The sequence below is a fragment of the Hyla sarda genome, chromosome 3, assembly GCF_029499605.1.
Source record: "Hyla sarda isolate aHylSar1 chromosome 3, aHylSar1.hap1, whole genome shotgun sequence".
Taxonomy (NCBI): Eukaryota; Metazoa; Chordata; class Amphibia; order Anura; family Hylidae; genus Hyla; species Hyla sarda.
This window is the reverse complement of record NC_079191.1, coordinates 349,099,891-350,253,323: the sequence shown is the minus strand read 5'-3', so window position 1 is coordinate 350,253,323 and position 1,153,433 is coordinate 349,099,891. Positions and strand designations below refer to the sequence as shown.

General features: G+C 43.6%; 1 protein-coding gene, 2 long non-coding RNA genes and 2 pseudogenes across 10 annotated transcripts; 3 read left to right on the top strand and 2 right to left on the bottom strand.

Moving 5' to 3' along the window:
- The first annotated feature begins 132,814 nt into the window (after nucleotides 1-132,814).
- LOC130363365 (U2 spliceosomal RNA) lies at nucleotides 132,815-132,922 on the top strand (annotated as a pseudogene).
- A 156,552-nt stretch (nucleotides 132,923-289,474) lies between these two features.
- On the top strand, nucleotides 289,475-858,177 carry SLC8A1 (solute carrier family 8 member A1). Of its 5 annotated transcripts, XM_056567535.1 has the most exons (9): nucleotides 289,475-289,583; nucleotides 342,258-342,320; nucleotides 516,873-518,706; nucleotides 746,162-746,268; nucleotides 759,528-759,545; nucleotides 797,324-797,454; nucleotides 813,699-813,798; nucleotides 824,331-824,606; nucleotides 850,627-858,177. In XM_056567535.1, the coding sequence occupies exons 3-9, from the start codon at nucleotides 516,914-516,916 to the stop codon at nucleotides 851,001-851,003; spliced, it is 2,802 nt and encodes a 933-aa protein (XP_056423510.1). In that variant the 5' UTR covers nucleotides 289,475-289,583; nucleotides 342,258-342,320; nucleotides 516,873-516,913; the 3' UTR covers nucleotides 851,004-858,177. The 5 variants fall into 5 exon arrangements, with proteins under 5 accessions (XP_056423510.1, XP_056423514.1, XP_056423509.1 ...); XM_056567539.1 differs by lacking the exons at nucleotides 289,475-289,583; nucleotides 342,258-342,320; nucleotides 746,162-746,268 and adding exons at nucleotides 488,866-489,194; nucleotides 746,638-746,741; XM_056567534.1 differs by lacking the exons at nucleotides 289,475-289,583; nucleotides 342,258-342,320 and adding an exon at nucleotides 488,866-489,194.
- Nucleotides 574,820-575,038, top strand: LOC130363315 (U2 spliceosomal RNA; annotated as a pseudogene).
- On the bottom strand, nucleotides 604,500-686,400 carry LOC130362664 (uncharacterized). 3 transcript variants are annotated; one of them, XR_008891512.1, is made up of 5 exons: nucleotides 686,332-686,400; nucleotides 685,071-685,256; nucleotides 680,950-681,029; nucleotides 649,259-649,363; nucleotides 604,500-604,830 (listed from the first exon to the last, which is right to left on the bottom strand). It is a non-coding gene; the product is annotated as an uncharacterized LOC130362664 (long non-coding RNA). The 3 variants fall into 3 exon arrangements; XR_008891513.1 differs by lacking the exons at nucleotides 604,500-604,830; nucleotides 649,259-649,363 and adding exons at nucleotides 652,061-652,317; nucleotides 670,325-670,385; XR_008891511.1 differs by lacking the exons at nucleotides 604,500-604,830; nucleotides 649,259-649,363 and adding an exon at nucleotides 652,061-652,317.
- Nucleotides 750,935-818,104, bottom strand: LOC130362666 (uncharacterized). 2 transcript variants are annotated; one of them, XR_008891514.1, is made up of 3 exons: nucleotides 818,049-818,104; nucleotides 785,086-785,189; nucleotides 750,935-751,305 (listed from the first exon to the last, which is right to left on the bottom strand). It is a non-coding gene; the product is annotated as an uncharacterized LOC130362666 (long non-coding RNA). The 2 variants fall into 2 exon arrangements; XR_008891515.1 differs by lacking the exon at nucleotides 750,935-751,305 and adding an exon at nucleotides 778,781-778,835.
- Nucleotides 858,178-1,153,433: the final 295,256 nt, after the last annotated feature.

The window sequence follows — 1,153,433 nt, the reverse complement described above, 5'->3', positions numbered from 1 at the left end:
ACAGTCCTCACGGTAAAGAAGGCGTGTCGCCCCTTGAGACTAAACTTTTTCTTCTTCAGACGGAGGGAGTGCCCCCTCTTCCTTTGGGGGGGTTTAACCTGGAACAGTTTTTCTCCATATTTTTTGTATGGGCCATTAATATACTTATATACGTTTATCATATCCCCCCTTAAACGTCTCTTCTCAAGACTAAACAATTGTAACTCCTTTAATCGCTCCTCATAGCTAAGATGTTCCATGCCCCATATTAGTTTAGTCGCGCGTCTCTGCACCCTTTCCAGCTCCGCAGTGTCCCTTTAATGGACAGGTGCCCAAAACTGAACAGCATATTCCAGGTGAGGCCGTACCAATGCTTTATAAAGGGGGAGTATTATGTCCCTGTCCCTTGAGTCCATGCCTCTTTTGATACATGACAATATCCTGCCGGCTTTGGAAGCAGCAGCCTGACATCTTATGCTATTCTGTAGTCTGTGATCTACAAGTACACCCAGGTGTGGTTAGTATAATTTTATCCAAGTGTTTCTATTGACCGGTGGGGACCGATCTTTTAACCACTTATACCTCGGATTCTCGGTTGTGAGCTGCACACGTTTTTTCTTTATTCATTTACAAATCTGTTTAACTTTCTGGCACCAGTTGATTTAATGTGGGGGCACCTATGTATAATTTATTTATTTGTGGCAGTAATATGAAAAACACAAAAAGACAGACAGACCGATGCGCATCTAAGTGCAATTACCCTTGTTTAAGGAAAAAGAATGATGCAGAATAGGTCTGGGTTTTGCTCACCTATTAGTGTTGCGCTATGAGCACAACACCACCGCTTGCTTGATTCCACAGTAAGTGGTATGTAGAGGAGTGCAGCCTGGACTGGTTCCGAATCCAGCTAGTGGAGGGCGGTCGGATAAAATCCAAGAAATGGAAGAAGCAATCTCCCGGTATAGTAATGCAATCAGTGGCACTCTCCTCACAGTGGGGACAGGCTAATAGACAGTAACCGGCATGGAACAGACTATTTAAAATAACAAACAATTTATTTTGCTAAAGCATGAGAATGAACAATGCATTTCGAGGGGCGGGACCCCCTCTTCGTCAGGTTCAGAACCCGCTGATTGCACTACTATGCCGGGAGATTGCTTCTTCCATTTCTTGGATTTTATTTATTTGTGGGGCACAGTTTGTTTTGTATGTTAGAGGTTTAGTGTATATTATAAGTAATTACTGGGGTGGTACGGTTTACAGCATGTTTCGGTATTAGATTTGTAGGGTACAGATGGAGCATTGGAGTAGTATTGTTCTGGATTAATTCATCGTTCTTGTAACTATCTCACTCCCGGCCAAATCCGTATACAGAATGTATATACCGAAGCATAGAGAAATAAATCAGAGCCATTGTGCTTTAGCGTTCCCTGTGTGCTGTCCACTGGGCTTTATTTCAAATTGTTCAAGCTTATATCACCTTTGTCATTAACATAAGTTCCCACCCCCTGCTAGGGGATGTTCTAGCATTTAGGGAGTGTGCAAATATCACAAGGAATGTGTCTTGTCCTCATGGCACTCCACTTCCTGTAACTGTTTCACAAGTCTCTTTTTTTCAGTCTTCACATGATGGTGGGGGCCAAGATGGTGGGTGCCAAGATACCAGAAGGAGCAGAGGGGGAGAACAGATGGGGAAGGGGCCTACTAAATGAATAATTTTTTTACATGGAAGGAAACCATAGAAACATCTATTACAAGCCCCCCTAAACAATGATCATTCTACCTTTCCCTAATTTCCATCATCCTAACTCATCTGCCCCAATGTGTTTTCTCGAACATTTCACTGTACTTTAGATGACCCATGGCTTATCCATGGACCCCTTTAGCCTCAGACTTTACACATATGGAGTCAGATGCTGTCCCTATGGGTCACTGGTGTTATAGATGGCATTGAAGCTCTGTAATGGGGTATAGGCTTCATCTGTAATCTCAAAGTCCACATTTGTCATCACTGGCGTGGCATTCTTGTCAGTCGTCTCACACTTCTTCTTTAGGCAAGGCAAAACAACACACAACAAAGCAAGATTATTAGAATTATAAGTATGGTTATTTTACTTGTCCTATATTGGCTGAGATATATACACAACAAGTCTCCCAAACATCTTGTATACCCCCCTTTTTCCTTTTACACCATATATCATATCTAATCCCGTACCATTTTGGAATATTATAGCGGATGTGACTCTTAGTTGTTCGGTCTAACCTTGAAGAGCATTTACAAAGGTATTAATCTTAGTTGGTTATAATAGATATAATTAATTTTACTCATGGAAATCTGGGATATTATTGACTCAACTCCGTCTTTTTATTTGACCTCTAGCTATAAAACTCATCTTGGACCCCCCTTGGGACTCCTTTAACATAAATATACACAAAGGGATCAAAACTCCCAGCAGGGGCTGTAGGTTTTCCTCTAAAGTGTGGTTTGGATTCTTTTGCTGGTTCGGTAATGGAAGTGTGTATGGGCAGACGTGTCTTGACTAATGTTTATTCCCCAGTTTAATTCCTTTCTAATTTAACTCTAAACTTCAAATCCCCAAGTATTACGATAGTTACCATTTACTCATCCCTCTAGCTAGGTCTATCCTTTCTATAATCTTACTAGAGATGAGCGAACTTTTCAAAAATTCGATTCGGCCGATTCGCCGAATTTTCCCGAAAAGTTTGTTTTGATCCGAATTTATTTGCGGCGAATCGATGTTAAAAAAGGCTATTTATAGCCTACATACAGCCTCTATAGGGGTATAGAACACTTTTTTTTTTCATTAAAATATCACACGCAACAAGCGTTCCGTTGTGTAACGATTAGCATTCTGGAAAATTCTATTTTATTACTGATAAAATTATTAGTAAATTAAAAAAAAAAAACACTATCCAAGAGTGTTTAATTACCCCATACATTGCACCAGGAGCAGTCAAGAGTAGGCCTCAGCAGTACCCAAGAGGCTTTAATAACCCCCTACCTTTGCACGATCAATTGCGAGATCAAGCAATACCAGGTGTGTTATGCCCTCTGATTTCCGGGGCCGCAGGCATGCTCCACTGAACAGATAAGCGTGTCTCTATCTTTCATCGACCGGTGCTGGTAACCCGGAAAGGTAAGCTGCCGCGAAGCAGGTGGTCTCCCCCGGGCACGTTTGGCTCCAGAATTTCCACTACTGCCACACCACGCTGACTGCCAACCGTGCTACCGCCTTGCTGATTCAAGGGCAACCTGCAACTCTTTTCTCCCGATGATGAACCCCCTTCTCCTGAGATCGAGCAATAACAGGTGTGTTATGCCCTCAGATGTCCGGGGCCGCAGGCGCGCTCCACTGAACGGATTAGGGTATGTCCATCTTTTTTTGTAGCACCCGCAATCCAAAAATGTTAAATCCCCAGACCCAGGCCTCACCTCTGCGGCATCAGGAACCCATTTATTGCCTGAAGGACAAAGTCTGGAGTTGGCTGATGCACCAGTACACACAGGGCTTCACAATCCGCCCCAAAATCAACAAAATTGTATAATTTTTTTTTATTTTATTTACAACTTTGTGTAAGCACAAGCGCATATCCAACATTTCAGAAGACTCTATAAGGCAGGACAGTGGACCACCCAAAGACTTTCTTCTCAAAAATAATGAACCACATAATTGTTGAATTTTTTTTTTTTTAAATTGAAATTCCTAGACCCAGGCCCCACCTCAGCTGCATCAGTAACCCATAGATTGCCTGAAAGACACAGCCTGGAGTTGGCTGATGCACGAGTACACACCCGGACTTCACAATCCACCCCAAAAAAACGCAATTTTTTTTGAAATTGTCTGACAAAATACCTTTTTGTTAAAACAAGCGCATATACAGCAGTTCAGAAGACTCTATAATGCAGGACGGGGGACCACCCAAAGACATTCTTCTATAATATAATAAAATACACAATATGTTACATTTTTTTAAATAATTGAAATTCCAAGGCCCCACCTCTGCTGCATCAGTAACCCATATATTGCCTAACGGACACAGACTGGAGTTGACTGATGCATGAGTACACACTACACACCCGTCACCCGGGCTTCACAATCCACCCCAAAAAAAGGCAAAATTTTTTCAAATTTGTCTGACAAAATTACTTTTTGTTAAAACAAGCGCATATACAGCAGTTCAGAAGACTCTATAATGCAGGACGGGGGACCACCCAAAGACATTCTTCTATAATATAATAAACCACACAATATGTTCACATTTTTTTCAATAATTGAAATTCCAAGACCAAGGCCCCACCTCTGCTGCATCAGAAACCCATATATTGCCTAACGGACACAGACTGGAGTTGACTTATGCACGAGTACACACTACATACCCGTCACCCGGGCTTCACAATCCACCCCAAAAAAACTCAAAATTTTATCGAAATTGTCGGACAAAATACCTTTTTAAAAAAAAAAAAACAAGAGCATATACAGCAGTTCAGAAGACTCTATAATGCAGGATGGTGGACCACCCAAAGACATTCTTCTCAAAAGTAATGAACCACACAATGTTTGAAATTTGGTTAAAAAAATTATTACATGTGTGTAAGTGCATCTGTCTCCAAAAAATCAGATGGCAAAAGGATTCTATTCGCCAAAAAATGATTAAGCAGAGTTAATCCCTCTCCATCTATTTTTTTTTTCATAAAAAAATGACACGCAACAAGCGTTCCATTGTGTAACGGTTAGCATTCTGCAAAATTCAATTTTATTACTGATAAAATTGCCAGTAAATTTAACAATAACACTATCCAAGAGTGTTTAATTACCCCATACATTGCACCAGGAGCAGTCAGGAGTAGGCCTCAGCAGTACCCAAGAGGCTTTAATAACCCCTTACCTTGCCCGTTCAACTGCGAGATCGAGCAATAACAGGTGTGTTATGGCCTCAGATGTCCTGGGTCGCACTAGCGCTCCACTGAACGGATTAGCATCTCTCTATCTTTCAAGGACAGGTGCGTGTTGCACGCTGAAACCAGTTTGTGATAGGGATCTGTGATTGGAATTATTTAATCTTAAAACGAGGAATTACCAGTAAGTGAGGGTCATAAGCTGGCGTTCATTAAGTCCCTGCCCTTTGTACACACCGCCCATCGCTATAAGCAATTGGATTAGTTAGTGAGTTGGTTAGTGAGGTCCTCGGATCGGCCCAGGCGGGGTAGGAGAAGGCCCTGGCAGAGCGCCGAGAATTTTATCATTGTTGAAATTTGCATTAAGCATGTACTTAGCTACTGCTAAACTTCAAAAAATTATAGGCCCAAGGCCTGAGGCAACAGGGAGGCAAGTAGTTTGTGAAAGACACAGAATGAGTCTGGAGCAGTCATTCGCAGTACCCAAGAGGGTTTCATAACCCCTTACATTTAAAGATCAATGTTGACATTTGCATTAAGCATGTATTTAGCTACTGCTAAACTTCAAAAAATTATAGGCCCAAAGCCAGAAGCTTCAGTTTTCCCCATATTAGGAGCATAGTTGTCCCCCAGATTAGGCAGCATAGATGTCCTCCAGATTAGGACCATAGTTGTCCCCCAGATTAGGCAGCATAGATGTCACCCAGATTAGGAGCATACTTGTCCCTCAGATTAGGCAGCATAGATGTCCCCCAGATTAGGCAGCATAGTTGTCCCCCAATCAGCACGGGCCGGTCAGAGGCAATCAAAGGGCCGTATGTGTCAAGCGGGCCGTACAATCCCCAGGTCTGCCCCAGAGGGTTTCATAACCAACCACAATAGAGAAAATTTTGTTGTAGGAGCATGGTCAATCTACTCAGACCCATCTGTCATTGGTGGCTGGAAATCCTGGCTGATCCATCCCTGATTCATCTTGACAAACGTCAGTCTCTCCACATTTTTAGTGGACAGACGAGTTCGCCTTGGGGTGACTATGGCCCCAGCCACACTAAACACATGCTCTGATGGCACACTACTGGCCGGGCAGGACAGCTTTTCCAGGGCAAACTCCGCTAGTTGCGGCCATAAATCGAGTTTGGCTGCCCAGAAGTCCAGCGGATCTTCAATGGTTGTTGGCAGGGTCATGTCGAGGTAAGCCATCACCTGCTGGTTCAGGTCCTGCTCCATGTCCACCTGCTGCTGATGAGTAGCTTCACTATGCGGCTGAAGGAAGCTACTCATCAGCAACTGTAGACTCAGGCTGCTGCTGATTGAGCCGGTACTGCTCCTGCCACCCCTCCCCTCCCCAGCAGCCATGGCAGTGGAAGGTGAGTGCAGAGGGCCCCCTGAGTCAGACCTGCGAGTGGATGGATCATGTGGACGATAGGCATCGGCCAACCGACTACGTAGAAGCTCTCTGTAGGAGGTCAGTTTGCCCTCCCTCTCAGTGGGTGTAAAAAAGGCCCCCATTCTGGGTCGGTAGCGAGGGTCTAATAAGGTGGAGATCCAGAAGTCATCGCGCTGACGAATTTTGACAATTCGGGGGTCACTACGCAAGCAACTCAGCATGCATCGTGCCATTTGTGACAGTGACTCACTGGGACTACCTGCCTCCATCTCCACTGCATACTGCCACGGTGTGTCTGGGTCCTCTGTCTCGCCTCCCTCGTAATAACCCTCCAGCTCCTCTGGCTGCTCCTGCTCCTCCCCTCCTGTCCAATGACCAGAAACACCGGCCATCTTATCCACCGTAAACTGTGCTCTGCTCTGCCCCTCATCATCCTCCTCCAGTTCATCCCCCACAGGACTCATGTAGCCTTCTGATGTAGGCGCAACATCTCCATTGCCGTGACCAGCCATGTTTTCAATCATTTTTTGGAGTAAATGTAGGAGTGGAATTACGTCATTCATGGCGTAATTCGAGCGACTAACAAAAAATGTGGCTTCAGCAAATGGCAGGTGTCACGTATGAGCTGCCACTCGTTCACATTGAAGTTACACAGGGGAGTACTCCTATCTGCTTGTCATCAAAAAATCCGTGATGGCTTTTCTTTGTTCGTATAGTCTGTCCAACATGTGGAGGGTGGAATTCCAACGTGTGGCAACGTCACAAATGAGACTATGTTGTGGGATACCATTCTGACGCTGCAGCTTGAGCAAAGTGTGCTTGGCGGTGTACGAGTGGCTGAAGTGCATGCACAGTTTCCTTGCCATTGTCAGGACGTCTTGCAAATGGGGTGAAGACTTGATGAACTTCTTGACAACCAGATTCAACACGTGTGCCATGCAGGCCGAATGGTTCACACTTCCTTGTCGCAGCGCGGCAATAATGTTCTTCCCTTTGTCGGTCACCATGGTTCCCATTTCCAGATTTCGTGGAGTAAGCCATACTCGGATTTCTTCCCTAATGAACTTCAGCAGTTCCTCCCCTGTGTGACTCCGTTCGCCAAGGCAAACCATGTGAAGGACGGCTTGACTCCGCTGTGCCCTACACACGTGGTACGATGAAGGGCCACCAAGATTTGGATGTGCAGTGGAGGCCGAGGACACGGGAGAGGAGGAGGCGCACACTGTAAAAGGACCAACTGCTTGGGAGCGAGAGCTTGGAGGAGGAAGCGGTGTGACCTGTCCAAGTTGCTGCTGTGGCTGTGCCGGAACAACATTTACCCAGTGGGCCGTAAAAGACATGTATTGTCCCTGCCCGTAGTTACAGCTCCACACATCGGCGCTGCTGTGCACTTTTGAACACACCGACAGGCTCAAGGACTGGCTCACCTTCTCTTGTACAAACTTATGCAGGGCCGGTACTGCCTTCTTCGCAAAGAAATGACGGCTTGGGACTCTCCACCTCGGCTCAGCACAAGCCATCAATTCCCTGAAAGCTGCAGAGTCCACCAGTTGGAAAGGGAGGGACTGCAACACCAGCAACTTGGACAGAAGCACATTCAACTTCTGCAACGTTGAATGAGTGGGCGCATACTGTTGTTTTTGGACATAGCTTCGCCGATCGATTGTTGGTGGAATGGCTGACTATGAGCGGAGGAAGCAGGAGCGCAAGAAGGATGGTTTGACACAATGCTCCCTTCGGCTGAGGTGGTGGAGCCTTGGCTGGATGACGGAGGGAGCGGATGGCCACTGGGTGATGCAGCAGGCTGGACCACTACCTCGGAGCCACGGTTATCCCAGGCCGCTTTATGGTGGCGAATCATGTGTCGACGAAGGGCCGTGGTGATGAGATTGGGACCCTGGCCACGCTTCACTTTCTGCCCACAGATTTTGCATGTGACTGCGCTAAGGTCCTCCGGATTCTTTATGAAGAACAACCACACCGCAGAGTAGCTGATTTTCCCACCCGTAGTACGCACTATTTCACTGCTATTGGCGCCGTCTCCAGGAACCCTTGTTCCACTACTTCCCTGAATGGTAGCTTGCAGCGAAGCAGGTGGTCTCCCCCTGGCACGTTTGGCTCCTGAATTTCCACTACTGCCCCCACCACGCTGATTGCCAACCGTGCTACCGCCTTGCTGCCTCATAGACAAAGAGCAAATCTCTTTGTGATCGTCTTCATCATCATCAAAAGATGTGTGCGCGTCACTGATGTCCTCCTCGTGTTCCACAACAGTCTCTGCCTCAGGACCCTGAGCAATTGAAACACCGCCTCCCACGTCACTCTCCGCATCACTACTTGGCCGCCTTGCGGAGCAAGGGACGCATGTCTCCTCACATTTTTGGCTGCCCATTAGATGCTGACTGTCCTCTATTACATCGTCCTTGCTAAATAGTGGAGCTGAACCCAAAGCATGAGATACTTCTTTGGGAGAGGGAACAGCATAGGACAAAGGCAATGGGATTACAGGGACTGCTCCCGGGCCATGCCAACTGAGGGTTGTGTCTGAGGAACCCACCGACTCTTGACTGGGGTTGTCAGATGTCGCTTGTGATGATGGGGATGAGTGTGCAAACCAATTGACGAGGAGAGATGGGACGACACGACCGCTGGGTGTTAACGGGAGCTCAGGCCTATTGCTGCGACTCCTGCTGCCACTTGCCCCAAGTCTGCTGCCAACTCTGCCTGACGTATGTAGGCCTCTGCCCCTTCTCTGTGCACGTCCTGGCACTTCCCTGCCTGTCATACTTAGTGCGTTTATGAGGGTATAGAACAGCAGCAGGCGATTACTTACGGCTGTCCTTTCAAAGTATATAGGCCCTAGACAGAATAACAGTTACTAAATAGTACACTTCTTGTTGTGTGTATGCCCTTTGCAATGATGAGCGCAGTGTTAAGCGTATTTATACGCAGAAAAAAAACTCCTCTTTTTTTATTGTATACACCAGCCAGTGTATACTAATGTGTGGAATAGCACTGAATTTAGCACCGAGACAGAAATACAGATACTAAATAGTACACTACTTGGTTGTATGTATGCCCTTTGCAATGATGAGCGCACTGTTAAGCGTATTTGTACGCAGGGAAAACTTTTTTTTTCTTTAATACACCGGCAAGTGTATAACGTGTGGTATAACACTTAATTTAGCACAGAGACAGAAAAAAAGGTCGTATATGGTACACTATTTGCTTGAATTTAGGCCCTTTGCAATGATAATGCCACTGAAAAAGCGTATTTTTACGCAGGAAACCCTTTTTTTCTTTAATACACCGGCAGGTGTATAACGTGTGGTATAAAACAGAAACACAGGTACTAAATAGTACGCTATTTGCTTGCATGTATGCCCTTTGCAATGATAAGGCCACTGTTAAGCGTATTTTTACGCATGAAAACTTTTTTTTTTTTCTTTAATACACCGGCAGGTATATAACGTGTGGTATAACACTTAATTTAGCACAGAGACAGAAAAAAAGGTAGTGTATGGTACACTATTTGCTTGTATTTAGGCCCTTTGCAATGATAAGGCCACTGTTAAGCGTATTTTTACTCAGGAAAAAAAAATTTCTTTAATACACCGGCAGGTGTATAACGTCTGGTATAACACTGAATTTAGCACAGAGACAGAAAAAAAGGTAGTATATGGTCCTCTATTTGCTTGTATATAGGCCCTTTGCAATGATAAGGCCACTGTAAAGTGTATTTTTACTCAGGATTTTTTTTTTTCCTTTAATACACCGGCAGGTGTATAACGTGTGGTATAACACTGAATTTAGCACAGAGACAGAGTAACAGGTGAAAAATGGTGAAAAGGCACTAAAGTCCACACTAATATGACTTATTTCTGAACAGCAGCAGGACCCAACAGTGCAGCACCACCAAAAAAAAAAATATCCAGGCATTAAACCCTAAATTGCACTCTGTCACACAATTCTGAGCAGCAGAAGATTTGTGGAGAAAAAAACCCTCAAAGAGCTGAAAAATGAGGAGATGAGATGCTTCAGAAAGTTCAGGCAGCTTAGAGATCTGTATGAGGCAACTGACAGCTATCTGCCCCTCTTTGCTGCAATGCTCAATAACGTGAATAGGAGGTTTAGCAATCAATGATCCTTCTAAGTGTAACAGCACAGCACTCTGCACTCCTGCCTTTCCCTAATGCTGATGTGACTGGCAGTTGCAGTGTAACTCTGTGGTATGAGCTATTCACACACACACACACACACACAGTCCCGTCCTCTCCATCTGAGTGCATAGATGAAATGAAGAGAGGCAAGATGGCCGCCGATTATATAGGGGCTGTGACATCACAGGGGTCAGTGAACACTGATAGGCTGCATCTCACATGTGATTCAGGGTCAGCCCGCCTACCTTCATTCCCGCCGCTGTTTCCCGCCCTCCCATAATCCCCTGCCCCATGTACTCACATGTGGATTCGCCATCTTAGCTCTACAATAGCCTGGAACGCTGTAAAATGGAGTTTAATGAAGCGATTCGTGCGATAGAATCGCGGCGATATTCGTATTCATTGCGAATCGAATTTTTCATCAAATTCGTAAGGAATCGGGTTCGTCAAGTTCGATTCGCTCATCTCTAAATCTTACACCAAGTATTTCTTTCTTTTATAACATTATTACTCACTGAAACTGCTATTTGTATATGTTCACCTACTGTTTCTCCTCATACAATGTCCCCTCCTAGCAATCCGTTGTGATTATCTTTCCCTTTGGAACAACCATGGTTATGCACAGACATAGATTTAACAGTTATCAGAGATACATCTATACGGGATCATCATATGCAATCTTCTCTTTCCTCACTTATTTCCTGCATAGGTTTTGAAGAAATGGGTGACAATTACAGAATCTGAACTAGGTACAGTTTCACAAAAGGTTCTTAATTGTATACTTTACTGTATCTATGGTTAGGGATCAGTACAATTAGAAAAGGAGATACTGATATTGACCTACCCCAGGCAGTTAGATGAAGTCTACTCATATTCTCTGAAACAGGTAAGATGTTTATGGAGCGTGGTGGTCAGGTACCTTTATTGTTTTTACCTAGGTCATATGTCAGATGTAAATGATGACGTCTGTACAAACCTTCTTTCTGCATTGTTGAATCCTGAGGCGACCCACTGTACTGACATTACTATGGACATAGCTCCCCTCTGCTTAGTGTATGGAGTCATTTATGTTACCATGGGGTACAAGACTGCTGGCACATACATTTTCTTACCAACTCTTTTTCCGGATGCCGTCTTTGCCCTGTACCACCTCTTTCTTCTTCCATTGGTCTCTCTCAGCATGCATAGCTAGTTCCTGCAAGAGACCTAACCAGAAAATTCCACATTGCCCATCCACCTGTACACTTTGTACCATCATTGTGGGGGAACAGGAGCGCTGCAGCCTTGGCAGCCTCCTTCACCATTCCATCCCCTTGGCTTCTGGGGCTGTTTCCTTCATGTGTCTCTGATCTTTATGATGGCCACTTTCTCTGGCAGCTCTCGGACTTTGAATACTTGAATTACAAACTACAGATTGGTCCGCTCAGGGATTAAAGAACACTCTTACGTCAATAGGCCCATACTTGTGGGCGGTAATTAAAATATACCCGCACTCATTGTGTCTTACCTTCAGATATCTTACACATCTCACTGAATACCTTCAACTTTACTTCTCTGAACCACCAGCTCAGATCGAGTGGTTTATTGCAGTAGAATTTCATTCTGCGTGTGGTCACCATATATCCTGTTTTATGTATTACATCTTTACACTACGTAGAACAAACTTACATTTATAACTCAGCAGCAACCATGGATTCTCCGATATCCTATCATGGTTCTTGAAATTTTTTTATTTTTTTTTTATTTTTTAATCTTATAAGTTCAGGACAATCAGCATCTTCATATTACACTAAATATCATTATAAAGTTATCCACTTAAAATTGATATTATTCAAATAAATATAATGTAGAATGTATAGGTATATCACGTTGTGTATGCAGGTACTATAACACATTCAAGTTTAAACAGTAGATTTGTAGTTCCTTCAATTTAATGTGACTGTATTTCCTTAGACCAAGGCTGTTCTGTCTATCTTCCTATAAGCCCTGCCTTTCTCCTCCCACTCCTCTATGTCACTGGTCACCGCCCCTTTGAGTCTGCCTTTTTGTCTGTCTTTCAGTTTGTTCATTCCTCAAAAATTCTTGAGCAATCAGTGCCTACATGGAGACATATCACACACATGTAACATGTAACAATACCAACATTTACAAATACTCAACATACAACACACACAGACAGGGCCCACATTCTCACATAAAATAAAATGTAAAAGAATAAAAATATATACAGAGCTCTTTCAAAAATTGGGAAAAAATCATCTTAGATGCGCATTATTTATAATCAATAAACCATTAGCTGATTTTAAATGCTTAAAGTAATATTCATTAATTAAACAGTGATCACTTTTTCATTTATTTTACGTTTTATTTTATTCTCCTTGGCCAAACTTCTCTCGTTACTCCTATAATATAATCAGACATTTTTTTTAACCATCTTGCACTCCTGTGAAAAAAACTTAAGAGATTAATAAAATATCATCAAGTAGTTTCATTATGACATAATCATGTACATACACAGTTTCACCTAAATCCATTCACTGGTCATACTCCGTGTATTCCTAATTTATCATATATGTTTCAATTGACTAGGTGTGTTAAAATGGCTGCAGAGGAGTGGACGTGAGAACTAATTGTATGAACTAAAATGGCTGCTGGGGGAGGAACTTCACTTCTGGGAGTGGTAATATGGCTGCCCCCATACAGAATAAGCATGTGGCAGAGACTAGCAGCCTCATGGAAAGAGAGAGAGAGAGAAAGAGAGAGAGAAAAGCATGGAATGAAGAAAGGTAAGATCTGGGTTATAACTTTAGGGATTAGTATTAGGGTGTCACTCCGTAAGGGATTCTTAGCTCCATAATAATAATATTATACAGACCAATTTTAACACCCCCCCCCCCCCCCGCCTGCTTAATACAAAGACTCTCTTAATTGAAAATATGATAATTCCCACCATCCTATCACCAGTTTATAAACAAATTTATGTCTGTACATCGGTGTTAACTTCAATACCTAAATATTTGCATCATACTTTCAGTCAACACCTTATGCCTATCTATTCACCTCACATTCTTTTGCCTATCTATATCCATTCAGAGAACTACAACATAGCTAAGTCAAATCACAATTGTTCTCAAGAATCACACTGTTATATATAACTGTATATTACACTGCCATATATATAAACCTTCTTGGTTCCTATCAACCATCAATATATTTCAAACTTGCAACTGCCTTAATATCTATAATTTATCAATTCCATTTTGAACTCACCACATGCTTTCAATCAAAACTCCATTTTCTTTCTATACAACTCTGTATAATTCCCTTCCCACACTTCCTCTCCATATGCAATTCTATCAATGAGATCAGATTACTTCTGCACATTCCAAAGCCCTGCAGTTCTCTTCAGCCCCCTCTCTTTCTGCCAACAAGTCACAAGCCAAAAAACCTTTCTCTGGCCTCACAATCTTTTGCCCCATCTCTCTTTCTGCTATTACACAGCTTGAGATCCAAATCCTTCAGTCTATTCTTCTCCTTAACTTTCACTGTCCCAATATTCTGTCTATGTGCTGAACACACTATCCCCCTCCCAGCCCCCCTGCTTCCTGCTCTTTCTTGGTGAGCAGTGGGCAACAGCTGCAAACCTCCAGCTGTTTGAACAACTGAAACCCCTCCTGTACTTTAGGAGATATCTTTAAACCACTAAAACATTAGATCTAGTATCAGAAGGGAAGTTATTTACCCCTCTTCGTCTGAAAACATAACACATATTCAATCAATTATAATGGGACTGGTCCCAGGAATATTGCAGAAAGTCCCCCTATCCTAGGCTCCCATCCAGCATCTGTTTACAACAGCATCTAGTGTCCCGCGCTTCTCTGTTCTAGACTGCTGCCGCCTACTTATGAAAGCCTTTTTTCCTAGCAATGCATGTCTACTCATCCCAGACACACAACTGAATATTTACTACAATTTACTTTGCAATTCATTCCCCGATTATGACCCAGTCCCTCCCGCCAGGATCCTGCGTACTCACTCACTCAAATTTCATTCAGTAAAATAGATACATTATGATAACTTATACATTGGTAATTGGCTGGATGAGAATTTATGTCTTTCTCTGTTAGGTCACATGTAAGTCAGCTAGATCAGCATGACAAAACAAAGGGGAGACATGGGTGTTTTTGGCTAGGTACAAGTATGTCCTACCGTACTCCTGGAGTTGATCAAATACCATATGCGTCCGTCTTTGTTCCATCGACTGGTCTGGGTACTGCGACCTGACATGCACGTGAGGCCTATAATTCAGCCCCACGTTGGGCGCCATCTGTTCTGGATTAATTCATCGTTCTTGTAACTATCTCACTCCCGGCTAAATCCGTATACAGAATGTATATACCGAAGCATAGAGAAATATATCAGACAGAGCCATTGTGCTTTAGCGTTCCCTGTGTGCTGTCCACTGGGCTTTATTTCAAATCGTTCAAGCTTATATCACCTTTGTCATTAACTGTTTCACAAGTCTCTTTTGTTCAGTCTTCACACGATGGTGGGGGCCAAGATGGTGGGGGCCAAGATACCGGAAGGAAGAGAGGGGGAAAACAGATGGGGAAGGGGCCTCCTAAATGAATCATTTTTGTTACATGGAAGGAAACCATAGAAACATCTATTACAGTATGTGGTAGTAGTATATTCAGAGGGTACAGTGTGGGACAGCATTACTGTATATTCAGAGGGCACAGTGTGTGGTAGTATTATATTCAGAAGGTACGATTGTCATGCTAATTGTACACCCCAAAAATGAATCACTATGTTGATATGTATGATGTCGGCCATCTTGTATGTGTCCACCATCTTGTGTGATTGAGTTATTGCCACACAACACGGTGTGTGCTAGTATTCAGAGGGCGCATTGTGTTGTAGTATTATTTTCAGATGGCGCAGTGTCGGGCAGTATTACATTCAGGGGAACAGCGTCTGGCATTATTATACTAATTATTTTCTATCCCCCTCTTTTTTTTTTTGTTTTTACTTGGGCTGCACAGGGTCCCTTACTTTCTGACAGCCTCCCAGTCTGACTGGGAGCACATGGTAAGTGAGCTTTCACACCTTGATCCCACTGGTGTGGTGCTGTGCGGTGTCTATGGGGAGGTGCGGCCCTGGGACAGGTTTGAGTGGCATGGGGCTGCTCTGCCAGTGAGTCGTTCCCCCTGTGGGCACTGGTGTGGGGTTGGTGGTGTTCGCTGCCCAGTGCTATGCCATTTTATGCTAGGGACGTTAGGGACCCACTACTTACAGGTGGCCGTGACGTGGCTAGTGGGCTTGCACTTCATGATCATAAAGTAAAATGACAACCTGTTAGTTTAATCAATGTTGCTGAGAAGCATTAGATCATTGTGCATGTTGTGGATGTGTGACCATGTCTGTTTTCTCTATTTGAATTCACGTTGTGTTTTCTATCCCCCTCTTTTTTTTTGTTGTTTTTACTTGGTCTGCACTCTGCCCCTCAGCCCAGCCTTATATAAATTAGCAGGAAGCTGCACAGGGCCCCTTCCTTTCTGGCAGCCTCCCAGTCTAACTGGGAGCACATGGTAAGTGAGCTTTCAAACCTTTTTCACACTGGTGTGGTGCCATGCAGTATCCATTGCTGCCGTGGCACCATGTCTATGGGGAGGCGCAGCCCTGGCACTGATTTGAGTGGAATTGGGGCTGCTCTTCCAGTGGGTCGTTCCCCCTGTGGGCACTGGTGTGGCGGCGGTGGTGGCCGCCGCCCAGTGCTATGCCATTTTATGCTAGGGACGTTAGGGACCCACAACTTACAGGTGGCCGTGACATGGCTAGTGGGCTTGAACTTCATGATCATAAAGTACGCTAACGGCCTGTTATTTGAATAAATGTTGCTGAGAAGCATTAGATCATTGTGCATGTTGTGGATGTGCGACCATGTCTGTTTTCTCTATTTGAATTTATACTAATTATTGTTTTCATATAGAGGACCAGAATCCGCTGACAAGGAGAGGAGCCATCTGGGATCAAGTTCTGCAGAGAAAAGATTTAGCTGAAAGAAGTCACAGCAGTATGTACCATCTGAATTAGATAAGGAACGACTATAGAGGATACAAAGTCACTGATATTATTGCGTATTCTCCCTGACTGTCCCATCAGAGCTGTAGTCACTTGAGAGTTCTTCATTGAGGATGGGTAAAACTACAACTCCCAGCATAACCTTACCACTACTTACATCATACTGGGAGCTTTAGTTTTTACATGTTAAAAAATTGTTTAGAGCTGTCTGCTTAATTGGCATTTAGTTTATTTGATTGTTATACTTGAAATAATTTCCCGACACGCCACACCGTTGGTGTCCATCACAACAGGCTTAAAAAGTACTTAGAAGGGGGTTGCGCAGCTGATGTGGTCTATGGGTGACACCATTTTCTACCGCATCGGGTGACACCAACCCGAGCAACGCCACTGCTCCATGCTACATAATGTGGAGTATTATTTGTCCTCAAGAGGAACCCATCTACAGATTTGTGTTGCAGCTTCCCGAATACATGCTTACTAAGAACTATATTCTCTTCAATGGCAGCTACTTTCACCAGCTCAGGGGCACTGCGATGGGGAGCCCCTGGGCTGGCGGGAGGTGACCCAGGTCTTTTCTAATGAGCAGGAACACTTTTATGCTCTTGTGTTATGGACAGTGTTTTTGTATTGTGGCCCGAAAGACTTTTGTTGCTTCGCTTATTGTGAGCAATATTGGATTACATTAAACTAACACGATCTCTCTACCTTTTCTTGACATTCTGATTACCAAATATCATGATGATAATTTAAACATTACAATATTCAGGCAAAAACAGCTCTCTACCTATATGACATGCCTGCACAAGCCCCTATGGGTTTTGTTCATCTTTGCTTTCTTCTTGGAAACTGTGCTCACCCCTACAGCCTGGCTAGGTAGTAAGGGAAGCCCCTAGTGCAAGAGTTTCCTGAAGGTCAGAGTTAACTAGGGAGTTATAGGGTGCGCTAGATAGGTTGCTGTTTGGGACCATCCTTTTTAGGATGGCCACCCCATCTAGGATTACGGCTTTTTGTGTAAGGTCTCCTTAGGGAATTCCCAGGATAGTCCCCAGCCCAGCTATATCCCTTGCAGCTCACATCCACCCTATCCCTAGGCACATATATCGGTGCTGGAGTCTCTCATCAAGGCATGTGCCAGCGCACAGTCACCATATTACAGTTATTACAGCTATTTTTATTTAAAATATCTTACACTTATCAGTATGTTGCAAATATGTCCAACATTTGGTTGTGCAGTCACATCTTAGACTACTGGTACTCTTTTATAGTCCACTGACGGTTTGCAAGTTCACCACTTTCATTCTACAACCAGATTTTTGGGTGTAACCAACAACCTTTTAAGCCATGTGTTGATGCCTTAAAGCTTTCTACTATAGAACTAATGCTTTCTATTTGATTACATAATGCAAACTAGATTAAATGAACATCAGTGGACTGTTTGGTATATTTTTCTATAACCCAAACCTGACCTTTTTGTCTCCCCAACATTTCACACTGTGGGGCCACATTCCATTAATTAGACCTGGCTTTATGTAAGGTTTTTTATTCATTTTTTACATACATATACATATGTACTCCCAACTTTTCAATGTTTTTTTTTTTCTTAGTTTTTTTTTAAAGGCTTTTCTTTATTCCACTCAAAAAAAATCTGTTTTAATTTTAGGTTGCAATGCAGCAAAAACAAAAACGACAAATGGGGGTGAATGCTTTCACAATGATCGGCATTGATTTTGTATTGTTATATAATGAATTTTTATGGGAATGTTAACACAAGGTGAAGGAGGATACTTCTGTGTGTCAACTATAAAGGATCTTGTCCCTTGGGACATTTCCTCTTTCCAAGAACAGCAGCTTGAACAGTATTGGCATAAATTAATCCCACAATTTAATGGGTTATTGAGATTGAATGTGCAATATTTTGTTAAAGTTAAAATAAAAGTTACTTACATTTGCAATACTTAATTTTTTATACTGTGCATCTAGGTTGACAAGATCCATGAAATGCCATGAAATTCTAGTGCTATTTTATAATCACCGCTAACAGCAACTTATTTACTGATACATTACTTCATGTGTTTTGCTTTATAAACCTATTTATGAGCTGCAAATCTAGTAATATAATTAACTGGCGATACATTTTTCTACACATAGATTATAAAATATGGTTTCATTAACTTCCTATACTTAAACTAGGATCTTCCTACAGAGTAATATATATATATATATATATATATATATATATATATATATACACACACACACACAGAGTAGTATAGCGTCATAGCAAATCTCCATTGAATTTTATTGGCAACCATTAAAGACACATACCAGATTTTATTTATCTTCATTTCATATATTCTTCTCATATCCATAAAATGAAACATATAAAACTGTTTTAAAATTAAGGTGTCTGTGGAAAGTAAACATTAGAGCTTAGAATTCATATAAATAAAAATGTGTTTTGTATGATTGCTGCGGCTTCGACCCTTATTCCTCTATTTTTTGAGTCAGAAAATACCCCCTATTAAATCCCAATGGATAGACAAATTAAACCCGATATGCAGAATGGAGGAGCTGACTAGCTTGGATTCTCTTACTCATGACAAATTCAAAGTTCTATGGGGTCCCTGGCTCTTATCTTATACAAAAATCATGTAAATGTCCCCTGATCTTGATATGTAGTGCAATAGTCTTAAGCTACCTACCTGTTCACATATCCCCACAACTCCCATATCCCTTTTTATCCCCTTACCTCACCCTCTCCCGGCCAGGTCTGTCTACTCTTTGAATCTTCGCAATTTGTTATCATCCCTCCCCCCTCTGTTTTTGTATTGATCTCAGGTTTTGTTTCCTGTTGTGTGATGTTTTTCACATAATAACAATGTTTACTGTCATACAACTGTACACGCTTTCATCACCCTTATGCTATGATGCGAATGTGTATCGTTGCCTAGCCTTGGCTCATGATGTGGCCTAGGCCCTATCTCCCTTTGTCTTACTGTACCATACTCATCGTAAGGTTGACTTTTTTTTTGCATGATATATAAAACTTAATAAAGGCAGCTTTGTTAAAAAAAAAGTAAATGTATTTTGTAACTGGCATGGCTCTCCTTTATTTACAAGTAGTCAAATGTTTAATTTCTAAATTCTCTTTAGATTATTTCAAAAAAATCGAAAGAGCAATTGAACACTTCAGTTTTTTATCGAAAAATGAATTATTTGATCAGTTTTGTAAGCGTCTGATTAAAATCCCTAGAAACTGAAGGAACAGAACAGAAAGCACAGAAACGGGCAGGTAACTGGGTTTTCAAGTCCCTTATGGCATTGTATGTTGGCTCAAGGATCTTGCCAACCAGTTAAAGAGCTTTCTTGAGTATTCCAGCATTTAAAAATAATTGTTTAGTGCTGCAGCCAGAGAAGAAGAAGAAGAAAAAATAAACTTAACTATGCCATTGTCTCCCATAGGTCCAGTTGCAGCTCCTGTTTCCTCTAGTTCTGGACCTTCACGGCTCCGGTCTTCTTCCTGCTTCTGAGACGAGAGTATAGTGTCTGCTCAGCCAATCACTGGCCAAAGTAGTGTCCTGCCCTGGACAGTGATTGGTAAGTGGGTAGGTTCTGCCTTGAGCCTTCATCTTGGAAGCAGGTAGAAGAACGGAGCAGTAGGGGACTGAACCTAGAGGACACAGGAGCTGCAGCAGGATCTGTGGGGGACTGGTGAGTATCTTGCAACACAAGATGGAAATGCTGCAGAATGTTTGTCTGGATTTGAAGGTAAAACACCTGCAGTGCTTTTACAGGTAAATCTGCTAGAGAAAATGTCGACCAAATTGTGCAGATTTTGCTGTAAATTTGTGATAAAAAGTGAATGGGGGAGATTTAGACGTAGTGATCAAACTTGATCGCCGCATCTAAAATGAAAGTAAACAATGCCGTTTAGTTCAGTGGTGCTGTTCGGGACCGCCGCGGTGAAATCGCGGCATCCCGAACAGCTTGCAGGACAGGGCTGCCGTCAGGGGGTACAGCCAGTACTCCAGTTAGGGGCCTGAGCTTCCAAGGAGGCCCGGCCTACTGCACCCCCCTGAAGCAGCCAGGGTCGGAACATTGGCAATGGCTTGAAGCTAGGAGTCCCGACACACATATAGATCAGTCAGTGTGTCAGCCTGAGAACTCAGGACCTGTGTGTACCACAGCTGCAGCATCACACACAGGTCCTGAGACTGAAAGCTGACACAGTGACCAAAGGTCCAGAGGCTACAGAGTCTGTACTACATACTGTACAGACAGGACACTCACTGCTGCCTGCTGCTGTCTGCCTTCTCCTCACTGGTTCAGGCTCCTCCTGCAGATGGCACACAGGAACAGAAGATGCTCAGGGGAAGATCAGCTACACTGGGTAAGAGGAGAACCTGATCTTATTACTATGTGAGGAAAGGTGGCTGAGAGTCCTGCTGTGTGGGGGGGTGGGGAGAGAGGGGAGGCCTGTTATTGGAGAGGGGAGACCTGTTATAAGGGGGGGGGCTGGAGAGGGGAGGCCTGTTATAAGAGGGGGAGCTGGAGAGGGAGACCTGTTGTAAGAGGGGGGGCTGGATAGGGGAGACCTGTTATAAGGGGGGGGGGGGCTGGAGAAAGGAGACCTGTTGTAAGGTTATAAGGGGGGGCTGGAGAGAGGAGACCTGTTATAAGAGGGGGGACTGGAGAGGGGAGACCTGTTATAAGGTTATAAGGGGGGGGCTGGAGAGAGGAGACCTGTTATAAAAGGGGGGGGGGCTGGAGAGGGGAGACCTGTTATAAGAGGGGCTGGAGAGGGGAGACCTGTTATATGCGGGGGTGTCTTGGGAGTGAAAATCTGCTGTTACCACTGTGTTAGGGTGGGGGCACTTTGTTTCTCTTTTCTTTGCAATTCAAGTTGTTTATTGTCTTTTAATTAAGTACATTTTAATATAGTTACTTACAGTTAAAGGTATAGTATAAAACAGTCTTTGCGATTGCGGGACACTATGAAATGTATCCTGTGTATAGGGGACAAGAAGTAAGGTAGGGGAGTACCCCTTTAAGCTCTGTAGTATACAGGATTTGATCAGTAACAGTATGATGGTAATATGTAAGGTGATATTTCCTCTTTCCTTCCTTCCTCATTGAACTCACGGGCTCTTGTTTTTCTTGTCCTGTGTTTAAACATTTTTTTTATGGATGAAGGGAAAGATGGCAGTCGTGCCCTGGGGGCAGCTACAAGAGGTCGGGGGCCCAGGCTTTGAGCTGTGTAAGGGACCCCAAAATTTCTGATGGCAGCCCTGTGCAGGACAGGAGGAGGATCCCTACCTGCCTCCTCGGTGTCCGATCGCCGAATGACTGCTCCGTGCCTGATATCCAGGCAGGAGCAGTCAAGCGGCGATGACACTGATCTTTTGTATGGCACTGCTATTGCATGGCAGTGATCAGTGTAGGAAATCAGTATGTGCAATGTTATAGTCCCCTAAAATAAAGTGTTAATAAATGTGATTTAACCCCTTCCCTAATAAAAGTTTGAATCACCCCCCCTTTTCTCATAAAAAAGTGTAAATAAAAATAAACATATGTGGTATCGCCGCGTGCGTAAATGTCCGAACTATAGAAATATATTGTACATTAAACCGCACTGTCAATGGTGTACATGTAAATAAATTCCAAAATAGCATGTTTTTGGTCCCTTTTTATACCATAAAAAATGAATAAAAGGTGATCAAAAAGTCAGATCAAAACAAAAATGGTACAGATGAAAACTTCAGATCACAGCGCAAAAAAAAGGGGTCCTCATACCCAAGAGCGTACCTATAGCATTTGGCACCCAGGGCAGACCCTTTGTTTGGCACCCACCTGGGGCGGACCCTTTGTTTGCCCCATCCCCCCCCCCCCCAACCCAAGAAAGTAAGAAAACACGCACAAACTTTTTTCAATGTTTTCAATAATATTTATTGCACAAATGCAAGAGTTTTGCAGAAGGGGGCCAGGACAGGGGTTTTGTAGAAAGGGGCTGGTGAAAAACTTCTAGAAAACTCCTGCCCTGCCCCTGTCTACAAATCCCTGGTGTTCCCCCTTCTAGAAAACCCTTGCCCTTTCTTTCCAGTTAAATCCTGCACCTCTATTCCATAAAACTCAGCTCTGGCACCTCCCACACATAAAAACCATGCACCTATCCTACACATCAAATCCATACCCCCTCCCCTTCATGTAAATACCCTGCACCGCCATCACATGAAGTTCATACACCCCTACACATAAAAACCTGCACACCCCCTTAATAAAACATAACACCTGAACACCCTCATTAATTGGAATCCCCTGCAACCCCCTTAATAAAATAAACCCCTGCACACCCCCTTAATAAAATAAAACCCGGCACTCCCTTAATAAAATAAAACCCTGCACCCCCTTAATAAAATAAAACCCATGAACACCCCCTCCCAAGATATTATCTCTGCAGGGTGCCCACACTTTTGCAAATGCCATTTTTTCTTTTCTGTTATTTTGAAAGTGTAAATGATGGAAATAAAATATAACTTTTGTTGACATATTATAAGAATGTCTAAACTGTAATTTGATGCCTTTTGGAGATTTTTCCATCTTTCCTTGGCTTCTTTATGCACATTAGTACAAATTGTTACCTGGGGTGCCCAAACTTTTGATCCCCACTGTAATCAGAGTAAAAAATAAATAATAATGCTCACCTGATGCCCCACGCAGCGATCTCCTCAGCAGCAGGGGCCCTTGTCTTCTCCCCTCCACAGTACAGGCACCGATGAGTGACATCATCGGCACCTGTACTGTGTGCTGTGTGGGGGCGAAGGTCACGTCTCCTCTGTGTAAGCTGCAGGTGCGGTTCAGACATAAGGGACGTCTTCTCCTGTATGTGCGTGTTTCGCACATACCGGAGAAGGCAGCGCTGTCCGCTGGGGATCTGGGACGAGTGTCCCGGATCCTGAGTAGCGGCAGCTGCAGGCCCTCAACCTGTCCGGGCCCTCGGGTCACCTATCACCATGAAAATGCTATCATGCTATCAGAATCATGTTATGGAGCAGGAAGAGCTGAGCAAATTGATCTTTATCTTCGTGGAAAAAGATTTATTTTAACTGATAGTGACAGTGTCACTCAATAATAGGACCACCCAGTGGACTCCTAAGCATGGAAACATCAATGATTTCAATCAATAAATTACAAGTTAAACTGAATCTTTCCCCACAAGATATATGTTAATCTTCTCAGCTCTTCCTGCTCTGTATCATGATGCCAATAGATTAGATATTATTCTCATAGTGACAAGTTCCCTAATAATCTTTGGTCTAAATTCCCCTGATAAGGTAGGTTTAGGCTGTTCACACTTATCGAGAAGGCTAATCCAACAAAGTGATTACTGTGTTAGTACTGGCATTTAGGAATGATATTTTAAAGTGGTACTCCACTTCCCCACCATTCGGAACATTTCGTTCCGAATGCTGGGTGCGAGCTGCGGGGGTTGTGTTGTCACAGCCACACCCCTCATGACATCACACCCATCCCCCTCCCATAGACTTGCATTGAGGGGGCATGTCATGACGTCACAACCCCCTCAGCCCGCACCCAGCATTCAGAACAAAATGTTCCAAATGCTGGGGCAATGGAGTACCCTTTAAAAATAAAAGGATGAAGTTTAAAAGCAGAGCACAGAGGAGAAATTGATAGTAAAAGTATCAGTGCTTCACTCTTTAATTTTTTCTGTCATAAAGGATTTGTAGAATTTTATTTATAAACCCTCATTTTAATCTGGAATAAATGTGATTATTATGTTAGAAACCCTAATAATTCCATGTAAATCCTTGTACTGTAGCCGTGAAAGTCAGAGCTCCATTTCTCTGATTAAGAGTCCTAAATCCTCAACTTTTCGTAACACGTTGAACAATTGAATTTTGGCGGCCTGTGACCTCCACTAGGGAGAGCTTACTGATAATGGGCTTTTACAGCTGGTATTGAGTCATATGTGTATACATCTGTCCAGGGCTACCATCAGGGGGGTACATCTGGTACATCAGTCAGGGGCCCTAGGGCGGCAACATGCTGGGACCGGTGCTGGCACGGTCCCTGCATGTGCATAACCAGACCCTTCACCTATGGGCCCCATCATACCTCCTGTCCCAAATCCCTGAGCGACCGCAGCTTTCAACACTGAGTGCGCCTTCAAGACGCACACAGTGTTGAGCGTGCGCTTGACTGTGGCGGCTGATGTGACAGAAAGGAGTCAGCGGCTCCATCTTGTCACTCCAATCCGGGCTTCCTGTGTAGCAGCGGCTCTGGGGAGGCTGTCAGCACAAGAAGCAGAGAGAGAAGAGGAGTGATAGGAGCTGCGGGGGAACGAGGCAGAGGTCAGTGGTGTTTTGGTTTTTTTCCCCATGGAGCTGTGTGAGGGGCATTACTATAAATGGGCGCCATGTGAGGGGGCATTACTTATATGGGGAAAATGTGAGGGGGCATTATTCTGTATGGGGGACATGTGAGGGGGCATTACTCTATATGGGGGCAAAGTGAGGGGGCATTACCATATATGGGGGCAATGTGAGGTGACATTACTATATATGGGGGCAATGTGAGGGGACATTACTATATATGGGGGCAATGTTAGGGGGTATTACTATATTTGGGGGCAATGTGAGGGGGCATTACTATATATGGGGCAATGTGAAAGGGCATGATTAATATAAAGGGACCATGTGAGGGGACATTATAATGTATGGGAGCAATGTAAGGAGGCATTATTATATATGGGGTCAGTGTGAGGGGGAATAATAATGTATGGGGCAATATGAGGGGGCATTATTATGTATGGGGGATGAGTACTGGGACATTATTATATATGGGGGCAATGTGAAGGGGCATTACTATATATGAAGGCAATGTATGCAGGCATTATAATGTATGGGGCAATGTACGGGGACATTGTATTATATGGGGGCAATGTGAAGGGGCATTATAATGTATGGGGGCAATACAACAGGGCATTATAATGTATGGGGGCAATACAACAGGGCATTATAATGTATGGGGGAAATGTGCGGAGGCATTATAATGTATAAGCACAATGTTGGGGCCTAATACTATGCAGGGGCACAGAAGGGACTACTATATGGGGCAGTGTAATAAATATAGGGGGGGTGTATACAGTTGAGGACTTTGATATAAAAAGCCTAAAATGTTTGTCTGGCAGATTCGGTGAAGACGAGTTGTGATTGGGAGAAATCTTCATGATCAAGGACAGATGGAGAAGAAAGAGAAAAGTGACCTATATGGTCTGCAGCATATGAGTACAGCTCAAATCTACTCCTATAAAGGGGTTATTGATCTTTTATATAGTGGTTTTTATTCAATAACAATATAGCAGTGTTAGTCAGTGGTAATGGAAGTGGCATAATAATATGTATCTTGTATTGTGGTGTTATTAGTGATACTGGTCTGTGTATAGTGGTTTTTATTTCCTTACTTATGGTGGTATTATTTAGTCACTGCAGAATTAATATGGAGTGGCGATATTATTTTATGTTTCTAAGCCCCATACTAAGATAAACTCTAGTGTGTGCCACGGTGTGGGGGGGTTCAGACTACAAGCTGTGTAAGGAGCCCCAAAATTTCTGATTGCAGCTTTGCATCTGTCTTAGTGAAGAAAAGCGGGGACTCTGCATTTCTGCTTTAGAAAAGCTGAGTTCTAGTTCTGTCTATATGAAAATATAAAAAAATTAATCCATACAGAATTGTGTACTTTCTTAGATTAAAATAGGTATACTTTAAATATTTATTTCATAAAGAAGACATTATGACTGAGACTATGAATCCTGCTTAATCCAAGGTCCTTGCAGTGAACAGTGTTACATAGCTAAATAATATTGACCACTCGCTCCCTGATCCTGACATATGGTCTGTGGATAAAGTGAAATGAATTACAGTTTTAAATTGTGCACTATACCATAACTTACCGTTCACTCCCGCTGGGTTACAATTAGTTTTTGTCGCAGGTTTACTCACAGTGGTGAAAGCATTATTGTTTGTACTGTACAGAGAATGATATTTTAGAAATATACTGTAAGTGAAACACATTGAACCATATGATTTAGACTGGAGAATGTGCATTGTTTAAATTTGACATGTATTTATTTTTCGTTCCCATATTCCATTGCTATAACAATAGTAGCTTTTTTCTTCTCTTTCGAATTCTCTTTCTAATTCTTATTCTTGCAGGAATACAGATGTGGATAGGTGCAAAACCCTTCCAGTAGAAAGATCCGCCTTCGGCAGGTAACGCTACACCGGCGTGGAGACAAGGGAGTCAGGTTTACAGTGGTGATACTTTTTATTAAGATTCATAAAAAGTATGGTACAGACAACGCGTTTCGGAGGGGCTCCCTCCTTCGTCAGATCCTTGTTCTCTAGCTCCCTGCCGGGCTTTCCACCTATCCACCTCTGTATTGCTGCATTTCCCTACTGTCCTCGATGGGAACAACGACCAGCTGCTCCCGACATACCTAACAGAGACCTGCCTAAAACGCTCACCAGTGTTGTGCCTGTAATAGCGCAACCTGGAAAGGGGGGCAGGTTCATTACCTTTAGGCAGGGCCTCATTCAGAAAACAACTGCACCCTGGTGTCACGATAAATCAAGGGTTAATACCACCAGACCCTATAACACCATTGCCTCACCCAGTCACTACAACTCTTTTGGCATCCTACGAACAGGATACGGGTGTGTGCCTTTAGTGGCTGTGCTGCCCTGACCACCCGCAACGAGAAACAGGTGTATACCGTTATTGCAGGTGCACACAGAATAAACTATGTGATCATTTGTAGTCTGACTATTGGAATCCCCAGCGTTCCTGGAATGATAGACCCTGAGAGCCTCTTGTTTATGAAGAAGTTGCGCAATTGCATGACCAATGCTCCATTTATTGGTATGAGATCATATAGAACTCAACTACAGAATCCTCAGCAATCCCACAGTTATCATCTGTCCTGTTTCACTAAAATCAGGCCATTAATCTTGCTTGGGATATGATGCAGATTCGGAGTTGGGCCCTACACTTACTGGACCTTATGCAGAGCACCTATCCCCCTAAGTGCGAAGAGTTTGATTGAGGTGAAGAGCAAGGCCGCTTACCTTGGTGGACCATACAGTAAACAGCATTGCATAGTGCATTGCTGCTTACTGTAGAAAAGTAGGGACTCTTACACAATGTCACTATGCAGGAGTTAAAGGAGTTGCCCAAATACATTAGCAGGAGTTAAAGGGGTTGCCCAAATTTTAAGTGCAGTAAATCATAGTAATGATAATACTGACTAACTTACTTATAATCTGAGGCTTACTGCAGCCCAGTTCTCTATATTCATGCAGCTCCATCTACCGACCCCCCCCCCCCCCCATTCTTCATGGACCATTTTTCATGGACAAATGAGCTGTCCGGCACTGCAGAAGGATAGGAAAACAGGAAGGGGGAGGCGCTTCAAGATTATAAGGAATAGGGCCGCAGTGAGTGGTGTACTCATTTTAAGACTAGCCAAGTGTCTAGCCATGTGTTTATTCACACCCATGTTTTACAGCTGACAAGACTGCTTTGAAAAATGTATTTTACGTTATGCAACCACGTGCCAAGCCCAATTAAAGGGGTACTCTGCTCCTAGAAATCTTATCCCCTATCCAAAGGAAGGGGATAAGATGACGGGGATGCTGCAGGCGTGATCGCGGGGGTTCCCAGTGGCAAGACCCCCACAAGATATCTAGGAGCGGAGTACTTTTTTATTGACACAGGTAAAAAAAAATAATAATAATGAAAAAAAAAATGCCAACCATATGTACCAATACAAAATAAAAAAAAAAATTGCAAAAAATAAATAAAAAATGATTGCTGTAATAAATCAGTCCTAACAGAGCTGAGGTTAGGGATCACATAAAGATGTATTATGAAAATAATCAGACCAGATATTTTAGGTTAGAATTTATTAATAGTTAAATCCTTCCGGAACCTCTAGGATGCTGAACTCGCGGCAATTAACACCCAGCAATTCAGCTGATGAATCTAATTTTTCTAAATGAATTGTTCATCAGTTACAGCCACAGCATCTGTTAGTCCAATCTCCTGTATATGCAGCGGACTATAACCTGCAAAGTTGCTTAACAAATAAGCTATGAAATCATCAAAGGCTAATTCCTTTATTTACATGTATTAAGTAGGACAGGTAGTAACCGTATAATAATGTGAAGCCATATGTTACTATCGTTCTTGTGGGACCTTGAAAGCAACATGATTAAATGTTTCCTTAGACATGCTGTAATACACAGTGCATAATAAATGTTGGGTTAAATGTTTATTATATAAGATTTATTAAAGCTTTTATATCTGGTAATGATAATAAAATATGTTTATAATATGTAGCGTCTCAGCTTGTTATGGTTATGTACCAGATATGTGAATTCTCTAAACTGTCATCCATTTTGTACTGGCTAGACCAAGGTGCAGAGTCTGAGGCATAAAGGATGTACCCAGAAAATATACTTGCCTGCTGCCTGCTCCTACTACCCCCCCCCTCTAACACCAGGTAGATGACCAGTCCTTTGCTGTTCACCTCTAAAGCCATGACCAGTGGCGATAGTCCATCAATCTACCCATCTTCTTCTAATAAGCTGTGGAGGCTGAGAAGAAAAGACTGTCTGGTTAACTGCAGAGCAATTTCCCTTTAGCACCCAGTACTCAGATACCTCTAGGACTTATGAAGTGTCACACTGGGATCCCTGCGGAGCTTGTTGGTTTAGTGTCAGTTTAGACTTTGTTTTACATATGTTCAATAATTTTTATATGGTTTAATAGTTTTTTCGTATGGCCTATATATTATAAGTGCACTTATTCAATGTTTGGCAGTAAAGAAAGGGTTAAGACATGGCGTCACACACACTAACTAGATACTTTTTCCAGAAGAGGGAGAGGTAAAGGTAGTTTAGGGGAGTCAAGTTCAGCCTCTTGAAGTAAGATTATGTGTTCAGTGACGTGCAGCCTCTCTTTGGCAGGGGGCTTGCAGAGATAGTCTTCAACCCAGGACCACTTGGGGTTATCCTCCTTTAAAAAACCCTGTCCTGGTCAATAACCCTTCTAGGCTCAGTCTATACCGAGAGGAAGTTACTAAAATTCTAATACTGACCTAAGACCTAAATAAATAAAGACCCCAAACCCAACAGTAAGTACCAAGGGGCTCTGTTAGGGTACCAAACTCCTAATTGTAATCATTGTATTCATATTGGCCTACAGAATAAAGATACCATGCCATGTTAACTGTAAAGTTAACCAATATTTGGACTGGATCCTAAGACACCTGCTAGATATAATACCTTCTTATTTGCAAGATACTAAGCACCATTTAAAGATATTGCATGATTTTGGATGGCAGAACGATTTCTAGACATTATCTTCTGACCTTGCAGCAACATAGTGATGAGTTCATTGATTATAATTGTGATATGTTACTTTTTGTGTTAAAACACAATGCTTTCCAATTCAATGATGAATGCTTCATTCAACAAGGAAGTATGGCGATGGGGACACCAGTCGCCCCAACTTTCGCTAACATTTTTTTGGGAGTTCCTGGAGGAAGCTTTGTTTTTTTCTATAAATAATCCATTTAAAAGATTATTGTCCCTTTTTGTTTGTTATGAGATCAATTTCAGAATTTTGTAGCATATCTTAATGACAATCCTAATGTTTTTACACCAGTATTTTTGATGGACTTAGCATTGTATTCTTGGATGTACAGTTAAATATAAAAAATTATGAGCTGGAAGTAGAGGGTTATCGTAAACCAAAAGCCACTAACTCCCTATTGAGGTACGACATTATCACCCACATCATATTAAGAAGACCTTACCTTATGGACAAATGGTGTTATTTAAGGAGGATTAAAACTAATGAGGAGACATTTTTAATTCAGGCTGAAGAATTATGTGATCGTTTATTAAAAAGAGAGTATCCAAAACGGTTGTTAGATGAAGCAGTCACCAGTGCATTATCTGTTTCTTGAGAAGAATTGTTATATAAAAAAAAAAAAAAATTTTTAAAAAATTAAAAATAAAATAGTTAAGTAAATGATCTGAAGATCTTATTGTTTTCCTTTAACCCTATTGGAAACCTATATGTACTGCCATTTTCAAAAATTGTGTGATGTACTTGTTTACTGGCTTACTCGGTCTAAAGAGGATAACAGTAATTGGTTAAAAAAAAAAAAAAAAAACGCAGGGTAACCACAAATGTGGTCAGTGTAATTACTGGCAGCATGTTTATAACACCGATACCGTTAGATTAGATGCAGAGGTATGTGATAAATGCGATACTATGTAGTTGTGTTTTTTTTCCATGTAGGTTAAACATCAGATCCATGAACGTACGGTTTAGAGAAAATTTGCAATCAATAATTAAAGGTATAGGAAGTCCGAGATTTGTGAATTACATGAAAAATGTCCATCATAATAAAGTAACTGATTTAAGATTTTTTGGGTTTGACAGACCAAGATGTGTCTAGCAGAAGAGGAAATAAAAATGAATTGCTGATGCAAAAGGAGACTGAATTTATACTACGAACTGAAGCATTGGGAGCACTAGGCTTGAACACAGTGAGGGACATTCATCAATGTTTGCTTATGTATTCCCTTTTTTTAGTACTTTTTTCCTTACTTTTTTTTTGCTTATGTGTGACTTATTTATCAACTGGTTTCAGCCTGTTGATAATTTTCTTTCACGTAAGCAATTTTTTCTTTTTTACTTTGGTAGTAGCTTTTTCTGCTCCATGTTTGAGCTGGAGTAAATTTTGTAAATTTTTAACCTTGTTGCGACTTTTTTTTGCGCAGTTGCGACTGTCTCAGTTAAGTTGTTTTGGAAAACTTGCTTTTCTCGCTTTTCAGTCAAAATGTTGCACGAAAAATCACGTAGTCGCAGGTGCGACATTTGTGCGACATTTTTAGTTTAAAAAATTTTACTAAATCGCTTGATAAATGCATGTCATGGAGTGATATAAATGTGTTTCCTTCGTATTGAAAAGAAACTCGATCCTTTCTTGATCCAGAGCTTGAAAAGGTGGATTTTTTACTCTATACCTTTGGTTTAAGTATTACACATACAATATGTTGAGAAATTATGAGCAATGATTCCCCCAGAGAAATTGTCAGAGTAATTCATGTACCACTAGAGGTTGTGTATATATGACCTTCATCTTAACCCCTTAAGGACTCATGAGAAATCATAACGCTTTCAATTTTGCACCTACAGATCCATATAAGGGCTTGTTTTTTTTGCGTCACCAATTGTACTTTGTAATGACATTCATTATTTTATAACATAATCTGCGACTAAACCAAAACATTTTTTTGGGGGGGGATGGGGGGGGGGGGCGGAAATGAAAAAAAAAACACGCAATTTTACAAATTTCTAGAGATTCCATTTCTATGCAGTGCACTTTTCTGTAAAAATGACACCTTATCTTTATTCTGTAGGTCCAAATTTGTATTTTTTTAAAATAGTCATCTTCTGACCCCTATAACTTTTTTATATTTCCGCATACAAGGCTAAATAAGGGCTATTTTTTTTGCACCGTGGTCTGCAGTTTTTATTGGTACCATTTTTGTTTTGAGGGGACTTTTTTATCACTTTCTATTAAAATTTTTATGGTATATGAAGTGATCAAAAGTGTACAACCTTGGACTTTTGTATTCTTTTTTTTTTTACGTGTAGGCCATCGACCGTGCGGTTCAGATACCCTTATATTTTATTTGTTCTGATAATTACGCATGCGGCGGTACCACATATGATTATTTTTTTATTATATTTTATTTAAAAAATGGGGCATGGTGGTGATTCTAATTTTTAATAGGGAAGGTGCTTATTCACATATATTAACTTTTACTTTTTTACACTTTTTAATTTTTTTTTAGCTCCCTTAGGGGAGTATACCATGCAATCTTCTGATTGCACATACTGTTCAATGCTATGCCATAGTGTCAGTGTTATCAGTACTCTGCTGCTCAAGCCTGCTGAGCAGGCTTGGAGCAGCAGACTACCAATTGGAAGACGAGCAGGGGAGGACCCCCCTGTCATCCAGTCAGCTGATCTGGACATTGCGATTTCGATGCGATAGTTACGATCAACTTCACTGATCTGCTGGGATAGTTTCACTTTAATGCCACAATCAACTTTGATCACAGCATCTAAAGGGTTAATGCCGGGCAACAGCCTGGCATTAAACCTGGGTCCTGGCTGCTGATAGCAGTCGGGACCCATGGGGTTTGAAGCTTTCTCCGCTCATGGGAACGCTTTAAACCCTGGTAACGGGACTCAATGACTCGGAAATGGGGGCGTACCTGTATGCCCTGAATCCTTAACTGGTTAATAATAAGGTTTTTGTGAATTGTTTGTTTTTATGATAATTGTGATATCATTAAAGTTGGGTGGATTTTGTATATAAGGTGTGGGTGGGAGGTCCTGAGATAGGTCAAAATTAAGTGCATGTGAGCGTGAAACGGCCCGTCTGCCTATGTTGTATCTGTGACCAGACTGGAATAAATCTTGGCTAGAGCTATGAGTGCCTCCTTGCTTCTTATCTCAAGGATCTTTTAACTGTAAAGTGCACTGTGTAGAAACAAGACTCCCAAAAATTGTAAAATATTTTTTTTTTCAATTTTGACACAAGTAAATATTTTTTGGCCTTGCCGTAGATTTTGTGGTAAAATAATTGATGTCATAACAAAGTACATTTGGTCCCACAAAAAACAAGTCCTTATATGCAGGTGAAAATGTAAAAAGGTATGGATTTTTGAAGGCTAGGGGAAAAAACTGGACGAAAAAGTTAAAATTTTTTGTCCTCAAGGCCAAAACAAGGCCTGGATTTTGGTTGGCAACCCTGAGGGTAGAATCAGGTGAAAGCCTCTCAGGCATTCCTCGACTGAATGGGTGTCTGCTGCTGCACACAGCTTTACAGTCCACAATCTAGTGTAAACAGTTTCACAGTCAGTGCCCCTGCTCAGTCTGTGGTCTGTGGTCCTGTGGATAAGGGAAAACTACTGATGTTGGGGTAACCCCTTAGGCTAGGTTTTCGCACAGGTTTCTTTCTGATGCTTTATGGAATGCAGTTTTTGAGCCAAAGCCAGAAGTGAATCCAGTAGGAAGAAGAATTATATGTCCTGCCTTTGTATGTCCAATCCTTTTGAATACATTTAAAGCCTTGGATCAAAATTGCAGTGGCGTCAAGTTTCCATTATTAGGGTATGTTCACATTAGAGATGAGCGAATTGAAGCTGACAAATCCGAATTTATTATGAATTTCTTGAAAAATGTGTTTGCAACGAATGTGAATATCGCCGCGATTCTATTGTGCAAATCGCTTCATTAAACTCCATTTAGTGCAGTCCAGGCTCCAGGGCATTTAAAATTGCGGATCCACAAGTGAGGATATGGGCCAAGGAACTCTCGGAAGGCGGGTAGGCGGGATGACCCTGAATCACATGCAGGATGCAGCCAGTCACCCCTGTGATGTCTCAGCCCTATATATTCGGCAGCCATTTTTCGGCTCGTCATATCATTCATTACACTACATAGAGATAGGACGGACATCGCTGTGTGAGTGTGTTACACAGAAAAGCTTTTTCCAGCAGCATGTCACATTCTAGTCACATCAGTGTTCTGGTGGACAGAGAGCAGTCCTTTTTTCCACTGAAAAGTATTTTTATTGCATCCATTAACCTCCCAGTCACTTTCTACAGCATTGTATTACAGAGAGGAGCAGAGAGTTGTGCGTTGCCTCATACATTTCAACAAGATGTCTCAATTTCAAAAACCTTAGCAGAAGAAGAGGCAGGAATATTTTTTTAGCGCAATTCTATGTCTTTGTTCCACAACAAATCATCTGCTAGTTATACTAGTCTGTAGACGGCATAATACCCAGCAGTCCATTCTTAATATTGTTTCACAGAGTGCAATTTTGGGTTTAGTACACAGCACTGTTGTGTACTGCCGGTGTTGTGCAAAAATACATTTTTTTTAAGCCTGCTGTAGAGCATTTTTCTGCCCTCATAAGTGCATACCACATATGTACATCTAAGTAGTGTACAGGCTGGGCCATTTATTTGGATACACCTTAATAAAATGGGAATGGTTGGTGATATTAACTTCCTGTTTGGGAATTTCACAAGAAAAACAATGATGTGCTTGGTTTTAACGTAACTTTATTCTTTCCTTAATTATTTACACGTTTCTGACCACTTATAAAATGTGTTCAATGTGCTGCCCATTGTGTTGGATTGTCAACGCAACCCTCTTCTCCCACTCTTCACACACTGATAGCAACACCGCAGGAGAAATGCTAGCACAGGCTTCCAGTATCCGTAGTTTCAGGTGCTGCACATCTCGTATCTTCACAGCATAGACAATTGCCTTCAGATGACCCCAAAGATAAAAGTCTAAGGGGGTCAGATCGGGAGACCTTGGGGGCCATTCAACTGGCCCACGACGACCAATGCACTTTCCAGGAAACTGTTCATCTAGGAATGCTCGGACCTGACACCCATAATGTGGTGGTGCACCATCTTGCTGGAAAAACTGAGGGAACGTGCCAACTTCAGTGCATAAAGAGGGAAACACATCATCATGTAGCAATTTCACATATCCAGTGGCCCTGAAGTTTCCATTGGTGAAGAATGGCCCCACTATCTTTGTACCCCATATACCACACCATACCATCAATTTTTGTGTTCCAACAGTCTTGGAGGGATCTATCCAATGTGGGTTAGTGTCAGACCAACAGCGCTGGTTTTGTTTGTTAACTTCACCATTCACATAAAAGTTTGCCTCATCACTGAACAAAATCTTCTGCGTAAACTGAGGGTCCTGTTCCAATTTTTGTTTTGCCCATTTTGCAGCACCTGCAACTAAGGATACTAGAAGCCTGTGCCAGCATTTCTTCTGCAGTGTTGCTATCAGTGTGTGAAGAGTGGGAGAAGAGGGTTGCATTGACAATCCAACACAATGGGCAGCTGTCATGATTCGGCTGGCTGGAGGTGGATCCTCTGTGCCAGAGAGGGATTGGCATGGTCCGTGTCGGTGGACCGGTTCTAAGTTGCCACTGGTTTTCACCAGAGCCCGCCGCAAAGCAGGATGGTCTTGCAGCGGCGGTAGCAACCAGGTCGTATCCACCGGCAACGGCTCAACCTCTCTGACTGCTGAGATAAGCGCGGTACAAGGGAGTAGACAAGAGCAAGGTCGGACGTAGCAGAAGGTCAGGGCAGGCAGCAAGGATCGTAGTCAGGGGCAACGGCAGGAGGTCTGGGACACAGGCTAGGAACACACAAGTAAACGCTTTCACTGGCACAATGGCAACAAGATCCGGCAAGGGAGTGCAGGGGAAGTGAGGTATAAATAGGGAAGTGGACAGGTGAAGGTACTGATTAAAACCCATGCGACAATCAGTGGCGCACCGGCCCTTTAAATCGCAAAGACCCGGCGCGCGTGCGCCCTAGGGAGCGGGGCCGCGCGCGCCGGGACAGCACAGACGGGGAACGAGTCTGGTAAGCGGGTCGGGATGCGCATCGCGAGCGGGCGCATCCCGCATCGCGAATCGCATCCCGGCTGGGAACATTATCGCAGCGCACCCGGTCAGCAGGTCTGACCGGGGCGCTGCGAATAGGAGAACGCTGTGAGCGCTCCGGGGAGGAGCGGGGACCCGGAGTGCTCGGCGTAACAGCAGCACATTGAACACATTTTGTAAGTGGTCAGAATCTTGTAAATAACTCTTGAAAGAATAAAGTTACATTCAAACCAAGCACATCATTGTTTTTCTTGTGAAATTCCCAATAAGTTTGATGTGTCACATGACCCTCTTCCTATTGAAAAAACAAAAGTTGGATTCAAAATGGCCAACTTCAAAACGGCCATGGTCACCAACCATCTTGAAAAGTTTTCCCCTTCACATATACTAATGTGCCACAAACAGGAAGTTAATATCACCAACCATTCCCATTTCATCACCGGCTGGTGTTTTACTCCAATACGTTTTTTTAAGCGTACTGTAGCTCATTTTTCTGCCCTCATAAGTGCATCCCACATGCGCACATCTAAGCAGTGCACTATTTTGTACCTGTTAATCTGTCAAGGGCCTACATACTGTGAAATGCCAGGCAAAAGTACTCACCGCCTGGTGTTGTACTCAAATACTTTTTTAAGCATACTGTAGCACATTTTTATGCCCTCATAAGTGCATACCACATACGTACATCTAAGTAGTGGACTATTTTGTACCTATTAATCTATCAAAGGCCTATATACTGTGAAAGTCCAGGCAAAAGTACTCACCGGCTGGTGTTATAGACAAATACTGTTTTAAGCGTGGTTAAGTATATTGTACTCCCCTCATATACGCACTAAGTATGTCAGGCAGAGAAGTGTCAGGACATCAACAGAGGAGTGGTAGGGGCCTAAATTCATCAGGCAGAGGTCACAGCAGACTATGGGCAAGTGGCAGCAGGAATCGCAGTGAGAGGCCTGAACTCCAGGTATCAGCTAACAGTCATGTCTCAGCCAGCAACCCATCTGCCATGATTGGTTAACACAGTCATCCACTTCATCACAGGTGACATCTGATACCCCCCAGTCAACAGTCGATGGGTTCCTCAGACACGACCCTCAGTTGGTATGGCTTGGGAGCAGTCCCTTTCCTCCCATTGCCTCTGTCCTATGATGTTCCCTCCCCTAAAGAAGTATCATATGCTGTGGGTTCAGCTCCACTATTCAGTGAGGACGATCTAATAGAGGACAGTCAGCAGCTACTGCCCAGCCAAGAAGTGGAGAAGACATCTGCCGCTTCCTCCGTTAGGCAGGCAAGTAGTGATGAGGAGTGTGACGTGGGAGGCGGTGTTGCCAGTGTTCAGGGTCCTGAAGCAGGCACTGTTGAGGAACCTCAGAAGGATATCAGTAACGTGCAGACACAACTCGATGATGATGAAGCCAATCGCACTTGGGAGCCGGGTGCAGAAGGGGCTTCATCATCATCAGGAGAAGAGGGTTGCAGGTTGCCAGTGAGGCAGCATCTGAGCCAGCAAGGTGGTAGCATGGTTGGAAGTCAGCATGGTGACCGAAGTAGAAATTCGGGAGCCAAATGTACCCGGGGGAGATCACATGCTTCACGGCAGCCTACCTTCCTGGGAGGAAGTGGAACAGGGGTTTGTGGAGACGGTGGCATGAGCAGTCAATTAGTGCGGAGTGTTCGTGGGAAAATGAGCTATTCGGCGGTGTGGCAGTTTTTCATCAAGCATCCGGAGGAGATGATGTGTCGGCAGAAGATGAAGAGTGGCCAGGGTCCAAATGTTGGAACCACGGCCCTGCGTCAACATATGCTTCACCACCATAAAGCGTCCTGGGAGATAGGGTTGGGCGCGAATATTCACATTTCGAATTTTAATTGCGAATATCGCAAATTAGCAAATTATGCGCTATATATTCGAAATTGAAAATATTCGCTTTTTTTCCACATATGCACATATTCGCAAATGCGCGTATTCGCATGTGCGCGTATTCGCATGTGTGAATATTCAAATATGTGAATATTCGCATATGCCTTCTTTTCACTTGTAGGCCAATTAGAATGATGCAAATACACTTGTCAGAGGTTATCAACAACATCCCTAGCAACCAATAGTAAAGTTGACCACCACCTCACTGTTTTCTTCCTCGCATATGCGAATATTGGCATTTGTGAATATGCGAATGTAACAAATACGTGAAATTCGTGAATATAGGACAAATATTTGTCTATATATTCGCGAAATATCGTGAATTCGAATATGGGCAATGCTGCTCTTCACTACTGGGAGAACCGTGGCTCCGATGTAGTGGTCCAGCCTGCTGCATCACCCAATGCAAGACATCCTAACAATGGGAAGGAAACTGTGCATGCACTTCATCCACTCGTACGCTGCAAAGCATACCCTCCTTGAGCTGAAGCATCAGAACGGTGTCCCCCAACATAGTCTGATTTGTGACGTTGCCACAAGTTGGAATTCCACCCTCCATATTTTGCCAAATTCTAGTAATCTGACAGGAGAGGAGGAGCAGGAGAAGCCAGAGAAGCTAGAGGGTTATGAAGAAGGCAAAACAGAGGACCCGGACACACCGTGGAAGTATGCAGTGGAGATGGAGGCAGGGAGTCCCTCCGAGTCACTTGCACAAATGGCACGATACATACTCACTTGTTTGCGTAGTGACAGCCGAATTGTCACCATTCGGCAGAAGGATGAATTCTGGCTCAAAACCTTATTGGACCCTCACTACCGCCAAAAAATAGGGGCCTTTTATACACCCACTGAGAGGGAGGACGAAGTGACCTACTACACAGGCATCCTATGCAGTCAGTTGGCTGATGCCTATTGGCGCCATCGTCAATCCTCTCGCAGGTCTGAATCAGGGGGCCCCCTGTGCTCACCCTCCACTGCCATGGTTTGCAGGAGCAGTTCCAGCTCCATCAGTTGGTCTACAGACGCTGATGAGTACCTTTCTTCACCGGTACCTGCACTTGAGTGAACAGTGACCTCAAAGCATCCAGACCACCAGGCTCAGCAGTTGGGGGTTCAATGATCAGGAAGTCATCTAGATAGTGGATGACAAAGGAACAATTAGAGACATTTACCAAAATCCAATGCAATGCTTCTGCAAATTGGTTAAACAACCAAGGGCTACTCTTAGCCCCAAAGGTAAGTCTAACAGCAAAGTAATATTGCTCTTGCCATTTAACACCGTACCATTTCCACAATTCCGGAGCTATGGGTAACAGTTTAAATGCATCGGTAATATCGGCCTTTGACAGCCATGCTCCTGACCCTAACGAGATGATGATCTGGATTGCTTCGTCGACAGAAGACTATTGCATGGAATACTCCTCTGCCGGAACTAAAGAATTGAGACTAGGTGTATTGCAAGAATGAAGGGCGGACAAGTCATACACCAAGCGTTTTTTATTGGAAAACTTGCCCACTACCACACCTACCGGACTAATTTAAAAAATACATATTATATATATATATATATATATATATATATATATATGAAAAAACAGAATCAATTCATAAAGGGTAATATAAAGATTAAAAAATACATATATAAAAATGAATGATAAAATATAAGGGGGATACTGGGGTGAGAGAACCTGTATGCCGATAGAATGGGTAATATGGTAATAAAAAAATAAAAAAAAGTCACAGTGCTGTTAGTGAGCTGCGATTCATATGTATAAATAAATTAATATATAGAAGGGTTGCATGCACAAGGCGAGGGAAAAGGGGGGGGGGCTGTGTAAGATATGCTTCCTTGACAAAGCCGCTTCCGGCGAAACGCGTCGGAGTTGTGGAGGTGGTCTGGGGTGAGTCCTGTGCCAGCCTATACTTTTGTCTGCTGCTAGTCACTATTCAATTTTGCTGCTATCTTTTTGCTGCTATTTATATCATTGCTGCTATCTGCCTGCTGTTTGCTACTTCTTATTGTTAGCACCATACTGGGTCACCCAGGCAGTATCCCCTCCTGGGTTGCATGTTCATGTCCTTGCCCATTTCACTTGCGTGATATATTGTTGGCACCCCTTTTTTTTAACTCACTAGTGCTGTGCTGTATTTAATTTGTTTTGCTTTGCTCACCCATTACTTTACTACACGTTATTTGATTTCTCTGGCCACTGTGTGGTATTTAATCCCCACACGTGTTGCACATTTTGTTTGCGCATATCTTACGCAACCCCCCCTCCCCTCTTCCCTCGCCTTGTGCATGCAACCCTTCTATATATTAATTTATTTATATATATATATATATATATATATATATATATATATATATGAATCGCAGCTCACTAACAGCACTGTGAATTTTTTATTTTTTTCTTACCCATTCTATCGGCATACAGGTTCTCTCACCCCAGTATCCACCTTGTATTTTATCATTCATTTTTATATATGTATTTTTTATCTTTATATTACCCTTTATAAATTGATTCTGTGTTTTCATATATATATATATATATATATATATATATATATATGTATTTTTAAATTATATATTCCAATAAAATTACTTTTATATGCGATTACGCTTGTCACAAGTTATTTTTAACTGGGGTATATTCACTATTTTGGCGTGTGGTCTTCCACACCTGTAGGTTGTCATTTTAGTTGCTCTTTTAGTGTGTAATACACCCCCCCATCCATCAATTATTTTATTTGAGCCCTTGAGGAAAGTCTTTTTCGGTCACATAATCATGCCACTAGTTAATCTCCGCCGGCTCCACGGCAGCGCCCCCGGCTGGTCCCGGCCTCCGGCCCAGTATCACAATGCCGCCGATGTAGCCAGGGCAACCAGCGGCACCGCGCTGCCAGAGACGCCCCAAGCCCTGATCTGCCGAGACCACCGCCAATCCCTCTGGGCCTGTGACGGTGCTCCCGGCAGTAACAGGGCTACCACCCTAATGCCAGTCCAGGCCCTCAGTTGGGACTCCACGCCGAGGGCACCACCGCCGTCATTCTCATCCTTGCGGCAGCGCCCCCCGGCAGGACCCGATCCCCGGCCTCAACAACAATAACCACCAGCGTCAACAAGGCAACCCGCGGCACCACGCCGCTAGAACAATCCCAAGCACCGCCGCACCCCTCCCGGCCTGCAATGGTGTTCCCGGCAGCAACAGGACCCGTGCACCGCCATCACTCACCCGACACTGCAATCAGTGTCCTCCGAGCCTCGCGATTGTGCGCCCGGAAGTCCGGCCGCGTCACCGGAAGCAGCAACTGCGCCTGCGTGCAAAGAAGGAATGACACCCAGCAAACAATACCCTAACGTACATACCCCTAGTCCCTACCAGGGGACGTTAAGTACGCTCCAGGCCACGCCCATAAATGCAGGCTGTACCAGCCTTCTACATATATAAAATGATCACATGATAAAATAATGTGCCTGATCAAGCATCGCTTACCCATTATAATACGTTGTCACAATTATGGCAACCAAGACTCACTGATGACATCTCAGAACAAGTCAAGTACCAAACTATAAAGCCCAATAAGAAGAATATGTATTCCAGGGCTAATGCTAGGGGCCTGGAGCCCTAAGTGAAGGGCCACATGGGAGGCGTCTCCATCCCTGGGAGTAGTTGGGGAGCAAGGGTTAAATATATATAAAAAAAATGGTTTTGTTTGAATGCAGGTGGGTGCTGATTGGTCACTCACCTGTATCTGGGCAGATGTTCCTGGCCAGATGTTCAGCTGGCCTTGGATTGGTCGCTGGGCAACGGCGGGAACTTTCTGTGTTTATAAATGTTGATGCAGCTCCTGGTTCCAGTCAGAAGCCGGCGAGTCAAGTAAAGAAGAACCCCGGTCTGCGGCCTGAGGAGAGGATGGAGAGAGTAGAGTTTAGTCCTTCCGATTCCAGTTCAGCCACTAATGCAGCGGCCGCTGTACAAGAGCTGTACGAGTGGCTGCTGAGGAAAGCGGAGTCAGCCGGTGGAGAAGAGTGACTCCGGAAATGCCTGAGCCTGTCGCTCACCAGCGGAAGCAGCAGCGAGGAGACCGGAGGAGCACCATCCCTGGGGGCAGCGTCGAAGTCGGTGAGGCTGGGGCAGGAAGTCGCCTCGTCGCTGGTGTCTGACGTCAGCGTTGCGGGGGGCCGCAAATTACGCTGGAGCGGCGCCGGTGACCGGGGGTGACCTGAGGCCTGTTCCGGCAGCGCCTGTGGTCGAGCGCCGTTCAAAAGGACAGGCCGGCCGGCAGAAGAAGCGCTATGCCCCAACGGTAGCCAGCGGGGGCAGAGGACCGGGAGGCAGGGGACAGCAGAGGGGGCAGAGGCGACGGGATGGACGGGGTAATGTACCAATGTATGTTTCTTGTTCCCCTGCTGACTGTGGTTGGGTGCTTATCCCGTGTGTTCGCCTTTGTCTGCTCCAGGTCCCCAGTCAGTAATGACCCAGCAGTAGCCTGCTTCGGTAGCGGGTCCTTCGGTTGTTCCAGCAGCTCCCGCCCCCCCCGGCCCGTGATGCCAGCGCTGGTTCTTCTGCATTGTGCAAGTCTACCCCCCTTTTGGGCGCTGGCAGGGAGCGGGTATCTGTTCACCCACCTATGAATCCCAGACATCTGCCGCCTGTATTTCCAGCGGCTGATACACCTGCTTAGCCAGCCATGGGTGAGTGCAGCAACTCGGTTCCCAATGCTCAGGCTGGGATAGATGTTGTAAATATTTTGCCAGGTAGTCAATTGTTATCTGGGATGGCGGCTTTATTTAACATGTTAGCTGCCATTCCGGCTAATAATACCGGGGCTCAAAAGGCTAATGCTGGGCAGTCATGTGCCGCAGCTTGGGTTAATCCACCCACATCTAGTGGGGGGGATTCTATGGGGTCTAATACCGTTTCCTCTCAGCTGTCTAATGCATCTGTCATGGATGTTGCTAACTCAGTCGTGTCTGCTACTAATGCGAGTTCTGTTAATGTGGTTTCCACGGTTACTAATCCTTCTGTTTCCAAACAGGATGTTGCATCAGTTTCGTCTGTTTCTAATATTCCCGTGATGTCCCAGTCTGTCCCGGAAGTTTGTTTGAAGGAAGCTATTACCTGTGAAGTGTCGCCACTAGGTTACCATTTAGCTTTAACGGTGAAATAGAAAATTTGGAAAGGTGAATTTGTTGATATGTTTTCGTTGCTTCCATCCTTCAAAGAGCCGGTCAAAGATAAAGGGGAGAAGGAGAAGGAGGATGATAAAAGGAGGGTGGCGGCGATGAAAATGTTCAACAACTGGGTGCAGGCATTTTGAATTTTTTCTGCGGTCATGGGTGAAAAATTTCCGCATAGATGTGCTTTGCTGTTCCAACACTTGGATATTATTTTGGAAGCGTAACGTAATTTTGGTAGTTCTGCATGGCACATCTATGACGAAATGTTCAGGCAGAAGTTGTCAGTACACCCATCAGTTAAATGGGGTCAGAAGGATGTTGGGTTATGGATTAATTTGATGATCCCGAAAAAAAGTAGACAGGTGCCGGGCAACACGCTCCTTCCTTTTGAAGGGGGTGTGTTTTGCCTTCAACGAGTCACAGTGCAAATGGCAGTCCAACTGTAAGTACAATCATGAGTGCTCCCATTGTGGGGGTACCCATTCAGTCTCCAGATGTTTCAAGAAGAGTGCATTGTCTTCTCAGCAGCAGCCCTCAGTCAGAGGATCTCTTTCAAAGAGCTTGGACGCCAGTGATGGTCCAAAACATGCGTCCTTGGCTAGAGCTTTACCCAGACAAAGCGAAAGCTGAATTGTTGTTTAATGGTTTTACATTTGGTTTTCATGTACCGGAGTTCACTGGTCAGGGCTGCTGCTGGGTGGATAATTTGCTTTCAGTTAATCTGAACCCGGTAGTGGTGCAGGAGAAAATTGACAAGGAAGTTAAGGAGGGTAGAGTGGAGGGGCCTTTTCGGTCCTCTCCGTTTCCTAATTTCAGGTTATCCCCTTTGGGACTTGTTGCAAAGAAGGAGTAAATTCTTTTAGATTGATTCACCATCTTTCTTATCCTCTTAAGGGTTCGCTTAATGATTCTGTTGATCCAGGGGCGTGTTCGGTTGAGTATGCGTCCTTTGATTCCGCTTTAGTTTTGTTAAGACAATTTGGTCAGGGCACGTTGCTCCCCAAGGCGGATATTAAGTCAGCTTTTCAGCTCCTACCGGTTTGTCCTAAAGGGTTTAATTCATTGGGTTTTCAGTTTAACGGTTGTTTTTATTTTGACAAGGCTTTGCCTAAGGGTTTTTCTTTATCTTGTTTTTATTTTGAGAGTTTTTCTACATTTTTAGAATGGGTGGTTTCTTCTTCGTTTCATGGACGTGGTTTGTTACATTATTTAGATGACTTTTTGTTTTTCGGTAAACAGGGCATTAATGATTGTCTAGACATTTTTTCTTGTTTTCTGCGCATTTCTCAATATTTTGGAATACCTTTGGCGTCAGAGAAAACTGTTTTTCCTTGTACCAGGTTAGAATTTTTGGGTATTGTAATTGACACTGTTGCCATGGTTTTTTATTTACCGGCTGAGAAGATTCGGAGAATGTTAAAGTTAATTAATTTTATGCTGTGTGGGAAGAAAACCACACTTAGAGCACTTCAGAGTTTGCTTGGCTTGTTGGTATTTGCTTCTAAGGTGGTTCCTATGGGTAGAGTTTTTTGTAGGAGATTATATTTAGCTACTAGGGGCCTTAAGTCACCTAGAGTGCATATTTGACTATCCAGAAGTCTGAGGGAGGACTTATTGTTGTGGTCAGAATTCCTGCAGGTCTTTAATGGTGCTTCTGTTTGGCAGCACGAATTTGTTGAATTTGGATCTCTTGGGGTTTTTTACGGACGCAGCTGCTTCACTTGGCTTTGGAGCCTTTTTCTCAGGACATTGGTGCGCTGAGCCATGGCATGATTCTTGGGTCAGGGCCGGTTTAGTCAGTAATATAGTTTTGTTAGAGTTATTTCCGGTTTTGGTTTCTTTAGTGATTTGGGGTCAGCATTTTAGGGACCATAGGATTGTAGTTCATTCTGATAATAAAGGCGTTGTTTTTGCAGTCAACTGCTTGTCTTCTGCTTCCGATCCGGTTATCAAAATTCTTAGGCATTTGGTTTTGATTTGTTTAAAATTAAATATATGGTTAAAAGCCAAGTATGTTAAAGGAGTTTCCAACGTAATAGCTGATGCATTGTCTTGTTCTCAGTTCTCCAGGTTCCGGGAGTTGGTGCCGGATGCGGATCCAGAAGGGGTAGCTTGTCCGAACCATCTTTGGGATCTGGTTTTTGACTAGCTGAGCATTATCTTCATCAGTCTATTGCTCCTAAGACATGATCGGACTATAGTAAGGCGTGGAAGTCTTGGTTGCAGTTTTGTGTCGACCATGGTCATGATTACCTTAGATCGGATGGGGATTTGGCTATCAGTTTCATGTCAGGATTGTTAGCTGAAGATGTATCACATAGCCACATCCATAAACAGTTGTCGGGTATTTCCTTTTTCAGAAGTGGTTTGGGGTTAAGTCCATTTTGTCGTTTTTTCAGGTTAAGCAGGTTTTAAAGGGGTTAAAGTTGGCCAAATATAGGAGGGATGTTCGCCGCCCCATTAATTATGGTCTTTTAGAGAAGTTGTGTGTTGCTTGTGTTGAGGTTTGTTTTTCTGATAATGAGGCTCAATTGTTTTCTTCTGCTTTTGTGACTGCATTTTTTGGGGCTTTTAGGATTAGCGAGCTGGTTGCTCCCAACAAGGTTAGTTTGTCTCCTTTATTGTATACTGATGTGTTTCTGTATGATTGTCATGTCTCCATTTATGTTTCTCGTTCAAAAACTGATATAGCGGGTAATGGGCGTTTTATACATTTGAACAAAGTAGATGGTATTGCTTTTTGTCCATGGAGAACTATTTCCAAGTTTTTGTCTATTCGTCCCATGGGCTTTGAAAATGTTCTCATTCATTTGGATGGTTCGCCATTGACAAGAAGCCAATTTAATGGGGTTTTGAAGAAATGCCTCTGTTCTTTGGGTTTGGGTAATTTTCATTTTAGTTCACATTCTTTTAGAATTGGCGCTGCCACCGAGGCCTCTTTGTGGGGTTTAGATCCGCAGGCTATTAAAGTGATTGGTAGGTGGTCTTCGGATAGATATCTTAGTTATGTTCGCCCTAACTTTGTCTTGATTAAATTTTTAGGTTCATCTGCAAAGGTGGTATAGATTTTAGGCCATTCTTTTATCCGTTGGTTGGCTAAAAGAGCAGCTTCGCGAGTGTATACGTTGAATCTTGGTTTTCGGGAGGAGAACTTCAACGTCTTCTGGTGTGGAGTAAGTGGGTTGCAGCTTTGTCATATTTGGGACATTATTCTGAAGCGCGCTGCTATTTGACCCTACCCGGATATATTTATATTACATATTGGGGGCAATGATATCAGGAAAGTAAATACGGCAGTCCTGTTTTCTGAGTTAAAGGTGTTATTTCTGGAACTCCAATTAGTTTGGCCTTCTTGCTCAGTGGGGCTTTCAGAAATTGTTCCATGTTTATCATGGGCGTCCAAGGAGCTTATCTTTTTGGAGCGCATCAGGAGAAGGTCAATAGAGGCATGGCCCGCTTCATGAGGCGGGTGGGTGGCTTTTCCTTTAGGCATGTGGAGCTTGAGGGCTTCATTCCTGGTTTGTATCGCAATGACTTTACACACCTGTCGGATGTTGGAAATGATATTTTCAATGCAGGTCTTCAGACCCTGATTGAAAAGGCCACGGGTCTGGTGGTACATGGATAGTAGTCTATCCATGCTCTGTGGGGTGTCACCCAGCTAGGCTGGGCGGACAGGTGGTAAAATTCACATTGGTTTTAATATTTATTATTATGTTTATTATTATGTTATGTTATTGGTTTTCTTAATAAACGAGGACCGCGGCCAGTTTATCCAAAATTAGTGTGTGGGTATCTTTATTTTTAGTTTAGTATTTAGTGTTAATTTATAATATTATCTCCTCCCTGGGTATGGAGGCTAGCCCTCCCATGATCTGTTATAATACATAGAAATATATATGTGCAAATTGAGAGAGAAAATATAAATATAAAGCCACACTAACCACAGTGGTGACCATAATAAAAACATCTAACTTACCCCAAGATATAGGCCCTTATTTACTAAGAGTGGAGTGTAGATTTCTTTGGGGGTTTTAATTCCCTACAATTTATTTTCCACAGTATTTACTAAGCTTTCCCTACAGTTTCCACTTTCCCTACACTTTGCTTTTTTTTTTTTTTACACATGCTCTGATCTGTAGGGTTTTCCTCAGCTTAAATCCAACACATTTTCTGTGGAAACTTTAGTAAATATGTTGGGATTTTGTGAAAATGTCGGGAACACGCCCCTTTTCTGTGACCACACCTCCTTTATTGGCGGTCACGTGCCGCTTTCGGGGTTTTCTTAGCAAAATGGAGAGTTAGTTGGGTTTTTTCATTTCAGGCGCAATTTCAGGCTCAAATTCAGGTGCAGACAGAATTTCACACAATGCGCCTGAAAATGGCGCATGACCCGACAAAACATGTCGGGTTTGCAATAGTAAATGAGGGCCATAGGGTGAATAAGTATACAAAGAATGATAGTGAACGAACCTCAGATCAAGTAGAGGATTCCTAATAGTATAGGAGGACTCCCAAGCTGTAAAAAGATGTCCCTAATAAATGTATATTCCAGCACACAAAATGGCATTGAAGTACACTAGTTAAGATAATTTAAGATCACTGACCTGGCGATGGTGGTCATATTAGATAGAGAGACAACCAGACAGGTAATAGAAACGTCCATAGTGAAGACTGTAAATAAAGTCGCCATGGTTACAAAGCTGCTGGTGATGGTGCACAGTGAAAGGCATGTTCTAGATACAGATAGAGCTTAAAAGAAACATACCGTAAGTCACCAGAGGTATATAATGGCTGCTGTTGTGCCCGGAGACACCAGAGGTATATAATGGCCGGTGCTTAAGAAGCCCAGAGCGCGCCGCTTCCGGGTCTGTGGAATGCACCGTGGTGTCACATCCGGTCCTGTGGACCGCATCATGATGTGTCTTCCTGTCTGGTGGAGCGCAAGCTAGCGCTGCAGATAATTCTGAAGCAGAACAAGCGATGTCAGTCAAAAATATGAAAAATAGATGACAAAATAAAAGTGATGGGCTGGAAAATGTGATGAATTATACAGAAAATGCAATGTATAATAATCATTATGCATTATTTGCACACATAGAGATAATAGATAACCATGGTAAGGATTAGATGCATAGATAAATGTTGAACAGCCACAACCCACTGTATACTGTTGTGGTAGCCCTTGGGGGGTGTATGGTAGTGGTGGTATGGTATCGGTATATAGGAGGGGTTAATGTTAACCCTATAGTTCGTGACGGCAGGCTGAAGGTTGGTATGCTGAGGCAATGCTCCGGCCTATCGCCGCGCTTCCCAGTAACGATAGGTGCATGAAATGACTGAAGGTCCACAAAGAGATTGAACTTGAACTTGAACAACTTTACTTAAGTGCTTGCAGTATCCAAGGCACAGTAACAGTCTCATATAAACAGTCCTTTTCTTGTTTAGTGACTGGCAGTTGTTGCGGACCTTGAGCTAGTCATACAGTCTCTGAATTTAGGGTAGATATATGCAGATCCGTCTGGATTTAGGGGTATTATTAGGTCTGGTGATGCTGCAGAGTTTCTGGGGATTGATACACTCTAGACTTAGAATTGTTCAGCCGTTGCCGCAAGGCTCGGGCCTAACTCACTGCGTTAGTTGCTGCGCAGATCCTTCTCTCATGACAGCCCACGAGGTAAGAGAGCGAAACATGGTTGCCGCTCCCTTATATGGGCAGGGGGCGGGGCAAATCCGATTGGTCCGAACATCTGTCATTCACCATTACAGAGAGTAATGGGATTGCTTACATCACAGGGCCTCCAAAGGTCCTTACGCTTAATACCATAGAGTTCACCTAGTCACATGACCCGCTGGTCCTGAAACACCATGGCACAGATAATTAACCATTTATTTACATATATATCATTATATTTACATTAACCTTATATGGACCACTGGTCTATTAGTAGAAATAGAGGCGACAAGGGGTTAATTAAATGATAGGGATCCCTACGTCCTAGGGACTCTGGCTATGGGGACTCACACATACATAGGTACAGTCTAGGATGCGGTACCGGGACACCACACTGTAATGATACAAGACAAGATAGATATCTTGAGATAGAGCTCCATGATATGGGATAATGGCAACAACAAAATTGGAATATAAAGGACGGAAATAAATAGCCAGAGTCGGGAAGAGAAAAACTAGATATAAATATAAAGAGAGTTGTCCAATATATATATATGTATGTATATATATATATATATATATATATATATATATATACATATATACACACACACACACCGTATATCCCGGCGTATAAGACGACTTTTTAACCCCGAATTTTCTTCTGAAATGTTTGGGGTCGTCTTATACGCCGGGTATTGGGGTCCGGCATAGGAATACTTATGATTATCTGCCCGGGCCGGCTCCTGTGTGCGGCTGCAGGCGGGGGCCGGCCAGAGCATGTACAAACTAATAACTGTATACTTAAAAACCAGGGTGCCTCCAGCTGTTGTGAAACTACAACTCCCAGCATGCCTGGACCGGCAAAGGCTGTCCGGGCATGCTGGTAGTTGTAGTTTCACAACAGCTGGAGGCACCCTGGTTTTTAGTATATATGAATTAGTTTTTACATGCTCTGGCCGGCCCCCGCCTGCAGCCGCACACAGGAGCCGGCCCGGGCAGATAAACATAAGTATTCCTATGCCGGACATCCCTGTGTCCCGAAAAATCTTTTCGGGACATAAGGATGTCTGCCGTGCGTCCTCCTCCGGTCCTTCTGCGCTTCTCCACCTCTATATGGTTGTACGCACGGGACGTCTACAACCATAGAGGCGCAGGAGGACCGCAGGAGGATGAGTGCCGACCGGGGCCTGGTGAGTGACCGGCGGCGCGTCATCTACAGTGTTCCGATCATCACTCCTCCGGTCCCTGGACTGCTGCTATGGTCCATAGGCCATAGCAGTAGATTGTGACCCCGGGCCGCAGGAGCGGTGACCGGAACACTGTGGGGGGCAGAACACAGACATACACTCTATATGGCTGGAAGTTGAATGTCTGTGGGGGGAGCTGCCTACTAACGTGGGGGGAGCTGCCTACTATTGTGGGGAATTGAGCTGCCTACTATTGTGGGGGAGGGAGCTGCCTACTATTGTGGGGGAACTGCCTACTATTTTGGGGGAGGGGAGCTACCTACGATTGTGGGGGGAGCCACCTACTATTGTGGGGGGAGCTGCCTACTATTGAGGGGGGGGAGCTGCCTACTATTGTGGGGGGGAGCTGCCTACTATTGTGGGGGGAGCTGCCGACTATTGTGGGGGGGAGCTGCCTACTATTGTGGGGGGAGCTGCCGACTATTGGGGGGGGGGGGAGCTGCCGACCTAATGTGGGGGAGCTGCCTACTATTGGGGGGGGAACTGCCAACTTAATGTGGGGGAGCTGCTGACCTAATGTGGGGGAACTGCTGAGCTAATGTGTGGGAGCTGCAGACCTACAGTGGGGGAGGTGCTGACTAGTGTTGAGCGGCATAGGCCATATTCAAATTTGCGAATATATGGACGATCATTCGTCATATATTCGCTAAATTCACATATTCGTAATATCCTCGTTTTATTTTCGCATATGCGAAAATTAGCATATGCAAATTTTCGCATATGCGAAAATTCGCACGCCAGTCTCACACAGTATTAGAGCCTTCTTTACACCACACAAGCTGGAAGCAGAGAGGGAAGATCACTGTTATGTGTACTGTGAAAAAAAAAACGAATATTCGCATTGCGAATATTCGTGAGCAACACTACTGCTGACCTAATGTGTGGGAGCTGCTGACCTAATGTGGGGGAGCTGCCTACTATTATGGGGGAACATGCTGCCTACCTAATGTGGGGGAACTATACTGCCTACTTAATATGGGGGGAACGAGACTTCCGGTTCCGGCGCGCTGATGGAGGAGACGCACTAGCGGGAGCTCCGACGAGTCACCCAGTAACGGCTGCATTCACCGCTCACAGAACCGGTCATCAGGGTAGGATCTCTGCCGGGATCTTCCCCATTACCTCTCTGATGGAGAGATTTGTCACTCGCGGCGCCAGTGCACCCTCTCAGCCTCCCTCCTCAACTCCGGAGCGGGACGAAGCGGTCCTCAAAATGGCGGCGGCCGAGATGAGCCAGGATATGGCGCAGATGACCTCCTCCACCACAGCTACCCAGGAAGGGCAAGTAAGTGGGGTAATGGACTCTGTCATCCCCTCATTAGGGATGACGGGCAAACAATATGCCATGGAAATGGTTAAAGTACTCTCCCCACAAATAACCGCCACAATTGAAGCCTCTATATCAGCAGCAGTGGCACAGCTTAAAATGGAGGTATCCTCCCACACTGCTCGGATTACGGAGCTAGAGCACAGGCATGTGCAGCTTGACAATGAGATGGACACTCTCTCAAGGGAAATGAGTCTTATGTCTAAAGCGCAACAGGCATTGCAAGATAAGGTTGATGACCTAGAAAATAGGTCCAGAAGGAATAACTTAAGGGTGGTGGGTTTACCGGAGAATATCCCACACAATCAGCTTACTGCTTTTTATTCGATGGAACTGCCCAAAGCACTTGGCCTAGAAGGGGGATATTTGGTAGAGAGAGCGCACAGAGTGGGACCCCCTGAGCAAGCTGGGGCTAATAAACAAAATCGTACTGCCAAGACACGCCAGGTCATAGCTCGTTATCTGAATTATGCTGACAAAGAACTTGTGCTACGCACTTTCAAAAAACGTAACACTCCACTGCTCTATCAGGGGCACAAGTTACTCCTATTTGCTGACTACTCTGCGGAAGTTGCACAAAAACGGAAAGCTTTTGCCCATATTTGTACTTCGTTGTTCAGACAGCAGATACGCTTCACTCTGCAATATCCGGCAGTACTGAGGGTGTTTGGTAAAGACGGTACATCTGCAACTTATTCATCTCCGGATGAGGCAGCCTCCTTAATGGAGACGCAGGAGGCTATGGAGATTACGGCACGATCTGCGCAGAAACGTAGAAGAGACGACAGGGTTCAACCGGGTTCTATTACCCCAGGATGAGCATTCTATGATACTCCAAGTGGTGCTCTACAGATGTACTTGGGGGCTAGCACGTACTCTTGGTTTATGCTGTTGGTTACATACATAGCAAGGATGAAGGTGACTTCCAAGGGAGATGGTGGACATATTTTCAGGAACTATTACACTATTTTTCCTGGTCTCTTTCATTTATTAAGTTTGTTATTCTGCACTAAAATGTCAAAGAGGGGACGTATGTGGTGCGTGTCGTTCTGGAGGGGGGGAGAGGGGAGGGGGGTTGGGGGTTGAGGGGATTTAATGTAACGGGCAAAAGGGGGGCGGGAGGAGATTGATGATTTTAGAGGTAACTTTTTGGAGAGGTGGTTCAGTGTCCCACCATGTTACCATCAGCGAAAAAAGTGAAGTCTGGAATATGATAGGCACTGTGCAGAGGGTTTTATGTTATGTCACCAAGTTGATCTTGTTCATTGTTTTTTTATTATTTTTATTTTCTATGTCTACACACAACAATGATACTGTGTGCACTGTACTTTTCTGGAAGCGGGGAGGAGTGGAAGATTGTGGTCTGCAGACGTCGTTTGTCCTCAGGTATATCAGACTCCATGTTACCTTATTTTTTAGTATAATACAATGACGGTCACCTCCTGGAATGTGAAGGGACTTAGGTCCCCGGCCAAAAGGCGTATGGTTTACGTCACCTAAACAAACTTAAAACGAATATTGCTTTATTGCAGGAGACACACCTGGGGGAGGAGGATTTTTTTAGACTCAGACAGATGTGGGTGGGAGCGGTATATGGTTCACCAGCGGTGAATGGGAAGGCAGGGGTTCTAGTTCTCATCAGAAAGTCTTTCGTACACACTGTGATTTCCCAACAATCTGATAAAAATGGTAGGATGTGTCATATTGTACTGGACTCTGCTCTGGGACGGTTAAGCTTGTACAATATTTACGCCCCTAATGATAATCGCACTCCATTCTTTCGCACCCTGCAAGACACTTTTGGAGATGACCGTGAACGAAATATATTGGTGGGCGGGGATTTCAATACAGTGCATTCTTGCAGGGAGGATAGAAAGAGAACAGCTGAGGGGGAGGGGCACAGAAGGGGTGAGGAAAACTGGCTGACGGACTTACTTGAATGCACGAACTTCACGGACGTATGGAGGCACATGCACCCTGATGGTAGGGAATTTAGTTTTTATTCGGCAATGTGGAAAGCATGGTCTCGCATTGATTATTTTCTAGTTTCTCAGGCCTTGTTACCTAGGATAGAGAGAGCGAAATTGGCAGACATAGTAATTTCTGACCATGCACCATTGCTGATGGAGCTGACTTCGATTATACCTAAAGGAACCGATATCCTGTGGCGCTTCCCCTCGGCATTGGCCAAGGAGACCGATTTTCAGGCTCATCTCAATAGCTGGTGGATGGAATATTGGTCTACGAATGCGGAGCATGCTGCCAACCCAAGGCTGTTCTGGGATGCCGCGAAGGCTGTGCTGAGGGGGAGAGTCATGGCTTATGTAACCCACCGTAAAAGAAGCGCGACTTTAGTATTTCAGAAGGCGACTAATAACTTACGCAGTGCATACACTAATTTTCTGGCTGATCCGACTAATGGTAATAGGGAGGATTGGGTAAGGGCGAAGACTGACTTCGAACACTCTCAGGAACAGTTGGACACACTGTTTCGCGATCAACGGAATGCGACTTTATACAAATTTGGGAACAAGGCGGGGAAACTGATGGCTAACTTAGCGAAGGGATGGAGACCAGTGACGGACATCAGGGCATTGAAGGACAATGACGGTATGACTCAAACTCACCCGAAAGGTATCAACCAAATCTTGGGGGACTTTTACCAGCGTTTGTATAGGGGGGATGACCTTAATAGAGAGGAGGGACTTAAGTATTTAAGCTCACTAGACTTACCTCAAATGTCGGATGCGGCTTTAGAGTTGCTTAATGCTCCAATCACATTGGAAGACGTTAGTTCGGCTATACGGGGGTTGACAAGGGGGAAGGCACCGGGACCTGATGGTTTTGGCCCTGACTTTTACAAAACACTGGAGAAGGAAATTTTCGCCTTCTTTAGTCCAGGTGTTCAATTCCATTCTGGCAGATGGGGGGATGCTGGCTTCGGGGGATATCGCCTACATTAAAGTAATACCGAAACCTGATAAACCTCCGGAGTTTGCCTCCTCTTATCGTCCGATCTCCCTCATTAACCAGGACTGTAAACTCTTATCAAAGATACTGGCGGACCGTTTGTCAAACTTTTTACCGACTCTGATAGGACACCATCAAGTGGGGTTTGTGAAGGGACGTTCAGCAGTTACAAATATACGGGCGGTCATAGCAGCTCAGGATATAGCCAGCAGACTTGACCACTCCAGGACACCCCCGGCACTGTTGGCAATCGATGCTGAGAAAGCTTTCGATAACATAAGCTGGGAGTGGTTGGGGGATGTTCTGGACGGATTTTGAATCAGGGGAACCTTCCGTAGGTACATTGACACCATATATAGAGCTCCCCTGGCGCGGGTGTACACGCCAGGTTTCTTGTCACAGCCTATCACATTGCAGAAAGGGACGCGTCAGGGGTGTCCTTTGTCTCCTCTCCTTTTTGACATGGCTTTGGAACCTCTGGCGCGTGCTCTTATACAATCAAGGGGATTCAGGGGAATAAAGGTGGGCTCACGTGAATTAAAACTAACTTGCTTTGCGGATGATATGTTAGTATATCTAGATGATCCAGTATCGCATGTAGGAGTAGTCATGCAGGAATTGAGCCATTTTGGTTCATTCTCGGGTTTTAGGGTTAATTCGTCTAAGTGTCAACTGCTCTTTCTGGGATCGCAGGCGACTCCCTGCGTTTCTCAACTTGGTGTGACAGTGGCGAAGTCGCAGATAACATATCTAGGGATCAAAATAGGGAAGACTACTGCTGACCTGTATAAATTAAACTATCTCCCAATATTTACTAAAATTAAAAATGACCTAGTCAGATGGCATACACTACCCCTGTCGTTGGTGGGAAGGGCACACTTAGTGAAGATGATGTGCTTTGGAAAATTGTTGTACCCCTTGCAGACGATTCCCCTTCTGCTCAAGCATACGGATGTCCGTCTTCTTCAGTCATGGATTGTGGGGTTTTTGTGGAAGGGGAAGCGCCCTAGAATAGCATATAAAAAGCTACAATTGGGTAAACATTTGGGGGGTTTGAACATGCCCTGTGTTAGAACATATAATCTTGCGGCTCTCCTTGTCGCTGGACAAGCAGCTGGCTGCTCCGTGGGATCTCACTGCTTTGCTACATGCGAAATACTCTGAATTACCCATAGAAATAAAACGAAGTGCTCTCTTGCGGGATACCATCGCTGCGTGGAAGGCGGTCCGGAAGCTATATCATCTGCCCTTCAGTATTTCACCCATAATGTCCTTATGGCACTCCCCCTTCTTTTCATTGGGTTCTGAAAATAAACTATATGACGGATGGAGGGAGGGAGGAATACGCACAGTAGGAGACTTGCTGACTTCTCCGGGGGGAACGTTATATACCTGGAATGACTTGAGAGACAAATACAACTTCCCAGCATCACAGGCCCTCCAGTTCTATCAGATAAAATCGTTTTGTAGGTCTAGGGCCCAACAGTTTGACAATTTACCAGAAGAAACACACTTTACTGAACTATTGGGCCAGGCCACATCCTGCCGTGCTTTGTCTCACCTGTATAGAACTATTCGGGACAGGGACTCATTCACATATGTGTCTAAATTGTTTGATCATTGGACCCCGGTTTTAGGGCAGGATGAGGTAACTGAGAAGCTGAGGCAGGGCCTGAGACATGTGCGGGGGGCAGCGGTGAGCGAAGATTGGAGGGAGATGCATTTTAAAATTCTACATAAAGCAACGTACGCTTTTAACTTTTCACACTGGGAGGTGCCGCCTCATTATTTGACAGCTTGTCCAAAGTGTCAATTGAATAAGGCTGACCTGATGCACTGTCTCTGGCTTTTTAGACAGGTAAAAGATTACTGGAAATCTGTTCAAGAACTGATCTTTAAGGTGTGGGAAAGAGAAATAAACTTAGAACCTATACATTACATATTTCATTATATTCCTATGGTCACTGCGTCAGGTGAAGGGTCTACTTTAGCGGCCAAAGATATTCATTTGCTGCTGCTAGTTGGAGTCAAATGCTTATTAAGACACTGGTTGGCAGCAACGATTCCAGGGATACAGGAGGTGACGTCCACATTTTTGCACCTGATGGACATGGAGTCTAGGGAGACGCTCAGGGACCCAGATAGAGGCACTAAGACATTTTTCAAAAAGTGGAGAGTGGTTATATCGAAATTAATGTCTGAAGAGGACAGACGGCGTCTGATGAATAAGTATAAAATGACAGAGTGGTATGCATTGGAAGCTCTTAAGGGCACCTTAGGTGCTCTAGCAGTTGATTAATCCAATGGAATACTCAGGGTCGATGCCTACACTTCTAATTGTACAAAGGAAAAGGTATATATTTTCTGAGGTCAGAGATCAGTATGAGCAAGTATGTAGATTATTGATGTTAATTGTTGGTTTTATTTACTTGTTTAACTGTTATATATAAAACAGGAATGGCTCGCATGGGTAAACTAACAGACTTGCCTGCAATAGATGAAGATACCCGAATTTTCGGTATCGAAGAGGTTATAGACCTAATGTAATGAAAGGCGAGACAAGGGGAGTGGGATTATGTGTGTTATTATATTGCCTTTGGCTGTATATTTCCTTGTTTACATTCCTTGGAAAATAATAAAAATTGTTAATTTAAAAAAAATAAAAATATGGGGGGAACTACAAGGTACTGTACATCGCGGTAGGAGGGGTAGTCTTATACGGCAAGTATATCCCAAGCTCTATATTTTAACTGTAAAAGTTGGGGGTCGACTTATACGCCGAGTCGTCTTATACGCCGGCATATACAGTATATTCACAAAATAAATTAGATGAAAGATGTGAAGAAGAGTGCTTCATTTAGACCAGAGGGCGACACCGTGTTCAAACGGTAAGTCTATCTGGCCTCCATCTGGAGGAGTTTTTTGTCAATATCCCCTCTAGTGTTGAGCGGCATAGGCCATATTCGAATTCGCGAATATTCGCGAATATATGGACGAATATTCGTCATATATTCGCGAATATTCGCATATTCGTAATATTCTCATTTTATTTTCGCATATGCGAAAAATTCGCGTATTCAAAAATTAACATATGCTAAATTAGCATGAGCGAAAATTCGCATGTGCGGAAATTAGCATATGCACATTTTCGCATATGCGAAAATTCACACACCGGTCTCACACAGTAGTATTAGAGCCTTCTTTACACCACACAAGCTGGAAGCAGTAAGGGATGATCACTGTGATGTGTACTGTGGAAAAAAAAAAGAATATTCGTAATTACGAATATATAGTGCTATATTCGCGAATATTCGCGAATTCGCGAATATGCGATATTCGCGAATAAAATTCGCATTGCGAATATTCGCGAGCAACACTAATCCCCTCCTCTGCTATCTAGTTTAACTGTCTCAATGGCTTGGAAAGAAATATTTAGGGGGGCGGCAGCATGGCGATTTCTGTGTACATCTCTGCCAGTTGATCATGACTAATGCTGAAGACATTGACAAGTGTGGTGAGTAGAGTGATGATTGGTTATTTAGTGATATTTAAGCTTGTAGGCCTATTTTGTACCCAGGGCCAGTTTTAGGCTTAGTGTGGCCCTGGGCAAAATCAAAAGTGCACTAACCAGATCTGCACATTTTTGGTCACTTCAAATACCCGGAAAAAAAAAAAATCTAAAAAGCTATTGAAAAGTCCCATCAAAACAAAAATGGTACCGATAAAAACTGCAAATCACAGCGCAAAAAATGACCCTCATACATCCCCATATACAGAAAAATAATAGAGTTATAGGGATCAGAATAGTACAATTTTATATTTTTGTGTAGTTCCCCAACATTAGGTTTGCAGTATAGTTCCCCCCACATTAAGTTGGCAGTATATTTCCCCCACATTAGGTTGGCAGTATAGTTCCCCCCACATTAGGTTGGCAGTATAGTTCCCCCGACATTAGGTTGGCAGTATAGTTCTCCCACATTAGGTTGGCAGTATAGTTCCCCCCACATTAGGTTGGCAGTATAGCTCCCCCCACATTAGATTGGCAGTATAGTTCCCTCACATTAGGTTGGCAGTATAGGTCCCCCACACTCGGTTGTAGTTCCCCTCATTAGGTAAGCAGTATAGTTCCCCCACATTAGGTTGGCAGTATGGGTACCCCACATTAGGTTGGCAGTATAGGTCCCCCACATTAGGTTAGCAGTATAGTTCCCCCCACATTAGATTGGCAGTATAGTTCCCCCACATTAGGTTGTAGTTCCCCCACATAAGGTAGGCAGTATAGTTACCCACATTAGGTTGTAGTTCCCTCACATTAGGCTGTAGTTCCCCCACATTAGGCTGGCAGTATAGTTCCTCCACATTTGGTTGTAGTTCCCCCACATTAGGTTGGCAGTATAGTTCCCCCACATTATGTTGGCAGTGTAGTTCCCTCACATTAGGTTAGCAGTATAGTTCCCCCCCATATTAGGTTGGCAGTATAGTCCCCCCACATTAGTTTGGCATTATAGTTCCCCCACATTAGGTTGGCAGTATAGTTACCCCACATTAGGTTGGCAGTATAGTCCCCCCACATTATGTTGGCAGCATAGTTCCCCCACATTAGGTTTGCAGTATAGTTCCCCCACATAAGGTAGGCAGTATAGTTTCCCCACATTAGGTTGGAGTTCCCCCACATTAAGTTGGCAGTATAGTTCCCTCACATTAGATTGGCAATATAGGTCCCCCACATTAGGTTGGCAGTATAGGTCCCTCACATTAGGTTAGCAGTATAGTTCCCCCCACATTAGGTTGGCAGTATAGGTCCCTCACATTAGGTTGGCAGTATAGTTTCTGGCACATTAGGTAGACAGTATAGTTCCCCCACATTATGTTGTAGTTCCCCCACATTAGGTAGGCAGTATAGTTCCCTCACATAAGGTTGTAGTTCCCCCACATTAGGTTGGCAGTATAGTTCCCTCACATTAGGCTGTAGTTCCCCCACATTAGGTAGACAGTATAGTTCCCCCGCATTAGGTTGTAGTTCCCCCACATTAGGTAGACAGTATAGTTCCCCCACATTAGGTTGTAGTTCCTCCACATTAGGTAGGCAGTATAGTTCCCCCCATTAGGTTGTAGTTCCCCAACATTAGGTTGGCAGTATAGTTCCCTCACATTAGGCTGTAGTTCCCCCACATTAGGTTGGCAGTATAGTTCCCCCCCCCCCCACATTAGGTTGGCAGTATAGTTCCCCCACATTAGTTTGCATTATAGTTCCCCCACATTAGGTTGGCAGTATAGTTCCCCCACATTAGGTTGGCAGTATAGTTCCCCCACATTATGTTGGCAGTATAGTTCCCCCACATTAGGTTGGAGTTCCCCCACATTAGGTTGGCAGTATAGTTCCCTCTCATTAGATTGCCAGTATAGGCCCCCCACATTAGGTTGGCAGTATGGGTCCCTCACATTAGGTTAGCAGTATAGTTCCCCCCACATTAGGTTGGCAGTATAGGTCCCTCACATTAGGTTGGCAGTATAGTTTCCCCCACATTAGATAGACAGTATAGTTCCCCCACATTAGGATGTAGTTCCCCCACATTAGGTAGGCAGTATAGTTCCCCCACATTAGGTTGTAGTTCCCCCACATTAGGTTGGCAGTATAGTTCCCTCACATTAGGCTGTAGTTCCCCCACATTAGGTTGGCAGTATAGTTCCCCCACATTATGTTGGCAGTATAGTTCCCCCACATTATGTTGGCAGTATAGTCCCCCCCCCCTTCATTATGTTGGCAGTATAGTTCCCCCTCCCCCACATTAGGTTGGCAGTATAGTTCCCCCACATTAGTTTGCATTATAGTTCCCCCACATTAGGTTGGCAGTATAGTTCCCCCACATTATGTTGGCAGTATAGTTCCCCCACATTAGGTTTGCAGTATAGTTCCCCCACATTAGGTTGGAGTTCCCCCACATTAGGTTGGCAGTATAGTTCCCTCACATTAGATTGGCAGTATAGTTCCCTCACATTAGATTGGCAGTATAGGCCCCCCACATTAGGTTGGCAGTATGGGTCCCTCACATTAGGTTAGCAGTATAGTCCCCCCCACATTAGGTTGGCAGTATAGGTCCCTCACATTAGGTTGGCAGTATAGTTTCCCCCACATTAGGTAGACAGTATAGTTCCCCCACATTAGGATGTAGTTCCCCCACATTAGGTAGGCAGTATAGTTCCTCCACATTAGGTTGTAGTTCCCCCACATTAGGTTGGCAGTATAGTTCCCTCACATTAGGGTGTAGTTCCCCCACATTAGGCTGGCATTAGAGTTCCTCCACATTAGGTTGCAGTTCCCCCACATTAGGTTGGCAGTATAGTTCCCCCCCACATTAGGTTGGCAGTATAGCTCCCCCACATTAGTTTGGCATTATAGTTCCCCCACATTAGGTTGGCAGTATAGTTCCCCCCACATTAGGTTGGCAGTATAGTTCCCCCACATTATGTTGGCAGTATAGTTCCCCCACATTTGGTTTGCAGTATAGTTCCCCCACATTTGGTTTGCAGTATAGTTCCCCCACATTAGGTAGACAGTATAGTTCCCCCCCATTAGGTTGGAGTTCCCCCACATTAGGTTGGCAGTGTGGTTCCCTCACATTAGATTGTCATTATAGTTCCCCCACATTAGGTTGGCAGTATAGTTCTCCCACATTAGGTTGTAGTTCCCCCACATTAGGTAGGCAGTATAGTTCCCCCCACATTAGGTTGTAATTCCTCCACATTAGGTAGGAAGTATAGTTCCCCCACATCAGGTTGTAGTTCCCCCACATAAGGTTGGCAGTATAGTCCCCCACATTAGGTTGGCAGTATAGTCCCCCACATTAGGTTGGCAGTATGTTTCCCCACATTAGGTAGGCAGTATGTTTCCCCACATTAGGTAGGCAGTATAGTTCCCCCACATTAGTTTGTAGTTCCCCCACATTAGGTAAGCAGTATAGTTCCTCCACATTAGGTTGTAGTTCCCCACCTTAGGTTGGCAGTATGTTCCCCCACATTATGTTATAGTTCCCCCACAGTATGTAAGCAGTATAGCTCTCCCACATTAGGTTGTAATTCCCCACATTAGGTAGGCAGTATAGTTCCCCACATTAGGTTGTAGTTCAACCACATTAGGTAGGCAGTATAGTTTCTCCACATTAGGTTGTAATTCCACCACATTAGGTAGGCAGTATAGTTCACCCACATTAGGTTGTAGTTCCCCCACATCAGGTTGGCAGTATAGTTCCCCCCCACATTAGATTGGCAGTATAGTTCCCCCACATTAGTTTGGCATTATAGTCCCCCCCCCCCCCCCACATTAGGTTGGCAGTATAGTTCCCCCACATTAGGTAGGCAGTATAGTTACACCACATTAGGTTGGAGTTCCCCCACATTAGGTTGGCAATATAGTTCCCTCACATTAGATTGCCAATATTGTCCCCCCACATTAGGTTGGCAGTACAGTTCCCCCACATTAGGTTGTAGTTCCCCCACATTAGGTAGGCAGTATAGTTCCCCCACATCAGGTTGTAGTTCCCCCACATTAGGGTGGCAGTATAGTCCCCCCACATTTGATTGGCAGTATGTTTTCCCACTTTAGGCTGGCAGTATAGTTCCTCCACATTAGGTTGTAGTTACCCCACATTAGGTAAGCAGTATAGTTCCTCCACATTAGGTTGTAGTTCCCCCACATTAGGTTGGCAGTATGTTCCCCCACATTATGTTATAGTTCCCCCATAGTATGTAGGCAGTATAGTTCTCCCACATTATGTTGCAATTCCCCACATTAGGTTGGCAGTATAGTTCTCACACATTAGATTGTAGTTCCCCCACATTAGGTTGGCAGTATGTTCCTCCACATTAGGTAGGCAGTATAGTTCCCCCACATTAGGTTGTAGTTCCCACACATTAGGTAGGCAGTGGAGTCGGCTACTACTTGTGAATGTGGATGACGGAAATATGATGCAGATGTAGAGGCTATAGGTGGAGTGCTTTCTGGAGGTGCTCTGCTAATTGAAGTATAAATATCGGGTCCTTGGATGAATCCCAGGATCCAGGATATGCAACATTCAAACGGAGAAGTAGAAGGATGGCTGTAGCTACTTCGTGCGCACCATGCCTAACGAATGTGCATGTTGCGCGTGAAGTAGCTACAGCTGTCCTCATTCATCTGCTCCTCTTCTCCCCTCCATGCTGTCATGTTACACATTTTAGCATGCAAGAAATAAAGTATTGAAGATTTTAATCTGCATATCCTGGTGAGTTGACGCTTTTCTACTTCTTCGTTTTAATGTTGTATAGTTCCCCCACATTAGGTTGTAGTTCCCCACATTAGTTTGTAGTTCCCCAACAGTAGATAGGCAGTATAGTTCCCCCACATTAGGTTGTAGTTCCACACATTAGGTTGGCAGTATAGTTCCCCCACATTAGGTTGTAGTTCCCCATATTAGGCTGGCAGTATAGTTCCCCCACATTAGGTTGTAGTTCCCCCACATTAGGTTGGCAGTATAGTTCCCCCACATTAGGTTGTAGTCACCCCACATTAGGTTGGCAGTATAGTTCCCCCACATTAGGTTCACAGTAGAGTTCCCCCACATTAGGTTGTAGTTTCCTCATATTTGGTTGGCGGTATAGTATCCCACACATTAGGGTGGCAGTATACTTCCTACACATTAGGTTGTAGTCCCCACACATTAGGTTGTAATCCCCCTACATTAGTTTTTAGTCTCCCCACATTAGGTTGGCAGTATAGTTCCCCCACATTAGGTTGTAGCTCCCCCACATTAGGTTGGCAGTATAGTTCCCCCCCACATTCGGTTGTAGTCTCCCCACATTAGGTCGGCAGTATAGTTTCCCCACATTAGGTTGTAGTCCCCCCAGATTAGGTTGTAGTCCTCCACATTAGGTTGGTAGTATAGTTCCCCCCCACATTAGGTTGTAGTTCCCCCACATTAGGTAGGCAGTGGCCCCCACAGATATACAGCCTTCAGCCATATACAGTGTATAGCTGGAGGCTGTATGTCTGTGTACGGCCCCATTTCAGTGCTCCGACCATCGCTTCTCTGGTCAGGGGTTACGATCTACTGCTATGGTCTATAGGCCACTAAGCAGCCTGCAGGGGGCCCCCTGGGGATGGGGGCCCTGGGCAATTGCCCCATTTGCCCAGCCTTAACGCCGGCCCTGTTTTTACCTATGGGTTTTTATTTCTTACATTTTGCTGAAAAACGCAAAACAAGAATTTGCAGTCATTTTATTGTTATTCGGGATATGGATTTTGATAATTTCTCTATGCATTTTTCACTCATTAATTCAGATAATACAGCTAACAAACTACATAATAATGTAATTGTTTTACATTCTCTCTGCTTAGTTTACAACTGTGGAGATTTTTAATAAAGACTGTGGGAAGATTGATTTTGTTTGAGGATTTATACTGCTAATGCAATGCGCAGCTGGTTCATTAAAACTTACTGCGTAAGGTAGAAAACTCCCTCAAAACAGTTAAATGCATTATATTCAGGATTGTAGATTTAGTACAGTTGACTCATCCCCTTGAAAGGTTTCTAAATTGTTTGCATTTTAGCCCGTATTGTATTTACATTAACCATGCTGTAGTCAATAAAACATCTATAATTCAACTTCAGACTATCAAAGAAGACCAGTTTAGTAGTTTTATCTATTAACAAATCCTCACATTAACCCTCTACTGCCATCCACCATACATTTACATCAGAAAGAGAGAAAATGGATGCAGTGAACACCAGGAAATGAGCCCCTGTGTATGCTGCTGGTGTCAGCTGACACTGTTTAGCAATGGCTGCGACTGAAGATAACGCTGATCTTAAATTGTTTCTAGTTAGTTGTATCTTGTAATGCGGGACAACTTGTACTTTTTATTGGCATCTTTCATCTTTCATTATTGTAAAACAGAAAAGAAAATATATATGCATTGAAATAAAATAAAAAATGCAATTACACAATTTGTGGAACCGAGGTTTGACCCTCCCAAAACTTGTTGTCTGAATCACTAAATGAAATGTACATTTTATTATTTTGTTAGTCTGCTCAAGGTCTCCCATGGGTAACTACAGTAACCCCCCGGCCTACGATGGCCCCGACATATGATAAAATCGCCATACGATGGCCTCTCAGAGGCCATCGCATGTCGATGTCAGCATCGACATACCATGCTTATATATGTCGAGGCCATCGCATTAACTGCTATCCGACAGCGCAAAATGCTTAAGCTGCTGTCGGATAGCAGTTTAAGCATCCCTGGCAGGTTCACTTACCTATTCCCGCTGCTCCGGGTCCACTTCGCGATCCTCCGGCGTCTTGCGCATCTTCTTCAGGGTCCGGGCCTCACTTTCCGGCATCGTTATTACGTCACTACGCACGCCGCGCTGGCGCAGCAGCGTAATAACTAGTGTTGCTCGCGAATATTCGCAATTCGAATATTATTCACGAATATCGCATATTCGCGAATTCGCGAATTTCGCGAATATAGCGCTATATATTCGTAATTACGAATATTCGTTTTTTTTTTTTTTTCTTTTCTTCACAGTACACATCAAAGTGATCATCCCTCTCTGCTTCCAGCTTGTGTGGTATAAAGAAGGCTCTAATACTACTGTGTGAGACTGGCGTGCGAAAATTCGCATATGTGAAAATTCGCATATGCTAATTTTCGCATATGCGAATTTCCACATATGCTAATTTTCGTATGCGCGTATTTTCGCATACGCGAAAATAAAACGAGAATATAACGAATATGCGAATATTCGCGAATATATGACGAATATTCGTCCATATATTCGCGAATATTCGCGAATTCGAATATGGCCTATGCCGCTCAACACTAGTAATAACGTCACCGGAAAGCGAGGCCCGGACCCTGCAGAAGATGCGCAAGACACTGGAGGATCGCGAAGAAGACACCGGAGCAGCGGGACAGCATCGGGAGCCCCTGGAACAGCAGCGGGAGCGGTGAGGACCTGGTGCGGAGCGGCGGGGACAGGTGAGTTATACACAGATAACTGTTGGACCACCCAAATGACTCCTTAGCCTAAAATGAGTAGTGATGAGCGGCATAGGCCATATTCAAATTTGCGATATTTCGCGAATATATGCGCGAATATTCGTCATATATTAGCTTAATTCAAAAATTCGCGTATGTGAAAATATTATTCACATTTGCGAAAATATATTATTATTCATATATGCGCGAATATATTTTCTTTATAGTCTAAACATATATTTGGGCATGAGAAAAACTTGCAAAACTACAACTCCCAGCATGCCCAGACAGCAAACAGCTGTCTGGGCATGCTGGGAGGTGTAGTTTTGCAACATCTGAAGGGCCACAGTTTGGAGACCACTGTGCAGTGGTCTCTAAACTGTAGCCCTCCAGCTGTTGCAAAACTGCAAATCCCAGCATGCCCAAACAGCAAACAGCTGTCTCGGAATGCTGGGAGTTGTAGTTGTGCACCTCCAGCTGTTGCATAACTACATCTCCCAGTACATGCTGGTAGTTGTAGTTTTGCAACAGCTGGAGGCACACTGGTTGGAAAATACTGAGTTAGGTAAGAGAACCCAATCGAAGGTTTTCCATCCAGTGTGCCTCCAGCTGTTGCAAAACTACAACTCCCAGCATTCATGGTCTGTCAGTGCATGTTGGGAGTTGTAGTTTTGCAACAGCTGGAGGTTTGAGCTGCGGCAAATTTTTCGCCACATCGCAAACTCTTAGCGGGAAACTCACCTTAAACCCGCCTGTGCAAATATACCCTAAAAACACTACACTACACATAATAAAGGGTAAAACACTACATATACACCCCCCTTACACTGCCCCCCCCCCCCAATAAAAATTTTAAACACACAGTAGTGTTTCCAAAACGGAGCCTCCAGCTGTTGTAAAACATCAACTCCCAGCATTTCCGGTCAGCCACTGACTGTCCAGGCATGCTGGGAATTTAGCAACAGCTGGAGGCACCCTGTTTTTGAATCACTGGCGTAGAATACCCCTATTTCCATCCCTATTCAATCCCTAATTTGGTCCTCAAATGTGCATGCCGCTCTCTCACTTCGGAGCCCTGTCGTATTTCAAGGAAACAGTTTAGGGCCACATATGGGGTATTTCTGTACTTGGGAGAAATTGCGTTACAAATTTTGGGGGGCTTTTTCTCCTTTTACCCCTTATGAAAAGGAAAAGTTGGGGTCTACACCAGCCTGTTAGTGTAAAAAAATACAACATTTTACGCTAACATGCTGGTGTTGCCCCATACTTTTTATTTTCACAAGCAGTAACAGGAAAAAAAAGACCCCCAAAATTAGTAACACAATTTCACCTGAGTATGGAAATACCCCATATGTGGTCGTAAAATGCTCTGCGGGCGCACAACAAGGCTCAGGAGTGAAAGCGCACTATGCACACTTGAGGCCTAAAGTGGTGATTTGCACAGGGGTGGCTGATTTTACAGCGGTTTTGACATAAACACAAAAAAAGAAATACCCACATGCAAACCCATTTTGGAAACTACACCCCTCACGGAACGTAACACGGGGTATAGTGAGCATTAATACCCCACAGGTGTTTGACGAATTTTCGTTAAAGTTTGATGGGAAAATGAGAACAAACATTTTTTTTCACTAAAATGTTGGTGTTACCTAAATTTTTCATTTTCACAATGTAAAATAGGAAAAAAGCCCCCCAAAATTTGTAACACCATTTCTTCTGAGTAAATAAATACCCCATATGTGGATGTAAAGTGCTCTGTGGGTGGACTACAATGCTCAGAAGAGGAGGAGTGTCATTGGGATTTTGGAGAGAGAATGTGTCTGGAATTGAAGGCTGTGTGTGTTTACAAAGCCCCCATAGTGCCCGAACAATGGACCCACCCCCCTACATGTGACCCCATTTTGGAAACTACACCCCTCACATAATGTAATAAGGGGTGCAGTGAGCATTTGCTCACTGCACCCCTTATTAAATTCTGTGAGGGGTGTAGTTTCCAATATGGGGTCACATGTGGGGGGTGTCCACTGTTCTGACACCACAGGGGGCTTTGTAAACGCACAAGGCCCCCGACTTCCATTCCAAACAAATTCTCTTTTCAAAAGCCCAATGGCGCTCCTCCTCTCCTGAGCCCTGTAGTGCGCCGGTATTTCCATACTCAGAAAAAATGGAGTTACAAATTTTGGGAGTCTTTTTCTCCTATGACCCCTTGTGAAAATGAAAAGTATGGGGCAACACCAGCATGCTAGTGTCAACATTTTTTTATTTTTACACTAACATGCTGGTGTAGACCCCAACTTTTCCTTTTCATAGGGGGTAAAAACAGAAAAATCCCCCTAAAATTTGTGGCACAATTTTTCCTGAGTACAGAAATACCCCATATGTGGCCCTAAACTGTTGCAGTGAAATACAACAGGGCTCTGAAGTGAGATAGAGCCATGTGCATTTGAAGCCTAAATTAGGAATTTACCATAAGGGGCGGACCCCGATACAAGGATGGGGCTTGTCTCCACCAAAACCCTATGGTAGTGTTTCCCAAACAGAGTGCCTCCAGCTGTTGCAAAACTCCCAGCCTGCCAGGACAGTCAATGGCTGTCTGGCAATACTGGGAGTTGTTATTTAGCAACAGCTGGGGGCTCCGTTTAGGAAACACTGCCATATGAGATGTTTTTCATTTTTATTAGGGGGGGGGGGGGGGGGGCGTGTAAGGGTATCTATGTAGTGTTTTACTTTTTATTTTGTTTTAGTGTAGTGTAGTGTTTTTAGGGTAAATTCACACAGGCGAGGGTTCACAGTGAGTTTTCCACTGGGAGTTTGAGCCCAAACCTTCAGCTGTTGCAAAACTACAACTCCAAGAATGCACTGACAGACCATACATGCTGGGAGTTGTAGTTTTGCAACAGCTGTAGGCACACTGGTGGAGAACCACAGAGTTAGGAAACAGATTTTAGCTCAGTGATTACAACGCGTGTGCCTCCAGCTGTTGCAAAACTACAACTCCCATCATGTACAGTGCATTCTGGGAGTTGTAGTTATGCAACAGCTGGAGGCACACGGGTTGGAATCACTGAGTTAGGAAACAGACTCTTGTTCAGTGTTTCCCAACAAGTGTGCCTATTGCTGTTGCAAAACTACAACTCCCAGCATGCACTGACAGCCAAAAGGCATGCTAGGAGTTGTAGTTATGCAACAACTGGGGAAGAACAGTTTGGAGACTGCTAAGTAGTGGTCTCCAAACTGTGGTCCTTCAGATGTTGCAACAACTTTCAGCATGCACTGACTGCCTGGGCATGCTGGGAATTGTAGTTTTGCAACATCTGGAGGGCTACAGTTTGGAGACCACTGTATAGTCACGGTTTTAGGTCCGGTTGGAAAAGCGCATGCGGGGCAAAAATGACCGTCCGGTCGGCTCATTGAAATGAATTACCATACGGGCGCATAGGGCCGGGATACGGGAGCGCACGGTTTTAGCTTCCCCCAGCCGCATGCGCTCCCGTATGGGTAAAAACCTGGTTTGAACCCACCCATAGGGAAGGGGTGGACTACTTTCCAATTGGTTGCTGGGTATGTTGCTAATCTCTGACAACTGTATTTGCATCATTCTCATTGGCCCACAAGCTAAAAGAAAGGAGGGATCAATATTCGCGCACCAGTCTCACACAGTAGTATTAGAGCCTTCTTTACACCGCACAAGCTGGAAGCTGTAATGTGTACTGTAAAAAAAAAAAGAAGAGAATATTTGTAATTGCGAATATATAGTGCTATATTCACGAATATTCGGGAATTCACGAATATGCGATATTCGCAAATAAAATTCGCATTGGGAATATTCGCGAGCGACACTAAAAATGAGCAGAGATTTCCATAAACAATTGACAAGTTACTCGTACCCTTAACCTGTTCAGCTCCTTTATAAATGATGTCTGCAGATATACTGCTTTTTTAATGTGACAGGTTCCCTTTAGCTGCTTAGATGTTGCTGTCTTTAGTAACCATGACATATAAGTAGTTAGAGGCAAAAATCTCTGTAATATAGATGTAAATTAAAAGTAAAAAATAAAAAAAAACTTTTGCCATTCATTACCTATAAAAGTATATACAACAAAAAGAGTATGCATACTTGGTAGCAGCTCTCCCATTAGCCCAAACTTTGTAAATATTACATAATTCATTCCACCTGATGAACATTGTTTAAAAAAATAGTGAGAATTTCTGTTTTTGGTCACCTCTGAGTCCAAAGGAAAATAAATACAAAATGATGGAAATGTTGTATGTGCGCAAAAAGGCACCAGTAAAAACCATTGCTTGATTTGCAAAAACAAATCCTAACACAACTTCCTTCATATAGAAAATAAAAAAAATAATGCCATAAAGCAATTACTTTTAAGTAAAGTTTTTTTTCATTTTGTCAAAGTAACAAAACATTGCAAAACAATAAAAGTATTTTTTATCAGACCAACCCTCACAAAGTCATGGATCTTGAATGTGAAGGATTGGAAAAAGCAAAGTTGCCACCCATACTGCGGGCTATGGTCCCAACAGGTATAGTGGACTATGTTATTCCATTCAACAGGTTCTTGAATCTATTTAATGGATATTATATAGCTTATATTTGCTTATAGATAACAGATCCATGAAGTGGATGACCAACAGTTGCTTCCATAACCCAAAGGCTAAAATAGATACATCATACAAATGCTCAGAAGGTATCATTAAAGGGGTACTTCACTGCTCAGTGTTTGGAACAAACTTCCGAATGCTGGAGCTGGCGCAGGGAGCTTGTGATGTCATAGCACCGCCCCCTTATGACATCACACCCCACCCCTTCAATGCAAGTCTATGGGAGGGGGTGTGATGGCATAGACTTGCATTGAGGGGTGGGGTGTGACATCATGAAGGGGTTGGGCTATGACATCACAAACCCCAGCGAAGGCTCCAGCGTTCGGAGCGTTCCAAACGCTGAGCAGCGGAGTACCCCTTTAAACAGATACTATATAAGTCTATGGGGGACGAATGCCACTGATAGCATCCGTCACAGCCTCCATTTAACTTAGGTGTCAACTCCAAAAAACAGACTTATCTGAATAGGGAAATAGAGGCTTAGTGGTATTTTGTATTTAGGATTCTGTTGGTACTAATTAAATAATAAGGAAATACATACAAAAAATTAGTAATGAATAGTAACTGGCATAACAAAAGTCACAGCTGGCCGTACTATGTGGCTGGCCGTTTCTCCTTTACTCATGTCCCTTCATCCCTCTGTGGTTTTGCAGTGAAGGCAATTTTTTTTTAAATTTGCTTTAATTTTGTGGTTTTGCAGAAAGGGAAACAGCAAGTAAAATTGTCTTTTTTTCCGTAGCTTCTCCAAAATCGTTCTCTTTCTTCCACCTAATAAAAGGGTGGTTTATTTTGCTGCTTCGGTCTGCTGCGGGCTCCTTGCTTAGCTGCTGGACCATAACAGCTCATCAATAATGACTTATTATTCACCACAGCAAATTAGACACTGAACCAATCTTGCAAATTCCAGTTTAGAAAGTGCTGTAAATAACCTTTCATTTGATTTACACATTTGCTGTGTACATATTTTTCAAAACTCATTTCAAAATCTGAACGCCTCATGCACTGCTGAAGAGCCATTTTAGGTGTTTTCTCTTATTGCCAAAAATTAAGAATAAAGGTAAATCCTTAGTGTATTATGTAGAAACAAAACAATGCTAAAGGTTAATAGTGTTTTATAGGGAAACTGACGGCAGGGTCCCCCGCGCCAATCTGAATATACAGGTAAATTGTTGAACCTGTTTCCAACGCTTCTTAACGGGGAAAATCATATTTATCTTGTTGTTAATATGATATTTTCGTCTTAACTGAACTGCAGGCGACTGCTTTACGTGCAAAGCGTTCTCTGATCTGATGACACCGCAACTTCTGCTGATAACTCCACCCCCATAGATGTTTATCCCTCCTCCACAGCATGTCTGTAAAGGTGGCGGAGTAATCAGCTAAAGTTTAACCCCTTAAGGACCAGGCCATTTTATACCTTAAGGACCGGAGCGTTTTTTGCAATTCTGACCACTGTTACTTTAAACATTAATAACTCTGGAATGCTTTTAGTTATCATTCTGATTCCGAGAATGTTTTTTCGTGACATATTCTACTTTAACTTAGTGGTAAAATTTTATGGTAACTTGCATCCTTTCTTGGTGAAAAATCCCAAAATTTGATGAAAAAAATGAAAATTTTGCATTTTTCTAACTTTGAAGCTCTCTGCTTGTAAGGAAAATGGATATTCAAAATATATTTTTTTTGGGTTCACATATACAATATGTCTACTTTATGTTTGCATCATAAAATTTATGAGTTTTTACTTTTGGAAGACACCATAGGGCTTCAAAGTTCAGTAGCAATTTTGAAATTTTTCACAAAATTTTCAAACTCACTATTTTTCAGGGACCAGTTCAGTTTTGAAGTGGATTTGAAGGGTCTTCATATTAGAAATACCCCATAAAAGACCCCATTATAAAAACTACACCCCCTAAAGTATTCAAAAAAACATTCAGTAAATGTATTAACCCTGAAGGAGAAAATTCAAAATCTTCATTTTTTACACTCGCATGTTCTTGTAGACCCAATTTTTTAATTTTTGCAAGGGATGAAAAGGAGAAAATTTTTACTTGTATTTGAAACCCAATTTCTCTCGAGTAAGCACATACCTCATATGTCTATGTTTATTGTTCGGCGGGCGCAGTAGAGGGCTCAGAAGGGAAGGAGCGACAAATGGTTTTTGGGGGGCATGCCGCATTTAGGAAGCCCCTATGGTGCCAGGACAGCAAAAAAAAAACACATGGCATACCATTTTGGAAACTAGACCCCTCAGGGAACGTAACAAGGGGTAAAGTGAACCTTAATACCCTACAGGTGATTCACGACTTTTGCATATGTAAAAAAAATATATATTTTTTTTACCTAAAATGCTTGGTTTCCCAAAAATTTTACATTTTTAAAAAGGGTAATAGCAGAAAATACCCCCCAAAATTTGAAGCCCAATTTCTCCCGATACAGAAAATACCTCGCATGGGGGTGAAAAGTGCTCTGCTGGTGCACTACAGGTCTCAGAAGAGAAGGAGTCACATTTGGCTTTTTGAAAGCAAATTTTGCTCTGGGGGCATGCCGCATTTAGGAAGCCCCTATGGTGCCAGAACAGCAAAAAAAAAAAACACATGGCATACCATTTTGGAAACTAGACCCCTCGGGGAACGTAACAAGGGGTAACGTGAACCTTAATGCCCTACAGGTGTTTCACGACTTTTGCATATGTAAAAAAAAAAATGTTTTTTTACCTAAAATGCTTGTTTTCCCAAAATGTTTACATTTTTAAAACGGGTAATAGCGGAAAATATTCCCCAAAATTTGAAGCCCAATTTCTCCCAATTCAGAAAACACCCCATAAGGGGGTGAAAAGTGCTCTGCTGGCGCACTACAGGTCTCAGAAGAGAAGGAGTAACATTTGGCTTTTTGAAAGCAAATTTTGCTCTGGGGGCATGCCGCATTTAGGAAGCCCCTATGGTGCCAGAACAGCAAAAAAAAAACACATGGCATACCATTTTGGAAACTAGACCCCTTGGGGAACGTAACAAGGGGTAATGTGAACCTTAATACCCTACAGGTGTTTCACGACTTTTGCATATGTAAAAAAAAAAATGTTTTTTTACCTAAAATGCTTGGTTTCCCAAAATTTTTACAATTTTAAAAAGGGTAATAGCAGAAAATACCCCCCAAAATTTGAAGCCCAATTTCTCCCGATTCAGAAAACACCCCATATGGGTGTGAAAAGTGCTCTGCTGCCGCACTACAGGTCTCAGAAGAGAAGGAGTCACATTTGGCTTTTTGAAAGCGAATTTTGCTCTGGGGGCATGCCGCATTTAGGAAGCCCCTATGGTGCCAGGACAGCAAAAAAAAAAACACATGGCATACCATTTTGGAAACTAGACCCCTCGGGGAACGTAACAAGGGGTAATTTGAACCTTAATACCCTACAGGTGTTTCACGACTTTTGCATATGTAAAAAAATATATTTTTTTTTTACCTAAAATGCTTGTTTTCCGAAAAATTTTACATTTTTAAAAGGATAATAGCAGAAAATACCCCCAAAAATTTGAAGCCCAATTTCTCCCGAGTACGGCGATACCCCATATGTGGCCCTAAACTGTTGCCTTGAAATACGACAGGGCTCCAAAGTGAGAGCGCCATGCGCATTTGAGGCCTAAATTAGGGGCTTGCATAGGGGTGGACATAGGGGTATTCTACGCCAGTGATTCCCAAACAGGGTGCCTCCAGCTGTTGTAAAACTCCCAGCATGCCTGGACAGTCAACGGCTATCTGGCAATACTGGGAGTAGTTGTTTTGCAACAGCTGGAGGCTCCGTTTTGGAAACAGTGGCGTACCAGACGTTTTTCATTTTTATTGGGGAGGGGGTTGAATAGGGGTATGTGTATATGTAGTGTTTTTTACTTTTTATTTTATTTTGTGTTAGTGTAGTGTAGTGTTTTTAGGGTACAGTCGCACGGGCGGGGGTTCACAGTAGTTTCTCGCTGGCAGTTTGAGCTACGGCAGAAAATTTGACGCAGCTCAAACTTGCAGCCGGATACTTACTGTAATCCTCCGCCCATATGAGTGTACCCTGTACGTTCACATTGGGGGGGGGGGGGGGGGAATCCAGCTGTTGCAAAACTACAACTCCCAGCATGTACGGTCTATCAGTGCATGCTGGGAGTTGTAGTTTTGCAACAGCTGGAGGCACACTGGTTGTGAAACACCGAGTTTGGTAACAAACTCAGTGTTTTGCAACCAGTGTGCCTTCAGCTGTTGCAAAAGCTACAACCCCCAGCATGTACGGACAGCGGAAGGGCATGCTGGGTGTTGTAGTTATGCAACAGCTGGAGGCATACTACTTTGGCTGGGGATGCTGGTGATTGTAGTTATGCAACAGCTGGAGACACACTGGTTTGCTACTTAACTCAGTGTGCCTTCAGCTGTTGCAAAACTACAACTCTCAGCAGTCACCGACAGCCAACGGGCATGCTGGGAGTTGTAGTTATGCAACCACCAGATGCACCACTACAACTCCCAGCATGCACTTTAGCTGATTGTGCAAGCTGGGAGTTGTAGTTACACAACAGCTGAAGGTACACTTTTCCATAGAAAGAATGTGCCTCCAGCTGTTGCAAAACTACAAGTCCCAGCATGCCCATAAGGGCATGCTGGGAGTTGTGGTGGTCTGCCTCCTGCTGTCGCATAACTACAGCTCCCAGCATGCCTTTTTTGCATGCTGGGAGCTGTTGCTAAGCAACAGCAGGAGGCTGTCACTCACCTCCAACGATCCTCGCCGCACAGGTCAGTCCCTCGTCGTCTCCGCCGCCGCCGCTGCTCCTGGGGCCCCAATCCCAACAGGGGCGCCGGGGATCGGGGTCCCCAGCACCCGGGGTGCACGTCCCGCACCCGCTCACGTCCTCCAGAAGAGGGGCGGAGCGGGTTGCGCGAGTGACACCCGCAGCAGGCGCCCTGATTGGTCAGCCGGTAATCCGGCCAACGAATCAGGGCGATCGTGAGGTGGCATCAGTGCCACCTCACCCCTGCTGGCTCTGGCTGTTCGGGGCCGTCTCTGACGGCCCCGATCAGCCAATAATTCCGGGTCACCGGGTCACTGGAGACCCGATTGACCCGGAATTCCGCCGCAGATCGCTGGACTGAATTGTCCAGCGATCTGCGGCCATCGCCGACATGGGGGGTCATAATGACCCCCCTGGGCGATATGCCCCGATGCCTGCTGAACGATTTCAGCAGGCATCGGGGACCGGCTCCGCTCCAGATGGTTGCGGGGGGGCGGTAAAACACATGACGTTCTCATACGTCATGTGTCCTTAAGGACTCGGAAATGGAGAAGTATGAGAACGTCATGTGTCCTTAAGGGGTTAAGGTATACCTAACAAGCAGACTGACATGTTTACTTATTGGAGCTTATTGATGGAGTCCATGTACTGTGAACCCCCAACCACTAAAATAAAAGAAATATCTTCATTGCTATAAATCTTAACACTGCAAGTTCAGCGACTGTACTTGGCTATTTAAGGCATCAGTTTAAATGGAGCCATAGTGTGCATACTTAAATGGGCACTGTCAGATTGAAAAAAGGTTTTCTGTTATGCATCTTGGCAAAACATTAACATTTGTGATATATTTCATAAGAAAATGTTCTCTCCTTTTTATATCAGGTAGAAAGGCAAGGAAAAGACCAGGTTTCAGGCGCGTGCCACAGGAAAAGAGAGGCATCCAGTAGTGGATGTCAATTCTTTATTAGCCAAACCAGACGCGTTTCGAGGTTTTCAATGGGGGGCTTCTAACTTGCATAAACATACAGGTGCTGTTTAAAACAGTAAAAGCCCGCAAACGGGTGAGGTACAGGACCACCCCATGTGAACTGCCCACAGTGGTGACATGCATACCGCACCTGTCAGAATGGCATCACATAAAAATAAATACAATACACGTTTATAGATTAAAAGGCTTGTCATCACAGGTTCTACAGTAGAGAATGTGTATAAATTCGGGATCGACCGATTATCGGTATGGCCGATAATCACGATTTTGGGCATTATCGGTATCGGCAATTACCTTGCCGATAAGCCGATAATGCCCCGCCCCCCCGCACCGCCCGCACCGCAACCGCCCCCCCCCCAACCCGCCACACCGCACCGCGACCGCCCCCCCGACCCACCGCACCGCATCGCACCCCCCACCATAGTGCTGGGCGGTATACCGGTATGTTTTTTTTCTCCCACGGTATGGATTTTTGCCCATACCGCTATACCGGTCGGGCCCCTCCCCCATCCTCCGAGTCAATAAAAAAAAAAAAAAAACGTACCCGTAATGGGGGTGGTCCGGGCCATCCATCCTTCCTGTAGTGTCCGGCGGCAATCCGGGTGGAGGGTGAACCGGTCCGGGGATCCTCTTCTCCACTCCACGCAGGCTCCGGCCTAGTACGCTGCATAGACGCCGCTACGCCGTGATGTCAGGTGCGTCGCTGCGCACGGGCGTCACTGCGCAGCGGCGTCTATGCTGCGTTACTAGGCCGGAGCCTGCCCGGAGTGGAGAAGAGGACCCCCGGAGAAGAAGGGCAGCCCGGACCGGTTCACCCTCCACCGGGAATGCCGCCGGACACTACATGAAGGATGGATGGACCACCCTGACAGGTAGGGGGAGAGAAGCGGGTGGTGGCGGTGGTGGCCTATGGCACCGCAAAAGCCACTGCAGTGCATTGATTTAAAGCGCCCGCTTTAAATAGTGCATTGATTTAAAGCGCCCGCTTTAAATCAATGATCTGCAGCGGTGTCGCGGGGGGATAAATAGCCGAAAACTTATACCGGAATATCAGTATAAGTTATCAGCTATCGGCCCTAACCTCCACCGATTATGGATATCGGTATCGGCCCTAAAAAAACGATATCGGTCGATCCCTAGTGTAAATACGTTTTGGATAATGGCCAGCTATGATACATCTTGCTCAGAAAAAGTACGTTATAACATAAGGTTAGAGCATGAAAAAAGTGTAAGAGGAGGAATTGAGAATATTGTCAGTGGAGAGTTTGTATGGTCCTAGGTATGCCTTGCTTCTATAATGCAGAATATCATCCGATAGTTAGGATTAAAGAGAGAGGTAAATATGCATCAATATAATGCTGAGTAGAAGAAGGATGCTGCGGGTGTGAATCCGGCATCACCGCGCTTAGGTTAAGAGCAGCAGGGGCTATGACAACTCCTTTGGTCTATGCGCTGAGAATGTATCAATGTGAATATGCATCGAGGATGATGTTGGGTGAAAAGGGGATGCTATGGGCTAACCTTATGTTATAACGTACTTTTTCTGAGCAAGATATATCACAGCTGACCATTATCCAAAACATATTTATACACATTCTCTACTGTACAACCTGTGCTGACAAGCCTTTTTATCTATAAACATGTATTGTATTTCTTTTTATGTGATGTGATTCTGACAGGTGCGGTATGCACGTCACCACTGTGTGCAGTTCACATGGGACGTTCCTGCATCTGACCTGTTCGCGGGCTTTTACTGTTTTAAACAGCACCTGTATGTTCATGCAAGTTAGACACCACTGTTCCTTGAAAAAGAGGCAGCAGCCTTAAAATGTGTCTGAATTGGCTAATAAAGAGTTTATATCCACCACTGAATGCTTGTCTGTTCTTGCAGCACGCGCCTGAAATCCGATCTTTTTCTTGCCTTTCTACCTAATGTTCCAAGACAAGCTGGGGGAACCTTAGCCTGATCCCCGGCAGGCAGCTCCGCATCCTATACCATACAGCGCTTCATGGTGGTTGTGTTTGGCACACAACCCTGCAAGGTGAGCCAACATCTGATTGGTACAACCTCCGTTGTCTGCCTCAGTCCTCCACAGATATACTGCCCTTAGAGGAAGCTCTGCTCTATCTTTTTCTGCATTAGATTTCCTTTTTATAGAAATCCTGGCTTATAAAATCATGGCTTTGTCCAAGCTGAAGCACATGCAGGGACAAAGACCAGTAAGTGAGGAAGGGCTTGAACTCCTTTGTGTCTGATAGGACAGGAGAGAGCACAGAGGAGTCCTATCAGACAGGAGAGAGCACAGAGGAGTCCTATCAGACAGGAGAGAGCACAGAAGAGTCCTATCAGACAGGAGAGAGCACAGAGGAGTCCTATCAGACAGGAGAGAGCACAGATGAGTCCTATCAGACAGGAGAGAACACAGAGGAGTCCTGTCAGACAGGAGAGAACACAGAGGAGTCCTATCAGACAGGAGATAGCACAGAGGAGTCCTATCAGACAGGAGAGAGCACAGAGGAGTACTATCAGACCGGAGAGAGCACAGAGGAGTCCTATCAGACAGGAGAGCACAGAGGAGTCCTATGAAACAGGAAAGAGCACAGAGGAATACTATCAGACAGGAGAGAGCACAGAGGAATACTATCAGACAGGAGAGAGCACAGAGGAGTTCTATCAGTCAGGAGAGAGCACAGAGGAGTCCTATCAGACAGGAGAGAGCACAGAGGAAGACTATAAGACAGGAGAGAGCACAGAGGAGTTCTATCAGTCAGGAGAGAGCACAGAGGAGTACTATCAGACAGGAGAGAGCACAGAGGAGTGCTATCAGACAGGAGAGAGCACAAAGGAGTACTATCAGACAGGAGAGAGCACAGAGGAGTACTATCAGACAGAAAAGATAACAGAGGAGTCCTATCAGACAGGAGAGAGCACAGAGGAGTTTTATCAGACATGAGAGATCACAGAAGAGTCCTATCAGACAGGAGAGAGCACAGAGGAGTCCTATCAGACAGGAGAGAGCACAGAGGAGTACTATCAGAAAGGAGAGAGCACAGAGGAGTATTATCAGCCAGGAGAGAGCACAGAGGAGCACTATCAGACAGGAAAGAGCACAGAGGAGTGCTTTAAGACAGGAGAGAACACATGAAGTATTCCAAGAAGCCGCACATGGAAAGAAAAATTGAAAAAAAAAAAGTAAAAAAGATGAGTAAATAAATAAATGTTTACTTAATAGACGCTGTTCACGGTCCTACACAAGCATTAAATGCCAAATAAAAGAAAATTTTTAAAAATCAACAAAAGCATCCAAGAACAATAATGACAATGTGCTTTCACCCTGTGTCATATCCCATTTTTTATGATTAAATACAGGTGCATCTTCTATTAGTATAATGTATACAATAAACAATCAGCAGCACTTGTACAGTAAGTACTATGTATTGTACAGAATGATGCACTTTATGATCTTATAATTGCTGTCAGCTGTTATTTAAAAGCTGTTATTAAAAATTGTGAGAACTCCGTACTGTTACCTTTATGAAGGGCTATCATTTTTCTGAGGTTCCATTGTTTTATACCTACACCATGGAACAAGATAGATCTGCATTGGAACTATTTTTTTCCTGTAAAACGACAGACAATATGACCAAACCTGTCAGACACCATCATTAGGTTGGGTCGGACATTGTTGGTGTCCATAATTTGAGGGATCTGTCACAGTTTGAACACATGTGACATTTGACTTGCAGTCTAATAGACTGGTTGGATATGTATTATGTTGCATGTGTTCTAATGACTGAATGAGCAGCATCATAGGGATTAATTACGAATGTCTAAGGCTATGTTCACATACACATACAGTATTTTGGACCATTTTCAAACCATGAAATAATCGTAATACTGCCCTTTCTGGTTCAAAAGGCAGCCCCAAAAGGATGTTTTTAGAACTGCTGTTTGTGCGCACCACATATATTATTTTTACGGCTGTAATTTTTATGGCTTTAAAATCGGTCATGACTCCTTTTTTCAGCCGTTTTTTAACAGCTGAAAAAAACATAGTGTGAATATAGCAGTCCATGTGGAGATTATTTATCTCCAAAGACAAGAGAGAAAGGCAAACCCATTGTTTTCCTAGCATATTTTTTGCTTTACCTACAAAGACCAGATAAAGGCTAAGTTTCCAAAGCCAGAAATGTATTCAAAATGAATAGGACAGATAAAGGAAGGACTTACACTTCTCCTCCATTATGGATCCACTTCTGACTTTGGCTCAAAAACTGCAGTGGCAGTATTCCAAAAACTGCCAGAAAAAAAAACACAAGTGGTAACTTAGCCATAGGGCATACCACAAGCATAATCACAGCATGCCTTTGTAACCGTATGACTGTAGCACATTGTACCAATAATATTTTTATATATTTTTTCTTGCACAGCGGTCCATGGCACGTGGTTACACTTTTAATAAAGGCATTGTTCAGCAGAAGGCTTTTTCTGAAGTCATCTTTACAGCATGTGGTGAGCTATTGTAAGCAGTTAAAGGTTGATTTAAGGAGTCAGGAAATGAGCAGTAACATCTTTTTCCCTGAACACAGCCAGCCATTCCTTCATGAGTAACAAAATGTATACACCTTAAAGGTATTGCAAGTCAGCGTGTTCATACTCCTAAGGAGGTCTATCCAGTTCCACTTATTTACTATGCACACTTGTTTGACCAGACATAACAAAATCTCTTATGGGCCCATAAAATACTCAGAATACCAGATTATCCCATGAGTTTTGGGGGAGATCTTGTGGTTATTCATCCTTCTTAATCCAGTATCACAGACACAAGTAATCCAAACTCTTGGGCAAGGAGCAATCCTTACAGAGTTCTGCTTCCTCCTGTTTAATTGTGTCTGGGGTATACCCCTTGACTTTTTTTGTGATACTAGATTGTGATGTGAATGAATGATAAAACAATGTGAATGAGTATTCCCTGACCTCTGATATGTCTGATGTGGTGGCTGCCAAACACCACTGTCACCAGCCTTCCCCTTCATAATCTAGGACACTTACTCTGTTTCTTTAACTCCCATAGACTAGATTGTAGAGAGTCATTGTAACACTCACGTTTCAGCAGACAAGAACACTGGTGGATGTGGATCCGCTGGACCTGTGTGGCAGATGACATGGAAGATACCAGGGAGCTGAGTCTAAGGTGCTGCTGGTTTTCACCAGAGCCTGCCGCAAAGCAGGATGGACTTGCTGCGGCAGGCGGCACCCAAGTCACTACCCCTGGCACAGCTCGACCAAACAGGCGGCTGAGGAATTTGAGGCACAGGTAGGATACGGCAACTCGTGGTCAGGATAGCAGAAGGTCAGGGCTGGCGGCACAGTGGCGTAGTCAGAAACATAGCAAGTGGTCAATAATATGTAATGTAGCAGGCAGACGCAGTTTGTAGGAGACAGGATTAATTTTTTGCAGAACCTGAAAGAGACCAAGGTAGTGAGGACCAAGCTTATAGAAGGGAATCTTGAAGTGGATGTACTTGGAGAAAAGCCACACCATGTCACCAGGAGAGAAGGACGGAGGAGGTCTTCTACTCTAATCAGCTTTTGCCTTCATGTGGGAGGAAGCCTGAGATAAGACGAGTTTGTTGCCACATGGTGGAGAAGTCAGGGACCAGCTCATCCACAGCAGGCACACCAAAGGAAACTGGGAGTGGAAGAGGAGAACGGGGATGGAGTCCGTAGACAACAAAGAAGGGAGATGACCGGAATCCTTATGATGATATGAAAATTCAGCCCAGGGGAGGAGGTCGACCCAATCGTCTTATTGAGCTGAAACAAAATGCCAAAGATAAGTCTCAAGAATTTGATTAACCCTCTCTACCTGACCGTTGGACTGAGGGTGGTAGGCCAAGGAGAAGTACAGACGGACAATTGGAGCATCCAAGGAAGAAAAGTGCGGGATAAATTGACGGTAATAGTTAGCAAATCCCAGAAAGCATTGAATAGCACGTAGACCAGAAGGACGAGGCCAATCAGATACCGCAGACAATTTATCTGGATCTAGCTGCAGGCCTTGATGAGAGACAATATAGCAAAGAAACAGAATACTAGATTTCTCGAAAAGGCATATCTCCAGTTTGGCGTAGAGAAGATTCTTTTGTAGACGCTGTAGAACCAGACGAACATGAGTTCGGTGCTCCTCTAGGTTGGTAGAGAAGATCAGGATGTCATCTAGGTAAACGACAACACAGGTGTAGAGAAGATCACGGAAGATATCATTGACAAACTCTTGAAAAACGGCTGGAGCATTGCAGAGACCAAAAGGCATTACGAGATACTCAAAATGTCCATCACGAGTATTGAAGGCCCTTTTCCATTCATCTCCCTTGCGGATACGAATGAGGTTATACGCTCCCTGTATGTCCAACTTGGAGAAGATCTTGGCACCGTGGAGATGATCAAAAAGTTCAGAGATTTCGTTAAGTCCCCGGTAGTCAATGTATGGACGGAGTGAGCCATCCTTCTTTCCAAAAAAAGAAGAAACCAGCTCCAGCAGGAGAAGAGGACTTACAGATAAATCCCTTTTGGAGATTCTCCTGGATATATTCAGCCATGGCTTTGGTCTCAGGAACCGAGAGAGGATAAATCCTTCCACGGGGAGGAATGGTACCAGGCAGAAGATCTAGAGGGATGGCAGTCGTAAGGATGATGTGGCGGCAGACACTCAGCATGCTTCTTGCAGAAGACATCAGCAAAATCTTGATAAGGTGACGGCAGACCAGGTAAAGGAGGCAGACGAGTAACAACAGGGCTTTTCCACACAGTAGGCTAATGACAATGGCCACCTTTGCACGTTCCATTGGAAACAGTTCAGACTTAAGTTCTAAGTGAATGGAGCAGTTTGTAACAAAGCCTCTGCATAACTTGGAATCACCATCATACTTAGAAGGTAAAGGCAGATGTAGCTGGGAGCAAGAAGGCACTGCAGGAACTGGTGGAGGGAGTGGGACAGGTTGCCGTTTCTGCTGCTGTTGTTGCTGCATGGTCTGCATAGCTGTTGCATCATAGCAGATAGTTGAGTAAGTTGCTGTGCCTGTCGAGCCAACTGCTGAGACTGACGTACCACAATGGAGGGAAGATCCGCGACTTCAGGCAGGGGTACCTCAGCGGGATCCATGGCCAGATCTTACTGTAACATTTCAGCAGACAAGAACACCGGTGGATGTGGATGTGGACCTGTGTGGCAGATGACACAGACCGTACCAGGGAGCGGAGTCTAAGTTGCCACTGATTTTCACCAGAGTCCGCCGCAAAGCGGGATGGACTTGCTGCGGCAGGCAGCACCCAGGTTGCTACCCCTGGCACGGCTGGACCACACAGGCGGCTGAGGAATTCGAGGCACAGGTAGGATACGCTAACTCGTGGTCAGGATAGCAGAAGTCAGGGCTGGCAGCACAGTAGCATAGTCAGGAACGTAGCAACTAGTCAATAGGCAGGTGGCAAAGGAGCAAGGTCAGGTCACGGAGCAAAGGGTATGATACACGGAAAGGCAATAAACATGAGCGCTTTCTCTCAGGCACTAGGGCAATAAAGATCTGGCAGGGAAGTATGGGAGGTGGAGGAATTTATTAAGTGAGCACAGGTGTTACTTAATTAATGGGCACACTGGCCCTTTAAATTTCAGAGCTAAGGGACGGGGACACATACGCGCCGGAGCACAGAAGCCGAGGAGAGTGCAGGAGGAGCAGGTGGTGAGTGATGGGCTGAGATTCGCATGCTGGCGTGTCCCGCAATGCCAATCCCAGCCCCGCCAGTGGCAGCAGGAGGCAGGGCCATGCACTCACGGCCAGCGTGTGTGGCCGAAGCGCTAAACATGACAGTCATGTACTTTGGTTATCTCTTCCATGTTGTAGTCACCATTTCATTCAGTCTATACCTGGATACTGCAGTCACCTCACATTATATTTAGAGGTCAAGGAACCCCCATTCTAGCAATGGGAGAGGGTCCAATTTTAACAATTCTTTATTTTCGAAAGTCAACCAATGTTCAAGGAAATAAATATTTTTTTGTCTATAAAACATGCTGTTCAAATAATTTACCTTAAGGAAGATATGATACCCTACTGCTATGATTAATGAATTGACTAATTTCTGGGAGCATAACAAAGGTTTCCTACTGCTGCAGCGTGCGACTTACAACCGGTTTATGAGATGAAAATGTACACTAATTAATTACAATGTCTGCTGCTAACTACTAACTGTGTCACATTCTCACCAATTAACAAATATTAATCTCACTCTGTCGACATTACCATAAGACAAACATAAGATGTGCCTGAGACTAGTCTACAGTAAGAAAGCCATAAAATCGCACTGGTTGGTAACAAATAATGTTCCCCAATGGCAAGCAATATCCATATATTAAAATTCCAATAGGGGAATAGGACCAGGCGGGCATCAAATTATTTAGTAGTAATAAGTGCAAAGTAGACTATGAAATTCTGAAAATCTGCAAAGGTGTTAGAGGCACAAATCGGATCAACAAAAGGTGGTGCCTGGTGTAGCAATGCTACATCTAAAGAGAGTAGGTGTTCTGAGTTGCTCCATTTAAGTTCAGAGAATGTGTTATAAGTTCAAGTTCAAGACCACTAAGTTAAAAATGTAGCTTGATTGTGTTCACCTAAGAAAAGAGTCTTATTAATGTTGTGGGCTTGTGTCCAGCTTTTACTTATCGAAGGAACATATGCACATACCCTCTGTGCAGCCTTGTGGAGGGGGCTGGTTATAGCCCACCATGTTCATTTTCAGACCTTATGTGCTATTGTCCCCTCCAGCAACAAACCCGAATTACTTATTTGCACGTAATATTTTTTTTGTGGGAGAGCCGGAGATACATGAGCTGGTGTGCTTGTGTATCTCTGGCTCTCCCATTGAGATGTATGGATGCGCGTTGACCCCTGCTCCATGCCTGAATGCCATGCAGGAGATTACAGGGGTCACACCGTATCCCCTATTCTTTGGATAGGGGATACGGTTTCCTACATGGCACTCCATGTTTATCTGGAAAATTCTGCATAGACAAATCATGGCTAGAAGAAATAATAAAAGAAAAACAAAGAGAACAAGTTCAAGAAGACATTGTCTCTGAATCAGTGGATGTAACTTATACAGTCTGTACCACTGTTGTGTAGAACTAGTATATACTACTATATGGTCACTGTATGGTTGGATGATGTAGTGGTGTGGAGGTGGAGTGGAGGCATGATATTGTCCTTGTCCCAGTGGTCAGACTCCCCGTGATCAGACACTTATCCCCTATACTTTGAGACTACCCCTTTAGGCTTCTCATCTTTCAAGCACCATCCTCATATTTTCCCCATCCATAGTGCCCCAAACAGTACTTCTGTTACGCCGAGCGCTCCGGGTCCCCGCTCCTCCCTGGAGCGCTCACAGCGTTCTCCTATTCGCAGCGCCCCGGTCAGACCTGCCGACCGGGTGCGCTGCGATAATGTTCCCAGCCGGGATGCGATTCGCGATGCGGGACGCGCCCGCTCGCAATGCGCATCCCGACTCACTTACCAGACCCGTTCCCCGTCTGTGCTGTCCCGGCGCGCGCGACCCCCTCCCTAGGGCGCGCGCGCGCCGGGTCTTTGCGATTTAAAGGGCCGGTGCGCCACTGATTGGCGCATTAGGTTTTAATCAGTACCTTCACCTGTGCACTTCCCTACTTATACCTCACTTCCCCTGCACTCCCTTGCCGGATCTTGTTGCCATTGTGCCAGTGAAAGCGTTTCCTTGTGTGTTCCTAGCCTGTGTTCCAGACCTCCTGCCGTTGCCCCTGACTACGATCCTTGCTGCCTGCCCTGACCTTCTGCTACGTCCGACCTTACTCTTGTCTACTCCCTTGTACCGCGCTTATCTCAGCAGTCAGAGAGGTTGAGCCGTTGCTGGTGGATACGACCTGGTTGCTACCGCCGCTGCAAGACCATCCCGCTTTGCGGCGGGCTCTGGTGAATACCAGTAGCAACTTAGAACCGGTCCACCGACACGGTCCACGCCAATCCCTCTCTGGCACAGAGGATCCACCTCCAGCCAGCCGAATCGTGACAACTTCCTTTATTGTGCCCCATGTAGTTGCAGTGCCCCAAACAGTAACAGTGCAGCCTTTATACCTTACACATTAACAATAATCCCCTTCTATGTGTGCACTCTTTAATATTCTCTCCTCTTTGTCACAATACAGTAATATGGCCTTATTTGTGCCCCTACACATTAATAATGCTCATCGTAGTTCCCCCAAACAGTGATCTGGCCTCTGTGTGTCGCACCATGGTGACATGGTTCCTTTTTGGGCTGCTCACACAGTAGCATTTGTCCCTCTTGCCCCCAAACAGACATTTGGCCCCCTTTGCAACCCACATAATAACATGGCCCCCTTTTGTGTCCTCACACTGCGATATGGCTACCCTTTGTATCCCTGCATCATGATATTGCTCTCTCTGTGACCCTCTGTTTTACCCACATGCACTCGTTAGGCACTTTAATAATAATGCTCTCTTTGCACTGTGATGAGCCAGGGAGCCAAATACTTCCATCACTCTTCCCAGCACAAGTCTGTTATTCAGCTGGATTATTACAGTAAATGGCTGCTCACATCACTTCCTCTTGCTTCTGGTAAGGTGTATCTGAGGGGCCCCAGTTCCACACAGAACGTTTCACTTGTATAAGGGTTTAACTGTATTCCCGTAGTACAATAGAGAAAGCTGATAAACTCCAGTTGGGAAGGTGTAAGAGACCTCCCTAGTGGGCAGGTGTGAGAGACCACCCACAGACAATAAAAAGTACATATTGGATGTGTATGTGAAAGGGATGAGACAATCCCAATACAAAAGAGAAAGTGACCATTGATAATTTTAATATAAAGGAAAGAAAAAACAACAAGAGGTGCGTCGCTAGTGAGGACCATTTGACGGGTGTATAAGAAAAAGAGAGAAAGATGGGTTCTTACCCTTAGGTGTTGTGCTCAGGGCACAACACCTACAGTAGCGTCTGGAGAGAAACGGCCGGACCGCTGCCACGAGGAACTTCCTGACGTCAGTCTATCCGGTGGAAGTGAAGTTACAGGATTTTTTTTAAAATAGGTTCCTCTGGATAAAGGTGCTGGTCCCCAAATGTTATAAACATGTCTGGGATCGAAACGCATGGCAAATAAAACCTGTTTATAACATTTGGGGACCAGCGCCTTTATTGAGAGGAACCTATTTTCAAAAATCCTGTAACTTCATTGATAATTTTAATCACGTGTGTTTTCTATTATTTTTATTATTTTAACCAGCCTAGCAGTATTCCCGAGCGTGACTCGGGGTTAATTTTCGCTGCTAGAAGCGGTAACCCCGAGTCACGCTCGGGGTAGAATTGCAGAGTTGCTGTGCGGGCTGCACAGTATATCGCAAAAGCAATCGAATCGCGATTTTTGCTTTTTGCGATGTAGTGATGCAGCCCCCGGGAAAATATGTGATTATCTGCTCGGGTCGGCTCCCGTGGCGGGGGCCGGCCAGAGCAGGTAAAGACATATACTAAAAGTCAGTGTTTCTCAACCAGGGGGCCTCCAGATGTTGCAAAACTACAACTCTCAGCATGCCCGGACAGCCAAAGGCTGTCCGGGCATGCTGGGAGCAGTAGTTTCACAACAGCTGGAGGCCCCCTGGTAGAAAAACCCTGAACTAAGTGTAAAAGTAAAAAGGAAGAAAATAAAAAAACCTTTTGCTCACCTACTCCTGGTCCCTGAAGATGTCGTTCCCCTCCGTGCGCTCTGGTCACTGTTCTATTCATCTTACAGGACCTTTCCCTTTTCAGCCAATCACAGGCCGCAGTGGTGTAAAGCCTGTGATTGGCTGAAGGGGAAAGGGCTTGTTCTGCAGCAAATACACGAGGTTTGAAATCTGCCCGGCAAACCCAGTGTAGGACAAGACAAGATGACAAGGGGGGGGGGGGAATGTGACAGGACAAGACAAGACAAGGTGACAAGGGGGGGGGGGGAATGTGACAGAGGGGGGAATGTGACAAGGGGGGGAATGTAACAAGGGGGGGGAATGTGACAGAAGGGGGAATGTGACAAGGGGGGGAATGTAACAAGGGGGGGGGGAATGTGACAAGGGGGGGGGGAATGTGACAGAGGGGGGAATGTGACAGAGGGGGGAATGTGACAAGGGGGGGGGATGTGACAGTGGGGAGGAATGTGACAAAGCGGGGATGTGACGGGGGGGGGGGAGTGGAATGTAACATGGAGGGGGGAGAATGTAACAGGGGGGGGGAGAATGTAACAAGGGGGGGAATGTGACAGGGGGGGGATGAATGTGACGGGGGGGGGAGAGTGTAACAAGGGGGGAGAATGTGACAGGGGGGATGAATGTGACAGGGGGGGGGAGAATGCAACAAGGGGGGGGAATGTGACAGGGGGGGAATGTGACAAGGAGGGGGAGAATGTGATATGGGGGGGGAAATGTGACAAGGGGAGGGGGAATGTGACGGGGGGGGGGGAGATGTGGAATTTCAATGCAAAAAATTGTACCGCTTTTGGTACAAATTTCCAGACGGAATCATACCGCTAGGGAGGTTAATAAACACAATAAAAGTTATATTTTAGTGAACCCCAATTATATTGCTTCTTTTTCCCAGGGGGTTACCCCTAGGGACGTGGAATAGTATAACTGTATTCCCATCCTAGTCCATAGGCAACACTACAGCCACATAGTCTACTGTTGGAGGTGTGCCACTGCACGCTACTTTATTATATAAATATATCCCTTTATTAGTAAGAAAAAGTGCAGTAAAGTAGACCAGGATGACAAGCTTTTAGTTATATCATTCTTAAAAGTTAGCTCAATTTAATGTATGCTTAGAGATATGTGACTTTCCCTAAAATGCTATATTTTATTTTATTATCCTAAATGACAAGCAGTGTCTCTTCTGTGTTAAAAACCATTCATCTCTATTCTGAGAAACAGAATAATGTTATTTAAGTTAAGGTTTATTTGTCAATTTTGTGTATTGTGATATATAGTATGAGCACTTTACCCAGTATTCCCTTATGGAAATCTGAGCAGAAGCATTTGTTGCTTTTTCCACTTCTAATAGAGATCACAATAAAGCATCTTTCTTTATTTTTGCTGTGAAATCTCATTCACCTAAAATCTAGAGAAAGGAAGGAAGGCGCCTCATGTGCGGGATCAGTGGATCTTGCAGGTGGGGGTAGGGGAAGGTGATTCCCAAGCCGCTTACCGAAGTTGGTTGTGCGCCCACACACAACAAGGTTAGAAGCAGAAGAGATATGAAGGCAGGTCCACTGCAGCCCTCCTGGATAGGTGTAGAATCAAAAGCGAATGACCAGGGAGTCAGGAGTTTGTCTGGCGCAGAGAGGAACCATCAGACAGCCAAGTAAAATCAATGGATTTATTAGATGCAACGCGTTTCGCTGCGCATGCGCAGCTTCATCAGGCATGATGAAGCTGCGCATGCGCAGCGAAACGCGTTGCATCTAATAAATCCATTGATTTTACTTGGCTGTCTGATGGTTCCTCTCTGCGCCAGACAAACTCCTGACTCCCTGGTCATTCGCTTTTCATTCACCTAAAATGTGAAACTGATATTCCTATATGTTAAAGAGATTATTCAGCTCAGAAAAGGATCTAGATGTTTTCTTTGAGTAACTAAAGAACAATTCTGTAACAAAAAAATATATATATAGAATTTAAAAAATACAATTTTATTATACCAAAATTCCTCAAACAAGACTATTAATCGCAAAATAAAATAAAAAAAACACAGAGAGACAGTGTCATGCATGGGGGGGGGGGGGGGGGTAGGTAGAAGTGAGCCCTAAAGCTGTCCCTAAGACCACTCTCCCTGCCTACTTGACCATCCACTCTAAACGATGGATCGACAACTTGGAGCCGGTGTCTCTTCCTTGAGCTAAAGTGCATGGGAGTCAAAGTCTACAAAACAAACAGAACTGTATGAAATTGGGGAACAAGTCACGAACATAACGGGAATACAATAACCAACAAACAGCTATATAAATATAAACAAGGCAGGACATAGCATACTAACATACAGTTCAGAAACCGGAATCAAAATTAAAGGCAGATATGATAATATGAACAAGAATAGATATGAGGATAAGTTTACAGCAGACAAAACCAGGATAAGGGGATGAAAATGTTAACTGAATGTCAGAACACTAAACGGGCCAGAAAATCAGGAGCACTGTTCACACTGGACTCAGAACAAGGGACACACTAGACACCCCACTCCAAGCATGAAGGGAGATCAATACTAAAGCCAAATAGCCGTGTGTTAATCCTAGCCTAGGAGGGGGAAAAACGAAATACAAGCAAGCACAGGCACAGACACCGGACTCACTCACTCTTAGATAGATGGATTAGCCCAAGGCTCAGAAAAGGATTCTATCCTAGGAGTTGCAGGATCAAACAAGGTCAAAACAGGACCTACAGACTAAGGCAACACAAAGCAAAGGCAGACCGAACATACAAGAATATTAAAACTGGACAAAGGTACTTAAAAAAATCAAGCTAAAATCTATATATCAAACAGGACAGATAACCATGGTTAAAACTCAGGACATGTGCATAGACAGACATAGTGAACATCATGCCAACATGGTAAGAGTACAGGTCTTATTACCAGTACAGAACTGCATCTAAAGAGGCCTTATATATCTTCCCATTCCTGAAATCAGGAAGGTTAACTCTTCCCATCCCAGGGAGAATTAACACAGAAACTGTTCAGACATAAACAATGTCTGAACAGGACCCAAATCAGAAAATACAAACCACAGAAAAACGGAAATTATAGAGAGTGGTTTACATGGAATAGAAATATAGAAAATATAAAATTGGGCGCTAAATCTAGGTGCCTTATAAAGGGAACTGCTATAAAGGAGCCATAGCATTTAACCCCTTCCCCACCTATTTCATACAGTGTCAGCATGGATCAGGTAAGGCAGTATAGAAGCAATGCAATGTCTTAACCAGCAGGTTCCAGCTACAGCCGACACCTAACTGTAATGGCCAACTTTGGAGATCACTTCAATGGCAGTCATTTATCTGTTTAGATGCTGCAATAAATAGTGATTACAGCATCTAAACAGTATATAGATGTGTCATTGATAGTTCAATTGACCAATCGGCACCCACACAATGTAATCGTAGAGTGCCTGTCACGATTCGGCTTACAGGTTGTGGATCCACTGTGTCAGCGAGGGATTGGCGTGGACCGTGTCGGTGGACCGGTTCTAAGAGGCTACTGGTTTTCACCAGAGCCCGCCGCAAAGCGGGATGGTCTTGCTGCGGCGGTAGCAACCAGGTCGTATCCACTAGCAACGGCTCAACCTCGCTGACTGCTGAGAAGGCGTGGGACAGAAGGACTAGGCAGAGGCAAGGTCAGACGTAGCAGAAGGTCGGGGCAGGCGGCAAGGTTCGTAGTCAATATGGATAGCAGGAGATCAGGTAACACAGGCTTTGGACAAAACTAAACGCTTTCACTGGCACAAGGCAACAAGATCTGGCAAGGGAGTGCAGGGGAAGTGAGGTGATATAGCCAGGGAGCAGGTGGAAGCCAATTAGGCTAATTGGGCCAGGCACCAATCATTGGTGCACTGGCCCTTTAAGTCTCAGAGAGCTGGCGCGCGCGCCCTAGAGAGCGGAGCCGCGCGCGCCAGCACATGACAGCCGGGGACCGGGACGGGTAAGTGACTTGGGATGCGATTCGCGAGCGGGCGCGTCCCGCTATGCGAATCGCATCCCCGCCGGCAATGTCAGTGCAGCGCTCCCGGTCAGCGGGTCTGACCGGGGCGCTGCAGGGAGAGAGACGACGTGAGCGCTCCGGGGAGGAGCAGGGACCCGGAGCGCTCGGCGTAACAGTACCCCCCCCCCCTTAGGTCTCCCCCTTTTTTTGTCCGGCAACTGCTTCACATGGGACGAGGACACCGGGAGTGATAGTAGGGTTTCCTCAAAGGCAGGCAGTACAGCAGGAGTGGGAATGGGGAGGGAGGGCAGAGGGTGAAGCTTGGCACGGGGCAGGATGTCACCAGGACGGGGGCCATGAGGAGGCAAGGCACAGTCCTGAAAAGCCTTGGGGAGACCAGGTGTAGGAGGAGGCACTGAGGCTTGCCTGACGGGACTGGGAGGAGAGGAGAGGCATTTCTTGTGGCAAGCAGAGCCCCAATTCTTGATCTCCCCGGTGGTCCAGTCAAGGGTGGGTAAATGAAGCTGGAGCCAAGGCAGACCGAGGAGGACTTCAGAGGTGCAGTTAGGAAGGACGAAAAATGCTATTTTTTCGTGATGGGGTCCAATGCACATTAAGAGGGGTTTTGTGCGGTAACGCAAGGTGCAATCCAATCTAACTCCGTTGACCGCGGAAATGTAGAGCGGCTTGACGAGACGGGTCACCGGGATGCAGAACTTATTCACCAAAGAATCCAGAATAAAATTCCCAGAGGCACCAGAGTCCAAGCAGGCCACGGCTGAGAGGGAGGAGTTGGCAGAAGGAGAAATCCGCACGGGCACCGTGAGACGTGGAGAAGCAGACTTCGTACCAAGAGCGCGCGCCAGCACATGACAGCCGGGGACCGGGACGGGTAAGTGACTTGGGATGCGATTCGCGAGCGGGCACGTCCCGCTATGCGAATCGCATCCCCACCGGCAATGTCAGTGCAGCGCTCCCGGTCAGCGGGTTTGACCGGGGCGCTGCAGGGAGAGAGACGCCGTGAGCGCTCCGGGGAGGAGCAGGGACCCGGAGCGCTCGGCGTAACAGTGCCTACCGGTTGTCACAACAACCCTAAGCCCCATCTAAGCCTCGGTTTCTGCCACAATTGATCTGCTCTGACAGCCAATGAGGCAGGCTGTACCAGCAGAGCCCTGATCACATAGATTACATGCACATTTATTGCATTGATCTATGTAAGCAATCAAATGATTTCTTATAAAAGTCTCCCAGTGAGGGACTATTGAAAAAGGGCAGTAGCTTGTGGGAGGGACATGGTTTTAGGAGGGTTTAAACAAGAAAAGTTAGTGTTTAGTGATATACAGATTTGTAGTAACTTCAATGCAGAATGTCACAGAACTTGTCGCAAAGCCCTCAATTTGTCACAAATCTACATAAGTTCAGTCTTATAAAACTGACTGTGTTAGTTGCAAACTTTGGTGCAAACAAGTCAAAAAGTTGAAAAGGAGGAACCATACAAAGTGTTGTACTTAAGTGTCAGGTCAAAAAAGGTCTACTAGCACCCTATTTATTACATGCCCTGCACCATTTGATGAATTTTCCGCACCTACACATTACCACCACACAAATAATTAAAGGTGTAGAAAAATATATATGTATAAATCCAGGAGAGCAGCGCAACCACACAAGTAATGATGAGCTGGTAGGTGCAAGCTGTGTGGGAGCTCTGGTCAGTAGCTCCACTATTCAATAGTGTTCAAGGAACAGCAGCACACAAATGTTTCTGCAAAAAAAGTGGTATACGTTTATTCCATCAATCCAGTAAAATACAAAGCAACGTTTCTGCAACCTCACGTCGGAGCTTGAAAATGGTGACGCGAGGTAGCAGAAACGTTGCTCTGTATTGCACTGGATTGATGGAGTAAACGTATACCACTTTTTTGCACAAACATTTGTGTGCTGCTGTTCCATGAACAATATATATATATATATATATATATATATATATATATATATATACATACAGTCATGACCATAAATGTTGGCACCCCTGAAATTTTTCAAGAAAATGAAGTATTTCTCACAGAAAAGGATTGCAGTAACACATGTTTTGCTATACACATGTTTATTCCCTTTGTGTGTATTGGAACTAAACCAAAAAAGCAAATAGGACATAATGTCACCAAACTCCAAAAATGGGCTGGACAAAATTATTGGCACCTTTTCAAAATTGTGGAAAAATAAGTTTTTTTTCAAGCATGTAATGCTCCTTTAAACTCACCTGGGGCAAGTAACAGGTGTGGGCAATATAAAATTCACACCTGAAAGCAGATAAAAAGGAGAGAAGTTCACTTGATCTTTGCATTGTGTGTCTGGGTGTGCCACGTTAAGCATGGACAACAAAAAGAGAAGAGAACTGTCTGAGGACTTGAGAACCAAAATTGTGGAAAAATATCAACAATCTCAAGGTTACAAGTCCATCTCCAGAGATCTATATTTGCTTTTGTCAACAGTGCGCATGTCACGCCTTCCCGGAGCGCTCACGGTGTTCCTCTGGCTGCAGTGCTCCGGTCGGCATTGCTGACCACGAGCGCTGCTCTCTGGTCCCCGGAGGGGACGCGATCCGAGGCACGGCTCATGTCCGCCCTCGGATTGCGCCCGATCTCACTCACCTCTCGCCCCCGTCTGCTTCCTCCCGGCGCGCGCGGTCCCGCTCCCTAGGGCGCGCGCCGACTTGCTTAAATTTAAAGGGCCAGTGCACCACTAATTGGTGCCTGGCCCAATCACTTCCTAACGTATAAAAACCCACTTCCCCTTCCTCTCCTCGCCGGATCTTGTTGCCTTGTGCCCTGAGAAAGCGTTATAGTGTGTCCCAAGCCTGTGTACCTAGACCTTCTGCTGTTGCCCCTGACTACGAACCTCGCTGCCTGCCCTGACCTTCTGCTACGTCTGACCTCGCCTCTGTCTAGTCCTTGTGTACCGCGCCACTCTCAGCTGCCAGAGAGGTCGAGTCGCTACTGGGGAACACAACCTGGTAGTTACTGCCGCAGCAAGTCCATCCTGCTTTGCGGCGGGCTCTGGTGAACACCAGTAACTGCTTAGAACCGATTCCCCAGTACGGCCCGCGTCATCGCCTCTCTGGTACAGGGGATCCACCTCCAGTGTCATCACCAGCCGCTAGCTCGGATCCTGACAGCGCAACATTATCAAGAAGTGTGCAACACATGGCACTGTAGCTAATTTCCCTGGGTGTGGACGGAAGAGAATAATTGATGAAAGGTTTCAACGCAGGATAGTCCGGATGGGGGATAAGCAGCCCAAAACAAGTTCCAAAGATATTCAAGCTGTCCTGCAGGCTCAGGAAGCATCATTGTCAACGCGATCTATCCGTCAACATTTAAATGAAATGAAACGCTATGGCAGGAGACCCAGGAGGACCCCACTGCTGACACAGAGACATAAAAAAAAGTAAGACTACGTTTTGCCAAAATGAACTTGAGTAAGCCAAAATCCTTCTGGGAAAACATCTTGTGGACAGATGAGAACAAGCTTGAGCTTTTTGGTAAAGCACACCATTCTACTGTTTACCGAAAACGGAATGAGGCCTACAAAGAAAAGAACACAGTACCTACAGTGAAATATGGTGGAGGTTCAATGATGTTTTGGAGTTGTTTTGCCTCTGGCACTGGGTGCCTTGAATGTGTGCAAGACATCATGAAATCTGAGGATTACCAACGGATTCTGGGTCACACTGTACAGCCCAGTGTCAGAAAGCTGGGTTTGCGTCCGAGATCTTGGGTCTTCCAGCAGGACAATGACCCCAAACATATGTCAAAAAGCACCGAGAAATGGATGGCAACAAAGCACTGGAGAGTTCTGAAGTGGCAGCAATGAGTCCAGATCTAAATCCCATTGAGCACCTGTGGAGAGATTTTAAAATTGCTGTTGGGAAAAGGCACCCTTCCAATAAGAGAGACCTAGAGCAGTTTGCAAAGGAAGAGTGGTCCAACATTCCGGCTGAGAGGTGTAAGAAGCTTATTGATGGTTATAGGAAGTGACTGATTTCAGTTATTTTTTCCAAAGGGTGTGCAACCAAATATTTAGTTAAGAGTGGCAATAATTTTGCCCAGCTCATTTTTGGAGTTTGGTGTGACATTATGTCCGATTTGCTTTTCTTCCTCCCTTTTTTGGTTTAGTTCCAATACACACAAAGGGAATAAACATGTGTATAGCAAAACATGTGTTACTGCAATCCTTTTCTGTGAGAAATAATTCATTTTCTTGAAAAATGTCAGGGGTGCCAACATTTACGGCCATGACTGTATGTATATATATATATATATATATATATATATATATATATATATATATATACTGTATATATAGAATGTTAATTGCTGAGAATTGGTAAACAATCTTAAAGGGGTACTCCACTGGAAAACACTTTTTTTTTTTTTTTTATTAAATCAACTGGTGCCAGAAAGTTCAACAGATTTGTAAATCACTTCTATTAAAAAATCTTAATCCTCCCAGTACTTCCCAGCTGCTGTATGATCCACAGGAAATGCCTTTCTTTTTGAATTTCCTATCTGGCTGACCACAGTGCTCTCTGTTGACACCTCTGTCCATTTTAGGAACTGTCCAGAGTAGGACCAATTTCCCATAGCAAACCTCTCCTGCTCTGGACAGTTCCTAACATGGACAGAGGTGTCAGCAGAGAGCACTGTGGTCAGGCAGAAATTAAATAAAAAAAAGAAAAGAACTTCCTGTGGATCATACAGCAGCTGATAAGTACTGGAAGGATTAAGATTTTTCAATAGAAGTAATTAACAAATCTGTTTAACTTTCTGGCTCCAGTTGATTTAAAAAAAAAAAATGTTTTCCAGCGGAGTACCCCTTTAATCAACAGAACCTAAATGGAGTGTGCTAAACAAAAATGACAATAGTTTTGAAATGGAAAAGGCTACTTTTTTATGTTCCTAAATAAATGACATCTATTGCTTATGTCACATTCTCATTATCCCAGTCATAGCGATAGAAACCTACAGCAGCATTGTTTGTTCTTCCCAGGGACGGAACGTTGAAGGATGCACAGCCGAAACACAGAGATCCCACAAGCTCCATCAGTTCAGAGACAGATTTAATTATCTCAAGTTAATATGAAAATACAAGAGACGGAGACGGTAATATGCACAGGTTAAAGCTATTTCAAAGCTGTACAGTTTCACAATGATGTTAAAGAAAATTGAATCTCTGTTTCAATATTGTATAATGAAAAGTGATACACATTTCTAAGACATTTTCTGTATTATTCAGAACCCTTGCTGAATTCTTCTTTCTTTTTTTTTTCCAGTGGCTAATCTATGTCCTAGTCGTGATGGTCACACAGCTGCTTGGCTCATACCGCTTACAGTACAGTTATCAGAGTTTGTCTTGTAACAGGCCATGTACTAGTATATCCATTACAGCAGTGGTCCCAAACCCAGTTCCTATGGCCCACCAACAGTCCAGGATTGAAATTTTTGTCTGTTCTATTCCACGGAGTGAAAAAAAAAAAGAAAACAGAATGTTGGTGTCTTAAAGGGAAACTGACAGGCTGTTCACCCGCACTAAATCCAACACAGCATTACAACGAGGGGTCACTTACATAATTGGTCCAGTAGAATAAAAGTTCTGCCTTTTGGTATCCTCATTGCTACAATGCTGTTGTGCACAATTGAGGCAGGGAACCAACTTGCCAAGCTCCCTTTATATGCAGCGCTATGCCTGCCCATTTGATATTTATTGTAATTTCTTCCTAGTGATGTGAGAGCCTACATGGGAGCGGCGCCTGCACTTTGCTACAAGAGCAGAGCACTCATGTGCCCGCAGGCTCTCACATCACTAGGACATAAGAGAGAAGAAATTAGAATATTTATCAAATGGGCGGACACAGTGCTGCAAATGGAGGAGACAGGGGAGCTTGGCCAGCCAGTTCCCCAACTCCATTACGGACAGCAGCACTGTAGCAATGAGGATACAGGGCGGGCAGAACTTTTAATCCACTGGATCAATTTATGCAAGTGACTCTTTTTTGTAATGCTGTGAACAACCTGTCAGTTTCCCTTTAAGGACTTGGTTGGGGATTGCTGCATTACAGGAAATGTTAATATCTACTGGAAGTAAACGGTGAAGATTCCTACTGAATGACTGCAAGCAGAGATTTGGGAAGAATTTAAATTGTACTGGGAAATTAAGATTTTTATTATACAAAGATTATCAAAGAATTGCCAAAACCTGAGTAGGTTTATCAAAAAAGGGAAGCAGTTGAACATTTTTGAAGCAGTGAAGCAGTGAAGTGAAGCAGTTGAACATATGTGACTAAAAAATCTATCTGATTGCCACAGCTGTCACGCCCCCTCCCATAGGCTTGCATTGAGGGGCAGAGCGTGATGTCACACGGGGGCGGAGGCATGATGTCACACGCCGCCTGCCCCGTGGTCGCCGGGACCAGCTGATTAGTTCGTCAAATCTACAAATATCATTGATTTTATTCGTCCACTCAAGGTTGGTCGGGGGCGAAGTCCGCCTCCATTTCAAAGGAATTAAGGCTTTGACAGCGGTTAAAAGATGCACCGTTAGGTCACATTTGGATGGCATGAAATCTGTGGCTAAACTAAGGGCTATGATAGCCATAGTAAGGGTAATTTGGGTAACCTCCCTCACCACCTCCTCCACTGGCCTCCAGAATGGGGTGCCCCTCTCTTTCCTTCTCTACCATCTAATCTAATTGAATGCTTAGATTTTGCCTCTTTTTAAGTAATTTCACCAGTCATGGACTTGTTTTACACCTTTATATTGTGCTCAGCTGTATACATACTACCTTGTATTCCATGACTCCCCCCACAATTACTGCTATTGTCCCCTACTTGGTGCATATCCAATTTTACTATCTTTGTTAACCCTCTGAAGTTCTATAAAAGTAGCCTATTTCTTGCAATTAGCTTGCTGCTCTCGATTGTTCTTGACATGTTTGTGGTCTCACTCAATGTCTATGCTTGTTAGGCTAAGTTTCCACTTGGTTTTTTTTCTGGCAGTTTTTGGAAAACTGCAACTGCAGTTTTTGAGCCAAAGTCAGAAGTGGATCCATAAGGAAGGAGAAGTATAAGACCTTCCTTTATATGTCCTATTCCTTTCGAATACATTTCTGAATTTGGCTCAAAAACTGCAGTGGCAGTTTTCCAAAAACTGCCAGAAAAAAAAACCAAGTGGAAACCTAGCCTTAAATGTTAATAAAAAGAAAATTGATATAAAATAATCAATAATAAAGTTCAACCCATCTACTTTACAAGTGTGGTGTCTAAAGGTGAGATGTGAATGTAATGTGCAATTCGAGACACCAGGGCAATGTTAAGCTTTATGTTCTGAGGATAAGATAGCTCTCCTGGGCCAAGTGCAGGGACAATGATGACCACAATGCTAGGTTACAGAAAACGATCTTTACTGATGCAGGGGTGTTAGCACAGCCTTCACAGTACAGATTTGTGCAGAGGGGAGTGCCCGGGAAGCCTGTTGCCTTGCTGGGACTTGTGGTTGTTGAAACTGCTGACTTGAGATTAATGACAGCCCACACTGAATTGGAGACTTTAGAGTGACTGACTGACTGAAGATAATTTTTCCCCTGGAGCATTGTGCTTACCGCCAGGCTTGAACTTCACCTGAGGGATGGGGCTTTTCTGAGATTGGCGTGGCTGCAGATTTTAGGTTTCTCCTCCTTAGGCCTCCTCAGAATTCAACTCACTCCTCACATAGCACAGACTGAACTCTAACCCCTCACTCTGACTGAACTGCTCCTCTCCCCCCCCCCTACACTACATAGAAATAATGTTTGTGTTCTCCCATTGGGGTGCCAGGGTCACTTGGGTCACTCTTCAATGCTTCCTTAACCCCTTAACGACCATGGACGCATATTCCTTGGCTGGCTCCCACGATATAACGCGGGGTCATTCTCCCGGCATTTATCTGAAGCCGGGACCCGGGGCTAAAAGCGTGCAGCAGCAATTGCGGTGCCATGCGCTATTAACTCTTTAGACACGGCGTTCAAAGTTGAACGCCGCGTCTAAACTGAAAGTGAAAGCTGCCCGGCTGCTCAGTGGGGCTGATCGGGACCACCGCAGTGAAAATGCGGTGTCCCTATCAGCTGGGACACGAGCGGAGGTCCTCTTACCCTCCTCTGGCGTGTCCCTTCGGTGATTGATTGCTCCAAGCCTGAGAGGCAGGCTTGAGCAATCGACCCCCGATAACCGTGATCAATGCACAGCTATGGCTTTACAGTGAACAGTAACACTGCAAAAAAAAAAGTGTAAAAAAAAGTTAATAATGTCATTTAACCCTTTCCCTAAGGCTAAGTTTCCACATGGTTTTTTTCCTGGCAGTTTTTGGAATACTGCCACTGCAGTTTTTGAGCCAAAGCCAGAAATGTATTCATAAGGAAGAGGACATATATATATAGAAAGGACTTATACTTCTCCTTCCTTATGGATCCACTTCTGACTTTGGCTCAAAAACTGCAGTGGCAGTATTCCAAAAACTGCCAGGAAAAAAACCCAAGTGAAAACTTAGCCTAATAAAAGTTTGAATCACCACACCTTTTCCCATAAAAAAAAAACATGCAAATAAAAATAAATATAAACATATGTGGTATTGCCAAGTGCGTAAATGTCCGAACTATAAAAATATATCATTAATTAACCCGCACAGTCGTACGCGCAAATAAATTCCAAAGTCCAAAATAACGTATTTTTGGTCACTTTTTATATAATGAAAAAATGAATAAAAAGCGATCAAAAAGTCAGATCAATACAAAAATTGTATTGCTAAAACCTTCAGATCACAGCGCAAAAAATGAGCCCTCATACCGCACCATAAGTAGTAAAAGGAAAAAGTTATAGGGGCAGAAGATGACAATTTTAAACGTATACATTTTTCTGCATGTAGTTATGATTTTTTACAGAAGTAGGACAAAATCAAACCTATAAAAGTAGGGTACCATTTTAATCATATGGACCTACAGAATAAAGATAAGGTGACATTTTTACCGAAATATGTACTACGTAGAAACGGAAGCCCCCAAAATTTACAAAATGGCGTTTTTTCTTCAATTTTATCTCACAATGATTTTTTATTCCGTTCCGCCGTAGATTTTTGAGTGAAATGACTGATGTCACTGCAAAGTAGAATTGGTGGCGCAAAAAATAAGCCATAAATTAGCCCTCATATCGCCCCATATATGAAAAAAATAGAAAGTTATAGGTGGTCAAAATAAGGCAATTTCAAACATATAATTTTCTTAAAATGGTTTTTTAAGCGGTACAATTATAGAAAAGAATATAATCATGGGTATCATTTTAATTGTATTGACCCACAGAATAAACAAAACATGTAATTTTACCGGAAAGTGTACAGCGTGAAAACAACACCTTTCAAAATGTGCTAAACTGTGTTTGTTTGTTTTTCAATTTTCCCACATAAATAATATTTGTTTGGTTGCGCCGTACATTTTATGGTAAAATAAGTGATGTTATTACAAAGTACAATTGGTGACGCAAAAAACAAGCCCTCATATGGGTCTGTGGATGGAAATATAAAAGAGTTATGATTTTTAGAAGGCGAGGAGGAAAAAACGGAAATGCAAAAATAAAATTGGTCTGGTCCTTAAGGGCAAAATGGGCCTGGTCCTTAAGGGGTTAATAAAAGTTGTACAAGTTAGTACAGTAATCTCCCCTAGTTACAGATGGAGGAAAGCAAAATTTAACAGTTAATGGACAATAAATTAGTAAACCGAACAGCATACAATTGTGCACTTAACCCTAATCTGTAACATTCATCCCATCCAAACTAGCATTTACCAGTTTTTTTTTTAGTTTTTTTTTATCACTGATATTATTGAATTATATATGGAGCAAAGTGGCTCAAGACAGACAAGTGACTGTTAATTACAAGAAAAAAAAAAGCCATAAGCCCATATTACTGGAAATAACCACTCATAGTTACTAGTGAATGATATGGCGCCACATATATTGTTTACAAGATGTTTCTCACAGCAAATATTTAGGGATGAGCGAATTGAATCTGACGCATCTGAATTCGTTACGAATTTCATGAAAGATTCAATAACGAATCCATATATCGCAGTGATTTGATCTAAAAAAATAAAAAAAACGCTTCATTAAACTCCATTTAGTGCGGTCCAGGCTCCAGGGCATCTAAAATGGCTGCTCCACATGTGAGGACATGGAGCCAGGAACTATGAGAAGGCGGGTAGGAGGGATCACCCTGAATCACATGCAGCATGCAGCCTATCAGCCGCCAGCCCTGTGTCCGGGCCTATGTCACAGCCCTATATAATCGGCAGCCATTGCTGCAGCCTGCCATTTCAGTGTTTTTCACTGCACAGAGAGCGTTTTATTGCACAGAGAGAGAGAGAGCAGTGTGTTTGTTGCACAGAAAAACAGCTTTACTGCAGAGATTCACCACAAGCCCAAATCACTGCAGATAAGCACTGACAGGGAGGGGAGAGGGAGAAATAAAGTACACTTTTGGGTGTACTACACAGCGACTCTGTACTACTGCACTGGGGTGTACTACAACTATAAAGCTAATAGGGGCCAGTTAGGGTGAGCAGTGCACTTAAAGCCATAGTCACCTGCTTTCTGTCCCTGATACAGGTTGCGTGGCAGAGTGTATTGTCCTCTCATAAGTGTTTCCTGTGCGTACATAGGTGGTGTACGTTTATTTTTTTCCTGTTAAGCTAATTTTGGCCTAGTCACTGTGAAAGGCCAGCCAAAGCTACACACTTGTTTTTGTAGCCTAATACAGTTTGTAGCTGAGCGTATTGTCCTCCTCTCATAAGTGTAAACTGTACATACACCTACGTGGTGTATGTTTTTTTCTCATTTGCCATGCGCCAGTCCTGGGGAACAGTCCCTGTTACTATAGAGTCCCTGAATATTAAAAATAGATGTCTGTTTATTACAATACTTCAGAACTCAGGGGTGAAGGCCATCTGGACCTGGTGTTTTGTCTATTTCGATTTTTTGTAGGCGGCACTGTACTTCTTCCTGGGTTAGAAAGGTGACCTGTACTGGGGAGTTTACCTTACCTCGCTATATTGCACCTGGTATTTCCTTTTCCTCAGTGAATACAGTGGAGAAGAATTTGTTTAGTATATTTGCTTTTTCCTCATCCCCGTCTATAATTTCTTCTACATAATTTTTAAAGGGGCTACACTGTCATTTTTGACCTTTTTGCTATTTATATAGTTAAAGAACATTTTGGGCTTAGTTTTACTCTTTTTGGCAATGAGTCTTTCTGTCTCTAATTTTGCGGCTTTTATCAGTATTTTACATATTTTAACTTTTTCTCTTTAGCTTTTTAATGCTTCTTCACTGCCATTCTGTTTTAGTAGTTTAAATGCTTTATTTTTGTCATTTATTGCCCCCTTAACATTTTTATTCATCCATATTGGTTTTCTTTTATTTGTGACCCTTTTATTCCCATAAGGTATATACATCTTACAGTGAGAATTTAAGATATTCCTAAAAGTCTCCCATTTAGTGTCAGTATTCATATTTTTGAGGACATTATCTCATTTTATATTGTTAAGGGCTTCTATGAAGACCATGTGTACCATGACTGATGTGTCCTCTCCAGCCCCACCCAGCAACCTCTCAACCCGATCCGCGATGTGCCGAATTCGAGCACCAGGACGACAACACACTGTTCGGCGATCCCGGTCTTTGAGACACATCGCCCTGTCTGTCCCCCTAATAATAGAGCTAAGAGTACCTGTCTGGCCTGCCCTGCACTCCTCCCTCCCTCCTTACTGGATCAGACACCCCCTAGCTCTGAAATGGCATCCCCGTCACCTGCCTACCGGGCAAACTTGTTGGGGTGTGCTAGTTCAGGACTAGCCTCCCTGACACTTTTACCCCGTTTTCTAACTGTAACCCAGCTAACTGCCTGACTGTCCTGCACCTCCGTCCCACAATCCTTCCCCACCTCTACTCCAGAGAGTACTTGCTCAGTGAGCAGGAGACTCCTCTCCAGGTTGTCAATGCATCTCAGTGTTGCCAGTTGCTCCTCTAGATCCAGGATCTCGGCTTCCAAATGAGCAACTCGCCCACATCTCGCACAACAATATGCACCCTCAAACTGCTGTTCAAGGATTGCATACATTGTACAAGATGTGCACTGGACTGCATTTTCCAACATGGAGGCCATACTAGATTTGGGGATTGCAAGTATTAACAGTAAAAAAAAAAAAAAATCTAATATTTCAATTAAACTCCCCAACTGTAACGTCCGTTAAATTTTAAGTCCCTCTCACTTTTATACTTACATTCACTTGTATACGTCACACTCTTTTATATAGACACACAATCACTAACTCAGACAATCGCTAGACATACTTGGTTTTATAGGTACCAAACAGCACCTCTCTCTTCACAGCCTGGAAGTGAATGAAAGGGCTAGCAGGCTGAAAACAGCTGCAATTTATCAGCTGCTAATTTGTTAACTTTTCCATCCACCCTCATCCTGCAGTCACCTCCAGACAGAAAAAAGAGGTATCATCTGCCAGTATCCCGCTGTTACGCCGAGCGCTCCGGGTCCCCGCTCCTCCCCGGAGCGCTCGCTTCACTCTCCCCGCGGCAGCGCTCCGGTCACGTCCTCTGACCCGGGGCGCTGCGATTCCGCTGCCAGCCGGGATGCGATTCGCGATGCGGGTAGCGCCCGCTCGCGATGCGCACCCCGGCTCCCCTACCTGACTCGCTCCCCGTCTGTTCTGTCCCGGCGCGCGCGGCCCCGCTCCCTAGGGCGCGCGCGCGCCGGGTCTCTGCGATTTAAAGGGCCACTGCGCCGCTGATTGGCGCAGTGGTTCCAATTAGTGTGTTCACCTGTGCACTTCCCTATATCACCTCACTTCCCCTGCACTCCCTTGCCGGATCTTGTTGCCTTAGTGCCAGTGAAAGCGTTCCTTGTGTGTTCCTTGCCTGTGTTTCCAGACCTTCTGCAGTTGCCCCTGACTACGATCCTTGCTGCCTGCCCCGACCTTCTGCTACGTCCGACCTTGCTTTTGCCTACTCCCTTGTACCGCGCCTATCTTCAGCAGCCAGAGAGGTGAGCCGTTGCTAGTGGATACGACCTGGTCACTACCGCCGCAGCAAGACCATCCCGCTTTGCGGCGGGCTCTGGTGAAAACCAGTAGTGGCTTAGAACCGGTCCACTAGCACGGTCCACGCCAATCCCTCTCTGGCACAGAGGATCCACTACCTGCCAGCCGGCATCGTGACAGTAGATCCGGCCATGGATCCCGCTGAAGTTCCTCTGCCAGTTGTCGCTGACCTCACCACGGTGGTCGCCCAGCAGTCACAACAGATAGCGCAACAAGGCCAACAGCTGTCTCAACTGACCATTATGCTACAACAGTTACTACCACAGCTTCAGCAGTCATCTCCTCCGCCAGCTCCTGCACCTCCTCCGCAGCGAGTGGCCGCTCCTGGGATACGCTTATCCTTGCCGGATAAATTTGATGGGGACTCTAAGTTTTGCCGTGGCTTTCTTTCCCAATGTTCCCTGCATCTGGAGATGATGTCGGACCTGTTTCCCACTGAAAGGTCTAAGGTGGCTTTCGTAGTCAGCCTTCTGTCCGGAAAAGCCCTGTCATGGGCCACACCGCTCTGGGACCGCAATGACCCCGTCACTGCCTCTGTACACTCCTTCTTCTCGGAAATCCGAAGTGTCTTTGAGGAACCTGCCCGAGCCTCTTCTGCTGAGACTGCCCTGTTGAACCTGGTCCAGGGTAATTCTTCCGTTGGCGAGTATGCCGTACAATTCCGTACTCTTGCTTCAGAATTGTCCTGGAATAATGAGGCCCTCTGCGCGACCTTCAAAAAAGGCCTATCCAGCAACATTAAAGATGTTCTGGCCGCACGAGAAATTCCTGCTAATCTACATGAACTTATTCACCTAGCCACTCGCATTGACATGCGTTTTTCCGAAAGGCGTCAGGAACTCCGCCAAGATATGGACTCTGTTCGCACGAGGCGTTTCTTCTCCTCGGCTCCTCTCTCCTCTGGTCCCCTGCAATCTGTTCCTGTGCCTCCCGCCGTGGAGGCTATGCAGGTCGACCGGTCTCGCCTGACACCTCAAGAGAGGACACGACGCCGTATGGAGAACCTCTGCCTGTACTGTGCTAGTACCGAACACTTCCTGAGAGATTGTCCTATCCGTCCTCCCCGCCTGGAAAGACGTACGCTGACTCCGCACAAAGGTGAGACAGTCCTTGATGTCTACTCTGCTTCTCCACGTCTTACTGTGCCTGTGCGGATGTCTGCCTCTGCCTTCTCCTTCTCTACAGTGGCCTTCTTGGACTCTGGATCTGCAGGAAATTTTATTTTGGCCTCTCTCGTCAACAAGTTCAACATCCCGGTGACCAGTCTCGCCAGACCCCTCTACATCAATTGTGTAAATAATGAAAGATTGGACTGTACCATACGTTTCCGCACGGAGCCCCTTCTTATGAGCATCGGATCTCATCATGAGAGGATTGAACTTTTGGTCCTCCCCAATTGCACCTCGGAAATTCTCCTTGGACTTCCCTGGCTTCGACTTCATTCCCCTACCCTGGATTGGTCCACTGGGGAGATCAAGAGTTGGGGGTCCTCTTGTTCCAAGAACTGTCTAAAACCGGTTCCCAGTAACCCTTGCCGTAACTCTGTGGTTCCTCCAGTAACCGGTCTCCCTAAGGCCTATATGGACTTCGCGGATGTTTTCTGCAAAAAACAAGCTGAGACTCTACCTCCTCACAGGCCTTATGATTGCCCTATCGACCTCTTCCCGGGCACTACTCCACCCCGGGGCAGAATTTATCCTCTCTCTGCCCCAGAGACTCTTGCCATGTCCGAATACGTCCAGGAGAATCTAAAAAAGGGCTTTATCCGTAAATCCTCCTCTCCTGCCGGAGCCGGATTTTTCTTTGTGTCCAAAAAAGATGGCTCCCTACGTCCTTGCATTGACTACCGCGGTCTTAATAAAATCACGGTTAAGAACCGCTACCCCTTACCCCTCATCTCTGAACTCTTTGATCGCCTCCAAGGTGCCCACATCTTCACTAAATTGGACTTAAGAGGCGCCTATAACCTCATCCGCATCAGAGAGGGGGACGAGTGGAAAACGGCATTTAACACCAGAGATGGACACTTTGAGTATCTGGTCATGCCCTTTGGACTGTGCAACGCCCCTGCCGTCTTCCAAGACTTTGTCAATGAAATTTTTCGTGATCTGTTATACTCCTGTGTTGTTGTATATCTGGACGATATCCTAATTTTTTCTGCCAATCTAGAAGAACACCGCCAGCATGTCCGTATGGTTCTTCAGAGACTTCGTGACAACCAACTCTATGCCAAAATTGAGAAATGTCTGTTTGAATGCCAATCTCTTCCTTTTCTAGGATATTTGGTCTCTGGCCAGGGACTACAGATGGATCCAGACAAACTCTCTGCCGTCTTAGATTGGCCACGCCCCTCCGGACTCCGTGCTATCCAACGCTTTTTGGGGTTCGCCAATTATTACAGGCAATTTATTCCACATTTTTCTACCATTGTGGCTCCTATCGTGGCTTTAACCAAAAAAAATGCTGATCCCAAGTCCTGGCCTCCTCAAGCAGAAGACGCCTTTAAACGACTCAAGTCTGCCTTTTCTTCGGCTCCCGTCCTCTCCAGACCTGACCCTTCCAAACCCTTCCTATTGGAGGTTGATGCCTCCTCAGTGGGAGCTGGAGCTGTTCTTCTACAAAAAAATTCTTCCGGGCATGCTGTCACTTGTGGTTTTTTCTCTAGGACCTTCTCTCCAGCGGAGAGGAACTACTCCATCGGGGATCGAGAGCTTCTAGCCATTAAATTAGCACTTGAGGAATGGAGGCATCTGCTGGAGGGATCAAGTTCTCCTGTTATTATCTACACCGACCACAAGAACCTCTCCTACCTCCAGTCTGCCCAACGGCTGAATCCTCGCCAGGCCCGGTGGTCTCTGTTCTTTGCCCGATTTAATTTTGAGATTCACTTTCGTCCTGCCGATAAGAACATTAGGGCCGATGCTCTCTCTCGTTCCTCGGATGCCTCAGAAGTTGAACTCTCTCCGCAACACATCATTCCACCTGACTGCCTGATCTCCACTTCTCCTGCCTCCATCAGGCAGACTCCTCCAGGAAAGACCTTTGTTTCTCCTCGCCAACGCCTCGGAATCCTCAAATGGGGTCACTCCTCCCATCTCGCAGGTCATGCGGGTATCAAGAAATCTGTGCAACTCATCTCCCGCTTCTATTGGTGGCCGACTCTGGAGACGGATGTTGTGGACTTTGTGCGAGCCTGCACTATCTGTGCCCGGGATAAGACTCCTCGCCAGAAGCCCGCTGGTTTTCTTCATCCTCTGCCTGTCCCCGAACAGCCTTGGTCTCTGATTGGTATGGATTTTATTACTGATTTACCCCCTTCCCGTGGCAACACTGTTATTTGGGTGGTCGTTGATCGATTCTCCAAAATGGCACATTTCATCCCTCTTCCTGGTCTTCCTTCTGCGCCTCAGTTGGCTAAACAATTTTTTGTACACATTTTTCGTCTTCACGGGTTGCCTACGCAGATTGTCTCGGATAGAGGCGTCCAATTCGTGTCTAAATTCTGGAGGGCTCTCTGTAAACAACTCAAGATTAAATTAAATTTTTCTTCTGCATATCATCCCCAGTCCAATGGACAAGTAGAAAGGATTAACCAGATCTTGGGTGATTATTTGCGACATTTTGTTTCCTCCCGCCAGGATGACTGGGCAGATCTCCTCCCATGGGCCGAATTCTCGTATAACTTCAGGGTCTCTGAGTCTTCCTCCAAATCCCCATTTTTCGTGGTGTACGGCCGTCACCCTCTTCCCCCCCTCCCTACTCCCTTGCCCTCTGGTCTGCCCGCTGTGGATGAAATTTCTCGTGACCTTTCCATCATATGGAGAGAGACCCAAAAATCTCTCTTACAGGCTTCATCACGCATGAAGAAGTTCGCGGATAAGAAAAGAAGAGCCCCCCCTGTTTTTTCCCCTGGAGACAAGGTATGGCTCTCCGCTAAATATGTCCGCTTCCGTGTCCCTAGCTACAAGTTGGGACCACGCTATCTTGGTCCTTTCAAAATTTTGTGTCAAATTAATCCTGTCTCTTATAAACTTCTTCTTCCTCCCTCTCTTCGTATCCCTAATGCCTTTCACGTCTCTCTTCTCAAACCACTCATCCTCAACCGTTTTTCTCCCAAATCTGTTCCTCCCACTCCTGTTTCCGGCTCCTCGGACATCTTCTCGGTCAAAGAAATTTTAGCTGCCAAAAAGGTCAGAGGAAAAAATTTTTTTTTAGTGGACTGGGAGGGTTGTGGTCCTGAAGAGAGATCCTGGGAACCTGAGGACAACATCCTAGACAAAAGTCTGCTCCTCAGGTTCTCAGGCTCTAAGAAGAGGGGGAGACCCAAGGGGGGGGGTACTGTTACGCCGAGCGCTCCGGGTCCCCGCTCCTCCCCGGAGCGCTCGCTTCACTCTCCCCGCGGCAGCGCTCCGGTCACGTCCTCTGACCCGGGGCGCTGCGATTCCGCTGCCAGCCGGGATGCGATTCGCGATGCGGGTAGCGCCCGCTCGCGATGCGCACCCCGGCTCCCCTACCTGACTCGCTCCCCGTCTGTTCTGTCCCGGCGCGCGCGGCCCCGCTCCCTAGGGCGCGCGCGCGCCGGGTCTCTGCGATTTAAAGGGCCACTGCGCCGCTGATTGGCGCAGTGGTTCCAATTAGTGTGTTCACCTGTGCACTTCCCTATATCACCTCACTTCCCCTGCACTCCCTTGCCGGATCTTGTTGCCTTAGTGCCAGTGAAAGCGTTCCTTGTGTGTTCCTTGCCTGTGTTTCCAGACCTTCTGCCGTTGCCCCTGACTACGATCCTTGCTGCCTGCCCCGACCTTCTGCTACGTCCGACCTTGCTTTTGCCTACTCCCTTGTACCGCGCCTATCTTCAGCAGCCAGAGAGGTGAGCCGTTGCTAGTGGATACGACCTGGTCACTACCGCCGCAGCAAGACCATCCCGCTTTGCGGCGGGCTCTGGTGAAAACCAGTAGTGGCTTAGAACCGGTCCACTAGCACGGTCCACGCCAATCCCTCTCTGGCACAGAGGATCCACTACCTGCCAGCCGGCATCGTGACACCCGCCTTTTGAAGCCTCTGTACAACGAGAAAAACTGCACTGTACAGTCTTATTCCACACAGAACCCTTATCTATGCAAGTTGGAGTTCTGCATACAGAGAAATTGTCCTTCTATGTACTTCCCCATTGTACCTCCACTCTATTTCTTGGCCTTCCTTGGTTGCAACTACATGCTCCTCATCTTGATTGGAAGACTGGAAAAGTTCTTCATTGGGGAACCTACTGCTATAACAACTGTTTCATACCCTTCCGTCCAAGTTAGTGTCTCCTACTACTTCTCTGCCCAGTCTGCCTTCATTCCTTCTGGACTTTGCTGACGTCTTTAGTGAAAAGCAAACTTAAATTTTAACACCATCCCGCTGGTATAGAGCCCCTACACAGCTCCACCGATGGTACCCCACAGTTCCTGTGGAGTGTTGGCGGTGTGGTCTGTCGCAAGGCACCATGGCGCATATTTGGTGGGAATGTCCCAAATTGACCCAGTTTTGGTCCATTGTCACCCGCACTATTGGGACTGTCACTGTGATATCCGTGCCCAACTCCCCCGAAGCAGTTCTATTTTCAAGTTTCACTTCCCGATTTCGGCTTCTTCACTCCGTAAATCTCTCCTAAGTCACATGTTGCAGGCGGCCAAGACTGTTCTTCCTCGTAGGTGGCGCTCTCCTGAACCTCCTACTATACGGGACTGATTGTCGGAGATCTCCTCCACGCAACGGATGGAGGAATTTCTGGCCTTGATGCCTGAGGAACATGAGCGCTACACTAAGACTTGGTTCGAATGGTTGGCTTTCCAAGACTCCACGGGCTATCGTGCCCTTGTAGACCTTATCCCCCCCCGCGGCTCCCTGAACCTATCCCCTCCCCCTTATCCTCCTGTCTATGTGTGTGTTTCTCCTCCTCTTCATGTCTCTCTGTTACTTTTTCTGATTCGGGCCCCTCTTCTGACTGCTCTATTGTTCTACTACTCTCCCTCCTCTCAGGCCTTTCTTCCAGTGCCCTTTTTTTTTCACTATACACTCTATAAGGGGAACAGTGGACACCCCTTTCTGTTGATTCTGCTGGGAGTTCTTTCCACTCCCATTTTTGATTGAAGACTCTCCTAAGCAACCTAACATCTTGGGTTTGTTAATTATTACGTTATTTTATTGTCTCACTCCATAGTCCCTGCTACAAGTATCTACGTACCCTATATGGGTTGCTCACCTTGTTTTGCTTATTGTCCACATTTGTATGATGGCTCTATTTGTTTATGTTATGTTTTGTATGTTATTTGAAAATAAAAACTTTGAATACAAAAAAAAAAAATTTGCACCACATCATCCCTACAATGGTCCAATCGATTTATTGCCTGGCACTACACCTCCTCAGGGTAGAATTTACCCTTGTCTGTTCCTGAAACTCAGGCCATGTCTAACTATATCCAAGAAAATCTAAAGAAAGGATTTATCAGAAAGTTGTCCTCCCCTGCCGGAGCCGGATTTTTCTTTGTGGAGAAAAAGACGGATTCTTGTGACCTTACATCAACTACCGCGGCCTGAATAAAATTACTGTAAAGAACCGCTATCCACTTCCATTGATTTCAGAGTTATTTGATTGCCTACGCGGTGCTAGAATCTTCTCTAAACTCAACCTTCATGCGGCCTATAATTTGATTTACATCCGAAGGGGGTGAATGGAAGACTGTGTTTAATACTCGTGATGGGCATTTCGAGTATCTTGTGATGCCATTCGGACTTTGTAATGCTCCAGCAGTTTTCCAGGAGTTCGTCAATTATACTTTTCATGACCTTCTATACTCCTGTGTCAAAGTCTACTTGGATGACATACTCATCTACTCGCCCAATGTCCAGTCTCATCGCTCTCACCTCTGCCAAGTTTTACAGCGTCTCTGAGAAAATCATCTCTATGCTAAACTTGAGAAAAGTACTTTTGAAAAACCAGCCTTCTATTTCTGGGGTATATTGTCACCAGTCAAGGTCTTCAAATGGATCCTAACAAGTTGTCCGCAGTTCTTGGTTTGGCCACGTCCTACTGGCTTGAAAGCTATTCAGCGCTTTCTCATCTTTTCCAATTACTATCGGCAGTTTATTCTTTACTACTCCACTTTGGTAGCTCCCATCGTTTCGCTCACCAAGAAGACTGCTAATCCAAAGGTCTGGACTCCAGAGGGTGAAGAAGCTTTCAAACAGTTAAAGTCCACCTTCGCTTCTGTTGCTGTTTTATCTAGACCCGATCTTAGCAACCATTTATCTTGGAAGTGGATGCTTCTTCAGTTGGAGCAGGTGCAGTCTTAATGCAAAAGTCTTTAACTCTGTAACCTGCAGATTTTTCTTGAAGACCTTATCCCCTGTGGAGATAAATGATACCATCAGAGATCGCAAGCTCTTGGCCATAAAGTTGGCTTTAGAAGAATGGCATCACCTCTTTTGTGCGTGCTCGTGTCACCCGCCGCATGTCCTCAAGAACCTGCCAGTGGGTGACATGATCAGTGCACGCAGGAACTGCACAACTGATTCAGATTTTTCTAAAGAAGCTGACTCTATACAGAAACGCTTGTTAACCAGAGACTACCCTAAGTGGTCACTGAACAGAGCCAAACGTATCGCTCTACAAAGGAATTGATCTGATTTGTTGCATGGTTCTTGGAGGAGTGTGATGAGTAACCGGGCAACTGATCCCTCACCTGTAATTTTTTCCATATCCTACAGTGCAGATTTTACGTCCATCTGCAAAATCATTAATACTCACATGCATATGATTTTGTCGGATCCCCTATTTCAGAGTATTAAAAAATCAGGGTACAAATGTATAGCGAGACAAGCACCCACGATTGGGCAGATAGTCTCACCCAGCTTATTTCTCAGTACCCGCACGACTCCGTCTACCTGGCTATCTTACCCAGGGTCGTATAGGTGTGGGCATAATCACTGTATCTGCTGTTCTGTCATGTTTGTTACCAGATCTTTTACTTCCTTTTCAACTAATGAGTCTTTTTCTATTAAACAATACTGTAATTGTAATACCACATATGTGGTCTATCTGGTATCGTGCATGACATGCCTTTCACAATATGTTGGATGTACAATGAATTCATTGAAAGTGAGACATTTCATCAGTATCCAAACATTGTGCCGAGGTACATCAGGGCAGCTTTTCTTCTCTCCTTTGCACCGCTATTGAACGGGTTAACCCCTCTAAAGGAGGTGGTGATCATAGATGTGAACTCCTCAATTGAGGAATTTTTTGGATTCTTAAGCTTTCTACCCAGGTTCCATTGGGTTTAAATAAGCGTCAGGATGTGATACTTCACTATTAATATTTATTTTAATTTTGTGCCTGATTGTTATTAGCCCTCTGGAGGTATCAAAATTTAACGAATAATTATATTTCTCTGTTAACATGGCTACAGTGATATATAGTATTTCCTGTGTTTTTTCTATTTACCTATGTTTTTCATTTAAATGTTTTACATTAATATGTTTTGCAAAATTTGCGTTATAGATACTAAAATATTTTTCTTAATATAGCACATCTCCAGACATTGCTTTTATCCATCTCTTTACATTTATATACTTTTGTATGGTTTTTATTGTACATTTCTCAATGTGCTAATTTTATAACAAAGACCATGAGATTTTTCTTTTCACAATCTTGTAAAATGTGGAAGGAGTTAATGGCACCTGACCACATTATCTGTGATCGACTGCCACTGCTCCGCCTATATATACCCATGTCTCCTTTTTGTATGGTGTATGATTAAGAGCGCTTTGGCGCTTGAAACGCGTAACCCCTTGTGTTCCTGCACTTGTCTGCTCAATAAATTGGATTTTACTTGCAACTGAGCTGGACTCCATCTCCTGCATTTCTCGTTCTCTGTGGCGTTGTCCAGCGCCAGAGTCCGTGCTCCATCTGTCCGGGCGGGGTGAGCTGGTTGGACTGTTTTCTCTTCCAAGAACCAGTGGGGAACTGTGTTTTTAAATCCTTAGTTATATACTCACCTTTTAATCAGATTTCAATAAAGAATGGTTTTAATATTGACACATTATAATAAGGTTTTGTAATCCCTTAGGGATTAATTGTTATATGGTTGTAGCACCTTTACATGTGGCAAAGGGCAATTTTGTGGTATATGTCTTTTGCATTTGGTTTACAAGTTCCCCTGTTTTCACTCACCATGCATTCGCCTTCTTCCTACTGTGCAGTGACGGGTCTCTCTATTCAGTAACTACACTGTTAACCCCCCCCCCCCCTCTCTATTTTCAGACATCAATCTGATAGACAGGACAAAAGGCTGGTCCTGTCCTCCCTAACTGGACTTTGTCCATGCCTGTGCTTCAGCTGGGACAGAATGATGCTGTAGCCAGACAGGATTATGTTCTGGAAGATATGAGGACCCCTAGTGGTCTTTTAATATATTTAGATGTACAACATCTAAAAAGTTTTTGATTCCTGCAGTGCCCATTTAAACCAGTCAAAAAATTGTCTTTTTTGTTGCAATAGCATATCTGGGCAACTGTATGCAGTAGATAATTCTGATATTTACTTAAGTCTGGTTTAATGTAAGTGGCGGCCATGCGGCAATTGTATCAAATGTCCCACGGACCTTAATACAGTTGTTGCATAGAGCCATTTTAATAGTTCTATGGGGTAGGTCAGTGGTCTCCAACCTGCGGACCTCCAGATGTTGCAAAACTACAACTCCCAGCATGCCAGGACAACCAACGGCTGTCCGGGCATGCTGGGAGTTGTAGTTTTGCCACATCTGGCGGTCCTCAGGTTGAAGACCACTGGGATAGGTGATAACTTCTAAATCTGGCCCATGCAATGTTTAAGTGACATTTCTGCAACATTTTACATAAAGTCGCATGTAATAAATCAGTGACCACTGCAAAAAGTTCTCTAAATAAGAACACTACATAGTAATGAAAATGTAAACGTTCTAAATGAATATTAGCAGAAAATGTCGCACAGGGCCAGCCAGCGTCTTTTCATACAGCCAATTTAGACAAAAAAAAAATTCCCCTTTTTTTGTCACTATTTTCTGCAAGGAATACAGAGGTTCGCTACCAAAAATAGATGGCTGCTTTCTATCAAATGCCATTAACAGCCCTGTCAAACCAGTGATTGTCATCTTCTTTATGACAAGTGACCTCCCTGTAATAATAGAAAGCACAATGTACAATCAGCAGTAGGTGGGTGGTCTACTTATCTTATTGTAAGACTGGAAATGCCAGACAAGATGTTTAATGAAGAAAATAAGTGACATATGAGAGGAACAATTCTGGGAGTTCATTGTCCCCATAATACTTTTTTATTTTATTTTTTATTCTGGAGTTTTACCTTTTCTGGAAATTTAAGACTGGACACATGTATGAAGGTTTTTCACATAAACATAGTTACATTTTAGTAAGAAGAAAATTACAAAAAAATCACTTAAAACATTTTTTTTTTATGTTATAATACATTTTTTTTACATTTTATTATTGGCCTACAATATAATTTAAGCCAATCTGCTCTCCTTTCTGGAATAGTTTTGGCACTTCTATTTTGTTATCTATTATTGTTAAATGTATAAACATTTTCAGCTAAGTTGGTTCACCTTAAGTACTTCGGTGGAAAACTTTTTTTTTTTAATCAACTGGTGCCAGAAAGTTAAACAAATTTGTAAATTACTTCTATTAAACAATCTTAATCCTTCCAGTACTTATTAGCTGCTGTACACTACAGAGGAAATTCTTTGCTTTTTGGAACACAGAGCTCTCTGCTGACATCATGACCACAGTGCTCTCTGCTGACATCATGACCACAGAGCTCTCTGCTGACATCATGACCACAGAGCTCTCTGCTGACATCATGACCACAGAGCTCTCTGCTGACATCATGATCACAGAGCTCTCTGCTGACATCATGACCACAGTGCTCTCAGCTGACAACCCCTCTCAGCCATGGACAAGTTGTGCCTGGGTGCAGATACACACTCTAAGGGGGAGATTTATCAAAACCTGTGAAGAGGAAAAGTCGACCAGTTGCCCATAGCAGAGTGCCTCTTTCATTTTTATCAAGGCCTCTGCAAAATGAAAGAAGCGATCTGATTGGTTGCTATGGGCAACTGGGCAACTTTTCCTTTGCCCCAGTTTTGATAAATCTCCCCCTAAGACCCTATCGAAAGTCTATCAATTATTTCTCACTGCAAGTAATCCTTGCAGGGCTGACAGTTTTTTAGGAGATCGGAGGAAGATCTGGGGTTGCTTCTAAATGAGGAAAACGTGGAAAGAATTTGCACTTTCTCGTATTCAATGTATTGCTCAGCTACGGTGAAGGAAAATAACTATACGGGGACATTTATCATCATTGCTTTGGTAAGCAAGTTCTGTAGGCATTTTTTACTTGCTTTTGGTTTTGCTTATGTGTTACACATTTATCATAAGCAAAAACTCACATAAGCAAAAACCAATAAATCACTTTTGAATACCAATTTTTTTTAGCACACATAAGCAAAAACCAATAAATGACTCCAGGACACCACCTTGCAACCCCACCTCCTCTCCTCTTTGAAAGAATATATATATATATATATATATATATATATATATATATATATATATATATTATATTTTTTTAACCTTTAGGAATTTTAGAAATTTCTTTTTTTTTAACCTCACTCAATTTTCCACATTATATATAAGGCCTTGTGTTTTGCACCACTAATTTTACTTTGTTATGACATCAATAATTTCATCACAAGATCTGTGGCGTAAAAAAAATTCTTTGTGGGACAAAAATGAAAAAAAAAAAACGCAATTTTGTAACTTTTAGGACCTTCCATTCCTACCCAGTGCACTTTTCGGTAAAAAATACACATTCTTTGTATTCTGTAGGTCCATACAGTTGAAATTATATCAAACTTAGGCTTCTTTCACACTGCCATTGTGACACAACATTGTTATGTCAATGGGGGAATCGGGGAGAATAGCAGGAGGAAAAATACAACATGCAACGTCTTTTCCTCCCGTTACTCCCATCAAAAAAACAACGGCGCCCTACAGACCCCATAATGGTGAATGGCATCTGTCGGGACCCATTGTTTCCCATTGTGCCCCGTCAAAAATAACGTCTGTTATGGCACCAAAAAAGTGGCTGACGGACATTTGCGGCAGAGTGAAAGGGACCTTTTATGGGTTTGATTTTGTTTTACTTAAAAAAAAATGTATTATATACAGTACAGACCAAAAGTTTGGAAACACCTTCTCATTCAGAGTTTTCTTTATTTTCATGACTATGAAAATTGTAGATTCACATTGAAGGCATCAACACTATGAATTAACACATGTTATATACATAACAAAAAAGTGTGAAACAACTGAAAATATGTCATATTCTAGGTTCTTCAAAGTAGCCACCTTTTGCTTTGATTGCTGCTTTGCACACTCTTGGCATTCTCTTGTTGAGCTTCAAGAGGTAGTCACCTGAAATGGTTTTCACTTCACAGGTGTGCTGGTGTGGAGGAGGAGGTGTGATGGTGTGGGGGTGCTTTGCTGGTGACACTGTTGGGGATTTATTCAAAAATGAAGGCATACTGAACCAGCATGGCTACCATAGCATCTTGCAGCGGAGTGCTATTCCATCCGGTTTGCGTTTAGTTGGACCATCATTTATTTTTCAACAGGGCAATGACCCCAAACACACCTCCAGGCTGTGTAAGGGCTATTTGACCAAGAAGGAGAGTGATGGGGTGCTGCGCCAGATGACCTGGCTTCCACAGTCACCGGACCTGAACCCAATCGAGATGGTTAGGGGTGAGCTGGACCGCAGAGTGAAGGCAAAAAGGGCCAACAAGTGCTAAGCATCTCTGGGAACTCCTTCAAGACTGTTGGAAGACCATTTCAGGTGACTACCTCTTGAAGCTCATCAAGAGAATGCCAAGAGTGTGCAAAGCAGTAATCAAAGCAAAAGGTGGCTAGAACCAAAAATATGACATATTTTCACACTTTTTTTATGTATATAATTCCACATGTGTTAATTTATAGTTTTGATGCCTTCAGTGTGAATCTACAATTTTCATAGTCATGAAAATAAAGAAAACTCTGAATGAGAAGGTGTTTCCAAACTTTTGGTTTGTACTATATATATATAAAACTATATGTAAATTAGCATGTTTAAAATTGCCCTCCTCTGACCCCCTTTAACTTTTTTATTTTTCCGTATACAGGGATGTGTGAAGATTTTTTCCTCACAGAAGTTGTAAAACAGCGAGACTCCAGCTGTTGCTAAATTACAATGTACATCTTTCCCAGAAAGTCAAAGGCTGGGGGGTTGTAGTTTAGCAACAGCTGGACGCTCCCTGTTTGGAAATACTGGTTTATGGGCGTTTTCCCTAAGGGAGGACATCATAAATGTGCAAACCAATTTTTGATGTTTTCTTTTTTCTTATAATTTTCGTGTATGCAGAGGACTTCTTCGGATTCAGTAGACTATGTCGATGACCAGTGTTTTTATTTTTTATTTTTATATTAATAAAATGGTTAACGAGGGCTAGTGGGAATTGGAATAAAAGTTTTTAAAAAGTGATGTTTTTTTTTGTATTTACTTTCCAGGCTCAGTAGTGAAAGCTGTCTTATAGACGGAATCCATTACTAATCCAGGGCTTAGCATTGGCCCCAAAAATAGCTAGCGCTAACCCCCAATTACTACGTTGGTACCAACCACCACAGGGGTGCCAGGAAGAGACGGTACCAACAGGTCCCCGCCCACCTTTGCTGCTTGGTTGGTATCTGGCTGAGAATGAAAATATTTTGCATACATATTTTTTTAAAATGCATTGGGTTCCCCCTTTTTATATTCTCAGCCAAACCAAGCAGCAACAGCCTGACGTTACCAGGATGGGCGAGGACCATTGTTACTGGCCCTCCCCAGCCTAAATAATGCCAGCCTGTTACAGCCTAGGCCCCGGAGCACCATTTTTGATGCTCCCAGCATGTTGGTACCAGCTCTTCCCGACACCCCTGCGGCGGTGGGTAATAACTAGGGGCTAGCGCTAGCTGTTTTTGTGGCTAACGCTAAGCCCGGCTTAGTAAAGGACTCTGTCTATCAGACAGCTTCCACTACTAAGCCTGTAAAGTAAATTTAAAAAAAAAAAAAAACACTTTTTAAAAACTTCTATTGCAAAAAACACTCCCCCACAAGCCCTCGTTAACCATTTTATAAATGTTAAACAAATACAAAAAAACGCTGGTCATCGATGTAGTCCACCGATTATGAAAAAGTCCTCTGCTTACAGGGATCTGAAATGAGAAGAAAAAAACATGGAAAATTGGTTAGTACATTTATAGTTTCCAACCAGCTTTTCCAAACAGGGAGCCTTCAGCTGCTGCTAAACCACAACCCTCATCATTTCCAGAGATCCTTTGGCTGTCTAGGAAAGATATAACTTGTAAATTAGCAACAGCTGGAGTCTCGCTGTTTCTAAACTACAACTCCCATCATGAGAGTTTTAGTTTGTTATATACTTTGTTATATACCCTTTGTTGGCAATGACAGAGGTCAAACGTTTTCTGTAAGTCTTCACAAGATTTTCACACACTGTTGCTGGAATTTTGGTCCATTCCTCCATGCAGATCTCTTCTAGAGCAGTGATGTTTTGGGGCTGTCGCTGAACAACACTGACTTTCAACTCCCTCCAAAGGTCTTCTATCGGGTTGAGATCTGGATACTGGCTAGGCCACTCCAGGACCTTGAAATGCTTCTTACGAAGCCACTCCTTTGTTGCCCGGGTGGTGTTTGGGATCATTGTCATTCTGAAAGACCGAGTCATGTTTCATCTTCAATGCCCTTGCTGATGGAAGGAGGTTTTCACTCAAAATGTCACGATACATGGCCCCATTCATTCTCTCCTTTACATGGATCAGTCGTCCTGGTCTCTTAGCAGAAAAACAGCCCCAAAGCATGATGTTTCCAACCCCATATTTCACAGTAGGTATGGTGTTCTTTGGATGCAACTCAGCATTCTTTCTCCTCCAAATACGACAAGTTGAGTTTTTACCAAAAAGTTCTACTTGGGTTTCATCTGACCATAGGACATTCTCCCAATGCTCTTCTGGATCATCCAAATGCTTTCTAGCAAACTTCAGACGGGCCCTGTCATGTACTGGCTTAAGAAGGAGGACATGTCTAGCACTGCATGATTTGAGTCCCTGGCGGCGTATTGTGTTACTGATGGTAGCCATTGTTACTTCTGTCACAGCTCTCTGCAGGTCATTCACTAGGTCCCCAGGTGTGGTTCTGGGATTTTTGCTCACCGTTCTTGGGATCATTTTGACACCACGGGGTGAGATCTTGCATAGAGCCCCAGGTTGAGGAATTATCAGTGGTCTTGTATGTCTTCCATTTTCTAATAATTGCTTCCACAATTGATTTCTTCCCACCAAGCTGCTTGCCTATTGCACATTCAGTCTTTCCAGCCTGGTGCAGGTCTACACTTTTGTTTCTGGTGTCCTTCGACAGCTCTTTGGTCTTGGCCATAGTATAGTTTGGAGTGTGACTGTTTGAGGATGTGGACAGGTGTCTTTTATACTGATAACAAGTTCAAACAGGTGCCATTAATACAGGTAACAAGTGGAGGACAGAGGAGACTCTTAAAGAAGAAGGTACAGATCTGTGATAGCCAGAAATCTTTCTTGTTTGTAGGTGACCAAATACTTATTTTCCCCCATAATTTCCCAAATAAATTCTGTAAAAATCAGACAATGTCATTTTATGGATGGTGGAGGAGAGATGAGTGGGGGGGGGGGGGGAGATGAGCGGTGGCAACTTTTTAAATTTTGATCACGTACGGGAGCTTTGTACTCCAGGTCAGACCTGGAACAGGCTTGTGACTTTTTGAAGGGGGTTTGCAACCTTTTTTTTTTTTTTGCTTACGTGCGACTTTCGCACATAATAAAAACCTGACCACTGCAAAGTGAAAACTGAAATTTGCTTAGGTAAGGCTGTTTGTAACTTTTTGGTTGCCCACAAAAGTCGCACAAAAAATGCTTAGGTGCATGTCAAACTTTTTGTGCGACATTTGTAAGCAAAAAAAAAATACCTTGATAAATGTCCCCCTATAAGATTATCTTGAGATGGTATAATAGTCCGGCATTATTACATAGAGCCTTCCCAGAGCTGACAGACCAATGCTGGAGATGCAAACAGGAAGAGGGAAACCTCTTCCATACTTGTTGGAGCTGCCCAAAGATCCGGGTTTACTGGGACAAAATATTTGAGATTTACTCGAGGAATGCAGATGATATAGTACAAAATACAACTCAAGTTGCATTATTGACATTGATTAAAGGCCAAGTAGGAACATTCAAGGGAGGAATTTTGAGATTTTGTTTGGCGGTCGCCAGATTAGTCATACCAAGAATGGTTTGTTGAACTTGCTCAGATCATGAGAACCGAGGAAGGTATAGCAGTGGCACAGGGTCAAACTGAGTTATATGATCAAATTTGGAGTAGGTGGCTTGTCTTTACGGAAACACCGGAGTTTCCTCGGCTGCTCCTATATTGAACATAAGCTACTGGAGAAGTATGGAAAGAGACTTGCTATCCCCCCGCCCCCTTCTATTTTTTCTTTTTGTACTTTTCTTTCTTTTTTTACATGTTGGGTTGGGTTGGGGGGGGGGGGGGTGATAGGTTTAAGTGCACAGTGGTTATCTTAAGCCTGCGAGGGGGCTCATTTGTAGAATAGTAGTAGTTATCTGTTTTTCTTTTTTGGTGGCCAAGTTATATTACTGCAGTAATTATATAATTATAATTGCTATTCTGTGTATTTTCACGGGTATTGAAATTTTTGAAAATTAATAAAAATTATTTAAAACAAAAAGTTCCATCAGCACAAAAATTGTATCAATAAAAACAACAGATCACGGCACAGAAAATGAGCAGAAAATGATACATTCCTGCTTCTGGAAAAATAAGTGAAATAAGGAGCAAAAGAGGACAATCATTAGCATAATAATATTCGCACAAATTATAATCATTTTTAAGTTGTTAAGTTGTAAAACAAAATAAAACCTATATAAATTGTTGTCACGCACCTGAATGTGGGCGGTCTGGAACAGAATGTGGATTCTCTACCTGTGTGGCGATGACTCGGACCGTATCGGGGAGCGGAGTCTAAGGTGCCGCTGGTCTTCACCAGAGACCGCCGCAAGACAGGATGGGCTTGCTGCGGCAGGCAACACCAAGGTTGCTACCCCCGACGCGGCTTGACCACACAGGTAACTGGGCAAGGCGAGGTACAGAAGGATGAGACTGTGACATAGTCAACGTAGCAGAAGGTCAAGGCAGGCGGCAAAGGTTCATAGTCAAGAAACGTAGCGGGAAGGTCTGGGTACATGGGTATGGCAAACTGGCAAAAGGGTACGCTTTCTCTCAGGCAATAGGCACTGAAGATCCAGCAGGGGGGTGTGGGAGGTGCAGGAACTTAAAATGTTGTGTCAGGTGCAGATACTTATTATGGGCGCACTGGCCCTTTAACCTCTTAAGGACCCATGACGTACGCGTACGTCATGAGTCCGCTACCGATCTATAATGGGGGGCCACGGTGTGGCCCCACGTCATAGTGGGTCGGGCCCGGCCTCTAATAACGGCCAGGACCCGTGGCTAATAGCGTGAGGCATTGATCGCGGTGTCGCACGCAATTAACCCTTTAGACGCGGCTTTCAAAGTTGAACGCCGCATCTAAAGTGAAAGTGAAACCATGCCGGTTAGCTCAGGGAGCTGTTCAGGATTGCCGCGGCAAAATCGCGGCATCCCGAACAGCTTACATGACAGCTGGAGGATCCCTACCTGCCTCCTCGCTGTCCGATCGCCGAATGACTGCTCAGGCATGAGCAGTCAAGCGGCAGAATCATTGATCAGTGGTTTCTTATGAGAAACCACTGATCAATGTAAAAGATCAGTGTGTGCAGTGTTATAGGTCCCTATGGGAGCTATAACACTGCAAAAAAAAAAAGGGGAAAAAAAAGCGAATAAAGATCAATTAACACCTTCCCTATTAACCCCTTAAGGACTCAGGATTTTTCCGTTTTTGCACTTTCGTTTTTTCCTCCTTACCTTTTAAAAATCATAACCCTTTCAATTTTCCACCTAAAAATCCATATTATGGCTTATTTTTTGCGTCGCCAATTCTACTTTGCAGTGAAATTAGTCATTTTACCCAAAAATGCACGGCGAAACGGAAAGAAAAATCATTGTGCGACAAAATTTTAAAAAAAACGCCAATTTGTAAATTTTGGGGGCTTCCGTTTCTACGCAGTGCATATTTCGGTAAAAATTACACCTTATCATTATTCTGTAGGTCCATACGGTTAAAATGATACCCTACTTATATAGGTTTGATTTTGTCACACTTCTGGAAAAAATCATAACTACATGCAGGAAAATTTATACGTTTAAAAATGTCATCTTCTGACCCCTATGACTTTTTTATTTTTCCATGTACGGGGTGGTATGAGGACTCCTTTTTTGCGCCATGATCTGAAGTTTTTATCGGTATGATTTTTGTTTTGATCTGACTTTTTGATCACTTTTTATTCATTTTTTTATGTTATAAAAAGTTACCAAAATACGCTTTTTTGGACTTTGGAATTTTTTTGCGCGTACGCCTTTGACCGTATGGCTTAATTAATTATATATTTTTATAGTTCGGACATTTACGCACGCGGCGATACCACATATGTTTTTTTTTTTTTTTTTTTACACTGTTTTATTTTTTTTTATGGGAAAAGGGGGATGATTCAAACTTTTATTAGGGAAGGGGTTAAATGACCTTTATTAACACTTTTGTTTTACTTTTTTTTTCCAGTGTTATAGGTCCCATAGGGACCTATAACACTGCACACACTGATCTCTCATCCTGATCACAGGCGTGTATTAACACGCCTGTGATCAGCATTATCGGCGCTTGACTGCTCCTGCCTGGATCTCAGGCACGGAGCAGTTATTCGTCGATCGGACACTGAGGAGGCAGGTAAGAGCCCTCCCGGTGTCCGATCAGCTGTTCGGGACGCCGCGATTTCACCGCGGCGGTCCCGAACAGCCCGACTGAGCAGCCAGGATACTTTCAATTTCACTTTAGAAGCGGCGGTCAGCTTTGACCGCCGCTTCTAAAGGGTTAATACCGCACATCGCCGCGATCAGCGATGTGTGGTATTAGCCGCGGGTCCCGGCCGTTAACTAGCGCCGGGACCGACGCGATATGATGCGGGATCGCGGCGCGATCCCGCTTCATTGCTTCATATCGCGGGAGCCGGTGCAGGACGTAAATATACGTCCTGCGTCGTTAAGGGGTTAAAAGTTTGAATCACCTCCCTTTTCCCATAAAAAAAAAAAAAACTGTGTAAATAAAAATAAACATATGTGGTATTGCTGTGTGCGGACAGGGGAGAGAGGGACAGGGGAGAGAGAGGGACAGTGCACTCCCGGCAAGGAGAAGCGGCCGGAGAGCACGCTGTTACAATTGGATTGTATTCGTGTGGACCTACAGCATAAAGATAATGGAGACATTTATCAAAACCTGTGCAGAGAAAAAGTTGACCAGTTGCCCATAGCAACCAGATTGCCTCTATTAAAAATGCCTCTGAAAAATTTAAGAAGCAAGCTGATTGGTTGCTATGGGCAACTGGTCAACTTTTCTTCTGCACAGGTCTTTATAAATCTACATCCACATGTGTAATTTCTTACCGAAAAGTGTCCCCTAAAGTTACAAAAAATGTTTATTTATTATTTCGCCCCACTATTTTTTTTTTATAGTAGATTTTATGGTAAAATTAGTGATGTTATTACAAAGTTCAATTGGTGGTGCAAAAAACAAGCCTATAAGTGTCTGTAAGTGGAAAATTAAAGGTGTCCTGGCTTTAAAAAAAACAAAAGTCCAAAAATACTGTAAAACATCCCTATACACTTTGGAGGTTAAGGAACTCTATTCATCTTTCCATGATACACAGAGACAAAACAAAGAGCCTCTTTCACTCTGGTGGACCCCATGCATCTGGACAATACACAGGTAGCCTTTTATTTCAATTGATACGGTGTAGTTGTTCAATTCCCCTGTGGTGGCGCTGCAGAGAACAATGAACACTTGCTTTGGGGATTACTTGACACCCTGTTATGAGCCTATTATTGGGGAGCCATTCTTACATTAAGGGATTAGCTTTTTTACTCTTTTTTTACATGAGTTGTAATGTTAAATAATATACAGCATATTGCGGATATTTTTCTCTGCCACCTTTTTTCTATTCTAAACATTGAGATATACACCAATGTGTCAGCCTCTTTAAACAAAAGACAGAAGATGGATCATAGCAATGAATGCAATTATGAGGCTAATTTACTTGTCAGGATGTGACATATACCAGGAGATCTCTGGTGATGACATCACTAAGGATCTGTAACTGTATGCGTTGGCTTCCTAGAGATATTGTAAAACTGCTCATTAGAGTCTTATGTACACTTTAATACCTATATGTTAATGTAAGATGACATAGTCTACTGTTAGGCAGCTACAGCTTCTCTTTTTGGTGTAATATGCTATTTATTTGATGTTGCTTGTATAACCCGTAAATCCACTGAAGCTTATACTGTTGTTCTATGGAAGCACATAAATGCAATAAAATCCCTTGGGCTGTGTATGTGTATACAAAGAAAGCAGAGTTCACACAGCAAACTGTAGAGGCTGTCAGAAGGAACTAAGTAAAGTTTTTAATATAAAAACTATAGGAAAAGTGTTTTTTCACCATAATAAGAATAAAGCAAGAAGCATAATTTTCAAAGCTATCTATAGTCCTTAAACCATTTACTATTAAGGTATTGTATGACAGTATAATGTTGACACTTTATGTATGTCTAGTATTATTTGAATACTGTGTGGAGGGAGGTGCATATTATTTCTAGGGGTACTCCACAACTTATCCCTATCCACAGTGTCTGATCATGGGGGGTCCGTCTTGTGGGTCCCCCTGCGATCTTCAGAAGGGAACTTCGTCTTTCCCTGAGCATGGAGTGCTGTGTCAGCACTCTCTTCATGCATTTTCTCTGGATATATAAGCATTGTACTTGGGTATACTTGTCGCTCCCCTAGATAGTGTGTGCTGACACACTGCTCCATGCACATGGAAGTTTGAAGATTGTGTGGTTCCCAGAAGTTGGATCGCTCAATGATTCAGACACTTATCTCCTATCCTGCGGATAAGTAGTGGAGTACCCATTTAAAGGGAACCAATCATCAAATTTTACCCTATATAATGCTTGGCAAAGCTTTATATAGGGTAAAATTGTTGTCCTCACCATCCCCGGGGGACGCTCCTGCCCCCAGGGATGGTGAAGATATGAAGTTATAAACTAGTCACCGCCGCCGCTGTAAGAAGTCACCTGAACGGGGAGCTCTTCTCATCTACTCCCTTTCTTCGTCCGGGAGCGACGCCCCCTCCGCTTGATTGATGGGCCGCGTCATCACTCTGCTCCATCTGTTCAGTGAGCGGAACAATGACGCGGCCCATCAATCAAGCGGAGGGGGCATCGCTCCCGGCCGAAGAACGGGAGTAGATGAGAGGAGCTCCCCGCCCAGGTGACTACTTACGGCGGCGGCGGTGACTAGTTTATAACTTCATATCTTCACCATCCCTGGGGGCAGGAGCGTCCCCCGGGGATGGTGAGGACAACAATTTTACCCTATATAACGCTTTGCCAAGCATTATATAGGGTAAAATTTGATGACTGGTTCCCTTTAAGTACTCCATCGTGGCATTTATTGTGGGCTGAGTGGCAGTAGTAATTGCATTTTACATGTACATTTTGTAAATGATGAGAAAAGCTGTCTAAATACATGGAGTGAGGGGCCATACTTGCTGCTTAGGACCTTATTTTTTATTTTTATTTTTTTATAAAACCTTCCCTATTGGTTTATCTATTTTCTTAGTCCTTTTTCTCAATTGCCATTTCCTTCTGCAGCCTTAGATTTTTTTTTTTTTAGCTTGATCGCCAAGTGAGGGGTCACCTTAAATCTGTTATATTTGCCAATGGATAATGTACAGGCTGGAACGCCGTCACATCTCAGAGAGCCCCAGGTTTTACTTACAAATTTTTAGGGCATCCTTCCAATTGAAATCTTTATTTGGAAACTGCCAACTGCCACTTCACAGTATCCATCTGGCAGCAAGATGACGATGACTGTAGATGAAGGTTACCCTATATATCCATTGGTTTGTGTGGGTACACATCGTGGTGCTTCACCTTCATAGCCAGCTGAGTACCCTTTGGCAACAAGATGCTTCCGTATTATTAGCTGCTGGCGAAATATCTACTGGATGAAGAATTTTACTAGAGAATGATTTTAGAAAAGTTAATACAAGCTATTTTTATATTGCTACATTTTAGAATACTTAAATTATTTATTAAAGGGGTTATCCAGGAAAAAACTATTTTTTTTTATATATTAACTGACTCCAGAAAGTGAAACAGATTTGTAAATTACTTCTATTAAAAAATATTAATCCTTTCAGCACTTATGTGCTGCTGAAGTTGAGTTGCTCTTTTCTGTCTAAGTGCTCTCTGATGACACCTGTTTAGGGAACTGTCCAGAGTAGAAGCAAATCCCCATAGCAAACCTCAGTTCCCAAGACAAGCAGAGGTGTCAGCAGAGAGCACTGTTGCCAGACAGAAAAGAACAACTCAATTTCAGCAGCTGAAAATTATTGGAAGGATGAAGATTTTTTAATAGAAGTAATTTACAAATCTGTAAGAGCAGCGAGACTGTGGAATAATCTAAAAGAGGAGGTGGTCATGGTGAACTCTGTAAAAGAATTTAAAAGGGGTTTGGAGAATAATAACATTACAAGTTATGGATTCTAGATCTATATCAACTCAGTACTGACTCATTAGGGTTATAAGTTGAACTCTGGTCTTTTTTAACTATGTTTAACTTTCTGGAGCCAGTAGATATTAAAAAAAAAAAAAAAAAAAAAAAAAAGGTTTTCTCTGGAATACCCCTTTAACCCCTTAACGACAATGGACGTAAATGTAAGTCATGGTGACGTGGCACTTAGCGCATCATGATGTACATTTACGCGCCGCCATGATCGTGAGCACCAGAGCTATCAGCAGCCAGGGAGTGGTAATGGTGGACATCCGCGATTAACCCCTCAGATGCCGTGATCAATTAGCAATCAACTGATTGCTATGAATAATGAAAAAAAAAGTAAAAAAAAAAAGTTAAATAATGTAAAATAAAAATTTTTTAAAATGTGAGCGTGAAAGTGTACAGCGTGAAAACAAAACCTTCCAAAATTTGCTAAATTGTGGTTTTCTTTTCAATTTTCCCACATAAATAATATTTCTTTGGTTGCGCCGTACATTTTATGGTAAAATAAGTGATGTAATTACAAAGTACAAAAAACAAGCCCTCATATGGGTCTGTGGATGGAAATATAAAAGAGTTATGATTTTTAGAAGGCGAGGAGGATAAAACTAAAATGCAAAAATAAAATTGGTCTGGTCCTTAAGGCCAAAATGGGCCTGGTCTTTAAGGGGTTAAGTAAACCAACATTATATTGACTTTCTTAAAAGTTAATATGAAGAAAAAAAAATCAGAAAATATTTGTCTTCAAAGCTTCGATATAATTTTACATAACTTCAATTCACAAAGTTTTTTCTTTTTGGAAACTTTTTATATGAGCCAGTCTGTATAAACGTTTGAGGTATTTCTCCAGCCTCTAAGGTATAATAGCTCTATATTTATATAGTGAGCGAGACAGATGAAGATCTAATATTCCAGAGTTTTTATTACGTTAACATGGTAAGACCACCTACCTAGGGGAAATAACAGACACATAATAAAGAATTATGGAATATTACAAAATTCTTCATAAATATATTCATGTACATTTAAGAATCAGAGCCACTGCCTGGGTTAATAAAACTTGTCAAAGTATTTTTACAAGAATTCCAGTATAATATAGTGGGGAGTTTAGCATTATTAAATGCCTGCATGGCTTTCCAAGAATAACCTTGTCTATTTAAAAAAAAATGATGGTGTGTTAAACACTTGTAAGAATAAAATATTCTACAACTTGGAAAATATACAATGAAATCTAAAAATAAAAAATATATGAAAAAAATAAATATAATAATAATAATAATTACTACACTGGTAAGGTTAAACTACTGTATATCCTACCCTTTCCGTTAAATTCTATTTGATTGGATGACCAAGAAGTAAACATAACTCCTCTGCAGCAATTTAAAGGGGTACTCCGTTTGAAACATCTTATCCCCTATCCAAAGGTTGGCTTGCAGCTTCCGCATTCGCAACATCACACCACGCCCCCTCCATTCATGTCTATGGGAGGGGGCGTGATGGCTGGTACATTGCAGTCATGCCTCCTCCCATAGACATGAATGGAGGGTACGTGGCGGCCTACATCACCAGTCATTGGGCACGAAGCAGAGTTTGCTCTGTGCACCGAATGACAGGGATGCCGTGCCGGACATTGGATAGGGGATAAGATGTTTCCAGCGGTGTACTCCTTTAATTCTATCCTTAGTGGTTTAGTATTTACTATGTATTTTTAACTTTATTTTTTTGTTCTGTCTTGTTTGACAAAAACATCTGAACAAGTTTGTTGATATATCAAATTTATTTCAATATCACTGTCATTTAAAAAACTTTTGACATGATGCCCATACATGCTCCATTCCCTTCAAGAGTGAGACCCGGTGTGATCTCAAGTTTTGTCATGTCTGGGCAACATATCAAAAGTTGTTTTAAATGTTGCTTTTAAAATTGAAGACAATAGAAGACAAAATGTTTTGACCAAATCACAACATACTAGAGCTTTGCTCCTAAAAGATTTCCATTTTGTTTTTCCTTTCAAGGAAACCTGTTATCAAGTTTTCCCTTATACTTTAACTACCAGCAGCACGTTCTACATCTTACATAGCAGCATAGTAACATAGTTTGTTAGGTGGGATAAAAAGACAAGAGTCCATCGAGTTCAACCTAAAGTCCTACTGTGTTGATCCAGAGGAAGACAAGAAACCCATCAGGCTAATGCCAATTGCCCCATGACAGGAAAAATTCCCTACTGACTGTAATATGGCCATCAGAATAAATCTCCGGATCAATGGTCTAGCCTTGAAAAACATTCAGGCTTGCCTTGAATTTGTTTATTGCACCAGACATCACAACATCATGTGGCAGAAACTTTCTTGTCATGGTTATCGGCCTAGGTATAAAAAGATCACTAGAATTGTGATGTATTTTCTCCTCAGCTTGATATCCTGTCTTGGTCCCGTAATCCTTCCATACCGTCAAATATCCTTGTTGCCCTCCTCTGCACCCTCTCCAGTTCAGCCATGTCCTTCTTATTTACAATAATGTTTTCTACCATGCCTGTTTATCTTCCTAGCCGTCCTCCATAGGAAAAATAACAGTGGTTGACATCACCACTCTTCTCACTGAAGAGGACCTGGGCCTCCACGAGAATACAAGGAGCAGAGCGGTGACGTCGGCTGTGCCTGGGCTGTCAATCATACATAATCACAACGGAGTAGACGTCATTAGTAAATGAATAGGAATGATTACAGCCCAAGGCACTGTGACTACTTTGGGCTGCCGCATGCCCCAATGACTAGTTAACCCTTATTAGCATATGATATGGGAGAGCTTTAAAATACATTTTCTTTAATATGGAGTATGGGCAGGGGGATATACAGGCATGCTAGAGAAATATTATAATAAGATGTAGAACGTGCTGCTTTTAGTTTTATAGGATAAAAGGACAGGTTCCCTTTAAGGTAGATTGCTGGCTGAATAACTGCTATGAATGCCTTGGTTTTTTTTACATTTGTTTTGCAATCAGCTTTCTATGGACTTTAAAGGGGTTATCTGGATACTAAGTACAGTGGTCCCTCAACATACGATGGTAATCCGTTCCAAATGGACCATCGTTTGTAGAAACCATCGCATGTTGAGGGATCCGTGCAATGTAAAGTATAGGACAGTGGTCTACAGTCTGCGGACCTTCAGATGTTGCAAAATTACAACACCCAGCATGCCCTGACAGCCAACGGCTGTCCAGGCATGCTGGGAGTTGTAGTTTTGCAACATCTGGAGGTCCGCAGGTTGAAGACCACTGTTGTAGTGTAGTGTAGTTGTACTCACCTGTCCCCGCCGCTCCGGACAGTTACCGCTGCCCGGGATGTCGCTGCCCTTCACTGTCGCCATGTCCCCGAGGTGTCCCCGACGCTCCGGCAAGGCCTCTGCTTCCCCGGCATCCTCGCTCTCCGTCGCCGCCATCACGTCGCTATGCACGCCGCTCCTATTGGATGACGGGACGGCTTGCGCAGCAACGTGATGATGTCGATGGAGAGCGCCGACAAATCAGGGGATCCTCTAGAGCCCCGAGGACAGGTAGGTGATTGTCAGCGGACCACACGGGGCACCGTAAACGGCTATCCGGTGGCAGCTGAAGCAGTCAGCGCTGCCGGATAGCTGTTTATGCGATGGCCCCGACATACAAAAGCATTGTATGTTGATGCTGCCTTCAACATGCGATATCCTCTAAGAGGCCATCGCATGTTGAAATTATCGTATGTCGGGGCCATCGTAGGTCGAGGGGTCCCTGTATATATTTTTGGGGGTGGCATACAATCAGCTCTGGTTACTTCCTACTTTTGAGACAAGCTCTTCTCTGCAGTGATGGCTTGTACAGAGTAAGGTGGTATGCCCCTGCAGTGTTTGGCTAAGTGAGACATCACTGCAGAGAAGAGCTTGTCTCAAAAATAGGAAGTACTAAAGCTGCGAGGGACTGAATGATGTCACAAAGGGGGTCCTGGGGGACAAAGGAAAATGAGTATGTGCTTATTTTTATTTTTTTTAGGGATTTTTTTGTCATGCCGTCCCTAGCAACATAAAAAGTATTTTTAGTTTCGGCAAAACTAAAACACTGTGTGGTATGCATAATTTAGTGATTTTTTTTTGCTTATATATGTTACGCCGAGCGCTCCGGGTCCCTGCTCCTCCCCGGAGCGCTCGCGGCGTCTCTCTCTCTGCAGCACCCCGGTCAGACCCGCTGACCGGGAGCGCTGCACTGACATTGCCGGCGGGGATGCGATTCGCATAGCGGGACGCGCCCGCTCGCGAATCACATCCCAAGTCACTTATCCGTTCCGGTCTCCGGCTGTCATGTTCTGGCGCGCGCGGCTCCGCTCTCTAGGGCGCGCACGCGCCAGCGCTCTAAGATTTAAAGGGCCAGTGCACCAGTGATTGGTGCCTGGCCCAATCAGTCTAATTAGCTTCCACCTGCTCCCTGTGTATATTACCTCACTTCCCCTGCACTCCCTTGCCGGATCTTGTTGCCTTGTGCCAGTGAAAGCGTTTAGTGTTGTCCATAGCCTGTGTTCCAGATCTCCTGCTATCTTCATTGACTACGAACCTTGCCGCCTGCCCCGACCTTCTGCTACGTCTGACCTCGCCTCTGCCTAGTCCTTCTGTCCCACGCCTTCTCAGCAGTCAGCGAGGTTGAGCCGTTGCCGGTGGAAACGACCTGGTTGCTACCGCCGCAGCAAGACCATCCCGCTTTGCGGCGGGCTCTGGTGAAAACCAGTAGCAACCCTAGAACCGGTCCACCGACACGGTCCACGCCAATCCCTCGCTGACACAGAGGATCCACATCCAGCCTGCCGAATCGTAACAATATAGTTTAGCAAAGCGTATTATTAGGCACACTGACAGCGCCCATGTCACCAGAGTACTTAAGGGTATGTTAACACATACATACAGATTTTCTGCGGAAGAAAGTTCACTGGGAAAGATTTGGCTGCTACCCTAACTTGAGCGTACCCTTAAGTGTACAGTGCTCATCCTCTGGGGACTCCTGTCTGAACATGGGACATCAAGGAATTTAAGGTTATCATAGAGAGAATCACTGTGTCCTCCTCTGCCTTGCTTCTCAACCTTTTGGCTAAGATTAAGTGTAGTATCTGTTCTTATCAGTCTTACAAGTGGACCAGACACCATCGATGTGTGACTGGTAAGGATGGGTGCTGCATGGAGGGGGCAGGTGTGCTAGTGCGTGTCGGGTTGGTGCCACAACAACAGTTCAACGGCTGCCCCAATGAGACCTGTTCCCTCCGGGTTTGGTCATGTTGCTGGGGGGTCTAGAGCCGGGGTAATTTTAGTGCCTCGGGAAGTGGTGACCCTGAGGTGCTGAACTCACTGGGTGTAATAGCTCACTGAGTGGACGCACTGTACCACACACTCTTCACCTTTTGGCACTCACCCCTTTGATTCCCGGCCTTCTGGCTAGGATCAGGGAAATTTTAATAGATCCGTCCGGATGTCCAGGCTGTAATGTACGGCACACATTCACTTATTTATTTGTTTGGCTTTTCATCACAGTGCCACTTTATGAGTGTTTGTTCATCACTAGGATTTGTCAGGGTGTGGTAAGCCCTTCTGGGTGTCCTTCATGTCGGTCCATTGGAGATGTGTGTGGCCATTAGGTTCCTCACCTCCCTGCAAACCCCGGGCATTCCTGCATGGGCAGGATGCCATTGGTATACGGCTCTGCAGGCGGATTCTTGGGCTAACGCCCAGGTTGACGCCAAGAGCACTTGTGGTCCCCTAGTAGCTTTGGCGAAAAGGGACATTGAACCTGGACTCTTGCAGGTGCCTTTTGGCTCAGAGGGGAAGGGTAGTTTCGTTGGGGGGCCTTTGCAATGGACCACATGCTTGTGCACTTTTTTTGAGTGTAACACATTTGCACTTTTTTCTTGCACTCTGGTGATAGAGAGCACATTCCTCTGCCTCTTTATACTATGTATAGTGTTCATTATTACTAAAAGGAAAGGGAAAAAAAAGAGAAAAAATTAATAAATATATGTTCCCAAATAGCACAGGTGTGAGCCTAGTCCGGACTTCAAGCTGGAAATGGGATAATGTCTCTTTCTATGCTTTAGTGGTACAAAATGTTCTCTAGATGGACTCATGCACAGTACCTGGTAGAGTAGAGTATTTAGTATTGTATTTACAGAATTACACAGTTATGTTAGAAAACATAGCATTCTGTCTTTTCAACTCCTAAGTATATAGAATATTCTACGGTGGAGGAGAGGCAACTGTGCATTCCGAGGAATAGAAGAGATCTCGCAGGAACATGATTTGGCAGGTATTTGCCTTGTTATTCATCAGAACTATTATACTTGGCAGTAGTATTAATATGCTTTGCCTCAAACATGGTAGTATTATACCTGGCATCGACACTGGTATACTTGAAATCGTACATACCAACTTTATACATGACATCAGATGTGGAAATTGGCATCAACACAGGCGTATCCTGGCCCCAGTGTTTTGACATAAGCCATAGCTCTGTTAGTGTTGGTTCCTGAACTCTTACATTTGGTATTAGATGTGACACGTTTATATTTGGATCTGGATAGGGGACACAGGAAGCGTGAATGCCACGAGAAATTTGCTATGTTAGCAGCCACCAGGGATGAAGAAAATGTAAAAAAATATGAAAAAATAGGATCCATGGATAACTGCTGTCCTTTATATAGAAAACCTCACAATGTTTTAATTGTGTATGCGATAGAGCCTTGCTATTATAAGGCAGTGTTTTCCAAACAGTATGAGGTCGGGATATGAGGTCGAGATATGAGGACGGGATATCAGGACGGGATATGAGGACGGCATGTGAGGATGGCATATGAGGACGGGATATGAGGTCAAGATATGAGGACCGGATAGGAGGTTGAGATAGGAAGACGGGATATGAGGACAGGATATGAGGACGGGATAGGAGGTTGGGATATGAGGACGGGATATGAAGATGGGATATGAGGACGGGATATGAGGACGGGATATGAGGACGGGATAGGAGGTCAGGTTAGTAGGTAGAGATATGAGGACGGGATATGAAGACGGAATATAAGGACGGGATAGTAGGTTGAGATATGAGGTCGGGATATGAGGACGGGATATGAGGTTGAGATATGAGGACGGGATATGGGGACGGTATATGGGGTTGCGATGTGACACCAATTTATGGGGATGGGATATAAAGTCAAAAGCCTCCTCCTAAGTCGATTTTCCTCCCCATCAAGGATGAGGAAGGAAAAACCGGGCAACACCGCGTACCCAGCTAGTTCTTTAATATTTAAGGGGTACTCCGGTTTAAAAAATTTTTTTTTTAATTGCCAGAAAGTTAAACAGATTTGTAAATGACTTCTATTTAAAAATCTTAATCCTTCCTTATCAGCTGCTGTATGATACAGATGACGTTCTTTTCTATCTTAATTTATTTTCTGTCTGACCACTGTGCTCTCTGCTGACACCTCTGTCCATGTCAGGAACTGTCCAGAGCAGGAACAATTCCCCATAACAAACCTCTCCTGCTCTGGACAGTTCCTGACATGGACAGTGGTGTCAGAAGAGAGCACTGTGGTCAGACAGAAAATAAATTCAAAAAAGAATAGAACTTCCTCTGTATCATACAGCAGCTGATAAGTACTGGAAGGATTAAGATTTTTTTAATGGAAGTCATTTACAAATCTGTTTAACCTTTTGGCACCAGTTGATTTAAAAAAATCGTTTACAGTAATGTTTTCCGGAGTACCTCTTTAACCTGTTAAGGATGCAGGGCGTACAGGTACGCCTTGACACCCTGGTACTTAAGGAGCCAGGGCGTATCTGCACGTCCGTGGGAATTTCGGTCCCCGTCATGTGCCAGACGGGGATCGGACCGTGCAAATGCCCAGGGGGGTCATTAGGCCCCCCCATATCAGTGATCACTGCAAATCACCGGTAAATTCACACCGGCAATTTGCGGCTATTCCGGGTCATATGGGTCTACGGTGACCCCGTGACCTGGAAAATAATGGGGATCGGGGTTGTCCAAGACACCCACGATCCCCATGAAGAGATAGGAGGGAGGTGGCAGGGGTACCACCCCTCCTATCCCTGCTATAGAAGCGCATAGAAGCGACGACCAACAGCAGATCGGGGGCGGGGGGGTTAACTTTCGGTTTCCCCATTCTGCCCACCCACAATAGGCGGGGCAGAACAGGGAAGCCGAGGAGGACCGGCGATGAAGGTCCACTTACCCATCGGCTGAGGCAGCAGGTGGCGATCGGCAATGGTGATTGGCCGGAGGTGATGTCGTGCAGCTGGCTCCCTGGATCCTACGGAAGCCGGTGAGTTGCCTAGCAACATCTGGAGGGCTACAGTTTGCGACCACTATAGAGTGTCTCCAAACTGTAGCCCTCCAGATGTTGCAAAAATACAACTCCCAGCATGCCCAGACAGCTGTTTGTTGTGTGGGCATTCTGGGATTTGTAGTTTTGCAACAGCTGGAGGGCTAAAGGTTGGAGATCACTGTTCAGTGATCTCTAAACTGTAACCCTCTAGAGCTTGTAAAACTTCAACTCCTAGCATGCCCACACAGCAGTATGTTGTCTGGGCATGTTGGGATTTGTAGTTTTGCAACACCTGGAGGGCCACAGTTTGGAGATCACTGTGCAGTGGTCTCTAAACTGTAGCCTTCCAGCTGTTGCATAACTACATCTCCCAGCATGCCCTTCGCTGATCAGTCCATGCTGGGAGTTGTAGTTTTGCAACAGCTAGAGGCACACTGGTTGGAAAATACTGAGTTAGGTAACAGAACCTAACTGAAGGTTTTCCAACCAGTGTACCTCCAGCTGTTGCAAAAGTACAACTCCCAGCATGCATGGTCTGTCAGTACATGCTGGGAGTTGTAGTTTTGAATCAGCTGGAGGTTTCCCCCCCCCCCCCTCCCCTCAAGGGGAATGTACACGGTACATTCACACAGGCAGGTTTACAGTAAGTTTCCTGCTTGAAGTTTGAGCTGCAGCTAATTTTTCGCCGCTGCGCAAACTCCTAGTGGGAAACTCACTGTAAACCTCTGCCTGTGTGAATGTACCCTAAAAACACTACACTACACTAACACATAATAAACTGTAAAACACTACACATACACCCCCTTACACTGTCCCCACCAATAAAAATGAAAAAGTATTGTACAGCAGAGTTTCCAAAACGGAGCCTCCAGCTGTAACAAAACAACAACTCCCAGCATTTACAGACATCCACTGACTCTCCAGGCATGCTGGGAGTTTACCAACAGCTGGAGGCACCCTGTTTGGTTGGGAATCACTGAAGTAGAATACCCCTATGTCCACCCCTATGCAATCCTTAATTTAGTCCTCAAATGCGCATGGCACTCTATCACTTTGAAGCCCTGTCATATTTAAAGGAAACAGTTTAGGGCCACATATGGGGTATTTCCGTACTCGGGAGAAATTGCACTAATTTTGGGGGGCTTTTTCTCCTTTTACCCTTTATGAAAAGGAAAAGTTGGGGGCTACACCAGCATGTTAGTATAAAAAAAAAAAAATAAACACTAACATGCTGGTGTTGCCCCATATTTTTATTTTCACAAGTGGTAAAAGGAAAAAAAAATCTAAATTTGTAACGCAATTTCTCCTGAGTACGGAAATACCCCATATGTGGGCATAAAATGCTCTGCGAGGTACAACAAGGCTCAGGAGGGAGAGCGCACTATGTACATTTGAGGCCTCAATTGCTGATTTGCACAGGGGTGGCTGATTTTACAGCGGTTCTGAAATAAACGCAAAAAATTAAATACCCACATGTGACACCATTTTGGAAACTACACCCCTCACGAAATGTAACAAGAAGGTATAGTGAGCCTTAACACTCCACAGGTGTTTGAAGAATTTCCATTAAAGTTGGATGGGAAAATGAAAAAAAAATATTTTTTCACTAAAATGCTGGTGTTACCCTAAATTTTTCATTTTCACAAGGGAAAATAGGAAAAAAGCCCCCAAAATTTGTAACCCCATTAGAATATACCCCATATGTGGATGTAAAGTGTTCTACGGGTGCACTGCAATCCTCAGAAGAGAAGGAGCGCCATTGGGATTTTGCAGAGAAAATTTGTCCGGAATTGAAGGCCACGTGTGTTTACAAAGCCCCCTGTGGTGCCAGAACAGTGGAACCCCCCCCCACACGTGACCCCATGTTGGAAACTACACCCCTCATATAATGTAATAAGGGGTACAGTGAGCATTTACGCCCCACAGGTGTTTGACAGATTTGCACTGTTCCAAAGATATGTCAAACGCCAGTGGGGTGTAAATACTAACTGCACCCCTTATTACATTCTGTGAGGGGTGTAGTTTCCAAAATGGGGTTACATGTGGGGGTTGGGGAGGATCCACTGTTCTGGCACCATGGGGAAGCTTTGTAAACGCACATGGCCCCCGACTTCTACTCCAAACAAATTCTCTTTCCAGAAGCTCAATGCCACTCCTCTTCTTATGAGCATTGTAGTGCGCCAGCAGAGCACTTGATGTCCACACATGGAGTATTTCCATACAGAAGAAATGGGGTTACAAATTTTGGGGATAATTTTCTCCTATTACCCCTTGTAAAAATGTAAAATTTGGGGGGAAAACTGCATTTCAGTGAAAAAATTTTTTTTTTCATTTACACATCCAAATTTAACAAAAAGTCGGCAAACACCTGTGGGGTGTTAAGGCTCATTGTACCCCTTGTTACTTTCCTTGAGGGGTGTAGTTTCCCAAATAGTATGCCATGTGTTTTTTTTTTTTTTTTTGCTGATCTGGCACCATAGGGGCTTACTAAATGTGACATGCCCCCCAAAAAACATTTCAGAAAAACTCACTCTCCAAAATCCCACTGTCGCTCCTTCCCTTCTGAGCCTTGTAGATCACCCACAGAGCACTTGACATACACATATGAAGTATTTCCTTACTCGTGAGAAATTGGGTTACACATTTTAGGAAGATTTCTCTCCTTTTACCCCTTGTAAAAATTCAAAAACTCGGTCTACAAGAACATGCCAGTGTAAAAAAATGAAGATTTTGAATTTTCTCCTTAAATTTTCGGCTATTCCCCTGAAACACCTGAGGGGTGCTGTTTTTATAACAGGGTCATTTATGGGGTATATCTAATAAGAAGGCCCTTCAAATCCACTTCAAAACTGAACTGTTCCCTGAAAAATTTAGATTTTGAACATTTTTAGAAAAATTGGAAAATTGCTGCTATACTTTGAAGCCCTTTGATGTCTTCCAAAAGTAAAAACATGTCAACTTTATGATGCAAACATAAATTAGACATATTGTATATGTGAATCAGTATATAATTCATTTGGAATATCCATTTTCCTTATAAGCAGAGAGCTTCAAAGTAAAAAAAATGCAAAATTTCTAATTTTTTCATAAAATTTTGGAATTTTTCACCAAGAAATTATGCAAGTATCAACAAAATTTTACCACTAACATAAAGTAGAATATGTCACAAAAAAACTTTCTCCGAATCAGAAGGAAAAGTAAAAGCATCTCAGAGTTATTAATGCTTAAATTGAAAGCGGTCAGATGTGCAAAAAATGGCTGGGTCCTACAGTGAAAATTGGCTGGGTCCTTAAGGGGTTAACCCTTTGTCATCATGGTTAATTTCGTTTCACTGCTTCCTCCCATTTTTCAAATTTTCCCATGGACAGAGTCAGGTGACTTGAGCGCCTTGTTCACATGGCAGAATTTCCAAGCGGAATCCGATAAAAAAATTTCGCTGGGAAGTTTTGTTGCAGCAGAGTCCTATTGGTTTCAATGGGATTCTGATGCACCATGCACACATAAGAAGAGAGAGCTCACCACCTGTACCGCCGTGTCTCAGACAAGTGTAGACCGGCACGCTAGAGATAGGCAAAGGAGAAGAAGGCGTCCAGCACTCGGCATGCGGTAAAAACGACTGCATTATTCTTTGTCAAAAGGACACAAACACTGCGGCATGGACAATAGTGACGCGTTTCAGCGGAACATGTCCGCCTTAGTCAAAGATACAACTGCTTTACCAAAAAAACTGTTGCATCTTTGTATGACTAAGTTGGACATGTTCCGCTGAAACGCGTCACTATTTTCCATGCTGCAATGTTTGTGTCCTTTTGACAAAGAATAAAGCAGTCGTTTTTACCGCATGCCGAGTGCTGGATGCCCTCTTCTCCTTTGCCTACCATGCACACATAGAAACATAGAATGTGTCGGCAGATGAGAGCCATTTGGCCCATCTAGTTTGCCCAATAATCTGAATAATTTTAAATCGTTCTTGTTCCTACCTTATATGATGAATAGCATTATACCTATCTCTATCCTATATTAAGGATAGCCTTATACCTATCTCTATCTCATATGAAGGATAGCCTTATGCCTATCTCAAGCATGCTTTAAACTCCTTCACTGTATTTGCAGCTACCACAGGAAGGCTATTCCATGCATCCACTACTCAGTAAAGTAATGCACACGGCAGAATTTCCACACCGGAAACATCTGGTGCGGAAATTCAAATTCCGGCCTCCTCAGATAGAAATGACATGTCAATTCTTTCTGCGGAATCCGTTTAGAAATTCATTGCTGTCTATGGAAACGGCGCTTTTCCGAGCGGTCCTAGCGCCGACATGTTCTAAGGATGTCCGCAGTCTGCGGAATGTCCAATGGAGATTTTAGACTTTCTGCAAAAATTCCACCGTGTAAACATGGACTATAAAAGGACTTCAGAAACGAACAGGATACCTGTCGCTGTTCAGATTAAAAAATGCATGGATCCATGGATACATTAGAAGAGTAGTTGTAACATTCATGCAACGCTTTTTGCTGCGCATGGGCAGCTTCATCAGGTGTGTAAACATTGTCTTAATGGCACATTTCATATAACTTCATAATGTACTGTATTGCAAAACAAAACAACTATTAGTAAGGTGAAATAAAACAAACAAAAAAAATGCAACTGCACAATTTAATGGGATGTTCCCTTTTTTCTTTTAGTTCATTGTTAAAAATAACAAACTTTTTTTGTTTTTACTTTACTACTTAAAAAAAATAAATAAATAAACATTCTTCTCCTATGAAGATGTGGGAGCTATATTTTTACTGGTACCGTTTTGGGGTAGATAGGAATTTTTTGATCATTATTAATTCCATGTTTTGTGAAATGTGAGGAAAACAAAAAATAAAATATTGGCATTGGATATGGCATGGACAGCGCAGGAAAAATAACATGAATTTTGCTTAATATTTAACTTTTTTCAGACGTTTTCACACACGGTGACACCAATTATATACATTTTTCTTGTAGTTTAGATCTATTTATTAGTAGAACAGGAAACAAATGTGAATTACATTTTTGGGGGGTATTTTTATTTTATTTTTATTCCTCATAGCACGAGTAGCTGCTCAATAGTACTTCAGCTTATCCTTCAGAAATATAGACGTGTATGCGCATTTTCAGAGAACAATTAGAATGTGAGCGCTAATGAGAAATGTGCATTAGAGAGATATGTGTAGAATCCATAAAAGGAACCGAGAAAATACAAGCAAATGAGAACACTTCATTATGTGAAACTAGGGATGAAATAATAGTATTCATATCTGTTCTGGCTCAGCACCTTCTGGTATGAGCAGCAATAAAATATATGCATTAAAGTGAAACATTAAATACTATTGACAATTAAAAGTGTTAGTGGCTGTTGAGAAGTAGACACTGCGTACTATATTACATTTAGAAAATACAAAGAAAAATAAACAGTTATTACAAATGTATATGCTATAAAGGTAACAAACAAGATCAACTTTTATATGTTTAACTTCAGTAGATGCCTGGCCTCCTGCAAAAGCATGGCAGCCACTGGGTGGGTAACATCAAAAGCATGAAATTATTCATAAGTAGCAGATTTACCTGAGAGTACAGGAGGTATCACAGTTTCGCATCATATCTATTTCATGGAGAAGTTTCAATAGTCTTAGGTTTGGGTAGCAATCTTGATATTTAGGGTGCACTTTTGTCTTCATCACAAGAGTGCCTATCTTAACAAAAACCTTAAAAAACTGGGTGTGACTGTAGTTAATCTCAAATACTTTTCCATGTCCTGCTCACAAAAGTAGGTAGTCTCTTTCTTGTTAAGAAAATAAAAAATAGATTTTAAAGCGTACCTGTTATTTCTAACAAAAAAGTGATATGTTACTCTGACAAATACCTTCTTTCTGTTGCTGATTCTGTTTGTCATCCTGTGCTTTGGAGGGGGCGTGCTCTCACTCTGCATGACTTATTTTCCACCCTGAGTCCCCTGTGTTGTGCTGGGTCTCTTCATCCAACCCCTGCAGGCTGCTCTGTAAACCCCTCCTCTCTGTGTTCATTCTGCAGTCTGATAGGACAGGAGTGAGCACAGAGGAGTGCTAGTCTTCTCCCTCACTTCCTGGACTTTGTCCCTGCCTGTGTTTTTGCTTGGATGATGCTGAAGCAGGACAGGATTGAGTTGTGGATGGTATGGGGACCCCTAGTGGTGTTCTATTATCAGCCATGATATCTATAAAAAGGAAATCCATTTTTTTTCTTATCAAGTATATTAGAAAGGTTAATGTTTTGCCAAGATGTACAACATATAAAAGTTTAGAATCTGACAGTGCCCATTTAAAGGGATATTACGGCTTTAGACATTTTATCCCCTATCCAAAGGATAGGGGAGAAGATGTCTGATCGAGGGGGCCCCCCTGCTGGGACCCCCCAGCGATCTCTCTGCAGCACCCACATTATGTGCAGAGCTGCATCTCCAGGCTCAGAAACCGAAAGTTTTCGGGACTGGAGACAGGATGTAACTCCACGCCCCCCTCGTGACATCACGTCACGCCCCCTCCCTTCACAGTTTCCAAGCCTGGAGAATCAGCACCGCACATAATACAGGTGCTGCAGGGAGATCGCGGGGGGTCCCAGCAGCGGGCCCCCCCCCCCCCCCCGCAATCAGACATCTTATCCCCTATTTTTTGGATAGGGGATAAAATGTCTAAAGCTGGAATACCCCTTTAAGGTGGCCATACATTTACTCTTATGTATCCAAACCTCCCCATACACATGAGTGTTCTGCACGTCTGAATGTTCATGCGTTGTCTATGGGGAGGGGAGGGATAAGCTACAGCCAGACTCCCATAATATTCGGGTTGGGAAGAAAATCCAACATGCATGACCCTTCTCTTCACAAACATCATCTCTGAGTGGAAAGTCATTGTAGACCCCTTAGAAGGACACTTTAGACATTCGGCCAAAGGCAGTGGGTCCATCCAACTTTAAGGGAACCTGTCAGGTCCCCTAAACTCTATAAACCGTCCCCAGTAACTTGTAGATGTAAGGCACCCTTTCTATGATGCTGCACAGGGGGAAAGAAACAACTTTAATCATCACTCCCTGTTACTGGGTAAGTAGTCCTGGAAGCAGAGCTGCAGCATATGAAGTCACGCTTCCACTGTCCTCCTGCCAGACTTTGCATGAAGGGGTTTGGGTTCATGGAGAACTGGGCTGACCTCGCTGTCGGATACCGGCTCTACCGTAGGGATGGGCTGCACCTTAATGGGGAGGGTGCAGCTGTGCTTGGGGAAAAGATAGCTAGAAGGGTGGAGGAGTGTTTAAACTAGGGACGGGGGGGGGAGGGAACCTACAACATAGAGGGGGAAGATAGTTTAGATCGAGAGGGGAGAACTTATTAATGTACCTGGGGTTGGAGCGGAGGGAGGGATTAGAATAGTTAATAGGGATAGGCTTCATAGGAAGAAAAAACATACACCATTGAATTGCATGTTGACTAATACCAGGAGCAGGGCCAGTTTTAGGGGGGGCAACCTGGGCAATTGCCCAGGGGCCCCATGTCCAAAAGGGCTCCCTGAACTCTAGATGCACATTACTGCATTTTACCACGATTTGCGCAAAATTGTGGTAAAATTGCAGTAAAAATGCTGTGATTTTATGCAGACTACAGTAATGTGAGAGTAGCCCTGTGGAAGCGTGTGCTTCAGAGAGCCCACAGAGCAGAATAGACACTCACACTGTATGGTAAATGACCTTCCTGATGATGTCAATGCAGGTCCTTTACCATACAGTGTACAAAGAGGAGGAGGAGTAATGGGTAAAAGCATGGGGGGAGGGGGCTGTGAGGAAGGTGGGGAGACCAGTACATGTGATAAGGGGGATATAAACTGTATATATGGGGGTATAGGTAGCAGTATATGGGGAGCATAGGAAGCAGTGTATAATGGGAGAAGGGGGCCATAGGGAGCAGTATATGTGATAAGAGGTCATAGGGAGCTGTATATATGTGATAGAGGGTCATAGGGAGCAGTATGTATGTGATAGGGGGTCATAGGGAGCAGTATATATGTGATAGGAGGTCATAGGGAGCAGTATATATATGTGATAGGGGTCATAGGGAGCAGTATATATGATAGGGGGTCATAGGGAGCAGTATGTATGTGATAGAAGGTCATAGGGAGCAGTATATATGTGATAGGGGGTCATAGGGAGCAGTATGTATGTGATAGAATGTCATAGAGAGCAGTATATATGTGATAGGAGGTTAAACTGAGCAGTATATATGTGAAATACGGGGTCATATAGAACAGTATATGTGAGATAGGGGGACATACGGAGCAATATATGTGAGATAGGGGACATACAGAGCAGTATATGTGAGATATGGGACCATACAGAAAAGTATATATGAGAGAGGTCCATAGGGAGCAATGTGTGGAGGGGGAGGGTCTTTTGCTCCAGTCTGGGGTCTGTACACCAAAGGTCATCACCAATATACAGAATATCTGATCGGTGAGACCTGACCCCTGGGACCACCACCGATAATGAGAAGAGAGGTCCCTTGTCCCCCAAATGAATGGAGCAGCAGCACATGATCACCTGCAGCTCCATTTGTTCTCTATGGGACTTATGAACATTGCTGATCGCTGCACTCACATGTATGGAGACCCAAAGAGAATGAATAGAGTGACATTTGCTGCTGCTCCAATCACCCAGGGGTTGCAGTGGTCGGATCCTGTGGATTATATCTTTACACTGTCCCCTAGATATGCTGTAGACATGGTTATGGGGCAGCAACAAGCACAGCATTAGTGAAGCAGAGAAACAAAAGGAGTTGATCAGCTCACCAAAGTCCATATGTGTCAAGCATCAGGCAATAGTCCCGGAGCACGGAGACAGGGAGCCGCCACTCCCCGTGGAACTGAGAAAAAGAAATGGAGGGGGTCCAGCTCCTGGGTAGAGGTATCCAATAAAACTTAACCTTTAATGGCAACTAATTAAAACATGGAAAATCGCCACAAGGTGGCGAGTGACATGTCTCTAAAAACAAAAGGGGGGTGAAACGCCGACACGTTTCGAGCAGTTGCTCTTAGTCATGGCGTTGGTACCTAGTCACACGGGGGTTTAAATACCCACTGGCATATGGTCGGGTCCCACCGTGGAAAAAACTCCCCGCCTCCGTCAAACAGGATGTGACGTGGCATAGGGAAGGTAGTCAGAGAGAAAGGAAGGTGCGGCCAGGTAAGAACTAACTAAGTGGAAAAAGATGGCTGATTAACCCATGAGTGACCTGTATGTCATATCAGTCTAGGTGTGGTAACATCCAATGTATGCAAACCATGCAGTATAATAGTGCAGCGGCCGCTCGTGGGGTATACCCGGGTAATTAGACTGTCATAACATAGTCAGCATTAGAAAAAACCCCGGGCACACTAAAACCAGAATATGGTAATAAGTAAATAAATAAAGCGCATATTGTGAATTCCAACCTATATGTCCACACTCGCATATAAATATAATAATATACATGGGAGTTTAACCCATAGCGAAATGTGATATTGTAATAAACATGTTTAACGATTAGGCGAGTTAGATGCTTAAATACGATGCGCACAAGACCACTAATAGACAAAATATATATATATAAACATATGCTGAGACTGCCTAAGAGACATGATAAATTCATAAATATTTTTTAGTATTCAGACACATGGGAACCTGTGGGTAAGCACATATTGCAATAGGGGACAGGAATCGCAACATAAAATAAAACTCAGAGGGTAAGTAAGTTCTACCATAGCCACGGTTAAATGATATACAGAAAACACCATATAAGGCTGAATGAAAAAAAATATATATATACTAATTTAGTAAAAATACATGAGGTCATTTCTATAGTTAAGACCCCTAGGAGCACGTGTTTCCATCCTTAAGATCCAAAAAGCCTCTCTCGTGTGAAGGGCATGTAACCAATCACCCCCCCGTTTGGGGGGGGGGGGGGTACTTTTTCAATTCCCTGGATGGAAATAGTGTTACTTTTCCCTTCATGGTGCTCCACTAAATGCCTGGTCAAACCAGACATTGATCGGGAGGAAAAATTAGGGCGAATGGCAAGATGTTCATAAATCCTTCTTTTTAATTTTCGTCCCGTGCACCCTATGTATTGCATTCTGCATGCAACACATGTTGCACAGTATACAACATATTCGCTGTCACAGTTAATAAAGCTTTTTATAGTGTAGCTAATGCCTGTTGTTACTGACACAACCTGGTGGGAGGAGGGCATTAGAGTGCACATGTTACACCGGGACCTTCCACATTTGTGGCTCCCATTAGTGTGGAGCCACGTATTAGCGGGTTTGTCGACCGGTAGATCACTGGGTGACAAAATGGACCCCAGAGATCTAGCTTTCTTAGCTACACATCTAACCCCTCCAGACAGCAGTTTCGCCATGTCGTCGTTTTGTAACAGTACCGGGATATGCTTGGTGATTATATTTTTGATTTGATCAAAATTTTGGCTGTAAGGAGTGGTGAAAGTAGGAGTGAAACACCATTCCTTATTTTCTTCATGTGACGGAAGCAAGTACTCATCCCTAGATTTGGCATCAGCAATGGATTTTGCCCTAGCAAGTATGGCACCACTGTATCCCCTATGTTTCAGGCGTCCAGTGATGCCAGCACTTGCTGACTGATAGAATGTGTCATTCGAGGATGCCCTTTTTGCCCTTATGTATTCTCCTATGGGGAGATTCTTTGTGGTATGTGCAGGATGTCCACTTTGGGCATGCAGAATGCTATTGCCCGCTGTGGTTTTGCGGAACATACTTGTGTCAATTTTTAGAGTATGTTTGTTACCCATCAGGGTGACATCAAGAAAATTGATCGCTTCTTTTTCTCTGACCATAGTGAAGCGTAGATTCAAATCATTGTCATTGAGGCCAGACAAAAAACCATCAAACTCATATTCCCCCAAACCTTGGCATATTAGGAGGAGATCGTCTATATACCTGCCGTACCAGGAGATGTTACTCTGGTACGGATTACAGGTAGCATACAGACGATGCTCCTCCCAGAACGCCATGTAAAGATTGGCGAGGGAGGGGGAGAATTTTGCCCCCATAGGACAACCAGTAACCTGAAGAAAAAACAAACCATTGAAGGTAAAATAATTGTGTTGTAACAGAAAAACCAAAACTTCAACTATATACTGCCTTAGACAAGGACTGTACTCAGTGTATTTGTTAAGATGATATGTCAACGCTAGTTCAGCCTTGTCATGTGGTATGCAGCTATATAGTGATGCCACATCACAAGAGACTTTATTAACTGTGACAGCGAATATGTTGTATACTGTGCAACATGTGTTGCATGCAGAATGCAATACATAGGGTGCACGGGACGAAAATTAAAAAGAAGGATTTATGAACATCTTGCCATTCGCCCTAATTTTTGATGGTTTGACCAGGCATTTAGTGGAGCACCATGAAGGGAAAAGTAACACTATTTCCATCCAGGGAATTGAAAAAGTACCCCCCCCCCCCCAAACGGGGGGGTGATTGGTTACATGCCCTTCACACGAGAGAGGCTTTTTGGATCTTAAGGATGGAAACACGTGCTCCTATGGGTCTTAACTATAGAAATGACCTCATGTATTTTTACTAAATTAGTATATATATTTTTTTTTTTCATTCAGCCTTATATGGTGTTTTCTGTATATCATTTAACCGTGGCTATGGTAGAACTTACTTACCCTCTGAGTTTTATTTTATGTTGCGATTCCTGTCCCCTATTGCAATATGTGCTTACCCACAGGTTCCCATGTGTCTGAATACTAAAAAATATTTATGAATTTATCATGTCTCTTAGGCAGTCTCAGCATATGTTTATATATATATATATATTGTCTATTAGTGGTCTTGTGCGCATCGTATTTAAGCATCTAACTCGCCTAATCGTTAAACATGTTTATTACAATATCACATTTCGCTATGGATTAAACTCCCATGTATATTAATATATTTATATGCGAGTGTGGACATATAGGTTGGAATTCACAATATGCGCTTTATTTATTTACTTATTACCATATTCTGGTTTTAGTGTGCCCGGGGTTTTTTCTAATGCTGACTATGTTATGACAGTCTAATTACCCGGGTATACCCCACGAGCGGCCGCTGCACTATTATACTGCATGGTTTGCATACATTGGATGTTACCACACCTAGACTGATATGACATACAGGTCACTCATGGGTTAATCAGCCATCTTTTTCCACTTAGTTAGTTCTTACCTGGCCGCACCTTCCTTTCTCTCTGACTACCTTCCCTATGCCACGTCACATCCTGTTTGACGGAGGCGGGGAGTTTTTTCCACGGTGGGACCCGACCATATGCCAGTGGGTATTTAAACCCCCGTGTGACTAGGTACCAACGCCATGACTAAGAGCAACTGCTCGAAACGCGTCGGCGTTTCACCCCACTTTTGTTTTTAGTGACATGTCACTCGCCACCTTGTGGCGATTTTCCATGTTTTAATTAGTTGCCATTAAAGGTTAAGTTTTATTGGATACCTCTACCCAGGAGCTGGACCCCCTCCATTTCTTTTTATTAGTGAAGCAGGATGGCAGTGTAAAGGATGGGGGTTGTGTTACTATAGAGTTTTGCGTAGACCGCAGAAGGGGCCACAGATGTCTTGGTATAGTCTTCAGTCATCAGGAGACATAATCATATTTGCTTGAGCTGCTATGTAAATAGCAAAAAAGTTAAAAAATGAAAATGTTGGCCCTTTAAAAAATGATAAAGAAGAAATTATAAACGGGGATCAGGAAGAAGCAAATATATTAAACAAATTCTTCTTTACTGCATTCACTGAGAAAATGAAATGCCGGGTGAAATACAGCGAGATAAAGTAAACTCCCCTTTACAGGTAACCTGTCTAACCCAGGAAGAAGTACAGTGCCGCCTACAAAAAATCTAAATAGACAAATCGCCAGGTCCAGATGGCATTCACCCCCGTGTTCTAAAGGAATTAAGTAATGTAATAGACAGACCCCTTAATTAATATTCAGGGACTCTATAGTAACAGCGACTTTTCCCCAGGACTGGCGCATGGCAAATGTGGTGCCAATATTTAAGAAGGGGTCGAAAGGTGACTCCTGGAATTATAGGCCTGTTAGGTTAACATTTGTTGTATGTAATTTGTTTGAGGGTTTTCTAAGGGATGCTATTTTGGAGTATCTTGATAAAAATAAATGTATGACCCCATATCAGCATGGCTGTATGAGGGATCGGTCCTGTCAAACTAACCTGATCAGCTTTTATGAGGAGGTGAGCTCCAGACTGGACCAGGTGCAATCGCTCGATGTCATATTTCTGGATTTTTCCAAAGCATTTGATACGGTGCCACACAAAATGTTGGTGCATAAAATGAGAAGGATGGGGCTGGGGGAGAATGTGTGTAAGTGGGCAAGTAACTGGCTCAGTGATAGGAAACAGAGGGTGGTTATTAATGGTACTTATTCTGATTGGGTGACTGTTACTAGTGGGGTACCACAGGGGTCAGTCTTTGGTCCTGTTCTATTTAATATATTTATTAATGACCTTGTATAGGGGTTGAAGAGTAAAGTAGCAATCTTTGCAGATGATACTAAACTCTGTAAAGCGGTAAACACTATAGAGGACAGTGCACTGTTACAAATGGATCCAGATAGGTTGGAGGTTTGGGCTGGGAAGTGGCAGATGAGGTTCAACACTGATACACATAAGGTTATGCACATGGGAAGAAAAATCCGGGCTGGGATTATGAATTAATGGGAGAACACTTGGGACGACTGACATGGAAAATAATTTAGGAGTCTTAGTTAATCCTAAATTTAGCTGTAGTGACCAGTGTCGGGCAGCTGCTGCCAAGGCAAATAAAATCATGGGGTGCATCAATAGGGCATAGATGCCCATGACAAGGAAATAATTCTACCGCTGTACAAATCACTAGCCAGACCACACATAGAATACTGTGTACAGTACTGGGCACCAGTGTACAAGAAAGATATAGTGGAGCTGGAGAGGGTTCAAAGGCAGGCAACCAGGGTAATACGGGGAATGGGCGGACTACAGTACCCAGAAAGATTATCAGAATTAGGGTTATTTAGTTTGGAAAAAAGACTTAGGGGAGACCTAATAACTATGTATAAATATATCAGGGGACAGTACAGAGATCTCTCCCATGATCTATTTATACCCAGGACTGTATCTATAACAAGGGGGCATCCTCTATGTTTAGAGGAAAGAAGGTTTCTACGCCAGCACAGACAGGGGTTCTTTACTGTAAGAGCAGTGAGACTGTGGAACTCTCTGGCTGAGGAGGTGGTCATGGTTTACTTGAAAAAATAATTTAAAAGGGGTCTGGATGCATTTTTGGATAATAATAACATTACAGGTTATGGATTCTAGATCTATAGGGAGAGAAGGTTTATCCAGGGAAGGAATTTTTACCTCGAGAATGAGGGTTTTTTGCCTTCCTCAGGATCAACTCAGTAAGGACTTATTAGGGTTATGGATTGAACTTGATGGACTTTGGTCTTGTTCAACCTTATGAACTATGTTACTATGTAGAGTCCAGCACTTAGTTTGTAAAATCTAGCATGAGTGGCTGAAAGGAAGACAGGGGCAGTGTGACTACATGTGGATCTGCTTTCAAGACTACTTATCTGACAACTGGAGTGACGATTTTCTCTAGTGCGGTATTAGAGGCATATAGACACGTCTGAACATTATGCCCTACATCCACAAGGGACTGTATAACAGACATGTCAGGAGAGATGACCGCTCCTTTATATGCCCAGTGACTCACAGGTGATGTCTGATTGTTGAAGCTTTCCTTCTTTTTTTTTTTTTTTTCTCCATTCGGTCCAGGCAGGTTTGATGATTTCTCCTGGCCATTGCTGAGCTTTCTCTTACAAGGTGAGGAGGGAAAAAACAAAAACACAAAAATAAAAAAGGCTGTGTCCCCAAGGCCGAAATGGGCTTGAGACATATATGAATATTGATGGGGTTACTGTAGGGGCTGAAATGACCCACCAGGACTAATTAAATCTGTAGCAGATTGGTACTAGTCCTCCCCTACTCTTAGCTCCCTGAGGTAAAGTACTCGTATTACTGTCAGGAAGCAGGAGGTTTAAAGGGGTACTCCGCTGGAAAACTATTTTTATAAATTTGTTTTAATCAACTGGTGCCAGAAAGTTAAACAGATTTGTAAATTACTTACCAGCTGCTGTATTTAACAGAGGAAGTTCTTTTCTTTTTAAATTTCCTTTCTGCCTGACCACAGTGTTCTCTGCTGACACCTCTGTTCATTTTGGGAACTGTCTACAGTAGTAACAAATCCCCATAGCAAACCTATCCTGCTCTGGACAGTTCCTTACATGGACAGATGTGTCAACAGAGAGCACTGTGGTCAGACAGAAAGGAAATTGAAAAAGGAAAGAACTTCGCTGTAGTATTAAGATTTTTAAATAGAAGTCATTTACAAATTTGTTTAACGTTCTAGCATCAGAAAAAAAAGTGTTTTCCAGCGGAGTACCCCTTTAACAATGGAAGCAAAGGTCATTAGGTTTATATACTTTCATATGTATCTTTTTAGTTACAAAAGAAGGACCTAAGGATGGAGAGTTAATTACACTTTAATTACACAATCACAAAAAAACTATTTTTACCATCCACTGAACTAATTACTGTATAAAACCCAACTTTTATTAATTTATTTATCGGTGCACGCCGATGAGACTAGTGGATTGAGGTTTTTAACCAAATATTGGCTTTAATAAAAGTTACATTTTATAATTAGCTCAGTGGATAGGAAAAATAGGGGTTTTGTGATTCCGTATATGATCAATTGTGGGTACAAACTGCATCTGTATCTTTGGCGCAGTGTATAGAGCCCTTGCTCCCTCCATCATTGTTTGTCGCTTTTCACGATTATGTTATCATACCATTTGCTTTGTTTCCGAGAAGCCAGGCCTGACTAAAAGAGGACAGACGGACATCCCTGAATGTGGGATTATTTCTTTACTAGTACGTATTGCTGTGCCCCACAAACTGCTGCCCTATACAGATTCTTCCCCTGCCCCCTCCCTGACACTACCTTGATAAACTGACTGCCCACCTCCCTGTGGGTTTAAAGGGGTATTACAGGCAAAAACATCTTATCCCCTATCGAAAGGATAGGGGATAAGATGTCTGATCGCGGGGGTCCTGCCGCTGGGACCCCCCATGATCTCCCTGCAACATCCCGTATTCTATGCGCAGCTGCGTCTGCAGTCTCGGAAACCGCCGGGCTTTCGAGACGGGGACGTGATGTCCCGCCACGCCCCCTCAATTCATTTCTATGGGAGGGGGCGTAACGGCCGCAATGCCCCCTCCCATAGATATGAATGGAGGGGGCATGGAGTGACGTCACGTCCCCGTCTTTGAAGCCTGGCAGTTTCCCAAACTGCAGACGCAGCTACGCATAGAATACGGGTTGCTGCAGGGAGATCGCGGGGGGGGGGGGGTTTGGGTCAGACATCTTACACACTATCCTTTCGATAGGGTATAAGATGTTTTTGCCCGGAATACCCCTTTAACCCCTTAAGGACTCAGCCCATTTTGGCCTTAAGGACTCAGACAATTACATTTTTACGTTTTCATTTTTTCCTCCTCACCTTCTAAAAATCATAACTCTTTTATATTTTCATCCACAGACTAGTATGCGACCAGTTGTCCTTTGTAATGACATCACTCATTGTATCATAAAATGTATGGCGCAACCAAAAAACACTATTTTTGTGGGGAAATTAAAACGAAAAACGCAATTTTGCTAATTTTGGAAGGTTTCGTTTTCACGCCGTACAATTTATGGTAAAAATGACGTGGGTTCTTTATTCTGAGGGTCAATACGATTAAAATGATACCATTATTACCTACTTTTCTATTATTGTTGCGCTTAAAAAAAATCACAAACTTTTTAACCAAATTAGTACGTTTATAATCCCTTTATTTTGATGACCTCTAACTTTTTTATTTTTCCGTATAAGCGGTGGTATGGGGGCTCATTTTTTGAGCCATGATCTGTACTTTTTTTTGATACCACATTTGCATATAAAAAACTTTTAATAAATTTTTTATAATTTTTTTTTATTAAAATGTATTAAAAAAGTAGGAATTTTGGACTTTTTTTTTTTCCGTTCACGCCGTTCACCGTACGGGATCATTAACATTTTATTTTAATAGTTCAGACATTTACGCACGCAGCAATACCAAATATGTCTATAAAATAAAATTTTTACGCTTTTTGGGGGTAAAATAGGAAAAAACGGACGTTTTACTTTTTTATTGGGGGAGGGGATTTTTCAAATTTTTTTTACTTTTACTTTAACATTTTTTTTTACACTTGAATAGTCCCCATAGGGGACTATTCATAGAAATACCATGATTGCTAATACTGATCTGTTCTATGTATAGGACATAGAACAGATCAGTGTTATCGGTCATCTTCTGTTCTGGTCTGCTCGATCACAGACCAGAGCAGGAGACGCCGGGAGCCGGACGGAGGAAGGAGAGGGGACCTCCGTGCAACATTCTAAATGATCGGATCCCCGCAGCGGTGCTGCGGGCGATCCGATCATTCATTCAAATCGCGCACTGCCGCAGATGCCGGGATCTGTATTGATCCCGGCACCTGAGGGGTTAATGGCAGACGCCCGCGAGATCGCGGGTGTCGGCCATTGCTGGCGGGTCCCTGGCTGCGATCAGCAGTCGGGATCAGCCGCGCATGACACGGGCATCGCTCCGATGCCCTCAGTTATGCACAGGACGTAAATGTACGTCCTGGTGCGTTAAGTACCACCGCACCAGGACGTACATTTACGTCCTGCGTCCTTAAGGGGTTAATGTTGTTATTTTTTTTGCTACTTGGGCCCCACAAGCTGCTACCCTGGGCACTTGACCACAAGTGTCTAGTGGCAAATACGGCCCCGGTTAATAGTAATTCAGATTACACAGTATATATTGAAAGTAATTTGTGCTAAACAGTATAAATATTTAAAGTATTTTATGAATAATAATCTGTCAGGTTTCTATCGTACTTTATATCAGGTAGTACAGTGAGTAGTGTTTTTTTAGGTGACACCATTAAAGGTGCTATTAATAAACAAGGGTCATTTTATATCTGTTGCACTGCCAACTATTTGTAGATGTCTGGATTTGTACTATGATTAAACAATAGACCATTGAGCACAAAATGTTCCAAAAGAACTAGTTATTTGCAATTCAAGGATTTATACATTATAGGCTACACTTACTCAGCTAGACATGTTCAGTGTATTATTAATCTTCCCAGCAAAGCCTTCTGATGACTTGAACAGGAACGGGAAGTAACATTTCAGAATAGGCAATTTGCATCTAATGGGTAGAAGATGGACACGTCGCTGTCTTTGGAAGTCTTACAGAACACTTTATTACTCAGGGAATAGGAAGAATAATTTGACAGCTGATAATAGGGAAATGATCATTATATGTTATTGGTTAGGCAGTGGTGGGTAGGTATAAGTATAAAACACACCCAGTATGAACTTTTGTATGAGCAAATATGGCCATTGATTTAACAAGATAATCCAAGTTTTCATTCAATTTACCCCAGTCCAATACCGCATATACTCGAGTATAAGCCGAGTTTTTCAGCACGATTTTTCATGCTGAAAACGCCCCCCCTCGGCTTATACTCGAGTGAACTCTCCACCTGTCAATCCCTTTCAGTAGTCTTTAATCTGCAGACCTCCAGATGTTGCAAAACTCCAACTTCCAGCATGCCCGGACAGCCATCGGCTGTCCAGGCATGCTGGGAGTTGTAGTTTTGAAACATCTGGAGGTCCGCAGGTTGAAGACCACTGCGGCCTTCGTCATCATCCAGACCCCACCCCCTTTAGTTTTCTACTCACCTCCCCTCGGTGGGAAGGAAGGGTGAGCTGGTCCGGGCCATCTATGCTGCAGGAACCGCCCAGTGGGAAGGGTTAGTCGTTCCGGGCTGTCCATCTTCACCAGGAGGCCCTCTTCTCCGTTCCGGGCAGGCCCCAGACTAGTGACGTTGCCTTGACGAAGACGCAAAGGGATGTCCCTGCACATGAACGTCCCTGTGCGTCGTCATCAAGGCAACATCAATAGTCCGGGGCCGGCCCGGAGCAGAGAAGAGGGCCTCCCGGTGAAAACGGACAGGCCGGAACGACTAACCCTCCCCACTAGATGGTCCCTGCAGCATAGATGGCCCGGACCAGCTCACCCTTCCTTCCCACCGAGGGGAGGTGAGTAGAAAACTAAAGGGGGGTCTGGATGATGACAAAGGCCCGCAGTGGTCTTCAACCTGTGGACCTCCAGAAGTTTCAAAACTACAACTCCCAGCATGAAGTTTTGCAACATCTCGAGGTCCGCAGGTTGAAGACCACAGAAGGGATTGACAGGCGGTGATGATGAAGGGGGGGGTAATGACAGGGGGATGATGACAGGGTGATGATGACAGGGTGATAATGACAGGGGGATGATGATAGGCGGTGGTGATGATGATGGGGGTGCTAATGACGGGGGGTCTGAATGATGACAGGGGGTATGATGACATGGGGGATGATGTATTTCCCACCCTAGGCTTATAGTCGAGTGAATAACTTTTCCAGGGTTTTTGGGGTGAAATTAGGGGCCTCGGCTTATATTCGGGTCGGCTTATACTCGAGTATATACGGTAGTATTGTTCGTGTCTGGAAGAATAGGACAATACCTGTCCAATTGTTTTGTCATATACAGTGCTTGGTGTTACATAACAACTGTAATCCATAGTTTTATAGGGAACAACCAGTGCAATCCACAGAATTTAAACAGAACATACACTAAAATTCAAAATGAGCAATAATATTTTGTAATTGACAGAGTTTGCATCTACATTATAGATGGCTATTTATAAACTTAAAGGGATATTCTGGGATTTTTTGGTTCTTTGAATGTGAGACAGGGGCAGAAAAGTTAGTCTTGTTACTAATGCTTCACTTACTTGTGGTTTGGTGGCTGGTAATTTCTTTGCCTTTCTTTTGCCCGATTTGAATTTCTTTTTTTTTTTTTACAGCCTACAAAATGAGTGCTGTTTGGACCTTTCCTAGCTTGCTGTGCTGCATGAGACAATACATCACAATTCAGGTGCTGAAAGTGGGATTGGCTGCTTTATCTGTTGTGTGTGAAGCCAGTCCCCTGATGATGTTACCGCCGCAAATGTGCTGCATCCATCATCACACAGATCCACAGCTTGTGTGTCAGGTGGTGTCGGGCAAGTCATGTCATCAAAGGGAGCTTCAATGGGTGGGGCAACCGATGTGTGGGAGGGAAATAAGTCACCTTCCGCCTTTAAACATAGTATCCTGGGGATTGTAGTCTAAAAAAGCCAGCAGCATGATGGGGGACACAGGACATGGTCATTTACCTCCAACACAAACACAGATCTTTAGTAAGCATGTCCATGACTGTACAACACCTAAAGGGGTACTCCGGTGAAAACCTTTTTTCTTTTAAATCAACCGGTGCCAGAAAGTTAAACATATTTGTAAATTACTTCTATTAAAAAAATCTTAATTCTTCCAGAACTTATTAGCAGCTGAATGCTACAGAGGAAATTCCTTTCTTTTTGAAACACTGATGACATCACGAGCACAGTGCTCTCTGCTGACATCTCTGTCCATTTTAGCAACATGGTGGCTGAGTGGTAAGCACTGCTGCCTTGCAGTGCTGGGGCCTTGGGTTCAAATCCCACTAAGGACAACAATAAATAAATAAAGACTTATTATTATCATTATTATAACGTCAGCCAGTGGCGTTGCAACCGGGGTGCGGGGGGTGCGGCCCGCACCGGGTGACACCATCCTGATGGGGTGACACCAGGTACGCCCCCGCTCCTCACTTGCGCAGCCTCTGTAATAGCACCCCTCACCCTCCTCCCCGTCCTCACTTTTTCGCTGTCTCACTTGTCTCCATAGTAGTAGAAGCACCTTCACCTTCACAGTAAACCGGCCTGCACCCCCACGTCTTCTGTTGCGCCGGCCCGACGTCAGTCACTCCGCAGGGCCGCGCAGGAGGACGTGACGTCACTCGCAGAGCGCCGGAGAGAAGGAGCGCTGCGCTGGATGGGTAAGTGATTGTGTGTCTGTCTCACTCTATCTCTGTTTGTGTGTCTCTGTCTGTGTGTCTGTGTGTGACTGTGTGTGTGTGACTCTGTGTGTGTGACTCTGTGTGTGTGTGCGACTCTGTCTTTGTGTGTGTGTGTCTCTCTGTCTGTGAGTGTGTGTCTCTGAGTGTATGTATGTGTGTGTGTTTGTGTGTGTCTGTCTGTCGCTATCTCTGTCTGTGTGTGACTCTCTGTCTGTGTGTGACTGTGTGTGTGTGACTGTGTGTGACTCAGTCTGTGTGTCTCTCTGTCTGTGAGTGTGTGTATCTCTGACTGTGTGTGTGTCTCTCTCTCTATCTATCTGTGTGTGTCTCTGTGGTGTGTGTGTGTGTTTTTTTGTGTGGGGGGAGGGGGGGTTTGTTTGAACCAGCGATCTAATGTGGGGAGACTTTGACCTATTGTGGGGAACATGCAAGGGAACCTGCGGCCTAATGGGGGGAAACTACTACCAAATGTGGGGAATCTATGCTACCTAATGTGAGGAAACTGCTACCTAATGTTGGAAAACTGCTACCTAATGTGCGAAAACTGCTACATAATGTGGGAAAACTGCTACCTAATGTGTGGAATCTGTGCTACCTAATGTGTGGAATCTGTGCTACCTAATGTGTAGAATCTGTGCTACCTAATGTGGGAAAATTACTACCTAATGTGGGGTAACTGGTACCACATGTGGGGAATCTATGCTACCTAATGTGGGGTAACTGCTACCTACCTAATGTGGGGGAACTGCTACCTACCTTAAGTGGGGGAACTGCTGCCTACCTAATGCTCCCCCCTGGCAGTAGCACCCTCATCATCCACCAGCAAACCCCCCCAGCAGCACCTCCATCAGCAGATCCTGATTGTGGATGATGGGGGTGCTCCTGCCAGGAGGACCATCCTGCCGATGGATGATGGGGGTGATACTGCCAGGGGGGATGGCCAGTAGCACCCTCATCATCCTCCAGCAACACCCCCCCAGTACTAGCACCCCCATCATCCACTAGCAACACCACCAGATTTATATTCAGAGGGTACATTATGTGTTGGTATTATATTCAGAGAGTACAGTATGTGGCAGATTTATATTCAGAGGGTACAGTATGTGGCAGATTTATATTCAGAGTGTACAGTATGTGTTGGTATAATATTCAGAATGTACAGTGTGTGGTAGTATTATATTGAGTGGGTATGGTGTATGGAAGGTTTATAATCAGAGTATATTGTATAGTAGTTTTATATTTAGAGGATACAGTGTCTGGCAGGTTTATATTAATACTTGTTTTCATATAGAGGATGAGAATGCGCTGACATAGTGAGGAGTCATATGGGCGTCACATTCTGCAGAGAGAAGTTTTAGCTGGACCCGGCGGTATATACCATCTGAATTAGATAAGGGAAGACTATAGAGAAGACGTCACCTGTAGTCACTGATACCATTGTACCTTCTCCTCTCTATGTCCTATCAGAGCTGTAGTCGCTTGTCAGTTCTACAGTTATGGTGAGTGAAACTACAACTCCCAGCATAACCTCACCACTGCATAAAAGGGTACTCTACTGGAAAAAAAAAATGTAATCAACTGGTGCTACAAAGTTAAACAGATTTATAAATTACTTCTACTTAAAAATCTTAATCCTTCCAGTACTTAGTAGCTGCTGTATAAGCAATTCACAGGAAGTTCTTTTCTTTTTTAATTTCTTTTCTGTCTGACCACAGTGCTCTGTGCTGACACCTCTGTCCATGTCAAGAACTGTCCATAGTAGGAGCAAATCCCCATTGCAAACCTATCCTGCTCTGGACAGTTCCTAACATGGACAGACTGGAAAGAACTACACAACTTCCTGTGGAGAATACAACAGCTTATAAGTACCGTAAGGATTAATATTTTAAATAGAACTAATTTAAAAATCTGTTTAACTTTCTGGCACCAGTTGATATAAAAGTAAATGTTTTCCAGTGGAGTACCCCTTTAAGTAATTCTGGGAGCTGTATATTTAAATGGTGAAAACTTCTTTAACACTTTCCCATTTTGTGGCAACTGTTATATCTGATTATTATACTGGAATTTCTCACAGTGCGCTACAACAGTGGTGTATGTCACAACAGGCTAAAAACTTACTGAGGGGGGGGAAGGTATGGGGGTAACACCATTTTCTACCGCACCGGGTGACACCAACCCTAGTAACGCCACTGACGTCAGCAGAGAGAACTGTGCTCGTGATGTCATCAGCAGAGCATTCCAAAAAGAAAAGAATTTCCTCTGTAATATTCTGCAGCTAATAAGTACAGGAAGGATTAAGATTTTTTAATAGAAGTAATGTAAAATTCTGTTTAACTTTCCGGAGCCAGTTGATTGAAAAGAAAAAAGGTTTTCACCGGAGTACCCCTTTAATTACTAAAGACACCTTATGTTGCATAATCCCTTTAAGGGCTTGTTGAGCTACTGCCGTCATAATATTAAGTGCCGATCTTGGTGGTTGCTGCTCAACTGGCTCAACTGCTCAGCCTGAAAGAGGTACTCTGGTGGTAAATATATATATATTTTTTTTAAATCAACTGATGCCAGAAATTTAAACAGATTTGTAAATTAGAAAAAAGTAGAAAAACGCCAGCATGGCTGAATAAAATCTTCAAAGCTTTATTCACGAATCCTCGTTAAAAACCTTCATGGTGGCAGAAAGACATGGACACATACAAAAATAGAAAATATTGCACATAGAAAAACAGTCCCAGACAGTGGCTGACACGTTTCAGGTTGCTACACCCTTTCTCATAGCTTGCCAATCCTCAAATGAGACTGCCTTATATTCTACAAGGCAACCCTTCCCATCAGGAAGGGGAGGGACATCTTATGTCAGTGTGCAATCTAACACAAGTAAAATCAGGAAAATATGTGCATATTTAAAAAACATACACATAAAACCCAATAGGACTATATTACAGCTAAGGAAAACGAAACTACTGATACATTTATGTCTTAATAGTGCAATATCAAATCCATCTTATTATTTAGGCCATGTGGTTGAATACAATTCAACAGATAGATCCACATAATCTCTCTATTGTGGAGAATTCGTATGGGAACACCCCCTCTTTTGCCTTTTTTGATTTTTGGCCTTGGTTGCTATTTTTGAAATCTTGGATCGTTTTTCTGAATATTCTTTTGATTTAAAGGAGTTTATTGTGGAGGTGGTGGATAATGTTTTGAAGCACAATTATTTTCTGTTTGGTAAAGATTTTTATTTGCAGCGCACGGGTGCTTCAATGGGTGCCAAATCTTAACCTGCGTTGTTTTCTGGTGGGAGGAGCAATTTATTTTTTCAGCTCAAAATCGGTTTTCCACATGCATCTCATGGTATGGGAGGTATGTGGACGACGTGATCATTGTTTGGAATTCCGACCAAAATGGAGTACCTGCGTTCATACAATATATGAACGATAATCATTTTAATCTAAAATTTACGTATACATACAACAAGCAGGAGGTTCCTTTCCTGGATGTGTTGTTGCGGGGTAATCCTATGACAAAGAAGGTAGAAGTAGAACCTTACCGCAAACAAATCACAGGTAACACTATTTTGAGAGCCGATTCTTGTCATGCCAGACATACTATCTCTGCCATACCGGTTGGTGAGCTGGTCCGCATGAAACGGAACAGTTCATCACCACAAGTGTACCAGAGGGAAGCTGAAAGGGTTTGCACCCGTCTGACAGCACGCGGATATCCCTCTTGGCTTTTGAACAAAGCCCGTGCTCGAGTTGATCAAATGGATCGTAACACGCTGTTAACAGGTAGAAAATGTTCCAATACTGATGACCAGGTGACGTTTGTTACCACATACAGTTTGGAGTTTAATGATATAAAAAATATTGTGAGAAAACATCTACCCCTGCTGGCAGCAGATCCAGTAGTATGGGAGATTATTCAGCCGGGTGTTCGTTTCTCTGCACGACGTGCTCCCACTTTATCAATCCTGCTTGTCCCTAGTATGGTGCGTGCAGAGGAGGAACAATCAACTTGGTTGATGGTCAAAGGTTTCCACAAGTGCGGTAACGCAAGGTGTGTGGTGTGCCCTTATGCAATTAAAGGTAACAAAATAGAAGGTACAATAGATGGCAAAGTCCACACTATTCGCGATTTTATCAATTGCGATAGTACACTTGTAGTGTATAGAGTTACCTGCACTATTTGCAAAATGGATTATGTAGGTAGCACAAAACGCACCTTAAAAAAGAGAATGCGGTAGCACATCAGACATGCTGCAGGTCCTTTTACGCCTAGCATGTCGAATGTCTCAAAGCATTTTTTACTAAAGCATAATTCAGACACATCATCATTGTGTTTTTGTGGTATTGAAAAAATCCAAAAAGGCTAAAGAGGGGGTGATCCCATACGAATTATCCACAATAGAGAGATTATGTGGATCTATCTGTTGAATTGTATTCAACCGCATGGCCTAAATAATAAGGCGGATTTGATATTGCACTATTAATAAATAAGTGTATCAGTAGTTTTGTTTTCCTTAGCTGTAATATAGTCCTATTGGGTTTTATGTGTGTGTTTTTTAAATATGCACATATTTTCCTGATTTTACTTGTGTTAGATTGCACACTGACATAAGATGTCCCTCCCCTTCCTGATGGGAAGGGTTGCCTTGTAGTATATAAGGCAGTCTCATTTGAGGATTGGCAAGCTATGAGTAAGGGTGTAGCAACCTGAAACGTGTCAGCCACTGTCTGGGACCGTTTTTCTATGTGCAATATTTTCTATTTTTATATGTGTCCATGTCTTTCTGCCACCATGAAGGTTTTTAACGAGGCTTCGTGAATAAAGCTTTGAAGATTTTATTCAGCCGTGCTGGCGTTTTTCTACTTTTTTCTACATACGTCTGGAGGTAGCCGTGCACGCCCCAGGTGAGCTGAGATTTTCCCTTTTTTGTTCTAAATTTGTAAATTACTTCTATTAAAAAATCTTATTCCTTACAGTACTTATCAGCTGCTGTATGCTCCAGGGGAAGTTCTTTTATTTTTGAATTTATTTTCTACCTGACCACAGTGCTCTCTGCTGACACCTCTGTCCATTTTAGGAACTGTCTGGAGCAGGATAGGTTTGCTATGGGCATTTGCTCCTACTCTGGACAGTTCCGACATGGACAGAGGTGTCAGCAGAAAGCACTGTCGTCAGACAGAAATTCAAAAAGAAAAGAACTTCCTCTGTAGTCTACAGCTGCTGATAAGTACTGAAAGGATTACGATTTTTTAAATAAAAGTCAGTTACATATCTGTTTAATTTTCTGGCACCAGTTGATATAAAAAAATTGATTTCCACCAGAGTACCCCTTTAACAAGGCTCAACCAATTGTGTGGCTGGGCTGCATGTAAAATAATTGCGGCAATTTAAATTCATCCCTGTTATGTGCGGGCAATAATGATAATTTAAATGGCCACACAAAAGATCCATTCTACAGCTGATTGCTCCAACTTTCTCTTCCTGCTTCATTGGGTGAAACATTAGTCCAAGGTTACATGACTGCTAACTGTAACTATGATCGATGTCTATGGTGGAAAATGGTTGATGAACCAGAGGTTGTAAACAGTAGTGTAGGTGCAATAGGAAAACTACTGTATGTATCGTTTTCTTTAACTTATGATCCAAATTCCTTGACAGAGGTCCCAAATCCAAATGAAGAGCAAGTGAATCAGAGGTGTGAACTCGACCCAAAGTCAAAAATAGTCATCAGAAAATATATATGAAAAATATATATATATTTTTAATGCATTTATAGCTGTTTCTCGTGGTACATGAACAAATATGATTTTTTTACCGAGCATTCTGTGTTTATAAAACTCTCCATTACTTAACAGTGTCTTGGAATTTTCAATGGCACAGTCGCCAGGCAACCAAAGATTCATGCTGTTTGTAGAAGAAATTACAGTTCAAGCGCACAATGCACCTTGGTAGAAGACTCTGATGAGCAGCAGCCTTCTTTATGGTGATACCTACACGCCTATGGAGTCACAGTGGTAGCTCAAGTACACAGTCCCAGAGTGGGACTATCGTCATCACACTGAATATTCAGTATTTTATGTACCCTATTACTACAATACAAATGTAACATTTATAGATGGGGTAACTAATACCTGAGAGGCTATTATAGTATAAAGGACTGCTAAAATTTTCTACAAAAAAAAAAAAAAAAAAAAAAAAAGACTAGTAAAAAGTTTACAGCAAAGTCAGTGTCACGATGCCGGCTGGCAGGTAGTGGATCCTCTGTGCCAGGGAGGGATTGGCGTGGACCGTGCTAGTGGACCGGTTCTAAGCCACTACTGGTTTTCACCAGAGCCCGCCGCAAAGCGGGATGGTCTTGCTGCGGCGGTAGTGACCAGGTCGTATCCACTAGCAACGGCTCACCTCTCTGGCTGCTGAAGATAGGCGCGGTACAAGGGAGTAGGCAAAAGCAAGGTCGGACGTAGCAGAAGGTCGGGGCAGGCAGCAAGGATCGTAGTCAGGGGCAACGGCAGAAGGTCTGGAAACACAGGCAAGGAACACACAAGGAACGCTTTCACTGGCACTAAGGCAACAAGATCCGGCAAGGGAGTGCAGGGGAAGTGAGGTGATATAGGGAAGTGCACAGGTGAACACACTAATTGGGACCACTGCGCCAATCAGCGGCGCAGTGGCCCTTTAAATCGCAGAGACCCGGCGCGCGCGCGCCCTAGGGAGCGGGGCCGCGCGCGCCGGGACAGAACAGACGGAGAGCGAGTCAGGTAGGGGAGCCGGGGTGCGCATCGCGAGCGGGCGCTACCCGCATCGCGAATCGCATCCCGGCTGGCAGCGGAATCGCAGCGCCCCGGGTCAGAGGACGTGACCGGAGCGCTGCCGCGGGGAGAGTGAAGCGAGCGCTCCGGGGAGGAGCGGGGACCCGGAGCGCTCGGCGTAACAGTCAGATTGTTCATATCAGTTTAAGGCATGTCAGAACTGAATAGCCAATCATAAGTGTTATGTAACATCATATGATATTGACACTCATGAACAGGCCACTACTTTAACTGTTGCCAGAAAGTTAAACAGATTTGTAATATACTTCTATTAAAAAATCTTAATCCTTCCAGTACTTATTAGTGGCTGTATATTACAGAAGAAATTCTTTTCTTTTTGGATTTCTTTTCTGTCTGTCCACAGTGCTCTCTGCTGACACCTCTGTCCGTGTCAGGAACTGTCCAGAGCAGGAGAAAATCCCCATAGTAAACATATGCTGCTCTGGACAGTTCCTAAAATGGACAGAGGTGTCAGCAGAGAGCACTGTGGAAAGACAAAAAAGAAATTCAAAAAGAAAAGAATTTCCTCTGTAGTATTCAGCAGCTGATAAGTAATGGAAGGATTAAGATTTTTTAATAGAAGTAATTTACAAATCTGTTTACCTTTTTGGCACCAGTTTTCCGCCGGAGTACCCCTTTAATGTGTTATAGTTGAGGGCCCGTTTTGTGGTGGGCACTGATTTGCGGCTTCCCTCCAGAACTTACTTACCAATATTGCTTATTAGTACTACATGTCACTTTCAACATAGGATCACTGGACTGACATGTTATGCACTGGTATTTTTAGGGTGTTACATTTTAATAGTGATATTTTTTTGACCGTACTAAGCAGCATTGATATGTTGGTTGTTGTTGTACCTTATTGTACAGTTTTGACAGCAGCATTAAAACTGTACTGTGGAAAATACCGCATACACCGAATCTTCAAGTGGCTACTTCAAACTACTGTACTATGGAAGATACCACATACAGCCGCTTAGCAGAGCAAATCTTCAAATCGCTTCTCTAAACTACTATACTATGGAAGATACTGCATACGTCTGCTTAACAAATAAAATCTTCAAATCACTGCACTAATATGGCTACCCCAAACTATCATACTATGTAAGATACCGCAGCTTAACAAAGCAAATATTTAGAGAAATACTTCTGAAAATGGAGGACACTCAAAAGCTTGTCTCTACAAAATACTGTTAGTCCAATAAAAAAGTTATTAGAGGATTCTGCAACATTCTATGATGATGATGATGATGATGATATATATATATATATATATATATATATATATATATATATATATACATATATATATATATATATATATATATATATATATATACATATATATATATATATATATATATACAGTACAGACCAAAAGTTTGGACACACCTTCTCATTCAGAGTTTTCTTTATTTTCATGACTATGAAAATTGTAGATTCACACTGAAGGCATCAAAACTATGAATTAACACATGTGGAATTATATACATAACAAAAAAGTGTGAAAATATGTCATATTCTAGGTTCTAGCCACCTTTTGCTTTGATTACTGCTTTGCACACCCTTGGCATTCTCTTGATGAGCTTCAAGAGGTAGTCACCTGAAATGGTCTTCCAACAGTCTTGAAGGAGTTCCCAGAGATGCTTAGCACTTGTTGGCCCTTTTTGCCTTCACTCTGCGGTCCAACTCACCACAAACCATCTCGATTGGGTTAAGGTCCGGTGACTGTGACTGCAAGACTGCAAGATGCCTCCTCGATCCTTTGCCCCGGATCCTTTGATCCTTTGATCCACACTGACCGGGAGCCCGGATTCCCTTGTGTCTGGGACGCGGCTTCCGTGATGGCTGGCCCCCGTTCACGCGCCGCGTCCCAGCTCCACTCACCAATTTCCCCACTCCCTGCGCCGTCCTTCCCTGCCTCTCGGCGCGCGCGGCCCCGCTCTCTAGGGTGCTCGCGCGCCGCCTTCAGTAAATTTAAAGGGCCAGCGCACCGGTAATTGGTGCGCTGGTCCCTCACTCTCCCTGCCTTCCCTAATAAAAGCCTCCTGCCCCTTCCTACCCTTGCCGGATCTTTGTGCCCTAGTGCCTCTGAGAAAGCGTTCCTTTAGTGTGTATTGCCTTGCCTGTTTGCCGAACCCGTTGCTACCGCCTACTCGCCTGTGAACCCTTGCCGCCTGCCCTAACCTCTGCTATGTCCGACTACGCTCCTGCCTGCTCCCTGTGTACCACGCCATATCAGCTGCCTGAGAGGTTGAGTTGCTACTGGAGGATACGACCTGGTGGTTACCGCCGCACCTTTGCGGCGGGCTCTGGTGAAAACCAGTAACCACTTAGAACCGGTCCTTTGGTACAACCCGTTACATCACCTCTCAGGTCCAGAGCATCCACTACCAGTCCTGCCGGTACGTGACAGCTGTGTTAGCCATGCTGGTTCAGTATACCTTCAATTTTGAATAAATCCCCAACAGTGTCACCAGCAAAGAACCCCCACACCACCACACCTCCTCCTCCCCACCAGCACACCTGTGAAGTGAAAACCATTTCAGGGGACTACCCCTTGAAGCTCAACAAGAGAATGCCAAGAGTGTACACAGCAGTAATCAAAGCAAAAGGGTGGCTACTTTGAAGAACCTAGAATATGACATATTTTTTGTTGTTTCAAACTTTTTTGTTATGTCTAATTCATAGTTTTGATGCCTTCAATGTGAATCTACAATTTTCGTAGTCATGAAAATAAAAAGAACTCTGGTCTGTGCTGTAAATATATATATATATATATATATATATATATATATACATATATATATATATATATATGTATGTATATAATCTTGTAAACAACACTGAATGATAACCTATAAAGCGTTCTGGGATCAACCCCAATGACTTTAGTCCAGAAATAGCCTATTCATCCTGGCCAGCTCTGACTGTGTTTGACATATCATATCATCATGTTTAATTTTAATATATGAGCCTTCGCTTCTCTCTTCATTTGCCTTAGCTCTTGATTTCATGTTGTCATAAATTAAAGTCAATACATGGAGACACGTCTACGATCTAATGACCATGAACCCTAAAATCATCATTATCCACCGCAATTCATTTAATAAAATGATGTACCTTTTTTACAAATGTCATTTTAATCTTCATTTGCATTGTCAAAACGAATCCATTTCACGGTAAGTGATGAGCTATCTAAATGTTCTAGTTTAAAGACCCAGCACGCAGTCATTCATAAATATCACCGTTATAATTTGCAGGGCGTTTTACATTCTACATTAATAACATTCCAAAGGTCACTTGAAGAAATGCCAGATCTTGTCAATGAATTCTCCATAATGCTGCTCACTTGTTTTGTTGTCTGTGCTAAACTTTGGGAATTGTTTCCACCATGTCGCTCTGATCCTATAAAAAATCGCAAATCAACTTTTCTATTTCTAGTCACAGGATGTAAAATGCGTGTAACCATGATATAATAAAATATATTGATAAGGTACGTTCACATGAGCAAATTAGAAATGAGTTTCCAATGATGGATTACCTGCAGCGGAATTTATTCACCAGAATATCTGCAGCAGATTACATTACTGCAGTTGACTTTAATGGGGTCTGTTGCTGATTTTCCACTGCAGAGATTCAAGGGTAGCACTAGTTCATGCTCGTGTGAACATACCCGTAAAGTTTCTAGATGGGATTATCATACATTTCCCTATGGCACTCTCTTGAATGTAAATCAACAATACATCACCTGTCCTGTGAAGACATTGGGGGTTATTTACCATTGTGTTTCCGATGTTTTCATGTCGGGTCTTGCAGCTGAATTTAGCGTACACAGCGTTCGGAACTAAATGTTCAGAGTGCTGGCCAGGGAAGTACCCCTTTAAGTCAGCACAAAATGCCAGCGGACTCCAAATGCAACAGATGCCTGCCTATTTGTGAATGCAGCTGTGGGTCATACTACAGGCCCCCTACAAAGTAAGTAATGGGTATGTGCACAGGGGCGGACATATCACCTATGCAGCCGATTCAGCTGCACAGGGGTCCAGCGTGTGAGGGGGCCCACCACCCTTTCAAACTAGTGAGCGCAGAGGCTGCACTTTACTACAGCGCACAGACGGAGGCCTGAAAAACCTGGTGCTGAGCGGCAGCTGCAGTGAGGAGGAGGAACAACAGGGGCAGAAGACGTTCTCAGTGTAAGACTGTTAGTCATAGCATAAAGGAAAACAACTAGGGCATTGGAGGTGGGGGGGGGGTTACCTGGCTGCATGGCCTAGCATTATAGGATGTGCAGCATAACTTTCATTATGCTGTCTATCCTCTACAGAGCTCCGCCCTGCTGTTGGGTCCTGAAGAAGGGGAGAGATTCTCCAAGTACACAACCTGCAGATATCACACAGCAGACGAAGAGTAGGGGACTGCCTACAGGGCTGTCTGTGCCCCCTCCTCCACATGACTCAGCAACAGAGGTCCTGACCCCCAGCACTGCCATCCAGGGATGGGAGAAGCCATGTGAGCATCCTGTCTGTGTCACAGAAAGTTAGTATAGATAGTGTATATTTGTGTAAAGGGGTGTGTGTGTTTTGTGTATAGATGTGTGTGTGTGTATCTTTTGTATAGGTGTGTGTATGTATCTTGTGTATAGGTGTGTGTGTACCTTGTGTATAGGTGTGTGTATTTTGTGTATAGGTGTTTGTGTATCTTGTGAATAGGTGTGTGTATCTTGTGTATAGGTGTGTGTTTGTGTATCTTGTGTATAGGTGTGTTTGTGTATCTTGTGTATAGGCGTGTGTGTGTCTTGTGTATAGGTGTGTGTATCTTGTGTATAGGTGTTTGTGTGTATCTTGTGTATATGTGTGTGTATCTTGTGTATAGGTGTGTGTGTGTATCTTGTGTATAGGTGTGTGTGTACCTTGTGTATAGGTGTGTGTATTTTGTGTATAGGTGTTTGTGTATCTTTAGTATAGGTGTGTGTGTATCTTGTGAATAGGTGTGTGTATCTTGTGTATAGGTGTGTGTTTGTGTATCTTGTGTATAGGTGTGTGTGTATCTTGTGTATAGGCGTGTGTGTGTCTTGTGTATAGGTGTGTGTGTATCTTGTGTATAGGTGTTTGTGTGTATATTGTGTATATGTGTGCGTATCTTGTGTATAGGTGTGTGTGTGTATCTTGGGTATAGGTGTGTGTATCTTTTGTATAGGTGTGTGTGTATCTTGTGTATAGGTGTGTGTGTGTGTATCTTGTGTATAGGTGTGTGTATCTTGTGTCTAGGTGTGTGCATCTTGCGTATAGGTGTGTGTGTGTATTTTGTGTATAGGTGTGTATATATCTATATATGTATATATAAATACATACACATGGATGTGTGTGTCTTTGAGAAAGCATGTAATTGTTTTTTGAACATCCATGGTACTATAATTGCAAGGCTGGGTTCACACTTGTATCAAGTGCCTCCATCACTGGTTCCTGCAAAGATACAAGATAAAATGTGCTATTTTATCACCCTGGTTGGTAAGTGATAAGCCTATCAGGCTGTATTTGTGGGAGGGGCATTGAATATTTAATGCACGCCCCCCCCCCCCCCCATCACACAGGTGAGTGCATAGCGTTCGGCAGTGTTTCAGTTTACTGTGCACCACTGTCAGCTCGTATGTCCCCTCTCAAGAGTTTGGAGTTCGGTGCAGAGGTTACGTGTATTAGCAAATGTTTCCGGCTGTGGTGGGTAGGTGCCGGTATCCGACTATGCGGGTTATTCAGCTCATGACGTATTGCGATAGTTTGCAGTACCCATAGCATTCATGCGGTACGGGTACTCATGGTGTTTTATGCTGCACACGCGCTTGTGAGTAGGATTCAGGCACTTAGGGCATTTATATCAAGCATGGCATTATACTGTTTATAGCTCATACCTGCCACGACTGCAGAGGGATTCATTGCATAGTTGTTGATACTAACATGTTTTCAGAGTGACAACATCACGACACATAGGCGGTTGTATACCCATTATACCTGCCACATCTGCATGGGGATACATTGCATAATTGTTGTTACTGACACTTTTTTCAGAGCAACAACATCACATCACATAGGTGGTTGTATTCCCTTCATACCTGCCACGTCTGCAGGAGGATGCACTGCGCAGTTGTTGTTACTGACACGTCTTCAGAGCGACAACATCACAACACATGGGCAGTGGTATACCCATTATACCTGCCACGTCTGCAGGGGGATACATTGCATAGTTGTTGTTATTGACCCGTTTTCGGAGCGACAACATCACCCCACATAGGCGGTTGTATACCGATCATACGTGACACGGCTGCAGGGGAATTCACTGAGCTGTTGTTGTTGTTGTTATGGTCACATCTTCAGAACAATAACATCACGACACATAGGCGGTGGTATACCCATCATACCTGCCACGTCTGCAAGGGGATACATTGCATAGTTGTTGTTACTGACACGTTGTCAGAGTGACAACATCACCACACATAGGCCGTTGTATACCGATCATATACGACATGGCTGGAGGGGAATTCACTGAGCAGTTGTTGTTATAGTAATTTCTTCAGAACAATAACAATCAAGACACATAGGCGTGGTATACCCATCATACCTGCCATGTCTGCAGGGAGATACATTGCATAACTGTTGTTACTGACACATTGTCAGAGCGACAACATCACCACACATAGGCGGATGTATACCGATCATACGCAACACGGCTGCATGGGAATTCACTGAGCAGTTGTTGTTACCAACACCCCGTATTCAGAGCGACAATATCACGACTCATAGACGGTGGTATACCCATCATACCTGCCACATGTGCAGGGGAATACACTGCGCAGTTGTCACTGACACGTCTTCAGGGCAACAACGTCACAACATATAGGTGGCTGTATACTCTTTATACCTAACACGGCTGTAGGAGTGTGCACTGAGGAGTTGTTGTTAATGACATGCTTTCAAAGCAACAACGGCGTGGCGCATAGGGGTTGTATGCCCTTCATACCTGCCACACCTAAAGTGGGATACACTGCGTAGTTAGTGTTACTGACACGCTTTCTGAGTTATAGTTTCATGTCACATAGTTGGATATACAAAAGAAAAAAACAATGGTTATGCCATACCTGTCACGTATACAGGCATGAGGGGTACGCAAAGACCTGTCACACCTACAGGTACAATGATTACGAAAAGACCTGGTGAAGGTTCAGACATGGTGGTTCTTGAATAGAACTACAGGTACAAGGGTTATGCAAAGCACTGTCAGTTTTTGAGGCAGAAGTTCAGCGGTTTAAGCTTGGGTTAAGTGTCCAGGATGGGGTTATTTGAGTGTAGTCTATGGCACGTATGACCTCTCAGGTGGATAGGCACATTGTCTATGCATAGTCCTGGCCTGTCTACAGGCACGATGGTGATGCAAGGTTCAATTACCCGCAACAGGCCAATTCTTCGGAGTCCAGTTGGTGGGTAGTTCATGGTATGGCTGTCGGTACAGTTCGGGTATTCATCAATTTTCTCCAACTTAGTTCTGGTTACAGGTAAATATGTACATCATTGTCAAGGTCTGTCATGGGGTCAGGTTACTTGTGTGTCAATTGGCTAACAGTTTGTGTTATTGGCCCCTAAAATAGGGATCGGATACTGTAGTTTAGGCCTGACAGGCAGCTATCAGTTTCCCTCGGCTTAATGACACACATCAGTATGTTTAGCTTGTATGCTAGCATGGTCTAGAGTCAGTGCTGGCTTAGAGCCTTCGTTCATAACTAGTTGGTTGATTCTACTGTCATAGGGTCTGTATTAGGGTTGTCAGGGTCAGTATAGTTAGGGGGAGGTTTATACATTCTACTACTGAACCTACCGGGTTATGTGTTTTGCCCTCTAAAGGCCTGCCCTGTCACGGTTATGGGCACAGTTCAACCGCTGTTGTAAGATCAATCATGCAAGTACGTAGAACGCTTGTGTCCCAAACATGAGTGGAAGTCTGCTCTGGCCACATCACATTTCATTTCTCACATAAGTTCATCGATCACCCTTTTGGGAGGTAATCCTCGAGAATTCTCAGGTCACTCTTTTCGCATTTGGACAGCATCTGCAGCATTACGACACAAGGTTCCTCCGCACATTACACAGAAGTTAGGCAGGTGGAAGTCAGGCTGTTATGCAACTTATGTTCCAAATCCTCACAGCGAAATGGCTGATGTTTTCAGATATTCGGTATTGTAATTCCAATAAATAATTTTTATTCCTGCACGGTTTTGTGGTTTTTCCCTCTAAAGGCCAACCCTTGGTTGCGGTTTTTGGGCACAGTTCAACCGCTTTACTATACAGTGTTATGCATGTGTGTTATTAGTTTCTTTTAAGTATTGCCGTCACGTGTGGAGCCCTGACCACAAACAGTGTTTACCAACCAGGGTGCCTCAAGCTGTTGCAAAACTTCAACTCTCTGTCTGGGCATGCTGGGAGATGTAGTTTTGCAACAGCTGGAGGAACTTTGCTTGAGAAAAACTAATGAGATCTGCATGTGGGATATTGGTCTATGTACAGCGGCTTTATTCAGTTTCCGCAGGTAGTATTATCCTATCACTATATGGTGGTGATTGTAATGGTCATAGTGTGGTGCAATTATTTGTTCTTTGGATAGTGGTGAAATTGGAATCTAGGTCTGTGTAAAGTGGTTGTTATTATTTATTCACTGCAGTAATAATATGTTGTCCTATTATGGAGGCATTCATTTATGCTAATAAACCCCAATCCCTGAGAAAATCCCCTCGCATCATACCTGATGAGTGGCGAAGGATACACTGAATGCATCACTGTTATCTTACATTCACCACCTCTGATTTGGATTTAAAAAAATGTGTGCTGAAAACTTATTTTGTGCTTTGATGGTATTCACTTGGTGCTTAGGTGTGGCGTACTAAAATAATGCCAACTGCTGTCTAGACAAAAATCCGGCCCTTCATCAGCCATTCTGGTGGTAATTAGAGATGAGCGAATCGAAGTTGACGAACCCGAATTCGTTACGAATTTCATGAAAAATTCGATTCGCAACGAATACGAATATCGCCACGATTCTATCGCACAAATCGCTTCATTAAACTCCATTTTACAGCGTTCCAGGCTATTGGGGACCTAAGATGGTGGATCTACATGTGAGTACATGGGGCAGGGGATTATGGGAGGGCGGAAAACAGCGGCGGCAATGAAAGTAGGCAGGCTGACCCTGAATCACATGTGAGATGCAGCCTATCAGTGTTCACTGACCCCTGTGATGTCACAGCCCCTATATAATTGGCGGCCATCTTGCCTCTCTTCATTTCATCTATGCACTCAGATGGAGAGGACGGGACTGCGTGTGTGTGAATAGCTCATACCACAGAGTTACACTGCAACTTCTAGTCACATCAGCATTAGGGAAAGGCAGGAGTGCAGAGTGCTGTGCTGTTACTCTGAGAAGGATCATTGATAGCTAATCCTCCTATTCACATTATTGAGCATTGCAGCAGAGAGGGGCAGATAGCTGTCAGCTGCCTCATACAGATCTCCAAGCTGCCTGAACTTTCTGAAGCATCTTATCTCTTCATTTTTCAGCCCAATTGAGTTTATTTTTATTTGCTCCACAAATCTTCTGCTGCTCAGAATTGTCTAACAGAGTGCAATTTAGGGTTTAATCCCTGGATTTTTTTTTGTGGTGCTGCACTGTTGGGTCCTGCTGCTGTTCAGAAATACGTGATTGTTCAGTGGACTGTAGTGCATTTGCACCATTTTGTACCTGTTAATCTGTCAAGGGGCTGGCTACATACTGTGCAAGTCCAAACAATACTATTCACCGGCTGTTTCTTTTTTTTAAACAGTTTTTTCTGTGTATAGTTACGCATATATAACTGCCCTCATCAGTGCATACCGCATAGGTACATGCAAGTATTGTACCATTTAGTACCTGTTAAGCTGTCAAGGTGCTCCATACCGTCAAAGTCCAAACAATAGTATCCACCGGCTGGTGTATTACAAAAATACAGAGTTTTTTCTGATAATAGGCCCTCATCAGTGCATACCGCATAGGTACATCCAAGTATTGTACCATTTAGTACCTGTTAAGCTGTCAAGGTGCTCCATACCGTCAAAGTCCAAACAATAGTATCCACCGGCTGGTGTTTAACAAAAATACAGATTTTTTTTCTGCTAATAGTTAGGCATATTACTGCCCTCATCAGTGCATACCGCATAGGTACATCCAAGTATTGTACCATTTAGCACCTGTTAAGCTGTCAAGGTGCTCCATACCGTCAAAGTCCAAACAATAGTATCCACCGGCTGGTGTTTTACAAAAATACAGAGTTATTTCTGCTAATAGGCCCTCATCAGTGCATACCGCATAGGTACATCCAAGTATTGTACCATTTAGTACCTGTTAAGCTGTCAAGGTCAAGGTGCTCCATACTGTCAAAGTCCAAACAATAGTATCGACCGGCTGGTGTTTTACAAAAATACAGATTTTTTTTCTGCTAATAGTTAGGCATATTAATGCCCTCATCAGTGCATACCGCATAGGTACATCAAAGTATTGTACCATTTAGTACGTGTTAAGCTGTCAAGGTGCTCCATACTGTCAAAGTCCAAACAATAGTATCCACCGGCTGCTGTTTTACAAAAATACAGATTTTTTTTCTGCTAATAGTTAGGCATATTACTGCCCTCATCAGTGCATACTGCATAGGTACATCCAAGTATTGTACCATTTAGTACCTGTTAAGCTGTCAAGGTGCTCCATACCGTCAAAGTCCAAACAATAGTATCCACCGGCTGGTGTATTACAAAAATACAGAGTTTTTTTCTGCTAATAGGCCCTCATCAGTGCATACCGCATAGGTAAATCCAAGTATTGTACCATTTAGTACCTGTTAAGCTGTCAAGGTGCTCCATACCGTCAAAGTCCAAACAATAGTATCCATCGGCTGGTGCATTACAAAAATACCGAGTTTTTTCTGCTAATAGGCCCTCATCAGTGCATACCGCATAGGTACATCCAAGTATTGCACCATTTAGTACCTGTTAAGCTGTCAAGGTGCTCCATACCTTCAAAGTCCAAACAATAGTACCCACCGGCTGGTGTATTACAAAAATACAGATTTTTTTTCTGCTAATAGTTAGGCATATTCCTGCCCTCATCAGTGCATACCGCATAGGTACATCCAAGTATTGTACCATTTAGCACCTGTTAAGCTGTCAAGGTGCTCCATACTGTCAAAGTCCAAACAATAGTATCGACCGGCTGGTGTTTTACAAAAATACAGATTTTTTTTCTGCTAATAGTTAGGCATATTAATGCCCTGCCACAGAAGTTAGGCAGGTGGAAGTCAGGCTGTTATGCAACTTATGTTCCAAATCCTCACAGCGAAATGGCTGATGTTTTCAGATATTCGGTATTGTAATTCCAATAAATTATTTTTATTCCTGCACGGTTTTGTGGTTTTTCCCTCTAAAGGCCAACCCTTGGTTGCGGTTTTTGGGCACAGTTCAACCGCTTTACTATACAGTGTTATGCATGTGTGTTATTAGTTTCTTTTAAGTATTGCCGTCACGTGTGGAGCCCTGACCACAAACAGTGTTTACCAACCAGGGTGCCTCAAGCTGTTGCAAAACTTCAACTCTCTGTCTGGGCATGCTGGGAGATGTAGTTTTGCAACAGCTGGAGGAACTTTGCTTGAGAAAAACTAATGAGATCTTCATGTGTGATATTGGTCTATGTACAGCGGCTTTATTCAGTTTCCGCAGGTAGTATTATCCTATCACTATATGGTGGTGATTGTAATGGTCATAGTGTGGTGCAATTATTTGTTCTTTGGATAGTGGTGAAATTGGAATCTAGGTCTGTGTAAAGTGGTTGTTATTATTTATTCACTGCAGTAATAATATGTTGTCCTATTATGGAGGCATTCATTTATGCTAATAAACCCCAATCCCTGAGAAAATCCCCTCGCATCATACCTGATGAGTGGCGAAGGATACACTGAATGCATCACCGTTATCTTACATTCACCACCTCTGATTTGGATTTAAAAAAATGTGTGCTGAAAACTTATTTTGTGCTTTGATGGTATTCACTTGGTGCTTAGGTGTGGCGTACTAAAATAATGCCAACTGCTGTCTAGACAAAAATCCGGCCCTTCATCAGCCATTCTGGTGGTAATTAGAGATGAGCGAATCGAAGTTGACGAACGCGAATACGTTACGAATTTCATGAAAAATTCGATTCGCAACGAATACGAATATTGCCGCGATTCTATCGCACAAATCGCTTCATTAAACTCCATTTTACAGCGTTCCAGGCTATTTGGGACCTAAGATGGTGGATCTACATGTGAGTACATGGGGCAGGGGATTATGGGAGGGCGGGAAACAGCGGCGGGAATGAAGGTAGGCGGGCTGACCCTGAATCACATGTGAGATGCAGCCTATCAGTGTTCACTGACCCCTGTGATGTCACAGCCCCTATATAATTGGCGGCCATCTTGCCTCTCTTCATTTCATCTATGCACTCAGATGGAGAGGACAGGACTGCGTGTGTGTGAATAGCTCATACCACAGCGTTACACTGCAACTTCTAGTCACATCAGCATTAGGGAAAGGCAGGAGTGCAGAGTGCTGTGCTGTTACACTGAGAAGGATCATTGATAGCTAAACCTCCTATTCACATTATTGGGCATTGCAGCAGAGAGGGGCAGATAGCTGTCAGCTGCCTCATACAGATCTCCAAGCTGCCTGAACTTTCTGAAGCGTCTTATCTCTTCATTTTTCAGCCCAATTGAGTTTATTTTTATTTGCTCCACAAATCTTCTGCTGCTCAGAATTGTCTAACAGAGTGCAATTTAGGGTTTAATCCCTGGATTTTTTTTTTGTGGTGCTGCACTGTTGGGTCCTGCTGCTGTTCAGAAATACGTGATTGTTCAGTGGACTGTAGTGCATTTGCACCATTTTGTACCTGTTAATCTGTCAAGGGGCTGGCTACATACTGTGCAAGTCCAAACAATACTATTCACCGGCTGTTTCTTTTTTTTAAACAGTTTTTTCTGTGTATAGTTACGCATATATAACTGCCCTCATCAGTGCATACCGCATAGGTACATGCAAGTATTGTACCATTTAGTACCTGTTAAGCTGTCAAGGTGCTCCATACCGTCAAAGTCCAAACAATAGTATCCACCGGCTGGTGTATTACAAAAATACAGAGTTTTTTTCTGCTAATAGGCCCTCATCAGTGCATACCGCATAGGTAAATCCAAGTATTGTACCATTTAGTACCTGTTAAGCTGTCAAGGTGCTCCATACCGTCAAAGTCCAAACAATAGTATCCATCGGCTGGTGCATTACAAAAATACCGAGTTTTTTCTGCTAATAGGCCCTCATCAGTGCATACCGCATAGGTACATCAAAGTATTGCACCATTTAGTACCTGTTAAGCTGTCAAGGTGCTCCATACCTTCAAAGTCCAAACAATAGTATCCACCGGCTGGTGTATTACAAAAATACAGATTTTTTTTCTGCTAATAGTTAGGCATATTACTGCCCTCATCAGTGCATACCGCATAGGTACATCCAAGTATTGTACCATTTAGCACCTGTTAAGCTGTCTAGGTGCTCCATACCGTCAAAGTCCAAACAATAGTATCCACCGGCTGGTGTTTTACAAAAATACAGAGTTATTTCTGCTAATAGGCCCTCATCAGTGCATACCGCATAGGTACATCCAAGTATTGTACCATTTAGTACCTGTTAAGCTGTCAAGGTCAAGGTGCTTCATACTGTCAAAGTCCAAACAATAGTATCGACCGGCTGGTGTTTTACAAAAATACAGATTTTTTTTCTGCTAATAGTTAGGCATATTAATGCCCTCATCAGTGCATACCACATAGGTACATCAAAGTATTGTACCATTTAGTACGTGTTAAGTTGTCAAGGTGCTCCATACTGTCAAAGTCCAAACAATAGTATCCACCGGCTGCTGTTTTACAAAAATACAGATTTTTTTTCTGCTAATAGTTAGGCATATTACTGCCCTCATCAGTGCATACTGCATAGGTACATCCAAGTATTGTACCATTTAGTACCTGTTAAGCTGTCAAGGTGCTCCATACCGTCAAATTCCAAACAATAGTATCTACCGGCTGGTGTATTACAAAAATACAGAGTTTTTTTTCTGCTAATAGGCCCTCATCAGTGCATACCGCATAGGTAAATCCAAGTATTGTACCATTTAGTACCTGTTAAGCTGTCAAGGTGCTCCATACCGTCAAAGTCCAAACAATAGTATCCACCGGCTGGTGCATTACAAAAATAAGGAGTTTTTTCTGCTAATAGGCCCTCATCAGTGCATACCGCATAGGTACATCCAAGTATTGCACCATATAGTACCTGTTAAGCTGTCAAGGTGCTCCATACCGTCAAAGTCCAAACAATAGTATCCACCAGCTGGTGTATTACAAAAATACCGAGTTTTTTCTGCTAATAGGCCCTCATCAGTGCATACCGCATAGGTACATCCAAGTATTGTACCATTTAGTACCTGTTCAGCTGTCAAGGTGCTCCATACCGTCAAAGTCCAAACAATAGTATCCACCGGCTGGTGTTTTACAAAAATACAGATTTTTTTTCTGCTAATAGTTAGGCATATTACTGCCCTCATCAGTGCATACCGCATAGGTACATCCAAGTATTGTACCATTTAGTACCTATTAAGCTGTCAAGGTGCTCCATACCATCAAAGTCCAGACAATAGTATCCACCGGCTGGTGTATTACAAAAATACAGAGTTTTTTCTGCTAATTGGTCCTCATCAGTGCATACCGCAGAGGTACATCCAAGTATTGTACCATTTAGTACCTGTTAAGCTGTCAGGCAGAGAAGTGCCAGGACGTGCACAGAGGAGTGGCAGAGGCCTAAATACTTCAGGCAGAGTTGGCAGCAGACTTGGGGCGAGTGGCAGCAGGAGTCGCAGCGAGAGGCCTGAGCTCCCGTTATCAGCCAGCGGCCGTGTCTCCACCAGCAACCCATCTGCCGTCGTCAATATGTTAACACGCTCATCCACATCATCACAAGTGACATCTGACACCCCCAGTCAACAGTCGGTGGGTTCCTCAGACACAACCCTCCGTTGGCATGGCCCGGGAGCAGTCCGTGTCCTCCCATTGCCTTTGTCCTATGCTTTTCCCTCTCCTAAAGAAGTATCTTATGCTGTGGGTTCAGCTCCACTATTTACTGAGGACGATCCAATAGAGGACAGTCAGCAGCTACTGGACAGCCAAGAAGGGGAGGAGACATGCGCCGCTTGCCCTGCTAGGCGGCCAAGTAGTGATGCTGAGAGTGACGTGGGAGGCGGTGTTACAAGTGTTCAGGGTCCTGAAGCAGACACTGTTGGGGAACCTGAGGAGTACATCAGTGACGTGCACACAACTGTTGATGATGATGAAGCCGATAGCAATTGGGAGCCGGGTGCAGAAGGGGCTTCATCATCATCAGGAGAAGAGAGTTGCAGGTTTCCCTTGAGCCAGCAAGGCGGTAGCACGGTTGGCAGTCAGCGTGGTGGTAGTAATGGAAATTCAGGAGCCAAACGTGCCCGGGGGAGACCACCTGCTTTGCAGCAGCCTACCTTTCCGGGAGGTAGTGGAACAGGGGTTCGTGGAGACGGCGCCAGTAGCAGTCAATTAGTGCGGACTGCGGGTGGGAAAATCAGCTACTCGGCGGCGTGGACGTTTTTCATAAGGCATCCGGAGGAGGTTCACGTAGCCACATGCAAGATCTGTCGGCAGAAGGTGAAGCGTGGCCAGGGTCCCAATGTCGGCACCACGGCCCTGCGTCAACACATGCTTCGCCACCTTAAAGCGGCCTGGGAGAACCGTGGCTCCGATGTAGTGGTCCAGCCTGCTGCATCACCCAGTGGCCATCCGCTCCCTCCTTCAACCAGCCAAGGCTCCACCACCTCAGCCGAAGGGAGCTGTGTGTCAAACCCTCCTTCTGTCGCTTCTGCTTCTCCCGCTTTTAGTCAGCCATTCCGCCAACAATCCATCGGCGAAGCCATGTCCAAGAGATAACAGTATGCGCCCACTCATCCAACGGCACAGAAGTTGAATGTGCTCCTGTCCAAGTTGCTGGTGTTGCAGTCCCTCCCTTTCCAACTGGTGGACTCTGTACCTTTCATAGAATTGATGGCTTATCCGAGCCGAGGTGGAGAGTCCCAAGCCGTCATTTCTTTGCGAAGAAGGCAGTACCAGCCCAAGTTTGTACAAGAGAAGGAGGGCCAGTCCTTGAGCCTGTCGGTGTGTTCAAAAGTGCACGGCAGCGCCGAAGTGTGGAGCTGTAACTACGGGCAGGGACAATACTTGTCTTTTACGGCTCACTGGGTAAATGTGGTTCCTGCACAGCCACAACAGCAACTTGGACAGGTCACACCGCTTCCTCCTCCACGCTCTCGCTCACAGGCAGTTGGTCCTGTTACAGTGTGTGACGCCGCCTCCTCATCCTCCACCGTGTCCTCGGCCTCCACTGCATGGCCAAATCTCTGTGGCCCTTCATCGTACCATGTGTGTAGGGCACGGTAGTGTCAAGCTGTTCTTCACATGGTTTGCCTTGGCGAACGGAGTCACACAGGGGAGGAACTGCTAAAGTTCATTCGTAAAGAAATCCGAGTATGGCTTACTCCACGAAATCTGGAAATGGGAACCATGGTGACCGACAACGGGAAGAACATCGTGTCTGCGCTGCGAAAAGGAAGTGTGAAACATGCGCCCTGCATGGCACACGTGTTGAATCTGGTTGTCAAGCGCTTCCTCAAGTCTTCACCCCATTTGCAAAACATCCTGAAAATGGCAAGGAAACTGTGCATGCACTTCAGCCATTCGTACACTGCCAAGCACACCTTCCTTGAGATGCAGCATCAGAACGGTATCCCACAACATAGTCTTATTTGTGACGTTGCCACACGTTGGAATTCCACCCTCCATATGTTGAACAGACTATACGAACAAAGAAAAGCCATCACCGATTTCTTGATGATCCAAGCAGATAGGAGTACTCCCCTGTGTAACTTCAATGTGAACCAGTGGCAGCTCATACGTGACACCTGCCGTTTGCTGAGGCCCTTTGAGGAAGCCACATTATTTGTGAGTCGCCTGGATTACGCCATGAACAACATAATTCCACACGTTTCGCCGGTGAGACCCGGCTTTTTCAAGAGTCTGAGGTACCTCAGACTCTTGAAAAAGCCGGGTCTCACCGGCGAAACGTTGATATAGAGGAGAACAGATTTTAGCTCAATCTCGGCAGTAATATATGGATGGACCACGGAGCTCTGAGATGCTAAGTCCATAGACGGCATTTGAGCAGAGCACTGTATACAGAGCCCCGTGGTCAGATACATCCAAGCATAATATGCCACAAAACTAAAACAAATGAATACGGGATTGTAATTTTAAATCACACACTGCCACCTAGTGGGCAATTTTGAGAACGTTAATATAGTTATTATTTGTAAAATTAAAAGTTAAGTTTTAGACCAGAGAGGGTCTCTATTCAGGGTTTACCCTGAGGGGAGTTGCATCCCCAAGGTTTTTTGTCTCTGAAACTTGATTTATGGCCACAACTAGCAGAGTTTGCCCTGGAAAAGCTGTCCTGCCCGACCAGTAGTGTGCCATCAGAGCGGGTGTTTAGTGTGGCCGGGGCCATAGTCACCCCAAGGCGAACTCATCTGTCCACTAAAAATGTGGAGAGACTGACGTTTCTCAAGATGAATCAGGGATGGATCAGCCAGGATTTCCAGCCACCAATGCCAGATGGCTCAGAGTAGATTGACCATGCTCCTACAACAAAAATTTCTCAATTATGGTTGGTTATGAAACCCTCTGGGGCAGACCTGGGCATTGTATGGCCCGCTTGCCATATACGGCCCTTTGATTGGCTCTGACCGGCCCGCGCTGACTGCGGGAACATCTATGCTGCCTAATCTGGGGGACAAGTATGCTGCCCAATCTGTGGGACATCTATGCTGCCTAATATGGGGGACAAGTATGCTCCTAATCTGGGGGACATCTATGCTGCCTAATCTGGGGGACATCTATGCTGCCTAATCTGGGGGACATCTATGCTGCCTAATCTGGGGGACATCTATCCTGCCTAATCTGGGGGACAACTATGCCCCTAATCTAGGGGACAACTATGCTCCTAATCTGGGGGACATCTATGCTGCCTAATCTGGGGGTCAACTATGCTCCTAATCTGGGGGACATCTATGCTGCCTAATCTGGGGGACATCTATGCTGCCTAATCTGGGGGACATCTATGCTGCCTAATCTTGGGGACATCTATGCTGCCTAATCTGGGGGACATCTATGCTGCCTAATCTGGGGGACAAGTATGCTCCTAATCTAGGGGACATCTATGCTGCCTAATCTGGGGGACATCTATGCTTCCTAATCTGGGGAACAACTATGCTCCTAATCTGGGGAACAACTATGCTCCTAATCTGGGGGACATCTATGCTGCCTAATCTGGGGGACATCTATGCTGCCTAATCTGGGGGACATTTATGCTGCCTAATCTGGGGGACAACTATGCTCCTAATCTGGGGCACAACTATGCTCCTAATCTGGGGACATCTATGCTGCCTAATCTGGGGGACAACTATGCTCCTAATCTGGGGGACATCTATGCTGCCTAATCTGGGGGACAAGTATGCTCCTAATCTGGGGGACATCTTTGCTGCCTAATCTGGGGGACATCTATGCTACCTAATCTGTGGGACATCTATGCTGCCTAATCTGGGGGACAAGTATGCTCCTAATCTGGGGGACATCTATGTTGCCTAATCTGGGGGACATCTATGCTGCCTAATCTGGGGGACAAGTATGCTCTTAATCTGGGGGACAACTATGCTCCTAATCTGGGGGACATCTATGCCGCCTAATCTGGGGGACATCTATGCTCCTAATCTGGGGGACAACTATGCTCCTAATATGGGGGAAACTGATGCTTCTGGCCTTGGGCCTATAATTTTTTGAAGTTTAGCAGTAGCTAAATACATGCTTAATGCAAATGTCAACATTGATCTTTAAATGTAAGGGGTTATGAAACCCTCTTGGGTACTGCGAATGACTGCTCTAGAATCATTCTGTGTCTTTCAGAAACTACTTGCCTCCCTGGTGCCTCAGACCTTGGGCCTATAATTTTTTGAAGTTTAGCAGTAGCTAAATACATGCTTAATGCAAATTTCAACAATGATCGTTAAATTCTCGGCCCTCTGCCAGGGCCTTCTCCTACCCCGCTGGGGCCAATCCGAGGACCTCACTAAACCATCCTATTGTTAGTAGTGACATCCGGTGTGTACAAGGGGCAGGGACTTAATGAACCCTAGCTTATGACCCGCACTAGTTGTGATTCTTCTTTCCTGGCAAAAATTATCCCTATCGCCAACGGGAGCCGGGTGCAGAAGGGGCTTAATCATCATCAGGAGAAGAGAGTTGCAGGTTGCCCTTGAGTCAGCAAGGCAGTAGCACAGTTGGCAGTCAGCGTGGTGTGGCAGTAGTGGAAATTCAGGAGACAAACGTGCCTGGGGGAGACCACCTGCTTCGAGGCAGCTTACCTTTCAGAGAGGTAGTGGGTTACCCGCACCTGTCGGTAAAAGATAGAGACACGCTAATCCGTTCAGTGGAGCGCTAGTGCGGCCCCGGACATCTGAGGGCATAACACACCTGTTATTGCTCGATCTCGCAATTGATTGTGCAATGTAAGGGGTTATTAAAGCCTCTTGGGTACTGCTGAGGTCTACTCCTGACTGTTCCTGGTGCAATGTATGGGGTAATTAAACACTCTTGGGTAGTGTTATTTTTAAATTTACTGATAATTTTATCAGTAATAAAATAGAATTTGGCAGAATGCTAACCGTTACACAACGGAACGCTTGTTGCGTGTGATTTTTTTAATGAAAAAAAATGTAAAAAAAATACGGAGAGGGATTAACTCTGCTTAATCATTTTTGGCGAAAAAACTCCTTTGGTGATCTGATCTTTTGGAGACAGATGTCATAATTTTTTTTTTTTTTCAAACATTTTGTGGTTTATTATTTTTGAGAAGAAAGTCTTTGGGTGGTCCACCGTCCTGCATTATAGAGTCTTCTGAACTGCTGGATATACTCTTGTTTTTACACAAAGGTATACATTTTTTTTTTAAATTATACAATTTTGTTGATTTTGGGGGGATTGTGAAGCCCTGTGTGTACTGGTGCATCAGCCAACTCAAGGCTGTGTTCTTGAGCCAATATATGGGTTACTGATGCCGCTGTGATGGGGCCTGGGTCTGGTAATTTCTAATTTTCTCATAGGTAGCACCCGCTATCCAAATTCTTTTTCAAAAATTTCTAAAATTGTGGTGTTTTTTGGGGGGGATTGTAAAGCCCTCGTGTGTACTCGTGCATCAAGCAACTCCAGGCTGTGTCATTCAGGCAATATATGGGTTACTGATGCCGCTGTTGGTCCTGGGTCTGGGAATTTCAAATTTTCTCATAGGCAGCACCCGCTATCCAAAATCTTTTTCAAAAATTTCTAAAATTGTGGTGTTTTTTGGGGGGGGGATTGTGAAGCCCTGGTGTGTACTCGTGCATCAAGGAACTCCAGGCTGTGTCATTCAGGCAATATATGGGTTACTGATACCGCTGTTGGGCCTGGGTCTGGGAATTTAAAATTTTCTCATAGGTAGCACCCACTATCCAATATCTTCTTAATTCATCTTTTAAACTTAGGGATTGTGAAAGCCTAGTGTCTACTCATGCTGCTGGCAACTCCGGGCTGTGCCATTCATCCACTATATGGTCTCCTCATTCTGCCAACACCTCCATGCTGTGTCATTCTGCCACTATATGGTCTCCTCATGCTGACAAGCTGTCCATGCCTTGTCATTCAGCCACTATATGGTGTCCTCACTGTTACGCCGAGCGCTCCGGGTCCCTGCTCCCCCCCGGAGCGCTCGCGGCGTTCCCCTCTCTGCAGCGCCCCGGTCAGACCCGCTGACCGGGAGCACTGCACTGACACTGCCGGCGTGGATGCGATTCGCATAGCTACTCATCTGTCCCGGTCCCCGGCTGTCACGTCCTGGTGCGCGCGCGCCAGCTATCTAAGATTTAAAGGGCCAGTGCACCAATGATTGGTGCCTGGCCTTATCAGTCTAATTAGCTTCCACCTGCTCCACGTCCATATAACCTCACTTCCCCTTCCCTGCCTTGCCAGATCTTGTTGCCCTTGTGCCTAGAGAAAGCGTTTACTGTGTTTGCCATACCTGTGTTCCAGACCTCTTGCTATCACCATTGACTACGAACCTTGCCGACTGCCCTGACCTTCTGCTACGTCTGACCTCGCCTCTGTCTAGTCCTTTTGTCCTATGTCTTCTCAGCGGTCAGCAAGGTTGAGCCGTTGCCAGTGGATACGACCTGGTTGCTACCGCCGCAGTAAGTCCATCCTGCTTTGCGGCGGGCTCTGGTGAATACCAGTAGCAACCTAGAACTGGTCCACCGGTACGGTCCACGCCAATCCCTCGCTAACACAGAGGATCCACATCCAGCCTGCCGAATCGTAACAGTAGATCTGGCCATGGATCCCGCTGAGATCCCTCTGCCAGTTGTCGCTGACCTTACCACGGTGGTCGCCCAGCAGTCTCAACAGATAGAGCAACTAGGACAACAGTTCGCCCAACAAGGAGCTCTGCCAGAAAAAGGACCTTGATCTCTGGGCACCTCTCTCACAGTATCCTTTGCAATCTACCCCTGTGCCTCCCGCCGAGGAGGCTATGCAAGTGGATCGGTCTCGCCTGACCCATGAAGAGAGGACTCGCCGCAGGGATAAAAATTTATGTCTGCACTGCGCTAGTACCGAACATTTCCTAGTGGATTGCCCTATTCGTCCTACACGTCTGGGAAACGCACGCACGCACCCAGCTCACGTGGGAGTGGCGTCTCTTGGTATGAAGTCTGCTTCTCCACGTCTCACTGTGCCCGTGCGGATTTCTCCTTCTGCCAACTCCTCCTTCTCAGCTGTGGCCTTCTTGGACTCTGGTTCTGCGGGAAATTTTATTTTGGCCTCTTTTGTTAATAGGTTCAACATCCCTGTGACCCGTCTCGTCAAGCCGCTCTACATTTCCTCGGTCAACGGAGTAAAATTGGACTGCACTGTGCGTTACCGCACAGAACCCCTGCTTATGAGCATTGGACTGCATCACGAAAAAATTGAATTTTTTGTTCTGCCCAACTGCACCTCTGAAGTCCTCCTCGGTCTGCCATGGCTCCAACGCCATTCTCCTACCCTTGACTGGACCACCGGGGAGATCAAGAGCTGGGGTGCTTCTTGCCACAAAAAATGCCTCACGTCTGCTCCCAGTCCCGTCAGTCAAACCTCAGTGTCTCCTCTTATACCAGGTCTCCCCAAGGCATATCAGGACTATGCCGATGTTTTTTTTGCAAAAAACGAGCAGAGATTTTGCCTCCTCATAGCCCCCTTCCTGGTAGCACTCTGCCCCGTGGCAAGCCTCACCCTCTGCCCCCCTCCCCATTCCCACTTCTTCTGGACTGCCTGCCATTGATGAGTTTACCCAGGACTTCTCTGTCTTCCAGAAAGAAACTCAAGAATCGCTCCCAATGGCCTTGTCCCATGTGAAGCGACAAGCGAACAAAAAGAGGGGAAGACCAAAGGGGGGGTACTGTTACGCCGAGCGCTCCGGGTCCCTGCTCCTCCCCGGAGCGCTCGCGGTGTTCCCCTCTCTGCAGCGCCCCGGTCAGACCCGCTGACCGGGAGCACTGCACTGACACTGCCGGCAGGGATGCAATTCACATAGCGAGACGCGCCCGCTTGCGAATCGCATCCCAAGCTACTCATCTGTCCCGGTCCCCGGCTGTCACGTCCTTAGGGCGCGCGCACGCCAGCTCTCTAAGATTTAAAGGGCCAGTGCACCAATGATTGGTGCCTGGCCTAATCAGTCTAATTAGCTTCCACCTGCTCCACGTCCATATAACCTCACTTCCCCTTCCCTGCCTTGCTGGATCTTGTTGCCCTTGTGCCTAGAGAAAGCGTTTACTGTGTTTGCCATACCTGTGTTCCAGACCTCTTGCTATCACCATTGACTATGAACCTTGCCACCTGCCCTGACCTTCTGCTACGTCTGACCTCGCCTCTGTCTAGTCCTTCTGTCCTACGCCTTCTCAGCAGTCAGTGAGGTTGAGCCGTTGCCGGTGGATACGACCTGGTTGCTACCGCCGCAGCAAGTCCATCCCGCTTTGCGGCGGGCTCTGGTGAATACCAGTAGCAACCTAGAACCGGTCCACCGGTACGGTCCACGCCAATCCCTTGCTGACACAGAGGATCCACATCCAGCCTGCCGAATCGTAACACTCATGCTTCAGCTTCATCCAAGCTGTGTCATTCAGCCACTTTATGGTGTCCTCATGCTGCCAACACCTCCACGCTGTGTCATTCAGCCACTATATGGTGTCGTCATGCTGACAACACCTCCATGCTGTGTCATTCAGCCACTATATGGTGTCCTCATGCTGCCAACACCTCCACACTGTGCCATTCAGCCACTATATGGTCTCCTCATGCTGACAACCTGTCCATGCTGTGTCATTCAGCCACTATATGGTGTCCTCATGCTGTCAACACCTCCACACTGTGTTAGTTAGCCACTATATGGTCTCCTCATGCTGCCAACACATCCACGCTGTGTCAGTCAGCCACTATATGGTGTCCTCATGCTGCCAACACCTCCACGCTGTGCCATTCAGCCACTATATGGTCTCCTCATGCTGCCAACACCTCCACGCTGTGTCATTCAGTCACTATATGGTCTCCTGACACTGATGCCACCACCAGGCTCTGTAATTGTGCTGCTGTGCGGCAGTGATTCTAAAAGCGAGGCCGGTAATCTGCATGTTATTCTGAATAACAGTATTATTTCACTAACCCAGCACTCTCCATATGCATTTTAGAACACAGCAAAGTGTTCTATACCCTATAGAGGCTGTATGTAGGCTAGAAATAGCCTTTTTTAACCCCTTCATGACCCAGCCCATTTTCACCTTCATGACCTGGGCATTTTTTGAAAATCTGACCACTGTCACTTTAAACATTAATAACTTTGGAATGCTTTTACTTATCATTCTGATTCCGAGATTGTTTTTTCGTGACATATTCTACTTTATGTTATCGGTAAAATTTCACTGATATTTGTATCCTTTCTCTGTAAAAAATCTAAAAATTTCATGAAAATTTTGAAAATTTTGCATTTTTCTAACTTTGAAAGTCTCTGCTTGAAAGGAAAATGGATATTCCAAATAAATTACATATTGATTCACATATACAATATGTCTACTTTGTGTTTGCATTAAAAAATTGACAAGTTTTTACTTTTGGAAGACACCAGAGGGCTTCAAAGTTCCGCAGCAATTTTCCAATTTTTCACAAAATTTGGAAACTCGCTTTTTTTCAGGGACCAGTTCAGGTTTGAAGTGGATTTGAAGGGTCTTCATATTAGAAATACCCCATAAATGACCCCATTATAAAAACTGCACCCCCGAAAGTATTCAAAATGACATTCAGTAAGCGTTTTAACCCTTTATGGGTTTCACAGGAATAGCAGCAAAGTGAAGGAGAAAATTCTAAATCTTAATTTTTTACACTCGCATTTTCTTGTAGACCCAATTTTTGAATTTTTACAAGGGGTAAAAGGAGAGAAATCACCCTAAAATTTGTAACCCAATTTCTCTCGAGTAAGGAAATACCTCATATGTGTATGTAAAGTGTTCGGCGGGTGCACTACAGGGCTCAGAAGGGAAGGAGCGACAATGGGATTTTGGAGAGTGAGTTTTTCTGAAAGGGTTTTTGGGGGGCATGTCCCATTTAGGAAGCCCCTATGGTGCCAGAACAGTGGACCCCCCCCACATGTGACCCCATTTTGGAAACTATACCCCTCATGGAATTTAATAAGGGGTGCAGTGAGCATTTACACCCCACTGGCGTTTGACAGATATTTGAAACAGTGGACTGTGCAAATCAAAAATTTAATTTTTCATTTTCACAGACCACTGTTCCAAAAATCTGTCATACACCAGTGGGGTGTAAATGCTCACTGCACCCCTTATTACATTCCGTGAGGGGTGTAGTTTCCAAAATGGGGTCACATGTGGATATTTATTGTTTTGCGTTTGTCAGAACTGCTGTAACAATCAGCCACCCCTGTGCAAATCGCCTCAAATGTACATGGTGCACTCTCCCTTCTGGGCCTTGTTGTGCGCCCCCAGAGCACTTTGCGCCCACATATGGGGTATCTCCGTACTCAGGAGAAATTGCGTTACAAATTTAGAGGGTCTTTTTTCCCTTTTACCTCTTGTGAAAATGAAAAGTATAGGGCAACACCAGCATGTCAGTGTAAAAAATTTATTTTTTTACACTAACATGCTGGTGTAGACCCCAACTTCACCTTTTCATAAGGGGTTAAAGAAGAAAAAGCCCCCCAAAATTTGTAAGGCAATTTCTCCCGAGTACGGCGATACCCCATATGTGTCCCAAAACTGTTGCTCTGAAATACGACAGGGCTCCAAAGTGAGAGAGCGCCATGCGCATTTGAGGCCTGAATTAGGGATTTGCATAGGGGTGGACATAGGGGTATTCTACGCCAGTGATTCCCAAACAGGGTGCCTCCAGCTGTTGCAAAACTCCCAGCATGCCTGGACAGTCAATGGCTGTCCGGCAATACTGGGAGTTATTATTTTGCAACAGCTGGAGGCTCCGTTTTGGAAACAGTAGCGTACCAGACGTTTTTCATTTTTTGGGGGGAGGGGGGCTGTGTAGGGGTATGTGTATATGTAGTGTTTTTTACTTTTTATTTTAGGTTAGTGTCAGTGTAGTGTAGTGTAGTGTTTTTAGGGTACAGTCGCATAGGCAGAGGTTCACAGCAAGTTGGCCGCTGGAAGTTTGAGCTGCAGCGCAAAATTTGCGCCATCTCTAACTTGCAGCACTCACTGTAAACCTCCGCCCATGTGAGTGTACCCTGTACATTCACATTGGGGGGAGGGGGCAAACATCCAGCTGTTGCAAACTCCGAGCATGCCCTTGAGCTGTCCGTGCATGCTGGGAGTTGTAGTTTTGCAACAGCTGGAGGAACACTGGTTTGGAAACACTAAGTTGAGTAATAAACTTTCAAGTGTTTTGCAACCAAACTTAGTGTTTCCAAACCAGTGTGCCTCCAGCTGTTGCAAAACTACAACTCCCAGCATGCATGGTCTGTCAGTGCATGCTGGGAGTTATAGTTTAGCAACAATTGCAACAGCTGGAGGCACTGAGGTAGGAAACGGACAATGTTTCCCAACTAGTGTGCCTCCAGTTGTTGCAAAACTACAACTCCCAGCATGCCCAGACTGCCAAGGCATGCTGGAAGTTGTAGTTCGGCAATATCTGAAGGATCAGATGTTGCCGAACTACAACTTCCAGCATGCTTGGGCAGTCTGGGCATGCTGGGAGTTGTAGTTTTGCAACATCTGGAGGTCCACAGTTTGGAGACCACTGTATAATGGTCTCCAATCTGTGGTCTTCCAGATGTTAGAGAACTACAACTCCCAGCATGCCTGGACAGACTGAGCATGCTGAGATTTGTAGTTTTGCAACATCTGGAAGAGCACAGATTGGAGACCATTATACAGTGGTCTCCAAACTGTGGACCTCCAGATGTTGCAAAACTACAACTCCCAGCATGCCCAGAAAGCCAAAGGCTGTCTGGGCATGCTGGGAGTTGCAGTTTTGAAACTCTCAGAGGCAGCAGTGAGATCGCTTTACGGCGATCTCACTGCTGCCAATGAAGATGCCGCCCTGCTGCTGCAAACTCACCTCCGGGACGCAGCGCAGCCAGGACCGCATGGAGGACGCCGGGACCGCCGGGACCGCTCGGGACACCGCTCGGACGGGTAAGTGACGCCGGGGGACGGGTCAGGGACACTTAGCAGAGCGGTGTGTGTCCCGATCCCCGTGATCGGGACTCACACACCGCGCTGCTAAGTGTTTTCATAGCGAAACGCTGCTATCAGCTAGTCAGATTTGACCAGCTGATAGCAGCGATCGCTGGGGGGGGTGGGGGACGAAACCCCCCGTGGTCGCACGGTAAGATGGCTGGCTATCAGTGATAGCCACCATCTTACCGGGCGCTGCGGGGTGCCGCGAGTAGCGGCAGTAATGTTCATGACGTACCTGTATGTCATGGGTCGGGAACGCCTTGCCACCCATGACGTACAGGTATGTCATAGGTCGGGAAGGGGTTAATATAGATTTGCCGCAAAAAAATTTGAAACAAAACTAACTTTTTCGGAAAATTCCTCCAATCGGCCGAATCGAATTTTTGAAAAGTTCGCTCATCTCTAGTGGTAATGATAGTGGTCATGGTGTGGTGAAATTATTTGTCCCTTGTATTGTGGTGATAATGTCTCTGTATAGTAATTTTATTCAGTATCAGTATGGTAATTTTATCCCGCCATTATATGGTGGTAATGGTTAGGGATGAGCTAATCGAATCTGACAAATCCAAATTCGTTACGAATTTCAGGAAAAATTCAACTCGTAATGAATGTGAATATTGCCGAGATTCGATCGTGTGAATCGCTTCATTAAACTCCATTTAATGTGGTCCAAGCTCCAAGGCCCAGGCATCTAAAATGGCGGATCCACATGTGAGGACATGGGGCAAGGAATCCTGAGAAGGCGGAAATAAGGGTTGGCGGAATGACCCTGAATCACATGCAGTCTATCATCAGCCAGCCACCCCTGTGATGTCACATCCTTATATAATCGGCAGCCTTCTTGCGGCCAGTCACATCAGCATTCTATTACAGAGAGAGAGGGACAGACTGCAGTGTGTGTTGCACAGAAAAGCATGTTTACAGCAGCGACTCACCTCCCAGTCACATCAGAAGTCTATTGCAGAGAGGGACAGAGAACAGTGTGTTGCAGAGAAAAGCTTTTTTTACAGCCGCTATTCACCTCAAGCCCAAATCCAGCCTAGAAGCACTGATAGGGAAGGGAGTGATATTGAGAGAGAAAGTACAATTTTGGGTGTAGTACACAGCGACTGTGTGTTGCAGCACTGCTGTGTACAACAACTGAAAAGCTAATAGTAACCAGCCAGTTAGGGTGAGCAGAGCACTAAAAGCGTATTGTCCTCTATTAAGTGTAACCTGTGCGTACATCTAAGTGGTGTACCCTTTTGTTCCTGTTAAGGTCTTAAGGGCCTAGATACTGTGAAAGGCCAGGCAAAAGTATACACCTGCTGGTGTTGTAGACAAATACTGTTTTAAGCATAATAGAGCTCATTGTCTTCCCCTTATAAGTTCATTCCACATACGTACATCTAATTGGTGTACCATTTTGTTCCTGTTAAAGTTTTTAGGGCCTAGATACTGTGAAAGGCCAGCCAAAAGTACACACCTGCTGGTGTTGTAGACAAATACTGTTTTAACCGTACTGGAGCGCATTGTCCTCCCCTCATATATGCACTAAGTATGTCAGACAGAGAAGTGCCAGAGCCAGAAGGTGCACAGAGGACTAAATTCATCAGGCAGAGGTCACAGCTAGTGTTGGGCACGAATATTCGCATTTCAAATTTTTATCGCAAATATCGCAAATTCGCGAATATTGCAAATATATTCACTATATATTCAAAATTGCGAATATTCGCTTTTTTCGGCATATGCGCATGTGCACATATTCGCATTTGTGAATATTCGCATGTGCGCATATTCGCATATGCGAATATTCGCATATGCGAATATTCGCATGTAGCATATTTGCATATGTGAATATTTGTATATTCCTTCTTTTCACTTGTGGGCCAATTAGAGTGATGCAAATACACTTGTCAGAGGTTATCAACAACATCCCTAGCAACCAATAGTAAAGTTGTTGACCCCTTCACTGTTTTCTTCCTCGAATACATGAATATTCGCATACGCGAATATTCGCATATGCGAATATTCCCATTTAACGAATACGCAAAATTTGTGAATATAGGACGAATATTCGTCTGTATATTCGCAAAATATCACAAATTCGAATATGGGCAATGCCGCTCATCACTAGTCACAGCAGACAAGGGGCGAGTGGCAGCAGGAGTTGCAGCGAGAGGCTTGAGCTCCTGGTATCAGCTAGCGGTCGTGTCTCTACCAGAAACCCGTCTGCCGTCGTCGATTGGTTAATAGTGTTGCTCTCGAATATTCGCAATTCGAATATTATTCGCGAATATCGCATATTCGCGAATTCGCGAATTTCGCGAATATAGCGCTATATATTCGTAATTACGAATATTCTTTTTTTTTTGTTTGTTTTTTTTCTTCACAGTACACATCACAGTGATCATCCCTCTCTGCTTCCAGCTTGTGTGGTGTAAAGAAGGCTCTAATACTACTGTGTGAGACTGGCGTGCGAAAATTTGCATATGCGAAAATTAGCATATGCGAATTTTCGCATATGCTAATTTTGTATATGTTAATATTCACATATGTTAATTTTCGCATACGTGAATGTTCGCATTATTTTCGCATATGCGAAAATAAAACAAGACTATAACGAATATGCGAATATTCGCGAATATATGACGAATATTCGTCCATATATTCGCGAATATTCGCGAATTCGAATATGGCCTATGCCGCTCAACACTATTGGTTAACACGGACATCCACTTCATCATAAGTGACATCTGACACCCCTAGTCAACAGTCGGTAGGTTCCTCAGACACAACCCTCAGTTGGCATTGCCCAGAAGCAGTCCCTGTCCTCCCATTGCCTCTGGTCTATGCTACTACCTCCCCCACAGAAGTATCGTATGCTGTGAATTCAGCTCCACTATTTAGTAAGGACGATCTAGAGGACAGTCAGCAACTACTGCCTGGCCAAGAAGTGGGGGAGACATCCGCCTCTTCCTCCACTAGGTGGGCAAGTAGTGATGACGAGAGTGGTGTAGGAGGTGGTGTGGCCAGCGTTCAGGCTCCTGAAGCAGACACTGTTGAGGAACCTGAGGAGGACATCAGTGACGTGCAGACACTTGTTAATAATGATGAAGCGATCGCAATAGGGAGCTGGGTGCAGATGAGGCTTCATCATCATCAGGAGAAAAGGGTTACAGGTTGCCCGTGAGGCAGCAGCTAAGCCAGCAAGGTGGTAGCATGGTTGGCAGTCAGCATGGTGGCAGAAGTGGAAAGTCTGGAGCAAAACGGGGTAGACCACCTGATTTGCAGCAGCCTACCTTCCTGCTCCATTGTCCATCCTCTCACAGGTCTGTCTCGGGGGGCCCTCTGCGCTCAACTTCCACTGCCATGGCTCTTGTTTTTGCTGCCATCTGCCAGTGCCACCATATAGGTATTTAAACAGCAAAAAGTGAAAAACTTAGGATCTCCACAGAGCAGCTACCTATCTACCTTCCCCCACTTTTCCCCACAATTTCTCTGAGCTCCGAGAAGCGCTACTTACCCCTCCAGCCTCCCCTTCCTCCCTGGTCTCCTCCAGACTGACTGCATACAGTGCAATATGACCTGATGCTGTACGCAGTCAGGTCACATGACTGTGCAGCACGGGATGTTGGAGACAAGCAGGGAAGGAGCTCACTTCAGGACACCCTGGCGGACATGAAGAGCAGCAGAGCAGGAGTGGTAAGTTTTATTTATTCATTTTTAGTCTGATCTGAGGTCTGATGGTACTGTGTGTCACTGTCTCGGAGCATCGATATGGGGCTCCTGAATGAGCATATGGGGCACCTGAATGAGATGCAGCATATGGGGGGCCTTAATAAATAATTAACTGATATGGATGGGGGCCCCCTGAGAAAGTGACATATGGGGGTCCACCTGAGTATGTGATACAGTCATGGTCGTAAATGTTGGCACCCCTGAAATTTTTCTAGGAAATTAAGTATTTCTCACATAAAAGGATTGCAGTAACACATGTTTTGCTATACACATATTTATTCCCTTTGTGTGTATTGGAACTAAACCAAAATGGGAGGAAAAAAAGCAAATTGGACATAATGTTACACCAAACTCCAAAAATGAGCTGGACAAAATTATTGGCACCCTTTCAAAATTGTGGATAAATAAGATTGTTTCAAGCATGTGATGCTCCTTTAAACTCACTTGGGGCAAGTAACAGGTGTGGGCAAAATAAAAATCACACATGAAAGCAGATAAAAAGGAGAGAAGTTCAATTAGTATTTGCATTGTGTGTATGTGTGTGCCACGCTAAGCATGGACAACAGAAAGAGGAGAAGAGAACTGTCTGAGGACTTGAGAATCAAAATTGTGGAAAAATATCAACAATCTCAAGGTTACAAGTCCATCTCCAGAGATGTAGATTTGCCTTTGTCCACAGTGCACAACATAATCAAGAACTTTGCAACCCATGGCACTGTAGCTAATCTCCCTGAGCATGGACAAAAGAGAAAATGTATAAGGTGTCAACGCAGGATAGTCTGGATGGTGGATAAGCAGCCCCAAACAAGTTCCAAAGAAATTCAAGCTGTCCTGCAGGCTCAGGGAGCATCAGTGTCAGCGCAAACTATACGTCAACATAAATGAAATGAAACGCTATGGCAGGAGATCCAGGAGGACCCCACTGCTGACACAGAGACAAAAAAAGCAAGACTACATTTTGCCAAAATGAACTTGAGTAAGCCAAAATCCTTCTGGGAAAACATCTTGTGGACAGATGAGACCAAGATAGAGCTTTTTGGTAAAGCACATCATTCTACTGTTTACCGGAAATGGAATGATGCCTACAAAGAAAAGAACATAGTACCTACAGGGAAATATGGTGGAGGTTCAATGATGTTTTGGGGTTGTTCTGCTGCCTCTGGCACTGGTTGCCTTAAATGTGTGCCAGGCATCATGAAATCTAAGGATTACCAACGGATTTTGGGTCGCACGGTACAGCCCAGTGTCACAAAGCTGGGTTTGCGTCCGAGATCTTGGGTCTTCCAGCAGGACAGTGACCCCAAACATGTGTCAAAAAGCACCCAGAAATGGGTGGAAAAAAGCGCTGGAGAGTTCTGAAGTGGCCAGCAATGAGTCCAGATCTAAATCCCAATGAACACCTGTGGAGAGATCTTAAAATTGCTGTTGGGAAAAGGCGCCCTTCCAATAAGAGAGACCTGGAGCAGTTTGCAAAGGAAGAGTGGTCCAACATTCCGGCTGAGAGGTATAAGAAGTAGTGTTGCTCACGAATATCGCATATTCAAGAATTTGCAAATATAGCACTATATATATTCGCAATTACGAATATTTTTTTTTTTTTTTTTTTTTTTACAGTACACATCACAGTGATCATCCCTCTCTGCTTCCAGCTTGTGGTATGAAGAAGGCTCTAATACTACTGTGTGAGACAGGCATGCGAATTTTCGCATATGCAAATTTTCGTGTATGCGAATTTACGCATACGCTAATTTTTGCATATGCTAATTTTCTATATGCTAATTTTCGCATATGCAAAAATAAAACGCAAGTATTACGAATATGTGAATTTAGCAAATATATGACGAATATTCAGCCATATATTCGCGAAATATTGCAAATTCGAATATGGCCTATGCCGCTCAACACTAATAATAAGAAGCTTATTGATGGTTATAGGAAGCGACTGATTTCAGTTATTTTTTCTAAAGGGTGTGAAACCTAATATTAAGTTAAGAGTGCCAATAATTTTGTCCATCCCATTTTTGGAGTTTGGTGTGACATTATGTCCAATTAATTTTTTCTCCCCCCGTTTAGTTCCAATACACACAAGGGGAATAAACATGTGTATTGCAAAACATGTGTTACTGCAATCCTTTTCCGTGAGAAATACTTCATTTTCTTGAAACATTTCAGGGGTGCCAACATTTACGACCATGACTGTATATGAAGGGTGGGGGGGGGGGGGGGCTCCTGAACAATTGACGTTGGGCAGGCACATTCTTTGCACAAGGGCCCTCTGCTGTATGTGTCCGCCCCTGAATGTGCATATACTATATTTATGTAAAATTTACTTTTGCTTTTCATGTTATGATGTGCAAAACATACACAGCCTGTTTCCTAGCCTAGAATGCTTGTTACATTATGCAATTTATTGGATGTAGTAACCCAGAAACATTGTAAATCTAATATCATTGTCCAATAAAACATATCTAGTATAAAAGTTTTACAACATTTAGTTTTATGAGCTGTTCGTTTTCTTTTTATCATCAATAAATGCTTATCTTTGTTGGAGATAGGCCTGTACTTATTTTAGGGTTGGAAGTGTATGTCATACAAACACCATCAGGACCAAGAACACGACAGGACACTGATAGCTGGCACAATGACCAAACACAGTAATGTTCCCTCAGAGCCATCATATCAGAGGAATGTCACTGGCCACTTAGGGATTTATGCAAGTCACACTGAAAGTGAAAGGTTACAGAGAAGATCTATGAATTTGCAAGTGAAAGAGTACTCATGGTAGTGGTCAGACAAATTGCTCAAATTACCTGAACTTTTTATAGACCTCCAAAGCCAGAATTTTTAAGTGGTCAAAACATCAGAGAATATGACATTGTTAACAACAAGGAAGGGATATCAAAGTAATATTTGTGGTACTGGCTTTCACAACAAAAAACTGAGCACCAGGACTCAAGGGCATACCTGTACGCCCTCAGTCCTTAAGAGGTTAAAGGGGTATTCCAGCCATAGACATCTTATCTCCTATTCTAAGGTTGTTGGAGGGGGGATTTCTTAAAGAGATAGATAGACCACCACCCAACTGTACCCTCTGAGGAAGGCTTTTTTCTCAAGCTGGCAGATTCAGCAGTGTCAGCGTCACCTGCTTTTCAGCTGATCAGATAAACAGGCCTGCTGACATCATCAAACTCCTTCCCATTGTCCCCACCTCTCACTATGAGCTGGTGTCTGATCATGGGCTTCTTGCTTCCCTCAGTAAATCCACCATGATGCCTTACAATATCATTATCATGCCTACCACCACCAGTCCCACTAGTACTGGCAGAGGATATGGCAGGAGTTCCCTTTTTCTACCCTGCCCAACAATTCCAGGTTGATTATATCTTTTTGGGGTGTTTTGTCACTCACCTACTAATCAATGTTTACTGTTAATGTCTTCAATGCAAATTTATGTTAAAGGGGTACTCCGGTGAAAACCTTTTTTCTTTTAAATCAACTGGTGGCAGAAAGTTAAACATATTTGTAAATTACTTCTATTAAAAAATCATAATCCTTCCAGTACTTATTAGCTGCTGAATGCTACAGAGGAAATTCCTTTCTTTTTGGAACACTGATGACATCACGAGCACAGTGCTCTCTGCTGACATCTCTGTCCATTTTAGCAACCATGCATAGCAGATATATGCTAAGGGCAGCATGGTGGCTCAGTGGTTAGCACTGCTGCCTTGCAGTGCAGGGGACTTGGGTTCAAATCCGACTAAGGACAACAATAAATAAAGTGGTAATATTATTATAATAACATCAGCAGAGAGAACTGTGCTCGTGATGTCATCAGAGAGCATTCCAAAAAGAATAGAATTTCCTCTATAGTATTCAGCAGCTAATAAGTACAGAAGGATTAAGATTTTTTAATAGAAGTAATTTACAAATATGTTTAACTTTCTGCCACTAGTTGATTTAAAAGAAAAAGGTTTTCACCGGAGTACCCCTTTAAACATAGGTAGAAATATTGTATGTTAAATTAAACAAGAAAATACAGGTAACTTGGCCTTCGATGGCTGTTCCTTGTTTACTCTCTACATTTTCAATGTGTTGTTATGTTAAATCCAGGTATAAACACTATGGCCCTGATTTACTATTGTAAACCTGACTTGGTTTGTAGGGTTGTGCGCCAGAACTTGTGCCAACAATTAAAAAAACCGACCAACTCTCCATTTTACTCAGAAAACAAGAAAAAGGGCTGCCTAAGGGGGAATGTCCCCGACATTTAAAAAAAATCCCAACATATTTACTAAGGTTTCCACAGAAAATGTGGAGGATTTGAGCTCTGGAAAACCCTCAGCTCAGGGCATGGGCAAAAAAAGCTACATGTAGAGAAAAGTGCAAAATGCATGGAAAAATTTGTAAATACCGTTGAAAAACACTTGTAGGGAATTAAAACCCATAGAGAAAACTGAACTCCATTCTTAGTAAATAAGGGCCGATACGTTTAATTTAAAGAGTACCCGCCATCAACTATACTGTCCCTACTCCCCCCCATCTGTCACTGACACTGACTGTCTCTATCCCTGTAATTTTTTTTTTTTTACAAAAATTGGATATAAATACCTATTTCACGTTCACAGGAGCTGCTCAGGCTCCTGCCGTGTGCGAGGGAGGAAGGGTACGTGGCCCGGCAGTAGTGACGTCATCTGAGGCCTGCCAGGCCTCACTTTCGCCCTTCCTCCCTTCTAATGTAAATTACTTTGCAGAGCTATAGAAGACCTCGATCAGACGAGGGGGAAGGCAGACCAGATCCTATTTTCTTACAGGGCAGCGCTGCACTGACATTTAGCCAGCACGCGTCTGCTCTCCTGCTCAGGGGGCGGAGCCTGATGACGGGGCCGGCCATGTCAGCAGCGTACCCTGCTGTGATTGACAGGCAGGGACCTGCGCTGTGCTCGTCAGTAGTGTTGCTCGCGAATATTCGCAATGCAAATTTTATTCGCGAATATAGCACTATATATTCGTAATTACGAATATTCTTTTTTTTTTTGTTTTTTGTTTTTCCACAGTACACATCACAGTGATCACCCCTCTCTGCTTCCAGCTTGTGTGGTGTAAAAAAGGCTCTAATACTACTGTGTGAGACTGGCGTGCGAATTTTCGCATATACGAATTTTCACATAAGCGTATTTTCGCATATGCGAATTTTCGCTTATGCTAATTTTTGTATATGCTAATTTTCGCATATGTTAATTTTCGCATACGCGAATTTTCGCTTATGCAAAAATAAAACGAGAATATTACGAATATGCGAATTTAGCGAATATATGGCGAATATTCGTCCATATATTCACGAATATTCGCAAATTCGAATATGGCCTATGCCGCTCAACATCAGGTATCCCGGCCGCATTCTGAGATTTCGGACTAATGCCAGGCCGGCATGATTCCGAAATCAATAGGAGGCTAGCGGCCGGGACATGTAGAGAGACCCCTAGTGGAGGGTTTTGCAAACTAAAAAAAAAACATGTAAATATAATTTTTTTTTAAACCTGTATTTAGGAAGTTGTTAATTAAACATTACTCTGCAACATATAAAAAAAAAATTTGTATTGACAGGTACTATTTAACCTATTTATTTGACTATCCTACAGGGGCTGTAAAGTTAGTGTAGTTTATAGAATAGTGTCTGTACCTGTGTGTGACGGTTTTCTCGCAATTCTTATGTGATTTTCACCCCAATATTTATTTTTAACATCATCCAAAACTACTCATGTCTCGGGATTTCCCAGGTTGCAGTGCGTCGAGACCTGACATCACTAGTCAGTTGTGAAAGGGAGCCTATCCTGCTTCAATGGGTGGAGCTACGGAGATATCAACTTGCAACAGCTGTAGGCACCCTGATTGGAAAACACTGATCTTTTGAGCTTATTTGTGCTGTAATGGATGGGGTGGCTGATGTGTGATAGGGAGGAATGTAACTTCACACTTACAAGCATTGAACTATGGGATGTGTAGTTTAAGAGTCCAAACTCCAACAGGAAATACCTAGATAGCCTGGCAGGTATGTATTAAAATCACCTTATGGTGGATAACCCCTTTAGGGTACGTTCACACTGCGGAATTCCCGAGGAATTCCGTGAATAGAATTCCGCGCAGTGAACAGTACCATCAGTGTGAATGGGTCCTCTGCGAGACCCGTTCACACTGCGGAATTTCAGCGGCAGAAAATTCTGCCACTGAAATTGTTCCGCACAAAGAAAGAACACGTTCATTCTTTGCATGGAATTCCGTGAGTACTGCATAGCTGTCCATAGAGACAGCGGAGTGCCCTGCGGTCCTATCGCTAAAGTAACTTCGGCAGCGGCCGCCGCCTGACGGGGTCTCAGCTCACGGAATTCCACGAGCGGAGATCCCGCAGTGTGAACGTACCCTTGAAATACAGGTCAGCCCACTGCTTTGCTCAACTTGCTTGGTATGTAATGTGATAGCTTTTATGGGCTTTATCTGCAGTGACACTGCAATTGTACTTTGTAATGACACCTCTCATTTTAACATAAAATGTACGGCAAACCCCAAAAATTTGTTTGAGGAAATTTTAATGAAAACCGCAATTTAGCAAATTTTGTTGGGTTTTGTTTCCACGCTGTACACTTTACGGTAAAAATGACATGTGTTCTTTATTTGTGGGTCAATACGATTAAAATGATATCCATGGTTATTAGAGGTGCACCGAAATGGAAATTTCAGAAACGAAACGAAACCGAAATTGAAAAAAAAGTCCGGCCGAAACCGATACCGATACCGAAAATGACTTCTCCCCGTCTTCTGGTAAAATGCAGCACTCCGCTCATTAGATTAGATTCCCCCACATTAGATTGCCAGCTCCCCCACATTAGATTGCCAGCTCCCCCACATTAGGTCGGAGTTCCCCCACATTAGTAGTCAGCTCCCCCACAATAGTAGGCAGCTCCCCCACAACAGTAGGCAGCTCCCCCACAACAATAGGCAGCTCCCCCACAACAGTAGGCAGCTCCCCCACAACAGTAGGCAGCTCCCCCACAACAGTAGGCAGGTTCCCAAATTAGGTCAGCATTTCCCCCACAATAGTAGGCAGGTTCCCAAATTAGGTCAGCATTTCCCCCACAATAGTAGGCAGGTTCCCCACAATAGTAGGCAGCTCCCCCCAACAATAGTAGGCAGTTCCCACACAATATTAGGCAGCTCCCCCCAACAATATTAGGCAGCTCCCCCCACATTAGGTCAGCAGTTCCCCCACAATAGTAGGCAGGTTCCTCACAATAGTAGGCAGCTCCCCCACATTAGGTCAGCATTTCCCCCACAATAGTAGGCAGCTCCCCCCAACAATAGTACCCCCACAATAGTAGGCAGCTCCCCCCAACAATAGTAGGCAGTTCCCACACAATATTAGGCAGCTCCCCCCAACAATATTAGGCAGCTCCCCCCACATTTGTAGGCAGTTCCCCCCCCCACATTAGGTCAGCAGTTCCCCCACAATAGTAGGCAGGTTCCCCACAATAGTAGGCAGTTCCCCCACAATATTAGGCAGCTCCCCCCACATTTGTAGGCAGCTCCCCCCCCCCCCACAATATTAGGCAGCTCCCCCCAACAATATTAGGCAGCTCCCCCCAACAATATTAGGCAGCTCTCCCCACAATATTAGGCAGCTCCCCCCACATTTGTAGGCAGCTCCCCCCCACAATATTAGGCAGCTCCCCCCAACAATATTAGGCAGCTCCCCCCACAATATTAGGCAGCTCCCCCCACAATATTATGCAGCTCCCCCCCCCCCACAATATCAGACAGCTCCCCCCAACAATATTAGGCAGCTCCCTCCTCCCCACAATATTAGGCAGCTCCCTCCCCCCCCCCCACAATATTAGGCAGCTCCCTCCCCCCCACAATATTAGGCAGCTCCCCCCGCCCCACAATATTAGGCAGCTCCCACCCCACACAATATTAGGCAGCTCCCCCCAACAATATTAGGCAGCTCCCCCCACATTAGGTCAGCAGTTCCCCCACAATAGTAGGCAGGTTCCTCACAATAGTAGGCAGTTCCCCCACATTAGGTCAGCATTTCCCCCACAATAGTAGGCAGCTCCCCCCAACAATAGTAGGCAGTTCCCACACAATATTAGGCAGCTCCCCCCAACAATATTAGGCAGCTCCCCCCACATTTGTAGGCAGTTCCCCCCCACATTAGGTCAGCAGTTCCCCCACAATAGTAGGCAGGTTCCCCACAATAGTAGGCAGTTCCCCCACAATATTAGGCAGCTCCCCCCACATTTGTAGGCAGCTCCCCCCCCCCCCCACAATATTAGGCAGCTCCCCCCAACAATATTAGGCAGCTCCCCCCAACAATATTAGGCAGCTCCCCCCACAATATTAGGCAGCTCCCCCCACATTTGTAGGCAGCTCCCCCCCACAATATTAGGCAGTTCCCCCCAACAATATTAGGCAGCTCCCCCCACAATATTAGGCAGCTCCCCCCACAATATTAGGCAGCTCCCCCCCCCACAATATCAGGCAGCTCCCCCCAACAATATTAGGCAGCTCCCTCCCCCCCACAATATTAGGCAGCTCCCTCCCCCCCCCACAATATTAGGCAGCTCCCTCCCCCCCACAATATTAGGCAGCTCCCCCCCCCCACAATATTAGGCAGCTCCCACCCCCCACAATATTAGGCAGCTCCCACCCCCCCACAATATTAGGCAGCTCCCCCCCCCACAATATTAGACAGCTCCCCCCCCCCACAATATTAGGCAGCTCCCCCCACACTCACAATATTAGGCAGCTCCCCCCCCCCCCACAATATTAGGCAGCTCCCCCCAACAATATTAGGCAGCTCCCCCCACATTTGTAGGCAGTTCCCCCACCCCACAGACATACAGCTTCCAGCCATATACAGTGTATGGCTGGAGGCTGTATGTCTGTACTGCTGCCCCCACAGTGTTCCGGTCACCGCTCCTCCGGCCCGGGGTCACATCTACTGCTATGGCCCATGGACCATAGCAGTAGGTGCCGGGACCGGGGGAGCGGTGACCGGAACACTGAAGAAGATGACACGGTCACTTACCAGGCCCCGGCCAGCGCGCGTTCTCCTGCGACGATCCTGCGGTCCTCCTGCGTCTCTATGGTTGTACGCACGGGACGAAGAAGCGAAGGACCGAAGGAGGATCGCGGGAGGACGCCGGGGAATGGCGAGTGACCGCCGGACATCCTTATGTCCCGAAAAGATTTTTCGGGACACAGGGATGTCCGGGATAGGAATACTTCTTTTTATGTGCCCGGGCCGGCTCCCGTGTGTGGCTGCAGGCGGGGGCCGGCCAGAGCATATAAAACCTAATACTGTATACTAAAAACCAGGGGGCCTCCAGCTGTTGTGAAACTACAACTCCCAGCATGCCCGGACAGACTTTGCCGGTCCGGGCATGCTGGGAGTTGTAGTTTCACAACAGCTGGAGGCCCCCTGGTTTTTAGTACACAGTATTAGTTTTTATATGCTCTGGCCGGCCCCCGCCTGCAGCCACACACAGGAGCCGGCCCGGGCACATAAAAAGAAGTATTACTAATCCTATCCCGGAGAGCGCAGATCGCAGATCCCCCCCACCCCCAAGATGTTGCGGCCGGCCCCCCCTGCACCCCCCACGAGTGCCTCTGCCACTGGCAGTGTTTGTAACTTGTGCTGTGGGCGGGCAGGGGAGGTGGTCATTATCGGCACATTTTTTGTTGTTTCGGCATTTTGCCGAAATAGCTATTTTCGGCCGATATGTATCGGCCGCCGATATATCGGTGCATCCCTAATGATTATATGATACAGATGAAGAAAAAGCGTAGTGGCACTCACCAATTTCGTTATTCCATAAATAGCTTTATTCCATTAGAAGGTGCATTCACAAGGGCGGCGACAGATCCAGCCGGACCGGGACGCCAGTGCGTTCGCTTGCTGGGTTACAATTGTTTCACGCTTGCGCGCTTCAACGGACCCTCCCTCTCACCGCTTCCCTCACCTGTCTATAAGCACCTACAACAGGTGACGTCAGAGGTGGGAGGGATTACAACAAACATTAGTTTAAAACCAGTTACAAAGAACTATATTTAAAACCAATAATCAGTTACAAGAAAGTGCCCAGGTCTATTCTATCGTTAAGACCTACGTTATCTTGTGCCCTAGTTTTTAAGATCCAGCGGGCCTCTACTTCACGTAACTCTTTAATGATGTTCACTCCTTTTCGCGGGGTTAACCGTTTAATCCCTGTAAATTTTAGTACGCTTGTGTTCCCATCATGCTCTTTTTTAACGTGCTCAATCAGGCGCGGAGACCCTTTACCTGACCCTATAGACCAGACGTGCTCTCTGAACCGAGTGTTCATGGCACGTATGGTGCTCCCAATATAGAACTTCCCGCACGTACATATGATTGCGTACACCACATAACTGGTTCTACAACATATGTACTCGGTTATCTCTTTGGTTATCCCGCCCACTGTCACATTTTTGCCTGAAGAAAACTGAGGACACCATTTACATCTCTTACATTGAAAATTGCCTTTCACTGACATCTTCTGTAACCAATTCTCAGAACTTACTTCTTTAAACTTACTGCTAACCAGTTCATCTTTTAAATTCTTCGTTCTTTTGAACGTTACTACAGGTCTTTGTAGTCTGACATCTCCTAACTGTGGGTCTCTTTCAATCAAGCTCCAATTTTTTTGGATCGAACTTCTAATTAAGTCAGATAGGGGGCTGAATTTAAATGAAAAACAAAACTTTTCACCAGTTTTTTCAGTATTACTTTTTCTGTGGTACCTCTTATTTTTGCTACCCTTGAGCAGCTCATTTCTAGTTACTTTATTCGCTCTATCTAGCGCATCACAGAGGACTTCCTTCGGGTATCCTCTTAACGACAATCTTTGCATTAAGGCAGTAGCTTGTTCTTCAAATGCCTCTGGAGAACTATTGATGCGTTTTAAACGCAATAGTTGTCCATAAGGGATAGCTTTTCTGGTGTGAATGGGGTGGTAGCTGTCAAAATGTAATATAGAGTTAGTTGCGGTTTCTTTTCGATAACCTTTGGTAACTAATTGACAGTTTTCTACCACCACCTTCACATCCAGAAATTCTAATTCGGAGTCACTACATTTCGAAGTGAAACGCATGTTCAAGTCATTACAATTTAGATATGTTACAAACTCCTCGAAGGCAGACTGTGTACCCTCCCACACCATAAAGATATCATCCACGAACCTTAGATAACATCGAATGTGCTTAAGAAATTTGTTTTGTGTGGAGAATACAAATCTGTCCTCGAAATGGGCCAGGAACAAGTTAGCAAATGTGCACGCTACCGGCGTGCCCATTGCTACTCCCCGTTTTTGTGCGAACCATTGCTCGCCAAACTTGAAAACATTATTCCCTAGAACGAATGTAAGTGCTTCACAGACAAAGTTGATATAATTATCACTCTTGTCTGTGTTTTCCAAGACTTTTCGGATGCACTCGGTTCCATCCCCCTGCGGTATACGAGTATAAAGGGACTCCACATCTATGGAAGTTAAGAGGAGTCCCTCTCGCCAGGGGATGTCACCCAGTGCTGCCAAAAAGTCATTGGTGTCTTTTACCAAAGCAGGCACATCTTTTAATAACGGGCGTAGCAACCAGTCCAAATATTTGGACAAAGACTCCGTTAGAGAGCCCACCCCGGAGACAATGGGTCTCCCGGGTGGGCTCTCCAGGGTCTTGTGAATTTTGGGTAGGAAGTACCAATTCGGATCCTTTACTACATCAGGGAACAACCGTTCCGCTAGTTTTTCAGATAATATACCAGATTCTACTTGTTTTCGCAAAAAGGACTGTAGTTTGGACTTGAGATGAGGAGTTGGATCGTTTTTTAGTTTCTGATACGTATCAGTATCTCCTAATTGTCGTGTTGCCTCCTGTATGTAGTACGACCTTGGCATCACCACTACATTGCCCCCTTTATCGGCTTTTTTTATTATTAAATTGCCTTGCGTTTTTAACCATTGAAGAGCTTTACGCTCCTCTAATGTCAAATTGGGGGATGCCTGTGGATATACCAAGGCCCTTACATCAGCGAGGACTCGTTCCTGAAATTGATCCAAACTTGTACCTGGTATCAAGGGGGGGCAAAACTTCGATTTATTACCACCTCTAAAATCCTGATATTCAAATACTGTTGAATCTGAACAACTTACATCTAGTAATTCTAGCAAGGTATCTACACATTCCCTATCTGTATCTGACAGTTTGCCGGGCATGCTAAAACCTAGTGGTCCTACAACAACAGGGATTTCCCCTTCCTTCTTAATCTGGCTAGTAGGTTGTACATTAACCTGTTGAAGAAAGAATTTTTTTAAATTGAGTTTCCTGACACATTTGAATAAATCGATCTCAAAATCTTCGAAATGAAACTGTTCACTGACACAGTAATTTAAACCCTTGGACAACAAAGAAATTACAGAGGGATCTAAATCAACATCTGACAGATTGATTACTGCTGGTGCGTCTTTATTACTGTTACTACCGGGAGAAAACGTAAGTGAATCTAATGTGAAATCTTTATCATTATTTAATTTTTCCATGACACTCTCTTCCGTTTTTGTTTTGTTTTGGATTTTACTACTTCTTCCGCCCCTTCTTGTTCTTTTTTTTTTTTTTTTTTTCTCCTTTGTAAATATGGAAGTCCTTCCCCGTTTTTTGGAGACTTGATGTTCAGATTCCCTATGGATAGGTCGGACTCGTCTGTTGTACTTGAATCTGACTCAGTTGTCCATGAGTCGGAAAATTTTTTATTTAATTTCTTTTTGATCATATTTTTCCCATTTTTCTTTTTTTGGGTTTTTCCTTTTTTAATAAAGATATTGTTAGACTCATAGTCCTCCCGATCACGTAGGAATTTGTCCCGTTTGATCTCTTTAATGGTCTTCTGTAAGATGATCAACTTTTTCTCAGTTTTTTTGGAAAAGTCCTCATAGGCCGTAGTGGATAAGCGAGTTTGTAATTCCGCCTTTAGTCGAGTCAGTTCGGCCGTCACAGTTGCATATTCCTCTGTGTTACGTTCCAAGATGAGAATTAACATATTCATTGAGTACATTTTATGGAGTTCATCCCATCTATTCATAAATGCGGCATCATCTGTGAATTGGGATGCTTCTTTGTAGCCTCTTATACCGCGTGGTACACGCCCACTTTCACGGTACGAATTTAAAGAGTTGAGAGTCCAAAATAATCGTGTCTCCTTTTCGGAGAGAACTGAGATCTTAAATTCAATACGCAGTCCCCCCTGCGAACCACTTCCGACCCGTACAGAGAGAGATAGAGCAGTGCCGGCCAGCTGCTTCTAATCACCAGGCCTAATGATTATATACTTTTCTATTATTGTACTGCTTTAAAAAAAAAAAAAACTCTTCTTTTGCAAAAATAAGTATGTTTAAAATAGCCCTATTTTGAACACCTATAACTTTTTCACTTTTTTTGTATATGAAGCTGTGGACTTGTAGTAGGGGGGGCCAGTTGTGCCTCCAGATGTTGCAAAACTACAACTCCCAGCATGTCAGGACAGCTAAACGCTGTCTGGGCATGCTGGGATTTGTAGTTTTGCAACATCCTGGTTGGGAAACACTGGGATGATGGGGCAACAATGTGAAGCAGTGTTTCGCAACCAGGATGTTGCAGAACTAAAACTTCCAGCATGCCCAGACAGCCTTTAGCTGTCGGGGCATGCTGGGAGTTGTAGTTTTGCATTATCTGGAACAATCCTGGTTGAGAAACACTGGTATGAAGGGGCGAAACTGTTTGAAGCAGTGTTTCCAAACCAGGATGTTCCAAATTATAATTCCCAGTATGCCCAGACAGATTAAAAATGTTTTTTTTATTCTTTTTTCACATTCTTATAATTGGATATCGCTTGATGAGTATTGGGGGGGGGGGGGGGCTCAAAACAAAAATATATGGGAAAAGTTGGAAGTCTAGCAAAACACAGCATCTGATGATTTTGTCATGATTTTGCTCTGCCTTTGGATAGGGGATAAGATGTCTTAGTGCCGGAGTACCCCTTTAAATATCCCCATGTGAAACCATAAGCATATGGTGTGCAGTAGAAGGCTCATGCGCTCAGGTATTCACAATACCTGTATGCGCTTCTGTCAAAAAAAAAAAATGAATACTCAAAAAAGGTTCAGATTCTAAAGGAAAGAAGGAAATCTTGGATCTAATCCAATATGCAAACAAGCCCTCGTGTGGTGTTGGAGCTTAGATGTTGCTAGGTCAAATTTCCAGCCAAAACAGACTTTTCAATTCTTGGCTGAAAACTGACTTTTTAGATATGGCCCCATCTATAGTTTTATTCTAGTCAGTTTTTATAATTATCCTAGATTTTAAAAGCATACTTCTCCCAACCACCATGTTTTCCTTTCCATTTAACCATCGCATTGAAATTGACGAATACATTACTTTACAGTTATAGTTGAAAGGGGTTTTTCTCTCTGGTATTTTCTGATACAATTAAATTGAAAAACTCTTCTGACATTGTTCAGAACTGAACCTGTTCTCTCCTATTAACCAGACCACAGCAAACACGTTTTAAAAGTTTGTTTGATCTTGATGAGGAAAGTCTGGCTGGGAAGAAAGGTTAGCCATAGAGCAGATGAAAGGCTAAAACACTTCGAAGGGGAAAGAATTTACAAGGTAGACCAAAACTGGAACAAAGTCATTTCAAACGTGATTTGCACATCCAAAGTTGTCACAAAAAAATAAATAAAGGTATAGGAGGGGGACAAAAAACACACATATATATATATATATATATATATATATATATATATATATATACAGGTGCTGAAGACAGATTGTTACTGGGCTTTAACCACTTAAGGACGCAGGGAGTACAGGTACACACCCCGTTCCTGAGTCCTTAAGGACTCAGGGCATTCATGTATGTCCTGAGTCCCGTTAAAAGGGTTTAAACTGCCCTCACAAGCAGAGAACGCTTCAAACCCCGTGGGTCCCGACTGCTATCAGCAGCAATGACTTGGGGTTAATACCGGGCACCGCCGATCAGGCCGATGCCCGGCACTAACCCTTTAGACGCCGCAATCAAAGTTGATCACGGCGTCCAAAGTGAAAATAAAACTGTCCCGATCAGCCTACTGGGCGACAGGGGGGTCATCACCTGCTTCCTGGTCATCCGATCGGCGATCTCCTGCTCCAAGCCTGGAGCAGCAGAGCGCTGAGAACACTGATCAATGTTATGCTATGGCAGGGCTAAAAAAAAAAAAAAAGTAAAAAGTGTAAAAAAGCCCACCCCCCAATAAAAGTTAGAATCACCCCCCATTTTCCTATTTTTTAAATAAAATAATGTAATAAAAAAAAAACATATGTGGTACTGCCGCATGTGTAAATGTTCAAACTATTAAAATACATTGTTAGCTAAACCGCACGGTCGATGGCGTACATGTAAAAAAAAAAAATACGTCCAAAATTGTGAATCTTTGGTCAAAAAAGTTCCATGAAAACAAAAATGGTGCCGATAAAAACCACAGACAACTGCGCTAAAAAAATTTGCCCTCATATAGCCCTGTACGCAGAAAAATAAAGATGTTATAGTGGTCAGAAGATGATAATTTTAAACATACTAATTTTGCTGCATGTAGTTATAGTTGTAGTAAAATAAATAAAAACTACATAAATTGGGTATCCCTGTATTTGTTTTGACCTACAGAATAAAGATAAGGTGTCATTTTTACTGAAAAGTGCACTGCGTAGAAACACCCCACAAATAATTTTGTTTTTGTTTTGTCGCAGATTATGTTATAAAATAAGTAATGTCATTACAAAGTACAATTGGTGATGCAAAAAACAAGCCCTTATACGGGTCTGTAGGTGCAAAATTGAAACGAAAAAAAAAACGAAAGTGCAAAAACTAAAATTGTTTTGAGTCCTTAAGGTGAAAATTTGCTGAATCCCTAAGAGGTTTAAACAATATGTAACTTAGTCTGCAGGCTGAAGTTGTAAGGAACTTGACTATCTAGGGGAAATTAGAATCCTGAGGTCTGCAGCCTAAAATGGGACATTTGGACTTGTGTGAGCAACCCCATTTGAGGAATTATTTGTTGGGTAGCTGGTAGTAAGCCACCTGTATAGAAAGGGAAGATTGTGTTAGTTGGTGCTTGGATGAGAAGGATTTGTGTTTTGTGCCTGAATGTAAAGGCTTTATCTTTGTTATGCTAAAAAAATAAAAACAAGATAAGCTCTGTGTAAGGCTGGGTTCACACTAAGTTTTGGCTTTACGGGGCCTTGCTCCGTATCTGGTTTTGTGATGGGACCTAAAACCGCGGTATACCACGGTTATAGGTCCGGTCAGAAAACCGGATACTGGGCAAAAATGACCTGACCGGAGTCACTACATGACTCATTCAAATTAATGAGATGGGGTCCAGGTCCGGCTGGGATACAGGAGTGCTCCCCCCCCAGATCCGGTCCCCGTATAGCCAAAACTTAGTGTGAACCCAGCATACGCCTTAATTTCCATTTCCCTGTTGCTGATGCTGCTTGTTGCTATTTGTCTGGCTCTAGGGAATTAATCTCTAACAGTATATATGTCATTTTTGTTTCAGCAACAGGGATATTGTTCAGCTTTGAAGTGTCCACCAAGACACATAAGAAGGATAGGGCGATTATCAAAATAAATGAGCATCCGTTTTGTCCATTGTTTTTAAGGGGCAAACTGTAGTCCTCCAGAGAACTCAAGAAAACACATCCTATTGTGTATGGTTTTGCAAAAAATGGGAAACATTTCTGCTCCATTTGGGACCGAATAATATTTTTGTCAAAAAAGAAAAAAATTTGGAATAAAACTCACATCTATATCCGAGTGGAGGCTCCAAATTACAATGACCTTTTTTTCTGAATTTAATTGCCTAATTGATGCAGCCATGCAGTTTAGGAATCTAATGATGGAATTCATTGGAAAGAACAAATGTGTCAATGAAATGCATATAAATGTATGCTTGAGTGACATTAACAAGTAATCGTTATTAACATATAGGCTTCATGCATGTCAGATTCCATTTGTGCTAATAAACCAATCAAGCAAAGGTTGAGCTTTTCATACATAACAGTATTGTTAACACTTTATGTTATTACATTGTGATCATTTTGAACGCTTTGAAGTTAGGAATGGTGCTATTCTTTAAAAAATTTTGCTTTAAAACATAGAGACATTTGACTGCATGGGTTGCTCTTTTTACAGCTGATACAGACTACTGTTGTTTGATTTAATTTTTATTTAAAAATAAACATGTTGTTTTTGAAAGGGACATAACATATATTTATTTATTTAATTAATTAAGGTATCATAGAAAGAGACAGAGATCGGCACAGCTTCGCTTGTTCAAAGCAATGCCAAATAATGTCCTATCATTTCAAACCTATTGAACTCATTTAGTTGTAATTGAAGTTTGAAATAGGCTAAACAATTCACTAAAATTAGCAAAACAGTTAAAGGGAATCTGTTGGTTCTGTTATGTTATTAAAGCAAACAGTACCTTGCCTGGGGCTGATGGTGGCTTTCAAACCTATAAAATAGCTTTTTTTTTTCTCAGCCAAGTGTCAAAAAGGGCCAAGCTAATCAAGAGCCACATTGTTGTACCTCTTCTTAATTTTTCCTTACCTTTTCAGCCTCTCCAGGGCCCTAAATATCAATCAAAATGGAGCTGGGAGGTGAAGACGAATGAAGATTGTGGCACTCCTCATTGACACTTGGCACAGAAATAAAAAAAAGTTTGCCATATGCCATAACAGCTATCCAATGGTTTCTGTTGGTCTTAGCAGCAAATCCAGCTGAAAGATTGAATTTAAGATAGTTGTCAGCCCCTCCTCCTATAAAATGTATACTTGTGTGCTAAATGGGGAGAAGGGAATAAGATAACTCGTGTCCCTTTAAAATAAAAGGATCAGAGGTGTTTAAATCCAAGTACCTGATCTATTATCCCGTGAGATTTAACTACAGGGAAAAATTGGGAAGCCTCATATAAATTATTAGGTCAGGCAGTCTCTCCGAAATCCGCAGTTTCAGTTGACATTAATCAAATATGTCTCGCCTGTTAAGTTTAGGATTTACTGTGATTTTAGTATGTTTTGTGCATTCAGTAAACCCCATTGCATTCTTATTACTATATCTTTTCCTCCCTTCTGGATAGAGCCATGGCTCTTCGTTGCATGATACTCAGCATTAGTGTTGCTCGCGAATATAATTCGAATATGGCCTATGCCGCTCAACACTACTCAGCATTAGGTTGTCAGGGTAGACATATGACAAAATGCCTATTTGCCCTATTAAGTCCTATGTTCTGCAAAGTCCACCTGCTCAAGAAATTAAATATATAGGTCTGTCTGAAGTTTGCTTATGTACCTCTGAATCATTCAGATGTTCATTGACAAACTTCAGAAAGGTCTGAACATGTGCTTTCTAAAGGAGGGGGAACTTGTAGGTGCTGCATGATTTCAGTCCTTCATGGTGTAATTGTTTTTTTGGTGACTATGGTTCCAGCTGCCTTGACATCATTAACAATATCTTTCCATGTAGTTCTGGGCTGATTCTTCCCATCTTCATGATCCTTTAGACTCCACAAGGTGAGATCTTGCATGGAGCCCCAAGCTGTGGGAGGCTGAAATTTATTTTGTCTTTCTTCCATTTGCACCCACTGTTGTAAACTTTTCACCAAGCTGCATAGCGATGGTCTTGTAGCCCATTCCAGCCTTGTGTAGGTCTACAATCTTGTCCCTGACATCCTTATACGGCTCCTCGGTCTTTGCCATGGTAGAGAGTTTACAATCTGATTTAGTGGACAAGTATCTTTCATACAGGTTGAGATTAGGAGCACAGTGCCTTTAAGAGAGTGCTCCTAAGAGAGTGCTCTTAATCTCAGTTTGTAACCTTTATAAAAGACACCTGGAAGCCAGTAATCTTGCTGATTGATATGGGGTCAAATACTTATTTTACTGAGCAAAATTCAAATCAATTCCTAACTTATTTGAAATGCGTTTTCTGGATTTGTTTTGCAGTTATTTTGTCTCTTACTAGGTTTAAATAAATGACCATGAAAATTATAGACTGATCATTTCTTTGTCAGTGGGCAAATGTACAAAATCTTGAGCTGATCGAATAATTTTGTTCTCCCCTGTAGATATATATCATAATTCTTCTCTGTATAGACAGTAAATTCTGAAATTAGGATCAAGATTTTAATTGGTTCTGTGAAATATATATAGGTTTGTAGGCTTGCGTAGAAGAGGATTTAGTCTCACAATGCTGATTTATAGAAATCAGTGGAGTTGTGTTTCAGATCCATATTCATAAGCTTCCATGACTTGCATAGGGAGAATACAAATTCACAATTGCCAACATTTTCCTTCTCTGTCTAAATTCAAACTTCCTGAAAAGAAGTCCTATGGATGACGTTTATAATAAATATTACAATAATATATTATATGATACGATTACTTTGTAAATACTTAATGTATTTGCAGCCTCCCAATAGGGGATATTCCCAATAGCGGATGCGGACACACCCAATAGGGGACAAAACACTCCCAATAGGATACAATCAGGCTTATGTGTCGGCCCTACCTTGTACACAGGGCCGCCGTCAGGGGGTACAGCCAATACCCGAGTAAGGGTCCCAGGCCCTCGTTGCACCCCCCTGCAGAAGCCCCAGCACAGAAGCAGAAGACCAATGTTTAAACAGTGATCTCCTGCTTCTGTACGTCCGACAGCCACATCATTCTCCCCCCTACTTCGCCGATCCCCCCATGCCACTTTATTCCCCTCTGCCAAATCACCCCCCTTATTAGCCCACGTGCCACATCATTTCCTCTTGATCCCCCTGTGCTGTTTCATTTCCCCTTTTTTAACCTCTGTGAATATTTATCACCCGCCCCCCCCCCCTACCACCCCTGTGCCATTTTATTCCCTCTTTATCCCCCTGTGCCACTTCATAAAGGGGGGGGGGTGATACATTTACACAGAGGGTAATGAAGGAGGAATGAAAAGGCACGGGAAGGGGGAGATCAAGGGGAAATTATGTGGCATGGGGGGATAATTTGGCACAATGCACAGGGGAATCTATATATATATAAAACTCAACGTGCATGTGTGTGTGTATGTATGTGTGTATGTGTGTGTGTGTATGTATGTATGTATGTTCCAGCATCACGTCCAAACGGCTAAAGATATTAACATGAAACTTGGCACACATGTTACTTATATGTCAACAACAAACATATGATAGGTAATTTAACCCTTACTCACCCCCATTTCCCAAGGGCGGGGTTTATGTTTAAAGTCCCATACAAGTCAATGGGAAATAAATGTTACTGCATAACTTCCAAACGGCTTGAGATATTTCGATAATACTTGGTCACATGTTACTTATATATCCACTTAAAATATAGGATATTTAATTTAACCCTTAACTACCCCCATTTGTGAGAGTCAGGGTTTTTGATTAAAGTCCCATGCAAATCAATGGGAAATGTATGTTCCCACATAACTTCCGTATGGCTGGAGATATTTCAATAACTGGTACACATATTATGGGTTGGGATAGGAGGTCGACATAGAAGGTCGGGATAGGAGGTCAGGATAGGAGGACGGGATAGGAGGATGGGATAGGAGGTCGGGATAGGAGGTCGGGATAGGAGGACGCGATAGGAGGACGGGATAGGAGGACTGGATAGGAGGTCGGGATAGGAGGTCGGGATAGGCGGTCGGGATAGGAGGTCGGGATAGGAGGTCGGGATAGGAGGATGGGATAGGAGGACAGGATAGATGGATGGGATAGGAGGACGGAAAAGGAGGACGGGAAAGGAGGACAGGAAAGGAGGTCGAGATAAGAGGACGGGAAAGGAGGACGGGATAGGAGGACGGGAAAGGAGGACGGGATAGGAGGACGGGATAGGAGGACGGGATAGGAGGACAGGATAGATGGACGAGATAGGAGGACGGGAAAGGAGGTCGAGATAGGAGGACGGGAAAGGAGGTCGAGATAGGAGGACGGGAAAGGAGGTCGAGATAGGAGGACGGGAAAGGAGGACGGGATAGGAGGATGTGATCGGAGGACGGGATAGGAAGACGGGATAGGAGGTCGGGATAGGAGGTCGGGATACGATGACGGTATAGGAGGTTGGGATATGACAACAATATATGAGGACGGGATATGAAATCAAAAGCTTCCTCCTTTGTTTATTTTCCTCCCCAACAAGGATTAGGAAGGAAAAACTGGGCAATGCCGGGTACTCAGCTAGTAAGATATAAAAGTGGGGATGAAATGATACAAGGGAAGGATAAGGGGACACTGGGAGATTCTACTGTAATATTGCTTTTTATCATGTTTTATAGGTAATTATACTCTGGAATGAGTGCAGGACAGTATTCTGTCAATTAAGAAGAATTTTGAGCCTTTTTCCCAATATGGGGCATCTCCCAATAGCGGACACTTTTTTTTATTCCCTGTGAGTGTCCACTATTGGGAGATTCTACTGTATAAGAATATATTTAATGTTTTATTTTATAGATTTGTACTTTTATTTTAGCGGACTTATCAGCTACAGTAAGTTTTTGATTTAAGCAGTCAAAATTAAATTAATAAAATACTATTTTCTGCTAAGAGTCACAAGGTTTGGACTGAAAAAAAGAAGAAAAATAATAATAATAAGGTAAACATAAGCAAATTAGTAAGTTAGTTGATTTTCTATAGTGGTGGCATTACATATGCAAGCTATAAATCAATAGGATTCCATTTAAACTGATGGTGTTTACAAGGATGTGGAATTGTTAGCTTCTTGCTGGCAGCAGAAAGGAATGTGTTTACTTTTACAGATAAACACAAAGACTCACAAGGGTACACGCACCACTGAACTTCATCCTGCTTACCGTTTATATACCATAAATTAAATGAACAATTTTCAAACCATAATTTATTAAGAATGGTTTATTATTGCTGCCATGGCAGGTTAGTCAAAGGTGGCACTGTCATATGGGAGAAGACTGGTACTGGTTAACCCTTTACTGCCCTGTAATAATTCTTCATTTATATTGCACACACATAATCCACAGCACTGTACACTAAAAATTGGTCCCTGTCACCACTGGGGCTCTCATTCTAAATTTACCTATTAGTATGTTTTGAAGGATGGGAGCAAACCCACACAAACACAGTTAGAACACACAAACTCAGTTCAGATGTTGTCCTTGCTGAGATTTGAACCAAGAACCCCAAGACTAGGGCTGGGCGGTATGACCAAATATGTGTATCATGGTATTTTTTTTAACTTACGGCGGTTCCACAGTTTATAACGGTATTTTCACCCCCCCCCCAAATCATGTGACCCGCCAGCGCTGTTCTGTCCAGCCCCCCCTCCCCCCCCCCCCTGGCCCCAATGATGTCACCCGTGCGCGGTGTTCGGCTGTCCGGGCATGCTGGGAGTTGTAGTTTTGCAACAGCTGGAGGTCCGCAGGTTTGAGACAACTGCAGTACTCTGTATACCTATGCCCGGGCTGCAAAAGATACAGAAAATAAACTTTTAACTCACCCACGTCGGCCGCACACTGGGGACAGGAACGCCGGACAGCCGTCAGCCTATTGTCACGATGCCGGCTGGCAGGTAGTGGATCCTCTGTGCCAGAGAGGGATTGGCGTGGACCGTGCTAGTGGACCGGTTCTAAGCCACTACTGGTTTTCACCAGAGCCCGCCGCAAAGCGGGATGGTCTTGCTGCGGCGGTAGTGACCAGGTCGTATCCACTAGCAACGGCTCACCTTTCTGGCTGCTGAAAAAAGGCGCGGTACAAGGGAGTAGGCAAAAGCAAGGTCGGACGTAGCAGAAGGTCGGGGCAGGCAGCAAGGATCGTAGTCAGGGGCAACGGCAGAAGGTCTGGAAACACAGGCAAGGAACACACAAGGAACGCTTTCACTGGCACTAAGGCAACAAGATCCGGCGAGGGAGTGAAGGGGAAGTGAGGTGATATAGGAAGTGCACAGGTGTAAATACTAATTGGAACCACTGCGCCAATCAGCGGCGCAGTGGCCCTTTAAATCGCAGAGACCCGGCGCGCGCGCGCCCTAGGGAGCGGGGCCGCGCGCGCCGGGACAGAACAGACGGAGAGCGAGTCAGGTAGGGGAGCCGGGGTGCGCATCGCGAGCGGGCGCTACCCGCATCGCGAATCGCATCCCGGCTGGCAGCGGAATCGCAGCGCCCCGGGTCAGAGGACGTGACCGGAGCGCTGCCGTGGGGAGAGTGAAGCGAGCGCTCCGGGGAGGAGCGGGGACCCGGAGCGCTCGGCGTAACAGTACCCCCCCCCTTGGGTCTCCCCCTCTTCTTAGAGCCTGAGAACCTGAGGAGCAGACTTTTGTCTAGGATGTTGTCCTCAGGTTCCCAGGATCTCTCTTCAGGACCACAACCCTCCCAGTCCACTAAAAAAAATTTTTTCCCTCTGACCTTTTTGGCAGCTAAAATTTCTTTGACCGAGAAGATGTCCGAGGAGCCGGAAACAGGAGTGGGAGGAACAGACTTAGGAGAAAAACGGTTGAGGATGAGTGGTTTGAGAAGAGAGACGTGAAAGGCATTAGGGATACGAAGAGAGGGAGGAAGAAGAAGTTTATAAGAGACAGGATTAATTTGACACAAAATTTTGAAAGGACCAAGATAGCGTGGTCCCAACTTGTAGCTAGGGACACGGAAGCGGACATATTTAGCGGAGAGCCATACCTTGTCTCCAGGGGAAAAAACGGGGGGAGCTCTTCTTTTCTTATCCGCGAACTTCTTCATGCGTGATGAAGCCTGTAAGAGAGAATTTTGGGTCTCTCTCCATATGATGGAAAGGTCACGAGAAATTTCATCCACAGCGGGCAGACCAGAGGGCAAGGGAGTAGGGAGGGGGGGGAAGAGGGTGACGGCCGTACACCACGAAAAATGGGGATTTGGAGGAAGACTCAGAGACCCTGAAGTTATACGAGAATTCGGCCCATGGGAGGAGATCTGCCCAGTCATCCTGGCGGGAGGAAACAAAATGTCGCAAATAATCACCCAAGATCTGGTTAATCCTTTCTACTTGTCCATTGGACTGGGGATGATATGCAGAAGAAAAATTTAATTTAATCTTGAGTTGTTTACAGAGAGCCCTCCAGAATTTAGACACGAATTGGACGCCTCTATCCGAGACAATCTGCGTAGGCAATCCGTGAAGACGAAAAATGTGTACAAAAAATTGTTTAGCCAACTGAGGCGCAGAAGGAAGACCAGGAAGAGGGATGAAATGTGCCATTTTGGAGAATCGATCAACGACCACCCAAATAACAGTGTTGCCACGGGAAGGGGGTAAATCAGTAATAAAATCCATACCAATCAGAGACCAAGGCTGTTCGGGGACAGGCAGGGGATGAAGAAAACCAGCGGGCTTCTGGCGAGGAGTCTTATCCCGGGCACAGATAGTGCAGGCTCGCACAAAGTCCACAACATCCGTCTCCAGAGTCGGCCACCAATAGAAGCGGGAGATGAGTTGCACAGATTTCTTGATACCCGCATGACCTGCGAGATGGGAGGAGTGACCCCATTTGAGGATTCCGAGGCGTTGGCGAGGAGAAACAAAGGTCTTTCCTGGAGGAGTCTGCCTGATGGAGGCAGGAGAAGTGGAGATCAGGCAGTCAGGTGGAATGATGTGTTGCGGAGAGAGTTCAACTTCTGAGGCATCCGAGGAACGAGAGAGAGCATCGGCCCTAATGTTCTTATCGGCAGGACGAAAGTGAATCTCAAAATTAAATCGGGCAAAGAACAGAGACCACCGGACCTGGCGAGGATTCAGCCGTTGGGCAGACTGGAGGTAGGAGAGGTTCTTGTGGTCGGTGTAGATAATAACAGGAGAACTTGATCCCTCCAGCAGATGCCTCCATTCCTCAAGTGCTAATTTAATGGCTAGAAGCTCTCGATCCCCGATGGAGTAGTTCCTCTCCGCTGGAGAGAAGGTCCTAGAGAAAAAACCACAAGTGACAGCATGCCCGGAAGAATTTTTTTGTAGAAGAACAGCTCCAGCTCCCACTGAGGAGGCATCAACCTCCAATAGGAAGGGTTTGGAAGGGTCAGGTCTGGAGAGGACGGGAGCCGAAGAAAAGGCAGACTTGAGTCGTTTAAAGGCGTCATCTGCTTGAGGAGGCCAGGACTTGGGATCAGCATTTTTTTTGGTTAAAGCCACGATAGGAGCCACAATGGTAGAAAAATGTGGAATAAATTGCCTGTAATAATTGGCGAACCCCAGAAAGCGTTGGATAGCACGGAGTCCGGAGGGGCGTGGCCAATCTAAGACGGCAGAGAGTTTGTCTGGATCCATCTGTAGTCCCTGGCCAGAGACCAAATATCCTAGAAAAGGAAGAGATTGGCATTCAAACAGACATTTCTCAATTTTGGCATAGAGTTGGTTGTCACGAAGTCTCTGAAGAACCATACGGACATGCTGGCGGTGTTCTTCTAGATTGGCAGAAAAAATTAGGATATCGTCCAGATATACAACAACACAGGAGTATAACAGATCACGAAAAATTTCATTGACAAAGACTTGGAAGACGGCAGGGGCGTTGCACAGTCCAAAGGGCATGACCAGATACTCAAAGTGTCCATCTCTGGTGTTAAATGCCGTTTTCCACTCGTCCCCCTCTCTGATGCGGATGAGGTTATAGGCGCCTCTTAAGTCCAATTTAGTGAAGATGTGGGCACCTTGGAGGCGATCAAAGAGTTCAGAGATGAGGGGTAAGGGGTAGCGGTTCTTAACCGTGATTTTATTAAGACCGCGGTAGTCAATGCAAGGACGTAGGGAGCCATCCTTTTTGGACACAAAGAAAAATCCGGCTCCGGCAGGAGAGGAGGATTTACGGATAAAGCCCTTTTTTAGATTCTCCTGGACGTATTCGGACATGGCAAGAGTCTCTGGGGCAGAGAGAGGATAAATTCTGCCCCGGGGTGGAGTAGTACCCGGGAGGAGGTCGATAGGGCAATCATAAGGCCTGTGAGGAGGTAGAGTCTCAGCTTGTTTTTTGCAGAAAACATCCGCGAAGTCCATATAGGCCTTAGGGAGACTGGTTACTGGAGGAACCACAGAGTTACGGCAAGGGTTACTGGGAACCGGTTTTAGACAGTTCTTGGAACAAGAGGACCCCCAACTCTTGATCTCCCCAGTGGACCAATCCAGGGTAGGGGAATGAAGTTGAAGCCAGGGAAGTCCAAGGAGAATTTCCGAGGTGCAATTGGGGAGGACCAAAAGTTCAATCCTCTCATGATGAGATCCGATGCTCATAAGAAGGGGCTCCGTGCGGAAACGTATGGTACAGTCCAATCTTTCATTATTTACACAATTGATGTAGAGGGGTCTGGCGAGACTGGTCACCGGGATGTTGAACCTGTTGACGAGAGAGGCCAAAATAAAATTTCCTGCAGATCCAGAGTCCAAGAAGGCCACTGTAGAGAAGGAGAAGGCAGAGGCAGACATCCGCACCGGCACAGTAAGACGTGGAGAAGCTGAGTAGACATCAAGGACTGTCTCACCTTTGTGCGGAGTCAGCGTACGTCTTTCCAGGCGGGGAGGACGGATAGGACAATCTCTCAGGAAGTGTTCGGTACTAGCACAGTACAGGCAGAGGTTCTCCATACGGCGTCGTGTCCTCTCTTGAGGTGTCAGGCGAGACCGGTCGACCTGCATAGCCTCCACGGCGGGAGGCACAGGAACAGATTGCAGGGGACCAGAGGAGAGAGGAGCCGAGGAGAAGAAACGCCTCGTGCGAACAGAGTCCATATCTTGGCGGAGTTCCTGACGCCTTTCGGAAAAACGCATGTCAATGCGAGTGGCTAGGTGAATAAGTTCATGTAGATTAGCAGGAATTTCTCGTGCGGCCAGAACATCTTTAATGTTGCTGGATAGGCCTTTTTTGAAGGTCGCGCAGAGGGCCTCATTATTCCAGGACAATTCTGAAGCAAGAGTACGGAATTGTACGGCATACTCGCCAACGGAAGAATTACCCTGGACCAGGTTCAACAGGGCAGTCTCAGCAGAAGAGGCTCGGGCAGGTTCCTCAAAGACACTTCGGATTTCCGAGAAGAAGGAGTGTACAGAGGCAGTGACGGGGTCATTGCGGTCCCAGAGCGGTGTGGCCCATGACAGGGCTTTTCCGGACAGAAGGCTGACTACGAAAGCCACCTTAGACCTTTCAGTGGGAAACAGGTCCGACATCATCTCCAGATGCAGGGAACATTGGGAAAGAAAGCCACGGCAAAACTTAGAGTCCCCATCAAATTTATCCGGCAAGGATAAGCGTATCCCAGGAGCGGCCACTCGCTGCGGAGGAGGTGCAGGAGCTGGCGGAGGAGATGACTGCTGAAGCTGTGGTAGTAACTGTTGTAGCATAACGGTCAGTTGAGACAGCTGTTGGCCTTGTTGCGCTATCTGTTGTGACTGCTGGGCGACCACCGTGGTGAGGTCAGCGACAACTGGCAGAGGAACTTCAGCGGGATCCATGGCCGGATCTACTGTCACGATGCCGGCTGGCAGGTAGTGGATCCTCTGTGCCAGAGAGGGATTGGCGTGGACCGTGCTAGTGGACCGGTTCTAAGCCACTACTGGTTTTCACCAGAGCCCGCCGCAAAGCGGGATGGTCTTGCTGCGGCGGTAGTGACCAGGTCGTATCCACTAGCAACGGCTCACCTCTCTGGCTGCTGAAGAAAGGCGCGGTACAAGGGAGTAGGCAAAAGCAAGGTCGGACGTAGCAGAAGGTCGGGGCAGGCAGCAAGGATCGTAGTCAGGGGCAACGGCAGAAGGTCTGGAAACACAGGCAAGGAACACACAAGGAACGCTTTCACTGGCACTAAGGCAACAAGATCCGGCGAGGGAGTGAAGGGGAAGTGAGGTGATATAGGAAGTGCACAGGTGTAAATACTAATTGGAACCACTGCGCCAATCAGCGGCGCAGTGGCCCTTTAAATCGCAGAGACCCGGCGCGCGCGCGCCCTAGGGAGCGGGGCCGCGCGCGCCGGGACAGAACAGACGGAGAGCGAGTCAGGTAGGGGAGCCGGGGTGCGCATCGCGAGCGGGCGCTACCCGCATCGCGAATCGCATCCCGGCTGGCAGCGGAATCGCAGCGCCCCGGGTCAGAGGACGTGACCGGAGCGCTGCCGCGGGGAGAGTGAAGCGAGCGCTCCGGGGAGGAGCGGGGACCCGGAGCGCTCGGCGTAACACCTATCACCGGCCGGAGCGATGTCCCGCCCCGGCCAGTGATAGGCTGAGCTCACTGTCATGTAAGAAGCCGGCTTGCAGGTTGGACATCTGCAGGTTGGAGACCACTGGCGTACAGTATAGAGTTCCACCGCCCGGCGGCCCCCAACAAAGAGGAGGAGGGCAGTACTTGACATATGTGAGTAGTACCCCGCTGGGCTGATCATTAATGGGGGGGGGCAGAACAGCGCTGGTGGGTCATAGGATTAGTTCCCCGATGTGGGGACATAGGATTAGTTCCCCGATGTGGGGACAGAGCTGCGCTAGGCTGAGCCTGATAATACATTCCCGAGGGGGAGGGGCCCAACTGGTATTGCGGTACTGGGGAAAATTCATATCGTGCAGCCCAAAAAATTTGGTATTCGGTATGAACCGATATACCGCCCAGCCCTACCCAGCACTACAAGGTAACAGTGCTAACCACTGTGCCACCATGCTACCCCATATAGTTAAGTAAAAGATAGGAATTGTATAATTTATGTAATTGTATATTTATGTATATTTATGTAATTTGGTGTTAGCGGTCTATGAAGAGAACGCAAGAGCCATACTTACTTGGGCTGTGGCGATCATGTTGATGTCCGACATTACTATTTAGATCCTGCAATCAAAAGTGATTGCGGGATCTAAAAGTCAAGTTTACTGGTGCAGGTGAGTTTTAGGGGCTGATCAGGACCCCAGTGGAGTAATAACAGGACCCCGATCAGCTAGGGTGATGGAAGGAGGGTCCTTACCTGCCTTTATTTGTCCATTTGGTGTTTCAAGTATTCAGGCAGCCTCAGCAACCTGTATAAGTAAAGTGCATGTTATAATTCCCTGTGGGGAATAAAAATTTTCGATTTTTTTTTTTGTAATAAATGTGAATAAGCCCCTCCCCTTTTCCCATTTTTTTAAAAATTATGTAACTTAAAATAAACGAAAACATGTTTGGTATCGCCATGTGCAGACTGTAATAAAATGATAAAATATTACATTAATGAAACTGCACGGCGAATGATGTAAATGTAAAAAGATACCAAAGTCCAGAATTGCAGATTTTTGGTCACTTTATTTACCAGAAAAAAAAATTATTAAAAAGTGATCATCAAAACAAAAATGGTACCAATAAAAACTATCACAGTGCAAAAAATGAGACCTTATAAAACTCAGAACAATAGAAGGTCCTGACAATGAGTTTTTTTCTGCTTCAAGAATTGACATAATGTGTGCAATGGCTTTTGTATGGAGAAGTAGAGGAAATTTAGTGAGGAAATTCAGTGAGGAAATTCTGCAGCGTGAACATAGCCTTATAGAGGTCAGAAGAGACAATTTTAAGCATACTCATTTTCTTACAAAAAAAGTTATAATTTTTTTTAAAGTAGTTATATAAAAAAAAACTTGTATGAACTGGGTATCATTGTAATCGTATTGACCTACAAAATAATAATAACATTTTAACCGTAATGTGCACTGTATAGAAAAGAAACCCCTCAAAATTTGCTAAATTGTGTTATATTTCCAATTTGCCTTACAAATATATATCTTTTTTTATTTGATGCCATAGAGTTTGAGGTAAAACTAAAGTTGTCATTACAAAGTACAATTGGACCCAAATAAAATAAGCCCTCATATAGCCCTGTAAGTGGAAATCTGAAATAGTTATGGATTTTAAAAGGTGAGGAGATAAAAACAAAATGGAAAAATGAAAATTGTGTCCTCAAGGCCAATACAAAGCTGTGTCATTAAAAGGTTAAAGGAGGAGATGCAGTGAAAGATAACTTATGCCCTATCCAAAGGGGGGTGGAAGGGTGTTCCGACAGTTGGGACACCCCATGATTTCCCGAATGGGGCCCCGGCAGTCTGCTAGAAGCGGACGTTCCAACCTCCAGAGGGAGCTGCGGCTGACACACCCCTCCATCAATCTCTATGGCATACATGGAGGGGGCGTTTTGACCGCCGCTTTGTGTGGGGGTTGGCACGCCTCCTTCCAGCAGACTGCCAGGGTTCCATTCAGGAGATCTCGGGGGTCCCAGCGGTTGGATCCCCCACGATCTATAACTTATCCCATATCCTTTGAAAAGGGATTAAGTTGTGTTCCACTACAGAACTTCTTTAATTGTTGGGGGGCTGTTACAGGTTTCTCTCTGGTAGCTGTACTGTCACTTTTTCACTCAAGTATAACATAATCAGTCAGTGTGAAACTTAATTAGTATTAGTTCCACATTTTTGGTTCAGGAGCATCTATAAGGCAACAGGCTACAAGGCCTTTCTGTTAACATCTAAAGTACCTTTAAAAGTATATACAAAACTCATTTAAAACTTAACTGAATTAAACCTCAAGGGGGAAATGTTACATTAATTTGAGGTGCCAGCCCAATGTTTTATTCATAAGGCTGTTTGTTTTCTCTCTTCTAAGGCTGTGTGCACATACAGTAGTTTAAGACTCAGTTTGAGTCTAAGAAACAAATCATTTTAACAGAGAAAGAAAGTCTTAAACTTTCAGATGGTTGCTGGTGCCATCTGTACCATTTTTTGAACCATTTTAAAGATGTTTTTGTCCATTTCTGGTTTCAGGCCAAGTTTCCACTTGTTTTTCTTTCTGGCAGTTTTTGAGCCAAAGTCAGAAGTGGATCCATAAGGGAGGAGAAGTAAAAGTCCTTCCTTTATATGTCCTATTCCTTTTGAATCTACTTCTGGCTTTGGCTCAAAAACTGCAGTGGCAGATATCCAAAAAATTGCCAGAAAAAAAACAAGTGGAAACTTAGCCTAAAGGAAATGTAAAAATGCACTTTTGCAATCTACTTTTTTTTGCCCAAACATTTGCTAAAAAATTACAAAAAAGCCTGTTTTGTGACACAAAAACAGCCCAAAAGAAGCACTTTGCACTTTTTGTCTGTAATTATAATGACCAAACAATGAAACTTCATGTGAACTGGATGAACTGAATTCAATGCTATTTTAGGGAATATGGGAAAAAAAGCCATCTTTTGGACTTAAAGGTGTTGTACAGTGAAAGACAACTTATAGGTGATAAGTGTCTGATTACAGGGGGCAAACGGATTGAACCCCTGCAATCTCCTGAATGGGAACCCCAGCTCCGAGAGAGGAGCACGTGCTGCAAATGGCACATGCTCCTGTCATTTCTATGGGGCACTGGAGATTCCTGAGTCCTTCAGCGCTACTATACATAATGAATTGAGTGCATGCTATCCACAGGACAACCTCAAAGAGCTGAGGTCCCTTTCCACTATATCTTTTTTGAAGGGTAAAAACTACCCTTTTAGCTGACAAATGAGCATTTGCTTGTTCACTGGCTAATCATTGACCCTATCACATAAGGCAATGCCAACCTGTTCGGCAGATAATCTTCCCGTGTATTAGGGTGCTTAAAGTCAATGTTTAAAGGGGTACTCGCCAAAAAACATCTTATCCGCTATCCAAAGGATAGGGGATAAGATGTTTGATCGCGGGGGTCCCGCCACTGGGTACCCCTGCGATCTCCGGGCCCGCAGCAGCGGTGTCCGGAACATGTAAGCTTGGAGCTTCCCTGTTTGTGATGTCACACCTGCCCCCTCCATTAATGACTCTGGGAAGGGGCGTGACAGCTAGTACATTGCTGTCACGCCTCCTCCCATGGACATGAATGGAGAGGGCGTGGTGACTGTAGTACTGCAGTACAGAGTGGAGTTCGCTGGAGATCGCAGGACCGCCGCGATCAGACATCTTGTCCCCTATCCAAAGGGGCTGTTTTTCGGTGGATAGTTGGGTTCAGAAGAGATAAAGTCCTCCTCGAATATTCGTGCACCATGAATTAGTATATGTAGAAAGAGAATCATTCACCCTGAACCCTTAGCCATGGTCTCCAACCTTAATGTTTAAGAATGGAGACACAATTGTGAGTAGGTATTTCAATATGAGCTTATGGAACCATTTTATTTCTATCGTTATTGAAGTATGCCACTTTACAGTAAAAGTAAAATATTAAAAAAATATCATTAAGTTAATGTAAAAGCACTCAAGTAAAAGAAAGGCATTAATAATGTTTCGTGGACGAGTTCACATCTCCTACTCTTTCAATCATTTCCATGACCTCAGCATCCATAATGTAATATATGATTCTGTAATTCTACAGAGGAGAAATGAAATATGAGTTTCAATTGTGACTCTTGGGAGAAATATTCCATTTTGCCAGTCACTGTCATCATTCCAAGGCTCTTGCTTTTATTCTAGAATATGCCATAAATAAAATTTCTGGTCATACTAAATCACAATGTATAGTCAAATGAGGACTTTCTTCATCACTGAAAGTATTAAGATTTATAAATATGAAAATACTCATTTACATCCAAATCCCTATATAGTTAAAAATCCAATAGGCAAGTCAACCTTGTTATTAACATATTTAATTATTTCCCATTTTTGGTAATCAAAAATATTGTTTTGCTTTTTTGCTTGTGTTAAACATATAAACCTTGTTATTATTTCTTAATCATTCATGAAATGTATTTATTTAGGAAGTCTAACACAGTATTACTTTATTCAGCAAGTGTACAAAATACATGCATATTGGGGGAGATTTACCAAAACCTGTCGAGAGGAAAAGTTGCCGAGTTGCCCATAGCAACCAATCAGATCGCTTCTTTTATTTTTGAAAAGGCCTCTTAAAAATGAAAGAAGCGATCTGATTGGTTGCTATGGGCAACTCAGCAACTTTTCCTCTGGACAGGTTTTGATAAATCTCCCCCAATATTGTCTATTTAACAAGGTCAAAACTGACTAAGGGTACGGTCACACATACAGGATCCGTCGCAAATTTAATGCACAGGATTTGTAACTGCAGATTAGAAGCTGTGCTCCGTCATTTAGTTAACATTGAAATCTGCAGCAGAAATTCCTGTGCATCAAATCCTGCGGATAAATTCTGCGTATGTGTGAACGCACCTTTATGCATTTCAAACATAAGAGCGCCGTTAGTCATAGGAACAATCTTGTTCTCGAAATGCAATATTCTGTTTTGACCCTGATATTTGAACAGCATGCCCTTATTGTATACACTTGCTGAATAAAGTTGCTGTGATTTTATGGGAAATGCCAAGAAGAATTACCGTATTTTTCGCCCTATAGGACGCACCGGCATATAAGACGCACCCAATTTTAAAGGTGCAAAATCTAGAAAAAAAGATTCTGCTCCCAACAGTGATCTTCAACCTGCGGACCTCCAGATGGTGCAAAACTACAACTCCCAGCATGCCCGGACAGCCGTTGGCTGTCCGGGCATGCTGGGGGTTGTAGTTTTGCACCATCTGGAGGTCCGCAGGTTGAAGACCACTGGTTTAGGAGGTAATAATCATGTGTCCCCGCCGCTGTCCGGACCTGTCACCGCTGCCCTGGATGTCGCTCCATTGCTGTCGCCGCGTCCCCGTGGTGTCCCCGACGCTCCGGACGTCTTCTTCCCCAGGATCCACGCTCTCCGTCGCCGTCATCACGTCGCTACGCACGCCACTCCTATTGGATGGCGGGACGGCGTGCGCAACGATGTGATGACGTCGAAGGAGAGCGCCGGCCATGCAGGGGATTTTGGCACGGAGCAGACACCGAGGAGGCAGGTAAGGTCCCTCCCGGTGACCTGTAAGCTGTTCGGGACGCTGTGATTTCACCGCGGCGGTCCCGAACAGCCCGACTGAGCAGCCAGGTTAGTGTCACTTTCGCTTCAGACACGGCGGTCAGCTTTGATCGCCACAGCTGAAGGGTTAATACAGGGCATCACCGCGATCGGTGATGTCCTGTATTAGCCACGGGTCCCGGCAGTTGATGGCCGCAGGGAACGACCCAATAGGTGTGTATTCGCCATATAAGACGCACTAACTCCCCCCCCCCCCCCCCCCCCCCACAGTTTTGGGGAAGAAAAAGTGTGTCTTGTACGGCAAAAAATATGGTATTTGTTTTCTTTCCTATGGGCCGTACACTTGAGACATTAGCCCTCATTTACTAAGAATGGAGTGTTCACCTTGGAGTGATTTCAGATTTACTAATCTGTCGCACGTCAATTACATTTTGTGTCGCACAGGTTGAAATTTGTGTCGCAGGCTAAATTGTGTGAAAGGGAATGACCATGACTTATCAGTATTTTTTTTTTTTTTTTTTTAATGGTTGGTTGCCTTGATAAACTTATTTTTGGTTGTAATATACCCTGAAACCTGTTGAATTGTAATTGAAAAAACATTAAAAAGAATATTGGTTTACAATAAATGTAATCCTAATTGTTATGCATTATGTAAAAATGTAATTATAAACTAAAAGGTTAATAAGTAATAAAAATAGGTAATTAACAGATATAATTAAATACATTTCCAAAAAATGGGTTTAAATAATATACAATGGTCTATAAAAAGGTTTAACATAAACACTCCATTTCAATTACTTTACCGACTGCTCAAAGGTGTAGGGTTTTGGTTTCAACAAACTCACACATTTTTGTGTGTATTTTCTCACACGCTCTGGGAGATTTTTTTGTTTTGCCGGGAACACGCCCCTTTTTTTAAAAAACACGCCCCTTTTGTCAGGGTTTTAAAACCACTTGGAGAGATGCTGGTTCATGTCGGTAAAATGTGTCGCATAAAGTGTCGCACGAGCTGTGCGACACAATTTTAAAAGTGACGAGATTACCTTAGTAATGTGGTTTCCCAGTACTGGACTCGGTCCCGTACCTTTGGTTGTAAGTCCCCATAGTCAGAGTTCCTCATGCTGATAGGGCTCTCCTGGTGGGATAACCCCTAGTCGTCTCCTAGTATTCCTAAAATTGTATATATTTAATATAGTATAATGTAGTGTAAGTAATGTACAGGACCTTAGGTGACGTGATCAGTGATATTTGTGTTGTATTAGAGGTTAAGGACCTTTGGGTCATGTGACTAGGTCAAGTGTTATATCCATAATTCTTTGTACTAGGACTGAAAGGTTTGAGCCTGCCCCTTCAGATATAAGGGCACTGTATCCAATGATCGCTCTCACTTTCCTCCGGGATATGACAGCGAGCAGAGCTCTGTGTAATTCTACAAGCAAATTATGCCTGAAGCTTTCCAATTTCAGCTGCACACTGAACCGTGAGTTTATCCAACTCCATCTTAAAATCCTATGTGACTACTGAACCTAAAATATACCTCTAAATTCAGTGGAACAGCGTAAAGCAAGGATTCAAAGCTTATTCCCTACAAGATCCCAGCCAACCTGTGAGGAGCCTAAATTCCGGTCCTCTTGTAAAGACATTTGTTAATTGCATCCTGCATAAAATCTGCAGTAAAGTTATTTCAAGTTAAATACAATTCCGGCTGTGGACAATCCTTTATTCCTCCCTATCATTCCTGGGACGGGTGGCGGTAGGATATATATAAATTGAGGAAACCCGCACCCTGGCATCACGACAATTAAGGGTTAATCCTATACCCAGCAACACCATCCTGCAACACCCCTGTTCACCCCTCATCCCAAGTCACCACAAGACTTTTTGGCGTCATGAACAGGAGACGGGTGTGTGCCTACAGCTGTTGCCACCATTTAAAGAGTAGTCCCCATTGAGAACTGTGATTAATGTATTGTGAGAAAACTCTGCACACTGCGAATAGGAGGTGTGCGCACACAAGTGAACGGGACTGTGCTTATGTTACTGCGTGTAAGAAGTGCGCACGAAAAGTAAGGGGGGAGGCGAAAATGTGTAACGTACGTGGCAAAACCATGCTATGATCCTCTGGGCCATTCAGTACTGCAGGGGTTAATCTTCTACCAGAAAAGCGCACAAAGAAAGCCTGTGCTGCTCCACGCCCCGCCCCTGGGCGTGACTATCAAGTACACGTGTTGCAGCCAAAAGGGAACTTAAAGCCATTGCCATTGTTTGCCTGGGGACCTGAAGTCGGGGCTGCACCTATGACATCCTTCCGGTCGGCAGCCATTTTAGAGAAGCTCAATATAAAAGGAGCACTGCAGAGCGACCTCTTCAGTCTGCACGAGAAAGAGGAAAGTACAGACATGGCAGAGACCAGCATTCCACGTGGAGGGAGTCCAAAGATGGCGCCGGAGCAGCGGAAAGTTGTTGCGGCCGCAGCACAACTATTCCAGGATTTGGCCGACCGCATGCAGCGGTTGTCGCTCAGGGGACCTGCGATCTACCTCCATTGCCTGATGACGATGACAACTGGCCGGCCATCACTATAGGGGAATCTCCAGGGACATCCAGTGCGGCATCACCGGTGAGACTGTCCCCTCACCACAGGACATAATAATCCTGGGCTGAGATCCTGACGGAGGAGTCTTCAGTGAGTACCCCGGCAGAAGCCATATTTTCCTCCTCCTCCAGCCCAGAGCCAGCTGTCCCAACTAACCCTGCCGAGTGCACAACTGCGCTCACCCCCTCTGCCTAAGTGCATGTTCGGGGATGAACCGGAGCTGATTCAGTTTATGCACAAGATTCTTCTCCCTGATCCCCGCAGAGCAAAGAGAAAGGGCCTGCAGGGAGGCCAAAATGGCTCAACTCATGGAAAAGTTAAAGGCCCGACATAGGGAACACTATGGCTCTAAATCCATCCACCTCTTGAGGAGTAGTGTTGAGCGGCATAGGCCATATTCGAATTCGCAATGTTTCGCCAGGGATGTGGAAATTCTATCGCCCGACGTCCGGGACAAGTAGTTTTGGGCGCCGGGCAGGTGAATTGTTTATAGATTTAGCCCTGTATCGGGCGAGCAGGGACAGACAGACTTCCCCCTTATTTTTCTTTACTGCCGGTGTGAGGCGCAGGAGCGGATGGAAGTCTTCACCTCACACCGGAGCTCAGAGTGTATGGAGGGGGCGGCGGCCTCCAGCTGACTGCAGAGCCCCCTTATCTCCCCTCCCGAAGGATGGACAGAGCTCAGAAGACACAGCAGGGTGAGAGAGAGGATGTTGACAGCTCCGTGCACAGCTCCATCCCCCACACACAGCTCCTCCCCTCCCCCCCCCCCCCTGCTCTGTCTCCATAGGACCTAATCCACCACGGGGAGGTTGCTTGTTTGCACGGGGAAAACACAGAGCAGGAGGGGGGGGGGGAGAGAGGAGAGGAGAGGACGGAAATCTCACCTCACACCGGCGGTGACTACAGCTCTGATGTCCACTCATGGCGGCTCAGGTGAGGAGGCCGAGAATACAGGCAGCGGCAGGAAGGGTGGTTGTATATGTATGGTGTGAGTGTATGTGTGATGTGTATGTAATGTATGAGGGGGGGGGGGGGCAGCGGCAGGTGTATGTATGATGTGTGCATATGTATGGTGTATAACAGTGTTTCCCAACCAGGGTGCCTCCAGCTGTTGCAAAACTACAACTCCCAGCATGCCCTGGGCATGCTGGGAGTTGTAGTTTTGCAACAGCTGGAGGCACCCTGGTTGGGAAACACTGGTGTATATGTATGGTGGGAGTGTATGTGTGATGTGTGTATGATGTCTGTCTATGTGTGATGTGTATGTAATGTATGATGTGTGTATGATGTCTGTGTGATGTGTATGTAATGTATGATGTGTGTATGATGTCTGTGTGATGTGTATGTAATGTATGATGTGTTTATGATGTCTGTGTGATGTGTATGTAATGTATGATGTGTGTATGATGTCTCTGTTTGTGATGTGTATTTAATGTATGATGTCTAAGTGTGATGTGTGTATGTATGTGATGTATGATGTGGGGTGGGTAGTGGCGGGTGTATGTATGATGTGTGCATATGTATGGTGTATATCTATGGTGTGAGTGTATGTGTGATGTGTGTATGATGTCTGTGTGTGATGTGCATATAATGTATGATGTGTGTATGATGTCTAAGTGTGATGTGTATGTATGTGATGTATGATGTGGGGTGGGTAGTGGCGGGTGTATGTATGATGTGTGCACATGTATGGTGTATATCTATGGTGTGAGTGTATATGTGCAGGGATGTGGAAGTCCTATAGCCCGACGCCTGGGACAAGTAGTTTTGGGCGCCAGGCAGGTGAATTGTTTATAGATTTAGCCCTGTATCGGGCTAGCAGGGACAGACAGACTTCCCCCTTATTTTTCTTTAATGTCGGTGTGAGGTGCAGGAGCCGATGGAAGTCTACACCTCACACCGGGCTCAGAGTGTATGGAGGGGGCGGTGGCCTCCAGCTGACTGCAGAGCCCCCTTATCTCCCCTCCCGGAGGATGGAGGACGCAGCTCAGAAGACACAGCAGGGGGAGAGAGAGGACGTAGACAGCTCCGTGCACAGCTCCATCCCCCGCACACAGCTCTATCCCCCGCACACAGCTCTACCCCTCCCCCGCACACAGCTCCATCCCCCGCACACAGCTCCATCCCCCGCACACAGCTCCATCCCTCGCACACAGCTCCATCCCTCCCCCTCCCCTCTGTCTCCACAGGACCTAATCCACCACTGGGAAGTTGCTTGTTTGCACGGGGAAAACACAGAGCAGGGGGGGAGGGGAGAGAGGAGAGGACGGAAATCTCACCTCACACCGGCCGGGACTACAGCTCTGATGTCCCCTCATGGCGGCTCAGGTGAGGAGGCCGAGAATACAGGCGGCGGCAGGAAGGGTGGTTGTATATGTAGGGTGTGAGTGTATGTGTGATGTGTGTATGTAATGTATGATGCGGGGCAGCGGCAGGTGTATGTATGATGTGTGCATATGTATGCTGTATATCAGTGTTTCCCAACCAGGGTGCCTCCAGCTGTTGCAAAACTACAACTCCCAGCATGCCCTGGGCATGCTGGGAGTTGCAGTTTTGCAACAGCTGGAGGCACCCTGGTTGGGAAACACTGGTGGATATGTATGGTGTGAGTGTATGTGTGTATGATGTCTATGTGTGATGTGTATGTAATGTATGATGTGTGTATAATGTCTAAGTGTGATGTGTATGTAATGTATAATGTGTGTATGATGTCTAAGTGTGATGTGTATGTATGTGATGTATGATGTGGGGTGGGCAGCAGCAGGTGTATGTATGATGTGTGCATATGTATGGTGTATATGTATGGTGTATATGTATGGTGTGAGTGTATGTGTGTATGTAATGTATGATGTGGGGGGGCAGTGGCGGGGGGGTGTGTGTGTATGTATGATATGGGGGCAGTGGCGGGGGGGTGTGTGTGTATATGGGGGCAGTGGCTGGTGAATGTATGATATATGTATGCATGAATGTTTTGTATAGGAGCGGACTGTCACGTCGGGCATTAGGGCAGTTGTGCCATCTCATTTTATTTATTTTTAGTTGCACCCGCACTGAATTTCACCCCCAGAATCCCGCCCCCTTCATACTCACCCGACGACCAAGAGCCCCACGGATGCACACAAACACACCCAAACCAAAACTACAACTCCCAGCATGTTGGACCATAACCTAAACTGTAGAACTATAAAGTGCAACATGCTGGGAGTTGTAGTTTTGGTTCGGGTCAGCTGCAGAACCATAGGCTGCATCAGGGCATGCTGGGTGTTGTAGTTACTAACTGTAATTCCCAGTATTCCTTGGCACAGACTATGGCTCTGCAGCTGACACAAACCAAAACTACAACTCCCAGCATGTCCCACAATAACCTTAACTGTCCTACTATACAGTGGAACATGCTGCAACACCCACAGAACCATAGGCTGTATCAGGGCATGCTGGGAGTTGTAGTTATCTACTAACTAAATGCAACTTCCAGCATTTTCTGACACAAAATGCACCATATAAACTGGAGAAGCAGACCCCCCCCCCCCCCAGTAACACATAAGTCCCTATTGAGACTGAAAAATAGTGATTAAAATATTTTAAAAGGTGCGTATATATGTGAATAAGCCCCTTTCCTAATAAAAGTTTCCAATTTTCTTTAAATAAAAATAATGTACAAAAATAAACATAAGTGGTATCGCTGCATGTGGAAATGTCCAGACTATTAAAATATAATGTTAATTAAACTGTACGGTGAACGGTGTAAATGTAAAAAAATAGTCCAGAATTGTTCATTTTATGTCACTTCATATTAGAAATCTTTTATAAGGTGATCAAAAAGTTACATCTAGACTTTTCTGGGCTTGTCTGGGGTGTAAGAGGATCTACAGCTCTCCGGCCACTAATATCCTGGCATACTGCGATCACCTATTAAACCATTAGATCAGCGCTGTCAGCAGTGTCTAAAGGATCTTATATCCATCCCTGGTGGTCTAGTGGGGGGGGGGATCAGACTATTTTGGTTGAAATTATTTCATCAACCAGGACAAGTAGATTTTCTTGAGGGACAAGTAGATTGTGTTCAGCTTTAGTCCCTTGGACAAGTAGTTTTTTTTTTTAATTTCCACACCCCTGTTTCGCTAATATATGGACGAATATTCGTCATATATATTCGCTAAATTCACATATTCGTAATATTCACGGTTTATTTTCGCATATGCGAAAATTAGCATATGCGAAAAATAAGCATATGCGAAAATTAGCATATGCGAAAATTAGCATATACATAAATTAGCATATGCGAAAAATAAGCATCTGCGAAAATTCGCACGCCAGTCTCACGCAGTAGTATTAGAGCCTTCTTTACACCACACAAGCCCGAAGAAGAGAGGGATGATCACTGTGATGTGTACTGTGAAAAAAAAAAAAAAGAATATTCGTAATTACGAATATATAGTGCTATATTCACGAATATGCGATATTCGTGAATAAAATTCGCATTGCGAATATTCACGAGCAACACTATTGAGGAGAGGATCCGTCAGCAACAAGATACTAAGCCGCTGGAGGCCCTCTACATCCGGATGTTGGACTATCCCTGAGAGGGGGAGGCACTGTTGGAGCGCCGCACCATGGTGGTCAAGTTTGATAAGTCCAGGGGATATGGTACCCTCTTAGATTGCAGGCACGGGGGTACCATCCTGGTGAACTGAAGGGCCGTCCAGGGGGACTATTTGCACAAGAAATACCACTCCCTAGAAGTGGGTGAAATTGTAGAGTATACTCCGGTCCAAAGTCCAAGGGGTGAGTGGGCTGCAGCAGTCACAAGACCCAGCAACCCCATACAGCTTCCATTAAAATATTTTCCCACGGATGACTGGGAGGCGGATCCGTTTGGACTGAGTCCTGCCCCTACAGCCTCTGAAGTGGCCTGCCCCTACAGCCTCCACCATCAAGTCCTGCGACAAAGAGTTCCTCCAGCGTCAACCAGATGCCTTCCTGCCCTCCAATGTGCCCAGGCCTACTCCTACCGGGGAGGTGAGGCCTAAATTAGGGCACCAACCACTGTGCCGTGGCCCACGCCTACCAAGGAGGTGGGGCCGAATCAACTAGCACCAACAGGTGTACCACAGGCCTCTTTAGCAGCGGCCGTTAACTTTATGGTCAACGTAAATCCCTCCATATCTCAGTCTAGGCTCACCAACGTTGCCTGGGATACGACCATCAACCCTGTCAGAAGGTCCTCCTCTCGTCCTGAGCCTAAAAGGGGCAAGAGTGCAGTCAGGAGCGGGTGGGGTGCCTGCACTAATCTCTTTGGTTTAGTTTTTGTCTTCCACAGACTGCTGCAACATGTTTAAGCTGGTGCCTGGCAGGACTATGCCACGAGAGTTTTTGTTCACCATTGAAACCGTCAAGCTTTTACCTGGCCATTGGCCAAGAGACTCCTGGGTGTTCTTAAGTTCGTAAGTGTGTGCCCGGCTATTGGTGGCAGCCATATCTACGGAACTCTTAGCACAGGTGGACTGCCGATCCTTGTGCGTCTGTTTACATGTATATACCTCTAAAGTAATATATTGTCTTTTTTGTGTTGCCCATTTGCACTTGTGTCAGGTTAAATGCACCTGTAAATTTCTGTGCCTAAGTAAACTATAAGGTAAAAGGTAAAGAAAATGTAAGTGGTTATTGCACAGGGACCACAATCTCTGTACACAGGTACAGAACTGTCTTATATGTGTTGCAGTAGTTGTTACTAGGTGGCTCTCTCAGCTCCTCTGGGAGTAACATTTATGTCACCCCTCACTAGCACCTCACAAGGAAATATTCCTTTTAGATACCAAGACTAATCTCATCTAGTTTCATGTACACATAGTACACCTCATCATTCTACTAGTGTGCCTACCTCATACTGACTTTTAGTATACATTAAACCAAATAAATATCTCACACTTCCAAAACTCAATAAAACGTTAGGCACTGTAACAAACCATTCTCCAGTTCCATACCACTGTTTGTACACTAACTTGTTCTTTTCTTTCCTACGTGTTCAGGATGCTCTTCCTGGCCAGAAGACACTCCTGCAAGCCTAAGTTAAAGCACGTATTCAGCAAGGCAACCCTATGTCAGAGTTATCTAGAAAGAGTTCTAGGGATAAGAGCGTGTAGCCAATAGACCCTAGTAGCTAGGTATTGGTCAGACAGCCTCAGGCAAGCCAATACGTCCCCAGTGTACGTAACAGGTAAACTAACGTGGTATAAATAAAATGTAAGTGAGATTTCTAGTGTTCCAGTATATAAGAACCCTCAACCCAGTATACATACTTTTAATAGTTTTTGCCAGTCAAAAGAAAGAAAAAATAGTCAACAATGGTAAATACGCCTTGAAATGTATTTCATGTCTAATTCTAACCAGGGTAATATCATCCTGTTCGTGAATTCATGGATATCACAATCCTGTTCGTGAGTTCACTCGTACTTCATGTTTGTACATTAAAGGGGTACTTCGGTGAAAAACTTTTTTTTTTTTTAAATCAACTGGTGCAGGAAAGTAAAACAGATTTGTAAATTACTTCTATTAAAAAATCTTAATCCTTCCTGTACTTATTAGCTGCTGAATACTACAGCGGAAATTATTTTCTTTTTGAAACACAGAGCTGTCTGCTGACATCATGAGCACAGTGCTCTCTGCTGACATCTCTGTCCATTTTAGGAACTGTCCAGAGCAGCATATGTTTGCTATGGGGATTTCTTTTTACTCTAGACAGTTCCTAAAATGGACAGAGATGTCAGCAGAGAGCACTGTGCTCATGATGTCAACAGACAGCTCTGTGTTTCAAACGGAAAATAATTTCCACTGTAGTATTCAACAGCTAAAAAGTACAGGAAGGATTAAGATTTTTTAATAGAAGTAATTTACAAATCTGTTTAACTTTCTGGCACCAGTTGATTAAGGAAAAAATAAAATAAAAAATTCACCGGAGTACCCCTTTAAAGTAATTGGCTATTGTGGCTCTGAGAAGTCCCTCTACAGGAGTAAGCCTTTGGACACATTGACAATTCCTATTGCTGTCAGATTGTAGTCACAGTGCTTAACAATTAGTACATAGGAATACCCTTTCAACCTTATGTTGTTAGAAGCACTGCTTATATACAGGCAGGAATAAAGTTTACTATTTCTTGATGCAATGCATTGTAGTATTCTATCTATGAACAAGCATTCTGCACACAGTAGATTTTACCTCGCATTAGGTATTCATTAGATGAATTCATGTAATCACCTGGAACTGCATTGAATATTCTGTGCAGAGGTATCAGCATTTTCTAAGGAGACCCTATGTAAAAATGACCTGTTTCTAAAGTATGCACTGATATTAAAGGGGTACTCCGGTGGAAAACTTTAAAAAATTTTTTAAATCAACTGGTGCCAGAAAGTTAAATAGATTTGTATATTACTTCTATTAAAAAAAATCTTAATCCTTCCAGTACTTATTAGCTGCTGAATACTACAGAGGAAATTCTTTTCTTTTTGGAACACAGTTCTCTCTGCTGACATCACGAGCACAGTGCTCTCTCCTGACATCTCTGTCCATTTTAGGAACTGACCAGAGCAGCATATGTTTGCTATTGGGATTTTCTCCTACTCTGGACAGTTCTTAAAATGGACAGAGATGTCAGCAGAGAGCACTGTGCTTGTGATGTCAGCAGAGAGCTCTGTGTTCCAAAAAGAAAATAATTTCTTCTGTAGTATTCAGAAGCTAATAAATACTGGAAGGATTAAGATTTTTTAATAGAAGTCATTTACAAATCTGTTTAACTTTGTGGCACCAGTTGATTTAAAAAAAAAAAAAAGTTTTCCACCGGAGTACCCCTTTAACCACTTAAGGACCTAGGGCGTATGGATACGCCTTGACGTCCTGGTACTTAACGACCCAGGGCATATTCATACGCCCGTGGGAATTTCGGTCCCCGCCGCGCGCCGGGCGGGGACCGGGCCGGGGTGACTGCTGATATCAATCAATGCGATTTGAGCCAATTCCGGGTCATACAGGTCTATGGTGACCCGGTGACCCGGAATAGAAGGGGGATAGCGGTTGTTTAAGACACCAACGATCTCCCTGTAGGCATAGGAGTGAGGTGGCAGGGGTGCCACCCCTCCTATTGGTCTGCTATTGATCGTCAGAGGCGACGACCAATAGCAGACCGGGGGCGGGGGGGGGGGGGGGGTTAACTTTAGTTTTCCCCGTCCTGCCCACCCATAATAGGCGGGGCAGAACGGGGAACCGAAGGGGACCGGGTGCCGACGTCCACTTACCAATCCGGAGGCAGCGGCGACGGTGATCGGCGGGCGGCGTGACCTGCGTCAGAAGAGGACGGCTCCCGGGATCCGACGAAAGCCGGTAAGTTGATCTGGAGGGCTACAGTCTGAGACTGTGGTCTCTAAACTATAGCCTTCCAGATGTTGCAAAACTACAACTCCCAGCATGCCCAGAGAGCTGTTTGGGCATGCTGGAATATGTAGTTTTGCAACAGCTGGAGGGCTGCAGTTTGAGACCCCTATACAGTGGTCTCTAAACTATATCCCTCCAGATCTTGCAAAACTACAACTCCTAGCATGCCCACATAGCTGTTTGTTGTCTGGGCATGCTGGGAGTTGTAGTTTTGCAACATCTGGAGGTCCACAGTTTGGAGATCACTGTGCACTGGTCTAAAAACTGTAGCTCTCCAGATGTTGCAAAACTGCAAATCCCAGCATGCCTAAATAGCAAACAGCTGTCTCGGCATGCTGGGAGTTGTAGTTGCGTACCTCCAGCTGTTGCATAACTACATCTCCCAGCATGCCCTTCAGTGATTAGTACATGCTGGGAGTTGTAGTTTTGCAACAGCTGGAGGCACACTGGTTGGAAAATACTGAGTTAAGTAACAGAACCTAACTGAAGGTTTTCCAACCAGTGTGCCTCCAGCTGTTGCAAAAGTACAACTCCCAGCATGCACGGTCTGTCAGTACATGCTGGGAGTTGTAGTTTTAAAACAGCTGGAGGTTTGCCCCCCCCCCCCCCCCCCCATGTGAATGTACAGGGTACATTCACACGGACAGGTTTACAGTAAATTTCCTGCTTCAAATTTTTCGCCGCAGCGCAAACTCCTAGCGGAAAATTCTCCGTAACCCCCAGTGCGAATGTACCCTAAAAACACTACACTACACTAACACATAATAAAGGGTAAAACACTACATATACACCCCCTTACACTGTCCCCCCCAATAAAAATTAAAAACGTCTTGTATGGCAGGGTTTCCAAAACGGAGCCTCCAGCTATTGCAAAACAACAACTTCCAGCATCTCTGGACAGCCACTGACTGTCCAGGCATGCTGGGAGTTTAGCAACAGCTGGAGGCACCCTGTTTGGGAATCACTGGTGTAGAATACCCCTATGTCCACCCCTATGCAATCCCTAATTTAGTCCTCAAATGCGCATGGCGCTGTCTCACTTCGGAGCCCTGTCGTATTTCAAGGAAACAGTTTACGGCAATATATGGGGTATCGCCGTACTCGGGAGAAATTGCACTACAAATTTTGGGGGTCTTTTTTTCCTTTTACGGCTTGTGAAAAGTAAAAGTTGGGGGCTACACCAGCCTGTTAGTGTAAAATTTTTTATTTTTTTATACTAACATGCTGGTGTTGCCCCATACTTTTTATTTCCACAAGCGGTAAAAGGAAAAAAAAGACCCCAAAATTTTGTAACGCAATTTCTCCTGAGCACGGAAATAACCCTGATGTGGGCGTAAAATGCTCTGCGGATGCACAACAAGGCTCAGGCATGAGAGCGCACCATGTACATTTGAGGCCTAAATTTGTGATTTGCACAGGGGTGGCTGATTTTACAGCGGTTCTGACAAACGCAAAAAAAATAAATACCCACATGTAACCCCATTTTGGAAACTACACCCCTCACAGAGCGTGACAAGGGGTATAGTGAGCCTGAACACCCCACAGGTGTTTGACGAATTTTCATTAAAGTTGGATGGGAAAATGAAAAAAAATTAAATTTTTTCACTAAAATGCTGGTTTTACCCTAAATTTTTCATTTTCACAAGGGAAAATAGGAAAAAGGCCCCCACAAGTTTGTAACCCCATCTCTTCTGAGTAAGAACATATCCCATTTGTGAATTTAAAGTGCTCTGCGGGCGAACTACAATGCTCAGAAGAGAAGGAGCTTCATTGGGATTTTGTAGAGAAAATTTGTCCGGAATTGAAGGCCACATGTGTTTACAAAGCCCCCATAGTGCCAGAACAATGGACCCCCGACACATGTGACCCCATTTTGGAAACTACACCCCTCACGTAATGTAATAAGGGGTACATTGAGAATTTACGCCCCAGAGGTGTCTGACAGATTTTTGGAACAGTGGTCCGTAAAAATGAAAAATTTTATTTTTCATTTGCACAGCCCACTGTTCCAAAGATCTGTGGGGTGTAAATACTCACTGCACCCCTTATTAAATTCTGTGAGGGGTGTAGTTTCCAAAATGGGGTCACATGTGGGGGGTCCACTGTTCTGGCAACACGGGGGGCTTTGTAAACGCACATGGCCCCTGACTACCATTCCAAACTAATTCTCTTTCCAAAAGCTCAATGGCGCTCCTCCTCTTCTGAGCATTGTAGTTCGCCAGCAGAGCATTTTACGTCCTAACATGGGGTATTTCCATACTCAGAAGAAATGGGGTTACAAATTTTGGGGGTCATTTCCTCCTATTACCCCTTGTAAAAATGTAAAATTTAGGAGAAAAACTGCATTTTAGTAAAAAAAAAAATGTTTCCATTTATACATCCAACTTTAACGAAAAGTCGTCAAACACCTGTGGGGTGTTAAGGCTCAGCGGACCCCTTTTTACGTTCCTTGAGGGGTGTAGTTTCCAAAATAGTATGCCATGTGGGTATTTTTTGCTGTTCTGGCACCACAGGGGCTTCCTAAATGCGACATGCCCCCAAAAAACCATTTCAGCAAAAGTTGCTTTCAAAAAGCCAAATGTGACTCCTTCTCTTCTTAGCATTGTAGTTCGCCCGCAAAGCATTTTACGTCCTAACATGGGGTATTTCCATACTCAGAAGAGATGGGGTTACAAATTTGGGGGGGCATTTTCTCCCATTACCCTTTGTAAAAATGGTAAATTTGGGGGGAAAACTGTGGGGTGTTAAGGCTAACTGGACCCCTTGTTACGTGCCTTGAGGTGTGTAGTTTCCAAAATGGTATGCCATGTAGTGTTTTCTGCTGTTCTGGCACCATAGGGGCTTTCTAAATGTGACATGCCCCCCAAAAACCATTTCAGAAAAATTCACTCTCCAAAATTCCATTGTCGCTCCTTCCCTTCTGTGCCCTCTACTGCGCCCGCAGAACACTTGACATACACAACTGGGTCTACAAGAACATGCGAGTGTAAAAAATTAAGATTTAGAATTTTCTCCTTCACTTTGCTGCTATTCCTGTGAAACACCTAAAGGGTTAACACACTTACTGAATGTCATTTTGAATACTTTGAGGGGTGCAGTTTTTATAATGGGGTCATTTGTGGGGTATTTCTAATATGAAGGCCCTTCAAATCCACTTCAAAACTGAACTGGTCCCTGAAAAATTCCGATTTTGAAAATGTTGTGAAAAATCTGAAAATTGCTGCTGAACTTTGAAGCCCTCTGATGTCTTCCAAAAGTAAAAACATGCAAATTTTATGATGCAAACATAAAGTAGACATATTGTATATGTGAATCAATGTATAATTTATTTGGAATATCCATTTTCCTTATAAGCAGAGAGCTTCAAAGTAAAAAAAAAAATGCAAAATGTTAAATTGATGCAAGTATCGAAATAAATGTTCCCACTAACATAAAGTAGAATGTGTCACGAAAAAACAATCTCGGAATCAGAATGAAAGGTAAAATGGCCGGGTCCTTAAGGTATATTTGGGCTGGGTCCTTAAGGGGTTAAGGTACATTACATTTTATGAGACTTAGAGAGTTAAAGGGATACTCCGCTGCTCAGTGTTTGGAACCAACTGTTCAGAACGCTTGAGGCGGCTCCGGGAGCTCATGACATCATAGCCCGCCCCTCATGATGTCACGCCCCACCCCCTCAATGCAAGTCTATGGGAGGGGGTCTGACAGCTGTCACGACCCCTCCCATAGGGGTGGGGAGTGACATCATGAGGGGGCGGGGCATGATGTCACAAGCTCCAGACACCCAGCTCCAGTGTTCGGAACAGTTTGTTCCAACCGCTGAGCGAAGTACCCCTTTAATCAGTAATACATGTTCTGAAAACTTGTATGCACCGCTACTCACTTGTCCTTGAGTCCTAGCCCCTCTTTGTTTGATGTTCAGAGCCCTTTATATCAGTCAAGGAGGGGTTTGGAGTTGAGGGCAAGTGAGGAGGCTTGTCAGGCTGTGACACTTGAGTAGCTAAGCCCCCCTCCCCCCCACTTGTCATGACAAAGAAATAAAAAGATGATTTTTTAGGCTTGGCAACCACCATCAGCTCCAGGAAAGGTGCGGTCACTTTTATACCCTAACAGCTAAACAACAGTGTGTGCAACAAATACAGCAGACAGATTCCCTTTGAGGCTCTATTCACATGTACAGTATACTGCATATAATTAATGTGCAGGATTTTAAGCTTCAGATTTAACGATGCAGATTTCAATGCAACTAACTGACTGAACACAGCTTCAAATCCTGTGCATCAAATATGCGCAGGATACTGTACGTGTGAATAGTCCCTAAGGGTAGAGTCATATACAATGTATACGCACTGTATTTCATGCTGAGCAAAATCCACAGCACAGCAGGAAATATAGCCGACACACAGGGCTACCCGGTGGCAGCCCTGTTTGTTCAGTGAGGTTTGAAGGCGGGGCCGCACGCCGAAGTAACTGTGACTGTAAATAAAAAATACAAATAAATACTGTCCTGCTAAATATCCTGCCATGGCAATGTTCCAGTAGCTGGTCCAGTGTTTGTATGTTTTTTCTGGAGCAATGAGTTCACCAGATGCTTAATGATGCTAGCATGTACAGCCAATGGCCATTCCGGTAAGTGAGTGTAGGAAATGTTATTCCTCCCAAAAAAACATGGTCCACTGTGGCAGTATCACGAGAGTTGCAGGAATTTGGACAGTTTAGTAAAGTTACTGTATTTCTCGCCGTATTAGACGCACTTTTTCTTCCCCAAAACTAGGGGGGGGGGGGGGGAAAGATGGTGCATCTTATACGGCAAATACACATTAAAACCCGTCCTATCACGGCGGTCCCTGTGGCCATCAACGGCCGGGACCCGTGGCTAATACAGGACCTCACCGATCGCGGTGATGCCCTGTATTAACCCTTCAGACGCGGCGATCAAAGCTGACCGCCGTGTCTGAAGCGAAAGTGACACTAACAGGGCTGCTCAGTCGGGCTGTTCGGGACCGCCGCGGTGAAACAGCTTACAGGACACCGGGAGGGACCTTACCAGCCTCCTCGGTGTCTGCTCCGCGCTGGGATCCCCTGCATGGCCGGCGCTCTCCTTCGTCGTCATCACGTCTTCGCGCACGCCGTCCCGTCATCCAATTGGAGCGGCGTGCGTAGCTGCGTGTGTAGCGACATGATGGCGGCGACGGAGAGCGAGGATACCGGGCAGCAGACACGTTCCGGAGCGACGGGGACACCGATGGAGGGCAACAGCGATGGAGGGCGACATCCAGGGCAGCGGTGACGGGTCTGGAGCGGCGGGGACACGTGAGTACTACCTCCCATACCAGTGGTCTTCAACCTGCAGACCTTCAGATGTTGCAAAACTACAACTCCTGGCTTGCTGGGAGTTGTAGTTTTGCAACATCTGGAGGTCCGCAGGTTGAAGGTTCAGAATCTTTTTTTTTCTAGATTTTCACCCTTTAAAATTGGGTGCATCTTATATGCCGGAGCGTCTTATATGCGAAAAATACGGTAGTTTTTTTAGTTTCTATCATTTCTTGCAGGTCATTTAGATTTAGGTTATTCAGCATTAGAAAAACAGAGATTATTTCATCCACAAACAGCACCACACCTGGTGGTGTATAAAATGACAACTGAGCTTCATTCCCTTCAATGGAACTGAGCTGCAAAAAAAAAAAAACACACACACACACACAACCTGCAAATGTGGTGCAGTATTTTAAAGAAATCTGCTTTGCTTTTCTAATGCTGGATGACCCATTTAGACTCTTGGAGAACTCCTTCAAGCAAAGTATACCAGTTTCCAATCAACAATAAAAGCCATATGTCATTGACTTATGAGCTACGATGTGCCACAGGGGGCATAGTGCTTAATAAGCCTCATTTTATCACATGCATTTTGTAAAATTATTCAGCATTATTGCATAAATAAATCAAAGGAAAGCATTATTAATGCATTAAAATGGCACAGAGCTCATGCTTCATTGTAAAGGAAATTATACCTAGGTAGCTGGAGGGAATTTAGGAAAATTCCATCCCAAAGGGCTCAGAAAACAATTATTTTGTAGAATTTGGCTTATGTTAATTAAGACAATTAGACCCGTGAAATTGCTTACTAATGTCATACCTTCAAGATGTTTGAAAATGAAGACTCTCCACGCGTGTAGCTGGCAGGTTGAGCAAATCCATTGATTCAATTTCATCCAAACCAATTCAATCTGCATAGTCTGTTTTCCATTTAATTGATGTGACTATTCTGTCAGCCTACATCCATTCTCTGTTCCACTTTTGGTAGTTGGCCAAATTGTTGTTCCTGTTTATGTTCTTAGTTTTGGCAGGAATATGAAAATTATAACAGCAGTGCCCTTTCAAGGTCTGGGGCCAGCATCTGACTTGAATACAGCAACATTGCTATTTTACTTAATTGGAAATATATCTGGGTAAATGTACTTCTGCAAGAGTTATAACCAGAAGGAGAATAAATGTATAAAGAATGCAATTATTTAAAGGGAACCTGTCACATTTAAAATAAATTACAATTTTCAGCCATTATGTTATAGGGCAGAAGGAGCGAAGCAGATTAAAATACAGTTTTGTGGGAAAAGTTCCAGGACAAATTGTCATTGATTCATGTAAATTGCTGGTGTTTCTCAACTAAGTAGTCAAGTGGGAGGTCCTACTCAGTGACAGCTCTCTGTTTACAAGTGTACATAAAGACAGTAAATTACTGAGTAGGTCCACCCAGTTGACTACTTAACCCCTGAACGACGCAGGGCGTAAATGTACGTCCTGGTGAGCTGGTACTTAACGCACCAGGACGTACATTTGTGTCCTATACATAACCGCGAGCATCAGAGCGATGGTCAGGTCATGCACGGCAGGTCCCGGCTGCTGATAGCAGACAGGGACCCGTGGGCAATGGCCGACCACGTGCAGTACTGGATCAGATATATAGATGATGTTTTTTTTTTTTTAGGCAGAGGTCGGTGTCCCAACTGGAAAAATTCATGGAGGGTCTCAATAATAATATTAACATAAAATGTACCTACAAGTACAGTCAAGAATCATTGGACTTCTTAAATATCCAAATTAAAAAAGATTCACACAGTTTTCTTTCGACAGATGTTTTTACAAAGGCTACCGCTATTAACTCCCTCCTGCATGCTAGTTCAGCACATACAGCCTCCACCATAAAAGCAGTACCAGTTGGTCAATTTCTACGTATATGAAGAATCTATTCCAGTGATAATGATTTCCATAAACAAAGTCAATTGCTAACTGAAAGATTCCTTTAAAGAGGATATAGCAAGTGCAGTGTCAAAGTTGCTTACCAGAGAGCACGTCATAAATGTCAAGAAGATCTTCTGAAAGGTAGGCAAAAAATAAGACAAGAATTCCCAGAAACTATTAGGTTTATTTCAAAGTTCAACTGTGAATGGGAAACAATGAGATCATGTTTGCAAAACAATTGGGACATTCTTAAAATGGACCCTCAGATAGCGTCAATGTTACTACAAAAAGTACAAATGACAGCTAAAAAGAAATAAAAATATGCGAGACACCCTGGTTAGGAGTCACTACAGCCAAGGTACCAAACCCTTTTGGATCCAGAGGTCCTAAAATAGGATGTTTCCCCTGTGGAGATTGTCGGGTGTGCTGTAATATAGAGAGAGCAACTGAGTTTTAATCTGCGGATGGATCACCTAACTTCTCTATCCGCCAGTATGTCTCATGCAGTAGCTCATAAGTGATTTATTATGCTACATGTACTTGGCAAAAAATCTATGTAGGGTTAACATCTTGAGAATTGCGAGTGAGGACAAGGGAGCATGTGAGGGACATACTGGCAGCTAGAGAAGTAGGGGATATGACATCATTGCAAACGTTACCTAAGCATTTTACATTATTCCATCAGAGTGACCCAAGACAGTTACAAATTAAGGGCATTGAAAAATTGCTTATGGGCATTAGAGGTGACCTCAAGAAAATGTTGGCACAGAAAGAAAGCAGGTGGATTGTGACCTTGTGCACAATGGCACCTGAAGGCCTGAATGAACAATTAAGCTTCACACCATTCCTATAAGTTCCAGCATTGTTGTTATTTTAACACTATCTTCTTTTCTCCTGTTTTTCAGTTTATTCTTATTTGTCGTGACCTTGATGTACACTTATATTATGATGCTGCTGATGAAGATACGTCAAAAGCAGAACAGATAATGGCTGATCGTATTTGATAATGAATATGTATGATATGTCCCTCGGTTTGTTACTAGTACATATTTTATATACTCTGGATAGTACATTATTTCACATAGTTTCACATTCATCTGGAGATTGTAACAAATTTCCTATTGTTTAAGCCTAGTGCACAGGGTCATCTTAGAGGGTTAATCCGCACTCTCGGCTGGGTCGTGCGGTGCACATGCGCGGGGATGACTGGCCAGTGCACCTCTTCCTCTGGGCGTCAGGGGGCGCAGTGTGCAAGTCCAGAAGTGTCCATTCAGTGTCCTGCATTCTGTTGACGTGATGTGACGGGGGAAGTAGGCGGATATCCGCCCTGGGTCCCGGCATGTGCGCCGATGGTCATGGCTCTGGCTGGAGTTGGCGCCAAACGCCGATAGTGGCGGCACATAAATAGAGGAGCTAATAGTGTACAATTAGCGTCCCTTGATAAAGTCACTTTCTGACAAAACGTACATTGGGGCAGGCAGTGTGGCGCACTAAATGGGTGAGTTGCTATGATCAGATACTGATGTATTTATTGCACAGTTAGGCACTTTAGATTGGAGACCATTTGTCCAAGTTATTCAGTGCACTTTACTCTTATGTTCCTTTTGGGAGCTACATTAGGTATTTTTTCATCTCTCCCATTCGATAACAATATTGTGGTTATTTATTGATTTGCATGTACTGAGCGATACTGCTTACCAGTTTTGCACTTGTTTTTAAAGTTTTCCAATTTTTCCTGTATTTAAGTGTAATTAATAAAGGTAACTTTGATTCAGTAGCTATTGCTCCCTCTCTTTTTGGTATAATGTAGGTTCTTTGGAGCTGTACTGCATACGCTTTTTGAGACCCTAGCACCTCTTTATGGTGTAATCATAATGGGAATTGCTAGTTGGGGTGTATTTTTGTGTCAAATTCTAAAATTGCATAATTTTAGGTCACTTTGTATACCCTGTCAAGGACCCAGGGCGTACCTGTACACACTGAGTCTGCTCCCGTTCTATAACACGGGGCCCCACCATGGCCCCGCATCATAGAGGGTCGGGCCCAGCCTTTAACAACGGCCGGGACCCGTGGATAATAGCGCGCGGCACTGATCGTGGTGCCGCGCTATTAACCCTTTAGACACAGTGTCGAATGCCATGTTTAAAGTGAAAGTAAAGCACTGCCGGTTAGCTCAGGGGGCTGTTCGGGATCGCCACGGGGAAATTGTGGCATCACAAACAGATTTCAGGACAAGCAGAGGGTCCCTACCTGCCTCCTCGCTGTCCGATCGCCGAATGACTGCTCAGTGCCTGATATTCAGGCATGAGCATTCAAGTGGCAGAATCATTGATCAATGGTTTCCTATGAGAAACCATTGAACAATGTGAAAGATCAGTGTGTGCAGTGTTACAGGTCCCTATGGGAGCTATAACACTGCAAAAAAAAAAGGGGAAAAAAAGTGTATAAAGATCATTTAACCCCTCCCCTAATAAAAGTTTGAATCACCCCCCTTTTCCCATAAAAAAAAAAACAGTGTAAATAAAAATAAACATATGTGGTATCCCCATGTGCGGAAATGTCCGAATTATAAAAATATATAATTAATTAAAGTGCACTGTCAATGGCGTACGCACAAAAAAATTCCAAAATCCAAAATAGTGTCTTTTTGGTCACTTTTTATATAATGAAAAAAAATGAATAAAAATCAATAAGTCCTATCAATACAAAAATGGTACTGCTAAAAACTTCAGATCACGGTGCAAAAAATGAGCCCTCATACCTCCCCATACATGGAAAAATAAAAAAGTTATAGGGGTCAGAAGATGACAATTTTAAACGTATAAATTTTCCTGCATGTAGTTATGATTTTTTCCAGAAGTACGACAAAAGCAAACCTATATAAGTAGGGTATCATTTTAACCGTATGGACCTACAGAAAAAAGAGAAGGTGCAATTTTTACCAAAAAATGTACTGTGTAGAAACGGAAGCCCCCAAAAGTTACAAAATAGCATTTTTTAAATCAATTTTGTCTCACAACAATTTTGTCTCAAAATATTCGCCGTAAATATTTGGGTAAAATAACTGACATCATTACAAATAAGAATTGGTTGCACAAAAAAATTATCCATCATATGAATTTTTAGGTGCAAAATTGAAAGAGTTATGATTTTTTTTGTAATGGTAAGGAGGAAAAAATGAAAATGCAAAAACTGAAAACCCCCGGGTCCTTAAGAGGATACCCTAACAAAAAATGTGTAAAAAGCGATCAGAAAGTCCCATCAAAACAAAAATAGTATCAATAAAATCTTCAGATCACGGCAAAAAAAATTTAGCCCTCATATATTCCCGTATACCAATTTTTTTTTTTAAGTTATAGGGGTCAACTGACAATTTTAAGCATACAAATTTTGGTGCATGTAGTTATAATTTATTTTAGGTAGGAAAATAAAATAAAACCTATATAAATTAGGTATCATTGTGATTGTATGGACATAAAGGATAAGATAAGGTGTCATTTTTACCGAAAAGTGCACTGTGTAGAATCGGAAGCCCCCAAAATTTACAAAATGGTGTTTGTTTGTTTTTATTTTGCCACACAAATAGTTTTTTTCACGTATCTCTGTATATTTTATGGTGAAATGGTTGATGTCATTACAAAGTAATGGTGGCACAAAAAACAAGCCCTCATATGGGTCTGTAGGGGGAAAATTTAAAGCGTTATGAGTTTAAGAAGTTGAGGAGGAAAAAACAAAAGCCCGGCCCTTAAAGGAGTAGTCCAGTGGTGACTCAGTGGTTAACAACTTATCCCCTATCCTAAGGATAGGGGATAAGTTGCAGATCGCGGGGGGTCCGACCGCTGGGGCCCCCTGCGATCTCCTGTACGGAGCCCCGACAGCCCGCGGGAAGGGGGCGTGTCGACCTCCGCACGAAGTGGCGGCCGACACGCCCCCTCAATACAACTCTATGGCAGAGCCGAAGCGCTGCCTTCGGCAATCTCCGGCTCTGCCATTGAGATGTATTGAGGGGGCGTGTCGGCCGCCGCCTCGTGCGGGGGTCGACACCCGCTATCTGGCCGGAGAGCCGGGGCCCCGTACAAAGAGATCGCGGGGGCCCCAGCGGTCGGACCCCCCGCGATCTCAAACTTATCCCCTATCCTTAGGATAGGGGATAAGTTTTTCACCACTGGACTACCCCTTTAAGGGGTTAAAAGAAATGGTACCAGGTAGCTGTCAAGCCAGTGGAGGTCTGACTCCTGGCATTCATCTAGCAGTATCTTTTAGGCTATGTTCACACACCAGAATTTCTGCATGGAATTCTGCATGAAAATTCTTGCACGAATTTATAGCCAATACACTTCAATGGGTTTCCGCTCTCCCACTCACACAGCAGAAATGCCATTGAAGTGAATGGGCAATTATTTTCTGTGGAATTTTCATGCAGAATTCTGTGCATTCTGCCATGGGAACAGAGCCTTACACCTATACCTACCTATATATTGTTGCAGAACAAGTAGATTGCTTCATGGCAGTAGTATTTCCTAATGGCAGTGGCCTATTTTAGCAACCTAATGCCCCCTGCTTTTGTAAAAATTGTTCAGCAATGGTTTAAGGAACACGACAAAATGTTCAAGGAGTTGACTTGGCCGTCAAACTTCCTAGATCTCAAACTGATTGAAAAGCTGTGTGATGTGCGGCAAACTAAAGTCCAATTCATGGATGCCAGAAGGATCATCTGCTTGCTGGCCTTTACCATATTTATTTAAAAACATTTTATTGAATATAAAAAAAATACCCTACATTTGTCTCTTATATGTATAGCCTTGAGTTACATGCTCAGACATCACAGATGCTTGCCCCATCTCATGATTATATCTCTTGGTTATATTGTTGACTGACAAACAAGCTTTTTACTGCTATAAATTGACAAGACAAATAATAAAACTCACACTAAACTTGCTTGTGCTATTCTCACGAGATGCAAAAACAGTTTTATACCAAAATGTCAATATAGAGTGTATATAGATCCTAACCACTCCTAGACAAACAATTCCTACTGGAGGATAGATGGAGAAGAATTGCTGAAACACGATTGTTCTGTAAAATTGCTTTTATTGACTAGTTTAGGATATTAAATGCTTTCGAGACAACCGGTGAGAAAGTGAGGCAGCCAGAAGTAGATGTACAATGTTCTGACCGGGCTTATGGAGAAGCGAGTCCGATATTCAAGGAAATGCTCATGGGATCTACATCTCCAAAAGGTCTCATTGCCTTACATTTAATAGGACATATTGTTGGTGACATCCACTGACCTTGAAGATCTGTTATAATGTATAATCTTCTTGGCTTCTGCATTGTGTTAAGAGTCAAAGGTTGACTTATAATAGACACAAAAGTAAATAGTCCGGGACAGGAAGGAATAAGGGAGAGAGACAGCAATTTAGAGGGGACATTGTAGATGGTGTCCAATTTAACAGCAGAATTACATAGAATGCCATCTTCCACACCTAGTACTTATCATACTCTACACATTTATTCATTGCTTATCTGTAAAAGGCTTTTACTATTTTTTCACCATTCCATCGATGAAATTGTTTTGAAAAGCTCTGAGCTACGTTTTTTTTTTACACATGAATGATTAAAACAGTGCTCAAGCAAAGACATGATGTTAGAAGTATAATGTATCAAGTGACCTTCACACTACTGTGCAGATGTATTAAATATATGAGGGGGCTCATTTGTTAGAGATGTTGCCAAGCAACCAAATGTGCCTAGCGCAGTCTACACTGAAGGTGAGGTGGGATTATACTGCAGCTATGAAGTAAGGTGGACTCAGTTAGGTAAACAATGGAAACAATAAAGTGTTTTCTTCCAAGCATGACTGACCAATGAATCATTAGGAAAAGAACCCTGCTGGGTTATGCCGAACTTCAGTGAGGTATCCGACATTTGGGTTCTAAAATTCTATCATTTTTCCTATGTGTGTCTAAGAGTATTATCATTGCCCATCATGGCAACATTGTACAATGCATTCAGAATTATTTAGACCCCTTCCCTTTTTTCACATGTTGATGATGTATAGACCTTGTGCTAATATAAAATTACCGTATTTTTTGCCGTATAATCTGCACTTTTTCTTCCCCAAAACTGGGGGGGGGGGGGGGGGGGGAAAGTTGGTGCATCTTATATGGCAAATGCACATTAAAACCCTGTCATATCGCGGCGGTCCCATCAATGGCCGGGACCCGCGGCTAATACAGGACATCACCGATCGCTGTGATGCCCTGTATTAACCCTTCAGACGCGGCGATCAAAGCTGAACGCCGCGTCTGAAGCGAAAGGGAAACTAACCCGGCTGCTCAGTCGGGCTGTTTGGGACCGCCCCGGTGAAATCACGGCGTCCCGAACAGCTTACAGGACACCAGGAGAGACTTGCCTCCTCAGTGTCCGATGACTGCTCCGTGCCGGGTTCCCCTGCATTGCCAGCGCTCTCCTTCGTCCTCATCACGTCGTCGCGCACGCTGTCCCGTCATCCAATAGGAGCGGCGTGCGTAGCGACGTGATGGCGGCGACGGAGAGAGGGAGGATCCTGGGCAGCAGAGACGTTCCGGAGTGACGGGAACACCCCGGGGACGCGGCGACAGTGATGGACGGCGACATCCAGGGCAGCAGTGACGAGCGGTGATGGGTCCGGAGCGGCGGGGACACGTGAGTATTACCTCCAATACCAGTGGTTTTCAACCTGCGGACCTACAGATGTTGCAAAACTACAACTCCCAGCATGCCCGGAAAGTCGACGGCTGTCCGGGCATGCTGGGAGTTGTAGTTTTGAAACATCTGGAGGTCCGCAGGTTGAAGATCACTGTCCTATACTTTACATTGTATTTAGTTCAGAATCTTTTTTTTCTAGATTTTCTTCCTTTAAAATTGGGTGCGTCTTATATGCCGGAGAATCTTATATGGTGAAAAAGTATCCCATTTTTCTTATCCTTCCTCACTCCATACCTCATAGTGACAAAGTCAAAAGAGAATTTCAGAAATTTCTGCAAATATATTTAACAAGAAAAACTAAAATTTAACATGGACATAAGTATTCAGACCCTTTACTATGACAACTGAAATTTAGCTCTGGGGGTCTCCCATTTCTCCTAATCCTTGAGATGTTTCTACACTTTTATTGGAGTCAATGTAGTTGTTTCAGTGGATTGGACTAGAGATAAGCGAACTTAGAGGTTTTAGTTGAACAGGTATTTGTTTTTATTTTTTTTACCTTTCATCTTTTATTTTATTTTGTTGTTATCAATTTTTTAAACTTGTGAGATGTTGGCCATTGCTAACAATCTTATTGTTTCTTACATCTTTACCATTCCTTTTTTGTACCTTTAAAAATATATCTGATGGTTTCATATGGACAACTGCTTTACTTTTCCTTTGCACTTTTTTTTAATTTTGTCTGATGATTTTTTTTTATTTTGGCAAACAGACAGGAGAAGTAATCTTTTATAGACCTGGTCAGGGGTGGTCTAGATTTGCGTTTTTTTTTTTTTTTTTTGCGCCAGTTGCTGCAAAATTTGCGCAAATATAAAAAACACGCAGACCACTGCATTCGTCACTTTAAAAAGTTGTCTAGTAACACCAAAAGGTCAAAATGATGGATTTTAGAACTTTGAAAAAAAATATGCAAAAAAACCCTGCAATTAGCACAAAAGTAATAGAAAATCGCAAATGTAGACAAAAATAAAAAATAAAAAGCTATTGAACACAATGATAAATAACCCCCTGTAGCCTCCATCATTCTTGAATTGAATAAGTTTGGAACAACCAGGACTATTCCTAGAGCTGTCCACCCCACCAACTAAGTAATTGGGGAGAGAAAAGAATTGCTAAGAGTTAATTTCCAAATGTTCTCTTTTCATTTTGTCATTATGGGATATGGAGTGAGGAAGGATGAGGAAAATGTGATAATTTTTTTTATTTTATTTTAGTCCAAGGACCCAATGGCCACTCTGGCTGAGCAACAAAGATCCAATGTGCAGATTGGAGAAACTTTCAAAAGATTAACCATCACTGCAGTCCTCCAGAAGTGCTGGACCGGACATGTCATCGGGGGCTGGCTTGTCAGGAAAGACAAGAAGAAGCCAAGCCCCCTGTGATCAGCTGTTATCTCCAGCTGAACAGGATCCTGGAAATGCTGAACCTGGGGGGACCATAAAATCACAAAGAGGAGGCGACCTACTCCACACATGTAAGGCAAGTAAAGCACTTAAAGAAAAACTGTGAGCCTGTTTACCCACACTAAATCCAATACACTGGGTTATAGTGCAGGTGAACAGGATTCTAATGAGGGGGTCACTTACTTGTTTTGGTCAACTGGCTGCCGAGATATTTGCCTGTAAAGTTCCAGTATTTCATCCATGACTAGCGCTTTGAAGGCGTTGCCCCACCGGCTGGCCGCATCTGCCTCCCGGAGTGAACGTCCTAACCCGGCCCCGCTATTAGCATATTCATTATCTTCAACTCCATGTCCTAGGGACGTGGAGTCACAGGTCACATGAGTGCAGGGCTCTGTCTGCAGAGCACATGCACTGGAAGATTTCAAACAGCAGAGCGCTCTCCTTATGCAGAGGTCTCACCTCATCATGACGTGAGAGCTGTTTGAAATCTTCCAGCACATGCGTTTTGCAGACACAGCGCTGCGCTCACGTGACCTGTGACTCCACGTCACTAGGACATGGAGTTGAAAATAATGAATATGCTAATAGTGGGTGCGGGCTTAGGACGTTCACCCAGGGAGGCAGAGGCGGCCAGCCGGCGGGGGCAACGCTTAAAAAAAAGCTAGTTATGGATGAAATTCCAGAATTTTACAGGCAAATATCTTGGCAGCCAGTGGACCGTTAAAATCCGGTTCACCCACACTTTAACCCAGTGTATTGGGTTTAGTGGGGGTGAACAGGCTGACAGTTTTTCTTTAAGGGCATAGCTTGCAATCACAGGCAGGATAGTGGTAAAGTGTACAAACCTGGATTACCCCTTTAACCCCTTAAGGACTCAGGGTTTTTCCGTTTTTGCACTTTCGTTTTTTCCTCCTTACCTTTTAAAAATCATAACCCTTTCAATTTTCCACCTAAAAATCCATATTATGGCTTATTTTTTGCGTTGCCAATTCTACTTTGCAGTGACATTAGTCATTTTACCCAAAAATGCACGGCGAAACGGAAAAAAAAATAATTGTGCGACAAAATCGAAAAAAAAAACGCCATTTTGTAACTTTTGGGGGCTTCCGTTTCTACGCAGTGCATATTTCGGTAAAAATTACACCTTATCATTATTCTGTAGGTCCATACGGTTAAAATGATACCCTACTTATATAGGTTTGATTTTGTCGCACTTCTGGAAAAAATCATAACTACATGCAGGAAAAAAAATGTCATCTTCTGACCCCTATAACTTTTTTATTTTTCCACGTACGGGGCGGTATGAGGACTCATTTTTTGCGCCGTGATCTGAAGTTTTTTTCGGTATGATTTTTGTTTTGATCGGACTTTTTGATCACTTTTTATGAATTTTTTAATGTTATAAAAAGTGACCAAAATACGCTTTTTTGGACTTTGGAATTTTTTTGCGCGTACGCCATTGACCGTACGGCTTAATTAATGATATATTTTTATAGTTCGGACATTTATGCACGCGGCGATACCACATATGTTTATTTATTTATTTATTTTTTTACACTGTTTTATTTTTTTTATGGGAAAAGGGGGGTGATTCAAACTTTTATTAGGAAAGGGGTTAAATGACCTTTATCAACACTTTTTTTTTTCCTTTTTTTTTGCAGTGTTATAGGTCCCATAGGGACCTATAACACTGCACACACTGATCTCTCATCCTGATCACAGGCGTGTATTAACACGCCTTTGATCAGCATTATCGGCACTTGACTGCTCCTGCCTGGATCTCAGGCACGGAGCAGTCATTCGTCGATCGGACACCGAGGAGGCAGGTAAGAGCCCTCCCGGTGTCCGATCAGCTGTTCGGGACGCCGCGATTTCACCGCGGCGGTCCCGAACAGCCCGACTGAGCAGCCGGGATACTTTCAGTTTCACTTTAGAAGCGGCGGTCAGCTTTGACCGCCGCTTCTAAAGGGTTAATACCGCACATCGCCGTAAATATACATCCTGCGTCGTTAAGGGGTTAAGGCACACTACAAGAGGATGACTGGGCCCAATAGATAATTGACGAGATAGAGGAGGACACAACATAGATGAAGACAAGATAGAGAATGCGCTGCCGGTGAACAAGGCCTAGCTGCTAGACAAATTAGAGGGATCTGGAGGAGTAGGAACAGAGGCGATTTATCAAAACTTGTGCAGAGGAAAAGTTGACCAGTTGCCCATAGTAAACAATCAGATTGCTTCTTTTATTTTCATTTTTCAGACACCTTTTTAAAAACGAAACTGTCTAGTTGCTACGGGTAACTGCTCCACTTTTCCTCTACACACTTTTTGATAATTCGCCCTAGTAGTTCCTATACATGTACCCTGGCCACAGCTACCACGTTTTCTGCATCTGGTAAGGTAGAAAATAAATTCTTTGTGGCATAAAACTGGACAGATGCACCATCATCTGACTGTGCCCCTCTTCTGGTAGGTGGAAGTTTTTTTTTCTCAAGCCTATAGATACAGCAGTGTCACAATCTCCTAAGCTGATCAGACCAATAGGACTTCTGTCTGACAGGTGTTACGTTTGACAGATGTTCTCAGGACCGCCATCAGGAATTTTGGGGCCCCATGAAGCTAAAGTTTCTGGGCCCCCCTAACTTTATAAACACGGGTATCAGTTTAACCGTATAGGCCAAATAGAACCTGTTCGTTTTACCTTAAAATGCACAGCACAAAAATGAAACCCTCAAAGTTGCAAAATTATGTTTTTTTTTTGTTTAGTTTCTTCAATTTTCCCAAAATAATATTTTTTTCGTGCACTGTACATTTTATGGTAAATAAAAGGTGTCATTACAAAGTACATTTTGTTGTGCAAAAAACAAGTCCTATCATGGGTCTGTAGATGGAAAAATAAGAGTTATGGCTCTTAGAATGAGAGGCGGAAAATCAAAAACGGGAAAATGAAAATTGGCTGTGTCCTCAAGGGGGGAAACGGACAGCAATAGTATGGTGTAAACTTACCCTAAGGTGCTTGATAAACCAGCCTTACAGCTACATCTTTATTACTTACAAGACCATGCCTATGAAGGAATGGAATGATTGGCAAAAAGGAAGGTATATAGTGAAGGTGGAAAAGAGGTAGAAGATAAAGAAAGGGAAAGAGAAGAGAAGTCTACAAGAATGAGGAGCAAAAAATGAAAGAATGATGAAAGGGCCCAAGACAAGGTTCATATTGCATTTTGATGGTCTATTCACATGTACAGTATTCTGTGCAGATTTGATGCGCAGATTTGATGCGCAGGATTTCAAGCTGTGTTCAGTCACTCAGTTTACATCGAAATCTGCAGCAGAAAATCCTGTGCATCAAATCTGCCCAGAATACTGTACGTGTGAATAGACCATGAATCTTTATCATATGTAAAATCCAAATATACAAAGAAAGGAGGAATGGCACTCACCGCTTACTGTAATTTCTTATCTTTTATTCTTCATAAAGTGCAGGTGCTTTAAAAAGGCATTTCACCCAGCCGGGTGTGGACGCCAGTGCGCGTGCTACAGGTAACAATTGTTTCGCTCTGGCTTGAGCTTCAACAGACCTTCCCTTTCCCATGCTCCTTCATTCCTTATAACACGTCATGAAGGATCCACGGGGCGGGGATTACAAGCACAATAGGTTAAAAACAGTGCAAAGTGCAAAAAACACATACAGTTAAAACCAAAAACTAAGTAACTACAAAAATAATCCTAAATCAATCCTGTCATTTAATCCTCCTAACTCTTGTGCACCAGTTTTCAAAATCCACTTTGCTTCGATCTCACGGAGGATTTTGTCATTATCTTTACCTTGAGTACAAATTAACCTTTTAATTCCCATAAATTTCAGAACGCTTGCATCTCCATTGTGTGCCGAATTAATATGTTCTATTAATCTTGGGGAACCTTTTCCTGATTTTATTGACCAGGTATGTTCCCGAAAACGTGTATTTAGTGCACGAATAGTGCTTCCTATATAAAATCTCCCGCAGGTGCAAATTAATGCATACACTGCAAAGGAGGTTTTACAACAAATAAATTCGGTAATGTTTTTTATTTGGCCACCAATGGAGATGCATTTTCCTGGTTGGAAATATGCGCACCAATTGCATCGTCCACACCTATGATTCCCGACTACTGCGTTTTTTTCTAACCATGTTTTGTTACTTTCCTTTTCTTTATATTTACTACGTACTAATTCATCTTTTAGATTTTTTGTACGTTTAAAAGTAACTATTGGTTTATTTTTTCTGACATTCCCTATAAGCGGGTCTCTCTCAATCAAATGCCAATTGGAAAAAATAGCACTTTTTATAATTTCTGCTTTCCAGTAAAGATAAAAAAAAAAAAATAAAAAAAAAAAAAACAGTATTCAGTCAGCCACCATTTGTGCAAGTTCTCCCTTTTAAAAAGTGGAGTTTGGAGTGTGAATATTTGAGGTTGTGGACAGGTGTCTTTTATACTGATAACAAGTTCAAACAGGAGCCATTAATACAGGTAACGAGTGGAGGACAGAGGAGACTCTTAAAGAGTTAAAGGTCTGTGAGAGCCCGAAATCTTGCATGTTTGTAGGTGACCAAATACTTATTTTCCACCATAATTTGCAAATAAATTCTTTAAAAATCAGACAATGTGATTTTATAGATTTCTATCTCTCATTCTGTCTCTCATAGTTGAGGTATACCTATGATGAAAATTACAGGCCTCTCATCTTTTTAAGTGGGAGAACTTGCACAATTGGTGGCTGACTAAATACTTTTTATCCCCACTGTAGTTGGATATTTTATCAATTTGGTATTTATTTATTGTGCTACCTGTGGTGAGTCACAAGGGCCCTGTGGCTCACTTGGGTGTATTACTATATGATTTTTAATTTATTTTTATCAATTTATTTTTATTATCATATAATAAATAATATTTTTAAATATTAGCCCCAACTTAGTCCTAATTCATGGAACTTCGAGCGCTAGACATAATCTTCACATTCAATTATTTTTTTTACACCACAGGTTTAGGTGTCTGGTGTTTTGAGTGTGCAATACTAGCGAGCCTTCCCCATACATTTTATTTTGGAAATTATTGATGGTCATAATCCAAGCACTTGGCCTCAGCAAGGACTTTATAACATCTTGGTGGCTGAAGTAACTAGTTCAGCTGCTGGTTAAGAACATTACATTAAAGGGGCACTCCACTGGAAAACATTTGTTTTTTTAAATCAACTGGTGCCAGAAAGTTAAACAGATTTGTAAATTACTTCTACTAAAAAATCTTAATCCTTCCAGTACTTTTCAGCTGCTGTTATGATCCACAGGAAGTTCTTGTTTTCAATGGGGATTTGCTCCTACTCTGGACAGTTCCTAAAATGGACTGAGGTGTCAGCAGAGAGCACTGTGATCAGACAGAAAGGAAATTAAAAAAAAGAACTTCCTCTGGAAGATACTGCAGCTGATAAGTACTAGAAGGATTAAGATTTTTTAATAGAAGTAACTTACAAATCTGTTTAAATTTCTGGTACCAGTTGATTTAAAAAAATTACTAAAAATGTTTTCCAGTAGAGTACTATTTAATATGCATAGGAAAATGTGTATATGTAGCATTAGAACATTCGATATAGATGGCTACAGAAAATGTAAGCAGTGACTAAATCCAAGAAACACACTGACATATTTTTCCAGCAATGTTTTTTTGTTCATGCTCAATTTCATTCAATTATAAATTGCTTTTTCTCCCTCTACATTAGTTGAGTCACCTGATGTGATGTTATCTCACTGGGTCACTCTAACCAGACTTGCACCTGTTTACCCATACAGAAAAGAACACGTTCTCAGCAGGGGTGTGCCTAACTGCTCTGCTTCCTGTAATGGTTCTTAGGCTCCTTTCACACTATGAGTATTCATCTGTTGCTAAACATCCGTTTTCTGTGTAAAAACGCATGTATAATAATAGATGAAATAACGGGTGCTAACGGCTGAATAACGTCCGTCAAAATAACGGGCATATTCATCCGTTTAGACCCGTTATAACATCCGTCATGTATGGACGTTTTAACACCTCTGCCTACAGACTCCCACAGCCAGGACTACTACCACTCCCATCATGGAACAGACTTGTTTCCATGATGGAAGTAGTAATTCCCAAGCTGAGGGAGTCTGCCAGTGGCTGGGGAGGCTACATTAGAGTTTGCACTACTACCCCCATCTTAGAACCTACTCTGTTCCATGATGGGGGTTATAGTACAGGGGCTGGGAGAATGATCGCACCGGGTCTCACTTCTGAGACCCAAAGCGATTAAAAGTTATTAAAACAGGCGGAGCGGACGGCATGCTGCGCTCCCCTACGATGTACAGTGTATTTTATTTTCATTTTTAAATTCCCCGCAGTGATCCCTGAATGGCCGGTTCTGAGGAACAATTCAGGGCTCCTAGCGGGGTTTTCAAATAGAAGCGCTGTGGTGGGGAAAGATATGTAGAACACTGCGGGGGGGGGGTATATGTCTGGCCCCCGCAGAGCTTCTATATATCTTGCCCCCTACTGCGCTATATAAGTCTTGCCCCCCGCAGCGCATATATATATACATATATATATTTATAAATATATATTGCCCCTCGCAGCGCTATCAGAGGCCCCCGACAGCACTATGAATGAAAAGTATTCTACTTGCAGCGCATCTGGCCAGGAAGCCTGCCGGCCCAATGCGCTGCTAAAAGAATACTTGTCATTCATAGCGCTGCTGCGGCATATGTACACAGAAGCACTGTGGGGGCCAGATATGCTATATGCCTGCCCCCCACAGCGCTTCTATCATATGCCACCACAGCGCTATGACTGACAAGTATTCTATTAGCAGCGCATCGTGCTGGCCAGCTTCCAGCACAGAAGGACAGCCTCCAGCTGTTGCTAAACTACATCTCCCATCATTTCCAGACAGGCGAATGATATCTGGAAATGATGGGAGTTGTCCTTCTGAACTGGTACTACAACTCCCATCATGGGAGTTGTAGTACAAGCTCTACAACAGACTTCCCGCAGCGGAGGGATGTGCAGGAGCCATTCTTTCCGTCCCTCTGCACTGTGGTGTTACTACAATCACCATCATGGACTAGATTTTGGTCCATGATGGTGGTAGTAGTATCACCGCAGCACTGAGGGATGGCAGAATTGGCTCCTGCACATCTCTTGAATTCTGAGATCCGCTGCGATCTTCACTGATCATGCCGGGAAGCGGGCGGCATTAGTGCTCGCTCCCCGGCCAGCGGGGAACAAATCTCTGCCTGTACCATGTGAAAAGTTAGGGCTCCTGGGGGGGGATTTGACTTGCGCTGCAGTGATTCCTCCCACCCCCGGGAGTCAGCAGGCTTGCTGGGGAGTGAGCGCTGATGTCCTTCACTTCCCTGCTTGATAAGGGCACTGGGGGGCGCACAGGGGACAGTAATGTGTGTACAGCAGTGGCAAAACTACAACTCCCAGCATGCCAAGACAGACCACTGTACCTGCTATACTAGCACAAAGAATGCCGGCGGGGATCTGTTTTCTTGTGAGCTGGCTGGGGGGTTTACAGTGGCCATATAGGAGGCTGCAAAACTCAGCCTATCAGGGATGGCCTAATGAATGTTCATAAGGCTCGACAGGCTGGAGCAGGAGGGGACTGGAGGGAGAAAACCCTCCTGTTGCATTGTGGGCAATAGTGACGTTCCGAGTCTAATATGGCTGCCTATTGCAGCTCTATGGGCTCGAAAGTCACACTAGCTGGAAGAACTACTGAGCTTCCTGTACACAGCTCAGGAAGGAATTACAGACGAACAGTGAAATACAGAAAACGCAAGAATATTGGAAAGTTATATAACTTTTGTTTCTGCTGTATGGGAAAAGCAATTGTTGTGCATTGCATATCTCTTTTAATGCCCTTGAATTACAAGGGTACTCCACTGCTAGACATCTTATCCCCTTTCCAGAGGATAGGGAATAAGATGTCTGATCGCGATTTCCGCGCAGCACCTGGTGTATTAAACACCCGTCACGCCCCCTCCAACATGAATGGAGGGGGCGTGGCATGACATCACAAGGGGCGTGGCGTGACATCACGACCACTGCGTCCGGAACCCGGCATTCGCTCAGAATGCTGGGTGCTGCGCAGAGATTGCAGGGGTCCCTCCCGCAGCACACATCTTATCCCCTATTTTGGATAGGGGATACAATGCCTAGCAGCAGAGTACTCTTTTACTGTAATTCAAGGATGTTAACAAAACTATTGCATTAACTATTTAGGGTCTACAACTAATCTCACAGACTCAAATGTAATGAAACAATTGACAAGTCGTTTCATGGTCTGGTGCTGTGGTCTTTTACCTCAGTATTTCATGACAAGTTGAGGAGAAAAAAGGTCTGGATTTAATTCCAAGTGATGAATATACTGTATATTCGGTAGCTGTTCAATATGTGTAAAGGGGTTTAAATGCAAGGAAGAAACCTTATATAAAGTACTGTAATAATTAGATAAGCTAACCCTATGTAAGAATTAAAGTTCATAAATAAAGGCTATACTCCAGTCTTTCTCTATTAATGAGGCCACAAACATTACAGAAATCATTCGACTGTGCACCTACACTGCAGTGTAGAAGGTACAGTGCAGGTAGAGATAGGCCCTACTTTAAGTTGCTCATCCTAGATCCCCTAAGAGTTTCTTCCAAAGGTGTTCCCATTACATAGATGGTTGTTATAAATAGAGAAGCGCGAGCCGAATCGGACAAGCCCGGATGCGAGCTGAACTTTTGGCTTTTTCCTGCTCACCAAACATTCAAGCTTTCACCAGTTTGCCTCGTGCAAGCCTGTAAATAGCGTGAAAAAAACAGAAAGCATGTTTTTTTGGCGGGCGGAACAAGCAGGGCAGGCAGGGGGCGGTGAGATGACGCAGGGAAAGCAGCAGATCACATGATAACCTAGATCAAGTGATTTGCTACTTACTGTGCCAATCAAGCACAAAGTCCAATAAGACTCAGCCAGGGACACAAATAAAAAGGCCAGTGATGTCACCCACAGTGTTCACAGCGCTCTGAACTTCTGCAGAGAGGAGACAGAGAGAGGTAGAGAGCCAGACATAGAGACAGTTAGTTAGGGGTTAGAAAGATAGACATACAAATTAGAAAGAGAGAGAAAGATAAATACAGGTTAAAAAGTGAGACGTTGTGTGTGTGTGAACAGGAGTCAATCCCCAATCAAGTAACCTATAGGGGCTCCTATACAGCAGATAAGGGGACATTCTTCTCACAGACTCTGAAGGACTCATCTTTTGATAAATTCAAAGCCTTTTTTAATACTCATACCTGCAAATACGTGAATACAACAGTGTTTCTCAACCAGCTACAATAGCCAGTGCCATGATCTGTATCTAGCCTGTAGTTCTGGTGCATTTCATGTCCTTAAAATAAGTCAAAACTAGGCTCAGTAGTGTGTGTGGCCTCCATGTGCCTGTATGACCTCCTTACAATGCCTGGGCATGTTCCTGATGAGGTCTGTGGACAGTCTGTGGTGCAACGTGGTGTTGGTGGATGGAGCGAGACATGATATCCCAGGTGTGCTCAATTAGATTCAGGTCTGGGGAATGAGCGGGCCAGTCCATAACATCAATGCCTTCCTCTTGCAGGGACTGCTGACACACTCCAGCCATATGAGGTCTAGCATTGTCTTGCATTAGGAGGAACCCAGGGCAAACCGCACCAGCATATGGTCTCACAAGGAGTCTGAGGATCTCATTTCGATACCTAATGGCAGTCAGGCTACCTTTGGCAAGCACATGGAGGGCTGTGCGGCCCCCTAAAGAAATACAACCCCACACCATTACTTACCCACCGCCAAACCGGTCATGCTGAAGGATGTTGCAGGCAGCAGAACTTTTCCACGGCGTCTTCAGACTCTGTCACGTCTGTCACATGTGCTCAGTGTGAGCCTGATTTCATCTGTGAAGAGCACAGGGCGCCAGTGGCAAATTTGCCAATCTTGGTGTTCTCTGGCAAATGCCCAACGTCCTGCAAAGCCTTTTTTAATACTCATACCTGCAAATACGTGAATACAACAGTGTTTCTCAACCAGCTACAGTAGCCAGTGCCGTGATCTGTATCTAGCCTGTAGTTCTGGTGCATTTCATATGTTTCCACAAACACCATCAGTACGCATTGTGCAGTAATCTCAGTCAGCCAAAAAGCATGTTACTAGGTAATACGTATCTAGCCTGTAGTGTTAATAGAGGTCTGTTGCATTTCATATAGTTCAGCAAACACCGTCAGTACATATTGTGCAGTAACCTCCGCCAGTCAAAAAGCGTGTTCAAGTAATATCTATGTAGCCTGTAGTATTAATACAGGTCTGGTGAATTTCATATAGTTCCTCAAAGACAATCAATACTCATTGTGCAGTCATCTCTGGCACGCAAGAGTGTATTCTATGACACGTATCTGGCCTGTTAACACAGTTTTGTTGAATTTCATATTTTTCTGCAAACACACCTTAAATCCTTCCAGTTGTGTATGAGCAAACACACATTCCAAACACATTAGGCTTCTAAAGTGACTGTATTTTCTAAATTTGGGTTTTATTAAACTTGCCTAATACATACCATGCTGTAAGATAAACTCAGTTCAAAAATTTTTAAATTGACAAGAAGGTTTGTGAAAAATCACCCAAAAAAGATAAAACGATCCATAAAAAAAAATGTCTGGTAAAAGAATTGTCCGTCTTAGAGGGTCTGTTTCCTCATCTCTGTCTTTGCTCCTTCCCCCCTACTGCTATGCAGAAGTATACCACTAGCCATGGGGAGGAGTTGGGTCATGGTCAGCCTTTGGAGCGTGTTGCTGAGGTGGGGGAAGGAGTTTCAATGGCTGAGCATAGCACTAGTTGGACTGGTGGCAGTCGTGTTGAGGATTCGGGAAGGCTTCATGGTGGATATGGTGCGGGGAACAAAGAGGCTAGAATGACACATCAGAAGTGCTAACTGAGAGGAGTGGTGGGGATGATGATGAGGAGTTTAAAGAGGAGGATGTCACGTGGCCTTCTGGTCCGAGCAGCACAGGAGCAAGTGACAGTAACACTGGTGCTGGATCTGAAGGCTTGAGAGTAAAAATGTTCTAAAACAGGGGCACAGTCGGATGTTGATGTACCTAGCTATTTACGGTATCCTGCCATGTGGAAATTCTTTACTTGGTTACCAGAAGCAGGAAAGCAAGCATGGTGTCATATCTGCAGAGAGAAAGTGAGGCATAGGCAGGGTCCAAATTTAGGACTTAGGCCTCAATGTCAGCACCTTATGTATCACAAAACCTAGGTAGAAGTATACCTAGTCCACCAATGCCTGCTCTCTGCTGGCTACAGATAACTCTACCTCACCCCCATCTGCTGTATGCTGGCTACTAATAGTAACACCAATCCACCACCCCTATTCTTCCAGCCAGGCCTACACGTACACAAACCATAATCCACAATAAAACGGCTACTCCCTAAAAAGGGATCATTTTTGGGAGGCTTGGAAAAATCCATGTCATCTTCTCCTAACTATCTAACAGCCAGGCCTCTTCCATAGGCAGCAACTTTTTGGGATTTGCCTAATTTTTGCTCCATTTCTCAGTGTGATTTCCCAGCCAGGCCTGGGCCACTTGGCTGGGGCAAAATTAAAATGTATCATGTTTGCTCTTACAAACACACTGTGGCCAGCCAGGGCTGCTGGTCAAATTCCAATTTGCTGCATTTGCATTTGCAACCACCCTGGGGCCAGCCAGGGCTGCTGGCCAAAATGAGTACCTCGTCGCCATTATTTTGCTGAGACAGCCAAACCCTGCATGCCACGATTGATATGTGGAGTAGTAACCCTAGCCAGGGGCAATACTTGCCATTTCTGCTACTTCCAGCCAGGCCTGGGTCGCCTGGCTGGGGCAAAATTCAACAAATTTATAGTGGTTGCTTTTGCAACCCAACCTGCGGCCAGTCTGGGCTGCTGGCAAAGATCAAATTTGTTGTGTTTTCAACCACCCTGCAGCTAGCCAGGACTGCTGGACAAAATGAAATTGCCTTTTTGGCAAAAGTGCTACTTCCAGCCAGACCTCATGGACTTCTGGCTTACCAGATTAGACCATTGGTGAGAGTTTGCCCAGTTTATCATGATTGTTCTGTCTTGTCCACCCTCTAACGAAAAAGATTGTCAGCCAGCAGCATGGAAAAACTGACTCTTACTAAAATTAATCAGGCATGGATCAGTGAGGAATTTAAACCTCCTGTGCCAGATGCCACTGATTAGGCAGTACTACCACCACCCCTGCTGGATACTAGTGACATCAGTCCACCATCTCATGCTGTACGTTAGTGACATCAGTCCACCATCTCATGCTGTACGCTAGTGACATCAGCCTAACATCTCGTGCTGTACACTATTAACATCTGTTTTCCATCTCATGCTGTACACTATAAACATCAGTCAGCAACCACCTTCTGTATGCGGGATGCTACTATTAACAACAATCCACCATCACCCTACTTCCAGCCAGGCCTACATATGCACAACTCATTATCCCCAGAAAAGGGATACTTTTTTTTGGCTTTTCCCTCTGTGCATATTAAAACTGGTAGGCATCTACCGACAACCATAGATATTTTATGCCACTTTATTTTTGTGTGGATAAGCTGAAAAAATGAAATGGGTGAGCTGGAATAGTTACCATGGGTTACCAATTTATCAACCCATGGAGGTCTGGATATGGAGTCACACTCAAAATCAAAGTGGAAAACCACACTACAGGCTGATCCAACTTTAATGTAATGTCCTTAAAATAAGTCAAAATGAGGCTCAGTAGTGTGTGTGGCCTCCACGTGCCTGTATGACCTCCTTACAATGCCTGGGCATGTTCCTGATGAGGTCTGTGGACAGTCTGTGGTGCAACGTGGTGTTGGTGGATGGAGCGAGACATGATATCCCAGGTGTGCTCTATTAGATTCAGATCTGGGGAATGAGCGGGCCAGTCCATAACATCAATGCCTTCCTCTTGCAGGGACTGCTGACACACTCCAGCCATATGAGGTCTAGCATTGTCTTGCATTAGGAGGAACCCAGGGCAAACTGCACCAGCATATGGTCTCACAAGGGGTCTGAGGATCTCATTTCGATACCTAATGGCAGTCAGGCTACCTTTGACAAGAACATGGAGGGCTGTGCGGCCCCCTAAAGAAATGCAACCCCACACCATTACTTACCCACCGCCAAACCGGTCATGCTGAAAGATGTTGCAGGCAGCAGAACTTTTCCACGGCGTCTCCAGACACTGTCACGTCTGTCACATGTGCTCAGTGTGAGCCTGATTTCATCTGTGAAGAGCACAGGGCGCCAGTGGCAAATTTGCCAATCTTGGTGTTCTCTGGCAAATGCCCAACGTCCTGCACGGTGTTGGGCTGTAAGCACAACCCCCACCTGTGGATGTCGGGCCCTCATACCACCCTCATGGAGTCTGTTTCTGACGGTTTCAGTGGATGCATGCACATTTGTGACCAGCTGGAGGTAATTTTGCAGGGCTCTGGCAGCGCACAAAGGCGGAGGTAGCATTCCTGCTGCTGGGTTGCTGCCGTACGGCTTCCTCCACGTCTTCTGATGTACTGGCCTGTTTCCTGGTAGTGCCTCCATGCTCTGGACACTACGCTGACAGACACAGCAAACCTTCTTGCCACAGCTTGCATTGATGTGCCATCCTGGATGAGCTGCACTACCTGAGCCACATCTGTGGGTTGTAGACTCCGTCTCATGCTACCACTAGAGTGAAAGCACCGCCAGTGGCCAAAACCTCAGCCAGGAAGCATAGGAACTGAGAAGTGGTCTGTGGTCACCAACTGCAGAACCACTCCTTTATTGGGGGTTTCTTGCTAATTTCTATAATTTCCACCTGTTGTCTGTTCCATTTGCACAACAGCATGTGAAATTGATTGTCAATCAGTGTTGCTTCCTGAGTGGACAGTGTGATTTCACAGAAGTGTGATCTACTTGGAGTTACATTGTGTTGTTTAAGTGTTCCCTTTATTTTTTTGAGCAGAGTAAGTGTTCTTTATAGGACACAAATTCATTTTTATGCATTTGGAATTATATATATAAGTAACAGTATGCATAAAGCCACATCAGCCACATGGTAGAAATTAGGTAGAGAGATCACACGACCACAGATAATCCCATAATACCTTTCAAACAGCTCTCCCAGCCAATCAAGAGGCAGTGTAGGGGTGATGTCACTATAAAAGTCTATGCACACAGATTCAGCAACTATTTTAGCAGGTGTTAGGTGAAGATCTCTGTGAGGAACACTAAGCAGTAAACACCACAGATAGGAGTAGGACCACACATATATAATAATTGTAGTACAGCAGCAGATAGTGCTCTGCATTTGTTTTGTCAGAGCAAAATCTGTTTCCATTCAAAGTTAAATGTGGCAGTTTTTTTGTTTTACATTTATTGTGAAAAAGCTGCATAGTATGCCAATCCTGTAACTACGAATCATTTTTCCCAGCTTGTAATGTAAAAAGCCAAATTTCACTCATCTCTACCATATATATATATATATATATATATATATATATATATATATATATGTATTCTGTTTTTTATTTGTTGCTGAAACGGATGACTGGACAATTGTGGACCCATTCACTCTAAGCTTTCTTATCTTTATTCTTTAATAATATAGTTAATAGGTTAAAAGAATGTAGTATGCATGTCATGTATGCTTCCTATCATAAACATTTCCCTTTAGCAATATGATAACTATAACTCATATATTTGATGCACATCTGTCATTTCACAAGGGCATGACCTGGATGTTGACTCCTCACACCAACGTCTTTCTTTTACAGGAAGGGCAAATAGGTCATTTAATAATTGATTCCTTATTTGTGTTATTTGTTTAGCAATATAAATATATATAACTAATTTATGCATCATAAGCAGTAATACATAGCTTAAAGGGGTACTCCGCCCCTAGACATCTTATCCCCTAGCTTTAACGTCAGAGAGTATTATATTGTTATGATTCCTTTGGATTTGTTGTTTCTATGTATAGTTTGTTGATTAATAAAGATTTTAACGTTTTAATATTGGTTTGGGTAAGCAGATATATGTGTTTTCTACAGTTAGTTTTCAATATAGATTTTGCACATACTGTAAGTTCTACTCTTGCCTTTCATACATTCCTTGTAGCGGTGCCCATCTGCCCACAATATATAATGCAAGATAAGACAAATCTATGAGGCCATAAATAGACTAAAAAACAAGCAAATAAACAAACAAACAACTATGAAGGAAACAACAGCAACTTTAGCAACTATCCGAAGTATAAATTGGGGCATTCTTAAAGAGGAAAGGGGGTGCATACACTCTCAGGAAGGTCTGCCTATCATTATCAAAGGCTACAATCAATAGACACCTTCACGAATGTAAATATAGAGGTTTTATCTCTAGCTGCAAACCACCACAACACTTAAGATAAGAAAAGCTAGAAAAAACCTTCCTAGAAACCATCACAAATAAGCATCCCATTCTGAAACAAGATCCGTGGAGTAGATGAAACCAAGATTAACTTGTGCCAGAAAGATGACTAACATTTGCTAGGGGAAAGATCAGAAGGAACATCAGAAAGTATTATTTTTCTAAAAGTAAAGTAAAGTAGTAGATGCTTGGACCAAACATCCAGTAGATGTGACTGGTAAATATATCCACAGTAAGTGAATGTAACCATGCATGGGATAAACTTATATGCTATGAAAAAAGTTTTAAAAAAAAGGAAATAATGTAAGGGCTGACTACAGTACATGGACCAGGTGGTGTTTTCATGTCCACACTTCAATAACACATTGATGAGTTTTTTTAGATCAGTTTTTTTTCTAGATGTAGGATGTCAAGTCATTTTATATCATATGTCATGTAAAATAATGTTATATGCTTGAGGAAAATCAGAGAGATAGAAAAGCCATATGTTCAGCTGTTAGATTCACTGCTGCAGGTCATTGATGTACAAGCCGTCAACTACATCACCAATTCAAGAAGTGCATATAGGATCGGCACTCTGCAAGGCTCCAGTCTGCACCAGGTTACCTCATTTCTCTGACACATACGGTTGCAGAACAGTTTGTCTTAGAGTACAATAAAGTTGCTCATAACTGTTGAGATATCTGTTACTGATGCCAGTTCTCAAACTGGCATTAGTCATTTCATGTGTATGTGATGCTGCTGAGATCCCTACATCCTAAATTTTGACTATAATTGTGACCCAAATCCCTCTCTTTTTCTTTGCTCTTTAGGAAGTTAGTCCCATGAAGTTTTCACATTCCCATTGCTTTCTTATGGTTAGTGGTCTGACTGCCAGGACCTCTATATGGAGCCAACAGTGCTACTTTATGATTCTTTTATCCCCTTCACAGTATGTCCATATACAGCATTGCTCTCAGCCATAGGCTGTGCAAGAAACAGTAACATGGTCCTATTCAGGTGATTGCTCCAATTCCAGTAAAAAATAAAGGTGGCCATACACTTACAATAGCTGCTTGTTGAATGTTCATTCTCTATGTCTCCTGATCTCCCCATACATATAATTGCTTAGCAGATGAATACTCCTTTATTGACTATAGAGAAAGGATGGGTAAGCTGAGGCAACTTATGGTTCTGATAACAGAATAGGCTACCATACATGGTAGACTTAGTTAGTCCTGCCGAAGTCAGTGGGTTTATCCCACTTTTGACTACTCTATGAGCACCTTAAAACCTAATGATTTCCAGAGGTGAGCAGATGCTCGGGCTAATGAGGCTCACTATTAACTTAATTAAAGAAGTTCTATTATAGATAACTGGCTGGTCCTAAAATCAGCGATTTTGGAAGACTTTTGCCTAATTGTATACTCACATCATGATTTGCCTTTCCTTCCAACGGATGTGTCATCATGTTTTCCCGCCAGTTCCGGCGCGGGCATGTGAGGAGCACGGAGACAGAGCTCCTGTACCCCGGACCCCCCACTGCACCGGAACAGCATCACAGCGGGGTACTTACCCCTCCGAACGGGACAGGCAGCTGTCTGAGGTGGCAGCTTCTCCATGCGGCCGTATGGCTCCGTGGCTCCCGGCAGCCCTCTCCTCCTGCACAGCTGCGCAGGCCAGCTTGTGCACGCTGTGTGCTGCAACTGCACTCCCAGCCGGCGCAGCCAGGACATAAACTGCTAAATGAGGGGAGCATCAATCACGGTATACTGGCCGGCTTCATAGGAGACCCCCTGCTATCCATAAGGGTCTGCCCTATTGCTCTCGCTCCAGTCGCACTACCTCTGGGGACTCAGCAACTTCAGTATCCCAGCAACAACAAGATGGAGATCCTAAGGGCTTACCTCCGGCGTACCTCACGGCTCACTTTTCGCAATAAGAAGGTGCTAATCTTTTAAGATTTGTCCGCGGATGTGGCCAAGCGCAGGTGAACTTACGACAAAATCTGCACTGCATTGTTCAAGGCTAAGAGACATTTCCAGCTTCATTATCCTGTGTATCCTGTGTAAAGTATTTCGCACTGATGACACCTTTTCCTCCTACAAGGCACCCGAAGCTGCAAGAGCTCCTGCAGGAAACGGCTCATTGTCCCTGATCCCCGCCACGTCACTCGCACTCTCCGGGAGGCAGAGGTGACATCACATCTCATCCACTTAGAGGGAGTCGTACAAGATCGCCAGGTGACTACAGGAAGCATCGCATATCGACTAGCCGCCGCAGCAGAAGCAGGAGCAGCAGATCTTCCTCTCCAGACTGAGTATCTTTTGTTACAAATGTTGTGTTGCTACTTTATCTCTAGGGTTTAGCAGTCCCCTGCTGACATTTGTTGCACTACTCTGCTGCCTGGGGGTTGATTATTTTACGTATTTGCTTGGTTACTATCAGTGTGGCTTCCCCGCCTCCATGTGTTTACAAAATGTTCTTATTGGTGGGTGAACATCAGGTAGAAAGATATATATATATATATATATATATATATATATATATATATATATGCAGACAAGGTAGAGCTGCTCACCACTCCTGCGTCTACTGCATGTCCTCGTGCTGCGGACACCAGTACCGCTCCCGGCTCAGTAGAAATCACAAAAGAAAACGTCCGACGCTCAGGGGGTTGCAGGTAAAACTTGTAGATGGCTTTATTCAGACGCTGTTAGGCAGGACGTTTTGCACGCTCAGGTGCTTAGTCGTAGAGTCTCTAAGTCGACTAAGCACCTGAGCGTGCGAAACGCGTCAGATTGTGTCTTGCCTAACAGCGTCTGAATAAAGCCATCTACAAGTTTTACCTGCAACCCCCTGAGTGCCGGACGTTTTCTTTTGTGATATATATATACACATATGCCTCCATTCTCATTCTTATCCCTGTGCTCTCACTTCACAAACTTTGGTTAAGGTTTACTGGGGTGTTATAAATTCCCACTTTGATGCACTTTTTTAATACATACAGTTTTAACAATGTCTATGCCCCAAACGGAGATAATATTTTTTTTTCATTCTCCAGCTGATACCGACAACCGCACAGCTGGGACACTGATGCTCCTGGGGGTAACTTAAATTCAGACTAACAGACTTAAAGGGACGGAGGTGCGAGCGGCATATGAGTTGTGGTTGGATAGGAAGGAGAGGATTTACAGGACCCACTTTGAGGCCGACTTATTTCGGCATGGTAACAAGGCTGGTAGTCTCCTTGCCAGAATAGCGAAGGGATTTTACGCACCTACGCATGTTTTAGCATTGAGGGATCAACAGGGCCATACTCGGCAGGGACTGCACTCCCTCAATGCTATTATACTGACCTTTACTCCCCCCCCCCCCTACTGATGAGGGAGTGAGGTTTTTGGAGGGTCTCACACTGCCAATGCTGTCTGACGTCCAGCGTAACGGAAGAGGATGTAGAGGCAGGTATTCGATCCCTTGCTAATGGAAAAGCGCCAGGGCCGGATGGTTATCCTGGCGAATTTTACAAACCCCTGCTGGATCAAGTGGTGCCCCTGACAGCTTGTCACTTTAATGAAATTCTACAAACTGGGGTCATATCTCCAGCGGCTAAACTAGCATATATCAAAGTGATCCCTAAACCGGGTAAGGATCCCTTGACTCGGGATCCTATCGCCCTATCTCTCTGATCAACTAGGATGTGAAATTGCTATCTAAAATCCTGGCAGATCGTTTGGCGGAGTTTTTACCATCCTTGATAGGGTATCGTGGGTTTTGTTAAAACACACTCAGCTGTCATGAATATTAGGAACGCCCTGGCAGTTATGGATAGTGCTCAGCACCAGTCTCGATCAGTTTCCCACCCTGCCCTGCTTACACTTCATGCGGAAAAATCATTTAATAATGTCCACTGGAACTGGCTGAGACTGGTGCTGATCAAATTTGGAATTTAAGGTAGATTTAGCTCCTTTTTGACAGGATTATATGATGATCTCACAGCTAGAGTGGATATCCTCTCCGGGTATCCTCTCTGCCCCCCTTTCTCTAGCAAAAGACATATGCCAGGGATGCCTCTTATCACCCCTATTGTTTGATTTAGCAATCAAACCCCTGGTATGGTCTCTCCTCTCCTCTAACCTTTATCGGGGCATCCAAGTGGGATCTCAGGAGGTTAAATTGTCCATGTTCGCGGATTGTGTACTTTTATACCTTAGTAATGCACGGGTGGCTGTCCCCAAAATCCTAGACTTCCTTTCCTATGTTGGGAGTTTCACGGGCTATAAGATTATTGTAGCTAAAAGCATGCTTATATCCCTGGAAACGGCCTCTCCAATATGGTTGCCTGAGGCAGAGTGGAAGTGGCCCCCTCTTTCATCACTTATCTGGGATCCTGCAGGGATCAAGGACTCGACTCTGCTCTGTGACACGATTGTCACTTGGAAGGAGGTACGTAACGTGTTTGGCCTCCAGTTCCTCCTCTCCAAGAGAATGCCCTTGCTTGATCATCTAGAGTTTCTGCAGGGTAGGACCTCCTCTTGGCTATTGCTGTGGGCCTCTAGAGGTGTCACAACAGTGGGAGATCTCATTCATAGTGAAGAAGGTAGGTGGCTTACTCTGGGGGAGATTTTGCATTCCTTTGGGCTCCCTCACTCTCACATCCTATATGCCAATCAGGTATACACTTTCTGTTCCTCCCGGCTCAGGGACCTCATGCGGGAAGCACCGACACACTCCCTAGATGAGATTATAGGTGAGAACATAAGGAGGGCATCAATATCTGATCTTTATTCAGCTTTTTGCAACCGTTTTTTGAAAGTTGACCCTGGGAGAAGTGATCTGGAGACGGTGACATCACTGAAGTCATCCTGGCAGGTTGGGAAGCGGTGCGTAAGAATGTTATTAATGAACGATGGAGGGAAACATACTCTGGTGTTGGCACATGGGGCCTTATATGATTTTAACATTCTGCCTTCCCCATCCTTTCCTGACAGAATTACTAATTGCCCCAAGTGCCAGACCTCACTCACAAATCTTTATCATTGAGTTTGGGAGTGCTTGGACACAACGGATTATTGGAAGATGATTCAGAAGTACATTTGAGATTCTTGGTGGGTAAAGCTCCAGTTTACTCCTCAATCCTTTTTGTTCCACAAACTATGCCCACCTGAGGGGGGTGAGGGGGAGGGGAGACGGACCCAAATTTTATTCATGTTGTTCTTTTAGTGGTGTTACGCTGTCTTTTTGCCAAATGGTTACGCTGCCTCATTCACTCCAGATTTGACCATGCTGGTTTCTCAACTAAAGATCTTTTTGGAGGTAGACAGATTAGATGCAGAAAGCCATTGTGACTCGGGCACTAAGAGTTTCTTTCATAAGTGGAAATCTTTCATTGTAACTCACTTCGACTCTCAGGGGATTGCAAAAATTGTTCAATCATTCCGGTACGCCACGTGGTACAGTATGGAGGCTCTGCGAGGTTTCCTTGGAGCGCTTCACTTGCCTGACAATGGATCTGACTAGCCAATTCTTTTCTTACCCTGTTATTTCCTGTCAAATCCACAGAGAGTAGAAGGAGGGGCTTCCACTTTGAACGCGGCCCTTTTGTTCAGGTCAATGTGTGACATGTTTATTTGGGGGAGGAGAGAATGAGGATTGATATGCGGGTAGGGGTAGGAAGGGAAGCCTCTTAACATTATCATTCACTGAAGACTCTGGGACATTCATGTGCTTTCACCTTCACTACCACATGCCTTAAACAACTTTCTACTCCCTTTTGGTATATTGTCACTTGTGACCTCTTATGTGACACTCATTGTTTATACTGACTTGTTTTGTTTGCTATAAATTGTTCAATAAAAATATATTGGAAAAAAAATGGGATGCCGATGTATTCCTGCATGGAAAGGCATAGGCCACATGGACTGTAAAGGGGTATTCCAGGGAAATCAACTTACGCATCTCATAATTGGGACTTATAAGTGTCTGATCATGGGGGGAATTCTGGGACCCCCACATGATCTCCTGTACAGAGCCCAGCTCTTGCACTGAAAATCTGAGCACTCCAAGATTGGAGACAAAGATGGAGCAACGAGCTGGAGTAACAAAGATCCAGCACTTGCAGGACTAAGGCAGAGTCTAGGAGCAGGGAATGGTGTCGATGCAGGTAAGGCACAGGTGTGGGTGTCGGTGGTGCAACTTCAAATAGCAACATAAAGGAACAAAGGAAGAGTCCAAGAGAAATCGCACTCACCATCCACAGGCTTTATTCATAGGAGTGTCAGCACAGCTAATACGGGCAGGGGCACACCGGGACAAGTTGTTTCGCACTGGTTTGCGCTTCTTCTAGCCGGAGTGGCTAGAAGTGGCTAGCACTCCGGCTAGAAGAAGCACAAACTAGCGTGAAACAACTTGTCCGGTGTGCCCCTGCCCGTACTAGCTGTGCCGACACTCCAATGAATAAAGCCTGTGGATGGTGAGTGGAATTTCTCTTGGACTCTGCCTCTGTTCAAAGATGGAGCAACGGCTCACTCAGCCAATCCTTGGCTGAGATGGGACCCCGTCTGAGTCTGTAATTATCCGAACAGACTGTCATTCCAGCTCGTTTTGGAAGGGGGGGGGGGCGGAGTTCTCCAAAGATTGGTGAGAAGCCAGACCCCAACATGAGATTGCGGGATAGGGAATAAGATGAGTCAGTGGAATACCCCTTTAAGCTGCTGCACTTTAGGGTCCAATTCAAATGCATAAGCATTTGGAAAATTACCCAAATGTAGTCATTAGCGTATGATTAGCCCAATAAAATCTATGGGGCCATGCCTCCTCGTGCACAAATACACTGGTATCCCATGTTGACAGGATGCTGATATATCCGTGCCACGGTGCAGCAAATCATGATGTACACATACCCTAAAGTGTATGGTGGCCTTAAAGGGGTACTCCGCTGGCCAGCATTCGGAACATTTAGTTCCAAATGATGTGTGCATGCTGCGGGGATCGGCCATGCCCCCTCGTGCCTTCAGACCATGCCCCCTCAATGCAAGTCTATGGGAGGGAGCATGGCATGGCAGAATATAATACTGCCACACACTACGCTCTCTGAATATAAAACTGCTACACTCTGTACCATTTGAATATAACCTTGCCGTGCAGTGCACCTTCTGAATACAATACTGTAATGCATTGTGACCCATAAAAATCGTACCCCCCTGAAATTTCTTTATAATATACACCATACCTCTAAAATGCAAAACACTCTGTGCCTTCACATATAATAATAATGCCCCATCCTGTGCCCCCACATATAATAATTATGACCCTTCCAGCACCACCCACATAATAATAATGTCTGTCCTGTTCCCCCACATAATAAACATGCCCTCTGTCCTGTGCTCCTAACATATAATGCCCCTATGCTGTGCCATTCACATATAATGCCCTCTGTCCTGTGCCCCTCACATATAATGCCCCCTGTGCTGTGCCCCTTACATATAATGCCCCCTGTGCTGTGCCCCTTACATATAATGCCCCTGTCATGCTCCCCTAACATTTAATGCCCCCTGTGCTGTGTCCCTCATAAAATGCTCTCATCATGTGCCCCTCACATATACTGCCCCCTGTCCTGTCCCCCTAACATATAATGCCCCCTGTGACATGCCCCTCACATATAATGCCCCTGACCTGCCCCACAAGGGGCATCATATGTGAGGGGCACATGACAGAAGCATTATATCTGAAGGGCACATGATGATGATGGGGCCATTATATGTGAGGGGCACAGCACAGGGGGCATTATATGTGAGTGGTACATGACAGGGGACCTCCTGTCATGTGCTCTTCACATATAATGCCCCCCCTGTCATGGGCACCTCAGTTTAAATGTTTCCTTTTTTGTGCCCCCTACGTTTTTACATTGCTCCCTGTCCCCAATGCCATACAGTTAAAACAAACTTATTTATGTTATGTTCCCCGCTGAGCAACTCTCTTCTTCTTGTGTGCACAGTGCAGTGTGCCGACAGGTCAGCAGCGAGCCGTGGTGACGGGATCTTCAGGTGCGGGCGCGATAATATGACGTCATCGCGCCGGCCTGCCGTTGATCGGCGATCACGTCCTAGCTGTCAGCTCCCGCTCCACCATGCTAGAAATCGGGAGTGAGGCAGAAATCTCAGGAGGGGGGACAACTGCCCCTTTGTCCCCCTGGATCCGCCACTACCTGATGCCCGTATCAGGAGCTGTTCAGAGCAGGAGAAAATCCTCATTGCAAACCTATGCGGCTCTGGATAGTTCCTGACACGGACAGAGGTGTCAGCAGAGAGCACTGTAGACAAGACAAAAAAGAAATTCAAAAAGAAAAAGAATTTCCTCTGTAGCATACAGCTGCTAAAAAGTACTGAAAGGGTAAAGATGTTTTAATAGAGATCATTTACAAATCTGTTTCTGGCACAGTTGATTTAAAAAAAATGTTTTCCACCTGAGTACCCCTTCAAGAGGGGTATATAAGCAACTTAGCTAGTAAAAGGTAGGAGAAAGTCCACCATCCTCTGTACTTAGGTAGTTAAAATGGTTCACTATATCAGCTACATTTACCTATGCAATAGATAAAAAGTTATGTATTGAAAAAGAAAAGGGAAATATTGCCTCTCATGTAAAATAACCTAGTTTGGTCATCAATGAATGCAACCAGGAAAGTGGTTAAGAAGGGGAATCTGTGCTGATATATATTTTGCCACAGTTGTCTTCTCTTTAGCGAGAAAGGTAGAATGCACGTGAGTGACTGTTTTAGTCCTCTCTTGTTGTCTTCTATATAAATCTAACTTTTATTCTTGACATGTAGCACAGATTGTTTAGGTTATTATCACTTGTTACTTTACAATTATTTTTTATAGACAGCTTGCTGGCCTGCGCTACAACCTGATCCTAGATAATTGCTCTGAATGTCCCTGTTATACAATATACACAGCACATTATGTATGAGCAATCAATTGTTCACAATGACACAGCCAGCTTGTTCTATATGAGAAAAATGAATTACCGTATTTTTCGCCCAATAGGATGCATCGGCGTATAAGACGCACCCAATTTATAGGTGCAAAATCTAAAAAAATAAAGATTTTGAACCCAATAGTGGTCTTCAACCTGCGGCCTCCAGATGTTGCAAAACTACAACTCCCAGCATGCTGGGAGTTGTAGTTTTGCAACATCTGGAGGTCCGCAGGTTGAAGACCACTGCATAGGAGGTAATACTCACGTGTCCCCGGTGCTCCGGACCCGTCACCGCTGCCCTGGATGTCGCTCCATTGCTGTCGGTATCCTCGCTCTCCGTCTCCGCCATCACGTCGTTACGCACGCCGACGCACGTACGCGACGACGTGATGACGAGGAAGGAGAGCGCCGGCCATACAGGGGATCCCTGAACGGAGAAAACACCAAGGTTCCTTCCAGTGTCCTGTAAGCACTGACCCAGTTATTCAGTCGGGCTTTTCGGGACCACTGCGGTGAAATCGCGACGGTCCTGAACAGCCCGACTGAACAGCCGGGTTGGTGTCACTTTCCCTTCAGACGCGGCGGTCAGCTTTGATCGCCGCGTCTGAAGGGTTAATACAGGGCATTGGTGATATCCTGTATTAGCCGCGGGTCCCAGCCGTTGATGGCCGCAGGAACCGCCGCGATAGGGGTGAATTTGCCGTATAAGACGCACCGACTTTTCCCCCCCAGTTTTGGGGAAGAAAAAGTGCGTCTTATACGGCGAAAAATACGGTATCCCAGGGTAAATGACTAAGCTACTGGACATCCTCTTATTCTTCACATGTATGGATTGGCTAAAGATTCTCAATATACAATAATATGGATTCTAGTATATTGTGAGAAACTGTACTTACATAATCTGTTATCTATAGTAGGGGGGATTTATACCTTCCTCTTGCAGATAATTTCATCTTTGCCAAATATATATTACCAGCCTTGCCGAGCAATGAAAGTCCTCTTACAGCATCTTGAACTGTGACCTTCTTGGATGATAAAAAGTGTACATCTGTAGCCTGATCTGCAATTTTTGGGGTTACTATGATTTTTAAATAAAATTAAAAAAAGGAATCAAAAGCTACCAGAAATGTATGTTTTTATTTTGTTGCTGTTCCTAATATTACACCAGTGTTTTACCGGGCTGTAGCAAGATTGTTACCGCATCAGTGCCTATCACCAGTGTTGCTCACAATCCAATTTTCCCTTTTCCGAACACACTGGAATCAATTTTGTAGGAAACCAAATGGTCTATTAGTATGTTTTTGGAGTGTAGGGGGGGAAATCCAGTGGACTCCTAAGCTAATAAGTAAAGAGCATACCAATCCCACGTAGATGTTGCTTTTGGTTGACTTAAAGTTGTATCGCTTTCAGGGTATTAAAACAAACTGTACCTTTACTGGAGATGATGATGGTTGCCAAACTTTAAAAAATGCCATATTTCTCAGCCATCTGTCAAGGAGGCGGAGCTGAGATGTTTAAAGGGGTATTCCAGGAAAAAACTTTTTTTATATATATATCAACTGGCTCCAGAAAGCTAAACAGATTTGTAAATTACTTCTATAAACAATTTTTATCTATTCAGTTCTTATGAGCTGCTGAAGTTGAGTTGTTCTTTTCTAAGTGCTCTCTGATGACAGATGTCTCAGGAGCTGTCCTGAGTAGAAGCAAATTCCCATAGCAAACCTCTTCTGCTCTGTGCAGTTCCTGAGACAAGCAGAGATGTCAACAGAGAGCACTGTTTCCAGACAGAAAAGAACAACTCAACTTCAGTAGTTCATAATTATTGGAAGGATTACATTTTTTTTTATAGAAGTCATTTACAAATCTGTTTTAATTTCTGGAGCCAGTTGATCTAAAAAAAAAAAAAAAGTATTTTCCTGGGATACCCCTCAAAATGCTATAATCTTGCTTGCCTCCTCACTCTCCCTCACCTCCCATTCCCTCCTTGACCAACATACAAAGCTCTGTACATCAGTCAAGAATTTGCTGGAAGCATAGGGCAAGTAAGTAGGGGTGCCAGGCTGTGGCATCTGAGCAGATAGGCCTCACCTCCTTGAATCTTGGCTGAGTAATACAAAGGCAAGTTTGGCAACAACTATCAGCTCCAAGAAAGATACAATTTACAGCTTCCAAGGATCCCCTCTTTGCAAATCACCAATCCAGCCCATAAAGTGAGTCACATCTTGCAATGGGTTTATTTTGCTTATTTAAAGGGGTATTCTAAGATTCTAATTTTTTTTAAGTGTTGCTAGTATTACTTACCTACCCCAAGGCCCCCACAGCTCTCTGGCCGGTGACTTCAGTCCCCAATCCCCCTGGTCTTTGCTTATCCTTACTTCTAAAATGACTGGTATCAGCAAGACCTGCCGGCTTAGCCAGTTGCTGGCCGCTATAATGACCAACCTCCCACATTGCTCTCACTTCCAGACCAGTGGGAGGAACAGGATGGGTAAGTATCAATTATTTTTCATTTTTAGCCGTTCCCCTCCAGCAACATATTAAAATGTTTTATTAACTTTTTTTATTAACTATTGAATCTTGTTTTTTTTATTTTATTTTTTTTTATCTCTTTTCAGTTGATCTGTCTTGTATGCTGTATTGAAAAGGCAGCATGATCGAGTTAGTTGGCAGTGTCTTTTAATGTGTCAAGAGAGTCAAGTAGTCGCCGCATTGACAAACACATTGCTATTGGAAGCTAAGGTTACTTTGAGGTCACACATTTTTCAATATTACTCCAATTGCTAAAATATTGCTGTTGTTATCACAGAGCGTGAAAGGAATTACATTTTGTCTGCTTTCTCCTCTGCAGCATTTTTCACGTCCCAGTTATATATATAACACCTATATACAATATAAAAGAAAGTGGATCCTTTATCATGAAAAAAGAACACTGTTAAGCACTGGGAAATGTGTCATTATTATAGGGTAACTTAGAGGTAAATGATTTATTTTTTCAGAACTTACAAATATATTCCAATTCTACCCTATTGAAAATGAATAAGATTGGCAATTGTTGTAAAATGCAAATACAAATACAAAGTATAGGGTCTTTGAAAATGACATAAAAAAGAGTGCCTTTAAATACCATTGGATTTTTCCAATACAGGCAATCTAAATCCAAACAACCATGTGTATGATGTGCCTTCCCCTTCTAAACACCCCTCATCCTATCAAGTGATAAAGAATAAATATAATACACATGATGTCAGTCAAAAGGTACTCCTAACGTAAAATTTATGCCCCCATTATCATTTCTCTACAACCCAATACACCAGAGAAATAAGTATATGATCATTTGGAAAGGGAAAGGGGGCTCCTTTCCCTGTGACCTTGAGAATAGGGTTTCCGAAAAAATGAGCAGTGTTTGTGCATGTACTGTACACTGCCGCTCCATACGTTTTGTAGGAGACTCATAGTCAAGCACAGTGCTTTGCTTCTGCATTCCAGAGCAAGTGAATGGACATCCAGGAACTCGGTTCTCAAGATCATGGTGGGTACCAGAGGTCAGAACACCACCTAGCACAATTATATATTTACCCCCTGTGCTGTGAATAGTGGACCAGTGTAATGACTGCGCCCCGGCCGGACATGCCAGTGGGGCTGGGATTTGCATCGTGGGACGGGCCCGCATGCAAATCCCATTCCTCACCTTCCTCATCTTCCGCACGCGCCGGAACTCTTACCTTTAGAGGGCCAGTGCTCATTTAATCAAATGTCTACACCTGCACCCTGTCCTTAAAGGGGTACTATGGTGAAAAACTATTTTTTTTAAATCAGCTGGTTCCAGAAAGTTAAACAGATTTGTAAATTATGTGTATTCAGGTAGAAAAACAGACATGGTGCACATCTACAATCTTGTATAATGATCTGATTGCTTCTCAGCATAACATCAAAAACTAACAGGTTGTTAGTATACATTTTTGATCAAAACGTAACGTCCCTAGCATAAAATGGCGCAGCACCGGGCAGCGACCACCACCGCCGCGACACCAATGCCCACAGGGGGAAACGACCCACCGGCAGAGCAGCCCCAATGCCACTCAAACAAGTCTATGGGCCGTACCCCCCGCAGACACGGCACCACACCAGTGTGAACAAGGTGTAATAGCTCACTTACCATGCTCTCCCAGTCAGACTGGGAGGCTGCTAGGAAAGAAATGGCCCAGGTGTAGCTAACTACTACTTATATAGGTTTGGGCTGAGGGGGTGGGGAAGAGTGCAGCACATGTTCAAACAAAAAAAAAAGGAGGGGATAGAAATCACAGTGTGAATTCAGGTAGAAAAACAGACATGGTGCACATCTACAATCTTGTATAATGATCTGATTGCTTCTCAGCATAATATCAAAAACTAACAGGTAGTTAGTATACATTTTTTATCAAAAAGTACAAGCCCACTCGCCACGTCAAGGCCACCTATCCAGGGTGGGTCCCTAACGTCCCTAGCATAAAATGGCGCAGCACCGGGCGGCGACCACCACCGCCGCGGCACCAATGCCCACAGGGGGGAACGACCCACCGGCAGAGCGGCCCCAATGCCACTCAAACCAGTCTATGGGCCGCACCCCCCGCAGACACGGCGCCACGGCAGCAACGGACAATTTGTAAATTACTTCTATTAAAAAAATCTTAATCCTTCCTGTACTTATTAGCTGCTGAATCCTACAGTGGAAATTCTTTTCCGTTTGAAACACAGAGCTGTCTGCTGACATCATAAGCACAGTGCTCTCTGCTGACATCTCTGTCCATTTTTAGGAACTGTCCAGGGTAAAAAAAAAATCCCCATAGCAAACATATGCTGTTCTGGACAGTTCATAAAATGGACAGAGATGTCAGCAGAGAGCACTGTGCTCGTGATGTCAGCAGACAGTTCAGTGTTCCAAAAAGAAAAGAATTTCTGCTGTAGTAATCAGCAGCTAATAAGTCCAGGAAGGATTTAGATTTTTTAATAGAAGTAATTTACAAATCTGTTCAACTTTCTGGCACCAGTTGATTTAAAAAAAAAAAAGTTTTTCACCGGAGTAACCCTTTAAATATCAGCTCCTCTCTTGGTTCCCTGCTGGATCTTTGGTTGCCTAGTGCCTGTGTTCCTCTACCTGTTCCTTGCTACCTTACCTACCTGCACCTGTGTTACCTGCCCTGACCTTCTGCCATCTTGCCACATCTTGCTAGTCTCCTTATGTGCCACGCCACCTCCCAGCTACCTGTGGGGACGAGTCGTGCCGGGGGTAGCGACCTGGGTGCCGCCTGCCACAGCAAGACCGTCCCACTTTGCGGTAGGCTCTGGTGAAAACCAGCGGCACCTTAGACTCCGCTCCCTGGCACGGCTCACTTCATCATCCACACAGGCCCAGAGGATCCACCACCTGCCGTGTTCCTTTACAATAACAGATCCTGGTTGCTCAGCTCCTGTAACCATGCATTAATAATGAGACTGACTTTACATCAGCTGCACTCTTCTGGGTGACAGTAACTGGATGAAGCTAATGCTAAGTCTGAATAAGACCAAGACAGCAACAGTTCATAAAAAAAATATGGATTCAGCATTTATGAAAATGTACCTGTCGGTAACAAAAGCTTTTTATATAGTGTAGATAATATCAATATATGTATATTTGTTAAATACATTGGTTAAAAAAATGTGTATATTTTGTCCCTAGAGCTATTGCCTGTGTGTCTCTTTGAGGACACTGAGGACAAACAGGGCTCTGTATACTGAGGACTAGCAGGGCTCTGTACACTGAGGACAAGCAGTGCTCTGTGCAGTGAGGACAAGCAGGGCTCTGTACACTGAGGACAAGCAGGGCTCTATACACTGAGGACAAGCAGGGCTCTGTACACTGAGGACAAGCAGGGCTCTGTACACTGAGGACAAGCAGGGCTCTGTACACTGAGGACAAGCAGGGCTCTGTACACTGAGGACAAGCAGGGCTCTGTACACTGAGGACAAGCAGGGCTCTGTACACTGAGGACAAGCAGGGCTCTGTACACTAAGGACAAGCAGGGCTATGTACACTGAGGACAACGGGGCTCTGTACACTGAGGAAAATCAGGGCTCTGTGCACTGAGGACAAGCAGGGCTCTGTACACTGAGGACAAGCAGAGGTCTGTGCACTGAGGACAAGCAGGGCTCTGTACACTGAGAACAAGCAGTGCTCTGTACACTGAGGACACACAGGGATCTGTGCAGTGAGGAAAAGCAGGGCTCTGTGCACTGAGGACAAGCAGGGCTCTGTGCACTTAGGACAAGCAGGACTCTGTGCCAAACTCTCAGCTCACACATCAGGATGATTGACAAGCCATGAATCTGCACACCCTGCTTGTCTTGCCCTCAATTCCTGTATTTGGTCTCCTCACAAAGACACACAGGCAATAGTTGCAGGAACAGCATTATTTCACCTAAAAATTTGCACATTTTTAAATCAATATATATTCGAAATATACATATAATACTATTATTTACAATATGTCAAACGTTTTTGTTAACGACGGTACACTTTAAACAATCAATCATTATCACATAATATGCAAATTCCCTGACAATAACTAATATAATCAAAATGTTAGATTTCCTACCAAAGACTCATGAAGGTGTCCTGTCTACCTTTTGTTTTCCACAGCAATCTTTTTTTTACTATTGTTTCCAGTTATCTTTACAGCAGATCAGAGAATTTTCATTAATTTACACAAAACAATCCATTTGCTTCCAGATAAGCTGTTAATTTCCTACATAAAAGTGAATTGTTTTATCATAAAATAGGCAGTATATAAACTATACAGCTCCAAGTAATTATCTGACAGTCCTGTTAAAATTCGGATACAATACAGAAAAAGTGGCTTATTTCACAATAAATGTCAGTTTAAGAACTCTTGTGTGTACAGAACTTTCTTCACTCTGTACATTGAGTTACAAGATAACATTTTCATGTATTTTATGATCATTGTTGACAGTCCAGCAAGCTGTGCTAGCTTCATGTATTCATTGATGGACACATCTTGATGGAATTTATCTTTCCATTCAATTACTAATTTTTTTTTGTATTTCCAGCCATGGATGATCTTCTAGTCTTAGTATCATGTTATGTTCATCTGCTGGGGAATGCCCACTTTCTCCTGCTTGGAGCTCACACAATGTGAGCAAAGGGAAAAGGAACAGAACAGAGCCACCTAGTGGCCATTTTTTCAATCACATTAATAAACAAATAAAGGTTGATAATTTTAACAGCAAGTAAATAGCAAAGTGTCTTATAATTAAGGAACATTATATTAAAAGTTTAGTTTGGTGACAGGTACTCTTTAATGGTGGGAGGAGAAAATAAATTCACGTGTACTCACCTTCTGCTGATCCCCTGCTGGTGCTCTGCACATTGCTCAGATCTTTCTGTTTTCTACCCTGTCACATAGAAATAGTCCCTCACTGGCTAATGTATATTTCAAAAACAAATAGCAAACCATGTCATTTACACAGCTGTATAAATATGTCCATGTTTTTATATATTTGTTCTCCAAAGGAAAAACCATTCAGAATACCGGGATATTGCTTTGTGCTGAAAGTTCATGTGTATGGAAAGATTGGAAGTGATAGCTGTCAGTCAGTCAAACATCCAGCTTACAGCTATTGAAGGTGTATGGCCACTTTTGGGTCAATAGCAACTGCAACCAGACTGGAGATTGGTGATTCTATGGACTAGTCATTCTAGGTTCTAATTTAGTCAGATTTCAGCTTGGCAAGAGTCAAATACCAAAGCAAACTATCACCACCAACAATATTTACAGGTATTTATGCAGTATTAGGTGTTAACTCTGTGGCAGTATTATGTGGGTACTGCATATTATTTGAATATGCAGAATCACAATATTATAGCATAACACAAATAGAGAAACATAGTCGCACAGCCACCAGTTGTATTTTGATCTACTTGCTTCTCAGCACAATTTAAGAAACAGGTTGTTAGTATACATTTTGATTAAAAAAAGTACAAGCCGACTCACCACATCAAGGCCACCTAGTCACAGTGGGTCCCTAACCTGACACTGGCATAGTGCTGGGCAGAGATCACTGCCTCCGAGACACCAAGCCCACAGGGGGAATGACCCAGTGGCCAGGCAGCCCCACTGTTGCCCGACCAAGCCCATGGGTCTGGGCCACACCACCCCACAGACAAAGCATCACAGAAACAATGGCCGCCACAGAGAACCACACCAGTGTGACCACTTACCATGTGCTCCCTGCCAGAGGGCTGGGAGAATGTAAGGAGGAAACCCTTATGCAGTCTTCTGTTAATTAAAAATGCCTTGGCCGAATGGGTGGAGTGGAGTGCTGGCCATAGAAGAAGGGAGATACTACAAATGTACAACACAAATAGAGAAACATAGCAGCACATCCACCATTTGTACTTTGATCTATTTTCTTCTCAGCATAATTTAATAAACTAACAGGTTGTTATTATAAATTTTGATCAAAAAGTACAAGCCCACTCGCCACGTCAAGGCCACCTAGTCAGAGTGGGTCCCAAACCTAACACTGGTGTAGCCCTGGGCAGTGACCACTGTTAGTTTTTGAATTTATGCTGAGAAGCAATTAGATCAAAATACATATTGTGGATGTGCGGCTGTGTTTCTGTTTCTCTATTTTTGTTTTACAATTGTAGTCTCTTCCCTCTTTCACAGCCAGCACTCCGCTCCACCCATTCGTCCCAGGCGTCTTTAATTAGCAGGAGACTGCAAATGGGTTTCCTCCTAGCATTCTCCTAGCCCTCTGGCAAAGAACTCCTGGTAGGTGTTCACACTGGTGGGGTGCTCTTTCGGCTATCATTGTTACTGTGATGCTTTGTCTGTGCGGTGGAGTGGCCCAGAGCCGGGGGCTTGGTCGGGCAGCAGTGGGGCTGCCCGGCCACTGGGTTGTTCCCCCTGTGGGCATTGGTGTTGCGGTGGCAGTGGTTGTCGCCCAGCGCTATGCCAGTGTTAGGTTAGGGACCCACTGTGAATAGGTGGCCTTGACGTGGTGAGTGGGCTTGCACTTTTTGATCAAAGTGTTTACTAACAACCTGTTAGTTTTTGAATTTATGCTGAGAAGCAAGTAGATCAAAATACAAATTGTGGATGTGTGGCTGTGTTTCTGTTTCTCTATTTTTGTTTTACAATATTATAGTATGTAGGGTAAATTACGAAGAAAATTGTCTAAAATATCAAGCTGAGGAGGCCTATTTCCAATCAAATGGTGCCTGCATGTTACTACAGAAGTGTACGAGTCCTTGGTCCACTATTTGTGCACCACTTTACTACCAAACACTTACTGTGCCCATACTGTGACAGAACAGAGTAGTATATTTTTTTTCTTACAAGTGAAATAAATATTCTGTATATAAAACAGAAGTTACGAGTCTCATTCTTTTCATTTCGAGAGCTACTAAGGACAAGGAAAGCCCCAGTTCCTTTTTGAAAGAACCACACAGCATAATAGATCTTTGATGTTGAAATACCCACATCTGCAGACTTCTAGGTGATTTACGAGAATCATGATATTCGTGGTGGTTGAAGTGAAATAGGTACCAACACTGCTACATAGGTGCCAAACAAAAACCGAGGCTTTCCTTTTTATCTTCTATGTGTTGGATGAAGCTGAAGGCTTCCAGATAGTTGCATTTTGACAGCTTGGAGTTACTGTTGGGAACAGATCCATGTATGGAAGCAAATGCACAAAAGAATAGATAAGCTGATATCCAGCTATGCAAACCATGTTTAGAGACACTTAAAGGACAAGCATCACAAGTCCTGTCTTTCTGGTAAATGAAGGCTACCTATCACATGAGGTCCTTTCTGTCTTTAGCCCAGGAAAGAGCTGAAGAGCCATTAACCAAGGTAAGTGAAATCACACGGAAAGGATTGAATTGAAAAATGTCATTGTCATCTGTTTCCTAGTTACTAGGAGAAGTGCTGCCATTCTCATTGTTGACACTCTGATGTGTTTGTATTATGATGGCTTTTTAGATCGTAATGTCCTGCTCAACAGACCCCTGCAATAACCGGAGCATGGATTATAAAGTAGTAACTCTCATTTCCCCGTGTAGCACAGGGTTGCCTGTGGATGCACTACAGCACATCCAGATAGCTCTGCGGAATGAAATCAAATTCCCATGGACCATCTCTGTTTTACCGTGATGTATTTCAAACTTGCGAAAAATTCCAGTTTCATGCATATAGATCCGCTCTAAGACATACAACAAATGACTGGGCTCGAGTATACCTTCAGGCTACAGTATATGAGGATTGGCAGAGATGGTTTCATGCTTATATAGCTTCTTAAATGCATGCAATTTGGTTTTATTTTTCTCTTTCGGGCTGGTTTACTGACATCCATTATAAGGGTGACCTTGAATTTTGTTCTTGTGCCTCCGTGAACGATATTGGGTGGTGACCTTGTTAGGCCAGCAAGGTCATTGTGAGTAATGTAATCCAATGGTAGACTGAAATGCGGATAGTATGTTATGTACATGATGGAAGCGATGCTATCCACAATTGGAAATTATTATAGTAGGATTATAATATATATATTTGTATGTTTGCACAATTTTGGATGTTATTTAAAGTAGCCCTGCAGTTTTGGGATGGACATAATATTATCCAATTTCAGATGTTACTCAAAGTGAATACAGTGCATACCTACAGTATGGTTTATAAGGTTTCCACAACAGTGTGTACACCACAGAACCTTGGGAATACACAAGCTCTTCCAGTTATGGATTGTTTTGTCGGTCCTTCGGTCCTCTCGAGAGATGTAAACTGCGCCTCACACTGTGGGTTGAGCTACATGGCCCTCTGACAAAGTTGTAAAAGAAGTCAGTTTTTCTTGGCAGCCTATCGTGGTTCTTTTATGCATCCCCCGTTGTACACAGAGCTGTTACATCTTTTGTAGAGATCTCGGTCCAGCCAGCATGATGCAATACACACTAACACAAAAGAGCCTGAATGTGCTGCCAGTGTGTTCCCACAAGCTTCCTTCTGGAGAGCCCTCGTCGAGGAAGCTCTGCATTGTAACTTCCCATTATGTCTCAGCATTTTTTCGCTCGGCTTTTGTCTACATGATGCTGTGGCAGAAGTATGAAAAGCAATATTCCCTGCAGCTGCGAACATACAGCCCAAAGAGAACAAAAAAAAAAAAAAAAATACATTATGAATAGATGTGCTGACAAAAAAAAAAATCAGCTTTAATCATCTGAACTCCCTCAGCTGAGATCTCAAGCTTGTTTCCCAAGGATTCGAGGACAAACACACTACTCTTCCTGAAATATGGTTCTTTCAGTTGCTTTGAGCTCCAATAATGGAATGTATTCAAGCTTGGACATTAGCGACTTGTGCTTAACACCACAACTGTTATAAAAGAGACACGGTATATTATAATATACTGTAGGAACCAAAGTGCCTTCCATTGTAGAGAAAAAAGTGTAGCCTGTCATGTATAACACTATTTTGGTCCATAGAACTTAAGGAATGATTTCTGTGAAGCAGCATTTTGGTTAGTATTGGTGTAAAAATGGCATAATAGGTTAAAGGAGTTCTGTAGTGAAATAAAACGTATCTCTTATTCAATGGATAAGTTATAGATCGCAGAGGGTGCAACTGCTGGAACCCCCCGAGATCTCCTGCTGAGACACATGGAAGGGGCATGTCGCCACAACTTCCTGTGGAGGTCGCTTGCCCCCTTTCTGCGGACTGCCTGGGTGCCATGCAGGAGACAGCGGGGGTGTCCCAATAAGTTTTATTTCACTGGATTACTTCTTTAAAGTTATGGTATATGTTTAGTTACGTCTGAACTACATGGCGAGGTTGATAAAAAAAAAAAAAAAGTAAGCATGGAAAGGAATTGCTTTAACATTATTCATTACAACAAGACAATTTCCAGATCCTTTCACAGGCAGTATTCTGTATCATTACAGGATATTCCCAAGAATTTATCTTAAATTAAGAAGAGCTCAGGGTGGCATGAAAAAAAAAAAAAAAAAAGATTTGTACTCACCTATTTCTGATCCCCCCCCCCCAATACTTCCTGCTCTCCTGTTGACACATAGGTAATACCAACTAAGGCAACACGTCAAGAGAGCAATAAGCACTTGACAGCAGAGACCAGCACCTGGAGGGGGTACCCCTTTAACCTGCCTATACCCCTTTAACCTGCTTTTTTATGAGATTTAGTGATGATTTCAGTACATACATAGAGTATTCATCAATGACCAATTTACACTTTAATATGACCCTCAAATATGGCCCTTGGTGCATGTATACAATGTCTTTGGCCCCTTGTTAACAGAAGAGATGTAACCTGTGACCTTTGGACTCTAGGATGCAATGTATCTTCCTAGAGCAGTAGAATGTGTGCATAGAGCTGTGCACTATACAGTTTACAGGGTCAGCATCCGGGGCCCACATATGGACCTTAGACCTCCAGTTGACCACCCACTAGTGTAGATAATAATAATAATAAAAAGACTTTTAATACCAAGGCACATTGACCCTGTTAGAGTAGATACACTACTAGTAGGGAGTCTGGATTAAAGGGGTACTCCGGTGAAAACCTTTTTTCTTTTAAATCAACTGGTGGCAGAAAGTTAAACATATTTGTAAATTACTTCTAATAAAAAATCTTAATCCTTCCAGTACTTATTAGCTGCTGAATGCTACAGAGGAAATTCCTCTCTTTTTGGAACACTGATGACATCACGACCACAGTGCTCTCTGCTGACATCTCTGTCCATTTTAGCAACCATGCATAGCAGATGTATGCTAAGGGCAGCATGGTGGCTCAGAGGTTAGCACTGCTGCCTTGCAGTGCTGGGGACTTGGGTTCAAATCCCACTAAGGATAACAATAAATAAAGCGTTATTATTATTATAATAATGTCAGCAGAGAGAACTGTACTCGTGATGTCATCAGAGAGCATTCCAAAAAGAAAAGAATTTCCTCTGTAGTATTCAGCAGCTAATAAGTACAGGAAGGATTAAGATTTTTTAATAGAAGTAATTTACAAATATTTTTTTGCTTTCTGCCACCAGTTGATTTAAAAGAAAAAAGGTTTTCACCGGAGTACCCCTTTAAGTTAATATTTTTATGCTGGACCATATGTTTACAATAGTTTTAAGAAACATATTTTTTTGTTCATGGATATAACATGATGTAAGGCGATAATCCACAATCACCCATATTCACTCTCGTACTAAGTTGTGATGTTACTGTATGGTGTGGTAATACAGGTAATACAAGATATAGTAGGTAATACATCTGCCTATTAATTGTAATATTATTGTAATGCGTGCATTGCTTTTGTACTCCCCTGGTTAATAGAGTAGGAGTTGGTCAATTGTTTCATTGGTGTCGCCATTCTTGTGTTAGTTAAAATCCCAAGGAAAGGTGTTCCTGCAGGAGGATAGGAAGCTGCTATTCAGAAAGGGCCATTGCATGGTGCCTTGTGTCTGTTGCTGGATATTAAAGGGGTACTCCACTAGGCAGCATTTGGAAGTAATGTTTGGAAGTAATGTTTGGAAGTAATGTTCCGAACGCTGTTTTTGCGCTGCGGGGGTCGGCCACACCCCTTCTGACATCACAACCATGCCCTCTCAATGCAAGTCTATGGGAGGGCGTCACTCCCCCTCCCATAGACTTGCATTGAAGGGGCATGGCCGTGATGTCACGAGGGGCATGGCCGACTCCCGCAGCGCGAAAACAGAGTTTGGAACATTTGTCCAAGCAGGCAGGGGGGTGGGGGGGGGGCAGTTGTTTGACTGGCTTTTTCGGTATGAAATACTGAAAATTTTCTAATGAAAGCAATTGCAAAACCTGTTGGTTACACATGCTTTACAACATATCAAAAGTTTTTGTATCTGACGGTGCCCATTTAACATACGGTACTTTCAACTGTAAATACTAAACATATAGAGCATCATTTTGTCTTTGCATGTTGTTGTATGGCATATTCATTGGAAAAATATTCTGTTTTAAATGGGATCATGAAATCCTAAAGATCAGCCCCAGTCTCTGGCAGCATTTTGTCATAAGTGCGGTAAGAATTCATCAAGATGATAGATGTGACATAATAATATTCCAGCAATACAATTCTCTTTCAACAGATTTGTTGTCATTACCATGAAAGGCTACTTCTGCATTGTGGGGTATAGTATGCACATGTCATAGCTCAGACAGGGGAGAACATTTATCAGCACACCAGTCCTCATTATTAGTGTTGAGCGGCATAGGCCATATTCGAATTCGCGAATATTCGCGAATATATGGTCGAATATTCGTCATATATTCGCGTATATTCGCATATTCGTTATCTCCTCGTTTCATTTTCGCATATGCGAAAGTTCGCGTATGGGAAAATTAGCACATGCGTAAATTCGCATATGCGAATTTTCGCACGCCTGTCTCACACAGTAGTATTACAGTCTTCTTTACACCACACAAGCTGGAAGCAGAGAGGGATGATCACTGTGATGTGTACTGTGAAGATAAAAAAAAAAAAAAAAAAAAGAATATTCGTAATTACGAATATATAGCGCTATATTCGCGATATTCGCGAATAATATTCGAATTGCGAATATTCGCGAGCAACACTACTCATTATGTAAGAGCCTATGCCTACATGTCTTCACTCACATACTAAATGAATTCTATACATAGTTTCTTATCACATCCACTTGTGAGCTTTATCTTATCATGTAGCCCTTAAATGTTAAAGGACAAAATGTGTTGTCGTTTTCTGTATAATTTTGTCCTGACCAGTTACAGGACAATAAAATATATATACATATATATATATATATATATATATATATATATATATATATATCGTTTTTATAATTTTTTTTAATGTAAAAATATATAACATAACAAATATAATAGATTGGTTTACTGTTACTATCCCAGTCTGCTCAAATTTTTAATTGTCTTACTCTGCAATAAATCCTTTTTTTTTTATGTTTCATAAGTATTTATTCTTTTTTCTTTTTACACATTCAAGGTTCTGTCAAAATCCAACTTCCATAGTATGAACTAAAAAGCATATTTCCATTGAAATCAATGGGAGTCTGCTGCAAGCGGAATCCATGCAAAATTTTGATGATTGTGAACAGACCCTAAGAGAATAAATATGCAAACTTTAGATTGGATCTTAAAGGAGTACTCCACAGCTCAGCATCTGGAACAAACTGTTCCGACCGCTGGAGCTGGCGGCGGGAGCTCGTGATGTCATAGCCCCATCCTCTCATGACGTCAAGCCCTGACCCCTCAATGCAAGTGTATGGGAGGGGGCGTGACGGCTGTCACGCCCCCTCCCATAGACTTGCATTGAGGGGGTGGGGTGTGGTGTCATGAGGGGGCGGGGTTATGACATCAAGAGCTACCGCCACCGGCTCCGGCATTCAGAACAGTTTGTTCCAAACGCTGAGCAGCGGAGTACCCCTTTAATTGTAGTACTCCACTCCAAAAGGGACGCTTTGTCTCCTGTTGCAGCTAACAAGGTGGATTTACATCTGGTAGATTTTGTTTCAAAAAATGTCAGAATTCTGCATTAAAGTGGTTCTGTTAGGCTGCTTACATTTCCCATGAATCCTCTAGCTGAAGGTGTGGTGTTTGATCATTGCCCCTGGTCAGTTTACAATATGTGCAGTTGTGACGCGTTTTCTCATTCAGGGTGTATTCTTTAGAGAAATATTACCATGAGGCAAAAGGGATTTGACCTTTAATCACAATTGAGATATTTTATGAATATTTGAAACCTTTAGGTTGTACTTATACAGTACGTGGAATTCTTACTGTATTTTTCTGTGTGATTTTTTGCTGTTTTTCCAAAATTGTGGTAAAAATGTAAAATTTGCACAATTTCTGTAAAATATCAAAACTTTTACCACGTTGTTTGGAATATCAGGTCAAAAACAGAAAAACGTGGCTTCATAAAAATGTGGTTGCCTTTTTTCTTAGTGATAGGCTTCATGGTTATGAATGGACAATATAAGGGCACTTTCACCCGTTTCTTCTGCAGCACTTTCCCACATTTCTCCAGGTACATCTGCAGTGGTAAAAATACACTAAATTGTGTTGATTTTGGTGAAGTCGCTGTGGAAAAAGTACATATAAAAAAGCTTGTTAAAAAAATACGTAAATGCAGAATAAGCTGCAGATTTTGGTGTTACTGTTGCATAATCTTCACTAATAAAATGATATTGTACATTTGTTAAGGGGTACTCCGGTGGAAAACAATTTATTTTAAACCAACTGGTGCCAGAAAGTAATACAGATTTGTAAATTGCTTCTATTAAACAAATCTTAATCCTTCCAGTACTTATCAGATGTTGTATACTACAGAGAAAGTTCTTTTAGTTTTTAATTCTTTTTCTGCCTGACCACAGTGCTCTCTGCTGACACCCCTGTCCATGTCATGAACTGTCCAGAGTAGAAGCAAATCGCCATAGCAAACCTGTCCTGCTCGGGACAAACCTGGACATGGACAGAGGTGTCAACAGAGAGCACTGTGGTCAGACAGAAAAGGAATTAAAAAAGAAATAACTTTCTCTGTAGTATACAGCAGCTGATAAGTACTGGAAGGATTAAGATTTTTTTTAATAGAAGTAATTTACAAATCTGTTTATCTTTCTGGCATAGGTTGAATTAAAATAAATAGTTTTCCCCCTGAGTACCCCTTTAAAGGTTTTGACTTTCCCATTGAAGTCAATAGGTAAAATCAGCAGCATATCTGCATTGGGTGAGGGGCACAGTAGTGCATTACACTCCCTTGGCTGCTGATCAAAATGATGTGCTCGATAATGGAGTGCATCAGTTGGATCTGATGTCCGGTTACGGAGGGAAGCGCTCTACCGTGTTCTTTAGCCAGCTATAATTCAGGATAGCAAGGGGTCTAAGGACTGAGACCTCATGCAATCTACACTTTTGATATGTCTGGATGATGTGTTAAAAGTTTATATAATTGACAGGAACACGTTAAAGGGGTATTCCAGCCAAAGACATTTTATCCCCTACCCAAAGGATAGAGGATAAGATGTCTGATCAGCCGTCACGCCCCCTCCCATAGACATGAATAGGAGGGACATGGCGTGATGTCACGAGGGGATGTAGCGTGACGCCATGTCTCCAGTCCTGGAAACACAGAGGTTTCCGAGAATGGAGCAGCAGCCCCGCACGGGGGGTCCCAGCGGCCATCTACCCCTCGCGATCAGACATCTTAGAATAGATGTATTTGTCCGGAATACCCCTTTAATATATATGGGGATAAATTACTAAGAATGAAATGTAATAATTTAATGTACAGGTATATAAAACATTTCTGCAATGCTATAAAACCCACACTTTTCCAGGGGTTATATAAAAGGTATTGCAGCTCAGCTTCAGTGGAGCGGATCGGTAATACAAGGCACAACCTATAGACAAGGTGTAGACAAGAGAGCGGCCATCTTTTTCCAGTCATATAGAAATATGTTACATTGATAACGTACATCAGGAATACATTACTTCCAGTGCACAAAAATCTCCAGAGAGACGTATCTACAGTGAAAGGTCATAACAGCAATGAGTGACACCCTGAATGACGTCTACAGATAACAGTGAAGTATGTTACTGCACAAATGTATAGACTAAGTAGGCCGAATGATAGGATCCAGGCTAAGAATGAATGTGCAGTACAGATAAACAACCGTGTACGCAACGCTTGTCAAAGTAGGCATCACAGTCAGTATGAATCCCATAGTATACAATTACAGATGAAAGCATTCACTGGGTAAATGCAGATTCTCAAGGTGAAAGTCATTTTAGTCAAGGATCAACCATTCTTTGTCCGGCAGTTTTCTGGTAAGTTAAATCACTTTAATGATTTTAGTCTATATAGTAAACATATAAAAAAGGTAATGTTATGGAAATAGCCGAGTATGAACATATATTATAAATATTAAGGTAACTCAGCTATGTTAGTCTTAACATTGTACTTAAAGGTAAACACAGTGAAATGTAAAATTAATTTCATGATTATATTGTAACTCCCAGTAAGAGAGAAGGCTGAAATAGTTCAATTTTCACTCTCTGTAGCGGTCTCCTCAGTGTTGTCTTGGAATATGTAGGTAAGTTGTGGTGACCCACGGTGTATGGCAGGACCATGGGGTGTAGCGGTGTAGGTGGTGGGGCCAGATGGTATTAACCCCTGGGGCAAGATGCTGTGAACCCCTAGTGTTCGTGATGCCAGGATGTGGTTGTATTGTGTAAGGCACCGCCGACAACCAACCCAGAAATGGCATATATTCAATGAGAGTCCAAAACAGGTATTGATACAACTAGAACTTTACTGAAGAAGGCAGTATAACATTACTTACAGATTCCACAGCCAAATTCCACAGAGGTGACCAGGACACAGGGAGCCTCTCAGGCATGCTTGGACTTGTAGTTGTAATAATAATGATGCAGGCCACTGGACTTGACTTGTAGACATAAATGAGACGGATTAGATGTGGCTGCAGACTTGTAGGCTTTGGCCTAGCTGGACTGGACTGAACTTGTACAGGACTTGTGCTTTACTGTCCAGGAATCAAGAGACCTAGTGTGGAGACTACAGCCCTTTATATATCAGGAGGCTGGACTAAAGCCCATTGGTAGCTGGTTGCCTGTGGTTACCTGTGCCTCTGCAACTCTGGGTATCAGGTGATCACATATCACATGACCATATCACATGACCTTAGGAAGGTCCTATACAGTTTAAACATCCTAATAACCTTTGCACATAGCTTATATTCACTGGACAATACTTATAATAGATGTACATGAGTAATATACAATAGAAATCATAATAATGACCTAGAGGGACCCTGCAGGAGAGCCCTGTGGACTTGAGGGACTCTACCTGAGGGGACTTTAGGAACTGTACAGAACCATGTTCTGTAACAGGACACAACAATATTTTATAGGGTGCCCAGGAGGTGAGTAAAAGGAAAAACACTCAGTTTATAACATTAGATTTCTACTGTAAATCTCCAGTTAGATGCAGGCGCTGTCTATAAAGTCGCCTGCTTAAAGAATTTATAGAATTTAACATACATAAACCAGTAGTCATAATATCAAAAAGATTTGGTAACTCTATGATTAATGTTTCAAAGAGCCATATCATCGCACAAAAAACTTTGCACATGTTACAGAGACATGTCAAAAGATTTGATCAGGGCCAATAAGGGTAAGACTTGGTTTGCTTGTCTCTCGAGGTAGGATATTTAACCCCTTAAGGACCAGGCCATTTTACACCTTAGGACCAGAGCGTTTTATTGAACATCTGACCACTGTCACTTTAAACATTAATAACTCTGGAATGCTTTCAGTTATTCTGATTCCGAGATTGTTTTTTTGTGACATATTCTACTTTAACATAGTGGTAACATTTTTGTGGTAACTTGCATCCTTTCTTGATGAAAAATCCCAAAATTTGATGAAAAAATTTAAAATTTAGCATTTTTCTAACTTTGAAGCTCTCTGCTTGTAAGGAAAATTGATATTCCAAATAATTTTTTTTTATTCACATATACAATATGTCCACTTTATGTTTGCATCATAACATTGACAATTTTTTAATTTTGGAAAACACCAGAGGGCTTCAAAGTTCAGCAGCAATTTTCCAATTTTTCACAAAATTTTCAAACTCACTATTTTTCAGGGACCAGTTCAGGTTTGAAGTGGATTTGAAGGGTCTTCATATTAGAAATACCCCACAAATTACCCCATTATAAAAACTGCACCCCCCAAAGTATTCAAAATGACATTCAGTCAGCGTTTTAACCCTTTAGGCGTTTCACAGGAATAGCAGCAAAGTGAAGGAGAAAATTCACAATCTTCATTTTTTACACTTGCATGTTCTTGTAGACCTAATTTTTTTATTTTTACAAGGGGTAAAAGGAGAAAATTTATACTTGTATTTGTAGCCCAATTTCTCTCGAGTAAGCACATACCTCGGCGGGCGCAGTAGAGGGCTCAGAAGCGAAGGAGCGACAAGGGGATTTTGGAGCGTACGTTTTTCTGAAATGGTTTTTTGGGGGCATGTTGCATTTAGGAAGCCCCTATGGTGCCAGAACAGCAAAAAAAAAAACACATGGCATACCATTTTGGAAACTAGACCCCTTGAGGAACGTAACAAGGAATAAAGTGAGCCTTAATACCCCACAGGTGTTTCACGACTTTTGCATATGTAAAAAAATAAATAAAAAATGTCACTAAAATGTGTGTTTTCCCCCAAATTTCACATTTTTGCAAGGGTTAATAGCAAAAAATACCCCCAAAAATTTGTAACCCCATCTCTTCTGAGTATGGAGGTACCCCATAAGTTGACCTGAAGTGCACTATGGGCGAACTACAATGCTCAGAAGAGAAGGAGTCATATTTGGCTTTTTGAGAGCAAATTTTGCTTGGGGGCATGTCACATTTAGGAAGCCCCTATAGTGCCAGGGCAACAAAAACCCACCACATGGCATACCATTTTCGAAACTAGACCCCTTGAGGAACGTAACAAGGAATAAAGTGAGCCTTAATACCCCACAGGGGTTTCACGACTTTAGCATACGTAAAAAAAAAAAAAAAAAATTATTCACTAAAATGTGTGTTTCCACCCCCAAATTTCACATTTTTGCAAGGGTTCATAGCAGAAAATACCCCCCAAAATTTGTATCCTATACTCCAGCATGGTCCTGGCTGTCTGTGACAACCGGGATCATGCAAAATTACCGGGCGGTCGGGTCCCAGAGATCAGATCAGCCCGTTATCGCCGCAGATCGCAGGGGCCTACATAGCCCCCCAGCAGGCATCCGCTTCCGATCTCTGCCCGGCGCGCGGCAGGGTCCGGAAAATGCCAGGGAGTAAGTTTATGCCCTGGGTCCTTAAGTACCAGGGCACCAGGGCATAAAATTACGCCCTGGGTCCTGAACAGGTTAAGGTCAGTCCATAAAAGGGGTTGCATTAAAATACTCCTTCACCCTCAAATAAAGTCGATGTAACCAGCTGCTTTTGACAGGTTTGGTCAACCGTCTAAGGTGTATGGCAGACTCCCAAATCTCCCCTAATTTGGTGATTTGGTGGAGAGAAGGGTAAGGCTTTTTGCATTTTTTCTGGTTGACCCTACTGTTCTAGAGGAGAAAAACTGGTGTTGTCTGTCTGCAGTTACTGCTACGTGTGGTCCTGTTTCTTTTATTCTCATTGTTATCTCTTTTGTATTATGAAACTCATTGCTATTAATAGTATTAAAGTTCCTTATCTTGGCTATAAAGGGGTACTCCACTGCTCAGCATTTGCAACAAAATGTTCTGAACGCTTAGAGCCAGCGCCAGGAGCTTGTGACGTCATAGCAACACCCCCTCATGATGTCACGCCCTACCCCCTCAATGCAAGTCTATGGGAGGGGGCGTGACATTCAGTTCAGAACATTTTGTTCCAAACGCTGAGCAGCGGAGTACTCCTTTAAAGGAGTACTCAGCCGGAAAACATCTTATCCAATATCAAAAGGATAGGGAATAAGATGTCTTATGGCGGGGGTCCCACTGTTGGGGACCCCCGCAATCTCTGCTGCGGCACCCCAGTCATCCGGTGCATGGACTAAATTCCGCTCTGTGCTGGATGACTGATGACTACATTCGCCACACCCCCTCCATTCATGTCTATGGGAGGAGTCGTGATGGCTCTGTACTAGCCGTCACACCTCCTCCCATAGACATGAATGGAGGGGGCGTGGCACCATGTCACGAACACAGAATCTCCAAGCTTCCGTGTTCCGGACGCCCCTGCTGCTGGCCCGGAGATCGTGGGGGTCTCTAGAGGGGGGACCCCGTGATCATAAATCTTATCCCCTGTCCTTTGGATGGGATGTTTTCCAGCAGAGTACCCCTTAAGTAGAAATATAGACATAACAGTTGTCCTTTAAGGTATCACATGTTGCTGATCAATCACATTTTCCCTGCAGATATACCGTATATACTCGAGTATAAGCCGACCCGAGTATAAGCCGAGACCCCTAATTTCAACCCAAAATCCCAGGCTGTCCGGGCTTGCTGGGAGTTGTAGTTTTGAAACCTCCGGAGGTCCGCAGGTTGAAGACCACTGCGGCCTTCGACATCATCCAGCCCCCTCTCACCCCCTTTAGTTCTGAGTACTCACCTCCGCTCGGCGCTGGTCCGGTCCTGCAGGGCTGTCCGGTGAGGAGGTGGTCCGGTGGGATAGTGGTTCCGGGCTGCTATCTTCACCGAGGGCGCCTCTTCTCCGCGCTTCCGGCCCGGAATAGAGGCGTTGCCTTGACAACGACGCAGAAGTACGTTGGCAATGAACGCACCTCTGCGTCGTTGTCAAGGCAACGTGACTATTCTGAGGCCGGGCCCGAAGCGCTTAGAAGAGGCCTCCCCGGTGAAGATAGCAGCCCGGAACCACTATCCCACCGGACCACCTCCTCACCGGACAGTCCTGCAGGACCGGACCAGCGCCGAGCGGAGGTGAGTACTGTACAGAACTAAAGGGGGTGAGAGGGGGCTGGATGATGTCGAAGGCCGCAGTGGTCTTCAACCTGCGGACCTCCGGAGGTTTCAAAACTACAACTCCCAGCAAGCCCGGACAGCCGATGGCTGCCCGGGCTTGCTGGGAGTTGTAGTTTTGAAACCTCTGGAGGTCCGCAGGTTGAATACCACTGCGGGTGGGGGAGTTCACTCGAGTATAAGCCGAGGGGGGTGTTTTCAGCACGAAAAATTGTGCTGAAAAACTCGGCTTATACTCGAGTATATACGGTACACAGTGTATGGATTGGGTTGTTTTATCAGGTAACAGTGCAAGGTATAAAAAGGTATCTATGTATCTAAGCATCCGATGCATACATATTACACCTTGCTCGTAGATTGAGAAGAGCAAGCTTTACTAAGGTTTGGTTCTCCTGGTTCACTGTACTCTGAATATATACTTTACCAATAGCCAAAAAATCTGAGCCCCAAAAGCCCTATATAACACTGCTAGGTCACATCGGAGTGTATACTTCCAAGCTGTTTTTATGGGTAAACAGATGGTACTCAGTGATAACTAACAGGTTAAATAAAACACACTGCACTAGCAGATTTTGTTTTTTAATGGCTTTTAAATTTAATTACCCAATTTATCAATTTTAATCCAGATACAATTGCTTTTTAGGAGGTTTTATGCCTGGGAAGTGAGAAAGCAGTGGCTGTTTACAAGCTGTGATAAATTATTCATATTTTGGGGCATAGCAACATGCTATTGGCATCCTAGAAAGTGCACAAAAGTGACACAAAACCCTGTACGCACGGCTTATTGTACAGTTACACTGATAAAGCAGGTGCAGAACTTTCTTTGCAGTGCTGCTTTACTACAATTATTATTTATGTGTGCTCCTACTCGTGTCTGTGTTCACTGCTTAAGTGTGGGTTCACACACTAGTAGCTAGCAGCATGTTTCCCTCTGCGGGACACCCACTGCGAGTTACGCTACCATTGATTAAAATGGGGCCGCGGACAGTCCGCAAATCTGACACTATTGCGGACTGTCTGTGGACCCATTCAAATCAATGGCAGAGTAACTTGCAGCAGGTTTCCCGCAGCGCTAAACCCGCTGCTAGTAATAGCTATGTAATAAAATATCAAAATGTTGGGAATCCGTAATTTGTGAGATTGAGAATAAAATACCGGTGGTGGTGCCTCGTACTATCAAATTTATCTATAGGAAATATGGGTAAATACGAGTATATATTACATAGGGTTCTCTTTTTTGCAAGATTGGTAATCTTAAGAAATTGGATATCCTCTGAAGGGCCAAGGCTAGAAGAGTGGAGAGATGGGCTGAGCAACATGAAAAATAGGGAGTTTAGATGGATTCGGAGCAAGAGTGGAAGAAAAGAATGGAATAAGATTTGGATATTTTGGTAAAAATTATTATTATATATTTTTTTCTCCTCCTCCCTGGACCATGGATTTCGGTGGGGGGAGGAATGGGGTAGAATAGTAAATGTTTATTATTTAAATCTGTATTCGCATCTGTCTCTTTTTTTTTTTGTTATGATTAATGTGATTAATGTTGTATTTATGGTTGGGGACAGTGGAATACAATGGATTGTGCAGTTTTATATTTAAAATAAAAAAAAAATAAAAAAAATAAAATAAAAATAAAAAATAGCGTGTGAACACACCGTAAAGGGGTACTCCACTGGAAAACATTTTTTTTTTTAATCAACTGGTGCCAGAAAGTTTAACAAATTTGTAAATTTCTGCTATTAAAAATATTAATCCTTCCAGTATTTATAAGCTGCTATATGCTCCACAGGAAGTTCTTTTATTTTTGAATTTCCTTTCTGTCTGACCAAAGTGCTCTCTGCTGACACCTCTGTCCATGTCAGGAACTGTCCAGAGCAGGATAGGTTTGCTATGGGGTTTTTCTCTTACACTGGACAGTTCCTGACGTGGACAGAGGTGTCAGCAGAGAGCACTGTGGTCAGACAGAAAGGAAATTGAAAAAGAAAAGAACTTCCTGTGGAGCAAATAGCAGCTAAAAGTACTGGAAGGATTAATATTTTTTTAATAGAAGTAAGTTACAAATATGTTTAACTTTTTGGCACCAGTTGATTTAAATAAAAAAAAGTTTTTCCAGTGGAGTACCCCTTTAATGTGCCTCACAGAGAACTTCACCTAACACCTGCTATTTCTAAAATGACTGCTGAAGCTATGTCATAGGCTTTTATAGTGGCTTTGACATCTCAACTTTATAATCTACTGATAGGTTGAAGGAGCTGTTAGAAAGGCTTTATAGAATTCCATGGGGTTATGTGATTCTTTCTCCTTCTCCATTCGGCCATGTGGCTGTTGTTATTTTAGCAGGCGTTGCTTAACCGAAACGGTCAAAGTTCTAGCTGAACCGAAATTTTTAGCACAGTTTTGCCCAAACTCAACTTCTACAAGTTTGGCTTACTTACCTCTACTGGATGTACAGAATGAGCATGCAGCAACATTTTTCTGAAGTTGATGCACTGTAGCCATACAAGGATCATCTGACCGACTTTTTCAGAGCTGCCAACTGGTTAAGCTGGCCGTGAGCGCTCTCTTGTCATGTTCCCGCTGCCAGCGGGGCTGGGATTTGCATTGCGGCATTGCGCCCGTATGTAAATCCAGCCCGTAACTCCCTGGTCTTCCTGTTCTCTCAGCCCCGGCGCACGTGCCCCTGCCTCCATGCCGAAGCTCTTACATTTAAAGGGCCAGTACTCATTTAATTAAGTGATCACACCTGCACCCTGTCTTAAGTATCAGCTCCTCCCTTTGTTCCCTGATGGATCTTTGTTGCCTTTGTGCCTTAGAGAAAGCAACTGTGTTTCTGTGTTCCTGATATCTGTGTACCAGTTCCTTGTTCCGTTACCTGACCCTGCACCTGTGCCTTCTGCTACCTTGACCACATCTTGCCAGTTTCCTTTTGTGCCACGCCCCATCCCAGCAACCGGTGTGGACGAGTTGTGCCAGGGATAGCGACCTGGGTGCCGCCTGCCGCAGCATGACCATCCCACTTTGCGACGGGTTCTGGTGAAAACCAGCGGCACCTTAGACTTCGCTCCCTGGCACGGCTCACGTCATCATCCACACAGGCCCAGAGGATCCACCACCTGCCGTGACCTGTTACAGTATTCCATTTCCACAGTTGGGGATTTTGCAGATCTGCAACATATTTACAGCAAAATGTTGGATTTATTGCAAATTTCAACTCATTTTTTCTTGTGATGTGTGGTTGGTTTTGGTAGTATAATCCACTTTGCTGACAGTAAAAAAGGGAAATTTAGTGTGGAAAATCTGCAGTAAATCTACCATGTATAGCCATATCCTAATAGTTAGTGAGCCAGTTTTTGCATAGAAAACTGTCTGTACTGAAGGCACAAAGGGGGCGATTTACTATCTGCAAAGTTTTGGTGCAACATGGTGCACACACCATTTTCAGCTGCCCTGAATTTACTATGCCTGATAATCCTTGTAATAAATTCCAGCTAATTGTTATGTACAAATATGAAAAAAAAGATAGATACAGCTCACCGAGATATCAATGCAGGTATCCCGTGGGTTGAACTCCAGGTGCACGGGCAGGCATGTGGTCGTATGCAGTGAGGGCGTAGAAGAGAGGTAACGATCCAAAACGATACGTTTTTGTGATTTTATCTCTATGGATTGAATAAAAAAGTGTTTTTTATACTATACTCCGGAGTGCTGGACTTATCATTTTGGATTTTTTCCATTCCCTCCCTTCCAATTGTAATGTACAACATTGTATTGCTGTTTGGCGCTAAAAACTGTGCATCTGGTGTGTATGCCACACTTTCCGAGGAAAGAATCTTGGGCAAAAAACAATCAAAACTGAGGAGATTATTTACCTGTTTAATGGAAATTTACTATGTAAGGAGGCTTTGGAAATTAGAGATCATAACATCAAAATATAGCACTACCACCAGATATCAGTCAAACATAAAAACCTTTATTTGTACATACAAATGTATTACAACCATTTAATAACATACATATATCAAAATACCCCCTAAGGAAGCTCAGTTTGAGCGTAACATAAATTGGGGTTAGTACATACTTTAGACACATGTTATGCTCGGTTGCTCTGCACCTATTGGTCTGCACTATGCATTTTACTTGCACCTATGTCTACGAATTGAGACTGATTTGTATATTTTGATTATTTTGTGGATATTTTTGCCTCCCATTGCTCTTTATTCATGAAATAACTGCTTTTGGTGCCTATTTTGATATACATATGTTTATTAAATGGTTTAAATACATTTGTATTTGCAAATAAAGATTTATATGTTTGACTTATATCTGGTGCTAGTGCTATAATGTGGCATTATCTATTAATCTTACACTACACCAATTTGTGTTGGCTACTTAAGCATTTATTGCCTTGTTTCTTTTTCTTGTGTTGGGGGCCAAATTGGAGATGATGTTAAGGCCCCATGCTTAAAGGGATATTCCAGGAAAAAACTTTATCTATCTATCTATATAAATATATATATATATATATATATATATATATATATATATATAATCAACTGGCTCCAGAAAGTTACACAGATTTGTAAATTACTTCTATTAAAAAATCTTAATCCTTCCAATAATTATCAGCTGCTGAAGTTGAGTTGTTCTTTTCTGTCTGGCAACAGTGCTCTCTGCTGACATCTCTGCTTGTCTTGGTAACTGCACAGAGTAGAAGAGGTTTGCTACGGGGATTTGCTTCTACTCTGGACAGTTCCTGAGACACGTGTCATCAGAGAGCACAGAAAAGAACAACTCAACTTCAGCAGCTCATAAGTACTGAAAGGATTAAGATTTTATAATAGAAGTAATTTTCAAATCTAAACAATAACGATATTTTAGGCTTTATTATTTAGTAGCCCTTTTTCAGACACCTTAGGTACAGGTGTCAGTTTGAGTTGCCCGAGTCGTTAGTGAAACTTTCCACAGGAGCCTCTCCGTTCTTTACAATAATTTTCAAATCTGTTTAACTTTCTGGAGACAGTTGATATATATATATATATATATATATATATATATATATATATATATATATAAGTTTTTCCTGGATAACCCCTTTAAGTTTGAAAACCACTAAAACACCAATGGTCCCAACCAGTGAGAATGTTACCAAATTCCCATAATAAAGTAGCTGATAAATCCTATTACCCCCTTTTAGGCTCACACGGGGCATTGAATAAGTGTAGGTACGGGTGGCATAGGACTTGTGTAATTTTGTGCGACTTTTTAAAAGTCACAGATGATAAATCCACCGTAAAAAAAACAGTGAAATTCCCCCTACATTGTCCACTAAACACATCCTCACAAATGAAATATGCGCTGGTGGAAAGTCACATCATAAATGCAGCAAACGCAAATTCTGGGTCTACATTGGCCAATTGCGCTAAGTTTACAGGCCCAAATGCTTTAGTAAATGTCCCCCAATACATGTGGTTGCTCTTTTTACCTAAAGCTGCATGATCTGGTAAGGAATAAATTACTTTATGAGATTTGTCGCTTTAATGTTTTCCATTTGCAGCAAAATGAAATTCCCCCAAAAAATCAATAGATCTGTAAGAAAAAAAAAACTACTTTTTTTTTTTGCCCTCAGAGAAATTCTTTATCCACAAACTACTTTCAAATAAATGCAAACCATACACTAGAAATAACTCTTTTATAAGAGATTAGTCATTAAAGGATGAAAAACCAAATAGTAAACCCAGCAAGTTCTCTTTAAACTTGCTTTCTGACAAACTGTCACAAGTTCAGCTAAAATGGAGCAGGCATAATATACAATGGATAACAAAATAATTAAACCCCGCTCCGGAGCCAAGATTCCTAAAGGAATCAGCAATGCAGAACAGAAATGTCCCTTCCTTCATGTAGCTTATTACTAAAGATTGTTACCATTCTATTGCTATACAGTGGTCTCTCAAGTTACAATATTAATTGGTTCCAGGATGACCATTGTATGTTGAAACCATTGTATAACATTCACAAGAAACATAGCCTGCACTCACCGTCCAGTACGGGTCTCGCGGCGTCAAAGTTCGGACCACCTCGGTGACGTGGGATTCTTAGCCTAGGCTGACAGCGCTCAGAAAAACAGGCAACTGCCGGCGGTTTCGCGTTACAATCAATGCTTCTTCCGGCCGGAGGTGGTCCAAACTTTGAGGCCGCGAGACCCGTACTGGACGGTGAGTGCAGGCTATGTTTCTTGTGAATGTTTTTTGGATACTGATACCTGGCTCTCTGTCCTAGCACCGCCGTGGGTCAGAACAGAGACTCCACCAGCTGCTCCGTTAGTTCTAATGAATGGGTGAAGAAAGTACCTGTTAGTGCCGCTACTTACCACTATTTACTGAAGCTTTGTGAAACCATTGTATGTTGAGACCAGAACTCTATGGAAACCTGGTAATTGGTTCTGGGACGACCATTGTATGTTGAAACCATTGTATGTTGAGACCAGAACCCTATGGAAACCTGGTAATTGGTTCTGAAGCCACCAAAATGTCATCCAAAAATAGGAAAAAGTGAGGATTAAAGAAAAATAAGTAGATAACTAATATAGATAAAGCAAATCCTTATATATAAAAGTAAGAAAGATCTGCTGGGAGCTGTAAATCACGGTCTATGTCAGTGTTTCCAAAGCAGGGAGCCTCCAGCTGTTGCGAAACTACAACTCCCAGCATGCCCGGACAGCCAACGGCTGTCCGGGCATGCTGGGAGTTGTAGTTTTGCAACCGCTGGGGGCACTCTGGTTGGGAAACACTGGTCTATGTAGAGGACAGGAGCTTCTTCAGTACAGGCAATGTCCTAAAAAAGTAACATGGAGTCGCCCTCACCTGGTGTCCAAAGGAGCAGCTAACCCTGGTACAGGTAAAGAGTACAGAACATGTAATACCTCCCTGTACTGTAGGGGGCGCTACCAGACATCAGTCAGTGCATACACTTCAGTAATACAAGGGTTTTACCAGTGAATGCCCATTCTGATTGGTCGGTTCTTCCGGCCATTGACAGGTATCACAGATCTGGACTGTCTGTACATTGTATGTTGAGTCCAATTTCAAGTTAGGATGGTTCAGAAAAGACCATTGTATGTTGAAACTATTGTATGTTGAGGCCATTGTAAGTTGAGGGATCACTGTATACTGTTCTAATAAAGGTTCTATCATTGCTCGCAGAGGATCAGGCTGGGAACTGACTCTTATTTATGAACAAGCTTTTCCTATATTTCGCAAGTGTGCGCCCCCCCCCCCCCACACACACACACACACCAAACACCAATTTACAGGATTTCAATGTGTTCTGGCTTATCCACTGGAAAACTGAACTCCATAAAAAATATATTTAACTGTATGTCATGGAAACATCCAGACATTTGATTTAGGATTCGCTTGACGGAAGGCATTTGGCCTGAAATTCGAGTTTTCAGACCTGGTATATGACTTTGTGCTCGATGGTATCTATAGATCTGTGGTGTGGGGATAGAAACTTTACCCACAATTCATTGTGTGAGGTACTGTATAATTTAAAGCTTCCGTGTTTACAGTATATGGTATAATGTTTCATTTATAGTAATGGTGTCTTCCTCAATGGTAGAGGGAACATTGGATCCATAAGACTGAGTTCTATGCTTGGCATTCCCTATATTAACGCCACTAGTGCTAGGACAGTATTAGGGGGATGGGTGATGATCTACACTGTGGTCAAAAAAATCTGTTTTTAATATATTATAGTAGACTTGGGAGCCCTGATTCCAATACTGTGTTAACTTTCTTGCTACACCGCATGAGTTCCAAGATATAGCGGTGTTACTGTTTACTATGTGACTTTTCCCTGAATAGTCAAATAGATGGGGTCTTTATTTTGAATTGGTGTGTAAAAGCTTAAAGGGGTACTCTGCCCCTAGAAATCGCATTCCCTATCCAAAGGTTAGGAGATAAGATGTCTGATTGCAGGGGTCCCCATCAGCGGGACCCCCGCGATCTCAGCTGTGGGACCTCAGACATGGAGGTGCCGGATGAATGGCAATGCGGGGTGGAGGCTTATGACATCACGGCCACACCCCGCTCATGATGTCATGGCCATGCCCCCACAATGCAAGTCTATGGAAGGGGGTGTGGCCGTGACATCATGAGCAGGGCGTGAACGTGAAGTCATGAGCCTCAGACGCTGCTCCTGATGCTGTAAAGGAAGGAGGGGTGCAGCAGGGAGATCACGGGGGTCCCCAGCGGTGGGACTCACGCAATTATGCATCTTATCCCCTATCCTTTGGATATCAGTCAATCCCTAGTTTGTACCCTACCATCTTAAAGTTGCAGCTGGAATCGAGACTCATCACACCAGGCAATGTTCTTCTAGTCTTCCATTGTCCAATTTTGGTGAACCTGTGCAAGTTGTAACCTAAGTTTCGTGTTGTTACCTGACAGGCGTGGCACCCGGTATGGTCTTCTGCTGCTGTAGCCTGCTATTCGGTCTGACGTGTTGTGCATTTAGGGATGGTATTCTGCATAGCTTGGTTGTAACACATGGTTATTTGAGTTACTGTTGCCATCTCGAGCCAGTTTGCCCATTCTCCTCTGACCACTGACATATACAGGACATTTTTATCAACACAACTGTGTCTCACTGGATATTTTCTTATTTTTGTGTTCTCTGTAAACCCTAAGGATGGTTGTGTGTGAAAATCCCAGTAGATCAGCAGTTTATGACCAACAACAATGCCAGACGGGCTTCCATTTTGCCTTGGCCACATCTACATGTCTTATTGCATTGACTTGCTGCCATGTTATTGGCTGATTATCTATTTATGTTAACAAGCAATTGACAGGATATTTTTATAATCAAAATGCTTCCCCTTTCCTATAGATCAGTAAGTGTTCCATTGCTGGGACCCCCACCAATCATGAGAACAGAAGACAAATGTCTCTGAGTGAATCCAGCGGCAGAGAACATGCAGGGCCAGCATTCATTCAGCGGACACTTGTCCTCCATTCTAAGGAATTGCTGAAGGTCTCAGGGGTCAGACACCCAGTGATCTTCTAGTTGTCGCCTATACTGTGGATACGGTATCACTTTAAATTATCAGAATACCCTTTTAAGGACTGTTTACCATGGGGTATTTGAACAGATGGTTATTTCTGCATTATTTGCACTGTAAAACTATGTGTTGGTGTATAAAGTGTGTTTATTACTAATAATATTAATTCTACAGGTGTAACTATAAAACATGGAAAACAAATATCTGCAGTGAGTAAAACATGGCCAATTTAATGGAGTGCTCACCTACATTGCTTGCTCTTCAGCATGATGCACAAATACAAAAGGGGGGGTTCTAAACTCTTAAGCAAAATGGAGTAAGCTTAGTAATTTATCAGTATCTTTAAGAAGGTAAAAAAAACTAAACTTTCCCCCATCAGGTCTGCAGGCACAATTGCACTCTTGGATTGTAACTTTCCTTGGGTTAGAAATAATCAGAGCCACCTAGTGGTAAACCTAGAAATAGCAGCCCTTTATAAACTACAGATAATGCATTTGTGCTGGTTTATTCACTTAAATGTCTATATGTGATATACTATGCATTTGGAAAGTTTTCAGACCCTTTTCTCAATGATAATGACAAAGTGAAAACCACATTTTAGAAATGTATGCACATATGGTTTAATACATTATTTTACGTTTTTTCAGCACTGATATGAATCAATATAGTATTTCTGCTAAACATACCAACAGCATAAAGTTATATATATATATATATATATATATATATATATATATATATATAAAACAAGTCCAGAAATCACCACTCAAGCAGGTCTTGGATCAGTAAAAGCTGGTGTTCTTAATTCCCAATATAAGGTGCAATGTTTCGGGACCTTATTTTGGGAATAAAGAACACCAGCGTTTAACTTTACAAGACCTGCTTGTGCGGTGATTTCTGGACTTGTTGTAATATTATCCCTGGCATTCACATGCACAGAGGTCGGTCCCTGGTGCGGTCTCACCATTTTATATATATATATATATATATATATATATATATATTTATATGTTAGGATTCGGCAGGCTGGAGGTGGATCCTCTGTGTCAGAGAGGGATTGGCGTGGACCGTGCCGGTGGACCGGTTCTAAGTTGCTACTGGTATTCACCAGAGCCCGCCGCAAAGCAGGATGGTCTTGCAGCGGCGGTAGCAACCAGGTCGTATCCACCGGCAACGACTCAACCTCTCTGACTGCTGAGATAGGCGCGGTACAAGGGATAAGGCAAGAGCAAGGTCGGACGTAGCAGAAGGTCAGGGCAGGCAGCAAGGATCGTAGTCAGGGGCAACGGCAAGAGGTCAGGAACACAGAAATGGCAAACACAGTAATAGCTTTCTCAAGGCACAATGGCAACAAGATCCGGCCAGGAAGTGCAGGGGAAGTGAGGTTATATGGACAAGGGGCAGGTGGACGCTAATCAGACTGATTGGGCCAGGCACCAATCATTGGTGCACTGGCCCTTTAAATCTTAGAGAGCTGGCGTGCGCGCGCCCTAAGGAGCGGAGCCGCGCATGCCAGGACGTGACAGTCAGGGACCGGGACAGGTGAGTGACTTGGGATGCGATTCGCGAGCGGGCACGTCCCGCTATGCGAATCGCATCACCGCCGGCAGAGTCAGTGCAGCCCTCCCGGTCAGCGCTCCGGGGAGGAGCAGGGACCCGGAGAGCTCGGCGTAACAATATATATATTAAAGTGGAGAACATTAGATGCACTTAAAGGGGTTATCCATCCAAAGACATCTTATACCATATCCAAAGAATAAGGCATAAGATGTCTGATCTGGGACACCCCATGATTTCCGTGCAGAACCCACATTCTTTGCGAGGCTGTCTCAAGCCTCGGAAAGCTCTTTCTTTCTGGCCTGGGGACATGACATAATGCCACGCCCCCTCGTGACATCACAACACACCCCCTCCATTCATGTCTATGGAAGGGGGCGTGGCATTACATAACGCCTCTTGTCCCGGAAAGAAAGAGCTTTCCGAGACTGGAGATGCAGCCACGCACAGAATTTGGGTGCTGCACAGAGATCGCGTGGGGTCCCAGCGGCGGGCCCCCCCACAATCTGACAAGGGATCAGACAGGCGATAACATGTCCTTGGCTGGATAACCCCTTTAAATGTTAGTAAATACTATCATAAAAATAAATCAATGTTCATAACATCTCCTTTAAAAGTCAATAAAAATCTCAAGTGAAAAGGTAATGAAATATTTCAGTTATAATTCCATCTACTGTAGGCTGAGGTTTCCTAGTGTCTACTATAAGGACACAATGTTTTCTTTGCCACCACCGCAGCTTATCGGGGCAGTATGATGGGAAATAGCGGGGAGTTTGTTGTTGTGAATGTCTCTCGAAAATAATAATTAAATTCAGAATTTTTGATGTATTTTAATGAAAGGGAAGATGATAAATAAAAAGCTCAGGTAATAATAGGGTGTCCGGGCAGATGGGATTGCTTGGCCTAATACGTGGAGGTCATCCTGACCGGATAACATTTACTAGCGTTTTACATGTCCAAAACCCCTATTAGACATATCCGTAATATGTCAGAAATTCTTTGCTGCACCTAGCATAGCTATCTGTCATAGCCTTCCCATATACATACACATTTGGACCTGCTGAGCGTGCATGTTTATTCAGTAGGGGAGAGGGAGACAAGCATTTGCAGCTTATTGCTCTGTTCCCTAATGAATAAACATGAGCATTCAACAGATTTATTAGATTGTTTCCTGTTGCTTATATAGCACCAACATATTCTGCAGAGCTGTACAAATTTTATCATTCACGTCACTCCATATCTCAAATTGGGCTGACAACTTCCATATCTCAGACACACACCAGAGATAATTCCATAGGAACACATACAATCTACTGCTATGGTTTTGGAGGAAACTGGAATAGACAGAGAAAACCCACAGAAGAGGGCGAACATACAAACTTCATGCAAGCCCAGAACCCCAAGCAATGCAACATAACAATGTTACCCACTGAGCCACTAAAGTGCCCCCCACCTGTACTGGTTTAGGGAGGTTCAGTAACTAAATCATATTCTTGACATGTAAAAATATAGGAGATCCTGATACAAATGTCATATGTCGGAAGAAGGTAAAGATATATCCGCACTCACCACCGGGTTCGGCCTCATACGTTCCTATGTGGGGGGTAGCCACGGGATCAGAGAGACGAAGTAGCTGTGTGCGCTCAGAGGCGATAACCGGCTATTTCGCGCATGTGCGCGAAATAGCCGGTTATCGCCTCTGAGCGCACACAGCTACATCGTCTCTCTGATCCAATGGCTACCCCCACATAGGTGTCACGATTCGGCTGGCAGGAGGTGGATCCTCTGTGCCAGAGAGGGATTGGCGTGGACCGTGCTGGTGGACCGGTTCTAAGTTGCTACTGGTATTCACCAGAGCCCGCCGCAAAGCGGGATGGTCTTGCAGCGGCGGTAGCAACCAGGTCGTATCCACTAGCAACGGCTCAACCTCTCTGACTGCTGAAAAGGCGTGGGACAGAAGGACTAGGCAGAGGCAAGGTCAGACGTAGCAGAAGGTCGGGGGCAGGCGGCAAGGTTCGTAGTCAAGATGGATAGCAAGGGTTCAGGTAACACAGGCTTTGGACACACTAAACGCTTTCACTGGCACAAGGCAACAAGATCCGGCAAGGGAGTGCAGGGAAGGTGATCAGATATAGCCAGGGAGCAGGTGGAAGCCAATTAAGCTAATTGGGCCAGGCACCAATCATTGGTGCACTGGCCCTTTAAGTCTCAGAGAGCTGGCGCGCGCGCGCCCTAGAGAGCGGAGCCGCGCGCGCCAGCACATGACAGGAGGGGCCCGGGACGGGTAAGTGACCTGGGATGCGATTCGCGAGCGGGCGCGTCCCGCTGTGCGAATCGCATCCCCGACGGCCATGTCAGTGCAGCGCTCCCGGTCAGCGGGACTGACCGGGGCGCTGCAGGGAGAGAGACGCCGTGAGCGCTCCGGGGAGGAGTGGGGACCCGGAGCGCTAGGCGTAACAGTACCCCCCCCCCTTAGGTCTCCCCCTCTTTTTGTCCGACAACTGCTTTACCTGGGACGAGGACACCGGGAGTGAATGGAGGGTTTCCTCAAAGGCAGGCAGTACAGCAGGAGCGGGAATGGGGAGGGAGGGCAGAGGGTGAAGCTTGGCACGGGGCAGGGTGACACAAGGACGGGGGCCATGAGGAGGCACTGAGGCTTGCCTGACGGGACTAGGAGGGGGGGAGAGGCATCTCTTGTGGCAAGCAGAGTCCCAGTTCTTGATCTCCCCGGTGGTCCAGTCAAGGGTGGGAGAATGAAGCTGGAGCCATGGCAGACCGAGGAGGACCTCAGAGGTGCAGTTGGGGAGGACGAAAAATTCAATCCTTTCGTGGTGGGGTCCAATGCACATCAAGAGGGGTTCTGTGCGGTAACGCACGGTGCAATCCAATCTGACTCCGTTGACCGCGGAAATGTAGAGCGGCTTGACGAGACGGGTCACCGGGATGCGGAATTTATTCACCAAAGAATCCAGAATAAAATTCCCAGAGGCACCAGAGTCCAAGCAGGCCACGGCTGAGAGGGAGGAGTTGGCTGAAGGAGAAATCCGCACGGGCACCGTGAGACGTGGAGAAGCAGACTTAGAACCAAGAGACGCCACACCCACATGAGCTGGGTGCGTGCGTGCGTTTCCCAGACGTGGAGGACGAATAGGGCAATCCACCAAGAAATGCTCGGTACTGGCACAGTACAGACAAAGATTTTCTTCCCTACGGCGATTCCTCTCTTCCTGGGTCAGGCGAGACCGATCCACTTGCATGGCCTCCTCGGCGGGAGGCCCAGGCGTAGATTGCAACGGATACTGTGGGAGAGGTGCCCAGAGATCTAAGTCTTTTTCCTGGCGGAGCTCTTGGTGTCGCTCAGAAAAACGCATGTCAATGCGGGTAGCCAAATGGATGAGTTCTTGCAGGTTGGCAGGAATCTCTCGTGCGGCCAGCACATCCTTGATGCGACTGGATAGGCCTTTTTTAAAGGTCGCGCAGAGAGCCTCGTTATTCCATGATAATTCAGAAGCAAGAGTACGAAACTGGATGGCGTACTCGCCCACTGAAGAATTACCCTGGACCAGGTTCAACAGGGCAGTCTCGGCAGAAGAAGCTCGGGCTGGCTCCTCGAAGACACTCCGGACTTCATCGAAGAAGGACTGGACTGTGGCTGTGGCAGGATCATTGCGGTCCCAGAGCGGTGTGGCCCAAGACAAGGCCTTTCCTGAAAGAAGGCTCACTACGAACGCCACCTTAGACCGTTCAGTAGGAAACCAGTCCGACAACATCTCCATATGCAGGGAACACTGAGACAAAAATCCACGGCAGAGTTTAGAGTCCCCATCAAATTTGTCCGGCAGGGACAAGCGGAGGCTAGGAGCGGCCACTCGCTGCGGAGGAGGTGCAGGAGCTGGCGGAGGAGATGGTTGCTGCTGTAGCAGAGGCAGAAGTTGCTGTAACGTGGCGGTCAACTGCGACAGCTGCTGTCCTTGTTGAGCAATTTGCTGCGATTGCTGAGCGACCACCGTGGTAAGGTCAGCGAGACTTGGCAGCGGCACCTCAGCGGGATCCATGGCCGGATCTACTGTCACGATTCGGCTGGCAGGAGGTGGATCCTCTGTGCCAGAGAGGGATTGGCGTGGACCGTGCTGGTGGACCGGTTCTAAGTTGCTACTGGAATTCACCAGAGCCCGCCGCAAAGCGGGATGGTCTTGCAGCGGCGGTAGCAACCAGGTCGTATCCACTAGCAACGGCTCAACCTCTCTGACTGCTGAAAAGGCGTGGGACAGAAGGACTAGGCAGAGGCAAGGTCAGACGTAGCAGAAGGTCGGGGGCAGGCGGCAAGGTTCGTAGTCAAGATGGATAGCAAGGGTTCAGGTAACACAGGCTTTGGACACACTAAACGCTTTCACTGGCACAAGGCAACAAGATTCGGCAAGGGAGTGCAGGGAAGGTGATCAGATATAGCCAGGGAGCAGGTGGAAGCCAATTAAGCTAATTGGGCCAGGCACCAATCACTGGTGCACTGGCCCTTTAAGTCTCAGAGAGCTGGCGCGCGCGCGCCCTAGAGGGCGGAGCCGCGCGCGCCAGCACATGACAGGAGGGGCCCGGGACGGGTAAGTGACCTGGGATGCGATTCGCGAGCGGGCGCGTCCCGCTGTGCGAATCGCATCCCCGACGGCCATGTCAGTGCAGCGCTCCCGGTCAGCGGGACTGACCGGGGCGCTGCAGGGAGAGAGACGCCGTGAGCGCTCCGGGGAGGAGCGGGGACCCGGAGCGCTAGGCGTAACAATAGGAACGTATGACGCCGAACCCAGTGGTGAGTGCGGATATATCTTTACCTTCTTCCGACATATGATATTGCTAGCTATCCTTTTTTGTTTGTCCTAGCACCGCTACCCGGCCCGTTTCTAACTGATTGGCTCAGCTGAGGAGGATACCTCGCTGTATACATGTTCATATAGACTCAGTTATATTCGTTTGGTGCTGTCCTTACCATCTCTACCTACACATATAGATACAAATGTCTGTAGACGCACTGAACTGCGCACTGATCTGCGTATATAGACTTGCCCATAACTTCTGCCTTTTTTGATGCAGTGGTCTAACAAGGAGAGAGGGGGCCTATTATAACCCCCCCCCCTCCTTATGTAGAATAATATAGCATATCTTTCAATCATCTAGGAATATTCTCAGTATTGGTGATGTTTGGCTACTTTAATATGCATCATAACATCTAATTTATTTGTCAGATTATTCCGAGAAGCCAGACTGCAGATAAACATGCATAAATCTGCTTATAAATGTGCCTGCCATGTATAATTCCAAAATACTTTAAATATCATTTATGAAAACATTTTTATTTCTTGCATTTCTTCAATTATAAAAACAAACCTTAATTTAAATAATTGTATTTTACCCTTAAAGGGATACTCCACTGCTCAGCGTTCTGAACAAACGGGGGCCGGTGTCGGGAGTTTCGAACGCTGGAGCCGGTGTCGGGAGCTCGTGACATCATATCCACGCCCCCACATGACATCACGCCCCGCCCCCTCAAAGCAAGTCTGTGGGAGGGGGCTATGATGTCACGAGCTTCCGTCACTGGCTCCAGCATTTGGAACAGTTTGTTCCAAACGCTGAGCAGCGGAGTACCCCTTTAATATGTTTCATGCAAAGTACAGTACATAGGCTTCTATGTTATTAATTGAAAAAACATGAATGATTGTTTTTACCTTTCTAAACATCCTCAGGGCTGTATTTACTGTTAGGTAACACAGGTCCAATGCATAGGGGGGCACTTAGTGGTGGGTGGCGCCCATGATAGAAATTCCTACTTTACCTCCCAACAGGAAGGAGGGATAAGAGGGATACACAATGGCCTGACAATCTTTGTATAACCTTGGAGGTTTGTGTCTATGGTCAGCTCTACATTGGTGGTCTGAGATCTGGATCTATATTACATTGGAGAGCTGAGTCTCCATGGGATCTCTATCAATTTGGGGGTCTAACTCTGGGCTCTGAACTATTTTTTGGGGGGGATCTAAGTCTAAAATAATAAGGGTTTGAGTTGGTGGATTCATTCTGTGGTTTACTTCTGAGTCTGATGATGTGGAATTAATATTTAGGGTCTAAGACAATTATTGGAATAAACATAAGGAGGCCATACCATTGAAACATTACCCAATTTATCTAGGTTTTGTTTTACTGTACTACTCTTTGTTAAAAAAATTAGTATGTCCTCTTCTAACCTCCATATACAAAGGTGTGTGAAGGCTGATTTTTTTTGCCATGTTTTTATTGGTACCATTTTTGTTTTATAAGACCTTTTGATTGCCTTTTACTCTTTTTTTCTTTTGTTCGGTAAGGTGACTAAAAAATCACGGAGCATCTCCCATAGAGATACATGGATGGGGCATGTCAGCCGCAGCTTCCTACTGGTGTCGGAACGACCACTTCCGACATATTGCCGCGGCCCTGTTCAGGAGATTGTGGGGGTCCCAGCGGTCAGACCCCTGCACGATCTATAACTTATGCCCTATCCTTTGCATAGAGGATAAGTTATATTTAACTGCACTATCCACACACTTCAAATGCCCGGCACCAGGAAGTGGAATAAATCTTTCTTGCTTTATTGAAGTACCGTATATACTCGAGTATAAGCCGACCCGAGTATAAGCCGAGACCCCTAATTTCAACCCAAAATCCCAGGAAAAGTTATTGACTCGAGTATAAGCCTAGGGTGGGAAATACCTCATCCCCCCCTGTCATCATCCAGACCCGTCATTAACATCCTCATAATCATCCCCTTGTCATCATCCCACACATCCCCCCTTCATCATCCCCTTGTCATCATCCCACACATCCCCTTATCATCCCACACATCCCCCCTTCATCATCCCCTTGTCATCATCCCACACATCCCCCCTTCATCATCCCCTTGTCATCATCCCACACATCCCCTTATCCCACACATCCCCCCTTCATCATCCCCTTGTCATCATCCCACACATCCCCTTATCCCACACATCCCCCCTTCATCATCCCCTTGTCATCATCCCACACATCCCCCCTTCATCATCCCCTTGTCATCATCCCACACATCCCCCCTTCATCATCCCCTTGTAATCATCCCACACCCCCCCCCTTCATCATCCCCACCCCCCCTTCATCATCCCCACACCCCCCCCCCCTTCATCATCCTCTTCTCATCATTCGCCCTCAGTGGTCTTCAACCTGCGGACCTCCAGAGGTTTCAAAACTACAACTCCCAGCAAGCCCGGGCAGCCATCGGCTGTCCGGGCTTGCTGGGAGTTGTAGTTTTGAAACCTCCGGAGGTCCGCAGGTTGAAGACCACTGCGGCCTTCAACCTGCGGACCTCCAGAGGTTTCAAAACTACAACTCCCAGCAAGCCCGGGCAGCCATCGGCTGTCCGGGCTTGCTGGGAGTTGTAGTTTTGAAACCTCCGGAGGTCCGCAGGTTGAAGACCACTGCGGCCTTCAACATGCGGACCTCCAGAGGTTTCAAAACTACAACTCCCAGCAAGCCCGGGCAGCCATCGGCTGTCCGGGCTTGCTGGGAGTTGTAGTTTTGAAACCTCCGGAGGTCCGCAGGTTGAAGACCACTGCGGCCTTCAACATCATCCAGCCCCCTCTCACCCCCTTTAGTTCTGAGTACTCACCTCCGCTCGGCGCTGGTCCGGTCCTGCAGGGCTGTCCGGTGAGGAGGTGGTCCGGTGAGGAGGTGGTCCGGGCTGCTATCTTCACCGGGGGCGCCTCTTCTCCGCGCTTCCGGCCCGGAATAGAGCCGTTGCCTAGACAACGACGCATCTGCGTCGTTGTTAAGGCAACGTGACTATTCTGAGGCCGGGCCCGAAGCGCTTAGAAGAGGCCTCCCCGGTGAAGATAGCAGCCCGGACCACCTCCTCACCGGACCACCTCCTCACCGGACAGCCCTGCAGGACCGGACCAGCGCCGAGCGGAGGTGAGTACTCAGAACTAAAGGGGGTGAGAGGGGGCTGGATGATGTTGAAGGCCGCAGTGGTCTTCAACCTGCGGACCTCCGGAGGTTTCAAAACTACAACTCCCAGCAAGCCCGGACAGCCGATGGCTGCCCGGGCTTGCTGGGAGTTGTAGTTTTGAAACCTCTGGAGGTCCGCAGGTTGAAGACCACTGCGGGTGGGGGAGTTCACTCGAGTATAAGCCGAGGGGGGTGTTTTCAGCACGAAAAATCGTGCTGAAAAACTCGGCCTATACTCGAGTATATACGGTATATTAGAGATGAGCGAACTTACAGTAAATTCGATTCGTCACGAACTTCTCGGCAGTTGATGACTTATCCTGCATAAATGAGTTCAGCTTTCAGGTGCTCCCGTGGGCTGGAAAAGGTGGATACAGTCCTAGGAGACTCTTTCCTAGGACTGTATCCACCTTTTCCAGTCCACCGGAGCACCTGAAAGCTGAACTAATTTATGCAGGATAAGTCATCAACTGCCGAGCCGAGAAGTTCGTGACGAATCGAATTTACTGTAAGTTCGCTCATCTCTAAAGTATATCACTGGACAATACAGGTACAAAAGTGATGATTCTCAGACGCGTTTCACGCAGTAATGCACTTAGTTATAGAGCCAATATATTTCCCTGCACTACTCCTTTAATGTGGGGGGTCTGAGTATGAGGTTTACAATGCATGTTCTGCACTTAGGGGGAGATTAATCAAAACCTGTGCAGTGGAGGAGTGGTGCAGTTGCCCATAGCAACCAATCAGATTGCTTCTTTCATTTTCCACAGGCCTCTAAAGAGGCCTGTGGAAAATGAAAGAAGCAATCTGATTGGTTGCTATGGGCAACTGCCCCACTCTTCCTCTGCACAGGTTTTGATAAATCTCCCCCTAAGTGCACACTCTCAGTGTAGCTTACCAGAGGATATTGGCTGAATTGGGAAAAACAATCCCACCACTACCCTTATTATTTAGCAAAATAGACCAATAATGAACACATTAAATGCGTGTCTAACCTCAATCTCTCCCCCCCTAGTATAATTAAAATGTAAAGAAGTTTAGTAAACATGCATTAATATAGGGCTATAATAGAATATGATCTCATTACATATAATTACTAGCTGTCGGGTTCTAATTGTACACTAAAAAAGATATAGATATGTGAATTATCCTATCGTCAGACATGAGAGGAACACAACTGATGTTAAACCTCTTCAAGCTTGATATAGATGAATATTTTCCAAGCCGTGCAGTTCTTGCATCATTATGTTTGGAAGAATTGTCATGAAGAAGGAAAGCTACGTAAATGTGCACAGATGCACTCCCTCATGACTTGGGATTTCTAGCTATTCCTATAAACATGCTGCACATGTCACACTAGAAGAAATGCTGGAAGAACATTAGGGGGTAGACTCCTAAATCTCTTGAGGTTAACTTTAAACTACCTTTTCACAGATACTTCCCTGACCTGTTAGGTATGAGTAAATGATGGCTGTCAATGTAAGGGCTCATTCACACTGACAGGGAGCCAATAATGTAGTGTGCAGAGCTTTAAAGCACCTTTATTGGGGAACTTTACGACCTTCGTGTACTGCCATACAGGTTCCGTCTGTATGTGTGCATGGAAGCATTTTTTCCTAGCAAAAAATTCTTTTATAAAGAGCCTAGAAACACCAGGTAAGGCTCCCGGAGATGACACCGATGGTGCAGTTAAACAGTCTACTTTATTTAGCGGAGGCACAGCTTTCCTAAGGGCTCTTTAAACTGGTATGGCGTTACTCTGCCACAACCCAACTCTGCCTTGTAAGAATGCCCCTGTATTAGAATCATTTTGCACCTCAATAGGTCCAAATGGCTGCAACACCATTACCTTTCATGAAATCCCAACTACCCTTTGATGCAAGCAACACAGGAGTATGACCTCAAGCCACAGGGAGGCAGCACAGTTATAGTCAAAGTCCTTTTTAAAGCAGAGCCCTCGTTTAAAGTGTACCTGTCATCAACAAAAACTTTTTATAAAATGTAGATAATAATATTGTATGTAAATTTGTAATATACATTTTTGTCCCTGCAGTTGTTGCCTGTGTGTCTCTATGATGAGTCCAAATAAAGGAAGTTCAGGTAGACAAGCAGGACTCTGCACACTGAGAACAAGCAGGGCTCTGTACACTGAGGACAAGCAGGGCTCTGTATACTGAGGACAAGCAGGGCTCTGTACACTGAGGACAAGCAGGGCTCTGTACACTGAGGACAAGCAGGACTCTGTACACTGAGGACAAACAGGGCTCTGTATACTGAGGACAAGCAGGGCTCTGTACACTGAGGACAAGCAGGGCTCTGTACACTGAGGACAAGTAGGGCTCTGTACACTGAGCACAAGCAGGGCTCTGTACACTGAGGACAATCAGGGCTCTGTACACTGAGGACAAGCAGTGCTCTGTACACTGAGGACAAGCAGGGCTCTGTACACTGAGGACAAGCAGGGCTCTGTACACTGAGGACAAGCAGGGCTCTGTACACTGAGGACAAGCAGGGCTCTGTACACTGAGGACAAGTAGGGCTCTGTGCAGTGAGGACAAGCAGGGCTCTGTGCATTTAGGACAAGCAGGGCTCTGTACACTGAGGACAAGCAGGGCTCTGTACACTGAGGACAAGCAGGGCCCTCTACACTGAGGACAAGCACGGCTCTGTACACTGAGGAAAAGCAGGGCTCTGTACACTGAGGACAAGCAGGGCTCTGTACACTGAGGACAAGCAGGGCCCTGTACACTGAGGACAAGGAGGGTTCTGTACACTGAGGACAAGCAGGGCTCTGTACACTGAGGACAAGCAGGGCTCTGTACACTTAGGACAAGCAGGGTTCTGTGCACTGAAGCTCTGTGACATGCTCCCAGATCACACAGCAGGATGATTGACAAACCAGGAGCCTGTACAGAGCCCTGCTTGTCCCGCCCACACTTCCTGTATTTGGTCTCCTCATAGAGACATACAAGCAATAGCTGCAGGGACAGCATTTTTAACCCAAAAATATACACATTTTAACCAATGTATATTACAAATATACATATAATGGTAATATCTACATTATATAAAAAGTTTTTGTTGACGACAGGTACACTTTAAGTCATATTGTACAAAAGTGGCTGTTGCCCATCCTACAGTACAGCAACGGGTCTCTGATAGGCTAGTCCCTGCCACAGTCTGAACTCACACAATATCTTATAATGTATTGCTTCCACCCTGTTAGCTTGTCTCAAAGCAGCTGAATGCACACAGCAAGTCCCTCTGGTACTAGGCAAGGTCACAGCTGCACTCTACTCACTTATTCCTGTCTTTTCCACATATGCCCTTCTATTAGTCCCTCTATATGCATTACTATGGTGCAATGCTTAGCACTAAACACATTGTGAGGAATATTCAAAGAATTTAGCTTTATCTGCGTCACATTTGCTTAAAATGAGGAGCACACAATTAGCGCCACATTTTAAAATATTTAACACCCAATTTAGTGCCCTGTTCGCTGATTTTAAAAAAATGGGCATGGCTAGGCTTTTTGCGCTATTAGCACGCTATTTTCCAAGGTTTAGTACAAGTTTCTGGTGCACAAAGTGACACAGTTAATACCAAGTATACCTGGTGTTCAATGATATACTATTTGTGCTATTTTTCACAAATTTTCAAAAGACCAAACACACTTCTGAAAATGAGGCTCAGTTAACACTCTTTGAGGTGCAAAATAAAGAGCCCTAATAACACAAGTCTCCCTCACAGACTCGTTTCCCTTGCCCCCATCTCTCATAGACTGGTCTTGGTGTAACTTTCTTTTCTTTTGCTGCTCCTCTTGATACCGGTATTATTGCACCAATGATCATGTGGTTCTTTCTTTAATGTTGTTTTTACATAGTTTTGAAACACACACATGCTTTGAAGGTTGAAACATGAACCCACACAAAAACTGAGCCTTGCCAGTATGGCCGTATGGCATAAGGGGAGATGGAAGGAATAAAGTGGAGACCAAAATAGTAAATAGAAAACAAGTTGCTCTCTAGTGCCATTTATTGGAGATGGCACCCTTTACAAGTCCATGCTTGACAGCCTTAGAACATGACCAGGGATTAATAGCAAAGCTAGACCTTGTCACACAGGGCGAGTTACCCTTCTTTAGGTGGGTTTGAGGTTCTTGTCCCTTCTCAGTACAGAGCAGGCAGAGAGGCCTTCATCTTGGGCCTGAGGAGGTGAAAATTCTTTTTGAGGAGAAGTGTAACGAAAAGTGTAAGATACTGAAACTTTGAGGTGTAACCTGTCGCTTTTCAGCTATGAAGAGATTAAAGATTTAACTAATCTCCCTCACTAGATCTCCCTAATTTATAAGGCAGGCATGGGCCTAACTACCAGGGAAGTGGGTATAGCAGTATGACAGAAGGGGAGATGGAAGGAGCAGAGTGGACACCAGAATAGTCAGCATGAGCTTTACATGTCTTATTCACTCGCTGAACGTGACCATGATGGAAACTGAGCCTATGCCATGTTTTGCTATAGATCCCTGTTGATACTTGTTGGGCCTTTGCATGATAGCCAAAAGGTTCCTTGGAGACCCCTGTCCATAGGCGAAATGGCATGGTATATAATAATATAAAATAAAAATTGTTGTTTGTAATTATTTAATCAAAATGGGGCAAATTGTGCAGAACTTTGAGTGGCTTATAATAAATGACAGAAGCAATACAATCTCAGACTCCTCTAAGAAGCCTTAGAACACGACCAGGGACTAATAGTCAAATTAGATCCTTTCCCAAAAAGGTGGATTCTTCCTCTATAGACAGGTGTTTTGGAGGTTCTTGTTCCTCATCAGTACATAGCAGGTGTTGGGTGGTTGGCATAGAGGTCTTCATCTTGGGACTGAGGTAATAAATATTCTACTTCAGGAAAGTGTCAAATCGCGTGTGAAAACTCACAGGCCATTAATGTTCCACTGCATCAGAATGAAAGCTCAGTTTTTTTCCCGGGAGGGAGATACTTATCATATCATACGGCCTGATGCACACAATTGTACGGTGGCACATAGATGTGGAAAATATTTATTGCTTCTCGGAGAGAAAAGTTGTTAACAGAGCTGCAATGTAAAGTATAGGGGAAGGAGAGAGTAGGAGTTGGACTTCAGGCTTCTTCAGCTTACCTCTAGACGCTAAAGCTAAACTAGTCATAGATTACTGGTCTTATTGGAAAATGCTAATAAATGACAGGTGTAAGGTCTATTAGATAATTTACCTGTATTTGTGGATAAGGGCTTGCCTCAGTAATCTCTGATGTGGGCGACGCCATTGGTCTAAACTCAGGCCATGTGTGTATGTGTTGGCTTCTCTGTAGGACCTTAGGTAAGGTAAATCTATTGGTAAATGTTCCTGATACCTGTTTGTAGCCAAATTGTAAGTATGAAAGCTTTCCGAAACTACAGCATTTCTTCATTGGTCATTCTGAGGTTACACTACATGGTGGCTAAATGAGTTTAGGCTATGCCGGCTGTACTTTGTGCCTGTTATTGCTGACACTCACCATTACCCATAATCCTGCATGTTGTCTTCTACCTGTTTGGATGAGTATTATCATTTTATCAAATAAGCATCGCACTCTCCTTTCTCTTTTTTGGTTATCCTTCCATAGTACTATCTTTTACCAGGTAAGCCCCCTTTTGAGTGTACCTACGATGAGTAGTCAAGGCAAACTACAGGTTACCATGCCTTCTTCAGGATGGAATGGTAACCTGTGGTTTGTGTCCTGCACCGACTCCCTACACGAGCTGCAAGGGTCTTGCTCGTTGTTTCACTGCAACATTAAATTAAGCTTTTCTCGCTACAAGACGGGGTGAGTGCATTTTTTTTCTACCTGAATGCTATTTTGATGCGGTCTGTGCACCACTAGATAGCACCCCCCAGCATTTTACCAGCATTTACCGTGCTAGACGCTTGTTCACACTTGGTTACTGTCAAATTACTACAATACGCCGTTGGTGCTAAGCATTGCTGTACCTGCTTTTCATAGATATATATATATATATATATATATATATATATATATATATATATATATAAATGTATTCGACCACAACAACAAAAATTACATAAAGTCAATACTGACAAATGGAGCCAATAAGAAATATTATTTGATCTTGTCATTACTTCCTACCAAGTATATTCGATCTCACATCTCTGAGTGCTTTATAATAAATGACAAGATAAATGGTATTACACATTTTATATCATGTTACCTTTTCAGTTACACAGTAGTATAAGCATATATTGGTGTTTTTCCTCCTCCTGACATAACAGAAAGCCATTCTTAGTTTTAAATGCTACACGTGATTCCCCCAAAAATAAACAAAATAGTTCCTTCTTGGAATAAAAGCAAGTCTAAGGCTCCAGCTAGCGCATGAGGTTTATTTTTTAGTAATGGAAGATCAGAGGAAGGATGAACTGAACCTGTCACTGAAGTCTCCCTGTCACATAGAAGGGAAGCTTTTGCTATATAAAGTATTTGAATGCCTTGTAATCTGCCAACCTGGCCAAGAAGGATCAATGGTTACTGGAGAAAAACAATGAATCTACAATAAATCGATCCCTAATAAGGAAAAATCACATGTAATTTCAGTAGGGACTTATCGTTCTGCTATTATGCAGTTAGCCCAATTTGGATCTACTACTAGATCTACCCCATGAAATACACCAAGGGACATATTTATACAAACTGTCAAGTTTTAGGCAGTTCTCATTTTTTATCCATGAAAAAACTTATATATATATATATATATCAACTGGCTCCAGAAAGTTAAACAGATTTGTAAATTACTTCTATTAAAAAATCTTAATCCTTTCAGTACTTATGAGCTGTTGAAGTTGAGTTGTTCTTTTCTGTCTAAGTGCTCTCTAATGACACCTGTTTCGGGAACTGTCCAGAGTAGAAGCAAATCCCCATAGCAAACCTATTCTACTCTGTGCAGTTCCCAAGATGGAGAGAGATGTCAGCAGAGAGCACTGTTGTCAGACAGAAAAGAACAACTCAACTTAAGCAGCTGATAATTATTAGAAGGAATAAGATTTTTTAATAGAAGTAATGTACAAATCTGTTTAACTTTCTGGAGCCAGTTGATATATAAAAATATTTTTTTTCCTAGAATACCCATTTAAGCTAAGACAGTGTTTTCCAAACAGTGTGTCTCTAGCTGTTGCAAAACTACAACTCCTAGCATGCCCGGACAGCCTTTGGCTGTCCGGGCATGCTAGGAGTTGTAGTTTTGCAAAAGCTGAAGACACACTGTTTAAAAAAACACTAAGAGCTAAGAGCTGCAGACACAAGCAAATAGGGAGATAACCTGTTTGGTAAGTTATAAAAGTGTGCTTTTCTTTCGCAGCTGAAATGTCATAGAGGCGGTGCTGAGCTGCAGCAGCACAACTCCTCCCTCCCCCACCCTGCCCTGCTTTCGATAATTTACTGTATGTACAGGGCTTGGTTCTAATAGCCGATCCTTGTACATCGACCATGCAGGGAAGAAAGGGGAGGAAGGGAGGAGGTATGCTCTATGGCACTTCAACTGGCAACCCTGTCCTGAATAAAATACTAAAATTGCCACCTAACAAAAATCTACAAATCTGTCTTGGTCGTCACAGTCAGTATTGAGAATACTGTCACTGATTGGACAGCCCAAGTAAACAGAAAGCTAGGGAAGATCTATAGAATGAGGGGGGCTTAGTTTAGGCTAGGGTGGGAACTGTTCCCTTGCATTTCTTCCCTACCTTTTTGTCTACTTGGGCTAACCAGTTGGTGACGCTATCATCAATACTGACTGTGACCACCAACACAGATTTGTAGATTTTTGTTAGGTGGCAATTTTAGTATTTTATTCAGGAGGATTAAATGTTATGTTAAAGAAATTGTTGTGTTTGCCCAATTGATATTTTCTCTTTAGTGATTTAATTTTTGGGATATATATCCCTTTGGTAATATCTGATTGGATATAGGAGCATTCTGGTTTGTCTCCTTTCAGTGTTTTATCAATTATAAAATAGCTTGCACTAGGCGTCTGGCAGCTTATCTAAAACAAAAGATGTAGCACTCCAAAAGAAATACAGCGCAAAAAAACATGAGGGGATTCTATTTTTCCCTGCACCAGCATAGAGTGGCAAAATTGCCTTTTTTTTCATTGCACAAAAAATGTTCAGCGCCGCTTATGAATATTCATCCCCCCTCCCTTGAGTTATGAGCTGCAAAGAGAGGGAGAGCTGGAGGGAGGGGGATGAATATTCATAAGCGGCACTGACGTCAGAAGCCCCGCCCGTGCCAGCTACAGCAAGATATACACATAGAATAAAACTACATTTGCGGGCGAATGGTGGGGCGGATCTGGGCAAGGTAGGACTCGTTTTAATCAGCGTGTCCCACACTATGCACCAGTACCTGTGGATAGTGCGGGAGAAAATATCTGACAGTTTTCCTTTAAATATACTAATTTTGGTCATGTAGTTAAATAATTTTTTTTATGTAGTGAAATAAAGAAAAACCTATATATATTGGGCATCATTGTTACCGCATGGACCTACAAAATAAATATATGGTGTCATTTTTTATCGAAAAGTGCACTGCATAGAATCGGAAGACCCCAAAACGTACAAAAGTTACAATTTTGCCCCACACATTTTTTTTCTGGGTTCGCCGTACATTTTGTGGTGAAATGATTGATGTCATTACAAAGTACAATTGGTGGCGCAAAAAATAAGCCCTCATATGAGTCTGTAGGGGCAAAATTGAAAGTGTTCTGAATTTTAGAAGGTTATGAGGAAAAAACGAAAGTGCAAAAACAGAAAAACCTGTGGTCCTTAAGGGGTTAATGTTGTAACTTGAGGGACCACTCAGGGGCGGACACAGACAACAGAGGGCCCCTGTGCAAAGAATGTGCCTGGGCCCCCCCCCCCCCCCCCCCCCCCACAAAAAAAAAAGTAATATGCCATAAAATTGCACTGCAACTCACATTAATCTGCATTAGATAGGCAGCAGTTCCCCCACATTAGGTAGCATAGATTCCCCACATTAGGTAGCATAGTTTCCCCACATTATGTAGCATATATTCCCCACATTAGGTAGCATTGCATAGTTTCCCCACATTAGGTAACGTAGCATAATTTCCCCACATTAGGTAGCGTAGCATATATTCCCCACATTAGGTAGCGCAGCATATATTCCCCACATTAGGTAGCGTAGCATAGATTCCCTACATTAGGTAGCGTAGCCCCACATTAGGTAGCGTAGCATAGCATATATTCCCCACATTAGGTAGCATGGCATAGAGTCCCCACATTAGGTAGCGTAGCACATATTCCCCACATTAGGTAGTGTAGCAAAGATTCCCCACATTAGGTAGCATAGCATATATTCCCCACATAAGGTAGCATAGATTCCCCACATTAGGTAGCATAGCATATATTCCCCACATTAGGTAGCATAGATTCCCCACATAAGGTAGCGTAGCTTAACCCCAACAAACAAACACACACACACACTCTCACTCACCCACACACTCTTACCTGGCCTGCACTACTTACATCTGCCCATGGGGACTTCCTGGCAGAGGTGCGCGCTATAAGTGACATCATCGCACGCTCTGCGCTGGACGTCAGCGTCCAGGTGCTTGCGATGACGTCACTCACTGCACGCACCTCAGCCAGGAAGTCCCCATGGGCAGATGTAAGTAGCAGTTTAGTGACTGGGCAAGACTGGTTTCCCTGTCATATGTGCACTGGCAGGGCTGCCATCAGAAATTTCGGGGCCCCTTACACAACTCAAGGCCTGAGACCCCCACCGATCACCTCGGTTGAAGTGGTTCTCCAGCTGTTGGAAAGCTAAAACTCCCATCATGTCTGGAGAGCCTCAGGCAATGGGAGTTGTAGTTTTGTAACAGCTGAAGAGACACAGATTGGACACAGTTTTACCCACCATCACTGCAGAACTTACAAGTGACTACAGCTCTGATGGGACAGTCATAAGAACACACAATGATGTCAGTGACCTGAGTGACGTCTTCTTTTCTTCTTCATCTCGTCCAGAGACCAGGTCTTCCCCCAGCTCCATCTTCTCTGCAAAGTCTGACATGCAGACATCATTGGCTCCTCACTTTGTCAGCAGATCCTCATCCTCTGCATGAAGACAGTAATCATTATAACCTTGCCAGAAAGTGTAACCTAAATAAAATACTGCCCCACACTGTACCCTGAATATAATACTGCTATACACTGTACCCACTAAATATAATACTGCCACACACTGTACCCTGAATATAATCCTGCCACACACTGTACCCTGAATATAATACTGCCACACACTGTACCATGAATAGCATACTGCCATACACTGTACCCACTAAATATAATACTGCTATTCACTGTACCCACTAAATATAATACTGCCCCACACAGTACCCTAAATAAAATACTGTCACACACTATACCCTAAATAAAATACTGCCCCACACTGTACCCTAAATATAATATTGCCAGACACTGTAACCTGAATACAATACTGCTGTACACTGTACCCACTAAATATAATACTGCTATACACTGTATCCACTAAACCTGCATCTCTCATCATCCCCATAACCCCCCTGCACCTCTCATCACCCCCATAACCTCCCCATGCACCTTTCATCCCCCTATAACACCCCCTGCACCTCTCATCCCCCCATAACACCCCCCTGCACCTCTCATTACCCCCATAACCCCCTGCACCTCTCATCACCCCCATAACCTCCCCATGCACCTTTCATCCCCCCATAACACCCCCCTGCACCTCTCATTACCCCCATAACACCCCCCTGCACCTCTCATTACCCCCATAACCCCCTGCACCTCTCATCACCCCCATAACCCCCTGCACCTCTCATCACCCCCATAACCTCCCCATGCACCTTTCATCCCCCCATAACACCCCATGCACCTCTCATCCCCCCCATAACACCCCCCTGCACCTCTCATTACCCCCATCACACCCCCTGCACCTCTCATTACCCCCATCACACCCCCTGCACCTCTCATCACCCCCATAACCCCCCTGCACCTCTCATTACCCCCATAACCCCCCTGCACCTCTCATTACCCCCATAACACCCCCTGCACCTCTCATTACCCCCATAACCCCCTGCACCTCTCATCACCCCCATAACCTCCCCATGCACCTTTCATCCCCCCATAACACCCCCCTGCACCTCTCATTACCCCCATAACACCCCCCTGCACCTCTCATTACCCCATAACCCCCTGCACCTCTCATCACCCCCATAACCCCCTGCACCTCTCATCACCCCCATAACCTCCCCATGCACCTTTCATCCCCCCATAACACCCCATGCACCTCTCATCCCCCCCATAACACCCCCCTGCACCTCTCATTACCCCCATAACCCCCTGCACCTCTCATTACCCCATCACACCCCCTGCACCTCTCATCACCCCCATAACCCCCCTGCACCTCTCATTACCCCCATAACCCCCCTGCACCTCTCATTACCCCCATAACACCCCCTGCACCTCTCATTACCCCCATAACCCCCCCCCCCCTCTCATCACCCCCATAACACCCCAAGCACCAGTTCCCCTGCACCTCTCATCACCATTGTAGTCTGCAAACAACATAGCCCCCATCCACCCCCCCCCCCCCCCCCCCCCGTTCACTCACCCTGCCGGGGTTCGGTGCAGCTGCTGCTCCTGTCAGAGTGTCACTGCACGGGGAGGATCCGTCGGGAGGCTGCTGGACTGGAGATCGCGCCGGGACAGGTCAGGTGACTGGAGTAGACGTGCGTGCCTGCGCGGGGCACGTCAACTCCCATCAGCCCCTGGCCTGTCCGGCCCTGCCGTACTTCTTAAGGGGCCTGCGCCCTAGAAAGAGCGGGCCTCATAGTCCTGCGGGCCCCCCGGACTATGAGGCCCGGTCATAGTTCTGACGGGTACCCAGCCAGGAGTCAGTGAGTTACAGTCGCAGTCACTCACTGACTAGCCGGAAAAAAAAAAGTACAGGGACGTCCGGGCCTCCCTGAAGCTCCGGGCCCCATACAAGTGTATGGGTTTACCCCCTGATGGCGGCCCTGTGCACTGGGTCCGATGGTAGGACCGGCCCAGCGTGTGAGGGCGGGCCCCCTCCCACGCTGGGCCCCTGTGCAGCTGAACCGGCTGCACAAGCGATATGTCCGCCCCTGGGACCACTGTACCCATAACTTGAGGGACATGTGTGGGTTTTTTTCAACTGTATTGACTGTAACCCCACATGGCTTGGAAAAAATCCCTTGCTTTTAAAACATGAGAAAATAAACGACAAATCTTTTACATCTTGGAGTGCTGCAACTTTTTTTTTTTTTACAATGATTGATAATAGATAAATAGATATATATGAGATAGATAGACAGATAGATAAATAGATAGATATGAGATAGATAGACAGATAGATAAATAGATAGATATGAGATAGATAGACAGATAAATAGATAGATATGAGATAGATAGACAGATAGATAAATAGATAGATATGAGATAGATAGACAGATAGATAAATAGATAGATATGAGATAGATAGACAGATAGATAAATAGATAGATATGAGATAGATAGACAGATAGATAAATAGATAGATATGAGATAGATAGACAGATAGATAAATAGATGGATATGAGATAGATAGACAGATAGATAAATAGATAGATATGAGATAGATAGACAGATAGATAAATAGATGGATATGAGATAGATAGATGATAGATAAATAGATAGATATGAGATAGATAGACAGATAGATAAATAGATAGATATGAGATAGATAGACAGATAGATAAAATTGTGGTATCTTGCTGAGATAATAGATCTTAACAGGGAATTTTTAAAACCTAATTAAACATATGTTAAAATAGTTGAAACCAGTGTAAGAATTCACTGACAGCTCTTCCCATGAGAAGCGTTACTACTGGAAAAAAAAGAACCAGTTTAGAAGTGGATCCTCTACCCAGGTGAATTGTTCTCATGTTTGTTATTAGTTATAAAATGTTCCTTCGTGTTCCACATGAAGTAAAAAAAAATTGTACTTTCTTGGTTTCATATGTTATAGAAACGTTGTTCCCCTTGCCTGTTAATCCATAAATAAAGATTTTAAAAGAAAGAAGTTGTTACATTGCAGCTGTCAATGGATGAGAGCTAGTGCCAAAATGTAGTATATACCCAGCTGGTATATGGAAGCTATGCCAACATTTTTTAAAATACAACTGTCACCTCTGTTCGAGGTAAGGAGGCGCCGACACCATAAGTTAGGGCAAAAGGAGATTAAAGCGACGGTACCTTTGCCTCTTTTCCCGGCATCCTACTGTCTATGAATTCAGGAGATCAGTGGGAGGGGCCAGCCGAGTCCCAGCAGCACACCTCATTCCTGCCCTGACCCGCTCCCAGCATGGAGCCCTGTATGTCAACTGTGGTGGCCATGCGAGTCAGCTGGTCTCTCCAACACTACAGTAGACACAGATGCGGGCTAAGGACAAAAACTTACCATTGGTTTCCTAACTAAAGGAGCCTGCAGGTCTATACCTCATATGGAGGTAATAGTTGCACTTTAAGGAGGTTTTTTTTTTTTTTTAATAAAAAGGAAGGACTTTTTCGCCACTACAGAAGGGATGCCATAATTTTTGCTTTGGAATATGTATGCATTTTTTGGGAGAAAGAAAGAAAAAAGTCAGAATAGAAAAGGTCATGCAATACTTACAACATGCTGTCTTTTGTAGGTAAAGCATTTGATAATTCACCTCTCAGCTGTTCCAGAGCTTATTGGGTCTATGCTGGTCTCTGTTTCCTGGGCGTGTCTCCACAAACAGGAAATGTTTGCTCAGTCACTTATTGACCCACCTTAACCAGTGATTGGTGTCATGTATAGGCAGGGATGTGGTGCCCTGTAGTACTCACCCAGAACCCTTGTCCCTGCCGATTGCGTAGTTACTCTAAACAGTTACTCAACAACTAGTAGACGATCCCTACTCATAATAAGTGCAGGGTAATCACAGGTCAGAAGAACAAACTACAGCAATGCAGTAACAACAGGGAAGCAGTCAGAACACAATGGGTTAACATGCACAATATACAATTCTAACAGGGAGACAACCAAACAGAAAGGATGGTTAGCAAGCCAGATCAGTAAACACAGAGGACAACAAAAGTACAGAATCAAGTATCAAAGGGTTAGCCAAGTGAAGAGCCTAAGTCACAAAACCAGTAGAACAGAATCAGATGCAGGTAAAGGCTAGCTTCAGAGAAAAGCTCTTTTCACAAGCAAGTTTTGATAGAACAATGCAGGCTTAAAAGACAGAGCAAGCAGGGTATGGTCACACAAAGTACCTAACTGGCCAAAAAACACAGAAGACAGGATAGGCTACAGTATAACCACAGCAACCACAAGCTCTGCAAATAACCAGGTGAGCTCAAACACATACACCTCTTACAATTGTTGGCATTTCCTCTGTCTTGTGTTTGAAACAGGGAGTTGAGATTGGTAGTGACTTAGTGAGTGCCGAAATGGCAGATCAGTAAAGTGGTTAATGATTATTATGACAGTCTTTCCCTTTTAAAAAAAACATAGATTTTTCTGGTTGAATTTTTTTTTTTTTAAAGGAGTAGTAATTACATTTTTCAATTTCACGGACCACTGTTCCAAAAATTTGGGGGTAAAAACCCCTTATTACATTATATGAGGGGTGTAGTTTCTAAAATGGGGTCACATATGGAGGGGTCCATTGTTCTGGCACTATGGGGGCTTTGTAAACACACGTGGCCCTTCAATTCCGGACAAATTAGTGCGCCAGCAGAGCACTTTACATCCACATACGGGGTATGTTCTTACTCAGAAGAAATGGGGTTACACATTTTGGTGGGCTGTTTTCCTATTTCCCCTTGTGAAAATGAAAAATTTTGGGTAACACCAGCATTTCAGTGAAAAATTTTTTTTTCCCATCCAAATTTAATGAAGATCCTTTAAACATCTGTGGGGTGTTAAGGCTCACTTGTTACACTCCGTAAGGGATGTAGTTTCCAAAATGGTGTCACATGTGGGTATTTATTTTTTTGCGTTTATGTCAGAACCGCTGTAAAATCAACCCCCCCTGTGCAAATCACCAATTTAGGCCTCAAATGCACATAGTGCCCTCTCACTCCTGAGCCTTGTTGTGCGTCCGCAGAGCATTTTACGCCCACATATGGGGTATTTCCGTACTCAGGAGAAATTGCGTTACAAATTTTGGGGGTCTTTTTTTCCTTTTACTGTTTGTGAAAATAAAAAGTATGGGGCAACACCAGCATGTTAGTGTTTTTTTTCACTAACAGGCTGGCGTAACGCCAGAGAAAAAAGCCCCCCCAAAATTTGTAGTGCAATTTCTCCCGAGTATGGAAATACCCCATATGTGGCCCTAAACTGTTTTCTTGAAATACAACAGGGCTCCGAAGTGAGAGCGCGCCATGTGCATTTGAGGGCTAAATTAGGGATTGCATAGGGGTGGACATAGGGGTATTCTATGCCAGTGATTCCAAAACAGGGTGCCTCCAGCTGTTGCAAAACTCCCAGCATGCCTGGACAGTCAGTGGCTGTCCAGAAATGCTGGGAGTTGTTGTTTTGCAACAGCCGTAGGCTCTGTTTTGGAAACACTGCCGTGAGATATGTTTTTCATTTTTATTGGGGGGGACAGTGTAAGGGGGTGTATTTAATGGGAGAACACTCGGGACGACTGAGGTGGAAAAGGATTTAGGAGTCTTAGTTAACAGTAAATTTAGCTGTAGTGACCAGTGTCGGGCAGCTGCTGCCAAGGCAAATAAAATCATGGGGTGCATCAATAGGGGCATAGATGTCCATGACAAGGAAATAATTCTACCCCTGTACAAATCACTAGTCCGACCACACATAGAATACTGTGTACAGTACTGGGCACCAGTGTACAAGAAAGATATAGTGGAGCTGGAGAGGGTTCAAAGACGGGCAACCAGAGTAATACGGGGAATGGGAGGACTACAGTACCCAGAAAGATTATCAGAATTAGGGTTATTTAGTTTAGAAAAAAGAAGGCTTAGGGGAGACCTAATAACTATGTATAAATATATCAGGGGACAGTACAGAGATCTTTCCCATGATCTATTTATACCCAGGACTGTATCTATAACAAGGGGGCATCCTCTCCGTTTAGAGGAAAGAAGGTTTCTACACCAGCACATATGGGGGTTCTTTACTGTAAGAGCAGTGAGACTGTGGAATTCTCTGCCTGAGGAGGTGGTCATGGTGAACTTTGTAAAAGAGTTCAAAAGGGGTCTGGATGCATTTTTGGAGAATAATAACATCACCGGTTATGTATACTAGATATTTAGGGACAGCATGTTGATCCAGGGATTTACTCTGACTGCCATATTTGGAGTCGGAAAGGAATTTTTACCTCTATTATGAGGGTTTTTTTGCCTTCCTCTGGATCAACTCAGTATCGACTCATTAGGGTTATAGGTTGAACTTGATGGACCCTGGTCTTTTTTCAACCTTGTGAACTATGTTACTATGTTACATGGACAGAGGTGTCAGCATAGAGCATTGTGGTCAGACAGAAAAGAAACTCAAAAAGAAAAGATTTTCCTTTGTAGCATACAGCTGCTAATAAGTCCTGGAAGGATTAAGATATTTTATAGAAGTAATTTACAAATCTGTGTAACTTTCTGGCACCAGTCCATTTAAAAAAAAAGGTTTTCCACCGGAGTACCCCTTTATGCATAGGAAAACTATGTCTATAGAGTCTAAACAGTCACAATTTTATTTACAAACAGGAATAGGCATTCACTAAAGATATGTGATAAACAATAAATAAATTGCAAGCAAAAATATGGATGCCTTAGAATTAAGTGGGCATTGAAATGTGGAAGTCAGTGGTCGATTTCATTGCTGCTTTCAATTGACATTTCATCCATTCTAGTGGATCCTTCTAACACCCTGTCTTCGTTAGATCAAAAAATATATAAATGAATATATAGACAGACCTTTAAATTATTTTATATACTTTATAATAAGCTCCATGGGGGAGATTTATCAAAAGTCGCTGAGTTGCCCAAAGCAACCAATCAGATCGCTTATTTTTATTTTTCAAAGGCCTCTTAAAAATGAAAGAAGTGATCTGATTGGTTGCTATGGGCAACTCAGCAACTTTTCCTCTGCACAGGTTTTGATAAATCTCCCCTTATGTGTATAATTATCAGTAATTACTATTACAATTTAATAAAGACCATTTGCTCTACACGTCAGCATCACAAATCAAGGACAAATTAAACATTTCACTAATGCAGTCCAAGCTTTAGAAGTTCTGGTAAACATCAGAGCATCTGGTCTGTGACTTATGTGACATTTAGTAGACCTCTGTTTATCCATTTTCAATAGTGCATTTCCACATGATTGCAACAGAACGGAGCTGAAAAAATCTTGGAGAAAAGAAATCGATAGCTTTTCTCAACAGTCAAATGCCATTTGCTATGGAAACCCAATTCCTAAACTACAGATGCTGAAAAATTTCAGCATACAAGCACCATCATAGCCTTAAGATCAGTGTAAGACTCACCGCAGTAGACTGGAACTCAGGAGGTAGTAGATCTGCAATACCACGGTGGTCTGGAGCAGGAGATGTAGTGGATCCGCTGGACCTGTGTGGTAGATGGCGCGGGCCGTGCCAGGGAGCGGAGTCTAAGGTGCCGCTGGTTTTCACCAGAGCCCGCCGCAAAGCGGGATGGACTTGCTGCGGCAGGCGGCACCCAGGTTGCTACCCCTGGCACGACTCAACCTCACAGGCAGCTGAGGTGAAGCGTGGCACAAAAGGAAATAGACAGGACATAATCAGGCTGGCAAGAGGTCAGGGCAGGCGGCACAGGAGTGTAGTCAGTAGGGTAGCAGAAGGTCAATAGGAACTACGGCTAGGAACACGGTCAGGTCACGGAATGCAAGGTCCGGTACATGGCAAGGAACACAAAATACTGCTTTCTTTTAGGCGCTTGGGCAAACAAAGATCCGGGAAGGGCAATAGAGAGGAGCTAGAACTTATAACAGTGGTGCAGGTGTATAACTAATTTCGGGCGCACTGGCCCTTTAAACTTCAAAGCTCCGGCGCGTGTGCACCCTAGGAGGCGGGGGCACGCACGCCGGAGCTGAGGAACAGAGACCGGGGAGGTGAGTGACGGGCTGGGACTCAAATGCGGGCGCATCCCACGATGCGAATCCCAGCCCCGCCAGCGACAGACATGCACGGGGAGGTGCGCTCACAGCCGGAGCGCCGTGCATAACAATCAGCTTCACTCTAGGGTAGAATCACGATGAAAGCCCCCTTAGATCATGTCTCTTGTGGATTTTACTTTTAAAACGTATTTAACCATTTAACTATTGGCAAATAGATTGGGTCATCAGTTATCAGTCATCAGAGAATATAAATAGTTCTCATTTGGGTTTTAAGATGATTCTTATTTGGGTTAAAATAGTCCATACAAAACTACATTGAGCTAGTATTATGTGGTACCTTATATGGTAGTAATGATATAGGCATCAATGGGCATGGAGAAGGAAAGGGGTACTGATAGCATTAGAAGTGTTCTTGTCATAGTCCATGTTAACCTTTAATGCCCCCCTCAACAAAGAATTATGGAGAGAGTTTATTCATTTTATTTGGGGAAGCCAAGGAAATTGAGATCACTGCAGTCCCAGTTGTATCAGTTCTAGCTCTGAGCAACCCTTGACCCGAAATCAACCCTATCTGTGCAGATGGACTGCCTTGTATAGGATTTCTACATCTGGTAATCCTATCCCTCCTCTAGGTGGATCCATGATTTAACACAGTAACTAGGTGATTCCACAGGAATCATTCTCCAAACATATAGAACCTAGGTTTACAACAAATGTAAGGTTTGGTATCTATTAGATAATTTAGATAACAGAGGTGCATACTTGGGGGGGAACAGTTTTGAATGGTCATCTGGGATTATTATTCCAAGGTACTTTAAACCTTTTGTTGGCCATAGAAATAAATATCTCTTCATTACAGTTAAAGGGGCGCTCTAGCATTCTGAACATTTTGTTCAGACTGCTTGGAGCTAGAGGCTGTGATCATGATGTCTCGGTCCTGCCCCGTTGTGACGTCACACCACGCCCCCTCCATTCATGTCAATGGGTGGGGGCATGTATGCTGACCCTCCCATATAAATGGAGGGGGCGTGACCATGACGTCTTGACCACTGCCACAGGAGCTCAGCGTTTGTTTAGAGCGCCAGGTGCTGCGGGAGGTCGTCGGGGGTGCCAGCATTGGGACCCCCATGATCAGACATCTTATGCCCTATCCTTTGGATAGGGGATAAGATGTCTAGCAGCGGAGAACCTCTTTAACCTTTGACTGATACAGTGTTATATTCACTATTTCAGATTTATTGTAGTTTACTTTGAAGTGTACCTGTCATTTGCTAAAACTTTTTCTATAATATAGATAATAACATTATATGTATATTTGTAATATACAGGGTGGGCCATTTATATGGATACACCTTAATAAAATGGGAATGGTTGGTAATATTAACTTCCTGTTTGTGGCACATTATTATATGTGAGGGGGGAAACTTTTCAAGATGGGTGGTGACCATGGCGGCCATTTTGAAGTCGGCCATTTTGAATCCAACTTTTGTTTTTTCAATAGGAAAAGGGTCATGTGACACATCATTGTTTTTCTTGTGAAATTCCCAATAAGTTTGATGTGTCACATGACCCTCTTCCTATTGAAAAAACAAAAGTTGGATTCAAAATGGCCAACTTCAAAATGGCCACCATGGTCACCACCCATCTTGGAAAGTTTCCCCCCTCACATATACTAATGTGTCACAAACAAGAAGTTAATATCACCAACCATTCACATTTTATTAAGGGGTATCCATATAAATGGCCCACCCTGTACATTGGTTAAAAAATGTGTTTATTTTTGGGTGCATGTGAGCGGACAAGCAGGGCTCTGTGCACTGAGGCTCTGTGCAAGCCCAACGGCTCACACGGCATGCTGATTGACAAGCAAAGATCATGCACAGAACCCTGTTACATTGTTTAAAATGTTTTTGCAAATGACAGGTACACTTTAAAATTAGAAGTATTCCCAAACTGTGTCAACATATATCGAACATGTGGGATTGCTTCTTTGTGGTTTGTTAGTAATAGAAGTAGGTCGTCTGCAAAAGCAACGTCTAAGTGCATATATTGGCCTAGTTTTAAACCTTTAATTACTTCAGATTGAGACATTTCTGTAGAAGTGTCTCTATAATAAGGGTGTACAGTAAGAGGGAAAGGGGACATCCATGTCAAGTGCTATTGGCTGTGCTGAATGACAGGGACAGTGTACCATTGACTCGAATTCTGCCACTTGGGCATGTATATGCAAATATATGCATATGTGAAATACAGGGATCAAGTCCTGCAGGAACGCATGGGAACAAAGTTCCCTGCACTTTTACCACAGGAGGAACACCGTTCCCATTAGCAGGAGTCCTGCAGGAACAGCCCTTGAGTTGAAATCTGGGGTGAGTTCCCTCACTTTTTTTCCCAGGACTTCACCCCTGGTGAAATATATAGATATTGAGTAGCCAAGTAAGCTTAAAGGGGTACTCCAGCCCTGAAACATCTTATCCCCTATCCAAAGGATAGAGGTAAGATGTCTCACCGCAGGGGTCCCGCCGCTGGGGACCCCCACAATCTTGTATTCGCCGCCCACCTGTTTGAGCTGCATCATGCCGCGGTGCCAGCTCACAAACAGCCAGGGGCGACCACGGGGCTGGAGTATCGTGACATCATGACTCCGCCCCATGTGACATCAACTCCCGCCCCTGCTATGCAAGTCGATGGGTGGCGAATACAAGATTGCGGGGGTCCCCAGCGGCGGGACCCCCGTTGGGAGACATCTTACCCCCTATCCTTTGGATTGGGAATAAGATGTCTCAGGGTAGGAGTACCCCTTTAAAGAGGTACTGCATTGGCCAGCACTCAGAAGTGTGAAAACAGTGTTCGGAGCATTTACTTCCTATCGCTGGCTAGTGCAGTACCCCTTTAACCATACAGTTACCTGATATAGCTCTTGTCCTGTGATACTAACAAATATCCCCATTCACATGCAGTGATAAACTCTTTACAGATAAATAACCTATTTCCATTGTTTCTCACACAATAACAGGTCCCGGGTCTTTCAATGCTTATTTTAGTTTTAGGGCAGTGCTAATAGAATGCTAGAACTATGGTAGAACGATGCTGTTATCGCCATTCTTCTAGTAAAGTCATGTACAATAATCCTGCTCTTTTTACTTTCAGGGGTCTCTGTTCAGAAGAGTCGGATGCAGTAGACGGGAGACGTCACATTTCTGAACATCAAGGGTGAGTTGTTCCTTCACTTCTTCCTCATGTGGAAAGAAAGAGTCATAAGTTCCACCAAAAATATCTTTACTGTGCTTTCCATCAGCCAAAAGCAATAACTGTGATAAAAAGAAGAAAAGTGGATAGATAAGGGCTCCTTGCCCTGACTTTTCTGGAAAATTGGCTGTAATGTCAGTTTTAGTAGAAGCTTTAAAATAAACTAAAAGGAGTAATCCTGGAGAGAGAAAGATCAGCAGAAAATTGTAGATCACATATTAGCAGCTCTGCGGTGTCGCTGTATTCTTCTTCATGCTGTGCAGTGTCTGTATGTCATTGTGCACTGCTGTTTTTCTGATCATTTTTTGGGGTCGCGTCTGTAGTTAGACTGAGTGGACTGGGATTAGGGCTCATTCACACCACGATATGTCGGAAACTGTCAATATATTATCAACATATTAATGCTCTGACAAGACTACGCTCTGACCATTAAAATTAATGGGACTGTTCCTGTCAAAGCTCGGATACATTGGCATGTCATTTTGACGGTTTCCCAACATTTCATTACCTCGGGGGCACAAATCCTGGTGTGAACCCGGCCTCACATGGCAATTTATTGTATATGATGTTACATGATAAAACTTACCGCATATACTCGAGTATAAGCCGAGTTTTTCTGAAAACGCCCCCCTCAGCTTATACTCGAGTGAACTATCCGCCTGTCAATCCCATCATCAGTGGTCTTCAACCTGCGGACCTCCAGATGCTTCAAAACTACAACTCCCAGCATGCCCGGACAGCCATCGACTGTCTGGGCATGCTGGGAGTTGTAGTTTTGAAACCTCTGGAGGTCCGCAGGTTGAAGACCACTGTGGCCTTCGTCATCATCCAGACCCCCTTCTACTCAACTCCCCTCGGTGGGAAGGAAGGGTGAGCTGGTCCGGGCCATCTATGCTGCAGGGACTGTCAGGTGGGGAGGGTTAGTCGTTCCGGGCTGTCCATCTTCACCGGGAGGCCCTCTTCTCCGTGCTCTGGGCCCGGCCCCGGACTAGTGACATTGCCTTGACGTCGACACACAGGGAAGTCCCTGCGCATGAACATCCCTGTGCATCGTCATCAAGGCAAGGACACTAGTCCGGAGCCGGGCCCGGCATGGAGAAGAGGGCCTCCCAGTGAAAATGGACAGCCCGGAACGACTAACCCTCCCCACCGGACAGTCCCTGCAGCATAGATGGCCCGGACCAGCTCACCCTTCCTTCCCACTGAGGGGAGGTGAGTAGAAAACTAAAGGGGGGTCTGGATGATGACAAAGGCCACAGTGGTCTTCAACCTGCAGATCTCCAGAGGTTTCCAAACTACAACTCCCAGCATGCTGGGAGTTGTAGTTTTGCAACATCTGGAGGTCCGCAGGTGAAAGACCACTGATGAAGGGATTGACAGGCGGTGATGATGAAGGGGGGTATGATGACAGGCGGTGATGATGAAGGGGGGTATGATGACGGGGGTCTGGATGATGACATGGGGGGATGATGACAGGGGGGGATGATGTATTTCCCTCCCTAGGCTTATAGTCGAGTCAATAACTTTTCCTGGGTTTTTGGGGTGAAATTAGGGGCCTCGGCTTATATTCGGGTCGGCTTATACTCGAGTATATACGGTACTGTAAGAAATACTATTGAAAAATACAACAGGAAGGTCCCAGTCTCAAATGGCTGGGAACATAATTCAACAGACTTTATTCTTCTATAACACAGACTTTCGAGTTTAATGTACTTTAAACCAAGCAAGTATTTCCAGGTCTTCTCCGTTGCACCTCGTTGGACATCTTGGAAGCTATAATTCTTTCATCTTATAATAGGTCATTCAATTTTTCCTGTTTTTCAGGTACTGAATTGATTGTTTTACATTTTTACTAATCGCGTATCTTAGAATAATATGTTCCACATTATGGCATAATGAAAACCCGACATATTCTTCTCCCTATGCTGTAACTACTGGAAAATTATGAAATTTCATGAAATAATTTCATAATAATTTCATAATTAAATTATGAAAAATTGTCATAGCCCTCTATAATGAAATGTATAAAGTGAATGTGATGATCAGATACATGTATATTAACAGAAGAGTCACTGAATGTGTTTACCTAGAAAGGCTTAAAGGGAACTTATCACAGTAAATATGCAGTCTAATCTCAAGGCAGCATGTTATAGAGCACGATATGCTGAGCCGATGTATATATAGTGGGGGAACATTCAGTAAAACTTCTAATTTATTGATCCCTTAACATTCTATGCGACAGAGTCCACTGGGTGGTCTTATTCAGCGATTAATAGCTTTCTTTGTATGTAAATTCAAATGAAGAATGTTCTCTATTTCTGAGGAGGATCACCCACCGGACTCATAAACCCAAAATGTGAAGGCATTTGGATCAATAAATGAATCTTTTTGCTCAGCTCCCCCTGCTCTATATCATGATACCTGCCAATTGGTGGGTACAAAGAGCCCTCACTATAAAGCTTACAGGATCACTAACTGGGGGTTCTATACTGCACCTTGAATGTTCCTAAAAATCTCTTTTTCTGGGAGCCAATCAGCATTGCCAAGAGTGTTCACAGCAATGCTGGTTGGTTAAAAGAAGCTGAAAATCCAGGCTCCTCCCTCACGCCCCAGCAGAATTTTGATTTTGGACAACAGTAGAAAACCCCTTTAAATGGGCACTGTCATTAAACATTATTTTTGACATGTGATTCATCACCCTGACTAAATAACTTTTGTAATTTGCTTCCTGTCAAAATAAAACAGTTTTAGGTCCTTTTCATGGCTTTATACATATGTCCACCAGGGGTATTCCTTCTTGGCCAGACCGCATTCCATCTGGTCGAAAGCTCAGGCTTTGGTCTCCTGCTAGGACTGGAAGGAGACCAAAGTCCGGAAATGCGGTCTGGCCATGGGCAGTGCATAGCATTCTCTCTATGCCTGTGTATAATACAGGCGGGAGCATGTACGGCCGTGTGCTGACATTAGCATATTCCCGCCCCCTCTCCCTTGAGACCCGGACAGTTGCGCACTGTTTGTCAGTGTGGCACAGCTCCTCACAGAAGCAGCATCAGCAGAGTATCAGCAGAGTATGTATGCTGTGTAGGCAGAATGGTACGGCAGGCTCCCACTAAATTTGCCCCACTACACTTCCCTGTATAATCCATACTGCTACCAATAATTGTCTATATGGATGACATAACAATCACCTTTGAATAGGGTATAAGTTATACGGCACCCCAGTACTCCTCTAAAGAAAAATAAGTAGAAAATGAACACGGATAAAGTAAGTCCCTACATATAAAAGTAAGAAAGATCTGCTGGGAGCTGTAATCACTGTCTATGTAGAGGACAGGAGCTTCTTCAGGGTCCTGTACAGTACAGACAGTGTCCCAAAAAAGAGTAAAATGGAGCTGCCCTTACCTAGTGTCCAAAGGGGCAACTATCCCTGGCACAGGTAAAGAGTAGTACAGAATAGTGCTGAGCGGCAGGGGCCATATTCGAATTTGCGATATTTCGCAAATATTCACAAATATTTACAAATATTCGTCCTATGTTTGCGAAATTCGCATATTCGTTATGTTCGTTCGTTCTTTTTTTATGCGAAAATTTGTAATGAAATTTGCATAGTGCATAGTGCACATGCTTGATTATATCTTTCATCTAAAAGAAGGGAGGGATCAGTGTCCTCTGACTGGAAGTGCCGATATCGTTCGCATATTTCGAATGCCCATTCTGATTGGTCAGTTCTTCCAGTCATTGACACGTTTCACAGATCTGGACTGTCTGTAGCATTGTATGGTGAGTCTAGTTTCAAGGTACAATGGTCCAGAAATGACCATGACAAGCCCGCCTGCAGGAACCCTGGCCAGGACTACACAGACTTGCTATTTGTGGACCTGAGGAAGGCGCCGGTGAGCGCCGAAACGCGTTGTCCTGTTTTACCTGTTTGACTTCTTTTTGCAATAAAAGTTAGTCCTGCGTAAGTGCTGGCTCAGACCTCTGCTTCATTTGACCGCCGTCGTCACACAGTAGCGCTCTCAGCAAACCCCATTTTTTCACTCTCCACATTCGCATTAGTGCATAACAACCATGCAGAGTGTAATGGTATACATGGGATAGAGAGTTTGCAAGTTTCAAATGATTTAAAATTTTTAGTTTTTTGGGGGGGAAGGGGGGTGGTTAGAATATTAATTACCTTTCTATTGTTATTTAATCCTTTATTCTATTGTTTTGTATATTCTCCTTTTTACATAGTTTTTTACTTATTGTAAGGAAGGAAGTTTCTAAGGCTGCAGATGATAGCAGTCCTAATGTTTTATAGTGTAACTATAGCTTCAGATGACTTTTCAGGATATACTGTCCTGTGTGTTTACATGAATAGTAGCACTATTTCTGTCCATTATATTCAGTAAGTTGTATATGTCATATTTCACAAGTTTTCCCGCTTTCAAGTGTCTCATTTTCCTGAGCTCAGCACCAGAGTGGATCTAGCTGCTAGGATCTTTTACACACAAATAACAGGGATCCTGCTTCCGTAACGCTTTAGAGCACACATGTATAAGTAGCAGCAGCATGGATGACATTATAAAGCAAGAGTGAGCTGTGAATTCAGCACTGGGATGACATAGTAAGCCAGTATTGTCTCTGTCTTTCATTGCAATCCCATCTGTGATGGTAAGGAGGCTGCTGAAAAGTTTTCTCTACAGAATAAGCTTTTTATTAGACTCACTAGCCAGAATGGAAACTTACCAAAATTATTTTAAAATATACATAGTACAATGGATGAATAGAATAATATCATCAACATTTCTAATAATATATATATGTTTAGCATAAAAGTCTTGGTTTAAACAATAATTCATTTTATGATGACACAATCTCTTTAAACTGAAATTTGTACAATTTATAAAGAGGCTCATTAAGTGTCTTAATAAACTTGATTCATCTTAGACTGTGCTAAACGCAGAACATAAAATCTATGCTTGCTATGCAGGCATAGCCACAACAAGGTGCACATAAATCTGTTGGATATTGTACAAATGACTTAAAGGGGTATTCCAGGAAAAAACTTTTTTTTACGTATCAACTGGCTCCAGAAAGTTAAACAGATTTGTAAATTACTTCTATTAAAAAATCTTAATCCTTTCAGTACTTATGAGCTTCTGAAGTTAAGGTTGTTCTTTTCTGTCTAAGTGCTCTCTGATGTCGCGTGTTTCGGGAAACGCCGAGTTTAGAAGAGGTTTACTATGGGGATTTGCTTCTAAACTGGGCGGTTCCTGACATACGTGTCATCAGAGAGCACTTAGACAGAAAAGAACAACCTTAACTTCAGAAGCTCATCAGTACTGAAAGGATTAAGATTTACAAATCTGTTTAACTTTCTGGAGCCAGGTGATATATAAAAAAAGTTTTTTCCTGGATAACCCCTTTAATAAAATCCCCCTTAAAGGGGTACTCCAGTGGGAAACATTTTTTTTTAAGAATTGACTGGTGCCAAAAAATTTAACAGATTTGTAAATTACTTCTATTAAAAAAATTTTAATCCTTCCATTACTTATCAGCTGCTGTATGCTCTACAGGAAGTTATTTTCTTTTTTGATTTATTTTCTGTCTGACCACAGTGCTCTCTGCTGACACCTCTGTACATTTCAGGAACTTTCCAGAGCAGAAGCAAATCCCCATAGCAAACCGCTCCTGCTCTGGACAGTTCCTGACATGGAAAGAGGTGTCAGCAGAGAGCACTGTGGTCAGACAGAAAAGACATTCAAAAAGAAAATAACTTCCTGTGAAGCATACAGCAGCTGATAAGTACTGGTAGTAATTGTAGTAATGGTAGTAATACTGGTAATATTAGAAGTAATTTGCTAATCTAGACAAATAAAGAAGCATGTACGTGCGGAGTCCGGGGAGCTTGGTCTCAGCATCAGCGCAGGTAGAATGGCGCTCGGAGGCTACGTCGGCAGTTTCGCATGTGAGTGCGTGCTTCTTCCGGCCTCCAGGCCGGAAGAAGCACGCACTCACGTGCGAAACTGCCGGCGTAGCCTCCGAGCGCCATTCTACCTGCGCTGATACTGAGACCCAGCTCCCAATTAACCCCTTTCCTGTGCTCTCCCCTTTCCTGTCTAACTGCTATTTAATTTACAAATCTGTTTAACTTTGTCACCAGATGATTTTAAAAAAAAAATAAAAAAATTTCCACTGGAGTACCCCTTTATTTCCTTTAAAATTACCTCCATATATGTGTTTGATTCTAACAGTGACTATTACCAGTCTTACTTTTATTCTCTTTCGGTGGTGACTGTCGTCCTAACTAATAGTACACAATTGTCAGTTGCTTAAGTGAAAAGCTTGGCTGCGTGCACCAAAAGCCGTTCAGATGTATCATTAGTGGAATCAAATTGCCAAATGGATAGAAATATTGTTGTATCTGCGATGGTAAGCCAAGGATGCTGGTGCTCCTCTGCAATGCAGTTACTCAGCCAGGCATTTGTCATCCCAAAGCGTAAACAAATTGTAATAAATGTCTTTCAGTAACCCTGGTTTGAGGAGAAAAATGCTTGCTTTGTGGTGAGCAGTAAAACGTGAAGCACTAAATCATGCCATTCTAAAGATGTTCTCAAGATATTCTTGTAGCGTCAATGGCATCCAGTATACAGTAAAGTGAGTGGTTGTTGTAACTGTATGCAGACGTGAACGTATGGACACTGAGCCTCCCTGATCATCTGAGTTGGTGACACATTAGTTCCGATTTTTGGCACCTCTGCCTTTTTCACATGGCACTTTGTGGTAGCTTGGGGGTGTAGGGTATATGGGGTGTAGCTGTGCGGTACTTTAATGGGGTCTGCTTAACCCTTTCTACTCGTGACGCCAGGGTGAGGGCTCCTCTGTAATGCTTGTCCTACCGCCACCCTTCCCAAGAGCGATAGGAAGGTAGGAAATAATTGAATGTCCACAACCGGAGAGTTTTCTGAAGACAGTCGGAACTTTTACTGAAGATTTTATGCAAGCTTTATAGCCAGAACAGTCTCTGTACAAGCAAAGTCTCTTAGATATTGACAGTGGTTGGGACCTTAAGCGTTTTACAGTCCATAGACTGATATGCGCTGTTCCACTGGATTTAGGGGATTTAGTTGAGGTCCAGCAGTCACGCTAGCTTTAGCGGGGATTCCGTTTAAGACTCACGTTTTGAGTTCATAATGAGGCCAGCAGGCTTCAGGCCTAGGGTTGTCTTTGCAAGTTGCACGGATCTGTCATCTCTGACAATCCGGAACCCAAGAGAGCGATCATTGGCTGCAACTCCCTACAAAGAGTTATGGGTAATCATGTGACCCAAGGACCTCCAAAGGTCCTCCAACATACTATAGAGGAATTAACATAGTCACATGACCAAAGGTCCTGCGACACAACCAAGGTAAGCATACTAATATACATTATATTAACCCCTTAAGAACCAGGCCATTTTACACCTTAAAGGGGTACTCCAGTGAAAACCTTTTTTCTTTTAAATCAACTGGTGGCAGAAAGTTAAACATATTTGTAAATTACTTCTAAAAAAAATGTTAATCCTTCCGGTACTTATTAGCTGCTGAATACTACAGAGGAAATTCTTTTCTTTTTGGAATGCTCTCTGATGACATCACGACCACAGTTCTCTCTGCTGACGTTATTATAATAATAATAACGCTTTATTTATTGTTGTCCTTAGTGGGATTTGAACCCAAGTCCCCAGCACTGCTAACCACTGAGCCACCATGCTGCCCTTAGCATACGTCTGCTATGCATCGTTGCTAAAATGGACAGAGATGTCAGCAGAGAGCACTGTGTTCATGATGTCATCAGTGTTCCAAAAAGAAAGGAATTTCCTCTGTAGCATTCAGCGGCTAATAAGTACTGGAAGGATTAAGATTTTTAATAGAAGTAATTTACAAATATGTTTAACTTTCTGCCACCAGTTGATTTAAAAGAAAAAAAGGTTTTCACCGGAGTACCCCTTTAAAGACCAGAGCATTTTTTGCAATTCTGACCACTGTCACTTTAAACATTAATAACTATGGAATGCTTTTACTTATCATTCTGATTCTGAGATTGTTTTTTTGTGACATATTCTACTTTAACATAGTCGTAAATTTTTGTGGTACCTTGCATCCTTTCTTGGTGAAAAATCCCCAAATTTGATGAAAAAAATGAAAATTTTGCATTTTTCTAACTTTGAAGCACTCTGCTTGTAAGGAAAATGGATATTCAAAATAAAAAAAATTTTTTGGTTCACATAAACAATATGTCTACTTTATGTTTGCATCATAAAATTTATGAGTTTTTACTTTTGGAAGACACCAGAGGGCTTCAAAGTTCCGCAGCAATTTTTTAATTTTTCACAACATTTTCAAACTCACTATTTTTCAGTGACCAGTTCAGTTTTGAAGTGGATTTGAAGGGTCTTCATCTTAGAAATACCCCACAAATGACCCCATTATAAAAACTGCACCCCCCCCCCCCCCCCAAAGTATTCAAAATGAGTAAGTGTTCAGTAAGTGTTTTAACCCTTTAGGTGTTTCACAGGAATAGCAGCAAAGTGAAGGAGAAAATTCAAAATCTTCATTTTTTACTCGCATGTTCTTGTAGACCCAATTTTTGAATTTTTACAAGGGGTAAAAAGGAGAAAATGTTTACTTGTATTTGAAACCCAATTTCTCTCAAGTAAGAACATAACTCATCTGTCTATGTAAGGTGTTCGGCGGGTGCAGTAGAGGACTCAGAAGGGAAGGAGCAACAAATGGTTTTGGGGGGGCATGTCACCTTTAGGAAGCCCCTATGGTGCCAGAACAGCAAAAAAAACAAAAACAAAAAAAAAAACACTAAAATGCTTGGTTTCTCCAAAATGTAACATTTTTAAAAAGGGTAATAGCAGGAAATACCCCCCCAAAATTTGAAGCCCAATTTCTCCCGATTCAGAAAACACCCCATATGAGGGTGAAAAGTGTTCTGCTGGCGCACTACAGGTCTCAGAAGAGAAGGAGTCACATTTGGCTTTTTGAAAGCAAATTTTGCTCTGGGGGCATGCCGCATTTAGGAAGCCCCTATGGTGCCAGAACAGCAAAAAAAAAAAACACATGGCATACTATTTTGGAAACTAGACCCTTTGGGGAACGTAACAAGGGGTAATGTGAACATTTATACCCCACAGGTGTTTCACGACTTTTGCATATGTAAAACAAAAATAATTTTTTTTACCTAAAATGCTTAGTTTCCCAAAAATTGTACATTTTAAAAAAGGGTAATAGCAGAAAATACCCCCCAAAATTTGTAACACAATTTCTCCCGAGTACGGTGATACCCCATATGTGACCCTAAACTGTTGCCTTGAAATACGACAGGGCTCCAAAGCGAAAGAGCGCCATGCGCATTTGAGGCCTAAATTAGGGACTTGCATAGCCTCCAGCTGTTGTAAAACTCCCAGCATGCCTGGACAGTGAGTGGCTATCTGGCAATACTGGGAGTAATTGTTTTGCAACAGCTGGATGCTCCGTTTTGGAAACCGTGGCGTATCAGACGCTTTCATTTTTATTGGGGAGGGGAGGGGGGCTGTGTAGGGATATGTGTATATGTAGTGTTTTTTACTTTTTCTTTTATTGTGTATTAGTGTAGTGTAGTGTAGTGTTTTTAGGGTACAGTCACACGGGCAGGGGTTCACAATAGTTTCTCGCTGGCAGTTTGAGCTGCGGCAGAAAATTTGCAGCAGCTCAAACTTGCAGCCGGATACTTACTGTAAACCTCCGCCCATGTGAGTGTACCCTGTACGTTCACATTTGGGAGGGGGGAACATCCAGTTGTTGCAAAACTACAACTCCCAGCACATACGGTCTATCAGTGCATGCTGGGAATTGTAGTTTTTCAACAGCTGGAGGCACACTGGTTGTGAAACACCGAGTTTTGTAACAAACTCTGTGTTTTGCAACCAGTGTGCCTTCAGCTGTTGCAAAAGCTACAACCCCCAGCATGTACAGACAGTGGAAGGGCATGCTGGGACTTGTAGTTATGCAACAGCTGGAGGCATACTACTTTGGCTGGGGATTGTAGTTATGCAACAGCTGGAGACACACTGGTTTGCTACTTAACTCAGTGTTTCACGACCAGTGTGCCTTCAGCTGTTGCAAAACTACAACTCTCAGCAGTCACCGACATCCAACGGGCATGCTGGGAGTTGTAGTTATGCAACCAGCAGATGCACCACTACAACTCCCAGCATGCACTTTAGCTGATTATGCAAGCTGGGAGTTGTAGTTATACAACAGCTGAAGGTACACTTTTCCATAGAAAAAATGTGCCTTCAGCTGTTGCAAAACTATAAGTCCCAGCATGCCCATAAGGGAATGCTGGGAGTTGTGGTGGTCTGCCTCCTGCTATTGCATAACTACAGCTCCCAGCATGCCCTTTTTGCATGTTGGGAGCTGTTGCTAAGCAACAGCAGGAGACTGTCACTCAACTGCTGATCCACGCTGCAGGTCAGTCCCGCCGCCGCCGCTCCTGGGGCCCCAATCCCAACAGGGATGCTGGGGATCGGGGTCCCCAGCTGTCGGGGTCCTCGAATCAGGGCGATCATGAGGTGGCAGCAGTGCTACCTCACCCCTGCTGGCTATGGCTGTTCGGGGCCGTCAGAGTAATTCCGGGTCACTGGAGACCCGATTGACCCGGAATCCGCCGCAGATCGCTGGGCTGAATTGTTCAGCGATCTGCGGCCATCGCCGACATGGGGGGTCATCATGACCCCTCTGGGCGATATGCCGCGATGCCTGCTGATCGATACCAGCAGGTATCGGGCACCGGCTCCGCTCCAGCTGGCTGCGGGGGGCTGGGAATGGACAGGACGTACTCCTACGTCCTCGGTCCTTAAGGACTCGGAAACGGGGCGTAGGAGTACGTCCATTGTCCTTAAGGGGTTAAATATATACATTTAAACATTACAAAATTAGAAAAGAAAAAGGCGACTAGGGGCTGTCCCACCTGGGGGACCCAACCTGAACGTAGTAGCTCTGACACCACAACTTTATTTGTTTGCACTTTAACAATAGCTGCACATTATCCTGTGACACTATATTAACCTCAAGACACCCTAGGTTAGGGGTAGGCACCAGTTGCACAGGTCACCATTATTAGTACGAGTGCCCACATCAAGGGTAAATCTAGAATGAGGGAGAGTGCCAAAATGATATATGGTCCTTTGGATAGGGTGAAGTAAGGTAGAGCAGGGACAGAAAGACTCTACTGCATCTGCATCTATTGTTCTACTTTTTACACGTATGTCACCATTGTGAGTTTATCCCAACCATGATTAAGAGTACATGGACAAATGGATAATGAACAGTATGTGCAAATGCTTATTCATATATCCTGATTGAAATATATGCACTATAGTCATAACGGATATTTGTTGTGGGATTTTGTTGATTTTTACCCTATAAATTGATTGAAAGTTATATTTTATCTTGTGACAGAATTTCCCAGAAATAATGGTTTGGCATTTTGATTGGTGGGAACGTATTCTCTACAGGCATTAGCACTTGTTCTGTAAATCTTCTCTTGTTTTAGAGATAGCCAGGAACCTAAAATGGGCACTGTCAGAATCAAAAACATTTCATATGTTGTACATCTTGATAAACATTAAAGGGGTATTCCAGTAAAAAAAAAAAAAAAAAATTCATATCAACTAGCTCCAGAAAGTTAAAGAGATTTGTTAATTACTTCTATTAAAAAATCTTAATCCTACCAGTACTTATTAGCTGTTGAAGTTGAGATGTTCTTTTCTGTCTGACAACAGTGCTCTCTGCTGACACCTCTGTCTGTCTCAGGATCTGTCCAGAGTAGGAACAAATCCCCATAGCAAACCTCTCCTGCTCTGGAAAGTTTCTGAGACAGACACAGGTGTCAGCAGAGAGCACTGTGGTCAGACAGAAAAGAACAACTCAACTTCAACAGCTGATAAGTACTGGAAGGATGATATGGAAAAAAATATTTTAAATTAAATACCCATTTAATCTTCCTTATATACTTTATAAAAACTGTTATCTCCATATTACAGAAATCATTGCATATAAAAAAGACCACAAGGGGGTCCCCATACTATCCAGAGCACAATCCTCTCCAGTTGCAGCATCATCCTTGTCCCAGCTGAAGAAGAGGCTGGAACAAAGTCCAGGAAGTAAGGGCGGGACTAGCATTCCTCTGCGCTCACTTCTGTCCTGTCTCTTCAGACTCTTGTCTGAAAACAGAGAGGAGGGGGTTACAGAGCAACCTGCAGTTATTGGATGAAGAGACCCAGCACTGCACAGCAGACTCAGGAAGAAAGTGAATGCATGGTGAGTGAGGGCAGGCTCAGTGTTTGCCTCAGACACGCCCCATCCCGAGCAGTGAATGCCAGAATGAGTGAGCAGCAGAACAGAAGGATTTGTGAGATAAATACAGAAGATAGACACATAAAAAGACATATAAAACATCAACGTGACCTAGGGAGTAACGTAAATAAGATTTTTTTTTTTCTGTGAAATGACAGGTATGCTTTCATAAAACAGAACCTACAATATATACACAGACACTGCACAATCTTTAGTTGGGTCTTTGAAATCATTCTGAGATGAAAAACTGACAGGAATTTCAAATCCCTTTATGAGCAGGAGTATTAGCACATAGAAGATATTTTACGGCAGGCTACTGTATGCTGTGAAGTTCATTGGCTAACAATTGGTTACTATAAAGAGCAGACTATTCTGTTAGTGGATATGTTGGTTAAGTATAAGGGGGATATGTAATTCTCTGCCACCTGCAGGTTAGTATCAAAATGCACTAATGCACAAACATGAGAATTTCTAATAATGAGATTGTGATTTCTATAAACACAGACCCTTAATAAATTATTGGTTTATTAAAGGGGTACTCCGGTGAATTTTTTTTTTTTAAATCAACTGTTGCCAGAAAGTAAAACAGATTTATAAATTACTTCTATTAAAAAATCTTAATCCTTCCTGTACTTATTAGCTGCTGAATACTATAGAGGAAATTCCTTTCTTTTTGAAACACAGTGCTCTCTGCTGACATCTCTGTCCGTTTTATGAACTGTCCAGAACAGCATATGTTTGCTATGGGGATTTCCTTTTACCCTGGACAGTTCCTAAAATGGACAGAGATGTCAGCAGAGAGCACTGTGCTCATGATGTCAGCACACAGCTCTGTGTTTCAAACGGAAAAGAATTTCCACTGTAGTATTCAGCAGCTAATTAGTACAGGAAGGATTTAGATTTTTTAATAGAAGTAATTTACAAATCTGTTTAACTTCTGGCACCAGTTGATTTAAAAAAAAAAGTTTTTCACTGGAGTACCCCTTTAAGCCCTATAGTAAGTTGAATATGTTCATTGTTAACCAAATGTAGTGTCTTGATTTCCCTGTGACAATCTTTATCATTCAATAACACTCCCCTCTCTAAAGGGAAAAAATGACTAACAGTTGATATGAAAAAAATTATTTTCCACCGGAGTACCCCTGTGATGGATTACAAATAAAGCTTGGAAATGTTTTGTACTATTGCTGGATCAAAGAAATTGTTTGTAGCAGCTTCAGATGCATGCCAGTGTGGGGTCTGTGTATTCCAGTGGGAAGACACTATACACTGGTGAACTGGACTTTATTTCATACCAAAAATTGTGTCAGATATTAAAAATGTTACTTAAAGTGGAACTGTGAGCAGTTTTAAACTCACTCCTACAGAAGTTACTGGTGTCAACAGGTGATTTTTGGAGCCAGAGATACAGGGGCCAATTGAGAGATGTTTGGTACTAGAGATTAGTGAACCAAACCTGCAAAATCAGGAGTTCAGTAGAACCTGCTAAAATGTCATAAGCCATATGGTAGAAAGAAAAAGGATACAAGGATCACAAGACCTCAGGGAATCCCATAAAGCCTTTGAAACAGCTCTCCCAGCCAATCAGGAGGCAGTATAGGGGTGGTGTTAAAGCCACTATAAAAGCCTATGCACATAGCTTCAGTATTTATTTTAGAGATATCAGTTGTTAGGTGAAGATTTCTGTGAGGGACACTAAGCAGTAAACAACACAGAAGTAGAACCAAACATATACAATAATTGTAGTAAAGCAGCAGAGAGTGTTCTGCATCCGTTAAAATAGGTTTCAACTGGAAGTTTAATGTGACAGTGTTTTTTTTTATCGTTCTGGTTTTTGTTTTTTTTACACCAATTGTGAAAAAGCAGCACAGAGGATTTTGTGTTTGGTGCACTTTCTAGGACACAAATTTTGTTGCTATGCCCCAAAATGGGAATCATTTTCACAGCCTATAAAAAGCCATTGCTTTTCAGGACCACTTAGAAAAAGACAGGGCTTCTTTTGATACCTCTTTGTGTGTATAAACACCAGCAGCCATCTGCCTCCATAAAGGCATCATTCTTTTTCATTAATTTTAAAAAGCATTAAAAAAATTAACTTGTGAAGTGTGTTTTTATTTAACCTGTTAATTACCATCGGCTATCATTTACACATAGCCATACATGTTGCCATAACTTTTAAAATAACTTTACCTTTAAATCAGTTCAGAAATCCATAGCTACACTCCTAGGTGTCCTAACAGTGTTATACAGGACTTTTAGGTCTCTTAGGCAGTCTTATACACAAGTTTTTGAGCTATTGTAGAAGTACAGGTTCATATAGAATTAGTTCGGTCAGAACCAGAACTAGTTTATCGCCTCGTTGCTGGCCCTTTTACATAGGGTGAGTGTGTCTAGGGCCTTTAGCTACAAAATAGAATAGGATTGAGTTTATACCAAAATATTCAAAATGCAAGGATTGTATCTGTGCAGCCTGTTACATTGGTTTTAAGTTTGTTGCAAGTTAAAGGGGTATTCCGACTTTATACATCTTATCCCCTATCCAAAGGATAGGGACAAGATATATGACTGCCGGGGTCCTGCAGCTGGGGACCCCCGCCATCTCAGTGCAGCCCCCTCCATTCATGTCGGGAGCTGCACTGAGATCGCAGGGGTCCCCAGTGGTAGGACCCCTGCGATCATACATCTTATCCCCTATCCAAAGGATAAGATATTTAAAGCCGGAATACTTCTTTGACCAAAGTGTTTCTTTTAAAAAGACAGTACTCTTGTTCTAGTGAGGATTTTATACTGGGTCTGTCTTGGTGGCTTGAGGCCTAATTCTAGTTTGTGCTCAAAGTATTGTACCATGTGTACACAGCCATGGATAGCTAGTGTCCTTGAAGGGATGTGGCATAGCAGGTATGAGGACCTGCAAAATGTAGCATCAACATAAATTTTAACTGGGGCAAGTCTGCTCTGCAAGTAACATATATGCAGGGCAGGCAGGGGGTAGCCTGCACAACAGCAGAGGCACAAGCAGTTCACCTTAAAAAAGCTTGACTTTGGTAAAAAAAAAATAATATATATATATATATATATATATATATATATATATATATGTATAGTTTGGACAAATTGTGCCGCTGAAACAAACCCTCAGGATCTTGTTGTGCAAAAAACTAGTGAAAATTTGTGTGAAAGGTAATGTATTTATTCATCTGTAATTAATTCTGCACCACAGACCCCCGCCTCCTTTACCAGTATACACTAACCCATTGGTGTGAAGTGCATTAGAGTACTTCTCTTTATGTGACTAATATGCTATTAATGCAATGCTGTGAAGATAATAAAACTTTTAAAGCTACTTGCCCGTCTCTAGGTTCCATCCAAGTGAGTGTAATATAGGTAGTAAACACAATCCTGTAAGTGATGTAAATAAATAATAGAATTTTTGCACATAGATAACACTTGCAACATAATCCTTTGCTATGAATAAATAATAAGGCGCTTATCCATTGATTGTATACAGGCTTTCAGAAAAATAGGTGCTTTAGTCAGCCTGTGAACTATGTTTTATGGTAAGATTTGCTTGTGACAATTTTTCCCATGACTTAAGGGTATTTATAGTCCCATAAGGGAAGCATGTTATCATTAGCAATAATCAAAGCATGATGGAAAATTGTTAGAAAGCACCTGGAAACATTAAAGTTGATCAGTCATGAGATAAGTCCTGTTTAAATGTCCTCATATGAATGCCATGGACAATGTTACTCCACTACGGGCCCCTTTCTATGATCCAGCTCATAGAGTTACTAAGTAAAACTGGCTCCTGCTCTCCCCAGTGCTAATATCTGATCGCCAGCGATTTCAGGAGCCTGCTGATTTCAAAATAAAGCATACGTGTTATCAGGAAAACAGGGGTATAAACAAGAACATGGCTAGATAAGGCCAATCATCATGATTCCTGGTATACCTGTATTATCTCCATAGTTCTCTAAATGGGTGAGATTGAAGACTATTTGGTAATTTGCAAATGAGGCTCAAGTGACCAGTGGGTGTTCCCAAGCACATCAAGAGCCCAGATAAGTCCAACCCATGACTATTTTAATTAGTGGAAGTACATCAAATGAGGTAGGCTCTTGCCAAGCTGGGGAAACCCCCCTGGATACTTGAGCCTTATATGAATCCAGTTCATTAATGTCCCGGTTGACAGGTTGACCTGATCACTGACAATATTTGCAATAACTTTTATCCCTAACCAGCCTCAATATTGGCCTCTATGAAAAATGTAATTTATGGGATTTCAGTCTCAAAATGAGACGTAAATATTCCAATCGCTAGTTTATCCAGCAACTCTTAAATAGAAGTGTTACTTTCTACTTTTTGAGGGTGGTAAACTGGACAAGTACTCAAGTCCTCCAAATTCTAGAGAGCACCAATGAAGCAAAACACTGGAGGAGACCACCCTGTATAACTTACTGGCAATATTACTGTATGTTGGCTCTTTAACCCCTAAGGACACAGCCCATTTTGGCCTTTAAGTGGTACTCCACAGCCCCCAGAACATTTTGTTCTTAGCCCTTGGAGTGGGTGGTGGGGGGCATGACATCTAGATATGAGCGAATTTTAGAGAAATTTGATTCGGCTGATTCCATGAATTTTCCAAAAGAATTTGTTCCGGTCCTAATTCACAGCGAATCGCTTTTTAAAAATGGCTATTTCTGGCCTACAGAGAGCTTCAATAGGGGTGTAGAACACTTTGCCTTGCTATAACACACATAGGGTGTGTGCTGAGTGATACTGTTATTCAATATGACATGCAGATCAGAGGCATTGCTGTTAGAATCACTGTCGCAGAGCGGCACAATGACAGAGGTGGCATAAGTATGAGGAGACCATATAGTGGCTGAATGACACATTGTGGAGGTGGCGGCAGCATGAGGAAACCATATAGTGGCTGAATGACACAACGTGGAGGTGGCGGCAGCATGAGGAGACCATATAGTGGCTGAATGACACAGCCTGGAGTTGGCAGCAGCATGAGGAGACCATATAGTGGCTGAATGACACAGCGTGGAGGTGGCGGCAGCATGAGGAGACCATATAATGGCTGAATGACACAGCCTGGAGTTGGCGGCAGCATGAGGAGACCATATTGTGGCTGAATGACACAGCATGGAAGTGGCGGCACCATGAGGAGACCATATAGTGGCTGAATGACACAGCCTGGAGTTGGCGGCAGCATGAGGAGACCATATTGTGGCTGAATGACACAGCATGGAGGTGGCGGCACCATGAGGAGACCATGTAGTGGCTGAATGACACATCCTGGAGTTGGCGGCAGCATGAGGAGACCATATAGTGGCTTAATGACACAGCATGGAGGTGGCGGCAGCATGAGGAGACCATATAATGGCTGAATGACACAGCCTGGAGTTGGCGGCAGCATGAGGAGACCGTATTGTGGCTGAATGACACAGCATGGAGGTGGCGGCACCATGAGGAGACCATATAGTGGCTGAATGACACAGCGTGGAGGGGGAGGCAGCATGAGGAAACCATATAGTGGCTGAATGACACAGCCTGGAGTTGGCTGCAGCATGAGGAGACCATATAGTGGCTGAATGACACAGCGTGGAGGTGGCAGCAGCATGAGGAGACCATATTGTGGCTGTATGACACAGTGTGGAGGTGGCTGCAGCATGAGGAGACCATATAGTGCCTCAATGACACAGCATGGAGATGGTGACAGCATGAGGAGACCATATAGTGGCTGAATGACACAGCCTGGAGGTGGCAGCAGCATAAGGAGGACATATAGTGGCTAAATGACACAGCCTGGAGTTGGCGGCAGCATATAGTGGCTAAATGACAAAGCCTGGAGTTTGCGGCAGCATGAGGAGAAAATGTAGTGGCTGAATGACACAGCCTGGAGGTGGCAGAAGCATGAGGAGACCATATAGTGCCTGAATGACACAGCGTGGAGGTGGCGGAAGCATGAGACCATATAGTGGATGAATGATCCAGTGTTGCGGCAGCATGAGGAGAACATATAGTGGCTGAATGACCCAGCCTGGAGGTGGCGGAAACATGAGGAGACCACATAATGGCTGAATGACACAGCCTGGAGGTGGCAGCAGCATGATGAGAACATATGGTGGCAGTGTAAGACAGCTTGGAGCTGGTATCAGCATGAGGAGAACATATGGAGGCAGAATAAGACAGCCTGGAGGTGGCATCAGCATGAGGAGAACATATTGTGGCAGAATGAGACAGCCTGGAGGTGGCATCAGCACGAGGAGAACATATGGTGGCAGAATGAGACAGCCTGGAGGTGGCAGCAGCAGTATCAGGAGTCCTGAAAGTGACCCAATGACAAAGTGATGCGGTGGGTGGCAATACCAGTACCCGGTGACGAAGGTGGGTGAAAAAAGGAGAACTTGGCATCAGATGTGTGGCATCAGGCGGGTGGCAGGATCAGAATAGTAGCTGAGGCAGGTAGGCAGAAGAAAACGGTCTCTTTTGTAAAAGTGTTAGTGTATACAAATATTGAGGATATGCATTACATAAAACTTAAAGTGGTACTCCACTGCTCAGCGTTTGGAACAAACTGTTCCAAACGCTGGAGCTGGCGCTGGGAGCTTGTGACATCATAGTCCTGCCCCCTCATGACATAAAACCCCACCCCCTCAATGCAACTCTATGGAAGGGAGCGTGACAGCCTACATGCCCCTTCCCATAGACTTGCATTGAGAGGGCAGGGCGTGACATCATGATAGGGCGGTGCTATGATGTCCCGAGCTCCCGGTGTCGGCTCCATCGCTTGGAACAGTTTTTTCCAAACACTGAGCAGTGGAGTACCCCATTAACTTTTAATACTATGTTGAGGATAAAATACATGAACCCACATTTTTTTTTAAATCAAACAAAAGGAAAGGTGTACAAAAAAACTCATATGCCACGTACACCACCAAGTATTGATGTGATGCAAAGACCTCTAAAAGGTGGAAGGGAACAACATATGGTCCATTGTAACCGGTAGGAGTAAAAACTTCCCCTGTAAGGCCCTACTCTCGCATTATTAATTCCCTTCTTGGCAAGTGTTACTCGCCCTAAAAAGGGCGGCCCCACACAGTAACCTCTCCCTATATCCACCTGCAAACACTGCCATTTCCCAGGGTTTTTAGGTGGAAATAGGGATTGGTTCCTGTGTGGGGCCGCCCTTTTTAACACGAGTAACACTTTTTTCTCGAAAAGATGGAAGGAAACAACGTATTGTCTATTGTAGTGTTAAGTGCGAACATTCGAATAGAGAATTTTTTCCACGCATATCGGCAATTTTGAATATGGCGAATTATATTTGTAATGACGAATATTTTTTTTTCTTTTTTTCACAGTACACATCACAATGATGTGTACTGCGTAAGTAAAAAGTGATCATCCCTCCCTGCTTCCAGCTTTTGGTCCAAAGATGGCGAATAAGCGAATGCAAATTTCTTGCAAAATGCGAATATCGGCACTTCCAGAGAACACTGATTGCACCCTTCTTTTAGCTTGTGGGCCAATGAGAAGGATGCAAATACAGTTGTCAGAGTTTAGCAACATTCCTAGTAACCAATAGGAAAGTAGTTAGTTGAAAGATATAATCGCACATGCGCATGTTGCGAATTTTATTGCGAATTTCGCATGGAAAAAAAAGTGAACGAATATGCGAAATTCGCAAATATAGGACGAATAATTGTCCAAATATTCACGAAATATTGTGTATTCAAATATGGCCTCTCATCACTAGTCCATTGTGGCAGGTGAATTAAAAACTTCCTCTGTAAGGCCCTACTCTCGCCCTATTAATTCCCTTCTTGGCAAGTGTTACTTACCCTAAAAAGGGCGGCCCACACAAGAAATTCTCCATTTCCACCTAAAAACCCTGGGAAATGGCAGTGTTTGTAGGGGGAAATAGAGAGAGGTTCCTATGTGGGGCTGCCCTTTTTAGGGTGAGTAACACTTGAGAAGGGAATTAATAATGCGAGAGTAGGGCCATACAGGGGTAGTTTTTAGCCCCACCGGTTACAATGGACCATACGTTGTTCCCTTCCACCTTTTAGAGGTCTTTGAATATTTCATCCTAAGAATATTATTAAGAGTTAAGTTTTACGCAATGCATGTCCTCAATACTTACTTGTGATCTGATGCGGAGGAATGTCTGTCTGTAACTGGGGAGCAGCACCTTAAATATGTTTGGCACTATCCATATTTGTGAAGTGTTGATGTGACATCATGGTCAATCTACTCTGATGAATCACGCATTGGTGGGTAGAAATCCTGGCTGATCCATGCCTGATTCATCTTCCCAAAGGTCAGTCTCTCCACATTTTTCATGGGCAGACGAGTTCTCCTTGGGGTTACTATGGCCCCTGCCGCATTAAACAACCACTCTGATGGCACACTACTGGCTGGGCAGGACAGCTTTTCCAGGCCAATCTTTGCTAGTTGCGGCCACAAATCAAGTTTGGCTGCCCAGGAGTCAAACGGATCTTCAAAGTATGTTGGCATGGTCATGTCAAGGTATGCCACCACCTGCTGGTTCAGGTCCTATTCCAGGTCTACCTGCTGCTGATGAGTTGCTTCACTATGCGGACAAAGAAAGCTACTCAATAACGACTGTAGACTCAGGCTGCTGCTGATGGAGCTGGTACTGCTCCTGCCACCCGACCCCTCCCCAGCAGCCATGGCAGTGGAAGGTGAGCACATAGGGGCCCCCCCGAGTCAGACCTGCAAGAGGATGAATGATGGCGCAGATAGGCATCGGCCAACTGACTACGTAGGATGTCTCTGTAGTAGGTCAGTTTGACCTCCCTCTCAGTGGGTGTAAAAAGGCCCCTTTTGTGCAGGTAGCAAAGGTCCAATAAGATGGAGAGCCAGAAGTCATCCCACTTCCGAATGGTAACAATTCGGCTGTCACTACGCAAGCAAGTCAGCATGCATCCTGCCATTTGTGCAAGTGACTCAGAGGGACTCCCTGCCACCATCTCTAATACATACTGCCACAGTGTGTCTGGGTCCTCTGTCTCGCCTTCCTCATAAACCTCTAGCTCCTCTAGCTGCTCCTGCTCCTCCTCCTCTCCTGTCAGGTGACTATAAAAACCGCCCATCTTTCAAAACCTAAACTGTGCTCCACTGTGCCCTCTCTCCTCCTCCTCCAGTTCAGCCCCCACAGGGCTCATGTGGCCAAGAGATGTAGGCACCATGTCTCCAGTGCCCTGACCAGCCATTGTTTCCAACACGTGTTGTAGTAGATGAAGCAGTGGAATACCGTTGTTCATCCCGTAATCCTGGCGACTGACTAATAATGTGGCTTCCATAAAGGGCCTGAGCAAACGGCAGGTGTCACGTATGAGCTGCCACTGGCTGACTTTAAAGTTACACAGGGGAAAACCCTTATCCGCTTGGATCATCAAGAAATCGGTGATGGCTTTTCTCTGTTCGTACAGTTGGTCCAACATATGGAGAGTGGAAATCCAACGTGTGGAAATGTCGCAAATCAGACTATGTTGGGGGATGCCGTTCTGAAGCAGCAGCTCAAAAAGGGTGTGCTTTGCGGTGTACGAGTGGCTGAAGTGCATGCAAAGTTTCCTTCCCATTGTTAGGATGTGTTGCAGATGGGGGGAACACTTCAGGAACTGCTTGACAACCAGATTTAACACTTGTGCCATGCAGGGCACATGTCTCAGGCTTCCTTGTAACAGCGCAGACAAGATGTTCTTCCCGTTGTCGGTCACCATGGCTCCCATTTCCAGTTTTCGTGGAATAAGCCATGATTCAATTTCTTGATGAATGACTTTTAGCAGTTCCTCCCCTGTGTGACTCCGTTCGCCAAGGCAAACCATGTGAAGAACAGCGTGACACCGCCGTGCCCTGCACACATGGTATGCTGGAGGGGCACTGAGCAGTGGGGGCTGAGGACACGGTGGAGGATGAGGAGGCGGAGGCGCATACTGTCACAGGACCAATGGCCTGAGAGCCTGGAGGCAGAAGCAGCGTCACCTGTCCAAGTTGCTGTTTTGGCTGTGCAGGAACCACATGCACCCAGAGGACCATAAAAGAGATGTATTGTCCCTGACCATAGTTACAGCTCCACACGCCGGCGCTGCCATGCCCTTTGGTACACACCGACATTCTCAAGGACTGGTCACATTCTGTTCCACAAAATTGGTCAGGGCTGGTACTGCCTTCTTCACAAAGAAATGACGGCTTGGGACTCTCCACCTTGGCTCGGCACAAGCCATCAGTTCTCTGAAAGGTGCAGAGGCCACCACTTGAAAAGGGAGGGACTGCAGCACCAGCAACTTGGACAGGAGCACATTCAGCTTTTGCACCGTTGGATGAGTGGGCGCATATTGTTGTCTCTTGGACATGGCTTTGCCGATGGATTGTTGGCGGAATGACTGACTCGAAGTAGGAAAAGCAGGAAAATCTGGAGCGACAAAAGATGGGTATGACACACAGGTCCCTTCGGCTGAGGTCGTGGAGCTTTGGCTGGCTGAAACAGGGAGCGACGTGCCACTGGGTAATGCAACAGGCTGGACCACCACATTGGAGCCACGGTTCTCCCAGCGTGCTTTATGGTGACACTGCATATGTTGACGCAGGGCCGTGGTGCCAACATTGGGATCCTCTGGATGCTTGATGAAAATCTGCCACACCGCCGAGTAGCTAATTTTCCCACCAACAGTCCGCACTGATTGACTGCTACTGCCGCCGACTCCAGGAATACCTGTTCCACTACCTCACGGGAAGGTAGGCTGCCGAGAAGCAGGTGGTCTACCCTGGGCACATTTGGCTCCAGACTTTCCACTTCTGCCACCATGCTGACTGTCAACCATGCTACCACCTTGCTGGCTCAGCTGATGCCTCAAGGGCAACCTGCAACACTCTTCTCCTGATGATGATGAAGCCACTTTTGCACCCAGCTCCTAGGTGCGATCGGCTTCATCATCATCGAGTTGTGTCTGCACATCACTGATGTCCTCCTCAGGTTCCTCAACAGTGTCTGCTTCAAGTGGTTGAACGCTTGCAACACCACCTCCCACGCCACTCTCCTTATCACTACTTGCCCGCATAGCGGAGGAAGTGGCTTATGTCTCATCCCATTCTTGGCTGGGCAGTAGCTGCTGACTATCCTCTAGTAGATCGTCCAAACTAAATAGTGTAGCTGAACCCACAGCATAAGATACTTCTGTGGGGGGGGGGGGGGGGGAACAGCATAGGACAGAGGCAATGGGAGGACAGGGACTGCTCCCAAGCCATGCCAACAGAGGGTTGTGTCTGAGGAACCCACTGACTGTTGACTGGGGGTATCAGATGTCACCTGTGATTAAGTGGATGACCATGTTAACCAATCAATTACGGCAGATGGATTGCTGGTGGAGACACGACCGATAGCTGATACTGGGTGCTCCGGCCTCTTGCTGCGACTCCTGCTGCCACTCGACCCTAGTCTTCTGCGACCCCTTGCTGATGAATTTAGGCATCTGCCACTTCTCTGTGCACATCCTGGCACTTCTCTACCTGACATAATTAGTGCGTATGTGAGGGGAGTACAATACGCTCCACTACGCTTAAAACAGTGTTTGTCTAAAACACCAGCAGGTGTGTACTTTTGGCTGGACTTTCACAGTATCTAGGCCCTTAAGTCTTTAACAGGAACAAAATGGTACACCACTTAGATGTACATATGTGGTATGCATTTATGAGGGGACAATGCGCTCCAGTAAGCTTAAAACAGTATTTGTATACAACACCAGCAGGTGTGTACTTTTGGCTGGCCTTTCACAGTATCTAGGCCCTTAAGACTTTAACAGGAACAAAATGGTACACCACTAAGATGTACGTATGTGGTATGCACTTATGAGGGGAGAACAATGTGCTCCAATACTCTTAGAACACTATTTGTCTACAACACTAGCAGGTGTGTATGTTTGCCTGGCCTTTCACAGTATCTAGGCCCTTAAGACTTTAACAGGAACAAAATGGTACACCACCAAGATGTACGTATGTGGTATGTATTTATGAGGGGAGGACAATGCACTCCAATACGCATAGAACACTATTTGTCTACAACGCCAGTAGGTGTGTACGTTTGCCTGGCCTTTCACAGTATCTAGGCCCTTAAGACTTTAACAGGAACAAAATGGTACACCACTTAGATGTACGCACAGGTTACACTTAATGGAGGACAATATGCTTTTAGTGCTCTGCTCACCCTAACTGGCTGGCTACTATTAGCTTTTCAGTTGTTGTACACACCAGTGTTGCAGCACACAGTTGCTGTGTACTACACCCAAAATTGCACTTTCTCTCTCAATCTCACTCCCTTCCCTATTAGTGCTTCTAGGCTGGATTTGGGCTTGAGGTGAATCAGTGCTGTAAAAAAGCTTTTCTGTGCAACACACTGCTCTCTGTCCCTCTCTCTCTGCAATAGAACGCTGATGTGACTGGGGGGGTGAATCGCTACTGTAAAAATGTTTTTCTGTGCAACACACTGCTGTCTGTCCTTCTCTCTCTCTCTGCAATAAAAGGCTAAAGTGACTGGCCACATGATGGCTTCTGATTATGTAGGACTGTGACATCACAGGGGTGGCTGGCTGCTGATAGGCTGCATGCTGCATGTGATTCAGGGTCATCCCGCCGACCCTTGTTCCCGCCTTCCCAGGATTTCTTGCCACATGTCATCACATGGGAATCCGCCATTTTAGATGCCCTGGAGCTTGGACTGCACTAAATGGAGTTTAATGATCGAATTGCAGCGATATTCGCGATTTTTCCTGACATTCGTAACGAATTCGGATTCATCGGATAAGATTCGTTCATCCCTAGTGACATCACAGCCACACCCCTCGTGACGTCACACCACGCCCCCTCAATGCAAGTCTATGAGTGGGGGTGTGGCAGCCACCACACCCTCTACCATAGACTTTTATTGAGGAAGCGTGATGTCACGTCACGAGGGGCGTGGCCGCGACATCACGACCACCGCCGCTCGCACCCAGTGATCTAAAAAACGCTGGTTGCTTCACAGAGATCGTGGGGTTCCCTCTTCCCAGCTGTGTGACCCCGAAATCTGAGAGCTTATCCTTTAGATAAGGGATAAGATGTCTAGGGGTGGACACAGCCAATTTTATTTTTGCATTTTTTTTTTCCATAACTCTTTTATATTTCCATTCACAGACCCATAGGAGGGCTTTTTACGCAACCAATTGTACTTTGTAATGACATCACTAATTTTACCCTAAAATGTATGATAAACCCCCGAAAAACATTTTGTGTAAGGAAATTTAAACAAAAATCACAATTTTGATAAATTGAGGGATTTCGTTTTCACACTGTACACTTTATGGTAAAAATGACATGTTTTTATTTTGTGGGTCAATACGATTAAAATGATACCTATGGTTACATACTTTTCTTTTATTGTACTACTTTTAAAAAAATCTCAGACTTTTTTATCAAAATAAGTATGTTTAAAATTACTCAATTTTTACAAATTTTCTCATTTTTCCATATACGGGGATGTGTGAGGGCTCATTTTTTGTGCCATGGTCTGTATTTTTTTGTACCACTTTTCGTATATGTGACTTTTTGATCGTTTTTTATTAACTTTTTTTGCAATGTGATGTGACCAAAAAGCAGAAATTTGGGATTTTTATTTTTTTACGTTTAAGCCATTTACCTTACGGCATCATTAATATTATATTTTCATAGACATTTACGCACGCAGCGATACCAAATATGTTTAACATTTAAAAAATAGTATGCTTTTTTGATTAAAATGGGAAAAAGGGGTGATTTAAATCTTTATTGGGGAGGGGCTTTTTTTTACTTTTCTTAACTTTTTTTTACATTTATTTTACACTTTTTCTTAGTCCCCACAGGGGACTATTGATAGCATTAATCAGATTGCTAATATTGTTCAGTGCTATGCCTATGCATAGAACTGATCAGTATTATTGGTGATTTTCTGCTGTGGTCTGCTGGAAGGTAGATCAGAGCAGAAGACCCAGGGAGGGTGGCGGAGGCAGGTGAGGGGACCGGTGTTGCGGGCGATCAGATCAGCCATTTAAAGTGCCGCATTGCCGCAGATGCTGTTATCTGTATTGATCATGGCACCTGAGGGGGATAATGCGGACATTAACACGATCGCTGATATCCGCCAGTGAGTTCGCAGCTGCTGACAGCCGCCGGGACCCACAGTGCATGAAGCGAGTGCAGCTCCTGCGCTGTGCCGTAAAGCAAAGTTACTCGCTACATTGCCGTGCATTTACAGCACATGTCCTTAAGGGGTTAAAGGAGGCCATAACTTTTTTTCCCAACCTCGCCATATACATGAATGTTCAACACGGTTAAAAGTTTATGTGTTCTCTATGAGACGGGGAGGGGTGGGCCACAGCCCTACAGCTCTGACACTAGCTTATCCTTTCTAAAACAGTGGGGTTAAGATCCAAAAAATCCAAAACACCTGACCCTTTTCTCCACAGTCGAGATGCCACCTTATACTTTTCACTGTCATCTGAGCTTGGTGAATGTGGGTGGTTTAGCCAATTTTAGTCTAAGGGTTATGCACCGTAAGATAGTTGTAATTGGATTACTGCATATTGCTGGGGAACTATATGGAGGTGTTATATGGGATGTATAGGGCAGTGTTCATTATACGCAATACAGCTGGTTTATGTGGGCGGAAATTACAAGATGGGTTATCGGAACATAGCAAGTTGGGAAAGGACTACTTTGCATGTTGCCCTGAGCTCGATTTTCTATAAAACGATCCCTACTATCACGCCCATGATTTACTTTGTATCTCTGTGGGTTTCGTGGCTATTCTCTTGCTCTTCGCTGAAGCCGACTAATTGAGTCAATATTCTTCTCATAATGAGTCCAGGACAACAGTTTTCCCAGCAGACAAATAATAGTCCGATTCTTTATGAAGCAAATCAGCCCCTTATAAAAAATAATAAGTGCTTATTTTAAAAAACATATTTCCTAACTACCTGGGGAAAATATTAACAATATTGAAATGAATAATGTAGAGCAGAGGATTCTAAGTGACAAGTGAAGAGCAGGATCATGTGACTGATAGTAATAAGTAGAAATGCCCGGTAGATGAATATGATTTCTGCAATAACATTGTCATTAACATTTTTATTATTGCTCATTTTGGGAATCCAAGGACCAAATATATGAGAGGCAATATTACAATGTCTGGCTGTTATCTTCTCTTTTCATAATATTTTTGGTGCAAAACAGAAAATACAAGAGAAATCTATTTATGTACAGTATATTCTCAGAATTGGAAAGGAAAAAATGTATATTGCATACAAGTATTGCACAACTGCTTAACTCTATTTTCCAATACTAAATACTATCTATCTATCTATCTATGTATCCATCCATCTCATATACATATATTTTCTATCTATCTATCTATCTATCTATCTATCTATCTATTTCCTATCTATCTATGTATCCATCCATCTCATATACATATATTTTCTATCTATCTATCTATCTATCTATCTATCTATCTATCTATCTTTCTATCTATCTATCTATCTATCTATCTATTTCCTATCTATCTATGTATCCATCCATCTCATATACATATATTTTTTATCTATCTAAATGTACCAATCCAGCAGCACACCCAAGATTGTCTAGTGCATTATTAGCCCATGTCCACAGAGCAACGTTTCAGCGGCATCACACAGTCTTTATCAAGCAAGATGGTGTGATACGTTGAAACGTTGCACTATGAACATGGGCTAATAAAGCTCTGCTATATTGCACTAGACAATCTTGGGTATTCTGCCATGTGCACCCCTCTTCCCGAGGATACTCTTGTTGTGGTTGTGCTGCCTACCCTGTGGTTTTTGTATCTATCTATCTTATATACATATATTTTCTATCAATATTTCATATGTCTATTTATCTTTTGATCTATCAATTTATCTATCTCATATCTGTCTATCTATCTCCTATCTAACTATCTATCTATCTTTCTCATAAACATGTAGGGGGAAATTTATCAAGACATGTGCAGAGCAAAAGTCTCCCAGTCCCCTATAGCAACCAATCAGATTGCTTCTTTCATTTTTCAGAGGCCTTTTCCAAAATGAAAGAAGCGATCTGATTGGTTGCTATGAGCAACTGGTTGACTTTTCCTCAGCTCAGGTCTTAAATAAATCTCCCCCATATTTTCTATTTATCTATTTTCATGTATCTAGCTATCTCTTATACCTATCTATCTATCTATCTATCATCTCACATCTACCTCATATCTATCTATCTCATATCTATCTATCTATTTATCTATCATCTATCTCATGTCTATCTATCTCATGTCTATCTATGTATCTATCTATCTATCTATCTATCTATCTATCATCTATCTCTTATCTATCTATCTATCTATCTCATATCTATCTATCTATCATCTCACATCTATCTCCTATCTATCTCATATCTATCTATCTATTTATCTATCATCTATCTCATGTCTATCTATCTCATATCTATCTATGTATCTATCATCTATCTATCTATCTATCTATCATCTATCTCTTATCTATCTAGCAAAAGGAAAAATACGGGCAGCACTGAGTAAAAAAACAGTTCAGGTTGGTGCTCGCTGCAGATGGACTTGGTCCCAGGAATCCCAAATAAGTAGATGTCACGATTCGGCTGGCAGGAGGTGGATCCTCTGTGCCAGAGAGGGATTGGCGTGGACCGTGCTAGTGGACCGGTTCTAAGCTGCTACTGGTTTTCACCAGAGCCCGCCGCAAAGCGGGATGGTCTTGCAGCGGCGGTAGCAACCAGGTCGTATCCACTAGCAACGGCTCAACCTCTCTGACTGCTGAAGATAGGCGCGGTACAAGGGAGTAGACAAGAGCAAGGTCGGACGTAGCAGAAGGTCGGGGCAGGCAGCAAGGATCGTAGTCAGGGGCAACGGCAGGAGGTCTGGAACACAGGCTAGGAACACACTGGGAAACGCTTTCACTGGCACGGGGAGGAGCGGGGACCCGGAGCGCTCGGCGTAACAGTACCCCCCCCTTGGGTCTCCCCCTCCTCTTGGAGCCTGAGAACCTGAGGATAAGACTTTTGTCTAGGATGTTGTCCTCAGGTTCCCAGGATCTCTCTTCAGGACCACAGCCCTCCCAATCCACCAGGAAAAAATTTTTTTCCTCTGACCGTCTTGGAGGCCAGAATCTCCTTCACGTAGAAGACGTCAGAAGAGCCGGAAACAGGAGTGGGAGAAACAAATTTGGGAGAGAAGCGATTAATGATGAGTGGTTTAAGGAGAGAGACATGGAAGGCATTGGGAATACGGAGAGAAGGAGGAAGAAGGAGTTTGTAAGAGACAGGATTAATCTGGCACAAGACTTTGAAAGGACCAAGATAGCGTGGTCCCAGTTTGTAACTGGGGACACGAAAACGGACATATTTAGCGGAGAGCCATACCTTGTCTCCGGGCGCAAAAATGGGGGGAGTTCTTCTTTTCTTATCGGCAAACCTTTTCATGCGGGATGAAGCCTGTAAAAGAGAATTTTGGGTCTCTTTCCATATGGTGGAAAGATCACGAGTCACTTCATCCACAGCGGGCAAACCAGAGGGCAAGGGAGTAGGGAGGGGGGGAAGAGGGTGACGGCCGTACACCACGAAAAATGGGGACTTAGCAGAAGATTCTGAGACTCTGAAGTTGTATGAAAATTCGGCCCATGGTAGAAGATCTGCCCAGTCATCCTGGCGGGAGGAAACAAAATGCCGTAAATAGTCACCCAGGACCTGGTTAATTCTTTCTACTTGCCCATTGGATTGGGGATGATAAGAAGAAGAGAAGTTTAATTTAATCTTGAGCTGTTTACAGAGGGCCCTCCAGAATTTAGACACGAATTGGACGCCTCTATCCGAGACGATCTGTGTGGGCAAACCGTGAAGACGAAAAATGTGTACAAAAAATTGTTTTGCCAACTGAGGCGCTGAAGGGAGACCAGGAAGAGGAATAAAATGTGCCATCTTGGAAAATCGATCAACGACCACCCAAACAACAGTGTTGCCACGGGATGGGGGTAAGTCTGTAATAAAGTCCATACCAATCAGAGACCAAGGCTGTTCGGGGACAGGCAGAGGATGAAGGAGACCAGCAGGCTTCTGGCGAGGAGTCTTATCCCGGGCACAGACAGTACAGGCCCGCACAAAATCAACAACATCCGTCTCCAGAGTCGGCCACCAATAGAAACGAGAGATGAGTTGCAAGGACTTTTTGATGCCCGCATGGCCTGCGAGGTGGGAGGAGTGACCCCATTTGAGAATCCCGAGACGTTGGCGTGGAGAAACGAAGGTCTTCCCTGGAGGAGTTTGCCTGATGGAGACTGGAGAAGTGGAGATCAGACAGTCAGGAGGAATGATGTGTTGCGGAGAGACCTCTACTTCCGAGGCATCCGAGGAACGAGAGAGAGCATCGGCCCTAATGTTCTTGTCGGCAGGGCGAAAATGAATTTCAAAGTTAAAACGGGCAAAGAACAACGACCACCTGGCCTGGCGAGGATTCAGCCGTTGGGCAGACTGGAGATAGGAGAGATTCTTGTGATCGGTGTAAATGATAACTGGAAATTTTGATCCCTCCAGCAGATGCCTCCATTCCTCAAGTGCCAATTTAATGGCCAGTAGTTCTCGATCCCCGATGGAGTAGTTCCTCTCCGCCGGAGAGAAGGTCCTAGAAAAAAACCCACAAGTAACAGCATGCCCAGAAGAATTTTTTTGTAGAAGGACCGCTCCAGCTCCCACTGAGGAGGCATCAACCTCCAATAGGAAGGGTTTAGATGGGTCAGGTCTGGAGAGCACGGGAGCAGAAGAAAAGGCAGACTTGAGCCGTTTAAATGCGTCTTCCGCTTGGGGAGACCAGGACTTAGGATTGGCATTCTTCTTGGTTAAAGCCACGATAGGAGCCACAATAGTGGAAAAATGTGGAATGAATTGTCTGTAATAATTGGCGAACCCCAAAAAACATTGGATAGCACGGAGTCCGGAGGGGCGTGGCCAATCTAAGACGGCAGAGAGTTTATCTGGGTCCATTTGTAGTCCCTGGCCAGAGACCAAGTATCCTAGGAAAGGAAGAGATTGACATTCAAAGAGACATTTCTCCATTTTGGCATAAAGTTGATTGTCTCGAAGTCTCTGAAGAACCATGCGGACATGCTGGCGATGTTCTTCTAAGTTGGCAGAAAAAATCAGAATATCGTCCAGATACACAACAACACAGGAATATAAGAGATCACGAAAAATTTCATTAACAAAGTCTTGGAAGACGGCAGGGGCGTTGCACAGGCCAAAGGGCATGACCAGATACTCAAAGTGTCCATCTCTGGTGTTAAATGCAGTTTTCCATTCGTCCCCCTCCCTGATGCGGATGAGATTATATGCACCTCTTAAGTTCAGTTTGGTAAAGATGTGGGCACCTTGAAGGCGATCAAAGAGTTCAGAGATAAGAGGTAGGGGGTAGCGGTTCTTTACCGTGATTTTATTAAGTCCGCGGTAATCAATGCAAGGACGTAGGGAGCCATCCTTTTTGGACACAAAGAAAAATCCAGCTCCGGCAGGAGAGGAGGATTTGCGGATAAACCCCTTTTTTAAATTTTCCTGGATGTATTCAGACATAGCAAGAGTCTCTGGGGTGGACAGAGGATAAATTCTGCCCCGGGGTGGAGTAGTGCCCGGGAGGAGGTCAATAGGACAGTCAAAAGGCCTGTGAGGGGGTAAAGTCTCAGCTTGCTTTTTGCAAAATACGTCAGCATAGTCCATATAAGCCTTAGGGAGACCGGTTACAGGGGGAACCACAGGGTCACGGCAGGGAGTACTGGGAACCGGTTTAAGACAGTCCTTGAAACAAGAAGTACCCCAGCTCTTGATCTCTCCTGTGGACCAATCAAGGGTTGGGGAATGGCGTTGAAGCCACGGTAGTCCAAGGAGAATTTCGGAAGTGCAATTGGAGAGGACCAAAAACTCAATTTTTTCATGATGAGGTCCGATGCACATTAGGAGGGGTTCCGTGCGGTAACGCACGGCACAGTCCAATCTTTCATTGTTAACACAATTGATGTAGAGGGGTCTGGCGAGACTGGTCACTGGGATGTTGAACCTGTTGATGAGAGAGGCCAAAATAAAATTTCCTGCAGATCCGGAATCCAAGAAGGCCTTAGTAGAGAAGGAGAAGGTAGAGGCAGATATCCGCACAGGCACAGTAAGGCGTGGAGAAGCAGAGTTGACATCAAGAACTGTCTCACCTTTGTGCGGAGTCAGCGTACGTCTTTCCAGGCGGGGAGGACGGATAGGACAATCCTTCAGGAAGTGTTCGGTACCGGCACAGTACAGGCAAAGATTCTCCATGCGGCGTCGTGTCCTCTCTTGAGGTGTCAAGCGAGACCGGTCAACTTGCATAGCCTCCACGGCGGGAGGCACAGGAACGGATTGCAGAGGACCAGAGGAGAGAGGAGCCGGGGAGAAAAAACGCCTCGTGCGAACAAAGTCCATATCCTGGCGGAGCTCCTGACGCCTTTCGGAAAAACGCATGTCAATGCGAGTGGCAAGATGAATGAGTTCATGCAGGTTAGCAGGAATTTCTCGTGCGGCCAGAACATCTTTAATGGTGCTGGATAGGCCTTTTTTAAAGGTCGCGCAGAGGGCCTCATTATTCCAGGATAATTCGGAAGCAAGAGTACGGAATTGGATGGCGTACTCGCCAACGGAAGAATTACCCTGGACCAGGTTCAGCAGGGCAGTCTCAGCAGAAGAGGCTCGGGCAGGTTCCTCAAAGACACTTCGAATTTCCGAGAAGAAGGAGTGTACAGAGGCAGTGACGGGGTCATTGCGGTCCCAGAGCGGTGTGGCCCATGACAGAGCTTTCCCAGACAGAAGGCTGACTACGAAAGCCACCTTAGACCTTTCAGTAGGAAACTGGTCCGACATCATCTCCAAGTGCAGGGAACATTGTGAAAGAAAGCCACGGCAAAAGTTAGAGTCCCCATCAAATTTATCCGGCAAGGAAAGTCGTAGGCCGGAAGCGGCCACTCGCTGCGGAGGAGGTGCAGGAGCTGGCGGAGGAGATGATTGCTGAAGCTGTGGTAGTAGCTGCTGTAGCATCACGGTCAGTTGAGACAGCTGGTGGCCTTGTTGCGCTATCTGTTGCGACTGCTGGGCGACCACAGTGGTGAGGTCGGCGACAACTGGCAGTGGAACTTCAGCGGGATCCATGGCCGGATCTACTGTCACGATTCGGCTGGCAGGAGGTGGATCCTCTGTGCCAGAGAGGGATTGGCGTGCTAGTGGTAGTGGACCGGTTCTAAGCTGCTACTGGTTTTCACCAGAGCCCGCCGCAAAGCGGGATGGTCTTGCAGCGGCAGTAGCAACCAGGTCGTATCCACTAGCAACGGCTTAACCTCTCTGACTGCTGAAGATAGGCGCGGTACAAGGGAGTAGACAAGAGCAAGGTCGGACGTAGCAGAAGGTCGGGGCAGGCAGCAAGGATCGTAGTCAGGGGCAACGGCAGGAGGTCTGGAACACAGGCTAGGAACACACTGGGAAACGCTTTCACTGGCACGATGGCAACAAGATCCGGCAAGGAAGGGAAGGGGAAGTGAGGTTATATAGGGAAGTGCACAGGTGAATTCACTAATTAGAACCAGGCGCCAATCAGCGGCACACTGGCCCTTTAAATCGCAGAGACCCGGCGCGCGCGCGCCCTAGGGAGCGGGGCCGCGCGCGCCGGGACAAGACCGACGGAGAGCGAGTCAGGTACGGGAGCCGGGATGCGCATCGCGAGCGGGCGCCTGCCGCATAGCGAATCGCATCCCGGCTGGGAGAGGTATCGCAGCGCACCCGGTCAGCAGGTCTGACCGGGGCGCTGCAATTGCGAGAATGTTGCGAGCGCTCCGGGGAGGAGCGGGGACCCGGAGCGCTCGGCGTAACAGTAGATAGCAGAAAACAGCGGCACACAGGTGGCTATGGTGAAAAAGATGTGGCTTTTATTCACCAAACAATGGCACCAAACCTCTCGCAGTCATTGTCGAGCCTGCGAGAGGCAGCCGAAACGTCGCCATTGTTTGGTGAATAAAAGCCACATCTTTTTCACCATAGCCACCTATGTGCTGCTGTTTTCTGCTGTCTATCTACCTATAAAAACTTAGAAAAGCAGAACAACCAAATCCACATGAAAGAAAGTGCCTGGTGCAAAGCAGTGTGGTGTCAGCGGGGTGCAATGAGGGGTAGCTGTTCTAACCCTAGGGGCAGCTGTTATTAACCCCTTCTTGTAATGACGCCAAGGCGTAGTTTAGCCTTAAAGGGGTAGTCCAGTGCTGAAAAGAGGATACGTTTCAAATTGTGAGGGGTCCGACTTCTGTAGGGGGGCCCTACACTACTACACTGTAGGGGGGCCCTGGGGACATGGGGGTACTCTGCCTGACAGGGCAGGAGAAATGTACTGGGACACACCATCCTGTACTGGGCCACCACAGCAACTTCTGGAGTCTTGTCCAGAGATAACTCCACACTAACAAAAGGTTCTCACTGCAGCACACAGTTCATAGTAAAGTGCAAAAAGGTGTATTTATTCCATGGTAAAACACAAGTGTTTCCAAAAAAGCACCTGAAACACTTGTTTTTTTTACACCTTATTGTATTTTACTATGGACTGTGTGCTGCAGTGAGAACCTTTTGCTGTATTTATCTATCTCATATACATATATTTTCTTTCTATCTATCCATCTCCTATTTATCTATCTATCTATCTATTTCCTATCTATTTCCTATCTATCTATCTATCTATTTCCTATCTATTTACCATCTATCTTTTTATCTATCTTACATACATATATTTTCTATCTATTTATCCATCTATCTATCTATCTTATATACATATGTTTTCAACCTATCTATCTATCTATCTATCTATCTATCTCATATCAGTGTTACCTATTCTCAGAAAAGAGGAATCTCCCAACACCCAGCCTTCTTGATCTTTTGGAAATGTTCTGAATTTCTCAGCTTCCTGGAATGTTTGCCAAATTTTCCTGCTGTCACCCCATGTCGTAGCGATATTGTTTTATGCAGAATACACAGAACTACAAACTGATAGCTGCGAAGGATTAGTTATATGGTCCTCCCATGTTACAAAGATGATGTCCTTCTTGTTCAGCATGAATGTTTCTTACCGTAAACTGAAAAAGAAGAACATGTAGCTTTCATATAGCACAGTAAATGTCAAATGACTCAAGGTGACCCTTCTCAGAAACAGTCAATAACACTATGACCTTTCTTTATGATGCTCTGGGACTCTTTTATAGCCTCCCTAAATAAGCTCTGCTATATATATGTATTATTTCACTTTATTCCTCTCCAGAATGACATTGTGTGGTGGCCCAGTACGGGAGATGTCACCCTGCAGTGCCCCCCCCCTTCCTGCATCTGTTCTACTGTAATTGTAAATTATCCCCTATGTTATGTATATAAGAATGGTGTATCTTTAAGAAAGGTTAACATGTGATCCTCAGTTGTCATGTGTGTTGTCATGTGATTGTTACCCAGGAGGTACCAGTGACCAGGTGACTTAAGGGTGACCAATGGGACCCCACCAGAGTCTCCCCTATAAAAGCCCTGGGAGGAGTCTCTTCTCTTCCTTAGTTCCTGAGTTTTTGCTGAGGTGCAGTCGAGCATAAGAGTCTGGAGTCATAGGAGCCTCAATTCAAGTCTGCAGCCACAAGTTACAAGTCTACAAGTAAGCTAAAGTCACAGCTTAGTCTGTCTCCAGTCAAGTCAGTCACTGTCATCTATTGTCAAGTCAATGTGGCCTGCACTAAATTGTCCAAAACCACTGCAAGTCCCAGCAAGCCCTAAAGGTCTTTGAAGGCACTGGTCACCTCCGTGGGCCTGGCTGAACTGTATATGTATATGTAAATGTATCTATGGCATTTTGGCACCTAAATTTAAGTACAGGGAGCACTGAGATGATGTCAGGGTAGCCCAGCATACGTTGCAGCTATCAGCAAGATCAAATGACCCCTGGTTATCCAGTCATTGCTTGAATTTATGTGTTATACAGCTCCCAAGCCAATCGGACACTGCATTACGGTCACCATTTCGGAGAAAGAAATCTGAGAAAGAGAGAGACTCCAGATCTCAGAAAGCCTTTACAAATTCCATAGAATTCCAAAGCAAGCTGAGCAAAGCATTAATCAGTGAGCTGACCTCAGACAGTAACCTCCTGTCACCTGCATTGTTTTGTTCAGCTGGCACACTACAAAAACTGAGCAAATTAGTGGGCTGGCCTCTATTTAAAGGGGTACTCCAGTGGAAGACATTTTTTATCAACTGGTAACAGAAAGTCCATCAGATTTGTTTTTGAAATTACTTCTATTAAAAAATCTTTACCCTTCCAGTACTTTTTAGCAGCTGTATGCTACAGAGGAAATTCATTTCTTTTTTAATTTATTTTTTGTCTTGTACACAGTGCTTTCTGCTGACACATGATGCCCGTGTCAGGAACTGTCCAGAACAGGAGAAAATCCCCATAGCAAACCTATGCTGCTCCGGACAATTCCTGACATGAACAGAGGTGTCAGCAGAGAGCACTGTGGAGAAGACAGAAAAGAAATTCAAAAAGAAAAGAATTTTGTCTGTAGCATACAGCTGCTTAAAAGTTCTGGAAGGGTAAAGATTTTTTAATAGAAGTAATTTACAAATCTGTTTAACTTTCTGGCACCATTTGATTTAAAAAAAATGTTTTCCACCAGAGTACCCCTTTAAGCGTAAATAGAAAGCTGGAGAAAGGAATTATCAAGGCGTTCCACATTCCATCTGTGTTCAAACTAGTGTGGAGGATGAGATGTGCTGTCTGGGTCTGAGGGGAGTAGTTGTCCAACTCCCCTCACAGATGATAGTACTTACGTTACGCCGAGCGCTCCGGGTCCCTGCTCCTCCCCGGAGCGCTCACGGCGTCTCTCTCCCTGCAGCGCCCCGGTCAGACCCGCTGACCGGGAGCGCTGCACTGACATTGCCGGCGGGGATGGGATTCGCATAGCGGGACGCGCCCGCTCGCGAATCGCATCCCAAGTCACTTACCCGTCCCGGTCCCCAGCTGTCATGTGCTGGCGCGCGCGGCTCCGCTCTCTAGGGCGCGCGCGCGCCAGCTCTCTGAGACTTAAAGGGCCAGTGCACCAATGATTGGTGCCTGGCCCAATTAGCCTGATTAGCTTCCACCTGCTCCCTGGCTATATCACATAACTTCCCCTGCACTCCCTGGCCGGATCTTGTTGCCTTGTGCCAGTGAAAGCGTTTAGTGTTGTCCAAGCCTGTGTTACCTGATCTCCTGCTATCCATATTGACTACGAACCTTGCTGCCTGCCCCGACCTTCTGCTACGTCTGACCTTGCCTCTGCCTAGTCCTTCTGTCCCACGCCTTCTCAGCAGTCAGCGAGGTTGAGCCGTTGCTAGTGGATACGACCTGGTTGCTACCGCCGCAGCAAGACCATCCCGCTTTGCGGCGGGCTCTGGTGAACACCAGTAGCCACTTAGAACCGGTCCACCAGCACGGTCCATGCCAATCCCTCGCTGACACAGTGGATCCACAACCTGTAAGCCGAATCGTGACAACTTATAAGTACTCCAGAAGAAATTGATTATTTATTCCATGAGATACAGTGGCTCGCTGTGCTATTTTTATTCTTTTTTTTCAATTGAGGTATATGTTAGTAACTTGTCAAAAAATTGTGCCAATGTCTACCCTGGAATACTACCAGCAGGTCCGATGAGTTTAGTAGTCTGAACATAGCTAATGACTATGTTTAGTCCATTTCATGAATATAGTTACTGCAGACCTCAAAAAGCATGGTCTGTTGCACTTTAGAGTCTTGCCCAAAGTATGTATTAGGGAAATGGATCAAAGGTAGTCCATGTTTTATCTATTATACTTAAAGGGGAATTCCTGGTTTATACATCTTATCCCCTATCTAAAGAATAGGAGATAAGATGTATGATCGCAGAGTACCCGCCGCTGGGGACCCCGAAATCTCAGTGCAGCCCCCCGCATTCTGTGCCAGACGCTACCTCCGAGACAGGGACGTGACATCACGGCCATGCCCTCTAGTGGCATCACGTCACACCCCCTCCATTCATGTCTATGGGAGCAAGCATGAAACAGAATGCCTGGGGCTGCACCGAGATCGCGGGGGTCCCCAGCGGCAGGACCCCTGCGATCATACATCTTATCCCCTATCCTTTGGATAGATGCCTGATCAGTATTATCGGTCATCTTCTGCTCTGGTCTGCTCGATCTCAGACCAGAGCAGAAGACCCCGGGAGACGGCCGGAGCCAGGTGAGGGGACCTCCGACTGCCAGGCTGGATGATCGAATCCTCACGGCAGCGCCGCGGGCGATCCGATCATCCGTTCAAAGTACCGCACTGCTGCAGATGCCGTGATCTGTATTGATCACGGCATCGGAGGGGTTAATGGCGGAGGGGTTAATGGATAGGGGATAAGATGTGTAAGCACCGGAGTACCCCTTTAAGGCCAAAATGGGCCTGGTCCTTAAGGGGTTAATCGGTCTGCTGTCAGGATGCTGGAGTATACATCAGCATTCTATTTTGACAAGGGGCTGCAGCAGGACATATCAAATTAAAACTAATTGTTTATTTTGGCAAACAGGGGGATATGCCACCAAAAAAGTTCAGTACCTCTTTAGAAAACATTTGCAGACTTTTTTTTATTACATTGTTTGTATGTTATGAAATACAACTATAAATATTTACAGTTGGTTTTTGTTAAACATTTTGGACCATTTTTCTCCTGTCAGACAATACAATATAAGCTGCTGGATGACTTTTTGTATTTATCCTATTATTATCCTCTGTGACAGCCCGGTCTACTGCCCCTTTGTCTCTACCTTACTTAATGTGAATCAAAGATGACTTCTTAACTGTAACATTTTTAGTTTTTTTTTTATTGTAAAGATGGCATCTTAGGCTAACATTCAGGAGAGCAGACATATGTGCTGTAGTAGAGTTCATCTGACCAGGCATCCAGCGGCTTGTACAGCTTGTATCCTGTTATAAGGTGCACAAGCTGCAGAAGACAAACTGCCAAACCTTCTTAAAAGAAATTATATTTATTAAAAACAAACAATGCAATAAAAAAATCCACAGTGGTGTTCATAGACTTTCATGTGAATGTCTTACCTGTTGCGACCAGTTTTTTAAATGTATTTTTAATTTATTTATTTTTTTAAGATATACTGATTGATGCAAACTTATCTAAGCACTTTCCCTAAAGCAATATTTTTTTTGTAGATCATATTTATATTATATTTACATTACTAATAGTTGCTATAATAAGTTGCAAGTTCTTTTTCTGTATATTTTTTCAAATTGCATAGGTGTTTGTTTTTTTAAAGATATTACTGCTAACATTTGTCTATCAAATAACAATACAATACAAAAATACTAAAATGTGCAATGTTTTTTTTTTCTGTAAGGAACTATCTGAATAAAAAATGCATAAAAGCAAAAAAAATTTAAGCGCATTTACACCTCTCTAACAACCACCACTCAATCTGCCAATTACTCTGTTTAGCATTCTGTCCTATAATATACAATCATTTTATCTGGGACAAAACACCATCTGGGAAGCAACGACATAAATAATCCACTATCTGAACACAGAACGCTTGCTATATGAAGCTAATACAGCGCTCGTAGGGAATGTATAATATAATTAGATGTGATTGGTACCATAAGCTGTGAGAAAACACATGGCAGGTCATCATGTACATTCCCAATAATCAGCCTGCATCTTGCATACACAGCCTGTTCAATCTAAAAGGACTTAATTTTCAGATCCCCATTTACAGTTGAACTGCCTACCCTGGCCATTACTAAGCCATGGAAACATTCATTCGAATTCGGTAACATCCAGTAGAAAATCTCTGTTGGTATGTGCTCTGTCTCTGCCTAGGGTATCTCAATAGTTCCAATATTTTTTAAGCCAAGTATCCCGTTTGAAAAACTAAAAAAGTGTACATTAAACCCGAGGACAACTGTATACCCCCTGGAATACACATACCATAGGTTGAAAACGAAGGGTGTAAAGCATCTACTTTGCATTATGAAATGATCAAAAAATGAGTGAAAAAGGCTTATTACATAGTCTGGGAAGGGAAATAAATTCAAAATAAACAAAATACTTAAAGGAAATCTATCTATCTGTATAGACTGGTAGTGCAGGTGACACTGATGACAACGATAGTTACCTGATCCTGCTTCGTGCTGTGGTTCTCCCAAAATCCTCTTCAGTATTATCTGTTCTGGTGCCATCTTGGAGCATAGGCGGAGCTTAGTGATGCCACAGCTGCTGTTCTCAACTGGGTCTTGCTGCTAGCAAACAGAACCGGTGACGTCACTAAGCTTCTCCCATGCTTCAAGTCGGGTCCGGAGGGGAAGATACCTGACGAGGATAGTCAGAGAATCACAACACGGAGCAGGATCAGGTAAGTATAGTTGTCATCAGTATCACCTGCACTACCTGCCTGTACTGACAGGTTAGTGCAGGTGAAACTGATGACAGATTTCCTTTAAATGCCTAATTGACCCAAAGGACCCAGCACTTCCTAATAGACCAAATTAAAACTGCAGTCATGTGTATTTTTTTGTGCACAGTATAGTAGTTTTAGTCTTACACTGAAGTTATAGTAAAGGAGTCTAAATTCTAAATTACCAGTACACCTGTACTTTTGTTATTTATCAATCACAGCAGTAAGCTGTATAAAAAAAAAAACGAACACCCGTTAGGTCTCCCCGACATGTTTTGCTCCGAAAGCAGCCTCATCAGGGCAATTGAATAGCTATAGAATGACCCTTTGTGGTGGTGGTGGTGGTAGTGGTGGTGATGGGGGGGGGGGCATTAGGGGTTGGTTAGACACTTAGCTGCTCAAGCAGTTCTGAGAGTCAAAACCGTGGGTAGTTATGGTTATGGAGATACCAAATATATTTATTTATTTTTAATACTTCTGTGCAATTTAATTTATGTTTGTTTTGCATTGTTCCAAATGACATTTTTTTTTTTAATACCAACAATGAATCTTTATATTCACAGCATTTAGGGTCCGTATCATAGTAGGGGTTCTGACTGTTGCCATTACCTGAGAATTTGTGTCCCCCCCCCCCCCCCCCCCCCCACACAGTCTATATTCCGAACTGTTTAAAAAGAAAACACCTAAACAATCACTATGTCATTCTCTTTGTATGGTTTTATAAAATCCTTCATGGAACAAGAAACACTTCAGAATTTCTATGGTTGTCGAAAACGCTATTTCCATATTGACATAATGTCTTCTTCTGTTTATACAGTAGGACTGTTTTTGGGACATAATTTACTTTCTAGCTAAGGACTGTGTTTTTTTTTTTAGACCTGTTATTGTATTACGTAACATTTATAAATGTGTATGTTAAGATTCCTCATCTGGCAGGATTTCAGATATTTTGAATTCCTGTGTTTCTGTGTAAATTTCCATTGCAGATGCCAGCTCTAAAGCATTTCCCAGCATGTTCTATACATGTTATCGGGACTTTTTCAGATGGTAGATAATGCTAAAGAAGCTTGTGATAAATAGCATATTACAGTAAATGTAAATCATGAGGTTATGGTTACTGCTGCTCTGTATGTCTAGCTCATAAGCATTTCAATTTCTGTTGGATAACCTAAAACAGTATTTTCTATGGTGACTAGGCACATTAAAGGGGTACTCCAGTGGAAAACATATATATATATATATATATATATATATATATATATATATATTATTTTTTTATTTTTTTTATTAACTGGTGCCAGAAAGTTATACAGATTTGTAAATTACTTCTATAAAAAAAAATATTAATCCTTCCAGTACTTATCAGCTGCTGTATATTGCAGAGGAAGTTGAATAGTTTTTTTTTCTGTCTAATCACAGTGCTCTCTGCTGCTACCTCTGTCCATGTCAGGAAGTGTCCAGAGCAGGATAGGTTTGCTATGGGGATTTGTTCCTGCTCTGGACAGTTCCCGACACAGACAGAGGTGTCAGCAGAGAGCACTGTGATCAGACAGAAAATAAATTCAAATAGAAAAAACTTTGTGTGAGGCATACAGCAACACTTCAAAAACTGACAATCCCTTGCCCAGTGTATGGTCGGAGGGGAGTGACACAAGACAAGATATTGGTCTTTGCTGATCTCTGTGCTGATCTTTGACACAGTCCCTGTGTAATGCATAGGCCTCTTAGGTCCTGCATTGGACATAACAGATTCGCCCAAAGTTTTTCTTTGCATTTACATTACCATGACTATTGCAAGTGTGGCATCAGCGCACGATGAGGAATTATCCTGTTCTTGATACAAAATTATGTGGTAGCCACGGGTTGTGATGCCAGGGCACTTTGCGATGCCAGGGCACTGTTATCCTATACACAGTCCAAGGTTGGAGACAGCTTCTCCTGGGCCAGACACAAGGAGTAAAGGAAAACAACGACATCAGGTTATTGATAACTGTCTTTACTGAGCTGGGTGCAGATGGTATTAAACAGACAGTTGGTTTTGGGTGAGAGGATGCAGCGTAACCCCTTGGGTGCCCTGTTGCCTTGCTGGGACTTGTGCTGCTTTCACCAAATGGATTAATACTGACTTGTAAGACTGGTTGATGAATCCTGGTAGGTAGGGTCCTGTCAAGGTATTGAAGCCTTCTCTACCGGGGCATGAACTTCTACCATACGGGATTTTTGCAGGATGACCAGAGAAAGTAGACTTGAGCTAGGCCTTCTCTCAGAGCACAACACAACACACCTGAATCACACTGTAGCTAAGGTGATGCCCAGCATTAACCCCTTAGACACGGCGATCAAAGTTGATTGCCGCATCTAAAACTAAACTAAACCGTTCCCAGAAACTCAGTCAGGTTGTCTGGGACCGCCGCAGTGAAATCGCTGCATCCTAAACAGTTGTATGGACAGGGGAGGGTGCTCACCTGCCTCAATCTCCCTCCGATCGGCGCTCTGCTGCTCCATGCCTGAGATCCAGGCTGGAGCAGCAGATCGCTGATAACACTGATCAATGGTATGCTATGGCACAGCATTGAACAGTGCATGCAATCAGAAGATAGCATATAATAGTCCCCTATGGGGACTAAGAAATGGTGTAAAAATTGTAAAAAAAAATAAGTTAATAAATGTGATTTAACCCCTTCCCTAATAAAAGTTTGAATCACCCCCCTATTCCCATTATAAAAAGAAAATATAAGCATAAATAAACATGAACATTTGTGGTTGAACCACATGGTCACCAGTTGAGCCACATGGTCAATGGCGTATACGTAAAAAAATTCCAAAGTCCAAAATTGTGTATTTTTGGTCATTTTGTATACCCAAAATTTTTTATAAAAAGCAATCAAAAAGTGCCATCACAACAAAAATGGTACTGATAAAAACTTCAGATCTCAGCGCAAAAATGAGCCCCATATGTGGAAAAATAAAAAACTTATAGAGGTCAAAAGATGACAATTTTAAACATACTAATTTTGGTGCATGTAGTTATAATTTTTTAAAGTAGTGAAATAGAATAAAACCTATATAAATTAGGTATCTTTGTGACTGTATGGACCTACAGAATAAAGAGAAGTTGTAATTTTACCGAAAAGTGCACTGCGTAGAATCGGAAGCCCCCCAAAGTTACAAAATGGTTTTGTTGTTTCTTTTCAATTGTGCCCCACATATATATATTTTTTTGTTTCACTGTAGATTTTGTGGTGAAATGATTGATGTAATTACAAAGTAAAATTGGTGGCGCAAAAAAAAAGCCCTCACATAGATCTGTAGAGGGAAAATTGAAAGAGTTATGATTTTTAGAAGGTGAGGACAAAAATGGCCCGATCCTTAATCTCTTAACGACAATGGACGTAAATGTACGTCATGGTGATGTGGTACTTAATGCACCATGATCGCGAGCTATCAGCAGCCAGGGACCCGCCGGTAATGGCGGATATATGCGATCGCGCGGATGTCCACCATTAACCCCTCAGATGCCATGATCAATACAGATCACGGCATCTGAGGCAGTGCGGTACTTTGGATGGATGATCGTATTGCCCGCAACGCTACCGCGGGGATCTGATCATCCTGCATGGCAGCCGGAGGTCCCCTCACCTGTCTCCAGCCGTCTCCCGGGGTCTTCTGCTCTGGTCTGAGATCGAGCAGACCAGAGCAGAAGATGACCGATAATACTGATCAGTGCTATGTCCTATACATAGCACTGAACAGTATTAGCAATCAAATGATTGCTATGAAGAGTCCCCTATGGGGACATAAAAAGTGTAAAAAATAAATTGCGGTTTTCTTTTAAATTTTCCCACATAAATAATGTTTGTTTGCTTGCGCCGTACATTTCATGGTAAAATAAGTGATGTAGTTACAAAGTACAATTGGTGACGCAAAAAAACAAGCCCTCATATGGGTCCGTGGATGGAAATATAAGAGAGTTATGATTTTTAGAAGGCGAGGAGGAAAAAAACGAAAATGCAAAAATAAAATTGGTCTGGTCCTTAAGGCCAAAATGGGCCTGGTCCTTAAGGTGTTAAGGGGTAAATCAGAAAAATATATTATTCTTCAATAAAGTGCAAACTTAATTAGTGTAACAGTGGGCCTCTGGTGGGCATGACACCTTGTGCTGCCAAGCTGCCTGAAGCAGTCCAAACCATAGGACAGCTATTGGTGCTGGGACACCACACAAGTATAATAAAGTGATATTTAGTCTTTAGCTAGGCAAATCAGGCAGATTAACTAGAAGTATCAGCTTGTGGGGCCAAGTCAGGTCCGGATGCCTTGATCTTTCATCACATGTTATTATTTGTAGGTGTACACCTCAGGCAATGTTACCGGTTTTTGTAAGCATTTATTATTCTATCTACTATCTGCTAACTCCCAGAGGTCATGAAGTTTGACCAGGATCATCATTAGCAAAGAAAATTAATATTGTACAGTACTCGGTGGATGATGTAAGATTGATAGGTTAAAGTTATATTTCGCAATGTTACAATGCAAAGAGTGGATTGGCTTATAGAAATGAATTTCTATTTATTATGGACATATTAAATAGCAATAGACAGAAATGAATATACACCTCTCACAGTGGTAACGCCTGGCACTATGGAAAGTGCATCGGTAGGTTATGGAGTTTTATGAGACTAAAGTGGTCCATTCTTTGGTTTGTGGGGTCCACTGTCGATCATGTAATTGAAAAACAGTGTGAATCTTTTTCCGGTTTTTCCAGGCAAAGCTTGTCCATATGTGTGGCTGCACATGCTACTGCAGCTTAGCTATATTCATGTGAAGAGGTTTGAGCTGGTTTGAGAAGTAACCGGTCCTTTATTTTGAATGGCAGGAATGAGTCGTATTTAATTAGAGGGCCTGACCATTTCTCCTTTTCTTTCAAATTCAGTCCACTTGCCAACATCATTAGAGAGTCCATCAGAAAAAATTGGTACCTTATACAAAAAGATCCCCAGTTAGCTGAAGTGGTTAGGAATAAACCAATGGTGACCTTTAGGAAAACGAAAAATCTGGGTGACATTTTGACCCATAGTAGGTACTGTTCACAGCAAAATGGCATGGATTGGTTTTCTTCAGCCATGCCAAAAGGCAACCATAGGTGTGGTGGTTGGAACTGGTGTGACTTTTTGAAGAAAGGGAGGAATTTTTCTCTAGGTGGTGTATCCTTTGAAGTAAGGAATTTCATATTTTTATTGTCTACGGGATTGAGTGTGAATGCGGCAGATTCTATATAGGTAGTACTATATGCCCAGTTGACACTCGCTTCCGTGAACATATCCACTCAATTACAACACAAAAGGGGTCCCCCAGACTTATCTAGAGTAACATCCAGGCAATACAACTGTTTAGAAATGTTTCAGCTTGGAGCGCATACAGTTAGGAGTCAGAGGAGATAGAAAAAAACTCCTCTGTCAAAAAGAAGTCAGGTGATCCTGAAAACAAGAGCACTGGGACCAGCTGGCTTGAATGATAAGTTAGATTATAGTGTATTCCTCTAAGCCTGTACTGTTTTTTGCATTGCATATATACCTTTTGTATGTTTTTAATTGTTTTTTAACTTCACTTGCACATGAAAGAGTTAAAGCATACACCTGTTCATGCTGCTGCCGATTTATATACTGGCAATGACGTGCAGCAAGGAGGGGTCAGAAGAAGCACGCGAGATGTGTGAAATTGCTATCATCCACTTGTTCTCAGCGTCCGTCTCCCGCGATGCCGCTTCTATGATGCCGTTTATGTGTATGTATGCTTTTACTCAATAAATGCCACAGTTTTTTCACCAGATGGTTGAATGCCATTCTTACGTTTCTTTATATCGGAAGATTTTTTTCAGATTTTTAATCGGATTCAATAGTGCCCTGAATTCCCTACAGGAGCAGGGAGTCCTGTTAAAGAAACTAGTCCCTGCTCCTTTACAGTACACTCAGCGACTGGACCTAGTAGAAAGGGACAACTCAGTAATTGCAGTGAGTGAAAGCTGTGATGCATGCAACATTGTCTTTTACCTATGGGCCACAGAGTGTACAAGAGCAAATTCAAAATAAATCCGGAATGAATCACACAAAAATTGGATGCTTACAAATTTCTTGGGAAATTCGTGCTGAATAAATTCACTCATTTTGCATACCATTCTAGACCAGCCAATGAAGGGCGACTTTCCAGTCTATAGAAACCCTTTCTACAGGTGATAAAAAGCATAAATGTGACATAAATGATGACAACCAATATGCATCATATGTTCCTGACTATCTCCTTCATTTCAATTCAGATGTTCCTATCTTGTATGGAATGTTTTTCTATTCTGCCTTGTTTGCGGCTCGTATTAATTGGCGTCAGGCAAGATTAGAAACATCTGTTTTTGACATTGGCACTCATGTTTTATTTTTTTTTGTTTTTTTTCACATTAAGCACGATGCAATTCACCACATGCTGTTAATAGTAGGACACTTAAAGCTGCTCCAAACACTAAGTATGTTTAAAAGATCGTAATGGCTTTTGGTTCACTCCCCCTTTAAGGAGAAAATTATGGGACAATATATATATATATATATATATATATATATATATATAGTCCTCCTGATGATAGATAGATATGAGATATATAGATAGATAGATATGCGTTAGATAGATAGAGATTGATAGATAGATATGAGATAGATATTAGATAGACAGACAAACAGATAGATAGATAATAGATAGGCAGACAGATAGATAGATAAATATCCAATAAGAACAGCACCTCCAGAAACAAATAGAAAAAAAGAATTCGGGGTTCCCGCAGCACACCACAGGTAGACTTTAAACAAAAATAGGATTTATTCCATGATGTGGGAGACTACGTTTCTCCAGCCTCACGCTGACTTTCTCAAGTGAGAAAGCCAGCGTGAGGCTGGAGAAACATAGTCTCCCACATCATGGAATAAATCTCATTTTTGTTCGAAGTCTACCTGTGGTGTGCTGCCTATATATTTCTTCTATAGATAGATAGATAGACTGCTCCAGTATTGACATCTTACCTCATTTTATTGTTCACATTTTATTGGAAACAGCTCCTCATAATACATGCCAAGAGATACCATGCAGGCCAAGACATGCTAGTAGGCTGAACTACAGAGTTACGGTATTAATATTATAGTGTTAAACAAATATTGATTTCTACTTCAGATAAATATCATGAACACTGTACTCATATTCTATTTATAGCAGGAAACAATTATTTGTAGGCGAGTCCTTCGAGTCGTTACCACCCTTGTAGCACGTCCTTGTACCTATGTCTCATACAGGTTACAGAGGCCGCACACATTTATTCCACAAGGACAAATCAAGGGTTTTAAAGTTATTTTCCCATTAGAAAAAAATAAATAAATTATATATATATATATATATATATATATATATATATATATATATATATTTATATATATATATATGTACATTACATATCTCAAATGCATATATTATCTATGTATCTTATATTATATATTATATATTTATCTTATGCACATTCATTATCTATCTCATATCTGTCTATCTATCTCCATCTATCATCTATCCATCTCATATCTAGCTATTTCTTATCTATCTATAATTTTTCTATCTATCTATTTTGTATCTATCTCATATCTGTCTATCATTTATCTCATATACGGTATTGTTCACCGTATAAGACGCACTTTTTCTTCCCCAAAACTTGGGGGGAAAAGTTGGTGCGTCCTATACGGCAAATACACATTAAAATCCTGTCATATCGCGGCAGTCCCGGCGGCCATTAACAGCCGGGACCCGCGGCTAATACAGGACGTCACCGATCGCGCTGATGCCCTGTATTAACCCTTCAGATGCGGCGATCAAAGCTGACCGCCGCGTCTGGAGCGAAAGTGACACTAACCCAGCTGCTCAGTCGGACTGTTCGGGACCGCCGCGGGGAAATCGCGGCGTCCCGAACAGCTTACAGGACACCGGGAGGGACCTTACCTGCCTCCTCGGTGTCTGCTCCGTGCCGGGATCCCCTGCACGGCGCTCTCCTTCGTCGTCATCACGTCGTCGAGCACGCCGTCCCGTCATCCAATAGGAGCGGCGTGCATAGCAGCGTGCGTAGCGACATGATGGCGGCGACGGAGAGCGAGGATATCAGGCAGCAGAGACGTTCCGGAGCGCCGGGGACACCCCGGGGACGCGGCGACAGCGATGGAGGGCGACATCCAGGGCAGCGGTGACGGGTCCGGAGTGGCGGGGACACATGAGTACTACCTCCTATACCAGTGATCTTCAACCTGCGGACCTCCAGATGTTGCAAAACTACAACTCCTGACATGCTGGGAGTTGTAGTTTTGCAACATCTGGAGGTCCGCAGGTTGAAGATCACTGTCCTATGCTTTACATTGTATTTGGTACGGAATCTTTTTTTTCTAGATTTTCATCCTTTAAAATTGGGTGCGTCTTATATGCCGTAGCGTCTTATATGGCGAAAAATACGGTACCTATATCTATCTATCATTTATCTATCTATCTGTCTGTCTATCTATTATCGATCTATCATTTATCTATTATCTATCTATCTGTCTGTCTATCTATTATCGATCTATCATTTATCTATTATCTATCTAGCATCTATCTATATATCTATCTATCTAACTATCTAGAAAAAAGGATTCCCGCAGCACACAAAATCTGTGAAAATCAATGTGGATTTATTCCATAAACAGAGTGCCTAAGAACAACGTTTCAACCAGCTCGCCTGGTCTTTTTCAAGCTCAGTATACATAGTGAACAAAACACTTTATATAAGGGTGCCAATCTGATACCAACAGTGTTATTAATCATACAATTAAGGGAAAAACATCCAAATATTTTACATCATAATCAACACAAGTGAAAAAACAATATACAGTGTATATATATATATATATATATATATATATATATATGTATGTATTTCATGTGGGTATATCATGGCTGTATATACAAAACTTTTCATGTACATTATTGTGTTACCCTGGTACCCACACTGTTAATAGGACATTAATTACTCATAAGAAACATCCTTGTGACATCGCAGTGTGTGTGTTCCACAGAAAAGCTTTTTGCAGCAGCGTTTCACCTCCTAGTCACCTCAGCCTTCTGTTGGGCACAGAGCACAGCGTTTTTGCACAGAAATTTATTCTTATTGCAGCAATTAACCCCTCAGTCACTGTGAACAGCAATGTATTACAGAGAGGGGCAAAGAGCTGTGTGTTGCCTCAGCTGAAGAAATGTTTTCACAGGAGAAAGAAATCATTTTTTAGGGCAAATTTGTGTCTGTGTTTCACAAGAACTGGTCTGCTGGTTATACTAGTCTGTAGACGGTATAATCCATACCCAGCAGTCCATTCCTAATAGTATTTGAGAGAGAGTCTTTTTGCAATTTTGGGTTTAGTACACAGTGACTGTGTGCTGTAGCACTGTTGTGTACTGCTGGTGTTGTGGGCAAATATTATTTTTTTTAGCGTACTGTAGGGCATTTTTCTGCCCTCATAAGTGCATACCACATCCCTACATTTAAATGGTGTACTATTTTGTACCTGTTAATCTGTCAAGGGCCTACATGCTGTGAAAGGACAGCTAAAAGTAATCACCATCTGGTGTTTTACTCCAATACATTTTTTAAGCATACTGTAGCGCATTTTTCTGCCCTCATAAGTGCATACCACATACCTACATCTAAGTGGTGTACAATTTTGTACCAAATAATCTGTCAAGGGCCTACATACTGTGAAACAACAGCCAAAAGTAATCACCGGCTGGTGTTTTACTCAAATAATTTATGAAACGTACAGTAGCACATTATACTGCCCTCATAAGTGCATACCACATACCTAAATGTAAGTAGTGTACTATTTTGTACCTGTTAAACTCTCAAGGGCCAAGATATTGTGAAAGGACAGCCTACATTTGCTGCTGATCTAGACAAATACTGTTTTAAGCGCAGTGAAGCGTATTGTACTCCCCTCATATACGCAATAAGTATGTCAGGCAGAGTAATGCCAGGACGTGCACAGAGGAGTGGCAGAGGCCTAAATTCATTAGGCGCAGGCAGAGGTCTCAGCAGAGTAGGGGTGTGTGCCAGCCGGAGTCGCAGCGAAAGGTCTGAGCTCCCGGTGACAGCTAGCAGTCGTGTCGTGACCAGCAACCCAGCAGCCGTGATTGATCGGTTCACTCGGTCATCCACTTACTCCCAAGTGACATCCAACACCCCCAGTCAACAGTCAGCGCGTTCCTCAGACTCAACCCTCAGTTGGCATGGCCCTCATGCTGCTGCATCCACCTCTAGGCTCTGTCATTTTGCTGCTCTATGGTCTCCTCATGCTAATGCTACCACCTCCAGTCTCTGTCATTGTGCTACTCTATGGTGTCCTAATGCTAATGCTACCACCTCCATGTTCTGTCATTGTGCCACCATATGGTCTCCTCATGCTGATGCTACCACCTCCAGGCTTTGTCATTGGGCTGCCATATGGTCTCCTCATGCTGATGCTACCACCTTCAGGCACTATCATTGGGCCACCATATTGTCTCCTCATGCTGATGCTACCACCTCCAGGCTCTCTAATTGTGCGGCTCTATGGTCTCTTCATGTTGATGCTACCACCCCCAGGCTCTCTAATTGTGCTGCCATGGATACTGCAAAAAATAATTAATGTGCTGGTCCCCAGTTTCAGAAATTCCTCTGCATTAGGGGCACTTTCAGGACTGCTGCTGCTGCCAACTCCAGGCTGCCTCATTCAGCCACTATATGGTCTCCTCATGCTTCAGCCAACTCCAGGCTGTGCCATTCAGACACTATATGGTCTCCTCATGCTTCAGCCACCTCCAGGCTGTGCCATTCAGACACTATATGGTCTCCTCATGCTGCCACAAACTCCAGGCTGTACCATTCAGCCACTATATGGTCTCCTCATGCTTCAGCCACCTCCAGGCTGTACCATTCAGACACTATATGGTCTCTTCATGCTGCCACAAACTCCAGGCTGTGCCATTCAGCCACTATGTGGTCTCCTCGTGCTGCCACAAACTCCAGGTGGTCATTCAGCCACTATATGGTCTCCTCATACAGATGCCACCTCCAGGCTCTGTCATTGTGCCGACATGAAACTCCTTGTTAGATTTTGTCCTTTGTAACCCAACGGCGGGGCTGGGAACACTAAAACTTTTGAGTGTTAGCTAAAATTTCAATTTCAAAATCTTAAATTTCAATTTCAATATCTTACATTTCAATTTCAAAATCTTACATTTCCATTTGAAAAAAATCAATGTAATATTTTCAAGACTGAGGCCCTATGGTCGTCGATGTCATTTAGTAGCTGTCGAATTACCACAAGAATCCAATGAAACAGGTTGGAACAATTACAATTAACCATTACTGACTAAATTAAACATTTGCAGTTCCACAAAAGAGTAAGACAGAGGAAGGGGGGGCGGGAGCAGTGAGAGCCACGGGCCGGAACACATGGTAGCTCGCCTTGCGGCAAACCGCCAGCTCCATGCTCACCAGAATAAGTACTCAAAAAATGTTAATAAATTACAATTAAATTAAATAATAATTACATTAAAAAATCTATTTACGCTCTTCAATTTTGATGCCATTTGGTTTCCCTGTTGCCACATTCAGACGCTCTGCGCCAGTGATTCTAATAGCGATGCCTGTAATCTGCATGTCATACTGAATAACAGTATTATTTCACTAACACAGCACACTCCCTGTGCATGTTAAAACAAAGCAAACCGTTCTACACCCCTATTGAGGCTCTCTGTAGGCCAGAAATAGCTGTTTTTAATACAGATTTGCTGCAAATAAATTCGACCCCAAACAAATTTTTTCGGAAAATTCGCCGAATCGGCCGAATCAAATTTTTCTAAAGTTTACTCATCTCTACCTATAAATATTTCCCATTGAAGTCAAATAATGTTTCCAGTCTATTGTTTCTTATAGTCCACAAGGCTGCTGTAGAGATAAATCTGAATACTGTTAAAGGGGTACTTATTTTTTTTTAAATCAACTGGTGCCATAAAGTTAAACAGATTTGTAAATTATTTCTATTAAAAAATCTTTATCCTTCCAGTACTTATTAGCTGCTGAATACAACAGAGGACATTCTTTTCTTTTTGGAACACAGAGCTCTCTGCTGACATCATGAGCACAGTGCTCTCTGCTGACATCTCTGTCCATTTTAAGAACTGTCCAGAGTAGGAGAAAATCCCCATAGCAAACATATCCTACTCTAGACAATTCCTAAAATGGACAGAGATGTCAGCAAAGAGCACTGTGTTCCAAAAAGAAAAGAATTTCCTCTGTAGTATTCAGCAGCTAATAAGTACTGGAAGGATTAAGATTTTTTAATAGAAGTAATTTACAAATCTGTTTAACTTTCTGGCACCAGTTGATTAAAAAAAAAAAAAAAAAACATTTTCAACTGGAGTACAACCTTTAACATATGCTGTTAACATGTTTGGAAAATAGCATTTAAAAATGTAACGATATCAAAATCTACAAACAAAAACAGATTAAAACAAATAAAAAAAAAATTTTATGCATGGCATCATAAGGTACATACACAATAGCCTAGATAGGATCAAAGTATAGACAACGGCACAAAAAATAAAAAAAAGTGGCTATATCAGAAGGCACCCAGATAAGGGCTAGCAGTGGCCAACTTCAGAGGATCATTTGACTCAAAGTATTACTTAGAAGAGAAAAAAGAAACATGGCTGCACAAAAATCAATTCACTGGAACATAAGTGTAAGACCAGATAAATGCGGCAACCCTTACCCAATAAAGGGAACATGTGTCTGTCCATATGCTGTGTTGCCCTCAGCAAGGCCAGCACAACATAGTTGAAAGGTTCCTTTAAGTCATCAAGAGATGGAATTGCCCCCATCTCCCTTAAATCTACCCCTATGACTATGATTATCTTGGAAACAGGATAGGGGATAAGTGTTTGATTGGGGGGGTCCGACCGCTGGGACCCCCCGCGATCTCCCTAACGGGGCGCTGCAATTAGCGCTCATGGTGAGCACTAAGGCGCGTAGCGTCAACCTAGAGGTCGACGGTGACACCCCGTCTCTTCCCCGTCCCCATACAGCTCTATGGAGGAGGCGTGCTGGCTGCAACGTCATGCTGCGGCCAGCACGCCCCCTGCACGGGACAGCCGCGGCCCCGTACAGGAGATCACAGGGGGTCCCAGCAGTCGGACCCCCCGCGATCAAACACTTATCCCCTATCCTGTGGATAGGGGATAAGTGTTAATCACGCTGCAGATGTCCTTTAATTGACTTAATTGAATTTAGCACACGTACAATAATATTTGCTAATTTTTTGCTCATGAAAAGGTTACATCATAACTATAATCATTCTTGGACATCCAGATTTTGCAGGACTAACTTTTTTCCTTTAAATGGGGTACTTCGCTGAAAACAACTTATCCCATATCCAAAGGATAGGTGCCCGGCAGCGGCGACGTCCGGAACACGGAAGCTTGCAGCTTCCACATTTGTGATGTTCCGCCATGCCCCCTCTATTCATGTCTATGGGAGGTGGCGTGACGACTAGTACATAGCCATCACGCCTCCTCCCATAGAAGTGAATGGAGGGGGCATGGTGGATGGCATTGCCAGTCATTGGGCACGGAGCAGAGTTCACTGAATGACAAATGACAGGGGTGCCACAGCGGAGATCGCGGGAGTCCCCAGCAATGGGATCCCCGTGATCTCACATTTTGTCCCTATCCTTTGGAAAGGGGATAAGATGTTTTCATCTAAGTACCCCTACCAATGTATGATGGCTTTTCAATCATATCATGTAAATGCATTCATAAAGTATACGTAGCTTCAGAGTTTCTTAAAATCTTCATTTATTCTAAATTATAATAAAATTATATAAATTATATTTCATAATTAGGTATTTTTCTGCTCTTTTCAGTATATTATACTGTATATTGTATATACAACTAAATGTAAACTATGAGAGATCAACTTTTCCTGTTCAATTACTTCTAGGGCAGTCGAGGACACCCTACAGATTAGATCTCAATATTGTCCAGCCCTTACCACGATCGGTGAGCATGTCATTTGTAACTGCTTTTTCCATGTTCTCAGCTCGTAGAGCACGCTGTCTGACCTGTATCTTGCCTGATACTGTTACTGTAGACACAGGCTGGTAGAGAACTATGGGTTTTAAAGCTTCCATAGTACCATAAAGTACGATTGCAATGATAACAGTGTTCCTTTACCCCAGTGTGTGATTTTATTGGAGTGCTGTATAAATTATATAATCCAGTTACAGCTGAGTTTTTACAACAGTCAGAACTGGATAAGGGGGGGAAAACAGTGTGAGATAAAAAATAAAACAGTATCAACTGTTTCATGACTTTGTAGGTTTACAGACATCAGGTTTTTGTGAAGTGTACAATGGGGACTGAAAATGCCTAAGAATAAGACATATCCACCCTATAATCATTTTTTTTTAAAATCACTTAAAGGGGTTCATCTGGCTATAGGAAAATAAAAACTCAATAATCCATCAGATTATTGATACCCAGTAGCATCTTTCAAGGCCCATAGTACTGAATGATGTGCCCCCGGAGTCCATATCTGCCTGTTTGGATCCCTTTGGCTGATGCCATTGTGCATTTTGTCTAAAAACTACCATTTCCAGCAGTCGGTGTGGCTCATGTCTGAATGCCAGGTAACTCCTATTGACTGAGAATGCCAGACATGCTGTGATGGGCCTGGCTAACCAAGATAGGCCACAGCAAGCCAGGAAGGTCTTGTGGCCTTTGTTTCGGGAGGGTGGGGGCCACACAGAGGAGACAAAAGACAAAGAGGACAGCAGAAAACATGATTTCCAACGCTTCCTGGAGATAAGAGGCTCCAGCAAGTGACAACATGGGCCATAAAAATGCTTATGACTGTCTGATATAACCTAGCACGAGGGGCATAGATCAATATAACATTTTATTACCAGACAACCCCTTAAATGAGTCACTTTAGGGAGAACATGGGAGACTAAGATTCTCTAATCATTTTTGATCACCAGAAATGCAACATGGTCCTACAAGTCTACCCTAATGATAGCTGAATTCAACGCCTTGTTGATGGGTAATTTCTTTACTGTCCAAAATGTTGTGCAGGATGACATCCTCTTTATGCTGCTTATCTTCAGAAACATGGAGTCTGTTATTCTTCAGCACCCTGTAACTTAGTTGATTTTCAATTATAGGCTTAAGTAAACAGTAGATGTCCAAAGTACTGTCATTCTACCATATCAGTTATTTACACCGCATATCAGTCGTTTCTGCAATCTACACAACCTCAGGTTACTCGCCCTTTGATTCACTGTACTAGGGTCACCTAGACAGATAGGAATGTGTTAAACAGAGTAATATTTACTTTCCATCTATTTTACGACTAGACAATGGACCCTTAAAAATCAGCTGCAGCTTGACAATGTATCTATACATTACCTGACAAGTCAGTGAATTACAAGAGTAACCGACAGTAGATTTGGTATGGATTGTTCTGATATATTAGTCATAACTGTGCCCCTATTCCGGGGGGGTCTGTATGCTTTAATGCTACAATACAGAATACAGGCAACAGTAGGATACTGGTTGATAGGATATTGGCCTTTTTTATTAAATCAATACCTACTGGACTTCCTGGATTTCACCTTGGATTTTCATATGTAATGTACAATGAAATGGTCTGATTCTCAAAGGGGTATTCCAACCAAAGACATCTTATCCTCTATCCAAAGGATAGGGGATAATATGTCTGATCACAGAGGGCCCGCTGCTGGGACCCCCCGTGATCTCCTTGCTGCACCCGCATCCTGGGGGGGCTGCTTTGCCAGTCTCGGAAACCACTTTGTTTCCGGGACTGGAGACATGACATGACAAGTTATACAGATTTGTAAATTACTTCTATAAAAAAAATCTTAATCCTTCCAGTATTAATCAGCTGCTAAATGCTCCACAGGAAGTGCTTTTCTTTTTGAATTTCCTTTCTGTCTGACCACAGTGCTCTCTGCAGACACCTCTGTCCATTTCAGGAAATGTTCAAAGCAGGAGAGGTTTGCTATGGGGATTTGCTCCTACTCTGGACAGTTCCTAAAATGGACAGAGGTGTCAACAGAGAGCACTGTGGTCAGACAGAAAGAAACTTCCTGTGGAGCATTTAGCAGCTGATAAGTACTGGAAGAATTAAGATTTTTTAATAGAAGTAATTTACAAATCTGTTTAACTTTATGCCACCAGTTGATTTAAAGGAGATGTCCGGTGCAGACTTTTTCTATTCCGTCCTGCCCGGGCTGCAAAAAAAGACAAAACAAACTTTCACTTACCTCCATATGTTCCCCCGGAGCTCCGCAACAGCTGATCAGTCAGCTAGGCTGTCTGTTTCCTACTTCCTTTAGCCTGGTACGTCACACGGCACTTCAGCCTATCACCGGCCGTGTGACCTACCGGGCAAAAGGAAGTAAATAGGCCGGACGACCGATCAGCTGTCGCGGAGCTCCGGGGGAACATATGGAGGTAAGTGAAAGTTTGTTTTGTCTTTTTTGCAGCCCGGGCAGGATGGAATAGAAAAAGTCTGCAGCGGACATCATTAAAAACAAAAATGTTTTCCAGTGGAGTACCCCTTTAAGTCTTTGGTGTCTTATTTTAAAACTCTAGACTAAAAATACCTATAGGATGTATTTGCTCAGTCGATAATGTTATACTAATACAGTAATACAGTATATTCAATACAGTAACATGGGTTTATGAATCATGCTTTAATCACTACCTATAAAAACTTAAACTCTTTAGCCAGCACTAAATAGTCAACTCACCCACTGAATGACTTTACCTAAACTCTTAACATAGATCCTGTGCCAATACAGTAAGGACAATCTAAAAAAAAATAAAAATAAGGTGGGGTGGGTGGGGTTCAATGCATAATCTTTAAAACTTCTCAAGGGCTGGGTGAGCTGAAATAACTACCCAGCCCCTGAGCTGCAATTAATGTACAAATACAGGTGAAATAGGTCTAAAGTAACCCAATGACCTGATGATCCTGGTGAAAAAGTCATCTACACCAACTACAGAAAATGATGAGATGAAAACATGACCAAAGATCAATCTCTGACCTAGACAACATCTACCTAGGGGCAGCCGGAGAAAAGTCAGGAAAAGCCCCACCACAGCTACCCTAAGGAACTACAAGGGATATCAATAATTCAATTCAAATCCCTCTGGGGTACTGACATTATAAAATTAAGGACTGAACTGGACTGACAATATTTTATATACACATGATTGTATAAAGAATGGTAATTAAACTTCATAGTTTAAATTTACAAAGAAAATCATTTTGTATATATTTAACTTAAATATTTAATACCAAATCTGAGCTGTGTGGAAGAGAGGACAGAATCTGCAGTGGAAGGGTAAAGGACCACCCAATTTAAGAGAGATGTCACACACTTTCCAGCATGTTTGCACAGGTGAGAGGAGATCCCTCATGGCTGTAGAAGAACAAAGAATAGGTATGTCCTCATAGATTTCCTGTTAGTCACTTCAAGCTATAACCGTTTAGTAAAAAGCCCACCCCACAAACAAACAGCCAATTTTTTTTTATAAATAAAAAATATTCTATTTTTACAAATATTAAACAAGAAAAAAACTATGTGTCCGGTACCACATTCAAAATGACCATAGTGTTTTTCCCACATTTCTAAAACAATTTAAAGAAATGAATAAGTTAACAGATAGAAACTGCAACTTATCTAACAAAAAACAAGCCACCAAACACTGTACATACGTAGTATGCCATAGATGCACCAACTATCAGAAGAAAGTAACACACTCGGGGCAGTTTATTAAGCTTCAACACCTTTGGTTTGGCATAGAATAGTAGCAAAGTTTTGCACAAGCCTCTGGTTTGTGCAAAAAGTTTTTGACTCTTTGTCATTTAACACCTACCATGCCACTTCAAACTAAGTGAGTGTGGTTAAAGGGGTAGTTCGGGAACTGAACAAATTAGACACCTATTCCCTATTGACAGGATAGGAGATTAGTGTCTGATCGTGAGGGTACATGCGTGATCTCCTGTAAGGAGCCTTCCTCTGCTCACTCCATTACCTGCTATTATGTGTAGCGCTGCGGCCAGTCATGCTAGCCGCAGGCGCACTCACAGCCCATCTTCCTGTAGTGTTTCAGGGATGGGCAGCGCCGTGGCCAGCATGTCCCGCTGCGCTCGCATTCACCATCCCGGCAGTTACTTATCTCTCCGCACTCCTTTCTCCTCTTCTTCCCCTGACTGCCGGCATGCCCATACCTGTTTCCTATGGCACGCACACGCTGACTCTCTGAAATTTAAAGGGCCAGCACACCGCTAATTTGTCTTGCTGTGTGCTGACCCTATAAAGTGTCTGCATTTTCCCTTTACCCCTACCGAATCTTTGTGCTCTATTGCCATTGAGAAAGCGTTCCTTACTGTGTTCTGTCTACCGTGTACCAGTACCTTTGCCATGTTTTCCTCACCACTGAACCTAGCCACCTGCCCTGACCTACCTGCCAGTCCCCAACTCGGAGTTGCCTTACGAATCTGTACCTCACCTCCTCTCGGCCACCACTGTGGGCAAGTCGTGCCAGGGTTAGCGATCTGGGAGTTCGTCTGCTTCAGCAAGTCCATCCCGCTTTGCGGCAGGCTCTGGTGAAAACAAGCGGCTCCTTAGTCTCCGCTCCCTGGTGCGGCTTTCACCATCACCACACAGTGGTACAGCGGATCCACTACTCCAGCCATTACACTTGCTTTCATGGACTCACTTTCCTGGACATGCTAAATTGATGGCCCACTTATCCAATCACCGGCCACAGTGATGCATTGCCTCAGCTGGTGATTGACTGAAAAGCCATCTCTTGTGTTTGTCCAGGAAGGTGGGTGGGGTCCAGAGGGTTTCCTGGTCAGATCCTTCTGTGATCAGGCACTTATCACACAGGGTCTGAAAAGTTCAGTACCCGGACTACCACTTTAAGTATGAAAGCAGGCATGGCCTAATTACACACTGAATTTACTACAATATACACTAGAGAGCTAGCACATCTTGTAGCTAACATTTAAGCTAGTTAAGAATAAGAGTATATTTCCAAACGCAGTGCACAGGGCAACCAATGCAGTGCCTTACTTAATAAGAGGCCTGTGAGATGCTGTATTTTGTAAATTCCTCCCATTATGTATACTACAGAGGAAATGGGTGCTAAAATATAGCTGTTATATCTCCATTCTTTCCACAAAATTTACAAAAGTTAATAATTGATATATACCTAAAAATGGTTCCAATAACAACTATAATTTGTCCTGCAGAAAACAAAGCATCATACAGGTTTCAATGTCAAGGGGGCAGTAAAAAAAGTTATAGCTACTGGCAAGCATGTATGAAAAGGGGCTCAATCCTAAATGCTTACATTAGACTGGGCCTTAAGGGGTTATTATTTGGTCTATTGCTGTGTCACCTAGGTCTTTGCTTGATCATGTTTAGTCCCTAACTCTTTGTCCATGTTGTCTTTATCCAAGTCCAAGTGTAAACTCATCCACACTGGAATAATACTACAGCCATTCTAGAATTAAGGATTTGTTCTAATCATAGGTATACCTTTAATGGGGAAAAAAGAAAGTTGCAACAGCACTCTTGGTCAAAAAATGGAGGCTCTTAGCGCACGTTTTAATCAAAATGTGTGTCCCCATCCACCACGCGGAGGTGGCCTCATATCGGATGGGACCCTAACATGATAACTCACCTCTGCTGTGCATATAGCCTCTGACTGTTTGACATGTTGGATCAGCCATTGACTAAACCACCTCCAGTCTGAGAGAGGTGGGGTGCACGGCTAAAGAGGGTGCCACAACCCCCAACTTACAAAGTAAAAACAAAAGGAAAAATAGCCAGCACAACAACCTAATACACAGGTGCCCGCTGCTGTGGCAAATACAAAATGTACAAAAAAGAAAGTTGCAACAGCACTCTTGGTCAAAAAATGGAGGCTCTTAGCGCACTTTTTGATCAAAATGTGTCCCCCCATCCACCACGCGGAGGTGGCCTCATATCGGATGGGACCCTAACAGGATAACTCACCTCTGCTGTGCATATAGCCTCTGACTGTTTGACATGTTGGATCAGCCATTGACTAAACCACCTCCAGTCTGAGAGGGGTGGGGTGCACGGCTGAAGAGGGTGCCACACCCCCCAACTTACAAAGGAAAAACAAAAGGAAAAATAGCCAGCACAACAACCTAATACACAGGTGCCCGCTGCTGTGGCAAATACAAAATGTACAAAAAAGAAAGTTGCAACAGCACTCTTGGTCAAAAAAATGGAGGCTCTTAGCGCACTTTTTGTTCAAAAAGTGCGCTAAGAGCCTCCATTTTTTGACCAAGAGTGCTGTTGCAACTTTCTTTTTTGTACATTTTGTATTTGCCACAGCAGCGGGCACCTGTGTATTAGGTTGTTGTGCTGGCTATTTTTCCTTTTGTTTATACCTTTAATGGGACCCAGTCACATTGAGAACACAGTCCAATCTGCATGAATCATGTTATAGAGCATGAGGAGCTGAACAAATTAGTATGTTGATTTGTGGGAAAACTTCCAGGATAACTTTTTTTCACATAAATCTCTGCTCACTCTGGACTAACTAGTAATGTGGGCAGTCCTAATCAGTGACTGACAGCTATCTGCGTATAAATGTACATACAGAGTGCAGTCAATCACTGAGTGGGGCCGTCTATTTGACTACTTAGCCCAGAAAGAGGACATACCGTATTTATCGGTGTATACCACGCACCGGCCTATAACACGCACCCTCATTTTACCAAGAATATTTGGGTAAAAAAAGTTTTTTACCCAAATATCCTTGGTAAAATGAGGGCGCGCGTGTGTGCATGCGTATACCCCGATACGCTGTTTCTGACCCCGCAGAAGCCCCCAGGATAGGCAGGGGGAGAGAGGCCGTCGCTGCCCGCTTCTCTCCCCCTGCCTTTCCTGGGGTCTAGAGCCCTGCTGCCGCCGCTTCTCTCCAGCTGGCTATCGGCACCGCTGCACGTTCTCTCCCCCTAACTATCTGTGCCTGCGCCCCATTGCTGGCGCCGATAGCCAGGGGGAGAGAAGCGGCACCGGCAATGGAGCAGCGGCGCCGATAGCCAGTGGGAGAGAAGGGGCAGCGGCACCCATTGCCGGCGCCGCTGCCCCGTTGTCTCCCCCATCCCCGGTTGTATAATTACCTGTTGCCGAGGTCGGGTCCGCGCTGCTTCAGGCCTCCGGTGTGCGTCCCCTGCGTCGTTGCTATGCACGGCGCGGCGCAATGACAAGTGACGTCATTGCGTCTCGCAGCGCATAGCAACGACGCAGGGGACGCACACCGGAGGCCTAAAGCAGCGCGGACCCGACCCCGGCAACAGGTAATTATACAACCGGGGACGGGGGAGGCAACGGGGCAGCGGCGCAGGCAATGGGTGCCGCTGCCCCTTCTCTCCCCCTGTCTGTCGGAGCCGCTTCTCTCCCCCTGGCTATCGGCGCCGGCAATGGGGAAGCGGCACCGATAGCCAGGGGGAGAGAACGGGCAGCGGCAGCGATAGCCAGGGGCAGAGAAGGGCCGGCAGCAGGGCTCTAGACCCCAGGACAGGCAGGGGGAGAGAAGCTGGCAGCAGGGCTCTAGACTCCAGGGCAGGCAGGGGCAGACAAGCCGGCAGCGACGGCAGGTCTCTGCACCTGCAAAGCCGCTGCAATTCATTGATTTAAAGCGCCCGCTTTAAATGATTGAACTGCAGCGGCTTATCGTCGTATAACACGCAGGTAGACTTTAGGCTAAAAATTTTAGCCTAAAAAGTGCGTGTTATACGCCGATAAATACAGTATTTACATTCCTACATTAGTGTTATGTACTTTTACCCTTATCATATTTAAAGTGCCCCGTATCCAAGGGCAATATATATATATATATATATATATATATATATATATATAAAAACAATGATAATAATGATTAATCTGCTTAGCTCCTCCTGCTCCATAACATGATGTACTGCATATTCAATGTCACAGGTTCTCTTTAAAAGACATCTCACTTTAGCTATGATATACTATTTGTGCCTTTACATAACCCTATAGTAGAAGGCTTCCTTTATATATGTGCTTCATCAGTTTTTTTTCCCTCCAACACCGCAGAAAATGCACTGGATGGAAAATAAAGCAAAAGCTGATCCCATTCATTTGAATGGGACCATTCACAATCATCCGGGTTCTCAGTTTGGATGCTGGATGATTGTACTCACAGGACTGAAATAGACAGTGGAACGCATCTTGCTACGTTACCCCGTCCGGCAATCACAACTTGGTTACATAGTAACATAGCTCATAGGGTTGAAAAAAGACAAGAGTCTATCAAGTTCAACCTATATCCCTAATGAGTCCCTACTGAGTTTATCCAGAGGAAGGCAAAAAACCCTCATACTAGAGCTAAAAATTCCTTCCCGACTCCAAATATGACTAGAATTAATCTCTTTATCAACATTCTGTCCCTATAAATCTTGTATACATAACCAGTAATGTTATTACTCTCCAGAAATGAATCCAGACCCCTTTTTGAGTTAATCATGACCACCTCCCCGGAAGAGAGTTCCACAGTTTCACTGCTTTTACAGTAAAGAACTCCTGTCTGTGCTGGTGTAGAACCTTCTTTCCTCTAGACGTAGAGGATGCCCCCTTGTTATATATACAGTCCTGGGTATAAGTAGATCATGGGAGAGATCTCTGTAAGGTCCCCTGATATATTTATACATAGTTAATAGGTCTCCCCTAAGCCTTCTTTTTTCTAAACTAAATAACCCTAATTCTGGGTACCGTAGACCTCCCATTCCCGTATTACCCTGGTATCTTTCTTGTACACTGGTGCCCAGTACTGTACCCAGTATTCTATGTGTGGCCTGACTAGTGATTTGTACAGTGGTAGAATTATTTCCTTGTCATGGACATCTATGACCCTATTGATGCACACATGGTTTTATTTGCCTTGGCAGCAGCTGCCCGACACTGGTCGCTACAAGTAAATTTACTGTTAACTAAGTCCTTTTCCACATCAGTCGTCCCAAGTGTGCTCCAATTAAATAAATAATCCCAGTCCAGATTTTTCTTCCCCATGTGCATAACCTTACATTTATCAGTGTTGAACCTCATCTGCCACTTCCGAGCCCAAACCTCCAACTTATCCAGATCCATTTGTAACAGTGCACTGTCTTCTATTGTGTTATCCACTTTACAGAGTTTAGTATCATATGCAAAGATTGCTACATTACTATAAAATCCATTAATGAATATATTAAATAGAATAGGACCCAAAACTGACCCCTGTGGTAACCCACTAGTAACAGTCACCCAATCAGAATAAGTACATTAATACCCACTTGCACACATTTTCCCCACAGCCCAAGCATTCTCATTTAATGTACCAATCTTTTATGTGGCACCATATCAAATGATTTAGAAAGCGTTTTGGAAAGCAATGTCAAGGTGTACGATTTTCAGCAATTCTTTGAAGGACAAACATTTTTCACATTGTTGAAAGAATTCACTATAATTTCAAGGCTATTCTGGAGTGGTGTGTTCTCTATTTTGGAATTTCATCTCATTAATGTCCATCAATCCCCAGCCAACATATATAGAAGTATTCACTAAGTGCATTGGAGCGTGGACACTTCTTCTGAATGGGACACACTCAGCTACTGTGTATCATTCCAGTGTTTCCCAACCAGTGTGCTGCTAGGTGTTGCAAAACTACAACTCCCAGCATGCACGGACAGCCAAAGGCTGTCCGTGCATGGCGGAAGTTGTAGTTTTGCAACAGCTGGAGGCACCCTGGTTGGGAAATGTTGATGTAATGGAAGACTCAAAGCACTTTCTGGACTATTATAACTGCCATCCAGCACTGCCAGATAAACATCCTTTATAAACTCACTGCCTTCTCAGAGCAATGAAGATAAAGCCGAGGTGTAATCAATGGAAAGTTCATCAAATTAATTGCGTAACAGCCCATGGGCAGTGCCCGCACAGTTTCCATACACTGCCCCACCAATTTCGTTCTTGGTTCTTAAGGAAACACCTAAGGAAAGGTTATGCAGTTGAAGCCGTCAGATTTTCCATTGTAATTAATGTGGTTACGTATTTAACTACATCTCTACGCCGTGCCAAATCTAAAGGTGAAAGTGTCCGGGTCATTAACCCTCTCTATATCTTTTGCGACAAAACTTAGCACTATATCTCAAAAAAAGAATATATTTCCGCGCAGAGGATCATTATCTCTGCAAATAGTCACATGTCGCTCTAATGGAGGATGATGGAACCCAGGACGCAGACAAAGACATACTTTGCCCCTTTAAACGTCTTGATTCCAGAGATGATGAAATCCAACCGGCCTTAAGTTTATGGCCGCGTGTTAACATTATGCGGCCACCATAAACATTTGCTGCTATTTTATGGTATGTTTTCCTGAAATACTTTTCCATTGTGGTCATGGAAGGAAGTTTATTGTACTCACACATGTACAGCTATTCTGTTATAATGGGAGCTTGATTTTCTGTGAAATATTGATATTACTTTTCAGTTCAATTTTGTATTCAAAATAACACAAAGAAATGTTTCAAGTACCATCAAGTGCCAACATTTCTTTATTATACCATTTATTTAGTTATTTATTTATTAATTTATTTATTAATTGATTTAGTTATTAACTTATTTAATTATTTACTTATTATTATTTTTGAGGTGTATTTTGTGCCATATCTCATTACAAATTTTTTAACAAATTAAGCACAAATGCTTGCCTTTTTTTTCAAGCCCCTGGATGACACAGGGCGTAACTGTATGCCCGGGCTGCCTGGTATGTAGAGCATCAATAGCAGACATGTCGCCCTTTGGTGTGCACAATCTATGTAGTGAGCGCAGGAGCTGGGCTCGCTTCAAAAACCACCAGTTCCAGCTGCTATCAGCAGTGGGAACCCACCACTAATGGCGGATGTCAGGGATCGCGCTGATGCCCGCCAATAACTCTTTAGATGCCATGATCAGCATTGATTATGGCATCTAAACTATAAGGGGGGCTTTGTAAGCCTCCTCAGACCACCGCAGCACGATTGTGGGGGTCCAGTGAGTCAAAATGCTGGCTGGAGTTCATTCTCCTTACCTGATCTGTGTCGCTCTGGTGCCATTCACTTGTATGGTCTGCTTTCTGGTAGGCTATAAAAGTGGATTGCCGATATGACTGATCAGTGCTTTGGACCTGATGAAAAGAGGAGTTTTCCTCCAGAAACAAGTAGTCCCTTGCCTGTGTCTGTTATGAACAATGAAAGAAAGTATTCTTAACAGTGAGGGCCATCACACCCCCTCCCATAGACTTGCATTGAGGGGGCGGGGCGTAACATCACTTGGGGCGGAGTCGTGATATCACAATACACACTTGGAGCCTCCAGCACTGCCTAGAGCTCACAAAGGTGGGTGCGCAATGACAGATTGCGGGGGTCCTCAGCGGCGGGACCCCCACGATCATACACCTTATCCCCTATCCTTTGGATTGGGGATAAGATGTATTAGGGCCGGAGTACCCCTTTAAGGTTTAAATGGGCTGTGTCTTTAAGTGGGCAAAAACTTGCATGATTTTGGATAGGGGATAAGATGTCTAGGGGTGGAGTACCCTTTAAGTCCCCTTTTACCAAAGGATAGGGGATAAGATATCTGATCGCGGGGGTCCTGCTGCTGGGGACCCCCGGGATCCCGGCTGCGGCACTCCGCTGTCATCACAGCACAGAGCAAATTCGCTTTGTGCGTAATGACGGGCGATACAGGGGCTGGAGCATCATGACATCATGGCTCCGCCCCCTCACGATGTCACGATGCTCGAGTTCTTGTATCGCCCGGCATTACGCACAGAGCGAATTTGCTCTGTGCAGTGATGACAGCGGGGTGCTGCAGCCAAGATTGCGGAGGTCCCAGTGGCGGGACCCCTATGATCAGACATCTTATCCCCTATTCTTTGGATAGGGGCGGAGTACCCCTTTAAAATGCAACAAGTATGTGCCAAAAATTGGTCCTAAGTGGATCAAAACACTGTGCGCTTTGCAAACCATGCTCAAACCACGTCCATGAATAATTTAATTTACACTCGTAAATGCAGCGAATACTGTGCACCGCAACTTCGGGAGAATTTAGACCAATTTGGCCATTGTTAAAAAACTTTGTCTACTGTCTACAGAGTAGACTGTAAGACGTGCCAGATTTTCAAACAGCCTGAGCCATTGTTAAAAATCTTGTGCAATCTTAGACTGTCTAGTCTGTTTTTAATTATGTCCCTCACTTTATTATGACAACTCGATAATAGAATGATGTGTTATAAAAAGATGTGTCTTTGACTGAAGAGATGCTGTATGGGACCCTATTACTACACTGTGCTCTAGTTATTGAATTGCCACAATGTGCCATGTACTACTCAATAATCCAGTAAAATAATGTCAAAATGGTTGCTAAAATGTATAGCTATAGGTCTGGTACACTTGTATCATAAAGGCAACAAACTGTCTGCCCAGGTTGGAGGTATCCCTTATTTTAATGGGTGGTGAGGATCTATGTAATGTTGCTTTTTCAGGGACCCTAAATTGTTAGCTAGCAATGGTGGGAGAAACTAACCCAAGGAACCTGCAAAGTGGTTGTGAGTTGTGGTGTTAACCAGGTGGCCCATCCCCATTGTAGGTCCAGTCCAGACCTACTGTATGGCTAGACATTCTTTAGGACAGTTTTGTCATTGGTCATTGTTATATTATGATGAACATGTGCCAAATAAATTGTGTGAAAAAGCTCATGTATCATTACAGGGGTACTCCACCCCTATCCAAAGGGACCCCCGCGATCTCGGCTGTGGCACCTCAGATATCATGTGCACGGAGCAAACTTTGCTCCGTGCCGGATGACTGGCGGTGCGGGGCGGAGGCTTGCTGATGGAAGGAGGTTTTAACTTAAAATGTCACGATACATTCATTCTTTCCTTAACACGGATAAGTTGTCCTGGTCCCTTTGCTGAAAACCAACCCCAAAGTATGATGTTTCCACCCTCATGCTTCACAGTACAAATGGTGTTCTTTGGATGCAACTCAGCATTCTTTCTCCTCCAAACATGACGTGTTGAGTTTTTACCAAAAAGTTCTACTTTGGTTTCAGCTGACAATATGACATTCTCCCAATACTCTTCTGGATCATCCAAATGCTCTCTAACAAACTTCAGACGGGCCCAGACATGTACTTGCTTAAGCAGGGGGACATGTCTGGCACCGCTTGATTCCCTGGCGGTGTAGTGTGTTACTGATGGTAGCCTTTGTTACTTTGGTCCCAGCTCTCTGCAGGTCATTCATTATGTCCCCCCTTGTGGTTCTGGGATTTTTGCTCACCGTTGTTGTGATCATTTTGACACCACGGAGTGAGATCTTGCTTGGAGCCCCAGATCGAGGGAGTGGTCTTGTATGCCTTCCATTTTCTAATAATTGCTCCCACAGTTGATTTCTTCACACCAAGCTGCTTGCCTATTGCAGATTAGTGATTTGTCCTATATTCGCAAATTTCGCGTATTCGTCATATTCACATATGCGAATATTCGCATATGCGCATATTCGAGGAAGAAAACAGTGAGGGGGAGCGCAACTTTACTATTGGCTGCTATGGATGTTGTTGATAACCTCTGACAAGTGTATTTGCATCATTTTAGTTGGCCCACAAGTAAAAAGAAGGAATATGTGCATATGCGGAAAAAGGAAATATTCATAATTTCAGATAAATAGCGAATATACTCGCAATATTCGAAAATTTGCGAATTTGCGATATTCAAGATAAAAATTTTAAATGCGAATATTCGCGCCCAACACTAATGCAGATTCAGTCTTCCCAGGATGGTGCAGGTCTACAATTTTGTTTCTTGTGTCCTTCGACAGCTCTTTGGTCTTGGCCATAGAGTAGTTTGAGTGTGACTGTTTGAGGTTGTGGACAGGTGTCTATTTATACTGATAACAAATTCAGATAGGTGCCGTAACAGGTACAGGTAATGAGTGGAGGACAGAGGAGACTATTAAAAAAGAAGTTACAGGTCTGTGAGAGCCAGAAATCTTGCTTGTTTGTAGGTGATCAAATACTTATTTTACCAAGGAATTTACCAATTAATTTGTTATAAATCCTACAATGAGATTTACTGTATTCTTTCCCCCTATTCTGTCTATCATAGTTGAGGTATACCTATGATGAAAATTACAGGCCTCTCTCATCTTTTTAAGTGGGAGAACTTGCATAATTGGTGGCTGACTACATACTTTCCCCCCACTGTATATATATATATATATATATATATATATATATATGAATATATATAATGATATATATATATATATATATATATATATATATACTAGCTGAGTACCCGGCGTTGCCCGGTTTTTCCTTCCTAATCCTTGTTGTGGAGGAAAATCAACAGAGGAAGCTTTTCACTTCATATCCCATCCTCATATATTGTTGTCATATCCCAACCCCATATCCCGTCCTCATACCTTGACCTCCTATCTCGACCTTCTATCTTGACCTCCTATCCCGACCTCCTATCCCGACTTCCTATCTCGACTTCCTATCCAGACCTCCTATCCTGTCCTCCTATCCAGACCTCCTATCCCGTCCTCCTATCCCGTCCTCCTATGCCGTCCTACTATCCCGACCTCCTATCTCGACCTCCTATCCCGACCTCCTATCCTGACCATCCCATCCTCCTATCTCGACCTCCTATCTCGACCTCTTATCCCGATTTCCTATCCCGTCCTCCTATCCCGACCTGTAATATGTGTACCAGGTATTGAAATATCTCCAGCCCTACGGAAGTTATGTGTGGAACATACATTTCCCATTGATTTATATGGGACTTTAAACAAAAACCCCGACTCTCACAAATGGGGATATTTAAGGGTTAAATGAACTATCCTATATTTTAAGTGGACATATAAGTAACATGTGACCAAGTATTATCGAAATATCTCCAGCCGTTTGGAAGTTATGAAGTAACATATATTTCCCATAGACTTGTATTGGACTTTAAACAAAAACCCCGACCCTGGCAAATGTGGGTAGGTAAGGGTTAAATTACCTATCCTATTGGATAGGTTTGTTGTTGACATATAAGTAACATGTGTGCCAAGTTTCATGTTAATATCTTTAGCCATTTGGACGTGATGCTGGAACATACACACATACACACGCACACACGCTTCTTGGCAACTGAATCGGGCTGATTGAGACCATCGCGGTAAAATCGCGATGTCCCGAACAGGTGGAACGCGAGCGGGGGTCCCCTTACTTGCCTCCGTCGCATCTGATCGGCGATTGATTGTTCCAAGCCTGAAATCCAGGCTTGAGCAATCGACCGCCGATAACACTGATCTTTGAGGTATCAATGCATGGGGCTGATCTGTGTAGCAGATCAGTGTGTGCAGTGTAATAGCCACTAGGGGGCTATAACACTGCCACAAAAAAAAAGTGAAAAAAAAGTTAATTAAGATTATTTAACCTCTTCCCTAATAAAAGTAAGAATCACCCCCCCTTTTCCCATAAAAAAAAACTGTGTAAATAAAAAAAAACATATGTGGTATCGCCGTGTGCAGAAATGTCCAAACTAAAAAAATATATCGTTAACTAAACCGCACGGTCAATGGGGTATAGGCAAAAAAATTCCAGAATCCAAAATGGTGTATTTTTGGCCACTTTTTATATCATGAAAAAATGAATAAAAAGCAATCAAAATGTCTGATCAATACAAAAAAGGTACCAATAAAAACTTCATATCACTGTTCAAAAAATTAGCCCTCATTCCGGCCCGTAAATGGAACAATAAAAAAGTTACAGGGGTCAGAAGATGACAATTTTAAACATACCGTATACATTTTCCTGCATGTAGTTATGATTTTTTATAGAAATAATACAAAATCCAACCTATATAAGTAGGGTATCATTTTAATCATATGGACCTACAGAATAAAGATAAGTTGTCATTTTTACCAAAAAATGCACTGCGTAGAAACGGAAGCCCTCAAAATTTTTTGGTATTTTTTCTTCAATTTTGATGCACAATTAATTTTTTTCCGCTTCACTGTGGATATTTTGGTAAAATTACTGATGTCACTGCAAAGTAGAATTGGTAGCACAAAAAATAAGCAATAATATGGAATTTTAGGTGCAAAATTGAAAGCGTTATGATTTTTAGAAGGTGAGGAGGAAAAAATGAAAATGCAAAAACGGAAAAAAACCCTGTGTCCTTAAAGGGGTAGTCCAGTGCTGAAAAACTTATCCCCTATCCTAAGATTGCGGAAGTTCCAACCGCTGGGGCCCCACGCGATCTCCTGTACGGGGCCCCGCTCACTGTCCAGATAGTGGGTGTCAACCACCACACAAAGTGGCGGTTGACACACCCCCTCAATACATCGCTATGGCAGAGATTGCCAAAGGCAGCGCCGCTTCGTGCGGTGGTCAACACGCCCCCTTCCCGTGGGCTGTCGGGCCCCGTACAGGAGATCGCTGGGGGCAGTGGCGTTGCGACCCGGGTGCGGGGGGTGCGGCCCGCACCGGGTGACACCAACCTAATGGGGTGACACCAAGACGCTCCGTAGCCGCACCCCCCCCCCCCCAGCTACACAGACACCACCTCCCCCATCTGTACCCGACCGGCCTCCGTCAGCACAACCCCCCCCCGCGCTGTGTGTGCCCGTCCATCAGCAACCCCCCTCTTTCTCCTGCACTGTGCGCCCGTCCATCATCTCATCACACCCCCCTCACCTTCTCCAGCATTGTGCCCGGCCTCCGCTCCCACGTCTGCGCCGGCTTGACGTCACACCGTATGGCCGCGCAGGAGGACGTCAGTTACGTCACTCGCACGGCGCCCGGTGAGAAGGAGCGCTGCGCTGGATGGGTGAGTGTGTGTGTCTGTCTCTATCTATGTTTGTGTGTGTGAGACTCTGTGTGTGTGTGACTGTGTGCATGTGTGTGTGACTGTGTGCATGACTGTGTGTGTGTGTGTGTGTGTCTGTGAGTGTGTGTGTCTCTCTGACTGTGTGTGTTTGTGTGTGTGTCTCTCTGTGTTGTATGTGTTTTTGTGTGTGTGTGTGTGTGTGGGGGGGGGGGGGGTATAACCAGCGATCTATTGTGGGGAGACTTTGACCCATTGTGGGGAACCTGCGGCCTAATGTGGGGAAACTACTACCAAGTGTGGGGAGTCTATGCTACCTTATGTGGGGAGTCTGTGCTACCTTATGTGGGGAATCTGTGCTACCTAATGTGGGGAAATTGCTACCTAATGTGGGGTAACTGGTACCTACCTAATGTGGGGGAACTGGTACCAAATGTGGGGAATCTATGCTACCTAATGTGGGGAGTAGATGCTACCTAATGTGGGGAAACTGCGACCTACCTAATGTGGGGAATCTATGCTGCCTAATGTGGGGAATAGATGCTACCTAATGTGGGGAAACTGCGACCTACCTAATGTGGGGGAACTGCTGCCTACCTAATGCTCCCCCCCTGGCAGTAGCACCCTCATCATCCACTAGCAACACCCCCCCCCCCCCCCAGCAGCACCTCCATCAGCAGATCCTGATGGTGGATGATGGCGGTGCTCCTGCCAGGAGGATGATCCTGCCGATGGATGATACTGCCAGGGGGGATGGCTAGTAGCACCCTCATCATCCTCCAGCAACACCCCCCGAGTAGTAGCACCCCCATCATCCACTAGCAACACCACCAATACCCCCCTCCCGTCGTAATAGCATCAGCTAACGGATGTTGAGGGGTGTTACTGCGGTTGTGGTATTATATTCAGAGGGTGCACTGTATGGCAACGTTATATTCAGAGGGCGCAGTTTGTGGTAGTATTATATTCAGAGGGCGCAGTTTGTGGTAGTATTATTAGAGATGAGCGAACTTACAGTAAATTCGATTCGTCACAAACTTCTCGGCTCGGCAGTTGATGACTTATCCTGCGTAAATTAGTTCAGCCTTCAGGTGCTCCGGTGGGCTGGAAAAGGTGGATACATTCATAGGAAAGAGTCTCTTAGGACTGTATCCACCTTTTCCAGCCCACGGGAGCACCTGAAAGCTGAACTAATTTATGCAGGAAAAGTTATCAACTGCCGAGCAGAGAAGTTTGTGACGAGTTGAATTTACTGTAGTTTGCTCATCTCTAATTATTATATTCAGAAGGCGCAGTGGGTGGTGGTATTATATTCAGAGGGTACAGTATGTGGCGGTATTATATTCAGGGGTACAGTATGTGGCAAATTTATATTCAGAGGTACAGTATGTGACAGATTTATATTCAGAGGTACAGTATGTGACAGATTTATATTCAGAGGTACAGTATGTGGCAGATTTATATTCAGAGGTACAGTATGTGGCAGATTTATATTCAGAGGGTACAGTATGTGGCAGATTTATATTCCGGGGGTACAGTATGTGGCAGATTTATATTCCGGGGGTACAGTATGTGGCAGATTTATATTCAGGGGTACAGTATGTGGCAGATTTATATTCAGAGGGTACAGTATGTGGCAGATTTATATTCAGAGGGTACAGTATGTGGCAGATTTATATTCAGAGGGCGCAGTATGTGGCAGATTTATATTCAGAGGGTACAGTGTGTGGCGGTATTATATTCAGGGGTACAGTATGTGGCAGATTTATATTCAGAGGGTACAGTATGTGTTGGTATTATATTCAGAATGTACAGTGTGTGGTAGTATTATATTCAGAGGGTACAGTGTATGGAAGGTTTATAATCAAAGAGTATAGTGTATAGTAGTATTATATTTAGAAGATACAGTGTCTCTCAGGTTTATAATAATTGTTTTCATATAGAGGATGAGAATGCGCTGACATAGTGAGGAGACGTCTGGGCGTCACATTCTACAGACAGAAGTTTTAGCTGGAACAAGTCCTGGCGGTATGTACCATCTGAATTAGATAAGGGAAGACTATAGAGAAGACGTCACCTGTAGTCACTGATATCATTGTGTATTCTCCTCATTATAGAGAAGACGTCACCTGTAATCACTGATATCATTGTGTATTCTCCTCACTATAGAGAAGACGTCACCTGTAATCACTGATATCATTGTGTATTCTCCTCACTATAGAGAAGATGTCACCTGTAGTCACTGATACCATTGTACATTCTCATCTCTACATCAGAGCTGTAGTCACTTGTCAGTTCTACAGTTAGGTCAGTGAAACTACAACTCCCAGCATAACCTCACCACTGCTCAAAGGGGTACTCTACTGGAAAACATTTTTTTTAATCAGCTGGTGCTACAAAGTTAAACAGATTTGTAAATTACTTCTATTTAAAAATCTTAATCCTTCCAGTACTTATTAGCTGCTGTATAAGCGATTCACAGGAAGTTATTTTCCTTTTTAATTTATTTTCTGTCTGACCACAGTGCTCTATGCTGACACCTCTGTCCATGTCAAGAACTGTCCATAGTAGGAGCAAATCCCCATAGCAAACCTATCCTGCTCTGGACAGTTCCTGACATGGACAGAGGTGTCAGCAAATAGCACTGTGGTCAGACTGGAAAGAACTACACAACTTCCTGTGGAGCATACACCAGCTTATAAGTACTGTAAGTATTAAGATTTTAAATAGAAGTAATTTAAAAATCTGTTTAACTTTCTGGCACCAGTTGATATAAAAGTAAATGTTTTCCAGTGGAGTACCCCTTTAAGTAATTCTGGGAGCTGTATATTTCAATGGTGAAAACTTCTTTAACACTTTCCCATTCTGTGGCAACTGGTATATCTGATTATTATACTGGAATTTCTCATAATGCGCTACAACAGTGGTGTCTGTCACAACAGGCTAAAAACTTACTGAAGGGGGGGGTAGGTATGGGGGTGACACCATTTTCTACCGCACCGGGTGACACCAACCCTAGCAACGCCACTGGCTGGGGGCCCTAGAGGTCGGACCCCCCGTGATCTGAAACTTATCCCCTGTCCTTAGGATAAGGGATAAGTTTTTCAGCACTGGATATCTCCTTTATGGGGTTAATATAAAACCACATCCTCATGGAGGAATAGGTCAAAAGTATAGTTCACTTATTTACAGTATATGGCTCTGCTGACAGATTTATCCATAACATTGTCATGAACAATTTTTAATATTGTTACTAGCAAACCATACATAGGGAAAAGGAGGCCCAGAATACATATTTCTTAATGTACAATCATGTCTCCAGTTCTGTGCATGAATTGCACTCATTTACCTGCGTCCCTGCCCCAGTGGAGCTTATAATTAGATTTCTTAATGGCAAGATTCCATAGACATACTCCAAGGCACTAAGGAGAAGTTTGCTATGATACTAAGCAGTATGACAGCACACACACACAGACACACACATATTATATATATATATATATATATATATATATATATATATATATATATATATATATATATATATCTATATATATATATATATATATATAGAGCCTTCTTTGAAAAAAAATTGCCGCTATGGATGATAAATAGTGGATGGACAATTTGTCACATAAAATCTCTACAAGACCTTGTTAAGTGTTACTATGGTAACTGTACCAAGAGATTAGCAGCAGGTTCCTTAAAGGGGTACTCTGGTGGAAAACCTTTTTTTTTTTTTAATCAACTGATGCCAGATAGTTAAACAGATTAATAAATTACTCCTATAAAAGAAATCTTAATCCTTCTAGTACTTATTAGCTGCTGAGTACTACAGAGAAAATTATTTTCTTTTTGGAACACAGAGCTCTCTGCTGACATCATGATCACAGTGCTCTCTGCTGACATATCTGTCCATTTTAGGAACTCTCCAGAGTAGGAGAAAATCCCCATAGCAAACATTTGCTGCTCTTGACAGTTCCTAAAATGTACAGAAATGTCAGCAGAGAGCACTGTGGTCATGATGTCAGCAGAGAGCTCTGTGTTCCAAAAAGAAAATCATTTCCTATGTAGTATTCAGCAGCTAATAAGTACTGGAAGGATTAAGATTTTTTTAATAGAAGTAATTTACAAATCCGTTTAAAGGACATGTCCGGTGCTCACTTTTCTTATTGTATCCGTTCCGGGCTGCAAAAAAAAAAAAAAGAAAATAAGCTTTCTCTTGCCTGCCTACGCTACAGGCGTTCGGTGCTCCCCAGGCTGTATTCTTCTTAATTCCTGTTAGCCCGGCACATCACACGGAGCTTCAACCTATCACTGGCCGAGGCGGGACATCGCTGCAGCCAGTGAGAGGCTGAAGCTCCGTGTGACGCGCCGGGCTAACAGGATGTAAGAAGAATACAGCCCGGGGACTGAACACCTGTACCGGAGCACCGGGGGAGCGTAGGCAGGTAAGAGAAAGTTTGTTTTCTTTTAATTTGCAGCCCGGAACGGATACAATAAGAAAAGTGAGTGTCACGATTCGGCTGGCTGGAGGTGGATCCTCTGTGCCAGAGAGGGATTGGCGTGGACCGTGCTGGTGGACCGGTTCTAAGTTGCTACTGGTATTCACCAGAGCCCGCCGCAAAGCGGGATGGTCTTGCAGCGGCGGTAGCAACCAGGTCGTATCCACCAGCAACGGCTCAACCTCTCTGACTGCTGAAGATAGGCGCGGTACAAGGGAGTAGACAAGAGCAAGGTCGGACGTAGCAGAAGGTCAGGGCAGGCAGCAAGGATCGTTGTCAGGGGCAACGGCAGGAGGTCTGGAACACAGGCTAGGAACATACAAGGAAACGCTTTCACTGGCACAATGGCAACAAGATCCGGCGAGGGAGTGCAGGGGAAGTGAGGTATAAGTAGGGAGTGCACAGGTGAGAATACTGATTAGGCCTGCTGCGCCAATCAGTGGCGCAGCGGCCCTTTAAATGGCAGAGACCCGGCGCGAGCGCGCCCTAAGGAGCGGGGCCGCGCGCGCCGGGACAACACAGACGGGGAACGGGTCAGGTACGGGAGCCGAGATGCGCATCGCGAGCGGGCGCGTCCCGCATCGCGAATCGCATCCCGGCTGGGAGTAATATCGCAGCGCACCCGGTCAGCAGGTCTGACCGGGGCGCTGCGAATGAGAGAACGCTGCGAGCGCTCCGGGGAGGAGCGGGGACCCGGAGCGCTCGGCGTAACAATACCCCCCCTTGGGTCTCCCCCTCTTTTTGGAGCCTGAGAACCTGAGGATAAGACTTTTGTCCAGGATGTTGTCCTCAGGTTCCCAGGATCTCTCCTCAGGGCCGCAATTCTCCCAGTCGACCAAGAAGAATCTTTTACCTCTGACCGTCTTGGATGCTAGAATCTCCTTCACAGAAAAGACGTCAGAAGATCCGGAAACTGGAGTGGGAGAAGCAACTTTGGGAGAGAAGCGGTTAAGGATGAGTGGTTTAAGGAGAGAGACATGGAAGGCATTGGGAATACGGAGAGAAGGAGGAAGAAGGAGTTTGTAAGAGACAGGGTTGATCTGGCACTTGATTTTGAAAGGACCAAGATAGCGTGGTCCCAGTTTATAACTGGGGACACGAAAGCGGACATATTTAGCGGAGAGCCATACCTTGTCTCCGGGAGCAAAAATGGGGGGAGTTCTTCTTTTTTTATCAGCAAATCTTTTCATCCGGGATGAAGCCTGTAAAAGAGAATTTTGGGTCTCTTTCCATATGGTGGAAAGATCACGAGTCACTTCATCCACAGCGGGCAAACCAGAGGGCAAGGGAGTAGGGAGGGGGGGAAGAGGGTGACGGCCGTACACCACGAAAAATGGGGACTTGGCAGAAGATTCGGAGACTCTGAAGTTGTATGAGAATTCGGCCCATGGTAGAAGATCTGCCCAGTCATCCTGGCGTGAGGAAACAAAATGCCGTAAATAGTCACCCAGGACCTGATTAACTCTTTCTACTTGCCCATTGGATTGGGGATGATAAGAAGAAGAGAAGTTTAATTTGATCTTGAGCTGTTTACAGAGGGCCCTCCAGAATTTAGACACAAATTGGACGCCTCTATCTGAGACGATATACGTGGGCAAACCGTGAAGGCGAAAAATGTGTACAAAAAATTGCTTTGCCAACTGAGGCGCTGAAGGAAGACCAGGAAGAGGAATAAAATGTGCCATCTTGGAAAATCGATCAACGACCACCCAAACAACTGTGTTGCCACGGGATGAGGGCAAGTCCATAATAAAGTCCATACCAATCTGTGACCAAGGCTGTTCAGGGACAGGCAGAGGATGAAGGAGACCAGCAGGCTTCTGGCGAGGAGTCTTATCCCGGGCACAGACAGTACAGGCCCGCACGAAATCAATAACATCAGTCTCCAGAGTCGGCCACCAATAAAATCGAGAGATGAGTTGCAAGGATTTTTTGATGCCCACATGGCCTGCGAGGTGGGAGGAGTGTCCCCATTTGAGAATCCCGAGACGCTGGCGTGGAGAAACGAAGGTCTTCCCTGGAGGAGTTTGCCTGATGGAAGCTGGAGAAGTGGAGATCAGACAGTCCGGAGGAATGATGTGTTGCGGAGAGACCTCTACTTCAGAGGCATCAGAAGAACGAGAGAGGGCATCGGCCCTAATGTTCTTGTCAGCAGGGCGAAAATGGATTTCAAAGTTAAAACGGGCAAAGAACAACGACCACCTAGCCTGGCGAGGGTTCAGTCGTTGGGCAGACTGGAGGTAGGAGAGATTCTTGTGATCAGTGTATATGATAACTGGAAATTTTGATCCCTCCAGCAGGTGCCTCCATTCCTCAAGCGCCAATTTAATGGCCAGTAGTTCTCGATCCCCGATGGAATAGTTTCTCTCCGCCGGGGAGAAGGTCCTAGAAAAAAAACCACAAGTCACAGCATGCCCGGAAGAATTTTTTTGTAGAAGGACAGCTCCAGCTCCCACTGAGGAGGCATCTACCTCCAATAGGAAGGGTTTAGATGGGTCAGGTCTGGAGAGCACGGGAGCGGAAGAAAAGGCAGACTTGATATGTTTAAATGCGTCTTCCGCTTGGGGGGACCAGGACTTGGGATTGGCATTTTTCTTGGTTAAAGCCACGATAGGAGCCACAATAGTGGAAAAGTGTGGAATAAACTGTCTGTAATAATTGGCGAACCCCAAAAAACGTTGGATAGCACGGAGTCCGGAGGGGCGTGGCCAATCTAAGACGGCAGAGAGTTTATCTGGGTCCATTTGTAGTCCCTGGCCAGAGACCAAGTATCCTAGGAAAGGAAGAGATTGACATTCAAAGAGACATTTCTCCATTTTGGCATAAAGTTGATTGTCACGAAGTTTCTGAAGAACCATGCGGACATGCTGGCGGTGTTCTTCTAAGTTGGCAGAAAAAATCAGAATATCGTCCAGATAAACCACAACACAGGAATATAGGAGATCACGAAAAATGTCATTAACAAAGTCTTGGAAGACGGCAGGGGCGTTGCATAGGCCAAAGGGCATGACCAGATACTCAAAGTGTCCATCTCTGGTGTTAAATGCGGTCTTCCATTCGTCCCCCTCCCTGATGCGGATGAGATTATAAGCACCTCTTAAGTCCAGTTTGGTAAAGATGTGGGCACCTTGTAAGCGATCAAAGAGTTCCGAGATAAGAGGTAAGGGGTAGCGGTTTTTTACCGTGATTTTATTAAGTCCGCGGTAATCAATACAAGGACGTAGGGAGCCATCTTTTTTGGACACAAAAAAAAATCCAGCTCCGGCAGGAGAGGAGGACTTGCGGATAAACCCCTTTTTTAAATTCTCCTGGATGTACTCCGACATGGCAAGAGTCTCTGGAGCAGACAGAGGATAGATTCTGCCCCGGCGTGGGGTAGTACCCGGGAGGAGGTCAATAGGACAGTCATAAGGCCTGTGAGGAGGTAAAGTCTCAGCTTGCTTTTTGCAAAAAACGTCAGAATAGTCCATATAAGCCTTAGGAAGACCGGATACAGGGGGAACCACAGGGTCACGGCAAGGAGTACTGGGAACCGATTTAAGACAGTCCTTGTGACAAGAAGTACCCCAGTTCTTGATTTCTCCTGTGGACCAATCAAGGGTTGGGGAATGGCGTTGAAGCCACGGTAATTCAAGAAGAATTTCAGAAGTGCAGTTGGAGAGGTCCAAAAATTCAATTTTTTCGTGATGAGGTCCGATGCACATTAGGAGAGGTTCCGTGCGGTAACGCACGGTACAGTCCAATCTTTCATTGTTAACAGAATTGATGTAGAGGGGTCTGGCGAGACTGGTCACCGGGATGTTGAACCTGTTGATGAGAGAGGCCAAAATAAAATTTCCTGCAGATCCGGAATCCAAGAAGGCCGTAGCAGAGAAGGAGAAGGTAGAGGAAGATATCCGCACAGGCACAGTAAGGCGTGGAGAAGCAGAGTAGACATCAAGAACTGTCTCATCTTTGTGCGGAGTCCGCATACGTCTTTCCAGGCGGGGAGGACGGATAGGACAATCTTTCAAGAAGTGTTCGGTACCGGCACAGTACAGGCATAGGTTCTCCATGCGGCGTCGTGTCCTCTCTTGAGGTGTCAAGCGAGACCGGTCAACTTGCATAGCCTCCACGGCGGGAGGCACAGGAACGGATTGCAGAGGACCAGAGGAGAGAGGAGCCGGGGAGAGAAACCGCCTCGTGCGAACAAAGTCCATATCCTGGCGGAGCTCCTGACGCCTTTCGGAAAAACGCATGTCAATGCGGGTGGCAAGATGAATGAGTTTATGCAGGTTAGCAGGAATTTCTCGTGCGGCCAGCACATCTTTAATGTTGCTGGATAGGCCTTTTTTAAAGGTCGCGCAGAGGGCCTCATTATTCCAGGATAATTTGGAGGCTAGAGTACGGAATTGGATGGCGTACTCGCCAACAGAAGAATTACCCTGGACCAGGTTCAGCAGGGCAGTCTCAGCAGAAGAGGCTCGGGCAGGTTCCTCAAAGACACTTCGGATCTCCGTGAAGAAGGAGTGTACAGAGGCAGTGACAGGGTCATTGCGGTCCCAGAGCGGTGTGGCCCATGACAGAGCTTTCCCAGACAGAAGGCTGACTACGAAAGCCACCTTAGACCTTTCAGTTGGAAACTGGTCCGACATCATCTCCAAGTGCAGGGAACATTGCGAAAGAAAGCCACGGCAAAACTTAGAGTCCCCATCAAATTTATCCGGCAAGGATAATCGTAAGCCGGAAGCGGCCACTCGCTGCGGAGGAGGTGCAGGAGCTGGCGGAGGAGATTGTTGCTGGAGCTGTGGTAATAGCTGCTGTAGCATCACGGTCAGTTGAGACAGCTGGTGACCTTGTTGCGCTATCTGTTGCGACTGCTGGGCGACCACCGTGGTGAGGTCGGCGACAACTGGCAGTGGGACTTCAGCGGGATCCATGGCCGGATCTACTGTCACGATTCGGCTGGCTGGAGGTGGATCCTCTGTGCCAGAGAGGGATTGGCGTGGACCGTGCTGGTGGACCGGTTCTAAGTTGCTACTGGTATTCACCAGAGCCCGCCGCAAAGCTGGATGGTCTTGCAGCGGCGGTAGCAACCAGGTCGTATCCACCAGCAACGGCTCAACCTCTCTGACTGCTGAAGATAGGCGCGGTACAAGGGAGTAGACAAGAGCAAGGTCGGACGTAGCAGAAGGTCAGGGCAGGCAGCAAGGATCGTAGTCAGGGGCAACGGCAGGAGGTCTGGAACACAGGCTAGGAACATACAAGGAAACGCTTTCACTGGCACAATGGCAACAAGATCCGGCGAGGGAGTGCAGGGGAAGTGAGGTATAAGTAGGGAGTGCACAGGTGAGAATACTGATTAGGCCGGCTGCGCCAATCAGTGGCGCAGCGGCCCTTTAAATGGCAGAGACCCGGCGCGCGCGCGCCCTAAGGAGCAACACAGACGGGGAACGGGTCAGGTACGGGAGCCGAGATGCGCATCGCGAGCGGGCGCGTCCCGCATCGCGAATCGCATCCCGGCTGGGAGTAATATCGCAGCGCACCCGGTCAGCAGGTCTGACCGGGGCGCTGCGAATGAGAGAACGCTGCGAGCGCTCCGGGGAGGAGCGGGGACCCGGAGCGCTCGGCGTAACAGTGAGCACCGGACATCTCCTTTAGCTTTCTGGCACCAGTTGATTAAAAAAAAAAAAAACGTTTTAAAGGGGCTGTCCAGGGAAATATATATATACATTTTTTAGGTAAAAATAAAGATCAAGTCATACCATCCCCAACCCCCTGCAGGTCCCAGTCTGATGTCATCTGGTTCACAGTCATCTCTAGATAAAACAATCTCAGTGGGAACTGCCTACTCAGCTGCAACTTATTCAACCAGGGATTGGCTGAATGGACAGCAGAAGCAGGAAAAGTTTGTGACAAGCAGAGACCAGGAGCTGTAGGGGATTGGGGGAAGTGAGTATAACTTATTTTATGTTATTTACACTTCCCCCAGACATATAAAAAAAAAAATGGATGTCCCCAGACAACCAATTTAAAGTCTATAAATTGGGACATGGGATTGGACTTGTTTTTCCTGCCCATTCCACAGATACTCCAATTTGGAGGCCAAGTCAACATCTTGATCTCTTTACCTTGTACCGTTCCTGAGGTTGCTTCATTCTGCTGAAAGCATTTCGCAGCAGAACGAATTCGGGTAGAAAAACAGACATGGTGCACATCTACAATCTTGTATAATGATCTGATTGCTTCTCAGCATATCAAAAACTAACAGGTTGTTAGTATACATTTTTGATCAAAAAGTACAGTATTTCGCAGCAGAACATCGAATAAGGTATTAGGAGACACATTGTCGCTTTCTGTGTATGGTTCTGTGTAGTCACAGACCAATCATGTGTTGACTACTGCTGGAAGTGCCTATAATCGGAATGTGAACTTTAGAACTGGACCACATAGTAATGGAAGACAGTAACCTCTTTTCTCTTTTACATCACGTGGATGGCCAGATGCATGTGTGTCCCCAGGAATGAGACATACATGCATTCTGTTTAACTCATTTGAACGTTGCTACCTCAGATTAAATCTTACAGTTTCCCAATACCTCCTCCTATATACATGTCTATTGTCTAAGTTCTTCATTTTGTAAAAACATTAGACTCCTTCCATTACAAAAGTTATTCTCAACAGCTGGGTGACAACCATGACTGCCATTGTAGGACTTGTCACCAACCTTTCCTACAGGTCTGAAAAGCAAGTACAGTGAACCCCCGACCTACGATGGCCCCGACATACGATCATTTCAACATACGATGACCTCTCAGAGGCCATCACATGTTGAAGGCAGCATCAACATACGATGCTTTTGTATGTCGGGGCCATCGCATAAACGGCTATCCGGCAGTGCAGACTGCTTCAGCTGCCACAGGATAGCCATTTACGGTGCCCCGTATGGTCCACTGACGATCACTTACCTGTCCTCGGAGCTCCGGCGCGTCCTCTTCGGGATCCCCTGCATCGTTGGCGCTCTCCATCGTCGTCATCCCGTCGCTGCGCACGCCGTCCCGTCATCCAATAGGAGCGGCGTGCGTAGCGATGTGATGGCGGCAACGGAGAGCGAGGATGCCAGGGAAGCAGAGGCCTTGCCGGAGCGTTGGGGACACCCCGGGGACGCGGCGACAGCGATGGAAGGCGACATCCAGGGCAGCGGTGACAAGCGGTGACAATCCAGAGCGGCGGGGACAGGTGAGTACAACTTCCTCTACCAGTGGTCTTCAACCTGCAGACCTCCAGATGTTGCAAAACTACAACTCCCAGCATGCCCGGACAGCCAACGGCTGTCCTGGCTTGCTGGGTCTTGTAGTTTTGCAAAATCTGGAGGTCCGCAGGTTGTAGAACACTGTCCTATACTTTACATTGCACGGATCCCTCAACATACGATGGTTTCAACAAACGATAGTCCATTTGGAACGGATTACCATCGTATGTTGAGGGACCACTGTATACCTAGTTATGCAGCAGTACAGGACAAGGGATATATCACTACAGAATGATATAGTTTTGCAAAAGAACTATGTGAAAACTATTCAGGATAAAGTTATATTCCTTAATTTATAGAGATTACTTTCCTTTTCAAATCTCTCTTTCAATACTCAATTCACCACCTATAAAAGTGCAGTGCGTGACAGATTTCCAGGCCAATCCTTACAGTCAGTTCTACAATACTAGTAATCGCCAAGTAATGTCATTGTCCATTGTGTGCAGATGGATCATTTTAAAGCCTACCCAGAGATATCATTCCTTCAGTCTTTATCATGAAGGATAAAGCAATATCATAATTTACTGACAAAATGATACATTATTAAGGTTGGATTGTAATGTAAGAGATCTTCTTATTTCATTCTATGTTCTTGAATGGAGACTATTATGTTTTTTCTTCTTATCATAATTTAACCACTTGTGAACAGGGAGACAACCGATTTGTTACCTGTCACCAGACCAGTGAGCAATATCTTCATTCCTATAACTGCATCTTTCTCATTCAACATTTAGTCAACATCATATTGGGGGGGATTTACTAAGGCTGGCATTTCACTTGCTTGTCTTTAGTAAAGTCATGGTGGGTATAGCACTCGGCCACTTCATTCGGAGACTATGACTTCTTAATGAATCTAGTGTTACTGCGCCAATCTTACATGCCACACTCCGAGCTTGTGTAGGCTTCAACTTTAGTGTTGAGTGCGAATATTCGAAATGTGACTTTTTACCTCGAATATGGGCTCTTCGCGATTTGGCGAATGTTTAGAATATATTGCTATATATTCGTAATGAGGAATATTTGTTTTTTTTTCTTCACAGTACACGTCACAACAATGATGTGTACTGTGTAAAATGAAAAGGGGATCATCCCTCCCTGCTTCCAGCATGTGGTCCAAAGAAGGCTCCAATATTATTTACTGCCTGAGTCGGTGTGGAGTGTGAATATTTCATTTATGCAAATATGCAAATATTTGCGAATATCAGCACTTCCAGAGGACACTGATCCCTCCTTTCTTTTAGCTTTAAATAGGGTAGGTTAATTTAGCAGATAGGTTCTAGTGTAGGGTATAGTGTTAGGTAGTTGAAAGATATAATCGGGCATGCACACTATAAGAATTTCATTACGATTTTCGCATGGAAAAAAAGTGAATGAACATAGCAAATATGCAAAATTTGTCCATATATTTGCGAAATATTGTGAATTCGAATATGGCCCCTGCCGCTCATCACTATTCACCTACAAAATACACCAGTGTAATCATTTACATGTGAATTTAGGACACGTTCCTTTCCCACCAGACCACACATACTTTTTAAAACAGCAACAACTGGTGCAAAAGTCAAAAAGTCACACATTTGTGCGCAAACGAGGGCTTACACAAAAATATGCTACTTTTCCACACCTAAAAAGAAGGCATGCAAGCTTAATATATTCCCCCATTGTCCCTTACAGTTTCCAATTTCCCTCTCTTTTCAGTACATGTTTTCATTGGCATACTAACACTACTACTGACATATCACATATCCCATATAACATATCACATACCATATGACATACTAACAGACTAAAAAGAAGGGTTTTAATGAGTACCTGTCATGAGCTTAATACATTTTTAAATCCTTCCAGTCCACTGCCCCCATCATAATAAACCACCCTCTGCCTTAATTTTGATTATTTTTTAGTTTTCTACTTTGATATTGTTCTGTATCTTCTGCTCAGTCTCATTGAGCTCCACAGACTGTGAAGGGGTGTTCCCCAGCAGTTGTGACATTCTCTGAAGCCCTGCCGGGGAGAACTTCATCCCTCACTCTGCTACATACATCTGAGAGCAGTTCATTGTGAGATGGGCTGTGACTGGCTGTGGCCGTACACCCCCCCCCCCCCCCCCATCAACCCGCAGCACTGAACTCCATAGTGTGTTGGGAAGTGTGGAAGTTGGGAAGAAAATAAGCACTTTCTCTGAAAACACACAAAACTAAGTTTCTTATATTAGCTTGTACTATTCTTTGATCAGACAGTGCTAGCACCACTACTGGCAAAATTAAGTATTGCAGAAGACTGAATAAAATCTAAAACAGTGTCTATTGTATTTATTTAAACAGTAATAACATTATTATTAATGAAAATATTCGGCTCTCTAGAGCAAGTGGATATCTGCATTTTAGTTTATCTAATAGAGCATGAGCCCCCTTTATAAGATATGTCTCTTTAGTTGAAGCGAGCCGTCATAAGTTGTTTCCAACCAAAATGGAATTACAACATTTCCTGCTTATAACAAATATGTTGAGGGGAATTAGGAGACCGCTCTCTTAATCCATTCCTGCTTTTAGTTATTTTATTTTTAATTGCATCAGACTAAACAAAATGGAAAGTCAAGGATGTAATAAAAGTGCCCCGCACGCATCACCAGGTTGCATTGGTTAACCCCTGTATTAAACATAAGAGAGCAGAATGTAAGGGCAGACTTTTCCGCAGTACTGCTCCACAGAAGGTTCATTACAAGTATGGATAGGACGCCAATGCATCCATCAGCTTCTGTCATGTTATGCAGCACATTAAGACGCACACAGAAATTCAATTATTGCTGCCAGCATGTTCCTGTGCAATGCCTTAATATAAGGAATTGCTAATCTACGCCTCAACACAGGATGTATTTTTCATTATATGGCAATAGCACAACATTCATTGATTATTCATTCAGACTTTACTAAATATGTACACTGCGGAATGTGGCATATGTCTATTTATTTAACATGTTATCATGACAAACTATATGCTTTCTTTGACATTGAATAATTATCTTTCATTCATATATATATATATATATATATATATATATATATATATATATATAGATATATATATATCTATATATGTATATTAAAAATCAGGAGGAAAGGCCGGCAATGTGTGTAGGATTCCCGGTCCAGGTGGGTGCTCTGCTCTTGGAGATAGGACTACAGGATACAGTTCAGCCAGGCCCATGGAGGTGACCAGTGACTTCAGAGATCTTAACCCCTTAAAGACCAATGCAAATAAACCTGTACGCCCCTGAAAGACCAGGCCTGTTTTTTCAAATCGGGGATGTCTGTCTTTATTAGAGAATAACTCTGGTAACGTTTTGCCAATCACGATAATTCTGACATTGTTTTTTTGTCACAAGTTGTCCTTCATGTACATAGTAAAAGTAAGCCGATATAATTTGTAGTTTTTTTTACAATGCAAAAAATCATGAAATTTTTACAAAAAAATTAAGATTTTTTGCTATTTTAACACTAATTGGTTGCATATATTTATACATACTGAACAAATAGTTTATGAAACTTATACTTTCAGATGTCTACTTTATTTTGACGTCATTTTTTAGTTTTTAATTAACATTTTAAATTCGTTAGAAGCCTAACAATTTAACTTGAAATTTTGAAAATTTTGAAAATTTGAAAAGTACATCTTTTTTTATGTGCTATGCAAGGTTTGCAGAAATTAAAAGATAGTAGAACATAGGAACACCCCTACAAATGACCCCATTTTAAAAACTAGACCCCTCAAGGTATTCGCTAGGGGGTACAGTGAGTATTTTAACACCAAAATTTTTTGGCAGGAATTATTGCAAAGTCAGTGTTAAAAATTCGAAAATTGCAATTTTTCACAAATGCATCATTTGGGGGGCATATTTTTTGTACATCACTTCTGATATTGAAAGAAATGCACCCTATATTTTATTTAGCTGCTTGTCCCATGTTCGGAAATACCCCCGCTTTGGCCATATATGGTTCCTTGGCCGCGTGGTAGGACTCAGAAGGAGAGGAGCGCCATTTGGCTTTCAGGGCAGAACAGTACCCCCACCCCCACAAGTGACCCCATTTATAAACCGCACCCCTACAAATTATTGGCTGGACCAGGGACCTCTCTGATTGGTCCTTGGTCGGCTGGCAGTATAACGCATCTGTCTGTGACAGTTAAGGCTCCTGATGGATATATCCGCCATGTTGTGGGAATAAGCACCCGCTCATGGCAAATATATCCATTACTGCTGCAGCTGGGTAGCTCAGTGTGCCCGCTCATGACTGCTGGCGGATAATCCGCCGCTATGAGTGGACGCACAAAGCTACCCAGCCGCAGCAGCAAGCTCATTACCGTGACTGCTGCATAATGTGTAGGATCACGTGACGGACATCCGCAGCATATTACATGCTGCGGATGTCCGCCAATGGGATCCTACACATTATGCTTTTTTTTTTTATTGGATTCATTTAATAAATGTATTTTTTATATATATATGTATATATATATTTTTTTACACTTTTATTACATTTTTATTTATTTTTACACTTTTATTTTATTTATTTATTTATTTATTTTTACACTTTTTAATGCTTTGGAATACTTAGTATTCCAAAGCATTGCAGTTATATGCTGCCTGCCAGTTTTCACTAGCAGGCAGCATATTTCACTAGCAGGCAATACCCAGGGCAGACCTGGGGGTCTTTGTAGGACCCCCGGCTGCCCAGGTATGCAGCAGCACCCCGCGAGCCCCCTACCTCTGTCAGAACTCCTTACAGCACGCGGTCACTTCTGACCGCGGCTGTAGGGGTTAAACTGTCAAGAGTGAAGTGAACTTCACTCCCGGCAGTGCGGCTGGTCCCGGCCAGCCGCGTATTACACACAGCACCCCGCGATCGCGATGCGGGGTGCTGCAGAGGAGACAGAGGGAGCTCCCTCCCTCTGTCATAACACTTACAGCCCGCGGTCACTTCCGGCCGCGGCTGTAAGGGTTAAAACTGCCGGGACCAAAGTTTACTTCGGTCCTGGCAGTGCAGCAGGGTCCCGGCTGTGTGATACAGCCGAGTCCCTGCCGCGATCTCGTGGGTGCACTGGGCAGCACCCACGAGAAGAATGGACGAGTATAGACGTCCAGGTGCGGGAACGCCCGCCAACCTGGACGTCTATACTCGTCCATGGTCGTTATCGGGTTAAAGGCTTGCTGGGACTTGTAGTAGATTTGGACAATTTAGTGCAGGCCACATTCACTTGACAATAGATGACTGTGACTGACTTGACTTGAGACTGACTAAGCTGTGACTGTAGCTTACTTGTATGTGTGCTGGACTTCCAACGCCCTTACTTCCTGATGACATGTGCAGGAATGCCATGTCGTAATGCAGCTGCGGTAGCACCAATCTGTAACAAATGACCCGAAATGACAGTTGGGTCAGCACCTAAGGACTTAACCAACACTCGTAAGTACTTTATAAATATAGCAGTGGTTAAAGCGGAACCATTAAACAACAACAACGGACTGTCATTACTAGCATTTGCACGGACAGAAAGTAAAGCATGAAAAACTACTACCAGACACCACTTGTGCAAAGTGGGAAAATACCTCCTGACCTGGTAGCAAAGTTTTAGTGCTATTTAGCTTGAGAACATAGTGGTCCATGTCCCAGCGGAGCTGGTGTTGTTGAAGAAACTGAGGCTTGCCAGAACTGCAAGTGAACACTGGGTCTCAGAAAACCCTAATAACCCAAGAATAAGGCTGCTTTTAACTACGGACTATCACCATGCCCAAATGGAAAATGATCAAGCACATGCGCTAGTTTCCTAAATAAATCCCCAGACAGGGGTTGACGAGAAGGGGGTCTCTGAACCTGGCTTCTAGATACTCCCTTTAAAGGGGTTGTGTGCTGCCCTGCAGTTCGGAGCTCCGCTCACAGCGTCCGGAAGTTCATTACTCCGAACACTGTGTGCGGGCTTCCGTGTTCACGACCACTGGGCGTGACGTCACGCCCGGCCCCTTCGTGACGTGTTGCCTGCCCCCTCGTGACATCACGCCCGCCCCCTCAACGAAAATCAATGGGAAGGGGGCGCGACCGCTATCACGCCCCCTTCCCATAGACTTTGGCAGAGGGGGCGGCGTGACATCACGAGGGGGCGGGCAGAAGAGACGTCACAAAGGGGCCGGGCGTGACGTCACGCCCAGTGGTTGTGAACATGGAAGCCCGCACACAGTGTTTGGAGTAATGAACTTCCGGACACTGTGAGCGGAGCTCCGAACTGCAGGGCAGCGCACAACCCCTTTAATGCTGCTTTGATCGCATGAGAAGAGAATATTGAAGCTCTATCTGGATATGATAATGTAGGATAGGTTTTCTATGGGGATTTGCTCCTACTCTGGACAGTTCCTAGATTGGACAGAGGTGTCAGCAGAGAGCACTGTGACCAGACAGAAAGGAAATTAAAAAAGAAAAGGACTTCCTGCGGATCATACAGCAGCTGATAAGTACTGGAAGGATTAAGATTTTTTAATAAAAGTAATTTACAAATCTGTTTAACTTTCTGGCACCAGATGAAAAAAATGTCTAACATGTATAGAATAAAAACAGGACAGAGGGAATATAATAGAAACCTCTAAATACATAAAGAAATCAACACAGTTAAAAAGAAAAGAAGAAAAGCTACCACAAGAGGACATTTTATATTATAGGTTCAAAGGTTTATGCAGTAATATCAGGAAGTATTACTTTACTGAGAGAGTAGTGGATGCATGGAATAGCCTTCCTGCAGAAGTGGTGGCTGCAAATACAGTGAAGGAGTTTAAGCATGTAAGGGACAGGCATAAGGCTATCCTTTATATAAGATAGGGCCAGGGACTAACCTCGGAGGGGAAAAATGTTTCAAATCAAGTAAAGCCAGAAAGTTATAAAGACTTGTAAATTAATTCTATTTAAGAAGCTGAAAGAGTACCTGTCATAACTCACAAAAAATATGTTATATGTTACTCAGCACCTATATTTCTCTCAAATATCTTCTATACCTTCTATCTGTTGCTCACTTGGTTTGTCATTCTGTGCTTTAAAGGGGGCATGTCCTCCCTCTACATGACTCCTCTTCCTCCCTGAGAGCTGGGTCTCTTCATCCAATCACTGCAGGCTGCTCTGTAACCCCTTTCATCTCTGTTTTTAAGCTGCAGTCAGATAAGACAGGAGTGAGCACAGAGGATTGCTAGTCCCACCCTCACTTACTGGACTTTGCCCATGCCTGTGCTTCAGCTGAGACAAAGATGATGCTGCAGCCAGACAGGATGATGTTCTGGATGGTATGGGGACCCCCAGGGGTGTTTTTTTAAGCCATGATTTCTATAAAAAGAAAATTTTCTTATAAGGTATAAAGAAAGATATATTAGAAAGCTTCTGAACCTGACAGTTCCCATTTAAGCTTTCTAGCACTTATCAGCTGCTGTATGCTCTGGAGAAAGCTGTGTAAGTTAATTCTAGTCTGACCACAGTGCTCTCTGCTGCCAACTCTGTCCTGTCCAGAGCATGAACAAATCCCTATAGCAAACCTCTCCTGCTCCGGACAGTTCCGGACATGGAAATAGGTGGAAGCAGAGAGCACTGTGGTCAGACTGGAAAGAGCAACACAAGATTTTTAAATAGAAGTAATTTACAAATCTGTTTAACTTATTGGTACCAGTTAATAAACAATATATATGTCCCTACCCTCCCAGTCTTGATTGATAGATTACTTCTTACATCCAAATGGAAAGAGATCTATTCATCATGGCTGGTGGGAGGGGAGAAGCTGCAAGAGATCACTACAATGACTTGTGATTCAGACGGTATGAAAGTGATGACCCTTTTAATATGTCCAATCCTTTGTTCCAATGGAGAGGTATCTGGCAACAGCTTATTCCTCTCTCAATCTCCCTATTCAAATAAGCAAACACAAGCAAAGGTTTCGGCCAACTTTTTATGCATTTGGAAGCTTAAAGGGGTACTCCGCCCCTCGACATCTTATCCCCTATCTAATGGATAGGGGATAAGTTGTCTGATCGTTGGGGTCCTGCAGCTTGGACCCTGCAATCTCTGTGCAGCACCTAGGGTTGGTTTAGAATGCTGAATGTCGGCGGGACTCATGACATCATGACCACGCCCCTCGTGACATCACACCATGCCCCCTCAGTGCAAGTCTATGGGAGGGGGTGTGGCTGTTAATCTTAAATAGGCTCAGCTGCGTACTTATACTCACCTTGGGGTAAAACTGTGTTCCTGTAGAACAATAAAAATCTTGGGAAGAACATTTGACTGAGACAACCAATCACATTTCAGCTTTTACCCATAAGAACATGTTCCTTCATTTCCTAGCTAAGCAAAGTTTTTGACTTTTGCACGTACGTCTCCAAATTGACTCCTTTCACTATCTATAAACATAACTCGCACAGACAAGACATTATTAATTTTTCTGCAATGGTTATGATATCGGATTCTGGTACACCGTTTAATCCTCTTCCAAAGTTGGAAATAAGGTCTCTTATTGTTACAGATTTTTGGAACTGAACGTGAACATCTCAAGGTAACTCCCATTAGCTGCTTGACCTAGATATTTCATATTTAGAAAGTTTTTCCTTTTTGTCATGTGTTTTCATGTACTATATACAATTTACTTATTATATCTTACTTACTTTTCAATAGAAAGTCAAACAAGCATGATTTATATATACCTGTTATAGACCATGTCCATGTGAAATTTAGCTTTGCTTCTCTGTCTGCTTTGTTTTAATATTAATGGAGTTTTCTAACCCCGAAAATAAAACTACCGTATTTTTCATCATATAAGACGCTTCGGCATATAAGACGCACCCAATTTTAAAGGATAAAAATCCAGAAAATAAAGATTCTGAACCAAATACAATTTAAAGTATAGGACAGTGATCTTCAACCTGCGGACCTTCAGATGTTGCAAAACTACAACTCCCAGCATGCCCGGACAGCCAACGGCTGTCCGGGCATGCTGGGAGTTGTAGTTTTGCAACATCCAGAGGTCCGCAGGTTGAAGACCACTGGTATAGAAGGTAATACTCACCTGTCCCCGCCGCTCCGGACCCGTCACCGCTGCCCTGGATGTCGCCCTCCATCGCTGTCGCCACGTCCCCGGGGTGTCCCCATTGCTCCGGAACGTCTCTGCTGCCCGGTATCCTCGCTCTTCGTCACTGCCATCACGACGCTACGCACGCGCTCCTACTGGATGATGGGACGGCATGCGCGACAACGTGATGACGACTAAGGAGAGCGCCGGCCATGCAAGGGATCCCGGCATGGAGCAGACACCGAGGAGGCAGGTAATATCCCTCCCGGTGTCCTGTAAGCTGTTCGGGACGCCGTGATTTCACTGCGGCGGTCCAGAACAGCCCGACTGAGCAGCTGGGTTAGTGTCACTTTCGCTTCAGACACAACGGTCAGATTTGAAGGGTTAATGCAGGGCATCACCGCGATCGGTGATGTCCTGTATTAGCCGCGGGTCCCGGCCGTTGATGGCCGCAGGGACCGCCGCGATAGGACAGGGTTTTAAAGTGTATTTGCCTTGTAAGACGCACCAATTTCCCCCCCCCCCCCCCCCCCCAGTTTTGGGGAAGAAAAAGTGCGTCTTATACGTCGAAAAATACGGTATGAATTGTAGAGAAACATTTTAAGATTGAAAATTTGGTCCATTCTCTCTCACCGGTTCTCCCTGCTGTTTCTGGCATTCTTTGCAGTAATGACAATGAGTAATTGACTACATCAACCAATCACTGACTATAAATATGTTGCCACTGCAATTGGTTGCCTATATTTGTGTGGTTTTGATGGCAAACAAAAGTGGCACAGAATACCGACAACAACAGCACAAGAGCGAAGTGAAATTTACAGGGGACGTCTGATTTAGCATATATATTTTCATATACCCTAGAAGGGAATTCTTACTTAGTAGGGGGTCATTTCCTGCAAGGATATTCATCTCTTGGCCAGAAGGGGGAGCAGTTACAGACAGTGTTGCTCTGAAGGATCTGTCTTGTCCTGTTTATGATAGAGTGATGTATGCATTTGTTTGCAATCTTTTTTTTCTGATAATGACTTTTACGGTAGGGCCACACGTAGTGCATCTGCAGCAGGTTTCCCGCAGCTGAAATTCTGCTTGTAGATTTTCAGTGACGGAATTCTGCAAGTGGAAATCTGTACCTGGATTACATTGACTTGAATGAGTAGCAACCTATTCTGCTTGCGGAATTTCCACTTTAGTAATTCCACTTCCAGAATTCTGCAGCAGAAAATATGCAATCAGAATTTCAGCTGCGGGAAATCCGCTGTGGATGTGCTACATGTGACCCTACCCTAAAGGGGAACCTGTCAACTCCCTTATGCCCTCATAACTGTCCCCATTAACTGGTAGCCATAGGGGACAGCATTCAGACACTGTGCCTATAACTTTACTCTGATGAACTTTATTTATCTGTCCCAGGGGCACAGATAGGCATGGAGGAAAAGCTGAGGCTTCATGTAGTCATGCTTCCCGTGCCCTACTTCTACCCATTTGGGCTTGATTGACACCCTCAGTGCTGAGCTTTGCATGAGGTTCCCAGCACTTAGTGGGCACAGTTGTGAAGTGTGGGTTAGCAGTACGGCTATCAGGTACTGAGAGCGGAGGATTGAGGGAGCAGACAGATTACCTTTAAAGGAGTACTGCAGCCGAAGACAACGTATCCCCTATCCACAGGATAGGAGATAAGTGTCTGATCACTGGTGGTGCGAGTGCTGAGACTCCCCGCGATCTCCTGTACGGGGACCAGACACTGCTGCAGCTCTCTCCATGCAGGAGGTGTGTCGAACACAGCATGATACTGCGGCAGATACGCCCCCTACATGTATTTCTATGGGAGAGGCGGAGATGCACAAATGCTGCATCTCCGCCTCTCCCTTAGAGCTGAATGGAGGGGGCGTATCTGTCGACCTCTTGGTGAGTTAGAGGACACCGACATTAGCTGTGTAGAGCCACAACAGTTCCGGGTCCCTGAATGGGAGATCACGGGGGGGTTCCAGCAGCTGGACCCCTCTGCAATAAGACCCTTATGGCCTATCCTGCAGATAGGGGATAAGTTGTCTTCGGCTGCAGTACTTCTTTAAAAATTTTGTAAACAAAAAAAAATTATCATTAGAGGTAATCTATAACCCAAAAGCTGTTATTAATTTAGATCATACAATACATTTTACAAGCAACTCGCTTGTCTAAACAATTTTTACCCCTGAATATAAAGCTTTCTGTTCATTGACAGAAGTAAAAATATGTGAAAAAGATCTGAAATTAAGTTTAGTTCAGTAGCATCACGGTGGGTTCAGGTGTTAAATCAGATGTATGAAGTATGAAACATAGAATACACCTGTCTTTTGAGGCCTTAATACTCTTTCCAGGTTCAGAGAACATACAAGTAATCCATATTTTTACGTTTATTTTTCAGCCTTTTATACTGTATTTAGCATGCTGAAAACATTTCCATTAGTTGCTTCCAGCCCTCCTCACTTCCATTCATAGGGATATCTCTGAGAAGGAAAAAGAGAGATACAGCACAAGGCGGGTGGACATTGAAGAAATAATACAGGGTAGATAATCATATCAGCACAGAGCTCAACAGAGAAAACAGAATAACAAAAAATCCTGACATGCTGATAATTGTTATAGTACTATCTAACCAGATCTGTCACACTCTGTAAAATAGTACAGAAACATTTTATGACTGAGCCAAGGTGGTTTTATTCTCCCAAAGACTGTTTTTATTAAAAATGTTCCAAGTTATCAAGTCAAGCCAAGTTATCAAATATAAAAGAAAACTATTCTACATATTAACTTGACTATTTCAGTAATTCAATGGCAAATAGAAACATAGAATGTGTCGGCAGATAAGAACCATTCAGCCCATCTAGTCTTCCCAATAATCTGAATCCAATGAATAGTCCCGGGCCCTATCTTATATGAAGGATAGCCTTATGCTTATCCCATGCATGCTTAAACTCCTTCACTGTATCTGCAGCGACCACTTCAGCAGGAAGGCTATTCCATGCATCCACTACTCTCTCAGTAAAGTAATACTTCCTCATATTACTGCATAAACCTTTGCCCTCTAATTTAAAACTATGTCCTCTTGTGGTAGTTTTTCTTCTTTAAAATATACTCTCCTTATATACCATCTTGATTCCCTTTATGTATTTAAAAGTCTCTATCATATCCCCTCTGTCTCTTCTTTCTTCCAAGCTATACATGTTAAGGTCCTTTAACCTTTCCTGGTAAGTTTTTTCCTGCAATCCATGTACTAGTTTAGTAGCTCTTCTCTGAACTCTCTCTAGAGTATCTATATCCTTCTGGAGATGCGGCCTCCAGTACTGCGCACAATACTCCAAGTGAGGTCTCACCAGTGTTCTGTACAGCGGCATGAGCACTTCTCTCTTTCTACTGCTTATAACTCTCCTTATACATCCAAGCTGTTACGCCGAGCGCTCCGGGTCCCCGCTCCTCCCCGGAGCGCTCGCTACACTCTCCTCACTGCAGCGCTCCGGTCAGATCCACTGACCCGGGGCGCTGCGATACCGCCTCCAGCCGGGATGCGATTTGCAATGCGGGTAGCGCCCGCTCGCGATGCGCACCCCGGCTCCCGTACCTGACTCGCTCCCCGTCGGTCCTGTCCCGGCGCGCGCGGCCCCGCTCCTTAGGGCGCGCGCGCGCCGGGTCTTTGCGATTTAAAGGGCCACTGCGCCGCTGATTGGCGCAGTGGTTCCAATTAGTCTGATCACCTGTGCACTTCCCTATATCACCTCACTTCCCCTGCACTTCCTTGCCGGATCTTGTTGCCATCGTGCCAGTGAAAGCGTTTCCTTGTGTGTTCCTAGCCTGTGTTCCAGACCTCCTGCCGTTGCCCCTGACTACGATCCTTGCTGCCTGCCCCGACCTTCTGCTACGTCCGACCTTGCTTCTGTCTACTCCCTTGTACCGCGCCTATCTTCAGCAGCCAGAGAGGTGAGCCGTTGCTAGTGGATACGACCTGGTCACTACCGCCGCAGCAAGACCATCCCGCTTTGCGGCGGGCTCTGGTGAAAACCAGTAGTGACTTAGAACCGGTCCACTAGCACGGTCCTCGCCATCCCTCTCTGGCACAGAGGATCCACCTCCTGCCAGCCGGCATCGTGACAGTAGATCCGGCCATGGATCCCGCTGAAGTTCCTCTGCCAGTTGTCGCTGACCTCACCACGGTGGTCGCCCAGCAGTCACAACAGATAGCGCAACAAGGCCAACAGCTGTCTCAACTGACCGTTATGCTACAGCAGTTACTACCACAGCTTCAGCAATCATCTCCTCCGCCAGCTCCTGCACCTCCTCCGCAGCGAGTGGCCGCTTCTGGTTTACGCCTATCCTTGCCGGATAAATTTGATGGGGACTCTAAGTTTTGCCGTGGCTTTCTTTCCCAATGCTCCCTGCACTTGGAGATGATGTCGGACCAGTTTCCCACTGAAAGGTCTAAGGTGGCTTTCGTAGTCAGCCTTCTGTCTGGAAAAGCCCTGTCTTGGGCCACACCGCTCTGGGACCGCAATGACCCCGTCACTGCCTCTGTACACTCCTTCTTCTCGGAAATCCGAAGTGTCTTTGAGGAACCTGCCCGAGCCTCTTCTGCTGAGACTGCCCTGTTGAACCTGGTCCAGGGTAATTCTTCCGTTGGCGAGTATGCCGTACAATTCCGTACTCTTGCTTCAGAATTATCCTGGAATAATGAGGCCCTCTGCGCGACCTTTAAAAAAGGCCTATCCAGCAACATTAAAGATGTTCTGGCCGCACGAGAAATCCCTGCTAATCTACATGAACTCATTCACCTAGCCACTCGCATTGACATGCGTTTTTCCGAAAGGCGTCAGGAGCTCCGCCAGGATATGGACTCTGTTCGCACGAGGCATTTCTTCTCCTCGGCTCCTCTCTCCTCTGGTCCCCTGCAATCCGTTCCTGTGCCTCCCGCCGTGGAGGCTATGCAGGTCGACCGGTCTCGCCTGACACCTCAAGAGAGGACACGACGCCGCATGGAGAACCTCTGCCTGTACTGTGCTAGTACCGAACACTTCCTGAAGGATTGTCCTATCCGTCCTCCCCGCCTGGAAAGACGTACGCTGACTCCGCACAAAGGTGAGACAGTCCTTGATGTCTACTCTGCTTCTCCACGTCTTACTGTGCCTGTGCGGATGTCTGCCTCTGCCTTCTCCTTCTCTACTATGGCCTTCTTGGACTCCGGATCTGCAGGAAATTTTATTTTGGCCTCTCTCGTCAACAGGTTCAACATCCCAGTGACCAGTCTCGCCAGACCCCTCTACATCAATTGTGTAAACAATGAAAGATTGGACTGTACCATACGTTTCCGCACGGAGCCCCTTCTAATGTGCATCGGATCTCACCACGAGAGGATTGAACTTTTGGTCCTCCCCAATTGCACTTCTGAAATTCTCCTTGGACTTCCCTGGCTTCAACTTCATTCCCCAACCCTGGATTGGTCCACTGGGGAGATCAAGAGTTGGGGGCCCTCTTGCTCCAAGGACTGCCTAAAACCGGTTCCCAGTAACCCTTGCCGTGACTCTGTGGTTCCTCCTGTGACCGGTCTCCCTAAGGCCTATATGGACTTTGCGGATGTTTTTTGCAAAAAACAAGCTGAGACTCTACCTCCTCACAGGCCTTATGATTGTCCTATCGACCTCCTCCCGGGCACTACTCCACCCCGGGGCAGAATTTATCCTCTATCCGCCCCAGAGACTCTTGCCATGTCTGAATACGTCCAGGAAAATTTAAAAAAGGGCTTTATCCGTAAATCCTCCTCTCCTGCCGGAGCCGGATTTTTCTTTGTGTCCAAAAAAGATGGCTCCCTACGTCCTTGCATTGACTACCGTGGTCTTAATAAAATCACGGTTAAGAACCGCTACCCCCTACCCCTCATCTCTGAACTCTTTGATCGCCTCCAAGGTGCCCACATCTTTACCAAACTGGACTTAAGAGGTGCTTATAATCTCATCCGCATCAGAGAGGGGGATGAGTGGAAAACGGCATTTAACACCAGAGATGGACACTTTGAGTATCTGGTCATGCCCTTTGGCCTGTGCAACGCCCCTGCCGTCTTCCAAGACTTTGTTAATGAAATTTTTCGTGATCTTTTATACTCCTGTGTTGTTGTATATCTGGACGATATCCTGATTTTTTCTGCCAATCTAGAAGAACACCGCCAGCATGTCCGTATGGTTCTTCAGAGACTTCGTGACAATCAACTCTATGCCAAAATAGAGAAATGTCTGTTTGAATGCCAATCTCTTCCTTTCCTAGGATACTTGGTCTCTGGCCAGGGACTACAAATGGATCCAGACAAACTCTCTGCCGTCTTAGATTGGCCACGCCCCTCCGGACTCCGTGCTATTCAACGCTTTTTGGGGTTCGCCAATTATTACAGGCAATTTATTCCACATTTTTCTACCGTTGTGGCTCCTATCGTGGCTTTAACCAAAAAAAATGCCGATCCCAAGTCTTGGCCTCCTCAAGCGGAAGACGCCTTTAAACGGCTCAAGTCTGCCTTTTCTTCGGCTCCCGTGCTCTCCAGACCTGACCCTTCCAAACCCTTCCTATTGGAGGTTGATGCCTCCTCAGTGGGAGCTGGAGCTGTCCTTCTACAAAAAAATTCTTCCGGGCATGCTGTTACTTGTGGTTTTTTTTCTAGGACCTTCTCTCCGGCGGAGAGGAACTACTTCATCGGGGATCGAGAGCTTCTAGCCATTAAATTAGCACTTGAGGAATGGAGGCATCTGCTGGAGGGATCAAGATTTCCAGTTATTATTTACACCGATCACAAGAACCTCTCCTACCTCCAGTCTGCCCAACGGCTGAATCCTCGCCAGGCCAGGTGGTCTCTGTTCTTTGCCCGATTTAATTTTGAAATTCACTTTCGGCCTGCCGATAAGAACATTAGGGCCGATGCTCTCTCTCGTTCCTCGGATGCTTCTGAAGTTGAACTCTCTCCGCAACACATCATTCCTCCTGACTGCCTGATTTCCACTTCTCCAGCCTCCATCAGGCAAACTCCTCCAGGAAAGACCTTTGTTTCTCCACGCCAACGCCTCGGAATCCTCAAATGGGGTCACTCCTCCCATCTCGCAGGTCATGCGGGCATCAAGAAATCTGTGCAACTCATCTCTCGCTTCTATTGGTGGCCGACTCTGGAGACGGATGTTGTGGACTTTGTGCGAGCCTGCACTATCTGTGCCCGGGATAAGACTCCTCGCCAGAAGCCCGCTGGTTTTCTTCGTCCTCTGCCTGTCCCCGAACAGCCTTGGTCTCTGATTGGTATGGATTTTATTACTGATTTACCCCCTTCCCGTGGCAACACTGTTATTTGGGTGGTCGTTGATCGATTCTCCAAAATGGCACATTTCATCCCTCTTCCTGGTCTTCCTTCAGCGCCTCAGTTGGCTAAACAATTTTTTGTACACATTTTTCGTCTTCACGGGTTGCCTACGCAGATCGTCTCGGATAGAGGCGTCCAATTCGTGTCTAAATTCTGGAGGGCTCTCTGTAAACAACTCAAGATTAAATTAAATTTTTCTTCTGCATATCATCCTCAATCCAATGGACAAGTAGAAAGAGTTAACCAGGTCTTGGGTGATTATTTACGACATTTTGTTTCCTCCCGCCAGGATGACTGGGCAGATCTTCTTCCATGGGCCGAATTCTCGTATAACTTCAGAGTCTCTGAATCTTCCTCCAAATCCCCATTTTTCGTGGTGTACGGCCGTCACCCTCTTCCCCCCCTCCCTACCCCGTTGCCCTCTGGTCTGCCCGCTGTGGATGAAATTTCTCGTGACCTTTCCATCATATGGAGAGAGACCCAAAATTCTCTCTTACAGGCTTCATCACGCATGAAGAAGTTCGCGGATAAGAAAAGAAGAGCTCCTCCCATTTTTTCCCCTGGAGACAAGGTATGGCTCTCCGCTAAATATGTCCGCTTCCGTGTCCCTAGCTACAAGTTGGGACCACGCTATCTTGGTCCTTTCAAAATTTTGTGCCAGATTAATCCTGTCTCTTACAAACTTCTTCTTCCTCCTTCTCTTCGTATTCCTAATGCCTTTCACGTTTCTCTTCTTAAACCACTTATCATCAACTGTTTCTCTCCCAAATCTGTTCCTCCCACTCCTGTTTCCGGCTCCTCGGACATCTTCTCCGTCAAAGAAATTCTGGCATCCAAAAAGGTCAGAGGGAAAACCTTTTTTTTAGTGGATTGGGAGGGTTGTGGTCCAGAAGAGAGATCCTGGGAACCTGAGGACAATATCCTAGACAAAAGTCTGCTCCTCAGGTTCTCAGGCTCTAAGAAGAGGGGGAGACCCAAGGGGGGGGGTACTGTTACGCCGAGCGCTCCGGGTCCCCGCTCCTCCCCGGAGCGCTCGCTACACTCTCCTCACTGCAGCGCTCCGGTCAGATCCACTGACCCGGGGCGCTGCGATACCGCCTCCAGCCGGGATGCGATTCGCGATGCGGGTAGCGCCCGCTCGCGATGCGCACCCCGGCTCCCGTACCTGACTCGCTCCCCGTCGGTCCTGTCCCGGCGCGCGCGGCCCCGCTCCTTAGGGCGCGCGCGTGCCGGGTCTTTGCGATTTAAAGGGCCACTGCGCCGCTGATTGGCGCAGTGGTTCCAATTAGTCTGATCACCTGTGCACTTCCCTATATCACCTCACTTCCCCTGCACTTCCTTGCCGGATCTTGTTGCCATCGTGCCAGTGAAAGCGTTTCCTTGTGTGTTCCTAGCCTGTGTTCCAGACCTCCTGCCGTTGCCCCTGACTACGATCCTTGCTGCCTGCCCCGACCTTCTGCTACGTCCGACCTTGCTTCTGTCTACTCCCTTGTACCGCGCCTATCTTCAGCAGCCAGAGAGGTGAGCCGTTGCTAGTGGATACGACCTGGTCACTACCGCCGCAGCAAGACCATCCCGCTTTGCGGCGGGCTCTGGTGAAAACCAGTAGTGACTTAGAACCGGTCCACTAGCACGGTCCTCGCCATCCCTCTCTGGCACAGAGGATCCACCTCCTGCCAGCCGGCATCGTGACACAAGCATTCTGCTACCGTTTCCTGCTGCTCTATTATATTGTCTGCCTTCCTTTAAAGGGGTACTCCGCCCCTAGACATTTTATCCCCTATCCAAAGGATAGGGAATAACATGTCTGATCGCAGGGTTCCGCTGCCGGGGACCCCCGGGATCTCGGCTGCAGCACCCCACTTTCATTACTGCACAGAGCAAACTCGCTCTGTGCGTAATGACGGGCGATACAGGGGCCGGAGCATTGTGATGTCATGGCTCCACCCCTCATGTCACCACGCCCCCTCCCATAGACTTGCATTGAGGGGGCGGGCCGTGACAAGTTTCTGAGCGGTAACATCACGATGCTCCGGCCTCTGTATTGCCCGTCATTATGCACAGAGTAAGTCTCAGCAGCGGGACCCCCGCAATCAGACATCTTATCCCCTATCCTTTGGATAGGGGATAAGATGTCCAGGGGTGGAGTACCCCTTTAAGTCTGAAATAATTACTCCTGAATCTGAGATACTGAGGTCAGGACTGTGTCAAATATTCTATATTCTGCCCTTGGGTTATTTCACCCCATATATATTATATAGTCTAAGGAGCAAAAAAAAATCAGTCAGCGCACCCAAGGTTGTTCAGTGAAAACACAACAGTGCTTTATTGACCCATGTTTAAACACGACATTTCGACGGTATCACACAGTCTTTATCAAGCATGGTGTACAAGTGTTCAGAGCAGCATTTTATAAGGTGCAACATCAAGTGAACTCATTATCCAATACATGAATTAATATACAAATAAGTGTAAAATACATCCATAGTAAAATCCATATACAACATAAAGTGCCATTATTACAAAGTGCAGACAAGTGCCATATCATATAAATAGCCATGAGTATAGGTATATTATATAGTATAATATTATTATATAGTCTAGATATTAAATAGTCTAAATATTTGTTTATTGACAGATAGATAGATAGATAGATAGATAGATAAATAAATAGATGAGTTAAATAGATAGAGTGATTAGTAATGTTATATAAACTATAAACATATTGATCTGGAATGGCGTGTGGAGTGTGAAGAATATGAGCAAACTGCTTTTTTCTCATTTTTGTATTGATTTTTATTTCAATTTCCAGCATTTTGGACCTGTAAAAGAAAATAGATAACTTCAAGGCAAACGCCAGGATGTGTTAATTAGATCCTGACCCATCCTAAAAGATTAACATGTCTTAGTGTATTAGATGTGATTATATCAGGAGGTCAGAGAATGAGTTGGATGATCAGATGTGACTTGTGAATGTCACTGCAGTGCCACACAAACAATAACCTACCTGCTGAGTACCTGGCATTGCCTGGGCTTCCTACCTAAACCTTGTGGGAAATAAAAAGCAGCAATGATATATGAATAACACAATATTTGCTTTTAAAAAAAATTACAAATAAAACATATGAATATCTACTATTTGATTACAGAGAATATTATTTCATAACTTCTTTCTCCCTCTCCCTGTCCACACACTGATTTCCCCACCCATTCTTCTTTCAGCCCTACCTGCCCTTTGCCCTCTCCCTGCCCCACACTAACTATTCTCCACACCTGCCTGCTGGACAGTCAAATAATACTTTACCATGAGGTCGGAACAGCAGCAGGATGTTTGAAACTCCTGAGCAATCTCTACAGTCTGAGAGTAATGCGATCAGGAGATTTACCTGAAGTTCCATATACTTGCATGGGACTTCTGGTACAACCCCAGATCACGTTACTCTTAAGATGTGGTGATTGCCTGGAGATTTAAGCAGGTGCCAGACCAACCTCATGGTAAAGCATGATTGAACTGTACAGGCTCTGATGTTTTACTCGTGGGTTGCGGAGATTGTGGATATCAGGACATCCCTAAATTGTACTATATTTTTATTTACCATATAAGATAGATATGTACCAAGTTTAATCGAAATATACGCAGCCGTGTGGACGTTATGCTGGAACATACATACATACATGTATACATTCATTGAGTTTTATAGATAGATTGATGGATAGATTGTGGAATTTGTAGAAGTATAAACTGTGTGGCAAACTGTATATGGCACATTTACAAAATGTAACAGGCATCCTTCCAAAATGATGCATTGTGATATGCCTACAGTATATTCAGACCTGAGGGCGAGGTGCCAGGGATACTCTCTCTTTGGTGTTCTTTCTCTTCCTGGAACAAGGTATTTCTATAATACAGTGTTCCCTTAAGATCAATGTGACCTGGACACATCTGCGATATTGCGCAGTGTCAGGATTTCCAGTGATAGAATATACAGTATGATGAATGACTGTCTCCTTCCCTTAGTGCCGGTCACCTGCAGCTACATAGCTGTCCTGTAATAGACAGCAGCCTTCATATTTGAAATCGTTTGCTTATAAAAAATATTTCATATAGTAAATGGCCCATCTTCCATGAAGGGTGTTGCCAGTAGTACATTATTAACTTATTTATTCAATAAGCTTTAGTAAACAAAACATATTCATCACAATATTTTAATGAGCAAAAGAAATTTAACCTTTTTCATTTTTTTTATTTTTTTTGCACAATTTTTCTTAATTTCTCCCAGGGAATAAATGTGCTTATTCCATTCAAAGAACATTAAACTATAGGAAGCATAACAAAATATATAAATGTACAAGGCCCAGGATTCCCTCAGATGTAATTATTTGGTGTATTTGTATGGCAAATAGATATTCTCCTATAGGAGCAATTCTCAAAGGTAAGAATACCTATATAATATGGCATCTGATCAAGTCTGTAAAGTATTTTAAGGGTTATCCAGGAAGAGGGAAAGTAATACTTTTCCTCACTCCAGGTGCTTTATTTCCATCTCCCTCTTGTTTCTGAAATATGGCATTCTAGACAGAGGGTGCGAATGCCGCATTATGATCATCATTTTATAGAGAAACCATGTCCATGAGCAATGACCAATGGCCGCATAGTGTTGCCACAAAATCAGCAACATTGTGTGGCCATTGGTCCCTGTATGCGGGTATGTTTTCATCCCCATGTGATGATCGCAATATGGTATGCTTTCAGCAGTTATACTTCCAAGACAAGACGGAGGCAGGAGCACAACTCCAGAAGCAAGGAAAAGTTTCCCTTTTCCTCCTCCCGAATAACTCCTTTAACCATTTAGAGCAGTAGGCTGTGCTGTAAAGCTGATCTTATTGTAAGCTGGCCATACACATTAAAGAATTGTAGATCAAGTGCTTGTGCATTCCTAATTTCCCCACACTCCAGTGGAGCTTTGCATTGGCCCCTTCTGGTTACCCAGTCACACATGTCTATCCAGGAAGCTGATAAGGTATTTCCTTTTCTTGCTTCCCAGCAGCTCACTTCCAGCTTTTAGCTTTGTCTCAGACAAATAACGTTCTCCCTGCTTGAAGGTGGCAGACATAGATGGTGGTGATACCACCCTAGCACCACACAGGCTACAGGATGATATGAATTAATTGTTTTGTGGACCTGAGGAAGGCACCTGCTAGTGCTGAAACGTGTTGTCCTTTTACTTGAATTTCAATAAACTGTCCTGTGCTACCGTGGTGTCCCTAACAGCAGCAGCGCTTGTTCCAAACAACCTTTTTTCATTTTCCTCCTGCCTCCCTTGTGGATACGGATAGGGGATTTGAGCTGCACAACTGACCTTACCCTACACCCTCCCAAGTGAGGTGCTGTTTTTGCTGATAACCCCAGCGAAACATCACATTACTTTGGGTGCAGTGGGTGTTTTATCGTCCAACTGCTTTCCTACTACACACGAGAGAGTGCCCCTCCTTTTTTACTTCTTTCTCACAGATGGTGGAGAAGGTACCATGTTGCAATACTACTACTCTGCTATGTAATGAATATGATTTTTCCTATACACTCATAGCCAATAGAAATCTAGCAAGTGGTCAGGAATTGCATAAAAAACTCATAAAAAAACTCATAAATATTGGTAAGTGTCCCTTATACTTAAGCAGTTCAGCATAATCCATTCAGTCACGAATCTGAAGGATAGGCCATCATGTTAAAGTCCCTGAAAGCCCATTAAATGGCACATTTGCTGTATATTCAGATATTCTTCTCTCACTATTCATTCGAGCGTCCTGCAGAAATTGTCTTTTGTTCTCACAAACGATTCCAGTATAGACTCACTAGAGAGGTATAGGAGCAAAAAACAATGTTCTATTGTAGCATATAATATGGGGATAAATGACCTCCACAAAATCACTGAAAAACAAACTCAAAGGTTGGTCAAAGGTTTCTAACAAATTATTGATTCGGTGCGCAGCATCTGTTTATTGATCTCTACTGTAAGACAAACTTTACTTACAGGTCAATGCTATTCTCCTAAACCACTACTCTGGATTACTTCTTGTTATCAAATGGAACACAATAAAACAGAATGATGGCACAATATCAACAATATAGAGAAAACAACAGCAATGCAAGATGAATTTAGATCCATAAGTTCATTTATTAAGCAAGACATACATACAGCTCAGTCTTATTATAGTATTTCCATTGTAGAAGACTTTAGAATACCAAGTTAAGTGTGATACCAATGAAAGAGACATTTTGGTTGTCTTGACCTTTTTAAACCTGGTATTTTTAAGCAAAATGCACATAAATGAATGAACCACAAAGGCCATGGCTAAAACAAAGATACATGTGTGCACAGACAGAGACAAAGTGCAAAGCGAAATTTGCAGCCAGCCTGAAAGGCTCAGGAGGCCTGAAATAACCCCTCCTAGCTGCTGATTGGTTCAAGACTGTAAGGCTAGGTTCAAACTGCAGAATTTCTGGGCAGAATTTCTGCTGTAGGTCGAGCCGGCGGTGCTAGGACCGAGCAGACTGCATTGCTGCCCCCATAGACTGCAATGCATTTCTGGGTGGATCTTTTGGGAGATCTGCTCAGAAATGCATTGCCATCTATGGGAACGACAATGTAGTCTCCGCGGTCCTAGTGCCGCTGGCTAGATGTCCGGCAGAAATTCTGCCCAGAAATTCCACAGTGTGAACCTAGCCTAAGGCTAGGTTCAGACTACGGAATTTCCGACAGAAATTCAGTCGTAAAATTTCCGTCAGAAATTCCGCTTGCTAAAATGTCTAGTGTAGTGAATGGTTTTCCGTTCACAAATTCACACTTCGGAATTTGTGAAGCGGAAAATCCGCTTAGTAAATCCGCTTAGAAATTTCCGCCTGAAGAAAGGCAGTGCTCTTTCTTCAGGCGGAATTCCTCGCGGAACACATTGCAGTCTATGGGAGACTGCAGTGTCTACGTGGTCCTAGCGCCGACTAGCGCCGACTTATTCAGTCGGCGCAGGCGGAACTCAGAATCTCCGGGCGGAAATTTTCTCCCCGGAGATTCCGCAGTCTGAACCTAGCCTAACTCTTACCTGACCAGAGAGCAACATGCACAGCCTGGCCAGGTGATAGCTACATTTTATTTGCATTACTTGTCAAGCAGAAAAGATAAAGTTAAAAAAGAGATTGTTATTTTTGAAGCTGCACTATTCAGGAATAACACGACACCATAGCTGTGCTTTGGAATCGGATACAGACCTCTCTTTGCTTGATTCCAATTTTGTCATTTATGAGTAGATTTGTGATCCATCTGCGATTTTAATACATTGGGTGAATTAAATTGACATTTTTGAGGTTTATTTGGGTAAATGAAAACCGGTGAACTGATTCTTGTATTTTATGGCGCGGTAGATCAGCAAAACCAACAGATCTGTGGATTGTGTAGATCAATCAGGTCATTTGAATACATTGGAGAGGGTCATATACCAGTGCAGTGGTCCAACCCCCACAAGCTGTATATTGAATCTGGCCCTACACTTGTCATTAAGAGCTCAGTTCATTTCATGGTCTAACAGTTGTATGCCATAGAAAAATTATGGCTGCTATCCTCAGCCTTTTATGCGCTCCGCTCATGCTTTACTTGGCCGATCACACAGCCCTGCTTCAAAATGAAGCTCCAACAAGATTTGAAACCAGATATAAAAAATGTGGAAATCTCATTCTTAAAATTGCATCCCCTACAGTCCTACAATGTAGTCTTGTAAATTTATTGTAAAATGATATGACCATTGGCATTGTTCTTTCAATCCATATTCAGTACATAAACCTAAGGGTTATACATTATATGGCAATAACAGCACACTATGTGGTCATACTGTAGAGAGGCATATCAAGGGTTACATGGCATAATGCATTGGACCCGACATTGCTTTTAGGAATAAATATCTGCATAATACCATGCTTTACTGAGGTGCCATTGCATCTCTATTTTGACAAAATATATTACATTTTCTTTGACTCCTCCATAAATATGCACATTGGAATAACTAAGTTTAGTACAAGGGGAGAAATAAAAGGCTTTGAAATACTTCTAGGAACACTGATCCTACTAATCCTCTTAGGGTCCTTACACACACATAGGCATATTATGGCTTATTCTGTATTAGGTCACAAGTCTTAGCCTGACCGGGAGCCTATTAAGCATCGAGGCTGAAACCTGCAGCCCTAATACGAACACAAATATTTGGCTGTAATATGTTGGGCCCCTGACCATATTTTTGATACACATTCGATCAACTGTGGGTCTGTAGACAAATATTTAAAGGGATACTCCACTGGTCAGCGTTCAGAAGTAAATGTTCTGAACGCTGTTTTTGGGTTGTGCAGTTCGGCCACGCCCCTTGTGATGTCACGGCCACACACCCTCAATGCAAGTCTATGGGAGGGGGCGTGACATCTGTCACGCCCCCTCCCATAGAATTGCATTGAGAGGGCGTGGCCGTGACATCACAAGGGGCGTGGCCAGCACCTGCAGCGTGAAAACAGCTTTTGGAACATTTACTTCGGATCGATGGCCAGTGGAGTATCACTTTAACCCTTTTACCCTATATAACTGTTCTATAGTGTTAAATAAAGTAATAGTGTAATAGGATGTTCTAAAGGGTAAAATAAGGTTTCTTACCAGGTACCGATGTAAAAAAGTCATCATCCTGGTGTAGTCCCGACACTCCAGGCTCTAACCCCGTCTTCTCCTGCGTGATTGACACTCCAGGCACTGCCTGACATCACCATTCCACCCACTGGATGTGTTGCAAGCCCAGAAGTTGCTGCTTCTTTGCATGCAAGAGACTTCAGAGAGCAGAGCAGTGATGTCAACCTGATAGGATATCAGGTCCTAGTCAAAAACCTTATTTTACCCTATATAATGTGTTGCCACCAGTTGTACAGGGTAAAATCTGATGACAGGTTCTCTTTAATGAAGTATTCCCATCTAATTAAGATCATGCCATAACATGATTGGTAGGGGTCAGACTTCTGGGACCCTTAGTATTCACAAGAATAAAGGGATCCACTCACTGTACAGGGAACTGCAGTGTAATGCTACACAAGAGCATTTATGTAATGGCCTTTAACATTCGTGTTTGTAAACTGAATAGTATATATATTTAAAGGGTTACTCCGCTCCCCAACGTTCACATTGAGTTCCTGAACGCTGTGTGCGGGCTTCCGTGTTCACGCCCACCCTGTCGTGACATTACGGCCTGCCCCCTCAATGAAAGTCTCTGGGAAGGGGGCGCAACGGCCGTCACGCCCCCTCCCATAGACTTGTATTGAGGGAGTGGGACGTGACGTCACATGACGGGGCGTGACGTCACAAGGGGGCGTGCGTGAACATGGAAGCCTGCACACAGAGTTCAGGAACTCAATGTTCCGGACGCTGGGGAGTGGAGTAACCCTTTAATGTCCCAACAATAAGCCAACGAATTATCAATTTCATCTTTTCTATGGGCATAGATATCATTGTTAGCAGCACATTCTCCCATGCAAACAGAAAATATGCTGCAGACAGCAATGAAAGCAAATAGCCACATGTACAGTACAATCAAGTGTTATGCAACCCCTCACTTCAGACAATTGATCTGTGTAAATTGTCTATTTAGAGAACGCTGATCGACTTGTATATTGGACAGTTGTTTGTATGGGTCTAAAAGCACCCTAAGTTGCAGTTGTATGCATAGCTAGACTCCTGACCACATGCTGCCTATAGCAGTTTTGCTGATCCTTCCTTCTGAGTATCAGTAGGGTTCCCTGCATTCGGAACTCACTGATCAGTAAAGATGTTATATGCTAGTGACTGTAAGAAGAACCCCCAGCTGACCATTATAGCTTACTATAAATTCAGGATTCGAAATGGGGATATATGGGGATATATTTTTCACCACAAGCAGACAATGTCAGTGCTACAACTAATTGCATATTTATGTTAAAGGGGTTATCCAGGAAAAAACTTTTTTTTTATATATCAACTGGCTCCAGAAAGTTAAACAGATTTGTAAATTACTTCTATTAAAAATCTTAATCCTTTCAGTACTTATGAGCTGCTGAAGTTGAGTTGTTCTTTTCTGTCTCTGATGACATGTGTCTCGGGAACCGCCCAGTTTAGAAGCAAATCCCCATAGCAAACCTCTTCTACTCTGTGCAGTTCCCAAGACAAGTAGAGGTGTCAGCAGAGAGCACTGTTGCCAGACAAAAAACAACAACTCAACTTCAGCAGCTGATAATTATTGAAAGGATTAAGATTTTTTAATAGAAGTAATTTACAAATCTGTTTAACTTTCTGGAGCCAGTTGATATAAAAAAAAAAAGTTTTTTTCCTGGAATACCCCTTTAATTATTAAATAAAAAATAGAATACTGTATATGAATACATAAAAAAATATTATTCTATTTATGACAGAGTCTATATCCCCTGTGTATTCCCTGTTTATATATATTGAAGTCAATCATCTAATGGTAGTTTAAAGAAAAATGTTACCAAGTGCACTCCTTATTCCAAAATATCTATCACCACCACCAAGTACAGTCCTTCAATTCGATTACTATTTTTTGACAGGTTTTTATAGCCTCCAATGCTTTCAGGGAAATGAATGCAGCCCCTTCCTGACCCGAGCAGCAGGGGACATTTCACTGGATGACTTTTAAGCCTTCATTTGGGCTGTGACATATTCAGACTGACATTAAACCTATTCTGTTGGCCATTTCTGCATTCATTAACCATTTCCAACATAAAGTCCATGTTTTTGTTATGTTTTAGTGGGCAGAAAAAATATTAAAAGGGATAATTTTATTTGAGACAACCCCCTGTTTAAACAAGGCCTCCGTGGTAATCAGCTGATCACCTTGGGACCTACTCCCAAAACTGCTGATAAGTAGGACCCACTTCTTATTAGCAGTAGGCCACATAGTCAGCTATGGATTATATCATAATTATAATGTTTATTATAATGCTATTAATGTTTTTATGTATTGAAAGTGTTGCTGCCACCAAGTGGTTACATTATATTAAGACTGTAAGCAGGGAGCAATGCACTTACACTATCTTATAAACGTATAATATGGAAAACCCATGAAGGTCCCTTGGTCAACCCATTTTCCCTTAAAGGGGTACTCCGGTGGAAAACTAAGTTTTCATATCAACTGCTGCCAGACAGTTATACAGATTTGTAAGTAACTTCTTTTTAATAAATCTTAAAGGGGTATTCCAGGCCAAAACTTTTTTTTATGTATCAACTGGCTCCGGAAAGTTAAACAGATTTGTAAATTACTTCTATTAAAAAATCTTAATCCTTCCAATAGTTATTAGCTTCTGAAGTTGAGTTGTTGTTTTCTGTCTTACTGCTCTCTGATGACTCACGTCCTGGGAGCTGTGCAGTTCCTATGGGGATATTCTCCCATCATGCACAGCTCCCGGGACGTGACATCATCATTGAGCAGTTAGACAGAAAACTTCAGAAGCTGATAATTATTGAAAGGATTAAGATTTTTTAATAGAAGTAATTTACAAATCTGTTTAACTTTCCGGAGCCAGTTGATATATATATAAAAAAAGGTTTTGCCTGGAATACCCATTTAATCCTTCCAGTACTTAGCAGCTGCTGTATGCTCCAGAGGAAGTTGTGTAGTTTTTTTCTGTCGGACCCCAGTGCTCTCTGCTGACACCTCTGTCCATGTCAGCAAATCCCCGTAGCAAACCTATCCTGCTCTCAACAGTTCTTGACAAGGACAGAGGTGTAAACGAGAGCACTGGAGTCAGACTGGAAAGAACTACAAAACTTCCTCTGCAGCATATAGCAGCTGATAAGTACTGGGAGAGTTAAGATTTTTAAATAGAAGTAATTTACAAATCTGTACAACTTTCTGGCACCAGTTGATTTGAAAAAAAAAAGAAATTCTGTAGGAGAAGTCCAGGCTTAGCTAGCAAAGTGTTACATTGCATTTTATTACATCCAATATTAGAGAGGTTTTCTTCTTTAGAGTGTATTGCTTAACCAAGACACCATTTAGTATAGTATAGACTAGTGGGGACTATATGTGCATTGGCTCAGTGGCAGTTGTTACGCCGAGCGCTCCGGGTCCCTGCTCGCTCGCGGCGTTCTCCTCTCTGCAGCGCCCCGGTCAGACCCGCTGACCGGGAGCGCTGCACTGACATTCACGATGGGGATGCGATTCGCATAGCGGGACGCGCCCGCTCGCGAATCGCATCCCAAGCCACTTACCCATCCCAGTCCCTGGCTGTCACGTTCTGGCGCACGCGGCTCCGCTCTCTAGGGCGCGCGCGCCAGCTCTCTGAGATTTAAAGGGCCAGTGCACCAATGATTGGTGCCTGGCCCAATCAGTCTAATTAGCTTCCACCTGCTCCCTGTCCATATTACCTCACTTCCCCTTCCCTTCCTTGCCGGATCTTGTTGCCTTGTGCCAGAGAAAGCGTTTAGTGTTGTCCAAAGCCTGTGTTCCAGATCTTCTGCTATCGCCATTGACTAGTCCTTCTGTCCCACGCATTCTCAGCAGTCAGCGAGGTTGAGCCGTTGCTGGTGGATACGACCTGGTTGCTACCGCCGCAGAAAGACCATCCCACTTTGCGGCGGGCTCTGGTGAATACCAGTAGCAACCCTAGAACCGGTCCACCGACACGGTCCACGCCAATCCCTCGCTGACACAGAGGATCCACATCCAGCTAGCCGAATCGTAACAGCAGTGTTCACATGTGCCTTTATTCCATTGCTCTATACCATAATTATTTATGTTTTAGCAAATGTTTGTCAATATACAGTAATTGAGTGGCATTTTGTGAAGTAAGTTAGTCCTGTGTGGGTACTACTGGCAAACAGCTTAGCCCTGTGAATGGTCAGAGAAGCAAGGGAAAGGAAGTTCATGTGTGAGCAATACTGTCTAACAGCTCAGCCCTGGTCCCACCCCCTGAAATGGAGGGAAGGTTGTTACTGGATCACTAATAGCAGTGAATAAAATCATTTGAAATGACTGGTAAACTGTTTGGCACAGGTTCAATAAAATAGGAGACTATAAACATAATGTTTTAGGAAGGTGTCCTTGGTGGTAGTTTGTTGGGTATCAGCAGCAGCTCATATTTCTTCACTAACTGAGCTTGGTTTTCATCCTAATTTTTTCTAATTTATCTGACAGTATAGTACAACAGATTATCTCATAGTGGGGATGACATTTATTTTCCCAAGCTAAGTGAAAGTTAAATTAGGGTCAAATATGCAACTCATTAGGAGTATAAGAAAGAAGCAGACAGAAAGATCAAACATGTGTAAAGGTGTAAATAGGCACCTGCAATGTCACTGTCTTGCACAGATACAGCTTGACTTTGTAATAATAGGGGCATTTGACTCCCCCAAAATAACCCAGCTGTAAATGAGGGCAGAAAGGGAGCATGAAACACCAATATACAGTAAGGATATACAAATGCAGGGGATTTTCTACTGTGTACGTGACACGTATAGGATTGTGCACGTGACTCGTATAGGATTCTTATTTAATAATCTTTGTTGTCTTATTACATTCCATATAACGAATTATAGATAATGTGTCATATTTCAACTTACTCTGTGGCACATAGAATGGCCTGTTATTCTCCATCTTGCTTACAGAGAAAATCCAATTTCTAAATATATATCTCAGAGAATTTTTTTCTGCCTGTTCCCGGGGTAGTTGGCATAGCATTGTCTATGGATCTTATCGGCATTCAGCAGTACTGTGGATGATATTGAAATCAATAGGCTGTCCATGTAATGGATGGGCTGTCTATGTAAAAGCTCTGTGTAAATACTTTGCTACAGCTCTCAAGGATGTTCTGACTGAGACGTACAGTGTCTTGCATGAGTATTAACCCCTTTTCTACATTTTGTCATGCTATAATCACAGATTCAAATGTATTTCATTGTGATTTTATGCAATGGACCAATTTGTAATGTGAAACCCCTAACAAAGATTTGGTGGGATCTATTGCCTCCGCAAGTCACATGTGCAAGTGACATAATTAGTAAATAGGGTCCACCTGTCTGCAATTTATTTATAGAAAAAATACACCTCAGAGTTTGTTAGAGAGCATTACTGAACAAACAGCACAAAGAACAAGGGGCTCCCCAAGTAGGTCAGGGATACATTTATGGAAAAATACAAAGCAGGATTAGGTTATAAAAAAAATTCCTAAGCTTTGAACATCTCACATAGCAATAAACAATCTATCATCAGAAATTGGAAAAAATATAGCACAACCACAAACCTATAGTGACAAAGCCATCTGACCAAACTGACAAGGCGGGCAAGGGGAAAATTAATCAGAGAAGCAACCAGGAGGCCCATGGTAACTCCACAAATGTTGCCTTTATACAATCGAATATTGACAAGCCACAATCTGAAAGAAGCGATCTGATTGGTTGCTATAGGCAACTCAGCAACTTTTTCAACATACAGAGCTTGAATGGAATGGTTTAGATCAAAGCATGTTAATGTCCTAAAATTGCTCAATCCAATTGAATCCAATGGAGAATCTATGACTTGAAAATTGTTGTTTTCAGACAATCTCTGTCCAATCTGACTAAGCTTTTTTTTTTTTTTACTAAGAATAGAAAAAGTTGTATTTGCAGCAAAACATGGTTCTACCAAGTATTGACTCAAATGTCAACTTTTTGGTTCTCATTATTGTTTGTGTCACAATAAAAGGTATTTTGCACTTTTAAAGTACTACGTATGTTGTATGGTAAAAGTCTATGTCTATGTTGTATGGTAAAAGTCTATGGCCGTCACGCCCCCTCCCATAGACTTGCATTGAGGGGGTGTTGCCATGACATCATGAGCAGTGTGCGGCCGTGACGTCACGAGCCTCTGGCACTTCGCCACTGCATCTGACGCTCTAAACGAACACCGGGTGAAGCAGGGAGATCAGGCATTTTATAGGATTAGAGGCCATGTTCTGAGCAGAACTCAAAGGCCAATTGTAGTGATTGCCCTACAGAGAGCAACAATTTCCAAGCAGGGTGGTGACAAACTTACTGCCAACCTAAACTCTACAGTGCACATTTGGTGAAGCCAGGGGGCTCGATGGGAGTCTCAAGAGCCGTAATTGTCAACAGGGCACCAGTTGCCCACCACTACCTTGATACATACCTATTTCTGCTCAGTTGTGTTGCTCTGTTACCGTATATACTCAAGTATAAGCTGAGTTTTTCAGCACGATTTTTCGTGCTGAAAACGCCCCCCTTGGCTTATACTTGAGTGAACTCTCCACCTGTCAATCCCTTCTCAGTGGTCTTCAACCTGCGGACCTCCAGATGTTGCAAAACTACAACTCCCAGCATGCCCGGACAGCCATCGGCTGTCCGGGCATGCTAGAAGTTGTAGTTTTGAAACATCTGGAGGTCCACAGGTTGAAGACCACTGCGGCCTTCGTCATCATCCAGACCCCCCTTTAGTTTTCTACTCACCTCCCATCGGTGGGAAGGAAGGGTGAGCTCGTCCGGGCCATCTATGCTGCAGGGACTGTCCGTTAGGGAGGGTTAGTCGTTCCGGGCCCGGACCAGCTCACCCTTCCTTCCCACCGAGGGGAGGTGAGTAGAAAACTAAAGGGGGGTCTGGATGATGACGAAGGCCGCAGTGGTTGTCAACCTGCGGACCTCCAGATGTTTCAAAACTACAACTCCCAGCATGCCCGGACAGCCGATGCCGGGCATACTGGGAGTTGTAGCTTTGCAACATCTGAAGGTCCGCAGGTTGAAGACCACTGAATTGAAGGGATTGACAGGTGGTGATGATGAAGGGGGGAATGATGACAGGGTGATGATGATGGGGTGATGATGACAGGATGATGATGACGGGGGTGAAAATGACGGGGGTTATGATGACGAGGGTGATAATGACGGGGGTCTGGATGATGACAGGGGGGATGATGTATTTCCCACCCTAGGCTTATAGTCAAGTGAATAACTTTTCTTGGGTTTCTGGGGTGAAATTAGGGGCCTCGGCTTATATTCAGGTCGGCTTATACTCGAGTATATACGGCAAATATATACATGATTTTGATATCAAGCAGTATTAACTAATGTATCCTTTCACTAAACTGATTCTTCTCTGTAGAATTTTACTTTGAGCAAATTACTTTAGTCTCCCATAAGATCCATGTCTTTTCCTTCATATTTTCTAGTTCTTAAATAGTTTGAAGCTAAACAACAGCAGAAGCCCAACCCAACCCCAGCTGACTCATCTTATGTGGCAATAACTAACCACCAATGTGTTACATTATAATGTGGAACAAAGTCTACAACAAAGTTTACAATAAATAACAATACTGCTTGTCATGTGGGATACAATGTTTTCACATTATTCACATTCTAGATGTTTCTGCCATAAATATAAATAAAATTATTCTGGATTAAAAAAAATAAAATAGGAAAAATTGGTATAATTTGAGACAACGATTGCAGCATACTCTAAGATATGGACAATTTTTATCTCCAGTGTGTAAATCGAGTTGTTTAAAACCCTATTAACAAGCAAAGTACTGTGTGGTACCATGTCAGGAATGGTCCAGAGCAGGAGAGGTTTGCTATTTGGATTTGCTCCTACTCTGGACAGTTCCTGACATGGACAGAGGTGTCAGCAGAGAGCACTGTGGTCAGATAGAAAGGAAATTTAAAAAGAAAATAACTTCCTCTGTAGTATACAGCAGCTGATAAGTAGGAAGGATTACGATTTTTAAATAGAAGTAATTTACAAATCTGTGTGTGTGTGTCTGTGTGTGTGTAGAGTAAAATTCCAGAAAATATGTACCTGCACAAAATGTATCAAATGCCCTGTGACTATGTATTACATTTGGTGCACTTACACATTACTAGCACACAAAAAAAGGTGTAAAACCATGCTTCCCCTACAATGATAAATCCCCCCTGTATACCTGCTTCTCTCCTGCTTTTTCTGCAGGAAACTCAGTGGTTGTGACTGGGAGGGAGAGGGCTGAGAGCTGCTCATAGAAGTACAGGAAAGATATACAACCTGTGCAGAGGAAGCAGCCAATCAGATCGCTTCTTTCATTTTTAAAAAGGCCTCTGAAAAGTAAAGCGATCTGATTGGTTGCTATGGACACCTGCACCACTCTTCCTCTACACAGGTTTTGATAAATCTCCCCCATAATGTACAATAATCCTTCAACATATGATGGTAATTTGTTCCAAATTAACCATCGTTACTTTAATCCATTGTATGTCGTGGGATCCGTGCAATAGTAATATAGAATGTTATACTCACGTGTCCCCGTCGCTCCGGACCGTCACCGCTGCCCTGGATCGTCGTTCCCCATTGCCGTCATCACTTCCCCGGGGTGTCCCCGCCGCTCCCGACCATCACCACTGCCCTGGATCGTCGTTCCCCATTGCTGTCATCACTTTCCCGGGTGTCCCCGCCGCTCCAGACCGTCACCACTGCCCTGGATCATCGCTCTTCATCACAGTCATCACGTCGCTGTGCACGTCGCTCCTATTGGATGACGGGACAGCGTGCGTGGCAATGTGATGACGCCTAAAGAGGACGTTCTGGAGCGGCGGGGACAGGTGAGTAACACTCACCGGAGTTTACGGGGCACACTAAACAGCTATCTGGCAGCAGCTGGAGCAGTCTACGCTGCCGGATAGCCATTTATGCGATGGCCCTGACATAAAAAAGGATCGTATGTTGATGCTGCCTTAAACATGTGATGGCCACTGAGAGGCCATCGTATGTTAAAATTATCGTAGGTCGGAGGGTCACTGTATTTGTAATTGGTTTGTACAAATGAGTTTGTGAAGAATATGGGGCAGATTTATCAAAACCTGTTCAGAGGAAAAGATGACCAGTTGCCCATAGCAACCAATCAGATCGCTTCTTTCATTGTTCAGAGGCCTTTTCAAAAATGAAAGAAGCAATCTGATTGGTTGCTATGGGCAACTCTGCAACTTTTCCTCTGTTTTGATAAATCTCCCCCATATTCTTTATGTATTTTTGTGGGATTTTTGTAGGTTTTAACCTCTAAATGACCACCCATATGCCTTTTCATGTCCCTTTTCACAATCGGAGCCCACTCTATATGTATCTTACAGCCAACACCAGCTAAAATCAGACTTCAGTCTGAATCCGGAAGTTTAACCTTCTGCATGCTGCAGTCAATAGCAATCACAGTGTGCCAAACGGTTACCTTCTGAAGGCCTCTGGGGGGGAGATTTATCAAGACCTGTGCTGAGGAAAAGTTGACCAGTTACCCATAGCAACCAATCAGATCATTTATTTTATTTTACAGAGTCCTTTTCAAAAATGAAAGAAGCGATCTGATTGGTTGCTATGGGCAACTGGTCAATTTTACCACTGCACAAGTTTTGATGAATCTCCCAGTCTGTGCCTGCCATTACAGATCTGCTTGTGCAGTCTGCCACAGACTGACTGTACTAGTAAATTGCTGATTTGCAGCCAAAATATTGCTTTTAAAAGTCTCCTTGGGGGACTTAGACTGTGTTAAGAAGAAATTTTAAAGTGCCTTTTAAAATGTAGAAAAAATAAATAAAGATTAAATCAACCCCCTTCCCATTTTTCAAATTAGAGTTTAAATAAATAAACGTATTAGTATTGCTGCATGTTCAAAAGTCGGAATTATTAAAATATGATAGTACTGATCCCACACAGTAAATGGCATAAATGACGAAAAAAATACCAAATGCAGGAATTATTCATTTTTGGGCACATCACTTCCCACAAAAAAATATCCTTCTTAAAAGTCCCATTGACACCAAAATGATACTGATAAAAATAATAGGTCATGGCACAGAAAATATGCCATCATATAGCTCCATAGGGGAAAAAAAAGTTAAAGGAGATGTCCGGTATGGACTATTCCTATTCCATCCTGCCCGGGCTGCAAAAAAAGAGAAAACAAAATTTCACTTACCTTCCTACATTCCCCGGAGCTCCGCAACAGCTGATCAGTCGGCCGGGCTGTTTACTTCCTACTTATCTTAGCCCGGGACGTCACATGGCGCTTCAGCCTATCACCGGCCGCAGCGATGTCTGAAGCGGCAGTGTGATAGGCTGAAGCGCCGTGTGACGCACCAGGCTAAGATAAGTAGGAAGTAGACAGCCCGGCCGACCGATCAGCTGTTGCGGAGCTCCGGGGGAACGTTGGAAGGTAAGTGAAAGTTTGTTTTCTCTTTTTTTTCAGCCAGGGCAGAATGGAATAGTCCATACCGGACATCTCCTTTAAAGAAATCAGAATATGTGAATTCAATGTTTTAATTTTTTTAAACATAGTAAAGTATGCTGCAGTGTATATAAATTGGGTATGGCTATAATCACGCTGACTTGCAGAATAAATCAGTTTTACTGCAAAGTGAACTGCCTAAAAACTAAATTCCTTAAAAGTTGTAAAAGTATGCTTTGCAGTACATTGTGTGGTAAAATGAAGTATGTCTTCACCAAGTACGATTGGTCCTGTAAAAAACAAACCCTCATATTGCATCTTTTAAGAATTATGGCTTTTAAAAGATGGCGAGTTTCAAATGTGCCAAAAATCCATGACAGGGACGTAGGGTATAGTATTCTAAAATTGCATTTACGGTAATATGTACAATATGGTAGCATAGCATTTATCAGTACTTTATGGCACATTATTCCTATGTGCTGTATATGACTGTGTATATGTAATGTGTGAAGAATAATGGTATTAGTCATTAGTACTGTATGGGGCACCATTTATGTTATATAGGATGTGTCTACACATATTAGCGATGTCATATGCATGTTTATATCCAAGAAGAGAACCCTCTCCCCTTTAAGAATTCTTCAATATAACCCTTGACACACTCTATGATCACATTCAGAAGGACATAACGTTACATTTTTGCTACCATATTAAAGCTGCAAAACCAGGATCCAGTGAACAGGACTTAGGGTTCTATGGTACTCTATGGTTCATTTTGTTTTGTTGCTTGTTGTTGCTAAGATTTGGCAATATTATGGTGCCCTATATGTGATTGGCAGAGACAGATTAAAATATACCCAGAGCTTTATATATGACACAGGGTTAGATCGGTTTACAAGTGTATTACCTGCACATTTTTTGCGTCTTTATTACGGACGCAAAAAGTCTCGGCCTCACAGTGGTTTGGGTCATCAGAAACACGGTCAGGCTAGGGACTTGCATTTCTAATAAAGGTGCAGAAAATCTGTAGGTAGTACACTTGTCTGAAAGCAGCCCAAGAAGTTTATGGCACGAGACTAGCGAGGAGATTAGGGGAAGGGGAGAGAAAAAAAACCTAGGACACTGCAACCCCATATCTGAACTATAACAGAGAGTGAGCATTAATAGGCCTGCTGACTTTGTACTATGTCACCCTCTTGGTTTGACCATTTCTTGCTCTGACTCTGATTCTGATTTGGTACTTTGCTCCCCTCTAGGTCTTATATCTCTAGCCTGTCCCTTATTTACCCCTTCATCTGCTAATTTTGTGCCTAATCTTCCTGTGTGTTGCTGACGTTGCCTGTGCTCCTAGAAAATACCTGCTCAACCAATCACAGGCCGTAGTGGTGGCCCACCTCAGACAGTATTGGTTGAGCATCAATTGCCTATATGTAGAGAGGAGAGAACTGAGCACTTGGCTGCGGGGATCAGCAGTGTCAGAAATTAGTCTCAGGTGAGTACATGTTTTTTTCGTTTTCTTCTTTATTCACACAACAGCTCACACTTGTCAGTTCAGGTCATCAGAAAAACGGTCAAGGTGGGACTTACATCTCTAATAAAGGTCCAAAAAACCTGCAGGTAGTACGCTGGCTTGAAACCGGCCTAAGGAATTTATGATACCAGCTTAGTGAGGAGATTCAGGTAAGGGGGAGAGACAAACTCTACACTACAACCCCATATGTAAACCATAATGACTATAGCAGCATGGACTCTAAACACGGTCACCAAAAACATAAAGTCCAAAATATTACAACAATCACCTTATATTGTATTATTTGAATACCCCATTAGACAGCCATAGACATAAGATAGTTGTCAGCATTACTGACAAACAGCTATAAGCCCTGATTCCCTCAATAAGGCATGCTCTGCTGAACATGCATACAGCTTGGGTGACTCAGGCTCTCCTGTTCTGATTGTGGATTTTCGCCCTAGAGGATCAGAATGTAATTTTACATCACTCTGGTAAGGCCATGATCATTTCTTGGCTGTTGTTTCTGTTGACAAACAGTTAAACTGGCCATACACTAGAGACTTGAGATGGCTGTGAAGTCCAATTCAGACATTTTTTTTATGATTTTACATGAAACAGCATGACAAATAGCAGTCAAAGGAAAAGCTGCCATTTTTTTGTTTTACTATACTTGAAATATCATTCAAAAAATGACAGATGTGCATACTTGAAGGGTGGGAGGGGACGGCTTCTTCACCTCATTTGCTTACTACCAGCTTCCCGCTGATTCCTGAAGGTCACTGTAGAAGGAATCCTAGCCTCAAGATGACCGTAAGGGTGGAAGGCATATTTGGGGCCCTATTACATGGACGGATGCACGCTGTAAACAATCACCAATCTGGCAGATTGGTGCTTTTTTAAGAGCCTATTACAGGCTCAACCACTGTTAAGAGAGCGCCACACAAATAATCAATGGATCATTCATGTAACCATTTGCTTCATTTGTTCATTAGCCATACATTCCCTTTTTGCAGGGGATGATGTGTAGCCCACGAATGGTGATTTTAAAGCAGATCACAATGAAGCAATCAGCCAACGTACAAGCTTTCACTCGTTCATCAGCTGATCATCAGGGCAGTATTTGCCTGTTCAGCTGGTAATTGTGTGGTGTAAAATGGCCTTGGCCAGATTAAAGCTGCCTGGTAGACGGAGCACTTCAGTATGATGGGGCCCCCAAACAACACACCCAAAATAGTAAAAACAAAAGGAAAAATAGCCAGCACAACAACCTAATACACAGGTGCCCGCTGCTGTGGCAAATACAAAATGTACAAAAAAGAAAGTTGCAACAGCACTCTAGGTCAAAAAATGGAGGCTCTTAGCGCACTTTTTGATCAAAATGTGTCCCCCTATCCACCACGCGGAGGTGGCCTCATATCGGATGGGACCCTAACAGGATAACTCACCTCTGCTGTGCATATAGCCTCTGAGTGTGTGACATGTTGGATCAGCCATTGACTAAACCACCTCCAGTCTGAGAGGGGTGGGGTGCACGGCTAAAGAGGGTGCCACACCCCCCAACTTACAAAGTGAAAACAAAAGGAAAAATAGATGGGGGGGACACATTTTGATCAAAAAGTGCGCTAAGAGCCTCAATTTTTTTTACCTAGAGTGCTGTTGCAACTTTCTTTTTTGCACACCCAAAATAGTCTCCCTCCCCCTCCGACTGAGACTTGTTGCCGGCTAGCAGGGGTAGACTGACAACTCATGGGGCCCCCATGCACCCACACCCATATAAATGCCCTGCCCACATACAATAAATATATTTTTCAATTCATAAAGAAAATACAGCAAAATAACGCAATTTTGCAAAGTTTTTGGGGGTGTGGGTTTGTTTCTACACTATATATTTTACAGTTAAAATTACACATTATGTTCATTCTGTAGGTCCATATGATTACAACGATACCCAATTAATGTGGGTTTTGTTATATTTTACTACTTTTTGTGAGAAAATTAACATGCATAAAATTTTCCCATTCTGAACCCTATAACACTTAAATTTTTCTGTTTACAAGGCTTTATGAGGGACCATTTTTTGTGCCATGATCTGTAGGTTTTAGCAGTATCATTTTTTGTTTAGATGGGAGTTTTTTATCGCTTTTTATTAATTTTTTTATGGTATAAGATGTGACCAAAAAGCAGCAATTCTGGACTATTTTTTATACATTTACACCATATCCTGTCCTCTCCTAATCTCACCACTGAGTGCTCAGATATCACCCCTGGCTTCACCGGTGACATCACCCCCAATATCACCACTAAGTGCTCACTGACATCAACCCCCAACAAGTAATGTAATTTAATGTATGTACACAGTGACCCCACCAGAACAATAGTGAGACCAGCTCTGGTGTCTGGCCACTAGAGGGAGCATCTTCCTGTGAGTGAGTGTGTAGTGAGTCATTTGGTGAATCGTTTGGTGTGTGTGTGCTCTGAGCTCTGCTGTGTCATCCGTGCAAGAAACCGTTCTTCCTTCCCCAGAGGGACAGCATGTGTTCTGGTATTAGCGAGCAGAGGAGAACCCCAACACCTGACCCCCTCTCCTTTGACTCTGGCATCTATTAATGTTGCCAGCATTAAGTCAGATACGGCTCAATTTGCGGCCTATGATTTTTTTGCCCATATTAATGCTGACATTTTATTTTTGCAGGAGACCAGGCTAACAGACATGTCATCTATATATAAGGCTAACAGATAGTGGAGGAATGGGCCCTCCTACTGGTCTCTTAGAAATGGGGAGGTGTCTGATTTTAGATGTCCTCATGAAGGGACAAGAACTTTGCCTTATTAACATCTATGGCCCACAGTCTAAGTGGGGCCGCAAGTGTCTCTTTATGAGGATTAAGCCCTTTGTTTTTACAAGTCAGCAGGTGGTCTTTGGAGGGGACTTTAATGCTGTCACGAGGCCCCAAGACAGGGGATGTTCCAGAGACAAGCTGACTTATGATAGCGTTGCCCTTAATAGTGTAACAAATGTGGCTCGCCTGGTGGATGTCCACATCTGGCACACCCCAGGCCATGCGGGATTCACCTATCATAGGGGTAGTCGCAGGTCTAGGATAGACAGGTTTTATTTAAAGGAGGAAGCCGTCTCTTCAGCATAGTCTGTTGTTGAGGTGGAGTTCTCCGACCACTGTTTAAATTTGTTTTCTCTGAGTGTCACAGAGACCCGAGACCCCCCGGATGGGCAGAGGCTTTTGGAAGCTCAATTCCTCTATCTTGGAAGAAGCGGAGATAAGACAGTCCTTTGAGGATTTTCTTCAGAGCCAGGTACCATTGCTGGGTCTTTGTAGTAGTAAGTCAGAGTGGTGGGTGCGAGATTCTTCCGCCAGCTCTCAGGCCTCAGGAGCCTAACCAGGTACCGTTTGTACCACGGCCTGAGGAAGAAACTTGAGCACCTTGTCTCGTCTGGAGGTAGCCTAGAGGATATCTCCAGAGCGAAGTCCTTGCTGATGAAGTGCCAGTACGACAGACACGCATCTTTGGTTTTTAGGGATTACGCGAAGTACCGCTCACCCGACCCTTACAGAAACTGCAAGAAGTCAGTGAATAGTGATTGAAAGTATGGGATCTCTGAATTGGTCAAGATCAGGGATCCTGGAGGTCATCAGATCTTGGGAAGGAAGGATCTAGATCAAGATAAGGTATCAGCTTTCTTGGCTGATACTATCCCTGAACCAGGAGTAGACCCTTCTCTTGATGTTTTGACAGAGATGATCCGGGAAGAGGTAGTCAGGATAGCGATTGATGGGTTTGCCCTATTGAAGTCATCCGATTCAGATGGCTTAACATTTGAGTTCCATAAGACCTGTTACGCCTAGCGCTCCGGGTCCCCGCTCCTCCCCGGAGCGCGTACGGCGTCTCTCTCTCCGCAGCGCCCCGGTCGGTCTCGCTGACCGGGAGCGCTGCACTGTCATGGCCGTCGGGGATGCGATTCGCACAGCGGGACGCGCCCGCTCGCGAATCGCATCCCAGGTCACTTACCCGTTCCCGTCTCCTGCTGTCATGTGCTGGCGCGCGCGGCTCCGCTCTCTAGGGCGCGCGCGGGCCAGCTCCCTGAGACTTAAAGGGCCAGTGCACCAATGATTGGTGCCTGGCCCAATTAGCTTAATTGGCTTCCACCTGCTCCCTGGCTATATCTGAGCTCCTCCCTTGCACTCCCTTGCCGGATCTTGTTGCCCTTGTGCCTAGTGAAAGCGTTTTGTGTGTCTAAAGCCTGTGTACCAGTACTTCTGCTATCCACCCTGACTACGAACCTTGCCGCCTGCCCCCGACCTTCTGCTACGTCCGACCTTGCTTCTGTCTACTCCCTTGTACCGCGCCTATCTTCAGCAGTCAGAGAGGTTGAGCCGTTGCTAGTGGATACGACCTGGTCACTACCGCCGCAGCAAGACCATCCCGCTTTGCGGCGGGCTCTGGTGAAAACCAGTAGTGACTTAGAACCGATCCACTAGCACGGTCCACGCCAATCCCTCTCTGGCACAGAGGATCCACCACCTGCCAGCCGGCATCGTGACAGTAGATCCGGCCATGGATCCCGCTGAGGTCCCTCTGCCTTATATCTCTGATATCACCACGGTGGTCGCCCAGCAATCCCGACAGATCGCCCATCTAACCCACCAGCTGTCGGAAATGTCCACCATTGTGCACCAACTTCAGTCGCAACTTCAGCAGCAATCATCTCCTCCGCCAGCTCCTGCACCCCTTCCGCAGCGAGTGGCCACTCCTAGCCTCCGCCTGTCCTTGCCGGACAAATTTAATGGGGACTCTAAGTTTTGCCGTGGCTTTCTTTCGCAATGTTCCCTGCACTTGGAGATGATGTCGGACCAGTTTCCTACTGAAAGGTCTAAGGTGGCTTTCGTAGTCAGCCTTCTGTCTGGAAAAGCCCTGTCATGGGCCACACCGCTCTGGGACCGCAATGACCCCGTCACTGCCTCTGTACACTCCTTCTTCTCGGAAATTCGAAGTGTCTTTGAGGAACCTGCCCGAGCCTCTTCTGCTGAGACTGCCCTGCTGAACCTGGTCCAGGGTAATTCTTCCGTTGGCGAGTACGCCATACAATTCCGTACTCTTGCTTCTGAACTATCCTGGAATAATGAGGCCCTCTGCGCGACCTTTAAAAAAGGCCTATCCAGCAACATTAAAGATGTTCTGGCCGCACGAGAAACTCCTGCTAACCTGCATGAACTCATTCATCTAGCCACTCGCATTGACATGCGTTTTTCTGAGAGGCATCAAGAGCTCCGCCAGGAAAAAGACTTAGATCTCTGGACACCTCTCCCACAGTCTCCATTGCAATCTGCGCCTAGGCCTCCCGCCGAGGAGGCCATGCAAGTGGATCGGTCTCGCCTGACCCTGGAAGAGAGGAATCGCCGTAAGGAAGAGAATCTTTGTCTGTACTGTGCCAGTACCGAACATTTTTTGGTGGATTGCCCTATCCGTCCTCCACGTCTGGGAAACGCACGCTCGCACCCAGCTCTCGTGGGTGTGGCGTCTCTTGATGCTAAGTCGGCTTCTCCACGTCTCACGGTTCCTGTACGGATTTCTACTTCAGCCAGCTCTTCCCTCTCAGCCGTGGCCTGCCTGGACTCTGGTGCTTCTGGGAATTTTATTCGGGAGTCCTTGGTGAATAAATTCCGCATCCCGGTGACCCGTCTTGTCAAGCCACTCCACATTTCCGCGGTCAACGGAGCCAGGTTGGATTGCACCGTGCGCTACCGCACGGAGCCCCTCCTAATGTGCATCGGAACTCATCACGAAAAAATTGAGTTTTTGGTCCTCTCCAATTGCACTTCCGAAATTCTCCTTGGACTACCCTGGCTTCAACACCATTCCCCAACCCTGGATTGGTCCACAGGGGAGATCAAGAGCTGGGGTACCTCTTGCTTCAAGGACTGCCTTAAACCGGTCCCCAGTACTCCCTGCCGTGACCCTGTGGTTCCTCCTGTTTCCCGTCTCCCTAAGGTCGTTATGGACTCTGCCTGCCTTAAGAAGTGCCTCTCCCCCCCTCCCAGTCCAGTCAGGCAAGCCTCGGTGCCTCCTCATGGCCCTCGTCCTGGTGTCACACTGCCCCGTGCCAGGCCTCGCCCTCTGCCCTCCCTCCCCATTCCCACTCCTGCTGTTCTGCCTACCGTTGAGGAATCCCTCCATCCTTTCCCGGTGTCCTCATCCCAGGGGAGGCAGTTTCCGGACAAAGAGAAGGGGAGACCTAAGGGGGGGGGGGGTACTGTTACTCCTAGCGCTCCGGGTCCCCGCTCCTCCCCGGAGCGCGTACGGCGTCTCTCTCTCCGCAGCGCCCCGGTCGGTCCCGCTGACCGGGAGCGCTGCACTGTCATGGCCGTCGGGGATGCGATTCGCACAGCGGGACGCGCCCGCTCGCGAATCGCATCCCAGGTCACTTACCCGTTCCCGTCTCCTGCTGTCATGTGCTGGCGCGCGCGGCTCCGCTCTCTAGGGCGCGCGCGCGCCAGCTCCCTGAGACTTAAAGGGCCAGTGCACCAATGATTGGTGCCTGGCCCAATTAGCTTAATTGGCTTCCAACTGCTCCCTGGCTATATCTGAGCTCCTCCCTTGCACTCCCTTGCCGGATCTTGTTGCCCTTGTGCCTAGTGAAAGCGTTTTGTGTGTCTAAAGCCTGTGTACCAGTACTTCTGCTATCCACCCTGACTACGAACCTTGCCGCCTGCCCCCGACCTTCTGCTACGTCCGACCTTGCTTCTGTCTACTCCCTTGTACGGCGCCTATCTTCAGCAGTCAGAGAGGTTGAGCCGTTGCTAGTGGATACGACCTGGTCACTACCGCCGCAGCAAGACCATCCCGCTTTGCGGCGGGCTCTGGTGAAAACCAGTAGTGACTTAGAACCGATCCACTAGCACGGTCCACGCCAATCCCTCTCTGGCACAGAGGATCCACCACCTGCCAGCCGGCATCGTGACAAGACCTTTAAGGACACTTTGGTTGCCCTCTTGACTAAGGTATGTAATGAGTGTCTATCCTCGGGAACTGTGGCGAAGTCAATGAGGAGGCCAGCGCTGATCATCCTGTCAAAGAGTAAAGACCCGTCCCTCATTGAGAATTGGTGTCCCGTAGCGCTTCTCAATGCTGACAGAAAGATTCTGGCAAAAGTGCTGTTTAATTGGCTGGTGGAATTTGCACCCCGGCTCCTTTTGGGGGTTCAGCATTGCTCTGTTCCAGGCAGCAGTACATTTAATGCTGCACTCAGTGTCTGAGAGGCTGTGGAGCAGGGTAGGGCTGGCCACTGGAAGGGGTACTTGCTGTCCTTGGGTCAGGCAAAAGCGTTTGATCGGGTTAATCATGAGTACCTCTGATCTGTTCCTCTGAGATATGGCCTGTTGGGGGGGGGGGGGGGGTTGTTGATTGGCTTAAGACCTTGTATGAAGGGGCAGAGAATTTCCTGCTTGTGAATGGTTGGGTTGGCCGCTCTTTTGAGGTTGGGTCTGGCATCCCACAGGGTTGTCCATTGAGCCCATTGCTGTACGTGTTTGCAATTGATCCTTTCCTTAGGAGGATTGATTGTGGACCGCTGGCGGGGGTGAGATGATGATGTCACTGTGTTTGTCTCCTTACAAGAGGAGGGCCGATGGGATCAACCGGGATAAGTGTGAGAGTCTCTGCCTGGGAGGGGGAGATCCTGGTTTTGATTTCCTGGATGCCCTTCCAGAGCCCCAGGAATCTGCAAAAGTCCTCGACATCGAATTTGGCCAAGGGGATTACCCCAAACAAAACTGGGACAGCAGGCTTGACATCACTGCTCAGATGGAGGATCAGTGGAAGGGTTAGTCTTTGATCAAAACATTCCTGCTCCCTTTGCTGATATACTTGGGCAGTGTATGCATGTTGCCAGAACCTCTCTGGACCCGGGTCTACAGTGTGTTCTTCCAAATGTTATGGGGGATTAGACTGAACCTAGTGAAGAGGGAGGTTACTTACCGTACGAGGAGACTAGGGGGGTTGTGTAAGGTCAACCCAGTGGTATCCCTAGTGAATACCTTTCTTAAGATCAATATTGCAAACCTCTGGAAAGAGAGGGCTCCTCCATGGGTATCCTCCTGTAGGGGATGGTTTCGGCCTTTCTTCCAGGAATGGGAGACAGGAGGGCAAGTGAAGGATCTTCACACACCACATGGGCATCTCCCAGCTTATGCTACCCCGGTTCTGAAGGTTATTCATCGGTGGGGTCTGGGGATGTGGGAGATTAGGACTCTGTCGAGGAAATTCCTTGACAAGAGGGTCCTGTCTTCTCATTTCCAGAGGCCAATGGCGCTCAAGGATTGCCTAAGTCGGGATCTGGAGGTTGGTTTAGGGCTTTTGAATTCTTCTTGAAGTTTTGGAACTTGACTTGGCGCTGCTTTCATGGGAAACTGTGTGTGAGGGACAATTTGAAGTGCAGGAGCTCTGAGAACCGGGGATGTCCCCGTGAAGAGTATGGAGGCATGCTGGAAAGCATGGATCATTTTCTGCTTCATTGTCCCTTTAACACAGAGGTTTACAACAGGGTTGGAGCTTGCATCGGTTGGCCTAGGCTAGCCAGTCTCTCCTATGAGGAATGGGCCTATGGGGCATTCAGAAGCCTTGAGGGCTGGGACCGGTGCACTTTATTCCTAGTTAGCTCAGTGTTCAGGTACTACACATGGAACGCATGGTGTTTAGCGTCGACGCAGTGTAAAATCCTCCCTGTGGATGAGCTGGTTAGGAACATTCTCGTGATCTGGTGAAGTGTGCGTTCTCTGGAGTATGAGTGGCTGGGTGCTGGAAGGGCTTCTCGTTTGTGGAGGGGCTCTGCCTTTAAAGTGCCTTAGCCTGTTGTCTCCCCCTGGTGGTGGGCTGATGCTGACACATAAGTCTTTTTGTTTTGTGCTTTAGGTATACAGTAATATAAGGCTTGCAGGCGCTGAACTTGAGCTTTAGGGGTTTGTGTGGCTGAAAAGCCTCTTTGTTGTTTGGTTTTTAGTGTTATATGTATTTGTTATGGTATTTATTGTTGTAATGTATACTTATGTACTGTATATATTGTTAGTCTGTGTATATTTTATGTACTGTATATATTGTGTGATGCCACCTGGGGTTTGGGTTTTGTTTAGATTGGTGGTGGGTTAAAGGGGGAAGGGCGGTTCTATGACACTTTTATATATACAGAAAATCCTGGACAGGTTCATGGACATCTAGTAACATGTACTGGGAGCATGGGATGTGGGACCAGCTCAGGGCAAAAAAAATAAAAAATGGTGTTATTTGGTTTCTGTTGGTTTGTATTATTTTTTTGTATATATTATTATTATTATTGTTGTTGTTGTTATTATTAATTTTGGTGTTACGCCGAGCGCTCCGGGTCCCCGCTCCTCCCCGGAGCGCTCGCTACACCTTCCTCACTGCAGCGCTCCGGTCGGTTCCACGGACCCGGGGCGCTGCGATACTGTCTCCGGCCGGGATGCGATCCGCGATGCGGGTAGCGCCCGCTCGCGATGCGCACCCCGGCTCCCGTACCTGACCCGCTCTCCGTCAGTTCTGTCCCGGCGCGCGCGGCCCCGCTCCCTAGGGCGCGCGCGCGCCGGGTCTTTGCGATTTAAAGGGCCACTGCGCCGCTGATTGGCGCAGTGGTTCCAATTAGTGTTTGCACCTGTGCACTTCCCTATATCACCTCACTTCCCCTGCACTCCCTTGCCGGATCTTGTTGCCTTAGTGCCAGTGAAAGCGTTCCTTGTGTGTTCCTTGCCTGTGATTCCAGACCTTCTGCCGTTGCCCCTGACTACGATCCTTGCTGCCTGCCCCGACCTTCTGCTACGTCCGACCTTGCTTTTGCCTACTCCCTTGTACCGCGCCTATCTTCAGCAGCCAGAGAGGTGAGCCGTTGCTAGTGGATACGACCTGGTCACTACCGCCGCAGCAAGACCATCCCGCTTTGCGGCGGGCTCTGATGAAAACCAGTAGTGGCTTAGAACCGGTCCACTAGCACGGTCCACGCCAATCCCTCTCTGGCACAGAGGATCCACTACCTGCCAGCCGGCATCGTGACAGTAGATCCGGCCATGGATCCCACTGAAGTTCCTCTGCCAGTTGTCGCTGACCTCACCACGGTGGTCGCCCAGCAGTCACAACAGATAGCGCAACAAGGCCAACAGCTGTCTCAACTGACCGTTATGCTACAACAGTTACTACCACAGCTTCAGCAGTCATCTCCTCCGCCAGCTCCTGCACCTCCTCCGCAGCGAGTGGCCGCTCCTGGGATACGCTTATCCTTGCCGGATAAATTTGATGGGGACTCTAAGTTTTGCCGTGGCTTTCTTTCCCAATGTTCTCTGCATCTGGAGATGATGTCGGACCTGTTTCCCACTGAAAGGTCTAAGGTGGCTTTCGTAGTCAGCCTTCTGTCCGGAAAAGCCCTGTCATGGGCCACACCGCTCTGGGACCGCAATGACCCCGTCACTGCCTCTGTACACTCCTTCTTCTCGGAAATCCGAAGTGTCTTTGAGGAACCTGCCCGAGCCTCTTCTGCTGAGACTGCCCTGTTGAACCTGGTCCAGGGTAATTCTTCCGTTGGCGAGTATGCTGTACAATTCCGTACTCTTGCTTCAGAATTGTCCTGGAATAATGAGGCCCTCTGCGCGACCTTCAAAAAAGGCCTATCCAGCAACATTAAAGATGTTCTGGCCGCACGAGAAATTCCTGCTAATCTACATGAACTTATTCACCTAGCCACTCGCATTGACATGCGTTTTTCCGAAAGGCGTCAGGAACTCCGCCAAGATATGGACTCTGTTCGCACGAGGCGTTTCTCCTCCTCGGCTCCTCTCTCCTCTGGTCCCCTGCAATCTGTTCCTGTGCCTCCCGCCGTGGAGGCTATGCAGGTCGACCGGTCTCGCCTGACACCTCAAGAGAGGACACGACGCCGTATGGAGAACCTCTGCCTGTACTGTGCTAGTACCGAACACTTCCTGAGAGATTGTCCTATCCGTCCTCCCCGCCTGGAAAGACGTACGCTGACTCCGCACAAAGGTGAGACAGTCCTTGATGTCTACTCTGCTGCTCCACGTCTTACTGTGCCTGTGCGGATGTCTGCCTCTGCCTTCTCCTTCTCTACAGTGGCCTTCTTGGACTCTGGATCTGCAGGAAATTTTATTTTGGCCTCCCTCGTCAACAAGTTCAACATCCCGGTGACCAGTCTCGCCAGACCCCTCTACATCAATTGTGTAAATAATGAAAGATTGGACTGTACTATACGTTTCCGCACGGAGCCCCTTCTTATGAGCATCGGATCTCATCATGAGAGGATTGAACTTTTGGTCCTCCCCAATTGCACCTCGGAAATTCTCCTTGGACTTCCCTGGCTTCAACTTCATTCCCCTACCCTGGATTGGTCCACTGGGGAGATCAAGAGTTGGGGGTCCTTTTGTTCCAAGAACTGTCTAAAACCGGTTCCCAGTAACCCTTGCCGTAACTCTGTGGTTCCTCCAGTAACCGGTCTCCCTAAGGCCTATATGGACTTCGCGGATGTTTTCTGCAAAAAACAAGCTGAGACTCTACCTCCTCACAGGCCTTATGATTGCCCTATCGACCTCCTCCCGGGCACTACTCCACCCCGGGGCAGAATTTATCCTCTCTCTGCCCCAGAGACTCTTGCCATGTCCGAATACGTCCAGGAGAATCTAAAAAAGGGCTTTATCCGTAAATCCTCCTCTCCTGCCGGAGCCGGATTTTTCTTTGTGTCCAAAAAAGATGGCTCCCTACGTCCATGCATTGACTACCGCGGTCTTAATAAAATCACGGTTAAGAACCGCTACCCCTTACCCCTCATCTCTGAACTCTTTGATCGCCTCCAAGGTGCCCACATCTTCACTAAATTGGACTTAAGAGGCGCCTATAACCTCATCCGCATCAGAGAGGGGGACGAGTGGAAAACGGCATTTAACACCAGAGATGGACACTTTGAGTATCTGGTCATGCCCTTTGGACTGTGCAACGCCCCTGCCGTCTTCCAAGACTTTGTCAATGAAATTTTTCGTGATCTGTTATACTCCTGTGTTGTTGTATATCTGGACGATATCCTAATTTTTTCTGCCAATCTAGAAGAACACCGCCAGCATGTCCGTATGGTTCTTCAGAGACTTCGTGACAACCAACTCTATGCCAAAATTGAGAAATGTCTGTTTGAATGCCAATCTCTTCCTTTTCTAGGATATTTGGTCTCTGGCCAGGGACTACAGATGGATCCAGACAAACTCTCTGCCGTCTTAGATTGGCCACGCCCCTCCGGACTCCGTGCTATCCAACGCTTTTTGGGGTTCGCCAATTATTACAGGCAATTTATTCCACATTTTTCTACCATTGTGGCTCCTATCGTGGCTTTAACCAAAAAAAATGCTGATCCCAAGTCCTGGCCCCCTCAAGCAGAAGACGCCTTTAAACGACTCAAGTCTGCCTTTTCTTCGGCTCCCGTCCTCTCCAGACCTGACCCTTCCAAACCCTTCCTATTGGAGGTTGATGCCTCCTCAGTGGGAGCTGGAGCTGTTCTTCTACAAAAAAATTCTTCCGGGCATGCTGTCACTTGTGGTTTTTTCTCTAGGACCTTCTCTCCAGCGGAGAGGAACTACTCCATCGGGGATCGAGAGCTTCTAGCCATTAAATTAGCACTTGAGGAATGGAGGCATCTGCTGGAGGGATCAAGTTCTCCTGTTATTATCTACACCGACCACAAGAACCTCTCCTACCTCCAGTCTGCCCAACGGCTGAATCCTCGCCAGGCCCGGTGGTCTCTGTTCTTTGCCCGATTTAATTTTGAGATTCACTTTCGTCCTGCCGATAAGAACATTAGGGCCGATGCTCTCTCTCGTTCCTCGGATGCCTCAGAAGTTGAACTCTCTCCGCAACACATCATTCCACCTGACTGCCTGATCTCCACTTCTCCTGCCTCCATCAGGCAGACTCCTCCAGGAAAGACCTTTGTTTCTCCTCGCCAACGCCTCGGAATCCTCAAATGGGGTCACTCCTCCCATCTCGCAGGTCATGCGGGTATCAAGAAATCTGTGCAACTCATCTCCCGCTTCTATTGGTGGCCGACTCTGGAGACGGATGTTGTGGACTTTGTGCGAGCCTGCACTATCTGTGCCCGGGATAAGACTCCTCGTCAGAAGCCCGCTGGTTTTCTTCATCCTCTGCCTGTCCCCGAACAGCCTTGGTCTCTGATTGGTATGGATTTTATTACTGATTTACCCCCTTCCTGTGGCAACACTGTTATTTGGGTGGTCGTTGATCGATTCTCCAAAATGGCACATTTCATCCCTCTTCCTGGTCTTCCTTCTGCGCCTCAGTTGGCTAAACAATTTTTTGTACACATTTTTCGTCTTCACGGGTTGCCTACGCAGATTGTCTCGGATAGAGGCGTCCAATTCGTGTCTAAATTCTGGAGGGCTCTCTGTAAACAACTCAAGATTAAACTAAATTTTTCTTCTGCATATCATCCCCAGTCCAATGGACAAGTAGAAAGGATTAACCAGATCTTGGGTGATTATTTGCGACATTTTGTTTCCTCCCGCCAGGATGACTGGGCAGATCTCCTCCCATGGGCCGAATTCTCGTATAACTTCAGGGTCTCTGAGTCTTCCTCCAAATCCCCATTTTTCGTGGTGTACGGCCGTCACCCTCTTCCTCCCCTCCCTACTCCCTTGCCCTCTGGTCTGCCCGCTGTGGATGAAATTTCTCGTGACCTTTCCATCATATGGAGAGAGACCCAAAATTCTCTCTTACAGGCTTCATCACGCATGAAGAAGTTCGCGGATAAGAAAAGAAGAGCTCCCCCCGTTTTTTCCCCTGGAGACAAGGTATGGCTCTCCGCTAAATATGTCCGCTTCCGTGTCCCTAGCTACAAGTTGGGACCACGCTATCTTGGTCCTTTCAAAATTTTGTGTCAAATTAATCCTGTCTCTTATAAACTTCTTCTTCCTCCCTCTCTTCGTATCCCTAATGCCTTTCACGTCTCTCTTCTCAAACCACTCATCCTCAACCGTTTTTCTCCCAAATCTGTTCCTCCCACTCCTGTTTCCGGCTCCTCGGACATCTTCTCCGTCAAAGAAATTCTAGCATCTAAAAAGGTCAGAGGGAAAACCTTCTTTTTAGTGGATTGGGAGGGTTGTGGTCCAGAAGAGAGGTCCTGGGAACCTGAGGACAATATCCTGGACAAAAGTCTGATCCTCAGGTTCTCAGGTTCCAAGAAGAGGGGGAGACCCAAGGGGGGGGGTACTGTTACGCCGAGCGCTCCGGGTCCCCGCTCCTCCCCGGAGCGCTCGCTACACCTTCCTCACTGCAGCGCTCCGGTCGGTTCCACGGACCCGGGGCGCTGCGATACTGTCTCCGGCCGGGATGCGATCCGCGATGCGGGTAGCGCCCGCTCGCGATGCGCACCCCGGCTCCCGTACCTGACCCGCTCTCCGTCAGTTCTGTCCCGGCGCGCGCGGCCCCGCTCCCTAGGGCGCGCGCGCGCCGGGTCTTTGCGATTTAAAGGGCCACTGCGCCGCTGATTGGCGCAGTGGTTCCAATTAGTGTTTGCACCTGTGCACTTCCCTATATCACCTCACTTCCCCTGCACTCCCTTGCCGGATCTTGTTGCCTTAGTGCCAGTGAAAGCGTTCCTTGTGTGTTCCTTGCCTGTGTTTCCAGACCTTCTGCCGTTGCCCCTGACTACGATCCTTGCTGCCTGCCCCGACCTTCTGCTACGTCCGACCTTGCTTTTGCCTACTCCCTTGTACCGCGCCTATCTTCAGCAGCCAGAGAGGTGAGCCGTTGCTAGTGGATACGACCTGGTCACTACCGCCGCAGCAAGACCATCCCGCTTTGCGGCGGGCTCTGGTGAAAACCAGTAGTGGCTTAGAACCGGTCCACTAGCACGGTCCACGCCAATCCCTCTCTGGCACAGAGGATCCACTACCTGCCAGCCGGCATCGTGACATTTGGTATTGGGTTTTGATTAATTATTAGTTTTTTTGGTATTGCAACTGGGCCAGGGAATTCACATTTAATATTAGTGTATATAGTTTATTAGTATGTTATGGGTATTATAGGAGAATGTCTTGTAAATATTGTATATATTTGTTTGTGTGGAGAAATGAGTGTGGGGTGGACCAGTGTTGTATTTTATGCTATGGTGTTTGTTTTATGATTCATTATATTGATATGTTCTGTCAGATATGGTATGTTGATGTTTTGTACTTATTTATTGTTATGTTTAAAATTTTTATAAAAGATTTACAGGATATAACTCAGGATCAGTACAGGATAAGTAATGTATGTACACAATGACCCCACCAGCAGAATAGTGAGTTCAGTTCTGGAGTATAATATAGGATATAACTCAGGTTTAGTACATGGTAAGTAATGTAATATATGTACGCACTGACCCCACCAGCAGAATAGTGAGTACAGTTCTGGGGTATAATACAGGATATAACTCAGGATCAGTACAGGATAAGTAATGTAATGTATGTACACAGTGACCCCACCAGCAGAATAGTGAGTGCAGCTCTGGGGTATAATGTAGAATATAACTCAGGATCAGTACAGGATAAGTAATGTAATGTATGTACACAGTGACCTCACCAGCAGAATAGTGAGTACAGTTCTGGAGTATAATACAGGATATAACTCAGGATCAGTACAGGATAAGTAATGTATGTACACAGTGACCTCACCAGCAGAATAGTGAATGCAGCTCTGGAGTATAATACTGAATATAACTCTGGAACAGTACAGGATAAGTAATGTAATGTATGTACACAGTGACCTCACCAGCAGAATAGTGAGTACAGCTCTGGAGTGGGAGCCAATCAGTTGCGGGTGTGGTTCTGCTTCAGTTCAGCTGTGTAGTGTCTGCTGTGCCTCCTGAGCTCCAGGGAATTACCACCTGTTCCACCTGGGACCTGCTTTCTCCTCCCCAGGGAGGGAGTGGGTTTCCAGGGATGAGTGAGGGAGGCGAGGCCCAGGCTTCTGCCTCCCGGAGTAGGCCGCAGGGAGGCAGGAGAGGCCAGCAAGTGGCCTGTACATCAGAAGATCTGGGGGTTAGGCGATCCACCCGGAGTCGCAACAATGTCACTCCAACACCCCCCACAGAGGCAAGAGGCCGAAAGGTTTCTGGAAACGAGGATCACAATTTGGGAAAGCTGGGTGCTGCCAGCAGAAAGCCAAGGTCATCTGGAGGAAGGCAGAGTACTCACGGAGGTGAAGCCGACCTCAGTGAGGAAGGCTGGGGAATGCTGAGGACCCGGGAGTCTATTTCCACCTATACTACCCGGGTCGTAAGTCACCTCCGTGAGTATGAAGACGCCAGGAAAGCTGTGAGGAGGCTTCAGGAGGAACTTCGTCATGTCCGTTCTAGGCTGGAGGTTACCCCAAAGAAGAAGAAGCCTGAAGTCCAGGCACAGATAAAAGGTCTGATGGCTGAAATAAATGCTTTGGAGGAAAGAAAGGAGGAATTGCTGGAGATGAGTGGACCATTTAAAGAAAAGCTGAAAAATCAAGAGCGTTTCAGAGATATGGATGAAAAGAAACAGAGAAGGTTGATGGGGCTGCAACCTGAGAGCCAGGTGGATGATGAGGAGGAGATAGAGGGAGAACAACAGCCAGATCCACCTGGTGGCCTGTCGCAACAGCAGCAGGCCCCGTACAGTGGGCCCCCTGCACAGCAGCCAGCAGTATCACCTGCCGACTCAGGGGAAGACAGTGACAACAGCTACCAGGGAGGGGCGCTAATGGCCCAGATACGTATGCTGGAATCCCCAGTGTGTCCTCAGAATCTGGTGTTCGGAGATGAGCTGCCAGATGAGGCACCAGGGGGTAAGAAAAAGAAGACCAAGCCAAAGCAGCAAGAAGTGGTGAGTTACATCTACACCCCCCTCCCTGTAAACCCTGAGTCGGCCGCAGGGTCAGCTCATTGTGCAAGCCCCGTTACCCAGCCCAGCCCGTGTTCTGTGGTGGACTCGGTGCAAAGGAGCGGGGAGAGTACAGGTACTAAAAGGGCGCAAAACTCCATGCCTGTTTGCAGTAGCAGGGATGGAGTAGAGAAGGCACTGGCCGCAAGGCCGGACAGTGAGGGCAGCCCAGCAGTGGGCATAGAGGCAGACTCCGGGGCTGTAGTTCGCTCCCCTGTGGGAGGGGGGGGTGATTCAGTGCCTGAGGTAGTCGCGGTGACTACAGATGTAGCAGACGCTCCCAAAAGAAAAGAACAAATCTTATTTTGTATTGGCGCCGCTGATCCCATTGATCAGCGGCGCCCTGATAAGACTGGAGAAATTGCTGATGAGGCGGAGGGCACTAATAAGAACAGGGCTGGGGCCTCCTCTAGACTGGGTAAGCATGCTGCCCGGTCCCTTAAAGGGCCAGCGGAGGTTGTCCCAGCTCTAGTGCCCCGTGATGCCGAGGCAAAACGGAATGAAAATGTATCAACATCACCATCATCATTTGCCGGTTTACCTGTTGCTGGTCCAGCCAGTGTGAGTGATGGGGTAAATGGGGTTGGGGGATGTATGACTGGGGAGAGGATGGAGATTGATGTTACTGGGGAAGGTGTTTTTGGGGGAGGTGGTGACCATGTTATTGGAGTTGGTGCTAATGTTGTCATTGGGGGTGGTGGGGATGTTGTCATCGGCAGTGGTGTAGGTGCAGGGTCTGGTCCGGTTGCCCCCCCAGTGGTGACAGACCATAGGAGTTATGCCAATGTCACTGCTGGGGGAAGTAGAATACTTTCCTCGTCTCCTGACTCTAGGGACGGTTTATTGCAGCGACGTCTCCTGGAGGCTCTGAAAAAGGGGGAAAGGTCGATTAATGTAGAGGGTAGAGCAGTTGATCTGTCCTTCTGGATAGAGAGACACGGTCTCTCTGCCTTCCGAGAGGAAAGAGGGGGCGATACTGTGTGGTCCCTCCCAACAGCCGGGGCAGGTAGTAACCGTAGGAATGTAGTCCGTCTTCGGTGGCAGGGCGAAGATATGTGTCCTTCAAGGACGAAAGTGGTTGAGCTCTTGCTAAAGATGGGCTTCAAGGCAGTTGATATCTTCGCCTTGATACATCCCTACGGTACTCCTGAATTTGATATCAGTTTTGTTCGGTCGGAGGGGCTTGAGCTTTTCTGGTCGAATTATGAATTGGTAAAGAATGAGCCCGGCTGGCGAGACTTTGCCATACAGACATTGTCTCGCCAAAACGAAATCAAGAGAGTGACCGTTTTGACCCGTAACGAATCACTCTCTTGTGTTGACATCATCACCTGGTTAGGACGGTATGGCGAGGTAATGGGGGTCCCACAGAAGAACAGGGACGAGTTTGGCATCTGGTCAGGAGCCTGGACGTTTTTGGTAAAACTTAAACGTTCAGGAAATACAGTTACCCATATTCCATCCTCTGCCTTTCTCGGTAGGGATCGTATCCAGATTTTCTACCGGGGTCAGCCGAAGCTCTGTCACAGATGTGGTGACCCCACACACTTCAGTGCAAACTGTACGGTGCAGAAATGTGCCTTGTGTGGGGGTGTAGGCCATCTTGCCGCATCTTGTGCAGAGATTAGGTGTCACCTGTGTGGTGACTTAGGTCACCCATTCAGTCGTTGTCCTCGTTCTTTCGCTAATGCAGTCTTGTCCCCAGCGGGTGAAGATCACGAGCCGGAATCTGCTGGGGGGGGGACTAGCAGGGGTGGAGGAACTGAGGGGTCAGTGAGGAACAGCAAGAAAAAGACACCAGCCCAACTAAGACGTCTTGATAAACGCCAAAGGGATAGGGTGATGGGGAAAGCCCGGGTTACCGGGACAACCTCTCATTCTGTCCCAGAGGCCAACCTTGCTGCTGAGACCCTGAGGGATGGCGAGCTGAATGAGGAGGTCAGGAGGATCCAGAATGAGGAAGGTGCCATCTCCTCAGATAGCGTGGAGGAGGATGATGGGGGATGGCAGAAGGAGACACGAAAGCGGGGTACAAGTAGGAAAAAAAAGGGAGATTTAAGATCTTCTCCCACCCTGGTCCAGGTGCCACAGGAAGGCAAAACTGACTCCCCTCTGGTTGGCCTTTCCAATCGATTCCGACCCCTCAGGGACATCTCCTCCTCTTCTTCGGAAGGGGAGGATGAGGGGGAGGTGGCAGAGGAGCTTCCAGGGGGCGCCGAGTCCTCTTCCCCTGGGGAGGTTATGTCCTCGGGGGAAGGGACTGGCCTGGAATCCGGAAACGAGGAAAGTAAAACGACGTCTGGTGAGATGGACACTTCTATTTCTCTAAAGAGGGTGAAGAGTTCTTCTGATGTGGAGGGTGAGAAGGGGAGTGGGAAAAAGAAAGCTGTTTAACTCAATCACCCTTGATGGCGGCACCCTCTCCATTGACGCTGGCGTCCATTAATGTCGCCAGCATTAAGTCAGATACGGCTCGATTTGCTGCCTATGATTTTTTTGCCCATATTAATGCTGATATTTTATTTTTGCAGGAGACCAGGCTAACAGACATGTCATCTATCTACAAGGCTAAAAGAGAGTGGAGGAATGGGCCCTCCTACTGGTCTCTTGGGGCCGAGCCGTATAGCGGAGTGGCGGTCCTTTTTACCGCAGCGGTAGAATGCCGACGGGTTATCGAGTTAGAAATGGGGAGGTGCCTGATCTTAGATGTCCTCATGAGGGGACAAGAACTTCGCCTTATTAACATCTACGGCCCACAGTCTAAGTGGGACCGGAAGTGTCTCTTTATGAGGATCAAGCCCTATCTTTTTACAAGTCGGCAGGTGGTCTTTGGAGGGGACTTTAATGCTGTCACGAGGCCCCAAGACAGGGGAGGTGCCAGAGACAAGCTGACTTATGATAGCGTCGCCCTTAATAGCATAGCGAGTGAGGCTCGCCTGGTGGATGTCCACATCCGGCACACCCCAGGCCACGCGGGATTCACCTATCATAGGGGTAGTTGTAGGTCTAGAATAGACAGGTTTTATTTAAAGGAGGAAGCCGTCTCTTCAGCAGTGTCTGTTGTTGAGGTGGAGTTCTCCGATCACTGTTTAATTTTGTTTTCTCTGAATGTCACAGAGACCCCCCGGATGGGCAGAGGCTATTGGAAGCTGAATTCGTCTCTCTTGGAAGAAGCGGAGATAAGACAGTCCTTTGAGGATTTTCTTCAGAGCCAGGTACCATTGCTGGGCCTTTGTAACAGTAAGTCAGAGTGGTGGGAGATCTTCAAGGAAAGGGTTGCGAGATTCTTCCGCCAGCTCTCGGGCCTCAGAAGCCTAAACAGGTACCGTTTGTACCAGGGCCTGAGGAAGAAACTTGAGAACCTTGTCTCGACTGGAGGTAGTCGTGATGATATCTCCAGAGTGAAGTCCTTGCTGATGAAGTGCCAGTACGATAGGCACGCATCTTTGGTTTTTGAGAGGGATTACGGGAAGTACCGCTCGCCCGACCCTTACAGAAACTGCAAGATGTCAGTGAATAGTAAAGTAGTCTCAGGACTGATTGATAGTACGGGATCCTTGAAAAGGTCCAGATCAGGGATCCTGGAGGTCGTCAGATCCTTCTACTCGCACCTCTTGGGAAGGAAGGATCTAGATCGAGATAAGGTATCAGCTTTCTTGGCTGAAACCGTCCCTGAACCAGGAGTAGACCCCTCTCTTGACGTTTTGACAGAGATGATCCGGGAAGAGGAAGTCAGGATGGCTATTGATGGGCTTGCCCTCAAGAAGTCACCCGGGCCGGATGGCTTAACATCTGAGTTCTATAAGACCTTTAAGGACACTTTGGTTCCCCTCTTGACCGCGGTTTTTAATGAGTGTCTATCCTCGGGCACTCTGCCAAAGTCAATGAGGAGGTCAGCGCTGATCATCCTGTCAAAGGGTAAAGACCCGTCCCACATTGAGAATTGGCGTCCCATAGCGCTTCTCAATGCGGACAGAAAGATTCTGGCAAAAGTGCTGTTTAATCGGCTGGTGGAGTTTGCACCCCGGCTCCTTTCGGGGACTCAGCATTGCTCTGTTCCGGGCCGCAGTACATTCAGTGCTGTGCTCAGTGTCCGAGAGGCTGTGGAGCAGGGTAGGGCTGGCCACTGGAAGGGGTACTTGCTTTCCTTGGATCAGGCAAAAGCGTTTGATCGGGTTAACCATGAGTACCTCTGGTCTGTCCTTCTGAGATATGGCCTGCCAGGGGGGTTTGTTGATTGGCTTAAGACCTTGTATGTAGGGGCAGAGAGTTTCCCGCTTGTGAATGGTTGGATTGGCTGCTCTTTTGAGGTTGGGTCTGGTGTCCGTCAGGGTTGTCCTTTGAGCCCTTTGCTGTACGTGTTTGCAATCGATCCTTTCCTTAGAGGGATTGGTTGTGGACCGTTGGCGGGGGTGAGAATGGACCTGGAGGTGCCGGATCCGGCTCTGAGGGTGGTAGCGTACGCTGATGATGTCACCGTGTTTGTCTCCTCACAAGAGGAGGGCAGATGGGTGATGTCAGAGGTGGACCGCTACTCGGAGGCATCCGGGTCAAAGATCAATCAGGATAAGTGTGAGAGTCTCTGGCTGGGAGGGGGAGATCCTGATTTTGATCTCCCGGACGCCCTTCCAGAGCCCCAGGAATCCGCAAAAGTCCTCGGCATCGAATTTGGTCAAGGGGATTACCCCAAACAAAACTGGGACAGCAGGCTTAAGATCGCCGCTCAGAAGGTAGATCAGTGGAAGGGTTGGTCTTTGACCCTCCGGGAAAGGGTTAACCTGATGAAAACTTTCCTGCTCCCTTTGCTGATATATCTGGGCAGTGTATGCATGTTGCCAGAACCTCTCTGGACCCGGGTCTACAGTGTGTTCTTCCAAATGTTATGGGGGAATAGACTGAACCTAGTGAAGAGGGAGGTTACTTACCGTACGAGGAGACTAGGGGGGTTGTGTATGGTCAACCCTGTGGTGTTCCTAGTGAATACCTTTCTTAAGACCAATATAGCAAACCTCTGGTCAGAGAGGGCTCCTCCGTGGGTATCCTCCTGTAGGGGATGGTTTCGGCCTTTCTTCCAGGAATGGGAGACAGGAGGGCAAGTGAAGGATCTTCGCACACCACACGGGCATCTCCCGGCTTATGCTACCCCGGTTCTGAAGGTTATTCGTCGGTGGGGTCTGGGGATGTGGGAGATTAGGACTCTGTCGAGGAAATTCCTTGACAAGAGGGTCCTGTCTTCTCATTTCCAGAGGCCATTGGCACTCAAGGACTGCCCAAGTCGGGATCTGGAGGTGGGATTAGAGCTTTTGAATTCTATCAGGATCCCCTTGAAGTTTTGGGACTTGACTTGGCGCTGCTTCCATGGGAAACTGTGTGTGAGGGACAATCTGAAGTGCAGGAGCTCTGATGACCGGGGATGTCCCCGCGAAGAGTGTGGAGGCATGCTGGAAAGCATGGAGCATTTTCTGCTTCATTGTCCCTTTAACACAGAGGTTTACAACAGGGTGGGCGCTTCCATTGGTTGGCCTCGGCTGGCCAGTCTCTCCTATGCGGAATGGGCCTATGGGGCATTCAGAAACCTTGGAGGCTGGGACCGGTGCACTTTATTCCTAGTCAGCTCAGTGGTCAGGTATTACACGTGGAACGCACGGTGTTTAGTGTCGACGCAGCGTAAAATCCTCCCTGTGGGTGAGGTGGTTAGGAACATTCTTGGTGACCTGGTGAAGGTGCGTTCTCTGGAGTACGAGAGGCTGGGTGCTGGCAGGGCCTCTCGTCTGTGGAGGGGCTCTGCCTTTAAAGTGCCTTAGCCTGTTGTCTCCCCCTGGTGGTGGGCTGATGCTGGCACATTAGTCTTTTTGTTTTGTGCTGTAGATATATGGTGATATAGGGCTTGCAGGCACTGAACTTGAGCTTTAGGGGTTTGTGTGATTGAAAAGCCTTATTGATGTTTGTTGTTTGGTTTGTATTATTTTGTATATATTTGTTTTGTTTGTACATTTATGTATATGTGTATATATGTATATATATATTGTATTTTTTTTCTAGGGGTTGTGTCGTGCTGGGGTTTAGTGTTAGGTTGGGTGGTGGGTAGATGGGGGGAGGGGGGATTCTGTGTGGGACTTTTTATTTAAAAAAAAAATAAAAAATCCTGGACTGGTTCATGGACGTCTGTTATCATGTACTGGGGGCATGGGATGCGGGACCAGCTCAGGGCCAAAAAAAAAAAAAAAAAAAAAAAAAATGATATATAAAAAACATTGTATATTCGGTTTTTCTTATTGTGGTGTTTGTTGGTGGTTTGACACATATTTATTATATTTATTATTTTGGGTGGGGAAATGCAACCGGACCAGTTTTTAGTTATTATTGTTATTATTATTACTGTAAGTATTATTATTATTGTAGAGTGTTTAGTAGTTGTTGTTATTATAGCGGTGTGTTTGGTGAGAATGAGGCTGGACCAGAAGATACTTGGTTGGACATTTTTGGACTAATATGGACTCATTTTTGTATATATTATACAGGTGTATGTTGTTTGTATTATTGTTATGGTGATGTTTATTCTTTTTGTAATGTTTTATATTTTTTAATAAAAGATCTACAGGAAATAACTCAGGATCAGTACAGGATAAGTAATGTATGTACACAGTGACCTCACCAGCAGAATAGTGAGTACAGTTCTGGAGTATAATACAGGATATAACTCAGGATCAGTACAGGATAAGTAATGTAATGTATGTACACAGTGACTCCACCAGCAGAATAGTGAGTACAGCTCTGGAGTATAATACAGGAAATAACTCAGGATCAGTACAGCCTTTGGTCTTTGGCTGTCCGGGCATGCTGGGAGTTGTAGTTTTGCAACAACTGGAGGCTCCCTGCTTGGGAAACACTGACATAGACAGTGATTTACAGCTCCCAGCAGATCTTTCTTACTTTTATATGTAAGGATTTGCTTTATCTGTATTAGTTATCTTATTATTTTTCTTTAATCCTCACTTTTTCCTATTTTTGGATGACATTTTGGTGGCTTCAGAACCAATTACCAGGTTTCCATAGAGTTCTGGTCTCAATATACAATGGTTTCAACATACAATGGTTGTCCTGGAACCAATTAGTATTGTAACTTGAGGGACCACTGTACTAAGTGCTTGGCAGCGGTGCCCTTCAGTGTCAGGGATCAGTCTTAGGTGAGTATGTGTTTTTTATGTCCCTGTTCTTAAGACATATTAAAGGAGAACTCCAGAATATAAAAATTGTCCCCCATACTGCCGGCAGTAAAAAAATGAAGATGTACATACCTTCCTCCGCTCCCCCGGGTTCTCCGGTAATCGGCTCCGGTCTCTGCCGCGATCCATTTCCTGGTTGCCGGTGGTTGGCGAGTCATACTGCGCTCAGCCAATTACCGGCTGCAGTGAAGTCCTGACTCGGCCGGCGATAGGCTGAGCGGCAGTGTGAGAACGCTTCAGGACACAAAATTCTTCACTACACCGGCACCTGCAGCCGGGGCCGAAAGCGTCACACTGCCGCTCAGCCTAACGCCGGCCGAGTCGGGACTTCGCTGCGGACGGTGATTGTCTGAGCGCAGTATGACTTGCCGACCACCGGCAACCAGGAAGTGGATCGTGGCGGAGACCGGAGCCGGCTACCGGAAGCCCCCGGGGGAGCGGAGGATGGTATGTACATCTTTATTTTTTTTTTTACTTCCGGTGCAGTGCCGTAGAATGAAATTTGCCATAGAATGAAATGCTCCGCCTCCATCACATCCTATTGGCTCACACATGTCACGTGACAAAGTACTACTTTAGCTGCGCTCGCTGCTCTACTTTCTGTTCCCCATTCCCTGAGAGTTAGAAGGGGACGGGGGTAGAGCAGCGGGCGGGGAGGCAAGCAGATGACAGTGCTATCGGGCATAGGGATCCTGATAGCGCTGGTGATCGAGCGCGCTGGCGGCGGGTGACAATAAAACATTAAAAGTCGGGCCACAGAGGCCATGAGAGCTCCGTGCAGCTTCAGCTATCACAGGGAGAGGAGATCCTCTCCCTGTGATAGCCGAACTGAGACTGCCGTGCGCGTCGATGCGTGACGGTTAAATATGTCACGTGACTTGTGTGAGCCAATAGGATGTGATGGAGGCGGAGCATTTCATTCTATGGCAAATTTCATTCTACGGCACTGCACCGGCAGTATGGGGGACAAATTTTATATTCTGGAGTTCTCCTTTAATCAGACATGGCTCCATCTATAGTGTCCCTTTAAATGGCATCGTAATGTTTTTCACGCAGATGTGAAATGACTTATTGCTCACAGTAGGAAGAAGAAGAGACTGTAAGTTTTCTTCTTTTAGTGAAACTACTGAAATGTGAGGGGAACTGGAAGTTGGAGTAATGGTGTAAATGTGATCAATGGGGTGGGAGTGTCTGGATGTTGATAAGAGGGCTGGCTCCCAGCCATGATGCACACTGCAAAGCCTGAGTCCCTCACTCACTCACAATCCAGAGGAAATCGGAAAATATTCCCGAGCAGCCCAGACAGCTGGGGAAAGAAGCACAGGGAGGGGGACACAGGCAGAGCAACTACTCGTGAGGAAAGTGTGTGAGGAGGAGGATGAGGAGGGCTGCAGCAGTGTGAGTGTGCTGTGTGAGTGTGCTGCCTCCTCTTCTCTAGCTGCGGGCTCTGCATGGCATTCTCTGCAACCATTCGCTCTCTTTCCCCTCTGGTCAAGGCGGCTTCTTCCTGATCTGGACCTATATAAAGGTGGATGTGAGGGAAGCTCCTGCTGTCACATCTGTGGCACACACCCTGGACTGTACACAAGGTAATGCCATGCTCCCTGCTGTATGTGTGGAATAGTGCTGTGCTGCCAGTCATATTCCTGACGACTGTGCAGATTAAACCTAATACGATTACCGCTGCATTAATGAAAGGGAAAAGGGGCTTGGTGGTGCCCTTGACTGTGCCCGGAGCTGGCCCCCGTGCCCTTGCCCGGCCGGTAGGTGTGTGTGGCTCATTGATACATCGGTGCCGCACGCTGCTGCAGCATTGGGATCCCCCTAACTTTCAGGCAATGCACATTGTACTGTGCTGCTCCTGTGTATGACTGCTGAGCACAACCTCCATAGATGCCTGGACATTATATTATACATTATATTATACTGTACATATATATATATATATATATATATATATATATATATATATATATACTATTCATGTGTATGACTGCTGAGCACAACCTCCATAGATGCCTGGACATTATATTATACATTATATTATACATTATATTATACTGTACATATATATATATATATATATATATTCTATTCATGTGTATGACTGCTGAGCACAACCTCCATAGATGCCTGGACATTATATTATACATTTTATTATACATTATATTATACTGTACATATATATATATATATATATATATATATATATATATATTCTATTCATGTGTATGACTGCTGAGCACAACCTCCATAGATGCCTGGACATTATATTATACATTATATTATACTGTACAATATATATTCTATTCATGTGTATGACTGCTGAGCACAACCTCCATAGCTGCCTGGACATTATATTATACTGTACATATATATATATATTCTATTTATGTGTATGACTCCTGAGCACAACCTCCATAGCTGCCTGTACATTATATTATACTGTACATTATATATATATATTCTATTTATGTGTATGACTCCTGAGCACAACCTCCATAGCTGCCTGTACATTATATTATACATTATATTATACAGGATGCATTATATATATATATATATATATATATATATATATATATATGTATATATACACACACACACATATATTCTATTCATGTGTATGACTGCTGAGCATTGTATATTATATATATATATATATATATTATTATTATTTTTTTTTATTCATGTGTATCACTGAGCACAACCTCCATAGCTGCCTATCACACTGTACATTATATTATACGGTACATTATATATATATGTGTGTGTGTGTATATATATTCCATTCATGTGTATCACTGCTGAGCAAAACCTCCATAGCTGCCTATCACACTGTACATTATATTATACTGTACATTTTATATATATATATATATATATATATATATATATATATATATACATATATATATAAATATATATATATATATATATATATATATATATATATATTCTATTCATGTGTATTGTAGATTATGCTATAGTGCACTGGTCTCCAACCTGCGGACCTCCAGATGTTGCAAAACTATAACTCCCAGCATGCCCGGACAGCCATAGGCTGTCCGGGCATGCTGGGAGTTGTAGTTTTGCAACATCTGGAGGTCCGCAGGTTGGAGACCACTGCTATAGCGATCTATCCATATATGTATAACATGTCTATTATGTCTATGTTATGTATCATGTAGATTCCTCTATATAAGGTGTCTTTAGTGTGTTTATGTTTACAGATACATTTGTACAAATCTTCAGAAATAGAATGCTACAGTCATGTCTCTGTAGTCAGTGAGTGATGGAGACACCAGTCTTGCCTTTCTATGGTAGAATGGGCATCTCATATGCCACTTACTACTGTAACCAGTGGGATCTTTTTTCTTCCTTTGTTTATTACCTCCATCTGTATTGTCTTTATTTTCAGTGTATCATGCTGTGTATACCTGACTAGAGGCTCAGTTAGCACATATAGTATACAGTAACTAATAGTAGTCCCACCACCCTATGCATGGGACAGGATGGTTAACCCCTGTGGTGCCAGTTGCCCGCAGTGCGATGCTGGTTGTCCCCACCCCCAGCAATGGAAGGGTTAGTTCCCCCCCTGCAGTAGGAGAGATGGATTTGTAGCTTTGGTCCCTCAGTAGGAGGAGGTGAGGAGTGTGTGTGCTCCCTGGAGGGATAATGTGCATGTCTGCTGTGGATTGAGGTGGGTTATTGTGACTAGAGACATGTGTCCCTGCTTCCTCCCTCCCTTCTTCTCATGGTTGAGTTGGTCATTTCTAGTCATGCTGTCTGGCAGGTATTGTGAGGGTACTGCAGGAGACAGGCAGCATGCTATAGGATTAGCCTCCATGCTGCAGCCTGCATGTCTATGGACAAATGAGGACACTGGAGCCTCATAGGTCTTGTCACTTGCTCAGGAGGAACAGATGACTGGCTGCTGATATAGCTGCGGATCCCTTACTTCTGCCAGGTCTTGTGCTTTCAGTAATACTCTTTTCTTCTTCATTATTATAACTCTTAACCTGTTGCTTGCCAGGGTGATCTGCGGTACTAAATAGTGTGCTGCAGAGGGGTATAGTGTAGGTTCCATCTTTACGTACTAGGTAAGTAAGGCTCCTTATGTGTGCCTTCATCTGTCCATACACACCAGGTTATATTCTGATGAAATATGGGTCACCCATGGTAGTGGTGCACTACAGATACTTTACTTTTGGACTGGATGCTTGGATATTTCTAAGGGTCACTTTATTATGACGGCTGACAATTCATCATAATGGGCATTAAATGGGAGAAGAAATACACATCTTACACTTATATTCATGTAGACCAGTGGTGTTCAACCTGCGGACCTCCAGATGTTGCAAAACTACAACTCCCAGCATGCCCGGACAGCCGTTGGCTGTCCGGGCATGCTGGGAGTTGTAGTTTTGCAACATCTGGAGGTCCGCAGGTTGAAGACCACTGATGTAGACAGTGCAGCAGATATGGGGTCACTGATCATCTACAGCAGACAGGGCATTCCAGTGTCTTTATGGGGGTTTCCTGGTCATCTGTTAGCCATTAGACTGTATAGTAGTATGTATAGCTTGGTTTGTCCTTTTTCGCTGCAGACTCTTGTACTGACTACATCCCACATCAGGACGCTGCCTCATTTTCCAATATCCCAGCACAGTAACCAAGGTGGAATTCATTCATTTCTGCATGTGCCAAACAACCGATTTCTCAATACCCCGGCACAGCTGTTGCTTACACCATAGTATCTTCTCTCTGACTGTTACACTAATGTAGAATACCTATCACATCATTTCGACATTTTGCAATGCCCGGGTGGATCATTTCCTACATGCATGCCAGGGATTGGGGAAAGTATTATGTATTCATAGTAATACTAGACTGAAAATTGTTTAAGTCTATAGTTCTACTATTATAGGACACGGTGTTATATAGTACTTGAGCAATGCAGTTCTTGCAAGCTAATCCTTTCAATGCAGAAAACCATGGGGTGACATGGAGGAGCACACGTGGAGAAGCCTGGACTGAGCCCTGTTACACTGCAGATCCCACAATAGGGGTGCTTCTATCTATCTATTCATCTATCTATCTATCTAGCCACCATCTTTCTAGCTGTTTTTATTTATATTCTAGATATTACGAATAGCTATTTTCTGTAGAAAAAGCCATGTGTGCTAGTGAGTAAGCATTGCTGAGCTAGATGGGGAAGTAAAGGTGGCTGAATAGCTAGTGCTGGTAACAGTAAATAGATTGCCGTTCTATGGCAATTAGAGATGAGCGAACTTACAGTGAATTCGATTCGTCACAAACTTCTCGGCTCGGCAGTTGATGACTTTTCCTGCATAAATTAGTTCAGCTTTCCGGTGCTCCGGTGGGCTGGAAAAGGTGGATACAGCCCTAGGAGACTCTTTCCTAGGAATGTATCCACCTTTTCCAGCCCTCCGGAGCACCTGAAGGCTGAACTAATTTATGCAGGATAAGTCATCAACTGCCGAGCCGAGAAGTTCGTGACGAATCGAATTTACTGTAAGTTCGCTCATCTTTAATGGCAATCCATCTAGCTAGCTATTTATTATTCTGTATGTACAATGAATACATATAAGCATATAGGACTGTGAAGCCTGCAGTACTAGATACCTAAGAGATGCTGTGTAGCAATAATATTGGGTACACACCGCATACATCCCCTTTAAAGGGGTACTCCTCTGGAAACTTTTTTTTTTTTAAATCAACTGGTGCCAGAAAGTTAAACAGATTTGTAAATCACTTCTATTAAAAAATCTTAATCCTTCCAGTACTTTTTAGAAGCTGTATACTAAAGTGAAATCCAAAAAAAGAAATTCATTTCCTCTGATGTCATGACCACAGTTCTCTCTGCTGACCTCTGCTGTCCATTTTAGGAACTGTCCAGAGCAGAGGAAAATCCCCATAGCAAATATATGCTGCTTTGGACAGTTCCTAAAATGCACAGCAGAGGTCAGCAGAGAGCACTGTGGTCGTGACATCAGAGGAAATACATTTCTTTTTTGGATTTCTCTTTTGTATACAGCCACTTAAAAGTACAGGAAGGATTAAGATTTTTTTTATAGAAGTGATTTACAAATCTAGAAAATTCAATTGTAGTCACAGCACCGGTAAAAAATCCATTTATTAGAAATCCATAAAAAATTCAGGAGATACAAAAAGTGCAGCCAGCATGCTGGAGGTCGAGACCTCCCCCTCTGACGCGTTTCCGCCCTTAGTCATAGGCCCGGTAGGGCGGAAACGCGTCAGAGGGGGAGGTCTCGACCTCCAGCATGCTGGCTGCACTTTTTGTATCTCCTGAATTTTTTATGGATTTCTAATAAATGGATTTTTTACCGGTGCTGTGACTACAATTGAATTTTCTATTCTGGAGACAGTGAAGGAGGACTTATTGCACGAGCACGGAGAAGGGGAGCGCTTTCCATATTTTTGTATTTTTGATTTACAAATCTGTTTAACTTTCTGGCACCAGTTGATTTAAATAAAAAAGGTTTCCCACGGGAGTACCCCTTTAAGTACTCTGCATGGAAATATTCTCCTGTGTTCTGAATCATCACCACTGACCCAAAAATACACAACTGTTACAATGTATCTATGTAAAACTGATGGTTGTGTTTGCTGGAGGACGGTAAAATAGGAAACGACCTTGTCTCTTTGGGTTTGTAAAGGGAAAAAGAAAAAAGGTTTGACAAATAGGAAGTTGGGAGGTCTGAGCTCACAATATTGTTTCTGCTTTAAAAGGAGAAGTGAAATCAGTGCGAATGCTGAAAATCCAGTGTTTGAACAGGATCTGTGTCACCATGACGTGGAGAGATGGATTGCTTATAAACATTCCAGATATTATGCTACTTACTTTAGAAACATTCTCGGAATATTAGAAGAATTATGCCTCAGGCTAGAATTTTGTCATTGAAAATGGTGTCGTGTTCTTTTAAATTTCCATTTATAACCTGTTCCTAGGAGGCCTGACTAGAGGAGGCGAGTCTACAATTTCATTTCATTGTTATTTATAAATAATTCATACATAAATTATACATACTATTCCACATAGGTAACCTCACAGATTACATGCATAATGCACAGTAATGCTGTCTATAAGTAGATTGTGTGTTTTCTTACTGATAAGCATCATAAGTGAATGGTCACGTGGACCAACCTTTTGCAAGACAGAGTATAGTTTATTTTTTCCTTGGAGAAAACAATGAGTCCTGTGATCCCTGTATTTAAAAAATCCCTCCTCCAAAAGAAAGGGAGTTTGGTGTCTGGTTCCCCATATTGGAGGTAGCGTCACTGCAAGTCAAAGCTCGGTCCTTTAAGTAGATTTTGATCTCAATGGGATTTTGCTGCTTAGTTCACGTGACAGAAATTCCATAGGCGAACTTCCCACAAGGTAATGAGTCTGCCTGAAGCTTGAACATGTTGTCGGACTCAGCCAGCGGAGTTCATTTTTCAGTGGCACAGCCCCTAAATTCGCAGCAGGTTGTATTGCATTAGCATTGTGAATGGTACAGATCCACTGTAGAAATCCAACAAAGAAATGACTTGCTGAATTGGTGTGGTTTGAACATACCACAAAGAGCCTTGGAACATGACTGAGGAGCAATACTCAAGCTAGTAGGAAGAGATACCCATTTGTACACAGCTATTTTGGAGAGCTTGCCACTTGTACAGAGCAACGTGCTGGCTGGCAGAGAGGCCTTTGTTGTGGGACTGAATGAGTAAAGTTTCTCCTTGACTTGCATGGTTGCTGCCTCTCTGGAGGAGGTCTACGTGGCCTATTGCATGGCCTGTAGGACTCCACATACCTTTTTAGTGCACAACTCAAGGCAAATCTTTTGCTCCTTTAGTGTCATGATGAAAGGAATAAGCCTTTATTTTATTATAGCTGGAGACCCCCCACTATCTCGGCTGCAGCACCCCAGAAATCCTGTGAACTTCGCTCCGTGTCGGATGACCGGTGATGCGGGGCAGAGGCTCGTGACGTCATAGTCAATGCAAGTTTATGGGAGGGGGCAGGACGACCGTCACGCCTTCTCCCATAGACTTGCATTGAGGGGGCATAGCCGTGACGTCACCAGCTTCCGGCGCGGCACCCGACGCTCTAAATGAATGCCGAGTGTAGCAGGGAGATTTCGGGGGTCCCCAGCGGCGGGCCCCCTCATGATCAGACATCCAAAGGATAGGGGAAAAGATGTCTAGGGGCAGAGTACCGCTTTAATCCTCATCTGCATATTAGCAAAAAGGCTTATATCTCGGCGCTGGAGAGAACTATGCGGATAAAAAAAGGTATACCCAAAATCCTGATGGCTAGCCCTATTAAGCCATGTGCTTATTTACACCCCCTGTATCCCTGCTGACGGGTCCACCGACCTGAAGCTGGAGCATCCAATCCAAATCCAGCATGTATACAAAATGTTCACAAATAATACGACCGTCTCAATTAATTACCTATTTTTTATATATTTTTTGCTTTGTGTTTATTCTTTACATCCTTCCTTTCCCCTTTTCTGTTTATAATATCACTTAAAGGGGTACTCCGGTGGAAAACAAATATTTTCAAATCAACAGGTGCCAGAAAGTTAAAAAGATTTGTAAATTATTATTTAATAATCTATTAAAAAAATCTTAATCTTTGCAGTACTTATCAGCTGCTGTATGCTTCAGAGGAAGTTGTGTAGTTCTTTCTAGTCTGACCACAGTGCTCTCTGTTGCCACCTCTGTCCATATCAGGAACTGTCCAGAGCAGGAGCAAATCCCCAAAGCAAACCTATCCTGCTCTGGATAGTTCCTGACACTGACAGAGGTGTCAGCAGAGAGCACTGTGGTCAGACTGGAAAGAACTACACAACTTCCTCAGCAGCTTATAAGTACTGGAAGGATTAAGAATGTTATATAGAATTAATTTACAAATCTGTATAACTTTCGGGCATCAGTTGATTTGGAAAAAATTTTTTCCCCACCGGAGTAACCCTTTAAGACTCTTCCTACTAAAAATAAACTTACTAACCCCTCTCTACTTGTGAGGATTACTGCTCCTCATTTAATTCTTACCACCTTACACCAGTGTTTCCCAACCAGTGTGCCTCCAGCTGTTGCGCCACTACAACTCCCAGCATGCCCGGACAGCCTTCGGCTGTCCGGGCATGCTGGGAGTTGTAGTGGTGCAACAGCTGGAGGCACACTGGTTAAGAAACACTGCCTTACAAATATGGCTGACCTCTGCTGGCCAACATCTGTGTGCATGCCACGCTAGTAATTATTTTGCTTAGCCCTGGCACATTTCTCTGTTAGTATTGATTGATGAGGGAGAATTATGGGGAGCTGCTGCCATCAAGTTCAGGATCAGAGAGATCCCAAAGTAAGAATTACAAAAACAGAAAATCAGAAACAATGGGGAATATATTTTTGGGGGACGTTCTTCATGGCTCTCTGTAAACTAAAGTTTGGTTCCTATATGTCTAAAACCCCCGATCCCCCCAAGATGGGAACTCTGCACCAAACTGGATCTTATGCAGGGGTCAAGTCCCGGGGAAAAAAAAGTGTGGGAACTCACCCAAGATTTCCACTTAAAGGTGTACTCCGCCCCTAGACATCTTATTCCCTATCCAAAGGGAATTTGAAGTTCACTCCATGCACCAGATGTCTGGGGTGTCACAGCTGAGATCGCAGGGGTCCCACCGCTGGATAGGGGATACAATGTCTAGGGGTGTAGTACCCCTTTAAGGGCTGGTCCTGCAGGACTCCTGCTAATGGGAAATGCGTTCCTGCTGTGGAAAAAGTGCAGGAACTTCGTTCCCATGAGTTCCTGCAGGACTTGAGCCCTGATCTTATGTAACCAATGTCCCCTCCATTACCTTATATCTTTATGATTTGGTGCAGTTTTAGAATTACTCATCTCTTCTACATCGATGAGCACAGTTAAGCTGTATTGGCCCATTCCCTGTAGTTTTTTTCCCTTTTTTTATAGCCATGTATGAGTTATACAGTCAGTTCTTGGAAATATGGCAACTGAACGGGTACGCAGCAGATGGGGAGGGGGAATTAACATGGGATGAATTTGACTTTGGCATGGTGTATAAAGGGAAGCGAAACAAACGTAAGATGAATGCTGTATTTCTTTTGCGCCCCTCAGGATACAAGATTAGTTGCCGTGCAACAGGCTTAGTGTATTTTACGCATCATACTTCTGACTCCTCGTATGTTAAAAACGGACATAGTTGTTAATTACAGCAAACCCTGAGACTCCCTTTTATTATATAACAGGTTTTTTTTTAGACATAAACAGTAGGAGGTATTGGTGTTAATATAAAACGTGTTTGTTTCCTTATAATTTCCATTCATTTTTCCTACTCTTTAAAGGGGTATTCCAGGAAAAAAAATAGTATTTTCCTGGATAACCCCTTTAAATATTAAAGTGACCAAATTTGTGACATTATACATGTTTAAGATGTATACTGAATAAAGCTAAACAGCTCCACTGACAACAAACCTATTCAGATCAAGGATCAGTAGCTGCATATGGGTTTGACCCTCTAAGGTCGATCAGCTTTTAGCATGGGAATGATTTAAATGGGTATTCCGCAGAAAACATCTTATCCCTGCCGCTGGAAACCCTCGCGATCTCCATGCCGGCAGCGCTAGCATCCTGAATATGGAAGCTTGGAGCTTCTGCATTCGTGACATCACGTCATGCCCCCTCCATTCATGTCTATGGGAGGGGGCGTGACGGCTAGTACGTAGCCATCACACCACCTCCCATAAACATGAATGGAGATGGCGTGGTGGCCATGTTCGCCAGTCATCGGGCATGGAGCGACGTTCGCTCCATGCACCGAATGACAAAGGTGCCACAGTGGAGATCGCGGGGGTCCCGCCACTGGATAGGTCCTATCCTTTGGATAGGGGATAAGATGTTTTCAGCGAAGTACCCCTTTAAAGGGGTGGTTCAGGATTAAATAAATACTGCTCCTTTCTTGCAAAAACCGTGCCACTCCTGCCCATAGGTTGTGTTTCGTACTGCAGCCCGGTCCCATTCACTTCAATAGAGCAGAGCTGCAATACCAGATACAACCCATGGACAGGAGTGGTGCTGTTTTTGCAAGAATGAGGCAGTGTTTTACTAATCCTGGGCAACAATTTTAAGGGTGTATTCACATGTACAGTACCCTGTGAATATTTGATGTGCAGGAGTTGGAGCTGCAGATTGTATGCTGCAGACTTCAATGTAAACTAAATGATTGAAGGCAGCATCAAATATGCATAGGATACTGTACGTGTGAATACACCCTTGGGGTACGTTCACACGTACAAGATCTGCTGAATATTTTTCCTGCATATTTTTTGCAGCTGATTTTGCTACAATTGAAGTTAATGGGTAGCAAAATCAGTTGCACAAAATATGCAGCAAAATTATGTAGCAGATCCTGTACGTGTGAACGTACCTTAAAATAATTTTCCAGAAATGAACACTGATTTTCTATTTTAGGAAAGGTGATTAATATACGATTGTGGTGTTTGACCCCTGGTGACACCAAAAATAGTAGAAACATGTCTGAAGTTATGTTAGTTGATTGCATAAGGGACTGAAGCCCCTTTTTTCTGTTGATTAGCGATAGTAAGTGATGACAGTCTCCTAACATGGCTGTGGCACAGGAAATACCTCTACCAATCACACATTATTCACCTATCCAGAATGAGTGGCAGTGTAAAGCATAGGGCGATCACATCAGTCTGATACTGAGGAGGTAGATATCAGAAACACCTCAGAGGATTTTAACAGATGCAACAATAGTTGTCTGTAGCCTCACTGTCATTAAAGGACCTTTTTTTGCATTCATGACCATAACTTTATTGATACTGATTCAGTGATTAGAACCTTCAGCAGATTTAAACCCACAAAGTGTCCACTAATAATATTAGGATGTATTCCCCACTATATGGACGTTCCCTTGCCTCAAGACTACATTCTTGGGTAAATACCATTTCCTTACATATGGCCTACATATATGGAAGTGGTCACAGACCGTTCTAATTGCTGATAAACATCTAGATGTGTGGTGAGGGAAACGTATAGAGCTGTACATAGCAACCATCCAGATTTTTGATCTTATTTCTTAGGGGTTGATGGGAAAATGAAGCAACGACCTTATGGCTTTTATTTTAAAAATCTCTCCTATGGAGTGTGAAGTTATAACCTACGATTTTCTCTTCAAAGTTGTGATCTGAAAACATCTTCTGGCGACTATTATGCTTGATTGTAACTTTTTAGTAAGTAAAGATGTTAAATATTTAATATGTAAATGCCACAGCATGTACTGTACATGGTAGCGCAGCAGTAATTAAAAGCGAACATGACTTGTGCTTCTCTTTGGATTTCAAACCTCAGGGTGAATGCCATTTGGACTTATAAAAAAAAAATATTTTGGTTCCTCTATACTTCTTGTGTAAGTCTTAAAGAAGTAGTCCGGTATCAAAAAATTTATCCCCCATCCAGAGGATAGGGGGAAGATGTCAGATTACAAGGATCTGTCCGCTGGGACCCTATGATCTCCTGCCCGGCGCCCCGGCTCTCTGCATGAATGCACTGTGTCCACTTTGGCACAAAGCTGTGGCTGACATGACCTCTCTTTGTATCTCTTTCGGAGAGCTGGAAATACAGCGTTTGGTTGTCTCCGCCTCTCCCATAGAGACACCTAGATGCCACCGTGTTTTGGACATAATCTTGAAAATAAAGGGTGTGGTCGGCTGTAAATGGGGATGTGGTAATTTAGTTGATGATAACACCATATAGATGTCAATACCAGTTCTATACAGGTTCTCTGCAAACATTGTAAGTGATTACAGTGCAGTTAAATCCTGTAATAAATCCAGAAAATATGTCTTCCCTAATTGGATTTGTTCCCTTTTCTCCATCCAGCCCAGACTTCTATAGTGATTTCTGAAAATGTTTGAATTGACTGCCTCTATAGCAGTTTAAAAAGTTCAGACCCCAGACCAACCCCGTATGTTAAATAAGACACCAGAACAATCTCTTATGTTAATTTGCACCCAAACAGACCATAAAATAAGAACAGACCCAGAGAAGACAAAAAATATCAGATATCTATGTATTAATTGCCCAGGTCATCTTACTTCTTTACTTTTGGGCACCTCAAGCTCATATAATACAATGCCAGCTAAAGTAGTCTCCTGTTTTGGTACAATGCCAGCCATAGTATGCCCCCCCCCCATTTTATACAATGCCAGCCTTGTGTCCCGCATTATATATACAATACTGGCAATGTTATGTCACTTATCTCATACAGTACGAGCTATTATATACCCCCCATAACTGTCAGTTATACTGTGCCAGTAATAATCTGCAATTGTCCCGTACAAGTTTATTCACAGTGCTCTTTCTATGCAGTGCCAGCTATAGTTCCTCTCATTTACTCTACTATTCTTTACTCTTTTGTAAGAGATCCCTATCTCACTTTGGTTGGCATAAAAAAAAATACCAGGGAGGCACCCTATACTTACTAACTACACCACACCCATTAAGGCATGTCCAATTTCCTGTACTCCATGATAAAGTGTCCTCCGGAGCATGGATTTTTTTAGGTCAGTCAGATTTGTAAAAATTTTTTCTAAATTTTTTTAAAGTTGATCTACATATTCAGTATATGTCCCTTAGTTCTAGAATTGCACTTATTTTCTTACAATTGCATTGTTTTCCAATAGAAAAAAAACAAAAAACCCTGAGGCCAGGTCCACATGCTGCTGAAGATCGCACACTGCATGCAAATGGGGTTTTCAGAATTCCATTGACGTACTATAGAAATAAATCAGCTCAAATGTTATGATGTGCTATGAATTTTAAAACCTGAAGTATGCCCGGACTATAGCTTAAAAAGTTTTAATAAAAACAGAGGCTAATGTATCCTGTGGCTGTGCTAAAAATCGGTTACCACTCAGTACAACCTCAGTGCTATAGAGTTGTAACATGACATCAATATTAGTCTAAGAGGCCCTACTTTATTTTAGTTTACTTCCAATTTTATTCTTAGTAATTACCGTATATACTCGAGTATAAGCCGACCTGAATATAAGCCGAGGCCCCTAATTTTACCCCAAAAACCCAGGAAAAAAAAGTTATTGACTCGACTATAAGCCTAGGGTGGGAAATACATCATCCCCCCTGTCCTCATCCAGACCCCCGTCATTATCCCCCCCCCTTCATCATCACCGCCTGTCAATGCCTTCATCAGTGGTCTTCAACCTGCAGCCCTCCAGAGGTTTCCAAACTACAACTCCGAGCATGTCCACAGGTTGAAGACCACTCCCTCCTTTTGTTTTGTACTCACCTCCCCTCGGCGGGAAGTTAGGGTGAGCTGGTCATGGCCATCTATGCTGCAGGGACCGTCTGGTGGGGATGGTTAGTCGTTCCGGGCTGTCCAGCTTCACCGGGGGGGCCCTCTTCTCCGCGCTTCGGGCCCGGCTCCGGCCTAGTGACATTGCCTTGACGACGACGCACAGGGACGCAACGTCCCTGTGCATTGTTGTCAAGGCAACGCCACACACTGGCCCGAAGCGCGGAGAAGAGGCCCCCCCCCGGTGAAAATGGACAACCAGCAACGACTAATCCTCCCCACTGGATGGTCCCTGCAGCATAGATGGCCCGGACCAGCTCACCCTAACTTCCTGCCAAGGGGAGGTGAGTACAAAACAAAAAGGGGGGGGGGGCTGAATGATGAAGAAGGCCGCAGTGGTTTTCAACCTGCGGACCTCCAGAGGTTTCAAAACTACAACACCCAGCATGCCCGGACAGCCGATGGCTGTCCGGGCATGCTGGGAGTTGTAGTTTTGCAACCTCTGGAGGTCCGCAGGTTGAAGACCACTGATGAAGGGATTGACAGGCGGAGAGTTCACTCAAGTAGCCGAGGGGGGTGTTTTCAGCACGAAAAATCGTGCTGAAAAACTCGGCTTATACTCGAGTATATACGGTATATTAATTATTATTAATATAGCACCAATAAATTCTGCAAAACTTTACAAATTTGGAGCATAAACGGTTAAATGAACATTGCATTAACGGGAAAATAATTAAATAATATAATATATTATAATGTTGTACTGTCTAAAAGCACTATATGGCAACCCAGAAAATGCATAGTACCATGAAATATGGCCCTGCTGCGGTACAGGCTCACTGCAGCTGGCTCTGCCATATACCAGGAGATATATGAGCTAAAAAATGTTGTAAATAGGGTTTTCTATCTGTAGAAAAGTATGTTAAGCCAAATTAGAGGTGGAAGAAGCCAAGCAATGTAGCAGATATTGAATTATGCTTTGCAGTTTTAGCTTGAATAACTCATAAGGGATGGGAATTTCTGACAACACAGGATATTGCGAGGTTATAACTATACGTCAAATTCCGCTGACTCTGCAGTCTGGGGAAGAGCTAGTGTAAAGTTCAGGTAAAGAACATGTGGCTAATTTGAATAGGACTATAAAATTTCCAAACAAGCGTCATTCTAGTTGATCTTGCTCTTCTGGCATCGTGATGTGAGCAAGTATTGTGGAGCTAAAGTTATTTCTATAAAATATAATAGTCTTGCTTTTTTTTTTTTAAAGGAATCTGTAGCCAGACAGATTAGCTCTTGTAAAACTGCCTTATAATGGTAAACTAGTGGTTGCTCGAGAGCAAGGAAGAAGATAGCCAATGTATTGCATTACCTCCTATAGAAGCTGTACAGAAGGTATTCAGCTCTCCTCCTATGTCCTGCTGCACACGGACTGGTACGGACCGTACCCAAGTGCAATAGAGAAAAAACTGATGTCCAGCGCTGCTCCCGTATAAAAATTGAATTCTTTATTCAAACATATACACCATGGGGACAGAAGACAAGGTAGTCACAGGTGACGTGTTTCAGCCCACCAGAGGGCCTTAGTCATACACATGACTAAGGCCCTCTGGTGGGCTGAAACGCGTCACCATTTTTATACGGGAGCAGCGCTGGACATCAGTTTTTTCTCTATTACCTCCTATAGGCTCCTTTCACGCTGCCGTTTGCGCCCAGCAAAGTGACGGCCGTAAGAAGATAGCGGGAGATAAATTAGTGCTTGCAATGTCTTTTTTCTCCTGATCTTTTCCGGCAGAATAACAGCCGTAAAAACGGGCGTCAGAGAATTCCATTCAAGTGTATAAGATCTTCTGCTCCTGTCATGCCTCCCGTTGGGCTCCGTCACACTAACTAAAAAAAAAAAAGAGAGCCTTAACGGCTGTTTGTGGCGGAGCCCAGCGGATAGACTAAATTTAAGAGAGCTGCATATGTGTCATGGTCTCCATTTCTTCATTTTCTGCCTGGATGCTGTTATCTCCATTCGCCAATAGACGAGGGGTGAGACGTGAGAACCCTACTTAACAGATATTTATAACACGTCCTGTGAAGAAGACCCCTTTTAGTGCATTGTCTCCTAAATGTCATTTAGGGCACCTGGACATCCATTAGCTAGAGCAGATGGGTTGGCCGAGGTATTAAATAAAAAAACAATTACAGCTAACAGGGGTTATAAAATAACACGCTAGGCCCATCTGTTCTATCTATGAGTTTATTGCCATCACTCCAGTCCTGGAAGTAACCAAACAAACACAGTGGAGAAGACCAGAGATTTAATTACCGTATTTTTCGCCCTATAGGACGCACCGGCATATAAGACGCACCCAATTTTAAAGGTGCAAAATCTAGAAAAAAAAGATTCTGCATCCAACAGTGGTCTTCAACCTGCGGACCTCCAGATGTTGCAAAACTACAACTCCCAGGCATGCTGGGAATTGTAGTTTTGCAACATCTGGAGGTCCGCAGGTTAAAGACCACTGGATAGGAGGTAATACTCACGTGTCCCCGCCACTCCGGACCCGTCACCGCTGCTCTGGATGTCGCTCCATCGCTGTCGCCGCATCCCCGGCGTCCCCGACGCTCCGGACGACTTCTTCCCCGGGATCCACGCTCTTCATCGCCGTCATCACGTCGCCATCATCATGTCGGTACGCACGCCGCTCCTATTGGATGACGGGACGGCGTGCGCAACGATGCGGTGACGTCGAAGGAGAGCGCCGCCATGCAGGGGATCAAGGCATGGAGCAGACACTGAGGAGGCAGGTAAGGTCCCTCCCGGTGTCCTGTAAGCTGTTCGGGATGCCGAGATTTCACCGCGGCGGTCCCGAACAGCCCGACTGAGCAGGCGGGTTAGTGTCACGCGGCGATCAAAGCTGAAGGGTTAATACAGGGCATCACCGCGATCGGTGATGTCCTGTATTAGCCGTGGGTCCCAGCCGTTGATGGCCTCAGGGACCTCCGCAGTAGGTGTGTGTTCGCCATATAAGACACACCAACTTTCCCCCCCAGTTTTAGGGAAGAAAATACGGTAGGTGAGACAGCCCTTTTAAAATCAGAAAAGGTAAAAACATACACCACAACCTACTCTCTACTCTGAGTTTAATTAATTAACGTAGTCAACTAGTAGCAGACCATACTATCAAGTAACGCAAAATGAATGTATTAAAAATTCCACCGCATTTTAAGAGCGGCACACGTGTGCCCTTACAGGATCTATGTAGTTGTCACGTTCTATTAAATATAGAAATATAAGAAATATTCTCGAATTACAGATAAAGCACAAGAAAGAAACTCTCTTTTGTTGCCTTAGGACCAAGAATTGCTTTACTCTAAAAAGAGAAATAACATCACAGAAAATCATTTATGGACATCATTATAGTCTAAAGGGGTATTCCGGGCAAAAAGGATAGGGGATAAGGTGTCTGATCGCAGGGGCCCCGCTGCTGAGACCCCCCGTGATCTCCCTGTATCACCCGCATTCTATGATGGTGCTGAATCTCCAGTTTCGGGGACCGGGGACGTGACATCACACCACGCCCCCTTTATTCATGTCTATAGGAGGGGGCGTGACAAAGCATTATCTGCTGGTTTTACCCATTATGTTGGACATGTTATCACATATTAAACTCGTGTCATTTTGCTATGTTGTACTGTTGTTGTATAGAAGTAAAGTAGTTTATTCATGATTAGTGCAAATAGGATGTGTGTTTATCTCTCACCTATTTCTTATGTTATCTTGTCAGGAGAAAAGTGTCTAAAGTCAGCGATTAAAACGTGTTTCTGTTTTCTTTCATTACCGGTATTTAGAGTTCTAAATTCTTTCAAGAATTCTGAAGTGTTTAGTAGTAGGAAGATCCATGATAACTACAGCTATATACCAGTATTAGTATTATGGATTGCTTATCTTTGGTGGACAAATAAGAATATATATATATATATATATATATATATATATATATATATATATATATATATATCGACACTGTGTTTATTGCTTTTCCCACTTATATAGGACTATAACAGCAAAATACTAATCCAGATCATAGAAGTAAATGCCATGTTCTAGTATGGCCTAAGTAAACTTGGAACCTAAGACAGGTCTGTGGTTAATCCCAATAGGAGGCTCTTTTGAGCCAGATGTGTGTTTATAGTTTTTTTTACTTACACTAGTCGTAGCAGCCTTCAGATGCACAACCAATCGGTTGTTTAGTAGGATTTCGGACAAATGCATTACATACATGTAATTCTGTGCAAAGACAAAAAACTTAAAGGGAAAGAGAGAATACATTTCCAGTTTTGCAGCAACCAAATATATTGTAAACTCCAGGTTATTTCTCATTACCTGCTTAAAGTCATAACTGATCAAAAATTTAATAATTGCAACAAACTATTTTTTTTTTTACATTTTGTAGACAGTCACCTGTCTAAAGTGTTTGGCTACCTCTTGACTTTCCACTTAAAGGGGTACTCCGGTGGAAGACATATTTTTTTTTTATCAACTGGTTCCAGAAAGTTAAACAGATTTGTTAATTACTTCTATTAAAAAATATTTGCCCTTCCAGTACTTATTAGCAGCTGTATGCTACAGAGGAATTGCTTTTCTTTTTGAATTTCTTCTTTGTCTTGTCCACAGTGCTCTCTGCTGACACCTCATGCCCGTATCAGGAACTGTCCAAAGCAGGATGAAATCCTCATAGCAAACCTATGCTGCTCTGGACAGTTCCTGACACGGACAGAGGTGTCACCAGAGAGCACTGTGGACAAGACAAAAAAGAAATTTAAAAAGAAAAGAATTTCCTCTGTAGCATACAGCTGCTAATAAGTACTGGAAGGATTGAGATTTTTAAATTGAAGTAATTTACAAATCTGTTTAACTTGCTGGCACCAGTTCATGAAAAAAAAAAAAAATGATGATGTTGGTGGAGAAATAAGTCAGTCGTGTTGGTTGTTCACCACCCAACCCTGTTGTTCTGAGAGGAATAAGCCAACATCAGAGCTGTCTGCTAGTGACCTACTCCTCCTCATAGAGGAAACATAAACACGCGACCATGCTAAATGTTCATGTTTATGAGAAATTTGAGAAAAAAAAGGACAGATATTTAAAGGGGTACTCCGCCCCTAGACATCTTATCCCCTATCCAAAGGATAGGGGATAAGATGTCAGATCGCCGCGGTCCCATTGCTGGGAACCCCAGGGATCGCCGCTGTGGCACTGCGCTATCATTACTGCACAGAGCGAGTTCGCTCAGTGCGTAATGACGGGCGATACAGGGGACAGAGCAGCGTTACGTCATGGCTCCGCCCCTCGTGACATCACGGCCAGTCCCCTTAATGCAAGTCTATGGCAGGGGGCGTGATGACTGCCACGCCCCCTCCCATAGACTTATATTGAGGTGGCGGGCCTTGACATCATGAGGGGCGGAGCCGTGACATAACGATTCTTCGGCCCCTGTATTGCCCGTCATTACGTGCAGAGCGAACTCGCTCTGCGCAGTAATGATAGCGTGGTGCCGCAGCGGCGATCCCCGGGGTCCCCAGCAGCGGGACAGCGGTGATCTGACATCTTATCCCCTATACTGAAAATTCTTATGTACACCCCGAAAACACACAGTAGCAAGATTTTTAAGAGATCATGTTTGGGCCTATTTTGTAGTAGTCAAAGATATGTGACCCATCAGGCCTTATGAATGGCCGTGAAGATAAAACAGTGCCCATAGCTACTACTGGCCCACCAGGTGTCTCTCTAGTAATTTTCTTGAGTATTTTTGGGCATACATTGTCCCATTCCATATTCCACAGGTTGTCCCCAGTACTTCTCAGAGTATAGAACCATAATAAATCAGCCATGCTCCATGAAAACAGCTATGCCATGATGGTAAGCCCTTAGTTTATTTAAGTACTTAGGTAGAACCCCCTTGCAATGCTTCATTAACATTTTTTATTTATTCACACCTAATTCCAGAATCATTCCATGACTACGTGCACACTAAGTTTTTGGGTAATTTTTTATGACATAAAATTTCACAGAAAATCTGTTTTTCATCTCAAAAAACAACCCAAAAATTATAATTTTTTCCCTATTGGATGAAGTTAATGGAAAAACATCCTTAAGTCCCCACTTATTTTTAATTTTACATTCAGAATTTTTATTGACCTTAAAAAATGTGCCCAGTTACATGCCAAAATGCGTCTGAAGTGGCAGATATTTTGGTACATACATACCATACTGTCCCATTTTTAAAATTTTTTTTTTTTTTGTGGCCTTTTGCTGTAGCACACAAAAAGGTCTGAAATCCCATTTTCAAAAAGGGCCAACATTTAGCCTAACTGTTTAGTTATGTATATTTGGTGCTGCAAATCACCCTATGAAAGCTTGGTCGGTATTGCATACGGGCATCAGGTTGCATCTGAAAAGTCTTCTCCTTTCCAAAGCTTTTATGTTTCAGGCCCTGCTTAATGGAATATAAAATAAATGATATACTTTATAAGAAACACACACATGACAGGCTTTGTGAAATGTATGCATTGCACGCCTTCAGGGACTTGGCCTGCTGCCTAGGCTATGGGTTTGCATTTGAAAGTAAATTAAAGGTGTCTGCAATGATATAAATATTTCCAAATTGTTGTAAAACGAGGTTAAAAGCTTTGCCTGTGCCTTAGCTAGATGAAATGTGTTTGCCCTTCGTGGCGACGCTCAAGAGATTCTAATAGTAACAAGAGGTCAATTAGAAAAAAATCCAGATATTGTAAAATCTTAGCGAATCTAACATCTGGCTATAGTTAGTAATGGGAGGAGAGGGAGGTGGCACAGGCGTAATTACCATGTATGTCATTTATAGGTAAGGCGGTGGGTGAGACGGGCATTCAGCCTCATTCATTACGTGATTAGTTTTCTAGATTACAAAACTTTTCTCGGTCACATTTTATTGCCCTTCCACCACACCTCTTAATGCCTTCACAAACCTGTCCTTACATTTCAGATTAGATCTGACAGTGTTTTTGCATGCTACCAGTGTGGAAACGAATAATTCTCTGCCGGCTCACTCATTTGTCTCGCGTCTTTTCCTGTCAGCTGTATGCTTGCACTCATGCTATTAGGTCACCACATGCCTGTGAGTATAATATCAAGTAACCCACAGGCATTTTAGTGAATAAATGAGAAAGGTAATGGCTGCCATGACCATCCGAAGAAGACTCAATCATGTTGTAGACTGTAAATATCAAGGTAGACTAGACTGCTAGTATGGATGGTAAAAAATGGTAGGCTACTTATATTATAGTACAACATTGCAGTCAAAAGTAGAGCAACACCCCCGTGTGGACTCCAAATGTCAATTGTTCAATTAGGTCCACACAATGTTAGGCCTGGCCTCATGGACCTTAGTATATCCAGTAATAGGAAGAAGCAGATTGGAATATGGCTAGTGAAGTAGAATGTACACTAGCGTGCAAATGGGCCAGAATGTGGATCCACTGATATCTGTAAAAGCCACTCAAAATAAAGTAGTGGCCATTATTTATATCAGAACTACATAGCACTATACTGTATTTACTAAAAGCCATCAAGGGCAAGAAAATAACAAAATATCATCTTAGATAGCCAACTGCATCTTAATGGTAGTGACTCTTTAGGTGCAAATGATTGTCACTATAAGCAAGATGTCGTGAATTCCTTTACTGCTTATGAGGGTTCTCAAGAGCAAGGTGGAAAACATGTAGTCGGAAAACATAGTCTTCGTGGCACAGAGTGGATCAGTTTTCAGTTATGCAGAATTTGTACAGCCAATAAAACATAGGTAACAAATTCCTGGTGAATTCTAAGTCATCTAGATAGCGTATGAGGAATGCCGTGATTTAGATCTCCCTACGAGTCAGGGCAGAGATTTACACTTGTGTTAATGAAGATTAGCTAATCTCAGAGCACATAGTTTGCATACTGTCCTTATATGTTTGGTGCTTATACACATTAGATTAAAAGTTCATAAAAATGGACAATTTCAGCTGTTTTGGCTGATGGATGACAGACTGTTATCATCTGGAAAGAAGTTGGCTGCATTGGAAATATTCAGCCTCTAGGTGGAAGAAAGATCTTTTATTCAGAACGGATCTTTTAGCCACGATCAGTCACTCAGGAAAGAACTTTTTCATAATATTACCAAGAAGATTGTTTGTTTCTCAGCCGGTGTCTTTGATCATGTATGGCCACTTAGAACAAGTGTAACACCCTATATAGACTAAAATCTATATGGCTATGTCTTGTATCGTTTATCCCCCTTTAGCTATATGTAACAAACTTATGAGCACCCATTTACTGTTCCAGCCATCTTATTCTTGTCTTCATTGGACAATCTCCTTTTGTTAGAAGAGTCTCTGAGTCCCCGAGATTTTATTTTTTTTTTTTACCTGGTTATAGATACTGAAATTTAAATTTTAGTTTTTGTACCTTATTTTGGGGCCAGCCATATTACCCGAGCTTCTGCTCTGCTCTGTGGATAGATTTAAGATTTGCTATACACAGCACCAATATAGCCCATAGCCAACTGACTGTGACCAATGCAGAGGTCATTCTTAATGGTGTTCTGTAGTGAAAAATAACTTATCCCCTATCCAAAGGATAAGGGCTAAGTTATAGATCACGGGGGATCCGAGCGCTGGGACCCCCTGTGATCTCCTGAACGGGGCCCCTGCAGTTTGCTGGAAGGGGGCGTGCCGACCCCCGCACTGAGCACCAGCCGACACGCCTCATCCAAGTATCCCATAGAGATACATGGAGGGGGGGTGTCAGCTGCGGCGTCCTGCGGGGGTCAGAACGGCCCCTTCCGGCAGACTGCCGAGGCCCCGTTCAAGAGATCGCGGGGGGTCCCAGCGCTCAATCTCCTATCCTTTATATAGGGGATAAGTTATTTTTCGCCGCACTACTCCTTTAAGGATGGTATTTAAAATTGATTTTCTGAACAGATTCAGTAGTAATCCTATGGCTTTTTACTTGTTTCATTAAAGGGAATTTATTGTCTGAAAATGACCTATTCTGGGCAGATTACTTTAATTATAAAACTATAGGGAGATAACACAGGATCACAAGATTTCCAATAACTCCCCCCTTCGACTTTCTACACAGTGAACTCTGAACAGGTCACTGAATGTGCCCACATTACCCCTTTAGGGTACTTTTACATGTGCATATTTTCTGCTGCAGATTTGTTGAAGGAGATTTTGCTACCCATTAAAGTCAATGGCCAGCAAAATCTGCAACAGCAAATACTGCAAAAATATGCATGTGTGAACGTCACCCTAAGGGTAGGGGTCATGCATAGCTCATCTGCAGTGTATTTGATGGTGCAGATGCGCTGATGACCATCCCTACAGTGAGCCTCCTGCTTTCCCCCTGTGTCCTGCATTTTCTGCTCATAGCAGCAATTGGCCACTACGAGCAGACACAGAGTGAGCTGCGCGTCATGCGCGTTCATGTGCAGTTTACTCACAGACACTGTGGGCGTACTTGGCCTTAAAGGAGTACTGCGGAGAAAAATAACTTATCCCCTATCTACAGGATAGGGGATCAGTAGCTGATCGCGGGTTGTATGACCGCTGAGGCCTCCCGTGATCACCTGGATGGGACCCTGGCGCTCTCAGTGAGGAGCATGTGTCATCTACCGGTAGACACCATGCACTCCATTCATTCTTATGGGAGCGCCAATGATGCCCAAGAGCTGTATTCGGGTCTTTTTGGCAGTCCCATAGGAATGAATAGAGCAAGTGTCGGCTGCAGCACGTGCTCCTCACTGAGCACCATAGTTACATAGTTACATAGTTACATAGTTAGTACGGTCGAAAAAAGACATATGTCCATCAAGTTCAACCAGGGAATTAAGGGGTAGGGGTGTGGTGCGATATTGGGGAAGGGATGGGATTTTATATTTCTTCATAAGCATTAATGTTATTTTGTTCCATAAATGTATCTAATCCTGTTTTAAAGCTGTTAATTGTTCCTACTGTGACCAGTTCCTGAGGTAGACCGTTCCATAAATTCACAGTCCTCACGGTAAAGAAGGCGTGTCGCCCCTTGAGACTAAACTTTTTCTTCTCCAGACGGAGGGAGTGTCCCCTCGTCCTTTGGGGGGGTTTAACCTGGAACAGTTTTTCTCCATATTTTTTGTATGGGCCATTAATATACTTATATACGTTTATCATATCCCCCCTTAAACGTCTCTTCTCAAGACTAAACAATTGTAACTCCTTTAATCGCTCCTCATAGCTAAGATGTTCCATGCCCCATATTAGTTTAGTCGCGCGTCTCTGCACCCTTTCCAACTCCACAGTGTCCCTTTTATGGACAGGTGCCCAAAACTGAACAGCATATTCCAGGTGAGGCCGTACCAATGCTTTATAAAGGGGGAGTATTATGTCCCTGTCCCTTGAGTCCATGCTCTTTTTATACATGACAATATCCTGCCGGCTTTGGAAGCAGCAGCCTGACATTGCATGCTATTCTGTAGTCTGTGATCTACAAGTACACCCAGATCCTTCTCTACCAGTGACTCTGCCAGTTTAATCCCCCCTAAGACATACGATGCATGCAGGTTATTAGTACCCAGATGCATAACTTTACATTTATCCACATTGAACCTCATTTGCCAAGTGGATGCCCAGACACTTAGTCTATCCAAGTCATCCTGTAACTTATGCACATCCTCTATAGACTGTACCGTGCTACAAAGCTTGGTGTCATCTGCAAAGATAGAAACAGAGCTGTTAATACCATCCTCTATATCATTGATAAATAAATTAAACAACAGCGGGCCCAGTACTGAACCTTGGGGTACACCACTAATTACCGGTGACCAATCAGAGTACGAATCATTGACCACCACTCTCTGGGTACGATCCATGAGCCAGTGTTCAATCCAGTTACAAACTAAAGTTTCCAAGCCCAAGGACCTTAACTTACCTGTCAGACGTCTGTGAGGGACAGTATCAAATGCTTTGGCAAAATCCAGAAACACTATATCCACAGCCATTCCTCTGTCAAGGCTTCTACTCACCTCTTCATAAAAGCAAATTAGATTGGTTTGACAACTTCTATCCTTAGTAAACCCATGCTGGCTATCACTTATAATACAATTATCCCCTATGTATTCCTGTATGTAATCCCTTATAAGTCCTTCAAACAATTTACCCACAATGCACGTTAAACTTACTGGTCTATAGTTTCCTGGGGAAGACCTAGAGCCCTTCTTGAAGATTGGCACCACATTCGCCTTGCGCCAGTCCCTTGGCACAATACCAGACACCATAGAATCTCTAAATATCATGAACAGGGGTACAGATATTACTGAACTTACCTCTCTAAGAACTCTTGGGTGTAGTCCATCCGGCCCTGGGGATTTGCTTACATTTATATCACTTAACTTACCTTGTACCATCTCTACATTAAGCCAGTTCAGTACATGACATGATGTGTTACCAGCACTGACCTGGCCAATGTCAGCTCCTTTTTCCCTAGTATATACAGAACTAAAGAACCCATTCAGTAGCTCCGCCTTCTCTTGATCGCCTGTGACAACCTCCCCATTATCATTATTAAGGGGTCCTACATGCTCTGTCCTTTTTTTTTTTGCATTTATATATCTAAAAAAATATTTAGGATTAGTTTTGCTTTCTTTGGCCACCTGTCTCTCATTTTGAATTTTTGCTGTTTTTATTACATTTTTACAGATTTTATTAAGCTCTTTGTACTGTTTAAATGTTATCGCTGACCCATCAGATTTGTATTTTTTGAAGGCAATTTTTTTGTTGTTTATTGCTCTTTTAACATCATGTGTCAGCCATGTAGGATTTAATTTTAATCGTTTATATTTGTTCCCCTTTGGTATATATTTAGCTGTATAGTTATTTAGAGTTGATTTAAAGATGTCCCATTTACCTTCTGTATCAGTATTTGAGAACACTTCCCCCCAGTCTATGTCCTGTAGTGCAGCCCTCAGCCCAGGGAAGTTTGCCTTTTTAAAGTTATATGTTTTTGCCTTCCCCGCCTGTCTTTGTTTTCTACATTTTAAGTCAAAAGTAACTATATTGTGGTCGCTATTACCAAGGTTTTCCCGCACAGTTACATTACCAATCAGCTCTGCGTTGTTGGAAATGATCAGATCCAACAAGGCATCACTTCTTGTTGGGTCCTCCACAAACTGGCCCATAAAATTATCCTGCAATAAATTTAGGAATTGTCGCCCCTTTGTAGTTTTAGCCAACCCCGGACCCCAATCTATATCTGGATAGTTAAAATCTCCCATTATTACCACTGTACCTGCCCGGGTGGCCCTCTCTATTTGTTTATGAAGCCGAACATCTATCTCTTCAGTGATATTAGGGGGTCTGTAGATTACCCCAAATATTATTTTTTCAGTATTTCCCTCCTTTTGTAATTCTACCCACAGTGATTCCACCTCCTCAAAATCATCACACACTATGGCATCGTTCACACTGACTTTCATACCACTTCTTACATACAGACAGACTCCACCACCTTTTCTGTTCATTCTATCCTTGCGAAACAATGTAAACCCCTGCAGATTGACAGCCCAGTCATGCGAGGAGTCCAGCCATGTCTCAGTGACCCCAACTATATCAATATGTTCCTCCAGTATCAAGGCCTCAAGCTCCCCCATTTTATTTGCTAGGCTTCTGGCATTTGTGAACATACACTTTACATTTCCATCCTTTATGTTATTGGGGTTAATGGGATTCTGTCCCGGTGAATGCGAGGGGCTCCAGTGGTCAGAGATCTTGTTTAACTACAAAAATGAATTGTTGTTGATAGCTTGATAATTTTTCATGATAGCGAGTACACAGAGGGAAACGTTAAAGCACTTCTCTATTGTCAGAATGAACAGTTTGCTTTCTATTAATGGAATATACTTTGTATCTCTAAATTAATTAGAAACTAGACTGTAACATAGCAAAGGTTTTCTTAATTAATAATCCAGCTGAGTAGAATTACTAGGTGTGTTTTTATATTTCATTATTGCATTAAGGCGTTTTTAATTATTCTGATTATACTTTGATTTAGGGTTCACCCAGATGGCGAAGCTCACCTCTCCAGGCCTCCTCCTATCCCCATCATTAATGATTGAGTGGCCACGTGTATAAATAATGCAGATATACAGAAGCCTATCAGTCACTCCAGAAAGTGGTGGGTGGAGGCAAGGGGAGCAAGCCCCTTATGAATAAAGTGGATTCAATACTCTGTGTCTTTTCTTTGATATCCACTATTAAATGATAGACACAGTAAAGGGGCGGCACTAGTTATGTAATGAATCCAGAGTATATAGTTCAGATTGTTGAATACTACAATGGAAGTGCATTTACAGCAGCAATATACACCAATAAATTGACAGTAAATTCCTGCACTCAGCGCAAGTGTAGATACTTCATAGTCAACAAGACTTGAAAACCAGGGAAAGGGAGATGGATGACTGCTGATGGTTGTGGGTTCTATTGCACAAAACCGCTGGCAGTCTCCTCTGAGTGCCCCACGCTATCCACCTCCCTACTGCTGGAAGAAGTGGGTTCTATCACACAAACCTGTGCCCCTACTCCATCCGCCTTCCTCTCCCTGGTTGTTCAAGTCTTGTTGAAGTATCTAGAGTTGCGATGAGTGCCGGAATCTACTGTCTATTTCTTGGTCTATTAAATAATACATTGAGGGGGGGGGGGGGGGGGGGAATAAAAAAACTGTCTAGTTTTTAAACAGTGTAAACTTAGACTAGTACATCTAAGGGTGCTTATAGATGGGTCAACCCATACCCTTCACTTTCATCAGTGTTTGTCACACGTCCCCCATGATTTTTCTAGCTGCATAACAAAACCATCAACCAACAAAAGAGCATTTCCTTGTTCTTTGGCTGATCATTGACCTTTAACAGTTATCAAGAACGAACATTGCTGTGAACCTTCATTCAGCCGATACTCAGCCCCTGTAAAGCGTGGGCCAGATTTTTAACAGTGGCTCAGGCAGTTTAAAAATCTGGCCCACCTTTAGGCTGCCTAGGGGGAAGGTAACTTGAACCCAATGAAGAAAGGAGTTTTGTCTTTAGAAACGTGTTGTCCTATATGTACCTGTGTGTATTTGAATGAATAAACACTGCTACCTTCTGTACCCTGATACATTGTTCAGTCTTCAGTTGGTGAAGTGCTACCAGCCTAAGTCAGATTCCAGGGAGGTTCCCTGCCAGGAACACCCCAAATAATACCAGCTTAATCACCCCCCCCTCCCGTAGACTTGCATTGAGGGGCACGCCACCCGCCCTGTAGTCACCGGTAATCAGTCCCGGAGCAAACACGCTCCGGGGACTGATTACAAACGGGGTGCCGCGTGCAAGATCACGGGGGTCCCCAGCGGCAGGACTCCCGCAATCAGGCATCTTATCCCCTATCCTTTGGATATGAGATAAGATGTCTAAGCACCGGAGTACCCCTTTAAGAACTATGTAACTATGTAAGTATTGCTTCTGCTTTAGTAAACAAGGTCTGCCCATGCAATACATAGTGGCCCATTCATTTGAATAACTAATATACTACATGTTTAACCAGTTGCTGTCTCTCCGAACAATAACAGTTGATCACCAGATGCCGGAGGAGCTGGCTTCTGCTTGCAAACGGGTTGTCATCATAAAATAACCACTTTTAGATGAAAGCTTATTAGCAATTATACCCCTAGCATCCGAGCTGGAAACTTCAGCAAAGCTCATTTTATTATAAGCCAGGTTGTTAATGTCTAATTGTTTTGTGGTTTTGATGCTTAAATTTGTCAATGACGATGAAACTGAAGACACTTTTTTTTTTTTCTCATTTCAGATTACTAGGAAATTGGAATTTTGCCACATTTAGCCATTACCATGTCGGGAACAAGGAAAGTAACTATCTTCCATCCTGGATTTTGTCTACTTGTTTTTGTGCCTCTGTTGTGCCATGTGGGAACTATATATGGTGAAACCACCCCAACCCCTGAAAATTCAACTCAAGATCCTTGCACTGGTACCTATTATTGTAAAGAAGGGGTAATTTTACCTATCTGGGAGCCACAGAACCCTTCATATGGGGATAAAATTGCAAGAGCTACCGTATATTTTGTGGCGATGGTCTACATGTTCCTCGGTGTATCGATCATAGCTGATCGTTTTATGTCCTCCATTGAAGTAATTACATCGCAAGAAAAGGAAATAACCATCAAGAAACCCAATGGTGAAACTACAAAGACAACAGTGAGGATATGGAACGAGACTGTGTCCAACCTGACCCTTATGGCTCTTGGTTCTTCCGCTCCTGAAATTCTCCTTTCTGTCATTGAAGTGTGTGGCCATAACTTTCAGGCTGGTGACCTTGGTCCTAGCACCATTGTAGGCAGTGCCGCATTCAACATGTTTATCATCATTGCTCTTTGTGTCTATGTGGTACCTGATGGAGAAACAAGGAGGATTAAACATCTTAGAGTTTTCTTTGTCACCGCAGCCTGGAGCATATTTGCCTATACTTGGCTGTACATGATCTTGTCTGTTTTTTCACCTGGTATCGTTGAAGTCTGGGAAGGTTTGCTCACTTTTTTCTTCTTTCCTATTTGTGTTTTGTTCGCTTGGGTTGCTGATAGAAGGTTGTTATTTTACAAATATGTCTATAAGAGGTACCGAGCTGGAAAGCAGAGGGGAATGATCATTGAAACAGAAGGAGATAGACCATCCTCCAAAGCTGATATTGAGATGGATGGTAAGGCTCTCAACTCCCACACAGAAAACTTCCTTGATGGCTCTATAAATCTTGAAATTGATGACAAGGACCAAGACGATGAGGAGGCAAGAAGAGATATGGCTAGGATTTTGAAGGAACTGAAACAAAAACACCCTGAGAAAGAGATGGAACAGTTAATTGAGCTAGCTAACTATCAAGTTTTGAGCCAGCAGCAAAAAAGTAGAGCATTTTATCGTATCCAAGCTACACGTTTGATGACTGGGGCAGGCAATATTTTAAAAAGGCATGCTGCAGATCAAGCAAGGAAAGCTGTCAGTATGCATGAGGTTAATACTGATGTTATAGAGAATGATCCAGTCAGCAAGATTTACTTCGAACAAGCAACTTACCAGTGCCTAGAGAACTGTGGAACAGTGGCACTAACAATTGTTCGTCGGGGTGGTGACTTAACCAACACTGTATTTGTAGACTTCAGAACAGAAGATGGCACAGCAAATGCTGGATCAGATTATGAATTTACTGAAGGAACAATTGTGTTCAAGCCTGGTGAGACTCAGAAAGAGATTAGGGTTGGCATTATTGATGATGACATCTTTGAAGAAGATGAAAATTTTCTGGTCCATCTTAGCAATGTTCGAGTAAACTCTGAAACCACTGAAGCAAATTTTGAGTCGAATCACGTAACATCACTTGCATGTCTTGGATCTCCCACGACAGCCACAGTTACCATCTTTGATGATGACCATGCTGGTATCTTTACCTTTGAGGAACAGATTACCCACATAAGTGAGAGCGTTGGTACAATGGAAGTGAAGGTTCTGAGAACCTCCGGTGCCCGAGGAGCTGTGATTGTACCCTATAAAACAGTTGAGGGCTCAGCAAGAGGTGGTGGAGAAGACTTTGAAGATACCTGTGGCCAACTAGAGTTCCAAAATGATGAGATTGTGTAAGTACCATATATAATGTTTTCCTTTGCTATACCTTTGAAATACCTTGAATTAACTTACATTTTGTCAAACAGTGAATGCACCTTTTAAAAAACAATATTTTCCAAAAACAGATTTGTCATAAGGAACCAATAGCATAAAGCTGACCATACACATGAGATATCTTTCCATCCCGATTTTCTCATTACATTTATGTTTCACAGGCAACAGTTTGTTTTCCAGGGTAACAAAGGAATTGGGAATCCAGAAAACCAGATCCTTCTTTACTCTGATACACATTAGACTGTTTTCTAAGATTGATAGTTTTGGACATTTTTCATATGTGTATGACCTGTGTAATGCTCTATTCTGAAGAGCCTGTACTCAAATCAGTTGCTACCTTCTAATATTAAATTCTATTTTGTGATAAGCTCTGATTCAGAGAATAAGCAGCATTAGTTTGTTCTAGAAACAGCTTTGAAGTGTCATTGAAGCAATAACGTCTGCTGGTCTATTATATTCTGCTGCAAGGAGTCTGCCTGGTTTTGGTTAACATCGAATATCTTGTATGTCAAGAAGCTATTTACTTCTGAAATTTAAGATGATCATAGATTGTTGATATTTTAAGATGTGTTTATCATTTTAACTATTGGTTAACTACTGTTTTCTCTGAATGCAATTAATAACGTTTAAAGGAGTTGTACAAGGTTAGCAGTAGGAAGATGATCCCAGCACTCACCATGTTAAATGCAATAACTGTAGTGTTTATCCACCTCATGTTAAAACAGGTTTCGGCACAGCAGGCCTTTCTCAGCTGAGGAGACCTAAGGAATTCCTGCTGCCAAAACGCGTTCTGTCTGTACCTATACCATGATGTGAATAAACACTACAGTTGTTGCATCCTACTTGGTGAGTGCTGGGAGTGTCTCTCTATTGGATTTTGGCTTTGAAGCAACAACGTGCGCCACCACCATCACAGTTGTGCTGACACTTTTTCGCTATGTGAAAGGTTAGCAAAACAAGACTGCTTAATGCTAAAAAAAAAAAAAAAACAGCTCCACTCCTGCCTGTTGGTTGTATTTAGCATAGCAGCATAGTCCCTTTTACGCCATTGGAGCAAAGATGCATTACCAGATATTACAAAAACAGGTGTGGTGATGTTTCCAGAAGGAAGCAGCCATGTTTTTTCTACTCTTGAACAAGAATAACTTTAGATTTTTGATTAAAATATTATATTACTCACATAGCTTGATTTAACATTCTGCATTGGGATTCTTTTTGTGCAGGAACACCAGCTATAAAGCTCTGTAAATATTTACCAGGCAGAGTGCGAGATATGAACAGTCATCCGAACACTTGCTTGTATACCTCATATGTCCATTTTGCTTTTGCTGCATACTATTCTGTTTTGTACACGGAACTAGGGCTGGGCGGTATGGCCAAATATGTGTATCGCAGTATTTTTGTAACTTATGGCGGTTCCACGGTATATAACGGTAATCCCCCCCCTCCCCTCTCCAAATATTAATTATTAGCCCTGCACTGTCCCCATCGTAGTAAATACTCACATATCACCTGCAAGCGCTGACACTCTATACTGTGTGGTATCCCTATGACCGGGCTGCAAAAAGGTAAACAAAAATAAACTTTAACGCATGTTCCTACGTTGGCATTATGCTGGGGACGTGAACGTCGGAGAGCCGTCGGCCTATCACCGGCCGCAGCGATGTTCCTCCTCGGCCAGTGATAGGCTGAGCCCACTGTCATGTAAGAAGCCGGCTTCTTACATGACAGTGGGCTCAACCTGTCACCGGCCGAGGCGGAACATCGCTGTGGCCGGTGGTAGGCTGATGGCTGTCCGACGTTCCATTCACTAGGAAACTGGTCCGGACTGACGGGGAAGGTGATTTAAAGTTTATTTTGTTTACCTTTTGCAGCCCAGGCATAGGGATACAGTATAGAACAGTGGTCTGTCTTCAACCTGCAGACCTCCATGTGTTGCAAAACTACAACTCCCAGCATGCCCAGACAGCCAACGGCTGGAGATCTGGAGGTCGAAGACCACTGGTATAAAGTGTCAGCGCCGGCGGCTGCCACACACAGGAGGACAAGGAGGGCAGCGCTTGCGCGTGACATATGTGAGTAGTACCCTGATGGGGACAGCGCAGCGCTGGGCTAATAATTCATTCATTGCCGAGGTGGAGGGGCCAAACTGGTATTGGGGCATGGGTTAAAATTCATATCGTGCAGTAAAAAAATGTCGGTATTCGGTATGAACCGGTATACCGCCCAGCCCTACATGAAACCAGGAAATTTTTTTCTAGAAAAAAAAACTAAGTAGCTACGATTATTATACCTTCTTATTGCTTGTACTCTGTATGCTTGCTGTCATTTATAAGGATTGTCTGCTATTTTAGTTGTAAGTTATAGCAGATCTCGCTTTGCCAGACTGTCATATGTGTATTGTACATACGTGTCCATCCTCCATCTTTTTTGAATTGCGTTGTTATTTAATTTGTCATAGAATTCATTCTAAATACATTTTTTTTTTAAATCCATTGGATGTACGGTATACGGTATACTTATACTTTAAATTATTTTTTTTCTGTCGCCTGGCAACTCCAAGGTATGTCAGATTTAGAGACAAGTTATGGAGGGATACAGCTGTACTTAGAATGACATGAACAAACAGCCATATACCGTAGTAATACACTGAGCTGCAGCAGTGACATACTCCGCTCTGCCTAGTTAGTGAGCGCTTGCTGCAGCGGCGTTGCTTAGAGCTGGCGATTGAAATATAATTATTTATTAAAAGAGGTTCTTTGCGCAATGGAAAAGATCACATTATATCCACAGTGTAGACAGCACAGTTAACACTTAGCGTGATGTTTTTTCGGTAGATCCTGGTTAGAGGTATTCATTCCGAAGTGGTTTGAATTTTTCAAGAGAATCTGTTATGAAAAGTACTTAAGCTTGCAAAATAGATTAAATCCTTAAAGTACGGTAGGTCTGAGATCATCCAGCTTTGATTCCATAAGGACCAGTTAGTTTTAAATACCAGGGGCATGAACAGATTGACGTATGTATCTTAAATAGTAATTGTTGCATTAAGTAGGATGTAAACCCTATAGATGACCTATATTACTGTAAAACGGCAATCAATACTGCCTAAAGTGTACCACTTACTACTTCTACTGATGGGTCACCACAACACCTTTCAAGCTGCCATTGTGCATTTACTTTAGTGCTCGGCAGTTTAGCCAATCAAATTATAGAATGCCTCCCATGATGTCCCCCATAAACATAGGAGCTGGTTATGGATTCCCATAGACAAAAATCATATACCACCTAAGTAATATCTATATACAGTATACTAATAAAGAGACATGAGAACAAGGGATGAAAATTGAAGAATTATGCTATTATGGTAAAGAAGATATACAAGTACAATTGTATCTTGAGACCAAAACTCAGTAGTTGGTTCTAAAAAACCCTAAACGTAAAGAAAATGAAGATTAAAGATAAATAAGCACAGATACCTTATCAGATAAAGCAAGTCCTCACATATAATAGTGTTGGAGGGGGGTAAAACACTTTCTATGTAGAAAGAGCTTCTTCGGGGTCCTGTCTAGTACAGATAAAAGGGGTACTCCGCTGCTCAGCGTTCGGACCAAAATGTTCCGAACGCTTAGAGCCAGTGCCGAGGGCCCGTGATGTCACACCCCACCCTTCAATGCAGGTCCATGGGAGGGGGCGTGGCAGCTGTCACGCCCCCTCCCATAGACTTGCATTGAGGGGGTGGGGCGTGAGATCACGAGGGGGCAGGCTGTGAGGTCATGATCCCCCGGCACCGGCTTTAAGCATTCGGAACATTTTGTTCCGAACACTGAGCAGCGGAGTACCCCGAACGCTTAGAGACGGTGGCAGGGGCTCGTGACGTCATGAGGGGACAGGCTGTGATGTCACAAGCCCCCGGCACCGGCTCTAAGCGTTCGGAACTTTAAAGGGGTACTCCGGCGCTTAGACATCTTATCCCCTATCCAAAGGATAGGGGATAAGATGCCTGATCACGGGGTTCCCACCGCTGAGGACCCCCGTGATCTTGCACGCGGCACCCAAGTTAAAATCAGTCCCCGGAGCATGTTCGCTGTCACGCCCCCCTCCCATAGGCTTGCATTGAGGGGCGGAGCGTGACGTCACACCTGTCACACCTGTCCCGTGGTCGCCGGTAATCAGACCCGGAGCGAACACGCTCTGGGGACTGATTACAAATGGGGTGCCGCGTGCAAGATCACGGGGTCCCCAGCTGTGGGACCCCCTTGATCAGGCATCTTATCCCCTATCCTTTGGATAGGGGACAAGATGTCTAAGCGCCGGAGTACCCCTTTAAGTGTTCTGTGTACCAGTAAAAACAGAATGAAGCGGCGTTTATCTGGTGTCCAAAAGAAGCCACCAATTCTGGTATAGGTAAAAAGCAGTATAAGACATGTAGTACGGCACTGTAGAGAGGCACTACTAGATGGTAGCCAGTTGGTGCATGCATTTTTTAAGTAATATAGGCTTTGAAATGCACTTTATAATTGGTTGGATCTTCCAGCTTTTTATGTATTCTGCACATCCTGATTGTCTTTATGTATGGTTTGGTATCAAGTTGTAGTAGTCCCGGAAAGACCATTGCATGTTGAAAATATTGTAGCCTGAGGCCATTGTAACTTCAAGGTCCACCTGTATAAGGTAAATTCTTATCATTTCTGCAAATAAAGATGACTTTTTAGTATAATAAGTTATGCAGTATTCTAATATAATTGGACTGTTCTGATTTGCCCATAACAACCAATCACAGCTCAGCTTTTATTTAGGAGATGAAAGCTAAGCTATGATTCGTTGCTATGGAAAAATCCCCCCCTAGGTCTATGAATTGACTAGTCATAGCTTTCGAGATATCTTCAGAAGAAATTTACATGTCTATTCTTTCTGCGCAATCTACTCAGAAATACATTGCCGTCTATGAAGATGGCGCATTTCCGAGTGGTCCTAGCACCGGCATGTTCTGCAGAGCCATGTACCCTGCGGAATGTCCGCCCGGAAATTTTCCATAGTACCAGAGGACACAGTTTATCCTTATAAACTTTGCAGAAATGTGGGATTTATGTAGCGGAACTCGGTAGAATGTGGTTAAGCAATGGCTAGGATAACACTACAGTTGGGTTATGTGTATATGCCAGGGAATATTCCCAATGGGGAGACCAATGGGAGTTAATTGTAGATGTATGCAACCACTGTATATTTGGCAGGGTAGCCCATTTTATTTAAGATTTATAGTGGCAAGTAGCTGTTAGAGTTCACAAGAACCAGAAGGCAGATGGTTCCTATGTAAATAGAGATTGGGTTGGTGGCATGACCATGATCAGGCCAAGCATAAAATATCCTAATCCTCCTCACTGTAACAAGGCTTTCTCTTACAACCTCCAGGAAGACTATTTGTAGACCGGCTCTTGAGCACATTTGGCCCTTGATACATATGCAGTTTTTAAGCAGTTACTTTACCTTTCTGGTTCCACATTCTCTGTTATGTATATTCAGGCCATAGAACATAGATATTAAAGAACAATAATGACACACTCAGAAACGATGTTTTAGAATGTCCGTCAGTTACTGTTTTGTTCTCTTTTGGTCTTTTTCTTTTAACAAATAATAAAATACTGTTCTAGAAACCAGAGTAGATTCATTTTCCCCATTAACACCTGCTGTAGGTTCTATATTTTTTTTTAAGAATTTGCTGAAATATTTGTAATTCTATATATTTACAGCACACAGCAAAACTTTGCAGAAACACGACCATAGAATTCTATTATTTAGTTATAATAGATGGAGCGGTGTTATTTTAGTGCTGTCTTTTTTTATTGATGGCTTATCCTCAACCCACAATGCACATTGGGCACAATGGGACCAAAGCTGCAGTACCCCACATGGCCACTACATAATGTACAGAACCGCCTGTGTCTGGCGTCCTCAATGTGTATTCGGGTGTTGTGGTTCTGGCAAACAGCTTATTGGTGGAGTGCGGAGTGTTGAACCCCCACTGATGAGATATTGATGGGGTATCCTAACGTTAGCCCATCTATGAAAAAAGCATTGGAAATTTCCTTTTAATGAATTTTCCTCTAAATATTGACTTACCTCCTTCTTGGAGTCTTTAAAATGGGCTTCCATACTTATGTTAATAAAATACAATTATTATATATACAGATGTTATTAAACTTTTTAATACACCTTGTGCATCACTTCCTTATCACTGTGAAAACATTTTAGTTTATCTCAGGGGCTGAAATCCCATCCTGATCTTGTACTATAGACCATGAGACAGAGCTTGTCACTACTCTTTCTAGTGATGCATCCTGCACCTATGTTAGGGCCAATGAGCTGCAGATGATGAGCGTCAGTTTCTACGATCGGCGCCTTACAAGGCTTGATCAATTGAGTGACCAGCACGCATGAATGATCACTGGATCGCTTGTTTGGCCCAATAAATGAATCATTGTCGGCTGCACATCACCTGTTCACACAAGTATGATGTACAGCTATTAGCAGTAATCTGAATGGCCACACAAAAGATTCAGTCAGCTGACCAACAAGTTCATTTGTAGTGTTATTGCTGGCCCTTTTGCAAAGGTCGATTTTCCGTAACAATCATTCCTAGGAATGCCTGTTTGCCTGATAACCAGGCCATGCAATAGGGCCTTTAGATTGGGGCTACACAGGGATTTCGGGCTTGACAAGAGTCATGCAAGCAAAAATAGCCATGTCCAATTGGAATGATCATGCTTTTTCACAACTAAGGTCAATAAATGGGGTCGTGTTGCGGCCCTAAATTGGCTGGGTGACCAATGGCTCAACAGACGCAGCTATTTTTGGTTTTGCAAACCCTCTTACCAGATTTGGAAAAGAACAGGGATCTGGGTTTTTGCCACTGAATGTAGAAAAGAATATGTATGCTCCCTGACATCTTGCAAAAATCTGGAAGATGGTGGGGAATTGGAACACAAAAGGGGGAGATATTCAAAAACTACTTTAATTTCTGTTTCAGCTATATTAATTACACTTTTTTTTCTCCTCACATTTTCAAAGGTATCTTGTGCTGCTTTGAAAATATGAAAATATGTGAGAGTTCATTTTCATGCCACTTTTTTAACGCCAAAATTACCAATTTTGGTGCCAAATTTTACATCCCGAAAATTCTGGCGGAAGCATCTCACGTAATATTCCATGATTACTTGTGCCCAGACAAGCGATAACTGTATATGAAAACATTTCTAGGGCTTAGATGTGAGTTCAGGTGCAGTGACCATGAAAAAAAAAAAAAATGAAGAAAACTTATTTTTTAATAACATTTTCCAATAATAATTATTTATTTTTCAATAATTGACACCTTTTTGCTAAAAAAATAAATAAAAAAAACTAAAGAAAAATATACAAAAACAAAAAACTACAGCAATTTCTGTAATTTCTACACTGCTAGTCTGAGATTTTTTATGTAAAATGGACTCTAACCCTTTTCAAATTATCATGTAAAACATGAAATTTAACCCCTCAACGACACAGGACGTAAATGTACGTCCTGGTGCGGGGGTACTTAATGCACCAGGAGGTACATTAATGTCCTATACATGATCTGCGGGATCTGCGGCAGTGCGGTCACTAAAATGGATTATCGGATCGCGACGATCCGATCATCCAGAACGGCAGACAGAGGTCCCCTCACCTGCCTCCGCTGCCTTTGACAGGTCTTCTGCTCTGGTCTGAGATCGAGTAGACCAGAGCAGAAGATGACAGATTGCACTGATCAGTGCTATGTCCTATGCATAGCACTGATCAGTATTAGCAATCGAATGATTGCTATAAATAGTCCCCTATTGTGACTATTAAAGTGTAAAAATAAAAGTAAACAATAAAAGTTTAAAAAAAAAATTGAAAAATCCCCTCCCCAATAAAAAAGTGAATTGTCCATTTTCCCCCATTTTACCCCCAAAAAGAGTAAAAAAAATGTTCTTCATAAACATATTTGGTATCGCCGCATGCATAATTATCTGAACTATTAAAATATAATGTTAACTATCCCGTTCAGTGAATGGTGTGAACGTACAAAAAAAGTCCATTGCTGCTTTTTTATAACATTTTATTCAAAATAAAATTAATACAAAATTTATTAAAAGTTTTATATATGCAAATGTGGTATCAAAAAAAATTCAGATCCTGGCGCCAAAAAATGAGCCCTCATTCCACCGCTTATACAGAAAAATGAAAAAGTTATAGGTCAGCAAAATAGGGGGATTTTAAACGTACTAATTTGATTAAAAAGTTTGTGATTTTTTTTAAGCACTATAATAATAGAATTATGTAATCATGGGTATCATTTTAATCGTATTGGGTTGCGCCATACATTTCATGGTAAAACTAGTGATGTCATTACAATGGACAACTAGTCATGCAAAAAACAAGACCCATAATAGTCTGTGGATGAAAATATAAAAGAGTTAGGATTTTTAGAAGGCGAGGAGGAAAAAACGAAAACGTAAAAATAAAATGTCTGAGTCCTTAAGGCCCAAATGGGCTAAGTCCTTAAGGGGTTAAATAGCCATGCCCACTTTTGAAAAACTGGTGTGGCTAGTGTAAACCTTGGATAACTCTTGTGTAAAACACCGTGAATATCTGATGTTAACTTTTTCGAGACAAAATTTTGGCGCAAAATTAAAAAATTTTGATTTGAAGAGTTTTGAATATGACCCCCAAGGTATAATAGAAAGTATAGTAGTATCATACTATAGTTGTATGTATAACAATTTATTATACAACAATGTATTTGTATAAAACTGGTAAGCTTCTTTAGCCTACAAAGAGCCACTTGCTGATTGGTGCAAGGAAGAATTTAGAATGTCTAATTGCCCGGGTAGACCAATGTCCTGCCAGTCAGGGCAACAGGGAAAGGCAAGGTAAGAGACGCAGGTTTTGGGATGAGCTCGTAACATTTTCTTTTTTATATATTGGTTATGGCTTTTACTTTTTTTTACTTTTTTACTTTTTAATTGGCTTTATCTCTTAGCTCCACATGTGATTTTTATAGCCGTGACATGACATCATCAAACAGAGATGTTTATTATTGTAGTCCAGGGTTACAGCATACTGAAGCCTTCTAGGCACGTCTTTATCCATTGTGGACATCACAGATGAACTTTGTTGTGTCCCAGGAAATTGGAAGTAAACAGCTCGGCCATATGATATTCATTTGTGGCTAAAAATTACAGAAGGAAGCCAGAAAAGAAAATGTAATGTGTTTGGTAAAAGCTGTAGAGCCGTTACTATAGTGGTCTCAAACTGTGGCCCTCCCGATGTTTCAAAACTTCAACTCCCAGCATGCCCGGACAGCCAACGGCTGTCCGGGCATGCTGGGAGTTGAAGTTTTGCAACATCGGGAGGGCCACAGTTTGAGACCACTGCGTTACTACATAAAGTCAGGACAACCCTTTTTTTTTTATATCCAGAAAGTTAAACAGATTTGTAAATTACTTCTATTAAAAAATCTTAATCTTCCTATAATTATCAGCTGCTGAAGTTGAGTTGTTCTTTTGTGTCTGTCAACAGTGCTCTCTGCTGACATCTCTGCTTGTCTCGGGAACTGAGTAGAAGAGGTTTGCGATGGGGATTTGCTTCTTCTCTGGACAGTTCCCGAGACAGGTGTCATCAGAGAGCCCTTAGACAGAAAAGAACAACTCAACTTCAGCAGCTCATAAGTACTGAAAGCATTAAGATTTTTTAATAGAAGTAATTTACAAATCTGTTTAACTTTCTGGAGCCAGTTGATATATATATATATTAAAAAAGTTTATTCCTAGATAATCCCTTTAATGTTAGAAAATGAACGGAGCTACGAGGGACCATCCTTTGCTATGTATGGACAATCATTTTACATTAGGCCATAGGATTGGTTCATTTCGTCATAGTGAATGCTTCTTCAGTTTCCTAAAGCTATCGGTGAACTTGCTGGTAAAGGAGAACAAGACAAGATACAGATGCTTTCATGACTCAGTAAACACGAACACAGCGAATATGAAAATGACAGCGAGTTGGTTAGTGGAACCTACTGCACAAAATGCTTTGTCAATGGATTTTCTTCCCTGTCTGACTCGATCATCAGTAGAGAACACGGTAATTTGCTGCTTGTCTTTCATCGTGTCTCTTGTCTCATTTCTTGTATCCTATAAGTTACTTCTGTTTGCTTATTGCACCTTTTTATCACCATGACTGGTGACCTGAAAAGGAAGAGCTATACAAGTGCAACTAAAAAATAGAGGGTGAATGTAGTGACCTATTGCCTTATGGGGTTCAGTGAAAGAGAAATAATGTTGTATGGTATATGAGTTCTTTTATTGCTGTATTCCCATATTCACAGATGGCAAACCAGGCCTTCTCCTTCAATATCTCCTCCCAAACGTATCCCTTTTCTGCGATCTCCTGCATGGGCCCCCTGCTCTCACTGGTAACGGGGCGTGCCGACCTTGTACAAAGCGGCGGCTGACATGCCCTTTCTATATATCTCTGTGGAAAAGCCATTCAGCTATCTCCGACTCTCCCATAGAGATAAATGGAGGGGGCGTGTAGGCCATGACACTAGGGGGTCATGACGCTCTGTTCCGGGAGAGAGAGCCGGGGCCCATTCAGGAGATCATGGGGGGTCCCAGCAGTCAGACCCCCGCGATCTAAAACTTTATGCATGATACTTCTCCTTTAAGAATAGAGATGGAGAATATATACTTCAGGCTTTTGTACCTAGTTAGGCCACTATGTTTTTAGTATCCGGGTAAGATGTTTCACACCCACCAACATGGAACAAACCAGCTGCAAATGTCCAGACCTGTGACTACCAGATTCTCTGATTAGGAAGGACCATCTGTAGGCATCTCACTGGGCGCCTGGGGGTTTATACGTTATAAGATACAGAGGCGAGGTAGCTTGGATGCTCAGTATAGTCCAAAAGTGACAATATTGTGACGCAATTGCATTTTGCTGTGATATTCCCAATTTATCCAGTCATGTGTTCTCTTAGAACAGTTTTTTATGTCTTTTTTGCTTCTCTGTGTACAATATGAGGCTACATTGTATAAATAACAACAAAGACACGTACATGCACTCACCGCTCAACAGAGACAGCTCGGCATGGGAGTCCGGTCCACGAAAGGCTGGATAACAGCCTTGGTGCAGGTAGATGAGCGCTTGGAGGCAACGCCGGCTGTTTCACACGTGTATGTGTGCTTCTTCCGGCCTCTTGAGGCCGGAAGAAGCACACATACACGTGTGAAACAGCCGGCGTTGCCTCCGAGCACCCATCTACCTGCACCGATGCTGTGATCCAGCCTTTCGTGGACTGGACTCCCATGCCGAGCTGTCTCCATTGAGCGGTGAGTGCACGTAGGTGTCTTTGTTGCTATAGATATCGATACTTCATACTTTTCGTATGTGCACCCTGCAGGAGACTGATTATGGGCCACTGATACTACGCAGTATCCACATTACAGGTGGAGTAACCCTTTAGTGTGCTCTCTCCTTTTCTTGCTTCTCCGTGTTGTACTACATTGTGTAAATTTCGATGAATGTGGCCTACTTAGCATGCCCGTGAGGCAATGTAAATGAGCATGCTCCGAAGACATTAAGCTAAAAAAGAAAAAAGAAAAAACATCTTATGGTGCGAGGCACAATTTAAGAATCAAGCAGCTCAACTGGAGCATGCCCCCCGACAAGAAGATGAAAGCAAATGTGCTCTTAGAAAGACAGGACATTTTACCCTATAAAATCATTCATGTCATTTTCTTCTGCCATGATTTTTTCCTGCATAATAATAGGCATCCGGCATATTACTGTTAATATTTTTTATGGCAGAGATTTGTATTCTAGTGTGGAACTGGCTGTGTCCAGATGTCATCCTTTGGAATAAATATAGACGTTGTAGGGAATAAGACAAGAAAAGATGAATAGACGTGTGCACAATATAACCATCGCGCGCTGGTCTTGACCTTGAGAATCCCGGTTTTGATAATGTAAATTGGGCTCTAATTATTTCCATTTAATCAATATGCACCTTTCCTGCCACAGGATAAGATTTTTAAATAAATAATGTGCCCGTATTTTCTGCAGGGAATTGTGCACGAGGCTGCCTGATGGCATGCTTTTGAATGCACGCTGTGCTTCATTATCTTGTAAAATGTGCTGCATTGCCCTGAAACGGGCCCAGAGCATTGAAGTGTGGAGATATATAGGTCAGCACCGTATCATTTGGACTTCATAGCATTTAGCGAAGAAGCTGTACCTCCAACACTGCTAGGATCTGTTCATAGAATAAAAATATATTCCTTTCTATTTTTTCCTAAATTATAGAAAAAATTAGGACGGCTCTAAATTAAATTTGAAAAAAAAAATAAAATTCACTTGATGCTACAATGGAGTTTAAATGACAGACTTGGAGAAAGGTTAAATCATCTCTGAACCCTGGGGCAAACCTATATGTTTTAAGATTAACATTTTATTACTCTTCTCAGCTTTGGAATTGCATGTGCCAGTCTCCAGTAAGCTGCTTAAGGAGCTATTATGGGCTAATATATCCAAGGGGCTTCTTATTTCACGTTAATTTAATATCTGTCCTTTCCTTTTCCGTGTGCATGGTTTTATCGAGTTAATATTGAGAACAACAAGCATAAATGATTTGCTTTATGTCACAAGCTTAACAACAAGTGCGTGCATTTCTAGTGATGCGGTGAGAATGGAGCAGAGGCTTCTCCATCATGTTGACTTTACTGTATGACCTAGTACTGTGCACACTGTGTATTCAGGTATATATACCATCAACGTTTTCCTTTAGAACTATTCCTTCAGACTCCCTAATGAATACTGTGCGGGAACACAGAGCTAGCTGAGTATCTCGCACATTAGGTTTAGTGGTCTTGCTTCAGCGCCACCAGCAGCCTTCACCACCAAGACACTTAGGGCTCATTCACACTATGGAATTTACTCTTGAATCCATGGATTGGTACTGGAGAAGACATGAGGCAGAATCTGCATTTATGCCGATATGCCACGGAAATTAGCGCAAAACTTCTGACATCAGAGAGCACCAGTGTGAGAGAGGAATTGAATGCCGTCAGGTAGTCCATGGTAGTTTATGCCTGCACAGGATGCCAAGAAGCCAGCAGCAGTGAGTGGCGGGTATTAAGGGAACAGGAGCTGCTCAGGTAATCTGCGTGTGTCAAGGGCTAATATTGGCACAGGTTGGCGTAACAAGCCACTGCAGGGAGAGAGCAATCGGATTTCCCGCAGTGCTTGTTGAACACAAGTGGAAATGAGCAGTACGATGGTGATGAGGGTTCCTCAGATTCCATCCAAGATTCCGACAGAATATTAAACTTGTTAAATTTTACAAAATAATCCAATTCCAGTGTGATCTTAGAAGCAGAATGCCACTGAGATCAATGGAAGTCTGCTACAAGTGGAGTCTGTGTGGAATTTCTACAAGGAAATTCCATAGCGTTAACAAGGCGTTCACAGTCTTACTGTATTTGGGAGAGTGGAAGACTGGAATGATGACAGTTCTCTATATATACCAAGGTCATCAAGACCTACTGACACAAACTATACAAACACCAGTGCAAAATCTGAATCCATATAGTGACATGACATTGCTTCACGGTGCCCACCTAGTGTGTTGTATGACATTACAACTCGCTATGTATCTCATCGGCTATGGCTTGTGGTGTTGCCGTGCTTCTTATTAGTTCCATTATGCAGCTTATTTGTAACTTTATTTTATTATACATTTAATGAAGTTTTCTGAAAGCAGATGTCAATGTCAATCATGGGGTCCAATGGTCAAATTAGTGGTAGACATACCTCACCGGACCTAGAAATATAGGCCTAAACTTGCCGAGCTACCTCTCCATTGAAATCACTGAAGATAGACACACTGTAAAATAGCAACCAATTCTTTAGTTTTTTCAGAGTCCTTTTACACAGCATGTCCACTATGTGTGGCCCTACCCTGTCTAAGGCCCCTTTCACACTGACGATGTGCCCTGTCAGAGATCGTCCATCAGGTACTCTTTTTTTTGTGTGCCCTTAACAGCTGTTAATCCGGGTGGGGCACAATGGGCAACAACGGCTCCAATTTACTAATATGTTTTTTTTTTTACGGGAGTAGCGGGAGAAAAAGACATTGCATGATGTATTTTTTCTCCAGCTATTCTCCCCGGGTTTCCCGGCAGACGTCCCACTGCCATGTCACAATGGCAGTGTGAAAGAAGCCTAAAAATGCAGAACATTTGAGTGTCCTGCCCTATCAGGTAAAATGTTCACATAGTAGGAGATTATTCAAAATTTGTGCAGAGGAAAAGTGGCTGTCCGGGCATGCATGCTGAGAGTTGTTGTTTTGCAACAGCTGGACGTCCACAGTTTGGAGATCACTGACATAGGACAATATACAGTACTATAAGAAGAGTAAGCACTGGAGGTCTTGGCTGCCTTCTACTGAAGCTTACAGTTCATGATGGCAAAAATCGATACGCATTCCCAGTAGGGCACAGACTGTCTGTGAGTTTCGCCCAGCTTCACATAAGTGCCAGTGCCAAGTCGTAATGGCCCTCTCCATGAAAGCATCTCGCTAATACAATTCCTTCCACCATCATTCAGTGTTTGTGCAGACCTGTTTACGGTCCAGGCTTGTCCTAACCTGATTTGGGAGCAAATAAGTGTATAAATACAGAAAGGATATTGAGAGTTTCACCTCTAGTGCTTTAGCAGCAAGTCTTTCTCAGGGACTCTGTTAATGCAGACTGACGGCGAGTAGTTTCCCGCTGCCACACTATAAACTCGAGCTGTCTCATTTGTGAACGCATATAATGTTATCTTAGATAGTGAGGATATTACGGTTCCAACAGTATAATGTCTACTAGTGCTGGATTAAAGTTCACTGTATGGTCACAGAACAAATCACTTCCAGACTGCTACACAGCTGCGGTCATACATGACTAGTGGAGCCCAAGCAGTTCTCTTCTTTGCACACCGGTACTTCCAATGCACACTTTGCAGTGGGATATCTGCCTGGAGATCATATAGGCTTACGCCTTTGTGGTTTGTGCAGTGCTGTATGTGTTTGTGTGTATTTGATGTTGATCTCCGGGTTTAGGAAGAACAAGGCATTGTAGTTGCATTCACGTTTCGACTGATCCAGTTCTATCTGTATCCTGGGAACTTTGAACTAAAAACTAAGCGACATACGGATGAAATGAAAGAAAATAATAGAAATGATGTCACCTACTAATGTACTTGATCTGTGTAGTAATAGAATCAGACTTTGGGTAACTTGGCCCAACTGTGGAGCATGTACGTGTGCACTTAGCATTGCACTGGAAAATCATTTCATCACCGCTCATAGTATAGGAATTCAGGATAAACCCCTCGAGCTACTGATTCACAAGTGGGTGGGTTTGTCCTTTGCTGAGTTATATGACTCCTGTTGTGGCCTGACCTTCTAATTGTATTAGAACCTATGTCTTTGGTGGGTCAGTTTATGTTTTCTTAAATTTTTCCATTATCTCCTAGCTGACTGTGGGGTACTCCAGTCCTTTATTAGAATGGAACGGCGGTTCACGAATGTGCACTGCTACTCCATTTATTCTCTATGTAAGCCACCAAATCAAATCATAGGAACACTATATTCAATTGTGGCTTCTTAAGAGAATGAATGGACTAGCACCAGCACTCTAATAGGAGACTGTTGTCCCTGTTCTTGAGATGCCCTTTGTGTGGAGAGTGGCAGAGGTTAGACCTCTCGTGATCAGCTAGTTATGCCCCTACCTTATGAAAAAATCCTTTAAAGCTAAGTATGTCAATTGGCTCTCCAATTCTCTCTTTTGCCACTTATAGATACAATAGATACCCTATTAATCCCATAAAGGCATCCTGAAACTTGAACAGACCAGGCACCTATCTGTAGACAGCTATTCCCCTTATCAGTACAGAGCATGGTACTGGTTGTGGTTGGCTAGGTGAGTATTGCAGCTCTTGGGTGGTACTGGTTTCTCTATGGGGAAAGGTATGGAAACTTTCTAGATACAGACTTTGGAACGATATCATTAATTTGATATTAGGATATGAGGTATGTGATAGTCCGGCTTAGAATATTGCCAGTCACTATGCTGTGGAGATCACTGTGTTATTTGTTGCTTGTGGACAAAATATCTTGGCCAATGGTTGTATGATTTTGCTAGTATTCTCGCAGTTTTAATGCTAGGGCTACAGGGCAAATTTGGCTACAAGGGGGGGTCGTGCAACCAAAAATGATCATGTCGCATGGTGATTGCACTTTATCACAGCTAAAGTAAGTAAATTGGGTCACACTGTGACCCAAAAGAGATCAATTTCCAACAACTATTGGGGAGCAGTTGTGGGTCGCAAGGGTCACGCAACCCCTGTCATAGACAAAAAAAATCAACATGCAGTCCTAGTCTTAAACAAGAGTCTCTATGACGAAGAACGCCATATTCATCTGAAACATGTAGTTAGTATGGTTAAAAAAAGACCATTAAGTCCATTAAGTTCAACTAAGAAGGTGAAGGGGTATGAGTGGGTGAAGGGAAGGGCCATGGGTTATTTTGTTCTAGTAATGTATCTAACCCTATTTTGAAGCTCTTAACTGTTCCTGCTGTGACCAGTTCCTGAGGTAGACTGTTCCATAAATTCACAGTTCTTTTGGTTAGTATTTGGTCCCCATCAGTATTTTTTATGCCTAAATAAGGAGTAGGACTGACATAGAGAGAAACTATATTGTGCTTTTCCTTTGGCTAAAAAATTCTGACCAAAATGAAGATCCAATACTAAACGAAATCCATGTGAACTCAGCTTAGAAGGCTAATGAAAGGCTATTTGAGAAAACCACGTCTAATCCTTAGAACCGTTGAACATTTTCTCACCTTAGGTGTTAGGTGCAGAAAGGGCAAAAGACTGGTTCATGCACATTGGGCTTTAGCAGTGCCATAGCTTCAGTCCATATCAGAGCAATAACAGCTATGGCAGATCTATTCCTGTATAGAGTCTGATGAATTCTGATCCTGTGTTAGATATTCATCAGCAAGCAGCCATATACATGCAATGCAATCGTTTGGTCCAACCAACATCTTTTCTAAGACCGGTGTTTCCCAACCAGCGTGCCTCCAGCTGTTGCAAAACTACAACTTCCAGCATGCCCGGACAGCCTATGGCTGTCCGGGCATGCTAGGAGTTGTAGTTATGCAACAGCTGGAGGCACCATGGAGAAACACTGCCTTAGACGTTAGCTGCATTAAAGAGCCGCCTGCAACACAAAAGGCGACAATATTTAACAAAAACTATTAGCCAATGAGACGGATTAGGAGAAGATAATTGCTAGAACAAGGAGGGCATGATTCATTGCATACACATTCTCATATTACCCAGCCGTCATGACAAATGTAATGAAGTCTCCTGCATCCGCGTCTGTACAACTAAATGGCATCAGTTCAGAACAAATGGTTAGGGTGGTGAAATAGTCATCAGGTGACACCTTCTCCGGCGGCCGCCTACAGACAGTTCTGCCACATGGACTTTTACTTGCATTGTTTTCCATTTTCCTAGATGCTCCTGCAGATGTCTTACATTGTCTTTCCTTACTCGGCTCACACTTTATTTTCCTTCGGGTTCTTCATTTCTTCAGTCGACATTCTTCCTTATTGGTTATCCTAGAGTTTTCACTTCCCCTAGGCTAGGATCTCTCACTGTCAGTTATCTCATCCCCATGGGTGTGCACTTCTCTCTTCCAGGTTGTGTGTGGATAACTGCTGGGTGTTAGAGATGAATGAGTTGGCATAATGTGAACAAATCGCCTACAGACACAGAGTCTTAGTAGATTCCAATGGAATATTTGAAGGGGTAAAATTATAGAATGAAAAATAGTCGGAATATACTCTCATCCAACCTATAACATATCGGGGGCTGGTGATCACTCAAAATAATGTCATTTTCAGTAGGTGGAAAATAATGGTGCCTAAAGAGCTATGTCACACCCGTAGTGCGGTATTATTTATTTATTTTATTTTATTTATATAGCGCCTACAGATTCCGCAGCGCTACTGTCATTCCTGGCTGCTCTATGCTGTTTTAGATTTGGTCAGCATAGGAAAGATAACGGTGTAGTAAGTCATAATAATAGATCAGACGCATGACGTAAAAAAACTCTTATTGTTTACTGATTGATGATTCAATGATAATGATACAATAATTTACATTTCTGTACTGACAGAACATTGACACGTTATAACCAACATTAGATGTTATCGTGTACCTGTCATTAGCGAAAACTTTTTATATAATGTAGAAAATAACATTATATGTATATTTGTAATATTCATTGGTTAAAAAATAGTGTATATTTTTGTCCCTGCAGCTATTGCCTGTGTTTCTCTATGAGGAGATGAAATACAGGAAGTGTGGGTGGACAAGCAGGGCTCGGTACACTGAGGACAAGCAGGGCTCTGTACACTGAGAACAAGCAGGGCTCTGTACACTGAGGACAAGCAGGGCTCTGTACACCGAGGACAAGCAGGGCCCTGTACACCGAGGACAAGCAGGGCCCTGTACACCGAGGACAAGCAGGGCTATGTACACTGAGGACAAGCAGGGATATGTACACTGAGGACAAGCAGGGCTCTGTGCAGTGAGGACAAGCAGGGCTCTGTTCACTGAGGACAAGAAGGGCTCTGTACACTGAGGACAAGCAGGGATCTGTACACTGAGGACAAGCAGGGATCTGTGCACTGAGGACAAGCAGAGCTCTGTGCAGTGAGGACAAGCTGGGCTCTGCACACTGAGGGCAAGCAGGGCTCTGTGCACTGAAGACAAACAGGGCTCTGGACATTGAGGACAAACAGGGCTTTGGACATTGAGGACAAACAGGGCTCTGTACACTGAGGACAAACAGGGCTCTGTACATTGAGGACAAGCAGGGCTCTGTACACCGAGGACAAGCAGGGCCCTGTACACCGAGGACACGCAGGGCCCTGTACACCGAGGACAAGCAGGGCTATGTACACTGAGGACAAGCAGGGCTATGTACACTGAGGACAAGCAGGGCTCTGTGCAGTGAGGACAAGCAGGGCTCTGTACACTGAGGACAAGCAGGGCTCTGTACACTGAGGACAAGCAGGGATCTGTACACTGAGGACAAGCAGGGATCTGTGCACTGAGGACAAGCAGAGCTCTGTGCAGTGAGGACAAGCAGGGCTCTGTACACTGAGGACAAGCAGGGCTCTGTACACTGAGTACAAGCAGGGCTCTGTACACCGAGGACAAGCAGGGTTCTGTGCAGTGAGGACAAGCTGGGCTCTGTACACTGAGGACAAGCAGGGCTCTGTACACTGAGGACAAGCAGGGCTATGTACACTGAGGACAAGCAGGGCTCTGTACACTGAAGGCAAGCAGGGCTCTGTGCACTGAAGACAAACAGGGCTCTGGACATTGAGGACAAGCAGGGCTCTGTGAACTGAGGCTCTGTGACACTCCTGGCTCACACTGCAGGATGATTGACAAGACAGGAGCCTGCACAGAGTCCTGCTTGTCCTGCCCACACTTCCTGTATTTGGTCTCCTCACTGACACACACAGGTAATAGTTGCCGGAACAGTATTTTTCCACCCATAAATATACATATTTTTAACCAATGTATATTACAAATATACATATATTTTCATGAGTATTTTATCAGTATATTAAAAGTTTTCACTAATGAAAGGTACACTTTAATGGAAAACAGAGATTATTACAGAGCTGCTCATGCTCTCTTGAGTAAGATTGAATACACCTCTGCTAGGAATAACTTCCATTCTAATTGATGTCTTAATTCACAAATATCTTCACATCCCTGTTGACTCATGGCTTCCCTTCATAGGCTTCCTTAGACGTTCAAGCTGCATTTATAAAACAACTAATTTCTTGTAGGAGGAAACCCCATCCATTTACTTTCTGAAGGTGTTTGGTAAAGGAAAGGCAGATCATTACAAATGCTTAAAGGCTATAGTTGTCTCCTAAATACAAGATGAAACAACTCTCTAAATAGTGTTTATTAAAAATCTCCTGTCATTTTGCGCTGTTGTTGCTGCCCAATGTTACAGATAGCAGTAGGGAGAAAGTTGTGCACAGCAGACTAGAGTGTGGAGAGTTAGGATAGCATACATGATGGGCAGCTCACATATGCTGAAGATAAGGAGGAAAGCACACAATAAGGAACAATCAAATGGACTTTATAAAAGTGTATGGAGAAAGCAGAGCACCCACAGCAAACAGTACTATCCAGCTTGTATTACACAACCAGATGGTAAAAATCTGAATTAAGTAGAAAGCTGGAAACCGTATATTAGGGGATTAATAGAGAATACATATTGTAGACGTAAAGGGGTACTACACCCCTAGACATCTTATCCCCTAAAAAATCTGCAGCCAAAAATGCCCTTGGGAGATCCATATTTTTTGTTAATGACTATGGACATCTTTGACATGGAAAAAATGCTATGCCACTGATTTCCTTGAGTTAAGAATAATGCTTTTAAAGGGGTACTCCTCCCCTAGACATCTCATTCCCAACTGTGGTTGCCACACAAATTCGGCACCATATGCAGGAAACCAATAAAATCCAGGATGCAGAAGAGTGGGTGACTATGTTATCTCATATTCTGTAAAGTGCGTAATGTAGGACAAGCAATGCCTTTCTTTGCCTTCCTTCAGCTTGTGATACCGTGATGTATTGGTACAGGGTAATGATTCTCTATGTTGTAGCAGCTGTACACAGTGCCAGGTACATTCTGACGTTATTTCGTATCATGTGCTGTATTCCCAATCAGGTCAGTCTTGATAAATCTCTTAAAATTTTAACATTTTGCTGCAGTTCCTTCAAGCAGTACAGATTAAGACCACATTGAAATTATGTTTTCTGTCTTAACTGCATTATCAGGTTGCATTGCGGTTGCATTACATTTGTGTCGCGGTTGCCGAATGTAGCAACTTCTTCTGAAATGCTGCTATTAACCTGTTTTATTTTTTTCATACTTGCCATTAGTTGCTATTTATCAATTATGATGTATTTAGATTTATTTATATGTAACATGCTTATTAGTTTATCTCTCTGTGTCTGCTTAAATATTGCCTCAAGTGCAGACAGAAACCATGCCCCCATGCGTTCACCAATGACCGTGCTAAATTAATGGGATTATTGGCAACATGGAATAGCCACTGGTGAATGCATGGGGGTATGATTTCAGTGGCATGTGGTAACATGGCCATCAGCACATACAATGATGATGTGGTCAAGATCTGCATGTAGAGCCACACAAAAAAATGTGGGGCCAACCACAGAATCAACAACATGGATGCTGAAACACAGTATTAGTACAGCAATTACATTTTGTGTGGTTTCATCCTAAAAAAAGACCAAACAAATAAGTAGACTACGTTCAGCCTACTACAGCCTATGGCTACCCCAAGAAGTATATCGACCTATAAGCGTGTTGAAGAATGAAGCCCAAACAAATGTAGCCCTTTTTTTTAGAGTCTAAGGATAAGGGGCATTTTAGGACTTTTCAGCAATAGCTATTGTTCTCTTATGACATCTCTGAAAAATTGCAGTTGAACTTCACATATTTTATACTCCTTACATGCACATTGAGCATGAGGATGTCGCTCACAGTTCCACCATATGAATTTATATTGACAAATGGCATACCGTAAATAAATTTCTTCAGCAGTCAGTGTAAATATTCTGATTTATTTTGTATATATTTTATATTCCTCCATCTATAATAAAGAAGGATTTGGAGATTACATGTCTCTAAACCCAGGGAACATCTAATCATGCATTATATATTTCTTCCACTATTTCCCCAGCTCCAAGGTAACATTATGCAAAAAAGCTAATATAATTTTCTTCCTTTTTTTTTGGGCCTTTCAGGACTTACAGCATTCCTGCATTAAAAAATCAGAGTCCAGCGATGGTCTAGTTTAATGTATTTACCCTGGAACTCCACCATATGTTATTTTGTGTTTGTGCGCTTTCACGCTCCCGATTGCACTTTGGAGCTCTCTCCGGAGGCTCTCTTTAATATATATTAATCAAACGTATTGAGCGGAGTCTCATGGAATCGTAAAAATAGTTGTGCGCTACATGTTTTTTCTGAAGCAAGAAGACTGCTTCTGGTATCATTATGTGATCTATGCATTATGGATGAACTGGTGCTTTATGTCACGTATTAAGGAATACATCTGCTCGCTTGTATAAAGATTTAATAGGTTTAGCGCATACGCCCAACAACCTTTGCTAGTAAATGAGAACCATAGCTAGGATCAGAATGTAACAAGTTTATCTCACCCTTTACGCTGCTGCATTGTCCAGGCACAGATGTCTGGAAATGCACCAGGGCATAAGCTCAATCATTGTGATCACAGGAACAACAATTGAAAGTTCCAATATAAATCCAGTTTCTTTATTTAGAAAATATTTTTTTTTTAAATCAAACAGACAGACGCATTTCCAGCACTTCTGTGTTCTTAGTCATGGTCATAAGTGATGAAAATGCATCAGTGAGTTGCATGACATATATGCAAGATATTGATTTGTGTGTGTATGTGTGTGTGTGTGTGGGGGGGGGGGGGGGTTATATTTTCTAAATAAAAAAGGATTTTTATAGAAAACTTGGCAAGGATTCTATTTTCTGTTCCATAGTTAGGATCCTTTAGCTGACTGTGGGAATATTAACCTTTGCATTAGTAGATTGTGGTCACAAGATTGCCCTGGTTGCGTCTTCTAATGCGTAGAGCCATCATTTTACCTTTGAACAAAAGGTGATGGAAAACATTATTGGGATATACATTGTGAGTGGAGATGATGAAAATCCTTCTAACATAGCCTCTGCTTTAGTATTCTGTTGTATTCTATAGTGATTAATATTGTAAATGTAGAAGGTTTTTGGAGGGTTTATGAATGATCTGATGAATATTGAAACCATACATTATTATTACATTATGATCTCTGGAAATTTAAAGCCAAGGCCGACATATTATCATCCTTCCATTGAAAAATTCCCAACTGAGAGGATTATAGAAATCACAGACCTCCTGATTAAAGCAGTTTAGCCAAAGCATTACCTGTTTTCTAATGCCAGGTCCATCTGCCACATCCCTAAGAAATACCCGCTGACATCTTTTGCTTTTATGACTGCTAAATACTGATGTGTGCCATTCTCTCTGGCTTGGATTGACGTTATGTATGTATGAATGCTATGACATGCACTTTGTGTTTCAAGGGCATTCCTCTACCCTTTGATTTGTATCTTACACCATTTACTTTCAAACCACGTCTTTGTCCGTCTCCACCATAGGACAATAGGAGCGTTGGGGCAGAAGGCTTGATAAAATAGGCCAGCAACAATTCCACTTAGGCAGGACAATACCTAGGAAGAGATGAGCATTGTGCTGTGTGTGAAAGCATTCGGTCAGCCCAGCCAGAAAGAAAAAAAATGGACATAAGACCAGATACCAGCCATCTATCTCTCCAGCCGTGCAGTCCCTAAGGACTCTATCTAATGGAGAAAGCACGGCATCCAGAAACGTAACCTTCATTTGTCAGGTCTATGAAGGCAAGAGCGTGAAGCTTTAGGAAAGAAGCCACATCAGCTTTCCTTTAATCACACTTTCTTTTTTGTGAAATTTTCCTTTTTTCCCCCCATTTTTTTAAGCAGGTAATCAATGAAAAAAACAATGGTTGTCTATTTGAGAAGAGTGTCACATCATGCCTGAACAAAAAACGCTATACCTTGGGTATGCTGTAAACTGTACTGACCTAAAGAAAAAAAAAAGGTGAACCCAACGTGAAGAAAAAAACTCTTGTTTTAGTGTACTTTAGATTTCCCTAATGACTTAAAGGAGTATTCTGCCCCTAGACAACAAGATGTCTGATCTCCATGCAGCACCTGGCGTTCATTTAGAGCATTGGGTGCTGCGCCGGAGGCTTGTGATGTCACGGCTGCGCCCTGCTTGTGACGTCACGGCCACGCCCTCTCAATGCAAGTCTATTGGAGGGGGCGTGACGACAGTCACGCCCCCTCCCATAGACTTGCATTGAGGCGACGTGGTGGTGATGTCATGAGCGGGGAGCGTCCGTGCGGCCATGAGCCTCCGCCCCGCATAGCCAGTCATCCGGCATGGAGGGTAGTTTGCTCCGTCATCGGATGTCTGTCGTGCCACAGCTGAGATCACAGGGGGTTCCCAGCGGCGGGACCCCGCGATCATACATCTTATCCCCTTTACTTTGGATAGGGGATAAGATGTCTAGAGGAGGAGTACCCCAGCATGTTTCACCATAAGAAATGGGTAAAGATGTCAGGAAAAAGGTCACAAAGTGCAGAGGCCAGGCATAAAACCAAAGCAATGATTTGGGTCAAGCCTCATTTATTCAGTGAAATGCCGTATGGTAGCCATAGGGTAATGTAGGCCAGTCATCGCTGTAGAACAGATTAGTGGAGAAGCCTGTGATGTATGGTTACGATAAGTAGGGCACAGTAAGGTGCGATCTTTTAAATAGCACTTTGTTCTCAGACTACTGTAACTGGTTGATTCACTTCCTCAGGATGTGTATTGTTTCCCTATAAAAATATAGCCACCGAATAACAGACTATTAGCTGCCTTTTAGGAATATTTCCTGATCTAGTCTTTAAGGCTTTGAAGGCGAGACATCTGATGAATACAATGTTTAGATATTAAGGGAGAAAATGAACCAGTTCTGTGGAGGTCCATGGTATTCCAGAGAGAATATAACTGGATTAGTCCAAGCTGGAAATGTAATAAGGGATGTCTGCTTGTGTCATTTATCAGTTTATTGTATTCCAGGGAACTCTGGTGATATAAACATTGCAATAAATATGTCCCTGTTTCTATGGGTAATATGCAATTTACTGGAAGTGTAGACTGTATGTATTCCCTCTCATAAAAGGCACTTTGACCATATGTATTGTCTATTCCAGATATTATATCCCATGAGAAGGATTTGGCATATTTAATCTTCTCCTTTCATGGCAAATGTGGTTACATACTTGATAAGAATGAAAAAAAAAAGACAGATGGCATTTGCTGCATACTAGAGTAAAAAAAAAATCCTTCCCGACTCCAAATCTGGAACTCAGAAAAAATCTCTGGATTAACACCCTTTCTCCAGAAATCTAGCAATCAGAACTTATAATATTATTTTTTTTTTCAAGAAGGGCATCCAGGCTTTTTTTGAACTTGTTCCATGAATCAACCATCGGGACATCATGAGTTCCATAGTCCCACTTCTCTTACAGTTAAAGGGGTACTCCAGTGCTAAGACATCTTATCCCCTATCCAAAGGATAGGGGATAAGATGCCTGATCGCGGGGGGCCTGCCGCTGGGGACCCCCGTGATCTTGCATGCAGCACCCCGTTAGAATCAGTCCCCGGAGCGTGTTCGAGTGACTGGCGATCACGGGGACGGATGTGACAGATGTCACGCCCCCTCCCATAGACTTGCATTGAGGAGGCGGGGCATGATGTCACACGGGGCGGAGTCGTGACGTCACGATCTTCCATTCCCGTGGTTGGGAGCCAGAACCTCCAGCGCTGCCGGAAGCATATACAGGTGGGTGCTGCATTCTATATTGCAGGGGTCGTCCCCAGCTGTGGAACTCCCGCGATCAGACATCTTATCCCCTATTCTTTGGATAGGGGATAAGATGTCTAGGGGTGGAGTACCCCTTTAAGAATCTTTGTCTGTGATTATGGAGAAACCATCATTCCTCTAGAAGTAGATTATTCCCCCATTGTCATGTTTACAGGCCTAGATGAATATAAAAAAATCATTACTGTCGTATATTTGTACACTTTGATCAGCTCGCCTCTAAGCCGAATTTTTTTCAAACTGTATAACCCCAAGTTTGATGACCTGTTTTGGTATTACAGTCCACCCATTCCCTTATTACCTTCACTGACAGGTAGTGCCCACTTAGTGGCTGATCACTATGCTGTCCATGCTGATCAGGCACTTATTGTGTGCACGACACATCAGTGGAAGTAATGAAAAAGAGGACCGCAGTGGGGACCAGGCGTTTAGGAAATCGGCAGAAGCCCTAAACTATACATAGCGAAATGTTTCTGCTGCCCACATACACTATAGATATATATATATATATATATACATTGTCTATATATATAATATATACATTGTCTGATCCTGCTCAAATAGGTGGGGTCAAATACTTTACTACAAAACTGGAGTGTATTCTATCTCAGGATCTGGTTTCAAATGATATAGTAAAAAGGCTTGAAATAAGATAATTTAGGGGAAATGTATAATAATATGGAGCTAAGGTGTGTGTGTGTATCTATATTTTAATTCCACTTTCCTAAATATCACCCCCTTTCCACTTGGGTGAAGTTGATGTGAGTTTGAGGCCATACTGTAGAATTGCATCTTATCTACCGTATTTTTTGCCATATAAGACACACTTTTTCTTCCCCAAAACTGGGGGGGGGGGGGGGGGGGGAAGTTGGTGCGTCTTATACAGCGAATACACCTCTATTGCGGCGGTCCCTGCGGCCATCAACGGCTGGGACCCATGGCTAATACAGGACATCACCGATCGCGGTGATGCACTGTATTAACCCTTCAGACGCGCCAATGAAAGCTGACCGGCGCATCTGAAGCGAAAATAACACTAACCCGGCTGTTCAGTCGGGCTGTTTGGGACCGCCGCGGTGAAATTGTGGCATCCCGAACAGCTTACAGGACACCGGGAGGGACCTTACCTGCCTCCTCGGTGTCTGCTCCGTGCCGGGATCCCCTGCATGGCCAGCGCTCTCCTTCGTTGTCATCACGCTGTCGCGCATGCCGTCCTGTCATCCAATAGGAGCGGCGTGCGTAGCGACGTGATGACGGCGACGGAGAGCGTGGATCCCGGGGAAGAAGACGTCCGGAGCATCGGGGACACCACGGGGACGCGGCGACCACGATGGAGCGACATCCAGGGCAGCAGTGACGAGCGGTGACGGGTCCGGTGCGGCGGGGACACGTGAGTATAACGTCCTCTACCAGTGGTCTTCAACCTGCGGACCTCCAGATGTTGCAAAACTACAACTCCCAGCATGCCCGGACAGCCAACGGCTGTCCGGGCATGCTGGGAGTTGTAGTTTTGCAACATCTGGAGGTCCGCAGGTTGAAGATCACTGTTGGGTTCAGAATCTTTTTTTTCTAGATTTTGCACCTTTAAAATTGGGTGCGTCTTATATGCCGGTGCGTCCTATAGGGCGAAAAATACGGTAACCTGTATAGTGCTATCTAATACAGTATTTTGAATGGTTACTTGGGTGTAGCAGAGCTGAGCTCTAGATTTGGATGACGCTCACATGTTGACGGTTCAGGCAAAAGGAGTTGGCGTAGATAAACAAACAAGAATGGTTCCAGCGCTATTATTAGAAGCTTGTTAATGATCCTTTTCCTCTCCAAGGAGGAGATATACTGCGGTCCCAATGGAGAAAATACAATAAGATGTCTTTAGTAGTAGAGGATCAGAAATCCAGTTAGGAGGAAGAAGTCTTAGGTAGATGCTGGTATAATGTGACCAAGGCAAAGAAATAGTGTCAGCTTTATCACAGTGACTCTAGCTTTGCAATGACTCCGAGCATTCTATGCGCACTTGGAATTTGCATTTTGTACTGCCACTGGGTTCTACGAATGTCAACTTTTTTCAATTTGAGTCCAACATGTTAAAAAAAAAGAAACAAGGAGGGCACAGCCAGTCACTTCAATGGCACATCTAAAGTATTAGCTCCTCTGCAATTTGAGGCCTACTTATATATTCATTGGATTAAAGGGAACCTGTTTTTAGCTTTATGCTGCCCAAACCGCATAGAACTGGTGCAGACAGCATGATCATGGCACACTATGAATTCCTCTAATACACTTGGGTGTTTCAGAGTAAGTATAATTTAAAAATGCTGGTGGGACCTAGGTAACTAGACCTAGCGGCTGCTCCCCGCATGGTTGGCATTGTATAGAGGGAGACACATACTGGGTCAGGCTTCAGTTACTAGTTTCAGCTGGGTGAAGTGCACTGCTGTGCGCACCTCGCTCCTTGGCTGTCACATAAAGGGGTACTCCGGTGGAAAATATATATTTTTTTAAACGACTGGTGCCAGAAAGTTAAAGGGTACCTTTCGTTAAAAAACAAAACAAGAAAAAAAAAAACTTTTGCTATTTTATAGATTAATGTATGCAGAATAACTTTCCAATTGCATGTTATTAAAAAATATGCTTCTTTCTATTTAATTTTCCACTTGGAAAAAATGACCACTAGGGGTCTCCCTACCAGTCCTGGCCACAAGCCCTTTTAAAAAAAAAAAATTTCAGACTCATGCTGGAGTCCTAAATCTCAGACTGCAGCCGGGACACAGACAAGCTCAGCACTGCTCCATGCCTGTCAATCAGACAGGCAGGAGCCAGCACTGTGCTTATAGCATAGCAGAGCATACTCCTGACTCTGCTTTACTGCATGCCCTCATTCATTTTACTATCTGAGCTCCGATCTTTCTTCTCTCTGCACATGCAGTTGTAAACAGAGAGGAAAAGATACAGAGTTGCCGGCTGCTGTGTTCACAGCCTCTATACTGGGCCACACCCCCCTTTCTCCCTCACACTAGGACAGCCGAATGAGCAGCCAAGAAGACAATAAATCAGGTAGAAAGAGGGAGTTTTGAATGAAAAGAAACACAGGGATAGTGTCAGTGAGAGTCAAGGACAGATGGGGGGAGGGGGGTTAGAGAGAGTTTAGATCATGATAGGTACTCTTTAAACAGATTTGTAAATTACTTCTATTTAAAAATCTCAATCCTCTCAGCACTTATCAGCTGCTGTATGCTCCAGAAGAAGTTGTGTAGTTCTTTCCAGTCTAACCACAATGCTCTCTGCTGACACCTCTGTCCATGTCAGGAACTGTCCAGAGCAAGATAGGTTTTCTATGGAGTTTTGCTCCCACTCTGGACAATTTGGCTTTTCCAGCTCCTCCAGCCCGTTTGCAGTGACCAGAGATGGTTGCAAAAGCCAAAGCAACCGAACGAAGGAAGTAGCCTTACAGGCTACTCTGTTTATGTAACTCCGAAACTAAGGTAAACAGCGTCAATAAGAATTATGCAAATTGGCTTTCCCAACCACCTCCGACCGCTGCAAATGGAATGGAGGATCCAGAAGAGCCAAAAGGAAGGTGATGGGACAACCCCATTAATGACTTTATATTGAGGATTTTTGGTTTGTATCATATACTTTCATATGAAATTAAGATTTATACATCAGAATATAAATATAATAAAATATAATAATAGCTAAATCACTTCTTAAATTCATGCAGGAAAATGATTTTTGATACAAATAAATATATGTACAATGAATGGAGCTGTGCCAGGAGCCGAGGCGCAGGTGGGCACTGACTTTCCATTCTCAATGAATCCCATGCTTGTCCTGAACAGAATAGAAAGTTGGGTGTTGCAGGAGACCGCTACGCCAATTCATTCCAATAAGTGGCCCCAGCAGCCACAGCGGATACGCACAGCAAACAATGCCTCATACTCATTGTAATTATATAGGGAGACATTGTGAGAGTTAAGGAAATGAATTTGAGTGCGGAGTGAGTCAGAATAGATTCACGTTCACCACAGGAACCTGAACATTCTCAGGCTGGAGATGCTGATAAGCTCCACAAGACGAAGTATAGTTAATTCATGTAATAGGACGGGAAGGATGCACCCCATTAAACTGCACTTTGTACCTGTGTTCCCCCACAATAACATCTACAGTCATACATCTACAGTCATACCCTCTGATTAATTCCAGAGAAATATTTATGTAGGATTTTTTTTTTTAAAGGGGTACTCCACTGGCCAGCGTTCAGAACATTCAGTTCCGAATGTTATGTGTGTGCTGCAGGGGTTGGCCACGCCCCCTTGTGACGTCAGGCCATGCCCCTTCAATGCAAGTCTATGGGAGGGGGCGTGACTCCGTCACGCCCCCTCCCATAGACTTGCATTGAGGGGGCATGGCCTGACATCATGAGGGGGCGTGGCCAACCCCCAGAGCATGCCCACAACGTTCCAAACGCTGGCCAGTGGAGTACCCCTTTAAGGAATATTTGTTAGTTATCTTTCCGTGTAAAATAACAACATCAAGCTCCTTGTTGCCAGGCAACTTAAAGTGAATTATGAAAATGTGTTGGAAAATTCATTATTTGTACATGTTATTGTGTATGTGCTGGGATGAGAGGCTCGAGCCATGATTGAGCAACACAGTCTCAGTAAAGACCATTAATAGAATATATGGTGAGTGTCAGAGAGATTGGGTGCGTTCTCTTCCCTAGTCACTTGTCTTTTGTTGTGCCTGACATCACTAGACTCCGCTGTATAATGTATGATGCCCTTCACAGCAAAGTCACACGAATGAAGAGAAAATCCACTCTCAAAGACAATTACTTTCTGGTAATAATTGTAGCACCCATTATTCTTTGTAGGATCTGTCATGAGATGAATGAAGCAATAATTCAACCCAATAGAAATATCTATCTATCTACCTATCTACCTATCTATCTATCTACCTATCTTCTCTCTTATTATATCTATCAATCTTCTCACTCTTTTTCTCTCACATTATATTATCTATCTTTCTATCTCCTATCTATCTATCTCATATCTATCTATCTGTCTATCATCTTCTCTCTCATTATATCTATCTATCTTCTCACTCTTTTTCTCTCTCATTATATCTATCTATCTCCTATGTATCTATCTATCATTTTCTCTCTCATTATATCTATCAATCTTCTCACTCTTTTTCTCTCACATTATATTATCTATCTTTCTATCTCCTATCTATCTATCTATCTATCTATCTCATATCTATCTATCTATCTGTTTGTCATCTTCTCTCTCATTATATCTATCTATCCTCTCACTCTTTTTCTCTCTCATTATATCTATCTATCTCCTATGTATCTATCATCTATCTATCTATCTATCTATCTATCATTTTCTCTCTCATATCTATCAATCTTCTCACTCTTTTTCTCTCATTATATCTATCTATCTATCTAGACAAAGAATTCCTGTTCCTATCTATCTATCTATCTATCTATCTATCTAGGTCCTATGTATCTATCTGTCTATCTTATATCTATCTATATATAATCTATCTATCTTTTCACTCTTTTTTTCTCCCATTATATCTATCTATCTCCTATGTATCTATCTATCTGTCTATCTTATATCTATCTACTATCTATCTATCTATGTATCTATCTATCTATTATCTATCTTCTCTCTCATATCTATCTATCTATCTTCTCACTCTTTTTCTCTCTCATTATATCTATCAATCTTCTCATTATTTTTCTCTCATTATATCTATCTATCTATCTATCTATCTATCTATCATCTATCTATCTATCTATCTATCATCTATCTATCTATCTTTCTATCTATCATCTATGTATCTATATATCTATGATCTATCTATCATCTATCTATCTATCATTTTCTCTCTCTCATTATATCTATCAATCTTCTCACTCTTTTTCTCTCTCATTATATCTATCTATCTATTTATCTATCTCCTATGTATCTATCTATCTTATATATATCTAACTATCTATCTTCCCACTCTCTCTCTCTCTCATTATATCTATCTATCTATCTATCTATCTTCTCGCTCATATCTATAAATCTTCTCACTCTTTTTCTCTCTCATTCTATCTATCTATCTTCTCTCTCATATCTATCAGTCTTCTCACTCTTTTTCTCTCTCATTATATCTATCTATCAATCTATCATTTTCTCTCTCATTATATCTGTCTATCTTCTCACTCTTTTTCTCTCTCATTTTATCTATCTATCTGTCTATCTGTCAAATCTCTTTATTTGTAGCTGTGTCTATCTATCTTAATATTTTTTTTTAATTATCTATCTATCTATCTATCTATCTATCTATCTATCTATCTAATCATTTATTTATCCATTATCTGTTTAAGCACCACACCTGTCCTCAGGTTGTCTGTGGTATGACAACTTGGCTCCATTCAATTTAATTTAACTGAGCTACAATACTACACACTGCCTGAGGACAGACGTGGCACTGTTGTTTAAGAATAGATGGATATCTATTTCATATCCATCTATCTATACCATATCAATCTATCTACTCATTATCTCTGTCTATCTTTTGTATTGATATCTATGGTGTTCTCCCCATGCAAAACACATGAACACTCGGCCAGGTTGAGCATTCACGCATATGGAAGGATCAGTATTTAGACAACAGGTATCTCGTATGTATGGCCCCTTTAGGCTCTTGCCCTGGGAAGTTTATTGATGTTGTCATTTTGTTACATGTTTAGATCTAGACTAGACATTTGCAGGGTAGACCTTGTTCTGAAGATAACATTTTATTAGCCAATTGCTCATAATACAATATCCTAATAGAACCAGGGAGCACCATTTGACATCTAAGGAGCCCCAGCAATCAGTTGTAATTCCCTTTTATCAATATTCCCTAATAATGTGATAGTTCTTGCTGCACTGAGCTTCACTAATCTTTTCTAGTAAAAGTTCTGTCTCCTCATAGACTCAGCTTTATTATAAGCACATAGGCCCAGATTTATCAAACTGTGTGAGAGAAAAAGTGGAGGGATTTACCCACAGCAACCAATCACAGCTCAGCTAATGAGATGTGGTAAAGTGAAAGCTGAGCTGTGATTGGTTGTTGTGGGAAAATCCCTCCTCTTTGGCCCAGATTTATCAAACTGTGTGAGAGAAAAAGTGAAGGGATTTACCCACAGCAACCAATCACAGCTCAGCTAATGAGCTGAGGTAAAGTGAAAGCTGAGCTGTGATTGGCTGCTGTGGGAAAATCCCTCCTCTTTGGCCCAGATTTATCAAACTGTGTGAGAGAAAAAGTGAAGGGATTTACCCACAGCAACCAATCACAGCTCAGCTAATGAGCTGAGGTAAAGTGAAAGCTGAGCTGTGATTGGCTGCTGTGGAGAAATCCCTCCACTTTTTCTCTCACACAGTTTGATAAATCTCCCCCATAATGTTTATATGGTTATTTCTCATTTACCAGCTGATAAATCATAATAATGAGTATTTATATGTGTTCTTAGCAGACATGTGCTTTGGGGCCCCCTAAGGCACCAGGGCCCCGATGCGGCTGCTACCTCTGTTATGCCCCTGGTTCTTCTTATTTTACAGATAGAACGGGTTATATACGTGCCATTGTACATCACAGTTTGCATTTTTCTCTATTTTTCAGTATTATAAGCAATATTAACTGGTTGCTGTGTGACAAATCCTACAGAGCCGCAGTCACTTAGGATGCACACAGTAGTCTGTGGGAAAGGAGCAGCATTTAAATGTAATTGTATAATTATTACCACATCAACCAATGAATAATTACAGCTCCGAAATTACGCAGAGCGCTGACATAGATTGTGACATTTATGATAAACTGAGTTGCCTTGGGCGAAAAAAAAATTATACAATACCAGGCCCCATCCTGGCACGCACACACTACGCGTATGCGACAGTAGTCATAAGGAGTGTTTTTATCTCTTTGACGACTGCCAGTGCGCCATTTTCTTTTCTTTTTTATCCGACTTCGTCCCCATTTTTATATCTTGGCATAATACATATCATATAGTATGCTAGCAGGTAACTGTGTGGTATTTCAAACAATTCACAAAGCCCCTCTAACATGTTTCATCACAGAAGTGACATCTTCAGAGGCTACTTGGTCATTGCCCCATAGCCTCACTTCTGTGAGGAAACATGTTAGGGGAATTGTTTTAAATACAGCACAATTGCCTGCCAGCACTGGGTGCACGCTGCATGTGCACCCAGAATAATTTCATATCTATATACAGTGGTCCCTCAAGTTACAATATTAATTGGTTCCAGGACGACCATTGCATGTTGAAACCATTGTATGAGACCATAACTCTATGGAAACCTGGTAATTGGTTCTAAAGGCACCAAAATGTCACCCAAAAATAGGAAAAAGTGAGAATTAAAGAACACTAAGTAGATAACTAATACAGATAAAGCAAATCCTTACATATAAAAGTAAGAAAGATCTGCTGGGAGCTGTAAATCACTGTCTATGTCAGTGTTTCCCAACCAGGGTGCCTCCAGCTGTTACAAAACTACAACTCCCAGCATGCCCGGACAGCCAAAGGCTGTCCAGACATGCTGGGAGTTGTAGTTTTGCAACAGCTGGGGGCACCCTGCTTGGGAAACACTGGTCTATGTAGAGGACAGGAGCCTCTTCGGGATCCTGTACTGTACATGCAATGTCCTAAAAAAGTAACATGGAGTCGCCCTTACCTGGTGTCCAAAGGAGCAGCTAACCCTGGTACAGGTAAAGTGTACAGAACATGTAATACCTCCCTGTACTGTAGGGAGGTGCTACCAGACACCAGTCAGTGCATACGCTTCAGTAATACAGGAGTTTATCAGTGAATGCCCATTCTGATTGGTCAGTTCATTGACACGTTTCACAGAACTGGACTGTCCATAACATTGTATGTTGAGTCTGGTTTCAACTTACAATGGTCCAGAAAAGACCATTGTATGTTGAAACTATTGTATGTTGAGGCCATTGTAACTTGAGGGATCACTGTATAGTATGCTTGGTTACCAAACATGATGTAGTACATTGTTGCAGGGTAGAAGTGCTAGGTTTTTGAACCCTTTGTCTTGTGTCAGTTTGACTCTATTAATGGATCCATTAGAAGTAATATTTTAAATTTGTATAGTGAGGGATAGTATGTCATATTAAAGACAGAGTTGTCTTTATTACTAACTTTTGTTATATTCATCCCTATATATATGTCCAGTTATACTCTTTAGCTTCTCTATTTTAGGATATCTTATAGATACCCTAAAATAAAGTATTGTGTTATGTACCGTTCATTACAGGAATATTGTTATATATGTATGCTATTGTTATGCATATATGCTTTTATCTAATGGTATATAACAGTGGTCTTCAACCTGCGGACCTCCAGATGTTGCAAAACTACAACTCCCAGCATGCCCGGACAGCCGTTGGCTGTCCGGGCATGCTGGGAGTTGTAGTTTTGCAACATCTGGAGGTCCGCAGGTTGAAGACCACTGGTATATAATATGGCGGTGGTGCTGATCTGCAGCATTCCTTATCCTATTCTTCATCTGTTTGTTAGCCGATCCTTGGCTTGCACTGTTTTCTAATAATTGATGCTTTTATTTGCTCTAGTAAGAAGTATTCCTCCAGGCTATCTCTTCTCCGTATCATCCGGAGCCCTAATCTGGGCAGGCGAGCCAGCCACTAATTGTTATACACTCCAACTGTAGCATGTGAATCTGTCATCTTTCCTTCTTGGCAAGGCTGGCTTTGGTCTTTGTTCTCTTCCATCAGATAAAACAAGTCCCATTTGGGTCTCAGTAATTACATTTTCCCATAAACCTTCAGCTCGGTGACCAAAGACTTCACAGTAACTCACAGTAAATCTCAACACATCCACAAATTCTACCTAAAAATCTAAAATTTTCTTTTGTTAAATAATTTACCCTTTGAGATCACTTCATAGGACCAGATGCATTTTACATTTATATTTGGATTGTACATACTTATTTTAAGATTTGTTTTATATTTGAAACTGGAATATTTGTATTGGAATTTGTAATGTGGTTATACAGCATCTAAAAACTTCTCCCCTATTCGTAGGATAGGGGTAACATTTCCAGATCGTGGGGGTCCTATCGCTGTGACCCCCCCCCCCCCCCCATGCGATCTCCCGTACTGCACACCACACTTCTCATGAATGGACGTGTCTACTACAGCAGGAAGTGGTGGCCAACGTGCCCCCTCCATGTGTCTCTATGGGAAGGCCGAAGATAGAGTGTTCAGGTATCTCCGGCTCTCCCATAGAGATGCTTTGTGCCGTGGTTGACACCACTCCATTCATGCAGCCGGAACATGGGCAGAAGATTGTGGGGGGTGCCAGCAGTTGGACCCCCCCACGATCAGACACGCGATCTGACAGAAGTTTTTAGATACTGGATAACCTCTTTAAATTCAGTACCAAATAGTCTGGAAATTGCTGTTTATGTTAAAGGGAAACTGTCCTCAGTTTCACCTGCACTAACCTTTTGGTACAGGCGTGTGACTCTAATGATAATGATACTAACCTAACCCCCGATCCATGGTCCTGTTCACCCATTACCCTCCTTGTTCGGGGGACAGGCTTGGTGTCAGCACCCTGACATCACCGCTGCTGCTTCCCCAAGCCTGTCTGCAGCCACACCGAGTGAAGAGTCAGCAGCGGTGGCATCAGGGTGCTCCTTAAGCTCCGCCCACACACCAAGCCTGCCGCTGGAACGAGGAGAATAACAGGCGAACAAGACCACGCTTCCAAGGTTGGTAAGTATCGTTATCAGTGTCATCCACACTACACACCTGTACTACACAAACTGATGGCAGTTTCCCTTTAAATAACAAACATTTTTCATTGTTTTTGTGTTGGCCCAGTATGGGAGTTCTTACCCCGTGCTCCTGCTGTCCTGTCAGGCAGCCTCCTTCAATGTCCCCAGAGGCCCCCTTTGTAAATATGTTGTACAGTATAAAATGTGTTATCACTTTAAGAGTTATACAATGTGCTTTTTACCCAGGAGGTACCAGTGACCAGGTGATCCCAGGGGGGACCTATGGGCTCCCTGCTAGTCTCCCCTGTATAAGCTCTGGGTGGAGCTAGCTTCTCTCTCTTGAAGCTTAAAGCTCTTGTTGCTGAGGTCCAGTGCAGTCAAGTCCTAGAGAGTGTCCAGAGTATTGGAGGCCTCAACTCAAGTCCTGCAGCCACAGTCAAGTGCTAGTGATCTAAACCTGCAGCATTGTCCATCATCAGTCAAGTCAGTTTCTGTCAAATTACCAAGAAACATGGCCTGCACTAAATTGCCTAGTCCTACTACAAGTTCCAGCAAGCCCTTAAGGTCTCTGAGTCACTGGTCACCTCCTTGGGCCCTGGCTGAACTGTAAAGACTTTACCAACTGTCTACCCTCAGTAAAGCTACCATTGTCCTTAACTTGGCGGCAGAGTCTTTATTGCCCCCATGCCTAGCCCAGGATCCAGCGGTATATCTTCGGATGGTTATAGGCTAAACCACACCCTGGCGTCACGAATCTGACTTTAGGGAAACAACATCTGCCCTGCACCTCACACTCCGCCACCACATTTTAGTTTTTTGTTTTTGTTATAACTATAACAAAACATAAAATGAAAACAAAGTCATAGCAACATTTTATGTTTGGATTTATATACTGTTGTTTTCATGCAGACTACTGGAGAACCTGCTTTTCTGGACGACCAATAATTTTTACATTTCTACTTTATATGGCTGGTGATAACTATTGAAAACCTTGACAAACAGGTTTTACTTCCAGGGGTTTCAGACCAAACTATTGCCTAAATAAGCCATATCCTGTTGAAACATTGACTTCATAAGAAATAGTATATTTCTGTAATGTGCCATAATGGCCGTCCTATGACCTTGTCACAGTTCTTTGTGGTGATTAATAATATGCCTACTACTGTAAACTATAAGCATTATTAAATGTTATATTACACATACTACATTTCCCCATCTGTTACATGACCTGTTTATGAAGAGGAAGGGTCAAACTATGAACAAGTCATAGAATGATTGACATCATGCTCAACACTTGTCTGTACTGAAGTTCTGCAGTAGCCGAGGTGTGTATTTTAAGGTTCTGCAGTAGCTAGAGAAATGTCACTGTAGTTAACAAGAAGTAGCCTATTCTACTTCTCAAAGATGTTCTGCAGCAGTAGAGTTAATCTGAATTTATCCGCATATTTGGTTGTTTTTAGAAGAGCAGACAATAGTCATTTTGACTAGAGCAAATGATACTTTAATAATGGTACAAACGTCTATAAAGTCCTCCTTACAAGTGATTTAGGTACATTGTGCATTTTTCATGTATGAGGTACTTGTGAATGGTGCAACAAGAGTATCTGTGCTAAATATCCTCCGGTTTTGTCAACTTACCAGAAAAGCTGTTTCACATTTTTGCAGATGGGGAATGAGAAAAAAATGGTTGCTCTCTGCCAAAAATGACAGCTGCATGTTGAGTGAGACCACTTTTTCATCTATGTAGCTATGATCTTTGCATTCACTATGTATTTAACATATAATCTGATAATGGAGAGCCAGACAGATTCATGCTTTCTGGTCTGTGATTAAGATAAAGACGTAACATTTCTTCCTAAAAAATATAAAAGAAAATGGAGTATATTTTGATAAGGAAACATTTTCCCAGTGATCCTGAGAATGTTATATGATTGTTTAGGATTATTTTTGCTTCTCTGGTAATTGTTGCTAAGTAAAAAACATTTAGGGTCATCTTAAAGGGGTTATCTGAAGATCAAAAGTTATTCCCCATTCACAAGAATTGAGGTCAGTTATATGCTGAATGAATGGAGGGGCTGTGCACACGCTTGGCCATCATTCCATTTCTTGTCTATGGGATTTCCAAGTATAGTTGAGCATGAGTTCTATCACAATATTTACTCAGGACTGTTAACCTCTATTTTTGTGATCTGTGGGGTTCCCAGAGTCAATACTCCAACAAACTGGTTAGTTATCGCCTATTAACTTTAGGTTATCTGGTGATTTAAAGTTGATAGGAAATAACTAGCTGATCAGTAAGGGGCCACGTGCTTGGAACCCCAACAATCATAAAAACTGAGGTCAATTATCCTCTGAGTAAATGGAGCAGCAGTGCATATGCTTGGCCACTTCTCCATTCACTGTCTATGGGGCTTCTGAACATAGGCAAGCACTCAGCAGTGTTCACAAAGTCCTAAAGAGAATAAATGGAGCTGCAGTTGGGCATAGTTCCTTGGACTGTTGGGGTTTCCACAGGTTGCCCCTCCTCCTGTCCAATCTTCTAGTTATCCCCTATCCAATTTTAATCCCTGGATAACTCCTTTAAAGGGGTTCTCATAAATACAAGCCCTGTCGTTATGGACATCATAAAGGAAGGCAGAGTGGATCCTAGTTCAGAACTCCTTCGATGAGCCTGAGTGAAGACACTACATACTTAGTGAGGCTCCTACCCAGGAGTACCCAGCCTATATGACATGGCCGGCTTTATATATAGAAAAAAAAAACTTCTTCAACAATGCTAGCTGATCGGCAAGGGTTTAAGGAGCCAGACCTGCAGTACATAAGAAAAAATTATTGCAGCTATAATTTACTATGATATATCTAGCTCCATATGTTCTTGAATGCAGCTATTACATGGTTACTGAATGCATCTGGGACTTCAACTGCCTCATAAATTTAGGTCCATTCTGGTATTAAGAATATAAAAGTGTATGATAAAACCAAATGACATGTCAAAGAGGTTACTATGGGCAACTGCTCAATTTTCCTTTGCACTATTGTTAGAAATAGGGGATATGCAAAGCAACTCAATCACACCACCCTTTTAGGTAGTTTTCCTTAAACATCAGTTTTTCACTCCAGTTACAGCGTTTTAAACAATGAATGGAATTTAATACTAAGCCAGAGATCGTTTCAGAAGGAAATAGTACCCATCTGCAGACAGTGCTGTTTTGGAGTTGTTGACCCTCGGTTGACCATTACCACTCCACTGGGCATTCTGGGAAGAGGGATTGTGCAAATCAACTCACACCACCTTTTCTGGTAGCTTTCCCTAAACATCAGTTGTTCACACCAGTTTCAGAATTTTAGAAACCAATTGGGATTTGTCTGCAAATGGGTCCTCTTTTCTTCTGGAGAGTGTCTTGGCACGAAATCCCAAACAGTTTCTAAAACTTTGTAACTGGAGTCAAATACTGATGTTTAGAGAAAACTATGTGAAAAGGCGTTGTGAGTGAGCTGCTGATGTTTAGGGACAACTACATGAAGAGGTTGTGTGCTTGAGCTGCTGATGTCTAGGAAAAACTACCTGAAAAGGTGATGTGAGTGAGCTGCCAATATTTAGTAAAAACTACCTGAAAAGGTGGTGTGAGTGAGCTGCTGATGTTTAGTGAAAACTACCTGAAAAGGTGGTGTGAGCTGTTTATGTTTATGGAAAACTACCTGAAAAGGTGATGTGAGTGAGCTGCCGATATTTAGGGAAAACTACCTGAAAAGGTGGTGTGAGCTGCTTACGTTTAGGGAAAACTACCTGAAAAGGTGATGTGAGTGAGCTGCTGATATTTAGGGAAAACAATTTTACCAAATACTTTATATCAAATGGAGACTATAGAACAATTGTCAAAGATGAACTTACTATATATATACTATTGTTTTGCAAATTTGGCATGGCTGGATTGTTTCTTAAGGATGGGGACTTACTGATTGTTCAAAGGCTGAATGTAATGACACTTCCTTAAAATGGAAAGCATTCCCTACTTGTTTAAGGATGATTAATGTTGTGCGCACAACAGTGTATTACACCAAGGCGAAAAGCTCCCTTTGGTAAAGCATCTCACAGAACTGGCCTGGGCTGAGCATCTTTTCTCTCAAGTTGCTCCCAGGCCATATATGGTCAAGTCATCAGCTTCTGTCTTGAAGTCTACACTCTTGTGTTTAGCTGTATGCACCACGAGCCAGTGTGTAAATGGAACTATTACATTGTATATTACATTTTATTTTTGTCTTTCCTATACAACAATGAAGGAAACAATGTATAAATGCTCCAGTGTGTACCTGCCTGATGAAACGTGTGTTCTGTGTCATCCATGGAAACGTGGTTTATGTTTGCACAGAAAAGACGTTATGTATACAAGATGTTGAGATCACAAGGAAAACTTAGCTCTGCTGGAAATGTGTTTATTCTGCCACTTCTTTAAATACAGTCTTGGAAAGTTCTCTGCTACACGAGTCTATAACACAGTAGCCATTGCTACATCGATGTACCCTACTTTAGTGGCTTAAAGGGTACAATTCAGACTATAGTAAGAGACAAAGCAATTCACTAACAGCACTTATACAACTAGCATCGACATATATATGGAATGATTTTTAAATGTTGACATTGCCAAACCAAAATGCTATCTCTTGGGCCTATCAACAATGTTTTGGCCCTTTACATTCATCCCTGTCAGCCACATATCCTCTATTACATGGAGAAATGTGAAGCCATTGTTTTTTCTAAAAGATTGATCGGTCGAGAAATGAGCATTTTCTTGGTCAGCAGTTGATTACTGGGCCTATTACACAGGATAATATTGGCTTGTTTAGCCAACAATCACCACTTCTATAGGGTCCTAAAGCCTAGAGGGGTAAAGAAGAGAAGCTTGAGCTTCTTTAAGGAGCTTGATTTCTGACTACACTGGATTTTCCTTAGATGTCATAGCTTATGGTCCTTTTACCCAGGCCAATTTTTGTGAGTTATGAGCATGATCCATTATTAAAAAAGTTAATTGGTACTCGTTAAAAGGAACCAATTGTTGGGGTGGAACAGCTACATGAACAATTGCTCGATCATTTGTGCCACCATTCACTTCCCTTGATGTTGGCACCATATGCCGGTTTACATGGGGAGATGTGCTGCTCACAAAAGATTATTCATGCCGCCACATAAAAAAAAAAACTTTACATAGGGCAATTAAGTACAAACATTAAGAAGGTAAAAGGACCTTACATGGGCACATGTCCTAGAGACATGACAAAAGTTTTGATTTTTCGGGACTGTCGGCACTGAGATCTCTTATCGATAGATACAGCCAGGAAAAGCACTCAGCTAGGCTTTCCTCTCCCCAGCTTCATAGACTTATAATAAATTCCATCTCCTGCAGCGAGTTGAGAAAAGAAGCAGTTAGCAAAGCACTTTTCCTGCCTAATGATTGGTGTGGGTCTGAGCACTGAGGCCTTACCGATCAAAACTTTTGCCATGCCTCTAGGACAAAAAGTGACAGAAACTCTTTAAGTTACAGCTGCAAATCCCAGCTCAGCCAGAAAAGATCGTATGCAGAATTTAGTCAAGAAGGCAACAATGAGAACCTTGAAAAGAAGACTCTTGTCCTGTGCATTCACGGTGTCGAACCTACTTTATATATATATCAGCCATAAACATTTTATTAAATTCTAATAATAAACTAGTCATGTTCTCTGTTTCTGGTTTAAAAGTATTTATGTATGTATGTTAGACAGAGCAGAGAGTCAGTAACAAAGAGCAGCGCCAACTCTAGCAAACCCAATCCATTCATGGACTATATGGTGGTCCATTCATTTCAGTGGCTGGCATGTAAGGGTCTATTCACATGGCAGAATTTCCGCCTCAAATTAAAGTCCATATACTTCTATGGGATTGCGTACTCCCATTCACACTTCTTAATTTCCGCTATTCAGAAGTGTGAATGGGAGTGTGGAATATCATAGAAGTTTATAGGCTTTAATTTGAGGCAGAATTCCGCAAGCGAAAATTCTGATATGTGAATAGACCCTTAAGGCTTGGTTCACACTACAGAATCTCCAGACAGAAAATTTCCGACTAGAGATTCTGAGTGCAGCCAGGACCGCAGTCCCCGATAGACTGCAATGTGTTCCGCGAGTAGATCCGCCTGAAGAATGAGCACCGTCATTCTTCAAGCAGATATATTAAAGTGAATTTTCCGTTCACAAATTCCGCTTCAAAAATTCCCAAGTGTGAATTGGTGAACAGAAAACCCATTCACTACCATGTACATTTTAGTAAGCAGAATTTCTGCCTGCAATTTCAAAGCAGAAATTACGTAGTCTGAACCTAGCCTAAGGGTTTCTCTCACATTTAAAAAATGAATTTATAAGAAAAATATTTCTTAGCCAGTGACTTATGACTTAATATGCACATTTTTATGATCACAGCTCACAGAAATGTGTTCTGCCATGTACTGACATCGATGACATAATTTCATAGTTTTCATGGCGATCTTGGAGCAAATAATTTACTTAAAGGGAATGTTTCACCTAGATTTTCTTTACTAACTAGAGCCATATACTGAAATATAGGGCTACCACCTTGCCTGAGCTTTTTTAACAGCATTTAGTGATGTGCTTTACAGCAGGATCCATGAACTGTAGAGAACAATAGTCAGGATTTGTCCCATCAAATGAATTGAAAACATTTCTGGGGATTCTCTGTGACGTTTTCAAAGGTAATTCTACAGGGAGGGTGAGGCTTATCTGTGAACAACATCTACTGTGTATACCACTCTTATGTATGTACTGTTTTCACCTTCCATTATACTCCTGTCTTTGATGATAAGCAGGGCACTGCTGGGAAATTATCTGTACAGAACAGAAAGTCTTAGTTTTAGGCCTAGTGGCCAGAATGGAAACTGCATGATTTCAGGATTATTGTAAAATATAATTAGTGGAAAGGAAAAAAATTATCAAAAATTCTTAAAAAAAATATAATTAACACAAAAACTTGATTTAATCAATAGGTAATTTTCTGATGACACTTTCCCTTTAAAGGGGCACTCCACTGGCCAGTGTGGAACTAAATGTTCCAAAGGCTGTTTTCACGCTTCGGGGGTCAGCCATATCCCCTCGGGACATCACTGCCATGCCCCCCTCAATGCAAGTCTATGAGAGGGGGTGTGATGGTCGTCATGCCCCCTCCCATAGACTTGCGTTACGGGGACATAGCCATGAAGTCACCGGGGGGGCCTGGTCAACCCCCACAGTGTGAAAACAGACTTCAGAATATTTAGTTCCACACTAGCCAGTGGAGTGCCCCTTTAAAGGGGTACTCCGGCGCTTAGACATCTTATCCCTTATCCTTATCCAAAGGATAGGGGATAAGATGCCTGATCGCGGGGGTCCCGCCGCTGTGACATCACGCTCCGCCCACTCAATGCAAGCATATGGGAGGGGGCATGGCAGCTGTCACGCCCCCTCCCATAGGCTTGCATTGAGGGGGCGGAGTATGACATCACACGGGGCGGAGCCGTGACGTCACAATGCTCCGGCCTCGTGATCGACAGTAATCAGACCCGGAGCGAACACGCTCCGGGGACTGATTTTAACGGGGTGTGGCGTGCAAGATCACGGGGGTCACCAGTGGCGGGATAGGGGATCATATCCTTTGGATAGGGGATGAGATGTCTAAGCACCGGAGTACCCCTTTAACTCTATAAAAATATCCCAGTTGTATAGGAGCCAGAGTAAGCTCCTGTATTCAATCCACTACATACATATGTAAATAAGCCTTCTCCTATATCACTGTAAATAGTAAACCTTGTTTCGGACATTTTCTTGACGGGTTTGTATTTGTCAGAAGGCACAAGCAGGGGAAGTATATAGAACCCCTTAGGCTGCTGAGAAGTTTAAAAGTTCTTTCTGTAGAAGTTTGTGGCGAAAAGTTCCTGCAAAACCTATGGCTTTCCCTGAAGACATGCGGCTTATTTACTGTGAGGTTTACCTAGGAAGTGAGAGTAAAGTGGTCTGCTTTCTATAATGTGACTAAGCCCAGGCTCCTAGGAATGCTGCTACAATCCAGGGATGCTCAGCACATAAACATTAGACATTCAGGCATTAGAGCAGAAGCCAAAAAGAATTTTGCTCAAGAACTATAATGTCAACACTAGTTATTTTTATCAAGGCAACATGGAGGAAAGCAAGTTACTGTGTTGGGTAGAGTCCCGAATTTATCATTCTCTGGAAACATAAAGCATAAATCCCCATCCACTGCTACAGCGTCCACCGTTGCCTTTTCTGTCATGACAAAGAGCCCCATTATTGTAAAGGTGTGGAAACGATTTGTACAGTGTAATATGTGACTGGGCAAACTAATGCTTGAGATTCATGGTGGGCATGTAGCTATATTATTTATGTACTTGGGAAAGTTGGCTCCCATTCACATTATGTTTTGGGTCCCCATCACCATTATACATCAGGATACTGTCAGAAAAGAACTCAGGGGTACTCCACTGGAAAACATTTAATTTTAAATCAACTGGTGCCAGAAAGTTAAACAGTTTTGTTCAAAAAATGATCACAATCATTAAAAGGGTATTCCAACAACCAACAAATTATCCTGTAACCACAGCATATGGATTTAAGGGGTATTTTTTTAAATCAACTGGTGCCAGCAAGGTAAACAGATTTGTAAATTAATTCTATAAAAAAATCTTAATCCTTCCAGTACTGATCAGCTGCTGTATGCTCCACAGAAGGTACTTTTCTTTTTGAATTTCTTTTCTGTCTGACCACAGTGCTCTCTGCTGACACCTCTGTCCATGTCAGGAACTGTCCAGAGTAGGAGCAAATCCCCATAGTAAACCTATCCTGCTCCGGACATTTCCAAACATGGACAGAGGTGTCAGCAGAGAGCACTGTGGTCAGACAGAAAAGAAATTCAAAAAGAAAAGAACTTCCTGTGGAGCATACAGCAGCTGATAAGTACTGGAATGATTAACATTTTTTAATAGAATTCATTTACAAATCTGTTTAACTTGCTGGCACCAGTTGATTTAATAAAAATGTTTTCCGCCGGAGTACCCCTTAAATCCCTATGCTGTGGTTACAGGATAAGTTGTTGGTTGCTGGAATACCCCTTTAATGATTGTGATCATTTCTTGAATGAGTATGCATAGAGATAGGTGTCAATCAATGAGTAAGGACCTCCCACTGGACTCCTAGTCCCAGAATAAGCAGAGATTTAAATGAATACATTTCAGGTTCTAGTAAGACTTTTCCTACAAAATTATATATCAGTTTTCTCATCTCCTCCCACTCTTTATCGCGATGCCTGAAGATTATTCTGCTTGTTCAATGTGACAGGTTTCCTTTAAGGAGAACACTCAGTGAGAGTCATATCATGGTGACAACAATCAATACAATTCCGTTTGTTTCTGCGCGTGCTCACTATATATCTGTGCTTTGAAGGAACTTCCTTAGATACGTATGTCATTTATTATTGTTTCTATCCAGATCTGTATGATCCTGCTAGAAATATATAACGATAAGTCTATATCCATAAAGAAAACCTTGGCGAACACGTAGCAGCTGCTCCTGTGATACCAGATGTGCTGTGCTGCTAAATGTACATTGCTCTACAATTACCAGAAGAAAGCAACTGCAGCTATTATTCCCCTGCACTGGGTATTTTTTATTCTTGACCTCTCCTAGATCAGGAGGATTTCCACTTGACAGGTCGCCATCTGCCTCCCCTGTGCTTTTTCTTAAGCATTTTCCAAGGTTGACTTTTAGACAGTTCTTTGCGCCTTTGCTGTCCCCCTAATGCATCTAGATATTAAGCGCCTAAAGCTCTGACACTATAGGATCCGTGCATCTTCCTTATAGACTCCATACTCTCTGCCGCTTCCCTTGAAATCAATGAGACGTTCGCTTATGTTTTGATAAGGTGAAGAAAACAACAGCCGGCTGCGTAGACGTGATTGATGTCTCTTATTCAATTAAAAGGTTTTGAAGTGCCTGAGATGCTCGGTGATTCTCTGGGGGGGACAATAGAGACTAATGGAATTTCTGATAAGTTATGCCAGGGTGAGCACATCTGATTAAAATCAAAGCACATGAATCAGCACTTTACCTCGCCTGCTAGTCCTGGATGCTAATGTGATATTCCTGGTCTGAGAAAATATTTGACCAATTATTAAATTAATCTTAAAAATATATATACAGTATATACATTTAGGACTTCTTCACATAAGGGAGGGCAATGGCTCTCAGCTGCTTTTTAGCTTGAAGGTCAGGATATTGTCATAGACTGCTGGCTAAAGTGAGGCCTACCCCTAAGGGTCAAATGGTCAATGGTCAAATATTTTCTCAGACCAGGAAGGGGTAGGCCTCACTTTAGCAAGCAGTCTATGACAATATCCTGACCTTCCAGATGAAAAGCAGTTGAAAGCCATTGCCCTCCCTCACATGAAGAAGTACTAAATGTATATATATATCATTTTAGTTTAATTTAATATTTGCCACATCAAAACCTTTTACTTGAATAAGAGACATCAATCATGTCTACGCAGCCCAGGACAGTTCAGTGTGAGATGAGCTATGATTGGCTAAGGCTGCACACACACTCCCCAGCACTCCAGACTGCTTTTCCTGATTTTGGATTTCTGCCAGGCCAGCAGGAGTAGAAAATATATGTTCATATGTCAGCAACTATCTAACCACCTATGATACAACAATGCCCCCAGTATTATATCAAAAACAACCAGGGGGGAGTGCATAAAACCTAACTTTTAATTGTCAAAAAGATAAAACTACCTAATTAACACATAGTGTAGTAAAGTGGTATGAAAGTAATGATCAGACATACAACAGGCCCTACACCACTGTTAAACGAATTATACATGTCAGTAGGTCGCCAATATGTATCATAGCCTATACACCACAATAATGTGTCACCCTATGCAACAGTCGCCCATCCAACAGTCGTCCGAGGCCAGCATGAGTCAAAAGTCTGTGCAAGAGAAAGGGGGAAATGTGTTTTGGACAAGTAGGGAGACACCTAGTGGCAGCTTTTTTAAACACAAATAAAACATAGAAAACTTTTTTTTTTTTTTAAACAAAGTAAATATTTTTATTTACCATAAGGAGTGCAATAGCAAAACATTTTTTATTGACAGTGCCCATTTAAGAGTCCAGTGGGCGGTCTATCCTAAATGACTTTTCCAGCACCCAGTAACTTAAAATAAGTGTCTGATGGGGGAAGAGGGGCCTAATTGCTGGGTGCTGTATTTCATGGCTCCGTGGCTAATCTCACCATTCCATTCAGCCGGGAGAGTCAGGTCTCTGAGGATGCATGCACACCACGTTTTCACTCAACGGGTGCCGGATCCGGCTGCGGGATGGGAAAACCGTGCACTCCTGTACCCCAGCCGCACCGACGCCCTAATCCATTGACTTTAAAGAGTCGACCGGAGTCACTGTTTTACTTTAGTCAGCTCATTTTTGACCCGTATCCGGTTTTCTGGCTGGACCTCAAAACGTAGAATACTACGTTTTGAGGTCCGGTCAGAAAACCGGATACGGGTCAAAAATGAGTCGATCAGAGTAAAACGGTCACTCCGGTCGGCTCTTTAAAGTCAATGGATTAGGGCGTCGGTCCGGCTGCGATACGGGAGCGCATGGTTTCCCCCTCCCCCAGCCAGGTCCGGCACCCGTAGAGTGAAAACGTGGTGTGCATGCACCCTTAGTCAGCTTTAGACTCCGGTCGGCTCATTTTCCCACCGTATCTGCATTGTAACCAGACTGTACTTTTCAGTCAGGTTCAAAAACTATATACTGTGTGAAAATGAGCTTGGCTGTGCAGAAAAAGAATGCGCCGAAAACAAGAAAAGCTAAATAAAAATAGTCTTAAAAAAACAGTCTTAAAAAGAAGCATATTTTAGAGCTGTTTTTTAAGGCCCGTTTTATGTACATGATTTTTTGCATGTGGACATGCCCTAAGCATTCTGTTGCAATTCACAGGGAAGTAATATAGTGCACAGCCAAGAACCAAGCAGTAAAATCACATGTGGTTTTTACCACATATTTAGGCAGTTTTGCAATCTGATTTTTGCTTAATAGCTCGTAGAGGTGAAGCACATTGAAACAATGCACTTTAACTGTATGAGCTGCGTGGCTTAAAACCACATTGCAAAACCAAAGTTCTATAAAATCACGTAATAGCGCCCTAGTACAATCTCAAGGAGCCACCTCTGGGCAGTGTGAAAGCGAAATTCATGCCAACCTTCTGTTTGTCATTCACATTGCCAATAGCTAGTTTATTGGGTACCGTATATACTCGAGTATAAGCCGAGTTTTTCAGCACAATTTTTCATGCTGAAAACGCCCCCCTCGGCTTATACTCTAGTGAACCTGATCCTGTCAATCCCTTCTCAGTGGTCTTCAACCTGTGGACCTCCAGATGTTGCAAAACTACAACTCCCAGCATGCCCGGACAGCCATCGGCTGTCATCCAGACCCCCCTTTAGTTTTCTACTCACCTCCCCTCAGTGGGAAGGAAGGGTGAGCTGGTTCGGGCCATCTATGCTGCAGGGACCGTCCGGTGGGGAGGGTTAGTCATTCCGGGCTGTTCATCTTCACCGGGGGGGGGGGCCTCTTCTCCGCTCCGGGCCGGCCCCGGCCTAGTGACGTTGCCTTGACAACGATGCACAGGGACGTCCGTGCGCAGCAGACGTACCTGCGCATGATTGTCCCTGCGTTGTCGTCAAGGCAACGTCACTAGTCCGGGGCCGGCCAGAGCGGAGAAGAGGGCCTCCCGGTGAAAATGGACAGCCCGGAACGACTAGCCCTCCCCACCGGACGGTCCCTGCAGCATAGATGGCCCGGACCAGTTCACCCTTCCTGCCCACTGAGGGGAGGTGAGCAGAAAACTAAAGGTCTGGATGATTACGAAGTCCACAGTGGTCTACAACCTGCAGACCTCCAGATGTTTCAAAACTACAACTCCCAGCATGCCCGGACAGCCGATGGCTTTCTGAGCATGCTGGGAGTTGTAGTTGTGCAACATCTGGAGGTCCGCAGGTTGAAGACCACTGATGACAGGCAGTGATGATGAAGGGGGGGGGGAATGATGACGGGGGTAATGATGACGGGGGTCTGGATGATGACAGGGGGGAGGATGACATGGGAGAATGAGGTATTTCCCACCCTAGGCTTATATTCGAGTCAATAACGTTTCCTGGGTTTTTGGGGTGAAATTAGGAGCCTCAGTTTATTTTTGGGTCGGCTTATACTCAAGTATATACGGTAGTTTAACTGTAAAGTTATGTGACCATTAATGACTAAACCCTTTAAGGGGTTATCCCACAGGATAGATGAATAGTATTTGATCAGTGGAGTTCTAACTGCTGGGACCATTATTGATCATAAGGACAGAGGCAACTTACCTCCTCAGAAGATAGACTAATTGCACACATACATGGCTACTGCTCAATTCACTCTCTATGGGACCTCATAACATTGCTGAGCACTGTACCTGGCTATGTTCGAAAGTGCCTTTGACAGTGAATAGAAGACTGGATGAGCATGCTACTGCCATTTCCATTCACTTGGGGGGGACATGGGGCATTTGTTATTGTGATCACTGAGGATTCCAGCGGTCAGACCATCACAGATCAGCTAGTTATTCCCTAAAGTTCCCTATTTAATCTTGGGAAAACCTCTTTAATTTCTGTCCAACTTTGCAAAGCATCAGCAGTTTATAGCCATTAATAATCCATTTGAAAACCAGTTTGGCACTGTTTTTGGCCACATCATAACTATGTGTCAACCACTTAGTAGCCACTTTTCAGGCTTTATGTTACCCCCCAGCTTTGATGCCTGTATTACTTTTACCATATTGGGCCACTATGAAAGCTAAAACTGTAAATGTTGAATTTGTGGCTGTAGCCTGAAGGGCTGGCTTAGTTGCTGGTCTGCTATCATAGTGATCAATTGGCAAGAATAAGGGTGCATTCACACCACGTTTTTGCAATACAATTCACGTATCAGGTTTTTGATGAAAAACGGATTCCTCAAAACCTGACTAAACTGTATCAAAACGTGTGTACAAATTTCAACCCGTCTACAGTTAAAAACCGTATACGGTTTGAAAAATGATGTCCGGTTGTTTGATTGAAATTCTAAGAAAAACTGTGCATAGTCAAAAACCGGATGGAAACGTATACACCTACAGTTCTGTACGGTTCCCATTGACTCCCATGTTAAAAAAAAAAAAAAGTATACAGTTTAATACAGTTTTTCACCCGGACCAAAAACCGTGGTAGACTACGGTTTTGGGTACAAGAAAAAAAACTGACAAAACCGTACAGGATGCAAAACGGACGCAACCTGATGCATCGTTTGGCATACGGTTTTCAATGGAGAGTCAATGCATATGGTTTTCAATACGGTTCCGTACGGTTTTGCCATAGAAAGCGTATACGGGAATTGTATTGCAAAAATGTGGTGTAAATGCACCCTAATAGAGATTCGTGCATATAGCATTTAGACTTTTTTAGGTCCTTGCATGTGGATTTTATAGAGTTTCGATGCTGACATTAAGACAGAAAGGAGGACATGTCTTCATGTCACATGGGAGAAGTAACATTGTGCGCAAAAGCTCCTAAAAATATTCTGTCTTATCTTCTGTCTGCCTAAGTCAGTGATAAGTAATCATTCCAGCCCTTTTCTAGCTGAAACAAAAAGAGGCTAAGACCACCAGAGAAGTGACCCCCTGGTCTTTAGTTTAATTGTAGTTTTTCTTAGCTAGAGCCCCCCTTAATTCCCCGAGACATAGAAACCAAGGCAACAAGAAAACAAGACAATAAGCTGAAGAAGAATGCAATGTAAAAGTATAGAGAACAGTTTTCTTTCTTGTGTTTTAACGCTACATATTCCAGAATTCTGTTTCTAGTTAGTGACATTTGGCATAAATGATTGTAAACAAATGTTTTATAGCCATGTTAGAATAATAGTCAGAATGCTGTTGAGCAGATGTGATGTCATGTCAGCCGAGCAACACACAGACATTGCTGGGAGGCAAAATATCCTCAGCTAAGAAGAACAAAGTGAGCAACCACACGCCGCAGCGCTGGATACAGGGGTTAGGAATTTGTTATGACATAACTTTTCATCCGTCAGAACCTCCATGTTGTCCATGTTGCTGCCTTTTCTATACAGTGGTCCCTCAAGTTACAATATTAATTGGTTCCAGGACGACCATTGTATGTTGAAACCATTGTATGTTGAGACCATAACTCTATGGAAACCTGGTAATTGGTTCTAAAGGCACCAAAATGTGATCCAAAAAATAGGAAAAAGTGAGAATTAAAGAAAAATAAGTAGATAACTAATATAGATAAAGCAAATCCTTACATATAAAAGTAAGAAAGATCTGCTGGGAGCTGTAATCACGGTCTATGTCAGTGTTTCCCATGCAGGGAGCCTCCAGCTGTTGCAAAACTACAACTCCCAGCATGCCCGGACAGCCTTTGGCTGTCCAGGCATGCTGGGTGTTGTAATTTTGCAAAAGCTGGGGCCACCCTGCATGGGAAACACTGGTCTATGTAGAGGACAGAAGCTTCTTCGGGGTCCTGTACAGTACACAGTGTCCCAAAAAGTAATGGAGTCGCCTTCACCTGGTGTCCAAAGGAGCAGGTAACCCTGGGACAGGTAAAGTGTACAGAACATGTAATACTTCCCTGTACTGTAGACACTAGTCAGTCCATACACTTCAGTAAAACAGGGGTTTTACCAATGAATGCCCATTTTGATTCGTCGGTTCTTTCATCCATTGACACGTTTCACAAATCTGGACTGTCTGTGCATTGTATGTTGAGTCTGGTTTCAACTTACGATGGTCCAGAAAAGACCATTGTATGTTGAAACTATTGTATGTTGAGGCCCTTGTAAGTTGAGGGATCACTGTATAGCACCAGTTGTGCATCGTCCTAATGATCCTTTTACACTTATCTGTTTAGTTCAGTGTTATAAGAAAACTTAACCGCTTAAGGACGCAGCCCATTTGGGCCTTAAGGACGCAGACAATTACATTTTTACGTTTTCGTTTTTTCCTCCTAGCCTTCAAAAAATCATAACTCTTTTATATTTTCATCCACAGACTAGTATGAGGGCTTGTTTTTTGCGCGACCAGTTGTCCATTGTAATGCCATCACTCACTTTACCATTAAATGTATGGCACAACCAAAAAAATACTATTTGTGTGGTGAAATTAAAAAAAAATTAAAAACGCAATTTTGCTAATTTTGGAAGGTTTAGTTTTCACTCCGTACAATTTACGGTAAAAATGACGTGTGTTCTTTATTCTCTGGGTCAATATGATTAAAATGATACCCATGATTATACACTTTTCTATTACTGTTGCGCTTAAAAAAAATCGCAAACTTTTTAACCAAATTAGTACGTTTAAAATCCCCCTATTTTGAAGACCTATGACTTTTTCATTTTTCTGTATAAGCTGCGGTATGAGGGCTCATTTTTTGCGCCGTGATCTGTACTTTTTATTGATACCATATTTGCTTATATAGAACTTTTAATAAATTTTTAATAAATTTTTTGGGGAATAAAATGTTATAAAAAAGCATCTATTTTGGACTTTTTTTTATTTGTACGTTCACACCGTTCACCGTACGGTATCATTAACATTTTATTTTAATAGTTCAGATATTACGCACCTGGCGATACCAAATATGTATATAAAATATTTTTTTAACACTTTTTGGGGGTTAAATAGGGAAAATGGGACAATTTACATTTTTATTGGGGAGGGGTTTTTTCACATTTTTTTTTACTTTTATTTTTTTACTTTTATTTTTACACTTTAATAGTCCCCATAGGGGACTATTTATAGCAACCATTCGATTGCTAATCCTGTTCAGTGCTATGTATAGGACACAGCACTGATCAGCATTATCGGTCATCTTCTGCTCTGGTCTGCGGGAAGGCAGATCAGGGCAGAAGATGCCGGGAAGGCAGCGGAGGCAGGTGAGGGGACCTCCGTCTGCCGTGCTGGATGATCGGCAACGCTGCGGGCGATCCAATCATCCTTTTTAGTGACCGCGATGCTGCAGATGCCGTGATCTGTATTGATCACGGCATCTGAGGGGTTAATGGCGGACATCCGTGGGATCGCCGATGTCCACCATTACAGGCGGGTCCCTGGCTGCGATCATCAGCCGGGACCTGCTGCACATGATCCGGGCATCGCTCCGATGCTCGCGGTTATGCTTAGGACGTAAATGTACGTCCTGGTGCGTTAAGTACCACCTCACCAAGACGTACATTTACGGCGCTCGTCGTTAAGGGGTTAAAGGGGTAATCCGGGAAAAATCTTTTTTATATATATATATCAACTGGCTCCAGAAAGTTAAACAGATTTGTAAATTACTTCTATTAAAAAATCTTAATCCTTTCAGTACTGATGAGCTGCTGAAGTTGAGTTGTTCTTTTCTGTCTAAGTGCTCTCTGATGAAACCTGTCTCAGGAACCGCCCAGTTTAGAAGCAAATCCCCATAGCAAACCTCTTCTACTCTGTGCAGTTCCCAAGACAAGCAGATATGTCATCAGAGAGCACTGTTGCCAGACAGAAAACAACAACTTAACTTCAGCAGCTGATAATTATTGAAAGGATTAATATTTTTTTTATAGAAGTCATTTACAAATCTGTTTAACTTTCTGGAGCCAGTTGATATATATATATATATATATATATATATATAAAAGTTTTTTCCTGGATAACCCCTTTAACTGGATAAAAGCTGGCACCCAGCATTCCAGCCCTATCCAGCCATGTGATTATTTACAACTATGTTTTTCTTCTGACAGGTCTACTTTAAAGCAAATCTGTCAGAAGGCACCCAGCTTTCCAGCCCTATCCAGCCATGTGATTATTTACACCTATTTTTTTCTTCTGACAGGTCTACTTTAAAGGGAATCTGTCAGAAAGCATCCAGCTTTCTAGGACCTTATTTTATTTCCATAGTCCTCTCCAGTGCAGAGATATAAGCTTTTTTGTTATGAAAATAATGCTTGAAAGCCTACGATACTTGAATGTTTAACCCATGTCCTCTTTATTACCCCCCAACCACCCATGGCTGTCTGGGCATGCTGGGAGTTGTAGTTTTGCAACATCTGGAGGTCCGCAGGTTGAAGACCACTAGGCTTTTGGACCACACCTGCATAATAACAAAAAGCTATAACAAAAAGAGATCTCTGCATTGGAAAGGTATACATGGAATCCTGATGAATAGCTATATCTAGCCATGTGCCTATTTACACCCATATTTTACTGCTTACAGGTCCCCTTTAAGACTTGAGCATAGCTGGAGCTGCCTATAAACATTAGTTGACCATCTCCAGTTATAGCAGAAATTGCTGACAGCAATAACTCATTGAGTTGGAGTTTTACGAGTGATCACTATAGTTTTCTATGAGATAAGTCAGTACTAGAGTTGATTGAATGGGTTCCCTGAAGTCTTGCTTATTGGTACATGCATAAGACTTGAGCATAACCACTGTATAGTTGCCCATAAACACGAGTTGACTGCCACCAACTGGAGACGTGACATCATGCCATGCCCCCTCCATTCATGTCTATGGGAGGGGGCACAACGGCCCCCTCCCATAGACATGAATGGAGGCAGTGTGGTGTGACGTGAATGGGGATAAGCAACAGTACCAGTACCAACCCATGGACAAGAGTTTTGCTGTTTCTAGGAAAGGTGCAGAGCCCATTTTTTATTTTAGAAAATCCCTTTAACACAAATTATAAACTGCGCTTGATACACTTGACAAGATTTTCCATCCCATATTTGCAACATTTCACAGAAATAGCCTAGACTCAGTATTCCCATGTTATTTCATTGTGAATGAAGATCTAATTGATGTGTAGTTTGTAGCAGGATCTGAAGTCTGGTGGTTTTGGCACAATTAAATGTCTTTTTCTTCTAATCACATGATCTCTCTCAGGAAAAATCTGCTGGTTTACTTCTGAGCCAAGCAAAGAAAATGTGGTTAGAGCATATGTTTCCCAATCCGCCTTTGTTCTCAGGTAGCGTAAACATGTAATTCTGAAGTATTACATCTCTCATTAAAAATTGCAGCTTTTCTATGCCATTTGTTTCAACAGTACTCATGTTCTGCATTAAATATCTGTCTTTGTTCAACTGGAGGACACTGGTTTACCTATACTCTTAAGGCTGGATCGTGGCTTTAGTAGTGGTTAGGAATGGAAATGAAAAAGGTCTATTATTACACATGGAAAAACTAATTCAATTGATGTACTGGATCATTTAAAAAAGGACATTGTCATGTACGCATCAGTGATCTTACCTTTAGATAACTGTACTTTTCTCATTAATCTAATATAGACATTCATTTGATGGGTGCATGGAAAGGTTAGATTGGTCGATGGATCCATAAACATATAGAACATCATACTTACTGCCGCTGTACTCATAGAGCTGCAATCGCTTCTCGGCCTTTTGGCTAAGATCAAGTGTAGTGTCTGTTCTTATGAGTGGTTTAGTCTTTGCCATTGATGTAGGATGGATGCTGCATGGAGGAGTAGGTGTAGCGGGGAGTACCGGGGCTGGTGCCACGTAACCAGCTCAACGGCTGTCCTGATGTGACCAACTGTGTTTTTTTTCTTTTACATTACTATTGTGCTGCTTTGCAGGCAGCTTATTCTGGGCAATCCCTATTCCAATGGCACACAAGAATGCATACACAGTACGTGTTTACCGGTCTTCTGGACAAAATTTCCAAATTTCAATTATAACAGTATATCAGAAGGATATATATATATATATATATATATATATATTATATTAAAACCTTGTGATATACTGTGATAAATTTACCATACTATAGGACAGTGGTCTTCATCCTGCGGACCTCCAGATGTTGCAAAACTACAACTCCCAGCATGCACGGACAGCCAACGGCTGTCTGTGCATTCTGGGTGTTGTAGTTTTGCAACATCTGGAGGTCCTCAGGTTGAAGACCACTGCTATAGGACATAACACTGGTAAGTTTATACCTTGATATGGACAGAGATGTTGAAATGTATGGCACATGTTTGCATACTTTTCGATCCAGCAGAAAGTAAAAAAAAAAAAAAGAAAAAAAGACTGATATGTTAAATTGTATGCGGATCTAAAGGTATACCTATGGTGTACTCCACCCCTAGACATCTTATCCCCTATCCAAAGGATAGGGGATAAGATGTCTGATCGCGGGGGTCCCTCTGCTGGGGACCCCCGCAATATAGCATGCGGCACCCACCTGTTTCTTGTCCGGAAGCACTGGAGAGTCTGGGTCCCGATCACGGGAATGGAAGTCCGTGACGTCACAACTCCGCCCCTGTGTGACGTCACGCCCCGTCCCCTCAATGCAAGTCTATGGGATGGGGCGTGACGGCCTTTGGATAGGGGATAAGATGTCTAGGGGTGGAGTACCCCTTTAAAGTCGGCCAAATAGTTTTGAACAAATGTTTAAAATGTAATATCCAAAAATCATAAACATATTGTATTTGTTGACAATACCCTTTCGTAGATGTCACGTTTGGTTCCTACTAAACAATCTAGATCAGTGGTCGCAAACTGTGGCCCTCCAGATGTTGCAAAACTTCAACTCCCAGCTGACACTGAATCACAACTCCTTACATAAATGAAGTCAGAGCACATATTGGGGGAGATTTACCAAAATCTGTCCAGAGGAAAAGTTGCTTAGTTGCCCATAGCAACCAATCAGATCACTTCTCTCATTGTTCAGAGGCCTATTCAAAAATTAAAGCAGTGATCTGATTGGTTGCTATGGGCAACTCTGCAACTTCTCCTCTGGACAGGTTTTGATAAATCTCCCCCATGCTGTTTATAAAATTCATAGGTCACGATCCTGCCAAATGATAGCATAGAAATATAGTGCATTCTTGTCTATGACTACAGATGAGGTAACCGGATGAAAAATGGGAGCTGGTCCAGTTGTTACAATACTCCAAACTTTATCATTTGATCGTTTCTTTCATGGGAAATAAGCATTTTAAGAATTAGCTCTTATTGTTCACATTAGAGATTGGACTCTTTTAGCTTGTTAGATTTTAGTTTGATTACAATAGTTAACTCTTTTGATCTACGGTAAATCTACTATAAGTCTGAATAGCATTGATTCAAGGAAAGCTGACAGCACGGTCACCTGCACTAGCACTAAATCTGAGTATACAGGTAGATAGAGCGGGTGACCCTGTTTCTAACACTTCTTACCGGGTGAAAATAGGTGCAGGCAGCAGCGATTTCCCGTCTCGGTCAGTGTTTGGCTGAGTGGCAATATAACGTCTTGAGCATCAGCACAGTTGATCCTCCTGGTACCAGGGATACATATGTAACATTGCTGCTTAGCCAATCACTAGGAGAGGAAAGAAATCACCGCAATTGGCTTAGCCGCAGAGTGTGTCCACAGGAAACCAGGAAGAGGAGTGCACCATGCAGGCAACGGGAAAATGGAGGAATCGGGAGAGTGACAGGAAGTAAGTACATTTTTATATTGGGGAGAATGGAAATGTTGCTAAAAGGAGTACTTCTTTAAAGCGTACCCATCAGATCCAACAAACAAAACAAAAACATTTTTTTTATATATCACTCAGTACCTAATCCTGACCATGTATATCTAATTTTTATGTGTCTAGAACCTTTATTCATTTTTCTACTACACTTTTAATTTAGCTCACTAGTCTGAATTCATCTCAAAGGGAGGGGGCGTGGACTCACTGTGCAGGTCTCCGCCCCCTCGCTCAGTATGCTGTCTGCTCACATCTCCCCTAGCATTAGCAAAACGAAAACTCCCACTGGCAGTATCAGGACACAAGCTGACAGTGGGAGGATTTTTCCTCCAGCTGAGAGCCCTGCGCTCACAGGTGTCAATCAAGGAAGTGTGTCCATGACATAGGTGATGATGCATGGACACAGCAGGACTAGTATGTGTCCAAGAAGGCAGGGGGGCAGTTGCTTGACTGACTTTTTCAGTATGAAAGTATTGGTTTTGCATGCTTTACAACATATCAAAAGTTTTTGTATCTGACAGTGCCCATTTAAAGGAAAACAGTCACCCATTGAACCACACTGAACCCAATACACCAGATTATAGTGCGGGTGAAAGGGAGACTGATGTGGGGTCCCTGACTCATATACGTACCTGCAGTCCGGCGCCCTGTCCCTCCGAATGTCGGCTTCTTTCTTCAGTGAATTGTGCGCTATAGGCGGTCCCGCTGACTGAATTTTAATATTCATGGGTGCTGGTCACATGAGTTCCTGTGCCTACTGAGCACTCATGTTACCAGCGCCCATGAATATTCAAATCCAGCTGGCGGGCCCGCCTCCAGCGCGCAATTCAGAGAAGACAGAAGATAATTTTCAGAGGAGCACCAGACTGCAGATACATATATGAATCAGGGACGGTCTGCCGTTCACCTGCACTATAACCCGATGTATTGGGTTTAGTGTGGGTGAACCACTGGCTTAGCTATCCAAGGAGAGACAAGCAGAGCCGAACAGAAATGAAAGGGTGTAGAGCCCAACCTTTCTTCTAGCGATTGGTGGAAGTCCACCGATCAGAACTTCTGAGATGTCACTATGACTTGTCAGACGTTTGTTGAAATGACAGAACACTTTAAACTAAATACTAGCTGTGTTTATTTGCTATTGGATCAGGAGGTTACTTTATGCGTATTCTTGAATATGCAATATGAGCTTTATTGGTTTTACCTGTATGGGTTAAGAGCTATATGATATGTGCAGTTTAGCTCCTTACTAAAAACCTTATTATATGAAATCTCATATGTGATTTCATTTAACCATCATAAAAGTTACTGCAGAATTGACTATTTTACCTCATTTAGTCTTCGGATTAGCAGTTAATTTCATTGGAAATCTCCTATAGTAAAGACATTCTTTAATTCATTCATAGGAAAGAACCCCTACAGAGTGATCTGGAATCATATGAATTGATAATTATGGGAAAGAAAATCCCTTAACTAATTTAAGAACAAGGCTTTATGGTTGTCGAGGTATAAGACATGGGAAATTTGTTTTCAGTTCACAGTCTAAATCTTTCCCCAGAGATGAAAATTGTGCATGTATTTCTGTAAGAGATTTAATAAAGATGACGAGAAGCCCAATTTTCACCTGAATATGTTTCCAATCATAAAGCATATGTTCTGTATGATCATATACGGTATTAACTGGTTTCCAGTATTAAAGAAAATATCATGCAGGTGAATACAAGTCCCCTGCCAGATCACATAAGGCCCTCCCTAAACTACATGGCAATGTAATCTAGTTATGGAGCCTGGCTGTTAGGAGTACTAGAGGAGGGTATGAATAATTTATTTCAAATTTAAGATGTTTTTTATACTCTTACTAAATTCTCAAGATTAGTACATACATAACAGGTCATGAGGCAAATACAGAGACCAGTAGGATTCTAATAGAAGGAGTTACGTAGCTTAAAGGGGCACTCTGCCCCTAGACATCTTATCCTTTGGATAGAGGATAAGATGTCTGATTGTGGTGGTGCCATAGCTAGGGACCCTTGCGAACTTCACTCCGTGCCGGATGACTGGCGATGTGGGATGGAGGCACGTGACATCACGGTCACGCCCCCTTAATGCAAGTCTATGGGAGGGGGCTGCACCCCACACTCTAAGCGAAGTCGGTTACGGCAGGGAGGTTACGGGGGTCCCAGGTGGCGGGCCCCCGCGATCAGACATCTTATCCCCTATCCATAGGATAGGGGATAAGATTTCTAGGGGCGGAATATCCCTTTAATGTACAGCAAATATGTCTGTTGTATAAACCTTCAAGAGTAATGAATGCTGTTCTATTCCTTCTGACTTCTCCATACATGTCCATGCTCAGTTCAATCTACATGCATGTGTTCTCCATGGGGAGAGGGGAATAAACTGCTCCTAGACACCTTTTGATGGAGGCTTACATCTCATGAGAACTAAGGGTCTAACTAGTTGAAAAGGGTTCGGGGGATAAAAAAAGCAAGAGGATCCGACAAAACCAACAGACAAGCAAAATGAATGCAAACTTTGGGTATTTCAGATTCATACATTTTTGTGTATGTTGCTGGGACCCCTGTGTAAAAAAAAAACAAAAAACATACTTGCCTACCTTGGTCTTGCGAGTCTCCCCCTGCATTGTTTTCGGGCTCCTTGCTCAGCACTCTGCTCTCTACTTCCAAGACTAATTTTTGTAGGGACTTTAGAGCCAATTACTGACTCAGGCGGGACACCACTGCAGTCAGTGATTGGCTGACAGGGCCATCACTGCAGAGAGGAGTCCATCTTGGCAGTAGTGAACAGAGTGGGAAACCGAAAGACCCTGAGGGCCAAGGTAGGTGAGTATGTGTTGTTTTTTTTATAGCAGCCCCAGCAATATACAAAAATTTATGTATCTGGCATACCTCTTTAATATACAGACTGTATTTGGGCCATATATGTATCCTCATGATGTTGACAGGTTATGACCATATTGCTATTTGCTGAGGTTTCCAGGAAAACCTACAGTGGGGGAAAAAAGTATTTAGTCAGTCACCAATTGTGGTAGTTCTCACACTTAAATAGATGAGAGAGGCCTGTAATCTTCATCATAGGTATACCTCAACTATGAGAGACATAATGAGAAAAAAAATCCATAAAATCACATTGTCTGATTTTTAAAGTAATTATTTGGAAATTATGGTGGAAAATAAGTATTTGGTCAGTAACAAAATTTTGTCTCAATACTTTGTTATATACCCCTTGTTGGCAATGACAGAGGTCAAACGTTTTCTGTAAGTCATCACAAGATTTTCACACACTGTTGCTGGTATTTTGGCCCATTGCTCCATGCAGATCTCCTCTAGAGCAGTGATGTTTTGGGGGTGTCGCTGGGTAACATGGACTTTCAACTCCCTCCAAACGTTTTCTATGGGGTTGAGACTGGCTAGGCCACTCCAGGACCTTGAAATGTCTGTTATGAACTTCTTCGTTGCCCGGGCGGTGTGTTAGGGATCATTGTCATGCTGAAAGACCCAACAACGTTTCATCTTCAATGTCCTTGCTGATGGAAGGAGATTTTCACTCAAAATCTCATGATACATGGCCCCATTTATTATTTTCTTTACACAGATCAGTCTTCCTGGCCCCTTTGCAGAAAAACAGCCCCAAAGCATGATGTTTCCACCCCCATGCTTCATAGTACTTATGGTGTTCTTTGGATGCAACTCAGCATTCTTTCTCCTCCAAACACGAGTTTGAGTTGAGTTGAGTTTTTACCAAAAAGTTCTACTTTGGTTTCATATGACCATATGACATTCTCCTAATCCTCTTCTGGTTCATCCAAATGCTCTCTAGCAAACTTCAGTCGGGCCCGGACATGTAGTGGCTTAAGCAGGGGGACAAGCCAGGCACTGCATGATTTGAGTCCTTGGCAGCGTAGTGTGTTACTGATGGTAGCCTTTGTTACTTTTGTCCAAGCTCTCTGCAGGTCATTCACTAGGTCCTCCCGTATGGTTCTGGGATTTTTGCTCACTGATCTTTTTGACACCACGGGGGGGAGATCTTGCTTGGAGCCCCAGATCGATTGAAATTATCAGTGGTCTTATATGTCTTCCATTTTCTAATAATTGCTCCCACAGTTGATTTCACACCATGCTGCTTGCCTATTGCAGATTCAGTCTTCCCAATATGGTGCAGGTCTACAATTTTGTTTCTGGTGTCCTTCGACAGCTCTTTGGTCTTGGCCATAGTGGAGTTTGGAGTGTGACTGTTTGAGGTGGTGGACAGGTGTCTTTTATACTGATAACAAGTTCAAACAGGTGCCATTAATAAAGGTAATGAGTGGAGGACAGAGGAGACTCTTAACCCCTTAAGGACTCAGCCCTTTTTCACCTTAAGGACTCAGTCCGATTTTGCTATTCTGACCACTTTATGCATTAATAACTCTGAGATGCTTTTACCTTTTATACTGATTTCAAGATTGTTTCGTGATATATTCTGCTTTAGAATGAAGGATCGTCCAGCTCTAGGAGTTGCGGTAAAAACTTTATGCTTTATCTAGAAATCCTCAGACAGTCGTCACGACAGAGCAAGTCGTCTGACGCGTTTCGCACTTGCGTGCTTAATCGTAGACTCAGTCTACGATTAAGCATGCAAGTGCGAAACGCGTCAAATCACTTGCTCTGTCGTGACGACTGTCTGAGGATTTCTAAATAAGGCATAACGTTTTTACCGCAACTCCTAGAGCTGGACGATCCTTCATTCTTCTACATTCTTGTTTGGACGAGGGCAGAACCTGCACGCCCGTGCACAGGTGTTGCGGCTGCTCCGAGTGGTGGTGAGTGGTGTTAACCATGTTCGAATCATATTCTGCTTTAACATAGTGGTAAATTTTCAGAGTTTCTTGCATCCTTTCCTGTCTTGGACAGCCCCGATTATGCTTATTTTCTGGGTCACTGGAGACCCGTGTGACCCAGAATCGCCACGGATCGCTGGTCTGAATTGACTGGTGATCTGCGGCAGTTGCCGATATGGGGGGTCTCAGGACCCCACTCGACGATATTCCGGGATGCCTGCTGAACGATCTCAGCAGGTATCCTGGTCCTGTCCCCGCCCAGCGAGCGGCGGGGACCGGAGAAATGAAGGGCGTACCTGTACGCCCTAAGTCCTTAAGGACTCAGCAACAGGGGCGAACGGGTATGCCCTGCGTCCTTAAGGGGTTAAAGAAGAAGTTACAGGTCTGTGAGAGACAGAAATCTTGCTTATTTATAGGTGACCAAATACTTATTTTCCACCATAATTTTCAAAAAAATTATTTAAAAATCAGACAATGTGATTTTATTTCTCCCATAGTTGAGGTATATCTATGATGGAAATTACACGCCTCTCATCTTTTTAAGTGGGAGAACTGGCACAATTGGTCGCTAACTAAATACTTTTCTTTCCCCATTGTATGAGTGTGTGAGATCTATGGCCATCTTCTGACTGCATTTGCCAGTATTACTGACAATAATTTTTCGAGGACTATTATTTGATATGAGGGTCATTGGGAGTGCACAATATCTCTGCAATTATATCATATGATTTACAGTAGCGTGTCATACATAAAGGCTTTTTAGTATTCTACCGCATTGCATTTAGTAAAAAGTAATATTAGCACAGTGTGTTTAATTGGAACAATAAATAAATTACAGTAAGTACTTTATGAACAGGAGATATGGTGAAATAAGCGCAGTAAATCTGTGGGCATGGTTAAACAAGCAGTGAAGTATTTCTCTGGAGACTTGTAGCTTTTCTTTATTTGCTTCAGTCATCAGATCCCTTGCAGTATGGTTTATACATAAAGAACTCTGTATGTCTGTTGAGTCACTGTCATTATAGGGTGGATATGAGAGGAGGAATCAGAGACATGAATAAAATATGTTACAAATAATAATGTTAGAAATTATTGGGTAGACTGTGTCTTCAACAGTAGGATTTTGCTGTGTTGCTTCATATCCAAGCACGCTATGGGACATTTAAAGTTATTGATAAAACTGAAATTACATTTTTGAATCCAGTTTACATTGTTCTTTAGGTAATTTATCTTTATAAACCCAATTGGGCCATATGGTGTTAATAGAGCTGGAATCTTTAAAACACACAGCACAGGGATATATATATATATATATATATATATATATATATATATATATATATATATATATGGCTAGTCATCAGGATTCTGGGCATATGTCACATTCCTTTTTGGTATTATGCAAATGAGGCTCAAAAGCCAAGTGGGCGTAATTCCAGCCTATGTCCTCTTTATCTAGTGGCTGGCAGTCAGAGGGGAGTAGGCAGAAACAAGCATGCCAATGGATATTAATAAAGAGGACATTGGCTGGACTTACTTGGGCTCTTTCTGTGGTGGGGAACACCCCCTGGGTTTTAGAATCTAACTTGCATAGTAACAATAAGGGTTATATCTTTGCACTGATTTGCTTCACATTGGAAAGGACTATGGAGATAGATTTTTATGTCTGGCATAATTATACAGTTTCATCCATTTTATCTCTGCCACATGCCATCTATAGTGCTGTACTATGTAAATCATTCCCCAGAGCAGTTCCAGCCTGTTCAGTCCAGTATACTTTTGCCAGCACTATGTCATGACGTAACAGTAAAGAGTAGGTGTTGTGCTATCCTGTGATTGGCCAGACAACAAAGGGAAACAAAGTTCCTGTGTGTGTACCACTGGCAAACAGTCCATCTGGTTCCGACCCCTGAAATGAAGAAAATAAGAAATAGTTGTTCACCATGGAGGGGACTTTCAGAGACTTAATAACATCAGAGAGAACACTAAGATCACCTTTTCACCTCTATGAAGAGTTATTGTAACAAACAAATGTAGGTTTTTAAAAACTTTTGAAACAATCAGTTCGCTTTAAATACTTTTATTAAGAGGAATGGCATACTCTTGTTTGCCATTCAAAGGTGCAAGAAAAACTGTAGCAAACTCATGAACAACTCATAACCATTGTAAAGCATTTGATTACAAAGCAAGCACGTTAATATGAAAGTCTACAAATAGCAAAAATAGCATTATTCACCCTTCAACGTGATTCATACTTGTTTTTCAAATAAATACTTATGTCCACTTTCTCACAGAGGACTTGCTGGGCCAGTGACCTCTTGGAGTCTACCACCCATATTCTGTCTTGAGACAATGATTTACATAGTTCGTGCAGCATATTTATATATATATATATTAGGAAAATTTCATTATCCTAATTCTGATAGCTTACAAAAGACCGTGGGAACATAGGTGTTTTTTTAAAGGGGATTTGCCTATATGTTTACCCCCACAAACTGCTGTTACTACTGCATTGATAAAACAGCTCTAATCCTGAAAATGTAATTTATTAGTTAGTAAATGTTTGTATCTAAAAGGGTTATCCTGCACATCAACTGTCTTATCTATTCACAGTATGATCACTGGGGGATTCACTGCTAGGACCCCCACTGACCACTGGAATGGAATGGTGGTAATGGATGCACCCTGCCTCTCTATTCAGGTGAGTAGCTAAAGAGAAGCGACCAGCGCATGTGCCCAGGTGCTGAGACGCGCGCCAACAAGCCATTTTGCCTTTACCAGGGTATATACATACAGGGCTGGGGCAGCAAACTGATCTTTTGCTTCAGGTGAAAGAAAGCCTAGGTATGTCTTTAGCCTAATTTCATTAGTTCCAATGGAAACAGCCAAGCACTGTCCTTTTTGTTGTCAGCCCTATAGACATTGAATGGTGTGGCAGGGCGCATGCGTGACCACTGTTCCATTCAAATGCTTCCTGTCTGCAGATGTGCAGGGAGGAGGAACTGCGGGCTCGGGACCCCCATTCTAAGGATTAGTGCTATGGCAACGCCAGTGATCATACATGTGTGTCACCTGTAATGTGAGTAAGTGATAAATGTTTATTATAGGATAACTCCTTTTAATAACATTGCACTGAAAAAGATAAACCCCATTGCTCTTTTGGGTTGTATTATTATTGAGGCTTTTTGTTTTATTATCTTTTATTTTGAATAAATTCTCCAATACTCGGTATACTGAGATGTGCCCAGTGATATAGGTGTGATGCACATGCTCTTGCTTAGTTGAGAGGCTTGCCATGGTTACAAGTCAATTGTGAGATTAAGAGTCTCCACTCATTATGACGATGGCTGGGTAATTACTTTGCCATGAGCCAATTAGGTATAATGAGTCGAGCAGCCGGGGGTCTTGGAACGCACACCGACCTCTGTAAGAAGCTGGTGCAATTTCCTCTCTCTTTTCTCCAAAAAGAGCGATTGGCCTGAAAAGGAAAATTTTCCATCTACATTTACTTTATTCCAAGGACAATTAGACCTAGCCGCATTGTCTTCTCAAGGATTGTTCTAGACTGTACCTTAATAAAAGGTCTTCTCTTCAGCTGACTGTCCGGTTATGAGTTATTGTTATGGGGTTAGAACCTGCATCCTCCATATAACTTACTTTATCTTCTCGCCTGTTGAATAAATTAGGTGATAGGTGATTGATAAGCTTTGGAGATATATGAGTCTGGTCCCTGTCCTGAGGCGCAGCATTTCATATTGCACTATATATGGTTATATTAAGCCATACATCAAGCTTGCTGGTGAAAACACTTAATCTTATGGTCAGTGTGTCATGGCAATGCATATTATCTATCAGTACATCTTGAAAATCTTATCATTAGAACTCTTTTAGTAGTATGTTCATTTTATTTCCTTCTTGTGTGAAGTTAACTAATTGACTCCTTCCCTTTTCTCATGAAAGTCCTGGTCCTTCATGTGCTGCATCCTTTTAACTAAACTATTGATTCAGCTCTTTAAAGGAGAAGTGTAGGGAAATTTTTTTTGACCCCATTGTGCCCGGGCTGCAAAAAGTGAAAAAAAAAAAAATATCATAATTTAACTCACCTTCCACCGCTCCCCCATTGCGCCAATATAGGTCTTCGGTCCTCCGGTGCTGGTCTTTTTCCTGCTTCCATGGATGGAATCATTACACTGTGATCAGCAAATTGTCAGTCACTGTGATGTCCTGCCTCAGCCAGTGATAGGCTGAGCGCAGTATCATGTAAGAAGCTTTGACCCCGCCTGGATCAGCGGAAGGAGAGTTAAAGGGGTAGTCCAGTGGTAAAAAACGTATCCCCTATCCTAAGGATAGGGGATAAGTTTCAGATCGCGGGGGGTCCGACCACTGCCCCCCCCCCCCCCACGATCTCTCTGTACAGGGCCCCGGTTCGCTGGCAGAGCCGGAGATTGCCGAAGGCAACGCTTCCCCTCTGCCATAGAGTTGTATTGAGGGTGTGTGTCAGCCGCCGCTTCGTGCGGTGGTCAACACACCCCTTTCCCGCACGCTGTCGGGGCCTCGTACAGGAGATTGCAGGGGGCCCCAGAGGTCGGACCCCCCGCGATCTGAAACTTATCCCCTATCCTTAGGATAGGGGATACGTTTTTCACCACTGGACTACTCCTTTAAAGTTAGTTTTTTTACTGTTTGCAGCCCAGGCACAATGGCACTGTCACGATGCCGGCTGGCAGGTAGTGGATCCTCTGTGCCAGAGAGGGATTGGCGTGGACCGTGCTAGTGGATCGGTTCTAAGTCACTACTGGTTTTCACCAGAGCCCGCCGCAAAGCGGGATGGTCTTGCTGCGGCGGTAGTGACCAGGTCGTATCCACTAGCAACGGCTCAACCTCTCTGACTGCTGAAGATAGGCGCGGTACAAGGGAGTAGACAGAAGCAAGGTCGGACGTAGCAGAAGGTCGGGGCAGGCAGCAAGGATCGTAGTCGGGGGCAACGGCAGGAGGTCTGGAACACAGGCTAGGAACACACAAGGAAACGCTTTCACTGGCACAATGGCAACAAGATCCGGCGAGGGAGTGAAGGGGAAGTGAGGTATAAATAGGGAGTGCACAGGTGAACACACTAATTGGAACCACTGCGCCAATCAGCGGCGCAGTGGCCCTTTAAATCGCAGAGACCCGGCGCGCGCGCGCCCTAGGGAGCGGGGCCGCGCGCGCCGGGACAGGACAGACGGAGAGCGAGTCAGGTACGGGAGCCGGGATGCGCATCGCGAGCGGGCGCTACCCGCATCGCGAATCGCACCCCGGCTGGAGACGGTATCGCAGCGCACCGGGTCAGTGGAGCTGCCCGGAGCGCTGCGGTAGCGAGAGAGAAGCGAGCGCTCCGGGGAGGAGCGGGGACCCGGAGCGCTCGGCGTAACAGTACCCCCCCCCTTGGGTCTCCCCCTCTTCTTAGAGCCTGAGAACCTGAGGAGCAGACTTTTGTCTAGGATGTTGTCCTCAGGTTCCCAGGATCTCTCTTCAGGTCCACAGCCCTCCCAATCCACCAAAAAGAACCTTTTTCCTCTTACCGTCTTGGAGGCCAGTATCTCTTTCACTGAGAAGACGTCAGAAGAACCGGAGACAGGAGTGGGAGAAACTAATTTGGGAGAGAAACGGTTGATGATGAGTGGTTTAAGAAGAGAGACATGAAAGGCATTAGGAATACGGAGAGAAGGAGGAAGAAGAAGTTTGTAAGAGACAGGATTAATTTGGCACAAGACTTTGAAAGGACCAAGATAGCGTGGACCCAGTTTGTAACTGGGGACACGAAAGCGGACATATTTAGCGGAGAGCCATACGTTGTCTCCGGGAGCAAAAATGGGGGGAGCTCTTCTTTTCTTATCGGCAAACTTTTTCATGCGAGATGAAGCCTGTAAAAGAGAATCTTGGGTCTCTTTCCATATGGTGGAAAGATCACGAGTCACTTCATCTACAGCGGGCAAACCAGAGGGCAAGGGAGTAGGGAGGGGGGGAAGAGGGTGACGGCCGTACACCACGAAAAATGGGGATTTGGAGGAAGATTCAGAGACTCTAAAGTTATACGAGAATTCGGCCCATGGTAGAAGATCTGCCCAATCATCCTGGCGGGAGGAAACAAAATGTCGTAAATAATCACCCAAGACCTGGTTAATTCTTTCTACTTGTCCATTGGATTGAGGATGATATGCAGAAGAAAAGTTTAATTTAATCTTGAGTTGTTTACAGAGAGCCCTCCAGAATTTTGACACGAATTGGACGCCTCTATCCGAGACTATCTGTGTGGGCAACCCGTGAAGACGAAAAATGTGTACAAAAAATTGTTTAGCCAACTGAGGCGCTGAAGGAAGACCAGGAAGAGGGATGAAATGTGCCATCTTGGAGAATCGATCAACGACCACCCAAACAACAGTGTTGCCACGGGATGGGGGTAGGTCTGTAATAAAATCCATACCAATCAGAGACCAAGGCTGTTCGGGGACAGGCAGAGGATGAAGAAAACCAGCGGGCTTCTGGCGAGGAGTCTTATCCCGGGCACAGACAGTGCAGGCTCGCACAAAGTCCACGACATCCGTCTCCAGAGTCGGCCACCAATAGAAGCGAGAGATGAGTTGCACAGATTTCTTGATGCCTGCATGACCTGCGAGATGGGAGGAGTGACCCCATTTGAGGATTCCGAGGCGTTGGCGTGGAGAGACGAAGGTCTTTCCTGGAGGAGTTTGCCTGATGGAGGCTGGAGAAGTGGAAATCAGGCAGTCAGGAGGAATGATGTGTTGCGGAGAGAGTTCAACTTCCGAGGCATCCGAGGAACGAGAGAGAGCATCGGCCCTAATGTTCTTATCGGCAGGCCGAAAGTGAATTTCAAAATTAAATCGGGCAAAGAACAGAGACCACCTGGCCTGGCGAGGATTCAGCCGTTGGGCAGACTGGAGATAGGAGAGGTTCTTGTGATCGGTGTAAATAATAACTGGAAATCTTGATCCCTCCAGCAGATGCCTCCATTCCTCAAGTGCTAATTTAATGGCTAGAAGCTCTCGATCCCCGATGGAGTAGTTCCTCTCCGCCGGAGAGAAGGTCCTAGAAAAAAAAACACAAGTAACAGCATGCCCGGAAGAATTTTTTTGTAGAAGGACCGCTCCAGCTCCTACAGAGGAGGCATCAACCTCCAATAGGAAGGGTTTAGATGGGTCAGGTCTGGAGAGCACGGGAGCCGAAGAAAAGGCAGACTTGAGCCGTTTAAAGGCGTCTTCCGCTTGAGGAGGCCAAGACTTGGGATTGGCATTTTTTTTTTTGTTAAAGCCACGATAGGGGCCACAACGGTAGAAAAATGTGGAATAAATTGCCTGTAATAATTGGCGAACCCCAAAAAACGTTGGATAGCACGGAGTCCGGAGGGGCGTGGCCAATCTAAGACGGCAGAGAGTTTGTCTGGATCCATTTGTAGTCCCTGGCCAGAGACCAAGTATCCTAGGAAAGGAAGAGATTGGCATTCAAACAGACATTTCTCTATCTTGGCATAAAGTTGATTGTCACAAAGTCTCTGAAGAACCATACGGACATGCTGGCGGTGTTCTTCTAGATTGGCAGAAAAAATCAGGATATCGTCCAGATATACAACAACACAGGAGTATAAGAGATCACGAAAAATTTCATTAACAAAGTCTTGGAAGACGGCAGGGGCGTTGCACAGGCCAAAGGGCATGACCAGATACTCAAAGTGTCCATCTCTAGTGTTAAATGCCGTTTTCCATTCATCCCCCTCTCTGATGCGGATGAGATTATAAGCACCTCTTAAGTCCAGTTTGGTAAAGATGTGGGCACCTTGGAGGCGATCAAAGAGTTCAGAGATGAGGGGTAGGGGGTAGCGGTTCTTTACCGTGATTTTATTAAGACCGCGGTAGTCAATGCAAGGACGTAGAGAGCCATCTTTTTTGGACACAAAGAAAAATCCGGCTCCGGCAGGAGAGGAGGATTTACGGATAAAGCCTTTTTTTAAATTTTCCTGGATGTACTCCGACATAGCAAGAGTCTCTGGGGCGGACAGAGGATAGATTCTGCCCCGGGGTGGAGTAGTGCCCGGGAGGAGGTCAATAGGACAATCATAAGGCCTGTGAGGAGGTAGAGTCTCAGCTTGTTTTTTGCAAAAAACATCCGCAAAGTCCATATAGGCCTTAGGGAGACCGGTTACAGGGGGAACCACAGAGTCACGGCAAGGGGTACTGGGAACCGGTTTTAGGCAGTCCTTGAAACAAGAGGGCCCCCAACTCTTGATCTCCCCAGTGGACCAATCCAGGGTTGGGGAATGGAGTTGAAGCCAGGGTAGTCCAAGGAGGATTTCGGAAGTGCAATTGGGGAGGACCAAAAATTCAATCTTCTCGTGATGAGGTCCGATGCACATTAGAAGGGGCTCCGTGCGGAAACGTATGGTACAGTCCAATCTTTCATTGTTTACACAATTGATGTAGAGGGGTCTGGCGAGACTGGTCACTGGGATGTTGAACCTGTTGACGAGAGAGGCCAAAATAAAATTTCCTGCAGATCCGGAATTCAAGAAGGCCATGGTAGAGAAGGAGAAGGCAGAGGCAGATATCCGCACAGGCACAGTAAGACGTGGAGAAGCAGAGTAGACATCAAGGACTGTCTCACCTTTGTGCGGAGTCAGCGTACGTCTTTCCAGGCGGGGAGGACGGATAGGACAATCCTTCAGGAAGTGTTCGGTACTGGCACAGTACAGGCAGAGATTCTCCATGCGGCGTCGTGTCCTCTCTTGAGGTGTCAGGCGAGACCGGTCGACCTGCATAGCCTCCACGGCGGGAGGCACAGGAACGGATTGCAGGGGACCAGAGGAGAGAGGAGCCGGGGAGAAAAAACGCCTTGTGCGAACAAAGTCCATATCCTGGCGGAGCTCCTGACGCCTTTCGGAAAAACGCATGTCAATGCGAGTGGCAAGATGGATGAGTTCATGTAGGTTAGCAGGGATTTCTCGTGCGGCCAGAACATCTTTAATGTTGCTGGATAGGCCTTTTTTAAAGGTCGCGCAGAGGGCCTCATTATTCCAGGATAATTCTGAAGCAAGAGTACGGAATTGTACGGCGTACTCGCCAACGGAAGAATTACCCTGGACCAGGTTCAACAGGGCAGTCTCAGCAGAAGAGGCTCGGGCAGGTTCCTCAAAGACACTTCGAATTTCCGAGAAGAAGGAGTGTATAGAGGCAGTGACGGGGTCATTGCGGTCCCAGAGCGGTGTGGCCCATGACAGAGCTTTTCCAGACAGAAGGCTGACTACGAAAGCCACCTTAGACCTTTCAGTAGGAAACTGGTCCGACATCATCTCCAAGTGCAGGGAACATTGGGAAAGAAAGCCACGGCAGAATTTAGAGTCCCCATCAAATTTATCCGGCAAGGATAGTCGTAGACCAGAAGCGGCCACTCGCTGCGGAGGAGGTGCAGGAGCTGGCGGAGGAGATGATTGCTGAAGCTGTGGTAGTAGCTGCTGTAGCATCACGGTCAGTTGAGACAGCTGTTGGCCTTGTTGCGCTATCTGTTGTGACTGCTGGGCGACCACCGTGGTGAGGTCGGCGACAACTGGCAGAGGAACTTCAGCGGGATCCATGGCCGGATCTACTGTCACGATGCCGGCTGGCAGGTAGTGGATCCTCTGTGCCAGAGAGGGATTGGCGTGGACCGTGCTAGTGGATCGGTTCTAAGTCACTACTGGTTTTCACCAGAGCCCGCCGCAAAGCGGGATGGTCTTGCTGCGGCGGTAGTGACCAGGTCGTATCCACTAGCAACGGCTCAACCTCTCTGACTGCTGAAGATAGGCGCAGTACAAGGGAGTAGACAGAAGCAAGGTCGGACGTAGCAGAAGGTCGGGGCAGGCAGCAAGGATCGTAGTCGGGGGCAACGGCAGGAGGTCTGGAACACAGGCTAGGAACACACAAGGAAACGCTTTCACTGGCACAATGGCAACAAGATCCGGCGAGGGAGTGAAGGGGAAGTGAGGTATAAATAGGGAGTGCACAGGTGAACACACTAATTGGAACCACTGCGCCAATCAGCGGCGCAGTGGCCCTTTAAATCGCAGAGACCCGGCGCGCGCGCGCCCTAGGGAGCGGGGCCGCGCGCGCCGGGACAGGACAGACGGAGAGCGAGTCAGATACGGGAGCCGGGGTGCGCATCGCGAGCGGGCGCTACCCGCATCGCGAATCGCACCCCGGCTGGAGACGGTATCGCAGCGCACCGGGTCAGTGGAGCTGCCCGGAGCGCTGCGGTAGCGAGAGAGAAGCGAGCGCTCCGGGGAGGAGCGGGGACCCGGAGCGCTCGGCGTAACAGGCACCACTCCTTTAAAACCTTATACCCACAGTTATTGCTTTACCAGTTTTCATCTGTTTAGGAGGAAAAAAGTAGTTTCAGTAGAGCAGTTTGTGTATTGAAATAGAATCTGAATGCATAGATAGGTTTGAATTTCACTTAAAATGCATCTAAATTTCATTTTTATAATGGGAATCTGAAGCTCCATTTACAGCTTAAGAGTTACAGACACCATTGGACAGCTGTTATGGTATTAAATCAAACTGTATCTTTCCTGGTGCTGAAACCTATAGAATTCCTTTATTTTTCAGGGAAGTGTCAAGAAGGAGGTGCAAAACTGCTCTAGTGCCTCAGGATATCATGCTTCCTTGCTTTCCCCTACCCCCCCATTTACTGAGGTATGCAAAATAGTTTGATTGAGGATCTGGGAGGTGAGAGTAACCAAGAAGTTGTGCCAAGCTGTGGCACTTGAGCAGTTTTGCATCATCTCCTTGACACTTGTGGTCACATTCAGGAGACTGCAGGAATTTGCAGCAGTTGGACCCCCCATGATTAGACACTTAGCCCCCTATGCTATTGATAGGGGATAAGTTGAATGTCAATGGACACCCCCTTTAAGGAGTAAAGTGTAAACCCTAAAGCATGTACTGTAACACATTTATTGCAGAGAAACTCAGGAAAATATCTAGTTTTTAACATTGTGCATAGCATTAAAAGTTATGATATTCTGTGTTCTGATCCTGAGGATTTGGTGGCAGATCGGTTATTTTCCTAGTCAATGCTTGTTTTCTATTGTCAGATTTATTCTTAACCTTTCCAGAAAGCTCCATTGGCTGAGATGAATTTTTTGTTGATGGAGCTTTTGTACATGTCTTACATTTGGCCCAGTGCATTGCTGGATAAGAGGAGTTAACACACAAATCCTTTTCTTGGTCATGTTTCACAAGCAAAGGACTGAACTTCTATTGTTTAGTCAGAAAGAAGAAGCCTATAAAACATTTTTCCATTTTAGCTTATTTTGCTGCTTTATAATGCCTTAGCAGAGGTTTCAGAAGCATACCTATTTAATCCTGCGATGTGCCATATGGTACTGCTGATCTGTTACAGCCCTGTCTAAGGATTTGTCCTCTTTCCTTCCCAACAAATTCAAGATCCTTTGAAGGCAATTTTCCCCAGACAAATAGAAGGGCTCAGACAACTTTTCCGCTTATTCTAAAAATAAATTCATTCAAAATGCTCAGTTGTTTTAAATATACAATCATAGTAAGGCCTGACTGATTTCACCCTTCGGGTTCTGTCACACTATGTTTAGCAGTGTACACGTACTGTATGTTCCGGGAAAGCGCCCAGATAATACATTACACCTATCAAGGGCAACTATTACCTGGTGGAGGCTAAAAGAGCGTCATTTTGGCCTCTGTTTAGGCAGTATTTGTATATATATATTTACTTTTATTTTTTGCATAGCATAGCACACCAGACAAAGGTATTCAGTTAAAAAAGATATATACTGGATGGCATACATTATTTTCCAATGGGTGACTGTATAGCATTAATTGTGTACTTTGAGGATCATGTGTTTATGTACTATGAGTGTCAAGTGTTTGTGTATTATGAGGGTCATGTGTTTGTGTACTATGAAGGTCATGTGTTTGTGTACTATGAGGGTCATGTGTTTGTGCACTGTATGGGCCATGCATCTGTGTACTGGTCTTGTGTCTGTACTCTGTCAGGGTCATGTGTCTGTTTACTGTGCTGGTCATGTGTCTGTGCACTGTGAGGGTCAGGTGTTTGTGCACTGGACAGGTTTTATCTCTGTACACTGTGCGGGTCATATGTCTGTGAACTTTGATGGTCATATATCTCTGTTCACTCTGCAGGTCATGTGTCTGTGCACTGTCCGGGTCATGTGTCTGTGCACTGTAAGGGTCAGGTGTTTGTGCACTGGGCAGGTTCTATCTCTGTGCACTGTGAGAGTCATGTGTTAGGCTAGAGTTACATATATGCGTCATCTGCCTCCGGCGAAGCTGGCTGAAAATTGCCACAACTGATGCTACAACTGATGCCAGAAGCAAAATACATTCCCCTATCTTTGCCGGTCTGGCGAGTCCAATCATCCGTCGTTCTAACTGAGACACCGAATGATTGTAAAATGTCCCTTTCAAATGAATGGGATCAGTTCTTGCTTCATTTTCTGGAGGGAATTAAAAACCAACTGACAACGCACATATGTAAAGGAAGCATTATATGTGAAAATCATATATTTGCACAATATGGGACTCTTTTGTTCGTGTTCTTTAAGGATCACGTGAGGGTGCTTTGTTTGTGCACTGTGAGAGGTAATTGTTATCTTGACATTTAATGCATTAAACACCATCATCCATTCCATTGTCACTGAGCGCAGTGAGTGACCTAACCATGGGCCGAGGTTCTTCTTTATATTTGTAATTGTGACCTTCTCATTATTATCCTGATTGTGATCAGGAATTTTTGCTTGGTTGTTGACATCTTTTGAGTTACTTATTAATCTATTTACCTGCTTATGATTGTGTTGTTATGGTTTACAGATTTGTTTTGTCATAAATGCATACCCAGAAAATCTAGTATCTGTATTGAAACTGTTGTTGTTTGTACCTGGATTTATGTTCCCTGAAGATCCCGTATATTATGGGTGAAACCCGTTGGGATAAGGGTGCTCAATTATTGGTTCATCTTTTCTTATCAGAGGTCTGTGATAAGTTTTTTATTCTCTGGTTGTTCTCTGATATTGGTGGACTTTTATGTTTGATTCCACAGAGAGAAACTTTAGGCCACCTAATTGATAGCTATAATAGTACAGTGTTTTTATCAGTAGATGATTAAAAGTTAAGTTTTATATGCTTGTTTTGCCACTGTGAAATTTTTTTCAACTTAAAAAATTTGTCAATAAATAAATAAAATAATGATATTTTGTGATATATTGTATTTGCCAAAAATCGATTTCAACAAACCTATTAGAAAGATAAACAGATTTGTATATTACTTCTATTAAAAAATCTTAATCCTTTCAGTACTTAAGAGCTTCTGAAGTTAAGGTTGTTCTTTTCTGTCTAAGTGCTCTCTGATGACACGTGTCTTTGGAACCGCCCAGTTTAGAAGCAAATCCCCATAGCAAACCTCTTCTAAATTGGGCGGTTCCCGAGACACGTGTCATCAGAGAGCACTTAGACAGAAAAGAACAACCTGAACGTCAGAAGCTCATATGTACTGAAAGGATTAAGATTTTTTAATAGAAGTAATTTACAAATCTGTTTAACTTTCTGGAGCCAGTTGATATTTATATAAAAAAAAGTTTTTTCCTGGAATACCCCTTTAATATTTGTTCAGGGCAAATAGGTGTTTCCTGCACTTGTTGTAGTGAAGCTCAGTAATAATAGAATCTTTCTCTGAGCTGCTAGTATCTCCAGTGACCTCGGGATGTAGAACATTGGCAGCCAGCCAGAACATGTGGCTGTCAGGTCAGCTCTGATCGGGGTCCACGTGGTACTTGGAAGATGCTTCATCTTGTATGTAAGACATACCCGCCTCTCTGAGGACTGCTTCTTCTTTCATTCCTTTCACTGTAATTAAACAGTGTTGTGTAGATGAGATGACAAACCTTCAGCACTTAAGCAATATGAAAACACAGCTGCTCAGCTAAACGTCACTTAAAATTAGGGGCCGACACCTTTGACAATACTCCAATTTTTTTTTCTTCTCTGAAGATCGAATTATAGTTACAAAAAATAACTACTATGATATTATATGATATACAATATCCCATTTGTATAGTTTCCATTATGTTTTACTATTTTTTTTTATTTTTTATTATCAACTTTTTTTTAAATTTAGAATTGTCATATTCTGGCCCCTTTAACGCAATAGAGGTGGGACCCTACATACCCAGCATCCTTGCCTCCATGCCGGATCCCGCCTCTATTCCGTAAAGCTTTTGTCATGGAGAATAAAAGCTTTCCTTCTTTGCACTGGAGAAAGAGGAAAAGCACTTGCAGAAAATGGCTGTAAGGGTATGTTCACACGCGCGGATTTACAGCGTATTTTACGCTTCAAATACGCTGGTGAAGGCCCGCTCTATGCTGGCTTTACAAGTGCCTGCTTGTAGCGGCAATACACCGCTACCAGCAGGCACACTGCGATGTACGATTCACAGTATACTCGCACATCACGGGAGCTCTCTGCCTAGCTCAGAGCAGGGAGAGCGGCCGCGATGTGCGAGTACGCCGCACACATCGCTGCAGGGTGTCTGCTGGTAGCGGCGTATTGCTGCTACAAGCAGGCACATGTAAAGCCAGCATACAGCGGGGCCTTCACCAGCGGATCCGCAGCTAAATACGTTGCGAAAATCCGCGCGTGTGAACGTACCCTAAGAAAGATTTATCTAAAAGAAAAAAAAGAAAAACTATTGACGGTCACTCTCTGCGCCATGAAACTAGACTCTGGTCCTGTTTAGTGATGAGCGGCATAGGCCATATTCGAATTTGCGATATTTCACGAATATATGGACGAATATTCGTCATATATTCGCGAAATCCGCATATTCATTATTTCCCCCCCACATATTTATGCGCATATGTGAAAATATATGCGCATATTCGCGAATATTGAGCCCTCCTTTCTTTAATGGTATAGGGAACTAATGGGCTAGTGCAGTAGTCTCCAACCTGCGGACCTCCAGATGTTGCAAAACTACAACTCCCAGCATGCCCGGACAGCCGTTTGCTGTCCGGGCATGCTGGGAGTTGTAGTTTTGCAACATCTGGAGGTCCGCAGGTTGGAGACCACTGCACTAGCCCATCCCTATACCATTAAAGAAGGGAGGGCTCAATATTCGTGAATATCCGCATATGCGAAGAGCAGAGAGGGATGATCAGTGATCACTGTGATGTGTACTGTGATAAAAAAAAGCGAATATTCGTAATTGCGAATATATAGTGCTATATTCGCAATATTTGCGAATATTCGATGTTCGCGATTAAAATTCGAATTGCGAATATTCGCGAGCAACACTAGTCCTGTTGACTCATTTTGCTTATCATAAAAGATCATTTGGATGCTGATACCGTGGTGAGTGCCGCTTTACATTCTACATTCTTATTCGGACGTTGCTTTTGTTCCTGTTGATGTTGTTCTTTGCAAGAAACACGTCTTGTCTTGTGGAAACACATACGGTACTTATGACCTTTGTCTTGTCATACAGCAGATCTATGCATGTCCTCTGCAGGGACCTCATTGAGGAAATTAAGTGCTTATTATGGTTGGAAAGTTTTTAGAAGGTCAGAAGATTCATTTAGTAGAATAAACAAGTACCGGTAGTCATTACTGTCCTCAAGTCAGATGGGCCATTTATGTGTGTTTCATTTTCTTAAAGGGGTATTCCAGGCCAAAACTTTTTTTTTATATATCAACTGGCTCCGGAAAGTTAAACAGATTTGTAAATTACTTCTATTAAAAAATCTTAATCCTTCCAATAGTTATTAGCTTCTGAAGTTGAGTTGTTGTTTTCTGTCTAACTGCTCTCTGATGACTCACTTCCCGGGAGCTGTGCAGTTCCTATGGGGATATTCTCCCATCATGCACAGCTCCCGGGATGTGACATCATCATTGAGCAGTTAGACAGAAAACTTCAGAAGCTAATAACTATTGGAAGGATTAAGTAATTTACAAATCTGTTTAACTTTCCGGAGCCAGTTGATATATATAAAAAAAAATGTTTTGCCTGGAATACCCCTTTAAAGGGAGTCTGTTAGTTCCTTAACAGGTATGGAACTGCAGATCCCGGCAGATAGGTGCTTGGGGGGTAAAAGTAACCATACCTTTAGTTACAAAAGTGCCTTTTTCATTAGCAGCAGAAGAGCCAAACCGGTGGTGCTGAGCTGCAGCTGTGCACCTCCTCCTAACTTTACTAGTGACTAGCGGAACAATCTCGCGGCCATAATGACTTAATTTATAGCTTTTATTGAATGGCTCCAGCAGCAAACACCTGTTGTTATATGTTCATTTATGAAATCATACAATCTCAAAGAGTGATACATTTATTTTATATACAAATAGTGATGCAGGTTCCTACTGTCTGTTGTCCAGTCTTGATTTCTTGATAGTGGAAAAGAAAGAGTTTGGACGAGTTTGATGGCGCCAGATCCCAGGAACCCAATGAGCCAAAAGTTTTTGTAAAAACAAATTGGCTTTATTGGTACAACGTTTAGGGGTGCTTTTTACCAAAACCTTTGGCTCATTGGTTTCCTGGGATCTGGCGCCATCAAACTTGTCCAAACTCTTTCTTTTCCACTATCACTTCACTGCACCGTACCTGGAGGTCACGGTGAAGGACATTGAGGCTGCCTCCCTACGCTTCTGGATCACCTACATCAGCGAGTCTACAGGTGAACAGAGGTGTTGGGCCCTCAGCACAACACATTATGGTACGGTGCTACTTGTAGCGCACACCTTACCCCATCTAAATAATACTCCACTAGGAGCGCACCTCGTCTTTTTCATATTTTCCCCCAGCCTTGATTTTCTTGACATTTTCAGCCCCTGCCTTGTTACTAAATTATCTCTTAAATGTTTTCTTCTTGTCTTATTCTTGTACTTTTCATCCCTTTAACAGCCGTGTGGCTCCTTTCATTCACTTATAGAGTGGGTCATACTTCAAAGAGAACTTTTTCGCAATATGGAATGGAGATTTGAGAGGCGTCTCGGCAAATTATTATCATTTGATAAAAATGTCATCTATGCTGACCTTTAACTATTGAATTTCAATTTTTTTTATTTCTCCATTTATTTTTGTCCTTCCTATGTGTTGGGGAAAGTGCTGGGCTCTCAGGCCTGTAACAATTATAGGTTTGTTTCTAGAATGTTTATTTAGATTGTTGCATGTGTGCATGTTAGTACTTGCCTTCATGCCTTTATGTGATATGCATTGATATTTTGTATGTATTTATTTGTATAGGGACATTGGTTCCAGGGTGCTGTACATAATGAAAGGGAATAAAGGGGTACTCCAGTGGAATTATTATTATTTTTTTTTTTTAAATCAACTGGTGCCAAAAAGTTAAGCATATTTGTAAATGACTCCTATATAAAAAAAATATTTATCCTTCCAGTACTTATCAGCTGCTGTATACTACAGAGGAAGTTCTTTTCTTTTTGAATTTCTTTTCTGTCTGACCACAGTGCTCTCTGCTGACAATCCTATCCTGCTCTGGACAGTTCCTGACATGGACAGAGGTGTCAGCTGAGAGCACTGTGGTCAGACAGAAAATAAATTCAAAAAGAAACAAACTTCCTCTGTAGCATACAGCAGCTGATAAGTACTGGAAGAATTAAGATTTTTAAATAGAAGTCATTTTCAAATTTGTTTAACTTTCTGGCACCAGCTCATTTAAAAAATAAAAAAAAGACAAAGACCTAGCATGAACCATGAACAAAGTCTAGAAAGATTAATTGTATTATGTTATTCAGTAAAACCCTCCAATACTGCTGCCTTTTAACGAACTGTCATGTTAATGAGTTAATCCTCAAAAAAGTTTGCTAAGATGCTGTTATTGAGTTCTAAGGCCATTGGCTAAATCTTTCAAAGTAGCAAAGGTCTGCATAAAACAAAGAGATTAATCATGTAATAAGAGCGCCAGAACTGAACTCATCACGAGAAAAGAAGCCATAGACGTGTCGCTAGTTCAGATGCTAAGCCCATGAACATGAGCCCATGAGCTTTATTGAACTGTGAGAACAATCTTTTGTGGTTTTCTAGCAATGGAATAAGGAATCCCAATTCTGGTTATGTCCCTTCTGTATAATATAAATACTAGTAAATGGGACTGTAGATGGTACGTTGAGGGTTTATTTACACATGCAGTATCCTGCACACATTTGATGCACAAGATTTGATGTCTATGGGCAGAGTACCCCTTTAAAGCTCCTTATTGCCTCCACATGTTTTTCCAGAGGTTTTGCAGTGTTTTAAAGGGGTACTCCGCTGCTCATCGTTTGGAACAAATTGTTCGGAACGCTGGAGCCGACGCCGGGAGCTTGTGACGTCATAGCCCCCTCATGAAGTCACGCCCTGCCCCCTCAATGCAAGTCTATGGGAGGGGGCGTGACGGCTGTCACGCCCCCTCCCATAGACTTCCATTGAGGGGGCGGGCGTGACATTTGGAACAAACTATTCCAAACGCTGGAGCCGGCGCCGGGAGCTTGGGATGTCATAGCCCCACCCCCTCATGACATCACGCCCGCCCCTCAATGCAAGTCTATGGGAGGAGGCATGACAGCCACCACGCCCCCTCCCATAGACTTGCATTGAGGGGGTGGGGTGTGACTTCATGAGGGGGCGGTGCTATGATGTCACGGCTCCAGCATTCGGAACAGTTTGTTCCAAACGATGAGCAGCGGAGTACCCCTTTAAGATACCAAGTTACATAAGTCTACAAACAGAGTAAGGGTACGTTCCCACACGGCGTATTTTGCTGCGTATTTGGTGCTGCGTATTTTCCTACCCATTGACTTCAACAGAGAAAATAAAATACGCAGCAGCAAATACGCAGCAAATACGCCGTGTGGGAATGTACCCTTAATGGGCACTCTGTTTAACATTGTTACCCTTTTCAGTTCTGTCACTAGTCACAGGCTCCCTTTTGGTGCCCACAATTCATACAGGCAGTGATCCAGACATCTGAACTCTATATAACTAAGCACCCTATATACAATAGTTTCCTGCATCGCAGCTTTTAATGGTCATAAAAGAAATGAGCATTTAGCAGTTAGTCTAGTTTGGTTGCCCATGCATAGTGGCACAATTCCCAGTGCAGATATGAAGAATGTGTCCCAGTGTCATGAATAATCCAGACAGTCTTGCTGTTTAGTGACAAATGATATCAGAATGGAAATTCGTTGTAGTCTTCCCCTTCTCCTTCTGTCTTCTTATACCAAGTTCTTGGAGAAATTCATGGTAATGATCGCGGAGAAGTTACTACTAATTAGCTCCATTTCTTGCTTTTTTTTCATAATTAAAGATTCTTCCTGCAAGCATTCCGAAGAAAGTCTTATGGGAGCCATTTAGTGAGAATCCCATTGTATCTTCTGCTTCTGCAGAGGCTTGTGGAATGGTTTAATAAGTATACATCACCGTATTGGCTCAGCACTGTTACGGCAGTGGCAGAGAAATCCCTTGCTGACTGCATACATTGCCCTCAACCAATCAGAATACATTAATAACTAAGGGCCTCGAAAAGATGGCAACTTATCTACTCATGAATCTCAATGGCTGAATACCCCTGCTGTGCACGTAAATGTCCCTGAGGAGCACCGCATTCACAGTAAAGTCCAAATATTGTGCACACTCAGTTCTATGGTCCATATTTTTAGCCTCAAACAAAGGTTATTTGCAATAAAAAAAAATAGCTTAATTTTATTTATTTTTTGCTACGTGATCAAACTGAACACGAATTATCAGCCATTTTTTCATAGTGAAAAAGAAAAAAAAGTTTCCATTTTTTAGACCTTTTTTCAGCCGCAAAAGGGACAATTTATGGCTCAGAAATTAAAGGCCAAAAATACTGTGTTTGGAACATTTGAGGTTGTAAACAATACAAATATGTATTTCTTACTATCCATAAAGTAATGGTTATTGTAATTATTTGTATGACTAGAATGAGGAACTAACTCTTGTATAGTTAAATCCTTGAACAAAAAAAGGATATAGGCCACTCTTACATATGGGCTTTCCACAGACACCTTCCCTTCGGCAAATGTGCTCATCTGGGTCACTTGTGCCATGTGAGGCACAGCTTTCTGAATCACTTTAGATAAACTTCCCCAATCTCATATGGAACTTCTTGACCACTTGAACCCCTCCAAGGGTTTCGGCTTGAACTACAGATGATATCTAGGATACTCTTTTAAATGCTCCAGAGGCTTTGCTTTCCTTGATATTGATATATAACCTTAAAGGGGTACTCTGCCCTGGACATCTTATCCCCCATTCAAAGGATAGGGGATAAGATGTCTGACCGCGGGGGTCCCTCTGCAAGGGACCTCCACAATCTCTCCTGCAGCCCCCTGAGTCACCACTGCACGAAGCTAAGTTTGCTCTGTGCGTGATGACTCACGATACAGGGGCCGGAGTATCGTGACATCATGGCTCTGCCCCCTCAATGCAAGCCTATGGGAGGGGGCATGACGTCATGCCCCCTCCCATAGACTTGCATTGGGGAGGTGGAGCAAGATGTCATGAGGGGCGGAGCCGTGATGTCACGATGCAGGAGAGATTGAGGGGGTCCCCAGCGGCAGGATCCCCGCGATCAGGCATTTTATCCCCTATCCTTTGGGTAGGGGAAAAGATGTCTAGGGCGGAGTACCCCTTTACATTACAGATGTATAAAATTATCCTTTGCCGAATGCCAAAGACATGCACCATATCCCGAAGAGTAAAGCCTCTGGATTATTTAGAACAGTGCCCGTAAGAGAGCCCAGAATGATCATCCCCACAGATCATATATACTCTTGTAGCCTGAAATATAAAGGTAGCATATATATTAGGGAGTTACTGTAAATACAAGACCCTAATACAGAAGTAGCGGTTCAGTTCCGGCTCACCATAGTAATGCTTTCTATAAATATAGCGCATGCCATTATACTTGAAGCAGAAGTTCCGATAGTACAGTATTTTTTATTTATGCCCCATAAGTTCTCAGTTATAATCAATGACTGCAGTTCAACTGCATATTCTGAGTCAGAAATAGTCTGAATTCCATTTTAAATTTTATTGCTGTATAAAAAATATTGAAACTAATGGACTCCAGAAGGAAGTCTATGCCGGAGGCTGCATCCCTATTAAAGCTGTGTGCTAAGTGTATAAATATTAGTGCCACAGTGGCCAGCATTTGTGAGACTTTCAAGAAAATGGTGGCCAAAAAAAAGCAATTGACTGGCCCAACCAATTATACATCCTATTATATTGTGTTAGCACCCTAAATCATAATCCCATATTTGGAAATTTAAGGGCATAAAAAAAAGGGGGAAATATTCCTAATGTTGCATTAAATAGGTTTTGTTCTCTCTGTGTGCACATTTAGAGACCAATTTGGGATTTTAGATTCAGCTGGTCACAGATTGCAAAACATATGGCTGTACAGGGGCTGACTGACCCGGAATGTCCAGATGTCTATCAGGACAGCTGTTATCTTCAGCCAGGAATGCAATGGTCATTCCACTGTTTTCAATTGCATCTTAGATTGACTATTTACTACGAGGTCTGTCCATATGGGCAAATATAGATGTCACTTCTTAGCTATTCATATGTGTGTACATATATAGTTCAATATACGAAGGGCCTATCAATTTTTTTTAATATGCAATACATATATATATATATATATATATATATATATATATATATATATATTAACCTTAACTACTAGTTACAGTGTTTGTGCATCTCACATAACTACTGCTGTATTGCGTTGCATCATATTACTCTAGGACCCCGGAATGGATTACTACTCTTAATCCTGTTCAAGGGATGAACATTAATGATCCTATTACTTTGGTCATTCGGTGTCTTTACTGTGATATTAAATGGTGCATTAAATCATCATTTCTGGTAATAGGCTACCAATGTCTGTCTGCAGAGTGCCGTTTACAATCCGATTATGCCTCACGCCTTGTTACCGCAGGTTAGTTTGTGTCATATCTCTTTAGGTAATATTATGCACAATATACTATTGTGGGCTTTACTAGATTCTACATACAACCACTGAAAGGCTTAGGACTGCAACTAATGGTCATCTATCCAACCATTCTTTTGGTCCATAAATGAACCTTTTCTCTGGATGTATATTATTCAAGGATTGTACTGTTTTTTTAATCATCTGGATGGTAAAGTGGCTGTCTAGGGAAAACAAAAAATTGCTCCAGGTTGGGTGAAAATACTAAATATACTATACTCACCTGCTTTGATTTCGTGCAGCTACCGCGCTGATACTCCCTGCCCACTGCTGTTCCCTGCTTCTTCCTGGGTCTGTGCTGTCCCAAACCCACAGGACCTGTCTGCTTAGCCAATCAGTGACTGAGGCAGGATACCACTGTAGCCACTGATTGGCTGAGCAGACAGGTGCTGTAGGGTCAGGAAGGCACAGAAATCAAAGGAGAGCCAGGAACATCAGTGAGGTAGGTGCAGGGAATTGGAGGAGGTGAGTATAGCATGTTTATTATTTTTATACAGCCCTCAATTTCTGTTTTTCCTGGACAACCCCTTTTATGATTTTTCCATTCAATTATATCAAACAGGCATTTTGAAAGTAGTGAAGAACTGAAACACAGTTATTTGAAAGTCGCAAAATTTTTCATTAGACAACAAGGAGGTTCACATTTAAACACCATTTCAACTTTCTAATAAAAAATTGCAAAAAAAATTGTCTTTGTACACCTCAACTTGAATGCAGTTGAGCTGTTCCACCAGGGATGATCTGTAAAGAAAAGTGGCTCAGATGTGGAAGAAAACAGCCATCTTTACTTATTTTGTTCTGGTCCTAATTTACAGAATGCAATAGAGGCCAAATCTGGATTCACACTGCAATAGCCTTCAGAGCTTAACACTTCAAGCCTTTCTTGATGCCGTCAACATCTGTAGTTTCATGATTTTCATGATTTCTTAAAAAATATATTTTAGCTGATTGTAAAGGTGCAGCTTTTTAGAGTAGGATAACGGTCACAGCTGTAAAAGTTCCTACAATAAAAAAAATAATGTAATTGAACGTCACAGTCTGATATATAAAGGAAAGCAAACACATTAAATCCATCCTCGGATCTGATCTTAGTTGAGAACAAAGCAGCCGCTATCTCTAAAATCTTGCACTGAATGCCCAATACCCTTAATGCAATGCCAATTACTGCAATGGCAGATGGCTAGAGAACGTATTGAAATATATTGGTGACAATAAAACAGCTTTGCAAAACACGTGGAGGAATAGTAATATTGTGCAAATATATTAACCTTTATTATTAACCAAATTTGTCTCTGGTCACGGTGCTACTTCCACCATATATAATATTATATATTAAAAATGTAGACAATAAAAATTTACTTTTTTAAACCTGGAAAAATACAGTAGACTTCATAAGGAGGTCCCCTGCTTGGTACTTCCCTTCTATGAGGCAGTGGTGACCATTCATACATCTGAACGGCCACCATGTAATACCCCATTTTCCCTGTAGTGGCTAGCTCAAGCTCACCCCAAAACTATTAGCCCCAGGACCTGCATTTTAAAAGAGGTTACCTCTTATTAGATAAGACATAATTCAATTATTAAAATGAATCTAGGCGCATGTGAGGCTGCCCACACAGCAGCCTCAGAAATCTATGTGAGCGTGAAGCTGGTGGAACAAAACAAATTGGCAAAAAAATGTTTTTGGGCCCATCGGTACCTTTCCTTTCTTTTTTAGAAACAGTCTACTGCAATACCTAGCACATTCTTTGGACAAGAGCGGCACTGTTTTTGTAATCTCAAATGGCCTATTTTTTACAAGAACAACCGTACATCTTAATGGGCTCCATGTAATAAGCTACTGTTTTTTTTTACATCAGCAAGACAGGTGTAAATATAGGTCATAGGAGTCATAGAAATTACCTTTCTCTTAAATTCTCAAAAATTCTCTTCAGAAACATTACCCTATATAGCGTAGATCTTCAACCTGATGTCGCTGCCTGAGTATTGTTACCAAGATTAGCTTCTAATGGTTTTTTTTCATGGCCTGACCCTGGTTTTCTTCACTGTGCGCTCAGTGGAGCAAGTCAAGTATCAACCACTTTACGTACAATACAGATCATAGTAAATGACTTTAATTTGTTTGTGGTTGGATGGGATAATGCACAGTACAGGGAGGGAATGAGGGTAAGAGCACAACTAGGCTCATTAAGGCCTGCTGTGAATACAACTGTGAGAGACACCAGGTCAAGGCTCGGGAATAGATGGTATCAATGGATCAGATAAACACTTTTGCCTTGAAGATGTGAACAAGATCTAAGGCATGCTGGGAGTTGAGGTTTTGCAGCATATGGAGGGCCACAGTTTGAGACCACTGATCTAAGGTAAAGTATGGAAACAGAACTCCTCTCAGACAATCAGATTTCTTCCATATGAAGTAACTTTTCCCAGCCTCATGTACATTTGAGAGTGTGAACGCATATTACAACACTTGAAATGTCACCTCTCAGGGTGCTGCACTCTGACAAGTGATTACTTCTCTCATTTCCCTTTGTTTGTTAAGGAGAAGAGGGTGCTCTTCCTGGATCTCTGAGAAGTATTACAGCTGTGTCTGTGACAGACAAGTCCTCCCACTCTACTTAAGTGTATCCCTACACCCGAGCTCTTTATTAGGAGTGTCGAGTCACAGTACGATTGGATTGGTACTATAGTCTTTATGTTTCAACCGGCTTCGAAAAATCACAGATTAAAATGCAGTTCATTGTGATCCACTGAAAAAAAGGATGATATTTAGACAAAGTGTCATGGCCATATGATTGCTGATTCGCCAGTTACTTTCCAATGTTTTGCCAATTATATAAAAGTGGAGTAACAATAAATTGTCTTTTTCTCCAACATGATAGTTGAAAGTCTTTAGAGTGTACCCGTCGTTAACAAAAGCCTTTTGATATAATGTAGATAATATCATTATATGTATATTTGTAAAAATCATCCTGATGTGTGAGCAGGGAGCGTGTCACAGAGCCTCACTGCACACAGGGCCGGCGTTAGGGCAGGGAGATCCAGGCAATTGCCCAGGGCCCCCATCCCCCAGGGGGCCCCCTGCGGGCTGCTCAATGGCGGATCCAGGGGGGGATCTGCCACTGATCAGCCCGCAGGGGGCCCCGTCACATGCGGGACATCCCTGTTTCCCGAAAGATCTTTTCGGGACACAAGGATGTCCCGGGTACCTTTCTGCGGCCCCACGTTAACTTTAAAAACGTAGGGGTTGCCGGGAGGTAGCGCACGCAGGGATGTCACTGACGTCCCGTGCGTGCGCCCATAGGAACGGAGAAGAGCATTGAGGAGGAGGACACGTGCATGGTAAGTTACCAGCACGTCTTCTTCGGTGCTCCGACCACCGCTCCTCCGGTCCCGCGACCTACTACTATGACCTATAGGCCATAGCAGTAGATTTTGACCCCTGACCGGAGGAGCCGTGGATGGAGCACTGAAGTGAGGCAATACACAGACATACAGCCTCCAGCCATACACTGTATATGGCTGAAAGCTGTATGTCTGTGGGGAGGGGGGGGCACTGCCTACCTAATGTGGGGAACTATACTGCCAACCTAATGTGGGGGAACTATACTGCACCTAATGTGGGGGAACTATACTGCACCTAATGTGGGGGAGCTATACTGCACCTAATGTGGGGGAACTATACTGCACCTAATGTGGGGGAACTGTACTGCACCTAACGTGGGGGAACTGTACTGCACCTAATGTGGGGGAACTATACTGCACCTAATGTGGGGAACTATACTGCACCTAATGTGGGGGAACAACAACCTAATGTGGAGAACTATACTGCACCTAATGTGGGGAAACTATACTGCACCTAATGGTGGGAACTATACTGCACCTAATGTGGGGGAACTATACTGCACCTAATTTGGGGGAACTATACTGCACCTAATGTGGGGGAACTACAACCTAATGTGGGGAACTATACTGCACCTAATGTGGGGGAACTATAGTGAACAAAATGTGGGAGAACTATACTGCACCTAATGTGGGTAAACTATACTGCACCTAATGTGGGGGAACTATACTGCACCTAATGAGGTGGAACTATACTGCCAAATTAATGTGGGGTAACTATACTGCCAACCTTATGTGGGGGAACTATGCTGCCAACCTAATGTGGGGGAACTATACAGAAATGTAAAATTGTACTATTACTATTATGATCCCTATAACTCTTTTATTTTTCTGTATATGGGGATGTATGAGGGCTCATTTTTTGCGCTGTGATTTGTAGTTTTTATAGGTACCATTTTTGTTTTTATGGGACTTTTCAATTGCTTTTTAGATATTTTTGGAGTGAAGTGACCAAAAATGTGCAAATCTGGTTAGTGCACTATTACAACTTTTGGAACCCCACTTTTGATTTTGTCCAGGGCCACGCGAAGCCTTAAAGAAGTAGTCCAGTGGTGACTCAGTGGTTTACAACTTATCCCCTATCTTAAGGATAGGGGATAAGTTGCAGATCGCGGGGGGTTCGACCCCTGGGGCCCCCCGCGATCTCCTTTACGGAGCCCCGACAGCCCGCGGGAAAGGGGCGTGTCGACCTCCGCACGAAGCGGCGGCCGACACGCCCCCTCCATACAACTCTATGGCAGAGCCGAAGCGCTGCCTTCGGCAATCTCCGGCTCTGCCATTGAGATGTATTGAGGGGGCGTGTCGGCCGCCGCCTCGTGCGGGGGTCGACACCCGCTATCTCGGCGGAGAGCTGGGGCCCCGTACAGAGAGATCGCGGGGGCCCCAGCGGTCGGACCCCCCGCGATCTCAAACTTATCCCCTATCCTTAGGATAGGGGATAAATTTTTCACCACTGAACTACCCCTTTAAACCGGCCCTCACTGCACAGAGCCCTGCTTGTCCTCAGTGTAGAGAGCCCTGCTTATCCTTAGTGTACAGAGCCCTGCTTGTCCTCAGTGTACAGAGCCCTGCTTGTTCTCAGTGTACAGAGTCCTGCTTGTCCTCAGTGCACATAGCCTGCTTGTCCTCAGTGTACAGAGCCCTGCTTGTCCTCAGTGTATAGAGCCCTGCTTGTCCTCAGTGTATAGAGCCCTGCTTGTCCTCAGTGCACAGAGCCCTGCTTGTACTCAGTGTACAGAGCCCTGCTTGTCCTCAGTGTATAGAGCCCTGCTTTTCCTCAGTATACAGAGCCCTGCTTGTCCTCAGTGCACAGAGCCCTGCTTGTCCTCAGTGTACAGATCCCTGGTTGTCCTCAGTGTACAGAGCCCTGCTTGTCCTCAGTGCACATAGCCTGCTTGTCCTCAGTATACAGGGCCCTGCTTGTCCTCGGTGAACAGAGTCCTGCTTGTCCTCAGTGTGCAGAGCCCTGCTTGTCCTCAGTGTACAGAGCCCTGTTTGTCCTCAGTGTACAGAGCCCTGTTTGTCCTCAGTGTACAGAGCCCTGCTTGTCCTCAGTGTACAGAGCCCTGTTTGTCCTCAGTGTACATAGCCCTGCTTGCCCTCAATGTAGAGAGCCCTGATTGTCCTCACTGTAGAGAGCCCTGCTTGTCCTCAGTGTACAGAGCCCTGCTTGTCCACCCAGACTTCCTGTATTTGGACTCCTCACCGAGACACTCAGACAATAGTTGCAGGGACAAAAAGATGCACATTTTTTAACCAATGTATATGACAATTTACATATAATGATGTTATCTACATTATATAAAAAGTTTTTTTAAAGACGGGTACACTTTCACATAGAAAAATTGTTGAAAAACAATTCTTGTAGGTGCATGGATCAGATAAAATGTAAAAGGTTAGATAACCCTTTCATGGTAATATACTATTGGTGTTATATTTATGTTCTGCAGGATAGAACAGGCTGACTAATAGATCACATGACCTTAATCTAGCATGAAATGAAAAATCCTAGTACAATCTAGTATTATCTCTGTCATATTACTAGCAATATAATGAATCAATCTGACAGCTCTCTGATAATATTGTGAGTGTCTTATTATATTACTACAGTGTCTACTTATTAGCACTTACATGGCCAATAATAATGGCTTGTATAACTTTCACATATGGAGGGAAATTTATCATTGCTTTTACAGCATTTTTTTTTTTGTCTATGTTTTGGCGCAGTTCAGGCGCAAGCAGCATATTTAGCAACTTTTATGCGTCTTTTGATGTAGACAGTTTCACTATTTTTGCCTAGTCATAGGCCATGCAGTGGTTACGTATTTATTACAACCTCTTGTGGACGACAGCGTCCCACTCCCCTTCTATGAAACTATGGGTCATAGCTGGGTGGTCCTGGCAGCTATCTGCCACCAGGACCCATCTCTAATGCTAGACATCACTGATCACGGTGATGCCCGGCTTTAACCCCTTAGACACTGAAATCAAATTTGATTGTAGCATCTAAAATGCAAATAAAAATGTCCCGGCAGCTCTGTGAAATTAAGTAAAAACATCTAACCTTCCAAAATCAGGAAAGTGTCTACTTCCCTCCCTCAAAAGCGTCTAGAAAAAGTGTATGTGGTAGAGCTTTTCCCACCACAGCAGAGCTGCGCAAAATTAATCATCCTGCTGCACCTCCTTGATAAATAAGATGCACGCTAGTCAAACCCAACACCAAAATAAACGTGTGAAAATAGCTCTACCATAGACATTCTTTGATGAATCTGGGCCATATTTTTTTTTTATTTTTTTTTTTAAGCCCAATGGATCAGCGATCATTTTTGTTTTTAGAGGCCATTTTAAAAATCAAAGAAGTGAGCAGATTGGTTGCTATGGATAACTGGTCATTTTTTCTCTGCACAGGTTTTAATAAATCTTTCCCACTCTGAAAAAAAGAATGGTGCAGTTGTCTATAACAACCAACCAGATTACTCCTTCCAAGCTTCTTTATACATGAAAGAAGCAATGTGATTGGTTGTTATGGGCAACTGGTCAACTTTTACTCTGCACAGGTTTTCATTAATCTCCCACTATATATAGCTATAAAACAGGCAAAACATTGGATTTTAGTATTGTTCCATGTGGTATATATCATTGCAAAAATAAATAGAATGTAACTTTTTTGATATTAATAAAACCTGCTAATACAAGATATTTGAGGAATTTTCCTAACCCTGTAAAGGATGACGACGCCATAGTGGTGCGGCTTCCTGCTGGGACTCTACAGGTATATGTCACTGTACCCTTACATACTTCACAGCACAGCTGGCACCACTGCTCTTTAAAAAATGACTGTGCAGAATATCAAATACATAAAAAATCGACTGAATCCTTCCTATCCACATTATGCAGAGATAACTATTGTTCCTACTACACATTTCTCAATATTGGAGTCCTTAGGTCTAGAAGTTATACTCGTCAGGGCTGAGGCTCATTGCTGCACTCCCTGCAATGAGGATGATAACCGTGTTTTGAAGATTCCACACTTCATCATCCTGGATCTCTCCGGCTCCCTCTGCTCCGCTCAGTATGGTGTTTAATTCAGATATAGTATGTGTTATTGCGTTTAATGACGACGTGCAGAGATCCAGGGCGCGGAGGTAAAACTCTCTCGATGTAACACAGCACTCTGTTACAGACGAAAGCCTCAACTAATTATTGCCTGGGCTTTTTTCTCTTTCTGGACTGGAAAATCATTACTTTTCTCTAAAGAAACACTACTGATCCCCAGTGTACCATAAGCAATGCTGTATTGAAAGGGATTCGGTACAGCTTTGGCTTCCTTATTAATACAGTAGTAGAACTAAGCTGATCGTTACTTAGAACAATGCCTAATAATTGTTATAGCCTCCGTGTGCATGAAGGTGTTACAGAGCTCTTATAAATGAATGTACTGCAGCGCTTTACAGAGAGTGCCTCTACATCAGTGTCTGTCCACCGAAGGGCTCACAGTCTAATTTCCTTATCTCTGGCACACACACAGTCTAGGACCAATCTTATAGGAAGCCACTTAATTTACCAGAAAGTTTTCGGAGTATAGGAGAAAAAGTGGTGAACCTGAGGAAACCTGCATAGAGAACTGGATAAACAGCACATCATTGATATAATGTTATCAGCCAATACATACCCTTAAGCCCCCAGGGACATTTCAATAATAACCCGAGGGAGCGTGGACAGGTTTCTGCTCTGAAGATATGCGATTAGTCATCTTTATAAAGTTGACAGCTTCATTGAAAAAATAAAACACATATTGTGGCTTTAAAATAAAAGTGTCATCAGGAAATGACCTATTGTTTAAATCACGTTTAAATATCAACTGTCATACATTTTATTTTATATATCCCCTTTTTATATTATTTTGAAAAATTTGTGTTGATGTTTTTCTAATTTTCCATTTTACCATCTATTTTTAAAATTACCCAGATATTTTATAGTTTTCAGTCCAGGCCAAAAAGCCTAATAATAAGCTTACACTTCCTGCACTGTATAGCAAACTTCAGGATTATAATGACACCAGGCTATAGATAAGATGGGATCAGGCTTTTATAATAGGTGAGGCTCACGAGCTCAGCCAACCCCCTCTTCCCTCTGCACAATGATCTCTGCATATGTCACAGTTAAGCCAACTAATGTAAACTTAGACTAGACATTGTACAAATTTGGCTAATTCATTAATTCTAATAATATAATGTGATCAGTAAGGGCCACACACAAACCCAATTCAAACTCCACAGACTACAAAATAATCAAAAATTGCTGGTGATGTCATAGCCCCTCCCCCTCATGCCATCATGCCCCGCCTCTTCAATGCAAGTCTATGGGAGGGGGACATGGCAGCTGTCATGCCCCCTCCCATAGACTTGCATTGAGGGGGCGGGACGTGATGTCATGAGGGAGCTATGACATCACACGCTCCCAGCTCCAGCGTTCGGAACAGTTTCTTTCAAACGCTGAGCAGCAGAGTACCAGTTAGCTCATGTGATGGATGATCGGTGGGAATCTTTCACTGGGCAGTGATCATGAACGAACATTCGCAGTTTTATTTACCAGATCATCTGTCCTTGTAAAAGGATCTTTAGATGTGTTCCCTACATCCAACACAGTACCTTCCTAGGATGCAAATCATTAAAGCAAACACTGTGCTAACATTGGGCCTACAATGAATCCTGGGTAATTTCAGTGCTGAAGCACTGAATTGGAAATTCACCCCTGGAATTGTTTTAGGTTGTAAATCAAGATAAGTATGAGATGCATAAAACAGTGTAGTAATAAACTTTAATAAACAGTTATCTCTCATGACTGTTCTTTCCCTGTTGTCTATGGGAGGGGTAAGCTGCAGCCAGACATATCTGGTGTTGGCTTATCCCTCCCAGAACAATAGGATTGGGTGGATTGAAATCCAACATGCCTGACACAATGGTCAGCTTCATACTATGGGCACCTTTATTTTAGGTGGTCATTGTCTTTAAACACTTCATGGATATAACTGAAAAAAACAATGTATTTTCATTAATAGATTAACTGTTTTTGAAGTGCTGACTCATTGTAATAATCTTGTTATATATTGTGGGTTTCTATTAAATGACAATATTTTTATTTTATTTTTTTAAATTGAGAGCATCTGGCGTGATAAGGTAATGGAACACTGTGACAGCTTGCATTTTATGGGCACATTTTAAAGACAATAGACAAGAAGGGTTGTGTCCGGCTCTCCATAGAAAAATAAGATAAAACGTTACATTTATTTGTATTCAGTTAAAAACATAAAAAATAAAAGAATTGGGATAAAATATAAGACGAAACGCGTTTCATCTTATATTTTATCTCAATTCTTTTTTGTTCATGTTTTTAACTGAATACAAATAAATGTAAAGTTTTAGCTTATTTTTCTGGGGAGAGCCTGACACAACCCTTCTTGTCTATTGGATACATAATAGGAGATGACCCGCTCAGTCCAAGCCCCCACTACCTGGATGTTCCACTTTGTCCTTTGGAATCCATTCACATTTGTGCGTTGAGCTGAGTTACGTTTTTTCTATTTTTTGTTTACATTTTAAATACACATAGCTCATTCTGTTCAGTTTGTGGTGATTCAGCTGATATGCCATGAAATACCGTCCTTGCTTAGCTCACCTCTTTCTACACCATCAGCCTGATGTATCCATAGGGGTCATACTATCGGCATGTCAAACCCGGCTTCCAGAGGTCACAAGTTTAGGCTTCAATTAGGCAAAGTCAACTCTTTAATATATTGCCCCACAAAACTGTTATAGGAAATCTATTGGAACCAATCAGTATTTATAAAGCTCATTTACTCCTATGATACGCTTGGTCAGCGAAGTTTATCAGTCGGTTACAGACATTAAATTACCAGATCTCATTCGCTTTTATTTGTCACGTGTATTCAGAAAATCAATATGTAATCACAAAAACCATACGTTTACAAAGCCATAATTACAAAGGATGTTGGAAAACTACATATTAATTCTTTAAAAGCAAATGTGTAACTGAAGTTATACAACTGTGACAAGAGGTGATCACAACTCTCCTTCAAGGCAAACAATTGTTTTTCTTCCGACACTAGTTGATTTTAAAGGGGTTATCCAGGAATAGAAAAACAGAGCTAATTTATTTCAAAAACATCTCCACGTCTGTCCCCAGGTTGTGTGTGATATTACAACTTGGCTCCATTCACTTCCATGGAATTGAGCTGCAGAACCACATCCAACAGACAGGAACTGACGGGGAGCTGTTTTTTTTTAAAGAACTTAGCTCTGTATTCATGTTCCTGGATAACCCCTTTAAGTCTACATTCACACTGCCGGTTGTCTCCGGCAGTGTGAAGCCCATTATTTTAGTATTGAGAAAAGCCGGAGAAAATATTGTGCTTACACCATCTTTTTCTCCTGGTTTTCCCTCTGAAAATAACGGCGCCCAAAGGACTCCATTGACTATAATGTGGTCCATCGGGACTCGTTATTGGCCGTTATGACCTGTCAAAATTGCAGCTGTCAAACTGCAAAAAAAAAAAGGGAGTTTGCTGGCTGTATTTCACGGGGTCATACCTGCAGTATGAAAGGGGCCTAAAACATGTTTTTACTTTAAAGGGATTATCCAGCTATTAAAGACATATCCTCTTTACACAGGATAGGCTCTTACTCTCTCTGGTAAACTCTCCGGCTCCATTCTGAGATGTACTTATCTCAGCAGTGATAGTCTGCTCAGCTGATTGCCAACTGAGGCGGGACACCTATGACCGGTAATTGGCCGTCACTGCTGATATGAGTTTGTCTCAGAAGGTGGGGGCCAGAACCACCCCAACCCACTTATGAGTTTACCCAGGTAACCTCCAGTACTAGCAGTTAAACTAGATCACCAGCTGGAGTGATCAAACACTTGATCTTCAGTCAGAGGATTCCTAGAAAATGTCGGTAGCATTACAAAACTCACATCATTTTGCATTTTCAAACCAAAATGAAGCCTATCCCATGCATGATGCCACATCAACAAGAAGAAGTAAGCAAAAGGCATACACAAGAAACTCTACATGTATTGCTTAGACATATATCAAAATTTACTAAATCCACTATCATAGAAGAGTCGACAAGTGTTCTTTAAGCTTTGCGCTGCATTCTGGTATCAGTCATTATTACCTAATATCTCTGTGACTGTAGAATTCCTCATTAATACATCCATATTTAATGCATCGAGTTAGCAATTTTTCCAGGCAATCAAGCTGGTCCTGTCCAATCTACTCCCTACTAGTTATTTTAATGCTATGTCTACTGACGTATGGGATTGTGAAGCACCGAGCTCATTGTTCTCGAATGTGCTTATAAAAGTAGAAGCGCCTGTGGTTCTTTAGAAAAATGACAGAAATCATATGCATTGCGTTAGCTACTTCCGATGCCTGGAGTAAGATGGTCGCTTGGTTGTGTTTATATGGGTTCTTTCTGAGGCCACGCCTATGTCATATTTAATTTCTATTGTGAGCAGTAATCAAAATATTGTTCGCACACATGCTAAATATAAGTGTAATGAGTTATTCTGTAGATGAATAGGGGCACACTGATTGCTGCATTATAATCTGGTAGTCGAGAGTTCATTTTTTCTTATTCTTGGAAAGCGAGCAATCCACCTGGGAAGAAATCATAGCTTTGCTTTTCTAATGTGTCAAGACATATTTTTGCAAGGCCTGTGGTATACTTGAGTGTAAAAGAGAATTAATTTTGACAAAGAGCTATCTTGACATTATCTTGACAGCTGCAGCAGAGGAAATCTCAGCAAGTTGTAACCGTTTTGGCATTCTCTGAGATCTATTGAAACTTGCGCAAAAGAGCATGTACCCTAACGTGCACAAAATTATGGCAGATCTACAGGAAGAAAAACCATGGTCACATGTTCAATCACCGATGTAATTAGGGAGTCAAAGACATCACGGTAAATGACACAAAATGACCCCTGAGTGTTTACATTAAGCATGTCCATACACAAGAGATGAGAGCGTCAACTTCTACTGGATTTCTCTTTTTGCTGATTTGTGATAGGGTTTAGTTAGTATTTGGAGATAGCAGGCACACCAATACCATATTTTTCGTCATATAAGACGCTCCGGCATATAAGACGTACCTAATTTTATAGGATAAAAATCTAGAAAATAAAGATTCTGAACCAAATACAATGTGAAGTATAGGAAAGTGATCTTCAATCTGCGGACCTTCAGATGTTGCAAAACTACAACTCCCTGCATGCCCGGACAGCCGTTGGCTGTCCGGGCGTGCTGGGAGTAGTAGTTTTGCAACATCTGGAGGTCCGCTGGTTGAAGACCACTGGTATAGGAGGTAGTACTCACGTGTCCCCACCACTCCGGACCCGTCACCGCTCGTCACCGCTGCCTTGGATGTCGCCCTCCATCGCTGTCGCTGTGTCCCAGGCGTGTCCCCGTCGCTCCGGAACATCTGTGCTGCCCGGTATCCTCGCTCTCCGTCGCTGCCATGATGTCGCTACACATGCCGCTACGCACGCCACTACGCACGCCGCTCCTATTGGATGACGTGACGGTGTGCGCGACAACGTGATGACGACGAAGGTGAGCGCTGGCCATGAAGGGAATCCCGGCACGGAGCAGACACCAAGGAGGCAGGTAAGGTCCCTCCCGGTGTCCTGTAAGCTGTTCTGGATGCCGCGTTTTCACCGCGGTGGTCCCGAACAGCCCGACTGTACAGCCGGGTTAGTGTCACTTTCACTTGAGACGTGGCGGTCAGCTTTGATCGCCGTGTCTGAAGGGTTAATACAGGGCATCACCGCGATCGGTGATGTCCTGTGTTAGCCGCGAGTCCCGGCCGTTGATGGCCACAGGGACCACCGCGATAGGTGTGTATTCGCCTTATAAGACGCACTAACTTCCCCCCCCCCCATTTTTGGGGAAGAAAAAGTGCGTCTTATATGGCGAAAAATACGGTACTTTCATATTTGCTCCAAACTTTCCAAACTTCAGATTCAAAGGCTAACCTAAAAAAAACGGGAAGGTTAAAGGGTTGAACAAGTTTTCCAAGCTGATGACAAGTGGTCATCTTACTAGAATCCCCAGAAATCAACTGTAATCTATTGTTTATCCTGGCTGTAAGTGCTAAATTCCCCTACAGCGCCACCACAGGGAATATTAAGCATTACTCTCCTTTTCGTAGCCCCTCTTTGCTCTGTCTACCTGATGAAGGTTATAAATCAGATAGTCCCATCTTTTAACCTAGAATGCCCTAATAAGGCACCTAAAAAATAGAGACAACTGATTTAGTACAATGCCAAGAAGTATTTGCCTGAAAATTATTATACATTTTTTTTTACGTTGGTTTATTGTTGGCTTAATGGCAAAATATTTCAACGTACATGGGTTATGTCATGTTTAAAGACTGGGGTGTAGGAGTTATTGGTGGCTAATTCCTAGTTAGACAGCCTTATGTTTGATTTGACACTTTCTGCTAGCCATGATCACTGCTGTTAGGAAGAAGAGGTTCTCGTGAGCCTATTTAACATGCGTAGACACATTAACCCAGTCACTTTCACTTAGAGGTAGCTTGAGCGAGTAACTGTTGAGTGACTTTCTTCATTCCATAGGATTAATGCATTTCTTGCTGGTTTATATTTACAATGAACAGAATTGATAGACAGAATTCCTAGTGTGGAAAGTGTGTGTGGGAGGAAGGACAATGAACAGGTCTTTTGTGTGGGACTCCTGGCTATATAATACCTGCTGCTATGTCTATCCTAATGTTCCAGGGTTGTCTTTTCTGTTGGTGCATTTGTCAGAATTACAACAGTGTATACAGTGAAAGCAATGGCCATCTATACTGTATAGACATTGTTTAAGAAACCCTGTAATGCAGGCAATGGCGGTAACAAGTCTGCTTTTGTAATAACTTGTCTTCATACAAATGTCCTTTGTTAAGTCATCGCTTTAAATAACATGACCAACAAGTAGACATTCTTATTTGGATGCAGTCAGAATCTAAGTGTAGATGTAGCCAAAGGTGTTTTTTTTTATATTACAGCAATGGTAATAGATGTAACACATAGGTTCAGTGCTACTTATGGCAAAACATTTTTATAAATGTCACACGATAACTTAGTTTCTGTTAGGGTATGTTAACAACGTGGAATCTCCAACCAGGGGCTGCCAAAACTTTTTAGTGCTGGGACTGCACAGACCTGCACTTTTAAGGCTTCTTTCACACTGACACGGCAGTGGGACGTCCATCGGGGAACCCGGGGAGAATGGTGGGAGGAAAAATACATCATCCAACGTTTTTTCCTCCTGCTACTCACGTCAGAAAACAATGACGCCCAACAGACCCAATAATAGTAAATGGGATCTGTCTGCACCTATTGTTTCCCGTTGTCCCCTGTCAAAAATAACTTCCGTTAAGGCACAAAAGAAAGTGCTTGATGGACATTTGCCTAATGGGCAGTGTGAAAGGGGCCTAAAACTGACAGAATTCGGCAGAAAGAATTAACATTCTTTTGGAGGTCCGGAGTCCAGAATTTCCACAGTGGTATTTTCCACATGGAAATTCCATAGGGTGAATGAGTTAAGAGTACCCGTCAGATCCAACAAAAAAAACATTTTTTTAATATATATATATCACTCAGTACCTAATCCTGACCATGTACATCTAATTTTTATGTGTCTATTTTTTATTACACTTTTAATTTAGCTCACTAGTCTGAATTCCTGTCAAAGGGAGGGGGCGTGTCCTCACTGTGCAGGTCTCCGCCCCTCCCTCAGTATGCTGTCTGCTCACATCTCCCCTAGCATTAGCAAAACTACAACTCCCAGCTTGTCCTCACTGACAGTAGCGGGACACAAGCTGACAGTGGGAGGATTTTTCCTCCAGCTGAGAGCCCTGCGCTCACAGCTGTCAATCAAGGAAGTGTGTCCATGACATAGGTGATGATGCATGGACACGGCAGGACTAATATGTGTCCAAGAAGGTAGGGGGCAGTTGTTTGGCTGGCTTTTTCAGTATGAAATACAGAAAATTTTCTAATGAAAGCAATTGCAAAACCTATTGGTTTTACATGCTTTACAACATATCAAAAGTTTTTGTATCTGACAGTGCCCATTTAACACAAAAACCAATTCACCAATGTTATCTTCATGCAGCAGAATTTCAGAGTGGGATTTCTGAGTGGAATTCTGATTGAAAAGTCTGTAGTGTAAATGCACGCTTACCTCTCTGATCCTAAACGTTTCCTATTTGGTCCCTAATCTTGTCCATTGCACAGATATTTCCTAAAGACTGTATAAGCCTTTTTGGGTCCTTCTAATTGTGTAATGTATATCTAGCGCCTAGGGGCTGAGCTAAACTAATAGATATGTCCGGTAGAAGCACTCTAGTAAATTTCATGTAATTGTAGTCAGTGAAATAATGGGGCAATATAAAGAAATATAGCCTGCACTCACCGCTCAGTACGGGTCTATCGGCCTCGGATACCGGACCTCCTCGGTAGCGTGGGATTCACAGCAGCTGCTGACAGCACTCAGAAAACAGGCAACTGCCGGCGGTTTCGCATTACAATCAACCCTTCTTCAGGCCGGAAGAAGCGTTGATTGTAACGCGAAACCGCCGGCAGTTGCCTGTTTTCTGAGTGCTGTCAGCAGCTGCTGTGAATCCCACGCTACTGAGGAGGTCCGGTAGACCCGTACTGAGCGGTGAGTGCAGGCTATATTTCTTTATATTGCTACAATGTATTCTGATGCTTGACTCTCTGTCCTAGCACCACCGTGGGTCAGAACAGAGACTCTCTCAGCTGTTCCAAGAGTCCAAAGAAGGGTGTGAGGCTTTATGTTGCTAGTGCCGCTACCTGTCTATTTCTTTGAGAAGCTGTATAGTGAAATAATGGGTGCTTGTTTCAAAATGACATATTTATCAGCATGTTTGGTATTAGTAAAACTAATGGCATGCACAGGCCACAAAAAAAACCTAAAAATCTCCAAATTTTAGATATCCATGTCACAATAGTCTAATACAGACCCGTCTTTGCATCCATGTTGTAGCCTAAGTTAACACCCCGACCACGGGTCTGATGCCCTAATCAACAATTGTAAGTTCAGGTCATGGACCTATGGACGTAAGTTGTAGTTTTGCAACAGCCGAAGGTCCACAGTATGGAGACCACTGGTCTAGTGTAAGCCCAGCTTTAGATATAGGTGTATTCTAATTAGTCATTAACATCCCTGTACCATTCCATTAATATAATATGGTCAAGATTTATCAGTCTGCTTGACAGTTTTGGTTTCAGGCAGGTTGAAAAATCTTGGCCTATGTGTAATCAGGTACTAACATTTGTCTCTTTGTACCCTGCCTATATTAAAGTTTATGTGTTACATAAATTGATGGCAGGAATTTATTATTAATTTTTAATTCCTTATTCTCCCTAAAATAATGTTTCTTCTGTGTCAGAGAAGCGTGGCCAGAGCATTGCACTACGTCAGGCTGCTTTGACTGAAACATAGGGCTCCTTGCCTATGGCAGCCCTGTGTGTTTTGTCTGTGCAATCATCGCCAGTGAGAATAGCACCACAAACATGTTGAGTTTGTGACCCTGTTAAACAAACTGCAAGTCCCTAGGGTAGAGAGGAAGACCTGTCACTAAAGGCAGGATGAGAGCTCTCTGCCCCCAGGAATTTCAACACACACGCAGTGTGTCTAATGGGGGTCATTGACTTTCTTGCATGTGCACCGCTATCCTTATTGGTGGTGCCGTCGCTGGCCAAGTCCAGTGTGTCTATCACAGTGGTGTGACGTCATGCAGGAGAAACACAGAAGAAACTTTATTTTTGGGAGAGTAAAGACTAACAAAGGTATATTTGGCAGGGGGAGACCAACTCTTGACAGGCTATGGTGGCGGTTTCATGCCATCAATTGTGACAGATGCCCTTTAATACCATTCAGTGTATACACGTGCCTCTTAGGCTTCCTAGTAAATGAACAGCTGCATATAATGAACAGCAATCACTCTTTGTTAGGTAAGTATCTTCTTTATTGATTTGGAGATGGAATTAGCCTACAAACAAATGAGAGCTTTATTTACTTGCCTATAAAAACTACGAATGACTCAAATAAAGTTTTTTTTTTTTTTTTTCCCCATTTGGTTTATTTTCTTTTTTCCTGTATCTTATTGTTTTTTTTTCTAGCAAAGCCACAGACGCCTTTAGAAATGTATCACACTGTCAAGTTGTAGTCAATAAAGTGTGAACGTAGAGCAATGACTGAAGGCAATAAGTGTTATGTTGCAGATGCGTCCCCTGGCTTTCAGCTCAGGAAGATAAAAAATGACGACAGGCCTTTCCCATAGCCACAGGTGTAGTGTGTAGTAAGATGACAAGAGACTAAGTCTAGCAGAAACAAACAATCCCCAAGCCACGGGACTCACTATTTTATGTAAAAAAAGTAATGTCTGGCAGGGACTACTCCATCCTGTTCCATGCCCTCCAGACTTATGGGCACTCTGCAACATTCTTCTGGCCTACAGCATGGCAGTTTCTTAACCAGAACATATAGCAGTAATGTTGATACAGTCAAATTCTGCAAGAAATACTTTTGTGTTATAGTTTGAATATAATGCTGATCTTACTGAATATGCTATAACAGATAACTTTCACCTTACCTACAGGGTTTTCACAATGTATTGGACTGCTGTGTCTTCAGTTTTGATCCCTTTTTTTTTTTAAATAAATTTTATTACATACAAAATCCATTATTACTTACAGCATTATCAATACCAACCCCCCTTCCCTCCCCCCCCCCTTTCCCTCCCTCCCCCTAAGACAGCCTGCCCAAAATCCATTGTTTTGCTTCCTTTCCCTACTCTTCTCATACTCCTTTCTCCTTTTCGCTATCTCTTTTCTCCCAGGGTAGCCATTTATTCTCTATTTTTTGCATTTTTGCACTGTTCTTAAAAAAAAACAACTCATAAGTTCTAACCTTATTTATGCTTCCCAACCATTCTTCCCTTAGTGGGGCCGCTGGGGCCAACCATTTCATAAGAATCCAATTATTTGCCACTCCTAATACTCCAAGTATAAGATATGTATGCTTAGTTCCCGTTATCTCCAATCCATATACTGCAACCTTAGATTCAAACAGCAAGACCACACCAGTTCTATCTTTAATAGTTTTGAAAACCATACTTCAAAATTTTTGCACCTTTGTGCAATTCCATATCATGTGTAACCAATTACCTTCCCCGTATCCACACTTGGGGCATTGTGCATTTTCCCTAACCTTAATTTTATAAAGAATTTGCGGTGAGTACTGTGCCCGATACTAACATCAGAAAAGACACCCTATTATTTGCATTAATCGTTGTTCTTCTAATATTCTTTAACACCAGTTTCCACTCTTCTTCTGTGATTCCACCTATATCAAGTGCCTGTCCTAGCCGTTTTACTACATCCTCCCAACCCTTCTGTCCTAACATTTTATATAGTGTACTCTCTTTTCCCCCCTGTGCATTCTTAATATATTCTGTAATGTGATAACACTCTACCTTTAATTTTTCTTTCGGTTCTTCCTGTCCCAAAGCATCCTTTAACTGTACATAACCAAAGTAATTGCTATTTTTTAGATTAAACCGTTCACTCAAACACTTCCAATCTGTTATCTTCCTGTTTGTACAAACATGCTCCACCAACCTAATTCCTTTATCTTCCCAGTTCAAGTACTCTGGGATTTTCTTTATTTCTGGGAAGTTCTCATTTTCGCATATGGGGGTACACCACACACTACTTGTCATCCCTATTGACTTCATACTATCCCATACTTGTACCAATAATTATTTAACTGTGTTCCCCTCTTCTGCATCCTTCTTCAACCTCCCACTCTCCAACCACTCCCATATGGATCTATATTTCTTACACCCCTTTTCCAGAAAAGCCACCAAGGATTGTTGTTCTTTTATAATCAATGTTAGTTGGGATGCTATGTAATATTGAGAGAAGTTAGGGAGACCCAGCTCTCCTTCTTCTAGGGGATGGTACAGATATTGACTCTTGATCCTAACTCTTTTCCCTCCCCATATAAGATTATTTAGTATACTTTCCAGTTTTTTAAAGAATGAGTTTTTAATCCATATGCGTTATCATAGGGAGTAATATCATTCTTAGCAGTCCTATCCTATCTGCCATACCTAATCTAATTTTTCTCCAAGTATTTATCTTCCCCCTTACCTTCCCCAACAAAGGTACCACATTTAATCTCTCAAAATCTGAGACAGCGCTAGATATCTTAATACCCAAATATTCCAAACTATCGTTAACTCTTAGTACATTCAAAGGGCCAATTGGGACCTCGATTTCTACATCCAGCGGCATAAGACCGGATTTCTGCCAATTAATTTTCATTCCTGAGAAGCACACAAATTTTTCCACCAAACTGATCACTTCCTGAACTTTCTCTACCAGATTCCTAACAAACAGAAGCACATCATCGGCATATAATAACATTCTTTCTCTATCCCCTTGTACCCCATACCCCTGAAAAACCTCAGTACTCCTAACCATGGCCACTAGTGGCTCTATGAAAAGTGCAAACAATAACTGTGAATTGATATTGACTCTTTCTCCTTGCACAATGTAGACACTTTTTTCACACTATGGCTAATGTAGTACATAAAGTAAAGATATGACCTTCAAAAACAGGAAACCCTTAAAACAACGCTCCCTATTTTGAGAAAGCTGCTCAGATTTCCTTAAAGGGGTACTTCACCCCAAAGGATTAGGGATAAGATGTTTGATCCTGGGGGGTCTGGCCCCTGGGACCCCCTCCGATCGCTGGGCTGGCGCTGTAGTGTTCATGAACATGGAAGCCTAGGGCTTCCGTGTTTGAGACGTCACGTCATACATAGACATGAATGGAGGGGGCATGGCGGTGGTAGTCAGCAGACTGGGGTACTGCGGCAAAGATCAGACATGTTATCCCCTATCCTTTGGATAGAGGATAATATGTCTGGGGGCAGAGTACCCCTTTAACTAAGGCTTTTGCTTTTTTATGGTTACAGAATTTTCTAAATAACAAAAAGATTTCGAGGGATGCAGTAACTCTTAGGGTACACATTATACATCTGCCCTCATTTATAATAATGTCCTGATAACTTATTATTGGGCTGTCTGACATTTTAGCTGTACAGTTCTACACATAGAGATTTTGCTATGAAAAGAACAGAAAATATTGTTTCCATGGTTGCAAAACGGAACACTAATATTCCCTTTAGTATAATCGGTCCAGCCATCACCTATGGCGGTTAACTTGATCTATATTGAATATATATATGTATATTGATCTATACAAAAAGCTGATCAGATCCATTTTCCCAGTGATGTATACATTGACTTTGTCCATATACATGTCGAACTGGCAAAATATGTTTGGAAACAGACTAATGCAAAAGTCAGACTGATTTATTTATTGGTAGCCAGGCAGTTCGAATTTCTCCAGAGTCAGCATAAAATGTCTAGATTTGTAGGATATGTCTATGTTTAGATGATCATACAAATGCTCTTTCATATGAAAATGCCCCATTGCTTATAACCAGGGCTGAACAAATCATGGGAACCAGGTAGGCAGTGTGCCTCAAAAGTTTGCTATTGCTGCCTAACATTTAGTTGTTTTATATCGATGTATATGAAAATTTTCATTGCTAGCCTCCCAAAAATGTATATTGGGCCACAAATCAATGTGACTGGGTCCTAAAGTCTTAATTATTTTGGCCAGGACAAGTAGTAAATAATATAAACACCCATCTCTATGAATAAAACTTAAAGAGTGCCTGGCATCAAACCATACTTTCTAAACTAACTCAGATTATATTCTCCTAAAACCCCTTCTGCCCTTAAAAAAATTTCCAGAGATTTAAAAATCTCTTTATCATACCTTTCCCCTTGCTCACATTGTGTGAGCTCCCGACAGGAGAAAGTGGGCATTCCCCAGCAGGTGCAATGTCACTGAAGCCTGCGAGAGCTGTGCCTTGTCATTCCCCGCACACACTTGCTGAATTTGTTCTCCTGCCAGGCCGGGAGGAGACCAAACTATCTGTTTGACTTATGCAGGGAACAGAGCAGAACCACCTAGTGGCCAGTTTTTCAATCACATTAGAAACATATAAAGGTTGAGAATTTTAACAGCAAGTAAATAGTGTAAAGTGTCTGGTAATTACATAACAAACAATATATGAAAAGTTCAGTTTGGTGACAGGTACTCTTTAAATATGTGTTTTATCTTTATATTAAAAGATCAGCACAGGATCTGATGCATTTCAGATACCACATGGGCCCAAGAGAGCCCTGAGTAGGGGCACATTTGGTATCCAAAACGGGTCAGTTTCTGTTCTTACCTTTTAATAATAAGATTAAATAAAGTATTTAAGCTTTATTTACAGAGCTGAAAGCCTGAATGGTTTACTTCTTACTGTGTAGTGTTGTCTGTGGTCCATCAAAGTGGATTGGAACATACAGTCGAGATATAGGATTATGAAAGAGCAGTGAGGATTATTCTTTATGCATTATATTATGCATTATTTTAGCCATCCCTACATGGAGAAATAAGTAACACATGTTTGCGCATTTCCTCTTCATCTTTCATGTATAATGCCTTGAGTTATATTGTGATATTTACTAGAAGGCAATTTACTAGAAGGCAAGACTAGCAAACAGTAAATGAAAGACTATCAAACAGTAACTGAAAGACTATCAAACAGTAAATGAAAGACTATCAAACAGTAAATAGGCATATTAGGAGACTATCATACATATATGTGGGTTGAAAACATTTAAAAGGCCATTTCAGAGTATGGAATCACTACAAGCACTTTTATGTGTATAAAAGAGATCACACTTACATAATAATCTGGATTAGGCGTGACTTTTATTAGCCATATTGCTAAGACTGTAGCCATCTACATAAAGTTCCAACCCAATACCCTGGCCTGAATTCTCATTCTCTACTTTTTCCAAGCCCTGCAAGCCAACTTATTGGCGTATCTGTTAATCACTTCGAATGTGTGTTCTTTATGATACCTTTTCAAGCACCAGGACTGATTTACTGCTAATAAAATGAGCCTCTTTCTTGGCGGCTTTGATATTCTCTGTCTTTTCATTTAATAGCACAGATGGCCGGGCAGGAGGCAAGAGCCAATTTCATTCTGTTGGACTAGGAGGAGGAGAGGCATATACACTATTACTTCTGTGACAGGAGCGTGGCTGGAACAAGCAAATAAAAACCAATGTTCTCAAAAGGAGCCTTACAAACTTACTGCCTTCCTGTTATTCTCTTATTGGGTCTTGGCGAACGTCCCTTTGAAAATGAACATAAAAACAGCTGTGGCTTTTCCCCCAAGAGCTAATAGCTTAGTAGCAACCCAAGATGGCATCAATATACAGTATATAACATCTAATAGGACAAGACTTGAATTAGAATAAGGCTTCTGTAACTGGTACATACATTTCATGACTTGTTCATTGGGTTTTTAATAAATACTATAAAAAGTAGCTAAAATTACCCTTTTAAAGGCATGCTCACATAGGCTAAAACCGAGCACATTTTTTTTTACAGTGAATAAGTGCGGAATTCGTACTGCAGATTTTGATGCTGATTTATATATGGTTTTCCAGTATAGCTTTTATTAAAACTATATGACCCAAAAAAAACACAATGCCACATTTTATGCCTCAAAAAAACACAATGCCAAAAAAAACACATCTTTTATTGAAATCAATGGGAAATGTTTTTTTTTTTTTAGGGTAAAAATGCATGGTTTTAATGCACAACACAGGTTTCACACATGTGAATTTGCGCTAATAGTTCCCTTCTGGGCTTTGAGTTTATAACATTTACTATTCTATGGAATTTCATTCTAAGGACACTGCTCTGGTAAATTGAGCCCTGTTGGCCAGTCCGTCAGAATGACGGGAGTTGAGCGGAGAAAAAAAAATGCATGTCCTATATTCTCTACTCAACTCGCAGTAAAATAGCGGACACTCGATGGACTCCATTCAAGTCAATGGGATCCATTGGGATCCGGTAGTGTCAGGTGTGCTACGATCTGTTCTGATTGTTTTTGGCACCAAAGAAGCCGAACTGACCCAAAATGGGACGACGCGTAATGGCAGTATTAACTTAGCCTAAGTAAGCTTTTATTGTTCTACTTTGTTTAAGCCTTCATATTGGTTTTATACCAATATTTACATAATTAATTTACAAATATGGTGTCTGAAATTGTTCCTGGAGTTTGGGGGGTTGTGCAAATATGTCTCCAAACATGTCTGTTGTGTACTTACATTCCTCCTATACTGTTTTAAAGCACCATTTCTTTGGACTCTTAATTGTATCATTCCTCTGTTATCTCTCCTGGAAATTGAAGAATGAATTGACAACTAGGTGTTACCATTCTCCTAGTCATTGAGACATGAGGCTACATCGTTCCACACTTTACATTCAGGCCGCTAGTATGAGTAGTCACATTAACACCCAGTTGTCAATTTAGTCATACATTTTTTATGATAATAACCAGAGGAATAACATAATGCGTAGCTCTAAGAAAAGAAGCTCCAGCATCGTTGGGTCATGGGTAATAGAAATATTTAGTAAAACAGATATTTTGGAAATGTCATAACTCATCGACAAGATACAAAATAAGGCATATTCCATACCATATTTAACAATATGTCCATTTTGCATAGTTGTTGATTCGGTGCATCCATCCAGGTTGCCAAGGTGGAAATATATATATATATATATATAGATACGTTTTGCATCATGTTTTAAATGTCACACAATAATTAAATATGTTGGAAACAGCTCTTCAGTCGGAATAAACTATTATGTTCTTGAAGAATGTCACTGTGAGATTACAGTAGTGTTCCTTTGGTGCAGATCTTGAATAAAATCACTGTAGCATTGTGGCCTAGGGTGTCTTTCAATCTGTGCTCATTGGCCTAATTTTTGGACATTGAAAAATGTGCAGGGGCTAACTTACTTTTATTTAGGTCTTTTGCTGAATATTTAACTCTTGATAATTCTCCGTATTTAGTTTCTTAAATAGATGTAATACTGTTACTGTGAAGACCATCTTCAAGGAAGCAAGATAATGAGCAGCCTCGAATAAATAGGAATGTAACTAAAAATGGAATACGAGGTTTTTTAGTCATGTTATCAACATTGCTAATGTTTAGAAAATGTAGATAGGAATCACAAAAGAACATATTTTTGGATTGAATCAGTATAATTAGTATTTTAGTTATTTAATCCTCTGCTCTTTCTAGGCTTAAGTGTCCAGTGGGTGATAGCAATCATTGACTTCATGCACACTGGGGAAGGAGAAGGAAGGATATCTATCACTGATAGGAGTCCAGTGGGCAGTCTTAAGCCCAGAATGAGGTTTAAATGAATAAATGATTAGTTATACAGAATCTCTTCCCACAAAATGATATAATAATCCATTCAGCATCTCTTGCACTATATCATGATGCCTGTAGATGGGATGGCATTTTCATGGTGACATGTTCTTTTTACCCTTCAAACCTGCAAAGAGGAGTGTGGCCAAAAGAAAAACAAAAAATGTGACAGTGTAAAGTCCCATCACTCACCAAGTATATTCAGGAATGAGTAACTTTATTGTAAATCTTTCACAGGACACGTTTTGGAGGTAGCCTTCCTCTGCTGCTCTGTGACAGTGACAACCCTGGTGCTTCACACCAATACTCAACCACTATGAATGATTCCTTAATTATTCTTCTATAAGGTGAAAGATGAACTGGTTTGATTATAGGATTCCTTTCATAGGTTTCCTTTAAAAAAAATATTAAAAAAAAAAAATATTTTTTAAACACATTCTGGCTCCTACAGGCAAACCTGACTTTGAAGTGGTACTCTACTGCCCCAGTGTTTGGAACATTTTGTTCCGAACGTTGGTTGCGGGCTGCCTGGGTTGTGGCATCACAGCAGCTGCCACGCCCCCTCCCATGGACTTGCATTTAGAGAGAATGGTGTGACGTCACGAGGGGTATGCTCGTCACGTCATGACCCCACAGCTCTCACCCAGCGTTCTGAACAAAATGTTCTGAATGCTGGGGCAGTGGAGTACCCCTTTAAGACTATGTGGAGGAGCCATAGACTGCAAGTATGAAAAGTGGTAATAGAATTTGTAAGTTTGCACCTGGTATAGACCATATCCTAGAGACAAGTATCAAGTAGCCAGGATGTCTAGAAATTGTTCCAAATCCCCTAACTTTTTGGGAAGTTTTATACAGAAATTCATATTTCATTTCTACCGTAAAAAGTCTATTTGGCTTTTGGCAATATCCATTAATTTTAGACCAACACAGGATCCATCTTTCTACACATGACTGTCACTATGCTCACCTTGCGGACATTCAGTATTGTATTCTGACTCTACTACTGGTACTAGTTTCCAGTTCACCATCTGATACCTGAGCATAGTTTTCTATAGAGTTGATAAAATCCAGTGTTTCCAAAAATAACCCTCCGATGTAGAGACGAGAGACAGCGCAGACATGGTCTGTCATCCTTGCTGTTCATCCTATTTGAGGCCTGTTGACTTATTCGGTACCTAATTATTCTTTTCCTGTAAAAGGACCTGTAACAATACACCTATTGTCGACTGTAACAGAAGCCATTATGTTTGATGTTTATCCAGCATTTTGCTCTTCTTGACAACGGGGATGCTGGAAGGTCTTTGTCTGTAATAATGTTCTATATGCCACATTGATGTATTTTTAACCTATTTCTTGTAGCAGCACTGTTTCTGACAAAACTGTGTCTCGCTGTGCCATGGGAGACATTTAATGAAGAGAACACGTGGACGCAGACTTAAATTATTAAGATTTCAGTAGTGCCATTTATAGATGAAAACAAAACAAATATATAATACATGAAAGTTTTGTGGTATTAATGTATAGAAGTTAACACGGCATTGTAGACAATTGGTTTGAGAAGAAACGGTCTGTATCCCTGCCTTATTTATTGCCTTCTTTGTTGTCCCTGCACTGCTGTATGATAAGTGAGATGCAATGTCAGTTTAGCAACCCAGCAGATGTTAGCTCGAGAAGCAATACATTGTGGTGCATCTTCAGTGACTTGTAGTTTGGTCAGGTTCTCATTCTTTAACTGGCGCAAGAAATGTGCAAATTAAAGATTGAGCTGTCCATAATACAGCACAGAATGGAGGGGCATGTACTGACCCATCTCTTTAGAGATGAAGGAACACTATGCCACCTTACAGATTCCATTATAATGAATGCCTTTCCTAACAGGCATAGTTTAAAATTACATTACATTTTATTAATTTCTCTTAAAATTTTAATATGTATCTGTCAAAAAAAACAAAGTGATTTAAAAACCATAGTATAGGTACAGTTGTTGGTTAGTATGCACATTTAAACGGGTACTCCGCCCCCAGAAATGTTATCCCCTGTCCAAAGGATAGGGGATAAGATGTCTGATTGTAGGGGTCCCTCCGCTAGGAAACCCCTGCGATCTTGGATGCGGCATCCCAGACATCCGTTGCACATAGCGAACTTCGCTCCTTGCCGGATGACTAGTGATGCGGGGCAGGGGCTCGTGATGTCACGGTCATGCCCCACTTGTGACATCACGGCCTTGCCCCCTCAATGCAAGTCCAAGGGAGGGGGTTGTGACGGCCATCATGCCCCCTCCCATAGACTTGAATTGAGGGGGCGTGGCCTTGACATCACGAGCGGGCATAGCCGTGACATCACAAGCCTCTGGCACTGCACCTGACGCTCTAAACGAATGCTGGGTGCAGCAGGGAGATCGCAAGGGTCCCCATCATCAGGACCCCCGCGATCAGACATATTATCGCCTATCCTTTGGATAGGTGATAAGATGTTTTGGGGCAGAGTACCTCTTTATGTTTGCAATTGGTATGTTAGTTTCTGGACTACCAATTAACCTTTATAGTGGAACAGCTAGCACTAATAAACTAAAAGTTTTAACACCATCCAGACCAGTGCTCTCTCCCCTCGACATGTTTTCATGTGCAGACGGCTTAATCAGGGAATGGGGCACGGTTTGAATGGCCATGAATAAAGTTCAATTCCATTCTCTTCTCTTCCCAGGTGTTATACATATTCTAATACTACATATTTTACTTTCTATTATACCCTTAAAGACTCCAATTATTGTTATATTAAGGAATTCCTTTGCACAATAATATTCTTGGAACTGTCCCATTTTATAAAAGATGCCTATACGAGTGATACTCATCCAATTCACAAGCAGTCCATGAACCCCATACAGGCTTGTAAAAATGAAGCTTGTTATATTCCTACTAAACTTGTGGGGTATTTGGCTTCCTTGCAGGTCTTTTATAGAATCCCATTCTAAAGGGTGTGATTCCAATACTAACTTTATATCAGGAAATAGTTTGTAAAGCAATTTCCATTTTATAAGATTTTGAGTAGCACCAAACCAGAGCTCAGCTTTACCTTCTGACATTTTTGAAGGATTTGCCATTTTGGTTAAATTCGTTTAATACACCAAAAAATCAAATATACTTAAAATATTAAATAATTAATAAAAATCACTTGTTTTGTTGGAACAGGAAAAAAATAATTAAACAAATTAATAATAACTTCAATGATTTACCATTGCAACAATTGGCCTAATATATTGGTCTCAATGGAGCCATACTAATTCCCCTATGACTAGGTCTGTGTAATAGTGGTAATAAATTTGGTGAGAATGGGTAAAGCCCATCATTTTTCGATAAACATGTCAATGTGTATTGTGCCAGACAATTTAGGTCTGCATGTGTAGCATTTCATGAAAGGACATCCCAAGAGGACCTAGTGAAATTAAAGGGGTACTCCGGTGAAAACCTTTTTTCTTTTAAATCAACTGGTGGCAGACAGTTAAACATATTTGTAAATTACTTCTATTAAAAAATCTTAATCCTTCCAGTACTTATTAGCCGCTGAATGCTACAGAGGAAATTCCTTTCTTTTTGGAACACTGAGGACATCACGGACAAAGTGCTCTCTGCTGACACCTCTGTCCATTTTAGCAACCATGCATAGCAGATGTATGCTAAGGGCAGCATGGTGGCTCAGTGGTTAGCACTGCTGCCTTGCAGTGCTGGGGACTTGGGTTCAAATCTCACTAAGGACAACAATAAATAAAGCGTTAATATTATAATAACGTCAGCATTGAGAACTGTGGTCGTGATGTCATCAGAGAGCATTCTAAAAAGAAAAGAATTTCCTCTGTAGTATTCAGCAGCTAATAAGTACAGGAAGGATTAAGATTTTTTAATAGAAGTAATTTACAAATATATTTAACTTTCTGCCACCAGTTGATTTAAAATAAAAAAGGTTTTCACTGGAGTACCCCTTTAATGAAGTAAAGTAGATTCGCACAATACAAAACCCTTCAAGCTTACCTGTGAAAAGGAGTGAGATTTGTGGATAATTTTTTATTTAATACTATATTATTCATATAGCCAACATTTTTTCCATTGTTAATTCTTGATTGTAGACTTCACAATTAAAGGAGTACTCTGGTGGAAAACACACACACACACACACACACACACATATATATATATATATATATATATATATACATATTTTTTTTTTTTTTTAAATCAACTGGTGCTAGAAAGCTAGAAAGTTAAACAGATTTGTAAATTACTTCTATATATTTTTTTAATATATATTTTTAGTTTTTTTATATATTTTTTATCCTTCCGGTACCTATCAGCTGCTGTATTGTCCATAGGAAGTTGAGTTTTATTTTCTGTCTGACCACAGAGCTCTCTGCTGACACCTCTGTCTGTGTCAAGAACTGTCCAGAGCAGGAGAGGTTTACTGTGGGGATTTGCTCCCATTCAGGACAGTTCCTGACATGGACAGAGGTGTCAGCAGAGAGCACCGTGATCAGACAATGTCACAACTTGCATACAGCTTGCCACATCCACCAAAGAAAAAGCCATTTTTACTGTAGCTTATAGTGGGGGCCATAAATGGGGTGTCCCTTTTTCTAAACGTCCATATTACTTGGGTATTTTCATAGATATTGTGTATGTACACTTTGGATTAAAGACGAGAGAATTGCACTAGTACTGAAAATACATTATGTACATTAAAGCCATTTTCCAGCAATAAGCTGCTAGAGCGACATGGTATGGCCATAATCTAGAAATTGTAATAGCAAAACAACGATTAACAATCCTAAGAGTGTTCCTTCCATATAAAACATTCTGTCGGCTGCTTGCTGCATGAAGCTTTTATCTGGAGAGAGAGAGATTGGCGTGTCAGTTTCCAGCGTTCTTTATAGTGTCATTATATAGCTCACCCTACCAAGGATGCTGTCAGCTTTCTGCTATAATGCAGCACAGGAAACAACACAGTCAAGTGGGGAACAGAGCCGCCAAAATGAGCACAATAAATATCAAATATGGCATAACATTATGTTGTAAGAAAATGCATTTCCCTGATGTACTATATGAACTCCTTGCAAAGTTCACAGTATGAGACACTTCATACCCTTTTGTTTTATGAGGCACCAGCATTTGTGTATGTAAAAATGCAAGGTAGGTTTAGTGTAGCTTCTATTCACTGGGCAAGAAGAAACGTTGTGTTCAATGTCTTGTTTATTGGCGGTTACAACCATTCACAGCTCAGCTTTCACTTTAAAAGAGATTGTAAAGAGGTACTCCGCCCCTAGACATCTTATCCCCTATCCAAAGGATAGGGGATAAGATGTCAGATCGCCGGGGTCCCGCCGCTGGGGACATCCGGGATCTCAGCTGCAGCACCCACCTGTTGTGGCTTCCGGAAACACTGGAGGCTTCGGCTCCCGACCACGGTGACGTGAGATCGTGATGTCACAACTCCACCCCCGTGTGACGTCACGCTCCGCCCCTCAATGCAAGTCTATGGGAGGGGGCATGACAGCCGCCACGCCCCCTCCCATTGACTTGCATTGAGGGGGTGGGGTGTGACGTCACATGGGGGAAGAGTTGTGACGTCATGATCTCCCGTCACCGTGGTCGGGAGGCGTTAGGATGAGAACCTCCAGCGCTGCCGGAAGCCGCAACAGGTGGGTGCTGCAGCTGAGATCCCGGATGTCCCCAGGGGCGGGAGCCCCGCGATCTGACATCTTATCCCCTATCCTTTCGATAGGGGATAAGATGTCTAGGGGCGGAGTACCCCTTTAATAAAAGCTGAGCTGTGAATGGTTGTTATGGGCAAAACCTGATAATTTCTTATTGAAGCTGTGGAGCGACTCAAGTTTAATGTGGTCCGTCTTAGAATTGATGTATATGATCAATAATGTAAACATTCACATAAAGTAACAGCTGCTATTTTAAAGCATGCCCATTGTAATGGATACGAAACAGAGTATTCTTGCCACTGTGATGGCTGCTTCTATGTGTATTTGTAGAAAACCCTTAAAAGTGCATCTTCATATAGAGTGAAATCTTAAATTGTGTTCTTTTTGATGACGTTTTTTTGCTGGTGGGACCTTTTCACACTGCTATGTATGTTCCATGAATTAAAATGCTGTATGGGACAGCAAGACTGAACTGTCGGGAAGGAGCCAGAGGATGGAAGTGAACTGCCATTATTTAGTCTTTCCTCTTGTGACTCCTATCTTAGTACTGATACATCCCCTGACTGAATGCAGCACATAGGAGCTAACCTGAGATGGAGCAGAGCTATTAAGGTGATACATCTCTAGCTGACACCATCATAGTTAACAGCCAATATACCTTAGACTCAACATAATTGATCATGCGCCACTCTCCACCGACGATGTTGGTGTCATGACTGGGGAGGAGGGGCTAAAGGTACACAAATAATACTGTACATTGTTGGGGACAGGGCAGAGACGTAACGTGAAAACAACCAGATAAAACAGGATATAATTATACAAACAGGGCAGGATAATATAGCATACTGACATACAGTTCAGAAACCAGAATCAAGATAAATGGCAGATATGAATAAATGAACAAGACCAGATATGGAATAAGTATACGGGTGCGTTCACACTGTGTAATTCAAGAGGAATTTACTCGAGTCATTGTTCTTGAATTCTCCGTTTAGAAACAATTAACATCTGCTTTGCCATTGAATTCAATGTATTTTACTCTGCACTGTTCACACTGCGTAAATTCTGAGGCGGAATTCCATTCCTCTATAAGAAAGAACATGTTCATTCTTCTTGAGGTATACACGAGCAGAAGTCCATTGAAGTCAATGGTAAAAAAAATTCCGCTTGAAATCGTTTCCGCATGGAATTTGCTCGGAATTTGCACGGAAATTCTGCACAAAAAATAAATATATATAAAAAGGGAAATTCCAATTGGTCGTTGTAGTCCAGAAAAAAAAAACAGTTTCCCCCTATATTCCTCACAGAAAATCTGCGCTGAATTCCGCATTAATATTGCGCGAAAAAAAACTCTGTAAATTCCGTGGCTGAATTTTTACGCAAGGATTCCTCTCCTATTCCTCAGTGTGAACGCACCCTACAGCAGAAACCAGAAGATGCAGCGGATGAACAGATGAACTGAGTGTAAAACACTAAACAGGTCAGGAAACATAGAACACTGTTCACACTGGACACTGAACAAAGAACAAACTAGACTCCTCACTCCGAACATGGTAGGACATCAATACAAATGCCAAATAGACTCCTAGTCAATGGGTGCTCTCTACCGAGGGATCAGGATACTCCCTAGAAGGAAACAGAAATATAATACACAAAACACTAGACTGAGAACCAGATGAGTCTGAACAGACTCCACAAAAGCCAAACTCCAAAGGATGGAAGAATACAGGCCAGTATACCAAAGAGGAATATAACAAAACAAAACTCCATAAGATGGAGGAAAACGGACCAGGATACTAAACTGAGCATGGGTACAAGCAGGACTCACAGTGGAATCAACCATGGTTAAAGGGGTACTCCGGTGGATACTTAGTGAAGTACTTAGTGAATTTCTTAGTGAAGTAGCTCCCTTTTGTTATTGTGAAGGCTTTATTAATTGATATGTTTTATTTTTTTCTGCAGGATGCTTGTGTTTTTATAACCTGTATCTTGAGCCGGATGTGCTGTAGTTTTTCAATGTATCCGTGACTGTCGTCCACACAGCCATGTTTGCTTCATGCTGTTTTTTTTTTTGTCCTTGCCCGTCTCAGAAAGTGGGCGTTCTTTCACACGCCCTCCTTATGAATATGTATTTTGTTTGTTTGCCGGGGCTGCCTTGATTGGTGTTCCTTTTTGCTCGGCCAGTTAACCCCAAATATATGATCCCATGCATATTTATAATAAATTACTTGCCCCAGTGTGCAAAGTAAGTTTATCCCCCCAGTGTCCTTTTGCCTCCGTTTCCTTCCCCCCCCCCGTCCTTAACTGTGAGAGCTCACCACCAGAGCGCACCATGTCCATATCATTATCCTTATCCCCTGATGCTCCTCATCTTCTTGGAGCAGGGCAGCAGCAGGGACATGTCGGGAACCGGTGGAGACAGCAGAGAATTAAGCCGACATGTCCTGCATGTAGGCTCCATTTATTAATTCAACGCCGCCCATGTCCCCGCTGCTGCCGTGCTCCTAGCCATCAGAGCGCACCGCCGGGCCCTTTCTATTCTCCGCTGCTCATCTCAGACTTTTGTCTGACCTTTGTTGTTTGGAGGAAGTCTGGTAGTTTCAGCTATTTCCTTCTCATGCCAACCCCCTTTTTTTTTCACCTTGGGGAGTTTCAGTGATCGTTTCATCATCATGGGGATGGGTTCCGTGATTTGAGCCGGCCTTCACTGTTCCACCTCCCGCCGCCCATCTGTTTTTTATTTATATTTTGGTTCTGTGATCCTCCTTCTCTGCCCGCGGCCATGATCACATGACTTTACAGCCTCGTTTTCGCTCAACCAATGAACATTCCGTAAAGTCATGTGACTTTAGCAAGCCTCGTTTTGTAAAACTCTGCGTGGTTTTGCGAAAGTCATGTGACTTTTCAGCCTCGTTTCCATAATCAAATGATGCTGCCAGGCTGTGATGTGAATTTTGTGCTGCACCAATTACGCATCGTGCACAGCGCATGCACAGGTGCATGAAGCTGTTCCATGGTGGCTAAAGGAGGATCATGTGTTACGAGCCAATAAGAACAAGACAGGAACAGGGATGTTAAAAAAGAAACAGATGGAGGGCTAAGTAAAGAAGGAGGGCAAGCCAGGGGTGGACACCAAAAGTTAGTAGGAAAGGCCAAAGATGAAAAAAGGAAGGACACAAAAGAAAAAGAAAACGATGCACGGAAAGGATGCGAAATGTAGTTTCTCCTAGCCCACAAACAGGAAGGAAGGGAAAGGAAACCAAAAGATGAACTCTGACGTAAAAAAAAAAAAAAAAAAGCACAAAAAGAAAAAAAAGGTGACAAAAGGAACAGTAAGACAGCTACAATACACACAACCATTAAAGCAAAATAATAAGAGCAGGGTAGTACCCCTTTAAGATGACAAAAACACATTGACCACTGGAGTACCCCTTTAAAACTCAGATATTAACAAACAGGCTAAAACAGACATAGCAAAGGTAAAACTAATAACCAGCAAAGCAGAGTGCAGAGCTCAGGTTAAAAAAGACTCACCCGAGTTCTCATTGGTTAATATAATTTACTATTCCCTAGACAGGGAGAATAGCACAGAAAATTGTTCATACATAAAAACAAAATCTGAATAGGGCCTAAAATGGAAAAATGCAAAAAAAAAGTACATTACAGTTGTTGGAGAGAAGGGTCTAGCGTGTTAGATGTTTACCACCCAACCCTATTGTTCTGGGAGGGATAAGCTGGTGCTGGAGCTTACACCTCACCTCCTTATACAGGAAACATGAACGTTTGACCATGCCCAATGTTCGTGTATGAGGAGGTCAGGAGTTCTTTTGCCAGTTGTTAAAAATGTATGGCCACCTTTATATGATGAGCTGCATGACCTACCACTACTGGTTGGGGAAGAATACATTTTTTCAGAGGAAAATAAGTTGGCTATGCTGGGTAGAGTGTATGAGGAAGGAAGTCATGATGGTTTCTAAAGTGGGAAACTGAGCTGGGTACTGAGAAGGAAAGTGCAACCATGAATTTGAATGGCTAGCTGGAGAAGTCATTCTGGGGACTAACATGAATTAGGAGGGTTCTTCTAGGGAATGAGAAGGAGAATGGTGCTAGGCTGTGGATTATACAGATCCCGCAGTAGAGGATTTACAGTACTATGTAGTGTTCATCAACCTGTAGCCCTGTAGTCCTTCAGATTTAAAGGGGTACTCCAGTGAAAACCTTTTTTTCTTTTAAATCAACTGGTGCCAGAAAGTTAAACAGATTTGTAAATTACTTCTATTAAAAAATCTTAATCCTTCCTGTACTTATTAGCTGCTGAATACTACAGAGGAAATTATTTTCTTTTTGGAATTCTCTCTGATGACATCACGAGCACAGTGCTCTTTGCTGACGTCATTATAATAATAATAACTCTTTATTTATTGTTGTCCTTAGTGGGATTTTAACCCAAGTCCCCAGCACTGCAAGGCAGCAGTGCTAACCACTGAGCCACCATGCTGCCGTTAGCATACATCTGCTATGTATGGTTGCTAAAATGGACAGAGATGTCAGCAGAGAGCACTGTACTCGTGATGTCATCAGTGTTCCAAAAAGAAAGGAATTTCCTCTGTAGCATTCAGCAGCTAATAAGTACTGGAAGGATTAAGATTTTTTAATAGAAGTAATTTACAAATATGTTTAACTTTCTGGCACCAGTTGATTTAAAAGAAAAAAAGAGTACCCCTTTAAGTTCTAAAACTAAAAATCCTATTATGTGCCTCAAGCCTCTGGTACAATAATCTTTGGTGAAGATATTGAGATGATATACCGGTAATACACGTGTTACAAAACTCAGTAAAGGCTGGAGAGTACTTTCCAGGTATAGGGAATACATAGGTTATTCAGAGTTTTACTTTTTAAAGTGGCCCAGGTGGCCTAAAATCCTAAAAATATAAAAGAGTACTCACTTGCTGTGATGCCCTGCTGCTTCTGATCCAATGTTGCTTGCTTTTTCTGTTCTGCACTTCCTGTTCTCTGTCTCAACACAAGTGTTTACTCACTGGCTGAGGTGAGTCACTACTATGGCCAGTGATTGGCTAATAAGTCACTTCCTTTAGTCCAGAACAGGAAGTGCTGAGCAGCAGGACCTGGTACCACAGGAACAGCAGCGTCAAGGGATCTCGACAGGTTAGTACACATTTGTTTAGTTTTTCAGACCAGCCTGATCACCTTTTAAGTTCTGTCTGTCACCTGACAACTACTTTAATTAAAAAGATCATCCCAAAATCAAGTTATAATATAGTTCTGTGCAACCTGTGTCATTGCTGACATTATTCTGGGGTGCTTTCTTATTGTGTGTGTGTTTGTTTATGCACTATACATGTTTGCTGACTGCTTTAAACACACTTAACCAGCATTCTCTACCACTTTTATTTGAGAGGGCTCCCTCCATAAAAGGCCACTTTTAGTTCAATTTTGGGTGGTTAGAGAGGTTTCATTGCATTCTTCTTCTGTGATATGCCATCTCACCTTAAATCATGGCTTTCGTGCTAGGGAAGCGAGCAGTTAGTCTGGATTTATCCGAGGCTTTCCAGTAATGGCTTTCCATGGCCCATCAAGCACTTTACATCAATCAAGGGTTTCTGTCAGTAAAATGCACCGCTAGAATCTTTCAGTGTAATAAGGTGGCTCAGGAAAAATCATTAGCCTTAGAGTAAGATTATAGATATTTTACCTGGCATTCCTTTTTATAGGGCGCTTTCTAATATTTTGTATAAAATGACAGATGTTTCGCCTATTACATCCTCAAATATTAAATCCTCAAAAAAAAAGCTGAGAATGGAATTGTGGTAAATCAACGTGTGCCATTCCGATATATGAATATAATGCACATAGCAAATGGATATAGGGGGAGAACTTTAGTAAATCTATAGCTTCAAGATTTCCAATGCAGACTTGATGTCATTCACATGTGTTGATTATAACACAGATTTCATCTTGGATTCTGTATTGACATCAGTGTCAAGTCCAATGAGAATCCACATCCCATGTATGTGAATAGGGTTCCCATTTGAAAGATGAAGAAAATGTCCTATGTGGCCTTCATTGTCTCATTGCCTGTCTATTGCACATGCTGTAATTAACTTCCTGTTCCTGCTGTACACTCTAGCCTGGAATTCAACCAACTCTATCTCACACTCACTCCACTTTCTTTTCTATAATCCCTCCCACAATAACCACAGGAGCCCCTACATAGTGGGAGGAAGATAAAGCTGGCTGAATTCCCAGCTATAGTTCATAGCAAGAACAGGAAGTCACTTACAGCATGTACACTAGACAGGAAGTGGGGCAGTTAAAACAACAGAGCTGACAGTTTGCATCAGAATCAAAATACAAGCATGAAAGTTTATAGAATGGTATTCAAATAATTTTATAAACCAATATGTCTATGTTTGTTAGACAGTTCATAAAACCCCCTATCATTTCCCAAGTTAAGCAAATGACCTTATCATAATCGTAAGATCTGAGATAGTAATAGACCAATGCATTAAACAGCATAAGGAGTCCAAGGTAAGAACCCTCTCCTTTGTACTAAGATTTATTGCAAGGAAAGCTATAAATGTAGCCTAAATTTGACACTTGCACAGTAGATGCTCCTCCTAGAAATGTGACAGTAACTATAAGGTAACTAATTAGATTTCATATATAATCAGAGGATAGAAAGACCAACCCGTTTTTTTTTTTTTTTCCTCTTTGCTATAACTGGGAATTTAGCCAAACAATAATGAGGAGCATTGCAGCTTGCTCCTATAATCTCTGATGGTGGAGGGACTATAGAAGGGCACTACAGGTAGTGATTCTATCTTTCGTGATCATCGGGGCTATTTACTGTCCACACTGGCAGCGTAAAATTGGTAACTTCACTGAGCATTATGCGCTCGCTCATCTGCATAACAGATTCAGTGTGCTAGCTCATTATACCAGACTATGAGCATGGAAGGCCGCATGCTGTTATGTTGCTGTTGAAATTGCAGGCACACACCTGTCATTTCTCATGTGTGCTTTAGAATCAGCTACAGAAAAGGGAAAGCAACAACATTAAGGCTTCTCTTATACAGACACTTTAATGTAGCTATTTTATTTATTTATTTCGTTTTTATTGGCATGTTTTTAATTTGCAGTGCTCAACAAGCATTTTTGCATTTGCCATTTTTTGGGTATTGTTTTCAAAAGGCAGCATCCTGTAGGTGTGGCGTTTTTTTCCCATAAGCTATGTCATTGAAAAATGTTTTTTATGTTACACATTTAAAAATACAGTATAGAGGTTAATTACATTTTGTGGAAAAAAAATAGTAAAAAATTTAGCAAAAATGTATTATATGCATTTGAATGGGGTTGCTTCTGCATTATGAGCATGACATTTCTGCAGCAGTTCCTCTACATGTGAAATGATTCATTCAGGTCCATTTTAGGCTACATTTACAGCAATTCTCATTGTAGTCACGCAACCAAAATATTTGTATGTCTTGTCTGATACATGCGATCATATAACTTTATTTAGCTGATACTCTACTTGGCCTTACACCCCACAACCCCCCCCCTCCCTATATATATATATATATATATATATATATATATATATATACACACACACACCGTATTTTTCATCATATAAGACGCTCCGGCATATAAGATGCACCCAATTTTAAAGCAGGAAAATCTAGAAAAAAAATATTCTGAACCAAATACAATGTAAAGTATAGGACAGTGATCTCCAACCTGCGGACCTCCAGATGTTGCAAAACTACAAGTCCCAGCATGCCGGACAGCCGTTGGCTGTCTGGGCATGCCAGGAGTTGTAGTTTTGCAACATCTGGAGGTCCGCAGGTTGAAGACCACTGGTATAGGAGGTAATACTCATGTGTCCCCGCTGCTCCGGACCCGTCACCGCTCTTCACCGCTGCCCTGGATGTCACCCTCCATCGCTGTCGCCGCGTCCCCGGGTGTCCCCGTTGCTCCGGAACATTCTGCTGCCCGGGATCCTCGCTCTCCATCGCCACCATCACATCGCTACGCACGCCGCTCCTATTGGATGACGGGACGGCATGCGCGTGATGACGAAGAAGGAGAGCGCCGGCCATGCAGGGGATCCCGGCATGGAGCAGTCATTCACCGATCGGACACCGAGAAGGCAGGTAAGGTCCCTCCCGGTGTCCTGTAAGCTGTTCGGGACGCTGCGATTTCACTGCGGCAGTCCCGAACAGCCCAACTGATCAGCCGGGTTAGTTTCACTTTCGCTCCAGACGCGGCGGTCAGCTTTGATCGCCGCGTCTGAAGGGTTAATACAGGGCATCACTGCGATCGGTGATGTCCTGCATTAGCTGCGGGTCCCGGCCGTTGATGGCCACAGGGACCGCCGCAATATGACAAGGTTTTAATGTGTATTTGCCGTATAAGACGCACCAACTTTTCCCCCCAAAAGAAAAAGTACGTCTTATACGGTGAAAAATACGGTACATACTTGCTGTATTTTGGCTGAAATTGCTGCAGCCAAATGGGAGTCAATAGATGCCAGACCATCACAGTTTTTTTTTTCTTTTGCTGTTTTTTTCACCCTTTTGTGATGTTTTCAGACTCGGGAGGGCTAGCTTTCCAAAATTGCAGCATTATGAGGGTATGGCACTGTTTCATGAATTCTTGGCGTGTTTTTTCCCCATAGACTATTATGGGGGGGAAAAAAAGTACCAAAGAAATGCAGTGTGGATTTCAAATAGGCTTTATTGGACTTCAGTTTCTGGAAGAATTTAGGGGCGGAAATGTATATTCCTGAGAGCCGACGTCTTGCTCAAATTTCTGTAACCATCCCATACATTATGTCTGACTTGAAATTTACAGAAATTCATATACATACTGTAGATCATCCCCATCTATATGAACTTATTTTTTAGTTGCAGAAATTTTGATGTGTGAATATAGCCCAGCAGTCACCATAACCATAACCACAACTCTTGCAATATTCATTTTGTGACTGCTTTTTACTATGTACTGTACTATTTATAGTTGGAGATTCTGGAGTCCTTGGGACTATACGATTTTTCATTTCATTAAGTGGTCATCCAGGTTTTCTCTCTAGAACAAATAAGTGCACGTGGCAGGTGAATACAATGTTGGCTCTTGGCCTGCACATGGCTGCTGTATGCATCATCCTTTGGCACGTTCAAATTCATGTGTCGCATTGCTGTAAATTCTGACTGTATGTACAGATGTATTGCAGCCAGGTTATACTGCATTGTATAAATCTCTCACTGCCAGACCAGACTATTACTATGACACCCATAAATTAGATAGTTTTCCTTCCAAAGGGAGGTATACTTTAAGTCCAGCTCAAAGGGACTACTGTAAATATTATGCTACTTGATAATCCTAATCCTAGATAATCCTACAGTTATCAGAATGGAATGAATACAGCCAACAGTTGCTTTTGGTTCTTATGGGGTTTTTTTTTGTCGCAGATGTGAAGTTTGTCTTCATGTAGTTACCTGAAAGTCAATGATGCAGAGCAATGTAGCAAAAGGAATATTTCCTGCTGTGACCGATAATGTTCATTTATTTAGCATCGCCTGCTTTTCTAATGAAATCAGGAACCAATCAACTGATACACAGGCCAGCGCAATTGTTCTCGCACATCTGAACAGCAAGAGACGAGCTAATTAAATTTTTTTCTCTATTATAATATTTTTAACAGCTCCGGTTGGTGGAGGTCCATTATCATGCTTTACTGTGCCTGGAAAAAACTACATAGGCTTTTGTACAAAAAATAACAATAATAAATACCTGCAATGGTAAAGCATCCAAGTCATTTCCTTAAAGGAATTCGGTCAGCTGAATTTTTTTTTGCTAAGAACTAAAGACACTTTGGATATCTGTTACGGTATAAAAGCATGCTGTAGCTTTCCTGGAGCTCATAGTGGTTGCCAAACATATAAAATCGCCCTTTTATTTTTCAGCCAAGTGTCAAGGAGGAGGTAACAAGCTGCCCAAGTGCCACAGCCTGGCACACCTTCTCAAGCCATAAAATGTGTTAGACTGTGGCACTTGAGCATCTTGGCTACACTTCATTGACTCTTGGCTGAAATATACAACACCAATTTTGGAAGTAAGTTGCACTTGACTGTGGCACTTAAGCAGCTTTGCTCTGCGTCCTTGACACTCGGCTGAAAAATAAAACGGTGATATTATAACTTGGTCAATCACATAAGCTCCAGGGATGTTAGATTGTATTGCAAGGGGTTGTTCTACCTTGGATATAGTCACATTTATTAGATAAAATATAATCAGAAATTTTGAAAGAATTGTCCGACTATCTAATGTCCACACCACTGTTTGTATGTACCGTATATATATATATATATATATATATATATATATATATACACATATCTATAATACAAGTATGTACAATATATGTATGCATGTTTAGATACGAACTGCTCTAAAATGGAATGAACTTATGCTGGTATTGCGGGCATCCACAGAATATTACAGGTATTTATTATTAGTTCCTACAGTTTAAACCTTATACATTTTCTTTTCCCCGATGTATTGTCTGCATACAATATGCTATAATTTTCAGTGACTCTTTGGGCACTAGTCGCCGGATCTCAGCTGTACTGATCAATAGTACTTACTGTCCACTAATCTAAGCTTTAGAATTTCACCAATCAACCTGTAATTACCCACCCAAGATTTCTGCACTAATCTCCAGGCCCTACCAGAAGAAATTGTATAAAGAGACGTAGTTGTTGGTCTGCGGGGTCCACGTCTTCCCCAATATATAACTTATTCATCCAGCATAATCACAAATATATAGGGCAAATACTAAGTGCCAGGGATGTGCTTATATAAAACTTAGCTTTTAATTTATCAAAAATGCTAAAAAAGTTATTTTTAGTGTTTAGTGATGTGTAAATGATATTTGTTAGATCACTAGTATCATTGGTCTACACTGGCCTCTGCAGGGCCCAGCCAGTCCAGTGCAACCAATCACCCTAGGCGGCACATGCACACCACAGGGTGATAATAGTTTAAACCACAACGCGTTTCTACCTGCTGGTACTGAGCAGGTGTCCTCAGGAGGTATAGACAGTGATCATATAAATAATATGCTAGAGGATTGTTATATCCCTACTAGCTCCACAATTACAGCTAAAAGAAAATTCTAGCTCAATGATCAGACCGCTATCATGATAGATAATAATATCACATAAGTTGACATGGGTGCCTGTAAAAAAGAATATTTCTTCTATCCCTACAGTATTTGCTCATTCGGAGCCTATACAGCTTAGGAACCTGTGGGGAGAAATAATATAGGCTTTCCCTAGTAGTCACACGTGGTATATAGTTGCAGTCTGGGGCAATCTGCCTCCGTGATCTCCACCTGCAAAAAAATGAGGGTATCGATGTTGAACATATTCCCTGTGGAGAGATAGACCAGTACTGTGTTCTAACAGACTGTATGCAACTCACGGTTAGTTGTAAGCAGAGTGCTTAGACGCGTCCCCGCTCTCCGCTGGGTGCCGGAAGTGTCCGGACACTCTCACCTGATGCGGTGAGATGTGGCGTCTGTCGTCACTTCTGGACGCCACGACAGACGCCACATCTCACCGCATCAGGTGAGAGTGTCCGGACACTTCCGGCACCCAGCGGAGAGCGGGGACGCGTCTAAGCACTCTGCTTACAACTAACCGTGAGTTGCATACAGTCTGTTAGAACACAGTACTGGTCTATCTCTCCACAGGGAATATGTTCAACATCGATACCCTCATTTTTTTGCAGGTGGAGATCACGGAGGCAGATTGCCCCAGACTGCAACTATATACCACGTGTGACTACTAGGGAAAGCCTATATTATTTCTCCCCACAGGTTCCTAAGCTGTATAGGCTCCGAATGAGCAAATACTGTAGGGATAGAAGAAATATTCTTTTTTACAGGCACCCATGTCAACTTATGTGATATTATTATCTATCATGATAGCGGTCTGATCATTGAGCTAGAATTTTCTTTTAGCTGTAATTGTGGAGCTAGTAGGGATATAACAATCCTCTAGCATATTATTTATATGATCACTGTCTATACCTCCTGAGGACACCTGCTCAGTACCAGCAGGTAGAAACGCGTTGTGGTTTAAACTATTATCACCCTGTGGTGTGCATGTGCCGCCTAGGGTGATTGGTTGCACTGGACTGGCTGGGCCCTGCAGAGGCCAGTGTAGACCAATGATACTAGTGATCTAACAAATATCATTTACACATCACTAAACACTAAAAATAACTTTTTTAGCATTTTTGATAAATTAAAAGCTAAGTTTTATATAAGCACATCCCTGGCACTTAGTATTTGCCCTATATATTTATTCCTACCAGAAGAAAGAAAGGGCTGTCAGTAGCCTCGAGAACACAAACTCCCACATTACAAGATTTCAGCGAACAAACATTGCGCAGCAGGTCCTGCTATTAGGTATAAGTGCTGCACGTGGTGCAAGATGTGGCCCAGCATGCATTGTTCTGCCCGTCACTATATTTTGATCCTTTTATCTTCCACTATATACTTATTTGTCCTCGTCACCCTCGTGTTTACACCGTAGTGTGTCTCTCTATCCTTATTTACTCCCACTTTCCACCTACACACAATGCATATAGGTGGTAGCAATTATTGCTTTCTATTAGCGTGTCTTTTACATTAAGATAATAGGTACCGCAGGTTGTCACTTGTCATATGACTTCTTAACTGCAGGGCTGCTGATGTAATCCGAGCACATCAGTCGGAGACATTTCCAATCAATATCGTATGAATAATCAAATCATTTCTGATGGGCAGTGACCCGCAACCATATGGAAATAAATGACTTATACCAAGGATGACACATTGATAGACTATGACTTCTCGCACTAAGCATATAATAATATTCATTTTCTAAATACAGGGGAAGATAGCTGTTATGACCGGTGCCCCGGCCGGTCTCTCTGGCCCTGTGCGCTCTCCTCTGGCTGCGGGCGCCTCTGGGATTCACATGTGAATCCCGGGTGTCTTCTCATCTTCCTTGTCCATTGGCCTCTCCGCCTCTGCTCATGCACGGCTCGTGCATTCCCGTCCCCTAGGGTGCGAGCGCACTGGCACTCTGCATTTTAAAGGGCCAGTATGTCCTTGATTGGTCTGCTGCTGATGGACCTTATAAATTGCTGCACCTTCCTTTTCCAGGTGCCGGATCTGTGTGTCTAGAGCCTCTAAGAAAGCCTGAGTTTTGCCTACTGTGTTCTTGACCTCCTTGCTAGTGACCTGACCTTGTCCTTTGCTGCCTGCCTACTGACCTTTGCATCATCCAGACTACTCATATATTCTTTGGGCCGAGTAACATCTGGACAACCTGTGTGGACGGATCGTGCCAGGAGTTGCGACCTTAGACTCCGCTCCCTGGTCGGTTCAGTCAATGTCTACATAGGTCAGCAGATCCACTACTCTCTACCTTTGACAATAGCAATACTTTATTCTGTCTTTATATTTATAGACTTTCAGTGTCCTACATAAACATATGAAGATAAATATGGCAGTGTAAGTCTTCTTGGACAAGCTCGCATATAGAAAATAATATTCTGTTTCTGTGGCTCTAATGAATAGTCCTCCTATAAATAGAATGTTGTATTTTCTTGAGGAAGGGAACATTGAGGCCACCTATATATTGCTGGGACACGTGACGGAACACAAAACATCTTCCTTAATAAGAATAACATTGATGATTCTTCCATAGAATGAAACATTGAACATTTTTGTAAAATACTGTGATGGACTTTGTTATAGAACAGTGGTCTTCAAACTGTAGCCCTCCAGTGTTGCACAGTTTGGAGACCACTATTGGAGACCTCAGTTGGAGACCACTGTTGATAAATCTGATCCATTCTTAGACTGTCTGGTCTAAGCTTACACTGTCTTAGATTTAGACAGTTTTAGTATATCTGGATTAATGTTGTTACTTCCTTCAAAAGGATTTGTTGATTAGTTTTGCAACATCTGCAGGGTCACTGTTTTAGAATAAGATGTATACTGAGGTACTTGATTTCTCATTTGATGGGTATGGGAGGTACCTGTAACATAAATGTTAAACAGTTTGGGAAGTGGTGATGAACCTCATAGTAAAAGCTTTTTTTAGAAGCTTTTTGAGTACACACTACTATGGAAAATGTACCAGAGTTCTCAAGCACAAATACACTATTTTGCGGGGACCCCCATAATCTCCTATTGCATCCGGCGTTCGCTTAGAGCGCCGAGTGCAGTGCCGGAGGCTCGTGGCTTCATGGCTGCGCCCTGCCATAGACGCCCCCTCCCATAGACTTGCATTGAGGGGGCATGGCCATGACGTCACAAGCCTCCGCCCTGCATTGCCAGTCATCCAGCATGGAGCGAAGTTCGCTCCCTGCACTCGATGTCTGGTGTGCCACAGCCAAGATCACGGGGGTCCCCAGCGGCAGGACCCCCGCGATCAGACATCTTACCCCCTATTCTTTGGATAGGGGAAAAGATGTCTAAGGGCAAAATACCCCTTTAAGATGTAGCAAAATTTGGTACAGTTCAAGACTTTTAATAGTTAGTCTAGACTAAAGGTGGCCATACACTTTCAAAAACAGTCAGCCAAACAGTCGTTCTGCCATAGGACCACCATTTTTTACAATTTTTTTTTACTTAGATTCTTCTTCATAAATATATATTTTTTCTTTTATATTTAAGTTTCTTATTAAAAAACGGAATCATTTATATACTAAAATACAGAACATTTTTTGTTAGAATTATTTTGATAGCTTACAGAATAGAGTTTTGAGTTATTTTGTAGAGCAGAGTCCTATGTAGATTGTTGGATTTTGCAGATAAAATGTAGATGTTTGTTTTCTTTGAGTTTCTCTTTTATCATCTGATTGGAAAAATAAAATGAGATGATTTATTTTACTTTATATATTCTTAGCCTGGAGCCAAAACACAATGTATCATCTATATTTAAAGCTTTAATGAGAGTTGTTAGTTTTACAGATATAGAAAATGTTTCCATTCAGCTTCATATGTACAATGTTTAATTCAGTATTAAACAAGAAGAGCTTTGTAAAGGGGGTTGTCCACTTAACATGTTCCCTTTTTGCTAAAAATGTTCATAGAAAATTATAGCGTCTCAGTGATGGAACAAGTAGTAAAGCAAACTGGAACAACTAGGAAAATGTGTAATTCCCTTTCAAGGGGGACCTCATAGAGGTGGAATATCTTGGTGCTATAACTTCTTAGTCAATAAAAATAATGTGAAAGGAGATATGAATAAATCTAGATGGGAGCAAGATATGAATATGGTGTTCTCGGATGACCAGTGGTGTAGAGCCCACTCAATTGTACCCAAACTTCCCAGGTGTCTTTATAGGTGGTATCTGGTCCCTGACCGATTGGCTAGGTTTACTTCTTCCTCGGGAGCGTGTTGGAGATGTGAAGACAGGGGTACTTTTTTTCATATATGGTGGCAGTGTTCTAGGTTAAATGTAGTATGGAAAAAAGTGGGTAAATTAATTTCCAGTGTTTGCGGCTTTCCTGTCATATTGAATCCAGCTTTGGCTCTACTAAATATAGACATAGATCAATATTCCCCTTTCCATAAATCTATAATTCTACATATACTTATTGTAACTAGATTTCTCGTTGTTAGAAATTGTAATTCACCACATACTCCAACCATGAAGGAAATTATTTCTAGGGTTAATCTTAACGGTTGGCATGAATACAAGGTGGCTTCGGCGTGTGACAGGGAAGCCAAATTTCTGACTAGATGGGACGTTTGGAGGCAGGGCCCTCATAACATGATACAACTGTGAATGGGACCGGTTTAAGACTGGAAATCTTGATAAAACCTGTTGTGCCTGTAATTAGTTTTTATGACTAGTTGAAGGATAATTGGATCTTCTGGACCTATTATTTTATTTTATGGACAGGACTTGTGCATTGTTCTTGTTATTTGATTGCACTTTATGTAAGGTGTTATACCTTCTTCTATGCATTTGATGTTTCTTTTCTGTATTTTGAAAACTTTTGACTAAAAAGTATTGTTATAAAAAAAAAAAAAAAAATTCCCTTTCAGTGCCACCACAGTAGAAATGAAGTATTACACATGAATAATCAGCTGTTTATGTGGTGGTCACTGGGATGATGTAGTGGATGATGATAAGGTTAGTAATCCCAGAGGTGTATTGTCACATAGTCAGTAGTGTAATCCAAGGATCCTAAGTGTACCCCAACCGTTTCTCTAATGTAGCTGTTTCCTTACACAAAGCCCAGGAATGAGACTTCCGGAAGCCAGGGTTTCATGAAACAACCTTAATTTTACTTAAGGAGGTCCAGTGGAAGCCGCAGTGTGCAACGAAATGTTCATTGGCCTGTCCTCCCATCTCCTTTTTTGATGTCTGTGTACCCCCGTATGTGAATAAAGTAGAAGTATCATATCAGCATATCGAGTGCCGTGAGTTCTCTTTCTCCGAGCTGTGCATTGGCTATTCTCTACAACCTTTTTCACTGAGCACCGACTGGCTGAACCCAGGTACTGCAGCTACTCATCCCGATTCATCTCCAGACTCAGAGGTGTTAGGTGGTGGAACTTTAGGCAGTGCCGGTCCACTTCTACTGTGTGCTATTAACTTTACTTAACTTCTGATACAGTTCAATACAGTGAATATACTCGCTAGACACTTTAACAGCATTATCCTGTTGGAAGTAGTATCAGAAGATGGGTCCACTGTGGTCATAAAGGGATGGACAGGGTCAGCATCAATACTCAGGTAGACTGTTGCATTTAAACAATACTTAATTTGGGCTCAAAGTGTGCCAAGAAAGTGTCCCCTACACCATTACACCACCACCATAAAGACCGGTCGATACAAGGCAAGATGGCTGTAAACACCACATTTTTTATGCCATCTGTTCAGTGAATGCTTCCTAGGCCCGACAAAGAGCACTTAGTCCAGTGAGTATAAGAAGATAGCTCCTTTGCGCCAGAGACAAAATATATTGCTGCTTACTGAAGAGAAGCAAGGACTCTTGACAAAATAACAGGAGTCCCTACTCCTTTACAGTGTAGTTTGAGAATACTCCCGTCTGTGGCAATGCCTGGACCAGTTGAGTATGTTTACACCACCACTTAAGGCCTCCCAGTGAATCACAAAGCAAAACATTTTTGGTAGAATTTTGAATAAATCATTTTAGTTTTGAATCAGTTTACTCATCACCATTAAGAAGCCATACAGATATACAGATAAGGATCCAGTTATTTTAGCATTACAGTGACCATCACTGGAGTAACATCATAGACTTGGGGCATAGCACAATCAATAGACCTTTCAACTGGCACTTCATCATACCCTGTAAACATAAAGATGATAGAAGGTGTCAGATAGTACAGACCTATAAAATTCTTGCTCTGTTTTGTAAATCAATAGTTAATGTAATATTTATTGGTTCTGGCAGCAGAAAGTCGACTACTGTCAGGTATTTGATCCTCTATAATAATCATATTAGGTGAGACGTACTTTGAAGGCAACGTGATTAATAATTTATTAGCTTTATTAATTAGTCAGAAATTTGAAGCAATGTCTTTGAATGGTCCAGCGTGGGTGGGGGATATTCTACACATGAAAGATTGCTGCACATTTCCAATATTCTGTAATTCTTTCTGGTTTACTGTTCTGTACTCATATGGTCTAATGCAATAACCACACATGGTCAGCAGAGTCAGTGCATGAAGGTATTGGCAACAGGTTTTATCAAGGTGTACACCTGTAAGATGACATTTTTTAATCACAGTTTTTCCTTCTGGACTCTTTGTCATGGATGGTTCAGTCACTAGAAAATTAAAATCAAAAATAGCTGATAAAAGAAGGCAAGAAATTGGTTTCCTGGAGGTAGAAGATATTGAATTATTGGATGGACTGTTCATGGAAATAGCTTTGAAATATGTATTGAATGGGGCTGTTTCATTTTCCTGCATAGCTATTTTAGTCAAAAACTGATCCTTTTGTGGAGACAGTATCTACTGATATGCCATAGCATTTATTTATGGTGGTACAACTGCTTTAAAGGGAACCTGTCACTAGTTTTAGGCTGCCTAAGGCACATGCAGCCTAAAACATTGACAGGCTGTCTTATCACAAGGATTATGGATCTGAATGGCTGTGCTGTATTCATAGATGTAACTTCAGTCAGGAACGGGGCTCCAAGTTATCGGGGTGCTACATGATATTTTTATGTATACAAATGGATGAGATCTCTCAATGAAGCTTCCAGGCACCTCCCTGGGGACTTGGCACCCTGTTCCTGACTGAAGTTACATCTATGATAACTTCTGATACAACGCATAGCCAATCATGTATGACTGTCATAAGGGAACCTTTCAGTATTTTATGCTGCCCATGTTTTGGGCAGCATAAAACTAGTGACAAGTTCTCTTTAAAAGAGTTGTCATAAAACAACAACTTATCACCTCTATATAGGGTAAGTGATAAGTGTCTGATCTTGGGGTTCTGACTGCTGAAATCTCCACTGATGATGAGAATGGGTGTCCTGAGTGCCCCTGTTTGAATTGAGTAGTGGTCCGGTTTGGACACTGCTGCTCAATTCTAAGTATATGGGATAGCCAAAGACAGACAGGTGGAAGACCCGTAGAGTTTGGGTGGACCACCACTCCATTATAACAGATCACGATCAGTGGGTGTCCCAAATGGGGCCGGGCTTTTATTGCATTAAATTTCAAAATTCTGTGCAAAAATAAATAAAATAGTCCTTACTACACTATGTCAGTGGGGGTGTAGACTGAGCACACAGTCTAAGATGTTGAAAATCTGGCACAATGTTAAACTACTTAATTTGAGTAAAACTAAAAGCTAATTTTTTGAATATGTCCCCTATTATATCCTAGGTGTGCCCCATTTTAATTTGCCTATGTGAATTGTTTTGCAGTTTTTTGTGTGTGTTTCTTATTTGCACCATCTAAATGTATGACATGGCCTAAAAGCCATTTGTAACTATTTGTATATCCAGCCGTGCAACTAAAATAAAAAATACATTATGTAAAGTTCTCTATTAAAATTGTACAACCAAAGTGTAAAAGCTCTTTGTAAAAAGGGCAGCATTGATTCGAAAGGGAAAAATGGCACACAGTGTACTTAAACATGACCAAGAGAGCAATAAATATGTGACCTAAATTAAAAATGGATGTGAAGAAAGTTCCATTTTGATCCTTTATATTCAAGAGATTGCTTTTTTCTTTACAAGAATCATTTTGTCTTATTTTGTATACTTTAGTCCAGCGCCAACGTAAAAGTGATTTAGTACATTATAAAAAAAGAAAGGAACAAAAAAAGCACTCAGTCTGCATTGCTACAAAGCTGTCACAGTATTTTATGTACAGGCAATTGTACGTCCTTAGTTGACTCTGGATGAGAAATAAACAGTTCAGTATGCATGTAAATCATATACGGTGCTTACTTACTGTCTTGGTGTCTACATTGTACAACTCCTCACTTTGCAGGTTCTGTCCCTATGAATAAACATGGGGATCGGAAAACATGACAACTCTGGTAAATAAGTCTACATTGTCAGTTTGATGCTTCCAATGAGATTTCCATTTTATAGGGTTAGCAGAAGCTCAGGCAGAGATTGGCATTATTGATCCTGTTGAGTTAAGTAATAGCCTGGGAATGTCTATGCAGAGAATTCTATTCATTATCTTAATGCATATGGGTCAACTCCAATTGTGTCTTAATATAGAAGATGGGACTTCTGAAGAAATCGTATGGCTCATGCACACACCCATAGTCTGTGCAGTATGCAATGGTAATGTAATGCACAAATTCTGCTTTGGGCCTATATCTTACCAACATTTTTAAATATGTCGGTGAAACACAGCACCAATCCCTTAAAGGGGTATTCCAAAGGACAGGGGATAAAATGTGTGATTGCAAGGGTCCCACCGCTGGGGACCCCTGTGTTCTAGGTATTCTGTGCTGCCTCCGAGACGGGGACGTGATGTCAAATCCACGCCCCTTAGCGACTTCACGCCATTCCCCCATCATTCATGTATATGGGAGGGGGCATGATAGCCGTCACGCCCCCTCCCATAGGCATGAATAGAGGGGGCGTCCTGTGACATCACGGCGTGGCCGTGATGTCACATCCCCGTCTCGGAGGCAGCGTCCGGCACAGAGCGGCAGGACCCCTGCGATCATACATCTTATCCCCTGTCCTTTGCATAGGTGATAAGATGTATAAAGCCGGAATTCCCCTTTAAAATAGAAAGTGCTACAGTTTTCTGCACAGCCAATGATCAGAAGTGTGTTTTGGGACTACCACGTGCCTTCCTCAGCTCCACCAGAATTAATGATGCAACGTTCCTGTTGTGAAGCTGTGCAACCATTATGTGTCAATCTGGCAGATCACAACAGGAACGCTGAATCAGTTATTGTGGTGGACCTGAGGAAGGCACATGGTAGTGCCAAAATGTGTTGTCCAGCTATATACCCTATAAAGTCTATGTCGTCCTGTGCATCGCCTGTGGTCATTTTTATGCCAGTTTTGAGCAGCATCTCTAAGACCTATTTTGCCTACTTATCTCCTATCTCTGTATATGTTTTTTGTATACTTCATTCAATAGCAAATAGAGAATACAGTTCATTGTGTCGGCACTTCCCCTACTGGACTAGGCTGTATAGGCACTTCAGTCACTACTCACGGACCCTTTCACGTGGCTTACTCTCGTCCAGAATATAGATCCACATCCAGACAAAAGAAGTATGGAGGCAATCGCGTCTTCAGTGATATACCTTTATTGAATGCTGGTCATTACAATGCCTGGCCGACGGCCCGTCAGCCAGGCATTGTAGTGACCAGCATTCAATAATGGTATATCGCTGAAGACTCGAGTGCCTCCATACTTCTTTTGTCTGGACACTTCATTCAATTTTATGAACATATAACTTCAAATGACATTTCAAGGCAAAAGGCATGAAATGGCGCTAAACACTGCAAATCCTTAAATCACCCATGACTTAAATAGTCATCAACCAGCACTCATGGGAGGAAACCTTTAGGAAAACATCTCCAAAGGATTGTACTTCTCTTGGCCCTAGAGGGTTAATACCAACCCGTAACTCTTAAAATTAAAATAAAACTGTACACATATAATAATACATGCATCATTATATGGGTAATTGATAATAGTTCTACAATAATAAATTAAGCATGGATGGTCAGTTCCCAATGTAACACATTAGGCATACATATACTCCTTTCTCTGAAAGCAGAACCTATGTTTAAATGTATACCAACTTCCGGCAAAATGTTCTTCAACTTCCCAAAGTCATGTCCCTCTTTTCTTTGTGCTCTGGGGGAGTTTTTATATGCAGTCAGAAATATACTGTAGTCCATAGGTTTATGCACGCATCTTGGTTTAAAGGAAAACGGTCATACTGTTTACCCACACTAAACCCAATACACTGGGTTATAGTGTGGAGGAACAGGAGACCAATGAAGTGTCCATAAGTTAAATACCTACCTGTAGTCTAGAGCTGTGTCCCTCCGAATACCCTCTTCTATCCCCGCTGAATTGCGCACAGGAGGCGGGCCCACCGGTTTAATTTTAATATTTATGGGCTCTGGTCACATGAGTGCTTGCACCTACTGAGCAATCACATGACCAGCGCCAATGAATATTCAAATTCACCCAGCAGGCCTGCCTCCTATTCGCAATTCAGCGGGGATAGAAGAGGATCTTCAGAGGGACACAGCTCCAGACCACAGGTACATATTTAATTAATTGACCCCTCATCGGTCTCCGGTTCACCCACACTGTAACCCAGTGTATTGGGTGTAGTGTGTGTGTGTGCACAAGATGACTGTTTTCCTTTAAAGGCACACATTTAGGCCAATATTCTTCATTTCCATCTACAAAGGAGTGTACAACTCCATAGTCCTTATGCCCTTATAGGAAAGTATAAGCATTCTGTTTTATATAGGTGGAAGCACGGGCTTCCATTGAGTTTATTCTATTTTAAACCCAATCTATTTTAGATCCCCGATTTTTCTACAGGCTCTACTATGGAATAATATCCTTCTGTCTACCCATGTCCTGTGGGAATCTACTATCTAGTCTTCAAAGAGTTAATATCCCTTCTTCTCCAGTATAATGTATCTTCCAGTGAAAGCATTAATACAATTAATGGGATTGGAGAAGTGAATGATTAACAGCTCCAGGAACGACAGATCAATACTTTCAATTTCTTTCCTTTTTGTTTCGTTGCTCACAGCCCCCATGCACCCACCTTCCTCCCTTTTGCAGCCCTTTGAGAATTGCAAATATCGTAAATTATGGCACTGGGCTTTGTGGAGTACAGATAATCTGGGCCGTCCTGAAGACCGTACACAGTATATTAGAGCTGATCCGCGACTGAGAAACTGTATCTTGAAATATGAAGCTCTGCGTTTTAGGAATCATGTCATTTGTGTCACATCCAACCAGCTATTTCTTCAAGTGATTGGTGTAACTACACTGGATTTTACAACAAGCTTCTCCTTTCCTAGCAACAGTTCACTTTCCACCAGAGAGGTAGTGAATGCTTAGCGAGTTCTCATTGTCACTTCTGTCTAACACATCTTAACATTTCCTAATTTTTTGTAATCAATAAATAAACATTCCCGAGAGCACAGCGACCTCCATAATTCTCAATAGGAGGAAGTTTGGGGGCACCACCAAACTAAGTAATAGGGGGAGGAGGGCCTTGGTAAGGCTTCTTTCACACTGCCGTTGTGACACACCAGTGTCGGGGAACCTGGGGAAAATAGCGGGAGGGAAAATAGATCATGCAACGTTTTTTCCTCCCGATACTCCCATCAAAAAACAATGGTGCCCGACGGAGCCCATAATAGTAAATGGTATCTGTCGGAACCCGTTGTTTCCCATTGTGCCCTGTCAAAAATAACGTCCGTTAAGGCACACAAAAAAAAAGTTCCTAACGTGGTACAACATCAGTGTGGAAGCGGCCTAAGAAAGGTGACCAAGAACCCAACGGTCACTCTCGCTGAGCTCCAAGGATCCTGTGTGCAGATGGGAGAAACTTCCAGAAGGTCAACTCTGCCAATCTGAGTTTTATGACAGTGACCAGAAAGAAGTTATACCATGGATATTCTGGCAGATATGACAACATTGAAAGTGAACCAAACATAGCTATAGTTTACAGTTACCTTTCAGTATTTAATATAGGAGGCATGCTTTTTTACCAGCATATATGTAAGTATATATAAAAAAAACTATCTTGAAATTTAGGTGAGTGAATAACGAATAACAGAATCTCAGAGTCCCTGAGCAACATATGGTTAACTATCTTTTCAGTTGGGAAAGCTGTGAGAAGGTATAAATAAGCACTGCCATTCCATGGGAGTCCTTCAATGTCCCCGTGTTTTCAGTTCCCAGATCTCAAGGGCCATAGGACAGCCCGCTCACATGAACCATCCAGAGAGAACTGTCTATTTCTAGCTTCAAACTTGGAGCCAGTAAAATCTATTTTCTGCCATGTTCTCTTTTTCCATAGTAACTAGGAAGGCGATTTTTTATACAGTTTACTATAAGATATGCGATTTACCTATTATAGACATATCAGGCTGCACAGTGTGCAGCACGTTCTGGAGGATCAAATAAAGGCTCATCGGTTTAACCCTTTTCATGCCACAACGTGTGAGTTGCCGAGCTCCTTATTAAGTCAACAACATAATGAAATATGAGATTTCATTTCATCTGTAGTATATGCAGGTATTATTTATATTCAAAATTATCTAATTCCACTTAAATATGTAACCAGACTTCTTCTCATACACTTTTCAAGAACATCTTACATTAGCTATGTGCTGGTGTTCAACTACTTGATAAGTGGAATAGGGAAACCTGCTGGGAAACCTTGGGTCATGGCATTTCTGTGAATGTTATTTTGACTTACTACCTACAGTATACCCTTTCTCGGCAGAGGCAATAGGATAGTGCATCCTATAACTTTGCAATAATATTTCATGAAGGATTTGAGAAACATTAAAGAGTATGCAGGGTATTACCTTGGCTTCAAAATTCCAAAGGTCCGATCAAGCATCTATAAGATGTGTTAAAAAAAAAAATTAAACCAACCTACAATTATGCATTGTTGAAGGCCCTAATGTGCATGTTATATTTATGAGAAAGATAAGTATGAATTCCAAATTATAATAGCTGCTAAAATGCCAAAAAAAGTACTGGATAGCCCGGAGTGCAATGTTAATCCTAATGCACCTCATGGGTACCTCTATATACCACTAATAAACAATTAGTGCTCCCAACGCGTTTCTATCGGCGGTAAGGGCGACATCCTCAGGGAAGTGCCTAAATTATGGTATGGTTAGTATTAGGGACCATAGAGTCTAATAGATGTTACTCTCAGTATTCCGCAAATAACATACATAATAAAACAAATAAGGTGGCAATAGCAGTAATACCCATGTTGTGGGCTATACTGTATATAACATAAAGATGGAGTATATCCACAGGATCCAACTTCTAGCCAAGGTCACAGTGGACATGACCCCTTTTCTCTGGAATGCAGTCCATGAATCCTCACTAGAAGTACTGTCAGCGCGCACCCCTGCAGTGGCAGAAAGGCCGTCTGTTACTGCCAGACCAGCACACTTTCTCTTGGCATTCTAGCAGCTATTAATATTTGGAATTCATACTTGTATCTCTTGGCACTTAAAAGCACAATTATTTTCTGTGTTTTAGAGAGTACTAATAAAACTTACCGTATATACTCGAGTATAAGCTGACCCGAATATAAGCCGAGGCCCCTAATTTCACCCCAAAAACCCAGGAAAAGTTATTGACTATAAGCCTAGGGTGGGAAATACATCATCCCCCCATGTCATCATCACCGCCTGTCATCATCCCCCCTTCATCATCCACCCTCTTCATCATTACCCTGTCATCATCCCCCCCTTCATCATCACCGCCTGTCATCATCCCCCTTCATCATCACTGCCTGTCATCATCCCCCTGTCATCATCCCACACCCCCCCTTCATCATCACTGCCTGTCATCATCCCCCTGTCATCATCCCACATCCCCCCATCATCATCGCCTGTCATCATCCTCCTGTCATCGTCACACCCCCCCTTCATCATCACCGCCTGTCAATCCAGCGGTCTTCAACCTGCGAACCTCCAGATGTTGCAAGACTACAACTCCCAGCATGCCCGGACAGCCATTGGCTGTCTGGGCATGTTGAGAGTTGTAGTTTTAAAACATCTGGAGGTCCGCAGGTTGATGACCACTGCGGCCTTCGTCATCATCCAGACCCCCCCCCCTTTAGTTTTCTGCTCCCCTCCCCTCTGTGGGAAGGAAGGGTGAGCTGGTCTGGGCCATCTATGCCTCAGAGACCGTCCCCCCGGTGAAGATGGACAGCCTGCAACGACTAACCCTCCCCACCGGACGGTCCCTGCAGCATAGATGGCCCGGACCAGCTCACCCTTCCTTCCCACCGAGGGGAGGTGAGTAGAAAACTAAAGGGGGGGGGGTTGGATGATGATGAAGGCCGCAGTGGTCTTCAACCTGCGGACCTCCAGATGTTTCAAAACTGTTGTTTTGAAACATCTGGAGATCCGCAGGTTGAAGACCACTGAAAGGGATTAACAGGCGGAGAGTTCACTTGAGTATAAGCTGAGGGGGGTGTTTTCAGCACGAAAAATCGTGCTGAAAAACTCGGCTTATACTCGAGTATATACGGTATCTGCACCTTCTATACACTGGTGTTGGTCAGCTGGTGTTTACAGTTTTGCCAGATACCATAGACATCTTCTGATGTCTTATGGAGTCAAGGACACACAATATTAGCCAGGTGGATTTAATGTTACATACGTCTTGGATCTTGAGCAAGTTTAGTTTACAATCCCATACTTTGTTGAGCCAAGACTGTAAATACCCATTAAGTGTTATACATACTATCACATTTTGCAGTAACATTCTTAATAAAGGCTTTGCAATGAAAAAAAGGCTCCAAATAAAGGATGTGTAGTAAAACGTCAGTGTATATAGTGTTACTCCATGCAGTCTGGTTCTGTATCCTCCTTCCTGTTGAGTGCTCACAGTAATTGAGATTGCCCTGTACCTTTTCCATTCCTCAGGCAACAGGTCCCAAGAGTAATAGTGTTTACCTCCATTCACAGACAAGGGAGACACATTCGTACCATCTCCCATAACACATGTAAATATAGACTGTGGTTATTTTGGGAATTGGATTGAACAATTATTGGTATAGAAATATGCTCTGTCTCCCGCTGCCTACAGCATGTGAGTCTTCTTCATCGCTTTCCTTTCACCCGACTTCTAAACAGAACGTGTCTATTCATGACTACCCCTTTACTAGCCAAGCTTCTCTAATGTAATCGGTTATAACAGACACCCAGATGAAGTCAGCAGTCCTTGTAGGGTTGCTATTGATTTTACAAAGATTGAATGGATGAAATAAAGTAAGCAGACTTTTTATCAGTAGTTGTGTGGGGTATATGCTGTGCTGCACATTACAGGGTTGTGCTAAACTGCACATTCTTTATTTCTGTGGTACAAACTAGGGCTGGGCGGTATGGCCAAATATGTGTATGGCGGTATTTTTGTAACTTATGGCGGTTCCACGGTATATAATGGTATTCCCCCCCCAAATTAATTATTAGCCCAGCACTGCTCTGTCACCATCAGGGTACTACTCACATGTCACCCGCATGCGCTGCTCTCCTCATCCTCCTGTTTGTTGTGGCTGCCGGTTCTGACACTCTATACTGTGCGTTGTATCCCTATGCCCGGGCTGCAAAAAGTAAACAAAAATAAACTTTAACGCACGTTCCTACGTCGGCCTTACGCTCTTCCTGGGGACGTGAACGTTGGACAGCCATCAGCCTATAACCGACCGCAGCGATGTTCTGCCTCGGCCGGTGATAGGTTGAGCGCACTGTCATGTAAGAAGACGGCTTCTTACATGACAGTGGGCTCAGCCTATCACCGGCCGAGGCGGAACATCGCTGAGGCCGGTGATAGGCTGACGGCTTTCCGACGTTCCATTCACTAGGAAGCTGGTCCGGACTGACGGGGAAGGTGAGTTAAAGTTTATTTTGTTTACCTTTTGCAGCCCGGGCATAGGGATACAGTATAGAGCAGTGGTTTTCAACCTGCGGACCTCCAGATTGTTACGCCGAGCGCTCCGGGTTCCCGCTCCTCCCCGGAGCGCTCGCTTCACCTCCTCCGCTGCAGCGCCCCGGTCACGTCCTCTGACCCGGGGCGCTGCGATCCTGCTGCTAGCCGGGATGCGATTCGCGATGCGGGTAGCGCCCGCTCGCGATGCGCACCCCGGCTCTCCTACCTGACTCGCTCCCCGTCTGTTCTGTCCCGGCGCGCGCGGCCCCGCTCCCTAGGGCGCGCGCGCGCCGGGTCTCTGCGATTTAAAGGGCCACTGCGCCGCTGATTGGCGCAGTGGTTCCAATTAGAGTTATCACCTGTGCACTCCCTATATTACCTCACTTCCCTTGCACTCCCTTGCCGGATCTTGTTGCCTTAGTGCCAGTGAAAGCGTTCCTTGTGTGTCCCTTGCCAGTGTTTCCAGACCTTCTGCCGTTGCCCCTGACTACGATCCTTGCTGCCTGCCCCGACCTTCTGCTACGTCCGACCTTGCTTCTGCCTACTCCCTTGTACCGCGCCTATCTTCAGCAGCCAGAGAGGTGAGCCGTTGCTAGTGGATACGACCTGGTCACTACCGCCGCAGCAAGACCATCCCGCTTTGCGGCGGGCTCTGGTGAAAACCAGTAGTGGCTTAGAACCGGTCCACTAGCACGGTCCACGCCAATCCCTCTCTGGCACAGAGGGTCCACTACCTGCCAGCCGGCATCGTGACAGTAGATCCGGCCATGGATCCCGCTGAAGTTCCTCTGCCAGTTGTCGCTGACCTCACCACGGTGGTCGCCCAGCAGTCACAACAGATTGCGCAACAAGGCCAACAGCTGTCTCAACTGACCGTTATGCTACAACAGTTGCTACCACAGCTTCAGCAGTCATCTCCTCCGCCAGCTCCTGCACCTCCTCCGCAGCGAGTGGCCGCTCCTGGGATACGCTTATCCTTGCCGGATAAGTTTGATGGGGACTCTAAGTTTTGCCGTGGCTTCCTTTCCCAATGTTCCCTGCATCTGGAGATGATGTCGGACCTGTTTCCCACTGAAAGGTCTAAGGTGGCTTTCGTAGTCAGTCTTCTGTCCGGAAAAGCCCTGTCATGGGCCACACCGCTCTGGGACCGCAATGACCCCGTCACTGCCTCAGTACACTCCTTCTTCTCGGAAATCCGAAGTGTCTTTGAGGAACCTGCCCGAGCCTCTTCTGCTGAGACTGCCCTGTTGAACCTGGTCCAGGGTAATTCTTCCGTTGGCGAGTATGCCGTACAATTCCGTACACTTGCTTCAGAATTGTCCTGGAATAATGAGGCCCTCTGCGCGACCTTCAAAAAAGGCCTATCCAGCAACATTAAAGATGTTCTGGCCGCACGAGAAATTCCTGCTAATCTACATGAACTTATTCACCTAGCCACTCGCATTGACATGCGTTTTTCTGAAAGGCGTCAGGAACTCCGCCAAGATATGGACTCTGTTCGCACGAGGCGTTTCGTCTCCTCGGCTCCTCTCTCCTCTGGTCCCCTGCAATCTGTTCCTGTGCCTCCCGCCGTGGAGGCTATGCAGGTCGACCGGTCTCGCCTGACACCTCAAGAGAGGACACGACGCCGTATGGAGAACCTCTGCCTGTACTGTGCTAGTACCGAACACTTCCTGAGGGATTGTCCTATCCGTCCTCCCCGCCTGGAAAGACGTACGCTGACTCCGCACAAAGGTGAGACAGTCCTTGATGTCTACTCTGCTTCTCCACGTCTTACTGTGCCTGTGCGGATGTCTGCTTCTGCCTTCTCCTTCTCTACAGTGGCCTTCTTGGACTCTGGTTCTGCAGGAAATTTTATTTTGGCCTCTCTCGTCAACAGGTTCAACATCCCAGTGACCAGTCTCGCCAGACCCCTCTACATCAATTGTGTAAATAATGAAAGATTGGACTGTACCATACGTTTCCGCACGGAGCCCCTTCTTATGAGCATCGGATCTCATCATGAGAGGATTGAACTTTTGGTCCTCCCCAATTGCACCTCGGAGATTCTCCTTGGACTTCCCTGGCTTCAACTTCATTCCCCAACCCTGGATTGGTCCACTGGGGAGATCAAGAGTTGGGGGTCCTCTTGTTCTAAGAACTGTCTAAAACCGGTTCCCAGTAACCCTTGCCGTAACTCTGTGGTTCCTCCAGTAACCGGTCTCCCCAAGGCCTATATGGACTTCGCGGATGTGTTCTGCAAAAAACAAGCTGAGACTCTACCTCCTCACAGGCCTTATGATTGCCCTATCGACCTCCTCCCGGGTACTACTCCACCCCGGGGCAGAATTTATCCTCTCTCTGCCCCAGAGACTCTTGCCATGTCCGAATACGTCCAGGAGAATCTAAAAAGGGGCTTTATCCGTAAATCCTCCTCTCCTGCCGGAGCCGGATTTTTCTTTGTCTCCAAAAAAGATGGCTCCCTACGTCCTTGCATTGACTACCGCGGTCTTAATAAAATCACGGTTAAGAACCGCTACCCCTTACCCCTCATCTCTGAACTCTTTGATCGCCTCCAAGGTGCCCACATCTTCACTAAATTGGACTTAAGAGGCGCCTATAACCTCATCCGCATCAGAGAGGGGGACGAGTGGAAAACGGCATTTAACACCAGAGATGGACACTTTGAGTATCTGGTCATGCCCTTTGGACTGTGCAATGCCCCTGCCGTCTTCCAAGACTTTGTCAATGAAATTTTTCGTGATCTATTATACTCCTGTGTTGTGGTATATCTGGACGATATCCTAATTTTTTCTGCCAATCTAGAGGAACACCGCCGGCATGTCCGTATGGTTCTACAGAGACTTCGTGACAACCAACTCTATGCCAAAATTGAGAAATGTCTGTTTGAATGCCAATCTCTTCCTTTTCTAGGATATTTGGTCTCTGGCCAGGGACTACAGATGGATCCAGACAAACTCTCTGCCGTCTTAAATTGGCCACGCCCCTCCGGACTCCGTGCTATCCAACGCTTTTTGGGGTTCGCCAATTATTACAGGCAATTTATTCCACATTTTTCTACCATTGTGGCTCCTATCGTGGCTTTAACCAAGAAAAATGCTGATCCCAAGTCCTGGCCTCCTCAAGCAGAAGACTCCTTTAAACAACTCAAGTCTGCCTTTTCTTCGGCTCCCGTGCTCTCCAGACCTGACCCTTCCAAACCCTTCCTATTGGAGGTTGATGCCTCCTCAGTAGGAGCTGGAGCTGTTCTTCTACAAAAAAATCCTTCCGGGCATGCTGTCACTTGTGGTTTTTTCTCTAGGACCTTCTCTCCAGCGGAGAGGAACTACTCCATCGGGGATCGAGAGCTTCTAGCCATTAAATTAGCACTTGAGGAATGGAGGCATCTGCTGGAGGGATCAAGATTTCCTGTTATTATCTACACCGACCACAAGAACCTCTCCTACCTCCAGTCGGCCCAACGGCTGAATCCTCGCCAGGCCCGGTGGTCTCTGTTCTTTGCCCGATTTAATTTTGAGATTCACTTTCGTCCTGCCGATAAGAACATTAGAGCCGATGCTCTCTCTCGTTCCTCGGATGCCTCAGAAGTTGATCTCCCTCCGCAACACATCATTCCACCCGACTGCCTGATCTCCACTTCTCCTGCCTCCATCAGACAGACTCCTCCAGGAAAGACCTTTGTTTCCCCACGCCAACGCCTCGGAATCCTCAAATGGGGTCACTCCTCCCATCTCGCAGGTCATGCGGGCATCAAGAAATCTGTGCAACTCATCTCCCGCTTCTATTGGTGGCCGACTCTGGAGACGGATGTTGGGGACTTTGTGCGAGCCTGCACTATCTGTGCCCGGGATAAGACTCCTCGCCAGAAGCCCGCTGGGTTTCTTCATCCTCTGCCTGTCCCCGAACAGCCTTGGTCTCTGATTGGTATGGATTTTATTACTGATTTACCCCCTTCCCGTGGCAACACCGTTATTTGGGTGGTCGTTGATCGATTCTCCAAAATGGCACATTTCATTCCTCTTCCTGGTCTTCCTTCTGCGCCTCAGTTGGCTAAACAATTTTTTGTACACATTTTTCGTCTTCACGGGTTGCCTACGCAGATTGTCTCGGATAGAGGGGTCCAATTCGTGTCTAAATTCTGGAGAGCTCTCTGTAAACAACTCAAGATTAAATTAAATTTTTCCTCTGCATATCATCCCCAGTCCAATGGACAAGTAGAAAGAATTAACCAGATCCTGGGTGATTATTTGCGACATTTTGTTTCCTCCCGCCAGGATGACTGGGCAGATCTCCTTCCATGGGCCGAATTCTCGTATAACTTCAGGGTCTCCGAATCTTCCTCCAAATCCCCATTTTTCGTGGTGTACGGCCGTCACCCTCTTCCCCCCCTCCCTACCCCCTTGCCCTCTGGTCTGCCCGCGGTGGATGAAATTTCTCGTGACCTTTCCATTATATGGAGAGAGACCCAAAATTCTCTCTTACAGGCTTCTTCACGCATGAAGAGGTTCGCGGATAAGAAAAGAAGAGCTCCCCCCGTTTTTTCCCCTGGAGACAAGGTATGGCTCTCCGCTAAATATGTCCGCTTCCGTGTCCCTAGCTACAAGTTGGGACCACGCTATCTTGGTCCTTTCAAAATTCTGTGTCAAATTAATCCTGTCTCTTATAAACTTCTTCTTCCTCCTTCTCTTCGTATCCCTAATGCCTTTCACGTCTCTCTTCTCAAACCACTCATCCTCAACCGTTTTTCTCCCAAATCTGTTCCTCCCACTCCTGTTTCCGGCTCCTCGGACGTCTTCTCGGTCAAGGAGATTTTGGCTGCCAAAAAGGTCAGAGGAAAAAATTTTTTTTTAGTAGACTGGGAGGGTTGTGGTCCTGAAGAGAGATCCTGGGAACCTGAGGACAACATCCTTGACAAAAGTCTGCTCCTCAGGTTCTCAGGCTCCAAGAAGAGGGGGAGACCCAAGGGGGGGGGTACTGTTACGCCGAGCGCTCCGGGTTCCCGCTCCTCCCCGGAGCGCTCGCTTCACCTCCTCCGCTGCAGCGCCCCGGTCACGTCCTCTGACCCGGGGCGCTGCGATCCTGCTGCTAGCCGGGATGCGATTCGCGATGCGGGTAGCGCCCGCTCGCGATGCGCACCCCGGCTCTCCTACCTGACTCGCTCCCCGTCTGTTCTGTCCCGGCGCGCGCGGCCCCGCTCCCTAGGGCGCGCGCGCGCCGGGTCTCTGCGATTTAAAGGGCCACTGCGCCGCTGATTGGCGCAGTGGTTCCAATTAGAGTTATCACCTGTGCACTCCCTATATTACCTCACTTCCCTTGCACTCCCTTGCCGGATCTTGTTGCCTTAGTGCCAGTGAAAGCGTTCCTTGTGTGTCCCTTGCCAGTGTTTCCAGACCTTCTGCCGTTGCCCCTGACTACGATCCTTGCTGCCTGCCCCGACCTTCTGCTACGTCCGACCTTGCTTCTGCCTACTCCCTTGTACCGCGCCTATCTTCAGCAGCCAGAGAGGTGAGCCGTTGCTAGTGGATACGACCTGGTCACTACCGCCGCAGCAAGACCATCCCGCTTTGCGGCGGGCTCTGGTGAAAACCAGTAGTGGCTTAGAACCGGTCCACTAGCACGGTCCACGCCAATCCCTCTCTGGCACAGAGGGTCCACTACCTGCCAGCCGGCATCGTGACACAGATGTTGCAAAACTATAACTCTCAGCATGCCCGGACAGCAAATGGCTGTCCAGGCATGCTGGGAGTTTTAGCTTTGCAACATCTGGAGGTTGAAGACCACTGGTATAGAGTGTCAGCGCCGGCGGCCGCAACAAACAGGAGGACGAGGAGGGCAGCACTTGCGGGTGACATATGTGAGTAGTACCCCGATGGGGACAGTGCAGCGCTGGGCTAATAATTAATTGGGGGGGCAGAACAGCGCTGGCGGGTCACATATGATTAGTTCCCTGAATTGGGGACAGCGCAGTGCTGGGCTGATAATTCATTCCCAAGGGGGAGGGGCCAAAACGGTATTGCGGTATGGGGAAAAATTCATATCGTGCAGGAAAATTTTTTCGGTATGAACCGGTATACCGCCCAGCCCTAGTACAAAAGCTGTAAACGATTGCCGGGTGCAGCAGAGAGATTGCGGGGGTCCCCAGCGACGGAACCCCTGCAATCAGACATCTTATCCCCTATCCTTTGGATAGGGGATAAGATGTCGAGGGGTTGAGTACCCCTTTAATGATGTAAGTGGTATTTCTGGTGCTGATGCCTTTTGTTTTCTTCTATGCTATCTAAAGTGGTATTCCAGTACCTAAAAAAACCTATCCCCTATCCAAGGAGTGTCTGATCGTGAAGGGTCTAACTGCTGGGACACCTTGCGATCATCAAGACAGGGCCCCACCTCTCTGCTCTGTATGGAGCAGTATTTCAGTACGGGCTCTGTGCATTCTCTATGGGAGTGCCGGAGATACCTGAGTACAGCACTCATGTAGATAGTAAATACGTTTTTAAATAGTGCTTTGCTTACTTTTCAATATGTTAAATGATGGCATATACAATTCTGACTGCAACTGTGTAAATTTTAGAAGAAAGTAACTTCATAATGGCTTTTGCTTAGGACTGCTGAAAAGTCAACACTTCCCAACTGCAGGTGATCATGGAAATAACACTAGCCAGTGTCCCTAGAATCAGTTCCTCACCTTGGAATAAACTAACTGCAGAATTGGTAATGGAATACATTTTTCGTTCCAGCATATGGCTTCCATACAGTTTTTAATATTAGTTTGACCATAAGCCAGGAGGGGAAAATGTAAGGAAAAGACCAATTCTTGTCTCTTTGATATCCATGCCCATTTATGGCTCAAAAAACTCCAAAAAAAAGACATCTATAGTAACAATTTAGGAGGATCTGCTTACTCCACGCAGATGAGCCACTGTTTAGCCTCACTGAGTTTGTGTGGATCTGGCAGCCCATCTGAGGCATGTAGTCAGGGCTGGTGCAAGAATTTTTGCCACCCTAGGCCAAAGCTGAATTTGCCACCCTCTTGACTCCGCCCATTGGCCCGCCTTTTGACATGCCCCATGCTGGCTGAGCGAGTGGTTCAAATGCTGGTTGTACCTTTCTTGCGGCAGGCAGAGTGGTGCCCCCCATCAAGAGGGCGCTCTAGGCGGCCGCCTATTTTGCCTATAGGCAGAGCTGGCCCTGCATGTAGTGAGCGTCAGCCTTGGATAGCTGGTTAGCAGAGTTTTCTGTAAAATATACATCAGATTTGCCATAGTAAATCCTAAGAATGTGAACATACAGATGTGTCCGCACTTTTTCAGTTGCATTTAAGGTATACAATTTGTCATATTACCAATTCAATATGATCTTTCACCATCCAGCAAAAAGACATATACATATATAAGACAAAATTTGTTTTTAAACAAAGAAGCATATGAATGATGGATGGCCGGCCAGTGGATGGCATGTGTCAGGAGGCTCCATCACAGCCATCCATAAACATTAAACATATATATTTATTTATAAACATGGGAGCCCATGGGCAACAAAGATATTCGTCAAGGCATCTGACATTTTTTCCTTTTTGACATATCATGCCATACATCTTGGGATATGTCAGGTTTAGAGACAATGTAAGGAAATATACATATTTACGTTAGCCTGGATTCACACACAGCTTTCTGTTTTGTTTTGTTTTTTATTTTTTTTACATTGTCATTAGCATTTCTCAGTTTTTTTTTCCTTTTAAATCTATAGCAGACTATTTCAAAAATACATATTTTTTTATTCGCCATAGATTTTATAGTGAAATGATTGATGTTATTACAATGTACAATTGGTGGCACGAAAAACAAGCCCTCATGTGTCTGTAGATGGAAAATTGAAAGCGTTATGATTGTAAGAAGGCGAGAAGGAAAAAACTAAAGTGCAAAGAAATGAAAAATTCCTGCGTCCTCAAGGGGTTAAGAAATTAAACCTGAACCCTTTTGCAAGGGGCAAAACCAGAGAGTTTTTGTTTTTACAGTTTTTGCATATTCTTACAATGTGTGTAGATATTTATTTTAAACCTCATCCGCTTCCCTGCAACTGTAAGACTAGGTTTTCACATTTTTTTGACAGCATTTTTTTTGGTCCGAAAAAACCCTAATTTGGTTTTAATGGCGTTTTTGCATCTCCATAGACTTCTATGGGAGAGAGATGCCAAGATTTCATAGAAATAAGCACCAGATACCCAAAAGACAAAAACGCCAAGTGGGTATGGCATCTCATAAATCTCTATAGATTTGCAGCTGACATCTGGCTGCTGCATTTTTTTTTTCTCCCCAAAAAAACAAAAACAGTGCAGCATTTGGGGCTTTTTTGGGGGGAGTTTTTTGGGGAAAAAAAAGTTGAAACCTAGCCTAAAATCTGTAGCATATACACCATATATAGACATACCCCTACACTGCACATAGAAGAACACTGGCATTGTTTGGTTTTCATCCAATAATGTGCTAAAACTTAAGAAATGTTCAGTCTTTACGATGCCAACACACCTCTCTCTTTTTTCAGAAAGAAACTTAGTAAAATCTTACATAAGATGTACTTAAAAGAAAATATAATTTTCTTAGAGAAGCTATCTCGCCTCCCCATACTTTTCAGGGTGTTAAGTAAGACGTGTCATCTTCATACCTATGATAGATGGAAGGTTTGTTCTCGGCTGAGCCTTCCTTCCTGGATTGGATTCTATGAGCTGTAAAATTAAATGGACATTTTAATGCATAGCTTTCAGTCTGCTTCAGAGACCACATCTGAGAAGTGAAAATCTCTCCTGATTTGATGACCAACTGCAGAGCTATTATCAGACGGCTTTACTCCAAAACACCATGTAGAAAGGTACATTACACGGCAATGCTGCTTATTTTATAAATTCAACAATTATGTAGAACTTTTCTCTCTCTGAGCATGGCAATCTTATGTACAAAATATAAATGTGAACAGAAAACCACAATTTAGCGGTTAGAGATTTAGGAGATTTATCAAAAAGGGAAAAAGTAGATCAGCCAATCAGGATATTGCTTTAACTTCCTAAAGCGTTATAAAAAGTGAGTGCAAAATGTTTTATTTATCCTAAGTGCCCAGACTGCCGCCTTTAAAATAATGAACTAACTTACCTTCTGCTGTCCTCCGACTCTGGTCTTCTTCCTGCTTTTGGGGCGTTGTCACACTGTTGGTTGCAGCGATGTCCCTCCTCAGCCAGTGATAGGCTGAGCGGCAGTGTCATGTAACGGGCACAGCCTTCTTCCTGGTGCCAGGGCATGTTACATCACACTGCCGCTTAGTCTATTACTGGCCAAGGCGGGACATAGCTATGGCCGGCAACAAGATACAATTTTGTCTGGTTAAAGGGGTGGCTTTCTATAAAAGGTGTTCTTTTGGAGAGTTTTTACTGTAAATCTATGACATGCCCTATAAGTAAATGAAGCTCAGCAATAATACCAGTCCCAACCCATAGAATGTGGTGCTTTCTTAACTTATACAACCCCTTTAACATAACACTGGTGGATTGGTATACTTTATAGTGCGCAGCTTTACTGAGTTTTCTGTTTTGGGGGTATCTGTATTGCATGTGACCCAGCACAATCCTTTCTCTAAAGGGCAAATGGAAATCTCTAGTTTTAAAGGGGTTATCCACCAAAAGGGGATTTTAGTATGTACCTGGCAGACAGTAATGGACATGCTTTGGAAGGATCTGCGCTTGTCTTCGGGATAAATGGCTATGTTGTGTGATTACCATAACACTGTGGCTAGCTGTTTGTGTACTGGTATTTTCTGTTTGACTTTTCTTTTTTGGACTACAAATCCCACAATTCCATTTTCCACCCTCCCACACATCAGCCACCCCACCCATTGAAACCTAAATGAGCTGCATCCATTCAAAGCCTGTGGTTTTCAATCAGGGTGCCTACAGCTGTTGCATTAGTTGCAGTTTGATCTCTCTCCCACCAAGCGATCCCTCCACCCATTGAAGCAAACAGGCTCCCTGTCATCAGCTGACTAGTGAGTCAGGTCTCGGACAAATTGTAACCTGGGAAAAATCTGAGACAACCATCATTTTGTATGCTGTTAAAAATACATATTGGGGTGAAAATCACAGAAGAATTGTGAGAAAACCGTCACACACAGGTACAGACACTATATTATGAACTACACTAACTTTACAGCCTCTGTAGCATAGTCATATAAAAGAAATTCCTGGAATACCCCTTTAAAGGATGCTGTTGTTAAAACTTAATTCAACTGGAAACCACCATGTATTACTGTATTTAGGGGGACTTCCAGTCACTAGTGTGAATAAGGCTTATATGTAGTAGAATGCACAAATTCACATTTTGTGAGCTGCAGTCATTCCCAAGAGGGAATAGACTTCTAATAAACAAACGCTTTTGTGTCATCCTACCATTGTGAGTTGCACGTGTTTTTAGTAAGTGGAATATGTGTAAATAATTATTCATTTATGCACATAATAATAATAACTAATACCGGAACAGGCATCATATTCAACAAATGAAAATTTAATGACTCTAATGAATTGGAAATTTGTATCAATGGGCCCTGTCCTTTGTATAATCATTCATTATTTCTTGACATTTACTTTGTATTGTTGTACATTTACCTCCCATGATGCATTTCTTCTTTTCCTGCAACCATAATGCAACTATGCGTCATGCACCTGTGTTTTGCCTTTTCTGTTTGGTTCTAGATGTCACTCGTGAAAATACACAGATCAGTGTGTGACAACACAGAGTTTGGCTTCCCATTATTTCATATATAGTAAAATTTCTATGACCCAGTGTTATCTGTAAATCTATAGGGAAAAGAAAACAGTAAAGTCCGGAAGACGGTGCCTTGTGCATTACCCCAATAAAATAGGGGACCCCAGAAACAGGGTACAGCAGACTTTGTGAATACATAAAGTATGCAAATAACCCTGTTAGGGTTACACACTTGAAAGATCATCGTGTGCAAGCCCAAAGGTCCCAGGAAAACAACTGGTGGAATATAGATGCTGGGTAATGGCAAGAAAAATGACCATGGATTCCGGCGCTTAGGAGCTTTGAAGTTATTCAGCTAGAAGCATGAAGATGTAAGGATGAATGTACTTTATTCAGTACAGCAATAACGCATTTTGAGCATAGCACCCCTTCTTCAGATTAACAAAGTACTCTGATGAAGGGGTGCTAACCCCGAAACAGGTTATTGCTATATGGAATAAAGGGCTTTCGTCTTTATATCTTTATTCTTTTGGCTGAATAACTTTGGAGCTTCTGAGCACCTGAGTCCAAGGTTATTTTTTTTTTTGCCATTATCCACCAGTGTTATAGGGGGTGGACTGTCTCTTCTTCCAGATTATAGGACAGTTGTGGAAAACCATATAAAATTTATTTTTAGGAACAGAGGTCCTCTAAGAAGGCAACGAAAAATAAAATGTTGACCTAAACATTAGCCTGTATTATATTTATTGGTATCTTATAACTTGTAATCTTTCTTGTGTAATTCTAGATGATCTGGCAGTGCTGTGATGTTAGATTGAAGGTCCATTGAATTCCATGTCTGAATACATTACAGTCTGTAGATTTTATCATTGTAAACCACTTTTCCAGTGAAACGCTTGACTCCATCAGTTGCGAGTTGGAAATCTAGACTCCCAAGTGAGCTAATTCTAGAACCACTAAATATAGGGGATTAGAAAAACTGTCTTCTTGCAAAAATTTGTGAATTTTTTTATTTTGTGCCATTTTCCAGAAAAGGAAAAAAATCTCCCCACAGCCATGATGCAAAATATATTTCTTCTACATCTGTCCTGCTGTTCCCATTGATTTCCTCTTCTGTAAGTCATTCAAACAAGCTGTCAGATTGCTTTTATCCACGGATTTCTAAACCTTAGCGGGGGTAAATTAGCAAACCCACATAAGAAGCACGAGCCATACATTTTTAGAGCAAACCAACATGCTCAGAGTTTGTAATTCCAATGTATTAGACTTATAATTAACTCCCCAATGATGAAGTGCCAATGTGTCGGCTTTTCTTTCCATATCTCTAAGACAAAAACATTTTGAGAGATATGGAGTTAGAAAAGGGAGGAAACACACCTCATACAAGTATGACCCCCACTCAGATAAAGGAAGAAATGATTAATTCTACATGAAACATTCTGTGCTTGATGGCTAAATTCACTGCTGGATATTAAACACTATTCAGTTGCCTCAATAGTAAAATATAGTAGTAGACGTAAGCCATTATGTTCCCTAAATTATGTTAGTATGCACTGTGTCACATCGGTTTCTAATGCATACATTATATCATTTAACCCTCATGTACTAGGAAACAATTCTTAGGGCCCTATTAGATGGTCCGGACCGTGCTCTAACCAGTCTTGTAGATCTGTGATCCATTACAGAGTCTTTTACAAGGCTCGGCCATCACATTGGGAAAGCATTAAAAACAATGCCAGATCGTTCATGTGGCCCTCTACTGTCATCACTCATTGACCCCAAATCCCATTGCGTAGGAAAATGTGAAGCCGAAGAGCAGTGATTTAGCTGACTAATATGCATCATAGACCCATTCAGCTGACTAATATGCATTATATATATATATATATATATATAGGAAAAATTTGGAGTTTGAGCGGCACCTAAGTATTTCCAAAAGATAAGGGCAGTGGAGATAGCCCAGGTCCAAGGCCCATAGTCATCCACACCAAAAAGAAGATTGCTGCAGCACACTGAAGTCAGAGTTCAAGTGGTTTATTCCATTTCCAAAGTGCTGCGTTTCAGCCACCCATGGACCATCTTCTTTTTGGTGTATATATATATATATATATATATATATATATATGTGTATATGGTATGTATATATATATATATATATATATATATATATATATATATATTGCATTTATTGGCTGATAGCTGGCCCCATTACACAGGGCAATATCACCCTTTTCGGCCAGTAATCACTCCGTATAATAGGGCTCTTAATATATTGGTTTACATAGGTTAAATGTTTAAAAATGTTATCAAACTATATCATTGGGCTGTTATCTGATTTCTTACTCCTTAAAATATTGTGGGAAGTTTTTATGTAATTAAAAAAAAAACTTTTGACACATCGTCACAACATATAAAATTGCACTTTTGATGGCTTCAAGACCCAGAGGTTTTGAAAGGGGGCAAAGTGATAAGAGGTCAGACCAATTAGGGGATGTTAGAAAAAAGGGGATGAAGGTTAATTCCGAACCACGTTGGTTGTTTTTGTATTTTTTTTATAGATCTTTTTGTATTTTAATAGTTTAAATAAGACTGATATGTTTTAAAGTAAAAGCTGAAGTCTGGAGTGCCGGGATTTCACTTTTTGTGGAGTTTCTACATTCATTGTTTCTGCATCCGGTTGCAACACCCTGTGCACCCAGCCAGCTCAATTCATGGATCTGTTACGTGGAGGGATGAGGGTACAGAAACATTCTAGGTAATGTTATACACCTGCTTGAAGGGATGTTCACTGTCTGTGTTGGGTATAAGTCTAAGGGTTGTCCTTTCTGCCTGACCACAGTGCTCTCTGCTGACACCTCTGTCCATTTTAGGAACTGTCCAAAGTAAGAGCAAATCCCCATAGAAAACCTATCCTGCTAAAAAACCTAAATGGACAGAGGTGTCAGCAGAGAGCACTGTGGTAAGGCAGAAAGAAAATTAAGGATTAATATTTTTTAATAGAAGTAATTTACAAATCTGTTAAACTTTCTGGCACCAGTTGATTAAAAAAAATGTTTTCCAGTAGAGTACCCCTTTAAGTCGAGAGATAAGCAGATCTAAAGCATCAGGCATAGGGCCATATTACATCAATGTACATGTTTTGCATTGTACACACCAGGAATACAGATTCCATAGGTGCCTATGGGGCCAAACTATGCCTTGGTAAACCTTAACTTATATAGGTTATTTTTGTTAAATTCAATTGGATGCCTTAATGAGAGGCACTCTAACCTTGCAGCATTGCTTCTTGAAAGAACAGCCCTTTAATATAGTGGAATCAGGACGTGCCATACTTCTGCATATAGATCTATGGCATGGACCCATTGGGACTTCTTCTACAGCCATATACAATCTGGCTTCTAATGTCATGCTATGGACTCTCTGTCTCAGCCGTCCAGTACCAAATGGTAGGTTCAGTGTAAATTGCAGCCTATCTATATGATCACCTACTGTTTTGTGCTTTAAGCATTTTATTTTCAAAATACTATTATTAAAACTTTTGGAGGGGGTCTGTATAACCTATTCAAGGGCAGCACAGGTGTATTGTAATAAAATGTATATCATAGTAATGAAATTCTGTATGTATCATATCTGGATCACACGCATGTACCACAAAGACATGCACATATATATTCAGCATATCATTATCATAATAATGTGCTTGGGGTTTATTCAGCAGCACCCCATATTATTTACCCAGCATTTCAAGGACGACAGGGTGTTGGTATGTGCAGCACTACATATGTGGAGGCTTTGCTAGCTCATCGCAAGTCGATAGAGCAGAAGGGTAAAAACAAAGACGGCGCTATGAATAGCATTTGATGGGAGATGAGAAATGATCACATATGCAAGTCTGTGCTGAAGACATTACTTGAATGCTAAATGACAGGGTTTCCCTGATCCGGAGGAAAATACTCTGCTGCAGTTTATCTCTAGGGACCTGAAAGTAGTAGCGCTCAGCATATCTAACCTCTACCGTGCCCTTTGGCGTCTGTGGACAGCCAGCTTGCAGATGTTGTTCTCATGGAGAAAAAATAGAAAATACTTGAAACAGCAAAGGGACAATGTCTGGTGGGGTGTTTTGTTCTATATTGATGCTTTTTAGCCAGGTGGAATGATTGTTATTATTATTATTGTAATTATAAGAATTATAGCAGGAATGATGATAGTAGCAATATGTAAAATAATAATGTTATATCCAGGTTTGTTCCCACTTGCGTCATAGCAGCCATGACCAATCCATTGTGATTTGCTTTGCTCATTGCGGTTCCTATTGACTTACGATCAGTGTACTTTTTTTTTACTCGCAAGTACCGTATTTTTCGCCCTATAGGACGCTCCGGCATATAAGACGCACCCAATTTTAAATGAGGAAAATGTAGAATACAATGTAAAGTATAGGTCGTTGGCTGTCGGGGCATGCCAGGAATTGTAGTTTTGCAACAACCACTATACCAGTGGTTGAAGACCACTGGTATAGGAGGCAATACTCACATGTCCCCACCGCTCCAGACTGTCACCGCTCGTCACCACTGCCCTGGTCCATAGCTGTTGCCACGTCCCCGGGGTGTTCCCGTCGCTCCGGAACGTCTCTGCTTCCCGGTATCTTCACTCTCCATTGCCGTGATCACGCCGTTACGCACGCCGCTCCTATTGGATGACCGGGCGGCGTGCGCAACGACGTGATGATGACGAAGGAGAGCGCCGGCCATGTAGGGGATCCCGACACAGAGCAGACACCGAGGAGGCAGGTAAGGTCCCTCCTGGTGCAGCCAGGTTAGTCTCACTTTCGCTTCAGACGCGGCGGTCAGCTTTGATCGCCGCGTCTGAAGGGTTTATACAGGGCATCTCCGCGATGTTCTGTATTAGCCACGGGTCCCGGCGGTTGATGGCCGCAGGGACCGCCGCGATAGTTGTGTATTCGCCGTATAAGACTCACCAACTTTTCCCCCCCAGTTTTGGGGAAGAAAAAGTGCGTCTTATACGGCGAAAATACGATAAGTTAGCTACCTAATATATGGAAAATTTTTGAGAGCTCCAGACAATTTTTTTCAATAATATTGAGAAATATTAAAATAAAATATTTTCTAGGCTGGCATCACACATAAAGTTTTTATTTATTTAAACTTTTTAGAAAATTGACACTTTTTATAAAGTTTGCACCTGCAATTTTTATTATCAAAAATGTGGCAGCCAGATGGTTGCTAGAATTCAGTACATTGGGCTCTTTTTTTTTTTTTTTTTTAGGTCTGTGACAATTTTTTTTGCACTGGTAAAAAAAAAAAAAAAAAAAGGCCACAAAAAACACACTGAAAATGCTTGAAGAACCAAGAAATGCCAAAAATAGCACCACACAATAAGTGTGTGTATGTGCGCGTGTGTGCGCGTGTGTCTATAGGAGGACTTACAAAATGTGAATCCAGTTTAGATGGAGTGCTTAGGCCCCTTTCACACTACAAAATTACTCCGTTTTAAAGATCCGCTCGAAGTTCCGTCTGAAAATTGGCTGTAGAACGGCAGTTACAAAATCCTATACGGCCGTTAGAAAATCCCATTATAGTCTATGGGATTTTTCTAATAGCCGTTTTAACCCATTATCGCCGGTTATTAAAGGGGTACTCTGGCCCCAAGTCATCTTATCCCCTATCCAAAGGATAGGGGATAAGATGTCTTATTGCGGGGGTCCCGCCGCTGGGGACCCCCGCAGTCTAGCATGCAGCACCCACCTGTAAGCACTGCTGGAAGCTCTCAGTGTTATGCCTCCTGACCACAGGAACGGAGTATTGTGACGTCACGACTCCACCCCCGTGTGACATCATGCCCCACCACCTCAATGCAAGTCTATGGGAGGGGGGGCGTGACGGCCATCACGCCCCCTCCCATAGACTTGCATTGAGGGGGCGGGACATGAAGTCACATGGGGCGGAGTCGTGATGTCACGATACTCTGTCCCCGTGGTCGGGAGGCATAACACTGAGAGCTTCCAGCAGTGCTTACAGGTGGATGCTGCATGCTAGATTGCGGGGGTCCCCAGCGGCGGGGATTTGGATAGGGGATAAGATGTCTTGGGGCCGGAGTACCCCTTTAATAACATCCGTTATTTTGTGACAGGCGAATGAACGGGAGAAATAGTACATGCATGCATTCAAAATAACAACCGTTATTAATAATGGCCGAAAACGGGTTAAAACGGCTATTAGAAAAATCCCATAGACTATAATGGGATATTCTAACGCCCATATAGGATTTTGTAACTGCCGTTTTACAGACAATTTTCAGACGGAACTTCGAGCGGATCTTTAAAATTGAGTAATTTTGTAGTGTGAAAGAAGCCTTAGAGTTCACTCAGCAGTGTGGATTTCTGCCCCCAATAGGCTCTTATTCTTAGAGCAGCCATATTCACAAGTAACAGAGGTCAGAGGTGGGAGCATAGCTATGGGTTGGCAGCAGCAGTTGTGAAACCTAGGTCCTAGAGCCTGACGGGGCTCATAGGTCCTTCTGCCCCATTTGTGAACTATAAATGACACAAGATAATAGAAGTCCATTTACCGAGCTTCAGTTCATGTCTTCAAAGAAATTGAGTCCATGACAATGAGTGCAATTGAGGGATGATAGTGTTGTCTAAATGGTGAGAAGTCTTCCTCAAATGCAGAATACTACATAGTGCGTGTATTTATGTATTGTCAATATAACCACATTTTCTAATGTCAGGCTTTGTATAGGTTGTCAAAACGTGCAGTATTGTCTATACTATTTGTATCGTGGAGCGCTTGCTGTGTTGTTCTGTGAGTCGGATGCCCTTGGGCTGTCATTCCGTAGTATGCTACGCTAGACTGCAAACATAAACTAATTATTGTGCAAAAACACTGAGAAATAGGTCTGTTACAGAGGACTGATCAGAGACAGAATATGGCGGCTGATTCATTCCTAGCTGCTGTGTTTAGTCTCTATTGATTCTTTATTGTCTTCTCCTGACCTGAAGACGAGCCGGCAGAACATTCCAACTAATTGCATTCATTAACCTAATAAAGGCCGCCGTAGCTACTGTATGATCCCCGGAAGAATAGGACTTAGTTTGATATTTGGAGAAGATATAATCGTTTTGTCTCCAACTGGGACATGCCTTTCTTTTTGCCTTCTCATCAGAAATAATCGACTGCTTGTAGAAGTAAAATAAAAGACCCAAAATATTCATTTAGGAAATTGTTGTTTGCTTTTGTGTGCAGTCACATGAAAATACCATGCAGATATGTAAGTTTAAAGGGGTACTCCGCTGCTCAGCATTTGGAACAAATCTCGCGATCGCGTGATGTCATAGCCCCACCCCTCATGATGTCATGTCACGCCCCCTCAATGCAAGTCTATGGGAGGGGGCATGACGGCTGTCACGCCCCCACCCATAGACTTGCATTGAGGGGGCAGGGTGTGATGTCATGAGGGGGCGGAGCTATGATGTCACGAGCTCCCAGCGCTGGCTCCAGCATTCGGAACAGTTTGTTCCAAATACTGAGCAGCGGAGTACATCTTTTAAGGTATTGTCTGTAAGTCGAGAATAGATCGTAAAATAAATTGATACACTATACAGTTGAGAAGCCAAACCAAATTCTTCATATGCTCTCTTGAGCAGGACTCTCACTTTGCCTGTTTGAATATTTAGAGTGTAATATTGTAATGTCTGATAATTGTCTTTATTTGTACTCCCAAAATTGCTGCAGAATTTGTTGGCATTATATAAATGATTATTATTATGATTTTTGAAAAAAAAAATTATATTCACACTATTGAGTCATGGTCCAATGCAACTAATCTAAAGGCATTTACTACTGAGTTTTTGTCTTGGACTTTTGCACGGTATTGTACCCAGGTTACATTCAGGTGCACACATTGGGGGGAATTTACAAATACTGTCTAATTTGTAGATATTAAAAATAACACTGTCATAGAAGAAAACATACATCAAGGGTCCTAATATTAGAAAGAAAGTTACCTTCCTGGCTGACAAAAGATCCAGCATAGCAAAAATAAAGGAGTACTCCGGCGAAAATTAAGTTATCACCTATCCACAGGAGGACACAAAAGGACAGGACCTAGGCGCACTCAGTGAAGAGCGCGCGTCGTCTACTGGTAGACACACACTCTCCATTCATTTCTATGGGAGCACCGATAATGCCCTAGAGCTGTACTTGGGTCTTTTCGGCACTCCTATAGAAGTGAATTGAGTGTGGCCGTCTGCAGCACATGCTCCTCACTGAGTGCCGGGTCCCATCCCTGTGATTGTAGGGGGCCCCAGTGGTTGGACCTTCTGCAATCAACTACTTATCTCCTATCCTGTGGATAGGGAATAAGTTAATTATCACCGGAGATCTCCTTTAAGGTTTGTCTACTGCTAAGACGGTTATCTTAGACTATAACACTAATGGCCTATCCGTAGGCTAGGCCATCACATTTTGATTGGTGGGGATCAGACTTGCGTGACTCATGGTATGGGACTATTGGCCTTACCTAAGAATGGGACAGCTGTAGCAGCTTTCCCCAAACCTCAGTTTCCGGAACTCAGAAACGTTTGAAATGAAGAAAGTGGCCTATAAAGATAAACTACAGTCATTTTTGTATTCTTAGATTCTTTTTTATTAAGCACAATAAAAGTTTTAGAAATTACTAATAAGAAACAATAACGACATCACAGCAAATAACCTGCAGCAAAACAACATGAGAGCTGATGCCTTCCTTACAAGACATGATTGGTACATTATTTAATGAATATTCAATCCAGAGAATTAGTTGGCTTCTACAAATACAGGGATACATTGACATGTGGTACATTCAAGATAATATCTGACTCCATATAATATAAATGCACACAATTATAAAAATGATGTTATATGTATCGCGTTCTATTTATAAAGTCTACAGTTGATATTAGACTGACTATTGTGGGACTAAACAACCAGAAGCCTTATAAATAGACATATCAACAATTCACCAACCATCATAATATTTCATGCTAAAACCAGCAGAAAGGGCCTCTTAATGTAATAAAACCCGTTTTTTTCCCCCCTGATGTGAATAGAGCCGAATATTTGTTGTTTTGTGTATCAGGAGAATATGTAAATAATGATCATCATTTCCTTTTTAATTATTCTAATTAGTTTAGAGAGTATGGGTATAGCAGAGCGAGATGCGCGCCCCAAATGAATTATACATGTGCCGCTCCCTTATTAAAATGTAGAGGTTTCTGCATTTCCAGCATGTCTCACGCAGCACGTGTCAAAATAGTTTTAATGAACCTTTCATCCCATCATAGATAAGAGGAAGGTATATCACAGAGCTCCGTACAAGGTGAAATAACTACCAGCAGCCATAGAAAGGCCCTTGTCAGAAAGGCATTTTGTTTCTAATGAAACTGTATTGCTTTTCTTATGTGACATTTTTTTCAAATGTCACCTTTTTTTAGCTGTAATATCGTATATTTAAGAGATTGCAAACGTAAGGCTAGGTTCAGCGCCATTTAAAGGTGGCTTTGTTAGGTGACTATTGCCTACTGTAGAATGCATATATCAGTGGATAGGGCTGAAAATTGGAATGACGTTTTTACATGTAGTTGCTTCACAGAATACATTAGGATTCTCCTATAGTCTTGATTGCTTAGACTTATACAATTGTAAAAAGTATTTAGGAGTCATGACAACATTTTAAGTTATCTTCAATCCACAGGATAGGTGCTGACTAGCTGATTGGTAGGGCTCCGACTACTGGGAGCTCCACCAGCCATGAGAACTGAGGCCCTTAATCCTTTGAGTGAATCCACTTCACTTCATTCCTCTCAAAGGGACTTTTAAATATATCCAAACAGGGCACATATCAGCTAGTTATTACTTGTCCTGCGGATAGGTGAGAGCTTTTAATCTTAAGATAACCCTTTTACATGGGCCAATGGGCTCCTCATAATAAGTGCCGATCTCTGGGATCAACACTTGTTTACTGAGCCTGCATATTGCTTGGTCAGTTGTGCGGCCCCAAACGTCCTCATTGTTGGCCACACATCTCCCGTTTACACAGGGTAAAACAGTAAATAAGCTTTTATTGATGAACTAGCCGTTGTCTTGGACCTTCTGTGGATAGCGCCACACCAGAGCATTTTATTCTTTTTTCTTTATGCTGTTTTACCGGTTCCTCTGCTTTGGATACCAGTCAAGCTCCGGACGGCCTTCAATCCTACCTAAGTACCCCATATTAAGGGCTGATATGCATAACTTCAAGGGTTACACAAGGTGAGAGTCTAGCACATAGACCGTCACCACTTCCATTCACCTGTACCCACAGTATTATACAAGGCTTTTTTGTACTCCTTACTCCTTATAATTTACACAGGGTGATATGTGTGATATCAATGAATCAAACAAGTTATTGGTGTTCAGACCCATATTGGTTGCTAGATACAGCCAGGGCTCTGTGTCAAGTGACTGAGATGATCACATAATGCAAGTCTGTAGGGCCTTCTCGGTCCCATAGAGAGAGAGCCAGGAGAGAAGAACTCATCCATGTGCTTCACTCCTTGTTTATTCTAGTGATTGGTCAGGGTCTGAGCAATCAGACCCCAATGATGAAAACATTTGATATATCTCAATGACATGTCATGACAGGAACACTTTATTAAGTCTGCATGGGCTTTTAGCCTGTGGATGTAAACAAGATGACCAGCAGCAAACAGGTGTCCTCAAAATGGTGAGGAATTATAAGTATATAAGGCCCCATCCACATCTACTAGTGATCCATTGGTCCATTTCGGAAAAGTATACTTTTTTGTGCAGGAAAGCGTCTACTGCACTTTTTGGTCCCTCACAAAAAAAGGTATACATTTGGAAAATTGCCCAAACAAAGTCACTAGTAAACAGAGGGATGAGGTGTCCTTTTATGCTTCTGTTTTTAATGTCTGACCGAGGCAAAAAGAGTGTAGTATCACTCTGTGTGAACCCCAGACCTTAGAGGCTGTAAATTGACAAAACACAAGTGACTTCAAACGACCAGAAGTTCTTGTAAAGTCTAGAAGATATCAGCTTACAGCATTGATAGGGCAGCTCCTGGAATTAGCTATAGCTGCTGTTTTATAGTCCTGATGAAGTTTACTACAGCGCAAAGTATAAACGCTATATATATTTTGGTACTGAGCCCAAAAGATCCCCTTTTCTCCCCAACCTTAGCCACCTTTAGTGGTTTGTTGCCTATGCATATGTATTTGTGTAAGTCACGTTGTGCTTCCATCCTATAGATGACATGAATCTGTCTAAGGCATTGTATTTCACATGTCATGGCTGTCGGGCTGTTTTTTTCAAGTGTTCTGGCACAAGGTTTCCAGGGACTCATTACACTTGGATAACATGTTTCTGTTTAGCTAGTTTTATTGGCAGTGTTAGCAGCTTCTGAAATCCCCACTGGATAGCTCACATACTTTACCAGACTCCGGTCTCTCTCGGCTAGCTCTGTATGCATGTAAATTAGGGAGGGAATTTCCTATAGCGGCTCAGGTGGGAGATTCTGTCTGCCTGCCATAATACAGAGATATTCATCATAATACCATGGACTGATGTACTCCTGAGTATTAAACATCTGTGTAACGTGAAGTATCTCTTAAGACCCTTCTCTAGTCAACTACAGGTGTCCTGGCAGTAGACTTCCATGCATTCCTTATACTAGTCTTTCAGAGGGACCTTATATAAAACTTGATGACTACACAAAGACCAGAAGCCTTTATATGCTTACATTCTTTAGCACCCCTCCACCATACCCTATAAAGTAATAACCCGTGAGAGTCAAGCGTCATGATTTGTAGAGTTGCACTTGGGTCAAATGGTCACTTACACAGTATGTACTTGTACAATAGTGGACTGTCTATGACCAATTAGCGCTGATCTTTTTGGACTTTAGGGGGATAAATTGTCAGTTTGGATAGACTCCATCCATATGGATGGCATATGCTCGTAGACAAAGAACAAAAACCACTTCTGTGAATGCCCTGTGAAAAAGTATACCCATGTGCTTTCAGAAAATTTAAATTTTTTGCTAGCTTTGGCTTCAGTCAAAAAAATCATGTAAATATATAGCCAAACAAGGGGCCAAAATTATCTAAATGCAAAAGAACTCTCTTAAAGAAGTACTCTGGGATAAGAAGTATCTACTTACCTTCTGACGATCCCCTGGTGCCTCCATTGTCCCGTTGAGTTCCTCTTCTGGGCTTCCTGTTGTCAGCACGTCATGCTGAAGTTAGGCAACCACTGGCTGCTGTGATGTCCTGCCTCGGACAGTGACTATTGGGTTGCATTCTGACGATTGAGCCCTGGCACCAGGAAGAAGACCGGGCCCGAGGCTTAATCGTCAGATTGCCGCTCAGCCAAGCATCAACCAAAGCATCAGCCAAGCATCAACCATCAGTGCAACCATCAGTTGCTAAGCAGGGGAACCCAGAAAAGGAGTGCATTGGTGACTGAAACAAGAAGATTATGGTTTTTATATATATATATATATATATATATATATATATATCCGACAGAATGGTAAATCTGCTATAAATTTTTTTTAATAAAACATCCTGTAGTACGCCTTAATAACTTCTAAAATGTACCAACCTTTTTTATGTGTAAAACAGTATGTGATCATAGTCCAACCTGTAGTGACCACATTGATGGGCTTTTTCTTTCACCAAGGGCCCCACAGCAGCTGTATGATCTGCCTTTATAAGCTGTACACCCTTGCTGTTCTCCCTGGTTGTGGACTGCGTTCACAGCTTTACGGCTTGTTGACCATTGCTTGAACTAACATAAAATTAGAAACTATTGTCTTTCTTTTAAATGGTTGACAGACCTCGAACAATGAATAGCTAGTTTTACAATGATACAAAGGACAGAATGAAAGTGAAGTTCCTGAATGTGCCTAAGATTGTTCGCTGTTGATAAACTTGTCGTTGCCGCTTGGAATCAGTTTTAAACAGAGCCTGTAACATTGATAATGTAGCCCAATCTACATGTTATAGAGAGGAGATGAGCTGAGTATATATATATATATATATATATATATATATGTATATATAATTTATATATACATTGACATCAATTGAGAAGTCAAAATCCTCTATGTAATCCACTAACAATGTAAAATTGTGTATTTTCTTTTCTCATGTAAATTTTTCGTGCATAAAGTCTTTAAAGGGGTACTCCCGTGGAAACCTTTTATTTATTTATTTTTTAAATCAACTGGTACCAGAAAGTTAAACAGATTTGTAAATCACTTCTATTAAAAAATCTTAATCCTTCCAGTACTTTTTAGGGGCTGAATACTAAAGAAAAATACAAAAAAGAAATGCATTTCCTGTGATGTCCTAACCACAGTGCTCTCTGCTGACCTCTGCTGTCCATTTTAGGAACTGTCCAGAACAGGAGAAAATCCCCATAGCAAACATATGCTGCTCTGGACAGTTCCTAAAATGGACAGCAGAGGTCAGCCGAGAGCACTGTGGTCAGGACATCACAGGAAATGCATTTCTTTTTTGTATTTCTCTTTAGTATACAGCCCCTAAAAAGTACTGGAAGGATTACAATTTTTTAATAGAAGTGATTTACAAATCTGTTTAACTTTCTGGCACCAGTTGATTTAAAAAAAAAATATTTCTACAGGAGTACCCCTTTAACTTTATTCCGTGGTCCCATTGGTAAAACTGACTTAAGGCTAAAGTTTCAGAGGTGGGATAGAAGTCTTTTCTAGAGTTAACATAACTCAATATGATCTACATTGATCTACAAAAACGTTTTCCACGGGAGTACCCCTTTAAAGCGAGTCCAAACTAAAGCTAAATGTTCATGCTCTGTATTGCAGTGTAGAATGGGATCATACGTTAACCAGTGTTTCTTGACCAATGTTCCTCCAGCTGTTGCAAAACTACAACCCTCAGCATGCTCGGACAGCCAACGGCTGTCCGAGCATGCTGGGAGTTGTAGTTTTGCAACAGCTGGAGATACAACAGTTGAAAAACACTGAATTAACCAGTCAATGATTGCTATACATTACATCCTATAGCAGAGATATAACTTGTAGCTTCTGGGCCCCAATGCAAAATCTGCAACAGGGCCCCATGTGCTATTTATAATACTGGTCCCCTATGGGGCAGATGTGCTTTGGGGCCCCCTTAGGCACCAGGGCCCCAATGTGACTGCTATCTCTGCACCCCCTATATTTACGCCCCTGCTCTATATCCATACAATGCATCCTTTATTAACCCCTGTATGGTAAGTATTACTGGCACTCCTATGGGAACATAACTGACAAATAATAGTAACTTCTGCACCGTCCCATTATGGGTCCTTGTTGTTGTCTTGAGTGACATCCTTGCAGTGTTTCCCTTTAGCCGCAGCTGAGTTTTTCGGGGGCTTGTTCCCATATCTTTCTCCCCCCACTTCCTTCAACCTAAAGCTGTTCATCTGTTCAAGTGAGATGTGCTACAAAGCTTTCAAGTGGTTTTCCACATTAAGATTATTGCCAACGAGCCTGCGACTCTCTGTGTAGGAGTGTTTGTATAGTCTCCATAGCAACGGAATACTTACGAAAAATGTCATATTGTGCCGTCTGTGTGATTTGACTAGTGCGTTCTCTGCAAGCACAGCCTCCCAAATCTACCCCTTCTATCTGTGCAGATTACATGCTCGGCGCGGTTACTCACCGCCTTTCTCCCGTTTAATGCGTGTTCCCGAGCGATAGTGACCATTAGCACTATTGATGCCATTAAACAGAGTACACAATCTTGCTGACATTTCCGAGCAATTTCTTTCAAAGTCTTAAATCCACCTATGAGATAAAGCGTAATTGCTTTAACCCTTTCCTTGACAAGCTCACCTGTTCTCGGCAAATCTGCTAACTTAAAGGAGGAATACAGAGAAAAATCACTTTGCCCTTATGTTGCCTTAAAAGCTGAATTACAAGGGAGCGATCTAGGCTATACCCTTGTGTGATGCTTGTTAAAATCAATTTTATACGGATATCAGGATAAGAAATTCAGGAAAGTAGGTGTATGTTTTTTTTCTAACTTTAAAATATATTTCCAATAAATATTGAGCACTGAAGGCAAAATTGATATATTGTACCATGCCTAGTACAGGGCTTGAGGGGGCAATGCATTATACAGGCATCTTCTACCAATCCATGTGTCCTGCGCCTTCCATTAAAGGAGTACTCTGAGATATAAAAACATATCCTCTATACTAAGGATAAGGGATCAGTGTCAGATCTTGTCAGGTCCGATCGCTGGGACCCCCGCCATCTCCTGGATGGGGCCCCAGCTGTCCTTCTAAATGGAGCATGTAGGCCACAGCATGAAGTGTCAGCCAACGCACTCCCTCCATGCAGCTCTATGGGAGAGCATGAGATTCCTGAATGCAATGCTCTCCCATACAGATGCATGGAGGGGACGTGTCAGCCACTGCTTCCTGTAGTGGTTGACATGCCCATTCAGGAGGAAAACCGGAGTGTCGGGCTGGAGATCACAGGGGTTCCCAGCGGTCGGACCCCACACAATCTGACAATTATCCCTTATACCTAGAATAGAGGATAAGTTTTATGTCCCAGAGTACTCCTTTAATCCTGGGACAAAGTATAGTATAATCTGGGTTCAGCTATGTGGGGTAATGGACACCATTCTGGATGGGAATGGATTGAAATGCTGGATGTTACAAACTGTATTTTCTTGAATCTGACATCCCATGAGTTTTTCCATAGACTGAAATGGGGCATGGCACCAGACCTATAGGCTATCTGACATATTTGCCATGGAGTCATCAGATCGAAAAAAAAAAAAAAACTTCATACAGCCTATTTAGAACCAGCTCCTGCATATCTGATGGCAAATATGCTGGATCAATGGGAATGAGTCCATAGTCTGATATGTTCATTTATATTTTCCTATAAAGTAGGAATAAGTCTTTACAAGGAGAGGAGGAACATATTTTCATTCTATGAAAAAATTACAACCTGAAAAAAGCTAGTATGACCAAGCCTTTAAAGGCAATGGACACTTATTTTTTGTTTATTTGTTTCCTGAATGCAAAATGAAGCAAAGTCTTTATTAGAAATGATCTACCATTTAGCTGTTACCCATAGCAAGATAACATAAACCCATTAGAATGACTTTCTGCCCTATCATTATTACTGATAGCAGCAGGGAGGGGAAGTGAGTTACACACAAGGCTCAGTTAGTGAATGAGGGGGGAGAATCCTTGGAGGGCAGCTCACACAGACTAGAGATAATGAGGTGAGCAGATACAAGGCAGTCTGAGTGGAGAATCACATTGATCATATACAACTATTGAGATAAAAGAGAGCTCATACAACAAGCTGTAGAGGCTGTAGAAGAAAAAGTAAGCAGAATTCTATGGAGAAAATGTTTTTGCACCATAGTAAGTACAAGGCAAGAATATTAGCCTTTTAAGTAGTCCACAACACATCTTTACCAGTTTTGGAATCCAAGGTCTTAAAGGGGTACTCCGCCCCTAGACATCATGGGGATCGCCAGCGGAAGACCTGCTGTACCTGGCATTCGTTTATAGCGTCAGGTGCAGTGCTGGAGGCTCGTGACGTTGTGGTCACGCCCCCTCAATGCAAGTCTATGGGAGGGGGCATGGTGGCCATCACGCCCCCTCCCGTAGGCTTGCATTGAGGGGGGATGGACATGACATTACAAGTTGGGGTGTGGCCGTGATTTCACGAGCCTCTGCCCCACATCATCAGTCATCTGGTACAGAGCGAAGTTCGCTCTGTGCACGGATGTCTGGGGTGCCGCAGCCGAGATTGCGGGAGTCCCCAGCGCCGGATCCCCGCGATTAGACATCTTATCCCCTATCCTTTGGATAAGGGATAAGATGTCTAGGAGTTGAGTACCCCTTTAAAGCTAGCAAGCACCATTAGTGCCTATTCTGGTTAGTATTAGGATTAGTCTCTATTCCCTCTCATAGGAGTCAATGGGGCAAGCAGAGAATTTCTAGCTCCTTGGCTATTTTGATGCAAAATTTTATATCTAATTAAAACATCATGTTACCCTTAGAAACAACACAGTGCACATGTTCAGCATTTCATTGTATGGGATGCTCTTTTTCAATTGCAGTGTGTCCTCTAATTTTCTTAATTTGATATATTTATAACATATAAGGCATACAATGTCACTGTGACTGATTCGGTTATTCTGGTTTTATGTGCAATTCTTGCTGAATAAGGATTTCTATAAAACCTACTCTTTCATATGCCTATAGAAGAGCAACATCTAAGCGAAGAGTTGCATTTAAGGGCAGTATAACTCATGGATCCAATTAGACTTATGTGTATCCCTTCAAGTGCAAATATACCTTTAGTAGAGCAGTATATGAAAACTCTGACATATTTCTATAATTTTTTTAAGTGTCTGGAGGAGATGTTGTCATGGTGATAAGCTGGAGAGAAGTGGATTTTGTGCGGCACCACTCATTCACCAGTTTTTGGAACAGACTCAGGACCAGGGCGTCTATCACTCTTCTATGTGTGGGAAACCAGACATATAACAAGGAAAATAATTAAGACAGCAATAGTCCTACATATCTATTAATAAGTTGTGTGCAAATGATGTGAACATATACAGCGTGTTATTGACTGTTTAATATCAGCAGATATAGAAGCACCTCTAGAGGTACCACACATATGCATAATATATATATATATATATATATATATATATATATATATATATAGCAACAGAAAAATGCAGCAGCACACTGCCAGCACAAGGATATAGGTGAAACATGAAAATGCAGTTAAAACATGGAGAGCTATACAGCTATGGTGTAATAGATGCAAATGTGAAACTATGAAATAGTGAGGCACTTAGCTCGCAAATTTGTCTCCGCCGGCGGTCAAATAGCTTGGACCGTCCCACCGCGATAAGGTGGCCTCATTGGGACGGACCCTACACTGTGAATATGCCTCTTTGTGAACAATTCAGTAAGCATGGCAGGATCTGGAACATCCAAGACACCTTATATACACACCTGATATATATCTGTATGTAAAATACGGAATCAATTTGCTAATTCTGGACAACTCCTTTAAGCTAATTAAGTATTAAAATATTTCAAAGGCAGAAATACTGTTTTAGTATCCTGGTTTCACAATCCACATCCTATTACAGTTCCTGCAAGACCAAGCTGGTCATTGGGATTCTTGTTGGAGTGATGCCCCACGATTAACTGCTATCAGTGGGTGAACTATAATGCTTGAAAGATCCTTCATTTTTAGATCAGGATTCCCTAGTTAGATCCATAATTTTTTTAAAGGAACCTTGCATTACCTCCATGCAGCCAGAGCCATAAGTCATTTTGGTAATCCCTAGAAGCTTTGAATGTTAGATCTTTTCCTACACACCAATTGGGTGAGATCTATCAATCACGGCTGATGGTGCGGGGAGAAGCCATTGGGGAATCACTGTGTACAGTAATGTGCTGCTCCTGTTGGTTATGTTGTGATTCCTCTTCTCTGTTACCCTCCATCTTTCATCTGATTATATATGATGGTTTCTGTATGTCTCAAGTAAACTTGGTATAACGCTAGGGCTGTAGGAAATAGAAGAAAAAATAATAATACTTAACTACTCCTATCTCCCACAGCTTCAATTTCAGCTCTCGTTGTTGCTTCTTCACTGCTTGTCTCTTATGTCTGCTCCTGAGATGAGAGATTTAGGCAGGACCTGCTTGCTCCTCCTATCACTGGTCTAGACAGGACAGGGCTGCACCCAGTGATCGGCTGCGCAGGCCGTTCCTGCTTTGACCACTTGTCTCGGAAGTAGGCAGATTGGACAGTTATAGACAGCAGAATACCCCCAAAATTCTTTCACAATTTATGAATGCTTATGCTTCTTAGAAGGGTCCTGTCTGTTCAATTGTAGTCAAAGACTGACCATTTGCTTATTCAAAAAAATTGGGGGTGGGGAGAGACACTGACATGAAAATAGTGGGATGGTGTTTTTACTAAGTTATATCAAAAATCTGGTAATTGGAAACATGTAGAGAGGGTCTGGAGACTGCAATATTGAAGTGGTTATCCGGCTAATAAAATGTATCCCACATCCTCAGGATAAGGGAAAAGTGTCTGACCGCAGGGGGTCCAACCTCTGGGACTCCCCTCAATCTCCAGAACAGGGTCTGTCTCTTATCTCTTAGAGCTCTGGCCCCCACCTTCTCAGACGAACTGGTCTCAGCAGGGATGGCCCGCTTTACCAATCACCGGCTGCAGTGATGTCCCACCTCAGACAGTATTTGGCCATCACTGCCGAGACCAGTTTATCTCAGAAGGTACTGGCGGGAGCGCTCAGAGGTAAAAGACAAGCCCCATTTTTGAGAAAGCGGGGGTCCCAGCAGTCGGACCCTTATTAATCAGACACTTATTTGCTATCCTGTGGATAGGGAATAAGTTTGATTAGTCAAATAACCCATTTAGGAAACCAGGATGAAATTGCATTCATTAAAGTGTCACATCCCACACCATTTCTGTTTTTTTTGTAATGTAAATCTTAGTATTTGAAAAAAAAAAAAAATCAGTTTTTATTATGATGATAAAATAACTCTGTGACAATAGCTGATTACTTACCCTAAACACTAAGACTGTATATAGACTTCCCTAAATTCTGTGTTCTGCCTCAGAAATCGGGTGAAGTAGCAAGCACCTTTTACTGAGAGAAGTGAAGTAGTACTCAAGCATTTCCTGCTGAGCCACTACACTGATCTGCGGGTAGCATAAGTGTTCCTGTTCTGATGAAATGGAGGCCAGGCACATAGATAAAAATGTGAAGAACTCATTTGTTTCGCTGTAATAATTGATTCCGGCTCTTCTCATCACTTTCTTTCCTATTCATTCTTAACAATTAGCAAACACTGCTAATGACTGACCTGCACTATATTGTGCCACTTACTCAGCGTGGTTACTTCTGCCTCCGGCTGCGTATTAGCTTGCGCTATTCACCACATCTGCAGGTAAACGAATGAACCCTGACAAAGACGGTAGACACCAGCATTGGAAGCACTGTGCTTAACAGTGAGCTTATACTTTCAGATTAATATCAAGCATAGTAGTGTTACACAGGGTTTACATCTAAACATTTGGCCCCATATCTTGGGTGCCCAAATTTTTTATGTCAATTACGCATTACAACAAAATAAATAGTTTTTTCCCCCTGTAACAGGAAGTTTCAATCTGAGCAATATTAGTGATTGAATCGGAGACGTTTTTTGGCAGGTCTCATGATAATACTGAATGCATATGATACATTTTGCTTGCTTAAATTTAAATGGGCACTGTCAGATCCAAAAAAGGTTTAATATGTTGTTAAGCCATGCTTACACGTCTGGAATTTCCATGCAGAATTCTGCATTTGAATTTTACCAGAGATTCTGGAGCAGTAGAGTCCATTGTATTCAAGGGGATTCTGCTGCATTGTGCACAAGGCGGAATTTCCACGCCAGATGTTTCTGGCACCAAAAATCCATTAAACATGTCCACAGAATTCTTTCTGCAGACTCCGCACGGAATGCATAGCCACAGTCTTCGGAATGTCCGCACAGAGATTTTCCGTGCAGACATTCCGGAGTGGGAATATAGCCTTACTGATGAAAATTAAAGACCTTTTGTATTATGGTTGTCTAAAAATTTTTAATATTTAATAATGAAAATGGCCCCTGAAAATCCTACCACTAGGGGTCCCCATATTTACTGGGACACTAACAAGTCCTGCAGCAGCGTCAGGCTTGTCCATGAGTCATGGACAAGAGAGGACTCATGGACAAGGCTGCATGAGCAGACACACCAATCCCCTCCCACCACCACAAGGGAGGGACATGCCCCTCCCACCACACACCAATCACCTCCCACCACCACAAGGGAGGGACAAGTCCCCTTCCCCTGAGAGGATGTCTATCACTGTGAGCTAATGAAAAGAGGGATTTTTATGATAAACTAGCTGAGTACCCGGCATTGCCCGTTTTTTTCTTCTTATCCTTTTTGGGGAGGAAAATAAACAAAGGAGGAAGCTTTTGACTTCATATGCAGTCCTTATATATTGTTGTCATATCCCAACCCTACATCCCGACCTCCTATCCTGTCCTCCTATCTCGACCTCCTATCCCGTCCTCCTATCCCGTCCTCCTATCTCAACCTCCTATCCCGACCTCCTATCCCGACTTCCTATCTCAACCTCCTATCTCAACCTCCTATCCCGTCCTCCTATCCCAACCTCCTTTCCCGTCCTCATATCTCGACCTCCTATCTCGACCTCCTATCCCATCCTCCTAACTCGAACTCCTATCCTCACCTCCTATACAGACCTCCTATCCTGTCCTCCTATCCCGTCCTCCTATCCCGACCTCCTATCTTGACCTCCTATCCCGATCTCCTATCTCGACCTCCTATCCCGTCCTCTTATCTCAACCTCCTATCCTGACCTCCTATCTTAACCTCCTATCCTGACCTCCTATCCTCTTATCCCGACCTCCTATCCTGACTTCCTATCTCAACCTCCTATCCCGTCCTCCTATCCCGACCTCCTTTCCCGTCCTCATATCTTGACCTCCTATCTTGACCTCCTATCCTGACCTCCTATCCAGACCTCCTATCCCGTCCTCCTATCCTGACCTCCTTTCCTGTCCTCATATCTCGACCTCCTATCTTGACCTCCTGTCCCGATCTCCTATCTCGACCTCCTATCCCGTCCTCCTATCTCAACCTCCTATCCCGTCCTCCTATCTTAACCTCCTATCCCGACCTCCTATCCTGACCTCCTATCCCGACCTCCTATCCCAACTTCCTATCTCAACCTCCTATCTCAACCTCCTATCCCGTCCTCCTTTCCCACCCTCCTTTCCCGTCCTCATATCTTGACCTCCTATCTTGACCTCCTATCCAAACCTCCTATCCAGACCTCCTATCCCTTCCTCCTATCTTGTCCTCCTATCCCGACCTCCTATCCCGACCTCCTACCCGACCTCCTATCCCGTCCTAATATACCGTCCTCCTATCCCGACCTCCTATCTCGACCTCCTATCCCGACCGCCCATCCCGTCCTCATATCCCAACCAGTAATATGTGTACCAGGTAATGAAATATCTCCAGCCGTACAGAAGTTATGTAAGAACATACATTTCCCATTGATTTGCATGGGACTTAAAAAAAAAAAACCTGACCCTCACAAATGGGGGTAGTTAAGGGTTAAAGTAACTATCCTATATTTTAAGTGGACATATAAGTAACATGTGACCAAGTATTATCGAAATATCTCCAGCCGTTTGGAAGTTATGCAGTAACATATATTTTCCATTGACTTGCATGGGACTTTAAACATAAGCCCCGCCCCTGGCAAATGGGGGTGAGTAAGGGTTAAATCACCTATCCTATGTTTGTTGTTGACATATAAGTAACATGTGTGCCAAGTTTCATGTTAATATCTTTAGCGGTTTGAATGTTTTTGTGGAACATACACACACACACACACACATACACACACACATATACACACATACATACACACACACATACATACATACATACATACATACACACATACATACACACACACACACACACGCGTTGAGTTTTTTTTATATATATATATATATATATATATATATATATATATAGATAGATATAGGTGATAGAGGCATAAAAGATGTACATGGTCAGGATTAGGTACTGAGTATTAGGTACTTTTTTATTATTTATAAATATTTTTTTTTATGGGATCTGACAGGTACGCTTTAAGAATTCTTTGTAGCATAATCTGCATTTGTAAACCTAGTTTAAAGTTTATAACAATACCACAACCCAGGGAAAGCAAAGTTGGCATTCTGCAACTTTTACAATCTTTTCTAACTTCCGTTCCTGGCATGCCTGGCATACGGACAGAATCTATGTGTTTGGTAATATACCTAACCCAGTAGGTGTCAGAGCTTCACACATTCATTTCTCTCACTTCATACATTATTGTTTTGCCGGCACTCCCTGTATTATTGGATGTCACCATGTAGCACGGCAGCAGGACCATTCTTATAGCTGGGCATCAATATGAGATGCATGTCCGCTGGCTGCAGGGATGTAAACGCTTAATCCTTGCTAACAATGCATGGCAGCTTATCAGTGTTGCCAGACATTATTCCTGTGTCTGGCAGGTGTTTACATTTTGCTAAAATGACTTTGCCCTGTGGCATGTTGAGTAACCACCTCACATAGCGCCCGGCTCCAATTGTTGTCTACCTTGTGATGGACAATTTCCATTGTGAAAGGTTTAGCTAATGATCTTTGAAGGTGGAAGCCACTGAGAACTGGACCGAGGGCCCCAGAGCCTGCGGCCATTTATGTTTTCAGCATCTGTAATATTATCTTGTTACCACCATAACTAATGTATTATTATGATTATATTATTAATGTAGGGATCTTCACCTAATCATTTGCAGCTTCATTCTCAGGGCCGTGTTCTCTGTAGTCTACACTTTCTTAATCGCACAAACAGATCAATTCTATTTTGTATCCTCAGTGTTAACTCACCTTTAACAGCAAGGCGCTATTATTCATCTGAGAATCGGTTGTTCCCGAACCCTATAAAGAATAATCACAAGGCCACCTTTGTGCCAGTTTCCTCCTAGAAAGATCAATATTAATCTACAAAGACAATTTCTTCTTACCTCTGCCAACCTTGTGGAGGACAGTAACATGACAAATTATGTTTTAAGCCAGTCTCACGATACAACTGTGCCATCCGTATCACATATACATTGGCACAATGTCATAATGGAACACTCATTTAGACATGTAGGCACTGGCCCCATTGACTTAAAGCTGTGGTCTCAAACTGTGGCCCTCCGGATGTTTCATTGTTTTTTTAAATCAACTGGTGCCAAAAAGTAAAACAGATTTGTAAATTACTTCTATTTAAAAATCGTAACCCTTCCAGTACTTATCAGCTGCTGTATGCTCCACAGGAAGTTCTTTTTACATTTATTTTCTGTCTGACCACAGTGCTCTCTGCTGACCTCTGTCTGTCTCAGGAACTGTCCAGAGCAGGATAGGTTTGCTATGGGGATTTTTTCCTGCTCTTGATAGTTCCTGAGACAGACAGAGGTGGCAGCAGAGAGCACTGTGGTCAGACAGAAAAGAAATTAAAAAAGAAAATAACTTCCTGTGGAGCATACAGCTGCTGATAAGTTCTGGAAGAATTACAATTTTTAAATAGAAGTAATTTACAAATCTGTTTAACATTCTGGCACCAGTTGATTTAAAAAAAAATAATTTCACCAAAGTACCCCTTTAAAGTGCACCTGTAAAAGTCCAAAGAGCCTTATAACATGTCAAAGGGAGTGTTTAGACACTGACTGATAATTAGAACAAGCAGCGAGAGAGCCACGCTGCCGAATGCTCCTTTCCTTGCTCTGTGTCGATGAAACCTAGAAGACCCCATAGTTTGCATTGCAATTCTGTCCAGGTCATGTGACACAGAGCCGGGAGAGAACACATATGCCCTCCAGCTTGTTCTCCTGGTCAGTTGGGGGTCTCAACTCTCAGACCCCGATTGATAAAAACTTTTAATATGTTTTTATGGCATATCAAAAGTTTTTTTTTTAAATGACAGGTACCATTTAAACATAGCTAGTGAATACGTTTAAGTGATTTCCGAAACGTATATTTTCACACTCAAAAGTGTGGTGTGCTACATTTTTGTGTCCCAAATAATTAAACCTATACGTGCAAGAGTGACCCAAATGTACTTACTAGCTGACTACAGTTAGGCCATTAAAGTCACTGGGGTCCATGCCCGTCATGCTCGTACACATTGGCGTCCCATTTGACATTTTGCTACTAATGTGGTTACTTCTAGCAGAAGGACTTGTTGTTAGGTAGTAACTGGAAACCAAACTCATTTGGCACTGCCTCCGGAGCTCAGTCATTGATTCTCGACTCTGGTCCTCAAGTCTGGTCATGTTTCCTTAGGGTGTATTCAGGTTTTTAATTGCAATTATGTGAAGATATATTAAGCTATCCTGTCAACCTACCTTTCATGTATGATTGGTTCCTGACTTTGGATTGAATAGTTGCAATTAAAAACCTGAATATGGAAACAAAAGAGAAAGCAAAAGGAAAATCGGCACTGTAAATATGACTTCAAGTCAAAGATGGGTGCTCCGCTCCTCCGGTTCTGACTCCAAACCATATGTCTCAAAATCCAAGTAGTAGAAGCGGCACTCCAGGGTTGCAAAGAAAATGTGTTTTTATTCACCCATCAAAGTTCCAAAAATGCAATGTTTCAGCCTCACAATGAGGCCTTTCTCAAGCTTGGCAAGGGCCTCATTGTGAGGCTGAAACGTTGCATTTTTGGAACCTTGATGGGTGAATAAAGACACATTTTCTTTGCAACCCTGAAGTGCCACTTCTACTACTTGGATTTTGAATATGGAAACACATACAGTAGTCCATAAACACAGGAAAGAAAGGGGAGAGCACACTAAGGGCATATATCACCTGGACTGTAGCATAACCAAAACTCGGTACCTATCTCTTGGTCTCCTGCGGGGTGCACACACACAAGTATTGAGTATCAACGAAGTACAAAAAGACAAAACGTAGGTGCACTCACTGCTCGGTGGAGACTGTAGTGTGTAGGGGTCCGGTTCACTGGGAGCTGGATCTCAGCAACGGCGCATGGAAGTGTGGCATACAGTGGTTTCTCAAGTTACAATATTAATTGGTTCTGGAAAGACCATTGTATGTTGAAACCATTGTATGTTGAGACCAGAACTCTATGGAAACCTGGTAATTGGTTCTAAAGGCACCAAAATGTCATCCAAAAATAGGAAAAATTGAGAATTGAAGAATAATAAGTAGATAACTAACATAGATAAAGCAAATCCTTACATATAAAAGTAAGAAAGATCTGCTGGGAGCTGTAAATCACTGTCTATGTCAGTGTTTCCCAAGCAGGAAGCCTCCAGCTGTTGCTAAACTACAACTCCCAGCATGCCCGGACAGCCAAAGGCTGTCCGGGCATGCTGGGAGTTGTAGTTTTGCAAAAGCTGGGGCCACCCTGCTTGGGAAACACTGGTCTATGTAGAGAACAGGAGCTTCTTCGGGGTCCTGTACAGTACACGCAATGTCCTAAAAAGTAACATGGAGTCGCCCTCACCTGGTGTCCAGAGGAGCAGGTAACTCTGGTACAGGTAAAGAGTACAGAACATGTAATACCTCCCTGTACTGTAGGAGGTGCTACCAGACATCAGTCAGTGCATACACTTCAGTAAAACAGGGGTTTTACCAGTGAATGCCCATTTTGATTGGTCGGTTCTTCCAGCCATTGACACGTTTCACGAATCTGGACTGTCTGTGCATTGTATGTTGAGTCTGGTTTCAACTTACGATGGTCCAGAAAAGACCATTGTATGTTGAAACTATTGTATGTTGAGGCCATTGTAAGTTGAGGGATCACTGTACTCAATATATCACAGGTAGTTATCATTATTATGACCAGTGCCTTAGACTTCGCCACTAGGGTTCTTTGTAAAGAATATCCTAACATCCTGACCTGTAGGGGGACGTGAGTACTGGAGTAGAAAAACATTGCTCTAGAGAGTCAATACTCACTAATTAGGCTGGGTCCACACTACGTTTTGTCCCATACGGGAGCGCATACGGCAGGGGGGAGCTAAAAGCTCGCGCTCCCGTATGTGACCGTATGCGCTCCCGTATGTAATCCATTTCAATGAGCCGACCGGAGTGAAACGTTCGGTCCGGTCGGCTCATTTTTGCGCCGTATGCGCTTTTACAACCGGACCTAAAACCGTGGTTGACCACAGTTTTAGGTCCGGTTGTAAAAGCGCATACGGCGCAAAAATGAGCCGACCGGACCGAACGTTTCACTCCGGTCGGCTCATTGAAATGAATGACATACGGGAGCGCATACGGTCACATACGGGAGCGCGAGCTTTTAGCTCCCCCCTGCCGTATGCGCTCCCGTATGGGACAAAACGTAGTGTGAACCCAGCCTAACTCTGATAGGAAGCCTCATTTCCTCTCCAGTTTCCTTACAATTCTTAGCAATGATTGAAAATGATTGACCGGCCCACGTTTCATGTTTTTCTCTTTATTATATTTCAGATATATTTTCTGTGATGAAATGAGTCGTATTTCCTATTGTTTTCAGATAAAAAAACATTTACCTCATCTTTATCTAAGTAAACCAAAGTACCATAGTGATAACCCCCAGGGCATCTGTGTTCTTGGCTTAGGAGGTAATTGAAAATCCTGATTTCCAATGCTAGTAGTGTGAAATATCGCTATCAAGATAATACTGAACGTTTCTTTAGATCCAATCTACATAATGGATGGCATAAATACTGGTTTAAAGCTTATAGGAAAGTAGAAGGTAATTGGCTCCATAAATAATACAATGTAGTAGATAGCATGTTGTGCAGTAATTACATGTGATCAATGGGAGCGGAGATGGCGACGTGCAAGACTTGGTGTATGTAAAGGTTGGATGACTTGGAGGTTGATTCGGCGCAATTCTGTTGATTGGACTTTATTGTGTGAATAACATAGAAAATAGGGATGCAAATTATATACACATTACTATCTACATTACTACTACTATTACATGGTACAATACCAAATGAAATCCTTTCTAAAGAACCTTCCTATAATACTGCAGAAAACATTACACTTACAGCACTAAGGGGGAGATTTATCAAAACCTCTTCAGAGGAAAAGTACACCAGTTGTCCATAGCAACCAATCAGATCACTTCTTCCATTTTTGAAAAGACCTCTAAAAAAGTGATCTGAATGGTTGCTATGGGCAACTGATTAACTTTTCCTCTGGACAGGTTTTGATAAATCTCACCCTATGTGTCTCCATGGTTACAGACTACAAACAAATCTGTGCAATCCGTGTTCAGCTCAACCTCCTACGTCCTACTGCGCACGGACTGGTACGGACCGTACCCTGTGCTGGTAATGGCATTATGAAGAAGGAATGTCCAGCGCAAGTTCCCGTTAAAATCCAAACTTTATTCAAGCATGTACACCAGGTACGAAGACAGGGTAGACACAGGTGACGCGTTTCAGCCCGTCAAAGGGCCTTAGTCATGCCTAAGGCCCTTTGACGGGCTGAAACGCATCACCTGTGTCTACCCTGTCTTCGTACCTGGTGCACATGCTTGAATAAAGTTTGGATTTTAACGGGAACTTGCTCTGGACATTCCTTCTTCATAATGCCATTACAAACAAATCTCTATGGGGCAGATTTACTATTTGCATAAAAAAAAAATGGCATACGTGACTTTAACCACATGTATTATATGTGTTTTAGACACTTTTGTGCCTAGTCCAGCAAAGGGATATGATTTCAGCAAAAGTGTGTGGTTTATGTAAAATAGGTATGTTTTTAATTGCACTTATTTAAAAAGTCGGAAATTTTTTGTGCAATCTCAATTCCATCACTGGGTGGTGTATTAATCCACAAGGCAAAAAGTGGATTGAAAAATGCACCAAATTCATCATCCGTTGGTCGACAACATGATATATTCGGAGTATTTTATAATGACATAAGGAAAAGGGTACAAATGATAAATTCTGGCTCTCTAAAACTCAACCAGTGCTCGCGGACACTAGTGGACAGAGGGGAAACTGTAGCAAGAGACACATCAGAGCAGGAAGACCAGGAAATACACCAGACACATGGCACAGAGAATGTCGTACGACACTGGTAAGAACCAGGAACTTGGTATACTGGTGGTTGCCAACCAGCTGCGTTATACTTATAATTATATTTCTTACTATCTGTCCCCTACTTTTTTTTACCAAGTTGCCTAATATAATGTAGTATAAAGTGGGAGACAGATGGAAAAACGTATGACTGCCAGATCAGACTACAGGTGATAGTCCGAAACCAGGGAGACACATGAATAGCATTTTTATGATAGATGCAATAGAGGAAAAATGGTTGCAATGCTGTACCTATATTAATTACATTTACATTTCAGTTACATTTATACTTTATCTTATCCATAATTTATTTACTATGACTGGTTTTAATATTTTATATGAACAAAACAGAAAAGGGTAATTTTTATAAACCAGCATGGAAACTGAATAGTGTATGTTAGAAATCCATTTCCCTCTATGTATCACCCTGCATTTAGGTGACTATTTTTAATACTTAAGCAACTTCCTTCCACTAAAGACTATTGTCATGCCAACCATGACAGCAATACCGTAACGAGTTGATGCCTGTCTTATTTTTAAGGGGATTTCTTTTGTTAATATGGATGGTAAAAATAAACCAGGAAGATTTGCTAGAGTAAATGTCAGTTTAAGCTTTCTATAAAAATGTTATTGAACTAACTTTACAAAAAATAGTAAACACCGTAAATTTCATTAAAATAATTGTGTATAAGAGAGTGTGTGTGTGTGTTTATTGGTTGAGTATATAGATTGATTACATATATTAAGCCAGGTTTACATTATATTCATGCACATATACATTGGCAACCTGTCAAAATGGCATACTGATGTCTACATGCTTGGAAAGGAACAGGTCCATTGACTTCAAAGTGAATATGGTTGGATAATATCCCAAACATATATACGCATTTGTGATTTGTTTATATGAATTGCTCAGTTCCTGAGAATTTGGATTCTCTTTTTGAATAAATGTTTTATTACATTTTTGTCCATGAAAGTTTTAGTTACTGGCAACAGGTCCTGGAGTTATATTACCATGTAGCATTATACCCTTCAATGTTTGGGAGACTCAATGCTTGAGAAAAGCAGTGGTGCCAGAAAGTGAAGAGGAGTAGCGCATCACAATCCCCGCACAAAGCGGCGGCCGACACGCCCCCTCCATATATATCTGTGGGAAAGCCGTTCGGCAATCCTATATAAATATATGGAGGGGGCGTGTTGGCCGCCTCTTCATGTGGTGGTCATGACGTGCAGAACCTGGGGCGGGCCAGAGCCCCGCACAGGAGATTGGATGGGAGCCCAGCGGTCAGACCCCCCCCCCCCCCCCCACGATCTTAAACTTATCCCCTATCCTTTGGATATGTTTTTCCCCATGATACTTCTCCTTTAAAGGTGGATCTGGTCTGAGGTCCTTATAAATGGTGGTACTGATCTGAGATCTGTATAAAGAAGGTCTGAAGTCTTTGGGATTTACATTTATTTTTGAGATTATGTTGTATGTTGTCTATATTTATTTTGAGTACTTAGGGTCTTTGTATATTTTAGGTGTGTAGTGTTTGATCTATACTTGTTTAAAGGATCTGGTCTGTTGTCTGTATTAGTTTGGGGGGGGTCTGTATTCATTTCATGGTGTGATGAACAGGTCCTTTGTAAGTTTCGGCAGGACATAAGGCCAAAAACATTGACATTTTCTGTGTCACTCCCAGAATCCCCCAGAAGTCTATTCTCAAAAGTTTGCAAGTTATATAGTATACCAAACATACAGTAATAAAATCATCACAAACAATGATGGTAATACTTTGTGTTCATCAAGTAATAGGCATTAAAGCCTTAAAACAGTGTAAAAGGTTTCTTATTGTCATGGAGATAAAGTAGTGGACAGACTACGATGGATCCTCAATCTTCTGTCCCTTAGCACTTCACATGTATAATAAGACTGCGTGTACTCATCCAGGTTTTGATAAGGTTCAGGTTTCTCGATACAGTTTTTGAAAAGAGAAATAAATTAGCTCCAAGAAAGTCAATTATGGGCTAGCCTCTCTTCCCCACCACAAAAAGTAAATAAACTCAAAAAACTGGGGTATGACTTACAAGATATAAAATCACAATTTAATGGGTATAATCCGATAAAACGCATATAACCTCTACAGACAATAACTGTACCAATATTCACCTGTGACCACAAAGGGAAAATATATCACAGAGAATAGAAACCAAACATATATTATTCACCACCACCAGATTTGCACAAAATTAAGTCAGTTCAATACAATATGTATTGCACCAAAGATAGAACCTCCTACTGAGTCAATTCGGGTGATCCCTTTAATTATTGCACAATTCCCAGGGCATAGATTACACGGGATATGATTGGTTAATTACTGGAGGGAAGACTAATATGTGCTGTCCCTACACTTCCTATCAACCCCTCAAAGTGTTGTGCAATCAGGTCCCTATTCACACCTTCACCTCACTGTGTGGCATGTAACTGGGGCACTCGTCCTAATAAGGATGACCCTCATGCCTCAGGACCCTGTCCCTGTACTAAAACGGTCCTAACAGATAGTGTACACAGGATAGGAGAAAAAAGTGCTTACGTGCTTGTGCTGTTTTTGCAAATAATTATGCCATAAAGGAATGCATTTAAGAGAGTTTTGAATTCAAAGAACGAAAAAACCTGGTCTCCAACGCAGCGTTTCGCTCAGCTCATCAGGGAGACAGTTAAGGTCATGGTATCCCGGCACTGGCCACTCCACCCTGCCGGGATACCATCACCTTGACTGTCTCCCTGATGAGCTGAGCGAAACGCTGCGTTGGAGACCAGGTTTTTTCGTGGTGGTGAATAATATATGTTTGGTTTCTATTCTCTGTGATATATTTTCCCTTTGTGGTCACAGGTGAATATTGGTACAGTTATTGTCTGTAGGGGTTATATGTGTTTTATCGGATTATACCCATTAAATTGTGATTTTATATCTTGTAAGTCATACCCCAGTTTTTTGAGTTTATTTAGTTTTTGAAAAGAAAAACATTTAGCGAGTGCTCACTTGTTAGTGCTGTGGCAGTGTTCCTCCCAGCCGAGAACTGTCCAGAAAAACCGCATGTGCTTTACCTTCAATTGACACGTGTTTGTGCAAGTACCGGTGAATGACAAAATAGTCATCAAACACAACAGAAAACAACAGAAACGGGTACAAAACTAAAGTCTAAGACTTAACAATGTGTGCTGGATATTACACATACACAAAGCCAGTGGGGATTGGGAATTATAAAGAAAGAAGTTATTTTTCTCCTTCCTTCTGGATACATTTTTGGCTTTGGCTGGAAAAAAAACATCTGAATTTTGCAGTGTTGTATTAGCAAAAAGCTGGTTTTGCATTCCACTTTTTTGCTGATTTTAACTACTAAACATCTCTCATTGGGGATGCCCAGAAAGTTTTATCCAGCGAGGTTTGCCGCTGTGGCATTCATTCCCATCAGCCCAAGGTATCCAGATGGGTATTTCCTAATTTGCAAAATGTTTGAATTTATTCCAGTTTCAGAAATACTTTTTTTTCTTTCTAAATTGCTTCTTAAATCCAAAGTAATAACCTTTCTGAGGATCAGGATAAATAGTCTGGTTCCTTTACCCAGAGCTGTGATGGGAAGATGGAAGTCAGTCTAATGAGCTTGTCACACCGGTCCCTGCTGCCGCTAGAGAATTAATAGAAGCCCCATCACTTGGCACATGATGGGACTGATAATATATTCCGAGCCTTTGTTATTTCCTTGTCCTAATGGGACTTTTCATAGTAACTTAACGAATAAAAATATATGAAGGTCATTTATTGCAGGTTCATTTTTTTGGCCATTTGCCATAGAAGTCTAATCAGCGAGAACGATCTCTCGTGACTGCGTTTGCATTATTTAGCATTTTCTTTATGATGGTGAGAATCTGAGAACACTTGTATAGGGAAATGGAATCTGAATTGAATTTAGGTTATATATTCTCATAGAGTATGTCATAGGCACTTGTAATTGTGGAAAGTATTAGCCCTACATTCTTTGATTTAAAACTTACAATGTATTCTACAGGGAAACAAATTCTGCTATATAACATCCAGCAGAATCTGTTTTTAGTATTCGTTTCTATTCTTTTCAAAGGTATAAATATGTCTTATGTTGAACGTAAAACACAAAACAGTGTGGACGCAGACTAACCAATAAGTTGAATGAAGGGGCTGAGATGCTTTAGCAAAGGCTATAATAAACATTTACTAGTGTCTTTGTCTGGTGCTACAGCCCTTGCCTATTCTTTTGAATGGGACAGAGCTATCTTTAATAACATGCACAGCCACAAACAAATGTACATAATTGTGCCTGGTATACAACCGGTCAGCCATTGATGGAGGGGATAAGGGGATAAGTTGTCTCCCCGCGGGGGTCCCCCCGCTGGTGACCCCTGCAATCTTGTATTCGCCACCCACCTGTTTGAGCTGCAGTGCTAGCTCACAAACAGCCGGGTGGCGACCACGGGGCTGGAGTATCATGACGTCATGACTCTGCCCCCGTGTGACATCACCCCCCGCCCCCAATATGCAGGTATCCGCCCCCTCCCATAGACTTGCATAGCGGGGGTGACATCACGACTCCGCCCCCATTTGACGTCACCCCCGTCCCCGCTATGCAAGTCTATGGGAGGGGGCAGATACCTGCATATTGGGGGCGGGGGGTGACGTCACACGGGGGCAGAGTCATGACGTCACGATACTCCGGCCCTGTGGTCGCCACCCGGCTGTTTGTGAGCTAGCACCGCGGCATGCAGCTCAAACAGGTGGGTGGCAAATACAAGATTGCGGGGGTCCCCAGCGGTGGGACCCCCGCGGTGAGACATCTTATCCCCTATCCTTTGGATAGGAGATAAGATGTCTCAGGGCCGGACTACCCCTTTAATATTTTACTCTCAAGGAACCTACTTATACAGTTAGGGGCCATCATTTAGGGCATATTGCCCAAGTAGGTATGGACAGTGGTTTGGGCTACTATCAGAGCTGCACTCCAAGTCAGGCAGTCCAAGTCAGCAATGGTTGAGCAAAAAGGTACCAAAACAGAAAATGAAGGGTTAATTAGAAACAAGCCACAATCACATTGACAAAGGTATATATAATCACGCAAGGAAGGCGTAGACACAAAGACCAGAATTTAATTGGCTTATCATCCACGCCGTCTGATTGGCCTGGTCGTCATCACGACAATGATTGATGCAACAGCCGTATACCAGAGGAATGAATTATTCTGCCAGGCACAGATGAAGATACACCCATTGCACATTGTAAATATATAATTTCAAATTTTAGTAGAAGTTAGATCAACGTATTAAAGCATCACCTTGAAATGATGGCGTCATGGACAAAATCCTATTTCTATTTAGAAATCTATATTAGATTGTCAGCCCAACTACATCTGAAATCCAGAAGCAAGTGAAATACGGAGAAACACCTTCTATGTGTAAACAGCACTTATCTAGAAACAATAACTCATCTGTAGTAGCTAGGTAACCATGCACAATGTAGCTCATATAATGGCTTAGAGAAGGTTGGCATGAAGCAGAATGAATATAGAAAATGAGTAATCACTTAACCTCTGAATTCACGGTTAAGGAGGCCCGATATCTTGTCTGTTTATTCCATCTGATCTCTTAACCAACAGGTTTTTAGGAGTACAGGTAAAGTACATGTGGCCAACCCAAAATTAGATAGCTTAGTGTACCCTGATCACACATCTTTTTTAGAGAAGCGAACTTACAGTAAATTCGATTCGTCACGAACTTCTCGGCTCGGCAGTTGATGACTTATCCTGCATAAATGAGTTCAGCTTTCAGGTGCTCCCGTGGGCTGGAAAAGGTGGATAAAGTCCTAGGAGACTCTTTCCTAGGAAAGTATCCACCTTTTCCAGCCCACCGGAGCACCTGAAGGCTGAACTAATTTACGCAGGATAAGTCATCAACTGCCGAGCCGAGAAGTTCGTGACGAATTGAATTTACTGTAAGTTCGCTTATCTCTAATCTTTTTACACTTTCTTGATATTCACTTCTGACCCTCAAGATATTAAGGTTTATATTTTGTCTGACAGTTCAGAGAATCGGTTAGATGGGCGTGAACTTAATTTTTAAGAGAAGTGACAGGTGATGGGCGGATTATACATTCGGGGGATTTGAATGTTTTTGCCTAATAAACACCCCTGACTGTATAATCCTGTCCATCACCTGACCTTTGGCTGTTGCAAAACTACCACTTTAACTACCGTATTTTTCGTCATATAAGACGCACCTCATTTTATAGGATAAAAATCTAGAAAATAAAGATTCTGAACCAAATACAATGTAAAGTATAGGACAGTGATCTTCAACCTGCGGACCTTCAGATGTTGCAAAACTACAACTCCCTGCATGCCCGGACAGCCGTTGGCTGTCCGTGCATGCTGGGAGTTGTAGTTTTGCAACATCTGGAGGTCCGCAGGTTGAAGACGACTGGTATAGGAAGTAATACTCACGTGTCCCCGCCGCTCCAGACTCGTCACTGCTCGTCACCGCTACCCTGGATGTCGCCCTCCATCGCTGTCGCCGCGTCCCCGGAGTGTCCCCGTCGCTCCGGAACGTCTCTGCTGCCCGGTATCCTCGCTCTCCGTCGCCGCCATGACGTCCCTACGCATGCTGCTACGCACGCCGCTACGCACGCCGCTCCTATTGGATGACGGAACGGCGTGCGAGACGGCGTGATGACGATGAAGGAGAGCGCCGGCCATGCAGGGGATCCCAGCACGGAGCAGACACCGAGGAGGCAGGTAAGGTCCCTCCCAGTGTCCTGTAAGCTGTTCGGGACACCGCGATCTCACCGCGGCGGTCCCGAACAGCCCGACTGAGCAGGCGGGTTAGTGTTATTTTCGCTTCAGACACGGCGGTCAGCTTTGATCGCCGCGTCTGAAGGGTTAATACAGAGCATCACCGTAATCGGTAATGTACTGTATTAGCCGTGGGTCCCGGCCATTGATGGCCACAGGGACCGCCGCAATAGGACAGGTTTTAATGTGTATTTGCTGTATAAGATGCACCAACTTCCCCCCCCCCCCAGTTTTGGGGAAGAAAAAGTGCATCTTATACGGTGAAAAATACGGTATGTGCCTGGCATGCTGGGAGTGGTAGTTTTGAAACATCTGGAGGTCCACAGTTTGGAGACCACTGCTAGAAAGCAAAACATTTGAAACAGAAACCGATAAAACATGATTCTATGGACATTAAATTTCAGTTTAATCTCTTTATTAATTTCCTTTAAACATACTAACCACAAAAGACAATGTCCAAGAGAATAATATTGGAACAACCGCCAGCAGAGAAGAAGAAAAAAGTTAATAAAAATGATACATTAATTATTTGTTCCATCATTATCCATAGTACTCGGGTATTGACTTATCCAGTATTGCCCCTTCATCCCCTTATTTATCCCCAATTATGCAGAAAAATACCAATTTAAGCTCCATGGGGGAGAATTATCAAAACCTGTCCAGAGGAAAAGTTGCTGAGTTGCCCATAGCAACCAATCAGATCACTTCTTTCATTTTTCAGAGGCCTTTTCAACAAAAAAAGAAGCGATCTGATTGGTTGCTATGGGCAACTCAGCAACTCTTCCTCTGGACAGATTTTGATAAATTTCCCGCTAGGAATCTATGACCTTCTAAACAACAGTAACAAACAAAAACAAAAAAGGAAGAAAAAAAATAAAATAAACATTTGTCTACATTGCACACAGAAAACAATGTTTTTGTGTTCCCATGAAAACATGTAGGTTAAATGTGCATCCAAAACATGGTGTGAACCCAGCCTTCAGGACAGTGTGAACCCAGCCTTAGATCATCATTCTAATGGTCCTAGAAAATCCCTTTAATCCACACCACTGGGATAAATTAATTCAGGGAATAGTGAAATGGTAATATGCGTAATTGGAAATTCATGAGCAATGGCCAAAGAATATATTAGGTATTTGACAGTGAAGGGCAGAGGATGATGGAGAACATTATTATACAGAATTGTCCAATGTACAAGCACAAGTATTGGCTGCTCAGCCAATCTCAGGACACAGTGATGATCTACCGCAGACGAGGATTGGCCGACCGGGCCGTCACTTGTGCTCGTCTAGGAAGGTGGGGGCTGGAGTGCCCCGAGGATGGAAATAGACAGGGCCCCATGCAGTCAGAGTCAGCAGTCAAGTCAGTCAAGTTAGTCAAGTCCAAGTAACTAAAGTCTAGCGTGGGTTGCATACAAGTCAAGTCAGTCATATACAGCACAATCAACTATAGGTCCCAGCAAGCGATAAGCTTCTAAAAGTTCACCCTGCATCTCCTTCATGCTAATCTGAGGTGTAATGGATAGTACCTTTGTTCCAACCTCAGTAAAGCCAGTTAACCGTAACCTTCCGACGGAGTTATTATATTCTCCGTGCCTGGCACAGGAGAAGCTGGTCTTCCTCGGGTGGTGTATAGGTCAACCACGCCCTGGCATCACGAAAAGGTTAATTACCACATTACCCTCACCCGACACCACAAAGGAGTTTATCCTTCTTTCCAATGTTTCAATTGACAATTTTCTTGTTTGGGCCATCTTTCCTTAGTTAAAGTCCACACCTCCATAAGGTCTGTAAGCAACTTACCTTTTAAAGGGGTACTCCGCTGCTCTGCGTTTGGAACAAACTGTTCCGAACGCTGGAGACGGTGCTGGGAGCTCGTGATGTCATAGCCCCGCCCCCATTATGTCACGCCCCACCCACTCAATGCAAGTGTATGGGAGGGGGCGTGGCGTCTGTCACACCCCCTCCCATAGACTTGCATTGAGGGGGCGGGGCGTGACATCATGAGGGTCCCGGGCTATGACGTCACGAGCTCCCGGGCTGGTTCCAGTGTTCAGAACAGTTTGTTCCAAATGCTGAGCAGCGGAGTACCCCTTTTAACTGCTGTCTAATCTGCATTTTTAGATTTGTGCTACTATTTATTGTAGAAATGCAAAAAATAAGAAGATTCCATATTTTATTTTCTATATTTTATCTGGAAAAAGCATATGATGTTCATTACAATAATTTATTTTCTCTTTGTTTCACAAAAAAGAACCTTCATCTGCTAAACAAACATTGTTGTGTGCAAAATAAGATTAATGCTTATGAAGAAATATAAAATCTCATCCCTTCCCCAATATCGCGCCACACCCCTACCCCTTAATTCCCTGGTTGAACTTGATGGACATATGTCTTTTTTCGACCGTACTAACTATGTAACTATGTAACTATGTAACTATATCTGTGAATTGTGTTTTTGCAAATGTGTAGACAAGCTGGGTGAGATTCTCAAATTTTTGCCAAGGGTTATATATTATGATTTTGTGTTACGATGTATAGTTTATTATTATTATTTTTTTTTTTATTGTACTGTTTTACAGCCTGCACTTTCTCACAGTACATTGTTTGCTTTTATTTGACAGTTAATTGTACATAAAGCTATAATAAAAAAAAAAGTAAATGTGTATTGTGTTGCTCCAGATTAGTACAATGTGAGAACAGAAAAGTATATGAAAAGTTACTTTTTATGCAGTTGTATATACCACAAAATGTTGTACAAATTTTCTAAAGTAACGGACTTCCTTTAGAATCGACTTCTTTTCCTTAGGCCATGTTTACATAACGTAAAATGTGCGGAATATCTACACGGAAAACATGTGAGGGCATTCTACACATTTGAATAATCTGGAGCACTAGGACCACTCGGAAATGTGACATCTTATAGATGGCAATGCATTTCTCAGCAAAAATGTCTATTCTTTTTGCGGATGCCAGAATCAATGGGACTCAGCTGCAGCAGAATGTCCTTGCGGAATATTCCTGGTGAATAATGGACAGATATTCTGCCGTGTGAACATACCCTTAAAGAGAACCTCTCATGATCTTGTTAAATTTTATAATCCTCCCAGGTCACTGCCCCATCGTGATAAATCACCCCCTGACTTTATTTGTATTATTTTTTCGTTTTCTACCTTGATATTGCTCTGTATTTTCTGCTCAGTCTCAATCAGATTCACAGACTGGGAAAGGGTATTACTCAGCAGGCGTGACATCATCTGAAACCATACAGGGGAGAACTTCCTCCCTCACTCTACTACACAGAGCCCAGAGCAGTTCAGTGTGAGATGACCTATGATTAGCTAAGGCTGCACACACACCCTCAGCACTTCAGACTGCATTTCCTGATTTTGGACTTCTGCAAGGCCAGTAGAGAGTAGGGAGACACCTAGTGGCAGCTTTTTTTAAACACAAAAAAACTTTGAAAACTTCCCTTTTTTAAACAAAGTACATTAGAATTTTTTTTTATTTACCATAAGGAGTGCAATAGCAAAAAAATTTTAATGTCAGTGCCCATTTAAAGAGATTGTCTGGTAAAGAAAAAGCCAGGGCAATGATCAGGTAATCTCTGCTTGTCCATGTTCTCTATTTCCTGGTGATCAGCTGTTAAGAGAAGCCACTTCTGGCTATACATTCCTCCTACAGGGGGCACTAGCAATACATAGTGACTATTCATATGTTTGTTTGTCCATGTAGCAAATATAAGTGCCGAGCCCTCTTAAATGATTCTCTCTTTTGACTCGAGAATTGGACACATGACATCAATATGTCCTTAAAGGGTATATGAATAGAGGTTGTCATCATGGGATGCTGTAGTTATTGTCGCCTCCAGTGATTCTTTTCTCTATCAATTATTTCCCTGTTGAATTGACAGCAAAACTTTCTTTTAAGATGTACTGGGCCTTGATCATTGCAAACCCCATCCCTGATAAAAAAGATTTCTAATCCAGTTTTCCACCTGCCAGCATGGCATACTGCAGATGTTATCAGAGGAATCTTCTAAGCATTGATGGCAGATTACATCGCCTGCACATCTGGCTCCTGGAGATAGGAACATCTTTCGCACAAGTCTCTAACTTGAAAAGTTTAAAACGCCTTTTTTCTAAAATAAGGATTTAGGACTCGGGAGCATAGATGTCCCGGATGTGTTTAAATGTCACTGCAAATAGTTTACCGTAGCCTTGGAGAAAAATAAACCTCAGCGCGGATATTTTTTTAGGTGAAGTATAAGCACCCTACATTGGAAATGGTAAATGCAGGAAATATTTACACCATTTATTGGATATTTATAAGTGTCGGTAATTTCCAGTGATGACACTTCCCGGTCAGTAGCAGAACAAGCTCTCCGACTGCAGCCAACATAAGCCATTCGGAGCTAGAAGTCATTATTGAGAATGTTTAGAAATAGCTGTGTCTTTGGATCCAGCGATAAAAGAAACATCTGCCGTATATGACGCATTCTTCATTTAATGAGATGACTTGGGGCTTTCTATGGAAAGGAAAGTGAAAGCTGCGAGGAAGCTCGCCTCGTGATAATCTCATGCTTAAAAAATGACTGCTCAATGCCAGCATCAGGCTTTGTCTCTTTAGGGTATGTTATTTCAATATACCCCCCGGGAGGACGCCACACAAGCCAATATCTAAAACGTGTCAATATTTTATGTATGATTATTGACTTTTCAGCACTTTCTTCTCATATTACACACATGGCATCTGATGAAAAATATAATGGGTTTTTTTTGTTGTTGTTTTTTTTTTTGTAAGTAGAGTAAATCATAAGGATTGGATTCCAGCAGAGGAAAGGTGAACATATTCATGATTTCCATTGTTTTATAGTACAAATAGATGCCCTTGCAGTATGGTGGGGGAGGAGGCACTTACAACTTGTCCAATCTACAAATTATAGGAAACAAAAGGAAAAGTTGGACTTCCAGGTCGGTGCCTTCCCAAATGAAAGGTTTACCACGATTGTATAAAAATGGCAATTTTTATTGGTAAAGGTGCACTGCACCTATACCAATAAAAATTGCCATTTTTATACAATCGTGGCAAACCTTTCATTTGGGAAGACGCCGACCAGGAAGTCCTACTTTTCCTTTTGTTTCCTATTGAAGTTACCGTACCATGAGGTCACGGGCAAGGACGCCAAGGCAGCCACCCATCCGAACATCAGCATCCAGTGAGTCTATGGGCCAGCAAAGATGTTATACCCTGAGTACAACACCACATGGTAAGGTGCATTAATTGGCACTGATTATCCATATCCCCCACAGTACTTCACTAGGAGCGCACCTCTTTTTTCTCATTTTCTCCTCAGTAATCTACAAATTATAACCTTTGGATATGACTTGTTACTTTATGGTAAACAAATGTAGGTGATGTCCATTAGGAAGATAGTGGGAGAAAAATATGTGCTTGACACGTCTTTTTCTCCCGCTATCTTTGGCTACAATAATGGAAGTTATAACGGACATTAGAGAAATCCCATTCAAGTGAATGGGATCCTCTTTGCCTGTTATCACTCTTGTTAGGCTCCGTTACAATAAAGGACTTTAAGAGTGGTCAAAGTGAATGGGATCCTCTTTGCCTGTTATGACTCTTGTTAGGCTCCATTACAATAAAGGACATTAAGAGCGGTCAAAGTGAATGGGATCCTCTTTGCCTGTTATGACTCTTGTTAGGCTCCGTTACAATAAAGGACATTAAGAGCGGTCAAAGTGAATGGGATCCTCTTTGCCTGTTATGACTCTTGTGAGGCTCCGTTACTATAACAAAGTGAAAAAAAGGAGAGAAAAAAAGAGCCCTTAATGTCCGTTTGTAACAGAGCAACTTTCACAGAATGTAATGTAAATTCCAAAATGTAATATAAATGACATTCTATTTCTATTTTTACTCTTGGTGGAGTAAGTCCGCTATGAAGCTGAAAAGCAGCATCTTTTTTTTTTTCCTACCCTTTTCCATTCTATTGTATGGAGTAGCACCTTGTTCTATGTTTATATAGTCTTTAAGTGCATAAAATTTTTGAAGGGGTACTCCGCTGCTCAGCATTTGGCGCCGGCTCCAGCGTTCGGAACAGTTTGTTCCAAATGCTGAGCAGTGGAGTACCCCTTTAAGGAAATAGGCAACACTGGTCTAACTAGCTTACTTACTATTATAGTAAGTTTATGGCGCCCATATCCTGACACCCTGACCCTGACTGATGAAAACATTTGATGGGTCTCAGTAACATGTCCTCTATTTTAATAGGAAAAACATATGATAATAATACAAATAATTTAGTTGTTTGAAGTATGCTTTATGAAACCAGAATGTCAAGCTATTAGACTAATATTTGTAGATTACAGATTTGTAAATTACTTCTATTTAAAAATCTTAATCCTTCCAGTACTTTTTAGGGGCTGTATACTACAGAGGAAATGCTTATCTTTTTAGATTTCTCTGATGTCATGACCACAGTGCTCTCAACTGACCTCTGCTGTCCATTTTAAGAACTGTCCAGAAGAGGAGAAAATCCTCATAGCAAACATATGCTGCTCCGGACAGTACCTAAAATAGACAGCAGAGGTCAGCAGAGAGCACGGTGGTCATGAAATCTAAAAATATAAGCATTTCCTCTGTAGTATACAGCCCCTAAGCCCCTAAAAACTACGGGAAAGATTAAGATTTTTAAATTGAAATAATTTACAAATCTGTTCAACTTTCTGGCACCAGTTGATTTAAAAAAAAAAAAAAAAAAAAAGTTTTCCACGGTAGTACCCCTTTAAGTTAAAAGCTGGGTGACCCTATAATTGTGGGGGATTCTAATATTTTTATTAGGGAATACTGCATACTCATTTACTATATGTTCAGCTGGAGGGTGAAAAGTCTGAAAAATCCCTCTATTGGTGCCAATATTTAACAGAGAGTCTCCTTACGAGTCAATGACAAAAATCATCTTAGGAAAAAAACATTTGGGAGTAGTTTGTTATTATGAGAATGGGAGCTTCTTAAGAATTATTTAGGGACTGCTATATCATCATTTCTCTACTTTTTTGCTTTGTTTACTTTCTCCAAATGACTTTTAGAAGAATGTTGCTATTTTTGTAATGCCTTGTGTGCATTATCATTTCATCATGCCTCATGACAGAAGCTAAAAGCTAGAAACTAAAATAGTATAGGACTGTTATGACACAGGGAAGCAGAGATCACAGGTAGACAGAAGATCTCCACTATTAAGTCTGCAAAACCTACAGCATCTCCAAACCTGTATATTATTTAGAAAGATAGGATAAACAAAACAGCTTTTTGAAGAAGCAATCCCTTAAATTCAGGGTTTTACTCAAATTTTGGGTCTTAGAACATGACTGGGAATGTACGTCATGCCAGAAATCTCTCCAGAAGAAAAGAATGTTATTTGTAGACATGTATACAATATCGCAAGCTGCAGCACTGAGTAGTGAAATCAATCAATACTTTGTAAGTAGACACTGTAAGCAATGCAGAAAGTAACATTCATATTGCTTGTAATAGTTTATATCAAGTTTGACAAATGGAGAAAAGAGAAAGAGAAAGAAAGAGAAATAGATAGGAAGGAGACAGACAGATAGATAGATAGGAAGGAAATAGATAGATAGGATATAGATAGATAGATAGGGGATGGATAGATAGATAGATAGATAGATAGATAGATATGAGAGATAGATGAATAAATAGATAAATAGATAGATAGATATGCGATAGATAGATATGAGATAGATATGAGATAGATAGATACGAGATAGATAGATAGATAGATAGAAGAAAGAAAAGGACAGCACATCCAAGTGCACATAAATCCAATCAATAGGTGCTCACTATCATCTGGACCTTGGTCGCATCACACAAATTTCAAGCAAATTCAGGTGAGATTGATTCCATTCCCAGCACAGTACAAAAAGTGCAACGTTTCAAGCTTGAGAAAGATGATGTGAGATCAATGAAACGTTGCACTTTTTGTACTGTGCTGAGGATGGAATCAATTTCACCTGAATTTGCTTGAAATTTGTGTGATGCGATCTTTTTCTTTGGATAGATAGATATTCACATGTTTACATTTCTATACACACACTCCTCTGCTCTACTATTATTCCCACATAGACACTGTATAGGATGCGCTTTTGTATAGCGCTATATGTTGGCCATGCATTCCACATCTCACACTGACCCTTGCTGTCAGCTGTGTATGTTTTTTGCCCATCTAAACATGGCGCTTTCACCTCTCTGGTTATTCATGGCGCATGCACCTGTTCTTGACGCAGTTGCGACCCATGTGATCCACTTCCCCCCTTCTGATTGGTAGACACCTCTAGACACGCCGTTGTTACTCACACACCGCTTCAGCGTGGATCCCCCATGTTTACAGTAAGGATATGTAAACACTGAGGATTGGAGAGGAATTATTCCTCTCCAAATCATTCAGCAGTGAAAACCCCCATAGTATGTAATGACATTTCTGCTCCCCAGTTCACACTGAGGAATTTCCGCTAGCGGAATCCTGTCACTGAATTCCATTCCGCATGAAGAATGAACATGTTCTTTCTTCATGCGGAATTCCCATCCTATCCCCATAGAAGTCAATGTAAAAAAAAAATTCAGGCTGCCACACAAATTGCGCGGAATTCATGCAAAACATTCTTTTTTCTTTAACAATGTCTCCTATGCCTGTGCTGAATTCTGCACTGATTCCTGTGCGAAAAAAACTGTCATTTCTGAGCGGATTTGTTCAGCGCAAATTCCTCGCACATATTTGTCAGTGTGAACGTACCCTACAAGGCGGACTATTCCGCCTTGATCATGAGATTATTAACCAAGCGATTTTTTACCATTACAATGTGTTTTTTAAACTCACTGTGACACTGTACACTGTCTTTTATTGACAATTATCAATTACACTGTATGTTCACTTAATGTAATTAGTGGTCACATATATATATATATATACCATTGAGGCAGCAGAAAAGTTGCATGTATTTCACTATGGAATAAAGCTCCCCACCTTTTATTTTTAATCTGATTCTTGAGTGCTGCAGCCATTTTTTTCTCTTGTCTATCTTATAGAGCCTATGTTTATCTTAGAACCCTAATTTACTGTAGACATATAGAACCCACATACATTGTTATACCTATTTTCAGCCCTGCCGCTGTGTAGTCATCAGGGCAGAGACAGCAAGCAGAGATCTTGAAAAACATGAGGAATTGGGACAAAAAATACCGTATTTTTTGCCATATAAGACGCTCCGGCATATAAGACGCTCCCAATTTTAAAGGAGGAAAATCTAGAAAAAAAAAGATTCTGAACCAAATACAATGTAAAGTATAGGACAGTGATCTTCAACCTTCGGACCTCCAGATGTTGCAAAACTACAACTCCCACCAGCCAGGAGTTGTAGTTTTGCAACATCTGGAGGTCCGCAGGTTGAAGACCACCTGTATAGGAGGTAATACTCACGTGTCCCCGTCACTCCAGACCCGTCACCGCTGCCCTGGATGTCGCCCTCCATCGCTGTCGCCGCGTCCCCCAGAGTGTCCACATCGCTCCGTAACGTCTCTGCTGCCCGGTATCCTCGCTCTCCGTTGCCGCCATCACGTCGCTACGCACGCCGCTCCTATTGGATGACGGGACGGCGTGCGTGACGTCGTGATGACGACGAAGGAGAGTGCCGGCCATGCAGGGGATCCCGGCACGGAGCAGTCATTGGCCAATCGGACACTGAGGAGGCAGGTAAGGTCCCTCCTGGTGTCCTGTAAGCTGTTTGGGACGCCGCAGCGTTCCCGAACAGCCCGACTGAGCAGCCGGGTTAGTTTCACTTTCGCTCCAGATGCGGCGGTCAGCTTTGATCGCCACGTCTGAAGGGTTAATACAGGGCATCACCACGATCGGTGATGTCCTGTATTAGCCACGGGTCCCGGCCGATGATGGCCGCAGGGACCGCCGCGATATGAGAGGTTTTAATGTGTATTTGCCGTATAAGACTCCCCCCCCCCCAGTTTTGGGGAAGAAAAAGAGCATCTTATACGGCGAAAAATACGGTATGTTGTATAGTTTTATAACTTTGTATTATATGAAGAATGAATTTAATTTGCTGGAACCTGAATACCCTTTTAGTTATATGATACTGCAGCATAGTGTAAGGAAGGTCATCCTCCCCGTATGACACTTACAAGAGTCAGGAGACACGGTGGCGATAGTAAAGACAAATAGTTAATTCATAACAGTCTCCTTCTTGTGCACTTCGCTGTTGCCAGTGTGAGACAATGTCCCAATGAAATGCAAACAGCTACTTTACATCATGTTTTAGTCCCTTACTATTACTTTATATAGGTTGGTGGCTAGGAATGACATTTTTGTTGCAGATTGAAAACCAATAAAACTTTTAATGGGATTTTCATCCCTATTTGTTTCACTGGGGAACATATGTTACATCCACTTTTATTGCAGGCTGGATCTGCAAGGGAAAAAAATAAAGACTTTGTACATTAATGGCGATAAATACAGTAGACAGATATATATATTTTCTTACTTGTTGGACGGTGTTACAGAACAATACGTGTTTGAGCCATGCAATGTAATCTGAGGACATAATAGAAATACAAGGACACAGGGAGAGGTACAGGGAAGGAAATGTCACTTTGGCTGCAGGTATTTTATTTGCTTTGTTATTAGATTATTAAAGGGGTACTCCACTAGAAAACAGTTAAACAGATTTGTAAATTACTTCTATTTAAAAAATCTTAATCCTTTCAGTACTTATCAGCTGCTGTATGCTCCACAAAAAGTTATTTTATTTTTGAATTTCCTTTCTGTCTGACGACAGTGCTCTCTGCTGACACCTCTGTCCATTTTAGGAACTGTCCAGAGTAGGAGAAAATCCCCATAGTAAACCTATCCTGCTCTGGACAGTTCCTGACATGGACAGAGTTGTCAGCAGAGAGCACTGTGGTCAGACTGAAAAGAAATTAAAAAAGATAAGAACTTCCTGTGGAGCATTTAACAGCAGATTAGTACTGGAAGGATTAAGATTTATTTAGAAGCAATTTAAGAATCTGTTTAACTTTCTGGCACCAGTTGATAAAAAAAAAAAAAAAAAAAGGGTTTCCAGTGGAGTACCCCTTTAATAATCTAATAACAAAGCCAAAAAAATACGTGCAGCCGAAGTGACATTTCCTTCCCTGTACCTCTCCCTGTGTCCTTTAACCCCTTCCCACTACAGGATGTATGCATACGTCTCAGCACCCGACACGTTTTCACGTTGGGACGTATGCATACGTCCTAGCGTTCTCCTTCACTGCCGCGGTTAGCACAGGAGATCGGTTCCAGGACCCGGCTGTCAATCACAGGCCCGCCACAGCTTCCGGGGCCGCTATTGCGCCGGTCCCGGCAGCATTGACCCCATAGATGCCGGGATCAATCCTGATCACGGCATCTGTGGTGTTGACAGGGGGAGTGTGCTCCCCCTGTTCACCAATAGCAATGTTGGTTGCTATGGCAGCAGGAGATCAGATCATGGCTGTTGGGTTACGGCTGTTGGAAAATGAATGGCAGAAACATTAATTTGCTCAGAAAAGGAAACATAGAACATAGAAAGCTATATGAAATGGGTATCGCCGTAATCGTACTGACCCACAGAATAAATATAACATACTTTTACCGCACAGTCTACACCATAAAAAAAATTTAAAACGCAAGACAATCACCGGCCGCAGCGAAGTCACGACTCAGCCGGCGATAGGCTGAGCGGCAGTGCTACGTTTTCGGCCCCTGCTGCCGGGGCCAAAAACGTCACACTGCTGCTCAGCCTATCGCCGGCCGAGTCGGGACTTCGCTGCGGCTGGTGATTGTCTGAGTGCAGTATGACTCGCCAAACACTGGCAACCAGGAAGAGAATCGCAGCGGAGACCGGAGTGGGTTACCAGAGGCACCGGGGGAGCGAAGGAAGGTATGTATATATTAATTTTTTTTACTGCCGGCAGTATGGAGGACAATTTTTCTATTCTGGAGTTCTCCTTTTAAGGGGTTAAAATTTTTTTTCCAGGGGAGTACCCCTTTAATGTTCAGATAAAACACATTTGTCATAGGTAAGACAGTATTGGCGAGCTGCAGGAGCCTTGGCTGTATTGCTGGTACTGCCCTATGGTAACTCTACTCTTGTGAGTAGGAATTAGACTAGAGAGTGACTCACGTCTGGGACTTATTCAGAGCTGTAAATATTTTACACTGGAGGCTCCAGCTTGGGAGTCACTTTCAATAAAATATCAGTGAATTGCAAGAGTAGCAACTTCCTTTTATATTGTTTTTTTATGGGAGCGGTCTAATGTCAAAAGTCACACATGGGCCCTCATTTACAAAGACTGGAGTGTCGGTTAGGTTTTTTTTTTTTTTCAGTGTACTTGTCTTTTTTTTCCTTGTGATTTACTAATCTGTCGCATGTGTCAGGTTTTTTGTGTCGCACGATATCAAATTCTGTCGTGCGGCAATAAAAAGTGTTGCACTGGAAAAATACAAATTAAACCAAATAAATAAAGTAAAGTTACTCTGCACAAGGATGTAACTTTACATTCATGATTGTTAATGGGTTAACAACCCAAAAGTTTTTTTTTTTAATATATATATAAAAAAAAAAATATATATATATATATATATATATATATATATATATAAATTAAAAAAATGTATTACATAATTTAATCATAAAAGCATTGAGGGGTTAAAAATGCTTTTAAAGTATAAAACAAGTAATGTAATCATGAACCACAATGGTCAGCTGTCCCTTCCTCAAAAACACTCCATTTTTCCATTTTCACTCGACCCCTGGGCTGTCGGTTTTTCACACTTTTTTCAGAGTGATTTCACAATTACTCCGAGTGATTTTTCCATTTTGTCGGGTTCACGCCCATTTTTTTTAGTAAACCACGCCCATTTTGTAGGTTAAATTAAACTCTCCGAGTGTTTTTGAAAATGTAGGTTTTGGGCGCAGATTTGGTCACACGCGGGATGCGACCAAATTTTGGGCGCAATAACCGAGAAAAAAACGACGGTTCTCCTTTAGTAAATGAGGGCCATTGTATGAAATGCGAAAAGCGATTTGTAGATTTTTAGGGAGATTTATGAAAACCTGTGCAGAGGAAAAGTTGACCAGTTGCCCATAGCAACCAATCAGATAGTTTTTTTCATTTTTTTTAAAAGGGCCTGTGCAAAATGAAAGAAGCAATCTGATTGGTTGCTATGGGCAACTGCTATGGGCAACTCAGCAACTTTCCCTCTGCACAGGGTTTGATAAATCTCCCTTCAATGGGTGTTAATCTCAATGCATATTTTAATTATTGGTGTTTCACAGTTGTATCCACCATGGGGGGAGATTTATACAAACCTGTGCAGAGGAAGAGTGGGGCAGTTGCCCTTAGCAACCAATCAGATTGCTTCTTTCAATTTTAAGCAGGCCTGTGAAAAGGAAAGAAGCAATCTGATTGGTTGCTATGGGCAACTGGTCAACTTTTCCGCTGCACAGGTATTGATAAATCTCCCCCAAAGGGAACTGTCCAGAGCAGCATATGTTTGCTAGGGGGATTTTCTCCTCCTCTGGACAGTTCCTAAAATGGACAGCAGAGGTCAGCAGAGAGCACTGTGGTCATGACATCAGAGGAAATGCATTTCTTTTTCGGATTTCTCTTTAGCATACAGCCCCTAAAAAGTACTGGAAGGATTAAGATTTTTTAATAGAAGAGATTTACAAATCTGTTTAACTTTCTGACACCAGTTGATTAAAAAAAAAAAAAAAAAAAAAAGGTTTCCACGGGAGTACCCCTTTAAAATGTCTAACATTTCCTGATGTTTTTCCTTGTAAAAATTCTTGGTTTTAGAGGTTTATGAGCATCAAAAAATATTGCGTGAACATGACGGCTTTTCCATAGTAATACAGAGATGATGTGGGGGCAGTTGAGTAAGTGTAAGTAGTCTGGTATCGCCCGTCTTCATTTAGGATGTTATCAGTGACTATCTATAATATTACTTATATAAGTAGTGACAAATGCCAACTGTAGGGCAGTGTTATCCAACTAGGGTGCCTTCAGCTATTACAAAACTACAACTCCCAGCATGCCCGGACAGCCAAAGGCTGTCCGGGCATGCTGGGAGTTGTAGTTTTGCAACAGCTGGAGGCACCCTGGTTGGGAAACACTGTTGTAGTGAATATATGTCTATACTGTGCAGATGGGGAACCCTCAGTTAACAGTAGGACAATTTGGGCTTCTACTCCATGTTCTCCCCATATATACAGAAGCCATAACCTGGTTCATTAGGAATTTGTTAACGACCCCCCCCCCCCCCTTTTTTTTTTTCTTCAACAAACAGTAATGATTTCCTGCTGTAAATGTTATTGCCAAAGGGTGAATAACTGGGATTTGCAACTACACATAACGATCATCGCCATCTAAAGGCAGAAACCAGTTACTACATTTGCAATGGAATTGTTCATTTGACAGCTTTCAAACCATATAAACGTGGTGAATTTATTTATTATTATTATTATTAATATTATATTTTGAGATATGGTTTATAGTATGCAGGGTACATTATATACAAAATTGTAACAGACCCATGTGGTAATGCGCTTTCTGAAGGGAGCTGTGCCAACATTAAAGGGGTTAGCCAGGAAAAAACTTTTTTATATATATATGAACTGGCTCCAGAAAGTTAAACAGATTTGTAACTTACTTCTATTAAAAAATCTTAATCCTTCCAGTACTTATGAGCTTCTGAAGTTAAGGTTGTTCTTTTCTGTCTAAGTGCCTGCTTGCAGCGGCAATCTGCCGCTCTGAGCAGCCACACAGGAGTCTGCGAGTCCAGGTGCAGTGTACTCAGACATGGCGATGTCTGAATACACTGCGAGTGCACTCGGAGACTCGCAGGCCCCTGTGTGGCTGCTCAGAGGCACACTATAGGTCGGATCAATTCACAAACAGCAGTTTTGTAGCAGAAATCTCTGGAACTGATCAATCAATCTGCATGGGATTTGCAGAAAACCATGTGCTACCTACAGAAAAAACTCCATTTTGATGTGTCAAAACTGATTTTTAGTCACAAAATTTGCTGCAATAAATATGCCTTATGCAAATGAATTCTTAGGGAGGTGGAGATGAATAGAACCAATCAGCTCACTGAGGAATCAGGTTACAGCTGCCCATAAAAGTCTATAGAGAGGGGAAGGGGAGGAGGAGCAAGCAAGCAGCTGCACAAAGAGAAGAACTAAACCCCCTCCAAAAAGGCCAGTTTTTCATGAAGAAATTGCAAATAAAAATGAGGCTGTTTATTAGCTGTTTTACATAAAAAAAATGCAATTTGGTTAAAGGGGTAGTCCAGTGGTGAAAAACTTATCCCCTATGCTAAGGATAGGGGATAAGTTTGAGATCGCGGGGGGTCTGACCGCTGGGGCCCCCTGCGATCTCTCTGTACGGGGCCCCGGCTCTCCGCCGAGATAGCGGGTGTCGACCCCCGCACGAGGCGGCGTCCGACACGCCCCCTCAATACATCTCTATGGCAGAGCCGGAGATTGCCGAAGGCAGCGCTTCGGCTCTGCCATAGAGTTGTATTGAGGGGGCGTGTCGGCCGCCGCCTCGTGCGGAGGTCGACACGCCCCCTTCCAGCGGGCTGTCGGGGCTCCGTACAGGAGATCGCAGGGGGCCCCAGCGGTCGGACCCCCCGCGATCTGCAACTTATCCCCTATCCTTAGGATAGGGGATAAGTTGCTCACCACTGAATCACCACTGGACTACTCCTTTAATGGTTGGAAATACTGGGCACAAAAAAGGCAGGCTTTTGGGAAAATTGGCTGCAATAAATGACATGTCACTTAATTTTAATGTCTGTTTTACTGTTGATTTCTAATTTAAAAAAATTACATTTTAGCAGTAAGATTAAAAGTTTTGTAGCTGGGGTGAGAAATCTCCTCTTTTCTTTTCTGAATGTGCTGTGTATAGGAGACATCATAGCAGCTAGTCTTATGTTCTTCATGTACACAGCTTACAGCATATTCTATAAGTCACCTCAGGGTGCGTTCACACGGAGTGAATGAAGAGTAATTCACAGAAAAATTTACGGGCGGAAATTTTTTTTTAATTTTCGCGCGAAAATCGCTGGAAATTTGCGCGCAGTTAGCATGCAATTCATGCGAAATTTGCGCGTGGAATTGCATGCAGAAATAGGGGAGAAAGAAGTGAAGGGTTTTTCAGCCATTTCCGCGTGAATTCCGCGTGAAAACGATGTCGGGCGGAATTTTTTTTATTACCATTGACTTCAATTGATTTCTGCCAGCGGATTCCGCTTGAAGAATGAACATGTTCTTTCTTCAAGCGGAGCGGAATTCAGCGTCGCAATTCCGCTATCGGAATTTCAGCAGTGTGAACAGGACATTAAAGTCAATGGGCAGAGGAGATGTGCGTTAATTTGGAGCGGAGAATTCAAGAGGAATTACTCGAGTAAATTCCTCTTGAATTGCTCCGTGTGAACGCTCCCTACTTTGTAAATGAAGATTTGAAGATGATGCCAAAGGTTGTGCAGGTATGGGGAGAACATGGAGTAGAAGCCCGAATTTTCCTACTGTTAACTGAGGGTTCCCCCTCTGCACAGTATAGACATATATTTACTACAACAGTGTTTCCCAACCAGGGTGCCTCCAGCTGTTGCAAAACTACAACTCCCAGCATGCCCGGACAGCCGAAGGCTGTCCGGGCATGCTGAGAGTTGTAGTTTTGCAACAGCTGGAGGCACCCTGGTTGGAAAACACTGCCACATACTGACACATCCATTACCCACTGCTGCCTCTTCAGTCAGTATAAGGCCATGCCATTCTCCTTACTATGCTTTTTAGTATTCTGGTACATTGCCCGCTGCAAATCTAGTCCTGTTTGTTATTCTGGTAGTAGCAGGGTTCCCGCTTCATTCCAGATGATTCAGACAGCAGTTATTCTGTTTTATTTTATTTGACTCTCCTGGCTTTTACAGTGGCTTGGACTGTACACCACTATTTAATTTTTTTTATTCTTTTATTTTTTTATCTCGGGCATTTGTGCAGCCTGTTTTAAGTTGCCAGGGCAGGCGGAAGAGTTTGGCAGTTATGTCGTGGAAAAAAAAAAGGGAAGTGATGACTGTCTGGTTTAAACCAGTGTTCCTTTCCCGAGCAGACATTTCTGCATTATTCTTCAGATTTTCCGAGTAAGGTCCGAGGATTGAATAAGTGGCAGGTTACACTGCCCATTTGGCTTCCCATGCTCAGGCAGGCAGAACATCACTGTCTCATTTAGCGCTGATGGCGCCAGGAGCACCAACACACCGCTGCACTTGGAGATCTCTGCTGTAGGGAAGGAGTTAACTCTTTCGCTATCACATGAGCCCAATCGCAAAGTATTTTCTGCTCCACTGTTGGTGAGGATCTCTATCAGGCTACATTACACATCAGCTTATGAGAAATATGCCCCGGAGCGGTAAACCTTCTCCTCTTTGTATGTTCTTCTGATGCAACTAAATCATTTATACTTCTTCACCTGTATCATCATTGGGTTCCTGACTGATTAATAGCATGAGGTCAAGTAGGATAGAGGTATCATTCACACTGGTGTTTATTGCACATGTGAACACTGACATCTTTTTTTGCTTAAAGGGGTACTCTGCCCCTAGACATCTTATCCCCTATCACTACACATCTCTCCAGGACTGGCTAGTCCTGTCCTGTACCCTGGGCTTAGCAGCTGCATCTGGTGGACTATCATCTATACCATTAACCCCACTGTGGGTCTATATGCGAGTTTTTTGCTCGCTCAAGGTGAGCATCCATTACCTACTCTCCTACTAACCCCCCTCACCTGTCATCAACGGTATCACACTAGGCGCCTTCCCTCCGGTCTTCCCTCTTTTGCTTTTTTCAGATTGCTGGTAATGGGATTCCACTGCACAGTGCACACTGCTGAGTTTTCAAGGCAAACTTTCTGCCTGGAAAATTCACTCAAAAAATTCCCCCAGAACATTAAACTTGTTCAATGTTCTGGCGGATTTCCGCTCTGCAGACATTGCCGTCTATGGGAACAGCAACGTCTGCCTTATCCTAGCGCCAACTGGTTCGGATTTTGTCCAGCCGGAAATTCTGAAGTGTGAACCCGGCATTAGGGTATAAAGGCAAACTGTACCTCTCCTGGAGATGATGGTCATTGTCAAAGTTCTAAAATACTATTCCTTAGCCAAGTGTCAAGTAGGCGGAACCAAGCTGTTCAACTGTTGAAGTATTAACCATTTTTTTTTTTTTAAATCAACTGGTGCCAGAAAGTTAAACAGGTTTGTAAATTACTTCTATTTAAAAATCTTAATCCTTCTAGTGCTTATCAGCTGCTGAATGCTCCACAGGAAGTTCTTTTCTTTTTGATTTTCCTTACTATCTGACCACAGTGCTCTCTGCGGAAACCTCTGTCCATGTCAGGAACTGTTCAGAGCAGGATAGGTTTGGTATGGAGATTTGCTCCTATACTGGACAGTTCCTAAAATGGACAGATGTGTCAGCAGAGAGCACTGTGGTCAGACAGAAAGGAAATTCTAAAAGAAAAGAACTTCCTCTGGAACATACAGCAGCTGATAAGTACTGGAAGGATTAAGATTTTTAACTAGAAGCAATTTACAAATCTGTTTAACTTTCTGGCACCAGTTGATTTAAAAATGTTTTCCAGTGTAGTACCCCTTTAAGAGCTGGAGACACAATTGGATATCTGTTAGGATATAAAAGCAAACTGTATCTTTCCTTGAAAAAATGGTGGTTGCCATAGATAAAATTGTATTTCTCGACCAAGTGTCAAGAAGGCAGAGCCAGTCTATTTAAGTGCCAAAACTTGGCACTCTTCCTCACTTGCTCTCATCTCCCAGCCTCTCCTTGACTGGCATACAGAGCCCTGCACATCGATAAAGGAGGGGGTGGGAGGTAAAGGAAAGCAAGAAGGTATACCAGGATGTGGCACTTCACATCACATAAACGGCTATGCGGCAGCGCAGACTGCTTCAGCTGCCACCGGATAGCCATTTATGGATCCCCGCGTGGTCCGCTGACGATCACTTACCTGTCCTCGGGGCTCCGGCGCGTCCTCTTCGGCATCCCCTCCATCGCCAGCGCTCTCCATCGTCGTCATCACGCCGCTGCGCACGCCGTCCCGTCATCCAATAGGAGCGACGTGATGGCGGCGATGGAGAGCGGGGATGCCGAGGAAGTAGAGGCCTTGCTGGCGTGTCGGGGACACAGCGATGGAAGACGGCATCCAGGGCAGTGGTGACAAGCGGTGATGGTCCGGACCGGCGGGGACAGGTGAGTACAACTTCCAATACCAGTGGTCTTCAACCTGCGGACCTCCAGATGTTGCAAAACTACAACTCCCAGCATGCCCGGACAGCCAACGGCTGTCCGGGCATGCTGGGTGTTGTAGTTTTGCAACATCTGGAGGTCTAGAAGTTGTTGGCCACTGTCCTATACTTTACATTGCACGGATCCCTCAACATACGATGGTTTCAACAAACAATGGTCCATTTGGAACGGATTACCATCGTATGTTGTGGGACCACTGTATTGCTATGTGTATGGTAGAATTTAGGGTATGTGCTTGTAGGGTCACATTGCAGAGAACAATGCTAACAAATGAGTTACATCTTTACCTACAAAGCTATTAAAGGGGTTATCCAGGAAAAAACTTTATATATATATATATATATATATATATATATATATATATATATCAACTGGGTCCAGAAAGTTAAACAGATTTGTAAATTACTTCTATCAAAAAATCTTAATCCTTTCAGTACTTATGAGCTGCTGAAGTTGAGTTGTTCTTTTCCTTCTAAGTGCTCTCTGATGACACATGTCTCGGGAACTGCCCAGTTTAGAAGCAAATCCCCATAGAAAACCTCTTCTACTGTGTGCAGTTCCTGAGACAAGCAGAGATGCCAGCAGAGAGCACTGTTGCCAGACAGAAAACAACAACTCAACTTCAGCAGCTGATAATTATTGAAAGGATTAAGATTTTTTAATAGAAGTCATTTACAAATCTGTTTAACTTACTGGAGCCAGTTGATATAAAAAAAAAGTTTTTTTCCTGGACTACCCCTTTAACCTACTAGAAAAGCAACATGTCACTACGGGTAGAAGCTGCCATATTGTGTGAATATATGCAAGAACATATTGTAGGGTGTGTGCAGTCAGCACTTAAATATATTCTCCTCTCTGTAAATTGTGTCTTTGTTAGTGGTTATTAGCTGTTCTATTTGTGATAGCAAATGTTTCCTCCTCTATGTTGTTTGCTACTGTACTGAACTGCTGCTGTGTTCAGTTCTTTCTTCCTCCCCATTCATGCAGCATATGTTCCGTCAATGCAATACATTTTTTTTTCAATTTCAATTTTTTTTTCTTGTTTTTTTTATTTTTTTTTAGCTACTGAATGTCACCCACAAGGACGAGAGAGTATTATCTAAATGATATTAGGGATTATTTTTTTCTGTAAAGACACATGGCTTGGCTTTGCGCTAAAACCCAATCAATACTGCAGCTTAAAAGGGTATTCCGGCCGTAAGATTTCTTATCCCTTAGGATAGGAAAAGGATAGGGGATAAGATGCCTGATCATGGGGGTCCAGCCGCTGGGGACCCCCGCAATCTTTCATGCAGCACCCCACTATCATCAGCCTCTGGAGCGATCGTCGCTCTGGGTCCGATGAATCACGATCACGGGGCTGGAGTATAGTGACGTCACGGCTCCGCCCCCGTGACTGGAAGGGTTACAATTTTTAAATAGATGGAGATGTCGCAAGAGAGCACTGTGCTTGGGATGTCAGCAGAGAGCTCTGTGTTCCAAAAAGAAAATAATTTCCTCTGTAGTGTTCAGCAGCTAATAAGTACTGGAAGGATTAATATTTTTTTTTTATAGAAGTAATTTACAAATCTGTTAAACTTTCTGGCACCAATAGCTTTTTACTAGAGGACCCCTTTAATTTTTTTTGCAGAGATGTACAAACATATAAAACATTTTAAGGTCTGAGAGTGCCCATTTAAATTTGACCTTTAGATGAAGTGATGGATGGATAATTCCGAGGTTTCATGGCGGTGACAGACACAGGGCTCTTCTGGAGGCAGAGCTGCAGGTGCTTGCAGTAGCATCGCTGCTATTTGTGTTATTTGTATAATAAGAGGCAGCGAGCTATAATAGGATCAGGCTAATAGATATTTCCTTCAGATCTGCTTATATTGCAGTGAAGAGCATGGCGAAAAGAGGAAGCAAATCAAGTGCTCTATACATCTCCTCGCGGTGTTCTCTGCCTCTCCAGCCGGCGTTCAGCATTTGTATAGCAGTCACGTAGTGAGGGACGGATGTAGAATACTTATCACACAGTAGTATTAGGTATTATGTCAGCGTCAGCAGTTTTATATCAGTCTGAGTGTTTTGTTCCTGCATCTCCTTGCCAAGGACTACCTCCGGGAACAAACTAGATGTTTAGTTTAGCCAGAAATCAAAGGGATCCAATCAGCCATGTTTCCAAAGGGGAACCTTGACAGATCCGGACAGCTCCTAAATCACATTGCATAGACTTACCGAGGCTAGGTTTCCACTTGTTATTTTTGTTTTGTTTTTTTATGTTTTTTTTTTTGTTGTTGTTTTTGCCAAAATTTCCCAAAAAATGCAAAATTCCGCACATCAGTTTTTTTGTGACAAAATGCTGTGGCTATATGTAAGCTAAAAGTCAATAAGGATTTATGAAACACAATACCCACCTCTTTTTTGTTAGTTTTTTAAAATTTTTCACTCATCTTTCACTCGTTTTTCAGCGGTTTTGGGCTCAGTGGCAGTTTTCCAAAATTCGAAGCACGTTGAGGCTATCGTGTTTTTGTTCAAGAAAATTGCCATTTTGCCATGGGGGTTTAGCATTGGCATTTTTTCTATTTTTTTTTTTCCCTATTACTTCAATAGAAACCCTTGAGTCATGATGAAAGAATCACGTGACATGTCATGATAAAAACGCAGGAGTAAAAAAACAAAAGAAAAAATAAAACAAGACTAAACCCCACTATCTTTAGTGCTATGGAATATGTTGTTGTTTTATAGGCAAAATAAATAATAATAAATATATATATATATATATATATATATATATATATATATATGTGCTGTACCTGGGTTAAGTGAAATAAAAAAAGATAAAAAAAACATATACTTACCTTCCTCTCTGCTGCAGCCTCTGTTCTCCCAGAACCTGTCCCTTTATCTAGTGCTTCCTATGTCTGGTTGGCATGTGCACTGCCTATTTAGCCAATCGGCAGCTGAAGCGGGACACTGCTATGTCCTTAAATTCATTGGCAGAGCTGGCAGTGCATGCACCAACTCCATACATAGCAGACGCTTTTTAAAGGGACAGGCTCTTGGGAAATGGCAGTGGTGGGAATTAGGAAGGTAAGTATATGCTTCCTTTATATGCAGAATATCCCTTTACATATTTTAGTTTGGAAAACCATTCCAAATTTCCTTTCAAACATATATGGACTATATTAGCTTTTAGGGCCAGTTGGAGGTGTCTAGGAGCCAATGGTGACCATGTTGAGGTATTGTAGTTGGTCCAGTTGAGCTTATCTACTAGTCTGTAGCCATATGTGGCTGTGGTTATTGCCATACACCAGTGATCACCAGGGACGTGCACAGCCATTTTGGGTGGCAGGGACTCAAGTAGAAAAAAAAGACACTTCTAATAAAAAAAATAAAAAAAAATGTTTGTAAAATCCTTACATGTTAATACAACACAGTTCCTGAGTTAACGGACATTCAGCAGTCATGTGCAAAGAAAGAGAAGTCCAGCGCTGGGTCCAGCAAAATCAGGTATTTATTGTAGGATCAATGATACATACACTGCATCAAGCCAAACAGCCGACGCGTTTCGGACCTCTAAGGGTCCTTAGTCATGGCATGGCCATGACTAAGGACACTTAGAGGTCCAAAATGCGTCGGCTGTTTGTCTTGATGCATTGTATGTATCATTGATCCTACAATGAATACCTGATTTTGCTGCACCCAGCGCTGGACTTCTCTTCCTTTGCTATTGATCTGGGGACGCTGTCGGCTTGTCCGTGCACAGGTGTTTGAAGCAAGGAGGAAGCAAGCTGTCTGCACACAGTGATTCATCAGTCATGTCAGCTGAATGGGACCCGCATCACCTCACGAAAGGCCCAATCAGTGAGGGCATTAGAGGGCAGGTGCATTAAAAAGGCAGGGGCTCAAGCCCCCTTTTAAGTCTATGTGTGCACGTCCCTGGTGGTCACCAAACTGTGGGCCTCCAGCTATTGCAAAACTACAACTCCCAGCATGCCCGGACAGCCAACGGCTGTCCGGGCATGCTGGGAGTTGTAGTTTTGCAACAACTGGAGGTTTACAGTTTGGAGACCATTGCCACATACTGATAGTTACTGATTGATTTGTGCCCTTTTCATTGACTTGCCTCCTATTTATTTTGCTCATCACCTGCAGTTCTATGGAGATATCATTGGGTGTCCCTATGGACTGGCTGGAAGGCATTGCTCCATTATAATAAGAAACAGTGACAATTGTTCCAGAGCAATATATAAGCATTCACTGTGCCCAATGCGTTTCTTGTATGCATACAGCAGCTCATAATCAGGATCCCTAGAGAAATGTATGCCTTTCATAGCCAGCTAACTCATGTAGAAGAATGGGAAAACCTTTAGTATTTGCAGATTGAAGGGAAAAAGACATTTGAGATGCCCTCTCATTTGTTTATCCATATGTTAGAATTACACACTGCACTATGCATGCAGCTCTCCTGGGCCATCCATGTAAGCTCGATGGCAGACGTGCTAACGTAAGACATAATTCAGGCCAGCAGCTTGGGATTGCACCTCAGCCAGTGCTTCATGCTTCATTACAGTCATCGGGATGACACATATAAATGCATCCTTCTGGAAATAATTGTCGAAAAATTCTTAAAAGAGACCCTAATCCTGGTCCTTGGGATGGGTTTTAGCACTAGAGATACTGTATACGAGCAATAAAGTCAGCCGTTTGAAAACAGGAGTTTATTTTCGCCCTGTCGACGAAGCTGAGTTTGTCATTAACCACGGTGTGCCATAATATGGTTTTATATTGGACTGTAGATAAAACCACTCCATTCTCTTAAAGAGTACCTCTCATGATCTTGTTAAATGTTATAATCCTCCCAGTTCACTGCCCCCATCATGATAAACCGCCCCCGGCCTTTATTTTTTTATTGTTTAGCTTCCTACCTTGGTATTGCTCTGTATTTTCTGTTCAGTCTCAGTCAGATTCACAGACTGGGAAGAGGTGTTCCCCAGCAGGCGTGACATCATCTGAAGCCATACAGGGGAGAATTTCTTCCCTCACTCTGCTACACACAGCCCAGAGCAGTTCAGTGGGAAATGAGCTATGATTGGCTAAGGCTGCACACACCCCCCCCCCCCCCTCAGCACCCCAGACTGCATTTCCTGATTTTGGACTTCTGCCAGGACAGCAGGAGTCCAAAGTCTGTGCAAGAGATGGGGGGAAATGTGCTCTGGACAAAAAGGGTGACACCTAGTGGCAAAAAAACAAACCTAGAAAACGTCATTATTTTAAATAAAATACATTAGAAAGATTTTTTATTTACCATAAGGAGTGCAATAGCAAAACATTTTTTAATGAGAGTGCCCATTTAACTCGGTGACTTATAGCAGTGCACAAAAGAAATGTAAATTGACAAATGTAGCCCTATTTGTTCTGATCCTGAATCTTTCATGCTCAACAAGAGCTGTATTTATCGTTCTGCTATCTTTCTATGAAACATAGTTCAATGCAACAGTCCAAGTAAGGTGAAAAAGATGTATTCCTTCATTATGTGCAAAAACGGCAACATTTCAACTCACTACTGAGTCTTTCTCAAGAGTCGAAACATCACTGTTTTTGCACATTATGAGGGAATACATTTTTATTGTTATCTCATTTTTTCACCTTACTTACATTTATGGGTATACTTTAGAGCATGGACATAGGAACAATAGACTGGAGCTGACTGTGACCTGTCATTGTGAAGGAAGGGGGAGGATGGGAGCTGTAACTATTACTTATGATCTGATCTGATCTTATCTATATACTGGTGTCATCATTCATTGATACAAAGCAAAAAGTGCTGAAAAAAATGTATGCGCTCACAAATGTGCAGAAAGTAGTCACATTTAAACTACACTTGACACTTTAAATCAATGGAACCAGCAGGGACACTCTGCAGTATACATTGGCGTATGGTTTTCCCATCTCAGCCAACATATACCACAAATTTGCTTTGTATCAAATGTTAACCCAGCCTATTCTTGCCTAAATTGATGAATGAGACTACTGAAAAGATATCTCTACATAGCAGGAAGTGTCAGCTTATTATTAGGCTTAGTGGCCAGAATGAAAACTACAAGATTTCTGGATTGTTTTATAGTACTAATAATAGAACATTTGAAGGAGGAAAAAAAATGCTAACATTTTTAAAAATAAGTTTACCATAACATTTTTATTTAAACAATAGATAATTTTCTTATGACACATTCCCTTTAATAACTCTTGGAAGGTGCTGGTCCTTTTTGTGGAGATATAAGGCAAGGTTTCCTTAGGAAAAAGATTAAAAAAGCAAGTAAACAGTTTGTATAGTGCCACCTATAAAAAGCTACCCTGTATGCCATTGTCCAGCCCATTATAGAGCCATCTGGTTTGGTTAACAACCATGGTCACATCTCAAGGCTCCATAATTGGTTGGACATTGACTTACAGGGAAGCTACCAATGGCTGGCATTACAGTGTATTTTAGTATTTTGTTGAAATTGTGGTAGATTATAGAATTTAGAACTAAATTGATGCCCCACATTATGAGGAGAATAAGGATTTTAAATTTACCATGTTCACAAAGCGCTGGTGAATGGGAAATTGTCCTAATCTCTGGAGGTTATTATCCTAACCCTCCGTGGCTGGAAGTTGTATTGCTGATAATGACATTATAATTGGGAATTGCTGTTTCTGCCGCTCTCTTATATATTATTTAAAGTGGCTTCACTTCAAGCATATTTAAGGCTATAGATGTTGGGTCACAGCAGGAGAGACAGGAGTTTGCCTTGGCGGGCTCGGCAGGAACAAAACTATTTCTAAAAAAAGATTAGTGTGTAAAAGAAAGGCACTGCCATGTGCCGCAGCTGTAATGACCTGCGCCGGCCATGACGCTCACATTTATCAGTAGAAATCTTATTTATAAGCCATAACCTCTCCAGCCCTTCTTAATAAATAACTTATGTGAGCAAAACCTGGTTGAGGTAACTGAATGAAATCCTGCCCATAAACTGCCTTGCTCCCCGTGCAGCTACATGGACATTTCTCTGCACTTATGCCGACTATAACACATCAATATTAATGCAGCGCAATAACCGACTTGTTCTCAATATTGTGTCACTGAAAAACTCATAAAGGAAGATGCCTGCAAGATTTGGAACATAGTTGAATTCCTAGGAAGTCACACAGTGCGTGTTTATAGATATTGATAAAGCAGACACTTCTTATGTCTGGAAGGGCAGAGATCCATTATAATCCTCGCCTAAGGTTCCAGCAGCATCCAGCCATAGCTAGGGAACATCCGATGCTTTGCTGGAAATGTATTTTTTTACTAACAATATGAATTGGTTCGGTAGTGGTTTTAGACATAAATTTTGGCCTTTGTCATGTATAGCCATATATACTATAGCCTATAGCCATTTAATCTCCATTGCCTGATACAATAAGGTTCTGTGGATTCTAGCTTTTGTAGGACATAACCTGGAATGCTCCATGGTTTTTATTTCTCTTTACTTGTATCAAAAGTGTTGTCCCATGAATACATTTTAATTTATTGTTATATAATTTAGAACAAGTTTCCGATTGAGATATATATATATATATTGTGCAATTCTGTGTCAAATTTTCTGTTGCATACTGGTTATGGCACCAATTGACGCTCTTTTGATTTCCTTTCGACCCCAAGTGTCCAGTGCCGTAATGCCACATGCTTAGTGGTTTATTCGAACCGCCTTGTCCCAGTGGAATAATATATGCAATGGTATGGTACAGGGCTGGGCGGTATACCGGTTCATACCGAATACCAAAATTTTTGTGCTGCACGATATAAATTTTTCCCATACCACAATACCGGCGCTGTCCCCACATTCCAAAACGAATCCTATGTGACCCGCCAGCGCTGTTCTGCTCCCCCCCAAATCATGTTACCCTCCAGCACTGTTCTGCTCCCCCCAAATCATGTTACCCGCCAGAGCTGTTCTGCTCCCCCCCAATTAATTATCAGCCCAGCGGGGTACTACTCGCATATGTCACCCGCAAGCACTGCCCTACTACTCTTTGTTGCGGGACGCCGATGCTGAAACTCTATACTGTACGCCAGTGGTCTCCAACCTGCAGACCTCCAGCTGTTACAAAACTGCAACTCCCAGCATTTACGGACAGCCAACGGCTGTCCGGGCATGATGGGAGTTGTAGTTTTGCAACAGCTTGAGGTCCGCTGGTTGGAGACCACTGCTGTACGCTGTATCCCTATGCCCGGGCCGCAAAAGATAAACAAAATAAACTTTAACTTATCTACGTCGGCCTCAAGCTGGGGATGTGAATGTCGGGCAGCCGTCGGCCTATCACCGGCCGCAGCGATGTCCCGCCCTGGCCAGTGATAGGCTGAGCCCACTGTCATGTAAGAAGCCTGTCCCCAGGAACAGCGCAAGGCCGACGTAGGTATGTTAAAGTTTATTTTCTTTATCTTTTGCAGCCCGGGCTGTCCGGGCATGCTGGGAGTTGTAGTTTTGCAACATCTGGAAGTCCGCAGGTTGGAGACCACTGGTGTACAGTGAGTTCCAGCACTGGCGGCCCCCAACAAAGAGGAGGAGGGCAGTGCTTGCAGGTGACATATGTGCGTAGTACCCCGCTGGGCTGATAATTAATTAGGGGGGGAGCAGAACAGCGCTGGCGGGTAACATGAGTTGGGGGGAGCAGAACAGCACTGGCGGGTAACATGATTTGGGGGGGAGCAGAACAGCGCTGGCGGGTCACATGATTTGTGGGGGGGTGAAAGAAATACCGTTATATACTGTGGTACCGCCATAAGTTACAAAAATACCGTGATACACATATTTGGTCATACCGCCCAGCTCTAGTATGGTATCAGCCAGTAGGAAACAGTGACATAAAACCAGCTTTTCTCACCAGCAGTGAATACGTGAAGTTCTCATAGAGAATTAGAATAACAGTAGAGGGAGGCATGACTAGTATGTAGTAGCAGTATCTACACACAGAAGCATTTTTTTAGTGATTCTAATTGAAAACATGTTCTGTTCTGGAAGCCTGTTCTGGAATCTAACAAAATAGTTGTGGGACAACCCCTCTAAGGTCTTTACTTTTGTGTTGGACTCTTCTTGTAAGAGACATTTTAACAGATATATATATATATATATATCCTTTTAGATGTATGCTGGGAATCTGTCTAACTGTGATTTACTGTTCTGCAATTGAAGTGGTCTTCTTGGCTTGCGCTATGGAAAGTTCTCAATGAGGTCACCTCAAACAATGCACATAAAACATTTCTCGCCTGGCCAATGATGTCAGCTGACTTTGTTAAGAAAACAATGTAATTTCTACGTTGAAAATGACATCTGGCTTGTGTTAGATATGTGTAGGGCTTATTGCAAATGAAATGGAGTAATTAATTATGCGTGAAGAAAAATATTAGTCTATGTTTAGAAGAAAAGCAAATGGCGCACTTCTGGTAGACAGCAGCTTGCAGAGATCTAGGATTACTGTGTTTCATCAAACTGGATGTAAGTTTGGGTCTTAAAAAATCTTAACTTATACATTCAAGATGGACGGTATAAGTGGTCAATCAATAATAGCCTTACTTATGCTAGTAGACCATCTGTAGAGGTAACCAAATGGTTTATAAGAAGATACCTTTGCTTGACTTCCTGTCCTACTACATTAAAGAGAATCTGACAGCTAGTTTACCCACACTAAACCCAGTATACTGGGTTATAATGGGGGTGAAAAGCTGTAAAATGAGGGATTACTCACTGAAATATATTGGTTAGGTGCAGATTTATGTTTGTATATAGCCTTATTCCTAATTCGCCTCAGTGCTCATTGGAGGCAGGGAGCTGGCTGGCCAAGTTCCTCGGTCTCCTCCATATTCCCTTGTTGGCCTTGCCTCCTTCATTATTATGCTAATGAAGCCCATGGGTGAACACTCTGTTCTCTGTGTGCTCACCTGGGACCTTCATTAGCATAATAATAAAGGAGCGGGCCTGACAGGGGAATATGGAGGAGGCAGGAGAGCTTAGCTCCCTGCCTTCAATGTGCACATTAGGAATAAAGCTATTTACAAGCATAACTCTTCACCTAACCAATGGATTTCAGTGAGTAACCCCTCATTTTACAGCTCTTTACCTGCACTATATCCCATTATACTGGGTTTAGTGCAGGTGAATTAGCTGTCAGATTCTCTTTAAGCCTCATGCTGAAATGGATGATAATATGGAGGGAGGCAATTGTTTAAGACCAACTCATGGTAGATCTTATCATAGCTTCAGAGTGGCAACTGGAGAGAACAATTATGGACAGTTTCCTCTTTTAATGCTGACTACTGATATAAGGCTAGTATTAAACTAATAGACGAGGAGGATTCCTATTAACAATTGATGAACATTCAACAGTCCCTTAAAAGGGTGATTCAACCTGTATATAATGCTGATGGTGTATTCTCCAGACAAGCTATTAGTATTAGATTAGTATGGGTCTCACTCTCAGCACCAATAAACAGCAGTTTTTCCCATTCACTTGAATGGGACAACGCTGCCGTACTGTATACAATATGTTGGCTGTGCTGGCTGTTATTTATGTTTTGGCAGGGCAATGACAATGATTAATGAAGCTGTAATGACCAGGGACCACATCTAGTGGATATGGCTATGACCTTTACATGGGATCAATACGACAATTTTACATTTTCACTGAAATTCGGTCAATATAATGATTTCAGTTTGTCTAAACAATTAAGGTTTAGGAAATCCAGTATCTGCATGTGTCATAAAATGTATTGATAACAAACTATTGATGTGAACACTTATCTGAACTATCGGTGTCATGAACTCAGTCCGCCTGCATTTGGCCTATTGTCAGAGTAGAATTAATAATGAAATGGAAAAATAATTTTTGAATACATTAAAATAATTAAATAAATAAATAACTTACACAATGACCGTGGAAGGATTTTGATAGTCTTTAGGGCCAAAATAGAAGGAAAGTGGTTGACCCCTCCAGGCCATTGAGATGGCACAGCAATAACTTCATAAAAACAGTTCAGTTGTCTCTCTGGCTGCACTCCAAAATTGTTGTTGCTAACTTTTTCTTTAAAAACCAAATTGCCTCAGTAAGAATGTACCAAATGACACCAAGGTCCACCAAAGCCATCTTGCCTCAGTACAATGCCATCTGCGTACTTGGCAAATGTCTAATATGGAAACTTTATTCCCCTGCATAATATTAAGTAGAAATGTGTGTGTTTGCCTTATTGTCAAAGACATTCACTTGGCTGGGTCAGAGTTTCCTGGCAGATCCAAGAAAAGATATTACTGTTCAACCAGAAATGGCTCCTGCAACTTGAAATGGCTTTGACTGGCACACGAAACCCTATCAATATAACATATGAACTTTAGACTAAGCCTGGTGGAGAAATGAAGCAGTCTGAATGGAGAAGTTTAGCTAGGAACAGGAAGAGTAACTTTGCCAGATGGAATTGTGAAGCCTTGTCTCCACCAGCTGCAGATGTTAATGTTTGTGTCCTGTTGGATGATAAACCCATTTTTGATGGTATTTACATCCTATGCTTCGTATTCAATGTGTCTTCAACAGTTTGCAGCTGCAAAGGAAAAGGAGGTTGGCATTCTACCGGATTATGGGCTGGTTCTTTAGGCACTTCACAGCTCTATGTGATCACTGTGACTCATGCTTTCATTCATGACTCCTTACATCTGCAATAATGTATCCACAGAATAAAGTGACTAGAGCTGAAAGTTAACATTATGAGAATTCATTAAAAGAAGTGTTTTCGTTCCTGAATTGAACAGACATAGGACGTAGGTGCTGTGACAATTGAATATAGAAAATGCAGTTAATTATTGTTTTCGCTTACCTAACGGAGAACATTGGGTCACTGCTTACGGCAAAGTGTAGAACCAATACCGTACTGTTTAAGGATTATAAAAAAAATATCACAGAATATAGGATCAAAATGACTTAAACTCATACTAGTTACTGGTACAAAAGCAGATTTAAAACCTATTCCCACCATGATGTAGACCAGATACAATGCCACATGGGCGCACAATACTGATAAATAGCTACTCACATGTCTACTATTCATGAGTGAGGTACCTATTGAGTATTATAACTGCAGATAGATAAGGCATACAATGGGTGCCAGTTTTATGATAACATGTAGTGCCCCATTCTGGCTAACAAACTTTTTGTTACACCCGTACTATTCGATCAGGCGAGATGCCGTCATATGTGTGCCACACAAAGCACTGGCACCCCGGGTTTCTCGAGCAACACAAGAGAAGATCAAATACTGAAAAGAAATACTAAACATAATAAACATGAGTTATTAGTTGATATTTGGGGAAACAATTCAAGCATGTCCACCTCTGAACATTTAGTAAGAAGGACACGCTATATGGGAAAGTAGTCATTGGGTTTTTAGAACTAGGAGATTCTTCATGTTTTTCATGGGATAATTTCTTTAACATAGGTGTGATTGACCTAGATATGGGACATAAAGATGAAATGAGGTATGTCCTCCTCAGTAATAGTAAGGAGGATTTAAATAAAGAGCTACTGGACATACAGTATAAACAAGTGCAAGCAATGCTCCTACGCTCCACCATATGGCTCCACGATGTGAATTTATATCTGCATGACAAATGGCTGTATGTGTGATCAGGGACATGTCCGTCAATACAAACGTCAATACAATTTATAAACGGACACCGGACAGTTTTGTGTAATAATTTCTGTGATAAATATGTGTCACAGCACATAACAAAATGAATGTAACCTGATGACCATTACAACATTGTGTGGCCAAGTCTTGTAGTCTTAGTACATGTGCTGTGTAAAGGATGAAAGTAAAACCTTCTTTCCTCTGGACTTACTGAATACCTCTTTATTTGGGTAATAGTCTACCGGGTATGAAAAAAACATTATTGGACAGATCGCTAGATCTGTATTCAGGTGCTTGGTGCCTCAGATTTGTTTCAATACTAGATACAGGTTATGCAGAAAATAATAAAATACTAGCACAATGGTGCGTTTTGGAGTCCCCCAAAACGCATTGTTGTGCCTGTATTTTATTATTTTATTTAATAAATCGCTTGGCATTATCTCCGGAGTTGTTTCTCCTCCTTCCTATTGATACAATAAATGTTCTTGTTGGCCAAAGCTTATGCAGGAAGAGTCATCCTATTTCCTTTAGATAGTATCCATTTTCACTTGTCTATTACAAATCCTGCTGAAGTGCACAACACCTCAAACTAAAAATAGATTACCTCGAAAATGGTCCTCGCAGTATCAAGCTGGGAATCACACTGACATTTTCACCTCTGCCCTTAAGCAGTTTTATGTCATAGGGAATTTCTTCTTCCCTAAAATCAATATTGACTGGCAGCGTTGATGGTCAGTCATATCGAATCAGTCAGGGAATGCTAAGTTGCTTCTGTACCTCTGCCTAGCCCTGAAATACTATAGTCCAGGACCTAAATTGCCATTTATGTCTTTATTATAGACCAGGTATTACCTTTCAGTTTCATGAATTGGATAAAACCTATCAACAGTTTTTTGCCATTCTAATATTGTCACAAGAACAAGCCATCATTGCACGGACACGTCTAGATCAAAGAATATTTATCTTCTTTATGAGCAAAAAATATGTTCTAAAAATAACAGCTCTAATTTGTTTACCTTAGTTTGCTTTGCCGTATAGCATGTGACAGACTGCCTGCTGCTCCTGCTGAAGATTGATTGAGATATTTTGACTTAATATAGTAGCCAAGAATAGCCATTCGTATACCCAAGGAATAAAATCGGTAAACAAAGAAATGCATATTGCTAGAGATGTCATTGATCCCGCTGCTAATGGTTTTAAGATGATGTACTGTTCTCCCAACCCTGTCAGATGCCGGCGGCCTGTGCCAAGATGTACTTTTTCATACACTCCATATTAGTTATCATTGCTTATAAGTTTACTGAAAGCCACTTTGCCGGCTCCTCTCACAAATGTCATTTGCTTCTCTTACCTATTCATCTATCTGTATTCATTAAATTAGGCACAGAGGTAAACAATGGCCGTCAGATTCATATTCATGGCAGCGAACAGTGCTTTGTGTGCTGAGCTTTAAGTGGTTGCTCAGAATGTAGATGAATTCATGTTAAGCCTGAAGGACAAGCCACTTTTGTTATCAGAATATATTCAAAGAGTTTTATATTGGACATTGTGGTACATGTATTTAGTTGGATTGTAAGGCTCCTTGTCTACTTCCATGGAGTATCGGTAATTTTCTAATAAAAGTCTAATATTACATAAAAACCAAAGCTTGATGACCGAATTTGCTCAAGATCATTTAATAGCAATATTATTTAGAATCAATGAACCATTCACGAGAGGGCATGGGATGTTATCTGGACACATTATCATGATGTCTACCTTATTAACTCGAAGCGATTCCGGCTAGGGGATAAGGATAGGGGATAAGATGTATGATCGCAGGGGTGCCACCGCTGGGACCCCTGCGATCTCTGTGCAGCCCCTGGCATTCTGTGACGCTGCCTCTGAGACTTGACGTCACGGCTACGCCCTCTTCATTAATGTCTATGGGAGAGGGCATGACAAATCTCGGTCTCAGAGGCAGCGCCCGTTACAGAATGCCAGGGGCTGAACCGCGATCGCGGGGGGCCCAGTGGCGGGACCCATGCGATCAAACATCTTATCTCCTATCCTTTGGCTAGGGAATAAGATGTATAAAGCCGGAATACCTCTTTAGAATATTAATGTGTTACCGTATTCAATTGTGAGAGGTATATGTCAATCACAGTTGTTCTCCTGAACAATCAACTCAAAATGAATCAACTCCAAATTTTATACCTAAATATAAAAGTTATGATCTTTACATTCACAGAACATTTTTAAAGAAAGTTTAAAGAGATGTAACTACAGAAGCTTGTGGTTGACGCAAAACTCATAGATATGGTATTATCTAAAGACTTCCCTCTTTTGCCTTTCTTGTTTTCGGCAATTTCCTGCGTGAATGGGCTTGTGGATGTGCTTAGCAAGTCTCTTTTGATTGGAGTGTGATGATAATGGCAAACACAGTGGAATGATCATAACAGAGCGATTACACATTCAGACTTGTGAGTTTATTGGAACCTAATCTGGTTAATGACTGAGCGATGATAGCTGCTGTCTATATACTGGATCGGAATCACAGCAAAACGTCCTTATGCTCCTCCTGCTTTTCCTCTTTATATGATAATATAGTGGGTTGTTTATTGGCCAGAACTGTATTAGGGAAGGGGGCCTGACATCCGTGATGTCTGAAACATAATAGGCAATAACAAAATAATTAGCCACTTTAATGCCTTAAATTGCCAGTTTTGTGTATTATCTGGAGAAATGCTGCCAGTTCAATTTGTGTTTTTCAATCCTCCCAGCTGTAGCTTTACTTATTGTTCTACTGCCAAGTTGAAAGAGCCATAAGGAATAGCATGGTTGGGACTATAGACTCCATTAGTCCTAGGCGCTTCAAAATCTTGTACAATTTTTATATTTTATATATACAAATGTAGCACTACATAACAAAGGCATTCAGAGCTTTATTCTATGTTAGTTTGTAATCATTTATATGAATAATATACTGGGGTTGGAAAAATATCTAGAACACCCCAATTTTTACATAGAAAGTTTAACTCATCCTGAAACACCTACAATTAACACCCGATTTTTTTCTTAGTCACATAGCATATATATCTCTTTTGCTTTTTATTACTTGTTATTATTACTTTATTACTTGTGCGTAAAGGTCTGTGCATTTGATTTAGGGTGGAATATAATGAGATCTGACATAGTTCCAAAGGGAAATTATTTTTTTTTTCACACCTAGTAGGGGGTCTGTGATTTGAGTTGCCAAGTTGATGGGCGTATTAAGGTCTACTGTTTTCTTGATCACCCCTCAGTATGCAAAGTCCGACAAAACATCTGCAGAACAGAAGTAGCTGTGGTTGAAAGCTTGATACTAGGGATCGACAAGCACTTCATCAAATTGTAGCTAAATAACAGTGGTTAAAGGAAGTTTGAGGACACCAGTATTAGTAAAAACCATCAGGTGTGTACTTCGCAAACATGTGTTTGTTATTTTTGTTTTGTTTGTTTTTTTGCTAAAGTTCAAGTGATTATGTCAGGCTTTGACCTGGACACACCTATTTTTCTAGCCAGTGACTGGTGAGCACTTGTCCATGGTTACTCTCTCAACAGGCACCAGAAGATCCTGAAAAGAAGATAAGGGCAAACAGTGTCCAAATCCTCCAGCCCTAGGTGATCGTGTGTGCAGTGGATATAGCCAGTGCCTGAAGGGAAAGCATACTCTAATACTGTATCTTTATTTAAAAAGTATTGTTTAGGGATTAGAACACGAATGTGTTCGGATGGTTTGTTTGTGAAAGGGATACTCCCATGGAAAACTTTTTTTCAACTGGTGCCAGAAAGTTAAACAGATTTGTAAATCACTTCTATTAAAAAATCTTAATCTTTCCAGTACTTATTAGGGGCTGTATACTAAAGAGAAATCCAAAAAAGAAATGCATTTCCTCTGATGTCATGACCACAGTGCTCTCTGCTGTCCATTTTAAGAACTGTCCAGAACAGGAGAAAATCCCCATAGCAAACATATGCTGCTCTGGATAGTTCCTAAAATGGACAGCAGAGGTCAGCAGAGAGCACTGTGGTCATGACATCAGAGGAAATGCATTTCTTTTTTGGATTTCTCTTTAGTATACAGCCCCTAAACGATACTGGAAGGATTAAGATTTTTTAATAGAAATTATTTACAAATCTGTTTAACTTTCTGGCACCAGTTGATTTAAAAAAAAAATGTTTCCACAGGAGTACCCCTTTAACTTTATTCCGTGGTCCCATTGGTAAAACTGACTTAAGGCTAAAGTTTCAGAGGTGGGATAGAAGTCTTTTCTAGAGTTAACATAACTCAATATGATCTACATTGTATTATAAAGTGGTTCCTTAATGACAAATCTCTGCAAAATGTTGCTTTACAAAGCTTACAACATCCATAGACCATATTAAAGGTGCATTCACTCTTCAGGGCTTTCTCAAACAAAATTGTTGTAAAAGTTCTCTCCACCATATGATCAAGTAATTTTGTGTCACTCAAGTGTCTCGGTTGTATATAATTTGAAACATTTTACAAAGCCAGCCTCAGTGGGTTATCATTAAATCTTATTTCTTCCTGTACAGTGTATGAGAAAGTATTTTGGGCTTTTGCTTTTGTGCTTCAGCCTTTGTAAACCAGGTAGAGGCACACAACTGTAATTGGTCTTTGGGTATAATTGTATACGGAGTCCTGTAGGTGGATTATACTGTCATTGTATCGATTATGACTTGACAGAGCTCTTCTCATGTTCCTTCCCTACGAATGATGCACAATATAAAGACCTCTCTCAAATTATAATTGACAGTGTCTTTGGTGAAAATTGTTCTATGGTGATTGTGCACACGATGAAATGATCTGTGTAATGCAGGGGCACTTAACTTTATTGATGAGGGACACAAATTATACCATTTAACCCTTGCCTGTGTCATTAGGGAGTTATTAAACATAGCTCTTTATTTAATGTGTGCCTTTTGTCTTTAATCCACAAAAAAATGGCAGCAAAAAAAGTGGCTGTTTTTTTTCTTCTTTTTTGCAGGTTACAGTCGATAAGGCACATGTTAAATAAAATATGCCACTACATTTTATGATGTGTGAACTTACACCTACCTATAAGCTCTGTCATTATAGATAAGACATGACATGAACTCAGGCTTTCAATTTTTTGTGTCCCAATCAGGTTAAGAACCTCTGTTGTAATATGACATGCATTTATTACATTGAAGTAATGTATATTTTTGTTATTATATAAAAGTTTTATTTTAGGATTTTTAAAGGGAAAATTAAAAAAGAAATTCAAAGGAAAAGAGTTTCATGCTGCCTGAACCCATGGCAGCATAAACAAGGACAGGCTCCCTTATTAGAATTAACAACAGTTTACTCTGAAATGCTAAGATGTTTCAGAGAAATCATAGTTTTAAAATATAATGGGAATGGGGCTCCAAATCACTGGGGTGGTTCCAGATTACTTCTTCCCCAATATCCCCCCCACCCCCCCAACTGCCGGGGTCTTGACTGACTGGTCTATTCTTATTTGTGTATAGTGAGAAATCTATCACTTAAGCCCAGCAGACCAGAGGAAGACCACTAGGGACCACTTTGGTAACTCGAAGCCCCGTTCCCTCCGGCTTTTTTGAATTATGATATCTCTAAAACACTATGGAAGCCTGTCCTTGTTTCATGCTACCCATGATTCATGAAACACCTTACAAATTTTCTTTAAGGTCTCATCTAAGAATTTGATTGATCTCTTATTTCACTGGTTTCGTTTACTCATAAAAAAAGCTTCTAATTCCCAGTTGTCTGTGTCATTTCTTGACTCTCCCTATTCTATATTCCGGCCTTTGTCTAGCCTTGCATTCTAAATACTATTGCCTACATGCCTGTCTGCTTCTCTTTAGTTCTTTGCTTCTCCTCTTCAATCTTTCCTTTTCCTCTTCTTGCAGCAAAACCATATCAGTGAAAATAATTGATGATGAGGAATATGAGAAAAACAAGACCTTCTTCCTAGAGATTGGGGAACCTCGTCTGGTGGAGATGAGTGAGAAGAAAGGTGGGGGATCCGCTCCGGGGCTGTGCCCTTACTAGTAATGTGTCTGACTTACCACACTTGGATGGCTTAATCCATTGTCTTATATGCACACGTCCATTTAGGTATCTACAAGGGGCCTTTAGATCTAGATGAACTTTGGCAAGTTACTATAAGATGCTAGTCGGCCAATTTTTCATGGTTCTCATTTCAGGAGCTTGTAAAGTTTAAGGGCATATAAGATCATAGTCTTTTTGCCCCTTGAAATACTTAGGTGGATGTGTGCATGTTCCTCTACTCATAACCTCATAATAACCATCGGGCTTAGATGAACGTTTAAGCATGTGTGTGAGACTGCAAACATCCATTTCCCTTTGTCTTGTGTTCCCACAGGAAGTACATAAACCTTAAAATACTTGACAGAGAGGAGTATGACAAAGAGTCCTATTTCTACCTTGTGCTTGAAGAACCAATCTGGAAACGAGGAGGAATGAAAGGTGTGAGAGTATAATAAAACAAACTGAGCAGCTAAAAAACCTTTCTCTCCTGTTTGTAATTCCCTACTCTCACAACTTGCTCTCTCTCCTTTTGCTTGGCATCTGAATTCTGTGCAATGCTTTCTGTACAGCCTAGCCAGCTCTTTGTTGATACTCTTATGTATCTCTCTAAGCATACTTAACTCATTATATACTTCAGTGTGTCTTACGGGCTGTAGCCCCTATCTGTATAGGAAGAGTCATCTCTTCCTTCCTTCTATTCACTCCCACCTTTACAAGTGCCATGTATAAGTATATAATTGCACAGATGCCATCTTCCTCTGGGAGAGGCCCATATTAAGTAATCAAGTCACAGTAGTAAATCGTCTGCCATATATAGCCCCTGGCCTCTTTGATATAAACCCTCCCCTACATATCCTGTAAATAGCTACCCGGCAGTTCTCTGCTACTGAGTGTTTTAATTCATGTGTTTTGCAGTTTGGGGACAGTATAAGATACAGTTAGTATTGCTAGTGATAGCCAAACTGTAAACACCAGCAGTGGAAGGCCTATATTAGGTTAAAGGATGTTAAGTGAGAAGCCATGACCACATGTCATAATGTTTCTGCCCAAATTTGCAATATGCATATGATCACCTATACTATATTCATCAGCGGGCCGTTTGCAAAATGCATGGACACTCCTTGTCTTGTAAAGCAAGAACTGCTCACTAAAGTGGTTCTCTGCTTTGCATGAATAATGGGTCTGGAAGTCAAGCCCCTCCATTATGTCCATATGACCAAATTATGCAACTTTAAGAGGGATGTTAAACATATGCCCTTTTAGGGTACATGGTTGTCATGATGGAGAGTCCTTCTTTAGAGACCCCCTTCTATGATTGAACTTGAAAACCTGCTCTTCAAGAGCAATATCTGGTCTAGGGAACTAAAGAAATCCATGTGTTACATGGACAGCAGAATAATTGCCATGTAGTACTACATTTCCCCTATGGCCGCCACTGCCCCGGCAAATTCAGTCATCCCCTTTAATCAGACAACCCCTTTCCTCTCCCCCTAGTGACATCACACCACGCCCCCTCCATTCATGTCTATGGGAGGGAGCATGACGATCGTCACGCACACTCCCATAGACATGAATGGAGGGGTGTGGCATGACGTCACTAGGGGGGTGTTGCCATAATGTCACGTCCCTGTCTTGGAGGCAGCACTCGGCACACAATGCCAGGGGCTGCACCAAGATGGCGGGGGTCCCAGCGGCGGGACCCCTGCAGTTATACATCTTATCCCGTATCCTTTGGATAGGGGATAAGATGTATAAAGCCGGAATACCCCTTTAATGTGGATCTCTAGTTATAGAAAACATCTGTAATATTATAGAGAAATGTCAGATGTTCTCACTGGTGGGATCCATTGTGCTGCTAGAACAGTCATCTCACCTCAACTTCTATGGTCTTTCTATAATTTCCAGTATGGCCCAAAATGTATATGGCTGTGTTCAGACGAACATTCAGTCAACAGCTATTCAAACCCAAACCTACTTCTATCTAATGTGTATGGTCACCTTAAGGCCGTCTTCATCATCTTCAACTATAACTGACAAGAGAAAAAGATTCAGGGCATTAGGGTAAAGCATCTGCTTGCCTTTTGACCCACTGTTGCAACAGTCAAATCATCCAAGTAATCCTCCAGTAGTCCTATAGGCCATGTAGAACCAGCTTCATACAAGCAGCAAGGTTGTCCTCTCATAAGACATAACAGTTTGTAAATTTATTTTACTAATATTGCCATGCATGTGCTATATTAATAACATACATTACAAATGCTACCAAAAACAAAATGTACTAATTCTATTACTTTAATTGAGTATCTTGCATGTAGGTTTGACATGTTAACACAAATATGTAAAGCTGCATGAAATAAAAATGTAAAAGGTAATGAGCATTTAAATTTTTTTAAACATTAATAAAAAAAATAACATTAAATAAAAAAAAAATATAATATATATATATATATATATATATATATATATATATATATATATCTAAGACTTTTATTATTTCATTATTTTCCTACAACTGCTCTGGCTCCATTTCTTTCAGGTGTGTAATTATGTTTCCAGAGGATAAGATTCTTTTGGCCAAGTCATTAGTTTGTCTAATTAAGTCCTAATTTAGATATGTCAAAGTAGTGAAATAAAATATAATAATTGAAGAGGACTTCTTCTTTAGCTATTAACCCCCTCCCCCCTACTAAAAAAAAAGAGAAATTAGACCGATTGCATATCTCTGTGAAACACATCATTTTCTGAATCTTTGGGTAGGATACAAGTAATTCTTAATTAGCGAACATGCATAATAATTATAGCAATCATTGCATAAATATAATGCCAAAAGAAACTTGGCTATGTGATAAAACACACCAGGTTGCTCATTTGCATTATAACCCTAAGATAATTTAACAGCACTGCGTTGCCTTATGGAACGGGCCTAAGATGTTGCTTAATTAGAGCACCGTGGTGTTATTATATGTACTCTACTAAGCAGTGCATTGTTTGGCAAACTTTCAATTAATATTCGTTAATAAGAGAATTATGTCTCATAAATTAACTGATTTGTTGTGTAATACCTTAAAAGGGCCTTTGGCACAAACAACAGAAAAATGAAAACTAAACAAAAAAATCTATAATATTACATTTTAGAAATTGCAACTACTACATAAAGGTCTTATCCATACATATGAAATGATGAATAAGTTGTTAAATATTTGTCAGTGTAAGAATAATAGAAATCTGTCATCAGTATCACCTGCACTAACCTGTCGGTACAACAATACTTACCTTGTCCCGTTCCGTGCTGTGATTCTCCGGCAATCCTCTTCGGAGAACCACAAAAAGGTACTAAATCAGTTACAAAAAAATACTTTAAAGATATGAGAACATATTTTTCAAAGAAGCTTAGAATAAGTAATGCATGTTTTAGGTAGGTTAAAGGGTTACTCCAGTGGAAAACATTTTTTTATTTATTTTTTATTAACTGGTGCCAGAAGGTTAAACAGATTTGTAAATTACTTCTATTACCGTATATACTCGAGTATAAGCCGAGTTTTTCAGCATGATTTTTCGTGCTGAAAACGTCCCCCTCGGCTTATACTCGGGTGAACTCTCCGCCTGTCAATCCCTTCTCAGTGGTCTTCAACCTGCGGACCTCCAGATGTTTCAAAACTACAACTCCCAGCATGCTGGGAGTTGTAGTTTTGAAACATCTGGAGGTCTGCATGTTGAAGACCACTGCTGCCTTCGTCTTTATCCAGACCCCCCTTTAGTTTTCTACTCACCTCCCCTCGGTGGGAAGGAAGGGTGAGCTGGTCCGGGCCATCTATGCTGCAGGGACCATCCGGTGGGGAGGGTTAGTCGTTCCGGGCTGTCCATTTTCACCGGGAGGCCCTCTTCTCCGCTCCGGGCTGGCCCCGGCCTAGTGACGTTGCCTTGACGACGACGCACAGGGACGTCCGTGCGCAGCAGACGTGCCTGCGCATGAACGTCCCTGTGCGTCGTCATCAAGGCAACATCACTAGTACGGGGCTGGCCCGGAGAAGAGGGCCTCCCTGTGAAAATGGACAGCCCAGAACGACTAACCCTCCCCACCGGACAATCCCTGCAGCATAGATGGCCTGGACCAGCTCACCCTTCCTTCCCACCAAGGGGAGGTGAGTAGAAAACTAAAAGGGGGGGTTGGATGACGACAGGGGGGGATGATGTATTTCCCACCCTAGGCTAATATTCGGGTCGGCTTATACTCGAGTATATACGGTAAAAAAAAAATACCCTTCCAGTATTTATTAGCTGCTATATACTACAGAGAAAGTTCTTTTCTTTTTGGATTTCTTTTTTTTTCTGTCCACGGTGCTCTCTGCTGACACCCCTGTCTGTATCAGGAACTGTCCAGAACAGGAGCAAAACCCCATAGCAAACTTATGCTGCTCTGGACAGTTCCTGATACAGACAGAGGTGTCAGCAGAGAGCACTGTGGACAGAAAAAAAAAGAAATCCAGAAACAAAATCTGTAATTTACAAATCTGTTTAATTTCTGGCACCAGTTGATTAAAAAAAAAAAAAGTTTCCCACCAGAGTACCCCTTTAAGTACTTCAATCAATCTACACATGGAGCCGATCAACCAGGTAAAAATGTATGCCCGGGTCTTTCAATAAATCACTAAAGACTGTGCCAGCTATGCGGCACCATTACCAACCAGCATGGAGGCGCTTCCTAAATGATTATCAAGCCCATAAAATGACTGCCTCTGAGTGCCCCTCAAGCCATACAGTTCTTCTTTCTGTTGACATCTCCATTATCACTATTCATTTTTGTTTCTTATCCCTTGTCTGTCTTCTATGTGTTCTCTTTACAGCCCTGTTGTTGAATGAGCTCGGTAAGCATTTCATTTCCTTCTGTTCTCACCTGTTCAATGTCCTTGTCTTTCTTAAAATGACGCTTTGCCCTCCTTTTTTTGCTGTCTTCCTCTGTGCAATTATTTTTCTGTGATTTATATTTTAAGTTGTTATATACCTGCAGCGGTGGAGAAGTTTTTGCAGTCATATAAGATGTATAAATTGAGTAGGCATTGAGTTCACAGATGCAGATAACTAAGGTACAAGTGAAATGTCCAATGGAAATGAGCTGTTTATTCATGAAACCTAGATTTACTGTCGTGTTGTGATTAAAGATCTTGGCAGATTCGGAAATGGTACTGTTGTGCTCAACAAATCCATTTAAGTCAATAGGATTGGCTCTGGGGGCTGTAAATTGTCATCTTACAATATCCAGTGTTCCAGAGCCAACGCAGTCCTCATAGACCATTAACAGTCCAGGAACTGGTGATTAGTATTCTCTCTTTAGACAGGGATTTCCCTTATCCTAGATCATTAATTGCCTAAAGGGCTTCTTCCAGCAGTCCAAACAATACAGTACGAACAATATCTCCCTATGTTAGTTCATAAAAGGGCAACTATTGTGGAACGTGAACATGAGTACTGCATGCCGTAGCTGCTGTCAAATGGATCACTGTTTATGTATATAATGAACATTATTTTTTCAATTACCGTTAATTAGAACAACTGGTCTTATGCCCCTATCACATTCCATAAATGCGATAATTAAAGATCAGGCTATATATGGAAGGATGGTTTATAGCAGAATTAGATATGATTTGGAAGATTGGCTGTTTTATCCAATTTAAAGAAGAAAAAAAAAAAACTTTTTCCAGAAACGTAACATTGGTAGATTAATTCTATATTATCGGCATCATGCCTCTAATAAGTGGATAGAAACGAAACATTGAAAGGGCACAATCTACAGATGAAGAGGTGGTGCAGCGTCTGGCGTTTTACCAGCTCTCCTTTCATGAGCAAGTCTGTAGGTAAACGGTAGATAAAGAAGTGGTGGTATGATGGTACAGCAGCCCTCACTGTACTACCTCTTCATCACCAGGAGGGGGCACTACAAAGGTCCCATCAGTGTTGTGCTCCGTTGTGAGGAGCTCCATCACATTTTTTCTCCGCTAAAACAACACCTGATGGAAACCCATTGGACACTATTCAAAGTCAATGAAACCCGGCAGTGTGCGTTGTGTTCTGACCCATTGAAGGACAAAAAAAAAAAGCTAAAGGACATCAAATGGGACAAAGCAGAACCCTAATGTGAACTTAGCCTCTAAAGGGACTTTAAACAGTAGAACATCATGATCAGTTCCAAACCACGCAGGTGCTTAGTGTACTGCTTTGGTACTTGGACAATCCAATGCAACTGTTTTACTTGCAACTTACATGAAGCTTATTTTGGAATGTTAGGAGTAAATCCAGCATTCAAGGAAAACACATAAAAAAAAAAATCCAAAAGTACTATAGTGATGCAACGAATGCGCTCACAGTTCTGGTGCACAGGACACCTGCCCAGGCCATTCACACCTTGCAGAGAAGCAAAGATATCTATTACTCAAATCTACCAGTAAAATCGACATCTCTTTATTGTTGGTTTTCTTTCAATATAGACAGAATAAATGGGTTATACTACAATATAGAGCTGGGTGGTATACCGGTTCATACCGAATATCGAAATTTTTGTGCTGCACAATATGAATTTTTCCCATACCGCAATACTGGTTTGGCCCCTCCCCCTCGAGAATGAATGAATCAGCCCAGCGCTGCGCTGTCCCCACATCGGGGAACTAATCATATGTGACCTGCGAGTGCTGTTCTGCCCCCCCCCCCCCCCCAATTAATTATCAGTGCAGCCCAGCGCTGTCCCCATCAGGGTACTACTCACATGTCACCCGCATGTGCTGCCCTCCTCATCCGGCGCTGACACTCTATACCAGTGGTCTCCAACCTGTGGACCTCCAGATGTTGCAAAACTACAAAAGTTGTAGTTTTGCAACATCTGGATGTCCGCAGATTGGAGACCACTGCTCTATACTTTGCGGTATTCCTATGCCCGGGCTGCAAAAAATAAACAAAATAAACTTTAACTCACCTCCTGTTGGTCCAGTACCGGCCTCACTTGTTTCCTGGGGATGGGAACGTCGGACAGCCGTCAGCCTATCACCAGCCGCAGCGATGTTCTGCCTCGGCCGGTGATAGGCTGAGCCCACTGTCATGTAAGAAGCCGGCTCCTTACATGACAGTGGGCTCAGCCTATCACCGGCTGAGGCGGAACATCGCTGCGGCTAGTGATAGGCTGACGGCTGTCCGACGTTCCCATCCCCAGCTTAAGGCCGTCGTAGGAACGTGCGTTAAAGTTTATTTTGTTTACCTTCTGCAGCCCAGGCATAGGGATACCGCACAGTATAGAGTGTCAGCACCGGCGGCCGAAACAAAGAGTATTTACCCCGATGGGGATGTGGGCTGATAATAAATATGGGGGTGGGGGAGCTAGGAAATACCGTTATATACCATGGAACCGCCAAAAGTTAAAAAAATACCGTGATACACACATTTGGTCAGACCGCCCAGCCCTACTACAATCCTACTGCAGTACAAGATGAAGTAACATTAAGTGGATTTTACCTCTTAGAGTGCTGCATTTTTCTTTCGCTTCTATGCAAGATTTAAATCATGTTCATCTTTATTCCAAATCCACTACAAGCATGAAGTGCACTTCTGAAAAACAAGAAATTGTGGTACCGCAACATAGCCAGCCTCAGCTTCTAAGGGATTTCATGCATTTAGAAGGATTTGTAATAAAGATGACACTGTTTTAAATCTGTGTGCTTTCTATGAATACTGGATTTACTTCTATGGAATCCCTATATAAGATTCAAGTACCTAAAGGGGTTGTCCAATAATGTCCCTTGATCATAAGCTACAAGTATCTTATGGGAAACCTAACAACCAGCTACAACAGGTTGAAACCTATTTCTCTGCAGTGCCTCCACAGGGCAAATTGAGTATTACAAGTTGCCTATTAAAATCTTACCATTTTATACAGAACAGGTTCTCCAGAGCAAGAGAAACTCTACCATACTTCACTCTAACCAAGAGATAAGGATTATGAACAGAGTATCCCGCTCCATTAAAGGGGTATTCCAGAGAAAAACATTTTTTTTCATATCAGCTGGCTCCAGAAAGTTAAACAGATTTGTAGATTATTTCTATTAAATAATCTTAATCCTTCCAGTACAGTTCAGCTGCTGAAGTTGAGTTGTTCTTTTCTGTCTGACCACAGTGCTCTCTGCTGACACCTCTGTCTGTCTCAGGAACTGTCCAGAGTAGGAACAATCCCTTTAGCAAACCTCTCATTCTCTGGACAGTTCCTGAGACAGACAGACAGAGGTGTCAGCAGAGAGCACTGTTGTGAGACAGAAAAGAACAACTCAACTTCAGTAGCTAATAAGTACTGGAAGGATTAATATTTTTTATTAGACGTAATTTATGAATCTGTTTAACTTTCTGGAGCCAGTTGATATGAGAAAAATAGTTTTTCACTGGAATACCCCTTTTACTCAGAATTCCCAAATGGGAATATAAAAATGTTTTCAGCAGTCTGTTGCTTGTGCAGATACATCCATTAGTTTAAAAGAACTTACTTATTAAAGCCAGCTGCACATGCCCAGTGCTGTGAGAGTTGGGCCCAGTGTATTCTTTATGTACTGCTGCCCTCTATTTCGATGGTTACTAGCAGGGCTCAAGTCTTGCAGGAACTCATGGGAATGGAGTTCCTGCACTTTTTCCACAGCAGGAACGCAGTTCCCATTAGCAGGAGTCCTGCAGGACCAGCCCTTAAAGGGTTACTCCACCCCTAGACATGTTATCCCCTATCCAAAGGATAGGGGATAAGATGTCTGATCGTGGGGGTCTCGGCTGCGGCACCCCAGACATCTGGTGCACGGAGTGAACTTCTCTCTGTGCCAGATGACTGGTGATGCAGGGCAGAGGCTCGTGACATCAGAGTAATGCCCCCTCAATGCAGGTCTATGGGAGGGGGCGTGACGGCCGTCATGCCCCCTCCCATAGACTTGCATTGATGGGCCATGACCATGAGTCATGAGCCTCTGTCGCTGCACCCAACGCTCTAAACAAATGCCGGGAGTAGCAGGGAGAATGTGGGGGGCCCCAGCGGCAGGGCCCCTGGGATCAGACATCTTATCCGCTATCCTTTGGATAGGGTATAAGATGTCTAGTACCCCTTTAAGTGGAAATCTAGGGTGAGTTCCCACACTTTTTTTCCAGGACTTGACTCCTGGTTACTAGGCTTCTCCTTGTCACTGTACATAGGGACAAGCCTGTCAACCATTGGCTGGTGGGTGGGGGTAGCTTTGCCTAATAAATATGTCGGACTCACTCACAGCGTGTCTGTTACTGTGTTATAGTGCTCATAGTCGAGTCAGCATATTCAGCATGAAAGGTTCCCAAAGTTTTCATGTTCATTACTTAATGCAGGACACCAACCAATATGTTATAATAACAACTGATTCAAGATTGACCATTTGATAACAGCTGCAACTCATATACTTCTACTTTAATTAAAAATGACTCCTTAGAGAGTAGTTAGGACAGGATGAGACTAATTTAAAATGTGTATATTAATGCAAGGGGGCATTTTCCAGAAAAGATGACAGCAAGTGTTCAATTCTTCAACAGCACCACCACAAGGAAAAACTTAGTATTACACATTCCTATTTATCTTAGCACCATCTATGCTGGGTCCTCCAGAGGGTGAGACTATTTTCAGCTGCTCTTCAGTCTGGAGCCCCTATCTATTAACTTAGAATTCTATAATAGGAACCCCTTAGGCTTCTTTCACACTACAAAATCCTCCCTTTTTAAACATCCGTAGGAAGATCCGTGTGAAAATCTGCTGAAAACGGCAGTAACAAAATTCTATATGTCCGTTAAAAAATCCCATTATAGTCTATGGGATTTTCTAATATCCTTATGAATCCGTTATAGTCCGTTATTGATAACGGACGTTAGTTTGTTCATGAACTATTTTCTTCCGTAACTATCTTCCGTAACAAACTAACGTCTGTTATCAATAACGGACTATAACGGATTCATACGGATATTAGAAAATCCCATAGACTATAATGGGATTTTTTAACGGACATATAGAATTTTGTTACTGCCGTTTTCAGCTGATTTTCACATGGATCTTCCTACGGTTGTTTAAAATTGTAGTGTGAAAGCAGCCTTAGAATGTAGAACCTCTCTTTAGTCTCAATCAGGCTACACTACTGAATAGGCTATGTTTCTATATTCAACTTGTACAATTTAAAACCTATTGACTATGTTACTGATGGCTGTCTAATACAATTAAATTGTTCCCTGCTTAGCAACACATTTGCTGAAATTTTTCCATAAATGCCTATTATACGGTCTATAATGATATAGGCTTCCGACTGGCCCAGTTGTCATAGGTTAACTTGTTATTACACTTACTATCATTATTGCTTTAGTAATATTTCCTACGTGTCAGCTCTGTTATTTAATTCTTCATAATAGGTTTCTGCCCTAATCTCTTCTTACATTGATAGTAGCTGATCCTACTCTCTGATTCTTCCCAAAGCTATTGGAGTAAATTACTAGTCTTTAAAAAGTTTACTCTGGCCATAAAGTCATTTGTAAACCACAAAGACATCATAAAACTACAGCAAATACTGCGGAGTGTGTCCGGTTCTCACATTAAGAACATCAGAAGTTTCATTTTTATGGACCCGAGGGCTCCCCAGATAATAACATTGTAATTTATATCATATCATATAAATGAAATCTAGTATGCAGGCGCTTACGAAAGCTGTCTTATATGACACAGCACGACTAGTAAATAGCCAAAATAAGCACCAGAAAAATTAATGGAATTGGTAGAGTTTCTGCAGCTCTCCTGCTGCGCTGCTAAATGACCCTTCTATCGACAAAGATGCTGTGTTTGTATATCCAAAAGAAATAAACTGTAAAAAAAATTATTATATACAATATATATATATATATATATATATATATATAATTTAATGTAATTGACTTTGTTTCATAAAAAAATATTGAGATATGCCATATGGAAGTTGGAATTGTAGTGAAAGATACAATTTAATTTTGGAGACAGTATTCTCAATGCTCAAAATAAGGTAACAGATGTTGGAAAATGTGACACGGTGAAGATAAGCTTACTACAAATATATATACAGCGTTCAGCCACAACATTATAACCAGTTGAAGGCAGATGACAATGGCTCCTGTCAAGAGGTGGGGTATATTTGGCAGCAAGTGAGCAGTTCTAGAATTTCACGTGTTGAAAGCAGGAAAATAGTCAAGACTAAGGATCTGAGCTTCTTTGGCAAGGGTCAAATTGTGATCACTGGACAACTTGATCACGGCTTCTCCAAAATGGCAGCTCTTGTGGTATATTACCAGTAACTACTAAAAGGATCCAAGAGAAGGGCTACTTTGATACCAGCAACAGGGTCTTAGCCAGTCAAGGCTCATTGATGCACAATGCCCCCATCTGGTCAGATTCTGCAGAAGAACTTGGAATCCCTAAACCTTGTTGCTTCCTGGCAGTGGTACTCCCCAATAGCAGTGGCCACTTTCAGCAGGATAATGCACCCTGCCAGCTTAAAAAAACTTAACCATAGTAGTTCAAGACTAATAAAGTGGCACTCATCAGCATTTTCTTTTTATGTCCTTTATTTCATCCAAACTGTGCAGCTGTACAGTGCAACATCCTTAGCCCACCATGGCGAGGATGCCAGTGTGCTCTGCTTGAGTAATGGTTACCATGGTCTGTTGAAGCGCCAGTAGCGTGAAACAGTTGTTACCATGGGCCAGCCTAAGGAGCACTCTGGCATCCTTGCCATGATGACTGAGGACGTTGCGTTTAAAACTTGCACTATTTGGATGAAATAAATTACATTAAAAAGAAAACGTTGGTGAGTTCCACTTTGGTAATCTTGTGCTACTATGGTTTTGTGAATGGACTTTTTTCTTTACATAAGTTGAGCACAACCAGCAAAGGAATCCTTTATTAGATGGTTCCCCCATGAATGTAGCTGCGAGGAGGGGGAAATTTAAATGGCAGTGCTGGTCAGCTGTACTCTTGGAACTGTGTGTGATTAAAAAAAAAACTTAAAGGGGTACTCCAGTGGAAAACTTTTTTTTTTTTAAATCAACTGGTGCCAGAAAGTAAAAACAAATTTGTAAATTACTTATATTAAAAAAAATCTTAATACTTCCAGTACTTATCAGCTGCTGTACACTACAGAGGAAGTTAAGTTGTGCTTTTCAGTCTGACCACAGTGCTCTCTGCTGACACCTCTGTCCATGTCAAGAGAAGGAGAGGTTTTCTATGGGGAATTGCTGCTACTCTGGACAGTTCCTGACATGGACAGAGGTGTCAACAGAGAGCACTGTGGTTAAGATTTTTTAACCAAACACGGACGCTGCGGAGGGACGTCCGTGTGCAGGGACGTCCGTGTGCAGGGATGTCTGCTACGCACGGACGTCCCTGTGCGGCTGCATCAATGCAGCGTTACTAGTCCGGGGCTGGCCCGGAGCAGTCAAGATGGATGGCCCGGACTGGCTCAACCTCCCACCTGGAATTCAGACGGCCCCTGCAATGTAGTTGGGTGAGATGGATTGCCTGGCCCATCCCCCTCGCAACCCCCACCAGTATGCTTGCGATTTTTTCTTCTTCACTCGAGTATAAGCCAAGGGGACATTTTCAGCCCGAAAAAATGTGCTGAAAAACTAGGCTTATACTCGAGTATATACGGTATATGCCAAAACAAAATGCCCCCCAAAAGGGGAAGTTACCCATCTGTAGGCAGTGGAAGTGTGGGTGACATACAAGCCCATTATCTTCTGAAGAAGTGCTACTGTGCATACTTTGGAGCATTGTATGATGCATAAGACTCCATACACCAGTTGGGCAATCTATTCAACAACATACACCACCCCCTCAGTCCCACTACTATCTATACCATGTTGGATTTAAACTGCTGCAAGAAAGAAGGAGGATCCCCTTATTGAATCTAAACAAAGAGATAGACATATTAGTATTTTTTTTTTTTACATTTAAAGCAACTTATAAGTATTTTTTAAGGCCAAAAAAGGCAATTGAAAAAATAAATAAATAAGAATATATATGTGTGTGTATATATATATATATATATATATATATATATATACATACATACATACATATTGGTAGAAATCTTAGTTTACTGAAAAAGTGCTTTTATATTATGTTACATGAAAAAAATTTGTTTTGCTAATATATTTTTTCTTTCTCTTTTGCACTAGGTGACTTCACTATTACAGGTATGTGTTCTACTTATATTGCTCCAGTATGATGCATTTATCTAAAAGTAATTTTTATTTTTGCTTTCTCTTTATGTTATTTTCTATTGATCTTGTATTTTCATCTTTTTCAAAAGGAAAAAAGCTGTTTGGTAAGATGTAAAAATGTGTGCCGCTTCCTTAACACCCACATTCCAGTTACAAGCCAAGCCACTCGTGTTGTGGTTAATGTAAAGCACTATTAACGCTACTTGTATTTTATGTGTGTGTTACTGACGGGATTACTGCCACAACTCATCATTGATTTCTGTCACTGTAAGACTGGACCTGGATACATGGATCCATAACATCATTCTCATAGTAGAAATTCTCTTCACATTTGTAAAAAATGTGTTGACACTAATAGGTTTATTGCTAATGAATGTGTCATATGACATAACACACAATAGCTAGTAAAAGTATCAAGTGTCCATCAATGGAAAAGAATTTATATCAAAATTTAAAAAAGAAAAACATTCACTCACATGCACATACATGTATACACACAAAACAAGAAAGCGCACACCACTTAAATAGTTGCAATGGCTGCCTACGTATCAGTGTTTGACCCTTGTATAGTGTATGACCCTTGTATACTAGCCGAATATGGACCTGTTGCCTTATCAAAAGAGTAATGAAACAGATACATTTATATGGTAACATTTGAATAAGGTTGCATGCATTAGTTGTTTTGCATTGTGGTTCAAAAACTTGATACATTTGTACATATCTTTACAGTGTGCTACATATAATGTTAAAGTTACATCATTGATGAGACAAAAGTCCATCAACTCTCTCTTATTTCCCTTCTGAAGAAAAAAAAACATGTGACATGTTTCAATTATCTAATACAAGGGGAAAAACATCTTCCCGACTCAAAATACAGGAATCAGAATATATGCCCAAATCAATGTACACCCTCTAGAAATCCAGTTCCCATAACTTGTAATATATTTTTGAAGAAAGGCATCCAGGCGCCCCCGCTCTTAAACTGTGCAATAAACCAGACATCACAAAATCATGTGGCAGAGATTTCCATAGTCTCGCTGCTCTTACAGTAAAGAATCCCTGTCTTTGATGCCCCCTTACCATGGTTCCCGGCCAGTGCCTAGGTATAAAAAGATCACTGCCCATGTACTGGCCATTTATATATTTGTGTGACTTTTGTCCACACTAAATTCCTCATCTGTTGGGAACCTACTTTGAGACTAGATATTATACTTGTGCTTTGTTCACATTTGCATAATGCCAGTATCAACGTACAACAGCCTAAAAGAATCCGGTTAACTTCTAATAAGTCTGTTAGGCTTCTCTAAATTATCTCTTGTTTTATGGGAAAATAGTGCCGCATGTAGTGTCATGTATGTCATAGTATACCAATGAACCATTTACAAATAGATAGGAAGATGCCTGTGGTCCTTAAAGGGGTATTATCATTTCCTCTTCTATAGCATGGGGATAAATTGCTGATTGATGATGGTCCGCTCAGACTCCTGCTGATCCCCAGAATTATCCTAATGAACAGTGCACTTGGTAATTGTTACGCCTAGCGCTCCGGGCCCCCGCTCCTCCCCGGAGCGCTCACGGCGTCTTTCTCCCTGCAGCTCCCCGGTCAGTCCCGCTGACCGGGAGCGCTGCTCTGTCATGGCCGTTGGGGATGCGATTCGCACAGCGGGACGCGCCCGCTCGCGAATCGCATCCCAGGTCACTTACCCGTTCCCGTCCCCTGCTGTCATGTGCTGGCGCGCGCGGCTCCGCTCTCTAGGGCGCGCGCGCGCCAGCTCCCTGAGACTTAAAGGGCCAGTGCACCAATGATTGGTGCCTGGTCCAATTTGCTTAATTGGCTCCCACCTGGTCCCTGACTATATCTAACCTCCTCCCATGCACTTCCTTGCCGGATCTTGTTGCCCTTGTGCCTAGTGAAAGCGTTTGTGTGTTTAAAAACCTGTGTACCAGAACTTCTGCTATCTCCCCTGACTACGAACCTTGCCGCCTGCCCCCGACCTTCTGCTACGTCCGACTTTGCTTCTGCCTACTCCCTTGTACCTTGCCTATCTTCAGCAGCCAGAGAGGTGAGCCGTTGCTAGTGGATACGACCTGGTCACTACCGCCGCAGCAAGACCATCCCGCTTTGCGGCGGGCTCTGGTGAAAACCAGTAGTGTCTTAGAACCGGTCCACTAGCACGGTCCTCGCTATCCCTCTCTGGCACAGAGGATCCACCTCCTGCCAGCCGGCATCGTGACAGTAGATCCGGCCATGGATCCCGCTGAAGTTCCTCTGCCAGTTGTCGCTGACCTCCCTACGCTGGTCGCCCAGCAAGCTCGTCAGATCGCCCAGCAGTCGCAACAGATCGCGCAACAAGATCACCAGCTGTCGTACTTGACCACCATGACACAGCAACTCCAGTCACAACTACAGCAAGTACAGTCACAGCTACAGCAGCAACAACCATCTCCTCCGCCAGCTCCTGCACCCCTTCCGCGGCGAGTGGCCGCTCCTAGCCTCCGCCTGTCCTTGCCGGACAAATTTAATGGGGACTCTAAGTTTTGCCGTGGCTTTCTTTCGCAATGTTCCCTGCACTTGGAGATGATGTCGGACCAGTTTCCTACTGAAAGGTCTAAGGTGGCTTTCGTAGTCAGCCTTCTGTCTGGAAAAGCCCTGTCATGGGCCACACCGCTCTGGGACCGCGATGACCCCATCACTGCCTCTGTACACTCCTTCTTCTCGGAAATTCGAAGTGTCTTTGAGGAACCTGCCCGAGCCTCTTCTGCTGAGACTGCCCTGCTGAACCTGGTCCAGGGTAATTCCTCTGTTGGCGAGTACGCCATACAATTCCGTACTCTTGCTTCTGAACTATCCTGGAATAATGAGGCTCTCTGCGCGACCTTTAAAAAAGGCCTATCCAGCAACATTAAAGATGTTCTGGCCGCACGAGAGACTCCTGCTAACCTGCATGAACTCATTCATCTAGCCACTCGCATTGACATGCGTTTTTCTGAGAGGCATCAAGAGCTCCGCCAGGAAAAAGACTTAGATCTCTGGACACCTCTCCCACAGTCTCCACTGCAATCTGCGCCTAGGCCTCCCGCCGAGGAGGCCATGCAAGTGGATCGGTCTCGCCTGACCCTGGAAGAGAGGAATCGCCGTAAGGAAGAGAATCTTTGTCTGTACTGTGCCAGTACTGAACATTTTTTGGTAGATTGCCCAATCCGTCCTCCACGTCTGGGAAACGCACGCTCGCACCCAGCTCTCGTGGGTGTGGCGTCTCTTGATGCCAAGTCGGCTTCTCCACGTCTCACGGTGCCTGTTCGGATTTCTACTTCAGCCAGCTCTCCCCTCTCAGCCGTGGCCTGCCTGGACTCTGGAGCTTCTGGGAATTTTATTCGGGAGTCCTTTGTGAATAAATTCCGCATTCCGGTGACCCGTCTTGTCAAGCCACTCCACATTTCCGCGGTCAACGGAGCCAGGTTGGATTGCACCGTGCGTTACCGCACGGAGCCCCTCCTAATGTGCATCGGACCTCATCACGAGGAAATTGTATTTTTTGTCCTTCCTAATTGCACTTCTGAAGTTCTCCTTGGACTACCCTGGCTTCAACACCATTCCCCAACCCTGGATTGGTCCACTGGGGAGATCAAGAGTTGGGGTCCCTCTTGTTCCAAGGACTGCCTTCAACCGGTTCCCAGTACTCCCTGCCGTGACCCTGTGGTTCCTCCTGTATCCGGTCCCCCTAAGGTCATTAAGGACTCTGCCTGCCACAGGAAATGCCCCTCCCCCCCTCCCAGTCCCATCAGGCAAGCCTCTGTGTCCCCTCATGGCCCTCGTCCTGGTGTCACACTGCCCCGTGCCAGGTCTCGCCCTCTGCCCTCTCTCCCCATTCCTACTCCTGCGGTTCTGCCTGCCGTTGAGGAATCCCTCCATCCTTTCCCGGTGTCCTCATCCCAGGGGAGGCAGTTACCGGACAAAGAGAAGGGGAGACCTAAGGGGGGGGGTACTGTTACGCCTAGCGCTCCGGGCCCCCGCTCCTCCCCGGAGCGCTCACGGCGTCTTTCTCCCTGCAGCTCCCCGGTCAGTCCCGCTGACCGGGAGCGCTGCTCTGTCATGGCCGTTGGGGATGCGATTCGCACAGCGGGACGCGCCCGCTCGCGAATCGCATCCCAGGTCACTTACCCGTTCCCGTCCCCTGCTGTCATGTGCTGGCGCGCGCGGCTCCGCTCTCTAGGGCGCGCGCGCGCCAGCTCCCTGAGACTTAAAGGGCCAGTGCACCAATGATTGGTGCCTGGCCCAATTTGCTTAATTGGCTCCCACCTGGTCCCTGACTATATCTAACCTCCTCCCATGCACTTCCTTGCCGGATCTTGTTGCCCTTGTGCCTAGTGAAAGCGTTTGTGTGTTTAAAAACCTGTGTACCAGAACTTCTGCTATCTCCCCTGACTACGAACCTTGCCGCCTGCCCCCGACCTTCTGCTACGTCCGACTTTGCTTCTGCCTACTCCCTTGTACCTCGCCTATCTTCAGCAGCCAGAGAGGTGAGCCGTTGCTAGTGGATACGACCTGGTCACTACCGCCGCAGCAAGACCATCCCGCTTTGCAGCGGGCTCTGGTGAAAACCAGTAGTGTCTTAGAACCGGTCCACTAGCACGGTCCTCGCTATCCCTCTCTGGCACAGAGGATCCACCTCCTGCCAGCCGGCATCGTGACAGTAATGTTTGGAAAGCCTATAGAGAATGGCTATTGTAATGTTACAGCATTCTCGGAATCCAGGGATCCAACTTATTGTAGGAGACAGACCTATGGAACCCTTTTCCTGCAATCAGTTGGATTGAAAAGCAAGCTGGGGAATGAGGTGCTCAACCATGGGCTTCCCCACGCTATATCTAATGATCGGCATGGGTCTAAGGACTGAGATCCCAACCAACCTTAAAGGGGTACTCCGCCCCTAGACATCTTATCCCCTATCGAAAGGATAGGGGATAAGATGTCAGATCGCGGGGGTCCCGCCGCTGGGGAACCCCGGGATCTCGGCTGCAGCACCCACCTATTGCTGCTTCCGGTAGCGCTGGAGGCTCTCATCCTAACGCCTTGCTACCACGGTGACGGGAGATCGTGGCGTCACGACTCCGCCCCCAAGTGACATCACACCCCGCCCCCTCAATGCAAGTCTATGGGAGGGGGCATCACGGCTGTCACGTGCCCTCCCATAGACTTGCATTGAGGGGAGGGGTATGACATCACACGGGGGCGGAGTCGTGACGTCACGATCTCACGTCACCATGGTCGGGAGCCGAATCCTCCAGCGTTCCGGAGCCGCAACAGATGGGTGCTGCAGTAGAGATCCCGAGGGTCCCCAGTGGCGGGACCCCCACAATCTGACATCTTATCCCCTATCCTTTGGATAGGGGATAAAATGTCTAGGGGCAGAGTACCCCTTTAATTTTTGACATGTCTGTGTGGCATGTCAGAGGTTTATTAAAACAACAGTAACGCTTTAAAACATCCATTTAATATACATTATTGAAAATATACCGTATTTATGGATCACATGCATATCAGTCACATTTTAGTTACCCTAAGATATTGTAATAGCAAACATTACTTCTCAAACCCTCTACAGGAAATTTTTGCCTAAATAGATTACAGTTTCCATGAACAGAATGTAAACCATGGAAGGCAATCCTTGCAGGTTAACAGCCATTCAGCAGCCTTAGGGAAGGCTTTGGACGCTTGTAACATAAAGCAGAACACGCTTGTACAGTCACTGTTATGTACATGAGTTGTTAGGTGCAGCATAATAATAATTCCACATTTTGTCCACAAAACTTTCCATTTTAAAATTGCACAAGAGCTTAACTTTTATAGTAACTAATTCATATTGGGCTATAAATACACAACCGCTCAGCCATTTAATAGCACTGCTAAGTGACACAGTTATATCCTTCTGTAAACATTCTATTAGAAGCATGTCCATTGACTTACCCTAAAGTAAACAGAAGGTCCAGGTATTTTTTTTTTTGTGATATGATATTCTTAACATGCAAAAACAATCATAAAAGCTTCAAACTCAAGGAAGCAACACCAAAAGTTTATAAATGTACCATAAATACATATCATTCATATTTACTAAGTGTACAAAAATAAGGTTGCAGCAGCACTCTTGGTCAAAAAATGGAGGCTCTTAGCACACTTTTTGATCAAAAAGTGTCCCCCATCCACCATGCGGTGGTGGCCTCATTTCGGATGGGACCCTAACACTTATTCCACTCACCTCTGCTGGGCATATAGCCTCTGACTGGGTGACATGCTGGATTCACTATCAATTTAAAAAACTTCCTGTGAATAGGGAGGGGTGCACGGCTACAGAGGGTGCCACTCACCCTAACTTGCACAGCAAAAACAAAAAGAAACATAGCCAGCACAACTACCTAATACACAGTTGCACGCTGCTGTGGCAAAAACTAAGTACAGGGATGTGGAATTCCTATCGCCCGACGCCCGGGACATGCAGTTTCGGGTGCTAGGCAGGTGAATTTTTCAGGCCCTTAGACCTGCTTTGGGCCTGAAAGCAACCCGACAAGCACGACGGTGCTCAGAGGGGTGTATGGAGCAGGCTCCGGACTCGTTCCCGCTCCATACTCTGCAGCCCCCGGCTGTTTTCAGTAGCTGGGGGCCGCCTCTATTAGCCAGCATGCGGCGATTGCCATGGCTGGCTATTAACCCTTTAGATCGCCGCTGTCAAAGCTGACAGTCGCATCTAAAGGGACATGTGAATGCTCCCTGTTGGGCTACTGGGGTGGATCGCCCCCCACAGCGTGATCGCAGGAGGGGGGGGGGATGATACACTATAGAGTTAGCTGGAGGGCTTACCTCTACTTCCCTGGTGTCCATGGCTCTGTCATTGATAGAGCCTGGCTGGACTAGACTCTATCAATGGATCGCGGACCACACAGATCAATGGAGTTCAATAGAACTCTATTGATCTGTATGAGGAATCTAATGATTCCTCCTAAAAGTCCCCTAAGAGACTAATAAAGTTTTTAAAAAAAGTTTTAATAAAAGTTTAAAAGACACATTAACACCTTCCATATTAAAAGTTTAAATCATCCCTCTTTCCTACATAAAAAAAAAACATATTTGGTATCGCTGCGTGTGTAATTGTATGAACTATTAAAATATAACATTATGTATCCCAAACCACAGAATTGCAATTTTTATAATATCCCAGAAAAAAAGTTAAAAGTGATTAAAAAAGTTAGATCAATACCAAAATGGTACTGATAGAAAAAACTGATTATGGCGCAAAAAATGAGCCCTCAAATGAGCTGGTATGCAGATTTTATTATTTTTTTTTAAAGCTACAGAAAATGGCAATTACATTTTTTTTTTTTAAAGTTCAGTTTTTTTTTTTTTTTAATCAGTAAAACATGACCGAAACTATACAAATCTAGTATTGCTGTAATCAGGCCGACCTAAAATATCAAAATAACAAGTTAGCTCAACCACAAGGTAAATGTAGAAAAGAAAACCACCAAATTTGTTAAATTTTTACTATTTCAATTTCACTTCACCAATATTATTGTTGTAAATACTAAGTATACAAAAAAGAAGGTTGCAGCAGCACTCTTGGTCAAAAAATGGAGGCTCTTAGCGCACTTTTTGATCAAAACGTGTCCCCCATCCACCACGCGGAGGTGGCTTCATTTCGGATGGGACCCTAACACTTCTTCCACTCACCTCTACTGGTGAGTTTACTAGATATATACAGTATGTGTATATAGGTACCTTCTTTAGTATCTATAGGAACTCATACTAATTTGTTTATTCACTCATTCTAATTTGACTTGTGCTAAAATAATAAAATTTAGATTACATATTGACAACTTGTTAAGCTTTTTTAATAGGTGGAACTAAAAAGAACATAGATGACATTACTGAACATAGGACCTTGTGACCAAGTGCCCTTTTGGCATTGGACCAATGTGTGTATGTTCCAGCATCACCTCCAAACGGCTGGAAATGTTTTGATGATACTTGGTACACATGTTACTTATATTATTGTCAACTAAAAATGTAGGATAGTTAAATTAACCCAAAGCCACTCCCATTTGCGAGGGTCTGGGTTTTCATCTAAAGTCCCATGCAAGTCTATGGGACTTCAGGTAACCTACTCCACAATCTCTGGTCTGCATCTCCTGGTGAGTGTCGATCCAGCTTGCCAGCCATGCCCTCCTGCAAGCCACGCCCCTTCTACAACGTCCCTTTTTTGGTTTTTGTTCAAGGCCCAAAACACCATATTTGCCCAGAATATCCACATAACAGGTCCAGCTACTTCCCCCACAAAGCCAGACCCCCTTCTATTTTCAGCCTACAATCTCTTTATCACAGGACAGGATATGAGAATGGGATATGAGATTGGGATATGAGAAAGTTTAGGTAGGAAGACCAGGCAAAGCCAGGTACCCTGTTAGTGTAAACGAAAATTGTATCATTCAGTGACAGCAGGCAGAGATCTTAAAAATGTAATGAAAACACAAATGAAAACAAATAAAATGTTGTATACAATATTTTACAAAAAAGGAAAAGATCCAGCTCCCAAAAAGAAAAATTAAAAGTCCAAAATGTAATTCACATGTTTAAAAATGGGTGAAAACCAAACGAGGATAAAAGCATATCAGAAACGCTAACGCGTTTCGAACCATTTGGTTCTTAATCATTGCCAGGATTAAGAACCATATGGTTTGAAACGCGTCGGCGTTTCTGCTATGCTTTTATCCTCGTTTGGTTTTCACCCATTTTTAAACATGTGAATTACATTTTGGACTTTTAATTTCTCTTTTTGGGAGCTGGATCTTTTCCTTTTTTGTCAAGCATTGTTCACTCCAAACATGCGGTTGGACGTCAATTCCGTGCTTCCTTCAAACTACTGAAGTCTTCCTACACAAGTCTACATATGGTGGTGAGCTGGGTTTTCATACATTGCCTTTTTTTTGCTTATACAATATTTTAATCACCTTTTATCTATGCAAATCAGGAAAAACCTCTTAGAGAAAAACCATGAGAAAACATCTCTATACCAACACACAAAACATATTTATTGACTATCATTTGCGTCGAACCATTATATAGAGAAGTCAGCATGCCTAAAACAGAAAGAGCGCCAATTGACTACATTTTAACACAAATTCCCACATCACCATTATAACTAGTGATTTGACCAGTGAGGAAATGGGAATGAATTAAACACAGAGATTGAATTTTCCTATTCAACCCAATGGAAATGTTAATGCAGAGCTGGAGTGTCTCATGTGATCACCTTGGTGGAATAAATTTGCTAATGCCATAATACTTATATGTAATTGTAAATACAATTAAAAGGAATGGGCTGAGCCCGTGCTACTGAAGCTTTCCGAGATGGGACCTGGCATGCTTTTAAGACAGAATTACCTTTATTTAGCATCGGAGAATAACTCCTTGGAGTGTATTACTAAGAGGCTTTAAGCAGTATTTATGGAGGAAAAAAATAAGAGGGAACCATCCTTTTTAATTAAATCTATTTTTCCCTTTAAAGTAAAGATGTAATTGAAAGCCTAGACATCAAGAACTAAATTTGCTCAAGGCGTTTGTTAGAACCAACTCGCCTCCGTGTATACTCATCAAATGCTTCATTACTATACAAGTATTATTCATGGCTGTTGTGACAGTGCGCTCAAGACATGGATTCCAAATTGTCACTTGAATTAGTTTATGTTATACAGGCAAAAAATATATTGTACATGATGTAGGGTTAGGGCTAGGCGGTATACCAGTTCATACCGAATACCAAAATTTTTGGGCTGCACGTTATGAATTATAACCCATACCGCAATACCGGTTTGGCACCCCCCCCTCAGGAATGAATGAATTATCACTCGCAGCGCGTTGTCCCCACATTGGAGAACTAATCACATGTGACCCGCGAGCGCTGTTCTGCCCCCCCCCCCACAATTAATTATTAGCCCCGCACTGCGCTGTCCCCATCGGGGTACTACTCACATATGTCACCCACAAGCGTTGCCCTGCTGACACTCTATACCAGTGTTCATCAACCTCCAGATGTTGCAAAACTACAACTCCCAGAATGCTGGGAGTTGTAGTTTTGCAACATCGGGTGGTCCGCAGATTGCAAACCACTGCTCTATACTGTATCCCTATGCCCGGGCTGCAAAAGGTAAACAAAATAAACTTTAACTCACCTTCCCCGTAAGTCCGGGCTTGCTTCCCAGGGAATGGAACGTCGGAAAGCCGTCAGCCTATCACCGGCCGAAGCGATGTTCCGCCTCAGCCAGTGATCGGTTGAGCGCACTGTCATGTAAGAAGCCGGCTTCTTACATGACAGTGGGCTCAGCCTATCACCGGCCGAGGCGGAACATCGCTGCTCCCGGTGATAGGCTGACGGCTGTCCAACGTTCACGTCCCCAGCGTAGGGCCGACGTCGGAACATGTGTTAGTTTTATTGCAGGCCGGACATAGGGATACAGCATAGGGATACCGCACATTATAGAGAGTGTCAGTGCCGGCGGCTGCAACAAACAAGAGGACGAGGAGAGCAGCGCTTGCGGGTTAATACACCGATGGGGACAGCGCAGTGCTGGGCTAATAATTAATTTTGGGGGAGGGCGGAATACCGTGATATACCGTGGAACCGCGATAAGTTACAAAAATACCGCGATACGCATATTTGGCCATACCGCCCAGCCCTATGTAGGGGTATGCTGTGCTTTTATGGTGCATAGATGTAGGCAAAGTTTGTCATAAAAGAATTCAGAGTTTGGATTCGTGACTTGATAAACTGTTCGATTTTACACAGAATGAAAGACGGATTTAAAGTGGTACTGTCATTTGGCAGAAATCTATCCCGGTCTCAGTCTGAAGTGATTGTGAATTATAACCAGTTGAAGTACGCAGCAGCACTGATGTCACTCCCCGGCTGTCACTCAAACCTGTCTCATTCACATAGATTCTAATACAATGAATGATTTGTACAGAGCGGCTGGCTGGGGTTACCATGCACATTTCACAGGGTTATGACTTGAGATCACAGTGGGTCTTAGGGCTGAGACCCAGTGCAATCTAAATTTATTGACATTTATGTCAAATGTTTTTCCATATAACAGTAATGCTTGCTTTAAAGCTTATGATACCAAGTTTGAAGAACATTTTACAGTCAAGTAAAAATAAATATATAGCCTTTATTACTTTTCTTGTGCCCATTCTAAATTACAGAATGTATTATACTCTCGAGCATCTACACAGAACTTATTCTGGTGAATTGTGTTCTGGAAAGGGTTGATTACTTCAAATACTAGATGTAGTGTGAACACTGTCCCAATATAATACAGGAGCAAGGGTGAGCTGCTGGGGTGGGTTCTGACAACAAGTTGGCCGATTATTTTGAATTACAACCAGGCTGTTATGTATTAAAGGGGTACTCCCATGGAATTATTCTTATTTTTTTTTTTTTTTTTATTAACTGGTGCCAGAAAGTTAAACAGATTTGTAAATCACTTCTATTAAAAAATCTTAATCCTTCCAGTACTTTTTACGGGCTCTATACTAAAGAGAAATCCAAAAAAGAAATGTATTTCCTCTGATGTCATGACCACAGTGCTCTCTGCTGACCTCTGCTGTCCATTTTAGGAACTGTCCAGAGCAGCATATGTTTGCTATGGGGATTTTCCTCTGCTCTGGACAGTTCCTAAAATGGACAGCAGAGGTCAGCAGAGACCACTGTGGCCATGACATCAGAGGAAATGCATTTCTTTTTTGGATTTCTCTTTAGTATAAAGCTTCTAAAAAGTACTGGAAGGATTAAGATTTTTTACTAGAAGTGATTTACAAATCTGTTTAACTTTCTGGCACCAGTTGATTTAAAAAAAAAAAAATAAATTAAAAAAAAAAGTTTTCCACAGGAGTACCCCTTTAAGTTACTGCACTTTCTGTGTAGAATGTATATCTACACAAGAACTAAAAGATGTTTTAGACATTGCTTTATGTTAAAGAAGAACTCCAAGAACCCCAATTTATTATTACTCAACTCCTTTACTTTGTGTTTCAGTTACATAGATATAGATATATATATATATATATATATATATATATATATATATATATTTATTTATATATGTTTTTTTTCTCATTGATGGTTTAGTTGCTGGAGGTTTATACAGTATCTAGATTTATTTCCTCACAAAAAGAATAATATAAAGTAGATTTTTACCTTCAAAAGACACCATAGCCTAATTAGAATCACTGATAGCAGCTAAGCCTACAGGTATGCATTAGATGAAGAGCAGTGACTAAAACTTTAAAGGAAACAGGAAAGGATACAATTTGATTTTATTATAGTAAAAGAATCCTGAATGTTTCTCTCTCATATTTTGACAAGTAAGAGGATATTCTTTCATTACATTCTCTGCTATATCTCATTTGTCTAGCGCAGAAAAAGCCAATCCTGTAATATTATTGAATTCGGAAAGTAAGTCAGCAGGTATAAAACTGTTACAATTAATTTAGCTAATCTATGTGCATCAGAAGCCTGGCGTTTTGAAGCAGACGTTCCATAAATGTGCTAGTTTCTATGAAGATTTGCAGTAATAAAAGCTAGAAATGTACTGAGAAAACCACAGGAGGACAAAGCAGACCTAAATCCTTTACTCAGGGGCTTGTGGTTTGTTTTACTCCGTCTGTACTGTGTCCCATTTTACAAATAAGGGAAAAGTATAGATTAGGACAACGAATATGCATGTATTGAAACTCTACATAGTATAATAATATTTCAAATATAACATTGAGTTTACTTCCAATATTACTTCTAGTACATATGTCTAATATTACATTGATTACATTAAATTTTATTTAGAGGAAAAAATAATCTTTAAATATTAACATTGGACATGTTAGACGATTTCAAGTAAGTGGAACTCCACCTATGGCTAGAATGGAGTTGCCCTTGACCTAAAAAGGAATATCTGCCCTTTAATATCATTACATATATACATAGAGAGAGAAAGAGAGCTTTTTAGTGCTTGCAGTTCTGTTTTTCTGATACAAAGCTCCAAATCTCCTGAATGGACATAGATCTAAAAATTTACTTGCAGCTACCTCTAGAGGAAGCATAGGAGCGCACACCATGGTGTTTAAAGGGGTACTCCGCCCCTAGACATCTTATCCCCTATCCAAAGGATAGGGGATAAAATGGCTGATCGCAGGGGTCCCGCAGCTGGGGACCCCCGGGATCTTGGCTGCCGCACCCCTCTGTCATTACTGCACAGAGCAAACTCGCTCCGTGCGTAATGACGGGCGATACTGGGGCCAGAGCACGTAACGTCACGGATCCGCCCCCTCGTGACGTCACAGCCCGCCCCCTTAATGCAAGTCTCCCATAGACTTGTATTGAGGGGGCTGGCCGGGATGTCACAAGGGGGCAGAGCCGTGACGTCACGATGCTCCGGCCCCTGTATTACCCGTCATTACGCATGGAGCGAGTTTGTTCTGTGCAGTAATGACAGAGGGTGCGGCAGCCAAGATCCCGGGGGTCCCCAGCTGTGGGACTCCCGCGATCAGCCATTTTATCCCCTATCCTTTGGATAGGGTATAAGATGTCTAGGGGCGGAGTACCCCTTTAGGTTATGTTTATAAATTAACAAGGACAGAGTTGTAGACCAAAAAACAAACCTCAAAACATTACGATAAAGGTGGAAATGTGCTTTAAGGTTTGTAGACCTTCCAGTTTCTCAGTATGTTATTGGCTTTTACCATAAAAAAACTTGGTCATGCACAAACATTCCAGCAATTAGTAAGGGTGCAAGCTCAAGTACCCCCTTCCAAGGACATAAAAATTATCAAAATGTAAGCCTTCATTCTATTACTGACTAGCTTTTGCCCGCGGCTTCGCTCGCGTTAAATTTGGGGTAATATAGTCCCATCTATTTTCAACAATTCTACATTCATTGTGATAGATACCAAACTAAAGGTAAATTATAGTCAGAATAAAGAAACAAAAAAGGGGAACCCGCCTTCTTGCGCTGCTTATATACTGTGCGGTTGCTGCGCATGCAAATATTTTCGTGTTTTGATAGATTTTTTGGGAGATTATTATTATGTTAATACAGATACAGACAGACGTTGGTTTTATTTAAGAGTAGTGGTGCACAATTTTTTATTCAAAAATCAACCTAATCTTAATTCATACAAACTTTGAACCCCCGTTTCACCCCTTCAGGGGTGGAATTTTAGAAATGTTAAAACACGTGTTTCATTATCTCTAATTGTTAGCCTAAAAACAAAGTTTAATGCTTCTTGCTTCAAAAATTACGGACTTCCATACAGACTTTCAACCCCCTTTTCACCCCCTTAAAGGGGTACTCCGGTGCTTACACATCTTATCCCCTATCCAAAGCTTGTTTGCTCCGGGTCTGATTACCAGCGACCACACAGCTGGCGGCATGTGACGTCACGCCTCCGCCCCCATGTGACGTCATGCTCCACGCCTCAATGCAAGCCTACGGGAGGCGGCGTGACAGCTATCACACCCCCTCCTGTAGGCTTGCATTGAGGGACGGAGCGTGACGTCACACGGGGGTGGAGGCTTGACGTCACACGCCGCCGGCCATGTGGTCACGGGTAATCAGACCCGGAGCGAACACGCTCCGGGGACTGATTACAAATGGGGTGCCGCGTGCAAGATCCCGGGGGTCCACAGCGGCGGGACTCCCGCGATCAGGCATCTTATCCCCTATCCTTTGAATAGGGGATAAGATGTGTAAGCACCGGAGTACCCCTTTAAGGGTTGAATTTCCCTTTCTTATTCCTCGTCTACATTTTAAAAACAACACCTGTGAAAAAATTCAGCTTTCTAGGTCCAAGGGTTTAGGCTGGGCGTTGATGAGTCAGTGAGTCAGGTCTTCTCTTTTTATATATATATAGATTATTACGGTATGCTCTCAATACAGAATCTATGCTCACGGAATTCCGATCAGGAAGATCTAGTAGCCGCTGCCAAAATCTGTCAGTGGTAGGACCACGTGGGCCTGCACTGTCACCACTGACGGCAATGCAGTTTGCGCATGAGTCCTCCAAAAGAATATGAGACTCTTCTCAAATACAAATCATTGGCCAATCTTATAACTTTCCTCAGTATCACAGGTGAACATGTTTCACATTCATTTTGAAAGAAAAAGATCCAGATCTAATGATTCTCTTTTTCTCTAGGAGGTGTCAACTGATAAGGGGAAGGAGCTTCTATTCTGTTTAGCATCTGTATAGCAAAGGGGGTCCATGTGATCCGGTCTCTAAAGGATTAGGCGCCAGGAAATAAATTTGCCTTTTTCACCATTTTATTTTGTTGCTAGTCCTTACAACACAGTGGGAGAATTGTTTCACTTATTTTTCTCATAAACTTGTTTAAAGTGGATAAAAAAAACCTAGTGAATTAATTCAATAATGCATCCCAATGGGCAGCGAATCAGCAAATTGCAAATCAGGTGAAAAGTTTTACTAAGAAACTGAACTTTACTTTATACTGAATATTTCTCATTGTACTATGCAGCTCAGTTAAAGAAGGGTACAGCTGCTTGTAAAAGGTCAATCTAAATCTCTTACTATATACTCACAGCCGGCAGCCACACCAAACCAAAAAGAAAGCCGCAGCAGGGTTTTAGCTTTCTTCTCACTGATAATACACAGAAATTGCTCTTACGTTGCTGCTAATAAAACTTTTACCCTATGTTTACATGCAGCACACAGTCATCCCTTCTAAGTCATTTCTTTCAGTTTTGAAACAGGAAGTCTTTCAGAGCTGTCAAATACTGTGCACCCACCTGTGTGAGCTGCACGCAGTGTTGGAGGCTCCGAGTCTGAAGCCTCACGACCACGGGGCCGGAGTATCATGACATCACGACTCCGCCCCCGTGTTGTGTCACGCCCCGGCCCCTCAATGCAAGTCTATGGGAGGGGGCATCACGGGACCCACGCGATCAGACATCTTATCCCCTATGCTTTGGATAGGAGATAAGATGTCTTAGGGCCGGAGTACCCCTTTAATGAAGCAGAAACATTTACAGTTTACATGAAGAACTATACGTAGTCCATAAAACATTTTCCAAATTTAGTGCATTCTTTTATTTGTTTGAAGTTTTCAGGCAGTGAGCATTGATGTACCACTACTCTCTTTTTTCCTTGGACAGCTCTGATTTGAAAAAAATTCATTTAGCAAAAAGAAAAAAAAAAAAGGGACGAAATTTCATCTTATTTTGGCAAAAGAAGGGGTGGATCCGGGCATTACGTAAAAATATCTGGATGTAATTTACCGTATATACTCGAGTATAAGCCGACCCGAGTATAAGCCGAGACCCCTAATTTCAACCCAAAATCCCAGGAAAAGTTATTGACTCGAGTATAAGCCTAGGGTGGGAAATACCTCATCCCCCCATGTAATCATCCACACCCGTCATTAACATCCTCATCATCATCCCCTTGTCATCATCCCACACATCCCCCCTTCATCATCCCCTTATCATCCCACACATCCCCCCTTCATCATCCCCTTATCATCCCACACATCCCCCCTTCATCATCCCCTTATCATCCCACACATCCCCCCTTCATCATCCCCTTGTCATCATCCCACACATCCCCCCTTCATCATCCCCTTATCATCCCACACATCCCCCTTCATCATCCCCTTATCATCCCGCACATCCCCCCTTCATCATCCCCTTATCATCCCACACATCCCCCCTTCATCATCCCCTTGTAATCATCCCACACCCCCCCTTCATCATCCCCTTGTAATCATCCCACACCCCCCCTTCATCATCCCCACCCCCCCTTCATCATTCCCACCCTCCCTTCATCATCCCCACACCCCCCCCTTCATCATCCTCTTCTCATCATTCGCCCTCAGTGGTCTTCAACCTGCGGACCTCCAGAGGTTTCAAAACTACAACTCCCAGCAAGCCCGGGCAGCCATCGGCTGTCCGGGCTTGCTGGGAGTTGTAGTTTTGAAACCTCCGGAGGTCCGCAGGTTGAAGACCACTGCGGCCTTCAACATCATCCAGCCCCCTCTCACGCCCTTTAGTTCTGAGTACTCACCTCCGCTCGGCGCTGGTCCGGTCCTGCAGGGCTGTCCGGAGAGGAGGTGGTCCGGTGAGGAGGTGGTCCGGGCTGCTATCTTCACCGGGGGCGCCTCTTCTCCGCGCTTCCGGCCCGGAATAGAGGCGTTGCCTTGACAATGACGCAGAAGTACGTTGGCAATGAACGCACCTCTGCGTCGTTGTCACGGCAACGTGACTATTCTGAGGCCGGGCCCGAAGCGCTTAGAAGAGGCCTCCCCGGTGAAGATAGCAGCCCAGAACCACTATCCCACCGGACCACCTCCTCTCCGGACAGTCCTGCAGCACCGGACCAGCGCCGAGCGGAGGTGAGTATTCAGAACTAAAGGGGGTGAGAGGGGGCTGGATGATGTTGAAGGCCGCAGTGGTCTTCAACCTGCGGGCCTCCGGAGGTTTCAAAACTACAACTCCCAGCAAGCCCGGACAGCCGATGGCTGCCCGGGCTTGCTGGGAGATGTAGTTTTGAAACCTCTGGAAGTCCGCAGGTTGAAGACCACTGCGGGTGGGGGAGTTCACTCGAGTATAAGCCGAGGGGGGTGTTTTCAGCACGAAAAATCGTGCTGAAAAACTCGGCTTATACTCGAGTATATACGGTAGATAACTTTTATTCATAACATATTGTTTTAAATGGCAGCAGATACAGTACATAACTAAAAGTTCCTACCTAACTGAATTAAACCAAGCTGCTCAGGTTCATCCGTTTTACAAGCGATACTTCCTCCCCACAGAAATATATCCGTAGGCCATATAATTTTATTTTTAGAATAAACCCCATCTAATCACTCCGGCCCTGATAGGTTGGATCTCATATATAACATATTCCAATAGTGCACAAGCCATTACTCGCTGTGGAAACAGCATTAACTCATTCTATTTGTAGAATGACTAGAAATTGCTCTTTATTGGTTTGTGGTAAAAAAAAAAAATAATCCAAGAGTGTGCATGATGTTTGTTACGGGTCTCACTAACATCACTCGGTTAGCCTATCACAGGCCATATCAATTCTGTTCTTTATCTTCATTGGTACTTCAATAGGTAAACCTGTCTACAGGAAGGTTCATTTCAGAGACCATCCTATGCCATCTTCAGTTATCAACATTGCAGGTATATATACTGGGTTGCTGAGAATTTAATAATATTAACACAAGTTTGAAGTGTCCTGATCCTAACCTATTAAAATTTTTACATTTTGTTCATGTTTTATAAAAACAACCTACAGATAAGTACAAAAATACAAAAGTTCAATATTGGTAAAAAGCTAAATTGTTATTTTAAGTACAGATAAGGTGATTAAGGCATACCAGGATGGCAAACATTACGGTAGACCAACACAATCAAAAGGTGTCCTGAAATGTATGTTCTGTTGTAAGTGGAGCAAAATGTACTCTTAGTAATCACCAGAGTACTCCTTTAAGCTAGTTTTAAGAAATTTGGTCTTTCTTTCTAAATTTTCATTTGACAGACTGTATTTTAAAACATTGATGACATCTTGCAGTTTTCATTCTGGTCACTGAGCCTAATAATAAGCTGACACTTATGTTCTGCAGAGGAAACATATCAACAGTCTCCTCCCTATCATCACAGGCAGGATTACAAAGATGAGGGACACCAATATATAGATAATATGGGGTCAGGTCATTTGCAATAGGTGATGGCCACAGCTTGCTTCCTCCCTGACTGCTGATCTCTGTACATTTCACAGAGCAAGATCAGAAAACTGTCACATAGAAGTCAATGGATTAGGCCCAGTCTATTGGTCTGTTTCCTATGTTCACAGGGCTGCTGTAAAGTATTTGCTGGGCAGAAAGCTCAGGCAATATGGCTGCTCCAAAAATAAGGTAAAATGGTATAAAAAATAAAGTAAAAGTCAGAAAAAAGAAACAGATTAAAAAAAGAATATGTTTCATAACTGGGATCTAAGTTGGGATCAGTAAAAACAATCTAGGTGATACACTCTCTTTAACATTTATACCAAAAGATCTGACGAAATTAGACTCACATGTAGGGGAGAGATCTTGGCACTTTACGATGTACAGTAAGTTATTCTGGTAGCATTTAGCCTGCTCTTCGTGGAGATGGTTACTAGTCAGGACTCGCTATATACTGATCCCTTTCTTTGGTCATCTTGTTGACAAGGGGATATGGAGAAAAAAGTAAATAAAATACAGTGATCCCTCAACTTACAATGGCCTCAACATACAATAGTTTCAACATTCAATGGTCTTTTCTGGACCATTGTAACATGAAACACGACTCAACATACAATGTTACAGACAGTCCAGATCTGTGAAATGTGTCAATGGCCGGAAGAACCGACCAATCAGACTGGTAAATTTACTGGCAATTTACTGGAAAAACCCCTGTATTACTGAAGTGCATGCACTGACTGATGTCTGGTAGCACCCCCTACAGTACATGAGGTATTACATGTTCTGTACACTTTACCTGTACCAGGGTTAGCTGCTACTTTGGACACCAGGTGAGGATTACTTTTTTAGGACATTGCCTGTACTGTACAGGACCCCGAAGAAGCTCCTGTCCTCTACATAGACCAGTGTTTCCCAAGCAGGGTGCCCCCAGCGGTTGCACAACTACAACTCCCAGCATGCCCGGACAGCCTTTGGCTGTCCGGGCATGCTGGGAGTTGTAGTTTGGCAACAGCTGGAGGCTCCCTGCTTGGGAAACACTGAAATAGACAGTGATTTACAGCTCCCAGCAGATCTTTATAGATAAAGCAAATGTAAGGATTTGCTTTATCTATATTAGTTATCTACTTATTTCTCTTTAATTCTCACTTTTTCCTATTTTCGGATGACATTTTAATGCCTTTGGAACCAATTACCAGGTCTCCATAGAGTTGTGGTCTCAACTAGAGATGAGCGAACTTACAGTAAATTCGATCCGTCACGAACTTCTCGGCTCGGCGGTTGATGACTTATCCTGCATAAATGAGTTCAGCTTTCAGGTGCTCCAATGGTCTGGAAAAGGTGGATTCAGTCCTAGGAAAGACTCTCCTAGGACTGTATCCACCTTTTCCAGCCCACCGGAGCACCTGAAAGCTGAACTAATTTATGCAGACTAAAGTCATCAACTGCTGAGCCGAGAAGTTCGTGACGAATCGAATCTACTGTAAGTTCGCTCATCTCTAGTCTCAACATACAATGGTTTCAACATACTATGGTCGTCCTGGAACCAATTAATATTGTAACTTGAGGGACCACTCTAATGCATTTACAAATATTTAACACATACAGTTACAGTATTTTCAATTTGGAAAAGTTTACAATTCCATTTTTTAGGAGGAACAAAATTAAACTTGATTCTATGTATGTAACTGACTGTCTGCCACCACCCCCGTGGAATGAAGAAATGGATGTGGTTAGCGTGCATTGTTTCAGGTTATATTGAAATAGCATTGTACCTCCTTCTGCGATGGATTAAGCAGTAATGGATTAAATATACGATAAGGTTACCCAATGAGCTTATAGAAGATTGCTTTTCTCATTGTAGACACTTGCAAGGTATTCTCTAGTCATCATCATGCTACGCTTGGAGAACTGGAAATCTTTATCAGCTGACTGCACATGTTAATGTAGTGCTGTATTTTATTGGGCATTGTATGGAATGTGTGCTTTCAGACCTAAATCCCCTGTGTTCATGAATAACAATGTGAGCTGGTTTGGTAAATCACTGATAAGTATACAATGTGTTGCAGTATATTTCGAATTTGGTGGCTTTAAAGGGGTACTCCGGTGAAAACCTTTTTTCTTTTAAATCAACTGGTGGCAGAAAGATAAACATATTTGTAAATTACTTCTATTAAAAAATCTTAATCCTTCCTGTACTTATTAGCTGCTGAATACTACAGAGGAAATTCTTTTCTTTTTGGAATGCTCTCTGATGACATCACGAGCACAGTTCTCTCTGCTGACGTTATTATAATAATAATAATGCTTTATTTATTGTTGTCCTTAGTCGGATTTGAACCCAAGTCCCCTGCACTGCAAGGCAGCAGTGCTAACCTCTGAGCCACCATGCTGCCCTTAGCATACATCTGCTATGTATGGTTGCTAAAATGTACAGAGATGTCAGCAGAGAGCACTGTGCTCGTGATGTCATCAGTGTTCCAAAAAGAAAGGAATTTCCTCTGTAGCATTCAGCAGCTAATAAGTACTGGAAGGATTAAGATTTTTTAATAGAAGTAATTTACAAATATGTTTAACTTTCTGCCACCAGTTGATTTAAAAGAAAAAAGGTTTTCACCGGAGTACCCCTTTAACGTATTAGAAAGAGTAAGAAGTAGAAGCAGCAACCAATAAGCGTATTTATCGGCGTATAACACGCACTTTTTAGGCTAAAATTTTTAGCCTAAAGTCTGTGTGCGTGTTATACGCCGATACACCCCCAGGAAAGGCAGGGGGAGAGAGGCCATCGCTGCCCGCTTCTCTCCCCCTGCCTTTCCTGGGGTCTAGAGCGCTGCTGTCGGCCCTTCTCACCCCCTGGTTATCGCCGACAGCCAGGGGGAGAGAAGGGGCAGCGGCACCCATTGCCGGCGCCGCTGCCCCGTTGCCTCCCCCCATCCCCGGTGGCATAATTACCTGAGTCCGGTCCGCGCTGCTCCGCTGCTCCAGGCCTCCGTCGTGCGTCCCCGGCGTCATTGCTATGTGCTGAACGGCGCGGCGCTCTGACGTCATGCGCCGCGCCGTGCATAGCAATGACGCCGGGGACGCACGACGGAGGCCTGGAGCAGCGCGGACCGGACTCAGGTAATTATGCCACCGGGGATGGGGGGAGGCAACGGGGCAGCGGCGCCGGCAATGGGTGCCGCTGCCCCTTCTCTCCCCCTGGCTGTCGGCGCCGCTTCTCTCTCCCTGGCTATCGGCGCCGGCACCGATAGTCAGGGGGACAGAACGGGCAGCGGCGCCGATAATCAGGGGGTGAAAAGGGCCGATAGCAGCGCTCTAGACCCCAGGAAAGGCAGAGGGAGAGAAGCGGGCAGCGACGGCCTCTCTCCCCCTGCCTTTCCTGGGGGTATATCGGGGTATACACGCGCACACACGCACCCTCATTTTTTCATGGATATTTGGGTAAAAAACTTTTTTTACCCAAATATCCGTGGTAAAATGAGGGTGCGTGTTATAGGCCGGTGCGTGGTATACCCCGATAAATACGGTATCTAATGCTTGTTTATTTAGAGCAGGTTGCAAGAATAAAAAAGTTCATGCGTTGTTGTGAGCAATACTTTCCCTTTTGGTGATTTTTTACCAGCTTTTATGAAGGAAAAAGCAAAAACTAAATGAGGTAATAAATGTAATATTGTAAAGGCAAATTCTGCATAATCTCCCATTTTATAAGAAAAATAATGCCCATGCTCGATGCCCTTAGGATCAAGATTAGACATAAAAAACCTACACGGCACAATGTTTCCATAGTCACTAAATAGTTTACATTATGACGTTAGTGCCTAGGGTCTGCTTATCCTGGTACTATCAGTATAGTCCCACTAGAATCATTTTACTCCAAAAACACTAGAACATTAGCTACTGATCCAAAAAAATCACATTAAACATTACAAAATTCAATCAATATAAAGGGAAATGCAGAATCTTAATGGGGTACTCCACCCCTAGACATCTTATCCCCTATCCAAAGGATATGGGATAAGATGTCTGGTATTTTTTATAAAGGGGTACTTCGCTCCTAGACATCTAATCCCGTATCCAAAGGATAGAGGATAAGATGTCTGACCCCGCGATCTCTCCTGCAGCACCCCCCGTACATCAGCAGCACGGAGCTATGTTTGCTCCGTGGCTGATGACGGGTGATACAGGGGCCTAAGACAATCTGTTAGACTGTCTCCATCACCAAGGGTTAAAGCTGAGGAAAGCATTTTTCTACAGAATTTCTGTGCTAAATGAAGAAGAGCTGTAACCTTGGTTGGCTTGTGAGGCCTCAGTACGCCAACTGCTCCAAGCCAGACAGCGACATATGTTTAGTTCGTAATAATGAACAGAGCAAAGACTTCACATTTGGTATTAGTTACAGGTAATTTTCCATCTCTAGTGATAAAGAACGAAACAACTCATTGTGACATGTTAAAGGCTCCAGCATTGACGGTACTTGATAACCAGATGTAAGACTTTCTTTCCTTAAAAAGCTAAAAATGCATATGTTACAAGATTGACATATACATTGCATACACACTATTATGTGGGATATAATATTTTTATATTCTATTTTAGTTCTGGTATAGATCCTTCCTTATATTCTACCAACTAGCAGTCTCGTTTAGGGAAATCTTACAGAAATGGTTTAGCCCTTTTCAGTGACCTTATAAAGCTCTGAAGTTTATACTATAGAAATGAATGTTCAGCCATTTGACCGTATAGTATGGATTGATATGTCTATTATAAATAAAGCATAGAGGGTATGTCCACAGTAAAGCACCATCCATAAAAAGTTGAGTATCTTCACATATCTGTTATTTCGACAGATACTTATTAGTAGACGGTAGTACTTGCTGTAGGTGTATTCACATTTTTGCTTTTATGGAATCAGTCTTCTGGCTTTTCCGTAAGACACAGTCCTAAAACATTATCTATGTAGACTAGGATCTTTGTGTTCACCAGCTTATCCCTGCCCAAACATTAGGCCTTAAATATACAACACACCGGACCCTTTTGGTGGAGAGTCCAGAGGTCGCCATACACTTGAGACAGATGGCCAAACCTGATGGTGGCCACGGGTTTGGCTAACTTTAGTATGCTGTATGATACCTTACATAGATGCCTCTGCCATTGCCTATATATAGCCGTACAGTTGTATTACTCTCCATTATGTTGCCATTATGTTACCATTGAGGCTAACTGGGGCTGGCATGTGTAGTTAATGACAGGGTGTAGTGACCAGAATAGAGTTCATGACACCATGGTAGTGTTAACCCCTTACATTTCTAGAATAGTTGCTTTCTGGGCCAAGTACTAAGGCAATAAATACCACAGATGCAGGGTTACAGAAACTACTTCAACTTTACTTAGAAACTTTCAGAATTAACAAGAAAAGTTCAATATTTAAGGCACTGTTCGCTGAAGGATGATTTAGAAATCACAGTTGCGTCTAGGCACTGTGGGACTTGTAGTCCTTGCTGACTAGCTTATTGCTTGGCTGAAATATATTTTAGACTAGGCTTTGTAGCTTGAATAAGACTGAGTAACTTGCATAAGACTCTGGAGCTAAAGAATACTTAAGAATACTGTGTTAGGGCTTACTGCCAGACTGCACCTAATGGGACCTGAGTTGCCTGAGGCTTTCTATCTCATGTTTTCCTATTGGAACTTGACCTCCCTGAACTTGGCTTGAATAGTGCAAGGTCTGGTCAGTGTAATGCTGTGAAGGGTGTTGTCGCTCAGGAACAGATTGATGCAGCAACTGGGTTTCCTAGGTCAGTCCAGAGGTCTGAAGGTGACCTTTTCTCTCCTCCCCCCCCCCCCACTAAACTAGCTCCTCCTTTTCTAGCCACACTTGGGGGAGCAGGCAGAAGCCCTGATTGGCTGAAGCAGTCATGTGATCCCCTAAGCATCCTCCTGCACAGACAAGTTAACTCTTAAAGACACAAAATGAATAAAAGTTCATTTAACAATACATATTACAATGCAGTGCATAACACATATAAGCCTGAGTAGTAGGCCCAGAGCAGACATGTTATGTGACCTCCACCTGACCGGTAAGGAAGACAGGCGTGTTCTGCATCAGGGCACCACACCATGCAGTATACATTTTTCTCTAAAATGTCTCTGTCTATAGCAGTGTTTCCCATCCAGGGTGTCTCCAGCTGTTACAAAACTACAACTCCCAAGTTGCCTGGATAGCCAAAGTTGTAGTTTTGCAACAACTGGTGGCACCCTAGATAGGAAACACTGCTCTATGGAAAAGCACCGAAGATTGTAATATTCCATACAGATAAAATGGATACTTTTGATGGAAGTTTTACTGCCATGTATACTGAACAAAAAATGCAATAAAAAAGACTGAAGTGCTCCAAAAGAAGCCCAACTGAGCATGTGTGGAAAGTTCCTGGGTTAACAACTTACCTCAGGTGGACTTTATTTGGAGCCCTATAGTCTTGGTTTTTATTGCACTATGGGCCATCTGTGGAATTCTACTTTTTGTTGCTATGTGGTGCTACTGATCCCATTAAAATGGGCACTGCAAACACAGTGGGAAGTTACCCTCATAATAATGCTGCAAATGCAAACTAATAAGAAAAGCTATTCCTGCTGAATGTTGCCTAATGCATTCAGGCAATGGGTCATTGTACTTCCAAGGAGTATATATAGGCTGCAGGAGGTTATTACCTAGAGGCATCTCTACTCACTTAAAATGGCCTTAGAAGTAGATAATGCTTGAACTGTTGAGATCCTCCTTCTGTGTAGGTAATATGTTCCAGTTACAATCCCATCACATCGCAGCTTCATTACCCTAATGAAAGACAGTTCAAATACTGAGGTCACTTTAATCATCTTCCTGCCGCACGCTGCGCTATCGCTTCTAAGCTTTGCAATTACCAGCAGCGAGAAGGTAAAACACAGTTCAGCTATAACTCACCCAGGCTTAGTCTTACATCAAATAAAAGGAAATCATCTCATAACAAGACACTTTATTTACCATAATTAACGAGAAAATGCAGGAAAAAGGGATAATAGAAAGTCCTTGAAATATTGTAAATGTAGTAGGTGTTAGTGGGGACGATAACTAGTAAATTCGATTCGTCACGAACTTCTCAGCTCGGCGGTTGATGACTTTTCCTGCATAAATTAGTTCAGCCTTCAGGTGCTCCGGTGGGCTGGAAAAGGTGGATACATTCCTGGGAAAGAGTCTCCTAGGAATGTATCCACCTTTTCCAGCCCACCGGAGCACCGGAAAGCTGAACTAATTTATGCAGGAAAAGTCATCAACTGCCGAGCCGAGAAGTTCGTGACGAATCGAATTTACTGTAAGTTCGCTCATCTCTAACGATAACTGTACTACTCCAAGCTACATCAGTCAGAATGGGCACAGTACCATACATCTGGAAATATTCCGCAGATTATAATAATACAAGGTTATACCAACGACTTTTATATACACTAAATAAGTTTACAACTAGTGAACTAGAAAACTATGCCCCTATTTACTATCGTAGGGGGGGGGGGGGGTATTTATCAATTTTGTCTGTTGACAGTTTCTTTTTACCCTTTTTTTTTCACTTTGGTTTTCGTGAACATGCACCAAATTTATCATTTGGTGCAAGTTGTTAGTAATTTTGGCGCAAATGTTGAAATCAGCTGTTCACAGCGCCTTTTACACAGAAGTTACCGCCACAGAGGACGCGTATTTTACCCTGTAGAGCAGCCATTTCGGAGTCCCTCCTGCAGTATATCAGCAAGCGACATGAGTTATTTTCTTTTATGGGGTTTATAGCCACCATGTGAAATGGATTTCATTTTCAACTTGGGTATTTTTTTTTTTTTTTTGTTACTTTAGTACAGTGGTCTTCAACCTGCGGACCTCCAGATGTTGCAAAACTACAATTCCCAGCATGCCCGGACAGCCGTTGGCTGTCCGGGCATGCTGGGAGTTGTAGTTTTGCAACATCTGGAGGTCCGCAGGTTGGAGACCACTGCTTTAGTGCTTACTTTTCCTGAACCTGTGTGGCCATGTCCAGTGCTGGCTCAACGGAGGGTGAAGGTTCCTTAGAGACAACTATGTCGCAGGATAGTATTGAGCAGCCCCGGAGGCGTCACTGCTTTCACAAACAAAAATGTTTAATGTATTTTAACGCCTTTACATTTTCTGACATTGCTAAGTGTGTTTTCCATGTGCAAAATTTCTTGGCGGGGATTTGCACCAAAAAGATCGATTGGCGCAAATGATGAATTACTGACTAAAGTTGAAATCACACACAGGACTGTGTGATTTTGAGAAAGTGGTTAAAAATGACAGTGGAGAAGATGCGCCAAACTTTGGAGCAAAAAGACACTGCGCCAAAATATTGCGCCAAAGTTACATGAAAAAAAAACCCACATAAATCCTTTGATAAATACCCCCCATAATTATATCAACATTTTTTAAGCTATTATATCTGGAATTTTGTTGTATTACTAGAGTGACAGTAACCTGTACATAGCTATGGGGTTGGGGCTAGAGATGAGCGAACTTACAGTAAATTCGATTCGTCACAAACTTCTCGGCTCGGCAGTGGATGACTTTTCCTGCATAAATTAGTTCAGCTTTCAGGTGCTCCCGTGGGCTGGAAAAGGTGGATACAGTCCTAGGAGACTCTTTCCTAGGACTGTATTCCCCTTTTCCAGCCCAGCGGAGCACCTGAAGGTTAATTTACGCAGGAAAAGTCATCAACTGCCGAGCCGAAAAGTTCGTGACGAATCGAATTTACTGTAAGTTCGCTCATCTCTAGTTGGGGCTGATCACTAAGGCTGCTTTCACACTATAAAATTCAGACGTTTTAAAGATCCGTTTGATGTTCCGTTATGAAAACCCTGAAATCGGCCATTAAACGTCCGTTAGAAAAACCCATTATAGTCTATGGGATGTTTACATTATCCGTTTTAATCCGTTATAGTCCGTTATTAATAACGGACGTTATTTTGTGACGGGAGAATGAACGGAAGAAATAGTGCATGCACTATTTCTCCCGTTACTATCTTCCATCACAAAATAACATCCTTTATTCATAACGGACTATAACGGATTAAAACGGATATTGTAAACATCCCATAGACTATAATGGGATTTTCTAACGGACGTTTAATGGCCGATTTCAGGGTTTTCATAACGGAACATCAAACGGATCTTTAAAATGGATGAATTTTATAGTGCGAAAGCCTTACCCGTTTACAGCATGACGATCGCCCACCCACTGTGGCTGAGTTATAGGGCTTTGTAGTCCCCTCTGAGTATCAAGGTAATCCGTCAGAGGGGCGTTAACCTTGATTATGTGTGCTATGTTCCATGCGGTGACTGTAGCAAGGGCGTGCATATTTATTGAAGGGGCGTGGACTGGTGGATCTGTATGGTCACATCTTTTTCTTTACAACATACAGGCCTGTAACCTGCGGGCAATCAAACAATAAATAAATAGAAAACCCTAACTCCAATGCTGTTTTTTTCCAAGATATAGCGGTTTTCTTACAGTGTCGCTCACTCAATAGGACTGGTCACAGCCGAGATTACTGATATAGCCTATACCCACAGCCTATATAGCATTAATTAGCAAACAAAGGGTAAAAAAGGATGGTGTCAGTCGTTTATGCTGTGATCAAAGGGAAGGAGATGAAGATAGGTCATTAAGAAAATGTAGGACTTTTTTTTAACATTTTACAAAATTTTTAATAAAATTCCACCAACCTAACTATCCAGTGAAAAGTACAGACAGTCAACCAAAGATTAAAACCCTTATATCTTGGAAACTGGGGGAAAGGGGGGGGGGGGGGGGAACAACATGGCAAGAAAATGGAAAATGTTAAAGGGGTACTCCGTTGGAAAACTTTTTTTTTTTTTTTTTTTTTTAATGAACTGGTGCCAGAAAGTTAAACAGATTTGTAAATTACTTTTACTTAAGAATCTTAATCCTTTCAGTACTTATTAGCAGCTGTATGCTTCAGTGAAAATTATTTTTTGTCTTGTCCACAGTGCTCTCTGCTGACACCTGATGCCTGTATCAGGAACTGTTCAGAGCAGGAGAAAATCCCCATAGCAAACCTATGCTGCTCTGTACAGTTCCTGATACGGGCATCAGGTGTCAGCAGAGAGCACTGTGGAGAAGACAAAAAATAATTTCCTCTGTAGCATACAGCTGCTAATAAGTACTGGAAGGACAAATATATTTTAATAGAAGTAATTCACAAATCTGTTTAACTTTCTGGCACCAGTTGATTTAAAAACATTTTTTTTAATTTTTCCACCAGAGTACCCCTCCATTGTTTGAAATAACCAGAGGTCCAAACAAAGCCATAGATGATTTAAGTGTTATGAAGTGGAAAGGCGTTGTGGTATCATAGAAAACAAGAGTCACCAGCCTATATAAACAATTGACTCTGGGATCTTACAGAGTGCTTCCATATTGTCTTTTAGTGACACCATACATTTTAGGCTACGTTCACACTGACGGTTGTCTCCAGCAGTGTACAGCCCGTTATTTTAGGATAGACAAAAGCCAGAGGAAAAATAGTGCTTCCGAAAATAACGGTGGCTATTGAATACAATAGGGTCCTTCGGGACCCGTTATTTGCCAGTATGCTCTTTCCGGCAAACTGCAAAAAAATTATTAAATAGGGAGTTTGACGGCCGAATTTAACCAAATACCGGCAGTGTGAAAGGGGCCTTAGTTTTGCTTTAAAACTAATTCCATAATTCCATATTCCACCACTTTCTAGTTTGAAAATAAAGTTATAAAATGTAAATAATTATTAACTGTTGTTTAAACAAAACTATTAACAATTTTTTTTCTCATTATCATTTTTATTGAAGATTTTTGAACAATAACGATTAAAATACAATCAGTGTATATAGTGAAGCTACACATATAGAAAAAATAGTACTTTGGGGAAAAAGTAACAGAAAAATAATTAAATAGAGAATATCCTAAATATATTCATATTCAAATGATTTGTGAACAGTCCATAAAATATAATACTTTTTTTTTAAAGTATTTAATAAACAATAACATTGATAAGAGAAATTAAAAAAGAGGCTATGATTAGTTTTACATAAATCATATAATGGAGTTACATTCGTCAACTATATATAAAATTAGTAAGTTTTTTTTTACATTGTCAGACGTTGCTTCTGCGGTGTACGTTTACTGAAAAACTTCAAAACGGGTACCCGCAATGCTTATGTGTTTTTGAACTTTTTTAAATAAACGTACGTTGCAGAAGCAATGTTATGGTAAGTGCCCTATTCATTTCTTATGATGCTGGTTTTACTGGACTTCAATTCTTATATAGTGAGCACCACCTGTGAACGCATTGTGGTTTATCTGTCTGAACTGGAGCCTATACTGGTGAATTGGTGGATTTATGACCGATTCTGTCGGCTGTGCCAAGTGCTTTTTTCTTTAGTGGATTGATAATGTTGCCTTTTTGTTTCTCTGTATCAACAGTTTTTTCATGATTAAAGGGTTACTCCACTGTAAAAAAAAAAATGTTAAATCCACTGGTGCCAGAAAGTTAAACATATTTGTGACCAGCGGCGTCTCCTCCCCGCTCTGCATTTAATTTTTCTTACCTCCCCCCCTCCCTCATCATTCCCCCTTTTCCCTGCTTTTCATAGTTTTTTTATTTTTCTTACCTGGCTGCGCTTCGGCAGGCCAGGTCAGGCAGCGGGTCTTGTGGGCTGCGGTCAGTGAAGCAGATGAGTGACGTCCTCTCCCGGCTCCTCTGCGCGGCATCAGTGACGTCACTTTTAATTTCCTGCAGTCGCTGCACTCCGAGCTCGGACTAGCAACTGTTACGCCGAGCGCTCCGGGTCCCCGCTCCTCCCCGGAGCGCCCGCAACATCCTCGCTACTGCAGCGCCCCGGTCAGATCTACTGACCGGGTGCGCTGCGATACCGCCCCCAGCCGGGATGCGATTCGCAATGCGGGTGGCGCCCGCTCGCGATGCGCACCCCGGCTCCCGTACCTGACTCGCTCTCCGTCGGTCCTGTCCCGGCGCGCGCGGCCCCGCTCCCTAGGGCGCGCGCGCGCCGGGTCTCTGCGATTTAAAGGGCCACTGCGCCACTGATTGGCGCAGTTGGTCTAATTAGTGTGTTCACCTGTGCACTCCCTATGTATACCTCACTTCCCCTGCACTCCCTCGCCGGATCTTGTTGCCATTGTGCCAGTGAAAGCGTTTCCTAGTGTGTTCCTAGCCTGTGTTCCAGACCTCCTGCCGTTGCCCCTGACTACGATCCTTGCTGCCTGCCCCGACCTTCTGCTACGTCCGACCTTGCTCTTGTCTACTCCCTTGTACCGCGCCTATCTTCAGCAGTCAGAGAGGTTGAGCCGTTGCTAGTGGATACGACCTGGTTACTACCGCCCCTGCAAGACCATCCCGCTTTGCGGCGGGCTCTGGTGAATACCAGTAGTAACTTAGAACCGGTCCACTAGCACGGTCCACGCCAATCCCTCTCTGGCACAGAGGATCCACCTCCTGCCAGCCGAATCGTGACAGTAGATCCGGCCATGGATCCCGCTGAAGTTCCACTGCCAGTTGTCGCCGACCTCACCACGGTGGTCGCCCAGCAGTCGCAACAGATAGCGCAACAAGGCCACCAGCTGTCTCAACTGACCGTGATGCTACAGCAGCTACTACCACAGCTCCAGCAATCATCTCCTCCGCCAGCTCCTGCACCTCCTCCGCAGCGAGTGGCCGCTTCCGGCCTACGACTATCCTTGCCGGATAAATTTGATGGGGACTCTAAGTTTTGCCGTGGCTTTCTTTCGCAATGTTCCCTGCACTTGGAGATGATGTCGGACCAGTTTCCTACTGAAAGGTCTAAGGTGGCTTTCGTAGTCAGCCTTCTGTCTGGGAAAGCTCTGTCATGGGCCACACCGCTCTGGGACCGCAATGACCCCGTCACTGCCTCTGTACACTCCTTCTTCTCGGAAATTCGAAGTGTCTTTGAGGAACCTGCCCGAGCCTCTTCTGCTGAGACTGCCCTGCTGAACCTGGTCCAGGGTAATTCTTCCGTTGGCGAGTACGCCATCCAATTCCGTACTCTTGCTTCCGAATTATCCTGGAATAATGAGGCCCTCTGCGCGACCTTTAAAAAAGGCCTATCCAGCAACATTAAAGATGTTCTGGCCGCACGAGAAATTCCTGCTAACCTGCATGAACTCATTCATCTAGCCACTCGCATTGACATGCGTTTTTCCGAAAGGCGTCAGGAGCTCCGCCAGGATATGGACTTTGTTCGCACGAGGCGTTTTTTCTCCCCGGCTCCTCTCTCCTCTGGTCCTCTGCAATCCGTTCCTGTGCCTCCCGCCGTGGAGGCTATGCAAGTTGACCGGTCTCGCTTGACACCTCAAGAGAGGACACGACGCCGCATGGAGAATCTTTGCCTGTACTGTGCCGGTACCGAACACTTCCTGAAGGATTGTCCTATCCGTCCTCCCCGCCTGGAAAGACGTACGCTGACTCCGCACAAAGGTGAGACAGCTCTTGATGTCAACTCTGCTTCTCCACGCCTTACTGTGCCTGTGCGGATATCTGCCTCTACCTTCTCCTTCTCTACTATGGCCTTCTTGGATTCCGGATCTGCAGGAAATTTTATTTTGGCCTCTCTCATCAACAGGTTCAACATCCCGGTGACCAGTCTCGCAAGACCCCTCTACATCAATTGTGTTAACAATGAAAGATTGGACTGTACCGTGCGTTACCGCACGGAGCCCCTCCTAATGTGCATCGGACCTTATCACGAAAAAATTGAGTTTTTGGTCCTCTCCAATTGCACTTCCGAAATTCTCCTTGGACTACCGTGGCTTCAACGCCATTCCCCAACCCTTGATTGGTCCACAGGAGAGATCAAGAGCTGGGGTACTTCTTGTTTCAAGGACTGTCTTAAACCGGTTCCCAGTACTCCCTGCCCTGACCCTGTGGGTCCCCCTGTAACCGGTCTCCCTAAGGCTTATATGGACTATGCTGACGTATTTTGCAAAAAACAAGCTGAGACTTTACCTCCTCACAGGCCTTATGACTGTCCTATTGACCTCCTCCCGGGCACTAGTCCACCCCGGGGCAGAATTTATCCTCTGTCCGCCCCAGAGACTCTTGCTATGTCTGAATACATCCAGGAAAATTTAAAAAAGGGGTTTATCCGCAAATCCTCCTCTCCTGCCGGAGCTGGATTTTTCTTTGTGTCCAAAAAAGATGGCTCCCTACGTCCTTGCATTGATTACCGCGGACTTAATAAAATCACGGTAAAGAACCGCTACCCCCTACCTCTTATCTCAGAACTCTTTGATCGCCTTCAAGGTGCCCACATCTTTACCAAACTGGACTTAAGAGGTGCTTATAATCTCATCCGCATCAGGGAGGGGGACGAATGGAAAACTGCATTTAACACCAGAGATGGACACTTTGAGTATCTAGTCATGCCCTTTGGCCTGTGCAACGCCCCTGCCGTCTTCCAAGACTTTGTTAATGAAATTTTTCGTGATCTCTTATATTCCTGTGTTGTTGTGTATCTGGACGATATTCTGATTTTTTCTGCCAACTTAGAAGAACATCGCCAGCATGTCCGCATGGTTCTTCAGAGACTTCGAGACAATCAACTTTATGCCAAAATGGAGAAATGTCTGTTTGAATGTCAATCTCTTCCTTTCCTAGGATACTTGGTCTCTGGCCAGGGACTACAAATGGACCCAGATAAACTCTCTGCCATCTTAGATTGGCCACGCCCCTCCGGACTCCGTGCTATCCAACGTTTTTTGGGGTTCGCCAATTATTACAGACAATTTATTCCACATTTTTCCACTATTGTGGCTCCTATCGTGGCTTTAACCAAGAAGAATGCCAATCCTAAGTCCTGGTCTCCCCAAGCGGAAGACGCATTTAAACGGCTCAAGTCTGCCTTTTCTTCTGCTCCCGTGCTCTCCAGACCTGACCCATCTAAACCCTTCCTATTGGAGGTTGATGCCTCCTCAGTGGGAGCTGGAGCGGTCCTTCTACAAAAAAATTCTTCCGGGCATGCTGTTACTTGTGGTTTTTTTTCTAGGACCTTCTCTCCGGCGGAGAGGAACTACTCCATCGGGGATCGAGAACTACTGGCCATTAAATTGGCACTTGAGGAATGGAGGCATCTGCTGGAGGGATCAAAATTTCCAGTTATCATTTACACCGATCACAAGAATCTCTCCTATCTCCAGTCTGCCCAACGGCTGAATCCTCGCCAGGCCAGGTGGTCGTTGTTCTTTGCCCGTTTTAACTTTGAAATTCATTTTCGCCCTGCCAACAAGAACATTAGGGCCGATGCTCTCTCTCGTTCCTCGGATGCCTCGGAAGTAGAGGTCTCTCCGCAACACATCATTCCTCCTGACTGTCTGATCTCCACTTCTCCAGTCTCCATCAGGCAAACTCCTCCAGGGAAGACCTTCGTTTCTCCACGCCAACGTCTCGGGATTCTCAAATGGGGTCACTCCTCCCACCTCGCAGGCCATGCGGGCATCAAAAAGTCCTTGCAACTCATCTCTCGTTTCTATTGGTGGCCGACTCTGGAGACGGATGTTGTTGATTTTGTGCGGGCTTGTACTGTCTGTGCCCGGGATAAGACTCCTCGCCAGAAGCCTGCTGGTCTCCTTCATCCTCTGCCTGTCCCCGAACAGCCTTGGTCTCTGATTGGTATGGACTTTATTACAGACTTACCCCCATCCCGTGGCAACACTGTTGTTTGGGTGGTCGTTGATCGATTTTCCAAGATGGCACATTTTATTCCTCTTCCTGGTCTTCCTTCAGCGCCTCAGTTGGCAAAACAATTTTTTGTACACATTTTTCGTCTTCACGGTTTGCCCACGCAGATCGTCTCGGATAGAGGCGTCCAATTCGTGTCAAAATTCTGGAGGGCTCTCTGTAAACAACTCAAGATTAAATTAAACTTCTCTTCTGCTTATCATCCTCAATCCAATGTGCAAGTAGAAAGAATTAACCAGGTCCTGGGTGACTATTTACGGCATTTTGTTTCCTCCCGCCAGGATGACTGGGCAGATCTTCTACCATGGGCCGAATTCTCGTACAACTTCAGAGTCTCTGAATCTTCTGCTAAATCCCCATTTTTCGTGGTGTACGGCCGTCACCCTCTTCCCCCCCTCCCTACTCCCTTGCCCTCTGGTTTGCCCGCTGTGGATGAAGTGACTCGTGATCTTTCCACCATATGGAAAGAGACCCAAAATTCTCTTTTACAGGCTTCTTCTCGCATGAAAAAGTTTGCCGATAAGAAAAGAAGAGCTTCCCCCATTTTTGCTCCCGGAGACAAGGTATGGCTCTCCGCTAAATATGTCCGCTTCCGTGTCCCCAGTTACAAACTGGGACCACGCTATCTGGGTCCTTTCAAAATCTTGTGCCAAATTAATCCTGTCTCTTACAAACTTCTTCTTCCTCCTTCTCTTCGTATTCCCAATGCCTTTCATGTCTCTCTCCTTAAACCACTCATCATCAACCGTTTCTCTCCCAAACTTGTTTCTCCCACTCCTGTTTCCGGTTCTTCTGACATCTTCTCCGTGAAGGAGATACTGGCCTCCAAGACGGTCAGAGGGAAAAAAATTTTTTGGGTTGATTGGGAGGGCTGTGGTCCTGAAGAGAGATCCTGGGAACCTGAGGACAACATCCTAGACAAAAGTCTGGTCCTCAGGTTCTCAGGCTCCAAGAAGAGGGGGAGACCCAAGGGGGGGGGTACTGTTACGCCGAGCGCTCCGGGTCCCCGCTCCTCCCCTGAGCGCCCGCAACATCCTCGCTACTGCAGCGCCCCGGTCAGATCTACTGACCGGGTGCGCTGCGATACCGCCCCCAGCCGGGATGCGATTCGCGATGCGGGTGGCGCCCGCTCGCGATGCGCACCCCGGCTCCCGTACCTGACTCGCTCTCCGTCGGTCCTGTCCCGGCGCGCGCGGCCCCGCTCCCTAGGGCGCGCGCGCGCCGGGTCTCTGCGATTTAAAGGGCCACTGCACCATTGATTGGCGCAGTTGGTCTAATTAGTGTGTTCACCTGTGCACTCCCTATGTATACCTCACTTCCCCTGCACTCCCTCGCCGGATCTTGTTGCCATTGTGCCAGTGAAAGCGTTTCCTAGTGTGTTCCTAGCCTGTGTTCCAGACCTCCTGCCGTTGCCCCTGACTACGATCCTTGCTGCCTGCCCCGACCTTCTGCTACGTCCGACCTTGCTCTTGTCTACTCCCTTGTACCGCGCCTATCTTCAGCAGTCAGAGAGGTTGAGCCGTTGCTAGTGGATACGACCTGGTTACTACCGCCGCTGCAATACCATCCCGCTTTGCGGCGGGCTCTGGTGAATACCAGTAGTAACTTAGAACCGGTCCACTAGCACGGTCCACGCCAATCCCTCTCTGGCACAGAGGATCCACCTCCTGCCAGCCGAATCGTGACAGCAACGGCTGCAGGAAATGAAAAGTGACGTCCCTGATGCCGCGCAGAGGAGACGGGAGAAGAGGTCACATCACATATCTGATAGTGGCCTTGAGGTTATGGTTAATTCTCCTCTCTTTTTTCACAACTTTACTTTACACCTAAGGTGTTGGTGTTCAACCATTTTATACCTCGGCTTCTGTATGCTCCACAGGAAGTTCTTTTCTTTTTGAGTTTCCTTTCTGTCTGACCACAGTGCTCTCTGCTGACACCTCTGTCCATTTTAGGAACTGTCCAGAGCAGGATATGTTTGCTATGGGGATTTGCTTCTACTCTGGACAGTTCCTAAAATGGACAGCGGTGCCAGCAGAGAGCACTGTGGTCAGGCAGAAAGGAAATTCAAAAAGAAAAGAACTTCCTGCGGAACATTCAGCAGCTGATAGGTAGTGGAAGGATTAAGATCTTTTTTTTATAGAAGTAATTTGCAAATCTAGAATAAAAGAAAGGTATAGAGCAGCTCACAATCTAGTTAGCCGAGGTATAAAATGGTTGAACACCTACACTTTAGGTGTAAAGTAAAGTTGTAAAAAAAAAGAGAGGAGAATTAACCATAACCTCAAGGCCACTATCAGATAAGTGATGTGACGTCCTCTCCCGTCTCCTTTTCATTTCCTGCAGCAGTTGCTAGTCAGAGCTCGGAGTGCGGCGACTGCAGGAAATTAAAAGTGACGTCACTGATGCCGCGCAGAGGAGCCGGGAGAGGACGTCACTCATCTGCTTCACTGACCGCAGCCCACAAGACCCGCCGCCTGACCTGGCCTGCCGAAGCGCAGCCAGGTAAGAAAAATAAAAAAAACTATGAAAAGCAGGGAAAAGGGGGAATGATGAGGGAGGGGGGAGGTAAGAAAAATTTAAAGCAGAGCGGGGAGGAGACGCCGCTGGTCACTGATTTAAAGTGGCCGCGGCCGTGCTGCTAATACTTAACAAGCAGCAGCTGCTGCGGCCGCTTTAAATCAGTGACCAGAAGATTTATCGGCGTATAACACGCAGGCAGGCTTTTTGCCTTAAATTTAAGTTTTAAAAGTGCGTGTTATACGCCGATAAATATGGTATACTTTTAATAAAGTTTTATAGGAATTTGTCATACATTTGAAGCACGGTTCATTCTTATTCATCATGTACCAGTTTATCTGATAGTGGCCTTGAGGTTATGGTTAATTCTCCTATTTTTTTTTACTAATTTACAAATCTGTTTAACTTTCTGGCACCAGTTGATTTATAAAGGAAAAAAAATGTTTACCAGGGGAATGCCCCTTTAAGTTTTATGATTTTGTGACATTTATTTAGCGTTTTGTATTTTTGTTTGATTTTCCTATGGTATAAAAGCTGCTTTAAGACACCATAAACAAGAAGACTATACAAACCTCTATCAAATACATAAAACTTTATGTGACTGACTCGTATATAATTTAAGTAAATTTTTATTTTTCCTTTTTGCAGAAGAGAATGAAGATAAGGTGACACTCAATAGTAAAGAAGAGGAGGAGCGACGTATAGCTGAAATGGGCCGACCTGTGCTTGGAGAACACACAAAACTTGAAATCATTATTGAAGAATCATATGAATTCAAGGTATCAACTTTTTCTAGTTTCCGTGTGGTTTATATAGCAATATAACATAGTTTTATGGTGCTGTGATTGTCAAACCTTATAGCAGAGAACACTCATATTATCTGCATCCATATTCATCATCCATGCTTAAGGATTTTTTATCACAGTACAGCACATAGATTTAAACACTACATGGTACATTTTAATAGTAGATATAATACAGTGGTCCCTCAACATACGATGGTAATTCGTTCCAAATTAACCATCGTTACTTGAATCCAATGTATGTTGAGGGATCCGTGCAATAATAATATAGAATGTTATACTCACATGTCCCCACCGTTCAGGACCGTCACCGCTGCCCAGGATTGTCGCTCTCCATCACTGTCATCACGTTGCTGCCCGCGCCGCTCCTATTGGATGATGGGACGGTGTGCGTGGCGACGTGATGACAACAAAGGAGAGCGACGACCATGCAGCAGAGCATGAAGAGGACAGTCCGGAACGTCGGGGACAGGTGAATGATCGTCAGCGGTCCACACGGGGCATATTAAACGGTTATCCGGCGGCAGCTGAAGCAGTCTGCATTGCCGGATAGCCGTTTATGCGATGGCCCCAACATATAAAAGCGTTGTATGTTAATGCTGCCTTCAACATACGATGACCTCTGAGAGGCCATCATATGTTGAATTGATCGTATGTTGGGGCTATCGTAGGTCGGGGGATAACTGTACAGAGGAAGTACCACAATGTCTAATACAAAACAACAGCTAAGGACACTAAAGCTTGTTGTGGTAGATGGTGTGATGAGGGCACATGGAATTCCCCTAGGGGCAGATGGCATTAACCCCTTGTGTTCGTGACACCAGGGCGTGGTTTATCCTCAATACCACCTGAAGGTACATGACTGGATCCTGGGCTAGGCACGGGGGCAATAATGACTCTGATGCCAAGTTACGGCACAATGGTAGCTTTACCGAGGGTAGACAGGTGGAATAGTCTATACAGCTTAGCCAGGCCCACGGAGTTGACCAGTGACTTCAGAGACCTTAGGGCTTTCTAAGACTTGCAGTGGACTAGGCCAATTTTGATGCAGGCCATGCTGGCTGAAGACAGGTTGACTTTGACCGACTTGACTGAGACTGACTATACCCTGTTTGCTGCTTACCAGGCTCTGACTGGGGGGGGGGGGGTTGTGGACTTGTAGACTTGTGGCTGTGTGGTTGTCTTGAGGCTTCCTTTGTACTCCAGACACACTATTAGAACTTGACTGCACTCGACCTCAACAAAGACTTAACTGGAAATCAAGAGCGTGAGAGAGCTAGCTCCACCCAGGGCTTATATGGGGGAGACTAGGAGGGGTCCCATAGGTCACCCTTAGGTCACATGGTCACTGATACCTCACGGGGTTACACTCACATGACAACTGGTGATCACATGTTAACATTTCTTAAAGCAATAACGCTCTTTTATACATTTTACAGTATAACATATGGCAGAAAATAGGGGGAAAGATTTTGTGGGGTCCAGGGGACACTTCAGGGAGGCTGCCTGACAGGGCAGCAAGGGTACAGGGGTACAAGGGTACATTGTCATAGACATGCTGGCACAATTGTATAAGGATGAATCTGGTCATCCTTATTGTTTTTTTTTAAAGATTTGAGATGTATTGTGCATTTATCTATACAGATTTATGTTTTCTTAAACATGAAGAAAGATTCCCAGCTGGACAAGTCCAGTAAAACATATTTTATTAAAATGATATCTACATAGCTAGGGGTGATGTAGGACCTGACACGTTCAGTCACTTAAACCTTAGTAATAGACCACATAACTAGACATATCTAGTCTCTCTGTTAGCAGTGCCCATCAGTACAGAGTGCCCCATAAGCAGAGTCTTAGTCATGTCCCTTATAAGCAGCACCAGAGTGCCCCCAATAAGCAATACTGCAGGTTGTGTACCACAGTGCCAACCATGTGCCTCCTTTATGCCACCATAAATTTCAATAAAACAGTCCTTTCAGTTGCCATAGCTGCTGAAGCTCCCACTAGGGAGGATTTACAACAACAATGTCAATGGAAGCAATACAAAAACAGCAGCAATTGTGGGAGCTCTATCATCTCTACTGTGAGTCTGGATGGTCTCCCCTGTTTTGAGTTGAGAAGTATAGGTTAAAAATGAATTATATTATACAAGGCATATAAAAGATATCGGGAAAAAGAACACCATTGGAAATAATAATTTTGCTACCATAGATTCACAGATCATGAGACTCTCTCAGTATAAGTAATAATTCTTCAGGGACATAAAAAGTATCCTTATGTAGTTCTTGTACTGCACTCATATCTTCATATTTTGCTTTTTGGTGCTTCCACATTTAATTGAAGCCAGTCAGACTTGTATTACAACAGAGGGACTCTTGCCTAAGGCGGAATTGCTTAGTAACAGTTGTTCCTAAGGGACTAATGTATAAAGAGGATTACTAAAAATAAAAATGCATGTGCGTAAAATACACTAATATTTTATGTTAATCTTAAGGGACTGAGACAAAGCTCGCTGTGAACTTGCCGGCCCCAAAACACAACTACATGTATTTATAATCATTGTGTAAGGATTTGTCTAGATGATTAAGTTCTAAAAACAGAATCCAACTGTTGCATTATGGGTTTTCGTGTAGTAGTCTGCATCAAATAACACTTAGAAAGTACATGCACCTTTCTTCTGACATATCATGGAGACATGGGGTCTGGGTGCAGGGAACAAACCAACCTAACTCATACTTCTGTACCACATTATGTGGGCTACTTATCAAAACCAATGCGCAGAAAAAGTGGAGCAGTTTATCCGGTCAAAATCAGCTTAACATAAATCAATGTACCTAAGTAAGATGAAAGCTTTTCGATTCTGCCTGTGTATGATGTAAAAGCCGTCTAATATAGATGACTTATCACCATAGGGGGCCTGACCAGCTCTAGTGTATGATTTCAGGCCGGCCCTCAGAGTGGTGACTAATTTAAATCTTCACTCCCCTGTCCTGTTATGTCTGCCCACTGCCCGGATGCCAGTTCTTGCCTCTGTTCTGTGATGAGGCAACCATGTTCACACCCCCTCCATTGAATTATATAAACAGCTTTTTATTTAATATATGTATATATGTATATATATATATATATATATATATATATTCAATCCCCAAAGTGGCCAGGGCCATCAGAGGTGGCAGACATGATTCAGAGCACAGTAAGCACACTAACTTTCCAAAAGACCTGTGCTCTGAATCTGTCACCTCTGATGTCCGCAGCAAATTAGGGGATTGAAGATATATATATATATATATATATATATATATATATATATATATATATGTATATATATATAGATATATATATATATATATATATATATATAGGAATCAAACAGAAATCAAAATTACATCATTTATATTGATGACCTTTCTACAATAGGCCATCACAATCAAATTTGAATAGAATAGGAAAACCTGTACTCTCTGGTTCCCATTGGAGCAATGTCTCCTTCCGCCTCTGGCACTGCTAAGAGCAGTCACTGTTCAGCAGTTCCGGTTTTGGCCTATAGGAGCCTGTTGAATGCTCCTTTTCTCATTTGAAGAGCCACTGCTTGCACTGGTTACTCTTTCCCCACATATCCGCACTGGAAACTGTCTATTTAAGGGAGATCCACCCAGCACCCAGTTTTGATGGATCTAAGTGTTGCAAGCAAAAATGTGGTACTCTGATCCTGTTATTCACTGTATCCTGACTCGTATCTGTTTCCTGGTTTCCAATTCTGCCTGACTTTATCTATTTTATACTGACTTTCATGTCACCTACTGCCACTGACTTGAACTTGTGCAGCCTGGCGGGAGATTTATCAAAACCTGCATAGAGGAAGAGCGGTGCAGTTGCCCATAGCAACCATTCAGATTGCTTGGTTTTTTTTCACAGGCCTCTTTTAAAATAAAAGAAGTGATCTGATTGTACCTCTCTTCCTCTGCACATGTTTTGATAAATCTTCCCCTATGTGCCTATACAGTAAAATCTGCCTTAGTGCACACCTCCCAATAGGGGACACTTCCCAATAGCGGACAGTTTTTAATTCCCCGGCTGAGTCCCATAAGACTTAATGTATTTGCACCCTCCAAATAGGGGACACTCCCAATAGCGGATGCGGACACACCCAAAACAGCACAGTAGGGGACAAAAACACTCCCAATAGGGGACAAAACACTGCCATTAGGGGACAAAACACTCCCAATATGGGACAACCAGGCTTATGTGCCAGCCCTACCTTGTACACAGGGCCGCTGTCAGGGGGTACAGCCAATACCCCAGTAAGAGGCCCAGGCACCCGCTGCAGCCCCCTGCAGAAGCCCCAACACAGAAGCAGAAGATCGCTGTTTAAACAGTGATCTCCTGCTTCTGTACATGTGCCTGCCACATCATTCACCTCCCTTCTTCCCTGATCTTCCCCTGCCAAATCATCCCCCCCCCTTACTACCCCCTGTGCCACATAATTTCCTCTTGATCCCCCCCTGCGATATTTCACTATCCCTTTATTACCCTCTGTGCAAATTCATCACCCCCTCTTTACCACCTCCTGTGCCATTTCATTACTCCTTTATCCCCCTGTGTCACTTCATAAAGGGGGGGAGGGGGTGATGGATTAACACAGAGGGTAATAAAGGGGGAGTTAAATGGCTCAGGGAGATCAAGGGGAACTGATGTGGCACAGGGGGTAAGGGGTGGGGGGGTAATTTGGCTCATGGCACTGGGGGAATAAGGAGGCACAGGTTAAAAATGGGGGATTAAATGATACAGGGGAGGGATAAGGGATTATTAAACGGCACTGGGAGATTATCCGGTAACATTGCTTTTTATCATGTTTTATAGGTAATTACACTCTATGGCCACTTCTCCTTTAGATAGTTTTTTTTTTAGCCTTTTTTCCCAATAGGGGACATCTCTATATAGTGGACACTTTTTCCCCATGTACCATATCTCCTTCATCCATGAGTACTAACTGCTCTGACTCTCCTGTGTGGCTCATAGTGTTGCTCGCGAATATTCGCAATTCGAATTTTATTCGCGAATATCGCATATTCGCGAATTCGCGAATATTCGCGAATATAGCGCTATATATTCGTAATTACGAATATTCGTTTTTTTTTTTTTTTTTCACAGTACACATCACAGTGATCATCCCTCTCTGCTTCCAGCTTATGTGGTGTAAGAAGGCTCTAATACTACTGTGTGAGACTGGCGTGCGAATTTTCGCATATGCGCAAATTTGCATATGCTAATTTCCGCATATGCGAATGTTCACGTATGTTAATTTTTGTATATACAAATTTTTGCATATGTTAATTTTCGCATGCGCGAAATATTCGCATATGCGGAAATAAAACGAGACTATTACGAATATGCGAATATTCGCGAATATGACGAATATTCGTCCATATATTCGCGAATATTCGCGAATTCGAATATGGCCTATGCCGCTCAACACTAGTGGCTCACACTGGTACCTTCTGGTCTGCTGAGCAAGCTGCTACCCATACCGGGACCATGCTCATTAGTGACCTGGTACCTTTTTAGCAGCAGACGTCATATTGGTTTGGTAGCACAGCAGGTCCACAGCCATTGCCCATTACACACAAGTGCAGCTGTCTCTTTTTAAATTAGCTGATTATTGGGGGTGTCAGGAGTTTGACCATTGGCAGTTCGATACTAATGCCTTGTCCTAAGGTTAGACCATCAATGTAAAAGTTATTAACCTTGAATTATTATTGACTGAAGCTTGGACAGCTTAACAAAGGAAAAGAAATGTTTCACATAATAATATATCAATTTAATCAAAATGAGCTGGTTTTCTCCAGAAATGTAGAGGGATGCCCTGCCTCACAGTATGGCCACTTCTCCTTTATTAACGTATTGACAGAACAGATTAAAGACTTGTTAATGAATATTAACCATGACAGGATTGATGCACTGTATTGCTGCCTATGGGGCATCCACATCAGCTACTACCACCTCAGGAAGAAGAGTCACAGACGGAATTCAGTGCACATACGTGAACCATCAGTCACCTCGTTTATAAATATATGATACAAGAATATTAAGATAAATTGTACAGTAGTGTAATGATAGTATAATATTGCCTTTATATTCATAGAATACAATTGTAGATGTTTACAGGACACATATGTTTGGCAGTCATGTAGACATGTCACTCATGTGTGTGATATGTAAATTGAGGCACTAGACAGATACTAGAATGATAGATAATCCGTAACCTTTGCTAAAGTCACCAAAGAGAAGGAAAAATCCATAGAGCAATAATTGCATTCTAACATTGATAGTTTTCTCGGTGCCGTTTTGCTAACAAAGACAATAAGGAGAAGATGGACAAAGCTATAATTCTCCGCTCTGCATGTTGGTATCTGTAGCCATATATAGTGGTACGGAACAATAGCATTGATTAATCTGAGAGCATTTTCTTAATAGAATGAATAGATTTACAGTTGTGATTGTCTGTAAATATACTGGAGATAAAAATATGTGACTGAGCAGAAGTCTTGCTCTTTCTAATGTCTCGGTTAAATACTTACAGGGGTACTTCACCCCTAGACATCACCTATTCAAAAGATAGGGGACAAGATGTCTGATCGTGGAGGTCCTGCCGCTGGGGAGCCCCGTGATCTCGGCTGCGGCACCCCAGACATCCGGTGCACTTAGCGAACTTCGCTCAATGCTGGATGACTGGCATTGTTGAGGTTTGTGACGCCACAGCCCTAGACATCCCTAGACATCTTATCCCCTATCCAAAGGATAGGGGACAAAATGTCTGATCACAGGGGTCCCGCCGCGATCTCTCTGCTGCACCCAATGTTCGTTTACAGACCCTCGATCTGACATCTTATCTTTTGGATAGGGGATAAGATGTCTAGGGGCGGAGTACCCCTTTAAGTAGGTAAACCATAGTTCTAAAATTGATCTGTGGCCTCTTCTGACATATTTGTATGCTTCATGAAATAACAATTCTTTTGTTGGAACTCTTCAGTTTGCATTTTCTGTTCTTCTTCCTGGAAATGTAAGATTAAATTGTCTACTGGATGTTACCATTACCTTGTCAGTAGGGTATGTCTCTGTAACAATGTTTTCCAACCAGTGTGCCTCCAGCTGTTGCAAAACCATAACTCCCAGCATGCTGGGAGTTGTTTTGCAATAGGTGAAGGCCCACTGGTTGGAAAAACATTGGTCTATACACTCTGGCCTGTCAGCTCTGATTGGCATTTTTGTTAGGTCTATTAATAAGTTGAAAAAAATATTATTTAAAATAACCTCAGGACTTTAGTATATAGAAAGGTATTGATCCATTTATTATATGATGTCCCATCTATTAACCCATCTGCAGGTGCATCAAAGTGCCGTCCCTGAAAAGTCCCGCCTGGGACCAATGGTCCCACCAGTTCCCATGGTAGAGCAGGTCCTGCCACTCTGTATCTGTCCATAGTAAAGCAAAAGAGAACTGTTTGAATTGGTGTTTATCAACTGTGATAATATGCATTGCCTACAGGGGAGCCAGAGGGAGAAACATAGCAGCTATGGCATTAAACATGATCAGTCACCCCTGCTGCTATATATCACAACTATGACCTTAGGTCTCAGAAAAGGAGAACATGGCTTTCTGTTTTTAGTACTTATCACTGATATATAAAAGTTTATCTTGAAATTACAGTAAATAGCCACAGTTAATTTATATTTTTTATTATTATTTGTTCAGTTGTTTATACAGGAAAACTGCTTTGAGAAAACCATAAAAAGTGGTTTTCTATAGGGATAGCCTTCTCAACTAAAACGGACACTTTCCAAACATATGGTGGACTAAAAATCCATCAAAATGTTTTTGTCTGTATAAGAGGTGATCTTCTGGAGAGGCTTCCCTGTATAAGAGATTTACAATGGATGATGAGTTATTGTCCTTAAAGGGGTACTCCAGTGGAATTTTTTTTTTAATCAACTGGTGGCAGAAAGTTAAACAGATTTGTAAATTGTTTCTATTTAAAAATCTTTATCCTTCCAGTACTTATTAGCTGCTGAATACTACAGAGGACATTTTCTTTTTGGAACACAGTGCTCTCTGCTGACATCATGACCACAGTGCTCTCTGCTGACATCTCTATCCATTTTAGGAACTGTCCAGAGCAGCATATGTTTTCTATGGGGATTTTCTCCTACTCTGGACAGTTCTAAAAAAATGGACAGAGGTGTCAGCAGAGAGCACTGTGGTCATGATGTCAGCAGAGAAAATAATTTCCTCTGTAGTATTCAGCAGCTAATAAGTACTGGAAGGATTACGATTTTTTAATAGAATGGACAAATCTGCTTAACTTTCTGGCACCAGTTGATAAAAAAAATAAAAAATAAAAAAGTTTTCCACTGGAGTACCCCTTTAAAGTCTACCTGTCAGATCCCACACAAAAAAATGTGTATATATATATATATATATATATATATATGTGTGTGTGTGTGTGTGTGTGTTACTCAGTACCTAATCCTGCACATGTACATCTAATTGTTATGCCTCTATCACCTATATTTATTATAAAATTCCCTATTTTCATTAGCTCTCACAGTGTTAGAAATCATCTCAGGAGAAGGGGGCGTGTCTCTCCCTTGTGGTGGTGGGAGGTGATTGGTTGTCTGCTCATTCAGCCTTGTCCATGAGTCATCTCTTGTCCATGACTCATGAACAACTCTGATGCTGCTGCAGGACTGGTAAGTGTTCTTATAGGTATGGGGACCCCTAATGGTGGGATTTTCAGGAGCCGTTTTCTTTATAAAATATGAAAAATAAATGTAAACAACCATAATACAAAAGGTCTTTAAAGGAAAACTGTCGGCTTGCTCCCTATGCACTAACCAGCGGTACTGGCTGGTAGTGCGGGGGACACTGATCAGTCTGATGCTTACCGTGCCTGGATCCGCTGCGCCATTTGCCCATAATCTTCTCTTTTCGGTATATGCTAATTAGGTGCTAACTTGCATCGGCCAGGCTAACTGGCATTCTGATGTCAGCGTTTCTGGCTGCAGCGCCGCCCAGCTCATCAATATTCTTCCCCTCCCTCCGCCTCTCGCTCTTCTCCCCACTCTGTAATGAAGAGAGAGGGGAGGAATATTGATGAGCTGGGCGGTGCTGTGGCCAGAAACACTGACGTCAGAGTGCCAGTTAGCCCGGCTGGTGCAAGTTAGCACTTGATTGGCATATACCGAAAATAGAAGATTACGGCCGAACGGCGAGGCGGATGCGGCACGGTAAGCATCAAACTGATCAGCGTCCCCCGCACTACCAGCCAGTACCTCTGGTTAGTGCGGGGGGGGGGAGCAAGCTGACAGATTTCCTTTAATTTTCATCACTAACAGTTTTTGGATCTCACAGTGCACATTTAAAGGTTGTGGGCACTTTTGTACTGATATTTTTTGTCTGGTGTCCCATTGTTATGCCACCAGACAATCCTTTTAAAGAAGCAGTCCAGTGACCCCTGATATTGCAGATAGAAGGGAATAACTAAGGTATAACACAAATAGAGAAACACAGCCGCACATCCACCATGTGTAATTTGATCCACTTGCTTCTCAGCATAATTTAAAAAGCTAACAGGTTGTTAGTATAAATTTTGATCATAAAGTATAAGCCCACTTGCCACGTCAAGGCCACCTAGTCAGAGTGGGTCCCTAACCTGACACTGGCGTAGCGCCGGGTGGCGACCACTGCCTCCGAGACACCATGCCCACAGGGGGAATGACCGAGTGGCCAGGCAGCCCCACTGCTGCCCAACCAAGGCCCTGGGTCTGGGCCACACCACCCCACAGACAAAGCATCACAGAAACAATGGCCGCCACAGAGAACCACACCAGTGTGACCACTTACCATGTGCTCCCTACCAGAGGGCTGGGAGAATGGTAGGAGGAAACCCATATGCTGTCTTCTGCTAATTAAAAATGCTGAGGCCGAATGGATGGAGCGGAGTGCTGGCCATAACTAAGGTATCACTAGCTGAGTTATATATATTGGGTGACTACCTATATAATGAAAATAGAAATGACTGAAGTACTTTTCTAAAGGCCAAAATTATGATAGCAAAGTAATACTGTACTGTGTGGTGTTATCCAGGGGAAGACTGGGTAAATTGCATTTATTTTACCTTTACTAGAACTGCTTAACCCTATTGACAATGCTGGGACCTTGTATGTATATTGTGTTTCTTAGGTTCTCACTTGGAAACTCAATTCCCTCCCCACATTAATGGACCCTCTTGTGTAGCTCTACATGCTCTTTACTATGTTTACTTCATTTTCCAGTCTAATGTCATTTTATTAAAATACATGGCCGAGTAAATCGCCCAAAAGTATTGATCATATATTAAAAGTGAGAAATTGCCAAGCGCTTGTCATTGACATGTCTGAGTAAACTAGTTTAGCTATTGAATCTTTCATGAAAGTGTATAAATAATTCACAATTTTGCGGGGCTTGTATTCTGGAAGCCTTACAATCTATATTCATTTTAATTACCTGGTCACATGACTACCACTACTCGAAAATTCCAATAGAATGGTTAGAGTTGTAAAAGTAATATCAAACTATAGTAAAAGTGTTAGTGCTAGTTTGAAATAATGGCATATCACTGGGATAGAAATCTGGTCTATATTAGGGGTTGGTCTTCTCAATATGGTATTCATTTTAAAAGGTTCGGAAGATTTGGTAAGTATCTGGTCACTCTAACTGTATGGATTTTGTTCTTAAAGAGAAATTGACAGCTAGTTCACTCGCACTAAACGCCATATACTGGGTCATAGTGCTGTTGAACAGCTGTAAATAAGGGATTACTCACTTAAATCCGTAAATTATGTGCAGAGCAAGGCTTGTAAACAACTTTATTCCTAATGCGCCCTAGCGCACATTGGAGGCGGGGAACTGGCTGACTGAGCTCCCTTGATTCCTCCTAATCCTCCTCAACCCCGCCCCTTCATTATTATGCTAATGAAGTGAGCGGACGAGCACTCTGCTCTCACCAGCAGCCTTCATTAGCATATGAATGCAGGAGACTTGCCTGATGGGGGATTATGGCTGATGCTAGTTTCACATTATGTTTTTAGCAGTACGGGACCGTATACGGCTGGGGGGAGCTAAAATCGGGCGCTCCTGACTTGTATTGAGTGGGCGTGGTTGTGACATCACAAGCGGGGCGTGGCCATGACATCACGAGCCTCCACCCCACATCACCAGTCATCCAGCACGGAGCGAAGTTCGCTCCATGCACCAGATGTCTGGGGTGCTGCAGCCGAGATCGTGGGGGTCCCCAGCGGCGGGACCCCTGCGATCAGACATCTTATCCCCTATCCTTTGGATAGGGCAAAAGATATCTAGGGGCAGAGTACCCATTTAAAGAGTGCACACTTAAAGAGCTTAAAGGAAGGAAGTAGCTAGGGGGCTACATAAGGGAGTAGCTTGGGGGTTGGCAGGTCATGTGTCTCAGCTGCTGGGGCCAGGGTGGGCGCTAACTAGCCCCTCTGTCTATACCAGGCTATGCACATAGAGGTTTGAGCATCAGACTAAAACTATGCCACAGGTGAAGTAAAGCCTAGCTACACCTCTGTACTGGTCACAGCCAGTCAAAAACACATGTGGAATCTCTAAGTGATACCCTAGGTGCCAAACTATTACTGTCAATATACCATTCAGTAGCTGCCCACTATGACTTTCTATGCTGGCAAATTATGTAAACTATGGGGGTTATTTATAAAGGCCCCCTAATCTACCTAAATTTTTGTGAAGCTGCAGCGCACATGTGGATGTGACTTTCACCGGTGTATATGGCTTTCTTCGGCAGTGAGTGCAGTGGGCGTTTAGAGGGTGCAGTTCTAGGTATACAGTTTACACACTGATTTTTAATGTGCAACTTTTGCAAAAGTTACACAGTTTTGGCAATGGCCGCTCCGGCCAGGACCAGATGCAGGCAGCCGCGCCGGGCTGACTGACAAGTGTGCACCACATAAGCTCCGTAAACATTAGCCGGCAGGTAATAAAAGGCACTGGCATCTAGATTCATGCTGACCAGCGGCACCTGGCACACGCTAGTGTGCCACACAGGTGTAAAGAAACGAAATTCAGGTGTTAATAAATGACCCCCTATATTTGTAAACTATGGAGACTACTGTATGGTCCAGATTTATCTGACAAAAACTTTTTGGTTTTGCCCCTAGCAACCAATCACAGCTCAGGCTTCCTTTTATCAGACCACATTACGATATGAAACCTGAGCTCTGATTGGTTGCTGAGGGCAAATCAGGCAGTTTTCTTTTCCTCAAACAGATTGATAAATCTAAGAACTTTGGTTTAAACTTGTAAGCCCAGGAAGAAGGTCCAAAATCAGTTCTCTCCTGTCTCATCTAATAAAAAGCAATTGTCTTGGCCAGCCAGCACTCAAAGTGATAACAATTCCAATTTATTGAAGCATTTTAAAAAAAGCTTAAAGGGGTACTCCAGTGGAAAATTTTTTTTTTTTTCATAATCAACTGGTGCCAGAAAGTTAAACCGATTTGTAAGTTACTTTTATTTAAAAAGCTTAATCCCTCTAGTATCAGCTGCTGTATGCTCCATAGGAAGTTCTTTTCTTTTTGAATTTCTTCTCTGTCTCACCACAGTGCTCTCTGCTGACACCTCTGTCCATAGCAGGAACTGTCCAGAGTAGGAGCAAATCCCCATAGCAAACCTGTCCTGCTCTGGATAGTTCCTGACATGGACAGAGTTGTCAGCAGAGAGCACTGTGGTCAGACAGAGAAAAAATTCAAAAAGAAAAGAACTTCCTGTGGAGCATACAGCAGCTGATAAGTACTGGAAGGATTAAGATTTTTATATAGAAGTAATTTACAAATCTGTTTAAGTTTCTGGTACCAATTGATTTAAAAATTGTTTTCCACTTGAGTACCCCTTTAATACATAGTTAATAACAGTTCAGCAACTTCGACATCTTTAGGGAAAGAGCGCACAAACACCTAATGCATTTCAGCCTAAGACACAGGAGCTCAGCCAGCCGACTCCCCGCCTCCAATGGTTGCTGGGGCTCATGATGAATAAAGTTGTTTACAAGAATATTTCTGCACATATCCTATGGATTTAAGTGAGTAACCCCTTATTTTACAGCCGTTCACCTGCACTATATCCCAGTATACTGTGTTTAGTGCAGATGAACTAGCTTTCAGATTCCCTTTAAATAAGTCATTCCAGCTATGGTGGAACCATTTTTAAGCAACACCTTAGAACCTCTTTAAATTCAATATAATATTTGGGTTGTCACTATACAGGTGCCTGTGGATCTCTGAAACTCCATTATTTTTATGAAATATGCTCATACATTGTAATTTGTTTATTACATTTGAAATTATTTATTATCCTTAGTTTGGTTACTGAGATGAGCACAAAGTAGTTGTTTTTAACTTTACTAAAAAATGCAGTAAAACTCATATCTTGAAGAAAACTGGATGCATGCAATATTCTCGAGTCTGGTTCTTTTTCCTTGTGTATTGTTTTAGCAAATTATTCATCAATACACAAGGGTAATGTACAATAGGAAACAGCATCAGCATATGTTCATGATTTAAGCTTTAGGACAGAATAGTGTCACTTACTGGCAACGCTAATGCCAAAAGTTGCCCCTTGCAAAACAAGTTGTATGACAGGTTCTGGCCCCAGATAGTAGTTGTGAAGTAACTGTAATTTAATTCATAACATTTCTTTAAAGGGGTACTCCACTGTTAGACATCTTATCCCCTATCCAAAGGATAGGAACATCTTATCCCCTATCCAAAGGATAGGGGATAAGTTGTCTTATTGCAGGGGGGCCCAATGCTGGGGACCCCCGCAATCTCCCCTGTAGCAGCCCGGTACCTCAGCAGCCCGGAGCTAAGTTTTCTCAGAGGCTGATTAAGGGCGGTGTAGGGGACAGTTCTATGGGAAGAGGAGTGACTCCCCTTCCATGGACTTGCATTGAGGGGGTGGACGTGACGTCACGAGGTGGCGGGCCATGACATCACAATGCCCCGTCCCCTGCACCGCCCTTAACTCCGGGCTTCTGAGGTACCGGGCTGCTGCAGGGGGGGGATCATGGGGGTCCCCAGCGGCGGGCCCCCCGCGATCAGACATCTTATCCCCTATCCTTTTAATAGGGGATAAGATGGCTAACAGGAGAGTACCCCTTTAAGAAGTTAATGTTTGAACCAGTGATCTTTACAGGAGTTTGACTCATTACTGTTTTAGAATGTATCATTTTATAGTGAATTCCTCATGCTATAGTACTAAAAAGACATTTGACCTATTCCTTCTTTTTTTTCTGCTTCTTACAGCTTTAAGCCCCTATGTAGAAAAATATAGGTACTAATATGTTGGTATATCCTATTTACTCCAAACCAGCTAGCTATTCCAGCCACATAGTACTTTTGCACACGTAAATTATAAAAATAACTGTTTTGGCCTCATAAAAGGATAGATTTTTTTCTTTATTTTCATTAAGATACAGCAGCAGAAAATTGGCAGCAGAGCTAGTTGCACATGGCAGCAATTCTTGTCACAATTTTTTTGAGTCCCTGGCACCTTGGTGACCATAATGGTCACCATCTGGAGATATGTAATGTAGTTTTATTAGGGTAACATATTAATATTATTTTGTGGTTGATATGGAAGCACTGCTTTGTACTAGACAGCTTTGCATAGGTTTAGCCCTGGAGCTTAGACTGGCCTTATTGTCCACAATGGTTTTATCATAGGAGGGAGGAAACCCCATAGAAAATGCTAAAACAGGCCCCCTTTTATTGTGTCTGATTTTGCCCCCAAGGACAGATAGTTCTGCTTTATTTCCCTTGGCTTTCCATGACCCATTAGTAAATTCCCCCATCCATTAATTTGTTGACAGTGCATATAACTGGATAGATAAGTTCTGCACATTTTTGAATCAATAGAAACAGGGATGGGACCAACCTAGGCATGGGCCCCCCTCTATTCAAGGGCCCAATAGCAGCCGCATGGTCTACCTCTCCTTGCTTGTTATGTGCCCCAGTCATAAATCTAGTGGCAAGGACAGGAGGTCACTATGGCTTCTTTCCCACTGCTGTTATGACACGGCATAATGGCCACCGGGGGAGCCAGGGAGGATAGCGGGAGAAAAATTACTGCAAGCGCCGTCTTTTTCTCCCGCTATTACTGTCAAAAACAACGGCGCCTGGAGACCCCCATAATGGTAAATGGGAGCCGTCGGGAGCCGTTGTTGCCTGTTGCCCCCCCCCCCCCTCACGGGAACAGCCGTTAAAGTCACACAAAAAAAAAGAGAGAGACTTTAATGTCCATTCTTGACGGAGAGCAATGGCAGTGTGAAAGGGGCCTTATATTGTTAAAGGGGTTATTCACCATAAGGTGATTTTAGTATGTACCTGGCAGACAGTAATGGTCATGCTTAGAAAGGATCTGCGCTTGTCTTGGGGCTAAATTGCTATGTTGTGAGATTACCATAACACTGTGGCTAGCTTTTTTGAACTTGTATTTCCTGTTTGACTTTTCTTTTTTTGACTACAAATCCCACAATTCCATTTTCCTCCCTCCCAAACATCAGCCACCCCACCCATTGAAACATAAATGAGCTGCATCCTTTCAGAGACCTGTGGTTTTTAATCTGGGTGCCTACAGCTGTTGCATTAGTTGCAGATTGATCTATTTTCCACCAAGCGATCCCTCCACCCTTTGTAGCAGACACGCTCCCTGTCATCAGCTGACTAGTGAGTCAGGTCTCGGCCGCTTTGCAAGCTGGGAAAAATCTGAGACAACAGTCATTTTGTATGCTGATAAAAATAAATAGTGGGGTGAAAATCACAGAAGAATTGTGAGAAAACTGTCACACACAGGTACAGACACTATATTATGAACTACACTAACTTTACAGCCGCTGTAGCATAGTCAAATAAAAAAAATTCCTGGAATACCCCTTTAAGCCTGAAGCCTTTCTCAAAAAATATTTTGGAAATCCCTTTCTTGTCCTTCACAATAAATAACTCCATATCTGCATTTATACCCATCCTTTACATATATGTTTGTGATAAGGTTCAGACTTGCACACTTGCCAAATGGCCAAGGTTTTCCATTGTATGTGTAAAAGAAAAGTGATAACAATGAGTCCCTGACTCCTTTTCTGTCTCTGCAGAGCACTGTGGACAAACTTATTAAGAAGACAAATCTTGCCCTGGTGGTTGGAACGAACAGCTGGAGAGAGCAATTTATCGAAGCCATTACTGTTAGTGCTGGTAAGTCCATGCATTGGATACATACTTTGGTTTACATAATGCCACCCTAGCATCCAAGACCATCAAGAGGAAACTTATGTTCATTTTTCTTATGTTTGTTAGAAGGGAATTATGGCAATTATCCAAGGTTTGAAGCCAGTTATAGGATTCTCCAGAGACCCTGCTGCTCTAATGTAGTGTTATTTCTCTTTGGGGATTGTGTCATGGAACGTTAAGACTTACAGAATTGTCGCTGGCTTGTGATTTATTTTATTATTTACCGTGAATATAAAAACATATCAGGCATTTATGTGTTTAAATACATGACAGCATTGAACTAGATCTTTTTCACAAGCTGGTTGAATCCGGGGGCCAGTTGGGATTATTTGTTCCTCCGATCTCTCACTACAGCACATAGCTAATATTCAGAGTGCATATATCTAGTTGTAAATCAATCCTTACATATGATTGCATTCTTGGCATATTTACTGGGATTTCTGCCTCCTATTATTAATATTGTGGTTAAACTTTACTGTATTTTGCATTTTTTATAGTTGGTTACAAAGACAAAAGCAGTATATACATGATATCTGGAACATGCACAGAAATCATTGGACCCCATAGCAAAACATAGAATTAGCCCAAACCTCACTGTATGAAGGTCCAGACACTTTTCTTGGCAGATCGAGGCTCAAATGCCATATTTTTCACTGCATCAATATTTCACAAAACATTGCAGTGTCTGCAAATCTGGGCCATGCCCTTTCGCAAGGTGTGTCTGATCCATATACATTTGCAATCACAATCCTCATTTGAACCCCAGTTGGCAAGTCAACAAGTTTGGATGATGTAGCAGAAGCAAAAGTTGATGATGATATGAAGCTTCTGCATGTTTTCAACTGATTCAAACCACGTCAAGCTCCCTTAGAGCTAGACCAATTTTATATTCAAGTTAAAGTGTACCTGCCAGATTCCCCCCACCCCCCCAAAAAAAAAAAAAAAATAATAATAATTTGCTACTCAGTACCTAATCCTGACCTTGTACATATAGTTTTTATGCCTCTGTCACCTATATTAATTTAAAAAATATCTCTTTTCATTAGCTGACAGTGTAAGAAATCCTCTCAGGAGAAGAGTGTGTGTCTCTCCTTGTGGTCGTGGGAGGTGATTGGTGTGTCTGCTCGTGCAGCCTTGTCCATGAGTCATCTGTTGTCCATGACTCAAGGACAAGCCCGATGCTGCTGCAGGACTGGTTAGTGTCCCAGTAGGTATGGAGACACCTAGTGGTGGGATTTTCAGGAGCAGTTTTCTTTAAATAACCATATTATAATAGGTCTTTAATTTTTATTAGTAACAAAATATAAAAAGTTTTTGGATCTGACAGTCATAAGATCTGACAGTGTTTAAAGATTTGCATTTTGATACACTCGCTGAGCTGGTTCAAGCGCCAAATGTTTTGGAGACTTGCAAAAGAGCCCCTTGCCTTTCTGATTCTGGTAGATATATCATTCTTAGTGCCACCATCTGGCACAATTTGGCTTCCAACTTACTGGAAAGTTTCACTTTTTTCAACTGGCTGGCTTAATGGATTGTCCACATTGATTTTCATAGACTTAGTGTTGGTGACATTGATGATTAGACGGGCTCTTGTGAGTGGCTGGCTAGGTTGGTAGTCAAACTATGTAATAGGCAAGCACTAATCTACTAGATCAGCCATCATATCATCCATGTTTCTGCCTTTGTATTACCACCCTAAGAGTGACTGAGAGAAAAGCCTTCAAATATGTGTTAGGTAGCAAGAGAATTAGGCCAGAAACCAATAGCAGTTACATAGTGTGCCTCCATGGCAGGAACAAAGGAAGAAGAAAAAGCTCAGAGAACCTCAGATGAGTCAGAAGATCCACAGGAATCTTTGGATGTCAGAGATCAGCACTCAGGGTCCAGCCCTCTTTGTTAGGTCCTCAGTATGAATACCAGGAATGTCACTTTTTTATTTAAATGCATGTAGAAGGAATTTTCAGACTAGGCTGCATGTGTGTATATTTTTACCGCTATGGACAGAGATGTCTTCAGCTATGGAAGTTCCGCCTTAAAGGGGTACTCAGGTGGAAAACATTTTTTTATATCACCTGGTCCCAAAAAGTTAAACAGATTTGTAAATTACTTCCATAAAAAAATCTTAATCCTTCCAGTACTTATTAGTTACTGAATAATACAGAGGAAATTCTTTTCTTTTTGGATTTCTTTTCTGTCTGTCCACAGTGCTCTCTGCTGACACCTCTGTCCATTTTAGGAACTGTCCAGAACAGCATATGTTTGCTATGGGGATTTTCTCCTGCTCTGGACAGTTCCTGACATGGACAGAGGTGTCAGCAGAGAGCACTATGGGCAGACAGAAAAGAAATCCAAAAAGAAAAGAATTTCCTCTGTAGTTTTCAGCAGCTAATAAGGATTAAGAATTTTTTTTATAGAAGTAATATACAAATCTGTTTAACTTTCTGGCGCCAGTTGATTTAAAAAAAAAAAAAAAGTTTTCCTCCAGAGTACTCCTTTAACCTCTTAAGGACTCAGGGCATACCTCTACGCCCTGAGCCCTGTCCCAGTGTTTAAAAACTGGGTCACACTGTGAACCCGCATCACACCAGGACCCTGGGCTAATAGCGTGCAGCACCGATCGTTGTGCCGTGCGCTATTAACCCTTCAGATGCAGCGATCAAAGTTTCCTGAAAGTGAAAGTAAACGCTTCCCGGCAGCTCAGTCGGGCTGATCGGGACATCGCGATAAAATTGCGATGTCCTGATCAGTTAGGACGCAGGCGGAGGTCTCCTTACCTGTCTCCGCGGCGTCCGATCTGGGTTTGATTGCTCCAAGCCTGAGCTACAAGCTTGAGCAATCGAGCCCCTATCTCGCTGATCCATGCAAAGCTATAGGTCCCTATGGGAGCTAGAACATTGCAAAAAAAAGTGAAAAAAAAAAAGTTAACAAAGGTCATTTAACCCCTTCCCTAATAAAAGTTTGAATCACCCCCCTTTTCCCATGAAAAAATACTGTGTAAATAAAAATAAATATAAACATATGTGGTATCTCCCCGTGTGGAAATGTCCGAACTATAAAAATATATTGTTAATTAAATCGCACGGTCAATGGCGTGTGCGCAAAAAAATTCCAAAGTCCAAAATAGCGTATTTTTGGTCACTTTTTATATCATGAAAAAATTAATAAAAAATGATCAAAAAGTCCAATCAATACAATAATGGTACCGATAAAAACTTCAGAACATGGCGCAAAAAATGAGCCCTCATACCGGTCCATACGTGGAAAAATAAAAAAAAGTTATAGGGGTTAGAAGATGAGAATTTTTTACATAAATTTTCCTGCATGTAGTTATGATTTTTTTCCCAAGTACGACAATATCCAACCTATATAAGTAGGGTATCGTTTTAACCGTATGGACCTACAGAATAAAGATAAGGTGTCATTTTTAACGAAGAATGCACTGCATAGAAACGGAAGCCGCCAAAACGTACAAAATGACATTTTTTCTTCAATTTTGTCGCACAATGAATTTTTTTTTTCCGTTTCGCCGTGGATTTTTGGGTAAAATGACTAATGTCACTGCAAAGTAGAATTGGTGGCGCAAAAAGTAAGCCATCATATGGAATTTTATGTGCAAAATTGAAAGCGTTATGATTTTTAGAAGGTGATGAGGAAAAAATCAAAGTGCAAAAACGGAAAAACGCTGAGTCCTTAAGGGGTTAAATGCGATCAGGAAAATGTCACATTCATTAATCTGAATAAATAATGACATCCATGTCATAATTCATTGCTCATAGTAAAAGAGGTACATGGATTTGAATACGTGGACTTGGCTTTTCTGTCTGGGTCACAACGGTTAATATTTGTACAGTAGGTTAGCATTTCATTCTCCCCATATGCACAATATAAGGTTTTATATATCTTTCTCATTATTGCTATTATTATTTCCATTTTTCTCACTGGCACAATACTTTTACGAATCACACTTCATGCTATGAGCATTTTACACAGTGCACCAGAGACCGTGTACCAAAGGAAATGCTTCTCTTTAGCATCTGTGGCCTGTTGGCTTGTGCCAAGAACAATAGTATGTCAGACAAGACCTTTGAATCCATAAGGACTTGTTGTTTATCATGTAATATTAAAACTGCCGCTTCACTGACCAAAGCATGTCTACAATGTAGCAAATAAAAGTGCCCGCAACATAGTAATATGTATAAATACTGGCATTTTACCAGGTTACAATGCTCTTTTAAACTTGCAGTAAGTCAATAACATAGTCTTAGATTTATCAAACTGTGTGAGAGAAAAAGTGGAGTCATTTTTCCACGCCAACCAATCACAGCTCAGCTAATGAGCTGAGGTAAAGTGAAAGCAGAGCTGTGATTGGTTGCTGTGGGAAAATCCCTCCTCTTTTTCTCTCTCACAGCTTGATAAATCTGGGTCATAGACAGGTAGTGTTTATCTGGAATGTGGAAACATAGGCTTGCATCCTTTTTTAGAGGGGTACTCTGCCCCTAGACATCTTATCCTCTATCCAAAGGATAGGGGATAAGATGTGTGATCGCTGCTGGGGACCCCCGCGATCTCCCTGCTGCACCCAGAGTTTGTTTAGAGCGTCGGGTGCAGCGCCTGAGGCTCATGACTTCACAGCCACACCCTGTCCGTGACGTCACGGCCATGCCCCCTCAATGCAAGTCTATGGGAGGGGGCGTGACGCCCCCTCCCATAGACTTGCATTGAGGGGGTGTGGCCATGACATCAGGCGCCTCCATCCCACATCACCAGTCAGCGAAGTTCGCTCCGTGCACCAGATGTCTAGGGTTTCGCAGCTGAGATCCCTTTCGATAGGGGAAAAGATATCTAGGGGAGGAGTGCCCCTTTAAGGTGTGCACACTTTAAGGAGCTTAAAGGGGTTATCCAGGAAAAAACTGTTTTTTATATATCAACTGGCTCCAGAAAGTTAAACAGATTTGTAGATTACTTCTATTAAAAAATCTTAATCCTTTCAGTACTTATGAGCTGCTGAAGTTGAATTGTTCTTTTCTGTCTAAGTGCTCTCTGATGACGCGTGTCTCGGGAGCTGTCCAGAGTAGAAGCAAATTCCCATAGGAACTGCACAGAGCAGAATAGGTTTGCTATGGGAATTTGCTTCTACTCTGGCCAGCTCCCGAGACATGTGTCATCAGAGAGCACTTAGACAGAAAAGAACAACTCAACTTCAGCAGCTGATAATTATTGGAAGGATTAAGATTTTTTTAAATGGAAGTAATTTACAAATCTGTTTAACTTTCTGGAGCCAGTTGATCTAAAAAAAAAAAGTTTTTTTTCCTGGATAACCCCTTTAAAGGAAGGAAGTAGCTAGGGGGCTACATAAGGGAGTAACTAGGGGGGTTGGCAGGTCATGTGTCTCAGCTGCTGGGGCCAGGGTGGGCGCTAACTAGCTTCTCTGTCTATGTCAGGCTATGCAAATAGAGGGTTTGAGCATCAGACTAAAACTATGCCACATGTGAAGTAAAGCCTAGCTACACCTCTGTACTGGTCACAGCCAGTCAAAAACACATGTGGAATCTCTAAGTGATACCCTAGGTGCCAAACTATTACTGTCAATATACCACTGAGTACAGGGCTCAAGTCCTGCAGGAATGCATAGGAACAGAGTTTCTGTACTTTTTTTTTACAGCAGGAACACTGATCCCATTAGCAGTAGTCCTGCAAAACCAGCCCTGAGTGGAAATCTTGGGTGAGTTCCTACACTTTTTTTTTACCCAGGACTTGACCCCTGACTGAGTAGCTGCCCACTATGACTTTCTATGCTGGCAAATTATGTAAACTATGGGGGTTATTTATAAAGGCCCCCTAATCTGCCTATATTTTTGTGAAGCTGCAGCGCACATGTTGATGTGACTTTCATTGGTGTATATGGCTTTCTTCGCCAGCGAATGCAGTGGGCGTTTTGTGGGTGCAGTTCTTGGCACGCAGTTTACACACTGATTTTTAATGTGCAACTTTTGCAAAAGTTACACAGTTTCGGCAATGGCCGCCCCAGCCAGGACCAGATGCAGGCAGCCACGCCGGGCTGACTGACAAGTGTGCACCACATAAGCTCCGTAAACATTAGCCGGCAGGTATTAAAAGGCACTGGCATCTAGATTAATGCTGACCAGCGGCACCTGGCACACACTAGTGTGCCACACAGGTGTAAAGAAACGAAATTCAGGTGTTAATAAATGACCCCCTATATTTGTAAACTATGGAGACTACTGTATGGTCCAGATTTATCTGACAAAAACTTTTTGGTTTTGCCCCTAGCAACCAATCACAGCTCAGGCTTCCTTTTATCAGACCACATTACGATATGAAACCTGAGCTCTGATTGGTTGCTGTGGGCAAATCAGGCAGTTTTCTTTTCCTCAAACAGATTGATAAATCTAAGAACTTTGGTTTAAAGGGGTACTCCGGTGCTTACACATCTTATCCCCTATCCAAAGGATAGGGGATAAGATGCCTGATCGCGGGAGTCCCGCAGCTGTAGACGCCCGTGATCATGCACGCGGCACCCCGTTTGTAATCAGTCCCGGAGCACGTTTGCTCCGGGTATGAATATGGTCGCCCGCAGGGCCGGCGGCGTGTGACGTCACGCCTCCGCCCCCGTGTGACGTCACGCTCCGCCCCTCAATGCAAGCCCCCTCACGTAGGCTTGCATTGAGGGGCGGAGCGTGACGTCAAACGGGAGTAAAAAAGCTTAAAGGGGTACTCCAGTGGAAAACATCTTTTTTATAATCAACTGGTGCCAGAAAGTTAAACGGATTTGTAAGTTACTTCTATTTAAAATCTTCATCCTTCTGGTATCAGCTGCTTTATGCTCCACAGGAAGTTCTTTACCTTTTAAATGTATTTTTTGTCTGACCACAGTGCTCTCTGCTGACACCTCTGTCCATGTCAGGAACTGTCCAGAGTAGACGTAAATCCCCATAGCAAAACTATCCTGCTCTGGACAGTTCCTGACATGGACAGATGTGTCAGCAGAGAGCACTGTGGTCAGACAGAAAAGAAATTCAAAAAGAAAAAAAACGTCATGTGGATCATACAGCAGCTGATAAGTACTGAAAGGATTAAGATTTTTAAATAGAAGTAATTTACAAATCTGTTTAACTTTCTGGTACCAGTTGATTTAAAAAAAAATTTCCACTGGAGTACCCCTTTAATACACAGTTAATAACAGTTCAGCAGCTTCGACATCTTTTGGGAAAGAGCGCACAAACACCTAATGCATTTCAGATACCATGGTGGCTGGCCCAATTGCTCTGACAACATTGAAGTGCGGATTGGACATGAAAGTGACGGTTTTATGCACCAGAAATATATTACCTAGTCATAAGTACAAATAGATGATTGGACCCAATAAAGATTGTTATTATTATAACAGATGATTCCTGCCATGTGATCTGTATTCTGTAGGAACCGCCAAGCTCCGCTCTCTTAAATACTTGACATTTAAGGATAACTGCTCTTCGACTGGTTTCAATATGAATCTGAACTTGAGAAGGCTCTTCTGAAGGACAACAACTGATGCTGCTATTAGTGTCAGATGTTCCGTTTTGTCTCCTGTGGATTCTTTCAATTAAAGATTTGAATGACATTACGGCCATCAAAGGCAAATGCCACAGAGCCCTGTCCTGGTGCATTTGGAGATGGCACATTGCAGGCAGTATCCTTGGGTCTGCAGGGACTGTTTGAGGTCACCCGGGCTGAGCTGCCAGCAATTTTTCATTTTATGATACTTCTTTTTGTGATTAAGTTAATTGTGGCTCTCAGTGCAGATGTTGCCAGCTGCCTCTCAATCCTGATTATGACAGCTTATCCCAAAAGCCCATAGACATCCTCCCATTCAATCCAACACAAGCCAAATTAATCATTCCCTAAAGGGATTGCTGTTGGGGAGATTTATGCCTCAATACCTTCTCGTATGATCTAGCAAAAGGATATTTTGCTTCAATTGTTATGATTTTATAGGCCTGTCATGGAAACATAGAAGATAATAGCATCGTATAAAGGTTTCATTAAGCGAGTGGTCAGAAAGAGACATTGCCTGACTGCAGGAATCATGTTGAATTCTTTTATTACTGCATTGGCTTTATTCTATCATTTAGCTGACAAATTGTATGTGTGCTTTGTATGCAATGCTTCTTCCTAGGCACACAATATATGCATAGGCATTTTACAAAATTACCCATAGATTGAAAAATAGGGACATCAGCTGACCGAAAGTCCTATCAGTAAAAACACAACCCAACTATAATCTTTCCTTCCCTCACATCTACAGGTGCTTCTTTTTTTTGTTTCCAGATAAAGGAAATGTTAACCCAAAATGCATTATATATTTGAGATTTAAAAAATTGGAAACCAATTAAGACCCAGGGTGTGTCTAGCAAAGTCAATACTATGAAATGGATTTGTGCCAGAATGGTGGAGATTTGTTTACCCTATCCTTTGGATAGATGGCTTGGGAGGTCATACCGTATATACTCGAGTATAAGCCGAGTTTTTCGGCACGGTGCTAAAAATGCCCCCCTCGGCTTATACTCGAGTGAACTCTCCGCCTGTCAATCCCTTCTCAGTGGTCTTCAACCTGTGGACCTCCAGATGTTGCCTGGTTGAAGACCACTGGTTGAAAACCACTGATTGAAGGGATTGACAGGCGGTGATGATGAAAGGGGGGGGGATGATGACAGGGTGATGATGACGGGGTCTGGATGATGACAGGGTGATGATGAGGGGAGTCTGGATGATGACAGTGTTATGATGAAGGGGGTGGGATGATGACAGGGTGATGATGACGGGGTCTGGATGATGACAGGGAGATGATGACGGGGGTCTGGATGATGACAGGGTTATGATGAAGGGGGTGTTAATGATGAGGGTCTGGATGATGACAGGGTGATGATGATGGGGGTCTGGATGATGACAGGGTGATGATGACGGGGGGTCTGGATGATGACAGGGTGATGATGACTGGGGTCTGGATGATGACGAGGGGGATGATGACAGGCGGTGATGATGACGGGGTGTTAATGACGGGGGTCTGGATGATGACAGCGGGGGATGATGTATTTCCCACTCTAGGCTTATAGTCGAGTCAATAACTTTTCCTGGGTTTTTGGGGTGAAATTAGGGGCCTCGGCTTATATTCGGGTCTGCTTATACTCGAGTATATACGGTATGTCAAAATTGATAAAAGATTGTCCATGTCAGAGAAATATATACAGATGTGAAAAGGGCACTTTTTTGTAAATGAAAAATGCAAAGTTTTATATTATTATTGTTATCATTGCTTGACTTTTTTTTTATAACTCATCATTGTGCACATATAAATGCATGCAATTGCCACTATACATATCAATTAGGATGTAGATCAGTGTTCCCCAACCAATGCGCCAGAGGCTGTCCGGTCATGCTGGGAGTTGTAGTTAGGCAACAGCTGGATGCACACAGGATTGGAAACACTGAGGTAAATGTTGATGTGGACGGTGATATGGATCCACATAGGGTTCCTATGACACAATTAAACTTGACAGATATAACAATAACAATGGGAGGACCAGAAAGAACATAGAGCTAGAAACTTTGGTGAGTGCAAATAGACACCATTCTCCACTTGGAACCCTCCGAAACTAGCCAAAGTAAAGAACTGCTGTCAAAAAGTGTCTATTTCTCTAGCAGTACCGGCACATAGTAAATGGCAGTATATTTTAGGGTACAATCACACATGTCATATGTGCTGCTGATTTCCTGCTGAAGATTTTATGCTGTTAGATCAATACAAAGAGATGGTTGTAACACATCATGAAATCTGCAGTAGATCCGCAGCATCAAATCTGCAATGGATATGGTATGTGTGAATGTACCCAAAAATGGGTTATCCTAGAGTTTAAGAAATTAAGCAAGCTGCAGGAAATGTTGTAAAATAAAACATCCATCATTACTTAACCTTAAAATCCCATGCTGCTCCAGCACTGATGTCCCAGTGGTCCTTGCCAGTCTTGATTTTCCTGGAACAATGCCATGATGTACATCCACATCACCTCTGCAGTCATGTGCCACACATGCTAGTGGTTGGCTTAGGTGTCATCACTTTCATACTGCCTGAACCATGAGCCATCGGGAAGGTCCCCAGTGGCTTCTGCCTGCCCCACCATCTCTCTCTTTATACCCAAACAACGAGAGATATGATCTGCCAATCAAGGCCGACAGGATAGGCAAAAGCCACTGGGGACCACCCCAACGATTCTGGTTAAGGCAGCATGAAAGCACAAAACATGTTCCCTTTAAATAATATCTGGTTTACTTCTACAGTTTCCTTGTATATTTGTATACATCTTCTGCCATTACTACAGGAACCTTACTAAGTAATATTAACAACTTTACATCAAGTGACATCAATTTGTTAAAACGTAGTAATTTCTCACCTGTTAATAAGTAATAATTTAAACATTCTGTTTGCACTTTTCCCATAGGAGAGGATGATGATGATGATGAATGTGGAGAGGAAAAGCTGCCATCTTGCTTCGACTATGTGATGCATTTCCTGACCGTCTTCTGGAAAGTTCTTTTTGCTTTTGTCCCACCAACGGAGTACTGGAACGGTTGGGCCTGTTTTATTGTGTCCATTTCAATGATTGGTCTCCTTACAGGATTCATTGGAGATTTAGCCTCTCATTTTGGCTGTACTATTGGCTTGAAGGATTCTGTTACTGCAGTCGTTTTTGTGGCTTTAGGAACTTCGGTACCAGGTAAGTGCATGTAGTTTGTTGTACTAGAATTTAATTTAGAAATTTGATTGCTACTGTATATGTTTTCAGTTGTGTCATCATTCTTATTTTCTTTCCGAGCACAGTCTTTAACAAATGCTAGTAATGGCTGGTATGACTGTGACTCCTGCTTCATTCAGTGTTAAAGTTTTCCGGCAAAAAACAACAACCCGTGTATGGCATCAAAGAGTATAATAAAGCATCTTACTACTATAGTATTATTAGCCATAGGGAAGAGATTCTCCATATCAGCTGTGCTGCTCCCTTATAAGCTGTGACGTCACATTACAGGCTGTAAAAGTAGTCTGCTTCTTCCCTGCTCCTCTCTCTTCTCCTGTCAGCCCAGATAAGACCAGTGATATAAATGGGAAAGCTGGTATTACTGCTCACTAGATTTATGACTCATAAGATAAGGCATCAAGAAGCCTTTCTCAGTCACAGTAGCTTTTGGCAGAACAGGCTCACTGCTGCCTTATCTAAGGAGTAGGGAATCTAATAAGCAGCAATACCAGCTCTCCCTTTGCATCACTGGTTTTGACCCCATGCTGACAGGAGGGAGGGTAGGACAGAGCAGGGAATGACAAGACTGCATTGATAGCCTGTGACATGATGTCACAGCCTACATGGGAGCAGCACAGCTGATATGAAAGATCTCTGCACTCTTGCATAGTAATTTTGATATTTCCCTACCAAACGATAGCAAATCAGTGTTTCCCCTACAATATACATGCTGTTGAAAGTAGCATTTTGCTGACAAAGTTAGGGCCTTGTAAGAAAATGGCCTTGTAAGAAAATATTTCTTAAAAACAATCTAATTGTCTAAGCAGTTAATACGCAACAATATTACTAAGATTTGTATTGTACATCAGACAGTGAGGAAAAACACTTAGAAGATGTGTGTTTAAATGTACATTAATAATAGGAGGCGATAAAGTGCCTAAGAAAAAAGACCTGAGTCAGCAATACTCAATATTCATGATAAACGTCAAATCCCCATCTAGAATCTTGAATTTCTTCTTCTTTATAAATCAGTTTGTGGGAAAAATATTAAAGCGTCCAAGTACATAAAACATGTATCTGTTTTTATCATCAGCTACGTGTTCGGCAGGAGATTGAGTTTTCCCATCCAATAAATTATTCACAGCTCTGATTTAACGTTATAAACATCTTAATAGACTTTGTCTTAAAGCAATGACTATAACTTCCTCTATTCACAGGGACTCATCCCAGATTTGATCAAGTCATGGAAATATTGCAATATATAATAGAAATGCTGGCCTTGTCTGGATATGTATATAATATGTGTATATATATATATATGTGTGTGTATATGTATATATATATATATATATATATATGTATATATATATATATATATATATGTACGTATAATAATTGTATAAAATATATATAATGTGACCCCCCAAAGAGTTTATTATCTGTGTGGGTAAAGGTAGCCACCTGTTCTGGTAATATCAATATGATTCATATGCTGTAGTATTTCAGCATATGGTCTTCAGGGTCTATCCAGGTGAACATTTCTTATATAATGCGACATAGCCTTTGTATAATTGGCTTTGTTTCTAGCTGGAATGTGCTCCTGGCACTGAGCTAACCCATGACCATATGTTTAATTTTTAATAATAGACTTATTAAAATCTATTTGGTTTGAAGTGAAGTATCTTGCCATATTTGCAAGAGGCTGGGGGGGGGGGGGGGGTGCAGTTGAGGAATGAAGAGAGGGCTTGCTTACCCTAAACCACAGACTCTATTACATCCTTTTTGGATAGTGGTTTTACCGTCCTTAGAAGGGCAAATACAACACAGGAACACACTAAACGCTTTCCCAGGGCACAAGGCAACAAGATCCAGCGTGGACAGGAAGGGGAAGTGGGTTTATGTAGTGTTTGGTGGTGATTACACTGATTGGGCCAGGCACCAATGAACGGTGCACTGGCCCTTTAAATCTTAGAAAGCCGGCGCGCGCGCGCCCTAGGGAGCGGGGCCGCGCACGCCGGGATAAGACTGACAACGGAGGAGGGTGAGTAGAACGGGGCGCGATCCGCGAGCGGACATAACCCACCACGCGGATCGCGTCCCCACCGGCACGGACACAGCAGCGCTCGCGGTCGGAGACAGGGACCGAAGCGCTGCTGACAGCAGAACGTCGCGAGCGCTCTGGAGGGACAGCGGGACCCGGAGCGCTCGGCGTTACAATTAATATTAGTAATAGTATAAGTATTAGTAATAGTAGTATTACAGTTACAAGAACTGCGCAACTATACAAATGCAGCCTCATAAGGTACAATTACATCTAAAATGCAATCCCAAATATAAAGGTGCAATGTTCATAAAATATGCAACCTTAAGATGCACAAAGATATCTGCAAAGTGCAGAATGTGCAAATTAGGCAATATATTCAATAGTTAAAATATGCAATACCAGCATTCTACTATGGTGCAGAAAAATGGTCCTTCCGGGTTCCCCATTTTCTCCAAGTTTTCATAATAACCATACCTTTCTTAGATTTTTTTGCTAACACATATTCATAGTTCTTAAACTTCGGAATTGCCAGATCGCATTCCCGTAAGCCAGGGACTTCGTTATTAAACTATAAACAAATTATTATTAGTTTGGCATAGAAACAGAGTCTAATAAGTAAACTGTGATTGTCAGGTTTGGTTGGACAGTTGGTTGGACAATGTAGAGACAAGCCCCCGACTAGTGTATATGCTAATAATTCATATATTTCTAGTAAGGATAACTGAGGAATGGTGCAACAAAGAACTGTCAGAAAAGATGTTCCAGAATTGTTATTCTATGGGGAAATATTTACTAAAACAGTTTAAAGGGGTACTCCGCTGCTCAGCGTTTGGAACAAACTGTTCCGAACGCTGGAGCTAGCGCCGGAAGCTCGTGACTTCATAGCGCCCACCCCTCATGATGTCATGCCCCGCCCCTCAATGCAAGTCTATGGGAGGGGGCGTGACGCCCCCTCCCATAGCCTGCATTGAGGGGGCGGGGCTATGACATCACGAGCTCCCGGTGTTGGCTCCAGCGTCCGGAACAGTTTGTTCCAAATGCTCAGCAGCGGAGTACCTCTTTAAGGGATGCCACAGGTACTCTTTAACTTCAGTTTATATATAGATATAAGCTACATGAAAAGTTCAAACACTTTGTAAATATATTGTAGGAGTTCACTTCATTTATTAAGTATTTGCACCTTTTTTTGTGACTTTTCACTAGGTTTGTCATTTTTAGGTTCTGGCCTATAAAGGGGCTTAGTTTAAAGGGAATCTGTCAGCTTTATATGCTCATACCTAGACAAACAGCTGATAGAGAGATAAAACAAATGATACCTGTCTCTTAGCTGTTGGCTGTTTGCAAAGTTGTATAATGATATTTTTATAAAACCCTGTGTATCAATCATGCAGGGCAGGTAGGAGTGGAGGAGGGAGGAGAAATGCATGCTGAAGCTCAGCACAGCCTCCACCACTTTTAAGCTTAGAAAAAAATTATAATGGTAATTTTATAACTTTGCAAACAACCATAAGCTAAGAGACCACTATTATTATTATTATTATTTTCCCCCCTACCAGATATCTGCCCATCTCTGCAGTTCTGAGCATGATAGAGAGTTAAAGGGGTTGTGCGCTGCCCTGACTTTCGGAGCTCCGCTCACAGCGTCCGGAAGTTCATTACTCCGAACGCTGTGTGCGGGCTTCCGTGTTCGCGGCCGCCAGACATGACATCACGCTCGGCCCCTTGTGACGTCTCGCCCGCCCCCTCGTGACGTCTCGCCCGCTCCCTCAACGAAAGTCTAAGGGAAGGGGGCGCGACCATAGACTTTGGTAAAGGGGGCGGGCGTGACGTCACAAGGGGGCGGGCGTGATTTCACGAGGTGGCGGGTGTGACGTCACGCCCGGCGGCCGCGAACACGGAAGCCCGCACACAGCATTCGGAGTAATGAACTTCCGGACGCTGTGAGCGGAGCTCCGAAAGTCAGGGCAGCGCACAACCCCTTTAACAGATTCCTTTTAAGTGTTATGGCATTTTAGATATTATTATATACAAAATAAAAAATAAAAAAAATATCTCAGGTTATTTTTCTACAACTCCACTCAATACGTGACACATGAACCACAGAATACAAAACGGCAGTGAAAAAATATGACAATTTATCACATATTGCATGACAATAAAATACATTTTGTGCAACTGAAACCGGCATAAAGGAGTAAGTGCAAGCTCTAATAAAAGGGGTTAAAAAGTCACAAATGAAAAATCCTGTCACCTCCCAATTAGGATACAACTAGGTTCACATATGTCCGGCATCGGTGAACTCAGCCTATATCTGTACGCAACTGATGCCACAACTGATGACAAGTTGTCATCAGTTGTACGGCATCCGGCGTCCATTGTTTCTGGATGGCAGACAGGGGAACGCAGCAAGCTGTCTGGTGCCCTCCAGCGTGTCCAACCATCCAGCGTCAAAATTGAGACGCTAAGTGATTGTGAACCTCCCATTGAAATAAATGGGATCAGTTCTAGCATCCGTTTCCCTCTGGTGCACGCCGGAGGGAAACTGTGCCGGACAACTGATATATGTGAACCCAGCCTAACTGTATCTTGCTAATCCTGCAAAATAGCCTTTGTTATGGTCCATTCACAATTCTGCTGCTATCAGTAGTATACAACATGGTATGGACATTGCCTTGTGAGGATATTCCCAGTGAGGTTGTGAGGTTTATCACAGTGTTTACAGGACTTTAAGGGATACTCCGGTGCTCCAGCGTTCTGAGCTCGGAGCTGGAGGCCGTGGTGTCATGACCACACCCCTCGTGACATCATGCCACACCCCCTCAATTCATGTCTACGCCCCCTCCCATAGACATGAATGGAGGGGTGTGGCGTGACGTCATGACCCCTGTCACAGGAACCCAGCGTTTGTTTACAACGCTGGGTGCTGCGGGAGATCGCAGGCGGGCCAGGAGCGGGACCCCTCCAATCAGACATCTTATAAGGGATAAGATGTCTAGCAGCGGAGTACACCTTTAAGGAGCATACAGCTTAGTGTAAGAGGTTCAGGAATCTAATATTTAAATAGATAGTGAATTACCGTATTTTTCGCCCTATAGGACGCTCTGGCATATAAGACGCTCCCAATTTTAAAGGAGGAAAATCTAGAAAAAAAAGATTCTGAACCAAATACAATGTAAAGTTTAGGACAGTGATCTTTAACCTGCGGACCTCCAGATGTTGCAAAACTACAACTCCCAGCATGCCCGAACAGCTGTCGGCTGTCCGGGCATGCCGGGAGTTGTCGTTTTGCAACATCTGGAGGTCCGCAGGTTGAAGACCACTGGTATAGGAGGTAATACTCATGTGTCCCCGCTGCTCCGGACCAGTCACAGCTCGTCATCGCTGCCCTGGATGTCGCCCTCCATCGCTGTCGCCGCGTCCCCGGGGTGTCCCCGTCGCTCCGGAACGTCTCTGCTGCCCGGGATCCTCGCTCTCCGTCGCCGCCATCACGCCGCTACGCATGCCGCTCCTATTGGATGACGGGACGGCGTGCGCGACAACATAATGACGATGAAGGAGAGCGCCGGCCATGCAGGGGATCCCAACACGGAGCAGTCATTCGCCAATCGGACACCGAGGAGGCAGGTAGGGTCCCTCCTGGTGTCCTGTAACTGTTCGGGACGCCGCGATTTCACCGCGGCGTTCCCGAACAGCCCAACTGAGCAGCCGGTTTAGTTTCACTTTCGCTACAGACGCGGCGCTCAGCTTTGATTGCCTTGTCTGAAGGGTTAATACAGGGCATCACCGCGATCGGTGATGTCCTGCATTAACCGTGGGTCCCGGCCATTGATAGCCGCAGGGACTAACGTGATATGACAGGGTTTTAATGCAGGCAAAATGTGTATTTGCTGTATAAGACGCACCAACTTTCCCCCCCCCCCCCCCAGTTTTGGGGAAGAAAAAGTGTGTCTTATACGGTGAAAAATACGGTATGTACAGCCTATAGCATATGTGTGAGATATATAGACAGCATGTAGAACATATCTGGGCTACTTATTATTGAAGCGGACACACTTGACAAGTATTCCAACATTAAAGTGACATCTGATATACGCGAGAAAGTGTCAGCTGGAAATCAGGATGACCCATTATATCTTCGTATCCCCCTGCACCTTCATTGCTCTTTGTTTTAGTAACTTTATATTTGTTGTTTCAAACTTCCCCATGCAGAGACAAAGTCATGTGAAGGTCATATGGATGAATGCTTTCACGTCTTCTTGTATTATAACATACTTTATCATTAAGACAGGTAGAGAACATCCCATCTTTTCCGTCATCCCGTCCTCTGTCTCACACTGATGTTTCTTAGCAATGCTGGCTTTCTTATTCTTCCTCCATTATATTGTCTTACTGGGGCAAGGTCTTCTAAAATAAGCATTTCTTTGGGTATGCAAGATTAGGCTAGCTTGCCAATGCCTTATGTAAATTGCTTTTCTCTTGTATTGGAAGTATTCTCTTCTTAGGTAGAAGCCTGAAACAGTGAAATTGCTAATACAGTTTTTGCTTTTTGATACTTTACATTCTGCTTTTTTTGCATGACTGGGCTCAGTGTCATCTACATGCAAATAAGGACGGTGATCATCACAACTAGACTCAACAGAGCTCTTCTTCAGCATTATGTGTCTTCTGAAACTATAATACAGTCAATTTCTCTTTCTTTAAACATTATTACCATGTCAATTTATTAGCGCAGTTCTAGAAGATTCCTTAAAGGGGTACACCGCCCCTAGGCAGCTTATCCCCTATCCAAAGGATAGGGAATAAGATGTCTGATCGCAGGTGTCCCGCATCTGGGGGCCCCCGCGATCTTGGTTGCGGCACCCCAGACCTTCAGTGCATGGAGCAAACTTCGCTCTTTGCCGGATGACTGACAATGCGAGGTAGAGGTTTGTGACATCATGGCCATGCCCACTCAATGCAAGTCTATGGGAGGAGGCGTGGCCATGACATCATAAGCGGGCGTGGCTCCCCCAATGCTCTAAATGAATGCTGGGTGCAGCAGGGAGATCACGGTGGTCTCCTGCAGTGGGACCCTCTCGATCATACATCTTATCCCCTGTCCTTTAAATAGGGGAAAAGATGTCTAGGGGCAGAGTACCCTTTTAAAACCTACAGATGTAGCCAGCCTCATGTTTATCCATTTCATGTGAAAGGGATTATACGGGAATACAAAAACAAAGCATATTTTTTCCAAAAACAGTGCCACACCTGTCTTCAGGTTAAATGTGGTGTTACAACTTGGCTCCATTCCCTTCAAAAGAACTGAGCTGCAATACCACTCACAATCTCAAGTGTGGGGCTGTTTTTGAAAGAAATGCACTCTGTTTTTCTGATGCTGGATAACCGCTTTGGCTAAGTTTCCACTTTTTTTTTCTGGCAGTTTTTGGATTTCTGCCATTGCAGTTTTTGAGCCAAAGGCAGAAGTGTATTCAAAATGAATAGGACATATAAAGGAAGGACTTATACTTCACCCTTATGGATCCTCTTAAACTGCAGTATTAGATATCCAAAAACTGCCAGAAAAAAACCCAAGTGGAAACTTAGCCTTTAGGTATTGTATTACACTTCTAAAGTTGAGATAAACTTGGTGTAAAGTATTAGATAACTTAACATTACAAAGTATTAGATAACTTAACATTACTCCTCAATTACTGACCTTAATGGTGCATTAGGATATCCCAATATGGAATCTTGCAGTGTTGGGTTAATGCACTCAACATAACCATGGCTACATCTTAATGTGTAAAATTTGCAGTAGTAGTTCAGAATACCCATTAACTACTTGTTTGCCCTATGGGTGACTACCACCTTATGTACCTGTACTCAGGGAACTAAGGGCTCATTTAAAGGGGTACTTCACTGGAAAAAAAATGTAATCAACTGGTGCCAGAAATGTAAACAGATTTGTAAATTACTTCTATTTAAACATCTTAATCCTTACAGTACTTATCAGCTTCTGTATATTACAGAGGAAGTTCTTTTCTTTTTGAAGTTCCTTTCTCTCTGACCACAGTGCTCTCTGCTGACACCTCTGTCCATTTTAGGAAAAGCAAATCCCCATAGCAAACCTATCCTGCTCTGGACAGTTCCTAAAATGGACAGAGGTGTCAGCAGAGAGCACTGTGGTCAGAGAAAAAGAAAATTCAAAAAGAAAAGAACTTCCTGTGGAGCATACAACAGATGATAAATAGAAGTAATTTACAAATCTGTTCAACTTTCTGGCACCCGTTTATTTAAAAACTGGATAAGTGATAAACAATTTTTGCCCGGAATACCCCTTTAATACCCAATCTTTGTAAACCAAACATTTCAAAGCCATTTGATGGTTAAGAAGTGCCAGTGAGGTAGACTATAAGAATATTCCCAACATGAGCTAATTCAAAAAGTCTATACCCTTCTCTCTCAATAATAAACAATGGTCCCTCCAGCATGATAGATTAATAAAGACTTAGACGTTTTCAGCTGTTTATTGGCTCCGCACAACCTCCTAAGCGAATGCTTGTAAAGTCATTTTCCACAGATTATAACTCATTTCATATGACAGTAAAAATTTTTTACTGGAACTAACAAATTGGGTGGTTCATACTCAAACGTGGCAGCTGCCAGTGTGACTTAATACGTTGGCAGTTCAACTTTTAAGGCAGTCAAGAAATACCAATATCTAGGAGACATCTTTATATTGTGTGCTCCAAGCTCCAAAGTCTCTTAAGGAGTAGCAATACATGAGAAACACTTTAATGACAACTCAAAGCCAAAACTCAGAGTCTGCTAGCATTGAAGCCAGCTGGATGGCTAAAGAGTTAATTATTTCTGAGGTAGTATATAATACTGCACATAAGCAATCACCATGCGTATATGCCGCACTGGGAAATTGGGCCAAATTGGTCAAATGGCTTTGACATCTGAATTTACAAGATTTAAGAGGTATTCCAGGAAAAAAAAAAAATTATATCAACTGGCTCCAGAAAGTTAAGCAGATTTGTAAATTACTTCTATTAAAAAATCCTAATCCTTTCAATAATTAGCAGCTGCTGAAGTTGAGTTGTTGTTTTCTGTCAGGCAACAGTGCTCTCTGCTGACATCTCTGCTTGTCTCGGGAACTGCACAGAGTAGAAGAGGTTTGCTATGGGGATTTGGTTCTACTCTGGACAGTTCCCGAGACAGGGGTCATCAGAGAGCACTTAGACAGAAAAGAACAACTCAAGTTCAGCAGCTCATAAGTACTGAAAGGATTAAGATTTTAATTTTAATAGAAGTAATTTACATATCTCATGTCATGCATGTTTCAGCGTTCCTGTTTTTATGGACTGCCGTTTGAGTGCTTTTATTGATGTCTTATCGTGAAATAAAGCAAAGTTCCTTTACCGCTGGCTACTTGCTGTTTTCTAATTTACAAATCTGTTTAACTTTCTTGGGCCAGTTGATATATAAAAAAAATATAAAGTTTTTTCCTGGAATACCCCTTTTAGTCTAGAGTTTGCTGTCTATAATGTCACGATGCCGGCTGGCAGGTAGTGGATCCTCTGTGCCAGAGAGGGATTGGCGTGGACCGTGCTAGTGGACCGGTTCTAAGCCACTACTGGTTTTCACCAGAGCCCGCCGCAAAGCGGGATGGTCTTGCTGCGGCGGTAGTGACCAGGTCGTATCCACTAGCAACGGCTCACCTCTCTGGCTGCTGAAGATAGGCGCGGTACAAGGGAGTAGGCAGAAGCAAGGTCGGACGTAGCAGAAGGTCGGGGCGGGCAGCAAGGATCGTAGTCAGGGGCAACGGCAGAAGGTCTGGAAACACAGGCAAGGAACACACAAGGAACGCTTTCACTGGCACAATGGCAACAAGATCCGGCAAGGGAGTGCAGGGGAAGTGAGGTGATATAGGGAAGTGCACAGGTGAACACACTAATTGGAACCACTGCGCCAATCAGCGGCGCAGTGGCCCTTTAAATCGCAGAGACCCGGCGCGCGCGCGCCCTAGGGAGCGGGGCCGCGCGCGCCGGGACAGAACAGACGGAGAGCGAATCAGGTAGGGGAGCCGGGGTGCGCATCGCGAGCGGGCGCTACCCGCATCGCGAATCGCATCCCGGCTGGCAGCGGAATCGCAGCGCCCCGGGTCAGAGGACGTGACCGGAGCGCTGCAGCGGGGAGAGTGAAGCGAGCGCTCCGGGGAGGAGCGGGGACCCGGAGCGCTCGGCGTAACAGTACCCCCCCCCTTGGGTCTCCCCCTCTTCTTAGAGCCTGAGAACCTGAGGAGCAGACTTTTGTCTAGGATGTTGTCCTCAGGTTCCCAGGATCTCTCTTCAGGACCACAACCCTCCCAGTCCACTAAAAAAAAATTTTTCCCTCTGACCTTTTTGGCAGCTAAAATTTCTTTGACCGAGAAGATGTCCGAGGAGCCGGAAACAGGAGTGGGAGGAACAGATTTGGGAGAAAAACGGTTGAGGATGAGTGGTTTGAGAAGAGAGACGTGAAAGGCATTAGGGATACGAAGAGAAGGAGGAAGAAGAAGTTTATAAGAGACAGGATTAATTTGAGACAAAATTTTGAAAGGACCAAGATAGCGTGGTCCCAACTTGTAGCTAGGGACACGGAAGCGGACATATTTAGCGGAGAGCCATACCTTGTCTCCAGGGGAAAAAACGGGGGGAGCTCTTCTTTTCTTATCCGCGAACTTCTTCATGCGTGATGAAGCCTGTAAGAGAGAATTTTGGGTCTCTCTCCATATGATGGAAAGGTCACGAGAAATTTCATCCACAGCGGGCAGACCAGAGGGCAAGGGAGTAGGGAGGGGGGGAAGAGGGTGACGGCCGTACACCACGAAAAATGGGGATTTGGAGGAAGACTCAGAGACCCTGAAGTTATACGAGAATTCGGCCCATGGGAGGAGATCTGCCCAGTCATCCTGGCGGGAGGAAACAAAATGTCGCAAATAATCACCCAAGATCTGGTTAATTCTTTCTACTTGTCCATTGGACTGGGGATGATATGCAGAAGAAAAATTTAATTTAATCTTGAGTTGTTTACAGAGAGCCCTCCAGAATTTAGACACTAATTGGACGCCTCTATCCGAGACAATCTGCGTAGGCAACCCGTGAAGACGAAAAATGTGTACAAAAAATTGTTTAGCCAACTGAGGCGCAGAAGGAAGACCAGGAAGAGGGATGAAATGTGCCATTTTGGAGAATCGATCAACGACCACCCAAATAACAGTGTTGCCACGGGAAGGGGGTAAATCAGTAATAAAATCCATACCAATCAGAGACCAAGGCTGTTCGGGGACAGGCAGAGGATGAAGAAAACCAGCGGGCTTCTGGCGAGGAGTCTTATCCCGGGCACAGATAGTGCAGGCTCGCACAAAGTCCACAACATCCGTCTCCAGAGTCGGCCACCAATAGAAGCGGGAGATGAGTTGCACAGATTTCTTGATACCCGCATGACCTGCGAGATGGGAGGAGTGACCCCATTTGAGGATTCCGAGGCGTTGGCGAGGAGAAACAAAGGTCTTTCCTGGAGGAGTCTGCCTGATGGAGGCAGGAGAAGTGGAGATCAGGCAGTCAGGTGGAATGATGTGTTGCGGAGAGAGTTCAACTTCTGAGGCATCCGAGGAACGAGAGAGAGCATCGGCCCTAATGTTCTTATCGGCAGGACGAAAGTGAATCTCAAAATTAAATCGGGCAAAGAACAGAGACCACCGGGCCTGGCGAGGATTCAGCCGTTGGGCAGACTGGAGGTAGGAGAGGTTCTTGTGGTCGGTGTAGATAATAACAGGAGAACTTGATCCCTCCAGCAGATGCCTCCATTCCTCAAGTGCTAATTTAATGGCTAGAAGCTCTCGATCCCCGATGGAGTAGTTCCTCTCCGCTGGAGAGAAGGTCCTAGAGAAAAAAGCACAAGTGACAGCATGCCCGGAAGAATTTTTTTGTAGAAGAACAGCTCCAGCTCCCACTGAGGAGGCATCAACCTCCAATAGGAAGGGTTTGGAAGGGTCAGGTCTGGAGAGGACGGGAGCCGAAGAAAAGGCAGACTTGAGTCGTTTAAAGGCGTCTTCTGCTTGAGGAGGCCAGGACTTGGGATCAGCATTTTTTTTGGTTAAAGCCACGATAGGAGCCACAATGGTAGAAAAATGTGGAATAAATTGCCTGTAATAATTGGCGAACCCCAAAAAGCGTTGGATAGCACGGAGTCCGGAGGGGCGTGGCCAATCTAAGACGGCAGAGAGTTTGTCTGGATCCATCTGTAGTCCCTGGCCAGAGACCAAATATCCTAGAAAAGGAAGAGATTGGCATTCAAACAGACATTTCTCAATTTTGGCATAGAGTTGGTTGTCACGAAGTCTCTGAAGAACCATACGGACATGCTGGCGGTGTTCTTCTAGATTGGCAGAAAAAATTAGGATATCGTCCAGATATACAACAACACAGGAGTATAACAGATCACGAAAAATTTCATTGACAAAGTCTTGGAAGACGGCAGGGGCGTTGCACAGTCCAAAGGGCATGACCAGATACTCAAAGTGTCCATCTCTGGTGTTAAATGCCGTTTTCCACTCGTCCCCCTCTCTGATGCGGATGAGGTTATAGGCGCCTCTTAAGTCCAATTTAGTGAAGATGTGGGCACCTTGGAGGCGATCAAAGAGTTCAGAGATGAGGGGTAAGGGGTAGCGGTTCTTAACCGTGATTTTATTAAGACCGCGGTAGTCAATGCAAGGACGTAGGGAGCCATCTTTTTTGGACACAAAGAAAAATCCGGCTCCGGCAGGAGAGGAGGATTTACGGATAAAGCCCTTTTTTAGATTCTCCTGGACGTATTCGGACATGGCAAGAGTCTCTGGGGCAGAGAGAGGATAAATTCTGCCCCGGGGTGGAGTAGTGCCCGGGAGGAGGTCGATAGGGCAATCATAAGGCCTGTGAGGAGGTAGAGTCTCAGCTTGTTTTTTGCAGAAAACATCCGCGAAGTCCATATAGGCCTTAGGGAGACCGGTTACTGGAGGAACCACAGAGTTACGGCAAGGGTTACTGGGAACCGGTTTTAGACAGTTCTTGGAACAAGAGGACCCCCAACTCTTGATCTCCCCAGTGGACCAATCCAGGGTTGGGGAATGTAGTTGAAGCCAGGGAAGTCCAAGGAGAATTTCCGAGGTGCAATTGGGGAGGACCAAAAGTTCAATCCTCTCATGATGAGATCCGATGCTCATAAGAAGGGGCTCCGTGCGGAAACGTATGGTACAGTCCAATCTTTCATTATTTACACAATTGATGTAGAGGGGTCTGGCGAGACTGGTCACCGGGATGTTGAACCTGTTGACGAGAGAGGCCAAAATAAAGTTTCCTGCAGATCCAGAGTCCAAGAAGGCCACTGTAGAGAAGGAGAAGGCAGAGGCAGACATCCGCACAGGCACAGTAAGACGTGGAGAAGCAGAGTAGACATCAAGGACTGTCTCACCTTTGTGCGGAGTCAGCGTACGTCTTTCCAGGCGGGGAGGACGGATAGGACAATCTCTCAGGAAGTGTTCGCTACTAGCACAGTACAGGCAGAGGTTCTCCATACGGCGTCGTGTCCTCTCTTGAGGTGTCAGGCGAGACCGGTCGACCTGCATAGCCTCCACGGCGGGAGGCACAGGAACAGATTGCAGGGGACCAGAGGAGAGAGGAGCCGAGGAGAAGAAACGCCTCGTGCGAACAGAGTCCATATCTTGGCGGAGTTCCTGACGCCTTTCGGAAAAACGCATGTCAATGCGAGTGGCTAGGTGAATAAGTTCATGTAGATTAGCAGGAATTTCTCGTGCGGCCAGAACATCTTTAATGTTGCTGGATAGGCCTTTTTTGAAGGTCGCGCAGAGGGCCTCATTATTCCAGGACAATTCTGAAGCAAGAGTACGGAATTGTACGGCATACTCGCCAACGGAAGAATTACCCTGGACCAGGTTCAACAGGGCAGTCTCAGCAGAAGAGGCTCGGGCAGGTTCCTCAAAGACACTTCGGATTTCCGAGAAGAAGGAGTGTACAGAGGCAGTGACGGGGTCATTGCGGTCCCAGAGCGGTGTGGCCCATGACAGGGCTTTTCCGGACAGAAGGCTGACTACGAAAGCCACCTTAGACCTTTCAGTGGGAAACAGGTCCGACATCATCTCCAGATGCAGGGAACATTGGGAAAGAAAGCCACGGCAAAACTTAGAGTCCCCATCAAATTTATCCGGCAAGGATAAGCGTATCCCAGGAGCGGCCACTCGCTGCGGAGGAGGTGCAGGAGCTGGCGGAGGAGATGACTGCTGAAGCTGTGGTAGTAACTGTTGTAGCATAACGGTCAGTTGAGACAGCTGTTGGCCTTGTTGCGCTATCTGTTGTGACTGCTGGGCGACCACCGTGGTGAGGTCAGCGACAACTGGCAGAGGAACTTCAGCGGGATCCATGGCCGGATCTACTGTCACGATGCCGGCTGGCAGGTAGTGGATCCTCTGTGCCAGAGAGGGATTGGCGTGGACCGTGCTAGTGGACCGGTTCTAAGCCACTACTGGTTTTCACCAGAGCCCGCCGCAAAGCGGGATGGTCTTGCTGCGGCGGTAGTGACCAGGTCGTATCCACTAGCAACGGCTCACCTCTCTGGCTGCTGAAGATAGGCGCGGTACAAGGGAGTAGGCAGAAGCAAGGTCGGACGTAGCAGAAGGTCGGGGCGGGCAGCAAGGATCGTAGTCAGGGGCAACGGCAGAAGGTCTGGAAACACAGGCAAGGAACACACAAGGAACGCTTTCACTGGCACAATGGCAACAAGATCCGGCAAGGGAGTGCAGGGGAAGTGAGGTGATATAGGGAAGTGCACAGGTGAACACACTAATTGGAACCACTGCGCCAATCAGCGGCGCAGTGGCCCTTTAAATCGCAGAGACCCGGCGCGCGCGCGCCCTAGGGAGCGGGGCCGCGCGCGCCGGGACAGAACAGACGGAGAGCGAATCAGGTAGGGGAGCCGGGGTGCGCATCGCGAGCGGGCGCTACCCGCATCGCGAATCGCATCCCGGCTGGCAGCGGAATCGCAGCGCCCCGGGTCAGAGGACGTGACCGGAGCGCTGCAGCGGGGAGAGTGAAGCGAGCGCTCCGGGGAGGAGCGGGGACCCGGAGCGCTCGGCGTAACATATAAGTTTGCACAGATGTACTTATTGGCTCGCCATTTAAAACTCCAGTATATAAGGCTTAGGATTAGAGTATAAACAGTTCTGCTTATTCAATTTATTTAATGTGGGAAAATCCATTATGTTAAAGTGCATTGCGGACCTAAACAGGAATTACAGTTACATAGAGAGAAAGGAAATTAATACAATGTGATGTCACGAGAGGCGTGGTCATGACGTCACGTCTCAGTGGCAGCACCCGGCACAGAATGATAGGGGGGATACAATGTAAAAGGCCGGAATACCCCTTTAATAGACACGCTTTTGTCTAATAGAAAAACAGATTCTATCGTAAACAAGCAGTGAAAAGTCAAAATAGCTTACTTGTCAGTGGCATGGTTAAAAAAAATATTATTAGGGTATGTGCACATGGGTAAAAGCCTAGCAGTATTGTGCCTTTTAGTGCTGGGTGCGCATATTCGCATTTCGAATTTTTATCGCGAATATCGCAAATTCGGGAATTTGAGAATATTGCGAATATATTTGCTATATATTCAAAATTACGAATATTCACTTTTTTCCGCATATTTGCATATTCCTTCTTTTCACTTGGGGGCCAACTAGAATGATGCAAATACACTTGTCAGAGGTTATCAACAACTTCCCTAGCAACCAATAGTAATGTTACCCACCCCCTCACTGTTTTCATCCTCGAATACGAGAGTATGCGAATATAACGAATACACGAAATTTGCGAATATAGGATGAATATTCGTCTTTATATACGCAAAATATCGTGAATTCGAATGTGGGCAATGCCGCTCATCACTAGTGCCTTTGTCCAAGTGACAGAAAACATGCAGGTAGGGGGTCTGTCCATTGATTCTAATGGGCATGCCACTTCTTTCTTGTGTGGTTCATTGTCTCCTATTGAAGTCAATAAGAAACGGTCAATCCGCGTGGTTTTTGATAAGAAAATCAGTGCAGTTTCATTGTCAAAAATCACCTAGTTAATGTTAATGTGAACATGTCCTTAGGTGACTTGTCAACACCTTTCTAAATGCCCTATTAGAGCAGTGAAATACTTTTCAAGTAGTCTTGCTAATGTCCAATCATTTTCTTTCAACAGTTTCTTTTCAGACCTATAGCATGTGGAACTATGGCAACAGACAACAATCTATGTGTAGTGGGACCCTTAGGCCCAACCCTTCCATTTGTCTCTTGCTTTTTACTAGCTGTCATTCGGTAGGTAAGAAAAGTAAGGCAAGCTGCAGACCAATGAAAAATATGGTTAAAGGGTACTCAGGTGGAGAATTTTTTTTTTTTTAATCAACTGGTGCCAGAAAGTAGATTTGTAAATTATTTTTATTGAAATATCTTAATCCTTCCAGTACTTATCAGTTGCTGTATGCTCCAGAGAAAGTTCTTTTATTTTTAAATTTATTTTCTGTCTGACCACAGTGTTCTCTGCTGACACCTCTGTCCATTTCAGGAACTGTCCAGAGCAGAAACAAATCCCCATAGCAAACCTCTCCTGCTCTGGACAGTTCCTGACATGGACAGAGGTGTCAGTAGAGAGCACTGTGGTCAGACAGAAAATAAATTAAAAAAGAAAAGAACTTCCTGTGGACCATACAGCAACTGAAAAGTACTGGAAGAATTAAGATATTTAAATAGAAGTAATTTACTAATCTGTTTAACTTTCTGACACCAGTTGATTAAAAAAAAAAAAAAAAAAATAGTTTTCCACCAGAGTACCCCTTTAAAGGGTACAATTGCACAGAGCTTCTTGTAGCCTTTTGCCATGGAGACACATCACTTCACATAGAAACAATAGGGCCTTTTTAGTCAAGACTACATGCTAAATTGCTTCATGTTTCGTTTAAGATTTATTTCAGCTACAAAAAAAATACTGGTTGAAAAGGAGTGTCTATTCTGTTTAATTGCTAGGACTGTCCTTTCTATTACAGCGTGGATCAGGGGGGTGTAGAAAAAAGAGACAGAACGGCGCTCTGACTTTTTTTATAAAATAGGTATGTGGGAAAGAATAGCAGAATTGCCGCTCACCTTATCCAGTTGTGCTAGTGGCAGGCACAACACTGGGAATCGCTTAGTGTAGGTTGCGGCATGGTCCGGGAGCTGCTGATTGTCGGTACTGCTGGCAGTGGTCAGGAAGGCAGCTGGATGCAGGTTGCAGGAATCCCTGGCAGGGTGGTCCCAATTCCGACTTGTAGTTTCAGAGCTTCAGCGCCACCTTCTGTACAAGAGGACTCGTGTCATCATCCTATGTACATAGTACTATGACACGAGTCCTCTTGTACAGCAGGTGGCACTGTAAAGGATAGCAGCATGTGGACTCTAGAAGTTTTCTCTTCCCTCTCTTCACAAACCCATTGAACGGGAGAACCGTCAAGTGACCCGAACACAGTTGTCACAGTAAACTGCCTGCGAAAACTTCTTCTACATCCCAGTGAAGCACCGATAACGCAAGTCGGATTTGGGACAGCCCCCAGGGATTCCTGCAGCCTGCATCCAGTTGTATTACAGTGTGATATTTTAAAATAAAAAATAAAAAATTCCTTTACCTGAAGTAGTTTATTTGCCTATTGCTAGGTTAGGTTGAATTTAAAAATTATTTAATCTTTCTGTATAATATTTCTTTATTACAAAACCTGGAAAGTGTATGCCAGTGCCTTCAACTGTTTGCTATGATCTGACTTCACCGTGATGTGCTAGTGTGCTTAGTGCTGCCCAGTATGTGCCATCATGTTTTGACTTACTTTGTGCATGACTGCATATTGAAAATGAAAGGATTTAGCTGTTTGGTTAGTGTCATAACCTGTATTACAAGCTCATGTCATAATTATTATTTTTCCTATTCTTTAAGGCCTGAGCCAGACAGCATGTTGGGCCCCACAGTGATAAACTGCATAAAAAGTAATTCCTAGGATCACGCTTACTTTCTCTCCCCACATTTTTCAATGGGAATATTGTACCATCTTTACATATAAGGCTATATTTCCATTACAATTGTACCCTTTTTGGCATGTAATTGTAGACAACTTGTCAAAATGGGATGCTGCCTTGTACGTGCATGGACAGACACAGTCTTTACTGACTTTAGTGGTCCAAGCGTAGTGAGCTAACTATGTATGGGTTTCGCAAAAAAAAAAAAAAAAAAAAATATATATATATATATATATATATATATATATATATATATATATAATTTATTGGGTGTGGAGCAGCACCTCCAAAACAGCAAATTAAGTAAATATGGTGCAGGCAGGAAGTCCTTTACAGGATGTACACTAAACAGGAAGTTGGTTTGTTTGCATCAGAAGCAGAAAAAAAGCCTGAAAGACCACAGAAAAGTAGTAAGATATATCTATTTACCAATGTATGTTAATTTATTAATTGGAAATGAAAAAAGGGGAACAAAAAAAGAGGCGCTAGGTGCCATTATTGTGGTCTGCCAGGGGGTGTGAGGTTAAAGATTGTGATGGAGAAAACAACAAAAGGTAAATGTGATGGAGGAAAGTGAGGATGGACGATCACCTTAGTCTGTTGCGCTACAGGCACAACACTGGTTATGGCATATAAGTGTATAATACATTGTTGATGTTCTCCTTGGAAGCCGTGCATCAATCCCGATTGTCAGTGGCGTCCGTGGAAGCATATGGTTGGTGCAGGGTCTGGGAATGGATATCGCAGATCCGGCGGGTGAAAAAAGGGATGCAACTGTGGGTGCCTCAGGATAATTCGCCCGTGTCCCATGCCCAGACCCTGCAACTAGCCATGTTAATTTATTAGACAGTTGAAAATAGGTTACATTGTCCAAAAACCCCTTTTAAATCATTGACTGATTATTTTATGGCAATATATATTAGGCAGCAAGTTAACAGTCAATTCTTGAAGTTGAGGTGTTGGAAACAGGAAAAATGGGCAAGTGTATGGATCTGAGCCAGTCTGACAAGGGCCAAATTGTGATGAGAAGATTACTGGGTCAGAGCGTCTCCAACACAACAAGTCTTGTGGAGGTGTCTTGTGGTTTGTCTTTTGTGATATATAATATATACATATATGTAACTCGCACCCATCAAATATTTATTACTTCCTACAGTTTTAGCCACTATAAAAAACTTACTGGAAGACTCTTCTACATCAAGTACGTACTGCGAAGTTGGCTTGTCACTTACATACTGTATTGCAGAGGAATGCCTATTTCACTTTGGCACATCTAAAATTCAACTTACATTCCATAATGAAAGAATCCTTGATGCCATGTAGATGTTAAAAGCATACGTAGACCAATGTGCCTGCACCTTGTTACTCTGAAGGTGCACCGTGATTTCTCAAAGCAGTCTCTTAGTGACATCAAAGAAAAACCCTGAAGATTTGATTCTGTACTGTTAAGAGATGTACTGCCGATGCAGCGCAACAATGGAAAGCATAAGTGAGAGGGGCTGAGTGATTATATTAGGAATGTACAATAAAGATGAATTCCCACTAAAATCACCTGCAAATATGCATGAGGTATATTGTTATACATGAAGTCATGTTTTTAAAGGGTTACTCCGGTGGGGGGAAAAAAATTTTAAGCAAATTGTGCCAGAAAATTTTGTTTTTGGATTTATTTATTTTTTTTTCTGTCCACAGTGCTCTCTGCTGACACCCCTGTCTGTATCAGGAACTGTCCAGAGAAGCATATGTTTGCAATGGGGATTTGCTTCTGTTCTGGACAGTTCCTGATACAGACAGAGGTGTCAGCAGAGAGCACTGTGGCCAGAAAAAAAAAAAGAAATCCAAAAAGAAGAGAACTTTCTCTGTAGTATAGTAGCTAATAAGTACTGGAAGGATAAAGATTTTTTTTATAGAAGTCATTTACAAATCTGTTTAACTTTCTGGCACCAGTTGATTAAAAAAATATTTCCACTGGGGTATCCCTTTAAAGGGGTTTTCTGACCATAAAAAAAACAAATTACAGTGTGCGAGGGTAATAAAATAAATAAATAAATATATGTAAGTATTCTCACCTACTTGATACCTGCCGAGTCAGCATCATTGCTCCAGTCCAGCTTTCTTTACTTTAATGCACATCAGCAGCCGAATAGGGATCTAGTGCTCAATACAGTTGAGGCCAGTGATTGGCTGCAGGGTGCCCTGGGCACGGAAAACATGCAGGGAAGTAAAAAAGCTTGCTCTTTGCTGGTCTGGTTACATCGGGAAAATGATCCTGTTCATCCAAAAATCCCCCTGTAAAAATGGGTAAAAGTATAGACCAATAATAATTGTTTCCGAATTTTGGCACATCATTTAAGCAAAATTTCGGCTAGTATTTTTTATTTTAGAAAGAAAACACGTATATTGTACAGTACATAAACACATGATTCTTGGCATACATAATAAAAATCCAAATTTTAAATAGGATCGTAACCCCTTAAGGACTGAGCATTTTTCCGTTCTTGCACTTTCGTTTTTTCCTCCTTACCTTTTAAAAATCATAACCCTTTCAATTTTGCACCTAAAATTCGATATAATGGCTTATTTTTTGCGCCACCAATTCTACTTTGTAATGATATCAGTCATTTTACCCAAAAATCTACAGCGAAACATTAAAAAAATCATTGTGCGACAAAATATGATTAAATTGATACCTTATTTATGTAGGTTTGATTTTGTTTTACTTCTGAAAGAAATCATAACTAAATGCATGAAAATGTATATGTTTAACCCCTTAAGGACACAGGACGTAAATGTACGTCCTGGTGCGGTGGTACTTAACGCACCAGGACGTACATTTACGTCCTGTGCATAACCGCGGGCATCGGAGTGATGCCCGTGTCATGCGCGGCTGATCCCGGCTGCTGATCGCAGCCAGGGACCCGCCAGCAATGGCCGACGCCCGCGATCTCGCGGGCATCCGCCATTAACCCCTCAGGTGCCGGGATCAATACAGATCCCGGCATCTGCGGCAGTGCGCGATTTGAATGAATGATCGGATCGCCCGCAACGTTTTTTCCTATTTTACCCCCCAAAAGCGTAAAAATTTTTTTTTATAGACATATTTGGTATCGCCGCGTGCGTAAATGTCCGAACTATAAAAATAAAATGTTAATGATCCCGTACGGTGAACGGCGTGAACGAAAAAAAAAAATTCCTACTTTTTAAATACATTTTATTTAAAAAAAATTATAAAAAATTTATTAAAAGTTTTTTATATGCAAATGTGGTATAAAAAAAAAGTACAGATCATGGCGCAAAAAATGAGCCCCCATACCGCCGCTTATACGGAAAAATAAAAAAGTTAGAGGTCATCAAAATAAAGGGATTATAAACGTACTAATTTGGTTAAAAAGTTTGTGATTTTTTTTAAGCGCAACAATAATAGAAAAGTATGTAATAATGAGTATCATTTTAATCGTATTGACCCTCAGAATAAAGAACACATGTCATTTTTACCATAAATTGTACGGCGTGAAAACGAAACCTTCCAAAATTAGCAAAATTGCATTTTTCGTTTTAATTTCCCCCCAAAAATAGTGTTTTTTGGTTGCGCCATACATTTTATGATATAATGAGTTATGTCATTACAAGAGTCCTTAAGGGGTTAAAATTGTCATCTTCTGACCCCTATATTTTTTTAATTTTTCCGTATAAGGGACAGTATGAGGGCTCATTTTTCAGTGATCTGAAGTTTTTGTTGGTACATTTTTGTTTTGATCGAACTTTTTAATCACTTTTTATAAATTTTTTTATGGTATAAAAATAAGCTTTTTTGGAATTTGGAATTTTTTTGCGCCTACGCCATTGACCGTGCAGTTTAATTAACTATATATTTTAGTAGTTCAGACATATAGGCACGCGGCAATACCACATATGTTTATTTTTATTTACACAGTTTTTATTTTAAATAGGAAAAGAGGGGTGATTCCAACTTTTATTAGGGGAGGGGTTAAATCATCTTTATTAACTTTTTTCACTTTTTTTAATGCAATGTTATAGCCCCCATAGGGGGCTATAACATGCATTATACTGATTGCAGGCACTGATCAATGCTATGCCATAGCATAGCATTGATCAGTGTTATCGCCACTTGACTGTTCTTGCTGGATCTCAGGCATGGAGCAGTCATTCGGTGATCTAATGCAAGGAGGCAGGTAAGGGACCCTCCTCGTGTGTCCTAGCTGATCGGGATACCGCGGTTTCACCACGGTGGTCTCGATCAGCCTGACTGAGCTTCTGGGAAGCTTTCACTGTAAATGTGGCAATCAACTTTGAGCGCCGCATCTAAAGAGTCAATGACGGACAACTGCCCGAACAGCAATGTCCGGCATTAGCCACGGGTCCTGAGCTAGCTTCATAACCCTGCCGTGCCACAGCACAGTTTTTAAACGGCGTTCTGCGGCAAGGGGTTAAAAAATTATGGATCAACAACTGGATGCCGGTTCCTTCCTGTGCTAAAGTGCATGAACTTAAGAGTCAAACTAAACAGAACAAACTGTACATGTCGGGAAACAAGTCAGGAACATAACAGGAATACTACAAAGCTAAAAACTGATAAACCAGGCGGGATATAGCACATTAAAATACAGTTTAGAAACCAGGGTCAAGATTAATGGCAGATATGAAAATATGAACAAAACTATGAGGATATGCAGACAAAACCAGGAGATGCAGGGGATGAACAGGTTAACTGAATTTCAGAACACTAAATGGATCAGGAAATCAAGAGCACTGTTCACACTGGACTCCAATCAATGATACACACTGGACACAAGACAAACTAACTCCTAGATAGACAGATAAGCACAAGGCTCAAAACAGGATTCCATCCTAGGAGCTCCAGGATCAAACAAGGTCAAAACAGGACTGACAAAACAGTGTGAATACAGACTCAGGAAACACAAAGCATAGGCAGAACGAACAATTCAAGAATACTAAAACTTGACAAAGGTACTAAAACAAAGCAGGCTAAAATCTAAGTATCAAACAGGACAGATAACCATGGTTAAAACTCAGGTTACATGAGCTCAGACAGACATAGTGAACATAATGCAAACATGGTCAGAGTAACAGGTGTAATTACCAACCCAGAGCAGCACCTGAAGAGGCTGAAGGGTTAACTCTTCCCAAACAAGGGAGAATAAACATAGAAACTGTTCAGACACAAACCTAATGTCTGACAGAACCCAAAGCAGAACAATGTAAAACACAAACACACATTACAACATGTAGTTTTTATGTAAAAACATTGGGCCTCATTTACTAAGCTGAAACCGACCAGTTATTGGCCGGCCAAAAAGGGGCGTGGTTTCACAACCCGACCGATTTACTATGGAATTCACAGAAAATCCTGTGGGTAAATGGCTGGAAATATCAACCTAGAAAAAGCTGGTCAGAAAATGTTCCCGACATGTCACAGAGACATGTCAGCATTGTTGATCAGTCAAGGTCACTATAGAGACCAAATAGTCTTTAAGACTGGGTGTCTTTTGTGAAGAAAATCTGTGAATTCTCAACTTTTAGCTCAAAGCATCAGCTCAGGCAAGATGTCAGCCCCCATTATAATGTATAGAATGGAATAAAATAAAAAAATAAAAAGAGAGAAAAAAACAATGCAATCAGAGAATAAAATAAAAATAATGAGAAAAATACATTTTGTTTCAGTACATACTTTTAATTAGTTAAACATAATGTGATACATTCCCTTTAAACTGCTTCAATGAGCAGAATGGATTGTTATATGATGAATATTAAAAAACAAAAAATTCAGAGATAAAGGCTAAAAAAAAGCCTTTATGTAAATGGAATCTTAACCGAAATGACAGAAAGCATTGATGAGTCAAGGGAAATGCAGAGAGAACATAAAAGGCTCATTCTCGTCTAGTCTGGATGGGTAACAAAGGAGCAAAATTTGTAAAATGGCTGTTTTTATCATAGGCATTTATTCCACATTGGATGCAATTTAGAGCAAATAACTGGAAAATGCAGTGGCCGGCAAGTGGATTAAATCAGGCGAAACAGCAGATGAGCCCATCCTAAAGAAATACAAATTTCAGTCTGGTTATGCCCTGGCAGGCAGCGTTATGTCCATGAAGTAAACATCACAAATTGTACAGTTTCCTGTTCAGACAGCACTGACATGAACCTGTAGGAAGTCTATTATATTGGGTCATGAGCGGCATATAAACTCTCAATCCCAATGCTAGTGAATACATTGTAGGAAATAGTGCACCATGTCGGGTGACATAAAACATATTGTAATGTAGAAAAATGATTACTAGTTCATGAATGTGAATGGACATACTATTATAATATGTAATATAATATAAAAATTGATTAGACCTTTAATATGTTGTTTATTTGACAAATTAAAGTCATAAAAGAAAAAAATATTTTGTGTATTTCTAACCTATTTCACAATAATTTATAGAATTTTTACATTGGGTAATAGGTTGGAAATACACAAAATATTTTTTCATATTATGATCATAACTAATACCGTTATAACGTGTATAGTATAAACAATTATACATGTTATAACAATATGATTGTTATGATAATGTATACATTTATTCATCATAGTTACCAAACTCCATTTTAACAGGAGACTGGTGTCTCCATTCTAGAGCCCACAGGTTCAGCAGTCGTACTACTATGATTACTGTAGGAGATTGGAAAACCCCTTTAAAAAGAAAATGATCTTCCTAAAACCCATTAGGGAATTGTATGTTAATAGAGGGGAGCCCTCTATATAGAGTGCTTCTCTATTAGCCAGTTACAAACAGCATCTCTCGAGGACCTGTCCTGAGTTACATAGACAATCCAGTAATTTAATGGAAACATGCCATCACTCTCATGTTACTTGAACTACAAACCATTAGGGTGGTCCCGAGCGTTTCCTCACTGCCCCACCAGCCTTTTTTTTATAGGAAATATTTATCAATAACAACTGGCATGGCGGGGAGAGATTGCAGGGGACCACCCCGATGACTCGTCATCCAGGGAGCATAAAAGTTATGACAGATTTCCTTTAAATGGACACTGCATAATGCCTGATTTTCCCACAGATAACAGCTACAGTAACTGCTGAGAGTCCCATCAGTAGGCACCACACGATCAGCTTACTGTCAATGGATCCTATAAACAAGTCAAATAGTGGAGACTTTTATCTTTAATTAAGTTATAATTTTATACTATGTACTAACATCGAAGTACTGTCACAATATAGATCTTAAACAATTAAAGGGGTACTCCACGCTAAGACATCTTATCCCCTATCCAAAGGATAGGGGATAAGATGCCTGATTGCAGGGGTCCCGCCACTGGGTCCCTCCACCCCCTCAATGCAAGTCTATGTCACGCCCCTTCCCATAGGCTTGCATTGAGGGGGCGGAGCATGACATCACACGGGGCAGGGCCGTGATGTCACAATGCTCAGGCCCCCGTGATCGCCAGTAATCAGACCAGGAGCGAACATGCTCTGGGGACTGATTATAACGGGGTGCTGTGTGCAAGATCACGGGGGTCCCCAGCGGCGGGACCTCTGCGATCAGGCATCTTATCCCCAATCCTTTGGATAGGGGTAAGATGTCTTAGCGCCGGAGTACCCCTTTAAGGTTGAAAATATCTAAGTGATTTAAGTTTCACTAAAGGTGTTGTGAACATAGACTGGATGTTAAATTGCACCTGTATAAGATCCATGTGAAAGTAGCTTTCAGAAGAATTTTGGGGAAAATACTGTAATACCAAGTTTGATAATATCATAGATTTTGTCTTGTTTTGTTTGGTAACAAGATTCTTTCCATTTGTCTTCACAGATACTTTTGCTAGCAAAGTGGCTGCTATTCAAGATCAATATGCTGATGCATCCATAGGTAATGTCACCGGTAGCAACGCTGTGAATGTTTTCCTGGGAATTGGCGTAGCATGGTCCATTGCTGCCATTTACCATACAGCTCGCGGAGAAGTGTTTAGAGTCAACCCTGGCACGCTGGCTTTCTCTGTCACTCTTTTCACCATCTTTGCATTCATAAACGTTGGTGTCCTGCTGTACAGACGACGGCCTGAAATTGGCGGTGAGCTGGGTGGGCCACGGACTGCCAAGCTTCTTACATCGGCCCTCTTTACTCTCCTGTGGCTCTTGTACATTTTCTTCTCATCTCTGGAAGCCTACTGCCACATACAGGGCTTCTAAAGAAACACTCCAACATAGTAAATATATAAATATATATAAATATATGTAGAATGAACAGAGGAAAAAAAAAAGAGACATTGCCATTTCCACTTACCTGCTGATGGAATGCAACTGTAGAAGTATTCCTTTTAATGGGTAGGAGCAAGAATTTAAGGTTTCTTACCCGGGGGCATCATGTTGAACTAGGCATTGATGCAGGGACATCTTTGCAACTGTACCTAAAACAGTGTACTATAAATGTTTGACTACTTTTATTTTTGAAATGACTAATCTGAATGCTACTTGGGCCTTTTTGTTATAATGTAAAGATGCCGGAATTACTAGTAACTATTTTTTGTTAATGTTATTGGGGAGTGAGAGGGGTGAGAGTCTGGAGAAGAAATCTAACTGATATGAATATCCAAACCATACTGATAAATGAATATCCAATGTCAAAAGTGAATTAGCCCATCTGGCAAACGGAGAAGTAGTTTGCCAACAAGACATTTGTGGGTTGAAATGTATTCTTCTGCAGTGTAACCCAAGGGCATCTGCCATGCTCTATTAGATTTTTGTTAACAAGAAATGGGTAAAGAAAAACAACCAAAACTAGTAGCCTTCTCCTCTCCAACTAACTGTTGCATTGTACCTAGCATGTGTTCCTCCCTGTTCTAAGTCACCAAACTACAATGAGTCTTTCCTGTTTGTGTTTTTCCTACATAAAAATGACCCTACAAGAAGCCCCACGCTGGTCTAAGCAGTTTGTCTGCTATTGCTTAGACCACATCCAGAGCCATCCATGCAAGAGTCTTCTGGGCACCTATCCATCCATAATAACCATAGTCATGTCTTGGAATGTCTTTGTTCTACGTATACTGCTGTGCATGAATGAAAAGTATTTGTGTATGCTATAGCTTAGCGATTATCCCATTAACCAATGTTGATTGAATGTGAAAGACATGGATGTACTTTGTTTTGTTTTATGCTAGCGTTTTTTGGGTTTTTCGTTACTTGTTTTTCTTTTGTAAACTTTAGGGGTTGTTTTGTGTATTTGGGTAAAAGACAACCTCTGTAAAATTCTGCATAGTTCTGTACAAAGTACAGTACAGTATGGCAGCGTAACATTAATGAAGGATGTGAAAGCCTCTCTATTTGCATTGCCCATTGAAGGGTTTAATATGGGCCTCATGCAGATATTTAAATACCAAAAATGTGCCTAGGAAATTAAAGAATTATTTAAGGAAGTATTTATTAGAATTTATATATTTTACAGTAAGCAATAGAGGCTATGGATTGCTACTAGTAGGTTATATATATAGACATATCACCTTTCATTATCATAGCACATTTTCCACAATGATTTTTGTTTAAAAAAAACAGTGCCATTGCCTTGTAGTTAAAACTGGATCTTTTTTTTATAGAATTTATAAAGGGAAGAAATAAGTCTGAAGCCCTAAATAGCCATCATACCTATGCTTCGGTCTCAATTTTCTTAAAAGAATTAGGCAGTGTTCTGTATCAATCTGTAATATCTGATATATATATATATATATATATATATATATATATATATATTTATCATGCGGCTTACATACAACAGTAAATCCAGTTTTTGTTAGTTTAAACGTGTGGCAATAAATAGTGCAAAAGTGTGATTTTGTTGCCAAAAATTAGGTTATAAAATACTAGCACAATTTCAAGTTTGTATTGGATGTGTTCCAAGGAAAGGTTTGTTATATCTATTGAAACCTCCGATACTGTGCACTGTAACAACCCCATAAATTAGTATGCATTATTTATTAGAATTTGGAGTGCTCCGGTAACTATGCAGCTACTTCAATTGCCATGATCAACATTAACTGGTAACTCGTCTGAAGCTCTTCATAAAGACTGTTACAGACAATGTCAATTGTAAACTTAGATGACCTTCAATATCTTGAGTAGATTCTTCATATGCCACCATCCTCCATAGTTAAGCATCGCGGTCAGCAGCTATCTTGGGACCTGTGTTATTTAGATGATTGATCGATTGGTTGAATTTGTTGCACAACAATCATTGTAAGCTGGAAACTTGATTATGAAGCCCCCCAAATGTCAGTTTAAAGAAGAAAAAAATTAAGATTAAAAAATGCTGGAAGTTGACAGGAGCTTTTTAATACAATGGAGTGTGTCTTAACTAGTGTCGAAAGCGACTGCAAGTGCAGGCAAAGTTGGAGATCAATACAGTGCGACGTGAGATAGCCGGAGCTAGACAATCAATACATGCACGTCAGTAATAAAGAGCCCCATGACTGGTTCTACTTATCTGTCAAAGTGATGTGCTGGTGTTTAACCAAAATCATACCTACGCTAACCAGATGGATCTTCCAATCAATCACGTGCCCTTTGGATTGGCAGTATCTATGACATTGCTAAGAACAGGCCATGATAAGTTGTAATAATTGTAACCTGAGGCCATTATATGATTGGAAATATGTTGATTCCTAAATATAATTTTAGATGGAGCTTCTGCCACCTTTAATTCTACTGCAGACCACAAAGTTAGATCTTCCTATGAAAAGCTTGAATGTTACGTCCTAATTCAGCTATATGTGACTACAGCTTATATCGCTTTCCGCAAGACTTCTATAATGAATGGTACCTATGTAAATTTCTATTTCCCTAGCAAAAAAGGAATTCTACCTGTGGCAGCTTTTTACGCACAAGTTTTAAAACCATATAATAAGGTCTATCATGTTAAACTGACCGCATTAATAAAATTTTAATTAAATTACATTTTAGATTTTTTTATTCAGCTGCAAATAACTGCCTAAAGGGAGCCTCATGTATGATCACTTGGGCTGACAGGAAGTGGAGGTGCTGACCATAGGAACCAATCTGATTGCTGCTGTTATTGTCATACCGGCTCTAAAAAATTAAAAGCTAAATTGTGATTGGTTCCTATGAACAACACCTATAGTTCTTGACCGCATTGGTTTTCATTCATGGGGCCCATTAGAAAGACAATATGGCTGATGCCATCTTTAGAATACCACATCATTTGTAGTTTTTACACTGAATGATAAATAAGAAAACTAAATAACATTATTATCTCTAACTAGACATATCATTAAGGTGTTTTATTATATTTAGAGAAACAAAAAGAATTCAACAGACAAAATGCATTGTTTGTCGTGTGTAAAAGATTCTAGGTGGACATTTTGAATTTGTTAGTATTTTCTTGTAATATCACCTATACAAAATGTTCATTTTACACAGATAATAAAGCATTTACTGCAGAGGAAAGATACTTTGTGACAGACCAATAGACGCACGAATTGTAAACATGCATTTTTGATTTTCTAAAATACGTTATGTTAATTTGACAATATATTGGTTCACTTTTTAGTACAGTTTATGTTTTATCAATTATTTTGTCAGGACACTAGCTGAAATGGCAGATAGATTATAAGCTAATTTTTTTTGAATCAGGACATTCACATCAATTTGGAAAACAAAAATTGTGCCCCTCATCTTGGTGCTGGTTTTGCTTTCCCCTACCCCATGAGCTGCAGCTATGTTATCATCAGTGCTAGATCGGTTCAGGAATTAAAACTTAAAGATCCCTATATACATTAGTCAAAATCCAGGGGAACCTTCTATTTTTAGTGCAACTGGCCTAATGTGTTAGAGGGCTCCCAACAGAAGAGAAAGGCCCGGCATGTTAAGAGCTTAACTGCAGACTATTTTTTTTAGGCAAGAGAAGGTAGATGCTTACCTCCCCTCTTTACATTCAGAACACATGAACATTTGGCTTAGCCAAATGTTCATGTGTATGCGGGGATCGGTAAAACAAACATTCATTCAACGGTTATTGAAAATGTATGGGCAACCTAAATGTCTTCTAATTTCTATCTTTTGACTTGAAGGGATTGAAGTAGGCACCAGCTTTCTTATGCAGTTAAAGTAATGGTATACTATTATTGGACTTGTATGGACTGGCCATGTCTAAAGAGAATATTTGATCATATTTTAGGAATTCTCATACTAAAGAACATTGTATTACCCTGAAAGAATGTTAACATTTATAAAATGAATACATTCGCCATTAGGCCTCTACCCCAGCACCTTTTCTTCTGACATAAAAGTATGTTTATGCCAGCATATATGTAATAGAGAAAAAATCCAGATGGCTGAAATTCATACTAGTAAAGAGCTTATTGTACAATGCCAAGGATTTTAAGATCTCGGCTTGGAATTTAGTTTATTTCTTCTGGGTTAAATAAAATACAAAAAATGTATAATAACATACAAAATGTATCTTCATAAATATCACCAGAAATGTGGGTAATTTGTTGTACAGATTGTATTTTAAATGAGGGAGAATTTAATGCAGTATATTATAATTTAAGATTTCTGGTATTATGAATTTACTACTTTAAAATTGATGCTTTAAATTTTAATTATTATACAACAGAAACACCAAATTCTGCACTTTTGTCTGTTTTTTTTCTATTTGTTTTTCCACTTTTGAGTTATTTCACTTTTGTCCTTGCAAATATTGCATACATATCTTAAAAACACTACTCACTGCTAATAGCGCATGCAAATTTTACCAACAAAAAAAGAAAAAGAAAAAAAAGAAGAAAGAAAAAGGTTGCATTTCTAAACAATGAGAAAAGTCAGGGTTTTTAGTTTTTTGCCTTGCTTAGGGTCTGGAATAAAATAAAAAGTATATAAACATATGTATATTTATATATATATATATATATATATATATATATATATATATGTGTGTGTGTGTACTTGGGGTTTCATGTTTTTGGGTAATACAGATTTAATGAAGGGGATTAAAGGTTTTATTTTTTTTCTTTGAAACTTTATAGTGTGTTTTGTGCACCAATGTAAGATTAAGCACGTATACTGTGATAATTGTTTGTGGTTCACGTTCAGATGACATCATCACAATATCAATGGAAACTCTGAGGTTTACCGAAGACATATGATACTGTACATATAATGTATTATCGATTTTCTTTGTCAATTGGCACTTTTATTTTTTTGCTTTCATGCTTATAAAAATAAAAACAAAAAAAAAGAAATTGTTGTGAGAAACATTTTTCATATTGTATACAGTTGTAAACACTTTACAAGGTTTATAGCATCAGGATTTAAACCATTAATTGAGATTAGGATATAAATGACATTTCCAGATTAGTTTTCACATTACGATGGTAAAAGGAGAGCAGGAGGAATTTATCAAGGGTGTTGTAGGTGAACAATGTATCAAATGTGTTGTAGGTGAACTTCATAAATTCATGACAACTGCAACACGTTAACCAGACTATGGCATAGCTACATGATTTTAGAAAAAGCACAATTAAAACTATTTAAACAACAACTAAGACAAATTGTGTGACTATTAAAAACTACAAAAACAGGATCAAATCAATAACAAATCCCCCCAGTAACCGTTAAACAAATCTCAAAAATTTAAGGAAATTTCTAAAATAAAAACTCACCTAATATATAATAGAGTGAGAAATAAGTTTAATAGGGTTATCTAGGGATAGAAAAACAGAGTTAACTTCTTCCATAAACATCACCACATCTGACCTCAGGTTGTATGTGGCAATACAACTTGGCCCCATTTACTTAAGTGGAACTATGCTGTCATACCACAGCCTGAGTTTTTTTTTTTTTTTTAAGAAATCAGCTCTGTTGTTCTAACCCTAGATAATTGAATAGGTGATGTAGTACTAAAATGTTACTTTTATTTCATACCAAATCAAAAGGTCTAAAGAAAGTACCAAGGCCCTAAAACAATTTTGGTAATTCTGTAAATATGTTTTAATCTTCTAAATCTGAGAGATGTTAATAGTAATAAGGAGAGAATTGGGGTGCATCCTGGTGCTTACAGAATCCTAAGGTCATCTTAAAGGGGTATTCCAGGCCAAAACTTTTTTTTATATATCAACTGGCTCCGGAAAGTTAAACAGATTTGTAAATTACTTCGATTAAAAAATCTTAATTCTTGCAATAGTTATTAGCTTCTGAAGTTGAGTTGTTTTTTTCTGTCTAACTGCTTTCTGATGACTCACGTCCCGGACATCACATCATCATTGAGCAGTTAGACAGAAAACTTCAAAAGCTAATAACTATTGGAAGGATTAAGATTTTTTTAAAGAAGTAATTTACAAATCTGTTTAACTTTCCGGAGCCAGTTGATATATAAAAAAAGGTTTTTACCTGGAATACCCCTTTAATTTAGTTTAGTGGATCCACTTCAGATATGGGTATTTTAGCCATATTTTGCATGTAAAATGTGCAGGTATTACTACTATATTAAAGTGACACAAGATTTCTAACAGATTTAAGCACATAGCGGGAGATTTATCAAAACCTATCCAGAGGAAAAGTTGCCCAGTTGCCCATGGCAGCCAATCAGATCACTTCTTTCATTTTTAACAAGGCCTCTGCAAAATGAAAGAAGCAATCTGATTGGTTGCTATGTGCAACTAGGCAACTTTTCCTCTGGACGGGTTTTGATAAATGTGTCTAAAGGAGGGGCTTTAGATTCCACACTGGGCAGTACAGATAATAACATGACCTTATGACGCCCAGTGCACCAGTTAAGTGCACCAGTCAAAAGGACTTATGCATGGAACTCAAATGAAATTGAATGGTTGCATTGGCCAGTGTGGAATGCGTTGCTTTCGATTCCCCCTTTTTATAGTCCATTCCTAGATGAAGGGTAAATCTTAAGCAGAAATGGTTTGTCAGCCCAGCATAAAGACTTTGCAAAAACGAAATCTTTTTTTTCATGCAGGTCAAAATTCTACATTATTCTTTGATGTATATATTACTGCACAAAACATATTTATAAAATTTAAGAAACATAAAGGAGGGCTATAGACAGTCCCTGTAAGATATATGCTTAAAGGGGTACTCCAGTGGAAAATTAACTGGTGCCAGAGAGTTAAACAGATTTGTAAATTACTTCTATTAAAAAATTCTTAATCCTTCCAGTACTTATTAGTGGCTGTATACTACAGAGGAAATTATTTTCTTTTGGGATTTCTTTTCTGTCATGACCACAGTGCTCTCTGCTGATACCACTGTCTATTTTAGAAACTGTCCAGAGCAGCATATGTTTTCTATTGGTATTTTCTCCTATTCTGGACAGTTCCTAACATGGACAGAGGTGTCAGCAGAGAGCAGTGTGGTTGTAACAGAAAATAAATCTTAAAAGAAAATAATTTCCTCAGTAGTATACAGCCGCTAATAAGTACTGGAAGGATTAAACATTTTTAATAGAAGTCATTAACAAATCTGTTTAACTTTCTGGCATCAGTTGATTTAAAAAAAAAGTTTTCCACCGGAGTACTCCTTTAAGGGTCTGATATGCCAGCAGTTACATCAATTTTAACAAATGCAAGGATGTGATTGCATGTTATAGTAAATGTATGAGCAGACCTGCCAGGCTTCCTGCTGTATCAGTTTTTACGGCCTGTGGGGAGTGGAGACTATCACTTTTTTTTATTTTTTATTAAGGCATTGTAAAGGCCTTTATACATGGACTGATTAGGCACAATAAAAAGGGCTGATCCCTGTGATCAGGGCTTGTTTACCAAGCTTTTACATTGCTTGAATAATTGTGCAGCTGGGCCCCTTGGTGATTGGTGGGTCATCTGTGCAGCCCTTTATATTCATCTCTTATGATTTTAATGGTCACACAAAGGACCCTATGAGCTAAATATCAAACTTGTACCGGTTATTAGGAACAAGTGGTCCTAGGAACACTCATTTGCTCAATAATTGGCCTATGTTAAAGGGCTTTTGTTGAAAGACTGTTGACTGGTACCACTCCCTGCAATACTGTTGTATATAAGTACATGTGTTGCCGCAGCAAAGTGCTTTAATCACTGCAGTCCTAGGGTGCAGGTAAGGGCTGGTTCACAGTACGATTTCAGTGTACGGCTGCCGAATCCTGTACGGCTGGAAGCAAAGACCGGGCGCTCCCGTTTCCCAGCTGGACCCGGCCCATATCTAATGCAATTGACTCCGGTCGGCACACTTTTTTCCCCGTATCCGGTTATCTGACCCGACCTAAGTCGACTCTGGTTGGCTGATTGAAATGCATTCGATACGGGCCGGGTCCGGCTGGGATATGGGAGCGCCCGGTTTTTGCTCCCCCCAACCGGATCTGGCAGCCGTACACTGAATTCGTAGTGTAAACCGGCCCTAACACAGGTCTGTTACCTGTGCCTTAGATACTTGTACTTGTACTTCATGCCATAAAAATAGTATACACACATATTTATCCTTTAACGTGCCAGGGGTTGGCCAAAATACATGGAAGCCAAGGGGCCTGGCCATGGTTTAATACAGCCTTGACTCCCTTTCCCATCCTTACCCAACATCAGAAACCAGTCACTACATGCTAACATTGGACCATACTGTTTGAAACTAAGAGAGGAAGGGCATCTCAGGTATTCAGGTTTAAGGCTTTACATAATCACAAACTTCAGACATAACTAGTCAATGCATAAGAAACAACAGTAAAAGTCAAATCTCCATTTCCTTTGAGCTTTACAAGATCAAACTGTAGCTGTATTATAAATAAAACAAAAATGCCAAACAGACCTTTTTTATTTATTTATTTTTTTATGTTTCTGTGAACAGGTCCAGTCCCTGTAAAATAATACTAAGTCCAAGTTAACACTGATATGTACATCAGACTGAATTTCCTTCACCATACCGGCTACATAGTTCAGTGATGTAAACAATTAGAACTGATAAGACTCAGCATACGATCCTCCATTGATCATTTCTTGAAAAATAATTAAAATTCTAACCAAAAATTGTTTAAAGAAGAACGGCAACAAAAATACATTTGTAAAGAATTAACTTTTTTAGAGTTGAGTTTTGATATATGGGATTATTCAGGAATAGAAAAATAAAGATAATTTCTTTCAAAAACAGCACCATGTCTCTCTTGAGGTTGTGTGTGGTATTACAACTTGGCTCCATTCACTTCAATGGAAGTGAGCTGCAGAACTAAACCCAACCTGGAGACAGACAGGGAGCTCTGTTTTTCTATTCCTGGATAACCGCTTTAAATTCAAATGGATACTCCCCTGATGTCCTTATTACATCCACAAAACTACACCAACAGAACCCACCATATGGTAGATCATGTATCAATTCCAGGCTATGCTTGGCACAGATGTTCCAGACAACCCCTTAGTCAGGCTATATCAGTCGATCGCCTGATATCAGTGGATCGCCTAATTTATCCAGACTATGCGTGGAGGTGGAGTCGTGACGTCACGATACTCTGGCCCCATGGTCGTCACGCTGCACACCCGTAGCCTCCAGCGCTGCGGAGAGCTCACAAAGGTGGGTGCGCAATGACAGATTGCGGGGGTCCCCAGCCGCAGGATAGGGGATAAGATGTATCAGGGCCAGAGTACCCTTTAATCACATTGACCTACAGAATAAAGACAATGGCCCTCATTTACTAAAATCTGAGTGTTCTTTCTGGAGTGTTTTAGATTTCTGGGAGCTAATGTGTCGCACGTGTTGGTTAATTTTCTGTTGCATGTTTTTTTTATGTCGCACATACTCAGAGTTAAAAGAAAAAAAAGTAGAAAACATGGGTATAGAATATAAATCATCAATAGCATGTGCCAAACCAAACAAGCAAAACACGAGATTTAACAGGAATTAAGCAACAAAATAGAACAAAAATTTTTTTTATGGACTTAGACCATCTAATATAGGAGTTTAACCCCCCCCCAAAACAAACCAAAAAAAAAATATAAAATAAAATAAAAAATAAATATATATATATATATATATATATACACAATTAAAGGCATATTTTAAAGATTAAAATGCATTGCATATTCTAAAAATCCTTGTGTAGAACTGGAAACAATGAAAAAAAAAAATAAGAAAATAGTTTAAGCACCCCCCACCACGTTAAGCTGTCCCTTTGCCAAAATCACTCGCTTTTGGTAGTTTTTACACACCCTCTTGGCTGTCGGTTATTCTGTGAGCCAAACTCACACTTTTTCAGGAGTGATTTTGGAAGTACTCCAAGTAATTTCTACTTTTTGTTGGGAACATGCCCATTTTTTGGATAACCACGCTCATTTTCTTGTAATAAAAAAAGAACACTCCGAGTGTTTTAAAAAATGTAGGTTGTGCGCAGAATTAGTCGCACGGATGCTGCGACAAAAATGTAGGCGCAAAAACTTGGTTGGACTTTTGTAAATATGGGTCAATGTATAATTTTTACCATAAAGTGCACTGCGTAAAACCTAACCCCCCAAAAATTACAGTTGCTCGAAAATTTTTTAGGTTGCGCCATACGTTTTATGGTAAAATGAAAGAAGTCATAACAAAGCACAATTGTTCATGCAAAATACAAGCCCTCATATGGGTCGGTAGCAAAAAAATTTAATATTTATGGATATTAAAAGGAGAGGAGGAAAAAACTAAAATGCAAAAAGGAAAATTGGCTGTCATGCCTCTTCCCATAGACATGTATGGAAGGGGCGTGGTGTGACGTCACGAGGGAGCATGGCGGTGGCGGTGACGTCACGTCTCGGACTCAGAGGCAGCGCCCGGCACAGAATGACGGGGGCTGCACCAAGATCGCGGGGGACCTCTGCAATCATACATCTTATCCCCTGTCCTTTGGATATGCGATAAGATGTATAAAGCCGGTATACCCCTTTAAAGTGTACCAGTTATCACTGAGCCAAAAAATGAAAAAACACTGCAGCCATACTTGGTAATGGTCTCTGATCATGCCCAGCCTTTTCTTTTTTTGTTTTGTTTTATTTCTGTGCTGTAAGCACCCATTATCCCCTACTGCTGTACAGCTTCTCCTAAACTCTGTGGCCATTGCCAAGCTGTGATGATGCTTACCCGCACTGCTGTAAACTTCCTGTACCTCAGTTGCCAGGTTGACAGCAGCAGTTGCCAGGTTGACCAATCAGCTGCAGTCACCCTCCCCCCCCCCCCTCAGCTTTCCTCTCTGTTCACCTCAGAAATACACAGAGCATAGGGAAACACAACTACATACACATCTCTACAACTCTCTCTCTCTCTCTCTCTCTCTCTCTCTCTCTCTCACACACACACACACACACACACACACAGTTTAGCCCTTCACACAAAACCCTTATGCACTCATCTCTGCTGAACACAAACAGCTTACTACTAAAGCTCTATACACAAAGCCCTACCCACTCAGCTGTGATGGACACATACACCCACTCAGCTCTGCTAAACACACATACACACTGCTCTGCTAAACACACACGAACACACACACTCAGCTCTGCTAAACACACACAAACACACATAAACACACTCAGCTCTGCTAAACACACATAAACGCACACATACACTCATCTCTGCTAAACACACACAACCTAGCCCTTCACACATAGCTCTACACACACTCAGCTCTGCTGAATACACACAACTTACTACTGAAGCCCTATACACAAAGCCCTATGATGGACACACACGCTCAGCTCTGCTAAACTTAAACAAACACACACACACACTCAGCTCTCCTGAACACATGCATAAACACACAGCTTCAGTATATGGCTTCATCTATCTCCCAACTGCCTACCCCTGGCCAAAAACATAATACAAGTATATTGGAGATTCACTTATATTCATAGGCACTTATCATTTGTTTTAAAAAAAAATTGTGATAGTGCCTATTTAAGGCCAAAATGGGCTTGGTCCTAAATGATAAGAAACGTTTTTATTTTTTTTATGTATGTTTCTATATTTTGCCATTTCCAGTAAATCTTACATACTTATTTCCAAATGAAAAAAAAAATACTCTTATAACAACTGGAAACAATTTGCAATTAAAGAATTTAAATGGAGAAAATCAATTACAAGTGGGTAGTAAAGCCTACGATCACTTCCAAAACTGAGGTCTGGAGATGATTTAGTCAATTTTCCCTGCAGTAATCCTTTTCAAGAAATGTCAAGACTTTTTAACAATAAACAGTACAGTACTTTGGAAATACTGTTAATATTCTGTGTAGATGGGTAGCTTATGAGCCAAAAAAGTAAAGGAAAGTATATTAATTACTCAAATATACATGGACTGAGGAGCAGTAAAATTTTGGCAGTCTTTTATCCATGACGGAAGCTTTTATGATGGTGATATGTTTGACAAACAAAGGACTATTTTATCATTTTTTATTACAGAATTTAAAGGAGATGTCCGGTACGGACTATTCCTATTTCATCCTGCCCTGGCTGTAAAAAAAGAGAAAACAAACTTTCACTTACCTTCCTACATTCCCCCGGAGCTCTGCAACAGCTGATTGGTCGGCCGGGCTGTCTACTTCCTGCTTCCCTTAGCCCGGGATGTCACACGACGCTTCAGCCTATCACCGGCCGAGGCGGGATATCGCTGCGGCCTGTGATAGGCTGAAGCGCGGTTGCATTCATTTCTGACCATGGGTCAATAAACACGTTTGTTTATCTACTCCTGTGGAACCTCTTTGTGTGAATTTAGATAGATAGATATGAAATAGATAGATAGTTTTTTAAAATTAGACCTTGAGACAATCTACTTTTTTGCATACATTTCCCTTGTCTTGCATCAATCATTCTACAGGTGGCCCGCTTAGGCTTTAGGCCCCATGGAGGATGTTCAGGCAGCTTTGCGATCATCCCAGTCCTATCTGTCAGTGTAAATGATGAAGCTGATCTCTTCTCCTAGATGAAAGCTGCTGTGCGCTCACCTTGTGAATCTTTACTGCAGTGTCAAACTCTTTTAGCGTTTATAAATCTTTGCCCTTTCTTTAAGTTTCACTGGTGTTCCAGTAACCCATGCCAGGCTATCAATCAAAGAGACGCCGAGATGTAATTAAATGTTGTTACAGGAATTCTTAGTTAATCCCTTAGGAGGAGATTAAAATGAGTATGGGCTTCAGTGTTACTTCCATCTGTTAGCTCCATGGTGTGCTTTATGATATGCACTGCCGAGAATGGCTTTACAAGGAACACATCATCGTTCTGAACTCATTTACCATGGACTATTTTTGTCAGACCCTGGACTTTTACTGCCAGAAATACATGAATCAATATATACCTATAGATTCAAAATAAAAAATGTCACTGCAATAAAATATAGTTTAAGGGTACAGTCCCATTTGGAATATGCTGCATAAGTGCCATGTGTGACCGTACCATAAAGGTAGGGTCATACGTGCCGTATATTGCTGTGTATTGGCTGCAGTGTGTTTTCCTACCCATTAAAGTAATTTGCTACCTATTGACGTCAATGCGTAAAAAAATACCAAGCAACAAATATTCAGCAAAATAAGGCAAGTGTGACCCTACCCTAAAACTGACTCTTTATCTCTCCCATAACATGCACATTGAGGAAGGGGTATGTGAGAGAGACATAAGTGACTACTAGACTTCACCATATATCTCTGGGGGTTAATAATCCAACCTCTCAGATTCTTCTCAATTTGGCAGCTCACATATATTTGTAGGGAATTTTCTATTAATGGCAGACACCAAGGAGAAATAGCCGGCACATAGGAAATTAAGCGAGAGAAGAAGCACAGGGAAGCATACGGTACTGACTCACATGGACGTCTGTAGCGGAGGTGCTCAGCCTAGCAAAAGCACAGAAATCCAGCAAAGCAAAGAAAAACAGTCAGATGGCACTCAGCAAGTAGGTGGGTTTATGCAGGTCTCGTGGACAGGATACAGGTTACAGGCGGGGGAGCTGCGGTGGAGAATGGGGCTAACCTGAACAAGTTGTTTCGTGCAGCTCGCGCACTTCTTCTAGCTGGAACCCGGTTCCAGCTAAAGGAAGTGCGCGAGCCGCACGAAACAACTTGTTCCAGTTAGTCTCGTCCTCCACCGCAGCTCCCTCGCCTGTAACCTGTATCCTGTCCACGAGACCTGCATAAACCCACCTACTTGCTGAGTGCCATCTGACTGTTTTTCTTTGCTTTGCTGGATTTCTGTGCTTTTGCTAGGCTGAGCACCTCCGCTACAGACGTCCATGTGAGTCAGTACCGTATGCTTCCCTGTGCTTCTTCTCTCGCTTAATTTCGTATGTGCCGGCTATTTCTCCTACTACCACAAGTCTGATGAGTTATATGGGAATTGAACACGATTTGTTAGAGTTACATGACGGACTTTTTTTTCATTCCTTGATTTTTGCAAAAAGGAATTTCAAATGCAATCACAATCCCCTGGGAATTGCAAAACTTCCATGTATATATATATATATATATATATATATATGATAATATTTTACTATATATTGCATCATTATTTATCACCATTATATCAGGAATCTGGTTTTAAAAACAGAAAAACTAACGGGGGGAGGGGAGGGGGGATTAATCAATGCTTAGACCAAAAAACGGGTTTTAAAAAGGTCGCCAATCTTTGTGCCTATTGCCCTATTGTTTAAAAAAGACGTTTTACGGCTTTGTTCAAAAATAGAGAGTGTTGCATAAAGATTAATGACTTTTGGATGCCTGTTTTCCCATGTAAAGCATTTATAAATTAGTGTACTTTTATTTTATCACTATGTAACTTGTCATTCAACCTATAAAGAGTGCATCACCACAAGTTCTGTGAATGCAGCATCTAGAGAAATAGAAAATAACTTTGGCTCTTCCAATTGTTTTCCTGTGCCCATGTAGGATCCCAGTCCTTTGTACAGTAGAAGTAAAACTTTGTACTCATTTCTTGACTAAGAAAATTTTTATGTGCAATTAAAATTACAGATAATACATGACATTTTGGTCTATGCAATCTTCCTGATAATAAGATTTGCTAGGAACATGTTGGGGAGAAAATAAAGGGGACTTTGGCTACCATCACTTGTCACCCACACCTCCCCCATTACAGTGTGACTGGGGAGTGTTGGATTTTTAGACAGATCACGATTGAGTGTTTGCTTGTTTGTTGCCTTATCTCTGGCACTCTTACATAGAGCAATGTTGGTCTGTTTGACCGATATTTACCTTATGTAATAGGGTCCTAGGACTGCAACGTTTTGGGAAAGTTCCCTACATCAGGCTGGTGGAGAAGTGATCCAAGGCTCACACTAGAGCATGGTGTATACACAAGCCATGTGAAGGAAGTACCATGGAATGAGTTCCTACCCTTGCTAATATATATATATATATATATATATATATATATATTCTTCTTCTAAGTACAAGACTAATGGGGAATTTCAGGTCATCTGTATATATTGTTACGTATATGATGCTAGAATGGTTTTGATGGATGATAACTCGCAAACTATTTGAAATATGTGGCCTTGAATTGAAGGTTTTTGGTGAAAACATTTCAATGGCTGCTATACTCTATTTACATAATAGGAGGATTTTTTTAAAACAATATCTTACTACTGCTTGTACGGGTGTATTTCAGCTATGTCAAGTGCATCTCACCATGTTCAGCAAACCATCAGTATATGTGCCCTCTCATTCCCATTCCATTGATACACATGATAAACCCCCAACTATGTGACCAGAAGACTTCTATATTCATTTTCAGGGATAAATGACAATATTCAACCACTTAACTTTCTATGGCTACAATGTATACAATGATTCCCAGGTTAAGATATATTTTATTTTGATATTTGTATATAGTATGCTATGAAATAGGGGTATCATATGTGCTGTAATTTAACTTCATGTCTTTATTTCTGTATCTGTACAATGAAACAAAAGCCATAATCTTATCTTTATTATCTTAGCAGGAATGAATGAGGTTGAAGCCTGTATGAAGAGTCCAGGCTATGCTTTAAATAACATAAACACGGATCTATGTCATAATGGGTGATAGGCGCTAGTGTTGGTTTCAGTCTTCTGGGTTGGCATTATTTTGGCAGCAGCTAAATGCCTTCATTACAAGTGATTTGAGCGGAACACTTGCCATTTGAGCAATCAGTTGATTGTGCCCTATGAGCTCCAGTATGTTTAATGTTATCAGCTATCAAAGATGAAGGCAAAGGGGAATTTATTGATTAAATTAAAAGTGGTGTTTTGACAGCGCTCTCATCCGCCTGCATGTAAATGCCTTCAGCGAAAAATCAGCTTGGGACGTAAATTGTGTTTTGTACCAGAGGAGAATAAACAGACATCTCTGAAATGATATATTGTCATTGATATATTAAATAAGTTAATGGTGTAAAACATATGTATAATTTTACATAGGTCTGTTTGGAATGTAATTGAGTTATGCATAAAAATGGGTTAGTGCAGTAATAGTTAGCTTCAAATGGGAAATTAAATTTAGAAAATATATCAAGATGAATCAAATCATGATGGACAATTTTTATACCTTCATAGAGCCAAAGCCACACGAGGAGGTCAAAACATCCCTCCCTTTATCTCTAAATTTCACAAAGGCATTTGGTAGGATTAGCAATAGTTTAATATTGGCCTTATTGTCCTGTTTTTGTCAAGGATTGGCAATATTGCAGATGGGTTGTTTAAAATTGCACATCTTTTCCAAGGCCACAGAAGGCTGGTCTGGCGGACACAGTCCATTACTAGTAAGAGGGTAGCCATCTTTTGTGTATATTTTTGGCTTCCTTGTTTGAAAAGAACTGCACATATTCTTAATGACCTCATTCGATTTTGTAAAAAACAAAAGGGTAAATTAAAATAAAGCAATGTATCTGTGCCCTCATTGAACTTTGTTACAAGGTACACTAGACATGAGAACAATGTAGCTGTATTGGTCTTTCACCACTGTACTACAGTATATATAGAGGACTTGTGTCTTTACCTGTCCCGACAGTAGCTGTCTATACCCAGTACTGTTTGCCGTTTCACAAGCACAGTCTTTGGCATCAACTAAGTAGTCACAATTACTTATATGTGGTAATTTGTTACAGGATAATGGACAGAATGTGCCAGGCATTGACAGCTCTTGGTGGTAGTGGATGTAAAGTGAAGTCTATGTTGTATAAAATTAAATTACAGCCAAAGCCTTAAAGGGACTTATTACAGTGATTATCTTATTACAGTGATTGATTTTCAGCTGAACAGGACAATATTGCCCTGTCTAACAGGCCCTGCCATCAGCTGACAAATGATCAAATGCTCATTCATTGGCTGATCATTTTATTTTTGCAGGCTAAAATCCATTGTACGTCACAGCTCCTGCCTGCTCTATAGTTGAGCTGTATAAAGGCTTATTAAACAAGCGCCAATCTACTTGAGGGAATGGGTTGGCCCATCTAAAAGGGCTCTAACATTATAGCTTCAAGCAGAACTCTACAGTTTACCTAATACTATCAATAATACAGTAAAACTTGTAAAATTCCATTGTCAGGGCGCCTTTGGAATTCTCACCGGGTATAAAAGTACAGATGTGGGCACACAACTATTCAATCATAAGACTAAAATACAGATTGCTTAGGCTGCATTCACACCAGGATTTGACCTTCCGATGCACAGATACGATTCCGGAAGCTCAAATCGCCTGAAATTTCAAAATTCGGATCCCCTGAGAAAATGACCCGCTCTGACTAGCTGACTACGATCGGGTCCACAGCCCCATAATAGTTAATGGCTCTGTATATGTCCGTACATGTCTGTGCACAGATACAATTAAGGCGATTTGAGCTTCTGAAATCATATCTGTGCATCGGAAGGTCAAATCCTGGTTTGAATGCAGCCTAATTGAGATACTACTGTGAGTTGTGTAACACATAGCTCTGCTACATCCACAAAAAGGTATTCAATTCTGTTTATCATTCTGAGAAGCCAAGTGACGCAGCTACTGTTTTACTGACGTCTTCGCAAGTTTGCTAATGGACACTTCCATCTTTGTCATCCCTCAGCCAGAAACCCAACCACCTTTGCTCTAAATATTGGATGTAATTGCAAGTTTCTAATTTATACAATTTACAGTTTTCTTTATGGTTTTCAAAGAGGTTTTGGTTAGCAATGTTTACAGGATGTTTGCGAAAAACGTAAATGTAATGGTATATGCTTGTTGAAATGGTATGTATGTCATATTTCTCCAAAAGTGTGTGAATAAAGCTTCTTTTAGCCGTTCTATATACAAACTGTACTGCCAAAATCACTTTGCTCAATGTATTCTACATGTTTAAACTAGACAATTGGAGTGAATCGTATTTGATGTTAAAAGGTTTTTCTTTTTTTAACATAAATAAAAGGTTATTATTCCAGCCTATTAAAATGGGTTTTAACTTTTACCGAAACCAGCAAGTGGGGGGTGAATGCATTTGCATGATATGGATTTTCTACCTATAAAGAATGTATTATCAATGGATTGTCTTTACTATGGTCTGGAATTTGGAATTTATGGATTAAGAATGCCTATAGTTACCATGGGACCATAACGCCCTATACCCAAGCAGGTGCTAGGCTTCCTAACAGCACAGCCCCTGTGTGCGATACGACAAAGAAAAGTTGTGCATCAGATGAATTGAACTGATAAATCACTGTGCATTTTGTTATTAATTTATTGGAAGACGACCCTTTAATAAACTTAACATATGGACTATATACCTTCCTGGACTGCTACCCATAAGTGATCTGTTGCCAAGTCTGTTATGGGTAAAAAAAAACTAAAAGAAAAATAAATGATTTTTTTTTCCTGCATGCTGCCTGACGTATGTTGTGATTTATAATGAAAATATTGATAATATGAAACCAATGTGTCCTCATGGTCTATGTGTGTACCTAGTGCTGTTTCTTTTGTCTATATCAGAAGAGCTGTCTATCATTTGTGTATATTGTGGCAAACCTTTTTACCTTGTATCACTGTAACCTGTTACCCTCCCTTTGCTTGGAATGTTCCTTTGTGTAAAAATCATTGTCCATCACTTGACACCTTTCCTAACACTAAAATATAAATGTTTGTAAATTCTTCATTCATTTTGTCTCTTTGTATGTATCTCTGCTATAGTCTTTGTCAGTCTCCAAGTCTGTAATAATAATAAGCTACTTTTCTTGGTTTAAACAGTTCTACAATTTTCCCAGTTATATAGTGATTTGACTATTGTAGTGTTACTATACAGATAATACAATGACACTTAGGAATGATTTAGGGTGAAAAGTAATATCAACCATTCAAGCCAACATACAAGGAAGGTCGATGATTCATGGGAGCACTCCACTTATCAAGTTCATCAAATTTATCAATAAGTTCCAGACTTAAGAAACGTGTTTTGAAGCCAATTTGGCTTCTTCTTCAGATCAACCTGATGAATAAGCCAAACTGGCTTCAAAATGTGTTGGGTTGAGCCTGGAATAAAGATAATTTTTACATAGTTACATAGTTAGTATGGTCGAAGGAATTGAAGTGAAGGGATATGGTTGGATGAAGGGGATGGGGTGTGATTATATTTCTGCATAAGCATTAATGTTATTTTGTTCTAGGAATGCATCTAACTCTGCTTTAAAGCTTTCAACTGTTTCTGCTGTGATTAGTTACTGAGGTAGACTGTTCCATAAATTTACAGTTCTTATGGTAAAGAAGGCGTGTCGCCCCTTTGGATCAAACCTTTTCTTCTTTAGAGGGAGGAAGTGCACCCTCGTCCTTTGAGGGGGTTTAACCTGGAACAGTTTTTCCCCATATTTTTGTATGGGCTATTTATATAATTATATCCATTGATCATATCCCCCCTTAAATGTCTCTTCTCAAGACTAAACAAATGTAATTCTTTTAATCTTTCCCCATAGCTAAGATGTTCCATGCCCCATATTAGATTAGTCGCCCATCTCTGCACCTTCTCCAACAAAATTACATCCCTTTTATGAACTGGTGACCAAAACTGAACAGCATATTCAAGGTGAGGCCGTATCAATGCTTTATAAAGGGGTAGTATTCTGTCCCTGTCCCTTAACTCCATGCCTCTTTTTATACAGGACAATATCCTGCTGGTCTTAGAAGCAGCTGCCAGACACTGCATGCTATTCTGAAGTCCATGATCTACAAGTCCACCCAGATCCTTCTCTACCAGTGACTCTCCCAGTTTAACCTCACCTAAGACATAGGATGCATGCAGATTTTTGGTACCCAGATGCACAACTTTACATTTATCCATATTAAACCTCATTTGCCAAGTGGATGCCCAAGCATTCTATCCAAGTCATCTTGTAACTTATGCACATCCTCTATAGACTGTACCGTGCTACAAAGCTTGGTGTCATCTGCAAAAATAGAAACAGAGCTGTTAATGCCATCCTCTATATCATTAATGAGTAAGTTAAACAAGAGCGGCCCCAGTACTGAACCTTGGGGTACACCACTAATAACCGGGGACCAATCAGAGTACGAATCATTGACCACCACGCTCTGGGTTACGATCCTTTAGCCAGTTTCCAATCCAGTTACAAACTAAAGTTTCCAAACTCAAATACCTTAACTTACCTATCAGACGTCTATGAGGGACAGTATCAATCCACAGCCATCCCTCTGTCAAGGCTTCTACTCACATCCAGTGTTGAGCAGCATAGGATATATATGAATTTGCGATATGTTGCGAATATATGGACGAATATTCGTCATATATTCGCTAAATTCGCATATTCGTAATATTCTCGTTAAATTTTTTTCATATGCGAAAATTCGCATATGCGAAAATTAGCATTTTCAAAAATTAACATAAGCGAAAATTCGCATAAACGAAAATTTGCATATGCGAAAATTCGCAAAAAATTAGCAGAAAATTTGCACGCCTGTCTCACACAGTAGTATTAGAGCCTTCTTTACACCACACAAGCTGGAAGCAGAGAGGGATGATCACTGTGATGTGTACTGTGAAAAAAAATATAAAATAAAATAAAAATAAACAAATATTTGTAATTACGAATATATAGTGCTATATTCGCGAATATGTGATATTCCCGAATAAAATTCGCATTATGAATATTCGCGACCAACACTACTCACATCTTCATAAAAGCAAATTAGATTGGCTTGACAACTTCTATCCTAAGTAAACCCATGCTGGCTATCATTTATAATACTGTTATCCCCTATGTATTCCTGTATGTTGTCTCTTATGAGTCCTTCAAACAATTTTCCCACAATGCATGTTAAGCTTACCGGTCTATAATTACCTGGGGAAGACCTAGAGCCCTTTTTGAAGATTGGCACCACATTCGCCTTGCGCTAGTCCCTCGGCACTCGCCAGAGAATCTCTAAATATCATGAACGAGAGTACAGAAATTACTGATCTTAGTTCTCTAAGAACTCAGGGGTGTAATCAATCTGGTCCTGGAGATTTGATTACATTTACTTTACTTAATTTACCTTAAACCATATCTACATTTAGCCAGTTCAGTACATTACATGATGTGTTACCTGCACTGGTCCAGCTTGCTTCAGCTCCTCCCTCTTCCTTTGTATATACAGAACTAAAGAACCCATTCAATAGCTCTGCCTTCTCTTGATCCCCAGTGACCACCTCCCCATTATCATTATTAAGGGGTCCTACATCCTCTGTCATTGTTTTGCATTTATATATCTTAAAAAACATATTTAGGATTTTGCTTTCTTTGGCCACCTGTCTCTCTTTTTGAATCTTTGCTGTTTTTTTTACATTTTTATAGATTTTATTAAGCTCATTGTAATGTTTAAATGCTATAGCTGACCCCTCAGATTTGTATTTTTTAAAGCAATTTTTTTGTTGTTTATTGCTCTTTTAACATCCGCTGTCAGCCATGCAGGATTTAGTTTTAATCGTTTATACTTGTTTCCCTTAGGAATATATTTAGCTGTATACGTTATTCAGAGTTGATTTGGAAATCTCCCATTTACTGTCTGTATCAGTATTTGAGAACCTCCTCCCAGTCTATGTCCTGAAGTGCAGCTCTTAGCCCAGGGAAATTTGCCTTTTTAAAATGATATGTTTTTGCCCTCCCAACCTGTCTTTGTTCTTTACACTTTGTCAAAAGTAACTATATTGTGGTCGAAATTACCAAAGTTTTCATGCACAGTTACATTCCCAACCAGCTCTGCATTGTTAGAAATGACCAGACCCAACCGTCACTTCTTGTTGTGTCCTCCACAAACTGGCCCATAAAATTATCCTTCAATAAATTTAGGAATTGTCTCCCCTTTGTAGTTTTAGCCAAACCCCGACCCCAATCTATATCTGGATAGTTAAAATCTCCCATTATTACCACTGTACCTGCCCGGGCAGCCGTCTCTATTTGTGTATGCAGCTGACCTTATATCTCCTCAGTGATGTTAGGGGGTCTATAGATTACACCAAAAATGATCTTTTCCGTCTTTGCCTCCTTTTGTAATTCTACCCACAGGGATTCCTAACATACAGACATACTCCACCACCTTTCCTGTTTACCCAATCCTTGTGAAACAGTGTAAACCCCTGCAGATAAACAGCTCAGTCATGTGAGGAGTCTACCCATGTCTCAGTGACCCCAACTATATCAATGTGTTTCTCCAGTATCAAGGCCTTAAGCTCCCCCATTTTATTTGCTAGACTGCTGGCATTTGTGAACATACACCTTACATTTCCATAAAGTTTTACACATTCAGTCTTACTAATGGGATTTTTTGAGTTATTGGGGCTAATGGTATTTTTTTAGTTATTGGGGCTAACAGTATTTTTTGAGTTACTGGGGATAATGGTATTTTTTGAGTTATTGGGGCTACATAGATTTGGGCGACATTTATTTTCATCGCTAGTTTGTAACACATGGATCTCCCTATCCACTGCTATTAACCTCCCCCACAGGTGTCCTCTCCACCCATCATTATGTCCTGACCCCTCTCTAACCTATCTGTCCCATCAACTGCTTGATTTTCTTTATTGTCCTCCCCCACTTACCTAGTTTAAATACTCTGCCACCACTTCCAGGACCCCCTCCCATTCAGGTGCAAATTATCCGTAGAATTATGTCATTACCCCAGTGCTCTAAAAACCCAAACCCTTCCCCCTTACACCACAACTTAAACATACATTTAACTCCCTAAGCTCCCGCTGTCTTTCCTGCGATGTGCATGGCACAGGCAGTATTCCAGAGAATACAACCTTAGAGGTCCTTCCCTTCAGCTTAGCACCTACCATGTATTCTGTCATTGGTTCCCACAACGCAGACCACGACAGCTGGGTCATCCCTAGCCCCCCCCAAATAATTTGTCCACCCGTTTTACCACATGCCGAACCTTGGCACCGGGGAAACAGCAAACCATTCGGTGGAGGCGGTCTTGGCAACAAATTATTCTATCAGTCTTCCTGATTATAGGATCCCCTACAACCGCTAATTGTCTTGCCCTACCTGCGTTACCATCCCCAGCACTACTAGTTGGACTGTTCCCCTGGCTGTTAGGGTGACCAGTATCCACTAGGGTTGTCATCTCTGATACTGAAGCCCTCGCATCATCACCCAACTTGGGAGATCAGAAACAGAAGTGGCCTTCCTTTTCCTTGCCCCCTTTCTAGACCCTCTTACTACATTAACCAAGCTCCCTACTTGGTCCTCCTGACTAATTTCTCCTACCCCACTAACTGCTTGATCTGTAAGCAGTATGCTCTTTTCAAGATTGTCTATTGCCCTCAGTGTTGCATTTTGCTCCTCTAGATCTCTAATATAAGCTTCCAGGTGGGCAACATGCTCACATCTGCCACAGCGGTATTCACCCTGAAGCTGCTGCTCCAGAGGTGCATACAGTCATGGCCGTAAATGTTGGCACCCCTGAAAGTTTCCATGAAAATTAAGTATTTCTCACAGAAAAGGATTGCAGTAACACATGTTTTGCTATACACATGTTTATTCCCTTTGTGTGTATTGGAACTAAACCAAAAAAGTGAGGAAAAAAAGCTAATTGGACATAATGTCACACCAAACTCCAAAAATGGGCAAGACAAAATTATTGCCACTCTTAACTTAATATTTGGTTGCACACCCTTTGGACAAAATAACTGTCCCTTCCTATAACCATCAATAAGCTTCTTACACCTCTCAGCCGGAATGTTGGACCACTCTTCCTTTGCAAACTACTCGAGGTCTCTCTTATTGGAAGGGCGCCTTTTCCCAACAGCAAGATCTCTCCACAGGTGTTCAATGGGATTTAGATCGGGACTCATTGCTGGCCACTTCAGAACTCTCCAGTGCTTTATTACCATCCATTTCTGGGTGCTTTTTGACATATGTTTGGGGTCATTGTCCTGCTGGAAGACCCAAGATCTCAGACGCAAACCCAGCTTTCTCGGCTGTACAGTGCGACCAAAATCCATTGGTAATCCTCAGATTTCATGATGCCTTGCACACATTCAAGGCACCCAGTGCCAGAGGCAGCAAGACAACCGCAAATCATGATTGAACCTTCACCACATTTCACTGTAGGTACTGTGTACTTTTCTTTGTAGGCCTCATTCCGTTTTCGGTAAACAGTAGAATGATGTGCTTTACCAAAAAGCTCTATCTTGGTCTCATCTGTCCACAAGATGTTTTCCCAGAAGGGTTTTTGGCTTACTCAAGTTCATATTGGCAAAATGTTGTCTTGCTTTTTTACGTCTATGTGTTAGCAGGGGTCTCCTGCCTGGGTCTCCTGCCATAGCGTTTAATTTCATTTAAATGTTGACGCATAGTTCGCACTGACACTGATGCTCCCTGAGCCTGCAGGACAGCTCAAATATCTTTGGAACTTGTTTGGGGCTGCTTATCCACCATCCGGACTATCCTGTGTTGACACCTTTCATCAATTTTTCTCTTCTGTCCATGCCCAGGGAGATTAGCTAAAGTGCCATGGGTTGAAAACCTTTTGATAATGTTGCGCACTGTGGACAAAGGCAAATCTAGATCTTTGGAGATGGACTTGTAACCTTGAGATTGTTGATATTTTTCCACAATTTTGTTTCTCAAGTCCTCAGACAGTTCTCTTCTCCTCTTTCTGTTGTCCATGCTTAGTGTTGTCGTGCGGTAATAACTCAATTATGAATTATGGTAATAAAAATATGAATTAGGAAAAATTTTAAATTATGAAAATTATTAAAAATATCAAAATTATGACAAGGTGAATTGTAGACAAAGCCAATCAATACAATTCACATTGGAGTCCGACTATTTCCTCAGATATCAACAAGTTCTTTTTATGACGGGATGACATTAACGCTTAAGGATGTAGTTTTGCAATATACAATAATACACAGGTATTATAAAAGTATGCAGATTTATTGGTTATAAGATTATAAACATAAATGAGTAATAAACAATGATATATGCAAATGCATATCAATTAGATATATTGGTAAACATTATAAGCTTGTTAATTGACTACATTTAGTAGAACAATACATGTAAGTAGTAACATGTTACAATGAAACAAAAGCTACTAGGTTACGAATATAATATAAGAAAAAGGTTACATATCACTCTATCCAGAGGAACCTCATGATATTAAGATGGGCAATATCTAATCATAGACATCTCAATATGGAATGCTAAATACACTACCCACCCACTTCTAACCAACTACAAATCACATGACTCCAAGAATGGGCAAATCCATCTAAGTATATAAACATGAAAGAATACTTCCACCCCATTCTGGACTATTTTTCTATATATGATCTTGGTAAGATATTAAAACAAATAGCAGAATTTTATGATCTCGCTAGACTATATTTTAGAAGGAAGAACTTATAAAAAGTTTCCTGTGTGGGAAATATACTTATAACACTGTTTGGCAAGTAGGAATTCTATCAATGCCTAAGCAATTATTTAATGCTTTGATAGATTATGAGTGCTGATTCTTCTGCAGGTAGAATGAAGTCTCATAATATCCTTAAACTATAATCTCAATATGGAGATAATTATTTTATTTAATTAATTTATTCGCCAATCTAAATAGTATAATTCCATCCACATTATCCCAATTAGTCTTAAATAAATGGAATAACATTTTTGTGTCTCTTACCAAGTCCATGTAAGAACCTCGCTTCTGGTCCTAGGAAAATTGAACGGTCCATCTCATCGTCATGGATAGCCATTGGTCTAGTACCGTGTGATAAGTCAGCTTGCTGGGATCTCACATGGCTTTTCCACCTGGTTGGACCTCTTTCCTTTGTCTTTGTGTGTTCTTTACAGCACAGCACAGTCTACAGTCCCTAACATCTGGTTTACCAGACTTTTTAATTAGTTAGACACATCATCTTAAATTGGAATTCCCAATTGAATTTAGGTTGGGCATGTACATATGGTAATGACTATGACATCACTATATTACCCAGAATGCATTGAGCATATCACCCATAATGCCTTTCCTGTTGGTGTAATGTCAACTACTCATACACTAGGGCAGTGGTCGGCAAGCTGTGGTTCTTCACGTACTTTAATGCGGCTCTTGCAGCGTGGTCGGGCCGCGGCGGCCGCCCATGCACACTGGTAACATACAAGGGCCTGATACTAGTATCAGGCCCTTGTATGCAGAGCAGCAGCGGCCGCATAGTGCCGACCACTGCTGTATACTAAAAACCAGGGTGCCTCCAGCTGTTGTGAAACTACAACTGCCAGCATGCCTGGATCGGCAAAGGCTGTCCGGGCATGCTGGTAGTTGTAGTTTCACAACAGCTGGAGGCCCCCTGGTTTTTAGTTTACAGTATTAGTTTTTACCTGCTCTGGCCGGCCCATGCCTGCAGCCGCACACGGGAGCCGGCCCGGGCAGATAATCAAAGGTTTTCCTATGCCGGACATCCCTGTGTCCCGAAAAATCTTTTCGGGACATAAGGATGTCCGCGGGTCCCTAACCATTCCCCTTCCGCCGCTCGTCCTCCTCCGGTCCTCCTGCGGTATTCCTGCGATCCTCCGTCTCTCTATGGTTGTACGCAGTGACGTCCCGTGCGTACAACCATAGAGACGCAGGAGGACCGGAGGAAGACGCGCACCGGTCGGAGCCTGGTAAGTGACCGGTGGCACGTCATTTTCAGTGTTCCGGTCACCGCTCCTCCGGTCCCGGTCCATAGGCCATAGCAGTAGATGGTGTCCCCGGGCCAGAGGAGCGGTGACCGGAACACTGTGGCGGGCAGTATACAGACATACAGCCACCAGCCGTACACTGTATATGGCTTGAAGCTGTATGTCTTTGGGGGGGGGGGGGAGCTGCCTACCATTGTGGGGGGACTATACGGCCTACTATTGTGGGGAAACTATACTGCCAACTATTGTGGGTGGGAACTATACTGCCAACTATTGTGGGGGAACTATACTGCCAACTATTGTGGGGGGGAACTATACTGCCAACTATTGTGGGGGAACTATACTGCCAACTATTGTGGGGGAACTATACTGCCAACTATTGTGGGGGAACTATACTGCCAACTATTGTGGGGGGGGAAGAACTGCCTACCATTGTGGGGGAACTATACTGCCAACTATTGTGGGGGGGGAGCTGCCTACTATTGTGGGGGAACTTCCTAATATTGTGTGGGGGGGGGGAAGCTGCCAACTATTGTGGGGGAGCTGCCTACTATTGTGGGGAGCTGCCTACTATTGTGGGGGAGCTGCTGACCTAATGTGGGGGAGCTGCTGACCTAATGTGGGGGAGCTGTCTACTATTGTGGGGGAGCTGCCTACTATGGTGGGGGAGCTGCTGACCTAATGTGGGGGAACTGCTGACCTAATGTGGGGGAGCTGTCTACTATTGTGGGGGAACTGCTGACCTAATGTGGGGGAGCTGCCTACTATTGTGGGGGAACATGCTGCCTACCTAATGTGGGGGGAACTATACTGCCTACCTAATGGGGGGGGACTGCAAGGTACCGTACATCACGGTAGGAGAGGTAGTCTTATACTGCGAGTATATCCCAAACTCTATATTTTAACTGTGAAAGTTGGGGGTCCTCTTATACTCCGGCATATACGGTATATGTGAGGGGCACATGTCAGGGGGCATTATATGTGGGGGCACATGACAGGGGGCATTATAAGTGAGGGGCACATGTCAGGGGGCATTATATTGTGAGGGGCACAGGACATGGGGTATTATATATAAGGGGCACATGTCAGGGGGACATTATATGTGAGGGGCACATGTCAGGGGGCATTATATGTGGGGGCACATGACAGGGGGCATTATAAGTGAGGGGCACATGTCAGGGGGCATTATATTGTGAGGGGCACAGGACATGGGGTATTATATATAAGGGGCACATGTCAGGGGGGCATTATATATGAGGGGCACATGGCAGGGGGGTATTATATGTGGGGGCACATGACAGGGGGTATTATATATAAGGGGCACATGTCAGGGGGGCATTATATATGAGGGGCACATGGCAGGGGGGCATTATATGTGGGGGCAAATGACAGGACCCCCCCCCCCCTGTCATGTGCCCCCACATATAACAAAAACTTATTAAAACTAAAAACAGTGTACCATCCTATGTATTTTCGGTTTTAAAAATGTGGCTCTCAAAATAAATTTCAATCGTGGTTTTGGCGAGATTTGGCTCAGTTGAAAAAAAAGGTTGCCCACCACTGCACTAGGGGGTGCTATTGCATAAGCAATTAGCATGATTACCATTAACAGTCCAATGTTGGTTTCAAACCCACATTCTACACTTGACATATGGAGCCATAATTAACAATTCAGGGATTATTTTTTACATCTATAAGTAATTAAAACCTGGATTCGCATAGACATCTTGGAGCCTACATAGATATTCAAATTTATTAGAGAGATAAGAATATCATGGAGGTCTCTTTCACACAGACATGTGAATCTCTCGGTCTTATCTAAACAGCCATGAATATCTAAAGAGACAACAAGTATTCTACTCCCAGACTGGCACTTGAATAGAAGAACTTTAGAATACACTGTGGTCTATTTAGAACATACACACAATGGCAGACATCATGCTATTAAACATATTAAACATAGTGATTCATTTTTGCGGCATATAATTAGCACAACAGTGTGGCACACACAGACACACAATGCAAAGACTAATTGAACTTATCTCCTTTTTATCTGCTTTAAGGTGTGATTTTTATATTGCCCACACCTGTTACTTTCCCCAGGTGAGTTTAAAGGAGCATCACATGCTTGAAACCAATCTTATTTTTCCACACTTTTGAAACGGTGCTAATAATTTTGTCCAGCCCATTTTTGGAGTTTGGTGTGACATTATGTCCAATTTGCTTTTTTCCTCCCTTTTTTGTTTAGGTCCAGTACACATAAAGGGAATAAACATGTGTCACTGCAATCCTTTTCTGTGAGAAACACTTCATTTTCTAGAAAAATTTCAGGTGTGCCCACATTGACGGCCATGACTGTACATGTGGCACACTGTGCACTGAAGAAAACCTCCAATCCTGCTGTCCATAATCCTTGGTGACAAACAGCTGTGATTAATTATAAAGGAAAAGTTACAGTTACTTCAAGCTCCTGCTTCTTTAAACTCCTGTTTTTAAAACTTTGCACTTAAATACTCAGCCGCACTTTAGTCCACAAACCACAGATTTATCCACAAGCAGTCTCAACCAGAGCAGGGCTCAACAGAGTTTAGGAGTTCCTTTAATACACCTGAGACTAATTAATTACCCCTCCCCTAGGTGCACTGCAGACTAGGGAAAAAAATGCAAAAATGGCTTTACCTTTAATGTGATGTACCACTATTGTTACGTTATGCGCTCTGGCCGCACACGCTGGCCGTAAGCCCATGGTCCTGTTACCTGCTGCCGGCAGGGCTGGGAATTGCAGTCCGTCACTCACCTGGTGCTTCTCCTGCCCCAGCCTCTGCCTCACTGCTCCAGTGCGCGTGTCCCCATCCCCTAGGGCATGCGCGCATCGAAGCTTTAAAATTTAAAGGGCCAGTGCGCTCATTAGTGTGATTCACCTGTGGCTCATTTATATATTCCTCCACCCTCCTCACTCCCCTGCCGGATCTTTGTTGCCTTGAGCAGAGAAAGCATTCCTGTTTCTGCCTTGCTGTGTATCTGATCCTTCGCTTTGTGACCCGACCTTGCTTCTCTGCCGCCTGCCTATTGACCTCCTGCTATGACCTGACTACGCAACCGTGCTGCCTGCCCTGACCTTCTGCTATCCAGACTATGAGCTGCCTTATCCCTCCTGTGCCTCACATCTCCTCAGCCACCTGTCTGGTCGAGCCGTGCCAGGGGTAGCGACCTGGGTGCCGCCTACCACAGCAAGTCCATGCCGCCTTGCGGCGGGCTCTGGTGAAAACCAGCGGCACCTTAGACTCCGCTCCCTGATACTGTCTGAGTCATCTGCCACAAAGGTCCAGCGGATCCACATCCTGTATTCCTGGGTTCCTGTTTTCTGAAACGTGAGTGTTACAACTATCTGCACAAACCCAATCTTATTAGACTAAATTCAAACACTGCAAGCTCACAGACTACACCTAGCACATGCAACTTATGTTTTTAAAACTTTGCACTTAAATCCTCAGCTGCACTTTAGTCCACAAGCCACAGATTTATCCACAAGCAGTCTCAACCAGATGTGTTATGTCTCAATCCTTGTGTACTCATAATCTATCCTAGTATTCAGGGCTTGATGCTTGCTGTTTAGCCATCTTGGCTTCCCTGGTGGAAGCTGCATACCAAACATTTGGATTTATAAGGCTGTATACCTATTTGTCTCTTACTAATTTCCTTTCTTTCTTTTTTTTTTTGCACATTTGTCCCACCTAACACATTTTAACCTCCCTGGCAGTATGATTCTGTCTGGAAATTTTTACCAAAAGCGGTACAATTTTTTGCATTGAATTTCACATCTCCCCCCGCCCATTTCACATCTCCCCCGTCACATTCCCCCTTCCTTGTCACATTCCCCTCCCCTTATCACATTCTCCTACCACTTGTCACATTCCCCCTTGTCACATTCTCCCCCCTCCATGTCACATTCTTCCCCCCTTGTCACATTCTTCCCCCCTTGTCACATTCCCCCCTTGTCACATTCTCCCCCCTCCTTGTCACATTCCCCCCCTTTTCACATCCCCCCCTTGTTACATTCTCCCCCCTCCATGTTACATTCCCCTCCCCCCTGTCACATCCCCCCTTGTCACATCCCCCCCCCCTTCATGTCACATTCCCCTCCCCCCCTGTCATATCCCCCCTTGTCACATTCTTCCCCCTTGTCACATCCCCCCCATTCATGTCACATTCCCCTCCCCCCCTGTCATATCCCCCCCTTGTCACTTGTCACATTCTTCCCCCTCTGTCACATTCCCCCCTTTGTCACATTCTCCCACCCCCCCCCCCCCCGGTCACATTCATCCCCCCCCCCCCCCCTCACCTTGTCCTGCAGCAGCATACACTGGGTTTGCCGGGCAGATTTCAAACCTAGTGTATTTGCTGCAGAACAAGCCCTTTCCCCTTCAGCCAATCACTGACTTGACACCACTGCGGCCTATGATTGGCTGAAAAGGGAAAGGTCCTAGAAGATGAATAGTGAAGAGAGCAGGGACCAGAGCGCACGGAGGGGAACGTATTTTACTCCTTTTTCCTTTTACACTTAGCTCAGTGTTTTTCTAACAGGGTGCTTCCAGCTGTTGTGAAACTACTACTCCCAGCATGCCCAGACAGCCTTTGGCTGTTCGGGCATGCTGAGAGTTCTAGTTTTGCAACAGCTGGAGGCCCCCTGGTAGGGAAACACTGACTTTTTGTATTTTTCTTTACCTGCTCTGGCTGGCCCCCGCCACAGGAGCCGACCAGAGCAGATAATCGCATGTTTTCCCAGGGTCCGTATCGCTATATTGCATTGCTTTTGCGATATATCGTGCAGCCCGGCCGGCAACTCTGCAATTCTACCCCGAGCGTGACTCGGGGTTACCGATCCTGGCAGGGAAAATTAACCTCGAGTCACGCTCGGGATTACCGCTCAGGAGGTTAATATTACACAAAAATAACTAATGTAAACACAAAATGCAGAGTTATCATTTAATTTATTATGGTAAAAAAACTATGCAACCTTCATGGACCTATGTGGAAGAGTAATTGCCCCCTAAACCTTATAAATGATTGGGCCCCCCTTCATATTGCTTTGGAGGATTTGGGCCCACTCTCTCCTCTTTGCACAATTTTTTTAATTCAGCCACAGGTTTTTGAGAATGACCCTCCTTTGTAATGTTGCACCATTAATGCACCATGACGTACATTTACACTCTGCCATGATTGCGAGCACCGGACCGGTGCTCGTGTCATGTGCGGCAGGTCCCGGCTGCTCCCAGATGTCCACCATTAACCCCTCAGATGCCGTGATCAGTACACATCACGGCATCTGCGGCAGTGCGGTATTTTGAATGGATGATTGTATCGCCCACATCGCTGCCGCGGGGATCCGATCATCCAGCATGGCAGCCAGAGGTCCCCTTACCTGCCTGCATCCATCTCCAGGGGTCTTCTGCTCTGGTCTGAGATCGAGCAGACCAGAGAAGAAGATAGCCGATAACACTGATCAGTGCTATGCCCTATGCACAGTATTGGCAATCAAATGATTGCTATAAATAATCCCCTGTGGGGACTATTAAAGTGTAAAAAAAAAATAATAATAAGTTAAAAAATGTTCAAAAAAAAAATAAAAAATCCCCTCCCCCAATAAAAATTTAAATTATCCGTTTTTCCCATTTTACCACCAAAAAGGCATAAAAAAAATATAAACATATTTGGTATCGCCACATGCATTAAAGTCTGATCTATCAAAATATATTGTTAATTATCACATACGGTGAACAGCGTAAACGTAAAAAAAAAATCCAAAATTGCTGCTTTTTTGTCACATTTTATTCCAAAGAAAATGTATAAAAAATGTATAAAAAGAAAAAGCTAAGCAAAAGGGGTACTGATAAAAACTACAGCGCAAAAAATGAGCCCTCATACTGCCCCGTATACGGAAAAAAAAAAAGCCCGCACACATCGTTCGGAGTAATGACATTTCCAGACGCTGTGAGCGGAGCTCTTAAAGTCAGGGCAGCGCACAACCCCTTTAAGCGGTTAAGTATTTTTCTAGTTTGTTTTATTTATTTTTTCTGTTTTTATTTCTCTTAAGAATGGCATCTGCTATACTTACCCAAAAGGTACACCTACAGGACTCTTGAAGTATCCCTAATCCTACAGGCTTAGTCTACCCGTTTTACTCCCAGGTGCATAATTCCTATCAAAGGTTAGACTATCTTTTCATCAATGCTCACTTGGTCCCTTATTTAACTAAAGCCACAATGGGTTCTCCATCTATTTCTGACCATGTGCCAGTTATGGCCTCTATGATTCCATCCCTTGGAGGTGGAAGCTTAATGAGAAACTGCTTAATAAGCAAAGCAAGTATAAAGACATCAAACCTCATCTTGATAAATTCTGTTGTTTCAATGTAGATCTCTCTGCCTCCCTCCCAGTAGTGTGGGAGGCTCATAAGACACTGATTTGCAGGTACTGAGAGAGAAGTTACGTGACATATTAGAAGTTACGAGAGATCTGTGAACAGAAATTATACACATATGAAGACAAGGTGGGGAAACTCGTGTCCTCATTAGAAGAAAAGAAAAAAAAAAAAGGCTGTGGAAAGAACTTGGATCCATTCCTTACATGACCACGTGGGAAAAGCATTACATTCTACCACAGAGATAGCTGTGCCAGCGTTCAATGTGTCCTCCACTGTCATATGCTCTCAGCTGTCTGTAGACAGAGGGGGACACATTGAACGATGTGATGGTGGCATGTACAGCATGATCGCACATGTCATCAGGGGACTGGCTTGTCAGGAAAGACCAATAGAAGCCAAACCCCTGTGATCAGCTGAACAGGATCCCGGGAAAGGGTCGAGACTGTAGACCAGAGGAATGCTGAACCTGAGGGGGGCAATGAAAAGATTCCCCCCACACATCTAATGCAAGTAAAGCACTTAAGACATAACTATGCTTCACAGGCAGGATACTGAAAAATGTATAAAACCTGGAATTCCCCTTTAAATGCATAGGTATTCGTGTACCAGGAGACTTGACTGAACTATCAATAAAAATATGCTCCGATGTTGTCAACTATAACTTGAATCTTGAAGGACTATGACCTGTCTCTTTTTTCATGGAGGAGAAGAAAAAACTTAAAGATGTATATAGTTCACAAAATCGTGTATCTGCTTCAAATGATACCTATAGGTCTACCATCTTTTTACTTTAAGAAGTTGAGGACCATTTTTTTCTCAGTTTATCTGGAAAGGCAAGTGCCTCCTCTTCCCCCCGTACAACCCTAGCTCTCACCCCCCCCCCCCTCCATCTATCATATAAGTTCTTGACTTTACAGATCATCAACAAATGGTTTGAATATGAAAATTCCAGTATATTTTTATTTATTTCCTATTGTGCATTATTTATTGTGTCAGGTTTCTTGTTTTTAACAGCATTTAAAAATAGGCTTTACAGCAAGCCCAATGGACATAGGTAACTATAATCTTGGGCTGATCTACAGGCAGAAATAGGAGCATTTTTTGGGGCATGCTCCATGAGCTGTGCAGAGGTCATTCTACGGGGATGACTTCTGCGAATGTTGGTAGATTTTGTGTTATCTATCTGTGCTGATAAACTGGAAAACCAAAATAGCTAGTTCTGCCAGGAGTACAGATATTCTAAATTCCCTACTGGGATTATCTCTACAAGTGGTTGAGGAGCCAACCCGTAGAGAGGCCATTTTGAATCTGGTATTCACAAATGAGGATTTGGTATATGATGTTATTGTAGGTGAAAGCTTATGATCTAGTGATCCCCAGTCAGTGTGGTTTAAGTCTTAGATTTTAGAAAAACAGACTTTTCAAAAATGAGATTAGTCATAAACGAGTCCCTATCAAACTGGAATGGACTACATGGAGTCCAGGAGAAATAGGACTACTTAAAAGATGTATTATTGAAGGCAACAGAAAATTGCATTAGACTTGTCAGTAAAAGCAGAAAAAGGAAGAGACCATTGTGGTACTCAGCAGAAGTGGCCAAAATAATAAAAAACAAAAAGCTAGCATTTAGTAATTATAAAACAACCCAGAGCAATGAAGATAGGGAAATCTACAAGACTAGGCAGAAAGAGGCCAAGCAAGTTACAAGAACTTCTAAAGCACAGGCAGAAGAAAAACTAGCTCAGTCTGTGAAAAAAGGGGATAAGACATTCTTTAGATATATAAATGAAAAAAGGAAATTAAATCAAGGAATAATTAAATTAAAAACAAAGAAATGAAGGTATGTAGAAGAGAATAAAGGGCTAGACGACTGCCATAATGAATACTTCTGTTCAGTTTGTACAGAGGAAAAAGAAGGAAAAGGACCTCCATTAGGGAGGAAGACTAATGAATTGTTTGATGCATTGTCTTTACAAAGGAAGAGCTGATGGGATACACCCAAAATTATTAAAAGAGCTTAGTGGTGAGCTAGCGAAACTATTAAAACATTTATTTAACCAATCCCTGGTAACAGGAGTCGTACCGGAAGATTGAAAATTAGCAAAGTTCATGCCCATTCACAAGAAATGTAGTAGGGGGAACCAAGCAACTATAGGCCAGTAAGTCTGACATCAATAGTGGGGAAATTAATGGAAACCCTACTAAAGGATGAGATTGTGGAACATCTAAAATCCCATGGATTGCAAGATGAAAAACAACATGAATTTACTTCAGGGAGATCATATCAAACAAATTTTATTGATTTTTTTGACTGGGTGACTAAAAAAATAGATGCGGAGGGGCAGTAGACATCGCATATCTAGATTTTAGTAAGGCTTTTGACACTGTTCCACAAACAAGACTTATCAATAAACTACAGTCATTGGGGGAGATTTATCATTAGGTGTCTGTTGTAGACACAGATCTACCCCTTTACACTGCTTGTCTAATTTAAACTCTTGCTCAGAATTTACAAAGGTTGTGCACTCCTTTGATAAATCTTGTGCAAATATAGAAACGCCCCCCCCCCCCCCCTCGCTCTACCGTGCACTCCTTCTCTACCTCACAGGAAAAGTGGACGTAGGGATTTTGTTCTATTGCTTTGAGGACAGGATTCCATTGAGGTTTTTTGTCCATCAGCAAAAAACGCCAGAAAAATTGTCCCCAATTTTTCCTGCGTTTTGTCAGTTTTTCTTGCATTTTTGCTGGTGTTTGGAAACAAAAAAATGTACTTAAACTTTTTGTTGTTTTTTCTTCCCTTGGAAATTAAGATACGTGAATGCGGATGACTATGTCAGATTTGGTGGATTGCGACGATGAACAGCATTTTTTTAAAATGTCAATAAAAGGGTTAACGAGGGCTGTGGGGGAGTGTTTTTTAAATAAAAAATTTTTTCAATGTATTGTGTTTTTCATAATTGAGTTTTCAGGCTTAGTAGTGGAAAGCATCTTGTAGACAGAATCCATTACTAAGCTGGGGCTTAGCGTTAGCCCCCAAAACAGCTAGCGCTAACCCCCAATTATTTCCCCGGTACCCACCGCCACAGGGGTTCTGGGAAGAGCCGGTACCAACAGGCCCAGAGCATCAAAAATGGCGCTCCTGGGGCTAGGCGGTAACAGGCTGGCATTATTTAGGCTGGGGAGGGCCAGTAACAATGGTCCACGCCCACCCTGGTAACGTCAGGCTGTTGCTGCTTGGTTGGTATCTGGCTGATACTGAAAAAATTAGGGAACCACACTTTTTTTAATTATTTATTTATAAAAAAATAAACAAAAATGCATCAGTATCAGCCAGATACCAACCAAAAAATACACTAAAAAAGCTATATATATACAATGTTAAATTCCCCTCATTGAGCTCAGACTCCCATATTGTTGAGTTGGTTAGGCAGTGGCTGAATGACAGACAACAGAGGGTTGTAGTCAAAGCAGTATATTCAGAGCAAGGTCTTGTTACCAGTGGGGTACCTCAGGGATCTGTACCAGGACCAATTTTGTTTACTGTCTTCATTAGTGATATCGCAAATGGTCTCAATGGTAAGGTAAGGTATTTTGCTGATGACACAAAGATATGTAACAGGGTTGATGTTCCTGGAGGGATATGTTAAATGGAAAAGGATTTAGGAAAACTAGAAGAATGGTCAGAACTCTGGCAACTAAAATTTAATGTGGCTAAGCCCTTGGGCAGAATATAGAATATTTAACACAGTCCTGACTTCAGTATCTGAGGAAAGGGATTTAGGAGTTATTATTTCAGAAGACTTAAAGGTAGGAAGAAAATATGATAGAGCAGCAGGAAACACATGCAGAATGCTTGGGTGTATAGGTAGAGGTATAAGCAGTAGAAAGAGAGAAGTGCTCATGCCGCTGTACAGAACACTGGTGAGACCTCACATGGAGTATTGTGCGCAGTACTGGAGGCCGTATCTCCAGAAGGATATAGATACTCTAGAGAGAGTTCAGAGAAGAGCTACTAAACTAGTACATGGATTGCAGGATAAAACTTACCAGGAAAGGTTAAAGGACCTTAACATGTATAGCTTGGAAGAAAGAAGAGACAGAGGGGATGTGATAGAGACTTTTATATGCATAAAGGGAATCAACACGGTAAAGGAGGAGAGCATATTTAAAAGTTGGTGCACTACAAATCCCAGCAGTGCTACTGCAGAACGAGCTCAGAAAAGTTTTCACATTACAATACAAAACAACTTGAGCAAATAAGTGGGCTGAGCTGTATTTATAACAGTGTTTATAGTGAACTTGAAATAGGCATCGTACACCAAGTTACCTGTATTTTCTGGGTTTTCTCACAAATAGCGTTTCTACCTGGGTTTAACATAAATATACAATAAAACAGTAAAGTGAACGTGGAATATGCATTTTAGGCCAAGTTACCTGTATTTTTTTTTTTAGGTTTAATCAAACAAATAGTATTTCTACCTGGGTTTAACATGAATACATATAAAAAGTGTTGAGAGTGAACGAGGTATTCCCATTTTGGACCGAGTTACCTTGATTTTCTGGGTTTAATAAACATATAGAGGGACATTTATCAATGTTTGCTTATGTATTCTTTTTTTTAGTAATTTTTTCCTTTCTTTTTTTTTTTGCTTATTTGTGACTTATTTGTCAACTGGTTTCAGCCTGTTGATAATTTTCTTTCACGTAAGCAATTTTTCCTTTTTTCTTTGGTAGTAGCTTTTTCTGCTCCATGTTTGAGCTGGAGTAAATTTAGTCAATTTTTACCTTGTTGCAAATCCATTTTGAAAAATTTACTACGTAAGCAAGTTTGAATTTTCTTGCTTTTCTTGTTCTTCATGCAAATTGTCGCACGAAAACACACGCAGTCGCAGTTGCGACAATTTTGCGACAATTGTAGTAAAGAAAACCTGACTAAACCCGTTGATAAATGTCCATCATAGTATTTCTAGCTTGGTTGAACATAAATACACATATAAAACATTGAGAGTGAACATGGAATATGCATTTGAGGCCAAGATGCCTGTGATTTTGGGGTTTTATAAAAAATATTGTATTTGAAGCAGGGTTTAACATAAATACGCTTTGAAAGTGTTTATAGTGAATGTAGAATACTCCTTTTAAGCCAAGTTATCTGTATTTTCTGGGTTTAATCACACAAATAGTATTTGTAGCTGGGTGTAACATAAATACATATTAAAGCGTTAAGAATGAATATGGAATATGCATTTTAGGCCAAGTTACCTGTATTTTCTCGGTTTTCAAATTTAAAATAGAACATGCCAGTTGCCTGCAGCCACCACTAGAGGGAGTTTTAGATATTACTGCATATTGTGTAATGACAGCAAAATAGGATGAGTAGGTTCCTACATGCCCTCTAGTGTTGATTGCAGACAGTCGGCAACTTTAAGTCTAAGTCTGTACGTGGGTTTCTGAGCTGTGACTCTTTCACTATTTTAAGAATACATTAAGAAATGTATTGGCACAAAATATTTAACCAAACAAGCATTTATTCAAGGCTGGACATTCACTGTAAGTCAATGCTGACAATTTATCTCAGAATTGCATTTTTTCTCCTCATAAACTATATTATGGATTTTATGTATTTTCTTTTTTTTTGCAGATTATTTTAAATCAATGATTTTTGACCAAAAATTTAAAGCTTCTTGTTGTCAGACTGAAATAAGTAGATGTACCTGCAAACAAATGAAAAAAGAAAAGGCCCAAGGAAGCGCCTAGTGCATTACCCTAAAAATTATTTCAAAAACCCACGTAAAGTGGGGATACGTAAGAGGTCTAATGAATGGCCGCTCACCTGGAGCGTATAATAATACGCATATAACCTCAGTCTGAGGTAATGGAGGAATCCGTGCAAGCCTACAGGTCTTCAGGATGGATCCAAAGGGAGATCCTGTTGGTGAACTTGGTATTGGAAAAAATGACCTTTCATCAGGTGCTTGGATCCTCGAGCGCCTGATGAAAGGTCATTTTTTCCAATAATAAGTAGATGTAGACAGTCCTTAGGTCAGATTATTAAAACATAGTTTTATGTGTGTTTTAGAGCAGGATACACATAAATTCTGAATCTACATACATGTGTAATGCGCCCACAAACCTCATCCAATTTATTTCGGTAGGATGTAAATACGTTGCAAATTTTATTTTTCAGTGTGTTTCTAGCATATAAAAAGAAGCAGGAAAAGCTTAAAATTATCTTAAACAAATATTTGCAAAGAAAAAAATTATATATATATATATATATATATAAAATAATATACATACAGTATATATATTAAAAATAACACATATATATATTTTTTATTTCATTTTTTTTCTCTTTGCAAATATTTGTTTAAGCATATTTTAAGCTTTTTCTGTTTTTTCCATGGAAGGATTGATTTAAAATGTAATAGGCTAAAAAAATGACATTATGCTTCTTTTTTTATATTCTAGAAACACACTGAAAAATTAAATGTGTAGCATAATTACATTCTATTGAAATAAAAGGGATGAGGTTAGTGGATGCATTACACATGTATGTAGATTATATATGAAATACACATGTAAAACACATTTATTTCAGAAAGCATTTTTTCTATTTTTCTCTACTATACACAATGTGAGTCCAGACTCTCCACTGAAGATATATGTGATGCATTATTGGCAACCTGCTTTCTATATATCTCTATAGATTACTTCAGGTGTATAGTGATTTATTACTTAGAGTTAATTAGCTAGTGGCTATTGCTTTACACTACTGCTCAACTAATTCATCAAATGCCTCAGTGCCTGACCTCCTACCATTCAGAATGAACCAACCGGACACTACACTATCTTTTGGTGTTTGCCACATCTGTATGTACATAAATAAAACATACTACAATATATGTCTAAAAGTTCCAATCTCCCATCATCTATATTAAAATCTACTACAACTCCTGGCAAAAATTATCAATTTATCCTCTTTACTCTGCTATAAAAAAAAAATATACAACACATTAACTTGTGTGTGTGTATATATATATATATATATATATATATATATACAGTTGCAAGAAAAAGTATGTAAACCCTTTGTAATTATATGGATTTCTGCACAAATTGGTCATAAAATGTGATCTGATCTTCATCTAAGTCACAATAGACAATCACAGTCTGCTTAAACTAATAACACACAAAGAATTAAATGTTACCATGTTTTTATTGAACACACCATGTAAACATTCACAGTGCAGGTGGAAAAAGTATGTGAACCCCCTAGACTAATGACATTTCCAAGAGCTAATTGGAGTGAAGTGTCCTCCAACTGGAGTCCAATCAATGAGATGAGATTGGAGGTGTTGGTTACAGCTGCCCTGCCCTATAAAAAACACCCACCAGTTCTGGGTTTGCCAGATGTGAGTGATGCCTTGCACAAATGAGCTCTCAGAAGACCTATGATTAAGAATTGTTGACTTGCATAAAGCTGGAAAGGGTTATAAAAGTATCTCCAAAAGCCATCCTGTTCATCAGTCCACGGTAAGACAAATTGTCTATAAATGGAGAAAGTTCAGCACTGCTGCTACTCTCCCTAGGAGTGGCCGTCCTGTAAAGATGACTGAAGAGCATAGTGCAGACTGCTCAGTGAGGAGAAGAAGAATCCTAGAGTGTCTGCTAAAGACTTACTAAAGTCTCTGGCATATGCTAACATTTCTGTTAGCGAATCTATGATAAGTAAAACACTAAACAAGAATGGATTTTATGGGAGGATATCACAGAGGAAGCCACTGCTGTCCAAAAAAAAACATTGCTGCACATTTACAGTTTGCACAAGAGCACCTGGATGTTCCACAGCAGTACTGGCAAAATATTCTGTGGACAGATGAAACCAAAGTTGAGTTGTTTGGAAGAAACACACAACACTATGTGTGGAGAAAAAGAGGCACAGCACACCAACATCAAAACCTCATCCCAACTTCCTGAGGAAGCCACCATAGCGGGTAGCGGAACACCTGGGGCTTGCTGTCCCACTCACTACCGGTGAAGTTGTCCCTACATTTTGCCATTATGGAACATCATTTGGCTGGGTTCATTTAGCTGCAGTACAGATTTCACTTCCTCTATTCTCTCTATTCATAGTGTGTAGTTTTTTGCTTCATCTTTATTGTTTACACAGTTGCTCATGGTGGATTGTATGGAGTGCAATAGTCAGTGCAATATTTTCAAAACCCACCTTGTTATTTTTTGTTGGTATTTATTTATATTTGTTGACATGGGCGCTTTTTATATGCATATCATTCTTATTCATTATTGAAATCTGGTGGTTATGCAGCTATGCACCTTACATTTTAGCGTGGATATATTTTGTGCATATGTGGGACATGCTTCACCCCTGATTGCCATTAAGCAAGAGTAGGAGGTTGAGTTAGGATTATATTCCTATACTCTGTGTATTTACATGTGTTTTTTTGAATTGTGTGTCTATTCCCTTTTTTGCTGTATGTAACTAAAATGTATTATATTACATGGATGTGTTGGAGTGCATCATCTTATCTTTATAGGGTGTACACTAACCCCTTAAGGACTCAGGGTTTTTCCGTTTTTGCACTTTCGTTTTTTCCTCCTTTTCTTTCAAAAATCATAACCCTTTCAATTTTCCACCTAAAAATCCATATTATGGCTTATTTTTTGCAACGCCAATTCTACTTTGCAGTGACATTAGTCATTTTACCTAAAAATGCACGGTGAAACGGAAAAAAAATCATTGTGCGACAAAATCGAAGAAAAAATGCCATTTTGTAACTTTTGGGGGCTTCCGTTTCTACGCAGTGCATATTTCGGTAAAAATTACACCTTATCATTATTCTGTAGGTCCATACGGTTAAAGTGATCCCCTACTTATATAGGTTTGATTTTGTCTTCTGGAAAAAATCATAACTACATGCAGGAAAATTTATACGTTTAAAAATGTCATCTTCTGACCCCTATAACTTTTTTATTTTTCCACGTACAGGGCGGTATGAGGACTCGTGTTTTGCGCCGTGATCTGAAGTTTTTATCGGTATGATTTTTGTTTTCATCTGACTTTTTGATCACTTTTTATTCATGTTTTAATGGTATAAAAAGTGACCAAAAATGACTTTGGAATTTTTTTGACTTTGGAATTTTTTTGCGCGTACGCCATTGACCGTGCGGTTTAATTAATGATATATTTTTATAGTTCGGACATTTACGCACGCGGCGATACCACATATGTTTTTATTTTTTTTTACACTGTTTTATTTTTTTATGGGAAAAGGGGGGGTGATTCAAACTTTTATTAGGGAAGGGGTTAAATGACCTTTATTAACACTTTTTTTTTTAAATTTTTTTGCAGTGTTATAGGTCCCATAGGGACCTATAACACTGCACACACTGATCTTTTACACAGATCACAGGCGTGTATTAACACGCCTGTGATCAGTGTTATCGGCGCTTGACTGCTCCTGCCTGGATCTCAGGCACGGAGCAGTCATTCGCCGATCGGACACCGAGGAGGCAGGTAGGGGCCCTCCCGGTGTCCTGTCAGCTGTTCGCGGCGGTCCCGAACAGCCCGACTGAGCAGCCGGGTCACTTTCACTTTCACTTTAGAAGTGGCGGTCAGCTTTGACCGCTGCTTCTAAAGGGTTAATACCGCACATCGCTGCGATCGGCGATGTGTGGTATTAGCCGCGGGTCCCGGCCGTTGATGAGCGCCGGGACCGACGCGATATGATGCGGGATCGCGACGCGATCCCGCTTCAAATCGCGGGAGCCGGCGCAGGACGTAAATATACGTCCTGCGTCGTTAAGGGGCTAAACAAGAAGTGGGGCATAGAAGATAATAAAGCAACCAGAAGCTAAAGAAAAACAATAAATAATTGTTGTAAATTAACTTTATTTACCAATGAATGTTCATTTATTAAATAATTTAAAAAATATGATTGGAAAATCCTTTTAACTCACCCAACTCAAAACCTCTTCTGTACATTTACATTTTTTCCACGTATTTTCTTGATCATCCAGTATTTCTACAGCATTACATGTTCAACCATTTTAAAGAAATTCTAAACAGACTTTACATATTCATAGCCTCCTAAAGTGGTCAAAGTGTATTAGGAATGCAGAAATTGGGAGATGTTGTATTTGCTCATTTCGGGAACTACTTTGCATTGCATTAATAGTTCATCTGGGTAATATTATTCAGCCTAACCTCTTACAATTGCAGTTCTGCATGTAGATGCATGTAGAAATACTCTTTAGTCTCTGTATATTTCCAAACAGTCACTTACATTTAAACATATTTGCCATCAGTCTCTTGAGCTTAATGCAGTGTAATTTGCATAACTATTGCTTTGTCAACAGTGCAAAATAGTCTAGAAAGTTCTTGTCAATCTTGTCTCCTAAATGAGTGACATCTTTCTGAAAGATTATTAGATATGGCTTAGAAACTGATTAATAGCAGAGAGAAAATAATCGCTTCCGACAAAACTAGGGGCAAAAATCTATTGCTATATTCTATTTCACCAATGTCTATTAGAAAAAGTAAACCTCTAAGAAATGCAGAGAAGAAAGGTTTTTAATGGTTTATTTGGTTTACCCTTGGAAGGAAGGTTGAATGCAGGTTTAAGGCGATTTACTTTTAATTGCACATTTCCTATTAGGGATCTGTTGCTACATTTAATAGGCTATTTAGTAAAGGCTCTAGACATAATGTAAATAATTTAGGGAGTAAACAGTGTACGTACTCTGTAAGGTTTCCAGAATAACTTCCTATACAAATGAGGCTATGTTCACATTACATTTGCAGTTTGTGTTTAAAGTATGTGATGAGAACCAAGAGAAAGCTCCTGGTGCATAAACTTAACATATCGTATTTTCCGGCATTTGGGATATACTCGCCATATAAGACTACCCCTCTACCGCGATACGGTACCTTACCATTGTTCCCCCACACTAGGTTGTCAGTATAGTTCCCCCCCAGATTAGGTTGTCAGCATAGTTCCCCCACATTAGGTTGTAGTTCCCCCACATTAGGTTGTAGTTCCCCCACATTAGGTTGGCAGTATAGTTTCCCCACATTAGGTTGTAGTTCCCCCACATTGGGTTGGCAGTATAGTTCCCCCACATTAGGTTGTAGTTCCCCCACATTAGGTTGGCAGTATAGTTCCCTCCACATTAGGCTGGCAGCATAGTTCCCCCACATTAGGTTGGATGCATAGTTCCCCCACATTAGGTTGTAGTTCCCCCACATTAGGTTGGCAGTATAGTTTCCCCACATTAGGTTGTAGTTCCCCCACATTAGGTTGGCAGTATAGTTCCCCCACATTAGGTTGGCAGTATAGTTCCCCCTCATTAGGTTGTAGTTCCCCTACATTAGGTAGGCAGTGTACCCCACAGACATACAACCTTCAGCCATATACAGTGTATGGCTGGAGGCTGTATGTGTGTGTACTGCCCCACTTCAGTGCTCCGACCATCGCTCCGCAACGATGGTCGTTGCACTGAAGATGACGTGCTTCCCTTCTCCATTCTGCACTGCTGTTACTATAGGCGCACGCACAGGACATCAGTGATGTCCCTGCGTGCGCTACCTCCCGGTGGCCCCTGCGTTTTTAAAGTTAACGCGGGGCGCTGTAGAAAGGTAAACGGGACATCCTTGTGTCCCGAAAAGATTATCAGAATTAGGGTTATTTCGTTTAGAAAGAAAAAAGGCTTAGAGGAGACCTAATAACTATGTATAAATATATCAGGGGACCATACAGAGATCTCTCCCATGATCTATTTATACCCAGGACTGTATCTATAACAAGGTGGCATACTCTACGTCTAGAGGAAAGAAGGTTTCTACACCAGCACAGATGGGGTCTCTTTACTGTAAGAGCAGCTAGACTGTGGAATTCTCTGCCAGAGGAGGTGGTCATGGTGAACTCTGTAAAATAATTTAAAAGGGGTCTGGATTCATTTTTGGAGATTAATAACATTACAGGTTATGGATTCTAGATCAATAGCAACTCAGTAGGGACTCATTAGGGTTATAGGTTGAACTTGATGGACTTTGGTCTTTTTTCGACCTTATGAACTATGTTACTATGTACCTGTAAGGGTCACGGCAGGTGGTGGATCCTCTGGGCCTGTGTGGATAATGATGTGGTCCATTCCAGGGAGTGGAGTCTAAGGGGCAGCTGGTTTTCACCAGAGCCCACCGCAAAGCGGTATGGTTTTGCTGCAGCAGTCAGCACCCAGGTCGCTACTCCTGGCACGACTCGTCCACACTGGTAGCTGGGATGTGGTGTGGCACAAAAGGAAACTGGCAAGATGAGGTCAAGGAAGCAGTAGGTCAGGGCAGGAGGCACAGGTGCAGGGTCAGGTAATGGAACAAGGATATGAGGAACACAGGAACACAGTATGCTTTCACTAGGGCACAAGGCAACAAAGATCTGGCAGGGAACAAAGGGAGGAGCTGATACTTAAAGATAGGGTGCAGGTGTGAACACTTAATTACTGTACTGGCCCTTTAAATGTAAGAGCTGCAGTGTGTGCGCATGCCCTAGGAGGCGGGGGCACACGCGCTGGGGCAGGGAGAACAGGAAGACAAGGGAGGTCAGTGACAGGTTGCGATTAGGATGCGGATTCAAAAAATAGAAGAGGAAATGCAAAAGAGTCTAAATACTTCTAAAGTCTAAAGTTCTGTTGATGTCATCAGACTGCGTTGGCTTCCTAGACGTTGGCATTGTCTAGGCTATATAACACTAACACTGTGCTTGTCCACTCTTTGCTGTCCATTAGAAGCAGTACAGCTGTGACAATCTACTTGATGTGACCAAGGAGGCAGGAAAGAAGTTTTGATCTACAAAGTTTCGATCTACACCAACAATCGCAAACAGTTCTTTGTTGGTCTTTTGGAACCGATGTATTTTTTATACTACATTTTTCTCCTATAACTTGAGATGTCATCATGGCCCAACTTACGGGAAAAAAAGCGTCCTGATATGGTGACATTTGTAACATTTGGTCTCATCAGACCCATCTTTAGTTTGACAGCTGTCCCAGTGATGACATGAATCCAGGAACTAATCCTGGAAATCCAACTGGTCATATAGTTGCAATAAACAAGTAACTGTTGAATTATATCTATAGACAAAGCAAATAATCAAAGGAACATAAAATGCTGGATATCCTGCAGCTGTTAGAACAATAACAAACGTAATAAACGTTTTATTATTTTTGGTTTGTTACAGATCCTGATATATAGGAGACTCAATATATAGCAACATCTAAATGAATAACAGTAATACTTTTCATAATGCTAGCCCCTGCATCCCCAGTATCAAGTGCCTAATCTCTCCTACATAGATGTTTGATATAAAAACCTTGAAATGGGGTTCTTGGAGTGAGCGCCAAGCTTATTTCCTTCACAGTGCCTTTCCCTAGATAGATAGATAGATAGATATTATATCATACTATAAATTGTCTGTTACAACTTGGATAATTAAAAAAAAACAATAAAATCATTGACCGATTTACATCATAGGTGCCTTTTTTTGAATTTTTTTTATTTGAAAATGTAAAATTTTGTTGGTTGGACCCTCAGCAATCCCCTGTATTTTAGTGACAAACTTGATAGCAGGTGTTAAATTTTTCTAAAATGTTTAGTATTGTGTATTTTTATAAAGTATTATTAGATTAAGTATTAAAGATTGGTCCATATTTATCAACCTAAGACCAAAACTCTCTGGTGGCACACAAAGGCTGCCAACATTTTCACCTGCAAAGCCGCAACCAGGCCAAGCTGTGAGCGAGTGCTATGAAAATGTATAACTGCATGGTATAACCTCCTTCATGACCAGAAGTACTAGCTGAGCCACAGCTCTAGCCGTCTAAAGGTAGGCCTATATTATATGAGCACACAAAGGGGGCCTATACTATATGAGCACACAGAGGGGGCCTATACTACAGTGGGGATCAAAAGTTTGGGCACCCCAGGTAAAAATTTGTATTAATGTGCATAAAGAAGCCAAGGAAAGATGGAAAATTCTCCAAAAGGCATCAAATTACAGATTAGACATTCTTATAATATGTCTGCAAAAGTTAGATTTTATTTCCATCATTTACACTTTCAAAATAACAGAAAACAAAAAATGGCATATTCAAAAGTTTGGGCACCCTGCAGAGTTAATATCTTGTACTGCCCCCTTTGGCAAGTATCACAGCTTGTAAAAGCTTTTTGTAGCCAGCCAAGAGTCTTTCAATTCTTGTTTGAGGTATCTTTGCCCATTCTTCCTTACAAAAGTCTTCCAGTTCTTTGAGATTTCTGGGCTGTCTGTCACACACTGCTCTTTTAAGGTCTATCCATAGATTTTCTATTATGTTGAGGTCAGGAGATTGCGAATGCCATGGCAAAACCTTCAGTTTACGCCTCTTGATGTAATCCTCCGTGGATTTCGAGGTGTGTTTAGGATCATTATCCATTGGTAGAAGCCATCCTGTCTTTAACTTCAGCTTTTTCACAGATGGCATCAAGTTAGCATCCAAAATTTGCTGTCATTTTATTGAATCCATTTTTCCTTCTACTCATGAGATGTTCCCTGTGCCACTGGCTGCAATACAACCCCAAAGCATGATTGATCCACCCCCATGCTTAACAGTTGGACAGAGGTTCTTTTCATTAAATTCTGTTCCCCTTCTTCAAACGTACCTTTGCTCTTTCCGGCCAAAAAGTTCAATTTCAACCTCATTGGTCCACAGAACATGTTTCCAAAATGCATCAGGCTTGTCTATATGTTCATTTGCAAAGTTCAAACACTGATTTTTGTGGTGAGGATGTAGAAGAGGTTTTCTTCTGATGACTCTTCCATGAAGACCATATTTGTACAAGTATCTCTTTATAGTGGAATAGTATACCACAACTCCAGTGTCTGCCAGATCTTTCTGGAGGGATTATGCAGTCAAACATGGGTTTTGAATTGTTTTTCTCACAATCCTGCAAGCTGCTCTGTCTGATATTTTTCTTGGTCTTCCAGATCTTGCTTTAACTTCCAATGTTCCTGATGACTGCCATTTCTAAATTACATTCCGAACAGAGGATATTGACATCTGAAAACGTTTTGCTATCTTCTTATAGCCTTCTCCAACTTTGTGAGCGTCAACTATTTTCAGTTTCAGATTTCTAGACAACTGCTTAGAAGAATCCATGGTGCTGATTGTTGGGGACAAGGTCAGATGAGTCTGGGCATTTAAAACCATTGAGATTGACATCGCCTGGTTTTCCCAGATGATGATTGAGAACAATCCATGACACTGGCAGGTCTCAGCTTTGCAAAGGGGGCAGTGCATGCTATAAATTCTGCAGGGTGCCCAAACTTTTGCAGACGCCATTTTTTTGTTTTCTGTCATTCTGAAAGTGTAAATGATAGAAATAAAATCTAACTTTTGTTGACATATTATAAGAATGTCTAATCTGTAATTTGATGCCTTTTGGAGAATTTCCCATCTTTCCTTGGCTTCTTTATGCACATAATTACAAATTTTTACCTGGGGTGCCCAAACTTTTGATCCCCACTGTATATGAACACACCGAGGGGGCCTATACTATATGAGCACACAGAGGGGGCCTATACGATATGAGCACACAGAGGGGACCTATACTATATGGGACAAAGAGGCGGGCCTTACTTCCAAATGGAGCCTAAACTATATGGTGGCACAGAACTGGCCCATACAATATGGAAAACAGAGGTGAGCCTATACTATATGGGGGCACACAGAACACATGGGTAGTTTTTATAAAAATAAGGAGCCTAAATATTTGTCAGATTCTGCAGAGACATGTATTATATGTTAGGTTGCAGGCTTGTTCTTCACTCAGTACCCCATGAGTAAAGTAAAAACAAAATGTTAAATATCTTTGCTAATTTATTGAAAAAGAAAAAGGAAAATATTGCATTGACATAAGTATTCAAACCCACTACTTAGTACTAAGCTGAAGCCCCTTTGGCAGCGATAACAGCGTTCAGTTATCTTGGGGCTGATGCTACAAGGTTTACACACATAGATTTGGGGATTTTCTTCCGTCCTCTAAAGATCCTTTCAAGCTCTGTCAGATTGGATGGGTGACCTTCAATTAGCAGCCGATTCAGGTCTCGCCACAGATGTTTAACTGCATTCAATTCAGGGCTCTGGCACTTGGTCACCTTCACAGAGTTGTCCCTTTGCCACTCCTGTGTTTTCTTTGAGCTTAGGTCATTGTCTTGTAGTAATTTGAACCTTCAGCCCAGTCTGAGGTCCAAACCATTCTGGACGAGGTTTTCATTATGAGGTTTTCTTTAATACATTACTCTGAGTCCATCCATCAATTGCTGGATGACTTGTAAAATGTTGTTGCAAATCTTTTCCAAGTCATGATAAATTATCTTTAAACTGATCTTTGTTTAAGACTTCTTTACCCAGCTCGCAGAAAGATCAATGCACTGTTCATTCTTCTATCCTTTGACATAAATATATCTGCCTGAGTCTAACGATTGCTGGGAGATATTACTAACTTTTTCTCTGATAAATTGTTGGATGACTTGTTAAATACGCTGAAGCAAATCTGGCCCATATCATTCTGAATTGTCTTTAAACTGATCTTAGTTCAAGATGGCTTTATCTGGCTCCAAGAGAGGCCAATGCCTTCTATATCGTTCTATACTTAATACATTGCCTGTGTATATACAGTGACCCCCTGACCTATGATGGCCCCGACATACGATCATTTCAACATACGATGGCCTCTCAGAGGGTATATAGTTTCTCTGACAATTCAGAAAATCATTCAGATGGGCGTGATTTTAATATTGATAATAGGAGGTGATGGGTGGAATTATACAGTCGGGGTGTTATTAGGTATACACGTCCCTCAATGTAAAACATTCAAACCCCCTGACTGTATAATCTATCCTATCACCTGATCACTCAATTAATTATTAAAATTAAAGGGGTACTCCAGCCCTAAGGTATCTTATCCCATATCCAAAGGATAGGGGATAAAATGTCTGATCGCAGGGGCCCTGCCACTGGGGTCCCCCGCAATCTCTCATGCAGCACCCACCTGTCTCAGCTGCATGCAGTGCTGGAGGCTCCGTGTTTGAAGTCTCACAACCACGGGTACAGAGAATCATGATGTCACGACTCCACCCCCTTGTGATGTCATACCCCGGCCCATCAATGCAAGTCTATGACAGATTGCGGGGGTCCCCAGCGGCAGGACCCCCGTGATCAGACATCTTATCACCTATCCTTTGAATAGGGGATAAGATGTCTTAGGGCGGAGTACCCCTTTTAGTTCACACCCAGCTGACTGATTCCCTGAATTGTCAGATGAACTATAAACTCTCATATCTCAGGAATGGAAGGGCCTATAAAGAAACTGTAAAAAGGCATGTCATCAGGATACCCTAAGCTATATAATGAGATTTTTAATGACAAAAATCAGAGCCCAGCTTTCATTTTACATTCTGCTCTTACAAAATGGAAGCTGAGCTGTAATTGGTTGCTGTATGCAACAACACAAGTTTTTATTTGAGATAGTTTTTAATTATCTCCCCCATTAACGTAGTTCTATGCAACAATCTCAATAGACCTATGCATAGGGGATAACTTCTTGAGATTGGAATACCCCTTTAGGGTATGTTTGCACATACTGTATAGAGTGCAGATTTGATTCTACAGATCTGATGCTGTGTCCATCTATTTATTTTCATTGATTTACACAGCACAAAATTTGCAATGCATACATACCCTTAAAGGGGGTTTCTGAAATATAAACAGGTATTTGAGCATTTAGTAAAAAAAATCATATGTTGCTGGGTTTCCAGGCGACAATTGAAAAAAGCTCTATACATATTTACCCCCAGTCCATTTCCTGGACCCCCACAGCTCTTTCAGAACCCCCAATGCTTCTGTCTTTTTCCAATACAATTATTCAGATCAGGACCTGAGATAATCACTGGTTGAGACTGGACACCATTGAAGCCAGAGATTGGCTGAGAGGGCTGTTCCTGCACCTAGCACTTGTCTCAAAAGGCAGCAGATTGGGGGACTAAATGGAGTCGAACAGGAGCTTCAGGAAACCAGAGGAGGACCATGGTATGTTAGTAGTGTTTAGCTTTTTTAACCTGGCCCCAGCAACATATGAATTTTCACCAAATACTACAATACCCCTTAAATATTGATGTCCGACTCTAAGGATAGGCCATTCATTTCTGATTGAAGGAGGTCCATCTCCCAGGACCATGACGAATGAAAGAGGCCATGAGCATCATTGTTTACACAGGCGCACTTATGGCTTTACCTGATATTAGACCTAGGTTCTATTCAAAGGTTTAGTTTCCTTAATTCTATTACCATTCTGGGGATCAGACCTCCAACAATCAATCTTGATGGCTTGTCCCTAGTAACCTCCTTAATGGACAGGAACATGTCCAATTTGTTTTATGTTTTATTCTGGCACAATACTTTAGAAATATAATTTGCATACAGTCAGCAGATGCTATTAGACACTATTCCAGGGCTATATACTGGAGATTCCTCATCATACCTTGACGAGGAGATTTTAAAGATGGAAATAGCAATAGAAATAGATGAAATAGGGGTACTCCACTGCCCCAGTGTCCGTAACATTTAGTTCTGAATGCTGGGTATGGGCTGCAGGGGTCGTGACGTCACACTACCTCCCCTCAATGCAAGTCAATGGGAGGGGGCGTGATGGCCGTCACGCCCCCTCCCATAGACTTGCATTGAGGGGGGTGACTTCACGAGGGACATGGCCGTGACATCACGACCCCCGCACCCAGCATTCTGTACTAAACGTTCCTGATGCTGGGGCAGTGGAGTACCCCTTTAAAGGGGTTGTCCAACGAAACAAAGTTGGTGAAATCAGATGTCTACCACATACATATATGTAAAGAAGGACAAATGTGCTGTTTTTATGTAAAATATCATAAATCACTGTAAAGTTCTCCCCTTTTGCTTCCTGGTTTCCTCTCTGAGCTTTGACCCAGGCAACAGTGCACACACTTTCCTACAATCCCACTAATTGAATACATTTTTCATACTCTTTGAGACTTTCTTAGTCGCACCTCCTTTTCTTTTCTGTTTCAGTTTTAGATATACACTTAAAAAATACTTTCTAAAGGGCCTAGAATGAATTTGGTGCACGGCATTGCAACACTAGCAGATTAAATATAGGAAAAAATGTGTAGACCAGCTCTCCCCGAAGCCCACAGAATTGAGCATGGAAAGGGAACGTGCTATTCCCAACTTGAATGCACAAATATAGAAGAATTCCAGCTTGTTCATAGATCTAATAGATCTTTATTCACACGAAGTTACATGGATCACAGGTACAGGACAGGATGTGACGCATTTCGGCCAGGTGCTGGCCTTACTCATACACAATGAATATGAGTAAGGCCGGCACCTGGCCGAAACGTGTCACATCCTGTCCTGTACCTGTGATCCATGTAACTTTGTGTGAATAAAGACGGCTATTAGATCTATGAACGAGCTGGAATTCTTCTAGCAGATTAAATGACATTTTTGAGCAAAGGCAGTATAAAAAATGTGGGCCATTGTATGCAGATTGTTCCACACATCTGTACTTTTTCAGACAATAATGGCATTTTCAGACAATAATGACTTATGATGCTCTGAAGAAGACAATTTCCAAATTTGATACCGTAACCATCTAATTAGAATGACATATGTTCCCACAAAATGACATTTTACTTTCTGGATGAGGCTCTTGACAAATCATGAAGTACAACATTACGGCTCTGAAATACTGTGTGTTTACTAAATGACTTTCCGTGCTTGATTGCTGATTGGTAAATTGCCAGTTTAGTGTAATAGTGAGAACTTGTTACATAGCGTTCCTGTGAAATGATATAGATTGTGTCAGATGTTTCCTCCTGTGCCACCTGTGAAGACTTGCGCTTAATCTCTAGAATGTAAAATTACAAAATGACAAGCGGCCGAGTCACAGAAAATAAATGATGAGGTAAAAACCTGATGTCAATGGGTAAGGACAATATAGCTGTTGGGTAAGGCATCCAAAATGTGACAATACTACAGGTATACTTCATAATTTGTATCATGGCATCACCAGGGCATAACCATATTCTAAACAAACCAAACGTAGGCTATTTGTGAATAGGCTTTTTTTTTTTTTGCTTCATGTCATTAGCTTATGGGTGTAGACTTCCATACTAGTCAATTCTCCAAATATAAGACTGTACTGGCATGAAGCAGATCAAACATCGTCATAAATTGACTAAATCTGATCCATTGAAGCCTACGGTTATGCTACGGGCATGCTGCAGTGTACATCTAAATTGTTCTGACATATACCCACAGCATGGTCACATTTGTAGATGGGAATGAGGCCTTAGAATACAACTGGGTGACTGTTCTTGTAACAATATTGTTTAGGAGAGACCTACTGAGTGATAGAACTCTTATGCTGAAACATTAGGTGGAATTTACCAAGTGTATTGCATTTTAGACAAATCTATCAAACTTTTACTCCAGAAAAAAATGCATCTTTGCAACACTCTAGGTAAGCCTATTGTGTCATCATTATGGGGCAGATTTATCAAAACCTGTGCAGAGATAAAGTTGCCCAGTTGCCCATAGTAACCAATCAGATTGCTTCTTTAATTTTGCACAGGCCCTTTTAAAAATGAAAGATGCGATCTGATTGGTTGCTATGGGCAACTTTTCCTCTGCACAGGTTTTGATAAACCCCCCCCCCCACCTATATCTTTTGGGGATGGGGGTAAAACATATGCTTAACCCCTTAAGGACGCAGGACGTAAATGTACGTCCTGGTGAGGTGGTACTTAACGCACCAGGACGTACATTTACGTCCTTTGCATCACTGCGGGCATCGGAGCGATGCCCGTGTCATGCGCGGCTGATCCCGGCTGCTGATCGCGGGCGTCCGCCATTAACCCCTCAGGTGCCGGGATCAATACAGATCCCGGCATCTGCGGCAGTGCGCGATTTGAATGAATGATCGGATCGCCCGCAGCGCTGCTGCGGGGATCCGATCATTCAGAGCGCCGCACGGAGGTCCCCTCACCTTCCTCCTTCCGGCTCCCGGCGTCTCCTGCTCTGGTCTGTGATCGAGCAGACCAGAACAGAAGATAGCCGATAACACTGATCTGTTCTATGTCCTATACATAGAACAGATCAGTATTAGCAATCATGGTATTACTATGAATAGTCCCCTATGGGGACTAGTCAAGTGTAAAAAAAATGTAAAAAAATGTAAAAGTAAAAAAAAAAGTGAAAAATCCCCTCCCCCAATAAAAAAAAGTAAAACGTCAGGTTTTTTCCTATTTTACCCCCAAAAAGTGTAAAAAATTTTTTTTATAGACATATTTGGTATCGCCGGGTGCGTAAATGTCCGAACTATTAAAATATAATGTTAATGATCCCGTACGGTGAACGGGGTGAACGGAAAAAAAAAAAGTCCCAAATTCCTACTTTTTTAATACATTTTATTAAAAAAATTATAAAAAATGTATTAAAAGTTTTTTATATGCAAATGTGGTATCAAAAAAAAGTAAAGATCATGGCGCAAAAAATGAGCCCCCATACCGCTGCTTATACGGAAAAATAAAAAAGTTAGAGGTCATCAAAATAAAGGGATTATAAACGTACTAATTTGGTTAAAAAGTTTGTGATTTTTTTTAAGCGCAACAATAATATAAAAGTATGTAATAATGGGTATCATTTTAATCATATTGACCCTCAGAATAAAGAACACACGTCATTTTTACCATAAATTGTACGGCGTGAAAACGAAACCTTCCAAAATTAGCAAAATTGCGTTTTTCGTTTTAATTTCCCCACAAAAATAGTGTTTTTTGGTTGCGTCATACATTTTATGATATAATGAGTTATGTCATTACAAAGGACAACTGGTCGCGCAAAAAACAAGCCCTCATACTAGTCTGTGGATGAAAATATAAAAGAGTTATGATTTTTAGAAGGCGAGGAGGAAAAAATTAAAACGTTAAAATTTAATTGTCCGAGTCCTTAAGGCCAAAATGGGGTTAAAGAGGTACTCCACTGGAAAACATTTTTTTTTTAAATCAACTAGTGCCAGAAAGTTAAACAGATGTGTTAATGACTTCTATTATAAAATCTTAATCCTTCCAGTACTTATCAGCTGCTGTATGATCCACAGGAAGTTTTTTCTTTTGAATTTCCTTTCTGTCTGACCACAGTGCTCTCTGCTGACACCTCTGTCCATGTTAGGAACTGTCTAGAGCAGGATAGGTTTGCTATGGGGATTTGCTCCTACTCTGGACATTTCCTAAAATGGACAGTGGTGTCAGCAGAGAGCACTGTGGTCAGGCAGAAAGGAAATTCAAAAAGTAAAGAACCTCCTGTGGAGCATATAGTAGCTGATAAGTACTGGAAGGATTAAGATTTTTTATAGAAGTAATTTACAAATCTGTTGAACTTTCTGGCACCAGTTCATTTAAAAAAAATAAAAAAAATGTTTTCCAGTGGAGTACCCCTTTAAAAGTTTGTGCCACTGATCTTTTTGGATCCTAGCCATGCTCCTTACTTTAACTAATGTTGTTCCCTTATCTAAATATGTTAATAAACCAGAAGACTATAGTGTAAGCTCAGTCTTCCTTGAACACACCAAAGCACCTTACTAGTTCTTTGATCCATACCAATGTACACAGTTCAAATTCACAGCATGTTTAGATGAGAAGATACCAAGGGCATGTTTTTGCAAACAACAATGTTTTCACAGTAGCAAAACAAGCAATTAAAACTCAACATTTAATAATTGTTTTTACAAATGTATATATAATAAATGACACTAAATATAAATGTGACCACAATTTCCCAGTGAAAAATCAATAATCAGAATGACAAACCCGGACAAAAACTTATTTGCCTCTGATGCAAAAAAAAAAAAAAAGAGGAACAATTGGTTGAGTACCCTAGAGTCAATGCGTTTCACCCGTAATATTCTGTGCAGGATCCTCAGGGGACACAAATCCGGGATAATACACAAAGTCAGCAAGAGCAAAACTAGTATTCGCAGCTGCACAACTCTACCATTATCCGTGCGGGGTGCAGTGAGTGGCCTAATCATAGGCCGTGGTGTTTTTCTTTTTCTTTTCTTTTTTTTTTAACTTTTTTCTGACCTTATACATTGATTATGTTAGCTTTTATCTTATCCACTTATCATGGATATGATTTGGTGTTTATCTTTTTTTTTTAGCATGCAGTGTTTTTGCTGATGTTGAAATGATATATTACAGTGGGGCATCAGTTATACCCTAATGATCACTGCTGTATTTTAAGGGGTACTCCGCCTCTAGACATCTTATCCCCTATCCAAAGGATAGGGGATAAGATGTCAGATCGTGGGGGTCCCGCTGCTGGGGATCCCCGGGATCTACCATGCAGCACCCACCTTTAGCGGCTTCCAGAACTGTTGGAGGTCCTCAGGCTGAGTTTATCTCGACCACGAGGATGGAGCATAGTGACGTCACGGATCCGCCCCCCGTGTGATGTCACGCTCCGCCCCCTCAATGCAAGTCACGCCCCCTCCCATAGGCTTGCATTGAGTGGGTGGAGCGTGACGTCACCTGGGGGGCGGAGCTGTGACGTCACTATGCTCCGTCCCCATGATCACCAGTAATCAGACCCGGAGCGAACACGCTTCGGGGACTGATTCTAACGGGGTGCGGCGTGGAAGATCAAGGGGGTCCCCAGCGGCGGGACCCCTGCGATCAGCCATTTTATCCCCTATCCTTTGGATAGGGGATAAGATGTCTTGGCGCCGGAGTACCCCTTTAACACATGTAATCGGATGATTGGGGATACAAGTTTTGCTTTTGCTTACTTTGTGTATTATCCCAGATTTGTGTCCCCTGAGGATTCCGTACAGAATATTACGGGGAAAAAACGCATTGGTACTAGGGTACTTAAAGGGGTATTCCAGGAAAAAACTTTTTTATATATCAACTGGCTCCAGAAAGTTAAACAGATTTATAAATTAATTCTATTAAAAAAATCTTAATCTTTTCAGTACTTATGAGCTTCTGAAGTTAAGGTTACATAGTAAGGGTGTAAGGGGATAAGGGAAAGGGATGTAGTTTTATAATTCTGCATAAGCATTAATGTTATTTTGTTCCAGGAATGTATCTAACCCTGTTTTAAAGCTGTTAATTGTTCCTGCTGTGACCAGTTCCTGAGGTAGACCGTTCCATAAATTCACAGTCCTCACGGTAAAGAAGGCGTGTCGCCCCTTGAGACTAAACCTTTTCTTCTCCAGACGGAGGGAGTGCCCCCTCGTCCTTTAGGGGGGTTTAACCTGGAACAGTTTTTCTCCATATTTTTTGAATGGGCCATTTATATACTTATATACGTTTATCATATCCCCCCTAAACGTCTCTTCTCAAGACTAAACAATTGTAACTCCTTTTATCGCTCCTCATAGCTAAGCTGTTCCATGCCCCATATTAGTTTAGTCTCGCGTCTCTGCACGCTTTCCAACTCCGCAGTGTCCCTTTTATGAACAGGCGACCAAAACTGAACAGCATATTCCAGGTGAGGCCGTACCAATGCTTTATAAAGGGGGAGTATTATGTCCCTGTCCCTTGAGTCCATGCCTCTTTTTATACATGACAATATCCTGCCGGCTTTGGAAGCAGCAGCCTGACATTGCATGCTATTCTGAAGTCTGTGATCTACAAGTACACCCAGATCCTTCTCTACCAGTGACTCTGACAGTTTAATCCCCCCTAAGACATACAACACATGCAGGTTATTAGTACCCAGATGCATAACTTTACATTTATCCACATTGAACCTCATTTGCCAAGTGGATGCCCAGACACTTAGTCTATCCAAGTCATCTTGTAACTTATGCACATCCTCTATAGACTGTACCGTGCTACAAAGCTTGGTGTCATCTGCAAAGATAGAAACAGAGCTGTTAATACCATCCTCTATATCATTGATAGATAAATTATGCAACAGCGGGCCCAGTACTGAACCTTGGGGTACACCACTAATTACCGGGGACCAATCAGAGTACGAATCATTGACCACCACTCTCTGGGTACGATCCATGAGCCAGTGTTCAATCCAGTTACAAACTAAAATTTCCAAGCCCAAGGACCTTAACTTACCTGTCAGACGTCTGTGAGGGACAGTATCAAATGCTTTGGCAAAATCCAGAAACACTATATCCACAGCCATTCCTCTGTCAAGGCTTCTACTTACCTCTTCATAAAAGCAAATTAGATTGGTTTGACAACTTCTATCCTTAGTAAACCCATGCTGGCTATCACTTATAATACAATTATCCCCTATGTATTCCTGTATGTAATCCCTTATAAGTCCTTCAAACAATTTACCCACAATGCACGTTAGACTTACCGGTCTATAATTGCCTGGCGAAGACCTAGAGCCCTTCTTGAAGATTGGTACCAAATTAGCCTTGCGCCAGTCCCTTGGCACAATACCAGACACCAGAGAATCTCTAAATATCATGAACAAGGGTACAGATATTACTGAACTTACCTCTCTAAGAACTCTTGGGTGTAGTCCATCCGGCCCTGGAGATTTGCTTACATTTACTTTACTTAACTTACCTTGTACCATCTCTACATTAAGCCAGTTCAGTACATTACATGATGTGTTACCAGCACTGACCTGGCCAATGTCAGCTCCTTTTTCCATAGTGTATACAGAACTAAAGAACCCATTCAGTAGCTCCGCCTTCTCTTGATCGCCCGTGACAACCTCCCCATTATCATTATTAAGGGGTCCTACATGCTCTGTCCTTGTTTTTTTTGTATTTATATATCAAAAAAAATATTTAGGATTAGTTTTGCTTTCTTTGGCCACCTGTCTCTCATTTTGAATTTTTGCTGTTTTTATTACATTTTTACAGATTTTCTTAAGCTCCTTGTACTGTTTAAATGTTATAGCTGACCCATCAGATTAGAATTTTTTGAAGGCTATTTTTTTGTTGTTTATTGCTCTTTTAACATCATTTGTCAGCCATGTAGGATTTAGTTTTAATCGTTTATATTTGTTCCCCTTTGGTATATATTTAGCTGTATAGTTATTTAGAGTTGATTTAAAGATGTCCCATTTACCTTCTGTATCAGTATTTGACAACACCTCCCCCAGTCTATGTCCTGTAGTGCAGATCTCAGCCCAGGAAAATTTGCCTTTTTAAAGTTATATGTTTTTGCCTTCCCCGCCTGTCTTTGTTTTCTACATTTTAAGTCAAAAGTAACTATATTGTGGTCGCTATTACCAAGGTTTTCCCGCACAGTTACATTACCAACCAGCTCTGCGTTGTTGGAAATGATCAGATCCAACAAGACATCACTTCTTGTTGGGTCCTCCACAAACTGGCCCATAAAATTATCCTGCAATAAATTTAGGAATTTTCTCCCCTTTGTAGTTTTAGCCAGTAGTTTTCTGTCTAAATCCTCTCTGATGACACCTGTCTCAGGAAACGCCCAGTTTAGAAGAGGTTTTCTATGGGAATTTGCTTCTAAACTGGGCGTTTCCCGAGACAGGTGTCATCAGAGAGGATTTAGACAGAAAAGAACAACCTTACTGAAAAGATTAAGAATTTTTAATAGAAGTAATTTACAAATCTGTTTAACTTTCTGGAGCCAGTTGATAAATGTAAAAAAAAGTTTCTGCCTGGAATGCCCCTTTAACCAATTGTACCTCTTTTTTATCAGAGGCTGATACATTTTTGTCCGGGTTTGTCATTCTGATTACTGATTTTTCACTGGGAAATTGTGGTCTCATTTATATTTAGTGTCATTTGTTACATATACATTTTTAAAAACAATTATTAAATGTTAAGTTTCAATTGCTTTTTTTGCTACTGTGATAACAATGTACAGAGTTCCACTATGTAAGTCAGCATTCTATATATACTAACAAGGTATGCTGAAGAGGTTCACCACATACACAGAAGGTAAATAACTCACAAACTTATGTCCTTCAGCTGTAGCATAAATTACTTACATTTATTAATCCACTGTACAAGCCCACCGAATAGTTTAGTGTTTCCTACCACCCATCAGGTCAAGCGTTACCAAGCCTGTCGTGGATTTGAAAGGGACACGTCCATTACATCCTGCAACTTCATCAGGTGTGTTCCTTGAAATGTCTGCTTCAGGCTTGGTAAAGCTTGGAGTGATGGGTGACAGGAAACACTTGAGGATCACATGGATTTGTAAAGGTTCTACAGTAAATCTACCTTATGGGTTGGTTAACACCTAGCGCTTCCACAGCGTATTCATCCCTAGAGTGTGCCTCCAGCTGTGCCCAAGTGTTCTGCTTGCAGCAGTAATCCGCCACTACAAGTAGACACAGAGGGAGATGTAAGTCACACGCAGAAATTGCTCAGCTCTCCAGACATCGCGGGTGCTCCCCTTGCTCCCTGAGCTAGTCCGAGAGTGGCCGCGATGTCTGGAGTACACTGAGCATGCAGCTTCCTCTGTGCCTGCTTGTAGCAGCTGATTGCTGCCGCGAGAAGGACACTCGGGCACAGCTGGAGGCAAACTCTAGGGACAGGCAGTAGCACATCCGCAGCTTCAAATACGCTACGGGTGCGCTACGTGTGACCCTACCCTTAAAAGGTTATTTAGGACTAGAAAAACAAAAACAGAGATTTTTTTCTTTGTTTACTAAAGAAAAAAAATTAAACAGAAAGTGTCAACCTACTATAAAGTTCAGTGGCCGGGTGAAAACTGCAAGAGTTCATACTTTTTTTAGTTAGGTAATAATATGGAAAACTCATTGGTCCAAATTGACTAACATGGTAAAATGGTCTAATTCTTAGACAGTGCAATCTTAGAAGGATGTGGCAAATTTATCAAAGTGTGCAGGCTGACTGATAAATCTGGTGTATTGAAAGACCGTCTAGTTCACGTTTACACCTACTATTAGTAGTCCTTCTTCAAACTTGAATCTTGTGGCATAATTTTTGCATTTTTTTGATACATTAAGACCATGCTCCAATTGATGAACAGCAATACCACAGTTTATCGAGGCTACATCCCTGTTGTTGGACCCAGGGTAAAAATTGTCTAAATGTGCCAAATCACAACATCATTTCAGTGCATCTGCAATAGTAACTGTGGGCTATCACATTATTTCCTTTCAATACATTGCTTTTATGGATTAGTATTTCATTTTGTCTTTCATGGACTTTTTAGGATATCTACCGTATTTTTCGCCGTATAAGACGCACTTTTTCTTCCCCAAAACTGGGGGGGGAAAAGTTGGTGCGTCTTATACGGCAAATACACATTAAAATCCTGTCATACTGCAGCGGTCCCTGCGGCCATCAACGGTCAGGACCCGCGCCTAAAACAGGACATCAATGATCGCGGTGATGCCCTGTATTAACCCTTCAGATGCGGCGATCAAAGCTGACCGCCGTGTCTGAAGCAAAAGGGAAACTAACCAGGCTGCTCAGTTGTGCTGTTTGGGACTGATGCGGTGAAATCGCCGTGTCCCTAACAGCTTACTGGACACCGGGAGGGACCTTACCTGCCTCCTCGGTGTCCGATCCTTGGTGTCTTCGTTATCATCACGTCATCACGCACGCCGTCCCGTCATCCAATAGGAGCAGCGTGTGTAGCAGCGTGCGTAGCAGCGTGCGTAGCGGCGTGATGGCGGTGACGGAGAGCGAGGATACCGGGCAGCAGAGACGTTCCGGAGCGACGTGGACACCCCGGGAACACGGTGAGAGCGATGGAGGGCAACATCCAGGGCAGCGGTGACGGGTCGGGAGCGGCGGGGACACGTGAGTATTACCTCCTATACCAGTGATCTTCAACCTGTGGACCTCCAGATTTTGCAAAACTACAACTCCTGACATGCCCGGACAGCCAACAGCTGTCCTGGCATGCTGGGAGTTGTAGTTTTGCAACATCTGGAGGTCCGCAGGTTGAAGATCACTGTCCTAAACTTTACATTGTATTTGGTTCAGAATCTTTTTTTTCTAGATTTTCCTCCTTTAAAATTGAGTGCATTTTATATGCCGGAACATCTTATATGGCGAAAAATACGGTACATGTCGGCATTAAAATAGCCAAAACTATGTAGCTGTTGTGTCGTTTGGTAATATCTCTCATTTATATAAAGATCATCTGAATGACAAACAGCAAAGCAACTATCAAGATCAATCTGAAAACTCTGCATTGTTTTGTGGCAAGTCTGAATCTTATGATAAATGATCTGCTTTTCTACTCTTAGAAACTCTATATAGTGAATTTTCTTATCTTTGCTCACCTCATCTTTTCGGCCTATCATGCCATTATGGCAAAGAGTGATGTTTTCAATCCGGTGGTGTCCCCACTCTTGTAGAAGAAACATTGGTTGATGAATGGGTCCCCGGGAATTTAGTCCATGCTTAGGTTTTGATGAATGTTTCCTTATTTAGTGTAAGAGAAAGTCTGGGAAGGCAGAACTGTCAAACTTAATTGACCTAGTTTGTAACTATTAGCGCGGTCTATACTTTACATTATATATGTATTATATCAGTTGACAAAAAGCAAGATAAACAATGGTTTTAATCTCTGCTGCTGAATACAAATCCACTAGTTAATTAATCCTTTTTATTAAGCACCGGCAATGTTTATGTGATGCATGGTCTGCAGGGTATAGTTTCTTTTCTATTAAATTCAATATTTCGTATTTGTTACGCTTATGTAACTGACTAAGGGATGAGGAATTGTTATTTATGGAGAAAATGTGCAGAAACTTTATTGTTTATAGTATAGTAAGTACTGTGCAAAATTCACTTTTGTGCTGCCTCTCTAGCTAAATCAAAAGAACTTTTAGACACCAGCAGGGCAGGATTATAAGGATACCCGGGACTTCCAGCACCTAGACAACCCAGAGAGCCTTCAATGCCTACCTTTTTGCCTGGGCTGGATCTTCATCTATTTCAATTGTATTTGTAGAATCACTAATTGTTGAAAAAAAAAAAAAAGATAGAATCAGTTTGGGCTAATAATTGCATTGTATAATAAGGACATTATTCCTGTAGTATAAATCCAAGAACCTCATACTCAATGTCATCCACTCAAACAGGAGATGGTGACATGACCCAAAATAATGGTGAATTATCTCAGACTCAAGTTTACAGACTCTGCAAGGCATAAGTCTTACATTCTGCAACCTACTGACTTCTGTCTTCCATGTGGCTTTAGCCACATTTTAAGACACTTCCTGGCTTCATCTCCTTATATATCCCTCCCCCCCTGAACTCCCCAGACAATATTGCAGGTATAATTAGGTTAATATGGAAACAAAACGAATAGGGGAAGTCAATGGACACAGATACAGTACATTCAGAAAGATCCTCTTTACTTTTATTTTTAACATTTTGCTATTTTGCAGCCTTGTGCTAAAATAGTTTTCTCCCCATAATTCTACATTCAATACCTCATAATGCCAATGTAAAAACAGAACTTGAGGAAATGTTTATTGAATTTATTGAAAAGGGAAAATGAAACATTTGTATGGACATATTTATTTTTGTCTATAATGCCTGGAATTTTAATAATCTGGGATGTTTCGAGAGGTGAATTTAGTTGATTGGACAAGATTTATAAAGACACAGCCTGGTCTATATAAGGTCTCACAACTGACAATGCATTGTGGGAAAAACTAAGTGCACAGATCTGGAAAATTATACAAAAATGTTTTGCTACACTGAATGTTGGAAATTGATATAAAATGTATTATATACCAGTCCTCAAAGGTACATAGGATATGAAAGAGTGAAAGAGATTGGATCCAGTAATATAATAAAATATATAACAATTTATTAGTAAAAATAATAACAATAAAAATAACTTAGCCTCCTATCACCCTAGCAGGCCCTTGCATTGGGTGAAGGGGCTAAAACAAATTAGATAGATGTGAATAAAATATGATAAAGGTTAAATAAGAATTTCCATGCATGTATACCAACTAAATTAAAATAATAGCAGCTGGATTGATGCTTAGGATCTAAAACTGTCGTGGATGGTAAACTTATTCATAGGAAAAGTTCATTGATGGTACAGTACAGAGTACGTCGGTAGTATAGCAAAATAAGTTCTTACAGTTCTGCTGCTGATAGCAGTTGGATACCTAAAATTGTGTAGAATGTGAAATCCAGAGATGTTCTTGGGTAGGCTAGACCCCAGGGACCGTCACTGTGTCAGTATGTGACTAGCCAGTGACGGGCCATGGAGAAGAGCCAAATCACAACATAAATAGAAACCCGAAAATTTTGAGTTCTGCATTAAGTCCACTTGGTATTAATGAGTCGAACTCGAAAATCTTCCTGGACTCAGCTTTTGACATACGTGTAATGAAGTCTCCACCTTTCCAACATCTAACCTTTTGGATGGCCACAAAACAGAAATCGGATGGGTTCTGGTAGTCGCTAAAATGTAGTTATAGGGGATGTGTTTTTGTTCCTTTTTTAATATTATAGATATGTTCAGAGATGCGGATTTTCAATTGTCTTTTTGTGCGGCCCATGTATTACTTGCCGCAGTTGCACTGGATTAGATAGGCCACACAAAAAGACAATTGAAAACCTGCATCTCTGAACATATCTATAAAATAAAAAAGTAACAAAAACACACCCCCTATAACTACATTTCAACGAATACCATAACCAGAACCCATTCGATTTCTTTTTTGTGGCCATCCAAAATGTGAGAAGATGTTGGTGTGGTGGAGACTTCATTACACGTATGTCAAAAGCTGAGTCCAGGAAGATTTTCGAGATCGACTCATTAATCACGGGGGGTCCAACCGCAGGGGCCCCCCGCGATCTCCTGTATGGGGCCCCAGCAGCTCGCGGAAAGGGGATACGTTTTTCAGCACTGGACTACCCCTTTAATGCAGAACTCAAAATTTTCAGGTTTATTTAAATTTATATGATACCAAGACAAAGGCAATAACTACTGAAAACATATATCTTTATTAAATATTGTACACATACAGGAAAAATAGAAAGGTTTAAAAACAAGAATGGTAAGCAGAGTGGCTAGATGAATACAATGTGCTATATCGTTCCAATAGTAGACGTTTTGTATATAATTGGGAGAAATACCAAGTAATCCTATATACCATTAGCCATAAACAGTCATATAAGTAAGGTGCACTGAGTATTCTAGACCAATGAGTCTCAAATTAAGGTGCCTGACTGTGTGGCAACTACATAAAGTATATAGTGTTGAGCGGCATAGGCCATATTCGAATTCGCGATATTTGGCGAATATATGGACGAATATTCGTCAAATATTTGCTAAATTCGCATATTAGTAATATTCGTGTTTTATTTTTGTATATGCGAAAATTAGCATATGCGCAAATTAGCATAAGCGAAAATGCGAAAATTAGCATATGCGAAAATTAGGATAAGCGAAAATTCGCAAATGCGAAAATTAGCATATACGAAAATTAGCATGTGCGAAAATTTGCATAAGCGAAAATTCACAAATGCGAAACTTAGCATATGCAAAAATTAGCGTAAGCGAAAATTTGCAAAAGCCTTCTTTACACCACACAAGCTGGAAGCAGAGAGGGGTGATCACTGTGATGTGTACTGTGAAGAAAAAAAAAACTAAAAAAGAAGAATATTCGTAATTACGAATATATAGTGCTATATTCGCGAATATTAGCGAATTCGCGAATATGCGATATGCGCGAATAAAATTCGCATTGCGAATATTCGCGAGCAACACTAAAAGTATAAGACTGGATTCACTCACCCATTATATAGTGGCATGCTGGCTGCCCCAAACCACATTTCATCTATCCATGACTTTATCAAGGGACGCAATATTTTCACTATCTGCTCCCCCTTATGTATGCTGCGGGAGCCGGCGTTTGGCGCCAATTTGCATCGGAGGTGCAACTAACGGCATATGTGCTGGGGGCTGGGCGGACTCCGCCCACTTCCCCCGTTGCATCACAGCAACAGCGTACAAGCCCCGGAATGACCACTTCCGGACCTGCGCACCGCGCTTACTGACACCCGAAGGAAGAGGCGCCCCGCCCGGACCCAGCGCATGCACACCGTCCGCGACCGATGCAAAACAACATTAACCCCTTGTGACCTCTATTTAACCCAGTGCACCAAGCTTATATAAGAAAAAAATCTATTTACAAAGCACAGGTAAAATATATGGATAATATGGTTACATGCAAAGTACATTGCCAGCAATGGATTAACAAACAATAATTTATAGGTAATACATATACCTTCCATCTATTACTTATAAATTATTGTTTGTTAATCCATTGTTGGCAATGTACTTTGCATGTAACCATATTATCCATATATTTTACCTGTGCTTTGTAAATGGATTTTTTTCTTATATAAGCTTGGTGCACTGGGTTAAATAGAGGTCATGTTGTTTTTCATCGGTCGCGTTCGGTGCCCATGCGTTGGGTTGTCCGGGTGGGGCGCCTCTTCCTCCGAGTGTCAATAAGCGCAGTTCGCAGTTCCGGAAGTTGTTATTCCGGGGCCTGCACGCTGTTGCTATGACGCGACGGGGGAAATGGGCCACACAGTCAGGCACCTTAATTTGAGACTCATTTGTCTATAATACTCAGTGCACCTTACCTATATGACTGTTTATGGCTAATGGTATATAGGATTACTTGGTATTTCTCCCAATTATATACAAAACGTCTACTATTGGAATGATATAACACACTGTATTTATCTAGCCACTCTGCTTACCATTCTTGTTTTTAAACCTTTCTATTTTTCCTGTATGTGTACAATATTTAATAAAGATATATGTTTTCAGTAGTTATTGCTCCTTTGTCTTGGTATCATATAGTCTTTTGGAGCTATACTGCACACATTGGCCCTCATTTACTATTCTAAACCCGACTTGTTTTGTCGGGTTTTTCTGACGCATCTTTGTCTGCGACATGTCGCAGACATCGTGCGCCAGTCTGCGTCACGATGCGACATTTTTTCCCGACGGACCCGATGCGGATTCTCCCAAACCCGAAAAAGGGGAGTAACCCGACATTTCTGTGCTTTCCCACGTATTTATAAAGGTTTCCAGCCCGAATTTGTTGAATTGTTGTGGATTTTTTCCCGACAACTCAGAGGAGTTGGAAACCAAAACCAACAAAACCCACGTGCGACAAACAGGATGCGACATAATAAATACCAGGGGAAAAAAGCAATCTGGTAAGAAAGCAACATAGACTTACAACCCGATTTTCTAAGTAAATGAGGGCCAATGTTGTTGAGACCCTAGCACCCTTATAATATGTACAGTTAGTGATCAGAATGGGGATTTATAGTTGGGGTGTACAAATCTGTTTAAGGGGGTACTACCGTGCTAACAACTTATTCCCTATCTAAAGGATAGGGGATAAGTTGCCTGATCGCGCGTGGTCCCACCGCTAGGGACCACCGCGATCTCGCACGCAGCACCCCGCTCTCATCAGGCCCCGGAGCGAATATCCGCTCCCGGTCTGATGACAGGGCCGGTGATCATGACGTCACAGCTCCGTCCCCGTGTGATGTCACGCTCTGCCCCTCAATGCAAGTCTATGGCAGGGAGCGAGACAGCTGTCTTGCCCCCTGCCATAGACTTACATTGAGGGGCGAAGCGTGACGTCACATGGGGGTGGAGCCATGACATCACGATACTCCGGCCCCGTGATGGGCAGTCATCAGACCCGGAGCGATGTTCACATTCTGCACAATTTTAGGTATCCAACTGCTGGAAGTTGGAGTTCCATATTGTACAGCCATATTGATCCCAATATACATTTTATAATAATATTACTTATATTAATCAATGCCATTTATATTATATTTTATACCTTTCCTATACTATTTATTCCTCTTTTCCTCATTTAACCTGTTCAGGACCCAGGGCGTAATTTTACGCCCCCGCGCCCTGGTACTTAAGGACCCAGGGCGTAAACTTACGCCCTGGCGTTTTCCGGTCCCTGCCGCGCGCCGGGCAGAGATTGGAAGCGGATGCCTGCTGAAATCCTTCAGCAGGTATCCAGGGCAAACGCCAAGGGGGGCCATGTAGGCCCCCCATGTCGGCGATCGCTGCAAATCGCGAGGGAAATCGCCCCTGCGATCTGCGGCGATACCGGGCTGATCGGGTCTCTGGGACCCGACAGCCCGGTAATTTTCCATGATCCCGGCTGTCACAGACAGCCAGGACCATGCTAAAGTATAGGAGCGAGGTGGCAAGCCTGCCACCTCCTCCGATCCCCTGCGATTCTTCGGTTAGAGCGGGGTGCTGCGTGCCTGATCGCGTGCGGTCCCTCCGCTAGGGACCACCGCGATCTCGCACGCAGCACCCCGCTCTCATCAGGCCCCGGAGCGAATATCCGCTCCGGGTCTGATGACGGAGCCGGTGATCATGACGTCACAGCTCCGTCCCCGTGTGATGTCATGCTCCGCCCCTCAATGCATGTCTATGGCAGGGGGCGAGACAGCTGTCTTGCCCCCTGCCATAGACTTACATTGAGGGGCGGAGCTATGATATCACGATAATCCGGCCCCGTGATGGGCAGTCACCAGACCCGGAGCGATGTTCACATTCTGCACAATTTTAGGTATCCAACTGCTGGAAGTTGGAGTTCCATATTGTACAGCCATATTAATCCCAATATACATTTTATAATAATATTACGGTACTTATATTAATCAATGCCATTTATATTATATTTTATACCTTTCCTATACTATTTATTCCTCTTTTACTCATTTAAATTTTATTGATATGTTATGTAATGCTATCATACCCCTTCTTATTTCTTCTTTCTTCCTTTCTTTTATTTCTCATTTTCATTTATTTCTTGGATCCAGTATTTTTTATCTCATGTTTCATTCCAAATGTCTCCTTTCCGTGTTTTTCTTCCCTTCACTGAACACCACATCATCATACTGAGGCTTTATAAAACACACCTTTTTTACCTGTACACATTTCTATATTACTACTGAAGAAAAGGCCCGCGGCCTTGAAACGCATCTTGTTTTGATAATACCTTGATACTAATATATTCCAGCAAGTATACAGTCAGTATACCAACCAATAACCTTGATTAAACATTTGCAACAGCTGGATTCCCTCTATCTCGGAACCACTGCTACACGCGTGGTCATAGTGCATCTTTCACACGCGGACGCCGTCTCTCACTCCTGCACCATCACAGACTCACCGCTGTCTCCACTCCAAGCTTGCTGCCATGGACACCATTTCCCCACATGGCCGGACGCCACCCATGCCAGCCGAGGACTGCCAAGCCACCAGGAGACTCCGTGATTCCCTCCAGACGGGCATTACCCTTAGTGCCGGATGCAACTGTGTCAGCCCGGACTGTGCGCTCGAATACACCTCTTGTGTTACTACACCACCAATGATAATGTATTATTAATGGAACTTTAAGAACTTATTTTGCTATACTACCGACGTACTCTGTACTGTACCATCAATGAACTTTTCCTATGAATAAGTTTACCATCCACGACAGTTTTAAATCCTAAACATCAATCCAGCTGCTATTATTTTAATTTAGTTGGTATACATGCATGGAAATTCTTATTTAACCTTTATCATATTTTATTCACATTTTATTCACATTTTATCCAATTTGTTTTAGCCCCTTCACCCGATGCAAGGGCCCTGCTAGGGTGATAGAAGGTTAAGTTATTTTTATTATTATTATTTTTACAAATAAATTGTTATATATTTTATTATATTACTGGATCTAATCTCTTTCACTCTTTCATATCCCATGTACCTTTGAGGAATGGTATATAATTAATTTTATATCATTTTCCTACATATTCCTGGCCTTTTTGGTGAAGGTACCAGTAACCTTGGGTACATACTCTGGTCCTAAGTGAGCTACACATCTTTTTATTTCTTGTGTAATTTCTACACTGAATGTTCCCAAGAGCACATGTGGGGTCTGTGTGGTGTGAATCTCCTCGGGCATGCCTGTAACACAGGTGTTGGGCCCACTAAGTCACTGTCTGCTGTATTTCTCTGCTTCAAGCACTTTATCCTATATTTTTTTATGTTTCTCATATACACCATAAAAAATGTTATTTATGTGTGTTATACCTTTAAGAGTAGAGGAGCAGTGTAAACCATGTGACCCGGCCTGCCCAATGGGAACCCCTGAATTGTCAGGTATATAAAGTAGTGGGGGAAGAGTTTCCCCAGTTCAGTTGGAGTTTAGTTCCAGTTCTATACTGAGCTCAAGTGTGGTAAAGAAGTGAAGTGGCGTGTGGAGAAATCCTGAAGGAGGCCCCAGAACAAATCTCCTCTCAATCCTATCCAGCCATTCTGCAAGTGATCCCCTTTACAGTGGAAAGGCAAGCCCTGGCAGAGAAAGTTGTTGGACCTTGTCCGAACCCTAGTCGGCCAGGAGAATCTTCAGTCTCATATCAAGTCAGTATTAATCAATTCGGTGAAAAGCACCATAAGTCCCAGCAATGCAACAGGGCTACACTGCATCACCTCAACTCTTCTCCATACTGTCTGCGTGTAATGACATCTGCACCCTGCTCAGTAAAAGGCAGTTATCCATTAACCGACATTGGTGTGTTTCTTTACTCCCCGTGTCTGGCCCAGGAGAAGCTGTCTCTACCTCAGACCATGTATAGGCTAATGGTACCCTGGCGTCATGAAGTGATCAGGTATTCCTTACACTTCCGTGTCACCACACACAGTGGCTTCCATAATGGAAGAAGTTTGTAACAACCAAAGCTGATCACCCCACAAAACTAATCAATCAAGGAAGAAGGGTCTTAGTAAGGGAGGGGACCCAATGTTCACTTTAGCTAAGCTCCAAAGATTTGTGTGCAGATAGAAAAACTTCCAAAAGGCCAACCATCATTGCAGCACTCCATTTAGGTCTTATGGCAGAGTGGCTAGAAAGAAGCATCTCCTAAGTAAAAGCCAAAAAAAAAAAAGCATGCCTGAAGTATGCAAAAAGGCACCTAAAGTACTCTTAGACTCTGAGAAATTAGTTTCTCTGGTCTAATGAAACTAAGATTGAACATTTTAGCCTAAATTCTATGCATCATGTCTGGAGTAAAGCAGGTACTGCTCATCATCTGCCCATACTATCCCTATAGCGAAGCATGTTGGTGGCAGTATCATGTTGTGGGTGGGGTTTTTTGGTGGCTGGGAAAAGGAGATTGTCAGAGTTGAGGGAAAGCGGCATGGAGGAAAGTATAGAAATAGACAATGACTCTAAGCACACAGCCAAGACAACGCAGGAGTAACTTAGGGACAACTCTGAATGTCCTTGAGAGGCTCAGCCAGAGTTCTGACTTTAACCAAATTAAACGACTCTGGAAGCCCTGCTGTCGTCCTCTCTGCTCCCATATTCCTGCCCACTTTTTGAGCATTCATGAGACCTCCTTTGCCCATGTGATTGCGAGGTGGGCAGGCATATGGAAGCAGAGAAGATGGACGCAGGGATGGCGGGCATGCTGGCTACCACCTCCGTTGTGTTAGTTACCAGACCAGCAATGTAGGTTAAAACCGGCTGTATCAGCAGCACCAAACCTGATGAGTTATATATCATTTTAATCCTGTTCACCCACACTATAATATTTTAAAAAATGAGGACTGTCCTACTGCATTGTGTAACGCTGAGCGCCCCGGTCCCTGCTCCTGGACCGGAGTGCTCACTGCGTTTGCCCCCGCAGAGTGCCTCGGTCAGACGCACTGACCGGGGACACTCCGGTTCCGTCTCCAGCGGGGACGCGGTCCGCGCTGTGGGATGTCCCCGCGCGTGTCCCGCGCCCCATCTTCACTTACCTGCGCCCGCTCCGGCTGTCTCCACTTCTCCCCTGACATGTGGTCCCCGGCGCGCGTCCCTGCACTATAGGGCGCGCGCTCGCCGGCTGTGTAAAATTTGATTGGTGCCTGCCCCAATCCAATTATTAAGCAGTTCCTATAAATGTACTCTGCCCCTTCCTGCCCTTGCCGGATCTTTGTTGCCCTAGTGCCCTAGAGAAAGCGTTTATTGTGTAATCCCTGCCTGTTGCCGTACCCGTTGCTAACGACCACCGCCTGAGAACCTTTGCAGCCTGCCTTGACCTTTTGCTACGTCTGACTACGCCTCGGCCTGACCCTTCTGTATCACGCCAGACTCAGCTGCCAGAGAGGTTGAGTCGCTACCGGAGGATACAACCTGGGAGTTACCACCGCAACAAGTCCATCCCGCATTGCGGCGGGCTCTGGTGAAAACCAGTAACGCCTTAGAACCGATCCTCCGGTACGGCCCACGCCATCGCCTCTCTGGCACAGAGGATCCATCTCCTGTACCTGCTTCCTGCTACCAGTCCAGATCCTTACACATTGTACATCAACAGGTCAAAAGGGGAAATACTAGTCCTTCATATAAGGGGAAGAGTGTGGGTTACCTGTAGTTTGACCACCTTACACTGCCTCCTGGGCATTGGTCAGCATGAGGCCTAAGCAAACCACATTTGTGTACCAATGCACAATAGTTTTGCAAATACTACTATTTTCTTTCTTTTATCACTATAAAATATAATTTTTAGCCTTGTGGGTAATATTTAGTGTTAGCTATATAAGGTATGTCTTATTTCAGTAGTCATGTTAATAAACACAGTTTCGTTACTCTTGACAGTCTATGGTAATTATTGATCCAATTTGACTAATTACTTAACAGTTTTCTTTGGGATTAGTTATGTGGAATAGTATCTGTCAAAGTAGTTGAAATTCAGTGTGAACCTGTAGTCAGACTGAATCGAATGAAGCAGAGGTGTGTAATATTTCTTATTGCACATGGCATTACACATGAGATTGCATTTCTCATACTATTTCCACACCTACGGCAGGGTACTGGTGACATTTATGTTTCATATTAAAATTAATTGGTATGTTCATTTATAATAATAACAGTAAAAGCTGTCTTCTAGTTTAAATGATTACTGTCTGTTATATAAACTGTTGACATTATCCAGACATATTAAAAGTTTAGATCACATTGGGTCTCTGTCCTGAGTCCTGCTATGATCATGAATTATCATCTACAGTCTACACTAACTGGCCATTTTATTAGGTACACCTTACTAATACAGGATTAGACTCCCTTTTGTCTTCATTCTTCACGGCTTACTTTTTAACAATGCTCAATTGATAATAAGGGACCTAAAACGTGCCAAGAAAATGTCCCCCACACCATTACACCCCCACCAGTCTGAAGTGTTGATGAGAGGCATAGTGTATCCAAACTTTCATGTTATTTCCACCAAAATGTGACCCTACCATCTGAATGTTGCAGCTGGAATTGGGACTCATCACACCAGGCAATGTTCTTCCAGTCTTCCATTGTCCAATTTTGGTGAATCTGTGGAAATTGTAACCTCAATTTCCTGTTCTTAGCTGACATGAGTGGCACCTGGTGTGGTCTACTGCTGCTGTAGCCCATCTGCTTCAAGGATGGACATGTTGGGTGTTTAAAGATGGCATTCTGTATACCTTGGATGTAACAAGTGGTTATTTGAGTTACTGTTGCCTTTCTGTCATCTCACCAGTCTGCCCATTCTCCACTGATATCAACAAGGCATTTTCACCCACTCAACTGCTGCTCACTGGATATTTTCTCTTTTTCATCCTATTTTCTGTAAACCTTAGAGATGGTTGTTAGTGAAAATACCAGTAGATCATGAGTTCATGAAATACTCAGACCAGCCCAACTGGTATAAACAACAATTCCACATTCCCAGTTACTTAAATCCCCTGTTTTCAACATTCTGATGCTTGGTTTGAACTTTAGTAAGTTGTCTTTACCACAACTACATGCCTAAATGCATTGAGTTGCTGCCATGTGACTGACTGATTAGCTATTTTTGTTAACAAGCAATTGAACAGGTATAACTAATAATCCCCAGAATATTATTGTAGAGCAGAGTGTGCTTATATAAGCTTTAGACAAAGACTTGATAGAAGAGAGGATATCTATCTCTTGATTTGCTCAAAATGAACATTAATATTGCTGGGTCTTCAATATATACACTAGTATATAAATAAGCAGAAAAAAATATGGGACAGGTTGGCAAATTGATATGTTTGCACTGCTAAACCAACCAAGCTTTGGTAGTATTGTAGCATTATGTACTCACAGAGGATTTGAATTGGCACCGACTACTGATCTCCGAGTCCTAATCATCACGGAAAAGACCAGGTGTCCAATGGAATTCTATCGCAAATGAAGAGATGTGGCCAGTGCTTCAGTTGATATTCTTTTAGCCTATCTGGACAATAACATGAAAGGGGGAATTGTTTAATATTATATGATCTTAAAATGTATTGTCCCAAGACTTGAAGGGGTACACCAGTGGAGAATTATTATTATTATTTTTTAATCAACTGGTGTCAGAGAGTTAAACATATTTGTAACTCACTTCTATTTAAAAATCTTAATCCTTCCAGTACTTATTAGCAGCTGTATGCTCCACTGGAAGTTATTTTCTGTCTGATCACAGTGCTCTCTGCTGACACCTCTGTCCATGTCAGGAACTGTCCAGAGTAGAAGCAAATCCCCATAGCAAACCTATCCTGCTCTGGACAGTTCCTGACATGCACAGAGGTGTCAGCAGAGAGCACTGTGGTCAGACTGGAAAGTACTTCACAATCTCCTCTCTAGTATACAGCAGCTGATAAATACTGGAAGGATTAAGATTTTTAAATAGAAGTAATTTACAAAACTGTTTAACTTTCTGGTACCAGTTGATTAAAAAAAAGAATTCCACAGGAGTACATCTTTAACCCCTTAAGGACGTAGGGCGTACAGGTAAGCCCTGATGTCCTGGTAGTTAAAGACACAGGGAATTCCGTTGTTTTTTTTTTTTTTTTTACAACGGTGTGGGATATTTTTTATATAGAGTTTGCAGAACGGACAATCCCAGAAAAAATGCAGATTGTGTTACATGAGGGGGATACGGAAGGATACCACCACTCAATGTGACACTTGCCCTGATCATCCGGGCCTCTGCATTAAAAACTGCTTCAGGGAGTATCACACTTCCATGCAGTACTACATTTTCCCTTTTCATTTTAATTTCCCATAATTTGACCCCAATGTACAAAGTCCAGAATACATTCCAAGTTTTAACCCCATAAACCACTAAATTGCCCCAAAAACTCTTTTATAAAAAAAATTAAAAAAAACCTGATAAGACCTCTGGGGGTATTTTTTTTTCTTCCAAAAATGGGTCATGGGTCACTGAGTCACTAGCACAAGAGGTTAGGGATGACCACACACATCACATTCCCAGAATGATGATTCAGAGCATAGAGTTTGGGGTGGGCATATTTTTCAGTTTAGGCTATGCTCTGGATCATCATTCTGGGAACATAATTGGCATATCAGTTGTAAAATAGTCATTTTCATTCCCCCTCCCCCAAAGTACACTTCATCCATTCCTGGAAAATAAATTTAGGGAACACCCATCCGTTGCAAATGTCCAGTTCCCCCCCTATACACCTTCCCCAGGGGGAGTACTGTGTGGAATGGGGTCACATGTGGGTGTTCCTTTTTTCTTTTCCGCTGAATGTATGCAACCGTCAGCTACTGATATGCCATAGGCTTCAAATGCAAACATAGCTCTATGACTCTTGAGCATTGTAGTGCGCCCGCACAGCATGTTATGTCCACATATGGGGTATTTTGGGGTTACAAAATTTAGGGGGGCATTTTCCCCTATTTTGTCATTTTATGGCCCAATGTTCCAAACACCTGTGAGGTGTAAATACTCACTGTACCCCTTGTTATGTTCCCTGAGGGGTGTAGTTCCCAAAATGATGGCACTTGAGGGGAGGTCCCGCTGTGAAAATGAAAAATTTGGGGGAACCCCAGCATTTTAGTGTAAAAAAACTAATTTTTTCTTTTCACATCCCACTTCATGAATATTTATCAAACACCTGTGGGGTGTTAAGGCTCACTGTACCCCTTGTTATGTTCCTTGAGGGGTGTATTTTCCAGTGTGAATGTACCCTAAAAACACTACACTACACTAACACATAATAAAGGGTAAAACACTACATGTACAGCCCCTTACACTGTCCCCCCCCAATAAAATAAAAAACATTGTACGGCAGTGTTTCCAAAACGGAGCCTCCTGTTGTTGCAAGACAACAACTCCCAGCATTTCTGGAAAGCCACTGACTGTCCAGGCATGCTGGGAGTTTAGCAACAGCTGGAAGCACCCTGTTTGGGAATCACTGGCATAGAATACCCCTATGTCCACCCCTATGCAATCCCTATTTTAGTCCTCAAATGCGCATGGCGCTCTCTCACTTCGGAGCCCTGTCGTATTTCAAGGAAACAGTTTAGGGACACATATGGGGTATTTCCGTACTCGGGGGAAATTGCACTACAAATTTTGGGGGGGATTTTGCTCCTTTTACACCTTATGAAAAAGAAAAGTTGGGGTTTACATCAGCCGGTTAGTGTAAAAAAAAATTTTTTTTTACACTAACATGCTGCTGTTGCCCCATACTTTTTATTTTCACAAGAGGTAAAACGAAAAAAAAGACCCCCAAAATTTGTAACGCAATTTCTCCTGAGTACGGAAATACCCCATATGTAGGCGTAAAATGCTCTGCGGACTCACAACAAGGCTCAGGAGTGAGAGCGCACAATTTTTCATTTGAGGCCTAAATTGGTGATTTGCACAGGGGTGGCTGATTTTACAGCAGTTCTGACATAAACGCAAAAAAATAAATACCCACATGTGACCCCATTTTGGAAACTACGCCCCTCATGGAACGTAACAAGGGGTATAGTGAGCTTTAACACCCCACAGGTGTTTGACGAATTTTTGTTAAATTTGGATGGGAAAATGAAAAAACATTTTTTTTTTTTTTTACTAAAATGCTGGTGTTACCCTAAATTTTTCATTTTCACAAGGGAAAATAGGAAGAAAGTCCCCCAAAATTTGTAACCCCATTCCTTTTGAGTATGGAAATACCCCATATGTGGATGTAAAGTGCTCTGTGGGCAAACTACAATGCTCAGAAGAGAAGGAGCGCCATTGGGATTTTGAAGAGAAAATTTGTTTTCAAAGCCTCCATGGCGCCAGAACAATGGACCCCCCCCCGCCGACATGTGACCCCATTTTGGAAACTACACCCCTCACGGAATGTAATAAGGGGTGCAGTGAGCATTTACCCCCCACAGGTGTTTGACAGATTTTTGGAACAGTGGTCCGTGAAAATGAAAAATGTAATTTTTTTAGAGATGAGCGAACGTTTGAAAAATTTGATTCGGCCGATTCGCCGAATTTTCCGAAAAAGTTAGTTTTGATCCTAATTTTTTGCGACAAATCTATATTAAAAAAGGCTATTTCTAGCCTACAGACAGCCTTAATAGGGGTATAGAACACTTTGCTGTGTTCTAAAATGCATATGGAGTGTGCTGGGGTAGTGAAATAATACTGTTATTCAGAATAACATGCAGATTACCGGCATCGCTCTTAGAATCACTGCCGCACAGCAGCACAATGACAGAGCCTGGTGGTGGCATCAGTGTGAGGAGACCATATTGTGGCTGAATGACACAGCGTGGAGGTGTTGGCAGCATGAGGAGACCATATAGTGACTGAATGACACAGTGTGGAGGTGTTGGCAGCATGAGGATACCATATAGTGGCTGAATAACATAGCGTGGAGGTGTTGGCAGCATGAGGAAACCATATAGTGGCTGAATGACACAGCGTGGAGGTGTTGGCAGCATGAGGAGACCATATAGTGGCTGAATGGCACAGCGTGGAGGTATTGGCAGCATGAGGACACCATATAGTGGCTGAATGACACAGAATGGAGGTGTTGGCAGCATGAGGAGACCATATAGTGGCTGAATGGCACAGCGTGGAGATATTGGCAGCATGAGGACACCATATAGTGGCTGAATGGCACAGCGTGGGGGTATTGGCAGCATGAGGACACCATATAGTGGCTGAATGGCACAGCTTGGATGAGGCTGAAGCATGAGGACACCATTTAGAGGGACATTTATCAATGTTTGCTTATGTATTCCTCTTTTTAGTACTTTTTTCTTAACTTTTTTTGCTTATGTGTGACTTATTTATCAACTGGTTTCAGCCTGTTGATAATTTTCTTTCACATAAGCAATTTTTTCTTTTTTACTTTGGTAGTAGCTTTTTCTGCTCCATGTTTGAGCTGGAGTAAATTTAGTAAATTTTTTACCTTATTGCGACTTTTTCTTGCGCAGTTGTGACTGTCGCAGTTAATAAATACCAGACTACCCGTAGTCCATTTTAAAATTATTACTACGTAGTTAAGTTTTGGAAAACTTTCTTTTCTCGCTTTACAGTATAAATGTCACACGAAAAATCGCGTAGTCGCAGGTGCGACATTTGTGCAACATTTTTTGTAACAAAAATGTAACTAAATCGCTTGATAAATGTCTGTCATAGTGGCTGAATGACACAGTGTGGAGGTGTTGGCGCAGCATGAAGAGACCATATAGTGGATGAATGGCACAGCTCGGAGTTGCCAGCAGCATGAGTAGGCAGTAGGCCTTCACAACCCCTAAGATTAAAAGATGAATTTAGAAATTTAAACCGAAGACTTTGGATAGGGGTGCTACTTATGAAAAAATTTGAAATTCCCAGGCCCAGCAGCGGCATCAGTAAACCATATATTGCCTCAATGACAAAGCCTGGAGTTGGCTGATGCATGAGTACACAGCAGGGCTTCATAATCCCCCCCCAAAAAAACAACAATTTTTGAAATTTTTGAAAAAGATTTTGGATAGCGGGGGCTACCTATGAGAAAATTTGAAATTCCCAGACCCATGCCCAGCAGCGGCATCAGTAAACCATATATTGCCTGGATGGCACAGCCTGGAATTGGCAGATGCATGAGTGCACAGCAGGGCTTCACAACCTCCCCCCCAAAAAAACACAACAATTTTAGAAATTTTTGAAGAAGATTTTGGATAGCGGGTGCTACCTATGAGAAAATTTGAAATTCCCAGACCCAAGCCCACCAGCACCATCAGTAAACCATATATTGCCTGAATAACACACGTCACGGACCCCAGCGTGTGGGTACGAAGGGAAAGGGCTTATATGGCCGTGAGATGTAGGCGCAACTTTTCCATTGCCCTGACCGGCCATTGTTTTTTTTTTTTTGTACCTTTGTTTAAGAACAAGCACATATCCAATAGTCCAGAAGACTCTATAATGCAGGACGGTGGACCACAAAAAGACATTCTTCTCTAAAGTAATGTTTTCTGAAATAAAGAAGCAGAGTTCATGCCTCTCCATATTATTTTTTAATATTTTAATTAAAAAATCGCACACAACAAGCGTTCAATGGTGTAATGGTTATTAATGATTCTGGAAAATTCAAGTTTATTACTGAGAAAATCAGAAAATTTAAAAAAAAACTGTACCCAAGAGGGTTTAATAACCCCATACATTGCACCATAAATGTTGATATTTTAATTAAGCATGTATGTATCTATATAAAAAATCCTAAAATTAAAGGCCCAAGCCCAGAAGCATCATGAAGGCAAGTAGTTCCTGAAAGATACAGGAGCAGTCAAGAGTAGGCATCAGCAGTCCCCAAGAAGCTTTTATAACCCCTTACATTGCACGATCAATCGCGAGATCGAGCAATAACAGGAGTGTGATGCCCTCAGATGTCCGGGGCTGCACGTGCGCTACACTGAACGGACCAGCATGTGTCTATCCTTCACTGACAGGTGCGGGTAACCCGCTGAACTCCGTTCGTGATAGGGATCGGGGATTGCAATTAATTTCCATGAAAGAAGAATTCCAACTAAGTGCGAGTCATAAGCTTGGGTTCATTAAGTCCCTGCCCTTTGTACACACCAACTGTCTCTACTACCGATTGGATGGTTTAGTGAGGTCCTCGGATCGTCCATGGCGGGGTAGGTGATCGCACTGGCAGAGCACTGAGAATTTAAAGATCATTTTTGAAATTTGCATTAAGCATGTATTAGCTACTGCTAAACTTCCAAAAATTAAAGGCCTAAGGCCAGAAGCATCAGTGAGGCAAGACGTTCCTGAAAGACACAGGATGAGTCAGGAGCAAGCATTCACAGTACCCAAGAGGGTTTCATAACCACTTCACTAAAGATCAATGTTGAAATTTGCATTAACCCCTTAAGGACCAAGGACGTACCGGTACGTCCTTGGTCCTGCTCTCCTGATATAACGCGGGGTTACACAGTAACCCCGCATCATATCACGGTGGGCCCGGCGTCATAGTGAAGCCGGGACCCTCCTCTAATAGCGCGCAGCGCCGATCTCGGCGCCGCGCGCTATTAACCCTTTAGCCGCGCGCTCATAGTTGAGCCGTGCGGCTAAAAGCGAAACCGAAAGTTGCCGACTAGCTCAGTGGGCTGTTCGGGATAGCCGCGGCGAAATCATGGCATCCCGAGCAGCTTACAGGACAGCGGGAGGGCCCCTACCTGCCTCCTCGCTGTCCGATCGCCGAATGACTGCTCAGTGCCTGAGATCCAGGCATGAGCAGTCATGCGGCAGAATCGTCGATCACTGGTTTCCTATGAGAAACCAGTGATCAATGATGAAGATCAGTGTGTGCAGTGTTATAGGTCCCTATGGGACCTATAACACTGCAAAAAAAAAGTGAAAAAAAAAGTGAATAAAGATCATTTAACTCCTCCCCTATTAAAAGTTTGAATCACCCCCCTTTTCCAATAAAAAAAAACACAGTGTAAATAAAAATAAACATATATGGTATCACCGCGTGCGGAAATGTCTAAATTATAAAAATATATCATTAATTAAACCGCTCGGTCAATGGAGTGCGCGCAAAAAAATTCCAAAGTCCAAAATAGTGCATTTTTGGTCACTTTTTATATCATTTAAAAATGAATAAAAAGCGATCAATAAGTCCTATCAATGCAAAAATGGTCAGATCACGGCGCAAAAAATGAGCCCTCATACAGCCCCATACACGGAAAAATAAAAAAGTTATAGGGGTCAGAAGATGACAATTTTAAACGTATTAATTTTCCTGCATGTAGTTATGATTTTTTCCAGAAGTCTGACAAAATCAAACCTATATAAGTAGGGTATCATTTTAATCGTATGGACCTACAGAATAACGATAAGGTGTAATTTTTACCGAAAAATTTACTACGTAGAAACGGAAGCCCCCAAAAGTTACAAAACTGCGGGGGTTTTTTCAATTTTGTCGCACAATGATTTTTTTTACCTGTTTCACCGTAGATTTTTGGGCAAAATGACTGACGTCATTACAAAGTAGAATTGGTGGCGCAAAAAAATAAGCCATCATATGGATTTTTTGGTGCAAAATTGAAAGAGTTATGATTTTTTAAAGGCAAGGAGCAAAAAACGAAAATGCAAAAACGGAAAAACCCCCGGTCCTTAAGGGGTTAAGCATGTATTTAGCTACTGCTAAACATCAAAAAATGAAAGGCCCAAGGCCAGAAGCATCAGTGAGGCAATTAGTTCCTGAAAGACACAGGATGAGTCAGGAGCAAGCATTCGCAGTACCCAAGAGGGTTTCATAACCCCTTTAAAGATCAATGTTGAAATTTGCATTAAGCATGTATTTAGCTACTGCTAAACATCCAAAAATGTTATGCCCAAGGCCCGAGGCATCAGGGGGGCATGTAGTTCCGGAAAGACACAGGCATTCACAGTACCAAAGAGGGTTTCATAACCCCTTACATTTAAAGATCAATGTTGAAATTTGCATTAAGCATGTATTTAGCTACTGCTAAACATCCAAAAATTTAAGGCCCAAGGTCCGAAGCATCAGTGAGGCAAGTAGTTCCTGAAAGAGGTACAGGATGAGTCCGGAGCAGGCATTCGCAGTACCCAAGAAGGTTTCATAACCCCAATTGATAACCCAAGAGGGTTTCATAACAATAATTGGGAAGTGTTGGTGTAGCAACATGGTCAATCTACTCTGAGGCATCTGGCATTGGTGGCTGGAAATCCTGGCTTATCCATCCCTGATTCATCTTGACAAAGGTCAGTCTCTCCACATTTTTCGTGGACAGACGAGTTCGCCTTGGGGTGACTATGGCCCCGGCCGCACTAAACACCCAGTCTGATGGCACACTACTGGCCGGGCAGGACAGCTTTTCCAGGGCAAACTCTGCTAGTTGCGGCCATAAATCAAGTTTGGCTGCCCAGAAATCCAGCGGATCTTCAATGTTTGTTGGCATGGCCATGTCAAGGTATGTCACCACCTGCTGGTTCAGGTCCTGCTCCATGTCTACCTGCTGCTGATGAGTTGCTTCACTATGCGAGTGAAGAAAGCTACTAATCAGCGACTGCAGACTCAGGCTGCTGCTGATGGAGCTGGTACTGCTCCTGCCATCCCTCCCCAGCAGCCATGGCAGTGGAAGGTGAGCACAGAGGGCCCCCCGAGTCAGACCTGCGAGTGGATGGACCATGTCGCCGATAGGCATCGGCCAACTGACTACGTAGGATCTCTCAGTAGTAGGTCAGTTTTTCCTCCCTCTCAGTTGGTGTAAAAAAGGCTCCCATTCTGGGATGGTAGCAAGGGCCAATAAGGTGGAGAGCCAGAAGTCATCCCGCTGATGAATTTTGACAATTCGGGGGTCACTACGCAAGCAACTGAGCATGCATCATGCCATTTGCGCCAGTGACTCGGAGGGACTACCTGCCTCCATCTCCACTGCATACTGCCACGGTGTGTCTGGGTCCTCTGTTTCGCCTTCCTCATAACCCTCCAGCTCCTCTGGCTGCTCCTGCTCCTCCTCTCCTGTCCGATGACTAGAAACACCGCCCACCTCATCCAACCTAAACTGTGCTCCACTCTGCCCCTCATCCTCTTCCTCCAGTTCAGCCCCCACAGGGCTCATGTAGCCTTGAGATGTAGGCGCAACATCTCCATTGCCGTGACCAGCCATTGTTTCAATGATATGTTGTAGGAAATGTAGGAGTGGAATTATGTCGTTCATGCCGTAATCCAGGCGACTTACAAATAATGTGGCTTCCTCAAAGGGCCTCAGCAAACGGCAGGTGTCACGTATGAGCTGCCGCTGGTTCACATTGAAGTTACACAGGGGAGTACTCCTATCTGCTTGGATCATCATCATCATCATGGCTTTTCTTTGTTCGTATAGTCTGTCCAACATATGGAGGGTGGAATTCCAACGTGTGTCACAAATAAGACTATGTTGTGGGATACCGTGCAGCTCAAGGAGGGTGTGCTTTGTGGTGTACGAGTGGCCGAAGTGCATGCACAGTTTCCTTGCCATTGTCAGGATGTTTTGAAAATGGGGTGCAGAATTCAGGAAGTGCTTGACAACCAGATTCAACATGTGTGCCATTCAGGGCGCATGTTTCACACTTCCTTGTCGCAGCGCGGCCACGATGTTCTTCCCGTTGTCGTCAACATGGTTCCCATTTCCCGATTTTGTGGAGTAAGCCATACTCGGATTTCTTTACGAATGAACTTTAGCAGTTCCTCCCCTGTGTGACTCCGTTCACCAAGGCAAACCATGTTTTTATTTTTGTTTTTACCATGTGAAGAACAGCTTGACACCGCCGTGCCCTACACACATGGTACAATGAAGGGCCACCGAGATTTGCACGTGCAGTGGAGGCCAAGGACACAGAGGAGGATGAGGAGGCGGCGGCGCACACTGTAACAGGACCAACTGCCTGAGAGAGAGCGTGGAGGAGGAAACGGTGTGACCTGTCCAAGTTGCTGTGGTTGCTGTGCAGGAACCACATTTACCCAGTGGGCCGTAAAAGACAAGTATTATCCCTGCCCGTAGTTTCAGCTCCACACGTCGGCGCTGCCGTGCACTTTTGAACACAACAACAGTCTCAAGGACTGGCCCACCTTCTCTTGTACAAACTTATGCATGGCTGGTACTGCCTTCTTCGCAAAGAAATGATGGCATGGGACTCTCCACCTCGGCTCGGCACAGGGAGGGACTGCAGCACAACTTGGACAGGAGCACATTCAACTTCTGCACCGTTGGATGAGTGGGCACATACTGTTGTCTCTTGGACATGGCTTCGCCGATGGATTGTTGGCAGAATGGCTGACTAAAAGCGGGAGAAGTAGGAGCATCTGGAGCGACAGAAGGAGGGTTTGACACACAGCTCCCTCCGGCTGAGGTGGTGGAGCCTTGGCTGGATGAAGGAGGGAGCGGATGGTCACTGGGTGATGCAGCAGGCTGGACCACTACATCGGAGCCACGGTTCTCCCAGGCCGCTTTATGGTGGCGAAGCATGTGTTGACATAGGGCCGTGGTGCCGACATTGGGAACCTGGCCACGCTTCACCTTCTGCCGACATTTCTTGCATGTGGCTACGTGAACCTCCTCCGGATGCCTGATGAAAAACTTCCACACCGCCGAGTAGCTGATTTTCCCACCTACAGTCCGCACTAATTGACTGCTACTGGTGCCGTCTCCAGGAACCCCTGTTCCACTACCTCCCGGAAAGACAGGCTGTCGCGAAGCAGGTGGTCTCCCCAGGGCACGTTTGGCTCCAGAATTTCCACTTCTGCCACCATGCTGACTGCCAACCGTGCTACCGCCTTGATGCCTCAAGGGCAACCTGCAACACTCTTCTCCTGATGATGATGAAGCCCCTTCTGCACCCGGCTCCCAATTGCGATCGGCTTCATCATCATCAACTGGTGTGTGTACGTCACTGATGTCCTCCTCAGGTTCCCCAACAGTGTCTGCTTCAGGACCCTGAACCCTTGCAACACCGCCTCCCACGTCACTCTCCGCATCACTACTTGGCCGCCTAGCGGTGCAAGCGGCGCATGTCTCCTCCCCTTCTTGGCTGGGCAGTAGCTGCTGACTGTCCTCTATTAGATCGTCCTCAGTGAATAGTGGAGCTGAACCCACAGCATAAGATACTTCTCTAGGAGAGGGAACAGCATAGGACAAAGGCAATGGGAGGACAGGGACTGCTCCTGGGCCATGCCAACTGAGGGTTGTGTCTGAGGTACCCACCGACTGTTGACTGGGGGTGTCAGATGTCACTTGTGATGATGTGGATGAGCGTGTTAACCAATCGACGACGGCAGATGGGTTGCTGGACGAGACACGACCGCTGGCTGATAACGGGAGCTCAGGCCTCTCGCTGCGACTCCTGCTGCCACTCGCTCCTAGCCTGCTGCAAACTCTGCCTGATGTATTTAGGCTTCTACCACTCCTCTGTGCACGTCCTGGCACTTTTCTGCCTGACATACTTAGTGCGTATATGAGGGTATTACAATACGCTACACTTCTCTTTAAACAGTATTTGTCTAGAGCAGCAGCAGCAGGTGATTACTTATGGCTGTCCTTTCTCAGTATGTAGGCCCTTGGCCGATTAACAGGTACAAAATGGTACAATACTTGGATGTACGTATGCGGTATGCACTGATGAGGACAGAAATATGCGCAACTACCGTATATACTCGAGTATAAGCCGAGTTTTTCAGCATGATTTTTCGTGCTGAAAACACCCCCTTCGTCTTATACTCGAGTAAACTCTCCGCCCTGTCCGGGCTTGCTTGTAGTTTTGAATCATCTGGAGGTCCGCAGGTTGAAAACCACTGCGGCCTTCAACATCATCCAGCCCCCCCCCCCCTCTCACCCCCTTTAGTTCTGTACTCACCTCCGCTCGGCGGGCTGTTAGGGTGCGCTGGTCCGGGCTATCTGTGCGGCAGAGACAGTCCGGTGCAGAGGGATAGTCGTTCCGGGCTGTCCATCTTCACCGGGGTGGCCTCTTCTCTGAGATTCAGACCCGGCCCTGGAATAGTCACGTTGCCTTGACAGTAATTTGTGAAATACCAGATGTTGTGAATAATATACTAAAATAAGGACATCTGTAAGATATCATGTATTATAGCATGACCAATATAGTGACTTACATGTCATGACACCATCCATTGAACTATAGGATGTATTCACATCACGATTTAGGGATATGGCAGACGGATCCAGCAGGAGAATTTGTAAACCGGCTGTTGCTGTACCCCTGCCGGACCTATATAACTTCTTTCCTGGCCACATAGCTACCCACCTGACAACCTGGATACATAGCTACCTACCTGACTACTTATCTGTCTACCTGACTACCTGCACCAGTATTTTTGGGCCTTTGTATACTTTTGGTCTGTGTATGGTGACTGTATGGTTGTACAGTATTATCCAGTCATTGTGTGGTGGTATATATTTCCTCTTTGTATACTGGTATTATTTGTCATGGAAAATTATCTTACATATGTTAACATCCCAACTCCTAAAACAAGAGACCATAAAAAAGCAATGTGAATAAAAATATGAATAAACTTTATTGAGGTATAGCAAAACCTAAAAAACACAATACAAAACATATATAATGTATGGGTACAACAGGAAACTTAGGCAGTAGAGAGGGAGATTAGGGCACTGAAAAAAGTCCTTAGGGTGGGGACTTTTGTAAACATGGAACTAGGTACCTGGAGAGGTATGTAACATATGCCAAAAGAGAGGTAGAACTGTGAATCACACTAAAGGAGTGATTACTGGAGTAGAATCACTTCAAGCATAATGATGCTATCTCAGCAGCAGATAATACAAGTCAGTCAACAAGAATATGTACTAACAGTAGTGGCTGCGGTATTAAGGTGCATAGAAACATAGTAGAGAACATACATATAAAATGATCAAACAATAATGCGATAAATGACCAGTACACCTATGGGGTACCTCTCACCTCCTACCCCAAACGCATTTTTGCTTCAATGGCTTCTTCAGGGGGCATGTCTTACCGGATGTAGGAGGGCAGTATATATGGCAGGTGGTGACCAATTGGTGAGTGTATGGTCAAATTACCTGCATGTGTGGCACCTCTCAGTATGACCCGGAATCAGGAGGCTGGGAAAACCATGAGTGCCAGTCCCCATGTTATGTTACTGGCATGCGGGCACGCTGCGATGAGCGCAGCTGGATGCTGTGTCTGCAGACAGGAAGTGGAGGTCATGGGACCGGAAGTGAAGGTCCCGGGTCTCAAGCATCCTGCTGCAGTATACAGTGATGTCGCGAGATGGACGCAGACTGATCGGCGGCACTAATCGCCGCATTACAACAACAGCAGGCCACATAACATCCCAATACATCGGGTATTTACAACCGTGACGTGTGGGTGTCATGGCAGCAAAGACGCTGGCACATGCACAAAAACAGGGCACAGTTACAGAACAGCAGACAAACATAAACCCCAGAGGGTGTGAAAGTGGTTGTTACAAAAGGAGAAAAAGGGTGAATGAGGGAAGATAAAACATAACTGTGAACACTTACCACCACCAAGGAATGAATAATTCATGCAGTACATGGAGCAGAAACACAAAGGGAGATGATTACCATATTGTATAAAAAAAACACGAGATATAAATTATATCAAATGTATCTGTATATGTCAGAAAGAGTGGAATGTCCAGCGTAAGTAGGTCAGAACGGAGGACTTTATTGTAAATAATAGCCTCAGTACAAGGACATAGTACACAAGGTGACGCCTTTCGTCCCACCAACTAGGCCTTATTCATACAACTTGCATCTGAAAGTACAAGCCTTTTATAGGGGACAACACATACCCTATATGTGAATTTTTTTGGAAAACATGGTATTTAGTATAAATAAAAATATCAATATCAATGTTACATAGCAACAATTAGATAAAAAATAATTAATAATAGTAATCGACTGTCAGGAGACTGAGAGATATGAACCCATAAGGTGCATGGTCAAGCATCTGGAACACATACAACATTAATTGCTAGCATGGGGATCAATCGGCATTCCTAGATGTTATGAGGTGTATGAAATGAAAACTGCTAAAAATTAGGTCCCTGTGGTCCACGACATGACCACAGGGGCCTGCTGGAAGACATACTAAGTGACCATAAACCCACAAATTGGAAAAGGTGGAATCTAGAAAAACGGGGCAAAACTGATGTGGTAATTTAAACCATGGGGATGTAGGGTTTGTAATCGATGGATCAAATGACTTTCTAATTGTGCAAGCTGGGTTTTCCAGTTTCCCAGCCTCTGCCCAACAAATATATGGTCAATGTTTCACACACACACATATTTTTTTTAAATATATTTTGTGTGTTGGGGGCCGGAGGCTCTTGACGTCACAGCTATGCCACCTCAATGCAAGTCTATGGGAGGGTGCACGACTGCAGTCACGCCCCCTCCCATAGACTTACATTGAGGGGGCATGGCTGTGACATCACAAGCGGGCCATGACCGTGACATCACAATCTTTCGCCCCGCATGACCAGTCATCCGGCATGGAGCGAAGTTCGCTCCTTGCACCGGATGTCTAGAGTGCTGCAGCCTAGATCGTGACGGTCCCCATTGGCAGGACCCCGCAATCAGACATCTTATCCCCTATCCTTTAGATAGGGGATAAGATGTCTAGGGGTGGAGTACCCCTTTAAGTACAAGACAATATTATCCTTCCTTCTATAAGTGGTGTAAGAACATAAAGTGCAAATTGTAAGCCACTAATAAAGTATAACATTAGTATATGGTGATCTACAATGAGTGACATAAACAAGCAGAACATTGGAACCCAAATTAGTCTGGAGAATAAACATGGCTAGATCCTCAGTTAGGCTGGGTTCACATCACGTTTTGTCCCATACGGGACTGCATGCGGCAGGGGCAGCTGAAAACTTGCGCTCCCGTATGCCTTCGTATGCGGTCCCTTATGTAATACATTGCAATGAGCTGACTGGAGTGAAACGCTGACTCCGGTTGGCTCATTTCTGCCCCGTATGCGGTTTTCCACCTGACCTAAAATCGTAGTCAACCACTGTTTAAGGTGCGGTAGGAAAACTGCACATGGGGCAAAAATGAGCCAAACGGAGTCAGCGTTTCACTCCGGTCAGCTCATTGAAATTAATTACATACGGGACCGCATACGAAGGCATACGGGAGTGCAAGTTTTCAGCTGCCCCTTCTGTTTTCGGTCCCATATGGGACAAAAAGTGATGTGAACCCAGCCTAATCCCTGGGCCCAAATCTTATTGTTTTGCAGATTTTCACTGTGATTTAACTATAGTCAATGACATTTTATTGTATTGTACTTGTAAAGGAGTGGCTGCAGCCATCTTGGTTGTGAACTCCACACATCTGTCCTGGGCTCATATTTATAATAGCAGAGTAAAGCTGGATCCTCCATGAGAATATTTTGTAGCCTACACCCAAGTGGGGTGACTCTGTTTAGTGTAGGTTCCCATCATATACTAGATCTGATCGGCAGCACACTGCAAGTGCATATATGACATATTTTAAGATCGGGGACGTGAATTATTGGATCAGAATATGTGCTGTGGACTGAAAGTCTATTACTATAGTATATAGAGCATTAACACAGTTCAAAATAATTCATATATCCAATATTCACATATGTCTTAGCGTTTACTAAGTGCTATTGTATTCTCTATGGGGGGAGATTTATCAAAACCTGTCCAGTGGAAAAGTTGCTGAGTTGCCCATAGCAACCAATCAGATCGCTTCTTTCATTCTTCAGAGGCCTTTTTAAAAATGAAAGAAGCAATCTGATTGGTTGCTATGGGCAACTCAGCAACTTTTCCTCTGGACAGGTTTTGATAAATCTCCCCCTATATGTTTACGCAAAAAAATATAAACCATCCTACAGAAAAAAGTTCCACGGCGTTAAAAATGCAAACAAATGTAATACTTTTATTGTTAAAATAAAAAAAATTTGGTGCCAACCTAATCATACCGACCCAGAGAATAAAGTCATGTTATTTAAATCGCCAGTTGAGACTCCAAAATGTTCAAAATTTTAAGACCAAAAAGAAGGAAATGCTGAATTGCTGTCTTTTTTTCTTCCAAAAAATGTAATAAAAGTTAATTAATAAATGATAATTACCTAAAATAACAACCTAATATATATATATATAACCTTGTATGGAAAAAGGGGAATATGTGACACTGCCACTTGGTGATGTCTCAGGCCGGTGACACAGTGACTATTATGACATCACCGAGTTTCATACAAGGAATCATTGGTCAGGAGCTGTAGATCTCTTTGAGAGAGAAGTGATAGGAGAGAGAGCATTGCTCAATTATTTATCGTGTGTTTTGTGCATTTTGGAAATGATTTTCCAATTCTTTTTCATTGTGTGTTGGATGTGTGCTGTCAGTAGCCGTCCTCTGCCTCCAGTTGAGGAAAATACCATCATCCCTCATTCTGGACATGATGTGCCCACAGACAGTGCCAAGGACCAGGGACTCGTGAGTAAGTATCCTCCTCTATGTGTATAGTAGGAAATAAGAGAAATACCTGTTTTAATAACATGATTTTGTGTTTTTTAGGAATCCGGAGATCATTATCTTCACAAATTCAAGACCTAAGTGATCGCTTCCAGTATATACCACGAAGCGTTATTATCGGCACTCCGTTCTTGATGCTGTTCCTGGCCCTGCTTTGCTGCTATAGGTATGTAATATTTCACATGAAATAAATACAGTTCACTCCCTCTCTCTATATCTAGTATAATAATAACATTGTGTTTTTTACAGCATCTGCCTGGATCCTCCAGAGACCTGAGGAACCATCCACCTCCTGAATGATCCCCCAGATATGACCTCGGCTAAGTTTTATTGACTATGATTCCCACCCGACTATGATTTGGCTTCATTCTGACTGATCTCCCGGTGACGACCCCTGGCTATGTTCCTGAATTCTTTTAATAAAGAATTTTTGAGACCAATCAAATGGTTGTATTGATGTTTCTGCCTATTATGGCCATCCTCAGAAAGTTCTATAACATATGTAGTAAAAACAATGATGAACGCACCTCTTCCATCCACACTGAATAATGTCACACACAGATTTGCGTATGGTCTCAACCTATTAGGCCTCTCCCTATGAGCCAGAAAGAAGAGTCCTTCACAAAGTCCTTATTCTGGTAGACTCAGGCTATCCACGTGTTTAGAGATGAGTGAATCAAAGCTGACGAATCCGAATTTGTTACGAATATTGCCGTCATTCTATCGCGTGAATCACTTTTTTAAACGGGTACTTCCATGGAAAACTTTTTTTTTTTTTAAATCAATTGGTGTCAGAAAGTTAAACAGATTTGTAAATTACTTCTATTAAAAAATCTTAATCCTTCCAATACATTTTATGGGCTGTATACTACAGAGAAAATGCTTTTCTTTTCTGATTTCTCTGATGTCATGACCACAGTGATCTCTGCTGGCCTCTGTTGTCCATTTTAGGAACTGTCCAGAACAGCATATGTTTGCTATGGGGATTTTCACCTGCTCTGGACAGTTCCAAAAATGGTCAGCAGAGGTCAGCAGAGAACACTGTGGTCATTACATCAGAAAAATCCAAAAAGAAAAGCATTTCTTCTGTAGTATATGGCCCCTAAAAAGTACTGGAAGGATTAAGATTTTTAAATAGAAGTAATTTACAAATCTGTTTAACTTTCTGGCACTAGTTGATTTAAAAAAAAAGTTTTCCACAGGAGTACCCCTTTAACCCCTTAGGGACCCAGCCTGTTGATACCTTAAGGACCCGGTCATTTTTTGAACATCTGACCACTGTCACTTTATGCATTTATAACTCTGGGATGCTTTTCCTTTCATTCTGATTCCTAGATAGTTCTTTTGTGACATATTCTACTTTATGTTAGTGGTAAATGTTCACCGATACTTGAATCATTTCTTGGTGAAAAATTCAAAAATGTGATGAAAAAATTTAGAATTTAACATTTTTCTAACTTTGAAGCTCTCTGCTTGTAAGGAAAACAGACATTCCAAATAAATTATATTTTGATTCACATATGCAATATGTCTACTTTATATTTTCATCATAAAGTTGACATGTTCTTACTTTTGGATGACATCAGAGGGCTTCAAAGTTCAGCAGCAATTTTCAAATTTTTCACAAAATTTTAAAAATCGGAATTTTCATGGACCAGTTCAGTTTTGAAGTGGATTTGAAGGGCTTTCTTATTAAAAAAAATACCCCATAAATGACCCCATTATAAAAACTGCACCCCTCAAAGTATTCAAAATGACATTCAGAAAGTTTGTTAACCCTTTAGGTGTTTCACAGGAATAGCCGCAAAGTGAAGGAGAAAATTCAAAATCCTTTTTTGCATTTATGTCAGAACCGCTGTAAAATCGGCCACCCCTGTGCAAATCACCAATTTAGGCCTCAAATGTACATAGTGCGCTCCCAATCCTGAACATTGTTGTGCGTCTGCAGAACATTTTACGCCCACATATGGGGTATTTCCGTACTCAGGAGAAATTACGTTACAAATTTTTTTTTTTTTTTTTTTTTCTTTTACCGCTTGTAAAAATAAAAAGTATGGGACAACACCAGCATGTTAGTGTAATTTTTTTTACATTTTTTTACACTAACAGGCTGGTGTAGCCCCCAACTTTTCCTTTTCATAAGGGGTAAAAGGAAAGAAGACCCCCAAAATTTGAAGTGCAATTTCTCCCGAGTACGGAAATACCCCATATGTGACCCTAAACTGTTTCCTTGAAATACGACAGGGATCCGAAGTGAGAGAGTGCCATGCGCATTTGAGGACTAGATAGGGATTGCATAGGGGTGGACATAGGGGTATTCTACGCCAGTGATTCCAAAACAGGGTGCCTCGAGCTGTTGCTAAACTCCCAGCATGCCTGGACAGTCAGTGGCTGTCCAGAAATGCTGGGAGTTGTTGTTTTGCAACAGCTGGAGGCTCTGTTTTGGAAACACTGCCGTACGATACGTTTTTCAATTTTATTGGGGGGGACAGTATAAGGGGGTGTATAGGTAGTGTTTTACCCTTTATTATGTGGTAGTGTAGTGTTTTTAGGGTACATTCCCACTGGCGGGCGTTTACGGTGAGTTTCCCGCTAGGAGTTTGCGCTGCGGCGAAAAATTTGCCGCAGCCCAAAATTAAAGCAGAAAACTTGCGTAAACCTGCCTGTGTGAATGTACCCTGTACATTCAGATGGGGGGGCAAACCTCCAGCTGTTTCAAAACTACAACTTCCAGCATGTACTGATCGCCGAAGGGCATGCTGGGAGATGTAGTTATGCAACAGCTGGAGGTACGCAACTACAACTCCCAGCATGCCGAGACAGCTATTTGCTGTTTGGGCATGCTGGGATTTGCAGTTTTGCAACATCTGGAGGGCTACAGTTAGAGACCACTGCACAGTGATCTCCAAACTGTAACCCTCCAGCTGTTGCAAAACTGCAAATCCCTGCATGCCCACACAGCAAATAGCTGTCTGGGCATGCTGGGAGTTGTAGTTTTGCAACATCTGGAGGGCTACAGTATAGAGACCACTGTATAGCCCTCCAGATGTTGCTAGGAAACTCACTGTCTTCCGTAGGATCCAGGGAGTCACATCGCCTTCCTCTTCTTCCGCCGATCCCCGTCCCGATCGCAGTCCACAGCCGTCGCCGATGGGTAAGTGGACTTCAGCGCCCGGTCCCTGTCGGTTTCCCCATCCTGCCCCGCCTATTGTGGGTGGGCAGAATGGGGAAAACAAAAGTAAACCCCCACGCCCCCGATCTGCTATTGGTCGTCATGTCTTGACGACCAATAGCAAGGATAGGAGGGGTGGCACCACTGCTACCTCACTCCTATCCCTACAGGGGGATCATAGGTGTCTTGAACAACCGCGATCCCCCTTATATTCCGGGTCACAGGGTCACCATAGACCCTTATGACCCGGAATAGGCGCAAATTGCAAGTGTGAATTCAGTTGCGATTTGCGCCGATCGCCGACATGGGGGGTCTGATACCCCCCTGGGCATTTGCGCGGGCGCCTGCTGATCGATATCAGCAGTCACCCTGGACCGGTACAGGTACGCCCTGGGTCCTTAAGTACCAGGGACCGAAGGCGTAACTGTACTCCCTGGGTCCCTATGTGGTTAAACTCCATTTTGTGTGGTCTGAGCTCCAGGGCATCTAAAATGTTGGCTCCATGTGTGAGGACATGGGGCAAGGAGAACTCTGGGAAGGCGGGAACAACGGTGGGTTGTTTCTACGATGGGTTGTTTCTACAGCATTGTATTACAGAGAGGGGCAGAGAGCTGTGTGTTGCCTCATACATTTCAACAAGCTGCATCAACTTCATAATCCTTAGCATAATCCTTGGAGGAATAGTTTTTCAGCGCAATTCTGTGTCTTTGTTCCACAACAAATGGACTGCTGGTTATACTAGTCTGTAGACGGTATAATACCCAGAAGTCAATTCCTAATAGTCTGTGAGAGAGTGCAATTTTGGGTTTAGTACACAGTGACTGTGTGCTGCAGAACTGTTGTGTTCTGCTGGTGTTGTGCAAATATATGTTTTTTTAATCATACTGCAGCACATTTTTCTGCCCTAATAAGTGCATACCACATATCTAGATATAAAGAGTGTACTATTTTGTACCTGTTAATCTGTCAAGAGCCTAGATACTGTGAAAGTCCAGGCAAAAGTACTCACCGACTGGTGTTTTACTCCTATACTGTCACGATGCCGGCTGGCAGGTAGTGGACCCTCTGTGCCAGAGAGGGATTGGCGTGGACCGTGCTAGTGGACCGGTTCTAAGCCACTACTGGTTTTCACCAGAGCCCGCCGCAAAGCGGGATGGTCTTGCTGCGGCGGTAGTGACCAGGTCGTATCCACTAGCAACGGCTCACCTCTCTGGCTGCTGAAGATAGGCGCGGTACAAGGGAGTAGGCAGAAGCAAGGTCGGACGTAGCAGAAGGTCGGGGCAGGCAGCAAGGATCGTAGTCAGGGGCAACGGCAGAAGGTCTGGAAACACAGGCAAGGAACACACAAGGAACGCTTTCACTGGCACTAAGGCAACAAGATCCGGCAAGGGAGTGCAAGGGAAGTGAGGTAATATAGAGAAGTGCACAGGTGAAAACCCTAATTGGAACCACTGCGCCAATCAGCGGCGCAGTGGCCCTTTAAATCGCAGAGACCCGGCGCGCGCGCGCCCTAGGGAGCGGGGCCGCGCGCGCCGGGACAGAACAGACGGGGAGCGAGTCAGGTAGGGGAGCCGGGGTGCGCATCGCGAGCGGGCGCTACCCGCATCGCGAATCGCATCCCGGCTGGCAGCAGGATCGCAGCGCCCCGGGTCAGAGGACGTGACCGGAGCGCTGCAGCGGAGGGAGTGAAGCGAGCGCTCCGGGGAGGAGCGGGGACCCGGAGCGCTCGGCGTAACAGTACCCCCCCCCTTGGGTCTCCCCCTCTTCTTGGAGCCTGAGAACCTGAGGAGCAGACTTTTGTCAAGGATGTTGTCCTCAGGTTCCCAGGATCTCTCTTCAGGACCACAACCCTCCCAGTCTACTAAAAAAAAATTTTTCCCTCTGACCTTTTTGGCAGCCAAAATTTCCTTGACCGAGAAGACGTCCGAGGAGCCGGAAACAGGAGTGGGAGGAACAGATTTGGGAGAAAAACGGTTGAGGATGAGTGGTTTGAGAAGAGAGACGTGAAAGGCATTAGGGATACGAAGAGAAGGAGGAAGAAGAAGTTTATAAGAGACAGGATTAATTTGACACAAAATTTTGAAAGGACCAAGATAGCGTGGTCCCAACTTGTAGCTAGGGACACGGAAGCGGACATATTTAGCGGAGAGCCATACCTTGTCTCCAGGGGAAAAAACGGGGGGAGCTCTTCTTTTCTTATCCGCGAACCTCTTCATGCGTGAAGAAGCCTGTAAGAGAGAATTTTGGGTCTCTCTCCATATAATGGAAAGGTCACGAGAAATTTCATCCACAGCGGGCAGACCAGAGGGCAAGGGGGTAGGGAGGGGGGGAAGAGGGTGACGGCCGTACACCACGAAAAATGGGGATTTGGAGGAAGATTCAGAGACCCTGAAGTTATACGAAAATTCGGCCCATGGAAGGAGATCTGCCCAGTCATCCTGGCGGGAGGAAACAAAATGTCGCAAATAATCACCCAGGATCTGGTTAATTCTTTCTACTTGTCCATTGGACTGGGGATGATATGCAGAGGAAAAATTTAATTTAATCTTGAGTTGTTTACAGAGAGCCCTCCAGAATTTAGACACGAATTGGACCCCTCTATCCGAGACAATCTGCGTAGGCAACCCGTGAAGACGAAAAATGTGTACAAAAAATTGTTTAGCCAACTGAGGCGCAGAAGGAAGACCAGGAAGAGGGATGAAATGTGCCATTTTGGAGAATCGATCAACGACCACCCAAATAACGGTGTTGCCACGGGAAGGGGGTAAATCAGTAATAAAATCCATACCAATCAGAGACCAAGGCTGTTCGGGGACAGGCAGAGGATGAAGAAAACCAGCGGGCTTCTGGCGAGGAGTCTTATCCCGGGCACAGATAGTGCAGGCTCGCACAAAGTCCCCAACATCCGTCTCCAGAGTCGGCCACCAATAGAAGCGGGAGATGAGTTGCACAGATTTCTTGATGCCCGCATGACCTGCGAGATGGGAGGAGTGACCCCATTTGAGGATTCCGAGGCGTTGGCGTGGAGAAACAAAGGTCTTTCCTGGAGGAGTCTGCCTGATGGAGGCAGGAGAAGTGGAGATCAGGCAGTCAGGTGGAATGATGTGTTGCGGAGGGAGATCAACTTCTGAGGCATCCGAGGAACGAGAGAGAGCATCAGCCCTAATGTTCTTATCGGCAGGACGAAAGTGAATCTCAAAATTAAATCGGGCAAAGAACAGAGACCACCGGGCCTGGCGAGGATTCAGCCGTTGGGCCGACTGGAGGTAGGAGAGGTTCTTGTGGTCGGTGTAGATAATAACAGGAAATCTTGATCCCTCCAGCAGATGCCTCCATTCCTCAAGTGCTAATTTAATGGCTAGAAGCTCTCGATCCCCGATGGAGTAGTTCCTCTCCGCTGGAGAGAAGGTCCTAGAGAAAAAACCACAAGTGACAGCATGCCCGGAAGGATTTTTTTGTAGAAGAACAGCTCCAGCTCCTACTGAGGAGGCATCAACCTCCAATAGGAAGGGTTTGGAAGGGTCAGGTCTGGAGAGCACGGGAGCCGAAGAGAAGGCAGACTTGAGTCGTTTAAAGGAGTCTTCTGCTTGAGGAGGCCAGGACTTGGGATCAGCATTTTTCTTGGTTAAAGCCACGATAGGAGCCACAATGGTAGAAAAATGTGGAATAAATTGCCTGTAATAATTGGCGAAGCCCAAAAAGCGTTGGATAGCACGGAGTCCGGAGGGGCGTGGCCAATTTAAGACGGCAGAGAGTTTGTCTGGATCCATCTGTAGTCCCTGGCCAGAGACCAAATATCCTAGAAAAGGAAGAGATTGGCATTCAAACAGACATTTCTCAATTTTGGCATAGAGTTGGTTGTCACGAAGTCTCTGAAGAACCATACGGACATGCTGGCGGTGTTCTTCTAGATTGGCAGAAAAAATTAGGATATCGTCCAGATATACCACAACACAGGAGTATAACAGATCACGAAAAATTTCATTGACAAAGTCTTGGAAGACGGCAGGGGCATTGCACAGTCCAAAGGGCATGACCAGATACTCAAAGTGTCCATCTCTGGTGTTAAATGCCGTTTTCCACTCGTCCCCCTCTCTGATGCGGATGAGGTTATAGGCGCCTCTTAAGTCCAATTTAGTGAAGATGTGGGCACCTTGGAGGCGATCAAAGAGTTCAGAGATGAGGGGTAAGGGGTAGCGGTTCTTAACCGTGATTTTATTAAGACCGCGGTAGTCAATGCAAGGACGTAGGGAGCCATCTTTTTTGGACACAAAGAAAAATCCGGCTCCGGCAGGAGAGGAGGATTTACGGATAAAGCCCTTTTTTAGATTCTCCTGGACGTATTCGGACATGGCAAGAGTCTCTGGGGCAGAGAGAGGATAAATTCTGCCCCGGGGTGGAGTAGTACCCGGGAGGAGGTCGATAGGGCAATCATAAGGCCTGTGAGGAGGTAGAGTCTCAGCTTGTTTTTTGCAGAAAACATCCGCGAAGTCCATATAGGCCTTAGGGAGACCGGTTACTGGAGGAACCACAGAGTTACGGCAAGGGTTACTGGGAACCGGTTTTAGACAGTTCTTGGAACAAGAGGACCCCCAACTCTTGATCTCCCCAGTGGACCAATCCAGGGTTGGGGAATGAAGTTGAAGCCAGGGAAGTCCAAGGAGAATCTCCGAGGTGCAATTGGGGAGGACCAAAAGTTCAATCCTCTCATGATGAGATCCGATGCTCATAAGAAGGGGCTCCGTGCGGAAACGTATGGTACAGTCCAATCTTTCATTATTTACACAATTGATGTAGAGGGGTCTGGCGAGACTGGTCACTGGGATGTTGAACCTGTTGACGAGAGAGGCCAAAATAAAATTTCCTGCAGATCCAGAGTCCAAGAAGGCCACTGTAGAGAAGGAGAAGGCAGAGGCAGACATCCGCACAGGCACAGTAAGACGTGGAGAAGCAGAGTAGACATCAAGGACTGTCTCACCTTTGTGCGGAGTCAGCGTACGTCTTTCCAGGCGGGGAGGACGGATAGGACAATCCCTCAGGAAGTGTTCGGTACTAGCACAGTACAGGCAGAGGTTCTCCATACGGCGTCGTGTCCTCTCTTGAGGTGTCAGGCGAGACCGGTCGACCTGCATAGCCTCCACGGCGGGAGGCACAGGAACAGATTGCAGGGGACCAGAGGAGAGAGGAGCCGAGGAGACGAAACGCCTCGTGCGAACAGAGTCCATATCTTGGCGGAGTTCCTGACGCCTTTCAGAAAAACGCATGTCAATGCGAGTGGCTAGGTGAATAAGTTCATGTAGATTAGCAGGAATTTCTCGTGCGGCCAGAACATCTTTAATGTTGCTGGATAGGCCTTTTTTGAAGGTCGCGCAGAGGGCCTCATTATTCCAGGACAATTCTGAAGCAAGTGTACGGAATTGTACGGCATACTCGCCAACGGAAGAATTACCCTGGACCAGGTTCAACAGGGCAGTCTCAGCAGAAGAGGCTCGGGCAGGTTCCTCAAAGACACTTCGGATTTCCGAGAAGAAGGAGTGTACAGAGGCAGTGACGGGGTCATTGCGGTCCCAGAGCGGTGTGGCCCATGACAGGGCTTTTCCGGACAGAAGACTGACTACGAAAGCCACCTTAGACCTTTCAGTGGGAAACAGGTCCGACATCATCTCCAGATGCAGGGAACATTGGGAAAGAAAGCCACGGCAAAACTTAGAGTCCCCATCAAATTTATCCGGCAAGGATAAGCGTATCCCAGGAGCGGCCACTCGCTGCGGAGGAGGTGCAGGAGCTGGCGGAGGAGATGACTGCTGAAGCTGTGGTAGCAACTGTTGTAGCATAACGGTCAGTTGAGACAGCTGTTGGCCTTGTTGCGCTATCTGTTGTGACTGCTGGGCGACCACCGTGGTGAGGTCAGCGACAACTGGCAGAGGAACTTCAGCGGGATCCATGGCCGGATCTACTGTCACGATGCCGGCTGGCAGGTAGTGGACCCTCTGTGCCAGAGAGGGATTGGCGTGGACCGTGCTAGTGGACCGGTTCTAAGCCACTACTGGTTTTCACCAGAGCCCGCCGCAAAGCGGGATGGTCTTGCTGCGGCGGTAGTGACCAGGTCGTATCCACTAGCAACGGCTCACCTCTCTGGCTGCTGAAGATAGGCGCGGTACAAGGGAGTAGGCAGAAGCAAGGTCGGACGTAGCAGAAGGTCGGGGCAGGCAGCAAGGATCGTAGTCAGGGGCAACGGCAGAAGGTCTGGAAACACAGGCAAGGAACACACAAGGAACGCTTTCACTGGCACTAAGGCAACAAGATCCGGCAAGGGAGTGCAAGGGAAGTGAGGTAATATAGAGAAGTGCACAGGTGAAAACCCTAATTGGAACCACTGCGCCAATCAGCGGCGCAGTGGCCCTTTAAATCGCAGAGACCCGGCGCGCGCGCGCCCTAGGGAGCGGGGCCGCGCGCGCCGGGACAGAACAGACGGGGAGCGAGTCAGGTAGGGGAGCCGGGGTGCGCATCGCGAGCGGGCGCTACCCGCATCGCGAATCGCATCCCGGCTGGCAGCAGGATCGCAGCGCCCCGGGTCAGAGGACGTGACCGGAGCGCTGCAGCGGAGGGAGTGAAGCGAGCGCTCCGGGGAGGAGCGGGGACCCGGAGCGCTCGGCGTAACATATACTTTTTTAAGCATACTGTAGCACATTTTTCTGCCCTAATAAGTGCATACCACATACCTACATCTATGTAGTGTACTATTTTATATTTGTTAATCTGTCAAGGGCCTAGATACTGTGAAAGGACAGCCAATAGTACACACCTGCTGCTGTTCTAGACAAATACTGTTTTAAGTGTAGTGAATCATATTGTACTCTCCTCATATACGCAATAAGTATGTCAGGCAGAGAAGTGCCAGGACGTGCACAGAGGAGTGGCAGAGGCCTAAATTCACCAGGTGCAGGCAGAGGTCGCAGCAGAGTAGGGTCGTGTTGCAGCCAGAGTCACAGCGATAGGTCTGAGCTCCCTGTGTCAGCTAGCAGTCGTGTCCCGACCAGCAACCCAGCATTCATGATTGATCGGTTCACTCGGTCATCCACTTCATCCCAAGTGACATCTGACACCCCCAGGACAGCAGTCAGTGGGTTCCTAAGACTCAACCCTTAGTTGTCATGGCCCTCATGCTGCTGTCACCTCCAGGCTCTCTCATTGTGCTGCTCTATGGTCTCCTCATGCTAATGCGACCACCTCCAGGCTTTGTCATTGTGTCAGCATATGATCTCCTCATGCTGATGCTGCCACCTCCAGGCTCTCTCATTGTGCTTTTCTATGGTCTCCTCATGCTGATGCTTCCACCTTTACGCTCTGTCATTGTGCCACCATATGGTCTCCTCATGCTGATGCTACCACCTCCAGGCACTCTCATTGTGCTGCCATATGGTCTCCTCATGCTGATGCTGCCACCTCCAAGCTCTCTAATTGTGCTGCTTTATGGTTTCCTCATGCTAATGCTGCAACCTCCAGGCTCTCTCATTGAGCTGCTCTATGGTCTCCTCATGCTAATGCAATTACCTACAGGCTCTCTCATTGTTCTGCCATGGATACTGCAAAACATAATTAAGGTTCTGGTCCCCAGTTTCAGAAATTCCTCTGCATTAGACCACAAGTTAGTATTGACGATATGCATTAGCTAAAACTTAACCTTTCTTAGGATAAAATATATGGACCCAATTTTTTTTTTAAATCAAGCAAAAGGAAAGGTGTGAAAAAAACACCATGTGCCACCAACACCACCAAGTATTTATGCGATGCAAAGATCTCTCAAAGGTGGAAGGGAACAATGCATGGTCCATTGTAACAGGTGGGGTAAAAACATCCCCCTGTAAGGCCCTACTCTTGCACTATTAATTCCCTTTTGGCAAGTGTTACTTGTCCTGAAAAGGGCAGCCCCACACAGGAACCGCTCCCTAATTTCAATTAAAAACCATGGGAAATAGCAGTGTTTTTAAGTGTAAATAGGGAGAGGTTCCTGTGTGGGGCCGCCCTTTTTAGGACGAGTAACATTTGCCAATAAGGGAATTAAAAGTGCGAGAGTAGGGCCTTACAGGGGAAGATTTTACCCCCACCAATTACATTGGTCCATACGCTCTTCCCTTCCACCTTTTAGAGGTCTTTGCATCGCCTAAATACTTGGTGGTGTTGGTGGCACATGGTGTTTTTTGCACACCTTTCCTTTTGTTAGATTTAAAAAAAATTTGGGTCCATTCATTTATCCTAAGAATAATGTTAAAAGTTAAGATTTACGTAATGCATATCCTCAATACTTGCACACCAACACTTTGACAAAAAAGACCGTTTTCTTCTGCTTACCTGCCTCAGCTACTATTCCTATCCTTCCACCTGCCTGATGCCACACATCTGATGCCAAGTTCTCCTTCTTTCACCCACCTTCATCACCGGGTACTGGTGTTAACACCCACCACCCCATTCTACCAAAGTGCACAGCAGCGCAGACCTGTGGAGCTGTAACTATGGTCAGGGACAATACATGTCCTTTACGGCCCACTGGGGGAATTTGGTTCCTGCACAGCCACAACAGCAACTTGGACAGGTCACGCTGATTCCACCTCCACGCTCTCAGGCTGTTGGTCCTGCGATAGTGTGCGACTCCGCCTCCTAATCCTCCACCGTGTCCCATAGTCACCCCAAGGTGAACTCTTCTGTCCACAAAAAATGTGGAGAGACTGACCTTTGTGAAGATGAATCAGGCATGGATCAGCCAGGATTTCCACCCACCAATGCCTGATGCATCAGAGTAGATTGACCATGGTGCCACACCAACACTTCACAAATATGGATAGTGCCAAACAGATTTATCCCCCTTAAGGACCAGGCCATTTTACACCTTAGGACCAGAGCGTTTTTTGAACATCTGACCACTGTCACTTTAAACATTAATAACTCTGGAATGCTTTTAGTTATCCTTCTGATTCCGAGATTGTTTTTTCGTACATACATACTCTACTTTAACATGGTGGTAAATTTTTGTGGTAACTTGCATCCTTTCTTGGTGAAAAATCCCAAAATTTCATCATTTTTCTAACTTTGAAGCTCTCTGCTTGTAAGGAAAATGGATATTCCAAATAAAAAAACATTTATTCACATTTCCAATATGTCTACTTTATGTTTTCATCATAAAATTGACGTTTTAACTTTTGCAAGACAAAAAGAAAAAAGGACACGCGCCCCTAGTGTAATACTTCAAGACCTTGGGGTAAGGGAAGGGGTTGGTATTCCACTTACCAGATGGTGTTGCGCTATGGGCACAACACCTGGATGAGCTCGAGTGATGATGCAGTGTGCTGAATGCAGCCTGGATCCTCCGGTATCAGCGTGGCTGGCCGGCATGCAGTGATATCAGGAACAGGAAAGGGAAAAATGATCCTCAATAGGCGCAATAAACAGCAGTGAAGGAGATTTCAATGGTCATCCATCATTCATATAAAGATATTTATTGAGCACACAATGGCAACGCGTTTCTTGCCCGGATCGGGCACTTCCTCAGGAAAATGTGCACTGAGGAATGTGTACTAACACGTGATGCATATATGACATATTTGAAGATCGGGGACGTGAATTATTAGATAAGAATATCTGCTGTGGACTGAAAGTCTATTACTATAGTATATAGAGCAGTAACACAGTTCAAAATAATTCATGTATCCAATATTCACATATGTCTTAGCGTTTACAAAGTGCTATTGTATTCTCTATGGGGGAGATTTATCAAAACCTGTCCAGTGGAAAAGTTGCTGAGTTGCCCATAGCAACCAATCAGATCGCTTCTTTCATTCTTCAGAGGCCTTTTTAAAAATGAAAGAAGCAATCTGATTGGTTGCTATGGGCAACTCAGCAACTTTTAATCTGGACAGGTTTTGATAAATCTCCCCCTATATGTTTACACAAAAAAATACATACCATCCTACAGAAAAAAGTTCCATGGAGTTAAAAATGCAAACAAATGAAATACTTTTATTGTTAAAATAAAAAATAAAAAAATTTGGTGCCAACCTAATCATACCGACCCAGAGAATAAAGTCATGTTATTTAACCCCTTAAGGACACAGCCCATTTTCCCCTCTAGGACGCAGCCCTTTTTTGCACATCTGACAACTGTCACTTTAAACATTAATAACTCTGGAATGCTTTTACTTATCAATCTGATTCCGAGATTGTTTTTTCGTGATATATTCTACTTTAACATAGTGGTAAATTTTTGTGGTAACTTGCATCCTTTCTTGGTGAAAAATCCCAAAATTTGATGAAAAAATTGAAAATTTTGCATTTTTCTAACTTTGAAGCTCTCTGCTTGTAAGGAAAATGGATATTCCAAATATATTTTTTTGGGATTCACATATACACTATGTCTACTTTACTATTGGAAGACACCAGAGGGCTTCAAAGTTCAGCAGCAATTTTACAATTTTTCACAAAATTTTCAAACTCGCTATTTTTCATGGACCAGTTCAGCTTTGAAGTGGATTTGAAGGGTCTTCATATTAGAAATACCCCATAAATGACCCCATTACAAAAACTGCACCCCCCAAAGTATTCAAAATTACATTCAGTAAGTGTTTTAACCCTTTAGGTGTTTCACAGGAAAAGCAGCAAAGTGAAGGAGAAAATTCAAAAACTTCATTTTTTACACTTGCATGTTCTTGTAGACCCAATTTTTGAATTTTTACAAGGGGTAAAAGGATAAAATTTATACTTGATTTTGTAGCCCAATTTCTCTCGAGTAAGCACATACCTCATATGTCTATGTAAATTGTTCGGCGGGCGAAGTAGAGGGCTCAGAAGCGAAGGAGCGACAAAGGGATTTTGGAGAGTACGTTTTTCTGAAATGGTTTTTGGGGGGCATACCATTTTGGAAACTAGACCCCTTGAGGAACGTAACAAGGAATTAAGTGAGCCTTAATACCCCACAGGTGTTTCATGACTTTTGCATATGTAAAAAAAAAAAATGTGTGTTTCCCCCCCACATTTCACATTTTTTCAAGGGTTAATAGCAGAAAATACCCCCCAAAATGTTTAACCCCATCTCTTCTGAGTATGGAGGTACCCCATAAGTTGACCTGAAGTGCACTACGGGCGAACTACAATGCTCAGAAGAGAAGGAGTCATATTTGGCTTTTTGAGAGCAAATTTTGCTCGGGGGGCATGTCGCATTTAGGAAGCCCCTATGGTGCCAGGACAGCAAAAAAAAAAAAACCACATGGCATACCATTTTGGAAACTAGACCCCTTGAGGAACGTAACAAGGGATAAAGTGAACCTTAATAACCCGCAGGTGTTTCACAACACTTGCATATGTAAAAAAAAAATTTTTTTTCACCAAAAATGCTTGGTTTAGCAAAAATTTTACATTTTTAAAAAAGGTAATAGCAGAAAATACCCCCCAAAATTTGAAGCCCAATTTCTCCCGATTCAGAAAACACCCAATATGGGGATGAAAAGTGCTCTGCTGGCGCACTACAGGTCTCAGAATAGAAGGAGTCACATTTGGCTTTTTGGAAGCAAATTTTGCTCTGGGGGCATGCCGCATTTAGGAAGCCCCTATGGTGCCAAGACAGAAAAAAAAACCCACATGGCATACCATTTTGGAAACTAGACCCCTTGGGGAACGTAACAAGGGGTAAAGTGAACCTTAATACCCCGCAGGTGTTTCACGACTTTTGCATATGTAAACATTTTTTTTATTTTTTTTACACTAAAATGCTTGTTTTCCCTCAAATTTTACATTTTACAAGGGATAATAGCAGAAAATACCCCCCAAAATTTGTAACCCCATCTCTTCTGAGTATGGAAATACCCCATGAAGTGCACTGGGGGCGAACTACAATGCTCAGAAGAGAAGGAGCATCATTGAGCTTTTGGAGAGAGAATTTGGTCATGTGCATTTCCAAAGCCCCCCGTGGTGCCAGAACAGTGGACCCCCCCACATGTGACCCCATTTTTAAAACTACACCCCTCACGGAAGGTAATAAGGGGTGCAGGGAGAATTTACACCCCACTTGCATTTGACAGATCTTTGGTACAGTGGGCTGTGCAAATTAAAAATTTTATTTTTCATTTTCACAGACCCCTGTTTCAAAGATCTGTCAGACACCTGTGGGGTGTAAATATCCACTGTACCCCTTATTACATTCCGTGAGGGGTGTAGTTTCCAAAATGGGGTCACGTGTGGGTATTTATTGTTTTGCACTTATGTCAGAACCGCTGTAAAATCAGCCACCCCTGTGCAAATCACCAATTTAGACCTCAAATTTACATGGTGCACTCTCCCTTCTGAGCCTTGTTGTGCGTCCCCAGAACACTTTGCGCCCACATATGGGGAATCTCCGTACTCAGGAGAAATTGCGTTACAAATTTTGGAGGCTTTTTTAAAGTATGGGGCAACACCAGTATGTTAGTGTACAAAAATGTTTTTTTTTACACTAACATGCTGGTGTAGACCCCAACTTTACCTTTTCATAAGGGGTAAAAGGAGAAAAAGCCCCCCAAAATTTGTTAGGCAATTTCTCCCGAGTACGGCGATACCCCATATGTGGCCCTAAACTGTTGCCTTGAAATACGACAGGGCTCCAAATTGAGAGCGCCATGCGCATTTGAGGCCTAAATTAGGGATTTGCATAGGGGTGGACATAGGGGTATTGTACACCAGTGATTCCCATACAGGGTGCCTCCAGCTGTTGCTAAACTCCCAGCATGCTTGGAGAGTCAATGGCTGTCCGGAAATGCTGGGAGTTTTTGTTTTGCAACAGCTGGAGGCTCCGTTTTGGAAACACTGCTGTAGAATACGTTTTTCATTTTTATTGGGGGGAAGGGGGGGTGGTAGGGGGGGGCAAGGTACGTGTGTATATGTAGTGTTTTACTCTTTATTTTATGTTAGTGTAGTGTAGTGTTTTTAGGTTACATTCACACTGACGGCGGATTACACTGAGTCTCCCGCTAGGAGTTTGAGCTGCGGCTGCAGCTCAAACTTGAAGCAGGGAACTCACTGTAATCCGCCGCCATTGTGAATGTAACCTGTACATTCACATGGGAGGGGGGGGGGGGCAAAACTACAACTCCCAGCATGCACTGACAGAACGTGCATGCTGGGAGTTGTAGTTTTGCAACAGCTGGAGGCACACTGGTTGGAAAATACTGAGTTAGGTAATAGAACCTATTACCTAACTTGGTATTTCCCAACCAGTGTGCCTCCAGCTGTTGCAGAACTACAACTCTCAGCATGTACTGATTGCCAAAGGGAATGCTGGGAGATGTAGTTATGCAACAGTTGGAGGCACGCAAGTACAACTCCCAGCATGCCGAGACAGCCATTTGCTGTTCCTGAATGCTGGGAGTTGTAGTTTTGCAAGATTTAGAGGGGTTCAGGCTGAAGATCACTGACAGTGGTCTCTAAACTGTGGCCCTCCAGATGTTGCAAAACTACAAATCTCAGCATGCTAAGACAGCAAACTGCTGTCTGGGCATGCTGGGAGTTGTAGTTTTATAACATCTGGAGGGCTACAGTTTAGAGACCACTGTCAGTGATCTCTAGCCTGAACCCCTCTAAATCTTGCAAAACTACAACTCCCAGCATGCCAACACAGCAAACAGCTGCCAAGGCATGGTGGGAGTTGTAGTTTTGCAACATCTGGAGGGCCACAGTTTAGAGACCACTCTCCAAACTGTCGCCCTGCAGATGTTGCTAGGCAACAGACTCCCAGACACGCGGCACCACACTCACCTCCACCGCCGCCATGATCACAGCCGCCGCCGTCATCTGGAGCTCCGCCGCCGGGTAAGTGACCGCCGCAGCCGCCGCCGCCACTACTACACGGTTCCCCCCGCTGTGCCCGGACACCGATGGGTGGGCATCCCTGCCACCTCACTCCTATCTCTTCAAGGGGGATCGAGGGTGTCTTGGACACCCTCGATCCCCCTTATTTTATCGCGGCCCCGCCGTTGGTGGGCAGGGGGAGAGCGCTCCCCCTGCAAACACCATAGATGCCGTGATCAGAACTGATCACGGCATCTATGGGGTTAATGCTGTCGGGACCGGCGCGATCGCGGCCCCAGCAGCTGCGGTGGGACTCCGGCTGTGATTGACAGCTGAGTCCCACCCGCGATCTCCTGCGCTGCCCGCGGCAGAGCAGGAGATCGCTTGGACATATGCATACGTCCATTTGCGCGAACGTGTAGTTCGCCTGGATGTATGCATACGTCCAATAGCGGGAAGGGGTTAAATCACAAGTTGAGACTCCAAAATTTTCTAAATTTTAAGACCAAAAAGAAGAAAATGCAAAATTCTTCCAAAAAATGTAATAAAAGTTAATTAATAAATGATAATTACCTAAAATAACATATATATATATATATATATATATATATATATATATATATATATATATAACCTTGTATGGAAAAAGGGGAATATGTGACACTGCCACTTGGTGATGTCTCAGGCCGGTGACACAGTGACTATTATGACATCACCGAGTTTCATACAAGGAATCATTGGTCAGGAGCTGTAGATCTCTTTGAGAGAGAAGTGATAGGAGAGAGAGCATTGCTCAATTATTTATCGTGTGTTTTGTGCATTTTGGAAATGATTTTCCAATTCTTTTTCATTGTGTGTTGGATGTGTGCTGTCAGCAGCCGTCCTCTGCCTCCAGTTGAGGAAAATACCATCATCCCTCATTCTGGACATGATGTGCCCACAGACAGTGCCAAGGACCAGGGACTCGTGAGTAAGTATCCTCCTCTATGTGTATAGTAGGAAATAAGAGAAATACCTGGTTTAATAACATGATTTTGTGTTTTTTAGGAATCCGGAGATCATTATCTTCACAAATTCAAGACCTAAGTGATCGCTTCCAGTATATACCACGAAGCGTTATTATCGGCACTCCGTTCTTGATGCTGTTCCTGGCCCTGCTTTGCTGCTATAGGTATGTAATATTTCACATGAAGTAAATACAGTTCACTCCCTCTCTCTATATCTAGTATAATAATAACATTGTGTTTTTTACAGCATCTGCCTGGATCCTCCAGAGACCTGAGGAACCATCCACCTCCTGAATGATCCCCCAGATATGACCTCGGCTAAGTTTTATTGACTATGATTCCCACCCGACTATGATTTGGCTTCATTCTGACTGATCTCCCGGTGACGACCCCTGGCTATGTTCCTGAATTCTTTTAATAAAGAATTTTTGAGACCAATCAAATGGTTGTATTGATGTTTCTGCCTATTATGGCCGTCCTCAGAAAGTTCTATAACATATGTAGTAAATATAAAGATGAACGCACCTCTTCCATCCACACTGAATAATGTCGCACAAAGATTTGCGTATAGTCTCAACCTATTAGGCCTCTCCCTATGAGCCAGAAAGAAGAGTCCTTTACAAAGTCCTTATTCTGGTAGACTCAGGCTATCCAAGTGTTTAGAGATGAGCGAATCAAAGCTGATGAATCCGAATTTGTTACGAATTTCAGGAAAAATTTGATTTGCAATGAATGCGAATATTGCCGTGATTCTATCGTGTGAATCGCTTCTTTAAAGGGGTACTTCCATGGAAAACTTTCCTTTTTTAAATCAATTGGTGTCAGAAAGTTAAACAGATTTGTAAATTAGTTCTATTAAAAAATCTTAATCCTTCCAATACACTTTATGGGCTGTATACTACAGAGGAAATGCTTTTCTTTTTGGATTTCTCTGATGTCATGACCACATTGATCTCTGCTGACCTCTGCTGTCCATTTTAGGAACTGTCCAGAGCAGCATATGTTTGCTATGGGGATTTTCTCCTGCTCTGGACAGTTCCAAAAATGGTCAGCAGAGGTCAGTAGAGAGCACTGTGGTCATGATGACATCAGAGAAATCCAAAAAGGAAACCATTTCTTCTGTAGTATATAGCCCCTAGAAAGTATTGGAAGGATTAAGATTTTTTAATAGAAGTAATTTACAAATCTGTTTAACTTTCTGGCACCAGTTGATTTAAAAAAAAAGTTTTCCATGGGAGTACCCATTTAAACTCCATTTTGTGCAGTTCGGGCTCCAGGGCATCTAAAATGGCATATCCACGTGTGAGGACATGGGGCAAGGAACTCTGGGAAGGCGGGCAAAATGGTGGGTTGTTTCTACGGTGGGTTGTTTCTACAGCATTGTATTACAGAGAGGGGCAGAGAGCTGTGTGTTGCCTCATACGTTTCAACAAGCTGCCTCAACTTCATAAACCTTAGCAGAGGATGGAGGAATAGTTTTTCAGCGCAATTCTGTGTCTTTGTTCCACAACAAATGGACTGCTGGTTATACTAGTCTTTAGACGGTATAATACTCAGAAGTCAATTCCTAATAGTCTGTGAGAGAGTGCAATTTTGGGTTTAGTACACAGCGACTGTGTGCTGCAGAACTGTTGTGTTCTGCTGGTGTTGTGCAAAAATATGTTTTTTTGATCATACTGCAGTGCATTTTCTGCCCTAATAAGAGCATACCACATACATGGGCGTTTGAAGGAATTTGGGGGCCCCAAGCAAAATGGACATGGAGCCCCCCCCCCCCCCCTGATGTTCACGCACGTCACGCTCTAGGGCCGGCGTCAGGACGTAGTAACCCCCCACATTATGTGCAGCAGAGTTCCCCCCACATTAGGTGCAACAGAGTTCCCCCCACATTAGGTACAGCAGAGTTCCCCACATTAGGTGCAGCAGAGTTCCCCCCACATTAGGTAGGCAGTGTTCCCCCCACATTAGGTGCAGCACAGTTCTCCCCACATTAGGTAGGCAGTGTTGCCCCCACATTAGGTGCAGCATAGTTCTCCCCACATTAGGTTAGCAGTGTTCTCCCCACATTAGGTGCAGCATAGTTATCCCCACATTAGGTTGGCAGTGTTCCCCCCACATTAGGTGCAGCATAGTTCTCCCAACATTAGATTGGCAGTGTTCCCCCACATTAGGTGCAGCATAGTTCTCCCCACATTAGGTTAGCAGTGTTCCCCCCACATTAGGTGCAGCATAGTTCTCCCCACATTAGGTTGGCAGTGTGTCCCCCCCCCCCCACATTAGGTGCAGCATAGTTCTCCCCACATTAGGTTAGCAGTGTTCCCCCCACATTAGGTACAGCATAGTTCTCCCCACATTAGGTTGGCAGTGTTCCCCCCACATTAGGTGCAGCATAGTTCTCCCCACATTAGGTTAGCAGTGTTCGCCCCCACACTAGGTGCAGCTTAGTTCTCCCCACATTAGGCTGCCAGTGTTCCCCCCACATTAGGTGCAGCATAGTTCTCCCCACATTAGGCTGGCATTAGGCTGGAGAAGCGGTAGTCGGAACACCGAAGATGACGTGCCGCTGGTCACTTACCAAGCTGGCCAGCGCACGTCTTCCTCCTCCTCGATGCTCCGGTCTTCTGCGCCTCCGCTGTTATGGGCGCACGCATGGGACGTCAGTGACGTCCCGGCGTGCGCTATCACCCGGCGGCCCCTGCGTTTTTAAACTTAACGTGATGTGGGGGAATTGCCCCGTCGCTACAGGACGGGCAAGCACCGTCTCTGCTCAGGGCATCTGGCCAGCTCGGGGCCCCAAGCAAGTGTACTATTTTATACCTGTTAATCTGTCAAGGGCCTAGATACTGTGAAAGGACAGCCAATAGTACACACCTGCTGCTGTTCTAGACAAATACTGTTTTATGCATAGTGAAGCATATTGTACTCCCCTCATATACATGTGGTAGCCCTTGGGGGGGTATAGTGTAGTTGGGGTGTTGCTGTGTTGGAATATGATGGGTTAACCCTTGTCACTTGTGACGCCAGGGTGAGGGTTAATACGCTGAGGTAGTTACTAGGCCTATCGCCACCCTTCCCAAAAACAATAGGTGCACGTAGAAATAAATGATTGTCCACGGCAGTGCTGAACTTGAACTTGCAGGAACTTTACTGATAAATTGTGGTACATTCAGTAATGGTAACAGTCTTAGTAACAGAGTCTATTATCAGCACGGCAGTGACTGACAGTTGCTTAGGACCGATAAGTTATCCTAAGATTAGTAGAATTAGGTTTTGCAGAGATCCGCTGGATTTAGGGGTCTGTTTAGGTCCAGTGATCTTGCGGAGTAATAGGGAATTGAAGTAACTCACAGTATTGGAATGATGGCCGTTGCCACTAGGCTTTGGCCTAGTGGTTGCCGATGACAGCTGCGCAGATCCGTCCTCATCAGCAGCCCACGAGGAAAGAGCGAGATTAATGTCCGCCGTTCCCTTATATGGGCAGGGCCGTTTTGGATTGGCCCACGTCAGCTGTCACTCACCGTTACAAAGCATGGTGGGTGATCACCTGACTAACTCCAAAGGTCCTTGAGTAAAAACCATAGAGTTCTGGAACGCATCACGTGACCCGCAGGTCCTTCGACACCAACAACAAGGTAAGTACACTTTATATACATATAGACAATTAGAATTTGAATAATTTTAATTATTAAAGGGGTGACTAGGGGCTAGCTATAGATGAGGATCCCACTGGTACCTAGGGACTCTGACTTTGGGGACCTCACCACAAGGTAACGGATGCAATCCGGTACCAGGACACGACAAACCCCCTTACTTAAAACAAGTCAACCCCGACGCCTGCCCCCTAAGGCAGAGGAACTAGGGCAGGCAGAACAGGATTGCTAACTAGACAGAATCTATATCCTGACAAAACTTTTATACACATTAGGTGCTTTTAAACCTACTAGACATTTTCTAGACATTTGAAACATTTGAAGACTAGTAATCCTACTAGACATTTAAAAGGCTTCCAAGACAATTATGAAGCTATCTAGGCAATTATGAAGCTATCTAGATCTTTAGTTTCTAGCTTCTTAGGCATTATAATTAAGCTTACTATACATCCTAAGCTTACTATACAATTAGGCAGCTATCTGACATTTAGTTTCTAGCTCCTAAAACATTTTGTTTTAGCGCTCTTACACATTTTATGAGGCTAACTAGACATTAATACAGCTCTCTATACATTTATCTTCAAGCTGATCAAACATTTTGGAATCTCACACATTTTTTTCTTTTTGCCAACAATGAGTTACCTGTGAGTACATGAAAGGTATACTGGCTAGCCGGAAGCTAGGTCACAGTAAGATTGGCTGCTAGGGTCTATCAGCTACACGCTACTTATCCCTAGTGCACTTCAAAATAACCTACCTAGGTTACCTTTAGAACTACGTGTTTAATTCTATATCCGCAAGAGCACCTACTGGCCAGGTAGAGCATCTCACACATGCAATACAGATAAGAGAAATATGAGTGTACCAAACAGTGGCAGGAATTGGATATCAATAGGCTACAATTCCTAAGTGTTTGTTTGAATGTGAGATACATTTTGTTTCTGTGTATGTACTGAAATAGATTGAAGTAGTACATTTAAGTGAGTAGTCTAGAGTACTGAAAAGTTATAGGTAGAGCATTGAAGTGGGTCATAAAAGGTACTATGTGAGCAGGTACTGAATGTGAATCTTGGTACCTTAAGAGTAGTTTGCCCTGTGTAGTCCTTTGAGACCACCGCAACACCACCTCTGTCATCAGGAGTCTCTTCACTTGATGATTCGGCAGGAGCTTCAGTCCCCGAGGGACCAGCTGGAGGGCTGGAAACAGAAGCAACATCTTCGGTTGGACTGGGAGATTCTCTGAAGTCAGGTAGAGTAGGTGCAACGAAACTTGGGGAGCGTGAGCGGGGACCAGCCGCCACGCTAGCCGCGTCCCTGCCACAGTGAGACCCGCGCTCCCGGTCAGACCGGGAGACGCCGCGACCCCAGCACGGAGGACACAGGCAGCGGGCGCTCAGGTCCGGAGGAGGAGACCGGAGCGCTCACTGTGACAGTACCCCCCCCCCCTTAGGTCTCCCTCTCTTTTTGGTACCAAGGAAGTTGAGAATGAGACTGCGGTCCAAGATGTTGTTTTGAGGCTCCCAAGACCTTTCTTCAGGACCGCAGCCTTCCCAGTCGACCAAAGGAGGGCTGAGTGAGTCTCTCGCCAAATAGATGAGAAGTCCAGAAGGAGATCCTCTACCGCTGGTACAGAGGAGGGAGCAGAGATCCTAGGCAGAGGAGGCAGAAGATGACGACCATAAACCACAAAAAATGGAGACTTGTTGGTAGCGGAAGATTGCTTGAAGTTATATGAGAACTCTGCCCAAGGGAGCAAGTCCGACCAATCATCTTGGCGGGCGGACACAAAATGGCGTAGATAATCTACCAGAGTCTGGTTCACCCGTTCTACTTGGCCGTTGGACTGTGGGTGATACGAGGAAGAAAAGTCCAGCTTGACTCCGAGTTGACCACAGAGAGCCCTCCAAAACTTGGAAACGAACTGCACCCCATGGTCAGAGACGATGCGTCTGGGAAGACCATGGAGGTGGAAGATGTGTAGAAAAAATTGTTTGGCCAACTGAGGCGCAGACGGGAGACCAGGCAGGGAGACAAAGTGAGCCATCTTCGAGAATCAGTCAACCACGACCCTAATGACTGTGATACCATGGGAGGAGGGGAGATCCGTGATAAAGTCCATGGTGATGTGTGACCAAGGGGTCTCTGGAACAGGAAGAGGCAGAAGAAGGCCGGCAGGTTTCTGACGAGGAGTCTTGTCATGGGCGCAGATCGCACAGGACTGGTTGAATTCTGTGACGTCTCTCTCAAGCGAAGGCCACAATACCTTTGAGAAATTAATTGAAGAGACTTCTTAATCCCAGGATGACCAGCCAGAAGGGAAATGTGACCCCACTTGATGACTTGCAATCGCTGGCGAGGAGGAACAAAGGTCTTAACCGGAGGAAGAAGCCGTAAGTCCACAGGTGCAACTGAGATGAGACATTCAGGTGAGACAATGTGTTGAGGAGTAGATATGTCGCCCACCACATCCGAAGAGCGAGAAAGGGCATCTGCCCTGATGTTCTTGGCAGCGGGACGAAAGTGAATCTGGAAGTTGAAGTGGGCGAAGAAGATGGACCAACGGGCTTGACGGGGATTTAATCTCTGAGCAGACTGGAGGTAGACTAAATTCTTATGGTCCGAGAAAATAGTCACAGGGTGAGGAGCACCCTCGAGAAGATGTCTCCACTCCTCCAAGGCCAATTTGATTGCCAATAGTTCTCTGTCCCCAATGGCGTAATTCTTCTCGGCGGAAGAAAAGGTCTTAGAGAAGAAGCCACAAGTTATGGTTTTGCCCCTGGAAGACTAGTTAGTTAGTACCGCTCCAGCTCCCACCGAGGACGCATCCACTGCAAGATAAAATGGCTTGGAGGGATCTGGCCGGGAGAGAACAGGTGCAGATGCAAAGGCGGCTTTCAGGGACTGAAAAGCCTCTTCAGCGTGAGGAGGCCAGAACTTTGGATTGGCACCCTTTTTAGTTAGAGCCACAAGAGGAGCCACTAGGGTGGAATAATGAGGAATAAACTGTCTGTAATAATTGGCAAAACCCAGGAATCTTTCTATGGCTCGGAGACCAGAGGGGCGTGGCCAGTCTAGAACTGCAGATAACTTGGCAGGATCCATTTGCAGACCTTCGGCAGAGATGATATACCCCAGGAAAGGCAAGGAGGTACGTTCAAACAGACATTTCTCAATTTTGGCGTAGAGGCGGTTACTTCTGAGTCGGGTGAGAACTTTCCAGACATGGTCTCGATGTTGCTCCAGATTGGATGAAAAAATAAGGATATCATTCAGATATACTACAACACAAGTATAGAGAAGGTCCCGGAAGATGTCGTTCACGAACTCCTGGAAGACTGCGGGTGCGTTAAATAGTCCAAAAGGCATCACCAAATACTCAAAGTGACCGTCCCGGGTGTTAAATGCGGTCTTCCATTCGTCTCCTTTACGAATGCGGATCAAATTGTAAGCCCCACGGAGATCCAACTTGGTGAAGATCTTGGCTCCTCTGAGACAGTCAAAGAGCTCAGAGATTAGTGGCAGAAGGTAACGGTTTTTAATGGTAATTTTATTGAGTCTTCTCTAATCAATGCAGGGTCGGAGAGAACCATCCTTTTTAGACACAAATAAAAACCCGGCTCCAGCAGGAGACAAAGACTTTCTAATAAAACCTCTATGTAAATTCTCACGTACATAGTCCGACATGGCCTGAGTCTCTAGAGGTGAGAGAGGATAGATTCTGCCCCGAGGAGCAGTAGAGTCCGGTAACAGGTCAATAGGACAGTCATACGGCCTGTGAGGAGGAAGAGTCTCCGCTTGTTTTTTGCAGAAGATGTCCGCAAATTGATGGTAAGGCTTGGGGAGACCTGGTGGCGGAGGAACAGGCGGGACCCGTTTGATAGGAGATGGCTTGAAGCACCGGTCAGGGCAGGAGGAACCCCAACGCAGAATCTCTCCGGTGGACCAATTCAAGATAGGAGAATGGTGTTGCAACCACGGCAACCCCAGCAGGAGTTCGGATGAGCAGAAGGGAAGAACAAGAAATTCCAGAGTCTCGGTATGGAATATCCAAACGTCCATCCGCAGGGGCTGGGTGCGGTATTGTACCGTAGCAAAGAGTTTCTCCCCGTTGACCGTAGAAATTAGGAACGGCTTGGGTAGACGGGTAATAGGAATTTGATACTTGTCGACCACGGAGGCATGGATGAAGTTGCCGGCTGAGCCGGAATCCGGCAAGAAGGCGGCAGATGAGAAGAAGGACTTAGATGAAAGGAACAACTGCATGGATATCATGAGGCGTGGAGAGGAAGAATCCACACGTAGTAATGCCTCTCCCACATCCACTAGGTGCGAGCGTTTCCCGAACGTGGAGGACGAAGAGGACAGTCCTTAAGGAAATGCTCAGTACTAGCACAGTACAAACACAGATTCTCATCTCTACGACGGCTCCGTTCTTGCAGGGTCAGGCGAGACCAGTCCACCTGCATGGCCTCCACAGCGGAAGACCCAGAGACAGGTAGAGGTGGACGCTGGAACACTGGAGTCAGACGAGGGCAGCGTTTAAGACAAGCTTTTTCCTTTTCAAGATGGAGTTTCTCTTGTCTTTTGGAGAAACGTTTGTCAATCCTTGTAGCTAGCAAGATGAGGTCACTCAGGGTGGTAGGCAGATCACGTGTAGCAAGGACATCTTTATTGTCAGAATTAAGTCCCTTCTTAAAGGAAGCACAAAGAGCTTTATTATTCTAGTTCAGCTCGGAAGTAAGGGTGCGGAACTGGACGGCATAGTCACCCACGGTAGAATTTCCTTGGGACAAGTTTAGCAAGGCAGTCTCTGCGGAGGTAACCCGGGCCGGTTCCTCAAAAACACTATGAAACTCTTGACAAAAACTTTGGACAGAAGCAGTGGCTGGATCAGCGCGGTCCCAAAGCGGTGTAGCCCAGGCCAGGGCCCTCCCGGAGAGCAGGCTGAGGATGAAGGCTACCTTGGCTTGCTCAGACGGAAACTGGTCAGACAGTAGCTCGAGGTGAAGAGAGCACTGAGACAGGAACCCTCGGCATAGTTTAGGATCTCCGTCGTATTTGTCTGGAAGAGACAAACGGATTCTGGCTCCAGTGGCAACCGCAGGCAGAGGTGATGCAGCAGGTGCAGGTGGAGGTACAGGCTGTTGCTGAGCAGGCAGGAGCTGTTGCATCATGGCGGTCAACTGGGCCAGCTGCTGACCTTGCTGGGCCACATTGGAGGAGAGGTCTGCTAGACTTGGCAGAGGAACATCAGCGGGATCTCTGGCCGGATCTTACTGTCACGTACCGGCAGGACTGGTAGTGGATTCTCTGAACCAGAGAGGCGATGACGTGGGTTGTACCAGAGGACCGGTTCTAAGTGGTTACTGGTTTTTACCAGAGCCCACTGCAAGGCGGGATGGACTTGCTGCGGCGGTAACCACCAGGACGTTTCCTCCAGTAGCAACTTGACCTCTGATGGCTGATAAGGCGTGGTACACAGGGAGCAGGCAAGAGCGTAGTCGGACGTAGCAGAGGTCAGGGCAGGCAGCAAGGGTTCACAGGCGAGTATGCGGAAGCAATGGGTACGGCAACTGGCAAGGCAATAATCACTGTAGGGAACGCTTTCTCAAAGGCACAAGGCACAAAGATCCAGCAGGGGCAGGAAGGGGCTGGTGCCTTTTATTGGAAAATCACAATGGGAGGTGTGGAACCAGCGAGTGCTCTGGTCTCCACCTCCGGACCGGAGCACCCGCTGCCTGTGTCCTCCGTGCTGGGGTGCTGACCCGCGCTCCCGGTCAGTGTGTTTGATCGGGAGACGCCGGGACCCCAGCATGGAGGACACAGGCAGCGGGCGCTCCGGTCCGGAGGTGGACGGGCATACTTTTGAACTCGAAGAGTCCCATGGGGGTCACAAATGCTGTCTTCTCTCTATCCTCCTCTGCCATTGGCACCTGCCAGTAACCGCTCGTGAAATCCAGTGTGAAAAAGTAGGCGGCAGACCCCAGTGCAGTCAAGGATTCTTCAATACGGGGAATAGGGTAGGCATCCTTGTGAGTTATGCCGTTCAGCTTCCGATAATCTACCAAAAGCGGATAGTCCCATCTTTTTTCTTCACCAGGACCAAAGGTGTGGCCCACGGACTCTGGCTTTCTTGGATGACATCAGCTTCTTTCATCTCCACAAGCATCTTCTTTACGGTCTGATACATTCCAGGAGCCACAGGGCGATGCCTCTCCTTAATGGGTGGACTGTCTCCAGTAAGAATCCGATGTTTAATCATTGTGGTCCTGCCAAAGGCTGTGGGGAACTTGCTGAAAGCTTCTTGATATTTCTTAGCTACTTGGATGACTCCCTCCACCTGTTCCTTGGGGGTGTCTTCGTCCCCTATTTGTAGTTGGCCCCACCAAGGTTCTGCAGGATTCTGGTCAGGTCCTCGTTGGGCCACATGTGACTTCGAGACCGCATCTCTGATGTCTAAATGATGCAGGGTAGCCACAGGGGTATACTTGGGTAGTCGGACCGCAACTTGAGAGAGATTAATGAGTCTCATGGGAACTTTCCCATTACATACTGTTACCAGGCTTCTAGCTGATCTCACCAAAGGACAATCTTCCAGTATGATGGGTTCCATGAGCGCTTGATAATCTCGATTTTTCACCCCGGGTCGGGCACAACACCAAATAACTGTCTCCGTCTGTGGCTGTAGACTAATGGCACGTATATCTTGAATCCTTACTCGACGGATTTCTCCTTGATGATTCACAAACTTCTGTTCTGCTTGGAGGATTTTGAGGTGGTGCTGGGCAGCTCGCCGGCCTGGAGGTGACAAGTGAGGGAGAGATGGATGCAGTGCACAGACAATATCATCAAAACAGTGCCTCATAATATTCATGCCTAAGATGAAGTCAGCTGCCCCTTCATCCCTAACATTGGTGACAATCACACCCTGCCCTTCTAACAGATGTTTTCCTACCTTCACCGTGGGCTCCCAGTAGCCATGCCTGGGTACAGGTTTCCTGTTCCCTGCGATTACTCTAAACTCCGCTTCTTTAGGTTCACACAACCTTTCTGGACCCCAATATTTATAGAAAACCCCCTGTGGGATAGTGGACACCTGAGACCCTGTATCTATCATAGATTGTAACCGGATACTTTCAACTATCACCTGTAGATAAGGACAAGGAGCGACATACATAGACAGTCCTTTCTTGTCTCTGGCTAGTTCTGGACCTTCAGCAGCTACTCCTGGGGTGCGGTCCTCGACCCCAGGGGACGCCCGTTTAAAGCCCAGCATTGGCTCTTCCAGTGTCCATTCTTGCTACAATAACTACAGACAGGTCTCTGATTTCCAGGTGGTCTCACAGGAGGGGTATTAGGTGGATTAGCAGGGCGGAGGTCAGGTTTCTTAGGTGGCGGTGTTGCAGATCTAGAAGGATTTGGCTGCACAGCCATTTCTTTAAAAGCCTTGGCTAATTGCTCAATGTCCTGCTTAATGTCTTGTAGGTCAGCTGTCCAAGGGCTAGAAGAAGGTGTTGGCAGGGCAGACTGAGAAGGGACAGGTGGCTGGGGAGAGGGCCCCGGAGATTCTGTAGCGGGAACACTAGCCTCCTCTGTCTGGGATCCGGATTCTATCACTTTAACAGCTAGTCTCTTAAAAGCTGGGAAAGCCATGTCGGGGTTTTGCACGGCCAACATCCTCAGTTGGGCTTTGTCCCATTTGTTCAGTGCCCCTTCTATAAAACGGTCCATCAATACTCGGTTGCCCTGATCGGGCGTGATGCTGTCCAACTTCTGTACCGCCTCTAATGTGCTCTGTAAAGCTACGGCATATGCCCTGAGAGTCTCAGCCTGGTTTCTGACGTCGTTCATATATTCTGAGGCGTACCTCTGAGGGGGAATGAGATTTGAACACCTGAGAAAGTCCTTCAAAAATCTGTCACACTGTGGTTTTGTCAGCCGCTGGCCAGGTGCGAAGTTCCTCCAAGGCGGGTCCCTGGAGCTGTCCCAGAAGCAACTTTATCTGTTGATGAGGCGGTAATGCATAAAATCCAAAGAGGCTGTAGAACTTCTCTTTAAAGTCTCTCAATGTAAAAGGGTCACCATTGTAGGTGGGAAGCACAGGATTCCCCAAGAAGACAGGTGCAGCAACAGGGGCTCCCAATACATAGGGAGAGACTGAAGATGGACTTGCCGGATCCTGCTCCGCCTGCAATGAAGGTCTTGCTGGGATCACAGGGAGTCTCTGTGGAGCAGAAAGTGTTGGCGAAGGCGGTAATACCTTTCTGACTAGGGGTGGAGACCCCATTGGTGGGGTCACTGGAGCATTGCCCCCTTGCTGTTCAGGTGGGGACTGTGGCATTGCAGGCTCTGACATCTTTGTATTTGGTATACTGGCCCTTTAAATAAATCTTGAATTCCTAAGTCCCGAGGAAATACGCAGTTGTTCTCTAATCTGGAACTTGAGAGCGTAGATTTCAAATTTGAGAGCAGTGACTTGAAACTCAACAGCTTTTAGTTGAAATTTGAGCGCGTTGATTGGAAGCTGAAGCGACTCTATATGAGACTTCAATTTGGCAATCTGATGTCTCAGAGTCCCGTACTGTTCCGGCTCCTTACAACTTCCAACCCGTTGTCGCACCCTGCGTCTTTTCCCGCACTGAGCTATCTCTCTTTGTTGGTCTCCGGAACTAGACTCCAACAAAATGGCCGCGGCGGCACAGAGGACCTTGGTGGGCGGGGTTTCTGGATCACGTGCGCAGGAAGGCCCGCGCCAACTTCAGCTCTTTGACTCACAACTTGTAACTCCGCTGTGCTGTTCGCCTCCCCCTTACTTTACATGCGCACTTTCTCCACACAGCACCGTGTGCGCAACCCCTTACTCCGGAGTATAAGTCACAGTACATGTATAAAGTTCGTTGCTCGGGGGGAATACACTTTCACTAGTGGCAACTGTAGTAGGCACACACCTGAATCCTGTTCGTGCAACGCCAAAAAGGCTTTGTGGTAGCCCTTGGGGGGGAGTATGGTGTAGTTGGGGTGTTGCTGTGTTGGAATATGAGGGGTTAATTTAACCCTTGTCACTCGTGACGCCAGGGTGAGGGTTAATACGCTGAGGTAGTTACTAGGCCTATCGCCACCCTTCCCAAAAACGATAGGTGCGTGTAGAAATAAATGATTGTCCACGGCAGTGCTGAACTTGAACTTGCAGGAACTTTACTGATGAATTGCGGTACATTCAGTAACGGTAACAGTCTTAGTAACAGAGTCTATTGTTACGCCGAGCGCTCCGGGTCCCCGCTCCTCCCCGGAGCGCTCGCAGCATCCTCTCATTCGCAGCGCCCCGGTCAGACCTGCTGACCGGGTGCGCTGCAATATCACTCCCAGCCGGGATGCGATTCGCGACGCAGGAGGCGCCCGCTCGCGATGCGCATCCCGGCTCCCGTACCTGACCCGTTCCCCGTCTGTCTTGTCCCGGCGCGCGCGGCCCCGCTCCTTAGGGCGCGCGCGCGCTGGGTCTCTGCAATTTAAAGGGCCACTGCGCCACTGATTGGCGCAGCAGGCCTAATCAGTGTGTTCACCTGTGCACTCCCTACTTATACCTCACTTCCCCTGCACTCCCTCGCCGGATCTTGTTGCCATTGTGCCAGTGAAAGCGTTTCCTTGTGTGTTCCTAGCCTGTGTTCCAGACCTCCTGCCGTTGCCCCTGACTACGATCCTTGCTGCCTGCCCTGACCTTCTGCTACGTCCGACCTTGCTCTTGTCTACTCCCTTGTACCGCGCTTATCTTCAGCAGTCAGAGAGGTTGAGCCGTTGCTGGTGGATACGACCTGGTTGCTACCGCCGCTGCAAGACCATCCCGCTTTGCGGTGGGCTCTGGTGAATACCAGTAGCAACTTAGAACCGGTCCACCAACACGGTCCACGCCAATCCCTCTCTGGCACAGAGGATCCACCTCCAGCCAGCCGAATCGTGACATCTATTATCAGCACGGCAGTGACTGACAGTTGCTTAGGACCGATAAGTTATCCTGAGATTAGTAGAATTAGGTTTTGCAGAGATCCGCTGGATTTAGGGGTCTGTTTAGGTCCAGTGATCTTGCGGAGTAATAGGGAATTTAAGTAACTCACAGTTTTGGAATGATGGCCGTTGCCGCAAGGCTTTGGCCTAGTGGTTGCCGATGACAGCTGCGCAGATCCGTCCTCATGAGCAGCCCACGAGGAAAGAGCGAGATTAATGGCCGCCGTTCCCTTATATGGGCAGGGGCAGGGCCGTTGTGGATTGGTCCACGTCAGCTGTCACTCACCGTTACAAAGCATGGTGGGTGATCACCTGACTACCTCCAAAGGTCCTTGAGTAAAAACCATAGAGTTCTGGAACGCATCACGTGACCCGCAGGTCCTGCGACACCAACAGCAAGGTAAGCACACTTTATATACATATAGACAATTAGAATTAGAATCATTTTAATTATTAAAGGGGTGACTAGGGGCTAGTTATAGATGAGGATCCCACTGGTACCTAGGGACTCTGACTTTGGGGACCTCACCACAAGGTAACGGTTGCAATCCGGTACCGGGATACCACATACGCAATAAGTATGTCAGGCAGAGAACTGCCAGGACGTGCACAGAGGAGTGGTAGAGGCCTAAATTTATCAGGCGCAGACAGAGGTCACAGCAGAGTAGGGGCATGTGGCAGCCAGAGTCGCAGCGAGAGGTCTCAGCTCCCTGTGGCAGCTAGCAGTTGTGTCCCGACAAGTAACCCAGCATCCGTGATTGATCGGTTCACTCGGTCATCCACTTCATCCCAAGTGACATCCGAAACCCCCCAGTCAGCAGTCGGTGGGTTCCTCAGACTCAACCCTCAGTTGTCATGGCCCTCATGCTTCTGCCACCTCCAGGCTCTGTCATTGTGCCGCCATATGGTCTCCTCATGCTAATGCTGCCCTCTCTAGGCTCTCTCATTGTGCTGCTCTATGGTCTCCTCATGCTGATGCTGCCACCTCCAGACTCTCTCATTGTGCTTCTCTATGGTCTCCTCATGCTGATGCTACCAGCTTTACGCTCTGTCATTGTGCAACCATATTGTCTCCTCATGCTGATGCTACCACCTCCAGGCACTTTCATTGTGCTGCCATATGGTCTCCTCATGCTGATGCTGCCACCTCCAGGCTCTCTAATTGTGCTGTTCTATGGTTTCCTCATGCTGATGCTGCAACCTCCAGGCTCTCTCATTGTGCTGCTCTATGGTCTCCTCATGCTAATGCTATTACCTCCAGGCTCCCTCATTGTTCTGCCATTGTTATGCATTAGCTAAAACTTAACCTTTCTTAGGATAAAATATATGGACCCAAATTTTTTTTTTTATCTAACAAAAGGAAAGGTGTGCAAAAAACACCATGTGCCACCAACATCACCAAGTATTTATGCGATGCAAAGACCTCTAAAAGGTGGAAGGGAACAACGCATGGTCCATCGTAACAGGTGGCGGTAAAAACATCCCCTGTAAGTCCCCACTCTCGCATTATTAATTCCCTTCTTGGCAATTGTTAATTGTCCTAAAAAGGGCAGCCCCACACAGGAACTGCTCCCTATTTCCAATTAAAAACCATGGGAAATAGCAGTGTTTTTAAGTGGAAATAGCGAGAGGTTCCTGTGTGGGGCCGCCCTTTTAAGAATGAGTAACACTTGCCAATAAAGGAATTAAAAGTGCGAGAGTAGGGCCTTACAGGGAAAGTTTTTACCCCCACCTATTACAATGGTCTATACGCTCTACCCTTCCACCTTTTAGAGGTCTTTGCATCGCCTAAATACTTGGTGGTGTTGGTGGCACATGGTGTTTGTTTGCACACCTTTCCTTTGTTAGGATTAAAAAAAAATGGGTCTATATATTTTATCCTAAGAATAATGTTAAAAGTTAAGATTTACGTAATGCATATCCTCAATACTTACTTGTGCACACCAACACTTTGACAAAAAAGACCGTTTTCTTCTGCTTACCTGCCTCAGCTACTCTTCTGATCCTTCCACCCACCTGATGCCACACATCTGATGCCAAGTTCTCCTTCTTACACCCACCTTCATCACCGGCTACTGGTATTAACAACCACCACCCCATTCTACCAAAGTGCACAGCAGCGCAGACCTGTGGAGCTGTAACTATGGTCAGGGACAATACATGTCCTTTACAGCCCACTGGGTGAATGGGGTTCCTGCACAACCACAACAGCAACATGGACAGGTCACGCCGCTTCCTCCTCCACGCTCTTAGGACGTTAGTCCTGCGATAGTGTGCGACTCCGCCTCCTCATCCTCTACCTTGTCCCATAGTCACCCCAATGTGAACTCTTCTGTCCACGAAAAATGTGGAGAGATTGATATTTGTGAAGATGAATCAGGGATGGATCAGCCAGGATTTCCACCCACCAATGCCTGATGCATCAGAGTAGATTGACCATGATGCCACACCAACACTTCACAAATATGGATAGTGCCAAACAGATTTAAAGCTTACCCGTCAGATCCAACAAAAAAAAATTTTTGTTATATATCACTCAGTACCTAATCCATGTACATCTAATTTTTATGTGTCTAGCACCTTTATTATTTTTTTATTACACTTTTAATTTAGCTCACTAGTCTGAATTCATCTCAAATGGAGGGGGCATGGCCAAACTGTGCAGGTCTCCGCCCCCTCCCTCAGTATGCTGTCTGCTCACATCTCCCCTAGCATTAGCAAAACTACAACTCCTAGCTTGTTCTCACTGACAGTAGCAGGACACAAGCTGACAGTGGGAGGATTTTTCCTCTAGCTGTGAGCCCTGCACTCACAGCTGTCAATCAAGGAAGTGTGTCCATGACATAGGTGATGACGCATGGACAAAGCAGGACTAGTACGTGTCCAAACAGGCAGGGGGGGCAGTTGTTTGACTGGCTTTTTCAGTATGAAATGCTGAAAATTTTCTAATGAAAGCAATTGCAAAACATATTGGTTTTGCATGCTTTACAACATATCAAAATTTTATGTATCTGACAGTGCCCATTTAAGGCGCTGCTCCCCAGTTACACACATTCCTCCGCATCAGACGATTTTTCACCCACCTTCGTCACCGGGTACTGGTTTTGCCACCCACCGCACCACTCTGTCACCGGGTCACTCTAAAACTGTGGCCCTCGCCGTTGGCTGTTCGGGCATGCTGGGAGTTGGAGATTTGCAACATCTGTAGGGCCACAGTTTGAGACCACTGATCTAAAGCAACAAACATAAAAGATGTTAGAATCAGTAACAACAGACTTATATAATACATCAATGAGGCAAAAAAAGTGAAAGACAAAAACTGCACAGAAAAAATTAAGCGATTAAAGTGACTTACATGTCATGACACCATCCATTGAACTATAGGCTGTATTCACATCACGATTTAGGGATATGGCAGACAGATCCAGCAGGAGAATTTGAAAACCGGCTGTTGCTGTACCCTTGACGGACCGATATAACTTCTTACCTGGCCACATAGCTACCCACCTGACCACCTGGATACATAGCTACCTACCTGACTACCTGCGCCGGTATTTTTTGGCCTTTGTATACTTTTGGTCTGTGTATGGTGACTGTATGGTTGTACAGTATTATCCAGTCATTGTGTGGTGGTATATATTTCCTCCTTGTAAACTGGTATTATTGGTCATGGAAAATTATCTTACCTATGTTAACATGTTTCACACACACATACACACACAAATGTATTTTTTTTCATACATTTTGTGTGTGTGGGGGGGGGGGGGCGGAGGCTCGTGACGTCACAGTCATGCCCCGCTCGTGATGTCACAGCTATGCCCCCTCAATGCAAGTCTATGGAAGGGGGCGTGGCAGTGATGTCACAAGCAGGGCATGACCCTGACATCACAATCCTCCACCCCGCATCACCAGTCATCTGTGACGGGGCAAAGTTCGCTCCGTGCACCGGATGTCTAGGGTGCCGCAGCCGAGATCATGACGATCCCCAGTGGCAGGACCCCGCAATCAGACATTTAGATAGGGGATAAGGTGTACCCCTTTAAGTACAAGACAATGTTATCCTACCTGCTGTAAGAACATAAAGTGCAAATTGTAAGCAGCTAATAAAGTGTAACATTAGTTTAAGGTGATCCACAATGAGTGACATAAACGAGCAGAATATTGGAACCCAAATTAGTCTGGAGAATAAACATGGTCAGATCCTCAGTAATTCCTGGGCCCAAATCTTATTGTTTTGCAGTTTTTCACTGTGGTTTTACTATAGTCAATGACGTTTTATTGTATTGTACTTGTAAAGGAGTGGCTGCAGCAATCTTGGTCGTGAACTCCACCCATCTGTCCAGGGCTCATATTAATAATAGCAGAGTAAAGCTGGATCCTCCATGAGAATATTTTGTAGCCTATACCCAAGTAGGGTGACTCTGTTTAGTGTAGGTTCCCATCATATACTAGATCTGATCGGCAGTACACTGCAAGTGCATATATGACATATTTGAAGATCGGGGACGTGAATTATTGGATCAGAATATCTGCTATGGACTGAAAGTCTATTACTATAGTATATAGAGCAGTAACACAGTTCAAAATAATTCATATATCCAATATTCACATATGTCTTAGCGTTTACAAAGTGCTATTGTATTCTCTATGGGGGAGATTTATCAAAACCTGTCTAAAGGAAAAGTTGCTGAGTTGCCCATAGCAACCAATCAGCTTGCTTCTTTCATTATTCAGAGGCCTTTTCAAAAATGAAAGAAGTGATCTGATTGGTTGCTATGGGCAACTCAGCAACTTTTCCTCTGGACAGGTTTTGATAAATCTCCCCCTATATGTTTACGCAAAAAAAGAAAAGAAAAGGAAAAATTGCTGTCTTTTTTTTCTTCCAAAAATGTAATAAAAGTTAATTAATAAATGATAATTACCTAAAATAACAACCTAATATATATATATATATATATATATATATATATATATATATATATATATATATCTATATATATAACCTTGTATGGAAAAAGGGGAATATGTGACACTGCCACTTGGTGATGTCTCAGGCCGGTGACACAGTGACTATTATGACATCACCGAGTTTCATACAAGGAATCATTGGTCAGGAGCTGTAGATCTCTTTGAGAGAGAAGTGATAGGAGAGAGAGCATTGCTCAATTATTTATCGTGTGTTTTGTGCATTTTGGAAATGATTTTCCAATTCTTTTTCATTGTGTGTTGGATGTGTGCTGTCAGTAGCCGTCCTCTGCCTCCAGTTGAGGAAAATACCATCATCCCTCATTCTGGACATGATGTGCCCACAGACAGTGCCAAGGACCAGGGACTCGTGAGTAAGTATCCTCCTCTATGTGTATAGTAGGAAATAAGAGAAATACCTGGTTTAATAACATGATTTTGTGTTTTTTAGGAATCCGGAGATCATTATCTTCACAAATTCAAGACCTAAGTGATCGCTTCCAGTATATACCACGAAGCGTTATTATCGGCACTCCGTTCTTGATGCTGTTCCTGGCCCTGCTTTGCTGCTATAGGTATGTAATATTTCACATGAAATAAATACAGTTCACTCCCTCTCTCTATATCTAGTATAATAATAACATTGTGTTTTTTACAGCATCTGCCTGGATCCTCCAGAGACCTGAGGAACCATCCACCTCCTGAATGATCCCCCAGATATGACCTCGGCTAAGTTTTATTGACTATGATTCCCACCCGACTATGATTTGGCTTCATTCTGACTGATCTCCCGGTGACGACCCCTGGCTATGTTCCTGAATTCTTTTAATAAAGAATTTTTTAGACCAATCAAATGGTTGTATTGATGTTTCTGCCTATTATGGCCGTCCTCAGAAAGTTCTATAACATATGTAGTAAAAATAAAGATGAACGCACCTCTTCCATCCACACTGAATAATGTCACACACAGATTTGTGTATAGTCTCAACCTATTAGGCCTCTCCCTATGAGCCAGAAAGAAGAGTCCTTCACAAAGTCCTTATTCTGGTAGACTAAGGCTATCCAAGTGTTTAGAGATGAGCGAATCAAAGCTGACGAATCCGAATTTGTTACGAATTTGAAAAATTTGATTTGTAGCGAATGCGAATATTGCTGTGATTCTATCGCGCGTACTCCGGTAAAAAACTTTTTTTTTTTAAATCAACTGGTGCCATAAAGTTAAACAGATTTGAAAAATTTCTATTGAAAAATCTTAATCCTTCCAGTACTTTTTAGCTGCTGAATACTACAGAGGAAATTCTTTTCTTTTTGGAACACAGAGCTCTCTGCTGACATCATGAGCACTGTGCTCTCTGCTGACATCTCTGTCCATTTTAGAAACTGTCCAGAGCAGCATATGTTTGCTATGGGGATTTTCTCCTACTCTGGACAGTTCTTAAAATGGACAGAGATGTCAGCAGAGAGCACTGTGCTCCTGATGTCAGCAGAGAGCTCTGTGTTCCAAAAAGAAAAGAATCTCCTCTGTAGTATTCAGCAGCTAATAAGTACTGGAAGGATTAAGATTTTTTAATAGAAGTAATTTACAAATCGGTTTCACTTTCTGGCACCAGTTGATTTAAAAGAAAAAGTTTTCCACCGGAGTACCCCTGTAACCACCTTTTCATTTTCTACAGGGGTTACCAACATTTCAGCTAAATATTTAGAAGCCCCATAAATGGGGCAGTGGCCTTGCATGGTCACTGCCACTCTGCCTAGGAGACAATAAAATCCTTATTTGTTGATTTCTTATATAAGACATAGGTTCAGGACTGACGTCCAAGAATTAAATCAAAAATAATGTTTTCATCTGTACAAACACCATGCTGTAATCCCTACTTTTCAAATGCAGACAGTTTTATTGCTGAGGTGAGTCCTCCTGTAAAGTACAATCAGTTTTAATGAAAGATCCAACGCATTTTGACAGTTTTTCATTTTAACACTTCTCCTTGGCAACAGTACAGAAATTTTGGCTTTACCGGCCAAATGGATTTTTGCATAGCAATAATGACTGAAGGAGAACTCGGTGTGTCTTGGGGACATTAATGTACTGGCACTTTTCCCTGGGAAATGGAATTCAGCTGACTTATTTATATTCTGATTACCAACAGGAAAACGTATTAAACTTCGATTATTTTACTAAAGTCCTCTAAAAATAACGTACACATGCCTAACCACTAGCCAGTAGCACATCTGTTCAAATGCAAGCTTACAGCACAACACTTTGACAAATGAGCAGAATTAGCATTATTAAAACTTAATTGTTCTTAAAATATCTCGCTAAAAAGTCTGTAATATTATCCACATAATCCTTGATAATCTATACCACAATGAATTGGCTGTCCGGTCAAGCAGGGAGTTGTAGTTTTGCAACATCTGAAGGTCCACAGTTTGAAGACCACTGATTTCCTTGCGGAATTCTGCCTAAAATTAAAGCCCATAGACTTCCATGGGATTCCGCACCCCCATTCACACTTCTGAAATTCCGCTTGCGGAATTTCAGAAGTGTGAATGGGAGTGCGGAATCCCATAGAAGTCTATGGGCTTTAAAGAGGTTATCCAGGAAAAAACTTTTTTTATATATCAACTGGCTCCAGAAAGTTAAACAGATTTGAAAATTACTTCTATTAAAAAAATCTTAATCCTTTCAGTACTTATGAGCTGCTGAAGTTGAGTTGTTCATTTCTGTCTAAGTGCTCTCTGATGACACGTGTCCCGGGAACCACCCAGTTTAGAAGCAAATCCCCATAGGAAACCTCTTCTACTCTGTGCAGTTCCTGAGACAAGCAGAGATGTCAGCAGAGAGCACTGTTGCCAGACAGAAAACAACAACTCAACTTCAGCAGCTGATAATTATTGAAAGGATTAGGATTTTTTAATAGAATTAATTTACAAATCTGTTTAACTTTCTGGAGCCAGTTGACTGTCCTAAACGGGAAAAAAGGTTAGGGCCCAATCACTTCGGTGGAATGGGGAAAGCATACCGAAGGGATACAGACAATCTCTCTGTAGTGAAAATCATAGATCTGATACAGTTCTGAATTATACATCAATTGTACTATTCACCATAGAGTCTCTTTAGCACGAGAATTAGGCAAGATGATAACTGCTCAGAATGTGATATACAAGGGGCAGATTTCCTCCATAGTATTTGGAAGTGCCCTAAGGTCATGAGAATATGGGAAGGAGTAGGGTTGGAATTTTTTTTTAAGATCAGGTCAAGAGGTAACATTAGACTGAAAATCTGTATTCTTGGAGGATCCTTCAATGTGGGTCCTATAAATACAAAAACTAGTAGAGAAGCACTTTTTTCTTGCTCATCTTATAATCCTCAGGACATGGTCCGCTAGAGCATCACACTCTGTGGAAGCATGGGAGAAGTTTACTGCTAAAATTAAATGTTACGAGCTACAAAGAAGTAAAGTTGTTCCCGGCAATAGAATATGAGAACGATGGTAGAGTCTAAAATGACTGAAGTAATGGGTTCAAAACATATTTGTTTTCTTATTAATTTTTTTCCCACTCATAGGGGTTGTAGGTGGGGTAGGAACATTAATTTAGCAGTATAATGATATGTTGACTTGTGAAGAAAATTGTATTTTGTTATTTTAGGCTTTGGGTGTATGGAATATTGGCCTGTATGAAGACAAGGCCTATTTTACAAGGCTATAAATATATGTGGTGTCCCGGTACCGTATTACATACCATACCTAGTGTAGAGGTCCCCAAAGTCAGAGTAACTACGCTCAGGTAGGGTCCCTCAGGTGGGACAGCCCCTAGTCACCTCTTCTCAAGTCTAATTATATAATGTCAATCTATGTATATATTTAATATTAGTATATATCTAGGATAATGTATAGTACTCACCTTGTGTAGCGTCGCATGACCTTCGGTCATGTGACCATGTTAATATCCTCTATGGTATGTCGGAGGACCTTAGGAGCTCCTTGGGTCACATGTTATCAACAAATCTTTGTAATGGTGATTGACACAAGTATGGATCAATTAGCACTAGTCCAGCCCCTGCCCATATAAGGGAGCTGTAGCAAATTATCGCTCTCTTGGGTTGCTGCTCTCGTGGATGCCGGACTAGCAGGACGGATCTGCGTAACTTGCAAAGACACGCTAGGCCTGAAAAACCTACCGGTCTCAGCAGAACTAAAATCGTGAGTTCTAAACTACCCCCGCTAATGCTAGCGTGACCATTGGACAGCAACTAATCCCCTAAATCCAGTGGAACAGCGCATAATACCTAAAGACTCTAAATTGCTAAAGTCCCAACCTTTGTCAATCTCCAAAGAAAGCAATTGTATGCACAGAGACTGTTCCATTATTGAAGCTTGCAGAAAATCTTCAGTAAAAGTTATACCTGTTTCAGAAAACTCTCCTATTGTGGACATTCTATTATTCTCTACCTACCTATCGCTCTTGGGAAGGGTGGTGGTAGGACAAGCATTACTGAGCATCACAAATAGCAAGGGTTAACAAGCACCCTTTAATCACCGCACAGCTACACTCCCCATACCCTACACCCCCAGGATATCACATATATTTATTTGTACCATGTAGTAGATTATGGAGATACATACTCTGCATTTTTTTATTGATTCTCTCTAATTATTCATGAAAGGCTGACTAATATATGCAGATCGTAATTTTATGGGGGGGTTTGATAAATCTTGTATACTCTTAGACTGTCTAGTCTTAGTAAAACTGAGCAGGTTTTAAATATGTTCCCCTTTGACCTACATGTCTGCCAAAATGGCCTGTTCTATTTTCTTATTATTTATGAAGAGCAGAAGTCTTAAAGGCTTGATGTGGATATCTGTGAAACATTTTGGAGCCACTATTTCCTTCAAGAGATAACACGACTAGACCCACTACTACATACATTGATGCTTCTTGTCCCACAAGTGGCCATATGGTTGTGTTGATTAAAGTTTAATGATATTTTTGTATCTGGATTGCCGTTAATTAAAAGAGCAATGAATCAACCTGGATTTGCTTTGTCTTAGATCTGCTGATTTCCTACTATAGTGCTGTATCTAGCTCCAATATAAACTATGAAATTGGATCAGTGTTAAATGACTTCAGCGTTTGACTAAGACAATTATGTATGATAAGTTAACAAACATGTCAAAAACAGACATGTCAAAAGATAAGATTGGTCCAGGTTTCAGTGCTTAGACCCTCTCTGATCATTAATTATAGCCAACTTGGCACTTAATGCAGGACATGGGCTCCAGTCTCCTGCAATAAGTCAGATCAAGTAGATGACCAGCGAATTGAAGGGAACTTTAACCGGCTATAACTATAGATCAGAGGGTTCTCAGCACTGAGACCCTGATTGATCTTAATTTTTAAGATCAGGAAAGAACAAACAACAAAAGAGCACTGGAAAAATTAAAGCGTTGCTGTCGTTAGAAACAACTTTTTTCCATTTAATACTTCCTTAAAAACTAAGCATTTTCCTAATATACTTCATTAAACAAAATTATTGCTAAAGATGTGAAATAAATATTTAAAAACATGGTCACTAGGGGGTCTGTGTTTTTTTAATTTTGCAAACAAACCCTGGTATCTAGGGCTCTTTGGTCCGCATTTCCAAGAAAAGGACCGAAATTCTGAAGGGAGGGGGAGTGGTGGTGTGGTTTTCTCTCTCCTCTGCTCACTCAGTACAATGTATAATCCAGCTTTCAACTGTGTGAGGAAAACACCTGTGAGATCCAGACAAGATGCAGACAGCTTGCAGCCTCTTTAGGAAAAGCATTCACATGCACAGTGACAAGCAATACAGTTAGAGCTATATAGAGTTATTAGAGTTATATAGAGAATGCATTTAGGCAGAAACCTTTAAAAATGTTTGCGCAGACCTCATGAGGAGGGGAGGGGGGGAGGAGCTCATCATGCTTCAGGGGAATCACCCCCAGCCTCTGAGAGGAACTCAGAAAACTCATCACAGATATACATAGATCAAAAGGTATTTTACATATTAACCAATGAATGTTATTATGAATACAGGGAAAATTACTACACTGATTTAAGCATTTTTTTTTTTTTTTTTCTTACTAATGACAGTAATGCTTTAAGATCAGTCAGAGCCTAATGCTGCTGTAATTGCCCACCCACTGGCCCCTGGTTTTGCTCAGGTAGGTTAGCGTTAGGTCCCGTGCCACTTGAGAAACCGTGGCATTGGTGTGCGGGCTCTGGTATGTCCTTCATATAAGGATATACTGGCGAATGTCTCAATTTTAACATCAGTGTTGAGGGATAGCCAATGTCATTGTATACATCTACCACAGTAGTGCACCCATATTACTGTATTGTATTATTCTAATTGTTACACATCCACACTGTTTATCTGGTGTAGAATTCTATTGTGGCACTTGTAGTCTGTTGCAGCCATCCTCCATTGTATGCATTTTTATGCTGGGGATCGCCCTTAGCAACAGACCACAAGGGCAGGATCTGCTCCCCCAGTATATATGCACAACTGCATTTGGGGTTGAGCACCTCCTGCTATTTGAGACCACGTCTTAGTTGTTGTTTAGATCAGTCAGAGACTCAGTACTGACACCCCTTCTGATTGTGCCCAGATATCCCTAAGGAAAAAGTGTTTTTTTGATACTGAGGCTTGTTTGGGGAGGAGTAGCAGCCTGGATGGACATTGTCAAACAATATATTTTATGCTTATAAGAGTTGTGCCGGAATTTGCGTAACTTGAAAAGATGAATGGTTCCTATATCCAATCTCATCCTTTTGAGTGGTGTAAAGGTTCTGCACAAGGAAGCACCCTTTTGTTGTTTGTTCTTTAATGTTCTTAATTTTCAACATGTCAAAAGTTAAAATGAATGACAGTAACACTTTACGACTGTGCTGATGCCTGTAATAGACATCAGCACAGTCTAGGTGAAAGGATTACAGTAGATGATATCACTCAGTAGCTAATGCCTACCCACTCCATTTTGAAACAGTAGGTGGGAAGATGAACCACAAGGGGAATGGAGCTGAGTAAGTAATTTCTTTTTGACCAGCTGAAATTCAATAAGTCTTATGTTGGCGGCATAACGACTGCCTAGTTAGGGGACTAGACATTCAATGAAATTGAAAATATAGCAAATTTACAGATACAAATTACAGATATACTAATAAAACGAAGAATAGATATCAAGTACTATAATGTACAAAAAAATATTAGCAAACCAATAAAAAGGCTTCTACAGTAAAATCTTGGGACGTCATGAAAACCCACAATCTGATTGTGTTGTTATTGGCTACATGCAACAACTGCTTCTGAAATGCTACTGTTATTGTGTTTTTATTTTTTAATACTTGCCAGTAATTTTGCCATTTAGTAATGAGCGTGTATTTAGATTCATTTATGTGACACATTCTCATTAGTTTAATTTGCTTCTCCTGTGTCAGCTTGATTAGTCTCCAAAATAAATCACAAAATTGAAGCCCGGGCAAATTCAGATACAAAAATTCAATACCTATAACAAAAAAGAGTATCCTCTGAAGCTTTTATTAAATTGGTTAAAACACCATTCAATACAAGCCTGTAAGGTAGTCCCGGTATTAGATAGGAAGCACAGACGGCCGTAAACAAAGACTGTGGTATGATATGTAAATGAGAAGTTGGTGATGATAAACAAACATTCACTGTAACTACCACGGTATCCCAATTGGAGAGTCTGGTGGGTAGTTAAAGGGGTACTCTGGTGGAATTATTTTTTATTTTTTTTAAATCAACTGATGCCAAAAAATTAAACAGATTTGTAAATTACTTCTATTTAAAATGTTATTCCTACCAGTACTTATCAGCTGCTGTATGCTACAGAGGAAGTGGTATAGTTCTTTTCTGTCTGACCACAGTGCTCTCTGCTGACACCTCTGTCCATGTCAGGAAGAGTCCAGAGCAGGAGAGGTGTTACGCCGAGCGCTCCGGGTCCCCGTTCCTCCCCGGAGCGCTCGCCTCATCCTCGTTGCTGCAGTGCCCCGGTCAGATCCACTGACCGGGTGCGCTGCGGTACCGCCTCCAGCCGGGATGCGATTCGCGATGCGGGTGGCGCCCGCTCGCGATGCGCACCCCGGTCCCCGTACCTGACTCGCTCTCCGTCGGTCCTGTCCCGGCGCGCGCGGCCCCGCTCCCTAGGGCGCGCGCGCGCCGGATCTCTGCAATTTAAAGGGCCAGTGCACCAATGTTGGTGCCTGGCCCAATCTTCCCAATTACCAATTAGTGTGATCACCTGTGCACTTCCCTATATTACCTCACTTCCCCTGCACTCCCTGGCCGGATCTTGTTGCCTTAGTGCCTAGTGAAAGCGTTCCCTTGTCTGTTCCTAGCCCGTGTTCCTGACCTCCTGCCGTTGCCCCTGACTACGATCCTTGCTGCCTGCCTCGACCTTCTGCTACGTCCGACCTTGCTTCTGCCTACTCCCTTGTACCTCGCCTATCTTCAGCAGTCAGAGGATCCACCTCCTGCCAGCCGGCATCGTGACAGTAGATCCGGCCATGGATCCCGCTGAAGATCCTACACTGGTCGCCCAGCTAGCCCTAAAGATCGCCCAACGAGATCAACAGCTGGCATACTTGACCTCCGAGGCACTGCGTCTTCAGTCACAGATACAGCAGCTGCAGCCGCAGATACAGCAACAGCTACAGCTGCAACTACCATCTCCTCCGCCGGCTCCTGCAACTCCTCCGCAGCAACCGGCCGTTCCTAACCCCTGCTTGTCCCTGCCGGACAAATTTGGCGTAAAGATCGCCCAACGAGATCAACAGCTGGCATACTTGATCTCCGAGACACAGCGTCTTCAGTCACAGATACAGCAGCTGCTGCCGCAGATACAGCAACTTCAGTCACAGCTACAGCTGCAACAACCATCTCCTCCGCCGGCTCCTGCAACTCCTCCGCAGCAACCGGCCGTTCTTTACCCCTGCTTGTCCCTGCCGGACAAATTTGATGGGGACCGCAATGATTCTGCCACAGCCACAGTCCAGTCCTTTTTCGCTGAGGTCCGTGGTGTCTTCGAGGAGCCTGCCCGAGCTTCTTCTGCCGAGATTGCCCTTCTGAACCTGGCCCAGGGTGTTTCTTCCGTTGGCGAGTACGCCATTCAGTTCCGTGCTCTTGCTTACGAGTTGTCCTGGAATAGTGAGGTTCTCTGCGCGACCTTTAAAAAAGGCCTATCCAGCAACATTAAAGATGTTCTGGCCGCACGAGAGACTCCTGCTGACCTACATGAACTCATTCATCTTGCCACTCGCATTGACATGCGTTCTTCCGGATGGCGTCTGGAGCTCCGCCTGGATATGGACTTTGTTCGCACGAAGCGTTTTTTCTCCCCGGCTCCTCTCTCCTCTGGTCCCCTGCAATCCGTTCCTGTGCTTCCCGCCGCGGAGGCTATGCAAGTTGACCGGTCTCGCTTGACACCTCAAGAGAGGACACGACGCCGCATGGAGAATCTTTGCCTGTACTATGCCGGTACCGAACACTTCCTGAAGGATTGTCCTATCCGTCCTCCCCGCCTGGAAAGACGTACGCTGACTCCGCACAAAGGTGACACAGTTCTTGATGTCAACTCTGCTTCTCCACGCCTTACTGTGCCTGTGCGGATATCTGCCTCTACCTTCTCCTTCTCTACTAAGGTCTTCTTGGATTCCGGATCTGCAGGAAAAATTTTTTTGGCCTCTCTTATCAACAGGTTCTACGTCCCTGTGACCAGTCTCGCCAGACCCCTCTACATCTATTGTATTAACAATGAAAGATTGGACTGTCTCATGCGTTTCCGCACAGAACCCCTCCTAATGTGCATCGGACCTCATCACGGAAAAATTGACTTTTTTTTCCTCAGGTTCTTTGGCCCCAAGAAGAGGGGGAGACCCAAGGGGGGGGGTACTGTTACGCCGAGCGCTCCGGGTCCCCGTTCCTCCCCGGAGCGCTCGCCTCATCCTCGTTGCTGCAGCGCCCCGGTCAGATCCACTGACCGGGTGCGCTGCGGTACCGCCTCCAGCCGGGATGCGATTCGCGATGCGGGTGGCGCCCGCTCGCGATGCGCACCCCGGTCCCCGTACCTGACTCGCTCTCCGTCGGTCCTGTCCCGGCGCGCGCGGCCCCGCTCCCTAGGGCGCGCGCGCGCCGGGTCTCTGCAATTTAAAGGGCCAGTGCACCAATGTTGGTGCCTGGCCCAATCTTCCCAATTACCAATTAGTGTGATCACCTGTGCACTTCCCTATATTACCTCACTTCCCCTGCACTCCCTGGCCGGATCTTGTTGCCTTAGTGCCTAGTGAAAGCGTTCCCTTGTCTGTTCCTAGCCCGTGTTCCTGACCTCCTGCCGTTGCCCCTGACTACGATCCTTGCTGCCTGCCTCGACCTTCTGCTACGTCCGACCTTGCTTCTGCCTACTCCCTTGTACCTCGCCTATCTTCAGCAGTCAGAGGATCCACCTCCTGCCAGCCGGCATCGTGACAAGAGGTTTGCTATGAGGATTTGTTCCAGCTCTGGACAGTTCCTGACATGGACAGAGATGTCAGCAGAGAGCACTGTGGTCAGACAGAAAAAAACTATACAACTTCCTGTGGAGCATACAGCAGCAGGTAAGTATTGGAAGGACTAAGATTTTTAAATAGAAGTAATTTATAAATCTGTTTAACTTTTTTGCACCAGTTAATTAAAAAGTGTCACTTCTGCAGAGCGCCGTACATTTACGGCGCTGCGTTCCTTGATCAACACATATCCGGACACGGTGATTGGAACAGGATGACTGCTGATATCTATCAGCAGCCATCCCAGCACATTGCCCAGGTGGGTCCTGAGACCCCCCTTGTCAATTCTGACTTGCGAATCACAGCTTTTCCAGGCTGATCGGGTCTCTGGTGATCCGATCGCCCAGAAAATAGGGAGGAACGGAGCTGTCAGAGACAGCCCAGATCATCCTAAAGGATATGAGTGAGGTGGCAAGGGTGGCTTCTCCTCCTATCCCCTGCGATTGGCCGGTCAGGACTGACCAGCTAATGGCGGGGGGGGGGGGGGGGGGGTGCGGTTAAAGTTGAGATCCCCGCTCTACCCGCCCCTGGAAGTCGGGGCAGAGCGGGGTAAAGATGGTTATCAGTGGCAGACAGCAGGGGGACGGCGGCAGACAGCAAGGGAGGGGGCAGAAGAATGCAGGCAGCGGAGACAGAGGAAGCTGTGAAGATCTGGTAAGTGATCTTCACTGCTGCCTTGTAGTTTCACAACTACAACTCCCTGCATGCCCAGACAACCAAAGGTTGTCTGGGCATGCTGGGAGTTGTTGTCTTGCAACATCTGGAAGGCTACAATTAGGAGACCACTGTATAGCGGTCTCCAAACTGTGCACTTCAAGATGTTGCAAAACTACAACTCTCAGCATGCCCAGACAGTCCAGGTGTGCTGAGTGTTGTAGTTCGGCAACATCTGAAGGGCCAGATGTTGCAAAACTACAACTCCCAGCATGCCCTTTGGCTGTCCGGGCATGCTGGGAGTTGTAGTTTTGCAACAACTGGAGGCACACTGGTTGGGAAACACTGACTGTTTCCTAACTCAGTGTTTCCCAACCCGTGTGCCTCCAGCTGTTGCAAAACTACAGCTCCCAGCATGCACTGACAGAGCATGCATGCTGGGTGTTGTAGTTTTGCAACAGCTGGAGGTACACTGGTGCGGAAACACTGTGGTAGTCTGTTACCTACCTTAGTGTTTCCCAACTAGTGTGCTTCCTGCTGTTGCATAACTACAATTCCCAGCATGCATAGTCTGTCAGCACATGCTGGGAGTTGTAGTTTCGCAACAGTTAAAGGATAGCCCCTCCCATGTGAATGTACAGGATACATTCAAACGGGTGGGGGTTTACAACGAGTTTCCCAGCTCAAACTCCCAGTGAGAAACTCACTGTAAACCCCTGCCTGTGCGAATGTACCCTAAAAACACTACACTACACCTACACTTACACAGCATAAAGAGTAAAACACTACATATACCCCTACACAGTTACCCCCCCCCCCCCCAACAATAAAAAACGTCTCGTACAGCACTGTTTCCAGGGCTTTGCATAGGGGCGGACCAAAATGCAAGCATGGCGATTGCCCCCGCCGACAAAATCCCCTACGGCAGTGTTCCCCAAACAGGCTGCCTCCAGCTGTTGCAAAATAACTCCCAGTATTGACTATCCAGGCATTCTGGGAGTTTAGCAACAGCTGAAGGCACCCTGTTTGGGGAACACTGCTGTAGGGAATTTTGGCGGCGGAGGCAAGCACCATGCTTGTATCCAGGCCCGCCTCTATGCAAATCCCTAATTTAGGCCTCAAATGCGCATGGCGCTCTCTACACTCTGTTGTATTTCAAGGCAACAGTTTAGGGCCACATATGGGGTATTTCCGTACTCATGAGAAATTGCGCAACAAATTTTGGGTGTCTTTTTCTCCTTTTACGAAAAGGTAAAGTTGGGGTCTACACCAGCATGTTAGTGTAAACACATTTTTTTTGTACATTAACATGCTGGTGTTGCCTCATACTTTTCGTTTTCATAAAAGGTAACAGGAAAAAGAGACCAGCAAAATTTGAAGCGCAATTTCTCCCGAGTTCGGAAATACCCCATAGGTGGACGTAAAATGCTCTGCGGGCACAAAACAAGGCTCAGGAGTGAGAGCGCACTATGTACATTTGAGGCCTAAACTGGTGAATTGCACAGGGGTGGCTGATTTTACAGCGGTTCTGACATAAACGCAAAAACACCCACCCACATGTGACCCCATTTTGGAAACTACACCCCTCATGGAACGTAACAAGGGGTATAGTGAGCCTTAACACCCCACAGGTGTTAGCCAAATTTTCATTCAATTTGGACATGAAAATGAAACATTTTATTGTTTTCACTAAAATGCTGGTGTTACCCCAAAGTTTTCATTTTCACAAGGAGTAATAGGAAAAAAGCCCCACAAATTTTGTAACCCTATTTCTTCTGAGTAAGATCATACCCCAAATGTGGATGTAAAGCGCTCTGCAGGTGAACTACAATGCTCAGAAGAGAAGGAGCGCCATTGGGCTTTAGGAGAGAGAATTTGGCTGGAATTGAAGGCCAGGTGTGTTTACAAAGCCCCCATTGTGCCTGAACAATGGAACCCCCCCTCCCCCACATGTGACCCCATTTCAGCCCTCAAGGAATGTAACAAAGGATGCAGTGAGCATTTACACCCCACAGTTGTCTGACTGTTTTTTTGAACAGTGGTCCATGAAAATGAAAATGTAATTTTTCATTTGCACAGCCCACTTTTCCAAAGATCTAAAAAGCGCCAGTGGGCTGTAAATACTCACTGCACCCCTTATTACATTCCATGAGGGATGTAGTTTCCGAAATAGGATCACATGTGGGGTCCACTGTTCTGGCACCACGGGGGTTTGTAAACCCCAATGGCCCCAGACTTCCATTCCAACCAAATTCTCTCTCCAAAAGCCCAATGGCGCTCCTTCTCTTCTGAGCATTGCAGTTCACCCGCAGAGCACTTTACATCCACATATGGGGTATTTCCATACTCAGGAGAAAAGCCCCCCAAAATTTGTAACACTATTTCTTCTACTACCCCTTGTAAAAGTGAAAAATGTAGGGTAACACCAGCATTTTAATGAAAAAAATCAAATTATTTATTTTCATGTCCAACTTTAATGAAAATTCATCAAACACCTGTGGGGGCTTTCTAAATGAGACATGCCTCCCAAAAACCATTTCAGCAGAATTTGTTTTCCAAAAGCCCAATGTTGCTCCTTCTCTTCTGAGCCCTCTAGTGTACCCACAGAGCACTTTACATCCACATATGAGGTATTTCCTTACTCAAGAGAAATGGGGTTACAAATTTTGGGGGACATTTTCACCTATTACCCTTTGTGAAAATGAAAATTTTTGGGGAAAACCAGCATTTTAGTGAAAAAAAATGTCATTTTCACATCCTACCGTATATACTCGAGTATAAGCCGACCCGAGTATAAGCCGAGACCACTAATTTCAACCCAAAATCCCAGGAAAAGTTATTGACTCGAGTATAAGCCTAGGGTGGGAAATACCTCATCCCCCCCTGTCATCATCCAGACCCGTCATTAACATCCTCATCATCCCCTTGTCATCATCCCACACATCCCCCCTTCATCATCCTCTTGTCATCATCCCACACATCCCCTTATCATTCCACACATCCCCCCTTCATCATCCCCTTGTCATCATCCCACACATCCCCTTATCATCCCACACATCCCCCCTTCATCATCCCCTTGTCATCATCCCACACATCCCCCCTTCATCATCCCCTTGTCATCATCCCACACATCCCCTTATCCCACACATCCCCCCTTCATCATCCCCTTGTCATCATCCCACACATCCCATTATCCCACACATCCCCCCTTCATCATCCCCTTGTCATCATCCCACACATCCCCCCTTCATCATCCCCTTGTCATCATCCCACACATCCCCTTATCATCCCACACATCCCCCTTCATCATCCCCTTGTAATCATCCCACACCCCCCCCTTCATCATCCCCACACCCCCCCCCCCTTCATCATCCTCTTCTCATCATTCGCCCTCAGTGGTCTTCAACCTGCGGACCTCCAGAGGTTTCAAAACTACAACTCCCAGTAAGCCCGGGCAGCCATCGGCTGTCCGGGCTTGCTGGGAGTTGTAGTTTTGAAACCTCCGGAGGTCCGCAGGTTGAAGACCACTGCGGCCTTCAACATGCGGACCTCCAGAGGTTTCAAAACTACAACTCCCAGCAAGCCCGGGCAGCCATCGGCTGTCCGGGCTTGCTGGGAGTTGTAGTTTTGAAACCTCCGGAGGTCCGCAGGTTGAAGACCACTGCGGCCTTCAACATCATCCAGCCCCCTCTCACCCCCTTTAGTTCTGAGTACTCACCTCCGCTCGGCGCTGGTCCGGTCCTGCAGGGCTGTCCGGTAAGGAGGTGGTCCGGTGAGGAGGTGGTCCGGTGAGGAGGTGGTCCGGGCTGCTATCTTCACCGGGGGCGCCTCTTCTCCGCGCTTCCGGCCCGGAATAGAGCCGTTGCCTTGACAACGACGTATCTGCGTCGTTGTCAAGGCAACGTGACTATTCTGAGGCCGGGCCCGAAGCGCTTAGAAGAGGCCTCCCCGGTGAAGATAGCAGCCCGGACCACCTCCTCACCGGACCACCTCCTTACCGGACAGCCCTGCAGGACCGGACCAGCGCCGAGCGGATGTGAGTACTCAGAACTAAAGGGGGTGAGAGGGGGCTGGATGATGTTGAAGGCCGCAGTGGTCTTCAACCTGCGGACCTCCGGAGGTTTCAAAACTACAACTCCCAGCAAGCCCGGACAGCCGATGGCTGCCCGGGCTTGCTGGGAGTTGTAGTTTTGAAACCTCTGGAAGTCCGCAGGTTGAAGACCACTGCGGGTGGGGGAGTTCACTCGAGTATAAGCCGAGGGGGGTGTTTTCAGCACGAAAAATCGTGCTGAAAAACTCGGCTTATACTCGAGTATATACGGTACTTTAACAAAAGTACCTGTGGGGTGTTAAGGCTCACTATACCCCTTGTTACATTCCTTGAGGAGTGTGGCACAATGGGGGGGGGGGGGGTGCTTCATAAAAACCATTTCAGCAAAATTCGCTCTTGAAAATCTTATTGTCGCTCCTTCCCTTCTGAGCCCTCTACTGCATCCACAGAGCACTTTACATCCAAATATGAGATATTTCCTTACTCAAGACAAATTGGATTACAAATTTTGGTAGGCTTTTTCTCCTTTTACCCCTTGTAAAAATACAAAATATGGGTCTACAAGAACATTTTAGTGTAAAAAATTAAGATTTTTGAATTTTTTTCCTCCATTTTGCTGCTATTCCTGTGAAACACCTAAAGGGTTAACAATGAATGTCAGTTTGAATACTTTGAGGGGTGCGGTTTCTATAATGGGGTCATTTACTGGAGATTTCTTACAGAAAGGCCCCTGAAATCCACTTCAAACTTAAAGGGGTTATCCACCATAAGGTGATTTTAGTACGTACCTGGCAGACAGTAATGGACGTGCTTAGGAAGGATCTGCGCTTTTTTTTTTCTACAAATCCCACAATTCCATTTTCCTCCCTTCCACACATCAGCCACCCCACCCATTGAAACATAAATGCCAAGGCCGTTTCGTCCCTCAATCCTGACAGAACCCTTTGTTGAGGGTGACTTATGTTAAGTAGGTTTTTTTTTAATGTCCCAGTACAGGATATAACCCTGTACAGTACTTAGGCCCTGTCAGGTTGAGTCCTTCATTGTCCTAGGGAGTCTCCTGCAGTGTCTCCTCCAGTATTGAAGCTAGTGTTACTGTGTATAGTCAGTATAATGTTATGTACTATGTGTATAAAGTATAACGGATCTTTGGAGGAATCACATGTTATGTTAAGGACCTTTATAAGAAGGGGAGCCATTACAATCTCTCTCTTACACCATCACTCGTGCTGAGGAACAACAAAGCACAGACATCACAGATCCTGTGTCCAGTTCACCTGGAGGCCATAAAGCCTGCCCACCAGCCACATTGTCATTAAATGGGCGCTGTCACCAACTTTATTTTTTGATATGTTGCAGTACTTATGTACTACAACATATCTCTAATATACTTTTATTTAATTTTTTTATTAAAATGGTTTAATTTACATTTGAAAACCGGCCACTAGGGGTCTCCCTCCTAGTGGCCGGCTGCAGCCTGGCGTGACGTCACGCCTGAAAAAGGACTGATGCGGCCGGGCATCGGTCCTTTTTCATTCAGCCTGCGCTCGTTCTCTGCCTGTCAATTAGACAGGCAGGGAGCAAGCGCATTGGCTCCCCGGCCACTGGCTGGGAGGCCACTCCTCCCGCACATCACCGCCGCCGCCTCATCGCCGCCGCTGTAAGTGTGATGAGGGAACGGGGTATGCGGAAGGGGGGTTTGTGATGGAGGGAACGGGGTATGCGGGGGGGGTTGTGATGGAGGGAACGGGGTATGGCGCGGGGGGAGGGAGACGGATGGGACGGGCTAGCGCCGCATGCAACTAACTAATAGTTTATCTACACAGGGTGCCTCTAGCTGTTTCAATACTACAACTCCCAGCATGCCCTGACAGCCAATAGATGTCAGGGCAAGCTGGGAGTTGTAGTGGTGAAACAGATGGAGGCACCCTGTGTAGATGAACTAAGGGCGGAAGTCCCCCCCAGCAGGCATCAGTGACGTGGTGCCTGCTGGGGAAATCGGCCTGGTAGTGAGTACACTGCCAGGCAGACAAAAGGCATTTTTAATACAGTAAAAATAAAAATTAAAACCAGGGAGGGGGTTAGGGATAGATTGGCAATAGGCAGGGACAGAAAAAAAATTGGAATGGTGGGAGCTACCCTTTAAGTCAAATCATCTATGTTTGCTGTATGTACCAAAGTCAAGTCACTAATCAAGTCAATTATAGTCAGAGTGGCTGTATTGAAGTCTGACCCAAAAGTACTACAAGTCCCAGCAAGCTGCAAGGCCCTTTCCGTGTTAATGGTTGACTCTCTGGGATTCTGGCCTAGCTGTAAAGACTTTAACAACTGTCTAACCTAAGTAAAGCTACTATTAACCCTTACCTGGTCTTGGACTATTATTGCCCTGCCTAACCTTGGGATAGCGGTGCTACCGTTCGGGTGGTTACCGGAAAAACTCCTCTGGCATCACGAACATTAGGGGTTAATAACACCTTGCCCCTGGGCTATACCATCTGCCCCATCCACCTACACCCCATGGTCACACCCCAACTTTGGCGTCACCACATTTCCTTTCTCCAAACATAACTATATAATAGTCCAGAATTCAGGATGATACTGATGAAAACTTGCTTGAATCTTGGGAAGAGGGCAGAGGGCACATGGCAGGGTTAATAACTTAAATTAATAGAAATGAGGAATTGCAGCAGGTAAGGAACTGCACCAGAATCCCCTGTGGGAGTGCACCAGGAAGTTCACCACCAAAGACTTTCACAGGGAGCATGGGAAGTTGTCAAAGCTGTCAGAGGGGATGCTGCAAGTTGGACAACATGTGATTGGCCAGCTCACGGAGAGAGCTGGTCTAGCACCCCCTTCACATATGGCCGTACAAGTCGCACCCCCTACAGCCGAAGGAGGTAAACATCCATCTACGGCTCCTCCTGGCCTGTCAATGCAGAGGGAGATTGAATAAATGTGTGCTGCTAGTTAAACCAGCACCAGCCTGCCAGCAGTCATACCGGCTTATTGGGTGTTTTTTTGGCCAAGTGGCAACATTACTCCGGCACTCCTTTGACTCTGGGCAATGCTGCCTGTGAAGAGTTACTCAACTCACCTCATGGCAGAAGCACCCCTGCTCTAATATCTTTATTATGCCTTTGCATGATTTTTGGCTTCATTTGCACCTTTCTCAACAGCTTTAGTCATGTGGCTTAGCCAGACTACCGTTCTTACAAATAATCATTATTTGCTAATTTATTTAATGCTAATTTATTTTATTTTACCTTGAACAATAATATGCTAAATTTGGTGCATATGAGATTGGCACAAGGGAAAAAGTGCACCGTAAAAAATTGGAAGGAAAAAGGAACAAATTACAAATTTCACCCCCTGTTTATGGAAGTATACAAATTCTTGTAATTTTATTGTAAGCTTTTCTTTCAAATTCTTTTTAAAATGCTCTCTTTACATTTTTTCTTGGTTGCTGTACGAGCAGAAAAACATTTGTTTGGAGTTGCTTATATGCTCCATCATATCTTGCAGCACTGACATTTTGACAATTTATATCAGTCCCGGTCACCAATGGGGTTCACAGGATTATTTCTAGGGGTCAAGTCCTGGGAAAAAAAAAAAAAGTGTGGGAATTCGACTCAAGGGCTGGTCTTGCAGTACTCCTGCTAATGGGAACCATCAATAGGAAAAATCACACTTTACAAAAAGGGACATTTCTGAAAGGGGTACTCCCGTGGAAAACTTTTTTTTTAAAATCAACTGGTGCCAGAAAGTTAAACAGATTTGTAAATTACTTCTATTAACCTCTTGCAGACGAAGGGCGTACAGGTACGCCCTCGCGTCCTGGTACTTAAGGTACTGTAATCATTCAGCAGGCATCCCGTGCCTGAGAACCCCCCATGTCAATCAATTCAGATCGGCGACTTGCAGCGATTCCGGGCTGATCGGGTCTCTGATGACCCGATAGCCAAGAAAATAGGGATGATCTGAGCTGTCAGAGACAGCCCCGATCATCCTGAAGGATAGGAGAGAGGTGAAGATCGCCGTAAAGTGATCTTCACTGCAGCTTTTAGGCATTTCTAAACTAAAACTACCAGCACGCCCAGACAGCCTTTGGCTGTCTGGGCATGCTGGGAGTTGTAGTTTTGCAACATCTGGAGGGCCACAGTTTGGAGACCATCTCCAAACAGTGTCCTTCCAAATGTTGCCAAACTACAACTCTCAGCATGCACAGACAGTCCAGGCATGCTGGGAGTTGTAGTTCTGTAACATCTCGCCCTTCAGATGTTGCAGAACTACAACTCCCAGCATGCCTGGACAGTCTCAGAATGCTGGGAGTTGTAGTTTTGCAACATCTGGAAGGGCACAGTTTGGAGACAGCTATACAGTGATCTCCAAACTGTTCTCCTCCAGTTGTTGCATAACTACAACTCTCAACATGCCCTTCGGCTGTCTGGGCATGCTGGGAGTTGCAGTATTGCAACAACTGGAGGCACACTGGTTGGGAAACATTGTCTGTTTCCTAACTCAGTGTTTCCCAACCCGTGTGTCTCCTGCTGGTGCAAAACTATAACTCCCAACATGCACTGACAGACCATGCATGCTGGGAGTTGTAGTTTTGCAACAGCTGGAGGAACACGGGTTGGGAAACACTGAGTTAGGAAACAGAAAGTGGTGCGGAAACACTGCGGTGGTCTGTTACCTACAACTGTGCCTACAACTCCCAGCATGCACGGTCTGTCAGTGCATGCTGGGAGTTGTAGTTTTTAATGTACTGGGTACCTTCACACAGGCGGGGGTTTACAGCAAGTTTCCCGCTTCAAGTTGGAGATTTGGCAAATTTACCACTGCAGCGGTAAACACACTGTGTGAATGTACCCTAAAAACACTACACTAACCCTAAATAAAGAGTAAAACACTACATATACACTACACCCTTACACTGTCTCCCCCCCCCCCCCCCGCAATAATAAAAAAAAAAAAAAGTCTGGTACGTCAGTTTTTCCAAAACGGAGCCTCCAGCTGTTGCAAAATAACAACTCCCAGTATTGCCGGCAAGTCATTGACTGTCCAGGCATGTTGAGAGTTTTGCAACAGCTGGGGGCACCCTGTTTGGAGAAACTGTTGTACAGTATTTTTGGTGGAGGAAGCAAGTGTAATGCTTGCATCCGGGTACACCCCTATGAAAATCCCTAATTTAAGCCTCAAATGCGCATGGTGCTTCAGAGCCCTGTAGTATTTCAAGGCAACAGTTTAGGGCCACATATGGGGTATCTTCGTACTTTGGAGAAATTACGCTACAAATTTTTGGTGGCTTTTTCTCCTTTTACCCTTATGAAAAGGTAAAGTTGGGATCTACACCAGGATGTTAGTGTAAAATGCTCTGCGGAGGCACAACAAGGCTCAGGAGTGAGAGCGCACCATGTACATTTGAGGCCTAAACTGGTGATTTGCACAGGGGTGGGTGCTGGTTACATCGGTTCTGACATAAACGCAAAAAAATAAATACCCACATGTGACCCCATTTCGGAAACTACACCCCTCATGGAACGTAACAAGGGGTATTGTGAGCATTTACACCCACAGGTGTCTGACAGATTTTTGGTCCGTGAAAATATCAAATAAAATTTTTAATTTGCACAGCCCACTGTTACAAAGATCTGTCATATGCCAGTGGGGTGTGAATGCTCACTGCACCCCTTGTTACATTTCCATTTCAGCAAAATTCGCTTTCCAAAAGCCCAATGTTGCTCCTTCCCTTCTGAGCCCTCTAGTGCGCTCACAGATCACTTTACATCCACATATGAGGTATTTCCTTACTCGAGAGAAATGGTGTTTCAAATTTTGGGGACATTTTCACCTATTACCTCTTGTAAAAATAAAAAATTTGGGGTAACATTATCATTTTAGTAAAAACATTAACATTTTTCATTTTCACGTCCAACTTTCTTGAAAATTCGTCAAACACCTGTGGGTGTTAAGGCTCACTGTACCACTTGATTTGTTCCTTGAGGGGTGTAGTTTCCAAATAGTATGCCCTGTGGGGTGTTTTTTGCTGTTCTGGCACCATGGGGGCTTCCTAAATGCGACATGCCCCCCAAAAACCATTTCAGCAAAATTCACTCTTTAAAATGCCATTGTCACTCCTTCTCTTCTGAGCCCTCTAGTGAGACCACAGAGCACTTAACATCCACATATGAGGTATTTCCTTACTCGAGAGACATTGGGTTACAAATTTTGGGGGGCTTTTTTTCCTTTTACCCCTTGTAAAAATAAAAAATATGGGTCTACAAGAACATGTTAGTGTTAAAATTGAAGATTTTGAATTTTCGCCTCCACTTTGCTGCTATTCCTGTGAAACACCTAAAGGGTTAACAAACTTTCTGAATGTCATTTTCAATACTTTGAGGGGTGCAGTTTTGATAATGGGGTCCATTATGGGGTATTTCTAACATAAAGACCCTCAAATTAACTTCAAAACTGAACTGGTCCCTGAAAAATTCAGATTTTGAAATTTACTTGAAAAATTGGAAAATTGCTGCTATATTTTGAAGCCCTCTGATGTCTTCAAAAAGTAAAAACATGTTAACTTTATGATGTCAACATAAAGTAGACATATTATATATGTGAATCAATATATAATTTATTTGGTATGTCTATTTTCCTCACAAGCAGAGAGCTTCAAAGTTATAAAAATGCAAAAAAAAAAATTTTACATTTTGGAATTCTTCACCAAGAAATGATGCAAGTATCGACGGAAATTTACCACTATCATAAAGTAGAATATGTCACGAAAAAACTATCTCAGAATCAAATTTATAAGTAAAAGCATCCGAGAGTTATTAATGCATAAAGTGATAGAGGTCAGATTTGCAAAAAATGCTGCCGTCCTCTGGACAGTTCCTAAAATGGATAGCAGAGGTCAGCAGAGAGCACTGTGGTCGTGACATCAGAGAAATCCAAAAAGAAAAGCATTTTCTCTGTTGTATACAGCCCATAAAATGTATTGGAAGGATTAAGATTTTTTAATAGAAGTAATTAACAAATCTGTTTAACTTTCTGGCACCAGTTGATAAAAATAAATAAATAAATAAAAAACAAGGTTTCCATGGGAGTACCCCTTTAACCCCATAAGGACTCATTTTGGCCTTAAGCACTCAGACAATTTAATTTTTACGTATTCGTTTTTTCCTCCTTGCCTTCTAAAAATCATAACTCTTTTATATTTTCTTCGCCAGACTAGTATGAGGGCTTGTTTTTTGCATGACCAGTTGTCCTTTGTAATGACATCACTCATTATATCATAAAATGTATGGCGCAACCAAAAAACACTATTTTTGGGGGGAAATTAAAAAGAAAAACGCAATTTTGCTAATTTTGGAAGGTTTCGTTTTCACGTCGTACAATTTACGGTAAAAATTATGTGTGTTCTTTATTCTGAGGGTCAATACGATTAAAATGATACCCATTATTACTTACTTTTCTATTATTGTTGTGCTTAAAAAAAAAATCACAAACTTTTTAACCAAATTAGTACGTTTATCATCCCTTTATTTTGATGACCTATAACTTTTTCATTTTTCCGTATAAGCGGCGGTAGGGCTAATTTTTTGCGCCATGATCTGTACTTCTTTTTGATACCACATTTGCATATAAAAAACTTTTAATACATTTTTTATAATTTTTTTAAATAAAATATATTAAAAAAGTAGCAATTTTGGACTTTTTTTTTTACGTTCACGCCGTTCCCCGTACGGGATCATTAACATTTTATTTTAATAGTTCGGACATTTACGCACGCGGCGATACCAAATATGTCTATTAAATTAATTTTTTTACGCTTTTTGGTGGTAAAATAGGAAAAAACGGACGTTTTACTTTTTTATTTGGGGGGGGTTCACTTTTTTTATTTTTTTTTTTAATTTCTTTTTACACTTGAATAGTCCCCAAATTTTCTAGTTCGTGCAGACATGAAAAATAAGAAAAAATCTAGACGGACATTTTTGAAAACGAAAAAGAAAGGGACTTTCCCATATCTGGGGTGTAAGAACTGCAATAGTATTATTAGAACAGATTGCATACATCATCCATTGAGGGGTACTAAAATTCCCCTCAAGGGTTGGTTTAGTTATAATTCCAAACAAGCCGTTTACTGTGCATTCTTAAATGCCCATGCGACTGAATTTATGTTAGTCAGACGATGAGGAATGTGAAGTGCCGGATTAGTGAACATCGTTGTACTCTCTGGAATATGAAAGCTGCAGTGTCAAACAGAAACTGTTAATAAATTTGTAGAGACAGGGGTAGCCAAACTCTTTTTTGAGTTTGGACACCAAGCCAGCGAATTACGTTGGATGGTAATTGAAGAAGTAGAAGGGAGTTCAGAAGAGAGTATAAGAAGGAGATTGCTACAAAGAGAAGTGTTTTGGATTGAAACATTGAATTCAATGATCCCCGCATGGGGACAATGAAACCTGCAACTTTTCAGTATTCTTGTGAATTAACATCGTAATATTGCTGTTAAGAAAGTTTATATAATATGTTTTTAATTATGAAGCGGATTATGCTTAGTTTTTTTATATGTAATCTCTCGTTACAGAACTGAGTTCACACGGGTTGTGAATTACTATGTATATGGTGGTGGGAGCACGATAAGGTCACTTGAGAAAGAGGGCGTGTCCTCCGAAACTTCGGAAGTGACCGGCAACTACTCACCTGTCTACCCCTTTGTAAGAGGAACGAAGGTCAGCAACGGGATGCCCAAGAAAGGGTGAAGAGACTCCGGCTGCTGAACAAGGACTGTTGAGCGTTATTAGTGAGCACTGGGTGAATAAGCTTTTGTATTTGTTCATGAATATGAGTATGGAGATCTGCGGATCAAATTTTGTATTATGAAAATGGAACACTAAAGAAAGAGCATTAAGAAATTTACCTATTTGTGATGTGTGATTTTTCCTATTGATGGTTACTGTTTGGTATGGAGTGGAGCCTAAATTTTACACACTTACACCCTAGTGCATTTGAAGGTTCAACCTCCGTTGTTTCTATATGTCCTGCTAATGGGCACAGTGTTCCTGCTGTGGGAAAAGTTCAGGAACTCCATTCCCATGCATTCCTGCAGGACTTGAGCACTGATTATTTCCTTACTTAGGTACACACACTTTGACCAATTTCATAGGGAAGCAGTAAACCTATAAGTAAATTTTTTCCATGGCAATTTGACATAGTGAAGTGACCCCAGCTACGATGCTTTGACCACTGTGCAGGATGTACACACTCACGCCATGCATGGAGGAACATGAGAGAAGACTGCTGTGAGGTCTGTAAACCTAATGGTAATGCCTGTTTTTAAAGGGCTACTCTGCCCCTAGACATCTTATCCCCTTATCCATAGGGGATAAGATGTCTGATCGGGGGGTCCCACCGCTGGGTAACCCAGACATCCAGTGCATGGAACGGGCGGAGGCTCATGTCGTCATGGCCACGCACCCCTCATGACGTCACAGCCATGCCCCTCTCGTGATGTCACAGCCATGTCCCCTCAATGCAAGTCTATGGGAGGGGGGATGATAACCGTCATGCCCCCTCCCATAGACTTACATTGAGGGGGCGTGGCTGAGACATCATGAGAAGGGCACAGCCGTGATGTCACGAGCCTCCGGCACTGCACCCGATGCTCTAAATGAACAGGGGTTAAGATGTCTAGGGGCGGACTACCCCTTTAATTTATTACAATTTTTGAGTGTTCCATTTTGGCAGATAGATACAACATGAAACGGGGATAGGTACAACATAACAACATTAAATACCTTCTCCAAGTTTTCTTTCAGTTCTTGTTCTACCTCACTTTCAAGTCCGAGTTAGATGTCATGTAATTGTGGTTTACCGGCTGCTTTTACTTTCCTGAAAGACTCCTTTGTTAGACATGTTTAAAGTTCTCTCACAATAACCATGAGATGAAACATTCCTTCTGTGGTAGACTTTGAATACAGAGTATTGATCCTTCTTCAAGAACTGAGAGCTAAGACTACTTAAAGCCGCCTGAGCCACATAAACACAATAATTAGTATTGACCGTCTCAGAAATGAAGGAAACACAAGAATGCTTTAGCTTGAAATTGTCTACCGCCAATATCCACCATCTTATTAGACAAAATGTGGAAAGCTTAAAATTACCGTGCTGGCTGCATCGGCAAATCACATATATAATTACCCGACAATTACATATAGGAAAGCTGTAAAGTTATTGTGTTACTACTGCCATTTCAAAGTAGACTTCAAACAGTTTTATTTTAAAAGCAGAATCATTTTAAAATATACAATATATGAATTCAACATGATAGAATTAAGGTCCAGAAACTTAACTCAGGATTCGTGCCAGTTTAATTATGCTAAGGCTGGGTTCACACTGTGTTAATACTGTACATCCCAGCTATACATTGGCAACCCGTCAAAAAGGGATGCCAATGTATACTGCGCCACACAGCAGTGGGTCCAATCAGTTTAATGGTCTGAATATAAAAGCTAGTTACTATGTTCAGCCCACTTTCTGCTCCTTCATGTTTATTTTGGGGTACTCATTTGTACTGCAGACCATGCTATTAAGTACAGCAAAATTATGTGTAGTAGTGGGAAGCGGACCAAACATAGCCACTACATGACTACATTCAGGCCACTAAACTTAAAGGGGTTATCCAGGAAAAAAACTTTTTTTATATATATCAACTGGCTCCAGAAAGTTAAACAGATTTGTAAATTACTTCTATTAAAAAGCTGATGAAGTTGAGTTGTTCTTTTCTAAGTGCTCTCTAATGACACGTGTCAAACCTCTTCTACTCTGTGCAGTTCCCGAGACAAGCAGAGATGTCAGCAGAGAGAACTGTTGCCAGACAGAAAACAACAACTCAACATCAGCAGCTGATAATTATTGAAAGGATTAAGATTTTTTAATAGAAGTAATTAACAAATCTGTTTAACTTTCTGTAGCCAGTTGATGTAAAAAAAAAAAAAAAAGTTTTTTCCTGGAATACCCCTTTAATGGAACCGCAGCTGTGCACCGCAAAATGTGTCAGGATGCCTTTTCTGATGGGATGCCAACAAATAGCTTGTCCAGCTTTGGATAACATGTTTGTTTGTTTTTAAGCAGACTTGCAGCCACCACTAGCGGGAGCTTAGGAGCTTAATGAATACTGCTTGGACATAATAAAACTGTATACAATATGCTCCTTAAGTAGTGGCTACAGGCAGTAAACATGTTAGCTTTGTAATCTGTCTGTAATGTCTGAGATTTTAAGCACTAAATTTAGCAAACAAATTAAGCAGCACAGAATTTTAGTCATAGAAATGACTGGGTGTTAAAGGGGTACTCCACTGGAAAACATTCTTTTTTCTTTAATCAACTGGTACCAGAAAGTTAAACAGATTTGTAAATTACTTCTATTAAACATTTTTTATCCTCCCAGTACTTATCAGCTGCTGTTATTATCCACAGGAAGTTCTTTTCTTTTTTAATTTCCTTTCTGCCTGACCACAGTGCTCTCTGCTGACACTTCTGTCAATTTTAGGAACTGTCCAGAGCAGGATAGGTTTTATATGGGGATTTGCTCCTACTCTAGACAGTACCTAAAATGGACAGAGGTGTCAGAAGAGAGCACTGTGGTCAGGCAGAAAGGAAATTCAAAAAGAAAAGAACTTCCTGTGGATCATAACAGTAGCGGATGAGTACTGGGAGGATTATAGGGGTATTCCAGGATTTTTTTTATTTGACTATCCTACAGGGGCTGTAAAGTTAGTGTAGTTCATAATATAGTGTCTGTACCTGTGTGTGACGGTTTTCTCACAATTCTTCTGTGATTTTCACCCCAATATTTATTTTTACCAGCATACAAAATTACTGTTGTCTCAGTCTTGCAGCTTGCAATGCGGCCGAGACCTGACTCACTAGTCAGCTGATGACAGGGAGCCTGTCTGCTTCAATGGGTGGAGGGATCGTTTGGTGGGAGAGAGATCAATCTGCAACAGCTGTAGGCACCCTGATTGGAAACCACACTGATTTGAATGGATGCAGCTCATTTATGCTTCAAAGGGTGGGGTGGCTGATGTGTGGGAGGGAGGAAAATGGAATTGTGGGATTTGTAGTAAAAAAAAAAGAAAAGTCAAACATGAAATACTAGTTCACAAGCAGCTAGCCACAGTATTAAGGTAATCTCACAATATAGCCATTTAGCCCCAAGACAAGTGCAGATCCTTCCTAAGCATTTCCATTACTGCCTGCCAGTTACATACTAATATCACCTTATGGAAGATAACCCCTTTACTATTTTTTAATAGAAGTATTTACAAATCTGTTTAACTTTCTGGCACCAGTTGATTAAAAAAAAAAGAATGTTTTCCAGTGGAGTACCCCTTTAAGAGGTAGATATTTCTAGTAAGGGTGCCAATGGAAGTAGTGTGGGTGGCCTTATATTTCTCCACTACGACCCACACTAGTTTGGAAGTATGAAAGACTGCTGAACTTTTTTTCTTTTTTTTTGTTCTACTTTTTTTTTTATTAAATAATTTTTCTTTAAAACAGATATTTGACAGTAAAGAAAATGTAAGTACGTATAATAATAAACAAAGGTCATTACATATGAACAAGACCAGGTTACAATATGGTAATCTGCATAGATCCAGCTTTCAAGTTGTTGTAAAGTCCAGATTTTCTCAGGTTGGCTCTGGGAGATTTATCAAAACCTGTCTAGAGGAAAAGTTGCCCATAGCAACCAATCAGATCGCTTCTTTCCTTTTGCAGAGGCCTTGTTAAAAAATGAAAGAAGCGATCTGATTGGTTGCTATGGGCAACTGGGCAACTTTTCCTCTCCACAGGTTTTGATAAATCTCCCCTTGTGAGTATCCGGGGAAGGCCCCACGTCAGCGACATTGAGCATAGATGGAAGCCGTTATCTGATAAGTAATGAAGCTGGGATTTTATAAAGTGGTATTAGTGGGTACTAGTAATATCTCTAGAGTTCCTCACAATTCGGATCTATTACACCTCAGCTGATGGTCCATAATCCAGGTAATATACAATGAAGAAGATATAAACTTTGATAAATCAGACACACTCAAGAAGTTTTTAATACTGGCTTATTATTTTGTCTGAAATGGCTGATTATTGCCCCAAAAACCCAGTGATCAGCCAATGAATGAGCAATGTACAGCCGTCAAGATGTAGCATTCGTGAAATCAATCATGCACCCTAACCACACAATCATCTATCTGTGAAAAGTCGCCATGTGCAAAATATTCATTCATATATGTGAAATCAAGTAGAGAAAACACACAGACATGGTCGGTCGCACATCCACAACATGCACAATGATCTAATGCTTCTCAGCAACATTTATTAAACTAACAGGTTGTCAGTGTACTTTATGATCATGAAGTGCAAGCCCACTAGCCACGTCATGGCCACCTGTAAGTATCGGGTCCCTAACATCCCTAGCATAAAATGGCGTAGCACTGGGCGGCGACCACCACTGCCGCAACACCAGTGCCCACAGGGGGAACGACACACTGGCAGAGCAGTCCCAATGCCGCCCAATCCAGTCCCTGGGCCATGCCTCCCCACAGACATGGTGCCGCAGCATCAATGGACGCCACACAGCACCAGTGTGAACAGGTGTCAAAGCTCACTTACCATGTGCTCCCAAAGATTAATTCACATATGGTTGTGATTCATTCACATAGATTATTGGTTTTGTCTTGGTAATGATATTGTCATGCTTAGGGCTGGCAAATGTGCCACTTGAAGTTCCACCTACACATATCCACCCTCATTTGCTATGCACTTTGTAATCAGTTCTGACCATGTAACATCTAGTTTTCTATTTATCCATAAAGTTTCAGGAGGAGTAATTGAGGAATGGCACATGTCTAAGAAACGATTAGGTTATTTACTATATACAGGTCTTTACTAAAACATAAAGACATTTTTTTAAGTATATAAGAACAGGTCTGTGATCTTCTCTGCCAACTCTACAGCAGAGTATCCATATTTGTCAATTATCTTTGCTGTCATGACTTCTACATGCAATCCACATGGTAGTTCTCTTAGCAAAAAAAGAAAATGCTGAAAAAAAGTCAGCACAACTACCTATTACACGGGTGCACGCTGCTGTGGCAAATACAAAGTATACAATTAGAAGGTTGCAGCTGCACTCTTGGTCATAAAATAGAGGCTCCCAGCCAGGGCTGGCCTAAGACATTGGGGGAGATTTATCAAAACCTGTCCAGAGGAAAAGCTGCTGATCAGAATCAGATCGCTTCTTTTATTTTTCAGAGGCTTTTTTTAAAAAATGAAAGAGGTGATCTGATTGGTTGCTATGGGAAACGCAGCAACTTTTTCTTTGGACAGGTTTTGATAAATCTCCCCCATTCTGCTGCCTGGATCCAAGAAAGAAATACTAACACGTCCACCCTAAAAAATAAAAATAAACAAAACAAAATGGTGCATATGACTGATGTATATATGATAGATGTGTGTAAGATGTATGATAGACATATGCATGATGTATGTATGTAAAAATAGAATTCACACCACATGATAGCTTCTCTTTTTCATAAAGTATTCTTTAGTGAAAAATTAATTCATAGAATACACAGTCCAATCCGTATCAAAAAGAATGTACAAAAATATAAAATTATCCAAGGTGCACCTTCTTGACGCACTAGGCACTGCTCTCTTAGCCGGGAATTTTAAGCCCATGTCCAGGCCTCCTGCGGCCGGTGATCCTTCCTCTGATGAAGGAGACAGCAATGGAGCTTGCGTCGAACACTTACGAACCCAGATGGGCTAAATGAATCATGTAATTTTAGTGTATTTCTTTATATTATTCCTTGATCTATATATAGAACTTTTGATCTATTTTTAATTAGATTTGGATTTTAAGAATGTGAATTCTCGTTTCAGAAATGAGTTATTGCGAGACTTTATATCATATGTAATGTGGTGAAGGGAGCACGCTAAGGATGGTTGAGAAAGGAGGCATGTCCTCCGAAACATCGTAAGTGTTCAACGCAAGCTTCATTGCTGTCTCCTTCAAGGAGAGGAAGGATCTTCGGCCACAGGAGGCCCGAGCATGGGCTAAAAATTCCCGGCTAAGCGAGGAGTGCTTAGCGCGTCCAGAAGGTGCACCTTGGGTGATTTTGTATGTTTGTACATTCTTTTTGATACGGATTGGACTGTGTATTCCATGAATGAAATTTTCACTAAAGCATACTTTATGAAAAAGAGAAGCTATCGTGTCGTGTGAATTCCATTTTTTGCTATAAGGTTATGGAGTGGAGAAAGAGCCTTCACTGAAAACGCACATCACTGAACCCAGGTGGAAATAAGTTCTTGACTTTTATATATTGGACAGTGATTTTTAAATGGCCCATGCCAGCATAAAGGTACTTAAAAAAAAATGTGCTGGCAGCAATGGGCTGGGCTCTTGGGCAGTGCCCAAGTGCCTGACCTGCTGCAGCATATAGTATATATACTACTGGCCCCCTGGCTATGAGGCCTGGTCGCGATTATGACCATTGCCACCCATGTGAAGGTGTTGCCTCAGTCCAATGAACCCAGCGGGACCTATTATAGGGCTGGCCCTACTCTTCCGCACATTTTGATCAAAACGTGTCCCCCATGCACCAAGTGGAGGTGACCTTACTTCGGATGGGACCCTAATACACCTACTCTACTCACCTCTGCTGGGCGTATAGCCTCTGACTGGGTGACATACATAATACTCTATCAACTTAATAACCTTCTGTGAACAGGGAGGGGTGCACTACCCCCCCCCCCCTTCTCACTTACTCCTCACTACCTAATACATGAGTGCACGCTGCTATGGCAAATACAAGGTATACAAATAGAAGGTTGCAGCTGCACTCTTGGTCAAAAAATGTAGGCTCTTAGTGCACTTTTTGATCAAAACGTGATGGGAGGTGGCCCCCTCATTAGCCGTGCACCCCTTCCTGTTCACAGGAGGTTTTTAAGTTGATAATGGATACTGCATGTCACCCAGTCAGAGGCTATATGCCCAGCAGAGGTGAAGTGAGGGGAATGAGTGTGTTAGGGTCCCATCCAAAGTGAGGCCACCTCCGTGTGGTTGATGGGGGACACATTGTGATCAGAAAGTGCGCTAAGTTCTCCTCTTAGGGTTTAAAGTAATTTCATTGGAAGGAGCAGTGAGCCTGAAAGCTGTAAAATACAGTAAAAGCATGTTTTGTTTTCTTTTATAAACAAAAAGTTTAGTGTTTCAATTGTGCAGCCTGAGGCATAGCTCTACAAAATGTTTGAACAGATAACAGTACATTTTAATGTATCATGCTCTGAAATTAGGGTTATTATTGCAATGTGTCTTTTGTCACAATATTATATGTTTGGATTGTCGGAGCAGCAAATATCCGCATTATATTCTACCAAAATAACTAGAAGCGAAGCAATTAGGATGGCAATGAAAATACTGATTCATGTTTAACACAACAAAATAAATCAGAACCAGGTTTCCCCCTATTAGCCAAGATTGCTTCATGATTAGGAAAATCACTCATTTTTGCCAGTAACCCACAGCTTTCTATTACATTCTAAGATATTGCATTCATATATCATTCTCAGTTTTATATTAATTCAGCTTCCACTATTGAGTATAGTGAGAAATAAGAGATGGAAAAAAATATATTGTTAAAGAAAAAGAATAACACATATATATGGATAAAAACAAGTTTCTTCTGTGAAAAAACAGAGGTATTCTTTACACTTCATGGTATTTTATTACTTTGCTGTATGTTTAAGCTATCCAAAAGTTTGGTTCGCCAAATTTCTGGAAAGTTTTCTGTTCACGGTGCAATAAAACCTTTGTGTAACAGTTAACCAGCAAATCCACTGGTTTACTGTATCATCTTGCTGGGCTGAACGCTGTGCACTGGTAGGAGCTAATTAGCACTTCAGAGCTAGTTAAGTCCTTTTGGGGGGGGGGGGGGGGGGTATCATCTATATGGCTGTATAATGTATACACTGAAGAGATGTACTTACCCCCTCATTGCCGGTCCATGCCTCTTACAGCCTGGAACAAGGTGTGGTAAGTTTACATTATGTTTCTGATTGTGGGGGTCATCTCCCCACCCCCTGAGATCTCTTGCTCAGTGCTCCGACTCTCCCCATAAAAAGAGCTGTGATGACTGTGGCACAAAGCGGTGGCCAACGCGCCCCCTCCATGTATCTCTATGGCAGAGCCGGAGATACACAAGTGCTGTATCTCCAGCTCTCCCATAAAGATACATAAGAGAGGTGTGTCAGCCGCGGTCGACACAGCTTCATTCATGGGGAGAGCTGGAGCGCTGGGCAGGAGATCACTTGGATGCAATCAGTACAAAACCCATCATTCCTAGACAGCCAAAGGATGTGAAACTACAACTTCCATCATAATATAACTCCCAAATACAAGCAGGTCTACCATGCCTGGCACTGAGGATTTCAGAAGGCACCTGGCTGCTATGGTAACGATAGCATTTGCATTTCAGGGGGGTACTGATTTAAGGTCTGACAGGGTGGGCACCCTAGAGACAATCTCCTAAAAAAAACTGCAATCACTATAGCAGTTTTAAGGGTATTTAAGGGATTAAATGACAAGTCAATTATTAGTGGCGGGTTTCAGCTGCATACTGCAGCTGGCACCCACTATGTGTGGAAGGAGCTGAGCTCCTAAGCCAGCTCCATACACCCCTTCCTCACTTATAAATTTACATGGGGAAGGCAGGAAGGGTTAAAATAATCCTGAAAAAGAGCAGTTTTCATTCTGGCCACTAATAATGGTAATAATAACAATAGGCTGACACTTCTTGTTCTGTAGAGAAAACTTTCCAGCAGTCTCCTCTTTATCATGGAAGACAGGATTACAGGAAAAGGTGAAATCAGTAGATGGGATGGGATCAGGCCATTCACATTAGATAATGATGACACCTGACTTTCATTTGGCACAATGACCTCTGAATAGGTCACAGAGCATGCCTAGAAAACTTTTTTCAAACGCATCAATAAGTCCCCTCCTGTCTATTGTTTCCTATGTCAAAGTTTAAGCGGTAAAGCCTTTCTCTAATGCACAAATAATGCACAAATAAAATCACAATAAAATACTAGAAAAAAATAATAAAACACAGAACACGTTTCAGTGTCTGGGTCTTATCATTAATCTTGGCACTAGGGAACGATAGCATTTATAGCTGTCAACTTGTGGCCCTTGGGCCCCGTACATGTGGCTCCCTAGCCACTGGTTGGGGGGCACTGTAATAGATTATAATACAGTCATCACACTTGCAGCACCAGGCATTTCCAGGACTCCTTTGTCCTCACGGCATCCTTCTTTAAAGTCCTCCTGTATTTTCTGCACAAAGACCTTGTTAATTAATTCCTTTCAAATAAATTTCAGTAAAAGTGGCTTTAGAACATTCACATGTACTGCAGAGAGTGACCATATATTTAATATATTCTGACAAATTAAAACTATGAAAGCCGCTACCGTGAAATCTATTCGAGAAAGGCAGAATGCCAGCATTTTGTTGCCAACATTGCACTATAAAATTGTGTGCTGAGCAATGTCCATTAGAAAAAAAACATCTACTATACACATTCATTAAATACTCTGCATTCAGGCAACGTAAGGTGTGAGGGAAATTCTGAGAGAATTTAGAAACAAGAATTCAAGGTTAGAAGTCCAAACTTTAGCAGTCAATACCCAAGGAAGCTGACGCAGCAATGTTTTCTCTTCACTTCAGGAAATATGAGGACATTCAAAGCTGGAGCTAAAGAAGTAGGTGCTTAAAAAAGGGAATGTGGTGTCCCAACACAAGTGGCTGTCCCGTGGTTGAGGACTGACTCGGGCAGCCTGGCAGCACAGAGTGTTGGCCCCATTGGTGTTCCTTTGTAATATAAATTATGTGTATAGTATAATATAAAATTATATTTTCTTCTTAGATTCATTTGGTTATGATTCCATGTATGTAAGTTTAAAAATTGTGAGCAGCAAACCCCATGTGACCATGTGAGCCAATGAGACCCCAAAAGTCCCCTCTGTATAGTGAGGTACAGAGGAGGAGTTAGTTAGTTCACTCTAGAGTCTAGTTCAAGCTAGTTCAAATAGTGTGTGCTCCAGAGCAGCAGCCTAGCTCAGGTGTGCTGAGCCGTGTGTCCTAAGCAGAGGCCTATTTCAGATTACTACTGGTCATCCTACAAGTGTCACTCATGGGAGAACTACATATCCCTGCTGAATTGTCTACAGTGCCTTGGAAGGACCCTATCTACCAGAATCACAAATTCTACAATTCTGTCCAGTGAAAAACACCACAAATCTCAGAAGGGCAACAAGGCTCACAAGGGGTACGCTGCACTCTCACACTAAGGCCAGCTGTTTGTGTTATACCAACTTCACAAGCTCAATAAAAGCAGTTAACTGGAACCTTACGTTCGTGTGTTTATTGACTCGTTGTGTCTGACCCAGGAAGACTGCCTCATTCCTTCGGACCGTGAATCGGATAAAAGGTACCCTGGCATCACAAAGGGATCAAGGTACATCCTACTAACACCCAGTGGCCGCCACAGTCACACATTATGCAATAGTCACATAAGAAAAGGGCATTTTATGTGACAACAAATTATCTTTCCTACCTGCATTTTACATGATGAATTAAGGTTAGGAGCGTAGCTGTAGAAGTAGCAGTCACATCGGGGCCCTGGTGCCGAAGGGGGCCCCAAAGCATATTTGACTATGCTACAGGGGCTGGGAAGTTAGTGTAGTTCATAATATAGTGTCTGTACCTGTGTGTGACGGTTTTCTCACAATTCTTCTGTGATTTTCACCCCAATATTTATTTTTACCAGCATACAAAATGACTGTTGTCTCAGATTTTTCCCAGCTTGCAATGCGGCCGAGACCTGACTCACTAGTCAGCTGATGACAGGGAGCCTGTCTGCTTCAATGGGTGGAGGGATCAACTGCAACTAATACAACAGCTGGAGGCACCCTGATTGAAAACCACACTGATTTTAATGGATGCAGCTCATTTATTTTTCAATGGGTTGGGTGGCAGATGTGTGGGAGGGAGGAAGATGGAATAGTGGTATTTGTAGTCAAAAAAAGAAAAGTCAAACAGGAAATACTAGTTCACAAACAGCTAGCCACAGTGTTATGGTAATCTCACAACATAGCCATTTAGCCCCAAGACAAGCGCAGATCCTTCCAAAGAATGTCCAGTACTGTCTGCCAGGTACATACTAAAATCACCATATGCTGAATAACCCCTCTAAGATAAAAAATAACTTAGAAGAATGGTGACCCATCTAGCCTGCCCATAAAGTTGGTCAGATTTTGAGGTATTAGCACATTAGGTTTAGGGGATTTCTTAAGGTGCTTAACAATAATGTCATATGTTTTCCTCTCAGAGTCCAGTAAATGATGTGTATTTTGTAATTCCTCAAAGGATAAAAGCTTATCATCTTTGTATAAGTGTGTCAATAAAGTAATATCTTTCTCTACCCATACGTCAAGGTTAGAAATCGTAGTGAAATGCCTGACAGATGGCAAGGTCAAATTGACAAGTGTATTACTGGTTGAATCGGAGCTGTTAGGCCTAATGTTCCATACCTTAATATTGTCTGAAACCATTTTGTTCAATCTAAGAGTGGATTTGTTAATTTTATGGGAATTAATTAGTAAAGTTTTCCAATCCTGTATACCGCACAACGATCCCTCCAGGAGTACCCAAGATTTCCTGTCAGCTAAAGGCTTCAGCCATTCTAGTGATAGTTTCAGCATGGTGGCCTGTGAGTAAGCTGACAAGTTGGGGAGACCAGCACCTCCATTTTCAGGTCTTTTTGTCATATCCGATGGATCTGATTCATTCTTTTTTTTTTTTAAAGAAGTGTATCTAGACTGAATGATCATTTCTAAAGAATTTGTATGATTCTGTTCTATGTATTTCTGTATTGTTCTTTTTGCCGTCTTTGTTATCTATTGGCCAATTCTGTTTTGTGAAAAAATGTTCTTGAAAAATTCAATAAAAAATTATTTGAACCATCTAGCCTGCCCTTATCTTTAGCAAAGCATGTTTAAATACATATATAAAATGCTCCTACATACTTTACACACATACTAGCACTATATACTGCACATTCATAATACAGCTATATACTGTGCCCATATATTTTAACTATATACAGTATTGCACACACATATAACACTGCTATAATGAACATACATAAAATGGCTATATACTTTATATCCATAATATGACTATTTACTGTACATACATTATAGGGCTATACTGTATACTGTACATGTATAAAATCACTATATACTGTAATCCAGAAACAACATTCAAGGGCTCCAGCTCCACAACAAATGGTAGTTAAAAATGCTTAACATCCATAATGCTTTAAAATCCAAAAAGGACAAAGACAAACATTATGTGCTCTGGTGAGTTAAAAATCCACATCCACGTTGAGCTTTCCCAACAGAGACTGAAGATCCCTCAGCCGAATCTTTGTTTGCCAATGCACCATGCCCACTGTGTCTCGCAGCCCCTGCAGCTTGTCAACTGGCAAGCAACATTCCATACGGAGCGTATCAATCTCAATCCCTAAAAAACTAAGGATCCCACAAGGACCCTCCGTCTTATCCTTAGCCAAGGTGACACCAAAACGCTGCGCCACAGACTCCATTGTGTGCAACAAAAGCAAACACATGTTAGAAAAAGGGGGGGGGGGCAATACACAAAAATCATCCAGGTAATGTATGAACAGCTGAAACCCAGACAAATCCTGCACCACCCACTCAAGAAAAGTACTAAAACATTCAAAATAAGAACAAGAAATACAACAGCCCATAGGCAAACAAAGATCCACAAAATATCGCCCCTCCGAAAAACACCCCAATAAATGCAAACAATCAGGATGGACAAGAAGCAAGAGAAAAGCCACTTCAACGTCCATTTTTGCCAAAAGAGCCCCCACCCCATAGGTCCTAACCCAACCAATGGCCGTATCAAAAGAGGTACATACAACCAAACAAAAATCTGGATCAATCCCATCATTAACCGATAACCCCTTGGGGAAGGATAAATGAGGAATAAGCCTAATCGCTCCTCCTTTTCCAAAAACATCCCCACTCCCTTTTTGCCGCCCATTAAAGCAACAGGACAACCCATGGGAACCTCCACAACCCGAGCACTCATGTTTAAATTTACACTTTGCTCCAAACTTGCACACTCCTTCATTGAAGACCCTTTTGCACAGCCGCCGAGCACCCAGATGGTCCTGAACCCCCAGCACCTCCGAGGAAGGGCTGTCCGCTAGGACCAGCCCACACTGGCGCGGTTACCCTTAACCACAAACTAATGTCTTTGTTGTCCCAACCAATATGCAGACGAACCGCCTTCTGCTGCCGAAACTGTTCGTCATACCAAAGCCAAGCCTGACTCCCATATATGCGATAAGCATCTCCATCCGTATAACAAAACAACGCAGAACAGTTCTCTGGCACCTTTTCCCAAATCACACTAGCTAAAATAGCAAAAGCTTGTAACCAATTTGGAAAAGTCTGAGGGATCAAGTGTTCCTCCTTTTCCGTTTTTTCCTCAATTCCCCGTCCATCTAAATTACATTTCTCTAAGGGCAATAATGAAAAGATCTCAATGTACTCTCCTTTCCATATTTGCTCTTTAGCATCCTACTTCAGATGTGCACCTATCAGCCCCTCAAAGCAGGCATACACCTCTGCACAGCTCCAGCGACAAGTCCACCAGTATTGATGTCACGCCCCCTTCCACTCTGGACAGCTCCAGCGACAAGTCCACCACTAATGACATCACGCCCCCTTCTGTCACTCAGGGAAGCACAAATGACTTCGCTTCTGACAGCCCGGCTGACATCATGGCTCCTCTCACCTCGCTAACTGGAACGCTCCGCACGCAGGCCAGCCGACTGCTGCCCGATCACCTCCAGCTGCTGCCCCACCGCCGACTGCAGCAGACGCAACACCGCTCCCTGGTCAGTAAGATCTCCCCCCGCTCCCTGACGCATTCTGGGCCCCACTCTCCTCCTGCTCCTGCAGGGGAACAGCCGCTCCAGGTCCTGTACCCACACCTACCAATGCTAGCAGGGGAGGCGATTCCTCCCCCCGATGCAGGCCACGCACATTGGATGGATTCCTCCCGGGCCTGGAGCTGCAGGAGGCAGCCGACCTTGCCACCCAAGCACAAGGGGGGTCCCTAGAGGGGCTCCTAACACGGCGCTTGGCCCGGGGTGTCTCCTCTGGACTCAGGTGCGCAGGAGCTTTTTTTCTCTCTGACCGGCGTAGCACAGGGCCCGCCCCAAGCAGGAGCAGCCCCCGACCCCCCCCCCCTGCTCCAGAGTCAGACAGCAAGCCCTGGTGCCGGTCTTCTATCCATCCATGACCCCGACCTTCTGCCTCCTGACGCAGCTTGGCCAGCAGAACCTCCACCGTCTCCATGGTATCAGGTAAGATGCATGAATGGTGAGCTTGTGCTATTCAAGTAAACACCTCAGTCACCAGTAACTCCCCAGAGCCCCCGCCCCTCCCTTCTCTATATATCCAAACCTCCTCACCCCAGACTTTACCCCCTCTATTCAGCCAATCACTTTCCTTGAGCCCCACAAGCCCCTCAACCGTCACTCCCCCCTCCTTCTGTTACCTCCATGTCCCCAGCTCATCCTACCATTCCTTCTTCTCTCTTTAACCCTGTCCTCCCTGGCCAACCCTGTCATGATGGCCTCCCCCTAGCTGCGCCTAAGTCCGGCCTAACTTTATATGATGCAGTTGAAAATTGAAACTTGCAATAAACACACCTTTATACAGACTCTATTACTATTACTGATCCATGGCACTCTGTGTGTTATAGTATATTGCTTTCATAAGGAAACCGTGTTATTCTCTAAAAGAATGCTGTGAGAGCTGCTTGTAACATAGTAACATAGGTTGAAAAAAGAGCAGAGTTCATCAAGTTCAACCTATATCCCTAATGAGTCCCTACTGAGTTGATCTAGAGGAAGGCAAAAAACCCTCATGCTAGAGCTAAAATTTCCTTCCCGACTCCAAATATGGCAGTCAGAATAAATCCCTGGATCCACGTTCTGTCCCTGTAAATCTAGTATCCATAACCAGTGATGTTATTTCTCTCCAAAAATGCATCCAGATCTCTTTTGAACTCTTTTGCAGAGACCGCCTCCTCTGGCAGAGAGTTCCATAGTCTTACTGCTCTTACAGTAAAGAACCCCCATCTGTGCTGGTGTAGAAACCTTCTTTCCTCAAGACCTAAAGGATGCCCCATTGTTATAGATGCAGTTCTGGGTATAAATAGATCATGGGAGAGATCTCTGTACAGTCCCCTGTTATTAGTTCGCCCCTAAGCCTTCTTTTTTCTAAAATAAATAATTCTAATTCTGATAATCTTTCTGGGTACTGTAGTCCTCCCATTCCCCGTATTACTCTGGTTGCCCGTCTTTGAACCCTCTCCAGCTCCACTATATCTTTCTTGTACACTGGTGCCCAGTACTGTACACAGTATTCTATGTGTGGTCTGACTAGTGATTTGTACAGCGGTAGAATTATTTCCTTGTCGTGGGCATCTATGCCCCTATTGATGCACCCCATGATTTTATTTGCCTTGGCAGCAGCTGCCCGACACTGGTCACTACAGCTAAATTTACTATTAAATAACACTCCTAAGTCTTTTCCACTTCAGTTGTCCCAAGTGTTCTTCCATTTAATACATATTCCCAGCCCGGATTTTTCCTCTTCATGTGCATTACCTTACCTTTATCAGTGTTGAACCTCATCTGCCACTTCCCAGCCAAAACCTCCAACCTATCCAGATCCATTTGTAACAGTTCACTGTCCTCTACTTCACTATTTAACCCCTCTACAAGGTCATTAATGAATATATTAAATAGGACAGGACCCAAGACTGACCCCTGTGGTACCCCACTAGTTACAGTCACCCGATCAGAATAAGTACCATTAATAACCACCCTCTGTTTCCTATCACTGAGCCAGTTACTTACCCACTTAAACACATTCTCTCCAGCCCCATCCTTCTCATTTTATGTACCAATCTTTTATGTGGCACCATATCAAATGCTTTGGAAAAAATCCAGATATACGACATCTAGCCCCTGGTCCAGTCACCTCCTCATAAAAGCTTATCAGGTTAGTTTGACAGGACCGATCCCTCATAAAGCCATGCTGATATGGAGTCATACATTTATTTGTATCAATATACTCCAAAATAGTATCTCTTAGAACATCCCCAAACCATTTACATACAACGGAGGTAAAACGAACAGGCCTATAATTCCCGGGGTCACCTTTTGACCCCTTTTTAAATATTGGCACCACATTTGCCATGCGCCAATCCTGGGAAACCTTCCCTGTCCTTGAATATTAAAAATAGGGGTCTGTCTACTACATTACTTAATTCCTTTAGAACACGGGGGTGAATGCCATCTGGACATGGAGATTTGTCTATTTTGATTTTTTACAGGCGGCACTGTACTTCTTCCTGGGTTAGACATGTGACCTGTACTGGGGAGTTTGCCTTATCTCACTGTATTTCACCTGGCATTTCTTTTTCCTCGGTGAGTACAGTGGAGAAGAAATTTTTTAATACATTTGCTTTTTCCTCATCCCCATCTATAATTTCTCCCTCATCATTTTTTAAAGGGCCTACACTTTCATTTTTGACCTTTTTGCTATTTATATAAAGAACATTTTGGGGTTAGTTTTACTATCTTTAGCAATGAGTCTTTCTGTCTCTATTTTTGCGGCTTTTATCTGTTTTTTACATATTTTAGATTTTTCTCTATAGCTTTTTAATGCTTCTTCACTGCCATCCTGTTTTAGTAGTTTAAATGCTTTATTTTTGTCATTTATTGAACCCTTAACATTTTTATTCATCCATATTGGTTCACTTTTATTCCTGACCCTTTTATTCCCATAAGGTATATAACTCTTACAGTGAGAATTTAAAATATTCTTAAGTCTCCAATTTAGTGTCAGTATTCTTGTTTTTGAGGACATTATCCCATTTTATATTGTTAAGGGCTTCTCTGAGTTGATCGAACTTTGCCTTCCTAAAGTTCATTGTTTTTATGGCCCCTCCTGCAAGGTTCCCTTATTGAAGAACAAGTTATAATGTATTATATTATGATCGCTATTTCCTAGGTGTCCTTCTACTTGCACATTGGTTATTCTGTCAGGTCTGTTGGTTAATATTAAGTCTAGTAGGGCGCCTCCTCTGGTCAGGCCCTGCACCATTTGGGACAGATAATTGTCTTTAGCTATAGTCAGAAACCTGTTTCCTTTATGAGATTCACAGAACTCAGTCTCCCAGTTTATATCAGGATAGTTAAAGTCCCCCATTATTATCACCTCATACTGATTTGCTGCCTTGTTTATTTGCCTCAGTAATTGACCTTCTGGCTCTTCCATTATGTTTGGTGGCTTATAGTAAACCCCTATCAGAATTTTATTATTTTTATGTCCATATATTTCTACCCATAATGACTCCACATTATCGTTTCCCTCCCGTATATCCTCCTGCAGTTCGGCCTACAGACTCGATTTCACATAAAGACAAACTCCTCCCCCTTTCCGTTTTGTCTGATCCTTCCTGAATAGACTAAAATAACCCTGTATGTTGACCGCCCAGTCATGTTGACCGCCCAGTCTCTGTTATACCCACTATGTCATAATTCTGCTCAGACATTATGAACTCCAGTTCATCAGTTTTATTGGTCCGACATGCAAAACCCAAAATTTATTTATTTAATAAGATGTCCTTGTGGAATGTCTTACGTGGGCCAAACCGCTAGAGCTGTGAAAATTAGATTAAATGAGCACAAAAGTTCAATTAGAAACTATAAGAAGAAAGTGGAAATAAAGAAAAAAGATGAAGAGAAGAAAGATATATTTGGTGAGACTAGTCTGGCAAGAATTTTTTTTGAATATAACCACCAGGTTTGTGATCTAAGATGGATGGTACTTGAAGAAATAGAGAATGTAGGACAGGAAGGATTAACTAAGAAGAACTTACTGAGACGAGAAGTATATTGGATCCAGTGGCTAGGTATTGGAATTAATGAGAACTGCTTGTTTATTGTATGTTTGTACGGCTTTACTCTTTATTTACAAATGTTTTTATGCATTTTTCTGCTTTACCTTAGAACTAATGTTCTCGCGAGAGGGGCAGAATATTTAAACATGGTGGTGGATGTCACGTGACAGGCTTGAGAAAGGGAGAGTCACCTGACTGATGGTCAACGCTGAGATGTACTGAGCGGCACAGCTTCCATCCCGCTGGAGATGCTATTGATCACGGCCAGAACAGGGGCGGATCCAGAGTTGAGTCTCGGGAGGGGCACTATTAGAGTATTTTGTGTTGGCGGACAGAAAATAAGATGTTGCTCACGGAACTTACAATATTATTAAATGTATCATACAGTCCTAACCTTGTTTAAGACTCTTAGGCCATGCTCACATGTCAGAATAATAATCAAATATACTAATTGCCACAGAATGGGAAAGCGCTAAAGAGGTTTTTACCATTTAAAACTACAGCTTCCAGTATGACCTAAGCAGTGGTAAGGGGATGCTGGGAGTTGTTGTTTCACCCATCATTACTGCAGAACTTACAAGTGACTACAGCTCTGATAGGACATAGTGAGGAGAATACAGAATGATATCAGTGAAGTCTTCTCTATAGTTTTCCCTTATCTAATTCAGATGCTACATACCACTGGGACTTGTTCCAGCTAAAATTTCTCTCAGCAGAACTTGACGCCCAGATGGTTTCTATGTCAGCGGATTCTGATCCTCTATATGAAAACAATAATTATTATAATACTGCCAAACACTATATTCTTCTAATACAATACCACCACACACCCTCTGAATATAATTCTGACACACTGTACCTCCTGAATATACAACACACTGTACCCTCTGAATATAATACTGGCGCACACCATACCCTCTGTATATAATACTATGACATACTGCACCCTCTGAATATAATACTGCCACACACTGTGTTCTCCAAATTTAATACTACCACACACTGCACTCTCTCAATATAACTTGCTGTGCAGTGCACCCCCTGAATAAAATACCCAAATGTTTTGTGGCCCATAAAAAACGTACCACCCCAGAAATTCCTCATAATATACACTATACTTCTGAAATACAAAACACTCTGTGCCTTCACATATAGTAATAATGCCCCATCTTGTGCCCCTACATATAATAGTTATGACCCGTCCTGTTACCCCCACATAATAATAATGCCCTCTGTCCTGTGCCCCTAACATATATTACCCCCTGTGCTGTGCCCTTCACATATAATGCCCCCGTTCTTTGCCCCTCACATATAATGCCCCATGCTGTGCCCTTCACATATAATGCCCCCATTCTTTGCCCCTCATATATAATGCTCCTATCATGCGCCCCTCACATATAATGCCCCGTGCTGTGCCCTTCACATATAATGCCCCCGTTTTTTGCCCCTCACATATAATGCCCCCATCATGCGCCCCTCACATATAATGCCCCCTGTGCCCCTCACATATAATGCCCCCATCCTGTCCCCTCAGGGGGCATTATATGTGAGGGGCACAGCACAGGGGGCATTATATGTGAGGGGCGCATGACGGGGGCATTATATGTGAAGGGCGCATGATGGGGGCATTATATGTGAGGGGTGCATAATGGGGGCATTATATATGATGGGGTACATTATGGGGCATTATATGTGATGGGCACAGCACAGGGGGCATTATATGTGACGGGCGCAGCACAGGGGGCATTATATGTGTGGGGCAAAGCACAGGGCATTATATGTGTGGGGCACAGCACAGGTGGCATTATATGTGTGGAGCACCGCACAGGGAGCATTATATGAAATAATGCCTCCTGTGCTGTGCCCCTCACATATAATGGCCCCTGTGCTGTGCCCCTCACATATAATGGCCCCTGTGCTGTGCCCCTCACATATAATGCCCCCTGTGCTTTGCCCCACACATATAATTTATATGTGTGGGGCACAGCACAGTGGGCATTATATGTAAGGGGCACAGCACAGGGGGCATTATATGTGAGGGGCACAACACAAGGGGCATTATATGTGAGGGGCACAGCACAGGGGGCATTATATGTGAGGGGCACAGCACAGGGGGCATTATATGTGAGGGGCACAGCACAGGGGGCATTATATGTGAGGGGCACAGCACAGGGGGCATTATATGTGAGGGGCACAGCACAGGAGGCATTAGACATGTGCAATTCGTTTTGGAACGGATACTAAACTTAACGAATTTTCCCGTTTTTGGGTGTTCATTACAATCCGAATGCACGAAAAAAAAATCTAATATTTCCGAAAAAGAATACAAATACGAATACAGTTAACAAATGCATTCATTAAATAACGTATAACGAATAGTGCATGTTAACGAATAATGAATGCATTCGTTATCAGTAAACCGAATGTAAGGAATGAATTAGATTTTTTTCATTGGGTTTACCTGAGGTGAAAACAACAAGAATCCTAAGGTAACACCTGCTATTTATTACAAAAGAGGATCAGCAAGTGAAACTAATGTGAATTTCGTTTAGTAACGAATGCTAAATTTAACGAATTTTACAGATATAACGAAAGATCCGAATTAACGAATGCATTCGATGTTATTAACGAATGCATCCGAAAACGAAAAAATTTTTAGCCTATGCATCCGAAAACCGAATATGACGAATTAACAGCATTCCGAATATTCACAGAACCGAACATTTTTGAAAACGAAAAGAAACAAAATTTTTGGTTCTGCACATGTCTAGGAGGCATTATTTTATATAATGCCCCCTGTGCTGTGCTCCACACATATAATGCCCCCTGTGCTGTGCCCCTCACATATAATGCCCCCTGTGCTGTGCCCCTCACATATAATTTATATGTGTGGGACACAGCACAGGGGGCATTATATGTGAGGGGCACAGCACAGGAGGCATTATTTCATATAATGCCCCCTGTGCTGTGCTCCACACATATAATGCCCCCTGTGCTGTGCCCCTCACATATTATGCCCCCTGTGCTGTGCCCCTCACATATAATGCCCCCTGTGCTGTGCCCCACACATATAATTTATATGTGTGGGACACAGCACAGGGGGCATTATATGTGAGGGACACAGCACAGGGGGCATTATATGTGAGGGGCACAGCACAGGGGGGCCCCCTGCCATGTGCTCTTCCCATATAATGCCCCCTGTTCTTTGCCCTGCAGCCCCTCACATTAAATATTCCCTTTTCCCAAGTTTTTAAATCCCTCTCCCCCTCCTCCTGTACGATATAGTTCCCCAAATTCCCTGGGCCCTGAGCATACTGTTCAGTACTTACAGTATGCGGGCTGCGGGGACAGGATCTCCGGGCGCTGGCGCGATGATGTGATGTCATCGCGCTGACCTATAGTGGATCGCGTCCCTGCAGCTCACACACTGTGTAATCACAGCGTGTGAAAGGTTAGTGAATGGTGGAGCTGGAGCTTACAGCTTCGGCTCCACCATGCAAGGTGGGGGGGGAGGGTGCTGCAATCTCGGGGGGGGGGGGGGGCAATTGCCCCGTTGCCCCCCCTCCCCCCTGGATCCGCCACTGGGCCAGAAACAGGAGACCTCAGTGGAGGCAGATGAATTCTACTAGTGCCTGATTTATTTTCTACTATTTTGTCCCTGGGTGAGTATCCTTTATTTTTGTCCATGCATACCTGTTTGTACTACATTATTTGGATAAAGAATTGGATGTATGCAATCCCTGTTTGTTGTGCTTTCATTGTCACATTCTATTGTTGGACTTTGGCTGGGGAGTAAGGAGCCCCTGGATTGAATGCATGGAGCCACCCAGAGACCAATCAGTGATCCAATGTGTCAGAATTAAATGCGGTAGGTTGCCTCCCCTCCAGTCCCTATTTTAAACACTCCTCCACCCTTATAGACATCTTCTCCCCAAGCACAGCTGCTCCTTCCCATTGAGGTGCAGCCCATCCCTACGGTGAGCCGGTATCTGACAGAGAAGTTGGCTCCATGAACCCAAACCCCTCCTTCCTACACCAGCTTCTGAGTCACTTGTTTACCTCCCTAATATCCCGCTGCCTCTGTGGTGTGGCTCGTGGTACAGGTAATATTTCAGAAAATATTACCTTGGAGGTCCTTACCTTAAGCTTGCGCCCTAAGTCCCTGAACTCCACCTAGCTCTTACTTTGTTATTGGTGCCAATATGTACCATGACCGCTGGGTCTTCTCCAGCCCCACCCAGCAACCTGTCAACCCGATCTGCGATATGCCAAACTCGAGTGCCAGGAAGACAACACACTGTTCGGTCTTTGTGATCCCGATCCCAGTCTTTGTGACAGATCGCCCTGTCTGTTCCCCTAATAATAGAGTCCCCCACTACGAGTACCTGTCTGGCCTGCCCTGCACTCCTCCTTCCCTCCTTACTGGAGCAGACACCCCCTGGCGGTCAGAGGCAGTATCTTGCTGCAGAACTGCTAGCTCTGAAATGGCATCCCCCTCATCTGCCAACCAGGCAAACTTGTTGGTGTGTGTCAGTTCAGGACTAGCCTCTCTTACACTTTTCTCTCTACCCTGTTTCCTAACTATAACCCAGCTTTCTGCCTGACTGTCCTGCACCTCAGCCCCACTATCCTCCCCCACCTCTACCCCAGAGAGTACTTGCTCAGTGAGCAGGAGACTCCTCTCCAAGTTGTCATTGCATCTCAGTGTTGCCAGTTGCCCCTCTAGATCCAGGATCTGGGCTTCCAAATGAACAACTCGCACACATCTCGCACAACAATATGCACCCTAAAACTGCTGTTCAAGGATTACATACTTTGCGCAATATGTTCTCCGGACAGCATTTTCCAAAATGGAGGCCATCTAGGTATGGGTATTTCACAGATTAACAGCCAAAAACAGACAGTTAAAAATTACAATTAAATTCCCAGTAGACCTTGTGAGTTTTAAGTCCCAACAGTGTAAGGAAAATAACACTCACAGCGATTTCAAACTCCTGTTTTACAACTCTCTTTCAGCTGCCTCTTTTCCAAAGCAACACTCAGACAGAGCAAGCACAGAACTGAGTCCCAGAGTAAGATTTAAGCACTTGTGACCAATCTACCCCTCCTCCTAGAGGCAGAGTACAGAAATAAGTGAAAAGGCTGTTTAAAATTCTATCAGCGATCCCTCTATGTGCAAATGTAAGTACTTACACAAGTCACTCCAGTTCCACAGATTCACTCCGCACAGCAGATATCTCCTGTTTTACAACTCTCTTTCAGCTGTCTCTCTCCCAAAGCTACACTCAGACAAAGAAAGCTCAGAACTGAGTCCCAGACTAAGATTTAAGCACCTGTGACCAATCTACCCCTCCCCCCTTGTGCTTGATCCTCTCTACTGGTGGTCTGTTTGGGCCTTCCGGAGCCTCTTTTCCATGTGTGTGCGTATGTATGTGCGCCCTCACATAACTACTGATCCCAACACCTCCTAACAGCTTGGTCAGAACGATCTAGATAGTGGGCAATTTGTTGAACCAACCATTCGCTTCTCTCACTCCAAGTCTGTAAACCTTCATGTACTGTATGTAGGCATCTTCTTACTGCTCTGTATCATTGTGTATTATTATATTACAAGGACTGGCTAAGTTCTTCAAGCTATTCTTCAAGATAATGGCTTAGAGAAGTGTTTCCCAAACTTTTTCGGGTCGTGGCACACCCTGGAATTTTTTTTTTTTCGCGGGGAACACCAAAAGAAAAAAATCACAAAAAATGCCTCTAAAAAAGCCAATTTAAGTAGTATAAAGCTAATTTAAGCAGTATGCAGTACACCTATATCATTAGTAGCATTGTAGCACTTAAATGGGAAAAAAAAGTTTACCTTTGCATTGGTCAAAAATTTCTGGCCCGAGAATGGTTGCTCTCCTCCAAGCCCATCCTCATCATCATCAGTGTCACAAGAATGATTAACTGCCCCCCCCTCCCGGTGTATATATATATACACACATGCGCTGCAGGGGGTATATGATAGCGTTGTGTGGGGGGGGGCATATATACAATTTACCCTGCGACACAATTTCCAACCCGTGCGACACAATTTTTTTCCCCGTGCGACACATTAGTAAATCAGGGAGAAAAATACACAGAGTAAATGAGGAAACACTCAGAGATAAACCCGACACTCTTAGTAAATGAGGGCCAATATATATTACTACTAGCTGAGTACCCAGCGTTGCCTGGTTTTTCCATCCTAATCCATGTTGGGAAGGAAAATAAACAAAGGAGGAAGCTTTTGACTTCATATCCCGTCCTGATGTATTGTTGTCATATTCTAATCAACTATCCCGTCCTCCTATCCTGACCTCCTATCCCGACCTCCTATCCCGTCCTCCTATCCCGTCCTCCTATCCCAACCTCCTATCCCGACCTCCTCTCCCATCCTCCTATCCCATCCTCCTATCCCGTCCTCCTATCCTGTCCTCCTATCTTGACCTCCTATCTCGACCTCCTATCCCTACCTCCTATCCTGTCCTCCTATCCTTATCTCGACCTCCTATCCCGACCTCCTATCCCAACCTCCTATCTCGACCTCCTATCCAGAACTCCTATCCAGACCTCCTCTCCCGACCTCCAATCCCGACCTCCAATCCCTACCTCCTATCCTGTCCTCCTATCCAATCCATCTATCCCAACCTCCTATCTCGACCTCCTATGCTGACCTCCTATCCCATCCTCATATCCCCTGCTCCTATCTCGACCTCCAATCTCGACCTCCTATCCTGACCTCCTATCCCAATCTACTATTCCAATCTCCTATCCCATCCTCCTATCCAGTCCATCTATCCCAACCTCATATCCCGACCTCCTATCCAGTCCTCCTATCCTGTCCTCCTATCCCATCCTCCTATCCCGACCTCTTATCCCGTCCTCTTATCCTGACCTCCTATCTTGACCTCCTATCCCGACCCGTAATATGTGTACCAGGTATTGAAATATCTCCAGCCGTACGGAAGTTATGTGGGAACATACATTTCCCATTGATTTACATGGGACTTTAAACAAAAGCCCTGACCCTCACAAATGGGGGTAGTTAAGGGTTAAATTAACTATCCTATATTTTAAGTGGACATATAAGTAACATGTGACCAAGTATTATGGAAATATCTCCAGCCGTTTGGAAGTTATGCAGTAACATATATTTCCAATTGACTTGTATGGGACTTTAAACATAAACCCCGCCCCTGGCAAATGGGGCGAGTAAGGGTTAAATCACCTATCCTATGTTTGTTGTTGACATATAAGTAACATGTGTGCCAAGTTTCATGTTAATATCTTTAGCCGTTTGGACGTGATGCTGGAACATACACACTGTGACGATCTGTCTTGGGGATTAGCTCTGGGATCGTCCTGGACTACGCCACAGGATGCGTTTCTTCTCAATAAACCAGCAAACAAACGCTTATAATGCAAATCTGGCACCTTGCCAGTTTTTATTAGACAGGTTGCAGGGAAATAAATAAACAAAAAGCAGGAACAAAACAAAATCCTAGACCGTCTGGTCACTGACTAAACAGATCAGCTTGTCCTGACTAACAACCGCTGAGCTTCCCTCAGCCGATTAAACTTATGTCCCCTGCAACCTTCTACTCACAATTCATGGCACTCTCTTTGAGCCCCTCATAGCTCGGGCTGTGTACTCCTCAGCAGCCTCTGTCTCTTCCCTGCAGCCCACATGCTGTCTCCTAGGAAGAGCCCCAACTATTCTGTTCCTTTAGCTTTTAAACACACACTTTCCCTTCCTGATACCTCATTAATCAGGCCACAGGTGGAGCATTCTGCAGAGATAGCAAGGGAAATACACCCTTTCCTTGCCACACTGCCACATATCCCCCCCCCTCTGCTCAGACCACCGGGAAGGAGCACTTGTATTCAAAAGGCAGAGTCCAACTGCCTTTCCTTTTCCTTGAACAACTACGTCCAACAGATTTTGAGGCACTTGGCTTCCTTCATCAGTAGATTTTATCTGCACCACTTCAATGGTGCACCCTTCTTTCATTCGCACTTTCATCAGCCACCGAGCACAAGAATTTTGGTCACCTTTGACAAATTCCTTGTAAAAAGCTCCATTCATGTCACACCTTTCCAACACCAGGTTCTTCATCTTGGTCTGTGCAGTGCTCTGGACTCTAGGTGCGGACAAGGCAGATGCTTTAGGCCATTGTCTTTTTCTGTCACTGGTATGACCATTGCACGAACTTTGCTGGTGGCCAACCGAGCCTGTATCACCCATTTGCAGGTCTTCTAAGTCATCCTCCACAATTTCAGGAGGCTTCCCTTTAATGCACCTGTCCCTCTTCTCCTTGAGACGGACTCTTCTCCAAATTCTACTTCTGCGGACTTTCTTCCAGTGTTTTCTAATCCAGTGCCTCTCAGGGTTTCCACCACGACCCAGTCTTCTATCACAGTGACCTCTTTTTAAGGACTCTGCTTTTTTATTAGCCCTTTCTTTAGGGACACCGACTTTCACAGGCTCATTTTTAGGCTGAGAACTCTTGGCTCCTTTAGCCAGTTTTTCACCTGCACCTTCAGATGTGTCACTGACTTTACTTGCAGCTTCTGCAGTTATCTCTGGTTTAACTTCTACCTCAGAGAACTTCTCTGCCTCAGAATTTTCACCATGCAATGTTAATATCTCTGCAGCTTCAGAGGACTTCCCATATGGTTTCACCTCAGTCTCAGCTTCAGAGGACTTCCCATATGGTTTCACCTCAGTATCAGCTTCAGAGGACCTTTCATATGGCTTCTTCTCATGGTCTTCAGACTCTACTGTTTCTTGCGTCCATTGTTCAGACTCCGCCTTTTTTAGAGAAAGCATCCCTGTCTCCAGTAGCTTTTGCCTCACAAGCAGTTTTTCTTCTTTTACACGGACCGCTGTGGCTTTGGCCTCAATTTCCATCTGAGACACTTTTAACCTCTCGTTAGCCAGTTCTGCTATAACTTGGTCACGACTTTCTTTTAGGACCTTCATGTCCCCTTCCAGCTTTAAACATTTCTGCTGCTCACTCTTGAGCTTAGCAGAGTTCTTCTTCTCACTTTCCAGCAATTCTGTCAAGTTTTTGACAGTATCCTCCAGGGACAGCAGTTGTTCTCTCATCTGCTCATAGTCTTTATTCAGTTGCGCCATCTTGGACACTTTCTGCTCATAGACTTTTAGCTGAGCCTCTTGTTCAGAGAGCTGAGTACCCAGTGAATCCAAGGCAGCTGCGCGAGACTTAATATGCGTTTCGTTCTGCGCCTCCAGGCTCTGCACCTTATGAGCCATTACCACTTTCTCCTTCTCCAGCTCTTCCATGGCTACCAACCTAGCCTTGTGATCACTTTGTAGAGCCAGATATGCCCCACACAGGACATTCACTTCTTCATCCTTGAATGAGATCTGCTTGGCCAGAATCTCCAATTCTCTCTCCTTGCTGGTCATAAGACCCTGGGAGCGGGACAGTTCATCCTGCAGAGCCGCAAACTCACTTTTGTGGCGCTCCATATCTTTCTGCAGCTGAAGCGTTGCTTCCTGCTCTTTATTCAAGTCTGCAAGCGTTTTTTCTTTCTCCTCTGTCAGGTGATGAACTACTTCTTCCTTTTGAGACAATTTAGCAGAAACCATCTGTAAGGTTTCTTCAAGGTTCTGGATCTGCTCCCTTTTTTTACCAAGACCAGCGCGATTTTTCCGAGATCTCTTACTTACAGCGGTCTCCTTACTCTCGCTGCTGGACCTTGGGACATTCTCTTGTCCTCTGACAGTCACCTGTGCTTGGCCTGTCTCTTCCTTCAAGCCAACTCGTTCAGACTCTTTTCCACCTTTAGGAGTAGTCTCCCCCTTTTCAAGGGTCTTGGCCACTTGGGCTTCAGGGTAGTTCCTGGACAGTCTCTCTGGACTGTCTCTCTGCTCACTGGCGGACTTCTCTTTCACTTCAACACTGTCTCTCTGCTGCCCAGCAGAAAGGTCTAGGGCTCCTGGGTCTGCAACAACATCTGGTCCAGTGGTTCGACCTTCCTGGTCACGATCCATCTCTGGTCTAGACGTGACATTTCCTTCACTCAGGACTCTGTCTGTGACAGTAAGCGCAGCACCCAGCTCCACATGTACTCTCTTCAGTACTTCTGCATTATCCACAGACATCTCTGTAGCTTCTTTTCCAGTCACCTCTTCCAGATGACCGCCAACTCTAGCCCCACCTTGGGCTCATCTTCAGCTGGCGGATGGAACCCATGTTCCTGTACCTGATCCGTTTCTGGTTTCACTGAAGATTCTGTTTCAGTCAGAGGCACACTTGTCACTTGAGTCACTGGATCCTCTTGGACTTGACTCACGGTCTGGTCTTCAGCTCCCCCAGCAGCCTGGCAGACCCCTATCTGACCTACATCTAGTAACTGCTGACACTCCCTGTCCTCAGCCTCTGCTGAGTAACTCTCCACTAGTGTGTGGTGCAAGTCAAGTGTTGTGGGCCCATCAGGTGTACCTGCTCTAGTCACCTGACAGTCTTCCCATAATTGCTGAAAAAATTGAAAATCCGTCCCCAGTACTACATCATACTCCAAGGAGGGCTCTATTGCAACCTTATGACCTATAGTATCATAGGGAGTAGAAATACAGACATTAACCGTTTTATAACCCCAAATACCAGCCTGCATAGACACTATAGCGGGGTCTGGCTTTCTCCTGCTGGACTTTACCAGACTGATTACACATCTAGGGTCTAACAAAACCATCATCTTTTTACCTTCTATTTCCAGCTCACACAGGTTTTCTTTTGTCCTGTCAGAGGTGGCAGCAGTTCTCTTTACATCTGAACACAACATAAGTTTTTCAACAAAAACATTATCAGATTGCACATGTTCAAAATTTACAGGACAGTTCATAGCACTAGGACCTAACTCTAATCTAATTTTCTCCCAGTCCTGCATTTAACATTTTCTGTTCACCAGATTTTTTCAATCCGATCTGCACAGTGTGAACAGTCTCATCAGTCTTCATGAGGGGTTTCCCACCCTCACATGATTTTGCAACTGGACATAGGTTGGTACCACCTTGAACACTGTTCACACAGTCAACTAGGGAAACACCACCCTCCGACTCAGCTTTTTTATGCACAGTCCCATCATTCTTATGCACAGTCTCATAGTCACTAAACATGGCCCCCATAACCCCTGGAACAGTCTTACCAGAATCTCTTGCCGTCCAATCAGTTAAGGGCTGGTGCTGGACACCTCTCACCAGCTTCTCTGCTGCAGAACATCGCTCCACTTGCTCTTTAAGTAGCTCTGCAACTTTAAACCCAGCATCACTGTTAGGCTGCAGTGCACACTGTAGTCTTGCAGCTTGGCTTACTCCCACTTTAGTCAGGATCTCTGTCTTGACTTTCTCATAGTCCCGTAAGATCTTTGGATCCAGTTCACAATGAACTTTTTGGGCATCTCCTCCAATGAATCCAAACACCAAGTTTCCCCAGTGTGTCTTGGGCCATGCCTCATGCATAGCAATCCTTTCAAATTCTGCAAAGCTTGCTTCCTCTTGTGCTGCAGCAGTCTGCAACAAAGCACTTATCAGGACATCCATCTTGCAACACTTCAACCCTTGCAAACACAGTATAGTCCTCTGCCGAAATGTCAGCCGCTTGCCAACAAAATTTTTTCGTTGCCCCTAGCAACGCCTTTATACACAGTCTCAATACGTAATCTGCACTCTGCAGGTGGCCCGTCCACCTGTCTCCTTACTTGAGAATGAGCGCCCACTCGCTTGATGCGATCTGTTGCCCTTAGCAACAACTTCACCACAGGCACAGTCCTGCTCTTGTACTCCACAGCTGGGCTCGTCCCACTTGCAATCTTGCAAAGGGTTGCTCCTAGCAACGGCTCCTCTCCAACTCGCTTGTTGGTTGCCCTTGGCAACAGGTTGCCCTTAGCAACGGCGTGCCCGCATCCTTCACCAAAATGTGACGATCCGTCTTGGGGATTAGCTCTGGGATCGTCCTGGACTACGCCACAGGATGCGTTTCTTCTCAATAAACCAGCAAACAAACGCTTATAATGCAAATCTGGCACCTTGCCAGTTTTATTAGACAGGTTGCAGGGAAATAAATAAACAAAAAGCAGGAACAAAACTAAATCCTAGACCGTCTGGTCACTGACTAAACAGATCAGCTTGTCCTGACTAACAACCGCTGAGCTTCGCTCAGCCGGTTAAACTTATGTCCCCTGCAACCTTCTACTCACAATTCATGGCACTCTCTTTGAGCCCCTCATAGCTCGGGCTGTGTACTCCTCAGCAGCCTCTGTCTCTTCCCTACAGCCCACATGCTGTCTCCTAGGAAGAGCCCCAACTATTCTGTTCCTTTAGCTTTTAAACACACACTTTCCCTTCCTGATACCTCATTAATCAGGCCACAGGTGGAGCATTCTGCAGAGATAGCAAGGGAAATACACCCTTTCCTTGCCACACTGCCACAACACATACATACACACATACATACATACACACATACATACATACATATACACACACATACACACACACACACACACATGTTGAGTTTTATATATATAGATGGGGGAGACACTGCAGGAGAGCCCCTAGGACACAGAGGGACTCAACCTGACAGGACTATATCCTGTACTGGGACATCACATCAGCATGTAGTATACCACAATAATCCACATATTGAGTGTTTGCTTGGGGCAAAAGAATTATAATTATTTTATCGTATTAAAACATATTACACTGCATATTCACATGTGAGGTCTTTTCAAAAGGTCTTTTAAGAAAAAGAAACTTCACTCCAAAGTCAATTTAAAAAATAAAAAATAAAACTACAGGGATAAATGAAGGTAGGGAAATTGTGTAATGAGTCATGTGATAAGAATATCAGAAGTAGAGAAGAGTCTAAAACTTTGGATGAGCTACAATGCTTCTTAATACATGTAGTGCAAAAGGCATTTCTTCAAGATCATTTTACACTTTCAGGCTGGTTATTTAGAAAATGCTCTGATTACCTGTGATTGTGATTGTTTTTCTCATGGGGAACAATTGAGATTCTGCCATGATAAATGTAATTCCTCAATTTTGGATCAACCTAGGAAGCAAAACTTGGTCCGCAAGAAAACAAGACCTCATTCATCTGCCCTTATTTATAGAAATACATTCTCTAACCAAAGAACTTTTCCTTCTACCACTTATGGTCTCCTCAAGGAGGCACATTACCCCTTCAGACCCACATCAAATCCTCTCTGACAGCCAGTCTGTACCCAGCTCTGTGCTCATGTGATACAAGACACCCCCCCCCCCCCCTTTTACTCCATTTCCCTAGTTAGGTTTCAAGGTTTTGAGTAGACAAGCATTGACTTAAAGTTAAGTTACTTTAACCCCTTAAGGGGTTTCTGTACTTTCGTTTTTCCCTCCTTACCTTTAAAAAATTATAATTCTTTCAATTTTGCACCTAAAAATCCATATGATGGCTTATTTTTTGCGCCACCAATTCTACTTTGTAATGACATTAGTCATTTTACCCAAAAATCTACGGTGAAACGGAGAAAAAAAAAATAGTGTGACAAAATTGAAGAAAAAACGCCATTTTGTAAATTTTGTGGGGTTACGTTTCTACACAGTAAATTTTTCAGTAAAAATTACACCTTATCATTATTCTGTAGGTCCATATGATTAAAATGATACCCTACTTATATAGGTTTGAATTTGTCATACGTCTGAAAAAAATCATAATTACATGCAGGAAAATTTATACGTTTAAAAATGTCATCTTCTGACCCCTATAACTTTTTTATTTTTCCGCGCATGGGGCGGTATGAGGACTCATTTTTTTGCGTCATGATGATTGGACTTATTGATCACTTTTTATTCATTTTTTCATGATATAAAAAGAGACCAAAAATCCTCATTTTTTTTTTGTGCGAATGCCATGCGTGCGGTTTAATGAATGATATATTTTTATAATTTGGACATTTCCGCATGCGGCGATACCACATATGTTTATTTTTTTTTACGCCTTTTTTTTATGGGAAAAGGGGGGTGATTCAAACTTTTATTAGGAAAGGGGTTAAATGATCTTTAGTCACTTTTTTTTCACTTTTTTATTGCAATGTTATAGCTCCCATAGGGAGCTATAACACTGCACACACTGATCTTTTACATTGATCAATAGTTTCTCATAGGAAACCATTGGTCAATGGTTCTGCTGCTTGACTGCTCATGCCTGGATCGGACACCAGGAGGCAGGTAAGGGGACCCTCCTCGTGTCCTACAGCTGTTCGAGATGCTGCGATTTCACTGTGGTGGTCCCGAACAGCCCCCTGAGCTAAACGGCAGCAGTTTACTTTCACTTTAGATGCGGCGATCAACTTTGAACGCCGCACCTAAAGGGTTAATAGCGCGCTGAACCGCGATCAGTGCTGAGCGCTATTAGCCACGGGTGGCCCCGCTGTGGCACCACGTTATAGAATGGGAGCGGACTAAGGGCATACAGGTACGCCCTGGGTCCTAAGAGGTTAAAGGGGTAATCCAGTGGAAAATTGTTTTTAAAATTAACTGGTGCCAGAAAGATAAACAGATTTGTAAATTACTTCTATTTAAAAATCTTAATCCTTCCAGTACTTATCAGCTGCTGTATGCTCCAGAGGAAGTTCTTTTCTGTCTGACCACAGTGCTATTTGCTGACAACTCTGTCCATGTCAGGAACCGTCCAGAGCAGGAGAGGTTTGCTAAGGGAATTTTCTCCTGCTCTGGACAGTTCCTGACATGGACAGATGTGTCAGCAGAGAGCACTGTGGTCAGACAGAAAATAAATTCAAAAAGAAAAACACTTCCTCTATAGCATACAGCAGCTGTTAAGTATTGGAAGGATTGGGATAGATAAAATAGAAGTCATTTACAAATATGTTTAACTTTCTGACATCAGTTGATAAAAAAAAAGTATTCCCGTGGAGTACGCCTTTAAAGCTATTTCTCTGCATTATGGAGGAAGGATACTTTGCATATTTGCATATCTTGTCTTCACAGACAACATACATGGTCTATCCCTGCCCTGTCCCAACATATGTCTCTGTGGTGCCGGGGTGGAAGGATGCAATGGGGGTGTTGCAGAGTGGTAGTGTAGGGTATTGGTATTAACTCTTTGTTGTCGTGACGCCAGGATGCGTTTTCCTTAGGGTAATGTTCCTACCGCCAACCGTCCCATAAACGGTAGGGAAAAATAAAGGAATGTCCACAGCAGATGTTGATGAAAACCGGAATAAACTTTACTGCATATTTTATGCAACTGCAGGTAACAAAACAGTCTTTGTATAGAGGACCGTAGTTCAGGTTCTTCACAGGTTTGCTGGGACTTCTGAGTGCAATGAGCTTTGATTTGCTAGCCACTGTGCTACTGAATTTATGATAATTGAGTTGCAGTAGTCAAACAGGATTTTAGTAGTTTTGAGTTGCTGGTTTAGTGGCTGCAGAGGATAAGGCTTCAGGCCTAGCTTGAATTGATGAAGAGATATGAGATGTGCTTTCTCTGATAATCCGGCAGGAAGAGAGAGAATTTAGTGGCAGCAGCCCCTTATATATTAAGGGGGTGGGACAAAGCTCATTGGACAGCCAAACCTGTCAGTCCTGACCCATGGAACTCTGGGTATATCACATAACCCAAAGGTCCCTAAACCATAGCATAACATAAATTAAAGGCATGTGACCTCTAAAGTCCTATATAGAGATATTCTAGATTAATTAAATATATACAATAAATATTACCATATTAAGAGGCAACTAGGGATTGGCCCTTCAGGAGAGCCCACTAGCATGGAGGGACTCTGGCTGAGGGGACTCCAGACAAAGGGACAGGATCAGGTCCTGTACCGGGACGTCACATCTATGTAAGGAAACATACTACCTCCTCAGACCCACGCTTGAAGTAAAATAGAAAACCACACATTTCTACATGTGAGTTGTTTTCCTCTAGTCTAAACCCTCACTACAGTACGTAACTAACAATGCACAGAGATAGAGAAAAGACATAGAGGGAAAAAAAGCAAATAAATCTTTACCTAGTGTAAGAAAGAAAAAAGGTTGAAGGTCATTAGACCAAAGATATGTATGCAGTTGGAGCTCGGTGTCGGTGTTGTTTTTCTCGACTTTTCAATAGTACTAAGCAGGAATAAAGATGAGAGTATAAAAGAGCTCCTCATAAATGATACAGTGCAGAAAGGGCACAGGTGTACACTAGGGAGGTATCTTCTGACCTACCTTGAAATAAAAAAAAAATGTTTTGGTTTATTGTTATCCAACCTTAAAGGGGTTTTACCATAATCCCGTTTCAATAACAAACTTATCCAATTTCATTTTCATATGAAAATCTGTGTGAAAGGCAGAGCTTTTGACTGTCCCATTATTTGCTTTGAACGTCATTTCCCAGCAGTCATTAGTGCAGATACTCATTCCTGTGCTGTATGGAGAAGCTAATCTTCATAATGGTAAAGTTATCTCTTCTCGCCAACTCCTCACACAGCGTACAGTGTTCTTATAATGAATGATATCCTTCCCCCTTCCCTTAGTGTTACAGACTGTTATGTAGACAGCTATAGCAGTACATAATGTATATGTACCTTATCCTGGCCAGTACATGTTAAGCCAGACAGCCAGATGCCTTCATACATAAGTATGTAGGTGAACTTTATGCAGTGTAGCAGCTGTATATGCTGCAGTCTATTTGGCTGTATACACACTGTGTGTGAGGAAAACTGTGCATGCCTGACCATAAGAGGAAACTGCCTACAGGACATATCAGCAACAAGAAAAAACAAGAGAGGGTCTAGTCTATATTGATAGGGCTGCCATTTAAACAAGATATTTCTGATATTTACTTGTATATGCAAATATATTTAATTTCATGCCACGCATCATTTTAGACCTTTTTATTTTCATAATAAAATCTCTCTAAAGGCATACTCCGCCCCTAGACATCTTATCCCCTATCCAAAGAATAAGTGATAAGATGTCTGATCATGGGGGCCACGTCGCTGGGGACTCCCGCGATCTTCCTGCTGCACCCGGCGTTCGTTTAGAGCATCAGGTGCAGAGCAAGAGGCTCGTGATGTCACAGCCGCTCCCCGCTCATGATGTTACGGCCATACCCCTCAATGCAAGTCTATGGAAGGGGGGCGTGACGGCCTTTACTCCCCCTGCCATAAACTTCCATTGAGGGGCGTGGCCATGACATCATGAGCCTCTGCCCTGCCTCGCCAGTCATCCGGCACGGAGCGAAGTTCACTGTGCAACGGATGTCTGGGGTGCCGCAGCCAAGATCGCGGGGGTCTAGGGGCAGAGTACCCCTTTAATCAAAATTTAGGAATATTCTAAATATCCTCACATTATAGAAGTTTAAAAGGATTGGGCTCCATAAGATAAAGCTGCAAAATAAAATTAGTCATTAAATTGGATGAAAAAGTTTAAATCCGAATGGCTCCATAGATATGTATTGGCCATAGAACAGCTAGAAGTGTGTACAACATGCATATTTAGGATCTTTTCAAATGAATATATAAGGAAAGCAAGTTGTACATTCTGAGTACATCTTGTTTTATTGGAAAAATATGTCTTAGATTTCTGATACAGGTTTGCACAGTAACATGCTGTGGATACAGGTGCAGTTAATATACTTCATTAAAAAAAAAATATTGCTAAAGATGTGAAATAAATGTTTAAAAACATGGCCACTAGGGGTCTCAGTGTCTTTTATTTTGAAAACGAACCCTGGTATCTAGGGCGCTTTTGGTCCTGGTTACTAAGAAAAGGACCGAAATTCTGATGGATGGGGCAGTGGGGGCTGGTTTTCTCTCTCCTCTGCTCACTATAGGGCTCTTTGGTCCTAGTTACAAAGAAAAGGACTGAAATTCTGAAGGGAGGGGGAGTGGTGGTGTGGTTTTCTCTCTCCTCTGCTCACTCAGTACAATATACGATCCAGCTTTCAACTGTGTGAGGAGAACACCTGTGAGATCCAGACAAGATGCAGACAGCTTGCAGCCTCTTCAGGAGAAGCATTCACATGTACAGTGACCCCCCGACTTACGATGGCCCCGACATATGATCATTTCAACATACGATGGCCTCTCAGAGCCCATCGTATGTTGAAGGCAGCATCGACATATGATGCTGCTGTGTGTCAGGGCCATCGTACAAACAGCTATCTGACAGCACTGACAACTTCAGCAACTGACAGTTTAATGTGCCCCGTGTGCCCCGTTTTGCTGTTGCAAAACTATAACTCCCAGCATGCCCATACAGTCAATGGCTGTACATTCATGCTGGGAGTTGTAGTTGTGCAACAGCTGGAGAAACCCTGGTTTGTTAAACACTCCCCATACACTCCACATACAATGGTCATCCCAGAACCAATTAGCAGTTTCCCATAGAGATATGTATTCAACATACAATGGTTCCGAGGCCCCAGAACCGATTACCATTTTTACATAGACATATGTACTCGACATATGATGGTTTCAACATATGATGGTTCTCCTGGAACCAATTAATATCATATGTTGAGGGACCACTGTACAGTGACAAATAATACAAGGTGCTAAACTTTATATGCAAAGTGATTTCTCTTTGGTCATTTTATGAACTTATTTCTTGTGTATTTGCACCGTAAAGGTTTACATGGCTGCTTAAAGGTTATAACAAGTATGCACTTTGGTCACAAAGCTGTGAAAATGCAGGTTATTCTTCTGTCCTTGCACCATATAGTTTTACATGGCTGCATTAGAGCATGCATTTAGGAAGAAAGTGTAAAAATGTTTGTGCAGACCTCATGACAGGGTAGGGGGGAGGAGAAGAGCCTATCATACTCCAGGGGAAACACCCCCAGCTACTGAGAGGAATTCAGAAGACTGATCACAGATATACATAGATCAAAAGGTATTTTATATATTAACACATGCATATTATTTTGTATTCAGGTCTTAGGGCACATTACTACACTGGTTTAAGCATTTTTCTTTTATTTTCTTACTAATGACAGTAACACTTTAAGCTCTTTTTAAATGGTCTCATACATGTTTGGCTTTTCCACGTGCATATTTTTGTGTGAGAGACAGATTTCAAGAGGATTATGGCATGGCTTCTACTCAAAAACAATGGGATGCAGATTTTAATGCAGAAGTGACCTAACAAGTGGCCAGACTTTATTCTTGAAGTATTCTGGTATATCCATTGTATCACACAGGTCTCAATGATTTTGTGATGTCCCAGTACAGGACATGGTCCTACACTATACTTAGGCCATGTCAGGTTGAGTCCCTCAGTGACCTGGGGGCTCTCCTGCAGTGTCTCCCCTGCTGATACTATACTGCCATTTATTGTATTAGAATTATAGTCAGTGTATTAATGTATAGTTAGTATAAAGGACCTGTGAGATGTTGTCTAAAGGACCTGTGAGATGTCCATGTTACCCAGAGGGCACCAGGTTAACACATGACCTGCAGCTTGACCAATGGGCTTTGGCTCAGCCCCCCCTCTATATAAGGGGGTGGCCATAACAATTCTCTCTCTTATGCTCCCTTCTGAGGAACAGCAAGCACCAGAGATCTCAGTGCTAGTGTCCAGCACCTGGAAGCCCTCCATTCTGCAGTCATTCCAGTAAGTCAAGTCTATGTCGGCTGTCACTACTACCTATAGTCAAGTCCAGCCTGACGTCAAGATTCTAAAGTCTATATCTGCTGTCACTACTACCTATAGTCAAGTCCAGCCTAAAGTCAAGATTCTAAAGTCTATTACAAGTCTAATTGGTCCCAGCAAGCTGCGAGGTCCTTCTGTGTTCCTGGCCACCTCTCTGGGATTCTAGCCTAGCTGTGAAGATAATAAAGCCTGTCTTAGCTCAGTAAAGCCTCTGTTAAACCATAACTTGGTTGTGGACTCTCCTTTTCACTGCCTAGCCATTCGAATAGTGGAGATACAGTTCGTGTGGTACCGATACCCAAAAACCACTCTGGCGTCACGAACACTAGGTGTTAACAACACCTTGCCTCTGGGGTTTGTACCATTTTGCCCCTTTCACCTACACCGCTACACCCCGTGGTATCACCATCACCGTATGTCACCACAATCTGAGTCTAAGCATTTGACAGGGATTAGTGGAAGTAAAGTTAAAGGGAATTTTTGACCAGACAGAACCCTTTATATCAGGACGAATACAAGCTGCTCTAGTTTTTAATAATATTTTTCTACTAATAATACTCAGGCTTGTAAGTAAAATAATGAAAAGGGTACCGTATCATATCAATGAAACCAATAAAGCCTTTACAGAATTTTCTATCATTCTCTCAAAATCGGATTAGAGCTGTATTTTCTTATTTGTGGTGATATTCACTTTAGAAAAGTTACAGCACAATGGAACCTGTCATCACTTTCATGCTGCCTGGACCACGAGTCGTTGGGGCACTGCCCAGTGGCTTCTTCATGCTCTGCCAGATATCTCCCTATACCCAAACAGGGAAAGATCTGGGCTGGCGGGCAGATAAAAGTACCCAGGGAACACCCTAATGACCCATGCATGAAAGTGATGGCAGGTTCCCTTTAATGTCAGTAGAGTTAGTAAATTATGTGTACATCGCTTTGTTTTTGTTTTTTGTGCTAAGAACAGTGCAGAATAGTAACCTGTCTCTGAAAGTCCAAATACATTTACAGAATAAAACATGTGGGTAAGGTTTTGGAAACCATGTCCAAATGAAAGAGCAACATTTCAAATTTAAGTTCAGACAATGCTGAAGGTTTTCAAATGTTACCATTAACAGTTGATAAGATTAAAATAAGACAAGAGTCAATCAGTCCTTCCCATGTGCATAATATGGTGATCCAGAGGAAGGCAAAATCCCTGATGGGCGGGGGGGGGGGGGGGGGGGGATATGAAAAAATCCCTGGATCAATGTTCCACCTCCGGAACACTCTAACCATAACTTGCAATCTTATATTTTTCCAGAAAAGAGTACAGACTCTTTAAACCATCAAAACATCATGTTGTATAGAGTTCCATAGTCTCACTGCTACAACAGTAAAGAATCCCCATCTGTGATGATGGTGAAACCTTTTTTTTCTATAGAGGATGGTTCCTTCATGGTTACAGGCTAAGGTTGGAGAACCTAAATTGACAAACAGCTAAACCTTCATTGACAAAGGAGCAATGTCAACTATTATTGCAAGGCTATATGTGATGAAAATAAGGAAAAGAACAATTGCAAAACTGACATATGGCAATGCATATAATATATTACCTAAAGCAAATACAAACTTGTAAGTTATCTGAAGCACAGATATATGAAATGATGATAAGCATCCATAAGAGTATACACAGATATATCACCCAGGAGCATGCTCTCCTATCTTAATGACAGGCATGCTCCCTAGCTGCTAACTATCATAGAACAGCAGGAAAACATGAGAACACCACAATATGCACAGAGATGCAAACTATAGTTATGCTACCATAAGCTTGGATGGAGAGGATTGGTCAGGATCCTACTGGCCGTGTGGTTACCTTTGGACCACTGGCTGTAAAATGGGAGAAGAAATGGCTGCTATGGGCTGAGCTGAGGATGTCATCAGAGTTTATAGGCTAAAGGCTATGGAAGCTGTAATGGCTCAAAACACTTCTAGTGTGCAGATCTACAATGTATCCAAACGGCCACTAGATGGAGCTGTTACAACATTGATACAGAATTATACACTATGAATACAAAGAATAATAACTCATGCATGTTTTGGTACTGTAATCCACCCATCCATCCAGATCACTCATGTCCTTATTATATATAGGTTCCCAAGATTGTACACAATATTCCATATGTTTGTTCTATCTAGTGATTTATGTATAAACTGCAGATTTTCCCCTAAGATTTTACCTTTAGAATGCATATAGTAAAATACACGACAGAATTCGCATGTTACATGGGTCTATGACAATATCTCTGGGGGACAATATTACCATGTTCAGCCCTACCCTTATAGTAATGTTTTCTTATTGCTAAAATTGTAATTAACACAGGTTTTAGGGTTAAAATTACGTGAAAAATAATATACCAGATAAAATAATGTTTTGAGTAGCACACACAGGCCAACTAAGAATATTTAGGTGACATTGAGCTCAATTAATTTACTTCATAAACATTATATTTCCCCAATACCTATTTGATAACCAGATAAAATTGAGATCCAATATCCTTTGGCTCAATATCATCTTGCTGACATTGTTATGAATGTGAGAGAATGATAACCAGATGCTTCACAATAGAATGGTCATGAGAAATGTCTATGAAATGCTTTTACATCAAGGACTGGCATTTATTGCTGATCATTTCTTGGGAAACCTATGATCAGATCAAGGCCTCCAAAATCCTTAGATCCTGGCCTTTCTTCATGGTGGTCTATTGGGGAGATTAAATCCAGATACAGAACAATCCCAGATCTGAAATATTTAATGTTTCTCATAATGAGGCATCTGTTACAATATAGAGCATTGTAAAATGTATGTAATAAATAAAAGAGCATAGAAGAATCATTTGTAGAGAATTTTTGGAGCCAAAATGCCAATAAATTTGTATTCAATACAAAGTGGGGAAATATCCAAGGCCTGAATATGTTAGATTGACTATTTGAGATTAGATGATGGCCCTGATTTACTAAGAGTGGAGTGTAGTTTTCTTTGTGGGCGCCACAAATAACTATATATATGTATGTATATATATATATATATATATATATATATATATATATATATATATATATATGAAAAATGACTGCCACTCACAGTCACTGACCAAAATCAGTTATCATGCTGTCGTGTCCCGGTACAGAACATGGTTCTGTACAGTCCTAAAGTCCCCTCAGATAGAGTCCCTCAGGTCCACAGGGCTCTCCTGCAGGGTCCCCCTAGGTCATTATTATGATTTCTATTGTACATTAATTATGCATGTTTATTTCAGGTATTGTACAGTGAATATAAGCTATGTGCAAAGGTTATTAGGATGTTTAAACTGTATAGGACCTTCCTAAGGTCATGTGATATGGTCATGTGATATGTGATCACCTGATACCCAGAGTTGCAGAGGCACAGGTAACCACAGGCAACCAGCTACCAATGGGCTTTAGTCCAGCCCCTTGATATATAAAGGGCTGTAGTCTCCACACTAGGTCTCTTGATTCCTGGACAGTAAAGCACAAGTCCTGTACAAGTTCAGTCCACATCTAATCCGTCTCATTTATGTCTACAAGTCAAGTCTCTACTGTCCCTACCAAAGTCATAACAGTAGCACAGTGGCCTGAATCATCATTATTACCACTACAAGTCCAAGCATGCCTGAGAGGTTCCATGTGTCCCGGTCACCTCTGTGAAAGTTGGCTATCTGTAAGAAATGTTATACTGCCTTCTTCAGTAAAGTTCTAGTTGTATCAAAACCTGTTTTGAACTCTCATTGAATATATGCCGTTTTTCTGGGTTGGTGATCGGTGGTGCCCTACACCATACAACCACATCCTGGCGTCACGAACACTAGGGGTTAACAACATCTTGCCCCAGGGGTTAATACCATCTGGCCCCACCACCTACACCGCTACACCCCGTGGTCCCGCCATACACTGTGGGTCACCACTGCTTAAGTGCTGAGATCAATAGCGATCAAAGCATTGTTTGTCCGGTGCTGTATTGACACCTCTACAACATGTTTGCTGGGTGCTTATCAGTGTCCATGGCAGCCAGCAGCCTTTACCATTGGGTGGGCTACTAATAGAGCACCAATCTAACTAATCAATGCTAGGCAATCGATTGATTGCTTAGAAAAGTCCCCGAGAGGAAAAAATTTATAAAGAAAAAATGTAATTGTTATTATTGTTTTGCAAGAATTATGATACAGAATAAATTTTCTCAGACTTGATATTTTTCTCAGTTTCTCTTTTACAGCCCCAGCACCTTGCTGTGGCTGCTCTGTCTGCTTTCTACACTTTTACATAGCCCATGTGATTCTCCCCTTCTCTCTACTCTCTATCTACAGCCTATCTACCCCTTCTCTGTCCTCCTGTCCACAATCTGAACTAGGGTTTAACAAACTAAACTGCATCGACATTAGTAACTTCACTTACAAGTGTGAAAAGCACACTAGAGACATTTCCACTCAGTATACCTGCTGCAAAAGCAAATATTTAAAGGACAGTGACCAAATACAGTATTTATTCATCTGCTCTAAGGACTCTGTGCTAAACTGTACTTTGTACTGTACACTGAATTGCACTTGCACACTGCCAGTCTCATCAAAGGAAAGGGGAGTTATGGATGCCAGATGATAGTAAATAGATTATCTAAATCTCTCTAGTTTCATGTCTTGGTTCCTGCAGTTTAATAAAAGTCCATAACGTATAGTAAAGACATTCTAAAAGATGTTTTTGGAGAGTTATGTTTTTTTGAAGATTTGTGCTTTTTAGTCAGAAATAGCTTTATTTCAGACTTACTCTACTTGTGGCTTTTTTTCAGATATAAAAAGAACATTTAAATATATATCATTGTGGGATATAGTGTTGCTAAAATCAACAACTACAAAACAACATATTTCAGATGGAATTGTGCAGTTCCTGTTTTATTCTTCCTAGAAATTAATAAACCAGCCACTGAGGGCTCCCATTCAACTTGGCAGCGGTGCTGTCCTCATACGTGGGTAAAGACAACTATCATTCCAACAATGGTGGCCGCACCTGCCAGCCATTAACCCAGTACAACACATAACAAACCTCCATGATATCCACAGAAGGCTTGGAAACAATATGCCAAACACCGGACTCCCAAAGGGCAAATACACAACCAACAATTTCCAACCACCATTTGTAGCTCAATTCAGTAGAAAAGTTAAACTACAACAGAGAAACAGTAAAACTTGGTGGAACATACACAACAGCCTCATATAAATCATTGAACCAAGTGAAGTAGATCCAAACCTTACTGAAGGGTAAAGAGAGCGTGCCGCATGCTTCCAGGTCTCAAAAGAAACATGGGGCATATAACCAAGCCCCAAGGTGGAAGGGGGCCTTCTGGGCCAAATACAAACACCCTGATGTTACATACCTTATAAGTAATGTGAATATACTACATTGGGATGTGTTGTTCTGTGCCCCGGGACCGATTCAGCACTGTGTGGTCTCAGTTGTAGTAGTCTTGTAGGCTCAAATGCAATTAGGTCAAGGAAGGCTATATACAGTATACTATATGCCTATATATGATAGGTGAAGGAAAAAGGGGAAGGAGTGTGTATGCAATGAAAGATTAGCCACTAAGTACTATATCCAGTCTAACTGTTAAACAATAATGGATCATCCTCTATGAAGAATATTTTCATGTCATGGCTGCTTTCTATTACTATGAAGGGTTAACAGAAACCGCACATTCTCTGTTTTTATTCGGTTGATGGGGCTGTCAAATAACTGATTATTAAAAAGCTGCAAATCATCAATTAATGTCAGACATGCAAATAAGAAGCTGTGAAATCTGACTGCACTAGTTACCATGTCAACTGACCTATGAAATGCTCTTTTCCTTGTAATATTTTCCATATCCATAGCAGAAAACCTGTGTTGTATAAGACGGAAAAGTAACATTTCATTTTGATTGATTTTCAGTTTGCAAAATATGAAGCTTATTTCTCTAATTCTGGTGTCAAAGAGGGATAATTAACTGAGATAGATAGATATCAGATAGATAGATAATATAGGGATATGAGATAGATAGATATGAGATAGATATAGATAGATATGAGATAGATAGATATTAGATAGATAGATAGATATGAGAGAGATAGATATTAGATAGATAGATATGAGATAGATAGATATTAGATAGATATAGATAGATATGAGATAGATAGATAGATAGATAGATAGATAGATATGAGATAGATATAGATAGATATGAGATAGATAGATAGATAGATATGAGATAGAAAGATAGATATGAGATAGATAGATATGAGATAGATAGATAGATGGATACAGAAGAAGATAGAAGAACAGCACATCCAATTAAAAGATTATCCGTATGGGGGTGCACGCAGATCCTGGATCCTTGGTTAGAGGACCTTAAATAATTTAAACAGCAAAAAGAGATCTTGTCCACAGCACCAATTCCAAAAAAGTGAAAATTTATTCCATAACAGGTGTCAAAACAGCAGCGACGTTTCAGTCAGCTCAACCTGACCTTTCTCAAGCAGTATATCAATAGTGTTAACCACATTTATATAGGGGTATCAATCACACCAGATACCAGAAAGAGTAAATAACAATTAGTGAATAAAGTGCATCATAGTGCATACTCAAAGTGCATATAAAATATTCAAACAAAAAAAATTAATCACACAATATATCAAAATTGTATACATAATCGAAAAAAACACACATATATCATACAGTGCACAAAAGATTAAGATAGACGCTTAATCGCATCTAATTTAGACAAGTGGTGACCATGTGTAGAAAATAATAAAAATTAAAAAGGTGGGGGGGAGTAGACACTCACCGGACGAACACATAGTAAACGCCATTACAGTAGTTAGCGTGGGGTAGTGCAGACTGCGCCTGCGTAACCAGTTCAATGAGTGTTAGCCCACGTAACTCAACCAATCGGCTGAAGGCATTGCAGTACCCAAGGAGACGAGCGCAGCGTCACAGTACGCATGCGCACATCCCCATGAGTCCAACAGAGCCATCTTAAACAAGGGAATGAAGCCTCCGTAATCTATATAGATTAGATGGTAACCAAACAAACAAAAAAAGATTTTTATAAACAATCTAGTTTGTCCCTGTTAGGGATCTGTACAATGGTAGGAAAGTGTCCCAGTCCCACACTCAAAGAGATCATACACTCTTTCTTTTGTAGGCTGTCAGCACAATCAATGCGTCACCCCGCCCCGACAATCGGAGTCAAGTGCCGCATAGTGTGCACGCAGTCATGTAACCCCCGCACTGACAATTTTGCCAAGAGGGGTTACCCCAGGGATTTGGTACAGAGACATAGAACCCATGTGGAACAGATGGAGGAGGTACCAGAGAGAAGGATTAAGAGTGACACACGGGTGCCTTTTGTAACCACCTATAGTGAGGACTCTAAGGCTATAGGCAATATTATCAGAAAACATTGGCACATTATACAGGATTGTTGTAATATTTCTGAATTTGACTCCTATCCCCTTTTATCCTATAGAAGACAAACAAATCTAAAAGACAGACTGGTTAAGGCGGACATTTCTCAGAAAAAAGGTGGCACACAGAGGTATCTGTCTGTTGTAAATAAAGGAAGCTTTCCCTGTAGACAATGTATAAATTGTGGATTGATGTGTAAGGGTAACAATTTTGTACACCCTAGGAATGGACAAATTTATCCTATTAAGTACTATCTAACGTGTAACAGTTCTTATGTGGTTTACGTGCTTTGGTGCCCATGTGGCCTCCTGTATGTGGGGGAGACCACTTGGGACCTGAAGACACGTTTAAACCAACATAGATACACAATACGTAAAAAAAAGTTAGATTTGCCGGTATCGAGTCATTTTGCAACTTCTGGACACACAGAAAAGGAATTAAAATTTGTTATAGTGGATCATGTCCCTCCGCTTAAACGAGGTGGGGATCGACAAGCTGTCTTAAAGAGATTAGAGTTGAAATGGATTTTTAAACTTGGTTCATTGAAGCCAGGGGGCTTGAACGTTGAGTTTAAGACCCCCCATAGGGTGGTTGCTCAGTAGTCCTCTTACATGTGTAATTCGTGTTATAGATACTTGGTATTGTTATATCTTTTTGTGTTACCACTATATGTAACTATACTAATCTGCCCTTCTTTTGTTCCTTTTAGGTGGATCGGGGGAATTTTAGAACACTCATCTGATGACTTGTTTTTATATCTGTATAATTATCAATATAAGAAATAAAAAATTTTATGCATAATTTTGCTTAATTGTTCATGAGTTGTTTGCATGCCCAGCCTACGTATTAAAGGGGATGAGGCCTCGTAAGAATATTTATTTTCGTTTTCTTTATTTATTTATTTGTTTATTTTTTTTAATTTGTTTATTTTTCTATTATTATATTTTTTTATTTTTTTATTTTTTATTTATTATTTATTTTTTATTTTTATTTTATTCTCTTTGAATTATTTTTCGTCTGTTTTTTGTTCTTTTATATGATTTTGGTGCTCTTCTGCACAATCTCTGTTCTATTTATTCATTTCTCTTATCCAGTGGTAGATGGTCCCTTTTTTGTCCCTGGGAGAGAGTCTCTGAGTGCGTTTGATGGACCGAGAGGGTCCTAGGGCTGCCAGCGATCTATGTTGCTGCATACATGTTCCCTCGCACTTGCGTGCGGGGGTTACATGACTGCGTGCACACTATGCGGCACTTGACTCCGATTGTCGGGGCGGGGTGACGCATTGATTGTGCTGACAGCCTACAAAAGAAAGAGTGTATGATCTCTTTGAGTGTGGGACTGGGACACTTTCCTACCATTGTACAGATCCCTAACAGGGACAAACTAGATTGTTTATAAAAATCTTTTTTTGTTTGTTTGGTTACCATCTAATCTATATAGATTACGGAGGCTTCATTCCCTTGTTTAAGATGGCTCTGTTGGACTCATGGGGATGTGCGCATGCGTACTGTGACGCTGCGCTCGTCTCCTTGGGTACTGCAATGCCTTCAGCCGATTGGTTGAGTTACGTGGGCTAACACTCATTGAACTGGTTACGCAGGCGCAGTCTGCACTACCCCACGCTAACTACTGTAATGGCGTTTACTATGTGTTCGTCCGGTGAGTGTCTACTCCCCCCCACCTTTTTAATTTTTATTATTTTCTACACATGGTCACCACTTGTCTAAATTAGATGCGATTAAGCGTCTATCTTAATCTTTTGTGCACTGTATGATATATGTGTGTTTTTTTCGATTATGTATACAATTTTGATATATTGTGTGATTAATTTTTTTTGTTTGAATATTTTATATGCACTTTGAGTATGCACTATGATGCACTTTATTCACTAATTGTTATTTACTCTTTCTGGTATCTGGTGTGATTGATACCCCTATATAAATGTGGTTAACACTATTGATATACTGCTTGAGAAAGGTCAGGTTGAGCTGACTGAAACGTCGCTGCTGTTTTGACACCTGTTATGGAATAAATTTTCACTTTTTTGGAATTGGTGCTGTGGACAAGATCTCTTTTTGCTGTTTAGATAGATGGATAGATATGAGATAGATAGATAGATAGATAGATAGATAGATATGAGATAGAAAGATAGATATGAGATAGATAGATATGAGATAGATAGATAGATAGATGGATAGATATGAGATAGATAGATCGATATGAGATAGATAGATAGACATGAGATAGATAGATAGATATTAGATAGATCGATAGATGGATAGATATTAGATAGATAGATATTAGATAGATAATAGATAAGAGATAGATAGATAGATAGATAGATATTAGATAGATAGATATTAGATAGATAATAGATATGAGATAGATAGATATTAGATAGATAGATATGAGATAGATATATAGATATGAGATAGATAGACTGATATATAGATAATATAGGTATATGAGATAGATAGAGGAGAGATAGATAGATAATATAAGTATGTGAGATAGCTAGATAGATAGATAGATAGATAGATAGATATGAGATAGATAGATAGATAGATAGATATGAGATAGATAGATATGAGATAGATAGATATGAGATAGATAGATAGATAGATATGAGATAGATAGATATGAGATAGATAGATAGATAGATAGATAGATAGATAGATAGATAGATAATAGATATGAGATAGATAGATATTAGATAGATAGATATGAGATAGATATATAGATATGAGATAGATAGACTGATATATAGATAATATAGGTATATGAGATAGATAGAGGAGAGATAGATAGATAATATAAGTATGTGAGATAGCTAGATAGATAGATAGATAGATATGAGATAGATAGATAGATAGATAGATAGATAGATATGAGATAGATAGATATGAGATAGATAGATATGAGATAGATAGATAGATAGATATGAGATATGAGATAGATAGATAGATAGATAGATAGATATGAGATAGATAGATATTAGATAGATAGATAGATAGATAGATATTAGATAGATAATAGATATGAGATGGATAGATAGATAGATATGAGATAGATAGATATTAGATAGATAGATAGATAGATATTAGATAGATAATAGATGTGAGATAGATAGATAGATAGATATTAGATAGATAGATATGAGATAGATAGATATGAGATAGATAGATAGATAGTCAGATAGTCTTCATGCAGGCAGATAGATACTCACATAATGACTTGCCGTGATAAAAGTGACAGCAGCAATGCCTCACTACAGGGGTGTAGCTATAGAGGTAGCAGTCACATCGGGGCCCTGGTGCCTAAGGGGACCCCAAAGCACATCTGCCCCATTAGAGACCAGTATTGTAATTGGCATGTGGGGCCCTGTTGCAGATTTTGCATTGGGGCCCAGAAGTTACAGGCTACACCTCTGCCTCTCTACCAATGTCAGCCATATTTTTATATATACCCTTGAGGGCTTATTTTTTTGCAGGACAAGTTTTACATTTCATTGCCACCTTTGTTTATTTTAAAAACCAAAATTTGTGAAATAGAAAAAGCAAAGAAAAAGTTAAGGATAAGGCTTACCAGTTCTCATTCATCTCTATGAACTCCAACCTCCAGGTGCATGGGACAGGAGCGCACAGCCGCTGTACAAAACAGACTACAATTACAAAGAGCCTGATCCGAAGGAAACCTGGTTGGGAAGAACATCCAACACTCAAATAGAGAGAGTATATTAATGTCCACCTTTATTACATAGCTTATTAATAAAAGGCCCAAGGGGACACAAGTACATTTAAAACCTTTTTTTTTTTATTGTACTTGTGTCCCCTTGGACCTTTTATTAAGATGAAGCTATGTAACAAAATTGGAGTTTTATATTTTTCTACCTCTATGTAAGTGTTGGATTTTCCTCCCAGCCAGGTTTCCTTCCAGTCGGGCTCTTTGAGATTCTAAAATTGTAAACCCAGAGAGAAATTATTTGTACAGTGTGGTATTACTGACATGTTATTTTTATTCTATTGGTGCATGCACAGTGCCAAATTTGTCTACAGTCGTCACTCAACTTACAATAGTCTTTTGTGGACTATTATTACATAAAACCATACTCAACATACAATGCTACAGACAGTCCAGATCTGTAGAACAGATCTGATTGGAAAAACTGACCAATCAGAATGGACATTTCAATGGTAAAACCCCTATATTACTCACTAGCTGTCTGGTAGCACCTCCCTACAGGTGGTACTACATGTTATGTACTACTCTATAGCTGGACCAGGGTTGGCTGCTCCTTTGGACCCCAGGTGAGGGCGGCTCCATCTTACTTTTTTGGGACGCTGTGTACTGTACAGGACCCTGAAGAAGCTCCTGTCTACATGGACAGTGATTTACAACTTCCAGCAGCTCTTTCTTACTTTATATGTAAAGACTTGCTTTATCTGTATTATCTACTTATTTTTATTTGATCCTCACTTTTTCGGATAACATACAATGGACATCCCGGAAACAATTAATATTGTAACTTGAGGGATCACTGGGCTACTTTTAAATATAAAAAAAACTAATATCTCAACCATGTTTTTAAAAACCTTTGTCTATGGAGCTGCATGAAGGCTGTAACTTTTTTTTAATCGGTACCAAGGTATGACTTTAAGATCACTTTTATTTTTTTCTGGTATCTTATGCGACCATAAAACAGCAATGCAATGCAGTTTAGCCTATTGTAGCAGCCATGGTGGCCTTTAGAACGCCTTGGGCTACTATCACAATCAACCAAGACCCTATGACTGCATTAAGGGGAGTCGATTGAACCCCTGAATCACTAAGAACGCACAATATAACTGTCTAGATGCCATAATCTCAGATCTCAGATGCTGGTCATTGACAGAGGGTGTCAGCTGCAGATAGCAGCTGGCAGCCACCGTGTATAAAGTGGGCCCAGCTCCTGAGTCCTCACCATACTTTCCACCTGACCTATGACATAAATGTATGCCATCAGTCAGGAATAGGATTTAAAAAAAAATTATTATAATAATAATATTAAAGTTCTTCTTGAATACATATTCAACACATTACACAGAATATTGTATCACTCCAACAGTATAATACTGCATATAAAGCACAGGTAGTATATTTGTAGTACCAAAAGTGCTATATTGCACACTGTATAATATTCCTATTTAGGTTAAGCATACTGATGCTTTCAAAAGAATATAAAAACCTGCATATATTTGTGTTATGTAACTTTTCAGAATGGTGACAATGTGATCTTACTGCTGTTATTGAGCTCATGAGAGTCCCCTGGACGGTCCTCAGCTTTTTCCAATTCTCTCAATTTCAGGGGTTTTCACCAGAGCTGGCCTGTTTACCAACTGTATTCACACAGGACTTGCGTTCCCTTACTTCTCTGGCCAATTAGAAAACAGCACCTACTCACAATCTCTTCTCTTTTGTATGCCATGACAGAGTCCTGGATAAAGTGCACTGGACTGAAAAGACTGGAACTGTACTGGGGGATAATTTTGAGTACAGTGTTATAGATGGTAACATATATGACATGTAGGAACACTAGTATTTACACAAGAGACAATAACCCAGAACTTAATGGTAGTAAGCGATAGGAGAGAAGCCTTGATTTACCTATACGTTTCTGTTTCTATTGAAGGTATTTAAGCATGCATTGAATGGGCATAAGGCTATCCTTTATATAAGATTGTACTTGGAACTATTGTTAGTTTTCAGAAATTTTGGGCAGACTAGATGGGCTGAATGGTTCTTCTCTGCTGATACATTGTATGTTTCCATCACTGTGGACCCTCTGGAGCAGGACATAGACCCTTAGTCAGGCTAAGCTCAATCTAGGCTCCCTCCTATGATTAACATTCGCTAAACTCTGCTCCCACATCCTGTGTTCAGGTTTGACTCTCACTGCCAGAGATAGAATTCCCCTAACAAAAGACTGTGGGCCAGTTTTGCTGTGAACATTTCTGGCAAATGAAGTGATTTACAAATATGTTAAAAATCACATAAACTATTAATGGAGGGATGCTGCCCTAGGAATGCGGAATCACACACCATACCATTTTAGTTATGGGGGGGGGGGGGGGGAGTATTTAGGCAGCCTCCAATTGTGCAAGTTTTCCCACTTAAAAAGATAAGAGAGGCCTGTAATTCATCATATGTATAATTCAACAATGGACAAAATTGGGGGTGAAAATCCATAAAATCACATTGTCTGATTTTTTAAGAATGTGTTTGCAAATTATGGTGCAAAAAAAGTATTTGGTCAATAACAAAAGTTCATCTCAATACTTTGTTATATACCCTTTGTTGGCAATGACAGAGGTCAAATGTTTTCTGTAAGTCTTCACAAGGATTTTACACACTGTTGCTGGTATTTTGGCCCATTCCTCCATGCAGACCTCCTCTAGAGAAGTGATGCTTTGGGGCTGTCACTCGGCAACACGGACTTTCAATTCCTCCAAATGTTTTCTATGGGGTTGAGATCTGGAGACTGGCTAGGCCATTTGAGGACCTTGAAATGCTTCTTATAAAGCCACTCCTTCATTGCCTGGGCAGTGTGTTAGGGATCATTGTCATGCTGAAAGACCCAGCCACGTTTCATCTTTAATGCCCTTGTTGATCGAAGGGTTTTTCACTCAAAATCACGATACATGGCCCCATTCAATCTTTCCTTTAAACGGATCAGTCCCAAAGCATAATTTTTCCACCCCATGATTCTCAGTAGGTATGGTGTTCTTTGGATGCAACTCAGCATTCTTTCTCCTCCAAACATGACGAGTTGAGTTTTTACTAAAAAGTTCTACTTTGGTTTCATCTGACCATATGACATTCTCCCAATCCTATTCTGGATCCTCCAAATGCTCTCTAGCAAACTTCAGACGGGCCCAGCCATGTACTGGCTTAAGCAGGGGGACATGTCTGGCACTGAATGATTTGAGTTCCTGGCGGCATAGTGTTTTACTGATGTAGCCTTTGTTCCCACTCTCTGCAGGTCATTCACTAGGTACCCCCATGTGGTTCTGGGATTTTTGCTCACTGTTCTTGTGATCATTTTAACACCTCGGGGTGAAATCTTGCTTGGAGACCCAGATCAAGGGAGATTATCGGTGATCTTGTATGTCTTCCATTTTCTAATAATTGCTCCCACAGTTGATTTCTTCTCACCAAGCTTCTTGCCTATTGCAGATTCAGTCTTCAATTTTGTTTCCGGTGTCCTTTGACAGCTCTTTGGTCTTGGCCATAGTGTAGTTTGGAGTGTGACTGTTTGTGGTTGTGGACAGGTGTCTTTTATACTGATAACAAATTCAAATAGGCGCCATTAATACAGGTAATGAGTGGAGGACAGAGGAGACTATTAAAGAAGTTGTTACAGGTCTGTGAAAGCCAGAAATCTGACTAAATACCTTTTTGCCCCACTGTATGTCTTACTGTAGGATCAATAGTTTGCTGATAAATATTTTCGTGTAGTAACAGAGCAATAAAACATACCATAGCAGCTGCCCATGCCACAGCTATGGGAGACATGAAGAGATAAGCCAATTCCATTCTAGTCTTATTCCTTCTTTAAAGGCTGCTGGTGGGATGCTTCTCAATGATTTACAAATGGAAGGAGATAAAAGCGGTCTTTGGAGGCGCTGCTCGGGAATGGCCACAAATCGACAGAACCAAGCCAGCACAGGACAATTAATAATTTATTTGACAATGCTGACAATGTGTTTCGATAATATTGCCTTCCTCAATTCCAACTTGACAGTACGCTCCTCGTTTTTGGCAAGGTCAGAGTGTGCTGGAAAGGATCGTGTGTTCTTTTGGTTCACCATAGTGGATGCTCTGACCACCACGACTCTTAGGAGCCGTGGATTAGATCGCCATTACCCCACAGGTGAGTATATCACTTAGGTGTGGTGGAGGGTTCACACCAATTCGATATAGACTACAAGGGAGCTCCCCTGTTCTTTTTCTCTCTCCCTATTTCTTAGTGATTTAGTCCCTGTAGGCATTTGAATGTTAGTGAGCAAAAAAAGTAACAAATGTTCTCTAGTTAAGAAAATGGGATGGGGTCATCTGGACCTCTTACTAAGAAAAATTAGTAATGTGGAGATGTAATACAGCACTTGAATGAAACGTAATTATTATCATTGATATGGGGTCTCATGTGTAAGCCATTGATTGTTCTCGGATCTTTATATAATTACAGATATTAAGATCTGGCCATGGTATTTATAAGCATTCCTTTCTTTATTGGAATACTTGTCAGGAAGGAGAATACAAGCACAATGTATTCAGAAAGTATTCAGACCCTTTCAGTTTTTCGTTCCACTTTTTATTATTATTAATTAAAAAAATGTCCCCCACCCAATAATCTTGCACATTTTTTGCACATTTTTTAACCCCTTAAGGACTCAGGGTTTTTCCGTTTTTGCACTTTCGTTTTTTCCTCCTTACCTTTTAAAAATCATAACCCTTTCAATTTTCCACCTAAAAATCCATATTATGGCTTATTTTTTGCGTCCCCAATTCTACTTTGCAGTGACATTAGTCATTTTACCCAAAAATGCACGTTGAAACGGAAAAAAAAATCATTGTGCGACAAAATAAAAAAAAAACGCCATTTTGTAACTTTTGGGGGCTTCCATTTCTACGCAGTGCATATTTCGGTAAAAATTACACCTTATCATTATTCTGTAGGTCCATACGGTTAAAATGATACCCTACTTATATAGGTTTGATTTTGTTGCACTACTGGAAAAAATCATAACTACATGCAGGAAAATGTATACGTTTAAAAATGTCATATTCTGACCCCTATAACTTTTTTATTTTTCCACGTACGGGTCGGTATGAGGACTCATTTTTTGCGCCGTGATCTGAAGTTTTTATCGGTATGATTTTTGATTTGATCTGACTTTTTGATCACTTTTTATTCATTTTTTAATGTTATAAAAAGTTACCAAAATACGCTTTTTTGGACTTTGGAATTTTTTTGCGTGTACGCCATTGACCGTACGGCTTAATTAATTATATATTTTTATAGTTTGGACATTTACGCACGCGGCGATACCACATATGTTTATTTATTTATTTTTTTACACTGTTTTATTTTTTTTATGGGAAAAGGGGGGTGATTCAAACTTTTATTAGGGAAGGGGTTAAATGACTTTTATTAACACTTTTTTTTAACTTTTTTTTTGCAGTGTTATAGGTCCCATAGGGACCTATAACACTGCACACACTGATCTTCTACACAGAACACAGGCGTGTATTAACACGCCTGTGATCAGCATTATCGGCGCTTGACTGCTCCTGCCTGGATCTCAGGCACGGAGCAGTCATTCGTCGATCGGACACCGAGGAGGCAGGTAAGAGCCCTCCCGGTGTCCGATCAGCTGTTCGGGATGCCGCGATTTCACCGCAGCGGTCCCAAACAGCCCGACTGAGCAGCCGGGATACTTTCAGTTTCCCTTTAGAAGCGGCGGTCAGCTTTGACCGCCGCTTCTAAAGGGTTAATACCGCACATCGCCGCAATCGTCGATGTGTGGTATTAGCCGCGGGTCCCGGCAGTTGATTAGCGCCGGGACCGACGCGATATGATGCGGGATCGTGGCGCAATCCCGCTTCATATCGCGGGAGCTGGAGCAGGACGTAAATATACGTCCTGCGTCGTTAAGGGGTTAAATATAATTTCACATGGACATAAGTGTTCAAAACCCTTTGCTATGACACTTACTATGGAATCTGTGGTAAATTTGGTGGATTGAACATGATTTGGAAATATACAGCCCTGTCTATATAAGATTTCACAGCGGACAATGCATATGAGAGCAAAAAACAGGCCATGAGGTGAAAAGCACTTACTATGTAGATCAGACAGGTTTGGCCCAATGATCCTAAACCTAGGACTAAGTAATCGGGGGAGAAGAGCCTTGCTAAGAGAGGTGTCTAAGAACCCAAAAGTCCCTCTGGCTAAGCTTTAAAGAGCCTGTGTGCAGATAGGGGAAACTTCCAGAAGGTCAACCATCACTGCAGCACTACATTATAGTGGGCTTTATGGCAAAGTGGCAAGAAAGAAGCATTTTCACAGTAAAAGACACAAGAAAGCCTGCTTGGAGTTTGCAAAAAAGATTTTTGGGCTGTAAGAAACAGGATTCCCTGTTCTGATGGAACCATGATTAAACTTTTTAGCCTTACCTCCTTGGGGACGAAGGGCGTATGCATACGCCCTCGCGTCCTGTCACTTAAGGACGGAGGGCGTATCCATATGCCCTCGGCATTTCCGATCACTGCGGCTCGCCGGGCGGTGATCGGACCGGGATGCCTGCTGGCGATCGCAGCAAATCGCAGGTCAATTCAGACCTGCGATTTGTCGCGATCCGGGCAAATCGGGTCACTGGTGACCCGATCTCTCGGAAAATAAGACTGATCGGAGCTGTCAGAGACAGCTCCGACCAGCCTAAAGCATAGGAGCGAGGTGGCAATGTTGCCACCCCCTCCAATCCCCTGCCGTTGGTCGGTCAGGCTGACCACCAATGGCAGGAGGGGGGCGGGGGGTTACAGTTCATTTCCCCCCGCTCTGCGCACCGATCGAAGTCGGTCTGAGCGGGGGGAACACTGGCGGCGAGGGGGGGAACATGGCCCGGCTTACCCGGACCGGCATCGGCGGCGGAGGCGGCGGAATCCCGGAGCAGCGGCGGCAGGAATAAGCGGTGGCAGGAGGAAGAGCGGCGACCGGAAAGTGCGGCTGAGAAGGCTGCAGTGAAGATCGCGATAAGTGATCTTCACTGTGGCCTTCTAAAAGCTGCAAAACTACAACTCCCAGCATGCACAGACAGCCAAAGGCATGCTGGGAGTTGTAGTTTTGCAACATCTGGAGGGTCACAGTTTGGAGACCACTGTGTAGTGGTCTCTAAACTATTGTCCTCCAGATGTTGCAAAACTACAACTCCCAGCATGCACTGACTGTCTGGGCATGCTGGGAGTTGTAGTTTTGCAACATCTGAAGTGGCACAGTTTGGAGACCACTATATGGTGGTCTCCAAACTGTAGCCCTCCAGATGTTGCAAAACTACAACTCCCAGCATGCCCAGACAGTCAGGGATGCTGGGCGTGTAGTTCTGCAATATCTGGCCCTTCAGATGTTGCAGAACTACAACTCCCAGCATGCCTGGACAGTCTGGGCATGCTTGGAGTTGTAGTTTTGCAACATCTGGAGGGCTACAGTTTGGAGGCCACTGTTCTTTCCCAGTTGTTGCATAACTACAACTCCTAGCATGCCCAGACTGTCCAGGCTTGCTGGGAGTTGTAGTTCTGCAACATCTGAAGGGCCAGATATTGCAGAACTACACGCCGTGCTGGGAATTGTAGTTTTGCAACAGCTGTAGGCACACTGGTTGAGAAACACTGAGCTAGAGTCTGTTTCCTAACTCAGTGATTCCAACCCGTGTGCCTCCAGCTGTTGCAAAACTACAACTCCCAGAGTGCACTGACAGACCGTACATGATGGGAGTTGTAGTCTTGCAACAGCTGGAGGCACATGGGTTGGAATCACTGAGCTAGAGTCTGTTTTCTAACTCAGTGGTTCCCCACCAGTGTGCCTACAGCTGCTGTAAAACTACAACTCCCAGCATGTACGGTCTGTCAGTGCATTCTGGGAGTTGTCATTTTGCCACAGCTGAAGGTTTGGGGTGCCCCCCCCCTTGGGGCGCCCCCCACCCCCCCATGTGAATGTACAGGGTACATTCACACGGGCGGGTTTACAGTGGGTTTCCTTCAAGGAAACTTACTGTGAACCCCTGCCTGTGGAAAACACTACACTACACTAACAAATAATAAAAAGTAAAACACTACACATACACCCCCTTACACGTGGCCCCCCCCCCCCAATAAAAATGAAAAACGTCTCATACAGCGGTGTTTCCTAAACGGCGCCTCCAGCTGTGGCAAAACCACAACTCCCAGTGTTGCTGGACAGCCATAGACTGTCCTGGGAGTCTTGCAACAGCTGGAGGCACCCCATGGGAGACACTGCTGTAGGGTTTTGGTGGAGACAAGCCCCGTTCTTGTAACCAGGTCCACCCCTACTGCAAATTCCTTATTCAGGCCTCAAATGCGCATGGCGCTCTCTCACTTCAGAGCCCTGTCGTATTTCAAGGCAACAGTTTAGGGCCACATATGGGGTATCTCCGTACTCGGGAGAAATTGCGTTACAAAGTTTGGGGGGATTTTTCTCCCATTACCCTTTGTAGAAATGGTAAATTTGGGGGAAAAACCTGCACTTTAGTAAAAAAAAAATTTTTTCATTTACACATCCGAATATAACGAAAAGTCATCAAACACCTGTGGGGTGTTAAGGCTCACCGGACCCCTTGTTACGTGCCTTGAGGGGTGTAGTTTCCAAAATAGTATACCATGTGTTTGTTTGTTTTTTTGCTGTTCTGGCACCATAGAGGCTTCCTAAATGCGACATGCCCCCAAAAACCATTTCAGCAAAACTCACTCTCCAAAATCCCATTGTCGCTCCTTCCCTTCTGAGCCCTCTACTGCGCCCGCCGAACACTTGACATACACATATGAGGTATTTACATACTCAAGAGAAAATGGGTTAAAAATTTTGGGGGGCTATTTCTCCTTTTACCCCTTGTAAAATTTCAAAAACTGGGTCTACAAGAACATGCGAGTGTAAAAAATTAAGATTTAGAATTTTCTCCTTCACTTTGCTGCTATTCCTGTGAAACACCTAAAGGGTTAACAAACTTACTGAACGTCATTTTGAATACTTTGAGGGGTGCAGTTTTTATAATGGGGTAATTTATGGGGTATTTATAATATGAAGGCCCTTCAAATCCACTTCAAAACTGAACTGGCCCCTTAAAAATTTTGATTTTAAAATTTTGTGAAAAATTGGAAAATTGCTTCTGAACTTTGAAGCCCTCTGATGTCTTCCAAAAGTAAAAACATGTCACCTTTATGATGCAAACACAAAGTAGACATATTGTATATGTGAATCAAAATATTATTTATTTAGAATGTTTATTTTCCTTAAAAGCAGAGAGCTTCAAAGTTAGAAAAATGCTAAATTTTCAATTTTTTCATCAAATTTTGGAATTTTTCACCAAGAAACCATGCAAGTATCGACAAAAAAAGTTACCACTAACATAAAGTAGAATATGTCACGAAAAAACAATCTCGGAATCAGAATGAAAAGTAAAAGCATCCCAGAGTTATTAATGCTTAAAGTGACAGTGGTCAGAATTGCAAAAAATGCTCCCGTCCTTAGGGTTATAATGGGCTCCATCCCCAAGGAGTTAAAGGGGTACTCCGGTGGAAAACTTTTTTACATTTTTTATCAGCTGGTGCCAGAAAGTTAAACAGATTTGTAAATGACTTCTATTAAAAAAAATCTTAATCCTTCCAGTACTTATTATCTGCTGAATACTACAGAGGAAATTATTTTCTTTTTGGAACACAGAGCTCTCTGCTGACATCATGACCACTGTGCTCTCTGCTGACATCTATGTCCATTTCAGGAACTGTCCAGAGTAGGAGAAAATCCCCATAGCAAACATATGCTGCTCTGGTCAGTTCCTAAAATGGACAGAGATGTCAGCAGAGAGTACTGTGCTCGTGATGTCCGCAGAGAGCTCTGTGTTCCAAATAGAAAAGAATTTCCTCTGTAGTATTCAGCAGCTAATAAGTACTGGAAGGATTAAGATTTTTTAATAGAAGTAATGTACAAATCTGTTTAACTTTCTGGAACCAGTTGATTAAAAAAAAAAAAAAAAAAAGTTTTCCACCGGAGTACCCCTTTAATACTAAGTGTCATGTCTGGAGGAAACCAAGCACTGGTCATCATCTGGCCAATAGCATCCCTACAGTGAAATATGGTGGTCATTGCAACGTCATGCTGGGGGGGGAGAGACGACTGGTCAGCGTTGAGGCAAAGCTAAATGGAGCAAAGTACAAAAATATTATTAATAAAAACCTGATTCAAAATGCTCTGGCCACCAGACTGGGCCAGAGGTTCTCCTTCCAAGATGAGAATGACCTTAACCCCTTAAGGAACCAGCCAATTTTCACTGTAGGACACGGCCATTTTTTGCACATCTGACCACTGTCACGTTAAACATTAATAACTCTGGAATGCTTTTACCTTTCATTCTGATTCCGAGATTATTTTTTCGTGACATATTTTACTTTATGTTAGTGATAAAATTTTGTCGATACTTGCATAATTTCTTGGTGAAAAATTCCAAAATTTGATGAAAAAATTGAAAATTTTGCTTTTTTTTTTTTTTACTTTGAAGCTCTCTGCTTATAAGGAAAATGAATATTCCAAAAAAATTATATATGGATTCACATATACAATATATCTACTTTATGTTTCCATCATAAAATTGACGTGTTTTTACTTTTGAAAGACATCAGAGGGCTTCAAAGTTCAGCAGCAATTTTCCGATTTTTCACAAAATTTTAAAAATCGAAAATTTTCAAGGACCAGTTCTGTTTTGAAGTGGATTTGAAGGGCCTTCTTATTAGAAATACCCCACAAATGACCCCATTATAAAAACTGCACCCCTCAAAGTATTCAAAATGACATTCAAAAGGTTTGTTAACCCTTTAGGTGTTTCACAGGAATAGCAGCAAATTGAAGGAGAAAATTCAAAATCTTAAATTTTTACACTCGCATGTTCTTGTAGACCCAGTTATTGAATTTTTACAAGGGGTAAAAGGAGAGAAATCTTCCTAAAATGTGTAACCCAATTTGTCTCGAGTAAGAAAATACCTCATATGTGTATGTCAAGTGTTCGGCGGGCGCAGTAGAGGGCTCAAAAGGGAAGGAGCGACAGTGGGATTTTGGAGAGTGAGTTTTTCTGAAATGGTTTTTGGGGGGCCTGTCACATTTAGGAAGCCCCTATGGTGCCAGAACAGCAAAAAAAAAAAACACATGGCATACTATTTTGGAAACTACACCCCTCAAGGCACGTCACAAGGGGTCCAGTGAGCCTTAACACCCCACAGGTGTTTGACGACTTTTCCTTAAAGTTGGATGTGAAAATGATTTTATAAATTTTTTCACTGAAATGCTAGTTTTCCCTCAAATTTAGATTTTTTACAAGGGATAATAGGACAAAATTACCCCCAAAATTTGTAACCCCATCTCTTCTGAGTATGGAAATACCCCATGTTAGGATGTAAAATGCTTTGCGGGCAAACTACAATACTCAGAAGAGAAGGAGTCACATTTAGCTTTTGAAAAGCAAAATTAGCTGAAATGGTTTTTGGGGGGCATGTCACATTTAGGAAGCCCCTATGGTGCCAGGACAGCAAAAAAAAAAACACATGGCATACTATTTTGGAAACTACACCCCTCAAGGCACGTAACAAGGGGTCCAGTGAGCCTTAACACCCCACAGGTGTTTGACGACTTTTCGTGAAAGTTGGATGTGTAAATGATTTTTTTTTTCACTAAAATGCTAGTTTTTCATTTTCACGTACCACTGTTCCAAAAATCTGTCAGACACCTGTGGGGCGTAAATGCTCACTGTACCCCTTATTACATTCCATGAGGGGTGTAGTTTCCAAAATTGGGTCACATGTGGGTATTTATTTTTTTGCGTTTATGTCAGAACCGCTGTAAAATCGGCCACCCCTGTGCAAATCACCAATTTAGGCCTCAAATGTACATGGTGCGCTCTCACTCCTGAGCCTTGTTGTTCTCCCGCAGAGCATTTTACAACCACATATGGGGTATTTCCGTACTCAGGAGAAATTGCGTTACAAATTTTGGGGGTCTTTTTTTCCTTTTAACGCTTGTGAAAATAAAAATTATGGGGCAACACCAGCATGTTAGTGTAAAAATGTTTATTTTTTTACACTAACAAGCTGGTGTAGCCCCCAACTTTTCCTTTTCATAAGGGGTAAAAGGAGAAAAAGCCCCCCAAAATTTGTAGTGCAATTTCTCCCGAGTACGGAGAAACCCCATATGTGGCCCTAAACTGTTTCCTTGAAATATGACAGGGCTCTGAAGTGAGAGCGCCATGCGCATTTGAGGACTAAATTAGGTATTGCATAGGGGTGGACATTGGGAATCACTGGTGTAGAATAGCCCTAACAGGGTGCCTCCAGCTGTTGCTAAACTCCCAGCATGCCTGGACAGTCAGTGGCTGTCCAGAAATGCTGGGAGTTGCTGTTTTGCAACTGCTGGAGGCTCCGTTTTGGAAACACTGCCGTACAATACGTTTTTAATTTTTATTGGGGGGGACAGTGTAAGGGGGTGTATATGTAGTGTTTTACTCTTTATTATGTGTTAGTGTAGTGTAGTGTTTTTAGGGTACATTTGCACTGGCGGGTTACAGTGAGTTTCCCGCCAGGAGTTTGCGCTGCGGCAAAAAATTTGCCGCAGCCCAAACTTGAAGCAAGAAACTTACTGTAAACCTGCCCGTGTGAATGTACCCTGTACGTTGACCTGGGGGGGGCAAACCTCCAGCAGTTTCAAGACTACAACTCCCAGCATGTACTGACAGACAGGTTGGAAAACCTTCAGTTAGGTTCTGTTATCTAACTCAGTATTTTCCAACCAGTGTGCCTCCAGCTGTTGCAAAACTACAACTCCCAGCATGTACTGATCACCAAAGGGCATGCTGGGATATGTAGTTATGCAACAGCTGGAGGTACGCAACTACAACTCTCAGCATGCCGAGACAGCTGTTTGGGCATTCTGGGATTTGCAGTTTTGCAACACCTGGAGGGCTACAGTTTTAGAGACCACTGTAAAGTGATCTCCAAACTGTGGTCCTCCAGCTGTTGCAAAACTACAAATTCCAGCATGCCCGGACAGCAAACAGCTGTTTGGGCATGCTAGGAGTTGTAGTTTTGCAAGATCTGGAGGGATACAGTTTAGAGACCATTAGATAGTGGTCTCAAACTGTAGCCCTCCAGCTGTTGCAAAACTACATATTCCAGCATGCCCAAACAGCTGTCTGGGCATGCTGGGAGTTGTAGTTTTGCAACATCTGAAGGGCTACAGTTAGAGACCACTATCTAGCAAATCATCGGCTTCTGTAGGAAGTCTCCGGATCGGTAAGTGGATTTCCGGCGCGGGTCCCTGTCGGGTTTCACCGTCCTGCCCCGCCTATTGTGGGTGGGCAGGACGGGGAAAATGAAAGTAAACCCCCCCTGCCCCCGATCTGCTATTGGTGGTCGCGTCTAGACCACCAATAGCAGGGATAGGAGGGGTGGCACCCCTGCCACCTCACTCCTATCCCTTGCGGGGGATTGTGGGTGTCATGGACACCCACGATCCCCCTTCTATTCCGGGTCACCGGGTTACCATAGACCCGTAATGACCTGGAATTGCGCAAATAGCAAGTGTGAATTCACTTGCGATTTGCCGCGATCGCCCCTGGGCCTTTGCACGGGATGCCTGCTGAATGATTTCAGCAGGCATCCCGGTCCAATTCCCCACCTGGTGCGCGGCGGGGGCCGGAATTGTCCATGACGTATGCGTACGTCATGGGTCCTTAAGTACCAGGGTGTCATGACGTACGCGTACGTCAAGGGTCCTCAAGGGGTTAAGCACACAGCCAAGACAACACAGGAGTAGCTTAGGGACAACTCTGTAAATGTTGTGAGCAGGGCCAGATTAAGGCTGCCTGGAAGACGGAGCACTTCATTATGATGCCCCCCACCGACAGTTCCCCCACATTAGGTGCAGTATAGTTCCCCCACATTAGGTGCAGTATAGTTCCCCCACATTAGGTTGGCTGTATAGTTCCCCCACATTAGGTTGTAGTTCCCCCACATTAGGTCGGCAGTATAAGTCCCCGCACATTAGGTTGGCAATACAGTTCCCCCACATTAGGTGCAGTATAGTTCCCCCACATTAGGTGCAGTATAGTTCCTCCACATTAGGTTCAGTATAGTTTCCCACATTAGGTGCAGTATAGTTCCCCACATTAGGTGCAGTATAGTTCTCCACATTAGGTGCAGTATAATTCCTCCACATTAGGTGCAGTATAGTTCCTCCACATTAGCTGCAGTATAGTTCTCCACATTAGGTGCAGTATAATTCCTCCACATTAGGTGCAGTATAGTTCCTCCACATTAGGTGCAGTATAGTTCCCCACATTAGGTGCAGTATAGTTCTCCACATTAGGCGCAGTATAGTTCTCCACATTAGGTGCAGTATAGTTCCCCCACATTAGGTGCAGTATAGTTCCCCACATTAGGTGCAGTACAGTTCCTCCACATTAGGTGCAGTACAGTTCCTCCACATTAGGTGCAGTATAGTTCCCCCACATTAGGTGCAGTATAGTTCCCCCACATTAGGTGCAGTACAGTTCCCCCCACATTAGGTGCAGTACAGTTCCCCCACATTAGGTGCAGTATAGTTCCCCCACATTAGGCGCAGTATAGTTCCCCCACATTAAGTGCAGTATAGTTCCTCCACATTAGGTGCAGTACAGTTCCCCCACATTAGGTGCAGTATAGTTCCCCCACATTAGGTGCAGTATAGTTCCCCAACATTTTCTGCAGTATAGTTGCCCCACATTAGGTGCTGTATAGCTCTCCACATTAGGTGCAGTATAGTTGCCCCACATTAGGTGCAGTATAGTCCCCCACATTAGGTGCAGTATAATTCCCCCACATTAGGTGCAGTATAGTCCACCACAGTAGGTGCAGTATAGTTCCCCCACATTAGGTGCAGTATAGTTCCCCCATATTAGGTGCAGTATAGTCCCCCACATTAGGTGCAGTATAGTTCCCCCACATTAGGTGCAGTATAGTTCCCCACATTAGGTGCAGTACAGTTCTCCCCACATTAGGTGCAGTACAGTTTCCCCACATTAGGTGCAGTATAGTTCCCCCACATTAGACGCAGTATAGTTCCCCCACATTAAGTGCAGTATAGTTCCTCCACATTAGGTGCAGTACAGTTCCCCTACATTAGGTGCAGTATAGTTCCCCCACATTAGGTGCAGTATAGTTCCCCCACATTTGGTGCAGTATAGTTGCCCCACATTAGGTGCAGTATAGTTGACCCACATTAGGTGCAGTATAGCTCTCCACATTAGGTGCAATATAGTCCCCCACATTAGGTGCAGTATAGTTCCTCCACATTAGGTGCAGTATAGTCCCCCACATTAGGTGCAGTATAATTCCCCCACATTAGGTGCAGTATAGTCCCCCACAGTAGGTGCAGTATAGTTCCCCACATTAGGTGCAGTATAGTCCCCCACAGTAGGTGCAGTATAGTTCCCCACATTAGGTGCAGTACAGTTCCCCCACAGACATACAGCCTTCAGCCATATACAGTGTATTGCTGGAGGCTGTATGCCTGTCTACTGTCCCACTTTAGTATTCCGACCACCGCTCCACCGGTCCGGGGTCACAATCTACTGCTATGGCCTATAGGCCATAGCAGTAGGTCCCGAGGCCGAAGGAGCGGAGGTCGGAACACTGAAGATCACATGCCGCTGGTCACTTACCATGTGCGCACGTCCTCCTCGATGCTCCGCTCCGCTGTGCTTTTCTCATTAGGTGCAGTACAGTTCCTCCACATTAGGTGCAGTACAGTTCCTCCACATTAGGTGCAGTATAGTTCCCCCACATTAGGTGCAGTATAGTTCCCCCACATTAGGTGCAGTACAGTTCCCCCCACATTAGGTGCAGTACAGTTCCCCCACATTAGGTGCAGTATAGTTCCCCCACATTAGGCGCAGTATAGTTCCCCCACATTAAGTGCAGTATAGTTCCTCCACATTAGGTGCAGTACAGTTCCCCCACATTAGGTGCAGTATAGTTCCCCCACATTAGGTGCAGTATAGTTCCCCAACATTTTCTGCAGTATAGTTGCCCCACATTAGGTGCTGTATAGCTCTCCACATTAGGTGCAGTATAGTTGCCCCACATTAGGTGCAGTATAGTCCCCCACATTAGGTGCAGTATAATTCCCCCACATTAGGTGCAGTATAGTCCACCACAGTAGGTGCAGTATAGTTCCCCCACATTAGGTGCAGTATAGTTCCCCCATATTAGGTGCAGTATAGTCCCCCACATTAGGTGCAGTATAGTTCCCCCACATTAGGTGCAGTATAGTTCCCCACATTAGGTGCAGTACAGTTCTCCCCACATTAGGTGCAGTACAGTTTCCCCACATTAGGTGCAGTATAGTTCCCCCACATTAGGCGCAGTATAGTTCCCCCACATTAAGTGCAGTATAGTTCCTCCACATTAGGTGCAGTACAGTTCCCCTACATTAGGTGCAGTATAGTTCCCCCACATTAGGTGCAGTATAGTCCCCCACATTAGGTGCAGTATAGTTCCTCCACATTAGGTGCAGTATAGTCCCCCACATTAGGTGCAGTATAGCTCTCCACATTAGGTGCAATATAGTCCCCCACAGTAGGTGCAGTATAGTTCCCCACATTAGGTGCAGTATAGTCCCCCACAGTAGGTGCAGTATAGCTCCCCACATTAGGTGCAGTACAGTTCCCCCACAGACATACAGCCTTCAGCCATATACAGTGTATTGCTGGAGGCTGTATGCCTGTCTACTGTCCCACTTTAGTATTCCGACCACCGCTCCACCGGTCCGGGGTCACAATCTACTGCTATGGCCTATAGGCCATAGCAGTAGGTCCCGAGGCCGAAGGAGCGGAGGTCGGAACACTGAAGATCACATGCCGCTGGTCACTTACCATGTGCGCACGTCCTCCTCGATGCTCCGCTCCGCTGTGCTTTTCTCGTATGGGCGCACGCAGGGACGTCAGTGACGTCCCTGCGTGCGCTACTTCCCGGTGGCCACTGCATTTTTTAAGTTAACGCGGGGGCTGCTGCAAAAAGGTAGCCGCCGGGACATCCTTGTGTCCTGAAAAGATTTTTCAGGACACAGGGATGACCCAAATGTGACGGGGGCCCCCTGCGGGCCCAGAGCGGGGTCCCCCTGCGGCCCCGGAGCAGGCACTCCATAAGCGCCAATGATGATCCGGCCCTCGTTGTGAGTAGTCTGGCCAGAACCCTGATTTAAACACAATTGAACATATCTGGATAGACCTGAAAATGGCTTCCAACGGCAGTCCCCAGCCAATCCTACAGAGCTAGAGCAGATCTGCAGAGAAGAATGGCAGAAAATCCACAAATGCTAACCTTGTGACATCATACCCAAGAAGACTGGAGGCTGCAATTGTGCTTCAACTAAGTAAACGGTCTGAATACTTATGTCAATGTAATATGTTTAGGTTTTCCTTTTCAACAAATATCTAAAGATTTCTAACATTCCATTTTCACTTCGTCATTATGGGGTATTGAGTGCAGAATGATAGGAAATCTTGATTTTTTTTTTTTTTTCAGTAAAGGGCCACAACATAAAAAAAAATTTGAAAAAAGTTAAACTGAAGGCTTTCTGATGGCTTTGTACATCCCATAAGACAAAAAAATTTCTAAAGCAAAATCATACATTTCTGTAGCAATATCAATGAATGGAGTAGAGAGTAGCGATCTTGACACCGCTTGCTATGACAATGTGTATCTGGTGTAGATGGCTTGTTCAGGGGTCTCAAGACTTGGTGGTGCTGCTGTTCTGTACAGGTATGTGCTAAATAAGAACAGAGTAGATAGCAAGACAAGCGCACTCACCCAACTTTTCTGATATTTTTGCTTTATTCAAGAGACAGCAGCTTCATTTTATGCTGCTCGATACAGAGTTCCCGTCGAGTGCTGTGCAGAGCAGATTAGCAGGGACGATCCACCTGTGCGACTGCAGCCGTTTCACGCCTGTTGGCGTTTCTTCAGGCCCCGACATCACCGAGGGAGCCTGAAGAAACGGCAACAGTCGTGAAACGGCCACCGTCGCCCAGGTGGATCGTTCCTGCTAATCTGCTCTGCACAGCGCACGAGGGGAACTCTGTACTGAGCAGCATAAAATGAAGCTACTGTCTCTTGAATAAAGCAAAGATATCGGAAAAGTTGGGTGGGTGCGCTTTTCCTGCTATCTACTACTGCGGTAATAATATCAAACTTTTCCATTGCATCTTATTTATATAAACATCAACACTTTCACATAAGCCATACTGAGTCATTGCTGTCACTTTTATCATATTTTTTAATCCTTAAATGGACACTGTCAGATACAAAAACGTTTTATATGTTGTACATCTTGGCAACACATCAACCTTTGTAATATACTTCCTAATAAAATGTTATTTCCTTTTTATAGAAATTATGGCTAATAAAATCATGGGTTTGTCCAAGCTGAACCACTGGCATGGACAAAGTCCAGTAAGTGGGGGTGAGCTAGCACTCCTTTGTGCTCTCTCCTGTCTGATACTTCTCTGTGCTCTCTCCTGTCTGATAGTACTCCTCTGTGATCTCTCCTGTCTGATAGCACTCCTCTGTGCTCTCTCCTGTCTGATAGCACTCCTTTGTGCTCTCTCCTGTCTGATACTTCTCTGTGCTCTCTCCTGTCTGATAGTACTCCTCTGTGCTCTCTCCTGTCTGATACTTCTCTGTGCTCTCTTCTGTCTGATAGTACTCCTCTGTGATCTCTCCTGTCTGATAGCACTCCTCTGTGCTCTCTCCTGTCTGATAGGACTCCTCTGTGCTCTCTCCTATCTGTTAGTACTTCTCTGTGCTCTCTCCCATCTGATAGCACTCCTCAGTGCTCTCTCCTGTCTGATAGCACTCCTCTGTGCTCCCTCCTGTCTGATAGTACTCCTCTTTGCTCTCTCCTGTCTGAGAGTACCCTCTGTGCTCTCTCCTGTCTGATAGTACTCCTCTATGCTCTCCCTTGTCTGATAGAACTTCTCTGTGCTCTCTCCTGTCTAATAGCACTCCTCTGTGCTCTCTCCTGTCTTATAGTACTCCTCTGTGCTCTCTACTGTCTGATAGTACTCCTCTGTGCTCTCTCTTGCCTGATAGTACTTCTCTGTGCTCTCTCCTGTCTGATAGTACTCCTCTGTGCTCTCTCTTGCCTGATAGTACTTCTCTGTGCTCTCTCCTGTCTGATAGCACTCCTCTGTGATCTCTCCTGTCTGATAGCACTCATCTGTACTCTCTCCTGTCTGATAGTACTCCTCTGTACTCTCTCCTGTCTGATAGCACTCCTCTGTGCTCTCTCCTGTCTGGTAGCACTCCTCTGTGCTCTCTTTTGTCTGATAGTACTCCTCTGTGCACTCTCCTGTCTGATAGTACTTCTCTGTGCTCTCTCCTGTCTAATAGCACTCCTCTGTGCGCTCTCCTGTCTGATAGCACTCCTCTGTGCTCTCTTTTGTCTGATAGTACTCCTCTGTGCACTCTCCTGTCTGATAGTACTTCTCTGTGCTCTCTCCTGTCTGATAGCACTCCTCTGTGCTCTCTCCTGTCTGATAGCACTCCTCTGTGCTCTCTTTTGTCTGATAGTATTCCTCTGTGCACTCTCCTGTCTGATAGTACTCCTCTGTGCGCTCTCCTGTCTGATAGTACTTCTCTGTGCTCTCTCCTGTCTGATAGCACTCCTCTGTGCGCTCTCCTGTCTGATAGTACTCCTCTGTGCGCTCTCATGTCTGATAGGACTCCTCTGTACTCTCTCCTGTCTGATATTACTGCTCCGTGCTCTCTCCTGTCTGATAGTACTCCTCTGTGCACTCTCCTGTCTGATAGTACTCATCTGTGCTCTCTCCTGTCTTATAGTACTCCTCTTAGCTCTCTCCTGTCGGATAGTACTCCTCTGTGCTCTCTCCTGTCCATTAGTACTCCTCTGTGCTCTCTCCTGTCTGCTGGGACTCCTCTGTGCTCTCTCCTGTCTGATAGTATTTCTCTATGCTCTCTCCTGTCTGATAGCACTCCTCTGTGCGCTCTCCTGTTTGATAGTACTCCTCTGTGCTCTCTCCTGTCTGATAGTACTCCTCTGTGCTCTCTCCTGTCTGATAGCACTCATCTGTACTCTCTCCTGTCTGATAGTACTCCTCTGTACTCTCTCCTGTCTGATAGTACTCCTCTGTGCTTTCTCCTGTCTGATAGTACTCCTATGATAGTACTCCTCTGTGCTCTCTCCTGTCTGATAGTATTCCTCTGTGCTCTCTCCTGTCTGATAGCACTCCTCTGTGCTCTCTCCTGTCTTATAGCACTCCTCTGTGCTCTCTTTTGTCTGATAGTACTCCTCTGTGCACTCTCCCTTCTGATAGTTCTTCTCTGTGCTCTCTCCTGTCTAATAGCACTCCTCTGTGCGCTCTCCTGTCTGATAGCACTCCTCTGTGCTCTCTCCTGTGTGATAGTACTCCTCTGTGCCCTCGCCTGTCTGATAGGACTCCTCTGTGCTCTCTCCTGTCTGATAGTATTCTTCTGTGCTCTCTCCTGTCTGATAGTACTCCTCTGTGCTCTCTCCTGTCTGATAGCACTCCTCTGTGCTCTCTCTTGTCTGATAGTACTCCTCTGTGCGCTCTCCTGTCTGATAGTACTGCTCTGTACGCTCTCCTTTCTGATAGTACTCCACTGTGCACTCTCCTGTCTGATAGTTCTTCTCTGTGCTCTCTCCTGTCTAATAGCACTCCTCTGTACGCTCTCCTGTCTGATAGCACTCCTCTGTGCTCTCTCCTGTGTGATAGTACTCCTCTGTGCCCTCGCCTGTCTGATAGGACTCCTCTGTGCTCTCTCCTGTCTGATAGTATTCTTCTGTGCTCTCTCCTGTCTGATAGTACTCCTCTGTGCTCTCTCCTGTCTGATAGCACTCCTCTGTGCTCTCTCTTGTCTGATAGTACTCCTCTGTGCGCTCTCCTGTCTGATAGTACTGCTCTGTACGCTCTCCTTTCTGATAGTACTCCACTGTGCACTCTCCTGTCTGATAGTACTCCTCTGTGCTCTCTCCTGTCTGACAGTGCTCCTCTGTGCTCTCTCCTGTCTGATAGTACTCCTCTTAGCTCTCTCCTGTCGGATAGTACTCCTCTGTGCTCTCTCCTGTCCATTAGTACTCCTCTGTGCTCTCTCCTGTCTGATAGTACTCCTCTTAGCTCTCTCCTGTCAGATAGTACTCCTCTGTGTTCTCTCCTGTCTGATAGCACTCCTCTCTGCACTCCCCTGTCTGATAGGACTCCTCTGTGCTCTCTCCTGTCTGACAGGACTCCTCTGTGCTCTCTCCTGTCTGATAGCACTCCTCTGTGCACTCCCCTGTCTGATAGGACTCCTCTGTGCTCCCTCCTGTCTGATAGGACTCCTCTGTGCTCTCTCCTGTCTGATTCGACTCCTCTGTGCTCTTTCCTGTCTGATAGCACTCCTCTGTGCACTCTCCTGTCTGATAATACTCCTCTGTGCGCTCTCCTGTCTGATAGTACTTCTCTGTGCTCTCTCCTGTCTGATAGGACTCCTCTGTGCTCTCTCCTGTCTGATAGGACTCCTCTGTGTTCTCTCCTGTGTGATATTACTCCTCTTAGCTCTCTCCTGTCTGATAGTACTCATCTGTGCTCTCTCCTGTCTTATAGTACTCCTCTTAGCTCTCTCCTGTCGGATAGTACTCCTCTGTGCTCTCTCCTGTCTATTAGTACTCCTCTGTGCTCTCTCCTGTCTGCTAGGACTCCTCTGTGCTCTCTCCTGTCTGATAGTACTTCTCTATGCTCTCTCCTGTCTGATAGCACTCCTCTGTGCGCTCTCCTGTCTGATAGTACTCCTCTGTGCTCTCTCCTGTCTGATAGTACTCCTCTGTGCTCTCTCCTGTCTGATAGCACTCATCTGTACTCTCTCCTGTCTGATAGTACTCCTCTGTACTCTCTCCTGTCTGATAGTACTCCTCTGTGCTTTCTCCTGTCTGATAGTACTCCTATGATAGTACTCCTCTGTGCTCTCTCCTGTCTGATAGTATTCCTCTGTGCTCTCTCCTGTCTGATAGTACTCCTCTGTGCTCTCTCCTGTCTGATAGCACTCCTCTGTGCTCTCTCCTGTCTGATAGCACTCCTCTGTGCTCTCTTTTGTCTGATAGTACTCCTCTGTGCACTCTCCCTTCTGATAGTACTTCTCTGTGCTCTCTCCTGTCTAATAGCACTCCTCTGTGCGCTCTCCTGTCTGATAGCACTCCTCTGTGCTCTCTCCTGTCTGATAGTACTCCTCTGTGCCCTCGCCTGTCTGATAGGACTCCTCTGTGCTCTCTCCTGTCTGATAGCACTCCTCTGTGCTCTCTCTTGTCTGATAGTACTCCTCTGTGCGCTCTCCTGTCTGATAGTACTGCTCTGTACACTCTCCTTTCTGATAGTACTCCACTGTGCACTCTCCTGTCTGATAGTACTCTTCTGTGCTCTCTCCTGTCTGACAGTGCTCCTCTGTGCTCTCTCCTGTCTGATAGTACTCCTCTTAGCTCTCTCCTGTCGGATAATACTCCTCTGTGCTCTCTCCTGTCCATTAGTACTCCTCTGTGCTCTCTCCTGTCTGATAGTACTCCTCTCAGCTCTCTCCTGTCGGATAGTACTCCTCTGTGTTCTCTCCTGTCTGATAGCACTCCTCTGTGCACTCCCCTGTCTGATAGGACTCCTCTGTGCTCTCTCCTGTCTGACAGGACTCCTCTGTGCTCTCTCCTGTCTGATAGCACTCCTCTGTGCAATCCCCTGTCTGATAGGACTCCTCTGTGCTCTCTCCTGTCTGATAGGACTCCTCTGTGCTCTCTCCTGTCTGATTCGACTCCTCTGTGCTCTCTCCTGTCTAATAGCACTCCTCTGTGCACTCTCCTGTCTGATAATACTCCTCTGTGCGCTCTCCTGTCTGATAGTACTTCTCTGTGCTCTCTCCTGTCTGATAGGACTCCTCTGTGCTCTCTCCTGTCTGATAGGACTACTCTGTGCTCTCTCCTGTCTGATAGTACCCATCTGTGCTCTCTCCTGTCTGATAGGACTCCTCTGTGCTCTCTCCTGTCTGATAGCACTCCTCTGTGCTCTCTCCTGTCTGATAGCACTCCTCTGTGCGCTCTCCCATCTGATAGTACTCCTCTGTGCTCTCTCCTGTCTGATAGCACTCCTCTGTGCTCTCTCCTGACTGATAGTACTCCTCTGTGCTCTCTCCTGTCTGATAGCACTCCTCTGTGCTCTCTCCTGTCTGATAGCACTCCTCTGTGCGCTCTCCCATCTGATAGCCCTCCTCTGTGCTCTCTCCTGACTGATAGTACTCCTCTGTGCTCTTTCCTGTCTGATTGGACTCCTCTGTGCTTTCTCCTGTCTGATAGGACTCCTCTGTGCTCTCTCCTGTCTGATAGGACTCTTCTGTGCTCTTTCCTGTCTGATAGTACTCCTCTGTGTTCTCTCCTGTCTCATAGCACTCCTCTGTGCTCTCTCCTGTCTGATAGCACTCCTCTGTGCTTTCTCCTGTGTGATAGGACTCCTCTGTGCTCTCTCCTGTCTGATAGGACTCCTCTGTGTTCTCTCCTGTCTGATAGGACTACTCTGTGCTCTCTCCTGTCTGATAGTACCCATCTGTGCTCTCTCCTCTGTGTTCTCTCCTGTCTCATAGCACTCCTCTGTGCTCTCTATTGTCTGATAGCACTTCTCTGTGCTCTCTCCTGTCTGATAGCACTCCCCTGTGCGCTCTCCCATCTGATAGTACTCCTCTGTGCTCTCTCCTGTCTGATAGGACTCCTCTGTGCTCTCTCCTGTCTGATAGCACTCCTCTGTGCTCTCTCCTGTCTGATAGCACTCCTCTGTGCGCTCTCCCATCTGATAGCACTCCTCTGTGCTCTCTCCTGACTGATAGTACTCCTCTGTGCTCTTTCCTGTCTGATTGGACTCCTCTGTGCTTTCTCCTGTCTGATAGGACTCCTCTGTGCTCTCCTGTCTTATAGGACTCCTCTGTGCTCTCTCCTGTCTGATCGGACTCCTCTGTGCTCTTTCCTGTCTTATAGCACTCCTCTGTGCTTTCTCCTGTGTGATAGGACTCCTCTGTGCTCTCTCCTGTCTGATAGGACTCCTCTGTGTTCTCTCCTGTCTGATAGGACTACTCTGTGCTCTCTCCTGTCTGATAGTACCCATATGTGCTCTCTCCTGTCTGATAGGACTCCTCTGTGCTCTCTCCTGTCTGATAGCACTCCTCTGTGCTCTCTCCTGTCTGATAGCACTCCCCTGTGCGCTCTCCCATCTGATAGTACTCCTCTGTGCTCTCTCCTGTCTGATATCACTCCTCTGTGCTCTCTCCTGACTGATAGTACTCCTCTGTGCTCTCTCCTGTCTGATAGCACTCCTCTGTGCTATCTCCTGTCTGATAGCACTCCTCTGTGCGCTCTCCCATCTGATAGCACTCCTCTGTGCTCTCTCCTGACTGATAGTACTCCTCTGTGCTCTTTCCTGTCTGATTGGACTCCTCTGTGCTTTCTCCTGTCTGATAGGACTCCTCTGTGCTCTCCTGTCTGATAGGACTCCTCTGTGCTCTCTCCTGTCTGATAGGACTCTTCTGTGCTCTTTCCTGTCTGATAGTACTCCTCTGTGTTCTCTCCTGTCTCATAGCACTCCTCTGTGCTCTCTACTGTCTGATAGCACTTCTCTGTGCTCTCTCCTGTCTGATAGCACTCCTCTGTGCTCTCTCCTGTCTGATAGCACTCCCCTGTGCGCTCTCCCATCTGATAGTACTCCTCTGTGCTCTCTCCTGTCTGAACTCTACTGAACTTTGTCCATGTCTGTGCTTCAGCTTGGACAAAGCCATGATTTTATAAACCATGATTTCTATAAAAATGAAATTTCCTTATGAAGTATAATGTTTAATGTTTTGATGCAAGATGTACAACATGTAAAAAGTTTTTGAATCTGACAGTGCCCATTTTAAACACAACGTTTGAGCAAAGTTACTCTCCTATTGATCCTTTTCTATAAAAGTCCTAATATAGTTGTTAGGATCCGGACTGGTATGCAGAGAGGACACTGGAGGTGGATCCTCTGTGTCAGTGAGGTGATGGCGTGGGCCGTACCAGGGGAACGGAATCTAAGGGGTTACTGGTTTTCACCAGAGCCCGCCGCAAAGTGGGATGGACTTGCAGCGGCAGGTAACCCCCAGGTCGTTCCACCCGATAGCGACTCAACCCCACTGACAGCTGAGACAGGCACAGTACACAGGTACAAGGCAAGAGCAAGGTCGGACGTAGCAGAAGGTCAGGGCAGGCAGCAATGGTTCGTAGTCAGGGGCAACGGCAAGGGTCTGGATACACAGGCTTGGAATACACAAAACGCTTTCTCAGGGCACTAGGGCAGCAAGAAACGGCAAGGACAGGAAGGGGAAGTGGGTTTTTATATGGAATGGAAGTGATTAACAACTGATTGGGCCAGGCACCGATTAGTGGTGCACTGGCCCTTTAAATTCAAGAGAGCCGGCGCGCGTGCGCAGGGACATGACAGCAGGGGAACGGGACAGGTAAGAGGACAGGTGAGACGATTGGGATGCGACCCGCGGGCGGGCGCGTCCCGCTATCCGGATCGCATCCCCGCTGGCAGTAACAGTGCAGCGCTCCCGGTCAGCGGGTCTGACTGGGGCGCTGCAGACAGAAGAACGCCGCGAGCGCTCCAGGGAGGAGCAGGGATCCGGAGCGCTCGGCGTAACAATAGTCCTATTCAGTGTATCTTTATGAAGCCTGTGTGCTATTATCCCATATGTCAAGCTTGGGGGACAATACAAAGTAGAAAGTCCATTTAATAGATTTTTTTTACAGTGCTTGAAATTAACCTACCAGCTTGACAGCCAGTAGATGACTTCTTTTTGTGTTACAACCACCCGTCTTTTCATCTCTGAATAGCTAATGATCTGTTTGATTTCAGTCAATAAAGGTCTAAATGCTGAATGTAAATAACTGGAGTGTACCGATTTCCATTGAAGTTTATTTTTCCATCTGTAGACCTTCTCATGATAGTTATGAGGTTTTTAGCCTTCTACGGTGTTCCTGTGGTACAGCATTACACTGAGAATAATGGAAACCTCCACGGGGGTTCTGGAGAATAGCTGGAATTGCTTTATCCATTCAGAATATAAATGTGATCATGTAAATTGTTCAGGAATCTTACACACGTATCACATGTACTCTACTTACTGTTGCTATAATGGAACTTAATAATACCTATGCAACAAAAATAATTTCCCATTCCTTCATGATTTTTGTACTTAAACCAAAGCTTTCATTTCAAGATAATAGACACAGTGCTTCATATTTGCTTGGTAGCAAGTGGTGCCCCACTCATTCATTTGTTTACACTGTAGGGCACCATCTATCTGCAACTAAGAATCATCTTGCATGGTATCACTTCTACGTGTCACAGATAACAAAAACTTTAGAGGAACCCTGCCATCCCACCATGCCCCCTGTATAAGACACTAGATAAAATCTAGTATACATTCGGTAATGTACTGCAATAAACAAAATAATGTCTTTGACAGAGTTATAAAGCATTGACAAAATATTTATCAAACTGGAAAACCAAAAATGAATCTATAAAAATGAATAATAAGGAGGATATATTGTTACTACCTGTTCCCTGCCCCAGGGACGTGGCTCCAGTTGTCAGTCTCATCGGGTTGCCAGGCATCCTGATGCTTTAACATGCTTCAATGCAGTATTTGCATGTCTGCTGGCCCGGTGGCCTGTTTGGTGAGGTCTTTAGCTGCCGAATGCTGAGTCCGGTGTCCGCAGAAAGAACAGACATAAGATGGCACATTTTTGATCAGTCCTAGCACCCTATGGAACTTTTAAATGTGCAGAAAGTCCGCCCATGTTTTCTGGCACTTTTTTTTTACCGTGTAAACATAACCTTAGGGTATGTTTACACGGCGGAATGTCTGTGCGGAATTCCGCTTAAATATTTCACATGGACATTCCGTAGCAACTTTTGGGGATTCTGCTCGGAAATGCAGTGCCGTCTATGAGAAAGCCCATTTCCTAGTGCCCGCCAGATTATTCAAATGTGCGGAATGTCCGCAAGTGTCCATTTTTTTTGGGCGGAAATTCCACACATTTTTGTTTGTGTAAAAATGGCCTTATGCAATATTCTTCTCATCCTGTTTTGGTTCCTGAATTTTTATCTGGATACTTCATTTGAGGTCCTGATTTCACTCCTTTTTAGCCCTTGTGAGTGAATTATTTTTGACCCTCTACTAACAACCTCAGTGAATTTTTGACCACACCTCTGCTTGTGCTACACTCCAAATGCACATTTGAGGCTATTCAGGGGGATCATGATCTTAGAATTCTCTGCACTGAACTCCTGATTTCAGAAAGGAGATAAAAGGGATTTAAAAAATTCCTTAAATTCAAAACCCTAGAATAGCTGGCAACAAATGTGTGTTAGGGGATCCACTGTTTGGATGCTTGATGAAGCCGCGCAAGCGCGGTGAAACGCGTTGCATTATCCCAATAAAGTTACCTTCTATTTACCTGACGTGTCCGTCCTTGGTCAGCGCCGTGGAGACCCGCCACTCCTTGGAAGTCTATCCCCATATGACTTATAAGTGCATGCATATGCCATAATGGGGTCATTGCTCAAGATCCCCTTCTATGAGCCACAACAAGGAGTCATAAAGATGAAGCAACTGCTTGGTGATGGAGTAGGAGACTCTGGTCTTAGTAAATTCCCCCCATTTACTCCAATTTTATAGCAAGTACATTTTAAATATGGATTATAATAGTGCCTAGCATAATTTACAATTGAATACCTCAACCTGTCATTGGGTGTACATTTACACCCTTGATGCTTGCGACTTAATGTAAATGCACACCCTAGAGTGTTAAGTAGCTCTGAAGCAAGTGCAAGAGCTGCACTTGCTTCATAGTGTTGAGTTTTGACTACTATCAGTAGCGGCTTATTAACATATTGGGGGAGATTTATCAGCCTGAAACCCAAATTGTCCGGTTTTCCCCATAGCAACCAATCACAGCTCAACTTTTGAATCTTAACCCCTTAGGGACTCAGCCTATTTTCACCTTAAGGACTCAGCAAATTTTAGTTTTTGCATTTTCGCTTTTTCCTCCTTCCTTTCTAAAAATCATAACGCTTTCAATTTTTTTTTCAACTTTTATTAATTTTTTTTACACTGTTATTTTAGCCCTTTTAGGCTAAAACATGCAATCTTCTGATTGCATATACTGATCAGTGCTCTGCCACTGCAAAGTACTGATCAGTGTAACCGGAACTCTGCTGCTCCTGCCTGCTGTGCAGGCATGGAGCAGTAGATCGCCGATCAGATAAGGGAGAGGCAGGTGAGGACATCACAGGACATCGTGATTTTGTCTTGATAGTCTCGAGCAGCTCTGCTGAGCTTCCGGGATTCTTTTACTTTCATTTTAGACTAAAGGGTTAATGCCGGGCATCGGCCAGATCGGCCATGTGCAGCATTAGCCGTGGGTCCTGGCTGCCCGCAGCAACCGGGACCCACCTGGTTTAACCCATTTTCAGGTGAGAACTGTTTAAACCCGGTAAACGGGACCAGGGCGTACAGGTACGGCCTGAGTCCCTAAGGATCGGGGATGCAGGGCGTATGCATACTGATTACAGGTTCCATGTCCCATCTGGACAGAAGTAAATACCTGCTATGCTAATCACTGGCTGAGGTGGGTCACCATTGAGTGGGCTCTTCCTGTGTATTAAGATGGAGATCAGGAAGTGCCCCCTCTCTTAACACAAAAATGAGTTTCTTTTTAGTAAAACTTTCAAAAAGAGTCCTTAGAGCCATGTGACATTAAATGAACCAGTCCGAATTACTTAACTCCTGCCATGTTAGCCACCACGGGGTGTTCCAAGTTTCATAAATAGCTTGTAATCCTTCATTTCCCTGTAGAATGATGTTATCTGCTGCCAAAACCAAAACAAGAAATTACTTAATTATATTTCCCTTCATATATGGTTTATACAAGGGTGTCTGTGTCTGCACAGGGTATTTACACATTGCAAGAATGCATTTGCAAACTATATTAAAAAAAAAACAAAAAAAAAACTTCTGGTTGTTCCTTATGGAACGTGAAATAGGTTTGAATGAAATAACCATTCATCCCCGGAACAAATTTTAGACTGTTGTTTAGTCATTATTATGTGGTTATCTTGGTCAGGCTCAGCTTTTCAGGGACATATTAAACAGTTTTGGGAAAAGTGAATAAAAGCAAAACTAGCCAAGTAATATAAAATATCATCTCCGGAGCTCTATGAAGTATGTGTTAAATGTAATACCATTTCCAGTTTTAGGAAAAACGTGATCAATGCTAAGGTATGAAGAAGCCAACTTGGCATTAATTATAGATGTAAAATATTCCACAGTCCAATTCTGATCTGGCTTAAGATCGTCTCTGCAAGTCAAAAACATCCTAACTGCTCAAAAATGTTCTTTGTCTGTCCCTATGCATGACGCTCTTGAGAAGGCACTCAGCTTTTGGTGGCTTGCCAGTGCTCCAGGAGAACAAGTCTCTACACTCGAAAAAACTTAAAGGGGTATGCCACTGGAAAAAAAAAATAACTGGTGCCAGAAAGTTAAACAGATTTGTAAATTACTTCTATTAAAAAATCTTAATCCTTCCAGTACTTATCAGCTGCTGTATGATCCACAGGAAGTTCTTTTCTTTTTGAATTTCTTTCCGCCTGACCACAGTGCTCTCTGCTGACACCTCTGTCCATTTTAGGAACTGTCCAGAGTAGGAGCAAACCCTTATAGAAAATCTATCCTGCTCTGGGCAGTTCCTGAAATGGACAGAGGTGTCAGCAGAGAGCACTGTGGTCAGACAGAAAGGAAATTCAAAAAGAAAAGAACTTCCTGTGGATCATACAGCAGCTGAGAAGTACTGGAAGGATTAAGATTTTTTAATAGAAGTAATTTACAAATCTGTTTTAACTTTTTGGCACCAGTTGATAAATTTTTTTTTCCAGTGGAGTACCCCTTTAACTGGCATCAAATCCACATTCTCCTAAAGTCTCTTTTAGCCATAATAAGGAGGCATTATAGCATGCTTGTTATGGTACCAATACACAATCCTATCTGAATGCTGCAGGGTTTTGCAGTCATTATATAAATTCTAAAATCTGGTCTAAAAGTAGCCTAAATGGGATCTCATGGGAGGTGGAGCTAAGCAGAGGTTGGACATTGACTTGGTCGAGACACTAAACCTAAATATTTACCTTTGATTTAAAGGGGTTTTCAAAGATTAGAAAAGCAAGAGCTTTTTTTCCCCAAAACTAGTGCCACACTTGTCAACAAAATATATGTGTATTGAAGCTCAGCTAATAACCCATGAACAGGCATGTTAGTATTTTTGGAATAAATCAGCCATGTTTTTCTAATGACAATGGGTCACAGCAGGTGGTGGATCCTCTGGGCCTGTGTGGATGATGAGGTGAGCCGTGCCAGGGAGCGGAGTCTAAGATGCAGCTGGTTTTCACCAGAGCCCGCTGCAAAAGCGGGATGGTCTTGCTGCGGCAGGTGGCACCTGGGTCGTTACCCCTGGCACGACTCGTCCACACAGGTAGCTGTTAGGTGTCGTGGCACAGAAGGAGACTACCAGGACGTGGCAAGACGGCAGGTCAGGGCAGGTAACACAGGTGCAGGGTAGGTAAGGTTGCAAGGAACAGGTACACAGTAAAAGGGACACGGGACTTTCACTATGGCACTAGGCAACCAAAGATCCGGCAGGGAACCAAGTGAGGAGCTGATATTTAAGGACCAGGGTGCAGGTGAAGACACTTAATTAAATGAGCATTGGCTGTATAAGAGTGAGAGCTCCGGCACACGCGCGCCCTAGGAGGCGGGGCAAGCACGCCGTGGCTGCAAGGACATGGAGAGGAAGAAGGTGAGTGACGGGCTGGGATTCGCATGCGGGCGCAAATCCCAGCCCTGCAGTGGGGACATGAGCAAAGAGTGCTCACGGCCGGCGTGTCTGGCCAGAGTGCAGGCGTTACAATAAGTTTTGATCAGTGCGCTCTGCCTCCCCCCCAACCCCCGGCTGTGTCACATGACCAAGACACTCTCAATGACTTATATAGAGAGTTTCTTTCGATCATGAGACATGGGAGAAGAACGCGGCAAGCGCAAACTTCTGCGGCTCGTTCTCCTGATCAGCCGAGGTCTAGAAACTAAGATCCCTGCCGATCAAAACTTTTGACATGTCGCTAGAACATGTTAAAAGTTTTTCATTATGACAAGTGCCATTAAACTTGTCCAGAACCAAGGGCATACAGGTACGCCCTCAAGCCCTGGTACATAAGGACCAAGGGCGTACATGTACACCCTGGTTCTGTTTACAGGGTTTAAACCATTCTCACCAGTGGAGAACGGGTTAAACCCAGTGGGTCCCGGTTGCTATGGGCAGCCAGAACCCACGGCTAATGCCAGGCACCACCGATCGGGCCGATGCCCGGCATCTACAATGAAACTGAAACTATCCCAGCAGCTCAGCGGAGCTGATCGGGACTATTGCGACAAAATCGCGATGTCCCTATCAGCTTACTGGACGACGGGAGGGTCCTCACCTGCCTCCTTGTCGTCCATTCTGCAATCTGCTGCTCCTTCCCTATTAAAAGTTTATATCACCCCCTTTTCCCATTTTTTGAAATAAAATAATGTAATAAAAAATAAAAATAATCATATGTGGTACCGCCACGTGTGTAAATGTCCGAACTATTAAAATATAAGGTTAGCGTAACCGCACGGTCGATGGTGTACACGTAAAAAAAATACCAAATTCCAAAATTGTGCATTTGTGGTCACTTCAAATACCATAAAAAACTAATAAAAAGCGATCAAAAAGTCCCAACAAAACAAATGGTACCGATAAAAACTACAGACCACGGCACAAAAAATTTGCCCTCATATGTGGAAAAAAAATAGTAGTCAGAAGCTGACAATTTAAAGCATAGTAATTTTGGTGCATGTAGTTAAGATTTTTTTTAGAGTAGTAAAATAAAACCTACATAAATTGGGTATCCTTGTAACCATATGGACCTACAGAATAAAGATGAGGTGTAATTTTTCCAGAAAATTGCACTGTGTAGAAACGGAATCCCCCAAAAGTTACAAAATGGCGTGTTTTAAAAAAAATTTTTTTATTTCCCCCCACAAATATATATTTTTTGGTTTTGCAGTAGATTTTGTTATTAAATGATAGATGACGTTACAAAGTACAATTGGTGGCGCAAAAAACAAGTCTTATATGGGTCTGTAGGTGCAAAATTGAAAACCTTATGTTTTTTAGGACAGGAGGAAAAAATGAAATTGTGAAGTGCAAAAACTAAAATTGGCCTTGTCCTTAAAGGGGTATTCCAGGAATTTTTTTTATTTGACTGTGCTACAGGGGCTGTAAAGTTAGTGTAGTTGATAATATTGTGTTTGTACCTGTGTGACGGTTGTCTCACAATTCTTCTGTGATTATCGCACCAAAATGTATTTTTAACAGCATACAAAATTACTCATGTCTCGGGATTTCTCAGGTTGCAGTGCGTCGAGACCTGACATCACTAGTCAGGTGATCAGAGGGAGCCTGTCCTGCTTCAATTTTGCAACATCTGTAGGCCCCCTGGTTAGAAAACACTATTTCAATGGGTGGGATGGCTGATATGTGGGAGGAAGGAAAGTGACCTCAAACTTTCAAGCATGGAACTGTGGGATGTGTAGTTTAGAGAACAAAATCCAACAGGAAATGCCCAGTTCTGGCAGGTATCGTATATACTCGAGTATAAGCCGAGTTTTTCAGCATGATTTTTTGTGCTGAAAATGCCCCCCTCGGCTTATACTCGAGTGAATATACATTTCCATAATATAGAACAGGACCGCCGGGCTCCTGACAAGCCCGGCAATGGGGGGGGGTCACAGAAGGGGGGGGGGCGGCAGAAGCTGTCACCTGCTTCGCTGCATTGTTCATTGTGTTTACTCTGCCGGCCGCGTGTGTCGCGATTGCCATGGCAACCCGGCGGTGGGGGCGCAGAATGGGAGGCGGCGGAGAAGCTGTCACTTACTTCCATGCAGCTCCACTTTGCTCTGCCGGCTGCGTGTCTCGCCATTGCCAAGGGTTTCCATGGCAACCCGGTGGTGGGGGCGCAGAAGGAGGGCTGCCCGGCCACAGAAGCTGTCACTTACGTTACCGGCAGCTCCCTGCAGCTCCACTGTGTAACTCTCGTGAGACCCGCGGCCGGCAGAGCATTGTCACGGGTTTCCATGGCAATGCTCAAAGCGCGCACAGTGGAGCTGAAGAGAGCTGCTGTGAAGGTATCGTACAGTAACGGCTTCTCCCAGTGTTCAGCCCATGCCACTGGACCACCAGGGGATAACAGATCCCCCCTCCCTGGCCAAGTAACAAGCAGGGAGGGGGAAGTAAAACAAAAAGTTAAATAATAAAAATTATGAAATAATAGATATGCCCCCCCACCCCCACTCAGTATTATATGTGTATATATATATATATATATATATATATATATATATATATATATATTATACACACATACAAACACACACATTCTTCATTCATACAAACACACATTACACCAATACACAAATCTGCATTCATTATATACACACACACCCTGCATTCATTATATACGGTACACACACTACACACACACACACACACACACACACACACTCTGCATTCATTATATACACACAGTTTATTCACTGTACACACTACACAAACACATACACATATTCTAGAATGTACAGTATATTTTGTGCATTTACCTTAAAGGACAACTGTACTGCAGCACTTTTATGTCCCCCTGGTCCCGGGCTGCAAAAATAAACTCACCTGCCTATGCTCCCCCGTTGGACCAGTACCGGCCTCACGCTCCAGCTCTGACATCCTCATTCAACTTCCTGGGGACAGGGATGCCACAGTGCCGTCAGTGTTTCACCAGCAGCAGCAATGCCCCGCCCCAGCCGGTGATAGGCTGAGCGCACTGTCATGTAAGGAGCCGGCCAGAGCTCCTTACATGACAGTGAGCTCAGCCAACACCGGCCTGGGTGGGACATCGCTGCGGCCGGTGATACGCTGACAGCACTGTACCCTCTCCGTTCCCAGGAAGTAGGAAGAGGATGTCAGCGCTGGACTGTGAGACCGGTACTGGTCCAACGGGGGAGCATAGGAAGGTGAGTTCAAGTTAATTTTGTTTATTTTTGCAGCCCGGGACCAGGGGGACATAAAAGTGCTGCAGTACAGTTGTCCTTTAATAAATGGTAAATGTACAAAACATCTGAAAGTTAACAGATTATTGGCATCAGCCCTAAAAAAAAAAATCCCTCCCCCCGTCTCTCATCTGTGGGCGCCTGCAGCCTCTGCGTGGTCCGTGCCGTACTGGGCACTGCTTGCTCCCTCTGGAATATTATCATATCAAACCATCCAAACCCTGAATTATTGTCTGCTTCCTTGGTGATCCAGCAGGTTTTGGGTCTTGTGGTGTCTTTTTTTGGGTCTTTCAAAGTCTTTTTTTTTTTTACCTGTTAGAAATGGATCCCAATACTTCCAATCCTGGACCAAAACAAAAACGTAGGTCCTACGAAGCTGGTTTCAAACTTAAGGTTGTGTCAAGAGCAGAAGAAAGCAATAACAGTATTGCAAGTAGGGAATTTTGTGTTGACGAAAAACAAGTGAGGGTGTGGCGGAAAATTAAAGCGGACTTGGAAAAGCTTCCAAAGGCAAAAAAGCTTGACGTGGTTTAACAACTTCATATGGGGCTCTAGAGACTGAATTGCATAAATGGGTTATGGAGTGTCATCAAAACAGTTACTGCGTAACACGAATGGGAATTCGTTCACGTGCCCTTCAAATGGCTAAAGATGACAAATTAAAAGCACCAGGCATTGAAAATTTTGTTGCATCAGCAGGATGGTGTACCCGCTTCATGAATAGGTTTGCCCTATGTTTGCGGCAAAGAACAAAGATTTCACAGAAGTTGCTAAAAGACCTTGATGAAAAACTGATGTCATTCATTCATAATAAAACAAAGAAGGATCCATAATTATGACCTGGGAGATATTGGAAATATGGATGAAACACCTATGACGTTTGATCTTCCAAGCAACAGAACTGTGGCAAATTTGGGAGAGAAGACTATTTTACTCACAACCGCAGGAAATGAAAAAAAACATTTCACAGTTGTTCTGCCATGTTTGGCTAATGGAACTAAGCTGCGGCCTGTCATTATTTTTAAAAGAAAGACCTTGCCTAAAAAGGTCAAATTCCCACCACAAATTACAGTGCGCGCGCATATTAAAGGTTGGATGGATGAAGACGGAACAAAAAAATGGCTGGAAAAAATTTGGAACGGACGACCAGGAGCAGCCTTAAAGAAAAAAAAATCATTGCTAGTTTGGGATATGTTCAGAGCCCACACATCTGATGACATAAAAAAATTGGCAAACTCTTCTCAAGTTACTTTGGCCGTTATTCCAGGTGGGCTTACATCTGTATTGCAGCCCCTAGATGTTTGTTTAAATAAACCTTTCAAAGACCGTGTGCGAAAGATGTGGCATGAATGGATGTCATCTGGTCAAGCACGACTGACAAAAGTTGGAAATCTGATGAAGCCCGACATAGAATTGGTAGCAAGGTGGGTTCGTGATGCATGGGAAGATATTCCAGAGGACATGGTGAAACACGCCTTCAAGAAATGTGGCATTAGTAATGCTATGGATGGCAGTGAAGACAGCGCTTTGTATGAAAACGACAGCAGTGATGGTGAAGACTGCGAAATCAGTGATGATGACAATGTCCATGCTGATAGCCTCACACCAGCTTTAGCTGAAGCTCTGTTTGGACATACAGATGACGAGTAGGAATCCAGTTTTGAAGGATTTTAACTCTTGTGTTTTAGCTTGATTGATGATTGAGGTTTTTGTACTTTTAAAGGTATTTTTGATACCATATGGTTTTTGTTGACCCTCTTTTCCACTTACAGAGCTAGTTTACTGTTTTTCTTTGAAATAAATATTTAAAAACATTTAAACTATCGATGTCTCAATTAATGTAATTTTATTGGTATCTATTTTTATTTTGAAATTTACCAGTAGCTGCTGCTGCATTTCCCACCCTAGGCTTATACTCGAGTCAATACTTTTTTCCAGGTTTTTGTGGTAAAATTAGGTGCCTCGGCTTATATTCGGGTCGGCTTATACTCGAGTATATACGGTAAGTACTAAAATCACCATATGGAGGATAACCCTTTAAGGGGTTCAGCATAGAGTTAGTTGGCTATGATGAATTTCAGTGGTTGAATAACATCTCTTCTTTCATTATCACAATCATATGCCTTATGTTTTTAGCCCCTAAGCTCTATTGTTCTCCAACTTTTTACTTTCTTAACTTTAAATGAAATGTGCTCAAAGTTAGCATTATATATTGCAGTACTTCATTCTCCAAGAACAGATCTTGAAACTCAAGGCAAGGAGTTTGTTTATATTCTATGTCACGATGCCGGCTGGCAGGTAGTGGATCCTCTGTGCCAGAGAGGGATTGGCGTGGACCGTGCTAGTGGACCGGTTCTAAGCCACTACAGGTTTTCACCAGAGCCCGCCGCAAAGCGGGATGGTCTTGCTGCGGCGGTAGTGACCAGGTCGTATCCACTAGCAACGGCTCACCTCTCTGGCTGCTGAAGATACTGAAGAAAGGCGAGGTACAAGGGAGTAGGCAGTAGCAAGGTCGGACGTAGCAGAAGGTCGGGGGCAGGCGGCAAGGTTCGTAGTCAGGGGAGATAGCAAAGGTACTGGTACACAGGCTATTAAACACACAAGGAACGCTTTCACTGGCACTAAGGCAACAAGATCCGGCAAGGGAGTGCAAGGGAGGAGACTAGATATAAGCAGGGAACAGGTGGGAACCAATTAAGCTAATTGGGCCAGGCACCAATCATTGGTGCACTGGCCCTTTAAGTCTCAGGGAGCTGGCGCGCGCGCGCCCTAGAGAGCGGAGCCGCGCGCGCCAGCACATGACCGCAGGAGACGGGAACGGGTAAGTGACCTGGGATGCGATTCGCGAGCGGGCGCGTCCCGCTGTGCGAATCGCATCCCCAACGGCCATGAGAGAGCAGCGCTCCCGGTCAGCGGGACTGACCGGGGAGCTGCAGGGAAAGAGACGCCGTGAGCGCTCCGGGGAGGAGCGGGGACCCGGAGCGCTAGGCGTAACAGTACCCCCCCCCCTTAGGTCTCCCCTTCTCTTTATCGGGTAACTGCCTCCCCTGGGATGAGGACACCGGGAAAGGATGGAGGGATTCCTCAACGGCAGGCAGAACCGCAGGAGTAGGAATGGGGAGAGAGGGCAGAGGGCGGGACCTGGCACGGGGCAGTGTGACACCAGGACGAGGGCCATGAGGGGACACAGAAGCTTGCCTGATGGAACTGGGAGGGGGGGAGGGGCATTTCCTGTGGCAGGCAGAGTCCTTAATGACCTTAGGGGGACCGGATACAGGAGGAACCACAGAGTTACGGCAAGGGTTACTGGGAACCGGTTTTAGACAGTTCTTGGAACAAGAGGACCCCCAACTCTTGATCTCCCCAGTGGGCCAATCCAGGGTTGGGGAATGAAGTTGAAGCCAGGGAAGTCCAAGGAGAATTTCCGAGGTGCAATTGGGGAGGACCAAAAGTTCAATCCTCTCGTGATGAGATCCGATGCTCATAAGAAGGGGCTCCGTGCGGAAACGTATGGTACAGTCCAACCTGGCTCCGTTGACCGCGGAAATGTGGAGTGGCTTGACAAGACGGGTCACCGGAATACGGAATTTATTCACAAAGGAGTCCCGAATAAAATTCCCAGAAGCTCCAGAGTCCAGGCAGGCCACGGCTGAGAGGGGAGAGCTGGCTGAAGTGGAAATCCGAACAGGTACCGTGAGACGTGGAGAAGCCGACTTGGCATCAAGAGACGCCACACCCACGAGAGCTGAGTGCGAGCGTGCGTTTCCCAGACGTGGAGGACGGATTGGGCAATCCACCAGAAAATGTTCAGTACTGGCACAGTACAGACAAAGATTCTCTTCCTTACGGCGATTCCTCTCTTCCAGGGTCAGGCGAGACCGATCCACTTGCATGGCCTCCTCGGCGGGAGGCCTAGGCGCAGATTGCAGTGGAGACTGTGGGAGAGGTGGCCAGAGATCTAAGTCTTTTTCCTGGCGGAGCTCTTGATGCCTCTCAGAAAAACGCATGTCAATGCGAGTGGCTAGATGAATGAGTTCATGCAGGCTAGCAGGAGTCTCTCGTGCGGCCAGAACATCTTTAATGTTGCTGGATAGGCCTTTTTTAAAGGTCGCGCAGAGAGCCTCATTATTCCAGGATAGTTCAGAAGCAAGAGTACGGAATTGTATGGCGTACTCGCCAACGGAGGAATTACCCTGGACCAGGTTCAGCAGGGCAGTCTCAGCAGAAGAGGCTCGGGGCAGGTTCCTCAAAGACACTTCGAATTTCCGAGAAGAAGGAGTGAACAGAGGCAGTGACGGGGTCATTGCGGTCCAGAGCGGTGTGGCCCATGACAGGGCTTTTCCAGACAGAAGGCTGACTACGAAAGCCACCTTAGACCTTTCAGTGGGAAACTGGTCCGACATCATCTCCAGGTGCAGGGAACATTGGGAAAGGAAGCCACGGCAAAACTTAGAGTCCCCATTAAATTTGTCCGGCAAAGACAGGCGGAGGCTAGGAGTGGCCAGTCGCTGCGGAAGGGGTGCAGGAGCTGGCGGAGGAGATGGTTGTTGCTGCTGTAGCTGAGACTGAACTTGCTGTAGCTGTGACTGTTGCTGCTGTTGCTGTGACTGGAGCTGCTGTAGCTGCGACTGGAGTTGCTGTGTCATGGTGGTCAAGTACGACAGCTGGTGCTCTTGTCGGGCGACCAATGTAGGGGAGGTCGGCGGCAGCTGGCAGAGGACTTCAGCGGGATCCATGGCCGGATCTACTGTCACGATGCCGGCTGGCAGGTAGTGGATCCTCTGTGCCAGAGAGGGATTGGCGTGGACCGTGCTAGTGGACCGGTTCTAAGCCACTACAGGTTTTCACCAGAGCCGCCGCAAAGCGGGATGGTCTTGCTGCGGCGGTAGTGACCAGGTCGTATCCACTAGCAACGGCTCACCTCTCTGGCTGCTGAAGATACTGAAGAAAGGCGAGGTACAAGGGAGTAGGCAGTAGCAAGGTCGGACGTAGCAGAAGGTCGGGGGCAGGCGGCAAGGTTCGTAGTCAGGGGAGATAGCAAAGGTACTGGTACACAGGCTATTAAACACACAAGGAACGCTTTCACTGGCACTAAGGCAACAAGATCCGGCAAGGGAGTGCAAGGGAGGAGACTAGATATAAGCAGGGAACAGGTGGGAACCAATTAAGCTAATTGGGCCAGGCACCAATCATTGGTGCACTGGCCCTTTAAGTCTCAGGAGCTGGCGCGCGCTGCGCCCTAGAGAGCGGAGCCGCGCGCGCCCAGCACATGACCGCAGGAGACGGGAACGGGTAAGTGACCTGGGATGCGATTCGCGAGCGGGCGCGTCCCGCTGTGCGAATCGCATCCCCAACGGCCATGAGAGAGCAGCGCTCCCGGTCAGCGGGACTGACCGGGGAGCTGCAGGGAAAGAGACGCCGTGAGCGCTCCGGGGAGGAGCGGGGACCCGGAGCGCTAGGCGTAACATTCTACTTGTCTATGGGTAGGGGAATGTGTAAGTAGATCGTAAAATAGTCATTACCTCATCTAACTTCCTTGGAAAATACCATTTGCTATTGCTCAGAAATAAATATGTTCTAATTTACAATGTAATTTCATTATGGGAATAAGAAGTAAGATATGTAGACATGTATTAATACCTTGTCCTCCATATAAGAAAACAGAATTATCCCTGATTTTTTAGCTTCTATGATCTGGACTCTGGGACCAAAACATGGCCAGCTTAATTAGATACTGTCATTTTAAAGAAAAACATTTTTTTTTGATTGGATAGTGTTCAGACCCCTGACCGATCGGTAGAACGAGAGGGAAGCAGTGCACGCTTAGCATGTTCTCTCTCAGTACTGGGTCTTATAACATCAACAAGACGGTCTCATAAGATAACTATATAGTAACTTTATAGTAACAGAGAATGCTTCTCTCCCCCCCCCCCCCCCCCCCCCCCCCCCGCTCTGGGTCTAAACACTTGTTGGCATGTCTCTAGGAGTAGCAATCCAGCATCCTTTCATTGCATCTTGTTGTGTATTCAGATACAGTGAAACAGCCTTGTTTCAACCCATGTGAATAGTGTGGCTCCAAACATATGCTGCTCTGGACAGTTCCTAAAATGGACAAAGATGTCAGCAGAGAGCACTGTGGGTCATGATGTCAACAGAGAGCTCTGTGTTCCAAAAAGAAAATAATTCCCTCTGTAGTATTCAGCAGCTAATAAGTACCCGCAAGGATTAAGATTTTTTAATAAAAAGTAATTTACTTGCGATGTCTTGCGGCTGGATCCTACGAAAGCCGGTGAGTTGCCTAGCAACATCTGGAGGGTACAGTTTGAGACTACTATACGGTGGTCTCTAACTGTAGCCCTCCAGATGTTGCAAAACTACAACTCCCAGCATGCCCAGACAGCTCTTTGGGCATGCTGGAATATGTAGTTTTGCAACAGCTGGAGGGCTACAGTTTGAGGACCATTATACAGTGATCTCTAAACTGTATTCCTCCAGATCTTGCAAAACTACAACTCCTAGCACGCCCAAACAGCTGTTTGCTGTCTGGGCATGCTGTGATTTGTAGTTTTGCAACAGCTGGAGGACCACAGTTTTGGAGATCACTTTGCATGTGTTCTCTAAAACTGTAGCCCTCCAGATGTTGCAAAAACTGCAAATCCCAGCATGCCTAGACAGCTGTCTGGGCATGCTGGGAGTTGTGGTTGTGTACCCTCCAGCTGTTGCATAACTACATCTCCCATGCCCTTCGGCGATCAGTACATGCTGGGAGTTGTAGTTTTGCAACAGCTGGGGGCACAATGGTAGGAAAAAACTGAGTTAGGTAACAGAACCTAACTGAAGGTTTTCCAACCAGTTTGCCTCCAGCTGTAGCAAAAGTACAACTCCAGGCATGCACGGTCTGTCAGTACATGCTGGGAGTTGTAGTTTTGAAACAGCTGGGGGCATTTTTTCCTATTACCCCATGTAAAAAAAAATTATTTGAGGGAAAACTGCATTTTAGTGAAAAAAAATAATAATTTACACATCCAACTTTAATGAAAAGTCGTCAAACACCTGTGGGGGTGTTAAGGCTCACTTGACCCCCTTGTTACGTTCCTTGAGGGGGGTCAGTTTCCAAAATAGTATGCCATGTGGGCTTTTTTCTCTTCTGGCACCATAGGGGCTTCCTAAATGTGTCATGCCCCCCCAAAAACCATTTCAGAAAAACACTCTCCAAAATCCCACTGTCGCTCCTTCCCTTCTGAGCCCTCTACTGCGCCCGCCGAACACTTGAAATACACATATGAGATATTTTCTTACTCGAGAGAAATTGAGTTACACATTTTAGGAAGATTTCTCTCCTTTTACCCCCTTGTAAAAATTCAATAACTGGGTCTACAAGAACATGCCAGTATTACCACCAAAGAAAGAAAAGTTTTTCAATTGAATCAATTTGCAAAGTGACCACATTTTTATTTTATTTTAGATGCATTAATTGAAGGGCAAAAAATTGATGGGCATACCATATAAAACACAATCCAGATTGTCACAGATCAATTGGAAAAAGTTTTCCAACAGAGTACTCCTTTAACCTCTTAAGGACCCTTGACGTACGCGTACGTCATGATACCCTGGTACTTAAGAACCCATGACGTACGCGTACGTCATGGAGAATTCCGGCCCCCGTCGCGCCGGGCGGGGATCGGACCGGGATGCCTGCTGAAATAATTCAGCAAGCATCCCGTGCAAACGCCCAGGGGGCGGGTCATCAGACCCCCCCATGTCGGCGATCGCAGCAAATCGCAGGTGAATTCACACTTGTGATTTGCGCGATTCCGGGTCATTACGGGTCTATGGTGACCCGGTGACCCGGAATATAAGGCGGATCGCGGTTGTCTAAGACACCCACGATCCACCTGAAGGCATAGGAGTGAGGTGGCTGGGGTGCCACCCCTCCTATCCCTGCTATTGGTCACCAGAAGCGACAGCCAATAGCAGATCGGGGGCTGGGGGGTTTACTTTCGTTTTCCCCCTCCTGCCCACCCAAAATAGGCGGGGCAGAACGGGGAAACGACGGGGGACCGGCGCCGAAGATCCACTTACCCATCTGGGCGGGCGTCGGAGGCAGTGGGCGACGGAGATCAGCGGGCGGCGATGTCTTGCGGCTGGATCCTACGAAAGCCGGTGAGTTGCCTAGCAACATCTGGAGGGTACAGTTTGAGACTACTATACGGTGGTCTCTAACTGTAGCCCTCCAGATGTTGCAAAACTACAACTCCCAGCATGCCCAGACAGCTCTTTGGGCATGCTGGAATATGTAGTTTTGCAACAGCTGGAGGGCTACAGTTTGAGACCATTATACAGTGATCTCTAAACTGTATTCCTCCAGATCTTGCAAAACTACAACTCCTAGCACGCCCAAACAGCTGTTTGCTGTCTGGGCATGCTGTGATTTGTAGTTTTGCAACAGCTGGAGGACCACAGTTTTGGAGATCACTTTGCAGTGTTCTCTAAAACTGTAGCCCTCCAGATGTTGCAAAACTGCAAATCCCAGCATGCCTAGACAGCTGTCTGGGCATGCTGGGAGTTGTGGTTGTGTACCTCCAGCTGTTGCATAACTACATCTCCCATGCCCTTCGGCGATCAGTACATGCTGGGAGTTGTAGTTTTGCAACAGCTGGGGGCACAATGGTAGGAAAAAACAGAGTTAGGTAACAGAACCTAACTGAAGGTTTTCCAACCAGTTTGCCTCCAGCTGTAGCAAAAGTACAACTCCAGGCATGCACGGTCTGTCAGTACATGCTGGGAGTTGTAGTTTTGAAACAGCTGGAGGTTTGCCCCCCATGTGAACGTACAGGGTACATTCACACGGGCAGGTTTACAGTAAGTTTCCTGCTTCAAGTTTGGGCTGCGGCAAATTTTTTGCCGCAGCGCAAATTCCTAGCGGGAAACTCACTGTAACACGCCAGAGTGAATGTACCCTAAAAACACTACACTACACTAACACATAATAAAGAGTAAAACACTACATATACACCCCTTACACTGTCCCCCCCAATAAATATGAAAAACGTATAGTATGGCACTGTTTCCAAAACGGAGCCTCCAGCTGTTGCATAACAACAACTCCCAGCATTTCGGGACAGCCACTGACTGTGCAGGCATGCTTGGAATTTAGCAACAGCTGGAGGCACCCTGTTTGGGAATCACTGGCATAGAATACCCCTATGTCCACCCCTATGCGATCCCTAATTTAGTCCTCAAATGCGCATGGAGCTCTCTCACTTCGGAGCCCTGTCGTATTTCAAGGAAACAGTTTAAGGCCACATATGGGGTATTTCCGTACTCGGGAGAAATTGCACTAAAATTTAGCGTTTTTTTTTTCTCCTTTTACCCCTTATGAAAACGAGAAATTGGTGGCTACACCAGCTTGTTAGTGTAAAAAAAAAAATAAATTTACACTAATATGCTGGTGTTGCCCCATACTTTTTATTTTCACAAGCGTTAAAAGGAAAAAAAGACCCTCAAAATTTGTAACGCAATTTCTCCTGAGTACGGAAATACCCCATATGTGGGCGTAAAATGCTCTGCGGACAAGGGTCAGGAGTGAGAGTGCACCATGTACATTTGAGGCCTGAATTGGTGATTTGCACAGGGGTGGCAGGTTTTACAGCGGTTCTGACATAAACGCAAAAAAAGAAATACCCACATGTGACCCCATTTTGGAAACTACACCCCTCACAGAACGTAACAAGGGGTATAGTGAGCCTGAACACCCCACAGGTGTTTAATGAAAATTCTTCAAAGTTGGATGGAAAAATGAAAAAATAAATTTTTTCACTAAAATGCTGGCGTTACCCTAAATTTTTCATTTTCACAAGGGAAAATAGGACAAAAGCCCCCTAAAATGTGTAACCCCATTTCTTCTGAGTAAGAACATACCCCATATGTGGATGTAAAGTGCTCTGCGGGCGAACTACAATGCTCAGAAGAGAAGGAGCGCCATTGGGCTTTTGAAGAGAAAATTTGTCCGGAATTGAAGGCCAAGTGTTTACAAATCCCCCATAGTGCCAGAACAATTAACCCCCCCCCCCCCACATGTGACCCCATTTTGGAAATTACACCCCTCACGTAATGTAATAAGGGGTACAGTGAGCAGATCTGTCAAACGCCAGTGGGGTGTAAATACTCACTGCACCCCTTATTAAATTCTGTGAGGGGTGTAGTTTCCAAAATAGGGTCACATGTGGGGGGGATCCACTGTTCTGGCACCACAGGGGGCTTTGTAAACGCACTTGGCCCCTGACTTCCATTCCAAAAAATTTTTTCCCAAAAGCTCAATGGCGCTCCTTCTCTTCTGAGCATTGTAGTGCGCCAGCAGAGCACTTGACGTCCACACATGGGGTATTTCCATACTCAGAAGAGATGGGGTTACAAATTTTGGGGGGCATTTTGTCCTATTACCCCATGTAAAAAAAAATATTTGAGGGAAAACTGCCATTTTAGTGAAAAAAAAAAATAATTTACACATCCAACTTTAATGAAAAGTCGTCAAACACCTGTGGGGTGTTAAGGCTCACTTGACCCCTTGTTACGTTCCTTGAGGGGGGTAGTTTCCAAAATAGTATGCCATGTGGGCTTTTTTCTCTTCTGGCACCATAGGGGCTTCCTAAATGTGTCATGCCCCCCAAAAACCATTTCAGAAAAACTTACTCTCCAAAATTCCACTGTCGCTCCTTCCATTTGAGCCCTCTACTACGCCCGCCGAACACTTGACATACACATATGAGATATTTTCTTACTCGAGAGAAATTGGGTTACACATTTTAGGAAGATTTCTCTCCTTTTACCCCTTGTAAAAATTCAATAACTGGGTCTACAAGAACATGCCAGTATTACCCACCAAAGAAAGAAAAGTTTTTAAATTTAATCAATTTGCAAAGTGGCCACATTTTTATTTTATTTTAGATGCATTAATTGATGGGCAAAAATTGATGGGCATACCATATAAAACACAATCTGGAATGTCACAGATCAATTGGAGCAATACCATTCTTTCTTAGGGTAGGGTCACACGCAGCACATCCACAACGTATTTGGTGCTGCGGATGCGCTGCTGGCAATCACAGAGCGACTGCAGAGTGAGCTCCCTGCTGCTGTCGGATAGCTCAGCTGCTGCATAGTGGCAGATTTATTGAAGGGCCAGTTTTAGTAAATTCCCCCATTGTCTTTTATTTAGTAATGGTAAGATGGTATTAAGTAGTCACTAGGTGGTGGTAAAATGTGGTCATTGTGCCGTGGTCCATGCAGCCACACTTTTCCCCTAATAAACATATTTATGGACAAGACTTTGATGCTAACTCAAAACGGGATTGTCACTGTACTGTCTATACACCTTAGGCTAGGTTCAGACAGAGATTCCGAGTGCGGCCAGCGCTGACTGAAGCAGTCGACGCTAGGACCGCGAGGACACTGCAGTCTCCAATAGACTGCAATGTATTCTGCGCGGATTTCCGCCCGAAGAAAGAGCAACGCCTTTCTTCAGGAGGAAATTTCCAAGTGGATTTTCCGTTCACAAATTCCGCTTCACAAATTCCGAAGTGTGAATTTGTGAACGGAAACCCATTCACTACACTATACATTTTTGCAAGCGGAATTTCCGCCTGCAATTTCAAAGCAGAATTGCAGGCGGAAATTCCGTAGTCTGAACCTAGCTTTATACTAAAGTCGGCCAATCTAGCCTCCGGTCAGTTCAGCCGACTCTCTGAGGAGTACGGCGGTGAAATCATAGGAGAGAAGTGTCGGGCATGATGGATTTTACCTACCTGACCTTTTGTTCTTGGAAGGATAAGCCATTCCCATAGAGAACATATAAACATTCAGTCATGCCAAGCACTCACATGTATGGGGGGAATTAAGATGGGGTTAAGAACCATAGGCCAAATGTTTATTTAAAAGATATTTTTTAAAAATTTAGAAAACTGTGCAGAGGTACAACTCGTGTGGGGGGGGGGGGGGGCTGTAGCATAAGACGGACTCACTGGCTAAAGGAGAAGGAGAAGTGGTTCTAGGTGAACTAGAAGAAAATAACAGCAACCTTTTTTTTATCCTGTTTCTGAGCATTTCCATAGAAACAGACAACAAAGAAAATGCAGCCAAACTCTTTTCTATCTGTAACCTTTTATTTTTTTTATTTTTATATCTTTTTATAACCTTTTATTTTTATATCTTTTCTATCTGTAAAACTAATATTGTAAATGTACATTCACTGGCCACTTTATTAGGTAAACCTGTTCAATTGCTTGTTAACACAAATAACTCATAAATAATAAATCAGCCAATCACATGGCAGTATCTCAAAGTATTTAGGCATGTAGGCGTGATCAAGGCAACTTGCTAAAGTTCAAATCAAGAATCAGATTGGGGAAGAAAGGGGATTTTAGTGACATTGAATGTGGTTGTTGGTGCCAGACCTGCTGGTCTGAGTATATCATGAACTTCAGATCTACTGGGGTTTTCACACACAACCATCTCAAGAGTTTACAGAGAACGGTCCAAAAAAAAGAGAAAATATCCAGTGAGCGGCAGTTATGTGGAGAAAAATTGGCAGACTGGAGAATGGGCAAACTGGAGAATGGGCAAACTGGAGAATGGGCAGACTGGAGAATGGGCAGACTGGTAAATGGGCAGACTGGAGAATGGGCAGACTGGTGAATGGGCAGACTGGTGAATGGGCAGACTGGTAAATGGGCAGACTGGTTTAGAATGACAGTTAGGCAGCAGTATCTCAAATAACCACTAGTTACTACCAAGATATGCAGAAAACCAACAACACATCGAACCTTGAAGCAGATAGGTTACAGCAGCAGAAGATCACACTGAGTGCCACACATCGGGTGTCAGCTAAGAATCAGAAACTGAGGCTACAATTCACTCAGGCTCACTAAACTTCGACAATAGAAGCCTTGGGGAAAGCTGCCTGGTCTGATGAGCCTAAATTCCAGACATTCAGATGACAGGGTAAGAATTTGGCATAACAAAATAAAAGCATGGATCAATCCTGACATGTATTAACGGTTCAGACTGGTGGTGGTGTTATGGCATGGGGGACATTTTCTTGGTACACTTTGGGCCCCTTAGAACCAACTGAGCATTATTTAATCCCTTAAGGATGCAGGGTTTTTCCGTTTTTGCACTTTTGTTTTTTCCTTATCACCTTCTAAAAATCATAACGCTATCAATTTTGCACATACAGACCCATATGAGGGATTTTTTTTTGAACCACCAATTGTACTTTGATGTCATTATAATCATTTCACCACAAAATTTACGGCAAAACCAGAAAAAAAAAATATTTGTGGGGCAAAATTGGAATTTTGGGGGCTTTCGATTCTAAGCAGTGCACTTTTCGGCAAAAATGTCACCATATTTTTATTCTGTAGGTCCATACGGTTACAGGGATACCTAATTTATATACCGTATTTATCGGCACATAACACGCATTTATTAGGCTAAAATTTTTAGCCTAAAGTCTACCTGCGTGTTATACACCGATAAGCCGCTGCAGTTCAATGATTTAAAGCGGGCACTTTAAATCAATGAACTGCAGCGGCTTTGCAGGTGCAGAGACCTGCCGTCGCTGCCGGCTTCTCTAACCCTCCACCATCCCCGTTGCCTCCCCCATCCACGGTTGTATAATTACCTGTTGCCAGGGTCGGGTACCCGCTTCTTCAGGCCTCCGGTGTGCGCCCCTGCGTCGTTGCTATGCGCTGTGAGACGCAATGACGTCACTCATCATTGCGTGGCGCCATGCAGTGCATAGCAACGATGCAGGGGACGCACACCAGAGGCCTGAAGCAGCGCGGACCCGACCCCGGCAAAAGGTAATTATACAACCTGGGATGGGGGAGGCAATGGGTGCCGCTGCCACTTTTCTCCCCCTGGCTATCGGCGCCGCTGCCCCATTGCTGGCGCCGCTTCTCTCCCCCTGGCTATCGGCGCCAGCACCGATAGTCAGGGGGAGAGAACGGGCAGCGGCGCAGATAGCCAGCGGGAGAGAAGCGGCGGCAGCAGGGCTCTAGACCCCAGGAAAGGCAGGGGGAGAGAAGCGGGCAGCGACGGCCTCTCTCCCCCTGCCTTTCCTGGGGGCTTCTGCGGGGTCAGAAACAGTGTATCGGGGTATACACATGCACACACACGCACCCTCATTTTACAAAGGATATTTGGGTAAAAAACTTTTTTTACCCAAATATCCTTGGTAAAATGAGGGTGCTTGTTATAGGCCGGTGCATGGTATTCCCCGATAAATATGGTAGGTTTTATTTTACTACTTAAAAAAAATTATAACTACATGCACCAAAATTTGTATGTATAAAATTGTCATCTTCTGACCCTTATAACCTATTTATATTTCCATTGAAATGGCTGTATGAGGGCTCATTTTTTGCACCGTGATCCGAAATTTTTATCGGTACCATTTTTGATTGCTTTATATAAAAAATGTTTAGGGTATACAAAGTGACCAAAAATATGCAATTAAACCGTGCAGTTTAATTAACATATTGTTATAGTTCGGACAATTTCCGCACGCGGCGATACCACATATGTTTATTTTCATTATGTTTACATATTTTTAATATGGAATTTGGGAAAAGGGTGGTGATTCAAACTTTTAATACGGAAGGGGTTAAGGCGTGTTTTTGAAAACTTTTTATTCAACTTTTTTTTTTTTTTACACGTTTAGTCCCCTTACGAGACTTTTAGGAGGAATCAGTAGGTTCCTCATACAGATCAATGTGGTTCCATAAAAACAACATTGATCTGTGTGCTCTGAACTCGATTGATTAAGCCTGGTCCTTCCAGGCTGAATCATTCTCAGCACAGCAGCCAGCATGAAAGGAGAGGAAAGCCCTTCGGGTAACTCAGGATTGGATCGCGTCAGAAGTCCGCGTCATACACCACTTGCTGTCTCAGGACGAGCTGGTTAAACATGACAGTCTACCTGAGTATTGTTGCCGACCATGTCCATCCTTTTATGACCACAGTGTACTTGCTCCCAGCAGGATAATGCACCATGTCACAAATCTCACATCATATCAGACATGACAATAAGTTTACTGGACTCCAATGGCCTCCACAGTCACCAGATCTTAATCTAATAGATCACCTTTGGGATGTGGTAGAACGGGAGGTTTGCATTATGGATGTGCAGCCGACAAATCTGCAGTAACTGGGTAATAACATCATGCCCATATGGACCAAAATTGCTAAAGTATATTTCCAGCACAAAGAATGAAGGCCTTTCTAAAGACAAAAGGGGTCCAACAGGGTACTAGCAAGGTGTGTCCAACAAGTGGCCATTGAGTGTATATTTGGTAGATTAGCAGGTGGAAAAGCATGAAACATAAGAAATGCATAGAAACTTGAAAAGGTAGTTTTTAAATTGAATCAATTTGCAAAGTGGCCAATTTTTTTTATTTTAGATGCATTAATTGATGGGCATACCATTCAAAATCACAATCTGGAATGTCACAGATCACTTGGAGCAATACCATTCTTTCTTTCCACGCAGCACATCCACAACATATTTGGCACTGCGGATGCGCTGCCGGCAATCACAGAGCGATTGCAGAGTGAGCTCCCTGCTGCTGTCGGATAGCTCTGTGATTCCGCTCATGACTGGCGGCAGGAAATCCACCGCTATGGACAGACACACAGAGCTACAGGGAGCAGTTCGCCCTGCAGTCTCCCTGTGACTGCTGGCAGCATATACGCAGCATCAAATGCGCTGCGGATGTGCTGTCTGTAACCCTACCCTAAGGCAGTATTTGGCTCAATATTTTGCATATATACTTGTAAGTAAAAAACAGGAGGGGAACTTACATAGTAAAAAAACCTATGGGAAAGAGTTGTTTTCCCACTTTTTGGACCCACCCCACTCTGGGCGGACGCCTCCTGATTACGGAGCGGAGGAGCGTGCACTTCCTAGTGTGGAGCAGGTGTGCTCCGTAACTAGGAGGCGCACACCCGCTGCTCACACTGACACTATAGAAGCTGGATGGCTGTGCTACAATTTTCTCACATTGGAAGCGCGCCTCACACACCAGTTCGGCCAGGAAGCTGGAGCCGTGCTCGTAGGTTTGAGCACAGAACCTTACAAACGCTTTTGGAACCGATTCGCAACGAATGCGAATATCACTGCGATTCTATTGCACAAATCGCTTCATTAAACTAAATTTTACAGCGTTTCAGGCTCCCGGACACCTAAAATGGCGGATCCACATGTCAGTACATGGGGCAGGGGATGCTGGGAAGGTGGGAAGGGAGGTAGGTGGGATGACCCTGAACCACATATAGGATGCAGCCTATCAGCATTCAGTCACCCCTGTGGTGTCACAGCCCTATATAATCGGCAGCCATTTTGCGGCTGCTCATTTCATGCCATACACTGCAGAGGGATAGGACGGACTGTGTGTCTCTGTGTGTTACACAGACACGCTGAATTGATCATACCGCAGCGTTCCCCTCCCAACTGCTAGTCACATCAGCGTTGTGGACAGAGAGCAGTGCTTGTTCTCACTGAAAAGGATTTTTACACCAGCCATTAACCTCCTAGTCACTTTATTCAGCATTTTATCAGAAAAGGGCAGATAGCTTTTCATTGGCTCATACATTTCAATAAGCTGCCTCAACTTCATCAACCTTAGAAGAGGAGGCAGGAATAATTTTTCAGTGCAATTCTGTGTATTTTTTCCACAAGAAATCATCTGCTGCTTATACTAGTCTGTAGATGGTATAATAACCATCAGTTCACACCATTCTTAATACTTTCTGACAGAGTGCAATTTTGTGTTTAATACACATTTTTTTTGTGGTACTGCACTGTTGTGAACTGCTGCATTTGTGCAAAAATATGTTTTTTCAGCAGACTGTAGTGCATTTCTCTGCCCTCATATGTGCATACCACATACCTACATCTAAGTAGTGCACTTTTTGTACCTGTTAATCTGTAACAAGGCTACATACTGTGAAAGGCCAGGGAAAAGTAATCACTGGCTGTTGTTTTATGAAAATACGTTTTCCAAGTGTACTGTAGCGAATTTTTTTTGCCCTCATACGTGCATACCACATACCTAAGTAGTATACCATTTTGTACCTGTTAATCTGTCAAGGGCCTACATACTGTGAAAGGACAGCTAAAAGTAATCACCGGCTGGTGTTTTGCATTGAGTTTTTCGGAGCATTGTAGCGCATTTTTCTGCCCTCACAAGTGCATACCGCATATGTATATTTAAGTACTGTACTATTTTTTAACCCGTTAATCTGTCAATGGCCTACGTACTGTGAAAGAACAGCTTAAAGTACTCATCAACTGGTGTTGTACTCAGATACTTTTTTAAGTGTACTGTAGAGCATTTTTCTGCCCTCATCAGTGCGTACTACATACCTACATCTAAGTAGTGTACTATTGTGTACCTGTTAATCTGTCAAGGACCTACATACTGTGAAAGGACAGCCCAAAGTAATCACCGGCTGGTGTTTTACAAAAATTACAGAGTTTTTAGGCTCATTGTAGTGCATTTGTCTGCCCTCATAAGTGCATACCGCATATGTACATCTAAGTAGTGTACTCTTTTGTACCTGTTAATCTGTCAAGGGCCTACATACTGTGAAAGTCCAAGCTAAAGTACTCACCGGCTGGTGTTTTACAAAAATACAGAGTTTTTAGGCATATTGTAGTGCATTCTTTTGCCCTAATCAGTGCATACCGCATACCTACATCTAAGTAGTGTACTATTTTGTATTTGTTAATCTGTCAAGGGCCTAGATACTGTGGAAGGACAGCCAATAGTACACACCTCCTGCTGTTCTAGACAAATACTGTTTTAAGTGTAGTGAAGCGTATTGTACTCCCCTCTTATACGCAATAAGTATATCAGGAAGAGTATTGCCAGGACGTGCACAGAGGAGTGGCAGAGCCCTAAAATCATCAGGTGCAGGGAGAGGTCGCAGCAGAGTAGGGGTGTGTGGCAGCAAGAGGTCTGAGCTCCCGATGTGAGCTAGCAGTCGTGTCGCGACCAGCAACCCAGCAGCCGTGATTCACAACCCCAGTCAACAGTCAGTGGGTTCCTCACACTCATCCCTCAGTTGGCATGGCACTCATGCTGCTGCTGCCACCTCCAGGCTCTGTCATTGTGCTGCTTTATGGTCTCCTCATGCTATTGCTACCGCCTCCAGGCTCTGTCATTGTGCCGAAATATGGTCTCCTCATGCTGATGCTGCCACCTCCAGGCTCTCTCATTCTGCTGCTCTATGGTCTCCTCATACTAATGCTACCACCTCCACGCTCTGTCATTGTGCCATCATATGGTCTCCTCATGCTGATGCTACCACCTCCAGGCTCTGTCGTTGTGCCACCATATGGTGTCGTCAACCTGATGCTACCACCTCCAGGTTCTCTAATTGTGCTGCTCTATGGTCTCCTCATGCTGATGCTGCCACCTCCAGGCTCTATAATTGTGCTGCTTTATGGTCTCCTTATGCTGATGCTACCACCTCCAGGGTCATTGTGCTGCCATGGATAGTACAAAACATAATTAAGGTCAGAAATTCCCTGCATTAGGGTCACTTTCAGGACTCCTGATACCACCTCCAGGGTGTGCCATTCAGCCACTATATGGTATCCTCATGCTTCAGCCACCTCCAGGCTGTGCCATTCAGACACTATATGGGCTCCTTATGCTTTCCCCACCTCCAGGCTGTGTCATTCAGCCAATATATTGTTTTCTGATGGTGCTGGGACTGTCTTGGATACTAACTACATTTTTTTATGGTAGCACTAGCAAACATACATGCTCAATAAAGATTTCAATATTGATCTTTTAATGTTAAGGGTTGTGAAGCCCTCTTATGTACACATCCTGCTGCCTGATCCAGGCTGTGTGTTTAAGGAACTACTTGGCTTACTGATGCTGCTGGGCTTGTGCCTACATTTTTGGGATGTTAGCACTAGCTAACATACATCTTCTATACAGATTTCAACATTAACATAATGTTAGGAGTTGTGAAGTCCTCTTGTAAACTCATACTGATGCCTGCTCCAGACTCTGTGTTTCAGGAACTACTTGGCTTAGTGATGCTGCTGGGCTTGGGCGTTAAATTTTTGGATGTTAGCACTAGCTTACTTACATGCTTAATTGAGATTTCAACATTGATCTTTCAATCTTAGGGGTTATGAAACCCTCTTGTGCACTCCTGCTGCTGACTGCTCCTGTCTATGTCATTCAGCAACTACATGGTTTAGTGATGCTGCTGGGCCTAGGACATTACCTATATATGTTTATGGTAGCACTAGGTACCATACATCTTCAATGGAAATTTCAAAATTTATCTTTTATTCTTAGAGATTGTGAGGCCCTATTGTCTCCTTATCTGCTGCCAACTCCAGTCTGTGCCATTCAGACACTATATGGTCTCCTCATGCTTCAGCCACCTCCAGGCTGTGTCATTCCGCCACTAGAGATGTCGCGAATTGTTCGCCGGCGAACGGTTCCCTGCGAATATAGCTTGTTCGCGTTTGCCGCGCCGTGCGAACATATGCGATGTTCGATCCGCCCCCTATTCGTCATCATTGCAGTAAACTTTGACCCTGTGTGTCACAGTCAGCAGACACATTACAGCCAATAAGCAGCAGACCCTCCCTTCCAGAACCTCCCACCTCCTGCACGAACTCCATTTTAGCTTCATTCTGAAGCTGCATGGTTCGAGAGAGGAGGGATAGTGAACCTGCTCCTGATTTAATAGGGAAAGCGATAGCTAGGTGGTTTATTCAGGGTCCACTACACTCCTGAAGCACTAATCTAACCTCTGCCGTAAGGACAGCACCCAAAAAAGCCCTTTTTAGGACTCAAACATCAGTCAGCATCCCCCCCCCCCCCCTGTGTACTCTAATAGCATTTGCCTGCCTGGCAGCGTGTGTGGCAGGCTCGCTCACAAAGTATATTGTGCCCACTTGCCCAGTGGCACCACTCATATCTGCTGTCACAATTGCTTGCAATATAGCAGTAGTATAGCAGTCAGTTGGGAACCATTGGTTAACCCCTTGGGGACGGAGCCCATTATGACCCTTAGGATGGGAGCATTTTTTGCAAATCTGACCACTGTCACTATAAGCATTAATAACTCTGGGATGCTTTTACTTATAAATTTGATTCAGAGATTGTTTTTTCGTGACATATTCTACTTAATAGTAGTGGTAAATTTTCGTCGATACTTGCATCACTCCTTGGTGAAAAATTCAAAAATGTTATGAAAAATTTTAAAATTTTGAATTTTTCTAACTTCGAAGCTCTCTGCTTGTAAGGAAAATAGACATTCCAAATAAATTATATATTGATTCACATATACAATATGTCTACTTTATGTTTGCATCATAAAGTTGACATGTTTTTACTTTTGGAAGAGGGCTTCAAAGTTCAGCAGCAATTTTCCAATTTTTCACAAAATTTTCAAAATCTGATTTTTTCAGGGACCAGTTCAGTTGTGAAGTGGATTTGAAGGGCCTTCAAATTAGAAATACCCCACAAATGACCCCATCATAAAAACTGCACCCCTCAAAGTATCCAAACTGACATTCAGTAAGTTTGTTAACCCTTTAGGTGTTTCACAGGAATAGCAGCAAAGTGAAGGAGAAAATTAAAAATCTTCATTTTTTACACTCGCATGTTCTTGTAGACCCAGTTTTTTAATTTTTACAAGTGGTAATAGGAGAAAAAGCCCCCAAAAATTTGTAACCCAATTTCTCTCGATTAAGGAAATACCTCATATGTGTATGTCAAGGGTTCGGCGGACGCAGTAGAGGACTCAGAAGGGAAGGAGCAACAATGGGATTTTGGAGAGTGAATTTTGCAGAAATGGTTTTTGGGGGGCATGTCACATTTAGGAAGCCCCTATGGTGCCAGAACAGCAGAAAAAAAACCACATGGCATACCATTTTGGAAACTACACCCCTCAAGGCACCAGTGAACCTTAACACCCCACAGGTGTTTGACAACTTTTCGTTAAAATCGGATGTGTAAATAAAATAAAAAATGTCACTAAAGTGCAGTTTTTCCCCAAATTTACCATTTTTACAAAAGGTAATGGGAGAAAATGCCCCCCAAAATTTGTAACCCCATCTCTTCTGAGTATGGTAATACCCCATCTTAGGACGTAAAATGCTCTGCTGGCGCACTACAATGCTCAGGAGAGAAGGAGCGCCATTGAGCTTTTGGAAAGCGAATTTGTTTGGAATGGTAGTCAGGGGCCATGTGCGATTACAAAGCCCCCCGTGGTGCCAGAACAGTGGACCCCCCCCACATGTGACCCCATTTTGGAAACTACACCCCACACAGAATTTAATAAGGGGTGCAGTGAGTATTTACACCCCACTGGCGTTTGACAGATCTTTGGAACAGTGGGCTGTGCAAATGAAAAATAAAATTTTTCATTTTCACGGACCAGTGTTCCAAAAATCTGTCAGACACCTGTGGGGCGTAAATGCTCACTGCACCCCTTATTACATTACATGAGGGATGTAGTTTCCAAAATGGGGTCACATGGGGGGGGTCCATTGTTCTGGCACTATGGGGGCTTTGTAAACACACGTGGCCTTCAATTCCAGACAAATTTTCTCTTCAAAATCCCAATGGCGCTCCATCTCTTCTGAGCATTGTAGTGCACCAGCAGAGCACTTTACATCCACATATGGGGTACGGTCTTAATGGGGTTAAACATTTTAGGGGGCTTTTTACCTATTTCCCCTTGTGAAAATGAAAAATTTAGGGTAACACCAGTATTTTAGTGAAAACTTTATTTTTTTTCATTTTCCCATCCAAATTTAATGAAAATTCGTCAAACCCCTGTGGGGTGTTGAAGCTCACTATACCCCTTGTCACGTTCCATGAGGGGTGTAGTTTCCAAAATGGGGTCACATGTGGGTATTTATGTTTTTGCGTTTATGTCAGAACCGTGTAAAATCAGCCACCCCTGTGCAAATCACCAATTTAGGCCTCAAATGTACATGGTGCGCTCTCACTCCTGAGCCTTGTTGTGTGCCCACAGAGCATTTTACACCCACATATGGGGTATTTCCGTACTCAGGAGAAATTGCGTTACAAATTTTGGGGGTCTTTTTTTCCTTTTACTGCTTGTGAAAATAAAAAGTATGGGGCAACGCCAGCATGTTAGTTTAAAAAAAAAAAATTTTTACACTAACAGGCTGGTGTAGCCCCCAACTTTTCCTTTTCATAAGGGGTAAAAGGAGAAAAAGCCCCCCAAAACTTGTAGTGCAATTTCTTCCGAGTACGGAAATACCCCATATGTGGCCCTAAACTGTTTGCTTGAAATACGACAGGGCTCCGAAGTGAGAGAGCGCCATACGCATTTGAGGGCTAAATTAGGGATTGCATAGGGGTGGACATAGGGCTATTCTACGCCAGTGATTCCCAAACAGGGTGCCTCCAGCTGTTGCTAAATTCCCAGCATGCCAGGACAGTCAGTGGCTTTCCAGAAATGCTGGGAGTTGTTGTTTTGCAACTGCTGGAGGCTCCGTTTTGTAAACACTGTCGTACAATACGTTTTTCATTTTTATTGGGGGGACAGTATAAGGGGGTGTATATGTAGTGTTTTACTCTTTATTTTGTGTTAGTGTAGTGTTTTTAGGGTATATTCGCACTCACGTGTTACGGTGTGTTTCCCGCTAGGAAAAATTTACCGCAGCCCAAACTTGAAGCAGGAAACTTACTGTAAACCTGCCCGTGTGATTGTACCCTGTACGTTCACATGGGGGGCAAACCTCCAGCTGTTTCTAAACTACAACTCCCAGCATGTACTGACTGAGGAGTTGTACTTTTGCAACAGCTGGAGGCACACTGGTTGGAAAACCTTCAGTTAGGTTCTGTTACCCAACTCAGGATTTTCCAACCAGTGTGCCTCCAGCTGTTGCAAAACTACAACTCCCAGCATGTACTGATCGCCGAATTGCATGCTGGGAGTTGTACTTTTGCAACAGCTGGAGGCATACTGGTTGGAAAACCTTCAGTTAGGTTCTGTTCCCTAACTCAGTATTTTCAAACCAGTGTGCCTCCAGCTGTTGCAAAACTACAACTCCCAACATGTACTGATCGCCGAAGGTCATGCTGGGAGATGCACTTATGCAATAGCTAGAGGTATGCAACTACAACTCCCAGCATGCCGAGACAGCTGTTTGCTGTTTGGGCATGCTAGGATTTGCAGTTTTGCAACATCTGGAGGGCTACAGTTTATAGACCACTGCCCAGTGATCTCCAAACTGTGACCCTCCAGATATTGCAAAACTACAAATCCCAGCATGCCCGTACAGCAAAGAGCTGTTTGGGCATGCTAGAAGTTGTAGTTTTGCAAGATCTAGATGGATACAGTTTAGAGACCACTGTATAGTGGTCTCAAACTGCAGTCCTTCAGCTGTTGCAAAACTACATATTCAAGCATGCCCAAACAGCTTTCTGGGCATGCTGGGAGTTGTAGTTTTGCAACATGTGGAGGGCTACAGGTTAGAGACCACTGTATAATGGGCTCAGACTGTAGCCCTCCAAATGTTGCTAGGCAACTTACCGTCTTCCATCGGATCCAGGGAGCCGTCCTCTTCTGCCGCCCGCCGATCACCGTCGCTCTGCTGCCTCCGACGCTCACCCCGATGGGTAAGTGATCTTCGGCGCTGGTCCCCGCCGGTTTCCCCGTCCTGTCCTGCCTATTGCACTCTGGTAGAAAACTATTTTTCTTTCAAGCAACTACAGTATTCAGTGTTCACAAAAGTCCTGAAGGACTCATCTGATCTCTGCTGTAAGGACAGCACCCAAAAAAGCCCGTTTTATGGTTCAAACATCAGTCTGCATTTTTTTTCCAGAAAACACTTTTTTGACTGTGTAATAATAAGTCAGTTTCCATCACACAAGTGTGTTTCAGGGCCTGCAAGGACACAGTGTTACACCAGTGCTACTCATATATGGTGTAGCAGTAGTGTAAATTTGAGGGGGGAAAAAAAAGCATTTTTGGCTGTGAAATAGTGAAATAAAATAAGTCAGTTTACAAAACACTTGGGAGTTTTTGGGCCTGCAGGGCTCATTGTCACACTAGTGCAAATCATATTTGGTGTAACAGTAGTGTAAATTTGAAAAAGGAATTGGTGACACCGCCACGACTTGCAGGCAGGCCTGCTGCCACCTCCTCTTCTCCTCCTACTCCATCCTCTTCCATAACCTCCTCGGCTGAGTCCTCTTCTACTGCTGCATCTTGCTCCACATCACCGGCACCCACCCCCCCCCCCCCCCCAGCTGCTATTCCACATCCCGGATACAGCAGTGTCACGCCATCTTGGGGTTGACTTGCTTGAAAGCAGAGAGTCACACCGCACCAGCACTCCTGTCCGCCCTGAACGCACAGGTGGATCAGTGGCTGACTCCGCACCAACTGGAGATCGGCAAAGTGGTTTCTGACAACAGAACAAATTTGTTGGCGGCATTGAATTTGGGCAAGTTGACACATGTGCCGTGCATGGCACATGTGTGTAATCTGATTGTACAACGCTATGTGCATAAGTACCCAGGCATACAGGATGTCCTGAAGCAGGCCAGGAAGGTGTGTGGCCATTTCAGGCGTTCCTACACGGCCATGGAGCACTTTTCAGATATCCAGCGGTGAAACATCATGCCAGTGAGGCGCTTGATTTGCGACAGCCCGACACATTGGAATTCAACACTCCTAATGTTCGACCGCCTGCTCCAACAAGAAAAAGCCGTTAACGAATATTTGTATGACCGGGGTGCTAGGACATCCTCACCTATCTGGTTCCCGTGGTGTTGTACGTGGCTGGGGGGAAAGAACATACCTTCCGTGACATCACTGAGGATGAGGAACAGGACATGAGTAGCTCGGCATCCAACCTTGTGCAAATAGGGTCTTTCATGCTGTCGTGCCTGTTGAAGAAGCCTCGTATAAAAAGGAGGAAGGAGAACGACCTGTACTGGGTGTCCACGCTACTAGACCCCCGGTATAAATATAATGTGCCTGACATGTTACCGCATTACTGCAAGGCGGAAAGGATGCAGCAGGTCAAAAACGAATTGAAAAGTATGCTGTACACAGCATATAAGGATCATGTCACAGCACAACAGGGATCTAACAGGGGAAGAGGTGAAAGTAATCCTCCTCCTCCTCCCACGAACACGCCGGCAAGGACAGGATGCTTTACAGACATGTTGTTGATGGTGGACATGCAGAGATTTTTAAGTCCTATGCATCGCCACAGCCCTTCGGGGTCCACCCTCAGAGAACGACTTGACTGACAGGTAGCAGACTACCTGGCCTTAACCACAGATATCGACACTCTGAGGAGCGATGAACCAACCCCTTGACTACTGGGTGTGCCGGCTTGACCTGTGGCCTGAGCTATCCCAATTTGCGCCAGAACTTCTGGCCTGTCCCGCTTCAAGTGTCCTGTCAGAAAGGACCTTCAGTGCAGCCGGAGGTATTGTCACTGAGAAGAGGAGTCGCCTAGGTCAAAAAAGTCTGGATTACCTCACCTTTATTAAGATGAATGAGGGATGGATCCCGAAGGGACTAACAGTGGACGATACATTCGACTAAAAAAGGCCTGATGAGATGAGCTGCCTTGGGCTAAAAATGGTCCACATACTGCTGTATTTTACCTCTGAATGCTGGATGACTTGCGTGACTTATCCGCCACCAACTAGGGTTCAAGCCACAATGTTTTAGGGCACTTTCTGCCTGGGAAACAAACAGCGGCTGCAACAATACCAAATTTTTCCCACATGTGTACATGCCTAATTTTTCTGGCCTCTGGTGCTGCACTGTGGCTTCAAAAACCAAACCCAAAAAAAAAGGCACATAACAGGGATTAAACTGATAAGAACAGAACTACTTAACACACTACTCCTATCTGGTGTCACAATAGCTTGCATTTAAAAAAATATATATAATTTTGACTGTAATATAATAGCAGTCAGTTTCCTTCACACGTGTGCGTTTCCGATCAAAGTCCTCTGCACGCTGACACATGCAAAAGAAGCCCGCAGCAGAGTGGGGATGTCGGGGTCCCCCTTCCCACCCTTGCTGGGCTCCTTGTACATAACAGTCTGTTTAACTCTGTCCATTTTGCCCCAGATGAAACGAAACACGGTCCCGGTGATGGCCCTGCAAACGGTGGAAATGGGGGGGGCATTTCCAAAAACAGGTCCGAAGTGGAGGATACGCATCAGGCACCAAATATAGTGCCACTCACCGGAATCAAAAGCCTTATAGATATCCAGGCTGACCACGTAACCAGGGGAGACACTCTCCTCCGCTGTGGAGATGTTGAGCTGAAGTCTCAGCACAGACCAGCAGAGAGGGGGTTAATGGAGCAGCAGCAGGATCAACTGTCAGCACCACTCAGGCTCCAGCAAGTCCTGCAGCCAGGACACTTCCTCAGCACGAGAGCCCCACCGTCCCAGCAGCTGGAGGAGCGGGGGTTGCCCTGGAGACCGACACTACCTGATCGATATAACATAATACCTGATGTTTTAAAGCACGTTATTCCAAACAATTTAGGAATGTTAGGTGATTTATGCCCTTTATGGATTAAAACCAGACTCTGCATCAACTATGTAATTTTCCATGGGAGTTTTGCCATGGATCCCCCTCCGGCACGCCACAGTCCAGGTGTTAGTCCCCTTGAAACAACTTTTCCATCACTATTGTGGCCAGAAAGAGTCCCTGTGGGTTTTAAAATTCGCCTGCCTATTGAAGTCTATGGCAGTTCGGCCGGTTCGCACGTTCGTGAACATTTGCGGAAATTCGCGTTCGCCAACGGAAAATTTTATGTTCGCGACATCACTATCCGCCACTATATGGTCTATATATATTGACTGTGTATTGTAGGAAACATGTGGCTATCCTTGAGTTACTCTCCCAGCATTATTGCCATGTTGATACCAGACCAGTAATAAAAGGAATATTGCCAAGGACTAGCAGAAACAGGGAACTGTGGATACTGACCACCCGCTGTTGGAATTGACTGACTATCCCAGGTGGTAGATTTACCATTTTGAAGTTCCTCAGTTCCAGTAGGCTTTAAGTCGTTCATTTTTTGTTGTGGTTCTTCAGTTGCAAATATAAGTTGTAACATGTTTTCCTGTTCCTCCGATGAGCTAATGTCACTGGAACACACAATAGTCATATTGTCATATAATTAAGGATCCTTTTCTTTAGAGAAGGTATCTCTCATTTTATTATTTTGAATGTCAGGTGGTATTTTGACAATTTCTGATTATAAAGGATTTTTTTTATAATCTGGGACACAGGTAAAAATAAGTATTTTTAAGCGTACTGTAGCACATTTTTCTGCCCTCATTAGTGCCTACCACATACCTACATCTAAGTAGTGTACTATTTTGTACCTGTTAATCTGTCAAGGGCCTATATACTGTGAAAGGACTGCCAATAGTACACACCTGCTGCTGTTCTAGACAAATACTGTTTTAAGCGAAGTGAAGCGTATTGTACTCCCCTCATATGTGCAATAAGTATGTCAGGCAGAGTAGTGAAATTTCTATTACTAAATCCATGATATCAATTTCAAAATCTTAAATTTAAATAAAAAAACTCCTTGTTAGATTAGGTCCTTTGTACCCACACGCCAGGCCCGGGACACTAAAACTTGGGAGTTAAAAGTTCCATTTCAAAATCCTCAATTTCAATTTCAAAATCTTAGATTACTATTTAAAATTCTTATATTTCAATGGTCTCCTCATGTTTTTGCCAACTCCAGGCTGTGTCATTCAGGCAATATATGGTTCACTGATGCTGCTGGGCCTGGGTCTGGGAATAAAAATGTTGTTATGGTAGCACTAGCTACCCAAAATTTTCGGTTTCAAATTCAGAATTCATCTTATAATTTTACAGACTGTGAAGGCCTAGTGTCTACTCATGCTGCTGCCAACTCCGGGCTGTGCCATTCAGACACTATATGGTCTCCTCATGCTGCCAACACCTTCACACTGTGTCATTCAGCCACTATATGGTCTCCTCATGCTGCAAACACCTCCACGCTGTGCCACTCAGCCACTATATAGTCTCCTCATGCTGCAAACACCTCCACGCTGTGCCACTCAGCCGCTATATAGTCTCCTCATGCTGCCAACACCTCCACACTGTGTCATTCAGCCACTATATGGTCTCCTCATGCTTCAGCCTCATCCAAGCTGTGTCATTCAAACACTATATGGTCTCCTCATGCTGCCAACACCTCCACGCTGTGTCATTCAGCCACTATATGGTCTCCTCATGCTTCAGCCTCATCCGAGCTGTGTCATTCAGCCACTTTATGGTGTCCTTATGCTGCCAACACCTCCACGCTTTGTCAATCAGCCACTATATGGTCTCCTCATGCTGCCAACACCTCCACACTGTGCCATTCAGCCACTATATGGTGTCCTCATGCTGCCAACACCTCCATACTGTGTCATTCAGCCACTATATGGTCTCCTCATGCAGCCAACACCTCCACGCTGTGCCATTCAGCCACTATATGGTCTCCTCATGCTACCAACACCTCCACACTGTGTCATTCAGCCACTATATGGTCTCCTCATGCTGACAACACCTCCACGCTGTGTCATTCAGCCACTATATGGTCTCCTCATGCTTCAGCCTCATCCGAGCTGTGTCATTCAGCCACTTTATGGTGTCCTTATGCTGCCAACACCTCCACGCTTTGTCAATCAGCCACTATATGGTCTCCTCATGCTGCCAACACCTCCACGCTGTGCCATTCAGCCACTATATGGTCTCCTCAAGCTGCCAAAACTTCCACGCTTTGTCATTCAGCCACTATATGGTCTCCTCATGCTTCAGCCTCATCCAAGCTGTGTCATTCAGCCACTATATGGTGTCCTCATGCTGCCAACACCTCCACGCTGTGCCATTCAGCCACTATATGGTCTCCTCAAGCTGCCAAAACTTCCACGCTTTGTCATTCAGCCACTATATGGTCTCCTCATGCTTCAGCCTCATCCAAGCTGCGTCATTCAGCCACTATATGGTCTCCTCATGCTGCCAACACCTCCACGCTGTGTCTTTCAGCCACTATATGGTCTCCTCATGCTTCAGTCTCATCCGAGCTGTGTCATTCAGCCACTATATGGTGTCCTTATGCTGCCAACACCTCCACGCTTTGTCAATCAGCCACTATAAGGTCTCCCCATGCTGCCAACACCTCCCCACTGTGCCATTCAGCCACTATATGGTGTCCTCATGCTGCCAACACCTCCACGCTGTGTCATTCAGCCACTATATGGTCTCCTCATGCTGCCAACACCTCCACGCTGTGCCATTCAGCCACTATATGGTCTCCTCATGCTACCAACACCTCCACACTGTGTCATTCAGCCACTATATGGTCTCCTCATGCTGCCAACACCTCCACGCTGTGCCATTCATCCACTATATGGTCTCCTCATGCTTCAACCTCATCCACGCTGTGCCATTCAGCCACTATATGGTCTCCTCATGCTGCCAACACCTCCACACTGTGCCATTCAGCCACTATATGGTCTCCTCACACTGATGCTACCACCAGGCTCTGTCATTGTGCTGATTTGCGGCAGTGATTCTAAAAGCAATGCCGGTAATCTGCATGCTATTCTGAATAACAGTATTATTTCCCTACCCCAGCACACTCCATATGCATGTTAGAACACAGCAAAGTGTTCTACATCCCTATTGAGGCTCTCTGTAGGCCAGAAATAGCTGTTTTTAATATAGATTCGCTGCAAATAAATTCGGATCGAACCAAATTTTTTTGAAAAAATTCGACAAATCGGCCTAAATTTTTCAAAAGTTCGCTCATCTCTAGTGATCATCCTCATTATTGACTTTGTTGTCTATAGATGACTTTTATATGGCCATACAGTGATAGTTACATATGGACATTATAGCGATTTATCTAATATATATATATATATATATATATATATATATATATATATACACTAACACACACTGCTCAAAAAAATAAAGGTAACACAAACAACACAATGTAACACAAACAACACAATGTAACCAAGTCAGTCACACTTCTGTGAAATGCCACTGTCCACTCAGAAAGCAACACTGTTTGACAATCAATTTCACATGCTGTTGTGCAAATGGAACAGACAACAGGTGGAAATTATAGGCAATTAGCAAGACACCCCCGATAAAGGAGTGGTTCTGCAAGTGGTGACCACAGACAACTTCTCAGTTCTTATGCTTCCTGGCTGATGTTTTGGTCCCTTTTAATGCTAGCGTTGCTTTCACTCTAGTGGTAGCATGAGACGGAGTCTACAACCCACACAAGTGGCTCAGGTAGTGCAGCTCATCCAGGATGGCACATCAATGCGAGCTGTGGCAAGAAGGTTTGCTGTGTCTGTCAGCGTAGTGTCCAGAGCATGGAGGCACTACCAGGAAACAGGCCAGTACATCAGGAGATGTGGAGGAGGCCGTAGAAAGACAACACCCCAGCAGCCTTTGTGCAAGAAGGAGCAGGAGGAGCACTGCTAGAACCCTGCAAAATGACCTCCAGCAGGCCACAAATGTGCATATGTCCACTGAAACGGTCAGAAACAGACTCCATGAGGGTGGTGTGAGGGCCTAACGTCCACAGGTGGGGGTTGTGCTTACAGCCCAACACCGTGCAGGATGTTTGGCACTTGCCAGAGAACACCAAAACTGGCAAATTCACCACTGGTGCCCTGTGCTCTTCAGAGATGAAAGCTGGTTCAGACTGAGCACATGTGACAGACGTGAAAGGGTCTCCAGCATGACTGGTTTGGTGGTGGGTCAGTAATGGTGTGGGGTGGCATTTCTTTGGGGGGGGGGGGGGGGCGGACAGCCCTCCATGTGCTTGCCAGAGGTAGCCTGAGTGTCATTAGGTACCAAGATGAGATCCTCAGAACCCTTGTGAGACCATATGCTGGTGCGGTTTGCCCTGGATTCCTCCTAATGCAAGACAATGCTAGACCTCATGTGGCTGGAGTGTGTCAGCAGTTCCTGCAAGAGGAAGGCATTGATGCTATGGACTGGCCTGCCCGTTCCCCAGACCTGAATCCGATTGAGCACATCTGGGAAATCATGTCTCGCTCTATCCACCAATGCCACGTTGCACCACAAACTGTCCAGGAGTTGGCAGATGCTTTAGTCCAGGTCTGGGAGGACATCCCTCAGGAGACCATCCGCCACCTCATCAGGAGCATGCCCAGGCATTGTAGGGAGGTCATACGGGCACGTGGAGGCCACACACACACCACTGAGCCTAATTTTGATTGTTTTAAGGACATTACATCAAAGTTGAATAAGCCTGTAGTGTGGTTGTCCACTTTGATTTTGAGTGTGACTCATATCCAGACCTCCATGGGTTGATAAATTTGATTTCCATTGATAGTTTTTGTGTGATTTTGTTTTCAGCACATTCAACTATGTAAAGAAGAAAGTATTTCATATGATTAGTTCATTCATTTAGATCTAGGATGTGTTATCTTAGTGTTCCCTTTATTTTTTTGAGCAATGTACAGTGACCCCCGACCTACGATGGCCCTGACATAGGATAATTTCAACATGCGATGGCCTCTCAGAGGCCATCGCATGTTGAAGGCAGCATCAACATACGATGCATTTGTATGTCGGGGGCCATTGCATAAACGGCTATCCGGCAGCGCAGACTGCTTCAGCTGCCGCCGTATAGCCGTTTACGGTGCCCCGTGTGCTCCGGTGATGGTCTCCTACCTGTCCTCGGGGCTCCGGCATCATCAGGATTCCCTGCATCGCCGGCGCTCTCCTTCGTCGTCATCAGTGAAGTGACGAGATGTCGGCGAAGGAGAGCGATGATCCCTGGATCCCGGGGAAGCAGAGACGTCCGGAGCGTCGAGTACACCCCGGGGACGCAGCGACAGCAATGGAGGGCGACATCCAGGGCAGCAATGACGGTCCGGAACGGCGGGGACAGGTGAGTACAACTTCCTATTCTTTTCATTGCACGGATCCCTCAACATACAATGGTTTCAACAAACGATGGTTCATTTGGAATGGATTACCATCGTATGTTGAGGGACCACTGTGTGTGTGTGTGTGTGTGTGTGTGTGTGTATGTATATATATATATATATATATATATATATATATATATATATGTATATGTATAATTTTTTTTAATTTTTTTTAAACCATCTTTATGCTATCCTTACTGGATAAATAATTCTATCATTCTTATCATCTTCCTTCTTTTTCCATTTGACGTACCTTTGAGGACTGGTTTATATTATATAATATATTTTACTATAGTGAACTACACTACACTACTTTACCCTATATAGAATTATGATAAGACAATAAACATAAGAAAACACTACTGTTAAAGGGGTACTCCAGTGGAAAACTTTTTTTTTATCAAATGGTGCCAGAAAGTTAAACAAATTTGTAAATTACTTCTATTAAAATCGTAATCCTTCCAGTACTTATTAGCTGCTGAATACTATAGAGGAAATTCTTTTCTTTTTGGAACACAGAGCTCTCTCGTGACATCCTGACCACAGTGCTCTCTGCTGACATCTCTGTCCATTTTAGGAACAGTCCAGAGTAGGAGAATATCCCCATAGAAAACATATGCTGCTCTGGACAGTTCCTAAAGTGGACAGAGGTGTCAGCAGAGAGCACTGTGGTCATGATGTCACGAGAGAGCTCTGTGTTCCAAAAAGAAAAGAATTTCCTCTGTAGTATTCAGTAGCTAATAAGAACTGGAAGGATTAAGATGTTTTAATAGACGTAATTTACAAATCTAAATTACCTACAAGCCCAAAAGGCTAATTAGAATCAAAAGAACCTACAAAAATTAGCCCAAGAATATCCAAAATTTCATCTTTATTAATGTATACAAACAGGTAGAAAAACACCCATAAAATAACCCACCCTTAAAATTCCCCCCAACAAAAGCTAAGCAGAAAACCACTGGGATATATACAGAAATCACAATGCTGCCAATAGTACAATCCTACAGTGTCAGTCAGTCAGCACACAATAAAACGATATCTTAGCTCAAGACTTTACCTGATTGTGACATGCTGACGACTCCCAAGTGGTTGTCCTGCTACCTCGACACGTGTTTCGGATAATCCCTTTCTCAAGAGGCGCTCAAATTGTATACATTAATAAAGATGAAATTTGGGATATTCTTGGGCTAATTTTTGTAATTTACAAATCTGTTTAACTTTATGGCACCAGTTGATAAAAAAAAAAGTTTTCCACTGGAGTACCCCTTTAAAGAAATCTATAAAAAATAATGGAACAGACAAAAGATCTATGTAGAGGTTGACCATAGGTGAAACCATAATCAAACCACTTACAAGGCCATTGTGATGGTATACATGGATATTCGTTTGAATTCAGCGGTTTCCACAAATGGTCTTTTATAGTAAAGAAAAATACAGTAAAACTTCAAGAACTTAGAGAACAATTCCTTTTCATAGAGTTCAGATTGGGATAACACTCACTTGAGAACCCCCCCGACCCAGTATAAAAAAGATCAAATAAAATTTGCCAGGTAATTGAGTTTGACAGGGCTTTAAATATGTTGAGTTTCTTCTATTATGACATTATGTAATGGAAGATTTTACATCAGCATACATTTATACGTCCCAGGATACCTTAACAAAACATTGCTTTCTCAAAAAATATGCCTAAAATTGCAAATCTTTATTTTCTTGTAGATCTGGTTAATGGGTTTAAGTGGAAAGAATATTCGAACGACAACAGTGTCGTCTACTGGTGAACTGGAGAAATGACTGACTACATGCTGAATGACAGGGCTGGGATCTGACTTTGCAGGGTTTGTTTTATTTTTCTTCAATAGGAAGTGGAAAAAAGGAGAAATGAGCTCAAATGATGGAGATATTTACTGTAAAAGATGGGAATGGATCTCACATCCCCCTAGACCAGTGTTTCCCAACCTTTTTCGGGTCGGGGCACACCTCGAAAAAAAATAATTCCGCGGGGCACCGCTACAGAGGTTGACGAGCAAAAAAAGGGGGAAATGGTAAAAAATGCAATGCACTATATCTATTTATCAGTGGGTATGTAGTTTAAAGTGCTGCTTTATACAGCAACTCACCAATGACGTATTCTCTAATTTGCAATGTTGTCTTCTCTTCTCCATCTGGTCCTGGCCATCATCACGATTTCTTCCACACACAATTCTTCACCGTTAAACCTGCAAAACAAATCTATTAGGTGCCGAACTTTTTTTTAAATGGGTGACAGAGGGATGTAGAGGGGTGGACATGGGTGACAAAGGGGTTTAGAGGAGCGTACAGAGGGGTGTACAGGAGCATACATGGGTGACAGAGGTGTAGAAGAGTGGACAGAGGGGTGTAGAGGAGTGGACAGAGGGGTGTAGAGGAGCGTACATGGGTGACAGGGGTGTACAGGAGTGGACAGAGGGGTGTAGAGGAGCGTACATGGGTGACAGGGGTGTAGAGGAGTGGACAGAGAGGTGTAGAGGAGCGTACATGGGTGACGGGTGTAGAGGAGTGTACAGAGGGGTGTAGAGGAGTGGAGAGAGGGGTGTAGAGGAGCGTACATGGGTGACAGGGGTGTAGAGGAGTGGACAGAGAGGTGTAGAGGAGCAGACAGAGGGGTGCAGAGGAGCGTACATGGGTGACAGGGGTGTAGAGAAGCAGACATGGGTGACAGGGGTGTAGAGGAGTGGACAGAGGGGTGTAGAGGAGAGTACATGGGTGACAGGGGTGTAGACGAGTGGACAGAGGGGTGTAGAGGAGTGGACAGAGAGGTGTAGAGGAGCAGACAGAGGGGTGCAGAGGAGCGTACATGGGTGACTGGTGTAGAGGAGTGTACAGAGGGGTGTAGAGGAGCATACATGGGTGACAGGGGTGTAGAGGAGTGTACAGAGGGGTATAGAGGAGTGTACATGGGTGACAGGGGTGTAGAGGAGTGTACAGGAGTGGAGAGAGGGGTGTAGAGGAGCGTACATGGGTGACAGGGGTGTAGAGGAGTGGACAGAGAGGTGTAGAGGAGCAGACAGGGGTGCAGAGGAGCGTACATGGGTGACAGGGGTGTAGAGGAGTGTACAGAGGGGTGTAGAGGAGCATACAGGGGTGTAGAGGAGTGAACAGAGAGGTGTAGAGGAGCAGACAGAGGGGTGCAGAGGAGCGTACATGGGTGACAGGGGTGTAGAGAAGCAGACATGGGTGACAGGGGTGTAGAGGAGTGGACAGAGGGGTGTAGAGGAGAGTACATGGGTGACAGAGGTGTAGAGGAGTGGACAGGGGGGTGTAGAGGAGTGTACAGAGGGGTGTAGAGGAGTGTACATGGGTGAAAGGGGTGTAGAGAAGCAGACATGGGTGACAGGGGTGTAGAGGAGTGGACAGAGGGGTGCAGAGGAGCGTACATGGGTGACAGGGGTGTAGAGGAGTGTACAGAGGGGTGTAGAGGAGCATACATGGGTGACAGGGGTGTAGAGCAGTGTACAGAGGGGTATAGAGGAGTGTACATGGGTGACAGGGGTGTAGAGGAGCAGACAGAGGGGTGCAGAGGAGCGTACATGGGTGACAGGGGTGTAGAGAAGCAGACATGGGTGACAGGGGTGTAGAGGAGTGGACAGAGGGGTGCAGAGGAGCGTACATGGGTGACAGGGGTGTAGAGGAGTGTACAGAGGGGTGTAGAGGAGCATACATGGGTGACAGGGGTGTAGAGCAGTGTACAGAGGGGTATAGAGGAGTGTACATGGGTGACAGGGGTGTAGAGGAGTGTACAGGAGTGGAGAGAGGGGTGTAGAGGAGCGTACATGGGTGACAGGGGTGTAGAGGAGTGGACAGAGAGGTGTAGAGGAGCAGACAGAGGGGTGCAGAGGAGCGTACATGGGTGACAGGGGTGTAGAGGAGTGTACAGAGGGGTGTAGAGGAGCATACATGGGTGACAGGGGTGTAGAGGAGTGGACAGAGAGGTGTAGAGGAGCAGACAGAGGGGTGCAGAGGAGCGTACATGGGTGACAGGGGTGTAGAGGAGCGTACATGGGTGACAGGGGTGTAGAGGAGCGTACATGGGTGACAAAGGGGTGTAGAGGAGTGTACATGGGTGACAGAGGGGTGTAGAGGAGCGTACATGGGTGACGGGTATAGAGGAGTGGACAGAGGGGTGTAGAGGAGCATACATGGGTGACAAAGGGGTGTAGAGGAGTGTACATGGGTGACAGAGGGGTGTAGAGGAGCGTACATGGGTGACAGGGGTGTAGAGGAGTGTACATGGGTGACAGAGGTGTAGAGGACTGGACAGGGGCGTGTAGAGGAGTGTATTGAGGGGTTTAGAGAAGCATACATGGGTGACAGGGGTGTAGAGGAGTGAACAGAGAGGTGTAGAGGAGCATACATGGGTGACAAAGGGGTGTAGAGGAGTGTACATGGGTGACAGAGGGGTGTAGAGGAGCGTACATGGGTGACGGGTGTAGAGGAGTGTACATGGGTGACAGAGGTGTAGAGGACTGGACAGGGGCGTGTAGAGGAGTGTACAGAGGGGTGTAGAGGAGCATACATGGGTGACAGGGGTGTAGAGGAGTGGAGAGAGGGGTGTAGAGGAGTGTACATGGGTGATGGGTGTAGAGGAGTGAACAGAGAGGTGTAGAGGAGCAGACAGAGGGGTGCAGAGGAGCGTACATGGGTGACAGGGGTGTAGAGGAGTGTACAGAGGGGTGTAGAGGAGTGGAGAGAGGGGTGTAGAGGACCGTACATGGGTGACAGGAGTGTAGAGGAGTGTACAGAGGGGTGTAGAGGAGTGGAGAGGGGTGTAGAGGAGAGTACATGGGTGACGGGTGTAGAGGAGTGGACAGAGAGGTGTAGAGGAGTGTACAGAGGGGTGTAGAGGAGCGTACATGGGTGACAGGGGTGTAGAGGAGTGTACAGAGGGGTATAGAGGAGTGTACAGGAGTGGAGAGAGGGGTGTAGAGGAGCGTACATTTGTGACAGGGGTATAGAGGAGTGGACAGAGAGGTGTAGAGGAGCAGACAGAGGGGTGCAGAGGAGCGTACATGGGTGACAGGGGTGTAGAGGAGTGTACAGAGGGGTGTAGAGGAGCATACATGGGTGACAGGGGTGCAGAGGAGCGTACATGGGTGACAGGGGTGTAGAGGAGTGGACAGAGGGGTGTAGAGGAGCGTACATGGGTGACAGGGGTGTAGAGGAGCGTACATGGGTGAAAGGGGTGTAAAGGAGTGGACAGAGGGGTGTAGAGGAGCATACATGGGTGACGGGTATAGAGGAGTGGACAGAGGGGTGTAGAGGAGCATACATGGGTGACAAAGGGGTGTAGAGGAGTGTACATGGGTGACAGAGGGGTGTAGAGGAGCGTACATGGGTGACAGGGGTGTAGAGGAGTGTACATGGGTGACAGAGGTGTAGAGGACTGGACAGGGGCGTGTAGAGGAGTGTACAGAGGGGTGTAGAGGAGCATACATGGGTGACAGGGGTGTAGAGGAGTGGAGAGAGGGGTGTAGAGGAGTGTACATGGGTGACGGGTGTAGAGGAGTGAACAGAGAGGTGTAGAGGAGCAGACAGAGGGGTGCAGAGGAGCGTACATGGGTGACAGGGGTGTAGAGGAGTGTACAGAGGGGTGTAGAGGAGTGGAGAGAGGGGTGTAGAGGACCGTACATGGGTGACAGGAGTGTAGAGGAGTGTACAGAGGGGTGTAGAGGAGTGGAGAGGGGTGTAGAGGAGAGTACATGGGTGACGGGTGTAGAGGAGTGGACAGAGAGGTGTAGAGGAGTGTACAGAGGGGTGTAGAGGAGCGTACATGGGTGACAGGGGTGTAGAGGAGTGTACAGAGGGGTATAGAGGAGTGTACAGGAGTGGAGAGAGGGGTGTAGAGGAGCGTACATTTGTGACAGGGGTATAGAGGAGTGGACAGAGAGGTGTAGAGGAGCAGACAGAGGGGTGCAGAGGAGCGTACATGGGTGACAGGGGTGTAGAGGAGTGTACAGAGGGGTGTAGAGGAGCATACATGGGTGACAGGGGTGCAGAGGAGCGTACATGGGTGACAGGGGTGTAGAGGAGTGGACAGAGGGGTGTAGAGGAGCGTACATGGGTGACAGAGGTGTAGAGGAGTGGACAGAGGGGTGTAGAGGAGTGGACAGAGGGGTGTAGGGGAGCGTACATGGGTGAAAGGGGTGTAGAGGAGTGGACAGAGGGGTGTAGAGGAGCATACATGGGTGACAGGGGTGTAGTGGAGTGGACAGAGGGCTGTAGAGGAGCGTACATGGGTGACAGGGGTGTAGAGGAGTGGACAGAGGGGTGTAGAGGAGCATACATGGGTGACAGGGGTGTAGAAGAGTGGAGAGAGGGGTGTAGAGGAGTGTACATGGGTGACGGGTGTAGAGGACTGGACAGAGAGGTGTAGAGGAGCAGACAGAGGGGTGCAGAGGAGCGTACATGGGTGACAGGGGTGTAGAGGAGTGTACAGAGGGGTGTAGAGGAGCATACATGGGTGACAGGGGTGCAGAGGAGCGTACATGGGTGACAGGGGTGTAGAGGAGTGGACAGAGGGGTGTAGAGGAGCGTACATGGGTGACAGGGGTGTAGAGGAGCGTACATGGGTGAAAGGGGTGTAAAGGAGTGGACAGAGGGGTGTAGAGGAGCATACATGGGTGACGGGTATAGAGGAGTGGACAGAGGGGTGTAGAGGAGCATACATGGGTGACAAAGGGGTGTAGAGGAGTGTACATGGGTGACAGAGGGGTGTAGAGGAGCGTACATGGGTGACAGGGGTGTAGAGGAGTGTACATGGGTGACAGAGGTGTAGAGGACTGGACAGGGGCGTGTAGAGGAGTGTACAGAGGGGTGTAGAGGAGCATACATGGGTGACAGGGGTGTAGAGGAGTGGAGAGAGGGGTGTAGAGGAGTGTACATGGGTGACGGGTGTAGAGGAGTGAACAGAGAGGTGTAGAGGAGCAGACAGAGGGGTGCAGAGGAGCGTACATGGGTGACAGGGGTGTAGAGGAGTGTACAGAGGGGTGTAGAGGAGTGGAGAGAGGGGTGTAGAGGACCGTACATGGGTGACAGGAGTGTAGAGGAGTGTACAGAGGGGTGTAGAGGAGTGGAGAGGGGTGTAGAGGAGAGTACATGGGTGACGGGTGTAGAGGAGTGGACAGAGAGGTGTAGAGGAGTGTACAGAGGGGTGTAGAGGAGCGTACATGGGTGACAGGGGTGTAGAGGAGTGTACAGAGGGGTATAGAGGAGTGTACAGGAGTGGAGAGAGGGGTGTAGAGGAGCGTACATTTGTGACAGGGGTATAGAGGAGTGGACAGAGAGGTGTAGAGGAGCAGACAGAGGGGTGCAGAGGAGCGTACATGGGTGACAGGGGTGTAGAGGAGTGTACAGAGGGGTGTAGAGGAGCATACATGGGTGACAGGGGTGCAGAGGAGCGTACATGGGTGACAGGGGTGTAGAGGAGTGGACAGAGGGGTGTAGAGGAGCGTACATGGGTGACAGAGGTGTAGAGGAGTGGACAGAGGGGTGTAGAGGAGTGGACAGAGGGGTGTAGGGGAGCGTACATGGGTGAAAGGGGTGTAGAGGAGTGGACAGAGGGGTGTAGAGGAGCATACATGGGTGACAGGGGTGTAGTGGAGTGGACAGAGGGCTGTAGAGGAGCGTACATGGGTGACAGGGGTGTAGAGGAGTGGACAGAGGGGTGTAGAGGAGCATACATGGGTGACAGGGGTGTAGAAGAGTGGAGAGAGGGGTGTAGAGGAGTGTACATGGGTGACGGGTGTAGAGGACTGGACAGAGAGGTGTAGAGGAGCAGACAGAGGGGTGCAGAGGAGCGTACATGGGTGACAGGGGTGTAGAGGAGTGTACAGAGGGGTGTAGAGGAGCGTACATGGGTGACAGGGGTGTACAGGAGTGGAGAGAGGGGTGGAGAGGAGAGTACATGGGTGACGGGTGTAGAGGAGTGGACAGAGAGGTGTAGAGGAGTGTACAGAGGGGTGTAGAGGAGCGTACATGGGTGACAGGGGTGTAGAGGAGTGTACAGAGGGGTATAGAGGAGTGTACAGGAGTGGAGAGAGGGGTGTAGAGGAGCGTACATGGGTGACAGGGGTATAGAGGAGTGGACAGAGAGGTGTAGAGGAGCAGACAGAGGGGTGCAGAGGAGCGTACATGGGTGACAGGGGTGTAGAGGAGTGGACAGAGGGGTGTAGAGGAGCATACATGGGTGACAGGGGTGTAGAGGAGTGTACAGAGGGGTGTAGAGGAGTGGAGAGAGGGGTGTAGAGGACCGTACATGGGTGACAGGAGTGTAGAGGAGTGTACAGAGGGGTGTAGAGGAGTGGAGAGGGGTGTAGAGGAGAGTACATGGGTGACGGGTGTAGAGGAGTGGACAGAGAGGTGTAGAGGAGTGTACAGAGGGGTGTAGAGGAGCGTACATGGGTGACAGGGGTGTAGAGGAGTGTACAGAGGGGTATAGAGGAGTGTACAGGAGTGGAGAGAGGGGTGTAGAGGAGCGTACATTTGTGACAGGGGTATAGAGGAGTGGACAGAGAGGTGTAGAGGAGCAGACAGAGGGGTGCAGAGGAGCGTACATGGGTGACAGGGGTGTAGAGGAGTGTACAGAGGGGTGTAGAGGAGCATACATGGGTGACAGGGGTGCAGAGGAGCGTACATGGGTGACAGGGGTGTAGAGGAGTGGACAGAGGGGTGTAGAGGAGCGTACATGGGTGACAGAGGTGTAGAGGAGTGGACAGAGGGGTGTAGAGGAGTGGACAGAGGGGTGTAGGGGAGCGTACATGGGTGAAAGGGGTGTAGAGGAGTGGACAGAGGGGTGTAGAGGAGCATACATGGGTGACAGGGGTGTAGTGGAGTGGACAGAGGGCTGTAGAGGAGCGTACATGGGTGACAGGGGTGTAGAGGAGTGGACAGAGGGGTGTAGAGGAGCATACATGGGTGACAGGGGTGTAGAAGAGTGGAGAGAGGGGTGTAGAGGAGTGTACATGGGTGACGGGTGTAGAGGACTGGACAGAGAGGTGTAGAGGAGCAGACAGAGGGGTGCAGAGGAGCGTACATGGGTGACAGGGGTGTAGAGGAGTGTACAGAGGGGTGTAGAGGAGCGTACATGGGTGACAGGGGTGTACAGGAGTGGAGAGAGGGGTGTAGAGGAGAGTACATGGGTGACGGGTGTAGAGGAGTGGACAGAGAGGTGTAGAGGAGTGTACAGAGGGGTGTAGAGGAGCGTACATGGGTGACAGGGGTGTAGAGGAGTGTACAGAGGGGTATAGAGGAGTGTACAGGAGTGGAGAGAGGGGTGTAGAGGAGCGTACATGGGTGACAGGGGTATAGAGGAGTGGACAGAGAGGTGTAGAGGAGCAGACAGAGGGGTGCAGAGGAGCGTACATGGGTGACAGGGGTGTAGAGGAGTGGACAGAGGGGTGTAGAGGAGCATACATGGGTGACAAAGGGGTGTAGAGGAGCGTACATGGGTGACGGGTGTAGAGGAGTGTACATGGGTGACAGGGGTGTAGAGGAGTGGACAGGGGGGTGTAGAGGAGTGTACAGGGGGGTGTAGAGGAGCATACATGGGTGACAGGGGTGTAGAGGAGTGGAGAGAGGGGTGTAGAGGAGTGTACATGGGTGACAGGGGTGTAGAGGAGTGTACATGGGTGACAGGGGTGTAGAGGAGTGGATAGGGGGGTGTAGAGGAGTGTACAGAGGGGTGTAGAGGAGCATACATGGGTGACAGGGGTGTAGAGGAGTGGAGAGAGGGGTGTAGAGGACCGTACATGGGTGACAGGAGTGTAGAGGAGTGTACAGAGGGGTGTAGAGGAGTGGAGAGGGGTGTAGAGGAGAGTACATGGGTGACGGGTGTAGAGGAGTGGACAGAGAGGTGTAGAGGAGTGTACAGAGGGGTGTAGAGGAGCGTACATGGGTGACAGGGGTGTAGAGGAGTGTACAGAGGGGTATAGAGGAGTGTACAGGAGTGGAGAGAGGGGTGTAGAGGAGCGTACATTTGTGACAGGGGTATAGAGGAGTGGACAGAGAGGTGTAGAGGAGCAGACAGAGGGGTGCAGAGGAGCGTACATGGGTGACAGGGGTGTAGAGGAGTGTACAGAGGGGTGTAGAGGAGCATACAATGGGTGACAGGGGTGCAGAGGAGCGTACATGGGTGACAGGGGTGTAGAGGAGTGGACAGAGGGGTGTAGAGGAGCGTACATGGGTGACAGGGGTGTAGAGGAGCGTACATGGGTGAAAGGGGTGTAAAGGAGTGGACAGAGGGGTGTAGAGGAGCATACATGGGTGACGGGTATAGAGGAGTGGACAGAGGGGTGTAGAGGAGCATACATGGGTGACAAAGGGGTGTAGAGGAGTGTACATGGGTGACAGAGGGGTGTAGAGGAGCGTACATGGGTGACAGGGGTGTAGAGGAGTGTACATGGGTGACAGAGGTGTAGAGGACTGGACAGGGGCGTGTAGAGGAGTGTACAGAGGGGTGTAGAGGAGCATACATGGGTGACAGGGGTGTAGAGGAGTGGAGAGAGGGGTGTAGAGGAGTGTACATGGGTGACGGGTGTAGAGGAGTGAACAGAGAGGTGTAGAGGAGCAGACAGAGGGGTGCAGAGGAGCGTACATGGGTGACAGGGGTGTAGAGGAGTGTACAGAGGGGTGTAGAGGAGTGGAGAGAGGGGTGTAGAGGACCGTACATGGGTGACAGGAGTGTAGAGGAGTGTACAGAGGGGTGTAGAGGAGTGGAGAGGGGTGTAGAGGAGAGTACATGGGTGACGGGTGTAGAGGAGTGGACAGAGAGGTGTAGAGGAGTGTACAGAGGGGTGTAGAGGAGCGTACATGGGTGACAGGGGTGTAGAGGAGTGTACAGAGGGGTATAGAGGAGTGTACAGGAGTGGAGAGAGGGGTGTAGAGGAGCGTACATTTGTGACAGGGGTATAGAGGAGTGGACAGAGAGGTGTAGAGGAGCAGACAGAGGGGTGCAGAGGAGCGTACATGGGTGACAGGGGTGTAGAGGAGTGTACAGAGGGGTGTAGAGGAGCATACATGGGTGACAGGGGTGCAGAGGAGCGTACATGGGTGACAGGGGTGTAGAGGAGTGGACAGAGGGGTGTAGAGGAGCGTACATGGGTGACAGAGGTGTAGAGGAGTGGACAGAGGGGTGTAGAGGAGTGGACAGAGGGGTGTAGGGGAGCGTACATGGGTGAAAGGGGTGTAGAGGAGTGGACAGAGGGGTGTAGAGGAGCATACATGGGTGACAGGGGTGTAGTGGAGTGGACAGAGGGCTGTAGAGGAGCGTACATGGGTGACAGGGGTGTAGAGGAGTGGACAGAGGGGTGTAGAGGAGCATACATGGGTGACAGGGGTGTAGAAGAGTGGAGAGAGGGGTGTAGAGGAGTGTACATGGGTGACGGGTGTAGAGGACTGGACAGAGAGGTGTAGAGGAGCAGACAGAGGGGTGCAGAGGAGCGTACATGGGTGACAGGGGTGTAGAGGAGTGTACAGAGGGGTGTAGAGGAGCGTACATGGGTGACAGGGGTGTACAGGAGTGGAGAGAGGGGTGTAGAGGAGAGTACATGGGTGACGGGTGTAGAGGAGTGGACAGAGAGGTGTAGAGGAGTGTACAGAGGGGTGTAGAGGAGCGTACATGGGTGACAGGGGTGTAGAGGAGTGTACAGAGGGGTATAGAGGAGTGTACAGGAGTGGAGAGAGGGGTGTAGAGGAGCGTACATGGGTGACAGGGGTATAGAGGAGTGGACAGAGAGGTGTAGAGGAGCAGACAGAGGGGTGCAGAGGAGCGTACATGGGTGACAGGGGTGTAGAGGAGTGGACAGAGGGGTGTAGAGGAGCATACATGGGTGACAGGGGTGTAGAGGAGTGTACAGAGGGGTGTAGAGGAGTGGAGAGAGGGGTGTAGAGGACCGTACATGGGTGACAGGAGTGTAGAGGAGTGTACAGAGGGGTGTAGAGGAGTGGAGAGGGGTGTAGAGGAGAGTACATGGGTGACGGGTGTAGAGGAGTGGACAGAGAGGTGTAGAGGAGTGTACAGAGGGGTGTAGAGGAGCGTACATGGGTGACAGGGGTGTAGAGGAGTGTACAGAGGGGTATAGAGGAGTGTACAGGAGTGGAGAGAGGGGTGTAGAGGAGCGTACATTTGTGACAGGGGTATAGAGGAGTGGACAGAGAGGTGTAGAGGAGCAGACAGAGGGGTGCAGAGGAGCGTACATGGGTGACAGGGGTGTAGAGGAGTGTACAGAGGGGTGTAGAGGAGCATACATGGGTGACAGGGGTGCAGAGGAGCGTACATGGGTGACAGGGGTGTAGAGGAGTGGACAGAGGGGTGTAGAGGAGCGTACATGGGTGACAGAGGTGTAGAGGAGTGGACAGAGGGGTGTAGAGGAGTGGACAGAGGGGTGTAGGGGAGCGTACATGGGTGAAAGGGGTGTAGAGGAGTGGACAGAGGGGTGTAGAGGAGCATACATGGGTGACAGGGGTGTAGTGGAGTGGACAGAGGGCTGTAGAGGAGCGTACATGGGTGACAGGGGTGTAGAGGAGTGGACAGAGGGGTGTAGAGGAGCATACATGGGTGACAGGGGTGTAGAAGAGTGGAGAGAGGGGTGTAGAGGAGTGTACATGGGTGACGGGTGTAGAGGACTGGACAGAGAGGTGTAGAGGAGCAGACAGAGGGGTGCAGAGGAGCGTACATGGGTGACAGGGGTGTAGAGGAGTGTACAGAGGGGTGTAGAGGAGCGTACATGGGTGACAGGGGTGTACAGGAGTGGAGAGAGGGGTGTAGAGGAGAGTACATGGGTGACGGGTGTAGAGGAGTGGACAGAGAGGTGTAGAGGAGTGTACAGAGGGGTGTAGAGGAGCGTACATGGGTGACAGGGGTGTAGAGGAGTGTACAGAGGGGTATAGAGGAGTGTACAGGAGTGGAGAGAGGGGTGTAGAGGAGCGTACATGGGTGACAGGGGTATAGAGGAGTGGACAGAGAGGTGTAGAGGAGCAGACAGAGGGGTGCAGAGGAGCGTACATGGGTGACAGGGGTGTAGAGGAGTGGACAGAGGGGTGTAGAGGAGCATACATGGGTGACAAAGGGGTGTAGAGGAGCGTACATGGGTGACGGGTGTAGAGGAGTGTACATGGGTGACAGGGGTGTAGAGGAGTGGACAGGGGGGTGTAGAGGAGTGTACAGGGGGGTGTAGAGGAGCATACATGGGTGACAGGGGTGTAGAGGAGTGGAGAGAGGGGTGTAGAGGAGTGTACATGGGTGACAGGGGTGTAGAGGAGTGTACATGGGTGACAGGGGTGTAGAGGAGTGGATAGGGGGGTGTAGAGGAGTGTACAGAGGGGTGTAGAGGAGCATACATGGGTGACAGGGGTGTAGAGGAGTGGAGAGAGGGGTGTAGAGGACCGTACATGGGTGACAGGAGTGTAGAGGAGTGTACAGAGGGGTGTAGAGGAGTGGAGAGGGGTGTAGAGGAGAGTACATGGGTGACGGGTGTAGAGGAGTGGACAGAGAGGTGTAGAGGAGTGTACAGAGGGGTGTAGAGGAGCGTACATGGGTGACAGGGGTGTAGAGGAGTGTACAGAGGGGTATAGAGGAGTGTACAGGAGTGGAGAGAGGGGTGTAGAGGAGCGTACATTTGTGACAGGGGTATAGAGGAGTGGACAGAGAGGTGTAGAGGAGCAGACAGAGGGGTGCAGAGGAGCGTACATGGGTGACAGGGGTGTAGAGGAGTGTACAGAGGGGTGTAGAGGAGCATACAATGGGTGACAGGGGTGCAGAGGAGCGTACATGGGTGACAGGGGTGTAGAGGAGTGGACAGAGGGGTGTAGAGGAGCGTACATGGGTGACAGGGGTGTAGAGGAGCGTACATGGGTGAAAGGGGTGTAAAGGAGTGGACAGAGGGGTGTAGAGGAGCATACATGGGTGACGGGTATAGAGGAGTGGACAGAGGGGTGTAGAGGAGCATACATGGGTGACAAAGGGGTGTAGAGGAGTGTACATGGGTGACAGAGGGGTGTAGAGGAGCGTACATGGGTGACAGGGGTGTAGAGGAGTGTACATGGGTGACAGAGGTGTAGAGGACTGGACAGGGGCGTGTAGAGGAGTGTACAGAGGGGTGTAGAGGAGCATACATGGGTGACAGGGGTGTAGAGGAGTGGAGAGAGGGGTGTAGAGGAGTGTACATGGGTGACGGGTGTAGAGGAGTGAACAGAGAGGTGTAGAGGAGCAGACAGAGGGGTGCAGAGGAGCGTACATGGGTGACAGGGGTGTAGAGGAGTGTACAGAGGGGTGTAGAGGAGTGGAGAGAGGGGTGTAGAGGACCGTACATGGGTGACAGGAGTGTAGAGGAGTGTACAGAGGGGTGTAGAGGAGTGGAGAGGGGTGTAGAGGAGAGTACATGGGTGACGGGTGTAGAGGAGTGGACAGAGAGGTGTAGAGGAGTGTACAGAGGGGTGTAGAGGAGCGTACATGGGTGACAGGGGTGTAGAGGAGTGTACAGAGGGGTATAGAGGAGTGTACAGGAGTGGAGAGAGGGGTGTAGAGGAGCGTACATTTGTGACAGGGGTATAGAGGAGTGGACAGAGAGGTGTAGAGGAGCAGACAGAGGGGTGCAGAGGAGCGTACATGGGTGACAGGGGTGTAGAGGAGTGTACAGAGGGGTGTAGAGGAGCATACATGGGTGACAGGGGTGCAGAGGAGCGTACATGGGTGACAGGGGTGTAGAGGAGTGGACAGAGGGGTGTAGAGGAGCGTACATGGGTGACAGAGGTGTAGAGGAGTGGACAGAGGGGTGTAGAGGAGTGGACAGAGGGGTGTAGGGGAGCGTACATGGGTGAAAGGGGTGTAGAGGAGTGGACAGAGGGGTGTAGAGGAGCATACATGGGTGACAGGGGTGTAGTGGAGTGGACAGAGGGCTGTAGAGGAGCGTACATGGGTGACAGGGGTGTAGAGGAGTGGACAGAGGGGTGTAGAGGAGCATACATGGGTGACAGGGGTGTAGAAGAGTGGAGAGAGGGGTGTAGAGGAGTGTACATGGGTGACGGGTGTAGAGGACTGGACAGAGAGGTGTAGAGGAGCAGACAGAGGGGTGCAGAGGAGCGTACATGGGTGACAGGGGTGTAGAGGAGTGTACAGAGGGGTGTAGAGGAGCGTACATGGGTGACAGGGGTGTACAGGAGTGGAGAGAGGGGTGTAGAGGAGAGTACATGGGTGACGGGTGTAGAGGAGTGGACAGAGAGGTGTAGAGGAGTGTACAGAGGGGTGTAGAGGAGCGTACATGGGTGACAGGGGTGTAGAGGAGTGTACAGAGGGGTATAGAGGAGTGTACAGGAGTGGAGAGAGGGGTGTAGAGGAGCGTACATGGGTGACAGGGGTATAGAGGAGTGGACAGAGAGGTGTAGAGGAGCAGACAGAGGGGTGCAGAGGAGCGTACATGGGTGACAGGGGTGTAGAGGAGCGTACATGGGTGACGGGTGTAGAGGAGTGTACATGGGTGACAGGGGTGTAGAGGAGTGGACAGGGGGGTGTAGAGGAGTGTACAGGGGGGTGTAGAGGAGCATACATGGGTGACAGGGGTGTAGAGGAGTGGAGAGAGGGGTGTAGAGGAGTGTACATGGGTGACAGGGGTGTAGAGGAGTGTACATGGGTGACAGGGGTGTAGAGGAGTGGATAGGGGGGTGTAGAGGAGTGTACAGAGGGGTGTAGAGGAGCATACATGGGTGACAGGGGTGTAGAGGAGTGGAGAGAGGGGTGTAGAGGAGTGGACAGAGGGGTGTAGAGGAGCAGACAGAGGGGTGCAGAGGAGCGTACATGGGTGACAGGGGTGTAGAGGAGTGTACAGAGGGGTGTAGAGGAGCATACATGGGTGACAGGGGTGCAGAGGAGCGTACATGGGTGACAGGGGTGTAGAGGAGTGTACAGAGGGGTGTAGAGGAGTGGACAGAGGGGTGTAGAGGAGCGTACATGGGTGACAGAGGTGAAGAGGAGTGGACAGAGGGGTATAGAGAAGTGGACAGAGGGGTGTAGGGGAGCGTACATGGGTGAAAGGGGTGTAGAGGAGTGGACAGAGGGGTGTAGAGGAGCATACATGGGTGACAGGGGTGTAGAGGAGTGGACAGAGGGCTGTAGAGGAGCGTACATGGGTGACAGGGGTGTAGAGGAGTGGACAGAGGGGTGTAGAGGAGCATACATGGGTAACAAAGGGGTGTAGAGGAGCGTACATGGGTGACGGGTGTAGAGGAGTGTACATGGGTGACAGGGGTGTAGAGGAGTGGACAGGGGGGTGTAGAGGAGTGTACAGAAGGGTGTAGAGGAGCATACATGGGTGACAGGGGTGTAGAGGAGTGGAAAGAGGGGTGTAGAGGAGTGTACATGGATGACAGGGGTGTAGAGGAGTGGACAGGGGGGTGTAGAGGAGTGTACAGAGGGGTGTAGAGGAGCATACATGGGTGACAGGGGTGTAGAGGAGTGGAGAGAGGGGTGTAGAGGAGTGTACATGGGTGACAGGGGTGTAGAGGAGTGGACAGAGAGGTGTAGAGGAGCAGACAGAGGGGTGCAGAGGAGCGTACATGGGTGACAGGGGTGTAGAGGAGTGTACAGAGGGGTGTAGAGGAGTGGAGAGAGGGGTGTAGAGGAGCGTACATGGGTGACAGGGGTGTAGAGGAGTGTACAGAGGGGTGTAGAGGAGTGGAGAGAGGGGTGTAGAGGAGAGTACATGAGTGACAGGGGTGTAGAGGAGTGGACAGAGAGGTGTAGAGGAGTGGACAGAGAGGTGTAGAGGAGCGGACAGAGGGGTGTAGAGGAGCGTACATGGGTGACAGGGGTGTAGAGGAGCAGACAGAGGGGTGTAGAGGAGCGTACATGGGTGACAAAGGGGTGTAGAGGAGTGTACAGAGGGGTATAGAGGAGCGTACATGGGTGACAGGGGTGTAGAAGAGTGGACAGAGATGTGTAGCGGAGTGGACAGGGGTGCAGAGGAGTGGACATGGGTCGACAGGAGGGTGAACATGGATGACAGAGGGATTACAGAAGGGTGGACGGGGGTGACAGGGATGACAGAAGGGTGGACGGGGGTGGACATGGGTGATGGGGGGTGAACGGGAGTGAAAGGGATGACAGGAGGGTGGTGGACAGGGGTGACAGGAGGGTGGTGGACAGGGGTGACAGGAGGGTGGTGGACAGGGGTGACAGGAGGGTGGATGAGGGTGAACATGGGTGACAGGAGGGTGGACGGGGGGGGGACAGGAGTGAAAGGGATGACAGGAGGGGGTGAACATGGGTGACAGGAGGGGGTGGACGGGAGTGAAAGGGATGACAGGAGGGTGAACATGGGTGTGAACAGGGGTGACAGGAGGGTGGTGAACATGGGTGACAGGAGGGTGGATGAGGGTGAACATGGGTGACATGGGTGACAGGAGGGTGGATGGGAGTGAAAGGGATGACAGTAGGGTGAACATGAGTGACAGGAGGGTGGATGGGAGTGAAAGGAATGACAGGAGGGGATGAACATGGGTGAGAGGAGGGTGAACATGGGTGACAGGAGGGGGTGAACATGGGTGACAGGAGGGGGGTGAACGGGAGTGAAAGGGATGACAGGAGGGGGTGAACATGGGTGACAGGAGGGGGTGGACGGGAGTGAAAGGGATGACAGGAGGGTGAACATGGGTGTGAACAGGGGAGACAGGAGGGTGGTGAACATGGGTGAACATGGGTGACAGGAGGGTGGATGAGGGTGAACATGGGTGACATGGGTGACAGGAGGGTGGATGGGAGTGAAAGGGATGACAGTAGGGTGAACATGGGTGACAGGAGGGTGGATGGGAGTGAAAGGGATGACAGGAGGGGATGAACATGGGTGAGAGGAGGGTGAACATGGGTGACAGGAGGGGGTGAACATGGGTGACAGGAGGGGGTGAACATGGGTGACAGGAGGGGGGTGAACGGGAGTGAAAGGGATGGCAGGAGGGGGTGGACGGGAGTGAAAGGGATGACAGGAGGGTGAACATGGGTGTGAACAGGGGTGACAGGAGGGTGGTGAACATGGGTGAACATGGGTGACAGGAGGGTGGATGAGGGTGAACATGGGTGACATGGGTGACAGGAGGGTGGATGGGAGTGAAAGGGATGACAGTAGGGTGAACATGGGTGACAGGAGGGTGGATGGGAGTGAAAGGGATGACAGGAGGGGATGAACATGGGTGAGAGGAGGGTAAACATGGGTGACAGGAGGGGGTGAACATGGGTGACAGGAGGGGGTGAACATGGGTGACAGGAGGGGGGTGAACGGGAGTGAAAGGGATGACAGGAGGGTGAACATGGGTGACAGGAGGGGGGGGCGGACTGGGTGACAGGGGGGTGTGGACATGGGTGACGGGGGGGGTGGACATGGGTGACGGGGGGGGGGTGGACATGGGTGACAGGGGGGGTGGACATGGGTGACAGGGGGGGGTGGACATGGGTGACAGGGGGTGTGTGAACATGGGTGACAGGAGGGGGGGCGGACTGGGTGACAGGGGGGTGTGGACATGGGTGACGGGGGGAATGGACATGGGTGACGGGGGGGGGGGTGGACATGGGTGACAGGGGGGGTGGACATGGGTGCCAGGGGGGGTGGACATGGGTGACAGGGGGGGTGTGAACATGGGTGACAGGGGGGGTGGACGGTGGACCCGGGTGATGGCGGGGGGGGGGGGTTGGACAGGGTTGAGAAGGGGTAACAGAGGGGTGGAAAGGGTACAGTACCTTAAGCAAGCCGGTCCGCGCAGCTTTTTTTAGGTCCACGGCAGGCACGGGAGTCCGGCGCAGGTGAAGATCGTTCCGCCCCAGGGACACATTTTCGGCCCACTGCACCGCAAGGTAGAAGGGGAGGGGGACGCAGGGGACGCAGTGGGGAGGGGGACACAGGGGACTCAGTGGGGAGGGGGACACAGGGGACGCAGTGGACGCAGTGGGGAGGGGGACGCTGTGTGCGCAGTGCGCATGCAGGCTTCCCTTCCCCCCTGCGCCGCCAGTCATAAGCGCACAGGCCGGGGCGGGATATTTAAAAAAAAATAAAAAATCACAGCAAAATCCCGCTGCACCACGGCCATTGGCGAACGGCACACACGTGTGCCGCGGCACCGCGGTTGGGAATCACTGCCCTAGACAAACAGTTTTTGCTATCCTGCGTACAGGGTGGTCTAGGAGATCACTTTTACTAAATATGCTTTTTATTGGTGACTTTATCTTTGGCCCTCGCAACGCTACGTGGCCGCTGGCTTGGATAGGTGGTGATGCTGTAGGGAGGTCTCGGGCTTCTTAATAATATTACAGACTTCTCCTACTGCAAAACCTGGTCTTGGGGTACTCGGCTCTGCCTGGATCCGAGCAGACTCTGACAGCTTAAAGGGGTGCTCTGCCCCTAGACATCTTATCCCATATACAAAGGTTAGGGGATAAGATGTCTGATCGCGATGGTCCATCCACTGGGACCCCCCGCAATCTCCAGCGTGGAACCCCACTCATCTGGTGCACAGAGCGAACTTTGCTCCATGGCGGATGACAGGCAACCACAGCGTCACACCCCCTCCCATAGACATATATTAAGGGGGTGTGGCGTGAGGTCACGAAAACGAAAGCTCCATGCTTCCGTGTTCAGGATGCCTCAGTGCAGGTCCGGAGATTGTGGGGGTCCCAGCGGCCAGAACCCCCACGATCTGACAGCTTATGTCCAAAGAATAGGGGAAAATATGTCTAGATGCAGAGTACCCTTTTAAAACAGGCATAGACAACCTTCCCACATTGTAGAAATTTTGGACTACATCTCCTGTGATTCTCTTACAGACAAAATGCTGCTAAAGCATCATGGGAGATAAAGACTAAGAAGGAGATTTATCATTCTTTTCAAACCTATGGCTTTTATATGACAATTTTTTTTACTTACTTTTGCTTACATGCGACCTATTTATCTATTAACCGCACAAACTTGATAAATAAATCACACGTAAGCAAAACCCACCTACAAAAGCATTTTTTAAAGCAGAAGAGTTTTCCCTTATGTTAATAGCTGAAGTTCTTTATCTACCCTTTATTACCAGTAGCGTTGCTAGAGATTGATGGGGAGGGGGTGTACCGCATCGGGTGACACCCTGACTGGCCTGCATGACACTAAATAGCTGCACTCCAACTATCCCGCAACAACCCATCTACCCTCCCCAGAAATGAAAAAGTACGTGAGCAGATTTCAGAAATGTGCTTTGGAATAAGCAAAAATCTGCGCATGTACGTGCAACTTTTTTTTATGCAAAAAAAAATAAATTAATAACAGAGCTTGCTAAATCTCCTTCATAAACATCTGCAGTGCCAAAGGTTGCCTATGACTGGCCTTAAGATTGACCAGTCCCTTATAGCAGGGCTTTTGGCAGTGGTTTCTAGAATAATGTTACATTTAGTGGAGTGGAGTCAACCAATAAGGCATATGCAAGAAACAAGAGGATTTTTCTTCAGTGTTGTGCCTGGAGAGAAGTTCAAATCCTCCTCTCTAAGCTCCTACAGGCTGGACAAAAGCCTTAATCCAACGGTTCTGAGAGTCCACGTCTTGCAACCTTGGATAGACCTTTATCCGCTAATAAAGTGGGAGATCTGCAAGGGTTGTCAGCCTTTGAGCCACATACCATGTTCTTTCCAGACGAAGTCATGTAAGGCTAGGTTCAGACTACGGAATCTCCGGGCAGAAAATTTCCGCCTGGAGATTCCGAGAGCGGCCAGCGCTGACTGAATCAGTCGGCGCTAGGACCGTGCGGACACTGCGGTCTCCAATAGACTGCAATGTGTTCTTCGCGGATTTCTGCCTGAAGAAAGAGCAACACCTTTCTTCAGGCGGAAATTTCCAAGCGGATTGTCCGTTCACAAATTCTGCTTCACAAATTCCGAAGTGTGAATTTGTGAACGGAAAAACATTCACTACACTATGCATTTTAGAAAGCGGAATTTCCGCCTGCAATTTCAAAGCAAAATTGCAGGCGGAAATTCCGTAGTCTGAACCTAGCCTAAAGGTCCCTGCCTCTGAAGGGGCCAAGTTTTGGAAATATAAATAAAGTGATCGCTGATCTGATGCAGTGTTCCTCTCCTTCCTCAGATGAAAGGTCCTTATAATGTCTCCGCTGTCTCGTGGACACAGCTTCACATCAAGTTTATACCGAATCTCAAGGAAGGACACGCTGGTTTGCTTAACTGAAGTAATCTTTACTGAGATATAATGAAAGTGCGGTAAAACTGTAAAACAAACATATGAAAGACAAATATAAGCATGGCTATTCAAGTGCCTTACATTATGCATAGCTAATACATAGATAGGGTCTAACATGTGCTCACTTACTACACACTGAAAACACATTATCTATCTACAAATGCCTAGCATCTCTCTACACAGGCTAACTAACAATTCCGTACTCACAGGCTTTGGTATTTATCAGATTTGCAGTCTGTATTAGCTTTAAGAAGTCCTGTGGATCTGGTCACTGTGGTGGCTGGAGCTGGAATGAATGAGACATGCCGGAGCTAGCCCTATGCTTTAGAGAGAAGGCCCGCCTCTAGGCTTCAAGAAAATGGAGGGTCTTAAAGGAACAGACCCTGCTGAGTGCCAAGCATGTAAATTACATTGCGAAGGCAGCACACTCCCCACCTGGCATACTTTTTGTTATGCCACTAACCCTTGGACAGGAGTAAAACTACTTCAGAAATTGGCCTTGCATACACTTTGGGAATGCCCTGTCTAACAATCCTAACTTCAACCTTTCTAACTCTAGCATCACTACTAGGATCAGTCCCCACAATGAGTTCAATAGGCCACTCGTTCCTGTGGGCCTGAGAGTCTTTCAGTAAGACAATGTCTCCAACTTGTAAATTGGGTTTGTCATCTTGCCATTTCTTGCGTGGCTGGAATATTATCAGGTATTCCTGTCTCCACCTCTTCCAGAAAATGTCCGCAAGACTTTGAACTTGTTTCCATTGCTTGGTGTACAAGTCTGAGTGAATTGTGTTGAGAAATCTCTTCCTTTTTCAGAAGGCCTTGGATTTCTTCTTTAAAGACTTCCTGTTGGACGCATCTGATGATCGTGACCTTGGCTTGTTCAAGGTGGTCATTGCTATGCTGATCAGTATTGGTAGCTCTGCAGGAGGATCTGGCTAGACAGATAAGTTTTCCGATTGCACGGGTCAGCGACTTCCAGCTGGAAAACCTTTCAAATCTATGAGCGCCCAGACTGTCTCTTGTAACTATAGTCCTACAAACTGTCACTTGAGGTCTTACCTCTTTGTCTTGATCTGGTTCTATGAGCTGAAAGGTCTCTACCTGAGTATTTTCTTTGGTTTCTGGTTTACGAAGAAAAGATGGACCTACAAACCAGTTAGTTTGCTTGAGCGCAGCGGCTGGCACTAGTCTTGTCCCATGATCAGCTGGGTTCTTGTCTGTGCTGATGTGATGCCACTGTTCTGGACTTGTAGACTTTCTGATATGTGTCACTCTGTTGGCCACGTATGTATAAAATCTTCTTGAAGCATTGTGAATATATCCTAACACAATCTTGCTGTCTGTATAAAAGTTAATTGCATGGATCTCAATGTCCAGTTCTGTTGTAATCATGTCTGCCATCTCTACAGCTAAGACAGCAGCACAAAGTTCTAGACGTGGGGCAGTGTGAGCGGGTCTAGGGGCCAGCTTAGATTTTCCCATGATGAACCCGACATGGCTTTGTCCCTCGGTGTCTATTACCCTAAGGTAGGCGACAGATGCGATAGCCATAGTGGAGGCGTCAGAGAATATGCATATTTCTCTTCTCTTTGTAGCAGACAAGGAAACAGATACGTATGGTCTAGGGATGTTGAGTTGTTCAAGCTCTAACAATGAGTCTTTCCACAACTTCCACTGCATTTCCTTCTCTTCAGGTAGAGGTATGTCCCAGTCACTTTGTTCTTGCTCAGTAGTGATCTGTCTCAAAAGAGCTTTACCTTGCATGATGATGGGTGCTACGAACCCCAGGGGGTCGTAAAGACTGTTGACTGTAGATAGGACACCTCTTTTTGTGAATGGCTTCTCTTCTCTGGAGACCCTGAAGGTGAAACTGTCAGTCTTCAGGTCTCAACTAATCCCAAGACTTCTTTGCAAGGGTGGTGATTCTGTTCCTAGATCCAACTCTTTGAGGTCTTTAGCACGGTCTTCCATTGGAAATGCTTCCATGACTCTGTTGCTGTTGGAAGCTACCTTGTTCAGTCTTATGTTGGATTCTGCCAACATTTCTCTTGTACTTTTCAGGACGTTGATAGCTTCTTCGTTGCTGGAGAAAGAAGCAAGTCCATCATCTACGTAGAAGTTCTTCATGATGAACTGTGTGGCTTCTTGACCATGTCTTTCACCTTGCTGTGCTGCTCGTCTCAGGTTGTAGATAGCTACAGCTGGAGAAGGGCTGTTTCCAAACACATGTACCTTCATCCTGTACTCTGTGATTTCTTTGTTAAAGTCATTGTCTGTATACCACAGGAACCTTAAGTAGTCTCTGTGATCTTCACGAACAAGGAAACAGTAGAACATCTGTTGTACGTCTGCTGTCACTGCTATGAGTTCTTTTCTGAACCTGATGAGTACTCCAAGGAGTGTATTGTTCAGGTCAGGTCCGCTGAGAAGGACATCATTTAGTGAGATGCCTTTGTGCTTCGCACTAGAGTCAAATACTACGCGTATCTGGCCTGGTTTCTGAGGATGGTACACCCCAAATATTGGTAAGTACCAGTGTTCTTGGTTCTCTTGTAGTGGTGGTGCCCTTTCAGCTTGATCGTTATCAAAGATCTTCTGCATGAAGGCTTGGAAGTGTTTCTTCATATTTGGCTTTCTTTGTAGCATGTGCTGCAACGAGGTGAAGCGTTTCTCTGCTTGTACCTTGTTGTCAGGAAGGCGATGGCGTGGTGACCGAAAGGGTAGAGGGGCTACCCAGCTGCCTGATTTGTCTCTGAAGACTTCTCTGTCCATGATCTCAAGGAAGAGAGTATCTTCCACCGAGGGTGCTAGCTTGTCGTCATCTCGTGTTCTTTCAAACACCTTACAGCCCAGTTCATCTGTATCTCCAGTTGAGGCGAAGTCTTCCATGCACCTCTGGATACTCGGATGATGTGTTGGGTTTACAAGTCTCTCTTTAATGTGTAGACTGTTGGTACATGGGCAAAGACAAGATGTACGACCATTCTGTAACAGATGTGTTCTGTAGACATTTACCTTTTCTGGTTTGTGGAGTCCTTCTAGACATACTTCTCCAACGATGACCCATCCGAGATCAAGGCGTTGTGCAAATGGTGCATTGTGTGGCCCATTGTACTGTTCTCTGACTTTGTGCACTTTGAGGATATCTCTCCCAAGTAGAAGGATGATTGCAGCATCTGGATCTAGTGCTGGTATCTGGTCTGCTATTCGCACCAGATGGGGGTGATGACGAGCAACTTCAGGTGTGAGGATCTCTGACCTGTCGTCTGGTATCTCATCACATTCTATGAGGGTAGGAAGAGTCACCTTTGTCTTTCCATCTAATGACTCAATGATGTAGTTGTTTGCTCTTCTCCCTGTTGTCTCTACAACTCCAGAACAAGTTTTCAGGGTGTATGGAGTTGGACTTCCTTTGTCACCGAAGAGGTCGAAGAACTCTGTTTTTGCCAGAGATCTGTTACTCTGTTCATCCAAGACTGTGTACATCTTGATTGCTTTTTCTCTGAAGCCTGCAGGATGCACCTTGACTAAGCATATTTTGGAGCATGATCTAGGGCGACCCTGCTCTGTACAGATCTCAGTGCACTTTGAGGTTACTGCTGACGTTGTACTCTCGCCTTGCTCCCCACCATGATCTTCTTGAGTTGCTGGAACTTCTTGTTTCCATGGTGGTGGTCCTGGGTGTAGTGCTGACAGGTGTTTGTCACTGTTGCACTCTGTGCATTGTATTGTTTTTGTACAGTCTTTTGCAAGATGCTGAATTGAAGCGCAACATCTGAAACAAATGTGATTGTCTTTAAGGTAAGCTTTGCGCTCTTCTAATGTCTTACTTCTGAAACTGCGACATTTTCTTAGTGGATGAGGCTTGTTGTGGATGAGACATATTTTGTCTGGCTCCTCAACTTTCTTACTTGCGCTGTCTTCCTGATTGACTGCAGACTCAGGCGAGATTTCTGTCTTCCGTACAGAAACTGTTGCTCTGCGTTCTTTGTAAGGCGTTGGAGGTCTTTGCTCTACCTTTGGGGAGCTTGCAGTTCTCTTGTTCAGGAAAGCAAAGCTTGGATCATTGCGTGTTTCAGCTTGGTCTACGATGAATTCAGCAAGGAAGGTGAACGGTGGAAATGCGACTCGATGATCTTTCTTGTATCTTGATGCTTGAGTGACCCACCTTTCCTGCAAGTTGAAAGGAAGTTTCTCGATTATGGGATCAACTCCACGTGCTGTATCTTAGTATGAGAGACCTGGCAGATATCCACTAGACTTAGCGGCTTCTATTTCTAAGAGTAGGTCCCCAAACCCTCTCAGCTTTTGATTGTCTTTGTTTGTCATTCTTGGATAGTTTTCTATCCTCTTCAGAAGAGCATCTTCAATCACTTCAGGTGACCCATAGCAGTGTTCTAGTCTCCTCCACACCATTGCAAGTCCTGCTGCTGCGTCATGAACATGTACTGATCTGATTCTTTGGGCTTGCTCAGTGGACTCTGGTCCTAGCCATTTGACGAGCAGATCAAGCTTTTCTCTGTCTGTCAGATCTAAGTCTTGGGTACCGCTTAGGAAAGATGACTTCCAGGCCCAGTAGTTTTCTGGACGGTCGTCGAATTTCATGAGACCAGCGCTCACTATCTCACGGCGCATCAGGAATCTTGCTACCTCTGTAGCTCTTGCTGCATCTGGTGAATACTTCCTGGGTGTAAACTCAGGGTATGGCTGCGGCTGGTAAGGCTGATGAGGTACTTGACTAAGTCTGCTTTGTTCTCCTCTATTGTAAGTCTTTCTGCTATAATCCAGACTTGTATTTGCTTGAGGAGGGAGTACATCAGCATCCGTTTGCACTCTTGTCAGGTTGGCAGATTGGTCTCTGAGCATGCGACCACTTGACTTCCTACCCTGAGGTTCTGATTCAGTCTTGCAGTGTTGCATAGTATCAAAGTTGCTTATTGCTGGTGGAGTCAATGATGGCCTTGGTGTGTCATTGAACTGCTGGTCAGTGTACATGGTTGCTTGTGACTGTATGTACTCACGGGTACGTTGGCTTGCGCTGAGGGGTGACATCTGGGTTTCTATGTCAGCGAACTGAGCTTCAGCAGCCCTTGTGAGAACTTCTGCCTCGGCTAAGGCTGCTGCAGTGTTTTTCTGCTGTTGCAGTAAGTGTAAAGATGCTTGCACTTCAGCTTTTCTTCTAAGTGCTTCAGCTTTTCTTCTAAGTGCTTCAGATTCACTTTTTGCTTGTTCTTTCATCAATTCAGCTTCTCTTCTAAGTGCTTCAGATTCACTTTTTGCTTGTTCTTTCATCAATTCAGCTTCCTGCTTTGCATAGGACGCCATTGCACAAGCTGCCTCTGCTTTCGCTCTTGCCTTAGTTGCTATGGCGCTAGCGGATGACAGGCTGGTGGTGCTTGAGTGTCTAGAACTATGGTGTTTAAATCTTGATGCATCGGCGCTAACCGAAGTTAGATTTGTTTGACTGGACGCCCTAGACAATGTTGTGCACCTAGATCTACTTCTTGGCAAGGTGTCTTCCTCTTTATAGGAGCATTGAGGGTTAACTGTCAGTGTGCTGTTCTCTGGGTTTTGCATCTTGATTTAGCTGGCAGCGTAGATAATGATGATGACTGGACACAGCACAGCGGTGTTATAGCACGTGAGAGAATTAGTTTCACTTTCTAGTGCTTCGCGCCCTTACTCCGACACAGACTGCAGGGCACAGGATTTATGAGTCTTTTTTACTGCTGCGGACGATTCAAAGCTGATTAACTGCATCTGATAACGTTTTAAAAGCCTTTTTACTATAATGTCTCCGCTGTCTCGTGGACACAGCTTCACATCAAGTTTATACCGAATCTCAAGGAAAGACACGCTGGTTTGCTTAACTGATGTAATCTTTACTGAGATATAATGAACATGGTAAAACTGTAAACAAACATATGAAAGACAAATGTAAGCATGGCTATTCAAGTGCCTTACATTATGCATAGCTAATACATAGATAGGGTCTAACATGTGCTCACTTACTACACACTGAAAACACATTATCTATCTACAAATGCCTAGCATCTCTCTGCACAGGCTAACTAACAATTCCGTACTCACAGGCTTTGGTATTTATCAGATTTGCAGTCTGTATTAGCTTTAAGAAGTCCTGTGGATCTGGTCACTGTGGTGGCTGGAGCTGGAATGAATGAGACATGCCGGAGCTGGCCCTATGCTTTAGAGAGAAGGCCTGCCTCTAGGCTTCAAGAAAATGGAGGGTCTTAAAGGAACAGACCCTGCTGAGTGCCAAGCATGTAAATTACATTGCGAAGGCAGCACAGTCCTACTCTTTCTTCCTTATAGCCCGTTCTACTAGGGCTGTCTATACAGCTTTGTCTCTACAACTGTGAGAAATGGTCGATGATACCTCTGCACCAGATTTGGTTTGAAGTCTCCTGAAGCATCTTCAAGGTGTGCGATCCCCTTTCAGAGCTGCAGGGTAACACCAGGACTCAGGAAGCACCCGAGGCCAATGAGACATACTGTCGCTTAACGAATCGCGGGGCGAAACGAGACATTTCTGCTGCACATCCCCTATTACATGATTGTTTAACCTCTTAAGGACCAGGCCCATTTTATTTTTGCATTTTTGTTTTTTCCTCCTCGCCTTCTAAAAATCATAACTCTTATATTTCCATCCACAGACCCATATGAGGGCTTGTTATTTGCATCACCAATTGTACTTTGTAATTACATCACTTATTTTACCATAAAATATACAGCACAACTAAACAAATATTATTTGTGTGGGAAAATTGAAAAGAAAACCGCAATTTAGCAAATTTTGGAAGGTTTTGTTTTCACGCTGTACACTTTCCGGTAAAAATGACATGTTTTCTTTAATCTGTGGGTCAATACGATTAAAATGATACCCATGATTAGAGATGAGCGAACTTACAGTAAATTCGATCCATCACGAACTTCTCGGCTAGGCAGTTGATGACTTTTCCTACATAAATTAGTTCAGCTTTCAGGTGCTCTGTGGGCTGGAAAAGGTGGATACAGTCCTAGGAGACTCTTTCCTAGGACTGTATCCACCTTTTCCTGCCCACCGGAGCACCGGAAAGCTAAACAAATTTATGCAGGATAAGTCAGCAACTGCCAAGCCGAGAAGTTTGTGACGAATAGAATTTACTGTAAGTTCGCTGATCTCTACCCATGATGATATGCATTTCTATAATTGTACCGCTTAAAAAAAATTTCAAACCATTTTGACAAAATTAGTATGTTTGAAATTGACCTAATTTGACCACTTATAACTTTCTAATTTTTCCGTATAAGGGGCGATATGAGGGCTAATTTTTTGCGCCATGATCTGTAGTTTTTATCAGTTTCACTTTTGCTTAGGTTTTACTTTTTATTAATTTTTTATTACATTTTTTTGAATAAAATGTGACAAAAAATCAGCAATTTTGAATATTTTTATACATTTACGCCGTTCACCGTACGGGATAATTACCAATATGTTTTAATAGTTCAGACTTTTACGCACGCGGCGATACCAAATATGTGTATTAATTATTTTTTTTACGCTTTTTTGGGGGTAAAATAGGAAAAGTTGACATTTTTTTTTATTGGGGGAGGGTATTTTTAAAAATGTTTTTCCTTTTTTATTTTACATTTTGTTTACTTTTTATGTCCCCATAGGGGACTATTCATAGCAATCAGTTGATTGCTAATACTGTTCAGTGCTATGTATAGGACATAGCACTGCTCAGTATTATCGGTCATCTTCTGTTCTGGTCTGCTCGATCTCAGACCAGAGCAGAAGAACCCGGGAGACGGCCGGAGCCAGGTGAGGGGACCTACGGCCGCCATGCTGGATGATCGGATCGCCACGGCAGCGCTGCGTGCTATCCGATCATCCATTCAACGTACCGCACTGCTGCAGATGCCGTGATCTGTATTTATCACGGCATCTGAGGGGTTAATGGGGGACATCCGCGCGATCACGGATGTCCGCCATTACCGGCGGGTCCCTGGCTACTGATAGCAGCCGGGACCTGCCGGGCATGACGCGAGCACCGCTCCAGTGCTCGCAATCTTGGCGGCGCGTAAATGTAAGTCATGGTGCGCTAAGTACCACGTCACCATGACGTACATTTATGTCCATTGTTAAGGGGTTAAAGGGGTGCACTGGGGAAGTAAAGAAAAATGCTCCAAAGCCACCACAATACATGTTCTGTGTCCCCTGTAGTTATCCATGTGGTTTTGCCAGCTCCTGTGGCCCCTGTAGTATCCTGAATATTCTTTTCCTTGCTTGCAGCCAAAACTACAACTCACAGCAGTCAGTCCAGCTCTGTGTAATTTTAAACTATCCCCCCCCCCAGCAATAAATCATGCTATGCTCTGAATGGCAGCAGTCAGTGATTAGATCTACAGCAGGCAAAGAGCAGCGTTATGTGCTGAGGAGACCCTGGGCTGTTTCTCTTCTGGCAAGATCCTCACACAGGGAGGGGAGAATAGGTGTGGCTGTGAACAAGACAGAAATCACATGTTCTTTGTCTTTGAGGAAGGCTTTGCACAGAGACCAGGAAGATCTGATAATGAAGGCTTGCTGTTTGGTATTACACGGTGACTCAATAATTATTCGACATTAAAAGGATGAAGAAAAATTTACAGATATCATTATGATTATAGATTACGTTACAATGGCAATGTTAAGGTATTTTCCCTATTAAGCCAAACAATGTTTTTGATGGGAGTTTTTGCAGAGGGAAACATTTCACCTGTTACACCTGTATATGGATCCAAATAGTATGGTAGGCATTTAGAGTGGAAAGTTTTTGTTACTACAAGATAACTACTTGACAGTCCAAGTGATTAAAAAAACACAAGCAACAAATATATAAAAAGTGAGGATGTACAATTCTGTATCATCATCCAAAAGAATAAAGCCTCTCAACTAGAGTGGAGGGTTCAGGGGCCTCAATCCCAAACACATTGTGGATTACCATGATAATGCTGCCCACAACGACCATGCCAGCTTAGATCTCTGTTCAACATCTATGTACAATTTAGGATCAAGGACCCTATTAAAGGAGGCATCGGAGGTAATGTACCTGCATAGTCATTTATAACTGAACTTAATGCATTACAATGGAAGTAACACCAGGTTGGTCCTACAAGGATGATGCAAGATGTTCTGAGGCTGTGACCTTGGCCGAGAGAAGCCACACAAACATGGATATGAAGAAAGGTCAACATCACTAGTGTAAGACCATGGGTAAGGCAGCATCTCCGATACTAATGTCAGGGTAGAAATAGATATCCCACTGTTTCCAATTCCAGCAAGAAAATGACACTGTTCTCAGCATTATAACCTGCTAGATCCTGCAGTCAATAGATAGCAGGAGTGGGCTTCCTATGTCACATACAGGTGCTGGTGCTGCTGGGCTGTCATAGCAGCAAGAGGTCTAAAAGGCCTCTAGGCCTGCCATGGCTACAGTCATGGCCGTAAATGTTGGCACCCCTGAAATTTTTCAAGAAAATGAAGTATTTCTCACAGAAAAGGATTGCAGTAACACATGTTTTGCTATACACATGTTTATTTCCTTTGAGTGTATTGGAACTAAACCAAAAAAGGGAGGAAAAAAGCAAATTGGACATAATGTCACACCAAACTCCAAAAATGGTCTGGACAAAATTATTGGCACCATTAACTTAATTTTTGGTTGCACACCCTTTGGAAAAAATAATAAGTCACTTCCTATAACCATCAATAAGCTTCTTACACCTCTCAGACTGAATGTTGGACCACTCTTCCTTTGCAAACTGCTCCAGGTCTCTCTTATTGGAAGGCGCCTTTTCCCAACAGCAATTTTTAGATCTCTCCACAGGTGTTCAATGGGATTTAGATCTGGACTCATTGCTGCCACTTCAGAACTCTCTAGCACTTTGTTACCATCCATTTCTGGGTGTTTTTTTTTACTTCTATTTGGGGTCATTGTCCTGCTGGAAGACCCAAGATCTCGGATGCAAACCCAGCTTTCTGACACTGGGCTGTACAGTGCAAAATCCATTGGTAATCTTCAGATTTCATGATGCCTTGCACACATTCAAAGCACCCAGTGCCACAGGCAGCAAAACAACCCCAAAACATAATTGAACCTCCACCATATTTCACTGTAGGTACTGTGTTCTTTTCTTTGATGGCCTCATTCCATTTTCAGTAAACAGTAGAATGATGTGCTTTACCAAAAAGCTCCATCTTGGTCTCATCTGTCCACAAGACTTTTTCCCAGAAGTTAATTTAAGTTAAAATGTGATCTTGCCTTTTAATGTCTCTGTGTCAGCAGTGGGGTCCTCCTCGGTCTCCTGTCATATCGTTTAATTTAAATGTCAATGGATTGTTCACACAGCCTGCAGGACAGCTTGAATATTTTTGGAACTTGTTTGGGGCTGTTTATCCACCATCCAGACTATCCTGCGTTGACACGTTTCATAAATTTTTCTCTTCTGTCCACACCCAGGAAGATTAGCTACAGTGCCATGGGTTGCAAATTTCTTGATAATGTTGCGCACTGTGGACAAAGGCAAATCTAGACCTATGGAGATGAACTTGTAACCTTGAGATTGTTGTTTCCACAATTTTGGTTCTCAAGTCCTCAGACAGCTCTCTTTCTGTTGTCCATGCTTATCGTGGCACACAACGCAAAGACTAAGTGAACTTATCTCCTTTTTATCTGCTTTCAGGTGTGATTTTTATATTGCCCAAATCTCTTTCTCGTAGCTTTCATTGGGGGACACCTAACCGATGGGTATATGCTCTTGCCACTAGGGAAAAAAAAGTCTGCTCCTCCCTGGCAGGATATACCCGTCCACCTGCAGTGAAGTAATCAGTTTTGTCACAAAGCAGTAGGAGAAGCAAACAAAGACATACATGCGAAGGACCCTAGAAAGGAATCCCGGATAAACAACCCAAGAACCGGAAAGAATAGTCCGGAAAAAAGATGAAGAAATGGGTGGGTGCAGTGTCCCCCAATGAAAGCTTCAAGAAAGATTTTACGGTGAGTACAAAAAAATCTCCTTTTCTCGGTTGCTCTTCATTGGGGGGACACCTAACTGATGGGACGTACCAAAGCAGTCCCCTAGGGTGGGGAAAAACAACCACCAGAGAAAAGGAATCAGTCCTGAGACTGAACTCCCGTGTTCATAAGGCCTGCGGATAAGCCTCCCAGGCGGAGACACACGAGGCCCTGAAATTGAACTCCCGGCAGATCTCCCGTCCAAGGAGATGGACTAGGACGCCAAAGGAAAGGACCATCCTCTGTAGAGACCCAAGGCACTCGGGTCATATAGAGACCAGGAACCACAGGAAGAAAAGAAAAAAAAGGAAAGATGGGATGCTGCACTGGAAAGGGCCAGTGCATGAGAGCAAAGACCGAAACAGCTGCAGACCCAAAAACCACTGTCCCAGGGGCCCGCCATGATCACCCAGAAGGATCAAGAGCCGGACTGGGGAAATGCGGATAACTTGAACGCCCTCCAACTCGGGAGGACCTGACCGCGAAGGAAGAAAGGAGCGACAAACATCCTGAAAAGGGGGGCATCTCGGATACCGGAGAGACAAACAAGTAAACTGAAGACGTAGAGTCACCTGGAAGACGCACCCTGGGAGAGTAAAAAAAACAAAAACTGTCCTCTGTGAAAACTCTACGGGCGACAAAACTTCCATGAAGAAGTGAAGGAGTGCAGAACCGAAAGACGGCCCCGACTAATGGGGTCGCGTCGCGGAGGAGTCTTGGCTGGAACACCCCACATGCCCAAGACCTAAACCATCATCCAGGCCCAAGGAACCGGAAGAGCAGTCTAAAGAGAAGGCATGCCACAGCATCCCAGGACAGAGTCCAAGCCAAGGAGACCAACCAGAGGTCAGAGCAGACCAGAGCACACTAAAGAAACATCCCACCAGAATGGGAATGGAGGGAGAAACAAATGAGAACCCAGCAGGGAATCTCAGGGTCTGGGCACAGGAAGGATGAATCCAGACAACTGTAGTGTCAGTGCAGTACAACTGACAGACAAAAGGGAAGGAAGAACACACCCCCTCCAGGTAGATTGTACAAACAGCTCCAACAGAGCCAAGCTGAGATAGTGGACAGGAAGCCCACAAGCCTAGACAGGAAAAAGGCCCTGTGCAATGCATTCAGCACAGACCAAGGGCCCCGCCAGAAACTCCACCTATACAGTGGGAACAGCGAGATGGCAACATCTGGGCGGCAGAAAAGAATCAACACAATAGTCCCTCCAGAAGAGGGAAAACAAGGGTGGCCTAGAGGAAATCTCAAGTACAGACCATGCCAAGCACCCTGATCCCTGTACCCCTGTGGAAAGGGGATTGGCAAAGCGCACCAGGCACAGGAGGAGCAGGGAAATGCCACCCCATAGCCACGATTAAGTACTGGGAGGACGGACCCCCCCCCCAGGCCCCAACGGCAACCCATCGCTTTCTGGAGGAGCCACCTTGTGTCCCAAGAGGGACCGGAATACACTGGAGCTGGACAAAAAGTACAAGTTGTGTGGAGAGCCATTCCAGATAGTGACGAGTAGGTGCCTGAGCCATCTCGGACCGAACCCCCATGAAACGCACCTGGAGGCATAGGGAGGAGCTGAACTGACTGTCGCCCCAGCAGGCCCCATGTCAGAACAGAAGTTTTCACCCGTCGCAGAACTGCGGAAACAAAAATCACCGGAAGCCCCGAGGTACACCACACCGAGCAAAAGGAAGGTGGGCTCCACACCTACAGGGTGGTCCTAGCATACGTAGGAATACAGACATGGGAACCCCACAATAGCAGTGGGGTACTAAGACTGCGGATAGGAACTAAACCGCAGACAGCAAAGGGACCAGCAGGAAGGGAGGCATGCAACCGAAGATCAACCATGCAACCGAAGAAAGGAGAACAGAGAGATGCTGCAGTTGCTGAGAAAATCCCTGGGACCTGCAGAAAAGAAGCCCACACACCATCTCCTAATGGTGCCAGACACCAAGGCTGCAGATGCAGACTCAGGAGATGAAGGAGGAGTGTGGAGCAGGAAAAACACAGACAGTGTGTGACTTACAGGCAGAAAGGGTCCGAAAGAACCCACAAGTACACACTCTGCGGAACTGCACCCGGAAAGAGAGACACCGGACTGCAGCTGCATATCAGTAGACCCAGGGGAGGTAACCAGGTGGATTAGAACACCATGCAGACCCAGACTGGCTATGTGGCAAAGGGACTGTGGCCACGCTGGGTCACGCATACGGAAACACACAGTGGGGTGAGATACCAGCCTGTAGACAGAAAGCAGGCATGTAGAGAGGGACCTGGCCAAGAAGGTAACCCTGTAAACCTAGTATGTGGTGCATTGTACAAGGCCCATGGGGTAAGATGGGGAGACTCGTTTGAAACCATCTCAAGGCAGTGGGTAACCTGAACTACTGTCCACAGGGTGGAAGTGTACGGTAGTTGACCCGACATAGTAGGAAGCCATGCGGAAAAACCGACTGGCCGGCAGGTATAGGAGTCCTGAGCACCCAGGGTCGGAGTCAACCATCGCAGAAGGGGGGGGGGGGTACTAGAGTGCGGCGCGTCCAATGGGCGCCCTGGTGCTGTAGAAAACCAACAGACGAAGGATTTTCCGACTGGCATCAATCCCATATACTGTAGGGACCCTACTCCAGAACCCTCACCCAGCAGTAAGGTATTGGAAACCTGGCTATGTCCGCGGCAGCCCAGAAGTCATAAAACGATGGCGGCGGAAACAATGCAGTCAGCAGTCTGGTTGAACAAGAACACCCCCAGGTGGTTGGCGAAAAGGGAACAGGCCACTTTTGCCATAGGTGGAAGGGCGGGGAGGCCGAGAAACCCACCCCTTTGGAGATAGAGGGAGGCAGAGGAGCCGAGTAATGCATCCCTGACATCCCGTATAGTGACCGTGGGACACGCTGGGGCAGT

Coding starts and splice junctions, on each gene's coding strand:
- SLC8A1 (XM_056567535.1), top strand. CDS start 516,914: ATGTCGGGAACAAGGAAAGTAACTATCTTCCATCCTGGATTTTGTCTA. Junction 518,707..746,161: donor TTCCAAAATGATGAGATTGT/GTAAGTACCATA, acceptor CTCTTCTTGCAG/CAAAACCATATCAGTGAAAA. Junction 813,799..824,330: donor AGCCATTACTGTTAGTGCTG/GTAAGTCCATGC, acceptor CTTTTCCCATAG/GAGAGGATGATGATGATGAT.